Raw genomic sequence first — 906397 nt, 5'->3', positions numbered from 1 at the left:
GGGGCGTGTCATCGGCACAGAATGATATGTTCTGGGGTCTTTAGGCGCCCACAGGTGCAGTGGAGCTCTGCAGCGTTGTGTTGGTATTTCTGGTGGTACCATGCAAAGTCACCATGTGAGGTTCTCGTGGCCAGTAGAGTAGCGAGTACTGGTCGGGGTAGGCGGAGCTCCTCTGGAGTGCGTCTAGTGTCGTAGGGGAGTTTCCATTGCGAGTACCAGGCCGAGAGCTTCGTACATGCTTTGCCCCACCAAGTTTGGTGGGCTTGGGCAACGGCTCCCTTCTCCCTTGAACGAATTCCCGAGATAGTGGGCTCCTTAGCGAGCCCGTATGGAGCGGTAGGGTTCTTAGCCTCGTCATCCGCCAGGCGGTCCGCTGTCTCGTTGCCTTCAATTTCTATGTGTCCTGGGGCCCATTTCACGCAGGCATTTAGCCTGGTCATGATATCCTGGGCTGCCAGAAAGGCCCATTGCGAGGAGTCTGCCGCGTTGCCTCGCAGGCACCAGATGACCGAGGTGCTATCAATGCATAAGTAGACGTTGTCCCCTGGCCCCGCTAATTCAGCGGCATGTTCGAGTGCTCTTGCAGCCCCGACTGCCTCTCCGTCGAAGACATGCGATAAGTCATTAAGGGAGCTTCTGCCTGAGGCGATGATCTTTTGCGCACGGTAGATTGCGTACCCGTACGTCACCCTCTTGCATCCCTCTACCTTTTGTTCAGACCCGTCCGAGAAGATGGTGATATCCTCGTCGCCTAGTGCGGCCCACCATTCTTTAAACTTTTGGGCAGCCGCTTCCTTTGATTGGCCTTCCGTTGGATCGCGCCTGCAGTCCTTTGAGAAGTAGGGAGCGGTAAGGGCTATCCGAGGCGCCTGGGGTAGGAGTTGTCCTATCCTTTGCACCTTAGTCCGGGGCTGCTGGGCACCTCCAGCTCCCCGCCCACGGCCTATCTTGGGGATTTCGAGTCGTGGTACCAGTGGGTGTCCCTCATCGACAGTTTGTAGGCGCATAGCGAGGCGCCATTTGACTTCTTCTAGGGCTCCCTCTGCTGAGGGGAGGCCGGCCTCTCTAAAGAAAACTGCCTTAGGCGTTGTTCGGAAGGCAGGTAGCATCGCGCGTGCTGTTAGAGTGATCGTGGATTGGATCAGCTCAATGTGGTGTCCGACGCGGATACTCACGAGCTGGCTGTGGCTGCTCCGTGCAATCCGGGGGTTCTTCTTTCGTCCCTCGTACCACGCTTCTGCCCCATATAGGAGGGATGGGAGGACGCCTTGGTGAACCTAAGGAGCTCTGACTAATGGAATTGCAAAAGTAGTTATTTTCATCTCCTCTAAAGGAAAGGAAAGCACACGATTGGTAGGCAGTCATGACATAGAATTTGTAGAATATCAACTTTTAATATTGCTTTCGCATACAGTCTTTATTTCCCGCTTCTAGGACAGCTGTAATGTTGTTTGGTGAGTTGTAGCACGTGCTAACTCGTTCTTGAGGAGTTTATGGCTAACGCAGGCGAGTGGGATTCGTCGTAACTATTACCTATCCGGTATTCAAAGGAGCGGCGAACCTTGATTTTCATTAGGCGCATTTCTCTACCAAGACCACTGCTAGATGTTGCAATGTTATAATATTGGTGCTGTGCTTACCAACTAGGACTCTACCGGCGAGCGGAGAACGTGCCACGGGGCCATGTTCGCTTGACACTTTGCTTCTGCTTGCAGCTCTTCATCAAACTTAAATATTCTGGTTTCTTCTTCTGGAGCGTATGCTGACCGTCGACCTGTGATCGCTTTTCGTTTGGGGGTCGTCCGATGGAGGGGACGTTGAGACTTCTGGGGTAGCGAGAATCTTGACATTTTCGTTCCAATAGCCTCGCCTCGTGCTTTTTTCCGCTAGTGCACTAGGATTTTAGGTTAAATCCAACAGAGGGAATGCGAGATATAAGAGTCATCTGCATCTCTAGGATCTCCTAGTGGCTACTCTTCGTAGCGTGAGGATCATTGTGTATGCATGTTGAGAAGCTCGCTATGCAAGACGTAAGAACAGCTAGTCCTGCCTACTGACCGCTATTGGCTGATGGTGATCGATTGCACGGGCCTGTGTAATATGCGGAGAGGTATGACTGCTGCGTGATTCATACCCTAAATCATTTGTTTCTTGTTTGAACCACAAGCGAGACTCATCTCTAGGACATTGTGCGTGACCGGGTTTCTGAAGAGCGTGGTTCCGAAGACAGTGGATAAGTCATCTCGTAATCAACCACAACCTTGGCTTCTTGTCAGGCGTTATAGGCCTTCGGAAAACCAGCTCTCTATTATATCAAGCCATATCGGGCTGTTCTCGCTTTGAGGGAACAAGCTTTGTTCCAGCAATTCATGTATTGCTGACATGTCCAGACTCTCTTCCCATGGAGCAAGCCGAAAGTTGAGGGGCGTCCCTTCTTTGGGAAGCATCGATCTAATCAGAGCCAAATTGAAATCCAAAGTAGGGCCCTGTTCTCTGACGAGTCGCTCAAGTAGTTCGTGTCCGCGTATGGCAGTAGCATAAGCAAGCCCTAGAAGCAGAAAACCAGGATTTCGTTGGGACCAGAAGGGATGATATAGTTTCAGCGACGCTTCTGGATGTTGTAAAAAGAATTGAGCCAGTGTAATGGGGCTGCGGCCAGACCCTGGCGGCTGAAAAGAGATACCAGAGCCACGGATCGAGAGGTTCAAGTACTGTGCATAGCGTTGCTTCATCACTTTGTTCACAAAAATACGACACCGTTGACCCGCGCTCATATTGCCGCTATCTTCAAACAGGATGTTATTGTAACGGAACTCGAGGCCATGTGATTCTCGATAGCACTGTCTGCTGACGTACTGAATTTGGTTAAATTCTAGCTCCTCAGACGCTATGGTAGCCCTACGAAAGATTGCCACGAGATTGTAATACAGGTAGTAGGTCGATTCAAGAAGATGCCCACCGAACGTGTTTACTTTTACAACCTGTTTCGCACGCGAGCAGATGCGGTCTACCCCGTCAGTTCCTGTGCGGTAAATAAGACCTGATGGCGCCGTAAGCACATACGCATAGACCTGCTCACGCAGTTCCGCTGGAAGCGCTGTCCATAGCGAGGCACTCATGTTTTCAAAGTTTTTTCCACTTACGATGTGCTTTATAGACAGAGACGCTAAATTGTTTTTAAAAATACTTTGGAACAATGCAGGCTTCATTATAGTAGTGAACACCATTACTGCTTATCTCTCACACTAGCGACTGTACATGGACCGCCCCAAAGTTGGAGCATGTGCTACGTGCAGTCTTTGCAGCATTCTGGTTCCAATGAGTTTCGATGTGTATCACTCTAACGATTCCGTATAACTAATCATCACAGAGCCCTATTTTACACAAACGTATCCAATGTGCATCTTTTCGTACCGGAAAAACCGGTGTGGCGGAACACTGTGTATGCCTTAAGTTGGGTAAATACGAGGCTGAAAACCTTAGTATAGAAAAATACTTAAAACCCCTTATTATTTTTGTTTCTATATGTCTCACTTATAAGTGATGCTTACATAGAAAAACACGAGATTATCTGGCTAGTTATATACATAACTTTAATACACTAGCAACGATGTTTTGTGCCTCAACTGGCACCTCGGCTTACGCAACTACCTTGCCCTGTATTTCCTCGTCTGGTTTATTGAACGATGCTCTAAGTATCGTATTTTGAGATTGTTGTCTCTATATGCTATACAATGCTATGTGGTAGTAATTAGAAAGTTCCTACATTGCCGAAGCGATTGGCAAGATTCACGATGAGAGATTACTTAGCGCAACAAGCCCAGCTTTGTCATCTGAAATATATCAACATGATCTTCGTTTTCACCAATCATGTGACATATCCTTCTAGCACGTTCTAGCACTCTTTGGTTTTTGTTTTATTATTAGCACAACGTGAGGGACATCCACCACTATGACATGTATTCAGTAGAGGAAGCTGTGATGTATACTACAACAACCATGGACCCCGCCAGTAAGGCACTAGCCTTAGAATTGCCTCCCAACGTGCTTAAGAGCATCTCTGCTCGAGCTAGTAATGGTAACGCTCCTCGCACTACTGTCCATTATCGGCACCGAGGTCGACCTTCGAAGAGGGCCACAGCTGAGATACAGCAATACCTGAGTCCCGCTGAGAAAAAAGTACTTGTTGATTTCCTGCTACAAATGAGCGCCAGTGGATCGCCTATCTGTATCAAGTACATACCTTCCCGTACTGGACCAATAGAGGATGTTTGCAACTATCACTGCGGAAGTGTGACGGGAAGTGCCCTTGCGCTCTTCGATGTTCATCTAATTAGATCAATCACATACGTATAAGTGCGGCCAGAGAAACACTGAAGAAGATTGGCCGAGTGGAAAGTCATTTGGACGATTGGCTCGATGGCAGGCGTATCGTTTGTATTGAGATGGAAACGCAGCGGATGACCAGGAGTTGAAATGGAAGAACTACATGTACACAGATTGCCGTCGGCATTTCATTAATTCTTAGAACTTGCTACTGTGAAATGCACAGTCTACATACCGTACAGTATGATACTGCGCTATTGTTCTTCCGTGAGTGACGTCCGAGGTAAGTGACCATCTCAAGCGTTGCGTTAGCCATCACATTCGTACAAAATCACTTGGGTGGACCCACAAGTGGTGCATTTATGCAAATCTATCAATGGAATTCTAGTCATGGTATGTAACACATCTTAACTATTGTAGCAACGTTACACACGTTGCTGTCTTGGAGTTTAGCGCTGACTTTGTGAATGTAGAAGGTCATTAAGAGAGATCATCGGACCACAGGTGGTTTACGGTACGTAACTAAGTTAACAAAGTTGCAATGAAAGTGTGCACCATAACGCTTATCCGTTATAGAACATGCGGTAAGCCGCCTCTGATACTGAGCCTCATATAGCCCGTACTTCGCCAAACATTTAGGTGGCAGCTCATTTACATATCCCCCGGATCCCGAACCTTACTAGTTACATAATCCACTCGTCAAATTAGCTACCAAACTACACGTCATGACTAACAAAGTCCAGTCTTTCATTCTACGTCAAACAGATGAATCTAAAGGAATTTACCCTTTTTTCAAGATACAAGTAGGACGCGACTCATTTAGCGTAAGTGTGGATACACACAGCTCAGTAACGCATGTATCATCAGCCACTTCAGAGTGATATCTAGAATAACAATATCTAGTTGGCTTTACTCTACAACCGTCCCAGAAGCGAGTCGTGGGTGTCGCAACGTATATGACCCAGGGCCAGATATTATTACATATTTGACAACAAAAGGTTCCTCAACAACTTATGGAGATGGGCTTAAGGTTACATATCAAAAGGCTGTTCTAGCTAATATAGGACTCGGCGAAGTAAGTCAAAATGAACAACTTGTATTCATGGTATCATTCGTCGAAGGTCAAAAAGGTATAGCTGAGAGCGACCTCATGGAGGGTATACTAGGTTTGCAACCTCAATATGGTTCCGGATGTAAGTTTTCATTCTTCACTATTTCTTCAGAACTTACGAACATGGCTAATCCTAGCCAGTAATACGGGAATTCCTTACCTTTTGGGCAAAATTAGCACCTGCTCTCCCGAAGCCTGTGTTCGTTGTCGACCTCAAATTCAATGGCATAGGAGAATACATATTTGGAACCATCCCTTACAAATCTAAAGAAGTTCAGTTCTGGGAAGGACTGGACAAAAATCGTTGGAGATTACCAATAACCAAATTTGCAATTGGCAAACAGCGAAGTAGACAAGAAGCATCAACGGCAGACTTTTGTGCTAGCTTGGATACTGCTTCCACTTCCCTATGGCTTCCATCCAACATTGTGCAAGCCTATTACTCGATGGTGCCAGGTTACATTCACCAAGATGGACTTTATCTCATTCCGCAGCGTCAAGTGCTTCCTGATCTTTATCTGTATATTGGGGAAAGACATTATGAAGTTAAAATCCCGGGTGCGTTCTTTAAGCCTCAAGGATTGATTGATGATAAGTATTGTAAGTTTAGATTGGTTTTTTAACTTTGACTTACAAGGAAGTAACTAACGTTCTATTTAGATCCGGGAAGACTCGAAGAAAGTTCGGAAACACATGGCGCTCTCCTGGGACACCCATTCTTCTTCGCTGTAAATGTGATTTTGAAAGGCAATGATAACCTCTCGGTTGGTTTAGTAAAGAAGGACACGGAAAAGCTAGGGGAAGAGTACAGGGAAGCTAATAATAAAGCGGAGACATGTCGTGAGAGTAGTAGTTGCATTCAAGATGGACCCTTCTGTAGTCCACAATAACCTTGGTATGAATGTCTGGTCAGAATATATGAAGATCCACAAGGAAAGTTGTAGCTTGATGGTTGCTGGGAAAAGGTGTATGGTAGCTTTCAACAAAAACAGCGAAACGAGCATAATCATGCTTCGCATGAAAAGTTTCCTAGGCTGCCTATTCATAGTTACCTTCATTATATGAATTGGAAATCGGCCGGTTAGTGTGTAGTTAGTTTTTCGATCGATTGATTGGTTGATTGTATCCTATTTACTCGATTTAAGTCATGATATTCACAGCTATGCCCACATGATAGACATTGTAGACAGTCGACGCGACGCGGGCATGAGTCTGCACCGCCCCACTTCACTCTCGAAAGAGCCATTTATCCCTATGGGTCTGCCGTTGTCTGGCTTCCATCTAGTGACGATTATGTACGTTTCGTCTCTAGAAATGACGTCTTGTGCGTATGTTCATGTTCCGTGAACTGTATTTGCATATGTATGCCATAACCACTCGATGCCTCGTGTGTGCAGCGCAATTCAAGACTCGTAGAGGCATGGATGCCTCATGCCTTGTGTCCGTAATACTTTCAGCAAAGACCGTTGCGGCCACTGGCGGGTGGACTTCCGGTTTTTTGTGACGGTAATTCCAAAAAGTGATTTCTTGTTGTCTGCCGTGTTTTTGCTCTTAGTTATCCCTGTTATACTTATCTAGTAAGCTTCAACAGTCAAGTGACTAGCACGTAACTATCGATTTTAAGCTTACCTCCTTCCAGCTAGCTCAGCAATCAAGACTGTCAGCACTGCTGATTGGTGTGTCAAATACAAAGGTACCAGACCATGGGGCGATCACGCACGATTCAATCAATAGATCAGCCCTTACAGCTGCTGAGCAGGCCTGGACGATTGTATTAAAAACCTAGATGTCTACGGAGGCGATTGATACGTTGCGACAGATAGAGCTAACGTACATCCCTTCGTAACGGAACAACCGCCGTAATGGACAAAATCACAGGTACTTTGACTTTACAGCAACATCATAGCCTGCAATCATCGTGAAAACCATGTTGGCCTACCCAGGTATGTACTAGGGTTGATTCTGAGTCGATGTATGCCCACCAATACAAAAATTACAATCGTGTAGATACCTTCCCTCCAGATGTGCGAAGACACCTGCTCCATTTCAATAATGCGCCTCACGAGTTATACGACCACAACCATCAGTTCCATCCGTCGCAACGCATCTATCGCTTCTGTATACGTCTAGGTATTCGATAGAATCATCCAAGCCTGCTCACCAGCGGTAAGGGCTGGTCGGTGAACTGATTCATGCGTGATCGCCACACGGCCTGGTACCTCTGTATCTAATGCACCAATCAGAAGTGCTGACATGATTTTGATCACAAAGCTAGTCGTCGAATAGGGGTAAGCTCAAAATAATAAGCAAAGCTTCACCTGTGGATTGGATGTCGGGTTCGAGTGGGACAAGCTGGGCGGGGAAACTTCGGAAGGCGTCAGTGCGGGGCGCGCCAAGGACATGTGATTAAAAAGCGTATCGCGTTCGCGCGTCGAGGCACGTCCCCATTCCTCACAAAGCGTTACCCCGCCATGCCACGACAGGACTTTTGTGCACGATAACGGCTTCGACGATGTTGTGGCGAATTATATATGACGGCTCTCGCGGTAAGTACTTTGAAGGAGAGGGTATATGGGCGGAGGACCAAGACAGCGGCATCACTTTTAATTCGGACGATGACACGCTGCGTTGGGTGTTCGGAGGCCATCTCCGTTGGTGGGTCAGACGCGCTTCTCCCTTCATTTCAACGTACAGTAGCAAGCGTGTAGTGCGGAAACAAGCAGAGCAGCGTGTTAGAGAGGGAAAGAAGAATGTAACCATCTACGAGATCGATGTGAATGCTAGTAATATGCGTGTGGAGTATCGCAATGTCAGACGTCTAGCCGATAAGCTGGGCATGATTATCCCTAGATATGCCTGGCACAATTCGAAGCACGAGTGGATTGTCCTTGGTCATATTCCGGACAGAGCAGTTAGGGTCTACCACAAGTTTTAGGGTGTCGTGACCATGCGAAAATTGTGGTGGCGATGGCGGTGGTGGGATGGCAGTGGGGTATGGGGCTATAGTTAGTAATATCCCCCACCATGTAGCGAGAACCACCCCGTAACGAGAAAAGTCATATGTACTTAGACTTCAAAGCAATGAAACCCCTCGCTACGTCTCGATAATCGTACTGCATCGCTTGGGTTACGTGCAGAGGCTTGTCCTCTATCGCCTAACCGCTTACTACTAGAAAATTACCGAGTCGTCGTCGCCTTCGCGCCTCATTTGCGAAGCGCCTCATTTCGCGACGTAGCAGGACTCCTCTGCTACAGACCTAATTACTATGAAGCCCGGACGACTCAACACGATCATAATATAGTAGTACATAGCCCTCCAACCGCGCCAACACGCTGATAAGCCATCCTCAGCCCTGTGGCGGTAATGCAAGGGTAATTCATCCAATGCCGACACCCCTAGTCAGTATTTCTAGCGAAGCGATCTGAGCGAGGTTATCCTCAACACGTTAGCACGTCTTACATAATAAATAACCCGTAACTAGTTAACTACTATAAGCCACGTTGAGAATTGAACTAAGGTGTGGCTGAAAGCTTTGTAAGCATAACTAGACAGATAACTAACTAGTAGGCATGTGACACTGTCGTCCGAAGTTCCTCCGCGTGCACCTTGAATCGATGTCTCGCATTTCGAGCCTAACGTTACATATTGACCTCATCACCGTAGACAGCAGCTGACATGGTCGAACATGGGCCAGAAAAATGACAAAGTGAGCAGCATACATAAAGAGAGGCTCCAACAGAATATCTCCAGTACCGCCTAGACATTCCTTGCGAAAAAAACCCTCCTTCGCAATCATAATAAGACTCTAAATAAGACAATCTCGAGACTTCTCTTTCCATCCACCGGTAATCGCAGACCCCCGTCAAGTCGCCGATGAAGAGATGGTGTAGATCGATTCATCGATTCGCTCCGCATGATATGCAGCTGAACCCCATGGAAGAACAACGCCACGTAGCAAGTAGTATTCTCCGGCTCTGTTTCTGATTTCAACGTTGGGGAGGTTGGCAGATACAGCGCTTGCATAGACAAACACCTGTCGAACCTCTGGATGCGCTGCTAGATTTGCGAGCGTTGTTGGCTTGATCGATGTTTCTTTGGTATCAACCTCGCCAATAATAGGCTTGTAGCAGCCCCAAGTCACAGCCTGCGAAGCTTGTTGACTGGCACCAACAAGTACGCCTCCAATGGCCCATCCCACTGGATTCCAAAACTGGGTAGCAGTCAACCCCGTCAAAGCAGTCACAGCGCTTTCGGCGACGATAGCTGTCGTAAGTGCACCCTCAGCAACGGCGACGCTGCCGGCCGCGCTGCCAACAGCGAGAGCGCCTTCGGAAACGAGGGCAGCAGTGACTGCAGCAGCTTTAGGGGCAACGACCCCAGCAACAGCCGCTGCGCCGCCACCGGTGCCAACTACTATAACCATACTGATCTTTTGTTTTGCAGAGCGTGCTTTGAGATAGGAGGAAGGAGGCAAGAAGAGATGTGGGGTAGAAGGGGAGAAGAGGTGCGGGGTAAGGGGAAAGAAGTGATCTAGAACAACAACTGTTTAAATAGGCGGAGCTGAAAACCGGTGACTAGGATAGGTCGCAGGAAAACGCTTTTATAATTGGCTACATAGTTCATTCGCGTCCGAGGGTATTCATGTAAGTTAATCAACAACAGCGTTCTTTTCGCACGTGGTAGAGTACTATTCGCTTTAGGCTTTGGCTTTTCTCGAGCGTCGTCCACGTGCACGATGGAGAGTGGACAGTGGAATGTTGCCTTGTGCAGCTAGGCAGAGAAAGTGTTAGGCATGCCTTCAGAAAGGCCTTCCGTCAATACTTGGCTGTCATTATCCGTGATGATGATGTAGGAGAGAGCGCCTAAGGCATTGAGCGCCTGTGAGGTAGTGGACTAGACACAGTTCCGCAAACTAGACAAACTCCCTTAGCCCTGCGCCACAGATGTGATAGCGTTAAGATACAGTGCAGTAGATATGTTACACTAAGCTATATCGAGCCGTATCTCATACACGCTAAGGCTGCAGGACGCTAAGACCCCTCATTCTGCTCGGCGAAACTCTCGGAAGCACGAACATCGAAGGCATAACAACTTCAAAAGTTGGGAACCTTTTGGTTATACCCAAGAGTACTGTTGAATGGCTCCGAAAGCTGCAGGTCTGCTGAAAGCTGTGCGCAAACCGGGGTTGTGCGGCCGGAGAGGATCTAGAACCAGTAACGAAACCATCGACAGCATGACCAACAGAGCGGTAATTTTCCAATCGCACACCTATGCTAAGTGCAGGACTGGCCAAAGAATGGCGATATACTAGCTGCGACTTCAAAGACTCGTGTGGGAGTGACTTAGGACGACCGAACGGTAAAATCATCTCGTTACAGGGTGATTCTCGTTACACAGTGGGGGATATTAGTCATTTGTTGCAACTGGAGTGGGGTAGGTGTTACAAGTAACAGGAAGGATTCTCTCCTTGACAAGGGACGACGAGGTTGGAGGCCAACCACGTCCACGTCAGAAGGTAATGGCCGTCGTGGGGCTTGGAGTCACGTGATGTGCCATCCCACCAAGATAAGACATCCCGCTAAGCTCGGGATGGCAATAGAATCTAGGATGGCAAGCCATCCTAAACATCCTGCTAAGGGATCACGAGATGGGATAGACGGGATAGTAGGACTGTCAGATAAGTGACAGAATCCGGGTGTGATCGAGCACCTGGATTCTGTGATCCGGGCCGATCAGAGCCGAGTGCCAAGGCCTATCCCTAGGCAAGGCTGATACTCAGCCGCCTACCTGAGACAAAAAGCAATAGCGACTGCGCTCATAAGGCGGCGCGCCTACGCGCCGCTAGAGCGCAGGACAGAGCAATCAATACGATCAGTTTCCACTATCAAGTTTATCACAGTCTTTTATCACAGTGATCCAAATCAATCCTTGATCAGAAAACCCCTAAAAGCCTCACAAGGACTAAGAGGCAATAGGTGTAAGAATAGGTTAGTTAAGCTAATTGATTCCATGTAAATAAATAGTATGTTTATCAAACAAAGTCGGGTTAATTAACTTAGCGTTAACACAGGACAAATTAGCAACATAAAGTGATGACTCCCCTTCAAGAATTTGTGAGACATGCGAACCACCCACTCTAGCCGCCTGCTTTGCTTGACTCTCTTACTTTCTTGCGCTGTTGACGCTATTGACACTATCTGCTTTGTACGCCAGCTCCATGAAGTTATCTATTTGTAGTTAGTTTCAGCCTTTTGCGCAACCCTAGCCAGCTCGTTTGCGGAAGCGGCAAGCCACCAGCTTCGGCTGCCTGTCGTGCTCGGTTCTCCCAGTCTTTGGCCAGCGCCGCTGACAGCAGCGAGATGAGATGTAATAGCCATCGTTGGAGTGGCTTCAAAATGCTCGAGGTTGTGTCCAATAGTGAGAATATGCATAATTACTAGATGTTTTCGGAAAAGGTGGTAAGCTCTGTTGTAAAGATGCGAAGCAGGTCTACTTTATATATGAACTGCTGACAGGGAGGCTTGGTTTCAGCTGCCGCCTGCGCTATACTGGAAAAAGCTTAGTGCACACTGCGTGTGCATGCAGCCAGCGTATCGTCGATATGTAGCCACACCATTGCGTATTTTTCCATCTGAACATTAGTCATATGTAGGATATATGCAAGTAAAAACAATCAGAGATTTTGAACATGTTTCTATAAGCGTTTCCTGCTCTTATGTACTTGCTTAAGAAATAGTGTTCCGCCACACCGGTTGTTCCGTCACGAAGGGATGCACGTTAATAATAGTAGCCTTATATCTCGTGAGGCGCATTGTTAAGATATAGCAAGTGTTTTCGCATATCTAGAGGGAAGATATCTGCACAATTACGATTTTGTATTGGCTGGCATACATCGACTCGGAATTGACTCTAGTATATCCCTGGGTATGCCAATATAAATTCCACGATGGTTGCAGGCTATGGTGTTGCTGCACAGTCAAAGTAACTGTATTTTTGTCCGTTACGGCGGTTGTTCCGTTACACCCGATTGTGAGATGAAATTACCAGCCATGCTGTTTACACAGCGCGCTTCCTCTCTATGTCACCAGCGAAGCACCCCAAAATGCAGTACTCTATTAACTAGTGAACCTGGAGCTCGTAGATTGCCTACAGGACACAGGAAAGCCAGTATAGGATGTCCGAAGTGTCTTGGATTACGCATGCCAGTCACAATAGAGAAATCAGAGGCAAGCTAAGGTCTACTAACTGGATAGTTGTGACTGACAAAGTTCAGGGCAAGACAAAAGGTAACAAGCAACTAGCACGTACCGTGATCCTCTTATTCACCCGCTATGTAGCCATTCATGCTTACAACTAGTTAGTTATAAGCCTTTTACACGAGAAGCGTCAACAGGTCTTGAATGCCGGTATGCTCACTAGTCAGCAGCATAAGGGGAGGGTAATCACTCTAGTTAGCCATGTTTTCTATCGGAAGGAGTGACCAAAGACTAGGTATCTGTCTCCCAGACCATTCGCGATTATCGACTCTTCGCACAACATTGGGTCTATCGTGACCCACAAGCGTTCTCGCTTCCAAAAAGACTAAAAACATCGTATTTTTGTAGTAAAGTCTTCTGGTTTTCATTCCAGATACAGTCAGAAGTCCGCAACTGAAAGCATGGCGGTGCCAACTGCTATGCTGCAGGTGTTGCTGCTTAGTTCCACTTTCTTGGTTGCTATTGATGCTACCGGCATCGTTCTTGCCGTTTCTGTAAGTTGTGCCTCTAAATACACATCCGAATCTAAGACAGTACACAATAGACCATCACGGGAGATCTCGGAGGTAATGCCACCGAGAGCTTCTGGGTAGGAGCCGCGTACTTGCTTTCCATGTGCTTGGTGCAGCCTATCGTTTCCCGGCTCTTTGATATATTCATCTTCAAAAGCCTTGTTCTGGCGTCTATCGTGATGCTGGGCATTGGGTCGCTTCTCTGTGAGAGCGCAGATGGGCTGCCGCTACTGCTAATAGGACGCACTGTGCAGGGCCTTGGCGCTGGAGGGCTCACGACGCTCTCTTATGCCGTCTACGACCAAATGAAAAATCTGAGTGGGTCCGAATCTTCGAATGCAGTCAAGTTTTTAGCTGCAATAAGTTTTTTCGCCGCCGCTGGCACCATCTGCGGTCCTTTCATTGGCGCTGCGCTAAGCAACAACCATCAATGGGTAACGAATGTCCCCTGCTTCAAAGACGTGAGCTGATCACCATATTAGCGCTGGATTTTTCGTCTCAACATACCCACGTGCATTGTACTTGGTGTGCTTGTATACAACTGTAGCGACGTCCCTGGCCGAGACACTTCGCCAGAACCCAAAGCCTCTGCGCGCAACAGCAGGGATATTCCCAATACTGAACCTCCTACTAAGAAACTTTCAGATATGGTTTTTATAGATATTACACTCTTTATAATGTCCGTTGTACCTTTGCTCGTGGGCTTGAGCTTTGCTGGTAGCCTCTATAGATGGAATGAATGGCAAGTGATTGCACCGATCGCCACTGGAGGCGTCTTCCTTTTGCTGCTTATCGTCAGGGAACTGTGGTCAGCCAGCGCTTCATTTCCGCCAGGAAGCAGACATGTTTCCGGGGAGACTTTAGATGGTCTGAAGTTGCTCAAAGAAAGACAAAATATCATCATTTTTGGGGGTGCTTTTTGGCTAGGATTGCTTGTAGGTCTCCACGCAGCTCCGGGAACATATTTCATCTAACGCACCGCAGATGTACGCGCTACTCTTCTTTCTTCCCATATACTACCGAGTTGTCAAGGAGCGGTCTGCGATCACTACGGCTATCTTCCTGTTGCCACAGACGCTAATGATGGCTCCGTGTGCCGGGGTCGTACTAGTACTTGTGCGGTGGCTCCGACTGCACCACAGCAGCACACTTTTACTCGGCTGGTTCTGTACGGCGATTGGAATGGGTCTGCTAGCCTTGCTCGGTGCCGAGAAGTCGGCTGCATCAGATGTATCTCTGAACCTGCTCTCCGGGTTCGGCATCGGCCTTCTTCTACCAGCCTTAGCATATAGCGCTCAAGAAAGCACCCGCGTGGAGAATGCGACTAGGGTTTTCATCTTCACACGCTACTTGGGAAGTGCCTCAGGCCTAGTCATCGCTGGGCTTGTGTTTCAGCGCGTGTTGCGAAGCAATCTTGGATCGACCAAGTTCAGCAGCGAGGCTGACAACATGACCAGATACGCCACCAAGTTTATGTACTCGATCCAGCAGATGTCGAGTCCGGAAGACAAGCAGATCCTGACTCATGTAACTGAGATGTCTTTGCGCACACTATGGCTAGTCTTGTCACTCCTATCCCTCGCGATGTTTCTGCTGAGCTTCGGGTCATTTGTAGTGGGTAGAGAACAGCAGGGGCGGGGAAGCCAGATGAATGGACGAAGCACTGACAGCGTGTCATCGCCTCGTAATACCTGGGAACTTCCCATTCCTAATAGGGATTCATTTGGAAAGGACATCATTCTAGAAAAGCCCCTCGATATGGGAACATAGCTGTAAAGTTGGCGATTGCGCACAAGAGAAGTAAAGAGAAGTAAAGTTATCAATCGTCTGTCCAGTGCCAGATGAGCTATTTCTGATATTACGGAATTCGTTATCAGTATGCTGTCCCTTGGTTCCCCGTACCCCTGCCTTCATAAATTACATATCCGCACACATGTGAAGCACGCTGCTATGATTTTTTTTTGATTCAGCTGCATATGCAGCCCGAGAGATGATGTCGATGTAAGCACAAAAGTAAGAGCGTTATGTACTGAATAGAGCCATATATCAAAGACTAGCAGGTGTTCTCAAACTAAATTATGGCGTGCTGTCACGACTGTCTACGAAGTGTTCTGAAGCTAGTAGATTGTGACCGGAAAAGAGTCCTAGTGCTCAGGCCCTAGTAATAATCTGGTTCTCAGGACCCACCTACCCGCCCCCAATGCTTACAACGGATTATAAGCTGGCCCTACGGCCAGCGGTTCCTTGCTATAGGCCCCGATAATTACTATCGCGTTCTTCTCCAGTTAGCTGACAAGGACCAAACGTGATGACAGCCCGGACAGTGGCGATGGCAATGATAGCGGTGATGAGTAGCATGATGCTTTTCGACATGAGCCATAATAAGTAACTAGTTACTTAGAAATTCACGTTTCTCCAATCGTTGCAGATAAAGCGGGACCGGCTTGGGCATGCAAATTCTACAGTAACGTTAGTTCAATTATTGTGTGCGTTAGTCTCAGGTCATTCATATTAAGAGAGAAAAAACAATTTTCTATGGTTGTAAGTAGTATGCAAGGTTAGTAAAAAACCGCTAAAGAATGATGTTGCGCACCTATCCCCCCTCCAACCCCATCTCAATAGAGTTGTACAAGTGATCTTACAGGCTATGCAAGATCGCAACACCAAATCCCAGTAGAGTGCGCACATCCAATTTCAGAGAAGTCTTTTGACATCAAGATCTCTGCGTGGCCGGTTTGCCCTCTATAATCCCAGCCGTCGGACTCACGCTGGCATACGCCATCCAGCCCTGGGGTTTCAGGTTTCTCGCACAGCCAACCACCTACAAAAACGTGTTCAAAATTGGTGGTATCACCAGGGGCCAGGACTTGACCAAACGTGCCGGGATTGAGCTTGTGGATCATGACTCCTTTGCTCGCTGTCACAGTGTCCATAGCGTTCAACTCCAGCTGCCGCTTGTGTGTAAGGGTTTTCATTTCCATCTTAGTGCGCCACTTGTCGACAACGACCATATAGTCAGCATTAGGGACCACCGGTATCACAGAGCTGCTAGGAAGAGAGGATGGCGTGGTGGCAATGTGTACTTCACTCCTACATGCTGTATGCGTTCTGGCAACAGTTGCTTGCATGAAGTCACCAGAAGCTGCATGGACTACGGACAGCCAACTAAGCATAGCCAAAGCTAGAATCCCGTTGAAAAACATCATCGTATTGCTTTGTGAGACGAAAAGACAGACGTACAAAAGCCGTTCTGCAGAAAGAGGAAATCTGGTGCAATGAACATAAGAAATGGGAAGTAGTTCTGCTTATACATATGTACATGAATAAGGTGTGTAACCATGTAAGTTATGGGATTTCCTCTGTCATACCACATCTTGAAAAAACAGACTTGGCACAGAATATCCATGTCAGCATTTTGCATAATTTGATTAGTGACTTCACATGTTGATCCTGTTACCATGGATTAATCGTTTAGTCAGAAACGGTTTCTTTTATAAAAAAAACGCTAGTAGATATACATCGCACTATTACCAGTGCATGGTTCGTGAATATCGGCCATCGGAAAGACGTGTTGTGGCACGCAGTAATTTGTTCCAGCAAAGCGAAGCATTGTGCAGGAGCATGTATCAATCAGATGGTAGTTCGATTGATAGCTCTAGAGACTGCATAGTTAACCAACGCGCGCGTCGCGGTACTGTTGGAATTGCATCCAGGCCACATGTCTACCCTTACACAAATGTAAGCAGCTTATTTAAGCTGTTCTGTCTGATGACGTTGATCACCGTAAGTGAAATTACAAGTAGCGATTCAATTTCGCTTAGCATAGTCTGCTCCTCACCTGGCGTAGTCGTGACAAGGACAATGATTATCTTCAGTTGTAGTCAGCTTACAACTATCAAGTCCAACGTTTTGTCGGTAATTCAGGATTCTGCTGAGTGGTCCGTTGGCCTAAGTATGCGGATCAATATCACTCTTGGAATTGCCTTTTGTCTCTTGCGCTGTCGCCTTACGCTCACGACCACGCGTTCCCCTGCCTATGCGTGCTGCGCGAGCGCCGACAATCAACGATTGGTGATGTCGACCGTAGCGCTTTCATTTTGTTGATCTCCTGGTGCAATCGTCGGCTATGGCAAAGAACATCTTGGAGCGCCACGGGCTTTCGGATATGCCTCTATAGCCATGGTTTGTATGCGCCACGGTTTATACTCGTGTGAGACTACCTTGCGGTTAGCAGGAATGAAAACATACATAGCAGAAGAAGCGGTGGGCTCATCGTATTACCTATGTACTAAAGCCTATATTGCGTGTCTAAGGGCTGTATTTTTGGCAATTCTTCGCAGCGGCTTTATGTCTTCTGACTGGCTCCACATTGTATATCATGCATGGTAAGACAATTTGTGGTTGACGGATCGGCTGCTGAGGCAGAACAGGTCGTAACGGGGGCTGAATTCGTTGTCGAGCTAATTCGAGTATTGGTGATATGGGATGTAACGGACGCCGTTTGCTGCCGCGGCCATGAAGAGGGACATCCATTGTGTATCCGGGTCGTGCGAAATGCTGTTTTTCTTCTGTGGAAGCGAGCACGACTCCAATTGCATCTAGTCGAGCTTTTCAACTCAACACCATTGTGGTGTTGCGCGTGTTCAGTTAAGACCGAGATTGCAGTGAATATATCATGACCATGAGCCGTTTTGCAGCAAGAAAATCATGTAGATAATTAGCTATGCACTCTTGTCTACATCGCTCGCGGCCTGCCACGATGACACTTCAATGACTGGAGTAACTACAGCACGGCCAAAATTTTGGTCATCGTACACCGCCCGCCAATATTTCGCCTAGGCATATAGGAAGTCAAAAAGTGTCGCTGGCCTCGTCGAGTAACTAAGATGCTTGCGCTGGCGCATGGACTCTGAATGCGATGATGCCAGCTCAGCACATCCAGGCGGGCACATCCTTGGAAGACGTAGGTACAGCAGACTTTGTTTGTTGCCCTGCCATTTCGTCTGGTAACGGTGTTAGCATGACGCATGTAAGAGCGTTTTGGCGGGGGACAGTAAGCGTTTTCGCTTGGGAAGAACCTGACACTAATGCAAGTCACTGGAAACGTGAAAGTGTCAGATCCGGTCGCACAGACCATACTAACGTGCATCCCTTCGTACCGGAACAACCGGTGTGGCGGAACACTATTTCTTGAGCAAGCAGATAAGACACAGAAAAACTTATCGAAATATATTCATAATCTGTTGCGATTTTCACTTGCATACATCCTACACCTGACTCAGGTTGAGATAGAAAAATACATCGTAGTGCGGCTGTGGGACGTCAATCTGCTGGCGACGACATTTCGCACCTTAACTGGCGTCTCAGCCTACGCAACCATTTTATTTCAAATTTGCTCGTCGGGCGCATTGAGTGATTTCCCATATATGAAAGTCTTGGATCCTTGTCTCGAAATAGTAAATAATGCTCTGTCGTGATGATTAGAAAGTTTCTCCGTTGCCAGAGCGATGAGCAAAATTCGCGATGAGAGTTTAGCGCAAAAAGCTCAGCTTTGTCATCTGAAATCTATTCACGTGACCTTGATCCTGGTTAGTCATGTGACTTATTCTTCTGGCACGTTCTATGAGTCTTTGGTCTTTGTAGAGGCGCACGCGTGGAGCGAACGACAGTCACTGCTATCGAGTGCATTAAGTAGCGCTGACGGTATGTAAATTTCACTTCTAAACCCCATGATTGTCCGGATGTTTTAACGTACACACATATCCTGGTCGTGCTGACAGGAGTATGTATACTGCACTAACAATCTGATTTGCTAAGCCATAAAAGTGCATAAATGCCAAGCAGGCAGCAGCCGACGCACGGCCGCTGTCATTACTTGAAGAATCCCCTGAGCTGATTCTTGGTCTTATATATTCTCAAACCAAAGCCGTTCGATGTCTCCGATAGCTCTTTCAGAGTAAGTAGCTTTTTACGCATTCTCTGTCCATCACAATCATCACTACACGAGTATGTCCCCCTAGTGTCAGATGAATGTTTATGTTAACAATTTGGGACTTGCGCTAATTATCACTCATAACTATTAGTGGAATCGTTAGTTTACACACTCAGCAACGGTCGCATCAATCATTCAGCCAAACTTGTTAATGACGATACGGGGATCTGGAACGAGAATGATCGGACTGGAGTGATTTATCGCGCCTGCAATTGCAGCACAATTGATGACTCTGGAAAAGTGTTGGGCAAATGGAACCAACCTCATCTTGTGGCGAAGGTTAGGGACGAGACATTCGCAAGTCAATGCAATCGTGACAGGTTTGACGTGTGGGTCTTTTGTGAGGGAACGACGCGTGCTGCAAGTGCAAGGAAGTTCCTTGATGACCTTGACAGTATGGCTCTATCAAAATACTCCTAAAAAGATGTATATCTAATTAGTTTCAGGCTCTAAAACCTACCCGGGATCCCTTGTTGCAAAGAATCTGGGCAAAATCTAGATATGGCTGGAGATTGTACCGACCCATAGGACTGACTGTCTAGTTACAGTGATAGAAACGCACAGCCCAGATCATGGAAAACGGAATGCGCCAGAAGTCCAGGCACCAGTCGATCCAATGCTGGAATCATGGAGAGCGCCCGAGGCCTGGATGTGGTGATAGGAGGTGAAATACATATTTAGTTACATAGCGTTATTCTTACTATAGAGAGGTCATGGGCGTAAAATCATTTCACAGATTTGCTATTTCTTACCTCGATATGTGCTGACCGTCGTACTTGACCTCGTGGGATGTCATTATCACTATGATGCTTACCCAGTAAGCTTAGGACGTCAGGTGACTTATCAACACTAGTGTTGATGGCAGCAATCTCGACACCGTTACGCAGCACTCGTACAACCACATCTTTCGTATAGCACAATCCAAATCCTACCCCTCGTTTGATCTTTTCAATCTGGCTTTTCCACTCGACTACTGCGCCTTGCAAACTCAGAAGCACCTCGTCACCGATGGTGATATCTGTCATGGCTAGGGACAGGGCGCTGGAATTGGTAAAGCGCACCTTTACCTGTCCATTTACACGGCGTAGTCTCAGGCTGGGCTCTGCAAGTACAACAGCCATCTCATTACGTGAAGTGGAGTATGGCCATTTTATCATGACAATTGCTCTGATTTGTCCGGATGGAATGTTCGGAGAGATTTCCGCGATCGGTATCAGATCCATCTGTGAAAGGCCATCCAGACACATAACAACGACAAGGGAGATATTTTGAATTCCCAGCACGTCTTCTATATAAGCTATACCGCAAATGTCGGTTATGATGCTTACGATGATTGCGATTGACATAGTCAAACCTAGAGACGACAGCAGCAGTGGGTGGAGCTGATGACATGTTGTGTGCGTTGGTCTCTCTAGGCAACATCGAGTAAGACGATTAGGCCAGTTATCTGTAGACATCCTGTTACATTGATGGGCAATACCATTAGTATAACAAGTCTACAGCACATACAGCCATCGGTCCGCGCCCAGGAAGTCAGCCTCATCAACTTGCTCGAAAGAAGCCCCTTCGTTTGTATCATACAGGCCAGTGTTACCATAAGGCCCTTTGCTGCTGGAGACTGCAACAGGCGACCAGCTGCCTCTAGAAAGCCGTCGTAGTGTCGAAAAATCACCGTGCACTTTTTGAAGCCCAGGGTCGAAGATGTAGCCAGCGAAGAAGAATTCTATGTATAGGCGGTCTTGCCTTGCATGGCGTGAGCAGTTTTCTATCAACAGACGGGCTTGATCAAGGAGCATTCGGAGAGCCTCTGTGGTTTTCGACGTCCAGCGGCTGCTTACATGCTCACAGATATGAACTGCGCGCACTTGGAGAATACCAGAAAACCTGCAAAATTCGTTATGGAAAAAGTCTGCGCATATTTTCGGCACCGACACAGACAAAGTCTCCAGTTGAGAGAGTTTTCGAAACATTGCGCAGTAGTCCTCGGCATCACCGTTGGGAGAGCCAGGGTGCGAATGACAAAACCCGTCTTGCGATCGAGGACTGTGCTCTATAACCCGAAGCGTTGCGGGGGCTGCCTCAGTCATCGCCACCACGCTGTCGATGGTTGTCGAAGAATTGCAAGTCAGGTAAAACTCTCTAAGCCTTGTAGTAGTGCGGGCGATTGCAATGACGTCTCTATCTGTGATAGGCATAAAGGTTGTGTTCCCAAAGATTTTCAGGCGGTGCAAGTAGCTAAAGTCGACTGAAGGCAGGGGGTCGAGATCGGTCCAGTTCGTCTCTTCGGCCATCTGCTGGGTCGTCGGCTCAACGCACTGCAGCTCGAGGGATTCCAGTCGTACTCGGCGACCTGTCAGTAACATCTGCCACGATTCGGAACTAATGTACCGGATGGCTGTCCATGGACATGACAACGAAGTAAGACTGTCGCATTCCTTCAGTGACTCGTAGACGAGTGAAATCGTCTCGGCAGTATAGAAGCCATGAACACACACGCGCCTAATCGCAGATCCAAACCTAGGAAACTCTCTACAAATACTGGCCGTCCTTTGCAGGGCGGCGAAAGGGTTGCGGTAGACAGCAATGCCCGTTGGACGTTCGATGAGTTCGTAGAGTGGGTAGAGGCGCCGATGGGGAGACAGGTCAAACCATTGCTACACAGTTAGTCTTATCATGCAGAGCGTATTTTTCTCACAAAAAACACGGGGGGGGGGGGAGATGTGCTTACCTCTGCACCTCCCCAGTTTTTTAGGTAGAGCTCGCGCAGTGCATAGTCCAAGGCCCAGTCATGCCACCTTCTGCACACTAGCCGCAGTGCAGAACTCACATCCCACTTTAGCCGATCCAAAGGAAGAAGTCCTCTCACATAGCGCTGGCAGTGCGATGGAGATAGTAGCATGGATGCACCTGATATCCCATAGGTGAATGTAGGCCCGTCGCGTATATTGGCCTCTGCGACGTCCTCCAAGATCTGGGAAAGGATTTCGAATGGCAATGTTTGAATGCTCATCATCTGCGGCTACTCGGGTTGCCAAATGATGGTATCAGGGTTTAGACCATGAGCAAATGTAGACTGAAGAATAAATGTCTGAAGTTATGGGCGACGGGACATGCCTTGTACGTCTTTGCCTGTGAGAGAACACTCGGTATTCTATAAGCGTCCCAGCAAGACCTGCTAGTGTTTGCATTGATAGTGGATGTTTGCATTTACTTTCGCGTTCTGGTCAATCGTCACTACATCACTCTGTCGAATGAGCTATCAGTACTGACTTGTCCCCTCCATCTCCACAGTTTCTAAGCACTCAAATGATAGCATGTGTTGACGAGCACGCAAGTATGAAGCAGTCGGGATAGCAATGGCAGCGTTGTACGGCTGACAGCGTAAGCATTTGCGGAAACGCTGAGGCAGATGTCGAAGCCAGCCACACGTAAGCTGACTGTATAGCACACGAGCTGAGTAGTGCTGCTTTGTATCCGAAATCTAATGCACATAAAGTGTCTGGTTGCATAGCGAATGGCAGCCTTGACAAGAATTGCTATCTATCGAGCTCACTTCTTCCTCACTCAAAATGTACACAGAGACTCTCGTCCTTCTTCACTGGGCTGCCAGTGTTAGTGGGCACATGTAGGTGGTTTGATGTGTTTGCATGCTGCCCGCAAAAGTTGCAATATAGAATATGCAATACTGCTAGGCTAGACCGTATACTAACTTAATGACTGACCAGGTCACTTTGGTATCCTGGACCGCTCGGGGGGGCCAAAGAGGCCAACGCAATGTCTACATACGTAGACTCTGAGCTCAACTTCCCTCTGGGATGTTGTGACGAGAACGGCCAAGCTACCTTGCCGAGCCCGGGCATCTGCCGGGGTCACCTTGACATGTTCGACGAGCAGGAGCCGCAAGTAGTGTGGCAAGCAGGCCAGAATGCCTACTTCCAGCTTTCCGACCATACGTACGCAGCAGGCACGCCAGGCTCCACGCACCACGGAGGCAGCTGCCAGGTTGGCTTCTCTCTAGATCGTGGCCAGACATGGAAAGCGGCGGCTTCCTTCTCTGGCAACTGCCCGCGTCGGGCGGAAGATGGATCACCCAGCAGCCAGACGTTTGACTTCCAAGTCCCTCGTGGTATGCCGAGTGGTAACGCTCTGTTTGCTTGGGTCTGGCTGAACCGCGAGCACGAGTTTTTCGTCAATTGCGCTAAGGTCAGAATTACAGCCAACGCTTCGCGTGTCCTGTCAGCCGACATGTCTCTTCCTTCTTCTCGTGGACTCTGGAGGCAGAGCAGGCCGAAAGCTTTCCGCTCATGCGAATGGGACACAGCTCCCGTGATGAAAATGAGCTACTACACTACTGACGCTGACTGCATGCCCAACGCCAAACTACGGCATGCGCAAAGTGATGACTTTGAGCTTGGTTGGGATGTGGCGTGTGGCGTTGTAGAGGGTGATGGTGCTTTCCCAATCCAGATGATCGCCTGCTGACGGGGTTCACATCATCGCGCTTAGTACTAGAAGCAACAATCAAAAAAAGTAGTTAATCATATTGCAAGCCCGATGTCTTCACCGGAGAATGGACAGAACGTGGTACTGCAGCCGTTGATGGGAGGCGGCAAATCGACCACCATTGTCCCTATTCTGAGTGCATATCACGTGTGTAGCTGTCAGATTGTGCTACGTTATCAAAGGCGCGATCAAACACTTGTCATTGATTGACTGTTGTATCTGAGCATCATCCTCTCTTGTCTATCTGATCTGCCCCAATTTTCTAAGATCGTGGTGGATCGTGCGCGTTGACTGATCACAGAATTCAGGTGCTCCGATCAGCACTCGGATTTTATTAACTAACCAGTTAACTAGTTAACTAACTAGATATTTGCAACCCTTATGATTCAATTGGCCATTTTCAGCAGACGGGGTTTCTCATTATACAAGGACCGACTTTAGAAGACTGCGATTAAAGCGTTCTAATCGGCCGGTGCCGGCACACAAGGAGTCCCGTCACGGAGTGATGTGTTTACATTAACTATTTATTTGACAAGCAGTGTCACTCTCCTCTTACTTTTGGCTTCTTCTGCGCGTGGCTAAGCTGAAAACCCTTTGATTGTGCATGAAATAGGGACTGTTCTTGTTGATTCCGGGATAGTTACCGGGGAAAGACTTCTAGACATGACTGTCGTCTATGCAGCCCCCAGGCCCGTCTCTTCCTGCGTAATAGAGATATCAATCCGTGTTTGGGTACAGCCTCCGTCCGGCAAATATCCAGTCAAGTAGTATTTACTTAGATATTTAAAAGAAATACATATTTTAGATTATGCGCTAGCTAAGCTACAGGAAGATAAGTCTAGAGAAGACTATATGAATTATACTTCAATGATTTCCTGTAGCCACCAAAACATAGATCTAATTTTGCCTTGAACTCGTCTCTCTTACGCCAATCGCGACTGGGAATTACATCTTCGTGGCCTTGCAGCTCATCTTGGACCCATTTAGATAACAAAAAGCTCCTAGGTTTAGGAAAATCTGGTACATTGTTTCCAACATTCTGAATGCGACGATCCTTTTCCAGCCAAGTGTATGACCTTAGTGCGCGCCGTTTTTTCATTAAAATACTCATCCCAATCATTTGGAAGCTTGTTACGAGACTTGTTTACATCTTCGAGTGCAAACATGTAGATATCCTCGTAATCAGCTATCCTTGCCGATTTTCCATCTATGATATGCCGTAAACGAGAGCCCTCCTCCATTTCCATGAATGTCCAACCTCGTTCTTCCTATTTTGGAATGTTTTCTTTAGCATGCGGCTGCCTGCTGTCACCAGTAAAGTTAAGCTTCTAACTTATTCTCTGATTTGTAGGCTCGAAGTAAAGATGACCCCCTGCAGTACCGCCAATGAAAGCTATGACATGAGTTGCGTAGAATGAAAGAACAGTGCTAAGAATTCCACATTTTCGAGCTCCGTATCTTCCATGTTGGGGTATAATTATAAGCTGTACTTTCTTCCCGTTGGAAAGTGTTCCGCGAAGTACATTGAACTAATTATAGGGTTTCTTGTATTTCGTTTTCTTGCTTCCAAGTGGCTTTCCAGTCTTTTCGATGGGAAATACTTTGTTTAGAAGAACATCTACTTTATCTTTGACCTAAGGTGCTGCATTAATTATCTTATAACGAACCCAGGCCCGCAGCATCTTCTTCTTGTATCCCTTTTTTTTCCAGATTTCTAAGGCTTTTTCGATTGATTTGGAATTAGGAATCTCTTTAAGTAAACTTTCGCCGTTGATGTCTGAACATTCTGGTAACATTTGGAATACTTTGGAGAAGGGTTGAATGATTTCTTGATCGACCTGGTCGATACAGAGGTCCTCTGAATCCTCGGGTTTATACACCCATATTGTGTTTTTTTCCAATCCCTTAGTAAGACAATAGCTTAATGCAGACCTAAACTTACGTAGGAGGTCTTCGCATTCCTCGTAAAAAGGGAGATAACTCAATTCTAATTCCAGATAACTTTCAATTCGCGCCTCGTCTTCATCACTCAAAGTAGAATTTCTACTCCTATTAAAAATGCTGTCCGCAAGATAATGGATCTCTTCTAACAGTATCATAGCTAGACCAAATTTCATAACATCTTGTCCAATTTGACTAAGTAGATAGTTGTGCCACCTTATACCCGCTAGGTTAAGGACAGAAACAATGCGGATAAGAGCATATTTATCAGCAATTTAATAGAGGTCGAAGTCCGACTTTTTCTTGTGCGCGCCACCTATAGCTCTCGACCCACTTAGTATAGTTCCACAATCCACAAATGTCGCAAGCAGGGAAATTGGCCACTAGTATAAGTCTCTCAAGATTAGAATTGGATTTTTATAGCCTTTGCCAAGCGCCGATATCAACCAAGCAAATTTAGTGTGAACATGACTAGGGTTTACATCAGATTCTTCCATATTGTCTTAGCTTCTGGAAAAAAGAATTAAGAGCAAGAGTAGCCGAATAATAGTATAAGTTGTTTTGGCGGAAATCAGGGTCCTAAGTAAAATCGCGAGTGTTAAGAGTTAAAGCAGACGATTTCATAGATAACAAAAGACACGACACAGCTGTTATCTAGAGATTTTGACCATTATAATTAGAGCTACACTTAAACGATTTCAATGGCCGGTAGGTGTCGCCTATTGTGATAGTGCGTGACATTGTGGGGATTTACATCATCGTAATGCTCATTGCGTCTGTCGAGTAAGCTATGTGTCACGAGCAGTCCTTGTGCGCTTACTATGAGACATTCAGTAAGACGAGCCATATTCAAAAGAATTTGGAGAACAGTAAGTAACGATTCAATCATGTAAGTGATAAGGTAGGAAAGGGGAGTCAGTCAGCAAACTGTAGCGCGGCGATTTTTCATGTGCCCTTTGCTTCTGCTTTGCTTCAAACTAACAATACCCATGCTTGTGAATGAAATATCTTATGAGTTCCTAAATGTTCGGGTCATACATTTCAAAGCTGCTGACCGTGTAGTCCACTAAGAATACGCACGTTGCTCGCGGCGATGATAGACAATATCACGCGGTCAACGAAACTAAGGTCGGAATTGTGTCAATTGATGCAACTGCAACCAAATATACAAAATAGTTGGATGAATCTAACAAACCACTTTTTACGTCACAAACAGTTACTGGAAAAAATCGGGTTTGCGATCTGACCACACTGACTGTGTATCACGTAGGTCTGGTAGTAACAAACTGGATGCTATCTAAGATTCGTGTGGTACGTTGAGTGAAGCGAATCCTTTCATAATCAATTTCATGTCGAATTTTGGTGTGGCAATAGCAATGCAGACCTGACAGGTGCCTATTGTAATGACAGCTATACCTCGGTAGCGTGAGTAAATGTTCAGGGGTAAGAGAGCACTCAAGATACCGGGAACGGTCCCGCTGCATGCGGATGTGGCACGGATGCTAAACGACCAAGACGACGGCAGGGGTAATCGCACGGATCACAAAACTCATTGTACAGATAAGCCCTTTTAAGTAAATACACATGCTATCTCTAAGCGAGTTGTCATCTATTTCACAAGCCTCCATATGGGTTGCCTTGATGCAGCACATCCATGCAGGCACGGCACGGACACCTGGCAGGATGGAGCTTAAGCCATACATACGTACGCGCGTGACAGCGTGCCTAGGGAAACAAGATTCATTGAGTTTGCGCCATAGACAGGTAAGCATGTTGCTGCGTGGCTAATGTGCTGTATCCAATGAAAATCAAGCTATCTAGGGGCCTAATTCTTGGAAATTTCATTTATGTGCCACATGAAATGTTGGCGTGATAGGGGGAAGTAAGGAAGACCGCACGATTGATCGGAAACTGCAACCAAACCTTGTGCGGAGAGGATCATGATTTGAGATTCTGCCAAAAATATACTAATTACAGGCCGGTTAGGGAATAGTTAGCCTTTTTCTCGTTTATGGAATGGGGCAAATCCGGCAGATATTTCCCCCTTGATTGCCACTTGATATGGTTAGGAGGCGTGAAAGAGTTAACCAGCGATAACTATGAGATGAATTCTGTGGTTAGATAATGTTAGTGTAGAGGTGCATAATTTGTGGTAAATGTAGTCCAACGTTTCCACTGATCTAAAAAATGCCGGCCGCCCAAAGCTGCGGACGCCAGAACCACCCCACTAGATTCATCGCGCACTGACCGGCCTTTGGCGTTTTCCTAAGTCAGCGTTATACCTTTGTAAAAGATAATCACCCGGTAGAATAACGTATGGATATAAATCCTGGATTTTGCCTATCCTGTATACAAGTCCGTCACTTCTAACAATTAACGCTGGCTCTTTGATTGCCTTGAACGCAAAACCGGGATTAAACTAGTAAGATTTCATGGATTTTATGTAGGTACTGCTACTGACTAGATACCAGACTCCCATGAGCCGTTATGGAACAACAAATCTGGAATCATGCATCAAGTCAAAATCGATCCAGGGGGTTCTGTCCTTGTGGTTGCGACATGCCGACACATAATCTATTGCAGTATCCACCCAGTCCGGCATCGTTTGGTGCACAACCGATTTCTCGAGCCCCTAATTGTGGAACCGCTTTCCATCACTCATACAGTGCTATAGAAGAACATACAGCCTCTTCGAGGCATCCCATAGCATGGGGTATTTGCGGCTGGCCATTGGATACGTCCCTAGTACATTACCCCAACACGGTATCTTCACCGCCCTATACCAGTTCACCAACTTACTGGTCATCCCAACCAACTCCCCATCAGTATCCAAATCTTCAGACTAGCCATCCTGCTGTTGGCACATATATTCAAGTTACCCAACTATCCGTTTACTGGAGCCCACAATCCTTGGTTCTACCCCAACAAATTGCTGCAAACTGCGAGCAATCCCTCCTTGAGTTTCCATATATCCCCCTAGATCAACCAGAAGTCTCTAAGTACTTATTCATGAGCGGCTCCAAAACATACCAATGCCTACAGCAATGTAAAGGCAGTGGCGAACTATGTTCGCGCGCATTTACAAGAAGATCAGACCTTCGCCGACACGAACGAAGTGTCCATCATTTAGGCGTCACGAACGTCTATTGTTGCCTATATCCGAAATGCGGGAAAACTATGGTAAGGAAAGACTCTCTTCTTCGGCACTGCTTGACACATCAGACAAATGGAGAGGGCCGCAACAAGATAATGAGTCTTGCCAAATCGAAAGAAAAAAATTCCAGCAACAAAGGGGACAAAATTGTGACTTGGTTCAAGAATGAGACTGAGCACGACTGAGACAGGCTTTAGAGCGGTTTTGTTTGCTTAGTGCTACACAGAATCGTGTAGGCAGAGCTCATTTACGCGCCTTTGTTGAGTCTCTTATATTTTGTAGAGTTAGGGAGAGTGTAGCTGTGTAATGTATTGAGGCTTACCTTTGTATTATATCACATCCTTAATCTCGCTATTAATTGATTGCCGTCGTGCGTATACTAATTCTGCCTTAAACTTGTCTCTCTGACACCAACCGCGACTAGGAATTACATCTTTGTAACCTTTCAGCTTATCTTAAACCCATGCGGACAAGAAATAGCTTCTGAGTTTTAAAAAATCCAGTACTTTGTTTTTAGCATTCTCAATGCGATAATCTGTTTCTAGCCAAGCGTATAACTCTAGTGCGCGCCGTTTTCCGTTAAATACTCATCCCAACGAATTAGAAGCTTGTCACGAGACTTTTTTACACGTTCAAGTGCACATACGAAAGCAGGGATACATCCAGAAACAAAGCAGCCACTGGGCCCAGAAGATCGTGAGAGCACACCATGGCTTTTCCCAGATAGTAGGCTGCCAGGCGGCATGAACGCTAAAAGTACAGATAACGAAGATGATGAAGATGAAGATGTAATGAAGTGGATTGATATCAAACATAATCTTTAGCGGTGGTCATTTAATATCCACCTGTTTCTAATGGGGTCGAATATTCTGGTCAAGGTTGCTTTTTTGTCGTCGTCGAACTTATCGGCATCTATTTTCGTGTTCCCAGTAGCTGTAGTGTGTTAGAATAGTTCAAATGATATTTTCGAGTCCCACGGTACCATCGAAGTGCATGCAGTGGATAGCAGGCAAAGGGTCGGGAGGCGCAAGGCCGTTGCTCGACTGTACGTGTAAATTCTCCTTGTCGTTGCGGATAGCTAATCGTCATTAGCACATGTAAATAATTCGATCATTTCTCTTACCCGCTGCCTTCTTATCTCCCGCATCCTTTCTTAGAGCATTGTTTTGTGGATCCATAAACCATGGTATTAACAACTCAAGGTCAGCTGACGTGACAACCTTCTCAGTGATTACCCTAAACATTCTGCTAATCTCCTCGAAGCATTCTTCTCTTTCCTCATCACTGTATTCTTCCCAGGGTATCTCGGGACTTTTTTCCGTCATTCCCCGTATGTGATAAACCGAGACGTTCTGGAAGACGTTAGTAACTTACAACTCAACTCACCGTTTGAAAGAGCGAATAATACTTTCAAGGAGTCCCATTGTGATTGATTAAAACCGAATTGTCTTTCAATCTTTTCGGTCCATTGTGGCAGGTTCTGATAGCCCGCGGCTACTTGCTTGTTGCTGGTTATTGATCTCAGGTTTCGATAGACAGGGGTCAAGATTGTTGTGTCTTTATGGCCAGACCTGTCGGAATCTGTTGTACTCTTGCTACTGCCTGCAACGTCTCAGCATACGTTGACTGTTACTGTTTGATTTCGTACTCAAGTGCATAGTGTTCTGGGCTTGTGTGCCTTGGATAGTACTGACGTGCTTCTCAGGTGTGAGCTTCCTGCTCAGCGGTATGTTTGGGCTTTTTGTGCAGCCATCGACGGCTGAGAGATATTAGCAGAGCCCAAATGACGCGATCTCTTTTCTAACGTGGTGTTGTTCCATTCGAATCTTTTTTGTTGTACGTTCCTGCTTTCCGTCTCCTGAGTTCCCTTTGAGAGTTGCGGATTGGTTGGGAGCCCCTTTTGTTCTTTTTGTGGGCTGGAACCATTTTTCGTGATGTGAAAGAAGATCCACAGCATTCAGCGAGACTTTGAGCCTTGTATGCAGGCTTTACTACAGTCTTGTTCTAGATAAGCAAGCTGGTTATGGGGGCTAGAGATGAGCATCAAAGCATCTAAGAGTCAGTGGGCGAGCATGGCGTGTGGCGAGTGCCACGTACAGAGCAAGTGCAGGACCAGAAGCAAGCCATCGCAACAGCTTCCTTCCCTCATTTTCCAAGGTTAAGCCAGGCCTGGCTCAACCTCGAACCGATGTTGGTTGCATACCACACCAATTCCAGCTTTGATTTACCAAATTGACTTCCAATTCGTCAAAGCCCAGTATGCTATGCTCGATACGTATGGATGTCTCACAATACTGATGCCGGTGTGGCGCTGGACAGCGCCCGGGACTGAGGAGGGCGCACGGGCTACTACTATTACCAGTAGTAAGGCCAAACAAGCTCGGACCAGCCAGTCTCCACAAGGCCGAAATCTCCAGGCCCGTCAGTCGCTTGACCGGAAGTTGCAGGACTAATGCTTGATTACGGCTCTCCTTGGCAATGAATTATCCTTGCTGGATGGACCGAGAGCCATTACAAGCCGATAGGCTGTGCCAAACCCGAGGACACCGGCTCCCAGGATCATATTATCAGCCGTGAACAGGCCATATCTATCGAAACGACACTTATATCACGCATAGGATTACAGTTAACCTTGCACGAAACAGACACGTGTCTCACTGCCCTGTCTATGATTGCATGGGTTGTACCCTGGAGCGATTATAACAACTCAGTAGGCCACTGATATGACTCAGATCAATACAAATCCCTTCGGGACGTCCGTCGCTCGATGGACCCGGGATGTTCGTATGTGCACGTTGATGTATCGGCAATGACATGTTGAGCTTTGTAGCAGAGCCACTGACCCGCGCCCTCTGCCCAGCATGCTATTGGACATGAGCGCCCTTTTTTGGCGACCTATTTAAGTTGACAAGTCAGAAAACAACCTGGTGGGCATGCGCAAAACCCTTGTGTGGATAAACAAGCTGTCGGTGGCCGATCGTGATAATCACTGTCAAGACAACTCTGATCGAAAAGAGGGTTACTGATCGGTTAAGAGCATAAGCAGATGACGGATGGCAGAAGAACCCTCCATAATGAGCTGCAGGTTACACGGGTCACTCATCTCTTTTTCCAATAGTCACTTTTGCGTAAGGGAGACACGGCAAGAACTCAGATTTGTCATTCTTTGGCCAGCTTGTCCTGTGCAACTGATCTTGGATGAATGTAGGTACGAGTTTCCAAAACAGTTGAAAGTAGTTTCTATTCAAATCTCATATCCTCGCCAACATTGCACGTCGATTCGATGTGGCCAATGGCAATTGTATGCGACAATGAACCTTCTGTTTCCCTGGTTATGCCGGCCTGTGCTCGTCTCGAACGGCATCGTAAACCGTCCTCGCGCTGCTAGTGCTCTGCGAAGTATTTTGTTTACCTTGATTCTTTTCTGGAAGTTGTTAGTGTGGACTATGCAAGGGTGACAGTGTGCACAAACCATGACTTTTAGAGATGGCTAACGCCTTTGAGACGCGCCAGTCGACAAGTGCTTGGGTCACCTCAGGACATCCTTGCTCTACCATTTGCTTATTCACATTTGCCAGGCAGTCCTTCTTGACGCTCTCGGCTATGTCCCTGAACTTCAAATCTGGATCCTTCTCTCGCAGTTTGTTCGTTATCTTACGCGTGACTCTCTTGACGCGGTTAGGCCCTCGACAACTGAGCAATTAGGTGGTGGTTTTACAAGGAATATGTCCCATTGCGCAGGATTAAGCTGAGTGTCCTTTTGAGCTTGTTTTGATGTATATTCCCATGGCAAATTCGCCATCCCGACGACTGGCCTGAGCGAGCTTGAAGATCTTTTGGACCCCGCACAGCTTGGACGCCTCTTGGTCATGGCACACCGCTAACTGGTTTGTGACGTGTTGGGCCAGCTAACCGAGCCGCTTGGCTATTGCTATCGCTGTTGCATGTGCATGGCACGAGCCCGGTCAGGCGTGCTATCTGATCCCTGACTCCTCATGGCCCAAGCGTGGTAAGTACTGGGAAGTATGCGACCAACGTCCATGCTGTGCATAATCGCGGCTTGAGTCCCGTTCCGTCAGGCGTGCTGTCCAACCCCTGCCTCCACATGGTCCAAGCGGGCCACACCTCGCACGTCCAGTAACTCACCAAGATGACATGCGTTCTGTGCATTCTCAGGGATATCTATGATTTCGGGGGTCCTGGCCACGCGTCTATACTACTACTCATTCGCATCTCGTACCAAATCGCCCGATAATAAGGCAACCAGGCAGCGGCCAGAGTGTACCTTGCTCGTTGCCAATCATGATTTTCAGCCCAGTAATACGCCAACAGCCGTGGGCAGCAAATGCCAGGGAAGCCTAGTCTTAGCATTCGCCTCAAGCTCAGGTTCAGCAGAAGCGCCAGCGCAGGGTAGATTGACCGCCAACCCATGTCTGATGAAGGACTACAGCTGCAGACGACGTAGTGCATGCATCTGCAGCTTCTTGGCAACAGCAAATAAAACAACCCCGGTTCAAGTACAGTGCATGAATTTCAAGAGATTGGCGTCTTCTCGGCCCGTGCAACAGGCTTCGTCGGCAGCGGCCCCTCAACAGCGATCGAAAGCTTGCAGAATGTCAAGAAACTCCTATGTAAAGTGACCAATCATCAATGTATTTCTTACCGGTACCGCATTTTCCATTGCATCTTTGGGTGGGTACTATAATCACTCCCTGTTGTGTGTTATGGAAAAGTGTGGGCGATCAAGTTAGCCGTTGGCTGCAGGTGTGCCATAATGTTCAAAGCACGCTTCTTCAGATAGCACTAGGTTGCATGATCAGCGCTTGAACCTCCACTAGATCAGCCATAGCAGCCAACTGGAGGAACCAGATCAGCAGCAAGCGGAACCGATTAGAGCACTGGGCAGGTACTAGTTGAAACAATAGATAGATAGGTTAGTTTTTGGCTGAAGCCACAGTCCTCTTCATCGTCGCTTACGCGCGGTAGCTATGATATCATCTGTACTATCGATCGCTCTGTACAGGTCCAGACATGATTCAAGTGGTACCGACTGCTATTGATAGCACGACAACCTAATCGTCACATGTCACACAAGGCTCTGTTCACGTAAAAAATGGCAACTTGAGAAGCCAAAAATCCACCAAAACCTCTTGCCACATAAGTGAGAGAGGTGCAGAGCTCATGGGTCAATTAGCGATGTTGTCGACGCCATATTGATCTCAGCACTCCAGGCTGGAAACGGGCGAGCTGTACTCGTCGAAGCCGAGGTGATGCCTGTTATCAGTAGGTGGCTGAACAGGCCGGACGGTTGGTGACACCTGCATCCGCAGCTTGCATGACAGGGGTTGTAAAGGGAGCGAGTATACTATATCATAGCATTCTTAGTGGGACAGCCCATGTCCCTTTACCATCGGGCGAATCGTCCCTCGAAAGGTTCCAGAGAACCCCAACATTGACATGTCGCTCTAGATGGTTGCGCGATCACGGAGCAGCCCAGGCAACGTGTGGTTTGCTTTTCCACCAAAGCGCAAAAACTTCAGTGTGCACATACAAACAAACTACAGCTGGAACGAGAATACTAATGACTATGTAGCAAAGTTGCGTAAATCCCTATATGTTTTGATCGGTCGTCGTCGCAAAGCGACAGTCCTCACAAATGATAATAGCAGTGAAGAGGAAGACATTGCATGGATCAAAATCCAAACTCCCTCTGACAACCACCCACATACCAGTATGTGCACACATGAACGAAGAGATGAACCACCTGTACGGCCTTCAGACATGGGCCGCTATGCCAACCTCCCACCACCCCCACCACCCCCACCACCCTTGCAATCTGCTATTCCATCCCAGATACTGGATGCGATGCCAGCAAGGAGACCTGAAGTTCCGAATGAAGGGATCCCATCACGTGAATTCTCCGAAATCGAAAGACAACATGAAGCGCTGGTGATAGAAAGGGAGGAACTTATGGGTTCTCGATTTCAGATGCAGATGGATAGAAAGAAGATATCCGAGGCACGTGAGAAAACCGGGTTTCAAGAAGGATTGGTGATGGATCAGTTGCGTATTTTCCTACATAAGCAAGAAATCACCTTGCCCCAAGATATAGTGGAAACATTTGAGCGGATTGGTGATCTTCGAGGCCAGCTAAGTTCACTGGAGGCCGAATATGACGCCACGGAACAAAAATACACGCTGAAGGAATTAAGATACTCAAGTAAGGAGTTGGAATTCATCGACAAGTTGAAAACTGTTCACGCAGATAACTCTCTTGTTGCTGGAACTGAGAAAATCCCGGTAGATCAGGGTGCCTTGCAAGTAACTCGTGCAACTGCGGATAGCCGGGAAATCGCCAACCAGAACGACCAAATCGCCAATTCTACACCCCAAGAGACGGGGCCACAACTAGCGTTACAGCGTCAAGTGAACTTCAATGTCCAAGAGGATGACGAATCGTACACGGCAGACTTTCGTCTACTGTCAAACAATGAACGCCTGAACACATGGCTCGCCGACACCTTATTTCAACCTTACGTACTGAGGAGCTATCCTGAAGATGAGGAGACTAGTGGTCCGACACACGGCTCTCCGCTAAAAGAGATCCCTGAAGGCTGGCATTGTATTTTTGCCTTTGGGGCGCAGTTTGAAAGTAAGAATTGGAAGGACACCCATGGCAAATCTCAAGAGCAAGGCATCACAGAACCGAGTTCTATCTCTCTTTCACATAATCCGTTCGTATAGCGGCCGCGAATCTCACATTAAGTGTTCAAAACCCCGAATCTTTAAAATGAACGGAATTCGAAGACTCCCAACACATACGAAGTAAAACAGGGGAAGTGGTGCATAGTCAAATATTATGTAAATTCATGAAAACCATGTTCTCTTTCTGAAGCATATATTGCTTGCCGCTATATAGCCCTGCGAAGTGAAGCATCATATAGAGTGGTCTTTTATATTGCGTAAACATAATCATAGCAAGATGTAAAAATCTTGTTGAAAGCTCGCCTTCCATACAATGTTTACAAAGAACGCAAATAAGTTATGGAAAAAAAACCCTATTTCAACCCTAGACTATATTTCTATGTCTTGATTGATGCCGATATCCACGAAACGACAAGAAGTTCCTTAACTAGAAAGGTCGGAAGACGTCCTGCTCATCATTTAATCTCTTCTTCTGCCTCAAACTCACACTCTCGCATGTATGTCAGCCTCATATACTGTTGCTGTAGCACTAACTCTAAGGCCTCGAATACAGCGATCGTTTGATTGCATTAGATGTTGAAATTGAGTAGCTGTTGGAAGCATGAACCTCATCAATAATACTTACGGCTACGTGTGCTGCTAACACGAGATCTTTGATCCGAGGGTACCTTTGACACTCCTGTAGCCCCCTCTTTATTGTTTGGCCCCTGCCGAAACGCGACTTTACATCTCTATCACATATTCGGATATCTGAAAAAGCAGTACAACCGCGGAAGATGGTTACCCCAGGATTTGGCACTGCTGAGTCGTCGAGATTGTGAATGCCGGAAGTTTCGCCGTGTATATATGTATTATTTGACTTTTTCTATCTGTTTGCCGTGTAGCGTATCAGATCAATTATCTCAGAAAAGAACGGCAGGCCACACCCCAACCTGCCGCATTCGGGTATCAAAAAAATTGACTTTGCAGTCAAAGTGAAAATGGTTTGGTAATACTACCAAAAATACACCTCTCAACAGGTATATGCCCATTAGGCGCACCTCCATTGGGTACGACAACCAAAATACGGTTGCGACGAAGGCAGCAGAACAGCGAACTACGGTTGCGACGAGACATCAATACAAAGAACTATGGTTGTGTATATGTAACTACTGAGAACTACAAACTTTTCATAGCTGAGGAGCATCACGCAGCTGGGATGACACCACATGAGGGGTAATCTAACAGACCAGCGATGCGCAAAGTACAACTGGTACGTACATTGATCATTGCCAATACATCCATCGCTTGCGGTAGCAGAGGTTGGCGGGGAGTAAGAGCCCCTTACAGCTCCACATCAATTCTACTCGTCATTGAGTACAGGCCACTTCATTGCCTCATAGAATTATCTAATATGAAAATGCTGCCTTCAAACAGAAAGTTCAAGATCTAAGAAAAGAAGCCGAACTTTTTACTTTAAAGGGAGACTAAAGCACCGCACATAAATATCTAGACCCCTGTCCAACACTACTAATAAAGCTACATTGAACCCACAGTCGTAAACTCCTCTATAATGTACACACAATTCGAACATAATACATGGTTACCATCTAGGCATGAAGACTGAAGCGAGTTGCATGGTCCGCCCTGACAAAAACACTGCTCTACGATTAGCTATCAACAATCAAGTATGGACGTTGTGTGCTGTGGACGTACGCAATATCCGGACGTAGTAGTGCTCACTCTCCTCTTTTGCTTGCTCTTTGGATCCAGGTCATCAACGTTGTCAGGTGCGGTTCGCTTCCTGTTGCCCTCATTACCAGAATATAGGGGCAATGACTGCGACAAGCCCCTATCAGTCGGCGCCCAAGTTCCGTGTTCTAGTGGGGGTGGCGGAGGTGGAAGCGGGTTATGGCAGTCACGTTCCCCTCTAGCAGATGCGAAGTCATTGTTCTTTGCCCTCTCTTCATCGTCATTATTTTGCATCCTCTCCTCGAGTAATAATTCCTTCTTGGTTTTATTCTGCTCGACGCATATCCACTCCTCAATGCTCTTTTTGTTGTTGTCTTGTTCCAAGTGCTCTGCTATGTGATCGAACCGTTCGTCCCGCGCTTCATTTAACTTTGTCTTAAGCTTAATAATAGCTTTGCAAAAGCCACACCAAAAAGATCCTTCAAAATTCTTCCCAATCTTGCTGCGTGTGTTCAGAAACTCTGCAGTTTCGGGATATAAAACGTCATGTGTCTTTAAGTGGATTTCGAATGCTTCCTTTTGAAGTGAATACACTCCACAAATCGCACCGGAAGATAGTTCAAAAGTACATCGAAACACTTCAGACTGGAAGTGTTGGCTATTTTCGTGGCGTTTCCAATCCGATTTCGCGCCAAAGCGCTTATGGCACCTTGGATACGTGCAGCCATAAGGCTTCTCATGCCGTTTCATATGTTTCCGCAAATCACTATCCCGATTGACAGCATACCCGCATCCAGGACGCGGACAAACTTTCAGGCCTGTTGTCTGACTTTTCTCAGCCTGAGCAACGTCTGTGCTCCGTGTGATAAATTTGAGGATTTGCAACGCATCATGTCTACTCAAGACTACTGCATCCGTGTCAGATTGAGTGTCTGAACCTGACTGTACGTTTTCAGCCAACTTCTCAACTCGTTTCGCTGAATTACTCGCTTGGTGTAGGATGTTCAAGATATGGCCAATCCCTACAGAACTCGAAGGGGAAGACCCAGCAGCGGGTGTTCGCTGTGCTATTCGTTGTTGCTCGGCTTTTGTCTGAGGTGCATTGGAGAACTCGTAACTGATATCAGGCAGAGAAGCCTGCGGAATCGGTTCTTTTGGTGCAGTATCCGTGGACACATCGGCAGGGAGAGGAATTTGTGTTTGCTGAGCTAATGACAACCCTGGTGCTCGGCGTTGGCCACGACGCTGTCCAGAAAAATGCGTTGGTTTTGTTGAAAGGTCAAGGGGAGATGAATTATCCGTCGTTGGACTGAGTGGGAAGGACTTATCCATGCCAGCCAGCACCAAGTTGGCGTCCAAGTGTGCATCTACAGGCTCTTGACTCACCAAAGAGGGCCGCTTTTCAGGGTTCCACTTCGATCTGTCAACATCAGTTTGCCAGATCCAACATCTGGACACAGAACATTACCTTTCAATCACATCTGTCTCATCTTCGTCTTGATGCATTCGTTGAACATGCTGTTTGAAATTATCCAGACGTGGCCATATCTTTTCCTTATTCTTACAATCTTTACCTACACACCGATAAGATCGGTTGTTGAAATCTACTTGGTGAACACTCTTCTTGTGTCGATCTAGATCGTTTGATGTGGCAAATCCTTTGGAAGCCCTTCTGCAGTTGAGTGTGTCGCACATGAATGGCTTTTCATGTTGGAGCTGATGTTTCCTGTTTGGAATTCAGCACTATCGGCATTCATGAAGCCGAAACCTACTCACTTGTACTTCCAATTACATTTGAATGTCTTATAACACTCAGCCTGGTCACACCTGATCGGTTTGCTTGTTGACTTACGGCTACGCGTGCTGCTAACACAAGATCTTTGATCCGAGGGTACTGTTGACACTCCTGTAGCAATACTAGCCACGGATTCGACATTCATGTTTTCAATTCGGCTGGAGAATTCTAATGGCAAACCTTGGCTCGAGCAGTCAGCCTCGTTACCAAGTGCCGGTTGGCTTGTTTCGACTGAGAAGTAGCCTTCATCAGAAGGCACAACACCTTTGTCATGAAGTTCACTGCGAGGATAGCGCGGCGATTCAACATTGGATTGGCGTGATACACCGCGTGCCCGTCTATTTTCAGCGCTTCGGAGATTGAACAAACTCCATGCATCTTCTTGTGTGGTTGGGTTGGATGTAGAGGAACCATAGCTGGGAGTGAGCAAAGATGAGCCACTCTGCAGACTGAGACCGAGACTGTGGTGTGCTGCAGACAGATCTGACTGATGGTAGATCATTCGCTCTGCTAGCATTGTACCAGGAGTAGGTTTTGTGGTGTGTACCGACGTAGCTGGGCTATATGCCTGTTCTCTCATGTTTTGCACACTTCGCGGGCGCTGTGACGGATTCCAGGGCTCTGTCTGTTCCGCAGTACTGATTTGAAGCCGAGGTACTGGATTATTGTTGATATAAGAGCCGAAGAACCCCTGGTAGCTTCCTTCGGGGTGGTGTTGGGACATTTCTGCTGCCACGAGTCAGCCACGCTGAGTGATTGCCTAAGACGTTGGCGTGTAGTCTTCTTGTTGGCGGCCCTTTGGAGCAAATTCGACAGTGTTGAACCAGAGGGTGTGAGATTGGAGAGTATGCATAATCAACATAGGAGGCTTCATCAAACCGGATCCAAAACATACCTCGATCTAGGTGTTTAGCTTACTGGTGCAGCCTGAGATTTTCCTGAAAGTACGCAGTTCATAAAACTTAGTTACTAAAGAAAAAAGGCCTTGGTGCCCCAGCGGTCCTCCGTTTCCCACTAATGCACGGACCTGCGCTGCCTACTGGTGTATAGGGAGCAAGGACGAAGAAAAAACAGGTAGACTTACACACCGGGTCGCCAATTTCTCGTGTTGCTGTATTAAAAGGTATACACAGCAATTCTGATTTGAATGAGGTACTAAAATAATGGGCAAAGTCGTAAGTCTGTCTCCTCCCTGCAATTATCGCAACCAACAAGGCATGGTGGGGCGATGACAATGGGCGGCCTCCCACCGGCTCCTACAAGGCAACCATCACTCTCCTTTTTCCATTTCCTTGGCTTATACAGCTTACGTCAACGCGAAAGACATGCAACGCCCAAGCATTTGTGCGGATTGCAGATGGAGGGCTGTTTGAACCTGCCCGCGCTTAGAGAGGTCCTCCAACAGCCCAACCAATTATCTCTAAAAGGATGGCGGTGCGCCTAGCCGTTTTAGATGCTAATCTATATGTCTTAATCGCGCAAATTTCAGGGATAAGCTTCATTCAGCGTGGCATCGATGATATACGTCACACATAGCGGAGTTAACCCGAACTGAATTGGTTGATGTGTTGGCAAGGGACTGTGTCTCAGGTTATGCCGTACGTTGTCTGTGGAATAAACGCAGAACCAAGTTCAGAAGATCGCAATTGCAGGTAGTCAGCCTGTTTTCTTCATTTCCTAAAGTCAAGCCAGGCCCGGCTCAACTTCCAACCAATGTTACCATCAATTGACCTAACTAAGTTCTATTGGTATGATCCTAGCGTACCGTATCCGATAAGCCTAGCTATCATATGACGTTAATGCTTGAATGGCAATTGACAGTACCTGTGCGTGCGGAACACTCAGGGAAGCGCACGGGCTGTCAAGGCCAAACAAGCCTGGGCCCGTTGGACTGAGTCCACGAGCCCGCCACAAGCCCCGTGCCATCCTAGCAACCCAGGGGGTCTGAATAGGCGTCAATTTGACGGATGCACAGAAGCCATGCTACTGTCCGAGCTCGGGAAGAATACCAAACCATACGAAGCGCAGGTAAAAGCGGTTTACGATAAACTACAATGGATAGATTGTATGTATAGTGGGATACTGGAACCCTAACAAAGCGAACACTGATTGAGGCTGTGTTAGAACATAGCCAAGACTGAAATTAATGCGCCGGTAAAGGCCACCCGAGATGTCAACTGGCCCTAGGCGCGAGGCGATGGTTTGGCTAAGATCTACGGCCGTGTCAATGCACCACTGCAAGCCGAGCATATCCTCAAGGTAGGATACGCCAATTTTCATTGGCAATCAGGTAGTGAGTGGCGTAGCATGCTTCAGGGCTCTATAGTGGCTTACAGGCTACATACACGGTACAGCCAATGGAAAATGTTGGGCAAAAGCTACTGGGATGGCTGCTGAGCAGCAGTGAGATACTAGTGGGTGTGAGTGGGCTGGTTGCATCCCTCTTACCCATAGTAGGGATGTTGGTCTATCAATACCTTCTGGCGTATGTTGAGCCCCACTCACTATCGACTTTGTCCACACTTTAACACAAAAGCTCCTCGGAGTACAGAACCGTGCTCTTAGTAACGGACGGTTACTGCTTCCTGCAAAGGCATGTCTGACACTTTATCTAGCTTGAATAAGTCTTAAACAGACTTGCAAGACTAAGCAAGTTGCGAAACCCCCAACAGTCGGTCACAGTTCTACCATCCATAAAATATCAAAGCACTCAACTACTCCCATCCTTATATTGCAGTAACTGGGAAGGAGTTGAGTGTTACGACAAGGGTGGCGTGGCGACACCATGGGCTTTTCGTCTATGATGAGATACCGGAGAGAGTAAAACTTGTAGCGTACGAAAGTTGCCGAGCGATAATAGTTGATATACCTTATCCTTTACTAGCAGTCGAAGAAGTGAATGCAAAGTGCTACTATTAAAATCACAGGCAGCAACTCCTGTAGAAGATACTCGAACAACAATAGAACATGAACCAAGGTTGCCAGTGATACGCTCAACTTCGGCACACATGGACATGATGACAGTGGTCTTTCCGGTGCCTCCTTTGCCGTCAATGTGGAGGAGCAACTGTCTTCGTATTGGCTCGTTGAATACACCCCTAAAGTGGTCCAAAAAGGTGTCCCAAAGCAATTTTTGCTTAACCTTGCGCCGATTGTATGAAGTAACGGGACCAATGTCGCATGTGCCTATTGAGTGATCCGCTTTTGATATCTTCCACCAGTCGGCCTGCAGGTCGGGATGGGTGCCTACAAGGCCGCTCTAATCAACATTATGCTCTGCGCGGCATCCGAGTAGGTCGACATTATTGCCATTGCTATCTGGGAGCTGCCGGGCGAGTTCACCCCATTCAGCGTCCATGTTGCTCAACGCTTCTTCATCGAGATCTTCTTGAGTATCCTCGTGGGTAGACGGCTCTGGATTAGGAAGTGGGTCGTTGAATCTATCGTGCGGGTAGGTGCAACGCTCTCGAGACATTTCACATGCCTCCATATACGCGTCGCATGGCTCGTCGTGGATTTCTGGGAGGAAGAAGACGTCTTGGAGCGTTCGAAACGGATGATGGAGCATAAGCTTTGCCCAGCCGTAATCTTCAACGTTTTCCCTGGCATATTGCAGGAAGTAGTTGATGATGCGGTTTTTTGCCCGGCGGCGAACGTTGTACAGCGCACGATGCGCATGCGAGCAAAGGAAAGTAAAGTAGCTAACGTCTTCGAGATCTGCTGGTCGCTACTGGTAGTACCCCAAGATGGAGAGATCCCAGCGAGACTCTCCTCCCTCGACCCGGTAATGATGGGCATACTGGTCGGAGTGACGAAGATCTATCGTAATGAATTGGCGTGAGTCTTGTGAGAGGTTCAAGTTGAACAGCATATGGCACACCTCTTGCGCAGAGTAATCCCGTTCTCCAATAAGCCGATTCATCAACTTGGTAATCATACTCTAATCTAGTTGAGTATCGTTGATGGTTATCGTTTGCGCCATTTCGCGATACAACGTCGTCGCCTTTTCCCATTTTGCGGCATACTTGATAATGTATTCTCGATAACAGCCGCCGTGCTGATGCAGGGCGCGATGCCCGTGTTGACTTGCCTTGCCATAGAGGTCAGACCGTTGTACTTGTTGATATAGCTATTGTTTCGCATAAGGAAGAACTGCATATACGAATGTGACGGGTGATGGTCGACCTTGGCTTCATCACGGCACTCGTCGGGCATTAGAAACCGACATTCGTCTTGGTTAGTTGCCTTGCTCTTGTGCAAACAGTACGCCTTGATGTAGACATGGCCTTGCACACAGTTGATAGTCGACGGCAGTGTTAGCCCAGTTTTTTCCAACTCGACGCCTGGTATCCGGATAGTCGAGTCCTCGGTCGCTGGTTGAGAGCCAGCGTGTTGCTCTGTGTTAAAAGCAGTGATGTGTGTTCCTCAAAATCCAGCAAAAGCCCTCCTTGCGGCATCGCTAATGTCAAGCTCTTGAGACTCTGGGGCGCCATCTGATCAATAAAGCTTATGGTTGTGAGTGCTACCCGACCTCGTCACTCAAACCGGTTCCATCAATCTACAATTTCGAGCTTGTCGCGTAGTACATGTTCGTGGAAAACTTGGAGCCGACGACCGTAACAATGACACGCTACTACAATATGTGGGCTATCACGTAAGTTCTCTACTTAGCGCAATTCGGACTCGTACATCACTCGAGGCTCCTTTCCACTCATCGTACCGCGACAGGTGCCGCCTTTCAGATCACTGCATCATAAGCGCCCTTCACATGAGGAAATTTGGCATGGAAAAGGTTGCAAAAGGTAAAGATTTTCTCAGTCCGTTTCGAAGTAAGTACCCTGAAACACAGCCCGATGATCATCTGTTGCCCTGGTTTGGATGCCTGGTGGCTCTGACTGATTGCCCCTGAGCAAGTTAGCAAGGGCTGTGACGACGGAGTTTTTTGCCTTGAAAACCGACTACGTAGGAGCTAATGCCACTTGTGGGTCTTTTGGAGTATTTGATTTTGACTTCGTTATTATGCTAGTTGTTATCGCAGTGTTTGTTGTGCCAGTGTTTGTCGCGATGGGACGGCGGGCAGCCGCCGTGGCTACGAAAGTTGTCTAGGTTTGTCACATAATCATACGCTACTATCATAGTCCCTCACGGTCACAGCGCACCGCCAGCCTATCATACTGGCCCAGGCAGCATCGTTTGACTCATTCTGCCGCCCCGTGCCCTTGTTGCTGTGTCCTCAGAGTCGTGTCATGGCTCTGAGCCTTGCCTGCATCCTGTGTCCAGCCGCTTTCATTTCTGGACTCTGTGCGTCCGAAAATCCTGTCCCCTTGTTCGATGAGTGCTTTCCCTCAGCTAGGGCCCGGCGGTGAGGCGCAAGTGTCACGGCATGGCTACCTGTACACATGTTGGCATCATTTGCAAGTGCTTGGCAAATAAAGCGGGCCAGGCCATGCAGTGCACAATCATGCGCATATGCTAGGGTAGCGGGTTGCTGTCGAGTTTTTTAGGTGCCTGCGAAACGAGCTTGTGATAGCCGCAGGTATGCGACGAAGGCGTAGGTTTGTAAGAGTGAGAAACGATGAAAAGTTCCAAGCAAGCATCTATTCCTCACCTCCAGTAGTTACATCCAAGCCCAAACATGTTAGGCAACCCTGATTCAAAAGATCACACGACGTCTATCCGCCATACGACAGTCATCGGACTTCGTGATTTTTTTTATATTTCCGTTCCATTGTTGCGACTTGCTGCGCCACTCGGGCTCATGTCGTTCGCCAGAGGGTTTGCTGGCCAGCATGCGTACGTAATATGTATTAACTACGCTATGCTCGTAACTGCTTACCTCTATGTGTTCTGATCAATTCTGATCGCCGTCAAGATTATTCTTCCTAAGAATTCCTTCTGAAGTCGTCAAATATCCACGTCCAGCACAGTGAAATACAATCGTAAGGTGATTTGACGTTCTTAGCATTAAATCTCAGTCATTCATTTGTACTAAATATGCATGTCTTGGTAAAAGATCAAACTCAGACACGGTCATGGAAACCCGGGTTCAGCATTATCAATAGAGCCCCTTACATGCATAGAAGGAGCCCTTGATTCAAATTCAGGGGTAACATTCATGCGAAAATCAGCTACTCACTATATGTCGTGGTTATTGAGCATGCCTGTCACGGCCTGATTGCATGTACATGGAGGACGGCTGGGGCAGTGGCCCTAGCTCCGTGGCTGTGTGCAGCTAGTGGCGCCACCTCTGCTGCAAACCAGTCAGGCGCATTGCAAGGCAGAATAACCAAAGACATTTGTATATCTAGTCTGAATGTCCAGACCTGATTCAAGACTATCGGGCTCCTGGCTTTTGAAACCACACTTCCTTTCACAACCTCACCACAGCCATCGTTTCAACAATAAGAAAGTATGCTCGATAGATTTACAAGAGCCTTCCGGAATCCAAAAGATACCCTCAAAGTGCCAGCGGATATGTTCAAGAATATTGGAAATTGCAACAACAGTACCGGATTGCCACCATCATCTGCTCGTCCACCTAATTTTTCCTCGATTAAAACACAAAATCCTGACAATGAAGCCCCGCCGGCCTATACACCAGGCCCAGCTCAAAATGCAAGCGCATTCCAGTCATCGTCTATAACAACGACTTCAGACTCTGACCCCTACGCTTTCCTTAGGAGCTTTGATACTATTTTCTTGATTGACGATTCAGGATCCATGGCTGGCCGTTCATGGAGAGAGACGCAGGAAGCCCTTGCGACTATTACACCAATTTGTACAGCCCACGACGAAGATGGCATCGATATCTACTTCTTGAACCATCCTGATTCGAGCCTCTACAAGAAAATTACCAGTCCCAGCACTATTATTGAAATCTTCCAGACTGTTCGACCTTGCGGTGCCACACCAACTGGCCAGCACCTCCACAAGATCCTAAAACCCTATCTCCAGCGCTACGAACGGGACGACAGAACTAAGCCCATTAACATCATTGTCATCACCGATGGTGAGCCCTCTGACGATGTTGAGTCTCCCATTATTCAGACCGCCAAGAAGCTTGATAAGCTCAACGCGCCTGCCTGGCAAGTCGGTATCCAGTTCTTCCAGGTGGGCCAGGAGTCTAGTGCACGCAAACATCTCAAGCAGCTTGATGATGGGCTTGCTGAATTGGCCGAGGACGACAATCTCAGAGACATTGTGGATACCGTTCCTTTTAGTGGCGCAGAAGGCGAGCCACTGACTGCAGCGGGTATTCTCAAGGTGGTCATGGGTGCAGTTCACCGTAGGTTGGACAGAAACTCCAAAGATCTGCATAAGACTTGATGGCTATACACATGGATGCCCTGCAAAGGGCACAGTATAGCGGGATGGTAGTGGTGACTACTAAGCTGGGTGCCGATTAACGCGTGTGGTGCTTTGTAGGTAGTAACACCCATTGTAGGGGGGTCAAATTCACGAAGTGTCTTCTGTAGAGTCGAAAATTGTGAGCTGCATCTATGCAAATGAACATAGCCCAAAGATAATGACCTGAAGCCGTCACTCAAAATGATGACCTTCATCGATGTGACTCTTCTAAGCCTATCAATGCGCTCGCTCACTAAATATATAGAATTTAATAGAATAGGACAAGTAGTTAAGCTTATAAATGCATAATTATAATAGATAGCTAGTGGTGTCTCGTGAATATGAGGGATCATACCTATGTAGGGCTGATTGAAATGGGCTACGTCCCTGTAGCTAAGATTGTGCTTAGTATGTATATATGTGTACAAATTGATCGCAATGGCCACACAGCACTTGATGAAGTTGATTATTCGGACCAAGAAGAAGCAGCAGCTAACATGCTTTTTCAGAAAGGGGCCCGTCATGGCGGAGGTTAACCAAAGCCACACAGAGCTAGACAAACTATAAATGATAAATAGTTAGTTAGTTAGCAATACTTCTGCACAATATGCCTAACTAAACTAAGGTCCTGTGTGAATAATGGTCGGATAGCGCGTTTTACCCTTGCCCATCCACCTGCGCTGTCTGAGCGCTGCTCGAACCGAGATTCCATCGAGGAGCTATCCAAAAGGGCGTTCAGCCCGGTACATTCAGGTAGCAAAAGACAACAAGGCTTGGGATGTAGAAGAACTTCCTTCTGCACCAATATCCTTTTAGCTTATTTTATCTTATGTGATTATTACCTTTCCTTTCCTTTTCTTTCCTTTCATTTCTTGATAGGCTGAGATAATGTGAAAACTAAAATACTGACCTAACCAATGAACTATCTTGATATGTAGTGTAATTAAATTAGTAAGTAGATACCTTGGCATACTACAGCTGAGTACCGAATGGAGGTGTGCCTAATGGGCATATATCCGTTGAGAGGTTCTTGGTATTGTTGCCAACATAGTTTTACTTTGACTGCAAAGTCAAATTTTCACGATACCCGATTCCGGCAGGTTGGAGTGTGGCCTAGGATTCTTTTCTGAGACGGAAAGAAAATTTCGCTCTCGAGATCAAATATTTGTAACTCGTCACTTGCGACTCTGGCATTCTACCCTAAGACACAGATGTGCTTCTTTCTATGCCAGCCTTGCATATCATTCATCTCGAGGGGAAAATCCTGGACTCAGTATAGCTTAAGCTGACATAGAAATCGCTTCACACGATCGACCTACACGATTTCAATTATGATTCGGAACTCGTGTTCAGAAGGGTCTCATGTGCTTGTTCCATGTTGCACGCACGTCTCCGGAAGCCCAATCTTTCAAATTGGGGGCAGCTATGTTTTGTAAGGCCATCAAGCACGACACAGAAACTGCAGCTGCAAACAGCTCTCTGCGACTCGGCTCCTGGTTGACCGTCGCATTCGAATTGAACTTTAGTATCTCCGGAGGGTCGAACCACTATGTTGTCCACTATCAGATCCAGTAGATGAGGGAAGTTTGGAATCGTGCCAATAAGTCGTGAGCGCCACTTTTCGTACGTAGCATTCTGAGTTTTGTGGCAGATTCCCATTTCAAAGTTCGCTGTTAGTAACCTTGAGTCATCGCACGTAATTATTCCATTTGGACATAGCCTGGAGATCCAGAATACCTTTTCCGTCATGCATTTACTAATACATGACGAAAGCGATGTCGTTCCAATTCTCATGTGCAGATTGGTTTTGATTACGCTCACAGGCCAGTAAGCATGTGTGAAGTATATGATTCAAAACGCTGAGTCATAATCTTTCCAACCACGCTGCAGCTGTATAACGTGCTCAGTGATCAGCATATCACTACTGAGCAATCGAGTCTATCGCACTATATAGTCGTCAGCGGCCACTACTTCACTCCTATATAGTATATGCAGGTGCGTAATGGTTTTGGGTAGCCCCACCTTCCCTATATAGCTTAGTTCAGGAAGCCAATCGATGACATTGGTCAATTCTCGATCTCATAATAACTTTTGTGACGTTGCTTGCGGAAGTGGAGTCGCAATCGCTGATGACTAACCTCCCTCCACATGTAGCGGAAAAATCAGTGGGCTGGAACTAGCCAATGAAAATGCAAGGTCAGCAGTCATTTCTTCCAAGATGCTGGATCTCATTGGCTCATTCCGGTCCACCAGGTTTTCCGGCACAAAAGGAAGGATGTTATAAGCTTACTTACCCATACGTAACAATATAACCAACGGTAAGCTAGTCAAGTCTTGGTTACAGAGAGAGGTTTCAGTAGTTGGGCTTTGCGCGCACATGCAGGTATACGCAGGTAGGTTTTGTCACTACGTGGGATCATTGCTCTCCTGGTCCATGACATGTCTCCAGCGAACTTAAAACAGACTAGGCCATGTTCTAGCCTCTTCGAAGTATCACTTCACTAAAACCGGTACTTTTAGGGAGCAATCAGATAGTATCGTAGTAAGAAAGCTGCCTGTAGATGTATCGAGATGTGCTTATAAACAGATTGAGATGGAAACAGTGAATTAGGTCACTTTCGACTCGGCCAGCTGTTCCTGAAGCGCATCAATCTGCCTCTGCAAATGCTCCTTTTCAGCCTCAAGCTGCGCCTTCTTCTTAGGCTTCTTCTTGTCAACGTGCACGTTTTCCCCCACCAAATCGCCCTTGGCATCGAGCACCATTCCCTTGTCCACCAGCATCTTCTCCACCGCAGGCACCAGCTCGGCAAACGACTTGACAAAGGGGATGTCGTAGCGATCACATGTCAGCTCCACATTGCCGCCCTTCCAGTAGCCTTCTCCACAGCACACGACCACTTTACCCGAGCCCGCCCACAGCCCCAGTTCAAGCAGCGACACGGGGCTCTTTGTCGTGACGTCGAAGAAGAAGCAAATCACATCGACCTGCTCCAGCGCGCTGAGCTCCCACTCGACCTGGTCCTTGAAGTCCTTGTCACGCGCTTGCGGCGTGATGTTGGGGTTCCAGTGGCCGCGCCGCGGGTTGCACACTATGATGGGGAGGTGGGATAGGCTGGCGACCATGTGCTTTTGCCACTGGACCGCATTGCCCATTTCTATGCTGCCCGCGGTGAAGACGCTGAATTTGCGGTATGTAGGCGCATTGGGCGGGACGCAGTGTATGAAGTCCTTGTGCGGTGTGGGCAGGGGTGAGGGCAGGGGTGGGAGTTGGTTTTTGACGTCTTCGACGTCCTGGTCAATGTCTACGCCTTCTGGGACTTTGGGCTCGGGCTCGGTCTTTTTGCCGCGCATTTTATCAATGATGTCTTTTCCAAAGACCATGGTAGTAGTAGTTGATGTTGGAGTTGTAGGAGTTGGATCCTGGGCGGCTAGGTTGTGGCTTAATTGGTGTAACTACCAATCTTTTTATAGCAAAAGGTACTTCAGGGTGTGCTGGAGAAGTAGCTGCCCGAGGTAAGAAGGTTCAAGATGGGGTTTGTCGCCAAAGTTAGAGTCTGAGTATGTGAGTGTCAGTCGGGATGTCTCAATTGCAATGCGTATGATACGTTGACCCTTTATCTACAAAGAACGTTATCCATGCGTTCCAACGAAACAAGGCGTTTTCACTCGTTTTAGACGAGTGGAATGCACGATTGCTTATTTACGCATTGACCCAGAAATGTGTACAACTGGTATGATGACTTTTCATGCTGTAATGGAGCATAGGCAGCCATATGGCAAGGCAGATTCGGTTTTCAACTGTGCCACAGTCGCCCCATACAGAGTCTGTGCATTATGTTTACGGAGACGGTCATCTATCAGGGGTAAGCAGTACTCAACAGGTCACTGCAAACGTCAAATATCCTAGCACCCTGGCAAGGCATTCTGCAAGGCTAGATGCCGCCCTGATCTGCCCCTGGCGAAGTTGAGACGGCTTCTTTGATACGGACAGGCTGTATCTGGTTCTTGCTGCTGACATTGTCGCTGAGGATATGTTGGAGATAAAGCTAGTTGCTGCTGCTATGGCATATGGTACTGCTGCGGCGGCGCTGAGAGCCTTCACAGCCAGCGTGAGCAACAGAACGGCCTCCATGGCAGTGAGCATGGCGTGACTGAGTATCGTAAGGTTGGCCAGGCCAAGATTGACCCGCCCAAGGTGGAGCGCCTTCCATACTACTTGTGGTAACATTGCACTGCCACAACGCATTGCATTCAGTGGCTGGCCTGTGCGTTTAGATGTCCGTGATTGTACCTAATGCCGCGAGTAGAAAAGAATTAATCACCATGCAACAATCATTCGGTTCAGGTATGCGATCCAGCTTAAACAGTCCAAGGGCGACCGGTAGTCAAGCAGATAGAAGTATCCAGATTTAAATAGCAGTTGCTAGAAGTGTCTCAAGCCAACAAAATGTCTGTGATGGTGTCGTAATAGCGGCACATGGCCAGACTGACAGTACATGGGGATTTCTTTCGGAGTAGTTAGATAAGCACCGTCGTTATTCAATTGATTACTGCTGATTACCAACGACTACTTCTCAGCTTCTTGGTTACCTTTTTGCGGGTTTCCCTTTAATCTTTCGCGCTCCACCACGTATCGTGCTGCATCATCTACTCCAAGAGAAAATCCAATTTACATACAGTTTAATCACATAATACATACTTCAACGAAATAGACATGGCATACCGACATAGATAGCAGGATGCACTTTAAGAAGAGGTCATAGAAACAAAAGAGATCAGTGCCTAATGGCGCTTACATGCGGCTGCTCGCTGTAAACGCTAGATACTAAGAAAGGCGAACATAGCATTGCCCAACCAAATCACACCAAGCACTTACTTTCGATTCTGCTGTTGTAATTCAATGATAGTTTTCTCCAGTTGGTTTATCAGCGAGTCCTTCTTCTCGATCTCTTGTTGCAGACGGTTGTTCTCTAAGCGCATCTCGTCATTGTCGCGTTCAGGGACTCCGGAGTCATAGGCACCACGCTTGCGCTTCATGGTGAGGTCCTCTTCCTCGTGGTACTCCATGGGACGGATATAAGGTGACTCTGGGACATGTGACTCACGGATGGGCGAGCCTTCAACCTCGCGACGAACCATGTCACGGCGAATGACGAGTCCGTGCAAGTCTGCTGACATTGATGTTCTCCGGTGGACGCGGCGGATGTGCTCAGTGAGATTCTCTTTCCGTGTGAAGCCGGCGCCGGAGCGCTTGCAGTCGGCGAACGGACAAAAAAGTGATTTCTTCGTACCGCCGTGCATCTTGTGAACCTCGCGCTCATGGCGACCGAGGCCGCCCCTGTAGGTGAATCCTTGGACCTTTTCGCAACCCTTGGCATTGCACTTGTAAGGACGGTCATGCTTGTCCATGTGTTTGCTGTAAACAACAGTTAATTTATCATGGTTGTTTAGAAGGAGTAGGTTTGTGGGGTAGATGGGATATGCTTACTTCCAGTCGCATTTGCGATCGAATGATATGCCCTGGCACTCTTGGTGTTTGCACATTATCTTGTTGTCCCCATTGCGCGACGGCTCTTTACCGCGTTTGCTGCTGTGGTTCTTCCGTAGGGATTCATTGTTATCACCAAATTGAGGGGAGTCTGTAGAACGGCTTGTGTGGTGGGACGCTGGAGAGCTGGCTGCCTCTGGTTGGCTATATTCATCTGCGGAAGATTTTGTAAGAGATCTTGAGCAGTCCTGCTTAGCGACACCAGGGATATCTCTGTCTATTATGCTTGCGCAAATTTGGAGCTAGAAAGATCGCGACCCAGATGGTTTTGCAAGATACTAGAGGAATGAAAGATAAAAAAAATAAAACGATATGTTACAGCAGACCAGCAGTGATGACTTATATGTATGTGTAGCGATGAAGCGGCTGTAAGGCAGAACGTCAGGCTTTTTACTGCATGCTAGGCAACGTTGGGGACACCCTCCCCCATGATGAAGGGGCGTAGGCGCAGTCAAAAATGCATTGGCACTTGAACAGGCAGCAATGCTTTGTTTATGCACGTGTGTTCAAGTAGCGCAGGGGGGTTGTTAGTACCTTCCTCATTGATTTCTTCGCTTTTTGGTTATTGGGCTACAATGAACAAGTGGGCTGTGCAGGGTGCGGAATGGATATATAGGGTGGATAACCACCCCGTAGGGGTAACCAAAGTTCTTCCTATCCCTTTTTCTCTTTTTCGTTTACGTACAGAGTACAAGTCAGATAAACTAAAGTAGACTCTGTCGGACACTTGTTTTTTTTCAACTGACGTCAGCACAATCACGTAGTAACAGTGAAGATGAGTAACGCAGATGGCTGTCTAGCGTCAGATGCACATAGCAACAGCGCTAAATTTGTGATCGGGGATGCGGAGAACAATCGGCAGGTAGTAGATTCATCGAAATCGAAGTTGAGGGAGCTACTCAAAAACGCAAATTACAAACCAGCCGCAGTATGTGAGGATACTGCATTCTGTTGTTTTCTACAGGGTAAGAAGCTATAATTTTTCAGTAGTTAAAGCGAAGTCTGTTAACCTGTATGCAGAGTTGAAACAGAATGGGCTTTCTCTGCTCTTCCACGTCGAGGCTCGCAGTAACCCGTCATTGGAGGTAATAACACAAGCTTGCCGTACACGTCGATTTCCGAAGACGGAGCCAACTTGCTGTCGGGTACACCAAGCATATGATGGTGTGCAGCAACCCAGCGAGGCTGTTCTTATTACGCACTTGTCATATAAGCTAGGTTCATACAGCTATTGTGTTTGGGACTTGTGTATAGAATCTTTCAAGATTCTATGCTACAGAATCCTGCCCGTCCTCATCAGAAACAATGATGTGCCAATGCGGGCACTAGGACACGATGTTCTTTGTCTCATATCGCTTGGCGGATTTTCTAGCGAAGCGGAATGCCATTGTGGGAGGGTGAATGGTGTCTGGTCAATGGAAAGTGTGTGCGAAGCGTGTCGTGGTGGCAATTGGTTTGGCGGCGATCAATTCCATCGTCTCCAGTGGCTGATGTGTAAAGCACTAGTTTCTTCGAAGGCTCTTGAGGATGTGGGAAGATACATCGGCTTTAGGGAGGGGCGTGTTGGAAGTTATATACGAAATTTTCGTCAAGAATCGTCGAAGTCACCACTCAACTTCCGGTATTATATGGCGAAGGGTGAGGGATTTTTAGAATGACCTCTAAGCAAGCCTTCTGGGATTTGCCATATAGCATCAACGTAAGAATCACCGAAAGTAATGCCTGTGTAGTGCGTGTAACAAGGTGCAACACAGCAGCTGGTAAATTCCATCCTTGGAGCCGAACAAACAACATACTCGAGTTAGTACCACCAGAAACTACACACCATAGTCGAATGTTGGAAAAGAGCAGTTTCCCTATGCATGAAAAAACTGTAGTCCCTCAAAGTCACCTTCCCAGCGTAGATTTCTGGAGTACGATGCAAAGCATGTTACACAAGAACGTTGTACTATTCCCAACACGCATTCACAACACGCTAAACGAGCTAAAACTAGAATCCATTAGTAACTACTCACTAAGTTCTTACTACCGCCTAGCCCCATAAATGTAAAGGTTCTATCTACATACTCTTGCGATATGCAGCCCCGTCCATGGCGTTACTTAGGCCTACACATTTACCAAAGAAAGTACCTGTTACAATACAAGGCAAGCTGCTTACAAGTAATCAGCTTGGAGGATCCCAAGGGATGGACTGCGCCGCAATCCTTCAACCACGCCACAGTCACGTGACCGACCATACATGCATCCAGCCAATCAGGGCACGATCGTCAACGATCACTTTATTGATCGTACAGGATCACTTATCTTCTTAGTATGTAGTATAGGCATTGAGCCCTTATGGCTCGATGTGTTCAACTTAAGTTTTGAGTGCAAGTACAATACAGAGAGTTATTCTACTTACACTTTACTGTCCTATATTGCACCCTGCCGCTCTATCTGCGAAAACCAACCATCAAGAAGTTTGACACTGTAAGTTTTATATTGCCTCCATTCGGGCTATACTCGTAACAGTAACGTCCCTTTAAAAACTACGGTTTGATAGCGTGGTTAACCAACGTGCCGTTACGGGATCTGAACTGCAAGGGCCGAAGCCAGCAAGCGGCTGAGCGTGGCGAGTGCTCGACATTCCCGCCTCACTTGGTCGGAACCGTTGCGTAGCCGACGGCGGCTAGATGCGCATGGTAATGTACTTATTGGATATCCTAAATTAGTCCAGGCGCAGCACAACGAGTCATTCGGCGGTACGTAATTGGTCTGACCGTCGCCCGGCTCGGCGGGTCGATGCCGAGTGTCGTAAACTGGTCTGAGCGCGTGGCTGGGCGGCAAATTCGAGCTGGTGCCTGGAGCATTGACGCACTCGAATGTACCGTATCACGGACCTTTTTGCCAGCGTCCGTGCCACGCCGCGCCGTGCCCGCATGATTTTACCTGTCCAGCAGTCACTGACCAGGTTTGAAGGTATCTGTGCGGACAACCTACCAATTAGGGAATCATGCCTCTCCTTCGCAACGAAGAAATGCAAGCATGCTCAAGGTGCACTGACTCTTTCTTTATCTTTCCTCTACGTAAGATCCCTACGTACGAGACGAAAAACCCCCTGTGAAGAAAAACGACAGGGGCACTTACGCTTGAGTTGCAACATGCTTTACGCGCCGCTTGCACTCGCACTGACGCCCTGCACTTTGGATGCTCCATATACGTCACTGTCCTGCACTCACATCTTGAGCGATGATACTAAGCCCCTAGTGGCCAATCTCTGACTATGCTTACGCGAAAGAAATCAAGCACGAAGGACGGGTGCCGAGACACTGCGCCGCACACACTATGCACCCCTATCAGTCATACACTTTGAACTGATGACTTGTTATCTCTGCCGTGAGGCGACACTGTCGGGCTGTGCCTGTTGGCTGAATGTCTTCATCAAGTGCCCCTGTTATCCGCCCTGTTTAGGCGCCCCAACCTCACCGTCCTGTTATTTGGCAGCGTCGTCCGCTGCTGCAAGCGAAGGATGCTGCGGCAAGTGTAAGCGCCTGAGTCATTCCAGTAGGATAGCCGTGCTGCAAGAGCGAAAACATGTCATGGTGACAGTCACTAACAAGGCTGACATGATCTTCAGTCGTATCAGTGTTGTTGGTGTCTAGCCTTTCAGCCGCTTCGTTGCACTTTGAACATGCGCACTCTTAGCGCTACCCACCTTTTATCGAACATGAAAGGTTGCGACTTGTTCACAAAACCATAGACATGGAGTGTTTCGCTCTACAGGTCAACTTTCAGTTGGAACCACGGTAAACTGGGATTGCCAAGCGACGCAATTGTTGAGAAGGATGTAAATGGCAGATAAAAAAGGATCTGTGCGTTGCACTGACTCAGGACAAGGAATCGTGCCTGGAGGCGGTGTAACCACTGCTTTTAGCCGCTGGCGTAGGATGCAAGGGTTGGCGGAGCAAGTGAAATGTCAAGATTCCTGTGCAGCAATATATGCTAGGTTATGCGGGCATTGGCAGAAAGAATATATAGTTGAGGTCCCTTCAGGTTCCTGCTCTTTCAGCCTTCCATAGCTGGTCACCGAAAGGGCTTCTTCCTTCTACAAAAGATTTTTTGTCTAATATGCCTTCATCCTCTTGTGACGATGGACAACCCCAGCAAGCTGGGGCAGCTACTTCACTTTCCTTTCCTATCACAGCAGAAGCATGGGATGAAAAATTCAAAGACACCCCTGACGAAGAAAGTGAGCAGGTTTTCAACAATTGGCTGAAACAACAAGCTGTTGGCGAAGCATTTGGTCACGAAAAACATCTGACGGACAAGGTTAAAAGATTCATAATTGACCATTTTGATCGTAGGTGTATACCCGCTACGGCTGGATATCTTCTTGCTAAATCTCATCCAGAATTGGCGGCAAATGGAGTTGTGCTAGGGCTCAATGTTGAGACAACGTCAAGAGGATTTCATCTAACCACTTATCTACATAAGGAGTGCGATGAACTTGAGGAAATGACGAATGATTGTCAGATTCACGGATCGGCTTGCCCTAGAAAAATGACTAAAGAGGACCTTTTTTTTTGCCAACTGTGGGTTCTCGATGGCGGCGGACCGACTTAAAGAAAGCACACCAAACCAACTCTTTATGATATGCCTTAAGATAGAGGAGCTTAAAAACAAGAAACTTGGATGGACAAAAATGCAAGAGTATAGTATGGTACATTTTAAGAATAGGAAAGCTGGGGTAGCTTAGGGGAATTTTGAATAGATGAAATTTGATTGAGTTGGACCAAAAGAAAGGCTCGTTAACTAAGAGTAAATCCAACCCAGTTTACTCTCTGACAGTCAGCTAGATCCACATAACAGTAGTAATGTACCTTTTTCCAATGGATCGTCTGGCAGGGATGTGCCTGAGCCCCAATGCATGCTGGCGGTGGGACTGGGAGCACGGGCACGAGTGGCATCCTCGGGAAGGGAAACGTCTCCGCGGCAGAGCACAGACACCAACGGGTTAGCCCATACAAGTGGTAACTTGCTGCCTTCGACCTCACCTGCCCCCTTGGTATCCCGGCAACGTCCCATATCCCCTGTTTAGGCCCCCAAGTTCGTCTGTCTACCTACTCCCACAAGCGCAGGCAACAATCGCCACATGGACTGTGCGGAACTCAACTGCGCATCTTGTCGTCACAGTGCGCTGCTAGTCTCTCAAAGCAGCCCTTGCATACCCTTGGTGTCATGCGATACAAGCTGTGTGATCCTTCAAGCCATGCTTGCGTCTTGTGTCTGTCCAAACTTTTAGCGAGGCGGGCACGCCAACTATATGCGAAGTAGGCATAGAAGAGGCAGAGATGCCAAGCCTTCCAGAACTTCTGACGTGGACTCGGTCCTATCGGCAGCTTTTCTTGGGCTTTACCTGACCCCTGAGCATTGCTGTAACTCGAGCGATGGAAGAGAACAGATTGGGATTGGGTATCAAGATGAGGGCGACAGTGATGGAATAGCCATGATGTATAGGCAGGTGACTTCATCTGGTCACACGACTAGAACCTTGTCACCTTATTTCAGCTGCCATACCCTGTTTGCCTTGTTTGTCTTTTTTGCCTTTTTTGCCTTATCAGCTTTGCTAGCCATGAAAAAGCTTATCTTAGCCTCATCCCAATATAGTGACGTGTGAATGTTTAGATTGTCTAATCTTAAGGCCAGAAGGGCTTGGATGCACATGTGAGAGTCAGGAGGTACATGTACCTTGCATCGGCTCGGGCTCAATGATTGCACTTAAGTGGGTTTGTTATACAGCATTGGTAGTAATGTCTTATTCCTTTATTCTTGATCCACTAGTTTGAGTGAAAAACATCACGACCCCTTCGTACGTATATTCTCAGATATTTGTACACTCGCTCAGTTACCCTAGTCTCTTACACAAGCGCGGATACCAAGAGGGTTTGCTTTGTTAACTGAATTAGTTACTTGTCAGCCTCCGTCTCATACTCCTAAACTACTACATGCTCCCCGAGTTCATCCTTCTTTTCTCATGTGAGTGCGAACATTTGTCTTTTCCTCCTGCTGCGATTCACAATGTGAAAGCATCCAAATCCGATGCAATAGTCAAGCATGAGCCCTAGATTTGACAGGTGCGATCCTCAAGGAACTATAAGAGAAGCATCGTACCTGGCGGCGACACTTCGCTTGAGTAGTGCTATCTCCAGACTAGTTTGGATCACATAGAAGGTATCAAAATAGCACTTTATACATAGTTCAACAATCTTAAGTATTAACGAGCTGTTTTTGTCTTCACTTGCGGAGCCTCGCATGCTAGAACAAGATGAAAAGTTCTCTAAATTACTGCCGATGATGTTATGGAAAGTCATTTGAGGTTTTTCGCTTCACTCATGTATATATATTTTATACGCTTGGCTCTCCAGACGTAGCGCTAGCGTAAAACCAAAGTATCGAATGGGATAGCGATGTTCTATGATCTTGCGCACCACAATAGCCATAGTGTCAATACGACTATGTAGCTTAGATATAAAGCTCCTGGGCGTATTCAAAACATCTCTGGCTAATTTTTAGAGTGATGGGAGCCTTGTAGTGTTGCTTGGACAGAGGCGTACTACTTTTAGCGTTAGATGAAGCACTATGTGCATTAAGCGTGTTGGTGACCGTGTGACGGTAATCTATTGCTGGCAAGCAGATGCAGGTGCTGACAAGAAACCTGGGTAAGTTATCTACAAAAGCTATAAGCTTATGTGATGTGTGCGAAGACTACTAGTATTTCGAAGGCAAGGTACCTCGCTTATCTTCGAGTGCGAACAGTTTTCCGGGCCTTAGGGGTGAATGTTACTAACTAGTTAACTAATGATTTTGCAATGTTCTGCATGAGCTTAATTGAATGTGCTTTCATGATAGCCAGAAGCGATGTGGTAGACTGAGATGCTTCTGCTACGGCTTCCAGTACGGCTGCTGGTAGGCTTGATTAGCAGCCTAAAATTAGCTGCCACTAAAACATCCGTACGTAAGTACAATCCTACTCTCCGCCTCATGCAGGTTTTTATCCCTATCCCTCTATAATTGTGCTCTTCGAGGGTCAAGTTCGCTCTTGTCTGATATTGGGAATGCTGGAGTGAGACAGGTGCTTGCAAGAAGGTGGTCGCAATGTGGGGTTATTGGTCATCTTGATCGCAATGTGGTGGGGTGACCCCCACATCGGATCCACCTAACTAGTAAGTAGCTTTCACGCTTACTATGCTTACTACTATACTAGCCCCGCTCCACCCAGATCGGGACAGTCACCTGATCATGTCATCATGCAACAAGAATATAACCACCAGCAATGTGAAACTCACAGTGTAACTGGCACCTTGTCAATATATTTAATAAGTAATCGTTTGCTTGATGCTCGATGCTGCATACAAACAGTTTAGGAGATCAGCATACGTATCCGCACCGCCGGGACACAATAAGCCATCTTCACGGATCGTTCTGCTATAGTCTCCGAGAAAGCATCTCTTTTCTCTTATAAGTGAGCGCAAAAATGCTCTTACGACCACTTTTTCATTTGCCTTTCTCGGCTGCAGCATTTTCTTGGGTTGTCCGCTCCATTTCTGTCTTCTCCAGGTCCCCATAGCTTACTACTTAATTTTGGCCTTTACTACCTTGTAAGACCGGTGAGCGTGTCTTCCTTTGCTTCTCACTATCCTTGTTGATGTTGAACAAAAGACGGTTATGTCCTTGAAGGAGGATTCGGCTAGCTTTAGCGATCTTTGGGGCTCTTACAAGCTTTTGGACTCGCCTACTTACATTCCTTTTTTCTTTTTTGACTGGTTAATTTGATAAGATATGAATCCAAAGTCATCACAGACTGAGTGATTGTATCAAAGCAGCGTGCAGATAGGCACGGTTGTGTCAGGATCAATTGCAGGTTTTTTGCTTGTAAATATTCGCCATAAGCATATAAGCTAACTACTTACCTAAGTTAGTTAGTTGGAAGATCACTCGCGACTCACACTAATGCGAAGTCGACATGTAAGCATGAACAATAGCGGAAATTAGGGTACGCGCAGCATTGCAAATGTCTAATCAGGACTCTACTCGTACTCGTATAGATACTCCGGAACTCAGAGCATAGGTCAAAGAGCGTCATTCATGCCCATCTAAAAATGGCTCTGGCACTGAATTCACTTTGGCCACTTGTTCGCATTACCGGCGTTATATCCCCACTTTGTCTTATTGCATACTTTTGTCTTCGGGTATACTTCATTGCCAGCAGACATACACAAAGCGAGCCCGGTTTGGGTCTAGCGTGGTTTTTTCTCATTGTCGAATTGTTCCAATACATACCGACCATTCTCCTCTATTGCAACCGCATACTAGTGTCTCAGCATCCGCAGCGAAGCAAACTTTACTTTGAAGGGGACAGTACCCCAGTAGTATCTGTACTAATAACAGCGTGTGGAGAGGACCTCGGTACCATTCTCAACGTAGTGAAAGCTGCATGTGAGACAGACTGGCCTGCCAGCTGTCTAAACGTCATCTTGTGCGACGATGGCCAATCTCAAGAGTTGAAAAATGAGATGGCGCGTGTGCGAAAAAGATATTCATTCGCATATTACACTAGCAGGGAATCATCACAGGGTTATGTGAGTAAATCCTTTACGAACATTCTGGATAGGCCTTTTGTCTTGTTGTACTAAAGGAAACGCAAAAGAAAGCAGGAAATTTGAATCATGGACTGCAGTACAGTGGAAACCTTGGGGTTCCAGCTTCGGAGTTCGTTGCTGGTCTGGACGTCGACATGATAGTGAAGCCAGGATGGCTTCGAGCATTGATGCCGCATATACTTTCTGACCCTAAAATGGGCATGGTATGCCCTCCACAGTACTTCTGGAACATACCGAGGAACGATACCCTGCGGCAGGATCTAGATTACTTCTACGCCGTAACGGAGCTTGTTCACGAGGGACTTGGTGCAGCAGACTGTGTAGGCTCCGGATACCTAGCACGTAGGGAAGCATTGGAAAAAATTTGCGGATTCCCTATATTCTCAATTAGTGAGGATACTGCATGTAGCTCTTTGCTGCTAGGAAAAGGGTGGTCCGTAGCGTATGTTGATGAGGTCCTACAGTGCGGGGAGATGCCTGAGACATTGGGTGGGCATATCAAGCAGCGAACACGATGGGTGAGTGGGAGACTTATGATCTGAGTCCTCGTTTGCTAACATTTTAAAAAGACCATTGGCAATATTCAAACCGCATTCAAGGTATGTATATATCGTGGGCAACGTCTGATGCCGTTATTTCAAGACAGAACACTTAAGTTTCAGTAGATCAATTTCCGCCTCTGGGGCCAAAGAGTCGAACATTGCACTGCGCGTCAACGCCTCGCCGGATTTGTCTTTGGCGCAGGCTCTCTTGTTAATAGCGCCCTAACATGGTTGGGTTTCATCGGCAGCCCCCTCGCCCTGCTAGCCGGGTACCCTTTCGTCGTTTACAATGAGCGCTGGCAACTAGTTTGGCTCTTACGGCTTGTTGGCTTTTGGATATTTTCTGATACAGCGCACAAAGCGAGCATGGCCCTGTTTGTTGGTTACAGAGATGCTATGCGCTGGGACCAAGCGGATGTTTGGCTTGTACCGTATTACACGCTCGCGTTTCTGCGAGGCTTCATTCTGCCGTCCTGGTTAGGTGGGACGAAGCCTGGTTTTGTGCCTAGTGGAAGTCTGGCTGCGAAAATCGAAGATCGGCACCCTAATGCCCCGAGCCTCATGGTACGTGTCCATGCACTGATATTGCATCAGAAGGTTTGGATGCATGTGCTCTACATTATAGCTTGTATCCTCGGTTTCTCGCTCAATCTTGTCCGCGGCCTTGATCGAAATGTTCACATTGGTACGGCTTATTCGACAGACCCAGTATCATCTCATCGCAGTCCGTGGGTGTTTCTGCTGACAACGATTGGTTGGCCTCCAATGTGGTGGCTGGGGCAGCTGGTAAGCTGCTGGATTCCAGTGAGCTATGTTTTGTGGCCGCCTGTACAAGTTACTGCAGAAGAAGCATTGGAGAAAGGCAATGAGCACGGCATAAGATACCCAAAAGAAGAATATTCACGCCCTAGGAGGACTGTATATGGGCGATTAAGTGACCATTTCACCATGGTTATACTTTTGTACACAATGGTGGCGTTTGCTGGGTCTTTCTACCTATAGAATTCTCCGCATATTAACAGTAGTCGGCTCTATAACCAGAAGACATGCCTTGGAGCTTTAGCTTCATACTACGGCCAGTCCCTAGGGGACTGGCGAGAAAACGAGTCAAAGGTTCAGCTTTCAACAGCAGCCGCCAGGGGCAAAGCATGGGGTCACAGGTGCGTCCTGAATGATATATCAACTGAGTGATTTAGAGAAGGCGGAGTAAACGGCAATCGAGTAGATGATGCTTGTGAAGAAAGCGTTAGCAATTTACAATCAACACCAAACTGTTCAAAAAGGGCGCACATTTACGTAGAGCAAAAACGTCAAGCTACATTCCCAGCCGGGTTATAATCTTGATGCAGACCACGATTGATTAGAACACGGAGAGATAAGCAATGGCAAGCATAGCGTAATTGGTAAGTATTATGCATCCTGGTCATCAGCGCCTCCGGTGGAAGAGACGAGTCCGAGTGGCGCAGCAAATTGCAACAATAGAACACAATAGCTTAAGAAAACCGCGAAGTCTTATGACCATATTGCAGGGGAGATGGTTATCTTCGGAATGAGGTTTGCCTACGATGCCAATCTCAGGATAACCCTATTTAGATTACGATGACTAATATTCATCTTTGAGACAGGAGATACTGGAGATGATGAATGGATGCTTGAAGACTTTCGTCGTTTTCGCTCTTACGAGGCCAGGCCCTCCCCCTATACCTGCTGCTATCACAAGCTCGTTTCGTAGGCACCTAAAAGACTCGACAGCAACTAGCTGCCCTAGCATATGCGCATGATGGTGCACTGCATGGCCTGACCCGCTTTGTTTACCAAGCACTCACAAACAATGCCAACATGTGTACAGGTAATTAGCGATGCAATCTCACTTTCGCCTCACCGCTGGGTCCTAGCTAAGGGCTATCGCACTTCAACCAAGCAGATAAGAGTTTCAGACGCATGCAAGCCCAGGATCGAGAGCGGGTGGACACGAGATGCAGGCAAGGCTCGGAGCCACGACACAGCTCCGAGGGCACGGCAACAAGGGTACAGAGCGGCAAGATGAGTCAAAAGATGCTGCCTGAACCAGTATGATAGGCTAGCATAGGCTAGCAGTGCGCTATGAGGGCGAGGTACTGTGTGATTGTGTCCTTTCTGTCCTTCACTTGCGGCAGTGGGCAACACTGCCGGCTTACGAGGGGATGGGCAAAGCTGGTGGCCTAAACAAGGGCGGCGAGCTGAAGACGGCAGATTAAATCAACCGGAACGTGTTCAGGGGCGTTTCCCATCTTCTGCCAACGCTGTTCGCATCCGTGCTCTTTGTTTGGCTGGTGGTTGGTGGCACGTCATAAGCGAGGAGTTGTCGATCGATTGCACAAACATAAAACACTCGAGCATTCTTGGTGACCAGGTCAAGCCCGCGGAGCAGTGCGTGTATAATCCTGATCGATCTAGAAAGCCAGCCGCACTTAGCAGAAGTCAGTGCTAAAGCGCTCATACACTTGCTCGTCTTCATCCTCATTGTGTCGAAGGAGTTGCATCCAAGGAGTGATGCCGGCACTGGATGCATCAGCCGACGCAGCTTCCTTTGGTCGAATACTAGAAAGCATAATAGGGGCAATCGGCGTCATCAGGCAGAGCCCGCCAATATTGCCACAGGGCCAGATACGTTAAGTCAGCCGTGAACAGGATCCGGATGACAAGGTACGTGGCGCGTGCGTTGGGAGCTTGCATGCGCCTGGAGGACTGCACAAAATGACGGTTGCCTTCTTCGCTTCGCTATCGTGTTGCCTGGTGGGCGGGCCTCAAGGCTGCTTAGTTATAGCCTTGAGCTGGTCTGTCAGAATCAGAGGAGGGCACCCAGGACACTTTTGTAGCTTCGATATTAGCCAAATATGTCATCCATTCTTTGCCGATTCTTGTATCCTTCATAAAATCTGTCTCTATCATCACTAAAGCCACACCTCGCTTGGACAACATCCCCTCTGTCACTTCCCAGTCATCTTCTTTCTAGCCTTTACTGGCTTCGTTTCATCTGCAAGTTTCAGCCCACGCCCATCTAAGACGTGCGTATACCCTGCGCAAACCTGCTACATATTCGCCAGCTTAGCAGGCGAAGGTATCAGTCTGACGGTTGAACCTAGACATTTAGTCGCAAAATGACTGTTAAAGCTCACTATTCAACTCCTTGTAGGGGTTCATCTATTGCAGATACAGACAGGCTGCCTTTGCCTGATGTTGGAAATCTTCACCTGGATACTGTCAATGGTTCTCAAAACACCTATGCTTCTGGTCACGATGGATCCTATTCCTGGGCACTCGCTAAATATTTGGAGGACCGGGGAAATGCTCCGCAGTCCATAACTTTTGTCCAGCAATATGGTACGCAGTATCCTGAATTTCTGTTACAGCTGAAATTACCTCAAATATTACAAGAAAATCTTGTAAAGAAGGTCAATTCCATGTACTCTGGACTTGCTATGGTTGGAAATAAGTGTATACACGTTGATCGTGCCCAAGCAGCCGCTGTACATGATCCTAATACAAAGCTACCTTCTGATCACTGGCAGGCATTGATAGCTTTACACCGCACCCTCTTACATGAGCATCATGATTTTTTTCTAGCCAGTCAACATCCTTCCGCTTCTCCGGCGCTTCGTCGCCTAGCAGTCGAGCGTTCTATGCCCGCGCGTATGTGGAAGCATGGCATTCATTCCTTTTTGGAGTTACTTCGACAGCGTCTTCCCGACAGCATGGAATATATGCTGGCCTTCATATACTTGGCCTATCAGATACTGGCTTTACTTTGCGAGACGGTTCCTGCATTTGAAGATATTTGGATGGAATGTTTGGGTGATCTGGGGAGATACCGTATGGCTATGGAGGATGAGGACGTCCGTGACTGTGACACGTGGGCAGGCGTAGCACGATCCTGGTACACGAAAGTAGCGGACAAAAACCCAATTGTTGGGCGTCTATACCACCATTTGGCGATTCTGGCGAGACCCGATGCTCTCCAGCAGATCTACTACTATTCCCGGTCTTTGACTTGCGTCAAGCGCTTTGCAGGTGCGCGCGAGTCAATCCGGACTCTTCTAGATCCCGTCGTTGATCACAACGCCGCTAGTCTTCCGCACGCTCTTCCCATCGACATCAGCTTCATCAAGCCCCATGGTTTACAGTTTCTGGGACGTTCGGTCAAGGACGACAGGGCATCGGAAGAATTCTTAATGGCCAAGGCCGAGTTCCTGGACAGCTTGGATAACTATATCGGTCGAGTTACGGCGGAATGGAAGGATCGAGGCGTATGGGTCGCCGTTACGAACATTGCAGGTTGGTTTGACTATGGAGTTGATGACAATGCTCTCCGCCAAGCTTTTCTCATCCAGCTTTCAGAGAGAGCCAAAAATCCACCTTCTACTGCTCCAGAAGAGAAGTCACGTACAGCATCTGCAATAGAGCAGCAGGACCCGATTAAACCTTCCGTCACCCTAAGCCAGATTCAAAAAAAGCTAGAACAGCTCGCTGCGCAACAAACATTCAAAAATGCCCAGCTCCTCTCTAACGCCACCTTTGCTCTCGCCCTCCGCAGGCTCGGCGACAAGAACGTTCTGTTGCACATCAACATCATGCTCGCCTTTCTTACTTCCCTTTCATCATTCTCTTCCTGCGCATACATTTTTGACCTCATCAAAGACACGCCCTGGTCCGATCTCGTCACTTTCCTTAATAAGTTATTGGAAACAGAATCTCAATCTCACTCCCAGACGAACACTAGCAACTCAGAAAACATCAACACCTTGCTTTCTACAGCCCTGTTTCCAGCAGACGATGAGAGGCCAGACGAGCTGCCACTCCCCGAGGATTACCTCACCAGAGGCTTGATCTGGGCGCACGGATATTTCCCCGAGAATTGGTTTGCCAGGGAGCGCAATGAGGAAGAGAGATATCTCGAATCGGCGAGCACCACTAGGAATCGTATCAGTAGGGTGCTTAGGTTGGGCTACGCGATTGCGAAAGTAAGTCGATACGTGGAGTTTTGTTTGTCGCTTCTGACCACATCTACAGCAGAATCGATGGATTTCTTACGATGCTTCTACTTGTTCTTTCTCAGTCATCACATCTGCACCTTAATCATCCAACAGTCATTTTTGGTCATTTTTTGCTTTGTTCAGTCTTTCTTCGCTTTCCAGCAAATGATTGTGGTCTCTCTTCCATTTCCCAATATGCTTTCTCGTTCTCTACTTTTATACTCATTAGTGCGTAAGGGAAATTGTGAAAAGAATTGATTCATTGTTATCCGTGTCGCCTCATCTCCCTCTCTAGAGACGATCGGTCAATCTACGGTCAATATTATATACTATCATTAACGGGGTTCATGCTTCTAACAGCTACTCAACTGTAACATCTAATGCAATCAAACTATCGCTATATTCGAGACCTTAGAGTTAGTGCTACAGCAACAGTATATGAGGCTGACATACATGCGAAAGTGTGAGTCTGAGGCAGAACAAGAGATCAAATGATGAGCAGGACGTCTTCCGACCTTTCTGGTTAAGGAACCTCTTGTCGTTTCGTGGATATCGGCATTAATAAAGCCACAGAAATACAGTCTGGGGTTGAGATGGTTTTGTTTTCAGTAATTTATTTGCGAGAGAAGGATCCAGATTTGAAGTTCAGGGACATAACCGAGAGCGTCAAGAAGGACTGCCTAGAAAATGCGAGCAAGCAAATGGTAGAGCGAGGATGTCCTGAGGTGACCCAAGCACTTGTCGACTGGCGCGTCTCAAAGGCGTTAGCCATCTCTAAAAGTCATGGTTTGTGCACACTGTCGCCCTTGCATAGCCTCAATCCACGACGACGTTACGAACGCCACGACGCCGTGAGCCAAATGGGGAGCCAGCGCCGTCTGATACGAGGAACCAAGTCCTGGATGATGTTTGCGATATGACCCGTCCAGATCCAATAATGCCGTAGCATCAGACGTCAGCGCAGCAATCTGGTCGGGATACTCGTTGTTTCGGGCCAGACCGTCAATGGGGGCCTGGGAGAGGGGGAATCGAGAGCCGCCGATGTGGTACTGCATGCCTCTGCGTGCGGCATAAGGCAGCTCGAGATAGTCGTGCTCGTCAGAGTAGCTTCCATTTCCAGGGTGGCGCGACTGCGACTGGCGTGCACTCTTGGGGACAGGCACGCCCAGGCCGACGCCTTCGCCCGAGTCGAGGCGGACCTCGTCATTGAAGCTGATGCTCGTCTTGCGCTGCCGAAACCAGGCCAGGTAGTCATCGTCGCTGCCGCTTCCGCTGCTGCCTACGACAAGGGAGCCAACATGGCCGAAGTCGCCCTGCTGGTTGGAGGGGTAGGCGCCATGGGAGGAAGAGTTTGAGTCTTGAGCAGCCTCAAGCTCGGCAGTCAGCTGCGATGGGCCATGGCCTTGGTTGGGCGAGTCTTTCTGGGAGAGGGGCGCTCTAAGACCTCCTCTCCCTCCCAGCTATCCACGATGAGCCTTACGACACGTATTTCGAGGCGTATGAAATGTGTCAAGAGCGTTGCGCCCATCCACACGATGGGTTCGACGACCCGCTTGCCAATCCAGAGCCGTCTATCCGTAAGGGCACACAAGAAGATTCCGATGAAGAAGCGTTGAACGACGTGGACGCTGAATGGGGTGAACTCTCCCAGGAGCTCCCAAATCGCAACGGCGGTAATGTCGACTCATGGGATCTGCTTGGACGCCGCGCAGAGGATAACGTTGATTGTAGCGACCATGTGGGCAGCTACACCGACCTTCAGGCCGACTGGTGAAAGATACAAAAAGTGGATTATCAGTAGGTACGCGCAACATTGGGTCTGTTACTTCGTACAAGCAGGTCGAGATCAAGCAAAGGTTGCTTTGGGACACCTTTGTCGACCACTTCAAGGGTGTATCCGACAACGAGCCTCTACGGAGGCAGTTGCTCCTCCACGTTGACGACAAAGCAGATACCACTGTCATCATGTCCATGTGTGCCAAAGTTGAGCGCATTGCTAGCGACCTTGGCATAGCCTCCGTTGTCATTCGGGCAGCTCCTACAGGGGTTGCTGCTTGCAATTTTGGTGGTAGCACTTTACATTCGCTTCTTCGACTGCTAGTAAAGGAAAAGGTACACCAAGCACTGTCGCCCGGTAACCTTCGTACACTGCAAGAAATGTTTCGTTCTCTCCAATATTCCATCATCGACGAAAAGTCCATGGGGCCGTTGCGCAAGTCGACGTGGATTTGAAAACACCTGGGTGAATTCTTTCCCGAGAATAGAGACGAGCACTTTGGTGGAAATTATCCACACTTGAATAACGCACTGTTCTTACACATTAAGCAGTTGTACAAACAAAAGCGAAAAACGTTTCACGACAGTACAACGTCAGTTCCGGTGTTCATGCCGTGGACAAAGTCCTTTAAGGCGACCTTCGTCATGTATCTTGCGACAAACGACAACACGGTAAGGCTGTTATCTGCTGAGCTCGCATACCGTTGTAGTACTAATCGGTTTACCAATAATCAACATTCGCCAAGCCGCGCGGCTCTACTTACGAGAACAGCATGCCCTACGATGCGCTAGAGAAACCACCTCAGGACTAGCCCGACGAAGTCGCGTACGGGGAAGACTAAGAGCAGTATCACTAAGAAACGCAATTAACGCATCCGTAAGATCCACACATTGCTGATCAGCTAACAGGAGCTACCAAGGCCAAAACTGGCTGAATAGCCAAGGGGAAGACCACCCTTAGACTTTCCCACCCATTTTTTCCTCCCTTTCACCCCCTTTCTGCTCTTCTTTTGCCTCTTGCTGCGATTCTCATAATTCTCCGTCCACATCTTCCATCATGGCATTGACCTCAAGCCTAGCATCTTTGGCGCACAACATGGCAGCCTTGGTTTTAGCGGGAAACTTAACAGCTTTCGCTTTTGCACCCAATTCAATAATGCGGGTGCCCTGAAGCGCATGAGGTGCGACCAGAGTGAATTTGACGACCATACCGCTAAGGTGGCTGTGTGCAAAAACACCTACTCTGAGCTTGACCATGATAAGAAGGGGACCATGGGTACTGAGCGGCGCCGGAGCGAGAGAGCTCAGGGAATGCGGCCAAGGTACCATCGAAGTCATTTCAGGGCTTTGAAGAGCTTTTCTTAGGCTACTACCATCATTCAGTGAGAGCGAGAGAACAGAAGAAAATATACTTACCTTGATCGGACCGACTGGTGAGCTGTCCGTAGGCTGTTACCCATTTCCCCTGCTGTTTTTATTATTACTATTAGATAAGAGAATAAAGAGAGGCATAATTAACACAGATGGTCGAGTTCCAGACACCCGTGCGATGGATACATAGTGAGAGTCCTAGGCGGCCGATTCTTCTAGCTTAAGCCATGGACATCAAAAGATAATTCGGTTTGGTCGGTTAAACTACGATATATTCTCTTTCTTCGAATAGAATATTGGAGATTAATGTACGCAACCATCAATGCAAACAATTGAGGAGAATTTATTTTGTCGAGTATCGATGCATAAGACGACAGGGAAGGTATGATGGAGCAACTCTGTCTCACTGCTCCAAAAGCTTTATGCACCGTGGGTAAACAACGCTTTGAAATCTTTGTTGCGTAGTTTAGAATCAGACTTGCCTGTAATACAGGTATTACGGTAGTGAACTTCCGCGAACTGCCTTACTTCCCTGAGTCTATATCCTCCTTGCGCGATGGCATGCGACGGTAATATAACGCGTAGTTATGCAAGAGGTTGACAAGCTATTGTTCAAGATACAGGTTACGGCAAAAGAGAAACTATGAAGTGATAATGCGTTGTGCCGGCAGCAAGAACAGTGCTTTCGAAAAGAGAGTACAATTGGAAGCGGAATGTCTTACAGAAACCCAGATTGCTACAATGGCTTATATGTAGGCGAGAGCCTATAATCTGTGGATAAAGCAAGGGAACGTTCACACGGCAACCGTAGTACTTGTGGAAGGCAGTTACTCTTTTATCTGCGCCACCTGTATGTCGTCGCCCATGTAAAAAATGTCGCAGCTGTCACTTTCCATGCAACACACATAGATGCCCAGTGTTATACCCAGTGCCTTAGCACTCGCCACCAACGACCTCAAAGCCCGATCGGCAAGTTGCAGCTCTTGATCGAGATCGGATATAGTGGTCACGTTGAAATCGAACCTGAACCCAACACGCGTCAGGTATGGCAGGACCGTCCGTAAATGGCGTATGGAAAACGGGTCGGGGTCGCTTCGCTCTAGAATTTCATTGTCCACCTCGTCAGCGACAACAATATCCCCGTTAGTATCCGTCGTCTCGTACTCCATCTCTTCGTCGTTCTCGTCGTTCATCTCTTCGTCGTTTTCGTCCTCGTCAAGCTGAAGGATGGCACCAAGGTCCAAGCCTACTAACACCAGGTACTCCAAGTTTGGTGGAAGTGCGTCGTACATCTCTGACAAGTTCATGTCAAATGGGCTCGACCACAGGAGCTGGCTGTGAACTTTGGCGTGTTTGAGGTTGGTAAGTAGGTCCAGTTGGGGCTGTAGGGACTTGGGAACAGTCTCCTGGGTTCTGTCACCGAAGTCCGTGTACTCAAAGTCTAAGTCGACTGTTTCAAGCTGTGGAGAATTCTGATTAAGAAGCTTGAAGAGTTCATGATAGTTCTGCTGGTTATCCCGTGAGAAATCGCGCATTCGAAGGCTACGGAGATGGTGCAGGTGGCCCAAGTTTGAGAGCTCCGTGAGTGGTACTGTCATATCCATACCCAACATTATCACCTCCATGAGCTGGCTTTTGGTGTCGTTGACCATGGCTGTGAGGTCAAAAGACACGTTCTGACCCATCGAGCCGTGTATGATGAGGCGTTTCAGGCTTGGTACTATTGGCACACATGCGTCGGTATTGTCGAGGCGCCATTCCAAATGGCAAAGCGTAGGGAATACTGGGAGACTGCAGGCGACTTTCGCAGATATAACGAGCTTTATGAGCTTCAACGGCGTGCATGTGAGGCCAGTACCGATCATCATCCACTCGATAGACTTGATGTTCTTCGCCAGGGTGATTGCGAGTGCAATCGAAGCAGGGCCGATACAGGTGGAGGCATAAAGGCTGGCGCGGCACACGCTGTAAGCTTCCTCAACCGTATCCCGCACGTCTTGATGGGCGTTTGGTGGTGGTTGTTCTGGTAGGCATTGTTCTAGTATGGCATCTACAATGCTACTGCCCTTGCGACCTCTGGGCAAATAATGCCAGTCCTTGGAACTAGTTCCATCGATTCGCAGGCTTGTAAGGGCAAGGGAACGGTAAGGTGTCTGAGGGTCAGCCATACTCTCGAGCAGACTGAAGCCCTTTGCCGAATCGGGCGATAGGAGCTCGACGTCCTTGTACAATCGTCGAAGTGCGGTCATAGTGTGGCGGCTTGTCAGCGTAAGAGAGTACATGTCAGTGTTAGAAAGATGCTTGCATATCTCCAATACGTGGTCAGCGCTAAGTTTGGAGAAAGGAGTTGCCCGGGGCTTAGTTTGTGACATTGCTGCAGAGGAAAACAAGGTATTTCAGGTGTTGCCACTGCCGCCGTTGTTGTTGTTGTTGTCGCTGCTGCTGTTGTGATTTGCTGAAGTTGCGGCAATACCTAGGATAACCTCGGAGAGGTGAACATGAGGAGGGAGCATAGCGTGCGTCATTCCCCAGTCACCTTGGCTAATAGCATTGTTGTGATCACATCATGAGCAGGGTGAATGAGGGCTGACAATGCTCGCCTCTCGTCGTTTGCTGCAAGTGCCGAGGTTTGCACAAAACTTTAGAAAAAGGCGCTATATTGCGTTTGCACCACCGCAAAAAGGCTAGCTGGGTTTTCCATGCAGCAAATTTCGCGACTGGCGGGGTGATGTATCAATGGACAGCGGTGACAGGCGACACCGAAGTGCATGTTTGTGCGAGCCATGTCGGTATGCTGAGATCTTTCTCTAGAACCTTGTTAGCTGCTTGTCTAGTAACCTGAATTTGTGGAGGCTTGCCACAACCATTGCCTCTACTTGTGGCAGTGCTTTCAGTGCTCATTCGCACGACTGGCGATATTCATTGCTTAAGCGGATCTCCTCATGATTACATTTATGATATAACACAAACGGAGATGTGACCATCACAAAGCATGGCATGTGCGGGGCTTGCGAAGACGCATTGTACTGTTTATCTCTTGTCGGAGTCGTCATGCATTGCACTCTATAAGGCAGAGAGGAAGTGGAGTTGGCCTTCTTATTGTAACTAGAGAACTTGTCAATGTAAATGCAATATAAGTAAGAAAGAGAGAAAGAGAGAAAGAAAGAAAACGGCAAACTCCTGATATACATACCGGGTTTCTACAAGAATGCTAATGTCCTTTACCGACTTTACCTTCCTTTGGATATGTGCAGCACGTGAATGGAAGGAAAGGGCTGCAAAGCCTGGTCCGTCGAGCATCGTATCACTTAAGATCCATCACCTAATTTTAAGCAGAGCCCATCTGAGAAACCTACGCTGCTTACCTGGTGCATTCACCTGCGAATACGACTGCTTGTCAATGTAAGTAATTGTAGAAGGCTTCTCGGCCATCTCGTATTGTGTACGCGACACAGTGATAGCAGGGTTCTGCTCGCCCACGTCGCAGTGCTCAACATTGGCGCTTCCTAATATTATAATTTAGCATTCATTCTCTTTTATTCTCACTTGTGCGGATGCGTTCGCGTGTTGAGTGCTTCAAAGGAGCTGCTAGAGTAAGAGCAAGTAGAAGTACGGCATCGGAAGGGCATCGACTCGCTCCAGGATAGCAATTACGTTGTCAAATACGGGGAGCTTCTTCTGCATGAATTCCATGACAGTTTTTCTTGTCCATCAGATGAGCATTGTCAATGCTGGAATACATACGTAAGTACTCGCGAGCCGGCCTGCGTTTGCGGAGCTTTTGAGGACTGATCTTTTTTGGCGGATGCGGTGAGCCGTCAGAGTAAGCTACCGCCAGCTTGAGGTATATTCTGAAAAGAGAAGTCCATATCAAGAGTGATATGCGCTACGTACTTTTGGATGTTTCTTGCTCAGTCTACTATATTACAGCTACCTGCTCTGAACGACTCTTCACTACAGCACTACACTGCCATGCTTCTATTCACTTTGTAGACTCCAAAGAAATACCATCGCTATTTTGTTGTAACACTGATATCCCTTGTGATGGATCTGCGTTCCTATAGTTGTTAGCGCTTCGTATTTTCTTTATCCAGAGCTTCATTACTTTCACCTCACTGTCATTTGTGGAAATACTCATGGAGTTGACGCGAAAAAAATTGGTGTGTAAATATATTGGTCATGTGCCTACCAACTCCCTCTGCCGTACTACGGAGGACTTATTATCACGAATAGAATTCCACATCTTCAACCAAACTGCTCCCTCCACTACGGACGCGTCTATTTTTATGATTCCATTCCAACCTCGCTCGCCATGTCAAGGTTGCTCTAGTGCGCCGGCCGGAGGACTTATCTCCTTGAGTTACCTAGCCGAAATGATTCCCTTCTCGACATCATGCCGTTGCACGATCATCATCTGCTTTTCGTTCCGATTACGCCCAACCAACCCTCAAAACGTTGGCTTTGGCCATGTTCAGTGGCTTAAAGTCAACGACCTCCCATATCATCCTTGGCTTATCCAGTGACCAAACCGATGTTCAATTCACTGCCGCAGTAGATTATGACAAAAACATATCTCATGCCACACATGTGGAAATCATAAAAGAATACGACGAGGTTCATATCATAAACAGGAGTAAGCTCATATTTCGTACAGTTTCTATACGAAATTTGCATGGCAGTGCATAGTTCTACCTACAACGAGCTATTGGCACCAAAGTGAGAGGAATGGATATTAGCGAGTCTAGACACTGTATATTAACAGCCTCTTGGTTGATCATACTTTGTGTAATCACCAGGTACGCCATTCCTGTGTGGATTTGTAGTAGCTCCTGGGGATATAGTACTTGCATAGTTGTCTAATGCATTAGGGTAAATGCAAGATCATCCTATCCCAGAATTGCGCCACATGATGGATGTCCTCATTTATCCTGTGCAAGTAGACGGTGTGGATGTGATTTCGCCAGCTCGGACAGCCAGCGGTGAATGATGAAATGAAGTCGAAGGAGGCAAAGGTGGCCTTTCACTCCCACGCTACTCTTTGTGCGCTGTCTTTACCCCTCCTCCGTTGCTTTCTTACTTGTTTAAACCTTCAGAACTTCAGAATTCATACAAGTTATCCTCTTTTACTGATCTCGTCCTACTTGTGCACAATGCCGGCCCTCACGCTACACTCCTTGTGCAAGGATGAACAGGAAACCTTGGTTTCGCGCTGTGTCACAGCCGAAGATCTACCACCAGTACCACCCATTACATTTTGCTATTCAGTGCGAGTGTTTCTAACTAGCTCTCTCCTAGGTTGATGAATTACCCGAGGAGCCTTTGCAGCTCTCCGCATGGCGAGGGCCACAAATCGAATACCGCTACCGTCTCCAGCGTGCTCGTACGCATCGGATTGGCAATGCATTACGGATACAACAAGACGACTTCCGAAATTACGTGATTCCAGTGGGTATAATCTACTTTAACCAAGCGACCCGCCCGCCCTTCCACATGACCGACTCAGAGCTACTAGCGGTTCGACCCTTCTGTCACTGTGGTATTACCCAGAATGGACCTGCGCTAGTAGCCCGCAACAGAGACAACCAATCCATTGAGATACCACAGCTGGTACTTGCTCGCTTTTCGCCCAGGGCATGCGGACGATACCCTATCACTTATAACGGTGATGCCCTTATACAACTCTTCACCGTAACAGCCAATGCTTCTGGTGTCATGCTCTCTTCGAGGGGATACTCTGTGGATGGCGAGTGGTTTCAAGCCATCCATATTCTAGCGTGGAACATTGTCCACTTCTTTGATGAGTTTCGTAATACGCGAGGTGTAGAGGGGATTGCTGGTGTATATCGCAGGATCTACGCCGAGCTGCGCCGCGGCGAGATTATGGGCTTGTAGTCTTGGGTACAGTGTCTCAACACTTCGACTGATTGGTTATGAATGTTTGTGCCAGCTACGAGTAGATTCAATAGGGTTGGCGCATATGCGCCTGGTTTATACGAGGCGAAGAAGCAGGCCTGATCCGCTCTGAAGGAGGTTTAGTAGCGGTAGAGTTATATGCCCTAATCGAGCGATTTATACCCCGATTTATTGTTCCAAGAGCTCTAGTAAATACAATTGGTCTGGAAAACCATCTAACGCATACTTTGTCAATAGATCCTAGAGTCCAAGTTCCTTGCAGACAAATTTGGGTTGTGACATGCTCCATATGCTTGGAGGCCAGTGAGAACGGAGCTGCCAGTCTGGAATACTCGCCCTCAGACACCGACTGCATAGCGGTTATTTTTATACCTCTACTGTGGTTAATTGCGTTCAAGAATACATTTCTCTTGTCTATTCGCTGTTTTTTTCCTCTCTCTCACTCACACACACACACACACATACACTTCTTCTTTGATACAAATTTAGGATACAGTACGTCCTAAAAGCTATAGTCGGCTGCCCAATAAGCTGCAGATGGATATGTTTACAGGCAGATATACTCACTTTCACTTTTACCCCGCATTTTCTAGGCAGCAATATTTTAACATCTGTGCGCAGCTATCTTTTTGACCTCTGGCCCCTAGATCTGTATTTCTTTCTACGGGTATTATGCCGCCATGGATGGTCAATAGCTGCACCTACCAACCTACCACGCCGACTGTTACACTGTATTTTCTCGAACCAGCCATGGCGCGGCCCAATCGTTCTTACGGCTGGCCCTCGTACCCAGCCGCTCTACCTACACAGTTGCCGCAAGAACCAGACTGGCTCGAAGCCACACTCGCCGCCGACCCCCAAGCCCAGCTCGTCGCATTGAATCGACAAATGGATGATGAAGCATACAAAATAAAACGCTGATGGCAGCAAGCTATGTTAGCAGCATTCCACTAGGCATTGACTGCCACTGCCTTCTGTATTGGACATCATGATACATTCCTTTGTGGTCTTGGATGATCCTCGCTGTCTCGCGCTATGGAAGTTGCTCTAGATACATACTATCTTCTCTGCACCACGGTTTACACCTTACTGGTCCATATCTCATTTGTGCGCGCTATATCCTAATATAAGCTCGCTGGTTCGCGAAAATTGCTTAGAAGTGGCTGCCCGCCGAACTTCTTGAGGTGGTGTGCTTGTTTATACCGTGTACTCGTCGTATACACATCAACGAGGGCACAGTATACGGCCTTTCTACACTACTTAACCCATCCGTAACCTAGAAGCAGCTTCGAGTGATGTAAGGTGAAGTATTAGATATGCGAGGGGAGATCAAAGAACAGATTATCATGGGGCTAAGTAAGTATTCGTTACTTATGGCGACTTTAGTAACATTGCGTAGGCGGCCCTCTACGAGCTATGGTATGGCCTACGCATTCACCCTTTGGACACCGCTCTATAAACTAGAAGCAAAGAATTGCTTAAGAATTATGTGGATGGCTTCCTGAGGAACGGGAATTGGAAGGCTAATTCTCTTGAGACTAGGGGAAATGGTTGCGCCTGCAGCCTATGTATGTGGAGATGTGCGAAACTGCACTGGGTGGGCGGATTTGTTAAGAGAAGGCGATACATTCGTGAAATGTACTGGAATTTTGATAATAAGGCGGCCAGATAGTGAAAGGACCTGCTTGAGAGTGATAAGAGCTGGGTGACGCTGGTGGGTACCAAGCGTGGCGAAGATACGGAGGGCCACAATGTACTCGAAATGGTGAGGGACTCTAGGAACCGCCCTTACTGCATTCGCAAAGATTTTGCTGGTAAATTTGACCCCCAAGCAGTGGACTTGGGTAGGAGGAATGCCACTTGGAGCGTTAGCTGATCTCTGCTGTCGGAGCATTCAAGGAATGTTGGTAGAAAGGAGGCCTTGTACTAGGTTGCATACCTACCTGTGTATGGCATAATTGAGATCAATTATGTACTCGTAGGGCGCCTTCAATGTGCATGGCTGTACACTGTTGGCGCATGCAACTATACTTGGGTGTTTGGCCAAGCTATATGTTTCGACAACGATTTCCAGTATGAGATTCTTGAGCTCAACTCTTGGGACATGATAACTTTGATTCTGAGCTCTATAAGAAGCTGAATAGCGAAACACTTTCCGATGTGCATGTGTATAGGAACATCTACGAGCGCTTACGCGCCGCTGCTCAGGTCGATGAACCACAGCTGACCTTGTGACAACGTCGGCTGGATGGGCATTGAGTGAAAGTGGTCGTGGACATTGGAGGTATAAATACGCTTTCTTTTTCGAAGTGAAGACGGATTCTTCATCTATTTAGTCCTGCGAGAGCCTATCACGCACTTGTACGATCTCACAGCGTTGATTCAAGTCTGCTGCTATTTTTTCTATCGTCTGCTCATACGCCTGTTCCAAGTCTTTTTCTCGAGACCGTGCATTATATATCAGCATCTTCTGAGGCTGATCAACCAATCATTTCATACTAGCCATCTCACCAGCTTGCTCCGTTTGCGCGCGCACGCGTCGTTAAGTCGCTGAGAAAGCAGCGTTTGCCTAGCAGCCCACCTCTGCGCCCGTCCCTTCTCTATCCACTAACCCACCCAATCTCACTGTGCTCCAGTAACGGCACCAATTACAACAGAAACAACTCCAAGAATTTCTCACGATGAAACTGGAAGATCTCATTCATCGCTACGTACCTAGCCACGAGCTACCCGAGGTCAGTAGCGCATTTCTATTCTCTTCTGCGCACGCTCTTACTAAAATGTTGATTATTCAGGATACAGCACTCATTGACGAACCGCCCCAATTCCAGGTCACTGGCTATCGTTGCAGGGTCGCCGGCCCCGAAGGCTTTCCATTCGAATATTTCCGTCTTGTTCACACATTCGATGTGCCCCAGTTCACCATACGAGTTGGGCTGTTTATGTTTCATCCGGCATCTCGCCCACCTTTCCCTTACACTGGCGATTCATGTTGGACTATGCCTACCGAGGGAGTAAAGGAATTCATGAGCGCCAATTCTGAGTTGCCAATGGTTGTGTTCGGTGATCAAGAGATGCCTCACATGGTTTTGTGCGGGCTGCTGTGCGACCCCAAGAGCGAGGAACCCAAATTTGCTCTTACGGCCGAGGGTTATCCAATCCTTCGGCTATTCACTGTTGCTGCTGACAAGAACGGTCGAATGTTTCACCCTGATACACATCTGAAGCATGGTATTCAGTATGAGGGCGTTGAGATTTACTCTTGGGGAGACGTCACGTTTCTTCTGAATGTTTGCGACGAGGTAACGGATGATTCTGTTACCCATGCATCTATCTACAAGGCCATATACAGGCGATTGCGCAAAATTGCCAACAGCGCGTGCCTCCAGACCCGCTTGGCAGTCTCCACTGGACAGACGTCAGGTAGCGTACTTAAGCGCTAGGCGGCAGCAGTTTCAAGCAAAGTCGATTGGGTGTACATGATCATAGCTTTATGGATTGATGATTGTTGCGGAGTTTGTATTCACAAGCTAGTTGCGAGATTAGTAGGTAGTCAATTAGAGAAGTTGCACAAGGCATGTACCGGGAAGATAAGAGCTAAGGTAAGTGTTTGTCTAGGTTCTGGTTTGGCACCCCAATGCACCACGGAAAGTTGAGCTCTACCGTCTGTGGGTATGTTATGCCATCCATGAAAGATATTCAGGGATGGCTCAACATGACCATCAGCTATCCAGTGCGCCTGATCAGGATAAGTACTATGGTAGTAGTAGAAAAGAAGCAAAACTAACATATCTACTAATGTCAGCAGCACAGTAAAATTTGAAGCTTAATCCATCTGCACTATACAGCTCGGCTGCAACATTTTCTTCGCTAGATGAAGGTATTTCAGTCCTAAAGAGCATGCAACGGCGGGCCCAAAGACTAGAGTCACCTGTACAGGTATACTGCAAAGACCAAGTCTCGAGACCTGATTCTTCTTACCATTTGCATGCCTTCTTACTGGCATTTACGGCGGATAGGTTAGACTACGTGCTGCAATGGTGAGATATATATCTTGCGCAGTAGATTTTAGCGATTGTAATCGTTTCTATCTTCCATACATGTAACACGGTAACACCCTCGTAGGTAAAAGTATCTATGCTGCATAATGCTCTTAATTCGATTAGTTTCACATGAATATTGTAATCTCGGTGTGCTTTTATATGGATTTGTTCGTGTCGAAATGATACCTACTTACCTACTTACGACTTCAGTCTTCTAGCGTCCTCTGCTTCCTTTTATCTATACGGTGAAGTAGACTAACTAGGGAACATAAAGGGAAAATGCCTGGAATATACATGTACTTAGACAAGGATGCACTTGATGCAAGGTGTGAATAAAATGATATAACTGCAACAAGCTATGGGACTCTAAGTTGCAAGCTCCGAACGAGTGGCTGAGGTGCTTAACCGCAATCCCTTCGCCATCAAAAAACTACAGAAAATACTACCCCACTACATACAGCCCTTGGTGATTGCGCCTTTCCCTCGAACGCAGTTGCAACAACGTTTGCACCACACAGTGTGTAGGAATCTTCCTGCCCCACTTGACCCACCAAGCATAGCGTCAGCATGTCAGCAGACGAGCAGTAAGCAGTAAATACGCAGCTTGGGCATTACCTTTGGCAAAGCGTGAGACTAGACTGCAACTTGCAGTGGCCTTCGGACTTGAATGACATAGATGACAGGAAGTTGTCGAACTCTCAATTTGGCTAACGAATAGTTATTGTGCTTTTTACACATACATCATAATTAGTAATTTAAGCCTACTTTAAATTACAATTGTGTAAACACCTTCTCTCCAGATGTGCGAAGACACCTGCTTCATCTCAATAATGCGCTTCACGAGTTATACGACCACCACCATCAATTTTATCTATAGCAACGCATTTATCACTTCTATATACATCTAGATATTCGACAGAATCATCCAAGCCTGCTCACCAGCTGTAGGGACTGGTCTGTGAACTGATTTGGGTGTGATCGCCACACAGTCTGGTACCTCCGTTTCTGATGGACCAGTCAGCAGTGCTGACATAACTTAGAGCATCGAGCTAGCTGGATAAAGGTAAGCTCAAATAAACCAATCACCTGACGTCTGCTACCTAAATACTGGATAGGCATCACAGTGATAACGACGACCCACAAGGTCAATTGATGGCAAATCTGTGAAACGACTTTACGTCTATGGTCTCTCTGTAGTACATAAAAGTTTCGCGTCCGAAGAAGAAGTTCCAGATGACTGAGTAGCAGACGTGTCGGGACCATCAGCCAAAGCAGCACGACATGGCCGCAAAACACTCTCACTGGTTCATTGAAGTCCAGTCGGTCTTCTGTCAACTCTGAGAACCACACAGGAATGCCGCTTCGACCGGCCTGAAGAAGCTCCAACCACACCTCTTGGTCGTTCAAGCATGCCCACAGCTGCAGCAGCTTTGTTGCCAGCTTGCTTTGCTACTTGGCGTGCTCCAGCGAGATGTTCCATGTAGAGTACAGCGCTCGGTCTTCGTACGACAGCTGCAGCCGAAGCCACAATGCCTTACACAGCTGCAGATAGTCGGTAAAGCTCGTCGATGCCTGGTCCAGGTAGACACCAACCGTGACAAGAGCAAGCGGTAGGCCATCTAGCTCGTCAACTAATCTCTGAGCGTCAGGGCTTTGCTATTATTTCAGCGTTAACTACAGTAAGTCCCACCAAGTAATACTTACCAGTGCTCATTCCATCCCGCCTCGATGCCTGTGACAGTATTTCCAGGTTATGTTTGATGTCCTGCAGCTTCCTTATTGCTGTAGGGTGTCATAGCTGTAGCTGGAACGACAGTGTCGTGATCAGCCCCCCCGCTTCCTGATGTGCTTGCGGGAAAAAATTGGCCGGATGTCGAAGGTGACTGGCTCATCTCGCTCTGGCAGCTTCGGCGCGTCGTAGTTGTCGAAAATGGTTAGCCACCGGTTGTTTCCAGCACTGTTTGACCGCTTCTGCCGCCTCGTCGAGACTGCCGCCGTCAGCCATGGCCCTCAGATACACCGACAACGGATGCTCGCGGTAGATGCGGTCTGCTGCAGCAGCATAGCGTTGCTTCAGTGTGTCGTCTTGCGAGAGCTGTCATGCTGGAGCTCTTGATCGATCGCGTCGAGCTGCTCCTATTGACCGACGAAGCGCTCCATGCGCTTCACCTCTGACACGCTGAACTGGGCAGCGAACGATGCCACGACCTCGCTGGAGCGGACTGTAGAGGGCTAATCACTACTTGGCGCTATTGTCTTTGCTGACACGACTGTCAATACAGTCTTCACATCCGCGCCTACCTTGCCCTCTGTGTGCCACCATCCGCTGATTGTATCGCTTGCATGTGCAACCATCAGAGAAGGCGGCGGTAGGCCGCCTTGTACCCAGTATCTGATTTCGACTCGAACTTTACCGTGTGGATGTGGTCCTCGTGTATCGCGATCTGCTCACCGTTTGCCGCGCTCGGCACCACAGCCGACACTCGAGGCACGACCTAGTAGCGCTATTAGCAGCTGCCATGGGTAAACGATCTGATCTAGACAAACCAACTTTGACCGCCCTCGCACGGTCGGCGCAGCAGCCGGTCGTCTGCCGCGACAAACACGGACGCCATGTTGGCAGTGAGCTTGTTCAGTGCGGCTCCGCTTTCGCTTTAGTGGAGTATATGCATAAACAGGATGCAGTGCGTCGACAACTTGGCAGTGCGATGCTCTTTGAGGGCGCCTCGGCCGACGGTGTTTGAGGGGATGAGAGTCAGCACTCATCGATCCGCTGTCTCTACGTTTTAGTAGTCCTGCTCCCACTCACGCGGTTGACGATAATACCGCCCAGGTTGTGCGCCACGAAGATGATCTGCCACTTGATCGGTTGATGCGACTTAGGTGTTTTGTCTTGTAACCACCCTGCCCACTACATGCCTCTGTCAACTGTCTCTCCAGACACAGGTCTGACATCAGCGTCCACGTATGGTCGGTCATACAAGTACTCGCACCTCACTCGCGACCTATTATGTGTGTTTGTATCGTAGCCCCAGCTGAGTATGCGCGCTCGCGGCAAGTCGTGCGGCAGCAGGTCGCGCAGCCAGTACACGCCGTTCCCCGTCTTCTCGCGATGCCTATTGAGGTCGTGGACCGCGACAATGCTAGGCTTATGTCAGTTGTTGAATGTGCGGCCAGGAAGCAAGAAGGTATACTCGACAATTGGGTTGGTGCCTTCACAGACTGCCTGCAAGCCTTGTAGAATTGCACGAGTTGCTTGTGTTGGTAACGAGGCCGTGGACGTAGGCGTGATCTTTGTAAGCTGCTTGATAGTTATCTTGTTGCGACACAGTTTGCAGTAGGATGATGATATTCTGATGACTGGGTCAGTCAGCACCATTATGATCGTTACCGAATGTATTAAAACTAGATCGATTGCTTAATTAGGCTTAGCTCCATCCGTTGCACAGCCCCACTATGAATACTTTCGTACCCCCGGATAGATAACGTAATTAGTTAGTTAGCTAATTATTGATGACACTAATGACTGGTGCTAAATCGTGAGCGAAACCTATTGGGGTCTGACATCTTTCTCCATGTGCCAGAAAACCTGGTGGTCTGGAATGAGCCAATGAAATACAAAATCGCGCGGGGATGACTGCTAGCTTTGCATTCTTATTGACTAGTTACTAACTAACTAGTTCCCGCACACACGGAGGGACTTTGTCAGTTGCGTAAAACATGTTCCCAACTAACAAAATATTGGAATGCATAGTTAACGCTAGATAGTATGTATTACATAAAGGAAAGAGCGATTGTTTCTATTAAATGTTTCAGGTGTCTACCTCTATTTCTCACTGTTCATGACTTGTGCTGTAGCCAGCCATCGTGTATCACGTTCTGCTGTTACGGTTGTGTTTACACATGTGGTTAAGAAATCGTGCCATCCGCTTTTCCCTCTTGTGGCCAGCCCGTCTCGAACGGAGCCGGTGCACTGCGTGCTGAGAAACCATGCCGCACTCCCAAAACTTTTCTCGTCGTTGCAGTTGGCTAGACGTAGTACTGCATCGAGACCTGCGTCCCCTCCAGCGGCTTCGGCCTTGGCGACAGCGTCGGGGCCAGCGACGCTTTCCGCATAGGATTTGACGAAAGAGGGCATTGCCATCATTCGGGTGCCCTGTCCCGGTCTGCCTGGATAGTGATTTCTATTGTACTTGAAATCGTCTGATTCGAAAAGCATGTAAGCCACTAACCCAACCCTTTCGCCCAGCGAAGAGATCCCATATGTTTCGAAGGCCTTGTTGATAGCCCTTGCTGCCCGTGTTGCATCTGCACATTCTTCGGGGAATGCTGCATCTTCGCAAGACTCTGTTTTTGGTGCTATTTCACGGAGAACCTGGCCAGACAGGGCTTTAAACTCGTCGTCGTCTCTGGATTGAGGTAAAGAGGCTGCGTAAAGTGCAAAGACGCCGAGAATCAGCGTGAGTACGCGATGTCGCATGATAAAGAATGTGTATCAAAGAACGTGTGGAGAACGCCTGCGTCGCTCAATTGCAAACAGCTTCGATGAAACGAGTGTGTCTTAATAAGAAGGAATGTCGGTGGGATGGACCTCTCTGTCTAGCAAAGATCGCTGTGGTAGACTCCTAGAGGCTGTCATGGCGATATTAATAAAGAGTCTACTCAGTGCACACCTGGTGTCATGTCAGCATAAGCATGTAAGCGTTGTAAGCATTGCAAGTGCATGCTTCATTCATGCTCTCGCTAGCTACAGAGATGAACACGTTATTGTACGCAAGTTAACGTCTTGATGTTTTTTGCTTTGTTCTTTACAATTATGGGTTCTTCGAAAATCTCACTTAGTGTAACCTTGGAAAGATAGACACTTGTATAATTGCAGATTCCGCTTTACGCGTGTGGCTTTGCTATTATTGTACGTGGGTATGTGTCCCGCCTGACCGGTGTCCATGGGATTGTACTTTTATCTAGGGAAATTCATGTTTTGGAACCACCATACAATAGTTGGCCTTTTGGAAGAAATTCGCCTCATAGTACACAATGAAAATGCAGCGGCGAGAGAAACGGATTTAGAACCCTTTATCAAGCGCTGGATTAGGCATTGCCGTGATGGTTTGAATTTAGCTTTTACATAGATGATTGCCACTATAACAAGTGTGATTACATGCTGTTGTTGGCTTGACATGAATCTCTGTACTGTGATTGGGAATAAATTAAGAACGTCAACGTCACTATATCTCACTGGATATACTCACAGATAGTGCTACACCTGGAAACATAGCACCATGTCGGAAGCATTGCAGCATCTTCAAGCGATGCTGAAGCCGCCGCATTCCTTAGTACCAACTGTTGCAGATACGTCACATATCCAACGCCTGTTCCATAAATGGGAAAAAGAAGCAAGAGGAAAAGGACTGAGTTATTCTTCATGGCTGGCTCTCATGACCGCAACAGTGATTGGCGCGAGCTCCGAGGCGTCGATGACGGCGCTCTATCATCATGCAACAGCATCCATGGACCTGAAAGACAGCATCGTCATTGCGGAATTCATGCGGGAAATTGGCTTGAAAGGTATAGCTGTTGTCAGCGTACGTACAGATAAGCCTGATATGGGTAAGGCCCTGCTGATCGCGACTAGCTTCCGCAAATCATGGACATGCTCGATGAATTCCGTGCTTCTCTACCTTCAGCCGTTATATCGTCCCTCAACACAAGGTCATCATCCTTTGCAAATTCCGATAATATCAATTCCATCAAAGAGCAGGGTGAAAAGCTGTGGAATGCTATTCACCATCCGAATGGAGGCAAGATTGAGCGTAGGTTGGCAAACGCTCACCCAGACCTTGGCAACTATATCAGATACCATGTCTACGGTGGATTGCTATCACGGGATTACGCTGTAACAGTCGGACGTATCACGATAAGTCTCTGTGCTATTGCGTGTTTGCGGGCAAGTCGGCCATTTAGTCGACAACTAGCAGGTCATGTTCATGCTCTGAAGAAGACGTGGAACGACGGATCTTGGATATCCGATCCGAATGCTGGCTCGCAGGAAGGGGTGAGGTGGCTCACCAGTGACGAAGGCTGCATATGGGTACTGGAAGTGGTGGACGACCTTGTCTTGGCAATAAAGAATGGACGTACAGCCAGCCCCATAATGAAAGCATCAAGGCTATGATGCAAGAAAGCAGCGTTCCGGTCATCCGTCAGCATTATGTACCGTACTGACAAAAAACTAGCATATGGGAATAGGTTGATAGGCGGGAAATCCTAAATTGACGTTTTTATTCTCTTGCATGGGACCTGGTACATGGCGATACAGCCTACTTCACACTACACGACCACTGCAATGATATAATGAGTCCAATCCTTCAAATTGCGAACGTACGATTGTTTTAGTCTGTTTGGCTTAATCAATAGTGTCGCCACTCGTTTTGCTGTGTTTTATGTATATGACGATATTATACATTGACGTATCTAAATAGTCCCAAGCCAAAGTGGTTGAGGTGATGAATAATTCAGTAGCTTCGTTAATACCCATGTGCCAGGGAGTATCTAAAGTAATGAGAGACGCCTATTTAGTTAGCTCTTTCTTTCAGGTATATTCCGTTCTATGAATAGCTTGCAGATTACCCAGTACAGTCTCTAAGAAAATACAAACTAAATAGCTATGCAAACGCCCCTTGTAACTCATTACCTGGCGTCAACGTTCACACTAAGAGATGATGCTTGAGTAAGCAGCAATCTGCGAATGACCCCAAAACACAGCTCAAGCTAGCCCGATTCCTCAATAGCGAGGCGGCAGCACCTTTTTACTTGTATGGTGTAGTATGTGTATATGGAGGCTCTGGTAGCAGGACTTTGTCATATACCCAGAACGGTAAGACCAGGATGCCACAGTTTTGTTCTCCAACGACGCTTCCCTATGTATTGAGAATACTCCAGGACCTATGCGTCAGCGCAAGGTATAAGGAACTGCTTAACTGCGCGCCATAGACTGGACCTACGTGTGTGTGGGGGGCCCAACGTTCTACGATGTTCGTACTGCTCGCGGTATGGCAGGTGATTTGTTGTTCCACGCTCCTGAAAGTGTTCTGGGATCATGCTTGCAATCTATTCGGCAACAGCCTAAACCCCGTGCGCGGTGGTCTGGTGGCAAGTCGTTTCAGGTATTTACCTGCCGGAATGGCGAGACAGACTTGCTTTTGTTGAAGTAAAGTCCTGCGCTTGGGGCGTTGTTGTAGTTTAGCTTCTACCAGGCGTTCTCGCATGCACTAATTTTCAGGGCAAACATTTACACCGTTGGGTTCATATTTACAGCTAGAGCAGCATCTATTCAAGAAAGGAAAGCGGGTCGCATTGTAACAGGGCGAGGCGTGTAACGGATTTGCAAGGCCCTGGTTCGCAAGTGGCGCCGCTTGGCGTCGGACACGCCAAACACAAATGGTGTGCGCCAAGACAGGAAGCAGGCACGTGCACACTCATCCTAGTCTCCAAGCCCCAATTCCCCAACACCTCAACAGACGACCAAGCTTCAAGTCACATTTTGCGCTATGAGCGACCCTTTTGCCATCGGTAGGAATGCCAAGGTCAAAGAGGCACGGACCCGTTCCGACTATGACGAGTTCCAGTGGCACTTGTTCTATGTGCGCATTTCCATGAGAGTACTTTTGCTGCTTTTTAGACTGACTCTAGCTGCAGAAGATAACTAAGGGCGAAGTGGATGCGCTTCCCCAGGATGAATGTTATTATCATTTCAAGACAATACCAGAGCAGAAAATGGAACAGATATTAGCTAGCACGCAAAGCAAGCTACGTGAGAAATCCATCCCTGAGATTAAACAAGATGTGTTCGATTGGCGTGTGGCGCGGCTGATCCATGAGCGACGAAAGTGTGCGTATGCATTCAAGGGAGTGGAGTAGTTACATACCGCTGACCGCCCATAACGATAGGTCGCGACAATGAGGGCAAGTCGCAGCCAACCACATCTTAGGCTATTAGGTGGGTACGGGTTCCATCAGTGGAGGAGGTACGTACATACATACAAGGATGCAGGCCAGTGAAGGGAGAAGCGTGCTTGATGCATCGCAAGCCATAGGGGGTCAGGGTCCTGAAAATTGGGGTGCGACTATTCGCTAGGTGCGGCCCCTTTCTAAGCCAGCGACGCAGAAGGAGCAGCGCTGGGTTTGGCTAATCCAATAGGCGTCGCCAACCGCTGAAGCGGCAATGCACATGTCAGCTCACTTGTCACACCTAGTCCCACTGAGATTTGTCCGTGCCGTAGCGTAGGCGCTTGCATGTTGACCAGCTAGCAGCCCCCCACAAAAGCATCCTGCAGGCGCATCACAGAGCAGGCAGGAGGCGACTGTAGTACATGCACTCTGCTGTGATGTCGTGCTTCGATAAAAAGAAAGCCATTCCAGCCATCTGGATGGTGCGAATGCGTCATTAAAACAGATCTCGCATGAAGCGACACGTCGTTCTACAACCGATTGTGCCACAGGGTTCACAGCAGGTACTAGCTGAATGCATATAGTTGTACACCTGCTTACTATGCTGCACTATCTTCTTTTGCATTAATGCAGTGCGCTCTCACTGGAAGCCTCTCCCTCTCTACAAACAACCCTACCTCGGCTCCTGCGTATTTCTTTTCTTATTGATGCAGCGCAGGCACAAGCGACACAACCTCTTCATGGATCCGCAGTCTGAGAGGCTCCACGAACGAGGACCCTGCCATCCCTTGGCCCGGAATCGCTGACCACCCGAAATTCTTGCTTTGTTATTCGCTCAATGTTGCGGGGGATGGTCGCCTAACATTACATCGCTCAGTTCTTGTGTTGGCTCAATACATTACGCCATCACTTTACCTCACTCGCTTCCTGTGCCGCATCGAAACGCTTCCTTGTATCCGACAAAGGCACGGGTTGCTGCATCATGCAATATCTCAGGACCCACCCACCCTGACGGACGATTAATTATACTTTGCGATATACTACCAACTGTCTCTGTGCATCACTTTGACTGCCCTCTCCGTATCAGCATTAGTCGCATAGGCTCACTGCTAAATACATCATCTCTCAACTATTGCTTCGGGGACACATACACCATACAATATGGAACGTTCATTTCTCCCACCATTTTCTGCAGAGCAAGGTGAATTGGAGAATTATTCAGGTGCGGAAAACGTTTCAACAGCTCCACCAGAGAAAATATCCCTACCCCTTCCCTATGGGCTCAACCAAAGATCAATCCAAGAATGCGTCGGTTATACGAACGGCTATCACACAGCACATCCACCGGAATGTGGGGATGGATATCATTATGACATACGTTCAGCGGCCCCAGGAAATGGATTACAGCCACTGCCTACTCATGAACAACCCAATCTAAGATCGGCCGAACGATCCGTGCCTTATAGCAATTATAGCAACAGTGGCGCGGCACAGCAAATACCAAGGAAGCAGGTCCGAGCCACGCAAGCTTGCAACCACTGTCGTTCGCGAAAGCAAAAGTGTGACGAAGCTCGACCGTGCCAGTTCTGCAGAGAGAACAACTTTGACTGCCAGTACAAAGATGTCCCACCACCAAAGTGCGTCGCCTCCACTTCACATTTGGTCACCCCCCGCTGACGCTTCCCAGGCAAGATAGAAGCATGATGCAGCTTCAAGAGAGCGTCAACAACATATCGGATGTTCTGTCACAGCTTGTGGATCAGTTCAACACGTGGAAACAGGGTGTCGAGAGCAGACTTCCACCGACGCGAAACGACATCATGTCCAATCACGCTTCTCCCGAGGCCTCGTTCTCTACAACCCAGAGAGATCAGAGCACATCCAGATGGCCAACACCTGCTCAAGGAGGACGGGGCCAAATGGCTCGTGTACACAGTAACCTCAAGATGGAATCACCAGTTGTCCCTCATTCGAGCACGTTGTCGCCTTTGGGCACCCATGCCTCTGCTCCTATCAAGCAGGAGTCGCAGCTTGCTCCTCCTCCACAGCAACCCGCGACACCTGCCGAAAGTGTGAGGACCGAACGTAGCCACGCTGCCGAGACCGGCCCTGAAGAACAGACCGGCCTCCAAGGAGACCACACTACCCCTGCACACAAACTGCTCGAAGAGTGGACTCAAATGAACATCTTTTATCAAGGTATTCCATACCTAAAACGACTAATCGACAATGGCCGCGAAGTGTCAGATTACCCGATGCAGTTGGAGCAGGACCGTGGTTTGCTGCGCGTTTGGGGGGTTGGCGAGGGCCAAGACCTAAACGACGGCGCCCAAGGCCCTGGTAGTAGCCCCGAGAGCAGCAACGATTCCGAAGCCGCATCTCCAGCACCTGGCAAAGATGGCTTGTGGGGTCATCCGCCTTACGACCACCAAAGCCCCTCTGAGCCCAGCAGCACACCGCGCGAAAGCTACCAGAGTGGTCTTGGCCCAGACGGCCGCCCTGACTTCCGTCGTCATGTCATGTTTGATCTGCTCAAGTCGTACATGGACAGCATGCACATGTTCCATCCGTTCATGAACGAGGTTAAGCTCAAGCGCATGTTCAGAGAGTTCAGCGATCAGTACAGTCCCGAATCGCGAGGCGCAAGTGTTAGATCACCTGCTGTAAATGGAGTGCACCAGCTCAATCCCGGCGTCAAGCGAAAGCGCTCAGCTAGCGGATTGGACGGGTTGCCATCGGCTCGAGGCGAGATTGAACGCTCATTGCGCAACGCCATTGTTCTACTTGTTCTTGCCTTGGGCAAGGTCTGCTCATACACAGACCCGTTGCCTGCACCGCAAAACGACCGCAATCCTTACATTCACTCGGAGCATGGCTACATCCGCAACTCTCCAAATGCCAATGGCAGCTTCGCCAGTGAAGCGTCTGAAGACAGCTGTCCGCGAAACATTGACATTCTCCCTGGCATGGCCTACTACGCCTATGCGACTGACATCCTCGGAAATCAGCAGGGTGGAAACACAACCGCCCATGCGCAAGCCATGCTTTTGGCCGCGCTCTATCTCAGTCAGTTCGCACGAGTATTAGAGAGCTGGAGTTGGATCAACAACGCATGCCGGATCGCTCTGGTACTGATCAAAGCCGACTACACTAAGCTCCTTCGTGTGAATAACGAGAAAAGACAATTCTGGAGTCCCAAGGAACGATATCGATTGAACCTGGTCATGTGTGTTTACTGGACAGCACTACAACTCGAATCGTAAGTCGCTTCTACTGTCCAAATTCAGATCCCAACACCCGCTAACAGATTTTTTTTAGTGATATTCTGGCGGAGATGAGCAACCTGCCACCCTCTGGTATCTCCGCCCATCAGAGTGACATTATGTACCCTGAAGGTGTCAACGAGACCTGGATCCAAGAGGACAGCAGCTCCACGCAACCAGAGGACATCACTTCGGGCCCGCGGAACGATCTGATGATGAAGCTTTACTCTACGCAGACGTTCCTACGAGTGATCCTGAATGTGGCACACAACGCCTTGTACGGACCCAGCGGACGAATGAGCTTCGACCCCACTAGTGTCAAGGAAGTGGCTTATCACGCGCTCACACACGTGGGTGTCTTGGAAAACTGGAGGAAACTACTTTCACCCGAGCTTGCCTGGGACGACAGCGAGTACCCCTCGACCGATCTCAACATTGCCCGTGTTCGCGCCAAGTACTATGGTGGCCTCTACATGATGTTGCGACCGTATCTCAAGCTCGCGAGTCATGTTTTGGGAGTCCCGGTCCCACCTCCAGGGAGCACGAGCGCCTCTCAGCACAACTCGCCGTCCCCATACGGACAGCCCCTTACAAACAGGAACGTGCAGATGGTCGAACTGAGCGAGGACAAACAGAAGATTATCAAGGTCGCTTGCCAATGCATCAACAGCGCGATCCGCAGCACAATCGCATTCGATCGCGTGGGTGAAGAGCCTGGTAGCAAATACCAGTATTTCACCCCAACGCGCAAGAAGAGGCTCGTTGTTACAAACATATTTGGTACACTTCACGCGTAAGTCTATGGCTCTTCTGATCTTCTCTACAGCCCCACTAACGCAGCATAGACAATTCGGAAACATGCTTGTCCTCGCCTCAGTGTACAAGTCCAAACTCTATCCTCTTCTCCCAAGCGATACCTGGCTCACCAAATCCACACTCTCCGCCCTATTTAAGCGCACCATTAACGTCATTGAAGACGTTGCGCCAAACTCGCCCATCCTGCGCATGGACCTCGAAATCCTCAGGAATGTTCAGCGGCAACAGGGTCTGGAGTAAGATTACAGAGACTTGAGGAGTGGTTGTGGCCAGAGGGCAATGTTTCTTTAGTTTTGCTGGATTTAGTATAGGCCAAACTTAGCTCCTGGCGCCTGTTGTTTACTCATTGCACTACACAGAAGTCTTTGTGTTTAATTAGAACCTCAGACGAGCCCATGGTCCTTGTGAGAGAACAGTACACTTTGTCTATCCGCTGAATCAATAAGATCTACGGAAAACGGAAGAGAACTTGTAGGGTGATAGCTCAACATCTCACTATTGCTTGAAATTATGGACCTAGGCAACTATGTCAATCGTCAGGGGACTCTCGAAACGCACACCGAACTCCCACTACTCCTCGTTTGGATCCAGGCCAGTACCAACCTCGGATATGGGTCGCATATTTCCGTGAAGCCGTTGACGAGTGGCAGCATGGGGCTCTTCTTCAGTCGTTTCCATGAACTCTGTGCCCGGCTCATAAATTATGTACGCATCTAGGTTGTTCACGACCGCGTAGCCGTCTCTGGGTTGATATGTTCGACAAGGCCGGTGCGATAGTTCAGTGATTCAAGAGAATGTAAGCGGTACTTCTAGAAAGGTACTCAGTTGCTGGCCACAGCCCAACCTGCCAGAATCGGGTATTGAAAAACATGACTTCGCATCTCTTCGTGCACGAAGACCCCCCTGAGAGCCGACATTGCCTATGATTGAGACAAAGAAGGAGTGCATTTTTCATGATGAAATCATGCGTCTCACTAATCTCAAACTTGGCATACGGTCACTGCTCATAGAAACGGTTCTTTTTCTTTCTGCTTCTTACACTAATCTCCAAAGATGCATATCAGACTCAGTGACACTCCATTACCCCCAGAGAGAAGATGTTATCAAATCTGGAAGTGCTTCGTGGAGCTGCTTAGTCTGTAACAGGTAACCGATTACGAGTTGCTTCAGATCATTGTATGAAGTTGTTCTGCCTTCCCATTTCTCTGCTTTTGGATCAAAGAAGGTTCTTGTTTTCCATTTCCCTCGGCCCCGTTCACACAGACTTTCTGCATCCATTTTTTCAGATTTTTAAGTTCTGACGCAAGGTGCACAAGAGCAGACTCCCACGTACCCTTTGAACGTCCGAAGTGGATATTTGAAAGCGTAAGATGGTGTAGGGTATCACTAATCGAATTCAGGAAGGATAACAGGGAGTGTTGATCTGTTACAATCCGGAGCCTTAATTCCCCAATCTTCGACCACGGTTTACTCCTAGCCAGTGAGGTTAGCAATGCTTTAGGTGCATCATGCTGGTTGCCAATAGTCTCGTCAAATCGGAGATCACCTTCCTCCAAGTGACCAAAGGTCAGAGATAGCTTTCGAAGCTTTTGGCAACAACAGAGGAATTCCAGGAAAGGCCCTGTTACTCTAGAAAGGCCTCCGTCATGCACTTTCTCACTGACTGAGCAATCGAGGCTAGAGATGTCTCTCAGAGCCTCTTTCATGGTGTCGAATTGTTGATTGTATTGAGTCAGATTCAGTAGTTCCTGTCCCATGTGCTGTTCTGCAGCCCTGACGTCGTTGTGTCCATGACCCTGCTGGAGGCGTTTCAGGTAGAGTAGGATCCAGAACAATGGCCCTCGTGTATGGAAAGTAATGGATTGAAGTTTAGAGATATGTTTTCTGGCCGATACCATAACGCTGAGTGCGACTGCCAAGTTCAAGGCCTCTATATCGTCATCTTCTTGGCTTTCGTACTCATCATCTTGAAATTCACGGTGTTTTCCTGGCAAAACGTCGACCCAGCGATCATCCCAAATGGTTCCAGGCTTATGTTTGAAAGAAGTGAGTTTTGTGAATTTCCTGCAAGCTTCAGATAGTCTTCCGATGACGCCATCCTTGAACGAGAGCTGCTCGCAATGATCAGAGTTTGTGTGATATAATCTTCTCAACAAAGATTTCAAGTTATCCTGCGTTTTATTTCGCTTGTCTTTGTATTGTTCGTAGAGGCTTTCATGCTCGGCTCGCGTGTATCGTGACCAGCCTTCATATGCTAACCAACCACCGTCATAACCGGCCGAGTAATAGTGGAAGGGCTTCTTCTCTTCCACATCAACGAAAAATCCCATCCATTCGTTAAAATCTATTATTTCGGGCATTCTCCTTGGTCTCTTAAGTTGCAAGGTTCTTACATTCTCGGCCAAGTGTTTGGATGAAGCGATTTGGATCAACTTCTCCATGCCGGCCTCGCTGAGATCAAAGGTTACCGTTTCGAAGCAACAAAGCGTGGCGATAGGTAAAAGTTCATGATTTACAAGCCGGAGCTTTTCCCTATCTTGTTGATCCAGGAGCTGGATCACCATTACCCAAATCTCAGTGGGTAAATCGACGGAGTGATGCGTGTTTCTGCGGGTGGAGGCCATTGTACTTGCTTCGGTTCTCTTCCAGGAAACAAGATATATTGGCTTCTTATTCTACCGTGTATATGGAGTGCAATAAACAAACTGCGTACTCGAAGTGGTGTGTGACAGTGGGTTGTTGTCGTTGTCGTACTCAAGGACAGCGGGTGTCAACTCGTCGTTTGCGATGGAGATAAGGCCAATAGTGGGTTTAGAAGGCCAAAGAAAGTGCGGTTTGAGACGCGTGCTGTAGGAAAGTCGAATTGGGTCTCTTGTCCTAATTATCCTGCCATAAAGAGGCGCCGAGTCCCTGCTGAAACCTTACTGGTCTTGGAATAGTAGATTGAGATAGGACTAAGCGAATGGTATGTGAAATGATCCAAGTTGGAGCTTGATCCTTCGTATGCAGCACCCTGAAAAAGGATTAGTTGTGTCACAGATGCAATTAAACTGATATGCAGGGGTGCGGCATGGCATTGAGTGGCGTTCGCTTCAGTTGAGGGGCCCAAACTGCAGACAAGCTGATGCCACCACCGTAAGAAGGGCATGCGTAACATCACAGATGAAATGTAAGGCGTATGGGTTGTTGTGTATCAGGAGAATCTTGGCATTGCCACTCTTCATATCCTTTCTTTCAGCGAAGTGTGTTCCGAGCATCGCCTTGAAATATGTGGCTCCACGAGAAAACCACGGGTTTCGTCATGATTGTACGCGAGGTGGTTCACAGGACAGTAACTGGGAACACCGATCCAAAGGGCATCTGCAGGAAGGTGAGACTTCCCAAGTCAGTGCCCCTGCTGATGAGTCATTGTCATTGTCATCACAATCTTAGGATTTTGCAAAGGGATATTGTAGCCAGTGCTCTGTTGCAAGCTATGACCCTTTAGGATAAATGACAACATAGGAGCTCGAGTGCCTTCCCGGCCCGTTTGTGTCGGTTCTGTACCTCTCCATATCCCTGCTTGCGTAGATATTGAAGGCCCTGAATATCCTTGTACAATTATCTCAATTGGAATCAGGCTGGAATTAGCCTTGTTAAGGCAAACAAGGCAAACAAGGCGGAAATGATGTTTGACTCGGTCAAGGAAATGAAGCCTTCTACAGAGCATTGTGTGACCAATAGCATCAGATCCACGTCACAATTCTTGTAAGTAAAAGCGCCCCTGTCTCACTAGAGCAGAGCATTCCTATCTCGCATTCGTTGAGCGTTCGATAAAATCGTTGAGCAACGATGAGTCTATTGGTATGTAGATGCAACGAGTACGGTTCACTTGATGCCGCCACAAGGGGTCCGCTTTCAGACCTAGCAGACGAAGGTGATATTCTTCAATATGTATACGCTGCAAAAATCTAACTCCTAGTTGCTGTTCATCGCCCTACCATTGCATGATTTATTTACTTGCTTCATGGCCGAACTGCAACGTACTTTGTCATTCGACTGAACAGTCATTCCGTCTTTCCACTTAACCTAATCTACTTCCGACACTTAACACCAGTCTTACTATCGCACAATGACTAGGCCCCAAAACATTGAATACGGTCCGCAACCATGGGGTGAGAAAGAATGGTGTTCAATCATCATAACGGAGGAACATGTGGCTATCCACAAGGTAATAGAATGCTTAGGTCTGAAACTGGCAAATCAGCCTGGTCGCAAAATCAAATTTGAACACGAAGATTGCTCCACTCTGGCTAAGAAGGTAGCTGATCTATCGAGGGAACTGGCTTTGGATCTGCAAAAGAAACCAAATACGTCATCTGAAACGTCGAATCTTTTGTTTGCTTTTGCGAAGAAGCAATCTTCTCTTAAAAATGAGCTCGAGAATTTGCTAAAGGAGCACGGTTCCCGGATTTGGGGCGAAAGTGTAGCTCGAAGTCACTTACTGGAGCCCGATCCGAGCACAAAATACACAGGAGATTTGTTTTACGAAAATGAAGGCCATAAAAACATGTAAGTATTACCTCTGGATTTGCGTAACATGTACACGTTCGCTGAGCTTTTGACAGTCTAGAAGAAAACATCCGCCGATGGATCATTTTAAAGACTTTTAACGCTATCAAAGGCGCGAAAAAGTCCAAGAAGCGAGATAACGATAAACAGATTACTGGTGGCAATAATGAGGGTCTTGTAAGTTACTTCCACGTCTGCATTGTCACCTACTTACTCTATTGGACATTCATTCTTTTACTAATGTCAAGGCTAACAAACTGAAGAAGCGGCAGATTAGCACCGTTTTAGCTAATCCTAATAATGATGGGAGATACTTGACAGCGGTAAAATGGCCGAGAACATTTTCAAGTACGCAGATGTCGACTCCAGGAAGCTCTGCCGCTGCCCGCACCGGAGGATTTACCGCAGTCAACTCCCTGCTATTTGCTGGAGAGACACCCAAAGACCAATTGCGGAAAGCTGCGTCGGGTTCTTCCCAGGAACTCCAGCGATGTATCTCTGGAAGTGTTTGTTGTCACAGCGATGGCTACAGTCATTCATGTGGACTCTGTCCGCCTGGTGCAGCGCCATCCCTGCCTGCCACTGACTCTCCACGCTCCGCAATACCAGCACCATATAAATCTGCTCCCGTAAACTACAGTTTGCCGCCATCTGCTTCGACCTGCTTCACGGATGGCGGATCAAGATATTCAAAGAACCACCCTCTAATTCACCAAGCTCAACACTCCCACACTACACAGACACAGTCACTACCACAAGGTGTACAGCAACAAATACTCCAAATCAGTCGACCGCATGACCGCCAGCAGATCCTGCCTCCATCTCATCCGCAATTTCAACACCAGCAGCCTGCACCTCTATCGCCTAATCCATATAACCCTTTAGTCTGTCACTTTGGACATTCTCTTGCGCCCCATCTCTGTAGTAAATTCAGCACCCCTCTTATGCACGCCGCAACTAATCAGCCAACTACGGCACTTGATTCGCAGCCAAAAAGTCCACCTTTTCTACATGATGCGGCCGCCTATAGTCCACAGCCGATTCCAATTCATGAAGCACCTCATCTCGCTCCAGCCATTTCCCGACAACAGGGCCCCCACCAGGATCTCTGTCTCCTACAAAGCAAAGCCACTGCTGGCCTTTCAGAACTTTTCTTCCCTCGGCATTCAATGCCTCCAGACGAATTAGCGCTCATCCGACTGCTACACTCACTCTGGTTCCACTGCGAGTCGCTGTTCCGCAGTGAGCTCGCCACTCACTACGGCCTCGTTTCCGAGATCCTGAATGCCTGGCTCCGCGAACGAGAAGCTATCGTTACATTACGCCACTCGATGGCTGCCAACCCGAGCGTCCCGAAAGCAGGGTTAGTTGATCGCATACTGGTGATGAACGAACTCCGGGCAATGCGACTCAGGTGGAAAAACATGAGTCCCATTGATGGCATGAGTCCGGAAGACCTGCTCTGCATGGCCTTCAAGGTCATAACTAACACTGAGGGAAGCGAGTATCTGTTCAAGGACGGGCTTGCAAAGCTGGAGCTTAGTGTGCTTGAGTTTCTAAGCAGCGATGATAACAAAATTATCTTGCAGAGGTTGGACACGAGAGCTATATAATTGAGCAGCAATGGCAATAACCCTGCTTCTACATAAGATTTACAACATGAATAACGCAATTTGCCATTTTCTTACGACTCTCTCTTTTGTTATATACATCTTTGTTGGATAATGGATTCTTTGGCTAACTATGATAGCGCGGGAGCGCGAGCATATAGGTGAAGAATTCGGTGGCTGGGCCCAGCCACCCAACGCATTACCTTCACCATTAGTATTTAACAATATCTTTATTCCAGATATACTAATGCACCCCAGCAAAACGTGGGTGGATGGTTTTTGTGCTGGCGTGAGCCGCTTGGCAATCTGTAACAAAACAGCATAGCATGTTTTCGCAACGACCATAAAAAAATTTGGCAGATACTAGCACTTTGAATACGTTTTGAACAATGGATAGTATTAGATTATGCATGATGTACGGGAAACCTCCACATGGCGTGTGTGTATTGATGGGGGATGTGTTTTACAATTGTCGAAGAGGTAATACTCAGAGAATGAGTTTTTTACATACAGGATTCTGGTTGTTAACAAAATTGAATATTTAGCACTAGAATGCCCACACGAATTGATGAAGATGTGGCGCAGAGAATCTAGAAGCTTGTCGTTAGCGACCACAAGTTTTGATTAATGCATCACTTCTTCCAAGACCCTGATATCTATATTTATATCACTGTCACACATAAAACCCAGATAAACCTAGTCTTTGTTTCGAAGACAATAGCAGGTAGTCTAAACTTTATTCAAAAACCAAGTTCGCTTGACCGGAGGAATCGAGGTGGGATTGGAGACAATTAGCTTTACCTTATTCTGTTACAAGTAGAGGCATCAGTTCTCCGCAGGAAGTGAGGGCTTCTAAGTACCTTATACATACCCATTTTCTAGGCTGATCACACAGAGAGAACAACCATGATAAGGCGTAAGGGGGGGGGGGGTCGCAACGTAGGCAAGGAGTCTAAACTCCACAGCTTGGCTAGGATCAACCATCCTTACGCCTACCCCACAACAACCAAGACCTCAAGCCGCACATGCCACCTGCCTCTGCACATCCTGAAACATCCTGGGTTTTTCATGCTAACTGAGATAACAAGTAGTCCGTCTTCGATGATGACTAGCCATCAATCAACAGAGATATCTCCGGGGTGTAGGGAGGTTCTTCCACTGCCCACTCTTTCATAGCTCTTCCAAGACACGACTCTCATGAGATCCTTTGTGGTGTTTTGTCTTTTTATTTTCACCTTGGCCTCGTCGAAGGCTGCCAACACTCAGCAAGCATCACATGCTGATTTTTAACTTTATATACTGTGTGATAAGCGTGCGCCAATACATCAGAGGCTTTGATGATATTTCACGATTGTCTGCTATTTTTCGTGTTTGTCAGATGCTTAGTCTCTATCACGATTTGAACCGCTAATCCCAACTCAATTTTCTCTTTAACAGTCAGTTAGATCCACAAAACAGTGGCGTATCTTTTCCCAATACACCGCCTAGCAGGGGCTTGGTGTTGTTCTCTTGTCGCCCTCGCGGGAGCAATGGAATCCCACGTCCACGTTCTTGTGAACACTAGCTAGGTAGTCTGTAATACGATCTTCTCTCAACCTGCAGTCATCGCCCTAGTGTCTTGGAGATTGAGTGGCCTTTTAAACTGTACATAACGAAGTTGAAGCGAAGACAATTCGCTCTATTACAGAGCAGGCGATGCATCCATGCCATACTCTACACGTCTCTGGAACATCCATGAACAACAAAGTCAGAGTGAAGGTAGAGCACAGTTTTCGTAGCACATTCCGTGATCATCGCGAAGTAAGCTTGAGCCTATTTTATAATATTGAAGTATACGTAGCTACATCGATATCTAAACAAGGTTTGGGGCATGGCAGGTAGCAGAGATGCTACCTAGTGACGCAAGAGCATCTGCTTGAGACTATTGGTGTATCTAGAGGTTCCGCACTCGACCCAGCATCTCAAGAACGCGGTCTTTGAAATGCCCTTTCCCCCACTCAGTTATCCGGCCTAGACAATTAACAAGCTCCTCAGCGTGGCCTCTTATCGTGGTGCGCCATATCTTAAGATTAACCATGTGGAAACCGTCCTCGCGCCTGAAGTGCACCCATAGTTCGTGCACAGGTCCTTCAGTGACGACGGAGAAACATAACACCGGCACTAGAGGCAGATCTGCTGCCGTTGTCAACGGCGGTGCTTGAAGGTTGGTGCCGCGTGCTGCCTGGTAAGCCAGATCCTCCAGGATCGTCAACATACAGGCACCGCCAACAGCAGCCTGGTTTTGCGCCTTGGAGAGAGGAGCGATTGACTTTAGCTCTGCAATCATAAACGGAAACCGCATTCCCATCACAGCCGCATGAGGATCGCTCAAGATCAACTCGCGATCCTGGTAATCAATGAGCAGTCGCTGATGCTCTCGCGTGAATGCCTTGTGTGTGAGTCCCATCGTAATGTCTGGTTTTGGTGTCAATATGTCTGATGAGCTCTTCACATTCGTCCTAGCCGTTGACATAACTGAGTTGGAGTGTGAACATAGCGACATTGACTCAGAAGGGTCGAGGTCCGTGACCATAACAACACTGGCATCGATGCCAGGGGAATCGGTATGTGTTGGCTCCTTGGCTTCGTTCCGCGACTTGTCAAGTGATGATAGCCTTCCTATGAGCTGTGGATTCCAAACTATAACATAAAGTCAGTATTTCACTCAACGCGTTCTTGAGCAGGCATAGTAAGCTCACGTTTCTCGGACACGTTTGTTTCTAGCACACCTCCCGACAGTTCGGCCATGGTGCTCACAAGCTGATAGAGGTTACATTGCCAGTCGCCCTCGAGCGCACACTTGCTAGCGCTGTTCCTTGACTGGCTCCAGAATGTTTCTGCTAGATCAAGGAAACGTCGCTGCGATCCAAGCTGGTCTGGGATTGGCACTCGGTCTTCCCAAGACGTGGTACCAAGAACATGACGTACATACTCATCAACTTGAGGTGGAAGTTCAACTGCTTGATCAACATAAATACATGCAGATTGCATATTTTGTTGTCTATAGGCTTGCGGAGCGACTGTCTTGGTGGCCTTAGTAGCCTTGGTATATGGCGTACGTCTCTGATGTTTAGAGCTGTGATGAGTGCTAGAGGTCGTGCTCCGGGGTGTTGGAGCCATTAGTGGTTCGTATATAAGTCCGATGCCGTCAAGCCAGCGCCTGATAGATGCTGAAGTTTGCTCACCGGAATACTGGAAGGTGTGTGTAGAAGTGCGTGTAGAGGAGATGTGCTCGAGGCTTTGTTGGTCAACAGAGCACAATGCCTGCTTGGGCAAAGTTGGTATTGGTGACGGTGGCTTCCTTGTTGGTATACACATGCTAGATGCATCACCGCTGCCTCCAGCATGGCGGTTGAGCGCCTTCCCAGTATCACTGTCAAACGCTGGTCGCTTCATTGTTTGTAGAGTGTAGTGGCTTCGAGATGCGGCTGTGCAGGCCGGGTCTGAGTAATGGTTATCTTCTGCCTCGCAGTAATGTTAGTACATGCACGATTTCATATAGTGCTAAACCATAGGACAGCGCAGGAAGCTGCAATGAACTCACCGTGGCAGGGCAGCTGGTAGGATACCTGTTGCCATTTCGCGAAATCATCTAGCCACGCAGACAAAATACCTTCTCTAAGCATTGAATATCGGTGGACGGCAGATTGGTGGACGTGATGCGGGCTGGTCGACTAGTAGTAGCTACCGCGGTTGGATGGTGAAGGTGCCAAACTTTGGCACTGAGTGCAGCCATAGCCCACAGCGTAATCGAACGCACTAGAACCGCGACTAGCTATCGAGGTAAGCGCACGCTGGGAAGGGGCTGTTGGTGGTGGTAGGAGAGGAAGGCTTGAGGTGGTGACAGCCTTCTATGCTGGAAGGTAAGACAAAGAGCCGTTTATTGCGGTAAGAAGCAACCCTAGATCTTCTGTCTAGCAAGTGCATTGTAAATTCACGTGCTACTCGAAGGGGGTGAACCTGACCGAGGGAAAGGCAGACTTGCTAAGAGTAATTGTACTAGTTAAGTCACAACTCTGAACCTAATTGGATAGATGGTAGGGGGTAAGGGAGGCGGATAGTAGGACTCTCTTGACTGAAATTATTCTCGGCTTGGGCGATGTTTGATCACGGCGTTGATAAATCGAATGTAGATAAAGTGAAAATTACTAGATAGTAGTAGTACCACTAGGGCAAGCGAGGCGATAAGTCACGTGCAATGCGATTTCGCGGTACAGAGCGTCCGTACTCTCCATCGCGAGCATGCACAATAAGACTCTCAAGATCTGGCCGCATCTCTTTAGTGCAATTTGGTTTGGCATCAATACAACCCGCTTCGCTATTCTCCACCAGGAGCCGCTGACCCGCGACGCTGTAGGTGGGCTGCTATACCTGGCGGCTACGGTTCTGTGCTTTGCGAGCTGAACCCTTCACCACGTCTTTGCTAATCATGCTCAAGCTTACTTCTGGCTGCGCATCGACCCCATGAGGATTGCTCGCATGATGCAGGCCTCTCCGGTTTCTTTCATCTTGGCCTCTTTTGAGTGCCGACAAGGCGAGCAATGGGCGTACACATCCCTTGTCACCACCGCCGCCGCTGCGCTGTCTCTCGTCCGACTACTGAAAAACACGTCATAAAAATAGTTGCAATCACACACAAGCTGACGGGACATCTGAGGGGCCACCGGACGCTTTCCACAAGGCAGTCATTACATGCGTACTGCTATCCCTACTCTACGGAGCAGAAGCATGGTACGAGGGTCGAAAGAAGAACTCAAGGATCGCAAGGCGCAATCGCGACAAGCTGGTTAGCACCCGGATTGGGCAGCACATTGCACTAATACAGTCAACCGTCACGCTCGCAGCCTGAGCGGTGCTACCCGCCTTCAGGATCACCCAAAGCCAGCCCTTTTCAGAGAGACCGGCCTGCCCTACACGGAAGGGGCCCTGGAATAGGCGAAGTGGCGCTTCGTACTACTACGCCTCCAGACGGTCGATAATGAACACCCACTGGTTTGAATGATCGACATACCAAAGATAGGCCGCCGCCGGGAAGCCGAGGGACCCCAGCAACCCTGTACCAAAGTTCAGAGGATACGTAGGCTAACTGCTGCCCCGCGCACCACGGATAATCCTTACACCTCTTCACTTTACGAGGAATTGCCGAAGCAACCCAACAAGAGGCCCAACGAAGGAGGAAGCGGCCCTAGAGTTCAAGGAGTGGTAGAATGCGCTGAAGGACTCGGACATCGCAGTATTCTCAGACAAATCTGAGCATAAACTTGAAGGACAGAAGGAGGTGACGTATGGATACGCCATCTACTGTGCCCAGACGCTGGCACCCTCGGGTAGAGGATCCCTCCATGAGATGTCACGCGTTTTCGATGCAGGAGCAGTCGGGGCTGCAAGGGCATTCGAACACACCACGAGATCTCATTACAATATCTATTCATGTATTGACAGCACCTCTGTCACCTGATGCCTGGGAGGCGACGCGTCCACAACGTCACAATGAGCATTCTTAGCCTGCCGTACCGCAGTAGCTCAGCCGGCAAACTTTCAAATTCGGTGGGTCCTAGGGCATTCTGACATCGAAGGGAATGAGAATGCAGACCGTCTAGCCGACGTGAAGGCCAAGGATTCTTCCGCACAGTATGGGTTTGCCAGCAGGCCAAAAATCTCAGGAATAAGTTCAATAAAGTACTGCCCAGGAAATGAGGGCTTGAATTAGCTTATATATACCCATTTTCCAGGCTGATCACATTATAGCGCAGCATGCAGGGAAAATTCGGAATGCCGGCTTAATTTTGTTGTGTTGTGGATTGAGAATATGGTGAGATCTGACACCAGATCGCACTTATGTATATCTACGCCAGTCGACCAGCGTCTGAGGAGAAATGGGTTGTGCTTTGGTGGCAGCCGAACACGAGTTTGGTGACAGCCGGCTTTTTCCCCCCTCACTATACATCGCCACCACCACCGTCAGATATCGGACAGGGCGATGCAGGAGGTGGATATTCATCAAACAACTGATATTTTGTGGCAATTTTTTTCCTTTTGAATTTCTCTGTCAAAAAGGGCGATCTCGGTGTGCAAAGGCTTAAAAATGAGTAAGTGCTACTCTTCTTCTAGCGGACACCTTGTATGTATGTAACGCGCATTATCGAGTACTTAGAAATGTATACTAAGGTGGTTATTTTTCTCATATTCCATTTTATGGGTTAGCCGCAGCATCCCCTCTAGTATGGTGGTGAAGTAATGAGGCACTGTTGTGGTGAGAGATCGATGTTTTTCATGCTGATGACACAAAATGCCAGGGGATTGGCCTAGGCTCCCTTGTTCAAGGTGTTGGGCGCAGCCACGTGAAAGCCACGGCTACGCCAAGAGTGTTATCGATAGAGAAGATAGTACTATAGTGCACAGACGAAAAAAGCCAACTTTACACGCGGTTTGCGCACGCTGTAGAGCTGATAATTTAATATAGACAACAAGAGAAGCTAGAGACAGGCTATACGAATTGTTTTATACTGGTTGCGAGTTGTGCAACGCCGTAGTTGGTGAGATGAGTTTAGTCTGATAGTAATAGGGTGATAGTAATAGGGCGATTATGCCAGCAGGCCTGTGCGCGCCGTCTGACCAGAGATAGCACGTGACCTGGCGTCACATACTACTTAGTAAGCAACGGTCGTCCGTGCGCAGCGCGACATAATGTCGGTGCGCTTCGTGAGAGAGTATTCACGTAACGACATCACAATGCAAAACAGCGTATGGCTATGTCGCAAGCAGATCTAGCCCGGCGCCAGGAAGTTACGCCGCCTCCAAGCTCAACGCAAAGACCCTTGACGCCTCCGCCGACCGACGAGAAGCCGTTCCAGACAGCTGAACGCGTTATTGACCTTTGCAAACGCATACGAGCAGGAAAAGATACCAACCAAGACCTAGATGTATTATTCAAGCTTGAAAAGCCTGAGTATGAATATCTGAACGAAAAGCTTGAGCAAGACGATGAACTTTGGGATTACATCCAAGACAAGATACGGTCCGTTATTTGCACACAAAGCGAAAACCACAGCTGACGATGGGCGTTATTAGTTTTTGCTGCAACACGAACACGCGCACAATAGTCATTCGCATGCCACACGAGATACACGAACGCTTCATCGACAAGGTCGAGGGTGGGATACGGACCCAGATTCAGACAATCGCCTTGGGGTCTGGAAAGCTGGCAGAATTTGCGAAGAGGGTAAACTCATCCCGGTCAGCTGAGATAAGGTTTGAGGACAGTAAATCCAAGTACCATCCAGACGCTTCGTTCAGGCACGATATCGTAAAATATCCAGGCGTCGTCATCGAAGTCGCATTTTCACAGAAGAAGACCCTCTTAAACAAGTTGGCCGAAGACTATCTTATGGAATCAAATGGCAACATAAGGGTAGTTATATGCTTGAAACTTCCGTATCCTAAAACGTTGCGTGAAGCAACGTTGTCGGTATGGCGGCCCAGAATATCCGAAACCCGTGATGGGTATATGCTGGAATCCGTTGAGGAGGTCAAGGATCAAGTAAGTTTAGTCGTCATATTGTTAGTTTGTTCTTGATGTTCTGATGCTTCTATTAGGTTTTCCGTGACGACCAAGGGAATCCCGTTGATGATTCCGGCTTACAGCTCTATCTGAGCGACTTCGCTTGCAAGACCTTTGCAAACAAGGAACTAGAAGACGAGGATGCGCAAATCTGTATCTCGGGCAAAACGCTTTATGAGTATATCAAGTATGCAGAGGACAGTGTACAAGGAGCACAGTATGTGGAGCTTTTGGATCCTATTATTAGGAAGCGGAAACGGCAGACAACACCCGAGGAGGAGATCCTGTCAAGTGATGAAGCCAAGTACGCTAAGCAAGAGGCGATGGAGGAGAAACGAGGGGACGATGACTCGGATTACCAGAACAGATCATCGGGAGAAAGTTTTTCAGATTAGGCCTGCATCGGTCTTCTGTCAAGCTGATATCTGCACAATTCTCGACTCACTTTCCATATAAGCATGTGGGAGGGGAGGGGGCAAAGACTGCTCCAAAAATCAATTCTATGAATATGCTTATGGTCGTGGAAATGGATGAAGTCATGTTTACTGAATTGAGAGGACAATAGAATGTGGTTCATCTAGCGTGAAGTCTCTCCACACAACCCCTTTCCCTGAAACTCTGCAGACCCGCAGACATCCTGACCATGGGTGCAGTCCTGCGACGTGCCGATACTGATGCCAATAGCGACGCGGCTTTCTGTGGAGGTGCAGTTATCTGTATAATTGTTGACGTCGGTGCATCTATGTATGCAAGAGGCCGCCGGAAAAGCGTTACTCTGTGATCCAAAGTCGTGCACTGATAAGGGCAATGGCGCTGAACTGTGTCGGAGACGGCGCTTGGTGGTAGGAGACAAGCTAGCATCGGCATCAGAGCCGGTGTTCTGTAGAGATAGGCTGCTGCACAACGCACTCGGACCAGTCATAGAATGTAGGTGAGACGACGGTGAAGATCCCATATGCAGCAGTCCCAAGAGGGCATACAACGATACAATTGGCTTAAGGTTGCGGTGGAGCAACTATTGAAAAGCTTTTCAGCGTGTTTAGAACGATAGCTATTTAGCGCGTCGGTACGAGTGGTCGATCCTGGATCTTCACAGTGACTTCGCTCTCCAGCACTAAAATTTTGAGCCATGAATCGTGGGGGTACTAGCAGATGGGTTAAAGAAGAGAAGCCCGAATACGCAGACTGGAGCAAGAAGAGTCAGGAGTGGCGCCTAGAGAACAGTAAGTCTGCCTGAGTAAACTGAAAGGTTAGAGAGAAAGAAACTTAGGAGGGGCAGAAAGAGTGTTCGAGTAAGTTTGACGTGTGACGGGAAGGTGAGAAACTTAGTATTCTAAATTTTGGTCCAGGTAAAATTACAGAGCAGACACACTACGTAGTCTAGCATGAGGGAAATAGCAAAGTCACTTCACATACGCATATTGCTCACTTTCCTCTTCATACACACACAATAATCTACTCCTTCCATATTGACAGTAGTATGGCCTGAATTGAATTGTGCGAAATCGCGTTGCTGACGAGTAAGAGACGAGCTGTCGATTACCTCAAAGAAACGCCACTCAATGTACTCTTCTCTTACACACTTGCTGGGTACTCTATAGCTTTAGGTAAAGGACAAAGATTCAATGTTGACGACGCAAATCCTTCTATCAACTCCAATTGGTCTCTTTTATCCATTACCTTCCCCCGTCACTATCATCCATCAGCGTCTCCACAATGGAGCAAGACTCAATGCACACGCCGATTTCCACTGCTGAGCCTAATGACTTCAAGCCGCATCAGTAAGCATCTTACTTTCTGTCAGTGTTTCGTGACTGACACTAGCTCTAGAATGCTCATGCAAACTCCGGTCACGATTGTTTGTGGGGAAGATCTTACTACTGAACTTACGATGCACGAAGAGCTGCTTCGGCACCATAGCAGAGTACTCGAAGAGCGCTTCTCCAAGGCAGAGCCGCTAAGGGAACTGTACGAACAGTCCCATGCTCTTCGCAACAAGATTGCAGCACATGTCTTCCCAGAGGTAACTGAGGATGACTCTGAAGCTAGCAGTCACCAAGAGCAGGTACGTTGGGACTAATCCAGGATAATTATAAGCATATCTTACTGACGTGCTGATAGCTTATACTTCTAACAATGTCTGCATATGATAGCTACCCGCTGCCAGCGTATCACGAGGCTATCAGAAAGCTAATCGATGTCGCCACGCAAGATGCAATCACATCAAAACATGTTAAGACGAGGAAATTCGCCGCTGCCACTTATGACAGCGATATCAGAGCGCGCTTGGCATGCATCAAGCCTCGCAGCGTATATGCGATTGTCCAGAAGCTGTTTGCTCGACTCCACAGGATCGAGAAGAAAGAGTTTGAAGCAGCCAAGAAGGATCCTTTGCGAGCTGCAGCCCAAAAGCGAATTGTGATTCCTGGATTCGAACAGGATGCAGTCCAGTTCGTGATGCAATGGATCTACAAAGGTGCCCTTTCTTGTGAGGACCTGCCGCAGCTCTACAACACCTTGCAACTTGCGAGGCTTTGGGGAATCGAAGTGCTAGTTGAGTTCTGCGAGAACAAGCTATACACCATCATCAATGGTCTTTTGCAAAGCAAACTAGGTCATTGCACTGCACTTCAAAGCTTATTCGAATGCAGCTTGAATCAGTACGACAACAGTTTACGAGTTATCTTTCAAATCATACTGAAGGACCAGAATGCACCCAAACGTCTTCAGGAACTAGTCATCAAAGCCGTGGCCACCGACCTCAACCTCGAAACATGGCCAAAATTGAAGCCTCTTGTAAGCCACGACACGGTTGTGAAGCTCATTGGCACTCTTGTACAGAAATACGCACCGCGCAGTGCTAGCATCAGCAGTGACAGGGACATGGATAATGAGGATAAAAGCCCTTACGCTCGGTCTCTAATGCATGTCACAGATGTCTAGTCCCACTGAGAGAGTGAGGCGTACATGGATACCTACTCAGAAGTAGTCAATGCGCTAGATGCAACTGACGCTGCCAATAGTGTTGCAGCTACGTGTCTTTGTACACATGGTCTATAGCTGATAGGTCTTTTCTCTAACTTCTCGGCATTCTCTAAAAGGCGTTCTGATTTCTCTTCACATAAAAGGGTTCAACTCCGGCTCGAGAATCCTCAATTGTGCTAGTACCTCTCCAGGGTACATCAAAAAATGATCCAAGTATGCTAGGCAAATAGCTTTCATGGTGTCGCTTCATGGGTGACTATATTTCTAGGAGTTTACGGGTCATGCTTATTTACTATTCTGCTTATAATCGAATGAGTCATGAGATGCGATGGATGTCTATAATTACTTCTCCACATAAATCCAGGATACATCAGCACGCACTCTAATATCAGCTCAGCCGTTGGCTTTGGGACTGAGTTTTATAGATCCACATGTAATTATGTATGTACATATGTGTGTACATCACCTGAAAATGCGGCCATACTCTGTTGTCAGCTTACAGGCCCACACACCATAAAGTCATGTTCATCCCCCGCGTTATTATGCATTTTTGAGCAGATATATGCTCTTTAGAGAATACTCAAGCTCTGTTTCATCGATAGTCCAAGCCTGGAAGTGCAGGCAACTAGTATTATAGGTTGTTACGTGATGCTAGCAAGGTTGTCAACACCACTCTAAAAATATCATTTCCTCATGCGTTGGTTAGTGCATGCATCCAAGGATAGAAATTAAATTAAGGCGAGGATAATATGAGGCCTCCTTCGCTGGACACTGATATAGAGAAGGCTGCAAACCTGACGCAGTTTATGTATATAAGTATTATAGTTAGTTACTATTGGCATCAGTACTGGACCACACGTGATCATAGTATGTGTATCCCACCTGCACACAAGATCACCGGAGCGCCCCAACAAACAACAAAACCTGTAAACTCCACACAGTCCTTCCCGCTGCTTGGCATCTAAATCCTTAATGTGTGCGCTGATACCAAACACGGTGGGAGTGTCACTATCGCGTCATCAACGTCGACTTGGGCCGCGTCGCTACTACTGAGGAGAAGAAGTTGCTGACTCTGAACCCACGCAGACTACCACCCGTACATCCATTCATACATCCAACTCATATGCGACACAAACAAAAGGAAAAATACCCTGCAATATCCAAGACAGTTGAATATGGCAATGCTCCTAGGTTGTCAAGGCATGGCTTTTGGGCGACTCACACCATGTTCTCCTAGTGGCTCGCACGTCTGTATACATATCTCGTTGCAGGTATGGCCTCTGAAAATGGGAAAATTATTGTTCATGGTTGTACATCGCAAGTCAAACTGCGTCTCTTTGCACGTGTGTGCGTGCAAACCAGCTCTATTTACATCTAAGTGTGCCAATGCTGGCCCAGTCATCCCATACATCTATCGGTCTCTCGCTGACGCTGGCAGAGATATATGTAGAAGTACTGCTGCTTTCACGTGTATTTCCGTCTTCTTGCTCTTTCCTTGACCACATGCTATATGCGGCCATACCTTCTCAACATCCCAGGCATATGCCGAGCACTGGGAATACAAACCCCACAGGGGTATCCTCGGTCCAGTTCCTTCTGCAGCTGCCTGCGGACCTAGCCAGAAAAAGCTTGCACGTCTGTAGATATAACAATCAGAGCGTCAAATAAGAGGTGAACGAACCGAGACCAGGATGGCCATAACAAGTCTAGAAGGTTGCTTACAGTACAGCTTACCACCAAGACTGCTTGAACATGAAAGACCTACAGGCAACAAAGAAAGCCAGGTTACAATGCAGCGAACACGGTCCAGATACGTTATTTACGATTATCTCTTCAGTCATTTATTGCTTGACAGCTAAAGCAGATCCTTCTTTTTCGCCTTTGCGCCCATGGCAATGATTATGGTCGTTGTGGCAGAGCTCACCAACATGATCGCTCCCTTGCCTAGACTGAAGATGTTTATGCTTGGAGACATTAAGACCATTAATATGCATTCGGTATCGACAACAGACCTTGCACAAAACGTCAAATTGGGTCATAGAACGAGTAGGTGCCACCGGGGAGGGGTAAAAAAAGACTTTCACTCAGAGAGAAGGTGTTTGCTGTAAGTAGAGCGATAATTTTGTTAACAGCACTGACTTAATATACGGTTCGCATATCATTCTAGAGAGCTCACTTGCCAGCACTGTTTGCAAGAAGCCATAGTAGAACCGCCGTCTCCCGTTCCATGGCTGACTCTGCCAACAACCTTGGGACAGTTCAGATTAGGTAGCATACACAACGCTGTTTGCCGAAATCAGCCGCGACCAGGTATTTCATAGCGAAGAGTTGGCGGGCGTGGGCATAGCTCAGTCCGTGATCATAAGTAAATGAGCTTAAGCCGATTGAATGCTACAAGAGTACTATAGATAGCTACATGAGCATGAATAGGGTTCCAAGCAAAGCATGGTGTAGAGATGTTGCCTAGTGATACGAGGGCATCTGATCGCATCTGTTCGCAACCAATTATGTGTCCTACTATACCTCCAGCACTCAGCCCAGCTTTTGAACAATGCCCTGTTTGAAATCACCTTTGCCCCACTCGATTATCCGGCCTAGACAGTTCACAAACTCTTCCGCGTGAGATCTCTTTGTAGTGCGCCACGCATTAAGATTGTGCATGTGGAACTCGTCTTCGCGCTCGAAATGCACCCATAGCTCATGGATAGGCCCTTCAGATACGACAGAGAAACATATAGCCAGCGTGGGAAACAGCTCTTCTGGTGTTGTCGGTGGCGATTCTTGCTTTGGGTGAAGACCAATGCCACGTGCGGCATAGTCAGTCAAATCCTTCAGAATCTTTAGCATGCAAGCACCGCCAACAGCGGCCTGATTCTGCGCGCTCATAAGAGTCCCCTTCTCGCTCCAGCCCTTCGTCTCCGCAATCATGAACGGAAACCGGATGCCCATCTCAGCCGCGTGAGGTTCGCTCAAGATTGACTTTTTTGCCTGGTGATAGGTAAGCAGCAGCTGTTGCTGTGGTGTAAACGCCTCGTCTGCCAGCCCAACCGTAATGTCTGGTTTTGGTGTTCTGATATGGAATGCGCTTGCCACATCAGTACTAGGAGTACTAGTGGTTGTGACGGCTGATTCCGCGTGTGAGGGTGGTGACGTTGATTCAGAATAATCTGAGTCGGTGACCCTGGTGAGATTTGGATCGATTCGTGGAGAACTGGTTTGCGCTGGATCGAACATGGGGGTTTGCGTTCCGTCCTGTGCTTTGTTCCGTAACGTGTCCAGCGATGCCTGCCTTGGTTTGAGATCCGCATTCCAAACTACAATGAAAAATCAGTATTCCACTTCCTAATCCCTTCTTGAGCACATATAGTAAACTCACTTTTCTCAGACGTATTTGTTTGGACTACACCTTCTAGTATATCGGCGATAGCCCTTAAAACATAATTTAGGTTTGTCTGCCACTCCGCCTCGAGCATACACCTAGAGGCGTCCTCTTTTGACTTTGCAATCAATTTCTCTGCTAGTTCATTGAAACGTGGCTGCATTTGAAGTTGGTTCGAGGCCGTCACTCGGTCTTCCCATGACGTGATCCCGAGGATATGTCGTATATACTTATCGATCTTGGGTGGCAGCTCGGCTACTTTATCAATGTAGATGCCGGCAAGTTTCAAGTTACGACTTCGATATGTTTGCGGAGAAGGTGTCTTGGTGTAAGTAGAGCTCTGAGTGTCTGGGGTATTTCGATGGTGTCTTGAGCTGTGTCGCTTAATAGCGAGTTTGCTTAGAGGTGTATGAGCAGGCATTGTATGTGGCTCGTAATCAGGCCCACAGTTGTCTAGCCAGTGTCTGATGAACTCCCAGGTATTCTCAGAGGTATGGTGGAAGATATGCGGGGGGGAGGGATGCTTAGCAAGATGCTGGATGGTATGTTGGTCGATCGAGGATAGTGCTTGTTTGGACAAGGTTGGCTTTGGCGACGGTGGCTTCCATGTTCGTGTACACGTGCTAAGTGCACCAGCGCCCCTCCAGGCACGGTGATTCAATGCCTTCTCAATATCGCTATCAGAAGCTCGTCTCTTCATTGCGTGAAGATTGCGGTAGTTGCGAGGTGCCTTTGCGTGGATCGGGCCTGAGTGATTGTCTTGAACTTGAAGCAGGTAGAAACTCGTCTTCTGTCTCACAGTATTTTAGTATTAGTACTATGTGCGCAACGTCATAATGCCAAGACATAGGGCAGAGCGAAAGAACGCACCGTGGCAAGGCAATCGGCTAGCCGCTCGAACCAATCACCTCTCCTCAGCATCAAATGTCGGCAAGTAGCAAGCAGTTGGGCGTGAGGCAGATTAGTCGAATGGTAGTAGATACCACGGTTAGATGGTGAGGGCACCAAACTTTGGCAGCCACAACCCAAAGAGTGAGCAAGTTTGTTCTATTGACTAGTAGTATGGATACCAACAAGGTGCTTATGCCTGACCGGAAGAAACCATAGATCCACTCTCTGCGACCTTGTCCACACTGAGCCAATATATCTGGTGTTCTCTTTTCAGTTGGTGGGTCCGGAAACAGCCTCGCGACCCATTGAAGAACTAATTTTAGATCGTTGAGAGGTTCAGGGGTTTTGCGGGGTAGTAGTCTGAGCCGAGAAGTATCAATGAACAAGCTTCGGGCGTGCATGGAAATGCAGTCGGCACTGAAACTCAGGGCACAAGGATGGAAGATTTGCTGGGGGTTCTGATAAGATATGTCAACATGCCGATACAAGCTGTATCCCCTGCAACTGTAGTTGTACTGGCTCGTTTGTAAGAAGGCCCCCAAGTGTTCCTGTGGTACATATCCCAAGATTGTTTGGAGTATCTCCACTGACAATCTACTAGTGTAGTTCATGGTGCATGTATCTGGGCGGTAGATGGGAACTGTATGCAGAGCGGACGAGTGTGGTAGACACGTAAATTTGGCTGTCTCGGACAGAATAAGTCAGCGACGCGTTTATAGTTTTGCTGCTTATAGCGTGGGAGCGGTCTGGAGTTGTCATGTTGAATACAATTGATTCCATGTAAAGAGTGGTGAAGAGTGGTGAAGGGTGAAGAGGACCGTTGAGCTGTCTCAAAATGGTGAACATGACGCAGTGACTCCCAGGATTTTCGTAGCTTCCGAAAATGTGGTGCCTGTTTCGCAAAGATACCAAGTGCACTAGTGAGCACCCGGATTCTGCTACGCTGATGATGACGAGCCAAACAACACTCCACGACCGCGTTACGGCCCTACACCTCGCCCTCCTATGCAATCGCCACCCAATGGCCATAACCAGACCACACGCAATCCTTCCGGTGCGACATATGAGCATGCCCGCATCACATCACATCACATCGCCGACCAATATCTCGATGCGTCGAACCCATGCCCTCAATCAGTTGTCTAGCTAGTGATCATACACTTGCTTTAGGTTCATCACCCATATAGTGCTCATCGTAAAATTCCTCTAGTTCGCCAATGCGACGTAGGCTGATGCCTAGTGCTACTCCCTCAGCGTTGAGTTTAGCCTTGAGGGCATGCAGGACTGGCTCCACAAGGTGGAGTTTGCCCTTAAGCGAGACAGAGCTTATCACGTCGAAGTCGAATATCAGACGGATACTCTCAAGGTATGCGGGGAGCCGAGTCTCCAGAGCTATGTCTGCCGTATGGGCTTCCACCATAGCTTGCATTGATTGGATTGTAATGCCACTTATCTCAACACGGCGAACGTTGACCGGCAATAAACCCCCAAGCCGATCGATGCGAAGGTGACCGTTATGGTCGGCGGGGAAAAGCACATGAGTCCTAAAGAAATTCACTCTAGAGAGAGAGTATGGCTTTGGCTGCTGGGTGGTGGGCGGTGGGCTATCTGCGTTCTCCACATACACGACATCGGTTACGAGTGTGTCCAACATCGGACAATAGTCCCGAACAACCTCAGGGATCTTGTGATAATGGCCGTTCATGTTCAGGTTCCCGTCCATGATTCAAAGCTTTGTAAGGTGTGGGAATTGATAGTCACTCAAGAGTGTCCTCGCTTTTGAACTTGTATCTTTGATATAGTAGAGGTCAAGGACGTGTAAATGCGATAGATTGTTGCTCTCAAAAACAGGAATCTCGAGCGGCGAGTCATCGTCGAGGAAACGGATTTGTAGTTGACGAAGTTCGGACAACGCAAAGACTGGAATATCAATGTCCAGTACGGAGTCGATCTGGAGGTGACGAAGCTTTGGGAAGGGTGCCCGTTTGCACTGCAAGTCGGCGCGTATCTTGTAGTAGAGTAGCTCAGCGACTGAGGGTGTTTGAAAATATCCGGAGAGATCTAGTTTCAGAGACTCCAAATTTGCCGATTTTGCAGCAATGTATGCTAGCAGGGCGTCCAGTGAATTGAGAACAAAGAAGGCGCCACGCCATTTTTCTCGAGCTTCTGGATCATACGGGATAGCAGGTGTAACCGAGTTGGCTGCCCCGTAAGGCATGAGCAAGTTGTCTATCCATTGCTCCGTCTTCTTTCGATCGCAGTCGGGTATTTGGAATGGGGTGCCAAGGTCGAGTCTGTCAGTGTCGATCTCGATTAGACAGACGTGGTCTCCGATCTTATTTCTTTTGGTCTCGTCGAATCTTCCCAGCTGTCCGCAAAGGCCATGCAGCTGTGGAAGATTCTGGTGCGATATCTCAATCTTATGGTACAGGATAGGCTGGACCAGGCATTGGAAAGTTCTGTTTGTCCGCATGAACGAGGCGAGGTCTTGTTGCGGCAAGTAGCTTATTACTTGGAGCTTGAGTTCGTTCGGTAGGTCTTCAAGCTGCGGCATTGTGATCTAGCGCATGTAGAGTATAACTTGGAGAGTAAGGCAACTCAACTGTTGTGAGGGTTGCGTAGTGACCGGTGATTGGTTGGTACGTAGTTAGATTGTGAAGCTCGGTAATCCGTGTACTACCAACAAAGAACATTACATTTTGCTGACGTAATTCGTGTTCCACTGTTTGCGCGAGCCGAGGTGGCTAGATGCTTGACTTTATGCCCATTCTTTGGGGTTACTATGTGACACGAAACTATCCCTGGGTAAAGGCAAAGCTTTACCTACGATCATCAGACGTCTAGCTTTCAATGCGGCGCCTTGGTTTTATAGCCTGACTGCCTTGGTTGTGTTTTTTTTCTGAAGTGTGCTGGAAGCTGGAAGCTGGAAGCAGGTAAAACAACAGTCGCAAAATGAATTGTTTTACTTACTAGTACGTAGTATGCCACACCACCGAGCTAGCTTCTAGTCTGCAAGTGACAGTATTTTACCTGCTAGCGCTCGAAGTTCCACACCTGTTGCATCTCGCGATCCAAATCAAACACATACCCTGACAGCAGTATCTTTACCAGCTGATCATGGATCCTGACTCACTCACGGCGCGGGGCTTGGCGCTCATAGGGCATCATGGTGAATGGGAAGCAAACAGGAAGCAGCGCACAGGTGGCAATACAGCTATTTGAAAAGTTTTCCATCTGCCTCTTTGTCCACCTTGCGAGCTCAACGCCGTTGATACATGCATCTATCTGCAAAAAAAGCACGCCATCGTCGCCTCTCATGGAAGAAAACGAACCTGGAGTCGATGCAGGCAACTCGGAGCCATCTGAGATGAGCGCTCATATTCCATCGGTGACCTCTGCGAATCCGACAACCTCAGTGTTTGACTCAAGTTGTGACCAGTTCAAACACCCGCTCCCACTTGAAAGTGTCGTCGTCCAGATTCGCGCCCCGGATAAAACTATCAGATTCCCCTTGAGCGACATACTTGATGAACTGGCGCAAGATGAGCTGCGGAAGAACAATGTCTATGGAACCGAGCCCAAGCTTCTTATGGTGTCGTTCAACAAGCTCATGCACGAGCTGTCTAAGCCCAAATGGGACTTGCACAATGTCAACGAGCTGTACAACATCTATGATCCGCACACTGCCCATGGGTTGCATGATAAGGTCATCGACGATTTCAAGAGCGATATTGGCCATGTGGAGATTCAGGACGATGAAGATCTGAAATCTGCGGTGCTATACCAGATCAGGAGCAACAACTTTAAAGCGCTTCAACTTGAACTTGTGCCAAAGACATTGAGGGGACAGAAGCGCAAGGGTATGATCATTGACAAAAATTCTGTTTAAGAAAGATTGACACTGACGCATTCTAGCTGGCTTGGACGGAGATGGTAAAGATACATGTCACAAGCGTGTGTCCAATAAGCAAAAGCCAGTAGAGCATAGCGATCGTCTGGCGGCTTCGCATAATGCAACGCCACCACCCTCACTAGAACCACCGATGCGGTCGTTGTCAGCAAGCCAGATCACATCCGACAGTGCGAGTCGCTATGAGAAGCAAAGCAGGACTCTTGCCGAAGAAGTTGCTACCTTTCGCCAAAGGGCTAAGGAGAGCCAGGGTAACATGAAAGCAAAAGGGCCTGAAGACACCGATGATAGCGACTCGGAGAGCGAGAATCAGCGTAGGAAACGCGAAGAGAAAGAAGATAGAGATGTGGAGGTTCGTTTCTTGCATGCACGGTAAGTGATTGTTTTGAGACACTTGCGTTGTATGCTAATACAGTATGTATACAGTGTTCGAGAGGACGTTGTTAAGGAAAAGGGCAAGACCATGGAGCGCTGCATTGCTGAAGAGTGGGAAATGGCCGAGCTCTTTTTTGGCTTTCATAAGGGCATGTTCCGAAGAGGCCAGGCACTAAGACTCCCCGACGCGTGGGACATCTTAGGCCAATGGTTCCCTTACCAGCTTGCTGAAGTATACCAGCTGTACCAGACCGAACTCTCCGACCGCAACGGGTTCGTCTTTGGGAATATGATGGGTCTTGGCAAGACTAGAGTCTGCTTGGGTATCATCCTTGTTGGCCACATACATCTACTCATGTGGCTTGACCGGGAAGAAAACCCAAGCGGCCATATACCTCCTGACGCCTCGGGGTCTGACCTCAGTCTGGATTGTCCATCACAAGGCAAATATCCATTCACTTGCTTTTGCAATCCGCAGTCTTCCATTTACAACACAGTACCTCGCCTGGCCCCAACGCTTGCGAGCGGCTCTGGGAAAGCAATTGAGGCATGGAAGGCTGAAGCTCGCTCAATGGGTCTCTTGAAATCGAAGTGGTGCAACTCGAGCGTTCCGCATCCGTTACGTATCTGCGCCATGGACAAAGAACCAATTGAAGATATGAAGCCTTTGCAGGAGGACGAATGGGTTGAAGCCAGGGTTAAGGTTGACGCAAATCTGTTGCTCCAAGAGCACAACAAGAATGTTCCAGCTCACGAATACACAATCAACAAGGAAATCTTGAGCGAGATAGTTCCTTGGAAACTTGGAAAGATGGTGCAGGACCACCCCCGGGCAACCGCTGACCGACCTTCTCCGACTTCAGGCCGATTCATCCTACTCTGCGGTGAGCACTCTCTCACTACTCGTATCTGGAAACCTTTCTGTAAGATGGCCGTCCAATTAACACGGTCCATTCATAAGAACCGTAAACTCCAGCCTGACCGGGGAAACCTCCCCCTCAGCGATTACTGTATGGTATGGGGCCGCACGATATTTGACGAGTTTCACAACAGTAAAGGAGAGTTTACACAGTTCAGCAAGCTGTATGACAAAATGCGCGAGACCAACCGTGGATACCAATGGAAGTCATGGGCATTGTCGGGTACACCTATGGAGAACGGTCTAAGCGAGATTCTCATACTCATCACGAAGGCCCTCAGAGGCATGAACAACTGGAATAAGAGCATAACACCTTCCTCAATAAAGACCAGCGAAGGCCAGTGGAAAAGATCAGAGTACGAAGAGATTGGGAAAATGGTGGACTCCAGGACTGGCAAGGTATGTAACGGCGAACTCATGGCTCGTAACTGGAAAAGGATATCCGAACGTGCAAAGAAGCAAGAGTTTGAAGAATTGATGAAGACGGACGCATACAATACACTGATTAAAGTGGGTGCCGACATCATTTCCACCTTCATGCTGCGACGAACGCTCGAGACACGAGACCCATGGGGAAAGCGGATTTCGCGCCTTCCAGGTAGCTTTGAACCCAAAATTCGGCCCTGCAGGAATCCAAACTGGGCAAACATTATATCTGAAGCAGCAAAGAGGCGTGTCAAACCCGACTCCGAGAGCCCTGCCAAATACACCTTTACTCGCAACGACATGGCTGGCTTTGCCTCGTACCCTGGACAAGCAAACTACAAGGCCGAGCTAATGGCGGGCAGTGGTGAGGACGAGTCAGATTGCTTGCAGAAGGAAATCCAGTCTCAGTTCCGTCAAGAAGATACGGCTCCGATGAGGAAGTATGTGGATATGCTCACTGCAGAGAGTGCCAAGTTAGAGCAAGTTTTCGGCATTTGCAAAGAGGCCCTGGACTCGGTACGTCCAAATCCAAAGTATAGGAGCCCGACAGAGACTTCTCATGAGCCAAAGGAACTCCCTGCCAAGGCTTTGGTGGCAGCATACAAGCCAATTACTCAGCTTACGACGTACTTTGCGCTGAAAAAAAGATTTGGTGATGGTAACGTGCTCGCGTTGTATGGCAACATGGATGAGAGGACACGCAAAGACCGACTGAGGCAATGGCGGGATCCCCATGGCTCCCGGATCATGGTCATCTCCATGGCCTACGCCGAAGCTGTCACACTCACCGAAGCAAATTTCCTTGTCCTCATGGAACCTCAAGACCGACAGGCCAAGCAAGACCAGGTCCTGTTTCGCATATATCGCATTGGGCAATTGGCGGACGCTTGCCATGCGTACATTCTCTACAACCCAGACTCAGATATTGAGGTTAACACACTCAGACGTCAACAATTCAAAACTCTATCGAGGGACACACTCGTAGAGAACAGAGACGCGGAGACGGTGATTGGGCACCAGATTAAGTGGGAAAGTTTGGACGAGGATGTTGTATACAGGGTAGACGTATTACCATGAAAACAAGAATAGGACAGGAGAGAATAGCATTGGACAGTAGTGTGACGTTCATTGGGTGGTGAGGAACCCCAGGTTCAAGGGCCATGCGCCTGCAAGTCAGAGTTGCAGTTAGCTACTTCAGTCATTCTACGAATTGCACGTACTTTATACAAACTACGAACCTGCTGTAAAAAGCGTATAGTTCCTTAACAAATGGGTTTGAAACTTCGATTTCGATCGCCCATTACTCACCAGGGTTAGGGTCGTTGACCAGTAGCCAATAAGCACGTGGTGTCTTTAGCCTTGATCAATGTCAATCTCACTTCATACTTTGAACATATTCACACCTAACAGTCACTTGCAGTACTATTGAAAGTTAGCCTTGACATGCAGGTGGTGGGGTGAACCGGATAAACCCCATGTTTCTCTCTTGCAGCAGCTGATCAACCGCAACGTCACTACAGCTTGTCCAGCATTGCTCTGCGTAGGATAGATCGCACATACTACTGTACCTGCTCCTTAGTGTGTAAGATCTAAGCTCACTGTGAATAGTGCCTTAAACCAGGACCAACGGTGGCGAGTGGATCAATATGCCAGCGCAGCCAGGCACAACAAACAAGTCGCCTGAGAGCACCTCTAGTAAAAATGATGAAATGTAAGATGGGCAAGAAACTATAACCAGCGTGCTTCACATGCTAATGGAAATGGACGTTTAGCCTCTACCATACATTAAAGGCTCTGTTTTAAATAATAATGGCGAATCAGGAGATTATAAATGTGTTTCCATAGTTTGTCTGCCTCCCATCTACTTGCTTGGGAACAGTGTTTCGCCACACTGGTTGTTCCAGTACGAAAGGGATGCGCGTTACTTACTATCTCATAGAGTTAGTGGACCCGCCTCGCGACGGACGATTTCCGCACCATCACAACCATCCTCCGCTTGGACCAAAATATACATGCGTTGCGCTTTATTTGGTTCACATCTCGCCCGGTACTCTACTGTGCGAAATCTCTGTACAACGATTGCATGTCGACGAAGTTGTGTGGTATTGAAAAACATTGAGCTCCTGGTGTTGACGCGTTGTTGGAGTACGACGCGCAAACAGTCTTTTGCGAGGTGACATAAGTATGTGTCACCAGATGCCACCTATCCTTCACCCTCCCCTGCTTTGAGGTTATCGCCACATTTCCTCAGCCAGATTCCTTGATGCCTTATTCATCCTCGCTTGGCCCACTTTACTTTAATATCAACTGTGGTCGGATGCTAACTGCTCATTTTAAATCAACGAATACAGAGTACTCTACTTGCGGCTTACTATCACTAACGAAAAATCTGTAGTTTTAACAGCCCGGCTGGCGGTGCTGAAGGAGGGGGAGGGGGGGGGTACAGCTTGAGCTCAAAGTTCAGCATCGCCAGCCGGGCTATTAAAACTACTACTACTACAGACTTAGGATTCAAGGCGCACCTGGGGGGCGCGCTCTTTGCCTCTGTCGGCTCCTACGGAGAGTAGATTTTTTTGTACTTTTCTAGCTATTCTAGCTGATCTAGCTTAGGCTACGAGCCTCACCTGTATTTAGATGACCTCTCCCCCACCTACACCAAATTGATAGCACTACGTAGTTACCTGTAGGCCCAGCCTGCACGTCTTATATAGCCCACCGGCTGAGACAGGACGTTAATCAACAATAATAATAATAATAATAGCTGATCTAGCTGGTTTAGCTGTTTTGGCTGGCGGAGATTCCGGTGTTCGTCACGTGATTAGACGCTAGTACGTACGTACTATCCAAAAACGGAGATTCCTGAATCCTTGACATGCCAATCAGCGCAGAGCTTCTTAGAGCCAACCAAATCGCGTTTCTTCTCATACGACAACCCCCTGTAGGGACTGATTGTAATATGCAGCTGGAGTTGCATTTACACTTATCTTGTAGTATGCTAAATTCTTGTCACGCATACTAAACGGAAAACAGGCATCTAATTCAAACACTATTGAAGTCACTCCGAGGTAACAGCGAGGTAAGAGGGAGGCGTCTCTTCATTGACATGCGCAATACCCAAAGGCGGTGTGCATGGAATAAGCCACGGTTATAACAAGACGCAATAGAGAGCACCTTTTTGAAGATATTACTGTCTCATAGTTAAGAAAGGTAAGAGAAAAGCTGATGAATGAGGCTGTAATAGCTTCAGCGAAGCACGCAAAGAAGTACAAATTGGCAGCGAGTCTCTCCACACACACATGTCTCAGATTCTGACAGAAACTTCCTCCTTATATATTCTCCACCATGGACAGCAGATGGTGCATTTGCATTCATAATTGTGATTAAAGCAGTCCTGCTATGCATCTCAATTTGCGTGTACCTCCCTCACAACGCTGCCGGCACGCGCCAGATAAAATCCATAACCCCAGAGGTATCCGGCCTTATCTGTACATCGCAGCAAGCTACTTTCACTTAAATTTTGTGGTTAAGAGAGGCTCGCGATCTCTCCATAAATCACTTTGCCGGCCGCTAACTTATCTGATCAAGTTAAGCCTGCCACCGGCAACTAATGTTGACGCGCCTCGCATGGGTAGCTTTCAAATGCTTTGCATCGCTACTTTACAGGCGCTGCAAAGTAAGTCATACTGCTCAACCCGGCCTATTAGACTCTGTTCCAACAGGCGCTCCAGTCGGACTATCAATCCCAAGTATGACACCCATGCAACAGAGTCACTGAAAAACGTGTCCATCGCAAGACTTGGTTTCGAGCAAGAAGGCTTGGGCGCAACATGACCGCAATCTCTATGCGGCTTCTGTGGAGCTACTGCTTCCACCGCACGACAGAAATCTTCTTGCACACCACCATGCGAGTGTGTACCTGCATATCGACCTAAAAGATGGCAACTACGTCACTGCAATAGACCCCAATCATGTTCAAATCCGCATTCACCATTTCTCTGGGAGCTGGCCGCTAATCCCCATTCAGCCTACAAACCCTCCCTTCACCATTCACCAACAACTCATCAGCAAACTCAACCCTCGCAGCAAACTCAACCCCCGCAAAAAATTTTCACACCCGCCAATTTCAACTTTATACCTTCCGTCTGTCTTCTTCGAGCTTTCTTTCTTGCGCCACCACGTACCGCTGCCCTTGGCCCGCTTCGTGCTCATCTCTCACCTCTTTACTCTTTCTACAATCATCCAACATGTCATATATTGATCGTCTCCCTATTGAATTGGCCCTAGAGGTGACTAGATACCTACCGCAACCCGATGTAGCCGCCTTCGTACAAGCTTCGAAGAACCTGTTTGAGGCCGAAGAAGCGCTATACAAAGCAATCAAGCTGGTGTATCAGACTTCGCCAAAGGTCCTAAGTTTGGTTCGCTTTCTACAGCGATATCCCTTCTTTACTTCAGTCACTAGAGCAATCGAGATTAACGCCGCTGTCTTGGAGAGCGGCGACGTGCACGAACTGTCTTACGAGGACTCAGATGAGGCGCGACACTTGACCGAATCCTTGATACAGCTGCGAGCCACTTCTCCTTCAACACCAGATGCCGTTATTCTTCCAAAGGACACTAAGAAGAAGTGGCTTCTAGCCTGGATGTCGGAAACAGGATACTTGAGCGCCTGCCTGGCATGGATTATTTTCAAGGCGGAAAACTTGGAGGTATTACAGCTGGACATGTCTCGTTTCCAGGAGGCGGCTATGTTCTTCGACCTGTTTCATTCCACCTACTCCACCGGCTTAGCACATGGACATCAACCCTTTGCACACTTGCAGCGTCTGGAGATAACACTTTCCCACCAAAACGCCTTCGTCCCCCTAGTATCTACCCTGACAGAAGTCGTAGTCACTAGACCTGGTACAGAACCTGTGTTTGGTGTCCCTGGTCTCCAGACATCCGATGCTACCAGTCTTCGTTCGATCCACATACGTGGGGGCTTCAACGGTGCGAGTCAGATCACTGAGCTCCTAAGGACCGGCGCTCCACCAAACCTTGAGGAAATTTGCATCCGGGATGACGGTCTGTTCTCTGATGATGAGTCCAGCAACTTTTTTGACACTGTTTTCCAAACTGCCCTAAAAATCAAAACTCTTGTCCTGACTTTCCGCTATAAGGGAGATGATTTCGATCTTGCAACCATTATCCCACCCAACGCACATCGGCTTGAGACCGTCACCTACTTTGGAATCCACCAGTGGCTGCTGCCCGACGTCGGCCCGGATCTGGATTTACAGCAGCTTAAGCGGTCAGTCCCTCCCAATGTCAAGGAATTGGAAATTCAGGGCTTGAATGTCGATGCGATTAGACATGTGGTGGACAATCACAGAGATAGCGAGTTCATTCCCATGAATATCCCGGACCAGTTGAATACCTTGCATCTCAGCTTTGATGTTGATGCCGAGGAGTTTGACTCGCCCACGGAAAAGCTTGCAGATATCATGCCAGCGCTTAGAACACTTTCTCGGCAACTTAGGCAGAGCAGATGCACCCTTCTGGTTTGTGTACGCAAAAGGATATTGTACTTTTCCGAAGAGAAGGTTGTCTTCAAGGCGAAGCCGTGATAGCAAGGGCTTGTATCCTGATTGTGGGAGCTGGTGGCCAAGATGCCTAGTTATTTTGTGCATTGCGAGATTGGCGCTGCGCCTTCTACGTGGCACTTGAGCAGGACAGATAGCTAGGGTGTTTTAGTAATTTGAGGTCGCGGTGTTTAGCTAGTTGTTGGCAGATCCTCTCCTTCTGAGGCTGTTAGGGATGTTATGTACTTAGAAGTCTCACTAAATATGTTCCTGTCGCTGGCTCGTTGATACATGTCTTAATACTCTCCGTCTGTCTTGAGTCAGCCATCGATTCGCGAGGAATGGTATCTGGTCGACTCTACCTTGTGTCTGTTCCTGAATGCGCGCCTAAAACAGACTTTATCATGTCATTTCAAAAAACATCGTTTGCAGCTACGTAAAATATGCCTTCAGATTTCAGTTGAAGACGAGTCTTCTGTCTCTTTACATCTTCTATCTATTTTGCTCGCTTCTTCAGTTACACACCAAACTAAACTGCTAAATTGCTCGTCCAGCTTTTCGCCCATATCAATCGCTTAGTTTGCCCACAGTCACACGTTTTACTTAATAGTATTGGAGAGCTCGTAGAATTTGCGAATAAACTTTCACCTCGTCTACACACCAAGAAGATTGGTATGACCACGCTCAACTGGCAAATGACCTGGGGAGATGCCCGCTCCTACTGGCAAGGACCTCTATTGAGCTGAACTAGCATGCTAAGCAAAAATGGCAAAGCACCTGTAGTATAATGGGCAGCATTGGCGAGTAGCAACCACACACAGCACAACAAGTCCCCTCAGATGCTTCTTGCACTGTTAGAACTAGACCACCAAAGCCCCCGTATAGATATGCATTGCGGTCTTATCAGACAAAACTGTTATGGCGCTGCCGTGACTCACCTTATTTGGGTATAGCGCCTTGGCTAAGATTCTGCACTTGGCCCACCTCCGGGATAGATAGACTTGTACCATACTGTTTTGATATACCGTCCGTTTTTTGGTGGCCGTCCCAGCCGTGACATCTGGTAGCTGCTCCAGCTTCGATCTGTATTGCGCGGCGGCCCCCTCCCTCTCGGCCTACATTGCGTAGCGTCGCCGAACGCATTGCGCGATCGCCATCGAAACCGCGGCACCGTCAAGGACCAGCCCGGACAACCAGTCCGGACAACCAGCCCAAAGCAGGCCCCCGTCAGACTCTGCCGAAAGGAAAAAACCTGTCTACAGTGTAACCTGTCAAATCTGCGAGTTGATGGCACCTAACACTCACCCACGAACGACTCAATGCCAACCATCAGTTCACGAGAGCTGATGCTTCGCATCGATCCCCAACGGAATCCACACGAGCCACGAACATCGCAACAGCTTTGGACGCCGGCCTACCGGAGCGTCCTCAGCTTCTTCGACTGCACCATCGAATCGTGTAGATAAACGGAACACGCGAAAGGGCAAGCGCGGTGCTACCAGGTCCCATACGGCAGCAACTAACGCAAGCGTGGAGGTGCCCCACACCATGATCTACTTACAGACGAAGAAACGGCCAACCAGAGCGGACCGGAGCATTTCTCGGAACCGCGCTTACCCCAACCAAGCCCGGCGGAGGAATCAGCAGCGGAGCCCTCCGAGAAGGTACCGACTACGAAGATCATATGTAGGAACCACCAGGGTCGTTTGCACGAGATTCGATACAAAGTCTAAGAGTCCCCTCTGACCTGCATCAACAACCACCTTCATCCCCACCCTCCCAGTTCGACGCTACCTTACGATCCACCCCAACACGTTCGATTGTACGGATACCAGCGAGTGTTGGAAGTCTTACCACTGTGCATGAAGGGCGATGCTATGGACTGGTATACATTGTTGTCCGACAGCCAGCTTAGCCGCATGACGACCGACATTGACGAATGGATCATCGCGCTACGCCACCCCTTCCAAAAAGACGCGATGCTTGCGGAAGACGAAGCTAACCGATGCAAACATTCATTCGAACACGAGTCACTCGACGTCCGTCAATACATCACGCGCAAAGAGACATTGCTGTACGACGCTGGCTTTGAGGGACCGGATGAGCTTCTCCTCATCCAGAAGATCCGGGGTGACCTTGACCCTACTCTCCAAAACGCGGTCACCATCGACCCATACATGACGATGGAAGACTTTGTCAGCCTTTGTTACCAGAAGGAATACTCCGCACAACGCATGTTCGAGCAACAGCGGCGACAGGCCACCGGCCAGTTGTGAGTTGCCGCACAAGAGTTTGCATGTCGACGACAAGACCAGCCCTCGACCTATCGCCCCGCTCCACAACCTCGAACCACCAACGCGAAGACACTGCCGGAGCCTCTTCGACCCGCACTCAAGGCGATCGCGAGCAACCGCACGGAACGGCCGTTGGCGTATCTATGTCAGCATTGCGGCGGAAAGCACAAGGACTTGGACTGCCCAGACAGGTCTCCCCGCCCCAGGTCATACGGTCAGAAGCGCGTCGCGTTCATGATGGATCTGCTGGACCAGTACAATGACTGCGAATTTTCTGATGAAACCCTCGTCGATGCTCACGAAGAAGACGACGCTTTGCGAAACGACGAGCAAGACGTCGCCGTGAACCACAAAACGGAAAACGGTTAGCGGAGCCACAGAAGGACGGCTGCGACCCCGACTCAAGACAGGACATCGCTGTCCATCGATCGCCACCAATACCGGCGGAGTCAACGACGCAGAACATCGATAATGAAAACATACTTACCGACATGGAGATCTCCAACAGCACCTTACCTCGGAAGGACCGTTGTTGCCAACACGTGGGCTCGCACCTCATGCCAGCTTGTCGGACCAACCACTGAGTATGCCGCTCCTAACTCAGACGTCAAGCAGTCATACCCCTTGACAAAAGCCATCCGCCACATGAACAAGAACAAGTGGATTAGACTCCTAGAGCTCGCAGAGATCCGAGGCATGGAGCCATATCAGACGGCCATGAAGGCTGTGGGCCTGGGCGAAGAAGGCGAAGTACGAGTATATGTGAAGCCATCCACGATTGCCGACGTCCTCTATGAGGACTCAGACCATGATGCAGTTGACCTCAAGATCGTCGCGCGCATGGAAGAAATCAAACCCGATTTGAATGTCTTCACCGAGTCAAACACCGCAGCAACTCAAGGCCCGGTCGACGCCGATGGTTGGCTAATCTTAACCCTCCAGCAGGCCGACACCAATACATGAAACGACCACTGGCACTTGGAATGACCAGTAGACCGGCACAGATGCATGGGGAAACCAGCAAGCCGACGCCGACGAGACTGTGACCAAGCCACACGCAGAGGAGTCAAAGGAACAAACCGACGATGCACAGTCTGAGGCGCTGCCCCCCTCCTAGGCCTTTTTCTTCGCAGACGATTCATCAGCGTTTTCCGCCCCCCGCAGTCCAAGTGAGAAATCGTTCTCGCAAATCGAAGGAAAGCTCGGCCCAGGCTTCCTATCCTTCTTAAATGCGCCCAGCAACCACCCGTTTGACAACGACGCGTTTGAAAGCAAAGCTTTCGCCAACACCCTCGACAATATTGACGACGATGATATGCCAGACGAAGCACACCTATTTGCAGACTGGCTGCGCGACAGCCCATACAAAACAGACAAACGTGAGCGGCTCCTCACTATGCGGACCATAGACGCAATCGACGCACACTGCAACGGTACGGAGCAGACTGCCAATATCCCAGTAGAGGCATGGGAGGCGCTCAACGAGCAGGAACGCTACGCTCTCACCCAGATGGCACAGTACAGTAATGTTGGCACGCAGATCGCCGCTGACATCCTGAACGCTCTTGAACACTTGTTGGTAGTGCGCGCCGCACGCGACGATCCGTGCGAAGATGACGGACTCACATGGAAAGAGTACCGCATCCAGACAGCAGGTCTCTTCAACGAACTGCACGACAAATACGAACGCACCTTCGTCTGTACGCGAAACCCATACGGCACATACAACACCGTTGGCGACTTGAACACGGCCTACCAGATAACCGCCGATAATTCTCACGACGACGACGCCGCCCCCGCTGACGACCGTTCGCCGCACAACGACAACGACTTCTATGAACAAGATGGCAGTGGGCCTGAGGAAGATAACAAGGAGGAGTCGGACGACGGGCCATGGTGGGACGCATGAAGGATTATACTGGGATATGAGGGAACAAGTACGGAGGCATGTTGACACAGGGTATGAATGCGGGATGATGGGAACATGAGGGTTACTTGTACAATAATGCGACCATCTCGCAGCTAGATTACCATTCAGCCTTGGTCGCGTACTATTATGTTCTAGTTTGCCTTCTGCCACTTCCCGTTGCGAAAAAAACCAAATGTTGCAATATTGTCGGAAAAGTCCACAGACCCCTTGAGCAGTGATTGCGATACCTGCGTTCAGGCAGAGAACGCATTAGACCCGACTGTTGCCATTCCCCATTACCTGTGGTAACTGAATCTGTCGCTATCCTGATCTTGTCTTGATAGATACATAGCATTAAAATCCTGTAAGACCAGCATTTGATACAACCTACCACAACTTACGATACCTTGGCATCCCTGTCGCTAACCAATATCTTTACTCACAGAGAGAGAAATCTAAGGCACTGCAAATAGTAACGTGGATTGTATCATCACACCCACAATCTGCTGAACCTTTACTGCACAACTTCTCTTAGACTTCTACGATGCGGGATTTAGTTTATAGTAACCAGCTATTGCAGGACAATTTGATGAGTTTTTAGAAAAATTTAGATTTCCTCGCATCAAGGTATCTTTGGGCTTTCACCGGTCTCTTGTCAAATGAAGGGATACCATCAAGGAACACCGTCTTGGACGTTGACGTCGGGTGGCATTGAGCGGTCGTGAGCAGCTAGTCCCTTTACATTCACGTTTCAGTGCTCACGTTCATTATCACACTAGTAAATCTCCGCTAGCTCTAAATCTACCATTTGTTGTCCACCCGAAGCCTCTACACCTTTCTTCCTTTCACAAGGAACACTTCAAACAAATCAACCTGCGCAACGACAATATGAGCAGCAACGACAACACTACTCTTACCAAAAACCCTGTCGACCGATTCACGAAGCGTGATCTAGAAATTCTGGTTTATGCGTTCATGTCTCCAAAGGGTGGCTCTCTCCAGGTATGTCTTTTTTCACTCGCTACAACACTATGCTTCCATACATGAAGCTAATACCAAGGATAGGTTGACTTTGAGAAACTTGCTACCTTTTCTGGTACCACGTCGACCTCCGTCGCTATCGAATGGGCCGACCTCTTGTGTAAAATACTCTGCGAGGTTCTTAAACCCGTTAGAAAAAGTCCCAAACAAACTTCCCGTATCAGCAAGGTAGCTGCCGCCACGGAATCTAAGAAAATAGAAGGTGATTCAAGTTTCAACAATGAAGGTATGTACCTGGAGGGGCCGGGGACATATCGCGTGATAGTAAGGCCAAGCAGATGCCCAGGCAGAATGTCCTGATAACCTCGATCTCGATCTTCCCCTCGCGAAGAGTGAGCTGGTCGGAAATGACAAGCAGAACTTAGAAGAAGATGCTTGAAGTTCTCCATGGGCCCCAACGTAAGCTAGCAATCTTGCTGCCCACTCTTTCTTGCTTATTATTGATACTGCTAGTGCTTACGGAACTGGGAGGGAAATCGCCCACCACCGCTTGTATAACCGTGCATTCTACTGCCTGGATGCTAAATACGTTCGATCCATTAGTCTGTTTGATTCACTGGTGGTGTGGAGGGGGGTAGTCTGGGGCAGATGATAAGGTTGCGTTCATAATGAGATATTAGGAAAAGAAGGAGCATGAATAGCACATGTGAACGTTCGTAGATACGAACAATCAATGGGATCGTGGGTTGTTCCTGCATTCAAAGCATTCGAGATCAATTCATGCCTACTGCTACTTTGTATCACATGTATTTTCCACAGGATTTCATTCATGTATTTCAGTTATGTGAGGTTCTTCCACCGGTATTATAACTACACTTTCTTACGTTTTGGCACCCTATGTGTCTGAAAGGCAGCCACCAGACAATTTCGGATACTATAAGAAAGATATACCATATTATTTGTCCAGTTATTATTATCGCTCGTCAATATCACACTGCTCGTCCTTCATCCTCATCGGGCTATGTCGTGGGCAAAGTCACGCCAAAACAACGCGCGGGAACGGCGGAAACCAAATTTGGTGTCATATATCAATCCTTGTTACTACACGATTTGGAACTTATCAATAGAGAAGACCAGTACGTTTGCCTGTACAGTTCATTACTGTACAGATTCATCGTATGCTTAACACTGGACAGATAGGAAGAGAACTAACATAATCGCTAAAAACAGGAAATCTTAACCACAGATGTTGGATCCATGCTTAACAGAATGTGAGTCGATCCCTTGTCCCTAGGATAGACAATGCGAAAGGACTCTTGAAAGGTGATGTTGAAACCATCCGTCACCGCCTATACGAGGTAATATACTTAACCTGGATTGCTGATTATGGTGCACTACTGAGTCTGATAATATCGAATATGTGACTTCTATCAACCATGGTAAGAAAGCGTCGTACCAGACCGTAAAGAGACATGAGATTGGCATCGCAGTTATCACGCAATCGCCATTTTTCCGCAGCTGCCCTTGTCTTAATTAGTATTCGTAAGAGCTAGTCGAGAAGCTAGCATCAAATCTTGGCTTTCACTTCGACGCGACTCTGTTATCTTCTCTCACTGGTTTGCAGGCCCCACTTATATCGATTGCGGTTCACCAGGCCTTTCAAGCTCTACAACTCATAGAGTAGCTTTTCTCCATTCCCAAACTTGCTGCCTAACGATCTCTTTTACTAGTTTTCTTCTAACTCCCTTCACCCGTGCAGCCCTAAATTGGGTCCGTTGCGCTCATCCTATTGGCTTCTCGAAGACACTCACTCATTCGCCCCACTCGAGCAATATGGTTGGCATTTCTGAAGAATACGGTGGCCCGGGCATGGAGAATTTTGATGTCTATCGAAACCTGGGTCTAAGTCCGTATGAAATACGCATTAACAACGTAGACCACTTGAAGTGGGCCGCAAAAAAAGCTGGATTTTTGGTACATCACGATCGTTTGATGAGGCACCACGCCAACAAACCTCAAGATGTCGACTTAGGCACCCTCAATGGTCTTGTGAGCTATATTTCAGAACTGGAGACGCAAGAACAACACCTTGCTATTGAAGAGCTTAACAACCGCGCTCGGGCTGACTGGCGAAGTACCTGGAGTGTCAAAGACAAGATTGGCGACTGGCGCCCACACAAGCCCCATATTGACGCATCAGCTATGGTTCCACCGATGAATGGTAAGCTCAGGCTAGGATTTGCAGCAAATTTGCTCGGTATAGGGCTGATTCGTCACCAGATTCGACTGAGGATAGTCGTCCCCGCAAACAGTCGCCCTGCTCACCGGAGCGCCACCACCAGAAAAACACGCATTCGCACCCGGTCTCTTCTCATTTTGCACATTCCGGAAGTAAGGAAGACCCCATACTTGTCAGCAGTGATATCGAGGACGGCTATGCAAATCCCCGCTCTATGCCATCGCTACCCGCCGGCCCTCGATACCAGCTCGATCGGTTTCAGGATCACCTGAAGAGCACAGGCAGCCGTGCGACATTCGAATACAAACTAGAGCTAGAGAATTTGTTGGAACTTGGTCGCCAGGTTCAGCGACTGAAGACCAATCAATACAGTTCAGATCCCAATGTCGCAATTGGTGTAGTACGAAGGGTTGGCAACTCTGACCACAATGTCATCCCAGAGTACTTGGTGACGGCCAGATTGCCTTCATATCCCAACAAAAATGTCGAGAGCCTGATGGTAAGGGTATGGAGTCTTGATATTTGCATGAAGAAGTTGCCACCATGGGGTGAACGGAACCAGAGTGTCATTGATCGGGAGGATTTCTCCTCACTGGGTTACCAGTTTTATCCCTTCAACTTGTGGTCGGATAATCAACTTATTCAGTACTTGCAAGATGTCAGAGCACAACGTAACTCTGGTTCATGCTAGTATTCGTAGAGACAAACTGCCAGCAGTATCTCATACGGATGTACAAACATCGGGTACCTTGACTGGAACGACAGAGTCGCAATAAATCACTTTGCCATCTGCAAACGGAATTTTTTGGTATTCCAGTAAATATATTCCCTCATTCATGGTTGGCGTTGTGTTATAAAAATTCAAATTTCATTCTTGCGCAGTTTGGTGTTGACGTGCGTTTCTTGATAACATGTACAGCCTCTGACCATACAGTTGCATGCCACATGATTATGCCTTATTCCTCGTCCACCCACCACAAAACTTTTATCTGTTCCTCGTATCTGGCGTCAGGGGTTTGACGAACTTGTCTCCAAAGTAAACATCACGAACAAGGCATCATGGTGCTTCAGATGGTCAGCAACACACAGCCAAAGCTCCAGGGGCATATGTAATACAGCTTTTGATTGAGTGCCAGTACTCTAAAGGCTGATAGACAGGCTCGGTGTGTGGGTGAGAATGGCGGGGGCAAGCTTTGAGGCATGCATAGATCTCTCAAATGAAGGATGCTTGGCCAATGTGTGATCCAGGAGATTGCGCCTGCCCACATGCTCGCAGATTATTAGAAATGGTTTGCTGGGAATTTCTTCAAAAGATTTGTCATGAGCACATGGCCTCGGCGGTGGGAAGGGATGAGAAGCTTCGGCGGCAGCTGACATGGCCCCATATTGTTGTAAAGAGGTGAAGTAAAAAAGTGGCCGGTATAGCGATTATGGCCCAGGCCAAGCTGCGGCCTTGAGAAAGACATACGATTGGATGTGCACTGATGTTTGCTCGAACAATGTGTAGTTAGTTACGCGACGCGGTGGTGACAGAGAGTGGCCAGTAATAGATGTAGCCAGAAAGAAGGAGCGCGACTAGCGTAATGTATATGGCGATAGAGACGAGTTATTGAGGGCAAGCATTCAGTATGAAGGGATCGAGACCTGCAAGACTTAGACCAGATGACACACAAGCATCAGAAAGGAGCTTACCGATGTCTGGATTTTCCGGCGGGCAGAGCCTCAGAGTGCGATTTGTTGAGTAGTAGGAGGCTTCTGTCCGGAAACGTAGCAGCAGGGCCGGCTCGCGAGCACTAGAGTCTGCCGCGCAAGCATCTTAATTGGGAGGGGGCGAGTTGGATTTCTTGCCTGTGTTGACTATAGCGACCTAGTGAAGTCTTGAGGTCGGATACATCTAGAATGTGGTCGGGGGTGCAGCTATCAAGCCAGAAGTCGGTTGGTTGCTGGACTGGCCCGTCGAGCTAGGGTCTAGCAAACACACACTTCGTATCTGCGCCTGTGTCCAAGTTGGCGAGCGAGGTACTAGAACTCGGGACTGTGAAGCACTGACTCGATGATACACCCGACGGGGCAGAATTGAACTGGCAGGAAGGGCTGCGACGCGGAGGCCCAAGAAAATCGTCTTCTCGATGTTTCCATTTACTTTCTGGGTAGGTGACAAAACGCATGTATGGATGACTACTACTACCACTATCATCACAGCAGTAGCAGCGATGACATTGACAAAAAAACGTTCGCCCGCCTGCCCAACTCGTGCTGACGCAACCCCCCCCCCCCCCCCCTTGGTCATGTTGGAACACTTTAAAACACCAACACCACGAGTCGATATAGATACCGAAAGTAGGGAAGTATGTAATAAAGAACAACTAGAATTATCCTGTCAAAATCATCTGGTGCTGCTGTGCCGGATAAGTCAAAGGTTGAAGCCAAACAGCTCAAACAGGGCCTTCGTTCATTGCAGATCGGATACGAACTTTTGTATTATAAACTGAATGAACTTCGCAACGAATTCTGCACTATGTAGAAAACCCCGGAAATCTCATACAAAGATTCCGAATGAGTAGCCGCACCAAGACTGTCATGATTAGGAGCCCTCAGCTTGTAAGGAAGGCCAGAGCTCACAAAGAGGCAGAAAACAGCAACTGCAAGACAAAGATTCGTAAATAAAGCAACAGAATTAGAGACGGTGACTGTCGCCTATAAAACATAGATAGCTGCTGAAGTAAGAGAGGCACGGTAAATTGCAAAAGAGGTACGATAGTAGGGCTGCGCAACTGGCTGCCGCTCGGGCACAAGAGCAAAGGATCGCGTTGCTGCAACTGCAAAAAGAAATCTGTTATAGTCAAGCTACAGCTGAGTAGAAATCAGGTCATGGGTGCTAAAAGTGGTGAGGCTGCTGCGTCACCGCCCGCCAAACTTTCTGCCAAGCCCTCCACCAATACCACCACGCTCGGACACCACATGTATTTATCTAACAGATGCAAATAAATAGAAATCGAATAGAAGATTTTTGCAGTACCTTACGAGAAGATCGCGCGATAGCACAGTTTTGGCAGGGGTCTACAGCTTTATCCTTCGTGGGGAGCTGCATCAGTTGAATCATTGCACGCGTTCACCATCACTTTCATTTTCACTTTTGGACGTCACTGTCGCCCTCCGCCACAAACATGCGAAAATTTTTTTATCACTAATACTGCGTACCAACCCACCTCTCAACTCTTCTATCATTCCCTTGCTCTCACAGTCTTGAGCTCCTGATCCTCTTCGCCACCACAAACATACTCCTATATCATTCACGGCCAACAGCTAGCAAGATGACTACGGCTGCCTCATATAAAGAACTGACCAAGCTTGAGAGCGCGCGACTGCCTCTTTGCATGTTGGCATGCAAGGGAGTTCCAGATGTAAGCCGTCCCCATCTTTCTCTCAGCAAACGACTATTTCTTGCAGACATGTTGCGCATCTCGGTTCACTCGCATGTTGCTGACATCATTGACAGGTTGACTACGAAAAGCTTGCTGTTCTGAGAAACACGGACCCCTTCCAGTTGTTCAAGGAAATGGCTCAGATCTGGTACAAGAAGGGCCTTTTAGACGGCCATGCTACCACCCTGACTACTTCTGAGAAGGCTGATCGCGGTGCTTCGGCTCTCTTCCACGCAACTTCCAACAAGCACGGTGCCGACAGCCAGGATATCAACAGCGAGCTCCCTCTTAAGGGAAAAGGTGATCCGGCAAAGACCTCCGGGGGCAACGGTAGGTATCACGTTGGCGCGATACGGAAAACTGTAATACTGACACTATACAGATGGCCAGATCATTTTGGACCAGAGTGATGACCTTTCCGATACGTCGAATGTGTGCGCTGGAGATGTGCAGGAGGCCGTCGAAGGTTTGGCCTGATCATCCTCAGTTACATCTAGGTAAGCCCTCTTGCTACGGCCTCTACTTGCTTCGCCGCTAATATTGCTAGTGTTCTCCCCGCTGAGAACTGCCCCTGTTTCCCATACGGCTGCGTCAATCGAATCCCCTGTCTGAGAAAATTATATTGCGTCGTGGTTCAAGTTGTTGGGATAGTACATGGGGTCAGAATTGTATGCTAAAATGAACGAGATGTTCGCACGCTGCAACCGACTACTAGTCTTTGCTGCTTGAGATCCAATACACTAGTCAAATCCGTCACACCATCAAAGCATTTCAAGATCCATCGCATTACAATGATGACAGTGTCCTGCTCGTTGACGTACTGCACAAGCTTGAGGTGCTCAAGCGAGGTGGCGTCGCTGATGCCACTGCTGATTGAAAACACAATAGTTTCACTGTATGGTAGGCTAGTTTGCATGTGTCACTTGTATCAGTGGGCTGAGCCCTGGGTGACAGGCAGAGGCAATATATAGTGCTAGGGGTGCACTTAACAAAGCTAACGTAATCGTCATTTGTAGTATTGCTGCTGTGCATCTAGTGGAGCTTTGTTGGTGTCATCGTCAGTGGGGGGTTCGGTGCTGTATTGATTCATTTGGGCTATCTTCACTACCGCATCAAACTTGGTTTTTCAATTTGAACATGCTGCTTTGGCCGCTGGAGTGGGGGCTGTAGAGGTCATGCGTTTTGCTTTGTTATTGTTCCTGCCACTAGCTCTCTTCGCGTATGCCGTACAAGAATAGTTGAGAAATGCTAGATGAGCGCGAGATTATAATATATAGCCTGCTTCCGCGATTCACGGATGCTGGGCGGTTGGTAGTACATCATTCGTATATTGTAAACGAGTCGCCAAACTAAAATACCTCCACGGAGCTGTCTCGATAAAGGCAGGCTTAGCGAGCCGCTAAAAGCCTCAACGGTTATGATTGGCTCACAGCGCTCTACTAGTACAGTAATAGTATAGCTCCACCACATCCCCGCCTCAGGGCCCGCCTCAGCCCGCCTCAGCCCGCCTCAGAGCCCGCCTCACGTCCCACCTCACATCCCGCCTCGCATCCCGCCTCGCATCCCGCCTCGCATCCCGCTTCACGTGCTACCATAGCCTCTCTACAGTTAAAAAGAAATGAAAAACAGTTCATACAAAGCGTATCGCAAGCAACTACAGGACCGCGGCCGGAACGGGGAATGCACTGCCAATCTCGTATGTACCGAGAGACCCGAAGCAGACAAGAAACGGTGTGTCACACATCGCACGATAAAGACAGCTCGACAAAACGAGAGGCGTAAAGAGGTAAAATCTTCTGGGAGTCAGTGTCGCAATCTCGAAGTAACAGGCCAATTTCCATTACCTTCGCAAACACCAGTGCCCCCGTCTTCCCTCGACGCACCAGAGCCATATCAGAAGCTGATATGGGTTACTTTCCCGGACGAAAAAGCACTAGCAGAAACTGCTAGTCTTGCCATTCAGGTTTTCTTTGATGATCACAAGAGCCTGGGTCACGATCCCTGGCTAACAAAAGCCCGTGATATGACCTTGAACAACACTGTCATCTCAGAGAGCAATGCAGGCCACTATATACATCAGGGTCTGGTCACGCTTCTAGCCACTGAAGCGCAAGCAGAGAAGGCGTTTTCTGTTGAGGGATATACATGGGACTGGTTAGAGCAACAGCTTCCGGGACAGCTGCTCTACAGCTCCTGCACAGATGAAAACAATGAGCCGCTACGCAGTGTTTTGTTTCTGCACTGGACCACCAACGAGCCTATCAACCCCAGCCTCGACGAAATCTACAGTGAAGTATGCCTGCTAAAACACATTCATCCAACGTCCTTCCGTGTTTATCCAAATGAGCACGAAGCGCGGCAGGAGAGAGACAAGTTAGGAGACATCCGAGCCTTAGACGATATAGCCAAGTCATCCCCAGGTAGGTTCTCCTATCGGCCCAAGACATGTTATGGTCATTCCCGGTGCTTGCTTGAGAACGAGGAGCGAACAGTACATAAAAGAACCAAGAGTGGCTGCGCTACACACGTCGATGTGCGGGAGCGTGGAGAGCAACGTCAACTTACCTGTTACCGAGAGGCGCAAGCGTTGGGAGCCGCATCCCAGAGAGTCAAACGTTGGGGAAAGAAACCACAAAGAAAGCGAAAGCCGCAAGTAGAGAGTGCTGTTGTTTCGGCGCATTGGTTCCACCAAGAACACATTCCGTCGCTCCCTGAATGCGAGTTCCGAGTTTTTATCGCGACTGAACCGAGCGAAAAGGGCATCCGCGGTCGAATTGGTAAGGTTATTGCTATTGCAAAAACTACTCTTGACCCAAAAACCCAGGCACTAGCAGTACGACGGTTTGTCACAGGAGACCTACATCCCCCACTACAGCGATGTCATCTCGTTGAGTTTGCGCTTTTCGTGTTTGAGGCGCTACGCGCGCGGCCCGATAGCATGCTCGTCTTCGAGTCTCTCGAGGTCGGCGTTCGCCTCGATATCGGCCTTGCATACATCGACACTGTTAACAAGTTCTTTGTAAATGAGATCACACGCTGGTACGGGGCCCACTACTTTTCCCACCACATCTGCGGAGAACCGAAGACACAAATTTGCAAAGAGTTTGCTTCTGCCTTTAGCGCATTTCTTAATGGTAGCACAAGCCACATACCCTAGCCGTATTGCCATCTCGCTCACAGTATTAGTGTCATGATTGAGGTGCTGCTACCAACATATTAGAGCTTTCGTAAGTAGCAAAGTTCAAAGTTCCTCGTATGTCGATTCTTTTTCTAAAACAATATACGCAGCGTAGACATAGTCCAGCTCATGAGCCAGCCGTCGAGCCGCCTGTTGGATCGACCCCGTCACGCTTGATATGTAGAAGCGATATTGGGGCGATGATGCCCAGTCACAGGGCGGTCATTGGGGTCCTAATAATCTCTGAGTGAGTACGAGGGATTTGGCTTTGAAGAACACCAACTGTCCAGTGGGCCAATGGGAATAGTCAGTGACATTATTTGGGATGTGGGTGCTAACTGCACAAAGGATCTGCTACCGGCTCTCCCTGCTGACTTTAACAATATCTTTTCCTTTGCGCAGCTGGTACATTCAGTAGTTGTCCGTGTGATTGCCGGGTAATTCTGGTAGAAAAGAGGTATGGGTTTTCAACCAACACCAAGGCAATTAATCCTAAAACAGAATGGTTATTAAAGTGTCAATCTTGCCAAGTAATAACTTCTAAGAAAGTACAATTTGAGTTCACAACAACGAGTGTAATAATAGAACCCGACCCATTCTTATACCCATTGCTTCTAGTCCTGCCATCAGAGAGTTTCTTGCCATCAAAGGTGGGTCTGCCATCACTGATGGCAGGGCTTGGCCTGATGGCAAGTCACGTGTCTTAGCGCTCTGCACCCCACCTGGCTAGGCGCCTAATGGGACCTTACCCATGCAAGGTCGTCATATCCCCTTTGTCCCCTTGCATTTCCTTTGGCCTTCCAGTTGTTCCGAAGCCAATTCTGTCTGTTCATAACACTTAAGTGGAAGTAATATAAGGCTTCTGGTGTCAAGACTCAAAGGGTTAGTTTTCGCGGACGAAGCAACAGGGTGATATGAACAAATCTTTGCAAGTATAATGTCTATATTGTATTTGTTCTCGGAACAAATGATTCGACGCCGATTGCTATATACTAAAGAGTGTGGCTTGCTCATTATTGAGCAGGATAGTGCTCATACCCGGTGGAACGAAAGTATTCATAGTGGGGCTTCGGAGGGGATGGAGCTAAGCCTAATTAAGTAATTGATTTGGTTTTAATACGGTGTATCACCACCTTGAGCAGCAATTACAGCCTCACATCGGTGCCTCATAGTATTTACTATGGACTGTAGATGCTCTGGAGTAATAGCTTCCCAGGCGTCTATTACAATCCTCCGAAGCTAATTGTAGTTGCAAGGATTATCTAATAAATCTAGATAATACTCTTCTATCCAATCTTCCATCCTCGCCCATACTAACTCAATTAGGTTTAAATCTAGTAACCAAGCTAGCCACTATATTACCTCTACGCCTCCCTCTTGTAGCGCACGTTTTGTATCTCAAGCTAAGTGTGGCCTAGCGTTATCCTACATAAAAAGTAAATCTAGATTACTTATTACCCACTTACTTACGAGAGGTACAATCCGCTTACGATAACAAGCTCCATTAATTAATCCCCAACCCTTTTCCTAAAAGAGATAAGAACCTTTTTAACTCCCATTAAAGCAGCCCCAGAACATCCAACCCCTCCTCCGTGGGATTCTATTTACTAGGCAGGTAGGCTCTAGCCGTTCGTGTGGGAGCCGAGTTACATATATATCCCAATGAGAGGCTCCAGTTACCCACGTTTCGTCGCTCTAAAGCACGCGATTCCATTGTTCAATAGTCCAATCTTAGTGCTCTAGGGCCCATTAGAGTCGATCCATCCGAATCCGCTCATTATTTAGTAGCTTTCGGTATGCTTTTCTTCTTCTATACCCTTCCTTTTAAAGAGCGTTCTAAATACACCGCTTAGAGGCTTACCAGCGTGGGTAGAAGTGCCTAGCAAGTTTGTGGTAGCTCATTCGTCGCGTGCGGCGGCTCTATCGGATAAAGCTAATCAGCTCGTCAATTTGCTCACGGCTGAGTTTGCGAGGTCTACCGCTCTTTTTCTTTAGGGTAATAGGCACGGATAACGCGTATTGAACCTGGTTTAAGGAGCAGCCAACTTGCTCCTGGATCTCTTTGTAGGTGTGGCCAGCATGGCGTAAGGTGTGGATACGAAGTCTCTCATCGCGAGATAGATACGGGCGGTGTTGACAAGAGGGAGGCGTTACAGGTTCATCCATTGTTGCTGAATACAAAGAGAAACTCCTTGGAGCTGGAGTAAGATTAAGGGGGGAGCAGTCTTAGCACAGTAATATTGAGACGTTTTTGGTAGAAATAGAGCTATTTTGAATTTTCCGAAGTACATCCGGCAAAAACAGGATAATAGACCCACTATGAATACTTTCGTTCCACCGGGTAGTTGAGCACATCCTGATTGGCCATCTTCCTGTATCCTGATTGGTCCTCGTGCTCATCAGTGAGCATTGTGGGGCTCTGCTCAACAATGAGTGTTGCTCCGTAATGGACAGTCACGTGACTGTGGCACGGTATGTAGGACTGTGGCACAGTGACTTTTAGGTTGAATCCTCCAAACCGCTGACATTGCTTGGGTGTCATCACCATAAGCGTAATCATGGAGTTCTTAAGAGTTGCCCCGATTGAGGATTGTACAGCCGCTAGCGATCGCAGCTTCACCCCTGCGCGCTGCTGCACATCCTTTTTGCTTGAGTGCTGACAGGGGTTCATGACGTCCATGACCCCACTTGCTACAACTGCGAGCAAGGGTGAAGCTGCAATCGCTAGCGACTGTAACACACACAAAGCTATCTTGAGAAGAGGTGAACTTGAGCGAAGGAGATGGTTGATAGTCAAATCATGATAGGGGAAAGACTGTCAGACAGTGAGTTTCAGATGGCTATTAAAGCAGCCTATGAGCTGATTACGACTAAACATCTTAATACAATAGTAAACAGTATAAGAAGGAGGTGTTAGCTTACCACCTATCTAGTTAAATAAGTAAGTAGAGCCAATCATGAGACGTATTCTGGTTTTACGAAAAAGCGAAACCACGTAATTACGCTGATGATGGTTTAATCAAATGCCGAAAACATGGCCTCTTCCTTCGGGGCTGTTGACGCGCGGTCTAAACGTGTTGTCATAGGTCAATCCAGTTGCACTGCCCCAGACTCCTGCTTGCCAAGTGGTCAAAGCTCCAACAGTCTATACATAAGACGTCGTCTTCCCGCCGCACCGCTTTCTCTGCTACAATAATACACGATGGACTACATGAAAGTCACGGGAAAGCCGCGCGAGGTAGCGAGATACTCTCTTGTCGAAGTGGATAGCGATACTGGCATTTCGGATGAAACTTATTGCTACGGAACCGAATCTGGAATACCTGGGTCGTCCTGGGAAGCTTGATCGCATTCCCTGCGTTTGGGGGAACCTTCTTCGCGCCGTAACTCACTCCAAAAATGACATGGAAAAGATCTTCGAGAACGAGGGAGCGAGGAAATTCGCATATCGCGTTCACGATGCCGGCAACCATTTGTTTCTTGTTCTCGATCATCAGTCCAGTCCGGTGCTCCTTCGAAGGGTTGCATTTGACAATTCAGTAAATCTGGAGTTAGAGGGAAAAGAGCCAGATCCAGAAAGCGACACAGCCTCTTACAAATACTCAAATCTATTACAGGAATCTCTGCGCCAGAAGGAACTCTATGGATGGATTATTTACGAGGAATTGATTTCACGTTGCCCCGGATTTGTCAAACCATACGCGCTTGTTCCCTGTCTTGCGAGAGATCAGTTAGAATGGGTATAGAGTAAGTCGGTATGTCGCAAGAGCAAGTTACTTTATTGACCATTTCAAGCCCTGCTCAGGTATTTGGTTCTAGAATACACCCCCTATTCAAAATGAATATCGAAATGTAGTGTTAAGAGTAAGATCCTCAACGAGAGTGGGATGCAGCTCTACGTGTCGAGGACTCTAGAGGGTTGGTTTTCGCGGATGGAGCAGCAGCGGTATGAAGAAGAGGTTTTCTCAATAGTTAATATATTGTACTCGTAACTTAGGTTGAACACATCGAGCCATTAGGGCTCAATGCCTAATGCTATATACTAGGGAGTGTGACTTGCTCATTACTGAGCACTCTAGTGCTCAATACTGAGCGTCGCTGATTGGTAGTCTTCTTCCTTGTGATTGGCTACCGGTGCTCAGTACTGAGCACTGTGGGTCCTGCTCAACGTTGAGCGCTTGCTCATTATTGAGTAGTCACGTGACTGTGGCGTGGTTGGTAGGATCGCGGCACGGCGTTTTAGGTTTGATACTCCAAACTGCTGACAGTAGCTGGGCGTAATCACTTTCGGTACCACTGTGGTATTCTATTATGTGCGTTTTTCCTGAGATCCTAACATGTAGGTGAAGGTTAAAAAAATTTAAGATTAAATTTTTCTATATCATTGGTTAGCTAAAATAACCAATGAATCAAAATGCGCTAATTCTAACGGTAACTATACTAACGTGCATCCCTACGTGCCGGGACGCACGGTGTAACGGGACACTTTTTCTTTCGGGTGCCCGGATTGTACCAACTATGCCTATAAATGTACAGGTCTAGCGTGCATCTATTTTACAGTTCTTGCTCTTCTAGTGCATCAGCCTCCGACGCTGAGAGGCGTATTGTTGACCACGCTATCGCTCGTTCTGTCAGTGCCGTCCATCGACTCTCCTCTAATACCTCCTTGTTTGTTCGCGATGGTATAAACTACTACAGAGCTCGGTGGGCTAGAAAAAAAGCCAAGATAGCAAACATTAAGACTGCATCCCGGCAGTTTCTCCGCGCTGGCGACAACATCGTCAAAACGCGACTAGCCGGCCGTGCGACTTTAGCGGCGTTTGGCAGCGGTAGCGTGCTGAGATATCTGCGAGGGGTTGCGCGCTGTGGCTGAGAGCTGCGGCTCCCATTCATCGCCCGACCTTAGATAGCTCTTATTCCCGGCCCGGTAAGCAGCCGCCCCGTCGCACAGAGCCAGGCGAGACACTATAACGATAAGCTTTATAGATTAGTTAGCTATGTTTGCTGGCATCTTACCCATATATGTACTCTTCTAACATAAGTTTGCAAGGCAAACACTGCCTTAGTATACAAGCACCCCACTCCACTGTCTCGCCAGACAAACTTCACGGAACATTAGCGTAAAGCTCACCGGCCTTAGTGTGGGACCCGGCAAGAGAAGTATAGATCCAAACCCCGTGTAACATGAGAGAATTGATAGCTTCGCCCAAAACAACCCTAAGGGGCTCATGGCACCAACTTTTAAGCTTAATTTTTTCACCAAAACTCGTCAATTTTCTATCAGATATAGGGGTAACACGTCGTGGGAAATCGATTAACGCCACCTCTAACGTGTGCAGCCCTCTCGTTGAGGTGTTAAAGGGGGTATTATCGATTTTCCCGCGACGTGTTCAAAATGCGAAAATCTTCGAGAACTTATCTCACTAAGCACTTGGTCCTAAGAAGAATGTGTCAACTGGCCATTCGGTATTAGATAACGTGCATCATGACATGTTTTGGTGATATGTTGTACAGCCTAACAATGGATCAACGGAGAAAGGGCGTGGCCTCTGGGATATCAGGAAGATTGTTATTGAGAAAGAGAAATTTAGTCCATGATAAGTATCTCTGTGCCTAGGTACGTAGCTCAAAAGAGCTCACTGATGCAGCGACATGATCAAGATCGCCAAGAAAGAGACCGGTGTGCTGTCTATCAAGACTGACACTGCCACCACGCGGATCTATATGAGTTGCTGAATAGCCTTTACACGTATTCAACCTCCGCGTCCTCCATACTATCCCTCAGAAAGTCTCCCTCATTGTCTCGCTCCTCCTGCTTGATGTCTTTGCCACTCTTTGCGATCACCTTTTCGGTATCCTTCATAGCAGCGAACTCCTGCGCATGATCTGCTTCAGCGGACAAACTGGCATCTTCAAGCTCGTTTGCTTCGGCGCGCAACTTGGCAGCTTCAAAATCAGCCTCAGACTCGGCCACTGTAGCTCGTGCGCGTAACTGCCCTGCTGTTTCTTTGGCGTGCTGGACGACAAGATCAGCTTGCTTGCGCAGTACCTCTATGAGGCGTTTGTTGTCTTTGGATGGTCGGGGTGTCTTGCGCGAAAGATCATGACGGGATGAGCAGCCCTTTCCGTTTCTCGGCTGCCATAATACGTTAGAAAGAGCAAGACGAGATAAAGAGACAAACAAAGAAACATCACTTACCATGGCTGTGAGACGAAGTCGTTGTTGTTTTTGCAGTTACTGAACAGAGGAGCTGGGGGTAGAGCGGTTGAAGTGCGGTTGCGTGGAGAAGAAATAGAGTTTGCAGCCAGAAGTCTGATTGATATACCCCAGGACTGCGCTGGTAGTGAGCGTGCGGTAAGCAATCACTCTCACTATTGTGGGTGAACAACGTGATAGCCCGAAGCGGACTAGCCGGCTAGGTTACGAGACTTTCACCTTCATTACCCAAAACAGTAGAGATCCATTACTATCGCTCGCGCCTTTTCCCTGCCCTAAGCGGCTATCTATCTCAGAGTCGACTTGAGATGACGAACTGAGTTATCCAAATCTCGTATCATTGATCGAAAACCAGTGCTCGTCTCTACAGGTGTTTGTGCTCGACTTTGCGGACAAGCTAGATGCCAACCCTGGCAACAAGCCGAAGCCACTGCTCTCTGCGCTTCTGAGTGTTACTTCCGCTCCAATCCACGTGGACCATCTTCCTAATAGCTATCAAGACGTGTCCATCCTCACTGCGCCTGGGCAGCCCACATGGCCTGCAAATACAACGCGCCTGGAGATTACCGGTCTGATCGTGCCTATGATGTACTCCGTAGCTGCGGTATATGTCATGAGTCTGTCGGTGGACATCAATTCAGAAGTGCGCAGCACCTACGCCTTGTCTTCGATTCGGACTCTGCGCCAGATGCCCCTCTTGATCAGGAGATATAAGACTTTGACGACATCCTGAACGCTGTTATTGATGCGGCTAACAGCCAGGGTGTTTATGTTGGGGTATACCTACGTCGTGCTGGCCATCTGGACGCGGTCGATGAATTTTACAAGGGCAATGAGGCTGAGCCCATCCTCTGAAGAGAGCAAGTGATAGATGAGGGCAGAGCGGTCAATGAAAGGAGATTTGGATGTGCTGGAGCTTGGGTTACAAAACCCTGGCTATGCTTTTTGGAGAGTTTCACACGATGCAATCAATATGAGCGATATGAGTATACATTTTTGAGAGCCATATGTATTCCTTGTTCCTGCTTCACAAATTCTCCGCAGCTAGATAAATATCTACCCATGATTGAACAGTCTATTTATGTCTTTTGTGTTTATTCGCAAGCCTCTGTGATCTGCATTATTCTACAAAGCCTGGCTTTGATCGCTGGCGACGTGTCTGTGGATGTAGCGCTTGATACCAGACAATTCTCCCATAGCCTTGTGCATGCCCTCAGAGAACTGAAACGCGATTAAGCCTTTCTAGCCACCGAGGATATGATTTGAATTGACCTACTAACCAGTAGAATAGAGCCAATTTCTAGAGCTTATAGTCCGCACTAACGTTAGGGAAGTACATGCCGCAGGATGAAGTCGCCACAGTTGCCCATGAGTGGAAGGTAAGCGCCAGAGGCATCTATTCAAATGAAAGTGCCCCATTTCACCACCACAGAAAGCGGGTGCATGCATACTTTCCTCTTAATTCAGTGATCTGTATCGTAAAAACGATAAACAATTGGATCTACTAGTACGCGTGGTTGTCCACGATATCTGGATGTCTTGCCCGCAAAAGAGTTTTTTTCAAAGTCCGTCAAACCGTTTATCGTACTCTATGAATTTTGGCTGGGTTACCTTTTGCCTGGTTACATATTCAATATCTCGTATGACCAAATCTATTGGCATCATATAAGAGACTCGTGTAAACTCATTTGAAGCAAAGAGTAGTCCGACCATCGTGGCAGTGGCGTTGTCTTCGTTGAGTAAAACACAGCTGCCAGAGTCTCCTCCCCGCATGAAATCCTTGTGCTTTTGCTCGTGAACCACCCCAAAGGCCAAAATGACATCATTTGCTGCGCCATAACGATGGCTGAGATCGACTGGTACAATGTTGGTGTTATCGTTTCTGAGGTTAAGGAGGGATCCAATTCGACTGATTTTGCCTACAGTCCATCCTGTGCTTCTCCCTTTTTTGACCACGTTGTAGCTACGGTCATGCTTGACCTGTGTATATCTTGTGGCGCTAGCTGACGTTGGGATCTTGATATGTAAAGGTACACCGGTGATGTAATCGGCGAGTTGACGGTCCGTGGCCAATTTAACTAGAGCCCAGTTAAGACCAAAGTCCAAAGTGCGGCCGTTGATACGAGTATGCAAGGAGGGTGAGCTTATGTTGTCTATGCTCGCGACCTGAGAGAAGCTCTCTCTTTGTGCGATTGTGTAATTAGTGTTGTTACATATCCGGAACCCAGATGAAGCAAATACAGTCCCAAAGAGCCGATTGGGATTGTCATTGAGTATTTTGTAGTCTGCAATGTGTTTTTGGAGCATCTGATTCTCGGTATCGTAAAACCGACTTTCTTGCCTATGCGAATCAATGAGGTTCTGAATCCGCAATTGCATTCCAGCACGCTCCCGGGATGTGAACTTCACAAGGTTTTGGTGATCGGTATGTGATGGAGCAACAACTCTAACAAGCTCGCCGCGGCAAATCTCGTGATCTGGGGAAAGGAAACGTCCTATAGGGCAGTTTTTTTCTGCAAGACTATTTTCTGGTGCGATGGCATGGTGGTTGGTTAGCCCGCAAGTCGTTTCCTTGCCCTCACTGTTGCGCAACTTGACTACCGCGCTGATGGTGGCTGAGCTGCTAGACTGGTCTAATCCAATACTGGAGCCAATTTGAACTACGTTGGAGTAATCCATCAGGGTGCAGTGGATCGCTAGTGGACTGGCATCTTCTATGGGACTTTCCATGGCTGTGTGGTTATCTGGTTGTGTGCTTGATGCTGCGTGTGACAGTTGAGAACCATAGAGAATGTCTATGTCCATATCTGGTGGCAAACAGTATCGCAGCCTTGGAATGATCTTCTGTCGCCATATCTCATTCTCAGGATCTTTTGTAGTGATCAGGACTGTGGGGACATGAATTGGAAATTTGGTCCCAAACTCTCGCGAAACAACATCAATGGCTAACCATTTCTGTTCTTTGATCTCCTCAAGCAGTGTTGGGACAAAGAGCCGCCAGTTCGCGAATAACCCTGGCCTGCAGTCGAGTAAAGGGCCTGCGGAAAACAGATAAGCAGCTTTGCTGTCGATAATTTCGACAAGAAGTTGTTCGAGTCCATGGTTATCGAGAAAGTTTCGAAGCCTCTTAGCTCCAGTCTTCCAGCACATGTATTGGCCATCGATGGAGAGATCAGACTCAATCAAGAGTGTTGTTGGCGCGCTGACCATCCCTGGTCGGAATCGCTTGACAAGGCGTTGCGCGCATACAACAACGTTTGCGTCTTTCAATATCTGGTGAACGTCCTTGTGAAACTGTGTAAAATCCCAGTATGGTATCTCATTCACTGGCTCCCAATCCAGAGGCTGGGTGAGCGGAGCAGGAATTGCAACTCGGTATGAACAACTGGTGTCCATATTTTTCTGTGCGTTCGCGTTTGCGGTCTTGTCTGTAGATAATACTCGAACGGAGGGGTATATCTTGGGTACTTCGAGAGATCGGGTTCTGCGAATTTTTTTTTCTTGTTTAAGATTCATCGATGCAGCTCGCTTGTGGGATGAGTTACGAGGGGTCGGCATGGCGGCTTATGTAGAGAACAGAGGAAGAACGAGGTGGCTTCGTTGAACCTTGGTTCGCCTGAATCTTGGTTGCGCAAACCGTGGTTGTGTTGGGCTGAGGAAAACACGAACAAACGAAGTCACGCTTGGCCTTGAGCGGATTTGAAAGTGTGCGCCAATAACAGCCGCATAGCTATTTCCTGATAGATGGGGCTATCACTGCCTAATACCGTGGTGATGGATATCAGGGACTTTTGTGAACGACAGGCAGCGGCCTTCTTCTCACCTGCTTCGCGCAGACATTATGGGCCTGTTCGGTGACTCCAGTTTCAGTTCTGGTAGTGGCGTTCTTGGCTGTATACGGCTAGGAACTGCAACTGCAACTGTAACTGGAGAATTGTTCGGTGCATTCCAGTTTCAGTAGCATATAACCTGGGTCCAGTTTGTTAGCGCTGACGCGGTGGATTTAAACCTTGTATTGTGCATAATCGACAGAAACTGTACCTCAAAGAGCTGCCAAGGTCTCCAGTTTGCAACTGGACCTCGCGAGCAACAATTTCAGTTGTAGTTTCTAATTTGCACGGTCGACATCCCAGCATAGATACTAAAGCGGTCTTTACTGTTGCTGTAGCTGTCACGAAAGCAGTAATTCCTAAACTTATCATCAAGATAGTCCACCATAGACGCCGACACAACACTGGGATCAGACTCTGGGAGTCCGATCGAGACCGCGGACGGCGTTGGGCATCGTTGCCTCACTGACGACAAGCAACTACTGGTCGACAGCCGACTCCGTCGACCAGTGTTCAACGCCCTCGCGGATTACCTCCGAGCACATAGTTGTGTTGACAGTAGAAACTCAGTTGAGGAGCGGCTGCTGGAGTTTTTGTATATATGCGGCAACGGCACGTCGTATCGGAATGCGAAAAACCGCTGTGGGGGCTCACTCGACACTATATCTTAGTCAGTAGGATATTGTCTTGCCCGCAAGCCAAATAATTTACTACTAGTAAGACACTTTCACCAACCACTAAAAGTACTAGTCACCAGCCTATATGATGAGGCGGTGAAGCTTCCACCAAGCTCAACGCCGGCCCGGATCCAAAACGACAGGCGCGTCGCTGCCTTTTGCAATTGCATCGGCGCAGTCGATAGGACATATTTTCATATTCATGTGCCAGCTAGTAACCAGGAACGTTTCCGCAATCGTAAGGGGTTACTTATTCAAAACGTGTTAGCAGCTATGGATTTTGATATGAGGTTTACTTACGTACTGGTGGGATAGGAGGTCTCGGCCCATGACGGTCAAGTATACCAAGACGCGCTCTGGCTTGGATTTCATGCACCTGACGACCGCAAATGCTACCTGGCGGACGCTGGATATGCCAATAGTGGGATATTGCTCTCACCGTTTCGACGCGTCCGCTATCATTTGCAAGAGGTGGGGGCTCTGGACTACACACCACAAAACCCACGAGAGGTATACAATCTCCAGCACTGGCGGCTGCGTAATATGGTGGAGCGTACCTTTGGTGTCTTCAAATGGCGGTGGCGGATATTTCATCGTGCGCATGAGTTTTCAATCTAGACGCAAGTTGAGATGTGAAGTTACCAGCGGAGGAAGCAGAGGAAGGAGATATACCAGAAGATCCCATTAAGGCTGACGAAATGCTTGTACGGAGGAATCAAATTGCAGAAGGACTCTGGATCAGTGATGTCCAAGAGCAGCAGGAGCGGCGGCGGCGGCAGCGACGACAGAAGCGACAGCGGGAGTAGTAGGCCGCGCGGACAGCAAAAATTTGGCATCAGTAGTAAAAGTGGGAGTTAGGAGTGATGAAGCAACTGACAGTAACTTGTGCCAAGAAACGGCCATCACGTGGCGTCAGAGACAATCCGTAATGTTACGTCATGAACTACCCGATTCGGCAGACACGTGATTGCTCTGCTTAGTCAACCCCACCATTTGGACATGACGCGATTGCAAGTTTGCTACTCAACACCATGCCAAGCCTCATGATAGTGGCTCGTGCGGATTTGTCAGCTTTGCAAATCAAATCGATACTATCCCGCCTACAACCTCGCGAGCTCTACAGCAAAATCTTCCACTGACAACGTCCTAGGATCAAGTATATCCTGTCGCGCCCGCCTGAGCGTCTGCTTCACCCAGTCCCGTCTCATTTCTGTAGAATATACAGCAAAAGGTCACGCCTGTCGCCCTTCTTCGAGGTGAGAAGGTATGACAGATTTGAACTCGTTATGAAGATATCCATACTGATCCATGAACAGATCTATAGCCTCTCGCTTGCAGTTAGACGGGATCTTTGAAGTAATAGAGCTAAGCTGCCCAACGAGCCTAGACAAAGAACCTGATAGCTGACTTCCAAGATCAGATTCACCAAAATCTCCTCTTACCCGTCTTCTCCGCCGCGGCGGTACTTCTGGGTCCGACGACGACGACGACTGACGACGACGACGACCGACGACGATGAGTCTCACCCGCCGGCTCCGCTGTTGCCAGCCCTGCTACCAGCCCTGCTACCAGCTCTTCCGGAGTCACGACGAAGCTGCCCGTTGCCGGATAACCACTGAACAACTGGCGGAGAGTATCTGCTGCTCGCAGCAGTTGATATCTGAATTTGGCAGCAAACGGATGACCAGTCTGATCAAAGGTGAAGCTGGACTGGGACAGCAAAGCGTCCCAATGCTTCCAGTCCTTCTTGAAGGTACCAATTTGGTTGTACAGTGTTTTACTGTAACCGGAGTTGAGCTGACATTGGACAGCTGCCCGCGCCGATACCCATGCCGACTTTTTGAACGAAACTGTCCGCCCGTAGTCCTGCCCGAACCGATTCCAAGAGCGAGGTTATCAGACTATCTTCCATAGTTGTCGTTCAAATAAGACGCTGTCGAAAGGCAAGACCGGGAGCGCCGGGATACTACGGTAGAGGTGTCGACTGGGACACCTAGGATAACTGCGACTGCGGCTGCGACGGCGCCGGCGTCGACATCACAGACGGGAGGACTGACAGTGACCGCTGAGCAGTTGTGGTATACATGTGCGTGGACGGCACGGACGGTGTAAGCACTCCTTGATTCATGTCGAGAATGTTGACTGACGGGTTGTAGGCAGTGGCGACAAGATGACGTTAACCCACCAGCGAACTGGAACTGGTTTCAGGACAGCTGTCTAGCTTGCTGCGTGATTTGGGATAGCTCTGCTGACAGCTGGTCCTTGAATTGACCACTGACGAACTGAAATCCCTCGGCATAGTAGCCGAACTTCCCATGCCCAGACGGATGACAGCGCTTTCTTGGTCAACGACCCGTCTAGCACAGACGGATATTAAGTCCTCGGCATCAAGTATATTCTTCAGATCGAGTTCCACCTCTTCTGGCTCTACTGCCAGAGCACAGCAGATCCCTATCGTGGGAAGCGGCCGTTTCGCATGCGTGATCCGTATCGATAGAAGTCTTGGCGTGTCTGTGGCCGTGGCTATCGCCTGGCCGTGACCATAGTCGAACAAGGCCACTCACCATGTATCACGTGCAAAAAATACAACTACAGCTGCAGCGCCCCTTGGCTTTTTTACAGGCTGTTCGAAATATTATATGCACTCACCATCCTAGCAACCCAATCACAGGCTGAGCGGTAGCCGCTTTAGTATCTGGGCTCTTGATCGCATGGTACGATTGTCTATATCGCATGTGGTGTTGGTCGCACACTTGCCCCATTTGTATTTCACTTGGTCATGCTTTCGCGCATCAGTGCCTGAGTGAAGGAGTAACCGCAGTTCGAGCTGCTCCACACCCACAAAGGTACTTGCTGCCTAGTGCCACCACATCTCTCCTTCTATACTTGCTTGCCGCCATCCTACCTACAGCCACCATGGCACAGCGATTCGGCACACCCCCCCCCCCCCCCCCCGTACAAAACTAAGGAGATTGAGCTTGCAAAAGCAAAACGGCGATTGCAATCTGCCTCCGATAAGGAGATCTATGAGGAGATGGACAAGAAAAGGCCTGCCGCGTACAGGCCTTTGCTAGCGGTATTGTGAAGCTGTGTACTGCTACCAATATGCTTAGGCTGGGGCTTGATGCGCCTGGAGTTTGAGTCGTTCTTTACTTGAGCATGCCCTTGCTATTGCACTACTATAATAAGGGTGGGCGAGCTGGCCGTACTGGCCTGTTAAGTGAGTTGATCGTGCTGCGGGAGTGGTGACGAACCAAGACTAGAGATAAACGGCATCATCTCCCGTACAAACTCGATACTCCCGGCAAGGCTTTTCTTACGGGCGAGCAATACCGCAGATTTTTTTGTGATGTGGATCACGTGACGACCACCACCACTGTTTGTGGACGGGTCGGGTTAGCGCTCTTTCTAGCCGCAACCACACCGCTGGTGGAGCCGCACCCACACCGCTATAGATAGAATATATAAGTAGCTGCTCCCACACTTGGTAAGAGAGATGAGCGATTAATACAATCTTCTGTCTACCATATATTCAACAAGAATCGCCATCGACTAGTATATAGATAGAAGGCAAGATTGGGAGCATTGCAGTGTAGGAGAGGAGCGCTGCGATCAGTGTACAGTGCATCCTCGCGGTACAAAGCGCCACACGCCTTCTGTACTACCTAATGCCGATGCCCGCTTGCACAGACTACTACGCATGAGCAACGCGAGATTGAATGCCGGTTACAGAGTAGACGTTCAAGCCAAAAGACAACTCTAGAGCATATGCAGCAATGTATTGAGTAATAGGCTAGTGTCTGCCCTATCTGCATGGCCATAACTAGAAGACCTGTAAGCCACCGACCCGACATATGCCAACTTGCCGACGCTGCTCTCTTTTAATGAAAAAAGTCGTAGTCTAGAGGTGTACGACTCTAGCAGTTTTGCATGCTGTTTTAACTGTTGGCTTCCACAGACTATGTGCAACGCATAGGAAGAAACGAGTAAGCAGGGGATGATTCGATAACTATACTAAGTGGGCTTCTTCGCAGTGAGGCTACTATTCGAAAACACATGACTATCGTCCACATCCTCGTCTGGGAATTTAGCCCCCTGTTTGTAATGATCTTCTCGGTGTATTACAAATGGTTCAACCCTTCTGCTCTCAACAGTATCTGGACAATTAGATAGAAGCTCGGTTGCACGCCTGTAGATATCTAGCAGCGTCGGTCGCTGCTGTGGATCCCAGTTCAAACAGTTTGCGATGAGATTATTTAGTCCTGCTGAATAGTTTACGCATGTTGGGAACTGACGAGCATCGTCAAAAGGTTGGGAGGTATCAGTGTTTGTAGGGCCTGGGTTTCTTTTGTCGGCAAAGTAACCAATATTTTTATCGTTATCGTCGTCATCATCGCCATCATCGTCTTCATCCCTAGGTACTAGACGGAGAGGGCCATGTTGGTCTTCAGTACCATTCATAATAAGATTGTATCCCATATGGCCACTTTAACTTCATAGTTAGTTATAGCACTAGCTTACACTAATAATATCTAGGACTTACATTTGCCATACATCAGTCCATTCTGATAAAGGAATCGGGGTTCCATTTTCGTCATATATAACGTTCTGTTGCTCCTATTCCCACTTAATGTTCTGCTAGTATATGTCATAAATGATACTTACTGGAGGGTATGCACGTTCTAGGCTATCGAATACGTACGCATGAGGATTATCACGATTTCTACTGATGGATATGGGCCCATCTGGCAGATTGTCGCCAGTAAGAGAATGGCTTGGGTCCATATTCGTAAAAGATCGGCCAAAGTCTCCAATAACTAGAGTGGGATACTGTTATCTGTTAGTTTACCTCAAGCCATGTATAGAAATAAAGCTACTAACATCTTCTGGCTGGCCTTCTGCAGGTCTAAATTCTGGAGGCTTCACAAATATATTATTCAACTTGATATCGCAGTGCGTAATTGGCTTCCAACCTCGTCTTATTCCCTGGTTGTGCTGTGCGATAGGGTAGCCCGTGCGGAGAACATAGCAAGCCTTTACCAGCTGGAGCATCAACCATGCCACAAACCGCTCAGTAAGAAGAAGAAGAGACTTCTTTTCTATTGCTTGGCTATTCTGAGACGACTCAAAGCTTTCAGAACTTCCATATTTATGCTTCCCCATATCGTTGAAGTGTTTTTGGAGGGAGTTGTGAACGTCTCTACCTGGGCAGTATTCGAGGTATAGACGGTAGTAACAGTTTTGAACGTCGAGATGGTAGCCATAACATTGGACAATGTTTTCGAAACCTACCCCATTAACTGCTTCGCGGGCTTCCTCAATCTGCAGATGGGTACTGATTTCGCGAGGTAGCTGGTTTCTCCATTCAATGGGGTCGCGCCAACCATTGTTTTCAGGCCGGACTTCCTTCACTACTACACGCTGTTTAATACAGTTAGCATGATTGTGTGTTAGTAGCTTTCATCATATAGATGAGGCTTAATAGCTTTGTAGTAGTAAACTTACTTGGGTAGTTATACCAAACTCGTCCAATCCAAGTACTAACCCTGTAATACCATCCGATCCCTTCCCAAGACATCTTCCACCTCTCCATTCATGAGCTTGTAACTCGATGGGCCCTGGTGCAGCCAGCCATTCTGTCTTTAGTCTATCATTCTTTGACAACTCATCAATAGAGTGACCTTGATTGAGTGGGTTGTCTTCAAGTGGAGGATGGCCCATCTTGGGCACATAGTCGGGAGGGAAGGGATTCAATGGCAATCTTTTTTCCGCTCGTGCTCTGGCGCTATCGGCTGCAGTCCAAGGATATAGAGGTATATCTGGCTCCATGAAGAGAGGATAAATGTTTTTCTTTCCTTTCTTCGGCAAATAAAAAAGTTGCCACGCGGCAGAGCCCCACCATAGTGTCCAAGCAGTAATATGTCATCTACAGAGATTAGATCCTGCTCCTCCACTCTCTCATCTTTAAATATACCTTTTGACCAATCTTGGCGATTGGTTCTGCACCATGCGGCCAGCGCATCCCTTAGGTAGTACCAGGGGTTTTGGTAGGCTCGAATCTTGGTCATTTTGGCGATCAACTATGCTAGATCAATAGCCTCGTGTTCGAAGTTTTATCATGCCAAATCGAAGATGGCTTTGTATTTAAAAGTTTTAACTTATGTTGATTTTATCTAGGCTCGTCTCTTTGTTACAATATTACTAGTCCGTGCCTGTCTAAGCGTGGCGTCTTGGGGCTACCATGTCTAATCCAAGTGCGTACGTTTCTTTGTGTCAGGACTCGACTCCTGTTGGGCCAGTCCAGCCCAGTATGGGCATGGTCAGTTTCACCCATGTGTCGTTGACTATCACTGGAGTAGCTTTATAGTGATTGGTTGTGTTAATTATGACTATCTACTTACAATCATCTCTAACTTAGTTCACCTCACGCAGTACTGTGATCCAAACGATAGTGCAACAATTTGTATACTTTAGGAGCATTAGATACGGTATAGAAATATGCTTAGCATAATTTCTTAGACGAGGCTATCCCTCCATGTATTTGTTTACTGCTTTATTCTCTTTTCCTCGTTTCAGCTGCTTTATGGTCTTTGTTACTAAAGTAAGATATTCTTAAAAAAGAACCTAGGCTTAGATAAAGAAGCAACTTCGAGGGAAATTAATCAAAGACGCAGTGTAACTACCCGTGGACAGCGGTGCAGCACTGCAGCGGCGTAGTCGATCTCACTAGACATCTGTTAGAGCAGCACAGGACAGCCGTAAACGCGCGGAAACAAGCTGTACGGCGCTTTTCACACTACGAGATGAAAGAGCTAAAGGATGTTGAGCTTTCTAAGCAGTCCGCTTGCGTGGTTGAAGAACTGAGGACGCCGCTAGATAGATTTAGCTGCCAAACGAACGAGTTTCTCACTGTCAGCATCAATACAATGCTGTCGCAGTATCAATGGGTCAAAGCTGACCAGGATCACGTGATCTAAGATCACATGATCCGTCCGATCCTTTGATCCGTCCAATCCTTTGATCCATCTGATCCAGATTAAGTTGATCTTATCTGATTAGATGAAGTGAGCGGTGGATTAGATAGTGTGACTACGTACTAGACTAGATTAGCTTAAGGCTAAGGAGTATATAGTCTGAGCTATCTGCTGATCTAGATCAGCAGATTGATCGGTCCATCATCTCAATAGATTTCATTTGTTCAACGTTTGTTCAGCTACAACAAATGCGTATACATGTAGAAAAAAAAAATGCCAGTAACCATATATAAGAGAAAAAGTGCACTCATAGCTTTTATTGAAAACTCTAACATTTTTCAGCAGTAGTGGGCTGCAGATTTTTTTTTTACTTAATCACAATGAGGGCACGTTTATTGGGGTGAGTTGTAGAGGGTGTAGGCCGTTGCGTCACAATCGGTGCCCTCTGCGTAGACGGAGGCACCCACCCTGCGGCTGCAGAAGCCGACTCCACCACTTCTTCCATGGGCGTTTCCAGCACGATATCCGATGATGTAGGTATCCCCCCATACATGACATCTTGCGCAGCGCTATGCAGCCTCTCCCAACCTGATGCTGGAAGCGCGCTATCGCCCACCGTCTCACGCAGTAGCCATATGGCGGCTAGGAGAGAGTGCGCGATGAATAACGGCTTACGGACGTGAGTGCTTTGCTCTTCGGGATAAGCCAACCTGCGCAGCGCGGACTAGGACTGGCCTTGTCTCCCTGTGGCCACGATAGTCGTGCGTTGTACGTAAACAAGCTTTCGTAGTCTTCGCTGGGTGGCTGATAGTGATAGTTACGCGCCACATATGCGTCCATGTCTTTGGGAAAACTCCGCTCCCCGCTGTCGTACTCCTCCGCAGCATCGGATAGCTCAGCTGGCCACATCGTGTAGGTAGAATGGTACGGGTAAGAATGGCGTGTGTGTGGAACACGCTGGGAGGCTGGCGTGCCCCTTTTTATTATTCATTATCTACAGATAACGACAATTTTTTTCTTGTTCTGCTGGGTTCAGGATAAAAGCAATTGCCCTGAAACAGGGGGAACAGGCTTTGTCACGTTAGCCTTGGGTTATCTACTCTCTTGTATGGTCCTAAGTAGGCTATTATGCTGTAATGTATAGTTAAAAAAACGACCGTACCTAGTAGTAAGGAACTGCAAACTTATAGGAGACGACAGCATATAGCTAAACATGCGAAATATCATCAAACAAATCGCTTTCTCTCAAAGGCGGAGAAGGTAAGGGTGGAAAGTAATGTGTCGCTGGTAGCTGTATGCTATGCACATAGCATTCGCAGTAGATAATAGGAAATAGCGGTAAATTACAGCGAATAGCGGCAAGAAGCGGCGTCATCTAATCTGACCTTGGAGAACCGCGCACCCGCAAGTCAGATGGGTAAGAAGGTCAAAGGACAAAGCTACTGCGGCAGTACATGATCACACGCTGCAAACTGCGCGCCTTGCAAGAGACGAACGTTGCGTCACTAATGGCTATATTCAGTCGTGGTGGTTTAGTCGTTTGAGTCCATCAACCCCAACGTTGGAAAGCTATTGGCGTATATCCGGGTATCGTCATGGTCGTAGCGTACTCGATAGGTTGTCTTTGAGCTTCTATCGATTCGTGAAAAAGAGTAGTCTTCTTACGGGTTCCGCTAGCACTCGAAAGGCTGGAGCCATCCTAAACTAGCCCATCTTACTAGTCTAGCTGGAAGACTGGGTGACTGCGAGGACGTTTGCACCAGGAGACGCACCTTTTACACCCAAGACAACGCCTCTCCTTCCTACTCACTTGTAAGCCTCCCATCTCCTTTATCCTACCGTAGCCGACATAGGTGAGGCCAGGCCTGGGTAATCCCCATGTTTTTTTTTCTATTTCTTCCCTCTATCCTTGCCTTGCTCGACGATAGTAGCGACTGTATTTCTAGCTAATACAGCATCGCCTTACCAAACGCTTAACCCTTTCACTCTCATTACTCAGCAAGCGCCGCGCTCGCTCTACGAAGGGTACGCGCCTTTGACGGTTCACCTTCACGCAGAAACCGTAAACACAACCCCACCCAACAAATTTCATGTCTTCTCCCCTCTAACCCCTCACGCTATAGTTGGCTATAGCCAATTCTGGTTTGTTCTATCCGCCAAAGGTAGTTTCAGCCCGCTAACAAGCTAGCAGGGGAGCATACCATGGCAAAGGTAAACGATTCCATCATGCCTGATACGCCGAAGCGGTTGGCCACGAACTCACCTGACTCCACCACGCATGAGCAGTTGGCGACTACTGCTCCGCCTACGAAGCGCGTACAATATACCAAAAACTGGAATGATTTACCTGGCGAACTGCGCAACCAAGTCTACGCTCATCTATTACCCAACGTACCAGAGGTCCATGCCGCGCTAGACCAGACACGCTTCCCTTGGATCCGCTATTACTGCCTAAACCCTACTGCAGCACCTTGTTTTGTCTCAGCCCAGATGCGGAGAGAGTACATGAGCGAGCTACGAGCCCATCTCTTGCAGTATCTGGAGCGTCACCCGTTTACCGTCCGCACCAGGCCAACTGGTCGCCTATATCCACAAGGGATTCCAAACAGCAACCAACACCGCCTATGTACGCCAGAAGACGGACGGTCTCCATACCACCGCGATAGTATCTGCTATGCGTCTACTATGTTTGGATTATTGCTCATGGCAGCGCTAGACGCACTCTCCGTCCCTAAGTCAGAAACTCACTTCTGCGGCATTGGCATTGAACGAGTTGACCAAATTGCGAAAGAGGTAGCAGCCCGAGCTAGATACACTACAGGCATCTGCATGGAGGGGAGAGACGGGTTATCCGCGCATATGGTCAGACGATTCATGTACGACGTACTACCAATGCTTTCCGTCGTCCGTAGCGTAGTGGTTCAATTGAGACTCTATGACATAGCTAACACGCCCTTGCCGTGGCTATACGGCATTATTCGAGACCTTCGGTACATTGCTGAAAACAGATTCCTTGCGGTTACTGTACTAGGGCTTGTCAGCGAAGGAGAAGAAGATCGATGGGCTAGGGCTATTGGTCCTCTTGGTGGACAGATTATCACGTGGAAATTCGATTCTGGCTGCGTTCGCTTGGCCGAAGGGTTGGGATACCGATAGGATCTTACAACCGTTGCTTCACAGATATAATAGCTGGAATGGACTTGTATTGTATCTGAGGGTAGCAACTGGTAGTTTGTACTTTTGAAAACACTTCTTTGACAGATTCCCGGATACCCACACCCTATCCAACCCTGACCCGAGTACCCTATGCTAACCCCAACCCTAGACCATCTTGCTATCGCCGTCCTCGTAGAGTGGTTGCTAAGGCGCATAGAAGAACGTATTGAATCGGGTAGTCATCGCGATACCCAATTAGGTAAAGTTTATTGCTGGGGGGGGACGCTCAGTGCACCGAGTGTCGACTTGAAGGGCTGCGCGCCCACAAGTCATGACCAAGGCCATACTGCCAATGTTTGGCACCGTGCATACCAGGTACTTGAGGGAGATATGGCCCATTTTCCAATTTGAGCTGGTAGTACGTACGGTTCTTGAGTATGCAAGGGCCTTTGCCTTGAACAAACCGCACACTTGGTGACCAAGGAATACCACCTAGATAGTTGGCAAGGAAGTCTAGGTAAAACGTGAAATGTACGTATGGGATATTACCTGCCAATAGGGCCAAGGTGGTGATATAGTGGGGCTTCCAAGACTCAGGTTCGCCCCGGACGGTATGATCTTGGGGGAAGGAGGAGGGGTCGGCACTGGCAGTAGCTGCCAGCAATCTATATCCTGCTCCACCTTCGGGCGTTCGACCTCACGATAATGATCACGACTGTGGGTATCTCTGGCTAGCTGCTTGCTTGAGTGACGATACGCAGTTATTTGCTGAGAGCCGACCCACCCGGCCAGTATTCGAACCGTTAGCCGGTCGGTTGCGGCATCATGGTGTGCGCGATGGGGGGCGTCAGTTGAAGAAATATTTCTCGTATTTTTGTACATCTTGCGGTGTGGGATCATCGTGGCGAAATGCCAAATATCGCTGCGGGCAATGACTGGATACTGTGTCTCGGTTAGTTTGAAAAACTCTCGCAGTTACCGCTAGATTACTTACTAGAGCCAAGACACTTGTATCAAGTTCTGGACGGGCTGATCCAGATAGATTCCGAGGTGGTGAGACCAGCTTCAGAGACTGCGTGGGCGCACTTGATGGGACACACCTAAAAGTACACGTACCATGTAGTCAGCAGTCGTCCTTCCGCAATCGCAAGGGAGAGCTCACTCAAAACGTACTCGCAGTAGTCGATTTTGATATGAACTGGCTGGCTGGTTGGGAGGGCTCAGCTCACCATGGGCGAGTACTAGAGCTACAGGATGCTATCCAGCGAGGACGATCAGCACCGCAAAGTCGATATTACCTAGCTGACGCTGGGTATGCTAATAGGACACTCACGCTCTCACCGTATAGAGGCGTACGCTATTTGCAGGCGTTTTGCGCACGCTACAGAGCTGATAATTTAATATAGATAACAAGCGTACGAGTTGTGCAGCGCCGTAGTTGTTGAGATGAGTTTAGTCTGTTAGCAATAGGGTAATGGGTTGGTTGTGGTACACAATTGGATTGACAAGTTCTATCTACTATCTACTGCCGACGGTAACCTACTCGCCCAGCAGCCAGCAAAGACTGTTACTTACAGCACATGGCTGCAATAAAAGGTGCTATTGGCAGGGCATTACGTCCGAGTACGTACTCTCAGCGCTAACATGCGCACAGATGCTGACTTGCGAGCGCCTCCGAACAAAATCTCTGCGAAATTGACCATGTCGCTGGTCTTTTCCTGAAGGCAGTTCGTCTCCTCTTTACTGTCTGACCCCTGCTCAAACGCAACTTTACATCTCTATCACATGGATCATTATGGTAGCGGTCACTCTACTCAACCGGGTCATCTGGGTTAGTATTTTTTGTTCCTGGACAAAGTCTAGTAGGCCGTGTTGAGAAGTATACTTGGCCTAGAGGACGACATGGCTGGGTTTATAGCAGTAGGCAGAGCGCACGTGCATTTGGACGCGCTTTAGAACCTTGGTTTGCCTAGATCATGATTCGTCAGAAACTTGGTTTCGTTACGCAGACAAAATTATACCACGTGTGATAGATTGGTACATACCAGTAAGTGTGCGCTTTAGCGGGTAATGTTTTAGGCTGCTACACTTCGAGGGGTGTTAACCTTAGATGAGCAAGTGATTGCGGCGTGCAAATTCTAGTAGTGGAGAGACTGAGGGGCAGGCTATACAAACAAGTCTACAAGGGAAAGTAGTTGCTGGCACTATGTTTGGACGTAGCTTCTGTAAATCGCAGAGTAAGGAACCAATCCACCACACTACGTGGTATTTGCACTAGGAATCATGACGATTGTTGATGCTTCGGCCACGCAAGGAGCCTTTGTCTGGATGTGTTCATGCAAACTTTACCTTCTGCTGCAGTATAGCCTGGAAGTGGTTGACCTAAAGTGCGCCGCACAGGTGCGTGACTTGTTGCAGGAAGCAGGATAAGTACCTCAGTGGCTACCGCGTTCACCATCTCGAAAGTTCCCACGTGGCAACAGACCCTGTCGTAGACGTGCAGTCAACGCGCTCCTGGGACCTATTGTAAACAAGATTCGACTGCTGTTTGGATTCTAAATGTAGATTGTCATGAACGTGTCAGTAACACATGCTGCGAGCTTGTGTTGAAAGGGCAGGTCACCTCTGTGGCGATTATTTCCAGATCTGGATTATACGTAGCGTATTTAGTGGTAGTAGCCGGATCTCTGGCAGAACCAAACAATCAATCTTGCAACGCAACAGCTGGCACTAGGCTAAGCTCGTGAGGAGTTGCACAACAAGCATTGTGTTGCAGTGTTTATGCGACCTTTTGCATGCGCAAATCTTCAGTTGCTCGTGAATCTAATACTCTATAATAGATCCGATGCGCAAAGTCGTTCATGGTGGTACTTACAACTATGGGCCTTGGATGTTGAACGGTGTGCCCGAGTCTCAGATGCCTATCACCAGTACGGCGGTACAGAAAGTATTTGCTGGTGCTCCGGGAACAAGAGACATTCCAGGTGATGCGGAGTTGAGGATACATACCTGGCGCTCACAACAGTGCCAAAGCCTGTGCTTCAAAACTCGCCATCAACTGCTGCTCGGCACTGCGCCAATGCGCTAAAGAGGTGTCTAACTATTTGAACCCCAAAGAAGCTATACCAGCTTGCCGTTTCAGGAGAGCTATTGATTGAAGATTCTCGGGGTATATTTATCAACAATGGCAGGACCTTCAACATACAAAGCGCATCGTCTATGTACATCACCCTAACTAATAACCTTTGTGCAAATGGAATTGATTGTACGATAGATTAGCAAAACAACGTCTCACAGAACAATATTTACACGCTTCTGGTAAAGCACACAAGGTCTGGGCCCTTCAGCTACCCAATCATTCGATCCGATGGAGATGTGAATGTTTGTCACGTCACCCGATGTTACGCAGCCGAATAAGCATATCTCTAAAATTCTAGCATGGCTGCGGCTGACAAGTGTAGAGTTTTTAGAGTCCATCATAAATCATGTCGTTGTGTAACAACAGCACTTATCAATAAGTAGTATCCTACTACTCATTTAAATATACCCAAACTGTGGACTGTTATACGTATCTCGAGTGTGCTCTGCCTCGCTCAGAATATATGCTATGTGTGCGACCCCTTCCAACTATACCGGCCCATTTCAAGAAGCACACTAACAGTGCCCTGTTTATAAGACTATTTCAAATGGCGGATGCGCTCACTCCTCCGCAGCCCAATCTTTTCTTGATGCACTTCTGCTATATTAGAAGGACATTTAGTCGAGTGGAAGCCGTCGTGAGAGCACTTCTGAGACTGAGCGCAAGACGGTTCAACTTTTTGTTGAGACGAATAAGAGGAGGCGGGAGACATCAAACTTTGAGTGAGTACATGTGAGCTCGAAAGATCTCTAACGAGCGTTCTTGATTTGACGGCGCGCTGCCTCTCATCTGGCTTCGTGTCGAAATCTTGTTGCATCATGCGTAACGCTTCCTCTTGTACGCTCTCTTTGTCACAAGTGCTCCATCCAGAATCTCCATGTGGAGGATGGATACCCTGGTTGCTGAAAAATGATCGGTCTGGGATGCCTTCCTCGAGTACTGCCCGGAAGGCATCCCTCTCAAGCATCTCAACTATGGGGAAGAGCCGCTTTATCTCATTCGCCACGTGGACCCGCTGCCTCGCAATAAATTTGTTTATGCTTTCTTCATCACCATTTCCAAACTCGATATGCATTTCGCGGCGAACCATAGGGTCTCCCCAATGCACCTGGCCAACAAGTGCCCTCTGGATGTATGATTGTAGATCTATTCGGACGTCCGCAGGGAAAGGCTGATCAGTTCCGCCATACTTATTTGGATACCCCGATGGTGATCGCGGAGCAGCTAAGAGCTCCCGGTGAGCCTTACAGATTTCTTCATATGTTCCCAAATTCGGGTTCTCCATCGTGCCGTTACGTACAACGACGTACCAACAGGGAATTATCCGCCGATTTACCGTCATCGGGCCGGTCGAACCGTATGGCAGCAGAGGGTGAGAGATTCGCACTTGTCCTCGCTTGCAAGGTTGACGAATCCATTTTATGTCAGGAAGCTTGTCTTGAATGACCTGAGGCCAATCATTCTCGTCTTTCCATCCTTGAATCACATTTATAGCGCGAGCGCGGCCAGTGGTCTCGCGCCATTGCCGATATTCCGGAAGATGCCGATGGAAGCCCATAAGTAGTTCTGTGCAATTGTTCTCATCCTCGTCGTCTAAGGAAATGCTGCCGTGCATGAGCTTCGCGTCGGCGCCTTCATTAATGACCGCTTGATCAATATGGCGAAAGGCTGTATCAGCTCCTATTTGCGCGTACATAGTGTAATACGGATATGAGAGCAGAGTGTGTTCTCCACGGAGCATCGCGTACATCATCCAATACCCTAAGTCCACTCGGATTGCCTGTTGAATCAACGAATGACACATGAAGCGCACCCAGCCGAGGTTTTCGCGACCATCAACCCGACGCTGGTGGTATTTATACATGCGGAAGAGCGTGTCAATAATCCTCTCTAACTCAGGGTCGTCAAACATCCATTCGAAGCAATTCAAGACGACGCTCCCGGTCTTTTCGTATTGTTGAACAATATAAGTGAGTCCTGTTTTCCTGCCAATCGAATCCCAATCAAGCTCTTTGAAGATCCCGGAAGTCGTGTTGGGTTGGTACCGGTAATTCAGTATGGCATCCCTCCTATATCTACTTAGAGAAGAACTTCTCGTAATAGGCTGTGATCAAAACTGTACGCACTGATTTTTCCGTGGAAATAGCACCGATAGAGTATGATTGAGCGCGATGTGGTCCTCCGTGCCGTTTGCAACATCTACATTACGAGCCACTGCCTGAGTATGACGGAAACAGAGCCCCTGTTGAGTAGAAGGCGTTTGTGTACCAGCCCTTCTCATATCGACTTCGTAGTACCAGGAATCAGCCGGACTGTCTTGTTTTTCTTTTGTTGGGATATCCTTCGCAACGAAAATTTGATTGGCTTGTGCCAACACTTGCGCATGCTGACTATCAAATTTGCAGTCGTCGCCAGGAATCGGCTGCAAGTTCGAGTTCGTACGTATGTTGCATCCTTCGTCATAGGCGTTGTTTCCATTCTCACTGGGCGGAAATACATCAACAGAAAGGGTGTTTGGCGACACTGAAGCAAATCGGCTGTGCATGATCTTTTTCTCCATGAGGTCTGTTATGTCACTGGAAACCAGTTTGTCACTCTCTTCTTCCTTACTCTGCCATGGCTGTCGTCGATAATATCGAGCAGTCTCAGCAGTCTCGTTCTCTTCCATAGGCTCATTCTCAATAGCTCTAGTATACGGAGCGAGAATACGATACACGCTGTGTCGCATCACGCCCAATCCCTCCAGACGGCTCGCCTTCACTGACTCGTCCGAATAGAGCACACCAGTGTTCGGATTAGTGCTATTCCGGAACAAAATTACTACCTTCGTCCAATAAGCCGCTGCTGGGTTGGGCATTTCACCATACTTAAGATGCGTACAAGGGACAGCTTTTTGAGCGCTGTATCCCACATCCGCTTTCTTCAAGCCAGCCTTCTCAGCCTCAGTCCTTAGCACTTTGCATGTGCTGAGAGCAATTTCGCTCTCCCCCCATGTGTTGTTGCATGCAAAGCTGCAGATTTCCTTGATGAGGCTCTTTACCTCAGCCCAGTCAGCCCCATTAATCCAACGGTCTTTAGTTCGGTTTGGTGTTTCGATACGGCGTATGGCGGCCATATTCAACAGATAGGAGGCTTCTTGAAGGTTGATGCGTCGTAGAACAAAAGCCACATCGGAGATGGCTTGGTGTGTGTCAAGCATTCTCGGTACGAACTGCTCAATGTAGTTCTCTACTAACCCGGGCTGAAATTTCTTCACGTTCTTGATTGCAGATGACTGCTCAGCACGCCTCTTAGCCTTCGAATCCTTGACAGCTACGACGACGCTATGCTGTTCGCAGAAGCTCGCCACACCACCGTACTGATCCATAAGGACTGGAAGTTGGATGAACGTGTCCCCTAGTCGGTCGATGAGGTCCAAGACTTCTCCGTATCTTAAAGAAGCCTCGTTAAGCAACCGATCGACCAGCCACTTCTGCTGCTTGGGGTCTTGCTGTACTAGGTTCGCCACCCAACTATCTATATCCTGTAAGACGGCTTCCAAATATTTTTCAGGATTGCTCCGTTGATATTCCTGCATAAGGTTCTGCATGGGGATTGCGTTAGTGTTTTTGGGAGGCAATGAATCACTATGCTGTCCCTGGATCATTTGAGGGGTTTCAAACTTAGGTCCAAGACCTGAGGTAGGCCAAGTTATGCTGCCTGGACTATTCGGGAACTCCCGGTGCCCTGTCGAGATTTCAGAAAATCCAGGCTGAGAGCAATCTCTAGCAACATGATGTATGGCTTTCTTCTCTTGTCTCTGGCTTTGTTTTCGACTTTGATTTCCGTGACGCAATGTAATATTCATGATCTACCCAAAGTGTGATCAGTAAGAGACGATGAACTTTTTTGATAGCTTGAAAAAAGATGCAGACCGTACAATGTCGGAGCTAGAACCGATCTTTGAAATAAAGGGTCGAAGTGACTCTCGCTTGCATGAGAAGCTAGCCACCCCTTTGCTTCCCACTCTTACTATGCAAGTTACACCTATGAAGTATAAGATAGGACCATTTCCTCGTGCTTGCATTGCAGTGTCAAAGCCAGCCAATCTGTCAACTCACCGTCACTACTGCTAATATGTGCACAGATAGCCGATAACTGGGCTAGCAGCTGTTCACCGACCCCTTTCTGAAAATAGCTGTCCTTCGAGTTTTCTCCAAATGCGTCGAGGGTTTTGTTTGCTATGTAGACTGCTAGTGTACTGTAAATGCTTGTTGTTGTTGTTGTTGTTGTTTGTTGTTGTTGTTTGTTGTGGTCCATCACAAAATTCGGGTTGTGATTGCCAACCTGAATGGTGTGATCGCGCACAATTAACCGGACTGGAAAGCGCCGTACGAAAATTTGAATGATCGCATCTCACCGGTCATAGTCACTGTTACTGATGGGATATGCGTAACGGATGTACAGGCATTTGTACGTACATACCTTGCGCCTGAACACTAGTGGGCTCCTAATCCCAATCACCTAGTCATGCCCCAAGCACTTGCTTTCGCATCCGGCTACAGAATGCAAGACTAGCTGAGGAGGTCCGCTGCTTGTATTCCTGGTAGGTATCAGTGTAGCGATGTCGTGTCACCGACGACTATTAGCAAGTAAAAACTGATAAATGTATTTTCTAATTAGACCGCACAGTCGTGACGCACACCAAGTTATGATCATGGTATGTAGGGAGTAACTATATTGGCATTTTTAGGGGTTGCAGTCATCAAATATTGGTTGGGTGCCTTGGTTGTGGTGATTGCCACAAGGTTAGTAGCGCATCCAGTACATACGTAGTACTAGCTGGGATCTCCAGATCCAAACGAGCAGTCTCACCACACTCTTTTTCTCAACAGATATCTGGATACCTATTGGAAGCCCCTAGTTCTCATTGTTCCTCTTACATATGGAGTTCCCATTAGCTTAGGTGTATCGAATATCCTGTGTCCCACAGGTACACATAACACACATACATACTAAACTCTTGATCACGGGCTAGTTTAAGCCAAAGGCAGGTGAATAGCCTGAGCAACGTTCTATCGTTTTATCTCACCAAACTTACTATTGCCACCTGATCTGTTTGTATAACGGAAGTCGGTGGATGTTAGCAATTATCTCACTCGTCAGACTTTACGCTGGAGCCTCGTGATAGATTATGACCTAAGTAACAAATTCTCACGTAATGACACTCGAACCCTAAACTTAGTTTGTAATAAAAAATGTGCTTCGTTACCCCACCATTACTCCTCACATGGGGTTGGGGCAGATTCATGCAATAGATCTTGTGCCAGAAAATCAACATGTCTTCTAGGCCGAATGATGGCTTGTACATAAGTGCACCAGTGAAACCATTAGGTTAGATCCGCGTTCCGATAAAATGAGAACCGTCATGCGCATTTTTTATTGGTAGAATATCTCATTAAGTCTAAGCTTATCGCTTGAGGACCGCTCTTAAAAAGCTCTCCGCTGTACCTTTTTTGTGAAGCTTCTCGCTTAGTAGAAGTCTGCTAGAAGAGTAACAAACTTTGTTCCGAGCTACCTCAGAATGAATGTACGATAGCGTGCCAAAATGATCCGGTTTCTTTCCTTTGGGCAACGGCTGCCATGGCCATAGACTGTAATACCTCGCCTTGGATAGTTCGTCATATACTCCATAACTATTACCAAGTTCCAATCGTTCAACATAACGATAATCGTTATGTAATAGCTCGCAATTCATCGCTTTCTCATCACTCCGCGCACAGTCGAGATTGTGATTTGTAAAATCATCTCAGAAAGTAATTGGGCCATGGCAAATAGCACCGCCAATCTGTTGCAGTCTCAGTCTACCCAATATAGCGAAGTCGCATCCTCTATGCCTACCCGTTCCTAGATACAGTGTCTAGCTGCACCTCGACCATTTGCGCCATGGACTATACCGGTAACTTACCAGTGGAAATACTTCAAACAATTTTAGAGCACATGCCCCAAGAGCACGTAGGGGCTTTTCTGCAAACGAGCCAGCACAGTCACAACCACAGGGGATACAACCTATATCGACACATCGACATATCCTACCAAGATCCCCAGCAAATCTTTCAGCTTTGTGCACTTAGTTTCAGCAAAGATTACATTTCCAAGTACGCTCGAACATTGACCATTAACACTTTTCGGCTCAGGCTCCCCTCCGAAAGTACCCCACCACTTCTTGATGAAGAGTTAATTCTCCAATGGATCGCAAAACTGTTCCCATATCCTCCTATGGATAAGAGAAGACGAGATATTCTAGTTCAGTGTGAAAAAAATCGCAAATTATGGCACTGTGGCTTTTTAAAGTCAGTCATAAATGCCATGTTGGCATCCATCCTAGTCAACGGGACAAACTTGCAGCAAGTCTCTCTACAGACAGCAGCCTTGGGTAGCCAACCTACCTTTGCCGAATTGGTATGTAGCAAGGTTGCTTACGACTATGCAATGGATGTGGAAACCTTTCCTAAGATACGGCGCTTCTCCTTCACACCTTCTTATATGGACAATGGCGTGCCGCTTTTACCAAATCTTCATCATTTTGCATTGCACTATGCGACAGCGGGCGTAGGCCTATGTATCCATCCGCTCAAGTGTACTGAACTAGGTACGCTCCGATCGCTCACGTTCCGCCATGTCTATGCTGCTGGGGACAAGGTCCGTGGATTGTTGGCACTCACCAACTTCCCCTTTCTCAAAGAGCTCTGCATCTTCGAAGGGAGCTGGGACGATGATTTGAGTTATCCAGATCTAGTGTCATTGATCCACAACCGCTGCCCATCCCTGCAGACGCTCGTGCTGGATTTCATGGACAACGCCGACGAAGATCCCAGCAACAAGCCCAAACCACTTTTCTACTTGCTGGCGAGTGTCACCTCGGCTCGCATCCACGTACGCCATCTGCCCGACAGCTACCAAGATCTAGCCTACATTCTTGCGTCTGGACATCCTGCATGGCCTGAAAGTGTGCAGCGCTTGGAGATAACAGGCCTGGCCGTGCCTATGCTGAACGCTATGGCTGCGGCATATGTGATGAGCCAGCCTGTGGGCATTAAGCTTGCAAGCGTGCAGGAACTACGACTTACGTTCGAATCAAACGCACTTTTTGACCAGGACCTTCGAGACTTTGACAGCGTTTTGGTTGACGTGATTGACGCTTGCAGAAGAAAGGGTGTCTATATTGGGGTTTATCAGCGTCGTACTGGCGATTTGGACGCTGTCGACGAGTTTCACATGGGGCATGAAACTAAGGCGATTCTTGGACAAGCAGATGAGTAAATTCTGTAGAAGAGCTTGATGGCTAATAGTGAATGGGCGTAGAGGGTGTTTGGCTACGATTATCAATATAGAGAGGTGGGCTACCAGCTATAGACTAGATAATTAGTGCACTGGGTACAAGTCTGGATGTACAAGTAGATGCAGGCATGCACAGGTGGCATCGCTAGCCGAGAGTATTAGTCTGTTTATTATCTTTACTATCTAAGCCCTATAAGTAAAGCATGTGTAGTTAAACCTCAGAGAACACCAAACTATTTTAGTCTCGAGGGCGTGCCAAGAGCACGCCAGTTTGTGGACAGGCCAGTAGAGATGGCTCTTGTCGTGACCAGGATAGGGCCGGCGCTACAAGATACACATGCCACGTGGCCTTGATGGGATGGGCAAGACGCAGCTGTGTGAGTCGCAGCAGCCGGACAAGATCTCTAGAGAGCAGGGAAAAGCTACCCTACGACTGATGTATAGCTGCAACTCAACTTAGCTAAGTAGTTACAGCTGTAGACACTGTCGAGAGTGAGTGGCTGATAGGTCTGCTAAATGGCTTACCGCTTGCTATTGCTCAGACAGGTGTGTATCTGCGGGAGAGTGAAGTAGGACTTGGGACGTACCTAAAGCTCTACGAGCAGCAACGGAGTGAGCCAATGGAGTCAGATCACATGGATGACACGCCACTCCAGGACTAACTAGTTATGCATCGACCTGGACACCCTAAATTCGTAGTAGACACTAAATGCAGTGTCTGGAATATGGCCGAGGAAAACGCACTCGTGCTTCGAGTGGTGCAGCGCACGTGCAGGGATATCCAGTCCCAGCGTTTCGGCTAGATATCTGACTGTGATACTCCACACACCTGTTACTAGCATATACATCGATCTCGTAGATGTTTACATTCTTCTTTCCCTCTCTAACACGCTGCTCTACTTGTTTATACGCTACACGTTTGTCACCGTACGCTGAAATGAAGGGAAAAGCGCGTTTGAGCCGCTAAATGAAATGGCATCCCAATACGCGATGCAGAGTACGTATCATCCTCTGAATAAAAAGCGATGCCGCTGTCTTGGTCCTCCGCCTACATTGAGCGCGAGAGCCATTATATATAACTTGCCGCAATGTCGTCGGAGCCGTCATCGTGCACAGAAGTCCTATTGTGGTGTGGCGGGGTAGTGACGCTCTGTGAGTAATACGTAGTAGTAGGGACGTGCCTCGACACGCAGACGCGACGCGCGTTTTGATCCTAGTACGTACAGAAGATGAGCATATATATTGGCGGCCCAGCCTTCGCAACACCAGCGCGCTTGAAACTTCTAAGGCTCAGCGGCAGTCATAAGATAACACGTCTCTGTCGATCCATTCATGCGACTTCGCCAGAAGCAGACGCAGACGCCCGTACTGGCCTTGTAGAATCTGACGAGATCAAGCTGCTCTATAGGCGGCTGCAAGCGATGGCGTGCGCGTGTTCTGATCTGACTTGTCTCGATTGCAGTGTGTCTGATAATGACGAAATGATAGGCTGCATGGAGACCGCAGCGAAGCTCGTCCTTTACTCTCTCATTAGTGCTACCAAACTCCAAAAATTAAGCCTAGCATTCGGAAGACTTGTTGATGGCTATCTTCGTCCAACGTATGGGAGCCAAGAGAGAGAACAGGTGTGAGGCTCCATGATGCTACTTTCACATCTTAGTCTTCACTCGCGTTGGAATCAGATCTGCAGCGTTGAACTAGAGATAGCGACCGATCGGAAGACATTGATGGGTTTTCTGCTTGCGCACAAGGATACGCTTCGCTGTCTCACACTTGTACGCACGTCTCTTGTACGACTGGGAGACTATCGGAATACATGGGAGCCGACTCTTACAGAAATTGGGCAATGCCTTTGCCTAGAGTTCCTCAGTCTCTCGACCCTCTGCGACACTATACAAGACTGGGCGCCAGGTGTTTGTAGGCGCATGCTGTTCGATGTGAAGGATAATGTATGGCAAAGCAAAGAAAGCGAGTTTGAAGCGTATCACAGCGCAGTAGTCGCACGCGTACTTCGAGGGGAAGTGATTGATTCGCTCCAGCCGCATACATAGTCACCCTCGTGCCTGAAGAAGGTACATCTTATTGCGTAAAGTATAACTCAAGACGCTCTTTGTATAGTATGTTGTCGAGCTAGTAATGTCCAGCTTGCGTGCTTTCGGCCATATAGCAAGTGCCTAAATATCGCACGTAAAGGAGACATGCGCGCATTGGAGCGCAGTCGCAGGCGGCACGTAGACAATAGTATAAAAATCGTCGAGGTAGCAGAGGATTGTAGCACCATTGCGGGCGCTTGTAGGCGCCCTAATTACGTTCTGGAATGCCCCCCCCCCCCCTCCCCTCCCCCCATTCCAAAACTAAACTCTGTCAGGCTTAGCGTTAGGGTTCAGCAGAATTCCAGGAGCGTTGAATGAGAGTCTTGCTTACTGGCTGTAAGCGTAATCAGGAGTGCTAGGATTTCAGGGTCATCACACAGCAGTTGAGATACCAAGCAAGCACATAGTTAGCCACCGCTGATAACAACAAAGTTCATCACTACTCTCTATAAGCGTAAGCTGGTCAGACGAAATGTTCAACTGCTGTGTGGTGACCCCGAAATGCTAGCACTCCTGATTACGCTTACAGCCAGTAAGCAATAGGATGCGACTCAAAACGCTGCCCCGCAATCCTTCCAACCATGCCACAGTCACGTGACACGGTCGGCGATCAATATGTCTTGGCGCCATTGAGAAGTTGTTCACAGGGGACCATAGCTCGGTTTGGCATAACGAGTAGGATTGCTGACGGGCGGACGCTACACGTGGTGTGGAGTTGTTGGTGCTTACGATAAACCATCGATATTCTCCATAGTTGCTCTTAGATTCCGTGACTTACGAGACGCTGCCAGCAAAAGATATGGTTGCAAACTCTAGACCTAACGTCTAATATGTACTTAACGAACTTGAGGATGCCTCTGTTCGCCACTTAGCTGCCCACGCTCGCTCTGTTTGAGTCCTGCACCAGCCCCTGACGGTCGACTTGATTGGATAGAGTCTGGGCGGCGCTTCTGCTGGCGGGTGTCTGCGCCCGTCCTCTCTCCATCCTGTGGCCTCTTTGGCGGCCCTATCAGCCACTTCGTTTCCTGGAATGCCGGTTTGGGCTGGGATCCACCTTATTGTCACTGGCCGGTCGATGTCTTGGAGCGTCTTGACCTGTTCTGGAATGTCTGCGAGAATGTATGCTCCTGATCGACCTTCAGCCTTAGCCACTGACCAAATGGCTGCCTGGTTGTCTGTGTAGATGGCTACCTTCCGCCTCTCACCCCCTCGCTCTGCGTACTCTTGTGCTATTTGTAGTGCGAGGCTGATACCTTGTAGCTCGGTGGCGTAGACTGTCGAGGTTGTGTCTGACCCCATGTGCACTGTGCGGGTCTGATGTGTGAGTGGGCATACTGCTGCAGCACCAATCTCGCCTTCTATGCCACTGCCGTCGGTATAGATGCTAAGGCTCTGGCCCTTCTCATGCTCTCTGTCGTGTCGACTGCGTGCTTTGTCGGCGCTCTTGTCTATGTGGGTCTTTGGGCCGTGTCGCCAGGGCGGGGTGATGAAGGGTGGAATTGGCTCCTGTATCTCGAGATCCTGTCTGCGCTGACTCTTCATGTCATCGTATATCTTCTGCCAAGAGTCGACGTGTCTAATGCGGCGTATGCTTGCGCTACCAGGTTGTGACCTGCTTACCTAAAGGTTTAAGATGTACGCCATGTGCTTGCTCGAGAGAAGCCGAGTGATAACGTCGGCGTTGTGCTTCCATATCTGCTGCTCGATTGGTAGGAGATGTGCTTCGACGTCGAGTGCTACTTTGGACGTGGTTTTGTATGCTCCGCATATACCTCTTGCTGCTCTTGCCTGTATGCTTTGCAGGACGTTGAGTGTCTTCTTCGTATATGTTTTGCCCTTGGCGCTGGCATTCGACCAGATGGAGCAGGCATACATCACCTGTGGCAGCGCTGTGGCCTCGTACAGCCTTCGCATATCTGTAAGCGTGATGCCCCAGGTCGAGCCTCCGAGGCAGCTAAGCGCGTTGACCGTCTTTGTCGCTTTGCGTCTGATCTCTTCTACATGTTCTTTCCACTGCAGCTTTGAGTCCATAGTTAGGCCTAGATACTTGCACGTTGGCTTAGGCGTCACCTCGCCCCAGCTGGTCTGCACTGTCCTGTTTCTGTTGATGCGTGTACGCGAGCGTGTGAAGTGAGTTAGCTGGAACTTGTCTGGTGCGAAGACCGAGGCGTGGGTGATGGCCCATCGCTGTGCTTTCTCGAGAACGCGACTTAGCGTGCTGCATGTCTCTGCTGCTGTGTTACCCCATGCAAGGATAGCTATGTCGTCTATGTACCCTGTGGACGTTGTGTTGGCTTCTCTGTTGCACTCGTCTATAAGATCGGCATTGTAGAAGAGATAGAGAGTGGGCGAGAGCGGCGAGCCCTGCGGTATGCCCGTGTTGATTGCGTACTCTTGTGATGTGAAGCCATCTACTACGATCTTGGTGTGTCTGTTGCTGAGAAAGCTTGCAATCCACTTAACTGTCTTCTTATCCACTCTTCGCTTCTGCAGGTTGTGAAGCAGTCGTGGGTGTGAAACGTTGTCGAAGGCGCCCGAGACATCAAGCAGCAGAAGACTACCTACTTGGCCATCACCTTTGTTCCATGCCTGGTAGATCCTGCTTGTGACGGCGTGCAGTGCGTGTTCAGTGGAGCGCATCCTCCTGCCGCCCATATGCGTGTCGGGCAGCACGTGCTGTGTTTCAACTAGGTGGCTAATTCGCCGGGCAATAATAGCATCCATGACTTTGCCGACTGTGTTAAGTAGCGCGATCGGCCGGTATGCTTTGGGTACGGTGTAGTTGTCTTTGCCTGGCTTGCGCAGGACGACCGTGGTCGACTCACGAAAGTGAGAAGGGCAGTATCCTAGGCGCAGGCTGCAGTTGACTATTCTTGTAAGGTGCTCGGTAATCAGCCTCTCTCCTACCTGTAGCGCTCGATTTGCTATACTGTCTGGCCCAGGGGCCTTGAAAGGTGCTGCTGCACGGATCGCGTCTCTCACTTCCTTTTCCGTTACTGCGGGGAACTCGATCTGGCCGCTGTACTCGGCGTCCTGTATGTCTGTCAGGTCTGCTGCTCGCGGGGCGGGGAAGAAGACATCTCGGAACAGAGTTGCTTTATCAGCTGGCTCTGTGACTTCGTGTTCTGTCGTTGGGTGTCGTATGGCAGGCGTGACCCTAGGGGCCACACTGCCTCTTGTCTTGGCCCAGGTTGCGAGCTTCCACAGCTTCTCTGGTGACTGCGCTGCTTCTTCTACTCGGTCTCTATGCATCTGAGTCATTGCTTTGCGAATCACTCTAGCTTTGTGGTTTCTCGCTTCTCGATACGCTTGCCACGTCTCTTCTGTGCCGTGTTGGCTGTGCCGCCTTTTAAGCCTCTTCGCCTCCGCTAGTACTGTCTTGCATTCCGCCGTCCATCCTTCTCTTGCCCGAGCTGAGATGCATACCTGCGGAGTCGCCTTCTCTGCTGCTGTCTTGATGGCAGTAGTCACGTCGCGGACGTAGTTGTCGAGTGCTAGCTTAGTCGTTGGCTTGCGTAGTGGCGGCAGAGTCGCTTTTAGGTCTTCTAGGTACGTCTTCTCGGTCATGCGCTTCTAGTTCCTCTTTGTCGTCTCTTGCATAGATTGCACCGCCATATCGAGCACTGTGCTTATAGGCAAGTGGTCAGAGTCGTGGTCGAGGTCGCGGTCTACCTCACTTCTGATCATCCTGTCGACGAGGCCGACAGTGACGAGGCATAGATCGATGGTGGTCTGCCGTGCCGCTTCTTCGTATGTGATTGTCCCGGCCGCTAGCATATTGCTAAGATCAAAGTCTTCTATGACTGCTATCAAGTCTTCTGCCTGTGGGTCAATGTGTCTAACGTTCTGTCCTCCCCACAAAGGGTGATGCAGATTGAAATCGCCTAGCAGGATCTGCTCATTGCTGCTGTGCTTCTCGAGGACTGCGCGGACATGTACAAGCGTAAAGCCTATAGGACCTCCGCCTCCTACTGCGTTGCAGATGTTGTGAATCGCTACACTCTGCTGCTCTTGTTGGTCTGCTAGGCTCAATGACGAGAGAACAGACGTCTCTCGAGTGTTCCTTGAAGCGCCATCTATTGTGGTCAATTCTCTTGTTGACGAAGAAACGGACCCTCGCTGGGCCTTCTTCGTCTGCTGCCGCCGGATAGCAGAGGTGGAAAACGTCCTTTGCTGGGTGGTGAGTGGTCGCCATGTACGGGTTCCTCCATGGTTCCTGGATGGCCAGAATGTCGTACTCGTGTATCCGGGGGTCTCGCAGCAGCGTCGCCATTACTATGTCTCTCGACTTGCGTACGTTGTACTGTAGTATGCTTAGTGTGTTGTACTGATTCATGCTTCTGTCTCGCAGTCGATCTCCATGTGCTGGGTGTTGCTTTGGGTCAGCCGCATGTTGGCGCTGATCGCCTCTAATGCTCTGCGGCTCGGCATAATCGTTCTCTGTGGTCGCTGACTGCTCATCCCTGCCGGCAACGCGTTCTCCTGGTCTGTTGTATCGATTGCAGTTCCCGTGTTGGTCCGCTTCTGTCCTCGTTGGGCCTGCGACCGGCTCCTTGTGGGCTGCGTAGGCTGTGTCGGCGCTGTGTTTTGGCTAGACCTGCTTCTAAGGATAGTAGTAGGCATTTCGGGCTGTACTTTTCTTCCCCTCATCTCCGGTACGAAGTGATACTGCGGCCGCGTGTCGTAGGCCATCTTCGCTTTGGCCATCTCGTCCTTCCTAGTAGGGCACTGTCCGCTCCACGCTTCGTGCTCGCCGCGGCACAGCGTGCACTTCCTGGATATAGTCCGGTCTGACTTGGCTGGACAGTCTCGGGTGTCGTGCTCCTGCGCACAGAAGCCACATGCTGTTGCTGCCTTGCACTGGGTTCCTATGTGGCCGTATTTTTGACACTTAAAGCACTGCTTCACGCGGCACTGTCGCTCGTATCGCTCGCATTGGAACACCTCACCCTGCCAGACAAGACCCTCGTCAATAATTTTGTTGGCGTCTTCTGGTCGAGTAAACTCAATCGTGATGGTCGATGCAGTCTTGGCGGTAGCGTCTCTAGTTAGCCATCCTATGTGGCGGATCTCAGCCTGCGGATGAACGGTCTGTTGTCCTGCAAGATCTGGCTTCTGTTGTCTTCGAACCTGTCCATGTTCATTGTGCTGCTGCGTATGCCGTGGGCGAGCACGCCGTACGTTGGGATCTGTATGCTGGCGCCGTGGCCGATGCGCGCGGCCCAGTCGTCTCCGAACTGCCGCAGTGCTTCGACCTCGGTGCTGGTGGCTGCCTTGACGCTGAGGTCGCCGCTCTTGAGCTGGTTAGAGGAAACGATCTTCACGCCTATAATTTTCTCATTGCCGCTCTGCTCAATTGCACGCTCGACGTGGGCTTTAAGATTACGTGGGTTCATTGCCCGCAGGGCCTGCACAGTGAGCGGATCTCTGATATTCACGATGACCTCACGTTGTGTTTGCACGATAGGTGCTCTACGACTCTGTGTATTGTATGTACCTGCTAGTGGAAGGCTTCTTGCTGCCGCCGCAGCGTACGATGTTGGCCCATTCGTCTACTGCTGCTGCTGTGGTGCTTTGTTCTTGATCTCTCTTGCCATTTCCAGAGTAGCCTTGCCCACTTGTGTTGCCTCTTCGGCTGCCGCTCTCGCCTCTTCTCTGTACTGCAACGTCTTCAGGATCGAGATGGAGACATCGCGTAGTGGTAGCTACAACGCATATGTAGTGTTCAGGTAAGCCACCAGCCAAAGTTGAATGAACACACCTAACGTATTTCAGGCCCCCTCCCCACAAACCTATCCCTTGTGAAAGGCTGCGAGTTGGTGCTGCACATGTGCGGTGTGAAGTACGCCCACCTCTTGCTGCTACTATCCCAAGTTCTATCAATCCCGCGAAGAAGTATTACGAGCTCACCATACTTTCTGCGAAGCAGGTCGAGTTTGGTGTCAGAGTGGCGGAGAAGGCCATGATTGCTATGCACACCGTCGAGCCACCTGCAAAGAATGGCGTTCACGTGATGCTCAACGTGAAGCGTAAACAACTTGATGTTCTGTTTTCACTTCGAATTCCAGTGGACGACCAGATGCGAAAGTTTCGCTTCCCTTTACCCATTTCTCTGATCTCATACATTTACAAAACCAAAGACAACACTGGCCAGCCGTCTCTTGTCATTCCATTCGACTCCACGCCATGTTTCTACATGCAGAAAATCGAAGGTGAAGACCTAGGCGATGGGCGAAAGCAACCAAGCTTCTCTAGGACAAATAAGATCTGGAGTGATTGGGATACTTGGTACCGAGTTACTGACATCGTTGATGGAGCCATTCGAGCAGTTCTCCGGCCTACTCCCGTAATGAATTATAGAGACACTGCTATCATCGACATTGGTACGTAAACATCCAAATTGATCTTGAAAAGCCCCTGCTAACCCAACCAGGTCGATGGACCAACTATCGCCTTATATTCGATAATTCATCATTTAGTGGCCTGCGGACCATGGGGTGGACATCAAAGATCTCATTGACTATCCTACCAAGCGGAAAATCCCTTCGCCGCTGTGGAGTCTTCTGTCAGAGGAAATCTACGGTACGCACCCACATCTCGATGTCACACCAAGTAACCAGGGGATGGATTTCACCAATATCTTCGCAAGACAGGCTCATCTGAGTTTTCCGGTACGCTACCAGCTTGAAGTCTGCCTTTCAAACGGGTATATCAAAGAACACAATATCACGATTGCGTTCTTGAAGAAGTTAGAGGCGCTAGAGAGCCAACAAGCCGTGCACATATTGGAGAAGGTTGCTGACAGGCAGAAAATCTACTATGATTCTATGGAGATTTTCGATATCCCGATCAAAGGTATAAAAAGAAAGATGCCAAGCTACTGTCTTCTGCGGCGATTGGTTACCATCACTCCAACCATGATGCATGTGGCAACTCCGGTGATGGAGACATCCAACCGCATCATTCGCAAATACGAAGCGGATGCTAATCGGTTTATTCGAGTAAGATTCACGGACGAGAAGAACGAGGGTCAGCTGCGAAACCAGCCAAACGGTAGGGCTGAAGCAGTATTTGACAGCGTTTTTCGCGCCATGAAGAATGGTATCGTCGTTGCCGGACGATACTATCGCTTGACTTTTTTCTCCCCGTCTGCTATATAGCGTATCGGATCAATAATCTCAGAAAAGAATGGCAGGCCACACCCCAACCTGCCAGAATCGGGTATCAAAAAAATTGACTTTACAGTCAAAGTACGTCATAAAAGGATTCGGGTGGACCTCTGCGAGACCCTGTTGAACCCTGAAAAATGAGTTTCTAGCATTTGGAAATTCACAGTTCCGTGAGAATGGCGCCTACTTTTACGCGCCTACATTGTCAAAGTCGGCAAACGATATCCGTATGTCTCTTGGGGAATTCGATCATATCAAGACCGTGTCCAAGTTTGCAGCGCGTCTGGGTCAATGTTTCTCTACAACACGCGCGATGGGGGTTACTGTGGAGCTTACCACAACTCCAGATAAGAAGCATAACAATTTCATCTTCACAGATGGAGTTGGAAAGCTCTCTCCATTTCTGGCCCAAATGGCAGCTCAGGAACTTGGCCTGGTCAACGCATTTACTGATCCACCTTCCCTCTTCCAGTTTCGACTTGGAGGAAGCAAAGGAGTTGTCAGATAAGTGGCAGAATTCGGGTGTCCGCGAGCACCTGGATTCTGTGATCCTAGCCAATTAGCAATCAGCGCTAAGGCCGACCCCTAATCAGGGGTATACCAACATGAGACAAGTAGCTAGACGCGCCCACGCGTCGCCTATCGCAGGACATCAGATCAATCAATACTACGAGTTTCAATCAACCAGTTATTACAGTCTTTTATCACAGTGATCCAAATCAGCCCTTGATCAAATATCACGAACAGTCTGACAGGGGTACTTGCACTCGACCCGAAACTGAAACGTAACCAAGTTAAAATTCGACCGAACCAATACAAGTTTCGGGCTCCTTATACCGGCCTTGAGATCATCCGATCATCTTCCTTTGCGACACCATATTTCAACCGGCAGATCATTCTCGTTCTGTCATATCTCGGCGTCCAAGATGCGGTTTTCCTTCGAAAACAAGAAGATATGATGAACGAATATTCGAGAGCAATGGCTGATGAGACGACCGCCTTACAGAAACTCAGAAAGAACATCGACATTAATGCAAAGACGGGTTTCGTGCTACTATGCATATGCCTTCGATGATGATATAATGACCTTTACTGTTGGGATTGCTGACCTGTAAGAAGATTTCTGGCAAGGTCGCTAACTTTCCATCCCTAGTAGCATCACGTCTGGATCGAGGGTCGTTAAAATGCTCTTTGAGCTTCTTAGTCTCGTCAACACAGCCGAGCAAGAAAGCGCCATTATCAATAGCAATGCGTGCCTTCTCCTTCAAGTTCTTGATAGTGCAAGCTCTCCAAAGTGCGAGCAAAGACATGATGAAAGGCTCACGAGATCCCATGAAATCATCCAAAACCATCGCAGCCATGGTCAAGGTGATCTGGTCCGGGAGATGTTCGAGTGGTCCGCGCAGTGAATGTCGAAGAACCTCATCATCTCAAAAATGTCGTGGTATTCCCTTAGACTGGGGATCGCGGCCTTGCAAACATGTGCTCTGGAGGTGATCTTGATGGAGATGATTACATGGTTCTATGGGGCACAGATCTGGTACCAGAACGCATCAACGAGCCGCCTATGGATTTTACGCCAGAAAAAGCATTATAGATTGACGGCCCGATTCCTGCATTAGACATGGGTAGGTTCTTCGTCAACTACATTAAAAACGATGCTCTCGGCCCAATTGCTCATGCGCATCTTGCGCAAGCTGATTTCAATGAAAACGGCGTTGGTGATCCAATCTGTCTCGAACTGGCCGAGCTGCATTCGAGAGCAGTGGACTTCCCCAAGAGCGGCATACCAGCTGAGATGAAGCGCGAACTCAGGCCCAAGAAATGGCCGCATTTCATGGAGAAGAAGTATCTATCTCAGCATCAGATTTATAAGTCCAAGAAAATTCTCGGCCTTCTCTACGATGAGGTAAAATTGATCGACTTCGAGCCCCAGTGGGAGAATCAGTTTGATAAGCGCATCCTGGAGGCGTTCGACCTCGATCAAGAGCTATTGGACAAGGCGGCGAGTCTCAAGCTCTCATACGACGAAGCACTCCGACCACTGATGGCCAAACACGGTATTGTAACAAATTGCCATGGAATTATTTGTTACTCTAGCGCACATCGTGGGTCTTGGAACGTGAAAAGGGTTGAATGTGCTAGAAGAAATCATCGTGTATGGCGCTGCTTTCACAAAGTCTTATGCAACTTGTTAGTTAACTATTTAACTAGTTGGGTAATTAACTAACTAGTGTAACCGTAATTTAAAACCGTGATGCGGGATCTATAGTGCCCCAATCTTTACATTGCCAATTTTCTTGATGGCTGATAAAACCTTGGCCCTATCCCCTGTTGTGACAATATCCAGCATTGCATCGAGGTCCTCATCAGAAAGCACAACGACATCCATATCCTTTCTATACGTGAAGCGCATAACGTGCATCCCTCCGTGATGGGATGTAGGAGTTCCCATGATTGGTAAGCTATGGTCTTCGCCGTGGTCAATGGTTGAAAATCTTCATCTCATCTGTCATCTTTGTTGTCTTGGTCGTCTAGCTCCACTAGATCATATTTTATATCCCCATTCTCGTAGATAATGAGCGACTGTTTATCAATCATCCCTCCGAGTCTTTTTTCAGAGGTGCGGCGTTCCCAGTTGTTACCACATCAAGAGTAACAATTTGATTTATTTTTACCTTGTCCACCTGGTCTTAAGTAATGTGTGGTATTATACAGTGCGAAGCTTCGAAGAACCGGTAGTAATATCTTCTGGTGAGAACGATGAAATAAAAATCACAATGGTACTGCCGCAGCGCTTCAATGGGAACAAATCGCCTTTTGTACGACGGTCCTTCAGTATAATGAGCTTAGTGTAGTTAATCGTAGGAGTAAGTAATGTCAAAGTAGCAGAAGCCGCAGAAGCCGCAGAAGCCGCAGAAGCGCTACAGAGTGTACAGTCGCTAGCGATTGCGGCTTCACCCATGCAGGCAGCATTCAAAAAGTTTCGTCATCGTGAGACTGAAAATTGACCAATCATGTTCAGTTGATTGACCGTGCTAAGCTATGTACGGAAGTTGGGGCTGCTCAAGTATGCTGCGCAGCTGCGCGCAAGGTTGAAGCTGCAATCGCTGATCACTGTACATACATAACTAGCGTCAATTTCATGAAGGCACTAAGTTAGGACATGTAATGCTGACAGTATTTAGTTAATTATACTACTTGGGGATATGCTTGTTTCCAATTGTCTTAGTGTTATTGCTCACATACGTGTACGGAAACGCATATGCATGTAAGATAGAGCAAAGGGACTAACTAGCTAACACATTTTCGCAACTAGTGCTATCCACGGTGCTCTTGTGGCGACTGCTGCCTGAACATGGCTTTGGCAACCTTGCTTTTTAACACTGATGGACCAGCCTCTACTTCCAGTAAAGTACCCTTTCGCTTTCGACCACGGCTTGTCGTGCTTGTAGATTTTGTGGCTTCTGCTACTTCTTGCGTAGCACTCTTACCCTTCCGACGATGTTTACCTTTAGCCTCTTTCGCCGCAACCTCCTCCGCTCGTTTCTATCTCGACAAGGGCTGCCATCAAAACCTTAATCGGTCCCTGCCAAGGCGAATATAATCACCCCCCGGTCGAAAGATAACATCAAGCATAATTGTATCACAGCTAATACGGAATCTCCTGCTTTGTTGTTTCTCAGCTTCAGAAGCCATTGGCTGTATTATTGGCTCATCCAGCCTTCTGACATGCTCTCAGCGCCTAGATATTAGATCACATCAATATTGATCGGTATGGCATGTCAATAGCATGTCATAACCAATACGACACACCTTGTCTTGTCTCCCGCTGTTTCCGCCCCCCCAACTGAATGTTTGCCGATGGTGGGATATGAACTGTATAATAAACTCACCGAATCCCCCTCTCTACTAGCTGCTGAGTACAATTTTGTGAAATAAAATTGTACTTACCATGGTCTTCCTAGTCCCCATTGCTGTTTCCCTCCTGGCCATCGCTTTCCTGCGCGTTTTAATGAAGCTTTGGCTGAACAGATATGTCCTACCTCTGCCGCCAGGGCCCAAAGGACTCCCGATCCTGGGAAATGTCAGCGACATGCCCAAGCCGGGTGTACTCGAATGCCACCACTGGTTTGAGCACAAGAAAAAGTACGGGCCTATCTCTTCTGTGACTGCCATGGGCCAAACCATAGTCATAATCAACGACGCTACTATCGCTCTGGATCTCTTGCGTGGCCGCTCTGCCATCTACTCTTCACGACCTAGCCTTACTTTTGCCAGTGACATGTAAGTATTTCCCATTATGCCATCTACAGTCGAAAATAATTAAGTCGGTGCTAGGGTAGGCTGGCGCCATGTAACCGCCATGATACCCTACAGCGATACCTGGAAGATCCACCGGCGCAACATCAAAAATATCACAAGCACAGCCACTTCGCTCGCGGAATTCGACCGCATCCAGGAAACTGAAACCGCGCACTTTCTCGCCAATCTGCTCGAGGCACCGGAGCGTTTACTCGATCATATAAGATATGAAACTGGCAGTGTTATTTTGAAGATTGTATATGGGTATGATTATAATCGACATGAGGGGGATCCGCTGGTCGATATGGCGGAGACGACGGTGGCGCAGTTTGCAGAGGCTTTAGTGCCGGGGAGGTGGGCGATTTCTAATATCTTTATTTTATCTAGTAAAATACCTCCCCAACTGGGCCCCAGGAGCAGGCTTCAGAAAGACAGCCCAAGCGATGTCCGACCAACTAATTCGATGCGTAAACCAACCCTACGGTTTCGTAAAGCAGCAAATGCATGAGGAAAGCCAAACACCATCTTTCCTCTCGCAATGCATCGCCACCATTGGTACAGACGCTGACATGGAATTCATACATAAATGGACGGCGCTAGCACTCTATCTTGGGGGCGCGGATACTGTACGTAATTTCCCCCTGCGTTCGCGTTTCCAAACTAAACCCGATAGACTGTTTCAGCCCTCAGCACATTCTTCCTCGCCATGTCCCTCTTCCCCAGCATCCAAGTGGCGGCCCAATCCGAACTTGACACCGTCCTCGGCGTCCCCCCTCGCCTCCCCACAGCCCAAGATCTCCCTCGCCTCCCATACATCGAAGCTGTCGTAAAAGAAACACTCCGCTGGCATCAAGTCGCTCCTATGGGTCTCCCACATACAAACACCTCATCCGACACCTACTCTGGCTACCATATCCCACAGGGCTCCATTCTCCTCGCTAATATCTAGGCCTTCATGCACAATCCCTCGACCTACCGCGATCCTTTTATCTTCCGTCCAGAACGGTTTTTAGGTCCGGAGGCGGAATCAGATCCAAGAAGTCATGTTTTTGGATATAGGAGACGGATTTGCCCAGGGAAGTACATGGCGGAGAGGGCGTTGAAGGTTACAATTGCGAATACTTTGGTGGTGTTTAGTATAGAGAAAGAGGGAGAGATAGAGACGACGTTTTGCCCAGGGTTGCTGAGTCATCCTAGCCCATTTAAGTGTAGTATTAGGGCTAGGTCAGGGGTGAATGAGGTGGTGGTGAGGGGGTTGAAGGAAAGAGTCATGGGCACAGGGGGACGGTAGTGGAGATGCGGAGGAGTTGAAGGGGGTGAGGTGGTAGAGAGGTAAGTAGATATTTAGGCGTGATTGAATGATTCATGACATTGCGTTTCCAGCTGATGATGCTGCGCCGTTTCTTGAGTATGCCGACGAGGCGTTTGACTTGTATCCTATTTGGCTGTGTCCGCTGCTCCGAGATGGCAGGATCTCAATGGGGTATGCGAAACCATTCAGTGGGCTGGTTGGCGACAAGCAAGTAGAGGGGTATGGAGACTGGGATCTCAGTGTTGGGCTGTGGGGCCAGTATCCATCATCTAATCAAGCAGAATTCGTCCGTGCGAACCGTAAGATCGAAGCGAAGATGCGGGAGCCGGGCGGTTTGAAACGACTCTACTCGCGCGTGTTTTACAGTGAAGATGAGTGGCGGCAGGTCTACGACAAGCACGAGTACGACGAACTCCTTCGGAAATACTCCGCCAAGTCTCTACCTTTAATATAGAACAAAGTCAAGGACCGAGGGCGGAAACAAGACTTTGGCACGGGAGTTAAGGGCTTGTTAAAGAGGCTTGTGAGAAGCAATGTGTTCTTATCCAGTCTCTATGGTATAAATAAGGCGATGAATGGCGGCGACTACATACTGAAGAAGCAGTAGGCCGCTTGAGGCTTGTCAATATATATAGGTGTATAGGTGCATATAAAACAGATCGAAATCCCTAAGGAAACCCTTCCTTGGCCTACTCCAACACCAACTACATGCCGTACTAGCTGTTATCAGTAGATGCACCAGTTTTGTTGCCAGTCGAATGTCAACACTCAGTAAAGCTTGCCGGTGCCTTGTTGGGATATCGTAGGAAGATCTCAAAGAAAGCTTTGAGGCAGTTTGGACTGTCTTGTAAGTTTCTAGCCTCTGACCTATTAGGTCATACAAGTATGCCTTATGGCTTGCAAATTAGTTAACTAATGAATCTTTTACTCTTTGTTTGCTATGTTATAAGCCTAATAGATTTCTAGAATTATCGAAACAGTAAGCTTTCCTATTCTCAAATAGTGGGCGAACATTTACGAACCTGACCGTGCCTCTTATAGAAGACGAGGGTGCTAAAGGTCAACGTAGATGGTCGTCGTCAAACAAGGATAGCCAAACTAGAAAGAGTTTACAAAGGTTTGAACATCGACATCTCTAAAAGGGTGTTAGCGTGAGGGCTTAGTTCGCGTAGCAAAGTCCGTAATTATTAGTAAGTGAGCTTGAGCTGATTTGATACTACAGAAGTATACGTAGCTGCATCAATACCCAGACAGGGTTTCATGCATAACACGCTATGGAGATACTACCTTGTGGTACAAGAGCATCTGTCCGCAACGACTCATATGCTCGGCACTTGATCTAGCATCTCCACAACGTGCTCCTTAAAATCACCTTTGCCCCATTCAATTATCCGACCTAAACAGTTTATGAACTCTTTCGCATGGCCTCCTATTGTAGTACGCCAGCTCTTAAGGTTGAGCATATGAAAGTTGTCGTTAAGCTTAAAATGCACCCATAGCTCGTGTGTAGGCCCTTCAGTCACAATAGAGAAACATAGTGCCAGCGCTGGAGACAGTTCTGCTAGTGTTGGCAACGGCGATACTTGCTCTGGGCGAAACTTGGGACTGCGTGCTGCTTGGCGAGCCAGATCCTCCTGAATCTTCAGAATGCAGGCACCACCAACAGCGGCTTGGTTCTGCGCAGCGGTAAGAGTGACGTTTGCCTTTAACTCTACGATCATGAACGGAAACCGGAGACCAATCTGAGCTGCATGAGGATCGCTTAAGATAAGCTTGCAAGCATGGTAATCGTAGAGCAGATTCTGATGCCGTTCCGTAAATGCTTGGTGTGCGAGTCCAACTGTCATGTCTGGTTTTGGAGTTGTGATGTGGTACATGCTTGCTATTTCGGTACTCATAGTTGACAAAGAGTGTGGAGATGCCGGCGTCACCTCAGAACCATCGGCGTCGGTCTCCATGGCAAGGCTTGGATCAATGTTGGGGGTATTAGCTTGCGGTGGTTCTTGCTGCCGTACTAGACGCTTTGGTTTCAGATGCGAGTTCCAAACTATAACGAAGAATTAGCATCCCACTTGACACATTCTTGGGCATGCACAGTAAGCTCACCTTTCTCGGACACGTTGGTTTCAAGTACGCCTCCCAACCGTTGAGTCATTTTCTTCACAACATTAAAGAGGCAAATTTGCCAGTCGGCCTCGAGGGCACATTTGCTGGCAAGACGTTGTGATTCTGTCGCGAATTCGTCTACTAGCTCGCTGAAAAGCAGCTGCATTCCAAGTTCGTTTGGTGCTGGCACTTGGTCTTCCCAGAACGCGATACCGAGGATTTGTCGTACATACTCATCACTCCCAGATGGCAGCGCAACTGACTGGTCAATATAGACACCGGAAGCGCGCAAGTTCACCAGCCGATATGTTTGTACAGTAGTCGTCTTCGAGGTCTGAGTGTCTGACGTATGCGTGGATTGTCTGGAGCTGCGGCGCTCGCGAGTGTATGTTCTTCGAGGTGTATGCGTGGACTTGCTTTGGGGTGTGGGAGTGAATGGACTTGGGGGTCTTGGAGCCATTGTATGTGGCTCGTAGTCAGATCTAAGGTTGTCTAGCCAGTGTCTGACAAAAGCTAGATTACGCTCAGAATTTTGTTGGAAGGTATGCGTGGATGTATGCTGGCGGCTTTGTTGGTCGATAGACAATGTTGATGTCAGCGACGGTGGCTTCCATGTTGGTATGCACATGCTAAGTGCAGCAGCGCTGCTCCTGGTACGGCGATGAAGTGCTTTCCCGATATCGCTGTCAGACCCCCGTCGCTTCATCGTGGGGAGAATGTGCTTGTTTTGGTAGCCGTTGTATAGGTCAGGCTTGGATGATGATCGCTTTGACTTGAGCAGGTAAAGTCTCGTTCTCTAGGTATCTCAGCAAAATTAGTAAGCGCAACGTCATAGTGATGGACAGAGCAGGAAGCTCTGAAGAACATACTAGGGCAAGGTTGCTTGCGTTTCGCGAAATAAGAATGGACTACGGGCGAGGAAAGGGCTTATTTTACGAAATCGCCAATACGAAAAGCGCTCTCGGTAAGCCTGAGCAACTACTGGTTCTCTATTGGGGTAATCGTAAATGCAGCCTACGTGTTTGCCGCTTGCCGATATTCGATGCTGAGGTAAGGGGTTTGGTTCGAGCGACTAGCTGCCTCGTGAGTCCTTATAGCTCTGTCTAGAGATGCTGCAATATATTAGGTTCTTGTTGAGCTGTTTAGCGCCACAAATAGTGAATGACTTACTGCGTAGAGTGACCGCAAGTAGAATTTGGTTAATGCCTCTCTGGTCCATGTCCATCGTGGCTAGTATAGAACTTTTCGACTGTAAGGTTTGGTCAGGTGCCTGCCGGGCGGGGGGGGGGGGGGGGGGGGGGGGTTGTTTTGGCCGCAGCGGGTTGTCATCTCCATCGCGGCTGGGCTACTAGAGCACCAAAATTGGATTATTAGGGTGGCACCAGCACTAGGTCATTGAACAATGAAATAGGCATGTTACAAAACGATGTACATAGAGCGAGATCGATAGCTGGCGATAAAAGTAAGTTTAGTAGCAAGGTGGTGGCAAAGTTAGCAGTGAGGTGAGGGCGATAGTAGTAACTAAGGTCTGTGCGTAGTAGTACGTAACTAGTAGAAGCTTTACTACCCCAACAAGACAAGTAAATATCTTCCCAAGGTATACAGGGTCTTAACATATCGCTACAGCGCAATATTTGCTATTATCATCACTAAAGTTCGTTATCAGGCTCACCTCGCTCGTCACCACGACTCTCAACATTTACCCGCCCTTTACCCTTACCCAAGCTTGAATTTCATCTACCCTCAACTACCTTGCCAGCATGGGCTCATTCAATGAGCTCGGGCAATCTAAGCAGGCGTATAACCTCCAGCATATACACCGTGCATTCTGTCCAGAGTCTACATTGTTCCAATTTCATTGCGCAAAGACAGATGTTTTAGCGCTTGAGGAGATTATGTTGGTAGTAGTAAAGAAGGGAAAGGAACTGCTTTGGTAGTTATGTAGGAGAAAGAAGGGTACGGGTCTATGGTTGCATTATGACGTAAAAGACGACATAGTAGCTAGTTACAATACATATTTGAACTTCATAGCCAGCGCAATGAATTGCGGTCACGACATCGCAGCGTTAAAAAAACATCAATCTTGTACCTTGCGTGGTCTTTCGAAGAACCATTCCCGTTTCTCTGCAGACCTTGTCATATCCTCAACCTGAAGTCCCTCCACCATTGGCCTGTACAAGAAGCATCGACGCATTTGTGACGCTGCATGCATCTGCTTCGAAATGCGCACCTCGTCTGATGGAAATAAACCTGGCTCAAGAAAGATCATATGGTTCGCGCACGTGAGGTCAATTGCTGGTGAGACTGCATCCTGGACCGCGACTAAGATACGAGGGGCTGCGTTATTCGCCGGCATCGCAGGTACTGGGTTATTTGCCATGGTAACATCCTCATCATCCAAGAGCGCATCATGTTTTGTCGGGGTTTGGAATTCATGAATGATCTTCGCCTTGAGGTTTGCATCCATGTTTGATGTGAGCAGCGTAATGCCCTCATGCCCAAAGCGCTGTTCGATGATTGATGTGATGATGCGGCAGACAAAATTTGCCTGCACCAGAACAACAATCTTCTCGAGAGTGTCGTTTACTGATCCAGAATGTGGGTCGGGAGTGGATTGATCGATGCTTTCAATGGTTGTGATCAACCAATTGATTTTAGCATCGTCTTTAATTATCCCTGCAACATAGTTGAATAACCAATCACCTTTTACAAATTGATTTTTTTCAGTCACTGCGTTGGAGAGGTTGAAACGTAAACATATGTCTTCTTGGTGATCTAGTTCGTTGGAAATATCGGTAGTTGCGGCCCATGTCTGGAAATAGCCGTCAGGGAAAAGCTCTGCCAAGGATGGCATGGTTGCTATGACCTGGGTTGTCGTAAGCATATCCATTAAACGCTGTCTTGTGATAGATGGTATGCTAGAGGTTTCTCCGCTCTCTAGATTTTCCATCCATTCGAAAGCCTCTCTAGCGGCCAAGAAGTTCTCGTTGCATACTTCCATCTGATGGTCGGCATATGTTAATCTCTTCACTATCGATATCGGAATCTGTAATCGTTAGATGACAGAAATCTTTCCGTTGTCGAAGGGAATGATGGTGTCATGAAACCTTCTAATAGACAGTTTGGATAGTAGCTGTCTGAGGTTCTTGTTGTATGTTTTGCATCTGTACTTGTCATACAACACATTGTGTGGATTTTTGCTTTGCCTTGTCTTCTGGATTAAAGCCTCAAGTTCATTGATCGTGTCATTGGGCATAGTCGAAAGACCAGATGTCTCTGCGTACTTCGTCTGGCGTGCAAATTGGTCTTTGATCAACTCGAGATAGGGTAACAACTCCTGGGTTTCTTCCCACCATAAACCGTGCAGGATATAAACTTTCAAAGGATGAAAATTAGGTTGGTTCAAAGAGTTCATGCTTCCTCTGGGTTCATATGTATTGCCGTCATCGATGATGATGAAATCATCTTCTGGAGTGCTGGTTTGGTGTTCAACCGGCAGTCTATGGTCCAGAAAGACCGCTCCGAATTCAATTCCAGGATACACAGCTTTGACATGTTGAAGTAGACCATCAGCCCTAACTCCTCCCCTTCTTATTTCAAGGTATACCCTGTTTGTTTGTGGAATTGAGTACGGTTGTGGTCCATCGATCGGAGTTGAGATGTTCGGTAAGTGAGTTAACGATGTCTTTGCATCTTTCGGGCTACGGAGTATAACCAATTTAGGTGTTAGCGGGCAAGTCGGGTCAAAAGTTGCATCGAACTTTTCTTTCCACTCATTGAATGAGTGCTGGGTGCTGCATATGACGAGAGATGGATGTGTGCATCCTGGAGCAGCATCTCCGCGGAGAGGCATGCCTCCATTTCCGCCCGTTGCCGTTCCTACTGATGTCTCAGCATCCATGATGCAAGGAGCATTCTGCCCCCATAGTAGCAGCAATGCGCTTTTGACCGGATCAAGACCTGCCCCGTCTGCGAGGAACATCACCGGGATGTCTTGCACCATCTTACGCGCTTGAGTAAGCAACATAAGATGGTGCAAGTGAATAGGCTGCTTGATGCCTTGAACCTGAAACGTGTTGGCATCTGACTCACAGCTCGCTAGTAGCTTAAAGAAGTGCTGTGCCTCTTTCCACGTCGCTTCCGTAGGCGGGTTGCATTCAAATAAGCCAGAAACACACGTCTTGAAAGGCCTGTTGGCAAAAAACATGCTCGTCTTTTCCTCTTTCGCTGCTATGTCGCTGCTGGCTCTGATAGGGTGAAACGTTTGAATGGTGTGATTCGGCATAATCTTCATCTTCAGGTTGACAGCATTGTTAAAGTGCTCTTCCAATAAGGCATGCCTTATCCAATTGATATTCGTTGTTACCACTTGGCCGTAATATGCATTAGGGCAGAGTAGATGAATCTCTTCTTTATTGGGGTTGAACGAAATAGGCCGAGACCTGAGCCACTTGTTGACGGCCTTGAACATGTTTTTGGTTTGCCATCCATCAAAGGATCGAATAGACCGTGAGAACTTGCGGATATTCATATTCGTGCCATTCCAGTTCGCATCCCGAGACACAATCAATACCATGTCTTCGATTTGGATGTTGTTTTGATTTCCATTTGCGGCTTCTCTTTCCGGCATCATGTTTCGGATGTTTGATTGTAAGTATTCTGAAGGTATGGATTCCGTGTTGTTTGGCTTGTATGAACTGGATTTCGTCACGGGAGGTTTGTGTGTCGTGGTTTTGTTCTGTACCATCTTCTTGACCGCGTCTTTGTATGTTTCCTGGTGATGAGAGCTCCACCCAGGACTAGCACCCCATGCATCGTATACATTCTGTGTCATGGCTTCAACGAGAGCATTCTGGTCTTGTGGATTCTCTTTGTCGTAGATAGCCTTGAATGCATCCCAACTGCTGCACACGTATTCGACCAGTGTCGTGATATCCGCAGCAATCTGATCTGATTCTTTATGTCCCCATAGACCAACTTTGGCAAGATAAGAAGGGCTGTAATGAACGCCTCTCTTCTGCACTTTATCAGGCGGCGCGATGGAGTTGTCGAATTGGTGGCCGTCAGTCCACGCGCGTGACGCTCCGTTATTACGAAGGATATCACAAAGCTGGAAGCAGCTAATAAGTCCTCGGCCGCTGCGGGGGCGAGTATCGCTCGTGCTTGCGCCTTGTTGACTTGATGATGCAGACATGGTACAGAGTACAAGGCGGGCGTGTGATAATCGCTATACAGTGTGAGTGATGCAGAAGAGAAGCAATGCATGTGAGTGATGAGAACTTACTGGAAGTAACGAGACGCGTGCGAGAATAACGATCGGAGTTGTTGCAGAATGCGCGACAAGCTGTGGTGGTGGTGGTGGTGGTGGTGGTAGTAGTGGTAGTGGCGGCGGTGGTGGTGGTGTTGGAGTGAGCGCGACAGGCAAGCAAACGACTATTTTTGGAGAACTGAAGTTGGGGTTGGATTTTGTTCTCTAAGTTACTAACTATTGATGAGAAAAGAAGCGAGAGTGTTTTGGAGGCGGGCTGAATTAGATTTTGCTGTGGGAGCGGTGAAGTGAAGCCCACAAAGGCCGCTTTGATGGCTGCCTTTGTTACAGATGCACTCACCATCACTTCAATTTCATTTTACTTTCACCTTTGCATCGGCTGTATTTGCACTGTTTACGCCTAAGCAATTTGCACGTGCATCTTTCACCGTAGTTACTCTCTCACTTTACTATCATACCGCCTGTTCATTTAGTCCCTGCCTCTTTTACACACATACCGACTTTTCTATCACGCTCTCAACTTACCATCGATCCAAAGAACGCCTTTGCATGCTTACATCCTTGTCTTTCTACCCTATCACATCGTATTGTAAGCACCAGTCACACGTCTGCGACACTGAATAGACAAACACTGACCAAGATAGCAACAGCTTGGAACTACACACATCATGCCATCCCGCAAGGCCCGCTCCTCAATTCTCTTCACGCTCAACATCAATATCGCCGAGCTAATGCACCTGAACCCCGCCCTCAACAAGGATGATGCGAGGGGTGTTCTCCGAGCACACAACGACAACATGGAATGCGCTAGCTTCTACGTTAAGATTGGGCGCATCTGTGGTCGCTTTCCTAGGATCCCATACCCTGTCGCTGAGGCCCTTCTCCTTGCTCATAATGAGGATTGGGAGGAGGTCTGCGAAGCTTTCCATTTGCTACTTGAGACCATGGAAATCCGAGAGCATACCGACCAGGCCACCGAAGTCGCCGCCTTCGTGGGCGGTATGCCACACCTTCTTCATCGCTGTGATCTACTGGCCAACCACTTCATGATGAGGCAGAGGATGATTTCTAATGGATATTCCCCCGTTACAATTGACCGTGATCTGCTCGACGATAAGGATGTTAATCTCTGGAGTGTCCCTAAGAAGATCAGACTCCAAGTAGCGAAACTTCAACATCGCCATGCTCGTGATTGTCGCTTGGGCGGTGATTGCAACCACAGAGCAACTGACTATTATCATGCTATCGACTCCACCGACAGCCTGAGAGAAGCCGAGATCCGTCTCAATAACTTGCACGATGACGACACCAACATAGATGAAGAGAACTATGATGGTGGTTCCATGTAGATACATGGAGAAGGCCAGCATTGGTACTTGAAGGAATGACTGTTCCATGATAGACGGCAAGGCTCCTGGGAGGTGGATGCATGCAGGGAAGCACATGGATGGAACAGACTGTGGAGGGTCAGGTTATGTTTAAGGATGGAGTCACAGGCACAAGGAAGGCTTTTATGAAGCATGTATCTTGGCATTGAATACAATGCAAGACAATACCAGGATGATTCTCAGCAACCTTTTGATAGGAACAATACATGAAACTTGTGATTAACTTAATATAACTATTCACTCTACAGTTCCCATCCACTACTTTTAGTCGCATTACAGTGCCGTATAATGACATCTCAAGACTATCTGCATTTTGAAGCTTTAAGGTTAACATCTCTAAGGTGCGTCCCTTGGTGACGAAACGCCCTAGGTGGCGAGACACTTTTTCGTCCGGACCCTTGGAATCGCGCCACAGGAGTTGTAAACGCTCAAGCTCGATGCATTTGTATTCTGTAGCTGTTGTTCCTTAAGTATACTCGCCTCCGATCAGGGAGAGCGTAGTGCCAGACGTCCTGCTAGCTGTTCTGCTGATGGCGTTTATCAACCCTCTGCTACTACCCCCTGTTCGTTTTCTATAGTGCATCTCTGTTAAGTATTTAGAGGGGCAGAAAGAAAGCCTAGATATTAGAGGCTAAAATCGCAGGCTCCAAAGGTCAACTCGTCGTAAAAGACATGCATTCTGGCAGTTTCTCCGGGCGGGAAGCATCCTTGCCAAGACACTCTCTGCGGGTGAGATGCTCTAGTGTTTCTTGGCATGCAGCAGGCTGCAGTAGCGTGCTCAGATGTGTCTGTGGCTGTGGCTGTCATGCACAAAGTCTGCCCGCCGCCCCATCCTGCGTTTATTTAAGCATCAGCTGATCAAACTACCCCGCTTCCGCAAACTGTAGATCTGATAACCAGGTCTCTGAACATTGTCTCTGCTAGCTTATCACAGATAGGTTTGTTGCAATGTCTAAAAAAACGTGGGACGAGCACTTCTTTAAGGTATGCCTAAAATACTAGTACGCTTGGACTATAGCGAACGATGGATATGTAGGGGGTAGCAAGGCTGTTGAACATTCTACACGTCAAGAGTAACTACTATCCCTCCATGTGTGGCGGAAAACCCTGCGTGGCGGCATGCCAGCACTGCTCCCACCCTGACAAACGCAACCACAGTTGAGGAGCATACAGAATCTCGGGATAGGAACCTTAGTCTTAGAGCTCTCTCTGCACTCTATTTCGTCGCCTACAAATTCCTGCTTGGCTAGCAATACCACAATTCGCTGCTAGTATATACTGCAGTCCCGCCTCGGACAGCCTCGGACGCGCTAAAGGTTTAACGTATGCATCTAAGAATTTGTTAAGTTATACAAAGATGCATAGAGAGTTTATTCCGAGCGACATGTCACGGTATTCTACGTCGTAGTGCTATTGCGCATGTCTATTGCTCTGCAGAGCAGGATTGACAACTAAGGCGCGCTAATTACAAGCCGTACAGGATTGTCGCACGGGGCTTAGCGGTATTCTACCCGCACTGATACCAGACCCTTGTCGCGCGAGCGTCATCTCAATGGAGCCACCTGACTAGCGGCCAAGGCTAAGGTTAAGCATGACTCGCTTGTGCTTGAATACATGCTTCAACGCCGCACTAGACTCTACGCATGCCTATTCTAGAAGAGGATAGTAGTATAGATAGAGGCTTATATACAGTCCTGCAGCAGCGTTGGAGTTAGCTTGGAGTAGTTAGTGTAGATAGAACGTCGATCTACTTGTAACAGAATAACTACGCTCTGCTAGAAGTAAAGAAACGCTACACGCCCTGAATAGCACCCTAGACACACTATATGCCTATACACTGCCGTGACGCAGTTCCGATACTGAGGAGGAAGCCATAGAAATCGCCGCGTTTGACGAAACACCCATTCACCATCTATGGCAGCATATGGCAGTTCTTGGGCTGGAAGGGCGGAGGCAACAGCAATGAGCTCCAATAGTAGGGGGATGTCCCCTTTGTTAGTGTGGAGAGTCCGGCCATCTGGCGAAAATGCGATCTGAAAGATAGGCGAAGGCTGATCTTCTAGCACGGTGCGACACTGGCCCGTCGCTGTCTCCCACACCTGCACTGTGCTGTCGTCGGATGCTGAGGCGACTAGCTGGCCGTCTGGCGAGAACACCACCGCGTTGACCCAATTTGAATGGCCCTTCAGCACACTGCGACACTGGCCCGTCGCTGTCTCCCACACCCGCACTGTGCTGTCCCCGGATGCTGAGGCGACCAGCTGGCCGTCTGGCGAGAACACCACCGCGCTGACATATTCTGAATGGCCGTCCAGCACGCTGCGACAGCGGCCCGTCGCTGTCTCCCACACCCGCACTGTCCTGTCGTGGGATGCTGAGGCGACCAGCTGGCCGTCTGGCGAGAACACCACCGCGCTGACCTCTCGTGAATGGCCCTCTAGCACACTCCGGCATGCGTCCCACTCTGCATCGCTCCCAGAAATCACTCTCACTGCTTGTGGTACCTCTTTAATAAACACCTTTCGCACAACGCTTGACTCGGGCGAGAAGGAAAGAGCTGAAGAATATATCTGGAGGGGGGCCTTAGCCAGTATTGGTACGAATCGCAGCACAAATCGGACGGCATCGTAGAGGAACTTAGCAACAGTACTATTAGACGGCTACACTTAGGTCAGCATTGAAGATAATAATTACTTTAATAGGAATGCTCTACCGTCGCTAGCGCCTGTAGCCTTGCTAGTAGTCGCACGCATAGACTCGTTTCATCGAGCAGGCTCATAGCCTCAAGCCAGTGAAGAAGGTGTTTCTCGAGGAAGTGGTGCGTGGCGTCTCCGTCTTCGATACTACGCCCGCTACGCTCGAGATGGTCGACCCAGTAGCGGCACGCATACCGCAGCTCAGGTGGCAGGTTGCGATAAACTGTCTCTTTATCGATCCCTCTCTGTAAAACTCCAGGATCTAAGAGGTTGCACATATCTTGTCGAAGACCGCTTGGCGCCGACATGAGCTTAAGGCAGCAATGCACTAGCTGCTTATGGGTGCTCTCCTCGTCTACATAGAACCTGTCGTCGCCGCATCTCTTTCTATCGAGTAGGAAGTCGCGGAACGATGGATGGTGCAAGCGTACTGGCCGGCTTCTATCGTGTGGGATGTCAAGAATCGCGTGGAGATCTTCTAGCGTCGGCCCAACTCCTTCTGCAACGTCAAGTAGCTGATCTAGAGACTGTGCAGAGAGAGGAGAGAGCAGCACTGCTATGCTGCCAACAATATATCGAAGTGCTCTACATTGCTCCTCTTTTTCTTCGTCTGCATAGTCTTGGATGGAGTTCTTTAGCACTATGGTGTAGATCTCGTTAAGGTGCCTCTCTGGGGCGACAGAGGTAGTGTCTCTATTGCATAAGATTGTCTCGAGTCTCTTTGCTGCGAACCGTTTCCCTTCTTGGATAAAGCGACAGGCGGTAGCAGCCCAGATGAACAAGCCGCTTGCATTCCGAACCAGCTGCACGACGATCTCTGCACCTGGCCAGCCAGCGCGCAGACAGCGTTCCTGTGCGATAAGCTGGAGATTGTGTTCTAGGAAAAGGGCTATATCACGGTCGATAATAGACCGCGATATGTTGTGCAGCACAACGTCCTGGTGCTCCGCCTCAGGAACCTGGCGGAACCCGTGTCGGATCGGCACCTCTGGTCTGCTTGTTAGCAATACCCGTAGCCGGACCTTCGTTAGTGATCGAGCCTCAGCTAAGTAGCGCAACGGATAGATACGCCTAAGCTAACGCATGCGCCGGTACTTGCATGGAGAGCGCCTGTAGCTAGGAAATATTAGATTACTTTCTCTAGCTCTTTACAATAAGGTCTTGCGGTATTGAGTAGGATAGATAGAAAGGCGAATACAAATCGAGTTCGAATCTAGATGTTATCTAATTACAAGTGTTGCATTTGCGCGACTGCTCTTATCTTGTGCTGCGTCGTAACGGGCAAGCGCTTCAGCCTTGCGAGCAACGCACGGCGCATGCATGGCACGCCTTACCCCGCCTGCGGCTTCACACATGCTTCAGCACCAAGTCAATAACACAGCGAGAGCCAGCAGCGACATCTTGACGCATCACAGGATCCTGCTGGTACCTGAGCTGATGCACCTGCTCGTCGTCCTCTCGGTAGTATGTTTACTATCTATCGGTAGCAGGAAAGCAGCTAACAAGCAAGCACCCGCACTATTAGGCTACTAAGTTCAGCCTTTCGAGTCCTGTTCTTATCGCATATACCTACTATACACCCACACGAATCTATACGGCTCTTACAGTACAGCGAAAGCGGAGAGCTTAGCATTCACAGCTTCGACGATAGCGACATACCCCCTTACGCGATACTCTCACACACCTAGGGCACAGATGGCGACGAGGTGACCTTTGCAGACCTCCAGACAGGCGGCGGCAAGACAAAGCCGGGCTATACTAAGAAGATCATCTTCTGCGGAGAACAGGCACGGCGCGACAGCCTCCAGTACTTCTGGATCGACACGTGCTGCATCGACAAGGCCAACAAGGCTGAACTTGCCTTCTCTATCCGATCGATGTTTCGCTGGTACCGCGATGCAGCTCGGTGTTATGTATATCTGTCGGATGTCTCTGATCAACCTCTACTAGTGACGTCAGGCGACCACGATTCACGATGGCTTTTTTGGATCTGGATATTCTCTATTCTCTATACTATGTCGAGATGGTACGGCAGCACGACGCAGCGCTACTTCTATTCGCGCGACGTTCTATGCACTTCGGTCGGTAGCGATCCTGTACGAAATGAGCAGAAGGCTGAGCTTGCGCTTAAAAACAGCAGATGGTTTACCCGTGGATGGACGCTGCAGGAGCTTCCTGCACCGTCTATAGTAGAGTTCTTTTCTAGAGAAGGCACTAAGCTTGGTGATAAGTTGTTGCTAGCAAAAGAAGTGCGTGAAGTTACAGGCATCCCTAGTCCAGCGCTGCAGGGTGAACCGTTGTCTAACTTTACTGTTCATGCACGCGTTACCTGGATTGAATATCGCACTACAACGATCCCAGCAGACCGTGCATATTCCTTGATGGGTATTCTCGGCGTCAGCTTGTCCCCGATCGATGGCGAGAATCTAGCTGAAGCAATGAAGCGGGTTCTACACGAGGTTGACAAGCAGAACAAGTGTATTCAAGACTTATGTCCTAGTAACCCGCGCGATGACAAGAAGCGGATCGAAGAGACTAAAGGCGGGCTGCTTGCGGGCGCTTATCGTTAGGTTCTTGACAACAATACCTTCCAGTAGTGGCAGCAAGACCCGAACAGCCGACTACTGTGGGTGAAGGGGGATCCTGGCAAAGGCAAGACGATGCTCCTGTGTAGCATTATCGACGAACTGCAAAACTTGACGCTGAAACTTACCCTTTTTTCGTACTTTTTCTGCCAAGCGACTGACACGTGCATTAATAGTGCCACAGCTGTGCTGCGGGGCTTACTGTACATGCTTGTGCACCGGCAGCCGTCGCTTGCATCGCACGTTCGCAGGAAGCACGACCACGCCGGCAAAAGCTTGTTCGAGGACGCGAATGCCTGGGTCGCCCTGACGGAAATCTTTGCCGACGTGCTGCAAGATGCAGGCCTAGGCACAACGTACCTAATTATTGACGCGCTCGACGAATGCGCGACAGACTTACCAAAATTGCTCAGTTTTATCGCGGAGCAGTCGTCTGCGGCCTCTCGCTTTCTCGCACGACTCGACCTGGCTAGCGTCAGCGTCAAATGACAGCACTATCAAGATCTGGGACGCGAGCAGCGGGACGTGTGTGCACACTCTTGATATTGGCAGGGTTCTTTCCAGTTTATCTTTCGACTCTACTAGTACTTCCCTCTATACAGACATCGGAATCATTGCTATTCCTTCTTTCCAGATTTCTATCAGCACAGAGATAGCAGCATCAGAACTACAGTACCAAGATGTTAGTCTGAGTCCAGATATGATCTGGGTTGCGTACGCCGGAAGCAATGTACTATGGATACCATCTGAATACCGACCGTCAAGCTCAGTCGTGAGTGCGGTTCTGGTAGGCATGGGAGTAGGATCAGGGAGGATATGGTTTTGTGAGGTGAAATAGTGTGACACGCTTGGCAGGTAGGAGCAAGAATATAAGAATAGCATTCAGACGAATCTTTGGGTTTCATCCCAAGGATCGGATGGGAGCTTTTGTGCTATGCAGCTCCTCAGCCTCACTAGCCCGAGGGATATCCGATGGGGGTCCGGGGGGTTTCATTTGGATCTCATATTCAAGTTACGTGACAAATACATAAGGAATCACGAATAAGAGAAGCACATTTGTAGTCTTCGTGTATATTTCTATACCTTTGTTAAGGCAGGTCTATTCTTACATTAACTAGCATGTATATAATATTAATACCGTGGTGTCTACGTCTAGCGATTTCTAAGGATAGGAAGCAGGTGACCATGCACGTAAGTGGCTGGACGAAGCCTTTAAGCATTGCGTACTAAGTGTATAATACAGGCCGCTAAGCGTTCAAAACGTGCTATGCTCTCATACACCCGGTAAACCCGGAAAATGGCGGCCCCTCTTAGCAGTGCAAAACCATTTAAAACATATGTAGCCAAATCAGTACCCGCTTACTTCTTAGGCTACTGCAAGTCTCGTAGATGCAAGTTAATACTTAAAAATCTTATAAATGTAAAAGCATGATAAGCGCATTTAATAACATAAATATTATTAAGATATAAGTACGTTATGGTTGAAATATTCCATGTACTTGATAGGTAGTTTTGGGGGGTGATGCCCGGTTGTTTTCATTTTCCGGTTTTACCAGGTGTATGAGAGAGGACTACCGTGGCTGCTGACGTTGTTGCAAGTAAGCACATCCCCAAACAACATAACCAAATAACTAATTACTCCATATTATCATCACTGATTATCCTAACCTAATACATTCGTGCAACTGGCGCGATTCCTTGGACATTACTCACTCTTGCAGCCTTGCTTTTTGGCACCAATGGGCCAGCCTCTGCTTCTAACTACCTCACTAACTTACCTCACTACTCTTTCGCTTTCGGCCATGCCTCACTGTACTTGTGGACGCCGCGGCCTCTGCTGCCTCCTGAGCTGCATTCTTACACTTCTGACCACGCTTTCCTCTACCTTTAGCATTAGCCTTAGCTTCTTTGGCTGCCGCCTCCTCCGCTCGTCTCAACCGTTTATCTCAAAGATGCTCATAAGTAAATATCTGCCCGGACCCCTTCTCGGGTATATTGGCTCTCATTGATCGTCGAGACTTTGCTTCGTTGTTAACCGCCATTAAGAGTTGAATGTGGTTCTGCAGGAGGGCACCCTTAGTCAAAGATAACTGGGTAGCTTTAGCAAGTTTGAGTAGGTGTCGCTGGAAGTTCTGCTTGCGTCTTTCATCAAGAGTACGGGCGTCTTTGAAGATGAAATTTTGCAGCAACATAAGTCCGTCTGCTGATACTGGTGTTATAGGCAACATGTAATCACATACATGTCCATATATACGGCTTTATATTTAAGGCCTAATCGTATGGATAGCCTCTATCAAACTGTCGCGAGTATAGCTCTTTAAGGTATAACGTTTCTATTTCGTAATTGTGATTACACCCTGCCTAACATACAGCCAAACTTTTCTATACAGATTCTAACGTCTTGTATGTCTCAAGTAAAACAGTAGATGAGACAATGCCTCCTACAACATAGTGAACGAGGCTTCTAATAGCTGTATTGGCTGCACCATTACCCACTACATAATTACATCGCACATTTGCTGGCAAAGCTGTATCAAGTGAGACCAGAGGCCAAGCTCGACGATGTCGTCAGGCTTTAACCACTGTTAATTACACTCACTAACCTAGTCGCCGTGGTCTTTGTTACAGTCGTTAGCGATTGTGGCTTCACCTCCGCACGCAGCATCTTAAAAGTCCAGTCATCCTGAAACTGAGAATTGACTAATCATATTGATTGTTTTGTAGCTGACATCCTGCGCTAAGCTATGTACTGGAGGCGGGGTTGTTCGAAACTGCTGCGCAGCTGCGTGGAAGATTGAAGCTGCAATCGCTAATGACTGTACTACGCCAGCAAATAAAAGGCTAATACTACGATGTCGCCACGTGACTGAAACATGGTAGATGTGGAAATTATAGCGTGGCGCTTTAAGCCGCTATCTCATCCGCTAGACGCTGCACTAGAGCCATGCAAATATCATGATGCAAGAGCTCGAGTGCTTTTGTTTGTGTGTAATGTCTAATCAGTGAGATAATTAAGCCGTGAGCAAATCATAAGTATTCCGTGAACAAATCCTATATTTTGTAAGACGGAATAGTTTAATACAATAATTGTCCTATGTAATCAAACTAACTAGTTGAGTAGCACATGTAGATCCGAGCGAGATCTCTCTGGGTTTTCCTCAAAATCTTTACAGGTAAGGTGTTCCCAGGGCACACTATGAGAAAATCTTGGCGTTGGTGCGTGGTGAGGTGGTGTGTGCGCGTGCTTTTGCTTCCCGGTTGCCAATCTTGCTGAAGGCAAAGGTGCAGTTGCCTGAGGCAAAATTGCTTGCTGGCTTGACAGTTTAGGTTGAGGCACCGGAGAAAGCCACTGTAGCTTCTCTCTGGCTTTCTTAATGGTGTTTTGTATCTCGGGGTCGGAAGTAGTACTACGCACGTACATGGTCAGTTACATTCGCATGTGTAAGAAAGTTTAGGGGAAATCCTACCTCTGAACTTGGTTGATATGTTTTGAGTTCCACTCCAAGAACTGGATGTGATTGGGGTACTTGGAATGCCAAAAGTAGTACTTGTGTTCTATCTCTGAATACCGAACGCATTCAGGTGTTTCAGGAACTATATTCATCTTATGGTGTTGCCAAAGACACCTTTAGAAGACTTGGTGTGGAACGTATAACATGCTGTTGGCGGCTCTAAAATACTATTCGTACTCAGTCAGGCCGCCTCAGTTGAGGCTTGTGGCACGGTCATAGACACACTCTTGCTGGGCTGCATGCAGGTGAGAAATCTTTACATCGTCATCATGGATATATTTCAATGCAGCTGTCCATACTCATTTGCTTACATGAACTTTCGTTCATATCGTAGTTATCGTGATAACGAATGCCTATCAGCGTGCAGTTTATGTATAGCATCTTATGTAAAAAGTTCATTAGTACGATTCTGAGTATTTCTCGATCCAGTCTCGTGATTACCAGATTCAAAGCTGCAGTTTTAAAGTTTTAGTGCTATTTAGATCCTTAAATCGACATATGCATGATGCTGGGAGAAGATGATATGTTATCTGTCGGACGGCATTATCTATGTCATCAACTTGAAGATACACGTTGTATGCCAGAACACCGAACATTTTAGACATAATATCAATTCAAGCGTGCCGGGACGCACGGTATAACGGGACAGCAACACATCAGTCGATTTAGTTAGGGTTAGCTAGTACAGCAAAAGATTATTCCGCTATATGTAACACATATCACATATGCCACACTGCATAAAGCTTATCCCCTAAATAGTATGTGCAATCAAAATGTGCAGCTTAGCATCCAAAAAGGCTAGGCGCATCACCGCTCTCTTGAGGATAATTGGTTGGGCAGTTGGAGGACTTCTCTGAGCACGGGCAGGTCTAAACAGCCCCCATTTGTGATTCGCATAAACGCTTGAATTTTGCATGTCCCTCGCGCTAATGCAGGCTGTAGAAGGCAAGGAAATGGACAAGGAAGAGCGATGCTTGCCTTGTAGGAGCTGGTGAGAGGCCGCCCGTTGTCATCGCACCACCATGCCTTGCTGGTTGCGATAATTGCAGGGACGAGACGGGCTTACAACTTTGCCTATAGGTTTGAGAACCTTATTCGAATCGGAAACTCTGTGCATCCATTCTGACACAGCACCACGAGAGGAAATTGGCATCCGGTGTGCAAGCCTGACTACCCTTTCTGCTTCCTCACTCCCGGTGCACCAGTAGGCAGTGCAGGTCCGTGCATTGGAAGTAGGAAACGGAGGACTTCTGGGGCACCGAGACGTCTTACTATCGCCTTGTTTGGACAGCGCAGAAAGCTAAGGGGCGGCCGAATGGTGCGCTGCATTTACTAACGCGCACGCCCATGCCTTTTTTCCTCTCCGAAATCTTGCGTACTGTATACTTTCAGGCAAGCCTCAGGCTGCTCCAGAAGGCTGAACACCTGGATTGAGGTATGTTTTGGATCCGGTTTGACGAGGCCTCCTATCCTGCTTATGCGTGTTCTTCAACTCCACACCCTCTGGTTCAACACTGTCCCACTTGCTTCAAGGAGCGGCCAACAAAAAGACAACACGTAGATAACTCAGGCAATCATTCAGCAAGCTGACTCATGGTCGCAGACATGTCCCAATGCTACCCTAGCAGAAGCTATCAGCAGCCCTTCGACTCTGCTTTCGACCATATAGAACATCGCTACAGTGGTCCAGTACCTCGGCTTCACATCAGTACTGCGGAACAGACAGAGCCATAGAACCCATCACAGCGCCCGCGAAGTGTGCAAGACATAAGAGAACAGGCATATAACCCAGCTACGTCAGTACACACCACAAAACCTACTCCTGGTACAATGCTAGCAGAGCGAATGATCTACCACCAGTCAGATCTGTCTGCAGCACACAACAGTCTCGGTCTCAGTCTACAGAGTGGCTCATCTTTGCTCACTCCCAGTTATGGTTCCTCTACATTCCACCCAACTACACAAGAAGATGCATGGAGTTTGTTCAATCCCCGAAGCGCTGAAAATAGACGGGCACGCGGTGTATCACGCCAATCCAATGTTGAATCGCCGCGCTATCCTCGCAGTGAACTTCATGACAAAGGTGTTGTGCCTTCTGATGAAGGCACTTGGTAACGAGGCTGACTGCTCGAGCCAAGATTTTCCATGAGAATTCTATAGCCAAATTGAAAACATGAATGTCGAATCTGTGGCTAGTATTGCTACAGGAGTGTCAACAGTACCCTCGGATCAAAAATCTCGTGTTAGTAGCACGCGTAGCCGTAAGTCAATAAGCAAACCGATCAAGTGTGACCAGGCTGGGTGTGATGAGACATTCAAATGTAATTCCGAGTACAAGTGAGTAGGTTTTGGCTCCATGAATCTCGATAGTGCTGAATTCCAAACAGGAAACATCAACTCAAACACGAAAAGCCATTCAAGTGCGACACACCCAAATGCAAAAGGGCTTCCAAAGGATTTGCCACATCACATGATCTAGATCGACACAAGAAGAGTGTTCACCAAGTAGATTTCAACAACCGATCTTACAGGTGTGTAGGCAAAAATTATAAAAATAAGGAAAAGATATAGCCACGTCTAGATAATTTCAAACAACATGTTTAACAAGTACATAATGACGAAGATGTGACAGATATGATTAAAAGGTAATACTCTGTGTCCAGATGTTGGATCTGGCAAACTGACGTTGGTAGATCGAAGTGGAACCCTGAACAGCGGCCCTCTTTGATAAGTCAAGAGCCTATAGATGCACACTTAGACGCCAACTTAGTGCTAGCTAGCATGGATAAGCCCCTCCCACTCAGTCCAACGACGAGATGTTCATCTCCCCTTAACCTTTCAATAAAACGAGACCATGAGCGCTGGTCGTCACTAGATCTCAACCTAAGCCCTACCAAGGATGAACATTAAATAGTCCAAATTTCAGAGGATAGTTCTTTTGTAACCCAACCTGTGCATTTTTCTAGACAGCGTCGCGGCCAACACTAAGCACCAGAGTTGTTATTAGGTCAGCAAACACAAGTTCCTCTCTCTGCTAATGTGTTTACGGATACTGTACTAAAAGAACCGATTCCGTAGGCTCCTCTGCCTAATATAAGTTACGAGTTCTCTAAAGCACCTTAGACAAAAGCTAAGCAACAACGAATGGCATAGAGAAAACCCGCTGCTAGGTCTTCCCCTTCGAGTTCTATAGAGATTAGTCATATCTTGAACATCCTACACCAAGCGATTAATTCAGCGAAACGAGTTGAGAAGTTGGCTGAAAACGTACAGACAGGTTCAGACACTCAATCTGACATGGATGCAGTAGTCTTGAGTAGACATGATGCGTTGCAAATCCTCAAATTTATCACACAGAGCACAGACGTTGCTCAGGCGGTGCCGTGTAAGGCTGAGAAAAGTCAGACAACAGGCCTGAGAGTCTGTCCGCGTCCTAGATGTGTGTATGCTGTTAATTAGGATTGTGATTTACAGAAACATTTAAAACGGCATAGGAAGCATTATAGCTGGACGTATCTAAGGTGCTATAAGCGCTTTAGTGCGAAATTAGATTGGAAACGCCACGAAAATAGCTAACACTTCCAGTCTAAGGTATTTCAATGTGCTTTTAAACTATCTCTCGGTGCGTAAGAGAGTAAGGCTTATTATTAGAAGGTAGAAGAGGAGGAGAGACGATACGAGTTGTCGTGACGTGTCGTAGGTACGTGACGGTAAGAACTGCTCTCTCACTGCGGAGGGAGTGCAACACTAAATATCGTCATTTAATACATAAAATAGGTGCTCGAAGGCATGAAAATAAGCCGTACGCTTCACCCGTCTTTATGCCGCTAGAGAGGCTAGAGCCCCCCTAGGGGGGCTCCTACGAACGTTAAACAACTAATTAATTAATCACTCTTTTAGTGCGATATATAGAGTGTATGTACCTTAAAAGAAAGTATTAAAAATCTACTTTAAGATATATAGCGTTTCTTCTCCTGAAACTATAGCCCTTCTAGATACGCGCAGGAAGATTAGAAAGAATTGTAAAGGATCGTTTTAGTATAGCTTTTACAAAGCTACATATTATTACGCTTAAGATAAAGCTTAATACAGCGCAGGACGAACAGTTTAATTATATAGCAGAGCACTTAGAACAAAATAACAATAAAAAGAACATTAAAGAGTAGATATATGTTAAGAAAAACAAAACTTAGAAAGAATTACTTAAGAAGAGGACGTAAAATAATAACAAAGATAAAGAGAGGAGAAAGAAAAATAACTTTGCATCTATTAAAGGTAAGAGGAACTAGGTTAATTCACTTCTAGCTCCGCCTCTTCTACTAGGATTTGTAACGGGCTGAACGCCCTTCGCCTCCCATACTCGTCTTCGACCACGTGATCCCCTGCCTAGCCCGATAGTTGCTTAGGCAACTAGTTGTATATAGATAGTAGACACGTAGCAGAGAGCTTACCTCTCTATCGAATACAACCTCTTGTTACCTTGGCCTGTCCGATTGTGCTTCAGAGCTTAAGACTGCCCCACGGGGTTGCGCCCCTTACATTTTGTATTCGATCACCAGCCAGCGCCTAAGAGGAGTTCAGACAAGCGTCCAGCCCTCACCTAAATCCTTGCCCTTTTTTTTTTACTATAATTATGTCTACCACCAGCCAGAACCAGAACGCTCTTCTACTGCTTGTTCAGCAGCTCCAGCAAGAGCTCCAGAACCAGCGATCTGAAATCACCTCCCTACGTGATAGCGTCACGCAACTCCAGCTCCAGCTCCAGTCCCGCCCGCACTCGAACGACGCTCAGACACGAGTCCGAGCACGCCTGCCAGACCCACCAAAATTCGACGGTAAGCCGCATACGTTGCGCACCTGGCTACCCTCTATCAGAGCGAAACTCCGTTCTGATCAGCTTACGGGAGCCGATGCCTTCGACTACGTGTGGGATCGCCTTGAGCAGCCTCAACAGGCGTCTATCCTCCACCTCCGCGAACAGTCTGAAGAGCTTTCAGACTGGGACCCAGAACAAATTTTTTTATTTTTCCAGCGCCTCTGCCACAACCCACGTGAGCAACAAGAGGCAATCCAACGTTTCTCCCAGATCCGCCAGAGAGACGATGAATCGTTAATCGCCTACCTTGCGCGATTTGAACGGCTATCGTTTGAAGCAAAGGCTTCCTCTTGGCCAGATATCTCCCGCGTTACAACGCTACACCGCGGTCTCCGACAGTCACTCAGGCAGAAGCTTGAGGAGTCAAACGACTCCCTCTTCAGCCTTACTTACGATCAGTACGTGGAGACAATGCAAAGCGCCGAGAGGCGTTCGAAGCGTTTTCAGCCCAGCCAGTCCAGCCAGTCCAGCCAGTCCAGCCAGCCCAGCCAGTCCAGCCAGTCCAGCCAGTCCAGCCAGCCCGCCCAGTCCAGCCAGTCCAGTCAGTCCAACCGAAACCGGTTCAGCCAACGGATGGATATCGATCCCATCCGAGTCAACTCCTTTAGACCTGTCTTTACCCCATCGAGATCCCGCTCCTCCTCTACCTCGTCCAGCTCCTCAGCTGATCGCAGAGAGTATCGCCTACTCAACGACCTCTGTCTCTGCTGCGGATCAGCTACCCACTGGATAGAATCCTGCCCCGAATCTCGTTCAGCCAGACCAGCCAGCCCGACCAGACCAGCCAGCTCAGCCAGACTAGCTAGACCAGCCAGCCCAGCCCAGCCAAGAACTAAGACCACCGCTCGTAGCCCCGCAATGGATGCCCTCTTCAGATCGAAAAAGGGAGGGGCTATCTCTTAAGGAGGGGGGTATTGTAACGGGCTGAACGCCCTTCGCCTCCCATACTCGTCTTCGACCACGTGATCCCCTACCTAGCCCAATAGTTGCTTAGGCAACTAGTTGTATATAGATAGTAGACACGTAGCAGAGAGCTTACCTCTCTATCGAATACAACCTCTTGTTACCTTGGCCTGTCCGATTGTGCTTCAGAGCTTAAGACTGCCCCACGGGGTTGCGCCCCTTACAATTACTTAAATTAAGAAATAATAAGTTTAATTATTTCTAAGTATAGATTATTTCTAATAAGTAATAAGAAGATATAATTTAGAAGAATAAGAATGTAGTAGAAATATTATAAAACTATAGAAATATAAATCTAATATCTATCTATTAGATCTATTAATTTATAACTAAATAATATAATTAGGCTGGTAAATTAGGTCTCTACCTCGGGATCGTTTTTCTTTATTATCTCTCTTAATACTTACCCAATTAGGAAGGTTAGTAGCTCATTTTATAGCCATTAATTAGAGCTATATTTCCACCTCATATAGTATTAGACTAACTCTAATAGGTAAGAAGATATTAAAGATTAGAGTAAAATGTGGAGACCTAACTCTTAGCACGACAGGTTACTAAATATCTTCTTACTTATTAGAGTTAGCCTATTACTATATAAGGTGAAAATGTAGCTCTAATTAAGGGCTATAAAATGAGCTACTAACCTTCCTAATTGGGTAAGTATTAAAAGAGATAATAAAGAAAAACCATCCTAAGGTAGAGACCTAATTTACTAGCCTAAATATAATATATAGAATAGTAATATAAAGAAAGTATTACTAAAAGTTCTAGTTTTAAAACTTAGATAGCTTAGCGAATAGTAGAGCTATTAATAATTAGTTTAGTAATTTAGAAAGCTAAAAAGCTCTAGTTTTACTAAGATAGAACTAGTGCCTACTTATTTACTATAAAGAAAAAGTAAAATTACTTTTAATTAAGAGGTTAAAAAAACGTAAGTTAAAGCTTAAGATATCTTTTAAGTAGATATATAAAATGTTTTAAAGAAAATATATAAAATATAATATACTCTAAATATTACCTTTATAAAGTTGTAAAGTTTTTTTTTAGAATTAGTTAGGTAATAAAAAGAATTAAAAAAAAAAGTAGTTTTTTATTAATAACTAATGTATTATTATATATTAAAATATATTTTGTATAATATTTTATTAATAGAAATTACTATATAAAGTATAGTGTTAGATAAATAACTTAGTAATAATAATTATAATATAAGGATTATATATTAATTCTTAGGATGTTCTTATTATTATAAATAAGCTTATTATTAAGGTACTAAAGGTTTCTTTATATTTAATTTAAAATTATTTTATTTCTTTAAACCTTATAGTTAATAGTAGTTAACTATAGCAAAGTTATTTATTAGTAACTATTAACTACTAATAACTCTATTATTTAGAATAGATAATAATAGGTAAAGTGATTAGTAGTAGCTAACTACTAATATCTTTACTATTAACAGTAGTTAATTAGAAGTTAGCTTATTAGTTAGAGTAGTTTATAGTAGTTAACTACTAATTATATTAAGTTATTACTTTAGAATATAAAAGATAGATAAAATAGTTAATTTAGTCTATAAGCTTTCTATAAAAGAAGCTTAAAGTCTATAGTTATATTATTACCTAGCTACAATTATATCTTCTTATACCTATTAATAAGCCTATTATATTATTATTAGTTAGCTTGTTATTATAAAGCTAATTACTAAGTTATTACTAAGCTACCTATCTAGTAGTTACTAATTAATATTTTATTATTCTTAGTAAGTAACTACGTAATTACTATATTATATATTATATTATATAAATATCTTTTATATTAAATTCTTATATAAGCTATCTTTATATTTAATAGAGAAAGTATTCTATCCTCTCTATAATACTTTCTTTATAATTATCTTATATAATACTTAGTATACTAGCTCTTAGTATCTACTACCTTTCTATAATAATTAGGTAGAGATAAAATATAACTATCTATTATCTATTATAGAATAGCTTACTACTCCTTACTAATAGCTCTTTTAAATATTTTAATAGTCTTATTATTATTTTTAATACTTAAAGAACTAGTTTTTCTAATATTTAAATAGTCTTTAAGTATACTCTAAAGGTTTTAAATTAGATTTATTTCTAAATTATAAAGGGGGATATAAGTAAAGCTAACTTTTACTTCTTAAAAACTACCTTAAAATATTTATATTTTATAAATATTAATTTATCTTACTAAAATTACTAACCTAGACAATTATTACTAGTTATATATATTAATATTAATTAATAATAATACTTATAACTATAATACTTATTATTAAGATTAAATAAAGAAGATAGTAGAAGTAGTTACTTATTCTACTAGTAGCTTAGTAGTAGAGGTCTCTGCCTTCTACTTATCTAGTAATAGACTTAAAGGCAACTTTATTAAAGTAAAAGAATAAAGAGTATAGAGAAAGAAAATAGAAAGTGATTATATTGTAATTAACTCTTGATAAGGTGTGTTGCTTTCTCTTATTTTCCCTTAGTAGGTTTTTCTCTTATTCTTCTTCTATCTAGCTACTCTACTACTATATATATTTATTATTATAGGTTCTAGTTTAGTTTAGGGTAGGTTATTAGATTAGTTTAGAGTAAGATTGTTAAGTTATTAGAACGATAGTTAATTTAGTTTAGAGTTAGTTAAATAGTAATAATTTAGTTTAGAGTAATATTTATTAAGTAAGATTAGAGAATAACTAAATAGCTTATCTCTAATACTTATTAAATTAAAAGTTAGTAAAGAGTAAAAAAAAATTTAAAATAAACTAACTATATTTTATATTTAGTTTTAGTTAAGGTATAAGAGATCTATAGTTATATTAGTAATAATACTATTTAATAGCTATTTCTAGCGTTTTAATATCTATTATATTAAATATACTAATTACTTAAATAGCTCCCTAAGCTTAAATAGAGATATTATAGTATATTATAAAATTAGTAAGCTTACTATTAAGAAACTATAATTTACTAAAAAACTAGATATAAAATAGAATAAAAAAGTATATTAGGAATCTTTTTTAACTTACTTTTATTACCTTTAAAAATAAATTACTTTCTTATATTTAATTTTTACCTTATTTTAATATATTTACTACTAGAGCTATACCTAGGTTATATAACTAACTTTTAAGAAATTATAATTTTACTTAAATAAGAATTTTCTAGCTCTTTTACTCTTTCTTTAGTATATTTAAGTTGATTTTAAGCTTTAAATTTATAAAAAAACATACTTTTTAGTTATAATATTATAACTATAAATCTACTCTTTTAAAAGTTTATATACACTTCTAGAAGATATATCTAAATTTTTTTCTTCTTATAATATTTTTTTTACTTTTTATAGCTTCTAGTTAAGTCTTTATTAATAGCTCTTTTAACTCTAGAAGTTTCCTTTTAAGCTTTTTCTTTTATTACTTAAAGTAGTTAGTTTTAAAGCTATCTCTTCTTTTTAATTAACTTCTAGTGCTATAAATTAAATTAGTAGCCTTATATAATATATTAATAATATCTTTAGTTATAATATTAGCGTTTTTTAAGCTTTAGTTTATAAGTCTAAGAGTTAAAAATTGAATAGCTATTATAAGAATTTAAATATTAAGAATTTTTTTAATAAAAGATAAGAAATATATACTAAATTATAAATAAGCTAGATTAGTAATATAGCTTCTATATATAATAGCTATTTTTTATATAAATCTTTTTTTAATAATAAGTAAAAAATATAAGCTAAAATTTTAGTTACCTAATCTTTATATATAGTAATATAATATATATCTTTTGTAAAAGATTTTATACGTCTACTTAAAAGATATTAAAGGCTTAAATATACGTTTTTTAACCCCTTAATTTAACGTAGTTTTACTCCTTTTCTATACTAACTAAGTAAGTACTAGTCCTATCTAGGTAAAACTAGAGCTTCTTAGCTTTTTAATTACTAACTTAATTACTAATTACTCTTATATTTACTAAGTGATTTAGGTTTAAAAACTAGAACTTTTAGTAATATCCTTTTTTTATATTACCTCTCTTTAAGAATATAAAAAATAAATTTAAATTAAAGATATAATAAGTTATATAGTTAATATAAATATAATAAGTTATTAACTATATTATATAACTTCTCTATACAACGTATAATAATACTATATATATATTAGATAAAAAAAGTTCTCTTTTACTTTATAAGAGCTACTATAATATAATTTATCTTTATATTTATAAAAGAAAGATTCTAATAGAAGCATTATAAGTAAATAGAATAATAACTAATAAAAATATAGAAACTCTAAAGATTAAACCTAAATACAATTATTAAAACTAAGATACTTTAAGAGAAATATATATATTCTAAAAATAATAATTTAAGTAAAGAAAATAATTTAATATTTAAATTAATACTTTATCTCTTTAGATAGAATTATAAAAGAAAAGTAATACTCTTTATATAATATAACTGTTTCTTTCTATACTAGTTTATAATTTATAACTTATATAAATTATATTCTTTACTATAAAGCTACTAGAATTTTATTAACAAGATAAGAATAATTTAACTTAATCTTATAATAGTTAAACAAACTTTTAGAATATATTTTAGATACTATTTAAAGTAAATAAAGATAAGTATTATAAAATTTAAAAAGAATATTTTAATTACATATCTTAGATTATAAGTTCTATTTACTTTTAAAATTAATTATATTAGCTATTAATCTTCTATACGCTAAAATTTAGTCCTAAATTATAATTTCTTTAATTTTAGTCTTTATTTCCTACCTATATAAATATCTTATCTATAAGAGAAATCTATAGTAGATTAAAGTAATTATATATTTATATAAATAATTATTCTCTATTATTTATACTATAGATAAGAGTAGAAAAGAATCTTTATATAGTATTAAATTAAAAACTAAGTAAAAGATATTACTTATATATAAAGACTTTAAGCTTTTTAAATAAATTTCTCTCTTTCTTTTCTAATATTCTTCAAATATCTTAGAAACTATATATTCTACGTCTTTAATTTATAAAATAAAAATACTTTATAATCTTATAATATTTAGAGTAAGAATCTATTAAATTCTAAAATTTAAATAGATAATAGATTACTTTTAGCTTTCTATCTTTTAATATACTTATAAAGCTCTTAAATTATATTTAACTTAAAGCGAGCTATTTATATTATAAGATAAAATTAGTTTAAATATTATTAGCTATAGATTAGTATTAAGTAAGAGTTATTTATAGTATAAAATCTTATATAATACTAATATATACCTTAATAATCTAATATATACTAATAGAAAATTAAGCTCTAGTAACTAAATACTATTACTTAAAGTTATTCTTTAAACCTTTAAATTAATCTTTTATAATTTTAAAGTTTAGTATTTATTTAATAAAATATATTTTAAAACAAAATATTAAAATAGATAAGTAGTAGTTTAATTAGTAATAGGTTAATACTTATATAACACTCTATACTAGTATCTAGTTTATTTCTAGTTACCTACTACTAATATACTCTCTACTTACTAACTCTTATACTTTTATATAATAATACTTTAATACTTAGTACTATAGAAAAAAATACATTCTAAACTTATAAAGTTTTTTATAAATATTAAAAATAAAAGTTAATAAAAATAGCTATTTTATAAAAATTTTAAATATTAAAGAGACTATAATTCTTAATTTTCTTCTTTAATTAAACAGAATACTTATTATAAATATTAATTATTACTTATAAAATCTATAAAATAATATATAAAGTTATAAAAATATAAAACTATTTTTTAATATTAAAAACTTCAAAAACTATCTATTCTAATAAAATAACTAAATTAGGAAATATATTATATATTTTCTTTCTTTATATAATAGATATTATTAAGTATATACTAGATAAAGCTATAATAAGAATAGTATCTTTATAAAAAACTTTAAATTTCTTAGCTTTAGTTATTTTATAAACTATTTATAAAATTATATTAATTCTATAGTTTTTTTAGAAAAATATTAAACTACTCTTACTAGTATATAATATCTTCTTCTTCTTACAATTATTAAAAGAAACTTTTCTTATTTTAAATCTTATTTATAAGTTTTTATATTATTTTCTTTTATCTTTTATACAAATGTAAATAAGTAAATCTTTTTAAATTTAGAAAATTCTCTTATATATATATATACTTTTCTCTAGTTTAATATTCTATTAAAAACTTTATTTAGTTTAATAATAAAATATCAAAAAATTTTTTTTTTTTAAGTACTAGTTATAGTTTTAAGATAATTAATTTTTTTACTATTTAATAGTATAATAAAATATTAAGTCTTTAACATCTAGTAATTAAATAAAAACTATAAATATAGTATTAATAAAATTTAAGAAGTAGTTTTTTATAATATTATTTTATATTTAGTGTTTCTACAAAAATTTTAATACTATACTAATAAGCATTATTAAATAGTTAATTATACTTTAAAGTTTATATATTACTTTGAAAAGTTTTATATTCTATTTAAGTTTTACTTTATAGGTATACTAAGAAAAATACTATATAGAGAAAATAAGAAGAATAAGATTATCTCTAAAAGATACCTTATACTACTTATAGTTCTAAATGTTAAAAGTTAGAAGAATATAATATCTAATTTTTATAAATAGGTTTTTTTAAATAAGATTATTTAAATAAGGAAAATTTTAAGTAATATTTATTTTTAGTTATTTTATAGAATAACTAATTTACTTTATTTTACTTATAATTCTTCTTTTACTTCTTCTCATCTTAAAAATTATTATTAAGTAGTTTTATTTCTTATATAAATCTTTTTTTAAAGTATATTTATTAATTATAAGTATTAAAATTAAATTTATTATACTATTAACTATAAACTAAATAAACTTATAAATAATTATAGTAAGTTTAGGTATAGCTTACTAGTCTTTTCTAAAATTAAATATTATATATACGATATAGAATATAGTAGCTACTAATAGAATCTTAAAAGAGAAAAAAAAAGAAATAATATATAAAGTATTTTAGAAGATACTAAGTTTATAGCTCTAGCTTTTAAGCGATATAAAGAACTATTATATTTCTACTTATTTAATAACTATAGAGTATTTAATTATAAAAAGTTATAGAGAGAATTATTCTTCCTAGTTTAAGTATTTCTTTTAATTATAAGTTTCCTATATACTATTAGTTAGAAGAATTAGATATCTAATAATTAAAAAGATTTTATTAAAGAAAATTTTCTTACTAGAAAAAATTTCTAAGTTTTAATTATTTAAGTAATTTTTTTAGAATAGATTTACTATATTCTATAGTTTATTAAAATTGTTTTAGATTTCTCTATTTTAAAAATAAATATTAAGAAGTTCTACTTATTATATTTAAATTTTTTTTAAGTTTTATATAATAAAATAATAATTAATATGAATCTTTTTATTATAGTAAATCTTTAGGAAATTATTCTAAAAGTTTTTATAATAAGTTAGAGTATAACTTACTATACTTTTCTAATATTATAAGTTAGATATACTATATAGATACTAGTAGAAAAGAAAAATAGAAAAATTAAATAAAAAGAAAAAAAAACTATATATTAAGTAGTTAAGTAATAAGAAGTTTCTAGGTATTTTATTTTAGCTATAGTTATAGAGAACTATTCTATTCCTACTAGTTAATAACTAAAGAGTATTATATTAGATAAATTTATAAAGAGAATAATTCTTTTTATAAATAGGTTTTTTTTTCCTACTTAGGAAATTTTAATTATAAAATCTTAATATCTTATCTAACTTTCTAGCTCTATATTATAATATATTTTAATATATATTTGAATATATATAGTGTTTTTATATATAATATATTAGTATTTTAATTAAGTTCTAAGAATATTATTCTAAAACTCTTAAATATTATATTATATATCTAAAATTATAAAAACTTCTTTTTTAAATTATTTCTTATAAAGAATTTTTTAAACACACTTTAAGTAGAGTTAACTATAGTAAATTATTAAATTAAAAATCTTATTTAAAACTAACTCTAGTTTCTAAAAAGAAATAATTAACTAATAGAATTATTTACTAAACTCTATCTTTATTATAGGTAAAACTCTTTTTTTAAGATTTAGTTTTATAAACTTTAAAATATAATATAGAAGTAACTAGTAAAGATATATATATTAAATATTATTATAAATTTATTTCTAAGTTAGTAGCTTAGTATAGTAAGTATATATTTAGTTAAATATTTTAGGTAGTTAGTTAAAATCTATATACTATTTATATACTTTAAATAGTTCTACTATTCTTCTAAGCTATTATAAAAGAGAAAGATTAGTATTCTTTTCTTATTAATATCTCTTAAAAATTTTCTTTAAAAGGTTTTTACTTAAGAAAAATAAGAGTAAGAAAGTAAAACTTATTCTTAAAAGATAGAAGAAGATATTAGAGATATAAGCTTACTCTCTAATCTCTAATTAGAACTAAGTACTTAACCTTTAACTAAGACTTATTAATTAAGCTATTACTAGGTGCTATTATACTATTATCTAATATTATCTATCCATTATACTATAGATTACGTAAATAACTACTAAGAAGATTCTTCTAGAATATAAGATAATATATATAAATAGTAGTAGAAGAGCTAGTAGATAGAAATAGAAAAGAGTAGAGCGAATCCTATAAACTACCTTAGAAAAATAATTTAACTATTCTTTCTTCTCTAGTAATATCTTTATAATCTATTTATCTCTTTAAGCTAGAGCTTTAAATAAGCTACCTCTAAGTCTATTACTAGATAAGTAGTAAGAAACTACTACTAAGCTACTAGTAGAATAAGTAGCTACTTCTATACTACCTTAGCTATCTAGTAAGGTGTTCTAATATAAGAGAATAGATAATATAAGTTATTAGACTATATTATTAGTATTTAATAAAATAAATAAATCTCTTACTATATAGAGAGTATATAAGTTTATATTCTAATTTAATCTATAAAATAGATATTTATAAGTGTATAATTTCTTTATATAACTAGTTTAGGTATCTTAATATATTTAAAGAGCTAAGAATTTACTAAGAAGAAAAGATTAATTTTATATAGATTTATTTTTAAATTCTAGATTTTAAAATAATATAAAGTTAGATTTATATACTAATATCTTAGATAAAACTTTTTTAATATAATTAAATAATAATAGATATTAATTATTATTTATAGAATAGTAAAAAACTTTAAAAGTTATAAATAGAATAGAAAATAATATATATTTATTAAGATCTATCTTAGAAATATACTTTTAATAAATATATTTTAAAAAGTAATAATAAAAACTATTCTTTATAATTTAGACTACTCTATCTATATTAGTAATTTAAGTTAAACTTATTTAGTATTAAATATTATTAGTAATTTTTTTATTATATTAATAGATAAATAAATATATAAGAAAAAAGAAATAAAAACATTAATATAAAATATAACTATGAATTATAGAGTTATATATAATATAATTAAAAAAAGTATAATTTTTAATAAGTAAGAGGATATATTAGAATTTTACTTAATATCTATTAGGTGCTTTTAGTAAAAATTAATAAAGTATTCTATATTATAAAGGATAGTTTTGTTTATTACTTTTTATAATTGTTTATTAAAAGTATATTTCTAAGATAAATATTAATATAACGTATTTTACTACTAAGTTATTAACTCTACTAAGTTATTAGCTCTACTACTACACTCTACCTTTATAATAATAACGCGTAATATTTTAATAACTTAATGTATAATAAGCCTATAGTAAAGTAGATATTAACTTAGCTATTTAAAGTCTTACTTTATATTAGATCTAAACTAAAATACGCGCTACTATTATATATAGTGTTCTATAAATAATAATCTAAGAGTAACGCGCTAGATAACGCTCTTAACGCGATTATAAGGTAAACTATAAGCGCCTAATAAAACTAGAAGAGAAGGCTATTACTAGATATATAATAGTTAAGGCTAAGTAAGAACTACTTTATAGAAGAGATAATATATAAGATATAGCTAATAGACTACTCTTAGAGTATAGTAGAGAGGAGGTTAATAAGAACTAAGTTAATAGGTTTATTTAGCGCAATTCTAAGCTATATACGCGCTAGAGCTATTTATATAATTACTAGTAAGCTCTCTATAAAGATCTAGCGCTTATTAAAGGCTAGTTTAAGCTAGTTTAGAATATAAAGGTAAAGTATAGTATTATAGATAAAGATATCTATAACTTTAATAAGACTAGCTTTATTATAAGTAAGATTTTATTATAGTTAGTTATTATAGGCTTAGATAAACTAGGAAGAATAAAGAAGATCTAGCTAGGTAATTATAAGTAAGTTACGCTAATATAAGGTATTAGCGTAATAAGTACGCGTATTCTAGCGTTTCTTATTTTTACTAAAAAAGTTCTAATCTCTACCTAGTTTATAGAGGATCTACTACGTAACTAAGTAATTTAAGTTAGTTCTATAGGCTAGATAAATAATAATCTAGCGCTTAACTAGCTTTATTACTTTAATTCTTATGCGCAGCCTATAGAGATATATAGGCTACTTATTATTAATATATATAAGAGCTACTACTTAATAGCTTTCTAAAATCTCTATAAGAAGAAGAAAATAATTCTTCTCTATATACTTCTCTACTTATTGCACCTCTTATAGCCTCTTAATATAAGCTACTTCTTACTATTAAAGCGTACGTATAATAATACTATCTTAGTCTTAGTACGTAATCGTATCTACTATATTAGTAAAGAAACCTTTCTACTAGCGTTTAAATAGGCCTATTATAAGGCTAATATACTAAAGAATATTTATAAAGAGTTTTAAGGTACTAAGCTTACTCTATATAATTATTATATTATTTTATTATAGCTTAATATTATACTACGTACGCTAACTCTACTAGCGTAAAAAACTACTACTTAAAAGCTAAAAACGCTATATAACACGCGTAAAATAGAGGTATAGGCTATACTTATTTAAAACTATATATAAATCTAGTAAGAGTCTCCTATAACTTCTCTTAATAAGTAGATATAGTAGTTAAATAAGAGAGTCTAGTAGATAGCTTATTATATAGTATTAATATAGGAGGAAATAAGTCGCTAATAAGATACTATTAAAGTATTCATAAAGTAAAAAACTTATAAGTAGCGCTATATATAAGTAGAGAAGTCTTAGATAGTTAGCTAGATAGCTAATTAAATCGCTAAGGCAAAGAGTAATAAGTATAATAATAGTATAACGTCTATAAAGAGAGTGCGTAGTAAATAGTACTATAAGCGTTATAGCTAAATTAGATATAACTCTTATACTTACTAAGTAAAATTAGAGAATATAGAGGATAGCGACGCATCTAAAGAATAATATCTTATTCTACTTATTAAAACAAATTATAGTAGTATAGCGTAATATATTTATAAAGGTAGGATGTAGTAGTAGAGCTAACAACTTATTAGAGTTAATAACTTAGTAGTAAAACACGTTATATATATTATTTTCTATTCTATTTATAACTTTTAAAGTTTTTTACTATTTTATAAATAATAATTAATATCTATTATTATTTAATTATATTAAAAAAGTTTTATCTAAGATATTAGTATATAAATCTAACTTTATATTATTTTAAAATCTAGAATTTAAAAATAAATCTATATAAAATTAATCTTTTCTTCTTAGTAAATTTTTAGCCCTTTAAATATATTAAGATACCTAAACTAGTTATATAAAGAAATTATACACTTATAAATATCTATTTTATAGATTAAATTAGAATATAAACTTATATACTCTCTATATAGTAAGAGATTTATTTATTTTATTAAATACTAATAATATAGTCTAATAACTTATATTATCTATTCTCTTATATTAGAATACCTTACTAGATAGCTAAGGTAGTATAGAAGTAGCTACTTATTCTACTAGTAGCTTAGTAGTAGTTTCTTACTACTTATCTAGTAATAGACTTAGAGGTAGCTTATTTAAAGCTCTAGCTTAAAGAGATAAATAGATTATAAAGATATTACTAGAGAAGAAAGAATAGTTAAATTATTTTTCTAAGGTAGTTTATAGGATTCGCTCTACTCTTTTCTATTTCTATCTACTAGCTCTTCTACTACTATTTATATATATTATCTTATATTCTAGAAGAATCTTCTTAGTAGTTATTTACGTAATCTATAGTATAATGGATAGATAATATTAGATAATAGTATAATAGCACCTAGTAATAGCTTAATTAATAAGTCTTAGTTAAAGGTTAAGTACTTAGTTCTAATTAGAGATTAGAGAGTAAGCTTATATCTCTAATATCTTCTTCTATCTTTTAAGAATAAGTTTTACTTTCTTACTCTTATTTTTCTTAAGTAAAAACCTTTTAAAGAAAATTTTTAAGAGATATTAATAAGAAAAGAATACTAATCTTTCTCTTTTATAATAGCTTAGAAGAATAGTAGAACTATTTAAAGTATATAAATAGTATATAGATTTTAACTAACTACCTAAAATATTTAACTAAATATATACTTACTATACTAAGCTACTAACTTAGAAATAAATTTATAATAATATTTAATATATATATCTTTACTAGTTACTTCTATATTATATTTTAAAGTTTATAAAACTAAATCTTAAAAAAAGAGTTTTACCTATAATAAAGATAGAGTTTAGTAAATAATTCTATTAGTTAATTATTTCTTTTTAGAAACTAGAGTTAGTTTTAAATAAGATTTTTAATTTAATAATTTACTATAGTTAACTCTACTTAAAGTGTGTTTAAAAAATTCTTTATAAGAAATAATTTAAAAAAGAAGTTTTTATAATTTTAGATATATAATATAATATTTAAGAGTTTTAGAATAATATTCTTAGAACTTAATTAAAATACTAATATATTATATATAAAAACACTATATATATTCAAATATATATTAAAATATATTATAATATAGAGCTAGAAAGTTAGATAAGATATTAAGATTTTATAATTAAAATTTCCTAAGTAGGAAAAAAAAACCTATTTATAAAAAGAATTATTCTCTTTATAAATTTATCTAATATAATACTCTTTAGTTATTAACTAGTAGGAATAGAATAGTTCTCTATAACTATAGCTAAAATAAAATACCTAGAAACTTCTTATTACTTAACTACTTAATATATAGTTTTTTTTTCTTTTTATTTAATTTTTCTATTTTTCTTTTCTACTAGTATCTATATAGTATATCTAACTTATAATATTAGAAAAGTATAGTAAGTTATACTCTAACTTATTATAAAAACTTTTAGAATAATTTCCTAAAGATTTACTATAATAAAAAGATTAATATTAATTATTATTTTATTATATAAAACTTAAAAAAAATTTAAATATAATAAGTAGAACTTCTTAATATTTATTTTTAAAATAGAGAAATCTAAAACAATTTTAATAAACTATAGAATATAGTAAATCTATTCTAAAAAAATTACTTAAATAATTAAAACTTAGAAATTTTTTCTAGTAAGAAAATTTTCTTTAATAAAATCTTTTTAATTATTAGATATCTAATTCTTCTAACTAATAGTATATAGGAAACTTATAATTAAAAGAAATACTTAAACTAGGAAGAATAATTCTCTCTATAACTTTTTATAATTAAATACTCTATAGTTATTAAATAAGTAGAAATATAATAGTTCTTTATATCGCTTAAAAGCTAGAGCTATAAACTTAGTATCTTCTAAAATACTTTATATATTATTTCTTTTTTTTTCTCTTTTAAGATTCTATTAGTAGCTACTATATTCTATATCGTATATATAATATTTAATTTTAGAAAAGACTAGTAAGCTATACCTAAACTTACTATAATTATTTATAAGTTTATTTAGTTTATAGTTAATAGTATAATAAATTTAATTTTAATACTTATAATTAATAAATATACTTTAAAAAAAGATTTATATAAGAAATAAAACTACTTAATAATAATTTTTAAGATGAGAAGAAGTAAAAGAAGAATTATAAGTAAAATAAAGTAAATTAGTTATTCTATAAAATAACTAAAAATAAATATTACTTAAAATTTTCCTTATTTAAATAATCTTATTTAAAAAAACCTATTTATAAAAATTAGATATTATATTCTTCTAACTTTTAACATTTAGAACTATAAGTAGTATAAGGTATCTTTTAGAGATAATCTTATTCTTCTTATTTTCTCTATATAGTATTTTTCTTAGTATACCTATAAAGTAAAACTTAAATAGAATATAAAACTTTTCAAAGTAATATATAAACTTTAAAGTATAATTAACTATTTAATAATGCTTATTAGTATAGTATTAAAATTTTTGTAGAAACACTAAATATAAAATAATATTATAAAAAACTACTTCTTAAATTTTATTAATACTATATTTATAGTTTTTATTTAATTACTAGATGTTAAAGACTTAATATTTTATTATACTATTAAATAGTAAAAAAATTAATTATCTTAAAACTATAACTAGTACTTAAAAAAAAAAAATTTTTTGATATTTTATTATTAAACTAAATAAAGTTTTTAATAGAATATTAAACTAGAGAAAAGTATATATATATATAAGAGAATTTTCTAAATTTAAAAAGATTTACTTATTTACATTTGTATAAAAGATAAAAGAAAATAATATAAAAACTTATAAATAAGATTTAAAATAAGAAAAGTTTCTTTTAATAATTGTAAGAAGAAGAAGATATTATATACTAGTAAGAGTAGTTTAATATTTTTCTAAAAAAACTATAGAATTAATATAATTTTATAAATAGTTTATAAAATAACTAAAGCTAAGAAATTTAAAGTTTTTTATAAAGATACTATTCTTATTATAGCTTTATCTAGTATATACTTAATAATATCTATTATATAAAGAAAGAAAATATATAATATATTTCCTAATTTAGTTATTTTATTAGAATAGATAGTTTTTGAAGTTTTTAATATTAAAAAATAGTTTTATATTTTTATAACTTTATATATTATTTTATAGATTTTATAAGTAATAATTAATATTTATAATAAGTATTCTGTTTAATTAAAGAAGAAAATTAAGAATTATAGTCTCTTTAATATTTAAAATTTTTATAAAATAGCTATTTTTATTAACTTTTATTTTTAATATTTATAAAAAACTTTATAAGTTTAGAATGTATTTTTTTCTATAGTACTAAGTATTAAAGTATTATTATATAAAAGTATAAGAGTTAGTAAGTAGAGAGTATATTAGTAGTAGGTAACTAGAAATAAACTAGATACTAGTATAGAGTGTTATATAAGTATTAACCTATTACTAATTAAACTACTACTTATCTATTTTAATATTTTGTTTTAAAATATATTTTATTAAATAAATACTAAACTTTAAAATTATAAAAGATTAATTTAAAGGTTTAAAGAATAACTTTAAGTAATAGTATTTAGTTACTAGAGCTTAATTTTCTATTAGTATATATTAGATTATTAAGGTATATATTAGTATTATATAAGATTTTATACTATAAATAACTCTTACTTAATACTAATCTATAGCTAATAATATTTAAACTAATTTTATCTTATAATATAAATAGCTCGCTTTAAGTTAAATATAATTTAAGAGCTTTATAAGTATATTAAAAGATAGAAAGCTAAAAGTAATCTATTATCTATTTAAATTTTAGAATTTAATAGATTCTTACTCTAAATATTATAAGATTATAAAGTATTTTTATTTTATAAATTAAAGACGTAGAATATATAGTTTCTAAGATATTTGAAGAATATTAGAAAAGAAAGAGAGAAATTTATTTAAAAAGCTTAAAGTCTTTATATATAAGTAATATCTTTTACTTAGTTTTTAATTTAATACTATATAAAGATTCTTTTCTACTCTTATCTATAGTATAAATAATAGAGAATAATTATTTATATAAATATATAATTACTTTAATCTACTATAGATTTCTCTTATAGATAAGATATTTATATAGGTAGGAAATAAAGACTAAAATTAAAGAAATTATAATTTAGGACTAAATTTTAGCGTATAGAAGATTAATAGCTAATATAATTAATTTTAAAAGTAAATAGAACTTATAATCTAAGATATGTAATTAAAATATTCTTTTTAAATTTTATAATACTTATCTTTATTTACTTTAAATAGTATCTAAAATATATTCTAAAAGTTTGTTTAACTATTATAAGATTAAGTTAAATTATTCTTATCTTGTTAATAAAATTCTAGTAGCTTTATAGTAAAGAATATAATTTATATAAGTTATAAATTATAAACTAGTATAGAAAGAAACAGTTATATTATATAAAGAGTATTACTTTTCTTTTATAATTCTATCTAAAGAGATAAAGTATTAATTTAAATATTAAATTATTTTCTTTACTTAAATTATTATTTTTAGAATATATATATTTCTCTTAAAGTATCTTAGTTTTAATAATTGTATTTAGGTTTAATCTTTAGAGTTTCTATATTTTTATTAGTTATTATTCTATTTACTTATAATGCTTCTATTAGAATCTTTCTTTTATAAATATAAAGATAAATTATATTATAGTAGCTCTTATAAAGTAAAAGAGAACTTTTTTTATCTAATATATATATAGTATTATTATACGTTGTATAGAGAAGTTATATATTATAGTTAATAACTTATTATATTTATATTAACTATATAACTTATTATATCTTTAATTTAAATTTATTTTTTATATTCTTAAAGAGAGGTAATATAAAAAAAGGATATTACTAAAAGTTCTAGTTTTTAAACCTAAATCACTTAGTAAATATAAGAGTAATTAGTAATTAAGTTAGTAATTAAAAAGCTAAGAAGCTCTAGTTTTACCTAGATAGGACTAGTACTTACTTAGTTAGTATAGAAAAGGAGTAAAACTACGTTAAATTAAGGGGTTAAAAAACGTATATTTAAGCCTTTAATATCTTTTAAGTAGACGTATAAAATCTTTTACAAAAGATATATATTATATTACTATATATAAAGATTAGGTAACTAAAATTTTAGCTTATATTTTTTACTTATTATTAAAAAAAGATTTATATAAAAAATAGCTATTATATATAGAAGCTATATTACTAATCTAGCTTATTTATAATTTAGTATATATTTCTTATCTTTTATTAAAAAAATTCTTAATATTTAAATTCTTATAATAGCTATTCAATTTTTAACTCTTAGACTTATAAACTAAAGCTTAAAAAACGCTAATATTATAACTAAAGATATTATTAATATATTATATAAGGCTACTAATTTAATTTATAGCACTAGAAGTTAATTAAAAAGAAGAGATAGCTTTAAAACTAACTACTTTAAGTAATAAAAGAAAAAGCTTAAAAGGAAACTTCTAGAGTTAAAAGAGCTATTAATAAAGACTTAACTAGAAGCTATAAAAAGTAAAAAAAATATTATAAGAAGAAAAAAATTTAGATATATCTTCTAGAAGTGTATATAAACTTTTAAAAGAGTAGATTTATAGTTATAATATTATAACTAAAAAGTATGTTTTTTTATAAATTTAAAGCTTAAAATCAACTTAAATATACTAAAGAAAGAGTAAAAGAGCTAGAAAATTCTTATTTAAGTAAAATTATAATTTCTTAAAAGTTAGTTATATAACCTAGGTATAGCTCTAGTAGTAAATATATTAAAATAAGGTAAAAATTAAATATAAGAAAGTAATTTATTTTTAAAGGTAATAAAAGTAAGTTAAAAAAGATTCCTAATATACTTTTTTATTCTATTTTATATCTAGTTTTTTAGTAAATTATAGTTTCTTAATAGTAAGCTTACTAATTTTATAATATACTATAATATCTCTATTTAAGCTTAGGGAGCTATTTAAGTAATTAGTATATTTAATATAATAGATATTAAAACGCTAGAAATAGCTATTAAATAGTATTATTACTAATATAACTATAGATCTCTTATACCTTAACTAAAACTAAATATAAAATATAGTTAGTTTATTTTAAATTTTTTTTTACTCTTTACTAACTTTTAATTTAATAAGTATTAGAGATAAGCTATTTAGTTATTCTCTAATCTTACTTAATAAATATTACTCTAAACTAAATTATTACTATTTAACTAACTCTAAACTAAATTAACTATCGTTCTAATAACTTAACAATCTTACTCTAAACTAATCTAATAACCTACCCTAAACTAAACTAGAACCTATAATAATAAATATATATAGTAGTAGAGTAGCTAGATAGAAGAAGAATAAGAGAAAAACCTACTAAGGGAAAATAAGAGAAAGCAACACACCTTATCAAGAGTTAATTACAATATAATCACTTTCTATTTTCTTTCTCTATACTCTTTATTCTTTTACTTTAATAAAGTTGCCTTTAAGTCTATTACTAGATAAGTAGAAGGCAGAGACCTCTACTACTAAGCTACTAGTAGAATAAGTAACTACTTCTACTATCTTCTTTATTTAATCTTAATAATAAGTATTATAGTTATAAGTATTATTATTAATTAATATTAATATATATAACTAGTAATAATTGTCTAGGTTAGTAATTTTAGTAAGATAAATTAATATTTATAAAATATAAATATTTTAAGGTAGTTTTTAAGAAGTAAAAGTTAGCTTTACTTATATCCCCCTTTATAATTTAGAAATAAATCTAATTTAAAACCTTTAGAGTATACTTAAAGACTATTTAAATATTAGAAAAACTAGTTCTTTAAGTATTAAAAATAATAATAAGACTATTAAAATATTTAAAAGAGCTATTAGTAAGGAGTAGTAAGCTATTCTATAATAGATAATAGATAGTTATATTTTATCTCTACCTAATTATTATAGAAAGGTAGTAGATACTAAGAGCTAGTATACTAAGTATTATATAAGATAATTATAAAGAAAGTATTATAGAGAGGATAGAATACTTTCTCTATTAAATATAAAGATAGCTTATATAAGAATTTAATATAAAAGATATTTATATAATATAATATATAATATAGTAATTACGTAGTTACTTACTAAGAATAATAAAATATTAATTAGTAACTACTAGATAGGTAGCTTAGTAATAACTTAGTAATTAGCTTTATAATAACAAGCTAACTAATAATAATATAATAGGCTTATTAATAGGTATAAGAAGATATAATTGTAGCTAGGTAATAATATAACTATAGACTTTAAGCTTCTTTTATAGAAAGCTTATAGACTAAATTAACTATTTTATCTATCTTTTATATTCTAAAGTAATAACTTAATATAATTAGTAGTTAACTACTATAAACTACTCTAACTAATAAGCTAACTTCTAATTAACTACTGTTAATAGTAAAGATATTAGTAGTTAGCTACTACTAATCACTTTACCTATTATTATCTATTCTAAATAATAGAGTTATTAGTAGTTAATAGTTACTAATAAATAACTTTGCTATAGTTAACTACTATTAACTATAAGGTTTAAAGAAATAAAATAATTTTAAATTAAATATAAAGAAACCTTTAGTACCTTCATAATAAGCTTATTTATAATAATAAGAACATCCTAAGAATTAATATATAATCCTTATATTATAATTATTATTACTAAGTTATTTATCTAACACTATACTTTATATAGTAATTTCTATTAATAAAATATTATACAAAATATATTTTAATATATAATAATACATTAGTTATTAATAAAAAACTACTTTTTTTTTTAATTCTTTTTATTACCTAACTAATTCTAAAAAAAAACTTTACAACTTTATAAAGGTAATATTTAGAGTATATTATATTTTATATATTTTCTTTAAAACATTTTATATATCTACTTAAAAGATATCTTAAGCTTTAACTTACGTTTTTTTAACCTCTTAATTAAAAGTAATTTTACTTTTTCTTTATAGTAAATAAGTAGGCACTAGTTCTATCTTAGTAAAACTAGAGCTTTTTAGCTTTCTAAATTACTAAACTAATTATTAATAGCTCTACTATTCGCTAAGCTATCTAAGTTTTAAAACTAGAACTTTTAGTAATACTTTCTTTATATTACTATTCTATATATTATATTTAGGCTAGTAAATTAGGTCTCTACCTTAGGATGGTTTTTCTTTATTATCTCTTTTAATACTTACCCAATTAGGAAGGTTAGTAGCTCATTTTATAGCCCTTAATTAGAGCTACATTTTCACCTTATATAGTAATAGGCTAACTCTAATAAGTAAGAAGATATTTAGTAACCTGTCGTGCTAAGAGTTAGGTCTCCACATTTTACTCTAATCTTTAATATCTTCTTACCTATTAGAGTTAGTCTAATACTATATGAGGTGGAAATATAGCTCTAATTAATGGCTATAAAATGAGCTACTAACCTTCCTAATTGGGTAAGTATTAAGAGAGATAATAAAGAAAAACGATCCCGAGGTAGAGACCTAATTTACCAGCCTAATTATATTATTTAGTTATAAATTAATAGATCTAATAGATAGATATTAGATTTATATTTCTATAGTTTTATAATATTTCTACTACATTCTTATTCTTCTAAATTATATCTTCTTATTACTTATTAGAAATAATCTATACTTAGAAATAATTAAACTTATTATTTCTTAATTTAAGTAATTGTAAGGGGCGCAACCCCGTGGGGCAGTCTTAAGCTCTGAAGCACAATCGGACAGGCCAAGGTAACAAGAGGTTGTATTCGATAGAGAGGTAAGCTCTCTGCTACGTGTCTACTATCTATATACAACTAGTTGCCTAAGCAACTATTGGGCTAGGTAGGGGATCACGTGGTCGAAGACGAGTATGGGAGGCGAAGGGCGTTCAGCCCGTTACAATACCCCCCTCCTTAAGAGATAGCCCCTCCCTTTTTCGATCTGAAGAGGGCATCCATTGCGGGGCTACGAGCGGTGGTCTTAGTTCTTGGCTGGGCTGGGCTGGCTGGTCTAGCTAGTCTGGCTGAGCTGGCTGGTCTGGTCGGGCTGGCTGGTCTGGCTGAACGAGATTCGGGGCAGGATTCTATCCAGTGGGTAGCTGATCCGCAGCAGAGACAGAGGTCGTTGAGTAGGCGATACTCTCTGCGATCAGCTGAGGAGCTGGACGAGGTAGAGGAGGAGCGGGATCTCGATGGGGTAAAGACAGGTCTAAAGGAGTTGACTCGGATGGGATCGATATCCATCCGTTGGCTGAACCGGTTTCGGTTGGACTGACTGGACTGGCTGGACTGGGCGGGCTGGCTGGACTGGCTGGACTGGCTGGACTGGCTGGGCTGGCTGGACTGGCTGGACTGGCTGGACTGGCTGGGCTGAAAACGCTTCGAACGCCTCTCGGCGCTTTGCATTGTCTCCACGTACTGATCGTAAGTAAGGCTGAAGAGGGAGTCGTTTGACTCCTCAAGCTTCTGCCTGAGTGACTGTCGGAGACCGCGGTGTAGCGTTGTAACGCGGGAGATATCTGGCCAAGAGGAAGCCTTTGCTTCAAACGATAGCCGTTCAAATCGCGCAAGGTAGGCGATTAACGATTCATCGTCTCTCTGGCGGATCTGGGAGAAACGTTGGATTGCCTCTTGTTGCTCACGTGGGTTGTGGCAGAGGCGCTGGAAAAATAAAAAAATTTGTTCTGGGTCCCAGTCTGAAAGCTCTTCAGACTGTTCGCGGAGGTGGAGGATAGACGCCTGTTGAGGCTGCTCAAGGCGATCCCACACGTAGTCGAAGGCATCGGCTCCCGTAAGCTGATCAGAACGGAGTTTCGCTCTGATAGAGGGTAGCCAGGTGCGCAACGTATGCGGCTTACCGTCGAATTTTGGTGGGTCTGGCAGGCGTGCTCGGACTCGTGTCTGAGCGTCGTTCGAGTGCGGGCGGGACTGGAGCTGGAGCTGGAGTTGCGTGACGCTATCACGTAGGGAGGTGATTTCAGATCGCTGGTTCTGGAGCTCTTGCTGGAGCTGCTGAACAAGCAGTAGAAGAGCGTTCTGGTTCTGGCTGGTGGTAGACATAATTATAGTAAAAAAAAAAGGGCAAGGATTTAGGTGAGGGCTGGACGCTTGTCTGAACTCCTCTTAGGCGCTGGCTGGTGATCGAATACAAAATGTAAGGGGCGCAACCCCGTGGGGCAGTCTTAAGCTCTGAAGCACAATCGGACAGGCCAAGGTAACAAGAGGTTGTATTCGATAGAGAGGTAAGCTCTCTGCTACGTGTCTACTATCTATATACAACTAGTTGCCTAAGCAACTATCGGGCTAGGCAGGGGATCACGTGGTCGAAGACGAGTATGGGAGGCGAAGGGCGTTCAGCCCGTTACAAATCCTAGTAGAAGAGGCGGAGCTAGAAGTGAATTAACCTAGTTCCTCTTACCTTTAATAGATGCAAAGTTATTTTTCTTTCTCCTCTCTTTATCTTTGTTATTATTTTACGTCCTCTTCTTAAGTAATTCTTTCTAAGTTTTGTTTTTCTTAACATATATCTACTCTTTAATGTTCTTTTTATTGTTATTTTGTTCTAAGTGCTCTGCTATATAATTAAACTGTTCGTCCTGCGCTGTATTAAGCTTTATCTTAAGCGTAATAATATGTAGCTTTGTAAAAGCTATACTAAAACGATCCTTTACAATTCTTTCTAATCTTCCTGCGCGTATCTAGAAGGGCTATAGTTTCAGGAGAAGAAACGCTATATATCTTAAAGTAGATTTTTAATACTTTCTTTTAAGGTACATACACTCTATATATCGCACTAAAAGAGTGATTAATTAATTAGTTGTTTAACGTTCGTAGGAGCCCCCCTAGGGGGGCTCTAGCCTCTCTAGCGGCATAAAGACGGGTGAAGCGTACGGCTTATTTTCATGCCTTCGAGCACCTATTTTATGTATTAAATGACGATATTTAGTGTTGCACTCCCTCCGCAGTGAGAGAGCAGTTCTTACCGTCACGTACCTACGACACGTCACGACAACTCGTATCGTCTCTCCTCCTCTTCTACCTTCTAATAATAAGCCTTACTCTCTTACGCACCGAGAGATAGTTTAAAAGCACATTGAAATACCTTAGACTGGAAGTGTTAGCTATTTTCGTGGCGTTTCCAATCTAATTTCGCACTAAAGCGCTTATAGCACCTTAGATACGTCCAGCTATAATGCTTCCTATGCCGTTTTAAATGTTTCTGTAAATCACAATCCTAATTAACAGCATACACACATCTAGGACGCGGACAGACTCTCAGGCCTGTTGTCTGACTTTTCTCAGCCTTACACGGCACCGCCTGAGCAACGTCTGTGCTCTGTGTGATAAATTTGAGGATTTGCAACGCATCATGTCTACTCAAGACTACTGCATCCATGTCAGATTGAGTGTCTGAACCTGTCTGTACGTTTTCAGCCAACTTCTCAACTCGTTTCGCTGAATTAATCGCTTGGTGTAGGATGTTCAAGATATGACTAATCTCTATAGAACTCGAAGGGGAAGACCTAGCAGCGGGTTTTCTCTATGCCATTCGTTGTTGCTTAGCTTTTGTCTAAGGTGCTTTAGAGAACTCGTAACTTATATTAGGCAGAGGAGCCTACGGAATCGGTTCTTTTAGTACAGTATCCGTAAACACATTAGCAGAGAGAGGAACTTGTGTTTGCTGACCTAATAACAACTCTGGTGCTTAGTGTTGGCCGCGACGCTGTCTAGAAAAATGCACAGGTTGGGTTACAAAAGAACTATCCTCTGAAATTTGGACTATTTAATGTTCATCCTTGGTAGGGCTTAGGTTGAGATCTAGTGACGACCAGCGCTCATGGTCTCGTTTTATTGAAAGGTTAAGGGGAGATGAACATCTCGTCGTTGGACTGAGTGGGAGGGGCTTATCCATGCTAGCTAGCACTAAGTTGGCGTCTAAGTGTGCATCTATAGGCTCTTGACTTATCAAAGAGGGCCGCTGTTCAGGGTTCCACTTCGATCTACCAACGTCAGTTTGCCAGATCCAACATCTGGACACAGAGTATTACCTTTTAATCATATCTGTCACATCTTCGTCATTATGTACTTGTTAAACATGTTGTTTGAAATTATCTAGACGTGGCTATATCTTTTCCTTATTTTTATAATTTTTGCCTACACACCTGTAAGATCGGTTGTTGAAATCTACTTGGTGAACACTCTTCTTGTGTCGATCTAGATCATGTGATGTGGCAAATCCTTTGGAAGCCCTTTTGCATTTGGGTGTGTCGCACTTGAATGGCTTTTCGTGTTTGAGTTGATGTTTCCTGTTTGGAATTCAGCACTATCGAGATTCATGGAGCCAAAACCTACTCACTTGTACTCGGAATTACATTTGAATGTCTCATCACACCCAGCCTGGTCACACTTGATCGGTTTGCTTATTGACTTACGGCTACGCGTGCTACTAACACGAGATTTTTGATCCGAGGGTACTGTTGACACTCCTGTAGCAATACTAGCCACAGATTCGACATTCATGTTTTCAATTTGGCTATAGAATTCTCATGGAAAATCTTGGCTCGAGCAGTCAGCCTCGTTACCAAGTGCCTTCATCAGAAGGCACAACACCTTTGTCATGAAGTTCACTGCGAGGATAGCGCGGCGATTCAACATTGGATTGGCGTGATACACCGCGTGCCCGTCTATTTTCAGCGCTTCGGGGATTGAACAAACTCCATGCATCTTCTTGTGTAGTTGGGTGGAATGTAGAGGAACCATAACTGGGAGTGAGCAAAGATGAGCCACTCTGTAGACTGAGACCGAGACTGTTGTGTGCTGCAGACAGATCTGACTGGTGGTAGATCATTCGCTCTGCTAGCATTGTACCAGGAGTAGGTTTTGTGGTGTGTACTGACGTAGCTGGGTTATATGCCTGTTCTCTTATGTCTTGCACACTTCGCGGGCGCTGTGATGGGTTCTATGGCTCTGTCTGTTCCGCAGTACTGATGTGAAGCCGAGGTACTGGACCACTGTAGCGATGTTCTATATGGTCGAAAGCAGAGTCGAAGGGCTGCTGATAGCTTCTGCTAGGGTAGCATTGGGACATGTCTGCGACCATGAGTCAGCTTGCTGAATGATTGCCTGAGTTATCTACGTGTTGTCTTTTTGTTGGCCGCTCCTTGAAGCAAGTGGGACAGTGTTGAACCAGAGGGTGTGGAGTTGAAGAACACGCATAAGCAGGATAGGAGGCCTCGTCAAACCGGATCCAAAACATACCTCAATCCAGGTGTTCAGCCTTCTGGAGCAGCCTGAGGCTTGCCTGAAAGTATACAGTACGCAAGATTTCGGAGAGGAAAAAAGGCATGGGCGTGCGCGTTAGTAAATGCAGCGCACCATTCGGCCGCCCCTTAGCTTTCTGCGCTGTCCAAACAAGGCGATAGTAAGACGTCTCGGTGCCCCAGAAGTCCTCCGTTTCCTACTTCCAATGCACGGACCTGCACTGCCTACTGGTGCACCGGGAGTGAGGAAGCAGAAAGGGTAGTCAGGCTTGCACACCGGATGCCAATTTCCTCTCGTGGTGCTGTGTCAGAATGGATGCACAGAGTTTCCGATTCGAATAAGGTTCTCAAACCTATAGGCAAAGTTGTAAGCCCGTCTCGTCCCTGCAATTATCGCAACCAGCAAGGCATGGTGGTGCGATGACAACGGGCGGCCTCTCACCAGCTCCTACAAGGCAAGCATCGCTCTTCCTTGTCCATTTCCTTGCCTTCTACAGCCTGCATTAGCGCGAGGGACATGCAAAATTCAAGCGTTTATGCGAATCACAAATGGGGGCTGTTTAGACCTGCCCGTGCTCAGAGAAGTCCTCCAACTGCCCAACCAATTATCCTCAAGAGAGCGGTGATGCGCCTAGCCTTTTTGGATGCTAAGCTGCACATTTTGATTGCACATACTATTTAGGGGATAAGCTTTATGCAGTGTGGCATATGTGATATGTGTTACATATAGCGGAATAATCTTTTGCTGTACTAGCTAACCCTAACTAAATCGACTGATGTGTTGCTGTCCCGTTATACCGTGCGTCCCGGCACGCTTGAATTGATATTATGTCTAAAATGTTCGGTGTTCTGGCATACAACGTGTATCTTCAAGTTGATGACATAGATAATGCCGTCCGACAGATAACATATCATCTTCTCCCAGCATCATGCATATGTCGATTTAAGGATCTAAATAGCACTAAAACTTTAAAACTGCAGCTTTGAATCTGGTAATCACGAGACTGGATCGAGAAATACTCAGAATCGTACTAATGAACTTTTTACATAAGATGCTATACATAAACTGCACGCTGATAGGCATTCGTTATCACGATAACTACGATATGAACGAAAGTTCATGTAAGCAAATGAGTATGGACAGCTGCATTGAAATATATCCATGATGACGATGTAAAGATTTCTCACCTGCATGCAGCCCAGCAAGAGTGTGTCTATGACCGTGCCACAAGCCTCAACTGAGGCGGCCTGACTGAGTACGAATAGTATTTTAGAGCCGCCAACAGCATGTTATACGTTCCACACCAAGTCTTCTAAAGGTGTCTTTGGCAACACCATAAGATGAATATAGTTCCTGAAACACCTGAATGCGTTCGGTATTCAGAGATAGAACACAAGTACTACTTTTGGCATTCCAAGTACCCCAATCACATCCAGTTCTTGGAGTGGAACTCAAAACATATCAACCAAGTTCAGAGGTAGGATTTCCCCTAAACTTTCTTACACATGCGAATGTAACTGACCATGTACGTGCGTAGTACTACTTCCGACCCCGAGATACAAAACACCATTAAGAAAGCCAGAGAGAAGCTACAGTGGCTTTCTCCGGTGCCTCAACCTAAACTGTCAAGCCAGCAAGCAATTTTGCCTCAGGCAACTGCACCTTTGCCTTCAGCAAGATTGGCAACCGGGAAGCAAAAGCACGCGCACACACCACCTCACCACGCACCAACGCCAAGATTTTCTCATAGTGTGCCCTGGGAACACCTTACCTGTAAAGATTTTGAGGAAAACCCAGAGAGATCTCGCTCGGATCTACATGTGCTACTCAACTAGTTAGTTTGATTACATAGGACAATTATTGTATTAAACTATTCCGTCTTACAAAATATAGGATTTGTTCACGGAATACTTATGATTTGCTCACGGCTTAATTATCTCACTGATTAGACATTACACACAAACAAAAGCACTCGAGCTCTTGCATCATGATATTTGCATGGCTCTAGTGCAGCGTCTAGCGGATGAGATAGCGGCTTAAAGCGCCACGCTATAATTTCCACATCTACCATGTTTCAGTCACGTGGCGACATCGTAGTATTAGCCTTTTATTTGCTGGCGTAGTACAGTCATTAGCGATTGCAGCTTCAATCTTCCACGCAGCTGCGCAGCAGTTTCGAACAACCCCGCCTCCAGTACATAGCTTAGCGCAGGATGTCAGCTACAAAACAATCAATATGATTAGTCAATTCTCAGTTTCAGGATGACTGGACTTTTAAGATGCTGCGTGCGGAGGTGAAGCCACAATCGCTAACGACTGTAACAAAGACCACGGCGACTAGGTTAGTGAGTGTAATTAACAGTGGTTAAAGCCTGACGACATCGTCGAGCTTGGCCTCTGGTCTCACTTGATACAGCTTTGCCAGCAAATGTGCGATGTAATTATGTAGTGGGTAATGGTGCAGCCAATACAGCTATTAGAAGCCTCGTTCACTATGTTGTAGGAGGCATTGTCTCATCTACTGTTTTACTTGAGACATACAAGACGTTAGAATCTGTATAGAAAAGTTTGGCTGTATGTTAGGCAGGGTGTAATCACAATTACGAAATAGAAACGTTATACCTTAAAGAGCTATACTCGCGACAGTTTGATAGAGGCTATCCATACGATTAGGCCTTAAATATAAAGCCGTATATATGGACATGTATGTGATTACATGTTGCCTATAACACCAGTATCAGCAGACGGACTTATGTTGCTGCAAAATTTCATCTTCAAAGACGCCCGTACTCTTGATGAAAGACGCAAGCAGAACTTCCAGCGACACCTACTCAAACTTGCTAAAGCTACCCAGTTATCTTTGACTAAGGGTGCCCTCCTGCAGAACCACATTCAACTCTTAATGGCGGTTAACAACGAAGCAAAGTCTCGACGATCAATGAGAGCCAATATACCCGAGAAGGGGTCCGGGCAGATATTTACTTATGAGCATCTTTGAGATAAACGGTTGAGACGAGCGGAGGAGGCGGCAGCCAAAGAAGCTAAGGCTAATGCTAAAGGTAGAGGAAAGCGTGGTCAGAAGTGTAAGAATGCAGCTCAGGAGGCAGCAGAGGCCGCGGCGTCCACAAGTACAGTGAGGCATGGCCGAAAGCGAAAGAGTAGTGAGGTAAGTTAGTGAGGTAGTTAGAAGCAGAGGCTGGCCCATTGGTGCCAAAAAGCAAGGCTGCAAGAGTGAGTAATGTCCAAGGAATCGCGCCAGTTGCACGAATGTATTAGGTTAGGATAATCAGTGATGATAATATGGAGTAATTAGTTATTTGGTTATGTTGTTTGGGGATGTGCTTACTTGCAACAACGTCAGCAGCCACGGTAGTCCTCTCTCATACACCTGGTAAAACCGGAAAATGAAAACAACCGGGCATCACCCCCCAAAACTACCTATCAAGTACATGGAATATTTCAACCATAACGTACTTATATCTTAATAATATTTATGTTATTAAATGCGCTTATCATGCTTTTACATTTATAAGATTTTTAAGTATTAACTTGCATCTACGAGACTTGCAGTAGCCTAAGAAGTAAGCGGGTACTGATTTGGCTACATATGTTTTAAATGGTTTTGCACTGCTAAGAGGGGCCGCCATTTTCCGGGTTTACCGGGTGTATGAGAGCATAGCACGTTTTGAACGCTTAGCGGCCTGTATTATACACTTAGTACGCAATGCTTAAAGGCTTCGTCCAGCCACTTACGTGCATGGTCACCTGCTTCCTATCCTTAGAAATCGCTAGACGTAGACACCACGGTATTAATATTATATACATGCTAGTTAATGTAAGAATAGACCTGCCTTAACAAAGGTATAGAAATATACACGAAGACTACAAATGTGCTTCTCTTATTCGTGATTCCTTATGTATTTGTCACGTAACTTGAATATGAGATCCAAATGAAACCCCCCGGACCCCCATCGGATATCCCTCGGGCTAGTGAGGCTGAGGAGCTGCATAGCACAAAAGCTCCCATCCGATCCTTGGGATGAAACCCAAAGATTCGTCTGAATGCTATTCTTATATTCTTGCTCCTACCTGCCAAGCGTGTCACACTATTTCACCTCACAAAACCATATCCTCCCTGATCCTACTCCCATGCCTACCAGAACCGCACTCACGACTGAGCTTGACGGTCGGTATTCAGATGGTATCCATAGTACATTGCTTCCGGCGTACGCAACCCAGATCATATCTGGACTCAGACTAACATCTTGGTACTGTAGTTCTGATGCTGCTATCTCTGTGCTGATAGAAATCTGGAAAGAAGGAATAGCAATGATTCCGATGTCTGTATAGAGGGAAGTACTAGTAGAGTCGAAAGATAAACTGGAAAGAACCCTGCCAATATCAAGAGTGTGCACACACGTCCCGCTGCTCGCGTCCCAGATCTTGATAGTGCTGTCATTTGACGCTGACGCTAGCCAGGTCGAGTCGTGCGAGAAAGCGAGAGGCCGCAGACGACTGCTCCGCGATAAAACTGAGCAATTTTGGTAAGTCTGTCGCGCATTCGTCGAGCGCGTCAATAATTAGGTACGTTGTGCCTAGGCCTGCATCTTGCAGCACGTCGGCAAAGATTTCCGTCAGGGCGACCCAGGCATTCGCGTCCTCGAACAAGCTTTTGCCGGCGTGGTCGTGCTTCCTGCGAACGTGCGATGCAAGCGACGGCTGCCGGTGCACAAGCATGTACAGTAAGCCCCGCAGCACAGCTGTGGCACTATTAATGCACGTGTCAGTCGCTTGGCAGAAAAAGTACGAAAAAAGGGTAAGTTTCAGCGTCAAGTTTTGCAGTTCGTCGATAATGCTACACAGGAGCATCGTCTTGCCTTTGCCAGGATCCCCCTTCACCCACAGTAGTCGGCTGTTCGGGTCTTGCTGCCACTACTGGAAGGTATTGTTGTCAAGAACCTAACGATAAGCGCCCGCAAGCAGCCCGCCTTTAGTCTCTTCGATCCGCTTCTTGTCATCGCGCGGGTTACTAGGACATAAGTCTTGAATACACTTGTTCTGCTTGTCAACCTCGTGTAGAACCCGCTTCATTGCTTCAGCTAGATTCTCGCCATCGATCGGGGACAAGCTGACGCCGAGAATACCCATCAAGGAATATGCACGGTCTGCTGGGATCGTTGTAGTGCGATATTCAATCCAGGTAACGCGTGCATGAACAGTAAAGTTAGACAACGGTTCACCCTGCAGCGCTGGACTAGGGATGCCTGTAACTTCACGCACTTCTTTTGCTAGCAACAACTTATCACCAAGCTTAGTGCCTTCTCTAGAAAAGAACTCTACTATAGACGGTGCAGGAAGCTCCTGCAGCGTCCATCCACGGGTAAACCATCTGCTGTTTTTAAGCGCAAGCTCAGCCTTCTGCTCATTTCGTACAGGATCGCTACCGACCGAAGTGCATAGAACGTCGCGCGAATAGAAGTAGCGCTGCGTCGTGCTGCCGTACCATCTCGACATAGTATAGAGAATAGAGAATATCCAGATCCAAAAAAGCCATCGTGAATCGTGGTCGCCTGACGTCACTAGTAGAGGTTGATCAGAGACATCCGACAGATATACATAACACCGAGCTGCATCGCGGTACCAGCGAAACATCGATCGGATAGAGAAGGCAAGTTCAGCCTTGTTGGCCTTGTCGATGCAGCACGTGTCGATCCAGAAGTACTGGAGGCTGTCGCGCCGTGCCTGTTCTCCGCAGAAGATGATCTTCTTAGTATAGCCCGGCTTTGTCTTGCCGCCGCCTGTCTGGAGGTCTGCAAAGGTCACCTCGTCGCCATCTGTGCCCTAGGTGTGTGAGAGTATCGCGTAAGGGGGTATGTCGCTATCGTCGAAGCTGTGAATGCTAAGCTCTCCGCTTTCGCTGTACTGTAAGAGCCGTATAGATTCGTGTGGGTGTATAGTAGGTATATGCGATAAGAACAGGACTCGAAAGGCTGAACTTAGTAGCCTAATAGTGCGGGTGCTTGCTTGTTAGCTGCTTTCCTGCTACCGATAGATAGTAAACATACTACCGAGAGGACGACGAGCAGGTGCATCAGCTCAGGTACCAGCAGGATCCTGTGATGCGTCAAGATGTCGCTGCTGGCTCTCGCTGTGTTATTGACTTGGTGCTGAAGCATGTGTGAAGCCGCAGGCGGGGTAAGGCGTGCCATGCATGCGCCGTGCGTTGCTCGCAAGGCTGAAGCGCTTGCCCGTTACGACGCAGCACAAGATAAGAGCAGTCGCGCAAATGCAACACTTGTAATTAGATAACATCTAGATTCGAACTCGATTTGTATTCGCCTTTCTATCTATCCTACTCAATACCGCAAGACCTTATTGTAAAGAGCTAGAGAAAGTAATCTAATATTTCCTAGCTACAGGCGCTCTCCATGCAAGTACCGGCGCATGCGTTAGCTTAGGCGTATCTATCCGTTGCGCTACTTAGCTGAGGCTCGATCACTAACGAAGGTCCGGCTACGGGTATTGCTAACAAGCAGACCAGAGGTGCCGATCCGACACGGGTTCCGCCAGGTTCCTGAGGCGGAGCACCAGGACGTTGTGCTGCACAACATATCGCGGTCTATTATCGACCGTGATATAGCCCTTTTCCTAGAACACAATCTCCAGCTTATCGCACAGGAACGCTGTCTGCGCGCTGGCTGGCCAGGTGCAGAGATCGTCGTGCAGCTGGTTCGGAATGCAAGCGGCTTGTTCATCTGGGCTGCTACCGCCTGTCGCTTTATCCAAGAAGGGAAACGGTTCGCAGCAAAGAGACTCGAGACAATCTTATGCAATAGAGACACTACCTCTGTCGCCCCAGAGAGGCACCTTAACGAGATCTACACCATAGTGCTAAAGAACTCCATCCAAGACTATGCAGACGAAGAAAAAGAGGAGCAATGTAGAGCACTTCGATATATTGTTGGCAGCATAGCAGTGCTGCTCTCTCCTCTCTCTGCACAGTCTCTAGATCAGCTACTTGACGTTGCAGAAGGAGTTGGGCCGACGCTAGAAGATCTCCACGCGATTCTTGACATCCCACACGATAGAAGCCGGCCAGTACGCTTGCACCATCCATCGTTCCGCGACTTCCTACTCGATAGAAAGAGATGCGGCGACGACAGGTTCTATGTAGACGAGGAGAGCACCCATAAGCAGCTAGTGCATTGCTGCCTTAAGCTCATGTCGGCGCCAAGCGGTCTTCGACAAGATATGTGCAACCTCTTAGATCCTGGAGTTTTACAGAGAGGGATCGATAAAGAGACAGTTTATCGCAACCTGCCACCTGAGCTGCGGTATGCGTGCCGCTACTGGGTCGACCATCTCGAGCGTAGCGGGCGTAGTATCGAAGACGGAGACGCCACGCACCACTTCCTCGAGAAACACCTTCTTCACTGGCTTGAGGCTATGAGCCTGCTCGATGAAACGAGTCTATGCGTGCGACTACTAGCAAGGCTACAGGCGCTAGCGACGGTAGAGCATTCCTATTAAAGTAATTATTATCTTCAATGCTGACCTAAGTGTAGCCGTCTAATAGTACTGTTGCTAAGTTCCTCTACGATGCCGTCCGATTTGTGCTGCGATTCGTACCAATACTGGCTAAGGCCCCCCTCCAGATATATTCTTCAGCTCTTTCCTTCTCGCCCGAGTCAAGCGTTGTGCGAAAGGTGTTTATTAAAGAGGTACCACAAGCAGTGAGAGTGATTTCTGGGAGCGATGCAGAGTGGGACGCATGCCGGAGTGTGCTAGAGGGCCATTCACGAGAGGTCAGCGCGGTGGTGTTCTCGCCAGACGGCCAGCTGGTCGCCTCAGCATCCCACGACAGGACAGTGCGGGTGTGGGAGACAGCGACGGGCCGCTGTCGCAGCGTGCTGGACGGCCATTCAGAATATGTCAGCGCGGTGGTGTTCTCGCCAGACGGCCAGCTGGTCGCCTCAGCATCCGGGGACAGCACAGTGCGGGTGTGGGAGACAGCGACGGGCCAGTGTCGCAGTGTGCTGAAGGGCCATTCAAATTGGGTCAACGCGGTGGTGTTCTCGCCAGACGGCCAGCTAGTCGCCTCAGCATCCGACGACAGCACAGTGCAGGTGTGGGAGACAGCGACGGGCCAGTGTCGCACCGTGCTAGAAGATCAGCCTTCGCCTATCTTTCAGATCGCATTTTCGCCAGATGGCCGGACTCTCCACACTAACAAAGGGGACATCCCCCTACTATTGGAGCTCATTGCTGTTGCCTCCGCCCTTCCAGCCCAAGAACTGCCATATGCTGCCATAGATGGTGAATGGGTGTTTCGTCAAACGCGGCGATTTCTATGGCTTCCTCCTCAGTATCGGAACTGCGTCACGGCAGTGTATAGGCATATAGTGTGTCTAGGGTGCTATTCAGGGCGTGTAGCGTTTCTTTACTTCTAGCAGAGCGTAGTTATTCTGTTACAAGTAGATCGACGTTCTATCTACACTAACTACTCCAAGCTAACTCCAACGCTGCTGCAGGACTGTATATAAGCCTCTATCTATACTACTATCCTCTTCTAGAATAGGCATGCGTAGAGTCTAGTGCGGCGTTGAAGCATGTATTCAAGCACAAGCGAGTCATGCTTAACCTTAGCCTTGGCCGCTAGTCAGGTGGCTCCATTGAGATGACGCTCGCGCGACAAGGGTCTGGTATCAGTGCGGGTAGAATACCGCTAAGCCCCGTGCGACAATCCTGTACGGCTTGTAATTAGCGCGCCTTAGTTGTCAATCCTGCTCTGCAGAGCAATAGACATGCGCAATAGCACTACGACGTAGAATACCGTGACATGTCGCTCGGAATAAACTCTCTATGCATCTTTGTATAACTTAACAAATTCTTAGATGCATACGTTAAACCTTTAGCGCGTCCGAGGCTGTCCGAGGCGGGACTGCAGTATATACTAGCAGCGAATTGTGGTATTGCTAGCCAAGCAGGAATTTGTAGGCGACGAAATAGAGTGCAGAGAGAGCTCTAAGACTAAGGTTCCTATCCCGAGATTCTGTATGCTCCTCAACTGTGGTTGCGTTTGTCAGGGTGGGAGCAGTGCTGGCATGCCGCCACGCAGGGTTTTCCGCCACACATGGAGGGATAGTAGTTACTCTTGACGTGTAGAATGTTCAACAGCCTTGCTACCCCCTACATATCCATCGTTCGCTATAGTCCAAGCGTACTAGTATTTTAGGCATACCTTAAAGAAGTGCTCGTCCCACGTTTTTTTAGACATTGCAACAAACCTATCTGTGATAAGCTAGCAGAGACAATGTTCAGAGACCTGGTTATCAGATCTACAGTTTGCGGAAGCGGGGTAGTTTGATCAGCTGATGCTTAAATAAACGCAGGATGGGGCGGCGGGCAGACTTTGTGCATGACAGCCACAGCCACAGACACATCTGAGCACGCTACTGCAGCCTGCTGCATGCCAAGAAACACTAGAGCATCTCACCCGCAGAGAGTGTCTTGGCAAGGATGCTTCCCGCCCGGAGAAACTGCCAGAATGCATGTCTTTTACGACGAGTTGACCTTTGGAGCCTGCGATTTTAGCCTCTAATATCTAGGCTTTCTTTCTGCCCCTCTAAATACTTAACAGAGATGCACTATAGAAAACGAACAGGGGGTAGTAGCAGAGGGTTGATAAACGCCATCAGCAGAACAGCTAGCAGGACGTCTGGCACTACGCTCTCCCTGATCGGAGGCGAGTATACTTAAGGAACAACAGCTACAGAATACAAATGCATCGAGCTTGAGCGTTTACAACTCCTGTGGCGCGATTCCAAGGGTCCGGACGAAAAAGTGTCTCGCCACCTAGGGCGTTTCGTCACCAAGGGACGCACCTTAGAGATGTTAACCTTAAAGCTTCAAAATGCAGATAGTCTTGAGATGTCATTATACGGCACTGTAATGCGACTAAAAGTAGTGGATGGGAACTGTAGAGTGAATAGTTATATTAAGTTAATCACAAGTTTCATGTATTGTTCCTATCAAAAGGTTGCTGAGAATCATCCTGGTATTGTCTTGCATTGTATTCAATGCCAAGATACATGCTTCATAAAAGCCTTCCTTGTGCCTGTGACTCCATCCTTAAACATAACCTGACCCTCCACAGTCTGTTCCATCCATGTGCTTCCCTGCATGCATCCACCTCCCAGGAGCCTTGCCGTCTATCATGGAACAGTCATTCCTTCAAGTACCAATGCTGGCCTTCTCCATGTATCTACATGGAACCACCATCATAGTTCTCTTCATCTATGTTGGTGTCGTCATCGTGCAAGTTATTGAGACGGATCTCGGCTTCTCTCAGGCTGTCGGTGGAGTCGATAGCATGATAATAGTCAGTTGCTCTGTGGTTGCAATCACCGCCCAAGCGACAATCACGAGCATGGCGATGTTGAAGTTTCGCTACTTGGAGTCTGATCTTCTTAGGGACACTCCAGAGATTAACATCCTTATCGTCGAGCAGATCACGGTCAATTGTAACGGGGGAATATCCATTAGAAATCATCCTCTGCCTCATCATGAAGTGGTTGGCCAGTAGATCACAGCGATGAAGAAGGTGTGGCATACCGCCCACGAAGGCGGCGACTTCGGTGGCCTGGTCGGTATGCTCTCGGATTTCCATGGTCTCAAGTAGCAAATGGAAAGCTTCGCAGACCTCCTCCCAATCCTCATTATGAGCAAGGAGAAGGGCCTCAGCGACAGGGTATGGGATCCTAGGAAAGCGACCACAGATGCGCCCAATCTTAACGTAGAAGCTAGCGCATTCCATGTTGTCGTTGTGTGCTCGGAGAACACCCCTCGCATCATCCTTGTTGAGGGCGGGGTTCAGGTGCATTAGCTCGGCGATATTGATGTTGAGCGTGAAGAGAATTGAGGAGCGGGCCTTGCGGGATGGCATGATGTGTGTAGTTCCAAGCTGTTGCTATCTTGGTCAGTGTTTGTCTATTCAGTGTCGCAGACGTGTGACTGGTGCTTACAATACGATGTGATAGGGTAGAAAGACAAGGATGTAAGCATGCAAAGGCGTTCTTTGGATCGATGGTAAGTTGAGAGCGTGATAGAAAAGTCGGTATGTGTGTAAAAGAGGCAGGGACTAAATGAACAGGCGGTATGATAGTAAAGTGAGAGAGTAACTACGGTGAAAGATGCACGTGCAAATTGCTTAGGCGTAAACAGTGCAAATACAGCCGATGCAAAGGTGAAAGTAAAATGAAATTGAAGTGATGGTGAGTGCATCTGTAACAAAGGCAGCCATCAAAGCGGCCTTTGTGGGCTTCACTTCACCGCTCCCACAGCAAAATCTAATTCAGCCCGCCTCCAAAACACTCTCGCTTCTTTTCTCATCAATAGTTAGTAACTTAGAGAACAAAATCCAACCCCAACTTCAGTTCTCCAAAAATAGTCGTTTGCTTGCCTGTCGCGCTCACTCCAACACCACCACCACCGCCGCCACTACCACTACTACCACCACCACCACCACCACCACCACAGCTTGTCGCGCATTCTGCAACAACTCCGATCGTTATTCTCGCACGCGTCTCGTTACTTCCAGTAAGTTCTCATCACTCACATGCATTGCTTCTCTTCTGCATCACTCACACTGTATAGCGATTATCACACGCCCGCCTTGTACTCTGTACCATGTCTGCATCATCAAGTCAACAAGGCGCAAGCACGAGCGATACTCGCCCCCGCAGCGGCCGAGGACTTATTAGCTGCTTCCAGCTTTGTGATATCCTTCGTAATAACGGAGCGTCACGCGCGTGGACTGACGGCCACCAATTCGACAACTCCATCGCGCCGCCTGATAAAGTGCAGAAGAGAGGCGTTCATTACAGCCCTTCTTATCTTGCCAAAGTTGGTCTATGGGGACATAAAGAATCAGATCAGATTGCTGCGGATATCACGACACTGGTCGAATACGTGTGCAGCAGTTGGGATGCATTCAAGGCTATCTACGACAAAGAGAATCCACAAGACCAGAATGCTCTCGTTGAAGCCATGACACAGAATGTATACGATGCATGGGGTGCTAGTCCTGGGTGGAGCTCTCATCACCAGGAAACATACAAAGACGCGGTCAAGAAGATGGTACAGAACAAAACCACGACACACAAACCTCCCGTGACGAAATCCAGTTCATACAAGCCAAACAACACGGAATCCATACCTTCAGAATACTTACAATCAAACATCCGAAACATGATGCCGGAAAGAGAAGCCGCAAATGGAAATCAAAACAACATCCAAATCGAAGACATGGTATTGATTGTGTCTCGGGATGCGAACTGGAATGGCACGAATATGAATATCCGCAAGTTCTCACGGTCTATTCGATCCTTTGATGGATGGCAAACCAAAAACATGTTCAAGGCCGTCAACAAGTGGCTCAGGTCTCGGCCTATTTCGTTCAACCCCAATAAAGAAGAGATTCATCTACTCTGCCCTAATGCATATTACGGCCAAGTGGTAACAACGAATATCAATTGGATAAGGCATGCCTTATTGGAAGAGCACTTTAACAATGCTGTCAACCTGAAGATGAAGATTATGCCGAATCACACCATTCAAACGTTTCACCCTATCAGAGCCAGCAGCGACATAGCAGCGAAAGAGGAAAAGACGAGCATGTTTTTTGCCAACAGGCCTTTCAAGACGTGTGTTTCTGGCTTATTTGAATGCAACCCGCCTACGGAAGCGACGTGGAAAGAGGCACAGCACTTCTTTAAGCTACTAGCGAGCTGTGAGTCAGATGCCAACACGTTTCAGGTTCAAGGCATCAAGCAGCCTATTCACTTGCACCATCTTATGTTGCTTACTCAAGCGCGTAAGATGGTGCAAGACATCCCGGTGATGTTCCTCGCAGACGGGGCAGGTCTTGATCCGGTCAAAAGCGCATTGCTGCTACTATGGGGGCAGAATGCTCCTTGCATCATGGATGCTGAGACATCAGTAGGAACGGCAACGGGCGGAAATGGAGGCATGCCTCTCCGCGGAGATGCTGCTCCAGGATGCACACATCCATCTCTCGTCATATGCAGCACCCAGCACTCATTCAATGAGTGGAAAGAAAAGTTCGATGCAACTTTTGACCCGACTTGCCCGCTAACACCTAAATTGGTTATACTCCGTAGCCCGAAAGATGCAAAGACATCGTTAACTCACTTACCGAACATCTCAACTCCGATCGATGGACCACAACCGTACTCAATTCCACAAACAAACAGGGTATACCTTGAAATAAGAAGGGGAGGAGTTAGGGCTGATGGTCTACTTCAACATGTCAAAGCTGTGTATCCTGGAATTGAATTCGGAGCGGTCTTTCTGGACCATAGACTGCCGGTTGAACACCAAACCAGCACTCCAGAAGATGATTTCATCATCATCGATGACGGCAATACATATGAACCCAGAGGAAGCATGAACTCTTTGAACCAACCTAATTTTCATCCTTTGAAAGTTTATATCCTGCACGGTTTATGGTGGGAAGAAACCCAGGAGTTGTTACCCTATCTCGAGTTGATCAAAGACCAATTTGCACGCCAGACGAAGTACGCAGAGACATCTGGTCTTTCGACTATGCCCAATGACACGATCAATGAACTTGAGGCTTTAATCCAGAAGACAAGGCAAAGCAAAAATCCACACAATGTGTTGTATGACAAGTACAGATGCAAAACATACAACAAGAACCTCAGACAGCTACTATCCAAACTGTCTATTAGAAGGTTTCATGACACCATCATTCCCTTCGACAACGGAAAGATTTCTGTCATCTAACGATTACAGATTCCGATATCGATAGTGAAGAGATTAACATATGCCGACCATCAGATGGAAGTATGCAACGAGAACTTCTTGGCCGCTAGAGAGGCTTTCGAATGGATGGAAAATCTAGAGAGCGGAGAAACCTCTAGCATACCATCTATCACAAGACAGCGTTTAATGGATATGCTTACGACAACCCAGGTCATAGCAACCATGCCATCCTTGGCAGAGCTTTTCCCTGACGGCTATTTCCAGACATGGGCCGCAACTACCGATATTTCCAACGAACTAGATCACCAAGAAGACATATGTTTACGTTTCAACCTCTCCAACGCAGTGACTGAAAAAAATCAATTTGTAAAAGGTGATTGGTTATTCAACTATGTTGCAGGGATAATTAAAGACGATGCTAAAATCAATTGGTTGATCACAACCATTGAAAGCATCGATCAATCCACTCCCGACCCACATTCTGGATCAGTAAACGACACTCTCGAGAAGATTGTTGTTCTGGTGCAGGCAAATTTTGTCTGCCGCATCATCACATCAATCATCGAACAGCGCTTTGGGCATGAGGGCATTACGCTGCTCACATCAAACATGGATGCAAACCTCAAGGCGAAGATCATTCATGAATTCCAAACCCCGACAAAACATGATGCGCTCTTGGATGATGAGGATGTTACCATGGCAAATAACCCAGTACCTGCGATGCCGGCGAATAACGCAGCCCCTCGTATCTTAGTCGCGGTCCAGGATGCAGTCTCACCAGCAATTGACCTCACGTGCGCGAACCATATGATCTTTCTTGAGCCAGGTTTATTTCCATCAGACGAGGTGCGCATTTCGAAGCAGATGCATGCAGCGTCACAAATGCGTCGATGCTTCTTGTACAGGCCAATGGTGGAGGGACTTCAGGTTGAGGATATGACAAGGTCTGCAGAGAAACGGGAATGGTTCTTCGAAAGACCACGCAAGGTACAAGATTGATGTTTTTTTAACGCTGCGATGTCGTGACCGCAATTCATTGCGCTGGCTATGAAGTTCAAATATGTATTGTAACTAGCTACTATGTCGTCTTTTACGTCATAATGCAACCATAGACCCGTACCCTTCTTTCTCCTACATAACTACCAAAGCAGTTCCTTTCCCTTCTTTACTACTACCAACATAATCTCCTCAAGCGCTAAAACATCTGTCTTTGCGCAATGAAATTGGAACAATGTAGACTCTGGACAGAATGCACGGTGTATATGCTGGAGGTTATACGCCTGCTTAGATTGCCCGAGCTCATTGAATGAGCCCATGCTGGCAAGGTAGTTGAGGGTAGATGAAATTCAAGCTTGGGTAAGGGTAAAGGGCGGGTAAATGTTGAGAGTCGTGGTGACGAGCGAGGTGAGCCTGATAACGAACTTTAGTGATGATAATAGCAAATATTGCGCTGTAGCGATATGTTAAGACCCTGTATACCTTGGGAAGATATTTACTTGTCTTGTTGGGGTAGTAAAGCTTCTACTAGTTACGTACTACTACGCACAGACCTTAGTTACTACTATCGCCCTCACCTCACTGCTAACTTTGCCACCACCTTGCTACTAAACTTACTTTTATCGCCAGCTATCGATCTCGCTCTATGTACATCGTTTTGTAACATGCCTATTTCATTGTTCAATGACCTAGTGCTGGTGCCACCCTAATAATCCAATTTTGGTGCTCTAGTAGCCCAGCCGCGATGGAGATGACAACCCGCTGCGGCCAAAACAACCCCCCCCCCCCCCCCCCCCCCCCGCCCGGCAGGCACCTGACCAAACCTTACAGTCGAAAAGTTCTATACTAGCCACGATGGACATGGACCAGAGAGGCATTAACCAAATTCTACTTGCGGTCACTCTACGCAGTAAGTCATTCACTATTTGTGGCGCTAAACAGCTCAACAAGAACCTAATATATTGCAGCATCTCTAGACAGAGCTATAAGGACTCACGAGGCAGCTAGTCGCTCGAACCAAACCCCTTACCTCAGCATCGAATATCGGCAAGCGGCAAACACGTAGGCTGCATTTACGATTACCCCAATAGAGAACCAGTAGTTGCTCAGGCTTACCGAGAGCGCTTTTCGTATTGGCGATTTCGTAAAATAAGCCCTTTCCTCGCCCGTAGTCCATTCTTATTTCGCGAAACGCAAGCAACCTTGCCCTAGTATGTTCTTCAGAGCTTCCTGCTCTGTCCATCACTATGACGTTGCGCTTACTAATTTTGCTGAGATACCTAGAGAACGAGACTTTACCTGCTCAAGTCAAAGCGATCATCATCCAAGCCTGACCTATACAACGGCTACCAAAACAAGCACATTCTCCCCACGATGAAGCGACGGGGGTCTGACAGCGATATCGGGAAAGCACTTCATCGCCGTACCAGGAGCAGCGCTGCTGCACTTAGCATGTGCATACCAACATGGAAGCCACCGTCGCTGACATCAACATTGTCTATCGACCAACAAAGCCGCCAGCATACATCCACGCATACCTTCCAACAAAATTCTGAGCGTAATCTAGCTTTTGTCAGACACTGGCTAGACAACCTTAGATCTGACTACGAGCCACATACAATGGCTCCAAGACCCCCAAGTCCATTCACTCCCACACCCCAAAGCAAGTCCACGCATACACCTCGAAGAACATACACTCGCGAGCGCCGCAGCTCCAGACAATCCACGCATACGTCAGACACTCAGACCTCGAAGACGACTACTGTACAAACATATCGGCTGGTGAACTTGCGCGCTTCCGGTGTCTATATTGACCAGTCAGTTGCGCTGCCATCTGGGAGTGATGAGTATGTACGACAAATCCTCGGTATCGCGTTCTGGGAAGACCAAGTGCCAGCACCAAACGAACTTGGAATGCAGCTGCTTTTCAGCGAGCTAGTAGACGAATTCGCGACAGAATCACAACGTCTTGCCAGCAAATGTGCCCTCGAGGCCGACTGGCAAATTTGCCTCTTTAATGTTGTGAAGAAAATGACTCAACGGTTGGGAGGCGTACTTGAAACCAACGTGTCCGAGAAAGGTGAGCTTACTGTGCATGCCCAAGAATGTGTCAAGTGGGATGCTAATTCTTCGTTATAGTTTGGAACTCGCATCTGAAACCAAAGCGTCTAGTACGGCAGCAAGAACCACCGCAAGCTAATACCCCCAACATTGATCCAAGCCTTGCCATGGAGACCGACGCCGATGGTTCTGAGGTGACGCCGGCATCTCCACACTCTTTGTCAACTATGAGTACCGAAATAGCAAGCATGTACCACATCACAACTCCAAAACCAGACATGACAGTTGGACTCGCACACCAAGCATTTACGGAACGGCATCAGAATCTGCTCTACGATTACCATGCTTGCAAGCTTATCTTAAGCGATCCTCATGCAGCTCAGATTGGTCTCCGGTTTCCGTTCATGATCGTAGAGTTAAAGGCAAACGTCACTCTTACCGCTGCGCAGAACCAAGCCGCTGTTGGTGGTGCCTGCATTCTGAAGATTCAGGAGGATCTGGCTCGCCAAGCAGCACGCAGTCCCAAGTTTCGCCCAGAGCAAGTATCGCCGTTGCCAACACTAGCAGAACTGTCTCCAGCGCTGGCACTATGTTTCTCTATTGTGACTGAAGGGCCTACACACGAGCTATGGGTGCATTTTAAGCTTAACGACAACTTTCATATGCTCAACCTTAAGAGCTGGCGTACTACAATAGGAGGCCATGCGAAAGAGTTCATAAACTGTTTAGGTCGGATAATTGAATGGGGCAAAGGTGATTTTAAGGAGCACGTTGTGGAGATGCTAGATCAAGTGCCGAGCATATGAGTCGTTGCGGACAGATGCTCTTGTACCACAAGGTAGTATCTCCATAGCGTGTTATGCATGAAACCCTGTCTGGGTATTGATGCAGCTACGTATACTTCTGTAGTATCAAATCAGCTCAAGCTCACTTACTAATAATTACGGACTTTGCTACGCGAACTAAGCCCTCACGCTAACACCCTTTTAGAGATGTCGATGTTCAAACCTTTGTAAACTCTTTCTAGTTTGGCTATCCTTGTTTGACGACGACCATCTACGTTGACCTTTAGCACCCTCGTCTTCTATAAGAGGCACGGTCAGGTTCGTAAATGTTCGCCCACTATTTGAGAATAGGAAAGCTTACTGTTTCGATAATTCTAGAAATCTATTAGGCTTATAACATAGCAAACAAAGAGTAAAAGATTCATTAGTTAACTAATTTGCAAGCCATAAGGCATACTTGTATGACCTAATAGGTCAGAGGCTAGAAACTTACAAGACAGTCCAAACTGCCTCAAAGCTTTCTTTGAGATCTTCCTACGATATCCCAACAAGGCACCGGCAAGCTTTACTGAGTGTTGACATTCGACTGGCAACAAAACTGGTGCATCTACTGATAACAGCTAGTACGGCATGTAGTTGGTGTTGGAGTAGGCCAAGGAAGGGTTTCCTTAGGGATTTCGATCTGTTTTATATGCACCTATACACCTATATATATTGACAAGCCTCAAGCGGCCTACTGCTTCTTCAGTATGTAGTCGCCGCCATTCATCGCCTTATTTATACCATAGAGACTGGATAAGAACACATTGCTTCTCACAAGCCTCTTTAACAAGCCCTTAACTCCCGTGCCAAAGTCTTGTTTCCGCCCTCGGTCCTTGACTTTGTTCTATATTAAAGGTAGAGACTTGGCGGAGTATTTCCGAAGGAGTTCGTCGTACTCGTGCTTGTCGTAGACCTGCCGCCACTCATCTTCACTGTAAAACACGCGCGAGTAGAGTCGTTTCAAACCGCCCGGCTCCCGCATCTTCGCTTCGATCTTACGGTTCGCACGGACGAATTCTGCTTGATTAGATGATGGATACTGGCCCCACAGCCCAACACTGAGATCCCAGTCTCCATACCCCTCTACTTGCTTGTCGCCAACCAGCCCACTGAATGGTTTCGCATACCCCATTGAGATCCTGCCATCTCGGAGCAGCGGACACAGCCAAATAGGATACAAGTCAAACGCCTCGTCGGCATACTCAAGAAACGGCGCAGCATCATCAGCTGGAAACGCAATGTCATGAATCATTCAATCACGCCTAAATATCTACTTACCTCTCTACCACCTCACCCCCTTCAACTCCTCCGCATCTCCACTACCGTCCCCCTGTGCCCATGACTCTTTCCTTCAACCCCCTCACCACCACCTCATTCACCCCTGACCTAGCCCTAATACTACACTTAAATGGGCTAGGATGACTCAGCAACCCTGGGCAAAACGTCGTCTCTATCTCTCCCTCTTTCTCTATACTAAACACCACCAAAGTATTCGCAATTGTAACCTTCAACGCCCTCTCCGCCATGTACTTCCCTGGGCAAATCCGTCTCCTATATCCAAAAACATGACTTCTTGGATCTGATTCCGCCTCCGGACCTAAAAACCGTTCTGGACGGAAGATAAAAGGATCGCGGTAGGTCGAGGGATTGTGCATGAAGGCCTAGATATTAGCGAGGAGAATGGAGCCCTGTGGGATATGGTAGCCAGAGTAGGTGTCGGATGAGGTGTTTGTATGTGGGAGACCCATAGGAGCGACTTGATGCCAGCGGAGTGTTTCTTTTACGACAGCTTCGATGTATGGGAGGCGAGGGAGATCTTGGGCTGTGGGGAGGCGAGGGGGGACGCCGAGGACGGTGTCAAGTTCGGATTGGGCCGCCACTTGGATGCTGGGGAAGAGGGACATGGCGAGGAAGAATGTGCTGAGGGCTGAAACAGTCTATCGGGTTTAGTTTGGAAACGCGAACGCAGGGGGAAATTACGTACAGTATCCGCGCCCCCAAGATAGAGTGCTAGCGCCGTCCATTTATGTATGAATTCCATGTCAGCGTCTGTACCAATGGTGGCGATGCATTGCGAGAGGAAAGATGGTGTTTGGCTTTCCTCATGCATTTGCTGCTTTACGAAACCGTAGGGTTGGTTTACGCATCGAATTAGTTGGTCGGACATCGCTTGGGCTGTCTTTCTGAAGCCTGCTCCTGGGGCCCAGTTGGGGAGGTATTTTACTAGATAAAATAAAGATATTAGAAATCGCCCACCTCCCCGGCACTAAAGCCTCTGCAAACTGCGCCACCGTCGTCTCCGCCATATCGACCAGCGGATCCCCCTCATGTCGATTATAATCATACCCATATACAATCTTCAAAATAACACTGCCAGTTTCATATCTTATATGATCGAGTAAACGCTCCGGTGCCTCGAGCAGATTGGCGAGAAAGTGCGCGGTTTCAGTTTCCTGGATGCGGTCGAATTCCGCGAGCGAAGTGGCTGTGCTTGTGATATTTTTGATGTTGCGCCGGTGGATCTTCCAGGTATCGCTGTAGGGTATCATGGCGGTTACATGGCGCCAGCCTACCCTAGCACCGACTTAATTATTTTCGACTGTAGATGGCATAATGGGAAATACTTACATGTCACTGGCAAAAGTAAGGCTAGGTCGTGAAGAGTAGATGGCAGAGCGGCCACGCAAGAGATCCAGAGCGATAGTAGCGTCGTTGATTATGACTATGGTTTGGCCCATGGCAGTCACAGAAGAGATAGGCCCGTACTTTTTCTTGTGCTCAAACCAGTGGTGGCATTCGAGTACACCCGGCTTGGGCATGTCGCTGACATTTCCCAGGATCGGGAGTCCTTTGGGCCCTGGCGGCAGAGGTAGGACATATCTGTTCAGCCAAAGCTTCATTAAAACGCGCAGGAAAGCGATGGCCAGGAGGGAAACAGCAATGGGGACTAGGAAGACCATGGTAAGTACAATTTTATTTCACAAAATTGTACTCAGCAGCTAGTAGAGAGGGGGATTCGGTGAGTTTATTATACAGTTCATATCCCACCATCGGCAAACATTCAGTTGGGGGGGCGGAAACAGCGGGAGACAAGACAAGGTGTGTCGTATTGGTTATGACATGCTATTGACATGCCATACCGATCAATATTGATGTGATCTAATATCTAGGCGCTGAGAGCATGTCAGAAGGCTGGATGAGCCAATAATACAGCCAATGGCTTCTGAAGCTGAGAAACAACAAAGCAGGAGATTCCGTATTAGCTGTGATACAATTATGCTTGATGTTATCTTTCGACCGGGGGGTGATTATATTCGCCTTGGCAGGGACCGATTAAGGTTTTGATGGCAGCCCTTGTCGAGATAGAAACGAGCGGAGGAGGTTGCGGCGAAAGAGGCTAAAGGTAAACATCGTCGGAAGGGTAAGAGTGCTACGCAAGAAGTAGCAGAAGCCACAAAATCTACAAGCACGACAAGCCGTGGTCGAAAGCGAAAGGGTACTTTACTGGAAGTAGAGGCTGGTCCATCAGTGTTAAAAAGCAAGGTTGCCAAAGCCATGTTCAGGCAGCAGTCGCCACAAGAGCACCGTGGATAGCACTAGTTGCGAAAATGTGTTAGCTAGTTAGTCCCTTTGCTCTATCTTACATGCATATGCGTTTCCGTACACGTATGTGAGCAATAACACTAAGACAATTGGAAACAAGCATATCCCCAAGTAGTATAATTAACTAAATACTGTCAGCATTACATGTCCTAACTTAGTGCCTTCATGAAATTGACGCTAGTTATGTATGTACAGTGATCAGCGATTGCAGCTTCAACCTTGCGCGCAGCTGCGCAGCATACTTGAGCAGCCCCAACTTCCGTACATAGCTTAGCACGGTCAATCAACTGAACATGATTGGTCAATTTTCAGTCTCACGATGACGAAACTTTTTGAATGCTGCCTGCATGGGTGAAGCCGCAATCGCTAGCGACTGTACACTCTGTAGCGCTTCTGCGGCTTCTGCGGCTTCTGCGGCTTCTGCTACTTTGACATTACTTACTCCTACGATTAACTACACTAAGCTCATTATACTGAAGGACCGTCGTACAAAAGGCGATTTGTTCCCATTGAAGCGCTGCGGCAGTACCATTGTGATTTTTATTTCATCGTTCTCACCAGAAGATATTACTACCGGTTCTTCGAAGCTTCGCACTGTATAATACCACACATTACTTAAGACCAGGTGGACAAGGTAAAAATAAATCAAATTGTTACTCTTGATGTGGTAACAACTGGGAACGCCGCACCTCTGAAAAAAGACTCGGAGGGATGATTGATAAACAGTCGCTCATTATCTACGAGAATGGGGATATAAAATATGATCTAGTGGAGCTAGACGACCAAGACAACAAAGATGACAGATGAGATGAAGATTTTCAACCATTGACCACGGCGAAGACCATAGCTTACCAATCATGGGAACTCCTACATCCCATCACGGAGGGATGCACGTTATGCGCTTCACGTATAGAAAGGATATGGATGTCGTTGTGCTTTCTGATGAGGACCTCGATGCAATGCTGGATATTGTCACAACAGGGGATAGGGCCAAGGTTTTATCAGCCATCAAGAAAATTGGCAATGTAAAGATTGGGGCACTATAGATCCCGCATCACGGTTTTAAATTACGGTTACACTAGTTAGTTAATTACCCAACTAGTTAAATAGTTAACTAACAAGTTGCATAAGACTTTGTGAAAGCAGCGCCATACACGATGATTTCTTCTAGCACATTCAACCCTTTTCACGTTCCAAGACCCACGATGTGCGCTAGAGTAACAAATAATTCCATGGCAATTTGTTACAATACCGTGTTTGGCCATCAGTGGTCGGAGTGCTTCGTCGTATGAGAGCTTGAGACTCGCCGCCTTGTCCAATAGCTCTTGATCGAGGTCGAACGCCTCCAGGATGCGCTTATCAAACTGATTCTCCCACTGGGGCTCGAAGTCGATCAATTTTACCTCATCGTAGAGAAGGCCGAGAATTTTCTTGGACTTATAAATCTGATGCTGAGATAGATACTTCTTCTCCATGAAATGCGGCCATTTCTTGGGCCTGAGTTCGCGCTTCATCTCAGCTGGTATGCCGCTCTTGGGGAAGTCCACTGCTCTCGAATGCAGCTCGGCCAGTTCGAGACAGATTGGATCACCAACGCCGTTTTCATTGAAATCAGCTTGCGCAAGATGCGCATGAGCAATTGGGCCGAGAGCATCGTTTTTAATGTAGTTGACGAAGAACCTACCCATGTCTAATGCAGGAATCGGGCCGTCAATCTATAATGCTTTTTCTGGCGTAAAATCCATAGGCGGCTCGTTGATGCGTTCTGGTACCAGATCTGTGCCCCATAGAACCATGTAATCATCTCCATCAAGATCACCTCCAGAGCACATGTTTGCAAGGCCGCGATCCCCAGTCTAAGGGAATACCACGACATTTTTGAGATGATGAGGTTCTTCGACATTCACTGCGCGGACCACTCGAACATCTCCCGGACCAGATCACCTTGACCATGGCTGCGATGGTTTTGGATGATTTCATGGGATCTCGTGAGCCTTTCATCATGTCTTTGCTCGCACTTTGGAGAGCTTGCACTATCAAGAACTTGAAGGAGAAGGCACGCATTGCTATTGATAATGGCGCTTTCTTGCTCGGCTGTGTTGACGAGACTAAGAAGCTCAAAGAGCATTTTAACGACCCTCGATCCAGACGTGATGCTACTAGGGATGGAAAGTTAGCGACCTTGCCAGAAATCTTCTTACAGGTCAGCAATCCCAACAGTAAAGGTCATTATATCATCATCGAAGGCATATGCATAGTAGCACGAAACCCGTCTTTGCATTAATGTCGATGTTCTTTCTGAGTTTCTGTAAGGCGGTCGTCTCATCAGCCATTGCTCTCGAATATTCGTTCATCATATCTTCTTGTTTTCGAAGGAAAACCGCATCTTGGACGCCGAGATATGACAGAACGAGAATGATCTGCCGGTTGAAATATGGTGTCGCAAAGGAAGATGATCGGATGATCTCAAGGCCGGTATAAGGAGCCCGAAACTTGTATTGGTTCGGTCGAATTTTAACTTGGTTACGTTTCAGTTTCGGGTCGAGTGCAAGTACCCCTGTCAGACTGTTCGTGATATTTGATCAAGGGCTGATTTGGATCACTGTGATAAAAGACTGTAATAACTGGTTGATTGAAACTCGTAGTATTGATTGATCTGATGTCCTGCGATAGGCGACGCGTGGGCGCGTCTAGCTACTTGTCTCATGTTGGTATACCCCTGATTAGGGGTCGGCCTTAGCGCTGATTGCTAATTGGCTAGGATCACAGAATCCAGGTGCTCGCGGACACCCGAATTCTGCCACTTATCTGACAACTCCTTTGCTTCCTCCAAGTCGAAACTGGAAGAGGGAAGGTGGATCAGTAAATGCGTTGACCAGGCCAAGTTCCTGAGCTGCCATTTGGGCCAGAAATGGAGAGAGCTTTCCAACTCCATCTGTGAAGATGAAATTGTTATGCTTCTTATCTGGAGTTGTGGTAAGCTCCACAGTAACCCCCATCGCGCGTGTTGTAGAGAAACATTGACCCAGACGCGCTGCAAACTTGGACACGGTCTTGATATGATCGAATTCCCCAAGAGACATACGGATATCGTTTGCCGACTTTGACAATGTAGGCGCGTAAAAGTAGGCGCCATTCTCACGGAACTGTGAATTTCCAAATGCTAGAAACTCATTTTTCAGGGTTCAACAGGGTCTCGCAGAGGTCCACCCGAATCCTTTTATGACGTACTTTGACTGTAAAGTCAATTTTTTTGATACCCGATTCTGGCAGGTTGGGGTGTGGCCTGCCATTCTTTTCTGAGATTATTGATCCGATACGCTATATAGCAGACGGGGAGAAAAAAGTCAAGCGATAGTATCGTCCGGCAACGACGATACCATTCTTCATGGCGCGAAAAACGCTGTCAAATACTGCTTCAGCCCTACCGTTTGGCTGGTTTCGCAGCTGACCCTCGTTCTTCTCGTCCGTGAATCTTACTCGAATAAACCGATTAGCATCCGCTTCGTATTTGCGAATGATGCGGTTGGATGTCTCCATCACCGGAGTTGCCACATGCATCATGGTTGGAGTGATGGTAACCAATCGCCGCAGAAGACAGTAGCTTGGCATCTTTCTTTTTATACCTTTGATCGGGATATCGAAAATCTCCATAGAATCATAGTAGATTTTCTGCCTGTCAGCAACCTTCTCCAATATGTGCACGGCTTGTTGGCTCTCTAGCGCCTCTAACTTCTTCAAGAACGCAATCGTGATATTGTGTTCTTTGATATACCCGTTTGAAAGGCAGACTTCAAGCTGGTAGCGTACCGGAAAACTCAGATGAGCCTGTCTTGCGAAGATATTGGTGAAATCCATCCCCTGGTTACTTGGTGTGACATCGAGATGTGGGTGCGTACCGTAGATTTCCTCTGACAGAAGACTCCACAGCGGCGAAGGGATTTTCCGCTTGGTAGGATAGTCAATGAGATCTTTGATGTCCACCCCATGGTCCGCAGGCCACTAAATGATGAATTATCGAATATAAGGCGATAGTTGGTCCATCGACCTGGTTGGGTTAGCAGGGGCTTTTCAAGATCAATTTGGATGTTTACGTACCAATGTCGATGATAGCAGTGTCTCTATAATTCATTACGGGAGTAGGCCGGAGAACTGCTCGAATGGCTCCATCAACGATGTCAGTAACTCGGTACCAAGTATCCCAATCACTCCAGATCTTATTTGTCCTAGAGAAGCTTGGTTGCTTTCGCCCATCGCCTAGGTCTTCACCTTCGATTTTCTGCATGTAGAAACATGGCGTGGAGTCGAATGGAATGACAAGAGACGGCTGGCCAGTGTTGTCTTTGGTTTTGTAAATGTATGAGATCAGAGAAATGGGTAAAGGGAAGCGAAACTTTCGCATCTGGTCGTCCACTGGAATTCGAAGTGAAAACAGAACATCAAGTTGTTTACGCTTCACGTTGAGCATCACGTGAACGCCATTCTTTGCAGGTGGCTCGACGGTGTGCATAGCAATCATGGCCTTCTCCGCCACTCTGACACCAAACTCGACCTGCTTCGCAGAAAGTATGGTGAGCTCGTAATACTTCTTCGCGGGATTGATAGAACTTGGGATAGTAGCAGCAAGAGGTGGGCGTACTTCACACCGCACATGTGCAGCACCAACTCGCAGCCTTTCACAAGGGATAGGTTTGTGGGGAGGGGGCCTGAAATACGTTAGGTGTGTTCATTCAACTTTGGCTGGTGGCTTACCTGAACACTACATATGCGTTGTAGCTACCACTACGCGATGTCTCCATCTCGATCCTGAAGACGTTGCAGTACAGAGAAGAGGCGAGAGCGGCAGCCGAAGAGGCAACACAAGTGGGCAAGGCTACTCTGGAAATGGCAAGAGAGATCAAGAACAAAGCACCACAGCAGCAGCAGTAGACGAATGGGCCAACATCGTACGCTGCGGCGGCAGCAAGAAGCCTTCCACTAGCAGGTACATACAATACACAGAGTCGTAGAGCACCTATCGTGCAAACACAACGTGAGGTCATCGTGAATATCAGAGATCCGCTCACTGTGCAGGCCCTGCGGGCAATGAACCCACGTAATCTTAAAGCCCACGTCGAGCGTGCAATTGAGCAGAGCGGCAATGAGAAAATTATAGGCGTGAAGATCGTTTCCTCTAACCAGCTCAAGAGCGGCGACCTCAGCGTCAAGGCAGCCACCAGCACCGAGGTCGAAGCACTGCGGCAGTTCGGAGACGACTGGGCCGCGCGCATCGGCCACGGCGCCAGCATACAGATCCCAACGTACGGCGTGCTCGCCCACGGCATACGCAGCAGCACAATGAACATGGACAGGTTCGAAGACAACAGAAGCCAGATCTTGCAGGACAACAGACCGTTCATCCGCAGGCTGAGATCCGCCACATAGGATGGCTAACTAGAGACGCTACCGCCAAGACTGCATCGACCATCACGATTGAGTTTACTCGACCAGAAGACGCCAACAAAATTATTGACGAGGGTCTTGTCTGGCAGGGTGAGGTGTTCCAATGCGAGCGATACGAGCGACAGTGCCGCGTGAAGCAGTGCTTTAAGTGTCAAAAATACGGCCACATAGGAACCCAGTGCAAGGCAGCAACAGCATGTGGCTTCTGTGCGCAGGAGCACGACACCCGAGACTGTCCAGCCAAGTCAGACCGGACTATATCCAGGAAGTGCACGCTGTGCCGCGGCGAGCACGAAGCGTGGAGCGGACAGTGCCCTACTAGGAAGGACGAGATGGCCAAAGCGAAGATGGCCTACGACACGCGGCCGCAGTATCACTTCGTACCGGAGATGAGGGGAAGAAAAGTACAGCCCGAAATGCCTACTACTATCCTTAGAAGCAGGTCTAGCCAAAACACAGCGCCGACACAGCCTACGCAGCCCACAAGGAGCCGGTCGCAGGCCCAACGAGGACAGAAGCGGACCAACACGGGAACTGCAATCGATACAACAGACCAGGAGAACGCGTTGCCGGCAGGGATGAGCAGTCAGCGACCACAGAGAACGATTATGCCGAGCCGCAGAGCATTAGAGGCGATCAGCGCCAACATGCGGCTGACCCAAAGCAACACCCAGCACATGGAGATCGACTGCGAGACAGAAGCATGAATCAGTACAACACACTAAGCATACTACAGTACAACGTACGCAAGTCGAGAGACATAGTAATGGCGACGCTGCTGCGAGACCCCCGGATACACGAGTACGACATTCTGGCCATCCAGGAACCATGGAGGAACCCGTACATGGCGACCACTCACCACCCAGCAAAGGACGTTTTCCACCTCTGCTATCCGGCGGCAGCAGACGAAGAAGGCCCAGCGAGGGTCCGTTTCTTCGTCAACAAGAGAATTGACCACAATAGATGGCGCTTCAAGGAACACTCGAGAGACGTCTGTTCTCTCGTCATTGAGCCTAGCAGACCAACAAGAGCAGCAGAGTGTAGCGATTCACAACATCTGCAACGCAGTAGGAGGCGGAGGTCCTATAGGCTTTACGCTTGTACATGTCCGCGCAGTCCTCGAGAAGCACAGCAGCAATGAGCAGATCCTGCTAGGCGATTTCAATCTGCATCACCCTTTGTGGGGAGGACAGAACGTTAGACACATTGACCCACAGGCAGAAGACTTGATAGCAGTCATAGAAGACTTTGATCTTAGCAATATGCTAGCGGCCGGGACAATCACATACGAAGAAGCGGCACGGCAGACCACCATCGATCTATGCCTCGTCACTGTCGGCCTCGTCGACAGGATGATCAGAAGTGAGGTAGACCGCGACCTCGACCACGACTCTGACCACTTGCCTATAAGCACAGTGCTCGATATGGCGGTGCAATCTATGCAAGAGACGACAAAGAGGAACTAGAAGCGCATGACCGAGAAGACGTACCTAGAAGACCTAAAAGCGACTCTGCCGCCACTACGCAAGCCAACGACTAAGCTAGCACTCGACAACTACGTCCGCGACGTGACTACTGCCATCAAGACAGCAGCAGAGAAGGCGACTCCGCAGGTATGCATCTCAGCTCGGGCAAGAGAAGGATGGACGGCGGAATGCAAGACAGTACTAGCGGAGGCGAAGAGGCTTAAAAGGCGGCACAGCCAACACGGCACAGAAGAGACGTGGCAAGCGTATCGAGAAGCGAGAAACCACAAAGCTAGAGTGATTCGCAAAGCAATGACTCAGATGCATAGAGACCGAGTAGAAGAAGCAGCGCAGTCACCAGAGAAGCTGTGGAAGCTCGCAACCTGGGCCAAGACAAGAGGCAGTGTGGCCCCTAGGGTCACGCCTGCCATACGACACCCAACGACAGAACACGAAGTCACAGAGCCAGCTGATAAAGCAACTCTGTTCCGAGATGTCTTCTTCCCCGCCCCGCGAGCAGCAGACCTGACAGACATACAGGACGCCGAGTACAGCGGCCAGATCGAGTTCCCCGCAGTAACGGAAAAGGAAGTGAGAGACGCGATCCGTGCAGCAGCACCTTTCAAGGCCCCTGGGCCAGACAGTATAGCAAATCGAGCGCTACAGGTAGGAGAGAGGCTGATTACCGAGCACCTTACAAGAATAGTCAACTGCAGCCTGCGCCTAGGATACTGCCCTTCTCACTTTCGTGAGTCGACCACGGTCGTCCTGCGCAAGCCAGGCAAAGACAACTACACCGTACCCAAAGCATACCGGCCGATCGCGCTACTTAACACAGTCGGCAAAGTCATGGATGCTATTATTGCCCGGCGAATTAGCCACCTAGTTGAAACACAGCACGTGCTGCCCGACACGCATATGGGCGGCAGGAGGATGCGCTCCACTGAACACGCACTGCACGCCGTCACAAGCAGGATCTACCAGGCATGGAACAAAGGTGATGGCCAAGTAGGTAGTCTTCTGCTGCTTGATGTCTCGGGCGCCTTCGACAACGTTTCACACCCACGACTGCTTCACAACCTGCAGAAGCGAAGAGTGGATAAGAAGACAGTTAAGTGGATTGCAAGCTTTCTCAGCAACAGACACACCAAGATCGTAGTAGATGGCTTCACATCACAAGAGTACGCAATCAACACGGGCATACCGCAGGGCTCGCCGCTCTCGCCCACTCTCTATCTCTTCTACAATGCCGATCTTATAGACGAGTGCAACAGAGAAGCCAACACAACGTCCACAGGGTACATAGACGACATAGCTATCCTTGCATGGGGTAACACAGCAGCAGAGACATGCAGCACGCTAAGTCGCGTTCTCGAGAAAGCACAGCGATGGGCCATCACCCACGCCTCGGTCTTCGCACCAGACAAGTTCCAGCTAACTCACTTCACACGCTCGCGTACACGCATCAACAGAAACAGGACAGTGCAGACCAGCTGGGGCGAGGTGACGCCTAAGCCAACGTGCAAGTATCTAGGCCTAACTATGGACTCAAAGCTGCAGTGGAAAGAACATGTAGAAGAGATCAGACGCAAAGCGACAAAGACGGTCAACGCGCTTAGCTGCCTCGGAGGCTCGACCTGGGGCATCACGCTTACAGATATGCGAAGGCTGTACGAGGCCACAGCGCTGCCACAGGTGATGTATGCCTGCTCCATCTGGTCGAATGCCAGCGCCAAGGGCAAAACATATACGAAGAAGACACTCAACGTCCTGCAAAGCATACAGGCAAGAGCAGCAAGAGGTATATGCGGAGCATACAAAACCACGTCCAAAGTAGCACTCGACGTCGAAGCACATCTCCTACCAATCGAGCAGCAGATATGGAAGCACAACGCCGACGTTATCACTCGGCTTCTCTCGAGCAAGCACATGGCGTACATCTTAAACCTTTAGGTAAGCAGGTCACAACCTGGTAGCGCAAGCATACGCCGCATTAGACACGTCGACTCTTGGCAGAAGATATACGATGACATGAAGAGTCAGCGCAGACAGGATCTCGAGATACAGGAGCCAATTCCACCCTTCATCACCCCGCCCTGGCGACACGGCCCAAAGACCCACATAGACAAGAGCGCCGACAAAGCACGCAGTCGACACGACAGAGAGCATGAGAAGGGCCAGAGCCTTAGCATCTATACCGACGGCAGTGGCATAGAAGGCGAGATTGGTGCTGCAGCAGTATGCCCACTCACACATCAGACCCGCACAGTGCACATGGGGTCAGACACAACCTCGACAGTCTACGCCACCGAGCTACAAGGTATCAGCCTCGCACTACAAATAGCACAAGAGTACGCAGAGCGAGGGGGTGAGAGGCGGAAGGTAGCCATCTACACAGACAACCAGGCAGCCATTTGGTCAGTGGCTAAGGCTGAAGGTCGATCAGGAGCATACATTCTCGCAGACATTCCAGAACAGGTCAAGACGCTCCAAGACATCGACCGGCCAGTGACAATAAGGTGGATCCCAGCCCAAACCGGCATTCCAGGAAACGAAGTGGCTGATAGGGCCGCCAAAGAGGCCACAGGATGGAGAGAGGACGGGCGCAGACACCCGCCAGCAGAAGCGCCGCCCAGACTCTATCCAATCAAGTCGACCGTCAGGGGCTGGTGCAGGACTCAAACAGAGCGAGCGTGGGCAGCTAAGTGGCGAACAGAGGCATCCTCAAGTTCGTTAAGTACATATTAGACGTTAGGTCTAGAGTTTGCAACCATATCTTTTGCTGGCAGCGTCTCGTAAGTCACGGAATCTAAGAGCAACTATGGAGAATATCGATGGTTTATCGTAAGCACCAACAACTCCACACCACGTGTAGCGTCCGCCCGTCAGCAATCCTACTCGTTATGCCAAACCGAGCTATGGTCCCCTGTGAACAACTTCTCAATGGCGCCAAGACATATTGATCGCCGACCGTGTCACGTGACTGTGGCATGGTTGGAAGGATTGCGGGGCAGCGTTTTGAGTCGCATCCTATTGCTTACTGGCTGTAAGCGTAATCAGGAGTGCTAGCATTTCGGGGTCACCACACAGCAGTTGAACATTTCGTCTGACCAGCTTACGCTTATAGAGAGTAGTGATGAACTTTGTTGTTATCAGCGGTGGCTAACTATGTGCTTGCTTGGTATCTCAACTGCTGTGTGATGACCCTGAAATCCTAGCACTCCTGATTACGCTTACAGCCAGTAAGCAAGACTCTCATTCAACGCTCCTGGAATTCTGCTGAACCCTAACGCTAAGCCTGACAGAGTTTAGTTTTGGAATGGGGGGAGGGGAGGGGGGGGGGGGGCATTCCAGAACGTAATTAGGGCGCCTACAAGCGCCCGCAATGGTGCTACAATCCTCTGCTACCTCGACGATTTTTATACTATTGTCTACGTGCCGCCTGCGACTGCGCTCCAATGCGCGCATGTCTCCTTTACGTGCGATATTTAGGCACTTGCTATATGGCCGAAAGCACGCAAGCTGGACATTACTAGCTCGACAACATACTATACAAAGAGCGTCTTGAGTTATACTTTACGCAATAAGATGTACCTTCTTCAGGCACGAGGGTGACTATGTATGCGGCTGGAGCGAATCAATCACTTCCCCTCGAAGTACGCGTGCGACTACTGCGCTGTGATACGCTTCAAACTCGCTTTCTTTGCTTTGCCATACATTATCCTTCACATCGAACAGCATGCGCCTACAAACACCTGGCGCCCAGTCTTGTATAGTGTCGCAGAGGGTCGAGAGACTGAGGAACTCTAGGCAAAGGCATTGCCCAATTTCTGTAAGAGTCGGCTCCCATGTATTCCGATAGTCTCCCAGTCGTACAAGAGACGTGCGTACAAGTGTGAGACAGCGAAGCGTATCCTTGTGCGCAAGCAGAAAACCCATCAATGTCTTCCGATCGGTCGCTATCTCTAGTTCAACGCTGCAGATCTGATTCCAACGCGAGTGAAGACTAAGATGTGAAAGTAGCATCATGGAGCCTCACACCTGTTCTCTCTCTTGGCTCCCATACGTTGGACGAAGATAGCCATCAACAAGTCTTCCGAATGCTAGGCTTAATTTTTGGAGTTTGGTAGCACTAATGAGAGAGTAAAGGACGAGCTTCGCTGCGGTCTCCATGCAGCCTATCATTTCGTCATTATCAGACACACTGCAATCGAGACAAGTCAGATCAGAACACGCGCACGCCATCGCTTGCAGCCGCCTATAGAGCAGCTTGATCTCGTCAGATTCTACAAGGCCAGTACGGGCGTCTGCGTCTGCTTCTGGCGAAGTCGCATGAATGGATCGACAGAGACGTGTTATCTTATGACTGCCGCTGAGCCTTAGAAGTTTCAAGCGCGCTGGTGTTGCGAAGGCTGGGCCGCCAATATATATGCTCATCTTCTGTACGTACTAGGATCAAAACGCGCGTCGCGTCTGCGTGTCGAGGCACGTCCCTACTACTACGTATTACTCACAGAGCGTCACTACCCCGCCACACCACAATAGGACTTCTGTGCACGATGACGGCTCCGACGACATTGCGGCAAGTTATATATAATGGCTCTCGCGCTCAATGTAGGCGGAGGACCAAGACAGCGGCATCGCTTTTTATTCAGAGGATGATACGTACTCTGCATCGCGTATTGGGATGCCATTTCATTTAGCGGCTCAAACGCGCTTTTCCCTTCATTTCAGCGTACGGTGACAAACGTGTAGCGTATAAACAAGTAGAGCAGCGTGTTAGAGAGGGAAAGAAGAATGTAAACATCTACGAGATCGATGTATATGCTAGTAACAGGTGTGTGGAGTATCACAGTCAGATATCTAGCCGAAACGCTGGGACTGGATATCCCTGCACGTGCGCTGCACCACTCGAAGCACGAGTGCGTTTTCCTCGGCCATATTCCAGACACTGCATTTAGTGTCTACTACGAATTTAGGGTGTCCAGGTCGATGCATAACTAGTTAGTCCTGGAGTGGCGTGTCATCCATGTGATCTGACTCCATTGGCTCACTCCGTTGCTGCTCGTAGAGCTTTAGGTACGTCCCAAGTCCTACTTCACTCTCCCGCAGATACACACCTGTCTGAGCAATAGCAAGCGGTAAGCCATTTAGCAGACCTATCAGCCACTCACTCTCGACAGTGTCTACAGCTGTAACTACTTAGCTAAGTTGAGTTGCAGCTATACATCAGTCGTAGGGTAGCTTTTCCCTGCTCTCTAGAGATCTTGTCCGGCTGCTGCGACTCACACAGCTGCGTCTTGCCCATCCCATCAAGGCCACGTGGCATGTGTATCTTGTAGCGCCGGCCCTATCCTGGTCACGACAAGAGCCATCTCTACTGGCCTGTCCACAAACTGGCGTGCTCTTGGCACGCCCTCGAGACTAAAATAGTTTGGTGTTCTCTGAGGTTTAACTACACATGCTTTACTTATAGGGCTTAGATAGTAAAGATAATAAACAGACTAATACTCTCGGCTAGCGATGCCACCTGTGCATGCCTGCATCTACTTGTACATCCAGACTTGTACCCAGTGCACTAATTATCTAGTCTATAGCTGGTAGCCCACCTCTCTATATTGATAATCGTAGCCAAACACCCTCTACGCCCATTCACTATTAGCCATCAAGCTCTTCTACAGAATTTACTCATCTGCTTGTCCAAGAATCGCCTTAGTTTCATGCCCCATGTGAAACTCGTCGACAGCGTCCAAATCGCCAGTACGACGCTGATAAACCCCAATATAGACACCCTTTCTTCTGCAAGCGTCAATCACGTCAACCAAAACGCTGTCAAAGTCTCGAAGGTCCTGGTCAAAAAGTGCGTTTGATTCGAACGTAAGTCGTAGTTCCTGCACGCTTGCAAGCTTAATGCCCACAGGCTGGCTCATCACATATGCCGCAGCCATAGCGTTCAGCATAGGCACGGCCAGGCCTGTTATCTCCAAGCGCTGCACACTTTCAGGCCATGCAGGATGTCCAGACGCAAGAATGTAGGCTAGATCTTGGTAGCTGTCGGGCAGATGGCGTACGTGGATGCGAGCCGAGGTGACACTCGCCAGCAAGTAGAAAAGTGGTTTGGGCTTGTTGCTGGGATCTTCGTCGGCGTTGTCCATGAAATCCAGCACGAGCGTCTGCAGGGATGGGCAGCGGTTGTGGATCAATGACACTAGATCTGGATAACTCAAATCATCGTCCCAGCTCCCTTCGAAGATGCAGAGCTCTTTGAGAAAGGGGAAGTTGGTGAGTGCCAACAATCCACGGACCTTGTCCCCAGCAGCATAGACATGGCGGAACGTGAGCGATCGGAGCGTACCTAGTTCAGTACACTTGAGCGGATGGATACATAGGCCTACGCCCGCTGTCGCATAGTGCAATGCAAAATGATGAAGATTTGGTAAAAGCGGCACGCCATTGTCCATATAAGAAGGTGTGAAGGAGAAGCGCCGTATCTTAGGAAAGGTTTCCACATCCATTGCATAGTCGTAAGCAACCTTGCTACATACCAATTCGGCAAAGGTAGGTTGGCTACCCAAGGCTGCTGTCTGTAGAGAGACTTGCTGCAAGTTTGTCCCGTTGACTAGGATGGATGCCAACATGGCATTTATGACTGACTTTAAAAAGCCACAGTGCCATAATTTGCGATTTTTTTCACACTGAACTAGAATATCTCGTCTTCTCTTATCCATAGGAGGATATGGGAACAGTTTTGCGATCCATTGGAGAATTAACTCTTCATCAAGAAGTGGTGGGGTACTTTCGGAGGGGAGCCTGAGCCGAAAAGTGTTAATGGTCAATGTTCGAGCGTACTTGGAAATGTAATCTTTGCTGAAACTAAGTGCACAAAGCTGAAAGATTTGCTGGGGATCTTGGTAGGATATGTCGATGTGTCGATATAGGTTGTATCCCCTGTGGTTGTGACTGTGCTGGCTCGTTTGCAGAAAAGCCCCTACGTGCTCTTGGGGCATGTGCTCTAAAATTGTTTGAAGTATTTCCACTGGTAAGTTACCGGTATAGTCCATGGCGCAAATGGTCGAGGTGCAGCTAGACACTGTATCTAGGAACGGGTAGGCATAGAGGATGCGACTTCGCTATATTGGGTAGACTGAGACTGCAACAGATTGGCGGTGCTATTTGCCATGGCCCAATTACTTTCTGAGATGATTTTACAAATCACAATCTCGACTGTGCGCGGAGTGATGAGAAAGCGATGAATTGCGAGCTATTACATAACGATTATCGTTATGTTGAACGATTGGAACTTGGTAATAGTTATGGAGTATATGACGAACTATCCAAGGCGAGGTATTACAGTCTATGGCCATGGCAGCCGTTGCCCAAAGGAAAGAAACCGGATCATTTTGGCACGCTATCGTACATTCATTCTGAGGTAGCTCGGAACAAAGTTTGTTACTCTTCTAGCAGACTTCTACTAAGCGAGAAGCTTCACAAAAAAGGTACAGCGGAGAGCTTTTTAAGAGCGGTCCTCAAGCGATAAGCTTAGACTTAATGAGATATTCTACCAATAAAAAATGCGCATGACGGTTCTCATTTTATCGGAACGCGGATCTAACCTAATGGTTTCACTGGTGCACTTATGTACAAGCCATCATTCGGCCTAGAAGACATGTTGATTTTCTGGCACAAGATCTATTGCATGAATCTGCCCCAACCCCATGTGAGGAGTAATGGTGGGGTAACGAAGCACATTTTTTATTACAAACTAAGTTTAGGGTTCGAGTGTCATTACGTGAGAATTTGTTACTTAGGTCATAATCTATCACGAGGCTCCAGCGTAAAGTCTGACGAGTGAGATAATTGCTAACATCCACCGACTTCCGTTATACAAACAGATCAGGTGGCAATAGTAAGTTTGGTGAGATAAAACGATAGAACGTTGCTCAGGCTATTCACCTGCCTTTGGCTTAAACTAGCCCGTGATCAAGAGTTTAGTATGTATGTGTGTTATGTGTACCTGTGGGACACAGGATATTCGATACACCTAAGCTAATGGGAACTCCATATGTAAGAGGAACAATGAGAACTAGGGGCTTCCAATAGGTATCCAGATATCTGTTGAGAAAAAGAGTGTGGTGAGACTGCTCGTTTGGATCTGGAGATCCCAGCTAGTACTACGTATGTACTGGATGCGCTACTAACCTTGTGGCAATCACCACAACCAAGGCACCCAACCAATATTTGATGACTGCAACCCCTAAAAATGCCAATATAGTTACTCCCTACATACCATGATCATAACTTGGTGTGCGTCACGACTGTGCGGTCTAATTAGAAAATACATTTATCAGTTTTTACTTGCTAATAGTCGTCGGTGACACGACATCGCTACACTGATACCTACCAGGAATACAAGCAGCGGACCTCCTCAGCTAGTCTTGCATTCTGTAGCCGGATGCGAAAGCAAGTGCTTGGGGCATGACTAGGTGATTGGGATTAGGAGCCCACTAGTGTTCAGGCGCAAGGTATGTACGTACAAATGCCTGTACATCCGTTACGCATATCCCATCAGTAACAGTGACTATGACCGGTGAGATGCGATCATTCAAATTTTCGTACGGCGCTTTCCAGTCCGGTTAATTGTGCGCGATCACACCATTCAGGTTGGCAATCACAACCCGAATTTTGTGATGGACCACAACAAACAACAACAACAAACAACAACAACAACAACAACAAGCATTTACAGTACACTAGCAGTCTACATAGCAAACAAAACCCTCGACGCATTTGGAGAAAACTCGAAGGACAGCTATTTTCAGAAAGGGGTCGGTGAACAGCTGCTAGCCCAGTTATCGGCTATCTGTGCACATATTAGCAGTAGTGACGGTGAGTTGACAGATTGGCTGGCTTTGACACTGCAATGCAAGCACGAGGAAATGGTCCTATCTTATACTTCATAGGTGTAACTTGCATAGTAAGAGTGGGAAGCAAAGGGGTGGCTAGCTTCTCATGCAAGCGAGAGTCACTTCGACCCTTTATTTCAAAGATCGGTTCTAGCTCCGACATTGTACGGTCTGCATCTTTTTTCAAGCTATCAAAAAAGTTCATCGTCTCTTACTGATCACACTTTGGGTAGATCATGAATATTACATTGCGTCACGGAAATCAAAGTCGAAAACAAAGCCAGAGACAAGAGAAGAAAGCCATACATCATGTTGCTAGAGATTGCTCTCAGCCTGGATTTTCTGAAATCTCGACAGGGCACCGGGAGTTCCCGAATAGTCCAGGCAGCATAACTTGGCCTACCTCAGGTCTTGGACCTAAGTTTGAAACCCCTCAAATGATCCAGGGACAGCATAGTGATTCATTGCCTCCCAAAAACACTAACGCAATCCCCATGCAGAACCTTATGCAGGAATATCAACGGAGCAATCCTGAAAAATATTTGGAAGCCGTCTTACAGGATATAGATAGTTGGGTGGCGAACCTAGTACAGCAAGACCCCAAGCAGCAGAAGTGGCTGGTCGATCGGTTGCTTAACGAGGCTTCTTTAAGATACGGAGAAGTCTTGGACCTCATCGACCGACTAGGGGACACGTTCATCCAACTTCCAGTCCTTATGGATCAGTACGGTGGTGTGGCGAGCTTCTGCGAACAGCATAGCGTCGTCGTAGCTGTCAAGGATTCGAAGGCTAAGAGGCGTGCTGAGCAGTCATCTGCAATCAAGAACGTGAAGAAATTTCAGCCCGGGTTAGTAGAGAACTACATTGAGCAGTTCGTACCGAGAATGCTTGACACACACCAAGCCATCTCCGATGTGGCTTTTGTTCTACGACGCATCAACCTTCAAGAAGCCTCCTATCTGTTGAATATGGCCGCCATACGCCGTATCGAAACACCAAACCGAACTAAAGACCGTTGGATTAATGGGGCTGACTGGGCTGAGGTAAAGAGCCTCATCAAGGAAATCTGCAGCTTTGCATGCAACAACACATGGGGGGAGAGCGAAATTGCTCTCAGCACATGCAAAGTGCTAAGGACTGAGGCTGAGAAGGCTGGCTTGAAGAAAGCGGATGTGGGATACAGCGCTCAAAAAGCTGTCCCTTGTACGCATCTTAAGTATGGTGAAATGCCCAACCCAGCAGCGGCTTATTGGACGAAGGTAGTAATTTTGTTCCGGAATAGCACTAATCCGAACACTGGTGTGCTCTATTCGGACGAGTCAGTGAAGGCGAGCCGTCTGGAGGGATTGGGCGTGATGCGACACAGCGTGTATCGTATTCTCGCTCCGTATACTAGAGCTATTGAGAATGAGCCTATGGAAGAGAACGAGACTGCTGAGACTGCTCGATATTATCGACGACAGCCATGGCAGAGTAAGGAAGAAGAGAGTGACAAACTGGTTTCCAGTGACATAACAGACCTCATGGAGAAAAAGATCATGCACAGCCGATTTGCTTCAGTGTCGCCAAACACCCTTTCTGTTGATGTATTTCCGCCCAGTGAGAATGGAAACAACGCCTATGACGAAGGATGCAACATACGTACGAACTCGAACTTGCAGCCGATTCCTGGCGACGACTGCAAATTTGATAGTCAGCATGCGCAAGTGTTGGCACAAGCCAATCAAATTTTCGTTGCGAAGGATATCCCAACAAAAGAAAAACAAGACAGTCCGGCTGATTCCTGGTACTACGAAGTCGATATGAGAAGGGCTGGTACACAAACGCCTTCTACTCAACAGGGGCTCTGTTTCCGTCATACTCAGGCAGTGGCTCGTAATGTAGATGTTGCAAACGGCACGGAGGACCACATCGCGCTCAATCATACTCTATCGGTGCTATTTCCACGGAAAAATCAGTGCGTACAGTTTTGATCACAGCCTATTACGAGAAGTTCTTCTCTAAGTAGATATAGGAGGGATGCCATACTGAATTACCGGTACCAACCCAACACGACTTCCGGGATCTTCAAAGAGCTTGATTGGGATTCGATTGGCAGGAAAACAGGACTCACTTATATTGTTCAACAATACGAAAAGACCGGGAGCGTCGTCTTGAATTGCTTCGAATGGATGTTTGACGACCCTGAGTTAGAGAGGATTATTGACACGCTCTTCCGCATGTATAAATACCACCAGCGTCGGGTTGATGGTCGCGAAAACCTCGGCTGGGTGCGCTTCATGTGTCATTCGTTGATTCAACAGGCAATCCGAGTGGACTTAGGGTATTGGATGATGTACGCGATGCTCCGTGGAGAACACACTCTGCTCTCATATCCGTATTACACTATGTACGCGCAAATAGGAGCTGATACAGCCTTTCGCCATATTGATCAAGCGGTCATTAATGAAGGCGCCGACGCGAAGCTCATGCACGGCAGCATTTCCTTAGACGACGAGGATGAGAACAATTGCACAGAACTACTTATGGGCTTCCATCGGCATCTTCCGGAATATCGGCAATGGCGCGAGACCACTGGCCGCGCTCGCGCTATAAATGTGATTCAAGGATGGAAAGACGAGAATGATTGGCCTCAGGTCATTCAAGACAAGCTTCCTGACATAAAATGGATTCGTCAACCTTGCAAGCGAGGACAAGTGCGAATCTCTCACCCTCTGCTGCCATACGGTTCGACCGGCCCGATGACGGTAAATCGGCGGATAATTCCCTGTTGGTACGTCGTTGTACGTAACGGCACGATGGAGAACCCGAATTTGGGAACATATGAAGAAATCTGTAAGGCTCACCGGGAGCTCTTAGCTGCTCCGCGATCACCATCGGGGTATCCAAATAAGTATGGCGGAACTGATCAGCCTTTCCCTGCGGACGTCCGAATAGATCTACAATCATACATCCAGAGGGCACTTGTTGGCCAGGTGCATTGGGGAGACCCTATGGTTCGCCGCGAAATGCATATCGAGTTTGGAAATGGTGATGAAGAAAGCATAAACAAATTTATTGCGAGGCAGCGGGTCCACGTGGCGAATGAGATAAAGCGGCTCTTCCCCATAGTTGAGATGCTTGAGAGGGATGCCTTCCGGGCAGTACTCGAGGAAGGCATCCCAGACCGATCATTTTTCAGCAACCAGGGTATCCATCCTCCACATGGAGATTCTGGATGGAGCACTTGTGACAAAGAGAGCGTACAAGAGGAAGCGTTACGCATGATGCAACAAGATTTCGACACGAAGCCAGATGAGAGGCAGCGCGCCGTCAAATCAAGAACGCTCGTTAGAGATCTTTCGAGCTCACATGTACTCACTCAAAGTTTGATGTCTCCCGCCTCCTCTTATTCGTCTCAACAAAAAGTTGAACCGTCTTGCGCTCAGTCTCAGAAGTGCTCTCACGACGGCTTCCACTCGACTAAATGTCCTTCTAATATAGCAGAAGTGCATCAAGAAAAGATTGGGCTGCGGAGGAGTGAGCGCATCCGCCATTTGAAATAGTCTTATAAACAGGGCACTGTTAGTGTGCTTCTTGAAATGGGCCGGTATAGTTGGAAGGGGTCGCACACATAGCATATATTCTGAGCGAGGCAGAGCACACTCGAGATACGTATAACAGTCCACAGTTTGGGTATATTTAAATGAGTAGTAGGATACTACTTATTGATAAGTGCTGTTGTTACACAACGACATGATTTATGATGGACTCTAAAAACTCTACACTTGTCAGCCGCAGCCATGCTAGAATTTTAGAGATATGCTTATTCGGCTGCGTAACATCGGGTGACGTGACAAACATTCACATCTCCATCGGATCGAATGATTGGGTAGCTGAAGGGCCCAGACCTTGTGTGCTTTACCAGAAGCGTGTAAATATTGTTCTGTGAGACGTTGTTTTGCTAATCTATCGTACAATCAATTCCATTTGCACAAAGGTTATTAGTTAGGGTGATGTACATAGACGATGCGCTTTGTATGTTGAAGGTCCTGCCATTGTTGATAAATATACCCCGAGAATCTTCAATCAATAGCTCTCCTGAAACGGCAAGCTGGTATAGCTTCTTTGGGGTTCAAATAGTTAGACACCTCTTTAGCGCATTGGCGCAGTGCCGAGCAGCAGTTGATGGCGAGTTTTGAAGCACAGGCTTTGGCACTGTTGTGAGCGCCAGGTATGTATCCTCAACTCCGCATCACCTGGAATGTCTCTTGTTCCCGGAGCACCAGCAAATACTTTCTGTACCGCCGTACTGGTGATAGGCATCTGAGACTCGGGCACACCGTTCAACATCCAAGGCCCATAGTTGTAAGTACCACCATGAACGACTTTGCGCATCGGATCTATTATAGAGTATTAGATTCACGAGCAACTGAAGATTTGCGCATGCAAAAGGTCGCATAAACACTGCAACACAATGCTTGTTGTGCAACTCCTCACGAGCTTAGCCTAGTGCCAGCTGTTGCGTTGCAAGATTGATTGTTTGGTTCTGCCAGAGATCCGGCTACTACCACTAAATACGCTACGTATAATCCAGATCTGGAAATAATCGCCACAGAGGTGACCTGCCCTTTCAACACAAGCTCGCAGCATGTGTTACTGACACGTTCATGACAATCTACATTTAGAATCCAAACAGCAGTCGAATCTTGTTTACAATAGGTCCCAGGAGCGCGTTGACTGCACGTCTACGACAGGGTCTGTTGCCACGTGGGAACTTTCGAGATGGTGAACGCGGTAGCCACTGAGGTACTTATCCTGCTTCCTGCAACAAGTCACGCACCTGTGCGGCGCACTTTAGGTCAACCACTTCCAGGCTATACTGCAGCAGAAGGTAAAGTTTGCATGAACACATCCAGACAAAGGCTCCTTGCGTGGCCGAAGCATCAACAATCGTCATGATTCCTAGTGCAAATACCACGTAGTGTGGTGGATTGGTTCCTTACTCTGCGATTTACAGAAGCTACGTCCAAACATAGTGCCAGCAACTACTTTCCCTTGTAGACTTGTTTGTATAGCCTGCCCCTCAGTCTCTCCACTACTAGAATTTGCACGCCGCAATCACTTGCTCATCTAAGGTTAACACCCCTCGAAGTGTAGCAGCCTAAAACATTACCCGCTAAAGCGCACACTTACTGGTATGTACCAATCTATCACACGTGGTATAATTTTGTCTGCGTAACGAAACCAAGTTTCTGACGAATCATGATCTAGGCAAACCAAGGTTCTAAAGCGCGTCCAAATGCACGTGCGCTCTGCCTACTGCTATAAACCCAGCCATGTCGTCCTCTAGGCCAAGTATACTTCTCAACACGGCCTACTAGACTTTGTCCAGGAACAAAAAATACTAACCCAGATGACCCGGTTGAGTAGAGTGACCGCTACCATAATGATCCATGTGATAGAGATGTAAAGTTGCGTTTGAGCAGGGGTCAGACAGTAAAGAGGAGACGAACTGCCTTCAGGAAAAGACCAGCGACATGGTCAATTTCGCAGAGATTTTGTTCGGAGGCGCTCGCAAGTCAGCATCTGTGCGCATGTTAGCGCTGAGAGTACGTACTCGGACGTAATGCCCTGCCAATAGCACCTTTTATTGCAGCCATGTGCTGTAAGTAACAGTCTTTGCTGGCTGCTGGGCGAGTAGGTTACCGTCGGCAGTAGATAGTAGATAGAACTTGTCAATCCAATTGTGTACCACAACCAACCCATTACCCTATTGCTAACAGACTAAACTCATCTCAACAACTACGGCGCTGCACAACTCGTACGCTTGTTATCTATATTAAATTATCAGCTCTGTAGCGTGCGCAAAACGCCTGCAAATAGCGTACGCCTCTATACGGTGAGAGCGTGAGTGTCCTATTAGCATACCCAGCGTCAGCTAGGTAATATCGACTTTGCGGTGCTGATCGTCCTCGCTGGATAGCATCCTGTAGCTCTAGTACTCGCCCATGGTGAGCTGAGCCCTCCCAACCAGCCAGCCAGTTCATATCAAAATCGACTACTGCGAGTACGTTTTGAGTGAGCTCTCCCTTGCGATTGCGGAAGGACGACTGCTGACTACATGGTACGTGTACTTTTAGGTGTGTCCCATCAAGTGCGCCCACGCAGTCTCTGAAGCTGGTCTCACCACCTCGGAATCTATCTGGATCAGCCCGTCCAGAACTTGATACAAGTGTCTTGGCTCTAGTAAGTAATCTAGCGGTAACTGCGAGAGTTTTTCAAACTAACCGAGACACAGTATCCAGTCATTGCCCGCAGCGATATTTGGCATTTCGCCACGATGATCCCACACCGCAAGATGTACAAAAATACGAGAAATATTTCTTCAACTGACGCCCCCCATCGCGCACACCATGATGCCGCAACCGACCGGCTAACGGTTCGAATACTGGCCGGGTGGGTCGGCTCTCAGCAAATAACTGCGTATCGTCACTCAAGCAAGCAGCTAGCCAGAGATACCCACAGTCGTGATCATTATCGTGAGGTCGAACGCCCGAAGGTGGAGCAGGATATAGATTGCTGGCAGCTACTGCCAGTGCCGACCCCTCCTCCTTCCCCCAAGATCATACCGTCCGGGGCGAACCTGAGTCTTGGAAGCCCCACTATATCACCACCTTGGCCCTATTGGCAGGTAATATCCCATACGTACATTTCACGTTTTACCTAGACTTCCTTGCCAACTATCTAGGTGGTATTCCTTGGTCACCAAGTGTGCGGTTTGTTCAAGGCAAAGGCCCTTGCATACTCAAGAACCGTACGTACTACCAGCTCAAATTGGAAAATGGGCCATATCTCCCTCAAGTACCTGGTATGCACGGTGCCAAACATTGGCAGTATGGCCTTGGTCATGACTTGTGGGCGCGCAGCCCTTCAAGTCGACACTCGGTGCACTGAGCGTCCCCCCCCAGCAATAAACTTTACCTAATTGGGTATCGCGATGACTACCCGATTCAATACGTTCTTCTATGCGCCTTAGCAACCACTCTACGAGGACGGCGATAGCAAGATGGTCTAGGGTTGGGGTTAGCATAGGGTACTCGGGTCAGGGTTGGATAGGGTGTGGGTATCCGGGAATCTGTCAAAGAAGTGTTTTCAAAAGTACAAACTACCAGTTGCTACCCTCAGATACAATACAAGTCCATTCCAGCTATTATATCTGTGAAGCAACGGTTGTAAGATCCTATCGGTATCCCAACCCTTCGGCCAAGCGAACGCAGCCAGAATCGAATTTCCACGTGATAATCTGTCCACCAAGAGGACCAATAGCCCTAGCCCATCGATCTTCTTCTCCTTCGCTGACAAGCCCTAGTACAGTAACCGCAAGGAATCTGTTTTCAGCAATGTACCGAAGGTCTCGAATAATGCCGTATAGCCACGGCAAGGGCGTGTTAGCTATGTCATAGAGTCTCAATTGAACCACTACGCTACGGACGACGGAAAGCATTGGTAGTACGTCGTACATGAATCGTCTGACCATATGCGCGGATAACCCGTCTCTCCCCTCCATGCAGATGCCTGTAGTGTATCTAGCTCGGGCTGCTACCTCTTTCGCAATTTGGTCAACTCGTTCAATGCCAATGCCGCAGAAGTGAGTTTCTGACTTAGGGACGGAGAGTGCGTCTAGCGCTGCCATGAGCAATAATCCAAACATAGTAGACGCATAGCAGATACTATCGCGGTGGTATGGAGACCGTCCGTCTTCTGGCGTACATAGGCGGTGTTGGTTGCTGTTTGGAATCCCTTGTGGATATAGGCGACCAGTTGGCCTGGTGCGGACGGTAAACGGGTGACGCTCCAGATACTGCAAGAGATGGGCTCGTAGCTCGCTCATGTACTCTCTCCGCATCTGGGCTGAGACAAAACAAGGTGCTGCAGTAGGGTTTAGGCAGTAATAGCGGATCCAAGGGAAGCGTGTCTGGTCTAGCGCGGCATGGACCTCTGGTACGTTGGGTAATAGATGAGCGTAGACTTGGTTGCGCAGTTCGCCAGGTAAATCATTCCAGTTTTTGGTATATTGTACGCGCTTCGTAGGCGGAGCAGTAGTCGCCAACTGCTCATGCGTGGTGGAGTCAGGTGAGTTCGTGGCCAACCGCTTCGGCGTATCAGGCATGATGGAATCGTTTACCTTTGCCATGGTATGCTCCCCTGCTAGCTTGTTAGCGGGCTGAAACTACCTTTGGCGGATAGAACAAACCAGAATTGGCTATAGCCAACTATAGCGTGAGGGGTTAGAGGGGAGAAGACATGAAATTTGTTGGGTGGGGTTGTGTTTACGGTTTCTGCGTGAAGGTGAACCGTCAAAGGCGCGTACCCTTCGTAGAGCGAGCGCGGCGCTTGCTGAGTAATGAGAGTGAAAGGGTTAAGCGTTTGGTAAGGCGATGCTGTATTAGCTAGAAATACAGTCGCTACTATCGTCGAGCAAGGCAAGGATAGAGGGAAGAAATAGAAAAAAAAACATGGGGATTACCCAGGCCTGGCCTCACCTATGTCGGCTACGGTAGGATAAAGGAGATGGGAGGCTTACAAGTGAGTAGGAAGGAGAGGCGTTGTCTTGGGTGTAAAAGGTGCGTCTCCTGGTGCAAACGTCCTCGCAGTCACCCAGTCTTCCAGCTAGACTAGTAAGATGGGCTAGTTTAGGATGGCTCCAGCCTTTCGAGTGCTAGCGGAACCCGTAAGAAGACTACTCTTTTTCACGAATCGATAGAAGCTCAAAGACAACCTATCGAGTACGCTACGACCATGACGATACCCGGATATACGCCAATAGCTTTCCAACGTTGGGGTTGATGGACTCAAACGACTAAACCACCACGACTGAATATAGCCATTAGTGACGCAACGTTCGTCTCTTGCAAGGCGCGCAGTTTGCAGCGTGTGATCATGTACTGCCGCAGTAGCTTTGTCCTTTGACCTTCTTACCCATCTGACTTGCGGGTGCGCGGTTCTCCAAGGTCAGATTAGATGACGCCGCTTCTTGCCGCTATTCGCTGTAATTTACCGCTATTTCCTATTATCTACTGCGAATGCTATGTGCATAGCATACAGCTACCAGCGACACATTACTTTCCACCCTTACCTTCTCCGCCTTTGAGAGAAAGCGATTTGTTTGATGATATTTCGCATGTTTAGCTATATGCTGTCGTCTCCTATAAGTTTGCAGTTCCTTACTACTAGGTACGGTCGTTTTTTTAACTATACATTACAGCATAATAGCCTACTTAGGACCATACAAGAGAGTAGATAACCCAAGGCTAACGTGACAAAGCCTGTTCCCCCTGTTTCAGGGCAATTGCTTTTATCCTGAACCCAGCAGAACAAGAAAAAAATTGTCGTTATCTGTAGATAATGAATAATAAAAAGGGGCACGCCAGCCTCCCAGCGTGTTCCACACACACGCCATTCTTACCCGTACCATTCTACCTACACGATGTGGCCAGCTGAGCTATCCGATGCTGCGGAGGAGTACGACAGCGGGGAGCGGAGTTTTCCCAAAGACATGGACGCATATGTGGCGCGTAACTATCACTATCAGCCACCCAGCGAAGACTACGAAAGCTTGTTTACGTACAACGCACGACTATCGTGGCCACAGGGAGACAAGGCCAGTCCTAGTCCGCGCTGCGCAGGTTGGCTTATCCCGAAGAGCAAAGCACTCACGTCCGTAAGCCGTTATTCATCGCGCACTCTCTCCTAGCCGCCATATGGCTACTGCGTGAGACGGTGGGCGATAGCGCGCTTCCAGCATCAGGTTGGGAGAGGCTGCATAGCGCTGCGCAAGATGTCATGTATGGGGGGATACCTACATCATCGGATATCGTGCTGGAAACGCCCATGGAAGAAGTGGTGGAGTCGGCTTCTGCAGCCGCAGGGTGGGTGCCTCCGTCTACGCAGAGGGCACCGATTGTGACGCAACGGCCTACACCCTCTACAACTCACCCCAATAAACGTGCCCTCATTGTGATTAAGTAAAAAAAAAATCTGCAGCCCACTACTGCTGAAAAATGTTAGAGTTTTCAATAAAAGCTATGAGTGCACTTTTTCTCTTATATATGGTTACTGGCATTTTTTTTTTCTACATGTATACGCATTTGTTGTAGCTGAACAAACGTTGAACAAATGAAATCTATTGAGATGATGGACCGATCAATCTGCTGATCTAGATCAGCAGATAGCTCAGACTATATACTCCTTAGCCTTAAGCTAATCTAGTCTAGTACGTAGTCACACTATCTAATCCACCGCTCACTTCATCTAATCAGATAAGATCAACTTAATCTGGATCAGATGGATCAAAGGATTGGACGGATCAAAGGATCGGACGGATCATGTGATCTTAGATCACGTGATCCTGGTCAGCTTTGACCCATTGATACTGCGACAGCATTGTATTGATGCTGACAGTGAGAAACTCGTTCGTTTGGCAGCTAAATCTATCTAGCGGCGTCCTCAGTTCTTCAACCACGCAAGCGGACTGCTTAGAAAGCTCAACATCCTTTAGCTCTTTCATCTCGTAGTGTGAAAAGCGCCGTACAGCTTGTTTCCGCGCGTTTACGGCTGTCCTGTGCTGCTCTAACAGATGTCTAGTGAGATCGACTACGCCGCTGCAGTGCTGCACCGCTGTCCACGGGTAGTTACACTGCGTCTTTGATTAATTTCCCTCGAAGTTGCTTCTTTATCTAAGCCTAGGTTCTTTTTTAAGAATATCTTACTTTAGTAACAAAGACCATAAAGCAGCTGAAACGAGGAAAAGAGAATAAAGCAGTAAACAAATACATGGAGGGATAGCCTCGTCTAAGAAATTATGCTAAGCATATTTCTATACCGTATCTAATGCTCCTAAAGTATACAAATTGTTGCACTATCGTTTGGATCACAGTACTGCGTGAGGTGAACTAAGTTAGAGATGATTGTAAGTAGATAGTCATAATTAACACAACCAATCACTATAAAGCTACTCCAGTGATAGTCAACGACACATGGGTGAAACTGACCATGCCCATACTGGGCTGGACTGGCCCAACAGGAGTCGAGTCCTGACACAAAGAAACGTACGCACTTGGATTAGACATGGTAGCCCCAAGACGCCACGCTTAGACAGGCACGGACTAGTAATATTGTAACAAAGAGACGAGCCTAGATAAAATCAACATAAGTTAAAACTTTTAAATACAAAGCCATCTTCGATTTGGCATGATAAAACTTCGAACACGAGGCTATTGATCTAGCATAGTTGATCGCCAAAATGACCAAGATTCGAGCCTACCAAAACCCCTGGTACTACCTAAGGGATGCGCTGGCCGCATGGTGCAGAACCAATCGCCAAGATTGGTCAAAAGGTATATTTAAAGATGAGAGAGTGGAGGAGCAGGATCTAATCTCTGTAGATGACATATTACTGCTTGGACACTATGGTGGGGCTCTGCCGCGTGGCAACTTTTTTATTTGCCGAAGAAAGGAAAGAAAAACATTTATCCTCTCTTCATGGAGCCAGATATACCTCTATATCCTTGGACTGCAGCCGATAGCGCCAGAGCACGAGCGGAAAAAAGATTGCCATTGAATCCCTTCCCTCCCGACTATGTGCCCAAGATGGGCCATCCTCCACTTGAAGACAACCCACTCAATCAAGGTCACTCTATTGATGAGTTGTCAAAGAATGATAGACTAAAGACAGAATGGCTGGCTGCACCAGGGCCCATCGAGTTACAAGCTCATGAATGGAGAGGTGGAAGATGTCTTGGGAAGGGATCGGATGGTATTACAGGGTTAGTACTTGGATTGGACGAGTTTGGTATAACTACCCAAGTAAGTTTACTACTACAAAGCTATTAAGCCTCATCTATATGATGAAAGCTACTAACACACAATCATGCTAACTGTATTAAACAGCGTGTAGTAGTGAAGGAAGTCCGGCCTGAAAACAATGGTTGGCGCGACCCCATTGAATGGAGAAACCAGCTACCTCGCGAAATCAGTACCCATCTGCAGATTGAGGAAGCCCGCGAAGCAGTTAATGGGGTAGGTTTCGAAAACATTGTCCAATGTTATGGCTACCATCTCGACGTTCAAAACTGTTACTACCGTCTATACCTCGAATACTGCCCAGGTAGAGACGTTCACAACTCCCTCCAAAAACACTTCAACGATATGGGGAAGCATAAATATGGAAGTTCTGAAAGCTTTGAGTCGTCTCAGAATAGCCAAGCAATAGAAAAGAAGTCTCTTCTTCTTCTTACTGAGCGGTTTGTGGCATGGTTGATGCTCCAGCTGGTAAAGGCTTGCTATGTTCTCCGCACGGGCTACCCTATCGCACAGCACAACCAGGGAATAAGACGAGGTTGGAAGCCAATTACGCACTGCGATATCAAGTTGAATAATATATTTGTGAAGCCTCCAGAATTTAGACCTGCAGAAGGCCAGCCAGAAGATGTTAGTAGCTTTATTTCTATACATGGCTTGAGGTAAACTAACAGATAACAGTATCCCACTCTAGTTATTGGAGACTTTGGCCGATCTTTTACGAATATGGACCCAAGCCATTCTCTTACTGGCGACAATCTGCCAGATGGGCCCATATCCATCAGTAGAAATCGTGATAATCCTCATGCGTACGTATTCGATAGCCTAGAACGTGCATACCCTCCAGTAAGTATCATTTATGACATATACTAGCAGAACATTAAGTGGGAATAGGAGCAACAGAACGTTATATATGACGAAAATGGAACCCCGATTCCTTTATCAGAATGGACTGATGTATGGCAAATGTAAGTCCTAGATATTATTAGTGTAAGCTAGTGCTATAACTAACTATGAAGTTAAAGTGGCCATATGGGATACAATCTTATTATGAATGGTACTGAAGACCAACATGGCCCTCTCCGTCTAGTACCTAGGGATGAAGACGATGATGGCGATGATGACGACGATAACGATAAAAATATTGGTTACTTTGCCGACAAAAGAAACCCAGGCCCTACAAACACTGATACCTCCCAACCTTTTGACGATGCTCGTCAGTTCCCAACATGCGTAAACTATTCAGCAGGACTAAATAATCTCATCGCAAACTGTTTGAACTGGGATCCACAGCAGCGACCGACGCTGCTAGATATCTACAGGCGTGCAACCGAGCTTCTATCTAATTGTCCAGATACTGTTGAGAGCAGAAGGGTTGAACCATTTGTAATACACCGAGAAGATCATTACAAACAGGGGGCTAAATTCCCAGACGAGGATGTGGACGATAGTCATGTGTTTTCGAATAGTAGCCTCACTGCGAAGAAGCCCACTTAGTATAGTTATCGAATCATCCCCTGCTTACTCGTTTCTTCCTATGCGTTGCACATAGTCTGTGGAAGCCAACAGTTAAAACAGCATGCAAAACTGCTAGAGTCGTACACCTCTAGACTACGACTTTTTTCATTAAAAGAGAGCAGCGTCGGCAAGTTGGCATATGTCGGGTCGGTGGCTTACAGGTCTTCTAGTTATGGCCATGCAGATAGGGCAGACACTAGCCTATTACTCAATACATTGCTGCATATGCTCTAGAGTTGTCTTTTGGCTTGAACGTCTACTCTGTAACCGGCATTCAATCTCGCGTTGCTCATGCGTAGTAGTCTGTGCAAGCGGGCATCGGCATTAGGTAGTACAGAAGGCGTGTGGCGCTTTGTACCGCGAGGATGCACTGTACACTGATCGCAGCGCTCCTCTCCTACACTGCAATGCTCCCAATCTTGCCTTCTATCTATATACTAGTCGATGGCGATTCTTGTTGAATATATGGTAGACAGAAGATTGTATTAATCGCTCATCTCTCTTACCAAGTGTGGGAGCAGCTACTTATATATTCTATCTATAGCGGTGTGGGTGCGGCTCCACCAGCGGTGTGGTTGCGGCTAGAAAGAGCGCTAACCCGACCCGTCCACAAACAGTGGTGGTGGTCGTCACGTGATCCACATCACAAAAAAATCTGCGGTATTGCTCGCCCGTAAGAAAAGCCTTGCCGGGAGTATCGAGTTTGTACGGGAGATGATGCCGTTTATCTCTAGTCTTGGTTCGTCACCACTCCCGCAGCACGATCAACTCACTTAACAGGCCAGTACGGCCAGCTCGCCCACCCTTATTATAGTAGTGCAATAGCAAGGGCATGCTCAAGTAAAGAACGACTCAAACTCCAGGCGCATCAAGCCCCAGCCTAAGCATATTGGTAGCAGTACACAGCTTCACAATACCGCTAGCAAAGGCCTGTACGCGGCAGGCCTTTTCTTGTCCATCTCCTCATAGATCTCCTTATCGGAGGCAGATTGCAATCGCCGTTTTGCTTTTGCAAGCTCAATCTCCTTAGTTTTGTACGGGGGGGGGGGGGGGGGGTGTGCCGAATCGCTGTGCCATGGTGGCTGTAGGTAGGATGGCGGCAAGCAAGTATAGAAGGAGAGATGTGGTGGCACTAGGCAGCAAGTACCTTTGTGGGTGTGGAGCAGCTCGAACTGCGGTTACTCCTTCACTCAGGCACTGATGCGCGAAAGCATGACCAAGTGAAATACAAATGGGGCAAGTGTGCGACCAACACCACATGCGATATAGACAATCGTACCATGCGATCAAGAGCCCAGATACTAAAGCGGCTACCGCTCAGCCTGTGATTGGGTTGCTAGGATGGTGAGTGCATATAATATTTCGAACAGCCTGTAAAAAAGCCAAGGGGCGCTGCAGCTGTAGTTGTATTTTTTGCACGTGATACATGGTGAGTGGCCTTGTTCGACTATGGTCACGGCCAGGCGATAGCCACGGCCACAGACACGCCAAGACTTCTATCGATACGGATCACGCATGCGAAACGGCCGCTTCCCACGATAGGGATCTGCTGTGCTCTGGCAGTAGAGCCAGAAGAGGTGGAACTCGATCTGAAGAATATACTTGATGCCGAGGACTTAATATCCGTCTGTGCTAGACGGGTCGTTGACCAAGAAAGCGCTGTCATCCGTCTGGGCATGGGAAGTTCGGCTACTATGCCGAGGGATTTCAGTTCGTCAGTGGTCAATTCAAGGACCAGCTGTCAGCAGAGCTATCCCAAATCACGCAGCAAGCTAGACAGCTGTCCTGAAACCAGTTCCAGTTCGCTGGTGGGTTAACGTCATCTTGTCGCCACTGCCTACAACCCGTCAGTCAACATTCTCGACATGAATCAAGGAGTGCTTACACCGTCCGTGCCGTCCACGCACATGTATACCACAACTGCTCAGCGGTCACTGTCAGTCCTCCCGTCTGTGATGTCGACGCCGGCGCCGTCGCAGCCGCAGTCGCAGTTATCCTAGGTGTCCCAGTCGACACCTCTACCGTAGTATCCCGGCGCTCCCGGTCTTGCCTTTCGACAGCGTCTTATTTGAACGACAACTATGGAAGATAGTCTGATAACCTCGCTCTTGGAATCGGTTCGGGCAGGACTACGGGCGGACAGTTTCGTTCAAAAAGTCGGCATGGGTATCGGCGCGGGCAGCTGTCCAATGTCAGCTCAACTCCGGTTACAGTAAAACACTGTACAACCAAATTGGTACCTTCAAGAAGGACTGGAAGCATTGGGACGCTTTGCTGTCCCAGTCCAGCTTCACCTTTGATCAGACTGGTCATCCGTTTGCTGCCAAATTCAGATATCAACTGCTGCGAGCAGCAGATACTCTCCGCCAGTTGTTCAGTGGTTATCCGGCAACGGGCAGCTTCGTCGTGACTCCGGAAGAGCTGGTAGCAGGGCTGGTAGCAGGGCTGGCAACAGCGGAGCCGGCGGGTGAGACTCATCGTCGTCGGTCGTCGTCGTCGTCAGTCGTCGTCGTCGTCGGACCCAGAAGTACCGCCGCGGCGGAGAAGACGGGTAAGAGGAGATTTTGGTGAATCTGATCTTGGAAGTCAGCTATCAGGTTCTTTGTCTAGGCTCGTTGGGCAGCTTAGCTCTATTACTTCAAAGATCCCGTCTAACTGCAAGCGAGAGGCTATAGATCTGTTCATGGATCAGTATGGATATCTTCATAACGAGTTCAAATCTGTCATACCTTCTCACCTCGAAGAAGGGCGACAGGCGTGACCTTTTGCTGTATATTCTACAGAAATGAGACGGGACTGGGTGAAGCAGACGCTCAGGCGGGCGCGACAGGATATACTTGATCCTAGGACGTTGTCAGTGGAAGATTTTGCTGTAGAGCTCGCGAGGTTGTAGGCGGGATAGTATCGATTTGATTTGCAAAGCTGACAAATCCGCACGAGCCACTATCATGAGGCTTGGCATGGTGTTGAGTAGCAAACTTGCAATCGCGTCATGTCCAAATGGTGGGGTTGACTAAGCAGAGCAATCACGTGTCTGCCGAATCGGGTAGTTCATGACGTAACATTACGGATTGTCTCTGACGCCACGTGATGGCCGTTTCTTGGCACAAGTTACTGTCAGTTGCTTCATCACTCCTAACTCCCACTTTTACTACTGATGCCAAATTTTTGCTGTCCGCGCGGCCTACTACTCCCGCTGTCGCTTCTGTCGTCGCTGCCGCCGCCGCCGCTCCTGCTGCTCTTGGACATCACTGATCCAGAGTCCTTCTGCAATTTGATTCCTCCGTACAAGCATTTCGTCAGCCTTAATGGGATCTTCTGGTATATCTCCTTCCTCTGCTTCCTCCGCTGGTAACTTCACATCTCAACTTGCGTCTAGATTGAAAACTCATGCGCACGATGAAATATCCGCCACCGCCATTTGAAGACACCAAAGGTACGCTCCACCATATTACGCAGCCGCCAGTGCTGGAGATTGTATACCTCTCGTGGGTTTTGTGGTGTGTAGTCCAGAGCCCCCACCTCTTGCAAATGATAGCGGACGCGTCGAAACGGTGAGAGCAATATCCCACTATTGGCATATCCAGCGTCCGCCAGGTAGCATTTGCGGTCGTCAGGTGCATGAAATCCAAGCCAGAGCGCGTCTTGGTATACTTGACCGTCATGGGCCGAGACCTCCTATCCCACCAGTACGTAAGTAAACCTCATATCAAAATCCATAGCTGCTAACACGTTTTGAATAAGTAACCCCTTACGATTGCGGAAACGTTCCTGGTTACTAGCTGGCACATGAATATGAAAATATGTCCTATCGACTGCGCCGATGCAATTGCAAAAGGCAGCGACGCGCCTGTCGTTTTGGATCCGGGCCGGCGTTGAGCTTGGTGGAAGCTTCACCGCCTCATCATATAGGCTGGTGACTAGTACTTTTAGTGGTTGGTGAAAGTGTCTTACTAGTAGTAAATTATTTGGCTTGCGGGCAAGACAATATCCTACTGACTAAGATATAGTGTCGAGTGAGCCCCCACAGCGGTTTTTCGCATTCCGATACGACGTGCCGTTGCCGCATATATACAAAAACTCCAGCAGCCGCTCCTCAACTGAGTTTCTACTGTCAACACAACTATGTGCTCGGAGGTAATCCGCGAGGGCGTTGAACACTGGTCGACGGAGTCGGCTGTCGACCAGTAGTTGCTTGTCGTCAGTGAGGCAACGATGCCCAACGCCGTCCGCGGTCTCGATCGGACTCCCAGAGTCTGATCCCAGTGTTGTGTCGGCGTCTATGGTGGACTATCTTGATGATAAGTTTAGGAATTACTGCTTTCGTGACAGCTACAGCAACAGTAAAGACCGCTTTAGTATCTATGCTGGGATGTCGACCGTGCAAATTAGAAACTACAACTGAAATTGTTGCTCGCGAGGTCCAGTTGCAAACTGGAGACCTTGGCAGCTCTTTGAGGTACAGTTTCTGTCGATTATGCACAATACAAGGTTTAAATCCACCGCGTCAGCGCTAACAAACTGGACCCAGGTTATATGCTACTGAAACTGGAATGCACCGAACAATTCTCCAGTTACAGTTGCAGTTGCAGTTCCTAGCCGTATACAGCCAAGAACGCCACTACCAGAACTGAAACTGGAGTCACCGAACAGGCCCATAATGTCTGCGCGAAGCAGGTGAGAAGAAGGCCGCTGCCTGTCGTTCACAAAAGTCCCTGATATCCATCACCACGGTATTAGGCAGTGATAGCCCCATCTATCAGGAAATAGCTATGCGGCTGTTATTGGCGCACACTTTCAAATCCGCTCAAGGCCAAGCGTGACTTCGTTTGTTCGTGTTTTCCTCAGCCCAACACAACCACGGTTTGCGCAACCAAGATTCAGGCGAACCAAGGTTCAACGAAGCCACCTCGTTCTTCCTCTGTTCTCTACATAAGCCGCCATGCCGACCCCTCGTAACTCATCCCACAAGCGAGCTGCATCGATGAATCTTAAACAAGAAAAAAAAATTCGCAGAACCCGATCTCTCGAAGTACCCAAGATATACCCCTCCGTTCGAGTATTATCTACAGACAAGACCGCAAACGCGAACGCACAGAAAAATATGGACACCAGTTGTTCATACCGAGTTGCAATTCCTGCTCCGCTCACCCAGCCTCTGGATTGGGAGCCAGTGAATGAGATACCATACTGGGATTTTACACAGTTTCACAAGGACGTTCACCAGATATTGAAAGACGCAAACGTTGTTGTATGCGCGCAACGCCTTGTCAAGCGATTCCGACCAGGGATGGTCAGCGCGCCAACAACACTCTTGATTGAGTCTGATCTCTCCATCGATGGCCAATACATGTGCTGGAAGACTGGAGCTAAGAGGCTTCGAAACTTTCTCGATAACCATGGACTCGAACAACTTCTTGTCGAAATTATCGACAGCAAAGCTGCTTATCTGTTTTCCGCAGGCCCTTTACTCGACTGCAGGCCAGGGTTATTCGCGAACTGGCGGCTCTTTGTCCCAACACTGCTTGAGGAGATCAAAGAACAGAAATGGTTAGCCATTGATGTTGTTTCGCGAGAGTTTGGGACCAAATTTCCAATTCATGTCCCCACAGTCCTGATCACTACAAAAGATCCTGAGAATGAGATATGGCGACAGAAGATCATTCCAAGGCTGCGATACTGTTTGCCACCAGATATGGACATAGACATTCTCTATGGTTCTCAACTGTCACACGCAGCATCAAGCACACAACCAGATAACCACACAGCCATGGAAAGTCCCATAGAAGATGCCAGTCCACTAGCGATCCACTGCACCCTGATGGATTACTCCAACGTAGTTCAAATTGGCTCCAGTATTGGATTAGACCAGTCTAGCAGCTCAGCCACCATCAGCGCGGTAGTCAAGTTGCGCAACAGTGAGGGCAAGGAAACGACTTGCGGGCTAACCAACCACCATGCCATCGCACCAGAAAATAGTCTTGCAGAAAAAAACTGCCCTATAGGACGTTTCCTTTCCCCAGATCACGAGATTTGCCGCGGCGAGCTTGTTAGAGTTGTTGCTCCATCACATACCGATCACCAAAACCTTGTGAAGTTCACATCCCGGGAGCGTGCTGGAATGCAATTGCGGATTCAGAACCTCATTGATTCGCATAGGCAAGAAAGTCGGTTTTACGATACCGAGAATCAGATGCTCCAAAAACACATTGCAGACTACAAAATACTCAATGACAATCCCAATCGGCTCTTTGGGACTGTATTTGCTTCATCTGGGTTCCGGATATGTAACAACACTAATTACACAATCGCACAAAGAGAGAGCTTCTCTCAGGTCGCGAGCATAGACAACATAAGCTCACCCTCCTTGCATACTCGTATCAACGGCCGCACTTTGGACTTTGGTCTTAACTGGGCTCTAGTTAAATTGGCCACGGACCGTCAACTCGCCGATTACATCACCGGTGTACCTTTACATATCAAGATCCCAACGTCAGCTAGCGCCACAAGATATACACAGGTCAAGCATGACCGTAGCTACAACGTGGTCAAAAAAGGGAGAAGCACAGGATGGACTGTAGGCAAAATCAGTCGAATTGGATCCCTCCTTAACCTCAGAAACGATAACACCAACATTGTACCAGTCGATCTCAGCCATCGTTATGGCGCAGCAAATGATGTCATTTTGGCCTTTGGGGTGGTTCACGAGCAAAAGCACAAGGATTTCATGCGGGGAGGAGACTCTGGCAGCTGTGTTTTACTCAACGAAGACAACGCCACTGCCACGATGGTCGGACTACTCTTTGCTTCAAATGAGTTTACACGAGTCTCTTATATGATGCCAATAGATTTGGTCATACGAGATATTGAATATGTAACCAGGCAAAAGGTAACCCAGCCAAAATTCATAGAGTACGATAAACGGTTTGACGGACTTTGAAAAAAACTCTTTTGCGGGCAAGACATCCAGATATCGTGGACAACCACGCGTACTAGTAGATCCAATTGTTTATCGTTTTTACGATACAGATCACTGAATTAAGAGGAAAGTATGCATGCACCCGCTTTCTGTGGTGGTGAAATGGGGCACTTTCATTTGAATAGATGCCTCTGGCGCTTACCTTCCACTCATGGGCAACTGTGGCGACTTCATCCTGCGGCATGTACTTCCCTAACGTTAGTGCGGACTATAAGCTCTAGAAATTGGCTCTATTCTACTGGTTAGTAGGTCAATTCAAATCATATCCTCGGTGGCTAGAAAGGCTTAATCGCGTTTCAGTTCTCTGAGGGCATGCACAAGGCTATGGGAGAATTGTCTGGTATCAAGCGCTACATCCACAGACACGTCGCCAGCGATCAAAGCCAGGCTTTGTAGAATAATGCAGATCACAGAGGCTTGCGAATAAACACAAAAGACATAAATAGACTGTTCAATCATGGGTAGATATTTATCTAGCTGCGGAGAATTTGTGAAGCAGGAACAAGGAATACATATGGCTCTCAAAAATGTATACTCATATCGCTCATATTGATTGCATCGTGTGAAACTCTCCAAAAAGCATAGCCAGGGTTTTGTAACCCAAGCTCCAGCACATCCAAATCTCCTTTCATTGACCGCTCTGCCCTCATCTATCACTTGCTCTCTTCAGAGGATGGGCTCAGCCTCATTGCCCTTGTAAAATTCATCGACCGCGTCCAGATGGCCAGCACGACGTAGGTATACCCCAACATAAACACCCTGGCTGTTAGCCGCATCAATAACAGCGTTCAGGATGTCGTCAAAGTCTTATATCTCCTGATCAAGAGGGGCATCTGGCGCAGAGTCCGAATCGAAGACAAGGCGTAGGTGCTGCGCACTTCTGAATTGATGTCCACCGACAGACTCATGACATATACCGCAGCTACGGAGTACATCATAGGCACGATCAGACCGGTAATCTCCAGGCGCGTTGTATTTGCAGGCCATGTGGGCTGCCCAGGCGCAGTGAGGATGGACACGTCTTGATAGCTATTAGGAAGATGGTCCACGTGGATTGGAGCGGAAGTAACACTCAGAAGCGCAGAGAGCAGTGGCTTCGGCTTGTTGCCAGGGTTGGCATCTAGCTTGTCCGCAAAGTCGAGCACAAACACCTGTAGAGACGAGCACTGGTTTTCGATCAATGATACGAGATTTGGATAACTCAGTTCGTCATCTCAAGTCGACTCTGAGATAGATAGCCGCTTAGGGCAGGGAAAAGGCGCGAGCGATAGTAATGGATCTCTACTGTTTTGGGTAATGAAGGTGAAAGTCTCGTAACCTAGCCGGCTAGTCCGCTTCGGGCTATCACGTTGTTCACCCACAATAGTGAGAGTGATTGCTTACCGCACGCTCACTACCAGCGCAGTCCTGGGGTATATCAATCAGACTTCTGGCTGCAAACTCTATTTCTTCTCCACGCAACCGCACTTCAACCGCTCTACCCCCAGCTCCTCTGTTCAGTAACTGCAAAAACAACAACGACTTCGTCTCACAGCCATGGTAAGTGATGTTTCTTTGTTTGTCTCTTTATCTCGTCTTGCTCTTTCTAACGTATTATGGCAGCCGAGAAACGGAAAGGGCTGCTCATCCCGTCATGATCTTTCGCGCAAGACACCCCGACCATCCAAAGACAACAAACGCCTCATAGAGGTACTGCGCAAGCAAGCTGATCTTGTCGTCCAGCACGCCAAAGAAACAGCAGGGCAGTTACGCGCACGAGCTACAGTGGCCGAGTCTGAGGCTGATTTTGAAGCTGCCAAGTTGCGCGCCGAAGCAAACGAGCTTGAAGATGCCAGTTTGTCCGCTGAAGCAGATCATGCGCAGGAGTTCGCTGCTATGAAGGATACCGAAAAGGTGATCGCAAAGAGTGGCAAAGACATCAAGCAGGAGGAGCGAGACAATGAGGGAGACTTTCTGAGGGATAGTATGGAGGACGCGGAGGTTGAATACGTGTAAAGGCTATTCAGCAACTCATATAGATCCGCGTGGTGGCAGTGTCAGTCTTGATAGACAGCACACCGGTCTCTTTCTTGGCGATCTTGATCATGTCGCTGCATCAGTGAGCTCTTTTGAGCTACGTACCTAGGCACAGAGATACTTATCATGGACTAAATTTCTCTTTCTCAATAACAATCTTCCTGATATCCCAGAGGCCACGCCCTTTCTCCGTTGATCCATTGTTAGGCTGTACAACATATCACCAAAACATGTCATGATGCACGTTATCTAATACCGAATGGCCAGTTGACACATTCTTCTTAGGACCAAGTGCTTAGTGAGATAAGTTCTCGAAGATTTTCGCATTTTGAACACGTCGCGGGAAAATCGATAATACCCCCTTTAACACCTCAACGAGAGGGCTGCACACGTTAGAGGTGGCGTTAATCGATTTCCCACGACGTGTTACCCCTATATCTGATAGAAAATTGACGAGTTTTGGTGAAAAAATTAAGCTTAAAAGTTGGTGCCATGAGCCCCTTAGGGTTGTTTTGGGCGAAGCTATCAATTCTCTCATGTTACACGGGGTTTGGATCTATACTTCTCTTGCCGGGTCCCACACTAAGGCCGGTGAGCTTTACGCTAATGTTCCGTGAAGTTTGTCTGGCGAGACAGTGGAGTGGGGTGCTTGTATACTAAGGCAGTGTTTGCCTTGCAAACTTATGTTAGAAGAGTACATATATGGGTAAGATGCCAGCAAACATAGCTAACTAATCTATAAAGCTTATCGTTATAGTGTCTCGCCTGGCTCTGTGCGACGGGGCGGCTGCTTACCGGGCCGGGAATAAGAGCTATCTAAGGTCGGGCGATGAATGGGAGCCGCAGCTCTCAGCCACAGCGCGCAACCCCTCGCAGATATCTCAGCACGCTACCGCTGCCAAACGCCGCTAAAGTCGCACGGCCGGCTAGTCGCGTTTTGACGATGTTGTCGCCAGCGCGGAGAAACTGCCGGGATGCAGTCTTAATGTTTGCTATCTTGGCTTTTTTTCTAGCCCACCGAGCTCTGTAGTAGTTTATACCATCGCGAACAAACAAGGAGGTATTAGAGGAGAGTCGATGGACGGCACTGACAGAACGAGCGATAGCGTGGTCAACAATACGCCTCTCAGCGTCGGAGGCTGATGCACTAGAAGAGCAAGAACTGTAAAATAGATGCACGCTAGACCTGTACATTTATAGGCATAGTTGGTACAATCCGGGCACCCGAAAGAAAAAGTGTCCCGTTACACCGTGCGTCCCGGCACGTAGGGATGCACGTTAGTATAGTTACCGTTAGAATTAGCGCATTTTGATTCATTGGTTATTTTAGCTAACCAATGATATAGAAAAATTTAATCTTAAATTTTTTTAACCTTCACCTACATGTTAGGATCTCAGGAAAAACGCACATAATAGAATACCACAGTGGTACCGAAAGTGATTACGCCCAGCTACTGTCAGCAGTTTGGAGTATCAAACCTAAAACGCCGTGCCGCGATCCTACCAACCACGCCACAGTCACGTGACTACTCAATAATGAGCAAGCGCTCAACGTTGAGCAGGACCCACAGTGCTCAGTACTGAGCACCGGTAGCCAATCACAAGGAAGAAGACTACCAATCAGCGACGCTCAGTATTGAGCACTAGAGTGCTCAGTAATGAGCAAGTCACACTCCCTAGTATATAGCATTAGGCATTGAGCCCTAATGGCTCGATGTGTTCAACCTAAGTTACGAGTACAATATATTAACTATTGAGAAAACCTCTTCTTCATACCGCTGCTGCTCCATCCGCGAAAACCAACCCTCTAGAGTCCTCGACACGTAGAGCTGCATCCCACTCTCGTTGAGGATCTTACTCTTAACACTACATTTCGATATTCATTTTGAATAGGGGGTGTATTCTAGAACCAAATACCTGAGCAGGGCTTGAAATGGTCAATAAAGTAACTTGCTCTTGCGACATACCGACTTACTCTATACCCATTCTAACTGATCTCTCGCAAGACAGGGAACAAGCGCGTATGGTTTGACAAATCCGGGGCAACGTGAAATCAATTCCTCGTAAATAATCCATCCATAGAGTTCCTTCTGGCGCAGAGATTCCTGTAATAGATTTGAGTATTTGTAAGAGGCTGTGTCGCTTTCTGGATCTGGCTCTTTTCCCTCTAACTCCAGATTTACTGAATTGTCAAATGCAACCCTTCGAAGGAGCACCGGACTGGACTGATGATCGAGAACAAGAAACAAATGGTTGCCGGCATCGTGAACGCGATATGCGAATTTCCTCGCTCCCTCGTTCTCGAAGATCTTTTCCATGTCATTTTTGGAGTGAGTTACGGCGCGAAGAAGGTTCCCCCAAACGCAGGGAATGCGATCAAGCTTCCCAGGACGACCCAGGTATTCCAGATTCGGTTCCGTAGCAATAAGTTTCATCCGAAATGCCAGTATCGCTATCCACTTCGACAAGAGAGTATCTCGCTACCTCGCGCGGCTTTCCCGTGACTTTCATGTAGTCCATCGTGTATTATTGTAGCAGAGAAAGCGGTGCGGCGGGAAGACGACGTCTTATGTATAGACTGTTGGAGCTTTGACCACTTGGCAAGCAGGAGTCTGGGGCAGTGCAACTGGATTGACCTATGACAACACGTTTAGACCGCGCGTCAACAGCCCCGAAGGAAGAGGCCATGTTTTCGGCATTTGATTAAACCATCATCAGCGTAATTACGTGGTTTCGCTTTTTCGTAAAACCAGAATACGTCTCATGATTGGCTCTACTTACTTATTTAACTAGATAGGTGGTAAGCTAACACCTCCTTCTTATACTGTTTACTATTGTATTAAGATGTTTAGTCGTAATCAGCTCATAGGCTGCTTTAATAGCCATCTGAAACTCACTGTCTGACAGTCTTTCCCCTATCATGATTTGACTATCAACCATCTCCTTCGCTCAAGTTCACCTCTTCTCAAGATAGCTTTGTGTGTGTTACAGTCGCTAGCGATTGCAGCTTCACCCTTGCTCGCAGTTGTAGCAAGTGGGGTCATGGACGTCATGAACCCCTGTCAGCACTCAAGCAAAAAGGATGTGCAGCAGCGCGCAGGGGTGAAGCTGCGATCGCTAGCGGCTGTACAATCCTCAATCGGGGCAACTCTTAAGAACTCCATGATTACGCTTATGGTGATGACACCCAAGCAATGTCAGCGGTTTGGAGGATTCAACCTAAAAGTCACTGTGCCACAGTCCTACATACCGTGCCACAGTCACGTGACTGTCCATTACGGAGCAACACTCATTGTTGAGCAGAGCCCCACAATGCTCACTGATGAGCACGAGGACCAATCAGGATACAGGAAGATGGCCAATCAGGATGTGCTCAACTACCCGGTGGAACGAAAGTATTCATAGTGGGTCTATTATCCTGTTTTTGCCGGATGTACTTCGGAAAATTCAAAATAGCTCTATTTCTACCAAAAACGTCTCAATATTACTGTGCTAAGACTGCTCCCCCCTTAATCTTACTCCAGCTCCAAGGAGTTTCTCTTTGTATTCAGCAACAATGGATGAACCTGTAACGCCTCCCTCTTGTCAACACCGCCCGTATCTATCTCGCGATGAGAGACTTCGTATCCACACCTTACGCCATGCTGGCCACACCTACAAAGAGATCCAGGAGCAAGTTGGCTGCTCCTTAAACCAGGTTCAATACGCGTTATCCGTGCCTATTACCCTAAAGAAAAAGAGCGGTAGACCTCGCAAACTCAGCCGTGAGCAAATTGACGAGCTGATTAGCTTTATCCGATAGAGCCGCCGCACGCGACGAATGAGCTACCACAAACTTGCTAGGCACTTCTACCCACGCTGGTAAGCCTCTAAGCGGTGTATTTAGAACGCTCTTTAAAAGGAAGGGTATAGAAGAAGAAAAGCATACCGAAAGCTACTAAATAATGAGCGGATTCGGATGGATCGACTCTAATGGGCCCTAGAGCACTAAGATTGGACTATTGAACAATGGAATCGCGTGCTTTAGAGCGACGAAACGTGGGTAACTGGAGCCTCTCATTGGGATATATATGTAACTCGGCTCCCACACGAACGGCTAGAGCCTACCTGCCTAGTAAATAGAATCCCACGGAGGAGGGGTTGGATGTTCTGGGGCTGCTTTAATGGGAGTTAAAAAGGTTCTTATCTCTTTTAGGAAAAGGGTTGGGGATTAATTAATGGAGCTTGTTATCGTAAGCGGATTGTACCTCTCGTAAGTAAGTGGGTAATAAGTAATCTAGATTTACTTTTTATGTAGGATAACGCTAGGCCACACTTAGCTTGAGATACAAAACGTGCGCTACAAGAGGGAGGCGTAGAGGTAATATAGTGGCTAGCTTGGTTACTAGATTTAAACCTAATTGAGTTAGTATGGGCGAGGATGGAAGATTGGATAGAAGAGTATTATCTAGATTTATTAGATAATCCTTGCAACTACAATTAGCTTCGGAGGATTGTAATAGACGCCTGGGAAGCTATTACTCCAGAGCATCTACAGTCCATAGTAAATACTATGAGGCACCGATGTGAGGCTGTAATTGCTGCTCAAGGTGGTGATACACCGTATTAAAACCAAATCAATTACTTAATTAGGCTTAGCTCCATCCCCTCCGAAGCCCCACTATGAATACTTTCGTTCCACCGGGTATGAGCACTATCCTGCTCAATAATGAGCAAGCCACACTCTTTAGTATATAGCAATCGGCGTCGAATCATTTGTTCCGAGAACAAATACAATATAGACATTATACTTGCAAAGATTTGTTCATATCACCCTGTTGCTTCGTCCGCGAAAACTAACCCTTTGAGTCTTGACACCAGAAGCCTTATATTACTTCCACTTAAGTGTTATGAACAGACAGAATTGGCTTCGGAACAACTGGAAGGCCAAAGGAAATGCAAGGGGACAAAGGGGATATGACGACCTTGCATGGGTAAGGTCCCATTAGGCGCCTAGCCAGGTGGGGTGCAGAGCGCTAAGACACGTGACTTGCCATCAGGCCAAGCCCTGCCATCAGTGATGGCAGACCCACCTTTGATGGCAAGAAACTCTCTGATGGCAGGACTAGAAGCAATGGGTATAAGAATGGGTCGGGTTCTATTATTACACTCGTTGTTGTGAACTCAAATTGTACTTTCTTAGAAGTTATTACTTGGCAAGATTGACACTTTAATAACCATTCTGTTTTAGGATTAATTGCCTTGGTGTTGGTTGAAAACCCATACCTCTTTTCTACCAGAATTACCCGGCAATCACACGGACAACTACTGAATGTACCAGCTGCGCAAAGGAAAAGATATTGTTAAAGTCAGCAGGGAGAGCCGGTAGCAGATCCTTTGTGCAGTTAGCACCCACATCCCAAATAATGTCACTGACTATTCCCATTGGCCCACTGGACAGTTGGTGTTCTTCAAAGCCAAATCCCTCGTACTCACTCAGAGATTATTAGGACCCCAATGACCGCCCTGTGACTGGGCATCATCGCCCCAATATCGCTTCTACATATCAAGCGTGACGGGGTCGATCCAACAGGCGGCTCGACGGCTGGCTCATGAGCTGGACTATGTCTACGCTGCGTATATTGTTTTAGAAAAAGAATCGACATACGAGGAACTTTGAACTTTGCTACTTACGAAAGCTCTAATATGTTGGTAGCAGCACCTCAATCATGACACTAATACTGTGAGCGAGATGGCAATACGGCTAGGGTATGTGGCTTGTGCTACCATTAAGAAATGCGCTAAAGGCAGAAGCAAACTCTTTGCAAATTTGTGTCTTCGGTTCTCCGCAGATGTGGTGGGAAAAGTAGTGGGCCCCGTACCAGCGTGTGATCTCATTTACAAAGAACTTGTTAACAGTGTCGATGTATGCAAGGCCGATATCGAGGCGAACGCCGACCTCGAGAGACTCGAAGACGAGCATGCTATCGGGCCGCGCGCGTAGCGCCTCAAACACGAAAAGCGCAAACTCAACGAGATGACATCGCTGTAGTGGGGGATGTAGGTCTCCTGTGACAAACCGTCGTACTGCTAGTGCCTGGGTTTTTGGGTCAAGAGTAGTTTTTGCAATAGCAATAACCTTACCAATTCGACCGCGGATGCCCTTTTCGCTCGGTTCAGTCGCGATAAAAACTCGGAACTCGCATTCAGGGAGCGACGGAATGTGTTCTTGGTGGAACCAATGCGCCGAAACAACAGCACTCTCTACTTGCGGCTTTCGCTTTCTTTGTGGTTTCTTTCCCCAACGTTTGACTCTCTGGGATGCGGCTCCCAACGCTTGCGCCTCTCGGTAACAGGTAAGTTGACGTTGCTCTCCACGCTCCCGCACATCGACGTGTGTAGCGCAGCCACTCTTGGTTCTTTTATGTACTGTTCGCTCCTCGTTCTCAAGCAAGCACCGGGAATGACCATAACATGTCTTGGGCCGATAGGAGAACCTACCTGGGGATGACTTGGCTATATCGTCTAAGGCTCGGATGTCTCCTAACTTGTCTCTCTCCTGCCGCGCTTCGTGCTCATTTGGATAAACACGGAAGGACGTTGGATGAATGTGTTTTAGCAGGCATACTTCACTGTAGATTTCGTCGAGGCTGGGGTTGATAGGCTCGTTGGTGGTCCAGTGCAGAAACAAAACACTGCGTAGCGGCTCATTGTTTTCATCTGTGCAGGAGCTGTAGAGCAGCTGTCCCGGAAGCTGTTGCTCTAACCAGTCCCATGTATATCCCTCAACAGAAAACGCCTTCTCTGCTTGCGCTTCAGTGGCTAGAAGCGTGACCAGACCCTGATGTATATAGTGGCCTGCATTGCTCTCTGAGATGACAGTGTTGTTCAAGGTCATATCACGGGCTTTTGTTAGCCAGGGATCGTGACCCAGGCTCTTGTGATCATCAAAGAAAACCTGAATGGCAAGACTAGCAGTTTCTGCTAGTGCTTTTTCGTCCGGGAAAGTAACCCATATCAGCTTCTGATATGGCTCTGGTGCGTCGAGGGAAGACGGGGGCACTGGTGTTTGCGAAGGTAATGGAAATTGGCCTGTTACTTCGAGATTGCGACACTGACTCCCAGAAGATTTTACCTCTTTACGCCTCTCGTTTTGTCGAGCTGTCTTTATCGTGCGATGTGTGACACACCGTTTCTTGTCTGCTTCGGGTCTCTCGGTACATACGAGATTGGCAGTGCATTCCCCGTTCCGGCCGCGGTCCTGTAGTTGCTTGCGATACGCTTTGTATGAACTGTTTTTCATTTCTTTTTAACTGTAGAGAGGCTATGGTAGCACGTGAAGCGGGATGCGAGGCGGGATGCGAGGCGGGATGCGAGGCGGGATGTGAGGTGGGACGTGAGGCGGGCTCTGAGGCGGGCTGAGGCGGGCTGAGGCGGGCCCTGAGGCGGGGATGTGGTGGAGCTATACTATTACTGTACTAGTAGAGCGCTGTGAGCCAATCATAACCGTTGAGGCTTTTAGCGGCTCGCTAAGCCTGCCTTTATCGAGACAGCTCCGTGGAGGTATTTTAGTTTGGCGACTCGTTTACAATATACGAATGATGTACTACCAACCGCCCAGCATCCGTGAATCGCGGAAGCAGGCTATATATTATAATCTCGCGCTCATCTAGCATTTCTCAACTATTCTTGTACGGCATACGCGAAGAGAGCTAGTGGCAGGAACAATAACAAAGCAAAACGCATGACCTCTACAGCCCCCACTCCAGCGGCCAAAGCAGCATGTTCAAATTGAAAAACCAAGTTTGATGCGGTAGTGAAGATAGCCCAAATGAATCAATACAGCACCGAACCCCCCACTGACGATGACACCAACAAAGCTCCACTAGATGCACAGCAGCAATACTACAAATGACGATTACGTTAGCTTTGTTAAGTGCACCCCTAGCACTATATATTGCCTCTGCCTGTCACCCAGGGCTCAGCCCACTGATACAAGTGACACATGCAAACTAGCCTACCATACAGTGAAACTATTGTGTTTTCAATCAGCAGTGGCATCAGCGACGCCACCTCGCTTGAGCACCTCAAGCTTGTGCAGTACGTCAACGAGCAGGACACTGTCATCATTGTAATGCGATGGATCTTGAAATGCTTTGATGGTGTGACGGATTTGACTAGTGTATTGGATCTCAAGCAGCAAAGACTAGTAGTCGGTTGCAGCGTGCGAACATCTCGTTCATTTTAGCATACAATTCTGACCCCATGTACTATCCCAACAACTTGAACCACGACGCAATATAATTTTCTCAGACAGGGGATTCGATTGACGCAGCCGTATGGGAAACAGGGGCAGTTCTCAGCGGGGAGAACACTAGCAATATTAGCGGCGAAGCAAGTAGAGGCCGTAGCAAGAGGGCTTACCTAGATGTAACTGAGGATGATCAGGCCAAACCTTCGACGGCCTCCTGCACATCTCCAGCGCACACATTCGACGTATCGGAAAGGTCATCACTCTGGTCCAAAATGATCTGGCCATCTGTATAGTGTCAGTATTACAGTTTTCCGTATCGCGCCAACGTGATACCTACCGTTGCCCCCGGAGGTCTTTGCCGGATCACCTTTTCCCTTAAGAGGGAGCTCGCTGTTGATATCCTGGCTGTCGGCACCGTGCTTGTTGGAAGTTGCGTGGAAGAGAGCCGAAGCACCGCGATCAGCCTTCTCAGAAGTAGTCAGGGTGGTAGCATGGCCGTCTAAAAGGCCCTTCTTGTACCAGATCTGAGCCATTTCCTTGAACAACTGGAAGGGGTCCGTGTTTCTCAGAACAGCAAGCTTTTCGTAGTCAACCTGTCAATGATGTCAGCAACATGCGAGTGAACCGAGATGCGCAACATGTCTGCAAGAAATAGTCGTTTGCTGAGAGAAAGATGGGGACGGCTTACATCTGGAACTCCCTTGCATGCCAACATGCAAAGAGGCAGTCGCGCGCTCTCAAGCTTGGTCAGTTCTTTATATGAGGCAGCCGTAGTCATCTTGCTAGCTGTTGGCCGTGAATGATATAGGAGTATGTTTGTGGTGGCGAAGAGGATCAGGAGCTCAAGACTGTGAGAGCAAGGGAATGATAGAAGAGTTGAGAGGTGGGTTGGTACGCAGTATTAGTGATAAAAAAATTTTCGCATGTTTGTGGCGGAGGGCGACAGTGACGTCCAAAAGTGAAAATGAAAGTGATGGTGAACGCGTGCAATGATTCAACTGATGCAGCTCCCCACGAAGGATAAAGCTGTAGACCCCTGCCAAAACTGTGCTATCGCGCGATCTTCTCGTAAGGTACTGCAAAAATCTTCTATTCGATTTCTATTTATTTGCATCTGTTAGATAAATACATGTGGTGTCCGAGCGTGGTGGTATTGGTGGAGGGCTTGGCAGAAAGTTTGGCGGGCGGTGACGCAGCAGCCTCACCACTTTTAGCACCCATGACCTGATTTCTACTCAGCTGTAGCTTGACTATAACAGATTTCTTTTTGCAGTTGCAGCAACGCGATCCTTTGCTCTTGTGCCCGAGCGGCAGCCAGTTGCGCAGCCCTACTATCGTACCTCTTTTGCAATTTACCGTGCCTCTCTTACTTCAGCAGCTATCTATGTTTTATAGGCGACAGTCACCGTCTCTAATTCTGTTGCTTTATTTACGAATCTTTGTCTTGCAGTTGCTGTTTTCTGCCTCTTTGTGAGCTCTGGCCTTCCTTACAAGCTGAGGGCTCCTAATCATGACAGTCTTGGTGCGGCTACTCATTCGGAATCTTTGTATGAGATTTCCGGGGTTTTCTACATAGTGCAGAATTCGTTGCGAAGTTCATTCAGTTTATAATACAAAAGTTCGTATCCGATCTGCAATGAACGAAGGCCCTGTTTGAGCTGTTTGGCTTCAACCTTTGACTTATCCGGCACAGCAGCACCAGATGATTTTGACAGGATAATTCTAGTTGTTCTTTATTACATACTTCCCTACTTTCGGTATCTATATCGACTCGTGGTGTTGGTGTTTTAAAGTGTTCCAACATGACCAAGGGGGGGGGGGGGGGGGTTGCGTCAGCACGAGTTGGGCAGGCGGGCGAACGTTTTTTTGTCAATGTCATCGCTGCTACTGCTGTGATGATAGTGGTAGTAGTAGTCATCCATACATGCGTTTTGTCACCTACCCAGAAAGTAAATGGAAACATCGAGAAGACGATTTTCTTGGGCCTCCGCGTCGCAGCCCTTCCTGCCAGTTCAATTCTGCCCCGTCGGGTGTATCATCGAGTCAGTGCTTCACAGTCCCGAGTTCTAGTACCTCGCTCGCCAACTTGGACACAGGCGCAGATACGAAGTGTGTGTTTGCTAGACCCTAGCTCGACGGGCCAGTCCAGCAACCAACCGACTTCTGGCTTGATAGCTGCACCCCCGACCACATTCTAGATGTATCCGACCTCAAGACTTCACTAGGTCGCTATAGTCAACACAGGCAAGAAATCCAACTCGCCCCCTCCCAATTAAGATGCTTGCGCGGCAGACTCTAGTGCTCGCGAGCCGGCCCTGCTGCTACGTTTCCGGACAGAAGCCTCCTACTACTCAACAAATCGCACTCTGAGGCTCTGCCCGCCGGAAAATCCAGACATCGGTAAGCTCCTTTCTGATGCTTGTGTGTCATCTGGTCTAAGTCTTGCAGGTCTCGATCCCTTCATACTGAATGCTTGCCCTCAATAACTCGTCTCTATCGCCATATACATTACGCTAGTCGCGCTCCTTCTTTCTGGCTACATCTATTACTGGCCACTCTCTGTCACCACCGCGTCGCGTAACTAACTACACATTGTTCGAGCAAACATCAGTGCACATCCAATCGTATGTCTTTCTCAAGGCCGCAGCTTGGCCTGGGCCATAATCGCTATACCGGCCACTTTTTTACTTCACCTCTTTACAACAATATGGGGCCATGTCAGCTGCCGCCGAAGCTTCTCATCCCTTCCCACCGCCGAGGCCATGTGCTCATGACAAATCTTTTGAAGAAATTCCCAGCAAACCATTTCTAATAATCTGCGAGCATGTGGGCAGGCGCAATCTCCTGGATCACACATTGGCCAAGCATCCTTCATTTGAGAGATCTATGCATGCCTCAAAGCTTGCCCCCGCCATTCTCACCCACACACCGAGCCTGTCTATCAGCCTTTAGAGTACTGGCACTCAATCAAAAGCTGTATTACATATGCCCCTGGAGCTTTGGCTGTGTGTTGCTGACCATCTGAAGCACCATGATGCCTTGTTCGTGATGTTTACTTTGGAGACAAGTTCGTCAAACCCCTGACGCCAGATACGAGGAACAGATAAAAGTTTTGTGGTGGGTGGACGAGGAATAAGGCATAATCATGTGGCATGCAACTGTATGGTCAGAGGCTGTACATGTTATCAAGAAACGCACGTCAACACCAAACTGCGCAAGAATGAAATTTGAATTTTTATAACACAACGCCAACCATGAATGAGGGAATATATTTACTGGAATACCAAAAAATTCCGTTTGCAGATGGCAAAGTGATTTATTGCGACTCTGTCGTTCCAGTCAAGGTACCCGATGTTTGTACATCCGTATGAGATACTGCTGGCAGTTTGTCTCTACGAATACTAGCATGAACCAGAGTTACGTTGTGCTCTGACATCTTGCAAGTACTGAATAAGTTGATTATCCGACCACAAGTTGAAGGGATAAAACTGGTAACCCAGTGAGGAGAAATCCTCCCGATCAATGACACTCTGGTTCCGTTCACCCCATGGTGGCAACTTCTTCATGCAAATATCAAGACTCCATACCCTTACCATCAGGCTCTCGACATTTTTGTTGGGATATGAAGGCAATCTGGCCGTCACCAAGTACTCTGGGATGACATTGTGGTCAGAGTTGCCAACCCTTCGTACTACACCAATTGCGACATTGGGATCTGAACTGTATTGATTGGTCTTCAGTCGCTGAACCTGGCGACCAAGTTCCAACAAATTCTCTAGCTCTAGTTTGTATTCGAATGTCGCACGGCTGCCTGTGCTCTTCAGGTGATCCTGAAACCGATCGAGCTGGTATCGAGGGCCGGCGGGTAGCGATGGCATAGAGCGGGGATTTGCATAGCCGTCCTCGATATCACTGCTGACAAGTATGGGGTCTTCCTTACTTCCGGAATGTGCAAAATGAGAAGAGACCGGGTGCGAATGCGTGTTTTTCTGGTGGTGGCGCTCCGGTGAGCAGGGCGACTGTTTGCGGGGACGACTATCCTCAGTCGAATCTGGTGACGAATCAGCCCTATACCGAGCAAATTTGCTGCAAATCCTAGCCTGAGCTTACCATTCATCGGTGGAACCATAGCTGATGCGTCAATATGGGGCTTGTGTGGGCGCCAGTCGCCAATCTTGTCTTTGACACTCCAGGTACTTCGCCAGTCAGCCCGAGCGCGGTTGTTAAGCTCTTCAATAGCAAGGTGTTGTTCTTGCGTCTCCAGTTCTGAAATATAGCTCACAAGACCATTGAGGGTGCCTAAGTCGACATCTTGAGGTTTGTTGGCGTGGTGCCTCATCAAACGATCGTGATGTACCAAAAATCCAGCTTTTTTTGCGGCCCACTTCAAGTGGTCTACGTTGTTAATGCGTATTTCATACGGACTTAGACCCAGGTTTCGATAGACATCAAAATTCTCCATGCCCGGGCCACCGTATTCTTCAGAAATGCCAACCATATTGCTCGAGTGGGGCGAATGAGTGAGTGTCTTCGAGAAGCCAATAGGATGAGCGCAACGGACCCAATTTAGGGCTGCACGGGTGAAGGGAGTTAGAAGAAAACTAGTAAAAGAGATCGTTAGGCAGCAAGTTTGGGAATGGAGAAAAGCTACTCTATGAGTTGTAGAGCTTGAAAGGCCTGGTGAACCGCAATCGATATAAGTGGGGCCTGCAAACCAGTGAGAGAAGATAACAGAGTCGCGTCGAAGTGAAAGCCAAGATTTGATGCTAGCTTCTCGACTAGCTCTTACGAATACTAATTAAGACAAGGGCAGCTGCGGAAAAATGGCGATTGCGTGATAACTGCGATGCCAATCTCATGTCTCTTTACGGTCTGGTACGACGCTTTCTTACCATGGTTGATAGAAGTCACATATTCGATATTATCAGACTCAGTAGTGCACCATAATCAGCAATCCAGGTTAAGTATATTACCTCGTATAGGCGGTGACGGATGGTTTCAACATCACCTTTCAAGAGTCCTTTCGCATTGTCTATCCTAGGGACAAGGGATCGACTCACATTCTGTTAAGCATGGATCCAACATCTGTGGTTAAGATTTCCTGTTTTTAGCGATTATGTTAGTTCTCTTCCTATCTGTCCAGTGTTAAGCATACGATGAATCTGTACAGTAATGAACTGTACAGGCAAACGTACTGGTCTTCTCTATTGATAAGTTCCAAATCGTGTAGTAACAAGGATTGATATATGACACCAAATTTGGTTTCCGCCGTTCCCGCGCGTTGTTTTGGCGTGACTTTGCCCACGACATAGCCCGATGAGGATGAAGGACGAGCAGTGTGATATTGACGAGCGATAATAATAACTGGACAAATAATATGGTATATCTTTCTTATAGTATCCGAAATTGTCTGGTGGCTGCCTTTCAGACACATAGGGTGCCAAAACGTAAGAAAGTGTAGTTATAATACCGGTGGAAGAACCTCACATAACTGAAATACATGAATGAAATCCTGTGGAAAATACATGTGATACAAAGTAGCAGTAGGCATGAATTGATCTCGAATGCTTTGAATGCAGGAACAACCCACGATCCCATTGATTGTTCGTATCTACGAACGTTCACATGTGCTATTCATGCTCCTTCTTTTCCTAATATCTCATTATGAACGCAACCTTATCATCTGCCCCAGACTACCCCCCTCCACACCACCAGTGAATCAAACAGACTAATGGATCGAACGTATTTAGCATCCAGGCAGTAGAATGCACGGTTATACAAGCGGTGGTGGGCGATTTCCCTCCCAGTTCCGTAAGCACTAGCAGTATCAATAATAAGCAAGAAAGAGTGGGCAGCAAGATTGCTAGCTTACGTTGGGGCCCATGGAGAACTTCAAGCATCTTCTTCTAAGTTCTGCTTGTCATTTCCGACCAGCTCACTCTTCGCGAGGGGAAGATCGAGATCGAGGTTATCAGGACATTCTGCCTGGGCATCTGCTTGGCCTTACTATCACGCGATATGTCCCCGGCCCCTCCAGGTACATACCTTCATTGTTGAAACTTGAATCACCTTCTATTTTCTTAGATTCCGTGGCGGCAGCTACCTTGCTGATACGGGAAGTTTGTTTGGGACTTTTTCTAACGGGTTTAAGAACCTCGCAGAGTATTTTACACAAGAGGTCGGCCCATTCGATAGCGACGGAGGTCGACGTGGTACCAGAAAAGGTAGCAAGTTTCTCAAAGTCAACCTATCCTTGGTATTAGCTTCATGTATGGAAGCATAGTGTTGTAGCGAGTGAAAAAAGACATACCTGGAGAGAGCCACCCTTTGGAGACATGAACGCATAAACCAGAATTTCTAGATCACGCTTCGTGAATCGGTCGACAGGGTTTTTGGTAAGAGTAGTGTTGTCGTTGCTGCTCATATTGTCGTTGCGCAGGTTGATTTGTTTGAAGTGTTCCTTGTGAAAGGAAGAAAGGTGTAGAGGCTTCGGGTGGACAACAAATGGTAGATTTAGAGCTAGCGGAGATTTACTAGTGTGATAATGAACGTGAGCACTGAAACGTGAATGTAAAGGGACTAGCTGCTCACGACCGCTCAATGCCACCCGACGTCAACGTCCAAGACGGTGTTCCTTGATGGTATCCCTTCATTTGACAAGAGACCGGTGAAAGCCCAAAGATACCTTGATGCGAGGAAATCTAAATTTTTCTAAAAACTCATCAAATTGTCCTGCAATAGCTGGTTACTATAAACTAAATCCCGCATCGTAGAAGTCTAAGAGAAGTTGTGCAGTAAAGGTTCAGCAGATTGTGGGTGTGATGATACAATCCACGTTACTATTTGCAGTGCCTTAGATTTCTCTCTCTGTGAGTAAAGATATTGGTTAGCGACAGGGATGCCAAGGTATCGTAAGTTGTGGTAGGTTGTATCAAATGCTGGTCTTACAGGATTTTAATGCTATGTATCTATCAAGACAAGATCAGGATAGCGACAGATTCAGTTACCACAGGTAATGGGGAATGGCAACAGTCGGGTCTAATGCGTTCTCTGCCTGAACGCAGGTATCGCAATCACTGCTCAAGGGGTCTGTGGACTTTTCCGACAATATTGCAACATTTGGTTTTTTTCGCAACGGGAAGTGGCAGAAGGCAAACTAGAACATAATAGTACGCGACCAAGGCTGAATGGTAATCTAGCTGCGAGATGGTCGCATTATTGTACAAGTAACCCTCATGTTCCCATCATCCCGCATTCATACCCTGTGTCAACATGCCTCCGTACTTGTTCCCTCATATCCCAGTATAATCCTTCATGCGTCCCACCATGGCCCGTCGTCCGACTCCTCCTTGTTATCTTCCTCAGGCCCACTGCCATCTTGTTCATAGAAGTCGTTGTCGTTGTGCGGCGAACGGTCGTCAGCGGGGGCGGCGTCGTCGTCGTGAGAATTATCGGCGGTTATCTGGTAGGCCGTGTTCAAGTCGCCAACGGTGTTGTATGTGCCGTATGGGTTTCGCGTACAGACGAAGGTGCGTTCGTATTTGTCGTGCAGTTCGTTGAAGAGACCTGCTGTCTGGATGCGGTACTCTTTCCATGTGAGTCCGTCATCTTCGCACGGATCGTCGCGTGCGGCGCGCACTACCAACAAGTGTTCAAGAGCGTTCAGGATGTCAGCGGCGATCTGCGTGCCAACATTACTGTACTGTGCCATCTGGGTGAGAGCGTAGCGTTCCTGCTCGTTGAGCGCCTCCCATGCCTCTACTGGGATATTGGCAGTCTGCTCCGTACCGTTGCAGTGTGCGTCGATTGCGTCTATGGTCCGCATAGTGAGGAGCCGCTCACGTTTGTCTGTTTTGTATGGGCTGTCGCGCAGCCAGTCTGCAAATAGGTGTGCTTCGTCTGGCATATCATCGTCGTCAATATTGTCGAGGGTGTTGGCGAAAGCTTTGCTTTCAAACGCGTCGTTGTCAAACGGGTGGTTGCTGGGCGCATTTAAGAAGGATAGGAAGCCTGGGCCGAGCTTTCCTTCGATTTGCGAGAACGATTTCTCACTTGGACTGCGGGGGGCGGAAAACGCTGATGAATCGTCTGCGAAGAAAAAGGCCTAGGAGGGGGGCAGCGCCTCAGACTGTGCATCGTCGGTTTGTTCCTTTGACTCCTCTGCGTGTGGCTTGGTCACAGTCTCGTCGGCGTCGGCTTGCTGGTTTCCCCATGCATCTGTGCCGGTCTACTGGTCATTCCAAGTGCCAGTGGTCGTTTCATGTATTGGTGTCGGCCTGCTGGAGGGTTAAGATTAGCCAACCATCGGCGTCGACCGGGCCTTGAGTTGCTGCGGTGTTTGACTCGGTGAAGACATTCAAATCGGGTTTGATTTCTTCCATGCGCGCGACGATCTTGAGGTCAACTGCATCATGGTCTGAGTCCTCATAGAGGACGTCGGCAATCGTGGATGGCTTCACATATACTCGTACTTCGCCTTCTTCGCCCAGGCCCACAGCCTTCATGGCCGTCTGATATGGCTCCATGCCTCGGATCTCTGCGAGCTCTAGGAGTCTAATCCACTTGTTCTTGTTCATGTGGCGGATGGCTTTTGTCAAGGGGTATGACTGCTTGACGTCTGAGTTAGGAGCGGCATACTCAGTGGTTGGTCCGACAAGCTGGCATGAGGTGCGAGCCCACGTGTTGGCAACAACGGTCCTTCCGAGGTAAGGTGCTGTTGGAGATCTCCATGTCGGTAAGTATGTTTTCATTATCGATGTTCTGCGTCGTTGACTCCGCCGGTATTGGTGGCGATCGATGGACAGCGATGTCCTGTCTTGAGTCGGGGTCGCAGCCGTCCTTCTGTGGCTCCGCTAACCGTTTTCCGTTTTGTGGTTCACGGCGACGTCTTGCTCGTCGTTTCGCAAAGCGTCGTCTTCTTCGTGAGCATCGACGAGGGTTTCATCAGAAAATTCGCAGTCATTGTACTGGTCCAGCAGATCCATCATGAACGCGACGCGCTTCTGACCGTATGACCTGGGGCGGGGAGACCTGTCTGGGCAGTCCAAGTCCTTGTGCTTTCCGCCGCAATGCTGACATAGATACGCCAACGGCCGTTCCGTGCGGTTGCTCGCGATCGCCTTGAGTGCGGGTCGAAGAGGCTCCGGCAGTGTCTTCGCGTTGGTGGTTCGAGGTTGTGGAGCGGGGCGATAGGTCGAGGGCTGGTCTTGTCGTCGACATGCAAACTCTTGTGCGGCAACTCACAACTGGCCGGTGGCCTGTCGCCGCTGTTGCTCGAACATGCGTTGTGCGGAGTATTCCTTCTGGTAACAAAGGCTGACAAAGTCTTCCATCGTCATGTATGGGTCGATGGTGACCGCGTTTTGGAGAGTAGGGTCAAGGTCACCCCGGATCTTCTGGATGAGGAGAAGCTCATCCGGTCCCTCAAAGCCAGCGTCGTACAGCAATGTCTCTTTGCGCGTGATGTATTGACGGACGTCGAGTGACTCGTGTTCGAATGAATGTTTGCATCGGTTAGCTTCGTCTTCCGCAAGCATCGCGTCTTTTTGGAAGGGGTGGCGTAGCGCGATGATCCATTCGTCAATGTCGGTCGTCATGCGGCTAAGCTGGCTGTCGGACAACAATGTATACCAGTCCATAGCATCGCCCTTCATGCACAGTGGTAAGACTTCCAACACTCGCTGGTATCCGTACAATCGAACGTGTTGGGGTGGATCGTAAGGTAGCGTCGAACTGGGAGGGTGGGGATGAAGGTGGTTGTTGATGCAGGTCAGAGGGGACTCTTAGACTTTGTATCGAATCTCGTGCAAACGACCCTGGTGGTTCCTACATATGATCTTCGTAGTCGGTACCTTCTCGGAGGGCTCCGCTGCTGATTCCTCCGCCGGGCTTGGTTGGGGTAAGCGCGGTTCCGAGAAATGCTCCGGTCCGCTCTGGTTGGCCGTTTCTTCGTCTGTAAGTAGATCATGGTGTGGGGCACCTCCACGCTTGCGTTAGTTGCTGCCGTATGGGACCTGGTAGCACCGCGCTTGCCCTTTCGCGTGTTCCGTTTATCTACACGATTCGATGGTGCAGTCGAAGAAGCTGAGGACGCTCCGGTAGGCCGGCGTCCAAAGCTGTTGCGATGTTCGTGGCTCGTGTGGATTCCGTTGGGGATCGATGCGAAGCATCAGCTCTCGTGAACTGATGGTTGGCATTGAGTCGTTCGTGGGTGAGTGTTAGGTGCCATCAACTCGCAGATTTGACAGGTTACACTGTAGACAGGTTTTTTCCTTTCGGCAGAGTCTGACGGGGGCCTGCTTTGGGCTGGTTGTCCGGACTGGTTGTCCGGGCTGGTCCTTGACGGTGCCGCGGTTTCGATGGCGATCGCGCAATGCGTTCGGCGACGCTACGCAATGTAGGCCGAGAGGGAGGGGGCCGCCGCGCAATACAGATCGAAGCTGGAGCAGCTACCAGATGTCACGGCTGGGACGGCCACCAAAAAACGGACGGTATATCAAAACAGTATGGTACAAGTCTATCTATCCCGGAGGTGGGCCAAGTGCAGAATCTTAGCCAAGGCGCTATACCCAAATAAGGTGAGTCACGGCAGCGCCATAACAGTTTTGTCTGATAAGACCGCAATGCATATCTATACGGGGGCTTTGGTGGTCTAGTTCTAACAGTGCAAGAAGCATCTGAGGGGACTTGTTGTGCTGTGTGTGGTTGCTACTCGCCAATGCTGCCCATTATACTACAGGTGCTTTGCCATTTTTGCTTAGCATGCTAGTTCAGCTCAATAGAGGTCCTTGCCAGTAGGAGCGGGCATCTCCCCAGGTCATTTGCCAGTTGAGCGTGGTCATACCAATCTTCTTGGTGTGTAGACGAGGTGAAAGTTTATTCGCAAATTCTACGAGCTCTCCAATACTATTAAGTAAAACGTGTGACTGTGGGCAAACTAAGCGATTGATATGGGCGAAAAGCTGGACGAGCAATTTAGCAGTTTAGTTTGGTGTGTAACTGAAGAAGCGAGCAAAATAGATAGAAGATGTAAAGAGACAGAAGACTCGTCTTCAACTGAAATCTGAAGGCATATTTTACGTAGCTGCAAACGATGTTTTTTGAAATGACATGATAAAGTCTGTTTTAGGCGCGCATTCAGGAACAGACACAAGGTAGAGTCGACCAGATACCATTCCTCGCGAATCGATGGCTGACTCAAGACAGACGGAGAGTATTAAGACATGTATCAACGAGCCAGCGACAGGAACATATTTAGTGAGACTTCTAAGTACATAACATCCCTAACAGCCTCAGAAGGAGAGGATCTGCCAACAACTAGCTAAACACCGCGACCTCAAATTACTAAAACACCCTAGCTATCTGTCCTGCTCAAGTGCCACGTAGAAGGCGCAGCGCCAATCTCGCAATGCACAAAATAACTAGGCATCTTGGCCACCAGCTCCCACAATCAGGATACAAGCCCTTGCTATCACGGCTTCGCCTTGAAGACAACCTTCTCTTCGGAAAAGTACAATATCCTTTTGCGTACACAAACCAGAAGGGTGCATCTGCTCTGCCTAAGTTGCCGAGAAAGTGTTCTAAGCGCTGGCATGATATCTGCAAGCTTTTCCGTGGGCGAGTCAAACTCCTCGGCATCAACATCAAAGCTGAGATGCAAGGTATTCAACTGGTCCGGGATATTCATGGGAATGAACTCGCTATCTCTGTGATTGTCCACCACATGTCTAATCGCATCGACATTCAAGCCCTGAATTTCCAATTCCTTGACATTGGGAGGGACTGACCGCTTAAGCTGCTGTAAATCCAGATCCGGGCCGACGTCGGGCAGCAGCCACTGGTGGATTCCAAAGTAGGTGACGGTCTCAAGCCGATGTGCGTTGGGTGGGATAATGGTTGCAAGATCGAAATCATCTCCCTTATAGCGGAAAGTCAGGACAAGAGTTTTGATTTTTAGGGCAGTTTGGAAAACAGTGTCAAAAAAGTTGCTGGACTCATCATCAGAGAACAGACCGTCATCCCGGATGCAAATTTCCTCAAGGTTTGGTGGAGCGCCGGTCCTTAGGAGCTCAGTGATCTGACTCGCACCGTTGAAGCCCCCACGTATGTGGATCGAACGAAGACTGGTAGCATCGGATGTCTGGAGACCAGGGACACCAAACACAGGTTCTGTACCAGGTCTAGTGACTACGACTTCTGTCAGGGTAGATACTAGGGGGACGAAGGCGTTTTGGTGGGAAAGTGTTATCTCCAGACGCTGCAAGTGTGCAAAGGGTTGATGTCCATGTGCTAAGCCGGTGGAGTAGGTGGAATGAAACAGGTCGAAGAACATAGCCGCCTCCTGGAAACGAGACATGTCCAGCTGTAATACCTCCAAGTTTTCCGCCTTGAAAATAATCCATGCCAGGCAGGCGCTCAAGTATCCTGTTTCCGACATCCAGGCTAGAAGCCACTTCTTCTTAGTGTCCTTTGGAAGAATAACGGCATCTGGTGTTGAAGGAGAAGTGGCTCGCAGCTGTATCAAGGATTCGGTCAAGTGTCGCGCCTCATCTGAGTCCTCGTAAGACAGTTCGTGCACGTCGCCGCTCTCCAAGACAGCGGCGTTAATCTCGATTGCTCTAGTGACTGAAGTAAAGAAGGGATATCGCTGTAGAAAGCGAACCAAACTTAGGACCTTTGGCGAAGTCTGATACACCAGCTTGATTGCTTTGTATAGCGCTTCTTCGGCCTCAAACAGGTTCTTCGAAGCTTGTACGAAGGCGGCTACATCGGGTTGCGGTAGGTATCTAGTCACCTCTAGGGCCAATTCAATAGGGAGACGATCAATATATGACATGTTGGATGATTGTAGAAAGAGTAAAGAGGTGAGAGATGAGCACGAAGCGGGCCAAGGGCAGCGGTACGTGGTGGCGCAAGAAAGAAAGCTCGAAGAAGACAGACGGAAGGTATAAAGTTGAAATTGGCGGGTGTGAAAATTTTTTGCGGGGGTTGAGTTTGCTGCGAGGGTTGAGTTTGCTGATGAGTTGTTGGTGAATGGTGAAGGGAGGGTTTGTAGGCTGAATGGGGATTAGCGGCCAGCTCCCAGAGAAATGGTGAATGCGGATTTGAACATGATTGGGGTCTATTGCAGTGACGTAGTTGCCATCTTTTAGGTCGATATGCAGGTACACACTCGCATGGTGGTGTGCAAGAAGATTTCTGTCGTGCGGTGGAAGCAGTAGCTCCACAGAAGCCGCATAGAGATTGCGGTCATGTTGCGCCCAAGCCTTCTTGCTCGAAACCAAGTCTTGCGATGGACACGTTTTTCAGTGACTCTGTTGCATGGGTGTCATACTTGGGATTGATAGTCCGACTGGAGCGCCTGTTGGAACAGAGTCTAATAGGCCGGGTTGAGCAGTATGACTTACTTTGCAGCGCCTGTAAAGTAGCGATGCAAAGCATTTGAAAGCTACCCATGCGAGGCGCGTCAACATTAGTTGCCGGTGGCAGGCTTAACTTGATCAGATAAGTTAGCGGCCGGCAAAGTGATTTATGGAGAGATCGCGAGCCTCTCTTAACCACAAAATTTAAGTGAAAGTAGCTTGCTGCGATGTACAGATAAGGCCGGATACCTCTGGGGTTATGGATTTTATCTGGCGCGTGCCGGCAGCGTTGTGAGGGAGGTACACGCAAATTGAGATGCATAGCAGGACTGCTTTAATCACAATTATGAATGCAAATGCACCATCTGCTGTCCATGGTGGAGAATATATAAGGAGGAAGTTTCTGTCAGAATCTGAGACATGTGTGTGTGGAGAGACTCGCTGCCAATTTGTACTTCTTTGCGTGCTTCGCTGAAGCTATTACAGCCTCATTCATCAGCTTTTCTCTTACCTTTCTTAACTATGAGACAGTAATATCTTCAAAAAGGTGCTCTCTATTGCGTCTTGTTATAACCGTGGCTTATTCCATGCACACCGCCTTTGGGTATTGCGCATGTCAATGAAGAGACGCCTCCCTCTTACCTCGCTGTTACCTCGGAGTGACTTCAATAGTGTTTGAATTAGATGCCTGTTTTCCGTTTAGTATGCGTGACAAGAATTTAGCATACTACAAGATAAGTGTAAATGCAACTCCAGCTGCATATTACAATCAGTCCCTACAGGGGGTTGTCGTATGAGAAGAAACGCGATTTGGTTGGCTCTAAGAAGCTCTGCGCTGATTGGCATGTCAAGGATTCAGGAATCTCCGTTTTTGGATAGTACGTACGTACTAGCGTCTAATCACGTGACGAACACCGGAATCTCCGCCAGCCAAAACAGCTAAACCAGCTAGATCAGCTATTATTATTATTATTATTGTTGATTAACGTCCTGTCTCAGCCGGTGGGCTATATAAGACGTGCAGGCTGGGCCTACAGGTAACTACGTAGTGCTATCAATTTGGTGTAGGTGGGGGAGAGGTCATCTAAATACAGGTGAGGCTCGTAGCCTAAGCTAGATCAGCTAGAATAGCTAGAAAAGTACAAAAAAATCTACTCTCCGTAGGAGCCGACAGAGGCAAAGAGCGCGCCCCCCAGGTGCGCCTTGAATCCTAAGTCTGTAGTAGTAGTAGTTTTAATAGCCCGGCTGGCGATGCTGAACTTTGAGCTCAAGCTGTACCCCCCCCCTCCCCCTCCTTCAGCACCGCCAGCCGGGCTGTTAAAACTACAGATTTTTCGTTAGTGATAGTAAGCCGCAAGTAGAGTACTCTGTATTCGTTGATTTAAAATGAGCAGTTAGCATCCGACCACAGTTGATATTAAAGTAAAGTGGGCCAAGCGAGGATGAATAAGGCATCAAGGAATCTGGCTGAGGAAATGTGGCGATAACCTCAAAGCAGGGGAGGGTGAAGGATAGGTGGCATCTGGTGACACATACTTATGTCACCTCGCAAAAGACTGTTTGCGCGTCGTACTCCAACAACGCGTCAACACCAGGAGCTCAATGTTTTTCAATACCACACAACTTCGTCGACATGCAATCGTTGTACAGAGATTTCGCACAGTAGAGTACCGGGCGAGATGTGAACCAAATAAAGCGCAACGCATGTATATTTTGGTCCAAGCGGAGGATGGTTGTGATGGTGCGGAAATCGTCCGTCGCGAGGCGGGTCCACTAACTCTATGAGATAGTAAGTAACGCGCATCCCTTTCGTACTGGAACAACCAGTGTGGCGAAACACTGTTCCCAAGCAAGTAGATGGGAGGCAGACAAACTATGGAAACACATTTATAATCTCCTGATTCGCCATTATTATTTAAAACAGAGCCTTTAATGTATGGTAGAGGCTAAACGTCCATTTCCATTAGCATGTGAAGCACGCTGGTTATAGTTTCTTGCCCATCTTACATTTCATCATTTTTACTAGAGGTGCTCTCAGGCGACTTGTTTGTTGTGCCTGGCTGCGCTGGCATATTGATCCACTCGCCACCGTTGGTCCTGGTTTAAGGCACTATTCACAGTGAGCTTAGATCTTACACACTAAGGAGCAGGTACAGTAGTATGTGCGATCTATCCTACGCAGAGCAATGCTGGACAAGCTGTAGTGACGTTGCGGTTGATCAGCTGCTGCAAGAGAGAAACATGGGGTTTATCCGGTTCACCCCACCACCTGCATGTCAAGGCTAACTTTCAATAGTACTGCAAGTGACTGTTAGGTGTGAATATGTTCAAAGTATGAAGTGAGATTGACATTGATCAAGGCTAAAGACACCACGTGCTTATTGGCTACTGGTCAACGACCCTAACCCTGGTGAGTAATGGGCGATCGAAATCGAAGTTTCAAACCCATTTGTTAAGGAACTATACGCTTTTTACAGCAGGTTCGTAGTTTGTATAAAGTACGTGCAATTCGTAGAATGACTGAAGTAGCTAACTGCAACTCTGACTTGCAGGCGCATGGCCCTTGAACCTGGGGTTCCTCACCACCCAATGAACGTCACACTACTGTCCAATGCTATTCTCTCCTGTCCTATTCTTGTTTTCATGGTAATACGTCTACCCTGTATACAACATCCTCGTCCAAACTTTCCCACTTAATCTGGTGCCCAATCACCGTCTCCGCGTCTCTGTTCTCTACGAGTGTGTCCCTCGATAGAGTTTTGAATTGTTGACGTCTGAGTGTGTTAACCTCAATATCTGAGTCTGGGTTGTAGAGAATGTACGCATGGCAAGCGTCCGCCAATTGCCCAATGCGATATATGCGAAACAGGACCTGGTCTTGCTTGGCCTGTCGGTCTTGAGGTTCCATGAGGACAAGGAAATTTGCTTCGGTGAGTGTGACAGCTTCGGCGTAGGCCATGGAGATGACCATGATCCGGGAGCCATGGGGATCCCGCCATTGCCTCAGTCGGTCTTTGCGTGTCCTCTCATCCATGTTGCCATACAACGCGAGCACGTTACCATCACCAAATCTTTTTTTCAGCGCAAAGTACGTCGTAAGCTGAGTAATTGGCTTGTATGCTGCCACCAAAGCCTTGGCAGGGAGTTCCTTTGGCTCATGAGAAGTCTCTGTCGGGCTCCTATACTTTGGATTTGGACGTACCGAGTCCAGGGCCTCTTTGCAAATGCCGAAAACTTGCTCTAACTTGGCACTCTCTGCAGTGAGCATATCCACATACTTCCTCATCGGAGCCGTATCTTCTTGACGGAACTGAGACTGGATTTCCTTCTGCAAGCAATCTGACTCGTCCTCACCACTGCCCGCCATTAGCTCGGCCTTGTAGTTTGCTTGTCCAGGGTACGAGGCAAAGCCAGCCATGTCGTTGCGAGTAAAGGTGTATTTGGCAGGGCTCTCGGAGTCGGGTTTGACACGCCTCTTTGCTGCTTCAGATATAATGTTTGCCCAGTTTGGATTCCTGCAGGGCCGAATTTTGGGTTCAAAGCTACCTGGAAGGCGCGAAATCCGCTTTCCCCATGGGTCTCGTGTCTCGAGCGTTCGTCGCAGCATGAAGGTGGAAATGATGTCGGCACCCACTTTAATCAGTGTATTGTATGCGTCCGTCTTCATCAATTCTTCAAACTCTTGCTTCTTTGCACGTTCGGATATCCTTTTCCAGTTACGAGCCATGAGTTCGCCGTTACATACCTTGCCAGTCCTGGAGTCCACCATTTTCCCAATCTCTTCGTACTCTGATCTTTTCCACTGGCCTTCGCTGGTCTTTATTGAGGAAGGTGTTATGCTCTTATTCCAGTTGTTCATGCCTCTGAGGGCCTTCGTGATGAGTATGAGAATCTCGCTTAGACCGTTCTCCATAGGTGTACCCGACAATGCCCATGACTTCCATTGGTATCCACGGTTGGTCTCGCGCATTTTGTCATACAGCTTGCTGAACTGTGTAAACTCTCCTTTACTGTTGTGAAACTCGTCAAATATCGTGCGGCCCCATACCATACAGTAATCGCTGAGGGGGAGGTTTCCCCGGTCAGGCTGGAGTTTACGGTTCTTATGAATGGACCGTGTTAATTGGACGGCCATCTTACAGAAAGGTTTCCAGATACGAGTAGTGAGAGAGTGCTCACCGCAGAGTAGGATGAATCGGCCTGAAGTCGGAGAAGGTCGGTCAGCGGTTGCCCGGGGGTGGTCCTGCACCATCTTTCCAAGTTTCCAAGGAACTATCTCGCTCAAGATTTCCTTGTTGATTGTGTATTCGTGAGCTGGAACATTCTTGTTGTGCTCTTGGAGCAACAGATTTGCGTCAACCTTAACCCTGGCTTCAACCCATTCGTCCTCCTGCAAAGGCTTCATATCTTCAATTGGTTCTTTGTCCATGGCGCAGATACGTAACGGATGCGGAACGCTCGAGTTGCACCACTTCGATTTCAAGAGACCCATTGAGCGAGCTTCAGCCTTCCATGCCTCAATTGCTTTCCCAGAGCCGCTCGCAAGCGTTGGGGCCAGGCGAGGTACTGTGTTGTAAATGGAAGACTGCGGATTGCAAAAGCAAGTGAATGGATATTTGCCTTGTGATGGACAATCCAGACTGAGGTCAGACCCCGAGGCGTCAGGAGGTATATGGCCGCTTGGGTTTTCTTCCCGGTCAAGCCACATGAGTAGATGTATGTGGCCAACAAGGATGATACCCAAGCAGACTCTAGTCTTGCCAAGACCCATCATATTCCCAAAGACGAACCCGTTGCGGTCGGAGAGTTCGGTCTGGTACAGCTGGTATACTTCAGCAAGCTGGTAAGGGAACCATTGGCCTAAGATGTCCCACGCGTCGGGGAGTCTTAGTGCCTGGCCTCTTCGGAACATGCCCTTATGAAAGCCAAAAAAGAGCTCGGCCATTTCCCACTCTTCAGCAATGCAGCGCTCCATGGTCTTGCCCTTTTCCTTAACAACGTCCTCTCGAACACTGTATACATACTGTATTAGCATACAACGCAAGTGTCTCAAAACAATCACTTACCGTGCATGCAAGAAACGAACCTCCACATCTCTATCTTCTTTCTCTTCGCGTTTCCTACGCTGATTCTCGCTCTCCGAGTCGCTATCATCGGTGTCTTCAGGCCCTTTTGCTTTCATGTTACCCTGGCTCTCCTTAGCCCTTTGGCGAAAGGTAGCAACTTCTTCGGCAAGAGTCCTGCTTTGCTTCTCATAGCGACTCGCACTGTCGGATGTGATCTGGCTTGCTGACAACGACCGCATCGGTGGTTCTAGTGAGGGTGGTGGCGTTGCATTATGCGAAGCCGCCAGACGATCGCTATGCTCTACTGGCTTTTGCTTATTGGACACACGCTTGTGACATGTATCTTTACCATCTCCGTCCAAGCCAGCTAGAATGCGTCAGTGTCAATCTTTCTTAAACAGAATTTTTGTCAATGATCATACCCTTGCGCTTCTGTCCCCTCAATGTCTTTGGCACAAGTTCAAGTTGAAGCGCTTTAAAGTTGTTGCTCCTGATCTGGTATAGCACCGCAGATTTCAGATCTTCATCGTCCTGAATCTCCACATGGCCAATATCGCTCTTGAAATCGTCGATGACCTTATCATGCAACCCATGGGCAGTGTGCGGATCATAGATGTTGTACAGCTCGTTGACATTGTGCAAGTCCCATTTGGGCTTAGACAGCTCGTGCATGAGCTTGTTGAACGACACCATAAGAAGCTTGGGCTCGGTTCCATAGACATTGTTCTTCCGCAGCTCATCTTGCGCCAGTTCATCAAGTATGTCGCTCAAGGGGAATCTGATAGTTTTATCCGGGGCGCGAATCTGGACGACGACACTTTCAAGTGGGAGCGGGTGTTTGAACTGGTCACAACTTGAGTCAAACACTGAGGTTGTCGGATTCGCAGAGGTCACCGATGGAATATGAGCGCTCATCTCAGATGGCTCCGAGTTGCCTGCATCGACTCCAGGTTCGTTTTCTTCCATGAGAGGCGACGATGGCGTGCTTTTTTTGCAGATAGATGCATGTATCAACGGCGTTGAGCTCGCAAGGTGGACAAAGAGGCAGATGGAAAACTTTTCAAATAGCTGTATTGCCACCTGTGCGCTGCTTCCTGTTTGCTTCCCATTCACCATGATGCCCTATGAGCGCCAAGCCCCGCGCCGTGAGTGAGTCAGGATCCATGATCAGCTGGTAAAGATACTGCTGTCAGGGTATGTGTTTGATTTGGATCGCGAGATGCAACAGGTGTGGAACTTCGAGCGCTAGCAGGTAAAATACTGTCACTTGCAGACTAGAAGCTAGCTCGGTGGTGTGGCATACTACGTACTAGTAAGTAAAACAATTCATTTTGCGACTGTTGTTTTACCTGCTTCCAGCTTCCAGCTTCCAGCACACTTCAGAAAAAAAACACAACCAAGGCAGTCAGGCTATAAAACCAAGGCGCCGCATTGAAAGCTAGACGTCTGATGATCGTAGGTAAAGCTTTGCCTTTACCCAGGGATAGTTTCGTGTCACATAGTAACCCCAAAGAATGGGCATAAAGTCAAGCATCTAGCCACCTCGGCTCGCGCAAACAGTGGAACACGAATTACGTCAGCAAAATGTAATGTTCTTTGTTGGTAGTACACGGATTACCGAGCTTCACAATCTAACTACGTACCAACCAATCACCGGTCACTACGCAACCCTCACAACAGTTGAGTTGCCTTACTCTCCAAGTTATACTCTACATGCGCTAGATCACAATGCCGCAGCTTGAAGACCTACCGAACGAACTCAAGCTCCAAGTAATAAGCTACTTGCCGCAACAAGACCTCGCCTCGTTCATGCGGACAAACAGAACTTTCCAATGCCTGGTCCAGCCTATCCTGTACCATAAGATTGAGATATCGCACCAGAATCTTCCACAGCTGCATGGCCTTTGCGGACAGCTGGGAAGATTCGACGAGACCAAAAGAAATAAGATCGGAGACCACGTCTGTCTAATCGAGATCGACACTGACAGACTCGACCTTGGCACCCCATTCCAAATACCCGACTGCGATCGAAAGAAGACGGAGCAATGGATAGACAACTTGCTCATGCCTTACGGGGCAGCCAACTCGGTTACACCTGCTATCCCGTATGATCCAGAAGCTCGAGAAAAATGGCGTGGCGCCTTCTTTGTTCTCAATTCACTGGACGCCCTGCTAGCATACATTGCTGCAAAATCGGCAAATTTGGAGTCTCTGAAACTAGATCTCTCCGGATATTTTCAAACACCCTCAGTCGCTGAGCTACTCTACTACAAGATACGCGCCGACTTGCAGTGCAAACGGGCACCCTTCCCAAAGCTTCGTCACCTCCAGATCGACTCCGTACTGGACATTGATATTCCAGTCTTTGCGTTGTCCGAACTTCGTCAACTACAAATCCGTTTCCTCGACGATGACTCGCCGCTCGAGATTCCTGTTTTTGAGAGCAACAATCTATCGCATTTACACGTCCTTGACCTCTACTATATCAAAGATACAAGTTCAAAAGCGAGGACACTCTTGAGTGACTATCAATTCCCACACCTTACAAAGCTTTGAATCATGGACGGGAACCTGAACATGAACGGCCATTATCACAAGATCCCTGAGGTTGTTCGGGACTATTGTCCGATGTTGGACACACTCGTAACCGATGTCGTGTATGTGGAGAACGCAGATAGCCCACCGCCCACCACCCAGCAGCCAAAGCCATACTCTCTCTCTAGAGTGAATTTCTTTAGGACTCATGTGCTTTTCCCCGCCGACCATAACGGTCACCTTCGCATCGATCGGCTTGGGGGTTTATTGCCGGTCAACGTTCGCCGTGTTGAGATAAGTGGCATTACAATCCAATCAATGCAAGCTATGGTGGAAGCCCATACGGCAGACATAGCTCTGGAGACTCGGCTCCCCGCATACCTTGAGAGTATCCGTCTGATATTCGACTTCGACGTGATAAGCTCTGTCTCGCTTAAGGGCAAACTCCACCTTGTGGAGCCAGTCCTGCATGCCCTCAAGGCTAAACTCAACGCTGAGGGAGTAGCACTAGGCATCAGCCTACGTCGCATTGGCGAACTAGAGGAATTTTACGATGAGCACTATATGGGTGATGAACCTAAAGCAAGTGTATGATCACTAGCTAGACAACTGATTGAGGGCATGGGTTCGACGCATCGAGATATTGGTCGGCGATGTGATGTGATGTGATGCGGGCATGCTCATATGTCGCACCGGAAGGATTGCGTGTGGTCTGGTTATGGCCATTGGGTGGCGATTGCATAGGAGGGCGAGGTGTAGGGCCGTAACGCGGTCGTGGAGTGTTGTTTGGCTCGTCATCATCAGCGTAGCAGAATCCGGGTGCTCACTAGTGCACTTGGTATCTTTGCGAAACAGGCACCACATTTTCGGAAGCTACGAAAATCCTGGGAGTCACTGCGTCATGTTCACCATTTTGAGACAGCTCAACGGTCCTCTTCACCCTTCACCACTCTTCACCACTCTTTACATGGAATCAATTGTATTCAACATGACAACTCCAGACCGCTCCCACGCTATAAGCAGCAAAACTATAAACGCGTCGCTGACTTATTCTGTCCGAGACAGCCAAATTTACGTGTCTACCACACTCGTCCGCTCTGCATACAGTTCCCATCTACCGCCCAGATACATGCACCATGAACTACACTAGTAGATTGTCAGTGGAGATACTCCAAACAATCTTGGGATATGTACCACAGGAACACTTGGGGGCCTTCTTACAAACGAGCCAGTACAACTACAGTTGCAGGGGATACAGCTTGTATCGGCATGTTGACATATCTTATCAGAACCCCCAGCAAATCTTCCATCCTTGTGCCCTGAGTTTCAGTGCCGACTGCATTTCCATGCACGCCCGAAGCTTGTTCATTGATACTTCTCGGCTCAGACTACTACCCCGCAAAACCCCTGAACCTCTCAACGATCTAAAATTAGTTCTTCAATGGGTCGCGAGGCTGTTTCCGGACCCACCAACTGAAAAGAGAACACCAGATATATTGGCTCAGTGTGGACAAGGTCGCAGAGAGTGGATCTATGGTTTCTTCCGGTCAGGCATAAGCACCTTGTTGGTATCCATACTACTAGTCAATAGAACAAACTTGCTCACTCTTTGGGTTGTGGCTGCCAAAGTTTGGTGCCCTCACCATCTAACCGTGGTATCTACTACCATTCGACTAATCTGCCTCACGCCCAACTGCTTGCTACTTGCCGACATTTGATGCTGAGGAGAGGTGATTGGTTCGAGCGGCTAGCCGATTGCCTTGCCACGGTGCGTTCTTTCGCTCTGCCCTATGTCTTGGCATTATGACGTTGCGCACATAGTACTAATACTAAAATACTGTGAGACAGAAGACGAGTTTCTACCTGCTTCAAGTTCAAGACAATCACTCAGGCCCGATCCACGCAAAGGCACCTCGCAACTACCGCAATCTTCACGCAATGAAGAGACGAGCTTCTGATAGCGATATTGAGAAGGCATTGAATCACCGTGCCTGGAGGGGCGCTGGTGCACTTAGCACGTGTACACGAACATGGAAGCCACCGTCGCCAAAGCCAACCTTGTCCAAACAAGCACTATCCTCGATCGACCAACATACCATCCAGCATCTTGCTAAGCATCCCTCCCCCCCGCATATCTTCCACCATACCTCTGAGAATACCTGGGAGTTCATCAGACACTGGCTAGACAACTGTGGGCCTGATTACGAGCCACATACAATGCCTGCTCATACACCTCTAAGCAAACTCGCTATTAAGCGACACAGCTCAAGACACCATCGAAATACCCCAGACACTCAGAGCTCTACTTACACCAAGACACCTTCTCCGCAAACATATCGAAGTCGTAACTTGAAACTTGCCGGCATCTACATTGATAAAGTAGCCGAGCTGCCACCCAAGATCGATAAGTATATACGACATATCCTCGGGATCACGTCATGGGAAGACCGAGTGACGGCCTCGAACCAACTTCAAATGCAGCCACGTTTCAATGAACTAGCAGAGAAATTGATTGCAAAGTCAAAAGAGGACGCCTCTAGGTGTATGCTCGAGGCGGAGTGGCAGACAAACCTAAATTATGTTTTAAGGGCTATCGCCGATATACTAGAAGGTGTAGTCCAAACAAATACGTCTGAGAAAAGTGAGTTTACTATATGTGCTCAAGAAGGGATTAGGAAGTGGAATACTGATTTTTCATTGTAGTTTGGAATGCGGATCTCAAACCAAGGCAGGCATCGCTGGACACGTTACGGAACAAAGCACAGGACGGAACGCAAACCCCCATGTTCGATCCAGCGCAAACCAGTTCTCCACGAATCGATCCAAATCTCACCAGGGTCACCGACTCAGATTATTCTGAATCAACGTCACCACCCTCACACGCGGAATCAGCCGTCACAACCACTAGTACTCCTAGTACTGATGTGGCAAGCGCATTCCATATCAGAACACCAAAACCAGACATTACGGTTGGGCTGGCAGACGAGGCGTTTACACCACAGCAACAGCTGCTGCTTACCTATCACCAGGCAAAAAAGTCAATCTTGAGCGAACCTCACGCGGCTGAGATGGGCATCCGGTTTCCGTTCATGATTGCGGAGACGAAGGGCTGGAGCGAGAAGGGGACTCTTATGAGCGCGCAGAATCAGGCCGCTGTTGGCGGTGCTTGCATGCTAAAGATTCTGAAGGATTTGACTGACTATGCCGCACGTGGCATTGGTCTTCACCCAAAGCAAGAATCGCCACCGACAACACCAGAAGAGCTGTTTCCCACGCTGGCTATATGTTTCTCTGTCGTATCTGAAGGGCCTATCCATGAGCTATGGGTGCATTTCGAGCGCGAAGACGAGTTCCACATGCACAATCTTAATGCGTGGCGCACTACAAAGAGATCTCACGCGGAAGAGTTTGTGAACTGTCTAGGCCGGATAATCGAGTGGGGCAAAGGTGATTTCAAACAGGGCATTGTTCAAAAGCTGGGCTGAGTGCTGGAGGTATAGTAGGACACATAATTGGTTGCGAACAGATGCGATCAGATGCCCTCGTATCACTAGGCAACATCTCTACACCATGCTTTGCTTGGAACCCTATTCATGCTCATGTAGCTATCTATAGTACTCTTGTAGCATTCAATCGGCTTAAGCTCATTTACTTATGATCACGGACTGAGCTATGCCCACGCCCGCCAACTCTTCGCTATGAAATACCTGGTCGCGGCTGATTTCGGCAAACAGCGTTGTGTATGCTACCTAATCTGAACTGTCCCAAGGTTGTTGGCAGAGTCAGCCATGGAACGGGAGACGGCGGTTCTACTATGGCTTCTTGCAAACAGTGCTGGCAAGTGAGCTCTCTAGAATGATATGCGAACCGTATATTAAGTCAGTGCTGTTAACAAAATTATCGCTCTACTTACAGCAAACACCTTCTCTCTGAGTGAAAGTCTTTTTTTACCCCTCCCCGGTGGCACCTACTCGTTCTATGACCCAATTTGACGTTTTGTGCAAGGTCTGTTGTCGATACCGAATGCATATTAATGGTCTTAATGTCTCCAAGCATAAACATCTTCAGTCTAGGCAAGGGAGCGATCATGTTGGTGAGCTCTGCCACAACGACCATAATCATTGCCATGGGCGCAAAGGCGAAAAAGAAGGATCTGCTTTAGCTGTCAAGCAATAAATGACTGAAGAGATAATCGTAAATAACGTATCTGGACCGTGTTCGCTGCATTGTAACCTGGCTTTCTTTGTTGCCTGTAGGTCTTTCATGTTCAAGCAGTCTTGGTGGTAAGCTGTACTGTAAGCAACCTTCTAGACTTGTTATGGCCATCCTGGTCTCGGTTCGTTCACCTCTTATTTGACGCTCTGATTGTTATATCTACAGACGTGCAAGCTTTTTCTGGCTAGGTCCGCAGGCAGCTGCAGAAGGAACTGGACCGAGGATACCCCTGTGGGGTTTGTATTCCCAGTGCTCGGCATATGCCTGGGATGTTGAGAAGGTATGGCCGCATATAGCATGTGGTCAAGGAAAGAGCAAGAAGACGGAAATACACGTGAAAGCAGCAGTACTTCTACATATATCTCTGCCAGCGTCAGCGAGAGACCGATAGATGTATGGGATGACTGGGCCAGCATTGGCACACTTAGATGTAAATAGAGCTGGTTTGCACGCACACACGTGCAAAGAGACGCAGTTTGACTTGCGATGTACAACCATGAACAATAATTTTCCCATTTTCAGAGGCCATACCTGCAACGAGATATGTATACAGACGTGCGAGCCACTAGGAGAACATGGTGTGAGTCGCCCAAAAGCCATGCCTTGACAACCTAGGAGCATTGCCATATTCAACTGTCTTGGATATTGCAGGGTATTTTTCCTTTTGTTTGTGTCGCATATGAGTTGGATGTATGAATGGATGTACGGGTGGTAGTCTGCGTGGGTTCAGAGTCAGCAACTTCTTCTCCTCAGTAGTAGCGACGCGGCCCAAGTCGACGTTGATGACGCGATAGTGACACTCCCACCGTGTTTGGTATCAGCGCACACATTAAGGATTTAGATGCCAAGCAGCGGGAAGGACTGTGTGGAGTTTACAGGTTTTGTTGTTTGTTGGGGCGCTCCGGTGATCTTGTGTGCAGGTGGGATACACATACTATGATCACGTGTGGTCCAGTACTGATGCCAATAGTAACTAACTATAATACTTATATACATAAACTGCGTCAGGTTTGCAGCCTTCTCTATATCAGTGTCCAGCGAAGGAGGCCTCATATTATCCTCGCCTTAATTTAATTTCTATCCTTGGATGCATGCACTAACCAACGCATGAGGAAATGATATTTTTAGAGTGGTGTTGACAACCTTGCTAGCATCACGTAACAACCTATAATACTAGTTGCCTGCACTTCCAGGCTTGGACTATCGATGAAACAGAGCTTGAGTATTCTCTAAAGAGCATATATCTGCTCAAAAATGCATAATAACGCGGGGGATGAACATGACTTTATGGTGTGTGGGCCTGTAAGCTGACAACAGAGTATGGCCGCATTTTCAGGTGATGTACACACATATGTACATACATAATTACATGTGGATCTATAAAACTCAGTCCCAAAGCCAACGGCTGAGCTGATATTAGAGTGCGTGCTGATGTATCCTGGATTTATGTGGAGAAGTAATTATAGACATCCATCGCATCTCATGACTCATTCGATTATAAGCAGAATAGTAAATAAGCATGACCCGTAAACTCCTAGAAATATAGTCACCCATGAAGCGACACCATGAAAGCTATTTGCCTAGCATACTTGGATCATTTTTTGATGTACCCTGGAGAGGTACTAGCACAATTGAGGATTCTCGAGCCGGAGTTGAACCCTTTTATGTGAAGAGAAATCAGAACGCCTTTTAGAGAATGCCGAGAAGTTAGAGAAAAGACCTATCAGCTATAGACCATGTGTACAAAGACACGTAGCTGCAACACTATTGGCAGCGTCAGTTGCATCTAGCGCATTGACTACTTCTGAGTAGGTATCCATGTACGCCTCACTCTCTCAGTGGGACTAGACATCTGTGACATGCATTAGAGACCGAGCGTAAGGGCTTTTATCCTCATTATCCATGTCCCTGTCACTGCTGATGCTAGCACTGCGCGGTGCGTATTTCTGTACAAGAGTGCCAATGAGCTTCACAACCGTGTCGTGGCTTACAAGAGGCTTCAATTTTGGCCATGTTTCGAGGTTGAGGTCGGTGGCCACGGCTTTGATGACTAGTTCCTGAAGACGTTTGGGTGCATTCTGGTCCTTCAGTATGATTTGAAAGATAACTCGTAAACTGTTGTCGTACTGATTCAAGCTGCATTCGAATAAGCTTTGAAGTGCAGTGCAATGACCTAGTTTGCTTTGCAAAAGACCATTGATGATGGTGTATAGCTTGTTCTCGCAGAACTCAACTAGCACTTCGATTCCCCAAAGCCTCGCAAGTTGCAAGGTGTTGTAGAGCTGCGGCAGGTCCTCACAAGAAAGGGCACCTTTGTAGATCCATTGCATCACGAACTGGACTGCATCCTGTTCGAATCCAGGAATCACAATTCGCTTTTGGGCTGCAGCTCGCAAAGGATCCTTCTTGGCTGCTTCAAACTCTTTCTTCTCGATCCTGTGGAGTCGAGCAAACAGCTTCTGGACAATCGCATATACGCTGCGAGGCTTGATGCATGCCAAGCGCGCTCTGATATCGCTGTCATAAGTGGCAGCGGCGAATTTCCTCGTCTTAACATGTTTTGATGTGATTGCATCTTGCGTGGCGACATCGATTAGCTTTCTGATAGCCTCGTGATACGCTGGCAGCGGGTAGCTATCATATGCAGACATTGTTAGAAGTATAAGCTATCAGCACGTCAGTAAGATATGCTTATAATTATCCTGGATTAGTCCCAACGTACCTGCTCTTGGTGACTGCTAGCTTCAGAGTCATCCTCAGTTACCTCTGGGAAGACATGTGCTGCAATCTTGTTGCGAAGAGCATGGGACTGTTCGTACAGTTCCCTTAGCGGCTCTGCCTTGGAGAAGCGCTCTTCGAGTACTCTGCTATGGTGCCGAAGCAGCTCTTCGTGCATCGTAAGTTCAGTAGTAAGATCTTCCCCACAAACAATCGTGACCGGAGTTTGCATGAGCATTCTAGAGCTAGTGTCAGTCACGAAACACTGACAGAAAGTAAGATGCTTACTGATGCGGCTTGAAGTCATTAGGCTCAGCAGTGGAAATCGGCGTGTGCATTGAGTCTTGCTCCATTGTGGAGACGCTGATGGATGATAGTGACGGGGGAAGGTAATGGATAAAAGAGACCAATTGGAGTTGATAGAAGGATTTGCGTCGTCAACATTGAATCTTTGTCCTTTACCTAAAGCTATAGAGTACCCAGCAAGTGTGTAAGAGAAGAGTACATTGAGTGGCGTTTCTTTGAGGTAATCGACAGCTCGTCTCTTACTCGTCAGCAACGCGATTTCGCACAATTCAATTCAGGCCATACTACTGTCAATATGGAAGGAGTAGATTATTGTGTGTGTATGAAGAGGAAAGTGAGCAATATGCGTATGTGAAGTGACTTTGCTATTTCCCTCATGCTAGACTACGTAGTGTGTCTGCTCTGTAATTTTACCTGGACCAAAATTTAGAATACTAAGTTTCTCACCTTCCCGTCACACGTCAAACTTACTCGAACACTCTTTCTGCCCCTCCTAAGTTTCTTTCTCTCTAACCTTTCAGTTTACTCAGGCAGACTTACTGTTCTCTAGGCGCCACTCCTGACTCTTCTTGCTCCAGTCTGCGTATTCGGGCTTCTCTTCTTTAACCCATCTGCTAGTACCCCCACGATTCATGGCTCAAAATTTTAGTGCTGGAGAGCGAAGTCACTGTGAAGATCCAGGATCGACCACTCGTACCGACGCGCTAAATAGCTATCGTTCTAAACACGCTGAAAAGCTTTTCAATAGTTGCTCCACCGCAACCTTAAGCCAATTGTATCGTTGTATGCCCTCTTGGGACTGCTGCATATGGGATCTTCACCGTCGTCTCACCTACATTCTATGACTGGTCCGAGTGCGTTGTGCAGCAGCCTATCTCTACAGAACACCGGCTCTGATGCCGATGCTAGCTTGTCTCCTACCACCAAGCGCCGTCTCCGACACAGTTCAGCGCCATTGCCCTTATCAGTGCACGACTTTGGATCACAGAGTAACGCTTTTCCGGCGGCCTCTTGCATACATAGATGCACCGACGTCAACAATTATACAGATAACTGCACCTCCACAGAAAGCCGCGTCGCTATTGGCATCAGTATCGGCACGTCGCAGGACTGCACCCATGGTCAGGATGTCTGCGGGTCTGCAGAGTTTCAGGGAAAGGGGTTGTGTGGAGAGACTTCACGCTAGATGAACCACATTCTATTGTCCTCTCAATTCAGTAAACATGACTTCATCCATTTCCACGACCATAAGCATATTCATAGAATTGATTTTTGGAGCAGTCTTTGCCCCCTCCCCTCCCACATGCTTATATGGAAAGTGAGTCGAGAATTGTGCAGATATCAGCTTGACAGAAGACCGATGCAGGCCTAATCTGAAAAACTTTCTCCCGATGATCTGTTCTGGTAATCCGAGTCATCGTCCCCTCGTTTCTCCTCCATCGCCTCTTGCTTAGCGTACTTGGCTTCATCACTTGACAGGATCTCCTCCTCGGGTGTTGTCTGCCGTTTCCGCTTCCTAATAATAGGATCCAAAAGCTCCACATACTGTGCTCCTTGTACACTGTCCTCTGCATACTTGATATACTCATAAAGCGTTTTGCCCGAGATACAGATTTGCGCATCCTCGTCTTCTAGTTCCTTGTTTGCAAAGGTCTTGCAAGCGAAGTCGCTCAGATAGAGCTGTAAGCCGGAATCATCAACGGGATTCCCTTGGTCGTCACGGAAAACCTAATAGAAGCATCAGAACATCAAGAACAAACTAACAATATGACGACTAAACTTACTTGATCCTTGACCTCCTCAACGGATTCCAGCATATACCCATCACGGGTTTCGGATATTCTGGGCCGCCATACCGACAACGTTGCTTCACGCAACGTTTTAGGATACGGAAGTTTCAAGCATATAACTACCCTTATGTTGCCATTTGATTCCATAAGATAGTCTTCGGCCAACTTGTTTAAGAGGGTCTTCTTCTGTGAAAATGCGACTTCGATGACGACGCCTGGATATTTTACGATATCGTGCCTGAACGAAGCGTCTGGATGGTACTTGGATTTACTGTCCTCAAACCTTATCTCAGCTGACCGGGATGAGTTTACCCTCTTCGCAAATTCTGCCAGCTTTCCAGACCCCAAGGCGATTGTCTGAATCTGGGTCCGTATCCCACCCTCGACCTTGTCGATGAAGCGTTCGTGTATCTCGTGTGGCATGCGAATGACTATTGTGCGCGTGTTCGTGTTGCAGCAAAAACTAATAACGCCCATCGTCAGCTGTGGTTTTCGCTTTGTGTGCAAATAACGGACCGTATCTTGTCTTGGATGTAATCCCAAAGTTCATCGTCTTGCTCAAGCTTTTCGTTCAGATATTCATACTCAGGCTTTTCAAGCTTGAATAATACATCTAGGTCTTGGTTGGTATCTTTTCCTGCTCGTATGCGTTTGCAAAGGTCAATAACGCGTTCAGCTGTCTGGAACGGCTTCTCGTCGGTCGGCGGAGGCGTCAAGGGTCTTTGCGTTGAGCTTGGAGGCGGCGTAACTTCCTGGCGCCGGGCTAGATCTGCTTGCGACATAGCCATACGCTGTTTTGCATTGTGATGTCGTTACGTGAATACTCTCTCACGAAGCGCACCGACATTATGTCGCGCTGCGCACGGACGACCGTTGCTTACTAAGTAGTATGTGACGCCAGGTCACGTGCTATCTCTGGTCAGACGGCGCGCACAGGCCTGCTGGCATAATCGCCCTATTACTATCACCCTATTACTATCAGACTAAACTCATCTCACCAACTACGGCGTTGCACAACTCGCAACCAGTATAAAACAATTCGTATAGCCTGTCTCTAGCTTCTCTTGTTGTCTATATTAAATTATCAGCTCTACAGCGTGCGCAAACCGCGTGTAAAGTTGGCTTTTTTCGTCTGTGCACTATAGTACTATCTTCTCTATCGATAACACTCTTGGCGTAGCCGTGGCTTTCACGTGGCTGCGCCCAACACCTTGAACAAGGGAGCCTAGGCCAATCCCCTGGCATTTTGTGTCATCAGCATGAAAAACATCGATCTCTCACCACAACAGTGCCTCATTACTTCACCACCATACTAGAGGGGATGCTGCGGCTAACCCATAAAATGGAATATGAGAAAAATAACCACCTTAGTATACATTTCTAAGTACTCGATAATGCGCGTTACATACATACAAGGTGTCCGCTAGAAGAAGAGTAGCACTTACTCATTTTTAAGCCTTTGCACACCGAGATCGCCCTTTTTGACAGAGAAATTCAAAAGGAAAAAAATTGCCACAAAATATCAGTTGTTTGATGAATATCCACCTCCTGCATCGCCCTGTCCGATATCTGACGGTGGTGGTGGCGATGTATAGTGAGGGGGGAAAAAGCCGGCTGTCACCAAACTCGTGTTCGGCTGCCACCAAAGCACAACCCATTTCTCCTCAGACGCTGGTCGACTGGCGTAGATATACATAAGTGCGATCTGGTGTCAGATCTCACCATATTCTCAATCCACAACACAACAAAATTAAGCCGGCATTCCGAATTTTCCCTGCATGCTGCGCTATAATGTGATCAGCCTGGAAAATGGGTATATATAAGCTAATTCAAGCCCTCATTTCCTGGGCAGTACTTTATTGAACTTATTCCTGAGATTTTTGGCCTGCTGGCAAACCCATACTGTGCGGAAGAATCCTTGGCCTTCACGTCGGCTAGACGGTCTGCATTCTCATTCCCTTCGATGTCAGAATGCCCTAGGACCCACCGAATTTGAAAGTTTGCCGGCTGAGCTACTGCGGTACGGCAGGCTAAGAATGCTCATTGTGACGTTGTGGACGCGTCGCCTCCCAGGCATCAGGTGACAGAGGTGCTGTCAATACATGAATAGATATTGTAATGAGATCTCGTGGTGTGTTCGAATGCCCTTGCAGCCCCGACTGCTCCTGCATCGAAAACGCGTGACATCTCATGGAGGGATCCTCTACCCGAGGGTGCCAGCGTCTGGGCACAGTAGATGGCGTATCCATACGTCACCTCCTTCTGTCCTTCAAGTTTATGCTCAGATTTGTCTGAGAATACTGCGATGTCCGAGTCCTTCAGCGCATTCTACCACTCCTTGAACTCTAGGGCCGCTTCCTCCTTCGTTGGGCCTCTTGTTGGGTTGCTTCGGCAATTCCTCGTAAAGTGAAGAGGTGTAAGGATTATCCGTGGTGCGCGGGGCAGCAGTTAGCCTACGTATCCTCTGAACTTTGGTACAGGGTTGCTGGGGTCCCTCGGCTTCCCGGCGGCGGCCTATCTTTGGTATGTCGATCATTCAAACCAGTGGGTGTTCATTATCGACCGTCTGGAGGCGTAGTAGTACGAAGCGCCACTTCGCCTATTCCAGGGCCCCTTCCGTGTAGGGCAGGCCGGTCTCTCTGAAAAGGGCTGGCTTTGGGTGATCCTGAAGGCGGGTAGCACCGCTCAGGCTGCGAGCGTGACGGTTGACTGTATTAGTGCAATGTGCTGCCCAATCCGGGTGCTAACCAGCTTGTCGCGATTGCGCCTTGCGATCCTTGAGTTCTTCTTTCGACCCTCGTACCATGCTTCTGCTCCGTAGAGTAGGGATAGCAGTACGCATGTAATGACTGCCTTGTGGAAAGCGTCCGGTGGCCCCTCAGATGTCCCGTCAGCTTGTGTGTGATTGCAACTATTTTTATGACGTGTTTTTCAGTAGTCGGACGAGAGACAGCGCAGCGGCGGCGGTGGTGACAAGGGATGTGTACGCCCATTGCTCGCCTTGTCGGCACTCAAAAGAGGCCAAGATGAAAGAAACCGGAGAGGCCTGCATCATGCGAGCAATCCTCATGGGGTCGATGCGCAGCCAGAAGTAAGCTTGAGCATGATTAGCAAAGACGTGGTGAAGGGTTCAGCTCGCAAAGCACAGAACCGTAGCCGCCAGGTATAGCAGCCCACCTACAGCGTCGCGGGTCAGCGGCTCCTGGTGGAGAATAGCGAAGCGGGTTGTATTGATGCCAAACCAAATTGCACTAAAGAGATGCGGCCAGATCTTGAGAGTCTTATTGTGCATGCTCGCGATGGAGAGTACGGACGCTCTGTACCGCGAAATCGCATTGCACGTGACTTATCGCCTCGCTTGCCCTAGTGGTACTACTACTATCTAGTAATTTTCACTTTATCTACATTCGATTTATCAACGCCGTGATCAAACATCGCCCAAGCCGAGAATAATTTCAGTCAAGAGAGTCCTACTATCCGCCTCCCTTACCCCCTACCATCTATCCAATTAGGTTCAGAGTTGTGACTTAACTAGTACAATTACTCTTAGCAAGTCTGCCTTTCCCTCGGTCAGGTTCACCCCCTTCGAGTAGCACGTGAATTTACAATGCACTTGCTAGACAGAAGATCTAGGGTTGCTTCTTACCGCAATAAACGGCTCTTTGTCTTACCTTCCAGCATAGAAGGCTGTCACCACCTCAAGCCTTCCTCTCCTACCACCACCAACAGCCCCTTCCCAGCGTGCGCTTACCTCGATAGCTAGTCGCGGTTCTAGTGCGTTCGATTACGCTGTGGGCTATGGCTGCACTCAGTGCCAAAGTTTGGCACCTTCACCATCCAACCGCGGTAGCTACTACTAGTCGACCAGCCCGCATCACGTCCACCAATCTGCCGTCCACCGATATTCAATGCTTAGAGAAGGTATTTTGTCTGCGTGGCTAGATGATTTCGCGAAATGGCAACAGGTATCCTACCAGCTGCCCTGCCACGGTGAGTTCATTGCAGCTTCCTGCGCTGTCCTATGGTTTAGCACTATATGAAATCGTGCATGTACTAACATTACTGCGAGGCAGAAGATAACCATTACTCAGACCCGGCCTGCACAGCCGCATCTCGAAGCCACTACACTCTACAAACAATGAAGCGACCAGCGTTTGACAGTGATACTGGGAAGGCGCTCAACCGCCATGCTGGAGGCAGCGGTGATGCATCTAGCATGTGTATACCAACAAGGAAGCCACCGTCACCAATACCAACTTTGCCCAAGCAGGCATTGTGCTCTGTTGACCAACAAAGCCTCGAGCACATCTCCTCTACACGCACTTCTACACACACCTTCCAGTATTCCGGTGAGCAAACTTCAGCATCTATCAGGCGCTGGCTTGACGGCATCGGACTTATATACGAACCACTAATGGCTCCAACACCCCGGAGCACGACCTCTAGCACTCATCACAGCTCTAAACATCAGAGACGTACGCCATATACCAAGGCTACTAAGGCCACCAAGACAGTCGCTCCGCAAGCCTATAGACAACAAAATATGCAATCTGCATGTATTTATGTTGATCAAGCAGTTGAACTTCCACCTCAAGTTGATGAGTATGTACGTCATGTTCTTGGTACCACGTCTTGGGAAGACCGAGTGCCAATCCCAGACCAGCTTGGATCGCAGCGACGTTTCCTTGATCTAGCAGAAACATTCTGGAGCCAGTCAAGGAACAGCGCTAGCAAGTGTGCGCTCGAGGGCGACTGGCAATGTAACCTCTATCAGCTTGTGAGCACCATGGCCGAACTGTCGGGAGGTGTGCTAGAAACAAACGTGTCCGAGAAACGTGAGCTTACTATGCCTGCTCAAGAACGCGTTGAGTGAAATACTGACTTTATGTTATAGTTTGGAATCCACAGCTCATAGGAAGGCTATCATCACTTGACAAGTCGCGGAACGAAGCCAAGGAGCCAACACATACCGATTCCCCTGGCATCGATGCCAGTGTTGTTATGGTCACGGACCTCGACCCTTCTGAGTCAATGTCGCTATGTTCACACTCCAACTCAGTTATGTCAACGGCTAGGACGAATGTGAAGAGCTCATCAGACATATTGACACCAAAACCAGACATTACGATGGGACTCACACACAAGGCATTCACGCGAGAGCATCAGCGACTGCTCATTGATTACCAGGATCGCGAGTTGATCTTGAGCGATCCTCATGCGGCTGTGATGGGAATGCGGTTTCCGTTTATGATTGCAGAGCTAAAGTCAATCGCTCCTCTCTCCAAGGCGCAAAACCAGGCTGCTGTTGGCGGTGCCTGTATGTTGACGATCCTGGAGGATCTGGCTTACCAGGCAGCACGCGGCACCAACCTTCAAGCACCGCCGTTGACAACGGCAGCAGATCTGCCTCTAGTGCCGGTGTTATGTTTCTCCGTCGTCACTGAAGGACCTGTGCACGAACTATGGGTGCACTTCAGGCGCGAGGACGGTTTCCACATGGTTAATCTTAAGATATGGCGCACCACGATAAGAGGCCACGCTGAGGAGCTTGTTAATTGTCTAGGCCGGATAACTGAGTGGGGGAAAGGGCATTTCAAAGACCGCGTTCTTGAGATGCTGGGTCGAGTGCGGAACCTCTAGATACACCAATAGTCTCAAGCAGATGCTCTTGCGTCACTAGGTAGCATCTCTGCTACCTGCCATGCCCCAAACCTTGTTTAGATATCGATGTAGCTACGTATACTTCAATATTATAAAATAGGCTCAAGCTTACTTCGCGATGATCACGGAATGTGCTACGAAAACTGTGCTCTACCTTCACTCTGACTTTGTTGTTCATGGATGTTCCAGAGACGTGTAGAGTATGGCATGGATGCATCGCCTGCTCTGTAATAGAGCGAATTGTCTTCGCTTCAACTTCGTTATGTACAGTTTAAAAGGCCACTCAATCTCCAAGACACTAGGGCGATGACTGCAGGTTGAGAGAAGATCGTATTACAGACTACCTAGCTAGTGTTCACAAGAACGTGGACGTGGGATTCCATTGCTCCCGCGAGGGCGACAAGAGAACAACACCAAGCCCCTGCTAGGCGGTGTATTGGGAAAAGATACGCCACTGTTTTGTGGATCTAACTGACTGTTAAAGAGAAAATTGAGTTGGGATTAGCGGTTCAAATCGTGATAGAGACTAAGCATCTGACAAACACGAAAAATAGCAGACAATCGTGAAATATCATCAAAGCCTCTGATGTATTGGCGCACGCTTATCACACAGTATATAAAGTTAAAAATCAGCATGTGATGCTTGCTGAGTGTTGGCAGCCTTCGACGAGGCCAAGGTGAAAATAAAAAGACAAAACACCACAAAGGATCTCATGAGAGTCGTGTCTTGGAAGAGCTATGAAAGAGTGGGCAGTGGAAGAACCTCCCTACACCCCGGAGATATCTCTGTTGATTGATGGCTAGTCATCATCGAAGACGGACTACTTGTTATCTCAGTTAGCATGAAAAACCCAGGATGTTTCAGGATGTGCAGAGGCAGGTGGCATGTGCGGCTTGAGGTCTTGGTTGTTGTGGGGTAGGCGTAAGGATGGTTGATCCTAGCCAAGCTGTGGAGTTTAGACTCCTTGCCTACGTTGCGACCCCCCCCCCCTTACGCCTTATCATGGTTGTTCTCTCTGTGTGATCAGCCTAGAAAATGGGTATGTATAAGGTACTTAGAAGCCCTCACTTCCTGCGGAGAACTGATGCCTCTACTTGTAACAGAATAAGGTAAAGCTAATTGTCTCCAATCCCACCTCGATTCCTCCGGTCAAGCGAACTTGGTTTTTGAATAAAGTTTAGACTACCTGCTATTGTCTTCGAAACAAAGACTAGGTTTATCTGGGTTTTATGTGTGACAGTGATATAAATATAGATATCAGGGTCTTGGAAGAAGTGATGCATTAATCAAAACTTGTGGTCGCTAACGACAAGCTTCTAGATTCTCTGCGCCACATCTTCATCAATTCGTGTGGGCATTCTAGTGCTAAATATTCAATTTTGTTAACAACCAGAATCCTGTATGTAAAAAACTCATTCTCTGAGTATTACCTCTTCGACAATTGTAAAACACATCCCCCATCAATACACACACGCCATGTGGAGGTTTCCCGTACATCATGCATAATCTAATACTATCCATTGTTCAAAACGTATTCAAAGTGCTAGTATCTGCCAAATTTTTTTATGGTCGTTGCGAAAACATGCTATGCTGTTTTGTTACAGATTGCCAAGCGGCTCACGCCAGCACAAAAACCATCCACCCACGTTTTGCTGGGGTGCATTAGTATATCTGGAATAAAGATATTGTTAAATACTAATGGTGAAGGTAATGCGTTGGGTGGCTGGGCCCAGCCACCGAATTCTTCACCTATATGCTCGCGCTCCCGCGCTATCATAGTTAGCCAAAGAATCCATTATCCAACAAAGATGTATATAACAAAAGAGAGAGTCGTAAGAAAATGGCAAATTGCGTTATTCATGTTGTAAATCTTATGTAGAAGCAGGGTTATTGCCATTGCTGCTCAATTATATAGCTCTCGTGTCCAACCTCTGCAAGATAATTTTGTTATCATCGCTGCTTAGAAACTCAAGCACACTAAGCTCCAGCTTTGCAAGCCCGTCCTTGAACAGATACTCGCTTCCCTCAGTGTTAGTTATGACCTTGAAGGCCATGCAGAGCAGGTCTTCCGGACTCATGCCATCAATGGGACTCATGTTTTTCCACCTGAGTCGCATTGCCCGGAGTTCGTTCATCACCAGTATGCGATCAACTAACCCTGCTTTCGGGACGCTCGGGTTGGCAGCCATCGAGTGGCGTAATGTAACGATAGCTTCTCGTTCGCGGAGCCAGGCATTCAGGATCTCGGAAACGAGGCCGTAGTGAGTGGCGAGCTCACTGCGGAACAGCGACTCGCAGTGGAACCAGAGTGAGTGTAGCAGTCGGATGAGCGCTAATTCGTCTGGAGGCATTGAATGCCGAGGGAAGAAAAGTTCTGAAAGGCCAGCAGTGGCTTTGCTTTGTAGGAGACAGAGATCCTGGTGGGGGCCCTGTTGTCGGGAAATGGCTGGAGCGAGATGAGGTGCTTCATGAATTGGAATCGGCTGTGGACTATAGGCGGCCGCATCATGTAGAAAAGGTGGACTTTTTGGCTGCGAATCAAGTGCCGTAGTTGGCTGATTAGTTGCGGCGTGCATAAGAGGGGTGCTGAATTTACTACAGAGATGGGGCGCAAGAGAATGTCCAAAGTGACAGACTAAAGGGTTATATGGATTAGGCGATAGAGGTGCAGGCTGCTGGTGTTGAAATTGCGGATGAGATGGAGGCAGGATCTGCTGGCGGTCATGCGGTCGACTGATTTGGAGTATTTGTTGCTGTACACCTTGTGGTAGTGACTGTGTCTGTGTAGTGTGGGAGTGTTGAGCTTGGTGAATTAGAGGGTGGTTCTTTGAATATCTTGATCCGCCATCCGTGAAGCAGGTCGAAGCAGATGGCGGCAAACTGTAGTTTACGGGAGCAGATTTATATGGTGCTGGTATTGCGGAGCGTGGAGAGTCAGTGGCAGGCAGGGATGGCGCTGCACCAGGCGGACAGAGTCCACATGAATGACTGTAGCCATCGCTGTGACAACAAACACTTCCAGAGATACATCGCTGGAGTTCCTGGGAAGAACCCGACGCAGCTTTCCGCAATTGGTCTTTGGGTGTCTCTCCAGCAAATAGCAGGGAGTTGACTGCGGTAAATCCTCCGGTGCGGGCAGCGGCAGAGCTTCCTGGAGTCGACATCTGCGTACTTGAAAATGTTCTCGGCCATTTTACCGCTGTCAAGTATCTCCCATCATTATTAGGATTAGCTAAAACGGTGCTAATCTGCCGCTTCTTCAGTTTGTTAGCCTTGACATTAGTAAAAGAATGAATGTCCAATAGAGTAAGTAGGTGACAATGCAGACGTGGAAGTAACTTACAAGACCCTCATTATTGCCACCAGTAATCTGTTTATCGTTATCTCGCTTCTTGGACTTTTTCGCGCCTTTGATAGCGTTAAAAGTCTTTAAAATGATCCATCGGCGGATGTTTTCTTCTAGACTGTCAAAAGCTCAGCGAACGTGTACATGTTACGCAAATCCAGAGGTAATACTTACATGTTTTTATGGCCTTCATTTTCGTAAAACAAATCTCCTGTGTATTTTGTGCTCGGATCGGGCTCCAGTAAGTGACTTCGAGCTACACTTTCGCCCCAAATCCGGGAACCGTGCTCCTTTAGCAAATTCTCGAGCTCATTTTTAAGAGAAGATTGCTTCTTCGCAAAAGCAAACAAAAGATTCGACGTTTCAGATGACGTATTTGGTTTCTTTTGCAGATCCAAAGCCAGTTCCCTCGATAGATCAGCTACCTTCTTAGCCAGAGTGGAGCAATCTTCGTGTTCAAATTTGATTTTGCGACCAGGCTGATTTGCCAGTTTCAGACCTAAGCATTCTATTACCTTGTGGATAGCCACATGTTCCTCCGTTATGATGATTGAACACCATTCTTTCTCACCCCATGGTTGCGGACCGTATTCAATGTTTTGGGGCCTAGTCATTGTGCGATAGTAAGACTGGTGTTAAGTGTCGGAAGTAGATTAGGTTAAGTGGAAAGACGGAATGACTGTTCAGTCGAATGACAAAGTACGTTGCAGTTCGGCCATGAAGCAAGTAAATAAATCATGCAATGGTAGGGCGATGAACAGCAACTAGGAGTTAGATTTTTGCAGCGTATACATATTGAAGAATATCACCTTCGTCTGCTAGGTCTGAAAGCGGACCCCTTGTGGCGGCATCAAGTGAACCGTACTCGTTGCATCTACATACCAATAGACTCATCGTTGCTCAACGATTTTATCGAACGCTCAACGAATGCGAGATAGGAATGCTCTGCTCTAGTGAGACAGGGGCGCTTTTACTTACAAGAATTGTGACGTGGATCTGATGCTATTGGTCACACAATGCTCTGTAGAAGGCTTCATTTCCTTGACCGAGTCAAACATCATTTCCGCCTTGTTTGCCTTGTTTGCCTTAACAAGGCTAATTCCAGCCTGATTCCAATTGAGATAATTGTACAAGGATATTCAGGGCCTTCAATATCTACGCAAGCAGGGATATGGAGAGGTACAGAACCGACACAAACGGGCCGGGAAGGCACTCGAGCTCCTATGTTGTCATTTATCCTAAAGGGTCATAGCTTGCAACAGAGCACTGGCTACAATATCCCTTTGCAAAATCCTAAGATTGTGATGACAATGACAATGACTCATCAGCAGGGGCACTGACTTGGGAAGTCTCACCTTCCTGCAGATGCCCTTTGGATCGGTGTTCCCAGTTACTGTCCTGTGAACCACCTCGCGTACAATCATGACGAAACCCGTGGTTTTCTCGTGGAGCCACATATTTCAAGGCGATGCTCGGAACACACTTCGCTGAAAGAAAGGATATGAAGAGTGGCAATGCCAAGATTCTCCTGATACACAACAACCCATACGCCTTACATTTCATCTGTGATGTTACGCATGCCCTTCTTACGGTGGTGGCATCAGCTTGTCTGCAGTTTGGGCCCCTCAACTGAAGCGAACGCCACTCAATGCCATGCCGCACCCCTGCATATCAGTTTAATTGCATCTGTGACACAACTAATCCTTTTTCAGGGTGCTGCATACGAAGGATCAAGCTCCAACTTGGATCATTTCACATACCATTCGCTTAGTCCTATCTCAATCTACTATTCCAAGACCAGTAAGGTTTCAGCAGGGACTCGGCGCCTCTTTATGGCAGGATAATTAGGACAAGAGACCCAATTCGACTTTCCTACAGCACGCGTCTCAAACCGCACTTTCTTTGGCCTTCTAAACCCACTATTGGCCTTATCTCCATCGCAAACGACGAGTTGACACCCGCTGTCCTTGAGTACGACAACGACAACAACCCACTGTCACACACCACTTCGAGTACGCAGTTTGTTTATTGCACTCCATATACACGGTAGAATAAGAAGCCAATATATCTTGTTTCCTGGAAGAGAACCGAAGCAAGTACAATGGCCTCCACCCGCAGAAACACGCATCACTCCGTCGATTTACCCACTGAGATTTGGGTAATGGTGATCCAGCTCCTGGATCAACAAGATAGGGAAAAGCTCCGGCTTGTAAATCATGAACTTTTACCTATCGCCACGCTTTGTTGCTTCGAAACGGTAACCTTTGATCTCAGCGAGGCCGGCATGGAGAAGTTGATCCAAATCGCTTCATCCAAACACTTGGCCGAGAATGTAAGAACCTTGCAACTTAAGAGACCAAGGAGAATGCCCGAAATAATAGATTTTAACGAATGGATGGGATTTTTCGTTGATGTGGAAGAGAAGAAGCCCTTCCACTATTACTCGGCCGGTTATGACGGTGGTTGGTTAGCATATGAAGGCTGGTCACGATACACGCGAGCCGAGCATGAAAGCCTCTACGAACAATACAAAGACAAGCGAAATAAAACGCAGGATAACTTGAAATCTTTGTTGAGAAGATTATATCACACAAACTCTGATCATTGCGAGCAGCTCTCGTTCAAGGATGGCGTCATCGGAAGACTATCTGAAGCTTGCAGGAAATTCACAAAACTCACTTCTTTCAAACATAAGCCTGGAACCATTTGGGATGATCGCTGGGTCGACGTTTTGCCAGGAAAACACCGTGAATTTCAAGATGATGAGTACGAAAGCCAAGAAGATGACGATATAGAGGCCTTGAACTTGGCAGTCGCACTCAGCGTTATGGTATCGGCCAGAAAACATATCTCTAAACTTCAATCCATTACTTTCCATACACGAGGGCCATTGTTCTGGATCCTACTCTACCTGAAACGCCTCCAGCAGGGTCATGGACACAACGACGTCAGGGCTGCAGAACAGCACATGGGACAGGAACTACTGAATCTGACTCAATACAATCAACAATTCGACACCATGAAAGAGGCTCTGAGAGACATCTCTAGCCTCGATTGCTCAGTCAGTGAGAAAGTGCATGACGGAGGCCTTTCTAGAGTAACAGGGCCTTTCCTGGAATTCCTCTGTTGTTGCCAAAAGCTTCGAAAGCTATCTCTGACCTTTGGTCACTTGGAGGAAGGTGATCTCCGATTTGACGAGACTATTGGCAACCAGCATGATGCACCTAAAGCATTGCTAACCTCACTGGCTAGGAGTAAACCGTGGTCGAAGATTGGGGAATTAAGGCTCCGGATTGTAACAGATCAACACTCCCTGTTATCCTTCCTGAATTCGATTAGTGATACCCTACACCATCTTACGCTTTCAAATATCCACTTCGGACGTTCAAAGGGTACGTGGGAGTCTGCTCTTGTGCACCTTGCGTCAGAACTTAAAAATCTGAAAAAATGGATGCAGAAAGTCTGTGTGAACGGGGCCGAGGGAAATGGAAAACAAGAACCTTCTTTGATCCAAAAGCAGAGAAATGGGAAGGCAGAACAACTTCATACAATGATCTGAAGCAACTCGTAATCGGTTACCTGTTACAGACTAAGCAGCTCCACGAAGCACTTCCAGATTTGATAACATCTTCTCTCTGGGGGTAATGGAGTGTCACTGAGTCTGATATGCATCTTTGGAGATTAGTGTAAGAAGCAGAAAGAAAAAGAACCGTTTCTATGAGCAGTGACCGTATGCCAAGTTTGAGATTAGTGAGACGCATGATTTCATCATGAAAAATGCACTCCTTCTTTGTCTCAATCATAGGCAATGTCGGCTCTCAGGGGGGTCTTCGTGCACGAAGAGATGCGAAGTCATGTTTTTCAATACCCGATTCTGGCAGGTTGGGCTGTGGCCAGCAACTGAGTACCTTTCTAGAAGTACCGCTTACATTCTCTTGAATCACTGAACTATCGCACCGGCCTTGTCGAACATATCAACCCAGAGACGGCTACGCGGTCGTGAACAACCTAGATGCGTACATAATTTATGAGCCGGGCACAGAGTTCATGGAAACGACTGAAGAAGAGCCCCATGCTGCCACTCGTCAACGGCTTCACGGAAATATGCGACCCATATCCGAGGTTGGTACTGGCCTGGATCCAAACGAGGAGTAGTGGGAGTTCGGTGTGCGTTTCGAGAGTCCCCTGACGATTGACATAGTTGCCTAGGTCCATAATTTCAAGCAATAGTGAGATGTTGAGCTATCACCCTACAAGTTCTCTTCCGTTTTCCGTAGATCTTATTGATTCAGCGGATAGACAAAGTGTACTGTTCTCTCACAAGGACCATGGGCTCGTCTGAGGTTCTAATTAAACACAAAGACTTCTGTGTAGTGCAATGAGTAAACAACAGGCGCCAGGAGCTAAGTTTGGCCTATACTAAATCCAGCAAAACTAAAGAAACATTGCCCTCTGGCCACAACCACTCCTCAAGTCTCTGTAATCTTACTCCAGACCCTGTTGCCGCTGAACATTCCTGAGGATTTCGAGGTCCATGCGCAGGATGGGCGAGTTTGGCGCAACGTCTTCAATGACGTTAATGGTGCGCTTAAATAGGGCGGAGAGTGTGGATTTGGTGAGCCAGGTATCGCTTGGGAGAAGAGGATAGAGTTTGGACTTGTACACTGAGGCGAGGACAAGCATGTTTCCGAATTGTCTATGCTGCGTTAGTGGGGCTGTAGAGAAGATCAGAAGAGCCATAGACTTACGCGTGAAGTGTACCAAATATGTTTGTAACAACGAGCCTCTTCTTGCGCGTTGGGGTGAAATACTGGTATTTGCTACCAGGCTCTTCACCCACGCGATCGAATGCGATTGTGCTGCGGATCGCGCTGTTGATGCATTGGCAAGCGACCTTGATAATCTTCTGTTTGTCCTCGCTCAGTTCGACCATCTGCACGTTCCTGTTTGTAAGGGGCTGTCCGTATGGGGACGGCGAGTTGTGCTGAGAGGCGCTCGTGCTCCCTGGAGGTGGGACCGGGACTCCCAAAACATGACTCGCGAGCTTGAGATACGGTCGCAACATCATGTAGAGGCCACCATAGTACTTGGCGCGAACACGGGCAATGTTGAGATCGGTCGAGGGGTACTCGCTGTCGTCCCAGGCAAGCTCGGGTGAAAGTAGTTTCCTCCAGTTTTCCAAGACACCCACGTGTGTGAGCGCGTGATAAGCCACTTCCTTGACACTAGTGGGGTCGAAGCTCATTCGTCCGCTGGGTCCGTACAAGGCGTTGTGTGCCACATTCAGGATCACTCGTAGGAACGTCTGCGTAGAGTAAAGCTTCATCATCAGATCGTTCCGCGGGCCCGAAGTGATGTCCTCTGGTTGCGTGGAGCTGCTGTCCTCTTGGATCCAGGTCTCGTTGACACCTTCAGGGTACATAATGTCACTCTGATGGGCGGAGATACCAGAGGGTGGCAGGTTGCTCATCTCCGCCAGAATATCACTAAAAAAAATCTGTTAGCGGGTGTTGGGATCTGAATTTGGACAGTAGAAGCGACTTACGATTCGAGTTGTAGTGCTGTCCAGTAAACACACATGACCAGGTTCAATCGATATCGTTCCTTGGGACTCCAGAATTGTCTTTTCTCGTTATTCACACGAAGGAGCTTAGTGTAGTCGGCTTTGATCAGTACCAGAGCGATCCGGCATGCGTTGTTGATCCAACTCCAGCTCTCTAATACTCGTGCGAACTGACTGAGATAGAGCGCGGCCAAAAGCATGGCTTGCGCATGGGCGGTTGTGTTTCCACCCTGCTGATTTCCGAGGATGTCAGTCGCATAGGCGTAGTAGGCCATGCCAGGGAGAATGTCAATGTTTCGCGGACAGCTGTCTTCAGACGCTTCACTGGCGAAGCTGCCATTGGCATTTGGAGAGTTGCGGATGTAGCCATGCTCCGAGTGAATGTAAGGATTGCGGTCGTTTTGCGGTGCAGGCAACGGGTCTGTGTATGAGCAGACCTTGCCCAAGGCAAGAACAAGTAGAACAATGGCGTTGCGCAATGAGCGTTCAATCTCGCCTCGAGCCGATGGCAACCCGTCCAATCCGCTAGCTGAGCGCTTTCGCTTGACGCCGGGATTGAGCTGGTGCACTCCATTTACAGCAGGTGATCTAACACTTGCGCCTCGCGATTCGGGACTGTACTGATCGCTGAACTCTCTGAACATGCGCTTGAGCTTAACCTCGTTCATGAACGGATGGAACATGTGCATGCTGTCCATGTACGACTTGAGCAGATCAAACATGACATGACGACGGAAGTCAGGGCGGCCGTCTGGGCCAAGACCACTCTGGTAGCTTTCGCGCGGTGTGCTGCTGGGCTCAGAGGGGCTTTGGTGGTCGTAAGGCGGATGACCCCACAAGCCATCTTTGCCAGGTGCTGGAGATGCGGCTTCGGAATCGTTGCTGCTCTCGGGGCTACTACCAGGGCCTTGGGCGCCGTCGTTTAGGTCTTGGCCCTCGCCAACCCCCCAAACGCGCAGCAAACCACGGTCCTGCTCCAACTGCATCGGGTAATCTGACACTTCGCGGCCATTGTCGATTAGTCGTTTTAGGTATGGAATACCTTGATAAAAGATGTTCATTTGAGTCCACTCTTCGAGCAGTTTGTGTGCAGGGGTAGTGTGGTCTCCTTGGAGGCCGGTCTGTTCTTCAGGGCCGGTCTCGGCAGCGTGGCTACGTTCGGTCCTCACACTTTCGGCAGGTGTCGCGGGTTGCTGTGGAGGAGGAGCAAGCTGCGACTCCTGCTTGATAGGAGCAGAGGCATGGGTGCCCAAAGGCGACAACGTGCTCGAATGAGGGACAACTGGTGATTCCATCTTGAGGTTACTGTGTACACGAGCCATTTGGCCCCGTCCTCCTTGAGCAGGTGTTGGCCATCTGGATGTGCTCTGATCTCTCTGGGTTGTAGAGAACGAGGCCTCGGGAGAAGCGTGATTGGACATGATGTCGTTTCGCGTCGGTGGAAGTCTGCTCTCGACACCCTGTTTCCACGTGTTGAACTGATCCACAAGCTGTGACAGAACATCCGATATGTTGTTGACGCTCTCTTGAAGCTGCATCATGCTTCTATCTTGCCTGGGAAGCGTCAGCGGGGGGTGACCAAATGTGAAGTGGAGGCGACGCACTTTGGTGGTGGGACATCTTTGTACTGGCAGTCAAAGTTGTTCTCTCTGCAGAACTGGCACGGTCGAGCTTCGTCACACTTTTGCTTTCGCGAACGACAGTGGTTGCAAGCTTGCGTGGCTCGGACCTGCTTCCTTGGTATTTGCTGTGCCGCGCCACTGTTGCTATAATTGCTATAAGGCACGGATCGTTCGGCCGATCTTAGATTGGGTTGTTCATGAGTAGGCAGTGGCTGTAATCCATTTCCTGGGGCCGCTGAACGTATGTCATAATGATATCCATCCCCACATTCCGGTGGATGTGCTGTGTGATAGCCGTTCGTATAACCGACGCATTCTTGGATTGATCTTTGGTTGAGCCCATAGGGAAGGGGTAGGGATATTTTCTCTGGTGGAGCTGTTGAAACGTTTTCCGCACCTGAATAATTCTCCAATTCACCTTGCTCTGCAGAAAATGGTGGGAGAAATGAACGTTCCATATTGTATGGTGTATGTGTCCCCGAAGCAATAGTTGAGAGATGATGTATTTAGCAGTGAGCCTATGCGACTAATGCTGATACGGAGAGGGCAGTCAAAGTGATGCACAGAGACAGTTGGTAGTATATCGCAAAGTATAATTAATCGTCCGTCAGGGTGGGTGGGTCCTGAGATATTGCATGATGCAGCAACCCGTGCCTTTGTCGGATACAAGGAAGCGTTTCGATGCGGCACAGGAAGCGAGTGAGGTAAAGTGATGGCGTAATGTATTGAGCCAACACAAGAACTGAGCGATGTAATGTTAGGCGACCATCCCCCGCAACATTGAGCGAATAACAAAGCAAGAATTTCGGGTGGTCAGCGATTCCGGGCCAAGGGATGGCAGGGTCCTCGTTCGTGGAGCCTCTCAGACTGCGGATCCATGAAGAGGTTGTGTCGCTTGTGCCTGCGCTGCATCAATAAGAAAAGAAATACGCAGGAGCCGAGGTAGGGTTGTTTGTAGAGAGGGAGAGGCTTCCAGTGAGAGCGCACTGCATTAATGCAAAAGAAGATAGTGCAGCATAGTAAGCAGGTGTACAACTATATGCATTCAGCTAGTACCTGCTGTGAACCCTGTGGCACAATCGGTTGTAGAACGACGTGTCGCTTCATGCGAGATCTGTTTTAATGACGCATTCGCACCATCCAGATGGCTGGAATGGCTTTCTTTTTATCGAAGCACGACATCACAGCAGAGTGCATGTACTACAGTCGCCTCCTGCCTGCTCTGTGATGCGCCTGCAGGATGCTTTTGTGGGGGGCTGCTAGCTGGTCAACATGCAAGCGCCTACGCTACGGCACGGACAAATCTCAGTGGGACTAGGTGTGACAAGTGAGCTGACATGTGCATTGCCGCTTCAGCGGTTGGCGACGCCTATTGGATTAGCCAAACCCAGCGCTGCTCCTTCTGCGTCGCTGGCTTAGAAAGGGGCCGCACCTAGCGAATAGTCGCACCCCAATTTTCAGGACCCTGACCCCCTATGGCTTGCGATGCATCAAGCACGCTTCTCCCTTCACTGGCCTGCATCCTTGTATGTATGTACGTACCTCCTCCACTGATGGAACCCGTACCCACCTAATAGCCTAAGATGTGGTTGGCTGCGACTTGCCCTCATTGTCGCGACCTATCGTTATGGGCGGTCAGCGGTATGTAACTACTCCACTCCCTTGAATGCATACGCACACTTTCGTCGCTCATGGATCAGCCGCGCCACACGCCAATCGAACACATCTTGTTTAATCTCAGGGATGGATTTCTCACGTAGCTTGCTTTGCGTGCTAGCTAATATCTGTTCCATTTTCTGCTCTGGTATTGTCTTGAAATGATAATAACATTCATCCTGGGGAAGCGCATCCACTTCGCCCTTAGTTATCTTCTGCAGCTAGAGTCAGTCTAAAAAGCAGCAAAAGTACTCTCATGGAAATGCGCACATAGAACAAGTGCCACTGGAACTCGTCATAGTCGGAACGGGTCCGTGCCTCTTTGACCTTGGCATTCCTACCGATGGCAAAAGGGTCGCTCATAGCGCAAAATGTGACTTGAAGCTTGGTCGTCTGTTGAGGTGTTGGGGAATTGGGGCTTGGAGACTAGGATGAGTGTGCACGTGCCTGCTTCCTGTCTTGGCGCACACCATTTGTGTTTGGCGTGTCCGACGCCAAGCGGCGCCACTTGCGAACCAGGGCCTTGCAAATCCGTTACACGCCTCGCCCTGTTACAATGCGACCCGCTTTCCTTTCTTGAATAGATGCTGCTCTAGCTGTAAATATGAACCCAACGGTGTAAATGTTTGCCCTGAAAATTAGTGCATGCGAGAACGCCTGGTAGAAGCTAAACTACAACAACGCCCCAAGCGCAGGACTTTACTTCAACAAAAGCAAGTCTGTCTCGCCATTCCGGCAGGTAAATACCTGAAACGACTTGCCACCAGACCACCGCGCACGGGGTTTAGGCTGTTGCCGAATAGATTGCAAGCATGATCCCAGAACACTTTCAGGAGCGTGGAACAACAAATCACCTGCCATACCGCGAGCAGTACGAACATCGTAGAACGTTGGGCCCCCCACACACACGTAGGTCCAGTCTATGGCGCGCAGTTAAGCAGTTCCTTATACCTTGCGCTGACGCATAGGTCCTGGAGTATTCTCAATACATAGGGAAGCGTCGTTGGAGAACAAAACTGTGGCATCCTGGTCTTACCGTTCTGGGTATATGACAAAGTCCTGCTACCAGAGCCTCCATATACACATACTACACCATACAAGTAAAAAGGTGCTGCCGCCTCGCTATTGAGGAATCGGGCTAGCTTGAGCTGTGTTTTGGGGTCATTCGCAGATTGCTGCTTACTCAAGCATCATCTCTTAGTGTGAACGTTGACGCCAGGTAATGAGTTACAAGGGGCGTTTGCATAGCTATTTAGTTTGTATTTTCTTAGAGACTGTACTGGGTAATCTGCAAGCTATTCATAGAACGGAATATACCTGAAAGAAAGAGCTAACTAAATAGGCGTCTCTCATTACTTTAGATACTCCCTGGCACATGGGTATTAACGAAGCTACTGAATTATTCATCACCTCAACCACTTTGGCTTGGGACTATTTAGATACGTCAATGTATAATATCGTCATATACATAAAACACAGCAAAACGAGTGGCGACACTATTGATTAAGCCAAACAGACTAAAACAATCGTACGTTCGCAATTTGAAGGATTGGACTCATTATATCATTGCAGTGGTCGTGTAGTGTGAAGTAGGCTGTATCGCCATGTACCAGGTCCCATGCAAGAGAATAAAAACGTCAATTTAGGATTTCCCGCCTATCAACCTATTCCCATATGCTAGTTTTTTGTCAGTACGGTACATAATGCTGACGGATGACCGGAACGCTGCTTTCTTGCATCATAGCCTTGATGCTTTCATTATGGGGCTGGCTGTACGTCCATTCTTTATTGCCAAGACAAGGTCGTCCACCACTTCCAGTACCCATATGCAGCCTTCGTCACTGGTGAGCCACCTCACCCCTTCCTGCGAGCCAGCATTCGGATCGGATATCCAAGATCCGTCGTTCCACGTCTTCTTCAGAGCATGAACATGACCTGCTAGTTGTCGACTAAATGGCCGACTTGCCCGCAAACACGCAATAGCACAGAGACTTATCGTGATACGTCCGACTGTTACAGCGTAATCCCGTGATAGCAATCCACCGTAGACATGGTATCTGATATAGTTGCCAAGGTCTGGGTGAGCGTTTGCCAACCTACGCTCAATCTTGCCTCCATTCGGATGGTGAATAGCATTCCACAGCTTTTCACCCTGCTCTTTGATGGAATTGATATTATCGGAATTTGCAAAGGATGATGACCTTGTGTTGAGGGACGATATAACGGCTGAAGGTAGAGAAGCACGGAATTCATCGAGCATGTCCATGATTTGCGGAAGCTAGTCGCGATCAGCAGGGCCTTACCCATATCAGGCTTATCTGTACGTACGCTGACAACAGCTATACCTTTCAAGCCAATTTCCCGCATGAATTCCGCAATGACGATGCTGTCTTTCAGGTCCATGGATGCTGTTGCATGATGATAGAGCGCCGTCATCGACGCCTCGGAGCTCGCGCCAATCACTGTTGCGGTCATGAGAGCCAGCCATGAAGAATAACTCAGTCCTTTTCCTCTTGCTTCTTTTTCCCATTTATGGAACAGGCGTTGGATATGTGACGTATCTGCAACAGTTGGTACTAAGGAATGCGGCGGCTTCAGCATCGCTTGAAGATGCTGCAATGCTTCCGACATGGTGCTATGTTTCCAGGTGTAGCACTATCTGTGAGTATATCCAGTGAGATATAGTGACGTTGACGTTCTTAATTTATTCCCAATCACAGTACAGAGATTCATGTCAAGCCAACAACAGCATGTAATCACACTTGTTATAGTGGCAATCATCTATGTAAAAGCTAAATTCAAACCATCACGGCAATGCCTAATCCAGCGCTTGATAAAGGGTTCTAAATCCGTTTCTCTCGCCGCTGCATTTTCATTGTGTACTATGAGGCGAATTTCTTCCAAAAGGCCAACTATTGTATGGTGGTTCCAAAACATGAATTTCCCTAGATAAAAGTACAATCCCATGGACACCGGTCAGGCGGGACACATACCCACGTACAATAATAGCAAAGCCACACGCGTAAAGCGGAATCTGCAATTATACAAGTGTCTATCTTTCCAAGGTTACACTAAGTGAGATTTTCGAAGAACCCATAATTGTAAAGAACAAAGCAAAAAACATCAAGACGTTAACTTGCGTACAATAACGTGTTCATCTCTGTAGCTAGCGAGAGCATGAATGAAGCATGCACTTGCAATGCTTACAACGCTTACATGCTTATGCTGACATGACACCAGGTGTGCACTGAGTAGACTCTTTATTAATATCGCCATGACAGCCTCTAGGAGTCTACCACAGCGATCTTTGCTAGACAGAGAGGTCCATCCCACCGACATTCCTTCTTATTAAGACACACTCGTTTCATCGAAGCTGTTTGCAATTGAGCGACGCAGGCGTTCTCCACACGTTCTTTGATACACATTCTTTATCATGCGACATCGCGTACTCACGCTGATTCTCGGCGTCTTTGCACTTTACGCAGCCTCTTTACCTCAATCCAGAGACGACGACGAGTTTAAAGCCCTGTCTGGCCAGGTTCTCCGTGAAATAGCACCAAAAACAGAGTCTTGCGAAGATGCAGCATTCCCCGAAGAATGTGCAGATGCAACACGGGCAGCAAGGGCTATCAACAAGGCCTTCGAAACATATGGGATCTCTTCGCTGGGCGAAAGGGTTGGGTTAGTGGCTTACATGCTTTTCGAATCAGACGATTTCAAGTACAATAGAAATCACTATCCAGGCAGACCGGGACAGGGCACCCGAATGATGGCAATGCCCTCTTTCGTCAAATCCTATGCGGAAAGCGTCGCTGGCCCCGACGCTGTCGCCAAGGCCGAAGCCGCTGGAGGGGACGCAGGTCTCGATGCAGTACTACGTCTAGCCAACTGCAACGACGAGAAAAGTTTTGGGAGTGCGGCATGGTTTCTCAGCACGCAGTGCACCGGCTCCGTTCGAGACGGGCTGGCCACAAGAGGGAAAAGCGGATGGCACGATTTCTTAACCACATGTGTAAACACAACCGTAACAGCAGAACGTGATACACGATGGCTGGCTACAGCACAAGTCATGAACAGTGAGAAATAGAGGTAGACACCTGAAACATTTAATAGAAACAATCGCTCTTTCCTTTATGTAATACATACTATCTAGCGTTAACTATGCATTCCAATATTTTGTTAGTTGGGAACATGTTTTACGCAACTGACAAAGTCCCTCCGTGTGTGCGGGAACTAGTTAGTTAGTAACTAGTCAATAAGAATGCAAAGCTAGCAGTCATCCCCGCGCGATTTTGTATTTCATTGGCTCATTCCAGACCACCAGGTTTTCTGGCACATGGAGAAAGATGTCAGACCCCAATAGGTTTCGCTCACGATTTAGCACCAGTCATTAGTGTCATCAATAATTAGCTAACTAACTAATTACGTTATCTATCCGGGGGTACGAAAGTATTCATAGTGGGGCTGTGCAACGGATGGAGCTAAGCCTAATTAAGCAATCGATCTAGTTTTAATACATTCGGTAACGATCATAATGGTGCTGACTGACCCAGTCATCAGAATATCATCATCCTACTGCAAACTGTGTCGCAACAAGATAACTATCAAGCAGCTTACAAAGATCACGCCTACGTCCACGGCCTCGTTACCAACACAAGCAACTCGTGCAATTCTACAAGGCTTGCAGGCAGTCTGTGAAGGCACCAACCCAATTGTCGAGTATACCTTCTTGCTTCCTGGCCGCACATTCAACAACTGACATAAGCCTAGCATTGTCGCGGTCCACGACCTCAATAGGCATCGCGAGAAGACGGGGAACGGCGTGTACTGGCTGCGCGACCTGCTGCCGCACGACTTGCCGCGAGCGCGCATACTCAGCTGGGGCTACGATACAAACACACATAATAGGTCGCGAGTGAGGTGCGAGTACTTGTATGACCGACCATACGTGGACGCTGATGTCAGACCTGTGTCTGGAGAGACAGTTGACAGAGGCATGTAGTGGGCAGGGTGGTTACAAGACAAAACACCTAAGTCGCATCAACCGATCAAGTGGCAGATCATCTTCGTGGCGCACAACCTGGGCGGTATTATCGTCAACCGCGTGAGTGGGAGCAGGACTACTAAAACGTAGAGACAGCGGATCGATGAGTGCTGACTCTCATCCCCTCAAACACCGTCGGCCGAGGCGCCCTCAAAGAGCATCGCACTGCCAAGTTGTCGACGCACTGCATCCTGTTTATGCATATACTCCACTAAAGCGAAAGCGGAGCCGCACTGAACAAGCTCACTGCCAACATGGCGTCCGTGTTTGTCGCGGCAGACGACCGGCTGCTGCGCCGACCGTGCGAGGGCGGTCAAAGTTGGTTTGTCTAGATCAGATCGTTTACCCATGGCAGCTGCTAATAGCGCTACTAGGTCGTGCCTCGAGTGTCGGCTGTGGTGCCGAGCGCGGCAAACGGTGAGCAGATCGCGATACACGAGGACCACATCCACACGGTAAAGTTCGAGTCGAAATCAGATACTGGGTACAAGGCGGCCTACCGCCGCCTTCTCTGATGGTTGCACATGCAAGCGATACAATCAGCGGATGGTGGCACACAGAGGGCAAGGTAGGCGCGGATGTGAAGACTGTATTGACAGTCGTGTCAGCAAAGACAATAGCGCCAAGTAGTGATTAGCCCTCTACAGTCCGCTCCAGCGAGGTCGTGGCATCGTTCGCTGCCCAGTTCAGCGTGTCAGAGGTGAAGCGCATGGAGCGCTTCGTCGGTCAATAGGAGCAGCTCGACGCGATCGATCAAGAGCTCCAGCATGACAGCTCTCGCAAGACGACACACTGAAGCAACGCTATGCTGCTGCAGCAGACCGCATCTACCGCGAGCATCCGTTGTCGGTGTATCTGAGGGCCATGGCTGACGGCGGCAGTCTCGACGAGGCGGCAGAAGCGGTCAAACAGTGCTGGAAACAACCGGTGGCTAACCATTTTCGACAACTACGACGCGCCGAAGCTGCCAGAGCGAGATGAGCCAGTCACCTTCGACATCCGGCCAATTTTTTCCCGCAAGCACATCAGGAAGCGGGGGGGCTGATCACGACACTGTCGTTCCAGCTACAGCTATGACACCCTACAGCAATAAGGAAGCTGCAGGACATCAAACATAACCTGGAAATACTGTCACAGGCATCGAGGCGGGATGGAATGAGCACTGGTAAGTATTACTTGGTGGGACTTACTGTAGTTAACGCTGAAATAATAGCAAAGCCCTGACGCTCAGAGATTAGTTGACGAGCTAGATGGCCTACCGCTTGCTCTTGTCACGGTTGGTGTCTACCTGGACCAGGCATCGACGAGCTTTACCGACTATCTGCAGCTGTGTAAGGCATTGTGGCTTCGGCTGCAGCTGTCGTACGAAGACCGAGCGCTGTACTCTACATGGAACATCTCGCTGGAGCACGCCAAGTAGCAAAGCAAGCTGGCAACAAAGCTGCTGCAGCTGTGGGCATGCTTGAACGACCAAGAGGTGTGGTTGGAGCTTCTTCAGGCCGGTCGAAGCGGCATTCCTGTGTGGTTCTCAGAGTTGACAGAAGACCGACTGGACTTCAATGAACCAGTGAGAGTGTTTTGCGGCCATGTCGTGCTGCTTTGGCTGATGGTCCCGACACGTCTGCTACTCAGTCATCTGGAACTTCTTCTTCGGACGCGAAACTTTTATGTACTACAGAGAGACCATAGACGTAAAGTCGTTTCACAGATTTGCCATCAATTGACCTTGTGGGTCGTCGTTATCACTGTGATGCCTATCCAGTATTTAGGTAGCAGACGTCAGGTGATTGGTTTATTTGAGCTTACCTTTATCCAGCTAGCTCGATGCTCTAAGTTATGTCAGCACTGCTGACTGGTCCATCAGAAACGGAGGTACCAGACTGTGTGGCGATCACACCCAAATCAGTTCACAGACCAGTCCCTACAGCTGGTGAGCAGGCTTGGATGATTCTGTCGAATATCTAGATGTATATAGAAGTGATAAATGCGTTGCTATAGATAAAATTGATGGTGGTGGTCGTATAACTCGTGAAGCGCATTATTGAGATGAAGCAGGTGTCTTCGCACATCTGGAGAGAAGGTGTTTACACAATTGTAATTTAAAGTAGGCTTAAATTACTAATTATGATGTATGTGTAAAAAGCACAATAACTATTCGTTAGCCAAATTGAGAGTTCGACAACTTCCTGTCATCTATGTCATTCAAGTCCGAAGGCCACTGCAAGTTGCAGTCTAGTCTCACGCTTTGCCAAAGGTAATGCCCAAGCTGCGTATTTACTGCTTACTGCTCGTCTGCTGACATGCTGACGCTATGCTTGGTGGGTCAAGTGGGGCAGGAAGATTCCTACACACTGTGTGGTGCAAACGTTGTTGCAACTGCGTTCGAGGGAAAGGCGCAATCACCAAGGGCTGTATGTAGTGGGGTAGTATTTTCTGTAGTTTTTTGATGGCGAAGGGATTGCGGTTAAGCACCTCAGCCACTCGTTCGGAGCTTGCAACTTAGAGTCCCATAGCTTGTTGCAGTTATATCATTTTATTCACACCTTGCATCAAGTGCATCCTTGTCTAAGTACATGTATATTCCAGGCATTTTCCCTTTATGTTCCCTAGTTAGTCTACTTCACCGTATAGATAAAAGGAAGCAGAGGACGCTAGAAGACTGAAGTCGTAAGTAGGTAAGTAGGTATCATTTCGACACGAACAAATCCATATAAAAGCACACCGAGATTACAATATTCATGTGAAACTAATCGAATTAAGAGCATTATGCAGCATAGATACTTTTACCTACGAGGGTGTTACCGTGTTACATGTATGGAAGATAGAAACGATTACAATCGCTAAAATCTACTGCGCAAGATATATATCTCACCATTGCAGCACGTAGTCTAACCTATCCGCCGTAAATGCCAGTAAGAAGGCATGCAAATGGTAAGAAGAATCAGGTCTCGAGACTTGGTCTTTGCAGTATACCTGTACAGGTGACTCTAGTCTTTGGGCCCGCCGTTGCATGCTCTTTAGGACTGAAATACCTTCATCTAGCGAAGAAAATGTTGCAGCCGAGCTGTATAGTGCAGATGGATTAAGCTTCAAATTTTACTGTGCTGCTGACATTAGTAGATATGTTAGTTTTGCTTCTTTTCTACTACTACCATAGTACTTATCCTGATCAGGCGCACTGGATAGCTGATGGTCATGTTGAGCCATCCCTGAATATCTTTCATGGATGGCATAACATACCCACAGACGGTAGAGCTCAACTTTCCGTGGTGCATTGGGGTGCCAAACCAGAACCTAGACAAACACTTACCTTAGCTCTTATCTTCCCGGTACATGCCTTGTGCAACTTCTCTAATTGACTACCTACTAATCTCGCAACTAGCTTGTGAATACAAACTCCGCAACAATCATCAATCCATAAAGCTATGATCATGTACACCCAATCGACTTTGCTTGAAACTGCTGCCGCCTAGCGCTTAAGTACGCTACCTGACGTCTGTCCAGTGGAGACTGCCAAGCGGGTCTGGAGGCACGCGCTGTTGGCAATTTTGCGCAATCGCCTGTATATGGCCTTGTAGATAGATGCATGGGTAACAGAATCATCCGTTACCTCGTCGCAAACATTCAGAAGAAACGTGACGTCTCCCCAAGAGTAAATCTCAACGCCCTCATACTGAATACCATGCTTCAGATGTGTATCAGGGTGAAACATTCGACCGTTCTTGTCAGCAGCAACAGTGAATAGCCGAAGGATTGGATAACCCTCGGCCGTAAGAGCAAATTTGGGTTCCTCGCTCTTGGGGTCGCACAGCAGCCCGCACAAAACCATGTGAGGCATCTCTTGATCACCGAACACAACCATTGGCAACTCAGAATTGGCGCTCATGAATTCCTTTACTCCCTCGGTAGGCATAGTCCAACATGAATCGCCAGTGTAAGGGAAAGGTGGGCGAGATGCCGGATGAAACATAAACAGCCCAACTCGTATGGTGAACTGGGGCACATCGAATGTGTGAACAAGACGGAAATATTCGAATGGAAAGCCTTCGGGGCCGGCGACCCTGCAACGATAGCCAGTGACCTGGAATTGGGGCGGTTCGTCAATGAGTGCTGTATCCTGAATAATCAACATTTTAGTAAGAGCGTGCGCAGAAGAGAATAGAAATGCGCTACTGACCTCGGGTAGCTCGTGGCTAGGTACGTAGCGATGAATGAGATCTTCCAGTTTCATCGTGAGAAATTCTTGGAGTTGTTTCTGTTGTAATTGGTGCCGTTACTGGAGCACAGTGAGATTGGGTGGGTTAGTGGATAGAGAAGGGACGGGCGCAGAGGTGGGCTGCTAGGCAAACGCTGCTTTCTCAGCGACTTAACGACGCGTGCGCGCGCAAACGGAGCAAGCTGGTGAGATGGCTAGTATGAAATGATTGGTTGATCAGCCTCAGAAGATGCTGATATATAATGCACGGTCTCGAGAAAAAGACTTGGAACAGGCGTATGAGCAGACGATAGAAAAAATAGCAGCAGACTTGAATCAACGCTGTGAGATCGTACAAGTGCGTGATAGGCTCTCGCAGGACTAAATAGATGAAGAATCCGTCTTCACTTCGAAAAAGAAAGCGTATTTATACCTCCAATGTCCACGACCACTTTCACTCAATGCCCATCCAGCCGACGTTGTCACAAGGTCAGCTGTGGTTCATCGACCTGAGCAGCGGCGCGTAAGCGCTCGTAGATGTTCCTATACACATGCACATCGGAAAGTGTTTCGCTATTCAGCTTCTTATAGAGCTCAGAATCAAAGTTATCATGTCCCAAGAGTTGAGCTCAAGAATCTCATACTGGAAATCGTTGTCGAAACATATAGCTTGGCCAAACACCCAAGTATAGTTGCATGCGCCAACAGTGTACAGCCATGCACATTGAAGGCGCCCTACGAGTACATAATTGATCTCAATTATGCCATACACAGGTAGGTATGCAACCTAGTACAAGGCCTCCTTTCTACCAACATTCCTTGAATGCTCCGACAGCAGAGATCAGCTAACGCTCCAAGTGGCATTCCTCCTACCCAAGTCCACTGCTTGGGGGTCAAATTTACCAGCAAAATCTTTGCGAATGCAGTAAGGGCGGTTCCTAGAGTCCCTCACCATTTCGAGTACATTGTGGCCCTCCGTATCTTCGCCACGCTTGGTACCCACCAGCGTCACCCAGCTCTTATCACTCTCAAGCAGGTCCTTTCACTATCTGGCCGCCTTATTATCAAAATTCCAGTACATTTCACGAATGTATCGCCTTCTCTTAACAAATCCGCCCACCCAGTGCAGTTTCGCACATCTCCACATACATAGGCTGCAGGCGCAACCATTTCCCCTAGTCTCAAGAGAATTAGCCTTCCAATTCCCGTTCCTCAGGAAGCCATCCACATAATTCTTAAGCAATTCTTTGCTTCTAGTTTATAGAGCGGTGTCCAAAGGGTGAATGCGTAGGCCATACCATAGCTCGTAGAGGGCCGCCTACGCAATGTTACTAAAGTCGCCATAAGTAACGAATACTTACTTAGCCCCATGATAATCTGTTCTTTGATCTCCCCTCGCATATCTAATACTTCACCTTACATCACTCGAAGCTGCTTCTAGGTTACGGATGGGTTAAGTAGTGTAGAAAGGCCGTATACTGTGCCCTCGTTGATGTGTATACGACGAGTACACGGTATAAACAAGCACACCACCTCAAGAAGTTCGGCGGGCAGCCACTTCTAAGCAATTTTCGCGAACCAGCGAGCTTATATTAGGATATAGCGCGCACAAATGAGATATGGACCAGTAAGGTGTAAACCGTGGTGCAGAGAAGATAGTATGTATCTAGAGCAACTTCCATAGCGCGAGACAGCGAGGATCATCCAAGACCACAAAGGAATGTATCATGATGTCCAATACAGAAGGCAGTGGCAGTCAATGCCTAGTGGAATGCTGCTAACATAGCTTGCTGCCATCAGCGTTTTATTTTGTATGCTTCATCATCCATTTGTCGATTCAATGCGACGAGCTGGGCTTGGGGGTCGGCGGCGAGTGTGGCTTCGAGCCAGTCTGGTTCTTGCGGCAACTGTGTAGGTAGAGCGGCTGGGTACGAGGGCCAGCCGTAAGAACGATTGGGCCGCGCCATGGCTGGTTCGAGAAAATACAGTGTAACAGTCGGCGTGGTAGGTTGGTAGGTGCAGCTATTGACCATCCATGGCGGCATAATACCCGTAGAAAGAAATACAGATCTAGGGGCCAGAGGTCAAAAAGATAGCTGCGCACAGATGTTAAAATATTGCTGCCTAGAAAATGCGGGGTAAAAGTGAAAGTGAGTATATCTGCCTGTAAACATATCCATCTGCAGCTTATTGGGCAGCCGACTATAGCTTTTAGGACGTACTGTATCCTAAATTTGTATCAAAGAAGAAGTGTATGTGTGTGTGTGTGTGTGAGTGAGAGAGAGGAAAAAAACAGCGAATAGACAAGAGAAATGTATTCTTGAACGCAATTAACCACAGTAGAGGTATAAAAATAACCGCTATGCAGTCGGTGTCTGAGGGCGAGTATTCCAGACTGGCAGCTCCGTTCTCACTGGCCTCCAAGCATATGGAGCATGTCACAACCCAAATTTGTCTGCAAGGAACTTGGACTCTAGGATCTATTGACAAAGTATGCGTTAGATGGTTTTCCAGACCAATTGTATTTACTAGAGCTCTTGGAACAATAAATCGGGGTATAAATCGCTCGATTAGGGCATATAACTCTACCGCTACTAAACCTCCTTCAGAGCGGATCAGGCCTGCTTCTTCGCCTCGTATAAACCAGGCGCATATGCGCCAACCCTATTGAATCTACTCGTAGCTGGCACAAACATTCATAACCAATCAGTCGAAGTGTTGAGACACTGTACCCAAGACTACAAGCCCATAATCTCGCCGCGGCGCAGCTCGGCGTAGATCCTGCGATATACACCAGCAATCCCCTCTACACCTCGCGTATTACGAAACTCATCAAAGAAGTGGACAATGTTCCACGCTAGAATATGGATGGCTTGAAACCACTCGCCATCCACAGAGTATCCCCTCGAAGAGAGCATGACACCAGAAGCATTGGCTGTTACGGTGAAGAGTTGTATAAGGGCATCACCGTTATAAGTGATAGGGTATCGTCCGCATGCCCTGGGCGAAAAGCGAGCAAGTACCAGCTGTGGTATCTCAATGGATTGGTTGTCTCTGTTGCGGGCTACTAGCGCAGGTCCATTCTGGGTAATACCACAGTGACAGAAGGGTCGAACCGCTAGTAGCTCTGAGTCGGTCATGTGGAAGGGCGGGCGGGTCGCTTGGTTAAAGTAGATTATACCCACTGGAATCACGTAATTTCGGAAGTCGTCTTGTTGTATCCGTAATGCATTGCCAATCCGATGCGTACGAGCACGCTGGAGACGGTAGCGGTATTCGATTTGTGGCCCTCGCCATGCGGAGAGCTGCAAAGGCTCCTCGGGTAATTCATCAACCTAGGAGAGAGCTAGTTAGAAACACTCGCACTGAATAGCAAAATGTAATGGGTGGTACTGGTGGTAGATCTTCGGCTGTGACACAGCGCGAAACCAAGGTTTCCTGTTCATCCTTGCACAAGGAGTGTAGCGTGAGGGCCGGCATTGTGCACAAGTAGGACGAGATCAGTAAAAGAGGATAACTTGTATGAATTCTGAAGTTCTGAAGGTTTAAACAAGTAAGAAAGCAACGGAGGAGGGGTAAAGACAGCGCACAAAGAGTAGCGTGGGAGTGAAAGGCCACCTTTGCCTCCTTCGACTTCATTTCATCATTCACCGCTGGCTGTCCGAGCTGGCGAAATCACATCCACACCGTCTACTTGCACAGGATAAATGAGGACATCCATCATGTGGCGCAATTCTGGGATAGGATGATCTTGCATTTACCCTAATGCATTAGACAACTATGCAAGTACTATATCCCCAGGAGCTACTACAAATCCACACAGGAATGGCGTACCTGGTGATTACACAAAGTATGATCAACCAAGAGGCTGTTAATATACAGTGTCTAGACTCGCTAATATCCATTCCTCTCACTTTGGTGCCAATAGCTCGTTGTAGGTAGAACTATGCACTGCCATGCAAATTTCGTATAGAAACTGTACGAAATATGAGCTTACTCCTGTTTATGATATGAACCTCGTCGTATTCTTTTATGATTTCCACATGTGTGGCATGAGATATGTTTTTGTCATAATCTACTGCGGCAGTGAATTGAACATCGGTTTGGTCACTGGATAAGCCAAGGATGATATGGGAGGTCGTTGACTTTAAGCCACTGAACATGGCCAAAGCCAACGTTTTGAGGGTTGGTTGGGCGTAATCGGAACGAAAAGCAGATGATGATCGTGCAACGGCATGATGTCGAGAAGGGAATCATTTCGGCTAGGTAACTCAAGGAGATAAGTCCTCCGGCCGGCGCACTAGAGCAACCTTGACATGGCGAGCGAGGTTGGAATGGAATCATAAAAATAGACGCGTCCGTAGTGGAGGGAGCAGTTTGGTTGAAGATGTGGAATTCTATTCGTGATAATAAGTCCTCCGTAGTACGGCAGAGGGAGTTGGTAGGCACATGACCAATATATTTACACACCAATTTTTTTCGCGTCAACTCCATGAGTATTTCCACAAATGACAGTGAGGTGAAAGTAATGAAGCTCTGGATAAAGAAAATACGAAGCGCTAACAACTATAGGAACGCAGATCCATCACAAGGGATATCAGTGTTACAACAAAATAGCGATGGTATTTCTTTGGAGTCTACAAAGTGAATAGAAGCATGGCAGTGTAGTGCTGTAGTGAAGAGTCGTTCAGAGCAGGTAGCTGTAATATAGTAGACTGAGCAAGAAACATCCAAAAGTACGTAGCGCATATCACTCTTGATATGGACTTCTCTTTTCAGAATATACCTCAAGCTGGCGGTAGCTTACTCTGACGGCTCACCGCATCCGCCAAAAAAGATCAGTCCTCAAAAGCTCCGCAAACGCAGGCCGGCTCGCGAGTACTTACGTATGTATTCCAGCATTGACAATGCTCATCTGATGGACAAGAAAAACTGTCATGGAATTCATGCAGAAGAAGCTCCCCGTATTTGACAACGTAATTGCTATCCTGGAGCGAGTCGATGCCCTTCCGATGCCGTACTTCTACTTGCTCTTACTCTAGCAGCTCCTTTGAAGCACTCAACACGCGAACGCATCCGCACAAGTGAGAATAAAAGAGAATGAATGCTAAATTATAATATTAGGAAGCGCCAATGTTGAGCACTGCGACGTGGGCGAGCAGAACCCTGCTATCACTGTGTCGCGTACACAATACGAGATGGCCGAGAAGCCTTCTACAATTACTTACATTGACAAGCAGTCGTATTCGCAGGTGAATGCACCAGGTAAGCAGCGTAGGTTTCTCAGATGGGCTCTGCTTAAAATTAGGTGATGGATCTTAAGTGATACGATGCTCGACGGACCAGGCTTTGCAGCCCTTTCCTTCCATTCACGTGCTGCACATATCCAAAGGAAGGTAAAGTCGGTAAAGGACATTAGCATTCTTGTAGAAACCCGGTATGTATATCAGGAGTTTGCCGTTTTCTTTCTTTCTCTCTTTCTCTCTTTCTTACTTATATTGCATTTACATTGACAAGTTCTCTAGTTACAATAAGAAGGCCAACTCCACTTCCTCTCTGCCTTATAGAGTGCAATGCATGACGACTCCGACAAGAGATAAACAGTACAATGCGTCTTCGCAAGCCCCGCACATGCCATGCTTTGTGATGGTCACATCTCCGTTTGTGTTATATCATAAATGTAATCATGAGGAGATCCGCTTAAGCAATGAATATCGCCAGTCGTGCGAATGAGCACTGAAAGCACTGCCACAAGTAGAGGCAATGGTTGTGGCAAGCCTCCACAAATTCAGGTTACTAGACAAGCAGCTAACAAGGTTCTAGAGAAAGATCTCAGCATACCGACATGGCTCGCACAAACATGCACTTCGGTGTCGCCTGTCACCGCTGTCCATTGATACATCACCCCGCCAGTCGCGAAATTTGCTGCATGGAAAACCCAGCTAGCCTTTTTGCGGTGGTGCAAACGCAATATAGCGCCTTTTTCTAAAGTTTTGTGCAAACCTCGGCACTTGCAGCAAACGACGAGAGGCGAGCATTGTCAGCCCTCATTCACCCTGCTCATGATGTGATCACAACAATGCTATTAGCCAAGGTGACTGGGGAATGACGCACGCTATGCTCCCTCCTCATGTTCACCTCTCCGAGGTTATCCTAGGTATTGCCGCAACTTCAGCAAATCACAACAGCAGCAGCGACAACAACAACAACAACGGCGGCAGTGGCAACACCTGAAATACCTTGTTTTCCTCTGCAGCAATGTCACAAACTAAGCCCCGGGCAACTCCTTTCTCCAAACTTAGCGCTGACCACGTATTGGAGATATGCAAGCATCTTTCTAACACTGACATGTACTCTCTTACGCTGACAAGCCGCCACACTATGACCGCACTTCGACGATTGTACAAGGACGTCGAGCTCCTATCGCCCGATTCGGCAAAGGGCTTCAGTCTGCTCGAGAGTATGGCTGACCCTCAGACACCTTACCGTTCCCTTGCCCTTACAAGCCTGCGAATCGATGGAACTAGTTCCAAGGACTGGCATTATTTGCCCAGAGGTCGCAAGGGCAGTAGCATTGTAGATGCCATACTAGAACAATGCCTACCAGAACAACCACCACCAAACGCCCATCAAGACGTGCGGGATACGGTTGAGGAAGCTTACAGCGTGTGCCGCGCCAGCCTTTATGCCTCCACCTGTATCGGCCCTGCTTCGATTGCACTCGCAATCACCCTGGCGAAGAACATCAAGTCTATCGAGTGGATGATGATCGGTACTGGCCTCACATGCACGCCGTTGAAGCTCATAAAGCTCGTTATATCTGCGAAAGTCGCCTGCAGTCTCCCAGTATTCCCTACGCTTTGCCATTTGGAATGGCGCCTCGACAATACCGACGCATGTGTGCCAATAGTACCAAGCCTGAAACGCCTCATCATACACGGCTCGATGGGTCAGAACGTGTCTTTTGACCTCACAGCCATGGTCAACGACACCAAAAGCCAGCTCATGGAGGTGATAATGTTGGGTATGGATATGACAGTACCACTCACGGAGCTCTCAAACTTGGGCCACCTGCACCATCTCCGTAGCCTTCGAATGCGCGATTTCTCACGGGATAACCAGCAGAACTATCATGAACTCTTCAAGCTTCTTAATCAGAATTCTCCACAGCTTGAAACAGTCGACTTAGACTTTGAGTACACGGACTTCGGTGACAGAACCCAGGAGACTGTTCCCAAGTCCCTACAGCCCCAACTGGACCTACTTACCAACCTCAAACACGCCAAAGTTCACAGCCAGCTCCTGTGGTCGAGCCCATTTGACATGAACTTGTCAGAGATGTACGACGCACTTCCACCAAACTTGGAGTACCTGGTGTTAGTAGGCTTGGACCTTGGTGCCATCCTTCAGCTTGACGAGGACGAAAACGACGAAGAGATGAACGACGAGAACGACGAAGAGATGGAGTACGAGACGACGGATACTAACGGGGATATTGTTGTCGCTGACGAGGTGGACAATGAAATTCTAGAGCGAAGCGACCCCGACCCGTTTTCCATACGCCATTTACGGACGGTCCTGCCATACCTGACGCGTGTTGGGTTCAGGTTCGATTTCAACGTGACCACTATATCCGATCTCGATCAAGAGCTGCAACTTGCCGATCGGGCTTTGAGGTCGTTGGTGGCGAGTGCTAAGGCACTGGGTATAACACTGGGCATCTATGTGTGTTGCATGGAAAGTGACAGCTGCGACATTTTTTACATGGGCGACGACATACAGGTGGCGCAGATAAAAGAGTAACTGCCTTCCACAAGTACTACGGTTGCCGTGTGAACGTTCCCTTGCTTTATCCACAGATTATAGGCTCTCGCCTACATATAAGCCATTGTAGCAATCTGGGTTTCTGTAAGACATTCCGCTTCCAATTGTACTCTCTTTTCGAAAGCACTGTTCTTGCTGCCGGCACAACGCATTATCACTTCATAGTTTCTCTTTTGCCGTAACCTGTATCTTGAACAATAGCTTGTCAACCTCTTGCATAACTACGCGTTATATTACCGTCGCATGCCATCGCGCAAGGAGGATATAGACTCAGGGAAGTAAGGCAGTTCGCGGAAGTTCACTACCGTAATACCTGTATTACAGGCAAGTCTGATTCTAAACTACGCAACAAAGATTTCAAAGCGTTGTTTACCCACGGTGCATAAAGCTTTTGGAGCAGTGAGACAGAGTTGCTCCATCATACCTTCCCTGTCGTCTTATGCATCGATACTCGACAAAATAAATTCTCCTCAATTGTTTGCATTGATGGTTGCGTACATTAATCTCCAATATTCTATTCGAAGAAAGAGAATATATCGTAGTTTAACCGACCAAACCGAATTATCTTTTGATGTCCATGGCTTAAGCTAGAAGAATCGGCCGCCTAGGACTCTCACTATGTATCCATCGCACGGGTGTCTGGAACTCGACCATCTGTGTTAATTATGCCTCTCTTTATTCTCTTATCTAATAGTAATAATAAAAACAGCAGGGGAAATGGGTAACAGCCTACGGACAGCTCACCAGTCGGTCCGATCAAGGTAAGTATATTTTCTTCTGTTCTCTCGCTCTCACTGAATGATGGTAGTAGCCTAAGAAAAGCTCTTCAAAGCCCTGAAATGACTTCGATGGTACCTTGGCCGCATTCCCTGAGCTCTCTCGCTCCGGCGCCGCTCAGTACCCATGGTCCCCTTCTTATCATGGTCAAGCTCAGAGTAGGTGTTTTTGCACACAGCCACCTTAGCGGTATGGTCGTCAAATTCACTCTGGTCGCACCTCATGCGCTTCAGGGCACCCGCATTATTGAATTGGGTGCAAAAGCGAAAGCTGTTAAGTTTCCCGCTAAAACCAAGGCTGCCATGTTGTGCGCCAAAGATGCTAGGCTTGAGGTCAATGCCATGATGGAAGATGTGGACGGAGAATTATGAGAATCGCAGCAAGAGGCAAAAGAAGAGCAGAAAGGGGGTGAAAGGGAGGAAAAAATGGGTGGGAAAGTCTAAGGGTGGTCTTCCCCTTGGCTATTCAGCCAGTTTTGGCCTTGGTAGCTCCTGTTAGCTGATCAGCAATGTGTGGATCTTACGGATGCGTTAATTGCGTTTCTTAGTGATACTGCTCTTAGTCTTCCCCGTACGCGACTTCGTCGGGCTAGTCCTGAGGTGGTTTCTCTAGCGCATCGTAGGGCATGCTGTTCTCGTAAGTAGAGCCGCGCGGCTTGGCGAATGTTGATTATTGGTAAACCGATTAGTACTACAACGGTATGCGAGCTCAGCAGATAACAGCCTTACCGTGTTGTCGTTTGTCGCAAGATACATGACGAAGGTCGCCTTAAAGGACTTTGTCCACGGCATGAACACCGGAACTGACGTTGTACTGTCGTGAAACGTTTTTCGCTTTTGTTTGTACAACTGCTTAATGTGTAAGAACAGTGCGTTATTCAAGTGTGGATAATTTCCACCAAAGTGCTCGTCTCTATTCTCGGGAAAGAATTCACCCAGGTGTTTTCAAATCCACGTCGACTTGCGCAACGGCCCCATGGACTTTTCGTCGATGATGGAATATTGGAGAGAACGAAACATTTCTTGCAGTGTACGAAGGTTACCGGGCGACAGTGCTTGGTGTACCTTTTCCTTTACTAGCAGTCGAAGAAGCGAATGTAAAGTGCTACCACCAAAATTGCAAGCAGCAACCCCTGTAGGAGCTGCCCGAATGACAACGGAGGCTATGCCAAGGTCGCTAGCAATGCGCTCAACTTTGGCACACATGGACATGATGACAGTGGTATCTGCTTTGTCGTCAACGTGGAGGAGCAACTGCCTCCGTAGAGGCTCGTTGTCGGATACACCCTTGAAGTGGTCGACAAAGGTGTCCCAAAGCAACCTTTGCTTGATCTCGACCTGCTTGTACGAAGTAACAGACCCAATGTTGCGCGTACCTACTGATAATCCACTTTTTGTATCTTTCACCAGTCGGCCTGAAGGTCGGTGTAGCTGCCCACATGGTCGCTACAATCAACGTTATCCTCTGCGCGGCGTCCAAGCAGATCCCATGAGTCGACATTACCGCCGTTGCGATTTGGGAGCTCCTGGGAGAGTTCACCCCATTCAGCGTCCACGTCGTTCAACGCTTCTTCATCGGAATCTTCTTGTGTGCCCTTACGGATAGACGGCTCTGGATTGGCAAGCGGGTCGTCGAACCCATCGTGTGGATGGGCGCAACGCTCTTGACACATTTCATACGCCTCGAAATACGTGTCGTAAGGCTCATCGTGGATAGCTGGGAGGGAGAGGAGGTCTTAGAGCGCCCCTCTCCCAGAAAGACTCGCCCAACCAAGGCCATGGCCCATCGCAGCTGACTGCCGAGCTTGAGGCTGCTCAAGACTCAAACTCTTCCTCCCATGGCGCCTACCCCTCCAACCAGCAGGGCGACTTCGGCCATGTTGGCTCCCTTGTCGTAGGCAGCAGCGGAAGCGGCAGCGACGATGACTACCTGGCCTGGTTTCGGCAGCGCAAGACGAGCATCAGCTTCAATGACGAGGTCCGCCTCGACTCGGGCGAAGGCGTCGGCCTGGGCGTGCCTGTCCCCAAGAGTGCACGCCAGTCGCAGTCGCGCCACCCTGGAAATGGAAGCTACTCTGACGAGCACGACTATCTCGAGCTGCCTTATGCCGCACGCAGAGGCATGCAGTACCACATCGGCGGCTCTCGATTCCCCCTCTCCCAGGCCCCCATTGACGGTCTGGCCCGAAACAACGAGTATCCCGACCAGATTGCTGCGCTGACGTCTGATGCTACGGCATTATTGGATCTGGACGGGTCATATCGCAAACATCATCCAGGACTTGGTTCCTCGTATCAGACGGCGCTGGCTCCCCATTTGGCTCACGGCGTCGTGGCGTTCGTAACGTCGTCGTGGATTGAGGCTATGCAAGGGCGACAGTGTGCACAAACCATGACTTTTAGAGATGGCTAACGCCTTTGAGACGCGCCAGTCGACAAGTGCTTGGGTCACCTCAGGACATCCTCGCTCTACCATTTGCTTGCTCGCATTTTCTAGGCAGTCCTTCTTGACGCTCTCGGTTATGTCCCTGAACTTCAAATCTGGATCCTTCTCTCGCAAATAAATTACTGAAAACAAAACCATCTCAACCCCAGACTGTATTTCTGTGGCTTTATTAATGCCGATATCCACGAAACGACAAGAGGTTCCTTAACCAGAAAGGTCGGAAGACGTCCTGCTCATCATTTGATCTCTTGTTCTGCCTCAGACTCACACTTTCGCATGTATGTCAGCCTCATATACTGTTGCTGTAGCACTAACTCTAAGGTCTCGAATATAGCGATAGTTTGATTGCATTAGATGTTACAGTTGAGTAGCTGTTAGAAGCATGAACCCCGTTAATGATAGTATATAATATTGACCGTAGATTGACCGATCGTCTCTAGAGAGGGAGATGAGGCGACACGGATAACAATGAATCAATTCTTTTCACAATTTCCCTTACGCACTAATGAGTATAAAAGTAGAGAACGAGAAAGCATATTGGGAAATGGAAGAGAGACCACAATCATTTGCTGGAAAGCGAAGAAAGACTGAACAAAGCAAAAAATGACCAAAAATGACTGTTGGATGATTAAGGTGCAGATGTGATGACTGAGAAAGAACAAGTAGAAGCATCGTAAGAAATCCATCGATTCTGCTGTAGATGTGGTCAGAAGCGACAAACAAAACTCCACGTATCGACTTACTTTCGCAATCGCGTAGCCCAACCTAAGCACCCTACTGATACGATTCCTAGTGGTGCTCGCCGATTCGAGATATCTCTCTTCCTCATTGCGCTCCCTGGCAAACCAATTCTCGGGGAAATATCCGTGCGCCCAGATCAAGCCTCTGGTGAGGTAATCCTCGGGGAGTGGCAGCTCGTCTGGCCTCTCATCGTCTGCTGGAAACAGGGCTGTAGAAAGCAAGGTGTTGATGTTTTCTGAGTTGCTAGTGTTCGTCTGGGAGTGAGATTGAGATTCTGTTTCCAATAACTTATTAAGGAAAGTGACGAGATCGGACCAGGGCGTGTCTTTGATGAGGTCAAAAATGTATGCGCAGGAAGAGAATGATGAAAGGGAAGTAAGAAAGGCGAGCATGATGTTGATGTGCAACAGAACGTTCTTGTCGCCGAGCCTGCGGAGGGCGAGAGCAAAGGTGGCGTTAGAGAGGAGCTGGGCATTTTTGAATGTTTGTTGCGCAGCGAGCTGTTCTAGCTTTTTTTGAATCTGGCTTAGGGTGACGGAAGGTTTAATCGGGTCCTGCTGCTCTATTGCAGATGCTGTACGTGACTTCTCTTCTGGAGCAGTAGAAGGTGGATTTTTGGCTCTCTCTGAAAGCTGGATGAGAAAAGCTTGGCGGAGAGCATTGTCATCAACTCCATAGTCAAACCAACCTGCAATGTTCGTAACGGCGACCCATACGCCTCGATCCTTCCATTCCGCCGTAACTCGACCGATATAGTTATCCAAGCTGTCCAGGAACTCGGCCTTGGCCATTAAGAATTCTTCCGATGCCCTGTCGTCCTTGACCGAACGTCCCAGAAACTGTAAACCATGGGGCTTGATGAAGCTGATGTCGATGGGAAGAGCGTGCGGAAGACTAGCGGCGTTGTGATCAACGACGGGATCTAGAAGAGTCCGGATTGACTCGCGCGCACCTGCAAAGCGCTTGACGCAAGTCAAAGACCGGGAATAGTAGTAGATCTGCTGGAGAGCATCGGGTCTCGCCAGAATCGCCAAATGGTGGTATAGACGCCCAACAATTGGGTTTTTGTCCGCTACTTTCGTGTACCAGGATCGTGCTACGCCTGCCCACGTGTCACAGTCACGGACGTCCTCATCCTCCATAGCCATACGGTATCTCCCCAGATCACCCAAACATTCCATCCAAATATCTTCAAATGCAGGAACCGTCTCGCAAAGTAAAGCCAGTATCTGATAGGCCAAGTATATGAAGGCCAGCATATATTCCATGCTGTCGGGAAGACGCTGTCGAAGTAACTCCAAAAAGGAATGAATGCCATGCTTCCACATACGCGCGGGCATAGAACGCTCGACTGCTAGGCGACGAAGCGCCGGAGAAGCGGAAGGATGTTGACTGGCTAGAAAAAAATCATGATGCTCATGTAAGAGGGTGCGGTGTAAAGCTATCAATGCCTGCCAGTGATCAGAAGGTAGCTTTGTATTAGGATCATGTACAGCGGCTGCTTGGGCACGATCAACGTGTATACACTTATTTCCAACCATAGCAAGTCCAGAGTACATGGAATTGACCTTCTTTACAAGATTTTCTTGTAATATTTGAGGTAATTTCAGCTGTAACAGAAATTCAGGATACTGCGTACCATATTGCTGGACAAAAGTTATGGACTGCGGAGCATTTCCCCGGTCCTCCAAATATTTAGCGAGTGCCCAGGAATAGGATCCATCGTGACCAGAAGCATAGGTGTTTTGAGAACCATTGACAGTATCCAGGTGAAGATTTCCAACATCAGGCAAAGGCAGCCTGTCTGTATCTGCAATAGATGAACCCCTACAAGGAGTTGAATAGTGAGCTTTAACAGTCATTTTGCGACTAAATGTCTAGGTTCAACCGTCAGACTGATACCTTCGCCTGCTAAGCTGGCGAATATGTAGCAGGTTTGCGCAGGGTATACGCACGTCTTAGATGGGCGTGGGCTGAAACTTGCAGATGAAACGAAGCCAGTAAAGGCTAGAAAGAAGATGACTGGGAAGTGACAGAGGGGATGTTGTCCAAGCGAGGTGTGGCTTTAGTGATGATAGAGACAGATTTTATGAAGGATACAAGAATCGGCAAAGAATGGATGACATATTTGGCTAATATCGAAGCTACAAAAGTGTCCTGGGTGCCCTCCTCTGATTCTGACAGACCAGCTCAAGGCTATAACTAAGCAGCCTTGAGGCCCGCCCACCAGGCAACACGATAGCGAAGCGAAGAAGGCAACCGTCATTTTGTGCAGTCCTCCAGGCGCATGCAAGCTCCCAACGCACGCGCCACGTACCTTGTCATCCGGATCCTGTTCACGGCTGACTTAACGTATCTGGCCCTGTGGCAATATTGGCGGGCTCTGCCTGATGACGCCGATTGCCCCTATTATGCTTTCTAGTATTCGACCAAAGGAAGCTGCGTCGGCTGATGCATCCAGTGCCGGCATCACTCCTTGGATGCAACTCCTTCGACACAATGAGGATGAAGACGAGCAAGTGTATGAGCGCTTTAGCACTGACTTCTGCTAAGTGCGGCTGGCTTTCTAGATCGATCAGGATTATACACGCACTGCTCCGCGGGCTTGACCTGGTCACCAAGAATGCTCGAGTGTTTTATGTTTGTGCAATCGATCGACAACTCCTCGCTTATGACGTGCCACCAACCACCAGCCAAACAAAGAGCACGGATGCGAACAGCGTTGGCAGAAGATGGGAAACGCCCCTGAACACGTTCCGGTTGATTTAATCTGCCGTCTTCAGCTCGCCGCCCTTGTTTAGGCCACCAGCTTTGCCCATCCCCTCGTAAGCCGGCAGTGTTGCCCACTGCCGCAAGTGAAGGACAGAAAGGACACAATCACACAGTACCTCGCCCTCATAGCGCACTGCTAGCCTATGCTAGCCTATCATACTGGTTCAGGCAGCATCTTTTGACTCATCTTGCCGCTCTGTACCCTTGTTGCCGTGCCCTCGGAGCTGTGTCGTGGCTCCGAGCCTTGCCTGCATCTCGTGTCCACCCGCTCTCGATCCTGGGCTTGCATGCGTCTGAAACTCTTATCTGCTTGGTTGAAGTGCGATAGCCCTTAGCTAGGACCCAGCGGTGAGGCGAAAGTGAGATTGCATCGCTAATTACCTGTACACATGTTGGCATTGTTTGTGAGTGCTTGGTAAACAAAGCGGGTCAGGCCATGCAGTGCACCATCATGCGCATATGCTAGGGCAGCTAGTTGCTGTCGAGTCTTTTAGGTGCCTACGAAACGAGCTTGTGATAGCAGCAGGTATAGGGGGAGGGCCTGGCCTCGTAAGAGCGAAAACGACGAAAGTCTTCAAGCATCCATTCATCATCTCCAGTATCTCCTGTCTCAAAGATGAATATTAGTCATCGTAATCTAAATAGGGTTATCCTGAGATTGGCATCGTAGGCAAACCTCATTCCGAAGATAACCATCTCCCCTGCAATATGGTCATAAGACTTCGCGGTTTTCTTAAGCTATTGTGTTCTATTGTTGCAATTTGCTGCGCCACTCGGACTCGTCTCTTCCACCGGAGGCGCTGATGACCAGGATGCATAATACTTACCAATTACGCTATGCTTGCCATTGCTTATCTCTCCGTGTTCTAATCAATCGTGGTCTGCATCAAGATTATAACCCGGCTGGGAATGTAGCTTGACGTTTTTGCTCTACGTAAATGTGCGCCCTTTTTGAACAGTTTGGTGTTGATTGTAAATTGCTAACGCTTTCTTCACAAGCATCATCTACTCGATTGCCGTTTACTCCGCCTTCTCTAAATCACTCAGTTGATATATCATTCAGGACGCACCTGTGACCCCATGCTTTGCCCCTGGCGGCTGCTGTTGAAAGCTGAACCTTTGACTCGTTTTCTCGCCAGTCCCCTAGGGACTGGCCGTAGTATGAAGCTAAAGCTCCAAGGCATGTCTTCTGGTTATAGAGCCGACTACTGTTAATATGCGGAGAATTCTATAGGTAGAAAGACCCAGCAAACGCCACCATTGTGTACAAAAGTATAACCATGGTGAAATGGTCACTTAATCGCCCATATACAGTCCTCCTAGGGCGTGAATATTCTTCTTTTGGGTATCTTATGCCGTGCTCATTGCCTTTCTCCAATGCTTCTTCTGCAGTAACTTGTACAGGCGGCCACAAAACATAGCTCACTGGAATCCAGCAGCTTACCAGCTGCCCCAGCCACCACATTGGAGGCCAACCAATCGTTGTCAGCAGAAACACCCACGGACTGCGATGAGATGATACTGGGTCTGTCGAATAAGCCGTACCAATGTGAACATTTCGATCAAGGCCGCGGACAAGATTGAGCGAGAAACCGAGGATACAAGCTATAATGTAGAGCACATGCATCCAAACCTTCTGATGCAATATCAGTGCATGGACACGTACCATGAGGCTCGGGGCATTAGGGTGCCGATCTTCGATTTTCGCAGCCAGACTTCCACTAGGCACAAAACCAGGCTTCGTCCCACCTAACCAGGACGGCAGAATGAAGCCTCGCAGAAACGCGAGCGTGTAATACGGTACAAGCCAAACATCCGCTTGGTCCCAGCGCATAGCATCTCTGTAACCAACAAACAGGGCCATGCTCGCTTTGTGCGCTGTATCAGAAAATATCCAAAAGCCAACAAGCCGTAAGAGCCAAACTAGTTGCCAGCGCTCATTGTAAACGACGAAAGGGTACCCGGCTAGCAGGGCGAGGGGGCTGCCGATGAAACCCAACCATGTTAGGGCGCTATTAACAAGAGAGCCTGCGCCAAAGACAAATCCGGCGAGGCGTTGACGCGCAGTGCAATGTTCGACTCTTTGGCCCCAGAGGCGGAAATTGATCTACTGAAACTTAAGTGTTCTGTCTTGAAATAACGGCATCAGACGTTGCCCACGATATATACATACCTTGAATGCGGTTTGAATATTGCCAATGGTCTTTTTAAAATGTTAGCAAACGAGGACTCAGATCATAAGTCTCCCACTCACCCATCGTGTTCGCTGCTTGATATGCCCACCCAATGTCTCAGGCATCTCCCCGCACTGTAGGACCTCATCAACATACGCTACGGACCACCCTTTTCCTAGCAGCAAAGAGCTACATGCAGTATCCTCACTAATTGAGAATATAGGGAATCCGCAAATTTTTTCCAATGCTTCCCTACGTGCTAGGTATCCGGAGCCTACACAGTCTGCTGCACCAAGTCCCTCGTGAACAAGCTCCGTTACGGCGTAGAAGTAATCTAGATCCTGCCGCAGGGTATCGTTCCTCGGTATGTTCCAGAAGTACTGTGGAGGGCATACCATGCCCATTTTAGGGTCAGAAAGTATATGCGGCATCAATGCTCGAAGCCATCCTGGCTTCACTATCATGTCGACGTCCAGACCAGCAACGAACTCCGAAGCTGGAACCCCAAGGTTTCCACTGTACTGCAGTCCATGATTCAAATTTCCTGCTTTCTTTTGCGTTTCCTTTAGTACAACAAGACAAAAGGCCTATCCAGAATGTTCGTAAAGGATTTACTCACATAACCCTGTGATGATTCCCTGCTAGTGTAATATGCGAATGAATATCTTTTTCGCACACGCGCCATCTCATTTTTCAACTCTTGAGATTGGCCATCGTCGCACAAGATGACGTTTAGACAGCTGGCAGGCCAGTCTGTCTCACATGCAGCTTTCACTACGTTGAGAATGGTACCGAGGTCCTCTCCACACGCTGTTATTAGTACAGATACTACTGGGGTACTGTCCCCTTCAAAGTAAAGTTTGCTTCGCTGCGGATGCTGAGACACTAGTATGCGGTTGCAATAGAGGAGAATGGTCGGTATGTATTGGAACAATTCGACAATGAGAAAAAACCACGCTAGACCCAAACCGGGCTCGCTTTGTGTATGTCTGCTGGCAATGAAGTATACCCGAAGACAAAAGTATGCAATAAGACAAAGTGGGGATATAACGCCGGTAATGCGAACAAGTGGCCAAAGTGAATTCAGTGCCAGAGCCATTTTTAGATGGGCATGAATGACGCTCTTTGACCTATGCTCTGAGTTCCGGAGTATCTATACGAGTACGAGTAGAGTCCTGATTAGACATTTGCAATGCTGCGCGTACCCTAATTTCCGCTATTGTTCATGCTTACATGTCGACTTCGCATTAGTGTGAGTCGCGAGTGATCTTCCAACTAACTAACTTAGGTAAGTAGTTAGCTTATATGCTTATGGCGAATATTTACAAGCAAAAAACCTGCAATTGATCCTGACACAACCGTGCCTATCTGCACGCTGCTTTGATACAATCACTCAGTCTGTGATGACTTTGGATTCATATCTTATCAAATTAACCAGTCAAAAAAGAAAAAAGGAATGTAAGTAGGCGAGTCCAAAAGCTTGTAAGAGCCCCAAAGATCGCTAAAGCTAGCCGAATCCTCCTTCAAGGACATAACCGTCTTTTGTTCAACATCAACAAGGATAGTGAGAAGCAAAGGAAGACACGCTCACCGGTCTTACAAGGTAGTAAAGGCCAAAATTAAGTAGTAAGCTATGGGGACCTGGAGAAGACAGAAATGGAGCGGACAACCCAAGAAAATGCTGCAGCCGAGAAAGGCAAATGAAAAAGTGGTCGTAAGAGCATTTTTGCGCTCACTTATAAGAGAAAAGAGATGCTTTCTCGGAGACTATAGCAGAACGATCCGTGAAGATGGCTTATTGTGTCCCGGCGGTGCGGATACGTATGCTGATCTCCTAAACTGTTTGTATGCAGCATCGAGCATCAAGCAAACGATTACTTATTAAATATATTGACAAGGTGCCAGTTACACTGTGAGTTTCACATTGCTGGTGGTTATATTCTTGTTGCATGATGACATGATCAGGTGACTGTCCCGATCTGGGTGGAGCGGGGCTAGTATAGTAGTAAGCATAGTAAGCGTGAAAGCTACTTACTAGTTAGGTGGATCCGATGTGGGGGTCACCCCACCACATTGCGATCAAGATGACCAATAACCCCACATTGCGACCACCTTCTTGCAAGCACCTGTCTCACTCCAGCATTCCCAATATCAGACAAGAGCGAACTTGACCCTCGAAGAGCACAATTATAGAGGGATAGGGATAAAAACCTGCATGAGGCGGAGAGTAGGATTGTACTTACGTACGGATGTTTTAGTGGCAGCTAATTTTAGGCTGCTAATCAAGCCTACCAGCAGCCGTACTGGAAGCCGTAGCAGAAGCATCTCAGTCTACCACATCGCTTCTGGCTATCATGAAAGCACATTCAATTAAGCTCATGCAGAACATTGCAAAATCATTAGTTAACTAGTTAGTAACATTCACCCCTAAGGCCCGGAAAACTGTTCGCACTCGAAGATAAGCGAGGTACCTTGCCTTCGAAATACTAGTAGTCTTCGCACACATCACATAAGCTTATAGCTTTTGTAGATAACTTACCCAGGTTTCTTGTCAGCACCTGCATCTGCTTGCCAGCAATAGATTACCGTCACACGGTCACCAACACGCTTAATGCACATAGTGCTTCATCTAACGCTAAAAGTAGTACGCCTCTGTCCAAGCAACACTACAAGGCTCCCATCACTCTAAAAATTAGCCAGAGATGTTTTGAATACGCCCAGGAGCTTTATATCTAAGCTACATAGTCGTATTGACACTATGGCTATTGTGGTGCGCAAGATCATAGAACATCGCTATCCCATTCGATACTTTGGTTTTACGCTAGCGCTACGTCTGGAGAGCCAAGCGTATAAAATATATATACATGAGTGAAGCGAAAAACCTCAAATGACTTTCCATAACATCATCGGCAGTAATTTAGAGAACTTTTCATCTTGTTCTAGCATGCGAGGCTCCGCAAGTGAAGACAAAAACAGCTCGTTAATACTTAAGATTGTTGAACTATGTATAAAGTGCTATTTTGATACCTTCTATGTGATCCAAACTAGTCTGGAGATAGCACTACTCAAGCGAAGTGTCGCCGCCAGGTACGATGCTTCTCTTATAGTTCCTTGAGGATCGCACCTGTCAAATCTAGGGCTCATGCTTGACTATTGCATCGGATTTGGATGCTTTCACATTGTGAATCGCAGCAGGAGGAAAAGACAAATGTTCGCACTCACATGAGAAAAGAAGGATGAACTCGGGGAGCATGTAGTAGTTTAGGAGTATGAGACGGAGGCTGACAAGTAACTAATTCAGTTAACAAAGCAAACCCTCTTGGTATCCGCGCTTGTGTAAGAGACTAGGGTAACTGAGCGAGTGTACAAATATCTGAGAATATACGTACGAAGGGGTCGTGATGTTTTTCACTCAAACTAGTGGATCAAGAATAAAGGAATAAGACATTACTACCAATGCTGTATAACAAACCCACTTAAGTGCAATCATTGAGCCCGAGCCGATGCAAGGTACATGTACCTCCTGACTCTCACATGTGCATCCAAGCCCTTCTGGCCTTAAGATTAGACAATCTAAACATTCACACGTCACTATATTGGGATGAGGCTAAGATAAGCTTTTTCATGGCTAGCAAAGCTGATAAGGCAAAAAAGGCAAAAAAGACAAACAAGGCAAACAGGGTATGGCAGCTGAAATAAGGTGACAAGGTTCTAGTCGTGTGACCAGATGAAGTCACCTGCCTATACATCATGGCTATTCCATCACTGTCGCCCTCATCTTGATACCCAATCCCAATCTGTTCTCTTCCATCGCTCGAGTTACAGCAATGCTCAGGGGTCAGGTAAAGCCCAAGAAAAGCTGCCGATAGGACCGAGTCCACGTCAGAAGTTCTGGAAGGCTTGGCATCTCTGCCTCTTCTATGCCTACTTCGCATATAGTTGGCGTGCCCGCCTCGCTAAAAGTTTGGACAGACACAAGACGCAAGCATGGCTTGAAGGATCACACAGCTTGTATCGCATGACACCAAGGGTATGCAAGGGCTGCTTTGAGAGACTAGCAGCGCACTGTGACGACAAGATGCGCAGTTGAGTTCCGCACAGTCCATGTGGCGATTGTTGCCTGCGCTTGTGGGAGTAGGTAGACAGACGAACTTGGGGGCCTAAACAGGGGATATGGGACGTTGCCGGGATACCAAGGGGGCAGGTGAGGTCGAAGGCAGCAAGTTACCACTTGTATGGGCTAACCCGTTGGTGTCTGTGCTCTGCCGCGGAGACGTTTCCCTTCCCGAGGATGCCACTCGTGCCCGTGCTCCCAGTCCCACCGCCAGCATGCATTGGGGCTCAGGCACATCCCTGCCAGACGATCCATTGGAAAAAGGTACATTACTACTGTTATGTGGATCTAGCTGACTGTCAGAGAGTAAACTGGGTTGGATTTACTCTTAGTTAACGAGCCTTTCTTTTGGTCCAACTCAATCAAATTTCATCTATTCAAAATTCCCCTAAGCTACCCCAGCTTTCCTATTCTTAAAATGTACCATACTATACTCTTGCATTTTTGTCCATCCAAGTTTCTTGTTTTTAAGCTCCTCTATCTTAAGGCATATCATAAAGAGTTGGTTTGGTGTGCTTTCTTTAAGTCGGTCCGCCGCCATCGAGAACCCACAGTTGGCAAAAAAAAAGGTCCTCTTTAGTCATTTTTCTAGGGCAAGCCGATCCGTGAATCTGACAATCATTCGTCATTTCCTCAAGTTCATCGCACTCCTTATGTAGATAAGTGGTTAGATGAAATCCTCTTGACGTTGTCTCAACATTGAGCCCTAGCACAACTCCATTTGCCGCCAATTCTGGATGAGATTTAGCAAGAAGATATCCAGCCGTAGCGGGTATACACCTACGATCAAAATGGTCAATTATGAATCTTTTAACCTTGTCCGTCAGATGTTTTTCGTGACCAAATGCTTCGCCAACAGCTTGTTGTTTCAGCCAATTGTTGAAAACCTGCTCACTTTCTTCGTCAGGGGTGTCTTTGAATTTTTCATCCCATGCTTCTGCTGTGATAGGAAAGGAAAGTGAAGTAGCTGCCCCAGCTTGCTGGGGTTGTCCATCGTCACAAGAGGATGAAGGCATATTAGACAAAAAATCTTTTGTAGAAGGAAGAAGCCCTTTCGGTGACCAGCTATGGAAGGCTGAAAGAGCAGGAACCTGAAGGGACCTCAACTATATATTCTTTCTGCCAATGCCCGCATAACCTAGCATATATTGCTGCACAGGAATCTTGACATTTCACTTGCTCCGCCAACCCTTGCATCCTACGCCAGCGGCTAAAAGCAGTGGTTACACCGCCTCCAGGCACGATTCCTTGTCCTGAGTCAGTGCAACGCACAGATCCTTTTTTATCTGCCATTTACATCCTTCTCAACAATTGCGTCGCTTGGCAATCCCAGTTTACCGTGGTTCCAACTGAAAGTTGACCTGTAGAGCGAAACACTCCATGTCTATGGTTTTGTGAACAAGTCGCAACCTTTCATGTTCGATAAAAGGTGGGTAGCGCTAAGAGTGCGCATGTTCAAAGTGCAACGAAGCGGCTGAAAGGCTAGACACCAACAACACTGATACGACTGAAGATCATGTCAGCCTTGTTAGTGACTGTCACCATGACATGTTTTCGCTCTTGCAGCACGGCTATCCTACTGGAATGACTCAGGCGCTTACACTTGCCGCAGCATCCTTCGCTTGCAGCAGCGGACGACGCTGCCAAATAACAGGACGGTGAGGTTGGGGCGCCTAAACAGGGCGGATAACAGGGGCACTTGATGAAGACATTCAGCCAACAGGCACAGCCCGACAGTGTCGCCTCACGGCAGAGATAACAAGTCATCAGTTCAAAGTGTATGACTGATAGGGGTGCATAGTGTGTGCGGCGCAGTGTCTCGGCACCCGTCCTTCGTGCTTGATTTCTTTCGCGTAAGCATAGTCAGAGATTGGCCACTAGGGGCTTAGTATCATCGCTCAAGATGTGAGTGCAGGACAGTGACGTATATGGAGCATCCAAAGTGCAGGGCGTCAGTGCGAGTGCAAGCGGCGCGTAAAGCATGTTGCAACTCAAGCGTAAGTGCCCCTGTCGTTTTTCTTCACAGGGGGTTTTTCGTCTCGTACGTAGGGATCTTACGTAGAGGAAAGATAAAGAAAGAGTCAGTGCACCTTGAGCATGCTTGCATTTCTTCGTTGCGAAGGAGAGGCATGATTCCCTAATTGGTAGGTTGTCCGCACAGATACCTTCAAACCTGGTCAGTGACTGCTGGACAGGTAAAATCATGCGGGCACGGCGCGGCGTGGCACGGACGCTGGCAAAAAGGTCCGTGATACGGTACATTCGAGTGCGTCAATGCTCCAGGCACCAGCTCGAATTTGCCGCCCAGCCACGCGCTCAGACCAGTTTACGACACTCGGCATCGACCCGCCGAGCCGGGCGACGGTCAGACCAATTACGTACCGCCGAATGACTCGTTGTGCTGCGCCTGGACTAATTTAGGATATCCAATAAGTACATTACCATGCGCATCTAGCCGCCGTCGGCTACGCAACGGTTCCGACCAAGTGAGGCGGGAATGTCGAGCACTCGCCACGCTCAGCCGCTTGCTGGCTTCGGCCCTTGCAGTTCAGATCCCGTAACGGCACGTTGGTTAACCACGCTATCAAACCGTAGTTTTTAAAGGGACGTTACTGTTACGAGTATAGCCCGAATGGAGGCAATATAAAACTTACAGTGTCAAACTTCTTGATGGTTGGTTTTCGCAGATAGAGCGGCAGGGTGCAATATAGGACAGTAAAGTGTAAGTAGAATAACTCTCTGTATTGTACTTGCACTCAAAACTTAAGTTGAACACATCGAGCCATAAGGGCTCAATGCCTATACTACATACTAAGAAGATAAGTGATCCTGTACGATCAATAAAGTGATCGTTGACGATCGTGCCCTGATTGGCTGGATGCATGTATGGTCGGTCACGTGACTGTGGCGTGGTTGAAGGATTGCGGCGCAGTCCATCCCTTGGGATCCTCCAAGCTGATTACTTGTAAGCAGCTTGCCTTGTATTGTAACAGGTACTTTCTTTGGTAAATGTGTAGGCCTAAGTAACGCCATGGACGGGGCTGCATATCGCAAGAGTATGTAGATAGAACCTTTACATTTATGGGGCTAGGCGGTAGTAAGAACTTAGTGAGTAGTTACTAATGGATTCTAGTTTTAGCTCGTTTAGCGTGTTGTGAATGCGTGTTGGGAATAGTACAACGTTCTTGTGTAACATGCTTTGCATCGTACTCCAGAAATCTACGCTGGGAAGGTGACTTTGAGGGACTACAGTTTTTTCATGCATAGGGAAACTGCTCTTTTCCAACATTCGACTATGGTGTGTAGTTTCTGGTGGTACTAACTCGAGTATGTTGTTTGTTCGGCTCCAAGGATGGAATTTACCAGCTGCTGTGTTGCACCTTGTTACACGCACTACACAGGCATTACTTTCGGTGATTCTTACGTTGATGCTATATGGCAAATCCCAGAAGGCTTGCTTAGAGGTCATTCTAAAAATCCCTCACCCTTCGCCATATAATACCGGAAGTTGAGTGGTGACTTCGACGATTCTTGACGAAAATTTCGTATATAACTTCCAACACGCCCCTCCCTAAAGCCGATGTATCTTCCCACATCCTCAAGAGCCTTCGAAGAAACTAGTGCTTTACACATCAGCCACTGGAGACGATGGAATTGATCGCCGCCAAACCAATTGCCACCACGACACGCTTCGCACACACTTTCCATTGACCAGACACCATTCACCCTCCCACAATGGCATTCCGCTTCGCTAGAAAATCCGCCAAGCGATATGAGACAAAGAACATCGTGTCCTAGTGCCCGCATTGGCACATCATTGTTTCTGATGAGGACGGGCAGGATTCTGTAGCATAGAATCTTGAAAGATTCTATACACAAGTCCCAAACACAATAGCTGTATGAACCTAGCTTATATGACAAGTGCGTAATAAGAACAGCCTCGCTGGGTTGCTGCACACCATCATATGCTTGGTGTACCCGACAGCAAGTTGGCTCCGTCTTCGGAAATCGACGTGTACGGCAAGCTTGTGTTATTACCTCCAATGACGGGTTACTGCGAGCCTCGACGTGGAAGAGCAGAGAAAGCCCATTCTGTTTCAACTCTGCATACAGGTTAACAGACTTCGCTTTAACTACTGAAAAATTATAGCTTCTTACCCTGTAGAAAACAACAGAATGCAGTATCCTCACATACTGCGGCTGGTTTGTAATTTGCGTTTTTGAGTAGCTCCCTCAACTTCGATTTCGATGAATCTACTACCTGCCGATTGTTCTCCGCATCCCCGATCACAAATTTAGCGCTGTTGCTATGTGCATCTGACGCTAGACAGCCATCTGCGTTACTCATCTTCACTGTTACTACGTGATTGTGCTGACGTCAGTTGAAAAAAAACAAGTGTCCGACAGAGTCTACTTTAGTTTATCTGACTTGTACTCTGTACGTAAACGAAAAAGAGAAAAAGGGATAGGAAGAACTTTGGTTACCCCTACGGGGTGGTTATCCACCCTATATATCCATTCCGCACCCTGCACAGCCCACTTGTTCATTGTAGCCCAATAACCAAAAAGCGAAGAAATCAATGAGGAAGGTACTAACAACCCCCCTGCGCTACTTGAACACACGTGCATAAACAAAGCATTGCTGCCTGTTCAAGTGCCAATGCATTTTTGACTGCGCCTACGCCCCTTCATCATGGGGGAGGGTGTCCCCAACGTTGCCTAGCATGCAGTAAAAAGCCTGACGTTCTGCCTTACAGCCGCTTCATCGCTACACATACATATAAGTCATCACTGCTGGTCTGCTGTAACATATCGTTTTATTTTTTTTATCTTTCATTCCTCTAGTATCTTGCAAAACCATCTGGGTCGCGATCTTTCTAGCTCCAAATTTGCGCAAGCATAATAGACAGAGATATCCCTGGTGTCGCTAAGCAGGACTGCTCAAGATCTCTTACAAAATCTTCCGCAGATGAATATAGCCAACCAGAGGCAGCCAGCTCTCCAGCGTCCCACCACACAAGCCGTTCTACAGACTCCCCTCAATTTGGTGATAACAATGAATCCCTACGGAAGAACCACAGCAGCAAACGCGGTAAAGAGCCGTCGCGCAATGGGGACAACAAGATAATGTGCAAACACCAAGAGTGCCAGGGCATATCATTCGATCGCAAATGCGACTGGAAGTAAGCATATCCCATCTACCCCACAAACCTACTCCTTCTAAACAACCATGATAAATTAACTGTTGTTTACAGCAAACACATGGACAAGCATGACCGTCCTTACAAGTGCAATGCCAAGGGTTGCGAAAAGGTCCAAGGATTCACCTACAGGGGCGGCCTCGGTCGCCATGAGCGCGAGGTTCACAAGATGCACGGCGGTACGAAGAAATCACTTTTTTGTCCGTTCGCCGACTGCAAGCGCTCCGGCGCCGGCTTCACACGGAAAGAGAATCTCACTGAGCACATCCGCCGCGTCCACCGGAGAACATCAATGTCAGCAGACTTGCACGGACTCGTCATTCGCCGTGACATGGTTCGTCGCGAGGTTGAAGGCTCGCCCATCCGTGAGTCACATGTCCCAGAGTCACCTTATATCCGTCCCATGGAGTACCACGAGGAAGAGGACCTCACCATGAAGCGCAAGCGTGGTGCCTATGACTCCGGAGTCCCTGAACGCGACAATGACGAGATGCGCTTAGAGAACAACCGTCTGCAACAAGAGATCGAGAAGAAGGACTCGCTGATAAACCAACTGGAGAAAACTATCATTGAATTACAACAGCAGAATCGAAAGTAAGTGCTTGGTGTGATTTGGTTGGGCAATGCTATGTTCGCCTTTCTTAGTATCTAGCGTTTACAGCGAGCAGCCGCATGTAAGCGCCATTAGGCACTGATCTCTTTTGTTTCTATGACCTCTTCTTAAAGTGCATCCTGCTATCTATGTCGGTATGCCATGTCTATTTCGTTGAAGTATGTATTATGTGATTAAACTGTATGTAAATTGGATTTTCTCTTGGAGTAGATGATGCAGCACGATACGTGGTGGAGCGCGAAAGATTAAAGGGAAACCCGCAAAAAGGTAACCAAGAAGCTGAGAAGTAGTCGTTGGTAATCAGCAGTAATCAATTGAATAACGACGGTGCTTATCTAACTACTCCGAAAGAAATCCCCATGTACTGTCAGTCTGGCCATGTGCCGCTATTACGACACCATCACAGACATTTTGTTGGCTTGAGACACTTCTAGCAACTGCTATTTAAATCTGGATACTTCTATCTGCTTGACTACCGGTCGCCCTTGGACTGTTTAAGCTGGATCGCATACCTGAACCGAATGATTGTTGCATGGTGATTAATTCTTTTCTACTCGCGGCATTAGGTACAATCACGGACATCTAAACGCACAGGCCAGCCACTGAATGCAATGCGTTGTGGCAGTGCAATGTTACCACAAGTAGTATGGAAGGCGCTCCACCTTGGGCGGGTCAATCTTGGCCTGGCCAACCTTACGATACTCAGTCACGCCATGCTCACTGCCATGGAGGCCGTTCTGTTGCTCACGCTGGCTGTGAAGGCTCTCAGCGCCGCCGCAGCAGTACCATATGCCATAGCAGCAGCAACTAGCTTTATCTCCAACATATCCTCAGCGACAATGTCAGCAGCAAGAACCAGATACAGCCTGTCCGTATCAAAGAAGCCGTCTCAACTTCGCCAGGGGCAGATCAGGGCGGCATCTAGCCTTGCAGAATGCCTTGCCAGGGTGCTAGGATATTTGACGTTTGCAGTGACCTGTTGAGTACTGCTTACCCCTGATAGATGACCGTCTCCGTAAACATAATGCACAGACTCTGTATGGGGCGACTGTGGCACAGTTGAAAACCGAATCTGCCTTGCCATATGGCTGCCTATGCTCCATTACAGCATGAAAAGTCATCATACCAGTTGTACACATTTCTGGGTCAATGCGTAAATAAGCAATCGTGCATTCCACTCGTCTAAAACGAGTGAAAACGCCTTGTTTCGTTGGAACGCATGGATAACGTTCTTTGTAGATAAAGGGTCAACGTATCATACGCATTGCAATTGAGACATCCCGACTGACACTCACATACTCAGACTCTAACTTTGGCGACAAACCCCATCTTGAACCTTCTTACCTCGGGCAGCTACTTCTCCAGCACACCCTGAAGTACCTTTTGCTATAAAAAGATTGGTAGTTACACCAATTAAGCCACAACCTAGCCGCCCAGGATCCAACTCCTACAACTCCAACATCAACTACTACTACCATGGTCTTTGGAAAAGACATCATTGATAAAATGCGCGGCAAAAAGACCGAGCCCGAGCCCAAAGTCCCAGAAGGCGTAGACATTGACCAGGACGTCGAAGACGTCAAAAACCAACTCCCACCCCTGCCCTCACCCCTGCCCACACCGCACAAGGACTTCATACACTGCGTCCCGCCCAATGCGCCTACATACCGCAAATTCAGCGTCTTCACCGCGGGCAGCATAGAAATGGGCAATGCGGTCCAGTGGCAAAAGCACATGGTCGCCAGCCTATCCCACCTCCCCATCATAGTGTGCAACCCGCGGCGCGGCCACTGGAACCCCAACATCACGCCGCAAGCGCGTGACAAGGACTTCAAGGACCAGGTCGAGTGGGAGCTCAGCGCGCTGGAGCAGGTCGATGTGATTTGCTTCTTCTTCGACGTCACGACAAAGAGCCCCGTGTCGCTGCTTGAACTGGGGCTGTGGGCGGGCTCGGGTAAAGTGGTCGTGTGCTGTGGAGAAGGCTACTGGAAGGGCGGCAATGTGGAGCTGACATGTGATCGCTACGACATCCCCTTTGTCAAGTCGTTTGCCGAGCTGGTGCCTGCGGTGGAGAAGATGCTGGTGGACAAGGGAATGGTGCTCGATGCCAAGGGCGATTTGGTGGGGGAAAACGTGCACGTTGACAAGAAGAAGCCTAAGAAGAAGGCGCAGCTTGAGGCTGAAAAGGAGCATTTGCAGAGGCAGATTGATGCGCTTCAGGAACAGCTGGCCGAGTCGAAAGTGACCTAATTCACTGTTTCCATCTCAATCTGTTTATAAGCACATCTCGATACATCTACAGGCAGCTTTCTTACTACGATACTATCTGATTGCTCCCTAAAAGTACCGGTTTTAGTGAAGTGATACTTCGAAGAGGCTAGAACATGGCCTAGTCTGTTTTAAGTTCGCTGGAGACATGTCATGGACCAGGAGAGCAATGATCCCACGTAGTGACAAAACCTACCTGCGTATACCTGCATGTGCGCGCAAAGCCCAACTACTGAAACCTCTCTCTGTAACCAAGACTTGACTAGCTTACCGTTGGTTATATTGTTACGTATGGGTAAGTAAGCTTATAACATCCTTCCTTTTGTGCCGGAAAACCTGGTGGACCGGAATGAGCCAATGAGATCCAGCATCTTGGAAGAAATGACTGCTGACCTTGCATTTTCATTGGCTAGTTCCAGCCCACTGATTTTTCCGCTACATGTGGAGGGAGGTTAGTCATCAGCGATTGCGACTCCACTTCCGCAAGCAACGTCACAAAAGTTATTATGAGATCGAGAATTGACCAATGTCATCGATTGGCTTCCTGAACTAAGCTATATAGGGAAGGTGGGGCTACCCAAAACCATTACGCACCTGCATATACTATATAGGAGTGAAGTAGTGGCCGCTGACGACTATATAGTGCGATAGACTCGATTGCTCAGTAGTGATATGCTGATCACTGAGCACGTTATACAGCTGCAGCGTGGTTGGAAAGATTATGACTCAGCGTTTTGAATCATATACTTCACACATGCTTACTGGCCTGTGAGCGTAATCAAAACCAATCTGCACATGAGAATTGGAACGACATCGCTTTCGTCATGTATTAGTAAATGCATGACGGAAAAGGTATTCTGGATCTCCAGGCTATGTCCAAATGGAATAATTACGTGCGATGACTCAAGGTTACTAACAGCGAACTTTGAAATGGGAATCTGCCACAAAACTCAGAATGCTACGTACGAAAAGTGGCGCTCACGACTTATTGGCACGATTCCAAACTTCCCTCATCTACTGGATCTGATAGTGGACAACATAGTGGTTCGACCCTCCGGAGATACTAAAGTTCAATTCGAATGCGACGGTCAACCAGGAGCCGAGTCGCAGAGAGCTGTTTGCAGCTGCAGTTTCTGTGTCGTGCTTGATGGCCTTACAAAACATAGCTGCCCCCAATTTGAAAGATTGGGCTTCCGGAGACGTGCGTGCAACATGGAACAAGCACATGAGACCCTTCTGAACACGAGTTCCGAATCATAATTGAAATCGTGTAGGTCGATCGTGTGAAGCGATTTCTATGTCAGCTTAAGCTATACTGAGTCCAGGATTTTCCCCTCGAGATGAATGATATGCAAGGCTGGCATAGAAAGAAGCACATCTGTGTCTTAGGGTAGAATGCCAGAGTCGCAAGTGACGAGTTACAAATATTTGATCTCGAGAGCGAAATTTTCTTTCCGTCTCAGAAAAGAATCCTAGGCCACACTCCAACCTGCCGGAATCGGGTATCGTGAAAATTTGACTTTGCAGTCAAAGTAAAACTATGTTGGCAACAATACCAAGAACCTCTCAACGGATATATGCCCATTAGGCACACCTCCATTCGGTACTCAGCTGTAGTATGCCAAGGTATCTACTTACTAATTTAATTACACTACATATCAAGATAGTTCATTGGTTAGGTCAGTATTTTAGTTTTCACATTATCTCAGCCTATCAAGAAATGAAAGGAAAGAAAAGGAAAGGAAAGGTAATAATCACATAAGATAAAATAAGCTAAAAGGATATTGGTGCAGAAGGAAGTTCTTCTACATCCCAAGCCTTGTTGTCTTTTGCTACCTGAATGTACCGGGCTGAACGCCCTTTTGGATAGCTCCTCGATGGAATCTCGGTTCGAGCAGCGCTCAGACAGCGCAGGTGGATGGGCAAGGGTAAAACGCGCTATCCGACCATTATTCACACAGGACCTTAGTTTAGTTAGGCATATTGTGCAGAAGTATTGCTAACTAACTAACTATTTATCATTTATAGTTTGTCTAGCTCTGTGTGGCTTTGGTTAACCTCCGCCATGACGGGCCCCTTTCTGAAAAAGCATGTTAGCTGCTGCTTCTTCTTGGTCCGAATAATCAACTTCATCAAGTGCTGTGTGGCCATTGCGATCAATTTGTACACATATATACATACTAAGCACAATCTTAGCTACAGGGACGTAGCCCATTTCAATCAGCCCTACATAGGTATGATCCCTCATATTCACGAGACACCACTAGCTATCTATTATAATTATGCATTTATAAGCTTAACTACTTGTCCTATTCTATTAAATTCTATATATTTAGTGAGCGAGCGCATTGATAGGCTTAGAAGAGTCACATCGATGAAGGTCATCATTTTGAGTGACGGCTTCAGGTCATTATCTTTGGGCTATGTTCATTTGCATAGATGCAGCTCACAATTTTCGACTCTACAGAAGACACTTCGTGAATTTGACCCCCCTACAATGGGTGTTACTACCTACAAAGCACCACACGCGTTAATCGGCACCCAGCTTAGTAGTCACCACTACCATCCCGCTATACTGTGCCCTTTGCAGGGCATCCATGTGTATAGCCATCAAGTCTTATGCAGATCTTTGGAGTTTCTGTCCAACCTACGGTGAACTGCACCCATGACCACCTTGAGAATACCCGCTGCAGTCAGTGGCTCGCCTTCTGCGCCACTAAAAGGAACGGTATCCACAATGTCTCTGAGATTGTCGTCCTCGGCCAATTCAGCAAGCCCATCATCAAGCTGCTTGAGATGTTTGCGTGCACTAGACTCCTGGCCCACCTGGAAGAACTGGATACCGACTTGCCAGGCAGGCGCGTTGAGCTTATCAAGCTTCTTGGCGGTCTGAATAATGGGAGACTCAACATCGTCAGAGGGCTCACCATCGGTGATGACAATGATGTTAATGGGCTTAGTTCTGTCGTCCCGTTCGTAGCGCTGGAGATAGGGTTTTAGGATCTTGTGGAGGTGCTGGCCAGTTGGTGTGGCACCGCAAGGTCGAACAGTCTGGAAGATTTCAATAATAGTGCTGGGACTGGTAATTTTCTTGTAGAGGCTCGAATCAGGATGGTTCAAGAAGTAGATATCGATGCCATCTTCGTCGTGGGCTGTACAAATTGGTGTAATAGTCGCAAGGGCTTCCTGCGTCTCTCTCCATGAACGGCCAGCCATGGATCCTGAATCGTCAATCAAGAAAATAGTATCAAAGCTCCTAAGGAAAGCGTAGGGGTCAGAGTCTGAAGTCGTTGTTATAGACGATGACTGGAATGCGCTTGCATTTTGAGCTGGGCCTGGTGTATAGGCCGGCGGGGCTTCATTGTCAGGATTTTGTGTTTTAATCGAGGAAAAATTAGGTGGACGAGCAGATGATGGTGGCAATCCGGTACTGTTGTTGCAATTTCCAATATTCTTGAACATATCCGCTGGCACTTTGAGGGTATCTTTTGGATTCCGGAAGGCTCTTGTAAATCTATCGAGCATACTTTCTTATTGTTGAAACGATGGCTGTGGTGAGGTTGTGAAAGGAAGTGTGGTTTCAAAAGCCAGGAGCCCGATAGTCTTGAATCAGGTCTGGACATTCAGACTAGATATACAAATGTCTTTGGTTATTCTGCCTTGCAATGCGCCTGACTGGTTTGCAGCAGAGGTGGCGCCACTAGCTGCACACAGCCACGGAGCTAGGGCCACTGCCCCAGCCGTCCTCCATGTACATGCAATCAGGCCGTGACAGGCATGCTCAATAACCACGACATATAGTGAGTAGCTGATTTTCGCATGAATGTTACCCCTGAATTTGAATCAAGGGCTCCTTCTATGCATGTAAGGGGCTCTATTGATAATGCTGAACCCGGGTTTCCATGACCGTGTCTGAGTTTGATCTTTTACCAAGACATGCATATTTAGTACAAATGAATGACTGAGATTTAATGCTAAGAACGTCAAATCACCTTACGATTGTATTTCACTGTGCTGGACGTGGATATTTGACGACTTCAGAAGGAATTCTTAGGAAGAATAATCTTGACGGCGATCAGAATTGATCAGAACACATAGAGGTAAGCAGTTACGAGCATAGCGTAGTTAATACATATTACGTACGCATGCTGGCCAGCAAACCCTCTGGCGAACGACATGAGCCCGAGTGGCGCAGCAAGTCGCAACAATGGAACGGAAATATAAAAAAAATCACGAAGTCCGATGACTGTCGTATGGCGGATAGACGTCGTGTGATCTTTTGAATCAGGGTTGCCTAACATGTTTGGGCTTGGATGTAACTACTGGAGGTGAGGAATAGATGCTTGCTTGGAACTTTTCATCGTTTCTCACTCTTACAAACCTACGCCTTCGTCGCATACCTGCGGCTATCACAAGCTCGTTTCGCAGGCACCTAAAAAACTCGACAGCAACCCGCTACCCTAGCATATGCGCATGATTGTGCACTGCATGGCCTGGCCCGCTTTATTTGCCAAGCACTTGCAAATGATGCCAACATGTGTACAGGTAGCCATGCCGTGACACTTGCGCCTCACCGCCGGGCCCTAGCTGAGGGAAAGCACTCATCGAACAAGGGGACAGGATTTTCGGACGCACAGAGTCCAGAAATGAAAGCGGCTGGACACAGGATGCAGGCAAGGCTCAGAGCCATGACACGACTCTGAGGACACAGCAACAAGGGCACGGGGCGGCAGAATGAGTCAAACGATGCTGCCTGGGCCAGTATGATAGGCTGGCGGTGCGCTGTGACCGTGAGGGACTATGATAGTAGCGTATGATTATGTGACAAACCTAGACAACTTTCGTAGCCACGGCGGCTGCCCGCCGTCCCATCGCGACAAACACTGGCACAACAAACACTGCGATAACAACTAGCATAATAACGAAGTCAAAATCAAATACTCCAAAAGACCCACAAGTGGCATTAGCTCCTACGTAGTCGGTTTTCAAGGCAAAAAACTCCGTCGTCACAGCCCTTGCTAACTTGCTCAGGGGCAATCAGTCAGAGCCACCAGGCATCCAAACCAGGGCAACAGATGATCATCGGGCTGTGTTTCAGGGTACTTACTTCGAAACGGACTGAGAAAATCTTTACCTTTTGCAACCTTTTCCATGCCAAATTTCCTCATGTGAAGGGCGCTTATGATGCAGTGATCTGAAAGGCGGCACCTGTCGCGGTACGATGAGTGGAAAGGAGCCTCGAGTGATGTACGAGTCCGAATTGCGCTAAGTAGAGAACTTACGTGATAGCCCACATATTGTAGTAGCGTGTCATTGTTACGGTCGTCGGCTCCAAGTTTTCCACGAACATGTACTACGCGACAAGCTCGAAATTGTAGATTGATGGAACCGGTTTGAGTGACGAGGTCGGGTAGCACTCACAACCATAAGCTTTATTGATCAGATGGCGCCCCAGAGTCTCAAGAGCTTGACATTAGCGATGCCGCAAGGAGGGCTTTTGCTGGATTTTGAGGAACACACATCACTGCTTTTAACACAGAGCAACACGCTGGCTCTCAACCAGCGACCGAGGACTCGACTATCCGGATACCAGGCGTCGAGTTGGAAAAAACTGGGCTAACACTGCCGTCGACTATCAACTGTGTGCAAGGCCATGTCTACATCAAGGCGTACTGTTTGCACAAGAGCAAGGCAACTAACCAAGACGAATGTCGGTTTCTAATGCCCGACGAGTGCCGTGATGAAGCCAAGGTCGACCATCACCCGTCACATTCGTATATGCAGTTCTTCCTTATGCGAAACAATAGCTATATCAACAAGTACAACGGTCTGACCTCTATGGCAAGGCAAGTCAACACGGGCATCGCGCCCTGCATCAGCACGGCGGCTGTTATCGAGAATACATTATCAAGTATGCCGCAAAATGGGAAAAGGCGACGACGTTGTATCGCGAAATGGCGCAAACGATAACCATCAACGATACTCAACTAGATTAGAGTATGATTACCAAGTTGATGAATCGGCTTATTGGAGAACGGGATTACTCTGCGCAAGAGGTGTGCCATATGCTGTTCAACTTGAACCTCTCACAAGACTCACGCCAATTCATTACGATAGATCTTCGTCACTCCGACCAGTATGCCCATCATTACCGGGTCGAGGGAGGAGAGTCTCGCTGGGATCTCTCCATCTTGGGGTACTACCAGTAGCGACCAGCAGATCTCGAAGACGTTAGCTACTTTACTTTCCTTTGCTCGCATGCGCATCGTGCGCTGTACAACGTTCGCCGCCGGGCAAAAAACCGCATCATCAACTACTTCCTGCAATATGCCAGGGAAAACGTTGAAGATTACGGCTGGGCAAAGCTTATGCTCCATCATCCGTTTCGAACGCTCCAAGACGTCTTCTTCCTCCCAGAAATCCACGACGAGCCATGCGACGCGTATATGGAGGCATGTGAAATGTCTCGAGAGCGTTGCACCTACCCGCACGATAGATTCAACGACCCACTTCCTAATCCAGAGCCGTCTACCCACGAGGATACTCAAGAAGATCTCGATGAAGAAGCGTTGAGCAACATGGACGCTGAATGGGGTGAACTCGCCCGGCAGCTCCCAGATAGCAATGGCAATAATGTCGACCTACTCGGATGCCGCGCAGAGCATAATGTTGATTAGAGCGGCCTTGTAGGCACCCATCCCGACCTGCAGGCCGACTGGTGGAAGATATCAAAAGCGGATCACTCAATAGGCACATGCGACATTGGTCCCGTTACTTCATACAATCGGCGCAAGGTTAAGCAAAAATTGCTTTGGGACACCTTTTTGGACCACTTTAGGGGTGTATTCAACGAGCCAATACGAAGACAGTTGCTCCTCCACATTGACGGCAAAGGAGGCACCGGAAAGACCACTGTCATCATGTCCATGTGTGCCGAAGTTGAGCGTATCACTGGCAACCTTGGTTCATGTTCTATTGTTGTTCGAGTATCTTCTACAGGAGTTGCTGCCTGTGATTTTAATAGTAGCACTTTGCATTCACTTCTTCGACTGCTAGTAAAGGATAAGGTATATCAACTATTATCGCTCGGCAACTTTCGTACGCTACAAGTTTTACTCTCTCCGGTATCTCATCATAGACGAAAAGCCCATGGTGTCGCCACGCCACCCTTGTCGTAACACTCAACTCCTTCCCAGTTACTGCAATATAAGGATGGGAGTAGTTGAGTGCTTTGATATTTTATGGATGGTAGAACTGTGACCGACTGTTGGGGGTTTCGCAACTTGCTTAGTCTTGCAAGTCTGTTTAAGACTTATTCAAGCTAGATAAAGTGTCAGACATGCCTTTGCAGGAAGCAGTAACCGTCCGTTACTAAGAGCACGGTTCTGTACTCCGAGGAGCTTTTGTGTTAAAGTGTGGACAAAGTCGATAGTGAGTGGGGCTCAACATACGCCAGAAGGTATTGATAGACCAACATCCCTACTATGGGTAAGAGGGATGCAACCAGCCCACTCACACCCACTAGTATCTCACTGCTGCTCAGCAGCCATCCCAGTAGCTTTTGCCCAACATTTTCCATTGGCTGTACCGTGTATGTAGCCTGTAAGCCACTATAGAGCCCTGAAGCATGCTACGCCACTCACTACCTGATTGCCAATGAAAATTGGCGTATCCTACCTTGAGGATATGCTCGGCTTGCAGTGGTGCATTGACACGGCCGTAGATCTTAGCCAAACCATCGCCTCGCGCCTAGGGCCAGTTGACATCTCGGGTGGCCTTTACCGGCGCATTAATTTCAGTCTTGGCTATGTTCTAACACAGCCTCAATCAGTGTTCGCTTTGTTAGGGTTCCAGTATCCCACTATACATACAATCTATCCATTGTAGTTTATCGTAAACCGCTTTTACCTGCGCTTCGTATGGTTTGGTATTCTTCCCGAGCTCGGACAGTAGCATGGCTTCTGTGCATCCGTCAAATTGACGCCTATTCAGACCCCCTGGGTTGCTAGGATGGCACGGGGCTTGTGGCGGGCTCGTGGACTCAGTCCAACGGGCCCAGGCTTGTTTGGCCTTGACAGCCCGTGCGCTTCCCTGAGTGTTCCGCACGCACAGGTACTGTCAATTGCCATTCAAGCATTAACGTCATATGATAGCTAGGCTTATCGGATACGGTACGCTAGGATCATACCAATAGAACTTAGTTAGGTCAATTGATGGTAACATTGGTTGGAAGTTGAGCCGGGCCTGGCTTGACTTTAGGAAATGAAGAAAACAGGCTGACTACCTGCAATTGCGATCTTCTGAACTTGGTTCTGCGTTTATTCCACAGACAACGTACGGCATAACCTGAGACACAGTCCCTTGCCAACACATCAACCAATTCAGTTCGGGTTAACTCCGCTATGTGTGACGTATATCATCGATGCCACGCTGAATGAAGCTTATCCCTGAAATTTGCGCGATTAAGACATATAGATTAGCATCTAAAACGGCTAGGCGCACCGCCATCCTTTTAGAGATAATTGGTTGGGCTGTTGGAGGACCTCTCTAAGCGCGGGCAGGTTCAAACAGCCCTCCATCTGCAATCCGCACAAATGCTTGGGCGTTGCATGTCTTTCGCGTTGACGTAAGCTGTATAAGCCAAGGAAATGGAAAAAGGAGAGTGATGGTTGCCTTGTAGGAGCCGGTGGGAGGCCGCCCATTGTCATCGCCCCACCATGCCTTGTTGGTTGCGATAATTGCAGGGAGGAGACAGACTTACGACTTTGCCCATTATTTTAGTACCTCATTCAAATCAGAATTGCTGTGTATACCTTTTAATACAGCAACACGAGAAATTGGCGACCCGGTGTGTAAGTCTACCTGTTTTTTCTTCGTCCTTGCTCCCTATACACCAGTAGGCAGCGCAGGTCCGTGCATTAGTGGGAAACGGAGGACCGCTGGGGCACCAAGGCCTTTTTTCTTTAGTAACTAAGTTTTATGAACTGCGTACTTTCAGGAAAATCTCAGGCTGCACCAGTAAGCTAAACACCTAGATCGAGGTATGTTTTGGATCCGGTTTGATGAAGCCTCCTATGTTGATTATGCATACTCTCCAATCTCACACCCTCTGGTTCAACACTGTCGAATTTGCTCCAAAGGGCCGCCAACAAGAAGACTACACGCCAACGTCTTAGGCAATCACTCAGCGTGGCTGACTCGTGGCAGCAGAAATGTCCCAACACCACCCCGAAGGAAGCTACCAGGGGTTCTTCGGCTCTTATATCAACAATAATCCAGTACCTCGGCTTCAAATCAGTACTGCGGAACAGACAGAGCCCTGGAATCCGTCACAGCGCCCGCGAAGTGTGCAAAACATGAGAGAACAGGCATATAGCCCAGCTACGTCGGTACACACCACAAAACCTACTCCTGGTACAATGCTAGCAGAGCGAATGATCTACCATCAGTCAGATCTGTCTGCAGCACACCACAGTCTCGGTCTCAGTCTGCAGAGTGGCTCATCTTTGCTCACTCCCAGCTATGGTTCCTCTACATCCAACCCAACCACACAAGAAGATGCATGGAGTTTGTTCAATCTCCGAAGCGCTGAAAATAGACGGGCACGCGGTGTATCACGCCAATCCAATGTTGAATCGCCGCGCTATCCTCGCAGTGAACTTCATGACAAAGGTGTTGTGCCTTCTGATGAAGGCTACTTCTCAGTCGAAACAAGCCAACCGGCACTTGGTAACGAGGCTGACTGCTCGAGCCAAGGTTTGCCATTAGAATTCTCCAGCCGAATTGAAAACATGAATGTCGAATCCGTGGCTAGTATTGCTACAGGAGTGTCAACAGTACCCTCGGATCAAAGATCTTGTGTTAGCAGCACGCGTAGCCGTAAGTCAACAAGCAAACCGATCAGGTGTGACCAGGCTGAGTGTTATAAGACATTCAAATGTAATTGGAAGTACAAGTGAGTAGGTTTCGGCTTCATGAATGCCGATAGTGCTGAATTCCAAACAGGAAACATCAGCTCCAACATGAAAAGCCATTCATGTGCGACACACTCAACTGCAGAAGGGCTTCCAAAGGATTTGCCACATCAAACGATCTAGATCGACACAAGAAGAGTGTTCACCAAGTAGATTTCAACAACCGATCTTATCGGTGTGTAGGTAAAGATTGTAAGAATAAGGAAAAGATATGGCCACGTCTGGATAATTTCAAACAGCATGTTCAACGAATGCATCAAGACGAAGATGAGACAGATGTGATTGAAAGGTAATGTTCTGTGTCCAGATGTTGGATCTGGCAAACTGATGTTGACAGATCGAAGTGGAACCCTGAAAAGCGGCCCTCTTTGGTGAGTCAAGAGCCTGTAGATGCACACTTGGACGCCAACTTGGTGCTGGCTGGCATGGATAAGTCCTTCCCACTCAGTCCAACGACGGATAATTCATCTCCCCTTGACCTTTCAACAAAACCAACGCATTTTTCTGGACAGCGTCGTGGCCAACGCCGAGCACCAGGGTTGTCATTAGCTCAGCAAACACAAATTCCTCTCCCTGCCGATGTGTCCACGGATACTGCACCAAAAGAACCGATTCCGCAGGCTTCTCTGCCTGATATCAGTTACGAGTTCTCCAATGCACCTCAGACAAAAGCCGAGCAACAACGAATAGCACAGCGAACACCCGCTGCTGGGTCTTCCCCTTCGAGTTCTGTAGGGATTGGCCATATCTTGAACATCCTACACCAAGCGAGTAATTCAGCGAAACGAGTTGAGAAGTTGGCTGAAAACGTACAGTCAGGTTCAGACACTCAATCTGACACGGATGCAGTAGTCTTGAGTAGACATGATGCGTTGCAAATCCTCAAATTTATCACACGGAGCACAGACGTTGCTCAGGCTGAGAAAAGTCAGACAACAGGCCTGAAAGTTTGTCCGCGTCCTGGATGCGGGTATGCTGTCAATCGGGATAGTGATTTGCGGAAACATATGAAACGGCATGAGAAGCCTTATGGCTGCACGTATCCAAGGTGCCATAAGCGCTTTGGCGCGAAATCGGATTGGAAACGCCACGAAAATAGCCAACACTTCCAGTCTGAAGTGTTTCGATGTACTTTTGAACTATCTTCCGGTGCGATTTGTGGAGTGTATTCACTTCAAAAGGAAGCATTCGAAATCCACTTAAAGACACATGACGTTTTATATCCCGAAACTGCAGAGTTTCTGAACACACGCAGCAAGATTGGGAAGAATTTTGAAGGATCTTTTTGGTGTGGCTTTTGCAAAGCTATTATTAAGCTTAAGACAAAGTTAAATGAAGCGCGGGACGAACGGTTCGATCACATAGCAGAGCACTTGGAACAAGACAACAACAAAAAGAGCATTGAGGAGTGGATATGCGTCGAGCAGAATAAAACCAAGAAGGAATTATTACTCGAGGAGAGGATGCAAAATAATGACGATGAAGAGAGGGCAAAGAACAATGACTTCGCATCTGCTAGAGGGGAACGTGACTGCCATAACCCGCTTCCACCTCCGCCACCCCCACTAGAACACGGAACTTGGGCGCCGACTGATAGGGGCTTGTCGCAGTCATTGCCCCTATATTCTGGTAATGAGGGCAACAGGAAGCGAACCGCACCTGACAACGTTGATGACCTGGATCCAAAGAGCAAGCAAAAGAGGAGAGTGAGCACTACTACGTCCGGATATTGCGTACGTCCACAGCACACAACGTCCATACTTGATTGTTGATAGCTAATCGTAGAGCAGTGTTTTTGTCAGGGCGGACCATGCAACTCGCTTCAGTCTTCATGCCTAGATGGTAACCATGTATTATGTTCGAATTGTGTGTACATTATAGAGGAGTTTACGACTGTGGGTTCAATGTAGCTTTATTAGTAGTGTTGGACAGGGGTCTAGATATTTATGTGCGGTGCTTTAGTCTCCCTTTAAAGTAAAAAGTTCGGCTTCTTTTCTTAGATCTTGAACTTTCTGTTTGAAGGCAGCATTTTCATATTAGATAATTCTATGAGGCAATGAAGTGGCCTGTACTCAATGACGAGTAGAATTGATGTGGAGCTGTAAGGGGCTCTTACTCCCCGCCAACCTCTGCTACCGCAAGCGATGGATGTATTGGCAATGATCAATGTACGTACCAGTTGTACTTTGCGCATCGCTGGTCTGTTAGATTACCCCTCATGTGGTGTCATCCCAGCTGCGTGATGCTCCTCAGCTATGAAAAGTTTGTAGTTCTCAGTAGTTACATATACACAACCATAGTTCTTTGTATTGATGTCTCGTCGCAACCGTAGTTCGCTGTTCTGCTGCCTTCGTCGCAACCGTATTTTGGTTGTCGTACCCAATGGAGGTGCGCCTAATGGGCATATACCTGTTGAGAGGTGTATTTTTGGTAGTATTACCAAACCATTTTCACTTTGACTGCAAAGTCAATTTTTTTGATACCCGAATGCGGCAGGTTGGGGTGTGGCCTGCCGTTCTTTTCTGAGATAATTGATCTGATACGCTACACGGCAAACAGATAGAAAAAGTCAAATAATACATATATACACGGCGAAACTTCCGGCATTCACAATCTCGACGACTCAGCAGTGCCAAATCCTGGGGTAACCATCTTCCGCGGTTGTACTGCTTTTTCAGATATCCGAATATGTGATAGAGATGTAAAGTCGCGTTTCGGCAGGGGCCAAACAATAAAGAGGGGGCTACAGGAGTGTCAAAGGTACCCTCGGATCAAAGATCTCGTGTTAGCAGCACACGTAGCCGTAAGTATTATTGATGAGGTTCATGCTTCCAACAGCTACTCAATTTCAACATCTAATGCAATCAAACGATCGCTGTATTCGAGGCCTTAGAGTTAGTGCTACAGCAACAGTATATGAGGCTGACATACATGCGAGAGTGTGAGTTTGAGGCAGAAGAAGAGATTAAATGATGAGCAGGACGTCTTCCGACCTTTCTAGTTAAGGAACTTCTTGTCGTTTCGTGGATATCGGCATCAATCAAGACATAGAAATATAGTCTAGGGTTGAAATAGGGTTTTTTTTCCATAACTTATTTGCGTTCTTTGTAAACATTGTATGGAAGGCGAGCTTTCAACAAGATTTTTACATCTTGCTATGATTATGTTTACGCAATATAAAAGACCACTCTATATGATGCTTCACTTCGCAGGGCTATATAGCGGCAAGCAATATATGCTTCAGAAAGAGAACATGGTTTTCATGAATTTACATAATATTTGACTATGCACCACTTCCCCTGTTTTACTTCGTATGTGTTGGGAGTCTTCGAATTCCGTTCATTTTAAAGATTCGGGGTTTTGAACACTTAATGTGAGATTCGCGGCCGCTATACGAACGGATTATGTGAAAGAGAGATAGAACTCGGTTCTGTGATGCCTTGCTCTTGAGATTTGCCATGGGTGTCCTTCCAATTCTTACTTTCAAACTGCGCCCCAAAGGCAAAAATACAATGCCAGCCTTCAGGGATCTCTTTTAGCGGAGAGCCGTGTGTCGGACCACTAGTCTCCTCATCTTCAGGATAGCTCCTCAGTACGTAAGGTTGAAATAAGGTGTCGGCGAGCCATGTGTTCAGGCGTTCATTGTTTGACAGTAGACGAAAGTCTGCCGTGTACGATTCGTCATCCTCTTGGACATTGAAGTTCACTTGACGCTGTAACGCTAGTTGTGGCCCCGTCTCTTGGGGTGTAGAATTGGCGATTTGGTCGTTCTGGTTGGCGATTTCCCGGCTATCCGCAGTTGCACGAGTTACTTGCAAGGCACCCTGATCTACCGGGATTTTCTCAGTTCCAGCAACAAGAGAGTTATCTGCGTGAACAGTTTTCAACTTGTCGATGAATTCCAACTCCTTACTTGAGTATCTTAATTCCTTCAGCGTGTATTTTTGTTCCGTGGCGTCATATTCGGCCTCCAGTGAACTTAGCTGGCCTCGAAGATCACCAATCCGCTCAAATGTTTCCACTATATCTTGGGGCAAGGTGATTTCTTGCTTATGTAGGAAAATACGCAACTGATCCATCACCAATCCTTCTTGAAACCCGGTTTTCTCACGTGCCTCGGATATCTTCTTTCTATCCATCTGCATCTGAAATCGAGAACCCATAAGTTCCTCCCTTTCTATCACCAGCGCTTCATGTTGTCTTTCGATTTCGGAGAATTCACGTGATGGGATCCCTTCATTCGGAACTTCAGGTCTCCTTGCTGGCATCGCATCCAGTATCTGGGATGGAATAGCAGATTGCAAGGGTGGTGGGGGTGGTGGGGGTGGTGGGAGGTTGGCATAGCGGCCCATGTCTGAAGGCCGTACAGGTGGTTCATCTCTTCGTTCATGTGTGCACATACTGGTATGTGGGTGGTTGTCAGAGGGAGTTTGGATTTTGATCCATGCAATGTCTTCCTCTTCACTGCTATTATCATTTGTGAGGACTGTCGCTTTGCGACGACGACCGATCAAAACATATAGGGATTTACGCAACTTTGCTACATAGTCATTAGTATTCTCGTTCCAGCTGTAGTTTGTTTGTATGTGCACACTGAAGTTTTTGCGCTTTGGTGGAAAAGCAAACCACACGTTGCCTGGGCTGCTCCGTGATCGCGCAACCATCTAGAGCGACATGTCAATGTTGGGGTTCTCTGGAACCTTTCGAGGGACGATTCGCCCGATGGTAAAGGGACATGGGCTGTCCCACTAAGAATGCTATGATATAGTATACTCGCTCCCTTTACAACCCCTGTCATGCAAGCTGCGGATGCAGGTGTCACCAACCGTCCGGCCTGTTCAGCCACCTACTGATAACAGGCATCACCTCGGCTTCGACGAGTACAGCTCGCCCGTTTCCAGCCTGGAGTGCTGAGATCAATATGGCGTCGACAACATCGCTAATTGACCCATGAGCTCTGCACCTCTCTCACTTATGTGGCAAGAGGTTTTGGTGGATTTTTGGCTTCTCAAGTTGCCATTTTTTACGTGAACAGAGCCTTGTGTGACATGTGACGATTAGGTTGTCGTGCTATCAATAGCAGTCGGTACCACTTGAATCATGTCTGGACCTGTACAGAGCGATCGATAGTACAGATGATATCATAGCTACCGCGCGTAAGCGACGATGAAGAGGACTGTGGCTTCAGCCAAAAACTAACCTATCTATCTATTGTTTCAACTAGTACCTGCCCAGTGCTCTAATCGGTTCCGCTTGCTGCTGATCTGGTTCCTCCAGTTGGCTGCTATGGCTGATCTAGTGGAGGTTCAAGCGCTGATCATGCAACCTAGTGCTATCTGAAGAAGCGTGCTTTGAACATTATGGCACACCTGCAGCCAACGGCTAACTTGATCGCCCACACTTTTCCATAACACACAACAGGGAGTGATTATAGTACCCACCCAAAGATGCAATGGAAAATGCGGTACCGGTAAGAAATACATTGATGATTGGTCACTTTACATAGGAGTTTCTTGACATTCTGCAAGCTTTCGATCGCTGTTGAGGGGCCGCTGCCGACGAAGCCTGTTGCACGGGCCGAGAAGACGCCAATCTCTTGAAATTCATGCACTGTACTTGAACCGGGGTTGTTTTATTTGCTGTTGCCAAGAAGCTGCAGATGCATGCACTACGTCGTCTGCAGCTGTAGTCCTTCATCAGACATGGGTTGGCGGTCAATCTACCCTGCGCTGGCGCTTCTGCTGAACCTGAGCTTGAGGCGAATGCTAAGACTAGGCTTCCCTGGCATTTGCTGCCCACGGCTGTTGGCGTATTACTGGGCTGAAAATCATGATTGGCAACGAGCAAGGTACACTCTGGCCGCTGCCTGGTTGCCTTATTATCGGGCGATTTGGTACGAGATGCGAATGAGTAGTAGTATAGACGCGTGGCCAGGACCCCCGAAATCATAGATATCCCTGAGAATGCACAGAACGCATGTCATCTTGGTGAGTTACTGGACGTGCGAGGTGTGGCCCGCTTGGACCATGTGGAGGCAGGGGTTGGACAGCACGCCTGACGGAACGGGACTCAAGCCGCGATTATGCACAGCATGGACGTTGGTCGCATACTTCCCAGTACTTACCACGCTTGGGCCATGAGGAGTCAGGGATCAGATAGCACGCCTGACCGGGCTCGTGCCATGCACATGCAACAGCGATAGCAATAGCCAAGCGGCTCGGTTAGCTGGCCCAACACGTCACAAACCAGTTAGCGGTGTGCCATGACCAAGAGGCGTCCAAGCTGTGCGGGGTCCAAAAGATCTTCAAGCTCGCTCAGGCCAGTCGTCGGGATGGCGAATTTGCCATGGGAATATACATCAAAACAAGCTCAAAAGGACACTCAGCTTAATCCTGCGCAATGGGACATATTCCTTGTAAAACCACCACCTAATTGCTCAGTTGTCGAGGGCCTAACCGCGTCAAGAGAGTCACGCGTAAGATAACGAACAAACTGCGAGAGAAGGATCCAGATTTGAAGTTCAGGGACATAGCCGAGAGCGTCAAGAAGGACTGCCTGGCAAATGTGAATAAGCAAATGGTAGAGCAAGGATGTCCTGAGGTGACCCAAGCACTTGTCGACTGGCGCGTCTCAAAGGCGTTAGCCATCTCTAAAAGTCATGGTTTGTGCACACTGTCACCCTTGCATAGTCCACACTAACAACTTCCAGAAAAGAATCAAGGTAAACAAAATACTTCGCAGAGCACTAGCAGCGCGAGGACGGTTTACGATGCCGTTCGAGACGAGCACAGGCCGGCATAACCAGGGAAACAGAAGGTTCATTGTCGCATACAATTGCCATTGGCCACATCGAATCGACGTGCAATGTTGGCGAGGATATGAGATTTGAATAGAAACTACTTTCAACTGTTTTGGAAACTCGTACCTACATTCATCCAAGATCAGTTGCACAGGACAAGCTGGCCAAAGAATGACAAATCTGAGTTCTTGCCGTGTCTCCCTTACGCAAAAGTGACTATTGGAAAAAGAGATGAGTGACCCGTGTAACCTGCAGCTCATTATGGAGGGTTCTTCTGCCATCCGTCATCTGCTTATGCTCTTAACCGATCAGTAACCCTCTTTTCGATCAGAGTTGTCTTGACAGTGATTATCACGATCGGCCACCGACAGCTTGTTTATCCACACAAGGGTTTTGCGCATGCCCACCAGGTTGTTTTCTGACTTGTCAACTTAAATAGGTCGCCAAAAAAGGGCGCTCATGTCCAATAGCATGCTGGGCAGAGGGCGCGGGTCAGTGGCTCTGCTACAAAGCTCAACATGTCATTGCCGATACATCAACGTGCACATACGAACATCCCGGGTCCATCGAGCGACGGACGTCCCGAAGGGATTTGTATTGATCTGAGTCATATCAGTGGCCTACTGAGTTGTTATAATCGCTCCAGGGTACAACCCATGCAATCATAGACAGGGCAGTGAGACACGTGTCTGTTTCGTGCAAGGTTAACTGTAATCCTATGCGTGATATAAGTGTCGTTTCGATAGATATGGCCTGTTCACGGCTGATAATATGATCCTGGGAGCCGGTGTCCTCGGGTTTGGCACAGCCTATCGGCTTGTAATGGCTCTCGGTCCATCCAGCAAGGATAATTCATTGCCAAGGAGAGCCGTAATCAAGCATTAGTCCTGCAACTTCCGGTCAAGCGACTGACGGGCCTGGAGATTTCGGCCTTGTGGAGACTGGCTGGTCCGAGCTTGTTTGGCCTTACTACTGGTAATAGTAGTAGCCCGTGCGCCCTCCTCAGTCCCGGGCGCTGTCCAGCGCCACACCGGCATCAGTATTGTGAGACATCCATACGTATCGAGCATAGCATACTGGGCTTTGACGAATTGGAAGTCAATTTGGTAAATCAAAGCTGGAATTGGTGTGGTATGCAACCAACATCGGTTCGAGGTTGAGCCAGGCCTGGCTTAACCTTGGAAAATGAGGGAAGGAAGCTGTTGCGATGGCTTGCTTCTGGTCCTGCACTTGCTCTGTACGTGGCACTCGCCACACGCCATGCTCGCCCACTGACTCTTAGATGCTTTGATGCTCATCTCTAGCCCCCATAACCAGCTTGCTTATCTAGAACAAGACTGTAGTAAAGCCTGCATACAAGGCTCAAAGTCTCGCTGAATGCTGTGGATCTTCTTTCACATCACGAAAAATGGTTCCAGCCCACAAAAAGAACAAAAGGGGCTCCCAACCAATCCGCAACTCTCAAAGGGAACTCAGGAGACGGAAAGCAGGAACGTACAACAAAAAAGATTCGAATGGAACAACACCACGTTAGAAAAGAGATCGCGTCATTTGGGCTCTGCTAATATCTCTCAGCCGTCGATGGCTGCACAAAAAGCCCAAACATACCGCTGAGCAGGAAGCTCACACCTGAGAAGCACGTCAGTACTATCCAAGGCACACAAGCCCAGAACACTATGCACTTGAGTACGAAATCAAACAGTAACAGTCAACGTATGCTGAGACGTTGCAGGCAGTAGCAAGAGTACAACAGATTCCGACAGGTCTGGCCATAAAGACACAACAATCTTGACCCCTGTCTATCGAAACCTGAGATCAATAACCAGCAACAAGCAAGTAGCCGCGGGCTATCAGAACCTGCCACAATGGACCGAAAAGATTGAAAGACAATTCGGTTTTAATCAATCACAATGGGACTCCTTGAAAGTATTATTCGCTCTTTCAAACGGTGAGTTGAGTTGTAAGTTACTAACGTCTTCCAGAACGTCTCGGTTTATCACATACGGGGAATGACGGAAAAAAGTCCCGAGATACCCTGGGAAGAATACAGTGATGAGGAAAGAGAAGAATGCTTCGAGGAGATTAGCAGAATGTTTAGGGTAATCACTGAGAAGGTTGTCACGTCAGCTGACCTTGAGTTGTTAATACCATGGTTTATGGATCCACAAAACAATGCTCTAAGAAAGGATGCGGGAGATAAGAAGGCAGCGGGTAAGAGAAATGATCGAATTATTTACATGTGCTAATGACGATTAGCTATCCGCAACGACAAGGAGAATTTACACGTACAGTCGAGCAACGGCCTTGCGCCTCCCGACCCTTTGCCTGCTATCCACTGCATGCACTTCGATGGTACCGTGGGACTCGAAAATATCATTTGAACTATTCTAACACACTACAGCTACTGGGAACACGAAAATAGATGCCGATAAGTTCGACGACGACAAAAAAGCAACCTTGACCAGAATATTCGACCCCATTAGAAACAGGTGGATATTAAATGACCACCGCTAAAGATTATGTTTGATATCAATCCACTTCATTACATCTTCATCTTCATCATCTTCGTTATCTGTACTTTTAGCGTTCATGCCGCCTGGCAGCCTACTATCTGGGAAAAGCCATGGTGTGCTCTCACGATCTTCTGGGCCCAGTGGCTGCTTTGTTTCTGGATGTATCCCTGCTTTCGTATGTGCACTTGAACGTGTAAAAAAGTCTCGTGACAAGCTTCTAATTCGTTGGGATGAGTATTTAACGGAAAACGGCGCGCACTAGAGTTATACGCTTGGCTAGAAACAGATTATCGCATTGAGAATGCTAAAAACAAAGTACTGGATTTTTTAAAACTCAGAAGCTATTTCTTGTCCGCATGGGTTTAAGATAAGCTGAAAGGTTACAAAGATGTAATTCCTAGTCGCGGTTGGTGTCAGAGAGACAAGTTTAAGGCAGAATTAGTATACGCACGACGGCAATCAATTAATAGCGAGATTAAGGATGTGATATAATACAAAGGTAAGCCTCAATACATTACACAGCTACACTCTCCCTAACTCTACAAAATATAAGAGACTCAACAAAGGCGCGTAAATGAGCTCTGCCTACACGATTCTGTGTAGCACTAAGCAAACAAAACCGCTCTAAAGCCTGTCTCAGTCGTGCTCAGTCTCATTCTTGAACCAAGTCACAATTTTGTCCCCTTTGTTGCTGGAATTTTTTTCTTTCGATTTGGCAAGACTCATTATCTTGTTGCGGCCCTCTCCATTTGTCTGATGTGTCAAGCAGTGCCGAAGAAGAGAGTCTTTCCTTACCATAGTTTTCCCGCATTTCGGATATAGGCAACAATAGACGTTCGTGACGCCTAAATGATGGACACTTCGTTCGTGTCGGCGAAGGTCTGATCTTCTTGTAAATGCGCGCGAACATAGTTCGCCACTGCCTTTACATTGCTGTAGGCATTGGTATGTTTTGGAGCCGCTCATGAATAAGTACTTAGAGACTTCTGGTTGATCTAGGGGGATATATGGAAACTCAAGGAGGGATTGCTCGCAGTTTGCAGCAATTTGTTGGGGTAGAACCAAGGATTGTGGGCTCCAGTAAACGGATAGTTGGGTAACTTGAATATATGTGCCAACAGCAGGATGGCTAGTCTGAAGATTTGGATACTGATGGGGAGTTGGTTGGGATGACCAGTAAGTTGGTGAACTGGTATAGGGCGGTGAAGATACCGTGTTGGGGTAATGTACTAGGGACGTATCCAATGGCCAGCCGCAAATACCCCATGCTATGGGATGCCTCGAAGAGGCTGTATGTTCTTCTATAGCACTGTATGAGTGATGGAAAGCGGTTCCACAATTAGGGGCTCGAGAAATCGGTTGTGCACCAAACGATGCCGGACTGGGTGGATACTGCAATAGATTATGTGTCGGCATGTCGCAACCACAAGGACAGAACCCCCTGGATCGATTTTGACTTGATGCATGATTCCAGATTTGTTGTTCCATAACGGCTCATGGGAGTCTGGTATCTAGTCAGTAGCAGTACCTACATAAAATCCATGAAATCTTACTAGTTTAATCCCGGTTTTGCGTTCAAGGCAATCAAAGAGCCAGCGTTAATTGTTAGAAGTGACGGACTTGTATACAGGATAGGCAAAATCCAGGATTTATATCCATACGTTATTCTACCGGGTGATTATCTTTTACAAAGGTATAACGCTGACTTAGGAAAACGCCAAAGGCCGGTCAGTGCGCGATGAATCTAGTGGGGTGGTTCTGGCGTCCGCAGCTTTGGGCGGCCGGCATTTTTTAGATCAGTGGAAACGTTGGACTACATTTACCACAAATTATGCACCTCTACACTAACATTATCTAACCACAGAATTCATCTCATAGTTATCGCTGGTTAACTCTTTCACGCCTCCTAACCATATCAAGTGGCAATCAAGGGGGAAATATCTGCCGGATTTGCCCCATTCCATAAACGAGAAAAAGGCTAACTATTCCCTAACCGGCCTGTAATTAGTATATTTTTGGCAGAATCTCAAATCATGATCCTCTCCGCACAAGGTTTGGTTGCAGTTTCCGATCAATCGTGCGGTCTTCCTTACTTCCCCCTATCACGCCAACATTTCATGTGGCACATAAATGAAATTTCCAAGAATTAGGCCCCTAGATAGCTTGATTTTCATTGGATACAGCACATTAGCCACGCAGCAACATGCTTACCTGTCTATGGCGCAAACTCAATGAATCTTGTTTCCCTAGGCACGCTGTCACGCGCGTACGTATGTATGGCTTAAGCTCCATCCTGCCAGGTGTCCGTGCCGTGCCTGCATGGATGTGCTGCATCAAGGCAACCCATATGGAGGCTTGTGAAATAGATGACAACTCGCTTAGAGATAGCATGTGTATTTACTTAAAAGGGCTTATCTGTACAATGAGTTTTGTGATCCGTGCGATTACCCCTGCCGTCGTCTTGGTCGTTTAGCATCCGTGCCACATCCGCATGCAGCGGGACCGTTCCCGGTATCTTGAGTGCTCTCTTACCCCTGAACATTTACTCACGCTACCGAGGTATAGCTGTCATTACAATAGGCACCTGTCAGGTCTGCATTGCTATTGCCACACCAAAATTCGACATGAAATTGATTATGAAAGGATTCGCTTCACTCAACGTACCACACGAATCTTAGATAGCATCCAGTTTGTTACTACCAGACCTACGTGATACACAGTCAGTGTGGTCAGATCGCAAACCCGATTTTTTCCAGTAACTGTTTGTGACGTAAAAAGTGGTTTGTTAGATTCATCCAACTATTTTGTATATTTGGTTGCAGTTGCATCAATTGACACAATTCCGACCTTAGTTTCGTTGACCGCGTGATATTGTCTATCATCGCCGCGAGCAACGTGCGTATTCTTAGTGGACTACACGGTCAGCAGCTTTGAAATGTATGACCCGAACATTTAGGAACTCATAAGATATTTCATTCACAAGCATGGGTATTGTTAGTTTGAAGCAAAGCAGAAGCAAAGGGCACATGAAAAATCGCCGCGCTACAGTTTGCTGACTGACTCCCCTTTCCTACCTTATCACTTACATGATTGAATCGTTACTTACTGTTCTCCAAATTCTTTTGAATATGGCTCGTCTTACTGAATGTCTCATAGTAAGCGCACAAGGACTGCTCGTGACACATAGCTTACTCGACAGACGCAATGAGCATTACGATGATGTAAATCCCCACAATGTCACGCACTATCACAATAGGCGACACCTACCGGCCATTGAAATCGTTTAAGTGTAGCTCTAATTATAATGGTCAAAATCTCTAGATAACAGCTGTGTCGTGTCTTTTGTTATCTATGAAATCGTCTGCTTTAACTCTTAACACTCGCGATTTTACTTAGGACCCTGATTTCCGCCAAAACAACTTATACTATTATTCGGCTACTCTTGCTCTTAATTCTTTTTTCCAGAAGCTAAGACAATATGGAAGAATCTGATGTAAACCCTAGTCATGTTCACACTAAATTTGCTTGGTTGATATCGGCGCTTGGCAAAGGCTATAAAAATCCAATTCTAATCTTGAGAGACTTATACTAGTGGCCAATTTCCCTGCTTGCGACATTTGTGGATTGTGGAACTATACTAAGTGGGTCGAGAGCTATAGGTGGCGCGCACAAGAAAAAGTCGGACTTCGACCTCTATTAAATTGCTGATAAATATGCTCTTATCCGCATTGTTTCTGTCCTTAACCTAGCGGGTATAAGGTGGCACAACTATCTACTTAGTCAAATTGGACAAGATGTTATGAAATTTGGTCTAGCTATGATACTGTTAGAAGAGATCCATTATCTTGCGGACAGCATTTTTAATAGGAGTAGAAATTCTACTTTGAGTGATGAAGACGAGGCGCGAATTGAAAGTTATCTGGAATTAGAATTGAGTTATCTCCCTTTTTACGAGGAATGCGAAGACCTCCTACGTAAGTTTAGGTCTGCATTAAGCTATTGTCTTACTAAGGGATTGGAAAAAAACACAATATGGGTGTATAAACCCGAGGATTCAGAGGACCTCTGTATCGACCAGGTCGATCAAGAAATCATTCAACCCTTCTCCAAAGTATTCCAAATGTTACCAGAATGTTCAGACATCAACGGCGAAAGTTTACTTAAAGAGATTCCTAATTCCAAATCAATCGAAAAAGCCTTAGAAATCTGGAAAAAAAAGGGATACAAGAAGAAGATGCTGCGGGCCTGGGTTCGTTATAAGATAATTAATGCAGCACCTTAGGTCAAAGATAAAGTAGATGTTCTTCTAAACAAAGTATTTCCCATCGAAAAGACTGGAAAGCCACTTGGAAGCAAGAAAACGAAATACAAGAAACCCTATAATTAGTTCAATGTACTTCGCGGAACACTTTCCAACGGGAAGAAAGTACAGCTTATAATTATACCCCAACATGGAAGATACGGAGCTCGAAAATGTGGAATTCTTAGCACTGTTCTTTCATTCTACGCAACTCATGTCATAGCTTTCATTGGCGGTACTGCAGGGGGTCATCTTTACTTCGAGCCTACAAATCAGAGAATAAGTTAGAAGCTTAACTTTACTGGTGACAGCAGGCAGCCGCATGCTAAAGAAAACATTCCAAAATAGGAAGAACGAGGTTGGACATTCATGGAAATGGAGGAGGGCTCTCGTTTACGGCATATCATAGATGGAAAATCGGCAAGGATAGCTGATTACGAGGATATCTACATGTTTGCACTCGAAGATGTAAACAAGTCTCGTAACAAGCTTCCAAATGATTGGGATGAGTATTTTAATGAAAAAACGGCGCGCACTAAGGTCATACACTTGGCTGGAAAAGGATCGTCGCATTCAGAATGTTGGAAACAATGTACCAGATTTTCCTAAACCTAGGAGCTTTTTGTTATCTAAATGGGTCCAAGATGAGCTGCAAGGCCACGAAGATGTAATTCCCAGTCGCGATTGGCGTAAGAGAGACGAGTTCAAGGCAAAATTAGATCTATGTTTTGGTGGCTACAGGAAATCATTGAAGTATAATTCATATAGTCTTCTCTAGACTTATCTTCCTGTAGCTTAGCTAGCGCATAATCTAAAATATGTATTTCTTTTAAATATCTAAGTAAATACTACTTGACTGGATATTTGCCGGACGGAGGCTGTACCCAAACACGGATTGATATCTCTATTACGCAGGAAGAGACGGGCCTGGGGGCTGCATAGACGACAGTCATGTCTAGAAGTCTTTCCCCGGTAACTATCCCGGAATCAACAAGAACAGTCCCTATTTCATGCACAATCAAAGGGTTTTCAGCTTAGCCACGCGCAGAAGAAGCCAAAAGTAAGAGGAGAGTGACACTGCTTGTCAAATAAATAGTTAATGTAAACACATCACTCCGTGACGGGACTCCTTGTGTGCCGGCACCGGCCGATTAGAACGCTTTAATCGCAGTCTTCTAAAGTCGGTCCTTGTATAATGAGAAACCCCGTCTGCTGAAAATGGCCAATTGAATCATAAGGGTTGCAAATATCTAGTTAGTTAACTAGTTAACTGGTTAGTTAATAAAATCCGAGTGCTGATCGGAGCACCTGAATTCTGTGATCAGTCAACGCGCACGATCCACCACGATCTTAGAAAATTGGGGCAGATCAGATAGACAAGAGAGGATGATGCTCAGATACAACAGTCAATCAATGACAAGTGTTTGATCGCGCCTTTGATAACGTAGCACAATCTGACAGCTACACACGTGATATGCACTCAGAATAGGGACAATGGTGGTCGATTTGCCGCCTCCCATCAACGGCTGCAGTACCACGTTCTGTCCATTCTCCGGTGAAGACATCGGGCTTGCAATATGATTAACTACTTTTTTTGATTGTTGCTTCTAGTACTAAGCGCGATGATGTGAACCCCGTCAGCAGGCGATCATCTGGATTGGGAAAGCACCATCACCCTCTACAACGCCACACGCCACATCCCAACCAAGCTCAAAGTCATCACTTTGCGCATGCCGTAGTTTGGCGTTGGGCATGCAGTCAGCGTCAGTAGTGTAGTAGCTCATTTTCATCACGGGAGCTGTGTCCCATTCGCATGAGCGGAAAGCTTTCGGCCTGCTCTGCCTCCAGAGTCCACGAGAAGAAGGAAGAGACATGTCGGCTGACAGGACACGCGAAGCGTTGGCTGTAATTCTGACCTTAGCGCAATTGACGAAAAACTCGTGCTCGCGGTTCAGCCAGACCCAAGCAAACAGAGCGTTACCACTCGGCATACCACGAGGGACTTGGAAGTCAAACGTCTGGCTGCTGGGTGATCCATCTTCCGCCCGACGCGGGCAGTTGCCAGAGAAGGAAGCCGCCGCTTTCCATGTCTGGCCACGATCTAGAGAGAAGCCAACCTGGCAGCTGCCTCCGTGGTGCGTGGAGCCTGGCGTGCCTGCTGCGTACGTATGGTCGGAAAGCTGGAAGTAGGCATTCTGGCCTGCTTGCCACACTACTTGCGGCTCCTGCTCGTCGAACATGTCAAGGTGACCCCGGCAGATGCCCGGGCTCGGCAAGGTAGCTTGGCCGTTCTCGTCACAACATCCCAGAGGGAAGTTGAGCTCAGAGTCTACGTATGTAGACATTGCGTTGGCCTCTTTGGCCCCCCCGAGCGGTCCAGGATACCAAAGTGACCTGGTCAGTCATTAAGTTAGTATACGGTCTAGCCTAGCAGTATTGCATATTCTATATTGCAACTTTTGCGGGCAGCATGCAAACACATCAAACCACCTACATGTGCCCACTAACACTGGCAGCCCAGTGAAGAAGGACGAGAGTCTCTGTGTACATTTTGAGTGAGGAAGAAGTGAGCTCGATAGATAGCAATTCTTGTCAAGGCTGCCATTCGCTATGCAACCAGACACTTTATGTGCATTAGATTTCGGATACAAAGCAGCACTACTCAGCTCGTGTGCTATACAGTCAGCTTACGTGTGGCTGGCTTCGACATCTGCCTCAGCGTTTCCGCAAATGCTTACGCTGTCAGCCGTACAACGCTGCCATTGCTATCCCGACTGCTTCATACTTGCGTGCTCGTCAACACATGCTATCATTTGAGTGCTTAGAAACTGTGGAGATGGAGGGGACAAGTCAGTACTGATAGCTCATTCGACAGAGTGATGTAGTGACGATTGACCAGAACGCGAAAGTAAATGCAAACATCCACTATCAATGCAAACACTAGCAGGTCTTGCTGGGACGCTTATAGAATACCGAGTGTTCTCTCACAGGCAAAGACGTACAAGGCATGTCCCGTCGCCCATAACTTCAGACATTTATTCTTCAGTCTACATTTGCTCATGGTCTAAACCCTGATACCATCATTTGGCAACCCGAGTAGCCGCAGATGATGAGCATTCAAACATTGCCATTCGAAATCCTTTCCCAGATCTTGGAGGACGTCGCAGAGGCCAATATACGCGACGGGCCTACATTCACCTATGGGATATCAGGTGCATCCATGCTACTATCTCCATCGCACTGCCAGCGCTATGTGAGAGGACTTCTTCCTTTGGATCGGCTAAAGTGGGATGTGAGTTCTGCACTGCGGCTAGTGTGCAGAAGGTGGCATGACTGGGCCTTGGACTATGCACTGCGCGAGCTCTACCTAAAAAACTGGGGAGGTGCAGAGGTAAGCACATCTCCCCCCCCCCCCGTGTTTTTTGTGAGAAAAATACGCTCTGCATGATAAGACTAACTGTGTAGCAATGGTTTGACCTGTCTCCCCATCGGCGCCTCTACCCACTCTACGAACTCATCGAACGTCCAACGGGCATTGCTGTCTACCGCAACCCTTTCGCCGCCCTGCAAAGGACGGCCAGTATTTGTAGAGAGTTTCCTAGGTTTGGATCTGCGATTAGGCGCGTGTGTGTTCATGGCTTCTATACTGCCGAGACGATTTCACTCGTCTACGAGTCACTGAAGGAATGCGACAGTCTTACTTCGTTGTCATGTCCATGGACAGCCATCCGGTACATTAGTTCCGAATCGTGGCAGATGTTACTGACAGGTCGCCGAGTACGACTGGAATCCCTCGAGCTGCAGTGCGTTGAGCCGACGACCCAGCAGATGGCCGAAGAGACGAACTGGACCGATCTCGACCCCCTGCCTTCAGTCGACTTTAGCTACTTGCACCGCCTGAAAATCTTTGGGAACACAACCTTTATGCCTATCACAGATAGAGACGTCATTGCAATCGCCCGCACTACTACAAGGCTTAGAGAGTTTTACCTGACTTGCAATTCTTCGACAACCATCGACAGCGTGGTGGCGATGACTGAGGCAGCCCCCGCAACGCTTCGGGTTATAGAGCACAGTCCTCGATCGCAAGACGGGTTTTGTCATTCGCACCCTGGCTCTCCCAACGGTGATGCCGAGGACTACTGCGCAATGTTTCGAAAACTCTCTCAACTGGAGACTTTGTCTGTGTCGGTGCCGAAAATATGCGCAGACTTTTTCCATAACGAATTTTGCAGGTTTTCTGGTATTCTCCAAGTGCGCGCAGTTCATATCTGTGAGCATGTAAGCAGCCGCTGGACGTCGAAAACCACAGAGGCTCTCCGAATGCTCCTTGATCAAGCCCGTCTGTTGATAGAAAACTGCTCACGCCATGCAAGGCAAGACCGCCTATACATAGAATTCTTCTTCGCTGGCTACATCTTCGACCCTGGGCTTCAAAAAGTGCACGGTGATTTTTCGACACTACGACGGCTTTCTAGAGGCAGCTGGTCGCCTGTTGCAGTCTCCAGCAGCAAAGGGCCTTATGGTAACACTGGCCTGTATGATACAAACGAAGGGGCTTCTTTCGAGCAAGTTGATGAGGCTGACTTCCTGGGCGCGGACCGATGGCTGTATGTGCTGTAGACTTGTTATACTAATGGTATTGCCCATCAATGTAACAGGATGTCTACAGATAACTGGCCTAATCGTCTTACTCGATGTTGCCTAGAGAGACCAACGCACACAACATGTCATCAGCTCCACCCACTGCTGCTGTCGTCTCTAGGTTTGACTATGTCAATCGCAATCATCGTAAGCATCATAACCGACATTTGCGGTATAGCTTATATAGAAGACGTGCTGGGAATTCAAAATATCTCCCTTGTCGTTGTTATGTGTCTGGATGGCCTTTCACAGATGGATCTGATACCGATCGCGGAAATCTCTCCGAACATTCCATCCGGACAAATCAGAGCAATTGTCATGATAAAATGGCCATACTCCACTTCACGTAATGAGATGGCTGTTGTACTTGCAGAGCCCAGCCTGAGACTACGCCGTGTAAATGGACAGGTAAAGGTGCGCTTTACCAATTCCAGCGCCCTGTCCCTAGCCATGACAGATATCACCATCGGTGACGAGGTGCTTCTGAGTTTGCAAGGCGCAGTAGTCGAGTGGAAAAGCCAGATTGAAAAGATCAAACGAGGGGTAGGATTTGGATTGTGCTATACGAAAGATGTGGTTGTACGAGTGCTGCGTAACGGTGTCGAGATTGCTGCCATCAACACTAGTGTTGATAAGTCACCTGACGTCCTAAGCTTACTGGGTAAGCATCATAGTGATAATGACATCCCACGAGGTCAAGTACGACGGTCAGCACATATCGAGGTAAGAAATAGCAAATCTGTGAAATGATTTTACGCCCATGACCTCTCTATAGTAAGAATAACGCTATGTAACTAAATATGTATTTCACCTCCTATCACCACATCCAGGCCTCGGGCGCTCTCCATGATTCCAGCATTGGATCGACTGGTGCCTGGACTTCTGGCGCATTCCGTTTTCCATGATCTGGGCTGTGCGTTTCTATCACTGTAACTAGACAGTCAGTCCTATGGGTCGGTACAATCTCCAGCCATATCTAGATTTTGCCCAGATTCTTTGCAACAAGGGATCCCGGGTAGGTTTTAGAGCCTGAAACTAATTAGATATACATCTTTTTAGGAGTATTTTGATAGAGCCATACTGTCAAGGTCATCAAGGAACTTCCTTGCACTTGCAGCACGCGTCGTTCCCTCACAAAAGACCCACACGTCAAACCTGTCACGATTGCATTGACTTGCGAATGTCTCGTCCCTAACCTTCGCCACAAGATGAGGTTGGTTCCATTTGCCCAACACTTTTCCAGAGTCATCAATTGTGCTGCAATTGCAGGCGCGATAAATCACTCCAGTCCGATCATTCTCGTTCCAGATCCCCGTATCGTCATTAACAAGTTTGGCTGAATGATTGATGCGACCGTTGCTGAGTGTGTAAACTAACGATTCCACTAATAGTTATGAGTGATAATTAGCGCAAGTCCCAAATTGTTAACATAAACATTCATCTGACACTAGGGGGACATACTCGTGTAGTGATGATTGTGATGGACAGAGAATGCGTAAAAAGCTACTTACTCTGAAAGAGCTATCGGAGACATCGAACGGCTTTGGTTTGAGAATATATAAGACCAAGAATCAGCTCAGGGGATTCTTCAAGTAATGACAGCGGCCGTGCGTCGGCTGCTGCCTGCTTGGCATTTATGCACTTTTATGGCTTAGCAAATCAGATTGTTAGTGCAGTATACATACTCCTGTCAGCACGACCAGGATATGTGTGTACGTTAAAACATCCGGACAATCATGGGGTTTAGAAGTGAAATTTACATACCGTCAGCGCTACTTAATGCACTCGATAGCAGTGACTGTCGTTCGCTCCACGCGTGCGCCTCTACAAAGACCAAAGACTCATAGAACGTGCCAGAAGAATAAGTCACATGACTAACCAGGATCAAGGTCACGTGAATAGATTTCAGATGACAAAGCTGAGCTTTTTGCGCTAAACTCTCATCGCGAATTTTGCTCATCGCTCTGGCAACGGAGAAACTTTCTAATCATCACGACAGAGCATTATTTACTATTTCGAGACAAGGATCCAAGACTTTCATATATGGGAAATCACTCAATGCGCCCGACGAGCAAATTTGAAATAAAATGGTTGCGTAGGCTGAGACGCCAGTTAAGGTGCGAAATGTCGTCGCCAGCAGATTGACGTCCCACAGCCGCACTACGATGTATTTTTCTATCTCAACCTGAGTCAGGTGTAGGATGTATGCAAGTGAAAATCGCAACAGATTATGAATATATTTCGATAAGTTTTTCTGTGTCTTATCTGCTTGCTCAAGAAATAGTGTTCCGCCACACCGGTTGTTCCGGTACGAAGGGATGCACGTTAGTATGGTCTGTGCGACCGGATCTGACACTTTCACGTTTCCAGTGACTTGCATTAGTGTCAGGTTCTTCCCAAGCGAAAACGCTTACTGTCCCCCGCCAAAACGCTCTTACATGCGTCATGCTAACACCGTTACCAGACGAAATGGCAGGGCAACAAACAAAGTCTGCTGTACCTACGTCTTCCAAGGATGTGCCCGCCTGGATGTGCTGAGCTGGCATCATCGCATTCAGAGTCCATGCGCCAGCGCAAGCATCTTAGTTACTCGACGAGGCCAGCGACACTTTTTGACTTCCTATATGCCTAGGCGAAATATTGGCGGGCGGTGTACGATGACCAAAATTTTGGCCGTGCTGTAGTTACTCCAGTCATTGAAGTGTCATCGTGGCAGGCCGCGAGCGATGTAGACAAGAGTGCATAGCTAATTATCTACATGATTTTCTTGCTGCAAAACGGCTCATGGTCATGATATATTCACTGCAATCTCGGTCTTAACTGAACACGCGCAACACCACAATGGTGTTGAGTTGAAAAGCTCGACTAGATGCAATTGGAGTCGTGCTCGCTTCCACAGAAGAAAAACAGCATTTCGCACGACCCGGATACACAATGGATGTCCCTCTTCATGGCCGCGGCAGCAAACGGCGTCCGTTACATCCCATATCACCAATACTCGAATTAGCTCGACAACGAATTCAGCCCCCGTTACGACCTGTTCTGCCTCAGCAGCCGATCCGTCAACCACAAATTGTCTTACCATGCATGATATACAATGTGGAGCCAGTCAGAAGACATAAAGCCGCTGCGAAGAATTGCCAAAAATACAGCCCTTAGACACGCAATATAGGCTTTAGTACATAGGTAATACGATGAGCCCACCGCTTCTTCTGCTATGTATGTTTTCATTCCTGCTAACCGCAAGGTAGTCTCACACGAGTATAAACCGTGGCGCATACAAACCATGGCTATAGAGGCATATCCGAAAGCCCGTGGCGCTCCAAGATGTTCTTTGCCATAGCCGACGATTGCACCAGGAGATCAACAAAATGAAAGCGCTACGGTCGACATCACCAATCGTTGATTGTCGGCGCTCGCGCAGCACGCATAGGCAGGGGAACGCGTGGTCGTGAGCGTAAGGCGACAGCGCAAGAGACAAAAGGCAATTCCAAGAGTGATATTGATCCGCATACTTAGGCCAACGGACCACTCAGCAGAATCCTGAATTACCGACAAAACGTTGGACTTGATAGTTGTAAGCTGACTACAACTGAAGATAATCATTGTCCTTGTCACGACTACGCCAGGTGAGGAGCAGACTATGCTAAGCGAAATTGAATCGCTACTTGTAATTTCACTTACGGTGATCAACGTCATCAGACAGAACAGCTTAAATAAGCTGCTTACATTTGTGTAAGGGTAGACATGTGGCCTGGATGCAATTCCAACAGTACCGCGACGCGCGCGTTGGTTAACTATGCAGTCTCTAGAGCTATCAATCGAACTACCATCTGATTGATACATGCTCCTGCACAATGCTTCGCTTTGCTGGAACAAATTACTGCGTGCCACAACACGTCTTTCCGATGGCCGATATTCACGAACCATGCACTGGTAATAGTGCGATGTATATCTACTAGCGTTTTTTTTATAAAAGAAACCGTTTCTGACTAAACGATTAATCCATGGTAACAGGATCAACATGTGAAGTCACTAATCAAATTATGCAAAATGCTGACATGGATATTCTGTGCCAAGTCTGTTTTTTCAAGATGTGGTATGACAGAGGAAATCCCATAACTTACATGGTTACACACCTTATTCATGTACATATGTATAAGCAGAACTACTTCCCATTTCTTATGTTCATTGCACCAGATTTCCTCTTTCTGCAGAACGGCTTTTGTACGTCTGTCTTTTCGTCTCACAAAGCAATACGATGATGTTTTTCAACGGGATTCTAGCTTTGGCTATGCTTAGTTGGCTGTCCGTAGTCCATGCAGCTTCTGGTGACTTCATGCAAGCAACTGTTGCCAGAACGCATACAGCATGTAGGAGTGAAGTACACATTGCCACCACGCCATCCTCTCTTCCTAGCAGCTCTGTGATACCGGTGGTCCCTAATGCTGACTATATGGTCGTTGTCGACAAGTGGCGCACTAAGATGGAAATGAAAACCCTTACACACAAGCGGCAGCTGGAGTTGAACGCTATGGACACTGTGACAGCGAGCAAAGGAGTCATGATCCACAAGCTCAATCCCGGCACGTTTGGTCAAGTCCTGGCCCCTGGTGATACCACCAATTTTGAACACGTTTTTGTAGGTGGTTGGCTGTGCGAGAAACCTGAAACCCCAGGGCTGGATGGCGTATGCCAGCGTGAGTCCGACGGCTGGGATTATAGAGGGCAAACCGGCCACGCAGAGATCTTGATGTCAAAAGACTTCTCTGAAATTGGATGTGCGCACTCTACTGGGATTTGGTGTTGCGATCTTGCATAGCCTGTAAGATCACTTGTACAACTCTATTGAGATGGGGTTGGAGGGGGGATAGGTGCGCAACATCATTCTTTAGCGGTTTTTTACTAACCTTGCATACTACTTACAACCATAGAAAATTGTTTTTTCTCTCTTAATATGAATGACCTGAGACTAACGCACACAATAATTGAACTAACGTTACTGTAGAATTTGCATGCCCAAGCCGGTCCCGCTTTATCTGCAACGATTGGAGAAACGTGAATTTCTAAGTAACTAGTTACTTATTATGGCTCATGTCGAAAAGCATCATGCTACTCATCACCGCTATCATTGCCATCGCCACTGTCCGGGCTGTCATCACGTTTGGTCCTTGTCAGCTAACTGGAGAAGAACGCGATAGTAATTATCGGGGCCTATAGCAAGGAACCGCTGGCCGTAGGGCCAGCTTATAATCCGTTGTAAGCATTGGGGGCGGGTAGGTGGGTCCTGAGAACCAGATTATTACTAGGGCCTGAGCACTAGGACTCTTTTCCGGTCACAATCTACTAGCTTCAGAACACTTCGTAGACAGTCGTGACAGCACGCCATAATTTAGTTTGAGAACACCTGCTAGTCTTTGATATATGGCTCTATTCAGTACATAACGCTCTTACTTTTGTGCTTACATCGACATCATCTCTCGGGCTGCATATGCAGCTGAATCAAAAAAAAATCATAGCAGCGTGCTTCACATGTGTGCGGATATGTAATTTATGAAGGCAGGGGTACGGGGAACCAAGGGACAGCATACTGATAACGAATTCCGTAATATCAGAAATAGCTCATCTGGCACTGGACAGACGATTGATAACTTTACTTCTCTTTACTTCTCTTGTGCGCAATCGCCAACTTTACAGCTATGTTCCCATATCGAGGGGCTTTTCTAGAATGATGTCCTTTCCAAATGAATCCCTATTAGGAATGGGAAGTTCCCAGGTATTACGAGGCGATGACACGCTGTCAGTGCTTCGTCCATTCATCTGGCTTCCCCGCCCCTGCTGTTCTCTACCCACTACAAATGACCCGAAGCTCAGCAGAAACATCGCGAGGGATAGGAGTGACAAGACTAGCCATAGTGTGCGCAAAGACATCTCAGTTACATGAGTCAGGATCTGCTTGTCTTCCGGACTCGACATCTGCTGGATCGAGTACATAAACTTGGTGGCGTATCTGGTCATGTTGTCAGCCTCGCTGCTGAACTTGGTCGATCCAAGATTGCTTCGCAACACGCGCTGAAACACAAGCCCAGCGATGACTAGGCCTGAGGCACTTCCCAAGTAGCGTGTGAAGATGAAAACCCTAGTCGCATTCTCCACGCGGGTGCTTTCTTGAGCGCTATATGCTAAGGCTGGTAGAAGAAGGCCGATGCCGAACCCGGAGAGCAGGTTCAGAGATACATCTGATGCAGCCGACTTCTCGGCACCGAGCAAGGCTAGCAGACCCATTCCAATCGCCGTACAGAACCAGCCGAGTAAAAGTGTGCTGCTGTGGTGCAGTCGGAGCCACCGCACAAGTACTAGTACGACCCCGGCACACGGAGCCATCATTAGCGTCTGTGGCAACAGGAAGATAGCCGTAGTGATCGCAGACCGCTCCTTGACAACTCGGTAGTATATGGGAAGAAAGAAGAGTAGCGCGTACATCTGCGGTGCGTTAGATGAAATATGTTCCCGGAGCTGCGTGGAGACCTACAAGCAATCCTAGCCAAAAAGCACCCCCAAAAATGATGATATTTTGTCTTTCTTTGAGCAACTTCAGACCATCTAAAGTCTCCCCGGAAACATGTCTGCTTCCTGGCGGAAATGAAGCGCTGGCTGACCACAGTTCCCTGACGATAAGCAGCAAAAGGAAGACGCCTCCAGTGGCGATCGGTGCAATCACTTGCCATTCATTCCATCTATAGAGGCTACCAGCAAAGCTCAAGCCCACGAGCAAAGGTACAACGGACATTATAAAGAGTGTAATATCTATAAAAACCATATCTGAAAGTTTCTTAGTAGGAGGTTCAGTATTGGGAATATCCCTGCTGTTGCGCGCAGAGGCTTTGGGTTCTGGCGAAGTGTCTCGGCCAGGGACGTCGCTACAGTTGTATACAAGCACACCAAGTACAATGCACGTGGGTATGTTGAGACGAAAAATCCAGCGCTAATATGGTGATCAGCTCACGTCTTTGAAGCAGGGGACATTCGTTACCCATTGATGGTTGTTGCTTAGCGCAGCGCCAATGAAAGGACCGCAGATGGTGCCAGCGGCGGCGAAAAAACTTATTGCAGCTAAAAACTTGACTGCATTCGAAGATTCGGACCCACTCAGATTTTTCATTTGGTCGTAGACGGCATAAGAGAGCGTCGTGAGCCCTCCAGCGCCAAGGCCCTGCACAGTGCGTCCTATTAGCAGTAGCGGCAGCCCATCTGCGCTCTCACAGAGAAGCGACCCAATGCCCAGCATCACGATAGACGCCAGAACAAGGCTTTTGAAGATGAATATATCAAAGAGCCGGGAAACGATAGGCTGCACCAAGCACATGGAAAGCAAGTACGCGGCTCCTACCCAGAAGCTCTCGGTGGCATTACCTCCGAGATCTCCCGTGATGGTCTATTGTGTACTGTCTTAGATTCGGATGTGTATTTAGAGGCACAACTTACAGAAACGGCAAGAACGATGCCGGTAGCATCAATAGCAACCAAGAAAGTGGAACTAAGCAGCAACACCTGCAGCATAGCAGTTGGCACCGCCATGCTTTCAGTTGCGGACTTCTGACTGTATCTGGAATGAAAACCAGAAGACTTTACTACAAAAATACGATGTTTTTAGTCTTTTTGGAAGCGAGAACGCTTGTGGGTCACGATAGACCCAATGTTGTGCGAAGAGTCGATAATCGCGAATGGTCTGGGAGACAGATACCTAGTCTTTGGTCACTCCTTCCGATAGAAAACATGGCTAACTAGAGTGATTACCCTCCCCTTATGCTGCTGACTAGTGAGCATACCGGCATTCAAGACCTGTTGACGCTTCTCGTGTAAAAGGCTTATAACTAACTAGTTGTAAGCATGAATGGCTACATAGCGGGTGAATAAGAGGATCACGGTACGTGCTAGTTGCTTGTTACCTTTTGTCTTGCCCTGAACTTTGTCAGTCACAACTATCCAGTTAGTAGACCTTAGCTTGCCTCTGATTTCTCTATTGTGACTGGCATGCGTAATCCAAGACACTTCGGACATCCTATACTGGCTTTCCTGTGTCCTGTAGGCAATCTACGAGCTCCAGGTTCACTAGTTAATAGAGTACTGCATTTTGGGGTGCTTCGCTGGTGACATAGAGAGGAAGCGCGCTGTGTAAACAGCATGGCTGGTAATTTCATCTCACAATCGGGTGTAACGGAACAACCGCCGTAACGGACAAAAATACAGTTACTTTGACTGTGCAGCAACACCATAGCCTGCAACCATCGTGGAATTTATATTGGCATACCCAGGGATATACTAGAGTCAATTCCGAGTCGATGTATGCCAGCCAATACAAAATCGTAATTGTGCAGATATCTTCCCTCTAGATATGCGAAAACACTTGCTATATCTTAACAATGCGCCTCACGAGATATAAGGCTACTATTATTAACGTGCATCCCTTCGTGACGGAACAACCGGTGTGGCGGAACACTATTTCTTAAGCAAGTACATAAGAGCAGGAAACGCTTATAGAAACATGTTCAAAATCTCTGATTGTTTTTACTTGCATATATCCTACATATGACTAATGTTCAGATGGAAAAATACGCAATGGTGTGGCTACATATCGACGATACGCTGGCTGCATGCACACGCAGTGTGCACTAAGCTTTTTCCAGTATAGCGCAGGCGGCAGCTGAAACCAAGCCTCCCTGTCAGCAGTTCATATATAAAGTAGACCTGCTTCGCATCTTTACAACAGAGCTTACCACCTTTTCCGAAAACATCTAGTAATTATGCATATTCTCACTATTGGACACAACCTCGAGCATTTTGAAGCCACTCCAACGATGGCTATTACATCTCATCTCGCTGCTGTCAGCGGCGCTGGCCAAAGACTGGGAGAACCGAGCACGACAGGCAGCCGAAGCTGGTGGCTTGCCGCTTCCGCAAACGAGCTGGCTAGGGTTGCGCAAAAGGCTGAAACTAACTACAAATAGATAACTTCATGGAGCTGGCGTACAAAGCAGATAGTGTCAATAGCGTCAACAGCGCAAGAAAGTAAGAGAGTCAAGCAAAGCAGGCGGCTAGAGTGGGTGGTTCGCATGTCTCACAAATTCTTGAAGGGGAGTCATCACTTTATGTTGCTAATTTGTCCTGTGTTAACGCTAAGTTAATTAACCCGACTTTGTTTGATAAACATACTATTTATTTACATGGAATCAATTAGCTTAACTAACCTATTCTTACACCTATTGCCTCTTAGTCCTTGTGAGGCTTTTAGGGGTTTTCTGATCAAGGATTGATTTGGATCACTGTGATAAAAGACTGTGATAAACTTGATAGTGGAAACTGATCGTATTGATTGCTCTGTCCTGCGCTCTAGCGGCGCGTAGGCGCGCCGCCTTATGAGCGCAGTCGCTATTGCTTTTTGTCTCAGGTAGGCGGCTGAGTATCAGCCTTGCCTAGGGATAGGCCTTGGCACTCGGCTCTGATCGGCCCGGATCACAGAATCCAGGTGCTCGATCACACCCGGATTCTGTCACTTATCTGACAGTCCTACTATCCCGTCTATCCCATCTCGTGATCCCTTAGCAGGATGTTTAGGATGGCTTGCCATCCTAGATTCTATTGCCATCCCGAGCTTAGCGGGATGTCTTATCTTGGTGGGATGGCACATCACGTGACTCCAAGCCCCACGACGGCCATTACCTTCTGACGTGGACGTGGTTGGCCTCCAACCTCGTCGTCCCTTGTCAAGGAGAGAATCCTTCCTGTTACTTGTAACACCTACCCCACTCCAGTTGCAACAAATGACTAATATCCCCCACTGTGTAACGAGAATCACCCTGTAACGAGATGATTTTACCGTTCGGTCGTCCTAAGTCACTCCCACACGAGTCTTTGAAGTCGCAGCTAGTATATCGCCATTCTTTGGCCAGTCCTGCACTTAGCATAGGTGTGCGATTGGAAAATTACCGCTCTGTTGGTCATGCTGTCGATGGTTTCGTTACTGGTTCTAGATCCTCTCCGGCCGCACAACCCCGGTTTGCGCACAGCTTTCAGCAGACCTGCAGCTTTCGGAGCCATTCAACAGTACTCTTGGGTATAACCAAAAGGTTCCCAACTTTTGAAGTTGTTATGCCTTCGATGTTCGTGCTTCCGAGAGTTTCGCCGAGCAGAATGAGGGGTCTTAGCGTCCTGCAGCCTTAGCGTGTATGAGATACGGCTCGATATAGCTTAGTGTAACATATCTACTGCACTGTATCTTAACGCTATCACATCTGTGGCGCAGGGCTAAGGGAGTTTGTCTAGTTTGCGGAACTGTGTCTAGTCCACTACCTCACAGGCGCTCAATGCCTTAGGCGCTCTCTCCTACATCATCATCACGGATAATGACAGCCAAGTATTGACGGAAGGCCTTTCTGAAGGCATGCCTAACACTTTCTCTGCCTAGCTGCACAAGGCAACATTCCACTGTCCACTCTCCATCGTGCACGTGGACGACGCTCGAGAAAAGCCAAAGCCTAAAGCGAATAGTACTCTACCACGTGCGAAAAGAACGCTGTTGTTGATTAACTTACATGAATACCCTCGGACGCGAATGAACTATGTAGCCAATTATAAAAGCGTTTTCCTGCGACCTATCCTAGTCACCGGTTTTCAGCTCCGCCTATTTAAACAGTTGTTGTTCTAGATCACTTCTTTCCCCTTACCCCGCACCTCTTCTCCCCTTCTACCCCACATCTCTTCTTGCCTCCTTCCTCCTATCTCAAAGCACGCTCTGCAAAACAAAAGATCAGTATGGTTATAGTAGTTGGCACCGGTGGCGGCGCAGCGGCTGTTGCTGGGGTCGTTGCCCCTAAAGCTGCTGCAGTCACTGCTGCCCTCGTTTCCGAAGGCGCTCTCGCTGTTGGCAGCGCGGCCGGCAGCGTCGCCGTTGCTGAGGGTGCACTTACGACAGCTATCGTCGCCGAAAGCGCTGTGACTGCTTTGACGGGGTTGACTGCTACCCAGTTTTGGAATCCAGTGGGATGGGCCATTGGAGGCGTACTTGTTGGTGCCAGTCAACAAGCTTCGCAGGCTGTGACTTGGGGCTGCTACAAGCCTATTATTGGCGAGGTTGATACCAAAGAAACATCGATCAAGCCAACAACGCTCGCAAATCTAGCAGCGCATCCAGAGGTTCGACAGGTGTTTGTCTATGCAAGCGCTGTATCTGCCAACCTCCCCAACGTTGAAATCAGAAACAGAGCCGGAGAATACTACTTGCTACGTGGCGTTGTTCTTCCATGGGGTTCAGCTGCATATCATGCGGAGCGAATCGATGAATCGATCTACACCATCTCTTCATCGGCGACTTGACGGGGGTCTGCGATTACCGGTGGATGGAAAGAGAAGTCTCGAGATTGTCTTATTTAGAGTCTTATTATGATTGCGAAGGAGGGTTTTTTTCGCAAGGAATGTCTAGGCGGTACTGGAGATATTCTGTTGGAGCCTCTCTTTATGTATGCTGCTCACTTTGTCATTTTTCTGGCCCATGTTCGACCATGTCAGCTGCTGTCTACGGTGATGAGGTCAATATGTAACGTTAGGCTCGAAATGCGAGACATCGATTCAAGGTGCACGCGGAGGAACTTCGGACGACAGTGTCACATGCCTACTAGTTAGTTATCTGTCTAGTTATGCTTACAAAGCTTTCAGCCACACCTTAGTTCAATTCTCAACGTGGCTTATAGTAGTTAACTAGTTACGGGTTATTTATTATGTAAGACGTGCTAACGTGTTGAGGATAACCTCGCTCAGATCGCTTCGCTAGAAATACTGACTAGGGGTGTCGGCATTGGATGAATTACCCTTGCATTACCGCCACAGGGCTGAGGATGGCTTATCAGCGTGTTGGCGCGGTTGGAGGGCTATGTACTACTATATTATGATCGTGTTGAGTCGTCCGGGCTTCATAGTAATTAGGTCTGTAGCAGAGGAGTCCTGCTACGTCGCGAAATGAGGCGCTTCGCAAATGAGGCGCGAAGGCGACGACGACTCGGTAATTTTCTAGTAGTAAGCGGTTAGGCGATAGAGGACAAGCCTCTGCACGTAACCCAAGCGATGCAGTACGATTATCGAGACGTAGCGAGGGGTTTCATTGCTTTGAAGTCTAAGTACATATGACTTTTCTCGTTACGGGGTGGTTCTCGCTACATGGTGGGGGATATTACTAACTATAGCCCCATACCCCACTGCCATCCCACCACCGCCATCGCCACCACAATTTTCGCATGGTCACGACACCCTAAAACTTGTGGTAGACCCTAACTGCTCTGTCCGGAATATGACCAAGGACAATCCACTCGTGCTTCGAATTGTGCCAGGCATATCTAGGGATAATCATGCCCAGCTTATCGGCTAGACGTCTGACATTGCGATACTCCACACGCATATTACTAGCATTCACATCGATCTCGTAGATGGTTACATTCTTCTTTCCCTCTCTAACACGCTGCTCTGCTTGTTTCCGCACTACACGCTTGCTACTGTACGTTGAAATGAAGGGAGAAGCGCGTCTGACCCACCAACGGAGATGGCCTCCGAACACCCAACGCAGCGTGTCATCGTCCGAATTAAAAGTGATGCCGCTGTCTTGGTCCTCCGCCCATATACCCTCTCCTTCAAAGTACTTACCGCGAGAGCCGTCATATATAATTCGCCACAACATCGTCGAAGCCGTTATCGTGCACAAAAGTCCTGTCGTGGCATGGCGGGGTAACGCTTTGTGAGGAATGGGGACGTGCCTCGACGCGCGAACGCGATACGCTTTTTAATCACATGTCCTTGGCGCGCCCCGCACTGACGCCTTCCGAAGTTTCCCCGCCCAGCTTGTCCCACTCGAACCCGACATCCAATCCACAGGTGAAGCTTTGCTTATTATTTTGAGCTTACCCCTATTCGACGACTAGCTTTGTGATCAAAATCATGTCAGCACTTCTGATTGGTGCATTAGATACAGAGGTACCAGGCCGTGTGGCGATCACGCATGAATCAGTTCACCGACCAGCCCTTACCGCTGGTGAGCAGGCTTGGATGATTCTATCGAATACCTAGACGTATACAGAAGCGATAGATGCGTTGCGACGGATGGAACTGATGGTTGTGGTCGTATAACTCGTGAGGCGCATTATTGAAATGGAGCAGGTGTCTTCGCACATCTGGAGGGAAGGTATCTACACGATTGTAATTTTTGTATTGGTGGGCATACATCGACTCAGAATCAACCCTAGTACATACCTGGGTAGGCCAACATGGTTTTCACGATGATTGCAGGCTATGATGTTGCTGTAAAGTCAAAGTACCTGTGATTTTGTCCATTACGGCGGTTGTTCCGTTACGAAGGGATGTACGTTAGCTCTATCTGTCGCAACGTATCAATCGCCTCCGTAGACATCTAGGTTTTTAATACAATCGTCCAGGCCTGCTCAGCAGCTGTAAGGGCTGATCTATTGATTGAATCGTGCGTGATCGCCCCATGGTCTGGTACCTTTGTATTTGACACACCAATCAGCAGTGCTGACAGTCTTGATTGCTGAGCTAGCTGGAAGGAGGTAAGCTTAAAATCGATAGTTACGTGCTAGTCACTTGACTGTTGAAGCTTACTAGATAAGTATAACAGGGATAACTAAGAGCAAAAACACGGCAGACAACAAGAAATCACTTTTTGGAATTACCGTCACAAAAAACCGGAAGTCCACCCGCCAGTGGCCGCAACGGTCTTTGCTGAAAGTATTACGGACACAAGGCATGAGGCATCCATGCCTCTACGAGTCTTGAATTGCGCTGCACACACGAGGCATCGAGTGGTTATGGCATACATATGCAAATACAGTTCACGGAACATGAACATACGCACAAGACGTCATTTCTAGAGACGAAACGTACATAATCGTCACTAGATGGAAGCCAGACAACGGCAGACCCATAGGGATAAATGGCTCTTTCGAGAGTGAAGTGGGGCGGTGCAGACTCATGCCCGCGTCGCGTCGACTGTCTACAATGTCTATCATGTGGGCATAGCTGTGAATATCATGACTTAAATCGAGTAAATAGGATACAATCAACCAATCAATCGATCGAAAAACTAACTACACACTAACCGGCCGATTTCCAATTCATATAATGAAGGTAACTATGAATAGGCAGCCTAGGAAACTTTTCATGCGAAGCATGATTATGCTCGTTTCGCTGTTTTTGTTGAAAGCTACCATACACCTTTTCCCAGCAACCATCAAGCTACAACTTTCCTTGTGGATCTTCATATATTCTGACCAGACATTCATACCAAGGTTATTGTGGACTACAGAAGGGTCCATCTTGAATGCAACTACTACTCTCACGACATGTCTCCGCTTTATTATTAGCTTCCCTGTACTCTTCCCCTAGCTTTTCCGTGTCCTTCTTTACTAAACCAACCGAGAGGTTATCATTGCCTTTCAAAATCACATTTACAGCGAAGAAGAATGGGTGTCCCAGGAGAGCGCCATGTGTTTCCGAACTTTCTTCGAGTCTTCCCGGATCTAAATAGAACGTTAGTTACTTCCTTGTAAGTCAAAGTTAAAAAACCAATCTAAACTTACAATACTTATCATCAATCAATCCTTGAGGCTTAAAGAACGCACCCGGGATTTTAACTTCATAATGTCTTTCCCCAATATACAGATAAAGATCAGGAAGCACTTGACGCTGCGGAATGAGATAAAGTCCATCTTGGTGAATGTAACCTGGCACCATCGAGTAATAGGCTTGCACAATGTTGGATGGAAGCCATAGGGAAGTGGAAGCAGTATCCAAGCTAGCACAAAAGTCTGCCGTTGATGCTTCTTGTCTACTTCGCTGTTTGCCAATTGCAAATTTGGTTATTGGTAATCTCCAACGATTTTTGTCCAGTCCTTCCCAGAACTGAACTTCTTTAGATTTGTAAGGGATGGTTCCAAATATGTATTCTCCTATGCCATTGAATTTGAGGTCGACAACGAACACAGGCTTCGGGAGAGCAGGTGCTAATTTTGCCCAAAAGGTAAGGAATTCCCGTATTACTGGCTAGGATTAGCCATGTTCGTAAGTTCTGAAGAAATAGTGAAGAATGAAAACTTACATCCGGAACCATATTGAGGTTGCAAACCTAGTATACCCTCCATGAGGTCGCTCTCAGCTATACCTTTTTGACCTTCGACGAATGATACCATGAATACAAGTTGTTCATTTTGACTTACTTCGCCGAGTCCTATATTAGCTAGAACAGCCTTTTGATATGTAACCTTAAGCCCATCTCCATAAGTTGTTGAGGAACCTTTTGTTGTCAAATATGTAATAATATCTGGCCCTGGGTCATATACGTTGCGACACCCACGACTCGCTTCTGGGACGGTTGTAGAGTAAAGCCAACTAGATATTGTTATTCTAGATATCACTCTGAAGTGGCTGATGATACATGCGTTACTGAGCTGTGTGTATCCACACTTACGCTAAATGAGTCGCGTCCTACTTGTATCTTGAAAAAAGGGTAAATTCCTTTAGATTCATCTGTTTGACGTAGAATGAAAGACTGGACTTTGTTAGTCATGACGTGTAGTTTGGTAGCTAATTTGACGAGTGGATTATGTAACTAGTAAGGTTCGGGATCCGGGGGATATGTAAATGAGCTGCCACCTAAATGTTTGGCGAAGTACGGGCTATATGAGGCTCAGTATCAGAGGCGGCTTACCGCATGTTCTATAACGGATAAGCGTTATGGTGCACACTTTCATTGCAACTTTGTTAACTTAGTTACGTACCGTAAACCACCTGTGGTCCGATGATCTCTCTTAATGACCTTCTACATTCACAAAGTCAGCGCTAAACTCCAAGACAGCAACGTGTGTAACGTTGCTACAATAGTTAAGATGTGTTACATACCATGACTAGAATTCCATTGATAGATTTGCATAAATGCACCACTTGTGGGTCCACCCAAGTGATTTTGTACGAATGTGATGGCTAACGCAACGCTTGAGATGGTCACTTACCTCGGACGTCACTCACGGAAGAACAATAGCGCAGTATCATACTGTACGGTATGTAGACTGTGCATTTCACAGTAGCAAGTTCTAAGAATTAATGAAATGCCGACGGCAATCTGTGTACATGTAGTTCTTCCATTTCAACTCCTGGTCATCCGCTGCGTTTCCATCTCAATACAAACGATACGCCTGCCATCGAGCCAATCGTCCAAATGACTTTCCACTCGGCCAATCTTCTTCAGTGTTTCTCTGGCCGCACTTATACGTATGTGATTGATCTAATTAGATGAACATCGAAGAGCGCAAGGGCACTTCCCGTCACACTTCCGCAGTGATAGTTGCAAACATCCTCTATTGGTCCAGTACGGGAAGGTATGTACTTGATACAGATAGGCGATCCACTGGCGCTCATTTGTAGCAGGAAATCAACAAGTACTTTTTTCTCAGCGGGACTCAGGTATTGCTGTATCTCAGCTGTGGCCCTCTTCGAAGGTCGACCTCGGTGCCGATAATGGACAGTAGTGCGAGGAGCGTTACCATTACTAGCTCGAGCAGAGATGCTCTTAAGCACGTTGGGAGGCAATTCTAAGGCTAGTGCCTTACTGGCGGGGTCCATGGTTGTTGTAGTATACATCACAGCTTCCTCTACTGAATACATGTCATAGTGGTGGATGTCCCTCACGTTGTGCTAATAATAAAACAAAAACCAAAGAGTGCTAGAACGTGCTAGAAGGATATGTCACATGATTGGTGAAAACGAAGATCATGTTGATATATTTCAGATGACAAAGCTGGGCTTGTTGCGCTAAGTAATCTCTCATCGTGAATCTTGCCAATCGCTTCGGCAATGTAGGAACTTTCTAATTACTACCACATAGCATTGTATAGCATATAGAGACAACAATCTCAAAATACGATACTTAGAGCATCGTTCAATAAACCAGACGAGGAAATACAGGGCAAGGTAGTTGCGTAAGCCGAGGTGCCAGTTGAGGCACAAAACATCGTTGCTAGTGTATTAAAGTTATGTATATAACTAGCCAGATAATCTCGTGTTTTTCTATGTAAGCATCACTTATAAGTGAGACATATAGAAACAAAAATAATAAGGGGTTTTAAGTATTTTTCTATACTAAGGTTTTCAGCCTCGTATTTACCCAACTTAAGGCATACACAGTGTTCCGCCACACCGGTTTTTCCGGTACGAAAAGATGCACATTGGATACGTTTGTGTAAAATAGGGCTCTGTGATGATTAGTTATACGGAATCGTTAGAGTGATACACATCGAAACTCATTGGAACCAGAATGCTGCAAAGACTGCACGTAGCACATGCTCCAACTTTGGGGCGGTCCATGTACAGTCGCTAGTGTGAGAGATAAGCAGTAATGGTGTTCACTACTATAATGAAGCCTGCATTGTTCCAAAGTATTTTTAAAAACAATTTAGCGTCTCTGTCTATAAAGCACATCGTAAGTGGAAAAAACTTTGAAAACATGAGTGCCTCGCTATGGACAGCGCTTCCAGCGGAACTGCGTGAGCAGGTCTATGCGTATGTGCTTACGGCGCCATCAGGTCTTATTTACCGCACAGGAACTGACGGGGTAGACCGCATCTGCTCGCGTGCGAAACAGGTTGTAAAAGTAAACACGTTCGGTGGGCATCTTCTTGAATCGACCTACTACCTGTATTACAATCTCGTGGCAATCTTTCGTAGGGCTACCATAGCGTCTGAGGAGCTAGAATTTAACCAAATTCAGTACGTCAGCAGACAGTGCTATCGAGAATCACATGGCCTCGAGTTCCGTTACAATAACATCCTGTTTGAAGATAGCGGCAATATGAGCGCGGGTCAACGGTGTCGTATTTTTGTGAACAAAGTGATGAAGCAACGCTATGCACAGTACTTGAACCTCTCGATCCGTGGCTCTGGTATCTCTTTTCAGCCGCCAGGGTCTGGCCGCAGCCCCATTACACTGGCTCAATTCTTTTTACAACATCCAGAAGCGTCGCTGAAACTATATCATCCCTTCTGGTCCCAACGAAATCCTGGTTTTCTGCTTCTAGGGCTTGCTTATGCTACTGCCATACGCGGACACGAACTACTTGAGCGACTCGTCAGAGAACAGGGCCCTACTTTGGATTTCAATTTGGCTCTGATTAGATCGATGCTTCCCAAAGAAGGGACGCCCCTCAACTTTCGGCTTGCTCCATGGGAAGAGAGTCTGGACATGTCAGCAATACATGAATTGCTGGAACAAAGCTTGTTCCCTCAAAGCGAGAACAGCCCGATATGGCTTGATATAATAGAGAGCTGGTTTTCCGAAGGCCTATAACGCCTGACAAGAAGCCAAGGTTGTGGTTGATTACGAGATGACTTATCCACTGTCTTCGGAACCACGCTCTTCAGAAACCCGGTCACGCACAATGTCCTAGAGATGAGTCTCGCTTGTGGTTCAAACAAGAAACAAATGATTTAGGGTATGAATCACGCAGCAGTCATACCTCTCCGCATATTACACAGGCCCGTGCAATCGATCACCATCAGCCAATAGCGGTCAGTAGGCAGGACTAGCTGTTCTTACGTCTTGCATAGCGAGCTTCTCAACATGCATACACAATGATCCTCACGCTACGAAGAGTAGCCACTAGGAGATCCTAGAGATGCAGATGACTCTTATATCTCGCATTCCCTCTGTTGGATTTAACCTAAAATCCTAGTGCACTAGCGGAAAAAAGCACGAGGCGAGGCTATTGGAACGAAAATGTCAAGATTCTCGCTACCCCAGAAGTCTCAACGTCCCCTCCATCGGACGACCCCCAAACGAAAAGCGATCACAGGTCGACGGTCAGCATACGCTCCAGAAGAAGAAACCAGAATATTTAAGTTTGATGAAGAGCTGCAAGCAGAAGCAAAGTGTCAAGCGAACATGGCCCCGTGGCACGTTCTCCGCTCGCCGGTAGAGTCCTAGTTGGTAAGCACAGCACCAATATTATAACATTGCAACATCTAGCAGTGGTCTTGGTAGAGAAATGCGCCTAATGAAAATCAAGGTTCGCCGCTCCTTTGAATACCGGATAGGTAATAGTTACGACGAATCCCACTCGCCTGCGTTAGCCATAAACTCCTCAAGAACGAGTTAGCACGTGCTACAACTCACCAAACAACATTACAGCTGTCCTAGAAGCGGGAAATAAAGACTGTATGCGAAAGCAATATTAAAAGTTGATATTCTACAAATTCTATGTCATGACTGCCTACCAATCGTGTGCTTTCCTTTCCTTTAGAGGAGATGAAAATAACTACTTTTGCAATTCCATTAGTCAGAGCTCCTTAGGTTCACCAAGGCGTCCTCCCATCCCTCCTATATGGGGCAGAAGCGTGGTACGAGGGACGAAAGAAGAACCCCCGGATTGCACGGAGCAGCCACAGCCAGCTCGTGAGTATCCGCGTCGGACACCACATTGAGCTGATCCAATCCACGATCACTCTAACAGCACGCGCGATGCTACCTGCCTTCCGAACAACGCCTAAGGCAGTTTTCTTTAGAGAGGCCGGCCTCCCCTCAGCAGAGGGAGCCCTAGAAGAAGTCAAATGGCGCCTCGCTATGCGCCTACAAACTGTCGATGAGGGACACCCACTGGTACCACGACTCGAAATCCCCAAGATAGGCCGTGGGCGGGGAGCTGGAGGTGCCCAGCAGCCCCGGACTAAGGTGCAAAGGATAGGACAACTCCTACCCCAGGCGCCTCGGATAGCCCTTACCGCTCCCTACTTCTCAAAGGACTGCAGGCGCGATCCAACGGAAGGCCAATCAAAGGAAGCGGCTGCCCAAAAGTTTAAAGAATGGTGGGCCGCACTAGGCGACGAGGATATCACCATCTTCTCGGACGGGTCTGAACAAAAGGTAGAGGGATGCAAGAGGGTGACGTACGGGTACGCAATCTACCGTGCGCAAAAGATCATCGCCTCAGGCAGAAGCTCCCTTAATGACTTATCGCATGTCTTCGACGGAGAGGCAGTCGGGGCTGCAAGAGCACTCGAACATGCCGCTGAATTAGCGGGGCCAGGGGACAACGTCTACTTATGCATTGATAGCACCTCGGTCATCTGGTGCCTGCGAGGCAACGCGGCAGACTCCTCGCAATGGGCCTTTCTGGCAGCCCAGGATATCATGACCAGGCTAAATGCCTGCGTGAAATGGGCCCCAGGACACATAGAAATTGAAGGCAACGAGACAGCGGACCGCCTGGCGGATGACGAGGCTAAGAACCCTACCGCTCCATACGGGCTCGCTAAGGAGCCCACTATCTCGGGAATTCGTTCAAGGGAGAAGGGAGCCGTTGCCCAAGCCCACCAAACTTGGTGGGGCAAAGCATGTACGAAGCTCTCGGCCTGGTACTCGCAATGGAAACTCCCCTACGACACTAGACGCACTCCAGAGGAGCTCCGCCTACCCCGACCAGTACTCGCTACTCTACTGGCCACGAGAACCTCACATGGTGACTTTGCATGGTACCACCAGAAATACCAACACAACGCTGCAGAGCTCCACTGCACCTGTGGGCGCCTAAAGACCCCAGAACATATCATTCTGTGCCGATGACACGCCCCTAGTTACCCAAGATGGCCGAGACGACCCCCCACAGCACCACGAACGAGGGAACAGGCAATCGCCTACCTAAAGACGCTGCACGAGGACCCGGCGGACTTCAACGAATACCTGACGGTTATTAAAAACCACCATAACCTCCGCACTTCGACCCACTCGCCGTAACACTAAGTCTTGGCATTTCTTAGAAGAGAACCGCGCAGGCCCTCAAGCCCGCGCAGACTACTTCTTTCTCTACTACTCTCATTTGTACTACTCGTTTCATATTTCTTTTTAGGGACATGTTGCCCTGGGCGTTATCAGGCAGGGACCGCGTAATATCTGTGTACTTAATTCGTGTTTAGCTTTGAAGTTTCCTCCATTATAGCCACAACGATGGCACAGAACAGACGGGCACTCCCCACCGACACCACTCAGAATCACCCAAATGGCGGGGCGAGGAGGAGAAGAACCCAACTATATAGTTTCGTAGAATAGGTGTAACTGGGCAGTATGTAAACACTGTAAGCCCCAGGCTTCGCCCGTCCCTATGCTCCCTGGGAGGCTTCGTTAGGACGTAAAACCAATACTACTACTACTACTACTACTACTACTACTACTTAGGTTCACCAAGTGATGGCAAAGGACCACAGAAGAGTGATCGTAAAACATGATAGTCTCTAATGAGCTAAATGCGGTTAGGGCAATTCATAGAAGTTTGTATGAGTTTATCTTACAGGTCGCCCAAACATTCCTTTTTTGGGCGGCCGCTATGATGGCATCTTTGCCAAAAAGAAAGACCCCAAAGCAGCTAAAAAGCAAAATGGGTATCCAGGTGCGTAGTCTGACCATGATGCCCGGATTGCAAAATAAGCGTGTAGTAAGTAGTCAGCACCGTCAGAGCTAGTAGCGACCATTTCCGGCGCCATTTACAAGCTGCCAGTATAATATTTTGCTATATTTCGTCCTCCCAGGCTTCAAGGCTTCAATCCTAAGAGTCTAGGGCTTGGTAGGGGTCATTCAAAGGACGCGCGGCTTGGGAGCTGCAGCACGGTGGCCCCACTTACCGACACGATGCTCAATGAGTGCGGAGTCACTGGATGATCGTTCGCCGCCATTAGACTAGCGAACGAAGGCTGCTTGCAAGAGTAAGATGAAACTGGAGAAATATCACTTGTCACGATGTTGCCGAGGTGCTGACAACCTGAAAGTGTTTGTGGTGGTTGGTGAGATGTGATTGTGGCCGTTAATGTATTGTGGTTTTGACCGTTCACAGGAAAGTAGAAATAGCCGTGATATGTCTGAGGACTACATATTTAGAGCCTCGAGTATGTTCGCAGTAATTGATTAAATCAGTAGAGGCACAGCCTTTTCAGAAGTCCTGTTAGCTGGTAAGATGTGACCAATGGGACAGGGTAAACTGGTATTGAGAGAGACGATATAAGTAGATGTAATCAGATAGTTGCATGTAAGTGCAAGTAGCCAAGGTAAGCTACAGCGAAGACATAGTATGGGTGGTTGCAGGAATCCAAGAGCAAAAACAAAAAGACATGCTGTCTACAAAGTGTGCTGTAGCCATCAGCCTTTACTGCGCACGGCGTGTAGGCGTCAATGATGGCGTAATTTTTGTATCTTATAGTATAGAAGTAGGCTAGAGTAGTAGGCTAAGAAGCTATTAACAGAACATTGTAATTAGATTATTCACGCGCGCCTGGAAGATTATGATTGTTTGGTCTCAAAGTTTTTGGTGTCCCTTATGAACAATAGTCGGATACTACTAGCGCGTTTTACCCCTGCCCATCCACCCGCCACTTCGCCGTAGCAAATACCGTTATAACAATGTTCAAAACAGATGCAACTTTCACGTTAAACGTAGAAATCTCGTACGCGTTTAATGCACCAAATCTTTTTATTGTGCGACTTATGCAGCGTGGGTTATCAGACAGAATAGGGGGGAGAGTTGATGTTCGTGGGCATGGCCCGTACTAACTTGGGGTTGCGTTGACAGTTGCGCTGACAGTTGCGCTGACAGTTGCGCTTGGGATATCCTTACTCTAGTGTAGTAGTAAGTAACTAGCACATGGGCAATATCCCGAACATCAAAACGATATTTTGCGCCTCGTAGTTGACCCCCTGAACTCCGCGCTCCCACCAACCTACCCTACAGGATTTTATGCAAAAAGCCCTGTATAGGTCAACGTGTCCCACCAGCATTTGTTTCGCTACCACTCTCTGAGGCCAACATCACGTCTGATTTAGACTGCGTTGCGTTCGACTCAGACAAGACCATGGGCACGTACAGATCCCAATGCGAATGCTCATCGCGCAGTATGCTGCATTCATCAGCGAACCTGTTTGCGCGCATACTCACTTGAATTCTTTTCGGTGTCATTTCTATATATGTAAGGTTGTCGTCATTCCGTGTCAGCACCACAGCCATGCGCTGCTGCACAGCCATGAGGCCTAGCTTGTTGGCTAAGAGTAAATTACTACGCACTGGAGCAAGGCACGCGGGGTAAAATGCCAAGAGCTTACGACTACCATGTTCTATTGCAAGAAGCGAACACCGATTTCGAATGAATATGAATATCGAAAATGATTATCACACCGCACTGGTGTTTGTATATCAAGAGCGCGAACTTTACAGGAAATAAGCAGTAGTTGGGACTAGGATTAGTTTAGAAAACGAAAGAGTGGAAATATTTGCCAGCTTCAACGGTCCACTTGTGTGTGCTTGAGTTAGAAGCTATTGTTCAGCTTGTGAGATGTTTATTTTGTATACTACTACCTTTTTAAGGTAGGCTTCGTAAACGTCCAGTACTATTTATAAGCATCCCGTGCGTTACAACAACTAACTCTAACACGCACTTAACAACGAACATTGCAGTCCAGCCATGCTCATTCATATGCTGTGGGATTGAGCTTTCTTACATCCCGAACGGTCCAATCAAAGATGAGGCTCAGCATACTCATTCTTACTGGGGTCGCGATATCCGTTGGAGTTCTAATTCAATATATATTTGAACGGAAGAAGCGAGCGGTATGACTTTCACTATGTTGCAGTCTTGAAGCTCTCCTGACAGCAGAGTAGGAAGATGAAGCTATTAGTCAACGCCATGGTTGCCAGCCGGCTCCTAGGCTTCAGAATCAGAGACCTTTCGGAGTCGATCGACTTTAGCAGATTTTCCGTGCAGACGTAGAGTCACGATTGATGGAACTCTTCCTCTTTCATTTCCGACAAACTGGCAATACGCTTGAACAGAAGTTTCTGGGTACCAGAGCGTACGGCACGATAGAGCCAGCAAATCTTGAGGCAATCTTTTCGACTAATTTCAAAGGTGCGCATAGTTATATATAGCATGTAGTCTTGCTAATGGTGTCTAGATTTCGGAATGGGGCCTCGTCGAGACATCACCTTCCCAATGTTCGGTGATGGCATCTTCACCCAAGAGGAGGCTGAGTGGAAACACTCTCGCGATATCCTCCGACCGCAATTGAAACATCAGCAATATGAGAGTCTCGAGGTATTCCGTCCTGCGGTAGACGATTTAATACACCTTCTTCAAGGAAGCAATGGAACGGTCGACTTGCAACCACTTTTCTTCCGCTTAACGCTCGACACGACTACTGCTTTCTTGTTTGGTGAATCGGTTCGTAGCTTAGTCAAGCCGGAAGCGATCGAAGAGAACACATTCGCGAATGCCTTCAACACTGCTCAACAGTGGGTGACGAAAAGATTTCGACTCCTGGATCTCTATTGGCTCGTTGACGGGAGAGAATTTCGACAGGCCTGTCACAACGTTCACAAGTTTGCCGATCAGATCATTGATCTTAATCTTTCCTCTGAGCGCACTGCAAATGAAGATTCAGAACGATATGTCTTTTTAGATACTGTAGCAAAGAAGACATCGGATCGACATGCACTCAGAGGCCAGATAGTCAACCTCCTAGCTGCTGGTAGAGATACAACAGCATGTCTTCTGTCCTGGACGTTGTGAGTCATGATTCAACGCATTCTATATAGTGTACTACTGATATTTGAGTTGCAACAGCTTTCTACTCATACGCCACCCAAAAGTTATGAAAAAGCTACGTGCAGAAATTGCTTCATTATGCACAACAGACACTCCGCTAAACCGAGATAATCTGAGAAGAATGCCATATCTTAATAATGTGCTCAAAGAGAGTAAGAGATATATTTGTTAAAGTGGGTTTCCTCACAATGCTAAATTACTCAGCTTTAAGGCTCTACCCATCCGTTCCCGTAAATACACGTACTGCAACGAGAACTACGGTCCTGCCAAAAGGCGGAGGGTCAGATAGGAAATCACCAGTCCTTATACCCAAAGGAAGCACTGTGGCATTTAGCGTATATTCTATGCATCGACGGCCGGATCTCTACGGAATGGATGCCGAGCTGTTCCGACCTGAGAGATGGGATGAAGAAATGCCAATGAACAACAACCCGACTAATGCAAGATGGGGTTATCTGCCATTCCACGGAGGTCCTCGAGCCTGTCTTGGGCGTGAGTTGTCTGAACTAGAAAGCGATATTGGAACTTAATAACGCTGACAGTTTATTTCAGTTGACTTCGCGCTCAGCGAAGCTGCATATGTGACTGTGCGCTTATTACAGGGTTTTGGATCTATCAAGCTCCCTGAGGGAGAGCAAGTTGGACTGGTAGGCTTGGAAGAACAAACAATGACACTCGTGATTTCTATCAAGAATGGATGCAAAGTTTGTATAGGCTAATTTCACATCTACCATCAATGGGGTGTTGGTTTGCGTAATCAGCTTCAACATGGTGCACAAGGAAGGACCATACTGTGTTTCCAAACCATGCTTCACTCCTGCATCATCACTGCAGCTTCACTCCATCACTTAGCCTTGAGCATCTCCTGTGCATCAACCCATGGGCTCCTTTACCTGCGGTGTACAACTCTTACTTTTTTTATTGTTGAGACAGTGCTTCCGTTGGCTTGCCAACATAGAGCTGTAGTCTGCGACAGTTTGGATACCTTCTTTGCTATCGTAGTCCTGCTCAAATCCTTGTCGCCCAGGATGGCGCATGGTAATGGCGCTGTCTAAATACCGTCATGTGATGATACTGGCATGTGTGGAAAAATGTCGAGAGAACTTTTTTTAGCTAAAGCCACTCCCTGTATCACGTAAAACCCTGTGTGTCGGAAATGACCAATGACAGGGGAAGGATACCGCCTTTCTCGACATGGTTCTCATTGGTTTCATGGGCGGAGATGCCTGTCGAACGAGTATGCATTCACTTGTCGTACAGAAGAAGAAACATAAGAAATAATTAGAACTAGTTATCGTGGCCACAACGTTTATCTTTGTGCCACTGCCATAATCGGCAATGCCTTTCTCCTCGTCCTGCGATTACATGAAAACGAAGGCCAGAGGTACGACAAAGATATTAAATTGCTTTTTGCGGGTAAGCTTTATGAAAATGCTTTTCGTCTCGTCCAGCTGATCATGTGTAGCCTCCGGTGATCTAAGGAATTTGATCAAGACTATCCGTAGTTTACCGGATTCTTTCAGTCGCCAAATGGACGTCACAGTCAACGACTGGGAGTTTGATGTCGTGGCGCGCAACGCGGTGATACTTCTTTTGATTTTCGCTTCTTTCAACGACAAAACTTCGAGTCAACCTTCATTTGACTCTACAGTCGAGGCACTAATCCATGTGTGGTCCTCCCCTCTTATATCAACCGGGATCAAGGTAGCCTTGGCAGCGGACCTCTGATTAGCGGTATACAAGATCCGGTGGATCCGAATTACATCTGAAAACTGCTGCTTCTGCTGCTTCAATCTGACAGAAGGTATCAGAATTCGAGCTTTCTTAAGTTGAACACAATGAATCATATAAGTTCATTATCTATTGCTATATACCAGTGCTTCATGCAATCTGCTCAGCATTGCTAGGGTTTACTGACTACTTAGCGTCTTGTGGTTTGATATTCGGAGTGCTCAGTCGCGCAGGAGTTCTAGGATGTAGTACAGATCACCTGATTGGCCACCTGATTGCGGCACGGTTGGAAGGATTGCAGCGCAGCGTATCAGACCGCATCCTTCAAACTGCTCATTGGTTGGGAACAATGAGTCATAAGGGCTTACTGCCAATCACTATATACTGTGCCGTGCTACAGTCTGCTGAGCTCCTCGGTACCGCCAAGAAATAATGATGGCTGAGCACGCATCATGAGAGGCACGAAGAGGCAGAACGGCTGTACAGTGTGGTTTTGGTGAGCAGGGTAGAGGTAATTAGCCTGCGGAATCTATCTACAATAGTGATTCTGTCTAACTTGTCAGGAGTGCTGTGCGAACTAGGAATTTAACTATGTAGGAGCAGTGGAAATGCTAAGACCGGCGCTGACTCAGTGGGTGCTGAAATGTGAAATGGATAACCCTGACCTGGTGGCAACCGGGAGAAATTTGATTAAAATGCCCAAGATCTTGGGCAAGCACAATGTAGCTGAGGGGTTGCAGAGGTAGGCGCTGGCTAGATGGGAGAAGGTGGCCAGACACCAGCATCGAGATACGTCGGCAGGCTGACACTTATTTTCAGACAACCCGAACATAATAAAATAACCAAAATAGGGGTAACCGGCGAGAAGAGGGTGACACATTAAACAGCAATAGCGTAGAAAACTAGGCTTATGAATTTAAGGCTCATTAAAATGGACAACAAAGATAGAAACGAGCACCTCACAGCTGTACAGCCTGATTTAGAAGAACCTCTGTCGATCCAATAGCTTGCGTGTAATCTAAAATAGGATTGCAACGGGCAATGCATATACGGTCTCGTTGTATCTGCACTACCCCCAGTGGATTAACTACACAACAAGCCACATCAATCACCGCTCACCTCGACCTTGCAGCCCTCTGCTATCGTCAGAACCACGTTTGATCGCTGCTTCTCAACACCGACTAGCTCAAGACGCTCCCCTTGCGGAAGCCTTATGTCTGAAAATCTCTGGAGGAGGCGCACAATGGTGTAACTAGCTACTGTGAGCGCAAAGTCGGCTGGTAGCACACTCGTTAGCCCAAAATATACGCTTCAAGCTAAGCATGCTCACCTCCAGGGCATCTCCTCGGCCCTCCTTGGAAAGGAATGTAGCCCCACTTGGGATTTTTGAGGTTATGCTTCAAAGGCATATCTTCGTCCCATCTCTCGGGGCGGAACAGCTCCGCATCCATGCCGTACAGATCCGGTCGTCTATGCATAGAGTACACACTGAACGCAACTATGCTCCCTTCTGGAACGAGAACTGGGTCGGTTCTATTCGGTCCGCCTCCCGTGGGAAGTACAGTTGTCTTTAAAGCTGTTCGAACATTGACAGGAATAGGCGGGTAGAGTCGCAACGCTGTGCAGGCTGAGCTCTAGTGCTATGTAGTATTGGAATTGGAGAACATACTTTCTTTGAGCACGTTTGTTAAGTATGGCATCTTCCTAAGATCTTCCCGTGTAGGGTTTGAGCCTGCGACACACATCGCCGCGATTTCTGTGCGCAACTTATCCATAACTTGCTGGTGGCGAACGAGCAAGAAGCTGTGGAAGTCAGCGAAGCACTAGTAAAAGCGCAAGTCGTATTGATTTACAATGCCCAAGAGAGAAGACTGGCTGTTGTGTCTCTTCCCGCCGCTAAAATGCTGATTGCCTGGGCTCGAAGAGTGGTTCGGTTGGATGTGGTCTTTGTGATAGAGCACATGAAACTGTGTGTTTCCGGATATTCAACTTCGGCCGATACCTTCTGCACATGGCCATCGATGCTACGATCTACAAAAGCATGAATGTCCTGGCAGGCCTGGCGGAATTCCTTACTGTCTATCAGCCAGTAAAACCTAGCGAACCTTAGCCTCTTGATAATCCACCGTTGTGCTGTATCAAATGCATCCGAAAAGCGATACTCTTTGGACCCGCGTGCGCCCCTTAGGCTACTATCACACTTGCCAAAAAGGAAGCTTGTGGTGGTGTCGAATGTCATACGGAAGAATAAGGGCTGAAGGTCGACCGTGCCTCCGCACTCTCTGACTGCCTGGACCAACTCATCCACCGAGTCACGGAACATCTCAAGATCGCTGTAATACTTGTGGTGCAGTTGTGGGCGCAACAGGTCCCGGGAGTGTTTCCAGTCAGGACCCTCTTGGGTGAAAATGCCATCACCAAGCATTGGCAATGCAACGTCCCGGCGTGCGCCAATCCCAAAGTCTGTTGGCCATGTCATCTCTTGGCCACTGCCCTACCCTATTCAGCAGGGTAACGCCTACCTTTGGACTGAGTGGACAGAATGGCTTCTAGATTAGCCGGCTCCATTGTGCCAAACACCTTGGTTCCAAGGAACTTTTGTTCCAGCGTGCTTCCAATTTGCCGGAAGTGAAACAAGAACAGTTCCATCAATCGCAACTCTGCATCTGCCTGAACCATCTGCTTAAGGCGATCAAGACCGAAAGGCCAATGAACGTGCAGAGTTGGAGGCGGACGGCACCCGTGACGGATGCTAGTAGTCCTATCTCTCTTGTACAACTTAGCAACGCCGACACCGGATATGTCCCTACTTACAACTCGCTGCCCTTTATAAGCTATATACACGCTGATCGCTCTTGCCATCACCACAGGGACGACTAGAAATAGTACCGCCAACATTGTATGTATCTTCCAGGATGAAATCTGTATCAGGAAGGCAGTGGAGACTTGGTCGAAGCATAATATAAGATGTCTGATGTATCTTGGCATGACTGTCTGTCGTCAGTTTGCTGGTGTTTCATGCTACACTCTTAGGCACTTACGGCTTCCTATTTCCATAAGCAGGTGACCTTTGATTCCACACCAAGGCTCTGTTGCTTAGTCGCAATCTTGCCCAAATAGTACAAATGTCTATCAGTGATGCCATGGGTTGATTTTCTTTCTGACGAGCTGAGAATAATGAATTGATGATATCTATCTAGTGTAACCTCTTTTTTACAGTCGTGTACCAGGTGGATTTATATCCCGCTTACTGATGAGTATGTTCTGGAAGCTGTAAAAGCGCGTGGCGCAATAGTATGGCAGGCCGGCGAACTAGTCAGCTGATGCTTGGCTGTCGCACAGGCTTACCCCAAAATCTCGCAAAGGCGCTGAGATTGATCCTAGGATTGCGCTTATATTGTTTGATTAACCTGCGTTTAGATGGACAAGTCCACTGCCTAAGTCCATATACGAGCCCGGATAAAGATTTCTCTTTCTTCAAACCATTTCAACGGGGGGCTGTGGCAACCTACAGGGTCGTTTCTGTTGGATAATGGATTTATTTGCTAACTATCGCAGTGGGAGCGCGAGTATATATAGGTGAAATATTTGGTGGCTGGGCCCAGCCACCCAAAACCTTTTACCTTCACCTTTTACATTTAACAGTTTCGCCCGGCGTTGATGTTGACGCCAAAAGAACGTACCACTACAATGTACGCAAGCGCCGGTGCCCGTTATCACACCACCAGAGTAAGACCGCGCAGCGCAATCGGCAACACATGTACAAATATTAGTACCGTCTTTCATGACACTTTTGCACAAGGATTGTAGGCTTTCAATCCAACCTCTTATCTAGGCCTGCTATGTATTACATGCCCTCCAAGGTCTGACTCTGGCTACCATTGACACATTGATCCCCAAGCGTAAGGAACTCGCATTAGTGATCCATCAGGCTGCAGTTGCAGAACTCAATGGCGAATCAATGTCATGTCGGTGAGAAATAATGCATGGTTTCTAAAAAAAACAAAGCACATTCTGCGAGGTTGCGTAGCCACAGAACGGTCGGCTGATCATGTAGCCAATCGGTATGCATTTTGAGATACTTATAAACAAAATAGAACGACTAACTTCCCCAGTCCGCTTAATAAGGAAATACGAGAATCTTGGCCATCTCGTGGACGGTCTGCATGAAGACGGGATTTTTTCTTCGCCCGATTCGCAAGGTTCTGCTTGGTTAGCGATTCTCGAGGAAGGGAGCCAGGCGTAAGGGGCAAGTCGTGGTGTGAGGAAGTAGGGTTTGCGTAAGGGAGACTGCCCTGTGTAAGCGAATCTAATTGCACAGTGTCCCACATAATCTATGTTCAATATTTCGTGGTGTGGTGTGAGAGAGAGGGCCTGGCGTAAGGCGTCTAGTGTGAAGTCCAAGGTCTGGCTTGACGTAAACGGCCTGTTCTAAGGGAGAACAGAGGATGCATCTTCTCTGTTGAACTCTTGCTGTCCTCGGTTTTGATAGAGTAGATTGCATCAATCTTCCATTGCATTCATGTGCATAGACCTTGTTTACTAGATGAAATCAGGTAAGAAGGTCGAGAGATAGAAGCCTTATCTGCGCGTCCTGGTTTTTCGTCACACCTAACCATATAAAAAGGATCGCCCAGGAAACAACCTACATGTCAGGCCAGAATCAAAGAAAAGGAACAATGCAGACGGCTTCCTGGAAGGGACAAATGGGTTCTCGCATAGATTTCGCATAGTCAACTTCGCTCTTGTGCCCTGTATTGCGAGATTGCTTATCGAAGTGTTGATTACTAGCCCTATCCCTAGTAAGCTCCACTTCTTTTCCAAACAGACACATTTGAATCAACTTACAGTAATTAGTTAGCTTACGCGAGTAGTAGATTTGCAGACACAAGTCAGAGCTACGAAGAGAGCTCGTGTACTGATATATGATGCTTTGGCTTGAGTAGTGCTTCTGAATCCTATTCCACACCTTGTACGAAACCTAGCCGTGAGATTTTGGCGTTTGGTGTTGTCTAAACGATAACCTATTGCGACAAGGCAGGCGGAAAGATTCTATGGAGGGGGCTTTGAGCGAGTTAGCAAGCAGCACTTGGGTTCTCTCCGTAAAACTGCCTAGGGAAAGTCAACAACCAAGAGAAATACTACACACATCCAGATATTACTGTCCCGAAAACGCCGAGATCATTTCCGAAGGATTTGACATCGACGACGTGGGGCCTTGCCCTCTAACGAGTGTACCCCAATCCCCTACCACACCGATTACGCGAGTGACATCACAGAGCGCTGAATCTTCATACGGGAAAATCGAGCAAGACACTTTCACTACCGCGAGAATGGCAAAACAGCTCCGTAGGTCTGCTAGATTAGTCGTTCTGGGAAAGGGAACGGTCACGAGCGATGAGCAATTACGAGAGACGCGCGCTGATTGTGACGGAGAGGGGACAGCGTCAGTCGAAAAGGGCCAAGGAAAATTCAATTGCAAACGAAAAACCAAGGCAGCTGAAGGGGCAATGGCACTGGTCACACCAACGAAAGAGGTTTTGATAGAAACGGCGATTCCCTCAGACACAGACGAAGATTCGATTGACGCTTCGACGCTTATGGGCCGTATGCCTTGGTTGTTCCAGCTAGAGCCAGGACCAACCTGGGTAGCCCCTATGGCTAGAATGTACTAATCTCTTAAGATGGCGAATGACAAGAGCAATTTATGCTCAGACAAGACTTGGGCGCAAACACACTTTACAAGACAAACAAACCGAGCACCTTTATTTGAATTTGCTGCAAATTGCAGAAGCGTGCACAGGCCAGTCGAGTCCCTTTTCTTAAAAACTTTGGTGTTGATTTGTTTGGTCTTAACGTGCTTAAAAGTGGATGCAACTCAACCTAAACGTGCATTAGCTATAACTATGTTAATTGCGTGTAGCAATTTAAACTGGTTAGTTGTCGCAATAGAATTAGGTAAGTAGTTAATAGCTAGTTAACGCTGACTCCAGAAGAATTATGTGACGGTCATTACTGGCGCCTAGCCAATAATAGACGACTCCGCTTCTTGTGATACTGACGTGAACATGTCTTATCTCTCGAGCTGCCCAAACTGTTCGGTATCATTCCGGCTATTCTCTTGGTCCTCGCACAAGTTGACGATCCTTAGTTTCTGCTCCTCACCTCTTCTAGACCACTTCAAGTTAAGTGGCTTTACCCCAATTTGCATGAGCGTTTTCCGACGTTTCCCATGTTTATCGTGTCAGTACCTGCTCTAGAACTGAACCACAGTACTGTGGCATTCGAATAAGCGGCTTGTGAACGGAGCATAACTACCCCGATCTCTAGTCTTTCTATCCCAACTGAACTTGATGGTGAGGTTGACAATAATGATGCCCTTTCGATCCAGCATCCATATAGACGGAAATATCACAAAAAGATTGTACGTTCGCACAGGTATGCTGATGTACATAACAGTAAGGGTGACTCGTTATCTATCTGAATTACTTTCCTCCATTAGGAAGGCTGCAGCTCAGGACAGACTCTAGGGTATGAGTTCTATTACAAGAAAGACAGGAGAACAAATTATTCAGCCTAGCTGCGTATGTGTGTCGTTTAGAAGTCACCCCACCCCGCCCCCCGCAATTCGGGCAAGTCTTTCCATAACCGAGTCCATTTCGCGATGTCACGTACGCGCACTCTTCCGGTCTCGCATGGGCATACATCAACCTTTTCAAGGAGGGAAGTGCCATCGTCAACAAGATCGCTGTTGATAACAAATGTTCTTTTCTTTTCAATGTTCAATCTGAGCGCCCAGACACTCACTTATGAACCACGGCACCCAAACCTCTTTCACCCAGATCCCCACTGCACGTAGGCCTGCAAGGACTTGGTAGCATCCGTCCAGCGTTGCACAGTCCCCAAATGCTGTCTCGCCGCCTGCGATAGTGATACCTTCCGTGATCGTGCCGTCGATAGCGAAGAACAAACTGTACCGTCCGCCAACTGCCATAATCAGTGGTAACGGCATAGAAACTACGTCGCGTTTGGTGGGTCGTAGCAAGGTGCGCAGGCGGTTGAAATGCGTCGCTGCCCAAAGCGAAAGTTGTGCTAGTGCGGTTGATTCGCTGCCGTTTGGGGTTTTTGTTTCGATGGAAACCGCGATGGGGTCTTGTCTCAAGCTTTGTACGCTCGCGCTCGTGTGGTTGATACTATCAATCTCGTTGCGTGAATCCGCAAGCACCTGCTGGACAAGATGTGATGGGATCAAACTATCATCGCAGACCAACGCGTAATCGACTAGCTTAGATTCCGTGTTACTGAACCCGGTCTTTGGGACGAGGTGTGGATTTGGTCGGGCTGATGTAATGTTCTGTTGTTGAATACCCGGCAGGTGCATGCACACCTGGCGCAGCATCATGAAGTGCACGTCGCTATTCCAGCGCGGCTCGGCAGCATCCGAATCCTGCAACTTGTGAGTTTTATCTCTTATCTCTTCCATGATCTCCAGCTCCATCAAGATCTTCCCGTTTGACGGCAGCGCGCTAGGTGTTTGGCTCCACCACCAATCCTCTGCTTCCACACGTCCCTCAACATCAGACCTGATCTCATGCGGTATCACACCTTTTCCCCTTCTTATGTTTTCCACCTCGCGCACCAGCTGTTGTATTGTGTCTGGATAATTCTTCTCTTCCAAATGCATCCTCTTTACCCTGCGATCCAGCAAGCTGAGATCCACCATGCTCTTTACTGGGCTCTTGGACCTGCTCATCGCTCTCCTACTCGAGCTGGATGTGACTGTCGTCTCGGTAATGACGCTCTCAGTATCTACTGGCGTACGGAAAGACCGGGAGCTTTGTGATTGAGTATCGGCGGATATCCAGTGGTGTGCGGATGTGGTAGACGGTAGACTGGTGAGGCCAGGTTGCCTGAGCATCCGTAGCTCTGAGGGAAGATGTTTTGCAGTGCAATTGTTGCCTATGTCTTCCATGTTTTGCTCTCCCTCACTTCCTTCCGCGATATGGAACGCCGCAACGTTTACCTCCACCGACACAATCTCGTCTCTAATGGACTGTTGACGACTCTTCGATCTCGTTACCCGCGCATTGGGTTTTTTGTTGTCTCGTATCATTTTTGTCTGTATCCTAGCGGCCGAACACGATTTTGCTGTGTGGCAGGTAGCTCGCAGCGCATCATCGGCGCGGCCTTTCTCCGATCGGTTATGCGCCACGAAGACGGCCTCCAACCAGTCGTGGATGCTGCGCGAGTCTGAATAACGCGATGAGTCTGGTTGTTGTGAAGGAATATCAGAGTATGAAGATTTTGTGCCGCGCAAGGCGTGAGTATTCATTGCGGATGTATGTGTGATGATACACTGCACGCGGATAGAGAGTGTGGAGCTGTTAGTGGTTGACAAGGGTTGGGCTAATACGCTGGTTGTCGGGGCAGCGAGCGACTCGCTTGGGGTCTACCGTGCTCATGCACCCGAGCCACCCGAACACAAACAGGGTTCTAGAAAGACTTGTCTCGCTGCCGTCTCCGGGTGGCGCCTTTCGAAGGCCTTTGCCCGGTTTTCACCTCGTGGTTTCAGGAGTCTGTCTGTTGCCTTGCCTTAGTATCCATATACTTACTGGGCACGGTCCACAGCGTAAAGGCCGCCTAATCACCTGAGGGCGTCGTGAGGCATTGCGGCAACAAAGGACACTTTGAGCTAGACGCGCACAATGATCTAATCTGATTTGATTTGATTTCATCGAGTCCCACATAATTGCAGCCGCGAAGTGCAGCCATGCCCGGTAGGCTGGCCTGGCAAACAGCCGACACGGTGCGGACGTTGATCCGCGCCGGCCCACTTCATCCCAGAGGGACCATCTCTCCCCAGAGGCCTGTCGTTTTCCTCTCATCACTATCTAAACTATGGCGCCTACCTTATCTAGACCGCGATTCTACTAATAAGATGTTGTGTTTCTAGGCTCGTAGAGGCGCGCTGCCTCATCTGTCGCGTCCGTTGTACCTACAGTCTCCCCCCAGCGCTCGGCTATCGTCCACGCGCGTACGACCCCATCTCGCCTACTAAGGATCTGCGTCTGCTCTAAATACTGGATAACTTTTATGGCTAGCTGTCGCGTGCTTAGGATGGCCTGGAGGTTGTCTCCTCTGGACAGGTTGGTGAAGACACGGTTCCGGACATTCCTGCGCTTGCTGTAATTGAGAAGGATGTGCGCGACGGTCTGTCGACTTGCTCCGCAGTCGCAGCGCGGGCTGGTGACATCTAGTATTCTTCGGCCGAAGAGGGAGTCGTTGAATCCGATTTTCTCAGTCCGTAGCTGTACTAGCAGTGCGCTCTCTCGTTTAGTGAACCCCTCGTGGAGCCGGAGTACCTTTCTAGTGGGCGTCGGTGTATGTCTGTAGATTGCTCAACCCTTTGTGTCTGTACACCACTTTGCTATCCATTCCCTTTCTGCTTGTGTCTTGCACCAGCTTTTCACTGTCGACCTTATGGCATATGAGTTAGCAGGCGCATTTGCTGATAAGCTTCTACGGCCGTCTTCCCTGCATCGGGTGGCCTCCTTGGCCGCTTTGTCTATGGCCTTGTTTCCGGGCATGCCCAAGTGGGCTGGTATCCAATGGACAGTCGCTGTTTGTCCTCTATCCTGGAGCTGCTGAATCTGTTGCGCGATATCCGCGAGAATATAGGTGCCTGGTCGTCCTTCCGCCTTCGCGATGGACCAGATGGCAGCTTGATTGTCTGTATATATGGCGACGTCTCATCGCACACCGTTTCGGCTCGCCCGCTCTTGGACGATCTGCAGTGCTAAGCTGATGCTTTGTGGCTCTGCTGCGTATACCAGCGACGCTGTATCTGGTCCCATATGCACGGATCGTGTCTGTTGTGTGAGTGGACACAATGCTGCAGAGCCTATTTCGCCTTCTATACCGTAGACGCGCACAAAGCGTCACGTTTGTTTTCAGACATTGAAGATAGGGATATGGTGGGAATTCAATACAACATTGTGTCAACAGCCTGAAACGATTGGAGCATCGGTGAAAGCAGAAGAGTTCTCTGCGTTCGCCTTTTCTGTCCAACGAACCTCTCGGCATCCACGCTCCTAAGATCAAAACAGCTTCCAACGCTGAGAAAACTATCCTTGTTCTTTTTACCTCCCCTCTGGACCTCCAAATGTCCGATAGAGATGAAAGTTCGCGAATGGACAGGAGTGAACTGGAAAGGGAGCGCCTAACGGGCTCAGGGAGAAGATCGCCAACATGAGCAACATTGCGAGGATTTTATTCGGAGGCTGTCCACCTAGAGCAACAGTAGGAATAGATCTGTGCGTAAGAATCACGGCTTTATAAAAATCGTGAAAGCGACAATCCGAAGGTCCGAAGTGCAAGTTCGTCCCGTCTCGGGGAGCGTCCCGTAACCCAGGGATGGACATTACTGTACACCGTCAATGCAACAACTGGACAGCCTCGTGCACGTCCCGGGTCTAGTTTGCAGCTTCTGTGGCTTATCGTACCCCGCACTTGTTAGGGACAGATTCCTCCTATTAGAAGATCGTTGTACTTACCCCGCTCCCTCCCTCAATGCCAGGGTTCAACTAATCGGAAACCCCAGAATAATCATAGTTACAGATCTGGGATCGCACGTGACAAGTGGTATGGAGTAAAGCACTGTGCAGTCTGGTTTATTTTCTACGTACTGATTAAAGCTAGGCCGAGCGACCCAAATATCAAGCTAAGGCCTACGAAACGTGGCGATGAAACAGAAGCCCACTCAGACGTTCGATTGCTGATAGCATCGCATGTCGTTTCTACGATGATTCGGAAGAAAAGGTTGGCTGGATGGTTTACTTCGATGAATACCCTAGAGAAGCCTTGGTGGATGGAATGAAGGCCACAGTAAAGGCGCGCTCAAAGCCTAGAAGCGAAACATATCCTTGTATCGATTCGTACCTTGAAGGAGAAGAAGAGGGATCGGATAACCACGTAGCCTTATGAAACATATCCACAGTCGAGACCTGCAGCCTCTTCCACGTGCATATAGAAATGCCCCGCACTTGTCTGCAACGCTGGCAAACCATTCTTGCTTCTACTAGCAAACACACCCACGCCACCGTTCTGTTAATTCTTCTCTGATCATCTTACACCCAGCATGTGCTCTATCCAAATCACTACATATCTTAACTGTCGCCGAAACCCTCAACATCAAGTGAGAGGGGATTATCTCCGGTGTGATACAGCACGACAACGTCAAGATCAGACGCTGTGCATGCCCCCAACTTTACAACTCAGAGACTTGCCTCTCTCTCTTGACGCTCAGGATACGAATGTAGGTGGGAGATGCCCTACATGCGATGCAAGGACGCCGTCCAATTCATCGGACTGAGTTCGGTGAGTACCCCAACCAACCCTCTTACAACGCTCACGAGCAAGGTTGCATGCTTTACCATGAAGTTGTTCAAATTCACTATTTTGTTACTTTATTAGCTAGCTCACTTTCAGTTGCAGCATGACATACAATTTACCGTCCTTTTTAGAGACTTTGTATACTTCGTAGGGTATCTTAGCCTTGTCGATGGTCGGATTTGTGTTACAATGTAGATCAAGGACGATGTGCATCTTAGAGGAGTTGTTAGCGGCCATTAAATGAGAGTAGTAGTCATTTCCCAGCTCGTAGCTGATTTGAGAAAAGAAACTCTTATTAATCGCGCTTTCCTCGAGCTCGTATGTGACTTGGAAGCGGAGCACAACTCGCTTCGGTATGGTGCGCTCCTCCATCACGTCGGTACGGTCTTGCGAGTAGGCTGCACAGCACTTTGGCATGAGCCAGCCTGGCCCGTAGAGAGTCCAAGCAATAGGAGCTTCCGCTATAGTATTCCCTTGTGTATAATAGTAATGTAGTTGGAAAGCGGACGCGTTGTGTAAATGATGCTTGCGCGGTCAGGGGCGGTGTGGAGAGGCGTCAACGTGCGATCGTTTGAAGTACAAAGTATCGTCGTTAGTTGTTGCAGATCTATGACGAGTTAGCAAATATTCCCTAGTAAAAGCGCAGAAAAACTTGCTCTATAATGTTGGTTGCATGTGGTTGTAACGATGGTGCATGGGAAGATGCCAATGCCGGCATGTTCTTGGCATAGGGTACTGACCTTCGCCACGCCTAGTGCGATGTGTTAAGGTACCTGAACAAAATTAGGTATTTTGACTTCCAAATTTCACGAGGCGCTGTCATGTTCTTCAGCTTGAACTATTGTGTTCGGATTTAAGACTAGGCTTCTTGGTTGTCTCTTGCACTGCACCTATGTAATTACGTGGATGTTGACACCTTGCCACCAAAGTTACGACAGCTCTTCTTTGTAGCAGAAGCGAGCCCGAACTCTCACAGAGCTACCACAATACACAAACTGCCATTGCAACCTCTTGCTCATATCTAGCTAAGTCCTAGACTTATTAAGTTATCTCACTAGGCATACGATCTGCTGGAGCCACGTGATAGCATAGCCACGTGATAGCATAGCCACGTGACAGTTTACGAGTAGGAGTTACGGCGCAGCGTCTGAGGAAAAATGACTCCAGCTTTGGTGAGAGTAGTAGAACGAAAAAATCGATTTCTCACTAAAACAGTGTCTCACTACTCCACCACCCTGAAGTATGGCGAGCTGGGGCAAACTTATATAATAGAATCCAAGAAAAATAACTACCTCCGCGTATTTTTAAGAATGCGCATTGCATGCAAAGTATCCTCTAGACAAACAGGGGCACCTACTCTTTTTTAAGCGTTTTCACGCCAAGATCGCCCTTTTTGACAGAGAAATGCAAAAAAAATCTACCACAATATATCCGTTATATAGCAAATATCCACCTCCTACATCGCGCTGTCCAATATCTAATGGTGGTGGAAATGTAATGTGAGGTAGGAAAAAACCAGCTGTCACCAAAATCTTGCGCGGCTCCCACCAAAGCACGAATCATTTCTCCTCAAACGCTCTGCGGAGCCAGCTACTCGTAAGCTGGCACGTGCTTATGCTATCACGTGCTTGACTTATCACGTGGGTAAGGCGCAGCGTCTGACTAGTGAGATAAAGACTTTTAGATAGCATCGCCTTAAGTGTAGTCGGCCGCAGGGCTGCGAGTGGCGATCAACTCATGCGGAGTGTCAACATCTGTCGGTACTTTTAAGCGAATTCGTCCAGTTACGGCTATCGCTGCTGCTCGCCGACACGACTCTACACGTCCCTGAAACGCGCTTGAACTACGGAGTCAGCAGCCAGCTGTGCATAGCGTGGCTTTATCTCACTAGTCAGACGCTGCGCCGTATCCACGTGATAAGTCAAGCACGTGACAGCATAAGCACGTGCCAGCTTACGAGTAGGAGTACGGCCACCGCCCACGCAATCCAGCCAGGTGGTTCGTGCACGGCGTCTGATTAATGAGATAAGCGTAGCTACGTGATGGAGCGGCGTGGCGCGGCTCCCGCAAGCAAGCTTGAGGACAGGCGCTGCCACGTACTGTCAGCGCGCTTACTGAAGGAGCTGGCCAGTACCCTTGGACCTTGGAAGGACTAGTAACTCATCTCTTTGAATTATTGCCACGAAAATACGCTGACAGATAAGTAGTGGCAAACGAGGCCGCGCTCCCATGCAACCGACAAAACCGGAAAATCAAAACAACCGGGCTCATCCCACCAAAACCTACCATCCGCAACGCGAAATATCTCTACAACTACGTAACGTGCATCCCTTCGTACCGGAACAACCGGTGTGGCGGAACACTATTTCTTGGGCAGGTAAACAAGAGGCAGAAACGCTTTTAGATACATGCTCCAAATCTCTTATCGATTTTCCTTGCCTATATCCTACACACAGCTAACGTTCAGATAGAAAAATACACAGCGGTGTGGGTATATGTCGTCAATACGCCGGCGGCAACATTTCGTGTCTCAACTAGCACGTCAGCCTACGCAACTATTCTACTCTGAACTCTGTTGTCGGTGATCTTCGGCGATCATCTGAGTATCGAAGTTTCAGATCGTTGTCTCCAAATACTAGATAATGATCTGTGGTGGTGACCAGAAAGTTTCTCCGTCGCTAGAGCGATTGGCAAAATCCGCGATGAGAAGTTAGCGCAACGAGCCCAGCTTTGTCATCTGTAATCTATATTCACGTGACTCTTTTCTTAGCCAGTCATCTATTGTCAGCACAACATGAAGAACATCTACTATTGGGACATGTACACAGTAGAGGAAGCTGTGAAGTATACAACAGCAACCATGGACCCCGCCAGTCGGGCACTTGCCCATGAATTGCCTCCTAAGTTGCGCAAGAACATCTCTGCTCGAGCTAGACATGGTTGATTGATTGATTGATTTATTAGTCCTAATGTCCATCCCTAAGACCCGGGACGCACCCCGAGACGAGACGGTTTTGCACTTCGGACCTTCGGAACATCGAACGCGCAACTTAATAAAACTGTGATGAATGTACATAGATCTATACTATTACTGCTTCAGCAGGACAGCCTTCGAGCAAGATCTCTGCAAAATTGAACATGTCGCTGATCTTTTCCTCAAGACGGTTCGTCCCCTCTTTACTATTCGACCCCTGTCCAAACACGACGTTACATCTCCATTATATATTCGGATATCTACAAAAGAAGCACAGGTATTAGAAATAGTTGTCTCAGAGTTTAGCACTGCTAAATGGTCAAGATTGTGAATGCCGGCAGTTTCGCCGTGCGGAGAAGGAAACGAACAGAAGCCTCCCTAGGTAGCGAGATACATGTAACCATGTTGAAATGATGACATAATGCCGTAATATATTCGTGCTCTATTCCCAATTGATCAGTGTATCTAAAAATAGGTGTGGCGCTTGTTGTGGGTCTTCAAACGAGAACGAGTGCGGAGTCGCTCGCAGTACTCTCCATCACCGCGCCCATGGCCGACCTTCGATGCAGAACAAGGCCCAAAGCCAGCAATACCTGACACTGTGCGAAGAGAGTGCCCTCGTCAAGTTCATCTTACACATGTCAGATCTCGAACGGCCCGTGTGAATCAAACACACTCCCTCGCTCGCCTTCATCGCTACCCACGGCCGACCCGCGACGAACAGACCCTCCAAACCCCCAGGCAAAAACTGGACAAAGGCCTTCGAGAAACGCCGCCCAAAGACGGCAGCGAGACGCGCCACGGCGCTAGACTGGAACCGCCACGAGAATAACATCGCCGATAAGATGACACATGGGTTCGAGGTGATAGCGAAGGTACTGCGCGCTCCAGCTATCGTAGCAGAGAATGTCTATAACATGTAGGAGATCGGGATCATGCTATCTATGATTGGCTCAGTAAAGGTGCTCGTAGGTAAGGGTGATAATAAATATACATAGGCGCGCGTGTGAAGTGGACCACCCATCGCTGTAACTGGACTGCCTTTCCTACTCCTTGATGGGTTAGTTACAGTGAAACTATTTCCTTGCATGCCTAACTACTACTAACTACGTCGGCCGAATGGCGCCCAGCGCTCTGGATATTACTTAATTCACTTTGTCAATCTGTAGTAAAACAACTGTATTAATTTACGGTAGAGCTGCACGCTTAAAGAGATTGGCAAACTTGGCGGGGTGCGGCGCTCGCTTGTAAACTATTCAAAGTGAAACATAGGCACTGGAAGCACGAATAGACCCATTGTTACTCTTTTATTGCTGTCGAAAGTAGTGGTGTTGAAATGGGGGTCCCGCTTATGGTATATCTCCCGTAGTGCCTAAGTTTAATGACTTATACACGTCTTCAGTACTACCCATAATGCAGGTTTTGCCACGATATGATTCTTCATGGTAAAGCTTCAAAAACGACATCTCTTCCTCCTGGTCCGGTTTGGCTAGTGACAGGCCGTACTTATTCTTCGCATCATTCACGTGCATTAAACCCAATATGTTTGCCCGGATGTCTCTCCATCGCGTGAGGGAGAGGCTAACAGCACTAGCTATGAGCATGTGCCATACATGAACCGATTCGGAACGATCACAGGATACCCAGAACCCACATTCGTTTGGCATGACTTCACGAAGCTCTTCAATAGTCCACGGTACACGTGCACAATTGTCATTGCTACGCCTGTCAATAATCATAATTGCCACTAATCGTGCATCTTGGGTCGTTTCGTAAATAGCCCCAGGCTCACCCTCTGTTGCACAGTTAGCTGGAAATTCAGACTACGAGAGTGAGTCTGCACAGAGAGAACTTATCGCGACCTACCCAAAATCTCAGACACCGTAGAGACCAGATGTTCAACGCTCATGGTACTCTATGCTGACTTGCATGTGCTGCTCGAATGTTATTGAAGAAAGATTGGTGCTTCGCTAACGATCAAGAGAACCCCTCCCTATATACCTATCCATGTGTGCGCTTTGTACATTACTCAGCCTGACGTGCCCCACTCTCATTTATCTCCACGAGCCAATGAAAAACCTGCGGCTAGCGCAATGGTGGGCGTGGGCTTATGCCGCTAGGTAGCATCTTCTCCGCGGCGCAGTACCAGCTATTAATTCCCTTCAAGAATAGCGCGGCTTGACTGCTCATAAATCACCGCTAATACTTCGTATACTTGCGGCTTTTCTATGCAATGTATAGTCGCAGATTATTGAGGAGTTGCTTGGTCGGTTCCGGCACACCAGGATGCCTTTCACGAAGGGATGGACGCTAGAGCGTAAAGATACAATTATCTATTTTAAGTAATGCTTCAACATCCACTTCGTAAACTGCACACAGCCACAATAGTCACCTTTGGCAGCCTAGAGTAAATTACACGCTAGCTGGCTAGTCACATGAATCGTAAGTGCGGGTTCAGTTACGCACCAACCGCATTGGGAAGCTGCATGGGAGGCCGCGGCGCAACAACCACAGTTCCCCCGAAAGCTCCTCCTACAACCCACGCTGTTCAACATCTACCTATGGGTCCAGAATCAGAGCGACGTATTGCCAACGACTCTGCGTCCGGTATGCGGCATTGAGGCTCTTTCGTTGTTCTACGCCTAAAGTCAGCGACAATGCGATTGTCGATAACGACTCCGATGACGCCAACGACAACGGAATCACCATCAAGTATGACTATGCGGCAATGCATACAATGGAGACAGGCATGCCGGATAAGACAGAGTATAGCAAACGATAGCTAACTACCTCTAAAACTAATCCAACGTTCAGATTGATGCCTGATCGCTAATTAGCTCGGTACTTCTTCAGGGAGCGCCCTCTATGTATAGCGATTAAGTTATCACCAAAGTTACCAAAGCAGAGTTGCTCTTGAATGTTAGACCTTTGTTCATGTTTAGGATACGTACATATGCTCTGTAACCAGCACCGATACGTTCATCTGTTATGACCACATCCATGACAAACGTGCTCTCTAAGTTTCAAGCGTCGGATCGGTAAGCACTTTGTTTGTTTGTGCTGCTTCAGTCAATAGTCCCGACGCGTCTAACTACTTCTTGCTCATCTGGAACACTCTCATCAACCGTAATTTCTATGTACGCTTAAGCTTACTGGCCTTGTGTGGACTTATGTATCTAACTAACCAACTAAGTAGTTAACTATACCTCGATTTAGCTTATGTCAAAGCAATGACACGCTGACGCATAAGCAATTCACGAGCAAAGTCCCATTTGATGTAAGCGATCATGAATATCGTTTGATCTCAAGATGTCTCATTAGTAGTTTGAAGGAGAGCCCGCAGTATGTACAACGCATACGGGAATGTGCTATCAAAGTCTGTTCACATGGGAATAATGATTTACCACCATTTGACGAACAGGTGTATCGCGGCTGCCGCTTGCTCACACCACGTAATGATTGGGCGAAACACATCAACGGTCAGAGTGCCCAATTTTCCCAGATTGGCGCGATAAGCTAATTGGACAATGTGAATCAGGCAGACTGCATGGAAAGAAGCGGTGCATACAGCTAGGTTGTGAAGGCAGAGCGCACAGGCCATCGCTAAGGCAATACACACGTAGGTTGCAGCTTTGAGGCTGAACTAAGGTGGTGAGCTGGTCAAGTAGTGGGTTTTTGGATGGAACGGAGGACAAAGTTGGGCCGAGGAGAGGGCGCGCTCGTGGCTGGGTGGTCTTACTGTGCGCCCGCCCGAGTGATGGGTGAGTGTGTTGTAGCTTTACGCCCTGTGATAGACGGAGAACGGGTGAGTGGTAGAAACGGGTAGTGTGTACGTATATGTATGATGGCTGCTCTCGCTCTTGTTAAAGAAGAGGATAGGCAGCACTTGGTATATTCTTTTCGACGGCTTCTTGTGTTTCTCTCCTCTAGCCTTTGAGGATATCGTGCATAGTCTATACGTATAACTCGGATTACTTCTTCTCTATTCACACCAAGGCTCAAAGACGAGAGTCATGACGAGTAAGTCGGTACAGCCGCCCGAGGACGTGGTTAAGCCTGCGCTGCCTGTCTCAGAACCCGTGAGCGAGGCGGCATCCGAGCAGGTGGATGCAGTAGAAGCGGAAAAGTTCCAGCCGGGATGGCGCTTTATAGCTGCTTTTGGTAGTCTGTGTATCATAACGCTAATGGCTGCGTTGGATGCTACCTCCATCTCTGTTGCTCTTCCAGTAAGTTTTGTACAATCTAGAAAGATGCAGAGTATCGGATAACTGAAAATCTCTAGATTATGGCCAGGGCATTGGGCGGGTCTGCTATTGAGGCGTTCTGGAGCGGCACTTCATTCCTATTGACATCGACCGTCTTCCAGCCAGTAATCGGATCGTTTTCGCACATTTTCGGGAGAAAGGCATTGATCTACATCAGTCTTGCATTCTTTCTGGTTGGTTCCATTGTCCCCGCTGTGGCTGACAACTTCACCCTCATCCTGGTCGGGCGGTCTATCCAGGGTATCGGAGGCGGAGGTATCATTTGCCTCACAGAAATGGTGGTTGTAGATACTGTGCCTCTGCGGGAGCGAGGAAAGTGGCTTAGCTTCTTTGGTGCCATGTGGTCGATTGGCACCGTAGCTGGACCGCTTCTCGGTAAGCAATATGCAATGTAGATGCAAAAGGACAGTAGCTAACGACACTAGGCGGTGGCTTTTCACAGAACGTTAGTTGGCGATGGATCTTCTGGATCAACCTCCCATTCATTGGCATTGGCGCTGTAATGATCACCATCTTCCTCAAGCTCAACCAGAAGCATGGGGCTTTCCTAACCAAACTCCGCGAGGTGGACTGGATCGGCATGATACTCTTCCTCGCCTCGACCACTGGCTTCTCAATTCCCGTTACCTGGGGCGGGGTGCAGTATCCGTGGGATTCGTGGCGCACGCTTGTACCGCTTATTGTATGCGGTGCTGGCATGGTTGGCTTTGTCTTGTACATTGAATTTGTGGCTGCCAACCCGCTCATTCGCACATCTGTCTTCAAGAACCGGTCTGCTGCCATTCTCTATACTGCCACGGTAATCCACGGCATTATCTTGTGGGCTATCTTATACTACCTACCGCTGTACTTTGAAGCGGTCAAGGGATTTGGGCCGATTCTTACCGGGGTTGCTCTGTTTCCGTGGACGTTTACGGTGGCTCCAGCTTCGATTGCGACGGGTATTGCTATTGCCATCCTGGGCACGTACCGATGGGCCAACCGGGCAGGGTGGCTCCTTGCTACTGTGGGCATGGGTGTGCTAATAGTAATCAAAGTCGATACGTCGACTCCAGCGTGGATCTTTATCAGTCTCGTTGGTGGGATAGGAACAGGTATCCTGTAAGTGAGATTTTGTGATGAAGAAGAACAAGGGGCCCTAACGATTGCCTAGTTTCCCTGCCATGGCATTGGCCGTGCAAGCCAGCGCGACGGCAGCGGACCAGGCGTATGCTGCCAACATGTTTTCCTTTTTCCGCGCATTCGGCCAGACACTGGGAGTGGCTATTGGCGGAGTCGTGTTCCAGAACCAGATGAAGAAGAAGATGCTGACATTTTCACTGCTGGCCGAATTTGCGGATGAGTATTCTCAGGACGCGGCTGGGCTAGTCCGCATCACCAAGGAGATGCCCGGTGGAGAGATGAAGGACCAACTAAAGGAAAGCTACACGGACGCATTAAAGTACATCTGGATAGTGATGCTGGTGTTCAGTGCGGTGGCCATGATTGGCAGCTGGTTCATCGAGGCTTATGATATGAATGGGGCCATGGACCAAGAGAGGGCGTTTGTCGACAAAGACAAGGTCAAGGATATGGAAAAGAGCGGTAGCCCGTAATGCAGGGGTATAGAACTTGTTTTGGGAGAAGCATCGACAAAGCATCTAGACTTTGATGGGGAACATTTAGAATTAGACGGATATGATATGAAGCGAAGCAGACGCGAAGATTATGAAAAACAAGAGTTTAAATGGATCCAAAATGACAGCAGGGAATGGTTCACGGAGACGCACGGCGTAGAGTTCTGCTACATAAACATGTTCTCCAAAAATGCTCCTGAACGAAGCAGGTTTTATAAGTAAAATGAGACGTAAAGAGTTGTCTGTTCACATCTTAGGTTTCGAACGCACCAGGTAATGAAACCATACTAATTAGTTAATCCAATCATCCACAAAGAGTCGGAAAGCTCTAGCCGGCGTTGACCTAACCATTTTCCGTTTAGTGTCGCATTGCATGGCATATAGAGACAAGAATCTCAAAATACGATACTTAGAGCATCGTTCAATAAACCGGACGACGAAATATAGGGTAAGGTAGTTGCGTAAGCCGAGGTGCCAGTTGAGGCACAAAACATCGTTGCTAGTGTATTAAAGTTATGTAACTTATATAACTAGCCAGATAATCGCCTGTTTTTCTATGTAAGCATCACTTCTATGTGAGATATATAGAAACAAAAATAATAAGGGGTTTTAAGTATGTTTCTATACTAAAGTTTTCAGCCTCGTATTTACTCAACTTAAGGCATAGTGTAAGCCCAGAAGTAGCATGTATAGTCACGTGGTTACTCGCTAATTAATAACATTGTATTTAAACTTGCTCCTATCATGAGACACACAAGAATACACAATACTTTCTACATCCAAAACTGCTTACAAAATATGTATTCCACCTCCTATCACCACATCGGGCCTCGGGCGCTCTCTATGATTCCAGCATTGGATCGACTGGTGTCTGGCCTTCTGGCGCATCCCATTCTGCATAATCTGTGCTGTGCACTTCTATCCCTGTAGGTTTACGCTTCCGGCTATGCCTCCCCGTATCTGCTTGGCCTTCACCTGCAACTGCAACTGCCTTTGGTCGACCGCGCTTTCCTTTGCCTTGAGTAGGAGTTTTGCTTATGATGAGAGTTCAAGTAGTTACCTATATTAAGATAGCTATCTGTTCTACTAGTTACCGTATTTTCATAACATAGTGTCTTGGCAAAGCAAAGTATGCTCATAGCCTATTGTTGAGACATCGATTACAGGCTCTCGTCATGCATCTCGTACAACTATTTACAAACTTGAGGTGATGATGGCATATTCCACACGTTTCACGTTCACCATGCCTGCCATATGTTCGTTCCCATTTATGGTCACATTTGCCGGCGAACCGACTAGTATCCTCGTCTGCGTCTTCGTCGTTAGCAATTGCATACCCTCCGGCTACGGTTGCGAGTCGCATGCGCATATCTTCTAAGATGTCAATGTTAGGATCTAACTCAGGTATTTCACCCTCTTCAGGCATCGCGATTCGGTTGCGTGGGCCATTCCCAGCTTTTCCGTTGGTGAGGAGGCGCCTTTCATCCCACTGAGGGCAGGTGCAGGTCTTCCATAGCGTTGCGCATAGGTAACAAAACTGCGTGCCGCATCGACATCTATCCCACTGTCAGCGATGATTGGATTCATGATCTCTTTCGGTCTTACCGCATATGGTAGCAGCCTGTGGTTAGCTCAACCAATGTTCTACAGTTAGGACATCGCTGCCACTCCTCTTTGTTAGCTACTTCTATCAGTCGCTGTATTGATGGATCTCTTGGGCACACCCCATTGTGTCTTGGATTTTGACAAAGAGCGCAGGTTTCGTTCTGGCAAGCTTGGCATACTGCAGTATCAGCAGTGACATTATCAGGCTTGATAAATTTGGCACAATGTCGGTTACTGCAGTATACAGGATTCGGCGTCGCTAGCTCCATCTGTTTGTCCTCGTATTGTGCTAGCAGTGATGGTGGGCACAGTTGCTTGCAACGAGATATCGGCAAGATTTTGCCGCAGCACCGAGGCGGAAAAAGAGTGGTGTCTGCGAGACTAGTGTGAATTAAGTCATTCAGGCACGTCCTGCAGTAAGCATGAGTGGAGTCGTCTGTCTGACGCTTGCAGCAAAGCTCAAGTGCATCAAAGCGCGGATACGGCTCCATGCAGGCAGAACACAAGATGTGGGTTGCATGCTCGTCGTGATCTGATGAAACTTTTGCCCTTTCTTTGCCTTTTGCCTTGGATTTGGAAGGGCCAGCTTTGCCGTAGAGATTATGGTCCGACGCGGTAGCTAATTCGGTATTGTGTTCAGTGGGCTTGTAAGCATTGATTACTGCCAAAGTCTCCGTCAGCAGGTCCAAATTCTGCGTCGAATTTAGATTCTGGTGATCATCATTGGCCCTCAGTGGTCGCTTCATGTCGTCTCTCTTCGATGAAAGCGATCGCGTAACGTGTTCATCAGCAATACCGCTCAGTCTACACGCGAGATTGTGATCCTCTTCCGCCTGCCTCTCTTCTCGAAGAGATTCAGCAAACACAGCTCGATTGTCTTGATCTTGTCTGAGGAGGTTCATAGCGAAGGCCTGGTCTTGCAGGAGTAACAAGGCGCGTTCCAGTTCATCCTGTAATGTCTTCCAAGCCGTCCACTGATCCCCCTCATCCGACTCTTGCAGTGCCGACTCGACGTCGGCGAGCTGCAACTGAATCGCCAGTTGTGCTGTCTTCGGATGGATGCCTACTATTTCCATGGTTTTTCGTAAAGTTGTATGCTATGATAATTGACGACTGATGAACGTATTTTTTGTTGAGGCGAGACCATGATAGCACTATAGCCGACCTTATCCATGCCCCGCACTTAGTATGTGCACGGACTCAAATGTATGTACTGGATGTGGTCAGTGCATGCAACAGTTCAGCCGATGCAACACCATCAGCCCCACCAAAATTTCAACCCATTACTTTCAACGCGTAATATCTCAACCACCATGACAGCTCTCACCAAAGCGATTGCAGCGATCGATTCGCAAGATGCGGAAGGTCAACTTTCATACCGCGCAGCTGCAAAAAAGTTTGGTGTTGAGCTTACAACATTGACGCGCCGGCACCAAAACAAAACACAGTCACCAGCTGCAGCTGCAGCAAAACGTCAATTACTCACTCCACCACAAGAATCTGAGCTAGTAAAATATATAGAAAAACTCTCAGATCGTGGTCTACCACCTACGCGAGCAATAATAAAAAATTATGTGGCGGTTATTGCAGAATGGGAGCCCTCCAACAGCTGGGTTACTCGGTTTTTGAAGCGCCACAACGATGTAATATGCATCAGAAAAGCCACGGGTATCGACCGCGACCGTCATCGGGCTGACAATCCAGCTAACTACCAATCGTATTTCGATCTCATCTACGCTAAGCTCGATCAGTATTCAATTGAGCCGCATAATATCTACAATATGGATGAGAAGGGCTTCTTACTTGGGCGTATTATGCCATCGAAAAGAATCTTTTCAAAGGAGCTTTGGGAGCAAAAGAAGATCCGCAAGGCCCTCCAAGATGGGAGTAGGGATTGGATCACGATTATTGGGTGTATCTGCGCAGATGGGAGCTCGGTGGATCCTACGATAATCTATGAGGGCACAGATGGCCTTCGCAATGAGTGGCTGCGCGACCTTGAAGCTGGAAAACACCAGGTTTTTTGCTGTAACAGCCCATCGGGCTGGAGTAACAATGACCTCGCGCTGGCTTGGGTTGAACAGGTGTTCGATCGGCTCACAAAGGAGAAAGCAAAACGCGACTACAGGATGCTGCTCGTCGATGGGCATGGTAGTCACCTCACGCCGTCGTTCATCGATTACTGCGATACCCATCGAATACTCCTCGCAGTATATCCACCTCACGCCACCCACAGCCTCCAGCCACTCGACGTTGGCGTGTACTCACCTCTGGCGCTGGCGTACAGCTCCGAGCTCACCAATCTGCTCCACAGCGATCAAGGATTACTCAATATGCAGAAAAGTGATTTCCTCCGCATATTTTGGGCGGCATATACATCTACTTTCACAGCTGACAATATATTGAGTAGTTTTCGAGCCACTGGGATCCATCCGCGCGATCGCGACGTTGTAATAAAACGCTTCAAAACACCACCACCACGAGCCGATATAGATACAGAAATTGGAGAGGCAGGTGATGGAGATAGCTGGAGGCATCTGTCAAAATTATTTGACGCTGCTATGCCGGATACATCAAAAAATGCAGCCAAACAGCTCAAACAGGCGTTCCATTCATTGCAGATCCAAAACGAGCTTTTGCACCATGAAAACGAGGAACTGCGGGGTAGTATTACTACCAGAAAACAGCGCAAATCTGAACGAAAGCTTCTCAACCTGCAGCAGCACGAAGAGTATCACAGTACTGCGGTGGTATGGAGCCCTCGGTCGGTGAGGGAGGCCAGAGCCCGCGAGGCAGCAGAACAACAGCAACACCATGAAAAAAAACTCCAAAAAAACAGCAGAGGGAGGAGCGAGCTGCCGCAGCTGCTTACAAAAAACAGATGGCTCAAGCTGCGCGGGAGCATCGCGCAGCTGCTAGAATGGTGCAGCAGCAGGAGCGTGCCGCGAGGGCTGCACAACTAGCTGCTGCGCGAGCCCAAAAAGCAGAAGATCGCGCTGCTGCAACCGCACAAAAATCTCGCGATAAGCAGAAAATAGCTAAGCGAAAAGCTTCATCAACTCAGAATCAAAAAGTATCAAAGCGGCGTCGTGTTGTGGAGGCTGAAAGTGGTGGTGGTGATGCATCACCACCCGCCAAGCCTCCCACCAAAACCACCACGCGCGGCCGCAGTGTGCGGTTGCCCAGTAAATATTTATAGATATATATCAAATATACGATCATGGCACTACTCCACCAAAAAATCTCGCGATAATACCGTTTTGGTGGTGGTCAAAAGCTTCGTTTTTTGGTGGGCGCCCATTTTGGTGGGGTGTTGCATCGGCTGAACTGTTGCATGCACTGACCACATCCAGTATGGTACATCGCAGCTTGGCTAGCGAGATTTGTCCCCCACCAAAGCACCGAACTGCTTCACCTTCACACAGCTTGACATCAACAAGATTGTAAGTGAATTTTTGAATTTTATATAACAATTCAGGGTCTCATAAACTTCCTCCACGGGTTTGAGGCTTAATTTTGGTCCGTGTTGTGATTCAATTGCATGTTAAAGTTAGTGATATCTTAGAAGAAATCGCCAACTTCAACTCGATTTAACTTGTTCTTCTCACTTTAGCAATTCACAAAACTTAGAGGAGAATTGCTTCGGTGTATGCGAAATGTGTTTCCAGCTTTAATTTACACGTTGTGTTGAGATAAAATTGCATTGCGCAGCGCAAGAGGTCGCATTTTCGGTACTTCGGTGAGGGACAAATCTCGCTAGCCTCCTCATGATTGTATTAATAGGACAAAGACTGATAGAAAGTGCCAGAAGAAAAAGTCACATGATCGACTGGAAAGAAAGTCACGTGAACATTTATCACAAATGACAAAGCTAGGCTTGTTGCGCTGAACTCCCGTTGCGAATCTTGCCAATCGCTTCGGCGACGGAGAAACTTTCTGATCACCATCACAGAGCATCATCTAGTACTTCAAGACAAGGATCTAAAACTACGATACCCGGAGCATCGTTCAGTATCCCCGATGACTGAATTCAGGACAAAATAGTTGCGTAGGCTGAGATGCCAGTTGAGGCACGAAGTGTCGCCGCCAGCGTATTGACCTCCCACAGCCGGACTACTGTGTGTTTCTTTACCTAAGAATTAGTTATGTGTAGGATATATGCAAGTGAAGACAATAAGAGATCATTAATATATTTCCATAAGTTTTTCTCCCTCTTGTCTACTTGCTTAAGAAATAGTGTTCCACTACACCGGTTGTTTCGGTACGAAGGGATGCATGTTAATTAAGAAGAGCCTCTTTTATTATTATAGAGAGTGTGAGGGCGTTATAATATATAACTATATAAGAAGTTAAACAAGAAAGAAGTAGGTACGTTTTTTGGTGTAGTAAAACAAGTTATTTTGGTGGGGGAAATTCTAGCGAGGCCAGACTTATGAACTAGTACTGTAAGTAGTTACTTAAACTGTGAAGCAAGGTTTGGGAATCACTGTGCCATAGCCTTTGCTGATAGCGCGGGGTCGCTTGTTGTTACTCACGTTGTTATTGGAGCCAAGAGCCGCAGGCTTGAACTGAGGCCGAACTGACACCAAATCACCAGACTCCACACCCGATTCAGCCGATCATCATGTGGTATCTTGGTGTGCATGATCGGCCTCAAAGTGTGCATCACTGCGATCAAAGGCATGCATTCGCTGAGGTCTGGCTCGCTCGTTGCAGAACAGGAAAGCGGCGGACACGATACAGCAGGCTACGTACTTTAGGTTGCTGATTGTCCACCCATATAGCAAGATACTATTCTCCTCTTTCACCTTTGCCACTTCTTTGTGGCGCTGTACTGCTACGTCACGACCATATGCTGACACTCTTGGTCACTCTTACAGCAAGTAAGTGGGACAAAGGATGCGACTTAAAACGCAGCCCCGCAATCCTTCCACCCTCGCCGTAATCGCGTGCCAGGAGATCACTACCTCTTGGCATTACTGAGCAATTGAGTAAACTAGAGCACGGCAGCATACACAGCAATCGGCAGCGAGCCCTTATGGCTCATTTTTTTTAACCGAATAGCTAAGGCAATAGTAAATTCCACCCAGTAACTTACCTGCAAAGTACTCTGTTCACAGCACAGTGCCTCTTATCTATGTATAAGAGTGACATTACAGGGGAATCTCAGCCGTTCTGAACGAAGTATGTACGTAAAGAGTTTAGGTTATGTGTTGGGTTGCGATTTACGACGCTGAACAGCGCTCTGCCTGTGAATGGAGTCTATGCCAGCCTTCCCACCATCGCATCCAGTAAGGTGCTTTTTCAAATAAAATACGAAGGGAGTATTATGCTTGCAGGGTGGTGGGCTGTTACTGCACCTACATCTTGCTGTGGGTTCAAATGCTCGCTCAGAACACTGAGGAAAGCGTGGAAGATTCGTAGAAACCACAGGAAGATCTGAGAAGGAACTTCCGCTTAATTTAAAGCCTAGCATTGGAGCTGTTGCATGGTGGTGTGATTTTCTTTTGTGGCGCCTGGTACGCGCCGTAGAGTGGGGCACCGCCAAGATTGCTGATCGACGGGCGCGTTGTTCGCGTCGCTAGCATCGTCAATGGTGGGATAGCAGCGTACGGCACTTTGGACACCAACATTGGACATGAACATTAGATACGAACACGCAATCGGGGATCCATACTAAGTCAGGATTAATAGAGAAAGTTTCTTCCAAGATCATAACTCATACGGCATTCACCTATACTCCAGGGCTAGATGGATGCCCAAGCGCCTGCTGCTCGTCGACAGGTATTCTTAAAGTATCGTGAGCTTTTCACTGGTAAGAATGTACGAAAAAGAAAGGCTATACGCAAAATTCTCCTCAAAAACTTGCCTGAACTAGAAGCGTCTGCCGGTGACGCGCATATTAACAACATCATCTCAATCCTCAAGTCTCTTCTTGAGGATGGCGTTTTCCAATCTGAGGAGATAGCAAGCAAACACTTTCCAGACCTCATCATAGGACCACCCTCGGAAATAGCAGCCGGAAACATCTCAAAAAAACGTAAGGCGTCGCCTACAAGGTCAATCAATGTTAAACGAATGGTGCAAATCGAGGCTATCGACAAATCAAGTCCTGAGGTTACAGCCGGTATGTACTTTACTTAGCCATTTTCTTGTCCGATAGGTGAAATCTCACATGCTTCCATGCAGGAATTTCTACTACCAACAGCTCAGGAAACAGGCCCTCTTACGTAACTCCGCGACCATCTGCATTTCCCTACAACGTTCAACATTATATCCTATCGCTATCTCAGCAGATCCTTGAAGAAGCATGCTTCCGATTCGTGAAGAGGTGGCTTCCTTCCTTGCTTGAAAAGTGTGGCTGGGTTTGTGCAGCTGCGGTCGAGCTTACAAAGTGGGTGCGTGTCATCAAGAAGCATCTAGACATTCTGCCTAGCGGTTGCATGAATACCGAACAACAAAAGCGTTTCAAAGAAACCTTACCATGCATTAATCGATTACGCCACACCGCGGTTCATCGCCTGCATCTTACCTCCGTTCAGTTGCTAAAGCAAGTTCACTCCGCGCATATACTAGCTGAAGTTTTGCAAGACAGCGAGTGCAGAAATAAATTGCAAACCATACATTTCAGGATGGATATGTGTGTCAAGAATATGGACCATGATATGGAAGCAATGGAGCAAGAAGCAGAACGTAGAGCCCGTCAGCTGGAGCAAATGCTGCGGACAACTTTCGCACAACAGCAGAAGAAACTATCTTCAGCCGCAGGCCAAGGCCTGATTGATTCCATCACCACAGAATTTGGACTCCCCCGCCCGAATGCGGCAGCAGAGATCAAGGCCACATTCACATGGGACGAGCATACTGGAAATACTGGAGGCACAATACTCATTGATGAGGACGACATCGAGAGTGACGAGAACCGGTTGCAAACGGAATTGTAATAGTTATAAAATTATGAAGTATTGTCTAGATGTAGGATTTTCTGCTAGATATTCAAGAAATAGGGGTTTCTATGAATGATGAGGGATATGCATCATGTTGGAACTTTACGTGGTAAGATTTTAGTAGATTTTGCATTGATGCCCTACAGGAAACGAGGTACACAGTCGGTGTGTCAAGAGGTTGCTGCAAAGAACCTCCGACAAATGCAGACACTCGGTAATTATTATTGCTTTCCCGCATGAGTTCCATATCCGAAGACTACCGTGAGTGCCTTGATAGAACAACGGGTCAGTACACAGTTTTGTGGAGCATCCGCCAAAATCCCGCCGCCTCGGCATCCTGCCAAGGCAAACATGTTGCACCTGTGTCACAAGGCATACCTCCACCCACGATATCCTCTTCAGTCACGACTCGGCACTCCTATTTACACAATTCAAATCAGCAACGTGCCATTCCTACGACACACTCTTGCGCATAGTGGCCGTATACGCGAACTCGACCGGCGCTCCTGGTCACCCTGACACCCGCTTTAGGATGCGGCCTTGCTGTGGTGATCTTGCCGTAGCTGCTAAGCATACAATACACACCAATGTGGCAGCAACGGGTTGAAGAGGGACTCACCACTCTCTTCGACATGATGAAGTAGTCTGCAAAGTTCCTTGACATTGCTACTCAATGGTCTTGTTCGTGGTCGGAAACCATCTCACCTACCATTGTACCAAACAGTCGCGCATTCAAGCTGGGAACTTGCGCATCGTACGTAGGGCGGATCGCCGAACATCGAGGCTCAAGCCCGCAGTCCGTTCGATCATCGCACGCCCCTCAGGACGCAAGCGGTGACAACGCGCATCATCCTTGTCAGAGCTTCACATTTATATGTAAATTTCGTCGAAAACCTCGGTGAACACTAGCGAGAGACAACACATAGTAGAAAAAGCGTTGACGGGGTCGCTGAGAGAAGTTATTCTCGGAAGTAACTAGGCGTAAGTAGATGTACTTCGATGTCTTGCATCCCTGTAGCGTCACGTTCGCGTCCTGATCTGCTGGACTGCATAGGCACGTGTCAACGTCCTTATGGTGACGGGAAGCCGCTAGCGTCCAGCTCAAAGCATCACAACACGACGCAACACACCAAGTTGCCAACATGCCAAAGCGCGCACACTCTGAAAGCAGCACTGCCTCGACGGATGAGAGTGACTGCAACGCCGATTCCTACGTATTTCGCCCTACCAAGCACCGCGCGCACTCGGCCCTGTCCTGCAATTTGTCGCTATTCTCCGTCAACACCGACCTCGATGCCCAGGGGGGCACACTGCCCCTCACGCGCGAAAACCTCAGAGTGCATACTCTCAGCACATCCTCACAGTACTCGCAGCCATCAGAGCTCGCCTCGGATACCCACCTGTCCATGTCGGCGCGCTCTGGGTCGCCAACGCGGAGCGCCTGGGACACGCGTGTCACGCTTCAAGCTTACCGCATTGAGGTCGATACACAACGTGAATTGCCGGCCGATCTTAAGCATCACTTCGACACAGTACTGTCATGTAAGAGAGATGGACCTCGCTCGCCCAACGCTCGCCGCGTCGTGCAGCATCACCTTGCAGCCTCGAGCCATTATTACTCTTTGCCGGCGAAGATGACCCGAGCGCGATCCATCCTGTGCCTATGATCTTTAGCAAACTCGACCTCAACCTGTCCCGCGACTTCCTTCCCCCGCCACCTCCCGGTAAGACGCTGTCCCAGTTGTCGCAACCTCAGGCCGGTATCATCATCGGATATCTGTCCACTTCGCAGGCCTATGAGTCTACACTCCGGACAGCCTTTACGCCTGACGAAGAGGCTGCGCTTGCCGACTTTACACTCAACCCTGCTCTTGTCTTCCCTTTTCTTAGTTCCCAATGGAAACCCGCTACCGGCGAATCGCACATGATTACACACTATCAGAGCGCCCGCGATGGCGCTGCGATCGTTCGCTACCTCGACGAGTTCTACAGCATCGCCCACGGTCGACCTGCGACAGCGCTCGAATGCGCACACGTCTCTTTCACCTGCGATATCCAGGTACTCAACATCTGGTTACATTGGCGTGAGCTGGACGCTAGTGGTGGTGCGACATACTACATGAAGAGCATCTTCGACTGCACCTTGCGTAATGAGAATCACCTTCTCGCCGCGCGGGGGCTGCTGTGGAACCATATCGATTATGCGCTAGACAGCCGGCTGCGCTCGCTGAAAGACGCACTTCCTGCTTTCTATACTGAGTTTCCTAAGCGGAAGTTCAAGACCACCAAGGCCGTCGGCTCCTCCCGAGCTTCTGTTCAATCAGATTCTATCGCCCACGCCCCGATTTCCTTGCCGCCCACTCCCTCGTCGAATCACAGTGGACTCGATCCAGTCAAACGGCACAACAAGCGACCGCGGACGGGAGCGAATGCTGATGGGTGAAGTAGGCAAATGGAGTATTGTGTTTTTGTGTACTTTGCATCTTTGATATGCAGAGATCAGCGAGTCTCATTAGACGGACTGCGAGAAGCCTGCGCAGCCAAGGCGGCTATTCATTAATGAGGTAAGGCGATAGGACCGACAGTCCAGATCAAAGGGAATATCACTGTCGAATAAAACCTGTTTCAGACTATGACGTTTTTTTTTTGACGAAACATAAAGATGGAGCAAACTCTGGGAATTTCACATGACAAGCTGATCAGGTGGGGCCATCCCTTTCGATGTGGCATGGGAAGGTTTTTGCCTACAAGATCAAAAGCAGGCCTGGAAGTTCCGCTGCATTGAACCAGTCTGGATCGGCGAGGCAGAACGCGCCATCGTTGGGCACGGCTCGAGCTTGGGTGGGCGGATACGGCCATCGGTCGGGGACGGTTGAGCGAGGTCGATACATGTTCTTCCCTCCGCAATGATCGGGCATGGCTGTTGCAGACAAAAAGCTCCCAGTTGCCTATTGCTACAATGATATTGTTACGTGACGTATGTGGTTGGCACATGGCCCGTCATCCTGAGCCGGACCATTGCGCTAGAGGCTTCTTTGCCTTGCACAGCCACTTTGCAAGCTATAAAGCGCATGTCCTGAATCGCAGCTAACAGACAGAACATTCAGGAACGCACTCGGCAATGCGTTCGATCAGCGCCACTGGTCTTATGTCCACTATCAAGTACTGGCCATTTTTATCTTGTGGTCGAGCTTGGTTTGACAACAAGATGAAGCCGCATGGCAGCTTCACTGGAAAGATCTTAGTTTGTAGTAGCGCTAAAATGCTAGTGGTATCCATTTTCTTTGTTTTCGTGACATACGGAGCTGTTTTGTTGCTTGGTATACTCCTTGGTCCGGAGATGCTGCATGCGGTTCTTTCGTATGTCGGGAAAGCTCGCGTTCCAAAAAGGAGGCCCAGGTATCTTTTGCTACATCATTTGACCTCGGGCCTACTTGTGTAAGCTGAGGGAAAGATTCCACGCATGATGATTTCTCTAATCGTCTTGCCGTCTGAGGAACTGGACAACCATTCCCAGTATGAGGCATCAAGCTCGGATCAGCATTGGAGGAGTCAATAACTAGTATCATGGCCCAAAACTCCCTAGCGGCGCCCTGCGCATCAGTTCAAGGACAGGCAAGCTGGGGAAAAGAGCATTTGGTGCTTAGTTCTAGTGGGTGAAAATCCAGGCTCTTCTTCGGCTTGCAGTTTTCGCGGCGTACCATCTCAGCGATGTCTGAAGCATTCAACGGGATCTCACCCTTTGTTCGTCTTCATACAAACTCACCGACATCCATTGAAGCCATCCCCATCGATTTGAGTCTCTTCAAAGCCCTCAGCAAGTCAGCAGAAGAACTACTAGCCGAGAGTAGTACATGTGACTGCGACGTAAAGGATGTGGGAGTTTCGGTTCCTGAAGATGCCATCCAAAGCCGCCCCACAACTGGGCGGATATTCACCAATGCTTTCGCGGGCGTCTTCGCTGAAAGAAGATTTCTTATACGCGGATCTGGATGCCTGGAGGCAATGACGCGGGCAGTAATGACGGGCGATGATTGAGTTTGGATGCGGATATCTGGACTGGCGCCTTGCTGCAACAGCATGAACACGATCTGGTACGCATCATCATCTAGCTTCCTTTTGAGCAGGTCTTCATCGCTGACGTCTACCAAAAGGACGCGCACTAAAGCATTGCTGAGATTGTGTACATGCTTGCCGTCCAATTTTCGTTGAAGCTGCGCGTCTCTGTCGTTGAGATAGTGCTTCACCAAGCGTGGCAGTTTGGCTTCCGAAGCTATCTGTAACACCGTGCCTGCATTTTTTCCTAAAGGTTCGACAGACGCGTACAGCTATTGAGAAAGTAGCAGAGCCACAGATTCGTGTCGGGCGAAAATGACAACAGGGAGCGGAACCCTTAATCTGTTAATAAATTGGCTAGCTCCAGCTTCCAAAAGCATCTTGACTATCTCTAGATACCCATGAAAAGCGGCTGTTGCAAGAGGAGTCAAGTGCATGTCGTTGGCGGTCCATGGAATTGTAAGTCGAGTTTCTATATCTCCGCCCACCTGTAGAATCCGTTGAGTCATCGCCTTGAGGTTTCTTTTGGCTGCATAGTTTAGCAGGCTGCTTTTGTTGTACCGCACATTGTGACGAGATATGTAGTCTGCGATGACCGGATAGAACCTCCGACTTGATTGCGCAAAACAGATTTGATCTTTTTGGCAATCTAAGCGCTGTACCACCTCGAATAATATCTCGTTCGGCATAGTCCAAATTGCTGCGTTGTATCGGTAAAGCTTGAAGTAATCTTGAACAAAGTAATAAAGCCTTCTGCTAACCTTACTCAATACCCGAAGATCCAGGATGTTGAGAAAAGACGCAATTTCAACGAGGTTTTCACTCGGTAGTATGTAAAATCCTGTAGACAATATGTCATGGTTGAGTGCATGTTCACACATCATGGCGCGTGTTGTGTGTGAGAAAGTTGAATGACTTTGGTTTGTTTTGAGTCGCGATCACATTTCAGCCAAAGCTCTTCAACAGACGTAAGAGAATACCGCAGATCACGTGTTCGCGCATAAGTGGCTCCCTGCACGTCTCAGAGAACGTAGATATGGCTTTGTGAGCTTAGTCGCTTTGTTGCACACAACATGTCCAACCCAGTACGGCGTGATTAGAGCTAAAACTACAGATACTAAACGCGCTCGCATGTACGCAGATGCGATGACGGCCATCTACTTTGCAATTTTTCACGGCAAGAACCAGCCAGACGTGGGACGAGCACCTCGCGATAGTACACTCTCATGCACCTGCAGCTTCCAGCTTCTGTAAGCAGGCGATTCTTGATCTCATGCTAAACCTCTCTCGTTTAATGATGGCCTTATTACCTGGATAGTGCTAGCTCTTATCAGCAATGCCATGAGTCAATCTTCTCCCCAATACTCGGGCCAATCAAAGTGAGATATCTATGGAGTCTAACCCTCTTCCGAGCAAGCGTATACTGGGCAAATCGATGACCTGTGCGAGATGACAACTAAGCCGCGTGTGCAAAGCGGAAGCTGCAAATGCATGGGGGTATATCAGAATCATGACTGGCTAACTACTATGAGTGCATGTAGGCATGACAGGGCCACTGCCAATTCAAAGCTGTACAGTCGTTAGCGATTGCGGCTTCACCCCTAAACACAGTTACGCGACAGATTTGAACAGCCCCACCTTCCGCACACAGCTTAGTAGCGGCTGTCTGCTGCAAAACAGATGACGCGGTTGGTCAATTGTCGAACTACCAATGACAGATTTTATGGATGCTGCACGCAGGGGTGAAGCTACAATCGCTAGCGACTGTAACAAGACGAGGAAAGCCTGCCTGCAGTTTGTGCATGTCGCCCTTTCCAGGGCTATTAATCTCTATCTGGAAGATGACACATGGTAGCACTTAAACTCTGATGACAATCATATGTTGCGAGCGCTACATAGGATAGGGAACATGTCAGGTCCTTGGTCACCACTTCCTCTCAACATTCTCACTTGCGTTCAACAAGAGTCTTTAGAAGGGGCACCAGCGCCTCAATCCGAAATATGGCACTATGTGATGCTAACCTAATGTGGGTATTGCGACAGCCTATGTTCGCAAATAGTCCAATACAGATAAGCTCGCTGCCTGACAGATAAGGCTTAGCATCAGCGCTGATCCGCCAGCGTACGCGCACGCTGGGAGGATAATGCACTCGCATAAGCCATCTTCGAGAGTGGCTGTAACTTTTTTCTCCTATGCTCGCCTGCTACATATGGAAACGGCCAGTGGTATGAATGCAATGGCTGATAACAGCGATTGCGGTGCAGAAGTGGCCGAACCCGGGTCGTATGGCTGCTGCGGCCGTCCTGCGCTACAAGCGAGGTTGACCGCGATACGACTCGATCCTGACCGTAAGCATTTTAAAGGATCTGCCGGCTCAGCACACGACATGAACTGTGCCGCATTGGCGCGACTGCTTGCCAATAAGCAACTTATGCTCTCCAACCGACGGATCGTAAGCGAACTTCCCAATACGCCGTAGTGCAAACAAGGGTAGGCCAGTTTACTGCAGGCAGCTGCGTCGCGCATCCTACGGGAAAAAGTATGGTATGGTAAAGTGGTCCTTACCGATATGTGGTACATACAGCTAGTTACAGGTTTCTCGCAAACTCAACAACATCTATGCTTAGCTCATATGCCAGAGGTCTAGCAAAGGCTTGATTATCAGGGGAGGTCTCTTGTTAAACACCACGTGCACATATCTTATCAATAAGCAATTTCCGTGCACAGAGATTCATCCCGCATAGACCAAAGCCGGCAATTCTAGGCGCTTCTTGCACTTACTATGTATCACAGAAGTCAATTTACTGTAGCTCGGCGGCTGGATGGACCTTGCGTGGGAGTAGCGCCTTTTTCCTTTCCCACAGAACTATTAGATGACCCTAGGGGCAAGCATAGTCTCTGACTGACCATCTTTCACGGCTAACAATACGCTTTTTATTATAAGTCGAGAGCTGCTACGAGAATACAGTATCAGACCCTTCATGGCAGAACAGCAGCTAAGGGCGAGTTGCACTGCAACCAACGCAAGTTTAGATATTTCCACAGAATCAGGGCTTCACGCTTGGATCTATTCGAACTATTGTGAGAAGGGCTTTCGATACAATGGGACATCCAAAAGTTTGGCAGGGTTGCGAGCGCATTTGTTTGCCCTGAACACCGGGCTTTCGCGAACAAGCATCCGCCAGGCGATTCATCAGTGAGTACACCCCGCAACTGATCCTTGCTCGGTAGTGTTCTGTGTCAATTTGATTCAGCTCTAAATACGGGTCGACTTGGATGTTGTCTTGCAGTGAAGTTCTGAACCTTGATATCTAACGATATGCATGCTACACACTTATACATAAATTGACGCCAAACAGGCTTCTTTCACCAGAGCATCCGTACAGCCTGATGGGAGCAAAAACGAAGGGTATCCCAACGAACGACACAAGAAAAAAAGATACGGATATCCTGCCTTCGCAACTGAGTGCTAACACAACCAACACGGAACCACTGAAGCCACAATCGACTCCAGGCATACCGTGCATGTCGCAGCTCGGTCTTACCCAAGTTGCAATGGCGGGAGAACATGATTCCTTCATCCCAAGTAGCAAGAGTTACGGTTCTTCCAGTACCGTCGTGTCTGAGGACCTTGCAGCTGATACAGGTGGGTGCGTTCGCAAAGGTAGTCTAACATTCAAATATGGCATTTTGAACGATACAGACCTTCTCATATCAGACGACGGCGAACAAAATGAAACGGGAGATATTCAACTCCACGAAAGGGCTACCCAAATTCGGCATGCACCATTGTTGGGCGTGGATGTCATCTTGCAGAACGATCAACACCTTCTCCCACAATATGGGCTCATAGGTTTATATGGCAAAGCGAAGGATATCAGATCTAAGCTTTTCATGAATACTAATGTTCCGTTTTCTATGTTCCTTTGCGGAGTTCAAGGAAGCGGCAAGTCCCACACAACATCCTGCATCCTTGAAAATTCTCTAATACCTTCTAAACATCTTGGAAGGCTCCAAAACCCACTATCTGCGCTAGTATTTAGCTATGGTCACTTTAGTGGTGACAGCATTGGGTCCAGCATCAGCGAATCCGCATTCTTGGCTTCTAGCAGAGCCAAAATACCTGGTGCGGCCCATGTCAAAAAGGTGCATGTCTTGGTCTCACCGTCGAACTATGTGCGAATATCGAAGCTATACCTACAGCTTCCCAACGTTTCGGTCACGCCGTTTAAGATAAAACCTCGGAACCTCAACATCACTACAATCCTTACGTTGATGAATGTGAATGAGTCGGAAGAAACACCTCTTTACATGGCACAAGTCACGCAAATACTTCGGGAGATGTCGACAACAGGAGGACCATTCGACTACAAGGCGTTTAAGCTACATCTAAAGAAGCAGAAGTTCAACCCTGCACAAACCAACATGCTCCAGATGCGTCTCAGCTTACTCGAGTCATTCTTGGACATGACAGATACCTCACCCGAAATGTCGTTCCTGCCTGGTGAAATAACAATCATGGATATGTCTTGTCCCTTTGTTGATGCCAACACAGCGTGTGTCCTCTTTGAGATTGGGCTTCAGCAATATCTGCATTCTCAAGGTACCGGTAAGATGATCGTCTTAGACGAAGCACACAAGGTATGAATCATAAAACCGCTCCATTCCCGGTTTTGTCATTGATCCTGACTAGTACATGCTTAAAATACCGGGAGCGAAGTCGCTGAACGAGGCACTTCTCCAGACCATCCGCCTACAGCGGCACCACGGTGCTAGGGTTATCGTCTCAACACAAGAACCTACCCTTTTGACTGACCTGATCGCTCTTTGCTCCGTTACGGTAATTCATCGCTTCTCAAGTCCAGAGTGGTTCTCGGCTATCAGACGCCATGTTCCCATCACAGATGAGAACCGCGATGATCTCATGCGAAGAATTGAGAGCCTGAAGACGGGCCAGGCGATCGTATACTCACCTAACACAGTTCTCGGTTCTGATGACTATGGAAGTTTAATGATGGGTACAAGTGGGATGATCGATGTTCGAATCAGGAGGAGACTTACAAGCGATGGAGGACAATCTGTACTAGCAGTGTAGGAAAGTTACTTGCGGAACAGCCCATTTTATTTCTACTCGGTGAGGAGGGTACCGTGTCTGCTTCCATGATTTTCATTTCAAAAGCCTTTTTTTGCAATCGTGACAATCAATCTAGATTTAAAACCCTGCTTGTGCATGAAGCAATGTAGCTCATTGCTGCGTGGGTTAGTTCATAAGCCGTAGTTATCGGTTGCAATATATGAGGAGGTCTCTTGGAGTAAGTGCAGTCCCAGAGATGGGTGTATTGCATCAGGAATACTCGTATAATGCCGGTAGAAGTGGCCATATGCGAAAAATCAAGTGACACAGTTTCCCAGATGTACATATGAGCTGCCTAAGCCGAGTGTTTAGCCCTGAATATCTCGCCTAGAAACTAGAGAGCATTTCATAAGCTATGGCTCTTGGAAGACCTACGGATTTTACTTTAAGCAGGGGCTGAATGCTTAGCTGAAGGCGGTGGCACCGACAGGGAGATATATCACATTTTCAAGCACGCTGTAAGTAGACACTGCAGAAACTTCGGTTTGGTTTGCAAGAAACTATTCTCGAGATACGATAGTGTTTTCAATAGTTTCCTGGAATCCCTACGTCTCGAGGCGTCGAATGTGTTAATGCATGTAAAATCTCATGCTGCCCAGCAAGGGGAGAGACGTTATTTTCCTGACAAGTATCGGCTTTGACCATTCCCAGAGTTATAGTATATTGAGCCCTGCTTTCATTAGCTAAACAAGCGTCGTTAAATCGAAGTTGAAAAGCCGTATATATTCGGGTTGCTATAGTAGTATGATTCATTGCTCTAGGTATGTGGGGTGGGATAATGACGCCGCATCAGAGCACCATAGCTTATGGTCAGCTGTTGTTGTTCGCATCAGGTAATCACCTTAACCTGCGTCACAAATATCACTTTTTACACAGCTATTCTGATCGAATCTATTCTTCATTTTGGTTTGTACACATATGTACACCACAGCGCAGGCAGGAGTAGGCTAGGGTATGTACTACAAGCAGCTGTACGGGCGAGCATCAAAGGGCTACTATTATACACTCTAAACAGCGTACGTTTTACGTTTTCGCTAAGCTTCTCATTCTCTAGACAATAGTTAATATTACGCTTAAGCGTCCGGATTGTTAGAGGCGTGTTTAGCTCTAGTGGCAGTGGTGTTCCATCTGTAGTAGCGTTGCTACTACTATCACTACTATCACTGCCAGCATCTTGGCAATCAGTGTCCCAATCAGCAAAATCTCTCTGTATATTATTCTTAACGCGCTTAACATCTAATGAATATAATCCTGAGTCCCGCCATCATTTTTGTATCGTACGGGGCTTGAATGTATAGGCGCGGATTGACTCGATAGCAGCCAAGAACTTAATCTTATTGAAAGCTGTACAGCCTGTTCGGGTTGCATGATCAACAGCTTGCGCGTGCCAGTGCTTGTACGGCTGGAAACAGCCCACATCAAGTGGTTGGAGAAAGTGAGATGTATTTGGAGGCAGACGATAGGCAATAACCTTGTGATCCTCAAGGACTTCTAGAAACTCTTGGGTGCAGTGTGAATCAAATCCATCGAACAGAAGCAGCCGATATACCCCTTGAATATGCTTCTGGCTCTGTTGTACGAAGTGCTTTACCCACTCATAGCTTAATTGATCGTTTGTATAGCCACTATCGCTATACGCGATCAGATGGTTATCGGGCAAATCAGTGAAGTAGCGCTCAAGGAGCGCGTCGCCTTCAGTAATAACCATCGGTGGGATAGCGTGACCTGCAGCGTTGACGCACTCAGTTACAGTCAATGATGTACGATCATCAGGCGTTGGTAAATAGACACGGCGGCGAGGGTCGAAAGTAACAACCCACTGGTCTTTTCCGATTCCAATGCGAAAGCTAGTCTCGTCAAAGTTCCAGATATCTGATGGTGGGATGCCATGCGTCTGAATCAAGCTTGTGAAGGTGTCAAACCACTCTATAATAGAGTCTGAGTCATGCGCAAGTGCGCGATTAAGATTAAGAGATCTCTGTCGCCGTACGTGAAGCTCGGGTTGCCGTTTAAGCCATTGTTTTGCCCATCGCGAGCTTGCAGTTGGTGGAGGACCAGGACTATCATGAGCTTGTTGAAGAAGATAATTGGCACATGATACAATCATAGGCAATCGTACACAAACGCCAAGTTAATTAAGACGTGCGATATAATCGTACAGCGCTTGGTCTTGCGCCTTAGCAAGCTTGTAGGTACCAGAAGGACGTTGAGGATGTGTTAGGCGGCCCTTTGATCGGGCGAGTAATCGCTGGTATGGAACACCGTATTCACGCGCAAGCTGCTTAAAATTAGGCCTCGAGATATCTTTGATAGACTCTAAGATCTTTGTAATGCGATCATTAATTAAAGCTTGAGATTGAGCCATTGTGGGGGCTATAAGTGGAGATCAAAGTAATTGAGTTGCGAAAAATATCGTATTGAGCGTCCGCACTCGCCTGCGGCGAGTGTCAGCGCAGCTGACTTAGCTAAATAAGCTAAGCCTTGGCACGGATAGTTAGTTAGTTAACGTGTTCTATCAGTAAGCTGAAAAAAACACGACAACAGCGAGTATTGCAATTTTTGGAATTAACGCAGTATATCGCACGTAAAAGCTAGCCTGACACGCCCTACGACCCGTCAGCTCTTCAGAAGCAGCGCCCACTGCCACTGAAGCGTTATGGCGACGCCGTGGCCGCGAAGGGCGACATGGCCTACCCCGCTACGCGAGCATGCTACTTCTCTCGGCACCTTTCTTCACGACGTCCTGGAGGCTATCGAGCCCAACGGCAGCCAGACCGTGCCAGCAGACCTCGCCGGAGATGTGATTCGCGGCGCGTTAACGCTCGTCTTAAAGACGCAACATACGCCTGACCTGGACACAGTCCGCGACGCCCTCGCAGTCGCACAAACTGAAGCCAAGACCAACGCAGAGCAGACCGCGCAAGCCCTCGACCAGATCAAGGGCGAACTTAAGAACACCGTAGATATCGTGCAACTAGTAGCTGCCAACATGCAACAGAATGCTAGTACAGTAGAAGAGACGAGAGCGGCAGCCAAAGAGGCGACACAAGTGGGCAAGGCTACCCTGGAAATGGTAAGAGAGATCAAGAACAAAGCACCACAGCAGCAGCGAACGAACGGGCCAACATCGTACGCTGCGGCGGCAGCAAGAGGCCTTCCACTAGCAGGTACATACAATACACAGAGTCGTATAGCACCTACCGTGCAAACTCAACGTGAGGTCATCGTAAACATTAGAGATCCGCTCACTATGCAGGCCCTGCGGGCAATGAACCCACGTAATCTTAAAGCACACGTCGAGCGTGCAATTGAGCAGAGCGCCAATGAGAACATTGTAGACGTGAAGATCGTTTCCTCTAACCAGCTCAAGAGCGGCGACCTCAGCGTCAAGGCAGCCACCAGCACCGAGGTCGAAGCACTGCGGCAGTTCGAAGACTACTGGGCCGCGCGCATCGGCCACGGCGCCAGCATACAGATCCCGACGTACGGCGTGCTCGCCCACGGCATACGCACCAGCACAATGAACATGGACAGGTTCGAAGACAACAGAAGCCAGATCCTGCAGGACAACAGACCATTCATCCCGCAGGCTGAGATCCGCCACATAGGACGGTTAACTAGAGACGCTACCGCTAAGACCGCGTCGACTATCACGATTGAGTTTACTCGACCAGAAGACGCTAACAAGATCATCGACGAGGGCCTTGTCTGGCAGTGCGAACGATACGAGCGACAGTGCCGCGTGAAGCAGTGCTTCAAGTGCCAAAAATACGGCCACATAGGAACCCAGTGCAAGGCAGCAACAGCATGTGGCTTCTGTGCGCAGGAGCACGACATCCGAGACTGTCCAGCCAAGTCAGACCGGACCATAGCCAGGAAGTGCACACTGTGCCGCGGCGAGCACGAAGCGTGGAGCCGACAATGCCCTACTAGGAAGGACGAGATGGCCAAAGCGAAGATGGCCTATGACACGCGGCCGCAGTATCATTTCGTACCGGAGATGAGGGGAAGAAATGTACAGCCCGAAATACCTACTACTATCCTTAGAAGCAGGTCTAGCCAAAACACAGCGCCGACACAGCCTACGCAGCCCACAAGGAGCCGGTCGCAGGCCCAACGAGGACGTTTGTCATGGTATGCTCTCCTGCTAGTTGGTTAGCGGGTTAAAACTACATTTTGGGGATAGAACCAACCGGAATGGCTATAGCCAACGACAGCGTGAGGGGGTAGAGGGGAGAGGATAGGAGAAGAGAAGACACGAAATATATTGGGTGGGATTGTGTTTACTGTTTCTGTGTGAAAGTGAACCGTCAAAGGCGCGTACCCCTCGTAGAGCGGGCGCGGCGCTTGGCGAGTAATGAGAGTGAAAGGGTTAAGGGTTTGGTAAGGCGGTGCTGTATTAGCTAGAAATACAGTCAAATAAAAGTGTTTTTCAAAAGTACAAACTACCAGTTGCTACCCTCAGGTGCGATACAAGTCCTATACAACTATTATACTTGTAAAGCAACGGTAGTAGTTTACTGTGCATGACTACTATGCTGCGCGCAGTCGAACGCGGTATCTGACTTGGGGGACCGCGCGCTCCCAAGTCAGAATCTGTGCGCACAGAAGCGGACCAACACAGGAACTGCAATCGATACGACAGACCAGGAGAACGCGTTGCCGGCAGGGATGAGCAGTCAGCGACCACAGAAAACGATTATGCCGAGCCGCAGAGCATTAGAGGCGATCAGCGCCAACGTGCGGCTGACCCAAAGCAACACCCAGCACATGGAGATCGACTGCGAGACAGAAGCATGAATCAGTACAACACACTAAGCATACTACAGTACAACGTACGCAAATCGAGAGACATGGTAATGGCGACGCTGCTGCGAGACCCCCGGATACACGAGTACGACATTCTGGCCATCCAGGAACCATGGAGGAACCCGTACATGGCGACCACTCAAGGACGTTTTCCACCTCTGCTATCCGGCGGCAGCAGATGAAGAAGGCCCAGCGAGGGTCTGTTTCTTCGTCAACAAGAGAATTGACCACAACAGATGGCGCTTCAAGGAACACTCGAGAGACGTCTGTTCTCTCGTCATTGAGCCTAGCAGAGACCAACAAGAGCAGCAGAGTGTAGCGATTCACAACATCTACAACGCAGTATGAGGCGGAGGTCCTATAGGCTCTACGCTTGTAGACGTCCGCGCAGTCCTCGAGAAGCACAGCAGCAATGAGCAGATCCTGCTAGGCGATTTCAATCTACATCACCCTTTGTGGGGAGGCCAGAACGTTAGACACATTGACCCACAGGCAGAAGACTTGATAGCAATCATAGAAGACTTTGACCTTAGCAATATGCTAGCGGCCGGGAAGATCACATACGAAGAAGCGGCACGGCAGACCACCATCGGTCGATGCCTCGTCACTGTCGGCCTCGTCAACAGGATGATCAGAAGTGAGGTAGACCGCGACCTCGACCACGACTCTGACCACCTGCCGATAAGCACAGTGCTCGATATGGCGGTGCAATCTATACAAGAGACGACAAAGAGGAACTGGAAGTGCATGAACGAGAAGACGTACCTAGAAGACCTAAAAGCGACTCTGCCGCCACTACGCAGGCCAACGACTAAGCTAGCACTCGACAACTACGTCCGCGACGTGACTACTGCCATCAAGACAGCAGCAGAGAAGGCGACTCCGCAGGTATGCATCTCAGCTCGGGCAAGAGAAGGATGGACGGCGGAATGCAAGGCAGTACTAGCGAAGGCGAAGAGGCTTAAAAGGCGGCACAGCCAACACGGCACAGAAGAGACGTGGCAAGCGTATCGAGAAGCGAGAAACCACAAAGCTAGAGTGATTCGCAAAGCAATGACTCAAAGGCATAGAGACCGAGTGGAAGAAGCAGTGCAGTCACCAGAGAAGCTGTGGAAGCTCGCAACCTGGGCCAAGACAAGAGGCAGTGTGGCCCCTAGGGTCACGCCTGCCATACGACACCCAACGACAGAACACGAAGTCATAGAGCCGGCTAGTAAAGCAACTCTGTTCCGAGATGTCTTCTTCCCCGCCCTGCCAGCAGCAGACCTGACAGACATACAGGACGCCGAGTACAGCGGCCAGATCGAGTTCCCCGCAGTAACGGAAAAGGAAGTGAGAGACGCGATCCGTGCAGCAGCACCTTTCAAGGCCCCTGGGCCAGACAGTATAGCAAATCGAGCGCTACAGGTAGGAGAGAGGCTGATTACCGAGCACCTTACAAGAATAGTCAACTGCAGCCTGCGCCTAGGATACTGCCCTTCTCACTTTCGTGAGTCGACCACGGTCGTCCTGCGCAAGCCAGGCAAAGACAACTACACCGTACCCAAAGCATACCGGCCGATCGCGCTACTTAACACAGTCGGCAAAGTCATGGATGCTGTTATTGCCCGGCGAATTAGCCACCTAGTTGAAACACAGCACGTGCTGCCCGACACGCATATGGGCGGCAGAAGGATGCGCTCTACTGAACACGCACTGCACGCCGTTACAGGCAGGATCTACCAGGCATGGAACAAAGGTGATGGCCAAGTAGCTAGCCTTCTGCTGCTTGATGTCTCGGGCGCCTTCGACAACGTTTCACACCCACGACTGCTTCACAACCTGCAGAAGCGAAGAGTGGATAAGAAGACAGTTAAGTGGATTGCAAGCTTTCTCAGCAACAGACACACCAAGATCGCAGTAGATGGCTTCACATTACAAGAGTACGCAATCAACACGGGCCTTGCTTGCCACAGCCACAACAAGGTTGATAAGAGCTCTTGAACGCCATGATTAGATTCCGCACTTGGAATTATACGTACATATGAGTCCTAGAGTCTCAATGTGCTAAAATGTAGAGCTTTTGAGTTGACAGCGTTCAAAAAGCCGAGAATGGCCTCTATTTTGATCAACTGTAAAGTCAGTAGTAGGAGGGTAATCTTAGATATCCAATAGCAAGATTTGTTCTTGAGAAGGTACAAAACATCATTCTCATGAAATGTTCGGAGAAGCTAATGCTTTTAGGCTATGAATATGTTATTGATCCCGCTGCTCGGCTTAGAAGTGGGTTATCAATTCTCCATGTAGCTGCCGAAATGGACTACCATTGCACTCCGGACCCGTACAAGAGAGGAACCAGATATTACATCGACCACTACGTTTTTCTATGGGAAGTGACCGAGGAGGAGTTTGTTGGCCATTACCAGTGGAAAGACTTGGCCAAAATTGCGAACTGGTATAATGGGGTCATTATGCCAGCATTCAGTAGATTCAGTGGAAGAAGGAGACCTGAGTCCGCTCTTACCTGTGTATCGGCATTCGACATGCCAACGATGATGGAGGATCTTCCTGGTAAGTCTTCAAACTACGTAGGTATCTACACAGCTAACATACTTGGGAACAAGCAAGCACGCTTGGTTGCTTGCCTATTCAGGCAAGCCAAGCGCCTCTCTATAAACCTTCACAAATTAAGTACAAACCAAGCGGGTTCCTCTAAATTAGCAATCAAGCGTAACAAGCAAGCATGCAAGCACGCTTGCTTGTTCCCAAGTATGTATACAACACCTTAATTGAGTTTTTGATTACGAGAGACCGGGTGTTTGGTTTCCTTTCATCTTAACTTAGGCTCAAGCAAGCTTCCGGGATCGGGAATATCATGTAGCCCATAGATACAGTACACTCTCATGCACTTGCAGCTTCCGGTTTCTGTAAGCAAACGACCTTTAATCCCACGCTAAGCCTCTATCGCATAGTGGTAATCTTACCCAATTAGTACTAGTTTCTACCAGTAATGCCATGGGTCGATCAGCTTTCAGACACTCAGGCTAATCAATGTGTCGTATCTATAGAGTCTAAGACTTTTCCAGATAAGCGTATGCCAGGCGGATCTATGTCCCGCGTGGGATGACAACTGGACGGCATGCAAAAAGCGGAAGCTGCAAGTGCATGTGAGTGTAGCGAAGGTGAAGGAGGGGAAACATCGACTTCCTCCATATAATCCAGCATCTTGGAGAAGCTGCAGATATGCCCAACAGCGTTTTGCATTCGTATCTTGGGTTAGGACAGTGTCGCACGCGTAGGTGCGGTCAATTGATCTGTATTGTTTCTGGTATCTACCATTTCCATTTACTCGTGGCGTACTTACCTAGTACTAGAGCTCCGTTGCCATAGATTTTTCGATTTAGTTTTCCTCTTACGCAGTAGCACCCTACTCTACTATGCCCGCCAATATATCATTAATTCTTACCCTGTCATCTAGATGACCCTCCGCCGCTACAAGAGCCTCGTGTATACACCCTATGTTTCTCTTAGAGGACTTAAAAGCGCTTGCTACAGTAAAACTGCAGCAAAATTTACAGGATCTCTGGGCAAGCGAATCCTTTCCAGAATGCGTTCGAGAGGTATATGCAACTACTCTAGAGAACGATTGTGCAATGCGGTCTGCTGTAATTGAGGTTGCCACAGAGCACGTAAGCGAACTAGGCAGGAAGATCCTGTTCAAGGATCTCATTCGCGAGGGTGGCGATTTTCCTGTCGACTATTTTACAAATGTTGTTTTTCCACAGCGTCCTGCAGGCTCGACCCATTCCCAACCGAGCGGTCTCTTTGGTAGTACGCTCGGTGGTACAAACAGGACTCATCCTACGTGGAGGTAATATGGCAGTCTGAACGCAATGCTGTCTTGCCAAACCTTGCCTCGAGCTAAATATGCCTTGAACTAGGAAGGGTACTAGATCGTTAGCTTGACGACTGAATAGCATTGTGACGGGGAAGCGAGACTGCAACAATGCAGTAGCCGCTGTTGTGTGGAAATATATTGAACAACATGTGTATACGGCATGTCGGTACTTGGATAGAACATGTATTAACGATAGAACAAGTCCGCAACGCCTGCGTGACGTAATGTGGCCGAGCTGTGGCTGTGGTCGCGCATTATTGTGTTAGAAGGATGGCTCGCAGGCGTTGCAGCAACTGCGAGGTGCTGTCAGACCGCCAAGTGGGGGACACAAAGCCTACGTGGTCGGTAAATTACTGCGAATGAAAGCTGCACGTCGGCGCCGGGTTACTAACTAAATCATCTATCGCAAGAAAAGACTGCCATTATCATGTCTTGACAAGGGCCACTGCCGTTGTGCATGTTGGAGCTGGAGCTTAGGTTTCTGTTAGTTTCTATGAACATGCTTACCTATACTATAGCCTTGCTAAGTTGCTAGTACGCGAGAGATCGCGTCGCATCACGTCTCACCCTTCCTTTCTCGATGCCGAGATGGCGAGAGCAATCAAAATGCAGCTGTATGCAAGATGATGGGCTTTACTCACGACCAGCAAAGAAGTTGAATTGATGAGATAGAATGAAGCTACTGGATATTAGCTTAACCAGATCGTCAGTGAATATGGAACCCACCTCGCGAAGGTTGTCATCGTTTGTGCACATAATCTTGGATATACGTAGTAGCGAGTAACTTGACTCTTGAGTAAGCCGTTGAGAAACGTAGGAAGTTAGAGACGAGACAGGAGAATGCGGGGTTGCACAGCGGTTTGGCTGTATGTGGCTTAGCATTACCATCCCGTGATGTTCGTCTACCTCTTCCCCGCTTGCCTTCAGAAATCAAGTCATTGTCTCTCTGCTTCATTCAAATACCTTGCTCGACGGAACAATCTATCAATTCAGGACTCTGGACAGCCAACCCGCTTATATGGCAGATACCAGCAGCAACTACAACCCACGGGGTCACCGCAATGTAGGCCGCGGCCGTGGTAATGCAACAAACGAAAGCCCTGGCCGTGGTACTCGTCGAGGTCGGTGGCCTAAATCAAGTGCCCCCGGTCGTGGAAATTCCAATGATGCAAATTTCGGCCCAAGGAATGATGGTGGGAGAGGACGGGGAAGTGGATCTAGGTCAACGATCTCCGTTGGCGGATTGCCACACCGTCATAACCACACTACCAAGAGAGGGGGCGACAGGAACTGGACATCCAGGTCAGTAGTTGCAAAGTGGATGAGGTATCTGGCCCTAATCAGGAATTTTAAGCAGAAACTCTAGTCAGCCTGCTACCACGAACGGCTTCGACAGCTTCAACTCTAATCGACAGCCATCTTCAGGGCTATCAAGCGATCAAATGCAAGAGTTCCTTCAAACAGGCCTCTCAGCGATCACCACGTCCGCAGAATCAAGGCAAATCTTTATTGACAATCTTGCCACTGAGCACGGCCTCGCCCGAGTCCGACAAATTGTCGAAACAAACTTCTCCATGCCATATAGCGTTCTCAACCCTATGTTCGACCCTCACTGCATCCTATTTCTTCACATCATTTCAAACGAGGAGATTAGACATTCGCTGGTATTGGAAAAAGCAGTGGGAACCATATACAATGTCATCTATGGATATGATGGCAATCGGGGCATTGGTTTCTTTAGAAACGTTACAGATTGTTTAGCTCAGATGACATCTGAAGTGAATGGCAGGAGAAAGGTTGAAGATGCGCTGTTCCTGGCAACAGCGGCGCTACTCACTACTCTAACGCTCAATCAGGGGGCTGCGATCAAGACTGAATTCAAGAAGGTCGTCGAACAGCTCTGCATCTGTTACGACGCCAAGGAAATCAACTATGGCAGTTCAAGTCTTAACGTACGTTCAGCGCATGAGAATATTCTCAAGATTAAAGACATACTCCATATGGGGGATACCATCTCTGCCTCCAACGCAGCTAACAGTCATGCCACAACTACTTCTCGAAAGAAGCAGCCAGAATTGCCCCATCGTGAGCCTCATCTCGACCTTCCTGGCGAACTGTCCCAATGGGGTCCCCGCCATGACAATGACCACGCACTCATCTCAGATATCAAAATCTTACCCACGCTCTCTGAAATCCTCTGTAATCAGCGAGCAGATTTCCTCCCCCAGCGACATAACCCCGGTTCACCATCCATACATCACGAAACAGGTGTTCTTCAACTCCTTGACTCCCAATTTCGCCTTCTACGAGAGGATACTTCTGGTTTACTCCGTGATTCCATCCGATTGATTTTAGAGAATTGGACTACTTTTGTTCATAACTCTGATTGGCGGATCAAACGTAAAATTCTGCGCGATGGCAGTCCAACTCCTGTTCGGATCTACTCCGATGTTGAGATTCAGCGAATCAAGTCGAACACGATAAAGGGGGTGGAGATTGAGGTACAGTTCGAACAGGCCCGCAGGGCAAGGCATCCTAACTTGATGAGAAGAAAACAATGGTGGTATGAGTCCCGGGGATTGAGGGAAGGGGGGGCAATATTGGCCGTCATCGATGGGGAACCAGATGATATCACTGTCATTTTCTTGCAAGTATCGAAAAGGGAGATTTGCACCTCGGACCATGATGACGAATCTGGAATTCATGATCTAGCAAGCGACGCTAAAAGAGCGATGATCACACTGCGCCTAGCAGGTCCGAACTGCAAGGCCGACCTGTCCAGTCTTGTCTACCTCGCTAGCGATACTAGACGCTCATTTCCCTCACCCAGGCCATTAATGCTAGTCGAGTTTCCGGCTGTGCTGTATAATTCCTTTGAAGGAATTCTAAGATGCCTCCAATCGTTACACACTAACCCAACTAACATTCCATTTACTACCTGGCTGGCTCCTCGTGCGCATGACAAAGTATCCATTCGAGAATCAGCGACAGACTACAGTCACAGAGGAGCTTTTGTCCCCCCACCTGCATACCTTGGAAGCGCCATTCTCGACCTCTCCTGTATTTCCACAGCTACAGGCAATGACAGCAATAGCGCCACCACACCACTAACCATGTCAATCTCCCACGATCCACACATGTTATCTACAAGGCTCTCTGAAGTGACGACTTTAGATACTGGTCAAGCAACTGCGATGATTTCAGCATTGAGACATGAAATAGCACTTATCCAGGGTCCTCCAGGGACTGGGAAGTCATATGTAGGAATACAAATCGCAAGGGTCCTATTGAACAACAGAGATCTATTAGGTTTAGGACCGATCCTATGTGTGTAAGTCAATCCATTGTGCTTTTTTTTTTGACTATTTAGTCAACTACAATTTTCTCCACCCTTATTAGTATCTAATCACAGAAAGAAAACTTGCTGAAACTGCGTAGCTGCTACACCAATCATGCGCTCGATCAGTTTCTCCATGAACTTCTCGATTCCGGTGTGACCAACATCTTACGAGCTGGCTCCCGTAGTCCATCCCCCCGTCTAGAAGCCTTATCCCTCGAAAACTACAAGAGAAATGGACAAATCCCACGTATTCCAGGTTTGGGGAAAAGAATAAGTGACTGCAGGGCCAGTATGGAGAAGTTGAGTATGGAGATTCAGAGAGTATGCAGACAGATCCAAGAGAGCAATGTGAGGATGGTGAAGGGGTTTTTGAAGAAGAGATTTGCAGTGCAGGCGGTAGGCATATTTGGCGGCATATCGGAAGAGTTAGATGCTGGCCTTGATTCTGAGACAAGAGATGATGCTGCAATAGAAACTTGGGTTTCCGGTGATGCACCCGGTGACTTGAGCGGTAGTGACACTGAACGCTCTATTGACCAGCTGCTCCTTGCGGAGGTCTGGACGTTGAAGAACTCGGAGCGCGCTCGTCTATATCAATACTGGCACGACTCGGCTTTAGCTGAACTTTCGCAACACTTTCACGACTTAGTTCAACGACACATATCGGCGAAGCAACAATATACCTCTCTATTCAACCAATCATACATGCAGTCTCTCGACAGATTTCATATCATTGGAGTAACAACCACCGGTCTGGCAAATAATTCTGATCTTTTGCGTGGTCTTCGGGCTAAAGTCCTTATTTGTGAGGAGGCTGGAGAGGTACTAGAAGCACATGTTCTTACTGTGCTTTTACCGTCTATCCAGCACGCCATATTGATTGGGGATCATCTTCAACTGCGTCCACGAATTTTGAACCTCAAACTTTCGATGGAATATGACCGCGCAGGGCCCAAATATAACCTCGATGAATCGCTATTCGAGAGACTAGCCAACTCGCGATTTGAAGACCGGACTATGAATGGGGAAGAGAAGAGAGGGGAGGAAGACCAATTTCCGATCGCACAACTGGATCACCAGCGGCGAATGCATCCTATGATCTCCTCCCTCGTTCGCAAGACGCTTTATCCTAAACTCCGTGACCACCCTGACACAACCTCTTACCCTGAAGTTTCCGGTATGAGACGCAGGTTATTCTGGCTTGACCACCGCAATGTGGAAGATGCTGGTGATCCTGAGGACATTATGCAAAGTAAGACAAACATATGGGAGGCAAAAATGGTTACAGCGTTGGTGAGGCATCTATGCAGACAAGGAAAGTACAGGCCTGGTGAAATTGCGGTGTTGACACCTTATATGGGACAATTGAGGGTATTGAAAGACATGTTGGCTGAGATCGTAGAACTCATTATTGGAGAGAAAGATTCAGAGGAATTGTGTGCCTCAGATGCCGGGGCGGATACGAGAGATAGCGGTATGACGAAGGAGCGGTCGATGCAAAGGCGACAGTGGAAGCAGCAGCAGCACCAAATGGTTGGAAAAGGGAAATTGTTGGATGAGTTGAGAGTAGCCAGCGTGGACAATTTTCAGGTAAGAGATATCAATTCTGGCTAAATTGTTCTGGACAGCTAATAACTCTCACTGCTGGTTCACTAGGGCGAGGAGGCAACCGTCATTATAGTCTCCCTGGTACGAAGCAACGTATACCAGAATTGCGGATTTCTCAAGACGCCCAACCGAATCAACGTTCTCCTGAGGTAAATACGAGAGTTTCCTATTCTACACCTGTTTATCCAATAATAAGTCACTAACTTTGCCTCTCATTTGCAGTCGCGCGAAACACGGCATGTACATAATTGGCGATGCCAAAACCTCATCCCACGTCTCAATGTGGTCATCTGTCATTGAACTACTAGAGAAAGGTGGCAATATCGGTTCGAAACTCGAACTTCAGTGCTCTCGTCACCCCGATAACAAAATCTATGTCTCCTCCCCCGACGACTTCGCCATCCATGCCCCAGAGGGTGGATGTGCAGAGAAATGCGGACTAAGATTAAGCTGCGGGCATAGTTGCGCAGTGAAGTGCCACTCGACAACACTGCATGAAGCGGTTAAATGCATGGAGTTGTGCACGAGGGTAAGGGAGTGTAGACATCCGTGTTCGAAGAAGTGCAATACTCCGTGCGGTGAATGCTACGAAAAGATCCTAAACGTCCTGCTTCCATGCGGACATGTGGCCAAAGAGGTGGAATGCCGAAATATGGAAAATCTTGCTGGCGTAAAATGCGAACATCCTGTGGAGCGAGAGATGCCCGGATGTGGCCACCATCTCACGGTACCGTGTCACGAAAACACGACCGATTTCAAATGCTTGCATTCATGCGACAGCTTACTCTCTTGCGGGCACAATTGCCGAAAGCCATGTTGGAACTGTATGCAGACTAATGATCACGGTTCTTGCAATATTCCATGCGGACGATTATTTACAATTTGTTCGCACCGCTGCGATCATCCATGTCACGACGGCGTTCCCTGTTCTCCCTGCAATCTGCCCTGTGAGACACGTTGCAAACATAGCAGATGCCCCAAGAAGTGCAGCGATCCGTGTGCTCCTTGCGCGGAGCAATGTGGATGGAGCTGCGATCATCGACGCGATCGCTGCAGTATGCCGTGTGCGGTCCCATGTGATATCATTCCTTGCGATCGCCGCTGCGAAAAGAACTTGGTATCTTGTGGACATCAATGCCCTGGGGTTTGTGGCGAGGTCTGTCCGGATTCCAAGTTTTGCCGAATCTGCTGTGCGCCGGACATTCTTGAGCAATATGTCGATTTTGTTATGTTTAGAAGATACGGCGAAATTGAGATTGATAAGGATCCATTAATCTTCCTCTCTTGTGGACACTTTCATACAGTCTCCACCCTCGATGGCATTATGGAGTTGACTCAGCACTATGTCACCGACTCCCAAACTGGCAAGATTGTGAGCCCGAAATCATCGCAACGGGTAGTAAAATCTGGGAGCGCGCCTAAAGGATGCCCAGTCTGCCGCAAGCCACTTAGAGATATCGACCGCTACAATCAGATTATCAAGAAAGCATTTCTGGATGAAGCAACGAGAAGGTTTGTTGCACAAGCGAATTCAAGATGTGCGGAGCTGGCGGAGAAGATTCAAAATCGAGAGATGAAGATAGAGAGGGAAAGAAGCGAGTTCGTGCTGCAATGGTTGAAGGAACTTGGTGAGTTAAGAGGGTTGGATCAAGTTGAGCGTGCCCTGGAGGCATACCAAATAGAGGGAATCAGGCTCCAAAAGGACATCAAAAAATTCACGAAATCTGTGGAAAAGACAGAGCAGCCTTTCGGGAGGGTCAACGATTTGCTTTCCGCTGCACTCGTCAGACAGTGCGATATAACAACAGAAGCCCTCAAGTTTGATGAATCAGTCATCCAAACCGGATTCCAGTTTCGCGGGCAATGTTTGAGTCTTCGCCTCAGCTGGGCGATTCTTTGGGATTTTGACGCAATCTATAGTAATGACTCAGTCGACCCACGTATTCGTTCGGCATTGCGCAATAAGGTAGCATCCCAGATTAGAGGGTTCTTGGACAGATGTCTCTCGCTCGTAAATGCGAGTCAGAATGCCAAATTTCCACAACAAGAAGCAGAAGCGTGGATCTATCGCGCATTATTCTCTATGCTCTTACGCAGCAATTCCCGAGCGCAAGGCCAACCTGTTGACAAAGCTACCGAGGTGTCGACGCGCCAGGTGTCGGAGGAAAGCTTGGAGGAATTTGAAAGACTCTTTTCGCGGCATCCCGGCAGTTTGGCATATCTCAAGGACGATGCTGAAAAGGCCAGAAGGCTGGTGAATGGTGGGACGTTTTATACAATGGTAACGGCAGAAGAAAAGCGAGAGGTCTATATGGCTATGGCCAGGCAGTTTTCAGGGACAGGCCATTGGTATTACTGTCGGAATAATCACCCTGTAAGACGCTTTCAGTTTATACGCTCTGAAAAACCCGGATGTGAATTACTAACTACCATTTGAATCATAGTTCACGGTAGGGGAATGTGGAATGCCAATGGAAGAAGCTCGATGTCCACAATGCGAAGAGCCCATTGGAGGCCATGATCATACTCCTGTGCAAGGGGTTCAGAGAGCAGAGGACATAGAGATTGAGTTTTCTTAGTTAGGTTGGTTATAGATTGTAGAAAGTGTTTGCTGCGTTCACGAAAGTACATACTATACCCTCTCGTTTACCCCTTGCTGCCCTCCCCTTTAGCCCTTCCGCTTCTTACGCCCGCTACCTACCACCTGCCCAAATATCCAACCTGATCGAGAGGACAATAAAAATCAGTTCAGGCACGTAGTAATAGCCAGACTCAGCAGTGACCACCCCAACTACTCCGCCAACACCAACTATTTTTGACTTTTGAAGCTGCCCACTATCATCACAATCTGCTCAACATAGCTAAATCTAGAGCTGCTATCTATTCCCCTATTCGAGATTATCGTGCTTGTGCTTATTCATTGCAGAAAGCTTCTGCTACTGCGTACAGCATTCCACAATTACCACTACGCCATTGCCTTGCCGGGCGCATTCAACGCGCACTAGCTCACCACTATGAGCAGTGATTGTCGCTGAACAAGAAGAGAAGCCCGTCGATTGAGTCCTTTGTGAAGGCAGCTGCGCGCGCCCACCTAGTCATGCGCTTCCTCGGCAAATGGCAATCCATGTCCTCAAGCAGAACAGTGACACTGCCCCTTTATGCCAGCATTAGATAACTATCTTCTTACACCGCAACCCGCGCGTCTGCTCGGCTACTTGCAGGAATAATGATACAGACAGAGCCAAGACAGCCACACTAAAGGCTATCATGGATTTCTTTGGGCTATTCGAGCGTACCAAATCACGTTTGAATTTTGAGATATCGATATCTACAGTATAGATAAGATTAGCGTTACTGTAGGGGTCTATCATAACTCTTGAGTAGTTGCTTCAACTACTAAACGTAAAGGCTACGTGCAAGCACCAGAGATTCAAGGGTGGATTTCGATCATCAATTGCGTATCTGCTATTAGCGCCAAGCTATCGCCAGTAATCATCGTCAAGGACCAGAACCTCCAGTCAAGATAGTTTCCAACCGGGACTGGTACTGCACCATTTCGATCAATGGCTGAGCCTCAAATGGTAATAATGTTAAGTAGCTAAATCGCGTCTTTATACCGGAAACTACTACTACAATTAGTTGTCTTTAATGCAACCCTATCTTTCTCTTTCTTACAGTTGGAGACTTGTTCATCCACACTAGTTATAGTATAATACCATCCTTTCTTACAGCTAAGCTAGATTTAGATGATTCAGGACTAGAGTTACACGGCATCATCTACTAGGAAGCTTTAGCAGGCGCTTGAAGCAAGTAAAATTAGCAAAGGGTTGCTAGAATTGGCATAACAGGCAGAAGCTCTGACTATATTAGCATATATGCTCAATTTTCCCTTAGTTACCCTAAAACTAAAACGGCATCCTGTGTACGCTCCTTGATTGATTGAAATTGATTTGAATTTGCGAAAATTATCAGCTATCTATAAATCCTGCATACTTCCGCCGTCAGATAAAATGAGAAGACGTCCCTATAATATTAGATAGCGCGTGATTTCTTATAATTCTGCTATATCGTCCATTGGGAGACTCGTCTCTAACATCAAAAGCAAATCCAAATCTTTGCGAGGTGATATTGTTGATAGCCTTCACGAAAGGCTGACACACGCTACAGATCTCCTGGCTAACGAGGATCAATACCATGCGGGGGCTGGTTTGATACGGGTAGGGGAAAAAACAATGCTCTGTTATTCTGTCCCACGGAATTCCAAGCTGAGACAGATACCAATGGATATACCCCGCTATGGCCTGTAGTTCCGCGTGACACGCCCAACCTCGGGGATTAGATCCAAAATCGTGTCCTATGTGACTCGCGATACGCATAACTTCTGTAGTCCAATTTTTATTAGTTATAACCCCGGCCCCCAAAGTCGAGTGTGAAGCTCCGCTCATAGTGTACTGAGTCGGGTGCCCATCAAGCTTGATGCAAGCTATAGCTTTCGTCGATTTTGGTAGTAGGAATTCCTTGACATATGCAGTAAGTCTTAAGATGTTCCTATCTACCGGGCAGATCGACAATATTGCATTATCGAAGTGATGACATGATGCTCCTGAAAGGGTTGGATCCAGTAAACTTTTCAATGTTCTAATATGAGCTGGTAGGGTAATATCTTTCCAAATCATATGGCTCATCACGTTATCCCATCCCCTTGTAGGAATCTCGAATACCATCTCGGCCAGATGATTGCATTCAATTTCGGGTTGCGTAGGTATCGACCAGGCCTGAGCTTTGTTGAATACTAATGCATTGGCGCAGATTTTTGCAACTTCGATTTGTGTAGAAAAGTCTTTTAGTCGCTCCGGCTCCCCAGGCTCCAACAAATCGGCTATTTGCTGTCGGCAGTTCTTGGATACATATGGTCGTTGGATGTCCTCATTTTGAAGGCGTTCCCATCTTTATCGTTCGTTCCCTCCATTCATTTTGGATAAGTCAACAGCACTGTTTCCATCATTGTCCTCTAGCCAGCCAGCACCTTTGTCTAGGATATAGTTGACGCTTGCCAGGTGACCCCACAAAACAGCCTCCATAAGAGCCGTTCTTCCATGGCGGTTTTGGGCGTCGATGTCTGCGCCAAATTCTAGAAGCAATTCAACCATTTTGGGTATTCCTCTCGATGCAGCACAAATAAGGGCCGTGTTCCCGTTCTTGTCAACCCAATTAAGGAGGAGTTCTGGATTTTTTGTTTCCTGGAGGTATTTTTTTACATGGTGGTATTCTCCCTTCATGCATGAATCCAGGAGTCCGTATGGATATTCGGCTTCAACCGGGATTTGACTCCAGAAGCCAGAAGTGTCCTTCGCATTTTCAATTTGTCCGTCAAGCTTCAAGTTTTGCAAGCTTTTCGAGAGATCCTCGCACAAGATTTCATGCTTAGGGTTTCCTGTAGTCGGGGGGGCTGACATCGCCGAGTTGAATAGTAGGGTATCTTCAAAGCGGCTTTGGACTCGAAGTGTACTAATAAGGATATACTAAACGAGGTATTGTATTGTAATGAATAGTTAAGGTAGTTAGACTCGATATTAAAGAGTGCAAAAGGCAATCGACACCTGTCTCTTATCAGGGCGGGGTAAGTCGTGGCTTGACCAGAAACGTCACTGCGTTAACTAAGCGATGCTGTAGCCAGCCAGTCACAATCTAACGTGCTTCACCAGTCGAGAAGGGCGCCGAGGTCAACATGCAGGATGGAGAGTACAGCAACGCACTCCAGGCAGCTTCGTACAGAGGTTACGAGGCGATTGTGAAGCTGCTGCTCGATAAGGGCGCCGACGTCAACGCGCAGGGTGGATGCTTCGACAACGCACTCCACACGGCTTCACGGATGGGCAGAGAAGCGGTGGTGAAAATGCTAAGAGAAAGGGATGTAATTAAAGTCATTCTGACGAGCAAACGTCGAGCGAGGTTGGTCTGCAACAGGCAGCACATCTAAGGTGCTCCATCAGTGAGCTGCGCACCCCACCAAACTTGACGCGACGCTCTACACCACCACCACTATGCCGCGACAACAACGCTCTATACAGACTTCTCGTGAAGGCAGAATAAGCCTTGCTATCGCCTCCTATTATAATAATAAAAAACAATCTCTCCGCGCTCTTGCGAAAGATTACAATGTGCTAGAATTAACTCTTCGAACGCGTCTCTACGGCGTCCAGCCACGATAAGAGACAGTCTCTACTAAGCGAAAGCTATCGCCTATTGAAGAGCAGTATCTCGTATATTAGATTCTAGACCTTAATTAACAAGGCTTTCCGCCTTATATTATTAACGTATGACGTATGGCAGACACTCTTCTCACTACGCGTGGCTAAAATCCACCTCCAGCACCTATTAGTGAGAACTAGGTGTCGCGCTTTATCCAGAGCTAGCTAGAGCTTCGGACGAAGTAGAGTAGAAGGCTTAATAGCTAGCGCGCTAACTCTAAGGATCCTATCGTAATTATAGCGTAGTTTAAGCTAGTAGAAGAGACGTGTAACGGCGCAAGCAAGACTACTCGGATCAGTACCGGCGGCAGCGTCACTCAGAGGCATATGGGAGTGCGTGGGACATCAAACGAGCCTTGATTCGAATAGCCACCTATAGGCCTTGTACGAAAGGATATTAAAAGTCTACAGAGCTAGCTACAGGGAGTGTCTCAAATATAGACCTATCCTAGTCGGGTCCGAATCGGATCCGACTAAGAACGAATAGCTGATGAAGGGGCGGCCGATACCTCCTCCGATCCGGCTCTGGGATTGGCTCAATACTCGGCGGAGTTGTAACATCGTTACAGTTTCGAAGTAAGCATTCTGAGCCAAGGGCTAAGCTTTAAGTAACCAACGCTATATCCTAGGAGTTGCAGAGTGGATTGATCACTTTGAATCATGATACTGAATTCGCCAATGCCATCGAATGCATGGTGTCGTATTTCTACAATGCCAACTACAACGCCTCTCAATACGACATGTCTGAATCTCTCCTTCATGCACAAGTCGCTACCATTGCTGATAAGTACGACTGCGCATCGCTCTGCAAGCTTGCAAGAACTTCATTCGCAAATGCGGTGAACGCGATCGAGAAGGATGACTGGATTACCGTTGCTGCCTTTGTCTACCATCATACAATAATAGAATGGCTACCTCATCAGAATTTGCGAGATTTGGTCATCGCTACCGTTGCAGATCGTCCCAGTGTGTTAAAGTCGATTCTTGAAATAGAAAGTACATCAGGACTCTTCCGTTCAACTTTGGATCTAGCAACTAACCTTCTACTCAATGGACCGTATGCTTCTAAGACAGAAGGCGCTGCTAAGCACACTCTCCAATGTGGCAAATGTCAGTATGCTCATGTGGGATCGAACGAGTACACGTACGTGGCGTCTCGAAACAGGTTCGCTGATGGAAGGGCTTGCCCATATTGCGGAGATTGGGGTGGGGTGACTTCTAAACGAGGCACATACGCAGAATATTTGACTTACAAATCTTCCATTAGTTAGTTATAAACAGTTGCCAGAGATTAATACATATTAAGCAGAATATGATGCGTATACATAGACGTACCCCAGAACTAATGCAACAGGGATCTCCATTTACGGATAGCGATGCTAACTTAATGTAGGTATTGCGACAGCCCATGTTCGCAAATAGTCGAATACAGATAAGCTCGCTACTACCTGGCAGATAAGGCTTAGCGTCAGCGCTGATCTGTCAGCGCACACGCACGCTAGGAGGATAATCCACTTGCGTGAGCCATCTTGGAGAGTGGCTGTAACTTTCTTCTCCCACACTCGCCAGCTATGTATGTAAACGGCCAGTAGTATGTATGTACATATGGCCAATAGCAGCGATGGCAGTTCAGAAGCGGCCAAACCCGGGCCATAAGGCTGCTGCAACCATCCTGCGCTGCAAGCGAGGCTGACCGTGACATAACTCTATCGCAACCGTAAGCACTTTGAACGGTACGTCGGCTCGGCGCATGATGCGAACTGGGCCGTATTGGCGCGACTGCTTACCAGTAAGCAGCTTATGCTTTCTAACCGACGGATCCTAAGCGGACTCCCCAATACGTTGTACATATGCTTAATAACGCGATTGACAAGCACATCGGGCCGTGAGCGACTAAGCATCATCAGTTACCAGTCAAAGGATTGTTGTGCCACAACCCCTGGCCTGTCGCGCTACTGGTAAGCTGTTTTCGACATCCAGGTGCATGATGTCAGGGCTCAACACATGTCCATCTGCAGCTCGCCAGACGTCGTTTCGTGGCAGCGAATTGAAAGCTTCGACATGCAAAGGATGAGAGGTGGCAGATTGCAGTTCGTAGTGATTAGGTACAGCTTCACCCCGCACACTGATACAAACGCCATTGTTTTCAGCCCCCATCTTTCGTACGTAATTAAGCGCTCACTGTCATAGGTCAAACAACGATTTAACTTGTTGATCGTCAACAAAAGATAATCTGAAGCCCTGCTAGTGGATCACCCTCCACCGATTTGCGGCCTGCAAGGGTGAAAATGCATTCGCTAACGACTGTATCAGGTAGGATCTACCTTCCCCTCTTTGATTGGGAAGGACGAGCAAAACAAACTCCAAGCTCACTGTTGGGAATGGATAAACTCGGGGCTGCATCCCTTGCTACTATGCGCAAGGGATCGACTGCGGTGGCAATAGATCAGCGTCGCAACGTTCATTTTGGAGGGGTCGTACTGGACGTACATCATTCAGTTACAAACCTCTATCACTGAATACGAACGTATAAAAATCATGACAGCATCCATGATAGATAGTTCACAGCATACCTCTAAAGACCTTTGCAACCTGAGACAAACTTCTGCTTCACAATGCCTTCCTCAAACTCCAAGAGCGGCCCACGCACGGCTCTACTGCTTTGCGCATCTACGTCTAATAATGCCACTCAAAGCGCTAACCCTCCACAAAATGCATAAGACACTAATGAACTTCAAGTTGTACACAAAGCGCGTTGGAGATATCATTGAGCTTGCAAGATATGCGTACTCGAACCCGGATCTGCCAGATAGAAGCGACGACGGAACTATCGACGAATTGAGGAAACTCGTGGTTGAGTATATTGTGTGCGAGATTGACATAATTGGAAAATGCGATGAATTCGTCAAGTATATGGAAGAAGGCGGTGAATTTGTAGGAGATTTTTGGAGGATGGTAAAGGACTATGTGGCTTGATGTAGGTGTACAGTGATGTAATTTTTAGAAAATAGGGGCGTAGCCACAGCCCATGACTTGTGCAGGAATATGCTAAATATCCACGTGGTTTTGGTCGGTTTAAGTCGAAGTACCCCTCACATCCCTTGGCATCGTAACTCTCTCAGCATGTAGGGATGGACGTGATGTAATTGTATTACGAGCCGCGCAACGCGCTAACACACCCTGATCGCCCCCAATTGGGATGGGGCCTGTATTACGAGGAGAACTGAAATGTTGGCTTGATGATTGTGGTGTTCGTTGAGATGACGATTTGTGCGAGTTTGGTATTTGGTGTCTGGTGGACGCTGGCGAAGACGGACATACAGGGGGTATGGGGAGTTAGTTCGTATATAGTAACGGCGTGTGCGCTTGTTGTGGGGTTAGTTAGTTAACTAATTAACTAGTGTAGTTGGGCGTACATCCGAGTAGTACCATCTCTCTCTGGCTGAACAAACAACAATCTTGGATTTCAGTGGCTCAAGCAGGTGTTTGATTGCTAGACTCGAGGTGAAAGCTCAATCTTCTTACTGTCCATGGATGGGCATGAATTTTATCTTACTATGAGTCTTTTAGACTGTTACCTATAATCAGAACAAGATTTCATTATGTAGCAGTATTTATATTGAAAAGGATGTGGAGTTGCCATTCGAAGTTCTCTCGCGTGCATGAGATCGATGCCTCGCATCTCGAGCCTACACACTGGCCTCATCACCATAGTTGGCAGCCGCTTTCGCAATTCGATCAGCAAGTTTGTTGTGCCCCCTTGGGATGTGCCAGAACCTAATCTACGCGATCTTAGCCTTGCATGCAGTCAACATATATTCCTGCGTGATAACTAACAATTACATTCTTCGCCTCGAGCGTCATCACCACGTCGTCAAGAGCGATGAACAGATCTAAATTTGCTGGTTTAGTGCCTTTGGATGTGCGCCAGCCGTTCCTCTAAGAGCTCAGTCAGCAGTGTCTTTGGAAGCCCTTGCCAGACTAGTTCAAACATACCTTCCATGTTGGCAGCCATTCGGTCATCCTCTTAACAACATACTCGGAGTCGGTCGCGATAATCCAAGCTACAGCTTCATCCTCTGAATGCTGGGTGTTGGCCTTACTAAGAAACTCCACGCCCGACCTTGCTGCACAGAGTTCCGCTCGCTGATTCGACCGCAGTGGGAACTCGTCCACCACGTCTGTAATAGGTAGGAACAGTTGGCTTTTATCATCATTGCCGTATGCTACACCGATGCCTGCTTTTGCTTCAGGCCGTCCGTTGTTCGTACACGCCCCATCAGTGAAGATGATCCGAAAGTTGTGGCAGTAGCAATACAACAAGAAGTCGTTGCACCCAGGACATTCTCAGAGGAGTTCTGGTACGACCAAGTTGCGATCGTAGGACAGAGGATGAGCTTCCTATTGTAGATTATGTTCTTGGGGTGGTCCATCTTTGTAGGAATACTCAGAAGGAAACAAGGTCATGGTCCAGATGTTAAGTCATGGGTTAGAGCGGGGCTCTGCTGAGATTACTTAGGCGCCGGCGTTCGGCAGATCTCGAGCTGTTTGAGACGACCAGCATTAGGCACTCCGGCTAAGCCCTTGATACAGGCGGGGTAATTTAGTAGTCGAACATTGTGTTGGGAGATTGAAACTCTACGAGGTAGCAGTGATTTTGGAATCCCGTCATCATCGGTGCTGCAGTTTTATCCTCTTCAATCTACACTTCGCCAATTCGCGTTGCACATGCCAAGTCTCAGAGCCGGATCTCACCGAAATCAGACCTGATTGCCACTCTACAACTACTCTGCCGGCTGAGTTCTTGCATTTTCGATATCATCAAAGCTCTTGAGTTAAACTTCTTGCTATCACACCCGAATCAAAATGCAGACGAACCAGCCCTTTGGAAATTTACTGCTCAATCTTCCAGAGTGAGTGCCTTCTTGTTTCGATTATCAAAGCAGTTACGCGTCCCTTAACGTCTCAAGGTATTATGATTCTCCAACGCTATCCGATGGCACCATAACATGTGATGGAAAAGAATTTCGAATCCACAAGATCGTGCTTTCCGCTCAATCTAAGTTTTTCTCGAACGCTTTCGAAGGGAAATGGAAGGTACGTGTTATGACTACTGCAAAGCCGTTTCTGACGATGCGACCGTAGGAGTCAGTGGAGGGTACTATCCCTCTAAACGATGACGATGTCTCTGCTGTCGAGGCAATGCTTCGATTCCTGTACTCTTTTGACTATGATGCCAGTGGGAGCGTGGCTGATGTTGCTTCGCCGATGGTGTTCAACGTCAAAGTGTACAGCATAGCAGACAAGTATGATGTTCCAGCGTTGAAGTCGATCGCTAGAGAGAAATTCAAGGAATCGGTCAAAACCTGCTGGAACATGGACGACTTTCCGCACGCTATTGCGGAAGTATATAGCTCCACGCCGCCAAACGACCAAGGGCTTCGAGACTTGATAGTTGAAGTCGCATGCGAACGTATTACAGAGCTCTTGCAGAAGCAGGGATTTCGCGACGTTTTGGGAGAGGCTGTTGGCTTCGCTTCAGATTTAGTCAAGCTCCAGGCGAGCAAAAAGAGACCGAATGAAAAGCAGGACAGAACTAAGTACAGATGTCCAAATTGCTCTAAATATTGGGAGGCTGCATCTTCTGAATCTAGGTACTATTGCCTTTATTGTGGGGTTCATTACTCGAACTGGAGTTCATATGTTGTAGAGTAATCGACACGAAGGTTTCTTAAAGCAACGGGCTCCTGTATCTTCAATTTGAACTTTCTGTCACAAACACAGTGTTGTTCAATCATTGCTGGGGTGGTTTATCTTCCTTAGGAGTGAAGCAAACGTTGGCTCCATTCAGCTCTATCGGCAGACTATATGCATTACCCATCTTCCATCGATTGTTACTGGTTGCCACAATTCGATACCTATCAAGCATTATATACCAATGCGTGCCCATCCGGTATCCAGCGGCTAAGTTCGTGTTTAACGTCGCGAGATGGCTGGCGAAAGAAAGCTGGCATAGCCTTTGGAGCTGCGGTAGTAATCTTGATCGGTCGTTGGTGTCGTAAATTCAGCTCGTCGCGGGGAAATACTCGCGACAGTGGCCACGAAACGAAGCTCGACATGGTAGTGATGATTGGGTTGTGATGGATTTGTGTGTTTGATGAGATGCGATATGGCGAATATATGGGCACAGGAGCGCTTTGCGCAATGTGTTCTTATTACAACCATAGTTCGTTGTCTCATCGCAACCGTAGTTCGCTGTTCTGCTGCCTTCGTCGCAACCGCAGTTCGCTGGGCTGCTGCCTTCGTCGTAACCGCATTTTGGTTATCGTACCCAATGGAGATTTGTCTATTTGACATATACCCGTTGAGAGGCGTATTTTGGTAGTAATACCAACCCGTTTTTCAGGGTTCAACAGGGTCTCGCAGAGGTCCACCCGAATCCTTTTATTACGTACTTTGACTGTAAAGTCAATTTTTTTGATACCCGATTCTGGCAGGTTGGGGTGTGGCCTGCCATTCTTTTCTGAGATAATTGATCTGATACGCTATATAGCAAACAGAGGGAAAAAAGTCAAGCGATATACCAATGCGTATATGTACATGACTGTGCCCTAGAACTAACACAACAGGAACCTCCGTTGATGAATAGCGATGCTAACTTAATGTGGGTATTGCGATAGCTCATGTTCGTAAATGGTCGAATACAGATAAGCTCAATGCCTATTATTATTATTATTATTCAAGTTTAACGTCCTGTCTCAGCTGGTAGGCTGTATAAGACGTGCAGGCTAGGCCTGCAGGTAACTACTTAGTGCTATCAATTTGGTGTAGTTACAAGAGGGGGGTCATCTAAATGCAGGTGAGGCTAAGCTCAATGCCTAAGCAGTAGATAAAGCTTAGCGTCAGCGCTGATCCGTCGGCACACACTAGGCCAGTTCACTGAATAAACAAAAAACGGCAATTTTATGTATAGGCTTCTTGCACTTATTACTGATGGTAGAAAAAGTCAAAATGCTATAACTCGGTAGCTGTAACTCGGTAGCTGGATGGACCTTGCGCGAGAGTGGCGTTTTTCCTTTTTCCTTACGACAGTTATATGACCCCGCAGGCAAGCATAGTCTTTTCACAGATTATCTTTAACGGTCAAAAGAACACTTTTTACATACTACCAGTTGAGGGCTGCACTGCATCGCCTCCCGATTACACTGTAACCAACAAAAATCTCGAAATTTCCAGAAAAGCAGTGTGCTAGGTCTGGATCTACTGACAATATTCTCAAAAGATGGATACGCACTCCAGTACCACACCCGTTGGCGGGTTTGTAAGCTCAACACTTCTCGAGAAGATTGACAAACTCTTCGCCTGCAATGCCGGAGAATATGTGGATCTACCCCAATTAGTAGTGATAGGGGATCAATCCAGTGGCAAGAGTTCAGTGCTCGAAGGGCTCACAGGTTTGCCCTTCCCTCGAGATAGTGGGCTATGTACTCGCTTCGCAACACAAATCACGTTCCGCCGGTCAAGTGAAGAAAACATAGTAGTAGTACATATAACATCAAATGGAACCTACTACGATCGGGGTTCGAGAGCCGTCGTCTCGAGTCTGTTTAGACATCGCAATCGATCACAGAATTCCTGCAACATTGAAGCCACTACATGCACCAAGAAAATGTTCAAGTAGCAGACATTTACGAATGATACAAGAGTTAGGTTATAGCTTACGACGTGGCGGACAGGCTATCCCTCGTGATGAGATAGCCACAGCAGCGTACTTGGCAAGACCTGACACGAAAGGTGGTATCTGCTTCATCCTGCAACAGCCAGCCGACCACCATCCGTACAACCTAGGTGCGGACTCAGTCATAGAGTCATCACCTACACTTCGAGCCCTTCTCATAGAAATCTGGCCAATCGTCTCATGTGGCGCACCCAGCCCTACTGTCTTGGATAGATTACCGTTTGTCAGATCTTACGAGGAGCCTGATCTTGATGTCAGGCATTACATCCAAGAGCGAACCTTTGCGATGATTGAGGCGAAATGCCCGGATGTTGTTGTATGCATGTGGCGCTACAAGCGGGGAAACGGTATAGCGCAAGAGGACAGAACGGGGAATGTAGCTGCTGTAGAAGGTCTTGGGGTCGGTCAAGTGTTTGGACGCCCCACTCATGTAATGGCATCAGGCCATAGAATCGTGCGCGTTAACGCCTTCCATCCAAGTTTCGCTATGAATTATAACCCCGATCTAAGCTGCCTGAGGCAGTTACTTATCCTGGAAGTAGCGCAAGCGTGCGGTCTGTATCGTGGAGACTGGCTGAACAAGAGGTGGATGGATGAGTTGCGAGAGCGTTGCAAAAGCATCACCCGAGAAAGATCAAGAGCTCAAGAGATGTAAGCATATCACCACTGTATATTGTGCGCTACTGAGATACCGCTTAGGGACGTGCCTCAGCTCGCCATTGAGTACAAACGAAATTTGGAGTCGACCGCAGCTTTTGTTGAACCACAGATCGAAACCTCACACGACCATGACCCTGCGATTCGATATCGGTACCTTGTTGGAAAGAACATTACAGAATCATTGAACAATGCAAGTCTCTGCATAAGGGCCATACATTGTATGGGGGAAAGTATTGATCCTGATGACATAGACAAGACCAGTTCGGAAGCCATTGAAAATTCAAGTAGATACACTATAGGCTTCGTTCATCGGCTGGTTAAAGTTCTCCTAATTGGTTCAGAACCGGATCGAAACACCAGTATAGGTTGTATCGGTCTGTATGATGCATCCGTTATCGATGCTGGCCTTAGAGCGAGACGACAAAATTACGATGTTACAGCTGCGAAAATACACAAAATTTTAGGCGAGCTGTGTCGGCGAATGAACTCCTCTTTTACTGTAGGGGAAGTATACCCTAAACGAACTTTTCGTTTTACGTTATACGAATGGAGCAAGATTTTGCTTTCGACAGCTATTGATTTCGAAAAGCTACTGAGCGAACTTGCGCCTCTTTCCAAGAATGGATTTCAAAGCGATATGGATGGGATTACAAATTTTTTCGATACACTGTGTCTAGATACAACATAGTTAACTAGTTTTTTAGTTTATCTGGATGCGCAGCCCATCTATAGTGTATGGTAGAGCAAGGGTCGATCTTGGTTTTTGTTTTGCAATTGACTGTGGTTCATGAGATAGAGTTCTAGAACATGTTGTGATTTTGTGTGACACAACGGTTGAATCGTCATGATGGCCAATTGGTTCGATGCAGCTGTGCCTACCAAAATACTGGCAGCGTTGACGCTAACCCTTGTTTACTACTTAGACAGGAAGCTTATCTGCAGGTATTCGACTATTTGCAAATATGGGCTGTCGCAATACCCACATCAGGTTAGCGTCGTTGTTCATGAACGAAGGCTCCTAATTAATACGCTAGCTCTGGGCACGATTGTGTGTAGGTATCGATATATTCTGGTTGATATGTATCAATTTCTGGCAACTAGTCATGACTAGTAGAGGATGAGTGAGTCATAGTCTGCGAATAGAGCTGAGTGGAGCCAACGCTCGCTTCTCTCCCTAAGAAAGCCGAACCAACCTAACAATCTTCTGCAATATGCCTTCCTAAACCTGAACCATTTGGCAACTGTTCACCAGCCGCTGCCAGACTTTCTTACTCTCTTCCAGGTCGCCTCCCACTCCTATATCTCCTGTAAGTGTTTCCTTGTTCCCAATAATTATAACGCCACACTTTGCTCTAGTCATAACAACGTTCAGCCGGCGCATATCGGCAAGAAAACCAATGCTGTGTGATACATTACACCGCACAGTAACGAAGATCACAACATCTGCTTCTCGGCCTTGGAAACCGTCAATAGAAGATACTTCGGCCGTAGTGACAGCACCGCTAAGTGCTTCTTTCTGCCGAGTATATGGAGTCAAGATAGCCAATGATCGTTGCTGGAATTCTGCGGGCTGTGAATTAGCATCTGAGATGGGACTAGTAAGGAGTTGCACGACACGCTTGCAAACCTCGGTCTGGCCGGGGTTGGCTTTTGATCGCTGAGCCAAGTCTTCTGGGCTGCTAATCTCAATCCACACCAACCGATTGTCTTTCGGCCAAGGAAATTGTGACACTGGAAGTGGTCGACTGTCGTCCGCGACTGCAGTGTCCAATCTGCTATCATAAAACTCTGTAGAGCTAAAGTGGCAGATAGTACGATGCATACGGTACTGAATGCTGAGCATAACCTTCGCTACACCTTTACATTCTTGCATGCTGTAGTTACGTTCGAATAACGAGATGTCATAGCCCACAAGCAACGAGTTTTGTTGTACTGTAGCGCGTAATTGGACATGATCACCTACCAAGATCGCGCGCGAACATCCTTTAACAAGTGGTACAAGTGTCGCAGGCTCTGTCAGCTGGGAGGCTTCATCGACGAGAACAATATCGAACTGCTCGTCACGTAGCAAACCAAGACTTGCGCCGGTACATGTAGTGAAGATCAAGCGGGCCTCTTTGATTCGCTGCTGGGCTTTACGGCGTTTGGACGGATTGCCCGTAAGATCTTGGCCTAGCATTGCATCGCAGGTAAAGGACCGAAGGTCTGGTGATACTTTGGAGAGCTGGGGAGATATCAGAAGCGGAACCTTAGAGAAGTATTCATGATGATTTAGCTTACCTGAGTTGATACTCTCACAGCAGTCGTACCGATTTTCTCTGCACTATTGGTGTTTGTGAATCTTCTTAAAATGTTATCAACTGCGTTGTGCGTCGGCGCTGTAATAAGGAACCTGGACTTCGGCAATTGTCGGAGCAACTGACACAGAATGACGATGATGGTGTGAGTCTTGCCTGTTCCAGGAGGTCCCCATATGTACGTTAGTGAGTGTTTCATTGCCGCCGCGAGTGCGTCATTTTGGCTTGCGTTGAGACCTGGATCCCTGGCAACCGGTAGCTCGACCTTTGAAAGCTCAGTCTGATCTATGGCTGGTAATCCCAAGAGGGACGCATATATCTTGCAGCGAGATTCACGTTCAGTATAAAACATTGTCACAGCATCGAATGCGGCCTTGCTTGTAACGAACGAGCCACACAACGTGATATGCCATGCGCATTGTGTAAGATACGGAGGCGGATCATGCAAGCATCTGAGAATGACGGTGCATAGCTCTGTGCTCAATACTAGAGCATCCATCGAAAAGAGCTTCATGAGGGAATCGTTTTTTGGGCTGTTGGTTACGGTAAGACGAACATGGTCACCGGATTTCAGGGAGCCAGCCACGGACGAGTCTACACGTAATATGCTTTTGACGATGGTATGGCCATCCTTGTATTCATGGAAAGCCAGTTTGGTAGACTCCAGCTCGGGGTTTGAAGAAGTTGCGGCCTCGTCAATGTGGTCCAAAGCGATTCCAAAAAGCGAAGAAGTAAATTGACGGACAGCCATCGGACGGCCAACGAGTAGTCGAGATGTTTCTGGTTCAAAGACCTCCAGAAGCAGGTCCAATGCAGTTTCAGGTGAGCGAACAGTAAGTGCAATGAGCTCCACCAGTTTGGCGAAACTTTGCATTGGCAACTCCTTCAACTCGTGTAGTAAAAGCACCAAATGTTGGCGAACAAGGCTGCCGAACTCGTTGGACATCAAGATGAGTCTCTTTGCAATGTCAGGAGCCAAAGCAATCAGTTCATCTTCCATGTCTCGTTTGTGTCTGCCCCATGATTGTGACTGCAGGAGCGTCGAGGTTAGATAGGCTGCATCTTTCAAGTACCACAGTAAGGTTGAAACGATAGTCTTGCCATGGATAGCAAAAGTCGGATCTTCGGTCAGCAGTAGAGTTTGTGAAAACACATCGCGAAGGCGCTTTTTCTCGTCATAATCCTTGAGGAGATCCAAGATCACCTGCAGCTCTGCTATGGAACTCAGTTGACGAAGTGACGAGAGATTGTTCTCTCGGCAGACAGCTCGCACAAGCTCTGTGTATTCATCCCAGTTGAGCATAGCCAGTTTTGCCGTCGTATATTCTGGTTCGAGTTTCTCAAAAAGCGGGAGAATTTCTTGGGTATCAACGTAATGTAGCCACTGATCGAGAACGCGTATTGAATCAACATCGCGGTTGCTGATCACATACACCTCCTACTTCCTGTCAGCGTAATTTGCCAAGCAGCTACACAAAGATACTCACGCCACCCAGGACACCTTCGCTCTGAATTTTCCCAATATGGGTTTTCATATCTCGGCCAATCTTATCTAAAGCAATACTGGCTTTGCATTCGAAGTTGATCTGCTGCCGCATGGTATGTTCCCTCACCCTCCTCTTGTCTCCAACACTGGGCAACGCACGGTACAATGCATCATCACCTTTTGGGCTTCTCAGAAATATCCAGGTGTTTCGTCTTTTCTGGTGATAAAGTTGGAACACTTGTTCATCGCAATAAAGGCGATAGGTAGCCTTGGTGGGCACCGCGCGATAATTGGATGATTGCAGCCCTTGGGTGTGTGGAAAGGCGAATACTCGCACGCCATCATCTACCGCTACCTCGCTAGCACGGGCAACCTTTTCTGGTACATAGATGGCTACGCTAAGACGATCATTGATGCGCAGTACGATCAGTTTTTTGTGAAACACATCTAGTGAGCGACACACGACCGGAAGGAACCTCCCCATGCGATCAATTCCAGAGCGGAAAATTGGTTTCCAGTGCAAATTTGGATGTTCCAGCCCAAATAGACGGAATTCTTGTGGAGAAATAAGCTCGGACTGAAGGAGCCCATTGCGAACCAAGCTTGTCACTGTGTTTGATGGCGGCAATCGAGCGAGGAACCATATCTGTTGTTCGTCCGTCAGAGCACTGAAGTTGATGGCGTGACAGTACCCCATTATGTCCACATCATGTCGATCACACCATTGCACCAGAAGTTGCAGTAGCTCAAACTCCGAAATCGCCATCCTTTCGCGCGTCAGTAGTAAGTCTACAATGCTTGCGTTGTCCTGAATCTCCATCTCTAGTGTAGCTGTCTGTTGAATGTGCGTCATACATGCCTCATGAAGGCTATCTAATATGAAAGGCGCCACTGTTCGCTTAGGTTCGGGTGGATCCTCAAGCTCTTTGAAGGCCTCCAGATTTTCAGGTATTCTGATATGGTTGCCATCCACACACTGAGAAAACAGGCGATTGAGCTGTTGGCATTGTGGGCTCATGGCATTCCCGAGCCGAGCCCACTTAAGGTAAAGATTCTTAACTTTGCCTAGAGATCCATTGGTATAGCGAGCAAAATATTCGGCACGACTATCGCCAGTCACTTCCCCAAAAGTGATGAGCTCTTTGCCACCAGGGTATTGGGCAGGCTCAGCCATTGTACGAGGGATTATATCGCTATCCCATGAGACGAAAACTGTTGTGCATAAGCTTGGAATAGCAATAGTTGCAGATGGTGAGTATCGAACTTACACTTGTCTCCGTCCAAATCGCCTCCAGACATTAGATCGGCGCTTGGTCGTTTCCCTTGTGTTGTAAACACAATGCAATCCACCAGATGCGAAAACTCGGGAACATCAACAGCCCTGAATTTCTGAAGATCACCTGGATGCAGGCACGGGTTTCTCGTAACTAAGACTTCGGTGTTGATGATAGTGTGTGGCCTGCCGTCGCCATCCTTTGTGATGCGGATGAAACACTCGCCTTCTTTAAGTCGACCCGTGAAGCCATCTTTTGCGGTTAGATCACAAACACCAAAGAGTAAACGAGACTTTGGAATTGAGATTCGACATCTCTGTTCGTTGCGCTTATTGACCATTCGATCGTATTCTTGCTTTACTAAACTCTTCAGTGTGGTGCGCACTGAGTCTATACCATCCAATAGGAGCTGTTCTGCCACATCTGTGCGGCCGATGTATGATAGGAATTGGAAGGCAGCCTGAAGATTACCTTTTTGAGCGTCTTGGAGAAAGTTGAGATGCCGTGTCTGTTTGGCAAGGAGCGTTTCTTGCGAGATTCCAAGTGTATGTAAGAGAACAACGATCTCATCGTTAAGACTACCAAAAGCGTAAGGCTGTCCAGTTTTAGCTTACTATCTACGAAATTAACTTGGATACAAGACCTTGGAATAATCCACAATAGCGAGACTGTAGTCTGGCGAATCTTTAAATTTTTGCATTGATGCTCGGAATTGGACCTGGATCTGCCCACGCAACGTCGGATCCAATGTTAAGACGCCTTTATAACCACGATACCGGATCTGGTAAACTGAAGGAAGATACCTTCGATTCCGAAAAAGAATGTTCCGTTTTTGTGCCAGGTGGTTTGCCAGCTGAACAGAGATGAGGCCGCAACCATCGGTAAAGATGTACTGTTTGGTTGCAACATCATTAATGTCTTGACAACGATCGGGAGGCAGATCAAGTGCGACCTCGGCGCTAGAGAAGAGGAGTCCAATGCGCTTCGCTTTCTTGCCAACAGACTTTAATTTTGAGAAATCTCCCATTGCCTCGACTTTGATAGATATCTCCTCTTTCGATGCAGCGTACAAAAAACAAGATCTTGACTTGAGCTGGCTGTTAGAATGGCCGAAGAAGTTATAGGTAACGCCATTGATGGTAAGGCCTGAAACAAGCATTCTGGTGATCCAGTCCCCATTCTCCCGACCTGTGGCCGGTCTCGAAGCCTCACCTGCAATAAGAGCAGGCCATTGCAGCTTGAAATCTGCGAAAGAGAGGAGAATGAACCTGTCGAGAACGTCGTTCCTGATGACTTGGTTTGAGGGTGCAGCTGTAAAACAGAGGGTGATCTGTTGCTGGTAGATTGAGGAGATTATCGATACACATTTGATGAGCCCCGCCTTATTGGTCAGATGAGATACGGGAATATCTGGTACCGTATACTCCCATTTGACGTCTTCTGGAGACACACGGTGCTGCAGGGTTTTGACGAACGATCTGAATTCGCTCATCTTTGTGAATTTTTCAAGATTGGTTGATAGGAAAGAGGGAAATGGGGGGAATATACGGATCGCAGCGGATACGATTCTTGAGTTTTGCATCCCGTGTCAGACTGCGAAAAGGCCGATGACGTATCGCACCAAACCGTCACGAGCTATTGTAAACTTTGCTTCACAAATTCATTACCCCTCTTTCGAAGTTTCTTTCTCAGCTTCCTTTGCTTATAGTTTCACAGACTCAGCTGATAGTAAAATCCCTGAATCAGGTCCCCAGAGATTATTGCAATAGCAGGAAGAAATAATGCTCAGTCATATGTATAGGATGGCTTCTGATCATAAGCTTAAGATGCCATTTCATTGGGTCGTTAGAGAAGACTTGGAAGGGCAGATATCAAGAGACCATAAAGTACGAGTTGCACAAAGTCAACTGATCTTCAGGTCCTTCTTTCTGATCACGATAACTGATGGAGTTGATTGTGAGATGAGATTTGGGCCCCTCGAGAATTAGTGGTCGGGAGAGATGGATCCGTTTCTCCAATACTGTGATTAAACACATGTTTGAACCATCTAAAAATAAGCTTATCACTTGACTAACCAGTGAAATAGAGATTGAGATAGATGAACGCGAACTCCAAACATGTAACACTTTCGTCGCTGTGTGAAACGATCAAATCAGTTAGTCCCAGTCTTCTCTTTGCAATTTCCGAGCTAGGAACTTGCACCATAGTCTGTTCATGTGCTAGGACTTGTTTTTTGAACTATTGAAAAACTTAGGGCCTCCTGACCCCGTCAAGGACAAATCTTTTTCTTGGTTTTGAAAGCCAGTGCCAAGTCCCGGTTCTAATTGATTATATGCCCAGCCGTTGGTATCAAGCCAATGCTAGCTGTAGTGATAAGATAGGTTCGGAAATAGTAAGTGTAGCCCCAGTTGAGCTTATATTGATGATATTACGCGTCATTGAGGCTTTGATGTTACATACATAGATTGGGCGTTTCGCCGTGGCGAACAATGCGGGGTGAATCCCGGCAGGTAGTTATCTGGTGCAATGCAGCGAACGCCACGATCTATGCATGTTAATAAAGGTAAACACTCATTCTCATGTAAGGGCGGGCAGTATAACCAAACATCTCCTCACTTCAACATAACTCATCTATATCAATATGAAAAACATCTACATCATTGGAGCGCAATCTACAGGCAAGAGCACCCTAGTCAACGCTCTAGAGGGTTGCTTCGAAGAGAGCGGGAATGGGATTAACACCAAGCGTCCGCTAATCATACGCGAGGTGGCGCGGAAAGTTCTGAAGAAGTATAATTTTAAGCGCGAGGACATCGCGACACTACCAATACGCGCGCTTCAACTCCAGCAAAGAATTCTCGCTGCTCAGTATGATGCTGAAACTACGGCATGCCCTGCGGGTGCATCTACTTGGTACATATGCGATCGATCCGGACTGGACCCTATTGTGTATGCGAAATGCCTCGTTGGAGAGCATGCGGCAGCGGAAATGCTGGCCTCTGAGTCTTGGCGAGAGCTCGAAGACCGAATGAAAAAGAGCATTGTAATATTATGTGAAGCGGGCTGTCAATGGCTAAAGGATGATGGAGTACGGCTAATGCCAAAGGACGAAGTGGAGTGGATGCGCATCGACGCTGCATTTCGTGACCTGCTAAGAATACGCGGTATCGGTTTTTCTGTCATACCTAAGGACATTGCAAATCTCGAGGAGCGTGTAGGGTATGTAATTACAAGGAAATGCAGTGAATTCTCGAAAGTGGACGTAATGACGACCCGTCGCATGAGTACCTATGCAAGCCAGAGAGAGTAGCATTTGCGATTGGCAACAACAGATCTCTATACATGATTTCTTTGAATTATTTAGTTTTAATTCTGGCATTATATTTCTAATTGCTTCTTGTACGACCGAGAAAATGGGATACTTATCCGCATAAGTGGGTTAGCCCACCAAAACTGGTCATTACCAGTATTACAGAATTTTTCATAACTATCAAAATAGCCTGGTCGAATACGCTGGCTTTAGTTTAGCTATATCTGGATGTATCCGAATCACGATGTCGTCAATATAGTTGCAGCCGTATGACAAGTAAGCGGGTGGATCGCATTGCCCGAGCTCCAAAATTCCCAATTATCTGCTACATTTGTAGTGTTCTGATACTAAGACACAACCTCCGCACAAATCGATTTGGATAAGGTGGCTTATTTTGTGGTAACGTGGTTTACCATGGGAACTTTAATAGTAGAGCACTACTTTAACTCGGAAGGCAGTTCGTCAGGCTTTGTGGGAGATGAGTGAGTGAGTGCACCAGGAATCGAAAGAACACTGTAACATATCGAATGATGCGCCAGCTTGTGATCAATTTCTTACAAGCTAATTAGTTAAACAAGAAAGTCTTGATGTAACACGTGATGCGGGTGTCTCGGGTTAACTCCCTCGGTATCCCATATTGCCCTACAATATGTCGTGTCATATTTGCAATTAAAGATGCGCAAACGGTCTAGTTTCCCGGTTTAGATTTGCCCACATATGAGCTGCAAGAATGCTGGGGACCCTTTCTGATAGTTTGTGATGTCATCTGCCGTCATATTCTCAATGGCGAAAGTTCTCTGCTCGCTGATATCTCCAGCAGTAAGAGCTTGCACAACAGGCAAAACAGCCATACTGAGACTGCGAAGCAAAACTCCCTGAGAGTTGTCCAGTATTTCGACAAACGCAGCATACTCAGCATCAGTGGGGGTCATTATCCTGCACATTAGTCATTACTATCTCGAGGCTAATTATCACTTTACTCACATCGTATCGGTGATGCCAACATCAGTTCCACTGAAGCCTCGATCTAGCATGATACCCAGGACGCCTTTACCGAATTTTGTCTCCAGAAGATGTAAGCGTTTGCCAAGTCGTCGCAGGTATGATATCCGCCGGTACTTTGTTTCGTACTCACTCGTATTGCATTCAACACTTGGGTACGTTTCTTGTATCATCCTTGCTGTCAAGTCGGCGACAGATCTATTGACCGGGTTTCCGGGTCTACCCAGCGAACTTGAGAAATCAGAGGAAGTCAACAGCACCCCAAGAGTGGATATTCCAGGGCCGCTGCAGTCCTCAAATAGCTCAACAATGTGGTGTCTTTGAAGCAGTTTAAAGTAAGAAGTGGTATGATCTAGATTATCAATCAGACGAACTCTTTCCGCTCTCGAGACTGTCATTGTTGTTTCAAAGGGAAGACGGCTTTCCTGTGCCCTCCACAATTTGAGGATGTCTTGTAGTCCGCCTATCAAACAGGGACTTCCAATATTTATTAGGATCTTTTCGAACAATTCTATCTTGCCTTTGCACAACCGTTGGATCTCTTGCTGTATAACAGGCGTAAGGAAGACGTCTTGCGGGGTTATCGGCCTAAGAGATTGACGTGGTCGTTCTTCTTCACAGGCATATGTCCCAAATCTGTGGATGTTTGAATCAGCATTGGGTCTTTGGAGCTTCCTTCTCCGTCGAAGCTCAGCCTGGTGTACGTTGGTTCGTTTTTTTGTAGTTTTTCGAGAATCACATGTAGCACTGACCGTTGTCGCGCCTCGACGTTTCCTCTCCATAGATTAATGAAGAATTTACAATCTGTGAGCTTTGACCGGGGGATCCATCGATTGGTATTTCTATATTGGGTTCGTCTGTCTGGGAAAATTGGCTTGGCTGAGTTGGTGCGTTCAGCCCACCATCTCCGAACTCTATCGAAACATTTATCTCCGCCGGTGGTTGCTGAAGATTTGACACTCCATGCTGTATTCTCCAAGAGCATGTCCAAGGAGCCTGGCCACTGCTATCCGCAAACAATGACGAATAGTTACCAGCATCGACATTGAACAGCAATCGCGCAAGGGAGCCCACATCGACCGATCCCGGAAGTTCATTCAGAGAAAGTAAAGAAGGATCTACAGTTTGGCTAGCAGTATTAAATAGACTAGATAGTATGCAATGTTAGCGCGCTGTAGTAAGGAGGGCTGGTCTAACTGACCCAAGATGAAGCATCGTCCTAGCCACGATACCAATATCTCTTCCAGAATCAAAGAAGACAGCCGCTATAATTGCATTAATCGCTTTCGCGTGAACACTTGGTGACTGTGCGCCGTCTTTGTCGGCGAATCTAATGTAGCCGCTGATGCCTGTCCGTCTTGCGATAGACGCACAGTGTTCATTGTTAGCCACACTTTTCTTAAAGTCATTGACGTTAGCTAAGTAGGGGTCAGCCTTATTTCGTGGCACATGTTCGCAGAGTTCTACCTCTTGTGGCCTCTGCTTCAAAGGCTAAGTAACTTAATATGAATTCGCTAAGTGCAGTGCCAAACTGCGCCAATTTTCGGTTTCCATCCCAATCTTCTTCTTGAACTCCGGCTGCTGTGAGCGCTCTACACAACGGCTCATATCCATATTGGAAATTGTAACTAATAATATTTTCAACAGCCTGTGCGCTTGAAATTGAAGCCATAGCTATCGGGTTTACAAGACAATCCTTTCGATAAACAACCGCAACAGAGGAAAGGGGGGAAGTGCATGTAGTGTATTGCGTAGCCGAGCGAAGCGGAGAGTTTGTGTTATCATACAGAAGTCTCCAATGCACATTCGTACGATCACATACGTCATATGGCATGCATCTGGCATCCTAGTGCAATTGCCAAGAAACGGTACAAGGAATCACAAAACTCAAAATGATATGAGTTTAAAGCACGTTGGAGTATGTTGGGGTATTTCTATATACAGTTAATGTCTATTGGCTAATGATACTGTCAATCAAGAAAGCGTGTGCATGGTTGGGAGAAGCAGCTAACCGGTTAGAGTAAGTGGGATTTTCATTGAATGTCTGATGACGTAGACAAGTTCCTTGTGCAAGGATTTGAGCAATTACGTACCATTCCTAATACAGTCATTACAACAAACAACTCTGCAAATTCCTATTTTCGACTAAAGTCAGCCTTTGTGTGAACAGAATTCGTCCGACCTTTCAGCCTCCATCTACGTCTTTCACAACGAAAATCAAGTGCAAAACAGTTATAGAGAAATTGACTGTTTCTTCCATCGAACACGTTTAAGGAAAGACCTCTCTTGCTGAACGGATTCGGTCAAAGCACATTGTAGTGCGCGGAGATGCGGAGACTTCGTGAGCTTCTGCACAACTTGATCTTCGACCTGAGCATCACTAGTTCACAACATACTCCGTATGAGCGAACCTGCCGCTAGGATAGCCTGGACGGTCGAGTGCGCATCTCCATTTGCTCGGCTTCTTCCGGTCCTAGAGATCCAGAATTCTCCGAAGCACAAGGTTTCTCACGCATATCGAAAGCGCCGGTTGGCCAGCGGCCTTCTCTAGCACATTGGAGCCTTCTCAGTGGGTTCGAAACGTACTATTTTGAAGAGAGATAGGGTTGAGAGGTGGTTCAAGCGTTTGCAAAGACATCGGAAGATTCTTCAAGGCACGTGCGTCGACAAGGCGTAGCATCGCATCCCAAGTCTGGATGAAGACAAGGATGAAGGCTTATACTGTGATGTTTTAGGGGTGTATCATCCATACGCAAAAACCAACGTATATGTGAGGAGGTGCGAATAATCATTGCGGATCCGCGCTTCTCTGGCGACAGATGAATGGTTAAGTGCGCAACGCGCCGAGGTTATGCCGGCCAACGAGGCTTACACACGTACTTGTAAATCCTCTAACGTGCGAGATCAGCGAGCTAGCCACCCCACCCCACCTCACCTGACTCTCTACACTACCACCACTATGCCGCAACAACAACGCTCTATGCAGACTTCTCGTGAAGGCAGAATAAGTCTTGCTATCGCTTTCTATCGTAATAATCTAAAACAGTCTCTCCGCGCCCTTGTAATGGCTTTTGATGTACCAAGATCTACACTTTAGACGCGCGTTGGTGGTACCTAGCGTGGCCAAGATCCACCTCCACAACCTACTGTATGTGGTCAGTGCATGCAACAGTTCACCCGATGCAACACCCCGCTTAAGATCAAAAATGAGGCTATAGAGCCACACAGAAGAGCTATTATCGCGAGAAAACTTAGTAAATTAGTATATATAATCTAAATAACTAATTATTGTATGTAATTAGATTTTATATATAGCTTAGTATTGTGGCTGCGTATAGAGTTTTAGTAGCAGGCTGCGCACACGGTAGGTCGCCACTTTAACTGCCTACATTACCACTACTACATTATATTTTAACTTATAACTTAGTAAAGCTTTTCTTCTAATATTAATCTATCTATCGCGAGATTTTAGAAGAAATACGTTTTACTCCTATATTATCCGCTTATTTTGCTTATTTTTTGCGATAATATCGTCCGTTGTAACGGGCTGAACGCCCTTTGGTTGAGATCCTCGATGGAATCTCGGTTGACTTGAGGTAACCGACAAGGCCACGCCTTATCGGCCCGATAGTTGCTCAGGCAACTACTTGTGGATAGATAGCCACGTAGCTTAGAAGCTTAGCTCTCTATCGAATACAACCTCTTGTATACCAAGCGATTGCTCCCCGGAGCGCAGCCCCTTACATCCGTTTTGCCGCTTTTAACACTTAAACTTATATTTTACGATATTCTAAAGAAGGAATCGTATAAAAATCTCGTAATAGATAGGTTACTACTAGAAGAAGAGTTTTACTAAGTTACAAGTTAGAATGTACTATAGTAGTAGTGATGCAGGTAGTCAAAGTAGTGGTGTATTAGCACTACCGGATACTGCCAAAATTACCCTACGTAACCACAATACTAAGCTATAACTATATAAAATCTACTTAGATATAATAATTATTTAGACTATGTAGACTAATCCACTAAGTTTTCTCGCGATAATAGCTCTTTTGTGGGCGTCTACAGCCTCATTTGTGGTGGGCTGCCACGGTTGGTGCGGGTGTTGCATCGGGTGAACTGTTGCATGCACTGACCACATACAGTATAGGCAAGAAATGGGTGTCGCGCTTTATCCAGAGCCAGCCAGAGCTTCAGATGAAGTGGAGTAGAAGGCTTAATAGCCAGCGCGCCCAGTACGAAGATCCTGCTATAATCGCAGCGTGGTTTAAGCTAGTAGAGGAGACGCGCCAGACGTACGGCGTGCTAGACCAGGATATCTAGTATAACTTTGACGAGACTGGGTTCGCGATGGGCGTCGCTAGCACGTCAAAAGTCGTGACTGGCTCTGATAGAGTTGGTCGGGCAGTCGTCGTACAGCCAGGTAATCGTGAGTGGGTTACAGCGATCGAATGCGTCAACGCGTCTGGCTGGTCTCTGCCACCGTTCGTGATACTGGCTGGTAAGGTCCACCAGAGTAGCTGGTACCGCAATCTCCCACCAGACTGGGCTATTGGCGTCTCAGAGAATGGCTGGACGACAGATGAGCTTGGTGTAGAGTGGGTAAAGCATTTCAACCAGCATACAGCGACTCGTACAGCTGGAGTCTACCGTCTTCTTATTCTAGACGGCCCTAGTAGCCACGCTACACCAGAGTTTGACCAGTTCTGTACAGAGAACAAGATAATTACTCTCTGTATGCCATCTCATACCTCTCACCTCCTCCAGCCACTAGATGCAAGCTGCTACTCTCCTCTTAAGCGCGCGTACGGACGCGAGGTTGAGGAGCTCGCCCGCCATAGGGTCTACCACGTCGACAAGATAGACTTCCTTACAGCCTATACACGAATCCGGCCGACAGTTTTCACGCAGCAGAACATCCAGGCAGGCTTTCGGGCGACAGGCCTTGTCCCTCCTTGTCCAGATCGTGCTCTATCGTCGCTCACAGTAGTCAGAACACAGTCTCCATCGCAGACAACCACAGATAATAACGCTACAGCGCAGGCAGCAACGCAGACAGAAACACCACATACAGTAGCAGAGCTTCAGCAGCAGGTGCACTATCTCCAAGGGCGACTGCGTCGGCAGCCAGAGAGTCCAACAAGCGTTGCGATACGCCAGCTCGCGAAAAGCGCTCAGCTTGCGATGCAATCAGCAACGATACTTGTAGAGGAGAACAAGAAGCTATGTGCAGAAGTCCAGCGTCAACGACAAAAGCAGAGTCAGCAGCGTCAGTGTATTGCTTCTGGTGGAGTGCTCCGGGTCCAACAGGCTTAGCAGATGGCTGCAGAGGCAGAAAGGGTGGTAATAGAGGCTGGCCAGAGCCAGGCTGGTGAGCGACGTCAGCGCGCGCCGCCGACGTGTACGAAGTGTCACGTTCAAGGGCACACTCGGACCTCATGCAAATCTATATAAAGAATAATATCTCTTAATTTTGTTTTATGATATTACGTTATTATAGAGCAATTGCGCAGAGCGTTGGGTCAAGTTGGGTGGGGTGGCCGGATGACTGATCCTTGACGTGAACTAAAGTAAGCTCAAGGGGGGATGGCGCAGTGGTGAAGCGCCTGGAAAGCCTCTGCTGTCTCACGTCAGCAGAGCTCGAAGGTTCGATTCCTTCTCTCCTCGAAACCATATTAGTATGGTCCACCCACATGAGAGAGTGACTCATTGAAAACTACCCATTCGACCTGAGAGGAAGACTCATTAAAAGTGAAAGACCTGAGAGAGCTACTCACTAAAACTACTAGGCTACGAGTCTCACCTCGATTTAGATGACCCCCTCCCCCACCTACTCAATTTGTATCTAGATTAAATCTAGCCTACTTAGATACTTGCAGGCTCAACCTGCACGTCTTATATAGCCTACCGGCTGAGAAAGGACGTTAATCTACAATAATAATAATAATAATAAAGTAAGCTTAACCCAGGAATTTATATAGTTAGTTAATAGTTACGTACATACTCCAATCGCTACCGTCATCGTGGCTCATTGTCGATTTTTTTAGGCAGAAACAAGCTTGAAGTAACTAACTATATCAAAGACACCGCAGAAAATCCGCTTCGGGTCACCAGGTGAAACAGAGTCAAACGCGATTGCGGCGGCAATCGGCACAGACATCCAGTTGGCAGCTCTTGCATCGAAGGATGAAGTTCCGATGTCTGGCATTGCACATCTCACAACGAAACCCCCGCCTGGGGGCGCCTTCAGTAATCATCGAGAACTTCTTCCGTCCATAATGATTACATTCATCATTGTCGCGAAGTTCTTCTTGTACTTCGTTAAGACGTTGTTGACGTAGATGTGGTGGAATGTATCCACCCGCTGCTCTGTCCACAACTTGTTCTGCACGGCGATATAAATTTTGCTCTTCCCAAAGAGTACATTGACAACCACGCCATTCTATACCGCATTGATAACAGAACTGTGCGCCGCAACGACACCTGGTATAGAGTCAGTTTTTGTACATGACACAAGAAGGGGTTTTGTTCACGTCATGTGATTACAGCCCCAATCTATCTCTACGAGAGCTCGACATGAGAAGCACCTTTGCCAGCGCTTTTTTTGTCCTAGGTCCAAGGTCGCTCGGAGGTCGAGATCTGCAGGGCAGTCGTCTTTGTGGTAATTGTTCTTGCATGTGCTGCAAGTCTTATGCTTACAGCGAGGACACGTCGCTTGTCCCGATATGATATGTGTAGGCGCAACGAACCTTCTACAATCGCTATTGGCGCAGTATGTTTTTTCTCTCGTGTCTTTTTCTTTTTCTGTGAGTTCAAATTCTTCTAGCTCTTCGGCCGTCACGCTGCTGACGATGAGAGATCGAGTGATTGGGGTACCACAGCACCTTGGTGGCATGTACACAAGATCATGCTCGACCGTCGCGCGCATAACAACTCGCTTGATACAGTCCAAACAGTATAGATGACCACATTTGAGTTTTTTGACCGAGGCCAAACGAAAGTCACCTCGGCAAGCACAACACTCAAATTGCTCGCGCGACAGGTGGCTGAGCGCCTTCGCCTGACATTGGGTAGAAGAAACCGAAGGATTAGCCTCGGAGGTAGTGTCCTCATGAAGTGAATCATCTGCTGTCAACATTGCTGCCAAACGGGACGTAATTTCGTCGTCTATGAAGTCCTGACGTAGCTTCTCTGTATAAGGTGGAGGCGCTTCATATTCAAGAGGATGATCTGTGCTGATTTGTCTGGCATAGATTCTGTCATCTTGCGCTTGGGCCTCCTGCTGGGCCATCTGAGTAATAAGTTCAGCATCTGTATAGACATCATTAGCAATGCTGTAGGCGAGTTTGGTATCTTCCAGGAGCTGCAAATGGTCTCTGATTTCCGATAAGTAACTAGCACAGGCGACGTTGTGGTCTGGAACCTTGTCGGCAGGGTATTTGCCTTTATTCGACGTCTCACTGTGGTATGTTATTTCTTCGAGTTGAAAGGTTAGAGCGGTAATGCAGTCATCGACTAGCTTGGACAGCTGGGTTCGTCGGTGGGACTGAAAGTACTCATTTCGGATATAAATCTGTGCCGATAGCTCAGTAAGAGCACAAGTTGCAGTTCTTAATATATGTAAGAGAAGTCGATATCCCTATCTGTACGTCACTATGCCTCTCTTAATCTCTGGGCAAGGACAGCGCTTAGTATCACTCACAGTTCGACACTCGGCACAGTCAGTTTCAAATTTAGCAGTAGAGCAACCAGTACTCAAGGAATTTACCCTGAAATCTTGCAGATTGATTGTGTCAAGCACACATATTGGCGAAACTGTCTGAAGTGATGCAGTGATGGTCTGCGATACTAATAGATGCTGAGTGCACTAACGCAATCTCAGAGATTCATTGGCTAAGCCAGCCGTGCGGCGAAAATGTGAACGAATATCAGTTAACGTTACCCCTCATTTGCCCCAGCCCGTACTGTAGGATCCCAGCACTTACTGGATGGAGGGACTTTAGTACTGTTCTATTGGCACGATCATGTCGGCGGCTCACAAGATAAGGTTCAAAAAGCCAAGAGAGACAGCCAAGAGGCCGCGCGGCCCCAAAAACTAGTAGGCCATACGACTAACGAATGAAGCGGAGATTTGTAGTATGATCAGACAGCGTAACAATCTGTGTTCAGATCTCACGAGAGGAAGTATCGTGGCGAAGTCTAAATGGGAGCCTCGAACCTTCATGGTACTTATCTTCTACTGTATCCTCGTTCATCATAATGATTTTCATGCAATTTTATAGAAGAGCTGCCTTGTTTTATATGTCACTAGTACGCAATTTGCTAATGTCGTTCGAGACTTCGTAATGTATTGCCAAGTGATGGGCGGCTACATGGCCATTCTAATCGGTAATTCCACCTAATGCGGGCCAGTAGAATGTCTAGGCCAAGTGTTATGCACTCCTACGTCATGAGCATGACGGCAAAAACTAGAGTATGATCGATGCGACCATCCGACTCATTCCACCTTTGCGGCGTATAGTCATGAACAATTACGGCTTCACCCTGACGCGTAGCTGCGTAACAAGTTTGAACAGTCCCACCTTCTGTATAACTATAGCTTAGTACAAGAAATCATCTACAGAAAAACCCAATGTAGTTGATCAATCCTAAGGTTTGCAAGCTTAATAAGCCCCCTTCGTTGGAAGGCAGGAGCGACTTCATTCATTCGGGGTTACGGAGGCGGTCCGGTGGGGTTACGGCGGGCACTGGAATTGAAAACACTTCATTGCATTAGTGCAAAATGCAGACCCTGAACAGGCCGGTGGTAGATTGAGGGCTATGCAATAGCGTATGCCATCATTTGTGCCCGCTTGATCAAGATTTACCTACTTTTGGGGTATTTGTTCACCGAAAGTGATAATTTAAGGAGTCCACTACCTTCTCAACTCACTCTCACATCTGTTTACATTCAGGCGTTTACCACAGCCTTCACGTCTGCCCCATGGAATTATCTCTCTTCATTGCTATAATCACTCTTGCTCTCGCTAGTCCGGCTTCAGCAGGTCCAGCCGCCTACGGAGTGTGTCAGGCGGGTTGTTCTGCAATAGTCATGGCATGTTACTCTGCAGCTGGTTTTACTTGGGGAGCTACCCTCGGTGCTTCCGCACCTGCTAGTATCATTGCCTGCAATACCGCCTTTGGTACTTGCCAGGCTGCCTGCGCCGCTGTGATTCTGACTCCAACGCCGTAGAAGGTACGACAAGACGCCAGCTATTTTTTGTGTATCTATTGCAGGAGCCCTCCCCATCGCCACTAACAATGAGTGCTAATTCCTCAATCTTTCAAAGGAGATATTCAACGTTCATGTACAGATCTTATACGACGAAATGACAAAAAAAAGATGAGTATGAAAAGCAAGATAAAAGAATCTCAATGTGCGTTCAAGAGGTCGCCTAGATCATATCAGGGATTAACAAATCCGACAGGCAATCTGAACATTTATCATCTTGATTAGATAGTTACGTCTTTTTTTTCAGATGCAATTATTGATTACACCACAGTATGAATATTTGGTGCACCTTATCCAAGTTGGCACTAGAGCAATTCGCTCATACTGTCTACTAACTAACAGTGAAAGACGACAAGACTGGAGTATTGCAAATCTGATTCATTGCAGACAGCCAGACTGATTTTCGAGTTTGAGTCTTTTGAGATGGGCGATCGGTTGTAGAGAACAATCTCAGCTAAATACTACTCGCTGCGTTTGTTCAGGCAGAGTTACAATAGGAAGCTATACCGAAGTAGGACTTCACAAATTTCAGTCGCCGTAGCGATCCGACTTGTACTAGCATTATAAGCGTTCCCAAAAGCTGGTCATAGTTTTAGCAAGCTGAACCAGTCGGTAGAAAGAGATTGCTCAGCACCACATGCAAAGTTTATAATAATAACCCTTTGCACGTGCCAAGACATTCGCCATTCTTGCACGCATAAGAATGCCAAAGCGGGCTTCAAAACACTACCCATGCTACTTCACCAGTCCACTTCTCACGCGATCTCCCACCAATCAAAACGTCATGGCTGTGATTTCTTCTAAAGTAATTATAGTGCACCATATTGCAACCCCGAACGCACTTGATACGCTTCTTCAAAGCTTCGATGGACTGCCAAACAACCCCGCGTCCCTCTACCTCTCTACAACTGCTCAGAATCTGATCGTTTACGCTGTCCCAACGCGTACAGTCAGCGCAATCAGCCTTCCATATCTCGTTGAGGCCTTACGCCAAAAGGAGAGAAGTGCGTCTGCCTTAAAAACCTTCTCGAGGCTGGTGCAATGACAAAGGTTTTTTCGATGCACGTAAGACAGCAAAGATTCTCTTCAGCAAATGCGCTTTCAGATTGTCTAATCCGGTTTGCTTTACTTGATACAGCGCTTAAATAAGTACTAAAAGTGGACTGTAGACTTGCACCGTACGTAATCACATTCACGAGGTGCAGATGATGGAGCTTGCACTGCGCCGAAGAGATATCGACCGCATGTGGCTTGCAGGGTTTGACCGGTGCATTTCCCGGGACTCAAATCTTGACATGAGCATGCTCGTGTTTGAAGGCTTGGGCAGAATCAATGAGTTCGACGAGCGGATTCTGCATTTGCCAGTTTTGTGGAAGAAATACCACGATCGGTTGCTTGCAAACCGCAATGGAGTTGGCGGACCGTTTTGGGTAGCAAGAATTCGTGATGCAACACAAAAGCGACTGGCAGTATCCTGTGGTGAAACTCATCGAGGATACAGCGTCGACAGCGCCAAGGGTACTTGGGACAGAGAAAGCATAGAAGAGCAGACTGATTCCTGGAACGACGATGTTATGATGGATGCCATCACCGGTGGCGAGTGGCTGGGCGGTGCAGAACACTGGGCAAAGTTCGACATGCTGTAAACTTAATTGTTCACACAACACCGTAATAAGAAGCTGTTAGCGTGTTATGCGGATTCATCAGGGTGAGAAAAGATTGATTAGGATCAAATGTTAACTTTTTATTTCACCCGTTTATCAAGAATTTTGCCATTGTTGTACTGTTGTGGAGTTACTCATGCCATCGATTGCTCTCATTCTTTGGACATCTTTTTTGGTAACTCTGCGTTTGCTATAGCATGGACAGCAATTACTTCGTGAACTTTGTCGCAGAAAACCCCTGCAGCGCTAACGCAAAGCGGGTATTGCGACATGTCATGTTCGCAAATAACCAAACACAGCTCAGCGCATCAACGGTGATTCAGTACTCCGTACTATGCAGCCTTGCTTCATATCTACAGCCTGCCTGCAACCTGGCGTTCAAAGTATGCTATCAGCTTTCCTATTGCACACCGGCAGCAAACGCCCACCGATAACGTTCCATGAAAGCGACAATCTCTTCGTCCATCTGCTGCATCACCCTCTGCTTGTGGTTCTCCAGCTCTTGGCCCGCATGAGCGATATAATAACCCCACCTTACTAGAGATCCTCTATTGCCTTGATTATATCGTCGTTCGGATACGCCTCCTCGGCATCGTCATCGGAGTCCGTACAGTTGTCATCTAGATAGTGATGCTCGGAAGAGTCATCTGAATCTTCAAGATGCTCGATGCGTGTGTCAATGGATATGCGCGCGGCTTTGATGGTTAGCTGTGTGCATACCCCCAGAAGGGTGAAGACTGACCAGAAAGACTTTCCATAATCGTGGACATATCAAATGCTGATGGACGAGTAGAAGCGGACTCGGATTTCTTTTCTCTCTTAAACTTACGAAATTCTGGTGCGATGATATCATCAAACCAGTCCTTATTGTTTGCGAGCACTTCCCACTCGTAGTGACCAACAATTTCTTCTGTGGTAACTTCCCATAAACAAACGTAATGGTCGGTGTAGTATTCCATTCCCTTATTATAAGGATCCGGGATTTCATAATGCTTCATTTCAGCAGCGATGTCGAGGATTGGTAAACCGTTTTTAAGTCGAGTGGCGGGGTCAATGACAGTGAGTGTCTGATTTCCTCGTTTTATGCTTCTCCATTTTGCGAGATTCTCAATTGCGCTGGCTGATTTTGTAAAGGAGATGTATGGTGTTGGCCTCCAGATCCTATGATTGAGATGAATGGCGAGGGATGTTTTACGAGCTTGCTCTGTAGTAAGAGGTAACCTAGGTGATCTCGATAGCATATGGTTATCCTTATCGGGATGGCTCCCTGATTTGACATCCCAAATTCGGAGAAGCGGAAAGTCAAGCTTCTGGGTTTCACTGACTTGCCATGGGTGGCGTTCCTCCTCGGATTGAATGAAAGGGTTGACGATATTGGCTCTTAGAAGCCACGACACTTTTTGACGTGTCAAATTATCCAAATTATCATCGTGAGCTTGCGAATGGGAATTCATAGTGATGGAACCGTATTAGGTTACAGCATATCCTTTTGGTAAAGATGTTGGCGTGCATTTATTGAAGTGCGAGCACAAAATGACGATCAGATCGCGCGCCCCACACTGGCCTGCTTCCAGGAAGTCTTATCAATATTAGGCTCCAATGATGATTGCATGCTGCGAGCCTGGAATTAAAAACACGCCACTTATTTAATCGCCACTTTTTCCGCATAATCTACTGATGTTTTAAAGAAATATTTGGGAGGGACATCAGCGCTCCGATTGGAAACGTGTAGTGATGTGACTGGAGGGCTGGCGAGTCACAGTTACACGACAGAATCTCACATGCATACATATGTTGATGCATAGCTTGATCATCGCTGATAATACAGCATGTGTGTTGTTTAGACAATGTGCAAGCCCGCAAAGCATCATATAAGTTAGCTACTGCTCGAAAATGCAGTACTTATGTTGTGGATGATGCGATTATGTACTGCGACAGTCCAACCATCAGTAGTAATACAACTAAGCACCGTGCCGCAGTGGCTGGTGCGGATATCCAGACTTTGCATCAAACATCACGCCTCCAAACATGAGTCTTTTGTGCATCGCTATTCAGTATCAATGACGTGGACGTGCAGTCCTCTGTCATCTCTAAGCTCAATTAGTCAGTGATCTTGACGGTTCATTTATAGATAATAACGAAGGCTAGGAGTTACGAACCTTACGTCTCGCAAGTCTCCCTAAATGGAGCAGCGTGTTAGCTGTTATGACTCACAAGATTGCAGATGACAACTGCGCACGGCCGCTCAATTCGCATCGCATCGGCTAGTATATTTGCCCAGCTGCGAGCTGCGATATGGGTTCATCTTCTGCTCTGCGTCGACTTTGGTTGGCAAACCTTTCGAACTAATTAATTAGCAAGTCTTCTTGCGTAACTCGTCTAGCATATCTCGATTGCCACAATAAGAAAATGGATCTATAGGAGCAAAAGCCAATGCGTAAAGACCGTAGGATGTGGTTGCCTGAATAGTCAAAGTCTTCAAAGTTCAGCGTTGATGATTAAGTTTAATATAACCAGCACCTTTAGGCACGACTTCACCTACAAAAGCATCATATAATACTCATCAATTAGTTTACTTCTATGTTGCGCTACAAGCAATATAGACCCCTCTCATCTACTGTCAGATGCTTAAATACATCATTGGAAGTTTTTGTATAGATCATATTGCACGTGCAAGCCTATTCCGTAGGTTTTTCAGGAGCCAAAATCCTACTGCTCTTGTTCCCAATCAATTTCCACCTCAGCCTTGCGATATGTCTCCATAGTGGCAACAGCATCTTCTATATTCGACACAGGGCCCTGCTTGATTGAGCGGCCTAGAACCCTTAGCGCTAGATTCTTGAGATTAGGGCCTTGGTGGGCACCGGGGTTGGCGTATTTGCGGTACCCACTATACTTTTGTGTATCGCGGACTGACATGTCGAACTTGAGACAGGTGGCTGAACGAGCAACGCCTTGAAGCTGCAAGACGCGAGCAGCCAAATCCAAAGTGAGGACCCTCAAATCTTTTTCAATATCGTGGCCGATCACAACCCTATCACGAAGAAGCTCACCAAGTTTAGCCTGAACTTCGGAAAAAGGACTAACGCCATTCTGCGGATTGATATCGGCCCAGCGAATTCCAGAAAACCTCTCGTCGGTGTCTATGATATGGACGGGCTCGGGGTAGTATACAAAACTGTCAAGTATAGTTTTGCCGTCATAGTTGACGACAGAAACACGGCCGAGGACCTAACCGATGTTGGAACGCATCATCTCGCAGTCAATAGCAATCTTTTTGGTGAGAAGGTTAAGGTGCGGCTCTGTTTTCTCAGTGGATTCAGACTTTGACATTGTATTTATCTTGTCCATTGATGAGTAGTGGAATTGGAAATAAATCGATCCTTCGATATGGACCGCAAGGCGCGATGAAAATTTACTAGAACTGTGTTGAGAAGTCTCAGTCTCTTATTTGGAGCGGCACGCAACAATGCTCAGGTTTGATCTTTGAGGGTAACGATAAGTTTAGACTGTTGATAGACCGTTGGTGCCAGCCGCACTAATTGCCAAGCTTTGGCCTTTTTGCATCTGAAAATATATGATGGTGGCCACGTGCATAAACCTCTTAGGTCAAATGGTCAAGGATCTGAGCAGTCAAGGTAGCGTTAGCTTATCTCGATCCCCGCAAACCGGTGAAACACGTTTGTCCAATCGTGGTCAAGATCCCGGAATGATGACATTTCCTGCTGCAAGCCACCTACCAAGGCGTAGAATAAGCAGCCGAGCTGCTCCGGGAGTGCGCCAACGCACAGCCTGATTAGATGCCATACAACATATACCTACATGTCATGCACACTATCACATCAACTAATCACTGTCATGTCATTGATTACACATGAGGTTGATCCGTTTGCAGATACAATTATTATCCTTAAAAATCCTTGCAAAAACTTCGCCCCGTGGGACGAGACGCTTGTATCCTCTCAAATTGAGTTTCCTGAGTCGGAAGAGAAACATCCCATACATACTCAGACGTTCGAGGATGATCAGACGGGCAAGAAGCTGTCAAAGAAAGAGAAGAAAGCCCGGATGCGCGGTAGAGCTTCCCACAATAGCACTGTCTCAAACGTTCCAGAGGGCAGTGGCGAGCACGCTGAGCTTTCCAGTGAAGCATCGTCTGAAGAGCAAGGTCTTGTTCACGATCGGGAATTAGCAACAAGAGTGGTGGGTGGGGTAGACAACCCAAGCGTCGAACTAGCCGAGCCCGCCTCAGGGCCGACCCAGTCGGAAGATGATGAGATTCACTATCTCGTCTCATCCCGCCACTTGATGCTAGCTTCACCATGGTTTAGGCGCACATTAACAAGGGAAGAGTTCGTTGAATCTTTGAAAAATCCATCAGACGGACGGTACCACATCCAAGCCAACGATTGGGACGAAGAAGCTCTCCTCATTCTTCTCAACATTTTCCACGTCCGAACACGCCAAGTTCCGGCTACTGTAAGCTTGGAGATGCTCGCAAAGATCGCAGTTCTTGTCGATTACTACGAGCTCGAAAATGCAGAGGCTATCGAGCGTGATACCCAGAACTGGATTGCTAGTGTGAGGCGTAATGTCGCGATTCCATCTTCTTATTGCCGCAACCTTATGTTGTGGATCTGCATCTCTCGAGTCTTCTGCATGAGCGAAGAATTCGAGAAAGCGACAGCTGTGGCGATCAAAGAGAGTAAGGGCTGGATTCAAGCCCTAGATTTGCCGATTCACCAGGGGATTACATGTATAGTCTTGACCCGCCTCGATCCAGGTTCCAATTGCTAACTCGGATCAGCTAGTATTGACCGCAGTCGATGCAATGCCCTTGAGCACGTTATCTCTGAGCTGCACCGTTTACTTGGGGTCTATCGAGACTTCAACTATTCCTGCCCCCATAATCCGTCTTACTCTTTTCAATGTGGAGCTTTTCTCTTTGGCGCGTTAATGAAATATATGGAAAGATGGGGTTGTCTCTCGCCCCGGCCAGAGAATCCTTTTATGGGAATCAGCCTCAATGAAATTTGCAATAGGAGTGGAATGGCAAAGAATACGAAATGGTGGGTCAAAAGCGACTGTTACGACTACTACAGAAGACACGAACACGATAGGGCTGAGGTTCACTTGTGCAGTCTAAATGCCAAGATTGATGAAGTGGTCCAGGCTACCATGGCTAAAGTGAGAGGATTAAAATTGCAAGACTTCAGGGATAACAGCGAAGTTTCGTTTCAAAACTAATCCAAATATTCAGCTTTAACGTTCGACATTATACGGCTTCGGACGGTCTTCATACATATAATTTGTTGTTCTTATTGTATCTAACCACTAGAGGGGCTTGGTGACAATATGGGTATAAAACATAACTATTAATCTCACCCAGGTATTCTGTTCTGGAGTGGGTTCCCAATTCCAAAACTAAACTCTGACAGTTATTCCATAGAAAACAAGCCTTTGTTCCATTTTTGTGGCCCGCGCTCTTGGTTCGCAGGGGGGTTATTCCCTAAGATTTGGAACAAACTCCTCTCCTTAGTCCTCAGTCATAGAAAGTAGCCGCAACTTGAGTATATGTTACAGGTAATTCGCGCGCATCTAACGCACTAACTTTCACGATGCTACAAGAGATGTAGCGTAAGTTATTAGATAAAGTCTAGCAGAGAGTTGGTGTTCGTGGGTGTGGCTTGTGCCCACTAAGAGTTGCGCCTAGGGCTTAACATAGTCTACTTGTAGTGTGGCACCACCCTCTACTCTACGTGCTTTGGGTCTAGCGTGAATCCACACAATATTGCATACTCCTGGCAGCAGGATGCGCAGTAAAGCCAACTCTACTGACAAGCACTATTCTTGTCTTGCATTAGTAGTTGCGTTTGGAGCGTAGAAATGGGGAAAAAAGGAAACATTGAAGCCTACTTCTGTCTGGTAGGATGAGGATACGAGGAGGCTAGAAAAGACAGTTAGGCAGAGGGGGGTTGACGCGTGACGCGTGCACGGCCGATTTTCTGAAATTTGAACAAGTTTCAGGTAGCGATACCGTACGTCATCGTTCAAGAATATGGCGCGTTGCGAGCGGGGTCTGAACCGCTCGTAAACCTTATTTATTGATAAGCTGGCAGTCACAAACTTGGGCAGCTATGGCTTATGAAAATTATGTTCGCGACCTCTCGTATTTGACATCTGGTGATCTATCGGATCTGACCCTGAACTTTAGCGACAAGAGCTGGCGGATTCACAAAGCTCTTGTGGTCTGTCACTCCAAATGGTTTCAAAAGGCTCTCACCGGCGGCTTGGTGGTAGGACATTGTGAACGAAGTATTTTCAAGGCCTAATCTGTGTAATAGGAGACAAGCAGTGAAGCAATTACTTTGCAAGACGATCCAGTATACACGAATGCAATTGACTGCATGGTGTCATACATCTACGAGGCAGGCTACAATGTCTCTAAATTCGACACTCTAGAACCTCTCCTTCATGCACAAGTTACTATAATCGCCGACAAATACGACTGTGCATCTCTTTGCAAGCTTGCAAAAACGTCATTTGCAAACACGGTCATGACTGTCAATCCCAGCGACTGGGCCGTAATTGCTGCCTTTGTCTACGACTATACGACAACTGTACCACCAGCTCATGTGGAGCTAAGGAACTCGGTCATCTCTGCCGTTGCGGGTCGCCATTGGATGTTAAAAGCAACCCTACGAGAGGAGAGGGTACTCGATGTCCTACGTTCAAACGCAGACCTGGCAACAGACCTTCTGCTAGGTGGGCGACATGGACCTAAGGTAGAAGGGGTCTCCGAGCATCATTTCGTTTGTGATCATTGCCATTACAGTCATACCGGATCGCGCGATTGCCCGAATATAACATCTGTCAGTAAAACGGGCAAGCCGGTGTGTCCTAAGTGTAGGAAGAAAACCGGGAACCCGATACATCACACACCAGTGGTCAATATATACCCGGCTTTCTCTTGCGTATCATGCGACGGATTTCACACGACAGATCCCAATGATGAGGATTTGACATGAACGGCAACCATTCGTAGAACATGCACTACAACACGAATACTTAACATTTTATTAGAGAACTTAACCCTCACTCTATAATACGAACGAAAGGAGTCCCTTTGTCTGAATTTACTGCGAATCTTGTCGACTCCACTAAAAACCGCTCTTGCTCTAGAGTTAATCTTTACTGGTTTCGGTGAGTTATCGTGTGTGGTCATCAGTCTGCTGGACAGCCTAACCAATATGATGCTACGTGAATCTGAGCCCCTTTACTCTATATTACATGCACGTGCGCACCTACACGCGTACGCGTGTCGCGTTTACTCTCCTTTACTCTAGAGTACTTCACCAAGGAATCAGATTTTGGAGAGATGAGAATGTCAATGTGAGGTATTCTGTGTTACGAATAAGCGAAACTGCTTACGCCGACAGGCACAGCAGCGCCATGACCGCACTGATCGTCCAGATCAAACTCCTCGCCAATCAGGACAGTTACTCATACTGATCGTTCACGATCAACTCAATTATCGTCTAAGCCTTTGTAGTGGAGAGAGTCAGTGCGCGCTACGTGTATTAGAACAAAAGCCACGTACTAGGCTGACATAGGATAATGCTGCCCTATTCGCACGCTTTGCGTAGCAAGAAGCAATCGAATTTATCAAGCACCTGTTCGTATTGAAAAAGGCTGATATTACTGCTAGTTCGGCTAGTAAAGTCGAGAAACAAGTTTTATAGTTTGCTCATTTAAACTACTAAATGTTCTCTCTAATAGTAGCGTTGGAACAACCACATGTTAGCTGGTTTCGCTGCGATGAGTATTAACTCTAACTAATAACTGTTTAGGATGTTATGGCTCGAATGTATCGTAATCTGCCGATGCGGACTAGTTTGCCATGCGCAATAGTTACTACCCTACTAATACTGACTAATTGTGGAAGTATACATCTAAGCGGCACTGTAGGAGAATCTCAGCCTTTTATAAGGAAGTTCGTGCGATAAGTATATACGTAACGATTTTGCGTTACGTGTTGGGTGGCAACAGACGACGCTAAACAGCTCTCTACGTGTAGACTAGGTTTATTTAGGCCTTCCCGTCATCGTATTTGGTAAAGAAGGTGCTTTTTTCAAGTATAATATAAAGGTAGCATTGTGCGTGCAAGTTAGTGGGCTGTTACTGCACCTACATCCGCGCCTCCACGTCATACATATATGCGCCAGGACTGTGGCGAAGGCCTCCCCCGCATGACAAGGCATATGCGATGCTCTTTAACCTGGCATGCAAGCAGCACTTCGACTCTATTGCAGGTTAGTATTTACAGCGAAATTCTCACAGTTCCATACACCTTGTTACATAGCCAGATAGCCAATGACTTTCGACCACTAGCGATAAAAACGGTCTCTAACGACAACCGAACCCACATTTGAGTTTAGAGTACAGGAGCTCTACCGTACCCTGTTTGACAATTGCAAAACAAGAATCATGGTCGACCCTTGCTCTGTCATACACTATAGATAGGCTACGCATCCAAATACACTGGAAAACTAGCTAGTTATGTCCTATCTAGACACAATGTATCGAAAAAATTTGTAATCCCATCCATATCGCTTTGAAATCCATTCTTGGAAAGAGGCGCAAGTTCGCTCAGTAGCTTTTCGAAATCAATAGCTGTCGAAAGCAAAATCTTGCTCCATTCGTATAACGTAAAACGAAAAGTTCGTTTAGGGTATACTTCCCCTACAGTAAAAGAGGAGTTCATTCGCCGACACAGCTCGCCTAAAATTTTGTGTATTTTCGCAGCTGTAACATCGTAATTTTGTCGTCTCGCTCTAAGGCCAGCATCGATAACGGATGCATCATACAGACCGATACAACCTATACTGGTGTTTCGATCCGGTTCTGAACCAATTAGGAGAACTTTAACCAGCCGATGAACGAAGCCTATAGTGTATCTACTTGAATTTTCAATGGCTTCCGAACTGGTCTTGTCTATGTCATCAGGATCAATACTTTCCCCCATACAATGTATGGCCCTTATGCAGAGACTTGCATTGTTCAATGATTCTGTAATGTTCTTTCCAACAAGGTACCGATATCGAATCGCAGGGTCATGGTCGTGTGAGGTTTCGATCTGTGGTTCAACAAAAGCTGCGGTCGACTCCAAATTTCGTTTGTACTCAATGGCGAGCTGAGGCACGTCCCTAAGCGGTATCTCAGTAGCGCACAATATACAGTGGTGATATGCTTACATCTCTTGAGCTCTTGATCTTTCTCGGGTGATGCTTTTGCAACGCTCTCGCAACTCATCCATCCACCTCTTGTTCAGCCAGTCTCCACGATACAGACCGCACGCTTGCGCTACTTCCAGGATAAGTAACTGCCTCAGGCAGCTTAGATCGGGGTTATAATTCATAGCGAAACTTGGATGGAAGGCGTTAACGCGCACGATTCTATGGCCTGATGCCATTACATGAGTGGGGCGTCCAAACACTTGACCGACCCCAAGACCTTCTACAGCAGCTACATTCCCCGTTCTGTCCTCTTGCGCTATACCGTTTCCCCGCTTGTAGCGCCACATGCATACAACAACATCCGGGCATTTCGCCTCAATCATCGCAAAGGTTCGCTCTTGGATGTAATGCCTGACATCAAGATCAGGCTCCTCGTAAGATCTGACAAACGGTAATCTATCCAAGACAGTAGGGCTGGGTGCGCCACATGAGACGATTGGCCAGATTTCTATGAGAAGGGCTCGAAGTGTAGGTGATGACTCTATGACTGAGTCCGCACCTAGGTTGTACGGATGGTGGTCGGCTGGCTGTTGCAGGATGAAGCAGATACCACCTTTCGTGTCAGGTCTTGCCAAGTACGCTGCTGTGGCTATCTCATCACGAGGGATAGCCTGTCCGCCACGTCGTAAGCTATAACCTAACTCTTGTATCATTCGTAAATGTCTGCTACTTGAACATTTTCTTGGTGCATGTAGTGGCTTCAATGTTGCAAGAATTCTGTGATCAATCGCGATGTCTAAACAGACCTGTGGCGACGGCTCTCGAGCTCCGGTCGTAGTAGGCCCCATTTGATGATATTATGTTTGCAAAAAATTGACGTTAGCTTTTTTCTACAAGTTCCAGCTCTTTCATTTAGAACTTCGTGTTGAGGCGCATTGACCAGGTGCGAGCAGGGATAAGGGCATACCCCACTTTTCCCCGCACAACTTCAGCAGAATTATGTGGTGGTCATACTACCTAGTGCGTAGCCAAGAATAGGCAACCCCGCTTCCTGCGATACAGTAATCACCTTCCATAATCACAATCAGGCTCACCTAAAGATCAGGTCAGCTTTTATAAGCGATATGATAGGCAATTACGGAGAGCAGTACATATGTAACGAATGTGTCACACACACAGTTTATTTACGTCCAGCGGCCGAGCCGAATGGGCTACTAATGCTAGTATAATTTTACACTTCCTATGCTAGTTATAGATATTAGGACAGTTAATTCCCACTGGGGATTAAACGTGCTGGGAATTAACAGATCAGCTGGGAATTAGCAGATCAGCTGGGAATTAACAAATATGCTAGGGATTCAATCGCAGTAACTAAGAGTTACTTGATAGGGTAAGTGCTATGAAAGCGTGTAGGCCGTGAGCCCTCACTTTATAATACGAACGAAGGGAGTCCCTTCGTTTGAATTTAACTACTGCAAATTGCGGAGGAGCGCACAGACCAGTCGAGTCCCTTCGTTTGCTCTTAACAAAGTCGAAGGTTGATGCAATTGATACCAGACGTGTATAGGGTATAAATGTATTGCATATTCAAATTTCAACCCTTTTGCAGTAGGATTGAGTCAGTAATAGCTAACCAACTATGACTTTGGTGTTGATGTTCTTAGCTCGCTTAGGGTTGCAGGGGTAGCTAACCCTAACTTACTCAGGTATTCCGTTCTGGAATGCTCCCCCATTCCAAAACTAAACTCTATTAGGTTTAGCGTTAGTGCTCAGCAGAATTCTAGGAGCGTTGAGAAGAACCAGAATCATGCTAGAAACTCGTGCAACTTGTGTCACTAATGCAAGAAAGTCATGCGCATCGAACAAGCTGCTTCTTGCCGTGCTCCGATATAGATGGCGCAAGTTATTCGATACAGCGTATGCTGGAGGGTTGGTGTTCGTAGCTGTGGCCCATGCTGACTTAGGGTTACGTCTAGGGTTGCGCTTAGGGTTGCGCTGCGGGCTTAACCCCAACTTAACCCCAAGTTAGGGTTACGTCTACTGCGTGCACTTCTTAGGAAAGCACTATAACTACAGATATCTACAACAAAACCCAGAATGATATATACAAGTCTAAGAAGTGTATAGAATAGAAATGTAGTTCAACTTGCTATCTATATCGAGATTAAGTGGGTAAGGGAAGGCGGCTTTCAAACGAAGGCAACTGTTGCCCTCTTCCAGTGAGCTCCCATTCCTGGCTGTTACTCTCTCGAGGTAACTATCGGGTTTAGAACATCCTCCTGTTCTAAAGCTAAACCCTGTCAGGAAATCTGACACTGCTCGGGCCACCCCCTGAGGTAATCTCACGCATTGATATCCTCAACGCAGATAAACGACCGCATAGTTTAACAGCGCATACATCATCCCAAACCACTTGTCGCTAAAGATTATACTGCCTGTGTGTCTGCCTTCACGCCGAGCTACAATGGCTGATCACGCAACCTTCCCTGCGCCATCCGTAAGAGATCTCCTTGAGCGGCTGAACCTCCATGTCAATGAGCCAGAGCCCACCATTATCTGTCGTACATGCCAATTTGCTCTAAATGGGATCAATTCTTTAGCGGACCATGTGGTAGAGAAACACAAACTCCCAAAGGCTTTGGCAAAAGAGGCGTCCCGACAGCTGAGACCATATACCATTCTGGGGCCGAAGGAGCTGAGGCTGCGACCGGATCATTCTCCCCCTCACCCTCATCTCTCCAAGCATCTCGGGGTCAAGCGCAAGCACTGCGAACTCAAAACAACAAGCACTGAAGTTCTAAGCCGCCACCTCTCGAAGGAACATGGCATAAAGCGGAAGACAACGACATGGCGTGGCGAGCATGTAGTTAATAGTCTTATGCTCCAAAGCTGGGACCGAAACGGAGCGTACGGATACTGGATCGTAACAGAAGAGGATCGCTCAGTGCCGATTAGCAGCTCTTTTGATAATAGCCTGCTACAGCAATCTGTGCCACGCATGCAGCGCCTCGAACAGCTACATCGTGACGAGCTCGTACGCAGCAGGGGTCAGTTAAAAGGATCAAGCATCGATACCAGCAGCCCTGACATGGCTCTCAACACAAACTGGATGCGGCGCACTCAGTGGGCCGAGACCTTTGTTGGCGCCGATCGGAAACTTCTTGTGCAGCTTGCCCAGATCCCGTGTGGTACCGGGGAGAACCTGGAAATTGAAATCCATGACGGAACGGCCATATCTAGCAGCAAAGAAGATGAACTCAAACTTCGCCATATAGTCACTACTCTGGATCGCGTCTTTGATCGCTGTGAAGACACTGTCCGCCACACTGACGTCTCCATTCGCTGTTTGCTCCGCAGCTCGTACCCGGACCGTACCTATAAAGCGCCTTTTGAGCTAGTCGGTCGCAAGGCAACCACTCAAGGATACAGAAGGCTCTTCAAGAAGGCTGTGTGCTTTTGCGTGCGCTTCTGGAGATTAGGTGAGCCTGTAAGACAAAATCTCCTACGGAGATCTTTGACAGATGCACAAGATCAGGCACTGAAGCAGCTGTGGCATGATGAGATATGGGTAAGGATGCCCGAAGTCCAAGGAAAAGAGTCGCAACTCTATCCACCCGAGTCAGAGCCCGCTACTCCAGGCGACCTTGGATGGTTGTCGGACGATGACTTTGACGAGATTGCATCAACCATCACAGATGACAGTGTTGAAGAGTTGGACGGGGATGATATTGAAAGAGCCGTTCAGGCTCCGCTAGAATGCGTGGATTCAAACCAGAAAGGCGAAGGGCGCCTGCTTCGTTCGAGGCGCACAAAGCAACCTGCAGTCGAAGACACAGCCTCCATCCCAGTTGATTCTGATAACGAAGGCAATCCTAGAGCTCAAGAAGATACGACAAAAGAAGAGTGGACTATCGTGCTAGAACATGTGATTTTCTGCTTTGTGAAGTTCCTGTCGACCGAGGAATATGAAGACGGGAAGCCATCCTCTACCTTGCTAATCTATGCTAGCGGCGTTCTAGGGATTAGCCACGATGGATCCACTTTTGAACGCGCGAAAAGCTATACATCAAAGTTGTCAGCCATGATATACTGTGTGAGAATGATCATTCTTAAAGCTACTCTTCCTCGAGTCGCTCATGTCCGCTTGGGGTGGACAGCCAGGCCACGACACGGGCAGACTGATCTCCTTAACGAGGTTCGCAAAAAGACTTTGTGCCTAGGATCGCCAGCACCAATGAACGAGCTCCTCAGCCTACGCGATTATGGGCGTGTCATTAGTCGTTCTGACGGTCCGTCGTTTCTTGTGACCTGGAGCGAGGATGGGCAAGTCGTTTCCTGGGACAACGCGCAGCTGTCTATGGCACAATCCCGGCAGATTAGCCACGATACCCTGCTAGCCGCGTCGCTTTTGTGCAAACAACTAATGTATGGCTGGAGTCCGCTATTCGATTTGAGTTGCATACACGATAATCTCGCTTGCACTACTGCCGGCTATTCATTCGTGACTGATACGGCAAACGGCCTTGCGGAGTCGTACCTTGACTTATCTCGCAGGGCTTCTCTTGACACTGTTAGCGGCTTGATGACAGACAACGACTGGAATCGCCAAGCCGTTGGTCAGTACTTGGACCAATACTCCGCAATGACTGAGTTGGTGATGTTATTGGTCTATCTCGTAGGGGGGCAAGCCTCACGAGTTACCGAGCTGTCGGCTCTTGAGCACTGCAATGGTCCTTCTACCTCTCGTGGTATATGTGTGTACTCGCGTAAGATGGCTCTCATCTTTAGGCACGGTAAATCCCGCCGGGCAACCAACCACGAATTTATCGTCGTTAGATTTCTTCCAGAAGAGGCGAGCAGACTTATGTACTATTACCTTGTGTTCATACGGCCCTTTGCGTGCATGCTCTATCGAGCTTGTCTAGGGATGGATATAAACAGCACCTTGCTCTTTTCTTCGCCAAGTTCCCCAAGCAGACCATTAAAGACCAACTCACTCACGAAAATACTCATGCGCCAAACTACGCTTACGCTAGGTCACCCACTAAGTGTCAAGATATATCGGCAGGTATCGATCGCTATTACAGAGAAACACGTTCGACAAATCTCGAAACCTTTTAATCAGCATGACGATCGGAGCACAGAAGCTGATATCAATGTGGTGTTTGCATGGCAAAGTGGGCATCGACCGTTACAAAGAGGCACAACATATGGCATAGATGGAGCATTTCCAGACTCGCTTCAACCTGCGCTACTGCGAGTTTGTGAATGGGCGTCAAACGAGTGGCATAAGTTCTTGCAGCTGCAACCTGCAACTGACAACACCCGTCCTGAGATAACAAAAGCTCAGAAGAGAGCATTGCCGTCATCTATTGACCAAGGGACTCCGAAACGGCCCCATACTACTTCTATCACTCAAGGTGAAATGGAATGTCCGCTCGTGGGGGACAGCCATGTTACACTTATGCATGAAAGTCGTAGAGTAGGCAACGGTCCATGGGCAACAGGTATTGAATCTGCCTTTTATAACAGTGCCCCCAAGAACCTCTGGCCAGGGTCCTTGCCCATCTTTGGGCGCCCAAGTCCATTTGAGCGTGACAGTGTCATTGAGGAGAGAAAATTGATCTCGGCACATGTCAATAGCGGCGAAATAGACTTTGACCACGAGTGGAATTCACGTCGCCAGCTACAGGCTCTGAGTGAAAAATTCCAGCGATGGAAGAATGTTGGTTGTCAGCTGTGCTATGTGAAGAGTGGGAAACCAGAACCAGATCACAAACTGGAATGTTGTGATCGATGGGATGATTCTGAAAAGGCTCGACGAATCTTCAACTGGCTCCAAGGCCTGAAGCTTCCACGGTTCACAGCTAGCTCTGGAGATTGCACTATGTGCTCCCAGACAGATTCTATATGTGGAGACATCAAAGCAATGATGAGAATGCATGAGACAGAGCACGAGGAAGTTCAACGTTTTTGGAGAAACCGTCTGAACACATCGCCATATGGGGATGGTGAATGTGAAAATAAGCCTTTGGTGAAAAGGACCATAGCAGCACTTTGCGCGTATGACGACCAGATCCTCGGAAAATTTATATCGCAGCGGCTTCGCGATAAGGAAAGAGTCGAAATTATGGCGGAAAACCATATGGCATATTGGTTTGAGCGAATTATTGATTTCGATGGTACAAAGATTTACAGACTTCTTTTTGTGTTTGAACTCCTTATACGTGCTTTTGAGTATAGAAAGTCGAATTCCTTAGTGGAAAAGAATTTCTATGTAGCTGAAGAATTCCCATCTCTATGCGAAAACGGCTGGGATGACGAGGAGGAGTTGCAGGGCTGGCGAAATGCACTAGATTGGTGGGTTAGAAAATGTGGGTTTTGTGCAGGACGTGGGCTCGATGGAACGCAGATCAAGCATAGCTTACGTGACTGCAAACGAGGTGGAGCGAGGCAGCGATCAATCCGCATGGGCGAGGCAATCTTTGCAGAGGGGTTTAAAGCGCAGGGTGGTTGTGCGGGATGTGGTGTCCCTCGAGAGTTCTGTGATCAGTGGACAAAATCGAGTGACGGCCACTGGCAGATGCGACCGTCACAAAAGTGTCAATATGGACGCTTAGTATACAACACTGTCGTTGGACTCTTCCAATGCAGCGACAACATATACGCGCTAGATCTGTATACCACGATCGAAGAAGAGGGCGACGAAGAGTATAGAGAGATGCACGACGAGGATGTGACAATGTGGCTTTGTAGGAAGCTAGTTGTGTCAGGAATCGAGTGTGCTGAGATCACACGGCAGTTATGGGTATGGACACGGATGGTACAAAAAGCGCAAATATCATTGAGAAACTAGCTACTGGCCGAACATAGAGCAGTTTTTGTAGCTAGAACCCTAACTAGTGCTTAATTTTTATGCATTAGTTAGAAGAAATCCAATGAATCAATATAGCCAGACTGTTGCTTTTGGCCTTGAGCACTTAGCCCCTATACCAAACTTTGTCGAATACACTTGTTGAGCCGACCCTCACAGTCTGGGTATATGACAGGCTGATTTAAGTTGTACTCTAGCCTCTTATCTTAGTGGGAGGTTTGGGAGGACAATGGCCTTCCCTCGCTCTACTGGCCTCTTGAAGGCCCCCTCTTGGCGGGATGTCACTAGTCACGTGATCGCTACCCCGCAGAGATACCTTCTGACGTTGACTTTAGTTAGCCTCCAACCCTCATCCCCACATCAATGAGAGAATCCTTCTTGCTACTCATAACATCATCCTACCTCTTAGACGTATTGTCTCAATACCCTAGAATATCGTTTTCCGATACCAGATTGTAAGGCGTCGGCTGTATGTAAGGTTTCAGTATGCCCGTTGTGTTGTAGCCTCTTTTCCCTTCAGGCCTTCCTAATCATGCCCAAGGCTCCAAATTCTCGCCGTGTTCATACCCAGAATTTGACTGAGCACCGTTAAGCTCGTGCTCACTGTATCCGACAGCAGGGGAACGAGATGACTTTTCGCTGTAAGCGTTGTGAGGGGAAGAATCTTCGTTGTTTCGTAGATACTGCAACTGGCTGTTGTGCCGTTTGTATTTCTGTGAAAGCTGAGTGTAGTTTGCTGGAGGAGCGGGACAAACTTTCAGCGTATATGCGCGAGAGACGCTTAGCTCTTCTGCGAGCTGAGGCTGAAGTTGCTCGTCGTCAATTAGAAGTGGCTAAAATTGAGGCTCTCAAGCATGTGGACGCTGAAAAAGATGATTCCACCTCATCTATTCAAGAGTGTGCAAAAGAGCAGGCTGAGGAGCGTCAAGCTCGTGCGAAAAAGGTAGAGTACGCTGGTCTAGAGATGGTCACCAAGTGTGACTATTGTAAAGAGAAGGGCCTTCGCTGTTTTCTTGATGAAGCGACTGGACAGTGCGCTAGTTGTATTACTATGGACGCGGAGTGTAGTATTTTTGTTTCCGAAGAAGAGTGGGAGAAAGTTGAGCAGAAGAAGCGCCGCAAGCGTCTAGAGATCGCTCATCTGAAGGCGCGGCTTGCGCAGAGCAATGTAGAACTTCTAGAGGCTGAGATACAAGAGCAATCCTATGCTCATCACGATCTTGTTGTGGCGAAGGAGTTGGATAGGGTAAAAGAGCAGGCTGAGAGGAGCTCCGCCTCTGGTACGGACCCTCCTGTCGAACCACCGCTATGTAGACCTTTAGCTGATTTGGGCTAGTTACAGACTAACGCTTTGTTATAAACAAGAGATGTCTTTCAATAAGGGGTGGAAGGGTGCAGAAAGCGAAAGAGCTAGACCCTACACAATATGCCAAACCGAACTATGGTCCCTTGTGAACAATGGTCGGATAGCGCGTTTTACCCCTGCCCACCTACCCACCAGCTCGCAGTAGCAAATACCGTCCGAACAATATTCAGAATAGATGCAACTTCCGTCTTAGATGCGGGAGACTCGCGCACGTTCAATGCACTATGTTTTATCATCGTACGATCCATGTAGCGTGAGTTATCAGATAGCATAGAGGAGGGAGTTGGTGTTCGTGGACATGGCCCGTGCTAACTTGGGGTTGCGCTGACAGTTGCGCTTGGGATATGCTTACCCTAAGTACGGTTCACTCACGGACACCGAACGGAACCTTCGTAAATTTAGTCTTGGTGCGCGCTGTTACATACGATCTCAGGAAAAGACGCACATAGAAGAATACCTCGATGGCATCCAAGGTGATCACGCCCAGCGACTGTCAGCAGTTTGGAGGATTAAACCTAAAACGCCGTGCCGCAATCCTTCCAACCACGCCGCAGTCACGTGACTGCTCAGTGATGAGCAAGCGCTCAGCATCGAGCAGGACCCACAGTGCTCAGTACCGAGCAAGGACAGCCAATCACGACAAAGAAGGAAAACCAATCAGCGATGCTCAGTATTGAGCAGTATAGTGCTCAATGATGAGCAAGCCACACTCCTTAGTATATAGTAATAGGCATCGAGCCCTTATGGTTCGATGTGTTCAACCTAAGTTACGAGTACAATACATTAGTTGTTGAGAACCCTCTTGTTCATACCTTTGTTGTCTCTTCCGCGAAAACCAACCTTCTAGAGCCCTTGACAAGTTACAGCTGTATCCCACTCTCGTTTAGGATCTTACTCTCAACACGCGCACGGACTAGTACCCCGCACTTCTACTTCCAAAGCGCTGGTTCGCGCTCTTATTTCCCACAACACGCTGCAGCGCAATGTTACTTCTTGATCTTCCAACGGAGCTTTTATTCGCAGTTCTAGAATACGTCAATGTGTGGGAATGGAAGCAGGTCAGGCAGACCTGCAGAAGCCTGAGCGAGCTTGCAACGCCTCTTCTTTTTGAGGAGATCAACTTTGAGCTCTGCGAGCACGGTTGCGAGTCCCTATATAACATTTCCCAGGACTCTGTGCTCCACCGTTTTGTCAAGACCATCGCGCTCCGCAGAATTCGTGGATACCGGAAGTTTGCGGACTTCGACGCCTGGGTGGAGGGCATACACCAGCCAGGCACTCCAGATCACATCCCATGGAAGGCCTGCCATACAACTTACTACGAAGATGAAGAACTACGTAGTCAGCTCATGCCATATGAAGAGTGGGCCAGATTGTCCAAGGAAGAGAAAAATGCGCTCTACGAAGCATACAATGCAGACCGCAAGCTGCAAAACAAAGACATTCGGTCTATCGCAAACGCAGAAGCAGGAAATGTATCCGTTACTCAATTTTCCAAGGCCCTCCAAACACTGCCGAATTTAAGTGCCCTTGAGGCACGAACCTAGATTTCTTGGCACTGACGCATGGGCTCTTCGATGGCGAGACCTTTATTTCCACCCCGACTATATTGTTGGGTTTACAGACAACGATGAAGACGAAGATATTGATGCCTTACAGTTGTCTGTCGTGCTCGAAAGACTTGCATACTTTAGAGGAGAAGGGCAGAGGCTACAGAAGATGAGCATGTATATTGGTGGCCCTGCCTTCGCAACACCAGCGCGCTTGAAACTTCTAAGGCTCAGCGGCCATCATGAGATTACACGTCTCTGTCGATCCATTCATGCGTCTTCGCCAGAAGCAGACGCAGACGCCAGTACTGGCCTCGTAGGATCCGACGAGAGTAAGCTGCTCCGTAGGCGGCTGCAAGTGATGGCGTGCGCGTTATCTGATCTGACTTGTCTTGTCTGCAGTGTGTCTGATAATGACGAAATGCCAGGCTGCATGGAGACCGCAGCGAAGCTCGTCTTTTTCTTTCTCACTGGTGCTACCAAACTCCAACGATTGAGCCTAGCATTCGGAAGACTTGTTGATGGCTATCTTCAACCAACGTACGGGAGCCGAGAGAGAGCAGGCGAAAGGCTCCATGGCGCTACTTTCACATCTTATTCGTCACTCGCGTCGGAATCAGATCTGCAACATCGAACTGGAGATAGCGACCGATCGGAATACATTGATGGGTTTTCTGCTTGTGCACAAGGATACGCTTCGCCGTCTCACACTCGTACGCACGTCTCTCGTACGACTGGGAGACTATCAAAACACGTGGGAGCCAACTCTTACAGAAATTGGGCAACGCCTTTGCCTAGAGTTCCTCAGTCTCTCGACCCTCTGTGACACTATACAAGACTGGGCGCCAGGTGTTTGTAGACGCATGCTGTTCGATATAAAGGATGACGTATGGCAAAGCAAAGAAAGCGAGTTTGAAGCATACCACAGCGCAGTAGTCGCGCGCGTACTTCGAGGGGAAGTAATCGATTCGCTCTAGACGCATACTGCGGAGGCATGATTACAAAGTTAGTTAATATAGTTCTATGGCGATCCTCGCGCCTAAAGAAGGTACTTCCACACAATATGCTAAACCGAACTATGGTCCCGTGTGAACAATGGTCGGATAGCGCGTTTTACCTCAGCCCATCTATCTACCACTTCACCGTAGTAAATACCGCTAGTCACATCAAGGAGGCGTTCTTCATGCATGCGCTGTACACTGTCTGTTGGGGATCCTCATGTCGTATAGCCTCCTGCGTACCCCGCAGCTGGACATAAGCTCCTACATATGAAGACGGGGCCCTTACGACAACGTTGTTCGAAGCACAACACCCTAGATACTGTGGAATTGCTGGAGAAGTAGGCGCTTCCATCCTTTTGGCATCTTTCAATAACCTTCCTCTGGCCTCGGACGCTAGATATTTCCCATTTAGTTTCCCAAAATTCAATCCAGTAACACTCTAGCCATGAACCCAGACCTAGAGGAGATGATGCGCAGCACCTTGCCACCTGAGGAAATCTCGGTGTCGGCGATCATCGCACAGTATCTGACAGAGAACAGTCAGATTTTCAAAGCACTGGCTAGTCTCCGATTGAAGGTATCTAGGGGCAAAAAATTATCAAATCCTTTACTTACGTGCCATTAGGGTTGGAATACCTCCGAGGGCGATCTGTTTTTCCAAGCTCGTCGTGCACAATCCGACAACGCCAATAGAACACAGAAGCGATTGCAAAGCTTCTTCAAAATGACATGTGAGATCGGACAAGAAATGGATGAGAATACATCAGTCATTACACTCGCAGCAGATGGGAATCAGTCCCCAAGAGTCCTGGATATCGGTATGGCCCCGGGTGGGTTCACCCAAACTGTGCTCCGTAAACATCGCGACGCCAGGATACGGGGCATCACATTGCCATCAGAGATGGGAGGTCTGCGAATTATGCTGCCAGGATGGAGGGACGATTTGAAGGTTCTTATAGAATTTGCCGATATCACGATGCTAGCAAACGAGATGGGACGGCCAGCAACATCCATACCGACTCAACACCCGGACATCGCAAAGTTCTCGTCAAAAAGACCGTTTCAGAACGAGACATTTGACCTTGTGTCCTGTGGCACGACAGGTGCAACGACTCGACGTGCGCATGCTGATGCCGAACATCATGAGTCGCATAAGAGGCTACGGTTAGCCACGAGCCAGTTAGTCCTCGCACTTCAGCGTCTACGCAATCAAGGGTCACTGGTCCTAGTCATGCACAAGCCAGAGTCATTCGATACCGCTGAGATCATCCACACCTTCACAAAGTGCTCAAGTGTGCGCCTTTTCAAGTCAAAAACGAAGCATGCAATCACTTCTTCCTTCTATATGGTGGCAATGGGGGTGGATACGCAGAGTGAAGAGATGCAATCAGCTGTTGTTAAATGGAAGAAACAATGGGAGGATGCAACGTTCCAGTCGGATGGAGCGCTCTCGACTTGTCCCCGCGCATCTGAAGATCAAGTTCGCGAGATGCTAGCAGACTTCGGACCACAGCTTATCGATCTTGCCACGCCACTTTGGAAGATCCAAGCTGATGCTCTCCGAGCTTCTCCGTTTCTCAAAGAGTCAAACAGCACGAGCGAAGCGAGGTCTGCAGCCGCCTCAACAATGCGCAATGGCACTCTTTAAGTCCGTCGTTCTTAGCCGGAAGTTGATGATGTGGGAGTGTAATGGAAAGGCACGAAGACTCGTGCTGCGTCTGTTAGGCGAACAGTGATGCTACGGCCGCAAAGGTTTCTTTTGCAACATCCGCCAACTGCTACATACCTTCTATCTTTGGTATCGCTGTTGTAAAAGCGTGATGTAATCTGAATGTGGTATGGAGGTCAAAGACCAGTCAGTCATCAGCTATCTTCGGCTGTCCGACATTTAGCATGCACGCCCCGCTTTCCCCCCGCTCCCGTGCTCACCTAATCCCCTGTCACAGGCCTGCTTTTCTTGTGAGAGCACTCACGACACGTTAAGAGAACCTTGGAACACATGCTAGTTATTGGCTTCGTGCAGCGCGATCATCCTCCGAGTCGCCTGTTAGAAACCCTAATAGGTTTAGGCAAAGGTCTTGTCCTGTTGGTGGACCGGCCCTGGTTCCGCGCTACGCCAGTCCTTAGGCGCCCGTTCTCCTCTTTGAGTGAGCCGTTCCTACTCCACTCACCGTTCGCGGTTATACGAGTAGTGGTTGCATATAGCGCTATATCCTGGCAAGCTCGGACTGCTGCATTGCAAGAGGTAGAATGAGGATGAGATATGAAACGCGGAGCCGTGAAGTCCTTCATTACTACATTGGTCACGACGAGTTGTAGACACCTGCTTGAATCCTGGACCGGAACTCCTGTTGTAGCCCATGCTTCTGTGAATGCTTCGGTGCTGATGTTTCGTGGAGTGGGAAGTATCAAAAGTTGGATTTTGCAGCCTTGTTCGAGCACACGCTAGAGATATATGCCCAACTGGACTCAACCCTAAATCCAGTTTGTGACGTTTTAGTTGGCTCGAATGCCTCTTAGTAGCTCGTGCCACTGAGGAGATCCCTATGCCTATTGACTCTTAGTACTAACGGTATCTTTCAGTATATGGTATAGTCCATCTAGAGTAAACGCCCCTTCGAACGATAATGTTATGGGTGTACTAGTGCTTGGCACGATCCACATAGCAATATAGCCCCGCTGGACGGGCACGAACAACCCACGCTTCAGCTGACTTCGTCGGCCTGCACGAGGCAGACCAATGACACACTGTATCGTGATGTGTCGTTGGCCCCCCAACAGGTGATTGGGTCGCACAGACACGGTCAACAGTCAGATGTCCGTTACCACGACTACCCCGCAGTTAACGTTATCTTCGCTAACCCATCGTCACCTTTGTTCAGACGATGTGTTCGCGCCCTCAAGAGTACGACCTTGTGTCTTGCTGGAACGGACACTGACATTGTCATTAGTGTTCTAAGCATCATCCTATCACCTGAAATGGCTGAAGTCGCTACGCCTCACAAGACTCCTGAATGGGCGATAAGAAAACGCAGAACGCAAGCACCAGCGATAGTTTTCAAGTGGAATGACTTGAAAGCCTTTACAGTTTGTCCCTTTCCTACTTGCCAAAGCGTGCACACTCATGGGTCTAACCGGGCGCCCGAAGGATATCCCAATAGCCGGCTTTCACATTGCGACAAGCTACAGCAAGAGTACCAACTAGTCTGGCCATTTGAAGCAAACAGTATTGCCGAAGAGCTTGAGTTGGGATTTGAATTGGATAGAGAGGCTGGTATGTGGAGAACAATTGGGGCCGATATCGAAGACCTTGAAACAGAAGAGGTCCTTGAGGAATCAGCGAAAGGACCTATTCAAGGTCATCCCAGTGAAGAGCATCTTCTGGAGCCACTGAATCGCTTGGCACTTGGCGAGGAAGCATACACGTGGTTTATATCCCACTGTGTCACTGGTGATATCGAACAAGCTGCACTTTGCTTAGAGAGCACGGATTCAGCCGAGATGTTTCTTCACAGAAAGGACTCTGACGGAAACACTGCGCTAGCTCTAGTCTGCATGGACGGTCACTATGATGTGGTCAAATTTCTAGTGGAACAAGGATCGCTGATTGACTCCAAGAACAAGAGTGGAGAGACCCCATTGATCATTTCACTGCGATACGGTCGGACTGAGGTCGCAACGTACCTCGCCTCGCATGGTGCCTCAATCTCGAGTTGTGACGGAGGTGGAGCTAGCGTACTCTCTCACGCCAAAGAACTTCTAGAGAAGCTAGAAGCTACCAGGATATACTGTCATACGCCATCCTTTCCAAACTGTAGCTTGCCTGCAAAACCAGAAGTTATCAAGGACACCGATGGAAACGTCCTGCTAAGATATCACGAAGATCCGAACACTTCTGTCGGTATAAAGTATCGGGAGCATCAGGAGAAAATCGATCGCGTACAGATCATAATTAATGCTTGCATCGTACACGAAGCTACACAGAAACGCATAAGGAAACATAAGCAGAACCGTGCGCGAAAATTCAATGCATCAGAGGTCTCCATTTCCCGATCTGTAGTCCAGACAATGGTGACTGTATTCCGTGATGCATACCAAATCCCAATGGCAGACAAGAGAAAATCTTTTGGATATCTTGAGCGTGGAAAAACATACAACCTTGTATTTGCAGTCAGCGGTTGGAGTGGAGGGGAGTTTGCAGATATCGATGGGTGTGTTGATCGAGAACTCTGGACGAAGAGAGTATTTGAATTCAGCAGAATCGTGGGCCACAACCTCAAACGACATGAATACGATCATCTTGGTCGGAAGGGTAGCTTTTATGCATGTCATGCTGAGAAGCAGCTAATGGCGTTCATTTTGTGGCACTATACTTCTTTGCAAGAAAAGCCAGCACGGCAAGCTCCCGAAGCAGAGTACGCAAGGTATGAGAGGATGACCAGACTGCACCAATGCATTCGTAACAGTACAAACTCTAGGGTCAAGTGCGCAGAGGATTGTCGGAGCTACTGTGGCCCGCCCGTGGAGGTTATTAGACCGGTCATACATGTTACGAATGCTGTCTGCCATGATTGTGCGAATTTTCAGATGCGGATTTTGGAATATACAGGTATCGATATAACTTTGGAAACGATGGGTTGAACTAGTACCTCTGATTCTGTCTATGCTGCTGTACATAAAGGTTGCGCCTTTTGCTTTTGATGACCGCTTTCTTGTTTTGCGATGAAGGGGCTAAGCCTCTCAGCGGATGCATGCCTTCAGCCATGGTGACGTGCACTATGGGACCCAAGTTACCCTCACAAATGACATGAATATATTTTGCATGCTTACGTTTCACTGTCGTACAGAAGTCAGGCGGTCCAGTCAGATACAAAAGACTTTTCTGGCTGGCCAAACCCCATTAGCGGGGTAAGCTGCCCGAGCCGTCTCACCAGGCTTCCATCTTTCACACACTAAATTCCATCATCAATTTAATGTACATAACATATCCAGAATGTCTTCATCATTCGGTTGTCGGCTCAAGACTAAGGATTATTGGCCGCATTTTCAGGATGCCGGAGCTCTCAACGCCTGGGTGATCGACTCAGATGGGGATGTCGAACGAGCTCGATCTCAAGGTGAGCGTTCCGGAATAATATTCCACTCCTTGAGCTTGCAACAATAACCTTAGCAGCGTTTCAGTTGCGGCGGGGAAAATACCCAAGCATCGAACTTCCGGAAATAATAGATGAGCAGCACGTGCAGGGCATGAGCAGCTTTCTCCAAGCCATTGGATATAGTAGTCACATCAATGCGGCTGATGCTGCCGGAGCACTGTAAATGTACCTACTAATTATTCGAGAGCGAGAGATTGCGTACCTAGAAGAGAGGACAAGGTTGGAATATGAGAAAGCAGGAATGCGGGTGAATATTGCTATATGGAATATGCATGTTCCTATAGATGGGAATCATTATTTTGAGCAGATTCTTGAGTCTGGATTACAGCCCATGGGGCGTGGAGGCGGCTTCAGAATTGTTGTGTTTCGTGGAAACGGACTCATAAAAAATAATGGGGCCTGCGGTTTTGACAATTGGCGTTGCAGTGGCAACCAAACAAAGGATGGCAACACTATTACTTTTCAGCCTATGTGAATTGATGATTCTTTTTATTCTTTTGGAATTCCATCATTAAGGAAAGTATAGAGGGTTCTCTTACCATCCTCGTTACCTAAATGATGTTGACTAGACCATACAATGTATTTAAGTCACTCTAGTGATTGATCCCCCTAACAAATAAACACAGTATAAGCCTCTATGGCAAATTCACCTCTGCTTATCCCCCATATTTATGCTAACCTGTCAAGGGCAATGACGGGACATGTACTATTAATACATTGATCTATTCATGATTCTTCTTTCACCAGCAACTTGAAATCTGTGATAATCCATGATGAAGAAATAGCGTGAGTCTTGGTGCCACACATGATTTAGATGAAAGCTCACATTATGACTGGTAATATCGGTAACGGGGGCCTAGATAAGTTTGTATTAGTTATTAGCAAACTTAGTATAAATCCATAGAACAAGAAAAAAAAGCCTGAAATTTACGTCTAGGAGGGACTGTGACTACGCATAAACCCTAGTTGTATTATAAAATGAGATCGTTATTACACCATTGGTATATAAAAAGTAGCCTATACTTAACTATGCCAATTATCAGGGCTGGCAAGTCTCAGCCTGCTGCGGATCGATCATGCATTTTTATCAATCAACTGTTGCCTATTACAATCGAAATATACCAAGAGGTACGATCAATCATCTCTTATCAATGATTATGCGTCTCAAATTATAGTTGGCGCATGCATCCTGCACAGCTAATTCGCATCTTCGCTTAGTTCAGGTATGGCTGTGGCGTGGTACGGACCTACGTGTCCTGCTCTTAACCAATCGAAGCCCCTCGCACAGCGGCGAATCTTAGCGATAGAGCTGTCAAAAATCAAGCCAGTCCAACTGGCCTGACCTATTGCAGTAGTCGTCAAGTTTGATCTTTGCCAACCCTACTTCACAGAACATCAAAAATGGATATTCAATGAGCAAAAGACCATTAACTTTTAGTAGCCACTATCTCACGTGCAAACAGTCTATTGTACTTGTTGATCTGTAAGCAAGCACAGTCTCAGTTTATGCCTATAGATGCGGAAAGCTCGTCACTTAGACTATCGGTTTCGTCTCATATCTGGCCACGTAGCATTGGTTCAACAGAACGAGAACAACAGCATATTCAGATACTCAAAACTCATCCTTCCGCTTCACCGAATCGATCAAAACAGTTTTCGCAGCAATGGACGTCTGCAAAGATCTCGATAACTTCGGCCGTATGTTGAAACAGCAGAAGTGCGTACTGCAGAACGCAAAACAAAAACAGGGACAATGCCCTCGAGACCGCAAGGGAAGAGAAGAGATGCTGTTAGAGTTCATGATGGCTTCGATGGCTACGTCAATGAAGCAAAGCAACCAAACACATATGGTACACTCGTCATTCGTTCGCGGAGCATACCCGCCTTGTACCGTCTCTGTCGACACTTTGAAGTCGTTATCAATTGGAAAACTTAGGCTCGAGACACATCATCGGGGTGCCTCTCTTCTCCTGCGCACTCTCACGGCGCCAAACCGTATGACAGGGATACTAGTGCTGGTAGAAGACCAAAACAGGGACGTCACCGTATTGCAGCTATACCGACAGAGAGATGAGCACAGCCGCGCAGCCTCAGATATTATTGGAGAAGGTTCGATTCTGATCATCAAGGAGCCATTCTTCAAAGTCATGGCATCTGGGGAATACGGTATACGCGTAGATCACGTTTCAGATGTCATGTTTCTTGACAAAGACGATCTAAAAGTACCCCAGACATGGCGACCACAACTATCTGAGATTGGAAAGTCAGCGGACGCTTTGAAGCTTGAGGGGAATACCCTTATGGGAAAAGGAAAGTACTGGAAAGCCATTCAAGTGTAAGCGAGATATGCCACAAAAGAGTGGCTGCGCTAATATACATTGACAGATACTCAAACAGTTTAGCGTCTTCACATAAGCTCAGCGAGATTGAAGTGATCAAGAGAAACAGGGCATTAGCATATCTCAAAACCCAGCAATACGACGCCGCACTTTCTGACACGGGCTTCCCAAACTTTGGCAAAGAGCCATCGGAGAAAACACTATTCCGTGCGGCAGAAGCGCTGTATCATCTCGCTCGATTCGAAGAATGCCGCAGAGTGCTCGAAACGCTTTGCAACAAGTTCCCGCATAATGAACAGGCGGTTGCTGTTCTCCGCCGTGCTCGTGGTCGGTGTACCGAGAGCAGCAGCGGGATTTTCGACTTCAAGCTACTTCAAGCGAAAGCAAAGAAGCATAGACCCCCACACATGGATTATGCTACGTACATGGGACCCGTGGAGGTACGAGAAACAAGGTCAAAGGGCCGCGGAGTATTTGCAACCAAGTCGATGAAAGTCGGGGATTTGATATTATGCGAAAAAGCATTTGCTCATGCTTACATTGATGAAGTATCTCGCAGCAATGCAAGCATCACATTACTGATGAACGTTGAGACAGAAACAGGATTCTTGGGCGGCCAAGCCGATCTCATTCGATTGGTCGTGCAGAAACTTTACAGCAGCCCTTCGACTACCTCTGAATTCACTAACCTATACCACGGCGATTACAAAGCAGTGGATGTATCTCTTGTGGGTGGAAAGCCAGTGGTCGACACGTAAGCGCACCCCTTAGGAACAGTGTAATCAGTGCACAGGCTGACAGTGTTTTTCCTAAGGTTTCTCGTCGAATGGACAATGGCTTTGAATGTTTTTGGCTGTCCTATATCAAGCTTGAACTGGCACAGAGACATCATAGCCAACAGAAATAAGGCAAAATCGGAATTCCATTCATGTGGCATCTGGACTAAAGCTTCATACGTCAATCATAGTTGTATCGGCAATGTTTCTAGGTCGTTCATTGGAGATATGATGATCATACGCGCAGCCAAGGATTTGGAAGCTGATACCGAATTGAAATTTCCCTGTGCAATTTCAGATGAAGCGACGAATATAGAGCAGAAGTTCAAAAATTGGGGATTCGTTTGCAGCTGCGCTCGCTGCGAAGATATCAAAAGCACCAAGGCTTCAGTGTTCGTCAATAGGCGAAACTTACAGGGGCAATTGAGGAATCTATGTGATTCGTTCTCAGACGTGTACGACATCCCAATAACAGAGATGGAACGATTGCTCAAGGCGCTCAGAGAGACCTACACGCTTCCAGCTGAATATGTACCCCGACTGTCGCTTTGGGAACCACAACTGCTACTTACCAGGATCTATATGGGCCGAGCTAATTTCACAAAGGGAATGGATTCTGTTGGTGATATTCTTAATTCATTGGGATTTATATTTGCTGGATTGGATGGCACTTTAATAGATTTCGAGCTTACGAGATGGGGTCAAATGGTGAACCATCTGGTAGAAGTCTTCCTACATGCACGCACGGGGTTTTCAAGGCTGGTATTGGAGAAGAAGTCAAATCAGGCGGAGTATTATGCAAAACTTGGATATCTATGTAGTACTGGTCGGAGAACATGCATCGTTTGATCAGACGTATCCTAGGTCATAGGACAGGTAATTAGCCGAGACTTCTAGGGCAAATGGACCATCATCGCTGCTATCTTGTGTTATTATTGTCATTTCATTACAGTTTATTTGCAGTTAGGGACTACACCTTCTTATATTCCGCCACCGCAGATCGTATGCAATGGCTAGGTTTAACTTTCTAAAATTGTAATTGGTTCAAAGTTGATGCATGCAATTGGTGCCCACCTGAGTTTTATTAATTATTGGATTCGCTGAGAGAAAAGAAACCGAGCCGGTTTCATCGCATGGTAGAATGGGAGTGAGCGGTTAGCCTGTCGCCATCGTTGGCGCACGACGCTGGCGGCACCGTGAGTACAGAAATGGATTAGCAACCTACAGATTATCGAACTGCCCACAACTCGAGACAGCGCCAAATCCTGCAGCTCCGTCGCAGCACAAACGCAAAGACCAATGGTCTCAACGATGAAGTTAAGATTGGGTCAGGTTGAAATTTGCGAGCGGCACAGTAGTCCGGCAATGTCTCGCACGCTGTGACCCTCCACATGTTACGTAGTCGGGAATAATTTGTTGGTGGCTGGTATGGCCTTGGAAATGCACACCTTGGGACACAGAACATGGATTCGAGCTGTTAGTCCACATCTTGATTGGTTGGAATGTGGCACGGTGGGAAGGATTGCGGCACAGCGGCTCAGGCTGAATGCTTCAAACTGCTTACGGGCCCGTGAGACGTTAGCAGTTTGTGGGCGTACTTGGAATCGTATTGCATGATGACACCAACCCCAGTCGTCTTGCACTTAGTGCTGACACTTACGATTCTCTTCCCTTCACTGCTCAATTATGACATACTCATGTTTGGATGCTGTATTGCGGTGAGGAATGGCGTTAAGTGGTGCCAAGTCATTCTGGTCATCGTGTATGTCACGTGACTGCGGCGTGGTTATTTGACGAACGCATACGACTCTACATGATCGTCGCAACAAGAACGCGCAACGCTAACGTAAAGCGTGTATTGGGACATCTCATGTTCGCAAATAATCGAAAATGGCTTAGCGCAACAACAATGACTCAATTTCCCCTAACAACTATGCATTGGCACACCTCGTGACACCTTATGACTGGTCTATAGCCCCGCAGCATGCATGATAGTACTTACCTAAAGTCACGAATCTAGTGACTCCTAATCCTCAGGCAAGGAGACCATGCGAAAAACATGATCAAAAGCTGGATTGGTGGTATCAGTGAGCCGAGAGATACCCTACAAAATATGGGAAAGGACAAAGCTCTTTCAATACATCGACCCATTGGATGATAACACAGCATTCGGACGCAGATGAGATCTGAATTGTGTTTCGCATTCCAGTTTATAGCAAGGACAGCTGAATGCTTCGCTGTATATTACACAACATACTTAATGGATCGCACACTCATTAAGCGCGCTAAGAATAAGTAGTTAACATACTTTCCTTGTTTCATCACTAAGGCTCATGGAACCTCGCCTACCAGCTAAAAGAGTTAGAACACGAAACATCCTACCGTTATCGACGATACCACTAGGGTCGTGCTGACTATAGCACATGGTGTCTTTCGAGTCAGACAACAGTAGCCCTTTGAGCCGTATGTAGGAAGTGTGAGAGATTGCACCTAGGGTTTTGCAACTCTCACTCAAAGAATTTATAGCTGGACGGAAAATCTTTTTGAACCAAAGGGCTGGCTTGCCAAGATGAACGTGTGAATTGTAGAACGAATAGTCAGGTAAGATACGAAAAAGACCATGCCCTTTTGTTACAGATAAACAGCAAACTCCCCGTTGCCAGAAAGATCCATAATTCAAGGGAACAAGTGTGACTCGCCACATAGGAGATCCAAAATGACAACGTTACTATGAGCAGACGCCTTGGCAGATTGGATCGGTTACGGTATCGGAACATCAGCTGCACAACCAATACCCATTCTCAGGCTCATCTTCTGTATAGAGAAAAGATCATTCAGAGTCACATGTCTACATATTTCTTTCCTTTCTTCTTATTCTTCTTCCCATATGAAACATTTGCTGACGAAGAATCCCATGAGTCAGACGTCGACTCACTCATAGGCCCAGCGAGATCCTCATCCTCGGGAGACTCAGATCCTCGTTCTGATTCTGCTTCGTGTTCTGTTGGCAAGGCCCGCTCAACATGGGCTTTGTCATGAGATATGCCAGCTTCTCCTGGTCCATCGTTGGTGACATCTCCATGAAGTTCTGTGCGAAGAAGGTTCAAAGACAGGTCTGACAAAGAATCTCTAGACCTATGTCGGAGGAGCAGTGTATTCGGTGTATCTATACAAGGCCAAAATTTAGTTTATACTTGCTCTAAATATAACATCTGCTGACAACATGGTTTGATGCTTACCTTGTAGCGTTTCTACCATGAATCTTTTACATGTCTCTAACCCCTGGACTAGTACGCCCAGTTGCGTTTCCAACTGGCTGCGCTCAGCTCGGCTCCCCTCGGACTCGCCTGCAATATCTGTCACCACATCAGAGGCAAGAGAGGTAACTCTGATCGGCGAAACGATATTGCTGAGTTTAGCGATGATATCTTTTTCTACAGCTTCAACAGCAATGTCGTCCACGAAGCGTTTAAGGGCGACCTAAGGGAACAACATATATGTTAACATACGGTTTTCTGAAGGGAATTCACCGAAATTTTGTGGTTAACGACATACTTTGTAGTAGGCCTGCATGCAGTCCAGCGCCTCGGAGCACGCATACTGATTCAAATCAGGGTTTCTATGCGCTACGAGTGCATCTAGCAACGGCCGATAGTCCATCTCTACGCATCGAGATTTTCCAGACGGGTAAAGTGAGCTAACGCCGAAGACGTCTTGGATGATGCGCGTGAGTTCTGCTGTGATTCTTTTCTCTCTGACTTGCTGCACCATCTCTGTGAAGTAGTGGTTGTAGGTGATGGGGTGCCCGCGCTGATGTGAAGCAAGCAGTTCTGTTGTCTTGCTTTTCACATCTTCCGAAATCCTCTCGAGTGCAGGTTCTACTAGGGTTTGAAATAATGCACCGCATGTAGAAATATCTGAAACATGGGAGGTGAGGTGTCTGAGAAAAGCCCGAACCGCACTTACAATTTGTACAATGTGAGCTTTCGCAAGCTCTTCCCAGGGTGATGACTGCTCGAAGAAGAGGTCTGATACTACCATGGGGTTGAAGGTGCCGGGGAGTTCGCGGCCGCGGGTACGGTTCATGAGGAACTCGATACGCTTAAGGAACTCTGACCGGCTAAGGATATTTTCCTTCGGTCTACTAGCTTGTAGAAGACTTGCGTCCGAAGAGTCGGTGATGACAAAGCGGTGTCCCTCGCGCGCCATTGTCTCTGAAAAAGACTGATTGAGGTTCTGTACCACAGCACGAATGCGTTTCTGATAGCCAACGTCAGTTTTCGCGTTACCGAAGAAGTCGTCGTTGTAGGTCCCGTCGACAGCGGCTTTGGTGAGGGCTTGGCATGCTTGGCTGAGGGTGATTAGATATTGGCGTTGTTCTTCGATACTAGCCCGAGGCTGGCCTAGCTTTTCGAGTCCAGTGCGACAAGCGGCAGACTTGAGTTCGATCTCATCCACAAGACTCGGGAGTTCCGCTGCGATCTGGACAAGAAGGAGTTTGCTCAGTCGCTCTCTCAATGGCACGATACCCAGGATAGATCCAGGCAGCGTGGGCCATATGCCGTTGGAAAAGAAATGACTTTCCTCCTCATCACGATTTGAACGTGTCCCGGATCCAGATTCCGAATCCATGTTCTTGAGAACGTGCCATCCAAGACGGAACTCCACATCAAGGTTTTTAGCGAGCGAGATGTACATGGCTTCACTGTCAGATCCTGGAACCAGAGTGTCAGGTTTGGTGATCACACCAAGCGTGCGAGTTCCGGTTCTGTCGGCAGCTCGGGCGAGCTTCAGCACAACCTGGTTGGCATAATCGTTCTTTGCAGATACAACCGCGAGGATGATGCTCCTGGGCTCTTTCATGTACGACTTGACGACATCTTGTACGAGTTCGATATCAGCTGCAGATTGCTGCTTTGTCTCTGAATGGATAAGGCCCGGCAAGTCTACAATCGTAAGATGCGGTCGGTCAGGACCCGACACTTCAACCCGTAAGAGATCTTTCGAAAAAGCTCGACCAAGACTTCCAATGGCCATGGCTGTTTTGGCATTCTCGATCAATGTTGGGAGTGCAGCGAAGCTGTCGAGCGTCTCGCGAAAACTGCTAAGAGATTCGCGCTCTACTTCACTACGCGAGCGATCTGGGACGATGGAGACGCTGACGCCGATCTTTGATGTCTTTCGTAAGACTAATTCGGTTGGGAAACGAGTACATAGGCTGCTCTTGACCGGAAAAGAGACACCGGAGATAGCTTCAAGGACAGAGCTTTTGCCGGAAGACTGATCGCCGCAAACGATGATCTGTGGCAGAGAGACATAATGGTCGATTCCCTGAGAGCGTAGACGATCTACAGAGTCGAGCAGGTCTAGTTGATCTTTTGAGCAGAGTTCACGAACGATACGGATGTCGAATGATTTGGTAACCATTGTGGATGTGAATGAAGATCTCGTACGATGCGCGCTTTATGTGTATGGTGGGTGAACTGAGGAAATGATTATTTCAAAGGTTTGGTCTCAGGGCCCAGCCCAACACAGAAAACTATTGAACCTCGAAGGTCGAAATGATAGGTGGAAACTAACAGTCATCAGATCTACCTTCTTAGCACAGAGTTAGAGCTAAACTCCCGCCTCTCATGTCTCAAAAAAAGCATAGGTTAGCCTTCGCCATCATGGGTAGGTCTGCTACCTCGTTGTATGCGGCATGCGAAGACATTGCCCCCTAGCCTATGGCCAACTCTCTGCATGGTTGATTGACGTGCATCAGTCTGGTAAGGGAGCTGCAAGCTGAACGTCGCACAAGCAAACTGTAGTCTGGTACTGGTGCACTGTGGACACCCGAACACAGCTAGGTGGGGACTGGGATCGGGTGCTAAGCAGTACACTTCGATCAACATCCGCATGTGCACAGTACCAATTGATAGTGCTGTCTTATTTGTGCTCTAATACTGCATGTTGCATTAATCCTAATCTTTTATTTGCTTTACGTACATCTTTTCTACGCCAGGTTGTGGAGCTCAACCATAAAGACGGCTGATGATAGATCAGATATGAGCCTATCCGCATTCCAGAGACTTTGATTGCGCTATATACGAGCCTTCCTTGTATGTAATTTACTTGAGAATGTGCGATAGGTGGAGCAAGCCACGTAGCTGGAAAGTGTCAGAGCAGCAGCGAATGGTAGGGGAAAGCCGAAGCGCTTACTATCTTTCTTTCTTTTTATGCAGCAGCTCCGGTATCCAGTTACTACAGTTCAGGGAATTGGAGGGATGAATTGTCCAAATGTTGCTGCCCTAGGCACTAGATATGAGTGGTTCGATCATGGCTTGATCGGTGAAGACTGTATGTAACTAGGTAGAAGTACTGCAGGAGTGAAGATGTGGAAATTGAGATGCAGCAAGGTATCAAGAGCAAGTAAAAAGCAAACTATAATCTCTTTGGTTTTTCTCAAAATTAAAATGTTGGCTAGGCTGCTGTTATAGAACAGTTTCATTGCCAGTGATCAATAGTCATCGGCTATCTGGCTATACTTGTGCTCAGTTGTACCGAACCACGAGAAGCTCGCTATGAAAACTGACTCGGAAGAAAATCGAAGTGCTCCTTGTATGCCTTGTCATGTGGGGAGAGCCTTTACACCAGTCTCGGCGCATATATGCATGACGTGGAGGCGCTGATGTAGTTGCATCACAATGCTGCCTTCCCATCACACTCAAAAAAGCGCCCTCATTACCTACTAAATACGAGGGTGGGAAGGCCCAAATAAACCCCGTCTACATGCAAAGAGCTGCTTAGTGTCGTGTATTTCCAACCCAACCTGTAGTTAACCCAAACTCATTATGTGCATACCTATCGCACGAGCGACTTCGTTTTAAATGGCTGAGATTCTCCTGCAGTGTCGCTTAGATGTAACTATGCTTCCGCGATTGGTCAGTATTAGTGGGGTAATGACCATTGTGCACTGCAAGCTAGCCCGCATCGGTAGATTACGATAGATGTGAACGATAACATTCCAAACAGTCATTAGCGTCACTCATCGCAGCGCAGCAAGCTGGCATGTAGTTCGTCTAACGTCACTATCAGCGAGATCTATTCGTCTCCAGCTGCTAATCTTTCCAATACAGGCTTCAGAAATCTGCCCCAGAAACCATCGAGGCCCTCGTCAAGGCCGTATTCTATGACGTTCCGCCACATCCTAAGCTGTTTAAAAGCACCTGACATACTACTAGTTGCGGCATTACCAAACTCTAGGATACGCACCGCTTCGCCTTGTCTAGAATCCATGTACGCGATATAGAAATACATCTCGTGTCCTACAATAGTAAAGCCTGGCTCTATAAGGTAGGTCGTGTCGGGCAGCCCCACACGTCGCCCTAGTTTCGCTTTCTTACGCAGATTCGCCGCCATCCATATACTAAGCTGATATTCGGCCTCAAGCTTGTCGCCGTCAGAGGGCTTGACCTCTACCCCAGAAAAGACAGCTGTAGTTTTGGTAAAGGCGTCAGTCGTATGGCTGATACACTGGTTTCTGTGCTGCAGAAGGCGTGCATATAGAGCTTCGAAAGGTGACGTGTCATGCGAGTAGGAGAGGGTATAATCAGCCTTTCGATCAAGGATGCGCTGCTTGCCAGATGCATCAGTAGCGCGCGATAGGAACTCAATATCAATGCTCTGAGACTGCCTACAATATCAAACACGTCAGCCTACTAGCACTTTTAAGCGGATTGGCTAAGGTCAAAATACACATTCTGCAAAGAGAGCTTGCCCTTTGCGTACAACCGGAGTGCCAGCTTCACCATCGGCCTAATTACGTTGTCGCACCATGCGTTTTCATCTCGGCCTCTTGTTTGGCAATGTAATGCTTTCTTATATATCTGTTTTACTTTCCTTAAGGTGTATTCTAACTCAGCACGGGCAGCAGAGTCAAGGCTAGGGTCAGAGAGATCGCGGGTGGCAGTGTTGCTAAATGCGATAGGCTTAAATCTTTGGAAACCGATATCTGTATCAGCTCTAACTAGTTCCTGAGATAAGTTAGCCAGATTTAGCAGTGACACAAGGCGGGTACGCACTTCCAGCCACCCCGGTATCCAGCCCTGATCCAGTCCGTTCTCGAGCCGCGCTACTACGGCCATGACCTGCGCAGGAGGTTCCGACTCCACCCCGTCCAGCGGTTCCGTCGTTATCGAAGGGGTTGCTACCCTCAGAGCAGCAATTGTCTCGCGCGATGGGCTATTACTGCGTCGTGGCGTCGAGGCGCCTACACGACTGCCGGGCGGGCTAAAAGTGGTTGAACTGCCCAAGATGAGCGGGCGGGCATTTGACCCAACAGCCGATACGCTCTGCTCCGGTCGCAAGTCGTCCGAGTCCCGTCGCTGACGTTTGCTAGGGCTGACGCCCCGATGTGTGGACATGGTGGTGAACTGGCGTACGCTTGTCGGCTCTGAAATGGCACGCTTGCGCTTCAGTAGCCCGCATTCTTCGTCTGCTGGGGGCGTCGGGGGTAGTTCTTCGAGCCAGGAGGAGATTTGCGTGCTCTTGTCGTTGATAGTAGAGAATGATGTCGGCGGCGACATGGCCATGGTAACGTGTGCAGCGATGAGAGTGGTGGGTTTCGTGAAAACAGTGTTGATTTGTTGTTGCTTGGCAGTTCTTGGCAAATAGGAGATCTTCCGCTGAGAGTGTTGCCGGGTCGGACGTAGCGTTCTTACGACTAGTTAATTCCGCCGCCACTGAAACACTACGAAGGAGCTCATTTTCAGTGATGCATCAGGCCCGTGCGCGAACTTCCAAGATTTGGTTACACACCTACAGAGAATATCGAAGTATCAACACTATCGCGATAGAAAAAATTGCTGAAATTCGTGAGGCTATTTACTTAGATATGAAACTGTATATTAATTAGTTTTTCAGTGTTACTACGACCCGTGGAAGTTGTTTTTTCTTTTATGCGCGATAATCCACCGCACCACCTCGCACCCAACACCGTCTAGCTATCTTTGACGTCAAATAGCGGGCCAATGAGCTGATTTGAATCAGTCAACTGCAGTTATGTGGGACACACCCACCTAGTTCATCTGAAAGTGCGAATCAGTACTGTACTATTGTCCCAAGCGCTAATGCGATTTGATACGTCATACCAAGTTGGTCCTTTCTTTAACTCACAGCAACACAAGAACCAAATGCTGGTCCGCCAGCTCCTTCATAAGCTAAGAATAGCTGCTCCACACTCGCCAGGGCTACGTAGGTGCTTCGGCCGGGTCATTTGTCATCATAAAACGGTAGAAAAGATCTTTTTATCTTGCAGAGAGGAAGATGACATAAGTGATAGCAAAAGCTTAGCCGGCTTCTAACACAGCAAGGCGCAGGTATCGTTATCAGGCTCAAGCTTTGCAGGCTGAATATAGCCCCTTATTTAGAAAGTGAGAGCGACTTGAACTACTTAGGATTCCGCGAGTGGTATGCCGAGAGTACAGCGGGTGGCGGGACCCACGATAACAGGTTTGAGATTGGGTCGGCAAGCTTGGTGTTCCGAACGCTGTCATCAACAGTACTTTAAACATAACTAGCGATCCTGTTAGGTAGAGAAGCGGCGGTAAACGAAATGCGCAGAATCGTCAGTAGTGTCACAAAGATTCCAGAAAGAATGAGCTATGGTGTCGCAAATCTGTGGAGCCCCCGATCATGGTTCAACCCCTCCTAGGTTGGAGGTTAGGGCATTGAACAGACTTGATGTATTCGATAATCATAATAGGTAACGATGAGTCATCTAGTTGCTCAGCAGCTCTATCGCCTCCATGGTCGTAATACTGTCCTAATGATAGGTTTGTAACCAGACTCGTAAACATATAGATATATGTTATTGTGTAGTAGCACGTGAATATATCAGTGTTAAATATCAGGATCTCCTTTTGGCATTCATAGGGATCTTCTTCATCCGCTCCAACATTGGCGACTGAAATTCAGTTTGATTTTTGATTGACTACTCGATTGTGGATTGGCCTTGACCTTTTGAGCTAGACCATGTACTATAACACAGTAAATGTAAAGCGTTTTATTTAAATTACTAATGGAAAGAATTCCTGAATATATCTGTTCGCGAAGGATCGATAGCATCATTTTTTGCTGGTGACAGGTGGTGATTCCGGCCAGACAGATCTGATGCTTCGCCGTCCAACGCGGTGGTGCGAGTAGACTTGGTTATGAATGTATTTAGATCGCATGTGAGTCATCAGGCGTCAGAGTAAGTAACGCCTTGGGTGTATCCTTCAAGCTCTCTATGTCTACAAGACTAGGCGGGGGACCCATGTTTTGACCTTGGTAGAAGGCTGCAAGCGCTAACAAGGTTGGCGCGACAGCATTGCTAAGTTTCCTCAAAAGTGGTCCCTGTTCTTTTTCTAACAGCGTAGCAAATTCAGCAAGATCGTGCATGTTGATATCAGAGAGCCTATTTTGGTCAGCCAGGTTTCTGGTGTTGTGAAACATAGCATACTCACATGCGATCTGTCAAAGAGACGCCAGGAAAGGACGGCCCAGAAGGTAGGAGGACTAATACACCGATTCCAAAGCGCTTTGTCAATATCTGCAATCGTTTTCCTAATTGTCGGAAACGTTTGACTTTGTCGTAAACCGCCGGGTACTCGTCAGACGTCTTTTCAACATCAGGGGCAATCTTGGAAGTCAAAAGCTTAATCTCAGCAGCTTCATGCCGCATCTGGGGATTGCCTCTTTGCCGTGTGTTTCCAAACCCAAAAGTCACTGCAGTTTCCACTTGCATGCTTTCGCGTGGCTGAGAAGACTGTTGTCCATCCTCAAGAAATTTTATCGCGTAATATCGTTTCAACAGGATGCACGTAGTCCTCTCATTTTCGAGTCGACATATCATGTTGAATGCCATCGAGGCAGTCGAAGAGAAATGGGACAATGAATCAGAGGAGCGCCGCGCTTCCCTAGCGCTTTGAAGTTGACTAGTAAAGTCGGCAAGCGTATCCCAGCTGCCGATTGCCAGATACAAAAACTTGAGTATATGATATGGGCCCTTGAGCGGAGCGGTCTGGGGATATTCCAGATGTCCTAGTAGTTTGGCGCGCTCTGGTTGTGAACATGGACCGATCTTCTGTCGCTCCGCATCTAGCAATGACTCTAGCGCTGCATCGACCCTACCTCTCTCTGTTTGGGCTCGTTTATTCTTCCTCTCCAACGATCTTGCATCCTGTGCTCCCAATGAGTCTCCAGGCTCTCGGCCGGGCAAAGCTCGTTTTGACGTTGCAGTGGTAGGTGCGCTGCTATCAACTTCCCCAGGCGGTATGGATTCTAAAACTCTTTCCTGCTCAACCGAGAGAATAGGTTGTACACGCATACCATGTATTCCAGCTGATAACGAGCAGGTGGTGTTTCCATGGTCATGATTTTGGTTAGAAGAATTCGCAGTGTCATGCTCTGAAAAAGGCTGTTGCTCTATAATGAACCACCGGGGCGACGATGGTTCAGTAACTAGGTCGTCATGTTCTTCCGAGACCGATAGTGGTGAAAACACAGTAAAGTCTTCGTATGTCTCAGGATTGGCTGAACGTTCTCTTATGTCCAAGTCGCTTACTACATTTCCCTCTGGTGTTTCGTGCGTTACTAGTCCTGGTGAAAAGATTGATGCGCTATTCTTAGCGACAAGAGACACATTTTGATCGCCGTTAGCGGCTGTCGATGCATTGAGGAAGCCATCAATTTGGCCCAAGATTCTTGAAACGGTGCTGCATGACTCGTTGACGCTTCTGTTCTGATCTTGACAGTCGCGCCAGACAGCACCGATCACGGCATTCAATGCGAAATTCAGCACTTCCGCGGAAAGCTCTTGCCCGTTCTGTCGAGCACTCCGGACGATACGGGACTCGATATCCAAAACTTTACATGCCGTCGCTACTTTCTTCTTGTCTTTCCACCAATATCTCCGACGATTGATGTCGGCTGTACGCATTATAGTGTGTTCACATGTTCTTTGGAAAGAGTGCTTACTTAGACGCGCTTTCTCAACTACAACAGCATATGAGGTTTCGGCCATATCAATAGCTATTTGCCCGATCCGAGCCATTCCCCTGTTTCCGTCACTCGCAATGCCGTCCTTTTCACTTCTATGAGCTGCGACAAAAGCACTCTCAAGGTGCTCATGGTGTGCGAAATTGTAGCCTAGCTTGCTTTGAATAGAGTCCATGATCATTCACAGTTGTCGAACGGTAGCCAAACTAAAGAAGTACGAGATCAAGTGGCTGGTAAGCTGCTCTTATATCAGTATTCCCTATGTCTTATAGCTTTCTATCCAAGCATACATGCTACACCATCTTTCGTACAATTGCCACAATGGCGCAGCAACGCCAGCCCAGTGCTAGACTTCCAAGTAGACAATATGCAAGCCATCGCATGATTATCTCTTGTAGCGAATAAATATCGGAAGGATTTTCGATGGTTGGCACATACCCAATAAGGTGGGGTTGCGGCACTACTGTTCGTAAGGGGCTGCATCGAGTTGCGTGCGTAGTCATGACTCATTGATGCTGTAATCGATTCCGTGCTCCATCAACACAGAGTTTTTCTAGTTCGTCGCTGAAACGATTGCTTTTAAGAGTTTTACCTGCTAGCTGCTAGCGTTGTTGATGCAGCAGGTGCAGATCGGGGGGTATCGCAGGAAAAGCAGCACAGCGAAGCGTATCGTGAGGCTGAAATGGACGACTCTAACTCGGGCAACCCAATCGTGTTCAAAGAATCTAGATCATACTTTCTGACCGATACATTCTTCGTGAAGCTCTCCAAAGCATTTACCCTATATAACACATAGTAAGTAGAATAGTAACTACCGCTGCTAACCTCGGCAATTGCGCCAAATGGCAAACGCAAAAACAGGAGTGAGTAGAGATGATTGCTTTTTCTCAACGTCGGAATGCTACTTGACAAATGAAGCTTTTCGCAGTGCAGCGCTCTGTACTTCCCAGATAGGCTGTCCCAACTCTAACAAGTCTGTGCCAAATTCTGACAAGACATGACCTACAATACCGTCGAATCTGGCCTGGTTATCCCTACACTCTGTATCACTTCCAAACGTTGCTATGTACCACTCCTCCTTCCAGGTTGTTATAGACGCTTGAAACAATGGGCTCTGCGTTTGGATTTGTTCAGCAACTACGTAGAATGAGGATCTGATTGCATGCTTTCTTTGCGGTTTGAACAGCTGCAATGACGAAAACTTTCTCAAAGTATACAGTAACAAGACTGTATCCCAAGCTTCGAGCTTATGTAGCAGAATCACAATTTTGCCGCTTTGCTTGACACGCTGAAGCGCCAGTACAAGTTGACTTGTTAGTAGCCGCCATGCCTCCCGTTTCTCGCGATACTCCGCTCTAGAATGCGTTCGCAGAACCTGGCCGTCGCAGAAGACAAGATCAAAAGCTTCGCCACAAAAAGGACGGTCGAACAGAAAGTTGTTAGCATCAGGATGTTCCGCCGGGATATTGGTAACGTCCATCTCGGCCGCCAGCATCGTGATATCGAGGAAGCGGACTCGTATCCTTGGGTCACTTTGCCAGTTAGGAAGTATCATCTCATGGCCACCCCGGGATACGGGAAGACTGATTCCGCATATCCTGGCATAGCAGTTTCTTTTGAAGACAGAGGCTGTGAAGCCGCCAGGCGCCATGCAAAGATCAAGGATGGCGGGGTTTGTGGTAAATGATGGCGTTGATGGCAGAGCTGAAGTCGCCTCGTGAAGCTCGTCGCCAATCTGGCACATCATGTTGTAGAATATGCGTCTTCCAGATTTATCTGCATTGTCTGCTCGATAACGCTGTACTTTAAAATGATCATCCCCTTGGGGATTCTCCCATCCCTGGGTGTGTGATCAGAACAGTACATAAACAACCCTTTAACGACACTTACCCTGCGCCGAAGATTTGTGAGCTCCCTGAATATGGCTGCATGCTTAATGCAGTAGTCTTTGATAGCTGAGTCGGGGCACGGGGTTGATGGCTCAATCGATAAGATTTTGTGACTCGAACCATTAGAAACCTCGCGTTGTAGCTGACTGCTAAACATCGCTTCTCTGAAGAGTGTTCAGTAACATTCGGCCCAAGAGTATGAAGATCGTAGACATCTTTGGCACTGGGAGTTTAAACATGACACGCGTTTGATCGCCGTTTTCTTTCCATACCTCACTTGCAGTTTGCATGATTATTTGGGAAGAAAACCAGCGCTTGGGTCTGATATGTGTTACTATGCTATTGGAGGTCCAGCAAGCCGCGGTTACACAACAGCATTTCGCATGCATCCATGGCGTGATCATCGTCGATGTAATACTCAGGTGATTTGTGAACATTGGTGACGCCAAGATGCAAACTGGAATACATCAAATTAGTGCGTAGATTTTCGGCTTATCTTGCAGTAGCGATGTGACAATAGATGCATGATACATACATATCTTGGTTATTTCTTTATACTGTCACGAAGGGCCAGCAAATGGACAGACTCAACGGTAACATGCTGTACGCCACATGCAAAATGTTCACATCATATGAATCATATCTTCAAATTACAACCGTTCCATGCCGAACAAAAGCTGCTGATCGTCGCCCAAGCTTCTCTTTGAGTGCAAGTCGCACCAGGACATATTTCACAAAAATAATAATTGTTTTATGTGAGGAAAGGTCATTTTTCAAATTCTTGTTGGAAGAAACGAACGGTGGCCTCACAAAGACTGTTATCTAAGATTCGTGCGTTTAGTGTAACAAACTCCATATCTAGTGTGCATAGAACTTTCTGTGATGTTAGCCATTTTCTCAACCTTCCGACCGATGGTCGACCATTCACACTTTGAAACATCAGCTGTGTATAAGGAGTTAAAACCCGTGAAAAGTTTTGCCGAATATCGGTTGTCATCGATAGCTGGATTCATTCAGTACATGCAATTGGGAGGTGATGGTGAGATCTCAATATACGCGGGAGCAGCGACCTCCGAATCAAGTCGGCGCTGAACAGAATACTACTCCAGACGGACTTGTACTAGTCCTTTGACTCTGGCGCATGGGTACTAGAAATAGTTGACGAAACGATCAAATGGATCTGGCACTTCAACCAAACAACAAGCGCGTAATCCAACTAAAAAACAATATAACATGATTCTATGAGACGTTGCCGTAATTGGTCTCGTAATCTACATACGTTCAAAAAGAAACAGGCTCCAAGCATGCGTTACTCGTATCTGTATTCAAAAGACGGCTTACCAGTGCTACCCGCTCCCCCAAGTCTTTGACAGCATTGGGTAGGACGCTGTATGAGATTCCATACTCCCTGAGCATAACAAAGAACGATTCATTCAATGCCTTCCACCCTGCAGTATCTTGATACGCCAACCTGACTTTGTCTGCGCTTAGCCACTCTGTGTTACCAGCCTCACAAACTATCACTGTTGCGTATTGCATTCTTAATCTCGAATTTTCCCACTCCTTCGTGCTCGCTAATGCTTTGAAGGCATCGGTTCCCGTGTATTGTTTCGCGTATACCAGCGTGTCTAGCGCTGATCGATCAGCCAAGAACCACCGGTCCTTCAGTTGTTCTTCAATTTGGTTCTGCCTTAGTAGAATGTGCGTCTGTAACTGAAGGCCTCGAACGCTATCATATAGGTCTCTTGCTTGAAATCCCTTCTCATGCATTATGACTCGAACGACTTCTTCGATGAAAAACGGCTGTTCGATACCGTGAGATGCTGGATCGCGGTCGGAGTAGAATGCCCTCAATGCGTTGAGAAGAGTCGTCTTCCCACTACACTGAGGTCCTATCAGGTAGAGGTTCGATTGTTTTGGAGTTCCGCTTCTATTATTGAGGGTTCCGAAACTTGTAGACATCATGATATCGGTGTTCTGGCAGGGTGGAATCATTAGCTCAGATTCACCATTTTATAACATTCAATCTGCGTAGGAAGCTATAGCATTGATAGTAACTTTACGTAATTGGCTTATTTAGAAGCGTATGACGTACTGCGCGTCTCGCAATATCACCCGACCTCCATTCTACCGGCCACTTGTTGGTCGCACGATCTTACCACTGTAGGTCTTGTTTATCTAGCCCGCATGTACCAGCTGACCTAGCCCAGTCGTATACTCCTCCACGGTCCCTGAAAGCCTTCTCATCCCAGTATACGCTTTGAAGTGCCTTTTCGACCCCAATGTCAAGGATTGATTCAGATGGCTGACGCCCGTCGCGGTCTAGAAATCTCAAGTACTCGTCGAGAATCAAATACGACTTGGCCATCATTTGGTTGGACTCTGGCACGAGTGATGTCTGGTTCGCATGTCGCCTGCAAAAGCTGTCGTATTCTTCATCAGTGATAGTGAACTTGCGGGCGTCTCGAAGTGTCTTCTCAGTGTCGTTTTCCCCTGCGACAATCAAGACTTGGAAACACTTCCAGCGAAAAGGCCGAAGCCGATCAATGTGCTTGTTCATATCTTCATTCCAATTGAGTCGGCATACCACAGAGTTGATCTTGAACTTGATGCCGTACTCCTTGCACCAGGAAGCAATCCGGTATAGCTGCGAGATCTGGTCGCCGGATCCACGGCCGATCTGAATGTTGGTAGACTCGTTGAACGAATCACATGAGACCGCCAATATGTCGATTTTGGAACCGCACTGCCGAAAGAAGCTTTCCTTGACAAGACTTCCATTTGTGACAATAGAAACCGACTCGAGTCGTAATTCGTCTTTGCAGAAGACCACCATCTCTGCCAGGAACTTTGGATAAAGGAACGGCTCCCCGCCAGCAAAGTTCAGTTTTCGCATGCCTGCTTCCTTGAGCAATGCAAGCCCTTTCTTTGCGTGATCAGAACTTTCCATGAAAGAGGAGGTGGCAGTGTGAAAGCAGAATCCACACGTTTTGTTGCAGCGCCTCGTAAAGTGATAGTTGACAGCTATAGGGCATACTGCGCGATGACTGTTGTAACGCAGATACATGGACATGATACCAAGTAGCAGAAGTCCAAAGTAGATTGAAACGGAGTCCATTGTCGGAGCGTGAACGAAGAACTAAAACGGAGGAAGTAAGTGGAATGCTGAAGATGTTCACTTGCTGCCAGAGAATGCAATGATGCCAATTGATGCTATTTAGCGATGACGTGGGTACAACCCCGCTTTTGGGAGGCATAAATGGAGGGCTGCGAACTCTCGTCGCTACACAGGGCTATCTCACCAGGCCGACATCCCTAGAAATTGCCATGGAGGCTACTGCAACAACTGTCGTATTCGTCATTGGTAAGTGTGTGAGATTCTGAGTACACGACTAAGGTTTACAGGAGCTCCTGGTTCTGGCAAAGGCACGCTGTGCCGAAGACTTTCTGACGAACATGGATTCTGTCACTTGTCTATTGGAGATACGTTGAGGAGACTTGTCTCGAACTCGATGACGGACCTAGTTACGGCATCTCAGGTACAAAGAGGCGAGCTCGTTTCCACAGAGGTGTTGGTCAGTATTCTCCAAGATAGCGTAAAGGACAGTGTATACAGCGACCGTCGCGTGATCCTGGTAGATGGTTTACCGAGGCAGTTAGATCAGGCTATGCCTGTGGAAGAGAAAGTTAGTGTGCCCAACTACTAATGCTCTCCCTCAGCATACTTACTTGGGAAGATTGGCTCACCAGCATTGGTCCTGTTCTTCAACTGTCGAGAAGAGGTCGCCAAAAATCGCTTTCTCACGCGAAAACTACTTGGAAGAGAAGCAGATAATGCAGTCGTCTTCCAGAAGAGATACGATGAGTTCACCGCGGAGAACTCCAAGGTTATAAAGATGTACCAGGAACGAAACCTTCTTATTGAGGTAAGGTTTATCGTGCAGTCCTTATTAATGCTAAGCGGCGGTCAGATTGACACCAACGGAGAGACGGATTTCTCGTACACAACCCTATCGAACCGTCTACATGATACTGATTTGGCACAATTTCTCAGAAAGACGACAGTGGGTGTATATCAAATCGATACTGGAAAGATACAATGTATGGAATAGGAGGCATATATGTTGGTCACGTGACGCCTACCAAGGGTTTCCTTTCCATGCAGCTAGAACCGGTTTTCTCAAAAATCAATACCACTAAGTTACCCAGCATTTCATCTACGCTTCAAGTTCTTCTTTTTGAATATTGCAGCCATAGATTCTAGCGTTTTCCATGTTTCGAAAAGCCATATCTCAAGCCTTTCTTCTGGAGGTGGAGCGCAAGTTTTGCCGGCTTGCAGTCCCAGATCTCATCCTTCATGTCGGGAACCCACCATTCCAGAGCATCCAGTCACACGGCCAGCGCATTTTCAAAGATACTTACTTCGACCGAGCTGGACTCCTCACAGCAGCAGGTGTGTGGGTCAGGCTACGCAACGGGCAATGGGAGGCCAAAGTGAGAAAGGGTGGCAGCTTCCAAAACTCAAGGTTCGAGGAGCTGACTGACCCTCGCGAAATCGGGATGCAAGTACGCACCATTACAGGACGAGTATGCAGCGAGCGCGAGTTTTACGGCCTCGATCGCATTGCGACCATGTGCACGACAAGAAGAACGTGGCTGGCGGACGAGAGGTTCTCGATCGTGCTAGACGCGATGGACTTTGGGCACGAGGTCGGCGAGGTCGAGCTGCAGTCCGAAGTGCATCTCACTCATACGGGCCAAGAGCTGGAGGACCACAAGCAAAGGGTAATGCAGCAGATGGACGAAGAGATTGTAGCTTTCATGGAACGATATCGGTGGGCGTTTGCTGCTGGTGTGCCAATAGGAAAGCTGACAGCATACTTTGAACGCCAGGCCGAAGGCAGGCTGTAGATATGAAGCAAGGCTGCATATTGAGTGACCGTTGATGCGCTAAGCTGTATTCGGTTATTTGCAAACATGACGTGTCGCAATACACGCTTTGCGTTAGCGTTGCAGGGTCTTTCTGTAGATGCAAAGAGACTGGCCGTAGCTCGTGTACATATGTACATGCAAGGATGAGATTTCAGATACTAGTTGGCTAAGTAGTGAGTTTCTTATTTTTCACTGTTCGAACTTTGCATGTTGCTATACATTGCAACAGCTGGTGCCAATCTTCTCACCGCGCTGTGCTCTAGTTTCTTTTGTATCCTGCTCAAACATGCACTCCGCTAGAGTTTACATCAACTAACAGCGTGTATCTGTTGTCGTATTTGTTGTGATTTCGTGTGTGAGGTTGTGGAATTCAACAGAGGTCATAATTTAACTCGACAAAGGACTCTCCGTCATTCATCTGCTTTGATTAAGGCATTGTGGACTCTGGGCTACTAAACCCAGGGGCTAGGTGTGTAACTTCTATATAGCTATCGCTTCAGTCCTCCCATCGCTTCTCTGAACGTTTCTAACCCTTTCTCCAGCATACTCTTCCTAGACTCCAGATGAAGACGCTGCTGCGTGATCTCAGGAGGCTCAGCGGCAACGAATTCCACCTCTTTCTCTGTCATCTGTGTCACAACCAGAGGGGAAAGGATGATATCAGGGAGGGGTGCAACCAGGTGGCGCTCAATGACAGCCTTGGTGATGGCGTTGACAAAGTACTTGATCTCGTCTTTGTAGAACGCACGCTCGGTATCGAGGGCTTCCTGGCTTGAGAAGACGTCCATGTCCAGCTCTATCGCTTTGTTCATGGCCTCTGTGAGCTTACCGGGGTCAACATGCTTACATAATTTGCCGTCGAGATTATAAATATTGACTTCTGAGGCTTCTGTGGCTTTCTTCATGATCTCCTGGTGCTTGCATTGACGCATCTTCTGTACAGTGGTGGTAAAGTAGTGGTTATAAGTAGCTGGGTGGCGAGCTTTGTCCACGAGAATCTTGTGCAGTTCTGCTTTCGCGTCAGAAAGGGCTTGAGCTAAAGCACCATCTACGTAGAGGGTAGTAAGCCTGTCCTTGAACTCAGATGGAGCGGCATCCTGGAGAACAGCATCGATGAACTCCTTGCAAGCACTCGCAATTGTGCTAACATGCTGAGAGGCGATCTGCTCCCATGGTTGGGACTGCTCCCAGAAAAGCTGTGATATCAGCATTGGCTGAAACGTTCCAGGAAGCTCATGGCCACGGGAACGCTCTAGGGTCTTCTTGACCCATTCGATGGCTTCTCCGCGTGTAAGTTTTTTGGGCTTAGGAAGGAGCATGAGCTCCGGACGTTCCTCGAGATCATCAAGCTCTTTCTGTGCTCTTACATCCTCTTCAATTTCTTGGTCTTCGTCACCGGGACCGACTCCAAATGTGTATTTGTGACCCCTTAAGCGCATATTGTTGGCGAAATTGATGTTGAGATGTTGAATCACGGCTCGAAAGCGGCGGATGTTCTCAGGCGCATCAACAGCTGCGTCCATATTGATTCGGCCAAAAAACGATGATTCGTAGTAGCCCTTGATAGCAGAATTCAGGATATCGCTGATGCGCATGCTGATCTTCATCAGAACCATACGCTGCTCATGACTAGTGTTGCGACTGTCGCCTAATTTTTCAATCTCTGCAATAGTACCTTGAAGCTTGCTGACCATTTCATCCTTCAAAGAAGGGAGCTCCTTGATCAAGTGATGGAGTAGCACCTTACTAAGACGCTCGCGCAAAGAGCCAATGCCAACGCACTCACGAGGCAGATCAGCATAACGACCCTTGCTAAAGAACAAGTCCTCGTCTGCATTGCGTTCCTCAAAGGAGAACTTCATCTGATTATCACCACGGTTCTTGAGCATGTGCCAACCCCGCTCTAGGTAAATATCCTTGTTCTGAGCCAACTCGATCCAGGTCAGCTCGTTGTCGGTGCCTTCACGGAGGAAGTCAGGCTTGGTGATGATGCCAAGGGTACGACGACCCTGCTCGTCGATCTTGCGGCAGTGGTCGAGGATGATTTGATTAGCGTAATCGTTCTTTGCGCTAACCACTGCCAGAATAATGGTACGAGGATTTCTCATGTACTCCTTAACCAGATTGAGGATCAGCTCTTTGTCGGTCTCGGTTTGTGCTTTGTTGGTAGCATGAATGAGACCTGGAAGATCGACAAGAGTTCTAGCCATTTTTTAGTAAACCTCTAGCATATCGCATGAATGACATACAATTGAGGCCTGGCTGGACCAGTGATCTCGACCGATAGCACATCACGAGAGAATGCCCTTGAATTGATACCACCTACTACTCCCAAACCCATTGCTTGTGTTGCCTCTTCGATCACATCTGGGAGCTGACTGAAATCGTTCATGACCTTACTGAACGACTTGAGCTTGGCTTGCTCCGACTTTGGGCGAAGCTTGTCTGGAGTGATCGTGATCGTGCTGGTCGACGACGCAGAACGACGCAGGATGATCTAAAGCTTGTTAGCATGATCCCTAGGGTAATTGCGATGTTACCCACTTCAGTTGCGAATCTGGTGCACAGGTTTTCCTTGCGAGGAAACGGAATCTCAGTGATAGCCTCAAGTACAGAGCTTTTACCGGATGACTGGTCGCCGCAGACTACAAGCTGGGGTAGTTCCACAATGCTACTGAGACCTGTACGTCGCAGCTTGTCTACGATATCCATAACTTTCCGCTGATCCGCAGACTGTAAAGCGTGCAGAGAGCTTGTAGTGACAGAATCCGGGTCGATAGGCACCGGCGTGATTGGCGTATCGACGCCTTCATATTCAGAATCGCTAGACATAGCGCTGGCCATATTAGTAGGCGAAATTCTTATGGAGTTTGGAGCAGATAATACTCGGATGTTGAAGTGACCTGAGAACGATAGTAGAACGAGTATCAGGGTTGACTAGATATGGATACAAAGGTTTTACGGTAGTGAAGGCTAAAGAAATAGACAAGCAGGCATTATGGGCGGAAGCAAACCTTGGCCTCTTGTAGTGGCCCGAGAATCTGGACGAAACCAATGAGACTCTCAGTTACTCTGCTTGACCCACCATCTGCCTCAAAAAGAAAAGAAAACGGATCAGTAACATCACATCCCAACGATTAGATAGAAGGCTTAAGAAACATGACCATCTTGCGGGATGGACCCCGCCATACCTGCTTCGCAGTTCTTGCATTCTTCTCGATCCATATATCTGCTAGTTTGCATAATGTACATGACCACATTTCATCATCTCGCATTTCTGTGATGAACTGAATCGTGGATCACGAGAAGATAGTTTATAGAATTAGATAATGCGAGCTAGATCACCTGATAAACTGAAGACAATGATCATCCATTCACCACCGCACATCGGGCCATGTGTCTTGACCTGCTGTGCGCCCTCTTGCACGTGACAGTCACACAGGGGACTTAAGGGAATTACGCTGAAGTAGAAAGCTGGGTAACTAAGTAACTAGTTACTCATGTGTGCTGACGCAATCTGACTAACCGTGACCGCTGTTTGATATATCTAGCATTTTCCAAATAGAACTAAGTAGGATTGAGTACATACGGGTGCCAAGCAGTGGATTTTGATCAAAACCTATACGTGTACATACAATACTGAATACTATGTAATGCCGTCTTATCTGTGCCCAACAACTGCATGTTGCATTAGTCCCAATCTTCTGTTCGCTTACGGGCATATTTTTCGCGCTATGTTAGGAATGCAGCTCAGTTATCGAGAAAACTAATGACAGACCAGATATGAGCCTACTTGTATTCTGCACAAGCATCGGCAGATTGTTCGATTTAGTCTAGGAATTGTGCACTTACTAGCTTCCCTACGAACTGTGAGCTGACTCTGGCATCTTTCTCCACTCTCTGCAGGTGCGAAGTTGCTGCCGAGCACTTGGCGATGCATACCACCCAAAGTCATGTAAACTTACCTTTTACTTGGTGAAGAGCCTGGCCATTATTATGTAAGTCAACCTCTCCAGGTGTGTGCATACAGGCATCTTCTGTTAACTTGATAGCTGCCTCACATAGGAACAGTAAAAGAAATAGAGATTGTTTCCCGCACCAGGAAAGTGGACGTATAGATGTTCTCATTTCAATATTGCGCTACCGAGGCGCTTCTCAGATGCCAAAATCAGCCTTGCATGTACGTAGTCACTTCACTTAATAATGCGTGAGGGGAGGAACAAGCCACCTAACTGGAGAGTGGTGGAGTAGCAGCAAGTGCGGGCTGTGAGTGGCCGCAGCTTGCGTTGGTGTCTAGGTCTGTGGCGCAAGGTTGAAAAACTCACCTTCTCCCTTTTTCTTTTTCTTTTTCTTTTTCTTTTTATGCAGCAGCTCTCGGTATCCAGTTACCATGGTCTTGTGGATTCGAGCGGCGAATTGTTCAAACGATGCGGTCTGCAGCTTTAGATAAGACTAGATGAATCGCGATATGAGTGGCGAGTACTGTATGTGATTGGGTAGAGGTGCACATGAGGGGATTAAAGACGTGACTATAAATTGAGATGCATCAAGGTTGGGAGAGGGGAGCAGCACACCGTGGTCGAGTAACTAGTTAGTGTATTTGATGTGCGTCGAGTCCGCATACTGTTGCCCATACTGGAAGCAGGCTGCAATCTCTCTTATCTGGCTATGTTCATGCCCTAGGTTTCCGCTCTGGCACTTCGTAGACCTAGTTCGTAGGGCTCCTAGAGATGACGGCTGGGTGTTTCGCATTCGAACTCTAACCCTAGCCCTACCGACGGTCCTGCGACGAACATGTAGCTGCGTGTGGGGGAAGCCGCAATCGCTAATGACTGTAAGAGCCACGCCACCATGTCGCATCTTGTACATATGTAGGGTGAACGATGCAGCCGCCAGCAGTAAACTTGGAAAACGTAAGTTGGTTGCCGGCAAGCAGTCGTGCTAATGCGGCACAGTTCATATCGTCCGCTGAGCCGACGTAGATACCCTTAGAAGTGCTTACGGTCGCGATCGAGTTACTATGTCGCGGTCAGCCTCGCCTATAGCGCAGGACGGTTGCAGCAGCCTTACGGCCCGGGTTTACCCTCTTCTGCACCGCAATCGCTGCTATTGGCCATTGCATACATACCGCTGGCCGTTCGCATAGCTAGCGAGTGTGGGAGAAGGAAGTTACAGCCACTCCAATATGGTCCACGTGTGAGTGGATTATCCTCCCTGCGTGCGTGTGCGCTGACGAATCAGCGCTGACGCTAGTAACTAGTACTTAGTATGCCTTGTCGACTGCGTAAGCACTGAGCTTATCTGTAGTTATTCGAATATTTGCGAACATGAGCTGTCGCAATACCCACATTAGGTTAGCATCGCTGTCTGTGAATGAATGAAGGTTCCTATTGTGTTAATTATATTCAAAGTATAGAAACGGCCGAAGACTTCGTCAAAACTTTGCGCGTGCCTGGCCCTGCTTTTTATGACTCGGGGTATAGTAAGAACTTTCACATCCAAGCTTATAGCAAATGGTGTCTTCACCACCAATAATAGAGATTTATATTTCAGTTCAACAAAAGACACTAGTAGCAGGTTTATTAAGGTTTATTTTACTCTGTGTAAGCGGCGATTTTAAACTACTCAACGCTATATGACAGGCTTTGAAGCTTCAATCACGACAGACAAATTCACTATTAGCAATAAGCATCTGTAATCGATCAGCAAAAACAGCTAGCAAGATGCATTGTCTTTTCAAATGCGCTGCCTTAGCCGTAATGCTAGCTCTGTATGGGATCCTAAGGCTAGCCGGTCTGTTGCCATCCCTTTTAAATATAGCTTAGAAGCTATTGGTATTAGTGCTAATGAAGACTTGTAATTATATATAGTTATAATCAGACTTACTAATATAATTAACAGAGAGCAGGAAAGTCGAGGTGTAGATCGCGCAGGTAGAGAATGACTGCGTGCATCTGTCCTTGTATACGGCTAGCGTCGAGGCACAACAAGAATTGAGCGACACAGACAATATCCTAGACCACTTGTATAGCATGGAGCTATCTAATTGAGGAGATTCATCAAAGTAGTGGCGTCAGATCGACGATAAGGGTTTCTTACCATTAAGTTCACGCTGTCGTTTCTTCAAGTCGATCCTCATGCATGTACTTCAATCCATTGAACAACTCTTGATAAAGACGACATGTGAATGTAGCCTAACATAAATTCGATCCAAGAAAGTGTGAAGCTTTCAAGTCTTTATGATAGTGCTGCGAGCGAGCTTAGTTCACCTTATCAAGACATAGCAGACTAACTTACTCGATGCCGAAAACAGGCAAGGACCAGCGCAGCTACATCACTCAGCTCGACTGAAGCTTGGGCTGGTGGGCAGTTTTTGTCTGTCACAAGATTCCAAGTTGTTAGAAGTCACGGGACTTAATAACCCGCGTTTGCATTCAGCTGCGGCTGTTGACTGGGCACTTCAACCAGCAAGAAGTGCCAGTGAAGGACCGCCATAGCCCACCGAAAGGACTGAATAAGGCTACTAACTTCAGGCACAGTAGTTGTTTGAGACTCCGCCAAACTGAGCAGTTTGAGCAAAGCAGATAAACTCTCCTATCACACACATGGGATCAAACCATAACTAATATAACAGTAGTAAGAATCAATACGAAAGGTAGACTACCACTGAATGATACGTATTAAGCATCGCTTCAGTCAGAGAACACGAGGACCCATTCTTCTCAGCTCGGGGAAACTGCGATAACAGCTGGGCCGATAAGCCGGAGTGGCTCAATGCAGACTATAGTCTTCAACTACCTCGTTGTTATTATTCCGACGTGCAAACACGCCACTTGGGTCATATAATCTACCTGTAATCGTTGCTAGAGCATGCTGGCGCTAAGGTTTATATGTTTGCCAGAGTCGCTGGACCCTAGTGCTAGGCGCAACAAGCAAGCGATAGACATATTGATTACCTGATTGGGCGTGGTACGAGCCAGAATGTGGTCTTTTTACGCCTGACGCGGTAATCAATCCGTCAATCGTTCGCTTATTGCAGACTGTGCAGGACAGGACCTTGTTACATGACACATTACCCGATACCTTAATGGCATTTTTGATTACGAGAGACTAGGTTTGTGGTTTCCTTTCATTTTGAATTAGGCTCAAGCAAGCTTCCGGGATCAGGAATAGCATGTAGCTCATACATACAGCAGTGTTTTCTTTGCATAACAAGTCTACATTGGCAGCTTCAACGCCTAAGCCCACATCTGCTTGAATTTACCATCAAACTCCCCCTTCAAACACAGAAATGCTTTTAGTACCTTGGTAGGCGCATGTCTACATCATCCCATCCCTTCGTCTCATCATCCTCATCATCCCAAACTCCAATTGGAGCCCAGACGTTTGTTGAGGTTGAGTCATTGCCTTCCTGTCCTGCATTATCGTCGCTTCCGATTGTCGTGTTATCGTCCTTTGATTCTTCATGAACGTCACCACTGCCTTTCAGATCAGTTGCGTCTGCCTCGGATGGCGAGGAGGGTTTTATGAAGTTGGTCAAAGCTGTTATGATCGTTGCGAGGACGAGAGAGAAGTCTGGTTATTCGTTAGCAAACAATCATCGATGTTTTGGAGGAAACATACCGTTCAGGTGGAACCAGACATCGGACCTGCGGATCTTGTTTGCTTTCTCTAGGGCATTCAGATCGCCATGCTTGTAGAAGTCATACAAGTACGCGTTGAGTGGTACTGTAGATTCCGGATGGATCGGCAAGTATGGCACAACAGCTTCTTCCAGAAAGACACCAGAACGTACAGTACTACAGAGATCGGAGATACTATCAAATTCGTCGCCATGACTCGAAAGTGAGACGAAGTGGGAGCGAAGAACTGTGTGCTGATTCGCACCTGGGGTTATGTTGAATTGCTCGTCCGACTGACCAATTCGTATCCCACTCAGTGGCAACGTGTCATCCGGATCCTTTAGATGCTGATCAGCGAAAGTTTTGGCATAAGTGCGGAGATTGCTAAGGTTTCGTTATTGTGAGCTCGGAGCGTCTTTTCCGCTTCCTTCGGCAACGGCGGTAGGAAGACGATTGAAGGCGACCGCTTCACGACCTCCTCGATAAACTCTCCATCGACGCGTTTGCATTGTTGCCGACCAAAGATGTGTGATAGTACAAGCATAATTGTTGAACAGGTTTGTTGGGGACTGGAATCGATGTCCTGGCAGAGATCATGGAAGTATCCCGAACTGAGGAGGACGTGAAAAGCCCAGGCGGAGTTCTCGGTGTAGTATAAGTGATTGACACACCCAGCAAAGTTGATCGGCGAACCATCAAGATCCAGCAAGGACTGGCGTCGAAGATATTCGATTGAGAAGCGAAGATGGTGTAGGACAGCCATTTTGGACTTGGGGGAGCCAAGGTAGAGTCGAGGCTGGGAAAGAATAGAGTTGATTGTACGAATTGCGAAGTCGGAGTTGCTTGAGCCATGAAGTAAAGTAGCTAGCCGCAATACGAGCGATGTTGTGATAGGAAAATGTCCGTTCAGATCTGGAAGTCTTGAGCTTATGAGACGAACACTCTTTCAACAGGGATTCCAAGAAACAGGATATTCCCAAGTAGGTCAAACCCTCTTCGACCAGCTCGACCGGCACACTGGCGGAAGTTGAGCGCAGTAAGGAAAACAGAGTCTCCAGCGAAAACTACAGTTTTACAGGGCATATTGATGCCCAGCGCAAGAGTGCCTGTAGCAATTACAACTTGCAGGTAGCCCCTACGGAAAAGTATCTCCACCACTTGACGATATTTCCGATTCATACCTGCATGGTGGACGCCGATGCCTCGACTCAAAGCACTGATAAGCCATTCTGCGACACCTCGATCACGAAGTTGCTGCTTGTATATATTGAGCTCCGATTGCAACAGTTTATGCATGTTGGCGAAGTGGAAGCCATTGATCGGAGCACAAGGATGAAACTATCCCACTTGGAATGCTCTGCAGACGCGGCTTCGCGTTCACTGTCCAATCTTGACACTCTCTCTTCGTCGTCCTTCTCTCTCCTGTTGTCGCCTCCGCGCTTAGCTTTCATTCTGGCTGTGCTCTTTCCATCCTTAGACTTGGTCTTGATCACTTCTTGGTCTTTCTTGAACCTTTCGAATGCCGCAAGTTTCTCTTTCCACGAGGTACTCGTGGCTTTCCAAGCTAATTCACTTATCTCCAGTTCTTTCATTACATCTTTCATAAGCTTTTCACACTGATTACGATCGTAATTGAAAACAATCGCCGGAAGGGCGTTCTTAGCATGCAGATCGACAAGCGCTGGGAGAATGATCGAAGAAAGGCTCTCTGTATTGACATTCCTGGCTTCAAAATTACCGCCAAAGATGTGTTTCGTGCTGAGAAGGTTGCGGGTGATGGGTTTGACCAGCGTTTTGCTTAGATCCTGCTGAACTTTCTCAAATGGCGAGCCCTCACAGTTCATCCATTCCAGCAGCTTAGCCTTCAGTTTTTTCTCCCATTCGAATATGTGGATCTTTTTAATCACATCCGGAAGTGCGTCGAGGCTGAGGTCCAGTGGAACAACATACTCCTTTGTTGCGTGCTTTTTCATCGTTTGCCAGAGCCAAAGACAGTCCCGAGCCTCCAGATGGAGATCCTTCGGTATTCCTCGAGATTTGTTATTCAAACTCGAGATAGGATGGACGAAATAAAAGGCTTCCATTCCGTCTAGGCCTGGCGTATGGATAGGAGAGCTTTCCGGTAGGCCTGTAAAGCAAAACTTCTTTGGAGGAGCGTAGATGAATTTACGTAAGTCGGAGTATCGGTGGTGGTGCTCAATTGTGACAAGTTTGTTCCCATTTGCTTTTTGAGTTGACCCAAGCCAGGTACTGAACTCCTCTGGATTTCCAACCGTTGCAGAGAGGGCTATGATAGGACAAGGTGACTGCAACAGCAACTGTTCCCAGATCACTCCATCTTCTGCCTGACCGATGCAATGGACTTCGTCGAATATTATCCGCTTGATACGGCAACTCCAAGAGTTTTCCTTTTCAGCATTCAAGGGAGCTAGCAACATAATCTGGAGGATGTGGGGCACGGTCACCAAGATCTGACATCCAGTAGCGTTGTTGATTCGATAGTCCCGTGTGTGAATTGCCCAAACCGATTTCCCCGGTCGTTTGAATGACTTGGAAAAAACGTGCTTGAATTTCAGCGGCAATCTGATAACAAGAGCTTTGGTCGGTGCAACGTAGACGATGACGCCATCGTCATCATTCGTGAGGACTTGCTTCATCGCATAGAAGGAGATGAACGTCTTGCCGGCACTAGTTGGTGCAACAACGAACAAAGAATGGTTCTCATCAATCGCGTCAAGAACCTTGCGCTGCCATGCATCGGGACGGAACGGAACACGTTCGTCTATAGCTGAGCCAATTTCCCTCTCAAGGTATGGTCCACAATGTTCCAACTGGAACATCTTTGCACCGCCTGGGATAGAGAATTTGTTACGGTCAATGGAGGCAGACACAGAAATTCTGGAGATCTTTGCCTCGTCGAATACGCAAGTGAATTCGAGTGGCCGACTGGTAGCCTCCGCCTCGTATTTGAGCGCAGGGAGTTTCAAGACCTTCAAGATCACCTCTAGGGAAGCCGAAATCTCTGGTGTCATTCCTGACCTCGTCTTCAGCAACTCCAGAAGTGTGTTCCAGATCAAAGCTGCAAAGTTTCCACCAGCTTCTACAGCTGTGCTGTTATAACGTTCCATCCAGATCCGAAGTAGGCAGTCTATTGTGTATAGCTCCACTTCTGGCTTAATCAAACTGTCATAACGTAATCTCATGGAGTAATCCCGGGCTGTGAGGTACCGAAGTTGCAGATTAGATTGACAACCGAGCTCCTTACACTTCACCTTCCAGTAAGCAGCGTCTATTTCTCCTTTGGATTGAGTCTTTGCTCTCTTGATAGCGGCTGCCGCCTCAAGAGCCATTGTCTTCCCACTCTTCTTCATCGGCTTGCTCGTTTTTTTGCCACCTTTAGAACTCCCTCCTTTCTCGAGCTGGTTCGAAAGACGGGATACATCCAGTACAAGAGCCTTTTGTGTTTTGGGTGGCTGTAGTCGCTGGTTCACAACGATAGTTTCAGGCTCCAAGACCTTCCCAGCTGCATTGGTAAGGCTGGCTGCATATGCATGCATTTCAGCCATATACAAATCATTCCGGCGGCGAGCAAAATAACCGAGCTTCTGTGTCGCTGTCTTCAATCCAAGAGCTTTTCTATGATTGTGCCAATGCGATAGTTCTTGGAAAACTTTGGCATTGTCATGTGTTGCCTCGTTTGAGCATCTTTCATCCAGCTTCAGGCTGACAGGAGCAAGGTGCTTATCGAAGATAGCATTCTTGAAAGGGAGAACAGTCTGGTCATTGCTAGGAACTGAGTAGCGATACCGGACCGAGTCTTTGGAAGCCTGATAATCGGTGATCATACTGATAGGTATTATCCCATCAAAACCATTCTTGGAGGCCTCAACGAATGTATCAAGCAGGCTGTTGTATTTCTTCTTGACAGCTTTGTTGGCTAGTAGCGTATGGCGAAAGCAGCCATCGCGGATTAGAGCAGCAAGCAAGAACCCATCGAGGAGATCTGCAAGATTGACTGGGAGATTCAGAACATCGAGCTGCTCAGACAGTTCTTTGTTGCAGAGTAGGGAAGCTGCAGTTTGTGCGAATGAACAAATGAGGGTCTGAGCAGTGTTGTTTGTGGTAGTTGACGGCCTCCGGTTTGCAAGCGGGAAGTACTGAAGTGCAGCAGTATGTAGGAGGAAGGCTGAGGCTTCGTCACCAGATATTGTGCCATGCTGCATCGCTGTACGAAGGACGAGAACAGTAACCACGTCTCTTTCCGACGGCTCAAAAATCCCTCCCAAATTTTCCAATGCAGGGCTCTTGATGGATGGTACATTATGAAAAGCTGCGGCGTAACAAAATCGGTCAAACCCCTTCTGATCCTGTTGTCGTGAGGACTCTAAAATCACAATCATTGCCTAGGACATAGTTAGAACAATACACGACGCGACAATAAAACTGGAAGACTTGCCTTACTGTCTGCGCATTGTAGCTCATTGATCAGGGCAACATTGTACCGATTACTCATGAACCAAAGAATCATAGCTCTAAGGTTAACTTTATGAAGGTGTCCAGCAGATGGAGAAGAAGCTGAGTTTTTCGTTTCACGCAGAAACATTCGATCTCCCTCGCATGCCTTGAGATCTTGGCCGCTATCTGAACGTAGTGCCGCCGAATTTGATTTTGCGGCGTCTGGCATGGCGCCATCGTGACACATGACGAAGTAAGTGCCACTTTCATTGAGGTACTTCACAAACTCATCATCTGTAAATGAATTAAACCGTTTAAACATGATTCTCTTGTCCGAACTCAAGTTGCGTGCCAGATGCCTGAAGATAACCGATCGCGCCAGCGCATACTTAGGCCAATCTGTTCGACCTGCATTTGGCGGGACACAAAGCTCTTCATTCTGGTCAAAGCAGACAACCCGGAACCGACATTTCCTTGAGAGCAAGTCTTGGAGGAACTTCTCTACGATGTATACCGCGTGGAGCAGTTGAAAGCCATCTGGTCAATGCATAAACGCTATGGTCAAATTTTAGTGGAGGCAACTCCTAGTACTTACTACCGAAGTTAAGCTTTGGATTGGAAAAGCATTGAAGTAGGAGCGAATCGAATTCAACAAGGAACATTTCGCTGCCCGCGTAGTCGCCAATAAGATCTACACGACGGGAGGAAATGGATTTGTACCAGGCCAAGACAGCGTCCTTTTCCGAATCACGTCCCATAGTAGCGCAGAAGAGGAGAGGTCGATAGAGGGTTTGGTTCATCTGTAAGTCTCAGAAGTTATGCTTATTGCTTGAGCGCAAGCACACCGCAACTGTTGTGTAACCCAGCGTATCAGAATGTCATGCAAGGCAAACGTCAGGACATGCACGTGGCGATACATCAACAATGGACCGCTTGGGAGGTTCGGCAGGGCCTATCGAACGCCAAAATCAAAGCTACTAGCGCAACATTGCCTCGGGATAATGCAGCCACAATACGTTGCACCTACTCCTTGAATGTTCACGAGCGCTCACTAGCTCCCCCATCAAACTAGGTCCTGAGCTAAGCCTACACTTATCAATGGCTTTCCGCTGGAATCCCACACTCCGAAGCACAAATGCGTGATGCTACACTATTCATGCCTGACACAGCCCTTGTCGTGTTCGCATCGATTCCAACCCACCTACTGACGGAACTTTTGGGAGTTAGCATGCGTGGAGAAGCTAGTATTATATGTTTAACTATTCTTATTTTGCACCGGCGTACCTCGTGAATCACTATCCTAACAAGGTTTAATTCAGAGAGTGAAAGATCTCACATCCGAATCGTATCGGTTCGCTGGACGAATGACAGTGGTATGCGAACGCAAAGCTGAACGCTTAACAATGTAGATTTATGGGAAGCATGCAGACGTACCTTTGGTATCGTGGTACAAGAGCCTTGTCACCCACTGCATTACTCTCTCTATGCACAAGTGCACAAGCTAAGCTCGTATCCACTCCGCAATCCGCCTTCTACAGCACCAATGAAGGATATACCAAGTCTTCTACAGTTACAACCTAGCCGGCATTATCCAAGCTTTCAGCAAAGCCATAACTCTCATTAGAACGAATCACTGGCGGTTGAATATCAGCCAGTTGATGTACATGGCTCTCAACACGCAACTTGCGCTGCATATCGGCCACGTGTTGACATAATTCACCTGGATATGTGCAGTAGGCAGAGCAAGCCTGCTAGCTGGAACATGTCAAAGTACATTGAAATGTGAGCTGTGATTGGTGATAGCTTGCGCTAGGACTCAGGTCAAGGGAAAGGCTAAGATGCATGCCGTACCTCCATTTGCTCTCATGCAGTAGGCTCTTCGTACCAAGTTACTACAGTTCTAGAGATTAGAGCAACGGGCTGATCATATGATGCAATCCTCAGCTCCAGACAAGAGTGGTTTGATCGTGACATGACCAGTGAAAACTGCATGTTGCTGAGTAGAGGTATTGCGGTGGAAATTGGGATGCAGCAAGGTTGGATGAATGGAGCGGCACACCATCAGATGGTGCACTTAATATACACAAGGTTCGCATATTGTTGCAGGCAACAAGGTATCAAGAGCAAGTAAAAGCTAATCCGTAGTCTTACTGGTTACTCTCGATGGAGCTCCGTACCTTGAACTGACAAGTGAGTTGGGCTGCTCCTGCAGAGCATTTTCATTGCCAGTGATATCGGCTATCTAGCTACGCTTGTGTTTGGGCGTCAGTATTGGCCATTGATTGTGGAAGAATAAAGCTACAGCCACCCTCTCAGATGACTCACTGGAGGAAATTATCCTCTTAGCGTATGCACTGACGCTAAGCCTTATCTGTCAGACAGTGAGCTTATCTGTATTCGACTATTTGCGAACATGGGCTGTCGCAATACCCACATTAGGTTAGCATCACATAATGCCACATTTCGGATCAAAGCGCTGCTGTCCCTCCCAAAGGCCCTTGTTAGAAGCGAGTAAGAATGTTGAGAGGAAGTGGCGACCAAAGACCTGACATGTTCCCTATCCTAACGCTCGCAGCATATGATCATCATCAGAGCTTACGTGCTACCATTTATCACCTTCCAGATAGAGACTAGCCCTAGAAAGGACGAACTGTAGGCAGGCTTTCCTCGTCTTGTTACAGCTTTGAATTGGCAGTGGCCCTATCATGCCTACATGCCCTCATAAGTAGTTAGCTAGTCATGATTGTGATAATATCGCAAGGTGCTCGTCCCACGTCTGGCTGGTTCTTGCTGTGAAAAATCGCTAAGTAGATGGCTATCATCGCATCTACGTGCATGTAAGCGCGTCTAGTATCTGTAATTTCAGCTCTAATTAGGCTGTACTGAACTGGACATATTGTGTGTAATATAGCGACTAAGCTTACAAAACCATATCTACGTTCTCTGAGACGTGCAGAAAGCCACTTATGCGCGAACGCGTGATCTGCGGTATTTTCTTACACTTTTTGAAGAGCTTCGGCGCGACTGGCGTAGATGGACTGAGAATGGATGCACTCATATTGAAAAGAGTTGAGTTTAGCTATGTGGCGACAATGTCTTTTGACGATTTGCTCGATGGAGAATTGATGGTGCCCTTTCATGTCGCGGAAGAGCGCATCTTCTGCGTATATATGCACAAATTTCCTGCTCTTACATATGATGGATGGTAATTCACATGGTTAAAACAATGAGTCTTTCGAAAACGTCAACGAAAGTTGTACCTGCCCCACCTCTCCAAGCTTACTTACTAATCTATTCCAGGGCAAGCTTTTCGAAAGACCTATCGAGACCGCGCTCCGTTGATGACAATGCAAGGGTAGAATGTTCGCATGATGCATCTCATCTTTTTGACCGTTTCAGGTTAGCGTGAGCATAATGCTTAACCCTAGTCTTGACTTTATCAACATTCAAAAGCGACCATGCTTGACAACAAAAGCTGGAAAGTTTTGTTTCACATATAACTTATCCAAGTTATTATTTCATGACAGTATCCATAGTCTGCATCATGCTCGATGTCGTATAGTAGTTATTGGAGTACTTATCATCAAGATTTTAAATGCGGGCAGTTTCGCCATGTCGAGAAGAAGACACTGAGAGGCTTCCCATGGCGGCGAGAGGCCGGGGATCGTATCAAGTTGGTGACATAGCACCGTAGTGTATGTCGCCGTATTACACACCGCGCGAAGTCAACTTGAACCCATAATATGTATTGCGAGATTGCTTATCGAAGTGTTGATTACTAGCCCTATCCCTAGTAAGCTGCACTTCTTTTCCAAACAGACACATTTGAATCAACTTACAGTAGTTAGCTTACGCGAGTAGTAGATTTGCACACACAAGTCAGAGCTACGAAGAGAGCCCGTGTACTGATATATGATGCTTTGGCTTGAGTAGTGCTTCTGAATCCTATCCCACACCTTGTACGAAACCTAGCCGTGAACCTTTGGCATTTGGTGTTGTCTAAACGATAACCTATTGCGACAAGGCAGGCGGAAAGATTCTATGGAGGGGGCTTTGAGCGAGTTAGCAAGCAGCACTTGGGTTCTCTCCATAAAACTGCCTAGGGAAAGTCAACAACAAAGAGAAATACTACACACATCCAGACATTACTGTCCCGAAAACGCCGAGATCATTTCCGAAGGGTTTAATATGGACGACGTGGGGCCTTGCCCTCTAACGAGTGTACTCCAATCCCCTACCACACCGATTACGCGAGTGGCATCACAGAGCGCTAAACCTTCATACGGGAAAATCGAGCAAGACACTTTCACTACCGCGAGAATGGCAAAACAGCTCCGTAGGTCGGCTAGATTAGTCGTTCTGGGAAAGGGAACGGTCACGAGCGATGAGCAATTACGAGAGGCGCGCGCTGATCGTGACGGAGAGGGGACAGCGTCAGTCGAAGAAGGCCAAGGAAAATTCAATTGCAAACGAAAAACCAAGGCAGCTGAAGCGGCAATGGCACTGGCTACACCAACGAAAGAGGTTTTGATAGAAACGGTGATTCCCTCAGACACAGACGAAGAAATCCTGGGGGACGTAATATTCTCTATGTTTGGAGCCGATGCGACGAGCGATAGGAGAACTTGTGTAGGGAGTATATACCACAGTCAGTCAAGTATACACGGGGCGCCAGTTGACAGAAACCGTATGCCTGACGATCCCTTGGGCCTCCGAGCCATGTGTTGGGAGCGAGGAGCTGACCCTGTGAAAAACTCATCTAATAGTAGCTTCGGTGAAGGGACTGCGTTCCGGTTCTTGGTCTTCCTGTTATTTGACATCTTCTTAGCCATTGTCAACGTTAATGCAAATGATTATTGATCTTTGTGACAAGTAACTCAAGCGAAGCATTTTCCATGTGAACGCTAGCATACTTCGGTGCAGGTATGGACTAGATAAGCTGCGTCCTATATAGGAGCCTACCCCGCAGGTGGATACCACTTGGCACCAGTCGCGTCAACCAAAGAAACACCTGGTAAATATGTCTTTGAAACTTAGTAATTGATGCTGTTTCCAGTTCGACTCATCCATCCTAGTTACGTCCATTTCGTAGTTATCCGATCTCAGACGTATCTGGTGAAAATCGTGGTAACACAAAGTGGGGTAAGCTTCATCTTCAAGTATCTCACCTTTCTCTTGTTCACCTCTTTTCACGCAAAATTCCCTTTGTCATGGCGAACCAATGTCCTATTTGCTCCAAGCAGTTCGTTTCGAAAATAGCGCTGAGGAATCACACAGGCACCAACGACGCAACCCTCCGCCGTGCTCACATATGCCGCAAATGTGAGCAGAAGTTCTGCAGCGAGAAAGCGATGGTGCAACATCACGACGCACCGTCTCATCGTGTCATGTTTAGCTGCGACGTGTGCAAGAGGCCTTTTGCAAGCAAGCAGGCTATGAAACAGCATAAGAAGTCCCCATTCCATGCGAGAACACTAACTCGGGAAAAACTTGCGGCTGGGTATGCTGCGAGTGCGTCGTTGAATCCAAAGAAGGTAGGTTCATTATCTCGTGATACGACAGGAAGCATCGTACGGACACTAACATGTGTCCGAGGCTTCATCTTACCAAACAGAACCCCGTACCCAAGCGGCGCCCTGCAATTCGATCAAGGAGGGCGCGTCCAGCGGCACTGACCATTGGGACGAGCACTCCAATAAAGAAGACGCTCGGACAGAAGACGATTTTCGGGCGGCTAGGGGCGAGGATCAGAACTGGGCGCTTTGCGATACAGATTGTGGGTGGTGTGGACATTGCGTTGATGCAGTCGACTACTGAGTCCTGGCCAGCATTAGCTCAATAGAGGTCTTCTGGCATAGACTCGATGCTGTTGTGCTCTATGCAGCGCAGTACTCGGTGAAGATAGACTCTGGAGGCATGCAGCGTGCTCACGGATTTGGCCCTTAAGGTCATGACGACTCCACGGCGCCTCGGCAGCAATGAGAGGTGTATAGGAACGTTCACTGGTTAATTGTGTAGTATCTGGAGCGGATGTTGATTCCTGGAATTAGAGTACTGACTATCATCACTGCTACTTTTCAGTTTGCATTGAGTGAAACTGTGCGCCAAGACGGCAGCCCACTTTAGACCTTCGGGTTGCTTGGCCAACCCCATCTTACTAATGTCTTGATCTTTCCGGTCTATAACACAGAGCATCTTGTCACTACCACGCCCATGGTCCAGATCCGCGCACCAGCACCGCCATCCTCCGCCCCCTCCCATCCACAACTGCAGATTCTCTTCCGCCATCCTGGCTATGACGATGGCAACAATATTCTCTTCAAGTTACATGCCTCTGACATGGACGACAATGGGCAGCCTGGCCTCTATGCTCAGCTTGCGCTCGATGCCTGCACCATAATTGCTGGGAACTGCGCCGGCAAGTGCTGGCTGTCATTGCTGCGAGACGGAAGCGCCTCCATCGACCCGGCCAGCACGCTGCGCGGACGTAGCTACTACTTCCACCTCGACGGCGCTGATGATGATCCGTATGCTATTGTCCCAAACTTCCGCCAGTGGAGCTACCCGCACGACCACCTTCCCATACACTGGCAGCAGATGGCGCCCAATGTAAGCATCGCGTCTTCCGGTATCACTTTCGTACCTTCGAACCTTACGGCCGCCCTACTGATGCGCGACGGTTCATGTCGCCTGAGTGGCTGTCGCGAGCAGCTTCAGGTCGCGCACGTCGTGCCTCAGGCCGAGCTAGACTGGTGGAGGACCAACGAAATGTCGCGGTACAACACGGGCTCGACATCTACACTCGACGATACGGCCAACGCGTTACTGCTGCGCGCCGATCTACATATCGCTTTTGACAAGCCCCGTATCGCCTTTGTTCCTAAGCCGACCGGTGACGGCGGCGACATGCGGCTCGTTGCGCACTTGCTAGAGTACTCGCCCGAGCTCGAGCATCTTTACCACAACCGCGAATTGCACCCTACGACGGTGGGCATTGATATGCTGTATGCGCGCTTTGCATGGACCGTCTTCTCGCTACTCGACGCATTTCTCGAGTGCAAAACCGATCGACGTCTCGCCTTGCGCTCTTCTGAGGTCTGCGTGGCAGATGCTCGTGGCTTTGTAACTGCCGCTAACTGTGAGCTCTTCTCTACTGCCGCGACGAAGAAACGCTCGCAGAGCCCCAAGAAGCGCAAGTCTGAGCGTGACACTGTGCTTGAGCATAATGAGCTTCAGGGCTCTATCGATTTGAGCCGCCGAAAACGCGAATCTGCTATCAAAGCTGAGACTTCATCGCCCGATGCCACCCCAATGAAGGGCTCCCAACCCTATCCGATATCTCTCATTCTTCGAAAGCCTGTTCAATCGCCCACAAAATTGCCCCTCTCGCCGCTCGATTCCTGGCCGTCTTCCCACCCTCCGATACCGTCGCTCGCACAAACCTGGCTCAGCGCCGAACGCCAGCGGTCAGACCCTCACAGCATGTGGAATAAGGAGCGTGACTGGGCGCGGGACGTTTGGGACGGCAGGACACTGACGGGTGACGACGTGCGGCGGTGGTTCGAGGTCTGCGGCGTTGAGATTAGAGATGAATGACTGTTACAAGAAGCTATGGGCTTATAGTCGGTAGATCTGCTGCGTACGTTTGACTGTATGCCTCTTGCCATCACCTGAGCTGCTGCTTACATGAACTGCCGGGCGTGGATAACAATAACGGGATATCTTAATGAGTTTCGCGAGAATGGCACACGCCCAAAAAGTCCGCTCAAGCAATATGCAGGTGACCACCGCAACACGACAGCGCATAGAACTCAGTAGTAATAATATAGTAGATGTCATCTGATCAGCCCCAATTTAACACTGCTCAAGAGCAAAGATAAATTGAGTTGAATTACTACGACAGAATGCTACAGCAAGGCCTAATCTACCCTTATGAGAAGTTGATTAAGTGTGTTGTTGTCGCGGCATTGTGGACTGGTGTGGCCAACTCACTTGTGGAACACGTCAAAACGAGGGCTCTGGCTAAGAGAACAAGCTAATAGCCCCTACTGCGTACCGAGAACCACTCCGCGATGAGAAAGAACTATAGGTACTCCAATCTCAAAGCAACAAAATCATTTGCCCGTCCTAGATATTAATACTACATCGCTTGGATCACTTACAAAGAGGGTCGTCTCCTACCACCCGCCACTCAACGTTGAAAGATTATTAGGTTGTTATTGTCTTCGCGCCATGTTTGCAAAATGTCTTGATTTGCGGTAGAGCTGTACTCCTCCATCACAGATTTGTTACTATGCCTATACGATCTGATACAATCCATGATATGGTAGTATCTAGCTTTTCAGCCGTACCAACCCGCTTGTAGGTCATCTTCAGCTCTATGGCAGCGATACGAGAATGTTTTATGCAATGTTGCTACCCTAGCAGATAGATACTTACCAAAGAGCGACCTTAGCGGGGTCAGCTTCGAACTAGTTTACACGTCTCAGTTTGCACGTCTCATGTAATGAAGTCTATCGTAGTCCAAGCCATGTTAAACATTGAGCTAAGGTGTGGCCGGATGCTTCCTAAGAATATATGGACAATGAGCATATGACGCTGTCGTCTAAAGCCCTCCCGCGCGCCCAAAATCGATGTTTCACATTTCAAGTCTACACCCTGGCCTCGTTCCTGGCTTCGTCGCTGAAGACTGCAGCCGCTTTCGCAAGACGATCGGCTATCTTGTTATGCTCCCTGGAATGTGCCAGAACCCAACCTACGTTGTTTTAGTTTCATATGCAGCTAACATGCACTTTGATACCAACCTTCACGTTCTCCGCCTCGTGCTTTGTTAGTATGCCATCAAGGGCGAGGAACAGATCCGAATTCGCTGGTTTAGAACCTTGAGTTGTGCGCCAATCGTTTCTCTATAAGTACAGTCAGGAATGGTTTGAGAAGCCTCCGTCAGAGAAGTCAAGACATACCTTCCATCTTGGTAGCCACTCGGTCATCCCTTTGATGACATACTCGGAATCAGTAGCGATAATCCAAGCTTTAGTATCGCTCTTAGGGTCCTTATCATGAGCTTCAGAGAAGAATTCCAAACCTGACTTTGCTGCATAGAGCTCTACTCGCTGGTTCGACCGCAATGGGAAGCTGCCCACTGTGTTCGTGATTGGCTTTGACATTTGGCTGCTATCATCATTGCCGTATGCTACACCAACTCCTGCTTTAGCCGCAGGCTTTCCGTTATTCGTACATGCACCATCGATGAATATGATGTGGTAATGGTAGCAAGGCTGAGCTGGTCGATGGCTGCGAGGAAGGTCCAGGAGTTGATTGTTGCATGCGCAGCAATGTAAGAGGAAGTCATTGCATTGAGGGCATTCTTGGACGAGTTCTGGTAAAGGTCGATCTATAAGTGCAGGACAGAGGTTGAGCCTTCTGCCAAGGATGAGATCTTCCTCCCTATCTATTGTAGTAGGCATTCTCAGTACGAAATAAAGTTAACTAGTCCAGATGTTGAGCTACTAGTAATCTCTTGGCATTCGTGTGACCGCCGCTTCACTGTTGGCGTTCACGTTCCTCAGTCTTATGTACTTCATCTCTCGTATTGATGCCCCGCTTTGGAGTTGAATGATAGCACTGGTGTTCCTCGCTATCACGCAAGCAACTATTGAACAGAGTATACCTCCTCAACTCTCTAGTAATTCTATTCCCTCCGAAAGCGATGATGAGGTCGATGGTGCTAACACCAATCTTCCTCTCTGAAAGGTAGGGTCTTATCCATGTAGGCTGCCATCGTGCCCCAATTATGGTAAACTCTGGGTCCTCCGAAGCAACTTTCTTCTTGGTCTGAAGGAGGAAGATGCATACAATACAGTAGCAACGACACCAGTTGTACGTCGTATGATCGAGAAAGAGTGGCGTTACACGACCAACCCTAATCTGCCACTCCAGGCGACCCCAGAATTCTGTTCGCGATAGGATTCAGACGAGCACGTATGGATATATGGGTTCAAGGATAACGCTGGAAGGGTGATAAGAGGTCGGGGCACGATGAAGTAAATGGAAATGCATAAGGTGTCACGACGCCAAAAAAACGCAGCAAGGAAAGACAGCATAGCTTCCTCCTCATTGCCGCACTGCTGTGACCGTTACTCCTGCAGATAGGGGGAAACTTCATTTCGAAAGAACCGGAACTCGTCATATCTAGGACAATAAGTCTTTCGTGTATGCATGTTCAGAAGAAAGGTCGAATTTCCAATGTCAACGCCATCATGGGCTTTAGAAGAAACACTTATACTTATACTTAAGCTACGAAAGTTGTAACATTTATGCTTTGCTCATAGATATCATCATGCTGTTAATAGTCCATATTCTCTGAGAAACCCATGCTAGAGTAGCCACGGATCGAACTCAACGCACTGCGGTGTGTAAATAGTCCAGCCATTCGACCACCGGGAATAGTAATCACAGCTGCCTGTCGCGCATGTCCAAAAACCTAACCCAGGTCTTCCCCGCGCAATGCCCTCTCGATCTTGTCGACTAGGGACACCGCAATAACAAGTCGGATTACTGTTACATACGCCACGCTCATCATCCCAAGTAACCCATCCTTCTTCGTTGTTGCTTTTGCATAGCATGCATATATAATATGGTCGACTGGCGTTTCCGTTCGGATTTGACGGCCGTGTGATATGACGATCCAAAGTTGCTGAGCCGCAGACGCGACAATGAGGCCGAAGAAGAGGAAATTGAGGTTGTAAGGGCCGCCTAGTAAGGAACAGCAGGATCTCAGACACTGAGACGTCTAGCCTTCAAGTTAGCGACACGATAAATCAGCGGTTGTGGATACTGGCCAGAATATGTGGGATGTCCTGGCCCCAAAGCCTCAACTTCCCAAGTCTCAGTCATTATTGCACCTTTATTCGTGTTTCCCTGTAAGTATGAAGCCAATATTAGGTGGGCAAATAGAATATTCTCGTACCTGCTCAGAGCAAAAGAGCAGATTATGTGCTGGCGGTAGTCATCGGTCATTTAATTACCCCGCTTGGTTATCGCTCGTGCTTGCCGAACACTGGCGCCTGATCTGGGTACTTGAGACCCACTCGAACCCATGACTTAACATGTGTGGCCCCAATAAGACCATTCATAAGAAAAAGCTCGCCTTTTCCAACGTAACCGTGAGCTATTATATAATAGAACTCTTTAAGAAAGCCTCAAGTGCAATGGCTTTTCGCTCACACAACACTAAACTCTTACTTAGCCGCGGAAGCGGCCTGCTGGCTAGATTGTGCTATTGTTTTGCATGATGTGTACAGATGATACGTATACAAACAACGTTATTTTGTCTCACTATATTTATAGGAACACAACAACTATAACCACAAAGAGTACTCTTGCTGAATGAGCCGAAACTTGGTTATTTGCCTTTGACCTAGACAAGTTACGCAGGAGCCTCCTGAAGTCATTCCCAGCGTCACTGAGAGATTCAAGCAAAGGTGAATTGGCTGGGCCAACTAAGTATCTATTGCACGTTCGGTAGCTCGTATCTCATCGTGTCTGTTAGCGCAATTGCCCTATCGAGCCCTACCTTGACACATAACACCCAACAGCCTTACTGTTCTGAGACTAAACCTGTGTTCTACTAGTATTTAAATTTAGAACGGATGAGGATAAGAACTTATTCCATCATAGTATTTACGTAGGTACAACCTAGGCAATTGTTAGATTGTGTAAATAAGGCGTTATCTTAGTTGAGTAGCTGTAATATGAGAAGATTCTTGGAGATGCTGCTATGCACAGCGCTATCGTAAAAGCATCGCTGATTTCACCAGGACGAAAGTAACCAATATTTAAGCAGTTTGACAATGATCTAAGTTTTACTGTAGCCCATCGAGTTACAATCTGTAGAAGAAATAGTATCTAGCATCCATGCGAAGGTAAAGTTAAGTGTCTTCATAACCGCATCCAAAAGAGACCCAATCCCTTGTGCGAGTAAGAAATTACTTCCGATCTATTACAACACATACTTTATCATCTTTGTCAAAGTAGTGCCCTTCGCTTTTCAAAAAGTCTCGATCTCCAAGCCTGAATCCTTGCAATAGAAGCAACCTCATATCAGCGCATTTTAGGAAAAAACCGTCCCATTCTTCTGCACTTCCATGAATACGGTTCGGGTTATTGAAGTACGTCACAACGAAAGCAACATAAAACTCGCGTAGTTTAGAGTGCATAGCACTGTTATCGCATGCATGTTCTACATCACTTGTTGTGACTGCTGTGTTGAAAGAAGTGGCTGTGTGCTGCGCATATATACGACCCATGGCGTAGTTCTTGAAGCCTATGCACAGGAGCTTACCGCCAAGAACCCAGCATTTAGCGTCAATGCTGGCCTTGCTAGCTATTTTCTGCTGCTTTAAGTGATTGGTACTGACGCGTCTACTTCTTGCTCATCTGGAACACCCTCTTCAAATGTAATCCCGATTCGCCTCCAGCTGCATGCGATGTTGCCTTCGGCCGACCGCGCTTTGCTTTACCTACGGCCTTTTTGGCAGCATCTTGTTTAGCACGTTCTGCACGTTCTGCACGGTCCGCCCGAATAGCTTCGAGTTCTTCCTGTCTCATTACCTGTCCTTCGCCATTCTTCCCAAGCTTTTTCAGGATATCTGATCTTGTGTTTCGGCGAGACTTAGACTCGTTATTGGCAGCTTTAAGAAGTCCAATGTAGTTCTGGTGAAGGGCTTGTCGGGCAATAAACCTTTCAGCGGCATTGGCAAGCTTCTGAACTAACTTGTGACGGCGCATTTCGTTTGGCTCGTTATTATCAGAATCTTGCTTGATGAGATTGACTAGCTGTGCTACAGCTTCTGATGACACGGCTGTCACTGGCGTTTGAATTACTCCATCTTGTGTACTTTTGACTTCATAGGGTAATTGGGTAGTCAGTGGAACTTCTGGCTTTACGATATCACGAAGAACCCTAGAAGGGTTGAATGGAAACAGACCAGTCTTAGCCCACCCAGCAAGTATGTTCTTCTTCGTCATCCCGTTTTTCTCGCACGACTGTATATGGTAGTGAAGTGCTCTTTGATGACATTCGTCAAGCCTCCATGGTAGCACCGCTCGACCGCACCTCGGTACGCTGTTTTCAATGGCCGGAAAACTGATACGCCACAGGGTTGTGTCTTGTGAGACGTGTGAGAGGGCAGTCTACATAGAGTGATGTTATTCTCGAAGTAGAGTTCAAAGATCTCAAGGGTTTCATGTGTTCCAAAGCCATCGCAGATGAGTATCCGTGGCTTTCCATTAGTACGAGCTTTAGTCTGAGGGTCAAAAACTTGCTTAATCCACTCTAGGCCGATAAAAGAGTCGTTGTAACCTATTTTGGAAAGAGCTTAAAACCACCCAGAGCTAGGGTATGTTGTCCAGTTACTCCTATGAGTAAATGCAGGCCAGATAATTATCGGATTGAGACACTCACCGCTTGCTGACACGCATTCGATAGCAGTTACCATCGTCCGCTTTTTGCCAGTTCCTCTATAGTTCTGTCGGTCATTCTTACCTACAAGAACTTTAACGGAACTAAGCATAGAGAGCATAGTGTCTGTCTCGTCCATATTATAGACGTTTTTTGGCAAGACGTCTGATCTACAGAGTTCCTCCTTAATCACATCAAACCAATGTACTACCTTGTCATATATATTGTTATCATAACGCTCCCACGCCATAGGCCTATATTCCTCGATTTGATGTGTGGATGGCGGCGACGAAAGGCTTGAGGCTAATTCTTCTTCGGTGCCTTGGAGGGTCGTTTCGTAGCACGTCAGCTGGGGATACAAAAGGTAAGTGCAGGTATATATACTTGACACGTATAGGAGTTCCAACTGCACTCATTTGTAATGTGAAAGCAACAAGAGCTTTCTCCTCAGGTGGGGTAAGATATTGTTGGCTTTGGGCCTTCTCCTTCGTCAAAGGTCGTCCGCGCTTCCGATAGTATCGAGTATGGTAGGGAATTTCTTCTTCGGCTCCTGCGGAGGAAGCCCCGTTTTCAGGCATATCTCTAGAGGCAGTTTGCAGCAGCACTTGGCTAATCGTCCCCATGTCTGCTATGGTGTTACGAATGCTGGTATTCGGGCCAGCACGATGCACAGCACAGCTTCTAGGCTGAACCAAGGAACCTGCCTGTGCTAAAAATAGAAGCCACGTGACCAATACAAATGCTTCGAGAAGCGGCAAATGACCGTCACACTGCTAGGTGAAACTGTTCCCCAACTATCACCGCATTCGTATACGCTACCATATCATCATCTAATCCTGACTTTAGATTGAGCCACAATGTCACCGCTCTAGACTGGACTGCGACCTTTTTACAAGCTAATTTACCGACGCAAACAATACTAGAAAGTACAGTAGCATCTAGGTTCGTGCGCGTGCCGGATTCGCGTTATTCTCAAGCGCGCCTCATACGCGCCTGGTTACTACCGACCCGCGAAAACCCGCACCACCTGAGAGATGCGCATTACATCAACTGCTGAAACAAAGACAACGATTGCTATGCTTCCGATGTTAGAGCAACATGACCTAAAGCTGCTCGCATATAGCGAAAGAGTAGGTCTAGCCGTCCAAACAATGGATCGTAACCCAAACATGACCAGAAGACGCGCTGCTTCAATCTTCAAAGTTAAACGAAGATCAATTCGTGATCGATCCGTTCACAGCCCTGCTGAGGCAACCACAGCTTCCGCCATCGTCGCCCCAAACAACCAAGAAAACAGCAACTTCCATGCCTTACCTACCGAACTAATCTGCGCAATCCTCGACAATCTCATATCCGCACGAGACGTCGTTGCTGTTGGACAAACAAACGAGACCTTGCGCCACGTTGCGATCGACCATCTTTGCCGGAATGCCTGTCGCTACAGTGCCATCAGCTGGGCTATATATGCAGGACGGAGAACGCTTCTTCAGTTACTGTTGCAAAGAGGCGCCGCTCTTGTATACAAAAAATATCATTTCGATTTGGCTTTACCGATTGCGGCAGCAAAAGGGGATGAGGTCATGATCAAGCTGCTGATTGATGCCACTATCAATATATATGGAACAGTCAGCGACTTTGATGTTGTAATGTCTGAAGGTGTGCTTCGTGGCAATGCGCATATCGTAAAGCTTGCGCTTGATATGTGTACAACCGTGGGATTCGACTACACAAAACTCTATTTTGGAGGACTTGTAGATGCTTCTTACAAAGGACGAGAACAAATAGTGAGAATGCTCCTCGACGAGGGCGTACCCGGCAATGAAACGCGCGGTAGAGTTGATAGAGCTCTTTATTTAGCTGCAGGCGCTGGTCATGAGCAGATTGCAAAGCTACTGCTTGAAGCTGGTGCTAATGTTAATGCAATAGGATGCGGTAACGACAGCGCGCTTCAAAGAGCCTCATCAGCAGGTCATGACACAGTGGTGAGGCTATTGCTGGAATCTGGCGCCAGTACGAGTAGACATCGAGGCTTGTTCTATGGCAGTGCACTCCAGCAGGCTTCGGAATATGGCCACGAGCGGGTGGTAGAGTTGTTGCTCAGAGCCGGTGCTCGTGTCAACACACCCGGTGGGCGTTCTGGGACTGCACTTCAAAGAGCTCGAAGAAATCGACACATGAAAGTGGTCAAGCTGCTTCGAGATGCTGGTGCGAGGGAAAATATGCTAGTGTAGGCTACCAACACAGTGTGCAGATTATTGATGGCCAATAGAGCCGTGAACGATGTTATTACGCTAGGCAGTGCTGTGTCGATTGATTGCCGTGCTAGGAAGTGCGTCACACCTTGACTCCATCGAGCTAGGCAGATACATAACAGTATAGAATAGGGCGTGTCAATAAATGACGTAACCAGAGCTACATAGAAGATCAGCTTCAGCCGCTACACAACGCGGCGTGTAGAAAGGTACTAGGAGTGTTCAAAACAGCTCCAACTATCCCAACAAGTATCGAAGCTAGCTTGCCGTCACCAGCTATACGGCTAAGCCAAACAAATCGAAAATACGCTTTGCGAGCTATACAATTAGCCCAAACCCATCCAACTACAATAGCTATTGCAAGGTTACAAAAAACAACCCTTTAATAATTAAAACAGCAAAACAAGACAAGACAGCTGCGCGCTATTACGAACTCTATCCTATTTACCTAAGAGATAGAAGAGATCATCCTATACAAGTTTAGACTATGGGATACTCGTAACTACAACATCTCTATATTAAAGAAATCTAAAGAAGAGGCGGCCGCCCACAAAGATTATATCCAAAAAAATAGAGGATAACTCTATAGTAATCTACTTAGACGCCTCTAAAACTAGAGACGGGGATGAGATTGGAGTAGGCCTAGCAGTCTATAACCCTAACCAAGAAGAAATCTACACAGAGACAAAGAATATAGGCGAGCACCAACTCGTCTATAATGGAGAGCTTGAGGGCATCACAACAGCTTTTGAATACGCTGCTAAAATAGCTTAAAAAACCAGAATATCTACGTTTACACTGACAACTAAGCTGCCATCTATAGGCTCCAGAGTCTATCAGATAAGCCTAGCCAGCAGTGGGTAATTCGGTGCCAAAGAGCAGCCAAAGCTATCCAGAACAGAAAAGCAAAGATCTTCTTAAAATGGGCTCCCAGCCATACAGATATAGAAGGAAACGAAAAAGCAGATTCCCTAGCAAAAGAAGCTTAGAAACAAACACCAAAAAATCACAAACAAGCCTAGCCTTCCTAGGCACCAAGATCAAGCTCCTCCAACGAGCTAGCCAAGCAGAAGAATGGAGAAAGTACAGGGAAACAGCAAGAGAGAAGAAGACTAGCTATGGAGCTATCTTTAATCTAAAGCTCAAAAACCAACTAGCAATCCCAAGAGGCACAAAAAGAGACATTTTAAGCTCTTTCTACTCTCTTAAAATAGGACACGGATACTTTAACGCCTACTTAAAGAGATTTAAGAAAAGAGAATGCGAACTCTGCAGATGCGGGCGACCGCAAACTGTAGAGCACTTACTTCTATACTGCGGCTTCTACAGCGTAGAAAGAAACCAGCTTAAAAAGACTCTAACCCAGAAAATACTCAGACTCCCACTCTTATTCCATAACACGAGTGGTATAGAAGCTATTCTAGCTTTTATTACGAGCACGAGGATACGAACAAGAAAGTGGCATCTAGGCAAAGAAGGCTAGAAGGAAAAATAAGAAAAACAAAGAAGAAGAATTTGATTTTATTGGCGCTATCTCCTTTCTCCTAAGAGAGCTCGCTGAAAGGTAGCCTAGCTGCCCTACATCTCTCCTTGTTACCAAACTGCTCTTTAGCACTGGGCGTCTAGAAAGCTAATCATAGAGTTAAACTGCGTGCGCAAACTTGGTGGGGTGGACAACTCGCTTATCCAGTACGTTACCTATTTGTTGAATAGGGTTTCCAGATTTCTCACGTCCGTGTCTTTGAGGCATTTGTGTAGTTGGCAGGAAACTTAACTTGAAGAGCTATCGTTTTACCTTGAGCGCTGGAGGTGGTATTCTCGTCGTAAGTCATCATGGCACGAGAGTGAATGTTCGACGCCGACTGCTGCCACGCATAGAGCAATCAATATTATATGTACCTATAATAATTCCAATTCAAATATGAAAACTTTTAACGTATATGAAATTACCTACAGAAAATTGCCTTAATATATATAAAATTAGATGTATAGCCGTAAGATGACGTCTATTTTTCCCCTGCCAGTATTGTTCCGTTTCAATTTGATACACCTTATTTAAATAAGTGTTACTCTCACCATCGCAAGCTTCCGATAGCTAAATCGCTCTCTTAGTCAAGTAAGCTTCAATCCAGAAACTTCTTAGTTTCGTAAAGGAACATCTTCGTGACTAACGTGTGTGGTGCCAGATTCGTTGCTTGCGGTCAGCTGGCCTACTGCAAGCACTCCATTAGATGAGGGACGTAAGCTGCTTACTGGAAAGCAGTCGCACTACTGCGACACAGTTTGTATTGCATGCTGAGCTGACATCCTTCAAAATGCTTACAGTCACGATCGAATCTTATCGCGGTCAGCCTCTCTTGTAGCGTGGGAAGGCCGTAGCAGTCTTGTGGCCCGGGTTCCGGTACACCAGTTGAAGAAATTGGAGTTTGCACCTATTGGGATACAAGGAAAAAACGGCTTATAGCCTAGTGCGGTAACACGTTCTGATAGATACTGGGTGCGCCATTGAGATCTATAGGTGCAAAGAGAGGCCTGTTTTGCTTAAATAGATTACTATGCGTCTGCCTTGATAGAAATAGCACTAACGCTATAATTCCAAACGCCAACTGCTGATAAAAGCCACAGTAATAACTCCCTATTGTAATCGGAATCAATAAATAGCTCGCTATGTCGCGTGCATAATTCAATTTCCGAATATTGATAATGCGAGTAAATTATAGAGATACTACGATGGCTCGCAAGACAACGTACATCACAAGCCAGAAGCGTGAACCAGATGTAAAATCTTGTTACAAATGCTCAAAACCATACAACAAAACCATGCTTTTTTTCCATGAATGGAAATGTGTGCCTAGGTATAACGGGTATACCGATCTAACGAGAAAGCCTCCACCCTGAAAACAACCCATAACACACAGCACTGTCTCGACAAAACTAATTAACTACCACCTTTTCATCGATTACCCTTGGCAAAAAAAGGTTCTCAAACAAGAGAAAACATCTTATCACATGCTGACTCTTCTATCGAAAAACTAAACAGTCGTTTTGGCAAATGGCGTAACCGTGATCCTCAACAGATTTAGCCAAGAGCAGAATTGGCCTTGATTCCCGAGGATTCTCTGATGTTCTTGATCTTTTTTTATTATGCCTTACGAAGTATTTCTTAATTGCTTTGCTAGCCAATGGCTGGTAGTGGTATAGCTTGTGAGTAAACTTGATGCTTCTACGTGATATACTAGTTAGTTAGTTGACGTTGGTTAGACACTTCGCCAACAGTTACTGGTGGTGTAGCTTGTACTGTACATACATCCCTTAGGTCGAACATCCCTATGCGCAGAACCACCAACATTGTTCAAGCACGTCGCACCTAACCTTCGGGAACTCTTGGATCCAAGTAACCAGACCTTTGTATGTTCCTCAACTAGATACAGCTCCATATATTGCAAGCCTTGAATAGCAAAATTACAGCAATCTTAGCTACACAAATGAGTCTTTCGTGTTGAGCATTAGAGCCATAACAATATAACTAATACCCTGATCTGCCTCTCATAGAAGTGTAGCCTAGCTACTCTGAGTTGCTATACAGTTTGCAGTGAACTAAGGAAGCTACAGCGATTTAACTAGTGAAGATATGCATCTTTCGTTTAGGTACACCCCGAGTTTTTCCGGCTCGGTGTATTAGCCCTTCGCGTCTAGCAAGAGGGTTGGAAACTCTAACGCAGCAGGATTGCAAACCTTTAGCGACCTGACTAACTACAATGTATAACTGCGTTATGCTAAAAGATCTGAAAAGGTGGTGTAGATTCTAGAAGCCTCTACTGGGCCCTGCTCAAGCGTACAGTTGCCAGCTATTCTTGGAAGCACATTGGTTGTTAATCCTATTGGATTCTGTTGGCTTCTTGCTCGAGGAGGTATCCCTCAGTCACTGCCACCACGAACATGGACCCAGCCAGCCAGACACTCGCACAACCTCTAACCAACTGTGCGTGACACATGTGCTGCTCTATCAGAGCATGACAATGTCCCTGTCTCAGCTCTGATTCACCGTAGGCTTGGACGACACTCGCGAACAGAGCAGGCTCAGAGTCAGCAGTAGTTACTTGAATTGAGAGAAGAAGGCGCTTTTAAAGCCCTTGCTACTGATTTCTAGCCTCGAGTAACCTGTGCGAGTAAAGTACCTTCGCTCGCTAACGTTCAGCATAAACCGTTAGCGGTCCACGAAAAAGTCTATCAAGCGTCCCAGGAAGAGCTGGCCACGAGCTTTTGAGAAGCACCACACCAGACTCTAGGCGAGAATGGCTGGATCAATAGGTTGGAATTACCACAGGAATAACGTACACAAGAAGATAGAAGAGTTATTAAATATGATTGGCCAGGTACCCCAGGGTCCACGCATGCTGCCAGAAAAAGTGTATAGTATGGACGAAACTAGAGTCATGTTGAAAATGCTTAACGGGGCTAAAGTATTAGTTAGCAAAAACGATCGGTAAGGTAGTAGAGGTGCGGATGTCAAGCGCACTGTGTTAACTAATATTGAGTACATTAGTGCTGACGGAAGGGCCCTTCTGACATTTGTTATATGGCCGGCTTCGAGTTATCGCAGCAACTGGACTACGAAAAAAAAACCCTAGATGGCATTACGCGTACTTAGAAAACGGGTATAAAGACTCTGAGATTAGCTCAGAGTGGTTCAAGCGCGTGTTCGAGCAGACGCATACAGAAGCTGGCAAGCGCCGCTAAAGTATTGTTCGCCGAACAGGCCCTCCTTGAAGATTGTAATCATTTCCTCCTTCGGATCAAACCGAGAGGCCAAAACCCGCTAGCCGATAAAGCCAGTAGTTGTAGAAAAGGCTAAGATAATGAGTTTTGAAGACTTTGAAGGGGCCAAAGCAAGGCGTGGTGCGAAGGAGCAAAGTCCTGGCAAGCAAGCCAAAGCGCGGGCGCGGGCGCAAACGCAAGAGCAACACGCTACTAGTAGAAGCATCGACGGTCCCGCCCTCGCCAAGAGCCAAAGTAATAGCGGAACGGATCGGTGCGCCTGAGCTAGCGCATGCGCCGGTATCTGCATGGAGAGCGCCTGTACGTAGCTAGAATGCGCTAGACCGCTTTCTCTAGCTCTATATGATGGAGTCTCATGGCGTTCGATAGGCTGGACAAAAGGGGAGACTCAAATCGAATTTAAACATATGTGTTGCTCACAAGCGTTGTATTCACGAGACTGGTTTTCCATTTGTCCTGCATCGTAATGGACAGATCTTAAGCGCTTTATGTAGTAGTGCTTGGACCCCTGCCAACAGCGCCAAGGGCCTTACCTCATACGCAGCTTTCTATGCAGTGCACGTCGCATGCATGAAGCCACACTTTACCCCGCCTGGGGTTTTAAACAGATTTCACCACCAAGCCAAAAAATACAACGAAAGCTAGCAGCCTCAACTCGCGATATCTGGACGCATCACAGGGTCCTGCTCGTTACTTTCTTTACATGCAAGTGCCCGCATGACCAGACTATTAATTCTAGCCTTTGAGTCCCGTTCTTATCACGCATACCTGTTGTACACCTACACGAACCTATGCGGCTCTTGCAATATAGCGAAAGCGGAATGCTCAGCACCCATAACTTCGACGATGGCGACATACCCCCTTACGCGATACTCTCACACACCTGGGGCGCAGATAGCGACGAAGTGACGTTTGCAGACCTCCAGACAGGCGGTAGCAAGACAAAGCTGGGCTATGAGAAGATCCTCTTCTGCGGAAGTCAGGCACGACATGACGGTCTACAGTACTTCTGGATTGACACATGCTGCATTGATAAGAACGACAAGGCTGAGCTTGCCTTCTCCATCCGATCGATGTTTCGCTGGTATCGCAACGCGGCCCGATGTTATGTCTACCTATCCGACGTTGCTGGAATCATGATCTATTCTGGTGAAGCAGCCGAGTCGTCATGCGACTACACAGCCTTCCGCCGCAGCAGATGGTTTACTCGTGGTTGGACACTGCAGGAACTCCTTGCGCCACCTATGGTGGATTTCTTCTCCAAAGATGGGCAAAAACTAGGTAGCAAGTCATCACTGTTGTCAGTGTTATGTGAAATTACGCGCATACCTGAAGCAGCACTACAGAGCACGCCTTTGTCCGATTTTAGTGTAAATGAACGGATTTCGTGGAATGAACATCGGATAACAACAATTCCAGCGGACCGCGCGTACTCCCTTATGGGAATTTTGGGAGTCAGCTTATCGCCGTTCGACGGTGAGAGTTTAGCTGAAGCGATGAAACGAGTTACAGATGAGGTCGACAAGCAAAATAAGTGTCTTCAAGATATACGCCGGACAGATCCTCAGGACGATAAGAAGCGCATCGAGGATACTAAGGGCGGTCTTCTCGCAGACTCCTACCGCTGGGTGCTTGACAACCCTACTTTCCAGCAATGGCAACAGCACCTGGATAGCCGACTATTGTGGGTGAAAGGTGACCCTGGTAAAGGAAAAACAATGTTACTGTGTGGCATCATCGATGAACTGCAAGATGTTATACCTTGGACTGCTCTTCTGCTGTACTTCTTCTGCCAAGCGACAGACTCGCGCATTAATAGTGCCACAGCTGTGCTACGAGGCTTGTTGTACATGCTCCTACACCGGCAACCGTCGCTTATGTCGCATGTCAGCAAGAAGTACGACCAAGCAGGCAAAGGCTTGTTCGAGGACACGAATGCCTGGGTCGTCCTGACAGAGATCTTCACCGACGTGTTGCAAGATGTAAGCCTAGGCACAACGTACCTAATTATTGACGCGCTGGACGAATGCGTGACAGACTTACCGAAATTGCTCAGCTTTATTGCGAAGCAGTCGTCGGTGTCCTCTCGCGTCAAGTGGATCGTGTCTAGTCGCAACTGGCCAGACATTGAGGCACAGCTCAAGCACGCAGGACACAAGATGAAACTAAGCCTTGAGCTTAACGCAAAGTCGGTCGCTGCGGCAGTTGATGTCTTTATCGAGCAGAAGGTAGAACAGTTAGCGAAAGAGAATAAGTACGAAGAAAAGCTTCAGCACATCGTGCTCCAGCACTTAAAGTTGAATGCGAACGATACCTTCCTCTGGGTTGCGTTGGTGTGCCAAGACCTCAAAGTAACGCCGAGGTGGAACGTGCACAAGAAGCTGGCCCAGTTCCCGCCTGGACTGGATGCTTTGTACAATCGGATGCTGCAGCAGATAGTAAGCGAGTCTAGCAGCGCGGATATGTGTCTGCGGGTGCTGGCAGTGACTGCTGTCCTGTATCGACCTGTCACAGTTGCTGAGCTAGTTGTACTTACTGAGCAGCTTGCAGAACTTGTTAATGACCTAGAGTCTGTGCGGGAGATCATTGGTCTCTGCGGATCGTTCCTCACGCTGCGTGACGACACAATTTACTTTGTGCATCAGTCAGCGAAAGACTTCCTCGTCACAAAAGCGTCAGACAAGGTCTTTCAAGATGGTATAGAACGTGTACATCAAGACATTTTTGTACAATCACTTTCTATTCTGCAGAAAACATTACACAGAGATATGTATAACCTCCAAGCACCTGGATATCCTGCGGGAGATGTCAAGCCGCCTATTCTTGATCCTCTAGCCGTGTCGCGCTATCCATGTGTGTACTGGGTTGATCACTTCTGCGACTCAAAACACAATTCATTCACACACGGTGTTGCTAATCAAGAAGACACCAGAACAATAGACGCATTCCTTAGGCACAGATATATTTACTGGCTAGAAGCGCTCAGCTTGTGCAGAAGCATGGACAAAGGGGTGGTTTTGATGACAAAGCTGTGGCATTTAGTCCAGGTATAGCCTACGTGGCTGCAAATAGTCTTTACAATGTACATAGTTACTAATGTGGCTAGGAACTCGGAGACACGGACGAATTGAATAAGATTGTGTACGATGCACGACGATTTATCATGTACCACAAAGAGGCAATCGAGAAATATCCTTTACAAGCGTACGCATCTGCTCTGCTATTCAGTCCAGCAGACAGTATAATAAGAAAACTATTCCAGCACGAAAAGCCAAGGAGAGTGGCTGTCAAGCCAGGTACAAGTAACGGCTGGAGTGCGTGCCTGCAGACGCTCGAGGGTCATGGGAATGATGTTACCTCAATAGCTTTCTCGCACGACTCGACCTGGCTAGCGTCAGCATCACGCGACAGCACTGTTAAGATCTGGGATGCGAGTAGCGGAACATGTCTGCAGACGCTCGAAGGCCATGGAAATTGTGTTAACTCGGTGGCCTTCTCACACGACTCAACTTGGCTAGCATCGGCGTCTTTAGACTGGACTGTGAAGATCTGGGACGCGAGTAGCGGAACGTGTGTACAGGCGCTTGAGGGCCATATCGATTGGGTTACCTCAGTAGCCTTCTCGCACGACTCGACCTGGCTAGCGTCAGCATCACGCGACAGCACTGTTAAGATCTGGGATACGAGCAGCGGGACGTGTGTGCAGACGCTTGAGGGCCATATCGATTGTGTTAACTCGGTGGCTTTCTCACACGACTCAACTTGGCTAGCATCGGCATCAGAGGACTCGACTGTCAAGATCTGGGATGCGAGTAGCGGGAAGTGTGTGCAAACGCTTGAGGGCCATAGCGAATGTGTTTTCTCAGTGGCCTTTTCGCGCGACTCGACCCGGCTAGCGTCAGCGTCAAATGACAGAACCGTCAAGATCTGGGACGCGAGCAACGGGATGTGTGTGCAGACGCTTGAGGGCCATATCGATTGTGTTAGCTCAGTAGTCTTCTCGTATGACTCAACTTGGCTAGCATCGGCGTCACACGACAGCACTGTTAAGATCTGGGACGCGAGCAGCGGAAAATGCCTGCAGACGCTTGAGGGTCATAGCGATTATGTTGCCTCAGTGGCCTTCTCGCACGATTCGACCTGGCTAGCGTCAGCGTCTTTTGACTGCACTGCCAAGATATGGGAACCGAGTAGCTGGAGATATGTGCAGGCGCTCGAGAGCCATGGCAATGGTGTTAACTCAGTGACATTCTCACATGACTCAACCTGGCTAGCATCAGCATCACGTGACAGTACTGTTAAGATCTGGGATGCGAGTAGCGGAACATGTCTGCAGACACTCGAGGGCCATAGCAGTGGCGTTATCTCAGTGACCTTCTCACACGACTCAACCTGGCTAGCATCGGCGTCAGAGGACTCGACCGTCAAGATCTGGGATGCGAGTAGCGGGAAGTGTGTGCAGACGCTTGAGGGCCATAGCGAATGTGTTTTCTCAGTGGCCTTTTCGCGCGACTCGACCCGGCTAGCGTCAGCGTCTTTTGACTGCACTGCCAAGATCTGGGACCTAAGTACAGGGATGTGTCTGCATACACTTAATGGCCATAGCGATTATGTTAGGTCAGTAGCCTTTTCGCACGATTCGACCCGGCTAGCGTCAGCGTCAAATGACAGAACCGTCAAGATCTGGGACGCGAGCAACGGGACGTGTGTGCAGACGCTCGAGGGCCATATCGATTGGGTTAGCTCAGTAACCTTCTCGCATGACTCAACCTGGCTAGCATCGGCGTCACACGACAGCACTATCAAGATCTGGGACGCGAGCAGCGGGACGTGTGTGCAGACACTCGAGGGCCATAGTAGTGGCCTTAGCTCAGTGGCCTTCTCGCACGACTCAACCTGGCTAGCCTCGACGTCTGGTGACAGCACTATCAGGATATGGGACGCCAGTAGCGGGAAGTGTCTACATACCCTTGATGTTGGCACATTTTTTCTACGCCTGTCTTTCGATTCTACGAGTACTTTACTCCATACAGAAAAAAGTACTATTTCTATCTCTATCTCTAGCTCACAGACTACAGACCGCATTGACACTACAATATTAAAATTGCAGTACCAGGGTGCTGGTATAAGTTCAGATTGCAAGTGGGTCATGTGCGCTGGTAGTAACATATTGTGGATACCGTCTGAATATCGACCGTCTGAAGATCGACCGTCAAGCTCGGCTGTGAGTGGGACCCGAGTAGGTATAGGAGTAGGATCAGGAAGGGTCTGGTTTTGTCAAGTGACTTAGACAGTTAATGGTAGATCAATAGAGGACCTCTTTAAATCCTCACACCTATGCATTTATTCAAAAGATTTAAGTTTAAACAATACTCGTTATACACAAGAAGGACCACGAGAAGTCCACGCTCAATCGACTAATGATAGGCAGCAAGCAACCGCGTGCTTAAGTGGTGGTTAGGCGAAGCTTCTTAAGTTCTGTATATTACGTACTAAAGGCCACCAATTACTCGAAAGCTGCTAGTATGGCGGCACGCGAAGTCCTCTCGGTAAAGCGAACGAGAGTTGCAGCAAGCTGGAACAACGTAGAGTAAACCTAGACAAAGGTTGCATAAGATGCAAGATGAAGACCGTATCTTTTAGCTTAGTTATATGGTGTCCTAGGAAAGCTGCGAATGATCATTTATCTCTGTCGTTTGCGTTAGTGTAGGGTATGTAGCTCCATGCGCACGTCTAATTTAGGATTCAGCGTACTTGAATGCCATTTTCTCCATGGCACTGCTCTTATGACTCTAACTTCCTGACTTATGCATTGTACGTTGGTGTTGAGATTTCCGGGGGTTTCTACTACTGACGTATTCCGAACGATTGCCCGCTGTGAGTCAGCGAGCCACCTTAATTGTATGGCAGCGCAGTAAGCGAAATTCCCGTCTGGTATACCGGGACCAAAGCAAATGTCCATACTCACTGCCATTTATCATGGGTAGAGCCAACCAGACGTTGGCGAAAGGCGTGCCGAAAGGCCTATGCCATTCGTACGTACCGCGCGATGGTGGGGTTCGAAAATTTCGATTTCGAGCTCTGCAATGCAAACAACGGTGACAATGTTTCGTGAAGATGGTAAGTGAGAAATAGAACAGGTCACCCAGCACATGCGTTGCATAGTCCGCTCCGTAATGTGGTAGATGCGCATACTACTGTTAGAACAAACATCCGTTGACATAAACATCAAACATGATGCCAGAATAGCAATAAATAGCACATAGAACAGGCTCAAATTGAAGCTTTTAGCATTTTGAATGGTAGGAACCTTGCCAATAGATTGTACAACTGCTCCGCGGTGGTTCGACAACTCGCTATATCAAACAGTGTCATATAGGGTTTGATTAACAGTCCTCAATTTATTCACCAGAACCTTGAATGAAAAAGGCATGTAAGCATCGCCCAACAACCCTTCAAAAAACAGGGCAAGGGAGATGGCCCATCTCTGAGGAGGAAATTCCACGTGGGACCTCGACCCAGAATGATGAAACAGAGCTACACGATCTTCAAAGTTCGCCTGATCAGCTAGTTTCTGAATGGGATCCTCAAGAAGCGATCGTACGACATCAGAAGAAGCCGGGCGCCTTTCGAGAAGATTTTCCCAATGGATCAATGCGCGGTTGAAATCGCCAAACTCAATCTCCAAGTCACTGTGGGGTTTGCAATGCTGGCTGATCGCATAAAGCTGCTTCGCAGGTGGTATAACCTCACGTAGTATGCCGGCGTAATCTGGTTCACCGTCCAGGAAGCGAGTAAGGTTAAGTTGTAGCTTTCGTTTCATTGCATCGGCCCCCGATAGGCTGTCTTTATCGATGTCGACGTTGTTGTTCTTACTAGATGCGTCTGATATTACGATATCGGCGGATTCGTCACTGGGCACATGGATATCCACTACAGACGTGGTCTCTGAACTCAGTTGAGGAGATCGAGTGTGCGACCGACCTTGTGGGATGTCTATCCTTCGGCGTTTAGATTGATTAACTGCTGATTGGGGAAAGTCTACTTCTGATCCAGTAACCACGAAGCTTGTGAAAGAGAAGGATTTGTCCGAATCGCTCGATTCGCCCGGGTTTTCTCTACTCCTAGATCGGCTACTGTCTGCTGTTGAACCTCCCCTAACCGTTGGAAGAGAATGATTTCTATGGCGCTTTGACAACGATGTGAGCTTAGGTGCATCTGAAAAGCCTTTTTCTTGAATAAGCTTAGACTGCTGTGAGCGTGATGGTGATGTAAGTTCTGATGATGGCTGTGCGGTATGTTTCACTGTCGCTAAAGGAACGCTTGTTTTCTCTCTGCAAGGTGCGTTTATCTTGGCTTGTATACGAGCAGCCATCCAGTGTCGGAGATTCAGTTGAATACTGAAAAGATCAGCATTTTCCTCGTAGACAGCTGTAAGCTATTGAGTTTTACCTGTCTTCGTCGTTGCTCTTATATCCGGATTTTGTCTGGACACCCCACCGAGGCCGTTGCCCTTGCAGATTGCTCTTTAGTCGTGTCTTAGCCCCGGAGTTCTCGCCCCATATCTCCTGCCCAAATTTCAGGTCTTTGAGTATATGTACAGCTTCTTTCTCGAGAAAAGCGTCGCCACACAACTCTTTATAACGCTTATCCTCCTTCTGCGCGAACTCATTGACCACTTTGTTCACTTGTTCTGCGAATTTGATAACAACTGAGTCCAAGAACTTAGGATGTAAAGTGCGATCGTTCTCCGCGACAAGCCACAGCTTTCGGATGTACTCTTTGGTATGCTCTGCTTGGATGCCTGGGAATCCAAGCAAATCGTATTTGTCTGGTTCAGTTGGCATGTTTTTTATAGGTTGTTTGGTATAAGACTTGATCCAGCTATGAAGGGTACTGTTCAATTCGATTGGCATCCCTCGCGAAGGGCCGTACGTAATCTTCTGGCTTTAGGTTCGGTCGGCGATCTGGTCGCTGCGCTGTTGCTACGTGACGTTTGTGGCGTTCGAGTGGCACTAGAAACTAAAGGGCATATTAGAAGACATGTTTACCAGATGCGAGCGCTCAGGAGGAGGTATCATACGCAACTACTATGGTTTATAAGCGCGTTCTAAGTGTGACACAGCCAAAGGCCCAAGCGGCGCGTCGTTGTTTACTAGTACTACTGGATGTGGTCAGTGCATGCAACAGTTCAGCCGATGCAACACCCCACCAAAATGGGCGCCCACCAAAAAACAAAGCTTTTGACCACCACCAAAACGTTATTATCGCGAGATTTTTTGGTGGAGTAGTGCCATGATCGTATGTTTGGTATATATCTATAAATATTTACTAGGCAACCGCACACTGCGGTCGCGCGTGGTGGTTTTGGTGGGAGACTTGGCGGGTGGTGATGCATCACCACCACCACTTTCAGCCTCCACAACACGACGCTGCTTTGATATTTTTTGATTCTGCGTTGATAAAGCTTTTCGCTTAGCTGTTTTCTGCCTATCGCGAGATTTTTGTACGGTTGCAGTAGCGCGATCTTCTGCTTTTTGGGCGCGCGCAGCAGCTAGTTGTGCAGCCCTCGCGGCACGCTCCTGCTGCTGCACCATTCTAGCAGCTGCGCGATGCTCCCGCGCAGCTTGAGTCATCTGTTTTTTGTAAGCAGCTGCGGTAGCTCGCTCCTCCATCTGCTGTTTTTTGGCGGGGGTTTTTTTTCATGGTGTTGCTGCTGTTCTGCTGCCTCGCGGGCTCTGGCCTCCCTCACTGACCGAGGGCTCCACACCACCGCAGTACTGTGATATTCTTCGTGCTACTGCAGATTAAGAAGCTTTCGTTCAGATTGGCGATGTTTTCTGGTAGTAATACTACCGCGCAGTTCCTCGTTTTCATGGTGCAAAAGCTCGTTTTGGATCTGCAATGAATGGAACGCCTGTTTGAGCTGTTTGGCTGTATTCTTTTGATGTATCCGGCACAGCAGCATCAAATGATTTTGGCAGATGCCTCCAGCTATCTCCATCACATGCCTCTCCAAATCCTGTATCTGTATCGGCTCGTGGTGGTGGTGTTTTGAAGCGTTTCATTACAACGTCGCGATCGCGCGGATGGATCCTAGTGACTTGAAAACTACTCAATATATTGTCAGTTGTAAAAGTAGATGTATATGCCGCCTAAGATATGCGTAGGAAATCACTTTTCCGCATATCAAGTAATCCTTGATCGCTGTGGAGTAGATTGGTGGGCTCGGAGCTGTACGCTAGTGCCAGAGGTGAGTACACGCCAACGTCGAGTGGCTGGAGGCTGTGGGTGGCGTGAGGTGGATATACTGCGAGGAATATTCGATGGGTATCGCAGTAATCGATGAACGATGACGTGAGGTGACTACCATGCCCATCGACGAGAAGCATCCTATAGTCGCGTTTTGCTTTCTCCTTTGTGAGTCGATCGAACACCTGTTCAACCCAAGCTAGCGCGAGGTCATTGTTACTCCAGCCCGATGGGCTGTTGCAGCAAATAACCTGGTGTTTTCCAGCCTCAAGGTCACGCAGCCATTCATTGCGAAGACCATCTATGCCCTCATAGATTATCGAAGGATCCACCAAGCTCCCATCTGCGCAGATACACCCAATAATCGTGATCCAATCTCTACTCCTATTTTAGAGGGTCTTACAGATCTTCTTTTGCTTCCAAAGCTCCTTTAAAAAGATTCTTTTCAATAGTATGATACGCCCAAGTAAGAAGTCCTTCTCATCCATATTGTAGATATTATGCTGTGCAATCAAATACCGATCGAGCCTAGCATAGATAAGATCGAAATACGATTGGTAGTTATCTAGACTGTCAACCCGATGACGGTCGCGGCCGATACTACTGGTGGCTTTTCTAATGCATATCACATCGTTGTGACGCTTTAAAAACCGAGTAACCTAGCTGTTAACGACCTACCTTTACTATGCCCGCAACTATGTTGCAAGGAAGGCCTCGCTATATGCTAACCTTTCCCCCCTAACATCGTCATCAAAGGCTAATACAAAGCAGATTGCGGATAGCGCACGGCTTTTTTGTAGGAAATCGCCGTTTGTCCACAACGTCTTGCTGATCACTCTCTAGGCACGCATTTGCATCCTGCGTTGATCAAAAAAGCACATCTTCATGGTCACTTGCTGTTGACATTCCATGTGATTAGGATCCTAGCTATCTTGTACCTCCCAAGCTCCCACGTGTAGACACAATCCCACGTAAGCACACCCTACTTCCATACCATCTCGGCCTACGCGTAGACAAGACCTTTACTCAAGTCGACCGCTCGTTTACCATATTGGTTTCGATAATGGACTGCTTGTGGACCAGCCAGCGGACTTTGACCACGTCTTGCGTCTGGCCGCCGTGGTACTGACACTTGGCTGCTTGGCGGGCCATATTCTCCAGACTAGGTGGCTCCAACCCGTGGAGGATGTTCCCTTCCGTCAGTGTGGTGGGCGGGCAGATCACACTCAACCCTGCCACCATGATCCACACCTTATCCTTGCGCTCGTAGCTGACTGGATCGTATATGTCCCTCCATCCGTCCATGGTGTCGTTCCGCTCCGAGCGGTTCATGATGTGGGCGACGCACGCCTCGCCCATTTCCTGGACGATCCTGCACCAGAGAAGCGCGCGGCAGACCTGCAGGCTGCTGGTGACAACATACTTTCTCTGGTATGCAAACGTTTCGCCCTTGGCTGCGCGCTGTGGATCGGGGTGGGGAATGGTAGTCTCTTGGCTGGCTATCTCCTTGATCGTCTTGAGGATGTAGTCCATCTTGGCCGAGCCTCGACAAGCCATCTTGGCTATGTCCCACAGGAACGAATTCTTGATTCTAGTCTTGCTCTCAAGTGCGTCGTGCAGACGCAAGTTGGTCGAGCCAAGAGAATCGTCCCAGCTGCATTCTCCACCAATAATGCGAGGCTCGTCGGGGTGCGAGGCTTGCCATTGTTCGATAGCGTTGAAAATGCTGGGGAAGCTGTTTAGGATTCGTGCATTGTGGTAGGCCATGGGATTCGCGGCGGAGAGGGCACGCTGCTGGGGCGGATCGCCATGCTTCCCCTTCTTCTTCCACTCCCGTAGGCTCTCTTTCCATAGTCCCTTCTCGGTCCAGTAGATCGTGTCCTCGGCGTCTTGGGAAATCTCGTCAAACTCGGGGATGTACTCAATCCATTTGTAGCCGACGTCAAGCCTCGAAGGGACCAAGTTGAGCGGTCGTCCCCGTGCATCTCTCGTCTGGTGATGCCGGCCATCTTGTTGCTGCGGTGTCTCGACATCTGGGTCGTCGGCCATGTTGGTGGAGGCGGAGGCGGAGGTGGAAACGTTCGGCTCGTGTGGTTCCATAGTAGAGGTGTATACTTGCAGTAGAGTGTAAGGTTTTTTTTTAACGCGGGCTGCCTAGGCTGCCACCGGGTGAAAGTGAGCGTGAAGCAGGCTCATTGTGAGGTGCGCATCGCGGATCGCGCGCCCACAACTACAGCAGAGCGAGTACGGTGATGGTTGATTATGAGTGTGAAGGGGCTGTGGTATAGGAAGACAAGGATCGTTAGAAAAAAAAGATATGGGGATTACCCAGGTATGACCTAACTCGTGTAGGCCATCACGGAATGTAGGAGAGACGGGAGCTGGTAGTCATGGCGATTGTACAGGGCGCGATGGATAGTATGGATTGGTATTGTTTGCTGTAGTTTGCTACGATTTTCACGCTCGTCTTTCCGCACTAGGCTGGAGACGGCTGTCCAAACAGTAGTTGTATTGTATATGTAGTGGGGAATAGCGAGGTGCTCTTTGTTAAAAGAAAAATAGCCTACCAGGTCAAAGAGCATGCGCGCTTTGTGCATATAGGAGCTGCTCGGCCCCATTGTTGGTCTACAACAATCTCGACGATTAGCTTAGTTGGCAGGATATGGTGTAGTTATTTACTAGGGCTTTGTAGATTGTCATTTTTTCTTTGTTTTTTCTTTTTCGCAATGTACGTAGGTGCAGGTGACGGCGACTTCAAAACGGCTTGCGGATACGGGAGGGCGACAGTTAGGTGCTAGATGCTGTGGGTGCTCTGGTCGGAGTGGAAGGCGTGGTAATCTGTTAATTTTTGGTAACTTATTAGTTAGCTAGATAGTCTAGATCCATAGTTGATACACGGGTATCACGTCGTCGAGAAAGTGGAGTACGTACCGCTCGTGATAGAAGAGTGGTGGCAAGTCGGAAGGTGAGATGGCAATGGGGATTACCCTACAATTGTGCGCCTGCGCAGGCCTGGGTTGTGCGTCTGCGTTGCTATACTGGTTGTATTAGAAAGGATCGCTTGACTTTTTTCTCTCTATTTGCTATGTAGCGTATCAGATCAGTTATCTCAGAAAAGAATGGCAGGCCACTCCCCACCCTGCCAGAATCGGGTATCAAAAAAATTGACTTTACAGTCAAAGTACGTAATAAAAGGATTCGGGTGGACCTCTGCGAGACCTGTTGAACCCTGAATATGGGTTCGTATTACTACTAAAGCCTCTCAACGGGTATATGCCAAATAGACAAATCTCCATTGGGTACGATAACCAAAATGCGGTTGCGACGAAGGCAGCAGAACAGCAAACTACGGTTGCGATGAGACAATGAACTATGGTTGTAATAAGAACAGATTGCTCAAAGCGCTCCTGTGCCTATATATTCACCATATCGTATCTCATCACCGGCACAAATCCATCTGAACTCGATCTCCCATCACCACAATGTCGATCTTCCTCTCGTGACTCCCGTCGTTTTCGATCCATTTGGTGCCAATCAAGCCAACCACGTCTCCCAAACCCATGATGGCTTTCTACAACCTTCCGTCCAACGATATCCACGAAGAGATACACAGGTGGATAAGCGAGAGGTTCTGCAGATTGGAAGCTGGCGCAGACTCTACCGGCAAGATCGAGCTGCGAGGGATCTGGCGGATCGGCGAGCACGCACTCGTGAGCAACGCAGACGCGCGCAGCATCAACTTGGCGGGTTTGGGTATCATGGCTGTCGACCTGGAAGGGCTGGAGGTGGACACTCTGCGGTGGCTGGACGACGACATGTATTAGCAAGGATACAAGGCCAAAAGAGAGTATCGTGGATACGAGCGGAGTGAGGGTACAATGGGAATCCCTTGGCGCAACGCTCTCGTAATCACCCAGATTCTCCGGCTGAGCCTTGCATACAACCTAGATCAGTGCCGTGTCTAAGGAGACAGGTATCGTTCCTGCGGGCAGACTGGCAGTGTTGTAGGCTGGCTCTCTACCTTCGTGGCGAGCGGTCATCTAATCCGATCGAAAATACATTTTCTTGCGCGTGGCTGTGGTAAGCATGTTGTCTTCCGACCTTACGATAAGTGACGCACCTTTTGTCTCTTGCGGGCGCGCGGTTTTGGGTGAGATGATGCATTTCCATTGGTTGCGGTATGAAGGATGACAAGGAACTGTGGGCGGGGTCTGCGGTAGCCTGATAAGAAAACAGTAGATTAGATGGGTCCATAGTAGCGGTGAGGTAGCCGGCAGTGTGTTCGACAGTTGTGCGGGAAGTAGTACAAGATGCAGGGCTTGCTTACTATAGACTAGTGTCCTAGGCAGGGACCGGGACGCCTCCCACCTGGAGAGGTGAATTTGCAACTTACTGCTCTTAGCTACAAATTGCTGTAAACATTATATGAACATTCTTGCAAATCACTTACACTACGTTCCTCGCCTAGTAAGCAAATATGAGAATTGTAGCACTCAACAGCCTCCCTCTCGGGGACCACGAATACCTTCACCCTTCACCTTCGTTGGTGTATGCAATGATTAGGCTAAGGAGCAAGAAGTAGCAACAGAGATACGATGCACCACAGCTTATTGGATTGCATGATTAACTATTGTACATGAGAGTCCCCCCCCCCTAATCGTCGGCCCAGATCATAGCTTCTGTTCAAGAGGTAACCGATAACTGTGTGCACCTGCACACCATCATCAAGAAGGAACTACAACTTCCTGTCACTCCCTGCAACTTTGTGTCATTTACCAGGGGTTAGGGTAGGGAGAGAAGGGCGGTGGTCTCGAATCCAGATTCCTCTTAGGGTAGTAGGATACCAAGGGTACCGAGCTCCCTAGCCAACCAGCAGATAGCGCTATCCTTAGAAGCACGTCATCTGCTAACTTTACTTGGATGTTCTTCTTATCCTTACAAACTGCGAACAAGGTCTGGAGAGCAGCCCATAAACCATCTCTCATGAAGTAAGGGACCTGGTAGTTTGTACACACTTCAACGATGATCTTTGCGTTATCGTGTGCGATGGAGGTGAGGAGGCGAAGTCGATAGGCTTGGGCGCGTGTTACCACCGGATTCGCGTCTGGATAGATGTTCATACGGACTTCAATGTTGCTAATCCACTTTGTTGGAACTACACCATATTGGCATGGATTGCTACCCAGAAACCATGGAACAAATTCTTCGTCCACTTTGAATCTCATTCGGCTATACCAGTTGGCGAGATAGTCGGGGTAAGCGGAGCCAAGTAACTGGCGCTCGTCGCAGCGCCACCGTTCGATTACACCGAGCCTGCTGCTGAGTGCTAGACAGCCGCCGAACGATCGCCGAACACTAGTGTCCCATAGGAGTGCATCTAGTCCTCCATTTATATGCCCCCAGTCTATAAGAAAGTCATCCGTGGGGGTGACGTATTCGTAAATCATGTCCCGAATCTCTTGCGGTAATCTTTGCATCATGTTCTCTGCCGTCACCCGGGCGCGTAAAACTATGTACCGTAGGCGACAGGTTCCTACCAGAGCTTGCATGCATTCCCACTTGGGTGATGTGGTTAGGTCGCGTGCAATGTTGGCTGCTGAGGATTGAGATCCAACGTGAGGTGGATGGGTATAGTCCGCCGGAGTTGTGTTTGCGAATGCATCGTCCCACATCATCTGCATCCGTGCGTGGAGGCCGAGGATCTTTTGTTTGAGGTAGCGGAAATACACATCTGGGTCTGAGGTAGCCGCGTCTTCCAACCAGGTTGACTGGCGTGTTGCCATGGAGTTGATAGGATAGTCGCGAGGGTACATGGCAACATCGATAGGGTCCTGAGGTTTGTGGCACCTTGCTCGAATCTCCTGTTCGAAGTCATCCTCGGTCTCTGAAAATAAGTCGCTGGAGACGATGACATCCTTTGGCGAGTTGTGGTCGGCCATGGTGGTCGGTGTAACTGGAACGCATTTGATCAGTGGGGGCTGAACTAGTTGGTGTGTTGCAGTGACTTACGTGAAGTTGCTTGTGTGGGTAGAAAGTGAAAAGGTAAATGGGGAGTCCCCGCAATAGTTGAAGGTGAAGCGTGCTGGTAATATGGATGGTGGAGAGATGGGTGGTAGAGAGGTGGAGCGAAGTTCCGTATGGGAGAGTGGGAGAAGTGAAACAGATTTTTCTGTTGAGCCAAGGATGAGCAGTGAATGTGAGTTTGCTTGATGCCAAGTCAACAAGCTGTAGCTATACCGCCGTCTTTAGCATTGTTGTTCGCAGAAAAGCGAGAGAACTACCTGTTATACTAGGCATGGTTAGAGGGAGAGTGTAGCATTCAGAGTGGGAATCACCCGCGGCAGTCCAGCACTGTGGAGCTATCTGCGAATTGGGAGAGAGAGGTGAGGGTAGGGATATATTGAGGTCCCAGATTAATAAGGTGAATCTACAACAGATTATACGTAGCGTATGGAACGGAATCAGTTCAAAATAGAGCAACATGGTCCTGAAAAGAACAACAAAAAGATTAACCATTCGAAGCTATAGGGCATTTGAGCCATGTCATTTCCACGCTATATCCATTTTGGCAGGTAAAAGTTATATAAGCGGCAACTTCTCAACATATGAGAACTGGAACTGCCCACAAGGGAGACGTAGTGTCAGACAGATTCTGCGCATCAAATGTCTAATTTTTATCACTTCCAGGAGTGTATTCGAAGTAAGAAGTCTTCACCATAAACATCATCTCATAATATCCCTGCAGACCTTCTGCATTCTCGTCCATATGACTATCGCTCGCTTGACTTTTTTTTCCCTCTGTTTGCTATATAGCGTATCAGATCAATTATCTCAGAAAAGAGTGGCAGGCCATACCCCACCCTGCCAGAATCGGGTATCAAAAAAATGACTTTACAGTCAAAGTACGTAATAAAAGGATTCGGGTGGACCTCTGCGAGACCCTGTTGAACCCTGAAAAATGGGTTCGTATTACTACTAAAGCCTCTCAACGGGTATATGCCAAATAGACAAATCTCCATTGGGTACGATAACCAAAATGCGGTTGCGACGAAGGCAGCAGAACAGCAAACTACGGTTGCGATGAGACAATGAACTATGGTTGCAATAAGAACACATTGCGCAAAGCGCTCTGCCCATCCATTCGCCATATCGTATCTCATCAACGGCACGAATCCATCCAAACTTCCATATGACTATATATGGAGGAAATCGAAGCTGGGCTCTACATAACATGACCATCTTGCAAACAGTTTACAGCTACAAGGGATGCTAGTGTTGCATCGTCCCCCCGATATATTCCCTTGAGAATTTGAATAAAGTTACACTGCCACAGCGACTTGTTTGAGTGAGTGCGAGAAAAAGGTTGATACAGGTGGTTATCGACACTTCTACGACCTACGCGCTACTGCTGCAACACTGCGCACTGAAAGTGGCAGGCTCTATACCCACTGCTGTCCTGGACCCAGTCATTTATCTGTGCAGAAATCGGGAATTCTGGGGGGTAGCTTGAGGAAATTAAATCATATCAAGATCTCGATTTACCTTTTCTACTTTGGTAGCCGTAGCTGCTACCGCAATCACTGCGTGCTTTTACCACCTATTACTGCAAAAGTTTCAATAGCAACATATCTATTACTGAGAGCCTTGTTCGCTGCAGCAACTCACAGTAAGATTCTTGAATTCTCTTCTTGTACACTGTGTACGATGGTAACGGCTATCTACAGGCTTCTCTCACTTTGTTATGTACTACGTACCCCACGCATCCATAGAAAGCGAAGTGCCCAGACAGCGCCCATCCACGCGCCAACTTCTACCTGTGCCTACTCACCTAGTTATCAGTGACGCTGAGCGCTGCATGCCAACCAAAAGTTCTGATTCTCGGCAAACCTCAATCCCAACGCCAACCTAAGACGGAAATAGACCAACTGTATGTTGCGAGCTGCTTGGCGAAGCGGCAAAGTGCCCATCAATCCAGTTCCTGGTCGACACTTCAACAGCACATTGAGTCTCTGTGACAGACAATCTAAACCCATCAATTGAACAGCTGCCTGTTTTGATTGTCGTGCCCATAGCTTTCGATACGGTCCCCCGCTGTTCACCACCATAGAAGAAGGCGACAATTGCAGTAAGGCTGCACAACCACCATTTGTCGCTCGTCATCACTGCGGCTTGCCGGGAAGTATTATCCGGTATAATCGCCTCATCTCGGACGATCCCAGCACGGGTTCATCTTCTTGCCGACAGACAGATGTCAAACACGAGGCCGTTGAAGCTGGCAATTTCACGATTAATTTATAGTCTGCCATGCAAAGCAGTAATAAATACCAAGATAAGGACATTGACAAATACAAAGCTTAGGAAGATAAAAATACCGCAGCTGTCATCCCGTTTGCAAACGTAGGCGAGCCAGACATCCGCTCCTAGATAGAGAAGATAGATGTGTTACGGCTCCCATTCAAACGGATGTATATGGCACCTTGGTACGTCACTGGTATTACTGGCTATCTCTGGATCCCCCCGTACACATGACTAACTTTGTACGATAGTTTTCCTTTACGCTTGCCTAGCGACTTCGGCCACATCAAGATGTCTTTACCAAACATGGGCGAGATTCTCATTATCATGAGTGAAGTAACGCATTTCAGGTCACATTGAGCTAGAAGCTCTGACGTCAGTCGACACGCAGGCCTCGCGTTCACTTCACACCCAGAATGAGCGTGAGGCCCGTACACACCCCAGGCGTACGTAACGCGCTAGTGCAATAACAACTCCCTGCAACAGCACAACACGGTCTTCTGCCATTCAAATCAACTCTAAATATCGCACGCCTGGTCACACATAACGTAGACCGCCCGCAACTCATCGCTGCTTTGAGTCACGAAGACGGAGCGACGACGGCAGGCGGCTGTACGCTGCACAAAGTAACTGCACCTCACTTTCTTAAAAGCTTTATCGCATCATCAATGGTCTTGGCTAACTTAACAAGGATGTCAAACCCTAAAGTAGCGTTCGATACTGTAGCACACGACGTCCCATTCCATCAAGGAACAGTTGATGTTCACCGATACGAAACAGATGCATATATAAGCAGCTTCTCATTAAGAATCATTCTTGGCGATGTTTACTATGAGAAATTGGAGGAAAACTACTCTACGTTCAAACATCAGCTCGACCCGAGGATGTTATCATTTAAGAAGCTGGTAATCGAGATGCAGAAGCCTAAATACAACTTAGGTTACGTCTCCAACCAGCCCAAGTTGTACGACGGATACCGAAAAACTCAAATTTCAGATGACGAGGGCCTCGAGGCAATGGTCAGATTCCAACTCTACGGCAAGAAATATCCAGCTGTTCGCATACTAGTCGATGTAGAGAAGACCGAGGAGCCTTCCAAGCAGGGTATCCGTATGCGCACACTAGAGGACAAAGGCATGGCTTTGCTAACGTTTTCTAGTCGTGCATAGGCAGGAAACTCACAAGCTATCAGCCCGGCCCGTTCCCATAAGTAGTGCAAGCGCAAGACAGGAAGGTAGCTCTGGGCACATATCCCGACCTAAACGAAATCAGTCTGGAAGCTTATCGTGTGATGTGATCGACCTGACCAAGGACGAACATGGACCTACCCCACCATGTAAGCGAAGCCGGTTGGGGGACCCAAGTCGTCAGACCAGCAGTGAGCCTGCTCTCATTTCATCCTTGCAACGAGGCCAGTCCGTGGGTCACCCCAGTGGTCAAATCAGCCTTCTTGACAAGAGTCAACCTAGCCGACCAAATGATACAGCACCTAATCCATCGCCATCCGAGTCTGCAAAACAGCAAAGTCTCTATCAAAGCGCCAAGGCGCAGGAAAGAGACAATGAACTCTCTAGTCAAGCTACTCCGCAGAAGCACAAGAAAGGGGGTGACGACACAGATTCTGAGACAGAGAAAAAGCGCCAGCAACGCGAGGAGAAAGAGGAGCGAGAACAGCAGTCGTATGAGCTGTGGGCACGGTATGTGACATCTTGAGGCAATATGTTCCTATACTTATACGACATGTAGTTCGCGAGATGCGATTATCAAAGCCAAGGGAAAGGCGATGGAACGCTGCACCCTAGATGAGTGGGAGACAGCAGGGGATTTCTTCGGCCTTGAAAAGGGAACACTACGAAAAGGAGAACCAATCAAGCTTCACAGCGGCTGGGATATCTCAGGCTCTTGGTTCCCCTATCAGCTTGTCGAGGTATATCAACTCTACATGATGGAACTCTCCGACCGCAATGGCTTCATCTATGGGAACATGATGGGTCTTGGTAAGACTCGGTCGTCCTTGGGCATCATTCTAGTTGGATATATCCACCTTCTCATGTGGCTTGATAGGATCGACAACCCTAGCCAACACATACGCTTCGACGCATCGGAACTTGGCGCCACCCTCGAATGTCCTTCACAGAGCAAATTCCCCTTCACTTGCTTCTGTAACCCAAACTCACACATCTACAAGAAGGAGCCGCGAATAGCCCCCACGCTAGTCAGTGGTTCAGGCAAGTCATCTGATGCGTGGAAAGATGAAGTTCTGGCAATGGGTCTTCTCAAGTCGAAGTGGTGCAATCCCAATCAGCCCTTTGCACTACGTGTGTGTGCCATGGACAAGAAAGCTATCTTTGGGCTCGATGAATTGTCGAAGAGCGAGTGGGTCGAAATGAGAGTTCGAATCGACGCCCAAAACGCACTTGATACCAGGAACAGCAGAGTGAGGCCTCAAGAGTATGTATACAACAAACAGAAGTATTCAGAGACTGTCTATTGGGATATTCAATCGCCAATTGAGAACCATCCTCGCGCCACTCTCGAGCGACCCTCTCCAACATCAGGTCGTTTTATTCTAATATGCGGAGAGCACTCCCTCAAGACCCGGATTCTGGACATGTGCCGTGTCTTTGTAGAGGTGCAGCGCGACACACATTACAAGAAAGGCATACGTCACGAAACAGAACGAATCCAGGCTGATGCATACTCAGTTATATGGGGCCGGACAATCTTCGATGAGTTTCACAATAGCAAGAGCGAAGATACTCAGTTCGCTCAGCTCTATAAGCGAATGCGCATCACTAACCGTGGCTATCAATGGAAATCGTGGGCAATATCAGGAACACCAATGGAGAATGGTTTGCGCGAAATGCTGATCTTCATCACTTTAGCTCTCAGGGGGGTTGAGAACGATCATGGAGTGTCCAACTGGAAGAAACAGATCAAGCAGAATGGCGATCTGGAGTTAGTGTCGAAGAACTATGTGTACGACCTAATCGAGAAGACTGTTACGGCAAATTCCAAGCAATACCTTAACGGCATACACATGAGCAACCGATGGCGGAAGATTTCGGAAAAGGCGGCCAAGACTAACGCCGAAGAAGCAATGAAAGTGGATGATTATAATCAACTCCTCGATGACGGCGCTCAGGTCATCTCCCATTTCATGCTGCGGCGAACACTTCAGACACGTGACCCATGGGGAAAAAGTATCACCATTCTCCCCGGGATGTTTGAGGTGAAAGTAAGGCCATGTAATAGTGGAAATTGGTCTAGGACTATAGAAGAGATGGTCAACCACTACCTTCCCGGAAAGAAGCCTAGCGATATCTTCTCTCGCTCGGACATGATAGCGATTGGTACATACCCCGGCCTAGCGGCATACAAGGCAGAGCTTGTAGCTGCAGACTATGAGAATAATTATCACTGCCTTCATAGCGAAGCGCTACAGTCTCAATTCTGCAACCTAGAGACTGCACCATTCAAAGACGAGCTCGACAATCTCATCAGAGGCAGCACAAAGCTACAGCAAATCACCGAAATCTGTCAGGAGGTCATGAACTCACAGCGCCCGAACCCCAAGTACAGCCGTAACGCTATAACCTCAAACGAACCACAAAATCTGCCTGCGAAAATTCTCATCATGACGTACAAACCAATAACGAGCTTGGTTACGTATTTTGCACTTAGTAGACAGTTCAAGCAAGATAACGTACTTCTGTTGCCTGGAAGCTTGGACAGAAATACCTTGAAGGAGCGACTAGACAAGTGGAAAGATCCTACCGGTCCGCGAATCATGGTCCTTTCAATGTCTTTCGCAGAGGCAATCACCTTGACTGAAGCGAACTATATTGTCATCATGGAGCCTCAAGACCGACAGGCAAAACAGGAACAAGCGTTGTTTCGCATATACCGCATCGGCCAGCTAGCAAAGGTTTGCTACGGGTTCATCTTGTTCAATCCAGAGTCTGAAATTGAGGTTGGCATACTTAATCGGCAGCGGTTTAAGACGATGTCACGAGACATGATTACGGAGGCTGAAAAACGAAAGATGGTGACGTCGGCACAGATTGACTGGGAAAATACGGTGGATGATGTGCCATATGAGATTGATGGATTGACTTGCTAGAGAAAACAGGAATGTATGATTATGCCGAATAAGAGGAAGACGGTCGTGCGGAGATGAACTACGTCGGGACTCAACCACCCCTGTATCATACCTCTCTTATGAAAGTATAAATCCAAATGTCGCGAAAACTATTCGTTTCTTGAAGTATAATTCAGAGTTAAATAGACAGATACCTATTGCTGAAGGTTGCGTAATAGATGAGGTGGGAGAGAGGCAACATTAGCGGCGGAGGAGATCTCTACTGGGATTGGCAGCTTACACGACAGACTTGGCCTCAGACAAGATGAACCAACGCCAGGAGTGCGACTAGGAGAACACCGCATTGTCGTTCCAGTACCTAATTAGAATGGATTGGCAAGAGTGATGAGATTAGTGAAACTAACGGCTAACCAGATATGGCGGATGTATATCGGATCGCCGCTACGACTCAATACCACTCTAGACGAAACATCGGTGTAAGGAGGCGATTGAATTCTAAGTCTTTGACATGGTGAGTGGCTTCTTAATTGTTATCGCTGAAGTTAGAAAGCAGAGCCAGTAGCGGATCTTTTGTGCAGTCAGCACCCACATCCCACATAATGTCACTGACTATTCCCATTGGCCCACTGGACAGTTGGTTTTCTTCAAAGCCAAATCCCTCGTAGTCACTCGTAGATTATTAGGACCCCAATGAGCGCCCTGTGACTGGGCATCATCGCCCCGATACCGCTTCTACGTATTAAGCGTAATGGAGTCGATCCAACAGGCGGCTCGACGGCTGGCTCATGAGCTGGACTATGTCTACGCTGCGTATATTGTTTTAGAAAAAGAATCGACATACGAGGAACTTTGAACTTTGCTACTTACGAAAGCTCTAATGTGTTGGTAGCAGCACCTCAATCATGACACTAATACTGTGAGCGAGATGGCAATACGGCTAGGGTATGTGGCTTGTGCTACCATTAAGAAACGCGCTAAAGGCAGAAGCAAACTCTTTGCAAATTTGTGTCTTCGGTTCTCCCAAGATGTGGTGGGAAAAGTAGTGGGCCCCGTACCAGCGTGTGATCTCATTTACAAAGAACTTGTTAACAGTGTCGATGTATGCAAGGCCGATGTCGAGCCGAACGCCGACCTCGAGAGACTCGAAGACGAGCATGCTATCGGGCCGCGCGCGTAGCGCCTCAAACACGAAAAGCGCAAACTCAACGACCGCGGATGCCCTTTTCACTCGGTTCAGTCGCGATAAAAACTTGGAACTCGCATTTAGGGAGCGACGGAATGCGTTCTTGGTGGAACCAATGTGCCGAAACATCAGCACTTTCTAGATACTTGCGGCTTTCGCTTTCTTTGTGGTTTCTTTCCCCAGCATTTGACTCTCTGGGATGCGGCTCCCAACGCTTGCGCCTCTCGGTAACAGGTAAGTTGACGTTGCTCTCCACGCTCCCGCACATCGACGTGTGTAGCGCAGCCACTCTTGGTTCTGTTATGTACTGTTTGCTCCTCGTTCTCAAGCAAGCACCGGGAATGACCATAACATGTCTTGGGCCGATAGGAGAACCTACCTGGGGATGACTTGGCTATATCGTCTAAGGCTCGGATGTCTCCTAACTTGTCTCTCTCCTGCCGCGCTTCGTGCTCATTCGGATAAACACGGAAGGACGTTGGATGAATGTGTTTTAGCAGGCGTACTTCACTGTAGATTTCGTCGAGGCTGGGGTTGATAGGCTCGTTGGTGGTCCAGTGCAGAAACAAAACACTGCGCTCATTGTTTTCATCTGTGCAGGAGCTGTAGAGCAGCTGTCCCAGAAGCTGTTGCTCTAGCCAGTCCCATGTATATCTCTCGACAGGAAACGCCTTCTCTGCTTGCACTTCAGTGGCTAGAAACGTGACCAGACCCTGATGTATATAGTGGCCTGCATTGCTCTCTGAGATGACAGTGTTGTTCAAGGTCATATTACGGGCTTTTGTTAGCCAGGGATCGTGACCCAGGATCCCGTGATCATCAAAGAAAACCTGAATGGCGAGACTAGCAGTTTCTCCCAGTGCGTTTTTCGTCCAGGAAAGTAACCCATATCAGCTTCTGATATGGCTCTGGTGCGTCGAGGGAAGACGGGGGCGCTCGTGTTTGCGAAGGTAATGGAAATTGGCCTGTTGCTTCGAGATTGCCACACCGAATCCCAGAAGATTCTACCTCTTTACGCCTCTTGTTTTGTTGAGTTGTCTTTATCGTACGATGTGTGGCACACCATTTCTTGCCTGCTTCAGGTTTCTTGTCACATACGGGATTGGCAGTGCATTCCCCGTTCCGGCCGCGGTCCTGTAGTCGCTTGCGACACTTGTTTTATGGATTCTCTTTCATTTTTCCTTTTAACTGTAGGGAGCGTATGATAGCATGTGAAGCGGGATGCGAGGCGGAACGCGAGGCGGGCCCTGAGGCGGGCTGAGGCGGGCTCTGAGGCGGGCTGAGGCGGGCTGAGGCGGGCTGAGGCGGGGAGGTGATGGAGCTAATACTATTATTGTACTAGTAGAGCGTTGTGAGCCAATCATAGCCGTTGAAATCTTTAGCGGCTCGCTAAACTTGCCTTAACCGAGATAGCTTTTGCAAGGCACTTTTGTTACTCCCGCGTACTACGAGGTGTTTCGCCGATAGGCACAAAATGTATCAGTCAGAATGAATTGAGCCGAATCCTTGAGTTACCCAAGGTTCAGATAGAACTAATTATATAGTCTATGCACGTGACTGTGGATTCATTGGCGCGAGGGTTGGCCTTCCTGAGCCTCCAGTTCAGAGCATCGTGACGGTTACGCCTACTTACTCTATTAACCTAACTGCAAAAGCCATGCAACTACTTACAACCTACCATATTTGCACCTGCGATAATCCTGTCTTGGACTTTCAAATTGCTGTAATCGTGCCAAGTCACTTTATATTGGCTTAACGAGTCCCAAGATTTCGCTCTTGAGCGGTATCTTGATGCTATCGACAATGTTGACTTTGATATTCATCGTGAAACAGTTGAGTAACAGGTGAAACCGCTCCTTAGGGTTACGCATATAGGTATACATGAAGTTGCGCCTAAGGTTGGCAAGCTTTCGACACGACGATGGCTTGCTGGGCCAATAGCGACGATAGCACCTCCCACGACAGCTCAAATTCGATAATCTCTGACTGGAGAGTGCTTTAATGATATTCCATGAGTTCATAAGGCTGTAGGACTTAGTTGCTGTATTTTTTATATCTATTTGGCTCAAATTGACCATTAGAATATGTTGTTACCATTGGAGCGATCATAATTGTTGAGGTGATAAGTACGTAGGCTCTTACAGAGCATGGGCAATCTTATTGAAGTTCTGCTACAGCAGTTGTCGGATCTGAGTAAACTTTTCTTTCTTACACGTCCATGCGATTTCATACAGCCTTTCGCTACACCACGCTCTAACCGCGCTTTTTGCAACGACTAACTCTTTTTATGATCGTTATAATAGCCCCTGTTTTCACCTTTCACTACATGAACGTCCTGCTGTCGCGAGGGGACCGTGGTTAGACTTAATTTATTAGCTTGTACATGTAAAGATTAGTGTATATATACGTACTGTACGCACTTGACCACTGGCTCTCCGATGCGCTCTCCATTCAAAGTTTTTAGTCCTTCCTGCTCTCGATATACACGGTCGAACACTGTTTCCCGGTCTTGAAGGAGATTTCCATACCTGCTGTAGAACTGAAGTCCGCTTGTTCGGAAACTTTCCACGGTCGACCATTCGTCACCCAGCTGTAGATAAAGAGAAGGTTGTTGACAAGAAGCAGTTGTGCAATTCTCCACCACGCCGGTGTCCACGATGATATACAGTGAACGATCCAAGTATACTCCTTGGTTTTCGTCCCAACAAAGACCGTTGAATGGAATAAGTACTGCATCCCTCAGAGAGAGGCAGACTGTAGATGCGAAAACGCCATAGAAACTATACTGGAGACGGCTGGTCAGGGCATCCTTCACATCCTTTACTGGTATTGTTAAGTGTTCCCATTTGAGTCGGTAATAGCGAGGATATCTATGCTTCCTGCAACGGTATTCTTGGTAGAGGCCGTGGGTGGGTAGCCTTATACTCGTGGCGGCCATCTCGGAAAGAAAGTAGATTGAGAAGAGTTAGTACTGGGCTGTGGTGTCCAGACTGCCATGTCTTGGGCGCATGTTCTACTCTTATATATAGCAGTGCAAACCAGAACAGGTTCTTAGCAGCATGCATACAGGTGGAAGGGCACGCTCCTGCACTACTAACTATGGGACGAAATCCTTTGAGCGACGTACGCCGAGACGAAGGGGCACAAGATCTACTTGGCATGCTCTATGATTGGATTATCTAGTAAGTACACAAGGTCTAAACGGCCATGCTTGTCGTTTGGGCCGCTTCATACCAAGGGCTCGCTGTCTCAATAGAATGGTCTACGACAGCCATCGGTGGGCTGAAGCGTGCCCCTTCTGAGCTTGGCACGCTTTCTGGGTTAGTAGCGTGGCACCCGGTGGGCAAAATAATCGATACTGTGGAGTACCTAGTAGTACTAGTTCAGCCGATGCAACACCATCAGCCCCATCAAAATATCCACCCATTCTTTTCAACACGTGGTATCTCCACCACCATGACAGCCCTCGCAAAAGTGATTGCGGCAATCGATTCTCAAAATGCAGAAGGTCAACTTTCGTACCGCGCAGCTGCAAAAAGGTTTGGTGCTGAGCTTACAACATTGACGCGCGGGCACCAAAACAAAACAGTCGCGAGCTGCAGCTGCCAAAAAAACGTCAGCTGCTCACTCCACCACAAAAATCCGAGCTTGTAAAATGTATAGGAAAAAACCATCAGAATGTGGCCTAACACCTTCCCGAGCGATATGTAGCATTCGTAAGGTGTAGGCTAATTGTGTAACTATAACTATTCCTTCCCCTGTGAATTACATGTATAAGTAAGCATTAAACTTGCTGCCCTGATTACTTGATTGAACTGCAATACGTAGTAATCGAGATGAAGTGAATGTAACTGCAGAGCTATGAGCACTGCGTATCGGACGCATCTATGCTTATATTCAAGGTTAACAAATCCGCCTAGATCGAAGATTGCAGCGTGCGATCGCGACTGTCTGCCATGCCAAATCGTGGAGCGTTCCAAAGCTATCGGACAACTACGCGAACCGAAAAGACCCAGTACATACTTATCAGTATTAGCGCCAAGACTGTAGTAGTCTAGCTCCGAGGATCTGCTTGCCCGCCTCCAATGTGTGCAACCAATTCCACCATCTGCAGTTTTGTACAGTCGTTCGCGACTGCGGTCTCGCCTCCGCGTCCCAAAAGTTAGATCATTACTGTACGATTGAAGATTGACCAATCATGTCGATTGTCCTGTGGCTGACATGTTGCGCTAAACTATTGACGGAAGATAAGGCTGTTCAAAACCGCTGCGCAGCTGCGTCGAAGGGCGAGGCTGCAACTGCGAACGGCTGTATTGCAAGCCTTCAGGTTTCATCGTTACTCTGCAGCTTGCTAACAAGGATCAAAACATTATGATAGCCTTGGCGGTGGCGACGGCAGTGATAACGGAGGTGAGCAGCGTGATACTTTCGAGACAGACCAGAGATTGAACCGTGCGGCCGGATTAGGCTGATTTGACGCTTTCATGTTTGCAGTTACGTACTTGCATTAGTGTCAGGTTCTTTTAAGCAAACGCGAAAACGCTCACCTCCCCGCCTCCCTCCCCCCGGCAAAACGCTTATCTCGATGATCCTGCTCACATTGTGTTGGCTCTGATTGTTTGCGTCACGCTAACACGTGTTCGACGAAGCGGCAGGTTGTGTTGGGTGTGATGACGACGAGGCAACGATCAAGGTCTACCGTACCTCCAACTTCCAAGGGCAAGCTCGCCTGTGTTCAGATTGCTTGCGCCAAGGCAAACATCTCACTCGACAAGGGCGGCAAGGCCAGCGACACTTTTGAGTTCAACCTACCAAGGCAGAACATCAGCCGGTATATGATGACCAAAATCTTGGCTGTGGTATATTCCAGCTGTTGGAGCATTGATGTGCCAGGCTGCGAGAGAGGTGCAGAACAGTGCATACGACATGATTTTTTGGCTAAGGAAGAGCTCATGGTCATGACGCCCTCACCACAATCTCCGCTTTGTCAACTGAATATGCGCAACACCACAACGGTGCCGGGTCGAAAAGCTCGACTACAATTGAAGTCGCAATCGCTTCCACGGAAGAGACACAGAGTTTTGCATCACCCGGATGCGCAACATGGACGTCCTTCTACATGGCCGCGGCTGCAAACGGCGTCCGCTACTTCCCACATCACCGATACTTGAGTTGCCTCAACGACATGCTCAGCTCCCGTTGCGACCCGCCCTGCCTCAACAGCAAATTAGCCAACCACCAGTTGTTTTGCCATGCCTGATCTATGATGTGGAGCCAACCAGAAAACAGACAAAGCCGTTGCGAAGAGTTGCCAAAAACGCAACCCTCCGACCCACGGGGTAAACATTGGTAGGTAATGTGAAAAGCACACCACTTCCTCTATTCAGCGGTTCCGTTCCTGCTGACCGTAAGGTGGCCTCTCACTAGTATGAACTATGATGGACGCATGCCATAGTGGATCTTATCCTCAAAGTGCTCTGCTTCCAAAGGATATCGGTCATAGGCCAGGCGAGAATCAAGTTCCCATTTGAACAGAGATGTAGGATATGATGTAAACGCACGACTTGTGTCGACTACATAAATTCTATACGCAACTGGAGTTTCAGACACGAAGCCTTCCGCATCGTAGAAGCTGGTTGGTCACTATTTCCCGACATCTTAACTAAACGTGGATGGCTAGAATATACATCGACTAGTTGTAGCAGTATTTATATAATAACAAGCAACCATGTCGTCTCGGCGAGCCTATGTGTGCGCTCGCCGTACGTTCCAAATCAGCATGTGCGGGGATGGTCAGTCAAATCGCGAGTCAGCCAAGTGTCTAACTATATAGAGCCTAAGTTTTGAGCCTCAGAGAGAGAATGCTTGGTGCACGGTCAAGAAGTTAACATCAAATTGACGAATGAAAATGCGTTAATATGAGACACAAGACAGCTCATGACTGCATTGGACCTGAGACTTGGTCGGTGTATAGTAGATATAGGCACGGTGGAACAGAAAGCTAGCCCAATGAAGTGTAAGCTTGCCAAAAAAGCGATACGAGCTAATTAGTTACTTTTGGGTTTCAGAGCTCCTCCAATGAGTCTTGTTCTTCATCCGTGTATCATCGCGGTCTTTTACGGGTTGTAGACTCAGTTTTGGCCTTAGTCTCAACAGGGCGAAAAGGATGACAACACATGATGACCTTACGGCTTACGATTCTATCCTTTATAAGATGACATGCTTCGCCCTATTCTATTCACGATGTTTATACTATGGAACAATCTCTTTTGTTCCGGCTCCCGCGTGAGCTACGCGATGAGATTTACAAGTACGCGCTGTATCATGCTGGGGGGCTCCTTTACACCATCGGCAAAAACGGTGTGGGGAGGCTTTGTAGAAAGGCAAGGAACAACTCGAGCCGCAAGAGCGTGCTCGCAAAACTTTACGACCGCTCACGTCGCATCGCAAAGGCGCAGGCACAGCGCCATGGTATCGACTACAATCAACTAAAGCATGTGTGCAGACAGCTTCGTGATGAATCGTCTGCGTTGAGTCCCCACGGTAACGTGGTATTTACGAAGGGCTCTTCGACAATGAATGCGTTCGAGCAGTGCCTAATCCTTTTCCAACAATTTCCAAAGGTCCGATCAGTTGCAATTAAGTGTTGTGAATCCTTTGCAAGTGAGTCATCCCAGGGCAAACTCTTTGAGACTATCCAAAAGTGTGCGGGTCACGCTCGTGTCTCCGTTAGGGTCCACATCCCTCACTGGTCTCTCGCAGATCCAGACTTTATCTTCCGCGGACTTTTCTATTTATACTCGCTTCGAAACGATGCTACACTCGTGTCTCGTCTTGCAAGAGTCTCCCCCGTGACGTATCTGTCCAATTCTGCCTCGGAGATACTAACAGTGGACCGGCCGATACCAAAGAATGTCCGATTCTATCCATGGAACGACACGTTCGATCAGCAATTATTCGAGCAAATTCGTCAGAAGCAACTCCTTTTTGAGCACCCCCAAACCCAGGCAGCTATCGGGAACATAGAAGGCCTTGCCCGCGCCTGGATCGAGAACGGGTTGTAGGGACTGTACCACCATCTCTCTGCACTAAAATGATGCTTGGTTGGAGCAGTCTGCATTAGTGTAGTTTTTTATGAAGAGTGCAATTGTCCTTATGGGTGGATTCATGTACTGAAAGCTTCCAACTAACATTAGTCAGTGCAGGCCACTGTGCTTCTGACAAGCGCCTAAACAAGGCACATATCAATGACAGATAGAGCCCCTCACTCAGAAAGTGATTAGTCGGATAAACCAATTCGTATATACCGGCAAAGATTGTGTTGCTTCGTCAACCACAAACTTAGCTTGCTTTCAAAACTGAATATTATACCGCCCTCTAACTAGCAGCAAAGAGAACGGAATGCTGACTTGATTCAAGAATGTGATCGAGAACGACTGGGAAAGACTAACTAAGTAGTTAACATTAGAGCGGTTTCATTTGCTTAGCACTACACGGAACTGTGTAGGCATAGCCCATTTCAGCTTTTTTTTCTTAAGTCTTGCATACTTTGTAGAGTCGAGGATAGAGTAAGTTTGTTGTACTTAGGTCTACTCTCGTATCATATCAAAGTCTTTCTCTTAACGTCCATCCCTGAGACCCGGGACGCACCCCGAGACGAGACGGTTTTGCACTTCGGGTTGGCGGGTGGGGTAAGGCGCTTACAGGCGAGTTGAGTGTGCCACAGTATGTGGGCATGTAACATGAAGCGAGGGTCGATGCCCCGCACCTAGTAGTACGTAACGTTATGCCAGTAATCCACCCACCGAAAGCACACCTGTCTTTGACCCCTGGTATTTCGAGGATTATGACTCAAGTTGCTTCGGCGACTCATATCTGGGCCGCTTGGTGCTATCCGAAAAAATTGATTTGTCGCCACGTCGCTGACGATCTTGGTACTGATCCATCCACGTTGAAGTGAGGTGAAACACGTCCTCAGTCCATCGCCCAGGCTAAGTATCAGAATCTCGACCTAAATCAGGGACAGAAGCTGATCTATGGCATAAGCCAACATCTTTGCAACTAACTACTTACTATCTTGGCACTATCTGGCTAGTAAAAGGACGCAATGGAAGCTATGAACCTGCACAGCCACAATAGTCAACTTCTTATCACACGCTACTCGTATTTTAAGTGCGGGGTCAATCTTGCACTAGACACATTTGAAGACTGCTTCGATCTTAAGTACCGACCAAATGTGGCAATCAGGCATGGGCAAGCGCGCGACAACCGCCACAATGGTGTGGTGACTTCATATACCTATAGGAACATGCAGAAACCCAGATCAGTTGGTTCGTCACCCTAGCAGACTTCTAGGCGTCAAGCGCTATGCTGTATAGCATGGGCTTGGATTTGGACATAATTGAAGGCTTGACTGTGCACGGCGCGTAGGCGTCAACGACGACGTAATTTTTGTATTTTAAAGTATAGAAATAGGCTAAAGAAGGCTAAGAAGCTATGGACAGAAGATTGTAGATTATTCACAGGCGCTTGGAAGATTATAATTCCTTAATCTCAAAGTACCTGGTGTTCGTCTCGCGACGGGGTGCGTCTCGTGACTTAGGGATGGACGTTAGACTATTTCTTGTCCCATGTAGGCCAGGCTGCTGGGGTCAATTCTGTTTGATATTCGGAGATGGAAGATAGATGCCAAATCAACCGTACAACCTGGAAGAGGAATGGCTATCTTACGAAAATAGAACTATCAAAGGCTCACCACCAGGCTTACTACCATGCCAGTTACATAACCGTGAATGTCTCGAAGGGACTTTGAGACGCCAGGTGAGTTCGATCTAACTTAATGTCAAGATTTCCTCTGCAGAACCATCTAGAAACTGTAGGAGACCTACCCAAGTGCGCAATAATACCGCAGCGGACGTTTATAAAGGTCCTAACTATATAGAGATTATCATTCACCGATTTGCATAGAATAACTAGCGGCAAACAGCATGACGTAGGTAGTGCAGTTTGATGATCAACCATGAAAAATCAATTTTGTATAACTATTGTATGTGAGATGGAAGACCATTACAAATGGGAGGGTTCTGAATGAAGTGAATGTAGAAATATCCTACGGTGCATGTATTCAAGGCCATCTCTCTGGACTTCATATTTGATTGGGAACGATTTCGTTTAACCCTAGTCTAGACATATCGACTGAAGGTGGAAGCCCTAACAAAAGATCGCTCGTCATCTTGGCTCTTCCCATAGAATTCACCATTCCATCACCATCATGTCCTGTGTTGAGGAACAGGCTCCTTATAGTCGACAATGCTCGTTTTACTTCTGAATTTTCCGTAGTAGTGTCACCTTCAAAGCCCAGCAGACTCCATTCAATGTTAGTAATGATTGGGTGCACAGATGTAGATAGTGACCTGTAGCACCTTTGGACATCATAGAGTTGATATGGACAGCCCCTTATAAATACGAACGTGCAGATAGTCGAACTGAGCGAGGACTAGGAAAAGACTATTAAGGTTGCTTGCTAATACATAAACAGCGCAATCTACAGCACCATTGTATTCGAGCGCGTAGATGCCGCCAACGCAGTATAGACAATTCGGAAACAAGCTTTCCCTCGCCTTCGTGTACATGCCCAAACTCTATCCTCTTCTCCTAAGTGATATCTGGCACACTAAATCCAGACTCTCTGCCCTAATTAAGCGCACTATGAACCTCGTTGAAGTCGTCGCGCCAAACTTGCCCATCTTGCGCATGGACCTTGAAATCCTTAGGAAGGTTCAGCAGCAGCAGGGTCTTGGGTAAGGTTACAGAGACTCAAAGAGTGGACGCAGCCAGAGGGTAATGTCTCGTGGATTTTGCTGGATTTAGTACAAGTCAAACTTAATTCCTAAAAAATGTCCTCAACTTGTTGCACTATGAAATGGTCGTTCTGTTTGATTGGAACCTTAGACGGAGCCAGTGGGACTTGTGAGCGAACAGTGCATTTTATCTATTCGTTAAATCAATAAAATCTATAGACAATGGTAAAGAAATTGTAGGGTCATAACTCGACACGTCCCTATCTCTTGGAACTATAGACCTCTATGCAACTATGTGCATCGTTAGGGGACTCTAAAAATAAAAACCAAACTCCTTCTGCTCAACTTTTTAGATCCAGGGTAGTAATCTTGCATATTTCCTTGAGGTCATTGATGAGCAGCAGCACGGGGCTCTTCTTCAATCGTTTCAATGAGCTTCATGCCCAGTTCGTAAAAAACCCCTTCTGGACACTAATCGCAGTATGGCGCTAAAGCTCCCATGAATGTCGATGAACGCTACGTAGGGTTATGGAACACTGACTCGCGTTAGTTTGATTCCCCTAGGGATCTCTGGCGGTATTATAGAAAGTGCTCTTGGGCGACTCGGCAATGCGTAGTTCGTCCAGTAGAAGATGATGATATAGCGACTGCCCTCCACGCAGTTTCCAGATGAGCTTCAAGAATTCCAATTGGACGTCTCGAACAAACGGTTCTGTTGAGTAAAATTTGTCAATGTCAGTCAGACAACAGGCTATTTTGACCAATTTTTCGATCTGCAGTTCTATCAGCTAATGATCGAGCTCACAGATAAGGTAAAACGGTGCAAGTGTAGGATGTGCATGAACGACTAGGGGCGAAGCTAGGTGGGGCGTGGACATTAGAGTTAGAAGTTGGCTAGCGCGGGTCTAGTAAGATCATGATATGACAAGGATCTCAGCACGAGAAGGAAGAGCTGGAGCGGGCGTGAACTCCAATGCTATGATAGGAACAAGCAAGCAAAAGAAAATGAATCTACTTACCAAGTCGACGCGATAGACGTCTATGAATTGTTGTGAGAACTGGTTAAATATGGCGAGGAGATCGCGGGCAATCGTGATCGGGTATTCGAATGTAAGCGGCGCGTCTTTGGAGACGCTACTTAGAACCTTGTGACGGAAACTGAGCTCCCAGATCTGTAACCTCAGCCATTGCTGAGTGATACAGATTTGCGCCTCGTAGCGCTCGAAAGATGCAGGAACAGCCTCTGAAAGGCACTTATGCAAATCTAATATGTATACATCGTTCACACTTATCGCTGTCTTGTGCCGCAAGTCGATAACAGTGTTATCAATGATTTGAAACATGTTGATCATGATGTTCAATCTAACTGAAATGAAAGGACCGAAGGTCATTCCAGCTGATTGGGGAAGGTTTATGGTGGGATGTAATGTGACACGTCGGTGTTTGCGTAGAGCGTAGGTTCTGGTAAGTTATCAGAAGATGAAGTAAAATGTAAAAAAGTTCCCAGAGCAGGTGGAAATACCGTTCAGCAATGAACAAAAGCCAGTAGAGGGCACGTGTTTCGGGTGCATCCAAGGAATCGTGTTTATAGGTCTCCTCATTGTGCATACCCAGAATTTGCGCGTATCGTATAGCTTCTTGGAGATACATCCAGGCTTTGTCCTCTTGCTCCAGTCCAAAGTAGCAGCCACTGTAAAACCACGAGGTAAGCACGCTCATGTGCGTGGGGGCCTTCTGGTGGTCGTAGCCTTGTCGCTCGCGGACTGATTCTTCCAAGAGTCTCTGACCGATATCGAAATTTGACATGTGAGCCATCTCTAGAGAGAGCACGTTGGTAGGTGGGTTGTAGTTGGCCTTAACTATGACGTATGCACACAGTGCAGCAATTATACAGTACGATTCAGTGAAGCTTTCCATGTAATAGACTGCTGCCAGCGCCCTTTCGCGGTGCAGGACGGGCTCTGAGAAGTAGACATGGCTGAAGAAGTATTCTATGCAGCTATTGATGAGAGCAAGGGGTAACAACAACCCTTGAGTGTGATCAAGTGTGGCAGGATTTGAGTATCCGCCACAGTTGAGAGCGGTTGAGTGACCGGCAGCGAGCTGATCGTCGGGCTGATTTTTGCGAAGTTCACGGAGGACTTTGCCGCGACTGCCCTTACTAGGGCCTTTCTGTTGCGGGATGGTATTGTATGTGCATGAAAGGCCAGCAGAATTACAATTTTTGCAATCCGTGATTCCTGGGACGCACTTAACTTTTCTGCGGCGGCAGCTGTACAGGTCGACAGTGTGAGTGTGGGAGCATCGATGTTGAGTGTACGGACGGTACGTACCTATCGCATGCTCGCTTAGCCAGAGCCTTCGTGTGGTTTTCAGCCATTGGCTTTACTTTATTCTGTCACAAGAAGAGATGTCAGTAGCTTGAAGGAAGTGAAGGTCTCTAAGTATCGAATATATACCCATTTTACAGGTCGATTGGATGAAGAAAAGAACCGGGATAAGGCAAAAAGGGGGAACGGCAACGTGAGCAAGGAGTCCAAACTGCACAGCTTGGCTAGGATCAACCATCCTTCCACCCGTCTCATCGCATCCTAGACCTCAAGCCGCACAAGCCGCACATGCCACCTGCTCCTGCACATCCTAAAACATCCTAGGTTCTTCATGCTAACCGAGACAACAAGTAGTCCGTCTTCGATGATGACTGGCCATTAATCAACATAGATATTTCCGGAGTGTAGGGGGAAGGAGACAAGCCAAAGTGGGCGGAGTAGGGCAAATATAGCAGGAACCAGGGCTATTCAAAGGATTTCCTGTAGCCGGTGCATTATTTTTCCATCAGAAAAGACAAGGAGTTGAGGTTGAAAAGGAAGCTGCTTGGGTGGAGCTATCTTACCTTTTTCAATGGATTTCATATGATAGATCTAGTCTTTGTTCATCTATTGCTAATTCTGACTGCATTATCCACTCTCTGACTGCTATTTCACAACACGACTCCCATGAGCTCTTTTGTGGTGTGTTGTCTTTTTGTTTCCACCTTGGCCTCATCGAAAGCCGCTAAAACCCACCAAGCATCACATGCTGATTTTTGACTCTATATGTTGTAACATAAACATGCACCAATACGCTAGAGACACCGATTAGATTGCACAGTTGTCCACTGTTTTTCATGTTCGTCACATGCTGAGTCTCTTACCACGATTTGAACCACTAAACCCAACCCAATTTACTCCCTGGCAGTCAGCTAGATCCACATAACAGTAGTGGTGTATCTTTTTCCAATGCATCGCCTAGTAGGGATGTGCCTGAGTCCCAATGCATGCTGGCGGTAGGACTGGGAGCACGGGCACGAGTGGCATCCTCGGGAAGGGAAACGTCTCCGCGGCAGAGCACAGACACCAACGGGTTAGCCCATACAAGTGGTAACTTGCTGCCTTCGACCTCACCTGCCCCCTTGGTATACCGGCAACGTCCCATATCCCCTGTTTAGGCCCCCAAGTTCGTCTGTCTACCTACTCCCACAAGCGCAGGCAACAATCGCCACATGGACTGTGCGGAACTCAACTGCGCATCTGGTCGTCACAGTGCGCTGCTAGTCTCTCAAAGCAGCCCTTGCATACCCTTGGTGTCATGCGATACAAGCTGTGTGATCCTTCAAGCCATGCTTGCGTCTTGTGTCTGTCCAAACTTTTAGCGAGGCGGGCACGCCAACTATATGCGAAGTAGGCATAGAAGAGGCAGAGATGCCAAGCCTTCCAGAACTTCTGACGTGGACTCGGTCCTATCGGCAGCTTTTCTTGGGCTTTACCTGACCCCTGAGCATTGCTGTAACTCGAGCGATGGAAGAGAACAGATTGGGATTGGGTATCAAGACGAGGGCGACAGTGATGGAATAGCCATGATGTATAGGCAGGTGACTTCATCTGGTCACACGACTAGAACCTTGTCACCTTATTTCAGCTGCCATACCCTTTCTGCCTTGTTTGCTTTGTTTGCCTTGTTTGCCTTGTTTGCCTTTTTTGCCTTTTTTGCCTTATCAGCTTTGCTGGCCATGACAAAGCTCATCTTAGCCTCATCCCAATGTAGTGACGTGTGAATGTTTAGATTGTCTAATCTTAAGGCCAGAAGGGCTTGGATGCACATGTGAGAGTCAGGAGGTACATGTACCTTGCATCGGCTCGGGCTCAATGATTGCACTTAAGTGGGTTTGTTATACAGCATTGGTAGTAATGTCTTATTCCTTTATTCTTGATCTATTAGTTCGAGTGAAGAACATCACGACCCCTTCGTACATAAATTCTCAGATATTTGTACACTCGCTCAGTTACCCTAGTCTCTTACACAAGCACGGATACCAAGAAGGTTTACTTTGTTAACTATATTACTTGTTAGCTTCTGTCTCATACTCCTAAACTACTACATGCTTCCCTAAGTTCATCCCCTGTTTCGAGTGTGAGTGCGAACATCTGTCTTGTCCTCCCGCTGTGATTCGATTTTAACATTAGTTAAGCTAAAGGTCCCATCATGGACACCATCAAACGGGTCCGCCCGACAAGCGACGACGAAGAACCATGGAAAGGCCTAGAGTTCAATCAACGATTTGGCTCCGACAGATTATATGACGAGCTCAAAAAAAAATACCCCCAATATACATGTCTACGGCAGAGACAGCATGCAGCTGTAATTGCGTTTCTGCAACAAGAACTCCAAGTCATGGCGAAAAAGGAAGCAGCTTTAGAAGCATCTGCTCCCAAACAAGGTGAAGAGAATTCTATATCCCTTCTTCAGGGTGTAGAAAAGTCACCGCAACCAGCTATGGGTGTCCACTACTCTGGGAGAAAATCTGCGAACGCGATGTTGCCCAAAGAGCCTGCTGCTGTGTCAAGCACGGAGCACGGGCTATACGTTACTTTCAATCTATCAAACCAGCCTATGGAGTTTCCCCATAAAAGAAGGAAGATGAATCCCACAGAGAAAGCTTCATACAAAAGAACTAGGGCGAAGGGGGCCTGTGATAGTTGCAAGCGTCAAAAAGTTAAGGTGGATATTCTCTATTTACCAGACACTGATACAAGTATATATAAGACTCACAAGGTACAGTGTACACACAACAGTGGTGCGGCAACTGAATCGCTGGATTCGGAAGCTCCCAACAGCACAAAGCAAAGGTTAGTTACCTTGACTGTTAAGAGAAAATTCTCATGTCAGATAGTTCACCGATTCCCGATGCGAAAGCATCCAAATCCGATGCAATAGTCTAGCATGAGCCCTAGATTTGACAGGCGCGATCCTCAAGGAACTATAAAAGAAGCATCGTACTTAGCGGCGAGACTTCGCTTAAGTAGTACTATCCCCAGGCTAGTTTGGATTTGTATATTGTCAAGTGCTAGCCGATGACTGCAGACACGCGAAGGACTTTCCCGATTTTTTGATCCTCTTGAAGGATCAAATTCGACCTAGCAATTAGTTCAGTCACGAAAAGTGGCCCATATTGTACGTTGTACATCGCACTAAGAAATGCGCAAAAAGTCCTAATGTGAAATACAAGAATTCGCAGATATGATGAATCGAGGAAAGTAAGAAACACGAGAGGAGATGCAGAACATTGGAAAGGTGGTGAGGAGCTTGAGGCGCAGAAATAACGGAGAAAGCAGTTCCCAACGAAGGGTCAATTCGATAGTACAGATGATGTAGCAATGAATGTTGCTTAAAGCAACAACTTGATAAGTTTTCGAATTGTTCCTCAGCTGTATTCTTATTCCTTGTTTCATCGAGGTAGACGTGAGCAGATCCACTAGCCAAGTCTTTCAGGTTAAGTTCGAGATCAGGCGGGCGTGATATAAAAATCTGCATATTATAGATATTTGGATCCAGATAAGAATTGCATTCATATACTTAGTTGGCTGCTCTCTTGAGGTTAGCCAGATAATACTTGTCATCTAGCGTTATCACGGCACGCTTGTTTAAATGCAAGGTGAACATGTAATCCCAGAACTCGATCTTGGAAAATACATCCTTTTTTTGGAATAATTGTACCAGAAGACTAGGGGAACGCTCTTTCGCAATGATGACAGCCGAGCTAAGTTTGTAGTTCGTTTTTAAACAAGCAGCACTAGTGACTTCTAGTAGAGGCGTGATCGAAATTCTATCAGAGAATCATTGAGAAGGAAGCTTATCAAATAATGCATTATACTGTATCTTGTGCAGTAACCCTGAAAGCAGTACAGTTCCAATGATTTACGCCGCTTTTATTTAATGCCTGCTGTGTTGTTTGCTGGTAGCCAGCCCGACCCACCTTCGGTCAAGATACAAGACTGAATCTGGCCACCAACGGCATAAGCAATGAACTTTCCATTTGCCACACTCATTTTTGAAATAAAAGTAAAAAGTTTCTCATGATCAACGATAGTAATGCCAAAAACGAAGAGGAATGAATGAATACCGTACTATCGAATTGTGCGTACGCGTTGTTCCTTCAATCGTTCTCTATAAAAGCACAAAAACACGGAGGTATGGCTATTTAACACCCTATCTCATGGATTGCGTTGTCGACTTGATATGAAATGCTGTTCAGATTCCCGACTAAAAGTTGATGGAGGGTATGTCCGGTACTCATCCAAATTTGCAAGGCTGTGATTTGTCTTGGAATTTGTTCCTGCGGCTTCTCGTTCGCTATCAAAATTACCCACAGCTACGCCTTGGGTCCCGAAAATTTTGGTCAATTTCATCAGTGATGGAAGTGTCGCAGATATGAGGTTGTAAGTCAGTAAGTTAATTGCCCAAATGAAGGTTGGAACAATATCAATGGCGGATTGACGCTCATTCATGTACTTGGAGTAGAATAGAATGTGCATGACTGAAAGAACAATGTTCCTATTGATACATCAGTCAGTGCATGCGAAACCTTCCTATATTTGTTGTAACATACGGAACTCTCACAAGAACCATCCAGATAAGAGTTTTAATATATTTCCAAGGATTCGAGGTTGAATAGAAGCCATATATCGGTAATGCCATTGCGATCAGTTCAAGAAACCAGTCCAATGCGGCAATAACTCTGAAGCCAGTTGTCTATCATGATAATTAGCGTTTGCCAGATACCGGCACTTCATGGAAACACTGACCGAGTCGACACAATATTCAGCACCAGCGTTTGGCAAAAGAGTAGCTCGTGAACAGCTAAGCAGTACGACAAAACTGCTAGCAATACACCATGCAGTAATAAGACCTATAGTGCTTCCTAAAACTCTGCCTGAAATGGACTCTGTTTGTGCAAAGATCCTCTTGACAAGCAAAAAGAAAGAAATTTTGGATAAGGCGATCGGGATGTTGAGGAAGACATAGCTCAAAAAGAAATACTGTGAGGAATATTAGATCAGATCAGAATTCCGGCAATATGATTAAAGGAACGGTTATACTTACCAATTGGGTGTTGGATATCTCGTTGTCATCAAGAACGCGGAAGGACCGTCCAAGACCATACACCAAAGATATGGCCCAGAAGATCCATACAACAAGAGCTACAACCTATATCCCTGTCAACCTTGCGCAATGTTAGAGATAGAAGTCTTCTGTACATACATGTGCGAGGAAATTGAAAGCATCATCAGCTTTGTATGGTTTTTCCCTTACGGAAATACGCACTATCACTGATAAAGCTACTATTGACAATGACACGAAGATGAACACCCAGGCCCACCCGCTTTTGTTGTCTACAGTTGAAGGCACAAGACTCTCTACCGATGACGTTCTTGAGTGAAAAATCATAGTCGTCGTGAGTGTATTTCTGAGATAAAGGAAGCCCAGAACGAATGATACATAAGACTTGACCAAATTCAACGAGGAAGATACACATTTATAATGCGCGGCCCATGCTGCCCCCCTGCCATGCCCCTGTAAGAAGCGAGAGAGAGGTTGATGTTTCGTAATGACACATATTCTTCAACAAGCACAATATAACAGTATTATGCATGGATTTTATCACTCTGCTATAACGTTATACGGCTAGCTGTGTCAACACGCAGATTAATTAATCAGTGAGCAGGGGACCACAGTATTCAGGTGCTGGCAATTTACTATTTAACGAGAACCATTTCTCGTTCACAGTATGGAACCAAATCCTTCCCAGCACGCGCGACAACCGGGATTTGATTGGCTTCTTTTCGTTCCAAGTATCCTCTAGGATACATGCCACATTGGCACACACACACACACACACACACACACACACACACACACACACTACAGTGCAATCCAGTATAATCATAAAAGACCCGCAATCTTGAGCATAAGTATTGAGGGATTGTGTCAGCTCCACTGAAAAAAGTGACTCCTCTCGCAGAGCCTTTTTTGCAGGGCTGGAATCATCGAGTCGCCTCACATGCCTTGGTCGCAAAATTGGCAGCTAGCTGTTTTTAGACATTTGAGTGTGCCGAAAAGGTGGGTTGTGCAAGCGCCTTGCCATTGGTTCCGTTGCATTCTTCTGCAGATCGGGAACCAATGCGGGATACGTCCGAAAGCCAATGTCAGCCACCAACAAATGAGCATGAATAAAGGCCTAGACCATGATCCCAGGCCATACACTAGCGTACAAAGGACCAGTAAAAATTACATCCGCAGTATCGTGCATGATGCAGCCTCCCGGGCCGGCTTTCCCTCTCCAAACGGGTCCGAGGAGCCCCGTCCCGTCACGGCGGTGGCGGAATGTGGCCGTCACTTTCGTCCGTATCTACCAGGATCCAAGCATCGGTTCGCAAGAATGTACCTGTGGGTGTCCTTGTTATTACACATCGCATGGGTTGGCACACTAATGCCCTGTTTGGGTGATAGTAGTGTTTTGTGGATTCCTTATAAACTATTCACTATCTCGCTCCAGATTCCCAAGCCCTAGAGTACCGTCGATCTAGCACTTTTCTCTACTACTTGTCTCTCCATCGCAACCATGGCTACGGAATCCGGCATGACACAGGACCAGCGCGACATGAGACTAATGGGCATCAAACAGACACTTAAGGTGAGTCATAGTGTCACCATCTTCGCTTGTCCACAAAATAACTATGGGAATAGCGAAACTTTACATTCGAGGCCCTAGTTGGTTTTGGGGTGCTCCTTGGCAATACTTGGATATACTCGCTTATGTATGTATTGCTCAAGACTATAACTTCACTATTGTCGTAATTAAGAAGTACTGTGGCGCTGATTTGCTTCTTTCCAGTGGAATGGCATTGTCTCTCCTGAATGGGGGCCCAGCTGGCGGTATTTGGATGCTCTGTGTTGTTCTTTGCGGAATGCTAGCCGTCACATTATGCATAGCAGAACAGGCGTCCGTGTATCCATCATCGGGCGGCCCCTACGTCTGGACTAGAATTTATTTATCCCAACCTTGGGATAAGCGTATAAGTTACATTGTTGGTATGTTGCTCCCAATACAAACTCTCGATGGACATTACTAACGAAGGCAATCAGGATGGCTGACTTCCCTCGGATGGCAAGCGGGAATGGCCGGTACTTCCTTCTTAACTGGTGAACAGATCCGAGGCCTGATAGCATTGACATCGCCGTCCTATAAACCAGTCCCAATGCATAGCACGCTTTTATCCATAGCGATTGTCACTTTTTCAGCCACATGGAACACATTGTTTGCGAAAAAGCTTCCACATATCGAGGGTTTTCTACTCTTCCTCTACATAATAGGATTTATTGCCTTTATGTCAGTACTTATTGTAATGGGCCCAGAATCCGACCCCGAAGAAGTCTTCTTTGAATTCAAGAATCCGAGTGGATGGGAAAATAAGATTCTCTCAGTCATAGCCGGCATAATTGGGCCTATATCAACAATGGGCAGTGGAGACGCAGCTACTCATCTAGCGGAGGAAGTAATCAATGCATCCAAGGCTCAACCAAATGCTATGATTATCTCCTACCTCATAAGTGGCTTGACAGCGCTGTCCATGACCATTGTTATGTATTTAAGGCAAGGCAACGATTATACAGCCCTTATTGACACTCCATATGGTCAACCGTGGATTCAGATGGTGGTAGACGCAACAGGCTCAAAAAAAATCGCAGCAGCCATGGTAGGACTTGTCTGTGTGCTGCTTCAGGCTGGTTGTATCAATCAAACTACGACTACTTCACGCCAGACATTCGCTTTCGCGCGTGATGGAGGGCTTCCATTTTCAGATCTGCTGTCTTCTGTAAGGCCTGCGCAATACTCTGAATATCTTTTGCTAATTGTTTTGTCAGGTCCGGAACGAAATCCCATTGTGTTCGGTCATCCTCACCTGGTTCTTCACAATACTCATGGGTTGCATTCCTCTCTTTTCGCCAATTGCTTTCAACGTAATCGTCTCTCTTTCTATGATAAGTCTCTATTCCGCTTACCTTACCATTCTCATTTGTTCTGGCTGGTTCATTTTGTCTGGAGGGCACCCGCCCTCTGGCAAATTCTCTCTTGGGCGTGCAAGAGGGCCTGTGTATGTGATCGCTATTGGTTACCTGCTGTTCGCGATTGTATGCTTGTGCTTTCCTAGCGGACCGAAACCATCGTTGCGTGAGATGAACTGGTCCTCCGCTATGTTTCTATCTACTATTTTGTTTTCTTTACTTTACTACTTTTTCAATGGGAGGCATCATTTCAATCCAGGTGGAAAACATAGGAGAGAAAGCATTGCGCTCATAATGAACCCGGGTCAAAAGAAAGAACTGGAATCACCTAATGTGTAGTCTTGCAATATATCGATCTTCCGTTGTACATACAACATACATAATGACTGTTTACATTTACATATTTGAATTGCCAGCTAGATGCAAAGACCTAAACACTACCTTGAATTCTGAACACAACCACATATCTGCCGTTGTGCTCAAACCGAAAAATATTAAGCTTCGCAACTACTGGTTTTCCATATTGTTCAGGTAAGTGGCCGTGCCGCCTCTGTGACTAGGTTGCGTGGGCCTTCCTTGGTGCGCATGCCGAAGGATGGCACACGTCAAAAGCAAGCATAAAGCCAGAAAGGCATAGTTGCCAGGAAGATTACTGGAAGAGGACATGGCTGGAAGTGAAGGCGTGACGCTTCTCACATGCCTAACGCGACATTTCGCTATACTACGCGCAGATGAGCAGATTGTGTCCCTCTCATGGAGCTTTTCGCTTGCAGTGACAACAGGCTTGCCTTGGTTGATGTCGTTAATTTCAATCCCTGCTGCGAGCTGACATGGCGTGGTTGGTCAACGTTTCAGTTTGCTGTCGCTCTCTCACGTTGCATGGAAACTATCCAAGCATGAACCACGGGGGCGGAAGTCAGCAAGCGGCGGAATGTGGGGTGAAGTCGACGGTTCTCACTTGGTTGGGGCCGTTCCGTAGCCGACGAGGGCCGGATGCACAGGCTCGTAGCGGTGGCGCTAAAATGACTAGGTAGGCGCCTTGGGTTCAAGTGTCGTAAACTGGCCTGAGCGTAGCGCGGTGAGCGAGCCGGTCCCGGGAAGTCGTAAGTTGGTCTGAGCAGAAGTGCGTGCAACGCGGCTCGGCGGCGGATTCAGGCCAGGATGCTCCTTGCCACCGCGTCCCAGAAAGGAAGCGACCCGAGGTGACCAAAAGCATTGACGCATTGCCAATAGTGGCCTGGCGACATGGCTGTGCATCGTATCACAGCCATTCTTCCTGTTGTCGCGCCGCGCTGTGCTGCGATCGCGTGATTTAACCTATTCAGCAACGTCACGCAACACCGTGCAGGCGTTTCGCGTCCAACATCAACTTGAAGAACAGCATATACAGTAGGAGCAAGTTATGGGAAAGGCTTAGGAGCCCACAGAGCTCAAGCCACATGACAAAGAGGCGTAGCGGCAAAGTCAGCCGTGCGTGCAGCTGATAGGCTACGTACGTAGTGGTACGCTAGTAGCAGTAGCGACACGCTTTGGCCAACATGCAACGTCAGAGCCATGCGGGGTCTGAGGCGTCTACGGGCATCGAGCAAGAACGCTCGAGCCGCCGAACAAGATGCCGCTTTCAACAGGGAACGAGACTCCTTACGAGGAAAAGCTCATACCCGGTGAAAAACAAACTTACAATGTAAGAGCCTCTGTCAGCCCCCGTAGTTACGATGATTGGTGACCATGAATAGCGTATGATAAACCTAAAGGTGGCCGAGATTCAAAAAGACCACCTCTTCACATGGAAGGAACTGGATAAGGATACGCAGGAAAGAGTGCAGAATGAAATCATCCGTAAGCTCGAGGAACAAAAGTTGCCCGAAGCCAAGCCGGGTGACGTGAAGGCGAGCATAGCAAAGAGGTTGAGGTCACGGAAATACGACGGCACGTAAAGTCGTGCGCTGCTGAATGCCTAGTGCTAACGTTGTCTCAGAAACAACAAGGAAAGAGCCGTGGAGCGCCGCCACCCTAGTGCCGAGCGAATCTCCACCTTATGACCCAGTTCGGGACGCTGCTGCACAGCATCAGATCTTGCTCCTGAATGCGCAGAAACGTGGACCCAACCTGGAGGGCTAACGGGTGAGGCCCCAGGTTATGCAGACGCTATCTCAAATAAAACCGTCATCTCCACGGACATGCCATGATTTTCTACTCCCGATTCTTATCACACTATACCTCAGTGTACTTAGCTCACTACATGCCCAATGATTACGGCTTAATCTATCAATGGCCATTGGCGACTGCATAAAAGGGTGGAGAGACAGCTTGAATGACATGATTCGGGGGTATTCACGGAAAGATGATGCGCAATACCGGCTGACGCCTGTGGCTGGTTCGCTTCGAGGCATTACGTACCCAATGTATCTGCCACGGCTGATCCCTAGAAGAAGACAGTCTAGCCGAATAAAAGGCTCTGAGTTTCATGTGACTGCAAAGGACGGTCCAAGCTCGCGACATCCACATAAAACGAAAGATAAGAATTCATTTGCCGCGAATAGGAAGCATCTGCAAAGGATTGATGCAAGCGCATACCGCTATCATTACGCACTTTAACCAATGCATTGTCTTCTCTCCATAGTACTCGGTAGGTGCATCTAGGCCCATGAAAGTGATTTGAATAAGCAATCTGTTAAGTTGGAGAAGTACAAGGGCATGTAGCGAGGGGCCTTCATATCAACAATGGTCGAGTATAGCCATACGCAAACAAGTTTACAAATGAAAGGATTGCAAGATGTGCACATCATGTACCTTGTTTCAATATGCACAGATGGCGTGTCATAGCCATTTGCAGGTGAGCAGCATTGTCTGCAACACACTGCATGTAATGACACTGCAGCACATGTGCCTAGTATGCGCGTGCTGTTGTCAGTAGTACACACAAGGCTGGTAATATTCCATGTCTAATAACGTCCACTCCAGCACCGGTTGTCTTCGCGTCATTGGCCATCAACTCGCCTCCAGATCATCCCCACTACCCAAATGCAAGGTTTTTCGTTTGTTACTTCACATACGCCGCTGGCTTGCTGAGATCTTAGATCCACTCTCTTTCAAAACGTCATTGGGTCGAGAGTCTCACAGGAAGCTCAAGTCCCTCCTACCGTCGTAAATAAACATATGAAGACCGCCTGTTCCGCCGGCGTTTCCATCACTTCCATGGTCCGCAACCCAGCCGCACTCTTTCCAGGGCAGCTTTGCGATATTGCATAGATATCTCAAGAAAAATAAATCCAAGGAAACATGGCTTCCACCACCATCATGAGTCCTGACACGTCCACGTCTCCTTTCGATGCAACATTAATATCCATGAGTTACATACAAGCTCCTGTAGTTGGCTTTTATTACCTAGGAGCATGCACATTTGGTCTCTGCGTCTTACAAAAGACACGAGTGGTGTCGCAGAAGAGACGGATAAGCATAGTGGTTTTCATGGTCACAATACTGCTGGCGTACATTACAGAGGTCCTCTACTACCTCAGCCGGTCGATAGCCAATTCCGAATACACAGCTCCACAATTCTTCGCCATACGGTGCTTGGGATCGGTGCTTGTCTGGGGCAATCTGTCTTGCATGTTGTGGGCAAGCAAATCGCTGCGCTGGCATGCGTACTTTGGAGCATTTGTTGTACAGTTTGCATTCGAGGCGACGACTTGCTTCATCACGATTTCTACGGTACCAGAACTATTCTCAGAAAAGTCCCCGCCTCTAATTATTAGCTGCGTGAGGGTTTTGGTCTCACTGCTCCTACTACTCGATGCGTTTGTCGTTTTCGTCACCAAACGGACCAAGGTTAGCACAGATGAGGAGCGCCAATTACTTCTGAACAAGTCAACAGATAGTTCCCACATGGACTACGGCGCCATTCCATCCGCAGGTAATTCTAGCGACGATGATCACGCTCTGCTAGACGAAGACGACAAAGACTTGAAAGCGCAACAAGCGAAACGGCTCGAAGAAGAGGGTGGCTGGTTCGGCTACTTGAAAGGCTTCGCCGTCTTCCTACCATATCTGTTTCCAAAAGACAATTGGAAAGTCATGGCTTATCTCGGCATCCGAGTGGTGCACATGTTGCTGGAGCGTACCCTCAACTTGCTTACACCTCGGCAACTCGGTATCATCACTACCGAACTACAGAAAGCATACGACAGAAAGAGTGGTGTCATCCCATGGAAAGACATTGGCCTCTGGGTGCTGTATTCTTGGATCAACAGTTATGCCGGATTTAGAGTCATCGACCACATGGCAGATATCGTCATCTCCAACTCTGCTTATCGCCGCGTCACCTTGCTAGCTTACAAACACGTACTGGGTCTCTCCATGAACTTTCATACCTCAAAAGACTCGGGTGAGGTTTTGAAGGCTGTTGAGCAGGCGTCTTCACTCAACATACTGATTCAAACGGTGCTGTTTGACGTTGTACCAATCCTGTTGGACCTCTTCGTCGCGATGTACTATGTTACCCATCTGTTTGACGCTTATATGGTCTTTATAGTTTTGTTCATGGGCGAAGCATACATTGCGATTGGATTCTACTTCACTACACTGTCGCAACCCAAGAGACGAGATTACGTGGAGAAGCAACGAAGCGAAAGCTCCACGGTCAACGAGACGATCCACAACTGGCAAACAGTCGCTTATTTCAACCGCTTCGCGTATGAGTATGATCGTTATGCTGAAAATCTTACCAACACCATTTCGGCACAATATCAATATTACTTTAGATTCATGGGTGGAAATGCTGCGCAAAATCTTTTTACTACCCTTGGTCTCTCTGGTGCCTGTGTCTTCGGCATGACTCAGATCGTCAGTGGACGGAAGCCAGTTGGTAACTTGGTCACACTGATCATGTACTGGCATACGATAATTTCGCCACTTTACGTTTTATCTCATAGCTTCCGGCAAATTACCAGCTCTCTGATCGATGCCGAACGTCTGCTCCAGCTCCTGAACACCAACCCCACAGTAGCAGACCGGGGAGGAGCCAAGGACATTCTTGTCGAGAAAGGAGAAGTGGAATTCAAGGATGTCCACTTCCACTACGACGAGCGCAAGCCTATCATCAAGAAAGTAAACCTCAAGGCTTCGGGTGGCCAGACCATCGCTTTTGTGGGTGAAACGGGTGGCGGAAAATCAACTATGCTCAAACTTCTCTTCCGCTTCTACGATGTGACGAGTGGTTCGATAATGATTGATGACCAAGACCTGCGCTCAGTGACACAACATAGTCTACGAGATGCCATGGGCGTCGTACCTCAAGATCCTGTTTTGTTTAATCAAAGCATACGACAAAACATCCGCTACCCTAAACTCGATGCCACCGACGCCGAAGTCGAAGATGCATGCCGCGCTGCTGCCATTCACGATGACATCGTCAGCTTCCCAGATGGTTACAACTCCAAAGTGGGTGAGCGCGGGGTACGGTTGTCGGGCGGTCAACTCCAACGCATAGCCATTGCCCGCGTGCTCCTCAAGAACCCTAAAATCGTATTGCTGGACGAAGCAACATCAGCAATTGACTCTTCTACCGAAGCACTCATTCAGGAAGCTTTACGAAAACTAACGCAAGGTCGAACAACGTTTGTAATCGCCCACAGATTGAGCACGATTGTACACGCAGATCAAATCTTGGTGGTGAATAAGGGCGAGATTGTTGAAAGAGGCACACACCAAGAGCTACTACAGAATGAAGGAGGCGAGTATACAAAACTGTGGAATATGCAGACAGCGGGGCATTTGCCAAAGTAGGGAGGGACGAATGATACTAAAGGAAATGAGAGTGAGAATGGGGGCGTGGCCGTTAGTGGAAATGGAATTGAGGGAAAATACAAGGCAACAAGTTCAGCCATGGAGAATGGTGAGGTGGAAGGAGACAGTATCGCACGGCACAAACAAGGATGATGGAGACTGAATAGTGCACGTGTGAGCTTTGGTCACCAGGAATCTGGTCCCATCTTCACAATTTCAAAGATAATACGCAACCATTAGAAAAAATAGATAAAGCTAGCATAAGAAAGCGAAAAACTGCACCAGGTCAGTCTTCTAATGGCTGAAGAAAATGAGAGCCGGCAGAAGTATTATCACCCCCCTTAGTACGATTAGATAGGGTTAAAATGCGAAGACATAGTTACAGGTTACGCGTGGCTAACATGTACTCGAATTGCAATGATAAGAGATGGTTTTGCTATGGATGCGACAATTTTCTTTACTACCTTAAGCATCACCCACTAACTTTGTAGCAAAGCAAGAACTATCCCTGATTAACTGGCGGCTCTTCAAAGAAGTATATTGCAAAGAACTAAATGTAGAGCGACGAAAAAGAAACAACAAATGGAATAATACTTGGATAACTGCACAAAAAATACTAGAATTTGATGCCAAATCGTAGATGGCGAATAGATTGGGAAAAGAGGTGATGATGCTGTACTACCAGCCAGAACTGTTGTAGTTGCAAGATGCAAAGGCGAAATTGTCGTGGTGACCGGTGAGATTGGTTTCCTTGAAGCTACCAGTTCTGGGTTGGTTTGTTTTGTTTTGAAGGCCCTCGAGATCACCCGTAGTCATAGTCCGGTAAAGGATGGGCGGGTTAGCTGCGTTCTGTTGCCGCTTGGCTACTGCAATGGTAGTAACATTCTTCTGCCGCCTCTCCCGCAAAAGGTTCTGCCGAAGGCTTCCGGTGAGCTCAGAATTTAACATGTTGCGTCTCGTCGTCTTGGGCGACATAGGTCGATGGAAGTGATAGGTGGGCATGATAACGGGTTTGGAACGAGAGGCCTGGGTCGGCTTCATCGTGAGGCCACTGTTCTCTTGGGGCGAGCTGTCGGTAGATGGAGTAATGGGCAGCCGTACGCAGGAGCGGTAGATAGCAGGCGAGGAGCGTGATGCAGCGTTCTGGAGAGCTGATGTGGGGCCATACTGGTGCAGGGCGGAGGTGAGGAGCGATTTGCGCGAGGTGAAGTTGGGCTCGGAGTTGACGCGCTGGAATAAAGGGCCGCTCTCTTCTTCTCCTTCAAATTCTTCCCAAATTTCAGGGTCGGAGTCCCCTTCGATAGCGCTCTCGTCTATCTCGTTCTTGTCGGTTTCAATGGTACCCTCTCTCTCCAAAGTGTTTCTCTGGAAGTGATAGGGGCTGCCATTTTTGAATAGAATCCTATTGGTATTGGATGCACATGCCATGGGGTGTTGCAGGCACTTTTCTTGTTCTGCAATGATGTCGCAGTTCTTGCTGTCATCAGTCTTACAGACGGAGCTCAGTCGCCCGCTGAGGGGGAGGGTGGAGTTTGACTTGGTGACTGATGTAAGATTATGGCTAGGCTCAAAACCGTGAATAACGACTCCGGGCTCATGGGAGTTACCGATCGTGGTAGTCGTAGACAGCATCTCGAGCTGTAGTGGATTTGCCGTGAGTTGCACGTTTATGGTGATAGCAATCCTGCAAGTCTTTCTTCTTCTTTCAAAAAAAGAATGGACAAAGAGAGAGTTAGATCATATGATACAATGATCAAGAGGTGTGAAAAGACAATATGAATCCTTTCTCATGAGCAGACATAAGAGTTTAGTCGTTACTGATTTGACTTTGGAAGCAAGGTTGCATGGCAGACATAGTCTTGAGGAACGCACCGGAGATATAAATCCGATGGCACATATGAATCGAATGTATGCACGCATTCTGTTCCAACGCAAGGTGATAGCCACTCGGGTCAGGATGAAGTGCCTGTTTTTGACACCCCTATCTTCCCAGCCCCTGACCTCATACTCATGCAACCACGGCATAATGAAAGCAAACAAGGATCCGACAGACAGTCAGTTGCACCATCTCCCACCTCTTTCTTCCAGGACTGACTTTCTTTAGGAAAGTCGTTCGCGCCATATGGTATGTTGTCGGCTAGATCCCACATATGGCGTATAATGGAGTGGGGTAGATGCAGTAGCTCGAAACATGCAAAGTAATCGAGGGGGTCATCAGGCGGGACGCGGGATGAGATACGGACACAGATGTCTTTGGTCTGCCGCCCTGGCACGGGCCGTGCAGGTCATCAGTTACGACCTTCGCTTTCGATCGCTCCATGGCGCTTCCTATTTAGTTATGTGGCGTTTTGAGTAGCCCCCGTGCGCTGGCTGTTCATGCAAAACGTATTAGCCGCCACGTCGCTCACTCGCGTTACTTTTTCAGCAGGTGCAAGTCACTGTTCAGCGCAATGTCCGTCGTAAAAATATGGCCTGAAGTAGCAAGATCTAGACAGCTGCTACCCTGCAAAGGGTACTGACATGACGTGGGAATGATAGTATACAGATGTATGGGAAAGTGATTCTACTGTAGCTGCAAGTTTTGGGGGTCATTGTGCATCGTCCCAGCCGTTCGGCGTTGTATGACTCGCGCGCATAAGTGGCTGCGAACCGCCAGAGCGTGTGGAGGAACAAGAGGGTTCCAAGTGGGTTGCCGGCTAACTGAGCAATGGCGCGGTCTATGGCACGTGTGTGGAAGCGATTGAGCGAGCGCAGGAACCTCCCAAGCCGAAGCTAAGGACTACTTGGTACATTCACTACGAAACATCATCGCTTATAAAGGAGGCTTATTTGACTATCCAGAGAAAGCCTGGCTTCGTACCAGTAACGATTCTTTTCTCCTTCGATTGTTTCCAATTGTGGCGACGATCCGAAATCAGAAACCCTATATCGTTTTGCGGGCTGGCTTGAATCCAGTCCTTCACCTTCACCATGAAAATCAGCTTCATGATCAATTCGGACCCAGAGCCACCTAGCGGTATGGGAAGCTCTATTCCAAAAGTTAATGAAGCCGCGCAGACTTCCCCGATGCCCTTACCCTACTTTGGCGCATATGGGCCTCCGCCGCCTCGACACTCGCAGTTTACCAATCACTCGCCATGTTCAACGCTTCACAGACAGGCTTTTCAAGCTCCTCAAACTCCGCTACCCGATCAAAGCGTAGCCAATAAACCACTCAAATGGACACAAAAGGATGATGATTTGATTATCAGGTTGCGGAGCGAGAGGAAAAAATGGAGTGAAATTGTAAAAGAATTACCTGGAAGAAGCAGTATTGGCTGCCGACTACGGTACCAAAACTACCTCGAGAAACCACATGTTTATGGCGAGGAGGTAAGAGACAAGTTGGCAAGATTCTACATTAGGTATGTTACACTAGACCATCGCGTTTCTAGACTGCTTCAAGTTCCGTCATTCATTTACTTTGATCCTATGTCTTTGGCTTTCAACGTACCCTAGCACCGCATGCTAGTTTTGTATGGGAAGCATCTCTAAACATGTACTCGAGAACGATACTAACTGTTGTGCTAGTCATAGTCTTGAAATGTGGAAAGAGATTGCTGCAATAATGGGCATACCCGCGAAGGCTGCCGAGGCGTTGCACTGGGAGCTTGGAGAGAAGGGTATAGAAGAGCATGCGAAAAGGCCAGTCCCGTTCGCCTCCACACAGTCGGTCATGCCGTCGCAACAGCAGGTGCATCCAAGACCGTCTCAACGTCAAGTACCCACGAAAGCGTAGAGAGCACCAAAAGAAAAGCGGACGAAATTTAATAGTACCTTATCCTCATCAGAATAGCATCGGCAGACTGTACTACCGGGATGTGAGATGATACGCGCGATTGAGCTGGGTACTATCTTGCGGGGTACGAGTTAGCAGCGGTTCTGTTGGTGACAATGTGCTTCGCGCCTGCATGTACATTATAAAAGCGGAGACCTTCGCCATAGCCTGCTTCCACAAGCTTATAACATGTCCATTTGCCCTCTGAGCGGCTGCAATATCTGCTACCTTTGTTCTGACTGCCTCAACTGCCGCACCACCGAGACTGCTTGTTTTCCTTATCTCACTAGTCAGACACTCTGGCGATGGGCGACGCGCTAACAGGTAGCGCCACGCTAAACTCCTAAGCCAATCAAAGGGGGAGAAAGGCTTCTACCGCCAGAGGGTCTGAGGAAGTTTGGTTCCTCGTTTGGTGGTTCTCAGACGAAGTTTGTTAGCAACCAACTATAGCACCTTTAACCCAGTACTTGTCACCCACAACAACGTGTTCTATTACTAACAATTATTAGATTTAAATCTATAAGCTCTTGCGCATCTTTTCCACCTAGTATCGACATACCTAGCTATCACGAACGCGTCCTCGCAGCCCGCAGCGTCCTCGCCCGTAGCGTCCTCGCAGCCCCCAGCGTCAACCCATCAAGTCTGCTATCTAACTCTTCTACTAAACTAGATATATTAAGTACTATAAGAGGCTAGTGATTGGATTAGGAGTTTATAAGAGTTTTCTAGCACGTAGTGTTAGGGTAAAAGAGATTGAAGGCACTTGTGGCGTAGTTATCGCAAAAAGTAGCAGTGCCCCTACTTTTCGCGAGGACACTTTGCATGCAACGCAGCGAGATGGGTAGATAAGATATATACGACGTAAATAAGAAAGATATGCTCTTCTATGTGAATCTGCACTAAGTCTATAACTAATAGTGGTGTTGAGATCTTAATAGAAACGCAAGGCAACTTTGGGTTTTGGCGTTCGAGTACCACCAAACGAGGAACCATTTTTCCTCAGACGCTCTGCTGTTGGACGCGTACCCTTTTATGTAATCAATCTCTAATTGGTGGAGGAGTTTAAGCGAAACGCTAGTCCAACAGGGGTGCGTCTGATTAATGAGATAATGTTTTCCCACGTACCTGCCTTGGTGAGTCATACGCTGTACCAAGTACACAGCCTATCCGGCGCACTCGGCTGACGGCGGTGTGTCAGGGGCGGGTCCCACTGTTCACGAAGACCACCCGCTCTGGACGGTCTGCAGCAACCCTTCAATGTTGGTGTTACCTTGGCCGGCCACCCTTGGAACAGCCTTGACGCTATTTGCGGTTTGCTGCGGGAGAGTCATCGTAGACGTGCGACGCATCAGCACTGCCAGTACGTAGTGAACGTGCTCCGCCCTGATTGGACTGCCAAAGCCAGCCTAGCGCGGGGCACACACTTCTCCACGGGTGGCTTGCGTTCGCAATATGGAGATGCGGATGACCAGCACTGCGAGTGCTCAGCACGGTACAGCAAGGCCAGGAAAATGCGTGCAGTTGCAATAGTAGGCTAGTGTAGTAGCCTTGCCTTGTTTTATAGTGCCTGACATTCGTGAATTGCGGTCGGTAGTCGCGGGTCAGCAGACCCCACCATCGTCGGAAAACTTTGGTGTGGCACCTTGGTCAAGTGCCCCGCCATCATCAACTCTCGTTCTCCCAAGTGCACCGACTTTTATCATCTCAGGTCTCCATCACTGCGACATAAGCTTAAGTGCCAACTACGATTGCGCATTGAGTAAGATCCTCTTAATCTGCTGCGAGCTGGTCTGAACGGTGCTAATTTGGCTTAGGTCCGTGCAAAACGCGCCACCGAAGAGTCCTCCGACAGGGTTTTTGCAGGCACAGCTCGTACGCCTTGCTACAATCTATACCACTGCTGGGCTGTCCTTTTGTTTCGATATTCCCTTTCACCTTTTACGCTTCCTCTTTTACGAGTTTTTTTTGCACTTGTTTCGCCCCCTACAACATTCCAAATCATCCCGAAAACGCCAAATACACCCAACAGCTTGTGAGTGTATATATGTATTGTGGGGGTCCATTGGCTACAATACTTCGAAACTGAAAGGTAAACCTCTGGAAATAGATATTGGGCCGAGGTGGGCTTCTATTTGTTTATGGATCTTGTATTGACAATGTCTTAGCTGCCTGGAAATCTACGTACTCGCCTTGAGCAACTCCGTCACCCAATCGATCCGGGTGTTTACAACAGCATCAATGCATCCGCAACAACTAGCGTAAAAACAATACACATTCAATCCAACTCAAGGAGCCATTGCAATAGTTTAAGAGGCATGGAGGAAATTTCATTGACCAAGGATGACGTGTGGCAAGCTGATGGCAATTACACGATCAAAGTGGTGAAGGGTATTGTGTATCTGAAGCCTATGACAGGCCCCGAACCCATGCAAGGTTACAGAAAGAACCAGTCGTTTTATGTGCGCCTAGGCGATCGGTTAAGGTCCCTAGAAGACTATACTATTAGCAAACCGAAGACCTAACACACAGCTTTGAACCTGTCATTTCTGAGTACATAAGTCTGCTTACCGCTGCCATGGCTCGACAGCGATTTGTTTGCAATTGTGTTTACGTTAATATACCTTTTTTCTCCAATTTTACAGTGCACCCATTATTGTATTAGACTCTATTGCTTAACGGCTGTTACTAATATTGCGGAAATAATCTTTTTTCCGGAGCGTCTGCCGAGGAAATTGTGCATTTTATGCGGGCAGAAAGAGGGGAGGGTGAGCTTCCACTCAGCTGATATACATGCGACTTTTCCAGTTGAAAATTAAGACATCCTGGCCACTTGTCATCCTGCCGTTGCTCCCAGGTTTTGCTGCGCTTGATGCTGTCTGTGAGGTCCTCGAATGGCAGTCGATCTATCCAATCTGGAAGGATTTTGTAATACCAAGTCACTTCGTCTTCCTCTAGTTCATGTTTCGTGGATTTTATAAAGTCGATAGCCGAATATCCCGACCAAAGGTACTCCACAACACAATCACCCGTCTTACCGCAAGTGGACTGACCACAATACTGGAACATCAAAGATAAACCGCTCGACGCTTCAGTTTGAGCGTTCCATATTAGTTTACAGAACTTGAAACTTGATATTGTGGGAGCAGTAACTTTGGTAATATCGATCTTTTGTCCAGAGCTTGTAGGCATGCATGGCTTTTGGCTAGGTCCGGAAGCTGGTGTGTTCTCTGTCGGTATAATCTCAATCTCGTTGGCATGGGTTGTGTTTGGTCGTTCAGGTCGCAGACAGATTCGTTTCTTCGCTGGACTTTCCCCGTCTTCTGTATGCTTTCCCAAGACATTGCTAACGGGATTGCTGCACACATCGGCTGGTCCCTCACGGGCTGGCTGATCTTCTCTGAGTCTGCTGATGGGAGCATGTCCTTGCTCGGAGCGACCTTTTGTGTCTGGGTCCCACCCTATAACGACCCTAAGTAGGACTGAGTAGTTAGAGGCATGTTTTATGATTCCATCGATTTTTGGAAATCGATGGAACCTCCAAGCCAGCCCTTTATCTTCAAATGCTTCACCCAGTAGAATGGCATCCTTCTCTACGCCCGATAGAGATTCTTTCTTTATAAGATGATCCCACCAGTCATCAAAACTGCCCTTTACAGTCGTTTCCTGCAGGTCGTTCCACGTTATTTCGAAATCGCCTGGATTCTGGTTCCTTTTAGGATCTCTAACTCTGATAGGACGGCTATCAAGAGAAACTATTCGGGCCAAGAGATTTTTCTGTGCGCGATTCTTCTTCGTCTGTTCAGTTACGCTTGTATCTTTAGGTCCTAAGAAATCCATAAACGCCTGTCGATCTCCAAATGCGGAAGCCATAGTGATTGCGCGAGCAGGGAGTGATTGCGCGAGCAGGGAGTATTTGTGCGAGCAGGGAGTGATTGCGCGAGCAGGGAGTATTTGCGCGAGCAGGGAGTATTTGTGCGAGCAGGGAGTGATTGCGCGAGCAGGGAGTATTTGCGCGAGCAGAGAGTATTTGCGCGAGCAGGGAGTATTTGCGCGAGCAGGGAGTATTTGTGCGAGCAGGGAGTGATTGCGCGAGCAGGGAGTATTTGCGCGAGCAGAGAGTATTTGCGCGAGCAGGGAGTATTTGTGCGAGCAGGGAGTATTTGTGCGAGCAGGGAGTGATTGCGCGAGCAGGGAGTATTTGTGCGAGCAGGGAGTATTTGCGCGAGCAGGGAGTATTTGTGCGAGCAGGGAGTATTTGCGCGAGCAGGGAGTATTTGTGCGAGCAGGGAGTGATTGCGCGAGCAGGGAGTGATTGCGCGAGCAGGGAGTATTTGTGCGAGCAGGGAGTATTTGCGCGAGCAGGGAGTATTTGCGCGAGCAGGGAGTGATTGCGCGAGCAGGGGAGTTTGTGGCGTATTCCAAGTAACCCGATTGAACAGATGCCCTTGCTCTCTGTGCGTTAAATATTGGAGGCCTGTTCAGTACACAGATCCGCGGAGGCTGTCCTGTCATCTGACGTCCCGCTCATGCCGCTAAGCAGTCATGCACATCCATGCATCTAGCGTTCGCTAACATATCATAAGCGAGAGTCTACTTCAACGTCTCATGTTGTTCCAGACCACTTACGTGCACATCTCTACTGAGGCTGCGCGGCACGGAACCAACACAAGCGGACCGGGGTAGCACATGCGCCCCCACGCTCGTCATCTATGGACTATCGCTCCAGCCACTACTAAGTCAAGGGTTTGGACGATTCTGCTAAGTAGAGTGCTCAACTCCGTGATTTGGCCAAAACGGGTCATTTCCGTGCCTTCCTTTGAACCGCCGTCACACCAAGGACATAATTCTTATGCGACGACCGTGTGCTCCAAGCAGATCAGATAATTGCTGTGGCTAACATAAGCAAGCATCTCTATAGATAGACCTGCTTGTACAAAACTAACTATCCCGATAGGTCCGTTTTTTCATGCTGTTTATATGTTTATTACCACCCTGAGGCGTCTGTTTGCCTTCCTGCCTTTCCGTCATCTACTGGTTGCCTTCCTGCACGAAATTTGGCCCTAAATGACCCAATCTTTGTCACCTTCTGTCATGACTACTACGCCGAAGCAATCCAAGCGCAGTTGCTACACAGTGTTTATAAAGCTGTTAAAGCTCGTGTCACGGGAGCCCAGAACTACGGCAGATTGTGAGCCCAAATCTGCCAGCTCCAGTGCCTCGACTTTCACCAACCACGAAAAACCTCCAACACCTATACAGTACAACCAAGATCCTACGAATATCAGTACGAGCGATATTACAAAAGAAGGTCTACAGCAAGAAATACCCAAAGCGGATGGTTGCTGGGGACCACCAATCAATATACCACTCTCCGGAGAGGTAATACATATCCAAACGACCGATTCACGCGCACAAAACAAAGCGATAGGAACGAATCGGTTTCCGTTCTATTTGGAAGGCTCTACCTCTTGTCCATGCATGGATTGCATGGCATATGAGATTAAGTGTCTGCAAATAAAAAATGCTACAGCTGAATATTGGGATGAAAAGGTGAAGTCATGCTTGCGAGCCAAGACGCCTTATTGATAACTCTTAGATGTTGTTGTTCTTTATGGAACAAACTTCTTGTCTTAATTTCATTTCAGTATTAATTAAACAAAGTGGGAGAAATACATATTACTGCGTGCGTGCCATTACGATAATCCTTCCATCCCGCTACTACATTGGTGTAAAGAGCGAAATTAATCCTCAAACTATTATTGTTTTGTTTTTTCTCTTCTGAATGATGTAACTGTTGCTTTTTCCCTCTTAACCGTTCACTTCTTTCCGGAAATTCACCCCTCATCAGAGAAACACACGCTCACTGCCAAATTAGGCGCACATAATGTTCTACCGAGATGTTTATCGAAAGTAAATGGCCACATTTTATATCTACATACATACTGCCCTATGCAAGTCCCACATAGACTATTACAACCACCACCAAAAAACGCGTTAGAAAAATCAATATCTTGACGACGTAGTTTAGCAGAACCAAGCGTAGAATTTGTGGTAGCCTGACACAGGCGCGCTCATTATGTTATCTCAAGGGCTTCTAGGCGGCTAGTAAAGAATGGATTATACAATTTTGAGCCAAAAGATCTAAGAACACAGCTATGGGAGCTAGCACGTAAGATTGCCCGCGGTGATACAAGGCCACAAAAGCATTGCTGCTGCTTCTCCGAGGTCTGCTTACGAGCCCAAGTGTGCTGCTCATATCTGTCAGTCCAGGAGGAAACGGTTCGTCGTAAGTTAGTCGTCTGGCTTTAGACCGAATCCTTGTGACCTCTGCCTGTCGATTCCGTGAAAACTGGCGAAACCGAGTGGAGTAACCATTTACTGATGCAAGGATTCGTGGCAATAAGCAGACGTATCAGTTTGTTGACGGCCCAGGGTCCAGCGTGTTAAAAAGTGGTAAAGGTCGTATAGGGCGAACTTGGTGGGTGGACTTGGTGGATGGCTGGGCACAGCCATCCAATACTTCAGCTATATACGCCCGCGCCTGCACATTCTTAGTTAGCCAGTGAGTCCATTATCCAACACAACGATAGCTACTGTGTCTCCTTCGAAAATTGTGTTGTTCCTTGGACGTCTCTTCATCATGATTGTTGCAAGACGCTTTTAAGCCTTGATCAGCCGCAAAAGATGACTTCGGTAATGGTGATGGTGATCGGGAAATGAGCCAATATAGACTAGCCCGCTGTAGTGCAGATAGTATGTACATACCTCGTTTCTTTCGTTTCGATAACGGTCTCTATCGCTCTTGCACTCGCCTAACTGAAATTCCAACCTCTTTATCTCCATTTTCATCTCACGATTTCTTTCGTCCCTCTTAGCACGGAAACGCTTTGATGCGTCGGCATTGCGCTTCCTCTTTTTCTGAGCCTCCGTGGAAGCTATCTTTGTATCCGCTGGAATGTTATATTCATTCCCATTCTTGTTCCTCAACCGCACGACCGATGATTCACCGCCTTGGGATGAGGACACACACTCAGTCTTCTTTATCTCTATACGGGCGCGAATAGGGCATTGCATAGTCTGTGCTAACATATCTCCTCCCTTTTTATCAGATGGTGTTTGCGCGATCCCCCGATTGTGAACGGATAGTGGGGGATTGGTACTTGTGTGCCGAAATTCGTTCTTGCATTCAGCAAGAAATGGTGGTGGAATCGGCTGGTTACTCGCTCGTTGAGAGTAAGGTAATTCTGAGGTTATAGAGCCGCCCCCAAGAGGGGTCTGTTCGTCTTGATTTGGGACTAAATTGGCAATCATTTCGCTGAAGGATGGCAGGGAAACAGGAGATTGCGCTTCAGTGTAGGTGACAGGGACTTTAAGCGTTTTATAGTTCCAAGGGAGTTGGCCAGATCTGTGGAGGCAGGCTGGAGTGGTGCGGTCACCATGCTGATTGTCTGTTCTAAAAGCCATACAACAAGATTCCCAATTAATACAGGCTTAAGGAAGGTGGAGAAATTTTGTGTATGAAAGTATGGCGCTAGCGTTGGGGAATATCAAGCGACGATACGATGTAGTGCAAGGTAACTTTGAAAGAACTGGTGAACAGTCCGGGGTCAAGATCTGTTACGGCTGTGACAGCCAACGGTAGCGCTAGCACTGGAACTTAAATAAGAAATTTTAATGCAATAGTCGTGGGATGACCAGTCTGGTAGCCAGGAAAGCATCCCTCGACAGTTTTGATGACGCGCCTTGGACTTGCCGAGAAACGCTAGCGAGCTGATTACGCACGTCTTGCGCCACCCATGTCCTGTGTATCATACCGTGCCGAATGCACGCTTTAGTCATGAGAACCACCCTAGTATTGCAAGATCAGAGTGAATATGGGTATCTTAATAACACAGGGTTCCCCTGTGGCGCATGTCAAAGATGAGCTGGAGCCTAGAACTTCTGAACACATGCATAAAGGCCAATGCGATGAGACCACATGGAGAAAACTACGCGGATCGGTAAAGGGGGGAGGTGAGCACACCAAATGAGATATTGGAGCCACCTAGTGCCCAAGGCCATCTGTTTTCCATAATTTCGGCTCCGCAGTGTCATTTGTGTTCCATCATCTTCTCAACAAGGAATAATTTTTCTTTGGATTTTACAAGGGGTTAGACATGGGACTGCAGATGCCTTCTACGACTATCGCCTGCAAGCTTTGAAAAGATCTCATTCGCCTCGATCATTATCTCTTCTTCACCCAATCGCATTCTCTCGTCTTCCTTCCACCCTAATCGCCCAAAATTTTCCAGTCCTAGGCTCCGCTGTAAGGTCTTCCTATCGAATTCCAATTGCCCTAGAGCCAAGCCTTTCCTTGGTTTTTTTTTCGTCTACGCATTTGCCATAAACTATTGAATGTAGTAACATACTGGCTCACACATACCCAAGGCCACTATGCTGATCTCATTACTACCCCCTTCGGCTACAGTCTTTACGCCCCATTCCAACGTCAACGTTGTTTTGGCCTCCAAAGCCGAGCAATGGTTAACACAAACGTTGAAGAGAGTCAACCAGCCGTTGGACAGTGTACAAAATCACACACGCTGCCTGAAAAAGATACTATCGGGCCCAAATGCCATCTGGTCGCTTTGCTCCATCATGGTACCAAAGGCCCCCGACTCGGAACTGCGCAAGGACTCGAACCTGCTCATTGAGCCTCTGTTCAACTGCCAAATCATTCACATTGAGGCCTATGTCGTACACGTCGACATGGTTTCACAACATGAGGTTGTATTCAAGCTTACACAGAAGACCATTGATGCGCTTATTGCGTATCGCAAGGACATCTACTCGGTTGATGTCTCCGCCAGCACCTGGGAGTGGGCTGAGAAGGAGCTTCAGGATGAATTTGTCCAGGCCGTAAACTGCTACGTATTCCGCACTGATGTCAAGGCTCTGGAAGGTTTGGAGGAGGAAGGAGGGGGAGAACTACTCGAGGGACGAGGTGAGGACGTCAAGAGAGCCATCATCAACATGCTTTTCAGTATAAGTAACCAGGCCTCGGGATTACCTTGGTCTGAGGACTCTCGTATGGTTGATCCAGGCTCCTATTACTAACTAGCAAGAGTGTCGACCAGCAATTGTGAAGGATGGAACAAAACTTTGATTCAACTGGGTTCACATGGCTCTCAGGTACCCTCCAAACAACAACAAAAATGTGTTTTTTGCGGCCAGAAGTTTTCTGCCTTGGATAAATATAGGGAGCATATTTGGAAACATGCAACCAACAACAACGACAACAATAACGACAACAACAACAACAACAACAACAACAACAACAACAACAACAACAACAACAACAACAACAACAACAACAACAACAACAACAACAACAACAACAACAACAACAACAGTAGCAGTGGCAGCAGTTGTGAAAGCGATAGCCTGAGCGATTCCGATAGCGATACCTCGTGCCATAACAAACCCTCTTCATCCAAAAGCTCTAGTACCTTCCACACAACAGCCCATCGCAGAAATCAGTGCGAAGAATTAATCGGGCCCAAAGGAGACACACCTTGCCACAAGACATTCCAAAGATCAGAACATCTCCGCCGTCATATCAAAACTGCCCATCGCGATGGCCCCTTCCACGAATGCAAGATTCGTTCTTGCTCCAAAATGTTCAAAAGGAAAGACAAATTAATCCCACATTATCTCACACATTTGAAACCTAAGAAAAAAATTAATAAAAGAGCGAACATGGTGGTGAAATTCGGGCAACTGGAGAAGCTTCTTGGTTCCAAGGAACCAGTTCTGCTAAAATCACTCCAGACGAAGCTAGAGCAAACCCGAGCAAAGCGCGAGATCGATTTCGTTTGCTCTACGGAACCCGAATGTATACAGATGTGACTGATCTCGGTTTTTTCCTTTTAGCCTTTTGATGTTTCTGGTATTGTAAAGGCAAGCGCTTATTTTACTTCGGCATACTTGGTATTGTTCTTTTACGCTTCTCCTCGTGTTTTTATATGTACGTAGAATTTTTTATTGTACAAACCGTTTTACACAAAAACAGGAACAAAAGCAACAATGGGAATTTTTGAAATAACATACCTTAGAGATACCCAAGGGGTTCTGCGGTCTATGTCGCCCCTGTGACCGGCTGCAGATTGCGCTAATTTCGCCACTGTTACCTCCCACCCGCGATGATCAACACATGAGACGGAGCAGTGATCCTATCACTCGAGTCATAGAGACCTCTGAATCGAATTATTATGATCAAGATTGCCAACAATGACGCTTCTCCTACATGCCCGTGGCTAATGTCAGCGATTGTCATCGCTCATTACGTGACACTAAAGCCCTAAGGATACAGCGAAAGACTACAGTTGCTAGCGATTGCTGCTTCACCCTTACGCGCAGCTGCGCAGCATGCTTGAGTAGCCCTACCTTCCGTACATAGCTTAGCGCTAGCAATCAGCTGATGATTGGTCAATCTTCAGGCTCACGATGACGAAACTGTTATAATGTCGCCTGCAGAGGTGAAACTGCAATCGCTAATCACTGTAGAAAAAATCCATCAAATTTCTTCGTACAAGAAAACATGTGTCTATAAGTCACAGTGATACCTAGGATGTTAAGCTAAGCATGACGGGTTCTGCCATCGTCATCACTTTGATCAGTCAATAATGAACGCTCAGTCATGCTAAACCAATTGGTTCTGAGAACCACACCCTTCTGAGCCTTGCATAAACGCTGGAGGTACCATTGCAAAAGCACGTTTCAGGGGTATGGCGTAAGGCGTTAGCTGAGGCGCACTCGTTGCTGTTTCGAGTGAAGTTCAGCTGTGTGTACCCGGACTGGAGTTTCCTCATGCGGAAACTACCAGAATACTGTCGATATATGTAATCGAGCATTGCCTCTTTATGGTTAAGTCAATTAACCAACCCCCGTGTGACGCCACTTGAACAGATACATACAGGCAGATGCATAAAGCCGAGCTCCTGGGGTCAAGTGGGGCAGGCCATGCGCTTCTGTCAGGAACACACGTGAACCGTGCCACAAAAGTGACATAGACCGTCTTCTTCCCTGATCTAGTACAAAGATGTTCACTGGTAGCTGCGGACTGGGAAGTGTGATTTCAACAGTTAGACTGCATTCGCTATGTATGTAACAGACAAAACGGCAAGCGAAGGAAAGTTGCCACTTTGAATGGCACGCATTGTATCTCCATCTATGAGTGAAGGGAACGAAGACATGGCCATCCAAGGCATGAATATTAGCGCTGCTGCCTGCTGCAGATATTGTGCATTATCATTATTGGCAAGGCGGCCTTGTACAACCGCTAGTGGAAGCGCACGACATGTGGAGTGTATCCGCCTCGCGGACTCGTCAGCCCTGTCCGTGCGACTGTCCAGGCTCGGATGACAATTTTTCGTCATCTTTGGTAACCTTTTGTTTCAAGAAGATAGTCCAGATCGTTGGACAATATGATTGGATATGTGGAGAGAATCGTGACCAGCCTAAAATAGAGTACTAGGCTTATATGACACATCGATGCTTTCGTAAAGCCTAACTTAGGGACTCAATTTGCTGCAATATCTCAATGGATCCTTTCTAACTAGACGATTTCACTGCTTACTTCGTGAACGCTAGGTCTTGTTGAACACTTGCTATCTCGCTAGCGCGTTTCTTCATTGTGCTATTGTTCATTGATTGGCGTTTGCAACAACAGTGGGGCTTTTATAGCGTATCTTGAGTAGACCAATTAAATAGCTAACCTCTCTACCTGTGCGTTGATGCCTGTAAGCCGGTTCTATGCACGGATCTGTGGAGGCTGTTTTGTCATCTGGCATACCCACTAACGCCGCTAGTTGTCATGTAGGTCCAGTATATCCGGCGCTTGCTAACAGGCCGTAAGCGAGAAGCCTACCTTGACGTCTTATCTTGTCCCAAACCACTTCTGTGCACGTCTCTACTGAGGCTGCGCGGCACGTAACCGACACCAAGCAGACCGGGGTAGCTGTGACTAAGAAGGCCATGGCCGGTATGCCAGTCTTGCCACCCATAGTATGTGGCCTTGGCACGAACTTGGCATATTGAAAGACTGCGCCACAAGACCGATGATTGAGCAGAGTGTTTGAAGCAACAAGATCCGTACAGATTCAAGGATCGAGACCCTGATGAAACGATTGCCACAAGCCACGCTGGAAGCTCTTCTCAACCGCTTGTTGAGGGCATCAAACCATGCAGGAATATTTCTCGCGATTTTCATTCTGGGCGGTCGCCAGACGTCAATCCATGGAAGTCCTTAGTGCGTAGATGGATGGCTAGTGGCAAGGGTACTCGCACACCACTTGGCAAATTCAGGCCGACCCACAACCTGAGTCATTGGACTATGCCGCAAAATAGCGTGACAACCATGTTATGTTGGACTATCTACTGATCGCCAGAAGCCAAGGCTCTGTGCGCAGCAAAGGTGGCATGCTCGTATTGTACGGTCTAGGCCTAGCAAGGATCATCCTACTAGGCGCCTCGCCACAATCTGCAACCACCCATACCATGCCTATGCAGCTGTAGCTCAGGTGGTCCTCATTACGTCTATAAGAAGAGCGCTTTCATGATAAGAAACATTGTCATCGCCGGCGGCTGAAGACCGAGTGTCTGTAGAGCCGACCGCCCAAATTGTCGCGCTACCCTTAGAAGATCAACCTGAAAACACACAGTGCTGCTTTACCGCACGCGCCTCGCTTCTGTACTCCTTCACGCCTTCGAACTGCAAACCCAACATATCCAAGTCCTCGAAAACACAATCGCCTTCATCACCGATATCAGATCTCTCGGCACAGCCTTATCCAAAAGCTCCTTTGACAACCGCATTGCAACCTACAACTTCATCCTCGACCAGTGGCTCGACCCCATAACCATATACCTCACAGCAGAACTCGCCTAGGTCATCGCCGGCGGCTGAAGACCGAGAGTCTGCAAAGCCAACTATAGTCGCTATCGGTAAGAAGAGAGTCAATCAGACTATGGAAGCAGCGCATGATTGAGTTTCGACACTCTTCTGTCCATCTCTTCTAAATTGTCCTCTTCTTGTCTGCGTCTCCACAGCGCTTGTTTAACAAGCACGCGCGAAATACATTGGGTTCCGCAACGGCCATTTTTTGAGATCCACCCTGGCGGTATTGAGGTGCTTGTGTTGTACCAAGCGCTCGGCTGGAGAGAGGGACGCGAGATACGCGGTCCATGCGGCTTACGTGCTATGGAAATTTGCGGCGGTGCTGAAGGCAAGGTAAATAGCTACGAGGCTGAGCCATTGGTCGAGGATGAAGTTGTAGGTTGCAATGCGGTTGTCAAAGGAGCTTTTGGATAAGGCTGTGCCGAGAGATCTGATATCGGTGATGAAGGCGATTGTGTTTTCGAGGACTTGGATATGTTGGGTTTGCAGTTCGAAGGCGTGAAGGAGTACAGAAGCGAGGCGCGTGCGGTAAAGCAGCACTGTGTGTTTTCAGGTTGATCTTCTAAGGGTAGCGCGACAATTTGGGCGGTCGGCTCTACAGACACTCGGTCTTCAGCCGCCAGCGATGACAATGCTTCTCATCGTGAAAGCGCTCTCCGTAGCTATAGACTGTGGCATAACAGAAGACAAAGACGCTCTTCTTGTAGACGTAATGAGGACCACCTGAGATACAGCTGCATAGGCATGGTATGGGTGGTTGCAGATTGTGGCGATGCGATGCGATGAACACGGTGTCTGGGCTTGGGGATGTTGCATTAAATCGTCCAGCTCCAGGCCTGCGAGACACTGCATGTGGCAATCCCACCTGCTCAACAACATCACTGGCATGACTTGAAAGAATGCAAATACATACAAGCAGATGCATGTAGCCGAGCTCCTGGGGTCAAGTGGGACAGACCATGCGCTTCTGTCAGGAACACACGTGAACCGTGCCACAAAAGTCACATAGGCCATGTTCGTCCCTGGTCTAGTGCAAAGATGTTCACTAGTAGCTGCCGACTGAGAAGTGTGATTCCCACAGTCGAACTGTGTACATATGACAGACAAAACAGCAAGCGAAGGAAAGTTGCCATTATACATGGCACTCATTGTACCTCCGTCTATGAGCGAAGAGAACAAAGATATGGCCATCCAGAGCGTGAAAGTTAGCGCTGCTGCCTGCTGCAGACATTGTGCATTATTGGCAAGGCGGTCTTGTACCATCACTAGTGGAAGCGCACGACATGTGGAGTGTATCCGCCTCGCGGGCTTATCAGCCCTGTCCGTGCCACTGTTCAGAGTATACCGTTGTACGACGAGGCTTGCATGACAATAAACCGGCATCCCTTGTCTAATGCTCTGGCGAGGAGGCCCTGTGGATCATCGGACAGCATGATTGTATATGTGAAGCCATTGTGAGAAGACTAATTAGATAGAGTACTACATTGATGTCATACATCCAAGCTTTGCCGAAACTCAACCTAAGCTAATTCTACCGCAATGATTTCCCTGGGTCCTTTCTAATTTCTTCGGTTGCTTACGTCGGGAACATTACATTACATCCAAGACATGTAATTTCGCTACCCTGTTCCTACCGTCAACTAGCATCGGGACCCAGTCTTCTCTTCTGGGTCGATAGTAGCGTTGTCAGCCTTACACCTTTTGTCGGTGGTGCGTAGCCCATATTGCCACCGTGCATCTATGCCTGCCATCTGTCCGTGCGAAGAAAGCCTTGCGGAAGAGGAGGCGTGCGCCCTGAGCCGCGTATGCAGCATCCTGGTGCCACACCGTATCCGCCCCTATCACAGTCGGACCGTCAATGCCACACTCGTAGCGTTATACTGAATCCTTTGTTGCGAAATAAAGTGGAACGTGTACAGTGGTTCGTGATTGCGGCCTCACCTCCGTAAGCGGCATCTCAAACGTCTAGTCATCACAAGATTGAGAATTGACCAATCATGTGAAGTGGTCTATTGCTGACGTCTTGCGCTAAGCCATTTATAGAATGTGGGGCTGCTCGAAAATGCTGCACAGCTGCGTCAAACGGCAATCACTGATGACTGTATAGAGCAAGCGAACAAAGGCCGAATAGCTCATCACGAACAAATTGGATTGATATGTGTAGTGACAGAATAAAGGGGCTGGACACAAAGACTGGACATAGAAACGCATTAAATAATCTTAGGTGAGCAACATGCTTATGAGGACATGTTCATGTTTTGATTTTTTAGGTGCATTCTTGCGTTTTGTGTAGGTACAAGACATGGTTGGATTCTTGCTCATGCTTCTGGTTAAATCTGTGAGTACCTAATTATTGGTGGGTTGTGTTTGCAGATCGTCTTGCTGTTTTCACGACACGGCGATTTCTTGGCGCGTTTGCAGCTTTGGTGACCTGTCATCGTCATCATCCTGTGAGTAACCTGTCGAGGCTTATCTTCCATGACCTACTGGTGGGTTTGTAATCGTAATTAGCTGCTTTTGTGACAAGTCGAGATTCTAGGAATAGTTTAGTTTTGCATTTGTCAACATAGGTAGATGGATTTGATTAGATGGACGCAGCTTTCTTGAGTTCATAGGTAGCTGATCGAAGAGGAAATAACGGCCAAGGGTCATTGACAATGTCCCAGTATAATTCGGTTGAGGAGTATTGACGGCTAGAGCTATATGTCGGATTTAACGCTAGTGACTTTGTTGATCCATAGCAAAAGAGACAAAAACCACTTTCGTTTGAGGCTGCCATGTACGTAAGGAAGACTAATCAATCGTGATATTCTGCTGCCTTGGGAGGCTGGTGGCTAGCTTGTGGTAGCATCTGCTACCTAGCGAGGCTGTGTTCAAACCAACGCCATGTAGCCAGGTTCATATTAGTCGACGGTCTTCTATCCAAACTGGACAAAAGCCGCTTTTGCACAGCCCACTCCATGTGTATATGATGGCTTGAGGCGCGCCCTTTGCTTCCTTTCAATCCTGACCCTCCACCATTATCAAAAGGTTTGAAAATCACAGGAATAAACTTCAAATCACGTTTTCTAAATTTCTCATCAAAATTCATCCTTTTCGTAGACAATGGATACTAGCAAACTTGCTCCTCCAACTTCAAGCCGGGCCGACACAATCACCTCACAAAAATCAGATCCCTTCCGAACACCAATATCACCAAGTAATGCGTCCACCAGTGGAGTATCGACAGCCGTATCAGAGTATGATGTGGCAGTCCAGCAAGAGCTGCAGGCAGAAGCCGCGTCTGATACAGACAACCCCTTCGCCTTTCGACCATCACAGCTGAGCAAGCTTCTCAATCCCAAGTCGCTTGCAGTATATCATGCTCTCGGCGGCCTGCAAGGAATCGCAGCCGGCTTGCAATCAGATATCCACACTGGGCTCAGTGCCGACGAATCCACAGTGCCACGACAAATTTCTTTTGACGAAGCAACGAACCCGCATGCAACCCCCAAGGAGAAGACATCGGACCGAGTGCCCAGAGACGGACAGCCATTTGAGGATCGAATTCGTATCCACGGACGAAATGCCCTATCATCAAAGAAAGTCACTCCCCTATGGAAGTTAGTATGCAACGCATACAACGACACTGTCCTTATAATTCTTACCATCGCGGCTGCAATCTCGCTGGCGCTTGGTCTCTATGAAACATTTGGAGCAGAACATCCCCCTGGCGCCCCGGCATCTGTAGACTGGGTAGAGGGTACTGCTGTTGTGGTGGCCATAGTCATTGTGGTTCTCGTTACAGCATTGAATGATTGGCAAAAAGAACAGGCCTTTGCAAGGCTCAATGCAAAGAAGGAACAGCGCGATGTCAAGGTTACACGGTCTGGGAAAATCGTCATGATCAGCATCTATGATATCCTAGCCGGAGACATCATCCACTTGGAGCCGGGCGACATTATCCCTGTCGATGGTGTCTTTGTCGATGGCTCAGACGTCAAGTGCGATGAATCCTCCGCTACAGGAGAGTCGGATGCCATGCGCAAAACACCCGGCGCGGTTGTCACAAAAGCCATGGAGTCTGGTCAATCGGTCAAGGATCTCGACCCATTCATTATCTCTGGCGCCAAGGTGCTCGAAGGCGTAGGTACCTTCATGGCTACCTCTGTCGGAGAGCACAGTAGCTTTGGCAGAATCATGATGTCAGTCCGCGTCGAGATCGAGACGACTCCTCTTCAGGAAAAGTTGGGCGGCCTCGCCATGGCCATTGCCAAACTCGGAACTACTGCCGCTGGGATTCTCTTCTTCGTTCTGCTGTTCCGCTTCGTAGGTGGATTGGATGGCGATACCCGAGATGCTGCGGCCAAGGGCTCCGCTTTCATGGACATTCTCATCGTTGCGGTAACAATCATCGTCGTAGCCGTTCCCGAAGGACTTCCTCTTGCTGTCACCCTGGCCCTGGCCTTCGCCACAACCAAGATGTTGAAGGAGAATAACCTTGTGAGAATTCTACGAGCCTGCGAGACCATGGGTAATGCCACTGCCATCTGCTCGGACAAGACTGGTACTTTGGTAAGTATTTTCTATCCATGCACACTGAGTCAGATTCTAACATTTCATGTAGACAACAAACAGGATGACTGTCGTCGCTGGTACCTTCGGAAACACTAGGTTCGTCCATGCCGATACCGTCTCGGAGAAGGACGAACCCATTTTGGCATGGGCATCAAAGGTTACACCAGTTGCAAAGGACCTTATCACACAGTCTGTCGCTATCAACTCAACGGCCTTTGAAGGACAAGAAGACGGAAAGCCATGCTTCGTTGGATCCAAGACAGAGACTGCCCTGCTTCAGTTCGCCAAGGACCACTTCGGCCTCGTTTCCCTAGCAGAGACTCGCGACAACCAACAAGTTATGCACATGTTCCCCTTTGATTCAGCAAAGAAGTGCATGGGTGCTGTCCTCAAGCTCCAGAATGGAAGCTGCCGCCTTGTTGTCAAGGGAGCGTCTGAAATTCTTCTCGGCTTCTCTTCTTCTTCCGCCAACTTTGCTACCCTCGAGACTCAACCCCTGACAGACGGTGAACGCCAGAACCTCACTGATACCATCAACGAGTATGCTAGCAGATCGCTCAGGACTATTGGACTTGTATACCGCGACTTCGAACAATGGCCCCCAGCCAGCGCTGAGATGACTGAAGGTGGCAGTGTTTCTTTCGCTTCTCTGCTGCGCGATTTCATCTTCTTTGGCGTTGTCGGTATCCAGGATCCCATTCGCCCTGGTGTTCCTGATGCTGTCCGCAAGGCGCAAAAGGCAGGCGTTACGGTTCGCATGGTTACCGGTGACAACATGCAGACGGCTAAAGCTATCGCAACAGAATGTCTCATCTACACTGAGGGCGGTTTGGTCATGGAAGGCCCTGATTTCCGCCGTCTTAGCGAAGAACAACTGGATGAGATCTTACCCCGACTCCAGGTGCTGGCTCGTTCTTCGCCAGAAGACAAGCGCATCCTCGTTCAACGTCTCAAGACTCTTGGCGAGATCGTCGCCGTTACTGGAGATGGTACAAATGACGCTCCCGCGCTCAAAGCCGCCAACATTGGTTTCTCGATGAACTCTGGTACAGAGGTTGCCAAGGAGGCATCCTCGATCATTCTTATGGATGATAACTTTACTTCTATCATCACAGCTCTCATGTGGGGTCGTGCTGTCAACGATGCGGTCCAAAAGTTCCTTCAGGTAAGTCGCACTACACTGGGTTCTCTCTAGTTCACAATACTGACGAAAACAGTTCCAAATCACCGTCAACATCACTGCTGTCGTACTCGCATTTGTCACAGCCATCTACGATGATGAAATGAAGCCTGTTCTCAGAGCCGTACAGCTCCTCTGGGTCAACCTCATCATGGATACCTTCGCAGCCCTTGCCCTCGCCACCGACCCGCCTACCGAAAAGATTCTCGACCGTCCACCCCAAGGCAGAGGTCCTCTCATCACAGCCACCATGTGGAAGCAAATAACGGGTCAAAATATCTACAAGATCACTGTCATCTTGGCGCTATACTTTGCCGGTGGCGACATCCTCGGCTATGATCTTTCCGACCCCAACATGCAGCTCGAGCTCGACACGATCATCTTCAACTGCTTCGTCTGGATGCAAATCTTCAACATCTTCAATAACCGTCGTCTCGACAACAAGCTCAATGTGCTCGAGGGTATCCTCCGGAACTGGTTCTTCATCGGCATCGTCATCATGATCATCGGCCTCCAAATCCTCATCATCTTCGTCGGCGGCCGCGCCTTCCAGATCAAGCCTGGAGGTATCGATGGAACTCAGTGGGCTATAAGCATCGTTGTCGGCTTCGTCTGTATCCCCTGGGCCGTCCTTATCCGCTTCTTCCCCGATGAGTGGTTCGCTGTCATTGCGAGGATCGTTGGCAAGCCTGTTGTCATTGTGTACCGCTTTTGCTGCACTGCAGCTAGCAAGGTTAAGAGTTTGTTCACCTTCTGTCGCAAGAAGGAGGTCAAGGAGGAGAGAGATGTCGAGGAAGCGGTTGCCCCGGCTATTGTAGTCGATGATGACGCGAGTACTGCTGCTGCTGAGGCTACAACTCTCTGAACCAATCTTCCCTTCTAAGTCTTTTTTTTCCTGTTTCTTTTACAAGAAGTATTATATCATCGACTAAGTAACGGCGTTACGGTTTTTCTTAGTGTAAATATATGGGATGTCCATGAAATGGTATGTATGTTATGGGCAATTAGAAGACGTGTACCTGGCATTGTTGCTTCTTGTGGTTCCTGTCATGACTTGAGATGGATTTTATGGCTGACGGGCTTACTAAATACGAAATTGTAGTGGCTTTGGAACTCAATGGCCGATGACTTGCTCTGTGCAGTGAAGGCGTCCTCCTCCTACTTTTAGTATTTAGTCGCGCCTTCTTGTGCTAGATCAAAAAGGAAAAATATCACAAGTTCTTCGGAATCTAGTTAGTTAGTTCAGATGCTGTTTTTCGTGCAGAAAAAGTTCCTAGTAACAATCTCCCAAACGCTGCCGCCGCTCTTCTCAATACTACACACTATATACTGTGGTGTATTATCACGTGACTAGTTTGTTGGATATATTGCGATTTTCTTTCATACGTAGATAGGCACCTTCTTCAATCAATCCTTCACAGCGGTTAACTATCAGCTTGCTCAATCTACTCGATTGCGGGTCGCCCCTCTGATCTTCTGAGCTCGATCACGTATCGTGTCACAATACTCACCCTCCCCTTCGCAAATATATCCTCCAAAGTGAATGTAGCAAAATAAAGTAACAGGTCTCAAAGATATCCTTTCTCATACCCCATACACGGCACGACTTACACACAACCTTATTAGGCACTACCTTTTCTTTCTCCTAAACTTGCTGTTAAAGCAGATAATAATTTTTTTTGCAAAGCATTAGAAAGCGATACAAGCAGCAGGTGCTGAAGACGCTGGGTGCGTTGCTTGGTGGGAGTCCATTGCTTGTTGTGTTAGCGAATGTGTGATGTGAGTTGGGGGCAACACGACAAGCATTCAGTGACCCTTGATGACCTAGCAGTATAGAGAGCTGGACTAAAATTGTGTAGGCAGCAGCATCAGGTTGGGTGTAGATAATAGAAAGGAGAAGGCCCTTAACAGTCTTACAGTATGATGTGTGTATGTATTTCATCTCGCTGGCATAAGTGTCGTCGCTAGAACTATGCGGTCGGAAGCCTGACAAGCGCTGCATTCTGCGTGATCTGCTTATTGTTTGTAACTAATGACTTGTGGTCACTTGCATGCTTCGTGCACAAAATCCGTTTTCAATTTCTCTTGAAGTGCTTGTTCGCATGCTGCAGTCGATTGAACTATTCGAGAACAACATCGCACATGCCACTTCTGATGCTTATCATGCTAGCGTCGGGAGGCGCTGGTCGGATTCTTGGTGTATGAGCGTCGTCCCGATACCGGATTGTGGTCAGTCTGAGTAGTATCAACTAGCTGCTCTCATTACAGGTTCTTTCACTTTCATGCTTTCTAGACGGCATCGGCTCATAGAACTGATGAGATGACATTTGTATCCGTCAACAAGTCTACAGTACGCATAGCCACCGTTTTACATCGCAGCGTGCATTGTGTCAATACTACGCCACACTAATCCTAGCTAAAGCTAATCTCGTTTACCGTTATAATTATCAAACTGCCCAAAGCGGCAACAACTGCAAAGTACATTGATTACTAAGGCTCGTTTGGGACGCATTTGGGCCGAATAGATAAGTAGATATCTGTGGATTGCTCAGGTCCCGCGTAGCTCTGACGTTTGCTTGGTGGTCAAAGCGTATCGCTAGCCTATCAGTGGCATGCACGCGGCTGAAGTTGCCGCTCTGTTGGCATGTGTCTGAGCTCTGCGGCCCACTTAGCCTATTCCACAGCTTGCTCCTCCTACTGGGCGTTGCGCGGTGTTGCTCTACATGTTAAATCACGTGAACGCGGCGCGACGTGACAGCCGTTGAAAAAGTATGTGATACGATGCACAGCCATGTAACTAGGCCGTTATATTGACAATGCGTCAATGCTCTTGGGCACCTCGGATCACTTCTGCTTCCATTCTGGCACGTGGTGACAAGAAGCATCCTGGCCTGAATCCGCCGCCGAGCCGCGTTGCACGCACTCCTGCTCAGACCCATTTACGATATCCCGGGACCGACTCGCTCACCGCGCTACGCTCAGGCCAGTTTACGACACTTGAACCCAAGGCGCCTACCTAGTCATTTTAGCGCCATCGCTACGAGCCTGTGCATTCGGCCCCCATCGGCTACGGAACGGCCCCAACCAAGTGAAGCAGCACACTAAGCACGGTCGAGCTCATTCCACGTACAGCCACTTGCTGGCTCTGGCCCCTGTGGTATACGCTTGGACAGTTTCCGTGCAACGTGAGAACGACAGGAGACTGAAACGTTGGTCAACCACGCCATGTCAGCTGGCAGCAGGGGTTGAAATTAACGGCATCAATCCTTGCCGGCGACTACGCTGCAATACGGTCATGGGTTGTACAAGACCACTACTGCCAAGGGAAACCATGCTCTTACCAAAGTGTTACATCTGGTCGCGGAATGTCTTCTTCTAATAGTCATAGAGACGCCTTGGACACCTCCTTCAAAAACCTGATAAGGTAATAGTTGTGAGGCTCCATTACCAATTTGTAGGAAAAGAATGATACAGAAGACTGTATGCCACAAAAGGTTCTACTGATGTCACAAAATCCCTCAGCTCCTGGTCTTTGCATATGCATCAAGATCCCTCATACAATCCATCCTCATATCCCTGCTTGTCTAAACATCAGAGGATCTCAACATCCTTGTGTTTCTATGTACTAATGTACATTGGGATTAAGGTGAGACTAACCTTGTCAAGGCAAACAAGGCAAATGAGGTAAACGAGGCGGAAATGATGTTCGGCCTGGCTGAGTATCGTTTGACCAATAGGATCAGATCCACGTCATAACTCTTGGAAAGCCAAGCGCCCCTGTCTCAACAGAGCAGAGCGTTCCTATCTCGCATGCACTGAGCGCTTGCTAAAAGCGTTGAGCAGAGCCACCGGACATGACGAAAGTCATGGGTAAATGACGTTGGTACAGTCTTTCTTAAAGCACAGACAGACTCTTCAGCTAATCTAACCATAAGATAAAGTGTATTGACAAGGGTGAAGAGCATGTTACAGAGTGGTCCTTGATATGTTGCATTAGCAACGGTGAGTCTATTGGATGGCGTAAAGAGTACTGTTCACTTGATTTCAGACTGCAAATGCATGACACCGCACCTGAATCATGGTCGTACTTGGCCCTTCAAGTCACAAACACTACGAGGGGTTTGCTTTGAAACTTGGCAGATATAGGTGGTATTCTTCAAAATGTATACGCTGCAAATAAAAACCCCCAGTTAATCACTCATCGCTCCCCCATCGCATGGTTCATCTACTTCATTTCATTGCCTAACTATAACTTGTTTCCTAATTGATGCGAACGACCATTCTGCCTACACGCTTGACACATTACAATCTTGATATAATCAATACTAATCCTACTTTGGTGTCTTGGTTGCAACGGGCTTCAAAGAGATCATGATGCTTACATCTTGTAAAAATAATAAAGATGAAACAATCGTACTCCTTGAGTACGATCGGCAACGATGGACTAAGAAAAAATGGTCTTCATTCATCATCAAGAAGAATAATTCGACTATCTGGATGGAAAAAGAAGCCTTGGGTCTGAAACCAGCAAACAAGCAAATGAGGAAGGAATTAAAGAACCAGAGTTGCTCACTTCTGGCCGAAGACGTGACGCGTTTATCAGATAAAACATTACGTTACCTGCAAGAGGAACTAGGTGTATCGCTGACTGAGTTACGAAATGCTTTGCTCAGGTTTGCGGTAGATTCGGATTCCCTCAAGAGTGAGCTTGTGAGTTTGCTACATAAGCATGGGCCCTATGTTTGGGGCAAAGAAGATCGAAATCACTTGCTGAAGCCCAACTCGAGTACACGATACGAGAAAGATTTATTTTATGACGATGAGAACGATAGAGAGATGTAAGTCTAACTTTTTTGTTTGCGTAAGATGTAAGCGTTCTCTAAGCTTTCTGTAGTATGAAAATACACCTCCATAGATGGGTCATTATGAAGATTTGCAATATTATAAAATACTTGGAGTGTAAGGAAAAGCAATATAAACATAAACAGACTACTGGTAGTGACAGCAAGGGTCTCGTAAGTCGCTTCCGTGTCTACATTGCCATCTACTTACTGTCCTGGACATGTACTCTTTTACTAATGTCAAGGCTAACAAACTGAAGAAGCGGAGGGCTAGAACCGTTTCAGCCAATCCTAACAATAGCGGGGTACAATTGAAAGCTGCAAAACGGCGGAAATTATCGAACGTTCTACAGCAATCGACCCCGGGGACCTCTGCCGTTGTCAACACCAGAGGATTTACCGCAGTCAACTCCCCGCTACCTGCTGAAGTGACACCCAAACACCAACCACAGGAAGCCGCGTGGAGTTTTGCCCAGGGACCCCAGCGATGCATCCCTGGAAGCGTTTTTTGTCACAACAATGGCTACAGGAGTCCACGTGAACCCTGTCCGCCTGTTTCAATGCCATCCCGGCTTGCCATTGACTCTCCCAGCTTCCTTTTACCAGTACCATTTGAATCTACTCCCGTAAGCAATAGTTTGCCGCCATTGGCTTCGGTTTTTTTCAAGAATAGGGGATGGGGACATTCAGAGAACTATCTTATAGTTAACCCTGCTCATTCCTCCCACGCTACACAGTCACAGCCACCATCACAAGGTGTAAAGCAACACGCACTCCAAATCTGTCGACCGCATCATCATCAGCATATACTGCCTCCACCACATCCGCATATTCAACACCAGCAACCTGCACATCAACCGCCTGTTCTACCCAATGCTTCAACACGCTACTACGAACGTTCTCGTGAACCCCGTCCTTATAGTAGGGACTACCCTGTAGTTCAGCATGCTCAGCTGCCCCACGCTCGAAAGCCACAGTCTCAGAGTCCTCAGCAACAGCCCGTTCAAACGCAGCACGATCCAAACGCCCTGCTTCCATCCGATCTGCGCATTCAATGCCCGCAGCCTTTAACTGGACTGCCTAGCTTACCCAATGTTTCAGTTAGCCCCTTTGGATATTCTCTTGCACCTCAACCAGCTCCAGCCATTTCCCGACAACCGGTTCCCCTCAAACGTCTCCTCCTCCTGCAATGCGATGTCACTGCTCGTCTATTACTGTTTTTTTTTCCTCGAGATTCGATGCGTCAGGACGAAACAGCGCTCTTCGAAGACCTACGCGAGCTCTGGTTGCAAGGCGAGTCGCTTTTCCGTAGAAAGCTCGCCACCCAATACGACCTTATTTCCGAAATCCTGAATGCCTGGCTTCAGCAACGAGAAGCTATCATTAAATTGCGCCACTCAACGGCTGCCAACCTGGGCGTCTCAAAGCAAGTAAATGTTGAGCGCCTATTGGCGCTCAACAACCTCCGGGCAATGCTAATCAAGTGGGATGACATGAGTCCCATTGATGGGAAAAGTTCTGAAGACCTGCTCTGCGTAGCCTTCAGCGTCATAATCAATTGCACGGATAACGGAGACCTGTTCAAGGATAAGCTTAAAGAGCTAAGGTCTAGTGTAGTTAATCTCTTACGCGGCGAAGACAGCAGGGGTATTTTGTAAAGGTAGGACACAAGAGCTGTGTGATTGAGCAGCTACAATCGTGGAGAGCGCCTGAGGCTCAGATATGGTGATAGTAGGAGGAACGCATACGTAGCATTCTTCGCGCTATACATAGAGAGGCCATAGACGTAAAACCGTTCAACAAACTCTTTCATGGTTTGCTTACTTCAATACATATTGAGTGCCGTACCTGAACTTGTGGGTTGTCATTGTCACTGTGGTGCTCATCTAATAAGCTTTGAGCGCCATATGGCTCGTCTTTTGTAACTTACCTTTACCTACCGAGCTCAACAACTCACTATTTAGTCAGTCGGCGATACGCCAATACATGGGGTTGGTTTGAGTTAAACTACTAGTGGAAACCGAACTGTTGTTGGTACACGATGAACAACAAAGTTCTAGTTTATTAGTTATGCCTTCTCTGCTATACTCTATCCCTCAGCACACCAACTGCGTATACTAGTGAAAGTGAAGGTGAAGGTGTTTGTAGTCACTATGGTAGGACTTGTGGGTGATGCATTTCCTACACCCGTTCAGTATACGACGGCACAACGGTTTACGCAGTAAAATCGAAAGAGAAGTCTACTGATTTGGTCTAGCTATTGCACCGTCAGGGGCGATTCATCATCTTGCGGATGGAATTTCTAAAAAGGGATCTAGTAGTTAGCAGTCTCAGGGCTGATTACGTGAGACGGAGTATGGAAAGTTATCTAATTAGAATCAGAATTGAGACATCTCACGTCCTAGAAAAAAATATGAAACCCTCCATGTGAGTTTAGCTCTGTTTTGAGCCATTGTCTGATTATAGGATAAGAAGAGAACAGGATATGGTTTTACAAGCCCGGGAAAATATGGAAGATGCTTACAACTACTACGGTGAAGGCTAGCATGGCTCGATCTCGTTGCTCAAAAGGATTATATTGCTACGGCATCATAGAAGATTCAATATTATTGCATGGGGACTACACTCGTCAGTCTTGGAAAGTATGTAATATAAGTGAGCGTTATGTTTATATGGACTCCTCCTGCAAGAAACGAGGTGGGGAGTAACAGAATAATAACTTCATTTGAGATGCAATTGAAGTTGTAATGCTAATTCACAAGCAAGCTGTCATTTCGGTGTCGATGTGAATCTGAAGCGTCAAACATAATCCATTGATTTATTGACACAAACGCTATCCTAAATACGAAGCCTCTGCTATAGGACCGCAGCATCAGACGGTCACGCTAATGGGCAGGGTTTTTGAAGTGCCCTTACTGAGGCGGCAACTCTTTTGCTAGCGCTGGGACAAATTGTTCAGAGTACGCTGAGTCGACAAACTCGTCAAACTTGGTCACCTTCCTACCGTCTTCTGTAAAGGTCAGGATCAACGCATACTCGTTCGTGTAGGGCCCAATCTTCGTTTCCGCTCGGCTAGTTGCATGTATAATACATTTTCGCGCTGCAGCATCATGTACTTCCTCTTTCACAGTGACCTAAAGCTGTTAGTCGTGACGAAACCGAGGCGGCAATGCTCGCTGACGGTAAAATTTGAGTACAGATGCATGATCTCGCTGAAATATGCCTGATATTCGGCGTTGCTCCTCGGGACCCGGTTCATAGAGGCAGGTAACACGCGATGTTTGCAATCAGGTGATCGATATGCCATGATGTCGTCGATGTCCCAGGTGTTGTAGGCTGCTATGACTGCCCGAGCTGTATCTTGCTGAGCTGCCAAACTATTTGTGTCAGGAGAGCAGTTCAATTATGTGCAAGGTTGATTGGATGCAGCTTTGGCATGATGCAGTTTGTACTCGTAGTAAAGGCGTACGTACTTTGGGAGGGGGTTGCTATTGGCATCTGTGAGACATTGTTTCAAGTCCAAGCCAATCCAGACATCACTCGACTCCGATTTAGGACTGGCCAGCGGATGAGAAGCGGCAAGTAATGATAGTGTTGTAGCAAAAATATTGATGAACTTCATAATGGCTGCTGTGAGAGGCTATGCGAATGGTACAAAGGGTGCATCCAAGCTGGGCAGCAGACATCGAGTTATATAGGAACATATACACTACAACAGTTAGGCCGAAAGCAGTTATCAGGGCTCATGTCACTACTCCATCTTCCAATGTAATATTTCACGTTTGGTATGTACTCCACTGTGTCTCATCGTCTTTTCGTCGCACAAGAACGCCAGGCTAGTGTCTCACCCACGGCAAAGCTATGAAGAAGCTGATAACATCATCATCCTTTGCCGGGTAATGATGATTTTAGCCAATATCTGGCGAGCATGGACTACTTAGCTGTAACGTTGTCCGTGGCCATGAAAATCTACATTGCCAGTTGCGCTGGCTGCGATTGGGGGTCAGCAGTCTTGTCTATGTTAACGTCATGAGACTGCGGGAATACGAGCGAAAGAACGGAGTCACAGAGCGCCATGGTAGACACCGGAGTGTCACGAAGCGTATCGCAGACACCCGCGTGACCCGTGACTGATACTAGGAGTTTTCTAGCTGCTGTCCGATGCGCGAAGGCATCGTACTGGCGACGGCGTATGAATAAGACTAAAAGTGCCAGCGAACTGTATAAAACCGTCGCACGGCATAAACTTACCCCAAGCCAGCAGGCCTACTGTCTGATTGTGAATGGCGAGACGATAACAAGTACTAAGGACAAGGCTGAGGCCCTCCGGAGAGAGCTGCTTGACAGATTCAGCGCGACGGATGACCTCCCAAGTTCATCGACAGCATGCTAGGGGGATTTTACTCCCCAAAATCCCTGGACCAGTCCTCCAGCCACCACACTTTTCGGGCGGCTGCAGGACGGATCCCACTAGTGGCAGCGACAAGAAGTCCGCCAACAAGGTATTCAACAAGTGGTGGGAAACCGTTAGCAACTCATATATCAGAATCACGTCCTAAAAAGCACAAACGAGTCACGTACGGGTACGTGCTATACCGCGGAAAATAGCAACTGCACACTGGGAGAGGATCGCTCCACAAGCTGTCGTATGTATTCGACGTCGAAGCATTCGGAGCCTTCAAGGGCCTTGAGCACCCTGCCCGTATTGCAGGGCCAAACAACACGTTTTATATGTGCATGAACAACACCGCCGTTACATGGTGCCTAAGAGGTACGGCGTCGCCCGGCTCCCAATAGGTCTTTCTCTCCTGTCAGGAAATCATTGACAAATGAGACGTAAGAATACGCTGGTCCCCCAGTCATTTGAATATAGAAAGCAACGAGACAGCGGACCGCCTCGCAGCCGCCGAAGCAAGAAACCTCTCTCGACAACAAGGCAAAGCGAACTCTCTAACGGTATCGAGAATTGGCTCCATCAGGAAGCAACAGGTTGACAACGAGCACCCGCGCTGGTTGAACAACACGAACAGAAACTTGTCACAGGATTACAGCCAGTGGCACTTCTTGTACAGCCCTACTCGCTCCCCAAAAGAACTCCTGCTATCACAACCATCCCTCGCCAAATTGCTCGCTACCCGTACGGGATACGGCGACTTTGCCTGATATCACAAGAAGTTAAATCACGAAGATGCCGCCTTGACCTGCAGATGTGGGAGATGTAAACCCCCCTGAACATCTCATCCTCTGTCGGCGATCGAAAGCGGTCTCCAGCATGTAGCCACAACAAGCTGGCCTTCTCCGGGAGAATAGAACGGAGGTTGTCGCACATGTTTTTGAAGCTTCCTAATTTACGCCCAATGCCTCTATAGAATTCTAGCCATGATTCTTCTTAATTAGATCGATGTCAAACTGCCTTTCGACAGGGTTTTTATAATTCCATGAAGCGTCCAAAGAAGTAACGTGCAGGCGTTGGTAGACGCAGGGCCCCTGATCTATTTAAAACAGTGAACTCGAGCTTTAGGAGAATTCAACAAAAAGGTCGTAGTTATAACCCAGCCTCTTCGCGTTACTATACTCAATTAACTCGGTAGATAACATTCAAGCTTTTACTATCGTCCTTCTTCCATCATCTTATTAACAGTTTTAGAGCTTCAAGCGACGTTTTTACAGTAGATTTATCTAAATATGTCGCTACGAATTCTTTCATACGCTCGCTCGAAGAAAGAGGCCTCACTAGGGACTGCCACATACATCCTGTCAACCCATATCACCTCAGAACGGTTGTTGGGACACTCTCTCGTGTCAAAAATAGATCTCACGTAGATACAGCCTACATGAACCTGTAACTCTTGCTGCCCAGTGTTTATCAAAGGCTGTAGATCCAGATGAATCTGCTTGACCACTTCCACATACACCGGATCTATGCCGCCAATAGACAAAGTCTTGAGACAAGAGAGCATTGACGTACGCATGAGAATGAGATCACTGAGCTGACTTGGTGATGCGGTCATCTCTGCCTCAGACAACCCAAACACGAGTGTCTCGACGTTTGGGGGAACTCGCATGGATAGGCACCACTCTTCCCACCTGACGTTGCTGTCCATGACCATAACATCTCCAACTGCAACACAGTGCCACATCTCTGGCGCAGTGACGAGAACCTTGAGCGCCGTCATGTGTGAGAGAGACTGTATAAGTGCGCGCCTTTGATCGACCTTGTCTTCATAGTAGTGAACGTCCACGTCAAGTATAAGCGTGTGCAACGTGGTCTCATGGGGTCTAAGTAGCTCAACAAAATCAGCAGGCGAGGGGCTCCAAGGCCGAAGCCCACATCTCCTGGTTGTGTACAAGAAACTTCTCAAACCACTACAGCATTGCAGCAGCGACTGCAAGTCTGATACTCGTAGACAACAATTCTCCAATTCAATCCGCTCTAGGACCAGTGTTCTGGACACAAGAGCCAACTGCGAAAGTTCTTGTATCATGGGCTGGTGCCGGGTGAGCTGTGGAGGCCTCGAGGTAGCGTGGGACGCCTTCAGGACTCGCAGTCTGCTTGAAGCTAGTAGTGGTTGGAAGAAATCAAGAGGCCATTGCAGCTCGCCGTCTACTGCACACGCCACCAGCGTCCGTAACTCTGGAAAGCCGTGCTTCGGCTGCCAGCTCACGGCATACATATCGCCTGGCACACCATCAAGAGTAATTTCTCTCACGTTCGGAAGCAAAGCAACTAGGAGTACGACGAGGGGGTCTTCGCTGCCTGCATGCAGCTGGTCGCAAAATGTGCGGTTGCATAAGTGCACGCCGTTGGGATTCGGCAGAACAGTAGCAGTACCGCATCTAGTCTCATTCACAATTTGGCTGTTACAGGTACTGCAGTCAAGCTCTGCATCTTCTTGTATCACCTCGACATCTCTAGCGGCCTGGACGAGCAGAATATAATCCGCTGCGGTGAGCTTTGCGCCCTGAGCACTGATGTGCTCATGCCGCTTATTGCGGGTCTCATTTCGGGTCTCGTTCGACTCAAGACCTCTATCCTGTAACGTATTGAGCGCAGTCCAAGATCTGAGACTTAGCTTTCGAGTATGTCTGCGTAGCTCAGGGCGATGGATGATTCGTTTAAGGAAAGGCAAGAATGAGCGGCGAAATTGAGACACATTGCTATACTCTCGAAAAAGCTCAGGCTCGGTAGCCAACCGCAGACGCTTGCATGTGAGAGATAAATTAAGAAGTTCTTGCTGCTTCAAGGACGACGCCATTAACTGGAGCAGTTCTGTACTTAGCGTAAGGAGCGACATAAAGGACTATGTGTGAAGCGCAAATCGCGTAGCGGGCACTTAGCAATTACTAAAGGCGCACGCTTTACTGTCCCTACTATCCCCTTACGAAGGCGTTCAGAGTAAGCCAATGAAGTAGGCTATCGGCGGGGAAGAGCGCACTACCAACCTCCTTTCACGGTGATGTACAGGCAAGCTGTCAGTAAGCGGGTAGTCCAGGATACGTAGTTCATGCATTTCTCTTTCCATGTGGCTGGCTGTCCTAGTAGATATACCTTCTCCGCGGACTCCTAGTAATCAGATTCGTGATGGTGAGACACATGGAAGTCAATCGTATGGGTAGGGCGGAGCTGAGCTGGCAGCACAATCCTGTGTACAGCTCTTTGACGCCATCCAGTGTTGAGGATTAGATACCAGCCAAGCCCTGTACGAATGAGATAAGTATGTGAGTGGTTTTTGAGGGTCTTTAATCGCTGCTCTCCTTCAGAAGTGCAGCGTACCATCTCGCACCGCATCGCCCATAATACCAGCCTGTACGACCATGTTCACAATCCTGGGGCGGCAACGCTCGCACTCTTAATAGTCGCTGCTTTGGCACAGGGGCCTGCACAAACAGCGACCGGCAGCCCCATGAGCGCCAGATCCTCAGCCACATCAGCGGCCACAACTTCGATCACCGTTTCTCCAATCTCTACTGTCGACACACAAACCAGCGCCACTGAAGTACGGTACCATACGGTCAAAGCCGGCGCAGGCGGCTTCCACTTCGAACCCGCAGAGCTAGCCAATGTGTCTGTTGGAGACGTCGTCACATTCGAGTTCTACCCGCCAGATCACTCTGTCGCTCGAGCGGAGTTTGGAAGCGCATGCGTGCCCTACGAATACACGGGAAGAGATAGGACGGGGTTCTGGTCAGAGACGCAATGGGTCGAGACACCCAGCAATGTAAGCAGCCGCCTGGACATCTTCAGGCAGTGCGAAGCTGTTGACTGACGAAGGAAGATTACGTACTGGAACCTGACAGTCAACAGCACAGAGCCAATCTTTTATTACTGCGCCGCCCCAGATTCGTGCAAAGGGAAGCAGATGGTCGGCGTCATTTAATCCAAACGCTACACAAACGCTCGATGACCAGATACTAGCCGCAGCCAGGGCCGACTACCAACTAGCACCGGGTGACCGCGTGCCCAATGAAGCGTCTTCAGCCTTTGTCTCTCCACTGACGGTTAGCTCACAGGCAGACCTCGTGTCGGCTAATAAGCCGCCCCCAAAGCTCTCTACGGCTGGCATTGCTGGCATCACTGTCGGTGCGATCCTGCTTCTTGTGCTGTGTACGGGTGTTTTGTTTTTTCTCGCCCGCAAGGCTTGCACGGGGCGCCAAACAGCTCCTTGGCTACATAGCCAGACCGGCCACAACAGCAAGCAGCAAGTCGAAAAACCTCCTGTTCAGCTTCCAGTAAGCAAACGTCAGTATGTTACACTTATTTTTCTCAATCTAGAATATCAATCTCATCTAACTAGCCTAGATTCATATCAAGCTCGGCAATCTAAGTGGGGCAGCAATAGCTATGTTGATGGAGATGACTAGAACGATGATCAACCGTAAGTGAATGTGTTCATGCTTATAATTGACAGTCTTGTGTATCAATCTTCCCTTCCAGGTTCGACATGTCGGTTGGTTCAATCTACTGTCAATGTAATTTTGGCCTAAGTGAGCTTATGGTGTTTTGTGTCAGCAGCACGCTTAGCTCTCTATCGAATACAATCTTGTTACCTTGGCCTGTCCGATTATGCTCCCGAGCTTCCTTCGTTAAAATGCTGTAGGCTGACAGCTGGAAAAAATTACTGAATGCGAGAGGTATGCGACACTTCACTACCAGAGGGTAGCTCACCTCGTTACTTGATGATACTGCCTGATGTTAGCTGTGGAATTGTTCCTTGAGTGATGCTTCGCGTCCCTTGGTCTGTTAATTCGTCGCGGTAACGATAGCACCTATTGAGCGATATGATGCGCGCTGGAAGCAGTTTGGCAAAGAGATCTATAAAGTCATATGGCGTAGCACGGCGTCGAGCTTAAGTTGGGTAGCTGTTCTTGATGGACGCGTCCGTAGACCAAGGGTTGCACGCGACCGTGCTAATGATGACATATAGTAAGCCAACGTCTGCGGCGGGTCAATCACCCTTCACCCCCTCCCCCCTATTACTAACAGGCTAACTCTACTTTCTTACTTACTACAATATAGCGTCCGTATAGGGTGTCAAATAAACCGTTATAACCTCTAGTATCTTTCTACGTCCTCTATTTCTTGCTAGCGATCCTACAGCGCATGTAAATGGGGGGGCAAAGTAGAGCTTTTTTCTATGTGCGTCAGTGGAGTTCTTTTCGCACAGACGTTTTCACGCATCGATAGTGGTAGCACGTGCGTTGACCGAACGGGCAAATATATTTTCGTACTTCTAAACACGCCCCTTAACTGTCCCTGTACAAGTTTATACCCTACACAGTTTTATTATATACGTGAAAAAATGCCCCCTACACGATCAGCACGAACTCCTATACAGCCTGTTTTTACAGAGGCTCTTAGCCAGGTATACTCCCAGATATACTGTACAGGTTGTCGGCAGTATTATCCAATCCAAAACTTCACTATCAATCGTCTCGGTGCTCCTTACCAGCCCTGTAAGACTTGTAAAACAGTACGTACAGGTTCATCTCTAAGTGTGCGTATTATTTACTTCTTTATAGACTACCCGTCCTGCCCCGCGCCGTCGTTTACGTCCTCCCTCTTCTTCTCAGATTGAAGCTCCTACACCGCAAAGAGCGCGAACAGCTTCTCCACATCGTAGTACAGAGGAGACGCTTCTCCAGAATAACTCTACCGAAGGTGTACCCCAAGTACCACCCACAAGCACTCCTGAACCAGACGAGTTTGACGGTGACGTGTTTAATACACTTCCTAACGAAGCCTCTCAAATCCTAGAGGGTGCCGCCCCTCCTATACATACATCCAGAATATTACGATATTGGTCCATTACGGGGGTCTTGTCAGTACTGCGAGGCCATGCACTGGGCAGCCGAACGGACGTCCACATCGTCTATCTCTGCACTAAGTTTTACGTTTTGTTGTGGTGATGGACGGGTACGGCTTCCAGCATTTCAGCCATTACCTACGTACCTCTATAGTCTTCACAGTCCGTCTGCAGAGGCTGTTCGCTTCCGTACTAATATTCGGTCGTATGATTCGGCCTTCGCTTTTACTTCTATTGACTGTACACCTACAACGCGCGGTGTGGGAATGTCAGGTGTACAAGTGCTTCAGATACACGGCGCTCTTCACCATCGAAACGGTCCTATAGAGGAGACTGGAGAAGATAGTTTACCTTCGTACGCGCAGCTATACTTCCATGACCCTCAGTACGCTGCTTCTATACGTGCTCAACGGAACCCCCATCTTGACGAAAGGATTCTACAACAACTTACGTCTATGCTATGTGAGGTTAACAATCCGTACATTAACATTTACCGTACGGCAAAGGAGCGGCTATGTGAGGCTGCCAGTAATGACACTCGTGTTCTTCTAACAAGTAATTTACGCTTCACGTTAGAAACAGGTACGGATCGGCGACTGGAAAATATCCCAACAAGTGATGAAGTCGCAGCGGTTATTCCAGATACGGCCGCATCCGAAACATGCCGTCCAATCGTCCTTGAGGCGCGTAATTCTTCTGCACTATTTCGTATCACCGCTACCCATCCGACGTATATGCCTTTACATTATATTCTCATGTTTCCGTGCGGTGACAGCGGATGGCACCCAGGACTAACACTATCAGAGAATTCCTCTCGTGCTAGCCTAAAGCTTACTTAACAGATGTACTTTTGGTATTATCTCCATCTACGTCTAGCTCTTGCGTATGCCCCCCCCTACGGGTGGTGCTATAACCGTGGTTGGAAGGTTGTCGTGGATACAACAGACGTTTTCGCCCGTACGGAGATTTGCAAAGGAGAGACAGGAAGTGTCGCGTTGTTCGGATCCCGTCATGAGGAATGGGAGACATAACTTATCAGCTCAATAGAGTTTATCTTTACAGTCTAGTTATGTCGTATAGGGAACGTACCTGCTGTAGTAGATGGGGTATACATCAAAGGCGAGCTACTCAACTGTTTCGTTTGCGTTGTTGGCGCATACCTGCGTTGCAGCACCATCTCCTTATCTACTTTCGCCCGGTATAGATTGCGAACAAGGCAGGGTTTAGCGGTCTACGATTTGCCGATTGCTCTTGCGGCTGAGTCAGGGCTGCTCTTTGCTATCAACGCGAAAGCCCGGGCGGGAGGGTTTCCTTTGCCGCTGCATCTCGCCTGCTTTGTTGCAAAGGGGCACATTCTGTTAAGTAGATCTATCCTGTAGCAATAACTAATGCATAACGTTCGAAATCTCGTTCGCAAGAACGGTGTTCCCGCCTTCGCGTATCCTGCACACGATGCATCCACGTTATGGTCATGCAACCTAAAAATTATACACCGCAATACGGAATTCACTATATCTCTTGAACATCCCATGGACGTTGATGGCGAGCAGCGACTTGTTACTCTTCGCTATGAAGGCGACAATCTTGTGCACGGCGGAATGTCGCTCGAGTATCGCGACATTAAGGTTCCAGCTGAACCTGTCTTCGGGAAACTACGGCAAGGAAACCCTAAGCCTCAACTATTGTCGCTGACGCTCAAATAATCGTGTTCAGTGTGGTACCCAAAAGGGCATTCGATGCTCAACATTGGCTTTGAGAGACTCTTGATGCTGGCACAGGCGACAAATATATGCATCTACTTCGACACTTGTTGGCTAGGTGAGAATACCGCAGAATTTCAAGAGATTGTCCGAAGCTCTCAGGCGTTCGTTGGGGTTCCGCTTATCCCACAATTTACCAGTCTTTACCAAAAGGCAGACTGGCAAATTCTCAACTTTATCCTGGCTGCTGAGCGCAGGACCTATATTCCTAGCGAAGACTCGGTGTCTGAGGCTATACTCTCCATTGAGCGTGTAAGCGCTGAGGCACCTCCCTCCGAAGATGCGATACACGATAATCCCCCTCCGTACGCGCATGATAACAATATGTTGGGTAAACGCTCGAGACGTACGTATTCTAGTCATATGCTGCATTGAGATGTGACTAATGTGCATTACCTAGCTGATTCTAGCTTGACGCTTGATGCTCAGGATTTGAAGCGCGCCCGAGGACATTCATGCTCATCCTCGGAAACAGAACTCGCTACTCCTGCGCCATCGCTTCGGGCTGAGTCAACAGCTTCGTCTACTGCCACCGTTCCAGCTGACCTTTTCCAAGAAGCTGTCACTTCTGCCGTCGAGAAGGTGCTCTCACCCATGTTGGAGAAGAAACTTGTACAATTGGTTAGGGAGGAGCTCCCACGGGTGGTAGCAGAGCTTTTTCGGGAAACGCCTACTGGCCAATCTCCCTCGCAATGCTTGTCACCAGCATCACCTTGCAATCGAATCCCAAACGTGCTCACACACCACGATGCGACTTCCACCCATCATCCTACTCTTAACACAATGATCAATGAAGCTGTCCAGAAAGCCTTGAAAGAAACCTGGCATGAACCTCTCGATCGACATCACCAATCTATTACTATTAGTTTAGATGAGCATAGCGAGGATTTAAGGATTGGCTTGGAAGCTAGTCACGAGGACCATATGTTCGATTGCAACGACAAACGTTACGAAATGGAAGCAGAGTTCAACCAGCATCTATTGGATGCCCTTGACGCTTTTGTAGATATTGTCGATAAGGTGGTAGAGAATTGTTTGAACAAGTTTGGCGATACTATTAGCAACCAAGTGTTTTTTAGACGCGGGGATGCCCTTGTTGCGTCAAAACAAAGCCAGAGGGCGACATCTCTGCCTGTTTCGACGTATGACAACAAGAGAATTGCGGAGGGGGCATAAATTGGAGGAGCACGAAACAGAAAAGGCGCTGCATCACTGGTTGACCAACTATTCGCTATTCTTAAGGTTTGGATGCACGTAGCAATTTGTATAGCACATTGCCCTATGATCAGAATTAGAGCGACGCAGTTGTTTTGAACACTAATGTCCATCCCTGAGACCCGGGACGCACCCCGAGGCGAGACGGTTTTGCACTTCGGACCTCCGGAAAACTGAACGCGCAGGCCAATAAATTTGTAGTTTTTGTACATGAATCTACTGTACTACCCCTTTATCTGGACAGCCTCCGAACAAGATTCATGCAAAATTGAACATGCCGCTGATCTTTATCTCAACGCGGTTGGACCCCTCCTTACTCCTCAACCCCTGTCCAAACGCGATTTTACGTTTCTATGATATATTCGGATATCTACAAAGAAAGTATAGGAGTAAAGTTTTATTGTCCTAGATTTTAGCACTACCTGATAGCCAAAATTGTGGATGCCGGCAGTTTCGCCGTGCGGAGAAGGAGATGCACAGAAGCCTCCCTGGGTAGCGAGATGCGTTTTATTGAGTTGAAATGATAACATAATGCTGTAATGAATTCAGGCGCTATTCCCAATTGCTCTTGGTCTCTAAAAATAGATGTGGCGCGTGTTGTGGGTCTTCAATGCCTCCCTCACGACCCCTCCAAGTGACGAGGGATCATCTGCACTGTAGACTTTTACTAACCACCATGGATAAGGCAAGTCGAGTGTTAGCCCAAGGCGTCCCTCCTGGCGTGCGTAGATCATACCGTACCCTGGCAGACCACGGCGGAGTCCCTTGTAGTACCCTCCATCATCGTGCCCAAGGCCGTCCTTCGATGCAGGACAAGGCACAGAGCCAGCAGTACCTGACACCGTGGGAAGAGAGCGCACTCGTCAAATTCATCTTACACATGTCAGATCTCGGGCGGCCCGTACGAATCAAGCACATTCCCTCGCTCGCCTTTGTCGCTACCCGCGGTCGGTCCGTGACGAATAGACCCTCCAAGCCCCCAGGTAAAAACTGGGCAAAAGCCTTTGAGAAGCGCCATCCAGAGACGGCAGCGAGACGCGTCACAGCGCTAGACTGGAACCGCCATGAGAATAACATCGCCAACAAGATGACACATTGGTTCAAGGTGATAGGGAAGGTACTGCGTGATCCAGCTATCGTGGCTGAGAATGTCTATAACATGGACGAAACTGGGGTCATGCTATCCATGCTTGGCTCGGTAAAGGTGCTCGTAGGTAAGGATGATAAACGAAGCCATAGAGGCGCGCGCGTGAAGCGAACGATGGTGACTGCTATCGAGTGCATCAGCGCTGACGGTAGGTACCTGAACCCGATGATTATTTGGCCAGCCACCACCCACCGTAGTAATTGGACTACCTTTCCGACTCCTGGATGGCATTATGCGTGCAATGAGTCTGGATACAGCGACTCCAATATCAGCTTGCAGTTGCTCAAGCGCGTGTTTGATCCTGAGACCAAGGAACGTGCTGATGGGAGACCGCGTGTACTAATCCTTGACGGCTTCGGGACGCATGAGACGCTTGAGATCTTAGAGTACTGTTTTGCAAACAGCATCATCTTGTGTCGTCTGCCCTCTCACACGTCTCACAAGCTTCAGCCTTGCGACGTTGCTGTATTTGGCCCACTGAAGACAGCCTACCGTGAACAGGTCGAACGATTAGAGCGAGGCGGCGTCAACACTATTGGCAAGGAGCATTTTACCTATCTATACAAGCCGGCCAGAGAGCGAGCATTCACGGCTAAGAACATCAAGGCTGGCTTTGCTGCAAGTGGTTTGTTCCCGCTCAATCCAGATAGAGTACTCAGGACTGTGCCGAAACCTCCAGTCGAAGTAGCTCCTGCGGTGACTAACGAAGCACCTTACCAAGAAGATGCAGTGCTGCAAACACCTATAACACCAGTGTCAGCGGACGGTCTTATGTTGCTGCAAAATCTCATCTTGAAGGACGCACATGCTCTTGACGAAAACAGCCAGCAGAACTTGCAGCGACACTTACTAAAACTCGCGAAAGCTACCCAGCTGTCTTTGACTAAAAGTACTCTCCAGCAAAACCATATCCAACTCCTGATGGCAGTCAATAACGAAGCTAAGCCTCGACGGTCAACTAGAGCCGATATACTAGAGAAGGGGTCCGGGCAGGTGTTTAGCTATGAGCATCTTCAAGATAAACGGCTGAGGCGAGCGGAAGAGGCGGCAGCCAAAGAAGCTAAGGCTAAAGCTAAAGGGAAGCGCGGTCGGAAGAGCAAGAATGCTGCACAGGAGACAGCAAAAGCCACGGCACCCACAAGTGCGGTGAGGCGTGACCTGAAGCGAAAAAGTACTGAGTCGGAAGCAGAGGCTGGCCCATCGGTGCCAAAAGGCAAGGTTGCAAGAGTAAGCCATGTTCAGGCAGCAGACACCGCAAGAGCACCATGGATGGCACCAGTTGCGAGAATGTATTAGCTAGCTGGTTCCTTTACTCTATCTTACATGTACATGCGTTTCTATACGCGTATGTGAGCAATAACACTAAGACAATTGCAAGTAAGCACATCCCCAAGTAATTAGTATGGTTACCTAAACATTGTCAGCATTACATGTCCTAACTTAGTACCTTCACGCAATTGATGCTGTGTAGCTACAATCTGTAGCGCTTCTGCTACTTTAACATTGCTTACTCTTGCGACTAAGCTAAGCTGATTATACGAAAGGGCCGCTATGTAAAAGGCAATTTGTCTCCTATTGCAGCGCCACAGAAGTACTAATGTGATTTGTATTTCATCGATCTTACTAGAAGATATTACTACTAGTCTATTTAAGCTTCGCACTGTATCATACCACACGTTACTTGAGGTCAGGTGGACGAAGCAACAATGGATCTAATTTTCGCTCTTAATGCGGCACAAACTGGGAACGCCCAACCTTTGACAAGCGACTCAAGCGGAGGTTATTGTAAGGGTTTCGCATTGAACCTGGCAAGCATTCCCCGAAAAAAAATTCTTCGAGCCGCCCGATACACCGCACGTGCAATGACGACTGTACCAGAAGGCAAGATGATTGATGAAGAGTCTTTCATTGTCTACCAGAATGGGAATATTGAATATGATTTAGTAGACCTAGACGAAGAAATATTGCCTGGCGAGTCTGAACCAATGACGACGGCGAAGACCGTAGCTCACGTTTCATGGTATCTTCTACATAAATGGCAAACAGCTATGTGCTTTACACATAGAAAGGATATGGATGTCGTTGTATTTTCTGGAAGGGACCTCGACGCAATGCTGGATATTGTTATAAAAGGGGATCAGGCCGAGGTTTTATCAGCCATCAATGGAATTGGCAAAGCGAAAATTGGGGAGCTGGATCGTCGGTTTTAAATTACGATTACACTAACTACCTAGTTAATTAGCTAGTTGGGAAAGTGCTGCATGCGTAGGCTGTTTGCATAGACTTATAACGCTGTATTTAAACCTGCTCTTAGTAACACAAGCTGAATAACTACACAAGAGGAATAACTAGTTATACTTCATACACACTCAACTGCGTACACGAGTGATGCTTCAGCACACCCACTTCGTAAGCTGCACAGCCACAATAGCCACCTTCTTGGCAGCCTAAAGTAAATTACACGCTACTCGTACTGTAAGTGCGGGGCCGGTTCTGCACCAACCGCATTGGGAAGCTGCTGCGATCCCAGGTACCAACCGGTGTGGCAATCAGGCATGAACAAGCGCGCGACAGCCGCCACGAAGCTGGTAGTGACTTCCTGTGCCTATAGTGATATTCAGAGGTCTAGATGAGTCAGTTTATCACCTTAATAGGGTCTTAGGGGTGAAGCACCATGCTGGATAGCATGGGCTTGGATCTAGGCACAATCGAAGGCTTGATTGCGCACGGCGTGCGGGCGTCAACAACAGCGTATTTTTTGTATCTCAAGGTACAGAAGCAGGCTGAAGTAGGCCAAGGAACTATTGACAGAAGACTGTAGATTATTGACACGTTCGCGGAAAACTACAATCGTTTGATATCAAAGTACCTCTTGTCCGTCTCGCGACAGGGTGCGTCCCGGGTCGCAGGGATTGACGTTAATTGATTAGTGGCTCGTGACAAGCATGCTCCGCTCTCAAAGCCTTTTTCGTATGAGAACCGACTAGTTATTGCTGCATATTTCAATCGGTCCCGGAAGGGCTTCTCGTGCAAGAAGAAGCGCGATTTGATTGGCTCATGAAGCTCTGCGCTGATTGGCATGCCAAGATGTCCGGAACCTCCGTTTTCGGATAGCGCCTAGTCACGTGAAGAACACCAAAATCTCCACCAAAAAATGAGATCAAAAATCGAGCTAAACCAGCCAGACCAACTAGAGGTAAGAGTAAAAAAATTAGCTCTTTACAAGAGGCGCCGGAGGTAAAGAGTGAGTGCTTGCGGCACGCCTTACATATAGTCTAACATCATATAGTTACTTAACGTGACGGATACTCTAGTAAGCGAGTCGGTCAGGCAAGCGAGTCGTTATCTCATTAATCAGACGCACCCCTGTTGGACTAGCGTAGCGCTAAATTTTAGCGTTTCGCTTAAACTCCTCCACCAATCAGAGATTGATTACATAAAGGCGTACGCGTCCAACAGAGGAGCGTCTGAGGAAAAATGGTTCCTCGTTTGGTGGTACTCGAACGCCAAAACCCAAAGTTGCCTTACGTTTCCATCAAGATCTTAACACCACTATCAGTTGTAGACTTAGTGCAGATTCACATAGAAGAGCATATCTTTCTCATTCACGTCGTATATATCTTATCTACCTATCTCGCTGCGTTGCATGCAAAGTGTCCTCGCGAAAAGTAGGGGCACTACTACTTTTTGCGATAACTACGCCATAAGTGCCTTCAATCTCTTTTACCCCAACACTACGTGCTAGAAAACTCTTATAAACTCCTAATCCAATCACTAGCCTCTTATAGTACTTAATATATCTAGTTTAGTAGAAGAGTTAGATAGCAGACTTGATGGGTTGACGCTGGGGGCTGCGAGGACGCTGCGGGCTGCGAGGACGCGTTCGTGATAGCTAGGTATGTCGATACCAGGTGGAAAAGATGCGCAAGAGCTTATAGATTTAAATCTGATAATTGTTAGTAATAGAACACGTTGTTGTGGGTGACAAGTACTGGGTTAAAGGTGCTACAGTTAGTTGCTAACAAACTTCGTCTGAGAACTACCAAACGAGGAACCAAACTTCCTCAGACCCTCTGGCGGTAGAAGCCTTTCTCCCCCTTTGATTGGCTTAGGAGTTTAGCGTGGCGCTACCTGTTAGCGCGTCGCCCATCGCCAGAGTGTCTGACTAGTGAGATAAGCGAGTCGGTTACCCCACCGACCTTACGCACCTTTGCAGGCATATATTTCAATAACGCAATAGTATAACAACTGCGAATTAACAGAGTAGATTAATTAATACCAAAATCATCTTTCTTGCATGTACACGCATTATAGCCAGCCTCTCTGCACATGCTACAGCGTGCTAGAGCCTGGCGGCTCACACCTAATCGCTCCCTTCCTTGGCTCTTCATGAGCAATCTGCTGATCAGCCTCGTGCTGAGCGAGTAGATCCTCTCCAGCTCCCTTTGTTAGTATTCCTTGCTTCTGTATCCGCTTTCTTTTGCGCTGCCTACGGTTTGTTGCTGCCTCATTAGCTCTCTCAAGGCTGGCGATCCGATCACGCATTAGCTCAGCTGAGAGCACCATTGCTTCTGCTCCCTTCTCAGGCTGATTAATCGCCGCGATAATTGAAGTTGGCGATGAGTCTTGCACTGTTTGCGCCTGTTTCTGTAGCATCTGCAAGAGCTGGTGCGTCTGTAGGCCGCGACATAGCTGCTGAGTTTACAGGCTCATGAGGACTGCCTGTTGGCAGTCCCGCTCCGTACATAGTCAAGGTTAAGGGAGCGGCAGTGAGCGTCATGCCACCGTACATTATCGTGACCGAAGGCTCTTAGACTGTCCGTAGAAAAGAGAGCCCCCGATTTGGGAAAGCAATACTGCTCGACGACAGGCGCCGCAGGCGCATTATGAGACTGGGCTTCACCACGACCCCACGGAGCGCTGAAAAGGAGCAAAACAATCGGTATAGCCATTATAAGTTAGTTCGTAAGCTTGTGTGTCGAACCCAGGACAGCAAAAGTTTCATATAGCTAGCACTGTGCCCGTAACCATCGCCATGCACGTCAGCTATTTGCTGATGCATGGATAACACCTATATATACTTTTCGCTCACGCTCTTGCATGTCGCTTATCAGTCGTACAAACCTCTTTTATTTGAGAAGCAGAATGTGCGTAACTTACAAGAGAGGCGGGATGGTCGATGGTCCGTGTTATTCACTGAGTACTCTCCTACCTGCCACCGGGCTTCAACAAGGTTATGACGCACTAGACTCGGCACGCTCCCCGCGTTTGCTGCTCATATGGCATGAACAGCATATGCTTGCTGAGCGAAGACGCATGAGAAGCAGTCTGTGATCTGACACGGTGACGTATTTCAAAGTAGTTGGTAACTTTACGCGCAACGTCACATGAGCCTTCACGAATGTATAGAGATATATACTCAATAGTCGCCATGCCGTTTTAGGTAGTAAGGGTGAACGCGAATTGTTCAAGTCTAGCGCTGCTTGCGTGCTAACTGAGCCTTTGACACTCACTCTCATTAATCACAGGTGGCGCATGAACCTGGCAACTACCGTTCCTACTGTGCGATTCACAAACTCTACCTTGTTTAGGAAATATTATCCACTAACTATGCATTGCGCTCGTCCGCGAAGGCTCGGTACATAAATCGGCTGCTGTAAACCGAAGATATGGATCATGCAGAGAGTAGCAGATGCAAGTGCCCAGTGGGGGCTGTTTTAGCGCTCGTAAATTTCTACCTTAGGCAGTGGCGACTGAGGCACAAGCCTAAATCCAAAGGCGAGCAGTTGACACTAGTTATCAGTGTTTCTGGAGACATCCATCAATCTCTTCGTCTGCGCTTCGAAGAGCGGGCTGGCCTGAGTGAAGGTCCGATGGGCTGTTTGCATGCTTGTGAACTCATCTCTGCTCGTGCTGCCTTATCAGTATTACTATATCCGCTATCGCCTTCTCCGCTTCTAACGGCACAGTTGTTCTCGAAAACATGGTTGTGATTCCGATGTTTAGGCGAATAAGAAGCAAGCGTGATAACGGCAGAGGCATCTAGACTGGAGCTCGAATTGTTGCAGGTCCTGCAAAAATGCGGCGCAGCATTCTGATGATATTGACGGTAATCAGGATTATGAAGGTGATACTGGGGTTTGCTGGTAATAGCTTTGTAACTAGTATGTGGAGACGCTAAAAATGATGACCAGGCTCGACTTCGGGTGACTTTATCCTTGGTTTATCTGAGAAATACTAGACTGTTTAGCAATCTCAACGGAAGCTACACTCTATACAGTATAGCTCGTACTTTCTACTCCAGCCTAATATGTCGCCACTTTACGAACTTACAAAATTCTAGCCTATCACTACAGTATCCGCGGAGTTGATCGGGACAGCCTCGGTGTGTTGACGTATTTGATCTACCGCGAACCACTGACGTTTGATGCACGACCCACATCTCATTTCACTGGCACAAGATGTGAGTGGCGAGACTGGCGCGCGGCTCCCGGAATTGCCGAGGCGGCGTTCCCCGGCCCTCGAGGCGATGGCGTAAGCTACCACGCTTGTCCCCAGCGGGCAGAGTTGCCAAGATAACATGCAGACAATCGTTCCGCGCCCTTGCAGATTAATTTTCCAGTCTGCTGAGTGTTCTTGGGTCCGGGCACGATGGACAGCACCTGCACGGACTCTACACGGCCTAAACATCTTTCCCCCTATTACCGACTTCAGCACTAACCCCATCCAGTTCATACTTGTCACGAAATCGTGCGAGGCTGCTGTGCCGCAAAGACGCAGAACATGACTCCGGATGATTCAAGGAAGGTGTTGGCATCCACTGCGAACGAAAAGCAAGACCGATAGGCTCACTGCGATTGCGAGCAGGGGCCGTCATTGGAAACACCATACTCAATCGGCACTGATGGACCTGCTTACTCTGTTATGGCCGGCGTTCGGTTGGCGTAAGCAGGTCGTTCGGTAGATTTGCTCACTTCTGTGTGCGGCAAACGTCCATGACGCAATCTCCCTGATTCATGTGATCCACGTGATCGTTCATGCATGCGAGCGTGTGCAGACATGTGGGTTCACACAGCAAGGGCAACCACCCTGTCAGCATACGATATCTCGCCCCATATTTGTTCAAACTTATGAGAAAATCCTCACGCGGGCTCTCCGTATAGGCTTCCATTACGGTAGTTCTTTTAGAAGTTGTAGCGATACAGTTCCGGAGGTAGCGGTCCGGTGAGCCTGTGCGGAACCTTGGCCCTGCCGTTCCCCAGTGCACACAAACCTCGTTTTTCCTGTATCCGGTAGTGAGTGAATTGCTACACTTGGTGGAAAGTCTGACACTCTTACGGTGGCATGCTTCCTGGCCGCCACAAATTCATAGGCATGTTCTCGCGACCTGCTGATGCGTAGCCATTGCTGAAACCACCGTTACATGATGCTGACCCTATCTTGAAGGCTAGAACAACTCAGCTTTCTCACAAAGAGCCCAATTCCGCGCTTTCTTCTGTATGTAATCATCAAAGATTGTTGATTTGGATGACTGTTATGCACATTACGTCCTTTGTTCTTCCCAGACTATTCCTATTGTTGTATGGAGATCCACTGTCGACCGTATAGTCATCCCCACATCGTGCCCCAACACGTCCCGTCGTAGGGGATGGTGCTCAATACGGTGTAACGGCACGGTTGGCACAATAAGGGCGATAGCACAAATATCCAGCTCCCATGCTGTTCAGTCATCATCTTCGCTGTTGTTAGATACCACCATGGCTCAATTCGACCACCAATCCTTCCTGCTAGACACTCCGATTTATGGTCAAGACGGATTTCCCGATAGCACTGCCAACCACATCAATTCGCCGATACCACCTTTGGTCAATGGTAATGGCATAGCACATTCAACAGGGTAAGCAGCCTATCTCTGATCTATTTGAAAGCTATGAAGTTAGAGAGTGGCTGACTTGTGTTCAGCAACTTGCCGAGGAATGACGCGCCAACGTCAAGCACTGATGAAACACCTGCTTCACTGACGAGATTGTTGAAGCAACTGGTGGAGCTGTATATCGAGGCAAGAAAGGAAACCAACGAAGCGAATGCCATATTGCGCGAGGTGAAAACAATATCACAGCAACTTCGAGAGGAACTGAGGAGGAGGGAAGAAGAATCGAGGAGGAGGGAAGAAGAGTGGAGGAAGAGGGATGAAATGTGGAGGGGAAGACACGAAAAGTGTGCGAAAGTGATGGAAGAAGTGTGGAAGTGGACAAAGACGCAGGAGAATACAAAGAAGCGCACTTTGGAACCGCCACAGAGAGGCAGGCATCACCCATTCGAGTCAGATATCAGATCTCGCGACGTGACTTATTCATCTCAAAATCTTGGTCAGTTTGGTCCTACAACAGAGCAGCCGTGGTATGTCTACTTCCCTTAGATCGGACTTTGCATCGCTGAATTTCGATAAGGCCTTACGACAATTACATGGGAGACCCTCACCCCATGGGAGCCTTCAGATAGGACGTAAAATCTGAACACACAGACACACAGACACATTGAAGAGCCTTACTAGGGCGTCGCATACCTTATCAATATTTACAGAATCTACAGCCAACTGTACGGCACTACAATATTAAGTGTGACTCTTTTGCTACAGGTCATCATCGTAGTGGTAGTGTACGCACAATGTTTTTGTATGTCAACCTTAGTGGTGGAGCAGGTAACGCACATGAAGCAAGGAGGTTAGTCCAACCATCAGATTACTACTCAGGCGATATGTACACAAGTATATTTGAGCTCCATAACAGTTCTTAAATCATCCGATTCTTCGCCTTCTCCAGTTGTTCACACAACTGCACAATCTCCCTACGCTCCTGCCAGACTCTGTATTCGTACATATGCGAAATGAGCGATCGAATTGTATCCTCAGACACGCCATATGTTTCACTCCAACCCGAAGTAGATGCATGCGGATGGTACTGAATTTTTGGAACGATCGAAGGTTTTTGCTGTACAGCAGGTTGCTGACCTTGGTATACTCGGCTGACGAGACCTTTGAATCTAGGGTTGACGCGCGCAATAGGGCCCTGTAAAGACTTCTCAACGTTTGGGTCTTCGACGCTGATCAAGAGTCTGTCAATGTCTTGTTCAATCCTAGCCACGCGCTCCAACGGTGTGAGTGATGTGCTGAATGGATCTGGCTCTCTTCTTTGATTGGAGATGTTCTCCATATCGGTCGAGTCTTCTTGTGCATTAGCTCCTGGAGCATCGACGGAAGATGGCGGTTCTTCTTCAGTCTCTTCCCTTGCCGTGCTGTCTGATGGAGAAGCGTATGAAGTCATTCTCTTCATCTTTAGCTTTCTACGCGAAATTTAGAAGGCGCTCGGGCTACACTTGACCAGCTTACAATAAACACATACTCTCTATATCTTCGCTGCGCTTCCCTATTGCACACTTTACGTGCCTCTCTAGCTTGAGATGGGTTTTTGTACTTCCTGTTCGCCATGAATAGATAATTAAAAAAAAAACTTATTCTAAGGAATCGTAGCCGCTTGTGATGGATGCTACACTTTTGCGTGGCAAGCCAAGTAACAGATTGAAATTAAAACTATCCCAAGTCTACGGATAAGCAGTTGGTATTAAGGCCGTACTAAAAACAGCAATGTAAAGATGTTCAAGTATAGTGGGTCTTAGGCATTGGCGTAGTGGCTCTTAGCATGGTCACAAATCTTGATTGAAGGAAACATGCTGAGCCATAAGCATAATCAGTTTGAACCTCGGCCACAGCATTATGCCAGTCACAATGTGTGGGCCTTCAAATAGAGTGGACCTCAACGTCCCGAAGAGTTGGAAAAAGCTAGTAGGGTAAGCACAGACACTAGCGATAAGTAGTCCTTGCAGGCCCTAGTCGTCACACGAACCAAAGACAGGGCATGCTGGACACGGATGCATCCATTGTCGGATTGACAATGCACCGCGTTTTGGGAAGGCTGGTGTCACCCCTGCTAAGTGCTCGTTCACCAGAACAGCCATGATAAACCCTTGTACCCTTGATCATTTTGAACATGGCTGCTGTTTGCACGACTCTAGAAGCCACTTACTTAGTGTCCTCCACGTGATTTCGTAGGTATCGTGGCGACAGGCTTAGTGCTGTAGTTGACAAATAGCCACTGTCTCTGTTCACTACCTAGTTGAGTGCGTTAACCTAAGTCGATGGTTTGCCGACAGTAAAGCTTAGTGAAGGGCTACCCATAGAGATGGCATAGAATCGCATGTATCTATAGTGCGGAAATACAGGAATGGTATTCATGTGGTCAGCCTGCTTCTACAGAGCTGAGCGTTGTAGGACTCTTAAACCATTTAACTAGTCGTCCAACAGTAGGATGATCCCGCTCCGGCTCACCTATGCTACTGACGCATTCATGGAGATATATGTTAAGGGATGAACAGTAAGCTCCAAAGCTCAGCATATGGCGCTCGAAGTAGTACTTCGCCAACCTTAGCGTATAATGATGGGCAGAAGGTGGCGCCCCACTCGACGTCATCATTCGCAACCAAAACCTTAGCATGTGCTTGGAAGGTTCTGCGCTAGAGCCGTTCATCTGTGGCCGCTGCGCGATCGTATTTCAGGTCCAATTCATGAAATCTTGTGAAAAATTAGAACTACGCGATAGCTCTGGTATAAGGCTCATATGCTTCGTGTGGTACGCTCTGTCTATACAATCGTGTCCCACGGCGTGGCAACCAGAGTAACACAAATTCTTTGATTTTTCTTAATTATACCGCTGAAGGATTCAACATACCTAACCAACCCCAATCGCGGTCCCGATCACGATTCCGATATCAATCTCCTCCTCCTACTCGAACAATGGCGTCTGCCGGTATCGAACCAGATGCTGGCAATCGTGGTATACCAATCGCTGATTTTGAGCTCACTAGACTGATGCCCGCAGAAAATGAAAGCCGCTCACACAAAAGCACAGCAGATAAAGAGAGCAACGATCCACAGAGCGGACTACTCCACATGCACAATGTTTTATGAAATTTTCTTATGCATAACGCTGTTTCCGTTTGTTGTGGCATCCTCTCCTCCTAGTCGGCGGACGTTGTAGGAGGAGCTAGTTAGTAGCGTTCACAAATACCAACTTACCCTGTGCACGCAGCTTCGTAATGGAGTTAGGCTCGTTTACGCGTTGTGGGATGACAGCCTTGCCTAATCTGCTCTAGTGACTCTTCTATAAGCTGCTTACCGGGCGGACGATACATACGTACTTGCGTACGCGACCGAGCCACGTGGGCACTTGGATCACGCTGCGCGACAAGCCCGAGCGACATTCCAAGCTGCTTACGGAGTCGCTCATTCCCTAGTCAATGCCATCAAATTTCGCTCGTAACCATGGCTAGTGTGCCATATCGGGTTCATGCACGCGTCTGAGAACTGTGCCGCATGATACAGCAGAGGAAGAACTCACAATGAGGATGCCCTATTTGAGGACGCAGCAGCCAGTTTCCTGTCTGGCAATGACAACATCTATACAATCAAGATGGGTTCGATACCAGTGAACTTGAACCAAGTTCGGTATTCTCCACTCGATGGCAGGCCTTATTTTTAGCATCTTGAATACCCAGAATTCGTCCAATTCGTGGTGAATGGTGAATGGGTATCAATTCACATACTATTGATAAAGCCGTACGTTCCTTGCCACACATTCTATCTCACTAAGATTTGGCTAATACTGGACAGAGAAATGATGGATGAAAACATAAAGGGGATCGTGTAAGAAGCAAAAAAGCTACTATTCCAAGAGCAAAGCGCGACCGACACACTTAGTCCCTCACAGCGTCCAACTTTGCCGTCCCTTCAGGCTTCTCATGTGAACATGCCGTCGGAGATCCGGTTTCACAAGACTGTCAAGGAGTGCAAGACAATGCAGACACAATTCCTTCACGCATCAAACTCAGGCGCATCAGTATCCACAAGCAAGAAGTCCTACTCTCAGGCCACTACGGATAGCCACCATTCAAGATCTGATTATTACAGCATGACAAGTTACATCTTGTAGTTGAACGGTTAGATTATGGGTAATGGATCTATCTGGGCGGGTTCGATAGCGAAAGGCGGTTCATAGTGCTGATGCGGAGTTATTTTATTCAGTAAGAGGAGGGTCAATTCATGTTTTTGACACGCGAACCTTTGCTCTAGACCCAAACAACTTGTGTTTAATGTGAATTGTTCTGGGGGGTGGGGGCATGCAGTTGTGGCAGGCAATAGCGTTAACTTTTGATATCACCGTCTTCTCCATGTGCACCCCACTTGCATTCTTTTTTCTGTGTCGGGACTTCTCCTGCGGCCGTAACTATACATGCTATAGTCATTCGGGACCAGATTCCGTAGGTGCTAATGACTGCGGTTGCACAAGCCCTCCTACAGAGCTGGGCTTGTTGGTGTCCCTCGTGCCTGGCCTTGACCATGGCTTGTGAGCATGCTAACGTTGACGTGATCGTTCTGTTGCCTGCAATCTTGCGCGAAGAGGCCCATCTGCTACCACTCGCGCGGCTAAACACTGGTGACGCCCAGCATGACGCAATGCACACAAATTATCTAATTAGTTACGTTACGGCAGTACTGTAAGGATTCAGTTGCACGCAAAGTATAGCAGGGGTTGCATTACTCCTGGAACAGTCACTGCTTGAATGCAAGGGTGTCTGACGCATCCTACTAACCTTCAGGCAATCGCTTCGGCATATGGGAGGGGAAGGGGAGGGCCCAGAACCACCTCGCCGAGTCCGCTAATACAAGGGCTACTAATCCCAATTCACGCTAGTAAGGTGGGGTGCCTTCATCCCCGTCACGTGGCACGGACTTGGTCGCACCTTCTTGCAGGAAGCGGCCAGAAGGTGATTGCAACACGGGTGAGCAAGCAAGGATGGGTTTGAAGTGGGAGGCAGTAGTTATTTGCTTTGTGGAATGTAGCGACTTGCCTTAGTTAATACTTGGGCTACTATATAACGACAAAGTTTGTAAGAAGGCTTCTGCTTACTACAACAAGAAGACTGCGATGCATTACCAACTTTGTTACCGTAGTCCACTTCAACGTGCTTTCTAGATGTAGCAAATTATTTGCACAAGAGACACAGCGCATACTCGGGAGCCCAACTTATGATGCTAGGCCGCGCGCAGAATGCATTTTCGGTCACTCAAACTTCTACTCGCTATCGGGAATCCCCTGCTATTCCCTAGCCCATCTTAATAGAGCGGAGCTGCTCGATGGTGTAATGCAGCGAAGGATTGGCCAGTGGGAAAAAACTAGGATTGCTCCGCAGAAAGCACTTTCTTCGACATCTCTACATCGGCGTAGCTGGGTGGTAGGCAGGCGATGCCTTGTACGAAAGGATATCAAAAGTCTACAGAGCTAGCTACAGGGAGTGTCTCCATATATACCTGTCCTAGCCGCGTCCGAACCGGATCCGACTCACTAACGAATAGCTGACGAAGGCGGCGGCGGCGGATATTTCCTCCGATCCGGCTCTGTGATGGGTTTAGTACATGTCGGAGTTGTAACATCGTTACAACTGCTACTTATAACGTCCACTACATTTCCTTCTCCCTTCTAGCCTTGATAAGGTAGGCATAGCCTACCTCATCATACGTAGTATTATATACTAGGGGCGAAATTGACGACGACGTTGTGCGTTTCAACAACGCCCTCTCGCCATACGCATTAGCCACAGCGACCTCGTCGACCACTAGGTCAAGAGAGGATCTAAGGTCATAGACGACAGACTATCATAGCACTTGTTATGGGCGAAGAGGCCTTCGAACGAGTGTACATCAACCTATGGTACAAAGGAAGAAAGACAAGAACAGTAAAGTCATTGTACGACATCTTCTACTTTATACCTTCGCCCTAAGATCTTTCGTGCGAAGAAGTTCCCGTGACTAAGTATCTTGAGAGAAGGCACATGATACAGTCACGTGTTCTAGTCACGGCGTAGCCCTTTACAACACTAAGTTTCAAGCTGGATATACAGAACACAAGCTTTAATTTACTGCCAAAATAGTTAAGTACCATCCTAATCAAGTACGAAGTTAAAAAAATTACGGCAGTACAGTACTAGGCAAAAAGTTTCACCTCGCTAACCGAAATCGACCCACCACCAAATGTTGACACCAGTGCTTCTACGACTTATATCTCCACCAAAGCTACATATTCTTTGAATTTGAAAAATGCAATCGATTTATCTATACTATTTAGGTTGCCAGCCTCGCGCTTGGCGCGTTGCGCGGAGGCGTCGCGGCATTGACTCAATGAGTGCCTTGATTTGACTACTTGGTATCCTCCGTCAGCACTCTTTTAGTGCCTTACAAAAACCATCTAACTGTTCCTGAGATTTGCTGTAGTTAATTGCTATATTGTGGATAGAAGCGACTCATGTTTCGTTTAAGGATCCACCAGATGTGCTCAATAGGATTGAGATTTGGTGAGTAAGCTGGCCAGCTAAGGGGTGGATATCGAAAACACCATTCCTGTATGCCACCCGATCCCTTCTGAACTAAGCACTCATCTAAGAACTTGACCGTGCGCCGATGCCAAGGAAAACCACGGTACCGACATGCGAATCTATAGCGCCGACGAGCTTGCTTAGGGGTTAACTTGGGTCGTTTTTTCAGCGGTGCTTAGTTAATTTTCGACGTTTGAGGACTGTATATAATGTTCGGCGGCTGGGAGCCTTCGAAGGGATGCTATCTGGGTGCACAAAGACGGCGACTTTAGCAAGGTCTTCGTATAGTATTTTTGGATTAGCTCGTGCCGCACGATATATCAGCTTCTGCTGGTGACGTGAAAGTATCTGTGGGCGGCCGGAGCGAGGTTTATCCTGTACCGATCCAGTCTGGTGGAGCTTGTTGTATAGCTAACGGATGGTGGATGGATCGCGGTTAAAGCGCGCTGCTACATCTTTGTAGCTTGCGCCCTCGTGTAGCATCCCAACAGCAACATTACGTTCGTCTACTGTCATATTTCGGCCACGGCGCACATTTTGACATAGCTTACGGCCGAATTGGCGTGGTGTAGCGTTGGTGGTTGGCATTCAAAAAAGTAGATTAATTAGATTGGTGTTGGTGGGATGGTGGAGCTAACCGAGGTGAAACTTACTACGTATTAGAGTACTAGTACCCATGTGTCAGATTGTGATGGTTTATCAAAGATGGGTAAAACAATTGGTTGGTGAGTGATTGTATTGATTGATGATGTTATTGTCTGCTCTGATCCGTGCTGATCCAAGGGGATTGAACACGGTGATCCATGTGCGCTGTCTGATCTGACTAATCCACAGAATCCGGGTGCCCGATCCACACCCGGATTCTGTCCACCACCCAATATATGCCCATATTCTGACACCATGACTGTATTACCGGCACCCCTGTTAGCAATTACTTTTAACAACTACCTACCCATGACTAGAGTATGATAACTATCAATAACAGGACAGCAGGGAGTATTACAATTCTGAGAATTAACGCAGTATATCGCACGTAAAAGTTAGCTCAACACGTCTTACGACTTAATAGTACTTTAAAAGCAGCGCCAATGCCAGTAAAGCGTTAACTGCAGCGATACAATGGCGGCGAAAGGCGACATAGCTTACCCCGCTACCTTAGTATACTATCTATGGTTTCCTGTTATGTATTTGCTTATGAGCTTATATCTTGCTTACCAAAAAGACGCTTATCCTTGTACAACACCTGCATACTTGCCCGTCATCCCATAACTTTATTCTAGCTTATGCTTATGTATATGTATTTATTACTGTTCTTGGAAAACTATAGTTATAATAGATGGGTTTCATCCTATACGCTGTTAGAAAACTATGATAATTGTTTAAATTATAGAGCATTTTCACCGAACAGTATATCGATTGTAACCGCAAGTTAACTTAATAAAGATAGGTTTACTATATTTGGAAGCACTATATTCATTCTTTAGAAATGGATACAAGTCGAATTGAGGCCGTGAAAAAAGATCGACTCGAGGATGTTATGGAGCTACTTAATAATGGAGCAGATGTAAATTCTACAGACAGCCGCAAGCGTACCCCTCTCTATTATGCTGCAAGAGGAGGGTCTCTAGAACTAGTAAAAGAAATTCTTGGGAGAGGAGCTGAGGTAAACAAGAAATGTAGGTACGATATGACGGCACTACATGCGGCTTGCCAATTCAAATCCTCTCCACCCAACGACAATATCGCCGTTGTCAAGTTGCTACTTGCCAAGAAAGCAGATATCGATGCACGAGACGATGAATGGCGCACCCCCTTATACTTCGCCTCAGAAGGAGGGCACTTGCAGCTAGTAGAAGCACTGCTCGAGGAAGGTGCAGAAGTAAACAAGCAGTGTAAGAAAGGTATGACGGTACTACATGCGGCTTGCCGATTCAAATCCTCTCCACCCAACGACAATATCGCCGTTGTCAAGTTGCTACTTGCCAAGAAAGCAGATATCGATGCACGAGACGATGAATGGCGCACCCCCTTATACTTCGCCTCAGAAGGAGGGCACTTGCAGCTAGTAGAAGCACTGCTCGAGGAAGGTGCAGAAGTAAACAAGCAGTGTAAGAAAGGTATGACGGTACTACATGCGGCTTGCCGATTCAAATCCTCTCCACCCAACGACAATATCGCCGTTGTCAAGTTGCTACTTGCCAAGAAAGCAGATATCGATGCACGAGACGATGAATGGCGCACCCCCTTATACTTCGCCTCAGAAGGAGGGCACTTGCAGCTAGTAGAAGCACTGCTCGAGGAAGGTGCAGAAGTAAACAAGCAGTGTAAGAAAGGTATGACGGTACTACATGCGGCTTGCCGATTCAAATCCTCTCCACCCAACGACAATATCGCCGTTGTCAAGTTGCTACTTGCCAAGAAAGCAGATATCGATGCACGAGACTATCAAATGCGCACCCCCTTATACTTCGCCTCAGAAGGAGGGCACTTGCAGCTAGTAGAAGCACTGCTCGAGGAAGGTGCAGATGTTAACCGTAGGTGTGGTCTACATGGCACAGCACTTCAAGCAGCTGTAAAAAAAGAGAACCGTCAAATGGTAGAATTGCTCCTCAACAACTCAAAGACCTTTGTTAACAGTTTTTCTTCTGAAATTGGCACGGCGCTTAACACCGCTGCATGTACTGGTAATTTGAACATAGTGAAGCTCCTACACGAGAAGGGCGCTAACATTAATCCTCCTGTAATGGATGCAATTTGCCCACTCATACAGGCAACCAGCCGAGGTTATACAGAAGTCGTCGAGTTCTTTCTGGAAAATAGGGCTATTGTCAACGCGTATGATAGTGACACTACAGCACTTGGCTCCGCATTGTTTCAAGGTCTTATGGGCATAGCCAAACTTCTTATCGAGTATGGAGCGGACGTTAATGCTGTACACCAGGGTGAGACGGAGTTACAAACATGTACACTGATTGGTCATGATAAATCTGTGGAATTCTTACTTAACCATGGAGCCGACATTAATGCTGGATATAAGAACAATATGTCACCCCTTGAGATAGCGGCAAAGGCGGGTTACACGAAAATCGTACGGCATCTGCTAAAGAGTACTACCGAAATTAAAAATCTTAAACCAGCCATGAAAAGTGCTGAAAAGTGCGGAAACAATGAAATTGCTCAACTATTGAGGGATTTTATTCGTGGAAAGAGTGGTGCCCTTTCCTGATCACTGGCAAAAACAGGGGTAACGTCAATCTCTGTGACCTAGGACGCACCCTACCCCCCCTTCTCCCCTCTAGTGCGCACCCGTCCGTGCCTCTAACTAGTTACTTGGCTTAACACCCTGCTCTCACATCTCTTACGTAGATACCTAATACGCGATAGAGTATAGTCGTGCTATAAATAAGCTACTTATAATAAATTTCCATTATCTCAATATCTACCTATACTAACGTAGTTGGTAACATGTTTGGTAATTACCTGATTTAAGTAATTACTTCTTTAGACTATAAAACTAGATGTATGTTGTGGTGTAGCATCACATGATTATCTCGCGGACATATGTTGTAATTAACTGATATTTCTTCGTATGTAGTCAGATAACCTTTGGCTACCTTTTTTCAGTTCATTCTTTGGCAGCGATTAGATTTCAGATTTGTTCTACCAGCTCATTTGAGGGTCGCCCCTCTGATCTTTTGAGCTCGATCACGTATCGTGTCACATTACAGGCACATTGCGCATCGAAGAACATAGTGAAGCAAGAGTGAAGCTTTCATTATGGTCTTCATATATGTAGCAACTCGACAGATACAATTCAGATGAAATTCTTTTGGCAAATCAATGGCTTGTTGCCTGGCTACACAATTCACCTCTTTAAATCTGGTAAACCGGGGAACTGACGTTAATTATCTTCGCCTCCCTTCCATTTCATTTTACATACCTTTAAGAATGTAACTCTATGTCCACGGCTAGTGTACACCCTTAAATCACTCTACTGAATACCTTTGGATTCATTCTTTCCCAACAGGTTATGCAATATTCAAGAGACAGTAGACGTATATTCTCTATTAGACCACCATAAGCAATATGCGAGAGTAACTATTTTCGAAGGTTTGAGTATCCATTCAATAGAAAAGCAGGTAGTGAAGCGAGCCAGGTGTCTGCTGTCGGCAGACCTCCTCGACCTCCGTAGATATACTATGCATAGTTGATTCTATGATACTAATTTTTGATCACATTTGGGCTACTGAAGCCTGTCTATTGCGTGGAAACGATATTTAGATATGATTGATTTAATTTTACTTGCATAGGGTGATACTCCACTCTGTCAAGCCAACATATCCTGACCGCAACCTGTTATTCACTTCTCGCAAGGCAATGTATACGATTGTTACCGTACCCATCGAAGCATTCAGCATAAGCAGATAATTCATGACTCGATAGCACCACGGGGGTTCTTGGAATTGACTCGGCATGGAGCTCGGAGCAGTAGTTATGCGTTCGATTCGGGTCAGCCTCGCTCTGTTGACAGAAGTGGTAGTAGTGATGAACCTCGAAAGCTAGGTTTCCAGCATTGCTACTTAATTCTGAGATCTTTCGCAGTAGGTGTTCTAGTAGACGTTTGCTTTCGGCACATTTCGGTCTCCTACAAATCTGTCCACTCCACCCTGTTTCAAACTGTCGATAACGTCGATAATATCAATTTTTTTTCGTAATCTTAGAAGAATGACTAGTTGGTTAAAGCCTGCAGTCTTATTTGATCTGCCTACGTTGCGAGTCTGGCCAATTTCCCTCTTTTCGACAGCACGCTTAACGCCTGCCTCTCGAATGTTTTAAGCTTCCAAGGCAGAAGAGTTCGAAAGAATCGCATGATTGCTCTCCTTCATTGAAGATCAACCAGAGGCGGGTAGGTGGCGTTAACGTTTTGTCTCGGGACGTGATCCTACGCCGTACTGATTGTGCTTAAATTCCAGTAAGCACTGCTTGCTGCTGTCTGGATATTTCGTGTGCAATAACTTCCTGAATCATTGATGCTTCATTATCGCCTGCTCAAAACCGTTACATAGGCGATCCGGGTAAGAAGTGAGATAGGTCTTGTTACAAGTGTGGAACAGCTTCTAGAAAACACTGTGATAGCAAGCTCAGAACAGGTTTGGATTTTGCATAGTGCTATCGAAAAAGTGATAAGGAAACATGTAGAAGTCAACAAAAGCTAGGTAGTATAAAACATGTAACTCTCAAATAATGTACCAATAATCCACTCTGTTGTAGGTGCGCCTAAGCCGGCTTCTCTAGCATCTTGAATGATGAAAACTATGCTTCTATTGACGGGGGTTGAGGGGAAACCGGCGGAGACGGAATGGCCCTCTTCAATAAAGCTATATTCTTGCCTATATCATCGTGTAGGAATTGGAGCTTCTGAAAAATCTTTTCGACTCCGATACCGCGATGTGTTTCCCCAGACCCTTCCTCAAGTTTGGTTTTTAGCTGGAATACTCGACCAGCGAGTTTAGAATTCATTTCCTTCATACTCTCCCACTCTTTGGCAGGGACGGTTATGAATTCATCGGAGGCTTTTCTCTTGAGTCCGGATTTTGCAGAACGTTGCTGCACTCCAGTTTTTAGTCTCTTAGAAGCCTGTTCAATGGCTTCGTCCTCACTCGTTTCGATCGGATCGGACCCGATTTCGGTATCAGATACATATTCCCTTTTCTTAGATTTGTTAGAAAGCTCTGAGTGCAGAACAATGCTTGATACCTAACTATAAGATTTTAGGAAATTGTACATACCTGCGGTGGAGTGTGACGAGGCAAGCGTCTAGACGCTTTGCTTGAGCCAGATTGCGGAATTTCAGCCGAAGAATACATGTTGAAGAGGTGAAGAGAAAGAGTTATGATGGTTGGAAACCGTTGCTAGGACAAACTGGCTTTATATACACCCCCCTTTACCCCTGGATAGGATGCAGGCAGCAACATCTCCAACTGATACTTGGCGCTTCTTCCTTGACTCCAATGCCACCCCCTTGATTTCCTCCACCCTCCCTGGCTACTGTCATAGGTGTCCGGATCAAACCTGACTAATTCATGCAACGGGGCTGAGATTGGTGTGGCTATGGGGGCTGGCCTATTCTCCACCAATACGACACTGTTTCTTGACATCTTTCACGGGATGAAGACCTAAGACCGGGACGGAGGATTTACCCAAATATGGATTGATGTCTCCTTTCTTGCGGAAGAGACGGTCCTAGGAGCCGCATAGCCGATAATCATGCCTCGGAGTCCCTGCCAGGCAACCATACGAAGCAGTCCCTATTTTATGCACGATCGCAGGTTGTTCAGCTTGGTCACGCGCATGAAAATCCAAAACAACAAGTAGTCAGATAGGGGCACTCTTTAATCAGAAATAATTGGAGCTCTGATACATGCTCTCTTAACCGCTGTCGCATTTTGTAGACCAAAAAGTACAGCTTGCTGCACACCTGAGTCGCTAGCAGAACAATTTTGGGAGCATCAATAGATACCCGACCTGAAACCCCTCATGGTAAAGCCACTTCGACAAGAGGTTAGTAACTACCCGCAGCGTCCAGTAGGTTCACTGCTAAGGTATACTGAGAGAAAGATGGAAAGTATTGCGATGGGAAAGTTCCACAAGAGGAGCGAAATAGGAGATTGAGATCAACCGGGTGTCTTTTGAAGTCAGTATTTGGAAGCCAATAGGCTTTGACGAGTTACCTTACACGTTCTTATCATTTACAACTGACTGAGTTTACAAAACAGTGTCGCACCCCACTAACTTCGCGCACCTCTATGCACACATACAGCTCTGCCACAAATTAATAAAATCCATATTAGTTGTATACATATTAAGGTAGTAGATCCTTTCCAACTCCTTTTGTTAGTATTTCTTGCTTCTGTATCCGCTTTCTTTTACGCTGCCTACGCTTCGTTGCTGCCTCGTTAGCCCTCTCAAGACTGGCGATCCGATCGTGTATCAGCTCAGCTAAGTATCATTACCTCTGCCCCTTCGTAAGCTGGTGAATCGCCATAACAATCGAAGCTGGTGATGAGCCTTGATCCTGCTGAACGCGATCACGTATTAAGAACAGTCACAATAGCACAATAAGCAAAATTCATCTTGCAAACCAGCTAAGGAGCACATATTTAGTCATAACTACCTCATATAGTCTCATGCACATGCAGCTTTCGCTGTGCGCACATGACCCCAGTTGTCGCCACACACGGTACTTGGAGCCGCCTCGCAAACGCCTCTCCAAAAGAGGTTAAACAGTATGTGTAGTTATATACCATGCATTAATTGTTCTGAGCGTGTCGGAAACAAAATTAGTCCATGGCATCACTGACAGGAACGAGTATCATTTCAACAAGATCACCACAAAGCGATAGGGGGTTCAGCGTCGGATCAAAGGTCACCTGCTTACAAGATTGATTTAGCGCGGGTAGTATTAGTACTTAGCAAAACAGGTTGTAAGCCTTTTCATCATTCCAATTAATGGCTCCTGTGACGACAGCGATACAGCCATTAGCGATTGCGGCTTCATCCTTCCACACGGCGGCGCAGCGGTTTTGGACAGCCCCACCTTCCGTTCATAGCTTAGCATAAGAAGTCAGCCACAGACCAATCGATGTGATTGGTTAGTTCTCAATCTTATGATGACTGGGCTTTTGAGATGTCGCCTGCGGAGGTGAAGGCGCAATCGCTAATAACTGTACCAAATGACAATATGTATACAGAACCGGCAGGGTCTATCAATAGCACCAGATTATTCCGTCATGCTCCCAGAGTGGTGATAACGAACTCTATGTTACTAGTTGGCACGTGTTTAACCATGTTTGGTCATGCTGTGGTCGACTATCCGCTTACTGGACATCAGCGACAAAAATCTGATTTGAGGTTGGTAAGTCCTGTTAATATTAAATTGTTCAGAAGGACATTCACGAGTCCCTATGCATATGGAAACCGATTACAACACGGGAGAGTGTTTCATGGTCGGGGTTGAGGGCTTTTTTTACGCTTGTCGCGAAGTGTTGTTTGCTTGGACTGGACGGATTAAATTAGGTCTGAAATATCATAAGACGGAGTATTGGCAGTGAATCTATCTCCAACATTGCTTGCAACTAGCTATGAATTCACGGTTAGGCGAAAAACGGATTGGGAAACATGAGTTCATAGTGTGAAGGAGAGACAACAGCTCAGATGTCTAAATATGGGTAAGAATCTTGAGTAGTTAACAATACAAAACTGGGTAGAAGATAAAAATGTTAACATGCTGACGACTTTAACGTTTGGTTTTGTCCTCCTTGTGTGTGTAAGCGCTATTGCTGGTGGGTGTCAACGTTGACAACAGGCATAGTTATACCCTTCTTGGAAGGTCGAGATAATTGATCATCCAGTTGATCAGCAATTCGCTTCGCGTGTGCTATAACATGGCTTTGTCTGATCTTCTGAAAGAATACGATGCTGCTCGCATTTCCGTATCCCTTTCGCATTGCATCTCAAATCTCGCCGAATCACTACAAGAGACGTATACAGTGGGTTAAGCAGTTTTTCCAAGATGCGAATCCTCTTGCACCATTGTCGATGTCAGAATGGAGACATGTCTTCGCAAACTCTTGTAGGACACAGCGACTGCATCAACTCTGTGGTCTTTTCACATGACTTAAACTTGCTAGCGTCTGCATCGTGTGATGAAACTGTTAAGTTATGGAAAGCATCTAGCGGCGAGTGTCGACACACCTTTTTCGGTCACCAAGACTGTGTCAATGATGTTCTCTTTTTACCTGGCTCGAAAAAGCTGGTGTCTGCATCATGCGACAACACAATAAAGATCTGGGATATGCAGAGTTTAGAGTGCGTGCAAACTTTGGATAGCCACAAGGACTGCGTTACCTCTGTGGCGTTTTCACCTAACTTGGATCAACTGGCATCAGCATCTTGCGACAGAACAGTCAGACTTTGGGACATGAAGAGCGGCCAGTGCGTACGCATCTTGCATGGCCACAACGACGATGTCACCTCTGTCTCTTTCTTAACGGGCTTAAATCAACTAGTGTCTACATCCTGCGATGGTATGATGAAGATTTGGGATTTGGGATTTGGAGAGCACAGAATGCATACAATCCTTGAAGGGCAAACAGGATTAGCTAATTCCGCGGCATAGGCAGCCAGCTTAACACTCTCAGAATTATGTATTGTGGCAGCATCAAGATACTTACAAAACCCAATAATGGAATGTAGAAAGAGTTAATTACAGAGCTTCCTTACTCCAACGTAATTCCCGTCAATTTAATATGTTATTTAACTAACTAAATCATGAGAGAAGCCAAATTACTCTAAGTATAATTCGAGCGATAAAGTACAAATGTGGTCTGATCAAAGATCCGAAGCTATCCATGTCGGTCAACTAACGCTACATATTTCAGGAAAATGGACTACTAATTAGTTAACAATCTTCATGCATACAACTTCCGCTGTAAGTAGCACGAAGGTCTGGGTGCACTTTTGTATTCTAATTAGTGATAACTTTCAGCCTTACCTTTTCCCATCGATGATAGATCACATTGCAATCATAGCTCCTTATGGTATTTTTTCAAATAAAGAGTACTTAATTACTAATCTTCAAAGATATTGGAACCAGAGAAAGCAAATAACTAGGATACTTTAAAAGTAACGGGCAACAAAAACAGGAAATACGGATTTATTCTCCTACGGATAGGAAATACTGCAAGCGTTGTGAGGGGTATAGATTGAATGATCATCATTAAGCCGTGATTACACCAAATGCAAAATCGCGACCTGAAAGACGCAGGACATTTTAGTTAATACTGCAACCGCTCATAGACAATGGAACTTAGCTATTCACATGCGGGGTAATATGCTTTCTAAGCCTTAGTTCTACGCTAGACCGGGAAGCATCATAGTACAAGCTTCTGGTTTTCAGGTTCTCTCATTGCTAGAAACACATCATATTCCGTCGTGAAGTGCTAGGTCTATGATTGCATCGCTATAAAGTACTTGGGTTAATTACCAAAAATAACACTATAGGTATTCAGTACCTTCTTTTAAGAGTACAGAAAATGGCCAAATCCATGTTTTGTCCCATTAAAGGTGATTGTAGTAAGCAGATAGATAGATATTGCGCCGAAATAATTCAAGACCCAGCTCAATGAAATCGTCATTCGCGTCTGCGTGAAAATGATGATATGATAGCACATGTTTCATAATCTCATTCCTTGGGACAGGTGGCGTAATGATTCCTTCAAGCTTCTACAAGCTTTCTAGCCTACGAGGCCTCTCCCTTTTCCGACCAAGCTTACTCCCAGCTTATTCTACAGCCAACGCACCCCTACAACTGTTCATGTTATGCAAAGATCACTGCATTCTTGACGGTGGTTGTATCTCAGATGATACACATGATGGCTACAACGGAAAAACAGGCTGATTCAGAGTTGTGGTGACGCAGAAAACATTGCTAAATGCAGATTTTAGGTAATCCTATCAGTCGCCGATCAGCAAGCCGTTGTCTAGTCAGTGGACAAAGTACTGAAATCATTTTGATAACAGGTGGTGTAATCGAGTTGATACAAGTGATCCTTGTACGATTTGTCAATATCGCAAAGAATAGTGTTTGACATTGTGTACCAGCCGTTCATAAGAGGTCTGACTACTGTCCGGGGAAAGGCAAAGCAATACGCTACTTCCTGAGCTTCAGACGGCTCGTTTTTGAACATGTCAAATCTTTTACATTCCACATCGGCGTCTAAGTTAAGCGTTTCCAGAGACTCTGGGCCGTTTGTAACGGCCTTCGTAAAGCCAGTACTAGAATTCTGGCTAAAGCATCATCCACCAGCCAGCCAGTAAGAGCCCTTTATCTATTTTCGATATGATCTAAGAGGTCATAGAAATATCAAAAATCTTGCAGAGCAACTGTGCGCTGAGTTGGAGGATACATACCCGACAATAAGTAGTACAAGATACTCTCCAGCGGAACACATTCTACAGGAGGATCATCGACGTCCGCACCAGCACGACCAGAGTTCTGACACACTAGGCTTAAGCCGCGCAAATCAATCACCCGAACTATCACCCGCTCTCGCCGGGTTCCAAAATCAGCATACTAGATCCCATTTTGAACGGGCGTCTTCACCAAATATGTCCGACATAACAGGCGAAGAGCACGAACTTCCTGGCTCAGACGAGACATTAATAGACTATGTAACTCCCGTGGATCTGGTCATGCCGAGTGCTGGAGTAGACTGGGATGGCTCCTCTACGACTGCCTGCTCTGCTTACTCGGAAACCGCGGAAGGACCTGCACAAGAGAGTCAACTAGAGGCCCCCCATTGGGTGAAGCAACCAAGTCTACGTTGACAACAATATTTATAGGCAGGTGCAGTGAATAGAAACACGACCTTCACCTTTGACATTCAACAAATACAACTCCTCGTTTATATTACTTGGGTTATCCAATCCCTGATGCTGATAAATGTGGTTGTGGTAGCTTCAAAGTACACTAAAGAGATCTCAAAATACAATGCAGTAGCTCCGTCGGATGCTCTGTGCTTGACTGAAGTACTTGCAAGCATCATATAGATATCCGTAAGATAGATATTGTATAACATTGGCCAGTCTCTATGATCTTCTGAGCATTGGAACACATAGATTTGAGGCTGCATTAGCTAGTATGTATGTAGGTAGATTCAAAGTGATTGTCTGCCTACATATATTATAACGGTGCCACATTTTGCTCATAGCGCAGCTAGTAATTATGAGCTACTATCGTCCCTACTATGTGCTGCTCGAGACGTTACAAGGGGACAGAGATAAGTATGTACTGCAAGGTTAAAGAATTTCTGCTCGTTACATAGCGTGAGTAGCGCCATCATGTACAAAACTCATGAGTGCTGATCAAGGAGCAATGCTTTCTAATTGATCAGATTTCCATTTCACATGCGTACCCGTCTTACGTTACTGTCACGAATAATGAGATCAAAACAAATTAATCCATAAAACAACGGAGTGGCAGTGCATTGCAGGAGAGAGTGGGATAAAAAATACTCAAAAGACAAGTATGATGCAGGACTATAACATCACTCCTCTATGATCTCTTTCTGTGTAGCGTGGCTTAGATATTTAGCCCTAATGTTAGGAAGGAACAAGATGTGGAACGCTTAACACCCGATTTCCTGCATTTACAAAGAAAAATCTGCCGTCCCTTCTAGACCTTGATACGTAGACTACCGATCTATCTCTCGATCTCAGTCCGCTACCTATAATAAGATTACCACGGCACTAGAGAGTAGCTAGCATGAACCTGCTGAGCCCCATTAAGAGAATGTCTGACTATTTTCTGACTATCGAGAGCGACGTATATAACGGCTCCAGGTACCTTGATGGTGAGAACGTTGGGCAAGAGTTGTGTATGGTCGCTAGCGATTGCGGCTTCATCCTTACACGAAGCTGCGCCGCCGTTTCGAACAGCCCCGCTTTCCATAGAGAGCTTGGACTTTTGGAATGCGACTTGCGGAGGTCAAGCCGCAATCGCTGATAACTGTATGATACGGGTGTGTACCGATTCCTGTGTCAAGCCAAGCAGGAGAAGAAGCGTTCTAGATACTGCTGGTTCATCTTCTAGTACATATTTTACAAGTTCTTGATCGTCGTAGAGTTGCTATAAACTAGTTTTCGTCCAGACAGCACTAGAAAGCTGATGGCAAAGCAGGAGACAGGAGTCGGAGATCTGGAATAAACATATCTATTACGGGTGATCCAATCTAGACATACTCTCACAGTTTCTTGCTAGTTAGACTGATAAGAAGGGGTTCAATCATCAGCATGTAATCTGCATAGAAAGCACGCAGTAACTTATGGACAGAATTTTCTCCTAGAAAGTCACGCAGATAGTTTCATGTTATCTTGTAGTAGTTTTAACTCTTTCTAAGTTTCGAGTAGATTTCACCTCTTAACTAGCTCGAGTGGAAGGGTTTTGTGAAAACGAGCGTATATCCTTTTGCGGCAGGGATTGCGTGCGGAAAGACGCCTCTAGAAGGGAGCAGTACGAGCAAAAGTCCTGGGCTAAGACCTTCAATGATTATATTTTAGGCCGCGGATCAGGATCATAGCTAAATTATTTAGTTAGTTACTTTGGGTTGCTTATTCATCTTTAAGTAGTAAGTCCATACAAAAAGTGACCGACAGACTCAGCTCAAAGGGGTGAAGCCATGCAGTTGATGATGTTCTGACAATAGCCAACCGTACCTTGACCATCGCTTTCTGGAATGCCTTGTTTGAGCGATGCAAGAAATAAACAAAAGTTGTCATCGGCATAAAGCTTAGCCCATGGCGTTGGTGGACAATATTTCTTGAGTGAGTCTCAATGAGGAAAACTTTGTCCGGGTTGATGTTTCCTCGTATTCCACAATGCGAGTAGTGTATTTAAAGCTGACTGTAATGGCTGCTGTAGTATTTTCTCACGTAGCAGCAGGGCGGGACCCAAGTCAGATGAAGCTTATTGGTGATACGCCCGCCTAATTTCCCCTAGCGCTCATATAGACATCTGCTGAAGTAACACGATCCTGTTCCCATGTTAATAACAAACCTGCCCTCTCACGAACGAAATCCCGTCCGCACCTGGTTGATACTAATGATGCAATCCAAAAAACCATTCAGAACGGTCGTATTCGTTGACATACCCGATCCCGACAACATTCTCATGATACTCCACGCTCTCGCGCTGTCTAAAGAACGAGTAGCTATTGTGCTCTCGCCTCGGATCCTGGATTTAAGCGCTAAGCGGTATGATCAAAAGTTCTCAGAAATAAGAAAGGTCTTGGGTTTCAAAGTCATGTTTGAACCAATCGCGCAGGGCAAAGAGCCCAACGTCTGCAGAAAGTGGAAAGAATTCTTCCAAGCTGATGGCACTCTTTCGGATCGAGAGGTTCTGAAAGATACGCTCCTATATATGCGTGTTTCGAAAGTGAGAATCAAAGAGTGCATAGAGGAACAATATCCAGAGGGCAAGGATTACGAAATTTTTTGGGATCCAGGCTCTCTATCCAAAATCAAGAAGCCGGATATGCGCCACGCAATTCATACTGCCGACTACGCTTTCAACTTCAATGAAAATGAACAGCAAGAATACCAAAACATCGCCAACCTCCATAAGGCATCCGATCGGCGTAATCGCCTCCGTGATCTGTGTCAGCAATATATATTCCGACAAACAAAAGGGATACACCTCAATTCGTCGAAAATTGGGCCAACTGACATGAAAGATCTCTTCGAAGCCAATCTTGAGGTCGAAGACGCAATACTTCTAATTGGTGGTCCACTCACTGAGGCTCTGCAATATATACATCGCACAAATAGTCAACCAAAAACTGTTTATGCTATGCTGGGTACTCTTACCAACGATCGTAACATACTAGGCAGACCTCAATTCAACATCGGAAAAGACGCAAAGTCTGCGAACGCTTTCTTGAACGAGATTCTCAAGAAAAAAATTGAGATGCTCATTGTACCAACTGAATGTTGCAAAGGAAAGGACGAGCAGAACCCCTGCCCGTACGTACTTCAGCATAATGAATACCAAGACCTGTTAAAGAGAAGTCCCTTGCTATCCAAAATGGTCGCGTCATGGGTCAAGGAAACGGGGCAAGAGACTGGATATCACGCTTTCGACTGGATCGCCGCAGCTGTGATGGGTCGTCGAAAAATATTCCAGTGGGTTCCGGTGAAGCATAAAAAGCATAAAAAGCATCTGCCGGGAGAGATCATTATAGACATCGAATTTTCCAAGGCCGATCAGCCATCGACCATTTGGATGGCCACAGAAAATTACACGTACATGAAAAGAAAGAAAAAGGATCTATTTAGAGAGATGGAAAGAACCCTCCCAAGGGACGCAGTTCCGTCCATTTGAAAGCAAGGAAAGCGTTGAAACGCAAGGTTAGATGCCCTGAAGCTAATATATGAAGGCGTTGAAATTAAATTTTGAAACTTATGGTTTGCTATACCTTGGTGCCAAACAATTCATGTATATACATATATATATATATATATATTCTCTTGAACTACTGTAGTTAGCCAGTGAATCGAGTATCCAATACAAAGTCCATTTGGACCTCTCTTATTATCTTCGGATACAATTGAATGAACATATTAAGTTGGGTTATATCAGTGACGATGTGAATTGCTGTAACGGGCTGAACGCCCTTTGGATGACTCCTCGATGGAATCTCGGTTCAAGCCGTACGTGCACCGTCCGCACTACGTTCAGATAACGGACCCTATAAGCCCTGAAACATACCCAGACGATGGATCCTATAAGCCCTGAATTACACTTAGATAATGGACTCTCTTAGTCCTGAACCCTATATGGACTACCTATAACATACAAAAGTAGCTGTATAGCTTAGGAGCTTAGTTCTTTATCGAAAGCAACCTCTTGTATACCTCGCGATTGCCCCCGGAGCGCAGTCCCTTACAATTGCTTTTGGTAGGGCAGCAGAACAGGTAGAAGATTCTGAATATTAATATCTGAGAATTTAACTAAATGAGTCAAGCGACTCAATAAGAATATAACTAATCTCACTCACAAGCTCGTGCGGAGCTATTTTCATTAGCAGAAGGAATAGCTCTTGCATGTTTGGAAGCATGGATGTGTAAAGAAGAACCAAACAGTCCCTGAATACTACGAAGGCCAGGTAACTCTGCAATACAATTATGCTGACACTGTTGGCTTCTAGCTATGTGAGATGAGCCAGCATTAGTAAGCTGGCTATTGTTCATTGCATGAATCGCATCCTCTTCAACACTAGGCTTTGCCTCTGTGTCTAGAGCGGAATTAAATCAGGCCAATGTACATTGAGTAGTGATTTAGCTTGCGTACTGCTACCTCTGTATCTCTGCTATACCTTCCATTTAATCAACATGATGTCACCACGTATACTACATGTCCGAAAGCCTGTATCAGTGCAAATCAAAGCAGCTCCAAATGATTACTCGCTGGCAGAGGGGTTTATCGGCAAACCTGGATCAATTTATAGACAATCTACTGCATGGCCTTGTTTTATGAACTTAATACGCATCTGGTTCTCGATGTTTGGAAATAATCTTCAGTGGCAGAACGGCACATGATCCCGCCATTCCTTTCTCATTCCCGTGCTGGAGAGTCCCAAGATACGAAGCATGGCAAATCCAAATCCGAAACTCATCCATCCATCAACCTAGAAGCCATGGTCGGCATGAAAGATGTCTCGCAGTTTGCTGACATAGACTGGGAGCGTAGCTTGTAAAGCTGACTGGAAGAATTGGTCCACTATGGCTTGACTATATTGCCATTCGAAGAACTGTATTCTTTACCGACGAAGGTTTTCCTCACAGCACGGTCTATGCAGGAGCTGCCAAAATATCTGACCTAGCCGACTGAGGTTCCACTTGGACTTGAAAGATGGAGATAGCATTCTACAGGAAAGCCGGAACTTATGCTTGGGACACGCAGATGAATTCTCAGCACAATTTCGTCGTATGTTAAAGATTAGCTGTATCAGTCTCCGAAAGCAAGCTCGGAGCAACGAAGAGAAAAGAAGAAAGGAGATGCTGTGGGTATATGTCTCAAGGCAGACTGGGCTGCCCCGCGTTACATGACTTCCTCACAGCATCACTGACCTTATCAAAAGTATTCTGGAGATGCTGCACAAACGCCTGAACCTGAACGGACATGATGGTTTCGAAGAGGATACCTTGCGGACTGGAGGAGGCGCGGTGAACATAGGACAATCATTTAACCTCGATGTGCTGTTGGAGGCATGGAGAAGAGAGGGGTATTACGAACACTTGCTACGAAGATATGTCTGGTACAAAATGATTAAGCAGACCACATCTCGGCAGCGCGAAGTCAATCTCTTCGTCAATCAGCTGCTTGATAAGCCTTGGGAAAAGCGGCGCTGGAACCAAATAGCCAACAGAACCGATGAGCTTGATCTTCGCATCTATTACCTACGATAGGCCAACGGGAAGAGGGCCCGGTGGTGCTGGCGGCGGACTGCCGAAGAGCCCGAGATCAAGAAGAAGTACAAGCAATCGTCCAAGTCCTCACCGCCGCAATTGTTGACGCGATAGAGACTGCGGGAATACGAGTGAAAGAACGGGGTCACAGAGCGCCATGGTGGACACCGGAGTGTCACGAAGCGTACCGCAGACACCCGGTCTACTTACTCGTTTTTGACTTAGCATCAGCCATACGCATCATCTAACCCATATCATTCACTCTCTAACTAGTTAGTCAATTTCAAGTGTGGTTGCTGCTAGCGTAATTGAAGCCGCATTCTTCAGTCATAGTACTGTTCTTGGCACCTGTATGGCGCAAAAAGTAGAGCATTTTATTATGCTATCATCTAAGCCTATGCTATACAATACTGCACTTGGCCATTAGTTCCTGTCAAGCTCATAGATCGAACTGTTTAGATTCCCAACTATTACTGTATGTAACTATGTAACTACTTAGTTAATTGGTAGTGATAGACTTCTGTAAAAAGATGCGATATGCTGTTCAAAGCTACTACTATTCAAGATAAAGCTATCCACTGGGGCGGTGCAGATACCTTAGTAAGAAACCAGCTTATAACAAGGGGTTCTGATTCTCCATAATAATCATCAGCGATAGATTCGCGGTAGTAGGAGATGCATAATTGATGGACGAGGCGCACTCTTCGGTCTCCGATGTTTGAACGTAGGCCTTACGTTTTGTAGTTGAAACACCCACTCTTATGGTTCAATTTTGACTTTGCACTATGCGCGTACACATCATTCATGCTGATTTTTCCTGCCTCAATGGCCAGAGATGTTCGGCAGGCCCAGTCTGGACTTGCCTGGTTCGATTGCGACCTATACCTAGGCTGATTAGGATGCTGAATATTCAGACATAGCCTGCGAAACTTTCTCGGAACTGGCTTAGGTTTGGTCGATACTTTCGTCAACATAACACCCCGTTGCTTTGGAGAGTCTGGTAAGTCTCTCTTGGGAACGGCAGGGGCAGCTCGTGGTCGCTCGTATCCCATATCTACACAGCCCATACTAAGGGCACTGTCAGCTAGTGAAGCATACTCTTCGATCATGCGTTCGATGATTGCAAACTCTTTTTCAAAGGAAGGCATGCTTCTAGGTGTTCGGTAACGTTCTGTGTCTGCCCTGTGACTGAATATACTGCTCTCATTTTTCTCTCATCATCATGTCAGCCACATTGAAGTGATCTCCCTGCCGCAATAGATTTTAGACCTGATGCAGAACCTGGGCTTGTTCCAGACGGTTGAAACAAATCCGATTTCATATTTGGTTCGCGCGTGGACATAAGTATTGTTGATAAAAGAAATTCAAACACTCGTCTAGGTACCGTTCTTAGGGCTCTGGAACTTCGCCCTGTTTATATTATTGTATTTTGTATCTGAGATTCTAATAAATGTAGTTTCCAAAATTATCGGAACATGTAAGACTGCCGTAAGATCTCATGTAGGATCACATGACAAACTTTTCTGCTTTCGCTTATAGGAAATAGTGATGAAAGTTGTCATCGCCAGCTGTAGCCAACTAGACAAAGGCCTGAGGCTTACCGTTGGCGAGCTTCTGATTTGGGAGGTTCAATATGCGTTTAGCCAAAGAAATCCTTCGTCTGTCAACATTGCCAGGATCGCAGCCGACAGCTCCAATTCGGACGACAAAACCAGAAAATATCAGCAGAAATACATAGTTACGATCGTTGGTAATTGCGACTTCGACCTTACAGGTAGCTGCGCAACACACTTAAGCAGCCCCACATTTCGTAAATAGCTTAGCACAAAACGTCAGCTACAGAATAATTGATATTATTGATTAATCTGCGATCCTCTAGACTTTTCGAACACGGTATACAGGGGCGAGGCTGCATTGAATTCAAATCCCTCTTTTTTGTCGTCATTCATCACTGTCTTCAATCTTGCTAGAAGCCGAACGTAAATATTGGTCGCTAAGAGATAAGCAACACAATAGGTTGTTTACTACCCAGAGTGGCTGCAGCTCTCACTCATGCACCTAAAACTCTATTTCCGGTCATCCTGATGAACAGGTCAGCATACATGAAGCATCGCTACTAATTATGTAATCCGCTGACTGCGTGCAAGATGAAGCTATTATAAGCAAGAAGCCCACACACATATCATATAGGCCTCGCTTTTCTGTGCCAGCCCTTGGTTTCCACCGCTTATCCTCCGGCATGCATTATCGAGTGGTTGCTACAATATTGCTGCTGGCAGCCAAGTCGGCCAACGCGCACTCATTTGTTGAACAACTCACAAACATCGCGTCTGATGGCTCTTATGTTTCCTGTTTTGGCTATCCACGAGCGTTTGTAGACAAATCTGCTGACGCCAAATTTGATCAAGAGGCCAACAAATGGCTCCTGCCGCCGGCAGGCGGCCCGCCCTTCATCAACGAAACGCATCTGCTTTGCCATCCGTCTCAACAGGTCCCCAACCAAGCAGGCAGTTTCTCTCGTCTGCAAACCAGGCCAGGAAGTATGATCGCTTTACGTTACGCTGAGAATGGCCATGTAACCATGCCTGGAGGCGGACTCAATCTTGTGGGGAAGCCGAAGAAAGGAGGCACAGTGTTCGTGTTTGGTACAAAGCAGCCACGGCCTGGTGAAACTCTTCAAAATGTAATGCATTGGACACGTGATGGCAAGGGTGGTGACCAATCTGGCCGACTACTGACTGCCCAAAACTTTGATGATGACAGGTGCTACCAGCTTAGTGACGATAGTATAGTATTGGGTAAAGCTCGCCGTTTGCAGACACCCAACCCAATCCCTGGACAGCCAGGCTCAGATCACGAACTTTTCTGCGAGACGAATGTAAGACTGCCAGGCGATATCACTGTCGGCCAGCCTTACACCCTGTATTGGGTGTGGCAATGGCCAACAGCACCTCAGCAGGAACGTGAGCCACTACATGGGAAGGACGAGTACTACACATCGTGTATTGACGTGGATGTTGTCGTTGACTTACCTCTGGACCAATGTGGGGCTGGTCTCAAGGACCAGGACCCTATGACCGCTGCTGTTCCAAATTTTAAATCTCGCACTGCGTTGACAATTGATCCGCTAGCATTGTCTTCACAAGCAGACTTTGGGCCACCCACAATGACTAGAGACGAATCTTTTAATATCCAGCAGACTGCCACAGCCGTGCACCATAGGCGATTGCCTAATTAGTCTGCATACATGTTGCGAGTAATTGACAAAACGATCCCACCCCTGATGCTGGTAAAGAGTGGTCCAAAGCTTACTCGGGACTGCAATCACCGTAGGGCTCAGGGTTACCTATAAAATTTCGTAGACTGAAACTCTAAATCGCTCTCTATCTTCTATGATTACTGGTGATTGTTTTGTTTTTTCACTGTTTGCGCATTGCGCTGTTGTGTATAGCAAGTACTGTGCATGTTTTTAACGGGCTGAATGTCATTTGATTAGCTCCTCGATTGAATCTTGGTCTAACTACCCACAAAATATGGGTGTTGCCTCGAGTACCTGGATGCTATCGGCCCGATCGTTACTTGGGCAACTAACTAGCATTGTAACTTAGAGGAATTTGGTCTTTACCATCATGTTGCCGTCAATCCTCTTCATGACCTTTATAGCGCTTCCCGGCCTGTTACTCGAGCATAACGACTTGTCCAGCTTAATGTGCCTAGTTCAGTGTTTAGCTTTTATAGCATTCATTCTAAGTAGCATTAACCACCATCTATTTTTGGTTATCTTGTGCTATCTCCGGTAGTCCAAGTCATTTCAATTAGTAGTAGTAGTAGTAGTAGTAGTAGTAGTATTGGTTTTACGTCCTAACGAAGCCTCCCAGGGGGCATAGGGACGGGCGAAGCCTGGGGCTTACAGTGGTAGCGCACTGCCCAGTTACACCTATTCTAGGAAACTATATAGTTGGGTTCTTCTCCTCCTCGCCCCGCCGTTTGGGTGATTCTGAGTGGTATCGGGTGGGGGGTGCCCATCTGTTCTGCGCCATTGTTATGGCTGTAACGGAGAAAACTTGAAAACTAAGCACGAATCAAGTATAAAAAGAAAGATTACGCGGCTCCTGCCTAATAACGCCTAGGGCCGTAAGCCCTTGTAAGGGAAGTAAAAATAAAAACAAAAACGAGTGGAGTGAGTCAGAGTAGTGAAGAGTGTCTCCTTAAGAAGTAGTCTGCGCGGGCTTAAGGGCCTGCGCGGTTCTCTTCTAAGAATTGCCAAGACTTAAAGTGGGTCTAAGTGGGGAGGTTATGGCAGTCTCTAATAACCGTAAGGTACTCATTGAAGTCCGCCGGGTCTTCGTGCAACGTCTTTAAATAGGCGATTGCCCGTTCCCTCGTGCGTGGTGCTGTAGGGGGTCGTCTTGGCCATCTTGGGTAACTAGGGGCGTGTCGTCGGCACAGAATAATATGTTCTGGGGTCTTTGAGCGCCCACAGGTGCAGTGGAGCTCTGCAGCGTTATGCTGGTATTTCTGGTGGTACCAAGCAAAGTCACCATGTGAGGTTCTCGTGGCCAGTAGAGTAGCGAGTACTGGTCGGGGTAGGCGGAGCTCCTCTGGAGTGCGTCTAGTGTCGTAGGGGAGTTTCCATTGCGAGTACCAGGCCGAGAGCTTCGTACATGCTTTGCCCCACCAAGTTTGGTGGGCTTGGGCAACGGCTCCCTTCTCCTTTGAACGAATTCCCGAGATAGTGGGCTCCTTAGCGAGCCCGTATGGAGCGGTAGGGTTCTTAGCCTCGTCATCCGCCAGGCGGTCCGCTGTCTCGTTGCCTTCAATTTCTATGTGTCCTGGGGCCCATTTCACGCAGGCATTTAGCCTGGTCATGATATCCTGGGCTGCCAGAAAGGCCCATTGCGAGGAGTCTGCCGCGTTGCCTCGCAGGCACCAGATGACCGAGGTGCTATCAATGCATAAGTAGACGTTGTCCCCTGGCCCCGCTAATTCAGCGGCATGTTCGAGTGCTCTTGCAGCCCCGACTGCCTCTCCGTCGAAGACATGCGATAGGTCATTAAGGGAGCTTCTGCCTGAGGCGATGATCTTTTGCGCACGGTAGATTGCGTACCCGTACGTCACCCTCTTGCATCCCTCTACCTTTTGTTCAGACCCGTCCGAGAAGATGGTGATATCCTCGTCGCCTAGTGCGGCCCACCATTCTTTAAACTTTTGGGCAGCCGCTTCCTTTGGTTGGCCATCCGTTGGATCGCGCCTGCAGTCCTTTGAGAAGTGGGGAGCGGTAAGGGCCATCCGGGGCGCCTGGGGTAGGAGTTGTCCTATCCTTTGCACTTTAGTCCGGGGCTGCTGGGCGCCTCCAGCTCCCCGCCCACGGCCTATCTTGGGGATTTCGAGTCGTGGGACCAGTTGGTGTCCCACATCGACGGTTTGTAGGCGCATAGCGAGGCGCCATTTAACTTCTTCTAGGGCTCCCTCTGCTGAGGGGAGGCCGGCCTCTCTAAAGAAAACTGCCTTAGGCGTTGTCCGGAAGGCAGGTAGCACCGCGCATGCTGTCAGAGTGATCGTGGATTGGATCAGCTCAATGTGGTGTCCGACGCGGGTGCTCACGAGTTGGCTGCGGCTGCTTCGTGCAATCCGGGGGTTCTTCTTTCGTCCCTCGTACCATGCTTCTGCCCCATAAAGGAGGGATGGGAGGACGCAGGTGATGACCGCCTTTCGCAGGGCGTCAGGCGGGGGTCCGTATTTGATCTTGGCCAGTCCTCGGAGGTGTGTTGCCAGTTTGCGTGTGGCGGCCACTCTCTGGGCGACGTGTCTCCTAAAGGTGAGTTTCCTATCAAACCAGACGCCTAGCCAGCGTAGCGCATTTTGCCCCCCGTCCGTCGCTGGTTGTATAGGTTCGATGGTCAGCTCGTCCGTGACGCGGATAGGGGGTGATTCCCCATGTTGCTGCCTAGTGAGGTGAATAGCCTCGAGTTTCTCAGGTGCGAAGGCAACTTTGTTGTCGGAGCCCCATCTGTGTATTTCCCGGATGTCGTCAGCGACCTGACGGGCACTCTCATCCAGGGTGTGGGCGACTCTGTATATGCACACGTCGTCTGCGTAGCCGAAGCGTAGGTTTTTGTCTTGATTCAGGAGCTCTGCCAGGTACAGTGTGTACAATATTGGGTAGGTGGGGGTGATATCCTCGCCTAAGCGTACTTGCACCCTCCTATTTGACAGAAAGGTTTCAATAATGCGCACGCATAGGGGATGCCATCCCTGTTTGGCCATGCGGTGTAGGAGACGGTTTTTCAGAAGCGCGTCAAAGGCCCCTTGAACGTCGAGCGTGACCATAGTTACACTTTGTCCCTTACTCATGGCTAGCTCGACGTCGTGCGTGAACGAGGCTACTAGGTCCATTGTGGATCGTTTTGGCAGCGCCCCGCCGTGCTGGGGGCTGAGCAGGTTGTGTGCCATGGCGGCGGTAGCGATGCCTTTGCCTAGGCAGGAGAGTAGTGCGATTGGTCTCATAGAACGGACTGAGGTGTGGTCCTTCTTTCCCGCTTTGGGGATCATGGCAACCTCCGCGGTTCGCCAGCATTCTGGAAAGCAAGCGAGTTCCAGGCATTTTTGGTAGATGGCCGCGATGTGTCGTCCTATCGCGGGCCAGCAGGCTTTTAGAAGCCGCACGGTGATACGGTCAGTCCCTGGGGATGTGCTAGTAACCCCGATGGTGTACCGTTCGGCTTCTTCGATTGAGACCCCTGTCTCCCACGGGATGGGGGTGTGGTGGAAGTCACCAGGGCCTGGTGGTTGGGGGAGGTCGTCGCTGGAATTGTAGCGGTCCAGCAGTTCGCTCCTCAGGGCTTCGGCCTTGTCCCCATTATTCAATACCGTGCGGCCTCATTTCAATTAGTGAGCGGTAATTGGGGCCATTTTTTCAAGCATGATGGCATTGTCACATATGTTGTGGTACGATACGTGATGGAGCTCAAAAGATCAAGGGGAGACCCGCAATCGAGTAGATAGAAAAGCTGATAGTTGATCGCTGTGAAGCATTGATTGGAGAAGGTGTCTAGTTATCCACGTACGAAAGAAGATCGCAATATATACTACAAGCTAGTCACGTGATACTACATCACAATGTACTCTAGCCAACCACATGTCGTACGCTCTCATGCACTTGCCGCTTCCGCTTTGCCTACATATTCCAATTGTCATCCCAAGGACAAGCTCGGTACAAGCTTGCACAAAGAGAGTTAAACCATGTAAATAAGATGAGTTAATTGGCCCGAGAGTTTGCAAGAAGACACATCGCTAACAGCAATTAATAGTATTTAGGCAAAGTCACTACTTAGCGACAAAGGCTTACGTAGCGTGGGATAAGAGGTGGCCTGATTACAGAAACCGGAAGCTGCAACTGCATAAGAGTATATCGCTTGTACTAATGTGTTAGGTATGACTAAAAATGCGACGTGTCGTTTTTGCAAGAAATATCTACGGCCGCTGTAGAGAAATACTCATGTACCATGAATTCAGTAGACGAAACTGGCGATTCAACATGCAAGTGGCTGACAGTAAGCAAGCTTATTCTGCTTCTCCTGTGTGGGCCAATCGCTCGGCCTCAGACATACACCTTCCTTCCAGAGCTGACATGTGATTTCGTGCTGCTTATGGAGTCGCAAGTCTGTAGACTTGAAGATATCTATCAGCATAAGTAGTATGAAATCTATATAAACATTGTTGTTTTGGAGAGCTGATATGTGGTTTTTTGGTATACGAAAGTCAACACTCCTAACATCTCCCATACTGGTTCGGCAAATAAAGCTATTAATTGACCTCAATATGAACAGGAAGTCTATTAAGATGAAGCAGAGGGCGGAGGCCGCCGTTAGGGTGCCATCAGATGCTAAATTTTATAACACTCGAAATCCTCACAACCGTGCTATCCGGAAGGCTCGAGTGACGGAAGAAAGAAAGACCCGAGTGAGGCAAAGTGGAAAGAGTGCAGTGACGCAAAATAGAAAGACCCGAGTGACGCAAAGTGGAAAGAATGCAGTAACGGATAGAAACAACGAGCATAACATGTGTTTACGAAAGCGGCCTCGGCGACTATGATTTTCGTGGTCGACCTGCTGCTGGAAGATACATAACTAAGAGGAGAGCTATAACGTGTTCCACGGGCGAGCGCCGCACACGGGCGAGCGCCGCACCCCACCAAACTTACACACCTCTACAAGCGCGTAACTCCATCATAAATTAATTATTCTATTATATATTTAGATAGTAGATTAAGTACTATCTAAAGTATCTTTCTTGCATATACGTGAATTATGACCAGTCTCCCTACACCTACTACAGCGCGCAAGAGCCTAGCGGCTGACACCTGATCGCTCTCCTCTTTGACGCTCTTCATGAGCAATCTGCTAATCAGCCTCACGCTGAGCGAGTAGATCCTCACCAGCTCCCTTTGTAAGGACTCCTCGCTTCTATATCCGCTTTTTCTTACGTTTTCTATGTTAAATATGTAAAGCGTTGAAGGTGAAGGAAAGACTTATAGAGTGGCTAGTACCCAGCCACCTAATATTTTCACCTATATATATACTCGCGCTCCAACTACCTTAGTTAGCCAATGAATCCATTATCCAACATTCTACGCTCTGATACTGCTATATTAGCTCTCTTAAGGCTAGCAATTCGATCGCGCATTAGCTTAGCCGAGAGCATCATTACCTCAGCTCCCTTCTTAAGCTGGTTAATCGCCGCGATAATTGAAGCTGGTGATGAGCCTTGATGCCGCTGAACGCGATTACGTATTAACGTGGATTGGGCTTCAAGCTCACGTACGTTGCTTGGAGTACGAGCCTCCCAGAGAGCCTCTGCGAGAGGAGCTGGAGGAGTAGGCGTACGTAGCTGCACGTCAAGCTTTGATAGAACTGTATCTGGCTGGAGAGGAACAATGCCTGCGCCTCGAAAAGCTAAGCAGATATTGGCTAGCGTAAAGGATCGATCAAACGCTACCTTAAACGCTGGTAGAAACTCAAGCTTGGTGATGTGGTTAATATGGTATCAGATTAGACTCTCCACCTCGCGGCTGTACGCGCGCTTCAATGGCGAGAAGCAGCCAATGTCAAGAGGCTGGAGTAGGTGAGATGAATAAGGCGGCATACAGAGAGTGTAGATATTATTTTTCTTGCAGAACTCTTGGAACTCAAGAGACTGGTGGCTCTTATGACCATCAAGGATAAGTAGACGACGTGTACCAACAACGCAAGTCTTTGTATGAGCATCGAAGTGCTTTATCCATGCAACGCCTAGCTCGTTATTCGTCCAGCCGTTGTCACTAACTGCGATCACCTAGTCGCGCAGGACTTCTGCCTCCTCGTACCAGGCAGATAGGTGGTGCTTGCCAGTAAAGATAAGAAACGGTGGGATAGCCCAGCCAGCCGCGTTAATCCCAGCGATAAATGTTACCCACTCACGACCACCTAGCTGAATAGCTTTTGGCCGTATTCTTCTCTCTGACGCTATAATAATAAGCTAAGTTGTAATCTTGCCTATTATAAAGCCAGCTTCGTCGAAGTTATAGACGTCCTCATTACAGATGCCGTACTTAGCTTTTGTCTACTCTATAAGCTCAAACCAGCTCTTAATTAGGACTAGATCTTCACATAGAGCTCTCTGCCTATCGTACGCTCGGTTGAAACGCGTTATAAGACTATTTGTACGCTTAACAAAGGTAGACGGCTAGTTGACTCCAACGCGTCCTCCACTGCGCGCAGCCAGCAGCTTATCAGCCATATCGCGCACGGCTGCGTACGTAGGCGCGAATCCACGCTAATCTAGATTAAGTATATAGCTAATAATCACCTCCTCTTCTAGCTGTGTTAGCTTCTTTAAGTTGGGCTGGCAATCGCGTCGCGCAGGGACACCAGCGCGTCGGCGGCGGATCGTTCGTTTAGACACGCTGTAGATAGCAGCAGCACTCCAATTACTTAGAATCTGCTTAGAATTAATTAAGGATATAGCAAGCTGAATATCTGATTCATTTGAAGCTAGTAGAGTAGCGCTGCGTTGGGCCATTGTACGATAAGATGGGAGAGGTGTGTAAGTTTGGTGGGGTGCGGCGCTCGCCCGTGTGCGGCGCTCGCCCGTGTGCGGCGCTCGCCCGTGGAACACGTTATACACAACCACTCTACGCAATATATTCTAAATGCCTTTAAACGAAACAGATATTCAGCTTGCTATCTCTTCTCTTAATACTCATCAAATTCAGAGCAACCGACGTGCAGCAGCAATATTTAACGTGACACGATCAACGCTACAGAACAGGCGCAATGGGAAGCCTGCCCGACGCGATTGCCAGCCCAACTCAAAGAAGCTTACCAAGCTAGAAGAGGAGGTGATAGTCGATCATATACTTGATCTAGATTCACGTGGATTCTCGCCTACCTACGTAGCTGTGCGCGATATGGCTGATAGACTATTAGCTGCGCGCGGCGCTGGCCAGGTTGGGCAGAAGTGGCCAGCCAACTTTGTCAAGCGTACAGACAGACTTATGACGCGTTTTAATCGGGCATACGATAGGCAGAGAGCTCTATGTAAAGATTCAGTCTTAATTAAGAGCTGGTTTGAGCTTGTAGAGCAGACAAAGGCTAAGTACGGCATCTGTGACGAGGACGTCTACAACTTTGACGAAGCTGGCTTCTCAATGGGCAAGATTACCACGCAGCTCGTTGTTACAGCGTCAGAAAGAAGAGCCCGACCAAAAGCTGTCCAGCCAGGTGGTCGTAAGTGGGTGACGTTCATCGCTGGGATCAACGCAGCTGGCTGGTCTATCCCACCATTTCTGATCTTTACTGGCAAGCACCACCTATCTGCCTGGTACGAGGAGGCAGAGATCCCGCGCGACTGGGTGATTGCAGTCAGCGATAATGGCTGGACGAATAACGAGCTAGGCGTTGCATGGATAAAGCACTTCGACGCCCACACAAAGACTCGCGTTGTTAGTACACGTCGTCTACTTATCCTTGACGGCCATGAGAGCCACCACTCTCTTGAATTCCAAGAGTTCTGCAAAGAGAACAATATCTACACTCTCTGTATGCCGCCTCATTCATCTCACCTACTCCAGCCTCTTGACATTGGCTGCTTCTCGCCATTGAAGCGCGCGTACAGCCGCGAGGTGGAGAGTCTAATCCGACACCATATTAACCACATTACCAAGCTTGAGTTTCTACCAGCGTTTAAGGTAGCGTTTGATCGATCCTTTACGCTAGCCAATATCTGCTTAGCTTTTCGAGGCGCAGGCATTGTTCCTCTCCAGCCAGATACAGTTCTATCAAAGCTTGACGTGCAGCTACGTACGCCTACTCCTCCAGCTCCTCTCGCAGAGGCTCTCTGGGAGGCTCGTACTCCAAGCAACGTACGTGAGCTTGAAGCCCAATCCACGTTAATACGTAATCGCGTTCAGCGGCATCAAGGCTCATCACCAGCTTCAATTATCGCGGCGATTAACCAGCTTAAGAAGGGAGCTGAGGTAATGATACTCTCAGCTGAGCTAATGCGCGATCGGATAGCCAGCCTCGAGAAAGCCAATACAGCGGTATCAGAGCGTAGAAAACGTAAGAAAAAGCGGATACAGAAGCGTGGAATCCTTACAAAGGGAGCTGGCGAGGATCTACTCGCTCAGCGCGAGGCTGATCAGCAGATTGCTTATGAAGAGCGTCAAGGAGGGGAGCGATCAGGTGTTAGCCGCCAGGCTCTAGCGCGGTGTAGTAGGTGTAGAGAGACTGGCCATAATTCGCGTACATGCAAAAGAGATACTCTAGATACTACTTAGTCCACCCTATTACTCTCTATATAATATAATGTTGCGTTGTTGAGATATACGTTCATAGAGGTGCGCAAACTTGGTGGGGTGGCCAACTCGCTTGCCTGGCCAACTCGCTTATCCAGCACGTTATGCCAACTTATCTTTATTCTTAACTAACTAGTTATATAATTACACTAATTACTTAACGTGCATCCCCTCGTGACGAAACAACCGGTGTAGCGGAACATTATTCCTTACACAAGTAAATAAGACGCGGAAACGTTTATAGACACATGTTCAAAATCTCTAGTTGTTTGTATTTGCATGCACCCTACACACAGCTAATAATCAAATAGAAAAATACACAGCGGTGTGGCAGTATATCATCGATACGCTGGAGGCAACATTTTGTGCCTCAATTGGCACCTCAGCTTACGCAGCTATTTTACTCTGAATTTTGTTGTCGGTGATCTTGGACGATGCTCTAAGTATTTCAATTTTAGATTATTATCTTAAAATGCCAGATAGTGATATGTGGTGGACATCAGAAAGTTTCTCCGTCGCCAGAACGATTGGGAAAATTCGCGATGAGAGTTTAGCGCAGCTTTGTCATCTGTAATACTATGTTGACGTGACCATTGTCTTACTCAATCATGTGACATGTTTTTTTGGTACTTTCTATCACTCTTTGGTCTTTTTTCTATTATTAGCACAACGCGAGGAACGCCCACAACCAGGACACTCGCTCAGTAGAGCAAGTTGTGAAGCTGTGATGTATATTGTAGCAAACATGGACCCCGCCAGCCAGGCACTGGCCTTAGAGTTGCCTCCCAACGTGCACAAGAGCATCTCTGCTCGAGCTAGATATTGTAACATTCCTCGTACTACTGTTCATTATCGGCATCGAGGTCGACCCTCGAAGAAGGCCACAGCTGAGAGCCAGCAATACCTGAGGAGAAAGCGCTTGTTGACTTCTTGTTACGAATGAGTGCCAGTGGATGCCCTATCCGTATCAAGTACATACCTTCCCTCGCCTTCTGCATCGCCCGCCGACGAGTATCGAATCGGCCCGCTGGGCCGCCGAATAAGAACTGGCCTCAAGCCTTCCGCCGCCGTCATCCAGAGATCAAGTCGAGGAACAACAAAGCAATGGCTTGAGAGCGCCACGATAACAACATATATGACAAGGTTGTCCACTGGTTCGAGATGATCGAGAAGGAACTCTGTAGACCAGATATCCTGCCAGAGAATGTCTACAACATGGATGAGACTGGAGTCATGCTGAACATGCTCGGCACTGTCAAAGTCCTTGTAGGTAAGGATGACCGTCGAGACTATAGAGGTGCGGGCGTTAAGCGGACGATGGTGACCGCTATCGAATGCGTGTCAGCAAGCGGTGAGTCGCTGAATCCAATGATCATCTACCCACAGGAGCAACTGGACGACTTATCCTACCCCTGGATGGTTTTATGCCCTATCCGAATCTGGTTACAACGACTCGTTTATCAGCCTTGAGTGGATGAAGCAAGTGTTCGATCCCCAGACTAAAGCTCGAGCTAATCAGAAACCGCGCCTACTAATCTGCGATGGCTTCGGTACGCATGAAACTCTGGAAGTTCTTGACTTCTGTTTCGAAAACAACATTACTTTGTGTAGACTGCCCTCTCATACGTCTCACAAGCTACAGCCATGTGATGTGTCGGTGTTTGGCCCATTGAAGGCAGCATATCGAGATCAGATCGAGCGACTCTATCGTGGAGGTCTGAACAATATCAACAAAGAGCACTTCACTACTATATATAGCCCAGCGAGGGAGAAGGCGATAACGAAAAAGAACATACTTGCAGGCTGGGCCAAGGCTAGACTGTTTCCGTTCAATCCAGCAAGGGTCCTTCGTGATCTTACAAAGCCAAACGCTCCCCCAACTGCTGGAAACCCTTCTGAAGATAGAGATGTGCGAGACGAGATAGCCCAGACACTAGTAACGCCCGTTTCGACAGAGGCCCTGACAGGTTTGCTGAATCAGATCAAGCATAGTTCTTGTGATGGTAACGAGCGAAGCAAAGCTCGTCACGAGAGACTCGTTCAAAAGCTTGCCAATGCCGCCCAGCGATTGTTTGCCCGACAAGCCCTAGACCAGAATTACATCGGAATCCTCAGAGATGCGAACAATGAAGCCAAGACTCGCCGTAAGACAAAGTCTGAAATTCTTCAGAAAGTCGAAAAGGATGGAAACGGGAGGGTGGTGATGTATGAAGATCTTGAAATGATTCGGGCAGATCGTGCGAGGAAGAAAGCGGCTAAAGAGGCCAAAGAAGCCCAAGGCAAAGGAAAGCGCGGTCGACCAAAGGCAGCTGCAGAGGCAGATCAAGGCAAAGGAAATATGGAGAAGCGTGTCCGGAATGGAAAAACTACAGTGCTGGAAGCGCACAGCCTAGATGATGTACAAAAGATTCCGTCGGCAATTCAAATGCCAATCGATCCAATGCTAGAATCCTGGAGAGCGCTCGAGGCCCAAATGTGGTGATAGGTTATAGCTGAACAGGTCTTAAGCATAAAGCCGTCTAACTCATATGTTCGTTCCTGCTTGTCATCCAATCAGTTACAGTCTTTCCTGTCACCTAGAGATGGAAGTCATTCATCTTTAAGGACATGGAACTGATAGTTCAATTGACAATTGAGTTAGATTCGACTATCTATTCCCCAGATAATCAGCCACGTTCTCAGCAAAGTTTTCGCTTGTAGCGTTGTGGAGCTGGAATAGCCACAACGCTGCCATGGATGTTTTCATCTCAAGGGCCTCGACCTCGAGTCGTCTATCGACTGCTGAGCTTGCTCTAGTCTATCCTTGATTTCCATTATGTAAGGGGCCCGCCCTAAAAGAATGTCCAAAGTTATCACTGGGATGATTTTGCCTAGCTTTTCACCCTTATTCCATCTTGCGATAACGGTTTTCACCTTCGCTAAGGCTTGATTTCTGTACCAAGACCCAAGGCTTGTCTCTGATGTCTCTGGTTTTGGAGGCTGTTGTCTCCAGCTGTGTGGTCCATAACCTTGGTTGAGGCACATCCAAGTGTACTCGTAGAAAATCTTGGGATTGAAATAGTATCTCGAGCCTTTGTACGTTCCTCTGAGAGACTGCCCGTTTTCCCTAGATGTTTGCAAGCAATCGAGAACCCGAGCACTGATGAGTGCACATTTTAGCCATCCCTTCTCATTCCTAGCTTGTTTGTTCGGCCACGCTTCCCACATTTGCATCCTGTCCGTATACTCTTCATCGTCTTCATCTGGATGCTTTTTTCGTCCCTCTGGGTCACGATCGTCCTTGGTTAGCGTCAGATGACTCGATTTTGATGGCCAGTCCCAAACATAGTGACCCTTGATTAAGGCAAGCATAGCTTTTGTCGTGTCATGTGCTTCGCTATAGTCCAGTAGCGTGTCATCGAGCCTCATGTACGGCTCAGGTGGGACCGTCAGCTACATGAGCTGCATGGTGGTATGTTCGTCCATTATAGTGTAGGCAAGTTCAGACTAGGCCGGGTGTTGATGTTGGCAACTCATGCGAGGGGGTTATGATTTAAAAGGGCAAACAGGAGAGAGCGGGCTTTTGAAGACGCTGCGTCGTTGACCGTTGTGGCTGAGCGTATTTGGGGGCGGCGTTTCAAGATGTCGTATGTTCAAGGCCTAATCAGTAAGCTGTACTCCGTATAAGCATGTTCTTTAGCGCTGCTGCCTAAATCCTTGGCGTCAATGTAAATTTCTGACTAACTAATTCTGCATACAGTTTTGCGCTAACCAAACACAGCAAGCGCACAATGCGAAAGTACCAGCTAGCATAGCGGCGCTGCAAGGTTTCGCGTCCCACAGCAGCCACAAGACCAGTGCGGCTACTAACTAGACGTCGCTGCGAGGTTCTGGGACTTTCAGGAAGGCTACAACTTACTATTACGGCCAATCAAGGTGTCATGTCAAGACTGTACTAACGAGTCTATCTCATGCCACAGAAGAAGGCCGTTTGCAAAGATGTTTGTAAGGATAGCAAAACACGAGTAATTTTCTATCTGCAGATGTATTTCAAACTTGGAGAGGACTATATTATAAGATTGCATATCTAGAAGACAGTTTTCTGCTGTGTGTGTAGACACATTTTGGGACAAGTTTGAAGTACCTGTTATTTGTTCCGTTACAGGGGTTGTTCCGCTTCTGTTGGATGTACGTTATTGTATTGTATTGTATTGCATAGGTTTATCGTCCTTGAGAAGCCCCCTAGGGGGCTCCAGCCTCCCGAAGGGCATGAAGACGGGCGAGGCACAGGGCTTATTTTCATGCCTATGGACGCCAATTCTAAGTAATTACATTTTTTGTGATTTCGTGTTGCCCTCTCTCCGCAGGTTGAGAGAGGAGTTCTCATTATCACGTGCGTAGGCACGTGACAACAATGTTTTGTCGTTTATTTTCCTCTTCTACCTTCAAGTATAAGCCTTTCTCCCTAACTCCTGTTTCTCTTAAGTAAAAACCTCGTAGGGGAAAAGCTTAAGAGATTTGAACAGGGAGAGAAGACTGCCTTTCCCCCTTGTCAATAGCCGAGAAAAATAGTAAGTGGGTCCGCACAGATGTGCGTTGATGGCTGTTGGATTCGAACCAACCGTCTGAAAAAGTCAGACTTGCCATTGGATGTACGTTAGTTAACTAGCTATGTTAACTACAATTAGAACAGGAATACCTGCATCATAAATTATCTCATCAGAACGATTCAGGAGTCGCACCACACGTCTACCAGCGCATTCGCGATTGTGTTTTATGAGAAAGCCTCTGTTGATTGTAATGGCTCCGCAGATGCTTCTTTTTCATTCCTCGCAGCTGTTACTTCAAAAAGGTAAGACTCGTAGCTCAACAGTGAACAATCCTTTAGATACAGTATCTCGCGTGAAGAGTGGTAACTTATTTTCCATTCATGCTCACCAGGCAACGAAAATGACAGCTTCAAAAGTTTCGCGCGATAGCATTTTATTTATGGTCTTTGTACCAGCTGTAGAGATCCTCCATTTCCTGCAGCTCAACTGGGCCAAATCTTTTGTTACATTCGATACATTTCTCACCGCCATGTCTCCACAAACACCAAGTTTCAGAGGGCTTCCCAGGGTAAGATCTTTTCTGAAGACGAGTTACACCATGTTTTTTCTGATAAAAACACACAACAAATCCGCGAAGCAGAAGACAGTCTCCCTCCTTGATACGCTGCTTGGTTTTGCTGGCTGAGTTTCCATCACCTTTATTCCAGCTGTTCAGGTCGAACACATCTATTGCAACCCTGATAGGGGGCAACGCTATGCTTGACCCGTCTATAATATGCAGATTATCATGATCCATTGCAACGACTACCCCCAGTGTGTTGACTCGCTCCAATGTCCCTTGTCGCAGCCAACAGAGAAAAATAGGCGTAAGGGCGTCAGACACTACGTAATCGTAGGGTTCAGAACTCGCCTTTGTAGTCGGTGCTGCTAGTCATAGATTGTCTCTTGCTGTATCAGATGGTTCTCGCAAAGTTTGCTGACCATCTGCATGTCCAGAAACATGAGCTTCTCTAGGTGCAGGAGGCGGATAAACAAACGCAAATTTAGGCTCTTCATTTCCAGTATGCTCCGGTTTTAGGGGTAGAGATGTTCTTGAGTCTTTTATCATTTGCTTTTTTCGAGTATAGTGCGTAGCTTCTAGTGTTTGTTCTGCTTTGTTTGGGAGCTCAATCCTTCGTTTTCCTATAGCGTAGTCATTCTGGTCGAATCGACTCACGTTCGTTCCAGCCACGCAGTCTGGAGGGCTAGCGAACATTATCTGTGTCGTCGAGTTTGATGACGGATCTTTGTTATCATTGATAGCTATTTCATCACCAGACGAGCCAGCCTGCAAGTTGTTGAATCCGATTGTCGGGGTGTGTGGAACGAACGGACTGGGGCCGGATACTTTCCGGAGAGCTTCTACCAGCACTTCCTTCTCTTTTTGTAAATTTGAAAGATCTGCTTCTAGTCTTTCGTTTCGATCGCCCGTATCTGATAATTGTTCTCGTAAAGTATCATTTATTCTCTCCATCTCTTCTCGTTTGCCACGCTCAAATGCAATCTGCTCGATCGCATCCTGATTACTTTTCTCAGATGATATCTTGAGCTTTTCATGGGCATCCTGTTCTTCGCAGAACGCAGACTCACAAGCTTTCGTATACAAATCCGCCTGTTTGATCTATTTTTGCTGTTAGCTATAACAAACATTTAGCAGTCACGATAGACTTACTTCTTTTTCTTGACATATGACCTTTGAGTTTAGGCTATGATTTTGCGTTTTGAGCTTTTCGCAATTATCTCTTGTGTCTTGAAGATCCTCCTCCAGAGTGTCTATGTAGTATTTGGTCGTCTTGAGTTCTGCTTCGAGTCTACTGATCTCTTCGTCCTTCTGAGAACTGTGTACTGTTAACGGAGGTCTGCATAAATGATACAAGTGTTTTACCAGCATTCAAACGTATGCCCGTCACGGCCATCTCGAGTAATACCAGCCATGCTGAAATTGTAGCGTGTAGCGTTAATGAGCTGATTGTGGCGGTGAACGATTGCCTGCGATGAGTGGAAACTGAAAAGATAGCTGCCCTCCTTTTTCTCCTCGATCGCGGTTTTTCCTGCAGAATTAAACTAATTACTCCCATCTAACTTATCCTTCCTATGCGTGAAACTAATTATACAAAATAATGTCTTGGCGGCAGCTGTTAGCCTAGTGTCCTGCACCGCGAAGATGTAAGACAATTATTCTCGTCATTTCATAACCATAAACAATTTCTGCAAAGCTGATATGTGATAGATGCAGGCTTAGCTATGCTCCGTCATCATTACTCTACATAAAGTGATCGCGTCTAGGCGATGATGATGCACATTAAAAAACAATTACTGTCGCTACTCAGGTACTTCTTATCATCGATTCCAAGGCGAATACTACAGTAACGAGATGTCAATTCTGTCGTTTGAAGATTGTACGCAGAATGTAATAGATTTTGAGACGGCAAAAATCAGAGCAAGTATCACGTTAGCAGACAGCGGTACATTTATGCACAGCCAACAATCAGAGACATTGAAACGTGGCGGCCCCGTCCGTCATTTGGAGAATATTCAAAGACATCACATTCTGGCTAGGGAGATGCCATTCTACACACGAAATGGGCATGACTTCTCCTATCACCCCCTGCAACAAGCAACGTGGTGTTTAGTTCTAGATCCAAGCACAAAGACACCATATTTCGAGTCGCTTGCAGAGTGTCAGAAGAGGATGATATCGGGAAAAATACTGTATGAAGACAGAGATCTGGGACAGGGTATTCACCCACGAGCAGATAGAGAATGGATATCCACACTGCTATGGAGGGAAGAGTGGTCAAAAGATGTTTATGAACTGAAAAATGTACTCCGTCGCAAGGTGAACGGAAAAATGCAGATCACGGTCCTCTTGTCACCTACCGACAAGGCGCGCGAGTTATTACGCAAAATCAGAAAGAAGCATGAATACATGTGGGATGGTCTCGTGCGGGCACCTCTTAATGCATTTCCACCGAAATGGAAGAATGAACTTCTACGTAGCATAGATAAGAGAAAATAGTTTACGCATGTAACTAAACAGCTAGTCAGATAAGCTGGATTAACTAACTACTCCTTACTGCCCCATTTCTTCGAGACATGTCTCCCGCAATTCAAAGAGTTGTCTTCTGAGTGGTTTCCCCCTATTGTTTAACACTAATCAAACTTATCATGATTAAACGTGAGGCGGATTATAGAAATTCACTGCTGGAAGTTTTGCTGTCGCTTGGGCTTAGCTCGACGCGCTCCAAAAGCCCTGCAATCTCCAGGTCGCTCTCGCACATATCCGAATAGCTGTCGCTGGACTCTGAATCTGTCTCAGTGTCATCGTCGCTTGATCTGTAGTCATCATTGGCCCTATTTTCCTCTCCGTCTTCGTCCACAACGCTTATATTACACTTGCTCTCAGTTTCACTGTCATCTTCGCTTTCGGTTTCACTGTCAGTTTCACTCTCGATTTCGATACCAGCGTAAGTATCGTCCTCGATTTCAATACCACTGTCAGTATCACCATCCTGATAGCTCGTGTTTTTACTGCATTTACGCCTAGGGTTGCGTCTTCTGATCGCTTGCATACTCGCGGTATCAACTGTGTGGGGCATATAATTTATCGATGGGTAGAGCAAAAAATCTTATGTGAATTATGAGTATCAGTCAGCAAGAGTCTTGATTGAAGATGTCGTAGTCGATGAGCAAATTATAGGGGTCCTAAGTAGTCCTTTGTATGTTCTAGTGAAATTCTCAATAGGCTTATGAATGCATGTGAGATCAAATCGTTGATCGACTGCGTGATGCATATGTTATGTAATATCTGACAAGATAACGCCCTTATCACATTCACGAACCTAGGAAATTCAAGTCGCTATCGATGTGCAGTCAGGTGGCAATTCTGAGCCAATATGCAGCATTTGTGATGAACACACATGACTTAACGCATTGGTGGCCTCCATTATCCACATAGCGTATCTACCATGATGCTTACGGGACGTCTTGTTCTGGTGACACATTGTATGCTTACTGGCCATAGACTAGCGCGTGTTCTGATGATTGAAGAGTCCTATGAACGCTTGTCTGCAGTGGCCATGATAGCGCCAGCAGTGAACAGCCCTTCTGACCACCCCCGAACACATACCATATCTGGCATCAAACTATTACAAACTTTGCAATGAAGGCAGACAGCAGTTCATCCAGCGCTCAACATGCCGTCTACAGCCATGAGTTTTCATCTGGAATTAGTTTCGTGGAACAAAACGACTGTGGTCGTCGCCTTACTCGTCCCGACAAGGAAGGATCTCGCGAAAATCGATTAGAACTACTGCCTAGCGTAGCGGAGGCCTCTCATAGTTACAGAAGGGCGCTGATAGTGCCTCACGTGACTATCACCAGGCTGTGCACAAAAAAACCTAGATATTTGAGCTCCTTGTCACCGATTCAAGAGAATACCACAAGCGTAAAGAGAGTATTGAATGACAAGGTTCACCATTTACCTCTGGATATGGCGGTTGGAGAAGACACGAGACACGTTCAGGAAGCTGCGCGTCCTGTCGACGCCTTGAACCAATGCGATGCCACAACATTGGAAAGAGATCCTAATGTCACTGGCATAGAGTAGACCGATGGCAAAGATAAATTCTGCAACTTGCGAGCGCTCCATTACCCACCAATGTACGAACTTCTCACGCCTGTGAGAATTCCTATGTCAGGCGACGATTTGGACGAGATGCATTGCGCGTTCTGAATTTTGACTCACACGGCTATTGTAGCAGCAATCGATTTATGCACCTAGCGGGATCTAGTTAGCAGGCTTGTGTCTTGCGCAGGAAGAGGACAGACTGGATGTAATTACACACAAAAGGCATGTAGTTAACTAGCATGTCTGCACTATCAAGAGGCACTGCCCCTTAGCATGTGATTCCCCTTACCACATGTGAAAAAGAGCTCCTTCGACTTTTTAGATATAATTAATAATGCCATCTTGTGGCTGGTTTCATAGTTAGTTAGCTTTACTCACGCGAGCTCCATTGATTCATGTACTAGCACGACTAATAATTTAGTAGTTAAGTAACTAGTTAAGTAGTTAGTTAGTTAGTTAACTTAATTAGATGTTTAACGTTAACTTAGTCAAGTCATCTATGAAAACGATTACGAAGTCTATTAAACAACTAGTTAAACAACTAACTAGAAATCAACATTTACATCATTTGCTGATTCTATTCATGCAATTAACTGATTAATGAATGAATGAATAAGAATAAGACAGACCAATCCTCTTAACTAGTCAAATTCTCTTTATCTACAGTGGCATCAGCTCCGACGGTGACTAGTTTACTCAGATTCGACATTAGCATATCTACAAGCTGACCTGACCTAGTTTCATGATCATCTAGTATATTTTGTATCTTCTCCTCGCAAGTTTTCATATGTGGATTTGGCCTAATTTCATTTTCCAGCATCTTCTGCATGTTCTCCTTAAGTATTTGCACATTGTTATTCATAGTGGCTTGATGAAATTCTCCTATATCTCTTAGATTTGGCGCGAAATCCTCCGGGTACTTGGGAACTCCAACATTCTCTTCACCGGGCTGGAGATTTGTATCGGAAACGAACATATTATCTTTTGGAGACACAATTGCAGTTGAACCTTGCCATCGCTCAGGCTGTTCCGGATTTATGTCAGTAGCGTAAGTCTTTTCGACTTCCACTTTCTCCATGATCTTCTTCTTCTTCTTTTTCTTCTTCTTCATCTTCTCCTCCTTCTCCCTCTCCTTATCCTTCTCCCTCTCCCTCTCCTTCTCCTTCTCCTTCTCCTTCTCCTTCTCCTTCTTCACGTCCTTCTTCACGTCCTTCACCCCATCTTTCACACCCTTCGTCAACATCTCTCCATTTAAAATGGCAGACTTGGCTAGTGCTGGTTTCATTTTATTAAGGTTAGCGGGTGATGCTGGTGTCAAACGAGCAAGTACTAAGGCGCAAACTGCAATTATATATGTATCGATGCGTAGAATGTGCACATCGTCTGACATACTGCATTGTCAAGAATGCACTATTTCTGGCTCCCAATGACCTCGATGCTCATCCGGTAATTGGGCAAACACCTACGCTGATAATGGCCGTGATACAAGGGCTGTGGGCACACTGCGCTCACTAATAAGCCACTACCCCTTCGTCAGCTTTCTCACCTGCTGACCGTAGATATTTAATCGTCATTTCCATTCTAGCAGTCCACTGCCGAGACTAATACTCAATATGCGGCTGACACAAGTTGCCTCGCTTGGAATTGCGTGCAGAATATTTGCTAGCACGCTTGCACATGTGAAACTAGTTAGCCCCGTGCCTTACGGCATTTCCACGCTCAATAATGCTCCACTAGATGGCACAGGTAGTGATTTCCCATGCAAGCTTCGACCGGGCGTGTACGATGTGACGCAGATGAACAGTTGGACGGCTGGTGAAGCGCAAAAAATCCGCTTTGTGGGCTCTGCAGTTCATGGGGGTGGATCCTGCCAATTCTCGTTGTCTGAAGATCTGCAGCCCACCAAGGACAGCCAGTGGAAGGTAATACATAGCGTGGTTGGGGGGTGTCCAGCTACCGCAGAGGGGAATTTGTTAGGAGGTCCTGCGAGCCCCATCCCGGACACATTTGAGGTCGTGCTCCCAAAAGAGCTGCCCAGTGGTACCTATACTTTTGCTTGGACCTGGTTCAACAAGAAAGGCAACCGCGAAATTTACATGAACTGTGCTCCAATTAGCGTCCGCGGCGGAGGAACCGACCCTGGATTTCTGGCGTCCCTTCCCGACATGTTTGTCGCTAACTTACCAAGCTCAGCGTGTTCAACCATTGAGAACTTTGACTTCGCGTTCCCAGATCCTGGAAGCGCTGTACAGACCGGGAGTCAGGCACGACCTACCACGGGGCTTCTCGGTTCCGGGTGTGCTTCCATGACTGCGTTCGGTGGCGAGCTGCAGACGCCTCGCCCAGCAGATGCATTATCTAACAACTCGCCCAGCCAGGCAAGCGCGCTCACAGTTTTGCACGAACAGCCGACGTATTCAGCTTCTGAGACCGCATCTCTGAACTGGTTCAGCCGTGCACCAGTTAAAGCTCTCGCTGCTGGAGGGATGCCAGCTTCCGAAGCCAAGGCTTTCGTTGCTCAAGCTACCCAGGCGTTGGCTTCCCAAGGGTCAACGCCACCCACAGATGTACCAGAAAGCCTACCAGCTGCATCTCAGACCTGCATTCCATGTAGTCCAGCGAACGAGGTCGTGTGTATAGGCAGCTACCATTACGGCCTTTGCGATCACGGCTGCGCGCGTTCCCAGTTACTAGCACCAGGAACGGTCTGTGCAGATGGGCAGATCTTGAAGCGTATGTTGTGAGAGGTAGTTATTGCTCAGTAATCCCTATGCAACATGCATCTCATTCATGTCTGTCTTTGTTTTCTTTCTGCGATGCATATGTATGAACGCAGGCGGTGTATCGAGAGGATTGAATGTAGCGGAACGATCATGAGACGATACGGAGGAAAACGAGCGAAAATATATGAGATACGCATTGAGGTACTATATTCCTACAATAGAATGGTTTTTCATTACATGTTCTAGTTACTTCCGAAAACGAATGAAACGAGATGGACATACAGTTTGACTACTCCGCAATGTTTTATGCTTAGCCCGATAGAAATAGGTCATAACTAGCTACAAAATTTGTTGCCAAGTGATCTAGGACGACCAATGTTTTTGCCTAAAGTTTTGGTGGACTAGGGTTGTTTTGCACCGACCTGTACACAGGGCTCTGCACTGGTGCTCCGCCGAGCTCGACGGGAACTTCGTTTACTTGCTTACCGGTCTGGCCGTGTAATATAACAGGTGTTTGGTGACCCACACGAGCCTTACGGATGAGGAAGAAGAGGAGACCTGCACACAAAGTGAGAAAGACAACCACACCAACTGTGATGCCAGCGATGGCAGCCGTAGAGAGCTTCGGGGAAGGTTTGTTGACAGATACGAGTTCTGCCTGTGAGCTAGCCGTCGGTGAAGAGACAAAAGTTGAAGAGGCTTCGTTGGGCACGGGATCGCCAGGTGCTAGTTGGTAGTCGGCCCTAGCTGCGGCCAGTTGCTGGTCATGGAGCGTCTGAGTGGCGTTTGGATTGATGACGCCAATCATTTGCTTCCCTTTGCACGAATCTGGGGCGGCGCAGTAATAAAAGATCGGTTCCGTGCTGTTGATTGTCAAATTCCAGTGGGTAATCTGCTTTGTCAGTCGACAACGTCACATCATTTGAATCGTGTGCGACTGCTCACATCGTTGTGTGTTTTGACCCATTGCGTCCCTGACCAGAATCCGATTCGATCTTTTCCAGTATATTCGTAGGGTACACAAGCGCTTCCAAACTCGGCCCGAGCCACAGAATGGTCTGGTGGGTAGAACTCGAATGTGACGACGTCTCCGACAGATACATTGGTCAGCTCTGCAGGTTCGAAGTGGAAGCCGCCTGCGCCGGCTTTGACTGTATGGTACCGCACTTCAGTGGCGCTCGTTTGTGTGTTAACAGTAGAGGTCGGAGAAACGATGATCGAAGTTGTGGCCGTTGATGTGGTCGAAGATGTTGCGCTCGTGCTGCTATCAGTCGTCATTTGTACAGGTCCTTGTGCCAAAGCAGTGACTACCATAAGGGTGAGTGTTGTCGTCCGACCAGTTCTTGTTAACATCATTGTGCGGGCTGTAATTTTTCGTGGTGCGATCAGAGTCGATAGTACACTGGAATTTTGGAGGAAAACGGAGACTAACAATGGCTACACACTTCACATGGACACTTAGGCACCGGAATGTTCTGAAAATGCCAAGCAACTATCAGAGATCATTTACATGCTCATTTGAGTTCATGTGATGCTTAGCTAGGATTTGATCACCGGCAATAGACGAAATCGAGGCGCATTAGATAGCATCGCCGTGTCAGTTCAGCCAGCTCCTTTACCATGACGTAAAACGAAGGTAAAGACATGACCCTGCCAAAGGATCTAGCATGTATCCTCCTAAAAGAACACATATGTACGCGTTTGGGAGGCAGGCAAGGTCTGCATCCTGTACGGTCTGCTTACTGTTTGTAATGGCTTATGGTCACTTGCATCGTGCTGACAGTTTGCATGTGGAATAGTTTTGGACAATCTCTGTAGTGCATGCTCTTCTTTCTGACTGCCTACTTTGGTTATTATCTCTGAGAATATACTCGAAGATCACAAATTCTCACCGAAAGCGTCTGACTTGGAAAGCAGTTCTCTAGGATAATGGCACTGCCAAATATAGTTATGTAGACTCGGCAGCCGTATAACCGATAGCCCAGCCTGGCCAATAAATTACGCATTTTCCGTACAGTTTCGCGTCACCTACTACGAATTAGTGCCAGGGCTGATCTTGTGAATCCCGGTGCCCTCGCCTGCCACTACGATGTTCACGACGTTGTTATTCAGTTAGGGGTCGTGCAAAAAGAGTCCCACGCCAAATCCAGTCCGCTGTTCATTGAAAATGTTATGTAATGATTCCTCGCTACTAACTTAGATCTCGTGGATGGACAGAGAAGGTGGGGGCCGTGTGAAATGACATCAGTGCAATGGAGAAGGGAAAGTATCCATTTTTGAGACCACGCACACAGAAACAGACTAGAGCAACAGGACCAGGGTAGGAACGATCTGAGTACTGTGAAGAGCTTCTATGTTTGAGAAAGCCGCCGCGATTTCAGAAAAATATCTCTTGATTGATGCATATTGATTTTTCTGCTTACTCACGGTCCTTACGATGATGTCGTGAACTCTGCAAAAAATCATTTGTAAAGTCTATACCTCAAAGAAAAGTTCCGGTACGGGAGGACAACGAGATACTTCGAGCAAGTGTTACTCTCCCTAACTACTCCTAGTAGTTACATATATTGATATTAAACCGAGTACCAGAGTGTCTTACTAGCACCGCTAAGTAAAAGCTTTTTGTAGCTTACAACAATCTACTCTCTTATTACTATATGCAAGATGTATGTACACACAAAGTGAAATTGGCTCAAAGTCGACATACCTTGCTGATCCTCTCTTGGGGGTGCTTTTCCTGACACGAGGGATGAACATTATATCATTTTCCCCTGATTTCCGCCATTTAGGTGTGTGTATACGTCTGCATCCTTCTTGCACGGCACACATGAAGGTTTTAATCGGCATTCCGTAACTAGTCTTTTGAATTATTCAATTACAGTATTGCGGTTGCTGTAACCCCTGAAACATATCGGCGGCAACACCGTTGTTCCTTGCCTCGTTCTAGATTGTAGGTCTCACTATTCCGCTTGGCTACTGCGCCCTGAAGGTTGAACAGTATCTTGTCGCCGACCGTAATATTGGTCATTGCGAGGGATAGGGCGCTAACGCAAGTGAAGCGCACCTTTATCTGTCCCTGTGCATGGCGGAGTCTCAGGCTAGGCTCGGCAGGAATGATAGCCATTTCACCATGAAAATTGCTCTGATATATCCTGATTGCACATCCGGACGAATTTCTGCAATTGCTATGTGATCCATCTGTTGTAGGCTATGCAGACATACACTAGTGCAGGACGAGCACTGTTAAGTCTGGGTATGTACGGACGTCTTGATCATATGAAATATACTGCGTATATCATTTAAAATGCCTATGATGATGACGTCGAAAAGTACTCATGGGATTTTTGGTGTATAGGCGTCATCACAATACCGGATTGTGGCTAGTTTAGGCAGTGTTAACTAGCTGCGCTCTATGGAGACTGTTTTCCTTTCACCATTTTCAGATGGCGAAGGGTCGATGGTGCTAGCTCATGGAGCTGATGACATGCCGAGCCTATCCGTCAAAACGTCTACAATACGTATAGCCACCGGTCCGCGGGTACGAAATCTTCTTCTTCGATCCGTTCAAAAGAGACCCCTTCGTTCCCGTCGTATAAACCAGTGCTACCATAGGGCCCTTTGCTGCTGAAGACCGTAGCGGGAGACCAACTGTCTTTGGAGAGCTTCTGCAGCCTAGAAAAATCGCCAAGCACCTTGTGAAGCCCGGGCTCAAATATATAGCCAGCGAAGAAGAATTCTATATAGAGACTATCCTGCCTTTTATAGCAGGAACAATGCTTTATCAAGAGACGAGCTCGATCAAGCAGCACTCGAAGAGCTTCCATGGTGTTCAACGTCCAGCGGCTGTTTGCATGCTCGCAAATGTGGACTGCACGCACTTGGAGAATACCAGAAATCTCGCAAAACCCGCTAGTGAAGAAATCGGCACAGATTGACGGCAGCGACACGGATAGAGTTTGCGATCGAGAGAGTTTTCGAAACACCGCACAGTAGTGCTGGCCGCTGCTATTGGGAGAGCCAGGATGTGAATGCCAAAATCCATCCTGCGATCGAAGGCTGTGCTCTATGATACGAAGCGTTGCGGGAGCTGCCTCGGCCATTGCCACCACGCTGTCTATGGTGGCAGAGGAATTACAGGTCAGATGAAACTCTTTGAGCCTTGTAGCAGTGCTGGCGATCCCGGCGACATCGCTGTCTGTGACAGGCATAAAGGTCGTGTTGCCGAAGATCTTCAGGCGATGCAGGTAACCAAAGTCTACTGAAAACAGGAGATTGAGGTCAATCCAGTTTGTTGGATCGGCCAGTTGTTGGGTCGTGGGCTCGACACATTGCAACTCCAGGGATTCCAGTCGCACTCTGCGACCTGTTGGCAACACTTGCCACGAATCATGGATCAAGTAGCGGATAGTCGTCCATGGACACGACAACGAAGTCAGGTTGTCGCATTCTTTTAGTGTTTCGTAGACGAGTGAGACCGTCTCAGCGGTATAGAAGCCATGGACACATACACGCCTGATTGCCGACCCAAATCTAGGAAACTCTCTGCAAATGCGACAGGTCAAACCATCGCTACATAGTCAGCGCATTCGGCTCTCAGGCAGCATGTGCGCACTTACCTCCACACTTCCCCAGTTCTTGAGGAAAACCTCGCGTAGCGCATAGTCCAAGGCCCAGTCATGCCACGTTTGGCACACTAACCGTAGTACAGAACTCACGTCCCACCTTAGCTGATCCAACAGAAGAAGTCCTCTCACATAGCGCTAGCAGTGCGATAGAGACAGGAGCATAGGTGCACCTGATATCCCATAGGTGAATCTAGGGCTGTCTCATATGTTGGCCTCTGTGACCTCCTCTAGGATTTGGCCAAGAATCTCAAATGGCAATCTTTGGATACTTACTCATCATCTGCGGCTGCTTGGATTGCTGCATGAAGGTAATATGAACAGGTAGATGGAAATATCAATTCAGGGTCGACAAGACACGACCTGTATGCCGTGACCCGCTGCAAGAGGATGCTGAGTGTTCCAATGCAGGTGTCTCAGCCGGAGCGATATTTCCTTACATTAGCTGAAATTTGCTGCCTACTGCCGCATCCTGGTTCTAGCAATCACCAACGACCTCTGCTTGCTCATGGTTTGTATACATCGAAGCGATGGCATGACCCGACGGGCCATGTAGAAAAAGTAATGAGGGCGGTGAATGGCTGATAGTGTGAGCATTTGCAGAATGCTGAGATCGAGGTCGAGGCTAGTCGTAGACAAGATGCCAAGAGAAAGCACGTAGGGCCAGATTCTTTCGTGAGCCCAATGACATAAAGTGCCGGGCTGCGTGATGACACTAACACAGAGTGGTTTGTCTCGAGCCGCCTTCTTCCTCGCCAAACATGTACTCAAAGGCCCTCGTCCATATATATTGGGCTGTGGGCATTAGCGGGCACATGTAGGTATCTTCATTTGCTTGTGTGCCGTCTATGGCAAGGCAGAAGTTGTGATGCCGCTACCCCATATGCTAACGGCTGACCAGGTCACTTTGGTATCCTGGACCGCTCGGAGGCGCCAAAAAGGCCAACGCGATGTCTACGTACGTGAATCGCGAGCTCAACTTCCCTCTAGGATGCTGTGACAAGGACGGCCAGGCTACCTTGCCAAACCCAGGCGTCTGTCGGGGCCACCTTGACCTGTTCGACAAGCAGGAGCCGCAAGTGGTGCGACAAGCCGGCCAGGATGCTTACTTCCAGCTTTCCGACCATACGTACACAGCGGGCGCGCCGGGCTCCACACCCTACGGAGGCAGCTGCCAGGTAGGCTTCTCTCTAGATCGCACCAATATCTTCACAGCCTTCGAGCAGAATGAACCGCTTCTAAACAATTTGCAGTGCTGCGTCGCTTGTCACGAACATATCTCACTTTACAGCTTGCCGATGAAACATTTTCTCTGCAGGTAGTAATGCGATGACGTTTACTTTGCAGCCCATGCTTAGAACTAATCTCATTAATGTTTACTACATATATGTATTACTATAAATGATCAGTTGACCTTTAGAGAAACGGCTTATCAATGTAACTATATATGTATTGACAACCATAAGCATTGAAATGTATAATAACATACATAGTAAGCATGGCAACATTACTGTACATCGATACTTAGTTTGATCTTTTGCACCTCTTCCAAATATATATGCTGTAGAGTTTATCTCCCACACATCACCCAATTTCGAGTGAGTAAAAACGCCAGGAGCCTAATCCAGACGTGCCTCTTCTAGAGACGCGTATTTTATAATTATTATGGATTTAGAGGAATCTATCGCCGATATTCGGGATGCAATCAAGCAATGCACTGACTCTGATTTGGGATGGATCATTCGTAATCTTGGACCAAAAGATCTCCTTGCGGTATATCTTATTACGGATAATGTTGACGTTCAACGCAACCTTTTAACCCAGGGTCCTGTCAAGTCTGTATCGAATATGTTAGACATACTGTCTTATCATGAGAAAGCAGAGGTCCTCAAATACATGTGCAACGAACGACGATTGGGGGTGGTGGGGACATGGTGCAAGGAAAAAAAGAGTAAAGAACTACAAAGATTAGATAAGTGGCAACTTCAAGAAGATAATGCGTGGCGATGGGGACTTGCAGACACGCGCGTGTGGACACACGGCATGGATAAAAGACTTCCGGGTCATTATCCCGTAAATATGAACCGATGCGCGATGTGTAAGCAAATCTACTCAAATTGGGATAGTATTAGTATTCTGGATTGTAGGAAGCATAGTTATTGTGAAAGCTGCGACAAAGATCAGAGCCATTGCCAAAGCTGTGACATCCAGTAACATAGGCATTGCATGTGTGTTAGTAGCTATATTACCTAGTTAATGAGTTAGTTCTGTAATCAACTGAATTAAGTTACACTATTAATGCTTCGTTAGGACAGCCTTCAAACAAAATGTCTGCAATATTGAACGTCTCGCTAGTCTTTTCCGCAAGGCGGCTTGTCCCCTCCTTATTGTTTGACCCCTATCCAAACGCGACTTTGCATCCTTATAACATATTTGGATGTCTGCATAAGCAGTGCAACCGCGAAATATGGTTGCCCTAGGGTTTGGTATTGCTCAGTCATCGAGACTGCGAATGCCGGGAGTTTCACCATGCAGAGCAGGAAACACGAGGCAAACCCCGGTGTGAAAAGGGCAAAAGTTAGTAATTTACCTAAGTACTTAAAGAACTAATTATTGAATTATGAACTATGTCAAAGATAGATGCAACCGCAATCAGAGATACAGAAAGCTGGCACGTATCTAAAGACCTAGTTTCCATGATAATGTGATATGGTGATTATTGCGTTAGTTGTTCGATAAAGTGTGCTAACTAATTGAAAATTTGGTGTTTATAAATTTGGCTCGCGCCAGCTGAGGGTTGCGCTTATTTACGTAGAGCCGTTCGTCCCCAAGTGACTTACTGGTAACCCCAAGTGCACTTGCTTGAGAGGACTGCGCGCCCGCATTACACAACGCAGAGCGCCAGAACCAGCTGCCCACTTGTGCGCATCTTGATGTGATGCGCAAAGCTGTTGCTAGATAATTAGTTATAACACGTCATCCATCTTTGAGACGATTTTGACTTTTTTGATTTGCACGCCGCACTGCACTTCGATAGTGAATATTAATAATCATGTACAAGGATCGCACAGAACATTGTAAGGGGCTGCGCTCTGGGGAGCAATCGCGAGGTGTACAAGAGGTTGCAGTCGATAGAGAGCTAAGCTTCGAAGCTACCTTGCTATCTACTTATGTAATTAGTAAATGTAGCCTCTAAGTCCCTACTCACCACATCCTTGTATGCCAACTATATGTAATAGATACTGGATTGTCATACTAAGCCTATTACCGATCCAACAGTGCACATAACAACCTACGGAAAAGCCGGTTCCTTCTATCCTTTTCTCAGAGAACAGCAGAAATGCGCAAAACGTGGCAAGAACTACTACCACCAAGATTGGAATTCTGGAAGCAAGACTATAATAGTGTACTAGAGCAATCAGAAGATTGCATCGTCTTCGAGTCCCAGGCCATCCTCTATCACCTGGCGCACAGGCTCGAAAACCCCATCTCAATGCTGGCTACGCAGCAGCGCTGCCAACTGTAGCATCTCTTCTATTGAGCCTTTTTCTGCGAGTACTGTTTCTTGGAGTCTTAGTACTCTTTCTTGGACTCTCAGTAGGCATGATTCGAGGGCATCAGTAAAGGCACTGCGAGTGTCTCCAGACGGCTCAGGTATCATCATGGGCCCATTTGTACGCGCAGCATTTGCAAAATGTCCAGAATTTCCGTTACTGTTAGAAATTGCAGAGTAGATTGAACGAGAGACACTTGTCTGGCACATATCTTCAAAGTTGTAGCAGCCATAGGGCTCGCGATATGTTGGCGTCCAAGCCGGCTGATAGCCTGAGAACCCCGGCCAATAGGTAGCTACTGGCGGCCCACTTGGAGGTTGTGCATGGCTCTGTGGCTGGTGGTTGTATGTTTTATGACGGTCGTACACCTGACTAGAGAACGGGTCCTGGTAGAATCTGGCTGAGGTGCGCTCAAAATATGTAGAGCTTGTAAAAGTCGTGCTGGAGTCGAGGGAAAAGGACAATGGTGTGCGGCTTTGTGGCGCTGACACAAACCGCTGCGGTGTGCAGCTTTGTGGCGCAAAAGTGCAATCCAAGCTTAAGATGGGTTTACTGGGCTTTGTAGGCGACGTTCTGGCTCTCTTTCTGCTGGGAGAGCTCATTGGCTCTAGCATGCGCTTTCTTGGGTTTTCTTTGATGTCCATTTGTAAACTGACAGATGTGTTTTCTGCTTCCTGAGATGCATGCGGGCTGCAGACCAGGGATCATATGTAGGGAATCTTACCCACTGTGCTCGCAGAAAACAGTCATCACTCAAGATGAGAGAGCGTGTGTCTCTCTGCTTACGAATATGGAAAAAGAGTAAGACATAAGCTATGATGCATTTCGCGTGTAGAACATTTGTCTTGTACACAAAATGCCTCCACATCGTGTACAATCTTATTTATGCTGCTCAGGTTTACTCAAACAGTGCCCGGACAGCGTCCGATTAAAGGTCGTCGATTGCCATTCGTGCTCACCGTCCCTAAATGGTACTAGGGAATTACTTCGTGCGGTTCAAGCATGAGAACCAATCTGATGTTGTGTTTCAGCAGCTCCGGCTATGGTAACCATGGTTGGGCAATGATATGTAACTATACGATAAAGTCACGTCTATTAACAATTTTTTCTTACCTTGAATGCTGTGGATCCTATTGTTACATACACAACCCAGAATGTTGATAAGAAAGGCCTTTAGCTTAACTAATTAGTTGATTGTCATTCAAAACTACGAACTTTGAATCTTCTGGCGGTTTGTTCCAGCCTTCTTGGATCGCTTGCCTCCTTTCCGTTGTGTGGTCACAGGGATATGATACGTTTTCCTCGCCAGGGACGCAATCTCATGCTCCGCTCTCAAATATCTTCTCGACACATCTCTTTCATGTGTTTCTCGGGCCTGCATTGACCCTGTCTCTCTTCTGCTGCGGAGTACTAAATCCCTCGGCGATACCCAGATTTCTTTTTCATTTGCGGCTTCGCTAGACAATTGCAACAGCACAGCGTGGCTGCGTGGAGTAGAGAAACATATTGCTCGCATGCTCTCCGCTGTAAGTGGTGCTGTAGCTGTCGTTGAAAGGTCACCATTTGTAGCGCTGAAGTTTTCACTCATGCCGAGATGTGCAGGGGAAGTACACAAAGTTTGGTGTTGATTGTATTCCGTCCTAGCGACTGAGAGACATAACTCATCAGCTGGGTAGCGTTAACTTGTGCAATTCGTATGTACGGTAAGGGGGACATACCTGCTGTAGTGGAAGTGGAATACAAAAAAGGTGAGCTACTCAAATGTTCCGTTCGTGTTTCAGGCGCGTACTTGCGTTGTAGCACTGGCTCCCAATCCACTGTCGCCCCATATAGATCGGGATATAAGGTATCGGAGCCCATGAGGGTACTGTCGAAATATTGTTCAAACTCGATGGCTTGAACATAGTCATCGACGTATGCCTCAGCGTTAGCCGTGAGGCAACTGTCGTCTTGAAGTGGCCATATTATGTCTATATCAGCAGTGGCTTCCATTGGCGTTTTGCAATGAAGTTTTCTCAAAAGCGATGGCTCTTTCATTGCGTTTGCTTCCCACCTGAAGAGACTTTGAGGTTATACGTAGCGACTAGTTATTGCTAGTCAGCGAACCTGATGTTCGTTGGTTACAAATCCCATCAGATGCTCCGTGCCACATAGTAGCGAGAAATGTGATTGCTTGGACGCGAAGCAACACACACCAGCGTGAGCACACCTTAACGATCTCTGGGGTGCCTGCTTATTGCGTGCCTTGTTTGTACTTGCAAGACACCTAGTTTCGTACACCGGAATTATGCTGACGCGAGCGACTTGATATGGATCATGTACATATAGTTATCGGTTGTCATATTCTACACTACCACCAATGTAGGGGAAAAGTATCCCAGTGATGGTAGCTTGAGAGTTCATTGACAAAGAAAGTAAGTAGAGTGCTTGGAATTCAAGACCAAACCTTTGTGTTTGCTTTGTATGTACAGCCGTTAGCGATTGCGGCTTCACTTCTGCATGTAGCATTCCATCGAACCAGTCATCGTTAAATCAGCGACTGACCAATGACATCAGCCGCTCTACAGCAGACATCTAGCGCTAAGCCATATTTGGAGGGTAAGACTGTTCTAAATCTTTGCATGTAGGGGTAAAGCCGCGATCGCTAACGGCTGTACATACCGTTATGTTTGAAATTGATACATAGAGAATGCATGCTGTACTGATCAAACTATGATGATGTGCAACGACTGCAAGCATATCAACACTCGGGCGACTACGATAGTCTCAAGGCCATAGTGTGAGCACGATAAGTAAGCATGCTGACAAGGCCATATGAGATAGATAGAAGAATTCCCTAGGTCACTGACAGTTCGCATATTGAGGACAACGTTGCCAAGCTATTGACACGGCACTTCCTGCGCCATGTCATTTAGGGTTTGTATTCGCAACTGGCGCATCCTTCTTAGAATAGCCCTTGTTTTACTGGCCTTCTTACTTTGCCTTTTCTGCGTACTAGCAGGCATCCGCCCGAACTGGTTTAGTGAACTTTACCTCGTCCGCGTAAGCTCACTTTTGGACGCAGCTGCATAGTGTAATATCGTTAACCGTGTACCAGATAACTGCATTCCACGATGCGCTTGAGAATCTCGTTCACACGATTCCTGTTTTCGATGAAGTGTTAGATGCAGGACTAGACAAAATTCTCGAGAAGACAGATGTGCCTCGTGCGATTTCAATCTACGCCGCAAGCTACTGCAGCTTGAGCTCTGAAGTAGAAGGAGAAGCTACGAGCGACTGCTTTGTACACAAGTCGACATTCTTTGACGTAGCCGCCGGCTTACGTGTATACATCGCCATTTTGTATCTGCTAGGGGCTACTTCGTCTGTGGCTAGCCTGGTTTTTCTATCGCGGCTGTTGTGGAAAGACAACCCACGCTACAGAAACTGGGCTGCTCTATTTACATTGGTCGCGATGGGAGCGGCGCTATTTGCTTCTTTGATCACTAGTATGCTTGCGTGCGCCGTGTACATGATCTTTTCTGGCAATCTTCCTAAGTCTCTCCTCTCCGTAACAGTCAGCCCTAGCTTCCTTGTCTCTACATGGGTGGCCGTCGCATGCTTGACGCTGGTGTTGTCCACGATACTGCCTCGAACCTTGTCTCAAATTGATTGATTCAGCAATTATTAACCCCAGTTTTGGTAGCTTTGCATCATCTTGACCATATGGCTAGCCTCGTACCCATTCCTCTTCTTTCTTGCTATAGCGTTTGGAATTATTAGTCATTTAGCCAGTTAGCCAACTACTTAATGTCTCTCCCGCATATAGAAATATGGAAAGATATTCCCGTAGCTCATACACAGCATAGAAATCCACTAACTAGTTCATTGATTTACTAGCCATATTTGATGAGCCAAAAGCGTAATTGCATGTCCAAAAAAGCAAAGCACAGGCAAAGACAGACTCAAAAAACTCCAAAGTTGATTTCGTTGTTTTCCTAATGCCCTAGTTACCCGTCCTCTTTGGTGCCGCAGCGGCCTACCTGCCTAAGAGTTATTGCCTCACTCATTTCTCCATCCATCACCACGACTAACACCAAGCACTTCATTTCACTCAGCAGTGACATTGCCTCCACATAGAAGACAAGTAAGCTTCTCATGATTCCCTTCCGATACACTGCCAAGCAAGCTGCCAAGCAAGTATACCGGCGGGTTGTTTCCTGCTTGGTGTTGCGCCCACTTTACAGCACAATCACGGTGAAAAACGTGATTGCAACGAAGTTTCATGCAATACTCCTATGGTTTCATCTCTTCTTGACAATGTATGCAAAGTCCCTTTATCGACAGGCTGGCGGCGGTCTCTACTTGGAAAATATCTTCCTTTGCTATCTTTTGAACTCCAAGGTTGTAAGTTCTGTGATTCCTGATGAGACCTCTCGGTTTGCTGGCTCGAATGTCAAGCAGCCTCTCAACATGATGGAGGCTCTTTCTGAGTCTCTACTCCTGTAAAAATGCTGGTAGCATTGAAAAAATGCCTCACAAAGCAAACGATAGCCGAATATTGGCTTCCATTCCGTAACCAGCTTCCTTGAAAGAACTTCGGAGGTCAGTACACGCTTGATCGCTGACGTCAATGTCCGATTTGTTGTGGATGTTCAACCGATTTGCCAGATGCAGTTTGGGATTGGCTCCGAGTGGTACCAGTAATGCGGACGCTTATCAAAGCGTGGGTAGATTTGGGATGATGGTACGAGGGTGGAAAGTGCTTGACAAAGGAAAGACACGGCGATGAGGGCGCAGTTGTAATTATATCGCTTCGATACTGGATGTGGTCAGTGTATGTACGTAGCTGCCAAGGCTCTTGGCGCATCCTGTTCAGCAAAACATAGGTACCTACGTATGGCCGAGCTCAGGAGACACATCTTCCCTATTACTCATTCCAAAGATCTGTCTCCCTACTTGCGGCGCTGCGTGCCCTAAGAGCCTAATGGATCTGCTCGTTATATTTGCCGCTAACCACTTCTTATAACTAAGGAAATTTAGTCACTGCAGTTTGCGTACAAGGGACGCAAAGATGACTCTTTCAGTCCCTGCGCAATACTTTATATATTGATAATAAGGGCCTTGGCGTGACTAGTGGCTTGTGGATGTCACGTAGCCCGTGACGGTGGCTTCAACAGTGGCCAGGGCCAATCGCCTTGTGCCATCTCCGTCTTATCAATCCAACGTTCCTTTGAGTATCTTAATGTGTAATTGAGAGGCGAGAAACATGAAAGAAGACGTACGCGGACAGCTGAGAGGAGCCTTAGACTAAAGGAGTAACAGTGAATGATTTATGAGGGCTCTCGAAGTGCGATAGGTTGACGCAACCACTGCTGGTCTGCTAAAGGTGGTTCAGGGTCAATATTGTATTGTGATTTTTCATAATTAACTAACTACGAGATTTGTTGCAATATTCTTGGTCACTCCTCAGTGCACTCTCCACTATGTCTATAGCAGGCGCAGGTATAACACAGGTCGTGGTAGCTGCTTTCAACCTTGTAATTGCTTTCAAGATAACGACTCAGTGTAATAAATTAACAGTTTGAAGAACAGAGATGATAACAAGATGCGATGTGAGTATCATTCGGTCCTCTGAGTTCATAGTTCCTTCGTTTCAACTTAGGACAAACACGCTGATAGGTATTTTACCTATGGCTGCATATTCCATCTTCTTTATCTTCCCCTTCACGAACACACTGTAAACACAGTCCATTGACCCAGTCTTGAGCCTCTTTAGCTCTCTCTGAAATTAGACTCAAGGTCCTCAGCAGGGGACAATAGCTACCTCCTTCACAAGCGTGTTTTACACTTTCCCTAGCGCTCGTGAATCGCAGCGAGATTTGGGAAACAGAGGAAGCCGCAAAGTAGCCAACAGTAGGCCATAGCTCTACGGCACGCAAGACATCAAAATACTGAGCCACTCTCGTCTGCCCTGTACAGTAAACCGCTAAAAGCTGAGTGTTTTGACATGGATGGCACCGCTTTGCCTCGCCCGGAAGGTTCCGCCCACATTCGGTACAAAGAAGCTTCCAGGTGTTATAGCATCTAGAATCGTCACGTATTATACGTTCCATGCATTGCAAGACGGCTTCGAGCTCGTTCAAAACTCGTTGTATCCTCTTCTTTATGGAGTCTAACCGGTTCTTGTTAGTGCATGTCCATGTTAAGCACCCTTTCACACTCACTAGTCACACTTATAGGCAAGATTGATAACAGTGCTTCTTCCTTCCATTTTACAGGGAACATCAAGTTCAGCTGTAAGACGGCTGCTCTGGAAATATCTCTGAATTCCCTGCGGTCGCCAAACATGTAGGCAGCTAGTACCTGGAAACCGAACGCAGTAGCATCGCTGCTAATTCCACTCACATTGCGGAACCACGTGATTACCCAAGGCCCCAAAGACCTAGTCAAGTCATACTTGTCGCAGTGGAGTGCAACCTGTGCCAGTCTTTCAGAGGTCATTTCGTGGTCTGTGCTATTGCCTTGAAAATGGAGGACCCGGAGGATCAGTTCCATTACATCCGGTTCGTCGTCCCCTAGTTCAATCACGGGTAGTTCTTCTGATATTAGCCTTTGTCCCTCGCGGAATGAGGTGCTGAGCATCTTTGTAAAGACTGGAGAAGCAAGACGGAGCACGTTCGTGGAAACTCGGAGATCCCTCTTAGCCTCACTACACAGGCCTGAAAGCCTCAAAATGATCTGACCGACAGGATCCATTATGGTCTCTTGGTGGTTAGAAGTTCCGGTAGCAACTGTTGAGTCTTCTTCCTATAGGAGTCAACACCTTTCGACAGTAATCGTGGTAGGGCATACCTTGTTCATGGTTGTTTCTGCAGCTTGCATTGTCGTAAGTGGCATTAAGAAGAAGGCTGCTTCTACGTTTTTAAGAGCACGTGATTATAATTGTGGTGCAGAAAAAAGCGCCTTTTGTTCGAAGTAGGAGCTAGAGCGTTGAAAGATATTGAAACGATGCTTTTGCGTGTAACACTGTGGCTGGGGGACGTTGGCTGTATTAGGCATAATGAATGCTTTCTAGAAAGCTGTGTACGGTACGTTGCGACGCTTACCACATGACTAGTCATAGATATCATCACGGTGAAAGCTGGGGCGTAATCATATCTCGCACATTCTGCGAGTGATGTATGGGGAGTTTGTAGCCTTGAGTCATGTGCTCTAGCTACCTATCAGCATTATACTAATTAATCCTAGGTTGAAAGAACAAGGCAAGGCCCCATTCACGCTCCTTGGAGATCATCACGGTCAAAGCCATTGTGTATCCTGATACCGGTCAGGTGTTTGAAGCTTCTCACGATCAGGTAGTAAGGAGAGTCGTGACTAAGGGTTAGCAACGCAGGTCATTTGTCACGAACCATCGCAGCTTTAGCATCGAATATGACTTGTTTTGATGTCATTCAAGCTAGCTAAGAGTCTTACACCAAAGAAAACGTGTAGGTCGCAGTCTTCTGTTGAACACCGATGGGTCCAATCTTCCCGAAAAATCCGATTCTTTCAATATCTCTCTCTGTTCAAATCTCTTTCATATAACTACTTTCTTGGCTATTTGATTCGGCTACAGTTTTCTTCTCTATCACTCCCTCAGAGCATTGACTGACCCAATCAGCCAGTTTTTGCGCGGCCGCTTCTAGCATGATTTCGTTGGTGGCGTCGTCTGTCTTGTTGCTTGTAGTGTCATGCCTGGGAACAATGAACGGAAAATGAAAGGCGACGTCCGGGCGTTTCAGCGCATCGTGCTCGGATTCAATTTCGTGATCATCTCTTGCAGGTACCCGGAAACTAATACAGATATGGGAATTATGAAACTCACTAGAGGCTTCGGCGGAAGTGAAAAGGCCGTGCAATGGGTATTCTATGATTTTATGTCCATGATCAGGATACTCTCGAACCCAGAGCCCTTGAAAGAACAAATCTGAGACAGACGGATCTTTTTTTTCTGACTCTATAGGATTATAATTATACGATGTGATATAATTGGTGGGCTCATAAGGCCCATGGAAATTCCATATAAATCTAGCGATGTTCAGCTGATTGCAACAGGAAGGGATATGGAAGCAGCTCTGCATACATTTCACAACGATTTTCTTCCTCAACAGGTTCTTCCAAATGCCTGATCAGCGCTTCTCTTACATTTCGAGAACCGAAATGTGTACTGTAGGATGAAGGGACCCGGGCCAAGCAATTGGAATTTCTTTGGATAAGATTAATAACCTGACGACATTCCTCTATACTTTTTTTGCCGCGGCTAAGAAGGACAGCCAGCGGACGATTTTGAGTTAGCGACAACTATCGAACCGCGTTACCTCGACATACCTTTTATCACCACTGACGCAAATAAGAGAAAAAACCTGCCATGGTTGCGGAGTTTCTTTGCGTTGGCTGATTTCAGCTGTTTTCTTGAGTAAACGGTCAAGCAGATGAAGAAAGTCCTTCCATGACACGCTTCCTTTGATGATAAGGAGATTCCTGTTCTGTGGTATGTCCATGTCTTGCTTCTGAGCGCCTTTAGTATTACATGAACGGACTCTTCATGGCTCAATGGTACTAACTACTCTAATACCTGTTTACTTTGCCCTGCAAATTGCTCAACTATATAGCTTCGCACTGCTTACGGTGGGTATAACATGCTCATCAGTCATCATTTTCCTCGAGACGAAAGCTTGACAAAAATCTACGCCTACCTTGAAAGCTGATTCTGAGATCTTTTGAGTTGTAGCCATATATTTGGGGAGTGCTGTTGCGTCATACGTGTTCCACAGATCAGCCTTTGCGTGCATGGGAGTGCAAAATCAAGATTTGACGCCACATATTTTTGGTTGATACTTTTTCGTCAAGTAATAGAATCTCAAATCTTGCAAACATTCTTGATTTTTCTCTTAATTGACCGCGGTGACTGATAGATATCACGTACGTATACTGTCTATTGTGGTCCAGCATTCTCTAATTACATTCTTTACTCTGCTTTTCCCAGGCAATTAGAATCCACCCAGACTATTAGTAGGTCATAACGTTCTATAGCTGCATATAGCTGTTTCCCATTGTTTGCAATCATATCGCTTTGTTTTCCCTTGTAGAAGAACCTTGAGTACTTGTCCTCCTTATCTTGGCTCGCAGCAAATCGTTCTGTTGCCTCTTTTGTGCGTGGGACACGAAGGAATAATTTACTGTCATACAATGACATATAACAGACGCATTTGAGCGGTCTCTTACGAGGATTGACAGCCTGGGGCTTGTGCGTCGCTACACTGGCGGAGAGGCTCTGTCTGAGGTTGCTAGTTGAGTGTCTCGATACGGCCATGTGAGATTGCGGTCCGCCATGATTTGATTTTTTCCACTCCTCTATTAGTTGCAAATAGGGTTCTGCTATCTCAAGGTGATGGTGTATTTTTAGGTCAGATTTGTTGAGCAACCGAGCACTGTCTGTCTGAGAGATCGAAGATGTCTCATCGATGTATACACTAGTAGGGCTCGGCGTAGAATGTGACGCATTTGCAGTATGAGTTTCGTAATTTGGGTCTCCCACAGAGTACAGTTCATGCTCGCAAAAATGGAATCGCCGCTTTACAGGTCTTTGTTTATTCCTCTCTTCGTCAAAGGCGCCGAACTCAAGATGTGATGCCGAGCGCTTGGTAGTCGACGTATGAGTCGAACTGGCTGACGAAGGCTCACCACTAACCAGCGAAGCCGCTAAAGACTCTACCGGATCTTTGGGTGTCTGCGCATGGGTTTTTCGCACATAACTTGGATTCAGAATGGGTGGACTCGATGTACATGTTGGAAAGTCGTGAGTGTGGTCGACCCCCGACGAGTAACCACTGATCAGATTGAAGTCCAAGGGTGTGGGGCGCGCTGCAGTACAGAAAGAGTCTATAGTCGTGGCTGGTGAGCCTGAGGAAGGCGTCCTTACTGGTTCGGCAGACCTTCTTTCGAACAAGAATACTCGGACGATGTGCATGGCCATGAACGATGGTGTCAAGAAAGCGGTGGAAAGACGGCTATCGTTGATTCGATCGTAGGACAAATCCCTCGTAGCCATCGGCTCTTTGAAAAGAGATTGGCCGTGTCTTTTTTTCTTGTCTACTTCAATCTCTGGCAACTTACCTGCTGGCACTGGAGTCGATGTGACACTCTCGTTCGTCACCAAGTTATGCAAGGGCCCCTTGTCGGCACTGCAGCAAAGGTTGAGTTCTTCCTCCACAAGATTTCTTATATTTGATCTGGTGATGGAACCTTTGGTGGTAGAATACTTAGTACAGATCGCGTCTAGAAAGACGCGCTGGTAACAATGTCTGATTGACGACTGTCTTTCTTCGTAGCTTGTCTTAGGAAGGTTGTGTTCACCAGAGATTCTATCAAGTTCCCTCCCAATAATATCGCAGATCCGTTTCCTTAATGTATCCTCGTTATCTCTTCTCATACCAAGCACCAAATCATTCAACGGTTGGCGCACACCGACTTGTAGCAAGCGCACATCTTTCGCAAAAGTCTCCAACGTCAGAATTGGGCCTTGCTGGTATATTGCGGATTCGACTCGATGTCGCAGTCGAGGTTCTTTGAGTAGAGGAAATAGTTGCCCCTTTTTAAATTTTTCTGCCACTTCTTTATGGTCCTTCTTGGAGAAGGCAGGTGCTAGAGATTGCAGTATCTGAACGGACTCGAAGTCTACACATTGCAATATCCTAGATTTAAATTTCAGTGTGATCTCGCTCCATTGGTCGACAATAGCCCAAATGTAGTTTTCGGCTTCCTGTTCCCAGTTGGCACTAGCCAAGAATAGAGCGGTTGAGTACGTACCTCGTGACAGAAAGACTTGCGCACGTCACTTAGGTACGTGAATGTTCGCTTGTTCCACAGAATGGGAAGCCGACTCAATTCGCGAAAAGCCTCTCTTATGCCTTGTATCTGGCTAACGTTACGTGCTTCCTTATAGATGTTCTCTTTAATTTGTGACTTTCCTGACGGGCGTGTCGCACTCCGTCCCCGTCTTGGAGGCTCAAAAAAACTGAGTACGACTTTCTGTCTCCAGTCAAAGGCCAAACTTTGACTAAATGAGCTGTCTGGATCACCTGTGCATCAGCAATAATTCAGTCTGTTGCCTTGGTTCGTTTTCTTGGTGGCCATACCATACTCGAAAAAGTCGACGACCCACCATCGCTCTTCGGTGTCGAGACGACGGAACATCTCCTTCAATTTTGCAGCGCCAGACGAGCGAGCTGCCAGTAACCGTGCCACACTTTCTATGGTTATGTGGATGTCAGCATCTCTGAACCAAAGCCTAGGGAGATTGTGGCCGTCGAGTTGTTCCCACTCGATGATCTCCCCAGTTTCCCATTGAGACTTCTGGATTTCAGCTTTGAGACGGCTTCCAGGGAGCCATGGCATACATGCTCCCCGCTTGAATTGGCTCTGTATTTCCTTCCGCTCATTGTCATATAGATAACGGTGGTGGGGATCAATCTCCTTGATTTGAGACAAGAAGATAATACCTGACCCAAGATATTTAGACTGTAGCATTGTTTTCTGCTAATAATATTGAGGGTATTGCTGGCTTTTTGAACATCGACACCATATGGATGTGGCTTTCCTGTCGGAAAGCGCTCACACGCTGACATGTTGACCTCGTCAGCAGCTCCAAATTTGGTACAACTACATAGGAATACCATGCAGCTGGCGATGTCCTGTAAAATCGCCTTCTGAGGTGTATTTCCAACCATATTTTCATAATGTCTGCTTTGTTTGGAGCCAAGTTTCCGTATCAACCAAGAAATAACAGTCAAACCACAAATACAATTGCTCCCTTTGAGAAAATTAGCCGAACGATTGGTAACGTCGACATGTTGATCGAATTCAACCCGAATACTACCTACAAATTGGAAAAGGCTATCGAACCCATTGTTGCAGAGAGACTTACAAAGCTTGGAAAGGTGAACGAAATTTTCACCTTTGAAATATACGACCACCCAAGCATCATCAGCGATTTCTCAGATGCAGCCAGCTTAAAAGACGTTTTAAATCTGAAGAAATATTGCAAGTTCACTCTTAAGCATTGCAAGATACTTATGACTGATGTAGGCACGCTATGCTATCTGATTATACGCCGCTGATAATTGCAGGTAATCGCCGGCATCTCGGCTCTTCATGAGGTTGGCTTGCAGAGAAATAAATTCTCTTTGGAAGATGTTCTTCTGGTGTGGCAAAGAGACATATTCTACTTCCAGATTGGTATGGTCAAGAGAAACTTTGTTTGGCGAGAGGGCTAACAACCAAAGCTGGTATCGAAAACTGCACATGTATCGACGGCGAGCCTACGAATGATCTAGAACTGAAATCTTTTCGTGACATTATTCTTTATGTCAAGAACGTACTAGAGAATGAAGAAAGGTTCTGGGTTGAAAACCTAGAAAGGAGTCTAGACGGACGCGAGGCACTCGACAGTGCTGCGTTAAAAGAAGCAAAAAAATGTGTTAGCGAAAAAATACTCTTGAGTGAACGTAAACTGCTTGAAAGATACATGCGGGCTGTTCGGGTCTTAGTCCCTCTAGTTGGCGAACTGAAACCTGACAAGCATGTTCAACTACTTAGTCAACTTAGCCCGTTTCTTCATTAGATGACGTCATATAATTCTAACAGTGATTCATCATTCCAGAGATGGAAAATGCGAGGAACAGTGTGCCAGGCTAATGGAAAGATCAGGAATTTGGTTCCCCTGACGTTAGTTACATAGAATCTATGAAGCTTATTTAATTAAATAGTTACATGTGCCAAATTCATAGGGATTACTACTCACTGGCGCCTTCAAGTCTACTATTGCCTCCAAAGCCTTGTTTTAGGAACCTCCCAAGTTTTTGATCGGGTTTAGGTTGCGATACGCTCTCATGCACTCGCAGCTTCCGCTTTGCGCACAGACGCCAATTGTCATCCAATGTATGTAGGACACGAACCCGCTTAGCGTACCCTTATTCAAAAAGACTTAAGCTACATCAACATAATGCATTGATTGGGATGAGAGTTTCGAAGCGGATGCATCGCTGACAAAAACCAGTTAATACTACTTGGGCAAGACTACCATTGAGCGACAGAGGCTTAGCGTGGGATAAGAGCTTGCCCGCTCACAGAAAGCAACTGCATGAGTGTAGTTACATACGTAATTACACATGATGCTCGGTGTAAGCATCGAGATACTTAACTAGTTAGGTATCGTATTGCTCCTTGGTACATACATATAAAGGACTAGTTCGAGATTGTTCTCGGCAATCAACACCATGACAGAGTGTCCAGAATACTTCATAATGCATATTATAATCCGTCAGCAGCTTGGCCTCAGGCTGATGACCATAGATTACATAGATTGAGTATCCTGATGGCAGCCCCAGTGCCATAAGCCGCCATATCCTCTCTTCCAGAATTCACTTTGAAGCGTGCAAAATCATTTTGATCAAGGCCATGATCTTCCATCGCCTACCATTGGGTAATTTGCGCGCGATTTTGCCGCTTGTGTGGCCTGAGCCATCCCGTGGCTTACTCACACGTATGCTGTTTTGGTGTCTTTGTTTTGTAGCATTTGTCGCCTTCATGCTCTCCTGTGTGGTATCTGCCTCAGCTGCACGTCTCTCTATCCGATTTTGGTCTGCTATTTGCGCAGTACTGGCTACAACAGCTGTGCAAAAGCTCAGCTTGTTGCAACTTGTATTGATTCTCTTACAAAGGAAGCACTCTATCTGTGCAAACGTTGTAGAATTTCTCCTAGGGTGAATTTGTCCCAACACCGTGGACTAGAGCCATGTTAACAGAGCTAGCGATTGGGCACATAGTGTTCTGGCACTAGTGGCGGCTTGGACCGGTCAGAGCAAGATCGTGCCTGCATCTCTTGTGGGCGCTATCGCCGTGAATCATCTCGTTCTTATTGGAGTGTGCTTCGTCAACGGTGTTCAAAACAACAACGAAACCAGATACCCATTTATGATGGCAGCAATACATGCTCGGTTATTACCCGCCGTTTTGGCTACATTAGTTTGCGCTGGCTCTGCTAACGCGTGGCCAGGAGGTAAGAACTCACTATACATGTCACTCGAATTGGGCACTTATGTTTACTCACAGTATCTGACGAACGTATATTGAGAGTGTATTGCGTCACGTCGGCAATACTTCTGCTCGTCTTTGCAGTTCATATCATTCACGTTTGTACATTGAATTCTTGGATTGTGCAGGCCGCGGATCCTCTGCTCAGGCTTAGTGACTGCAATAATCGTGACCACTATGCATCAAGAGTTAGCGAAAAGACCGATGCCGCAGGAGTGTCTCAGCTTCGGCATGAAAGGCAAAAGTGGCTGTATGATTGCGGGGCAGATCCAGAAATGCCTGGGTCAAATCATGGTCAACACCAATTTTGGGATACCGTTCTGGTGATCGCACTACTGTTGGTATCATGTGGTGCAAGCTTTGGCTCTTGTGTTCAGTTGCTCAGCTCACTGGCGCCTGATGGAATAGCTAGTTTTCAATCATCGTTGCACGTGGGCTACGTTTTTTTTCCAATCTCGACTTGTGCTGCTGGGGTAGTTGCAGTGCAGCTGCATGGCAATCAGCGTAGGTCTGGTTGGTGTTCCGACTCGATCTTGTATAGTGCCGTCATTTCAGTCTTTCGGCTAATTTGTTTCGTCTTGCCCACTTTCGTTCTCACCAGGTGGGCTACTGCTTCTCTGGAGAGCATTGAGTTTCTGTACGGATACCAAGTCGGGCTACTGGCCATCGCCGTACTTGTCCCCGTGTACGCTATGCAGAACGATGCAGACAACTGGTACGTTACCAGTGACCTAGCTATGTTCCAGCTAATTTGTTTCCAGGCCTACAGGAATAGTTCTGCTTTCGTTTTACGTAATCTATATGCTCTATGTCTGGTAGATTCTAGGGCCGATGACGTGAACAAATGATATGTTTAGAAAGCCAAGTTTTGCAGTAGGGTTGAATTCGTTTGTTTTAATGCAAAGAAGACTGAGCATGCATGTAGGCAACAGCCTACGGTTATGGAGTTTTCACCCCCCACAAATACCCTTCACGCTGCATTTATTAACCAAAGTATCTGGCTGTTTACAGCCTCGCTGTTTCTACTCAGCTAAATAGCTGCAATCTCTGGTCGCAACCTTGACAGGAGCAATGAATTTGGGTACCAGCTCTTTCTAGCTTGGCGCTCTCTCAAAGTCCCTGGCATACGTAATCACCCACAACACTTGACTTGATAAATTCTTGTGCTTTTACTACACGGTGCTCTCCCCCGTAGATACCAAAATATGATCTCTTGATATTTCTCACAAGTCGTATCATGATCATATAAATGGAAAACATTCTAGTTAACTAACTTAGTTAACTGGATGATTGATTAGTTAGAGAAATAAATTTTGATTTATGCAAGGGTTTCATTAACTACTTTAGCAAGTGGCTTCAATTATGTACAGTGATTAGCGATTGGGGCTTCACCCCTACAAGCAGCTTTTTAAGAGTTTCGTCGTCATAACACTGAAGATTGGCCAATCACGTTGATTGATTTGCAGCTGACTGCTCGCACTATGGCATGTACGGAAGGTGGGGCTGTTCAAAATCATTACGCAGCTGCGTGGAAGGGTGAAGCCGCAATCGCTGATCACTGTAACCAAGGCCATCGATGAATTCAAACTCACTAGATATGCTTTGATCACTAAGTGCTCGCAAACCAGAATGTCCATTCGTCATGTGAAGATATTTGTCTCTTCGATCGCAATGAAAGACGCACTATGCCATGAAGTGATTCAGTGATACAGTCGTCAGCGATTGCGGCTTCACCTCCGAAAGCAGCATTTCACAGAATCAGTCATTGTTAGATCGACGACTGATTAATGACATTGACTATTCTTCAGCAGACATCTAGCACTAAGCCACATTTAGAGAGTGAGACTGTTCAAAACCGTTGCGCAGCTGCGTGTAGGGGTGAAACCGCAATCGCTAATGGCTGTACGTAACAACTGCATTACACTTATCTCTAGTCTTTCTCCAGTTCTTCCATGACAATCATAAAAGAAGAGTTCTTTTGCTGAATTTGAACTGTTGCAGTTGACACAATCACAAAGACATCACACTCAAGGGAGCGCATCATATGATCACGAGCTTCCTGGTAACGTTATCATTTTGAAAGCTAAATGTAGATCACAAAATTCAGCGTAAGAATATTTGTTGTTGAGCTTATGGCGTAAGCGTTCACGCACGTCTTATAAATCTTCCCTTTTTGCTTAAATTTAGTTTTAGAAGTGCAGAACAATCTCGCCATACTTGCTACTATTTGAGGTTGTTTTTTAGCTGCAACTATGCCTCCGGACAGGACTAAGAACAGATGTCCTCCAAAGAACGCACTTCTTAGGGTAAAGGGGCTTGCTCAAAACAGAAATTCTCCACAAGGTTCGCAGATTTCCCACTCTATCTGTGGGATGACTGGGAGCTACCCAACTGGAGAAAACATCTCGCTGAAAAATTTGTACTCGTATATCAAAGACAGAACAAGCGAAAACCATCTGAAGTGCGAGGGTAATCATTATGTGCTTCCACAAGATTGTGTAGCGAGATATTGCTCGCTATGCTGGAAACAACGAGATACGCTAGTGGATAACCAGCATCAGTTTAAAGTTGCGAAGGACGCAAATAGTATCCTTGAAAAGCTCCAATTTGAGGTCAAGCCTACTAGTGGGGTGCCAGGTAAAGCTATGAGAACACTGAAAGCAAAACTCAACGCAGAACACTGTCGCGGGATTTTGAATCGAGCCCTGATGCCCCGAGACAGCATTTTGCTACTTCCGACGTTCAATGTAGATGGAAATAAGGGAAAATATGCGGAAATTCGAGTTGGGCAAACTACACGTCAAATATGCGATGCTGTGGTTTCCTATTATGATGAAAAGTTCAGACACGTACCTACTAATAATGGCCAGCAGCGAGTTTCTGTGCACGGTATTATACCCATTGAAGACTTATGCTCCAATGACACTGAAACATCGTACTATGGGCTATTATGTACAGTTCAACTGAGGTAGATGCAAACGACGGAGTTGTACCTCATGAACCTGCAAGGCTAAGTAGTTAGTCAAGACTTCATCAAGAACTACAACTTTCATTAATAAGACAATATTGAAGCATCTAATTAGTCAAGACTTTATAGTTAATCATAGAATTGCTACTTGGTTTCATGGAAAACAGAATTATATTTTTGTGTATGTTAAGGTCCCAGTCCATTATCTACCGTTAAGACATAATTAGAACAGGCCTAGTTAATTACTTGAGCAATAATATCCCCCTGAGGGGAGAGAAGGTTCTCCAAACTTGTAAATCTCATAATTAACGTTAACATTACTCTATGTTTTCCCTTCTGCAGCTGATATCATCCATTATCACATGGAGAATAACCTTTGCGTTTGGTTCCCCGTGATAAATGCTAAAACTCCCACCGCTCTTCGCTCGCTCAAATTCGGGCTTTTTCTCAAAATTATCGCTTGAAGTAATATTCTGGTAAGTAAGTCTGAAAGAATCGGACGGCGACTTGTGTTGTGGGCGCCTTGAGTTTACGACGCCGATTGGTTATCTCTTTGACTATGTCGTCAGCATCCTTAGCGGGCATTTCGTCAGTGACAACAATGATGTCAATAGGTTTTGTGCTGCAATTTCTCTCATGTTTTTCGAGATAATTTATCAAGATCTCCTTCAGTTGCGGGCCAGTTTCGGGTTGCAGGCCGGTGTGTGTCATGCTGGCAGGTCGAACGGTCTTAAAGATATCTTTGATCTTATTCTCGTCCTTGATATTTTCATGAAGCTCGCATGGTAGCTTGAGGAAAGAGGTGCAAAACCCATTCTCGTTGTGTGGCATAAAGTCTGGTAGAAGAGTTAGAAGAGTTTGAAGAGCCGATTGTGTCTCGAGCATAGAGCTGGGGTCGATCACAAAAATCGTATCAAGTTCGCTGAGGTAGGCGAGAAGGTGATCATCTGAGACCGGATGTTGTTGAGCTGAGCCTAAGGAATTATTCTTAGAACCTGTTCCGGAAGCGGGCTTTTCCAATATAGATGACATAAGCTTTTGCTTCCAAGAAGGCATTTTCGTTAATAACTAGTTGAAAGGAGTGGATACATTTAAACTTATAGATGAGGGTAAATACTGTTCGTGATATAAATACCTTGTCAGCCTCGTAGTGTCTCGCTGGTAGCCTTTTTGGGTGCCAAGTCGTGGCGCAGCCAAGCTCGCATTATTAGGTCCACAGTCCTTGCCTGTTTGTAGACGCAAGCCTCCTGGGCGTAACATTCATCCCTGCGTGCTGGGCCGACCGATGAGTTACGAACTGGTCGGTCCGTTCTGGTGCACAGGAACTTCTGTTACAATAGAATGTATGTTATGTAACACCCATTCTCGTTGCAGGCTAAGTTATGGAACATGAAATTCTTCATTAAAATAGTACAACTTACTACTTTCAGCCACTTCTCTACGCTACCGCGTACCTAAATTTACTGGCATTATACGAGACCCTCCCTAATACTGTGGTTGGATTTGAATATTGTGGTGTAACACGTGACTGGACTGTTGCTATATATTTGGATGTTTGTTCGGAGTAGATAGACACCTTCACTCAATTTCATACTAGCGATTACTTTTCAATTCTCTAATTGTGGGTCGGCCGCTTGATCTACTTGAGCTCGATCATGTACGTGCCACAATATCGAACTATTTCTGACAACTACTGTATCGATAACCATGTATTTCTAAACCTATCTCTCATGTGATTTGCACAGTTGGACGCTGGTTTGCTGCCTTAATATCGTGTGCGGCGTAGTTGGGCAGCTATTTGGCTTGCACCAAGAGCCATCATTGTCTCTTCAGGCGAGGAATTCTTTGTAGAAAATACCCAGAGAGTTAACATTGGCCTGTATCACGTCGGAATAAAGCATGAGACGCATTTGCGCTGGGAGGAATTCGTCGCTGTGGAGATGCTCGTTGATCTAAACTATTGCAGAATGTTTGAAATACAAAATCTAGTTATGTACCGTCATTTGTATTTACTTATCTTGAAGTTGCCCAGTAATATTGACGAATCGCAAAAGAGGCGAGGCTTGGCTTGCTGCAACAAAAACAATATGCATTCGCAGGTGCTTATAGTCTACCTCAAGAGGAGCAGTCTGAATTTCATACTACGTCGTAGACTAGCCAAGAGCACAGCACACAGCGGTGGCGATAACCAAGCCAATTGTCATGCTAAAGTAGGGTATTTTTTGAGAAACAGGCTGACTGCTTTCAGCCGCTGGATTGGGTGTATGGGTTGGCAGCAACCCACTAATACCTGTCAACAGGGCTGTCGGAGCAGCAGTAGCTGCTTCACTGTAAACTGATTGGAGACTGTCGACAACAGAGCTGGCCTGCAACTCTACAGATTTGATAAGAGATTCCAACTCAGGCGGTAATTCCAATCTCTTTGGTGCATTTCCCGAGTGAGTAGTGAGCTGCGCGTTGGACAGCGCGATGAGTAGAGAGCAGAGGACGATTGTATGCTTCATAGCGATACGAGAGAGTGAAGGAATTTGGGATAGTTAGAAGGGTTTGCCACTGCTTGTGTGTAGCAAGATTAGTAGATACAAAGCTTCTATAAGTCTTTGTCCCTAATTGAAAACCAGTAGACTGGATAATAGGTTTGCCCAGGATCGTGAGATGAATAATCATCTGACATAGCTTTTGGCTGCGCTGTAAGTGTGAAGACTAACTAACTATATCATCAAATTGATTTCATCAGCAGTATCCTCCTGTAGCAACAACCAAGACTTAGAGATAACTTACATACGTTCAATTCCATCCCCATTTTCCGCACCTGGTTTTCCAAAAAATGCATCTTTCAAGTTGAGCCTATAGATCTTGGGGTTTCGGATCTATGTGTGTAACTTTAGAATTGTTTATTCATATTACGTTTCTAGCCACATCAATGCTAGTTCCTGGAATATTTCGTGGAATGACTCATACGTCCTCCAATTGAACAGGAAGCAGCTCTTCAACGTCCAATAACATTTAGCGGATGTTATGCTCTCACGTCAATATTATGTATATTTAATTCACGAGTTAGTTAACTAACTAAAGTTAGTCATTAAACTTTTTAGCCAATTGGTTAGTCACCTTTTTGGGCAGCGTTACGACAACAACACCTACTATCTTTGTAATACCGGATATTCCTCCAGCTTCATATGGGAAGAAAAATTATGGGTGCTGCGTGACGGTCATATGTAGAAGAAAAGTTTCAGACAATCAGTTATCAAATTAGTAGTTTCTTCAGAAAAGCACTAGTTACCTAACTAGAATATTAATAAACAACAACGCAAGCATCATGTACACCCGATTGGGCTAGAAATGGCGAAAGCGCATATATGATCCTAAGGCTGGGAGTTGACCACAAGTGGACCTGCCAGTGTAGCCGCTGTCAGATCCGCAATGCTAGTCAGTCCTTCCTGCGCTGTCAGGACTGCAAAGGCGGTGCCTGATAAGCTATCTGGTACCATAGTATCACCAACCCCCTCGTTCAACAAGTCCAGTGGAGTGAATATAGGCTGGGCGACCTGATTTACCCAAGCTACGAATGCTCGCCTCCCTACTTGATCAAGGGCATACCCAGCAGCGGCACCCCACTCTACACTGACTTTGGCACCGGGCTGGACATGAGCAAATGTATGATTGTTAATCGTGAGCTTCGGCAATATAGGTAGCGGCAGCTGTACGCTGCAAGAGCCTGGCTGGGAATACTGCAGCGCGATGTTGTAGGCCCAGGCTGGAGTCGCCGGCGTATCGAAAGACTGTGCACTCGCATTGTGGTGTGTGTGGTCACTGAGGAGCGCTATATGCTTCGCTTCTACACTCGCAATACTCGATAGCAAAATGGCGACTGGTCGCTCCGCTGCCTCAGCCATAGACATGAATACGCCGAGGTTGATGGATTTTAGTGTAACCATGAGGAAGCTGAGCTCAGTTATGTTTTTGGGCAAGTCGTATTGGCAGGATGGCACGTCTATGTTTCCAGACTGGAGAAGCAGCATTCGTAGCGTCTTCAACTGCGTCTGTTCTTGCTGTTTGGGGTGTACACGTCAGCAGGGATCCTGTAGCGAAAGGAATAGGCAAAGTGACTTACCACAGCAATGTCTGCCACTAGACTGGCCAGGCCCTCTCGTTCCTGTCTCGCGGTCAGTGAACTCAGTTCCGCTATCCTACTCTCATTGAACGTCCAAACACCCAGATTCTTCAGGAAAAGCGCCAGTTTAAGCGCGTCAATAGATAGTGGAGGCAAGCTGATTGTGCCATTCTGCTGGCTGGCGCCCACTCCTAACAGTGATCCTGTAGGTCTGTAGAGTCCGGCAGAAGCAGAGGCCTGTGTACTCGCTAGAAAAGTAGGTAGGCTTCCGAGACCTGTCGGAGTGGGTGTGTTGCCGCCGGGCGAGAGCTCTACGAGGCTGCTCACTTCAGGGGGATTACTCGTAGCGACTGTGGCAATAGGAGCACCAGATCCTCCGATGCTAGCGGAAGAGGCAGCACCGCTGACGAGTTGACTACCATCACTTGCACTAAGACTTGTGACGGATTGATCGTTGCTAATTATGCCATTTCCACTTGGGCTCACAGTAGGCTGTCGGGAGCTCACAAGCGAGCCATCACTGCTGTCTACAGCCGAATTTGAAACTGTGGTGGTGGCGGAAGTGCTGGTCTCTAGTATGGAGCCCATAGCCTGCGTTCCATCACTCGCCGTGGTGACAGTAGAGCCAGAGACGCTCACGCTTAGGGTGAGAGCAGAACTAATGGATCCGGAAGCGCTACCTGTGCCAGTGCCCGTCTCGTCCGGAAGAGGCGATGCGTCTGTGAGACGTGATATGGTCACCGAGTTTGCAGATCCACCAGGAATGCCTGTAGGTGATTCCATTGCGCACATGGTCAAGGTCAGGGGAGCAGTAGTGAGTGTCATGCTGCCGTACATCATCGTGACAGAGGGCTGCAGACTGTTTGTAGAAAAAGGAGCCCCTGACTTGGGAAAGCAATACTGCTCCATGATGGACGCTGCAGATGCATCACCAGACTGGGCTTCACTACGACCCCACAGAGCGCTAAAAGCAAGCAGGGCAGCCGATTTGATCATGGTAAGGTGCATTATGAGCTTGCGTGCTTCGCCAGGAATGACAACACGCTCATATAGCTGGCCCTGTGCCTGCAATCATCTCTGCATGCATCAGCTATTTGATGATAGATGACAGCCATGCGTAATTCTCGCCCAGGCCCATGTCGCTTACAGATGATGGAGGCAACCTGCAGCCTGGAAGCAGGATGCGCATAGCTTACCAGAGAAGCGCGTCGATCGACCGTGCCGCACAGCGCGTCATCCATTAGTATATGCCACCTGGAACTTATACTGGTGATGACACCCCAAACCAGGCATTGTCCCCTTGGATGTTGTTGATGCGGCGTGAGCATCGTATCCGTGCGGAGTAAAGAGACATGAGCAGCCGACGAGACGACGCATCTGAACACCTCAAACCTTTTTCGCGCAAAGTCGTAGAGGTCTTTAGGAAGCTGTAAGAATAGATGATCAGCAGTCGGCATAAATCGCTTGCACGAACCATGGTTTTTGCATAAAGATGACACCTGTTTTGCCTTGTAGGCATTCCTTCTGCGCATGTCGCGTACTTTATCCTTTTCGGGATGTAATATTTGCTTCTCGCTGGGCTAGTTTGCAAAGATTTGGCTATGAATCGGCTGCTAAAAGCCGAAGAGATGTATGTTATGCAAAGAATGGCACGGCTGGTCTGAAAGCGCATTGCTAGTGGGAAGCGCCTGTGGAGAAATGTTCAGTCGCGAATGTTAAGGGACAACCCCAAATCTAGCAGATGACAAAGACGGGTAGATGACACTAACGTGCGGGATCAGTAAGCTGGGCAGATCAGTAAGCTGGGCACCCCACCAAACTTCACGCGAGGTTCTGCGCAATTGAGCCACAACAACGCAATAGATATAGATAAAAATAAGAGATATAGTTTATTATACAGCTCTACATGAAGTGCGAGTGTGTCCTTGAATATGGCACTTCGTACACGTCGGCGGCGCGCGCTAACGTCGCTCACCACCATGGCTCTGGCTAGCCTCTATTACCACCTTTTCTGCCTCTGCAATAAGCTGCTGAGCCTGCTGTACCTGGAGTACCCCACTAGAAGCAATATATTGACGCTGTTGATCTTGCTTTTGTCGCTGACGCTGGACTTCTGCACGTAGCTTCTTATTCTCCTCTGCAAGTATTGTTGCTGATTGCATTGCAAGCTGAGCGCTTTTCGCGAGCTGGCGTATTGCAATACTCGTTGGACTCTCTGGCTGCCGGCGTAGTCGCTCTTGGAGATAGCGTACCTGCTGCTGAAGCTCTACTACTGTATGTGGTGTCTCTGTCTGCGTTGCTGCCTGCGCTGTGGCGTTATTATCTGTAGTTGTCTGTGGTGGAGATGGTGTTCTAGCTACTGTGAGCGACGATAGAACGCGATCTGGATAAGGAGGGACAAGGCCTGTCGCTAGAAAGCCTGCCTGGATATTCTGCTGCGTGAAAACTGTCTGCCGGATCCGTGTGTAGGCCGCAAGGAAGTCTATCTTGTCAACGTGGTAGACCCCATGGCGGGCGAGCTCCTCAACCTCGCGTCCGTACGCGCGCTTAAGAGGAGAGTAGCAGCTCACGTCTAGTGGCTAGAGGAGGTGAGAGGTGTGGGGTGGCATACAGAGAGTGATAATCTTGTTCTCTGTACAGTACTGGTCGAACTCTGGCGTTGCGTGGCTACTATGGCCGTTAAGAATAAGAAGCTGATAGACTCTAGCTGTACGAGCCGCTGTACGCTGGTTAAAGTGCTTTACCCACTCTACACCAAGCTGATCAGTCGTCCATCCATTGTCTGAGACGGCGATAGTCCAGTCTAGTGGGAGGTTGCGATACCAGCTACTCTGGTGGACCTTGCCAGACAGTATCATGAACGGTGGTAGAGACCAGCCAGACGCGTTAACGCACTCGATCGCTGTAACCCACTCACGATTGCCTGGCTGTACGACGACTGCCCTACCAACTCTATCAGAGCTAGCCACGACTTTTGACGTGCTAGCGACGCCCATCGCGAACCCAGTCTCGTCAAAGTTGTAGATATCCTGGTCTAGCACGCCGTACGTCTAGCGCGTCTCCTCTACTAGCTTAAACCACGCTATGATTATAGCAGGATCTTCGTACTGGGCGCGCTAGCTATTAAGCCTTCTACTCCACTTTGTCTGAAGCTCTGGCTGGCTCTAGATAAAGCGCGACACCCATTTCTTGCCTACGGGTGTAGAAGGTGGATCTTGGCCACGCGCGGCGAGTAACGCGTCTGCCATCCGTCGTACGTCAATAATATAGGGTGGAAAACCACGTTGATCAAGGTCTAGGATCCACTATACGAGAGACTGCTCTTCAATAAGCGATAGCTTACGGTTAACAGACCGTAGCTCTAGTCGTGGTTAAGTACTATGAACGCGAGTATATAGTGTTGATTGCGGCACATCATACGCTTTTGCAAGAGCGCGGATAGATTGTTTTAGATTGTTACGGTAAGACGCGATAGCAAGACTTATTCTACATTCACGAGAAGTCTGTATAGAACGTTGTTGTCGCGGCATTGTGCTGGTTGTGGAGAGCGTTGGGTGAAGTTTGGTGGGGTGCCCAGCTTACTGATCCCGCACGTTACAAGGGTCTCAGAAGACGTCCTTCCTCACGTCTAGAACAAGGGGTCGGCCTAAGTGATGGTCAAATGGGCTGTTTGCGCGCTTCGGTGATTCCTATCCGCCTCAGCATTATGACTCTCTCCGCTTCTGTTGCTTTGCGGTTAGCGACTCACGGAAGCACCTAGCCTGGTATTGGGGTTTGTGCAGGAACTGCAAGCATGCGGCGCAGCATCCTGATGACAGTGATGGTTATCAGTTATGAAGGTAATACGAAGCATGCACGGGGCTGAAAGGGACAACCTCGGCGTATTAGCGCGTCTACTCTGCCATTTGGTCCAGGACAGGCAAGTGTGAAGACATCGCCACATGCCAGGCCCATATTTCATCTTATTTTCATGGCATGTCAGTGGCGGGACTAGCGCGCGGCCCCGGAACTGCCGAGGCGATGTGCCCCCGGACCTCGAGGTGCAGTAGAGGCTGCCCGCTTGTCCCTGAGGGGTAGAGTTGCCAAGACCCCATGCAAAATTTACTCCGCCCGTTTGCAGGATATTTTTCTGTTAGGGAATTTCCTCGGTACCGACACGATGGTTGCGCGACACCTAGCACACGGACTGCACACAACCGAGCCAGATCGGCTCGAGTGCAGTATCAACGCTCGATCGTGCGAAACTGTGCCGCAAAGATGCAGAAAACGATGCGACGGCGACCCCGGATGGTGCAAAGGAGCTTTCGTCATAGTCTACAACTGCCTTGAACGAAAAGCCGAAAAGCCGAGAAGCCGAAATGCCTAATCGATAGACTCGCTCTAATTACGAGCAGGGTCTGACATAAGGAGTGCTGTGCGGAGTACTCAGTCAACAGTGATGAGCCCATCGCTATACCGGACTAATGTGGCCGACGTTGACTTCGCGCAAGCAGGGCGTTTGGCAGATTACTACTACCCAGCTCCTGTGCGCGGCAAACGCCCATGACACAATCTCCCTGATCGACGCTGTCCACGTGACCGTCTATGCATGCGGGCATGTGCAGGGACGTGGGTCTACACAACAAGGTACTGTGAGTGGACATGTCACGTAGTGTTTATCTGAACCCAAGGATTAATCCCACGCAGGCTGCCCACGTAGGCACGACCTGCATTAGGTGGTAGAAATCCCGGAAGCAGCGGTCCGGAGAGCCTGTGCGGGGCTTTGGCTCTGCTCCTCCTGAGTATACGTGAAAACCTCGTTGCTTGTAGTGGGCAAACTGCAGCGCCTGCTAAAAAACGGATACTCCTGTGGTGGTATGTTTTCCGAGTCAACAAAAAACCCCAGACTGTTTGCCGATGCGTATCCACCCCCACTGCCACCAGTAAAGCCATGCTCTCATTACCGCCGAGCACATTGTGAACGTGAAGCTGACGCTCCGTTCATAGATGCAATAGCTCAGCATTCTTGTAAGGAGCCTGCTCCAGCGCCTTTCTCCATGTGTCATCCTTAAAGGTTAGTGATATAGATGACTGTAATGCACATTGCATGTCCCCTCTCTTCTAGACCCTCCCCTTTGTTGTATGGAGATCCACTATTGAGCGTGCCGTCGTACCCACATTGCGCCCTAATATTCCCGGTGCAGAGAAAGGCGCCCGATATGGTGCGACGGCACAGCCGACGCGACAAGGGTGACAGCACAAATATCCAGCTTCCATGCTGTTCAGTCATCGTCTTCGCTGTTGTCAGATACCACCATGGAGCAATACCAGTCTGACCCCTATGCCGCCATCTTGGGTCCTTATTCTGACAACGCATTTATGGATAGCAATACCGGTATTGATCCACAGGTCTCCCCTATGGGCGCCAACCATAATGGCACAGCACATCCATCAGGGTAAGCAGCGCATCTGTCGTCAATTTAAAATACAGATTCAGGGATAGTAGCTAACTCTTTTTCAGCAATCCGCCGAGGAATGACGCGCCAAATGCGAGCACAGACGAATCATTTATGATGTTGCTGAAGCAACTCGTACAACTGATTATTGAATCCAGAAAGGAGATCAAGGAAGTAAACGAAAAGCTGCAGACAATTCAGCAAGATTTAAGAAGAAGAGAAGAGTTAGAGCGGTCAAAGAGGTCACAGGAGAATGCAAGAAAGCACGGAATGGAACCACCACCAAGAAACAGACCCCTCTATCGCGGCCCATATCACCCAGATAGGTCTCGTATGCTTTTTCCACCTCAGAATTCTGCACCCTATCCCCCTTTTACTCAATCAGAACAGGAATGGTACGTTCACGTCGCTTAGACTGGCATTTAGTCCACTGAATTCCGATCAGGGAGAACGACTTTTACTAGAAGCATCATATGTATATCTTATACATGGTTACAAAAGTCACAGTCATTGGCATGAAAATCCAATGTCGCGCATGGCTCTGTCGCTACTGGTCACTGTGATAGTGATAACACACAGAAAAGGTTTCTATACGTCAGCCTCAGCGAGCGGGCAGGTGATGCACATAGGGCATAAAACATAATGATTATTAAACCGCTGGTTAGGCAACATCTATAAAGGCAAATTCGATTTATTACAGAGTTCAGATTACCTGTCCCATGGCTCTCTCCACTTGTGCACTGAGATGCTTGATTTCTGCTTGAATTATGTGCTGGGCACGGTACCTATACACCTGCGCACTGAGTGAGCTAATCACATCCGCCCGCATATTATGCGCTTTGATAAAGTCTCTGGCCGACTGATGCGGATTATAATGGATGCTTGGCTCAATAGATGCACCTTGTTCCGTAGCAGTTTGCCGTGGTTGGTGCACCCGGTCGACGAGACCTTTGAGCTTAAGTTCGACGTGCGCAATCGGATCTTTTAAAGATTGCCGAACGGATGCGTCTTCGACACTGACTAGGAGCTCCTCAATAGCGTGGTCGATACCAGCCACGCGCTCCAACGGAGTAGGTGTTAGACTGATTGAATCTGGTTCTCTGCTCTCGTCTTGAACATCCTCGGCCACGGCTTCTTCTACGCTTGCCTCTAGAGGTCCGACTGCATTCGACACTTCTTCTTCCACATTTTCCCTCATCGTGCTGCCTGAAGGCGAAGCATGGGGAGCCAGTCTCTGCATCCTTAGCTTCCTGCGTTAAAGTCAGAAGGCTCTTGAGCCATACTTAGTAGCGTTACACTAAGAACATACTCTCTATATTTTTGCTGTGCTATTCTATTGCACTTTCTACGTGCTTCTTTAGCTTGGGATACGGTTTTGTACTTCCGGTTCGCCATCAGTAGGATGTTGAGTAGCCCATCGTAGTGCGACGTTGACGCATGTGATAAATGCCACAACCTCGCAGAGTAGACTAGATGTGAGGTGAAAATCCGAGGCTATCATCATTCTAAACGTAAGCATTCTGTATCAGTATTGCACTGCGAATCGCACTCTAGGAATGCTCAAGTGAAGTGGGTCCCTAGAATCACCGCGGTGGGTCATGATATGGTCAGAAATATGATGCACGAGAACATGCTGAGCCGTAAGCATAATCAGGTTGAGCCGCGACCACGGTGTGGATCCTAAGTATAGTGGGTCTTGATGCTTGGTATGCCCATAGTGGATCTTAACGTCCCGCTGGTTTGGACGACGCTAGTAAGTAGGATAAGCACAGACACTGGCAACAGTCTCCGCAGGTTCCGTTCGTCACAAAGAGCCAGCGACAGTGCATGCCGGATACAAGCGCTTCACTGCCGGACTCATAATTCACCGAACGTTCGTACGGCCGTGTCTTCCCTGTTCGGCACTGCTTCACAAGAGCAGCCCCAAGAAAATTGTTTACCCTGCATTGATGATTTTTCGGCTGCAGTCTGTGCCTTGTCGTTTCGATGACGTATACATGACTTCCGTGCATGGTTTGGCCGCATTCTTCCGAATAGTTCAGTGTATCTAATTACTCAAATTAATGAACTACCAACGGTAGAGCCTTTGGTATAAGATTGTTACAGAAGGTGCATAGGATCCCATGCATCTACAGCGTGGACAGTATATATCCTGAAAGTGACCAAATGTTGCATAGCACCGCACAGAGGCCACAAAGAGCTCTGATGCGAAATATTTTTGGCCATGTGCTAGGGTACTACAGAGAGGCGACATCAAGCGACTGTTCGACAGGGCGCTGTCAACCCTGCGGTTCGTGAATCTCTGCTATGCTGATGCTTGAAGCTCACATCGTGTCTTTCATGTCCATCTCCACGCACGTGTCAGCATGCTATGTGAGCGGAAGCGGTCCACTGGGAAATGGCGACTAGATAGTTTACTACCCCGAAAACTGTCAGCTTTGTAGAAGCACGCTGACCGACCCAAAATCATCCGACCTTGTAAACTTTTGACACTGTGCAGTAGCCTTATTATAAGGCTCGTCTTCTTCGTGTGTTACCCTTCGCCTAAGCACTTTTACCACGCTGTGTCGCGCGTTGCATTGGGTCACATCATTCAAATATTCCATTCATACCACTACAAGATCCAACCATGTCTACCCAATTTCAAAGCCGATCACGATCCCGATTCCGATATGAGTCGCCTCCCCCAACTCGTACGATGACCCATCGGCTCGAACAGCTTGGACAACACGTTTTGTGGGCTTTGGAGGATATGCTTGAGGAGATATCAACTATGCACCGAATTCTTCTCTGTTATCTCGTGATTGTCGGCATGGTTATTGAGTGGTTGAGACAAGACCATGCAGACACCCTTCTCTCTATTTTGTTAGGAATGGTCCAGCTTGCCGTAGTAATCGACTCCATTTTGATCGTTACGCATCATCTCATGCGTCTAGCGGTATCAAATCGGACGCTGGCAATCATTGTATCACAAATGCCTTTCGTTACCGGCCCGCTTGCTGAGTTTGAGCTTACCAGGCTGATGCTCACGGGGAACTCGGCTACAACAGCCAACACATTCCTGGTTGGATGTGTTTATGCCAAGCCTTTGGCAGCAGGCGCGCTTTGTCTCGCCCTTCACAACCTACACACCGGAGGACCCGGGATGCAGCCATACTCCAATCGTCTGATGGATGTGTCCAAGGTTTTCCTACGGAGTGGGGCTTTGATAGTGCTTTCCACTCATGGAATTAAGCTTGACTCGCTACCAGGGCTAATGGCTGCGGCAGGGGACAGCCCGTGGCTATCTCGGGGAGTTCCTGTCCTCCTTCTCCTATCCATCGGTTTCACTTGCTACTTTTGGTACTGGCACGCTGAAAAATATCGAGACATAGTGAGCAAGAGGTACAACACTCACAGTGACAGTGAGTGGTTAGTACTGCTAGTCTGCTTGGTGGCGCTGAAGCTATTCGCCGCTCATCTGGTGCACAGAGTATGGAAACAGATGGAAAGTGCGGCATGGACGGCAGAACAAGACACTGGCTCTGTAGTACAGTTCGCCATTCTCCCTCTCGCGGTGACTGTCGTGGACCACCTTGCGGATATCAGCGTTTCCTACCGTGGGGACATGTATTGGCCTTGGGCAAGTCTTTGTCAGTCGTCACTGCAGACGCTTTTTTTCATCAGGCCATTGTTCATGCTTGCCGGCCACGATATAGACCCTCAGAGTGGTCGAATCGGTATTGCGCTGTGCTTTCTCGGCATTGCGTTGTGGCTGTCGGTACCATCTCACTCACGTAAGTCCTCGTTACAAGACAACAGTAAAGCAACTCACAACCGTAGGGTTTCTCAAAGGATGCGTTCCCCTTCTTATGTACTCTGCGCTATTGGCTGCGTGTCTCAGTCACCCTGACTATTTTAAATCATATATATTGTAGTATTGGGTGGTGTGAGCAGTGACGGAAGGTAGAGCTGGATTCAAGGCAAAGCAGCCTATCACCCTTATGTTAAGCCTTATCATAATCAATCCACTTTGTATATCTTACGACGCAAAATTGTTCAACGTCGCTATCGCGTGTTTTTCACCAATGGCCCAGTTGTACCGGCATGCAACCCCACCCCTAGACGCTTTGCTTGCATATGTAAGGCTTTGCTATTTTCATGGCAGAGAGGGCGGATATTTTGTAACTAAGCACCCCTGTTAACATTGGATATTGCCTGCATGCTTTGCGTGCCCCCATCCTTCTGCGTACCCGCCGACTTCATGCATTCCCAAGCAGGCCCTCCATGCATCAGCGCGTAGCCCTCCTCGAAAGGACTTGTGTATTCTGGCATCATTGGGCTCCGCGGGTGGCTTAACCACTCATTTGAATACAGTTGTGCAACAAAGCTCTCATGGCTTTGCATTGGTACCAGGTAGTCGCTTTCATCTGCGAGCGGTAATTTGTCCTGGCACTGATGTCCAGGCACCACTAGATTTGACTCATCGTGCGTTGTACGTCGCCCCGTAGGAACAGGTTGTGTGCCACGAGACCGGGCCTGCGTTTTGCACTTCTTTTCACGTTCACCTACAACAGCGTGAGCATTGCATCGTTTCTATTGGTACCGCAACTTACGTCTTTTTTGTTGAGAGACACGATTTTGTATTTTACGGCGCTGGGCACGTGCCTCTGCGGATAGCTTAGGTCTCATGGCAAAATATGAATTTCAAGACGGCTAGGACACATTTGCTCAAAAGATGTCGCCCTTAGTTCCATGGCAGTTTTTCTACCACTACCTTTTAGCGTGACTGTGATTAGAATTTTCTTTGTATGATGGTCAGCATGTAGTATATACCATGGCACAAAGTTGAGGCGTTCATAGATACTCAGGTCGTGCTTTTGCATCTGGCAATCGCCTTCTCATTTACATCCAGTTGTCAACAAGCTTGTGGATAAGTTAACGCGAGACAACAGGTCATACAGTTGCCCCATTCTGTAAGCAAATCAAGAGTAGCGGCGTTTCCACAGCGGTTTCCGAGGGACGTGAAAACTGGGGCCGATGTAAGCTGCTCATGGCCCTCAAATCTCGGAATGCTATAGTTCCCTGCGAGTATGCCTTTGAGCATATAGCGTCATAAATTACATTATTGGCACACAAGCGGTAATATCCTGAGCGATTGAGATACCTATGGCATTAAACGCCCCAGTGGCACATGCTCACATGTAGTAGAGCTTCGTAGCGCTTGGTTTATGTAGCCGAGTCCAATACGTCTGACAAAGTGGCTCGTGCTCAAGCCCTGGCTGGAACCGTTGTGAATGCTTCGAGTTTGAATTTGTAATTACATGCGAGAACAAAACATGGAAACTATTGTTTCTAGTATCTTTTTGAGCGCTAGCTCTTAATCACATTCACATCTTTTCTACAGGGCAAATATCTTGCTGCTTCTTTACAGCTTGTATATCGGTGTGGCAGAAACATGATTACACTACCTAGTTAACTACGCCTGGGCTTCAGCCATCACGTCGTCAACACCTTCGAACCTAGCCGGGAGCAGAATCTCAAATGGGATGGGGCTCCTTCCACTCCTACCATCATACTCTTTCAGGTCGATAAGCTGGCCTGGCACTTGTGCTAGGTAAAACGCCCACAGCAGCTTTGTTACGGCGAGCCATATCTCACGCTGGGCAACGAGTATCCCGGGACAGATGCGCCGACCAACGCCAAAGGTCTAGTGGTCGCGCAGACGCGGATCATCTAGTCTTGCAGAATGGACAGAAGAAAAATTTTCGTCGAGGTAACAGTCAGGCTGGCCGATGTCGTTAGCTGCACAATTAGGATCTCATAATGGTAGGGATGGCCTACATGGAAGTTCAGAGGGTCAGACCATCTTGCTGGATCGTGATGCATGGTCCATGTGTTCAGTATTAGATTCACCCGGTCGGAATAAGCTTATCATTACAAACATGACCTTGCTCGCCGCCTGCGGAATGCCCAGCCAAAACGGATTGTGGCAGCGCTCCACCTCTTTGACAATGGCCCGACAATAGGGTAAACTGGCCTCGTCTCCCAGATTAGGAAGGCGGTCACGGCCGACGACGCGGTCGAGTTCTTCATGAGCCCAGCGCTGTACGTGCAGGTAAGAGGGAATCGGTGCACTAAACCACTGTATGATTGACCCAGTCGTATTTATGCCATCCAACATGAACGCAGAGGCTAGCATGGTCATATCCAGATCATCCAACTGATCTTTTTCCTTCCTAGTGATCATGGTCTTGACTAAGCAATCCCCAGCATGCACATCGTTCTCTATATCGCGTTGAACGCGCTCGAGTTGGCGACAGTAGGTATCCATGAGTGCGCCGTGCAGTTCATTCCCACGTCGCTTCGTTTCCTACGGCAGGCTTCTCTGTAGCCGTGCAGGCAGGAAGTCAACTAGATTATACATCGGGCTAGTCATGTTCATGAACTCGCGTGAGAGGTCTAGGACTTGTGAATGCGCATCAAAAATCCCAAGAGAGCCACATGTGATTGCACTTATGCAGTTAATAGAGCAGCGACTGACGTGAGTTTGGGGATTTATACGCTTGCCATCTGCACTGTCCTTGTACAGCGCCCGGATTGTGCTAGTTGTTTGTAAGTCGAGGACGCGAATTTGCCGGTTGATGTCTTGCTGATCAAGAGAGATTGTCGCTATCTTGCGATGCTTACGCCTGAGAATTGAATTTAGCATCAGACGGCGGTTGTGAATTTGCGCAGTGCATATGGGCATATGGGGCCTACTATATGTTTCCATACGAAGTGGACGTGATGCCCCTGCCCTAAAGAATTTTCTGGCTCTTGATGAACGTTTCTTTGCGATCCGAGCAGATATATGCCTTGCTGAGAAAGAGAGATTTGGCAGTGTCGGGATCCGACACCACCAAAAAGCGCTGGTTGCCGATCGTAAAAGAGTAAAGCGACCCGTATTCTTGGGCCCATCTGTGAAGTGTCCATTCAGGATATGTTCTTAGTAAGGTGAAACAGCCTACACTGTCGTTAGATGTTTCGACACGGCCAGTGGGATAAAAAAAGCGCGTGTCTAGTAAAGGACAGCCCTGCGGGCCTTCTGGCAAGCCGTTGGCGGCGTTGCGCGAACAACGATACCAGGTGCCGAACAAGATGCTGGTTGCCGTCGCTAGATAAACAACCCACATAGTATTTCCGTGCATGCAAGAATACCCACGCAAGAGCGCAGCGGCCAAATGACACAATAATTCATACAATGAGCTACTTAACATACACTTCCGAATAGAAAGTTTCCTTCTGCATGACGCTGTCTTTTCGTCTTGGCATCCTGTCGTCCCGGTCGCTGGGAGCAGCTAAAGTCCATCTGCAGCGCTGGCGTTGCCGCGGCTGTTCAGCGCTTTGGCTGCACCGCAGTGTCTTCGGCATGGCAATACAGATGAGCTGCTAGAATTACGGCGCGGGCATGAATGCCGACTCACCCTGTCCAAGCAGGTTCATAATAGGCTTAGGCTCGCTTGAGCGTTGTGGGACGACAGACCTGCCTCACCCGCCCTGTTTATTAGCGCCTGTAAGCTGCTTATGGGGCAGACGGAAAGCAGGTCTTACGATACATGGCTGTGCCGCAATCGACGCTTTGACCGCCTAGCACGACAAGGTCGAGCGACCTTCCAAGTTGCTTACGGAGCCGTTCACCCCCCTAGTGAATGTCGCAAACTGCCGGTCGTCGCCATGGTCAACGTGCCACATCGGGCTCATCAACGAATCCAAGAACTGTGCCACAGGACCCAGCAGAGCCAGAACTCGTTATGGAGATGCCTTATTTGACCATCCGACAGCCTGCTACCTGTTTGACGAGAACAACTGACATACTATCAAGATGAACGGGGTACCAGTAAACTTTGAATACGTTCGACACTCTCGACTCGATGGTAGGGCGTATTTCCAGGACCCGAAATACCCGCAACTGATCCAATTCGTGGAGAACGGCAAATGGGTGTCAATTCATGTGTTATGTATAAAGCCGTACGTTTCTTCGAATAAGTTCAGCCTTCCCAAGATTGAGCTGATTCTTGATAGGGAGATTATGGATGAGAACATGAAGAAGATTGTGGAAGATGCGAAGAGGTCACTTCCTGAAAAACAAAACTCGACCGAGACGCCCAGTCCCTCTCAGCGTCCAACTTTGCTACCCCTCGAATCTTATCATGCGAACATAGTCCCAAAGGCCCCGCACCACAACACTGTCGAGGGGTACAGAGAACCGCAAAGACAACTCCTTCCCGCACTCAAGTCGGGCGCATCGGTATCCACATGGAGGTATTCCTACTCTGAAGCACATGGGGCGGAGACACAGCGCGGGCAGGCCGCTCCTGGCAGTCACCATCGGAGACCTGATTACTACAGCATGCCAAGCCACATCGAGCGGCCACAGGCTGCGCCCATTGTTAACAAGGGAGATTTCAGTCATCAGTCCACAGTTTTGCTGTCTAGATGTTCGCACCGCACTAGCAATACGTCTATCTAAGCAAATGGTGTAAAGAATGTTTTTAGTATAGAGATAGAAGTGCATGGTGCCCGGTGCTTGGGACGGACAAGGCAAAAAATTATAAGCGAAGGTTGACATCTTGTGGGCAAAGGTAGCAAAGAAATAATCCAAGCAGGCTCTAGCGCTCATGCGCCGAGATCGCACTCGTGTCCCGTGGCGAAGGTTACCCGTGCAGAATGTAGATATATCATACCCACCGTTGCCCGTCCTAGCTGTGCATGCTGATGCCCGGTTGTTCAGGTGGGCAGGTCCAAACAATGACAACGTCCAGCAGCGTCTCCATGCAGATCCTTGCAGTTTGCGCTACAACGGTTCAGGGGCCAAACTTTGCACGCGCTAGCGTGGCGGCTGCGGCTGCGGCTGCTCATTTGCAGCATCCATCCTGTCAGCAGCAAACGATGTGATGATCTTTAATTCGATGCTAAACCCATCTCGCTCATTAGTGGCAGTTGCTACCATTGGTGTTACTAGTTTCTGACAGCCGCGCCGGTGTTCTTCCAGACGCTCAGACCAATCAGTGAATGGTATCAAGACTTTCGCGACACTTCTGCAGCCACATGCACAAGCGGAAAGCTGCAACCGTGAAGGAAAGTGCTTACGCCCCACAAGGGGCGTGCATAAGCTCTCCCCATACATGACTCGCTAGCATCTCTTCTTACCCTGGACATAATCCACAAGTATGCCTGGCGCCATCTGTTCCCCATGCCTTGGCGCTCGGATCCCACGGCCTTGCGCGACCATAGAGGCGGAAATCCTTACTTGCGCGGCTAAATGATGGCTGTTAGATAATGGATTCATTGGCTAACTAAGGTAGTTGGAGCGCGAGTATATATAGGTGAAAATATTAGGTGGCTGGGTACCAGCCACCCCACAAGTCTTTCCTTCACCTTTAACGTTTCACACATTTAACAATGGCGACCTCCAACATGCTCCGTAGTGAAGCGCACACAACTTCGGCACATGGGTGAGCCCACATTGGCTAACGTCCAATTAGGCTAGCGAGGTGGGCACGTCCATCCCTGTTGTGCGGCGCGGAGGAAGTGGCAACAGCGTGAGACAGTTACATTTTATCACAAAAGGGCTAGCAACATGAGTGTTCAGGTGCATCTAAGTTTGAGGCACAGGATAATGTATTCTTATAGAATATAGCGATGCAGCTAGATCAACAGTTCAAGTCAGACATCGGCGGGTCTACGATAGAGTAACCGTAGAGGCCCCATGCTGCCGATTTAGAGGTGCCAGCATTCTTCCCCCCCGGTCTACTTGTGCTTTCCAGCGCTGCGGTCGTAGTATGCACGGCCTTCAACAAAAAAAGACGTCAGCGATGAACTTGTACTGCCCTTGCAAATAGCCGGCGATCCATTCAGTTTAGTGCAGCAATCCTCTATGACGTGCTTCGCAGAGACAGCAATGCATTTGCAAGAGAAATATCACGCGCATTCTAGAGCCCTGCCCATTGCGCCAAGCCATGGAAGGAATGGAATTTTGGCCACCGGAATGTATGCCTACAATAGTTGATGGAAGTTAGTCGTCGGACTTCCCTTGCTGTTCCCTAGCGTGTCGTGACCGAGCGATGCCACTTCCTCGGGCAGTGTGGGGATTGGTTGGTAGCAGGCCGTTGCAGCATGTGCTATGCTTTCATGAAGAATGATTTCTTTTGCATCCCTACTTCGTCACAGCTCGGTGTGAGGCAAGCAAAGCAGTGCCATAGTCCCTGTACGGAGCTTGTCCACCAATTGATGCAGACACAACAACTGCAAGCCCAGCACGGCTCCGTCTCTATCGACTTCGGCGAATTGAAGCATGTGCTGTAAACTGCCTCGCTGACTAGGTCGTACAAGTCGGCACTGATGTGTACGTTCCAGTTGAGAAATGCCAAAAATCGCCTCTCGATCAAATTCACCTCCACGATTGAGAAGCCGGCGAAACCCCATTCAGGAACAGCACTGCAATCCGCCCAGCAAGTATTATTCACACTGTCGTCGTTGTAAACCTTGTGCGCCAATATCAAGGCAGCTAGGAAAACCCGATGAGGAGTAGACGGTCGCATTGTGACGCCAGTGGGAGGCAAACGTTCCTGGAACCGTGAGAGATACACGATACACATGATGAGTTCTGGAGCTGTGGTGTAAGATCGCGCAACGACGTACAATATGAAATCGTCAATAGAAGGAAGACGCGTTTCTTCCACGCCGGACACAAGAGTACATGTGTGTAGTGCAACCTTGGTTCTTTCAGCAATATAATCAACAAGAATGGGCAGTTGGCCAGGCTCGGTAAGGCGATGGGACATGCTGGGCTGGTAGCTGAGGAGGGATGCGTGCATACGCTGGTGAGAGGACCGGTGGCTATGAATTCATACACTCTTTGGTATTCGCACGGCCACAAACGGGATTGGGCTACGACTACAACACCCACTAGGGTGTCCTTTGAATATAGTTGAAACAGTAGCTTCACGGATTGTAGGTTGGTACTCTCAAGCAACGGTCTGTAAGCGTAAGTTCATTCAAGGAATGACCGTGCCCTGTCCAAAAGAGACTTTCGGCTATCATCCGTAAGCCGATGGGGGCGCTACCTTTCTGACATACCTCATGTGCAATTTTGTCCTTTGCTTTGTGCCATGTGGATCTTTCGTGTCTGCCGCGTACTTACCCGTCTTCGTCATCTCGTAAAGTTCTTTCCCAGCGCGACGTCTCATGCTAGGCAGGCTAGGCGTAAGTCAGATCGGCGACATAGCGTCTGCAAGGTCACATGGAACGCCTTGTTGCAGTTGCTTTCTACTGCATCTGCGGCCGTCAGCAGCGGACTTATCAAGCTTCAACAACATTCCCATACCCCCATCAGCACCGAGTCGTTTTGGATCCGGGTGTCATCTGCAAGCAAGTATTCAGCAAACTGATGGCCCTGAAGAACTCCAAATGCTATTCTGGCATTACTTCTTCGACATGGCTACGATGAGGGAACGTGATATATGATCAGAGGCCTGCGCAGGATCAAAGAACATAGAAAATCAGGAGAAAAGCCACTAAAGTGGTCTTCAGATAGTGAAATACGACTGAGATAAAGACTGTATTACCTAGGCGATACACGGCCCTTCAGCTAACTTTGTCTCTTTTCATTTTTTTTAATAGAAACCCACCGCTGCGGTTGCGTCCATCCATTCATGCATTTATTTATTTATTTATTTATTCATTCATTGATTCATTCATTTATTGTTGAGAGCTTATAAATTCCAAGAGATCAGCTTGGTTCTTACCATAGCATGCAATTCATATCGCCATGCTCTATGACGCCTAATCTCATCACACTCAAAACAACGCTGTCTGTCTGTCTAGTGGAGATGGTTCTTGTACTTAATCAGTTCCTGTGCATAAGCTATAAACCAACCCCACTGCGCCATAACACCCTCATTGAAGCTTGTCATGTACCTCTCGCAAAGTGTTGCAAACTAATATCACCATGAAATTTAGTACGTTCTCCGACATGGGCAGGTGTTCCATAATCGGGCGGTAACCCGTCATTCTTTGGAAGCGATTCTGCATGGAGCTCGAAGTGATAGGCAGGCGTTCGATCCAGTTCAGCCTCGCCACGTTGGCTGAAGTAGTGGTAGTGATAAACCTTAAAAGCTAGGGTGCTTGTATTTCCATCTGACTCCGAGACCTTCTGCAGTAGGCGTTTGAGTAGGCGTTTGCTTTCAGCACATTTCGGTCTCTTGCAAATCTGCGAACTCCAACCTAGTTCCTTTGAGGCGTTACCGGATCGATGCTTTTCACAGAGCAAGCAGCGGTCTTTCTCCTGACTGTAGTTCATATTGTTCGCGAAGATGATAGGACTATTGAGAGAACTCTGTAAGGCCAGCGCAAAGCTGACAAGACTCGTGTTCTTGTGAGGTTAGAGATACGTCACAAAGCACCTGCTGCAAACAGCAGAGCATGAAATGTTCACACTTACAGTACCGTGACTGAAGAATGCGGCTTCAATTCTGCCAGCAGCGAAGACACTTGCACCTGGATAGAAGTTGAATGATATGGTTCAGATGATGCTAGTTGCTGACGCTTAGCAGGAAGCGAATAAGCAGACCTTGCTGGCAGATTGTTGAGATAATGTGTGTAAACGGGAAAATTTCAAAAAGAAGTATGAAAAGCCAACAACAGGACGCCTCGTTGTAAAGGCCGCTTACAATGCTCACCCGATGCACAAAAAACGAGCTGTCAATCTGAACCTGGGTGAAATATTATCTCTAAATGTACGCTTAGCAGCTGCACCTAGAATGCTGAGATTTCCTGGTCTGTGTAAAACCGTGAGCCATGCCACGTTCCTTGATTCCGCGGTGTTTTCGATGTCTGCTTTGTGACCCTCTCATTTCTGCAGACACGACAAGGCCCCTAATCAAGACGGTGGCTCGGCTTCGCCACGTAAAAGTGTTCCGTATTCATTGAACCGTTTACCCAAGGAATACGATACAGCTTAAGCCAAATTTGTTGTAAAGTCCGGGGAGGTAACTGCATTATGTCGTGTGTAGTTGGGTACATGATCCTATGCCATACTGGTTGGGGGCAACCCTGGCAGTTATGAGAATCTGGACATCTGTCGTGTGTTGTCTTCGTAGCTTGCTGAAATCTTCTAGTATTGACTGCTCTACGGCTCCTGTGAGTGAGAGACGAAGACTATCGACAGAATGCAGGCCGCAAAGCATGGCTGGATGAGTTGCGAAACTTGAACAGCAGTAACAACGAATAATAAACAGAGCATTGTGCCATAAAAACAAGATTTTGTATAAGTCTTACTTGTAGCCAGAGTCTCCTATAGATAGACCGGATATGGTTAGGGTTTTATTTACTGACATCAACTATCTCCCGACATCATTGAATGTTCGCTCGATGCGACTCTATAGCCAAAACAAACTCCCTCTAAGTAGCTATCCTGTGCCTCTTGATGTTCTTTAAGGTATAACTTCTCGAGTTCTACGTTCTTCCTGTCACCCTTTAGGTACAACTTCTTACATTCATCCCGAACCTGTTCGAGTTTTTTGTTCTTCTTTCTCAGTTCAATAAGCTCTTTGATGAGCTCCGTGATTTCCTTTTGATCCTTGATTTTCTCCTTTCTTAGTTCGTCGTTCTCCTTTTCGAGTTCTTCGCTCTTTTTTTGGTAATCAAAACACGCCTGCCTTTTCTTATTGAGTTTTCGCTTGAGAGTTAGGTTTTCTTGCTCCCGATTTCTTCCAACCCTTCGAGATCCTTCCAATTCACTTTTTAAATAAAAAAACAGCCCGGATTGGGGTTTCGCTTCCTTATGGGGCGTACATCCATCGAACCTCTGTGGTCTCGTCAGTGAGTTACGATATGATCTTGGCGAAAGACTAACAGTATCCTGTAAAAGCATGTTTTCCTGCTGTGATCCAAGAAACATTGATCGTTCCTTCAACCTTTTGTCCCTACTATTAGCGGTTTGGATGATATTACAGTCTTCGACCGAGTAAACGTCGGAAGAATGCTTTCGGTGCTGTGTGTAATTGATCTTGTGAAATATTAGTTATAGGAAAAAAGATGCAACTTTACAAGCACCTTCATATGGTGGCCACTGACCTCTTCTTGGCTGTCTGGGATCACTATGACTTTGTTTGTGTCCGGTCCTCGTTGATCGCCTAAATCCCACTTGGGAGGTGGTCAGCACTGGTTTGTGTCCAGATATCTTCCATACTTGTCGAGAACTGAGACAGCGTCCGGATCGGCGCGTCACCCCTGATGATTTTGGCAGCTCTGATAAGGGTAGTCGAGAATTCATATTGGAAAAGTGATGTATCAAGGTGTGATGGTTGAAGAGAGGCTGGCAGGACATACGGGCCCTTTTTATACCCTCCTCTGCCCCTAGACACAACGCAGGCACCAGTGTCGCCAACTGACTCCTGCCGCCTCTATCTTGGCTGCAATGCCACCCCCTTGATTTCATCTTCCCTGCCCTGTTGCTGCCGTGGGCGGCCGGATCAGGCCTGGCCAACAGCAGAGCAAGAAATCACACATCCATGTAATGGGGCTGAGGATGGCGTGACTATGGGGGCTGGCTGATGTTCCACCACTACGAGGTATCCCTTTCCTGCACTCTGCTCTGTCCCCGGACAGTTGGGAGGAGTGGCATGGACCGATACTGCCTCTGATTCCTGGCGCTCCTTCTATCTCTTCATATGATGTATTTATGACGACGACCTAACAATTAAGAGGCATTAGAAACGTCTTGCCTACCTTGCTGTACGGGATGTCAGGCCATATCATTAGGGCATGACTGACAGGGTGCGGCGTATTTCAAAAAAAGAAACTTTTGATCAGAACTACAGGCATGGCTTCGGATGCTGACAGACGGCACGGCCGGGCAAGCAAGGCCAGTGCTATTGCCACTGCCAAGTCCACCACCGCCGTCGACAGCTTGGTCTTGTTCATAGTGGCTGTTTCAAGGAACAGCACTCTCTAACCCAATGAGTTCGTTTTGTAGTAGGGTGAGTTGAAGAAGGCTGGAGTCTGGGATAACAACGAGATCGACACGTTACTGCGTCTCGCTCTGTCTCTGGACTTTGATGGGTGATTGTGCTACGCTTGTATCCGTGGATTTCATTCTACGCTTTGATCCATAGCCTCAACAGAACCATTGACAATGCCACTAGAACGTGACGACCTCAATTACAAGTTCTTGTTCATGCATAGCTTTGTTCGCACGCGTGAAGACGATATTTTGATGTAGAAGATTTTCTAACTATTCTATGTGCTCTAGCATGCTCTAAGTAGCCTCAATGGCTCTCTTCTTCTCTTGTGGGTTCAAACGCTTGGATGTGCCAAAAGTCGCCATCTAGCGCAGCCCACCCGCCAAATCTTCGCCTACCAAATGTATCATGTGGCTGTGCTTGAATTATGCTGATTGGACAATTGGAATGCTTCCAATAGGTGTCTTTAATGTGGTTTTCTAAAGATTCAGCAGGCACAACTACGTTTTGCCCCATACGAACTTCATCTTGGGTGATTGAAATATTTTTGCAGCCATCATACCGAAAAATGTAATCCATAAGTGGGACCGTCTCGACATAGCTTTCACCTGAGTGCTGAAGCTTGCTCGAACGTATGGACTCGGCATGTTGCACGAATGGAGTGTTCTGACCAAAGGGGCTGCAGAGATTATCTGTGGTGGGCATAAATCGCCCGGTAACAACAACACCAAACGTTGATTCAAAAATGAGGACGTCCAGCAAATCTGTAAACTCATCCACCGCTGGTCTATCGACAATTAGAGATTGACGCGTTTTTGGCATCATCCGGAGGGTTGCACCCCATATGTCACGGACGGGCCAGTATGTCATCTCAACATAATTTCCCGCTGGGATGAGCGCGATTTCAAAGAGCGTGATTGAGTCAAGCCTGTGTGACACACTATAATTTCCGAAGTGCTGGTCTATAGTATCACCATTGAGCTTTATTGTCAACTCCTGTACATCACGAACAACGACTTTGACAGACAAAACAGCGCAGCTGAATGTCCCATAGCGAAAAGATGAGGATCCACAAGTCTCAGTGGCGAAAGCTTCCAAAACAGTCGTGTTCTTCGAGCTAGCGACAACTGTCGGGATCAGCCCTACCCTCATCGTCGATTGAACGAGCGCGTCCATAGTGACGTTCGGCTGGACCCAAGCTATGGCTTCTTTTAGTGAGATCTGTATCAACCCGTCCACTTCCGAGGGCTGGCTGGAGCCACCATTGTGTTCCTGGGCAAGACATTGGCTGCCATGATCCCGAGTACTTATTATTTTACGGGCTGCTCGAAGGACGTTTCCCCATGACCTTCGATGGTGCTTCGCTGAATGTACTAGCATCTGCGATGACTGGGCTTGTGCGAACAATAGATTTGCGTATGCTTGCAGAAAGTACGCGACGAGTGCGGGATAAAGCTTGCAGCCAGTAAGCGATAACCGCATCACCATTTACAGTAAGCTTTACCAAAGCTTGGCATGAGCCCCGAATCTCTCGTTCATGATGACCATAAGTAGAAACGGCAATGTGATTACCCAAATGACGCCTACCTTTTTGCATGGCAGCAATTGAATTGGACGCCAGCCCCACTGAATCCCTGTACCGTTGATTCCCTCGCATTCCCCGTCCACCAGCGATTCATTGTTTTTTGATGACACCTTCGTCAGGGGGTACACCTGGCATGAGGAACCCAGAGTATGCTGGAGCATGTATGCACTTAGCACAGGATTACAAAGTCCGACACATGATATCCCACGCCAAGTGCTCGCTCAGTTTCAGCAGATATTCTAGCCTCGATGTAAGCACTCCATTCCCTATTCAGAAAGTTCGACAGAGGTGCCCAGGCTGCCGACACTCATTGGTCAACTGAATTCTTCTGTTATTTGCGTCCTTCGAGATGCTCCTATCCAGGCAAGAACTATATGGCCAAAAGTTTACCGGTAACTACTCGTCGACAAGAGGATTTTTTCAAAAGTGATGGGAAGAAGAGACTTGTATCACCTGGATATCTTCTCCATCTCCGCCGATTCGGAGAAGAATCTTGGACAATTTGTCGGCGTTTGATGCTGCAAAGTTGATGAATTTACACTTGTGCGTCTTGACTGTGAAAGAGAAAGAAAAATATCTTAAGTCGCTCTGGGATTTGGTGTGGGATGTGCCTACTGTCGAAGAGCTTTCACAAGAGGGAATGAAACTAACATTATTCGGAGACGGCGCTTGTGCACTCAAACAGCAATTGCACGCGACAGAACACTATCTGAATTCTTACGGGAACAGAAGGCTCACAATCTACATGTTGGGCACATTTCCTGTATTCACGCCGACAGCGAGGCTCGACTCACTAATCGAATTCAGCACTACAAGACATACCAGCCTCGTACGATCTTACGGTGACAAATATCGACTGGGCCACATTCGCGCTCTTTTGGACACTGATGCGAAGGGAGACTTTGTCATGAGTTCCAGTGTGCCAATGAAACTGTCCAATAATCTTATCAAGGGGTCATGGTATAAGGTTGACGATGTCCCGGATCGTACAGTTGGTTTATGGGTGTATGTGCCCTCTTTCTGCGACCGTCTTTCGAAGGAAGTGAGACTGACACCGATGGATTGGTTGCGGATGATGAGAGCAAGTCCGCTGCTCATCTCACTACCCCGTGTCTCTCCCAAACCAACATCGATAACGACATGTAACAAACGAAAGCTTTGCAGTGACGCGCACAACACTTTACTCAGATCACTAGGTCTTATTTCGACGCTGAGTCAGCTGTTTTCCTTCTGCACGGGACGTTGTCGATTGAGGAAATGGTCACTCACAGCTGCGGGTATACAATCTCTGGAAGCAACTCCCCAGGAGCAGTTTTCAGGCGACGACAGTTCTGAGCGCCGGCTGACTGCATACTTGAGAACACCTCCTTTTGGTGTTCAATCAGGTTCGCGCGTAAGGATGGAGCTCACGCAAGTGCCGAACATACGCTTTTTACTCGACGTAGCCAATCACAGTACCTTGGGCTTGACTATCACGATTGCCTAGGCCATACACAGCATCTGGAAGGCACTCGCATGACTGAAGAAACTAGATCACATATGACTAGATCTCACATCATCACAGTTCCCTTGTACGGAAACTAGGTGGGTGGAGCACATCAGTCCAGACACAACAGTCCAGACACAACAACAGCATAGAGCGATTGGCTGCACCTTGATTCACGTTTATGCCCTTTCGAGGCTTAGGGTAACGAGCAATATTTAATAATCACGCCACGTCCAATAGGTCCCGTTTTCACATTCTGCCTGTGTGATTTTAGAGTGATGCACACCTTGTCAGCCCAGTATTCATTCGTTTGAGGGGACGCTAGAACAACACCACATGCGTCCTCTATTGATCGATCCCTCTACAATAGGTTTGCTTAATCTTTGAACAATTGAGGGCTTGGGCGCACATGCCTGGTGTATTAGCACCTAACAAGTCCACACACAGGGATTGCTGGTACTTCACAGCTTGTTTGTGCCATATTCCGTACACGTGTGACACTCCAAGCACTGTTCAGTCATCCTCAGCCTACATCCTCTTGAGTTCTCTTTAACTGAGTGGTAATGATCTGCAACCAGAACGCTATTCTAATCTTCACTCAGATGCCGTGGCCATATCGAAAATTCAAAAGCGCTGACAACATCCACTAACATGAGACCGCATAGCTGATTATGAATTCAGAGAGGCTATCAAGTAGCCCTATTCCAAAGTATTTCCTATTTGTTTGAAAGAGCTACTTTCTTCACGTTTTGTTGCTTGGGTTGAGGGGTAGGGTTATCTTGTCACCTTGAATTCAATTGTAGTACTTGCACAGCTGCTGACTATTTCTTGGCTCATTCAATATGTGCTGACGTATAATGCTCTTAACGATTTCTCTGAGAGTATCATGATGATTTCCAATCCAATCATAAAACCGCGAACCGGCTCCCATGTATTCGCTTCGATGTGTTCCAGTTATATCTGTCGACTAGTTAGTACATATAACAAAACCGGTCTACATCAGCAACCATTCTATGCCGAGGAAACTTTGGACATCCGGCGAGGCAAACCCTACATCAAGCTTAAATTGAATCCGCGAGGGGAATAAGACCTGCAAACAGGCAAATAATCGACGTCATTCCCGACTATGACTCTGTGCAAGCCCCCGCAGCCTATACACAGGAAAGGATGCCACGAAAACACCAATGTCTCAGAAATGCAGCAGATGGTCAATCACCATTCGGGATTTTTGTCGCAGAAAACCAAAAAACCAATACTATATTCTTCTTCACCGAGAGTCCTTGCTATTGTAGGATCCACTGGCTTTCTTGGACCGTACATCGTTGCGTCCTTGCTGCGGGAGCATCCCGAGTGCAAGATTGTTTGCTTCAATCGCAGAAACTGTGGTGAGCGGCGCACCATATCAGCGTTGCAGAACATCATGGGCGACATATCCTCCGTGCGACGACGTTTGGAGTTCCTTGTCACTGGCATCATGAGCCACGCCAGAGAGCCGCGCCAGGATCCCATCGCCAAGTCAATGCCGCAGATAAACGAGCTAGTTTTCAACGCCTGGGATACCAACTGGAGCAAATCCATTGGTTCTTTTGAGTACCTATTAGAAGGGCTGCGCAGAGTCGTGGATCTTCTTGCTTCTGCCGGCGGCTTTACTAGGATCACTTTTATTTCTTCAATCTGTGCTGTAGGAGACTGGCCACTTCGACATCCTGACCGCCCCATCATTCCAGAAGAAGTAGTATGGGATTGTGACAGCGCAATGCCAACTGGGTATGGCCAGTCAAAATGCGTTGCAGAGCAGCTGCTTGCCAAAGCGCATGAAATTGCAAACGTTCGCGTCAACATACTGCGCGCGGGCCAGATTGGCGGACCGGTGAGCTCAAAGGATTGTGCATGGCCGCGTCAAGGCTGGCTATATTCTATCATACAATCTTCCATAAAGATTGGCGTCTTCCCGAAGCACGTGCAGCCCTTGGATTGGATCCCAGTGGACGTGCTTGCACACGGCATAGCGAACTGTCTCAAGCGCCCATGCCCATCAGACGGCTTGCAAGTCTTCAACATGATACATCCCCATCCAAATAGCTGGGATCTGCTGCATGAAGTTTTGCGCACAAGGTTTGGAATTCCGGTTCAGTCAGTTGATATGCCCGACTGGTTACGAAGAATGAACCAGGGTAACTTGAGAATACACAACTTCTTGAGTACACAGGGGAACGGCAGAGAGACCAGCATGATATACGAGAACGCCCGAGCGAAAGAGATCTTGCCTCCCATCAGTTCAATTGATGCGGATCTATTAGTCACATGGCTGCGAGGATGGGGACTTTGGTCGCGAGCGAAGATATAGGAGATGGATATTGAGAATAAATCGCTTGCTACAGACCGAGACTGACCATGTCAATTTTAGTTCTCGGCATAACTACGTAAGAGTTTTCGTGTAAACTGCAGGAGCAGTGTAGAGTGTTATTCACAGATATATATCGTGGCACGATACGTGGTCGAGCTGAAAAGATCAACGGCAGACCCGCAATCGAAAAGATAGAAGTAAGCTGATAGGTAGTCGCTGTGAACGATTGATTGGAGAAGGTGTCTGTGTACGTACGAAAGAAGATCGCAATGACTATATACTACAAGCTAGTGACGTGATACTACACCAAAATATACCTACAAAAGGATTTTACTTTACAACACACGTGTTGGAACAAACTACAACAGCCTCTTTCACATGCTTTCTCAAAAACTTGATGCACAAAAATTCTCCATGGTACCAAGGAGCTTGGAACTACACAACTGAATATTGTTTTTTTACTTAGATTTGAAGCGTAGGTTTGCCTCTCGCTCCTATGTGCATGCTTTTCGGTTTTTTTATATTTGCGAAGCAAGAACCGAACGCTTTGCCGTGCTGAGCTCCAGTATCGACTCCTGTGCGCGCTGCTGTGATAATTGTTTTGCGCCTATTTGCTTGGCTCTCAGTGTACTAATCGCATGCTCATAATAAGAGAACACCTGTTTGAGTTAAGCCAGCAGCCACCCAACCAAGTTTGCACTACTGACCTTTCGTGGGCACCTCATGTACAGGATTTTCACTGGGTATCTGTCGACTTTCGAGTCCTTCCAGATCACCTCGCCCACCCATCCATCGACATCCTCATAGATCCTGTTTATTCTAGGCTGACTTTTCTCCCAAGTGCTCATTCGCATCCTTTCCAAAACTCTTTTTAGTCCTATCGCAACTTTGGGCAAGCGTCCTCTGCGTTTCGGTGCATCTCTCAGATATTAGCAATAGCCAGCATTCAAAGCAGACATCTTACTGTGTAGCATTGTCTCTGGAAAAGGTTCTTGGTATACAGTGATCACCCTAAGTGTACGTTGGAGATTTTTATAGGTGCAGGAACAGCGCAGCGCAAAATGTTTATCTTGCAGACCAGCGAAGACTCGATTGTAGCTCATATGGCCGTCCCGTATGCCTAATTATGCAAAGCACTTTGTCTGTGGCGCGCGGATAATGCTCATGGCGGCTGCTTAAGCAGCAGTGTTATTGTGTGAGCCTTTCCTCAGTATTTAATAGGAAAGCACATTATGGGTCTAGAGAACCTTAAGACGGATTACCGACAGTCAATTCATCTTCAACATTAATCTCAACTATGACCTTGAGATTCGACTATAAAACGCTCTGAAAATATGAGTCCACAGTCTTAATCACGTAGAAACAGCCAATATATACCTAGATTTGTATGGAACTATTAATTAATGTGTTGTAAGGTACTGATGAAACCGTGTCAAAGATACCTGTGTCAACATGCTGACGACGTTGACGTTTTGGCTCTATCTTCCGTGTAGATATGTTTGAGGACTCTTATCAGGGGTATTTAGCCTTTTCGGAAGGTATATGTCCTTTGTTCGAAGGCTGACATGATGAATCGACCATTGGGTCAGCAATTTGCTTCTTGTCTGCCATGACATAATTTTGTTCAATCACCGAAAAGCATATAATGCCGTTTCTCTTTCCATACACTCGGCATTACTTCTCGCTCCGTATCGAATACTCAAATGGGTTCATTCGGTGATTTTTGCGCCATTATAGCAGCGTATACGAGATGAGATCCCTCTTGCGCCCTTTCCAGTGTCAAAATCACGATACGTCTTCGCAAACTCTTGCAGGACACAGCGACCGCATCAATTCCGTGGCATTTTCGTATGATTCGAAGTTCCTAGGGTCTGCATCGTGTGAGAAAACTGTTAAAGTATGGAAAGCATCTAGTGGCAAATGCTGGCACACATTGAAAGGTCACCGAAACTGCGTTAACGATGTGCTTTTTTTTTACCTGGTTCCAATAAGCTAGTGTCCACATCGTGCGACAACATGATAAAGATCTGGGACACACAGAACTTGGAAAGCGTGTAAACCTTCGAGGGTCACAAAAGACTGCGTTACCTCTGTGGCGTTTTCATCTAGCTTGGATCAGCTAGCGTGAGCATCTTGCGACAAAATTGTTAGACTTTGGGACATGAAGACCGGTCAGTGCGTAACTACATATATTACATGGCCATGTTGACGATGTTACCTTTGTGACTTTCCTAGAGGACTCAAATCAACTAGTGTCTGCATCTTGCAATAGTGGGATGAAGATATGGAATTTGGACCGCACAGAGTGCATACAAACTTGGAAAGGCAAACAGGATTAGCCAACCCCGTGGTGTGGGCAGCTGGCTTAAGACTGTCAGCTTCATACGTGGTAGCAGAATCCAAGTATGACCTGGTGATGTATGGCGAGAAGAGCTACGTAGCTTAGTCCTTTCACCGTCACTCCCTGTTGACATAATATACTAATGTCCATCTCTTAGTGACGCAAAGCATGACGTGACATAAGCAACCAATCAGTTTTCTTGAATGAAAGACCGTTTTCCAATTCTCGTGATTTGATTGATTGCTTGAGCACGCCTGGGTTTGCGCCACATAGGGATGGATGTTACAAAAAAGCCAGTTTTCTCCAAGTAACTATTGGGCGATAACATATAGGTGTAATCTCATTGAAGACTTCAAACTATCAAAGTGGGTGATACAACGGTACGCATGTCAGAAAAATGAAGTTAGCATCTCGGTACAGAACTTTCGCCGTGATTGGCACCAAGATCTGCGTACGCCTTGATACTTTTGCAACAGCTAGAAGCACTATCCCTCCCTTTAAAACTTTAGCTACTTGATCAACTTTAGTTAAGTTTCATGGAAACCTTACGGGTACATAAAATTCATTTCCTTTTTCATTAGTCATCGCACCAACGCTATGGAGTGAATTAATGACGAGCTTCGTTGTGCTATTCACATGTAAGCGGCTTATGGAACAAGGCAAACCTATGTTATTTTATTGAAAGCTAATTGCTAACTAGTTAATGAGCTTTGGGTTTTACGTTGAGCAGACATGAACTTATAGCACGCCAGTTCCCGCAAGTATTTTTGAGCAATTAATCGGTGTGCTAAGAAGCTTTTATATCTGCTAGAAGATACCCGAAATGCTTTTCTCATCGCTCATATGGAGTAGTTTATATTTTGCTTCATTTGGTGGCTCCGCTCATGCTTTGGCCGCAGCCAAGTACCATGAGCCCAGCCATACTTCGGCAAACTCTCTCAACGCTCTTGCTGGCTTTATGCCTCAAAGTTCCCTTGTAGCTCCAACTGGTCAGCTCAAGCACGTTGTACTGGGCCTCGGGACTCAAAATTACACATGTGCCAATGGCGGAGAGCTTGACGCACCCAGCACCACAGGCGCAACAGGTATCTAGAGTTCGCACTATGACGAGGATACTGCTGACATACTGAAAGCCGTTCTTTACGACATTGGTAGCAAGCTCAGTACCAACCTGCTAGCTGCAAAATGGAAGCTTCCAGCGATATCTGCTCTTACCCTTCTCTTAAGCATCCATCCACAAGCGTTAGACAGCTATTTAAAACTGGAAGGCTTTGACAGAGTGGTTGGGCACCACTTCTTTGGAATTGCAAATGGCACGAGCCTACCAATCTTTGCCTTTGACCAGCTGTCTGAGCCGCCTTATCCCATTGCCCACGTTGAAAAAGTTGAGGAAACAGATGCTCCTAGATCAGCCTACCCCGGGCTGCAGCAGGAAGGGGCGGTTCCTTGGCTGCATCTCACCGACGCCGGCTCTTCTGTGGGAGGTGTTGATGCCGTATATCGCCTCGAGACAGCTGGTGGAAAGGGACCAGTGGATTGCCAAGGTCTACAAGGCAGTTTTGAAGTCAATTACGCTGCCCAGTGTGAGTCAAGTCCAAAAACGTTGGCCCGGCTGTAAATAATGGAATTGACTAACGATAATTCAAGACTGGGTGTTCGGACCCAGCGAGACCTCCCGCAATTAGCCGTTAAAAATCGTCTACGCGCAAGCTTACAACACCCGGGAAAATACCTGGTTGTGCACAGCGAAGCTAGGGTGCATGATATCAAATCAATAGAGACTCCAGATGGCATAGTCATGTTGTCAAGTATCTGTGCTTCAGTTTGCTTTTCCTTATAGTATCGTCGCATCATATGCAAGGCTTTTGTGTTCATCGACAGAAATAGAACGCGAGTAGCCAAATGAATAGACTCTACAGACACAAGAGGCTTACAATCTACTCAGTTTTCTCTCAGGAGACGTTTTAGTGACTGCTGACACAGCAGAACTGCTTGCGATGATGGCAACATAGAGTGCTGGTGATTCATTCACAGAAACAAAGATCCCACTAGCCTAACTAACTACATCATTAGAGTCGTTGAGGACGAAACGTTCAATGGCGTGATTATGCTGCCCCGATATATTTTGTAATAAAGGATATGCCATCCTCTAAGCTGATGTTGGGGGTGATTACGATTTTGATTTACTGTGCTTGACTGCATCTAACGTTAGCTCTTACAGCTAAGGGTGACCAGCATCAGGCCAATGACCTTGATTTTTTTGATAAAAGGTTGGCAGTGATGCCAAAACAAAGCGCCCCAATGTTTGTGAAGTGGCCGTGCTCTCAGCAGGTATACATCCCCTATACGGGCGATTACGACTCATCCCTGCGTATGTGTGCACAAGTGGCATTTGTGTCTCTCAATATGCATAGGTACGTTGGCCTGATGCAAAAAACAGAGCGCTGATGCGACAGATAGACCAAACTTACCTTGGCCTCTCATTCGCCTGGCAGTGTTCTGCTCAGAAGAAGCCTACAGCACTGCAGTTGTGTCTAGCGCACCGCAGTTCAATGCACTCCAGAGAACATTGGTTAGCCAGCGAACAGTGGAGTCGCATGGAAAAGTCGTTGTGGTTGCTCTTCCCGGCACCCAGGGCATCAAAGACTGGATAGTAAATTTCAATAGCGGCCGTCATGATTCAAGAGATATAGTCGGTCTGCCTGTAAGTCGATTGCGCACTGATACAACTCGACAGGAGCAGAATCTATGCCATGGCGGTTTTTTGAATGCTTCTAGATCGCTCATTGATCCACTAGCAACCTGTCTGAACAACTACGAAGACAGGTCGACGCTTTTATTCACAGGCCATTCCGCGGGAGCCGCCACAGCGAGCCTCCTATATGCCCATGTCTTATCTGAAGTGACGTCTCGGCTGGTGACTGTCACGAAGGATTTTACAAACATACACTGCATATTATTCGGATGCCCCCCGATATCGACCGACCCGCTGCAGCATCATCGGCGGGAAGACGCCCGTTCTTCCCGCTCCCTGTTCCTGTCGTTTCTCAATGACGGAGACCCTATCATCAAGGCAGACATAGAATATATTGCGGGAAAATTGAAAAAATCCAAATCTGCTCAATCAGATACTATCGACTGTGGCGGGGAAGACGGAAAGCGCAATGAAAGGTTGTCTGGCCCGGCTCTTGATAAGAAACGGCCTAAAAGATTATTTGTACACTCGGGCCGTATAATACTTTCAAGAGTGGACGTTAATCATCCCTCAGTAGCACTTTTTAGGGAAGTCGCTAATGACGAGCTCGACCAGAAAGCGGTGTTGTCCTGGCGAGTACACGGTATCAGCGTCTATAAAGCAAGGATAGAGTCTTACAACGTCACCAACGACGAGACTGAGACCCGTGCTGTTCATCAGCATAACAGTAACAATCATATTGACGATTCTACTACAAAAATGCGTGAGGGAAATTTGATAGCATGGCTACTTATGGTGATTCTCTAGATGTAAATTACTGTTGCTTAGCTGTATCGAGAACAAGAAACAAAGCTCTCTCTTGCGACGGAATGCAGCAAGCGCCGAGAAGTGTCTAGATCAAGTGCTCTTGATTGGGACATGCATCATGTCAGAATGTGGGCATATATTGGGTGGTGGACAGGGTTAGGGTGTGGATCGGGCACCCGGATTCTGTGGATTACTAGTCAGATCAGACAGCGCGCGTGGATCACCGTGTTCGATCCCTTTGATCAGCACGGATTAGAGCAGACAACCTTATCATCAATCAACACTATCACTCACCAACCAATTGATTTACCCATCTTTGATAAACCATCACAATCTGACACATCAGTTCTAGAACAGCGGCCTCGATGACATACATCCAACCAATTGATATACAAGGTAAATGCAGGGTGTTTCGAAAATGTACCCGCCTGAAGAACATTAAACTCAGGTATTGAACTGTAGTGTTTTTTAACTACTGAGTGGTCTTGATTCCTCTATACTGAAATGGGTCGTGATGGAAGCTTGCACATTGTTAGAATTCTGAAAGCCGCCGGGTTTTGGGGTCTAGAATCACTAGAAATAGATGAGATAACTATGGTGACGAGATACTAGGCGTATGATTGACTGTATATAACACGATAGTACTTGGAAGACAAAAAGCGCTATACGTATTTAGTGGCTTCTCTTGAGAGCAGAGAAAATGATTGGATATATGTTTTATATCATTAGAGGTATTTGTATGAAGGAGAATTAGGTATATTAAAATGTACTATGCGAGAGCGATTCGAAACGCAGCTCTATGAAACCTATTTTAGTCTCTGGGTGATTTACGCCACACATTCAACGGTTTCTTTTCTTTGCAAACGCTGGGTAATAATGTTTTTAAGCGCCTGTAGACCTTTACAGGCCGCGAGGCCTTCTGTATGTCTAATCCAGCTTGCTGCATAGCTGATACACTGCTACTACTTTTCATATCCTACAGAAGTTGCTGAATTATTGGTAGTAGCTGTATCTTATATAATACCACGATGGAAATATAGAATGGGAAATAATGGCTTAGTTGGAGTTGTGATTAGTTCTGCTACTGAATGTAGAAGCTAGGAAATGCTACTTGTAGTCTATTAGCAAGTTTGCTATAAGTTAGTAGTAGAGAAAGCACTAGTATAATTTTGATAATGGGTGGTGTAATCGGGTAATACGAGTAAGCTTTATACATCTTTTGATGATTATAAAGAAAGATGGTCTAGACATCGTATACTGGCCGCTATTAAGAAGTTCGGCTGCTTAGGAAAGGCATAGCCATACGCAGCTACCTGAGCTTTAAGCCACTTCTCTTTGAAAATGTTAAACCTGTTGAATCCTATATTGGCCTGTAATGAAAGAGTGTTTTAGGAATCGGAGACGTTTGTAAATGCCTTGAAGTCGATTTTAGAATTCTGGCTGAATTATTATGCACTAGCCAGCCTGTAAGAGCCTTTTATCCATTGTTGATATAATTAATCTAACAGGCCACATAAGTCTTAGGAATCTTGGAGAGCAACTATACGCAGAGTTGGAGAATGCTTACCCGACACTGAGGAGCACAGAGCGCGCTCTGCAGAGGGATCATCCACATCCGAACCAGCACGACCCGAGCTCTGATACACCTGTCTCAAGCTGCGCAAACAAGTCACCCATACCATCACCAGCTCTCGTAGAGCTTCGAAACCACCTTATTGCAGCGCATCCTGAACGCGCTTCATCACCAGATATCTTCGACATGACGAGCGAAGATTCGAAAACGCCTAACTCAGAGACATACGAACCACAGGACTATAAAACTTCAGTGAACATAATCTCTGGGACTGTGAATTGGGGGGGCTCCTCTACGACTGCTTGCTCCGTTGACTCAGAACCCCCCGAAGGCCCCCCCGAAGAACCCCTACGAGACTGTCAGCCAGTGGTACCCGGTTGGTTCAAGTACGCACATATGCCTTGACAACGGTCGCTACGAAAATTGCAGTAGGCTAAAAAAGTGTGGAGTTCTCGTAAAATCTAGTTCGATTGCGTATCATAGTTAGACGGCCTTTCGGATGCAGGAAGGGTCATCGCGGTAATTGACATATCCACCAAGATCGCCTCGCTGTGCTATTATGGCCTCGATGTTTTTCTACAAGGGACGCGACGGGCACGTAGAATACTCAGAGTATTACACCTTGTTAATTTCCCGACCTGCTACAATGCCCAACATATAGTGGAATATCTAAATTGCATTCTCGATGCTTGGCCTAAGTACTTACTGGAATGATTTGAGTATATAACCCATTAATCTGTTCTTGAGGATGTTAGATGCAGCGCACGGTTAGGTATCAGAGGCTTAGCTTGATGGGCAATCTCCAAAATCATTGTTGAATGTACAAAGGCGTGCAATACTATGAGCAGCCTTACGTATGCTCATCTGCAATATCATACCAGAAAAGTCCTACATTCTATCGGTCTGTTACGTTGTGTCGTTGTTCAACTCTCATTCTCGTCATGGAGGAAATGCAAGTTGTAAGTCCATGCTCGACGGCAAGCATCACGGCAAATGAAGAAAACTGGACGCGTTGAATATTTTGCTATAAATACTCGAGCAACACTAGGTGTACATCATGCTACAATCTTTGCAAAAAAATCTTCATATATCCGTCCTGCTTCGCACACTCGCGTGGAAAGTTTCCTGTTCTGCGTATGTCGTGAAGGAGCTCCTTGAATGAGTTGAAGCATACCACCGGGACATCCGGGTTTCGACGGTGATCCAAAAGTGTATAGAGGTTCACGAAGCGGGATTTGAGAACCTGGAATTGGTCAGAACATCAGGTGCAATGGTACCACCCTACATAAGATGTATCATGGGGAGATTTTCAAAGAATAGTCCGAGGACGTACTCTCTTGCATTGCGTTTTTGATTTTGGCTCATTGCTAAGCCCGAGTTCTTGGCACAGGCGTTGCCAGCGAACTAATCCGGTTGTCTTATCGCTATGGAAGTCGATCTCAGCGTTCAAGGCCTTCACAAGATACTCGCGCTTTTTCTTTTTGCCCCATCCCTCCTGGTTAGCCAAACGATCAAACTCCTCCTTGAAGGGCTTTGTGCGTTTGGGAACAAAGGGAGGAAATTCGTCCCAGAAAACGCATGTCTTTGAGGCTGTTTGGCGATGAAGCTCGATGCCGCCGTCCGGTAGCGCACGCCCAGACATAATTGCAGATTTTGCTCTGTAATCCACCTCGATAGTCAGGTTCTTATAACTAAATACTGTTGGGAGTTGAAAGAATTCTTCGGTTTGACTTGCTTAGCGTGAACTCTGTATGTGGTACTGGAGGATAGCAACGCATCAACACATAGCGCAAGGACATCTTGCAACAACGCTTCCGTGAAGCCTTCACAAGCATGGGAATAGCTTTTTGATACGATTATGCTGACAGATGTTCATCGGGCACGCTGAATTTCGTTCAATCCTTGGCGTTGCCTCTGTGTTCACGTTAGTACATCAGCAACTTATTGTGCACTGAGTACGGATTTTGCTTACTCATCACCCTCTGCGCGTTTACTGTACTTTTTTTTAGTGATCAGCATAATATCGCAAGGTATTCTGTATAGTGGAAGGTCTGTGCCAGTACAAATGAAGGCAGCGTTAAGTAGGGGGTCAAAAAAATCTGGATAAATCAAAGGCTGGTCACTACAAGCTCTTTGAATATACAGCTGCTGCACGTCTGATTTTCTGTATCTTAGTATATTCTCTTCTAGTAAAAGGACACACAATTCAGCTTTTCTTCCCTCGTTGCAGGGCTGGCACTTTCTCAAATACAAAGCGGGGCATGTCTGAATCCGAGCCTCCCATATCTGTCAAAACCGAAGCCGAGGTCTTCATAAGCGATGGCTCGAAGTTTGCTGGCATAGACTGGGAGCGTAGCTTGAGAGGCCGACTTGAGGAAGTGGTCCACTACGGCTTGACTATTCTGCCGTACGAGGAGATATTTTGCTTAGCGACGAAGGAGGCTTCCTCAAAACCATGGCCCGCGCCAGAATTGCAAAGATATCTAATTGGTCAACTGAGGCATCACGTTGACTCGGGATGCGCAGGCCGGATTCTGCAAAGGAGGCGAGACCTCCACTTTGGATACGCAGAAGCATTTTTGACCCAATTTTGTCTCGCACTGGAGAATTGTTGCACCAACATCCGACAGCAAAGCCAGAGAGACGAAGACGACAAAAGAGAAGAGATTTTATGGGTATATGCGCCAAGGCAGACTGAGCAGCCCTGCATCACTAGGCGACTTCCTAGCAGTATCACCGACCCCATAAATACTATCCTTAAGACTCTGTTAAAACTAGATACCTTTGGAGAAGATACCTTACAGATTAGAGGAGGTGAGGCGAACGCAGGACAGACGCTTAACCTTGATGCATTGACAGAAGCATGGAGAAGAGAAGGGTACCATGAGCACTTACTGCGAAGGTATGCCTGCTACAGGATGATCAAGCAAGCCCCGTCTCGCCAGCGTGAGGTCAATCTCTTCGTTAGTCAGCTGTTTGACAAGCCGTGGGAAAAGCGGTCCTGGGATCGAGTAGCCAACAGAATCGATGAGCCTGACCTTCGCATCCACTACTTGAGATAGCTCAACGGGGAAGAGGCCCCAGTAGTATTAGCGACAGACAACAAAAGAGGCGTCCTGCGTCAGACCATGCGCATCCAGAACTCCGTAAATAAGCGTTTCGGCATATCTCGAGCATGAAATAGACTTCTATCAGAGCCGTAGCAGTCTAGACCAGACCTGAAGGACGATGGCCTGTTGAAATCGTTGCAAAGATTCAAGCCTCGATTTCTTCTCTGAGATGCTACGTAGTATGCGCATCAGGCTGTGTTCTTGTACCATCACTCCTACTGGCTCGATTCGTGCTCATGATCATACGCATCTACTAAACGCGTCCTGCATATTCTTGCTGGTAGTCTGAGCGGCACAAGACCCAAAAAGTCGTGACTTCCATGATGCTACCTAGGTAAGGAAAGCGCATGTGTAGATCTGGATGAACAATTTTGGTGGGTGACGTTTCATTTGAGTTCTGACTCGGTACAGCCCTGCGAGTCTAAGTTAGCGTTGTGGGCAAGACCCCGTCACTTGTACCAGCATTGCATCCGCGGGTTTCGCGGACTCCAGCTTGCATTCGCGCCTGTGATGGAAGCGAACTACTCGCAAGAGCAGTGCCTTGTCTTTGCGATGCTCAAATCTGGTAACGGGGGCTGGGGGCTGGGGGCCGAACGCAACATAGTGTGGGTCAGCATGGTATGATCAGGAATGACCGTAAGCATTTTGAAGGATCATACGGCACAGTACGAGGCCACGCCACAGTGACCACGCCGCAATCATTAAGCGCTTCGTGGTAAGCAGCTTACACTTCAGTGCGCGCGGAGAGGTTTGCCGGACCATCTAGGGATAACGAGCAGTCTGTCACGGCTGCAGTGTGATACTGGGCCGTAGTAATGTGCCGTGTTAATCCGCGCAGATCATTTGCATAACATCACATCTCGGAGGAAGTCGAAAACAGGTCACAGTGGATGAACGTAGCTGCTAGCGGAAGCCCCTAGACTGTATACTTGAGAACTTAGCCACATGCATATCGCGTCTTCGATCCGGCAACTATACGTTACATCAGCAGTGCGGACAATACAGTTCTTGCTATCGTGTGCTGATGGTGATAACAGGATGCAAAGGCATGCGATCAGCTTTTCAACTGTGGGGCTAGGAAGGAGCTACGTACGTATGTAGCGTCAACCCGTCCTTGCATTTTGCATGGCGATCTGAAAGAACGCAAAACCTCCAGTGCCGGACCAGGCGGCCATGTCGCTTGCTGCAAACATGATGCCGAGCGCCTAACACGCGTTCCGGAGAAATTATCGCACAGTGACGAATTCCTGCATAGAAGCCGGGTCAGAGTTCTTGGCATAAATGGCGTGGTGCAGCGCGGCGTGCTGGCCGACGCTAGTAAAGTGTTGGAAGCTTGCATCCGCTCGCTTGCGGCGTAGCAAATTGCCAAACAGTCGGTCCATATCAGCATGCCTACCAAGCCAAAAGACTGTGTGATTTATTCCAAAGATCCGTTGGGAAGGTTCAGCGACCAATCTGGCTTTGTGAAGAGCAGTTTGCCACATGTTCTAATCTCTCTCCAGACTGAATCGAACAAAATTTTCGAGCTCTTGCTAGCATAATGGTACATGTGGTTCATCTCCTGCAACTGTGTCCAGGACACTAATTGTAGATCCAAGTCGTCCTGTATTCGTAAAGGGGATTTTCCGTGTCTGGTGTTTTCGCTGCTGGGGCTATCTCACGCGGGTCTATTCCGTCTCGTGGTGGTGAGGACGTTTATGAATTTTATTATTGCTTCAAGAAGCGTAACTGCAAAGGGTGCTTGCTAAAGTCAGCGGGCAACGAGTTTGAGCTCAAGATGAACATCCAGACATGTGTCGCTGGGTGTGCGCGCTGTGCTACGTGGCAGTTGTTCTTACAACTCAAATCAAACGCCGAGCCGATTTACCCGATAGAGAACGATATATTCTACGTCGTCCTTACTTACGAGCAAGTCACATGTTCTCAAGGAACAATATGGCAGTGAATCTCACGTCCCGGCTTTACCACTATCCTTGCTTGTGGCTAGCAAAATGATGTGTACAGTGTGAGCTCAAAAAGATATGGCTTGCTTCGTGAGGTCGCCATACTGGGGCTGCTGAGCCTTAGTTGCAGTCAGCGCAACTAGTAATGGAGACCTGCATGGCTACGGATGGTATCATACTTCTAGCAGTGCACAGTCGCCGGGCATCAACTAGAATTATTAGTATTTTCTAGTAGAAGATGACGGGATCATCAGCTTCTTCATAACTAAATACGTCGTGGGTAAGACACTGCAAGATAGTGAACGCGAAGTAGAATAGACCCTGATGACCGTTCTTGCTTGATGCAGTTCATATATCCCCATATATATAACAGGCCGTCTCATGCGCGACCTGAACACAACTTTTACCCTCAGCCTAGCCTCACGCACCCACCATGAAGCTTGTCAATCTAGTTACTACAACATTATCATTCCTTGCCGCTTCTCATCCGCTGGAAAGCCCCAAAACGGAGTCAAGCGATGTTTGGATTGGCCTGGACTTGAAGCAGTGTCTTACCGATGCCCACATGGACCCTCACCCAAAGTATGTCCTTACCACGAGCACAGATGGCAGGATGCCAAAGAGGTGTCCGATGGAATCTTCATAAGACTGAACTATTTTCCTGACAACCATAGTTTGGTAGCTCAGCAAGATACAGCTCGGGCCGTCATAGCGGCGTACAACGCCTGGGACATCGACGACATCATGGCCTATCGGTCACCTGATTGCAAACACCGCGTATTACCCACCTCTATGCACAGAGCCGCCAGGAGCAACGCCGAATACCGGGCCTACCTTAGCGAAGTCATGCACCTGTACTCGAATTTTACTGTCAGAACGCACGGACTCCTCAAATGTTTCTTCACTAACAGCTTCAGGTCACTATCAAGGAAGAAATACATGATGCTGGAGCGCGGAAATGTATCATACACGCATTTAGCAGAGCGGAAACGAAGATTGGGCCCTACGCAAATGAGTATGCATTGATTCTGACCTTTACAGAAGACGGTAGGAAGGTGACCAAGTTTGACGAGTTTGTCGACTCAGCGTACTCTGAGCAGTTTGTCTCAGCGCTAGCAAAGAACGAGACGTCTCAGTAATGGCACTGTGACATTCTTTTCAGTCAGTATGGCCGTCCAGTGGGATTGCCGGGAGTGGTCATCTGATTGCATGGTCCTATGCTGGAGGCCACGTGTACAGGATAGTGTTTATTTTAGGAAATTATGGATCCTGTTTGTAGCTTCACATTCATATCAATTTTGGAATGGGCACTTGCGCGTTGATATTCTAGCTGGAGCGTGACCCAAAAGAATGCCTTGCTATTGTCTTCTCTGCATGGTCTTCTGCAGGAGAGATCCATATAGGCATGAATGTCATTTTCGTTTCATGTGCAGCACGTCTGATTTGTGTTCACCATTTTCGTCATGTCATACGGAATCAGTATCGTTTAGGCTAATTTGTGGTTACAGGCCTTAGAGTATGTTTGAGAACCCTGAGTCCGTTGTTGCATGGAACGATGGTAATGTGCTGCGGACTTTAATTACAGCAGGGACGTACACAATTCACGCCACCCCTTCTGCCACAGCTCAGCTCGTACGATGTACATTTATTCTTCATTCAATATAACGCTAGTTTATGATGCAGAGACGTATACGGATGCTTCTGAACTATATATGTATGTACATACTAACTGAAGACATGGAAATGATCGTGAACTCCGGGCCATACAGAGTCCATGTTATGAGCTCATAGTATCTTCTATACTTCGTGGCAGCCCACTTGTCAAGTGCTTGATGGTTGAGCAGTCGCAGAACAAACTCCTCGGCACTGGTACCGATGTTGGCAATTCCTTCCGCAACATTTGTTACAGCTTGGAAATAACGAATGAATCCATACCAATTTCATTCAATTTGCTTTTCTCTTCAATATCGCGTTGGTCGACATCTAGGATTTTTGAAAGAAATTCGCGGATTTTGGCTGTAACGTAAGCTCTGAGCTCGGATCCTGTCAATCATTGTAGATTAAACAATGGTCCCTTCGATGGCCCTGTAGCTAATACGCGGCGTAGTACAACTTCGCGAATGAGATCAATTGGCACTGGTTCGTCAGCGTCGGGTATTTGTAGCCGAGTGACTACTGCGTGGTCAGTGTTGACGCCGGAGAGGCGTTGCCACACTTCGAAGGCTTCTGCCGATGTGATGTCTCCCATGCCTGCAGCCTGTAGCTCGGAATTCACAATGGTGGTGTTTGATGCTAGACCCAGCCCACGCCAGACTGTTCACAGGATGGAAATACTGTTGCAGCCTTGGGACAGCCGATATTCAGCTAGCCCATCAAGAAACGCGTTCGATGCAGCGTACGCAAAATGACTTAGCGTCCCAATAATTCCACTGATAGATGACAAAACAAGCCAGAAATCAAGGGTGCCAGGTGGGAAAACTTCGTGCAGAGCGAGAGCGCCTGCAATCTTGGGCGCCATCACGCTTGCGTAGCTCTCGGCATTGGTATCCTTGATATATCCAAACCCCGGTACAGCCGCAGCATGGATAACACCCAGCACGGGAAGAGGGGAGAGACGCTTAATAGCGTCTGTGAGCTTGTGAGATGCGCTGCGAGAACTCATGTTCAGCTGCAGGGTGTGTATTTCCACTCCCCTCATCTTCAGTTGCTGGATACGTTCCAGCACCACAGCCAATGGTCTTGATGCGGTCGACCATTTATGTCGAGGTGGAAGCATGCGGCGCAATACAACAATGATACTGCGCGCCCCTTTCTCGACTAGGAACTCGAGTATCTCCAGCCCAAGATCCCCCCAGCCCACCGGTGACAACATAAGTCCCGCCGGGTTGAGGTAAAAGACTAGTAGGGCGATGGGCGGACTTGGTGTCCACAGGGAGCGATTCCATCTGTGCTACGCGTGGCGTGTTGTCTTGTGTTCGAACGACAGTTTGTTCTTGCACACGTTGGACAGCAAAGAGAGGGAATGCTGTCCCTTCATGATCGATTAAGCCGCCCCAGATATCAGAGTGTTCGGAAGTCGCTACGCGCGAGAACCGGTACAAGGAGTGATAGGGAACCCGACCGAGGCGTTGGGTCTTGTGCAAATCACTCAATAGCACGAACACCTTTGTTGTGCTTCCAACGTGCACGAGTGTAGATAATATGTTTGCTGCATCGTACACAGCGGCGTGCGCTATTCTAGTAGCATCTTGGGTCCCCATCACCCTTTCCGGGACGTAGAGGACGACAGCATTACTTCTCACTAGGATGTCAGTTATTCTTAGATCTGTCAATCTCCTCACAGACGATATGTGGAGAAGTTTGTGCGTCTTAGGCTCTAGATCCTGGATGTAACTGGTCAAATGTAAGCCGTCGGTAACAATCAGAATTACATTATCCAAGAGCCGCGGCGTTTCGTGGACAGCTGGACGACGCCACACCAACTGATGCAGAAGCGTATCTATGTCAGGACCGGTATGGCTCTCTGACTCGATGTCGTTACATTGCATGCCCTCGAGTCTACATAGCCGCGTGCCATTAACATTCATATATCGACATCGACACTCTGGGGGTTCTTTCACCGATTTTTACTCAATCAACAAGTATCCAATGTTTGGCGGGTTGTCTTTCGAAACAAAGACCGCCTTGTCAATGCCACTGATGATGCGCATCACAGTGGACTTTGAAAGAATGCATGAGCTAATGGACGCGTCTACGTCAATCATGGGTGCCCAGCTCTGAGCATGCTAAGGCAGCGTGTCGATATCACTCTGCATGTCAACATGGACGAGCATCTCTTTGTGATTGCCAAGATGCTCGAGGACGGATCACGGAAACGCCATAGAGGACACACCTATACTGCTGAGGTAATCTTTTGTAAAGTGGTTCGGAAAGTGAGTTACCATTCGCTTTCGGATATCAGCAATAGATTGTGGGTGTTGGTTGGGTGCCAAATCACACGGGACAACCTTCGTAGTATAGTGCTCGATCTATGCGTGCTTCCGCCCACTTTTACCGGATTCTTGTTCGGACGCCTGCATACGGGATGATATCCAAGCTGCACCACCCCGTAGGACAACCTGTAGCTCACGTGTCTCTTCTGTGATAAATATGGGTACACGCAGCTTCAGGTCACTGACGCAGCGTCAGGTCACTGATGCAGCGTGTACTTGCTGCGTCTCGAAGACTGTTGCAATAAACAGCTGCAGGCACTAACTCTATAGCACCAAGCCTATGGGTAAGAGGATAAGGTTTTGTTGATTCGTTCAGAGTTGTAGTCCAGACACATGTGTCGCTGCAAGCAACTGGACACAGGGCCTGGGGCCGAAAGATGGAATCTTCCGATACGGTTTGTGGATCCACAGTGTGTTGGGAAGTCTGTTCCACCATGGGCCGTCGCCGAGCTGGGCACTGAAATCAACATGTGCACCCAAGGTGTACAGCCGTGAGATAGCCTGTGCAATGCTGCGATCAGATGGCTCGTCGAAAGACATGACACCAAAAGTAGCATGCTCGCCTAGACACCGTGCTTCCAAAATTTCTTTGATCGACTGCGAAACGATGGGATGGGTTGATGCTTCAAGGAAGACGCGGAAGCCATGCTCCACGGCGGCATCTACCGCATTGGTTAGGTACACAGGAGCCACCTTGTTGTGGGTCCAGTAGCTCACGTCTCGCAGTACCTCTGTCTTAGGATCAGAGTCCGAAGTTGAATATTGTGGCACGATACGTGATCGAGCTCAAAAGATCAGAGGGGGACCCGCAATCGAGTAGATAGAACCAAGCTGAAAAGTAATCACTGTGAAAGGATTGATTGAAGAAGGTGCCTATCTACATACGAAAGAATATCGCAATATATACTACGGGCTAGCCACGTGATACTACACCACAATATATAGGTAAGATACTGGGTCTGGGTTGTAGAACGTGCTACAAGCTTCCCTGTAGATCATGAGCGAGCCGCTTGAGCAAGGGTGAGTGAAATGCGATATCTGTCTCAACTCTCCAAGTCTTGATACCTTGATCTTTCAATTGACGCAGATATTCTTCAAATTCTCCCTTTATGCCGCTCACTACGCACGTCGAGGGAGATGACTTGATAGTAGCGACGATATTTTTCCCTTCCACCAAGCTGCGCAGCGACTTCTTCAAATGGTAGATCTGCTAACACCATAGCGCCGCAGCCTTGAAACCGCATATATAGATTGGCTCATCGCAAAACAATGATCGCGCCCTTTCACTAGTCAGACAGCCCGCAACTACCGCACCTAAGATTTCACCGACTGAATGCCCAATGACAGCTTGAGGAGCGACACCTTCTGCTTGGAGGACGAAGGCCAGTCCGATCTGTACCGCGTACGTAAGCATTTGAATCTTGTCCAGACCCCCAAGTTCGCCCTGTTGCAAGGCCTCAATGGTGGAGAAGACTGCTTCTCTCAGGAACATTACTTCCATTTCGGAAAGTTTGTTGCGAAAGACGAGGTTGAGAAGCAACTGCTGACCCATATTGGGCCACTGAGCTCCGTGACCTGAGAATACCCATACGACTCCTTTTAGAGCTGCGCTCCTAATGACACGGTTGCTGATGGTTCTTGCATTCGGATTACCAGTTGCGTAGCTGCGCAGACTTCGAATAGCACACTCATGGCTCGAGACTTCAACGGATAGTCTATGATCATAGGCTATCCGGCGCTAAGTCAGTGTCCATGCTACTGTGATCATGTTCTCGGACGCGCCTTGAGCGGACAGCCAATGTGCCAGTGAAGCCGCATAGATAGGCAAACGATCTCTCTGTCTCGCTGACAGGGTCACCGTAACAGGCTTCTTATTACGAGATTCGGATTTGTGCATCGGCTTTGGTGGCGCCTGCTCGATGATGGCGTGGCAGACAGACCCCCCGTAGCTGTGCGAGCACACTGCCGCTCGCCACACGCCATTTTCAGGCCATATCTTTCCTTCGCGTAGGACTTTCAGACCGCTAGAATCCCAGTCGATGTTAGTATTGAAATTTTCCAAGAGCCTCTGGGGTGGGATAATTCCTCTTTGCACACTAAGAACGGTTTTAACAATGTTGATAGCGCCAGCTGCCGTTTCAAGGTGACCAACGTTGGGTTTGATGGAGCCAAGATAGCAGGGGTTCTCTGGAGACCTCACTGGTCCATACACCCCGGCCATTGCTTTGATCTCTACAGGGTCTCCGAGCGGTGTGGATGTAGCATGAGCCTCGATGTAGTCTACTGTACATGGATCGATATTACCAGCGCGACAGAGGGCCTGTCTAGCCACGTCTACTTGCGCTGCACCATTCGGTGCCATGATACCCCTCGTCTTGCCATCTTAGGCAGAAGCAGAGCTCTTCAGCATAGCCAGGATGTGATCATTGTCTTCCTGTGCAGCGCTTAGCCGTTTGAGGATGATGATGCCCCACTCCTCACCACGCGCGTATCCACTGGCGGCGGCGTTAAAGGATCGACACACACTATCCGCCTTTAGCGCGCCAGCTTTCTGTAGCATACACGTGATCTCAGGAGTACAAATGACGTTAACGCCGCTACAGATTGCCAAAGTGCTCTCTCCCGAGACAATAGCCCCGCGGGCGAGATGGAGAGCGACAAGCGAACTCGCACAGGCTGCATCTACTGCTCTGCTTGGACCTCTTAAGTCAGGATGGTACGAAATCCTATTGGAGATGCCATGGTGTGCCGTACCAATCCCACTCCATGCCTCTATGGCCTGTAGATCTTCCATGAGCATACGGGAATAATCATTTGGGTCTTATGTATACGGCAGTATCACTTCCAGCGAGCCTGTCAGGCCGAATGCCCGCGTTTTGTAAGCCTTCGTACGTAAGCTCGAGACTAGGCCTTTGATGAGGATCCATGTGTTCTGCCTCTCGAGGTGAAATGCCGAAGAAAGCCGCGTCAAAGCCTTCAAGGTCATCGAGGAAGTATCCCTTCCGCGTGACGCTGTCAAAGATGTTTCCTTCGAGCATACTCCGCTGTCGCCAAGGTTCCCATCGACGTGGTGGAATCTCACTAGACGCATGTTTCTTTTGCAATAGAAAGTCCCAAAGCGAGTCTAAACTGTCGATTCTCCCGGCCGTCCGGCATGATAGACCAACGATGGCGGCATCGTTTAAGAAGGTAAGGAGGTATATTGTGGAAGTTAGTGGCTATGGAGCTGTACCACGAGAGATCAGACATACCATGTCTCAGAGTTTTAGGAATGCTGGAACAGGTAATTCGAACGTAATTCCCAACTGAGTAAAAGAGAATTCTGGCAAGCTTGTATCACATATGAGAAACCTGCCCCTAGCAAATGAGAACTGAATTCCCTGAAGCCCCGATCAGCCAGAACTCTATCAGAAACATGCACAATAGCTTTGCATAGGCTATGTCTTATTCTTAACGTCATATAGTCATCCAAACATGTAGGCACTACTCGGACTACGTTCGCCTCTACATGAGAAAAAATCAGTATTCTGCTTACAAAGCAAAACAATTTCTTTATCCATATAATCTTAAGAGTTTGGTGAGCTCTTTCATTTTGGCAACGTCTCGAAACTTGGAATGATGATCGTTAATTTCTCACACATTTGTGAGAGCACATCCCATGTCAGCGGTTTGCGATGCTACTCCTTGTTCACAAAAGACTTGTTTCTTAATAATTGTTATATCATGATTTCCCTATAAAACCTAAGCTCTGTTTGCAAAGAACAGTAAAGTGAAAGATTTTTCAGTCGTCACGTCCTTTTTTTCACCGCTATCTTACCTCTACCATTTCGAAATGGCATCGAAAGTTTCTCTAAAGGATTTCAGTATGAGAATGGCCGAATTCGATGAAACGTCCGATAATATGCGCGACGGAATGAACAAATACCCAAAGTCATTCAGCAAGTTCGTGAGGTCACTTAGTGAAAACGAAAGAATAGGATTTCTGGGTAAACTTCCAAGGCCATTGTTGCTGGATTCATTCGATAAATTGGAACCCAAAGACTTGGGAGCGTACTTGTTGAGCCTCAATCAGGTGGACGCAGCCGCACAGTTGGTCACACTACCCGAAGAAAAGCGGGAGTTGATGCTTGCATTATTACGGAAAACCCCAGAGTGCGATATTCCACGGATCGTAAAATATCTAGAAGGACTATCTCATGTGAAGAAGAATGCAACAGACTCTAAAGGGCGTCAGATGCCGGTAGACATGGGGGGTTTGAGGCTGGAAAATAATACAACTACAACTGATTTTGTACCTGCACCCAAAAGCCACCGCCCACTGGACGTAAAAAGTCTGCAGAGTCAATTCGAGGGAAATAAAGTAATAGAAAAAGCGAAGAGAGGCGACGTCAAGACTCCTCCCAATGAAAAAAGCGAGGAGTACATTGCGGAGAGCAGCGACGGCGAGGACAGTGAGGACAGCGAGGACAGTGAGGACAGCGAGGACAGTGAGGACGGCGAGGACAGTGAGGACAGCGACGACAGCGATTACAGCGGTGACAGCGATGACAGCGATGACAACGACTAGAATAGGAATAGGGAAATGAAAGGTTACCGACAATTATCAAGAAGCGAAACAAATTTTTAGGATGATCGCAATATGATGATGCTTAGCTTCTGTTATATGAAGTTCCTTTGTTGCGTATGGATGGATTTTTCTTGATTAAAATATAACTTAACGTCCCTTCCTGTAATGATGATGAACAACCTTGTGGGTCGAGAACAACCGATGAGATCAAGCGCTATGTCGGAAAGTCTAAGTTATCATCCTTGCAGTCTGACCGCTGTTCTCGGCCCCCAGGATCGATAGACGATGCTTTGTGGTAACTAACTAACTAGTTAATTAGTTGACTAAAGTCCCTCTCTGTATAGAATGCAAAACCCGGTGGGCCGGAACTAGTTAACTAACTAGTTAACCAATGAGAGTGTGAGCTCAGCAGTCATCCCCGCGGGATGCTGGATTTCATTGACTTATTCCGGCTCACCAGGTTTTCAGGCACACAGGGAAGGATGTTATAAACCTTCTCTGTGGCTGGAGTGATTGATGAAATCCTCAATACGAATTTAGCACAACAAGCCCAACTTTGTCACCTGAAATGTATTCAGGTGACCATTCACTTCTTCAATCAAGTGACATCTTCATCCGGTACTTTCTATCAGTCTTTGGTCTTTGTTCTTTGTTCTATCCTCAGCAAAACGCGGGGAACTCGATGACAGCACACTGCTGCCGACATTCCTTGCCCAAGATCCCGCAAGGATGCAAGCGGCCATGAATATGATTGCTGATGGGACTATCAATCTCACGCACTTCTTCCATGAACATCCATATCAAACGGTGATCGACCCAGCAACTGGCAAACAGAATCCACAGCTCGTTTCTTTCCTAGATGATCTCATACAGGCCTACGGAGGTAGCTTTCCCAACCTTTCTCGGTTTGCGGAGGGCCAATCCAGAAACTTGCAGCAACCAGAGGAGAAATTAGTAGGAGATTTTGAAATCCTTGGTGCCGTGCTTTCTGCATGTCGCAGCGATAGAGCGGATGTACAGATCAGAGAATCAGCAAATGATGCGGAGATTATTGCAAAGGTTTGGGGCGCTTTTGCGCAACGATTGAAGAATGTCTCATCTATGCAGCATACCGAAGCCGTGGTCAGGACCTTTCTGGGAGGTTTGGACATACTCGAAAAACTACCTGCATCGAAGACAAGAGCGGCAAGCGCTTCAGACCTTGCGTGCTTAGTCCACGTTCTTGACACCAAAGAGCATGTTAAAGCTTTTAATCGCGCGATTGAAATTGGGATTTCCACACACGACGCCGAGTTGATCTACAAAGCAGTGCTATCGCTCCAACATCTCAATCGAGACTGCATTCGGCGCTGCGCATTATACTTGATGAAAAAGGCTCGTAGAGGGAAATCGCTGGAAATCTTTCATGCTGTGCCAGACGCTATTGGCAAGGCGATAGGTTATCCTGCGATAGTTGTGAAAGAGTGGTACGACCATGGCGGGGTTTATACAGACCCGATCACCTGGGCAGAGCGGGAAATTGGACCACCTCAGAAATCAGAATAGGTGATATCCTCTTTTGAGTATTAATCTGAGCATCTCTGGTCGGTAGAAAAAGATGGATGGAATGTACCGCTTTTATTTTTTCGGACAGGGTGACTCATACACAGATAGCTGCGCAACAATTTTAACTGCTCCACCTTTCGTGCATGGGTTAGCCCTAGATGTTCGCTGCAGAACAGGCGATGCGATTGTTTGTGTTCTTCATACTAATTGAATAGGTTCAGCACGATATCCAGATGCAGTTTGCCATAAAGAAGCTAGCGTTCTGACTAGTACTGTAACTAATCTACCTGTAACTAGTTGTGCTAGTCTAAATGCAGCGCCAAGCATAGTGCCCTTCTCGAACCATCTATAGACAAAGATCTATTTTTAGTACAGGGACGTGAAGGTGCAATGCCGCCAGAAGTTGCTCATCGCGTCTTCTGTTGCCATCACGATCGTACAGATGGACCCGGCTAGTAAGGCAATTGCAGAACTTCTCCCGAATGACAGCAGAACATGGGCTGCCCGAGCCGATTCCAGTGGTATTGCCCTTACCACGCTATACAATCGATACAAAGGGCGGCCCTCAAAGGAAGAGGTGGCCCAACGCCAGCTGTACCTCAGCGTAGAAGAGGAGAAAGTCCTGGTCGCGTTCCTGTTGCTGATGTCTAGTTTCGGACAACCAGTCCGCATCAAATACATAGCAATGCTAGCCTTCAGTATAGCCCGACGCCGATCCCCTGCGAGTAGACCCAGCAAGCCGCCCGGTAAGAACTGGGCTCAAGCCTTCGGGAAACGCCATCCTGAACTGAAAGCGAAACGAGTCAGGTCGATAGATTGGAGACGTCACGAGATACATATATACGACAAGGTCACGGAGTGGTTTGAAGTAATAGGCAAGGTGCTACAGGATCCTGCTATCCGGCCAGAGAATGTATACAACATGGATGAGACAGGGGTCATGCTAAGCATACTGGGCTCTGTCAAGGTTCTTGTAGGTAAGGATGATCAACGAGGATATAGGGGCGCTGGTGTTAAGCGGACAATGGTTACCGCCATAGAGTGCATCAGTGCTGATGGTAGGTCATTGCACCCTCTCATCATCTGGCCAGCTGCGACCCACCGAAGTAACTGGACCACCCATCCGACCCCTGGCTGGCACTACGGATTCTCCGAGAACGGGTATAATGACTCTAAGATTAGCTTAGAGTGGCTTACGCGTGTATTCGATCCCCAGACCAAAGAAATCGCCAACGGCAAACCACGAGTACTAATATCTGATGGTTTTGGCAGCCACGAAACGCATGAGATCCTGGAGTTTTGCTTCGCCAATGACATCACCCTCTGCCGACTGCCCTCCCACACTTCTCACAAGCTCCAGCCATGTGATGTTTCTGTTTTTGCACCCTTAAAGACAGCCTACCGCGACCAAGTCGAACGGTTGAATCGAGGTGGTATAGACACCATCGGCAAAGAGCACTTCACGTACCTTTACAAACCAGCCAGAGATAGAGCCATAACGAAAAGGAACATTCTAGCCGGATGGGCGGCTGTTGGCTTGTTCCCTTTCAACCCGCAGAGGGTGCTTCGTGATATGCCGAAGCCGCCCGCGGAGCATAACGATACTAGCGAAGATATAGCACCAACGTCCTATCCAGCGGCCGAGGCTCTGCACACACCTGTAACGCCTGTGACAGTAGAGGGTTTGACGTGGTTGACCGAACTAATCAAACAGGATACCTGTGCCGCTGCATCTGACGAGGCTAGCAGACAGCGCCTGCAGAGGCGTGTGCAGAAGCTCGCAAGCGCGGCCAAAATATCCTTTGCTAGACAAAGCCTGCTTCAGGACCATAACCGACTTTTGTATGCCATCAACAACGAAGCGAAGGTGCGACGATCCACACGGTCGTTGGTTATAGGCAAGGCGAAGGTGATGAAGTGGGAGGATCTGGATAAAGCGCGTGCGGCACGCGCAGCGAGAGATAAGGCTGCCGCGGAGAAAGGCAAGGGCAAACGTGGTCGCAAGCGCAAGGTGTCGGCGCGAGAAGCAGATAGCAACACCGAGGGAGAAATCGAGAACGAGGCCGATGCGCAAGAGGCGGGCTCTTCGGTGCCTACATTGACGGTCAGAAAGAAGGCGAAGAGGAGCCGTGTCCAGCAGTTGCGGCAGGAGCCAGAGCCGGGATCGGAGCCCTGGAAGGCACCAGTGGCGCCCATGTATTAGGGAGGCAATACAGTGTTATTCGTGTGATCTTCGTAACCTGCTCGAAAGTTATCTTGCTATGACACGGTTTGCAGTGGGATGACGATATTCTGATGACTAGGGCGGTCAGCACGCTGATGATCGTTGGCGAATGACAAGCGCAACTGGTCAAGTAAGCTAACTAACTGTAATCAGTTAGTAAATCACGATGGATGATTATGTCAGGGATGAGAAATCATCTTTGACCTTCCAGAAGTGGTGTTAGCGTTGAACCGAGGTACCACCTAGGATGGCAAACTTTCAAAATCTTACGCGCCACAGCAACTATAGAGCTAAATACGACTCTATCGCTTGAGAGTTGCACTATTGAGGTTATTCAGGATACCTGTTCTTGGTTTTAGAGCTACGGCAACCTTGCAGTGTTGCTTGATCGGGGCGCGCTGTTTGAGCGTTAGACGAGGCATTCCCTGCACGAAGCGTATTAGCGACCACACCACTGTAATTTATTGCTAAAAACTATATGCAAATGCTTGTATGAAGTTCAGCTATGTTATCTACGAAGCCTATAGATATATCTTGTGTGTGCAAATAGTAATATCCTTTCGAAGTCGAGGTACCTCGCTTATTTTCCCGTGCAGGGGTTTTTCCTGGTCTAAGGGATGGATGTTAGCAAAGTTGTTATCGAGAGTAAAAAATCTGCCCTTTTATCCAAAAGCTGTGATATTCTGCACAGGCTATGAAGGCTGCACCAAAAATACTTGCTACACCAGCACGCTTTGCGCATCCATGATTGCAGGTCGACATACTACATCCTACACTAACTATCAGACATGACTGCCATAGTTCAACCTGTGCTCGTATCATAGGCATACCTTGAAGGATTTTTTGCCGAACCATTTCTTCAATATTACAGTAATTCTAGCTGCTATAAGTTATGTATCAGTGATGATGGTTGAGAGACTTGCTCACCAGATCTAGTGTGTGCGGCATCGGGGTAGTTTGATCGGCTAGTGCCTAAATATTGCGGGATGGTGGCGTAGCTAGTAAACTAACCAGTTGCTTCCGGGCAACGCACTTGGTGGGGCCAACGAAGCATGCGCAAGTCGCCGTCAATGCCTCTAGACCCCAGCCATTGCGCACGATATGTAGCCCCAGCCACAGACATAGACACATCCGAGCACGCTATTGCAGCCGCCTCATGCCAAGAGTAGCTAAAGCTCAGTGTCTTGGAGAGATTATCCCAGTGATGATGTCCTCCGTGGGAGAAAACTGCTGGAATGCACATCCTTTACCATAAGTTAACCTTCAAAGCCTGCGGTCTCTATTTTTAGGCACTGGGCTTCCTATCCGCCGCCCCAAATGCCCTGCCAACATACATCTTAGTAAGTAAACAGGGGGTGGCCAGGGAGTGGGCACTATTCGAAAAAGCTGACAGCATCTGATACTGCGCAGCGCTAGCGCATCTGTATGTAGGTGCGCGAACTGAAGCCGATTTTGGTCAGCACCGTATGTAAGCACATTATGGTCGTGGTTCGACTGACAAGCTAGGGTGTTTTTAGCTGCTAAGATGCTTGACAGCTTTTGCTGCTGAACACGGTGAATATCATTAGTCGTGTAAGCATAGCAATGTATTCAGGTAGTCAAGCACATCAGTCATAGATAATCTGGAAATCATCATCGCACATAGTCATCTTCTTCCCTACATCAGCTGATTGTCGCGATACTTACTCAAGAGTATGTTGCTGACTTCTAAATGCTGATCGCATCTGTGACAATGATGGTACTGTATAGCGCTGGCTACACTAATTATTTAAATATATATTAGCTTGCACTTTACGACTGGAGCGAAGCATAATTTATATCCCAAAGATCAGAAAAATATCACAATGCACAGCCAGCGAAGTTCGGAATACCCCAAGCCCAGGGCGTCCTCTTCGGGATATACACTGGTGCAGTTTGATGATAACAATTTCTTCATACTCGACAAGGAAGAACTCCAGGTTTTAGGGATAAAACCAGTATCTGGCCTCCCGAGCTTCAGTCCTGAGAATCATTCGATCGCTATTGAAAACTCAAAGCTGACAAATATTAAAGATCGTCAGTGTCAAATTTATGGCAGCAGAAGATGCGAAGTATATATCTTCCGGTTGAATGAGGAGAAGGACAAGAGATGGCTTTCAAAAACGAATTTCAAGAACAAACTAGGCAAGAACCTAGAGAACAGAGACCGAACTATTGATTTTATGGAGGAAGCATCTACTGTGACATATGCAGAATACATGAAGGACAGAGAAGGAAGCTATGATAGCAATGGGGACACGGAAATGGCTGATTATAGTAACGTTGTAGAAAGTGTAGAGGTGCCGAGTTTTCCTAACACAGGACATACATTTCAGAGTTCAATACCAACTTCTGGTCAGATTACATCCGGGAAAGAGAATACATCTAGGAATAGTAGTCCGTCTACAGCGCGCTGTGATTCGCCAGGAGTAAGCGGAGAAACTCCAGAACCACGAGACGGCGCCACCGTCATTTACGGCATTAATTGTAAGTTTGGAGCGAATTGTTTCAAAAAACGCGGTCTAGTCTACAAAAACGATGTATACGATTTTGAAGACATATATGATTGCCCTTCGAATCTAATGATTCCTGGGCAAAATGGAGGAATGGCCCCTAAGGTGGACGATGAGTTCGTTTCGCAACTGAAAATATCTCAGAGGAAGAACTTGAAAATCGTAGGATGTGCGGCCAAATGGCATGGAAGACCGAATAACAAAAAGATTGTCATAGTTGTGCTCGAAATTCAAAAAACGGATCCCCTTTGGAAGGAACTCAAACAGAAACGACGTGAATCAGGATACAGATACGAAGGCCCTCTTGTATGCAAACTCTCTACATACCGAAAGGTCTTCAAAGAAGGAGATATACCAACCCTACAAGATTGCTTAAATATGACACAATTTGCAGTAGATGCAACCGAAACGGAACTCTCTCTAGAGCAGAAAAAGCAGAATGAGCAACCGACATGGGCCAAACTGTCTGATCAATTCGAGAAGATTCAGGACATAATGGAAAAATTGCTGGAAAACACCCCAAGAAATAGTCTCACAAAAAACAAGCCGCTTCTGCTCTCAAAGTTATAGTGTTACATTTTTAAAGTTTTTTTAGGCATGGTTTTGAATCATTGGTTCGGCTTTCTTGCGATATGTTATGTTTTTTGCTTAAAATAGAAGTATTTTAATTTCGCATAGTCATCTCATAATCCGTTAGGTGATCTTACGTCCGTCCCGCTACTAACTATCCTTCCATGACGGACATCCCTGTGTGCCGCACATACATTATGCATGTTTTAACTAGGTCTCTAATTGCCTTGTTCATACGCCATCCCGCTAGCTTGATAGTAATTTCAGGAATGCCTCCGCTTATCAACTGAATGTTAATGGCTTCTCTAATCTGGCATTTCTCGTTACGTGGCATGCTACTCCAGCTAAGTTTCGGGCGCTCATCGCGCGTATTCCATAGACGACGTTTTTAGGGATGTACTCATCGCTTCACCAACATCCCTCTTTGCATGTAATTAACCGACCTTGAAACGTTTCCAACTACTCAGTCTCTGAATGGCCTGCCACCTTGGGCGCTTCCGCTACTGTCGCTCGGTCGAGTAGTTGGCTCATCTTGCCGAGCCAACGCATACGCTGGTCCCCTATAATCTTTGATTCCTGTCACTTGCTATCGCATCACAGATACAGCACGGTGAAACGAGTCAATGCATAGTCCCTAAATATGGCTTCAGTAAAAACACAGACATGATAGGTGCAGAAAGAAATGCATGATGGCCGTGGTTGAAGAGCGAGTGTGTTAGGCAGTGCACGAGTACCGTAGCGCCGGCCAATTAGTCAGTGTCATATGCTTGCAACACGTTTACGGCTTGGTGGATTAGCTAAAGGCTAATAATACATGATCGCCCACTAATATTGAAAACTGACTAAATAGTACAAGTGCTACCCTTACCTCAGGATACGCTGCAGTAGTGCGTAAACGTAGGCTCTTGGATTAAATTGTGTGGAAGTTCGCGTAACAGCGTACTGGCTGCAGCAACGCGCCGGCTTGTTTTGCTCATAAGCCCAACTGATCAGTAGCACTTTCTGACTACCCTATTCGTGTAACTATTCAATTAAGAGCAGAAGAGCAGATTTTGAATTTCATTATTTGCTAAGGTTCAGATCATAGCTGCACATAACGCAGATTTGGCCCGCAACTCTCGCTACTTGTGTATGCTTACACCGTAGTTGTCTCTAACTTTTCTCCGCATTGTAGTGATTTTGTTGCACCTTGGGAAACGCGCAATGGTCATCCAAGAACTTTTTTCTAGTGGTTGAGAGGTATTCGATTCTTCTTGTAATTTCACTGAAGCTATAATGTGTTCTTCATGGCACGGTGCTGGTTCCGGCGAGGGCGCGCCAGACCGTCTAGACCGACTTGCGTCGCTAGATCGACTTGCGTCGCTAGACCGACTTGCGTCGCTAGATCGACTTGCGTCGCTAGACCGACTTGCGTCGCTAGATCGACTTGCGTCGCTAGACCGACTTGCGTCGCTAGATCGACTTGCGTCGCTAGACCGACTTGCGTCGCTAGACTGACTTGCGTCGCTAGATCGTCTAGCCAAACGAGGAACTGAGTTAAGTCGACATAGCAACATGGTTACACACATATCTACAGCCAGAGTTGTCCAAGAGGATCGTCGAAGAGGATCTATAGATGGTGTGTGAGTAGTCGTCAGGAGATGTCTATGGGAATCTCCAATGAAAATCTGAGTATGTTGTGACACGGGGCTACCCTACTGGTTTAAGAGATGTCATTAACCGCTGTCTCTACATAAAACTATAAATAGTTTTGTCGTTGCTCAAAACTTAAATATAGATCTTCTCTGGTTGGGCGCCGTCAGCTGCTTATATTAGATTTCACTTTTTCTAGGTGGCACAGCGGGGAACACCGGGAACGACTGGGCCGCATGATAAAGAACTTTTTGATGTTTTTAAATTCTCTTCAACGCGCGGTATCAAGTAAACGCTGAAGACTATACAAGTGTGGAACATCCCATATCTCTTCAAAGCAGCCACTCTGATGCCTGGATGTGTCTATGACTGTCAACGCAGGCACGTCGATACAGGCACTGTTCTCGACTGCAGCTTTCGGAATGGCGCTCTTCTAGCCGCGGGAACTGTGTTTATGATACAAGGAATACTTTGGGCATCTCGCCTGATCGGCACCTACGCCAGAGAAGGTTCTCTGCCATGGGCCGGCTATAACCTTCAGGTCTGTTTATTGCCTAACATGCAGACACACAAGAGCTACCCTTGTACAGATCTACGGGGGTTACTTCCTAATAGTTATCATCCTCCTTCTCTATTGCTCATCATGTCGCGTTTGGCATACATTCGGCATCGACTATGCTTCTATATTCTCACATGGTCCAGACCACTGCCTTAACTGGAGACAAGCCGCCGAGGTTAGATCTGTATTTCTTAGAGAAAGTCCGAGCTAACAGTAAGCAGCTACCTTGCTGGAACTACTTCGTCCTTGGACTCACTTTGACCATAAACTTTTACTTCGTGAGAAGCGACAATTTCTTTCAATACTATCTAGCTGCACTTATTAGCATTTCTGTCTTGCTTTTTCTCACTCCATTCAGAATATGTTATCATACGAGTCGTATGGGCCTAATCAGATCTCTTGTGAGTAGTTCAAATACAAAGTGATGCCGAGTTGCACGATGTTAATTCATCCGAAGCGGTGTGTGCGCCTTGCCGGAATATATCGCGTTGAGTGGTGGGACGTCTACGTTGCAAATATGCTCTGTTCACTCACGTATAGCACTGGCGTGAGATCCACTCCAAGGATCCCTATAGCTGCATCTAATGTCTAACTACAGAACTTGTCATCGTTTTTCTGCCTTTACGCACTGAAGGGGACCGATCCTGGAAAATGCGACTCGTCTCATTCACGCATGCTGGGCTTCATGACCACACTTCCTAGTGGCATATGAATGTACAAGAAGCCCGGCCTCTCACCTCTCGGCGTTTTTCCGATCTGGAATCTTCGGAAGCATGGACAAAATGCCGCAATTGTGCTCTGCAGTGACGACATATCAGTGCAACACACAGCCAGCCAAATGCACATGGTCCATGCATGGGTCTTGTAGTGCCTCAGTATGTCTTTTCTACTTCTGCTTGCTGCAGTGCCGCTGGGACACAGCGTCAAAGCGTGCAGCAGATGCGGCTCCTAGTACTAAGGAGACAAGTGGGTATTGATAGACTAGTGGTCAACTTTCGAAATGAATGGCGACCTATACAATTGATTGATGAAGGTACACATTGATGACTATATTCACCATTCCCCACAAACTCAATCTTAAGCCGTATACAACCGTTTTCCAAAACATAAGGAACATTATAGCAGACAAGACAAAGACTTACAGGCAAATCGTAGTGGTGCTATGCAATTTACAAGGATTTTTTTACCATAAGAAAACTAAACGAGCAATCAATTACTAAACAACTTGGCTTTGGTTTCATTCGCCCTCACGCTTTCGAGTCTCGCCTGGAGACGCTTTACAAGCTGCGTTTCCTTCGGACCCAGGATGACACTTAACTCAAGGAGGCTCATCTTAGTATTTCTTCCCACACTTCCATCTCTTTTTAAGTGTGTCCAGTAATGCTCCCGAAGATTATCGCGCCTAGAGAAAGACCTGGGACACACTTTGCAGCAATGAAAATTCTCAGTAACATGTACAGTCGTGATGTGGCGTCGAAGGTGTCCCGAACGTCGAAATCTCTTTGCGCATAGACTTGGAGGCTCTTTCTTGTCCATGAGCGGACACTCATAGTACCTTGGCTCCACAGCTGTGTGAAAGGATTTTTTGATCGGACCCCACTTTCCAAGGTCCGTAAGATGAGAGTTTGCTTCATATCGCCGCCTTGTACCATCTGGAAACTCATTTGATAGTTTGAAAACGTCGAGACACGAGTATTCAGACTCTGAACAGCTATTCTTCTCACTGATGTCGATGCTGATTGCCATATTCTGTTGAGAGGGCGTAAATTCTCCAGCCTCAGTCACACAAGAGAGAACTGGTTCGTGATACGATATGCAACTTGGAGTAATTGGAGAGCAAAGCTGTAGCATGAAGTATCGTATGAGTTGCAGGAACGTCTCGTCGTAAGCTGTATGACTGTGGCAAGCCCGTGATAGCCTTCGCAAAGTACACGGAAGAAGATCGAAATCATTGGGTGTACAGAGATTTTCTCGGTGTTGTGTCAAAATCTCAGCTTTGCAGAGTGATTGAGCATGTTCAACGGCCGGCGAGTTGACGGAGAGATGCGTAAGCATATCAATAGACGATGGCGAGGGAAGGTCTTCAATATGGCTGGTAGATGAGCATGCGGACAGCGCGCTATCATCATTGTATCCCTCATGCATGCAAACATCGGGAATATCGTTAGAAATATCCGATAGTATTGTGGACACTGGCGGAAAGGCAGAGTGCTCCAGATATTCAGTTGAACCATGACCAGTTTCCAAGGAAGCAGTCCCGTAGGAGCTTCTTTCGTTATGACGTGTAGTTCCAGAGCTGGCACTACTATGTTCATGAGATGCGGAGGTTATACACAGAACACGTTGATGTTCCATTATGGCGCAGTAAGGCTAATGTTTTTAGTATTGAATGTGACTACTGGTTCAGTAAACGTACCATGTGCCAGATAAATCACGAGGCAACAATACTATGGTATGCAACCAAAGGCCTTTTGCGTTATGATATTAGCCTAGTATTGTGCTGGCAAAAGGACAAGTGTATATAGTGCGATAGCACAACGAACACATGTCATATGTGAAAATGCTGACATGAGGTGTTGCAGACGCACTCGAACTGGTTTTCAATCCAAGTCTTACGTTACCTCTTAAGACTGGATTTTGCCTCTAGGCGCAGCATAAGTAATCCGTATTGACACGAATGAGCCGACTGTATTTCACTTTCCACACACACACACAAAGTTTGACAAGCACGGTCTAATTCAGAGCTCCCTATTACAGAGATTTGACAACCTAGTGGTACATTGGACGTGTAATCCGATTGGTGCTAACTATTTAGTCTGTTATCCCGGAAAACGTAACTTACAAGCTTGAGTCATTGATGAAATCTGTCATTTTAACTCGTGGTCTGCTCTTAAATAGTGAGAAAGCTTATTTGGTCAATTAAGAAGATTCCAAACGATACCTAGCCCACTGCAACTAGACTGTACTATGTGCTTTTGCTGTTGAAGTCGCTCTTCGTCCTTGGCTCGTGCAGCAGCCCGAGCTAATGATGATGACGCAGCTAATCCAGCTACTGAAGCCATCATTAATGGACCATTCAAGGCTTTATCTTATCTACTAACGTAAGTTAGTTAACTACATTCCTTCATAACGGAACAACCGCCGTAACGGACAAAATTGCAGATACTCTGACCTGGTTTGTGCGTGATCGCCACACGGTCTGGTATTTAAACAGCTTTACGCTTGATCCCAAAGCACCTCTGTAATGTATAGAATGCTAGTTAACTATATAATATACCCAGCCTCGCCTAAGCACAAGCATCTAACTAACATCAACAGTTACCTATTCTAAACTTACTGTCAGCAGTTGAGTGTGTAGGAATTATTACGTGTTGTGATGTGTATCCTAACAGGGGCAATTTTAGATACAGCGTTAAGTATCACGGCTTTTCGATGAGAAAGCTAACTTTGAACATCTAACTAGTATTGAGATACCATATATCTGAGCACCGCATGCAATGATTTTAGCCTAGCACAACCTTCACGCCATCGTAGACTGTTACACCTACAGGAAATTAGGCTTCAACAAGCTTCTCTAACTGGTAGGATGACTTACTTCTACGCCAGGCATCCTTTGACCGAGGTGTAGTGATATACCGTATAGTGACGTTCTTGTCCTCTTCGGATCCATGTTTGACGGTCCAAGTACCATCAGAGTTCTCTTGGTAGCCAGAAGAGCGACTAAGAACAAGGAGATCTCGCAGATTACTGTCATGCAATTTGTAGGCATTCCTGACATTGTTAAATTAGTAAACTGGTTAAGGATTATCTGATTCATATGTACATAACACGTACTTGGGCCGGACGAGGAATGATGTAACGTCCATCTCTTCATGGCCGGACTCCCTGTGTACTGGGGCCGGCCAATCATCCGGTCTGGTTGAACGGTCCCCGCGCCTAAGGAGTTCCGTCACAGAGGTGTGGATTTTATTCTTCATAATGAGTTTGTGGCTTGCGAGCAAATCAAAGTAGTGAACGTTACAAAGTGGGCAGCGGTGTATTCATTAAAACTATAGAAACCGCGTTTATATTAGTGAGTCAACTATCGAGCTTGCTGAAGTTATGACAAGTTATATGGCGCTTGAAGCTTATCAGGTAAGCATCATAGTAATAGTTAATGGCAACCCACAAGGCCAAGTACAACGGTCAGCAGGGACTAAAGTAAGCAGAGGGACAGCAAATATGTGAAACAACTTTACCCTATGACCTCTCTATAGTACGAATAATGCTATGTATGTATTCCACCACCCACCACATCCAGGCCTCAGACGCTCTCCATGATTCCAGCATTGGATCGACTGGTGTCTGAATTTCTGGCGTATCCCGTTCTGCAATTCCTGGGCTGTGCGCTTCTGGCACTGCTGTGCTAATAATAGAACAAAGACCAGAGGCCAAATACTGATAGAACGTGCTAGAAGAACATGTCACATGATTGACTCAGGCAGAAGTCACGTGAATATATTTCAGATAACAAGGCTGGCTCTCGGTCGATCGGAAAAGTCGGAAACAAAATGGCCTAACACCAGCGGTATGAAGCCCACTTAGAAACGCTGCTCCTGCTGCAGCACGACTGATATTATTTTAGTTATTGTACGCTTAGATATAGTATTTATAGAGTAAGCGCAATCACTAGCTCTAACTTTCTCTTAAAAAAATATTGTGGTGCTGCTGATATCCTGTTGTGAAGGTTGGTCGTTTTGGTGGACTAGCCCGCTTGGTCTGGGTTTCCCGACTTTACTCGCCCCACGGAGCCTAGTTCTACCGAACTAGGCCCTACCCAGCTCAACGTCAACCACCAGCTCAACGTCAACTTTGCCAACCTATGCGATTTGTATCGTAAATTAGCCGCGAAAACACGCAAAACATCATATATTTAGTGTAGCTACTGAGTGGGAGGCATCTCCCAGTGTATAAAACACATTACTGGTGCCTGTTGACTTGGTGTTGAGGCCTCTGCAGAGGCAGGTGTTGGCTGCTGGGTGGCATCTCGGAGGCGCCGTCTCGTCTCCCTCACAGCCTTACGTACAGCCTTTTACTCAGCGATTTTAGCTTTTTAAGACACGGCCTCTCGCGCACCTCTAGCTGTAACTACACCTCCTTTCTGAATCGTTAATCGTGAGTTGTCCTAGCGCTGAGTCCTCTCGCGGGCAGCAGCTGTAGTCTTGGCAAGCTCACGAGTCGCGAGATCGTAGTTCAAACCTAGTATAACAGACGCTCTAGCAAGTCGCGCAGCCCGATTACTTAGTATATGCTCAGCATAGTTACAGAGCTCTTACGTTTTACGAGCGTACGCAATAAAGGAGCGAGGAGTTGTAGGCGTAGGCGTCTCAGAGGCTTAAAAGAGATAGCTCATCTCCTCAGGCGTTGACACCCTCTGTAGGCGCGCGAGCTTATACAATACTCTCTCAGGATCCCATGGCCAGATACCTGCTAATTCAAAAGCTTTTCGAATAGTACTAGATTTGAATGTATATCTTCTAACGCCATCAATTGCGTGTAGAAACTCAAGCTTGTTGAAATCGGTGCAGCCCTCGCGAGCAGCTCTCTCAACGACGCCTCTGTAGTGCTTCTTGTATGCTTAAAAAACACCAACGTCAAGAGGCTGTAGGTCGTGAGAGGTATAGGATGGGAGCGAGAAAAGTACTATATTGTTGTCGTCACAAAAATCGATCAGCTCCTTTGTGCCATAGGATCCAAATCCATCAAAAATTAACAGCCTCCAGGTGCCTGTTTGACGGCGACGACTACAGGCGTCAAAGTGTCGAATCCACTCAAGAGAGAGCTCATCGTTGTTGTACGCTGTCTCTGAGACACCTACTATATAGTCGTTAGGCAGCTTTGTGTTAGTGTACCATTTTGAGAGGTGCGCTTTGCCCTTAAGAATAATAAATGGTGCCAGAACTGAGCCGTCAGCAGCGACAGTCTCAACGACTGTAACAATCTCGCGATTTGTATCAGACGGTGACTGTATAGCGTCGTCGTCGCCAGCCATTGTTATAACGTATTGCTGACCTCCAACGCCCATACGGATGCCCGTCTCGTCCATATTGTATAGATCTCCAGGCTGTATAGCGTACTCATCAATTGCGCGCTTTAGAGCAGCAAAGTGCCTCTCGTAGACCTCTACTGTATTAGCTGCTAGGCGTTTTATTTCCTACTTTTTCTGTTTCTTGCGGCGGCAGTCTGGGTTGCGCGCCAGCCATCGTGAGATCCAGTTTTTGCCTATGGGTGGTGCCTTGCCATCTGAGTGCTCGAGATCAAGGATCCGCTGCGCGGCAGAAATCAGCTGCGGCATGAGAGGAGGCATGTATAACGCGTCGCATCGAGTAATATAGGCCTTTAGGGCATCCTCCTGTTGCTGATTGAGCCTTCGATTTGGTGCAGCGCGATCCATTTTTGATGCGCGGCCTGAGACGCGCTTTTGGAGCCTGCTGTAGGGCACATGATTGTAGTCTGCTGCTGCGCGTACATTTGCGTGGATACCACTATCTAACTCAGCAATAGCAATTTCAATACGCTCTTCAATCTCCGCGTAAGTCCCAAAACGCTGCGACATCTTGTTGTGGAGAAAAATTGAGTCAAAGTGGTGGGGGGTGGCAAAGTTGACGTTGAGCTGGTGGTTGACGTTGAGCTGGGTAGGGCCTAGTTCGGTAGAACTAGGCTCCGTGGGGCGAGTACTCTCCATAAGCGTCAGCTGGTTAGACGAAACGTCTGACTGCTGTGTGATAACCCTGAAATGCTAGCACTCCTGATTATGCTTACAGCCAGTAAGCAAGAGGATGCGACTCAAAACGCTGCCCCGCAATCCTTCCAACCATGCCATAGTCACGTGACACAATCGGCGATCAATATGTCTTGGCGCCACTGAGAAGTCGTTCACAGGGGACCATAGCTCTGTTTGGCATAACGAGTAGGATTGCTGACGGGCGGACGCTACACGTGGTGTGGCGTTGTTGGTGCTTACGATAAACCATCGATATTCTCCATAGTTGCTCTCAGATTCCGTGACTTACGAGACGCTGCTAGCAAAAGATATGGTTGCAAACTCTAGAACTAACGTCTAATATGTACTTAACGAACTTGAGGATGCAGTTTCACCATTAGAAGTACGATGACAACTGGCTTACTATATCGGTACTGAGACGAATGACACCTGTGCCTAGGATGGCTGCAGAAGCTATACTATGTTCGCTAGTTGATGCTCAGACCTGTAATCAATACGCCATCATCAGTCGAAAAGGTGCCATGCAGTGATGAAACATGTACGTTACAACATCTCTCTAAACCTTTCAAGGTGTTACTATTGTCATTTTACTACTCTGTACAACTACGTAAATAATCATCTATTCAAAAAAGATAGTAAGCGAAAACTACCACTAGTGTCCCCCATGAAAATATTATTCAAATGTTATACTTGAGACTTCACCCGCATCACAACAAGAAGTTGAAATTGCCGCTGGAGGCTGTTGACCAAGACTTTCCAGAAGAAGGACAATTTTCGTGACTATATTTACGAGTAAACAAGACTTTTTGTGTGTCAATAGTACGGATCTCCAACACTTGAGCAGGCCAGTTATCACCGGGATGTGCCCGACAGAGGTGACGCAAAAGCAAAGAAAAAACACAGTTTCGACCCAAATTCGACAAGAGGATGGAATCTAAAATCAACATTGAAGATTACCTAAAACAAAGAGAAAGGCTTGTTCAAAAAGATAATAAGAGTGTCTGGGACAGGGATGCAAGGCCAAAGCCTGGTTTAGAATCTGAGCAAGATAAGGTAGAACAAAGAGCCGCCACCATTATATGCGCAATTCGCGAGTATGAACGCAAAGTTACCTTTGGAAACCTGGGATCAGAGGCGCTGCCAGATGATAAGAATCTGGATATGGGCGGCCAATATCTTACTAATAAAGAACGCATAGACACTCAAAGCAAGCTGTTTGAGATATCCAAGATGGTACCGAAGGGAGCTCTTCTGCATCTGGATTTTAATGCCGAACTACACCCTGAAATACTTCTTTTCCAAGCCCGAGAAGTGGAGAACATGTACGTCCGTAGCACTCAACGTATCGAGGACGAAAGCCAATTGGACACAACCGAGTTAATCTTTAACGTCCTAGATTCGACCACCGTCAAACATAAAGTAAACATATTCTCCGAGGATTATCCCCTAAACACAACCCATAGCGATATGAAAGATAAAGAATTCCAGAAGAAAATCTGGATGCGCTGGGGTAATTTTCTAAAGAAATTTGAAAAAAGATTTCCGGAAAAGTATAAGGATCAAGCGCCCGAGACTTCCCGCAAGGGAGGACCGCATCGTTTTGGATCTTCATCACTAAAAACTCTATATCCGGCTGAGAAATGGTTGATGTCAAAGATGCTGCGTAGTCAAGAGGAATTTTACCGCCCCGACCAAACCGTCAATGGGTATGTACATATAACTATCTTTAATCAAGTTTTGGTCTAACGGATAATAATAAAGGACATGGGCTTCATTCAATCAAGCCATAAGGGTACCTAAAGCGCTGGTGAAGAGTGCTTACAAATCATACATAAGCAATGCCATCGACCAGATGATCGACGAAAAGGTTATGTATGCCGAATTACGACTGATGCTGCTAGACAAATTTATCTCTGATGATAGCGGGAAGCCAGAAGATTGCCTTGATTTTGCTGCCCAAATGAAGCTCATCAAGAAAGCGATAGACTGGAAAAAGAAAGATCTGGAGAAAAAAAAGGAGGAAGAGAAATTTCCGTTTGGACTCAAAATTATATACTGTGCACCGCGATCAATAGGCATTGACGCAATGGAAAGGAAGCTACAGGAGTGCATGTTACTCAAGAAAGATTTTCCATATCTAATCTGCGGTAATTGAAGTCACAGTCTCGAATTTACATTCCTAGTGTCTAAAGTATCTTTAGGATTCGATCTAGTCGGCGCTGAAGACCGGCCCAACTCCATCGCATTTTACAAGGACCAACTTATTGCTTTTCAGGAAAAGTGCGAGAAGGAGAATGTGGAGATACCCTTCATGTTCCACGCTGGTGAGACACTGCTGGACACTGGCGGTTCCGACGATCCCAAAAATTCGAATCTCTACGACGCTGTGCTTCTCAAATCGAAGCGCGTTGGTCACGCCTTCGCCCTAATGAAGCACCCATACCTGGTAAAAAAGTTTCGGAAAAACAAAACCAACCCTGGCATCTGCATCGAGTTGTGCCCCATTTCAAACGAGCTCTTGCACCTCTGCAGAAACGTAAAGGAACACCCGTACCCAGAATTGCTAGCTGCAGGCATACCCTGTACCGTGAATACTGACAACCCAAATTTATTCAGGTATCTTCCATTTTTGTCCTAAGTGTCGAAAAGCCTAGTGATAATTGCTGACTTTACTTACTGCAGCAATTCTATGTCACACGAATTCTACCAAGTTATGGTTGGCGCGCCAAGTATGTCTCTATATGGCTGGAAACAGCTCGCTCGCTGGAGCATCGACTACAGTTGCTTGAATCCCGATGAACAAGCTAAGGCCCACAAGTATCTCGACAAGGCTTGGGCTGAGTTCTGCGGGACCGTTGTAGACAAGTACGAGTACCTTATGGATAAGGACAAGATCGATCCTGTAGAGGCTGAGAAAGCGTATCCACCGCGAAATCGGAAGCACTATGAGGTTATCAAGATTTCCAACTCCCTCGAGATGGGTACCAGCCTACTAGCACTACCTGATGAGCTCTTGTTGGAAATTGTTCGAAATATCGCACAAGTTCGAAATCTCACCGTCACAAACAAAAGGTTGTCTCGAATTTATGCAGATGTCTTGGTGCAGACGAGCGATTCCCTCCTGAAGGCCTGTAGTGCAGTCCGATGCGTGATGGCATGGACCGATCCGGGTGACTTGGTCGACAAGTTGTGCACGCGTGTCTGTGCCAAAGTCATCCAGGCCATCGGCAACAAGAAATTTTTCCTCGCGAAGGGTACTCTCGAAGTCATACAGCAGCTGCCATCCAACACCCGCATTCCAGACGACCACTTCTTTGACGTTGCCATAGCAGCCCACGACTTCATTATTCAGGCCATCGGCAACAAGGAATTACACCTCGCAGACTTGGCTCTTGAAGTCATACAGAAGCTGCCATCCAACACCCGCATTCCAGACGACCACTTCTTTGACGTTGCCATAGCAGCCCACGACTTCATTATTCAGGCCATCGGCAACAAGGAATTACACCTCGCAGACTTGGCTCTTGAAGTCATACAGAAGCTGCCATCCAACACCCGCATTCCAGACGACCACTTCCTTCGCGTTGCCATAGCAGCCCGCGACCTCATTATTCAGGCCATTGGCAACGAGAAATTACACCTCGCAAAGTCTGCTCTTAAAGTCATACAGAAGCTGCCATACAACACCCGCATTCCAGACTTCTTTGACGTTGCCAAAGCAGCCCGCAACCTCATTATTCAGGCCATCGGCAACGAGAAATTAGACCTCGCAAAGTCTGCTCTTGAATTCATACAGAAGCTGCCATACAACACCCGCATTCCAGACGACTACTTCCTTCGCGTTGCCACAGTAGCCCGCGACTTCATTATTCAGGCCATCGGCAACGAAGAATTAGACCTCGCAAAGTCTGCTCTTAAAGTCATACAGAAGCTGCCATCCAACACCCGCATTCCAGACGACTACTTCCTTCGCGTTGCCACAGTAGCCCGCGACTTCATTATTCAGGCCATCGGCAACAAGGAATTAGACCTCGCAAAGTCTGCTCTTAAAGTCATACAGAAGCTGCCATCCAACACCCGCATTCCAGACGATTTTTTCACTCCCTTGCCAACGGATTGAACTGCAGCGTTCTACAGGTTCCGCTCCAGTCATCAAAAATTACAGTTGGATATGCTCGAATTATCATGAGATGAAGCCCTCAGCGCAATAGTGAGTTGGCACGGACCATGCCTACGAACACCGACTCTATCCACAATCCTATCCTCAATCCTATCCTCAATCTCTACCAATTATGCCAAACCGAATTTTGGTCGGAACGGAACTCTGGTGGGATAGCTCGTTTTACCCCCTACCTACCCGCCACTTCGCCGTAGCAAGTACCGTCAGAACGATATTCAAAACAGATTACTACAACTTCCACTTTAGATGTACGAAACTTGTGCGCGTTCAGTGCACTATGTAAGCTCAGAAGTAATATGTATAGTCATGTGGTTAGCCACTGACTAATGCCACTGTACTTAGACTTGCTCTCAGCATCATATACAACACAACAGAAGATACTTCTTGCATTTACAACTACTTACACACTAACTTACGTTTTATTATCATGCAACCTATGTAGAGTAAGCTGTTAGATGGAATAGAGTAAACTAATTACGTTAAATTAATCACAAGGGTCTAGAAAATTATGATTGTTCGATCTCGAGTTTGGAAGTACAAATGTGTGGATTATAGGTGTCGAAGTTTTAAATAGTCAGGTATGATATAAAATACCTGGTGTTAGAAACTTAAGTGATTTGTTTTGGCGAATGAGTGATAGAACAGATCGAGTGCGATTGGAGTTCTAGTAGATGATGCTGCATGCCCACCACATACCGGCTGTACTTGTGCATATGGAAGAAGGAGCGTCGCCGGGTTGTAGTGGGTTACTAACTATCCGTTTTCAAAACGATGTGCAGGGGAATAGCGAGAGAAGGTCGATGATTAATAGGCTGTATAAGAAGGCGCTTTGCTCTCTACACATTAACTATCCGAAACAAAATTATTGTTTCTTAGGATAGCGTGTGTTTCGTCCCTGCAAGTTAATCTATCCCCATATAACTAGGAACTATCGAGCCCCTTCACTCTGTCTCACATGCACGTGTGCGCTTATATATAATGCCGGGCCTCAAGCGGCTTTCTGCTTCTTCAGCATGTAGTCGCCGCCCTTCACCGCTTTGTATACACCATAAAGACCCGATAAGAACGCATTACTTTTCACAAGTCTCTTTAACAAGCCCTTGAATCCCGTGCCAAAGTCTTGCTTCCGCCCCCGATCCTTGACCTTGTCCCATATCGAGGGTAGAGACGTGGCGTGGTATTTCCGACGGAGCTCGTCATACCCGTGCTTGTCGTAGACCTGCCACCACTCATCTTCACTGTAAAATACGCGCGAGTAGAGCCATTTCAAACCGCCTAGCTCCCGCATCTTCGCTTCAATCTCACGGTTCGCACGGACGAATTCTGCTTCGTTAGATGGATACGGGCCCCACAGCCCGACACTGATACCCTCACCCTCATACCCGTCTACTTGCTTGCCGCCAACCAGCCCACTAAACGGGTTCGCATGCCCCATTGAGCCTCTGCAATCTCGGCGCAGCGGACAAAGCCAAATAGGATATAAGCCAAACGCCTCGTCGGCATACTCAAGAAACGGCGCAGCATTATCAGCTGGAAATGCAATGTCATGAATGATGTAGCGATCTGTATGTCCCGACGCATGCAAGGCATGATACATGATGCGTGTGTGCATAAAGTAATCGAACAGGAAGCGCGTCAGCCACGTAAACGGCACCATGAAGTACCTGTAGGCGTACATGCCCATCCAGAAGGCGCCGCGGTCGTACCGGAAGAGGTAGTGTTGGATGGGCACCAGTTCTTTAGTAACGATGCCGCGGGACGTGGCGGTTCGCGCGTGGATCCAGAACCACTCGTCCCACGGCCTTGAGAAGCGTTGGACGGGAAGATGGGAAGACGTAGAGGTAGGCATATCGACGAGTCGACCTGTGACAACGACGCCCGTGCCTTTTGAAAACATGATGCCGTCGACGTAGTCGTTTCGCAAGTCGCTCGCGTGATACTTCATCGTTTCTGTTGCATTTTCAAACGAGAACGCGGGATGGTATGCTACTTCGACCATCTGTTTCAGTGGAATCAATTGCATCTCCACCATTGTCAGTACGCCTAGGGTCCCGAAACTGCCTCGGAGTCCTTCAAACAAGTCGGCGTTCTGGCAGGCAGATGCGATCACGAGCGTGCCGTCTGCAAGCACAACTTCAGCGCTTAGCACGGTCCGGTCGAAGAAGCCGTACTTGAAGCTGCTACTTTCACCGGCGGTTCCGACGAAGCCTCCGCCGACGGTGATGCCTGGGAATTCCATGACGACAGGTGGAAGTAAGCCGGCTATCATGGTTTCCTGGACGAGGACGTCCATGGGGACGTTGGGTTCGACCAAGGCGGTTTTGGTGTCATGGTTGATGGAGATGATGTGATTGAGGGTGCTGACATCGACAATGGCATTGCGGTCGAAATCTGCGTGCCGTGTGCTGTTTGTGCTGCCGTGATAGATACGGAAACCTGCTTTCGTGGCGTAAAAGAATTGGACGCGAGAGCGCACTGCTTCTACGATGTCTCTGTGACGCTCCATTTTCCGCGCGGTTTGGCGCAGAGCGAGAGATGGCAATATTTGTTTTTGGCTACGGCTAATGCCGCTGCACTAACTATGCGTGGCTGTGAGGTGAGGTTAATAAAACCACATCACTAGTTACTGTATGTATATGCATACACGCCGTGTTACATACGGCCGCTGAAAGCGCTTCTATGCAAGAACCAGTAAGCAGTTTAGAGGATCGCAGGTAAAGCGCTGCGCAGCAATCATTTTACAGACTAACAGATCTTTATAGCATCAAGACCCACAGATCAGCAGATCAGATCCGTGCCTTTCGCTTGCGGCATCGGATGACGCTGCCGGATGACAGGGATGAGCCAACCTAGGGGCCTCACGAGGATGGCAGGGCAAGACGGAGAGACGAGCTCTATGGCCTGAGCAGAGGGTGAATTCATCTCTCAACAGTCATGTGGCCGTGGCACGGTCGGGAAGATATATAGTGGCACAGCGTCTAGCGTCGCATCTTTCCAACTGCTGGGTAGTTACTGTTTATGAGCGTCATCAGTTTGAGTGAGCAATTTACAGTTTTCAAGGACTGTACCTAACGTCATTGCGCTAGCAATACTCATGGCCAACAGGAATACATGCCCGTGTATTGTACAGTTGCTACTGTAATTAGCGATTCAGGCTTCACCCCTGCGCACAGCTGCGCAATGTTTTTGAACAGTCTCACCCTCCGTATATGGCTTAGCGCTCGATGTCTGCTACAGAATAGTTAACTAATTAATGAATATTTTCATCACATTCTCTAGCCGTCCGCTCCGCTCGTATAGCGCCGCAACTTGCAGTGCTAACTAGTGTAACTACGTCGGAGCGAATCTTGCTAACCTGAGTTCGATCCCGCCAAATGGCCTCTAATATTTCTATAGCGTCCTCTGACCGGCCACTGTGCTCGTACAGTGCTGCAAGTTGTAGCGCTCGTCCAACGACGTCGAGGTGAATATTGTGGTGCAGTATCACGTGACTGGCTCGTAGTATATATTGCGATACTCTTTCGTACGTAGATAGACACCTTCTTCAATCAATCCCTTCACAGCGATTACTTTTCAGCTTGCATCTATCTACTCGATTGCGGGTCGCCCCCTCTGATCTTTTGAGCTCGATCACGTATCGTGCCACAATATAGCCATCCTTGGTTCGATACCGCCAGATGGCAGTTTGTACTCAGCGTAAATTAAATGCTTGCTTGGTGCGACACTCATGACAAACCATCAAATTGGATGCACTAAGCGCGCGTTTGGTACAATTTCAGTTCCAACTGCGCAAATCACATCGATTCGTGCGCTGCTGCTTGAAGTCTGACACAGAGGGCGAGTTTAGGAGGTTCGCCCTAGAATGAGAAAACCTCTTGGCATTGTGATCCTCGAATTGTAATGGTCCATGCTATTCACTACTACAGCAGCATTACTACTTCAAACTTTGATCATGACCTTGTTCGGAAATCTGCGAATCAGTCATAGATATCAGTCAATCACCCCCAAATATTTACTTACCTCTCTACCACCTCACCCCCTCCAACTCCTCCGCATCCCCCCTGCCGTCCCCCTGTGCCACGAGCCTTTCCTTCACCCCCCTCACCACCCCCTCATGCACCCCCGACCTGGCTCTAATGCTACACTTAAATGGGCTAGGATGACTTAGCAACCCTGGACAAAACGTCGTCTCTACCTCACCCTCTTTCTCTATACTAAACACCACCAAGGTACTCGCAATTGTAGCCTTCAATGCCCTCTCTGCCATGTGCTTCCCTGGGCAGATCCGTCTCCCATAGCCAAAAACATGACGCCTTGGATCCGGTTCCGCCTCGGGACCCAAAAAACGTTCTGGACGGAAGATGAAAGGGTCACGGTAGGTCGAGGGATCGTGCATAAATGCCCAGATATTAGCGAGGACGATGGAGCCCTGTGGGATATGGTAGCCAGAGTAGGTGTCGGATGAGGTGTTTGTATGTGGGAGGCCCATGGGAGCGACTTGATGCGAGCGGAATGTTTCTTTTACGACAGCTTCGATGTATGGGAGCTGAGGGAGATCTTCGGCTGTGGGGAGGCGAGGGGGGACGCCGAGGACGGCGTCAAGTTCAGATTGGGCCGCCACTTGGATGTTGGGGAAGAGTGACATGGTATCGCGATTTGGTTCTTATGAAGATGTTGAAAAGCGTATACAGAATGCTTGTGCAGCTTATAATTCAAAAAATCCCCAGAAAATTACTGATCTTGCGCTTGATTTTGTAGTGCCATATCATCGGCTCAGACGACGACTTCAAGGCGGCAACTCAAAATCAGAACGCCCACCAACAAATATGAGACTTACGCCAGCGGCAGAGGCTGCTTTACGCTTATATATTACCCGCTGCGATCAGCTAGGCATGCCAGCACTTGTCCCACAGCTTAAAAATGCCGTTCAGTATCTTCTTGATCTCGAAGAACCTACTGGCTATGCACCTAAAGTTGGTCAACACTTTATTACTCGATGGCTACAGCGTAATCCTGACTGTCGACGAGTTAAACAAAAACCTCGCGAGATTACACGTACTGCTGCTGCTGCTGAAGAGGCATATAAAGCACACTTTGATGCCGTGAAGGAGATCAAGTACCGTCATGGGATTCTCCCCGCCGACACCTACAATATGGACGAGACTGGCTTCCGGATAGGCTGCGGTGGGTCGCAATGGATTATTACTATGGACTAGCAGCGGCAGCAGGTCTCAGCTTCGGATACAAACCGCGACTATATTACCTCTATTGAGTGTATTTCTGGCGACGGAGAGGTACTACCGCCGCTATTAATCCTTAAGGGTAGTACCCACTTAGAGAAATGGTACACTAAAACCGATATACCTGACGAGTACGCCTTTAGGCTGTCGTCTACTGGCTACTCTAATGATACGCTCTCACTCGAGTGGCTTAAACACTTCGACTACTACTCATCACGACGTCAGCGCGGGGTCTACCGACTACTTATCTTCGACGGATTTGGCTCTCACTGTACAGTAGAGTTTTTTCGTTACGCCGACGACCATAAGATTATCTTATTTACGCTGCCTCCGCATACGTCTCACGACCTACAACCGCTTGACGTTGTGTGTTTTCAACCCTTTAAACACTATCACAAGAGCGCTGTTGAGGCGGCAACCCGTACTGGCTGTACTGACTTTAATAAAGTTGAGTTTCTCTACGCAATTAAAGGTATCCGCGCTGCTACTTTTAAGCAACGGACAATCCTCCACGCGTGGGAGAAGGCTGGGATCTTCCCATACAACCCAGAAATAGTACTCAAAAAGCTCCAATTGCCCCGCCCATCAACCCCTCCACCCCGCTCTAGGCACCCCGTTGACCTACTCAACGACGACGACGCGCTCCCGCCGACGCCTACCTCAACCCGAACCTTTAAACGCGAGCTTCAGGCTCTTCAACACGATACAATTAATGGTGTTGACGTGAGTCAGGATAGGATTTGCTGGGTATTGCGCGGTGCCGCGGTGATCGCGGACGACCGCGCCTTAGCAGAACGTAGTCTCGCGGAGGTGACTGCGGTCGCAAGAGCGCGTCAAGAGCGTCAAAATGCTACTCGTCGGCAAGTACAACAAGGTGGAGTTTTAACTGCAGCAGGCGCTCGCGCTGCTATTGATCAGCGGGTTAAAAACGAAGCTGCAAAGGTTGGCAAGGCAGCGGAGCGTAAGGCTCGTCAAGAACTTATCCAGCGCGCGGCTGCAGCACAACGTTCCTAAGCACCATAAAACTCGGCTCTATAGACAATCTAGGCGCTATCTACAACTTCATCTGAATAGATCTAATTTTTTGGACGTGGTTGCGGTGATAATTTACTAACAAGGTCGGGATTATAGCAAGAATTTGCGTTGAGCCAGACTTTTGCGTTGAGCTGGCTAGCGCCAACCTGTGGTTGGCGCGTTGCGCGAGTATAATGCAAAAAAGGAAAGCGTATATTGTCTACAGAACATTCCGTAGATAAAAATAATGACCGTATTAAAATAGATCCATGCTTACTCTGACGTTGATTACTATGTTCATGTCTCACTTGTAACTACTTCGATACTGTCTTTAGCAATTGCAGCTTCACCCCTATCCTCAATCCCTACACAATATGCCAAACGGAATTATGGTCCAAAGTGAACTATGGTCGGATAGCGCGTTTTACCCCTGCTCATCCACTCACCAGTTCGCAGTAGAATACCGTCCGAATTATATTCAAAATAAATGCAACTTTCAATTTATATATAGGAAGCTTGTACGCGTTCAATGCACTATATTTTATTATCATGCGACCTATGTAGCGTGAGCTATGAGATAAAATAAGGGAGAGAGTTAGTGTTCGTGGGTATGGCCCGTGCTAACTTGGGGTTGCGCTGCCAGTTGGGTTTAGGAATAACTATGCTTGTTACGATCCATGAACCCATCTAAAAAGGACTTACAAAGTAATCACAGCGATTACATCCTAGCAGCTGTCAGCAGTTTGAAAAATTTAACCTAAAACGCTGTGCCGCAATCCTTCCTACCGTGCCACAATCACGTGACTGCTCAATAATAAGCAGGCGCTCAGTAATGAGCAGAACCCACAGTGCTCGGTGGTGAGCACTTTCGACCAATCAGTAGATAGCACAGTAGCCAATCACAAGTACTCAGTATTGAGCAAAACAGTGCTCAACATTGAGCAAGCCACACTCCTTAGTATATAGCAATAGGCATCGAACCTTTATAGCTCGATGTGTTCAATCTAAGTTACGAGTACAAGTACAATATAGTTATAAGTTACTTGAGAAATCTTTGTTCATAAAACACTGTTGCTTCGTCCGCAAAAACCAACCTCTAGAATTCTTGACGCCTGAAGTCTTGTATCACTTCTACCCAAGGGCCTTGCTCTTAACAATGCTTACCCTAAGTCAACCCTGAGTACGGTTGACTCACGGACACCGAACGGAACCTTTGTAAATTTAGTCTTGGTGCGCGCACAGACCAACACCCCGCACTTTTACTTACCAAGTGCTAGTTCACGCTCTTACCATATACAACACACAGCAGCGCAATGTCACTTCTTGATCTTCCAACGGAGCTATTAATCTCAGTTTTAGAATACGCCGATGTGTGGGAATGGAAGCAGGTCAGGCAGACCTGCAGAAGCCTAAGCGGGCTTGCAACGCCTCTACTTTTTGAGGAGATTAACTTTGAGCTCTGCGAGCACGGCTGCGAGTCCCTGTATAATATTTCCCAGAACTCTGTGCTCAACTGTTTTGTCAAGACCATCGCGCTCCGCAGAATTCGTGGATACCGGAAGTTTGCGGACTTCGACGCCTGGGTGAAGGGCATACACCAGCCAGGCACTCCAGATTACATTCCATGGAAGACCTGTTATACTACTTACTACGAAGATGAAGAACTACGTAGTCAGCTCATGCCATACGAAGAGTGGGCCAGATTGTCCAAAGAAGAGAAAAATGCGCTCTACGAAGCATACAATGCAGACCGCGAGCTGCAAAACAAAGACGCTCAGTCTATCGCAAACGCAGAAGCAGGAAATGTATCAGTTACTCAATTTTCCAAGGCCCTCAAGACACTGCCGAATTTAAGGGCCTTTGAGCACGAGCCTAGGTTTCTTGATACCGACACATGGGCTCTTCGATGGCGAGACCTTTATTTCCATCCCGACTATATTGCTGGGTTTACGAATAACGATGAAGACGGAGACATTGATGCCCTACAATTGTCGATCGTGCTCGAAAGGCTCGCATACTTTAGAGGAAAAGGCCAGAGGCTACAGAAGATGAGCATGTATATTGGCGGCCCAGCCTTCGCAACACCAGCGCGCTTGAAACTTCTAAGGCTCAGCGGCAGTCATAAGATAACACGTCTCTGTCGATCCATTCATGCGACTTCGCCAGAAGCAGACGCAGACGCCCGTACTGGCCTTGTAGAATCTGACGAGATCAAGCTGCTCTATAGGCGGCTGCAAGCGATGGCGTGCGCGTTCTCTGATCTGACTTGTCTCGATTGCAGTGTGTCTGATAATGACGAAATGACAGGCTGCATGGAGACCGCAGCGAAGCTCGTCCTTTGCTCTCTCATTAGTGCTACCAAACTCCAAAAATTAAGCCTAGCATTCGGAAGACTTGTTGATGGCTATCTTCGTCCAACGTATGGGAGCCAAGAGAGAACAGGCGCGAGGCTCCATGATGCTACTTTCACATCTTAGTCTTCACTCGCGTTGGAATCAGATCTGCAGCGTTGAACTCGAGATAGCGACCGATCGGAAGACATTGATGGGTTTTCTACTTGCGCACAAGGATACGCTTCGCTGTCTCACACTTGTACCCACGTCTCTTGTACGACTGGGAGACTATCGGAATACGTGGGAGCCGACTCTTACAGAAATTGGGCAATGCCTTTGCCTAGAGTTCCTCAGTCTCTCGACTCTCTGCGACACTATACATGACTGGGCGCCAGGTGTTTGTAGGCGCATGATGTTCGATGTGAAGGATAATGTATGGCAAAGCAAAGAAAGCGAGCTTGAAGCATATCACAGCGCAGTAGTCGCACGCGTACTTCGAGGGGAAGTGATTGATTCGCTCCAGCCGCATATATAGTCACCCCCGTGCCTGAAGAAGGTACATCTTATTGCGTAAAGTATAACTCAAGACGCTCTTTGTATAGTATGTTGTGGAGCTAGTAATGTCCAGCTTGCGTGCTTTCGGCCATATAGCAAGTGCCTAAATATCGCACGTAAAGGAGACATGCGCGCATTGGAGCCCAGTCGCAGGCGGCACGTAGACAATAGTGTAAAAATCGTCGAGGTAGCAGAGGATTGTAGCACCATTGCGGGCGTTTGTAGGCGCCCTAATTACGTTCTGGAATGCCCCCCCCTCCCCCCCCCCCCAAAACAAAACTAAACTCTGTTAGGCTTAGCGTTAGGGTTCAGCAGAATTCCAGGAGCGTTGAATAAGAGTCTTGCTTACTGGCTGTAAGCGTAATCAGGAGTACTAGGATTTCAGGGTCATCACACAGCAGTTGAACATTTCGTCTGACCAGCTTACGCTTATAGAGAGTAGTGATGAACTTTGTTGTTATCAGCGGTGGCTAACTAGTATGTGCTTGCTTGGTATCTCGACTTGTAACTAGTCTTACTTGATTATGTTCAGATCAGATCACGTGACTCACATGGAGAGATTGCGGCGCAGCGTCTTAGGTTGCAATCTTCCGAGCTGCTTATTGGTCCCTGCACGTAAGTGTTGCCCAAGATGGTAACACCATCCCGCGAAAGAGGCAAGAGTGTTACAGGGGTGGCTAAAGCTGATACCTTGTATCTAATTGGTCGGCATGTAGGTGGTAAGGGGGTGGCTGAGGCTAATAGTAAGTGTGCCAGATGGAGTATATAGGGCGGGAGGACTCTCCTTCCCACGGCTGTGTTGTAGCACGAGGGTGCAGACTATTCTGCGAATATTTTGGTGTCTATTCCCGGACGGAGTTGTTGAGTAGTTACGAGACTGGAGTCATGCTGAGCATGCTTCGCACTGTCAAAGTCCTTGTAGGTAAGGATGGCCGTCGAGACTATAGAGGTGCGGGCGTTAAGCGGACGATGGTGACCGCCATCGAATGCGTGTCAGCAAGTGGTGAGTCGCTGAACCCAATGATCATCTGGCCAGCCTCTACCCACAGGAGCAACTGGACGACTTATCGTACCCCTGGATGGTTTTATGCCCTATCTGAGTCAGGTTACAACGACTCCTTTATTAGCCTTGAGTGGATAAAGCAAGTGTTCGATCCCCAGACTAAAGCTCGAGCGAATGAGAAACCGCGCCTACTAATCTGCGATGGCTTCGGTACGCATGAAACTCTGGAAGTTCTTGAGTTCTGTTTCCAAAACAACATTACTTTGTGCAGACTACCCTCTCATACTTCTCACAAGCTACAGCCATGTGATGTGTCGGTGTTTGGCCCATTGAAGACAGCATATCGAGATCAAGTCGAGCGACTCTACCGTGGAGGTCTAACAAACATCAACAAAGAGCACTTTACTACCATATATAGCCCGGCGAGAGAAAGGGCGATGACTAAGAGGAACATACTTGCAGGCTGGGCCAAGGCTGGACTGTTTCCGTTCAATCCAGCAAGGGTCCTTCGTGATCTTACAAAGCCAGACGCTCCCCCAACTGCTGGAAACCCTTCTGAAGATAGAGATGTGCGAGACGAGATAGCCCAGACACTAGTAACGCCCGTTTCGACAGAGGCCCTGACAGGTTTGCTGAATCAGATCAAGCATAGTCCTTGTGATGGTAACGAGCGAAGTAAAGCTCGTCACAAGAGACTCGTTCAAAAGCTTGCCAATGCCGCCCAGCGATCGTTTGCCCGGCAAGCACTGGACCAGAATTACATCGGAATCCTCAGAGATGCGAACATTGAAGCCAAGACTCGCCGTAAGACAAAGTCTGAAATTCTTCAGAAAGTCGAAAAGGATGGAAACGGGAGGGTGGTGATGTATGAAGATCTTGAAATGATTCGGGCAGATCGTGCGAGGAAGAAAGCGGCTAAAGAGGCCAAAGAAGCCCAAGGCAAAGGAAAGCGCGGTCGACCAAAGGCAGCTGCAGAGGCAGGTCAAGGCCAAGCAGATACAAAGAGGCGTGGCCGGAAGCGTAAAACTATAGTGCCGGAAGCGCACAGTACAGGTAATGGAGAACGGGATGCGCCCGAAATCCAAACACCAGTCGATCCAACGCTCGAATCAAGGAGAGCGCCCGAGGCCCGGATGTGGTGATAGGTCGTGGAATACATAGATAGCATTGTTCGTACTATAGACAGGTCAGGGGCGTAAAGTTATTTTCCCCTATTTGCTGTTGCTTTGCTTACTTTGGTATCTGCTGACCGTCGTACTTAACCTTATGGGTTGTCATTATCACTGTGATGCTTACCTGATAAGCTTTTGGCACCATATGACTTTTCCTTTGCAACTTACCTTTATTCTCCGAGATCAATAACTCACTAATCAAATTAGTTAACTAGTTAGTCAGTGATACGTCAACATATTGGGTTGGTCTGAAGAAACAATAAGTGGAAACTGAACTGTTTCCGGTATATTACGTGCCCACCGTATCTGGATCTCTCCTCCCCGCACAAAGCTTCTCAGCCTCGCTCATCTGTAGAGCAAACATTGGGATATCCACGCTATGTTCGGTTATTGTTGCCCCTACTAAGTATCGTACACTATCTATTTCAGCTTCTTTACCGCACTCCATGTCTCCTTAACAGTTTGACCATCTTATCGTTGCCGCTTATTTTACTTTGAAGTAATCCGTCAAGTTTCAACTTAACGCCTTGAATAAGTAAGTATTTGACTGTATCTAGGTGCCCATTCGTTACCGCTAGAGACAACGGTGTTTCTCCGTTGTTGGCGGCTACATTCGTAGAACAACCAGCCTCAACCAATCTCTTAACATTCTGCAGTTCTCCATATTCCGCAGCATACGATAATGGTGTGCGACCATTGCTTTCGACTACACTTTCGATATCTCCGTCTGTTGCAAGTACCATGTCAATGATATTTACGTCTGAACATATAGAAACACGAGTTAATGCAGTGAAACCATAAAGCACAGTGCCCTTTTTAGCTCCAGATCTTATCCATGCAGAGACAGCATGTACACCGTTCTTCTCTGGAATAGCCTTTGCTAATTTCGTACCGCCGCACTGATATAGTTGACGTGTGAGTGTCTGGCAGAGGTATATTGCATGTTTGGCATAGCGCATTGTGATCGTTAAGCTGAAGACATCCTGCTATTTCGCACAGCAATTCGGCAGGAAGTTTGAGGAGAAGCGTGTTTTGCGTGGGCGGGGTCTCGCGTGACGATGACTGCTGAGGGGTTCGACCGAGCTGGCGGTCTCGACGTCGTCTTTGTAGAACTTTGCTTTGATTTTTGATTGTCGCCTTCTTATCCTCGTGAGGCCTGTGTCGCATCGCGCGCAAAATCAAAGAACTTGCTTCAATGAAAGGTGGAAGAAGAAGAAGAAGAAGAAGACGTGAGTAGCCGGCTTGAGAGTCGTTGGTACGAAAGGCGGATGCAGAGGGCAGTTTAGGCGTATTTATGTTCCCTTGCTGCGCCTGCTACCTAAAGCCTTGGCATCCGCATCCGCATAACATAAGCAGCCAAGCCCAAACCACTGTAATATAGTAACAGTCATGCGAGCAACAACGCTAACTGAAAGCAGCAGGCGCGCAATGCGAAAGTACCAGCTGGGATAGCGACTCTGCACTGTTCCGCACGCCATGGCAACCGCACTACTCTTGCGGCCGCCAGACATCGCTGCAAGGTTTCTAAGGCTTGCAGAAAGACTACGACTTACTATTTTGGGCGATAAAGCGTTGTGTTGAGGCTGCACTAGCGCGTTTGTCTTGCGCCGCAGGAAAAAGTCTTCTGTAAAGAAGTCTATAAAGGTAAGAAGACTTTGGTATTTTTCTGTTTAGAGGAGTATTTTATCCTTATAGATAGCTGAGATACAAGGACTAGTAACCCGACGAAATTGTTTTACAGTATGCATATGAACATTCCAAGACAAAGTCAAAGTACCTGTTGTTTGTTCCGCTACAGGGGTTGTTCCGTTTCGGTTGGACGCACGTTAGTTAGTCATCTCTTCACTATACATCCGACTTCTAGCTTCTGCATATGCATATGTCGTTCCTTGTGTGCCTGGTATGCGTGATCTGTTGATGACAGCTAACTGCTTGGGCATATGTTTGCGTTCAAAACGCTTACGCCCACAGATGGTAAGCAGTTTAGAAAATTCCTCCAATCGATTGTACCGCAATCACGTCACTAATTAACAATTAGCAAACTGGCCAGTTACGGAGTTCGCAGTATTGAGCAAGCCACACTCCTCTATATAATTACAGCATAGGTGTTAAGCCATTGTAGCTCGATATGCGAAGACTCCAAGTACGAATATAAGAGTTATCTGTCGATAGTACCCTATCTCTCATCTGCAGCAATCAAGTCCAAAGACCTCAACATCAAGAGCTTCACACTATCCAATAGTACGTGCACGACATTTTTAGGACGCTCACGCTAGAACTAAAATGCGGAAATGGAGGTCCTAATTCGCGCTAGACTATAATGGGCGAGAATCAGCATCTGATCCGCGTCGCATACGCGCGTTTTTAATTCAGGATGCGCAATCACCTGATTATGATGAATCGGGGGTTAGATTCACGTAGCATCATATACTAGGAGTTATACATCATTCTACTCATCTATCACCCTTCGCCGTGTAGCCCTTTTACCAAACTTCACACCATGCTGAAACCATTGATCTAGCTCATCTTGATCATCTCTCTCCTTTCTCTTTAGCGTCTCTCTCGTGCCAGTCCACTTCTCCACAACGATGCCATCGGGTACAGTACTAGAACGCGTTTCTAGCTGTGGCTGGCAGCGATTACTAGGCATTGATGTTGTTGGACGGCTGCCAATAAACACTCCAAACCCAAGGCAGCTATGCCATGCACGGCTGATAGCGCGATACTCTGCTCGTATTGGTGCAATATGCCCTGGTGCTTCCTCTATCCCCCGAGCGTATAGCTGACCTGCTAGCATAGAGCTGTGCGCAGTATGGTGGTCCGCGACAGTTTGGATCTCCTCTTTGCCATCGTAGTCTCTTTTGAATCCCAATCGTCCAAGATGGCGCCGAGTAATAGCTATAGCTGAATGCCGCCATAAAATAATGCCGGCACGTGTGGAGAGATGTCGCGAGAACTCTTTAGCCAGTACGTTACTAAGGCACTTGCTTGGCCAAGGCACGTCCTGCCGATGCCCAGACTTGTCCATTATCGAGCGAGACCAAAGAAGGGAAGAGGTTATGCTTGTAGGTACCAAGTCTGGCGTAAGGCGTTTTAGTTGCTTAATAAAGGGCGCTACAAGCCAAAGGTAATAGACAAGGAGCTCGCTAACCTCAGGCGGTAGGGAGCGGTGGATGATCTTGGTAGATCCTGTGATGCTATAGCCTTTATGGTAGGAAGTCACAAATGTAACTAGGCCATTCTCGAGAAAGATGTTTCGCCGAATTCCGTGTTGCGAGTTTCTCCACTCAAGTGTAAGAAGTTCCGTCCCTCTAGCAGGCTGTCCGCCTGTCATATGAACAAGTAGCAGAAGCCGTTGGAGGAAGGTTTGTATTGAATCAAGATAGCTCTTCATTTATTTCTTTTTCCACATAGTGGATTGCTGGCTATTCAAGAGCTGCTTTCTAAGCCAACCATGGTCCCTAATACGGCGGAGGAGCCAGCGATTGTGACTAGCTAGTTGATGCTCGTTACGCTTTTCTACAAGAAAACTCCAGTCTGGGGTATTGATAGTTGGGTTATCTTTTAGCTCTCGTAAGCGCAATGGTGGAACGGCGTCTGCTCTGCTTTCTCTAAACGTAATCACCCCTCTTCACCGTCTATCACAAGAAAGTTCAAGTGCTCCATTGAGTATGTAGCAGAGGAGAGCCCAACAAATGTACTGGCCTGGCTATAGCGAGCTCACAAAGCATAACAATTCAGCTTCATGGAAGTATCTTGCCATGAACTCTATTACGAATAAACAATCTATAAGCAGCAGCGCAATAACGTAAGCCTGCAGACACCGTTGATGAGATGTAATATAACCAACTACATATATAACGAGCATCCCTTCGCACTAGAAGAACTGGTGTAGCGGAACACTTTGCTCTTATGCCTGTCGAGACGAGAGTTTATCTGATGAATCTATATTGCTCCCCCCCTCTTCATTCTCCACCTCCACTAGGTATTCCTCTTCGCTTACGGTTGCTCGTGGATCGCTTGCTGATTAGAGCTATTATCTTGGGTTACTTCCTATTGTTTTGGCCAATATATATCTAGATCAGTCTCGAAAACATTCTGTAGCGGTGGTGTTATGTTTTGCCTTCGCATCCGATCCCAGTTGGTTGTCTTTCCCTCTGTACAATGGGGGCAACAAAATCTAGGTATGGGTGGAAGAAGATACGAGAGTGGCGCGGATCTATCTTGGTGAGGTACTAGATCTTGGAAGATTGTGCAGCGGGCATACCGCCAAATCGTGCTATCACCATACGCTGTAGTTTGGATAGAATATGGTGGGAAGTTTGAAGGTGGGCATCTAAGCGTGTGAGAGGTACTACGGTACAACTACGGGTGCAGATGATTACTTTCTCCCTTGGGATGAATGTGATATAGTCAATCGTAATTGGGTCGTATGGCTATAAGGTATAGAGTGTGAACTTAGTGACTGACTAATGGCTTTGATCTAGGCGATTGGCACTACGTACAAGGTGGTTAGCAATAGACGCTGGTGTTGTTTGCGCCCGTCGCCCCGTCCACAAACTGCTCCCCGAACCAGCGAATAGCGATGGAGTCGAAGAAAGAGGTGGCTGCAGAGGTTGCCCGGCAAGCTTCCCATATCGTCACGCTGTTGAGCAGGCCACTGCCGCCGCGTGGTGTACGGTAACTCGTGAGGCAGACGGTTTCACTTGTCTCCTTGCTTGTTGCACACACAAAAATGTGAACGTTAGTATATAGATAATTATATATAACTACCGTATAACGCGTGCGTCTCTGCCATATCGAGAACCTGCAGCTGCCAGCATGCATGGTTGGTGGAGGAGCGTGTATGAAGCGGAACGGCAGGTGAACGCAGGGTTTCGAGTCGCTGCCGCCATCTGTCGCTCATCGGTAGGCTTCGCCCAATGCGCTGCACACCGAGCTGTCTAGTTATTAACGTCTCATTGAGTTGTCTTGAGCTAATGCGCTCCACCTGTCCGGGTCCTAGGATCATGTCCAGGCTTTGCGTCGATCGTGGCACGGCTGCTTGGACTAAGACCCGCCCCCGTAGCGCTTCGCTTAGAGTACTAACGCCAACCTAATCGACGTAGGCTTTTAGCGCGGTTCTCCGTACCATGTAATATTCTTCTAAGAGAGTTTTGGCAGGTAGAAGCAGAGATATAAGAACAGTATCCAAACGAATCCTTAGAGTTCGTCTTAAAGATCAGATATGAGCTTTAGTACTAGCCTAAAGAATACCAGATGTAAGGGGCTCCGCTCTGTAGAGCAATCGCTTTAGTATATAAGAGATTCTATTCGATAGAAAGCTAAGCTTCTAGACTACGTAGCTATGTGTATACAATACCAGCTGCCTGAGCAACGATCGGGCTGACAAGGTCCGGCGCCTAAGCGTCGTTCAGACGGTGTGCGCAGAATCCGAGTGCTGCTCAGGGCACCTAGAATCCGTGAGACGACGCGAGGTCCCATCAAGAAGTAAGGCCAAAGGGCATCAGCCCGTTACACCCGACGGGGCCCGAGGGCTACCTTTGAGCCTCATATCTAAGCCACGTAACATCTCCTTCTATTTCCTGCAAAGATTATCTATTCTTAAAGGGATTCACAGTACGCTGCTAGATACTTACTAATACTTGTAACTAATAACGTGCGGGATCAGTAAGCTGGGCAGATTTATCTCACTAGTCAGACACTCTGGCGATGGGCGACGCGCTAACAGGTAGCGCCACGCTAAACTCCTAAGCCAATCAAAGGGGGAGAAAGGCTTCTACCGCCAGAGGGTCTGAGGAAGTTTGGTTCCTCGTTTGGTGGTTCTCAGACGAAGTTTATTAGCAACCAACTGTAGCACCTTTAACCTAGTACTTGTCACCCACAATAACGTGTTCTATTACTAACAATTATCAGATTTAAATCTATAAGCTCTTGCGCATCTTTTCCACCTGGTATCGACATACCTAGCTATCACGAACGCGTCCTCGCAGCCCGTAGCGTCCTCGCCCGCAGCGTCCTCGCAGCCCCCAGCGTCCTCGCCCGCAGCGTCCTCGCAGCCCCCAGCGTCAACCCATCAAGTCTGCTATCTAACTCTTCTACTAAACTAGATATATTAAGTACTATAAGAGGCTAGTGATTAGATTAGGAGTTTATAAGAGTTTTCTAGCACGTAGTGTTGGGGTAAAAGAGATTGAAGGCACTTATAGCGTAGTTATCGCAAAAAGTAGCAGTGCCCCTACTTTTCGCGAGGACACTTTGCATGCAACGCAGCGAGATAGGTAGATAAGATATATACGACGTAAATAAGAAAGATATGCTCTTCTATGTGAATCTGCACTAAGTCTATAACTGATAGTAGTGTTAAGATCTTAATAGAAACGCAAGGCAACTTTGGGTTTTGGCGTTCGAGTACCACCAAACGAGGAACCATTTTTCCTCAGACGCTCTGCTGTTGGACGCGTACCCTTTTATGTAATCAATCTCTAATTGGTGGAGGAGTTTAAGCGAAACGCTAGTCCAACAGGGGTGCGTCTGATTAATGAGATAACACCCAACCTGAGATAACGTTCTTCGTAATTAAGCCACAATATTGTAACAAAATTAACTAGATAAAATTAAGAGATAGTTATAGTTTATTATATAACTTTACATGAAGTGCGAGTATGCCCTTGAGTATAGCACTTCGTGCACGTCGGCGACGCGCGCTGACGTCGCTCACCACCCTGGCTCTGGCTAGCTTCTATGACCATCCTTTCCGTCTCTGCAGCAAGCTGCTGACCCTGCTGTACTTGGAGCACTCCACCAGGAGCGATATATTGGCGCGGCTGGCTCTAATTTTGTCGTCGACGCTGATTTTCTTCACCTAGTTTCTTATTCTCCTCTGCAAGTATTATTGCTAATTGCATTGCAGACTGAGCGCTCTTAGCAAGCTGACGTATCGCAACGCTCGTTGGCCTCTCTGGCTGGTGGCGCAGTCGCTCTTGGAGATAGCATATCTGCTTCTGAAGCTGTTCTACTGTATGTGGTGTCTCTGTCTGCGCTGCTGCCTAGGCTGTAGCGTTATAATCTGTAGCTTTCTGTGGTGGAGACGGCGTCCGGACGATAGTTAACGACGATAGAACACGATCTGGACAAGGAGGAACAAGGCCTGCCGCCCGGAAGCCTGCCTGGATATTCTGCTGCGTGAAAACTGCCGGCAGGATCCGCATACATATATATGGTGGAGCTACACGCTTGTAAAGGTGTGCGAAGTTGGTGGGGTGCGGCGCTCGCTTGTAAATCACGTTAATGTTCTTTTGCGAGTCTCTTGAGTGATACTGAGGCTCAACACTCAACGGGCCCCACGGCTCAACGAGCTACCCACCAAAATAACACCACCACTTCAACAAGCGCAGCCTTAAGTCTCAAATTTGATAGGCTCTTCGCCCACAGCAAGAAAAAGAGCTCTTACGCTATTCGAACGCCTTAATAAGCAAGGCCCACCACCTAAACGAGCTATAATACGAAGTTTTGGCTCACAAACCGCGAGGGGAGAGCCAGAGATCACCAAAGCACAAGTGATGTACACAAGTGCTCTCTCTGGGCTTATCAACGCCCTTAGTCGATTGAGAGGTGCATGAGCTTAGCCATGAAGATGGACGATTGTCCTTCTCCTAGGAGAGAAAGAAGGACGATCAAAGCTTCTCAAAGTAAGAGAGGTTTCTTCACTGCAGCACGATTGAACAAAGAAGAGGTCCAAGCTATCGTTATGGAGACTTCTCAAAAAAGTGCTTCAAGAGCGCACTTCTGTTTATCGTATCAACAACACAAAAGCCAAAGAGTGAAGAACTATTGTAGCTTGACTCTATTAGATATAATCTTTATCTGTTGTTTTTGTAAAGACTACTTGTACTACTATAGAAGAACCGTATAGTTTCTAGAAAGAGGAATACATTGTACAATTATCTCCTAAGAGCTCTAAAGAATCAAGCGATAGTGTTACGAAAGAGAGAGCAGGGGTGGTTTATCGTTGCAGCTTCTATACTGAAGACGAGAAGCTTAGGGATACAAGCTATAATACTGTAGTTTTACCATACAGAACTTGCACTAGGTGGAGATAGAGTTAGATAATAAAACTTTATAGACTTAACTATGTACGACTGTGTCAGGCGGGTATAACATAGTTCAATAATGTTCGTAGAGAAGGATTTTAGTTCAAATTGCATCGATTATTGAGTTTATTAAGAGTAAAGAAATGCACTCGAATGGTTTGTGCGCCCCTCCGCCATTTGCAGTAAATTCAATAAAATGGATTCTATTTCTTCGTATTATAGAGTGAGGGTGGATGGCCAGGAGGAAAATGAGTATCTGGCCATAATTCCGTATTGCATAGGCTTCTCGCGTAAGTTACTGCAAGTTGATTCAAATGTACCCATTTGGGAAAGAAATGCAGCTTACTCGAGATAGGGCTAGTGATCAACACTTCAATAACTAAGCAATCTTGCAAGACATGTAATAGGATCGGGTTGACTTCGCGAGGTGTGTGATACAACAACATACATCACGGTGCTATTTCGCCAACTTGACACGATCACGGGCCTCTCGCCGCTATGGGAAGCCTCTCAGTATCTTCTTCTCCACATGGCGAAACTGCCGGCATTTACAATCTTGATGATTAAGTACTCCAATAACTACTGTACGATATCGAACATGATGCAGACTACGGATGCTGTCGCGAAATAACAACTTAGGTATATGTGAGACAAAAGTTTCCAACTTTTGTTATCGAGCATGGTCGCTTTTGAATATTGATAAAGTTGAGACTGGGGTTGAGCATCATGCTTACGCTAATCCAAAATGTTCAAAAAGATGAGATGCATCATGCGAACATTCTACCCTTGCATTGTTATCAATAGAACGCGGTCTCGATGAGTCTTCCGCAAAGTTTGACCTAGAACAGATTCGTAGGGTCGTTTGAGGAGGCGGGGCAGCTACATATAACTTCGTTGATGTTTTCGAAAGACTCATTGTTTTAACCATGTGAATTACCATTGTAAGAGTAGTTAGCATAATTTATGCATATATATGCGGAATATGGGCTCTTCTACAACATGAAAGGACACCATCAATCCTCTATCGAGCAAATCATCAAGAGACATTATCGCCACATAGCTAAACTCAACTGCTTTCAACATGAGTACATCCATTCTCAGTCCACCTATGCCAGTCGCGCCACTTGAGAAGACTGTGACTAGACCGAGCGTTCCATTACCAAAAAGTCTTATAGAGAAAAACATCCTGAAGGAGCGCATCTCGTTCGACCCAGCTATGCATCTTAGCTACAAAACCGTTCCTAAAGCCATAACAATGAAGGACATAGGATATGAAGGTTATGGGATCTCTCCATTAGCCGTATCAGAGCCGTTCCCGCTCTTCACGGAGGATGCTATCAACCAAATGCGCGCAGAGGCTTTCACGCCGGAAGTTCTGAATAACTGCCTAGTCTCATCTAGTTTCGCGAAACATATGATTCGGGCGTATGCACCGAAGTACGCGACATTTGCCTGGGAAGCATGGCACAATAAGAAAGTACAAGCAATCATTTCTGACATTGCTGGTGTAGAGCTGGTACCCACTCTCCCCTGCGATGTCGGCCACATCAATGTGTCATTTGGCTCGGATGACAAGTCACAGCTAGGCGCTGACGAGACACCTGCATTCGGATGGCATTTTGACAGTACTCCGTTCGTCTGCGTCACCATGCTTTCCGACTGTACCCAGATGATTGGAGGGGAAACTGCCATCAAGACAGCTTCGGGTGAGATAATCAAAGTGCGAGGGCCAACAATGGTGACTTTCTCGTCCTCGTTTATGTTTGTCGAATAATCGGCATTGACTTTTGTCTAACAGGGAACTGCTGTGATCATGCAAGGCCGATACATTGAGCATCAGGCATTGAAAGCATTCGGTGGCAAAGAACGCTTGGCTATGGTGACATCGTGGCGACCGAAGTCGCCGTTCATCTCAGACCAGACGGTGCTAACTGGTGTTCGCGGCATTACAGAGCAGAATCCTCTTTACTACTGGTTCTGCGACTATCGATTCGATAACATGGAGGCCAGATTTCGAGAAGAGCGACGCAAGATCCTTGGGCGTCAGCGTGAAGGACTAGAGTTTGATATTGATGCCACTCGAGAATTCCTTGAGGAGCAGCAGAGAACCATCAAGCTACTTCTTGGCGAAGTTGTACATATTTGATGAGTAGAGAGGAGTAATGCTGCTGTAGTAGTGAATAGCATGGACCATTACAATTTGAGGATCACAATGCCAAGAGGTTTTCTCATTCTAGGGCGAACCTCCTGAACTCGCCCTCTGTGTCAGACTTCAAGCAGCAGCGCACGAATCGATGTGATTTGCGCAGTTGGAACTGAAATTGTATCAAACGCGCGCCAAATGCATGCAACTCAATGGTTAGTCAAACGATTGTCGCACCAACCAAGCATTTAATTTACACTGAGTACAAACTGCATGCGCTGTTAACTCGAAAGTTTTGAGAACCGGGCACTCAGTGGGGTCGAATGTATTGAGAACAGTCTATGGCTGGTGGCTAGTTTCAGCCACCCGAATTGTGCAGCTGCATAATTAGTTATGATCTTGTCCGTTACGGCGGTTGTTCTGTTACAAAGGGATGTACATTACTACTAAGTAACAAAAGCCTAGTGTAGGATCAGAAGTCACCTGCTTACAGAAACCAGAAGCTGAAACTGCATAAGAGTGTAAAACGTGCTAGTTATCCGACCATTGTCACCAACTGTTACTACAACCCTGATGACGCTTACGCTGGAAGCGTCAGCAGTGTAGAACTTCAAAGCCGGCTTGAATGCGCAGATTATCAAAATCTATCTAGTCCTTGGTCGACAATACCCTTGTGCATAATCAATATTACAAGCGATGTGTTTTGAATGAACGGGTCGTGAGGTAATGGGGTAACAAAGTTCATTTATTGGTATAGGGGGTGTAAGAGAGCTTGATGGAGGCGCTGTTATTGTTTTTCTCTCGAAAAGGTGTTTTTTGCGTATCAGCACGGATACAACACCAATGGCGTAATTTTTATAAGGAGGGGTGTCTATGTCTATAAAAGAAGGTAAGAAAGACAACCTATCTATAAATGTACATAGTAAAAAACAACGAGTGAACAGAAATATGGTTTTCCGGAGATAAAGTAGCCCGCTTATCTGGCGGCACCGGGGGGTTTGCGTAATGCAGGGAGGGACACTAGTCCTTATCTTAGCCTCCCTTCATAATTAAAGGAACGACTGACCTAATAAGTTAGTAGGAGATGTTGCATCATCACTCAGCCAAATTTCTTCTCCATCAATGTCCCTTCTGTCACTGTTGCAGCAAGTATTCTTTTAAAAAAACATCTTAGCCTCTAAAGTGCTGAGGTTTACAATTTGTAAGAGTTATTGGTGGTGCCTGGACGCTGAGACCATCAGCCATACCCTATAACTCTGCGCTAGAAGACGAGTCTATCAGAGTATACTCCGACGCTCAGATCTTCCTCACAAATACAATGTTGGTTCTCTGCCATGTTGAACAAAGAAGATTAAAGTATAAATGGTTTGGCTTCACGATTTGAACATGTGAAAGTTTGATGCGCGACATCAAGACTGACAATAGTGTAGGACTGCTTGTAGGCGTAATAAAACATAGTAAATCCAGGCATAGGCTAAAAATGATTACGCTGACTTACATAGAATTCTCTTACAATGTCTAACATGCTACACTGCAAAGGTATATAACTTACGAGATCTCCAAAAGATTTTCGGTCAACTAAACAGGACCTTGCAATGACTCGCCCAACAAAACAAAAAAGAAATCTATCTCAAAAATCTGGAAATGCCAAAAGACATACTCGAAAGAACAATCAAGACTGTAACTCTTCTTGGCTCTATAGTTTATTCCACAACTTGAGAACTTATTCCAACCCTAACTCACGAAAACCTAGGAATGATAAGGTTCTTCGCCAGGTTCCAGGCCAAATAATTGATGAGGAAGCAGTAGAGAGGAGCCTTTGCGCAGAAAGATCATACAGGTTATTAGAAAGCTATCAAAAGTGTCGAGGCAGTTGTGCAGACTACGAACATTATGTACACAAAGACGACACTATCGGGGACGTCGCATCTTGTTGGAAATGCAAAGCTACCACCCAAGGCAAGAATCCAATACCAAAGGAACAAGGCAAATTTAGGAAAAACCCAGAAGTGATCCTCCGCAACCTAAGCTTTCCATGTTTCCCTGAAGTTATCAAGTCTAGGGAGCGTCATGTTTTACCTGTATTGGAGCGAGGAAAAATACTCCTTGTGAAAAGATACAACAACGCTGAAAAATTAGTCCCTGGCGTAGAGGAATATGCTGAAATCCCTATAACAGAAAGTGGGTCAGTCGAAGAAATTATGTATTCTGTTCTTCAGTACTATAGGTTTAGAAGTCACTTTCTGCCACATTTATGCTTTAATAATCTGTGGGTCTGTGGTATAGAAAAGATTGACGAAACACACTACCGATGCAAACTAAATTTGTGAGGGTTGGAAAATATCTATATAGTTACTTATAAGAATGCTGGTGCCAATTGCAGTTGGATCGCAGCTATGTTGATATCTCATAAGCCGCCTCGAACCTTTACAATACGAAGAAATTGAGCCCATGATTGGTCCCGAAGGCATCCCAGAGCGGGGATGTTATGTTTCGCCTTCGCATGCTGTCGCATAAAATTCCAGTTAACGTCCGTCCCTCCGTGCCGGGACGCACGGTGTGACGGGACACCTTTTCTTCCGGATGCTCGGGTTGCGTGTAACGTACTCAAAAATAGACAAATACAATTCGTATCTATTTTAGTTACAGCTCTTGCTTTTCCAGTGTATCACCCTCGGACGCCAAAAAGCGTGTTGTTGGCTATGCTGTCGCTCGTTCTGTCAGTGCCGTTTATCGACTCTCCTCTAATACACCCTTGTTCCTCCTTTCTGCCAGCAACAACATCAAATGCATTATTGAATAGCTCCTTATCATTCCTCGTTCAAATGTTTTAGTAGTTAACCTCAAATCTCATCTTCGTGACTTCGTTGTCTCGTATTTGGGACATATTGTACATCTCTAAAGATTTTGAGAGAAATTGACGGATATTCAAGATTAACGACTGAAGAGAATTTTCCGTCAAGGAAATAATGAGTTTCTAAATGAGTACATATTTTGAAGCGATAGGATTTGTTTCTCAAGTACTACGGAGCAGTTGCTAATTTTAAAGGTGCTTCTAACGTAATTAACAGTGGACTTTATAGAAAAAAAGCTCAGTTTATCGTGAGAAAGAGTCTTCATGAGAAGTTATCAATAGTGCTTCCTTCATATATGGAATGGCTATGTACACCTCTCTCGGCTTCTTGAATCAATAGGTTCGCGTTTCCCACTCGCTTCTTGGATTTGAAAGTTAAAAGTCAAAAGAGCGAAGAAGCTGTGGAATCACGTTGCACATTTTGTAAAGTGAGATCTCTAGCTTCCATCAGCATGTCTCCAACAACATTCTGAACACATAGAAGCTTACATTCTTTCCAGTACACATTCTAGCGTCCCCGCCAAACTAGCACATGTGTCAGAAAGAAATCGACCCATGGCTCAAAACGGTAAAACTTACCTGGAACGTATACTGCTCCATGTTGGCTGCATCAGCGCTGGATCACCGCTCAGGCATGAAGTCATCCGCATTATAGCCAAAGATACTCCATCTAGTTCTAGCTATGAAAAAAAATTAGAACCGCCATTGCTCTAACCATTTTTTCATGTCAGTTTGATCTACTGCTCTCCCTTCCCGCAGGGTCTGGCTGACGGCCTCTGTGTTCTTGGTCGCTAGTCTTGGTAATCCTGCTGCCATATCAAGACGTAGACTGTTGTAGAAATCGCACAGCTTCAACCCCGGTATGTGTTCGGCATTCTCTTTGGTCAATGGAATTCGTCCCAGCTCCTGAACCCAATCATCGTACTCAATCACGTCAATTTCCACGTCATGACTTTTGAAATATTCCAAAATAACAGGATACAACTGTCTCCAGCTTGTTCGATGGGGGTTGGCTAGATGATAAATGCGCGTGGATTGTGAAGTTGGTGCCATGGCAATATCGACTACAGTCGCACCCGCTACATCCATCGCTACCCAGTCCACCTGCTCCATGGTTCCAAGAGTCTTTGGTAGCTTTTTCATGAACTTGCTTGTGTGAACTAACGATGGTAGCCATTCATGTCGGTTCCAGGCTGCTCCACCGGCCTGCGCGCTAGGTCCTGCTAGCTGACTCGCGCGAATGATGGCAGTTTGTATGCCAAGGCGATGTGAGGCGACTGCAAGTATCTCAGCTGCAACTTGCTTTGACTCGCCATAGCCTTGTGGTAGCACAATCGAGCGGTCAAAAAGGGTAGTGGTAGATTCTGGTACAGGAGAACCGTCTTGTACAATGCTGCCCCACCTGCCAACGCTGGCAATCGACGAAACGAAAGTGATCGAAGGTTTGTAAACACATTTAGAGACAATGTCTACAAGATGCCGGGTTCCAGCAATGTGTGTTGCCTCGTAAGATGGGAGTCCAAGGTTGAAGTTTACAGACCATGCTGAATGGATGACCATCGTAACGGTGGAGACAAGCCGTTTATACGCTACCTCTGCAAGGCCAAAACGGACGGCGCTGAAATCAGCTTGGAAGAATTCGACCCTGGATAAGTCCGGGACCGGATAATGGTACTTCTTGAAGCCGTTTTCTTGTCGATTTCCCGCATCAAGCGCACGATTCAAGCAATACACTCGTTCGACATCCGGGCGCTGGAGAAGGCTTTGCAGCACGTGACTGCCGAGACTACCTGTCGAGCCAGTGAGAAGTACTGTTTGTTTCGATAGGCGCTCTCGTGCAGCAGTTCCCCGCTCCTTTTGGATTAGATCTGCTGTATACTTTCTAACCAAAGTGCCTAACTCTTCTTCACGGCTGCTTGGGTGCTTCATTTTTATACCCAAATCACTCTCGCTTAGGGACAGGGCAAGGACGAACTTTTCAACAGTGGGATTCTCGTAAACCGTCGCAGCAGTGATGTCCGTGCGCTGTAGCGTCGTTCGTAGTGCTTCCGCCAAAGTTAAAACGCTTAGGGAATCGACTTCCAGGGTGCAGATGTCGACCTCGTCCGGCGTTTCCTCACCAAAAGAAGGTAGCGAGTTCATGAAGATAGCACGGACACTACCTCTGAGGTCTACAGCACTGCTAAGTTCCCTACTGGACTCACTAGCACACGTTCCATCGTCGTACAACGCTGTGATCTTGTCCTGGAATACGACCTCTGTCTGCAGCCGCATGATCGAGCCCTTAGGCGTGCGCTCAAACGATTTTCCCTCTTCCATGACAGCGATCTTGCTCTTGTATATACGTGCATGGTCAGGCGCCTCCTTATTGGCTTGTTTCACCGTGGGCCATATGTCTTCTACCAGCATAGTCGGGTCTCTTCTTCCAACCCCGACCCATTCCGGCTCGATAAGCAGTCCAGTTTGAAACTTCCCTTTACCAACGACTATAGCACCTTTCACCCTCGGGTGGGATTCTATGAACTTCTCCATCAACACAGGATTGACTTTTTCGCCGTTGCTAAGCACAAGAGTGTCGTCTCGTCTGCCGCTGTACCTCCATAGAAAAGGCTTGGAAGGATGCTTCTGGAAGAGATCCTTGGTTTGCCATTTTTCTTCTTCTGGAAAGATATGGAAAACAGCTTGGTAGTCGGTGTTCCTTCGCGTGAGAACAAGCTCGCACAGATCATTTTCTGTCGACTCCATGACAGCACCAGCAGCATTGCTCCAGTGAAAATATCCCCACTCATCTGACGAAGTTGTGGCGAGGCTAGGTATGAGTAAGGCTTCGGTACTGCCTATGATCGTTTGAAGCTTTGTTACTCGACAAAGCTTTTCCCCGCTTGCATTAGCCAACGGCGCACCTCCGAAGAAGACTGCATCCAGTTTGCCAATTGCTTGAATACCCACTTCGGTACTAGAAATATCTTCAAGGATGGAGGGAGGAAAGAAACCGGTAGCTGGGTTGATTGCGTTGATTGTGTTGATGACTAGGCTAGCGTTCCACAGCTTTCCAGAAGGAAGGGTGGCAATTGAGCTCCTGCACATTAGCGATCGAAGCCCTACCACAATACCCATGGCGTGAAAGAAGGGGACAACAGCGAGCATTGGCCTTTTGTCTCTAAGAAATTGCCCCGTGACTTGTAGGCGGCCTTCTTCCCGATCTAGAGTCGATTGCTTGAATACCGAATTCAGGCTGTCTACGGTCATACGAACAGCCTTAGGCAGACCTGCTTTGTTATCAGATACCTACAGAATGCAATTTACAGAGCAGTATTACTAACCAGTTGAACCAGAAGTATGAAGGATCAGGCTATCAGCATACCCATCACGGCGGTGTTTTCCATCATATGGGAGTGTCGGATGACTTAGATCGAGTAGGTCTAGCAAAGATGGCACACCAAAGACCCGCATGCTGGGGATAACTTCTTGTATTTCTTTTAGACACTGGTGTTTCTCTTGCGTGCTCAGGAAAAGCGTGCATTTTGTCTCCTGAAGGATGGCTTTCTGGCCTGCAGGAGAATTTCGCGGCGAGATAAACAACGGAACGTACCCAACCTTAAGTACTGCGGACAGTATGACAAGATACTGTAAGTCATTAACACTGCTGGCATTAGCAAGGAACAAGGAAATAAGGGGCAGAAACTCAGCCTACGTAGCCAATGGTCGCACCTATGTGGTCTGGAGCTCCTATCGTGTTCTCTAGCGACCACGCTAAACTGTCCACTGCGTGCGCCAGTTGTGCGTACGTGATGTCGCGCCAGCCTTCATCGACACTGATGCTTGATTTTGGTACCCGTGCCCAAAGAGCATTCGGCTCTGCTTTTGCTGCCTCGTCGATATGATCCGGTACCGCTAGCTTTGGTTGAGAGGTAGACATTGTTGTACAATGCTCGATATCTTGATGATTGGTTCTGATTAACGCGACTTGGTTTCGAGGAGTCAAGAGCATGTAGCGTGACGCTATAAAGCTGTTGTATGTTTCTATATATCATTCTGAGCGCTTTTTCACTGTTTTCACTAAAGGGTGGCTTTAGACTGTACACATCCGCTAGTGATTAGGCTCTAGCGGCTTATCTGACTAAGATAGTAACTTGTGATACTTTGAACATTCTATTGAATAATGTCGTAGGTATAGCAATCAGTCTGCCAGTCATCCCGGCAGCTACCACTGCTCTGATCTTACAACAATGAGATGGAAGGCACGTGGGGGCGCTAGTAGTGCCTTGTTGAGCAAATACTAGCCTGTTGCAGCCAAGATATTCTCGAACAACATTATCACGTAGGCCAACAAGTTACAGCCGCATATGATACATGTAGCTGAATTTAAGTCCTGTTGCACAAATACATAGCAAAATACAAGGCTAGCTGGTGTCGCTCTTCACAAAATGCGCTCATTGGGAAGAGCCGCCCAGTAGAATCCTTTGCAGCAGAATGCATTTAGAAAGTGAGCTAGTCCACATATCTTGGACGTTGATTGCTCATCTCGTTGCGCCGAGCTGAGAAAATCCTACAGTAGCTGCGTCAATACAAGATTATGGAGAGATTTTCTCATTAGCGATTACTGCTTCATTCTGGGAGGGGGCGTTCTAAGATTCCCGTCACCAGAAGATCAAGAATTTAGCAATGACACATCAGTGGTTCCATAGCTGACCTCTTGTGCTTAGCTACAAGAAAGGGCTGCTCAAATTTGTTGTGCAACTGCGCGTATACATAGCTGAAGTCGCAGTCGCTGACGACAATGTGAATCAGTATGCAAGCATTAACAGCAAAACAATGAAGATTCTCACTACATCATGAATGGTTAGTATGCAAGTAATATGTAGCTGAATTTCAATAACACATTGTGCTACAACATCAAAAGTATGACTGTTGACGTTGCAAGGTGTACTCAATATCTAAAGTAAGCGATTTAAACGAAGAACACCAATCAATACACCTGCTTCGTACGAAGATTCGTTGAAAACGAACTTTAGCAGAAACCATGAATGCAAGTATAATCGTCATTTAGGAAAATATTATAGAGTCTAGTCTTTACTTCTCTTTTCATTGATTCTCATTGCGACGTCGTGCGTATCTGCCAGATGTTGATTTTGGTGTGAGATTTACTTAGGTGAATATTGCCAGTGCTGCGCGACCAAGATTCATGATTGCGTTTCTTCCAGGCCAAAGATAATAAGAATAGCACGAAAAACAGTAAACTCCAACCTTCTGTCGCAGCCAAAGCTATAAGGACATGGTGTAAGTAGCTGTCGCCAGCTTCGACATCACTATCCTCTTACGGCTTCGATTCACGACACGCCAATGCCCATATCACTGGTGCTTGAAACCCACCCCAAAAGATTTTCCATGATACTGGATTTTATCACACGAATCTGCTTCCGTTCGATATACCGCATAATTCTCTACGCCGTCCTAGTCATCTCTGGGTCTCTTGTCTTTGACCTCATTCATGTGCTAGCCCACAGATCACAACGATCAAGATTCCCCGTATTGCGATTCCTGGCCCAGGCTCATTCTTTCCACCATAAGTACTTCGGCCGCGACCTGAAATTCAACGACGGCTTTCGTGTGCAGAATCTGGTTTGGCATGTCCCGCTCGAGTTGTTATGTCATTTGGCGGGGAGTGCGCTGAGCTGGTTATTAGTAAAGCTCATCTCTTCGGATACTGTAACCCTGTCAGAACTCGATCTGGCCTTTGTTTGGGCTTTGCAAATAGGCCAGGCCTGTCTCATCGTATGCCGCTGGGGTCATGATTCGAATCATGTTCCATACAAGCAATTGCCGATGGACCCTTACTTCTTCTTCGTCGGCCCACAGTACCACGCGATGCATCACATTGCACCTGATAGCAACTTTGGATCTATGATTCGACTAGTCGATTGGATTTTCGGTACTGTGGGTACCCTACGTGGACGACGTGTAGCTATGACCGGTTCCCGGGGCGCACTCGGACAAGCGCTTACGCAGCAGCTTTCCCTGGCACAAGTCAAGCGGATCAAACCATTGCGTTTCGGTATCGAGTGGAGACTGGACGAATTTTCCGAACTTGACCCGGTCTTGGCTGAGACTGATATACTGATTCTTGCGCACGGAACAAAGGAGAACAGTTACGCTTTGCAGTCTAACTGTACTTCGGTTCGAACTATCATAGACCGATTTCAAGCCTGCTATACAAGCTCAGGAGTACGACCGCTGCCAGAAGTGTGGTACATCGGCAGTGAAGCCGAGCTTCACGGTAGTTGGTCAAAAACTGACGAAGCCTATACAAAGTCGAAGCGCGCTTTTGTTCCCTTCGCTCGTTCCTACTACAACAAGAAGAAGTTTCTGTATCGCCACATCGTTCCATCGGCGTTTGCGTCACCCATGGGGTCAGGGCTCGTGTCAGCAGATTGGTGTTCAAGAGTCGTTTTGTGGTGGATCTCCCGAGGGGCACGATATGTGCCAGTGACATATACGGGGCTCGCGTATGTCAATTATTTCTCGTTTGTATTTGGGTGTTCGACTTTTGTATGTGACTACGAACTCACGATGAGGATTGTGGTGTTGCTAGCGTTGCTTTGTTCGATTTGCGGAGCCTTTTTGTTCTGTTAAAACAACCAATGAGGTCAAAATACCACTGCAACCCATTCTTCAATAAGGAGAAAACTTGGGGAGGTAAAAAAGCGTTCGGTATTTCCAACAAACCACTTAAACCGAATCACCTCAGGCCTTCAAAACACCTAAATCCTTCTGTGAGTATTTGAGTGCTTCACACAGCGAGTTATCATCAGCTTTCAGTCGATGCTATGGTCTACATTTATGAACAATCAAATAGTTAATGTTGATCCCAATGCAACCAATAGAGCCAACACAAAATTCTCAACGACCATAGTCGCCTGCGCACCCGTGTTTTGAGAGCATGTGTCTACAATTCTTATCAGTTCGAAGCAACTAGATCAGAATTCACAGAGTGCTATCCACCTTTTATAATTGTCTTTCTTTGAAAATACTTTGTTTTTGTAAGGTGGGCACATGTTGCACTTGTAACTTGGGTCAGAGTGCTGAGTCTTCACGTGCCGCTTTATGTCGCCCTTGAATATAAACGTCTGCCCACAACGGTCTTCTGGGCAGCGATGTCGCTGGTCTATACTTTGATGCGACCTGTTATGGCCAGCATGCATGTTGAGTGAGTAGTGTTTGTGGCAAGAGAGTACTTACTCCTCTCCTAAACCCAGTGCTTCTCGCTTGCTTTCTGAACGATCCCTGGTTTTTTGGGGATAGTTTTGCACAATAGGACCCCTTCCCCACGACGAGACCGATCTGGATCAGGTCTTTTAATAAACCGGGCATTTGCAAAGGTTTGTGGCGGTGGAGATGGTTCTGCATGTGTTTCGCAAGGTGACAAAGGTGGTGAACATTCAACATAGTCACCATCTTGATAACATTTTTCAGATCTGCAGACATCAAACATCTGGCTAGCAGGCTTTGGGTAAATCGGATTTGCAGGTGATTGAAAGGCTCGTTCTATGGCGCTTTGTGTAGGCGCCTTCAGTTTCCTAGCGCTGGATAACTTTTTAGACTTCGTTGGGAGGAGCTAAGACGGCGCGCGATATCTGAAGTCCTGCATCTACCCTTTGCTTACGCTAAAGTATACACACGCTGCAAGTCTTGTATTTCAACTACTCGATTGCGCGTCGCCCTCTTGACCTTTGGAGCTTGATCACGTGTTTGGCCACAACATTCCACATGTCTGGTTGCATCTTCGCCATAGCGTACCAGAAAAAAGATTTGTGAGAGCGAGTGTTCTCCTCTGACTTGCTCACGGTTTCTTCGATAACTGAAGCTAGTACCACTTGAGAGTGATGAGGGAATGTAGACGTGCGAACTAACTAGCTCCACTGCCAATAATCCCTACGGTAAGAGGCACCTTGCAGCGACATAGAGAACAGTGAGCTTAACATCTTGTCTGTTATATGTGCTGACCTAGCATCTGCCGCAGTCGTATCAATGTAATGATAGCGTAATCAGCTTACTCATGGTGTGCTCAACGAGAACCCTCCATGGCTAGGCCAGAAACGCCGTCTGCCCCGGTAACGAGGATGCTCACTGTAATCCTAGCCATTCTGAGCTTGTCTACTAGAAAAATGAGAGATAGGCTTCCGCAACGAGTAGTAAGTACTGCTTTGCAACCTGAGAAGCTCTGGTGTAATGAGCAAGGCAAGAAGCTCTAGAAGACAAAATTTCTGTACTCACGCTTTTATCTATAGCCGGCTACCAGGCAGATTTGATACATTCTGGAGCATTATACGCAGGCGCCTGGGATTATTGCAACTTTATCGAAAAATGCTGCTGAACTTCCGTGGCGCTTTGAAGCTTTCTCCAGCAGCCATTCTTCTTGGGACGTCTTTCAACATACTAGAAGCAGGCAAGCAAACATCTCAATAACAAGCAGCCGATGTAACCTCTGACCTGCTGTAGTGTCCATTGGCTTGCTAATCTTTCCACCATCAGCGCACGGGGCTGCCTTTGCTAATCTACAGAGCCAGGCGATGTCTCTGTACATCATGAGGTATTACACTTGCTCTGTCGTACCAAAACTTGCTTATGATACATAGCACTGTCGTCTCCCAAATCACTCTCACCTGTGGGGGGTCGAGTATGCCGAGCGCCTTAGGCTCGATGCTGGCGGAGGCACTCCCATTTTTGAGGAGCATTGCCACTTCCATCCAGCAGGAGTTGAGCCCGGAGCATCCTGGCGTGCTTCCGACAACAATGGTCGCATATGCATTGACGAGCCTCCTGCTGGGGGGCGTGTTCTTTGCACTTGCAGCATTGCGCTGTGGTAGACTCACGGGATACTTTCCTCGAACAGTCAAGACTGGTGTAGTTGGTGAGAGCGCTCTGGGGTACTTCAGTAGATGAACTGACAGTGACAGGCGCTGTGGGTGTCTCCCTATTTGTTCTAGGGCTTGAGATTCCTTTTTCTTCCAAATCGGCCCACCTGAGCTACAAGACTCTCTTCGAAAAGAGTCATTTGCCTTTGCTGGCTGCTTCTCTAGGGCCAGCCGTTCTACTTTCTTCATCAGGTCGCCTTTCCTGCCTTGAACGAATACCGAAGAAGCCGACGAAGCATCCGCTCTATATACCGCTATTTTGTTTTGCTGTGGCGGGTGTGTTTTGGCTCGTCGTAGCGACATGCAAAGACGCTTCCATGAAAAAGCTTGTCTCAGCTGGCTGGCTCTTCAGTGTAGAGCATAGATCCACTCAGGCTACCGCCGCAGCCGAGTGGGACTACTGGGCCCTATTCAACTTCAACAAGGTCGAATGGTACGCCTTGTCGGCTGGAATCCGTGATATCATACTACTCGTTTTGATTGGCGCCCTGAGCTTACCAATTTTTGCCTCAGAAGCGCTTCTGGAACGGGGCAAGTCGGACAACAGCATGAATCACGAGTTTGTTGGCCATGGTATCTCGAATACGATAGCTGGGGCGATTGGCACTCTGCCTAATCTCTTCGTGGGTATACCAGCTCCTCCCAAGAAAGATCATCACTTATGTTATCTAGGTGCTTTCGAACTCTCGATTCTTCTATCGTGCCACAGGCCGCCGCCCAGAAGCCGCGTTGATTGCGCTTCTCACGCTTGCATTCTTCTTTTTTTCATTCCGCGTCCTGCCTTATGTACCGACCATACAGGCCTCGGCTCTTGTGCTCTTCGTTGGCATCGAGCTGATGCTGGAAGCGTTGTGGGATTCCACAGCGTCACTTACTAGCTGCGAGTGGACCGTCGTCGCGAGCACTACAATCGCTTGTACTTGGCTTGGATTCGCACCGGGAGTGGGGGTAGGATTTGCAGTTGTTGTAACCCTGCAATTTTGCTACCACATCCTCGATTCGGTAACGTGCCATGCGTCTTGAGAAGAGCGGGCGCTGACCTAATACACAGCGACCCCACGTGACACAACTGTGCACACACGTACCGTTGAGTGCGGTGCCATATATTCCATCATTTTTCTCTCAGATGTCTTTTCCTGGCGATCTGTCGAAAGAAATGGGCTATACGGTTACAGAGCTGCAGTCTTCGTCGTCTACAGCTCGGCTAATGCTGCCAGTCGTGGTAAGCCTCAAGGGACGCATCAGCTCTTCTGCTATTCCTTCATTAGACCAGATCTTCGGACGATATTGTCAATCTTCGCATATCATACTCAACTTGGAAGCGGTGGATTCAGCTGAGACCAGCGTCGCAGAGTATATACAAACCCAAGCTAAGAAAACACAGGACACTCTCTTCTTCAGCATCGTGGTTTCTCATACCCAGCTAACACTGAAGAGTGATTTGGAGCGGGGCAAAGTGGATTGTAGCTATAGCGTAGCCACTCCGCCAGTGGTTAGTGCTCCTGCATCTGTTAGTCAGAAGCAGCTCCGAGTATACGACACGCTGGAAGACGCGATTTGTGGTCTACGATACGAGCACCGGTCAAGCTCTTCCTTCTTGCCCGCTAACAGTCTCACTGCATTGTGCAAGACGATCTTGCATCAGCACAACAGGAATAACAAGCAATTCACACTTCCCGAGCTGCATTCGGCAGGAACAGTGGTGAGAGTCCTCGCATGTGGTGAGACAATTGCTTGCTCTGAGTACCCGTTTCTACCGGCATTCGTGATACTCGATGGTCGCGTGGCCTTGCGAGAGCATGCTACTTCACTTGGCGGTGGAAAAAGAATGTGTATTCGAAAGGCCGTGCCTTCAGCAGCGAGAGCTATCTTTCGGCGCAAGACAACAGAGAAAGATAGAGATAATATCTCTGTAATAGAAGGGTCTGTACATGGTGCTGGGCCTCGCGTGATTGCACCGCTACTTCCGTTCTGCGCCCGTGTGGACAGTGAGACTTGTTTGATCTTAGATATCGATGCCCGCAACACGCACTGGGCTGAGATAATCAAACGGTGGAGACAAATAGGCGCTATCAACGACAAAAAGTAAATCAGTGGATTCTATCTTGGTGAATTAGAGCATGGAAATGGCCTCATAGCTGAAGGGGAGCTGCTCGCACTTGGCATTCACATACAGATTAGGCCGCCTGATTTCGTCTTCGAACAAGAGCCCAACTTTCTGTAGACATTTGTATGCGACAGTGATGTAAGTATGACGTCATTATCTTGGAAGATTGGAAAGAGAACATTGTATCTACGACGTTTGACGGTTCACTCCCTGTATTACTATTCTTGTATCGTTTGGTTACATGTTATTTCTCTATTACTTCTTGATGTGTCCCCACTGTTACAATGTATGCGTTTGGTCATACACTGACTGCTCAGTGCGTTAAATTGTAATTCGGTTAATCTCCGATTTTCTTCTTTCCTGAATTATTTTCGTTCAACGGAGTCGATACTCGTGCTCTTTATTTTTTTTGAATGGTATATCTAGCTATAAAAGTTTCAGATTAATAGCGTAGTTAGATCATTTCTTCTTAGTAACCACCTATTGTCCTCTGTACATCATAGTCCCTCTTCTGGTCCTTGTATACGTCCTAAATTCCAATCGCGTGAGGCCTATTTGAAAAGTTGGTATCCAGTAACCTTCCATACGAACCTTCTGGAATCGCGCTGCTATGCCTTTTTATGACTTATTTTACATCTTGAAGTGGTTTCTTGAGACTTGATAGGATAACGTTTTCTTCAAGCCTTCGCTCACTGACTATTGTTGTACTGGGGCTGCCACATGACTCTGGAGCTTATTGGTTAGCTGGTTGTTTGAGTCTTGCGTAATAGGAACGCGTCTTTAGATTAGATGTATTTCGAGTTTACCTACTGGATGGCTATATGTTGTGCTGCAGTCCCAAAGTTGGCTGTGTTCGAGTTTGAGGTTATATATGTATGTCTGGCAGGAATCGGAGTTACGTTAAGCCAGTGTTCGAAGATATACCATAGTCTGAATTACACGTAAAGTGTAGATACTAAGGAAAAAATCAGGCCTTTTTCATATTGACGAAGCTTCTATCTTGACTTATTGCCCTATAAGCTGTGACGGGTCCCATGTACCGCACTAATCTCGCTATACAATCAGCCTATGAAGCGTCCCTGTAACATCATTGTTAGGCTTATTCTGTATGGTTCCATCTGGAAGCAATCAAAACGAAGTTTGTACACTGCTGCATAACCATGATGATTTTGATATTGCATGACGTAGTTTATACTTATTTCGCGTCAGTCCCAGCTGCTGACTTTCAAGGACTTTTTTTGAGTCTGGATGCTGGCTTTTCAGCAGAGCTCGGTGAATATCATGATGGTTTAGATTAACTTCTACCAAACTCGGTAGCGGCGTGCGGCGTGCGGCCTGCTACATCAGCCCGTGATGGTTTCCATATTGGAGCGATTTTGAGATTGCTATCAAGTCGACCTAGTAAAGAGTTTCCAGATATTGGCTGCGTATCAGAGGCCGCAGTTCGCTTATTTGTTACCGCTTGCGCACAACGGCTGCTAGATTCACTACCAAGGCGAACAAAAGGTTGTTGATGCTGAATGGGTGCATGAGATGAAAGAAGAGCATATTCGTTGTACTGCGGTCGGTGTGGTTGTAACGTTTGCCGCTGGAGACTTTCTGATTGTGGTTGTGGAGCATGCTGAACTACATGGGGAGTCCTTCTTCAGATGCATGTTGATAGGTGCAATGGAAGCCACTAGCGGCAAGACATGATTTGCAGGAGCAGATATCTCAAGATGGAATGCAAGAGAATGCCCACAGTTGCGAGACTGATTTTGTTTCAGCTTGCAATTATTGATGTAGTTCGTCATCCTTATAATGATTCATCGGTGGATGTGTACTTTTAGACTGCAAAAGGATCAGCACCCGCTTACTTCTCACGCAAACGCATAAAGACTCACATCTTTTTGTGCTCAGGGATATCGTAGAACAGATGCGCTTTGTATCCGGTATCTGGATTAGGCTCTAGCAAGTGGTCCCGGTTTGATCTCCCCCAAATCAAAGGTCCGAAGTGTTTCAACAAACTGTCACATTTACCGCAAAATTAAGTAAAACACCTCGAATGTCCGTTTGAGACGCGTCCAGTTTCTGTAGCAGGACCTGTAGCAATTCTTGTGATAGGCGGTTTAACTCTTCAGACAGAGAAAATTGATATTGGCCGTTATATATGGGGACGGCAAATCTACTATCCGATTTCAGACCCAGGCACTGTACCACAGCATAGATATAAGTTTTCCTCCTATGCGTGAAAAAGAACCATTCATCTCGAACCCATGGTCGCGTACCGTACTGCAGGTGCTGCGATCGAATGGGCTGTAGTGTTTGTTGCTGAGGATTCTGTGCTTGTGGCTGTGGAGCAAGGGTATGTATGCACTGTAACCTATGAGTTATGTTCTTTTTTGTTTCAAACTTCATCGGATAGAGTCTCTACCTTGCGTTTATAACGTCTGCAATCTGGACAAGCCCCCCTTCTTACTTTCAAACAAATAGGTAATACGTCTGGAGTCATCTTTCTCCGTTCACCATTCTGATGTCGCACGTGGGAGATACTCTTTGGCAAAAAAGTAGTTTCTACCGTTACAGCATGATTTTCGAGGCTTATCGTACTAATCCAGTTATTTTCGGTATAGCATATACTCGTGTCTCCTTGTGGTAGCAATCCTGATCTCGCAGAATGGGACGCAGAGTCATGTTTCTGTGGTTGGAAAGAAGGTGACTCTGGAGTTTCTGTTTTCTTCATCTCTAAACCCTAATGTAGAAAATCAATGATAGCCTGATGTTTTCTGTGTCCAAAAATTTGACAAACCTGGATATATTTAAGAGTATCGGGAAAGGCGTCAGAACCAACAGTGAACTCTATATCTGCCAATGGTGTCCTGTTAACGTATATCTGTTCAGCTCAATTCATAATGTTCATTGAAAGTATTCTGGCTAAACTGTGTTGAGTAGAATTGGGATAAGCATCCAGAAATACATGTGATAGCGTAAGGTTTCGATAAGGATTGGGTGAGTAATAGCCAGCGACTGAGGATCGTGTCACCATGTAAGATGTCCAAAAGGAAACCTGTGAATGTGAAATATCCCCCAGAAGTTCAGGTACATGGGGGCTTGCGTGTGAGACGTTTAGTGGTGAATTACTCCAGAACAAACGAAACCAACTTCTAATATCGTCAGCATTACGTATGCAGAATCGCTGCAAATCACTTGGTTTGTGCATCTTAATTTGGATGAAGCTAAAGCGAGCTTTCGGAAGGCAAAAAGGGCGAGCAAGGCAAAAGGGTGATGATGGCCTGGTCGAGGCCGTGTCATGTCAAAAGATCCTACTACGATTAGCCTGCAATAGCCGAGATTGCGATCGGCCAAGTGAATGTCAAGTTTCGATCAAGATGCCAATGTTATTTCAATTTGCCGTGGTGAGACTGCATGCGCGGCTGGTGTTGCCGCCGGACCTCTCTGTTGGCATATGGCCTGAGCTCTGCGGACATTACGTGACGTTCCTGAACAGGTTAGAACACGCGCACAGGGCTGGGCCTGGCACGAGCCTCGTGCTCAGACCAATTTACGACACCCAGTTTTAGCGCCATCACCTCGAGCCAGTGCATCCGGCCGCCGACGGCTACGGGACGGCTGGCCCCAACCAAGGGAAGCGCACCCCACGTTCAGCTGCTTGTTGGTCGACCCTGGCAGTTCACTCTTACACGGGTCCTGCACTGAAACCTTGGTGAACCATGCCCTGGCAGCTGGCAGCATGAGTTGGATTTAGCGACATAACCGAGGCAAGACTGTTCTCACTGCAACCGAGTCTCTTCGTGTGAGTAACATTGCAATTCTCTCATACCGCACTCGCTTTGAGAAAGGCGGTCGTGGGTCGTGCTGCGCCTAGGGGAACCATGCTCTCAACAATATGTTCCATCTGGGCGCGGAATGTCCTATTCTAGCAATGCTCCGCGCAACTACTCGTGTCTGGCTTTACGCGTACATCCACTTGTGCCAGATACACTTGTAGCCCCTTAATAAGCAAAAAGTTTCACTAAGGATCTATAACAATATGACATGGAAGCGAAAGTGATAAAACGAGTTCTTTTTAGGTCTGCAGCCTCATATCAAGGCTCTTAACCCAATCAAAACGCTGTATTTTTGCTAGTATCTCGGCTTAATTCCCAACTTGGTGTACAATCTTGACCGGAATTGGTGGCAAATCGTTTCGTACCCAGCGCACGGTCATTTGACGAGACGCTTACCGCATGTGACAGTGCTGCACAGTGCTTAGGCAGCTTATCCTAGCTAGCGTAGTCTGTCCGCGCACTGTTGCTGCCTGCTTGGCGCGTGGCTTCGGAAGCTTCCCACCATCTGATGTTATCACACCACCCACACTGCGCATGCTCGTCTCTTCAGCACACGTCGTTCCATAATTATAATGACCATCAAACCCAACGAGGTCGCACTGAAGGAAGTCTGGCCATCTTCGGATACATTAGTCTGCTGCGGAACGGTACAATATGGAAACCCAGCACACAGTCTTTGTGCTTACCAGAATTCTAGATCTATTTCCCACCTTTCGGTGGTCACGATACATATGATCGGCATCATGACCAGACTGACCCAACAAGCTGGTCAACGGCAGATACTCTGTCAACAACTCTCGAAGCCGAACGCCCTACACTACAAAAGATAATGGACGCCGGCGGCGAGATCGATCACCAGGTCATACCAGAGAGAAATGTGGACAATTGTATCAGAAAGAAGAGGGTAGTGGTTCGAGTGTTCACCAAGACATGCAAGCTCCCTGAAATAATACAGGCTTTCACAACGCTTGATGGAATTTACCTACAACAGCCGGTTGACATTAGTGACAACTGCCCATACTACGATTTTCAACTTCTGCACTTTGGGCCTCCCGATGTTGTCAAATCAGAGCATACTGAGCGAGATGGACAGGAATACTATAGATTTATCCACCTGCCAAAAGAGGTTGTTCTACAGCTACAGCTATGAGCAATAATTTTCACCTCGGTTAGCTCCATCACCCCACCAACACCAATCTAATCTACTTTTTTGAATGCCAACCACCAACGCTACACCACGCCAATTCGTCAGCTATAGATACAATAAGCTCCACCAGACTGGATCGGTACAGGATAAACCTCGCTCCGGCCGCCCACAGATACTTTCACATCACCAGCAGAAGCTGATATATCGTGCGGCACGAGCTAATCCAAAAATACTATACGAAGACCTTGCTAAAGTCACCGTCTTTATGCACCCAGATGGCACCCCTTCGAAGGCTCCCAGCCGCTGAACCTTATACTCAGTCCTCAAACGTCGAAAGTTAACTAAGCACCGCTGCAAAAGACGACCCAAGCTGACCCCTAAGCAAGCTCGTCGGCGCTACAGATTCGCATGTCGGTACCGTAGTTTTCCTTAGCATCAGCGCACGGTCAAGTTCTCAGATGAGTGCTCAGTTCAGAAGGGATTGGGTGGCACACAGGAGTGGTGTTTTCGATATCTAGAAGAGAAATAGAAGCGGAGGATGCTAACAGAGGCTCGTGCCAGCCAGGGCCCGCAGCAGATGGTGTGGGGGGCTATATGGGTGGATGGACGCGGCCAAGGGCGACGCAGTCCTCTGGTGATCATGGAAAGGGATCTAGATGCTCCCCGCGGTAGGTACAGCGTCCAAAGTTATATCTAAACCCTTGAGCAAGGTCTTCTACCCCACTAGCGGCCCTCACAGCTTTTCATGCATAATAACGCGCGTATACACACCGCGGGTAGTGTGCGCGAGTTCCTCACCACCAACCAGATTACACCACTTAGCTAGCCAGCTTATTCACCAGACCTCAACCCTATCAGGCACCTCTAATAGACTCTTAAACGAAACATGAGCCGCTTCTATCCACAGTACTTCAATTACAGCAAATCTCAGGAATAGTTGGATGGTTTTTGTAGGGCACTAAAAGAGTGCTGGCGGAGGATACCAAGTAGCCAGATCAAGGCACTCATTGAGTCAATGCCGCGACGCCTCCGCGCAACGCGCCAAGCGCGAGGCTGGCAAACCAAATACTAGTATAGAGGAATTAATTGCATCTTTCAAATTCAAAAAATATGTAGCTTTGGTGGAGATATAAGTCGTAGAAGCACTGGCGTCAACCTTTGGTGATGGGCTGATTTCAATTGGCGAGGTGAAACTTTTTGCCTAGTACTGTAGAAAGGGCATAGCATGTTAATGTGTATTGAGTTCTCCAATGTTCCTGCGATTATTGTCTATACATGAGTGTCCTATCTCCAGTCCTTACATTCAAAGGTACGAAAGTCTAGAGGAATACCTGTAGCGGATACAGATATTACATCATAGGGACGTAGGAACGTTCACGTTGTCTTAGTGCGACACAGTTTATGGTGGAATGACGATATTTTGTTGATTCGGATCATCCACTCGCGAAGGCTATAGTCACAAGCGGATATTACCGGATGACCAACGTAAGTTACGACGTGTGAATATGTCCGTGTCGAGGAATCGCCCTTGGCTTCCCAAGATGGGACTAGCATCAACCAGAAGTTCTTACTAGGATGGCAAAATTGCATGATTTTACTCGTACCACAGTAACCACAGGGCAAGCACGATTTCATCGCTCGACAGTAAGGCTCATGGGGTGGAAAAAGACGTCCCTGGCCCTATCAGGCGCCACAAAAGTCTTGTTATGCTGCTGAATCGAAGGCGCACTATTCTAATGTCAGATAAAGCAGAGGTAGTAGTGACGATGCTGCTGTAATTTATTGTCCAGAACCAAGTGTAAGTGCTTGGAGAAAGCCCTAGTATACCGTCTACGAAGGCAAACGAGATGCTCTACATATGCAAAAAGCTCTACGCGCCCGAAGTCAAGGTACCTCGCTTGTTTTCCCGTGCAGGGGTTTTTTCTGGCCTAAAGAATTGATGTTAACTAGTGAATGATACCTCGGACGGGTTCAAATCTGTACTTTCAAATGGAGGCAGGACCGAATGCCAAAATCGCAACCGGTTTTTGGAATATCGCCCCGGCCCATGTGGTTGGTTTGTTGGAATGTAAGGAACTAGTTCTCCGATTACTCTAACTACATGAACCTGCTACCCCCATCAAGCTATATCCTACTCTGTTCCTTAAGCTAACCCGTTCTCTGTGGATATAACATTGCAAAGAGTTACGATGTCTACCTCCTTGGCTCAATAGGGCCGTTTCCATTATAAGCACGCGATGATTTGCACTGATCTGTCTATTTGTAGCGTACTCTTTTGCGGTCAGGCATAAATGTATCGTCTATAGAGCCTGAACGTTTCCTCTTTTTATGTCTGGCACTTGCTCCATCGACTACAATTCCCGCATGTCTTGATACATAGACCTCATTTTGCTGTGGTGTCTTTCCAGAGTTTTCATGTGTCACAATTTGTCGTTGTAGCCGGTAGATATTATCTTCCAATTCAACGGACCTTTCCATATCGTATACCTTATGCTGGAGAAGTTCTATTTGGGCCGCTTGTAATCTCTCCCAAAGACATATACACTGCATCTTTGGTTCTTTGATAGACTCGTTTCTCCACCCATACCCTAAATCCTCAAGATATGCTTGTCGTGCGTCATCTTGCTGTCGCATTGGAATTTCCTTTAAAGCGATAAATTCACTCTGATGTTGAGCAACATCTTTGTTCCCACTTGCAGATCTCCCATCATCTGGATGTTCATTCCAGCTCGAGGCGTATGCCATAGATACGTCAGAGCTCGAAGGGGAAGAAATATTAGTCATCCTTTGCACAAGCATCATTCGAAAAGCGGCGTATCATAGGTGGCTACCTGCTTTTTGAGGTTTCTTGCTTCGGGTAAGCATAACCTTATCATCTTATGAAACTGGTGGTCTAACCAACGGCATAGCGCTCACGTCATACGTAGCTCTGTATTTGTACAGGAGTGATGACTATGCAACCATGAAACCAAAAGTATTGCAAACTGTAGATAGAGCAAGTCTATATAGATCAATGCGATGTGTCAATAGCGTAAATCAACATGGAGATGCCAGCTGCAACGTATCCACGGTGAAAAGAAATTTAAACTCGCTTTGATCAAGCGTGGTATCCATGGGCATCGTCAGCAGTAATATCCATGTGGAATTCCAGAATTGAGGTATTCCGTGGGCTTGGAATTCCATTCTCGCGGAATTCCTGGCCCGTGGAATGACATGAAGTTATGTAAGCTGCTGACGCCAATTTATCACCAACTCTATACTTGTTTCTTATATGACATAAGTGATTCATGATGGCTCTTGTCAGCACCATTGAGCCTTAAGAAAGGGGTCCACGAGGCTCATAACGCTTCCTTAGTTGAGTGCTCGCTGCAGCTTCAGGACAGGTACACTCTGATGCAGTTGCAGCTTCCGGTTTGCGCACGCTGCTTGGTTGTCATCCCACGCAGGACACGGATCTGCCTGATGTAAGCTTGTCCAAACAGAGTCAAGCCATGTAAATATGATGTGTTGATTGGTCTGAGAGTTTGAAAGAGGACGCATCGCTGACAGAAACTAACTTAACTTGTGCTGTCCCGACATAAAGGAAACACCTAATGTTACGTTCGCTAAGTGATGTGGAAGAATTCCATTATGCTAACTGTTGTCTCTGACCAAGCTGACCCCATAGCCAGTTACATACGTATATAAGCCTAGAGATGCGAATTATATCCACCAACGTACTGGAAAATGCAACAACTTGGGGGTTTGCCACATGCTCAACCATCTTCACAATTGCTATTGTGTACTGAAGCCCGCGTAATAGCATCTTCGGGGTTGGACGCGAGCAGAAACTCCTGGATCCTTGCTAGGCTGAGTTTGTTGTCTGGTATAAGGTCCCCGAACCGCTTGGCCAACATATGTACGTTAGCCTGTTTCCCTTCGTAAATCTTAACAAACATCTTCATCGCCGAGGCCTTTGTCGACAACTTAAACTCAATCTTACGATCGATACGGCCTGGACGGGTGAGGGTCTCATCAAGCAGTTCGGGCCGATTGGATGTTACTATCAGGATATATCCTTCCGCGGTAGCAAATCCATCCAAGCTACTTAACAAACCACAGAGTGAGAACTTTACATCATTCTGTTCAAGGCCATTCTGGACGAAGCTCACTTCTTTGCTTTTCCTGCGTGCAACACTGATTCGATCTAGTTCCTCAACCAGAACAATAGATTTTTGTGGGAGAGTCATAAAGATGTTTTGCAGCTCTGTGTCATCCATTTCGCTGTCTTGAAGTGATAGTATGTATACATCAAGTTGGAAATATGCAGCTATAGCTTTGACGAAACTTGTTTTTCCGGTTCCAGGTGGTCCGTGAAGAAGATAGCCCCGGCGCCATGGAATACCATTCTTCTGACACATTTGAGCAAAGCTTGGTTGCAGGAAGTCCCCTATGTCCTTCACAACACTTTGTTTTGTAGAATCATCTAGTGTGATGGATTCCATACCTCGATGAAGTCTGTGGACTGGGTTGCGCCATGTTTTGAATGACCTAAAATGCTTGTTGTGCAGACTGTATATAGCGGTGAATTGCGCCTTTGTATTGTTTTGCGTAGTTCTTGCCATGATTATGAATTCCTGTATTGACTGCGTGGACAGCCCAAACGCCCTGAGTACAATGAACCCTCCAGTTCCTTGGCGCGCATTAGGCGCAGGTTCGTGACCAGAATGCCGGTCCACAACAAACAAGATATATTTCCAGAGGAACCAAGATCGACCGTACGGGATCTCAAAGCTTAAGGATTGCCGCGAAGTTCCTGTTTCGGAGTCTGGGACAAGACTCAGCCCGTTTGTGGTCGTGTTACTCATGCCCAGTCTTGCGCTTTTGTCTGTCTTGCTGAGTATCTGAGTCTTGGCCTTTACGCGGATTGCTGAAACGATTTCGATGACAGGAAAGTATAGTTCATGGCTTTCGTCAATGACCACAGAGGCAAAGAGCCACTCCAGGATTTTCTCTAAGAGTCCGAGATTTGCTGAGATCCAAATGATGGCAGGTAGTAAAGTGACGACATCCGTGAAACGGTTCATGTAGGAAGTAGATGCTAAAACACCAGCGCGAAGTCCGAAAATCGTGCTAAGCTTAGTGGTATCCATGTTCAGATGATTTGGAATGGAGTACTCTTTGAAGAGAGCCGGCAGCTCTAAGTACAGAGTCCTAAAACCTACGATGCGCGCACACATGGGCAGACAAAAGACACAATCGCCAAGAAAATAAGATATGGATGCTAGTAACAGCAGGATTTCCGGTGAAGTATGGGTAGCCTCGTCGGTGTTGCCTTGTACACATCGGGGCCCTGTGGGCTGGCGCCTTCACGTTGTGTTTGCCTTTTGGAACCGGTACTTCTTGGGGTAACTAACCATATGTTTTGGCAACTTGTGGGATTGCATTGTTGACTCGATACCAACCTCCTCACTTGAGGCAAGGCTTGGTCTTTCCAATTCAGTTGCCCAAACTCCAATCTATGCATGCAAACCACAGTCGTGTTGTCCTGTTCCTAGCTTAGTGGATGCTCAATCAGCCAATGGCCTTGACACTGCAGATCCCGCACCACATGCAGTCTCCAAGCAAAGAGGCTGCGGACCGCAGGCAGTGGCCAGGAGGGCTGTTTCACTTCAACGCGATTGCAAGCAGCGGTTTGATCCTATCTTTTGTGAGGTGATGAAGCAAGCTGCAGCCTCCTTGCTCGAACGGCGCGGGCATCAAGCAGGTCCAATGGCCTAGTTGCGGCATGCAGATGCACGGCCATGCTTCTGCAGTGGCAAACTCACCATTTCGTTGGCTAAGACTGGCCAGATACAAACTTACGGTGCTTCGTATGCATGAACAAGCGGCTGGCCTGGTCCTGCACTCGCACAGCGATCCTGCCTCTGCGCCGCGATGATGGCTGGGATGGCACTAGCTCGCGTGTATGCATCAGCATAGCGAACCACCTGGCTCGCATGGGCTGTGCACGGAAGCGTGAGTCATTCATGCCTGACCTGAGCGGGCAGTCCAATCATCTCTGTATGGGTATGGGCACTGCCCCTGATGTTTGGCGAGGATTGGCTGAGATGTAATCAAACACTCAGTTGAAACCACTGTATGAAAGCCTCAGCATTCATTCCCAGGATCGCTACAGGCAGAAATGCTGGCGTCTTAGAACAGGCTGTGCGCCATCAAGCCCTCCTCACCGCCCTGAGGACGATCCATCCCTATGTCTCTTTGCATGACGCATTGACCTACGTGACAAATTTGTGCCAGGCTAGAACGAGTTGGTTGATGCAAGGCAGACAGGGCAGACACTCCAAGAACATCGCCGGCACATCTACACTATATATGCTACACGGCATGCTGCGGCCCTTATCTTGTCCCGTTCACCGCCAAAGAAGCTCAGATACAATCGAGGACAACAGCTCTGCAATTAGCCAAAGTTCCGTGGAAAGCGTAAGCTTGGCCACCGTCCCATCTACCCGGCGATGCTGATGAAACCGCGACTAGATTTACTCGAATCCTCCCTGAAATCCTTCTGTGCGATATCTTCTCGCACCCGTTGTCTTAGTTGGCCATCACGACCGTAATGGAAACAGCCTGGGCAGCCCCTTCATGGGACAAGGGCATCATTTAAGCGGACGTTGGGGGATGGTTTTGGTCCTCGTTCGACTGCGAAGACATACGATTCGAAATCGTGTCAGACCCAGAAAGAGCTGAAGAGAAGCTTGATGAACTGATATCTATATCTGTTCTTGGTGTTGTACGTGCTGTTTCTGGGTGTGTTGGGGGGGGGGGGGGGGGGAGGGTCGTTCTATGGCAAGGAAAGATGCAGCTGGTGTTATTCATGTTCATTCTGGCCGTGCGGGTGCATTTGTCTAGATTAAAAACCTTTAGTCGACCACCAACCCCATGTCCACTCACCTCTACCAGGCCAGATCTTGGGTCTTTGGTGGTTGGGGACAGATAAGGATGAGCTCGACAGACAATTCGCTCCCAGGCCTAGAGCTCAAAAGCCACGAAATGAAGTCGGTCTGGAGTGTGCACGACGCGGTAAATCGCTCAGGTCTGAAACCAAAATTGCCTTCCAAACACAGTACCGTAACATTTTTTGACGATAGAAATTGTTAGTCTCTGTCCAGTAAGGTAAGAAAACTGATTATTAGCTTAGAAAAGTCTTCCAAGTTTGCCAAATATCCTTTTTTTCAGTATTAAACGTTATATTTACGACTGGGTCATGACCAACAATCGCACTCGTATTCACAGTTTGCATAGAAAAGGAAGATCGAACACAAACAAACATAGTCAAACTGCGGTTACTACCGTCGGCCTTGACGTAAAGAAGCGGAAAGCCGGTCTTGACGATGGCGAGCTGGACGAAACGCCTGTCTAGCGGCCATGTCTCACAGTTTCTAAAAACAAAGAGAATTCGCCACCAGTGTCGCCACATACCCATGACTTTCCTCCTACACCAGAAAACTTCACCAACAGAGGCTTTACTGCGATTAACTCCACACCGTCTACTGGAGAGACGCCTGGAGGCTGATCATGAGAAGCCACTTGTGAGGAACTGCGGTGCCGCATCCCTGGAAGCAATCATCGTTACATCAATAACTACCAAAGTCTATATGAGTCCACTCCGCCTCATCCAGCCCTGCACCAGCCCACCACCGACGCTCGACGTTCCGTAATGCCAGCGCCATCTATATCTGTTCCCGCAAACCATGTCTTCCCGCCAGTGACTTCAATTGGGTCTACCGATGGGGCAAGTGGGCATCTGAGGAAGGACTCTGTGGTTCAGCATGCTCAACATGTCCACATTGCTCCACAGCCACAATCACAGAGTCCTCAGCAACAAATGCTACAGCTCACCCAAATGCAGCACAACCGGCCTACCTTGCTCCTATCACATCCACCTATTTAACATCAACCTGCGCCAAATGCTTCAACCCACCATTTTGGGCGTTCTCTTGCACCTCACCCTCATAATAGATCCAGCACTCCTCTTGTGCAGGCCGCACCTAACAAACCGACCTCGGCACCTAATGTAAAGCTGACTTCTGTGACCGCTATACAGGGTGCAGCCGCCTATGGTATACAATTGGTCCCGATTCAGGAAGCACCAGCTAGTCGACCAGCGCCTCGAGTTGTTGCCCAACCCGCTCCATCTCAGCATGCCCCTCATCAAATTGTGCTGAAAAGTCAGCATTCAGAACCCGCTTCATCTACTCCAGCCATTTCCCGCCAATTAATACCCAATTTTAATCTCTCCTCCTGCTCTGCATGGCGTTCAAGGTCATGATCAACACCTAGGGAAGCGAGTACCTGTTCAAAGACGGGCTTGCGCGGCTTGAGCTTAGAGTTTTTGAGTGTCTACGAAGCGAAGATAGCAAGATTGTCGTACAAAGGCGGGACGCGAGAGCTTTGTGAAGCAAGCGGTAACCATCACGCTTCCACGGAGAAGGAGGCCAACATGAACAACACATTCGTTTCCTGGTTTTCTCGTCTACTATTTCTTTTTCTTTTGTATCTATATTCTCAACGTACGTAATAGTGTACTATAGCAAAGCGTGGGCGGGTGGCTTCTGTGCCAGAATGGGGCTGCTTGGCAATTTGCAACAAAGGGCATAGCAGCGCTCTTTCGCAACTACAACAAAGATAAGAAGATGCTGGCACTCCAAACGCTTTTTGACGCAAGTTAGCCCCCTTTATGCAATACATTTTAGTTTACACTCGGCTTATGTTTGCTACCTAGAGCCATCAGTCTGGATGCGCTAGAAGGGAGCTGAAACTTCTTCCGAGGCGGCTTCTATCTGTAGATGCTGGAAATTTGAGGGGCATGATGACGAAGATGAAAAACATCTGAGCCGAGCGGCGAGCGCACTTCAATCACGCAGGGCCATACGGCGGCGTCTGGTTCCAGCGCCAGAGAGTTAAAACGAGAGATCCCAGAGTGCAAATCATAAACTCGAAGAAGGCCTCCGCAAATGCATGATCGTGAACTGCTTCTGCAAAAGCGAGAATTCCCGCCCTGATAGGCTGAGCACGGGGAGGCCTTGGGCCAACTGCGTCAGGATTGGGCATAGAGACAGGAGCGAGGGGAAACGTGAGGGTTTGAGAATCCTGTTCTTTTGGAATTCCACAAGAGTAGAATTCCATTCTTGAGGAATTTCTCTTTTATGGCATTCCATTCTTGAGGAATTCCTCTAATAGGGAATTCCCAACTAGTGGAATGCCACAAGGCTGAAATGGTAAGCTGCTGACGTCCTTGTCACCATGGCTCTCGTTAGCACCTCTAAGCCTGCCCGCTGAAAGAAGGACGCTTCCCAGGTGCTCACAGCCTCCATAAGTTCCAACAGAACAAGTCACAGTCTTGGAAATGATACAATATCGCCTTGGTAGAGCGCCCGCCCACGGCTACTGCGGCCATCCGAGCAGTAAGTGTTTGCACGGCAAGAGTCAGGGCAACTTCATTGTAGACAATCCCAGTTGGTAGGATAGAGGCGGTAAAACATTAGGCATGCAAGTAGGCAGGGCTGAAGATTGGAGAGGCTCGCAGCCATCCAAATCGTCCTTCTTATCATTTCTTGAAGTTCAAATTGATATTTCATTTACTAATTAATTAGTTAACCGTTGCCTAAAAGCCTGGCACTGAGTATACGCAACCTAATACAGGCGTTCAGTAATGTATCAGCTCCCACAAACACAAATCCCTGGTTGCAGCTTCACACTCATCGCTGTCTAGCGATGCCCGTCAGGATAGCAAGAGGCACTGACGAGTCTCCACTTTGAAAATCGTGTAACGCATCCTCACTTCGTCAACAGATGGATACCTCTATATAATTCTGCACTCTGTGAGGGTAAAGTTTCTAAGTTTCAACCTTTCCTAGACCGCAGACTCTGCCCGCGTATTATGGGCGGAATCTGATTCACTCATCCATGTTTCCGTCCAAGGGTAGCTCAACCCATGCGCTTGTGACATGCACTCACATTTAATTGTATGCCCAGACTGAAACAAAGCGCAGCACACTATCAACGCCACAGAAATAGTCCTAAGGCAGCGACTCATTTGCCAGAGCAAAAGCAGACACTCCAGGACCAGAAGAAACTCGATGCAATGGAGCAGGCGACACCAAACCAGAGAACAGAAAACAAGGAAAGTCCCAGAGATCCCTCAACATTGTAAGGGCGCAAGACCGACTCAAACACACCCTTCAGCATGATATAGGTGATCATCGCTACTACTGCTGTCGTAATGGCAAGCATAGTTTGCAACTAATTATACATGTTAGTAAGCGAATGGAGGAGGGTAAAGAGACCGTACAAAGGCAATAATGGTTGTGCACAAACTGTACAATCTGCCCTTCACGGCAAGTATCCCCGCTATGCATTCCAATAAATTCAACGCTAACATGGCTATGAAGACGTAATGTGTCGACTCTATCGTTTTTCTGTATATATCCATGCCCTTAGTAAATCGGTCCCCTAGGTTCGCTTGCACGCTTGTGTTTTCCAGCTGCCAGACAGCTACAGGGTCGAAAGAGAATGGCAATTTCCAATCGCTGCAGTACGTGACTACCTCCTTCCTAGTTGTTTCGGTGTCAATGTCACCCTCGCAGTAACCGAAGAGGCCAACCGCGTAAAAGTCTTTTATATTCTGGGACTTTTCTACGGTTTGATGGGCGTCAGGAACCTGGATGCCAACGATACTGTCGGGGAGATAATCCAGCAAACTTTGGGAACTAAGGATCATCCTGCTCGTATCTACTTTGAAGAAGTAGAGATCTCGCTGGAGTGAAGTGCTGTGACCACCAGCAGAAACTTGCGCCAACGCAATAACGAGAAAGCAGATCAAAGACGCAAATGTGAGCAGCAAAGGCGGGGCAATGCACACGGTGCGACTAGTCTTACCCATTGTACACACAGAATACAGTCCACGATACTTCCACAGCCAGCGTTGGGCTGCAGTAGTTGGGGTAGAAACTTGATGCATCAAGGCACGAATATGGCTACTGATAACACGCAGCATGAAATGCTGCTTACTCGTGCCCTGGAAGATGTATTGTTCTAGCCGTCAGAAGAATGATGCAAATAATCGTCTAACCTTCATACATGAGCATCAGCGTAATGGATGAGCACTAGCTCTCATATTGTTGGGTAATCGTAAGCCAGGGAGGATCACTAGAGATGGCCATAAAATGTCATCCGAAATTTTTTGGTTTGGTTTTTGAACGTGCAGAGAGATGTGTCTATGTATAGACGATCTAACCAAGCGCCCCGCAATGAAGATTGTGTCATTCGAGGTAGAATGATGACAGTAACTAGTGTTAGGATACTGATTTACGAATTTAGAGCAAGGCTCTACTAGCCGAAATATACAAAATGGTTACTCTCACCTCTTTTGTGAACACGCCTAATTAGCATTCATCCAGCAGGCGATGACCTAACTCCCTATGTCACAGCATGCACCCACGGCGAGACGAACTTGAGGTACTTTGAGATCAAGCGGTTGCCGTATTCTGATGGGGTATGATTAATCTAAATTCTCCTATTTTTAGTTTTTTATCCTACTTCAAACCGCTTCTGTGTTCTAAGATACGTTGTTGACACCTGCACGCCGTACACAGTAGATCTTTTTATTGTGCTAAAATCCAAGTACATGCCATACTGCACTACGCGTGACCCTGTAGGCCGTAATGAATTGACTGAGCACGGCGTGCAGGCGTCAACGATGGCGTAATATTTGTATTTCGAAGTATGTAAGCAGGCTAAAGTAGACTAAGAAGCTACAAATGAAATATTGTATATTAATTACACGCCCTTGGAAGATGATAATTGCTCAATTTAAAGTACCCGGTGTCCGTCTCGCGACGGGGTATGTCTCGTGACTTAGGGATGGACGTTGTTACCTGTTGTTAGTTAATGATGCGTAGTTAATCAGTGTTATCCCTTGTTTTTGCGCACGCACATACCCCTGTTTTGCAAAAAGAGGTCTACATGCAGGCTTACCACGTTAGGTTAAATAGGCTTTATAAGGACTGACTGAAGCTTGCATGAGCTTTGAGTATTGGACACCCCAAACGCTTGAAATCCACGATGGTAGAGAGCATCCATCCTCGCACGCTTCCATCCTCGCACACCTTTACTTTTCTTCACTCTTCGCACCAATACCATACATGCTGACCGATATGGTCATCCTTGTTATTGGTTTTTCCATAGTGTCTAGGGCGACACTTGATGGGGGGATCAAGCCCGCGGCTTCATCTGCCAACGTTGGTGCAGTTATCACCATCACCTGTACCCCGGTTCAGGAGCAAGCTAAACCTTCATGTCTGGTTGTAAAATATCCCAAGAATCAGGTCTTTCTCATTGGCTTTCTTCGCTGGCTTCTGCATCGTCACCGTTGCGAGCAGTCTCCTACACCTCCTACGAGTCACGAAGATTCGGAGAAAGGTTTGGAAATGATCACCCAACATCTGCAACCTGAACCAGTATCGCCACTTTCCTAAGACGCCAGGGCAATCACAAATATGAAGCGGCATCATACGAGGCAGTAATCGATCTCTATGATTCTTCTCTACTATTACTATCGGAATGGGAAAATCGTATATCAGACCCTAGCCAATAGACGGAATCGTCCCTTGCTTCCATTTCAAACATCATTCAAGCTCGAATATGCTTGAACCAGCATACCGCTACATACTTCTACCTACGACCTAGCCTTTCACTGGTGACTCATCCAGGAAGTGCCAATTCACGACAAAGGATCAAACTTATCTATCGCTGCTCTTTGGTTGCTGAAGCTAGCGGTTGCCTCTGGCTTGCCAGTTCCATACTAAGCTTTGCCTCTCCTCTTGGTGGTCATCTTAAAGACCTCATGCGCGAGATCTCGTCCCAAGACACTGTGTACACAAGACTCCGATCAACCAGTCGCTCCGCATTGCCAGTTTCCATCACCACCTCAAATCATTATCTGGTATTTCGAGACAAGAACATGAGACTATGATACCTAGAGCATCACCTAATACCCCTGACGACAAAATTCAGTGCAAAATGGCTCCATAGGCTTGGGCGCCAGCTGAGGCGCGAAATGTTGCTGCGAGCGGATTGACGTCCCACAGCCGCGCTACTGTGTATTCTTCTATGTAGGTATTAACTATGTATACGACGTATGCAAGTGAAAACAACAAGAATCTATGGATATTTTTCCATAAGTATTCCTATCTCTTATCTGCTTGCTTAAGAAATAGTGTTCCGCCAAACCGGTTGTTCAGGTACGAAGGGATGCACGTCAGTCATCACGAAGTAACTTTCCATAGTGAGGCTATGTACCCTGCATGCATTTGGCGTCGTGCATCTCCCTAATCGTTTTCTTGCGGATTTTTACATTCCTCAAGGAAATTTGAGCAGTAAAGTTCAGGCCTAAACAGGACGACACGAACTTGGTGGCCTGCACTACCCACTTCCGGTAGCTTGCAACGGTCGAAGAACTCCATATCGGGGTATGATCGCTCCGTAATGCTCCAAATTGTTCCTTCTTAGAGAGATAGCAAAGCCAAATACAACCAGTCCTGCAAAGATCCATAAGAGGCTCTCATAGCCCATTCTGTTATAATTTAATAACTTCCAGATTGTTGCAGCGGTGGACCTACTTGATAGAGTATTCAGAGCTTGTACTGACGGCATACACACCAGATGAGACTACTTCACAAATTCAGGTCAGGCACGAGTGTTTTTGAACAGTATCTACAGCCTGAGATGGCAAAGAGTCTGCTGCCAGTGCATTTTGTATAAAGTAAGTAGTTATATCAATTCTAGACGGTGTCAGAAATCTCGCGATATACACTTTCGTAGGTACATGAAGTGTATTGGCATAAGCTGCGTGTGATCACCATAAGCTGGATGTAAGCATTTGTTGAATCGCAGCATGGAATGCTTAGTTCTCTACTGTGCTCTCCAGACCTACCAACGGTTGGGGGCTTATGACAGGAACCGTGGTCTTTTGGAGACGTCCATGCACTAATGCAGTAATGATTAGGGTAAAGTGGCTCTGGGAGTGGTTGCAGCGTCCTCAACAGCTGCATCAGGCTCGCAGCTTCATATTTTCTAGATCAAGGGTGCTAATAACCAAATGGAGTCGTGTAATGTGAAGCCTAGAACATCTTGCTTGAATTGTTCTATGATCCACAAATCCTATGAGGTCACATATAAAATGATGAGCGTATCTGTTGAAGGCTGCGTAAGTGCCTTGTCTTTTGTTTTTTCGTCTACACAGCCCCTTCATCAACAATGTGGAACCAGATTTATCTAATGCTCTGCGCAAGCGCACCTGTTTGCGAAGCGTCCACGCAACACCCTTATCCAGAGCCTTACCCGTTCACCATCTCCAAAGCCTCCAATCAGAATACACGTGCACTTGCACTTGCAGAAAAGCGAGCGGGATGGGAGTATGGTCCTTCGGTCGCTGGGGACACGGCGTTTTATCCGTCAGGCTCTATCGGCGGTCCCGTTGCGAAGAAGGTGACCGATCGCTTCAGCACATTTCTAGACGCAGTGCATGCTAATGTCATCAACGATTCCAGAATCGCCGCGGCGTCGATCTCGAGGGTACGTAGTCCAAATAAACCCAACAGTTGGTCCTCATAAGTAACTCGAGCTAGGAGGGGGGATTAAAGAGCATACACGATTATGCGAAGTTGTATAAAGAACAATGGAAGCAATCGGCGCCCGAAGGACCCTATCCAGGGATCTTGACGAACTACACAGACGATCTCCTCTTCTCCATGACCCAGCTGTCTGAGAACCCATACCGAATTTCTCGTATTCCAAAAAACGCGCAACTTCCTTTCGCTGTTTCCAACGCAAGAGCGATTGCCGGCCAAACATTGGCCTCTCTACAAGAGGCTGGCCGTCTGTTTCTTACCGACTTTCTCGATCAAGCAAGCCTGCGGAAGACCACTGGAAGATACGGCGCTGCTTGCCAAGCTTATTTCTTCATTCACCCAGCGTCTGGTGACTTCTTGCCGCTCGCCATAAAACCCAACGTCGAAGGTTCGGATCTCGTCTACACACCGCAGGACCTACCTAGCGACTGGTTACTGGCGAAGATGATGTTCAATTCCAACAGCTTCTGGTATGCACAGTGGTATCATCTAGCAGCTACTCATGTAGTGGGCGAGATTGTGTACCTAAGTGCTATTCGAACACTGAGCGAAGAACATCCCATCATGGCCATTCTCCATCGACGTGAGCTATCTCTTGGAGCAGAGTTTTGGATGATGCTAACGTGATTTGCACAGTACTCAAAGACGCTTGGGCGTTCCGGGTCGTAGCTGTTCAGCGCCTGATCTATCCTGGTGGTCCCATCGACGAGCTGTTTCCCTGGAACGGTAGGGAAGCAAGCAACTACACTGATACGCTTTACCAGTCGGGCGAAGCCAGCGCTTTCCAGTCCAACTATTTCGAGCTCAATCTGCAAAGACGCGGCTTGATTGACTCAGCGTTCGGGCCTAGGATCGAGACATTTCCTTTTCACCGGGATGCCTCTGTAATTCACAGCGCAATTCGCCGTTTTATGGCCGCTGTTGTACAGTCGTACTACCCAGATCCTAGCGATATTACCGGCGATCATGAGCTGCAATCATGGGTCAGGGAAGCCAGACCTGCCCAAATCGTCGACTTTCCCTCGTCTATCGAGGACCAGGGCACTCTAGTCGACATTCTAACGCACGTTGCGCACTTGGTGTCTGTTGTACATGGTACGCTGAACCTAAACGCTCTCGCTACCTCTTCAGGTTCCCTTCCTTTGCACCCTTTCGCATTCTACACGCCCTTGCCGATGACCAAAGGGGTTCGCGACATCATGCCCTTCCTGCCACAAGTAGAAGCTTCTGTTGGTCAGGTCGCACTAGCGGCAGACTTCAGCCGCCCTGGTTTTGTCAACAGTGACCAGACGATCGCGCACATGTTTGACAACACAACAATGCTGGCTAGAATGCCTGAGCCTGTACAAAAGGCGGAAGCAGATTTCCGGTCTGCGATGGATCGCTACAGTGCAGCAGTGAGAAATAAGGTTTTTGATCAGGATGGGCTGTGTGGAGGCATGCCTTATTGCTGGTCGACATTAGATCCAAACAGTGCAACTTATTGGTTGACCGTCTGAATGTATAGATGAATCAAGGCTTCACAGCCATGAGATACGTATATAGGTAATAATAACATGTGCCGTTTGTAGATTAAGATATCATTTTTCATGGCTCGCCTATATGCACAATCCTTACGTGAAGAAGTGGTGCATTCGGTCACCCATGATGGGAGCAGGGTTCGTCCGTTTCGAACAAGATGCTCATGCCTGCAGTGTTGCTGAAATCATTCTTACGGCGGATTGCAAAGGGTTGGAAATAATTAGCTAATAAGAGCGAATCCGGATTTCTGCAGCAAGAGGACGGATATGACTGGTTCAAGTCGTGCTAGAGACAGTGACTTCCCTGCCCGGGTATGTCACGTGATGGGGAGCAGAGTGCTTAATTCGGAGTAGTCAAGTCTCTCTTGCTCTTGACTATCCATTGGATGAGCGGCGTGAGCTCTTGCGTCTAGAAATCTCGTTATGTGGAGTATCATCATGTCGGAGCCATCTTGACGTGTACTAGTCATCAGCCCATGTGCACGGTCACTCTGCGAGATGGATTGAGGCTTCTCGGTTTCAGGCTCACTACAAGCTATAGTCTTTGAACGCGGCTACGATGCCAATAACATTAGATCAGACTACTTACGCTCGCACTCGATTTTCCTGATGACGCTCCCCTGCGAGCCCCACGTCTTACCAGTGTGAACTGGCAAATGTCATTGTTTCAATTCCACGCTAAGCCCCGCCTCCTCCTGCACCGGAGCCTGCTACGTGCCTGCCCTAACAGTCAGCGTGTTCTGCGTCACGGTCGGCTCTGATCTCGCGCACCTC

At 47.0% G+C, this 906397-nt stretch overlaps 308 protein-coding genes across 308 annotated transcripts; 156 read left to right on the top strand and 152 right to left on the bottom strand.

Moving 5' to 3' along the window:
* Positions 1–2279: 2279 nt before the first annotated feature.
* Positions 2280–3119, bottom strand: PSV08DRAFT_250730 (uncharacterized protein; the record flags this gene model as incomplete). The annotated part of the gene is made up of 1 exon (XM_066092417.1): positions 2280–3119. One exon carries the CDS (start codon positions 3117–3119, stop codon positions 2280–2282), a length of 840 nt encoding a protein of 279 aa, XP_065948407.1.
* Positions 3120–5051: 1932 nt separating this feature from the next.
* PSV08DRAFT_186781 (aspartic peptidase domain-containing protein) lies at positions 5052–6327 on the top strand (the record flags this gene model as incomplete). Its single annotated transcript, XM_066091939.1, has 4 exons — positions 5052–5150; positions 5171–5519; positions 5579–6037; positions 6098–6327. The coding sequence occupies 4 exons, from the start codon at positions 5052–5054 to the stop codon at positions 6325–6327; spliced, it is 1137 nt and encodes a 378-aa protein (XP_065948406.1).
* Positions 6328–7883: 1556 nt separating this feature from the next.
* Positions 7884–8372, top strand: PSV08DRAFT_365101 (uncharacterized protein; the record flags this gene model as incomplete). The annotated part of the gene is made up of 1 exon (XM_066093079.1): positions 7884–8372. Exon 1 carries the CDS (start codon positions 7950–7952, stop codon positions 8370–8372), a length of 423 nt encoding a protein of 140 aa, XP_065948405.1. The 5' UTR covers positions 7884–7949.
* A 574-nt stretch (positions 8373–8946) lies between these two features.
* On the bottom strand, positions 8947–9925 carry PSV08DRAFT_326458 (uncharacterized protein). Its single transcript, XM_066092713.1, has one exon. The coding sequence runs from the start codon at positions 9859–9861 to the stop codon at positions 9301–9303; it is 561 nt and encodes a 186-aa protein (XP_065948404.1). The 5' UTR covers positions 9862–9925; the 3' UTR covers positions 8947–9300.
* Positions 9926–13113: 3188 nt separating this feature from the next.
* PSV08DRAFT_186669 (major facilitator superfamily-domain-containing protein) lies at positions 13114–14976 on the top strand (the record flags this gene model as incomplete). The annotated part of the gene is made up of 4 exons (XM_066091930.1): positions 13114–13188; positions 13239–13640; positions 13689–14141; positions 14191–14976. 4 exons carry the CDS (start codon positions 13114–13116, stop codon positions 14974–14976), a joined length of 1716 nt encoding a protein of 571 aa, XP_065948403.1.
* Positions 14977–15851: 875 nt separating this feature from the next.
* Positions 15852–20421, bottom strand: PSV08DRAFT_373684 (Transglycosylase-like domain protein; the record flags this gene model as incomplete). The annotated part of the gene is made up of 6 exons (XM_014221452.2): positions 15852–16357; positions 16443–16456; positions 16939–17075; positions 17566–17649; positions 18366–18389; positions 20047–20421. The coding sequence occupies 6 exons, from the start codon at positions 20419–20421 to the stop codon at positions 15852–15854; spliced, it is 1140 nt and encodes a 379-aa protein (XP_014076927.2).
* A 273-nt stretch (positions 20422–20694) lies between these two features.
* On the bottom strand, positions 20695–22208 carry PSV08DRAFT_373683 (uncharacterized protein; the record flags this gene model as incomplete). Its single annotated transcript, XM_066093250.1, has 2 exons — positions 20695–21852; positions 21927–22208. 2 exons carry the CDS (start codon positions 22206–22208, stop codon positions 20695–20697), a joined length of 1440 nt encoding a protein of 479 aa, XP_065948402.1.
* Positions 22209–22767: 559 nt separating this feature from the next.
* Positions 22768–23680, top strand: PSV08DRAFT_186780 (uncharacterized protein; the record flags this gene model as incomplete). The annotated part of the gene is made up of 2 exons (XM_066091938.1): positions 22768–22823; positions 22924–23680. 2 exons carry the CDS (start codon positions 22768–22770, stop codon positions 23678–23680), a joined length of 813 nt encoding a protein of 270 aa, XP_065948401.1.
* Positions 23681–24539: 859 nt separating this feature from the next.
* On the bottom strand, positions 24540–26139 carry PSV08DRAFT_373681 (uncharacterized protein; the record flags this gene model as incomplete). Its single annotated transcript, XM_066093249.1, has 8 exons — positions 24540–24777; positions 24809–24965; positions 25035–25230; positions 25303–25335; positions 25369–25652; positions 25683–25858; positions 25940–26025; positions 26125–26139. 8 exons carry the CDS (start codon positions 26137–26139, stop codon positions 24540–24542), a joined length of 1185 nt encoding a protein of 394 aa, XP_065948400.1.
* Positions 26140–29578: 3439 nt separating this feature from the next.
* On the bottom strand, positions 29579–30755 carry PSV08DRAFT_208426 (uncharacterized protein). The gene is made up of 6 exons (XM_066092069.1): positions 30602–30755; positions 30445–30555; positions 30205–30398; positions 29920–30148; positions 29779–29874; positions 29579–29729 (listed from the first exon to the last, which is right to left on the bottom strand). The coding sequence occupies exons 1-6, from the start codon at positions 30720–30722 to the stop codon at positions 29617–29619; spliced, it is 864 nt and encodes a 287-aa protein (XP_065948399.1). The 5' UTR covers positions 30723–30755; the 3' UTR covers positions 29579–29616.
* Positions 30756–31941: 1186 nt separating this feature from the next.
* On the bottom strand, positions 31942–32623 carry PSV08DRAFT_326442 (uncharacterized protein). Its single transcript, XM_066092712.1, has 3 exons — positions 32515–32623; positions 32269–32464; positions 31942–32220 (listed from the first exon to the last, which is right to left on the bottom strand). The coding sequence occupies exons 1-3, from the start codon at positions 32596–32598 to the stop codon at positions 32129–32131; spliced, it is 372 nt and encodes a 123-aa protein (XP_065948398.1). The 5' UTR covers positions 32599–32623; the 3' UTR covers positions 31942–32128.
* Positions 32624–34265: 1642 nt separating this feature from the next.
* On the top strand, positions 34266–35540 carry PSV08DRAFT_411854 (uncharacterized protein; the record flags this gene model as incomplete). Its single annotated transcript, XM_066093910.1, has 2 exons — positions 34266–34335; positions 34390–35540. 2 exons carry the CDS (start codon positions 34266–34268, stop codon positions 35538–35540), a joined length of 1221 nt encoding a protein of 406 aa, XP_065948397.1.
* Positions 35541–36932: 1392 nt separating this feature from the next.
* PSV08DRAFT_208423 (uncharacterized protein) lies at positions 36933–39691 on the bottom strand (the record flags this gene model as incomplete). The annotated part of the gene is made up of 4 exons (XM_066092068.1): positions 36933–37139; positions 37197–38592; positions 38641–38898; positions 38949–39691. 4 exons carry the CDS (start codon positions 39689–39691, stop codon positions 37020–37022), a joined length of 2517 nt encoding a protein of 838 aa, XP_065948396.1. The 3' UTR covers positions 36933–37019.
* Positions 39692–41725: 2034 nt separating this feature from the next.
* PSV08DRAFT_187177 (uncharacterized protein) lies at positions 41726–42980 on the bottom strand (the record flags this gene model as incomplete). The annotated part of the gene is made up of 3 exons (XM_066091960.1): positions 41726–42213; positions 42310–42694; positions 42768–42980. 3 exons carry the CDS (start codon positions 42978–42980, stop codon positions 41726–41728), a joined length of 1086 nt encoding a protein of 361 aa, XP_065948395.1.
* Positions 42981–45297: 2317 nt separating this feature from the next.
* On the top strand, positions 45298–46438 carry PSV08DRAFT_326422 (uncharacterized protein). Its single transcript, XM_066092711.1, has one exon. It carries the CDS (start codon positions 45379–45381, stop codon positions 46291–46293), a length of 915 nt encoding a protein of 304 aa, XP_065948394.1. The 5' UTR covers positions 45298–45378; the 3' UTR covers positions 46294–46438.
* A 1632-nt stretch (positions 46439–48070) lies between these two features.
* Positions 48071–49665, bottom strand: PSV08DRAFT_373675 (uncharacterized protein; the record flags this gene model as incomplete). The annotated part of the gene is made up of 2 exons (XM_066093248.1): positions 48071–48130; positions 48931–49665. 2 exons carry the CDS (start codon positions 49663–49665, stop codon positions 48071–48073), a joined length of 795 nt encoding a protein of 264 aa, XP_065948393.1.
* Positions 49666–51186: 1521 nt separating this feature from the next.
* On the bottom strand, positions 51187–51987 carry PSV08DRAFT_187020 (uncharacterized protein; the record flags this gene model as incomplete). Its single annotated transcript, XM_066091954.1, has 2 exons — positions 51187–51730; positions 51803–51987. Coding segments are annotated over 2 exons (729 nt in total), but the record flags the coding sequence as incomplete, so codon positions are not given.
* Positions 51988–56689: 4702 nt separating this feature from the next.
* PSV08DRAFT_186653 (uncharacterized protein) lies at positions 56690–57565 on the bottom strand (the record flags this gene model as incomplete). Its single annotated transcript, XM_066091929.1, has 4 exons — positions 56690–56931; positions 56962–57013; positions 57070–57384; positions 57419–57565. 4 exons carry the CDS (start codon positions 57563–57565, stop codon positions 56690–56692), a joined length of 756 nt encoding a protein of 251 aa, XP_065948391.1.
* Positions 57566–60000: 2435 nt separating this feature from the next.
* On the top strand, positions 60001–62045 carry PSV08DRAFT_186604 (glycosyltransferase; the record flags this gene model as incomplete). Its single annotated transcript, XM_066091927.1, has 4 exons — positions 60001–60480; positions 60549–61019; positions 61071–61100; positions 61167–62045. 4 exons carry the CDS (start codon positions 60001–60003, stop codon positions 62043–62045), a joined length of 1860 nt encoding a protein of 619 aa, XP_065948390.1.
* A 2459-nt stretch (positions 62046–64504) lies between these two features.
* On the top strand, positions 64505–66158 carry PSV08DRAFT_229142 (uncharacterized protein; the record flags this gene model as incomplete). The annotated part of the gene is made up of 2 exons (XM_066092233.1): positions 64505–66043; positions 66093–66158. The coding sequence occupies 2 exons, from the start codon at positions 64505–64507 to the stop codon at positions 66156–66158; spliced, it is 1605 nt and encodes a 534-aa protein (XP_065948389.1).
* Positions 66159–66819: 661 nt separating this feature from the next.
* Positions 66820–69088, bottom strand: PSV08DRAFT_229141 (uncharacterized protein; the record flags this gene model as incomplete). Its single annotated transcript, XM_066092232.1, has 2 exons — positions 66820–67515; positions 68879–69088. 2 exons carry the CDS (start codon positions 69086–69088, stop codon positions 66820–66822), a joined length of 906 nt encoding a protein of 301 aa, XP_065948388.1.
* A 1047-nt stretch (positions 69089–70135) lies between these two features.
* PSV08DRAFT_373667 (uncharacterized protein) lies at positions 70136–73340 on the bottom strand (the record flags this gene model as incomplete). Its single annotated transcript, XM_066093247.1, has 8 exons — positions 70136–70184; positions 70226–71576; positions 71676–71743; positions 72110–72307; positions 72396–72486; positions 72568–72708; positions 72947–73053; positions 73189–73340. The coding sequence occupies 8 exons, from the start codon at positions 73338–73340 to the stop codon at positions 70136–70138; spliced, it is 2157 nt and encodes a 718-aa protein (XP_065948387.1).
* A 1012-nt stretch (positions 73341–74352) lies between these two features.
* On the top strand, positions 74353–75094 carry PSV08DRAFT_250706 (uncharacterized protein; the record flags this gene model as incomplete). The annotated part of the gene is made up of 2 exons (XM_066092416.1): positions 74353–74466; positions 74498–75094. The coding sequence occupies 2 exons, from the start codon at positions 74353–74355 to the stop codon at positions 75092–75094; spliced, it is 711 nt and encodes a 236-aa protein (XP_065948386.1).
* Positions 75095–77796: 2702 nt separating this feature from the next.
* Positions 77797–78558, top strand: PSV08DRAFT_186716 (uncharacterized protein; the record flags this gene model as incomplete). The annotated part of the gene is made up of 1 exon (XM_066091934.1): positions 77797–78558. The coding sequence occupies one exon, from the start codon at positions 77797–77799 to the stop codon at positions 78556–78558; it is 762 nt and encodes a 253-aa protein (XP_065948385.1).
* Positions 78559–80222: 1664 nt separating this feature from the next.
* PSV08DRAFT_404518 (uncharacterized protein) lies at positions 80223–81773 on the bottom strand (the record flags this gene model as incomplete). Its single annotated transcript, XM_066093691.1, has 5 exons — positions 80223–80789; positions 80863–80940; positions 81460–81536; positions 81611–81653; positions 81710–81773. 5 exons carry the CDS (start codon positions 81771–81773, stop codon positions 80608–80610), a joined length of 444 nt encoding a protein of 147 aa, XP_065948384.1. The 3' UTR covers positions 80223–80607.
* Positions 81751–83638, bottom strand: PSV08DRAFT_229140 (uncharacterized protein; the record flags this gene model as incomplete). The annotated part of the gene is made up of 3 exons (XM_066092231.1): positions 81751–82301; positions 82353–82518; positions 82996–83638. 3 exons carry the CDS (start codon positions 83636–83638, stop codon positions 82070–82072), a joined length of 1041 nt encoding a protein of 346 aa, XP_065948383.1. The 3' UTR covers positions 81751–82069.
* Positions 83639–84440: 802 nt separating this feature from the next.
* On the top strand, positions 84441–85333 carry PSV08DRAFT_186857 (uncharacterized protein; the record flags this gene model as incomplete). The annotated part of the gene is made up of 2 exons (XM_066091944.1): positions 84441–84743; positions 84794–85333. The coding sequence occupies 2 exons, from the start codon at positions 84441–84443 to the stop codon at positions 85331–85333; spliced, it is 843 nt and encodes a 280-aa protein (XP_065948382.1).
* Positions 85334–87034: 1701 nt separating this feature from the next.
* On the top strand, positions 87035–91435 carry PSV08DRAFT_379957 (uncharacterized protein; the record flags this gene model as incomplete). Its single annotated transcript, XM_066093379.1, has 5 exons — positions 87035–87053; positions 88445–88745; positions 88796–90367; positions 90427–91164; positions 91217–91435. 5 exons carry the CDS (start codon positions 87035–87037, stop codon positions 91425–91427), a joined length of 2841 nt encoding a protein of 946 aa, XP_065948381.1. The 3' UTR covers positions 91428–91435.
* An 832-nt stretch (positions 91436–92267) lies between these two features.
* Positions 92268–93811, bottom strand: PSV08DRAFT_355122 (uncharacterized protein; the record flags this gene model as incomplete). The annotated part of the gene is made up of 2 exons (XM_066092897.1): positions 92268–92455; positions 92521–93811. 2 exons carry the CDS (start codon positions 93809–93811, stop codon positions 92268–92270), a joined length of 1479 nt encoding a protein of 492 aa, XP_065948380.1.
* Positions 93812–95298: 1487 nt separating this feature from the next.
* On the top strand, positions 95299–97351 carry PSV08DRAFT_187080 (uncharacterized protein; the record flags this gene model as incomplete). The annotated part of the gene is made up of 3 exons (XM_066091956.1): positions 95299–95738; positions 95795–95915; positions 96002–97351. 3 exons carry the CDS (start codon positions 95299–95301, stop codon positions 97349–97351), a joined length of 1911 nt encoding a protein of 636 aa, XP_065948379.1.
* Positions 97352–99281: 1930 nt separating this feature from the next.
* On the bottom strand, positions 99282–100507 carry PSV08DRAFT_187195 (uncharacterized protein; the record flags this gene model as incomplete). Its single annotated transcript, XM_066091963.1, has 2 exons — positions 99282–100027; positions 100087–100507. 2 exons carry the CDS (start codon positions 100505–100507, stop codon positions 99282–99284), a joined length of 1167 nt encoding a protein of 388 aa, XP_065948378.1.
* Positions 100508–104103: 3596 nt separating this feature from the next.
* PSV08DRAFT_365089 (uncharacterized protein) lies at positions 104104–105533 on the top strand. Its single transcript, XM_066093078.1, has 3 exons — positions 104104–104405; positions 104459–104927; positions 104984–105533. The coding sequence occupies exons 1-3, from the start codon at positions 104134–104136 to the stop codon at positions 105341–105343; spliced, it is 1101 nt and encodes a 366-aa protein (XP_065948377.1). The 5' UTR covers positions 104104–104133; the 3' UTR covers positions 105344–105533.
* A 1177-nt stretch (positions 105534–106710) lies between these two features.
* PSV08DRAFT_186341 (uncharacterized protein) lies at positions 106711–107891 on the top strand (the record flags this gene model as incomplete). Its single annotated transcript, XM_066091913.1, has 2 exons — positions 106711–107013; positions 107070–107891. 2 exons carry the CDS (start codon positions 106711–106713, stop codon positions 107889–107891), a joined length of 1125 nt encoding a protein of 374 aa, XP_065948376.1.
* A 2574-nt stretch (positions 107892–110465) lies between these two features.
* Positions 110466–111733, bottom strand: PSV08DRAFT_186837 (uncharacterized protein; the record flags this gene model as incomplete). Its single annotated transcript, XM_066091942.1, has 2 exons — positions 110466–111247; positions 111310–111733. 2 exons carry the CDS (start codon positions 111731–111733, stop codon positions 110466–110468), a joined length of 1206 nt encoding a protein of 401 aa, XP_065948375.1.
* Positions 111734–112232: 499 nt separating this feature from the next.
* Positions 112233–112814, bottom strand: PSV08DRAFT_186974 (uncharacterized protein; the record flags this gene model as incomplete). The annotated part of the gene is made up of 1 exon (XM_066091951.1): positions 112233–112814. One exon carries the CDS (start codon positions 112812–112814, stop codon positions 112233–112235), a length of 582 nt encoding a protein of 193 aa, XP_065948374.1.
* Positions 112815–113929: 1115 nt separating this feature from the next.
* On the bottom strand, positions 113930–114757 carry PSV08DRAFT_355116 (uncharacterized protein; the record flags this gene model as incomplete). Its single annotated transcript, XM_066092896.1, has 1 exon — positions 113930–114757. The coding sequence occupies one exon, from the start codon at positions 114755–114757 to the stop codon at positions 113930–113932; it is 828 nt and encodes a 275-aa protein (XP_065948373.1).
* Positions 114758–117299: 2542 nt separating this feature from the next.
* On the top strand, positions 117300–118910 carry PSV08DRAFT_187190 (uncharacterized protein; the record flags this gene model as incomplete). The annotated part of the gene is made up of 3 exons (XM_066091962.1): positions 117300–117806; positions 117966–118197; positions 118432–118910. The coding sequence occupies 3 exons, from the start codon at positions 117300–117302 to the stop codon at positions 118908–118910; spliced, it is 1218 nt and encodes a 405-aa protein (XP_065948372.1).
* Positions 118911–122077: 3167 nt separating this feature from the next.
* Positions 122078–123442, top strand: PSV08DRAFT_355114 (uncharacterized protein; the record flags this gene model as incomplete). Its single annotated transcript, XM_066092895.1, has 1 exon — positions 122078–123442. The coding sequence occupies one exon, from the start codon at positions 122078–122080 to the stop codon at positions 123440–123442; it is 1365 nt and encodes a 454-aa protein (XP_065948371.1).
* A 1274-nt stretch (positions 123443–124716) lies between these two features.
* Positions 124717–125712, top strand: PSV08DRAFT_379953 (uncharacterized protein; the record flags this gene model as incomplete). The annotated part of the gene is made up of 3 exons (XM_014221427.2): positions 124717–124853; positions 124967–125083; positions 125181–125712. The coding sequence occupies 3 exons, from the start codon at positions 124717–124719 to the stop codon at positions 125671–125673; spliced, it is 747 nt and encodes a 248-aa protein (XP_014076902.2). The 3' UTR covers positions 125674–125712.
* A 921-nt stretch (positions 125713–126633) lies between these two features.
* PSV08DRAFT_326327 (uncharacterized protein) lies at positions 126634–127803 on the top strand. The gene has a single exon (XM_066092710.1). It carries the CDS (start codon positions 127007–127009, stop codon positions 127598–127600), a length of 594 nt encoding a protein of 197 aa, XP_065948370.1. The 5' UTR covers positions 126634–127006; the 3' UTR covers positions 127601–127803.
* A 685-nt stretch (positions 127804–128488) lies between these two features.
* Positions 128489–129020, top strand: PSV08DRAFT_355111 (uncharacterized protein; the record flags this gene model as incomplete). The annotated part of the gene is made up of 3 exons (XM_066092894.1): positions 128489–128602; positions 128666–128867; positions 128920–129020. 3 exons carry the CDS (start codon positions 128489–128491, stop codon positions 129018–129020), a joined length of 417 nt encoding a protein of 138 aa, XP_065948369.1.
* Positions 129021–130414: 1394 nt separating this feature from the next.
* PSV08DRAFT_186508 (uncharacterized protein) lies at positions 130415–131511 on the top strand (the record flags this gene model as incomplete). Its single annotated transcript, XM_066091921.1, has 2 exons — positions 130415–130786; positions 130813–131511. The coding sequence occupies 2 exons, from the start codon at positions 130415–130417 to the stop codon at positions 131509–131511; spliced, it is 1071 nt and encodes a 356-aa protein (XP_065948368.1).
* Positions 131512–135863: 4352 nt separating this feature from the next.
* On the top strand, positions 135864–137402 carry PSV08DRAFT_229130 (uncharacterized protein; the record flags this gene model as incomplete). The annotated part of the gene is made up of 2 exons (XM_066092230.1): positions 135864–136047; positions 136132–137402. 2 exons carry the CDS (start codon positions 135864–135866, stop codon positions 137400–137402), a joined length of 1455 nt encoding a protein of 484 aa, XP_065948367.1.
* A 3220-nt stretch (positions 137403–140622) lies between these two features.
* On the top strand, positions 140623–141467 carry PSV08DRAFT_326312 (uncharacterized protein). Its single transcript, XM_066092709.1, has 2 exons — positions 140623–141170; positions 141219–141467. Exon 1 carries the CDS (start codon positions 140711–140713, stop codon positions 141167–141169), a length of 459 nt encoding a protein of 152 aa, XP_065948366.1. The 5' UTR covers positions 140623–140710; the 3' UTR covers position 141170; positions 141219–141467.
* Positions 141468–145200: 3733 nt separating this feature from the next.
* Positions 145201–147036, bottom strand: PSV08DRAFT_229127 (uncharacterized protein; the record flags this gene model as incomplete). Its single annotated transcript, XM_066092229.1, has 1 exon — positions 145201–147036. One exon carries the CDS (start codon positions 147034–147036, stop codon positions 145201–145203), a length of 1836 nt encoding a protein of 611 aa, XP_065948365.1.
* A 111-nt stretch (positions 147037–147147) lies between these two features.
* PSV08DRAFT_326303 (uncharacterized protein) lies at positions 147148–147857 on the bottom strand. Its single transcript, XM_066092708.1, has 2 exons — positions 147682–147857; positions 147148–147609 (listed from the first exon to the last, which is right to left on the bottom strand). The coding sequence occupies exons 1-2, from the start codon at positions 147840–147842 to the stop codon at positions 147507–147509; spliced, it is 264 nt and encodes an 87-aa protein (XP_065948364.1). The 5' UTR covers positions 147843–147857; the 3' UTR covers positions 147148–147506.
* Positions 147858–149247: 1390 nt separating this feature from the next.
* PSV08DRAFT_250683 (uncharacterized protein) lies at positions 149248–150714 on the bottom strand (the record flags this gene model as incomplete). Its single annotated transcript, XM_066092415.1, has 4 exons — positions 149248–149357; positions 149590–150013; positions 150333–150677; positions 150712–150714. 4 exons carry the CDS (start codon positions 150712–150714, stop codon positions 149248–149250), a joined length of 882 nt encoding a protein of 293 aa, XP_065948363.1.
* A 1447-nt stretch (positions 150715–152161) lies between these two features.
* On the bottom strand, positions 152162–154169 carry PSV08DRAFT_373649 (kinase-like domain-containing protein; the record flags this gene model as incomplete). Its single annotated transcript, XM_066093246.1, has 6 exons — positions 152162–152633; positions 152691–152764; positions 152846–152977; positions 153029–153604; positions 153689–154006; positions 154122–154169. The coding sequence occupies 6 exons, from the start codon at positions 154167–154169 to the stop codon at positions 152162–152164; spliced, it is 1620 nt and encodes a 539-aa protein (XP_065948362.1).
* Positions 154170–155488: 1319 nt separating this feature from the next.
* Positions 155489–156030, bottom strand: PSV08DRAFT_250681 (uncharacterized protein; the record flags this gene model as incomplete). Its single annotated transcript, XM_066092414.1, has 2 exons — positions 155489–155763; positions 155832–156030. 2 exons carry the CDS (start codon positions 156028–156030, stop codon positions 155489–155491), a joined length of 474 nt encoding a protein of 157 aa, XP_065948361.1.
* A 1293-nt stretch (positions 156031–157323) lies between these two features.
* PSV08DRAFT_355101 (uncharacterized protein) lies at positions 157324–158277 on the top strand (the record flags this gene model as incomplete). Its single annotated transcript, XM_066092893.1, has 1 exon — positions 157324–158277. The coding sequence occupies one exon, from the start codon at positions 157324–157326 to the stop codon at positions 158275–158277; it is 954 nt and encodes a 317-aa protein (XP_065948360.1).
* Positions 158278–158563: 286 nt separating this feature from the next.
* Positions 158564–159980, bottom strand: PSV08DRAFT_186960 (uncharacterized protein; the record flags this gene model as incomplete). Its single annotated transcript, XM_066091950.1, has 6 exons — positions 158564–158958; positions 158979–159219; positions 159272–159362; positions 159394–159479; positions 159853–159861; positions 159909–159980. The coding sequence occupies 6 exons, from the start codon at positions 159978–159980 to the stop codon at positions 158564–158566; spliced, it is 894 nt and encodes a 297-aa protein (XP_065948359.1).
* Positions 159981–161954: 1974 nt separating this feature from the next.
* PSV08DRAFT_186525 (uncharacterized protein) lies at positions 161955–164993 on the bottom strand (the record flags this gene model as incomplete). The annotated part of the gene is given in 2 exon segments (XM_066091922.1): positions 161955–163520; positions 163539–164993. 2 exon segments carry the CDS (start codon positions 164991–164993, stop codon positions 161955–161957), a joined length of 3021 nt encoding a protein of 1006 aa, XP_065948358.1.
* A 2348-nt stretch (positions 164994–167341) lies between these two features.
* PSV08DRAFT_250677 (uncharacterized protein) lies at positions 167342–168718 on the top strand (the record flags this gene model as incomplete). Its single annotated transcript, XM_066092413.1, has 1 exon — positions 167342–168718. One exon carries the CDS (start codon positions 167342–167344, stop codon positions 168716–168718), a length of 1377 nt encoding a protein of 458 aa, XP_065948357.1.
* A 1475-nt stretch (positions 168719–170193) lies between these two features.
* PSV08DRAFT_326289 (uncharacterized protein) lies at positions 170194–170787 on the top strand (the record flags this gene model as incomplete). The annotated part of the gene is made up of 2 exons (XM_066092707.1): positions 170194–170336; positions 170369–170787. The coding sequence occupies exons 1-2, from the start codon at positions 170318–170320 to the stop codon at positions 170785–170787; spliced, it is 438 nt and encodes a 145-aa protein (XP_065948356.1). The 5' UTR covers positions 170194–170317.
* Positions 170788–179026: 8239 nt separating this feature from the next.
* On the bottom strand, positions 179027–179359 carry PSV08DRAFT_355096 (RNA-dependent RNA polymerase; the record flags this gene model as incomplete). Its single annotated transcript, XM_066092892.1, has 1 exon — positions 179027–179359. The coding sequence occupies one exon, from the start codon at positions 179357–179359 to the stop codon at positions 179027–179029; it is 333 nt and encodes a 110-aa protein (XP_065948355.1).
* A 263-nt stretch (positions 179360–179622) lies between these two features.
* On the top strand, positions 179623–180124 carry PSV08DRAFT_250673 (RNA dependent RNA polymerase-domain-containing protein; the record flags this gene model as incomplete). Its single annotated transcript, XM_066092412.1, has 2 exons — positions 179623–180058; positions 180099–180124. 2 exons carry the CDS (start codon positions 179623–179625, stop codon positions 180122–180124), a joined length of 462 nt encoding a protein of 153 aa, XP_065948354.1.
* Positions 180125–181953: 1829 nt separating this feature from the next.
* PSV08DRAFT_404511 (cytochrome P450) lies at positions 181954–183252 on the top strand (the record flags this gene model as incomplete). The annotated part of the gene is made up of 4 exons (XM_066093690.1): positions 181954–182285; positions 182340–182657; positions 182818–182929; positions 182977–183252. The coding sequence occupies 4 exons, from the start codon at positions 181954–181956 to the stop codon at positions 183250–183252; spliced, it is 1038 nt and encodes a 345-aa protein (XP_065948353.1).
* A 409-nt stretch (positions 183253–183661) lies between these two features.
* Positions 183662–184122, top strand: PSV08DRAFT_379939 (uncharacterized protein; the record flags this gene model as incomplete). The annotated part of the gene is made up of 1 exon (XM_066093378.1): positions 183662–184122. The coding sequence occupies one exon, from the start codon at positions 183662–183664 to the stop codon at positions 184067–184069; it is 408 nt and encodes a 135-aa protein (XP_065948352.1). The 3' UTR covers positions 184070–184122.
* Positions 184123–184934: 812 nt separating this feature from the next.
* On the bottom strand, positions 184935–186457 carry PSV08DRAFT_379935 (uncharacterized protein; the record flags this gene model as incomplete). The annotated part of the gene is made up of 3 exons (XM_066093377.1): positions 186348–186457; positions 185722–186113; positions 184935–185662 (listed from the first exon to the last, which is right to left on the bottom strand). The coding sequence occupies exons 1-3, from the start codon at positions 186425–186427 to the stop codon at positions 184935–184937; spliced, it is 1200 nt and encodes a 399-aa protein (XP_065948351.1). The 5' UTR covers positions 186428–186457.
* Positions 186458–187798: 1341 nt separating this feature from the next.
* Positions 187799–190915, bottom strand: PSV08DRAFT_373645 (uncharacterized protein; the record flags this gene model as incomplete). Its single annotated transcript, XM_066093245.1, has 2 exons — positions 187799–188746; positions 188786–190915. The coding sequence occupies 2 exons, from the start codon at positions 190913–190915 to the stop codon at positions 187799–187801; spliced, it is 3078 nt and encodes a 1025-aa protein (XP_065948350.1).
* Positions 190916–191658: 743 nt separating this feature from the next.
* PSV08DRAFT_186377 (uncharacterized protein) lies at positions 191659–192339 on the top strand (the record flags this gene model as incomplete). Its single annotated transcript, XM_066091918.1, has 1 exon — positions 191659–192339. The coding sequence occupies one exon, from the start codon at positions 191659–191661 to the stop codon at positions 192337–192339; it is 681 nt and encodes a 226-aa protein (XP_065948349.1).
* Positions 192340–195472: 3133 nt separating this feature from the next.
* PSV08DRAFT_379933 (uncharacterized protein) lies at positions 195473–196111 on the bottom strand (the record flags this gene model as incomplete). The annotated part of the gene is made up of 1 exon (XM_066093376.1): positions 195473–196111. A coding segment is annotated over one exon (639 nt), but the record flags the coding sequence as incomplete, so codon positions are not given.
* A 283-nt stretch (positions 196112–196394) lies between these two features.
* On the top strand, positions 196395–198593 carry PSV08DRAFT_365080 (heterokaryon incompatibility protein-domain-containing protein; the record flags this gene model as incomplete). Its single annotated transcript, XM_066093077.1, has 3 exons — positions 196395–196538; positions 196763–197639; positions 197844–198593. The coding sequence occupies 3 exons, from the start codon at positions 196395–196397 to the stop codon at positions 198146–198148; spliced, it is 1326 nt and encodes a 441-aa protein (XP_065948347.1). The 3' UTR covers positions 198149–198593.
* A 4681-nt stretch (positions 198594–203274) lies between these two features.
* Positions 203275–204145, bottom strand: PSV08DRAFT_326264 (uncharacterized protein; the record flags this gene model as incomplete). Its single annotated transcript, XM_066092706.1, has 4 exons — positions 203275–203543; positions 203576–203617; positions 203657–203748; positions 203865–204145. Coding segments are annotated over 3 exons (240 nt in total), but the record flags the coding sequence as incomplete, so codon positions are not given.
* Positions 204146–205804: 1659 nt separating this feature from the next.
* PSV08DRAFT_379922 (uncharacterized protein) lies at positions 205805–206959 on the top strand (the record flags this gene model as incomplete). The annotated part of the gene is made up of 1 exon (XM_066093375.1): positions 205805–206959. One exon carries the CDS (start codon positions 205805–205807, stop codon positions 206948–206950), a length of 1146 nt encoding a protein of 381 aa, XP_065948345.1. The 3' UTR covers positions 206951–206959.
* A 21197-nt stretch (positions 206960–228156) lies between these two features.
* On the bottom strand, positions 228157–229132 carry PSV08DRAFT_379918 (uncharacterized protein; the record flags this gene model as incomplete). The annotated part of the gene is made up of 2 exons (XM_014216928.2): positions 228157–228225; positions 228296–229132. The coding sequence occupies 2 exons, from the start codon at positions 229130–229132 to the stop codon at positions 228157–228159; spliced, it is 906 nt and encodes a 301-aa protein (XP_014072403.2).
* A 1723-nt stretch (positions 229133–230855) lies between these two features.
* Positions 230856–232083, bottom strand: PSV08DRAFT_411839 (uncharacterized protein; the record flags this gene model as incomplete). The annotated part of the gene is made up of 4 exons (XM_066093909.1): positions 231655–232083; positions 231429–231605; positions 231235–231378; positions 230856–231102 (listed from the first exon to the last, which is right to left on the bottom strand). Exons 1-4 carry the CDS (start codon positions 231933–231935, stop codon positions 230856–230858), a joined length of 849 nt encoding a protein of 282 aa, XP_065948344.1. The 5' UTR covers positions 231936–232083.
* Positions 232084–233673: 1590 nt separating this feature from the next.
* On the top strand, positions 233674–234168 carry PSV08DRAFT_250664 (uncharacterized protein; the record flags this gene model as incomplete). Its single annotated transcript, XM_014221404.1, has 2 exons — positions 233674–233810; positions 233871–234168. 2 exons carry the CDS (start codon positions 233674–233676, stop codon positions 234166–234168), a joined length of 435 nt encoding a protein of 144 aa, XP_014076879.1.
* Positions 234169–236343: 2175 nt separating this feature from the next.
* PSV08DRAFT_365078 (heterokaryon incompatibility protein-domain-containing protein) lies at positions 236344–238542 on the bottom strand (the record flags this gene model as incomplete). The annotated part of the gene is made up of 3 exons (XM_066093076.1): positions 236344–237093; positions 237298–238174; positions 238399–238542. The coding sequence occupies 3 exons, from the start codon at positions 238540–238542 to the stop codon at positions 236789–236791; spliced, it is 1326 nt and encodes a 441-aa protein (XP_065948343.1). The 3' UTR covers positions 236344–236788.
* Positions 238543–238825: 283 nt separating this feature from the next.
* On the top strand, positions 238826–239464 carry PSV08DRAFT_379903 (uncharacterized protein; the record flags this gene model as incomplete). The annotated part of the gene is made up of 1 exon (XM_066093374.1): positions 238826–239464. A coding segment is annotated over one exon (639 nt), but the record flags the coding sequence as incomplete, so codon positions are not given.
* Positions 239465–242597: 3133 nt separating this feature from the next.
* PSV08DRAFT_186445 (uncharacterized protein) lies at positions 242598–243278 on the bottom strand (the record flags this gene model as incomplete). The annotated part of the gene is made up of 1 exon (XM_066091920.1): positions 242598–243278. The coding sequence occupies one exon, from the start codon at positions 243276–243278 to the stop codon at positions 242598–242600; it is 681 nt and encodes a 226-aa protein (XP_065948341.1).
* Positions 243279–244021: 743 nt separating this feature from the next.
* On the top strand, positions 244022–246160 carry PSV08DRAFT_187120 (uncharacterized protein; the record flags this gene model as incomplete). Its single annotated transcript, XM_066091958.1, has 1 exon — positions 244022–246160. One exon carries the CDS (start codon positions 244022–244024, stop codon positions 246158–246160), a length of 2139 nt encoding a protein of 712 aa, XP_065948340.1.
* A 201-nt stretch (positions 246161–246361) lies between these two features.
* On the top strand, positions 246362–247138 carry PSV08DRAFT_373635 (uncharacterized protein; the record flags this gene model as incomplete). The annotated part of the gene is made up of 1 exon (XM_066093243.1): positions 246362–247138. The coding sequence occupies one exon, from the start codon at positions 246362–246364 to the stop codon at positions 247136–247138; it is 777 nt and encodes a 258-aa protein (XP_065948339.1).
* A 1341-nt stretch (positions 247139–248479) lies between these two features.
* On the top strand, positions 248480–250002 carry PSV08DRAFT_379898 (uncharacterized protein; the record flags this gene model as incomplete). Its single annotated transcript, XM_014221405.3, has 3 exons — positions 248480–248589; positions 248824–249215; positions 249275–250002. Exons 1-3 carry the CDS (start codon positions 248510–248512, stop codon positions 250000–250002), a joined length of 1200 nt encoding a protein of 399 aa, XP_014076880.2. The 5' UTR covers positions 248480–248509.
* An 865-nt stretch (positions 250003–250867) lies between these two features.
* PSV08DRAFT_379897 (uncharacterized protein) lies at positions 250868–251275 on the bottom strand (the record flags this gene model as incomplete). Its single annotated transcript, XM_014221406.1, has 1 exon — positions 250868–251275. One exon carries the CDS (start codon positions 251273–251275, stop codon positions 250868–250870), a length of 408 nt encoding a protein of 135 aa, XP_014076881.1.
* Positions 251276–251684: 409 nt separating this feature from the next.
* Positions 251685–252983, bottom strand: PSV08DRAFT_404508 (cytochrome P450; the record flags this gene model as incomplete). The annotated part of the gene is made up of 4 exons (XM_066093689.1): positions 251685–251960; positions 252008–252119; positions 252280–252597; positions 252652–252983. 4 exons carry the CDS (start codon positions 252981–252983, stop codon positions 251685–251687), a joined length of 1038 nt encoding a protein of 345 aa, XP_065948338.1.
* Positions 252984–254812: 1829 nt separating this feature from the next.
* Positions 254813–255314, bottom strand: PSV08DRAFT_250659 (RNA dependent RNA polymerase-domain-containing protein; the record flags this gene model as incomplete). Its single annotated transcript, XM_066092411.1, has 2 exons — positions 254813–254838; positions 254879–255314. The coding sequence occupies 2 exons, from the start codon at positions 255312–255314 to the stop codon at positions 254813–254815; spliced, it is 462 nt and encodes a 153-aa protein (XP_065948337.1).
* Positions 255315–255316: 2 nt separating this feature from the next.
* PSV08DRAFT_373637 (RNA dependent RNA polymerase-domain-containing protein) lies at positions 255317–256709 on the bottom strand (the record flags this gene model as incomplete). Its single annotated transcript, XM_066093244.1, has 3 exons — positions 255317–255445; positions 255891–256191; positions 256468–256709. The coding sequence occupies 3 exons, from the start codon at positions 256707–256709 to the stop codon at positions 255317–255319; spliced, it is 672 nt and encodes a 223-aa protein (XP_065948336.1).
* A 5898-nt stretch (positions 256710–262607) lies between these two features.
* Positions 262608–262808, bottom strand: PSV08DRAFT_150627 (uncharacterized protein; the record flags this gene model as incomplete). The annotated part of the gene is made up of 1 exon (XM_066091829.1): positions 262608–262808. A coding segment is annotated over one exon (201 nt), but the record flags the coding sequence as incomplete, so codon positions are not given.
* Positions 262809–263282, top strand: PSV08DRAFT_186678 (uncharacterized protein; the record flags this gene model as incomplete). The annotated part of the gene is made up of 1 exon (XM_066091931.1): positions 262809–263282. The coding sequence occupies one exon, from the start codon at positions 262809–262811 to the stop codon at positions 263280–263282; it is 474 nt and encodes a 157-aa protein (XP_065948334.1).
* An 867-nt stretch (positions 263283–264149) lies between these two features.
* On the bottom strand, positions 264150–264743 carry PSV08DRAFT_326228 (uncharacterized protein; the record flags this gene model as incomplete). Its single annotated transcript, XM_066092705.1, has 1 exon — positions 264150–264743. Exon 1 carries the CDS (start codon positions 264561–264563, stop codon positions 264150–264152), a length of 414 nt encoding a protein of 137 aa, XP_065948333.1. The 5' UTR covers positions 264564–264743.
* A 1475-nt stretch (positions 264744–266218) lies between these two features.
* Positions 266219–267595, bottom strand: PSV08DRAFT_250655 (uncharacterized protein; the record flags this gene model as incomplete). The annotated part of the gene is made up of 1 exon (XM_014221409.2): positions 266219–267595. One exon carries the CDS (start codon positions 267593–267595, stop codon positions 266219–266221), a length of 1377 nt encoding a protein of 458 aa, XP_014076884.2.
* A 2348-nt stretch (positions 267596–269943) lies between these two features.
* PSV08DRAFT_186993 (uncharacterized protein) lies at positions 269944–272982 on the top strand (the record flags this gene model as incomplete). The annotated part of the gene is given in 2 exon segments (XM_066091952.1): positions 269944–271398; positions 271417–272982. The coding sequence occupies 2 exon segments, from the start codon at positions 269944–269946 to the stop codon at positions 272980–272982; spliced, it is 3021 nt and encodes a 1006-aa protein (XP_065948332.1).
* A 1974-nt stretch (positions 272983–274956) lies between these two features.
* On the top strand, positions 274957–276373 carry PSV08DRAFT_187095 (uncharacterized protein; the record flags this gene model as incomplete). The annotated part of the gene is made up of 6 exons (XM_014221411.1): positions 274957–275028; positions 275076–275084; positions 275458–275543; positions 275575–275665; positions 275718–275958; positions 275979–276373. The coding sequence occupies 6 exons, from the start codon at positions 274957–274959 to the stop codon at positions 276371–276373; spliced, it is 894 nt and encodes a 297-aa protein (XP_014076886.1).
* Positions 276374–276659: 286 nt separating this feature from the next.
* PSV08DRAFT_373628 (uncharacterized protein) lies at positions 276660–277613 on the bottom strand (the record flags this gene model as incomplete). Its single annotated transcript, XM_014221412.1, has 1 exon — positions 276660–277613. The coding sequence occupies one exon, from the start codon at positions 277611–277613 to the stop codon at positions 276660–276662; it is 954 nt and encodes a 317-aa protein (XP_014076887.1).
* A 1293-nt stretch (positions 277614–278906) lies between these two features.
* Positions 278907–279448, top strand: PSV08DRAFT_250651 (uncharacterized protein; the record flags this gene model as incomplete). Its single annotated transcript, XM_066092410.1, has 2 exons — positions 278907–279105; positions 279174–279448. The coding sequence occupies 2 exons, from the start codon at positions 278907–278909 to the stop codon at positions 279446–279448; spliced, it is 474 nt and encodes a 157-aa protein (XP_065948331.1).
* A 1319-nt stretch (positions 279449–280767) lies between these two features.
* On the top strand, positions 280768–282775 carry PSV08DRAFT_373627 (kinase-like domain-containing protein; the record flags this gene model as incomplete). Its single annotated transcript, XM_014221413.2, has 6 exons — positions 280768–280815; positions 280931–281248; positions 281333–281908; positions 281960–282091; positions 282176–282246; positions 282304–282775. The coding sequence occupies 6 exons, from the start codon at positions 280768–280770 to the stop codon at positions 282773–282775; spliced, it is 1617 nt and encodes a 538-aa protein (XP_014076888.2).
* A 1447-nt stretch (positions 282776–284222) lies between these two features.
* Positions 284223–285689, top strand: PSV08DRAFT_250649 (uncharacterized protein; the record flags this gene model as incomplete). The annotated part of the gene is made up of 4 exons (XM_066092409.1): positions 284223–284225; positions 284260–284604; positions 284924–285347; positions 285580–285689. 4 exons carry the CDS (start codon positions 284223–284225, stop codon positions 285687–285689), a joined length of 882 nt encoding a protein of 293 aa, XP_065948330.1.
* A 1390-nt stretch (positions 285690–287079) lies between these two features.
* PSV08DRAFT_326212 (uncharacterized protein) lies at positions 287080–287789 on the top strand. The gene is made up of 2 exons (XM_014221416.2): positions 287080–287255; positions 287328–287789. Exons 1-2 carry the CDS (start codon positions 287095–287097, stop codon positions 287428–287430), a joined length of 264 nt encoding a protein of 87 aa, XP_014076891.1. The 5' UTR covers positions 287080–287094; the 3' UTR covers positions 287431–287789.
* Positions 287790–287900: 111 nt separating this feature from the next.
* PSV08DRAFT_411834 (uncharacterized protein) lies at positions 287901–289736 on the top strand (the record flags this gene model as incomplete). Its single annotated transcript, XM_014221417.1, has 1 exon — positions 287901–289736. One exon carries the CDS (start codon positions 287901–287903, stop codon positions 289734–289736), a length of 1836 nt encoding a protein of 611 aa, XP_014076892.1.
* Positions 289737–290582: 846 nt separating this feature from the next.
* PSV08DRAFT_355069 (uncharacterized protein) lies at positions 290583–290762 on the bottom strand (the record flags this gene model as incomplete). The annotated part of the gene is made up of 1 exon (XM_066092891.1): positions 290583–290762. One exon carries the CDS (start codon positions 290760–290762, stop codon positions 290583–290585), a length of 180 nt encoding a protein of 59 aa, XP_065948329.1.
* A 549-nt stretch (positions 290763–291311) lies between these two features.
* Positions 291312–291770, top strand: PSV08DRAFT_250647 (uncharacterized protein; the record flags this gene model as incomplete). Its single annotated transcript, XM_014221418.1, has 2 exons — positions 291312–291314; positions 291378–291770. The coding sequence occupies 2 exons, from the start codon at positions 291312–291314 to the stop codon at positions 291768–291770; spliced, it is 396 nt and encodes a 131-aa protein (XP_014076893.1).
* Positions 291771–293469: 1699 nt separating this feature from the next.
* On the bottom strand, positions 293470–294314 carry PSV08DRAFT_326204 (uncharacterized protein). Its single transcript, XM_014221419.2, has 2 exons — positions 293767–294314; positions 293470–293718 (listed from the first exon to the last, which is right to left on the bottom strand). The coding sequence occupies exon 1, from the start codon at positions 294224–294226 to the stop codon at positions 293768–293770; it is 459 nt and encodes a 152-aa protein (XP_014076894.1). The 5' UTR covers positions 294227–294314; the 3' UTR covers positions 293470–293718; position 293767.
* A 528-nt stretch (positions 294315–294842) lies between these two features.
* PSV08DRAFT_355067 (uncharacterized protein) lies at positions 294843–295196 on the top strand (the record flags this gene model as incomplete). The annotated part of the gene is made up of 1 exon (XM_014221420.1): positions 294843–295196. The coding sequence occupies one exon, from the start codon at positions 294843–294845 to the stop codon at positions 295194–295196; it is 354 nt and encodes a 117-aa protein (XP_014076895.1).
* A 2338-nt stretch (positions 295197–297534) lies between these two features.
* PSV08DRAFT_229116 (uncharacterized protein) lies at positions 297535–299073 on the bottom strand (the record flags this gene model as incomplete). The annotated part of the gene is made up of 2 exons (XM_066092228.1): positions 297535–298805; positions 298890–299073. The coding sequence occupies 2 exons, from the start codon at positions 299071–299073 to the stop codon at positions 297535–297537; spliced, it is 1455 nt and encodes a 484-aa protein (XP_065948328.1).
* Positions 299074–300214: 1141 nt separating this feature from the next.
* Positions 300215–300802, bottom strand: PSV08DRAFT_355065 (uncharacterized protein; the record flags this gene model as incomplete). Its single annotated transcript, XM_014221421.1, has 3 exons — positions 300215–300309; positions 300362–300617; positions 300713–300802. The coding sequence occupies 3 exons, from the start codon at positions 300800–300802 to the stop codon at positions 300215–300217; spliced, it is 441 nt and encodes a 146-aa protein (XP_014076896.1).
* Positions 300803–301919: 1117 nt separating this feature from the next.
* Positions 301920–302609, top strand: PSV08DRAFT_373622 (uncharacterized protein; the record flags this gene model as incomplete). The annotated part of the gene is made up of 5 exons (XM_066093242.1): positions 301920–302054; positions 302095–302137; positions 302169–302258; positions 302302–302424; positions 302542–302609. 5 exons carry the CDS (start codon positions 301920–301922, stop codon positions 302607–302609), a joined length of 459 nt encoding a protein of 152 aa, XP_065948327.1.
* Positions 302610–302766: 157 nt separating this feature from the next.
* On the top strand, positions 302767–303108 carry PSV08DRAFT_151672 (uncharacterized protein; the record flags this gene model as incomplete). The annotated part of the gene is given in 2 exon segments (XM_014221422.2): positions 302767–302960; positions 302979–303108. Coding segments are annotated over 2 exon segments (324 nt in total), but the record flags the coding sequence as incomplete, so codon positions are not given.
* A 317-nt stretch (positions 303109–303425) lies between these two features.
* On the bottom strand, positions 303426–304522 carry PSV08DRAFT_186353 (uncharacterized protein; the record flags this gene model as incomplete). Its single annotated transcript, XM_014221423.1, has 2 exons — positions 303426–304124; positions 304151–304522. The coding sequence occupies 2 exons, from the start codon at positions 304520–304522 to the stop codon at positions 303426–303428; spliced, it is 1071 nt and encodes a 356-aa protein (XP_014076898.1).
* A 1394-nt stretch (positions 304523–305916) lies between these two features.
* On the bottom strand, positions 305917–306448 carry PSV08DRAFT_355063 (uncharacterized protein; the record flags this gene model as incomplete). The annotated part of the gene is made up of 3 exons (XM_066092890.1): positions 305917–306017; positions 306070–306271; positions 306335–306448. 3 exons carry the CDS (start codon positions 306446–306448, stop codon positions 305917–305919), a joined length of 417 nt encoding a protein of 138 aa, XP_065948326.1.
* A 685-nt stretch (positions 306449–307133) lies between these two features.
* Positions 307134–308303, bottom strand: PSV08DRAFT_326189 (uncharacterized protein). Its single transcript, XM_014221425.1, has one exon. It carries the CDS (start codon positions 307928–307930, stop codon positions 307337–307339), a length of 594 nt encoding a protein of 197 aa, XP_014076900.1. The 5' UTR covers positions 307931–308303; the 3' UTR covers positions 307134–307336.
* A 921-nt stretch (positions 308304–309224) lies between these two features.
* PSV08DRAFT_379880 (uncharacterized protein) lies at positions 309225–309662 on the bottom strand (the record flags this gene model as incomplete). The annotated part of the gene is made up of 1 exon (XM_066093373.1): positions 309225–309662. One exon carries the CDS (start codon positions 309660–309662, stop codon positions 309264–309266), a length of 399 nt encoding a protein of 132 aa, XP_065948325.1. The 3' UTR covers positions 309225–309263.
* A 1832-nt stretch (positions 309663–311494) lies between these two features.
* Positions 311495–312859, bottom strand: PSV08DRAFT_250641 (uncharacterized protein; the record flags this gene model as incomplete). The annotated part of the gene is made up of 1 exon (XM_014221428.2): positions 311495–312859. One exon carries the CDS (start codon positions 312857–312859, stop codon positions 311495–311497), a length of 1365 nt encoding a protein of 454 aa, XP_014076903.2.
* A 3167-nt stretch (positions 312860–316026) lies between these two features.
* PSV08DRAFT_373619 (uncharacterized protein) lies at positions 316027–317637 on the bottom strand (the record flags this gene model as incomplete). The annotated part of the gene is made up of 3 exons (XM_014221429.1): positions 316027–316505; positions 316740–316971; positions 317131–317637. The coding sequence occupies 3 exons, from the start codon at positions 317635–317637 to the stop codon at positions 316027–316029; spliced, it is 1218 nt and encodes a 405-aa protein (XP_014076904.1).
* A 2542-nt stretch (positions 317638–320179) lies between these two features.
* Positions 320180–321007, top strand: PSV08DRAFT_373618 (uncharacterized protein; the record flags this gene model as incomplete). The annotated part of the gene is made up of 1 exon (XM_014221430.1): positions 320180–321007. One exon carries the CDS (start codon positions 320180–320182, stop codon positions 321005–321007), a length of 828 nt encoding a protein of 275 aa, XP_014076905.1.
* Positions 321008–322122: 1115 nt separating this feature from the next.
* PSV08DRAFT_186742 (uncharacterized protein) lies at positions 322123–322704 on the top strand (the record flags this gene model as incomplete). The annotated part of the gene is made up of 1 exon (XM_066091936.1): positions 322123–322704. One exon carries the CDS (start codon positions 322123–322125, stop codon positions 322702–322704), a length of 582 nt encoding a protein of 193 aa, XP_065948324.1.
* Positions 322705–323203: 499 nt separating this feature from the next.
* Positions 323204–324471, top strand: PSV08DRAFT_186370 (uncharacterized protein; the record flags this gene model as incomplete). Its single annotated transcript, XM_014221431.1, has 2 exons — positions 323204–323627; positions 323690–324471. The coding sequence occupies 2 exons, from the start codon at positions 323204–323206 to the stop codon at positions 324469–324471; spliced, it is 1206 nt and encodes a 401-aa protein (XP_014076906.1).
* Positions 324472–327045: 2574 nt separating this feature from the next.
* PSV08DRAFT_186976 (uncharacterized protein) lies at positions 327046–328226 on the bottom strand (the record flags this gene model as incomplete). Its single annotated transcript, XM_014221432.1, has 2 exons — positions 327046–327867; positions 327924–328226. The coding sequence occupies 2 exons, from the start codon at positions 328224–328226 to the stop codon at positions 327046–327048; spliced, it is 1125 nt and encodes a 374-aa protein (XP_014076907.1).
* Positions 328227–329403: 1177 nt separating this feature from the next.
* PSV08DRAFT_365070 (uncharacterized protein) lies at positions 329404–330833 on the bottom strand. Its single transcript, XM_014221433.2, has 3 exons — positions 330532–330833; positions 330010–330478; positions 329404–329953 (listed from the first exon to the last, which is right to left on the bottom strand). Exons 1-3 carry the CDS (start codon positions 330801–330803, stop codon positions 329594–329596), a joined length of 1101 nt encoding a protein of 366 aa, XP_014076908.1. The 5' UTR covers positions 330804–330833; the 3' UTR covers positions 329404–329593.
* Positions 330834–334429: 3596 nt separating this feature from the next.
* On the top strand, positions 334430–335655 carry PSV08DRAFT_186454 (uncharacterized protein; the record flags this gene model as incomplete). The annotated part of the gene is made up of 2 exons (XM_014221434.1): positions 334430–334850; positions 334910–335655. 2 exons carry the CDS (start codon positions 334430–334432, stop codon positions 335653–335655), a joined length of 1167 nt encoding a protein of 388 aa, XP_014076909.1.
* Positions 335656–337584: 1929 nt separating this feature from the next.
* Positions 337585–339637, bottom strand: PSV08DRAFT_373612 (uncharacterized protein; the record flags this gene model as incomplete). The annotated part of the gene is made up of 3 exons (XM_014221435.1): positions 337585–338934; positions 339021–339141; positions 339198–339637. The coding sequence occupies 3 exons, from the start codon at positions 339635–339637 to the stop codon at positions 337585–337587; spliced, it is 1911 nt and encodes a 636-aa protein (XP_014076910.1).
* A 1487-nt stretch (positions 339638–341124) lies between these two features.
* On the top strand, positions 341125–342668 carry PSV08DRAFT_373611 (uncharacterized protein; the record flags this gene model as incomplete). The annotated part of the gene is made up of 2 exons (XM_066093241.1): positions 341125–342415; positions 342481–342668. The coding sequence occupies 2 exons, from the start codon at positions 341125–341127 to the stop codon at positions 342666–342668; spliced, it is 1479 nt and encodes a 492-aa protein (XP_065948323.1).
* An 832-nt stretch (positions 342669–343500) lies between these two features.
* On the bottom strand, positions 343501–347901 carry PSV08DRAFT_379874 (uncharacterized protein; the record flags this gene model as incomplete). Its single annotated transcript, XM_066093372.1, has 5 exons — positions 343501–343719; positions 343772–344509; positions 344569–346140; positions 346191–346491; positions 347883–347901. The coding sequence occupies 5 exons, from the start codon at positions 347899–347901 to the stop codon at positions 343509–343511; spliced, it is 2841 nt and encodes a 946-aa protein (XP_065948322.1). The 3' UTR covers positions 343501–343508.
* A 1701-nt stretch (positions 347902–349602) lies between these two features.
* Positions 349603–350495, bottom strand: PSV08DRAFT_187064 (uncharacterized protein; the record flags this gene model as incomplete). Its single annotated transcript, XM_014221439.1, has 2 exons — positions 349603–350142; positions 350193–350495. The coding sequence occupies 2 exons, from the start codon at positions 350493–350495 to the stop codon at positions 349603–349605; spliced, it is 843 nt and encodes a 280-aa protein (XP_014076914.1).
* Positions 350496–351297: 802 nt separating this feature from the next.
* On the top strand, positions 351298–353185 carry PSV08DRAFT_229107 (uncharacterized protein; the record flags this gene model as incomplete). The annotated part of the gene is made up of 3 exons (XM_014221440.2): positions 351298–351940; positions 352418–352583; positions 352635–353185. 3 exons carry the CDS (start codon positions 351298–351300, stop codon positions 352864–352866), a joined length of 1041 nt encoding a protein of 346 aa, XP_014076915.1. The 3' UTR covers positions 352867–353185.
* A 720-nt stretch (positions 353186–353905) lies between these two features.
* PSV08DRAFT_326128 (uncharacterized protein) lies at positions 353906–354713 on the top strand. The gene has a single exon (XM_014221441.1). The coding sequence runs from the start codon at positions 354159–354161 to the stop codon at positions 354372–354374; it is 216 nt and encodes a 71-aa protein (XP_014076916.2). The 5' UTR covers positions 353906–354158; the 3' UTR covers positions 354375–354713.
* A 1664-nt stretch (positions 354714–356377) lies between these two features.
* Positions 356378–357139, bottom strand: PSV08DRAFT_187045 (uncharacterized protein; the record flags this gene model as incomplete). Its single annotated transcript, XM_014221442.1, has 1 exon — positions 356378–357139. One exon carries the CDS (start codon positions 357137–357139, stop codon positions 356378–356380), a length of 762 nt encoding a protein of 253 aa, XP_014076917.1.
* Positions 357140–357926: 787 nt separating this feature from the next.
* On the top strand, positions 357927–358256 carry PSV08DRAFT_186731 (uncharacterized protein; the record flags this gene model as incomplete). Its single annotated transcript, XM_066091935.1, has 1 exon — positions 357927–358256. One exon carries the CDS (start codon positions 357927–357929, stop codon positions 358254–358256), a length of 330 nt encoding a protein of 109 aa, XP_065948321.1.
* A 643-nt stretch (positions 358257–358899) lies between these two features.
* On the bottom strand, positions 358900–359070 carry PSV08DRAFT_355045 (uncharacterized protein; the record flags this gene model as incomplete). The annotated part of the gene is made up of 1 exon (XM_066092889.1): positions 358900–359070. One exon carries the CDS (start codon positions 359068–359070, stop codon positions 358900–358902), a length of 171 nt encoding a protein of 56 aa, XP_065948320.1.
* A 771-nt stretch (positions 359071–359841) lies between these two features.
* PSV08DRAFT_250626 (uncharacterized protein) lies at positions 359842–360583 on the bottom strand (the record flags this gene model as incomplete). Its single annotated transcript, XM_014221443.1, has 2 exons — positions 359842–360438; positions 360470–360583. The coding sequence occupies 2 exons, from the start codon at positions 360581–360583 to the stop codon at positions 359842–359844; spliced, it is 711 nt and encodes a 236-aa protein (XP_014076918.1).
* Positions 360584–361595: 1012 nt separating this feature from the next.
* PSV08DRAFT_373603 (uncharacterized protein) lies at positions 361596–364800 on the top strand (the record flags this gene model as incomplete). The annotated part of the gene is made up of 8 exons (XM_014221444.1): positions 361596–361747; positions 361883–361989; positions 362228–362368; positions 362450–362540; positions 362629–362826; positions 363193–363260; positions 363360–364710; positions 364752–364800. The coding sequence occupies 8 exons, from the start codon at positions 361596–361598 to the stop codon at positions 364798–364800; spliced, it is 2157 nt and encodes a 718-aa protein (XP_014076919.1).
* A 1047-nt stretch (positions 364801–365847) lies between these two features.
* On the top strand, positions 365848–368116 carry PSV08DRAFT_229106 (uncharacterized protein; the record flags this gene model as incomplete). Its single annotated transcript, XM_066092227.1, has 2 exons — positions 365848–366057; positions 367421–368116. The coding sequence occupies 2 exons, from the start codon at positions 365848–365850 to the stop codon at positions 368114–368116; spliced, it is 906 nt and encodes a 301-aa protein (XP_065948319.1).
* A 661-nt stretch (positions 368117–368777) lies between these two features.
* On the bottom strand, positions 368778–370431 carry PSV08DRAFT_229105 (uncharacterized protein; the record flags this gene model as incomplete). Its single annotated transcript, XM_014217073.2, has 2 exons — positions 368778–368843; positions 368893–370431. The coding sequence occupies 2 exons, from the start codon at positions 370429–370431 to the stop codon at positions 368778–368780; spliced, it is 1605 nt and encodes a 534-aa protein (XP_014072548.2).
* A 2459-nt stretch (positions 370432–372890) lies between these two features.
* PSV08DRAFT_186373 (glycosyltransferase) lies at positions 372891–374935 on the bottom strand (the record flags this gene model as incomplete). Its single annotated transcript, XM_014221446.1, has 4 exons — positions 372891–373769; positions 373836–373865; positions 373917–374387; positions 374456–374935. The coding sequence occupies 4 exons, from the start codon at positions 374933–374935 to the stop codon at positions 372891–372893; spliced, it is 1860 nt and encodes a 619-aa protein (XP_014076921.1).
* Positions 374936–377370: 2435 nt separating this feature from the next.
* On the top strand, positions 377371–378246 carry PSV08DRAFT_186426 (uncharacterized protein; the record flags this gene model as incomplete). The annotated part of the gene is made up of 4 exons (XM_066091919.1): positions 377371–377517; positions 377552–377866; positions 377923–377974; positions 378005–378246. The coding sequence occupies 4 exons, from the start codon at positions 377371–377373 to the stop codon at positions 378244–378246; spliced, it is 756 nt and encodes a 251-aa protein (XP_065948318.1).
* Positions 378247–378471: 225 nt separating this feature from the next.
* On the bottom strand, positions 378472–378966 carry PSV08DRAFT_250619 (uncharacterized protein; the record flags this gene model as incomplete). Its single annotated transcript, XM_014217074.2, has 2 exons — positions 378472–378683; positions 378735–378966. 2 exons carry the CDS (start codon positions 378964–378966, stop codon positions 378472–378474), a joined length of 444 nt encoding a protein of 147 aa, XP_014072549.1.
* A 3982-nt stretch (positions 378967–382948) lies between these two features.
* PSV08DRAFT_186886 (uncharacterized protein) lies at positions 382949–383749 on the top strand (the record flags this gene model as incomplete). The annotated part of the gene is made up of 2 exons (XM_014217075.2): positions 382949–383133; positions 383206–383749. Coding segments are annotated over 2 exons (729 nt in total), but the record flags the coding sequence as incomplete, so codon positions are not given.
* A 1719-nt stretch (positions 383750–385468) lies between these two features.
* On the top strand, positions 385469–386004 carry PSV08DRAFT_326106 (uncharacterized protein; the record flags this gene model as incomplete). Its single annotated transcript, XM_014217076.2, has 1 exon — positions 385469–386004. A coding segment is annotated over one exon (536 nt), but the record flags the coding sequence as incomplete, so codon positions are not given.
* A 2493-nt stretch (positions 386005–388497) lies between these two features.
* PSV08DRAFT_326086 (uncharacterized protein) lies at positions 388498–389638 on the bottom strand. The gene has a single exon (XM_014217078.2). The coding sequence runs from the start codon at positions 389555–389557 to the stop codon at positions 388643–388645; it is 915 nt and encodes a 304-aa protein (XP_014072553.2). The 5' UTR covers positions 389558–389638; the 3' UTR covers positions 388498–388642.
* A 2317-nt stretch (positions 389639–391955) lies between these two features.
* Positions 391956–393210, top strand: PSV08DRAFT_186955 (uncharacterized protein; the record flags this gene model as incomplete). Its single annotated transcript, XM_014221448.1, has 3 exons — positions 391956–392168; positions 392242–392626; positions 392723–393210. 3 exons carry the CDS (start codon positions 391956–391958, stop codon positions 393208–393210), a joined length of 1086 nt encoding a protein of 361 aa, XP_014076923.1.
* Positions 393211–395244: 2034 nt separating this feature from the next.
* On the top strand, positions 395245–398003 carry PSV08DRAFT_411825 (uncharacterized protein; the record flags this gene model as incomplete). Its single annotated transcript, XM_066093908.1, has 4 exons — positions 395245–395987; positions 396038–396295; positions 396344–397739; positions 397797–398003. The coding sequence occupies 4 exons, from the start codon at positions 395245–395247 to the stop codon at positions 397914–397916; spliced, it is 2517 nt and encodes an 838-aa protein (XP_065948317.1). The 3' UTR covers positions 397917–398003.
* Positions 398004–399395: 1392 nt separating this feature from the next.
* Positions 399396–400670, bottom strand: PSV08DRAFT_229094 (uncharacterized protein; the record flags this gene model as incomplete). Its single annotated transcript, XM_066092226.1, has 2 exons — positions 399396–400546; positions 400601–400670. The coding sequence occupies 2 exons, from the start codon at positions 400668–400670 to the stop codon at positions 399396–399398; spliced, it is 1221 nt and encodes a 406-aa protein (XP_065948316.1).
* A 1642-nt stretch (positions 400671–402312) lies between these two features.
* Positions 402313–402994, top strand: PSV08DRAFT_326073 (uncharacterized protein). The gene is made up of 3 exons (XM_066092704.1): positions 402313–402421; positions 402472–402667; positions 402716–402994. The coding sequence occupies exons 1-3, from the start codon at positions 402338–402340 to the stop codon at positions 402805–402807; spliced, it is 372 nt and encodes a 123-aa protein (XP_065948315.1). The 5' UTR covers positions 402313–402337; the 3' UTR covers positions 402808–402994.
* A 1186-nt stretch (positions 402995–404180) lies between these two features.
* PSV08DRAFT_208365 (uncharacterized protein) lies at positions 404181–405357 on the top strand. Its single transcript, XM_014221449.2, has 6 exons — positions 404181–404334; positions 404381–404491; positions 404538–404731; positions 404788–405016; positions 405062–405157; positions 405207–405357. Exons 1-6 carry the CDS (start codon positions 404214–404216, stop codon positions 405317–405319), a joined length of 864 nt encoding a protein of 287 aa, XP_014076924.1. The 5' UTR covers positions 404181–404213; the 3' UTR covers positions 405320–405357.
* Positions 405358–409117: 3760 nt separating this feature from the next.
* PSV08DRAFT_373590 (uncharacterized protein) lies at positions 409118–410396 on the top strand (the record flags this gene model as incomplete). Its single annotated transcript, XM_066093240.1, has 6 exons — positions 409118–409292; positions 409407–409567; positions 409601–409633; positions 409706–409901; positions 409971–410127; positions 410159–410396. 6 exons carry the CDS (start codon positions 409118–409120, stop codon positions 410394–410396), a joined length of 960 nt encoding a protein of 319 aa, XP_065948314.1.
* Positions 410397–411255: 859 nt separating this feature from the next.
* Positions 411256–412168, bottom strand: PSV08DRAFT_186710 (uncharacterized protein; the record flags this gene model as incomplete). The annotated part of the gene is made up of 2 exons (XM_014221450.1): positions 411256–412012; positions 412113–412168. 2 exons carry the CDS (start codon positions 412166–412168, stop codon positions 411256–411258), a joined length of 813 nt encoding a protein of 270 aa, XP_014076925.1.
* Positions 412169–412727: 559 nt separating this feature from the next.
* PSV08DRAFT_187069 (uncharacterized protein) lies at positions 412728–414241 on the top strand (the record flags this gene model as incomplete). The annotated part of the gene is made up of 2 exons (XM_014221451.1): positions 412728–413009; positions 413084–414241. The coding sequence occupies 2 exons, from the start codon at positions 412728–412730 to the stop codon at positions 414239–414241; spliced, it is 1440 nt and encodes a 479-aa protein (XP_014076926.1).
* A 150-nt stretch (positions 414242–414391) lies between these two features.
* On the top strand, positions 414392–416800 carry PSV08DRAFT_355028 (uncharacterized protein; the record flags this gene model as incomplete). Its single annotated transcript, XM_066092888.1, has 2 exons — positions 414392–414923; positions 416727–416800. 2 exons carry the CDS (start codon positions 414392–414394, stop codon positions 416798–416800), a joined length of 606 nt encoding a protein of 201 aa, XP_065948313.1.
* Positions 416801–418523: 1723 nt separating this feature from the next.
* Positions 418524–419084, top strand: PSV08DRAFT_250608 (Transglycosylase-like domain protein; the record flags this gene model as incomplete). The annotated part of the gene is made up of 1 exon (XM_066092408.1): positions 418524–419084. One exon carries the CDS (start codon positions 418524–418526, stop codon positions 419082–419084), a length of 561 nt encoding a protein of 186 aa, XP_065948312.1.
* Positions 419085–419959: 875 nt separating this feature from the next.
* On the bottom strand, positions 419960–421840 carry PSV08DRAFT_373586 (major facilitator superfamily; the record flags this gene model as incomplete). Its single annotated transcript, XM_014221453.2, has 5 exons — positions 419960–420014; positions 420165–420745; positions 420795–421247; positions 421296–421697; positions 421748–421840. The coding sequence occupies 5 exons, from the start codon at positions 421838–421840 to the stop codon at positions 419960–419962; spliced, it is 1584 nt and encodes a 527-aa protein (XP_014076928.2).
* A 3170-nt stretch (positions 421841–425010) lies between these two features.
* Positions 425011–425989, top strand: PSV08DRAFT_326059 (uncharacterized protein). Its single transcript, XM_014216979.1, has one exon. It carries the CDS (start codon positions 425075–425077, stop codon positions 425633–425635), a length of 561 nt encoding a protein of 186 aa, XP_014072454.1. The 5' UTR covers positions 425011–425074; the 3' UTR covers positions 425636–425989.
* A 574-nt stretch (positions 425990–426563) lies between these two features.
* PSV08DRAFT_404488 (uncharacterized protein) lies at positions 426564–427052 on the bottom strand (the record flags this gene model as incomplete). The annotated part of the gene is made up of 1 exon (XM_014216980.2): positions 426564–427052. Exon 1 carries the CDS (start codon positions 426984–426986, stop codon positions 426564–426566), a length of 423 nt encoding a protein of 140 aa, XP_014072455.1. The 5' UTR covers positions 426987–427052.
* A 1556-nt stretch (positions 427053–428608) lies between these two features.
* PSV08DRAFT_186574 (aspartic peptidase domain-containing protein) lies at positions 428609–429884 on the bottom strand (the record flags this gene model as incomplete). The annotated part of the gene is made up of 4 exons (XM_066091926.1): positions 428609–428838; positions 428899–429357; positions 429417–429765; positions 429786–429884. 4 exons carry the CDS (start codon positions 429882–429884, stop codon positions 428609–428611), a joined length of 1137 nt encoding a protein of 378 aa, XP_065948311.1.
* Positions 429885–431816: 1932 nt separating this feature from the next.
* On the top strand, positions 431817–432656 carry PSV08DRAFT_355023 (uncharacterized protein; the record flags this gene model as incomplete). Its single annotated transcript, XM_014221455.1, has 1 exon — positions 431817–432656. The coding sequence occupies one exon, from the start codon at positions 431817–431819 to the stop codon at positions 432654–432656; it is 840 nt and encodes a 279-aa protein (XP_014076930.1).
* A 5209-nt stretch (positions 432657–437865) lies between these two features.
* On the top strand, positions 437866–439665 carry PSV08DRAFT_373583 (cytochrome P450; the record flags this gene model as incomplete). The annotated part of the gene is made up of 6 exons (XM_066093239.1): positions 437866–437952; positions 438094–438250; positions 438297–438906; positions 438965–439098; positions 439151–439438; positions 439499–439665. 6 exons carry the CDS (start codon positions 437866–437868, stop codon positions 439663–439665), a joined length of 1443 nt encoding a protein of 480 aa, XP_065948310.1.
* A 2116-nt stretch (positions 439666–441781) lies between these two features.
* PSV08DRAFT_186793 (cytochrome P450) lies at positions 441782–443539 on the bottom strand (the record flags this gene model as incomplete). Its single annotated transcript, XM_014221457.1, has 5 exons — positions 441782–441954; positions 442008–442295; positions 442347–442480; positions 442531–443140; positions 443200–443539. 5 exons carry the CDS (start codon positions 443537–443539, stop codon positions 441782–441784), a joined length of 1545 nt encoding a protein of 514 aa, XP_014076932.1.
* Positions 443540–445430: 1891 nt separating this feature from the next.
* PSV08DRAFT_404487 (uncharacterized protein) lies at positions 445431–446352 on the top strand (the record flags this gene model as incomplete). The annotated part of the gene is made up of 2 exons (XM_066093688.1): positions 445431–445479; positions 445552–446352. Exon 2 carries the CDS (start codon positions 445732–445734, stop codon positions 446350–446352), a length of 621 nt encoding a protein of 206 aa, XP_065948309.1. The 5' UTR covers positions 445431–445479; positions 445552–445731.
* Positions 446353–447138: 786 nt separating this feature from the next.
* Positions 447139–449031, bottom strand: PSV08DRAFT_12803 (methyltransferase type 11). The gene has a single exon (XM_066091819.1). It carries the CDS (start codon positions 449007–449009, stop codon positions 447453–447455), a length of 1557 nt encoding a protein of 518 aa, XP_065948308.1. The 5' UTR covers positions 449010–449031; the 3' UTR covers positions 447139–447452.
* Positions 449032–449560: 529 nt separating this feature from the next.
* On the bottom strand, positions 449561–450531 carry PSV08DRAFT_411820 (uncharacterized protein; the record flags this gene model as incomplete). The annotated part of the gene is made up of 4 exons (XM_066093907.1): positions 449561–449691; positions 449733–450005; positions 450081–450407; positions 450438–450531. The coding sequence occupies 4 exons, from the start codon at positions 450529–450531 to the stop codon at positions 449651–449653; spliced, it is 735 nt and encodes a 244-aa protein (XP_065948307.1). The 3' UTR covers positions 449561–449650.
* Positions 450532–451860: 1329 nt separating this feature from the next.
* Positions 451861–452724, bottom strand: PSV08DRAFT_12796 (uncharacterized protein). Its single transcript, XM_066091818.1, has 2 exons — positions 452181–452724; positions 451861–452129 (listed from the first exon to the last, which is right to left on the bottom strand). The coding sequence occupies exons 1-2, from the start codon at positions 452483–452485 to the stop codon at positions 451979–451981; spliced, it is 456 nt and encodes a 151-aa protein (XP_065948306.1). The 5' UTR covers positions 452486–452724; the 3' UTR covers positions 451861–451978.
* A 3484-nt stretch (positions 452725–456208) lies between these two features.
* PSV08DRAFT_404486 (uncharacterized protein) lies at positions 456209–457006 on the bottom strand. Its single transcript, XM_066093687.1, has 3 exons — positions 456909–457006; positions 456697–456837; positions 456209–456636 (listed from the first exon to the last, which is right to left on the bottom strand). Exons 1-3 carry the CDS (start codon positions 456949–456951, stop codon positions 456392–456394), a joined length of 429 nt encoding a protein of 142 aa, XP_065948305.1. The 5' UTR covers positions 456952–457006; the 3' UTR covers positions 456209–456391.
* Positions 457007–459055: 2049 nt separating this feature from the next.
* PSV08DRAFT_365056 (major facilitator superfamily domain-containing protein) lies at positions 459056–461034 on the top strand (the record flags this gene model as incomplete). The annotated part of the gene is made up of 4 exons (XM_066093075.1): positions 459056–459268; positions 459325–459682; positions 459733–460408; positions 460461–461034. 4 exons carry the CDS (start codon positions 459056–459058, stop codon positions 460900–460902), a joined length of 1689 nt encoding a protein of 562 aa, XP_065948304.1. The 3' UTR covers positions 460903–461034.
* A 911-nt stretch (positions 461035–461945) lies between these two features.
* On the bottom strand, positions 461946–463658 carry PSV08DRAFT_325999 (uncharacterized protein). The gene is made up of 2 exons (XM_066092703.1): positions 462529–463658; positions 461946–462479 (listed from the first exon to the last, which is right to left on the bottom strand). The coding sequence occupies exons 1-2, from the start codon at positions 463602–463604 to the stop codon at positions 462059–462061; spliced, it is 1497 nt and encodes a 498-aa protein (XP_065948303.1). The 5' UTR covers positions 463605–463658; the 3' UTR covers positions 461946–462058.
* A 4491-nt stretch (positions 463659–468149) lies between these two features.
* On the top strand, positions 468150–469472 carry PSV08DRAFT_379841 (uncharacterized protein; the record flags this gene model as incomplete). The annotated part of the gene is made up of 2 exons (XM_014221468.2): positions 468150–468655; positions 468718–469472. The coding sequence occupies exons 1-2, from the start codon at positions 468280–468282 to the stop codon at positions 469470–469472; spliced, it is 1131 nt and encodes a 376-aa protein (XP_014076943.1). The 5' UTR covers positions 468150–468279.
* A 1115-nt stretch (positions 469473–470587) lies between these two features.
* PSV08DRAFT_379837 (uncharacterized protein) lies at positions 470588–471918 on the top strand (the record flags this gene model as incomplete). The annotated part of the gene is made up of 2 exons (XM_014221470.2): positions 470588–471055; positions 471085–471918. The coding sequence occupies exons 1-2, from the start codon at positions 470618–470620 to the stop codon at positions 471916–471918; spliced, it is 1272 nt and encodes a 423-aa protein (XP_014076945.2). The 5' UTR covers positions 470588–470617.
* A 594-nt stretch (positions 471919–472512) lies between these two features.
* Positions 472513–474412, bottom strand: PSV08DRAFT_208350 (uncharacterized protein; the record flags this gene model as incomplete). The annotated part of the gene is made up of 4 exons (XM_014221471.1): positions 472513–473034; positions 473089–473190; positions 473242–473803; positions 473828–474412. 4 exons carry the CDS (start codon positions 474410–474412, stop codon positions 472733–472735), a joined length of 1551 nt encoding a protein of 516 aa, XP_014076946.1. The 3' UTR covers positions 472513–472732.
* Positions 474413–476389: 1977 nt separating this feature from the next.
* PSV08DRAFT_229075 (uncharacterized protein) lies at positions 476390–478705 on the top strand. Its single transcript, XM_014221472.1, has 3 exons — positions 476390–476728; positions 476892–478173; positions 478226–478705. The coding sequence occupies exons 1-3, from the start codon at positions 476514–476516 to the stop codon at positions 478625–478627; spliced, it is 1899 nt and encodes a 632-aa protein (XP_014076947.1). The 5' UTR covers positions 476390–476513; the 3' UTR covers positions 478628–478705.
* Positions 478706–485709: 7004 nt separating this feature from the next.
* On the top strand, positions 485710–486381 carry PSV08DRAFT_208343 (uncharacterized protein). Its single transcript, XM_066092067.1, has 2 exons — positions 485710–486025; positions 486079–486381. Exons 1-2 carry the CDS (start codon positions 485770–485772, stop codon positions 486168–486170), a joined length of 348 nt encoding a protein of 115 aa, XP_065948302.1. The 5' UTR covers positions 485710–485769; the 3' UTR covers positions 486171–486381.
* Positions 486382–486954: 573 nt separating this feature from the next.
* On the top strand, positions 486955–487329 carry PSV08DRAFT_186930 (uncharacterized protein; the record flags this gene model as incomplete). Its single annotated transcript, XM_014221476.2, has 1 exon — positions 486955–487329. A coding segment is annotated over one exon (375 nt), but the record flags the coding sequence as incomplete, so codon positions are not given.
* Positions 487330–488292: 963 nt separating this feature from the next.
* PSV08DRAFT_208340 (uncharacterized protein) lies at positions 488293–494924 on the top strand. The gene is made up of 6 exons (XM_066092066.1): positions 488293–488654; positions 488719–490683; positions 490791–492282; positions 492349–492449; positions 492523–494674; positions 494745–494924. Exons 1-6 carry the CDS (start codon positions 488371–488373, stop codon positions 494877–494879), a joined length of 6129 nt encoding a protein of 2042 aa, XP_065948301.1. The 5' UTR covers positions 488293–488370; the 3' UTR covers positions 494880–494924.
* A 1315-nt stretch (positions 494925–496239) lies between these two features.
* Positions 496240–497272, bottom strand: PSV08DRAFT_325886 (uncharacterized protein). The gene has a single exon (XM_014221479.2). It carries the CDS (start codon positions 497022–497024, stop codon positions 496302–496304), a length of 723 nt encoding a protein of 240 aa, XP_014076954.1. The 5' UTR covers positions 497025–497272; the 3' UTR covers positions 496240–496301.
* PSV08DRAFT_325883 (ankyrin repeat-containing domain protein) lies at positions 497149–497623 on the bottom strand. The gene is made up of 2 exons (XM_014221480.2): positions 497358–497623; positions 497149–497306 (listed from the first exon to the last, which is right to left on the bottom strand). The coding sequence occupies exons 1-2, from the start codon at positions 497577–497579 to the stop codon at positions 497250–497252; spliced, it is 279 nt and encodes a 92-aa protein (XP_014076955.2). The 5' UTR covers positions 497580–497623; the 3' UTR covers positions 497149–497249.
* Positions 497572–497789, bottom strand: PSV08DRAFT_325882 (uncharacterized protein; the record flags this gene model as incomplete). The annotated part of the gene is made up of 1 exon (XM_014221481.2): positions 497572–497789. A coding segment is annotated over exon 1 (156 nt), but the record flags the coding sequence as incomplete, so codon positions are not given.
* A 215-nt stretch (positions 497790–498004) lies between these two features.
* PSV08DRAFT_186532 (uncharacterized protein) lies at positions 498005–498280 on the top strand (the record flags this gene model as incomplete). Its single annotated transcript, XM_014221482.1, has 1 exon — positions 498005–498280. A coding segment is annotated over one exon (276 nt), but the record flags the coding sequence as incomplete, so codon positions are not given.
* A 927-nt stretch (positions 498281–499207) lies between these two features.
* Positions 499208–499736, top strand: PSV08DRAFT_325874 (uncharacterized protein). The gene is made up of 3 exons (XM_014221483.1): positions 499208–499534; positions 499592–499634; positions 499700–499736. Exons 1-3 carry the CDS (start codon positions 499244–499246, stop codon positions 499723–499725), a joined length of 360 nt encoding a protein of 119 aa, XP_014076958.1. The 5' UTR covers positions 499208–499243; the 3' UTR covers positions 499726–499736.
* A 1213-nt stretch (positions 499737–500949) lies between these two features.
* On the top strand, positions 500950–501618 carry PSV08DRAFT_325859 (uncharacterized protein). Its single transcript, XM_066092702.1, has one exon. The coding sequence runs from the start codon at positions 501090–501092 to the stop codon at positions 501525–501527; it is 438 nt and encodes a 145-aa protein (XP_065948300.1). The 5' UTR covers positions 500950–501089; the 3' UTR covers positions 501528–501618.
* A 535-nt stretch (positions 501619–502153) lies between these two features.
* PSV08DRAFT_411811 (ribonuclease H-like protein) lies at positions 502154–502988 on the bottom strand. Its single transcript, XM_066093906.1, has 4 exons — positions 502888–502988; positions 502548–502798; positions 502389–502490; positions 502154–502333 (listed from the first exon to the last, which is right to left on the bottom strand). The coding sequence occupies exons 1-4, from the start codon at positions 502982–502984 to the stop codon at positions 502241–502243; spliced, it is 543 nt and encodes a 180-aa protein (XP_065948299.1). The 5' UTR covers positions 502985–502988; the 3' UTR covers positions 502154–502240.
* A 205-nt stretch (positions 502989–503193) lies between these two features.
* On the top strand, positions 503194–504439 carry PSV08DRAFT_229060 (BTB/POZ protein). The gene is made up of 3 exons (XM_066092225.1): positions 503194–503464; positions 503522–503648; positions 503697–504439. The coding sequence occupies exons 1-3, from the start codon at positions 503418–503420 to the stop codon at positions 504264–504266; spliced, it is 744 nt and encodes a 247-aa protein (XP_065948298.1). The 5' UTR covers positions 503194–503417; the 3' UTR covers positions 504267–504439.
* Positions 504440–505833: 1394 nt separating this feature from the next.
* On the top strand, positions 505834–507740 carry PSV08DRAFT_411809 (uncharacterized protein; the record flags this gene model as incomplete). The annotated part of the gene is made up of 3 exons (XM_014221486.2): positions 505834–506005; positions 506139–506940; positions 506989–507740. The coding sequence occupies 3 exons, from the start codon at positions 505834–505836 to the stop codon at positions 507635–507637; spliced, it is 1623 nt and encodes a 540-aa protein (XP_014076961.2). The 3' UTR covers positions 507638–507740.
* A 259-nt stretch (positions 507741–507999) lies between these two features.
* PSV08DRAFT_404473 (RdRP-domain-containing protein) lies at positions 508000–513545 on the bottom strand. Its single transcript, XM_066093686.1, has 5 exons — positions 512650–513545; positions 512001–512601; positions 510734–511944; positions 509230–510684; positions 508000–509173 (listed from the first exon to the last, which is right to left on the bottom strand). Exons 1-5 carry the CDS (start codon positions 513496–513498, stop codon positions 508169–508171), a joined length of 5121 nt encoding a protein of 1706 aa, XP_065948297.1. The 5' UTR covers positions 513499–513545; the 3' UTR covers positions 508000–508168.
* Positions 513546–514594: 1049 nt separating this feature from the next.
* On the top strand, positions 514595–515802 carry PSV08DRAFT_229050 (AAA domain-containing protein; the record flags this gene model as incomplete). Its single annotated transcript, XM_014221488.1, has 3 exons — positions 514595–515225; positions 515576–515592; positions 515771–515802. The coding sequence occupies exons 1-3, from the start codon at positions 514648–514650 to the stop codon at positions 515800–515802; spliced, it is 627 nt and encodes a 208-aa protein (XP_014076963.1). The 5' UTR covers positions 514595–514647.
* A 40-nt stretch (positions 515803–515842) lies between these two features.
* On the bottom strand, positions 515843–518067 carry PSV08DRAFT_411806 (uncharacterized protein). Its single transcript, XM_066093905.1, has 5 exons — positions 517786–518067; positions 517520–517736; positions 517137–517465; positions 516301–517081; positions 515843–516252 (listed from the first exon to the last, which is right to left on the bottom strand). Exons 1-5 carry the CDS (start codon positions 517988–517990, stop codon positions 516018–516020), a joined length of 1767 nt encoding a protein of 588 aa, XP_065948296.1. The 5' UTR covers positions 517991–518067; the 3' UTR covers positions 515843–516017.
* A 4221-nt stretch (positions 518068–522288) lies between these two features.
* On the bottom strand, positions 522289–524542 carry PSV08DRAFT_411805 (uncharacterized protein; the record flags this gene model as incomplete). The annotated part of the gene is made up of 3 exons (XM_014221490.2): positions 522289–522801; positions 522852–523681; positions 524495–524542. 3 exons carry the CDS (start codon positions 524540–524542, stop codon positions 522444–522446), a joined length of 1236 nt encoding a protein of 411 aa, XP_014076965.2. The 3' UTR covers positions 522289–522443.
* Positions 524543–525267: 725 nt separating this feature from the next.
* PSV08DRAFT_12659 (uncharacterized protein) lies at positions 525268–525725 on the top strand. The gene is made up of 2 exons (XM_014221491.2): positions 525268–525553; positions 525648–525725. The coding sequence occupies exon 1, from the start codon at positions 525302–525304 to the stop codon at positions 525548–525550; it is 249 nt and encodes an 82-aa protein (XP_014076966.1). The 5' UTR covers positions 525268–525301; the 3' UTR covers positions 525551–525553; positions 525648–525725.
* Positions 525726–526326: 601 nt separating this feature from the next.
* PSV08DRAFT_208313 (uncharacterized protein) lies at positions 526327–527431 on the top strand. The gene is made up of 2 exons (XM_014221492.1): positions 526327–526625; positions 526759–527431. Exons 1-2 carry the CDS (start codon positions 526374–526376, stop codon positions 527233–527235), a joined length of 729 nt encoding a protein of 242 aa, XP_014076967.1. The 5' UTR covers positions 526327–526373; the 3' UTR covers positions 527236–527431.
* PSV08DRAFT_325765 (uncharacterized protein) lies at positions 527393–528736 on the bottom strand. Its single transcript, XM_014221493.2, has 2 exons — positions 527996–528736; positions 527393–527948 (listed from the first exon to the last, which is right to left on the bottom strand). The coding sequence occupies exons 1-2, from the start codon at positions 528705–528707 to the stop codon at positions 527791–527793; spliced, it is 870 nt and encodes a 289-aa protein (XP_014076968.1). The 5' UTR covers positions 528708–528736; the 3' UTR covers positions 527393–527790.
* A 1226-nt stretch (positions 528737–529962) lies between these two features.
* PSV08DRAFT_411801 (uncharacterized protein) lies at positions 529963–530724 on the bottom strand (the record flags this gene model as incomplete). Its single annotated transcript, XM_066093904.1, has 2 exons — positions 530490–530724; positions 529963–530396 (listed from the first exon to the last, which is right to left on the bottom strand). The coding sequence occupies exons 1-2, from the start codon at positions 530602–530604 to the stop codon at positions 529963–529965; spliced, it is 549 nt and encodes a 182-aa protein (XP_065948295.1). The 5' UTR covers positions 530605–530724.
* Positions 530725–531111: 387 nt separating this feature from the next.
* Positions 531112–532718, top strand: PSV08DRAFT_404467 (uncharacterized protein; the record flags this gene model as incomplete). The annotated part of the gene is made up of 2 exons (XM_014221495.2): positions 531112–532009; positions 532061–532718. 2 exons carry the CDS (start codon positions 531112–531114, stop codon positions 532498–532500), a joined length of 1338 nt encoding a protein of 445 aa, XP_014076970.1. The 3' UTR covers positions 532501–532718.
* Positions 532719–533390: 672 nt separating this feature from the next.
* Positions 533391–534405, top strand: PSV08DRAFT_411799 (uncharacterized protein; the record flags this gene model as incomplete). Its single annotated transcript, XM_014221496.2, has 2 exons — positions 533391–533549; positions 533598–534405. 2 exons carry the CDS (start codon positions 533391–533393, stop codon positions 534279–534281), a joined length of 843 nt encoding a protein of 280 aa, XP_014076971.2. The 3' UTR covers positions 534282–534405.
* A 1316-nt stretch (positions 534406–535721) lies between these two features.
* PSV08DRAFT_208301 (uncharacterized protein) lies at positions 535722–537337 on the bottom strand (the record flags this gene model as incomplete). The annotated part of the gene is made up of 3 exons (XM_014221497.2): positions 535722–536459; positions 536508–537247; positions 537296–537337. 3 exons carry the CDS (start codon positions 537335–537337, stop codon positions 535811–535813), a joined length of 1431 nt encoding a protein of 476 aa, XP_014076972.2. The 3' UTR covers positions 535722–535810.
* Positions 537338–539149: 1812 nt separating this feature from the next.
* On the top strand, positions 539150–543463 carry PSV08DRAFT_208298 (uncharacterized protein). The gene has a single exon (XM_066092065.1). The coding sequence runs from the start codon at positions 539368–539370 to the stop codon at positions 543343–543345; it is 3978 nt and encodes a 1325-aa protein (XP_065948294.1). The 5' UTR covers positions 539150–539367; the 3' UTR covers positions 543346–543463.
* Positions 543464–545699: 2236 nt separating this feature from the next.
* Positions 545700–547341, top strand: PSV08DRAFT_411796 (F-box domain protein). Its single transcript, XM_066093903.1, has 3 exons — positions 545700–546176; positions 546265–546796; positions 546834–547341. Exons 1-3 carry the CDS (start codon positions 545713–545715, stop codon positions 547254–547256), a joined length of 1419 nt encoding a protein of 472 aa, XP_065948293.1. The 5' UTR covers positions 545700–545712; the 3' UTR covers positions 547257–547341.
* Positions 547342–547602: 261 nt separating this feature from the next.
* PSV08DRAFT_325700 (uncharacterized protein) lies at positions 547603–549174 on the top strand. Its single transcript, XM_014221501.2, has 2 exons — positions 547603–547857; positions 547906–549174. The coding sequence occupies exons 1-2, from the start codon at positions 547726–547728 to the stop codon at positions 548926–548928; spliced, it is 1155 nt and encodes a 384-aa protein (XP_014076976.1). The 5' UTR covers positions 547603–547725; the 3' UTR covers positions 548929–549174.
* Positions 549175–550259: 1085 nt separating this feature from the next.
* Positions 550260–552599, top strand: PSV08DRAFT_354988 (uncharacterized protein; the record flags this gene model as incomplete). The annotated part of the gene is made up of 3 exons (XM_014221502.1): positions 550260–551704; positions 552273–552397; positions 552451–552599. The coding sequence occupies 3 exons, from the start codon at positions 550260–550262 to the stop codon at positions 552597–552599; spliced, it is 1719 nt and encodes a 572-aa protein (XP_014076977.1).
* A 1166-nt stretch (positions 552600–553765) lies between these two features.
* On the top strand, positions 553766–556642 carry PSV08DRAFT_229018 (uncharacterized protein). Its single transcript, XM_014221503.2, has 3 exons — positions 553766–554771; positions 554822–555529; positions 555590–556642. The coding sequence occupies exons 1-3, from the start codon at positions 554101–554103 to the stop codon at positions 556398–556400; spliced, it is 2190 nt and encodes a 729-aa protein (XP_014076978.1). The 5' UTR covers positions 553766–554100; the 3' UTR covers positions 556401–556642.
* Positions 556643–557850: 1208 nt separating this feature from the next.
* Positions 557851–558255, bottom strand: PSV08DRAFT_379762 (uncharacterized protein; the record flags this gene model as incomplete). The annotated part of the gene is made up of 1 exon (XM_066093371.1): positions 557851–558255. The coding sequence occupies one exon, from the start codon at positions 558253–558255 to the stop codon at positions 557851–557853; it is 405 nt and encodes a 134-aa protein (XP_065948292.1).
* Positions 558256–558734: 479 nt separating this feature from the next.
* On the bottom strand, positions 558735–560978 carry PSV08DRAFT_379757 (P-loop containing nucleoside triphosphate hydrolase protein; the record flags this gene model as incomplete). The annotated part of the gene is made up of 2 exons (XM_014221504.1): positions 558735–559031; positions 559107–560978. The coding sequence occupies 2 exons, from the start codon at positions 560976–560978 to the stop codon at positions 558735–558737; spliced, it is 2169 nt and encodes a 722-aa protein (XP_014076979.1).
* A 1558-nt stretch (positions 560979–562536) lies between these two features.
* On the bottom strand, positions 562537–564142 carry PSV08DRAFT_411790 (uncharacterized protein). Its single transcript, XM_014221505.2, has 3 exons — positions 563615–564142; positions 563289–563566; positions 562537–563226 (listed from the first exon to the last, which is right to left on the bottom strand). Exons 1-3 carry the CDS (start codon positions 564122–564124, stop codon positions 562635–562637), a joined length of 1380 nt encoding a protein of 459 aa, XP_014076980.2. The 5' UTR covers positions 564125–564142; the 3' UTR covers positions 562537–562634.
* A 1344-nt stretch (positions 564143–565486) lies between these two features.
* Positions 565487–567811, bottom strand: PSV08DRAFT_411789 (uncharacterized protein). The gene is made up of 3 exons (XM_014221506.1): positions 567552–567811; positions 566039–567503; positions 565487–565989 (listed from the first exon to the last, which is right to left on the bottom strand). The coding sequence occupies exons 1-3, from the start codon at positions 567751–567753 to the stop codon at positions 565755–565757; spliced, it is 1902 nt and encodes a 633-aa protein (XP_014076981.1). The 5' UTR covers positions 567754–567811; the 3' UTR covers positions 565487–565754.
* A 455-nt stretch (positions 567812–568266) lies between these two features.
* Positions 568267–569668, bottom strand: PSV08DRAFT_325584 (uncharacterized protein). Its single transcript, XM_066092701.1, has 2 exons — positions 569463–569668; positions 568267–569412 (listed from the first exon to the last, which is right to left on the bottom strand). Exons 1-2 carry the CDS (start codon positions 569616–569618, stop codon positions 568474–568476), a joined length of 1095 nt encoding a protein of 364 aa, XP_065948291.1. The 5' UTR covers positions 569619–569668; the 3' UTR covers positions 568267–568473.
* Positions 569669–570678: 1010 nt separating this feature from the next.
* PSV08DRAFT_325575 (AAA domain-containing protein) lies at positions 570679–571469 on the bottom strand. The gene has a single exon (XM_014221508.1). It carries the CDS (start codon positions 571454–571456, stop codon positions 570743–570745), a length of 714 nt encoding a protein of 237 aa, XP_014076983.2. The 5' UTR covers positions 571457–571469; the 3' UTR covers positions 570679–570742.
* Positions 571470–571487: 18 nt separating this feature from the next.
* Positions 571488–572686, bottom strand: PSV08DRAFT_365024 (uncharacterized protein). The gene has a single exon (XM_014221509.2). It carries the CDS (start codon positions 572577–572579, stop codon positions 571617–571619), a length of 963 nt encoding a protein of 320 aa, XP_014076984.2. The 5' UTR covers positions 572580–572686; the 3' UTR covers positions 571488–571616.
* Positions 572687–572759: 73 nt separating this feature from the next.
* PSV08DRAFT_325555 (adenylate kinase-domain-containing protein) lies at positions 572760–573672 on the top strand. Its single transcript, XM_066092700.1, has 4 exons — positions 572760–572825; positions 572867–573147; positions 573199–573387; positions 573433–573672. Exons 1-4 carry the CDS (start codon positions 572789–572791, stop codon positions 573571–573573), a joined length of 648 nt encoding a protein of 215 aa, XP_065948290.1. The 5' UTR covers positions 572760–572788; the 3' UTR covers positions 573574–573672.
* On the top strand, positions 573657–574594 carry PSV08DRAFT_325547 (CYTH-like domain-containing protein). Its single transcript, XM_014221511.1, has one exon. It carries the CDS (start codon positions 573734–573736, stop codon positions 574370–574372), a length of 639 nt encoding a protein of 212 aa, XP_014076986.1. The 5' UTR covers positions 573657–573733; the 3' UTR covers positions 574373–574594.
* Positions 574595–574777: 183 nt separating this feature from the next.
* On the bottom strand, positions 574778–577319 carry PSV08DRAFT_325534 (P-loop containing nucleoside triphosphate hydrolase protein). Its single transcript, XM_066092699.1, has 4 exons — positions 577280–577319; positions 576938–577229; positions 576643–576890; positions 574778–576595 (listed from the first exon to the last, which is right to left on the bottom strand). Exons 2-4 carry the CDS (start codon positions 577223–577225, stop codon positions 574882–574884), a joined length of 2250 nt encoding a protein of 749 aa, XP_065948289.1. The 5' UTR covers positions 577226–577229; positions 577280–577319; the 3' UTR covers positions 574778–574881.
* A 341-nt stretch (positions 577320–577660) lies between these two features.
* Positions 577661–579107, bottom strand: PSV08DRAFT_404452 (uncharacterized protein). The gene is made up of 7 exons (XM_066093685.1): positions 578719–579107; positions 578359–578430; positions 578246–578293; positions 578110–578125; positions 578029–578071; positions 577920–577927; positions 577661–577875 (listed from the first exon to the last, which is right to left on the bottom strand). Exons 1-7 carry the CDS (start codon positions 578783–578785, stop codon positions 577716–577718), a joined length of 414 nt encoding a protein of 137 aa, XP_065948288.1. The 5' UTR covers positions 578786–579107; the 3' UTR covers positions 577661–577715.
* A 2334-nt stretch (positions 579108–581441) lies between these two features.
* On the bottom strand, positions 581442–587228 carry PSV08DRAFT_411783 (uncharacterized protein; the record flags this gene model as incomplete). The annotated part of the gene is made up of 13 exons (XM_066093902.1): positions 581442–581968; positions 582017–582399; positions 582453–582927; positions 583017–583287; positions 583344–585552; positions 585586–585707; positions 585744–585791; positions 585828–585832; positions 585863–586232; positions 586266–586376; positions 586410–586418; positions 586472–587007; positions 587066–587228. 13 exons carry the CDS (start codon positions 587226–587228, stop codon positions 581691–581693), a joined length of 4980 nt encoding a protein of 1659 aa, XP_065948287.1. The 3' UTR covers positions 581442–581690.
* Positions 587229–590133: 2905 nt separating this feature from the next.
* PSV08DRAFT_208261 (uncharacterized protein) lies at positions 590134–591346 on the top strand. The gene is made up of 2 exons (XM_066092064.1): positions 590134–590263; positions 590332–591346. Exon 2 carries the CDS (start codon positions 590512–590514, stop codon positions 591328–591330), a length of 819 nt encoding a protein of 272 aa, XP_065948286.1. The 5' UTR covers positions 590134–590263; positions 590332–590511; the 3' UTR covers positions 591331–591346.
* Positions 591347–591661: 315 nt separating this feature from the next.
* On the top strand, positions 591662–592540 carry PSV08DRAFT_325495 (uncharacterized protein). The gene is made up of 2 exons (XM_014221516.2): positions 591662–592004; positions 592066–592540. Exons 1-2 carry the CDS (start codon positions 591681–591683, stop codon positions 592285–592287), a joined length of 546 nt encoding a protein of 181 aa, XP_014076991.1. The 5' UTR covers positions 591662–591680; the 3' UTR covers positions 592288–592540.
* Positions 592541–592674: 134 nt separating this feature from the next.
* Positions 592675–594422, top strand: PSV08DRAFT_208255 (uncharacterized protein). The gene has a single exon (XM_014221517.2). The coding sequence runs from the start codon at positions 592684–592686 to the stop codon at positions 594064–594066; it is 1383 nt and encodes a 460-aa protein (XP_014076992.1). The 5' UTR covers positions 592675–592683; the 3' UTR covers positions 594067–594422.
* Positions 594068–594422, bottom strand: PSV08DRAFT_325474 (uncharacterized protein). The gene has a single exon (XM_066092698.1). It carries the CDS (start codon positions 594307–594309, stop codon positions 594088–594090), a length of 222 nt encoding a protein of 73 aa, XP_065948285.1. The 5' UTR covers positions 594310–594422; the 3' UTR covers positions 594068–594087.
* A 699-nt stretch (positions 594423–595121) lies between these two features.
* Positions 595122–595937, bottom strand: PSV08DRAFT_250560 (ribonuclease H-like domain-containing protein; the record flags this gene model as incomplete). Its single annotated transcript, XM_066092407.1, has 3 exons — positions 595122–595225; positions 595271–595376; positions 595434–595937. The coding sequence occupies 3 exons, from the start codon at positions 595935–595937 to the stop codon at positions 595122–595124; spliced, it is 714 nt and encodes a 237-aa protein (XP_065948284.1).
* A 791-nt stretch (positions 595938–596728) lies between these two features.
* PSV08DRAFT_325450 (uncharacterized protein) lies at positions 596729–597441 on the bottom strand. The gene is made up of 2 exons (XM_014221519.2): positions 597312–597441; positions 596729–597262 (listed from the first exon to the last, which is right to left on the bottom strand). The coding sequence occupies exons 1-2, from the start codon at positions 597364–597366 to the stop codon at positions 596847–596849; spliced, it is 471 nt and encodes a 156-aa protein (XP_014076994.1). The 5' UTR covers positions 597367–597441; the 3' UTR covers positions 596729–596846.
* Positions 597442–598457: 1016 nt separating this feature from the next.
* Positions 598458–598862, bottom strand: PSV08DRAFT_187047 (uncharacterized protein; the record flags this gene model as incomplete). The annotated part of the gene is made up of 1 exon (XM_066091955.1): positions 598458–598862. A coding segment is annotated over one exon (405 nt), but the record flags the coding sequence as incomplete, so codon positions are not given.
* Positions 598863–601605: 2743 nt separating this feature from the next.
* Positions 601606–602344, top strand: PSV08DRAFT_325430 (ankyrin repeat-containing domain protein; the record flags this gene model as incomplete). The annotated part of the gene is made up of 1 exon (XM_066092697.1): positions 601606–602344. A coding segment is annotated over exon 1 (526 nt), but the record flags the coding sequence as incomplete, so codon positions are not given.
* Positions 602345–607588: 5244 nt separating this feature from the next.
* On the top strand, positions 607589–612327 carry PSV08DRAFT_228972 (WD40-repeat-containing domain protein). The gene is made up of 3 exons (XM_066092224.1): positions 607589–610004; positions 610070–610911; positions 611284–612327. Exons 1-3 carry the CDS (start codon positions 607755–607757, stop codon positions 612251–612253), a joined length of 4062 nt encoding a protein of 1353 aa, XP_065948281.1. The 5' UTR covers positions 607589–607754; the 3' UTR covers positions 612254–612327.
* A 937-nt stretch (positions 612328–613264) lies between these two features.
* Positions 613265–615022, bottom strand: PSV08DRAFT_12442 (uncharacterized protein). The gene is made up of 2 exons (XM_014221525.2): positions 614416–615022; positions 613265–614363 (listed from the first exon to the last, which is right to left on the bottom strand). The coding sequence occupies exons 1-2, from the start codon at positions 614877–614879 to the stop codon at positions 613325–613327; spliced, it is 1503 nt and encodes a 500-aa protein (XP_014077000.1). The 5' UTR covers positions 614880–615022; the 3' UTR covers positions 613265–613324.
* A 2091-nt stretch (positions 615023–617113) lies between these two features.
* On the bottom strand, positions 617114–618637 carry PSV08DRAFT_208238 (uncharacterized protein). The gene is made up of 2 exons (XM_014221526.1): positions 617883–618637; positions 617114–617777 (listed from the first exon to the last, which is right to left on the bottom strand). The coding sequence occupies exons 1-2, from the start codon at positions 618313–618315 to the stop codon at positions 617242–617244; spliced, it is 969 nt and encodes a 322-aa protein (XP_014077001.1). The 5' UTR covers positions 618316–618637; the 3' UTR covers positions 617114–617241.
* Positions 618638–619778: 1141 nt separating this feature from the next.
* PSV08DRAFT_354966 (uncharacterized protein) lies at positions 619779–620039 on the top strand (the record flags this gene model as incomplete). Its single annotated transcript, XM_014221528.2, has 1 exon — positions 619779–620039. The coding sequence occupies one exon, from the start codon at positions 619779–619781 to the stop codon at positions 620037–620039; it is 261 nt and encodes an 86-aa protein (XP_014077003.2).
* Positions 620040–620159: 120 nt separating this feature from the next.
* Positions 620160–622154, bottom strand: PSV08DRAFT_404443 (uncharacterized protein; the record flags this gene model as incomplete). The annotated part of the gene is made up of 5 exons (XM_066093684.1): positions 620160–620255; positions 620336–620436; positions 620609–620627; positions 620666–620747; positions 620992–622154. The coding sequence occupies 5 exons, from the start codon at positions 622152–622154 to the stop codon at positions 620160–620162; spliced, it is 1461 nt and encodes a 486-aa protein (XP_065948280.1).
* Positions 622155–625424: 3270 nt separating this feature from the next.
* PSV08DRAFT_373534 (uncharacterized protein) lies at positions 625425–628633 on the top strand (the record flags this gene model as incomplete). Its single annotated transcript, XM_014221530.1, has 4 exons — positions 625425–625620; positions 625670–625846; positions 626090–626207; positions 626257–628633. 4 exons carry the CDS (start codon positions 625425–625427, stop codon positions 628631–628633), a joined length of 2868 nt encoding a protein of 955 aa, XP_014077005.1.
* A 1290-nt stretch (positions 628634–629923) lies between these two features.
* Positions 629924–630565, bottom strand: PSV08DRAFT_373533 (uncharacterized protein; the record flags this gene model as incomplete). Its single annotated transcript, XM_066093238.1, has 1 exon — positions 629924–630565. The coding sequence occupies one exon, from the start codon at positions 630563–630565 to the stop codon at positions 629924–629926; it is 642 nt and encodes a 213-aa protein (XP_065948279.1).
* Positions 630566–632187: 1622 nt separating this feature from the next.
* PSV08DRAFT_187169 (uncharacterized protein) lies at positions 632188–632733 on the bottom strand (the record flags this gene model as incomplete). The annotated part of the gene is made up of 1 exon (XM_014221531.1): positions 632188–632733. One exon carries the CDS (start codon positions 632731–632733, stop codon positions 632188–632190), a length of 546 nt encoding a protein of 181 aa, XP_014077006.1.
* Positions 632734–636049: 3316 nt separating this feature from the next.
* Positions 636050–636859, top strand: PSV08DRAFT_354961 (uncharacterized protein; the record flags this gene model as incomplete). The annotated part of the gene is made up of 1 exon (XM_014221533.1): positions 636050–636859. One exon carries the CDS (start codon positions 636050–636052, stop codon positions 636857–636859), a length of 810 nt encoding a protein of 269 aa, XP_014077008.1.
* A 3296-nt stretch (positions 636860–640155) lies between these two features.
* Positions 640156–641975, bottom strand: PSV08DRAFT_379716 (uncharacterized protein; the record flags this gene model as incomplete). Its single annotated transcript, XM_014221534.1, has 4 exons — positions 640156–640368; positions 640615–641056; positions 641118–641855; positions 641929–641975. 4 exons carry the CDS (start codon positions 641973–641975, stop codon positions 640156–640158), a joined length of 1440 nt encoding a protein of 479 aa, XP_014077009.1.
* An 857-nt stretch (positions 641976–642832) lies between these two features.
* PSV08DRAFT_186368 (uncharacterized protein) lies at positions 642833–643735 on the bottom strand (the record flags this gene model as incomplete). The annotated part of the gene is made up of 4 exons (XM_066091917.1): positions 642833–643074; positions 643105–643156; positions 643213–643527; positions 643562–643735. 4 exons carry the CDS (start codon positions 643733–643735, stop codon positions 642833–642835), a joined length of 783 nt encoding a protein of 260 aa, XP_065948278.1.
* Positions 643736–644116: 381 nt separating this feature from the next.
* On the top strand, positions 644117–644848 carry PSV08DRAFT_373529 (uncharacterized protein; the record flags this gene model as incomplete). The annotated part of the gene is made up of 1 exon (XM_014221535.2): positions 644117–644848. One exon carries the CDS (start codon positions 644117–644119, stop codon positions 644846–644848), a length of 732 nt encoding a protein of 243 aa, XP_014077010.2.
* Positions 644849–646125: 1277 nt separating this feature from the next.
* Positions 646126–647359, bottom strand: PSV08DRAFT_379714 (uncharacterized protein; the record flags this gene model as incomplete). Its single annotated transcript, XM_014221536.1, has 5 exons — positions 646126–646465; positions 646521–646663; positions 646717–646950; positions 647015–647119; positions 647174–647359. The coding sequence occupies 5 exons, from the start codon at positions 647357–647359 to the stop codon at positions 646126–646128; spliced, it is 1008 nt and encodes a 335-aa protein (XP_014077011.1).
* A 1121-nt stretch (positions 647360–648480) lies between these two features.
* PSV08DRAFT_208234 (amino acid/polyamine transporter I) lies at positions 648481–650358 on the top strand. The gene is made up of 5 exons (XM_014221537.1): positions 648481–648605; positions 648659–648729; positions 648807–649003; positions 649058–649788; positions 649838–650358. The coding sequence occupies exons 1-5, from the start codon at positions 648534–648536 to the stop codon at positions 650315–650317; spliced, it is 1551 nt and encodes a 516-aa protein (XP_014077012.1). The 5' UTR covers positions 648481–648533; the 3' UTR covers positions 650318–650358.
* A 1217-nt stretch (positions 650359–651575) lies between these two features.
* On the top strand, positions 651576–652266 carry PSV08DRAFT_365008 (uncharacterized protein). The gene is made up of 3 exons (XM_066093074.1): positions 651576–651662; positions 651715–651907; positions 651957–652266. The coding sequence occupies exons 1-3, from the start codon at positions 651591–651593 to the stop codon at positions 652097–652099; spliced, it is 408 nt and encodes a 135-aa protein (XP_065948277.1). The 5' UTR covers positions 651576–651590; the 3' UTR covers positions 652100–652266.
* Positions 652267–653278: 1012 nt separating this feature from the next.
* PSV08DRAFT_365007 (uncharacterized protein) lies at positions 653279–655765 on the top strand (the record flags this gene model as incomplete). Its single annotated transcript, XM_014221538.2, has 1 exon — positions 653279–655765. The coding sequence occupies one exon, from the start codon at positions 653279–653281 to the stop codon at positions 655763–655765; it is 2487 nt and encodes an 828-aa protein (XP_014077013.2).
* A 678-nt stretch (positions 655766–656443) lies between these two features.
* On the bottom strand, positions 656444–657397 carry PSV08DRAFT_228958 (uncharacterized protein; the record flags this gene model as incomplete). The annotated part of the gene is made up of 1 exon (XM_014221539.1): positions 656444–657397. One exon carries the CDS (start codon positions 657395–657397, stop codon positions 656444–656446), a length of 954 nt encoding a protein of 317 aa, XP_014077014.1.
* A 1259-nt stretch (positions 657398–658656) lies between these two features.
* Positions 658657–659543, top strand: PSV08DRAFT_404438 (uncharacterized protein; the record flags this gene model as incomplete). Its single annotated transcript, XM_014221540.2, has 2 exons — positions 658657–659169; positions 659336–659543. Exons 1-2 carry the CDS (start codon positions 658736–658738, stop codon positions 659541–659543), a joined length of 642 nt encoding a protein of 213 aa, XP_014077015.2. The 5' UTR covers positions 658657–658735.
* Positions 659544–660691: 1148 nt separating this feature from the next.
* Positions 660692–662104, top strand: PSV08DRAFT_373524 (uncharacterized protein; the record flags this gene model as incomplete). The annotated part of the gene is made up of 5 exons (XM_066093237.1): positions 660692–660729; positions 660781–660920; positions 660951–661074; positions 661177–661341; positions 661888–662104. 5 exons carry the CDS (start codon positions 660692–660694, stop codon positions 662102–662104), a joined length of 684 nt encoding a protein of 227 aa, XP_065948276.1.
* Positions 662105–662220: 116 nt separating this feature from the next.
* Positions 662221–664289, bottom strand: PSV08DRAFT_404436 (uncharacterized protein; the record flags this gene model as incomplete). The annotated part of the gene is made up of 2 exons (XM_066093683.1): positions 662221–664034; positions 664209–664289. 2 exons carry the CDS (start codon positions 664287–664289, stop codon positions 662268–662270), a joined length of 1848 nt encoding a protein of 615 aa, XP_065948275.1. The 3' UTR covers positions 662221–662267.
* A 1964-nt stretch (positions 664290–666253) lies between these two features.
* On the bottom strand, positions 666254–666893 carry PSV08DRAFT_186349 (uncharacterized protein; the record flags this gene model as incomplete). The annotated part of the gene is made up of 2 exons (XM_014221542.1): positions 666254–666313; positions 666348–666893. 2 exons carry the CDS (start codon positions 666891–666893, stop codon positions 666254–666256), a joined length of 606 nt encoding a protein of 201 aa, XP_014077017.1.
* Positions 666894–668015: 1122 nt separating this feature from the next.
* PSV08DRAFT_379707 (uncharacterized protein) lies at positions 668016–668678 on the top strand (the record flags this gene model as incomplete). Its single annotated transcript, XM_066093370.1, has 1 exon — positions 668016–668678. One exon carries the CDS (start codon positions 668016–668018, stop codon positions 668676–668678), a length of 663 nt encoding a protein of 220 aa, XP_065948274.1.
* Positions 668679–672813: 4135 nt separating this feature from the next.
* Positions 672814–674066, bottom strand: PSV08DRAFT_365002 (uncharacterized protein; the record flags this gene model as incomplete). Its single annotated transcript, XM_014221544.2, has 2 exons — positions 673865–674066; positions 672814–673058 (listed from the first exon to the last, which is right to left on the bottom strand). The coding sequence occupies exons 1-2, from the start codon at positions 673950–673952 to the stop codon at positions 672814–672816; spliced, it is 333 nt and encodes a 110-aa protein (XP_014077019.1). The 5' UTR covers positions 673953–674066.
* Positions 674067–675624: 1558 nt separating this feature from the next.
* On the top strand, positions 675625–679121 carry PSV08DRAFT_404434 (uncharacterized protein; the record flags this gene model as incomplete). Its single annotated transcript, XM_066093682.1, has 3 exons — positions 675625–677073; positions 677126–678241; positions 678294–679121. 3 exons carry the CDS (start codon positions 675625–675627, stop codon positions 679119–679121), a joined length of 3393 nt encoding a protein of 1130 aa, XP_065948273.1.
* A 3509-nt stretch (positions 679122–682630) lies between these two features.
* PSV08DRAFT_228947 (uncharacterized protein) lies at positions 682631–684755 on the top strand (the record flags this gene model as incomplete). The annotated part of the gene is made up of 4 exons (XM_014221545.1): positions 682631–683094; positions 683151–683271; positions 683358–684098; positions 684162–684755. The coding sequence occupies 4 exons, from the start codon at positions 682631–682633 to the stop codon at positions 684753–684755; spliced, it is 1920 nt and encodes a 639-aa protein (XP_014077020.1).
* Positions 684756–686009: 1254 nt separating this feature from the next.
* On the bottom strand, positions 686010–686719 carry PSV08DRAFT_354948 (uncharacterized protein; the record flags this gene model as incomplete). The annotated part of the gene is made up of 3 exons (XM_014221546.1): positions 686010–686231; positions 686279–686474; positions 686571–686719. 3 exons carry the CDS (start codon positions 686717–686719, stop codon positions 686010–686012), a joined length of 567 nt encoding a protein of 188 aa, XP_014077021.1.
* Positions 686720–688772: 2053 nt separating this feature from the next.
* PSV08DRAFT_373516 (uncharacterized protein) lies at positions 688773–690392 on the bottom strand (the record flags this gene model as incomplete). The annotated part of the gene is made up of 1 exon (XM_014221548.1): positions 688773–690392. One exon carries the CDS (start codon positions 690390–690392, stop codon positions 688773–688775), a length of 1620 nt encoding a protein of 539 aa, XP_014077023.1.
* A 609-nt stretch (positions 690393–691001) lies between these two features.
* Positions 691002–691922, top strand: PSV08DRAFT_373515 (uncharacterized protein; the record flags this gene model as incomplete). The annotated part of the gene is made up of 3 exons (XM_014221549.1): positions 691002–691316; positions 691396–691841; positions 691898–691922. The coding sequence occupies 3 exons, from the start codon at positions 691002–691004 to the stop codon at positions 691920–691922; spliced, it is 786 nt and encodes a 261-aa protein (XP_014077024.1).
* Positions 691923–693433: 1511 nt separating this feature from the next.
* Positions 693434–694240, top strand: PSV08DRAFT_373514 (uncharacterized protein; the record flags this gene model as incomplete). Its single annotated transcript, XM_014221550.1, has 1 exon — positions 693434–694240. One exon carries the CDS (start codon positions 693434–693436, stop codon positions 694238–694240), a length of 807 nt encoding a protein of 268 aa, XP_014077025.1.
* Positions 694241–694789: 549 nt separating this feature from the next.
* Positions 694790–696337, top strand: PSV08DRAFT_186623 (uncharacterized protein; the record flags this gene model as incomplete). Its single annotated transcript, XM_014221551.1, has 3 exons — positions 694790–695085; positions 695161–695507; positions 695562–696337. 3 exons carry the CDS (start codon positions 694790–694792, stop codon positions 696335–696337), a joined length of 1419 nt encoding a protein of 472 aa, XP_014077026.1.
* Positions 696338–698117: 1780 nt separating this feature from the next.
* On the top strand, positions 698118–698819 carry PSV08DRAFT_157423 (uncharacterized protein; the record flags this gene model as incomplete). The annotated part of the gene is made up of 1 exon (XM_066091835.1): positions 698118–698819. A coding segment is annotated over one exon (702 nt), but the record flags the coding sequence as incomplete, so codon positions are not given.
* A 410-nt stretch (positions 698820–699229) lies between these two features.
* Positions 699230–699733, top strand: PSV08DRAFT_250532 (uncharacterized protein; the record flags this gene model as incomplete). Its single annotated transcript, XM_066092406.1, has 1 exon — positions 699230–699733. One exon carries the CDS (start codon positions 699230–699232, stop codon positions 699731–699733), a length of 504 nt encoding a protein of 167 aa, XP_065948271.1.
* A 2381-nt stretch (positions 699734–702114) lies between these two features.
* PSV08DRAFT_354941 (uncharacterized protein) lies at positions 702115–702315 on the bottom strand (the record flags this gene model as incomplete). Its single annotated transcript, XM_066092887.1, has 1 exon — positions 702115–702315. The coding sequence occupies one exon, from the start codon at positions 702313–702315 to the stop codon at positions 702115–702117; it is 201 nt and encodes a 66-aa protein (XP_065948270.1).
* Positions 702316–704816: 2501 nt separating this feature from the next.
* On the top strand, positions 704817–706337 carry PSV08DRAFT_404432 (uncharacterized protein). The gene is made up of 3 exons (XM_014221554.2): positions 704817–705420; positions 705486–705923; positions 705974–706337. The coding sequence occupies exons 1-3, from the start codon at positions 705281–705283 to the stop codon at positions 706023–706025; spliced, it is 630 nt and encodes a 209-aa protein (XP_014077029.1). The 5' UTR covers positions 704817–705280; the 3' UTR covers positions 706026–706337.
* Positions 706316–707010, bottom strand: PSV08DRAFT_187018 (uncharacterized protein; the record flags this gene model as incomplete). Its single annotated transcript, XM_014221555.1, has 2 exons — positions 706316–706865; positions 706925–707010. 2 exons carry the CDS (start codon positions 707008–707010, stop codon positions 706316–706318), a joined length of 636 nt encoding a protein of 211 aa, XP_014077030.1.
* A 2768-nt stretch (positions 707011–709778) lies between these two features.
* PSV08DRAFT_250529 (uncharacterized protein) lies at positions 709779–710250 on the bottom strand (the record flags this gene model as incomplete). Its single annotated transcript, XM_066092405.1, has 2 exons — positions 709779–710068; positions 710229–710250. 2 exons carry the CDS (start codon positions 710248–710250, stop codon positions 709779–709781), a joined length of 312 nt encoding a protein of 103 aa, XP_065948269.1.
* Positions 710251–712208: 1958 nt separating this feature from the next.
* On the bottom strand, positions 712209–712640 carry PSV08DRAFT_325334 (uncharacterized protein; the record flags this gene model as incomplete). The annotated part of the gene is made up of 2 exons (XM_066092696.1): positions 712542–712640; positions 712209–712418 (listed from the first exon to the last, which is right to left on the bottom strand). Coding segments are annotated over exons 1-2 (264 nt in total), but the record flags the coding sequence as incomplete, so codon positions are not given.
* An 853-nt stretch (positions 712641–713493) lies between these two features.
* Positions 713494–714540, top strand: PSV08DRAFT_149154 (ankyrin repeat-containing domain protein; the record flags this gene model as incomplete). Its single annotated transcript, XM_066091827.1, has 1 exon — positions 713494–714540. A coding segment is annotated over one exon (1047 nt), but the record flags the coding sequence as incomplete, so codon positions are not given.
* Positions 714541–717320: 2780 nt separating this feature from the next.
* PSV08DRAFT_250527 (uncharacterized protein) lies at positions 717321–717874 on the bottom strand (the record flags this gene model as incomplete). Its single annotated transcript, XM_014221560.1, has 2 exons — positions 717321–717764; positions 717797–717874. The coding sequence occupies 2 exons, from the start codon at positions 717872–717874 to the stop codon at positions 717321–717323; spliced, it is 522 nt and encodes a 173-aa protein (XP_014077035.1).
* A 5302-nt stretch (positions 717875–723176) lies between these two features.
* PSV08DRAFT_354936 (uncharacterized protein) lies at positions 723177–723395 on the top strand (the record flags this gene model as incomplete). Its single annotated transcript, XM_066092886.1, has 1 exon — positions 723177–723395. One exon carries the CDS (start codon positions 723177–723179, stop codon positions 723393–723395), a length of 219 nt encoding a protein of 72 aa, XP_065948266.1.
* Positions 723396–725670: 2275 nt separating this feature from the next.
* On the top strand, positions 725671–729032 carry PSV08DRAFT_187098 (uncharacterized protein; the record flags this gene model as incomplete). Its single annotated transcript, XM_014221562.1, has 2 exons — positions 725671–726866; positions 728705–729032. The coding sequence occupies 2 exons, from the start codon at positions 725671–725673 to the stop codon at positions 729030–729032; spliced, it is 1524 nt and encodes a 507-aa protein (XP_014077037.1).
* Positions 729033–729763: 731 nt separating this feature from the next.
* Positions 729764–730180, bottom strand: PSV08DRAFT_250525 (uncharacterized protein; the record flags this gene model as incomplete). Its single annotated transcript, XM_014221563.1, has 1 exon — positions 729764–730180. One exon carries the CDS (start codon positions 730178–730180, stop codon positions 729764–729766), a length of 417 nt encoding a protein of 138 aa, XP_014077038.1.
* A 1091-nt stretch (positions 730181–731271) lies between these two features.
* Positions 731272–732270, top strand: PSV08DRAFT_186697 (uncharacterized protein; the record flags this gene model as incomplete). Its single annotated transcript, XM_014221564.2, has 1 exon — positions 731272–732270. One exon carries the CDS (start codon positions 731272–731274, stop codon positions 732268–732270), a length of 999 nt encoding a protein of 332 aa, XP_014077039.2.
* An 11205-nt stretch (positions 732271–743475) lies between these two features.
* PSV08DRAFT_325318 (uncharacterized protein) lies at positions 743476–744496 on the bottom strand. Its single transcript, XM_014221568.1, has one exon. It carries the CDS (start codon positions 744274–744276, stop codon positions 743611–743613), a length of 666 nt encoding a protein of 221 aa, XP_014077043.2. The 5' UTR covers positions 744277–744496; the 3' UTR covers positions 743476–743610.
* Positions 744497–746328: 1832 nt separating this feature from the next.
* Positions 746329–747371, bottom strand: PSV08DRAFT_373507 (uncharacterized protein; the record flags this gene model as incomplete). Its single annotated transcript, XM_014221569.1, has 3 exons — positions 746329–747057; positions 747109–747274; positions 747322–747371. The coding sequence occupies 3 exons, from the start codon at positions 747369–747371 to the stop codon at positions 746329–746331; spliced, it is 945 nt and encodes a 314-aa protein (XP_014077044.1).
* A 439-nt stretch (positions 747372–747810) lies between these two features.
* PSV08DRAFT_186633 (uncharacterized protein) lies at positions 747811–748455 on the top strand (the record flags this gene model as incomplete). Its single annotated transcript, XM_014221570.1, has 1 exon — positions 747811–748455. The coding sequence occupies one exon, from the start codon at positions 747811–747813 to the stop codon at positions 748453–748455; it is 645 nt and encodes a 214-aa protein (XP_014077045.1).
* Positions 748456–748624: 169 nt separating this feature from the next.
* On the bottom strand, positions 748625–749035 carry PSV08DRAFT_250520 (uncharacterized protein; the record flags this gene model as incomplete). Its single annotated transcript, XM_014221571.1, has 1 exon — positions 748625–749035. The coding sequence occupies one exon, from the start codon at positions 749033–749035 to the stop codon at positions 748625–748627; it is 411 nt and encodes a 136-aa protein (XP_014077046.1).
* A 1668-nt stretch (positions 749036–750703) lies between these two features.
* Positions 750704–751351, bottom strand: PSV08DRAFT_373505 (uncharacterized protein; the record flags this gene model as incomplete). The annotated part of the gene is made up of 1 exon (XM_014221573.1): positions 750704–751351. One exon carries the CDS (start codon positions 751349–751351, stop codon positions 750704–750706), a length of 648 nt encoding a protein of 215 aa, XP_014077048.1.
* Positions 751352–751679: 328 nt separating this feature from the next.
* Positions 751680–752810, top strand: PSV08DRAFT_187142 (uncharacterized protein; the record flags this gene model as incomplete). The annotated part of the gene is made up of 1 exon (XM_014221574.1): positions 751680–752810. One exon carries the CDS (start codon positions 751680–751682, stop codon positions 752808–752810), a length of 1131 nt encoding a protein of 376 aa, XP_014077049.1.
* Positions 752811–753174: 364 nt separating this feature from the next.
* Positions 753175–754145, bottom strand: PSV08DRAFT_354925 (uncharacterized protein; the record flags this gene model as incomplete). Its single annotated transcript, XM_014221575.2, has 2 exons — positions 753175–753681; positions 753735–754145. The coding sequence occupies 2 exons, from the start codon at positions 754143–754145 to the stop codon at positions 753175–753177; spliced, it is 918 nt and encodes a 305-aa protein (XP_014077050.2).
* A 2153-nt stretch (positions 754146–756298) lies between these two features.
* Positions 756299–757449, bottom strand: PSV08DRAFT_186625 (uncharacterized protein; the record flags this gene model as incomplete). The annotated part of the gene is made up of 2 exons (XM_014221576.1): positions 756299–757358; positions 757406–757449. 2 exons carry the CDS (start codon positions 757447–757449, stop codon positions 756299–756301), a joined length of 1104 nt encoding a protein of 367 aa, XP_014077051.1.
* Positions 757450–758172: 723 nt separating this feature from the next.
* PSV08DRAFT_354923 (uncharacterized protein) lies at positions 758173–758733 on the top strand (the record flags this gene model as incomplete). Its single annotated transcript, XM_066092885.1, has 2 exons — positions 758173–758228; positions 758313–758733. The coding sequence occupies 2 exons, from the start codon at positions 758173–758175 to the stop codon at positions 758731–758733; spliced, it is 477 nt and encodes a 158-aa protein (XP_065948265.1).
* A 2168-nt stretch (positions 758734–760901) lies between these two features.
* PSV08DRAFT_186369 (uncharacterized protein) lies at positions 760902–762957 on the bottom strand (the record flags this gene model as incomplete). The annotated part of the gene is made up of 2 exons (XM_014221579.2): positions 760902–761616; positions 762755–762957. The coding sequence occupies 2 exons, from the start codon at positions 762955–762957 to the stop codon at positions 760902–760904; spliced, it is 918 nt and encodes a 305-aa protein (XP_014077054.2).
* A 912-nt stretch (positions 762958–763869) lies between these two features.
* On the top strand, positions 763870–764620 carry PSV08DRAFT_186849 (uncharacterized protein; the record flags this gene model as incomplete). Its single annotated transcript, XM_014221581.1, has 2 exons — positions 763870–764007; positions 764063–764620. The coding sequence occupies 2 exons, from the start codon at positions 763870–763872 to the stop codon at positions 764618–764620; spliced, it is 696 nt and encodes a 231-aa protein (XP_014077056.1).
* Positions 764621–766631: 2011 nt separating this feature from the next.
* Positions 766632–767703, bottom strand: PSV08DRAFT_186929 (uncharacterized protein; the record flags this gene model as incomplete). Its single annotated transcript, XM_014221582.2, has 2 exons — positions 766632–767119; positions 767172–767703. The coding sequence occupies 2 exons, from the start codon at positions 767701–767703 to the stop codon at positions 766632–766634; spliced, it is 1020 nt and encodes a 339-aa protein (XP_014077057.2).
* An 809-nt stretch (positions 767704–768512) lies between these two features.
* On the bottom strand, positions 768513–769487 carry PSV08DRAFT_250511 (uncharacterized protein; the record flags this gene model as incomplete). The annotated part of the gene is made up of 2 exons (XM_066092404.1): positions 768513–769014; positions 769315–769487. 2 exons carry the CDS (start codon positions 769485–769487, stop codon positions 768513–768515), a joined length of 675 nt encoding a protein of 224 aa, XP_065948264.1.
* A 467-nt stretch (positions 769488–769954) lies between these two features.
* Positions 769955–772515, bottom strand: PSV08DRAFT_354919 (uncharacterized protein; the record flags this gene model as incomplete). Its single annotated transcript, XM_014221583.1, has 3 exons — positions 769955–771748; positions 771796–772067; positions 772125–772515. The coding sequence occupies 3 exons, from the start codon at positions 772513–772515 to the stop codon at positions 769955–769957; spliced, it is 2457 nt and encodes an 818-aa protein (XP_014077058.1).
* Positions 772516–772724: 209 nt separating this feature from the next.
* PSV08DRAFT_186534 (uncharacterized protein) lies at positions 772725–773682 on the top strand (the record flags this gene model as incomplete). Its single annotated transcript, XM_014221584.1, has 4 exons — positions 772725–773069; positions 773115–773223; positions 773271–773435; positions 773648–773682. The coding sequence occupies 4 exons, from the start codon at positions 772725–772727 to the stop codon at positions 773680–773682; spliced, it is 654 nt and encodes a 217-aa protein (XP_014077059.1).
* Positions 773683–774531: 849 nt separating this feature from the next.
* PSV08DRAFT_187173 (uncharacterized protein) lies at positions 774532–775928 on the top strand (the record flags this gene model as incomplete). The annotated part of the gene is made up of 3 exons (XM_014221585.1): positions 774532–774749; positions 774792–775045; positions 775099–775928. 3 exons carry the CDS (start codon positions 774532–774534, stop codon positions 775926–775928), a joined length of 1302 nt encoding a protein of 433 aa, XP_014077060.1.
* A 1404-nt stretch (positions 775929–777332) lies between these two features.
* PSV08DRAFT_250508 (uncharacterized protein) lies at positions 777333–778052 on the top strand (the record flags this gene model as incomplete). Its single annotated transcript, XM_014221586.1, has 1 exon — positions 777333–778052. One exon carries the CDS (start codon positions 777333–777335, stop codon positions 778050–778052), a length of 720 nt encoding a protein of 239 aa, XP_014077061.1.
* A 449-nt stretch (positions 778053–778501) lies between these two features.
* On the bottom strand, positions 778502–779104 carry PSV08DRAFT_186859 (uncharacterized protein; the record flags this gene model as incomplete). The annotated part of the gene is made up of 1 exon (XM_014221587.1): positions 778502–779104. The coding sequence occupies one exon, from the start codon at positions 779102–779104 to the stop codon at positions 778502–778504; it is 603 nt and encodes a 200-aa protein (XP_014077062.1).
* Positions 779105–780201: 1097 nt separating this feature from the next.
* PSV08DRAFT_186399 (uncharacterized protein) lies at positions 780202–780552 on the bottom strand (the record flags this gene model as incomplete). The annotated part of the gene is made up of 1 exon (XM_014221588.1): positions 780202–780552. One exon carries the CDS (start codon positions 780550–780552, stop codon positions 780202–780204), a length of 351 nt encoding a protein of 116 aa, XP_014077063.1.
* Positions 780553–781284: 732 nt separating this feature from the next.
* PSV08DRAFT_208213 (uncharacterized protein) lies at positions 781285–783170 on the bottom strand (the record flags this gene model as incomplete). The annotated part of the gene is made up of 2 exons (XM_066092063.1): positions 781285–782100; positions 782163–783170. 2 exons carry the CDS (start codon positions 783168–783170, stop codon positions 781414–781416), a joined length of 1695 nt encoding a protein of 564 aa, XP_065948263.1. The 3' UTR covers positions 781285–781413.
* A 4260-nt stretch (positions 783171–787430) lies between these two features.
* PSV08DRAFT_364998 (uncharacterized protein) lies at positions 787431–788303 on the top strand. The gene is made up of 3 exons (XM_014221590.2): positions 787431–787597; positions 787663–787992; positions 788043–788303. Exons 1-3 carry the CDS (start codon positions 787458–787460, stop codon positions 788059–788061), a joined length of 489 nt encoding a protein of 162 aa, XP_014077065.1. The 5' UTR covers positions 787431–787457; the 3' UTR covers positions 788062–788303.
* On the bottom strand, positions 788301–788992 carry PSV08DRAFT_354914 (uncharacterized protein; the record flags this gene model as incomplete). Its single annotated transcript, XM_014221591.1, has 2 exons — positions 788301–788847; positions 788907–788992. The coding sequence occupies 2 exons, from the start codon at positions 788990–788992 to the stop codon at positions 788301–788303; spliced, it is 633 nt and encodes a 210-aa protein (XP_014077066.1).
* Positions 788993–790226: 1234 nt separating this feature from the next.
* On the top strand, positions 790227–791489 carry PSV08DRAFT_373490 (uncharacterized protein; the record flags this gene model as incomplete). The annotated part of the gene is made up of 1 exon (XM_014221592.1): positions 790227–791489. The coding sequence occupies one exon, from the start codon at positions 790227–790229 to the stop codon at positions 791487–791489; it is 1263 nt and encodes a 420-aa protein (XP_014077067.1).
* Positions 791490–791764: 275 nt separating this feature from the next.
* On the bottom strand, positions 791765–792268 carry PSV08DRAFT_250502 (uncharacterized protein; the record flags this gene model as incomplete). Its single annotated transcript, XM_014221593.1, has 2 exons — positions 791765–792144; positions 792193–792268. 2 exons carry the CDS (start codon positions 792266–792268, stop codon positions 791765–791767), a joined length of 456 nt encoding a protein of 151 aa, XP_014077068.1.
* A 787-nt stretch (positions 792269–793055) lies between these two features.
* On the bottom strand, positions 793056–794751 carry PSV08DRAFT_373489 (cytochrome P450; the record flags this gene model as incomplete). Its single annotated transcript, XM_066093236.1, has 8 exons — positions 793056–793286; positions 793332–793364; positions 793421–793449; positions 793493–793949; positions 793992–794181; positions 794339–794371; positions 794405–794582; positions 794649–794751. 8 exons carry the CDS (start codon positions 794749–794751, stop codon positions 793056–793058), a joined length of 1254 nt encoding a protein of 417 aa, XP_065948262.1.
* A 534-nt stretch (positions 794752–795285) lies between these two features.
* On the top strand, positions 795286–796224 carry PSV08DRAFT_12351 (uncharacterized protein). The gene is made up of 2 exons (XM_066091817.1): positions 795286–795586; positions 795641–796224. Exons 1-2 carry the CDS (start codon positions 795441–795443, stop codon positions 796086–796088), a joined length of 594 nt encoding a protein of 197 aa, XP_065948261.1. The 5' UTR covers positions 795286–795440; the 3' UTR covers positions 796089–796224.
* Positions 796225–797774: 1550 nt separating this feature from the next.
* PSV08DRAFT_373487 (uncharacterized protein) lies at positions 797775–798402 on the bottom strand (the record flags this gene model as incomplete). Its single annotated transcript, XM_014221596.1, has 2 exons — positions 797775–797886; positions 797948–798402. 2 exons carry the CDS (start codon positions 798400–798402, stop codon positions 797775–797777), a joined length of 567 nt encoding a protein of 188 aa, XP_014077071.1.
* A 2552-nt stretch (positions 798403–800954) lies between these two features.
* On the bottom strand, positions 800955–801893 carry PSV08DRAFT_186990 (uncharacterized protein; the record flags this gene model as incomplete). Its single annotated transcript, XM_014221598.1, has 3 exons — positions 800955–801626; positions 801695–801763; positions 801810–801893. The coding sequence occupies 3 exons, from the start codon at positions 801891–801893 to the stop codon at positions 800955–800957; spliced, it is 825 nt and encodes a 274-aa protein (XP_014077073.1).
* A 994-nt stretch (positions 801894–802887) lies between these two features.
* On the bottom strand, positions 802888–804260 carry PSV08DRAFT_373485 (uncharacterized protein; the record flags this gene model as incomplete). Its single annotated transcript, XM_014221599.2, has 3 exons — positions 802888–802975; positions 803144–803940; positions 804222–804260. The coding sequence occupies 3 exons, from the start codon at positions 804258–804260 to the stop codon at positions 802888–802890; spliced, it is 924 nt and encodes a 307-aa protein (XP_014077074.2).
* A 9-nt stretch (positions 804261–804269) lies between these two features.
* On the top strand, positions 804270–805652 carry PSV08DRAFT_373484 (uncharacterized protein; the record flags this gene model as incomplete). Its single annotated transcript, XM_014221600.2, has 2 exons — positions 804270–804313; positions 804656–805652. 2 exons carry the CDS (start codon positions 804270–804272, stop codon positions 805650–805652), a joined length of 1041 nt encoding a protein of 346 aa, XP_014077075.2.
* A 1126-nt stretch (positions 805653–806778) lies between these two features.
* PSV08DRAFT_373483 (uncharacterized protein) lies at positions 806779–807999 on the top strand (the record flags this gene model as incomplete). Its single annotated transcript, XM_014221601.1, has 1 exon — positions 806779–807999. The coding sequence occupies one exon, from the start codon at positions 806779–806781 to the stop codon at positions 807997–807999; it is 1221 nt and encodes a 406-aa protein (XP_014077076.1).
* Positions 808000–809749: 1750 nt separating this feature from the next.
* On the top strand, positions 809750–810338 carry PSV08DRAFT_186854 (prolyl oligopeptidase; the record flags this gene model as incomplete). Its single annotated transcript, XM_014221602.2, has 2 exons — positions 809750–809980; positions 810237–810338. 2 exons carry the CDS (start codon positions 809750–809752, stop codon positions 810336–810338), a joined length of 333 nt encoding a protein of 110 aa, XP_014077077.2.
* Positions 810339–811163: 825 nt separating this feature from the next.
* Positions 811164–811958, top strand: PSV08DRAFT_186474 (uncharacterized protein; the record flags this gene model as incomplete). The annotated part of the gene is made up of 2 exons (XM_014221603.1): positions 811164–811425; positions 811474–811958. 2 exons carry the CDS (start codon positions 811164–811166, stop codon positions 811956–811958), a joined length of 747 nt encoding a protein of 248 aa, XP_014077078.1.
* A 788-nt stretch (positions 811959–812746) lies between these two features.
* Positions 812747–813842, top strand: PSV08DRAFT_250494 (Alpha/Beta hydrolase protein; the record flags this gene model as incomplete). The annotated part of the gene is made up of 3 exons (XM_066092403.1): positions 812747–812754; positions 812801–813044; positions 813078–813842. 3 exons carry the CDS (start codon positions 812747–812749, stop codon positions 813840–813842), a joined length of 1017 nt encoding a protein of 338 aa, XP_065948260.1.
* Positions 813843–815217: 1375 nt separating this feature from the next.
* Positions 815218–815820, top strand: PSV08DRAFT_250493 (uncharacterized protein; the record flags this gene model as incomplete). Its single annotated transcript, XM_066092402.1, has 2 exons — positions 815218–815245; positions 815351–815820. The coding sequence occupies 2 exons, from the start codon at positions 815218–815220 to the stop codon at positions 815818–815820; spliced, it is 498 nt and encodes a 165-aa protein (XP_065948259.1).
* A 655-nt stretch (positions 815821–816475) lies between these two features.
* On the bottom strand, positions 816476–817057 carry PSV08DRAFT_354905 (uncharacterized protein; the record flags this gene model as incomplete). Its single annotated transcript, XM_014221604.1, has 2 exons — positions 816476–816658; positions 816749–817057. 2 exons carry the CDS (start codon positions 817055–817057, stop codon positions 816476–816478), a joined length of 492 nt encoding a protein of 163 aa, XP_014077079.1.
* Positions 817058–817676: 619 nt separating this feature from the next.
* Positions 817677–818477, top strand: PSV08DRAFT_186382 (uncharacterized protein; the record flags this gene model as incomplete). The annotated part of the gene is made up of 1 exon (XM_014221605.2): positions 817677–818477. One exon carries the CDS (start codon positions 817677–817679, stop codon positions 818475–818477), a length of 801 nt encoding a protein of 266 aa, XP_014077080.2.
* Positions 818478–820901: 2424 nt separating this feature from the next.
* On the top strand, positions 820902–821607 carry PSV08DRAFT_186575 (uncharacterized protein; the record flags this gene model as incomplete). The annotated part of the gene is made up of 3 exons (XM_014221606.1): positions 820902–821050; positions 821143–821338; positions 821386–821607. 3 exons carry the CDS (start codon positions 820902–820904, stop codon positions 821605–821607), a joined length of 567 nt encoding a protein of 188 aa, XP_014077081.1.
* Positions 821608–822245: 638 nt separating this feature from the next.
* PSV08DRAFT_373478 (polyketide synthase) lies at positions 822246–827920 on the bottom strand (the record flags this gene model as incomplete). The annotated part of the gene is made up of 28 exons (XM_066093235.1): positions 822246–822356; positions 822390–822498; positions 822535–822760; positions 822803–823301; positions 823336–823602; positions 823633–823851; positions 823888–824026; positions 824099–824151; positions 824182–824187; positions 824224–824253; positions 824410–824496; positions 824587–824631; positions 824662–824718; positions 824794–824824; positions 824855–824917; positions 824948–825195; positions 825288–825291; positions 825441–825638; positions 825678–825789; positions 825823–825904; positions 825935–826175; positions 826239–826305; positions 826339–826842; positions 826942–827011; positions 827048–827150; positions 827181–827239; positions 827292–827678; positions 827876–827920. The coding sequence occupies 28 exons, from the start codon at positions 827918–827920 to the stop codon at positions 822246–822248; spliced, it is 4062 nt and encodes a 1353-aa protein (XP_065948258.1).
* Positions 827921–828292: 372 nt separating this feature from the next.
* Positions 828293–829027, top strand: PSV08DRAFT_354899 (uncharacterized protein; the record flags this gene model as incomplete). Its single annotated transcript, XM_014221610.1, has 1 exon — positions 828293–829027. One exon carries the CDS (start codon positions 828293–828295, stop codon positions 829025–829027), a length of 735 nt encoding a protein of 244 aa, XP_014077085.1.
* A 675-nt stretch (positions 829028–829702) lies between these two features.
* PSV08DRAFT_186753 (uncharacterized protein) lies at positions 829703–830572 on the top strand (the record flags this gene model as incomplete). Its single annotated transcript, XM_014221611.1, has 1 exon — positions 829703–830572. A coding segment is annotated over one exon (870 nt), but the record flags the coding sequence as incomplete, so codon positions are not given.
* A 4068-nt stretch (positions 830573–834640) lies between these two features.
* On the top strand, positions 834641–835897 carry PSV08DRAFT_373476 (uncharacterized protein; the record flags this gene model as incomplete). Its single annotated transcript, XM_014217038.1, has 1 exon — positions 834641–835897. One exon carries the CDS (start codon positions 834641–834643, stop codon positions 835895–835897), a length of 1257 nt encoding a protein of 418 aa, XP_014072513.1.
* A 3400-nt stretch (positions 835898–839297) lies between these two features.
* PSV08DRAFT_186675 (uncharacterized protein) lies at positions 839298–840834 on the bottom strand (the record flags this gene model as incomplete). Its single annotated transcript, XM_014221614.2, has 3 exons — positions 839298–840458; positions 840705–840731; positions 840799–840834. Coding segments are annotated over 3 exons (1224 nt in total), but the record flags the coding sequence as incomplete, so codon positions are not given.
* A 757-nt stretch (positions 840835–841591) lies between these two features.
* On the bottom strand, positions 841592–842065 carry PSV08DRAFT_354895 (uncharacterized protein; the record flags this gene model as incomplete). The annotated part of the gene is made up of 3 exons (XM_014221615.1): positions 841592–841632; positions 841684–841859; positions 841923–842065. The coding sequence occupies 3 exons, from the start codon at positions 842063–842065 to the stop codon at positions 841592–841594; spliced, it is 360 nt and encodes a 119-aa protein (XP_014077090.1).
* A 3713-nt stretch (positions 842066–845778) lies between these two features.
* Positions 845779–847986, top strand: PSV08DRAFT_186821 (uncharacterized protein; the record flags this gene model as incomplete). The annotated part of the gene is made up of 5 exons (XM_014217034.1): positions 845779–846557; positions 846613–846998; positions 847053–847467; positions 847534–847832; positions 847862–847986. The coding sequence occupies 5 exons, from the start codon at positions 845779–845781 to the stop codon at positions 847984–847986; spliced, it is 2004 nt and encodes a 667-aa protein (XP_014072509.1).
* Positions 847987–850019: 2033 nt separating this feature from the next.
* On the bottom strand, positions 850020–851537 carry PSV08DRAFT_411760 (uncharacterized protein; the record flags this gene model as incomplete). Its single annotated transcript, XM_014221616.2, has 1 exon — positions 850020–851537. One exon carries the CDS (start codon positions 851535–851537, stop codon positions 850020–850022), a length of 1518 nt encoding a protein of 505 aa, XP_014077091.2.
* A 2137-nt stretch (positions 851538–853674) lies between these two features.
* Positions 853675–855361, top strand: PSV08DRAFT_228928 (uncharacterized protein; the record flags this gene model as incomplete). The annotated part of the gene is made up of 2 exons (XM_014221617.2): positions 853675–854215; positions 854822–855361. The coding sequence occupies 2 exons, from the start codon at positions 853675–853677 to the stop codon at positions 855283–855285; spliced, it is 1005 nt and encodes a 334-aa protein (XP_014077092.2). The 3' UTR covers positions 855286–855361.
* Positions 855362–856577: 1216 nt separating this feature from the next.
* On the top strand, positions 856578–857962 carry PSV08DRAFT_411758 (uncharacterized protein; the record flags this gene model as incomplete). The annotated part of the gene is made up of 3 exons (XM_066093900.1): positions 856578–857704; positions 857763–857892; positions 857939–857962. Exons 1-3 carry the CDS (start codon positions 856599–856601, stop codon positions 857960–857962), a joined length of 1260 nt encoding a protein of 419 aa, XP_065948257.1. The 5' UTR covers positions 856578–856598.
* A 2770-nt stretch (positions 857963–860732) lies between these two features.
* Positions 860733–861470, bottom strand: PSV08DRAFT_325270 (ankyrin repeat-containing domain protein). The gene has a single exon (XM_014221620.2). It carries the CDS (start codon positions 861305–861307, stop codon positions 860783–860785), a length of 525 nt encoding a protein of 174 aa, XP_014077095.1. The 5' UTR covers positions 861308–861470; the 3' UTR covers positions 860733–860782.
* Positions 861471–869522: 8052 nt separating this feature from the next.
* On the top strand, positions 869523–870587 carry PSV08DRAFT_373470 (uncharacterized protein; the record flags this gene model as incomplete). The annotated part of the gene is made up of 2 exons (XM_014221621.2): positions 869523–870179; positions 870240–870587. The coding sequence occupies 2 exons, from the start codon at positions 869523–869525 to the stop codon at positions 870585–870587; spliced, it is 1005 nt and encodes a 334-aa protein (XP_014077096.2).
* Positions 870588–872179: 1592 nt separating this feature from the next.
* Positions 872180–872914, top strand: PSV08DRAFT_373469 (uncharacterized protein; the record flags this gene model as incomplete). Its single annotated transcript, XM_014221622.1, has 1 exon — positions 872180–872914. The coding sequence occupies one exon, from the start codon at positions 872180–872182 to the stop codon at positions 872912–872914; it is 735 nt and encodes a 244-aa protein (XP_014077097.1).
* Positions 872915–874131: 1217 nt separating this feature from the next.
* On the bottom strand, positions 874132–877357 carry PSV08DRAFT_373468 (uncharacterized protein; the record flags this gene model as incomplete). Its single annotated transcript, XM_014221623.1, has 3 exons — positions 874132–876707; positions 876762–877065; positions 877133–877357. 3 exons carry the CDS (start codon positions 877355–877357, stop codon positions 874132–874134), a joined length of 3105 nt encoding a protein of 1034 aa, XP_014077098.1.
* Positions 877358–878826: 1469 nt separating this feature from the next.
* PSV08DRAFT_187109 (uncharacterized protein) lies at positions 878827–880071 on the top strand (the record flags this gene model as incomplete). Its single annotated transcript, XM_014221624.1, has 1 exon — positions 878827–880071. One exon carries the CDS (start codon positions 878827–878829, stop codon positions 880069–880071), a length of 1245 nt encoding a protein of 414 aa, XP_014077099.1.
* A 1731-nt stretch (positions 880072–881802) lies between these two features.
* On the top strand, positions 881803–884442 carry PSV08DRAFT_373466 (uncharacterized protein; the record flags this gene model as incomplete). The annotated part of the gene is made up of 6 exons (XM_014221625.1): positions 881803–881884; positions 881938–882028; positions 882075–882349; positions 882396–882976; positions 883026–883355; positions 883405–884442. The coding sequence occupies 6 exons, from the start codon at positions 881803–881805 to the stop codon at positions 884440–884442; spliced, it is 2397 nt and encodes a 798-aa protein (XP_014077100.1).
* Positions 884443–888859: 4417 nt separating this feature from the next.
* On the top strand, positions 888860–889437 carry PSV08DRAFT_354883 (uncharacterized protein; the record flags this gene model as incomplete). The annotated part of the gene is made up of 2 exons (XM_014221626.2): positions 888860–888934; positions 888985–889437. The coding sequence occupies 2 exons, from the start codon at positions 888860–888862 to the stop codon at positions 889435–889437; spliced, it is 528 nt and encodes a 175-aa protein (XP_014077101.1).
* A 23-nt stretch (positions 889438–889460) lies between these two features.
* PSV08DRAFT_325257 (uncharacterized protein) lies at positions 889461–890130 on the top strand. Its single transcript, XM_066092695.1, has one exon. It carries the CDS (start codon positions 889502–889504, stop codon positions 889739–889741), a length of 240 nt encoding a protein of 79 aa, XP_065948256.1. The 5' UTR covers positions 889461–889501; the 3' UTR covers positions 889742–890130.
* Positions 890131–891690: 1560 nt separating this feature from the next.
* Positions 891691–892179, bottom strand: PSV08DRAFT_250472 (uncharacterized protein; the record flags this gene model as incomplete). Its single annotated transcript, XM_014221627.2, has 1 exon — positions 891691–892179. The coding sequence occupies one exon, from the start codon at positions 892177–892179 to the stop codon at positions 891691–891693; it is 489 nt and encodes a 162-aa protein (XP_014077102.2).
* A 1010-nt stretch (positions 892180–893189) lies between these two features.
* Positions 893190–893918, bottom strand: PSV08DRAFT_228925 (P-loop containing nucleoside triphosphate hydrolase protein; the record flags this gene model as incomplete). Its single annotated transcript, XM_014221628.1, has 1 exon — positions 893190–893918. One exon carries the CDS (start codon positions 893916–893918, stop codon positions 893190–893192), a length of 729 nt encoding a protein of 242 aa, XP_014077103.1.
* A 5587-nt stretch (positions 893919–899505) lies between these two features.
* On the bottom strand, positions 899506–900355 carry PSV08DRAFT_373464 (actin cortical patch SUR7/pH-response regulator pali; the record flags this gene model as incomplete). Its single annotated transcript, XM_014221631.1, has 2 exons — positions 899506–899715; positions 899765–900355. 2 exons carry the CDS (start codon positions 900353–900355, stop codon positions 899506–899508), a joined length of 801 nt encoding a protein of 266 aa, XP_014077106.1.
* Positions 900356–903750: 3395 nt separating this feature from the next.
* On the top strand, positions 903751–905602 carry PSV08DRAFT_373463 (lipoxygenase; the record flags this gene model as incomplete). Its single annotated transcript, XM_014221632.1, has 3 exons — positions 903751–904047; positions 904101–904686; positions 904740–905602. The coding sequence occupies 3 exons, from the start codon at positions 903751–903753 to the stop codon at positions 905600–905602; spliced, it is 1746 nt and encodes a 581-aa protein (XP_014077107.1).
* Positions 905603–906397: the final 795 nt, after the last annotated feature.

This window comes from Bipolaris maydis (genome assembly GCF_028858645.1).
Source record: "Bipolaris maydis strain C4 unplaced genomic scaffold PSV08scaffold_13, whole genome shotgun sequence".
Classification (NCBI taxonomy): Eukaryota; Fungi; Ascomycota; class Dothideomycetes; order Pleosporales; family Pleosporaceae; genus Bipolaris; species Bipolaris maydis.
Note: the sequence above shows the minus strand (reverse complement) of the source record. Positions and strands in the feature narration are given on the sequence as shown.

Bases quoted from the DNA above. Each gene is read 5' to 3' on its own strand.
- PSV08DRAFT_411789 (XM_014221506.1), bottom strand. From the start codon at position 567,753: ATGATCATGGACTCTATTCAAAGCAAGCTAGGCTACAATTTCGCACAC. The intron at 567,504-567,551 runs GTAAGCACTCTT...TAATGCGTACAG, and splicing joins AGTTGAGAAAGCGCGTCTAA to CCGACATCAATCGTCGGAGA. The intron at 565,990-566,038 runs GTGAGTATGCTA...TGACCAAAATAG, and splicing joins GTCTCTTTGACAGATCGCAT to GCTCTCTGATATCAACATGC.
- PSV08DRAFT_325700 (XM_014221501.2), top strand. From the start codon at position 547,726: ATGAACCCAGACCTAGAGGAGATGATGCGCAGCACCTTGCCACCTGAG. The intron at 547,858-547,905 runs GTATCTAGGGGC...ACGTGCCATTAG, and splicing joins TGGCTAGTCTCCGATTGAAG to GGTTGGAATACCTCCGAGGG.
- PSV08DRAFT_325270 (XM_014221620.2), bottom strand. From the start codon at position 861,307: ATGCGCTATGCCAAACATGCAATATACCTCTGCCAGACACTCACACGT.
- PSV08DRAFT_208298 (XM_066092065.1), top strand. From the start codon at position 539,368: ATGCTCCAAAGCTGGGACCGAAACGGAGCGTACGGATACTGGATCGTA.
- PSV08DRAFT_325450 (XM_014221519.2), bottom strand. From the start codon at position 597,366: ATGACTGAGACTTGGGAAGTTGAGGCTTTGGGGCCAGGACATCCCACA. The intron at 597,263-597,311 runs GCCAGTATCCAC...CTTGAAGGCTAG, and splicing joins AGGACATCCCACATATTCTG to ACGTCTCAGTGTCTGAGATC.
- PSV08DRAFT_364998 (XM_014221590.2), top strand. From the start codon at position 787,458: ATGGAGCAATACCAGTCTGACCCCTATGCCGCCATCTTGGGTCCTTAT. The intron at 787,598-787,662 runs GTAAGCAGCGCA...ACTCTTTTTCAG, and splicing joins GGCACAGCACATCCATCAGG to CAATCCGCCGAGGAATGACG.
- PSV08DRAFT_325874 (XM_014221483.1), top strand. From the start codon at position 499,244: ATGGTGTCGTATTTCTACAATGCCAACTACAACGCCTCTCAATACGAC. The intron at 499,535-499,591 runs CTTGAAATAGAA...CTAGCAACTAAC, and splicing joins CCAGTGTGTTAAAGTCGATT to CTTCTACTCAATGGACCGTA. The intron at 499,635-499,699 runs CTAAGCACACTC...GAGTACACGTAC, and splicing joins TTCTAAGACAGAAGGCGCTG to GTGGCGTCTCGAAACAGGTT.
- PSV08DRAFT_411806 (XM_066093905.1), bottom strand. From the start codon at position 517,990: ATGGCTTCAATTTCAAGCGCACAGGCTGTTGAAAATATTATTAGTTAC. The intron at 517,466-517,519 runs GTCAGTTAGACC...CATACTATCTAG, and splicing joins AGGACGATGCTTCATCTTGG to TCTATTTAATACTGCTAGCC. The intron at 517,082-517,136 runs GTCAAAGCTCAC...GGAAACGTCGAG, and splicing joins ACCAATCGATGGATCCCCCG to GCGCGACAACGGTCAGTGCT.
- PSV08DRAFT_208343 (XM_066092067.1), top strand. From the start codon at position 485,770: ATGGACTACCATTGCACTCCGGACCCGTACAAGAGAGGAACCAGATAT. The intron at 486,026-486,078 runs GTAAGTCTTCAA...CTTGGGAACAAG, and splicing joins GATGATGGAGGATCTTCCTG to CAAGCACGCTTGGTTGCTTG.
- PSV08DRAFT_208340 (XM_066092066.1), top strand. From the start codon at position 488,371: ATGGCAGATACCAGCAGCAACTACAACCCACGGGGTCACCGCAATGTA. The intron at 490,684-490,790 runs GTAAGTCAATCC...GAAACTGCGTAG, and splicing joins TTAGGACCGATCCTATGTGT to CTGCTACACCAATCATGCGC. The intron at 494,675-494,744 runs GTAAGACGCTTT...TTTGAATCATAG, and splicing joins ACTGTCGGAATAATCACCCT to TTCACGGTAGGGGAATGTGG.
- PSV08DRAFT_325999 (XM_066092703.1), bottom strand. From the start codon at position 463,604: ATGGAAATAGTAGGCATCCATCCGAAGACAGCACAACTGGCGATTCAG. The intron at 462,480-462,528 runs GTAAGACCGAAA...ACAGTGGGATAG, and splicing joins ACAGGCTGCTACCATATGCG to ATGTCGATGCGGCACGCAGT.
- PSV08DRAFT_326422 (XM_066092711.1), top strand. From the start codon at position 45,379: ATGCTCGATAGATTTACAAGAGCCTTCCGGAATCCAAAAGATACCCTC.
- PSV08DRAFT_325495 (XM_014221516.2), top strand. From the start codon at position 591,681: ATGGCGAACCAATGTCCTATTTGCTCCAAGCAGTTCGTTTCGAAAATA. The intron at 592,005-592,065 runs GTAGGTTCATTA...CATGTGTCCGAG, and splicing joins CGTCGTTGAATCCAAAGAAG to GCTTCATCTTACCAAACAGA.
- PSV08DRAFT_365024 (XM_014221509.2), bottom strand. From the start codon at position 572,579: ATGGACTCCGTTTCAATCTACTTTGGACTTCTGCTACTTGGTATCATG.
- PSV08DRAFT_325257 (XM_066092695.1), top strand. From the start codon at position 889,502: ATGCCAACCACCAACGCTACACCACGCCAATTCGTCAGCTATAGATAC.
- PSV08DRAFT_229075 (XM_014221472.1), top strand. From the start codon at position 476,514: ATGGCAGAACAGCAGCTAAGGGCGAGTTGCACTGCAACCAACGCAAGT. The intron at 476,729-476,891 runs GTGAGTACACCC...GACGCCAAACAG, and splicing joins ATCCGCCAGGCGATTCATCA to GCTTCTTTCACCAGAGCATC. The intron at 478,174-478,225 runs GTATGAATCATA...GATCCTGACTAG, and splicing joins TCTTAGACGAAGCACACAAG to TACATGCTTAAAATACCGGG.
- PSV08DRAFT_404452 (XM_066093685.1), bottom strand. From the start codon at position 578,785: ATGGTAACTGGATACCGAGAGCTGCTGCATAAAAAGAAAAAGAAAAAG. The intron at 578,431-578,718 runs GTGAGTTTTTCA...TCAAGTTAACAG, and splicing joins GAAAAAGAAAAAGGGAGAAG to AAGATGCCTGTATGCACACA. The intron at 578,294-578,358 runs GTAAGTTTACAT...TCGCACCTGCAG, and splicing joins GGCTCTTCACCAAGTAAAAG to AGAGTGGAGAAAGATGCCAG.
- PSV08DRAFT_325547 (XM_014221511.1), top strand. From the start codon at position 573,734: ATGTTTCGAAAAGCCATATCTCAAGCCTTTCTTCTGGAGGTGGAGCGC.
- PSV08DRAFT_325765 (XM_014221493.2), bottom strand. From the start codon at position 528,707: ATGAATTCCCATTCGCAAGCTCACGATGATAATTTGGATAATTTGACA. The intron at 527,949-527,995 runs GTCAGTCTTCAC...TAACCATCAAAG, and splicing joins GATTATGGAAAGTCTTTCTG to CCGCGCGCATATCCATTGAC.
- PSV08DRAFT_325584 (XM_066092701.1), bottom strand. From the start codon at position 569,618: ATGTTTAGCAGTCAGCTACAACGCGAGGTTTCTAATGGTTCGAGTCAC. The intron at 569,413-569,462 runs GTAAGTGTCGTT...TCACACACCCAG, and splicing joins TCACAAATCTTCGGCGCAGG to GGATGGGAGAATCCCCAAGG.
- PSV08DRAFT_411796 (XM_066093903.1), top strand. From the start codon at position 545,713: ATGTTACTTCTTGATCTTCCAACGGAGCTTTTATTCGCAGTTCTAGAA. The intron at 546,177-546,264 runs GTCTATCGCAAA...AGTGCCCTTGAG, and splicing joins CTGCAAAACAAAGACATTCG to GCACGAACCTAGATTTCTTG. The intron at 546,797-546,833 runs GTTGATGGCTAT...ACGGGAGCCGAG, and splicing joins GCCTAGCATTCGGAAGACTT to AGAGAGCAGGCGAAAGGCTC.
- PSV08DRAFT_326458 (XM_066092713.1), bottom strand. From the start codon at position 9,861: ATGGTTATAGTAGTTGGCACCGGTGGCGGCGCAGCGGCTGTTGCTGGG.
- PSV08DRAFT_326303 (XM_066092708.1), bottom strand. From the start codon at position 147,842: ATGATAAGTTTAGGAATTACTGCTTTCGTGACAGCTACAGCAACAGTA. The intron at 147,610-147,681 runs GTACAGTTTCTG...AACTGGACCCAG, and splicing joins GACCTTGGCAGCTCTTTGAG to GTTATATGCTACTGAAACTG.
- PSV08DRAFT_325474 (XM_066092698.1), bottom strand. From the start codon at position 594,309: ATGACATCTACTATATTATTACTACTGAGTTCTATGCGCTGTCGTGTT.
- PSV08DRAFT_326442 (XM_066092712.1), bottom strand. From the start codon at position 32,598: ATGGCGAATTTGCCATGGGAATATACATCAAAACAAGCTCAAAAGGAC. The intron at 32,465-32,514 runs GTAAAACCACCA...AACCGCGTCAAG, and splicing joins CGCAATGGGACATATTCCTT to AGAGTCACGCGTAAGATAAC. The intron at 32,221-32,268 runs GTTTGTGCACAC...AACAACTTCCAG, and splicing joins AGCCATCTCTAAAAGTCATG to AAAAGAATCAAGGTAAACAA.
- PSV08DRAFT_325318 (XM_014221568.1), bottom strand. From the start codon at position 744,276: ATGAGGCTCGATGACACGCTACTGGACTATAGCGAAGCACATGACACG.
- PSV08DRAFT_12796 (XM_066091818.1), bottom strand. From the start codon at position 452,485: ATGCCAAAGTGCTGTGCAGCCTACTCGCAAGACCGTACCGACGTGATG. The intron at 452,130-452,180 runs GTATGTCATGCT...GTAACAAAATAG, and splicing joins TCTAAAAAGGACGGTAAATT to TGAATTTGAACAACTTCATG.
- PSV08DRAFT_326059 (XM_014216979.1), top strand. From the start codon at position 425,075: ATGGTTATAGTAGTTGGCACCGGTGGCGGCGCAGCGGCTGTTGCTGGG.
- PSV08DRAFT_326073 (XM_066092704.1), top strand. From the start codon at position 402,338: ATGGCGAATTTGCCATGGGAATATACATCAAAACAAGCTCAAAAGGAC. The intron at 402,422-402,471 runs GTAAAACCACCA...AACCGCGTCAAG, and splicing joins CGCAATGGGACATATTCCTT to AGAGTCACGCGTAAGATAAC. The intron at 402,668-402,715 runs GTTTGTGCACAC...AACAACTTCCAG, and splicing joins AGCCATCTCTAAAAGTCATG to AAAAGAATCAAGGTAAACAA.
- PSV08DRAFT_404486 (XM_066093687.1), bottom strand. From the start codon at position 456,951: ATGAGCGTTGAACATCTGGTCTCTACGGTGTCTGAGATTTTGG. The intron at 456,838-456,908 runs GTAGGTCGCGAT...ACTGTGCAACAG, and splicing joins TACGGTGTCTGAGATTTTGG to AGGGTGAGCCTGGGGCTATT. The intron at 456,637-456,696 runs GTGGGTTCTGGG...ACATGCTCATAG, and splicing joins TGAAGTCATGCCAAACGAAT to CTAGTGCTGTTAGCCTCTCC.
- PSV08DRAFT_325534 (XM_066092699.1), bottom strand. From the start codon at position 577,225: ATGTCTAGCGATTCTGAATATGAAGGCGTCGATACGCCAATCACGCCG. The intron at 576,891-576,937 runs GTGGGTAACATC...AACAAGCTTTAG, and splicing joins GCACCAGATTCGCAACTGAA to ATCATCCTGCGTCGTTCTGC. The intron at 576,596-576,642 runs GTATGTCATTCA...AAAAATGGCTAG, and splicing joins GGTCCAGCCAGGCCTCAATT to AACTCTTGTCGATCTTCCAG.
- PSV08DRAFT_326204 (XM_014221419.2), bottom strand. From the start codon at position 294,226: ATGAAACTTATTGCTACGGAACCGAATCTGGAATACCTGGGTCGTCCT.
- PSV08DRAFT_325859 (XM_066092702.1), top strand. From the start codon at position 501,090: ATGACAGCATCCATGATAGATAGTTCACAGCATACCTCTAAAGACCTT.
- PSV08DRAFT_208426 (XM_066092069.1), bottom strand. From the start codon at position 30,722: ATGGTTCCAGCCCACAAAAAGAACAAAAGGGGCTCCCAACCAATCCGC. The intron at 30,149-30,204 runs GTATTATTCGCT...AACGTCTTCCAG, and splicing joins CACAATGGGACTCCTTGAAA to AACGTCTCGGTTTATCACAT. The intron at 29,730-29,778 runs GTACCGTGGGAC...AACACACTACAG, and splicing joins CCACTGCATGCACTTCGATG to CTACTGGGAACACGAAAATA.
- PSV08DRAFT_208238 (XM_014221526.1), bottom strand. From the start codon at position 618,315: ATGGAACCACACGAGCCGAACGTTTCCACCTCCGCCTCCGCCTCCACC. The intron at 617,778-617,882 runs GTGGAGAATGCA...TGTGGGACATAG, and splicing joins CGACGAGCCTCGCATTATTG to CCAAGATGGCTTGTCGAGGC.
- PSV08DRAFT_404473 (XM_066093686.1), bottom strand. From the start codon at position 513,498: ATGAGCGAATTCAGATCGTTCGTCAAAACCCTGCAGCACCGTGTGTCT. The intron at 512,602-512,649 runs GTCTTGTATCCA...AAAACTGGACAG, and splicing joins CTATTGTGGATTATTCCAAG to CCTTACGCTTTTGGTAGTCT. The intron at 510,685-510,733 runs GTGAGTATCTTT...GACAGGAAGTAG, and splicing joins GCGAAGGTGTCCTGGGTGGC to GAGGTGTATGTGATCAGCAA.
- PSV08DRAFT_326189 (XM_014221425.1), bottom strand. From the start codon at position 307,930: ATGCCAGACGAAGCACACCTATTTGCAGACTGGCTGCGCGACAGCCCA.
- PSV08DRAFT_365070 (XM_014221433.2), bottom strand. From the start codon at position 330,803: ATGGCTATGTCGCAAGCAGATCTAGCCCGGCGCCAGGAAGTTACGCCG. The intron at 330,479-330,531 runs GTCCGTTATTTG...GGGCGTTATTAG, and splicing joins TACATCCAAGACAAGATACG to TTTTTGCTGCAACACGAACA. The intron at 329,954-330,009 runs GTAAGTTTAGTC...TGCTTCTATTAG, and splicing joins TTGAGGAGGTCAAGGATCAA to GTTTTCCGTGACGACCAAGG.
- PSV08DRAFT_325886 (XM_014221479.2), bottom strand. From the start codon at position 497,024: ATGGTATTCGAGATTCCTACAAGGGGATGGGATAACGTGATGAGCCAT.
- PSV08DRAFT_208255 (XM_014221517.2), top strand. From the start codon at position 592,684: ATGGTCCAGATCCGCGCACCAGCACCGCCATCCTCCGCCCCCTCCCAT.
- PSV08DRAFT_12442 (XM_014221525.2), bottom strand. From the start codon at position 614,879: ATGCCAATCGAATTGAACAGTACCCTTCATAGCTGGATCAAGTCTTAT. The intron at 614,364-614,415 runs GTAAAACTCAAT...TGATCTTTTCAG, and splicing joins AAGAGCAACGACGAAGACAG to TATTCAACTGAATCTCCGAC.
- PSV08DRAFT_12659 (XM_014221491.2), top strand. From the start codon at position 525,302: ATGGAATTATCTCTCTTCATTGCTATAATCACTCTTGCTCTCGCTAGT.
- PSV08DRAFT_325575 (XM_014221508.1), bottom strand. From the start codon at position 571,456: ATGATTCCACCCTGCCAGAACACCGATATCATGATGTCTACAAGTTTC.
- PSV08DRAFT_326086 (XM_014217078.2), bottom strand. From the start codon at position 389,557: ATGCTCGATAGATTTACAAGAGCCTTCCGGAATCCAAAAGATACCCTC.
- PSV08DRAFT_326327 (XM_066092710.1), top strand. From the start codon at position 127,007: ATGCCAGACGAAGCACACCTATTTGCAGACTGGCTGCGCGACAGCCCA.
- PSV08DRAFT_12803 (XM_066091819.1), bottom strand. From the start codon at position 449,009: ATGAATACTCACGCCTTGCGCGGCACAAAATCTTCATACTCTGATATT.
- PSV08DRAFT_411811 (XM_066093906.1), bottom strand. From the start codon at position 502,984: ATGGACCACCCCAAGAACATAATCTACAATAGGAAGCTCATCCTCTGT. The intron at 502,491-502,547 runs GTATGTTTGAAC...CTGAGCTCTTAG, and splicing joins AATGGCTGCCAACATGGAAG to AGGAACGGCTGGCGCACATC. The intron at 502,334-502,388 runs GTTAGTTATCAC...AAGATCGCGTAG, and splicing joins TCGAGGCGAAGAATGTAATT to ATTAGGTTCTGGCACATCCC.
- PSV08DRAFT_365008 (XM_066093074.1), top strand. From the start codon at position 651,591: ATGCCGCTTTCAACAGGGAACGAGACTCCTTACGAGGAAAAGCTCATA. The intron at 651,663-651,714 runs GTAAGAGCCTCT...GACCATGAATAG, and splicing joins GTGAAAAACAAACTTACAAT to CGTATGATAAACCTAAAGGT. The intron at 651,908-651,956 runs GCACGTAAAGTC...ACGTTGTCTCAG, and splicing joins GAGGTCACGGAAATACGACG to AAACAACAAGGAAAGAGCCG.
- PSV08DRAFT_228972 (XM_066092224.1), top strand. From the start codon at position 607,755: ATGCGGCTCTTGCAATATAGCGAAAGCGGAATGCTCAGCACCCATAAC. The intron at 610,005-610,069 runs GTCCAGGTATAG...TAATGTGGCTAG, and splicing joins TGACAAAGCTGTGGCATTTA to GAACTCGGAGACACGGACGA. The intron at 610,912-611,283 runs GTGTGTGCAGAC...GGATGCGAGTAG, and splicing joins TGGGACGCGAGCAACGGGAT to CGGAACATGTCTGCAGACAC.
- PSV08DRAFT_229060 (XM_066092225.1), top strand. From the start codon at position 503,418: ATGCAGACGAACCAGCCCTTTGGAAATTTACTGCTCAATCTTCCAGA. The intron at 503,465-503,521 runs GTGAGTGCCTTC...TAACGTCTCAAG, and splicing joins TTACTGCTCAATCTTCCAGA to GTATTATGATTCTCCAACGC. The intron at 503,649-503,696 runs GTACGTGTTATG...ATGCGACCGTAG, and splicing joins CTTTCGAAGGGAAATGGAAG to GAGTCAGTGGAGGGTACTAT.
- PSV08DRAFT_12351 (XM_066091817.1), top strand. From the start codon at position 795,441: ATGAACGGGGTACCAGTAAACTTTGAATACGTTCGACACTCTCGACTC. The intron at 795,587-795,640 runs GTACGTTTCTTC...GATTCTTGATAG, and splicing joins CATGTGTTATGTATAAAGCC to GGAGATTATGGATGAGAACA.
- PSV08DRAFT_404432 (XM_014221554.2), top strand. From the start codon at position 705,281: ATGGCTCAATTCGACCACCAATCCTTCCTGCTAGACACTCCGATTTAT. The intron at 705,421-705,485 runs GTAAGCAGCCTA...ACTTGTGTTCAG, and splicing joins GGCATAGCACATTCAACAGG to CAACTTGCCGAGGAATGACG. The intron at 705,924-705,973 runs GTATGTCTACTT...AATTTCGATAAG, and splicing joins CCTACAACAGAGCAGCCGTG to GCCTTACGACAATTACATGG.
- PSV08DRAFT_208261 (XM_066092064.1), top strand. From the start codon at position 590,512: ATGGAGGGGGCTTTGAGCGAGTTAGCAAGCAGCACTTGGGTTCTCTCC.
- PSV08DRAFT_325555 (XM_066092700.1), top strand. From the start codon at position 572,789: ATGGAGGCTACTGCAACAACTGTCGTATTCGTCATTG. The intron at 573,148-573,198 runs GTTAGTGTGCCC...TTACTTGGGAAG, and splicing joins CTATGCCTGTGGAAGAGAAA to ATTGGCTCACCAGCATTGGT. The intron at 573,388-573,432 runs GTAAGGTTTATC...AGCGGCGGTCAG, and splicing joins AACGAAACCTTCTTATTGAG to ATTGACACCAACGGAGAGAC.
- PSV08DRAFT_208365 (XM_014221449.2), top strand. From the start codon at position 404,214: ATGGTTCCAGCCCACAAAAAGAACAAAAGGGGCTCCCAACCAATCCGC. The intron at 405,017-405,061 runs GTAAGAGAAATG...AATGACGATTAG, and splicing joins GGGAGATAAGAAGGCAGCGG to CTATCCGCAACGACAAGGAG. The intron at 405,158-405,206 runs GTACCGTGGGAC...AACACACTACAG, and splicing joins CCACTGCATGCACTTCGATG to CTACTGGGAACACGAAAATA.
- PSV08DRAFT_326212 (XM_014221416.2), top strand. From the start codon at position 287,095: ATGATAAGTTTAGGAATTACTGCTTTCGTGACAGCTACAGCAACAGTA. The intron at 287,256-287,327 runs GTACAGTTTCTG...AACTGGACCCAG, and splicing joins GACCTTGGCAGCTCTTTGAG to GTTATATGCTACTGAAACTG.
- PSV08DRAFT_208234 (XM_014221537.1), top strand. From the start codon at position 648,534: ATGGCTACGGAATCCGGCATGACACAGGACCAGCGCGACATGAGACTA. The intron at 648,606-648,658 runs GTGAGTCATAGT...CTATGGGAATAG, and splicing joins GCATCAAACAGACACTTAAG to CGAAACTTTACATTCGAGGC. The intron at 648,730-648,806 runs GTATGTATTGCT...GCTTCTTTCCAG, and splicing joins ACTTGGATATACTCGCTTAT to TGGAATGGCATTGTCTCTCC.
- PSV08DRAFT_325883 (XM_014221480.2), bottom strand. From the start codon at position 497,579: ATGAAGGGAGAATACCACCATGTAAAAAAATACCTCCAGGAAACAAAA. The intron at 497,307-497,357 runs CTGGCAAGCGTC...TGGCTAGAGGAC, and splicing joins AGGCTGTTTTGTGGGGTCAC to AATGATGGAAACAGTGCTGT.
- PSV08DRAFT_326312 (XM_066092709.1), top strand. From the start codon at position 140,711: ATGAAACTTATTGCTACGGAACCGAATCTGGAATACCTGGGTCGTCCT.
- PSV08DRAFT_365089 (XM_066093078.1), top strand. From the start codon at position 104,134: ATGGCTATGTCGCAAGCAGATCTAGCCCGGCGCCAGGAAGTTACGCCG. The intron at 104,406-104,458 runs GTCCGTTATTTG...GGGCGTTATTAG, and splicing joins TACATCCAAGACAAGATACG to TTTTTGCTGCAACACGAACA. The intron at 104,928-104,983 runs GTAAGTTTAGTC...TGCTTCTATTAG, and splicing joins TTGAGGAGGTCAAGGATCAA to GTTTTCCGTGACGACCAAGG.
- PSV08DRAFT_208313 (XM_014221492.1), top strand. From the start codon at position 526,374: ATGGCTGTGATTTCTTCTAAAGTAATTATAGTGCACCATATTGCAACC. The intron at 526,626-526,758 runs GTGCAATGACAA...AGTGGACTGTAG, and splicing joins TAAAAACCTTCTCGAGGCTG to ACTTGCACCGTACGTAATCA.
- PSV08DRAFT_411790 (XM_014221505.2), bottom strand. From the start codon at position 564,124: ATGGCCATGTCGCCGCCGACATCATTCTCTACTATCAACGACAAGAGC. The intron at 563,567-563,614 runs GTGCGTACCCGC...AACTTATCTCAG, and splicing joins GGATACCGGGGTGGCTGGAA to GAACTAGTTAGAGCTGATAC. The intron at 563,227-563,288 runs GTATTTTGACCT...TTGATATTGTAG, and splicing joins AAGCTCTCTTTGCAGAATGT to GCAGTCTCAGAGCATTGATA.
- PSV08DRAFT_326128 (XM_014221441.1), top strand. From the start codon at position 354,159: ATGGCCTACCGCTTGCTCTTGTCACGGTTGGTGTCTACCTGGACCAGG.
- PSV08DRAFT_229018 (XM_014221503.2), top strand. From the start codon at position 554,101: ATGGACGTCTGCAAAGATCTCGATAACTTCGGCCGTATGTTGAAACAG. The intron at 554,772-554,821 runs GTAAGCGAGATA...ATACATTGACAG, and splicing joins TACTGGAAAGCCATTCAAGT to ATACTCAAACAGTTTAGCGT. The intron at 555,530-555,589 runs GTAAGCGCACCC...GTTTTTCCTAAG, and splicing joins GGAAAGCCAGTGGTCGACAC to GTTTCTCGTCGAATGGACAA.